At 38.2% G+C, this 866413-nt stretch overlaps 1 protein-coding gene and 2 long non-coding RNA genes across 3 annotated transcripts; 1 reads left to right on the top strand and 2 right to left on the bottom strand.

Moving 5' to 3' along the window:
• The first annotated feature begins 115709 nt into the window (after positions 1-115709).
• Positions 115710-127791, top strand: LOC128149019 (uncharacterized). The gene is made up of 3 exons (XR_008237499.1): positions 115710-115803; positions 126398-126466; positions 127665-127791. It is a non-coding gene; the product is annotated as an uncharacterized LOC128149019 (long non-coding RNA).
• Positions 127792-183591: 55800 nt separating this feature from the next.
• LOC128149485 (uncharacterized) lies at positions 183592-185737 on the bottom strand. The gene is made up of 2 exons (XR_008237648.1): positions 185354-185737; positions 183592-183947 (listed from the first exon to the last, which is right to left on the bottom strand). It is a non-coding gene; the product is annotated as an uncharacterized LOC128149485 (long non-coding RNA).
• Positions 185738-335302: 149565 nt separating this feature from the next.
• On the bottom strand, positions 335303-842674 carry NAALADL2 (N-acetylated alpha-linked acidic dipeptidase like 2). The gene is made up of 16 exons (XM_052804208.1): positions 842619-842674; positions 814827-814889; positions 741797-741875; positions 632228-632729; positions 584484-584754; positions 563113-563232; positions 531979-532129; positions 484653-484796; positions 474145-474237; positions 469442-469647; positions 467811-467930; positions 434546-434692; positions 413960-414055; positions 373132-373225; positions 362103-362301; positions 335303-343652 (listed from the first exon to the last, which is right to left on the bottom strand). Exons 4-16 carry the CDS (start codon positions 632719-632721, stop codon positions 343454-343456), a joined length of 2334 nt encoding a protein of 777 aa, XP_052660168.1. The 5' UTR covers positions 632722-632729; positions 741797-741875; positions 814827-814889; positions 842619-842674; the 3' UTR covers positions 335303-343453.
• Positions 842675-866413: the final 23739 nt, after the last annotated feature.

Genomic DNA, 866413 nt, shown 5'->3' on the forward strand with positions numbered 1-866413 from the left:
AGTAATGCCACATTTTGCCCCTCTCATCCATAAATGTACCCCAGGAGGGTGGAAGGCGTTTTCCCTCTTGGTATTATAGATGTTTCTAGGGTGGCTGACTGCCTGCTTCATGGAAGTCAGTAGCCAAATTGCTGGGAACTTCAGTACAACAAAATTTCCATCTCTGTCTCTGTGACTAGCTTTAAAAATTCATTACAGACATTTGGTGTGACCTGTGCCTCAGACAGCGGTTGCAATTCTTCATTAAAATCCACTGCTTTCCTGTTTCTTTTTCAGTGGTGTTCTGCTAAACTGTGCTGCACCTTTTCCTGAAGCCAATGCCATGGTTTAAGTGCATATTTTAAGTTTTATTTCATCTATTTTTCATCAGTCCTCTTCACAGGTGCCAGGAGCTGCCCGGTTCCTTCCTCCTCACTCCCTGCCTTCCCGGTCAGAGACTATGGCAAAAGCTCTGTTGATTTTTCTGTTTGTTGCCTGTCCCTGCACCCTTCAGCGATAATATTCTTCACTGGCCTGTTTCCATGATGGGTCCGTTAATATTCCTGCATCTTCTGCTGGTTTTGGACAGCCGCTGAGTTAGTGATTCTCTTTTCCAGCTGCCTTAAGAGATGACATTTCTGTGCAGCAGTTCATCCCTAAGACTCTCTGAATTCTTAATGTCATGCCTGAAAACCAACATGCTGCTGCCACGGAGGTGGTTGAAGCCTTAAAACGGGCATTGCTGCAACATCGTTAGAAACTCTCCACAACACCCTGGTGGCTCTCCGGCGGTCCGATGGATGAGGAGGGGTGTTTTGGGAAGCCCAGCCAACAGGTCTTGTGTACTCTGCTCCTGGGTGAGCTTTCACCTTGGTCTGTCTGTATTTGCTTTCCCTCAAAGCTGGTGGTGGAGGCTGAGGGAAGGAGGTGGCCTTGCACGTGGAGCAAACCCCGACAGCGGGCTGCTGCTGGGGTTCACTGCCATCTTCTAGGACATGCTGCAAACACCTGGGTTTGCGTGTTTTAGAGATGGGAAGCAGGTGCTGAAAGGATTTGCAGGCATTAATCAAATTGGCTGAGCGCTGGATAACCTGTCCAGTGATCCACCTGTGCTCCCATATGACAGTAAAGCTGGCGACAGGCCTTTGCCTCCACCGGAGGTGCGATTTTTCTCAAAGATACCCATCTCAGCTTCCCTATTTCACTGTAAATTATTAATGGAACCAAGCCCTACCTTTTTTAATCCCCCTGCTACTGATTGAGCTTGACCTCCATCTGAAATAGGAATTGCGTAGCAAGGCAGCTAATTCAGTGAAAACCAAAGAATTAACAAATTTTTTGCATTGAAACAAGCAATAGCTTAGAAGTTAAGGGTGACACATTTTGCTTCATAATCATTCCTTGCCTTTTTCCCTTGAATGAAGATTTGGGGGGGTTGAGGTTTTTGGCGGTATGAAGTGCTATCTACTTAATTGTGCCTAGTTGCTCATTTTTTAATAATAAATATCCATTTAAAAGTGCATAAGATGAACATCCATGATTAATAGCAATTTAAAAAACAAACTCACCAGGTGATTTATTTAAGTGATGCATGTTGGATGTTTTTGAGATAGAAGTTGACTGAGAAAATGAAGTTGTTCTATTTCACTAGAAGATGTAATAGTTACTTATTTGGCTTAATTATTCCATATGTTAATGCGTTGTTGCTCTTGCAGCTGCTGGCAGAGAAGGGCTCCTTTCACAGCACGCATGCTAATGAACCCCAAGGTTTGTTTTTCTGGCTTTTAAGCTTGTGCTACTACTCCAGCTGTTTGTGGCCCTGGATAACTACAGCAGAGAATCCCATATTTAATGGAAAAAAAATGTATCGATGACAAAAAAGTTCCCTGTTAAAAGTTGTAAGGACTGATGTTAATTCAGCGTGTGCTATGAAGACAACCATGGAGACTTGTTAGAGAAATGAGATGTGCCTTTAAAAAGCATGGGAGAAATGAGCCAGACAGTTGATTTAATTTTTTAGTTGTCGTCATTCAAAATGCCTGCAGAAGATAAAACTCTTTTTTCTTCTTCTGAGAGCCTTACAGCTCAAGGAAACTTGGACACAAGTTATCCCTATGGCATCTCTCGTGAGTCCATGCTAATGTTTATGAAGCGCTTGTGTCTCATAATCCACGTCTTTCTCTTACAGACACAAGCCTTGACTGTAACACTTCATTCAGTTCTTAGTTTCTGTTGCATTTATGGCCCCAATATCTGCTTAAGAGACTATTTCTGCTTTATTTCCATGCTTTTGTGTTATTTAAAGTAGAGCTGCCAGTACATTCATTGCCCTAAGTATCAGCACAGTGTATTTAACAGATGACACTTGCCCAGCTTGCACCGAAGCCCGTGGCTCTGTGGTTCTGCACATCGACCAGCAACCCAGGTTTGTGCCGTGTCCTTACATACACGCCAGCTCATCTCTTCTGGATAGGCTGTTTGGGCTCTATTGCCTCGTTTCATGGCTGCTGGCCTTTAAAAGTGAAGTACAGAATAAAAAAAAGTTTAAAAAAGTAAAAAAAACCAAACCACAACCAACCCCCCCCCCCCCCAAAAAAAAGCACGCAAGAATAAACAAGCCAGGCTCTGCTCCTGTTTCTTTCCAAGCTCTATTCAGACCTCATGCATCTTACACAACTTTTCAGAGGAATGTAATTTTCTGGCAAAGCTGTGTACTTTGCTATCCCTTCTCTGTGCTGAGAGAAAGCTGCTGAGCCTATGTTCTTTTTGAAAATAACAGTAATAAAAAAAGACTTTAAAGGAAAAGATGGTGTTCCCATGCAGAGTGTGCTTGTTTGGGCAGTTTGATGTCCTATTTTTATTATAAATATAATTGAATTTCCAATAGTTACATGCAAACAACTGTCATTTGGGAATAAAAAGAAGTAGACGTATGCTAATCGAAAGCTCTGATAATTACACAATCTTCAAATTAATTAACGAGCCAAAGGCAGCCAAACATTAGCATTTAGAAAGCGCTTTGCTGCATTAACCACTAATGAGTTCATTTAAATCTATCATGCAACCGATTTTGGAAAGCATGAGCCATATTTAATCATATTCAATCAGATTTAATAATGAAATCCTTAACACCAGGCATTGTTGATTGTGAAATTACCATAGAATTTTATTTGTTAAATACAAGGGATAAGATATTGGTATTTTTTATTAGCTGAATTGTACCTTGAGAAAAATGTGGAAATAAGATGCACGAGTCCAGGTAAGAATATTCTTAAAATAAGTGAGAAGTGGCAAAGGATTTTGTGTGGTTTTTTTCCTTTGTTGTTTTTCTTTCCATTAAATGAAAAGAGTTTATGTTACTTTTGAGAAATGAATCAGTAATTTCCCAAATATACTTGGGAATTCCATGATAAAAGAAAATATTTTTGCTTAAACTATCTGCTATTTTCAGACTAAGCAACTGCGGTGCTGCTGTTCATTGGCACAGCTCTGCTCTCCATTTCGTTCCTTTAGGGCTGAAATAACACAAAAGAAGTCACAGGAGCTTCTCTGCATTTAAATCAGAGTAACTGAGGTGGAACCTCCGTCCATTGCCTTTTCGCAGACAGTCTAATTTCTGGTCCCATTGAAAGCACCGTGCGCTTTGTCATTGGACTTAATAGAGCAGATAAATCACCATCAGCTCAGAAAGGAGACTTCTTCAACCAAAGTCAGTGGAGTTACTAAACTCAAGACATTCTTTTGTATAAAATATCTTTCTCTATAAAGTGTTTTGTTGAACATTTCAGCCAGATAGAGCTGTTTCAATGGAAAATTTCAACGCAGCAGCTTCTTGCATTCAAGACTGCACTGGCGCATGCAGCAGCCAAAGGTTAGGTTGCCCGCCTGGCATGTGGCAGACTGCTGTGAGGACACCGGTAGAAAGCTATCCTGGCATGGAAGCCATCCTGGCATGGGATTCTTCCTATTTTTCATGAAAGGTTTTGACAGGGCTCAGTTTTGTTCCCATATCTTGAATTTTCATAGTGGTTATTCGGTTCCCAGGACAATCTAGGACACTGGAGATCAGCACTGGCCCCCCGAGACTGTACTAGTACAGTACAGTCCTGGTGTAGTGCCACTGGTGATGAAGTTCTCGTAAGAGTAACAAGCAAGGCTTATAATGCTAAAAAGCGTGGGACTCTCTAAGGGGCTTGTTCATATCCTTGTCCTTGGGGACAAGTTTATTAGAAATCGAAGAAGAACAAGAGGCTGAGATTAGAACAATATCTGGCAAGAGTTGTCTGCCCAGCTCTCTGCAGGTATGGGGGAGGAAAGCTTTTTCTCCCTCTAAGCTACCCTTTGGGATTTCTGCAAGGTGACTGAGGTGGTGTCCCTCCGAGACCTCTGCTGACTGCTGCATGATGTTCTTCAGGTGATTGCTAGTGCTTGTCTGCCCTGTCTGTTCATCAAGTGCTAGAAGCGAAGGATCTACAAGCATGTACATAGAAGGTCAGACTTTCTTTTTTTTATTGAAAAAACAAAGCTGGAAGATTTTATTAGAAATGGAGAGGTTTTCAGTCTTTGGGTCTTGGAGTGGAGGTGGTTTCTTTTTCTTTCTAAAAAGTTGGATAGATGCAGAAAAATGTAATCTTCTCCCCAAATAAAAAGCGCTTATCTGAAAACACTTTTAGTAACAACTCAATTTCTCTTTAATTTCCTTGTAAATATCTCTGTTCTACTTATCCGGTGTTGTTGGTTCAAACTCAGCTTCTCTTTTTTGTGACTCAGGTCAGAGAGAAAAGGATTAATTCATTAACAACCCATAAACACCAATAAAAGCACTCTTAACAGTGCATTTCACCTGAGAATCTCAAAGAACCTTACCAGCAGTAAAGTGCCCTAGAGTGAGCATGCAGGTGAGGGGACTAAATGCCAAAAAAGTCACCCTTTTATTGAACACATCCTGACACACTTCATCATAATTTCTTATCAACATTATTGTGCATTCAGTGGATAGGGGAATCAAAGTGACTCACTTTGGGGACAGCACATTATGTCTGTCCCACAGCTCAGCAGAAACCCAGGAATCCTAATTCCCAATCTCTTGGTGTAATTATGAAACCTTCCTTAGTGAACTGTTAGTTGTAGGAGTTGCTCCTTTGCATCCTAATGCATAAATATCCACCAGTTAATAGCAGCATAATGGAATAAATTTGCCAGGTCTCATGAAAATACACTGACTAAAACATTTGATTAGGACTAGTTTAAGACTTCAGAGGATGTCTTTAGCTGCTAGTAAAGATAAAAGCAATCATAAAACCCAAGTAACTCTCAGTTTGAAACTGTATTCTTAAGCTTTTAAATGCTTTAAAATGAGATTTCTATATTCACACCAGCACATTCCCTCTAATTATCAAGTACTTTTTGGTACAGCACACTTTAAAAGTAACAGGGTGAAGTTTCAGGGCATTGTGTTTTTGCAAGTTGAAAGCCATTAACATTTTAGAACTTCTTCACAATGGGAAAATTGCACTGGTAGAAGGAGTATTTTCTGTGTGTATAATTAAACCTGTGCCAGGCAATCTGTGGGTGTTCATTTTTCATTTAAGAATTGTTTATTTTCCCTTAATTTAAATCAATCGAGAATGCATTCAAGTTGAACTAAATGCAGTCTCTTGAATCCAAAATGCATACATCCCTATAGCTGTTTGTACTGCCTAAACTTTGTTGTTTCTGAGGCTGAAGTAAACCAGATTGATGCAGCCACCCAATACAGACAAAGCCTTACTCAGAAATGCCACGCTCGCCTCTGACTACCCAAATACCGGTGCCTTTCCCAGGCTGACCTTGTAACATGGTGCTTAAAACAGGCTGTGACCATGGGGCATCTCTGACGGGAAGGATGAGGGGTCCCACTCCAGGCTTTTCCCCTTCCCTCGCTCTGGATGTTGAGCTACGCCGGGGCACGTGTGCAGCCAGCCCGAGAGACATGCAACATACGCAAAGGAAAAGACAGCACATATTTAATTATATGGCACTCCAAGGAATGCTCTCATATTTTCAAGGAGGTTTATTTTAAGTGATGTGTGAGACAACCTCAGAAGATGCTCATATAGCAGGCAGTGTGTGTCAAACTGTGCTCAGGAAATATCCTACTCACTTGAAATCATGTTTAAGAATATGACTACCAAATTAGATAGCCTAGTAAACATTTATTCCTTTTGCAAGGTTTCTCTCTCACTTTTTCCTCTGAAGGGATGATGGGAAAATTGCAGGCCTGCTAAGCTGAAGCAGGGAGAGCTAACCTTCCTTTATTTCTAAATCAAGGCAGTTTTCCCCTATTGAGACATAAACGACAGAACAAGAGGATGTGACCAGTGCCACCTGATTATTCATGACTCTGCTCGTGATCTTAATTCCCTTATTAACCTGACCCCATAAAATAAATTAAACATCAAAATGTCAACAGATGTGACTAGAGCAAAAGCTCCACAGAGTTATGCCCTGAAAGATCCCTTTATATGCTATTTACTTTTCCAAGGGTTTTCTAATCTACAGCTAGCTGACAAAGCTAGTTATCCAATTCTTGCAGGTAACTATCATAAATACTCACTAAGCCGCTACCTGCATCTACTGCAAGGTTGTGCTGTTATTAAACTTTGTATTTGCATGTGGAAAATAAGCAAAACCAACCCTTAAACTGTTCCAGGCTAGCAAAATCCCAGACCTCTCTCCTCCTTTCTGTGGGACCGTCCAGGGTGGCATGGCACTGCTGGGAATGGGGCTCCCATCTCTGCAGGAGCCATCCTGCTGCGTGCTGCTGACCTGCACTTAGCACTCAGCAGTCAGGGTTTCTCGTTGCCAGCTGCCTCCACGGCTTTAGCCGGCCCTGCGAGAGCTGGAGGAGCATGGTTGAATGAGCTCTTGTTGACCATGTGTACACTTTCCTTCCACGTTTGTGAAAATGTAATTGGGGATTGGTGTCAGCAGCTGTGTCGAGCACCAGACACTATCTGTGTTGAGCAGGTTTCTGGCATGCTGGTTCACTACGATGCTGGCCACAGAGGGAAAACCATAAACTACTGAAGCTGCATAAGGGTGAGGAGACCAAGAAAGCTGGAGATTTCCCTCACATCTTGCTATCTGACTGGAGTGAGTGGTACACAAGAAATCTTCACCTGATTCTAACATTCCCAGATCTACACAATACGTTTCTGCTCTCACCTGTTTGAGTGATGTTCTTCAGCTAAGCGTCCAATTTGGTCCTTGTGGTGGTTCATTAAGACAGGATTCATAGCGCATCGCATCCTGTTCCCATCTGAGATGCCCCTAACATTCAGGCTGCTCCCAGGTACTGAGCAAGGCTTATGGGTTGAGCTCAGGGTGATCTGTGCTCTGGTCATGTCTGCGATGTATTAAGTCAAGCTGGGCAAACATGATTGTATCTAGCAATATGGGGCCAAAATCCAGTACAGCCCTACTGCGAGAGTCAAAGCATCAGAGAAATGGTACTGTGGTATCGTCTTGCAGTAAATGAGTGCTGACTCTTGTGCCCTGGTATACGGCCACATGTGAAATAGGAGAGCTGAAGCCTCTTGCTCTTAAGTGAAAAACCCAGGTGTCTTCAAATGCGAGACCTTCGGAGGTTTTTGAAATCCAAATCAGTTTAGTAGCTTAAGCCTCATCCCTAATTGAAATAAGTGAGAGCGCCTATATTCTTTACTAGTGTTGGTGTCATAAATATCTCCATTAAGTAGCAATTAAGCTTCTGGGATTTGGGCTGTATGCCATTATAAGAGGTAATTATAAAAGAATTGGATTAATTAGTTCGTGAATTATTTATGTAGACATAAATATTGCACATGAGATCAGTGTTAAACAGGATACTGGCATGAAGAGAGGAAGGGAATGATACATTGATTTATGCTATTTCTTTAGTTCTTCCTCCTCAAAATACTAGAAAAGTTGAAGTTTGTTAAAAACTAACTATTCCCACTGTTAATGTGGATACATCACCTTATCAGCTTTTATAGAAATATACTCCCCTGATAAAGCCGTTCTGTGTGCTTTTGTAATCTCTCCAAGTCACCACAAATAATAAGCATTGAGAGTTCTCTCTTGTCAATACAATGAAGTCAATCTTCTGTCTGTTGCAGTATAATTTAGAGCTAAGGGAAATGACTGATTTCATAGATATTAACTTTATCGAATATACAAACAACAGATGTATTATAGGGGAAAGAAATTTTGTGTGAGCAGCACAAAGAACTCCAGCAATCAGCAAATTCAATCTGCTTTAGACACTACAGCGTTCCCACAGTCTAACGGTGCTTGTCAGCTCTAAAAATAATATAATACAAAGATGTGGCAAAGCGAAAACAAGGCAGGCTCTTTAGTATGCAAACAGCCAAGAACCTTAAACAGAAGACATTTATGAAAACAAAAAATATGGTTTGAAATAAAACTGTCATCTCTAAGTTTATCTATTTTCATGTTTCAGGGCAAACTTGATGGGGTCAGGAAGAAATTTCCTGAAAAGTAAAATACAGTGTTGAAGCGAGAAAAGGCCACACTGCTCATCACGGGGCAACTAGGCAATGGGGAAAATGTGCCCGGACCTTTGTGGTCCTTCCTACAACCACCGGCGACCAGATGGGGAGTAGTTACCTCATATAAATATATTAACTGCATGTTTTATGGATCTCTCTTTTGCCATCTTTCTGTAAGATAGATGGTGAAACCTTCTAATACCGCAGCGGTGGGTTCAGACAGGGGAGGTGGTGCATGCAATGGCTGGAGCCCTGGGGAAACCCGCAGCCAGGGGAGATGGAAAGCAAAGTCTCAAAGAGAGGATTCTTCCCATGTCAAAATAGTCTACAGCAGCAGGTGGGGAACTCGTGTGATGTGTGCAGGGAGCCAGGCTGACTGCAGACAGACTTGCAAGAGGTTTTGTGGAAATTAAAATTTTCTCTTGTTTTTCTGAGCCTGTGTTGCATTATAGCTGGTTGCACTCGCTGCTTTTGGGAGCTGTACCCAGCTCATCTCTGAGTGTATTTGAAGTTTTGTTCATTTCTTAAATGCAGGACATGAACTGCAGTAGATGGGGAGAGGTTTTTTGTGTTCTCAGGAGGAAAAGACTTGGGGGGAATATTTTGGGCCATGACCTGTAGCATCAAAACCCAGATTTTTCAGCCCTTTCATGGGAGCTGATATATTGGAAAATGACATGTGAAAGGAATGTGGAACCTGGAATAGCACAGTCTGAAGTTTCTTCGGTAGCAGTAAGTGTAGAAAGAAATGGAAATGCTAACAGACAGCTTCTGACAGGCCCAGTTTTTCAGCTCGATCTACAAGGCTCTTAATGTGCAATAAATCACCCACTCCTAATTACAAATTAGCACAGCCTGAGTGGTTTGGTATAGCTGTAGAAGTCAAGATTGAAGTGACCGGTCTCAGCCCTATGTGCACTTGGCGATTCCAGAGAGATGATAACGATTACTTTCTGGGCTCTTACTTCTGGTGGCTACAGTTTCCTTTCGAGCTGTCACCTGGGTGCCAGTTTCTTCAGTTTTAGCTGCTCGGTCCCTGGGGCCAGCAGAAGACAAAGCAAAGGCAGCCCCAACGGTACAGCATGAGTGTTGTACACATTGTAATTGTGGTCAGCTCTTTCACCACAGGCCTCGTCTCCCTTTCAGGAGCTCCAGAAGAGTGGGATTTGGACCATGTATCAACAGAGCAATGGGTATTGCTGGGGCTGAAGTCAGTCTGGCTGTTATGTGATGAGTTGGTCTAAAACACAGCCTGGAAGAGTTACCTTGTAGGAAAGGCAGTATTGTTAGTGTTGAAATCTCGGGTTTCTAGCAATTTGACAGTTTTTAAAGGAGGAAGTCAAAACAAATAATTCTGACTTGCTTGTGTAAATTAATTTCATTTTGGCTTATTAAAATGGTCAATCTGTTTACTATTTTGCATAAGACAATATTTTAGGATGTTTTAACATTATCAAAATGAAATGGTTCAACATTATGGAAACAGAACAATTTTGTGACTTTGTCTCATGGAAGAGCTTGCTTTTCTCTTAACAGTGATTAAGAATAAATTTTGAGATGTCAGTATTTCCCCTGAAATTCAGAAATTCAGCTTTCTGGAAAGCTTTCATTTTATATAAGATGAAAACTTTCCCATACTGGGAAAACACTCTGTCACTCACCTTTGGTGAGATTTCAACCTTTAAGTCACCCTTCCTCGTGAAAAGCAGCTAGAATAAAAGCCAGATTTAGGGCCTGGGAATTCCTGGATGTAACTGCTGGTGTGGAGTTTGCTGGTGGGACATGTGGAGTGATATTTGGGCAAGTGAGTCCTTTTGTCTCTACCCCACTTACCCACCTGTTAAACGGGAACAGCACTGGTTATTCAGTGCATCCTCAGGAGGCACTGAGATTGGGTTAATACTCCCCAAAAAGCAATTCTGAGGTAAGACACTGTTCAAGTGTGCAGCTTGACCTTTACATAGCGTTGAATCCTGTTCGCTTCATGCTCACTTTAGTCCCTGGTGATGCTGAATACCCCAGCCTCATACTAGTTGCGATCCTGCTTAGGGCTGTCAGCTTGGAGCATTAATGGCTCCTCACTGTGTGGTCTGGAATCACCCTCTTCCCTCTCAACTGGCTACAACAGAAAGGCTCAAATACACAGACAAATACAAATGAGGGCTGCAGAGAAATGTAAATGTTTGTACAACGCATCTGCAAAAGCCAGTTGATTGATAGCTTCCCAACTGCAAGCCAGCTTGTGCCAATATGGGGAGCAGGCTGCTCTGGGGCATATCTTGCATCTTCTCTCTGCTCTTCCAGGCTGGCAGCGAGGTACTGTGGTGACATGTTTGTTCCCTCGGATGGGTGAGAAGTGGAAGGGAAAGGTTTGTGACCAGCTTAATTCATGTACCAGAGTCTCACACAAGCCTCTGCAGCAGTCATCTCTCTTCCCACATCATGGTTAGGAAACTGAACCACAGGACAACTCACCCAAAATCACAAATACTCACTCCAGGCCCTGAGGATCAGCTCATTTGTATGTGCAGGTTGTGGTGCTGGGGAGGGTCTCTGAGATGAGCCATGGGAGCCTCAGGGAACAGCTAAGAATTAAATATGAATTTCCAGTTTTATGTTCCAGCTGTTCTCACCTAGAAAGCCAACAAAGCTGCATAGTCAAGAGACTTCAGCTGAGGACCTAACATATTCTTAGGTCCCTTAGCCTGTGGAATTAGACGACACCATTGTACACGAGTGGCTTAAACCAGTATCTTTCAAACTGTCTTTACTGATATGATTTAAACACTGATACAGTCTAGTGTGTCTCAGATGGCAGGCTGTGACTGCTCAAGCAATGAAAAATTGTTTGTTGGGGTGTTTTTTTTTTTTTAAAGTGGAAAAGTGGAGGGGTATCAGATGGCAGCAGTCATTCAGCAGCTCAGATGGGGAAGTGATATCTGTAATTACTGGTTGCAAATGTTTACACTATCTAGGATACTGCTGACTCTCTTTAATTGCTTTAAGAGCTCAGTTCCTGCAGAGCAGGAATTGAACATAAATGCCTGTAATAGCCATTTCTGCCAGCTCTTATTCTGGTGCTTTGTGGATGAGACAAAGTCCGTCGGGAACTAGGAATGGGCATCGTGCAGCTTGCTTCCTCTTGTCACCTTGGCTTGCAGCTGGTTCTCCAGAGGAGGCGTTGATGCCCCAACACCCAAACTCATGTCCGAGCCTCAGCCTACCCACCTGTGGCTTGGATGCGTAGCCCCGTGTTAGGAGAGCCGCTCAGCCACCGGGCAAAGTGTCTTGTAAATACAACTCATGTGGTCTCGGCTCTTCCAGGTGTCAAGATGGCCGCCTCAGGAGCGAAATCCCGCTTGCCGAATCTGACGGTGAAATCAGCTTTGGGCTTCAGGTGCCGCCGGGACGTCCCCGGCCTGCGCAGATGTGAAAGGTTCTGTGGGAGACTTTGATAACTTAACGTTATTTATAATAATATAAGTTATTATACAGGGAGGTGGGTAGGTGACCGCTGGCCTCCCCGGCACCGCAGGGCAACCGCAGACTGCCCCACAGCCAGGGCGCTGTGCGGGCTGCCGCCATAAATACGCCGTCACCGGCTCTTCGGCCCTTTTTTTTGCCAGGTGATGCTGGCGGAGGAAGGCCCGAGCGGGACGCTGGCTGTCCCCCAGCTCCCCAGCGGCGGCGAGGACGAATCTTAGCTTAATTTTGCCCAAGCCGAGCCGAAAGAAGGGAGCCGGCGGCAGGCGCTGCTGAGGCGGAGGGGGGGGTCTCACTCCCGCGCTGCAGGCACGGCTCGCCGCCGCCAGGTGGAGCCCGCGCCCCGCCGACGCGCCGCGGCGGGCGTCCGCGCTGCTACCGCGCTGCTCCGCGCTGCTCCGCGCTGCTCGTAGGGGGAGCGGAGCCCCTGAATCGTCCCCCCCAAATCATCCCGCACGTACGGAGCGGGGTGGCCGCTGGCCTTCGGGGCGACGTCAAGCACTTTAGTGGTTATTACGGACCCGATTCCGCGGGGTTTCGAGCAGAACGGCTTTCCCGCCTTTACGCGTGAGAGGAGCGGCGGGAGGGGGGGGCCCACGGAGTTTTTAGCCGCGTCCCTGACGGATGCCCCTTGTCACCGCTGAGGTTGGTTGAAGGTGCGGGCGGCTCACACTTATTTCTCACTTGTTAATACGTTCCCGCCGTACGTCGGCGAGAATTGTATTTGTCTTCCTGCCGGTGCTGCTGCTGAATTGCGGGGAAGAATATAAAAAAGCCTGGAAAACCTTTTTGTTGTAGAGTTAAGAAGCTCTTTGGAAATTAGTAGTCAGGTGGGGGACTCGGTTTGGGGTTTTCTTGATGAATCCACTGAATATCTGCCTGGCTTGAAAGCCCCAAACGGAGGACGTGGAAGCATCCCCTTGTGTTAAGCTGTATTTAACTCGGGGAGAGGGGGTGCAGGGTCCCTAACAGCAGCTGGGCTCTTGTAAGACAGTGGCTTTACCTCTAAAGTGTTATCCCTACAGAAGCAGCAATGCTTCCTGCTAAACTAGGTGGTGGGAGCAAGGAGCTGGGCTGGTGGTAAGGGTTTTCTCTTGGGGTCTCAGTTTTGGCCCTGGGTCTCCAAGTCTCCTCCCCTGCACTGGGGGGATCCTAGGGGAGCCAGGAGGAATGGCAATGGTGTTGACCAAAACTCACATTTTTTTGATGACAGGCGCAGATAGGAAATGTCCGTGGCCAAAAATACAGCATTGCCTTAGTGAGCAAAGAGGACGTGCATCACCTCACTGCCAAGTCTCCTGGTGCCCCTAGGGAGTTGCTCCTGGGAAGAAAAGGTGGAAAGGGGAAACTCTTCTGTTAGGAGAAGGGATGGATCTGCCAAGATGTGGGACATCTTTATGTTTCTTTGCCCCAAATCCAGCGCTTTCTGGTGTCAACCATACTTCTGTATTGCTCATCTGCTGGGTGATCTGGGGACAAAGCCAGAACAAGGTATCACATGGGAGACCGAGCTAGGGATGGGGCAGTGCCACCCCTGACAGCCGTCCCCGAGAAAGAGGCTTCTCATCCAAACTACCAGTGGCCAAGGCGATGCCTCCATCGCAAGCCTTTTGTCCCGGGGTTGTGTGGTGGTCCCTCATGCTCCAGCTGCAGTTGGACAGGGCACGGGTGAGCTGGACATGCTGGCATCTCCGACCCTGCAGTTGTCACTTGTCTGAGTACACCAGGGGCAAAGGAGAACAAAGCCGTATAACACATAACAGTTTAGTGCAAGAGCTAAGCGTAAATCTCAGGGGCAAAAACTCTTAGTGCCAGTCTGTGACCTTTAGGAAACCTTTCCAAGTGCTGCTTCAAAAATGAAAGACTCTTTCCGCAGTATTTTTAGATTGACTGGAAGAAGCAGACTTTACCCAGAGATTTTCTAAAAGAGGGGAGGGAGAAAGGGTGCCTGGGCTGTTTGTGTGATATTTCTAAGCCCATCACTAACACTCCGCAGGAGGCAGGGTTAAACAGGTGAAATGGGTTGCTGTGCATTAAAATTGCAGCTGAAACCTCCTATCACTCATTATAGCCATATTATTCTGCACCGTTCCTGAAAATTGAGGGCTAAGGAGAAAGTGCACAGAAAATTGTAGAACAGCCATCTAAAACATCTAAAAGGTACTCAGGTCTGAGGGACCCCAGCACCAAACTCAGTGTTCCAGTGCATGACCTGCCATGCTGGCTGGAGCATGGGGCTGCATGCCCAGCCAACAGCCCTATGTAGTGTGCCTTTATTTCTGTCTCAGCCCGCTGACCTATGGAGAAAAGATGAACATTGTTTAGCACTTCAAAAAAAAAAAAAATTGCTAGATCATGTAAAAGTGGGAACCCAGCTCTGCTTTCCAAAAGCCTCAGAGAAAAGACATGCCTCGCTGCCTCTAAATTAGATCACAAATTTTCTGGCTGATGGCAGCATCTTAGTGTTCACCCTGAAGGCAAAGATCTGAACAAATTACGTTTTACTATCACAGGTTCATGTACCCGTGCTGTGTTCCCACTAAAGGCGGAGGAACATACCTACGTGAAATGCGGTGGCTTTGGGGAACCTGGAGGAATTGCTGCTCTTGGGAAGGTGCAGCAGCGAGCAGCGAGGGAACCATTGCTCTGCATGGGTGGTCGACAGCCTGTGGCACTTAACACGTGTCACCAATTTGGTGAAATATAATACTCTGGGGGAGAAAAGGCATGTGATGGATATGTGTGCTGCAATCTGGAATCACTCATGTGGTTTATTGCCAGGCCCTTTATTCAATCAAATTCTTCATAAACATGGGAAGCGCTGATGTTGACATATGCTATCTACTGCATCTACGGGTGTGCTTCTGCATCTCTTCCCTTGTCAGAAGCATTGTCATCAGCCCGAGATGTGCTCCAGCAATGTGGAGTGATTTTGCTCACGGGGTCTTACTCTCTCCTTGCTATGTGCATGCAGCTCCTGCCGATGGTCATGCATCAAAAGCAGGATCAGACCCTCAGGAAGCACAAGGTGACACTCGTGACAAAAGAGAAACAGATGCAGATGTGTTCCTAGTCCTGGCTCTGAACTCTTCCTTTGCTCCTTTAATTGATTGTTTGCTACCGATGTTTTCTGTAATGAGGATGTCTTCTGAACAGGTGGCAACGACACTCGTGCCCTTGGCCAGTCTCAGCTCAATAAGCTGCTTGAGTTCTGCACAGGTATCAGAGTGGGCCTAGGACTCCCACAGACCCAGACCGTGGGGCACATTGCCTTCAGCTCCCGATGCTGCAGATCTCTGCAGAATTCAGGTATGTTTGATTTTATAGGCATTTGATGCTGCTGACAGGAGAATGCTAAAAATTAAGGAGAGGGATGCACCCAAACTGGGCAAAAAATTAATTTGTTGTTCTGAACGGCAGCCCTCACTGGACAATATAAAATGTAATTAGATGTACCACACTCCTGGAAAATAACTCCTGCTTTCTCCAACACCCCTTCCTGTGAGGCATAATCCTCAAAATTCCCTTTCTATAGAGCTCTGCCCCTCTGTGTTGCTCATCGCACGTGGCACACAAGACCTTGTCTTTACTAGCACAAACATGTTCTTGAGCTGACGCGAGAGGAGACCCTTAATGAGCGACAAAGCAGTGCAGGGTTTTCGGAAGAACCTATAGAGAGCTGTGAATGCTCTGTTCCCTCTCAGGCTTGAGTTTGGCCACATGAATACAGAAAAACCTTAGTCTAGACTTAAGGCTCTTGCCTGTTTAGTTGACCTGATTTAAGAACAAAATTTTCCCTTATTGAAGACATACCCCCAAATTTCCCACCTTTTGTCTCTTTTCATCCCTCTTCCAGGTAGCTATGACCAGGATGGCTTATCTGCAAGTCTGTGTCCCGGAGGTCCTCACCAGCTCCCTGGAGCAGCTCTGCTCTCACAGATCCGTGTAGGACTGCTGCTTGTCCTGGTGTGCTGGGGCATCCAAGTCCTGTCCTGAACCTGCTGGGAGCCATCCCTGTTCAAGAGGCATTTTCAGATATAGGAAAGTAGTTGTGGCTGCGGAGTATTACATCAGCTGGTAGAGGAATGATTCAACTCTATCTTTAAAATAGGGAGGGTACACAGTAACTTTGCCTCTCTGCCCTGCCCCTGTGCAAGTGTGTACGGGTGTGGGTGTGTGCGCGCACACATAAGAAAGGGATGTATTGGTTTTTTACAGGGGGGCAAACCATTTTTGCAGCACTTTGAGAGAGGCAAAGATAATACCTTCTCAAACATGCCTGAATAATCCCAAATAGTACTGCTCTCTGAGTTTTTCTTGTTTGTTTTACATGGATGGGCTAGGGATTTTCACAACCAAACTTCAAAGGTTAAAACTAGTGAGGTCAGCAGGAAAACATGTGAATTCAACCTTTGGCTGTAGCTATGTAAACCACTTAGTTTCATAAAGTTTTTGCTGGAAGGACAAAAGCTTTGTATTTTACCATTGTCAGTAGGAGGTAAACTTTGAGTGTGGGGAGGAAGAGAAAAACAGCTTGGAAAAGTGCTCTTCAGAGTTTGCTTGTGAGTGCACTTACTTGGTGTGAATTTTTTTCATGGCAATGTATATACAAATAACTTGACCTTCTCCAGGACTCCCCTGTTGTGTAGGATCCCGCCCTCCCTTATCTGTGCATTGATGAGAAATGAGGCGTGAGGCCTGGGGTGCTGGGGCAAGGACCCCACCAGTCACTGTTGTGCCCTCAGGGCTGGCTTAGAGGGGAAAACCATCTTTTGGCTTTCCTGAGGGCAGTTCAGCTTCCCTGTGTCCCTTCCAGAACCTCGTCAGGACAGCTCCAGATAGCAACATCCTGGAAATATTTACTTTCCTGTCCTCAAGATTTCGTTTCCACGAGAGGCCTCCAAAGATCAGAGCAAGAGACTTCCAGTTAAAGAGGTATCGCACTCAGAGCGTGATGTGTGGGCTCGCTGGTCACAGTCCGGCAGGTTGCACACATGCAGCGTGGCCGCAGGAACAAGGGATGTGGACCCACAGCAACACTTACTTGAGAAGCTGGACAAAATATACCCACAGTAACACTGAAACACATTTTGCTGGCAATTGCCCGTGTGTCCGGCCCTTCTGTGCACAGAGCTTGCCTAGCACCTAGCTGAGAGGAGCATGCTGAGGGATCTCCCCAGCATTGTGTGTTTGCTCCTGTGTACGCCAGTGGCAGGGACAGTTTGACTGGCAGGAGTCCCCGCTCCTTGGTGAGCACGGTCTTGGGTGGGCTGATGTGAGGCAATGCTGCCCACACTCTGATTTGTCTAGCTGGGAGCCATCTCAGACCTGGACATGATGCTGGGCTTAAGCAAACACTCTGTGGCCATGGCTGGAGAGCTAACCTGAGTCCAGCCACTTCTGAGCATGAGCACAGTGTGTTTAATAGAAAAGGTCTATAATGACACACTGTATATTTTTCACTGTGCCTTATTTTCCCAGGAATAAAGAGGGAATAAAATGTCTTTTCTCAATCTTCCCATTATGTTGCATTATTGCTGCTGTGTCCCTATGAGACAGAAACTCAGCTGCCACAATGTGCGGGTGCAGCAGAAGAGGGACCTGACATCAGCCATAGGTAACTCATTGCTTTAGAGCAAATAGGCAGTAACATGGTGGGTGTTGACTGTATCGCAACAATAATAAACTGAACGGGTGCCATCGAAGGGGTTCTGCTGCAGTCATATCACCTGGTCTCATAACTAAAAATACCGCAACGATAAAAACTAGTCTGGTTGCTGTAATCACATTATTTTAGGCAAATCTCAGCTTTCATTAAAAAAAAAAGAAAAGAAAAGGTTAGGCTCTCATCTTCCTGAGCCAGAGAAAAGTTTAAAACATTAAGCAAATATGAGCCTGCATTTCAAAGATCAGAAGTTATTTCCTACCCAGGGAAGCAAACATCATCCACAAATGATTGTTAAATGCTGTTGTTATTTATTTATTTATTTATTTAACTTCATGATTTTAAAGACTCTGCCATGGTGCTGGGGAAACTGCAGTCAAGATTTTGATCATTGAAAATTGGCAGTGCTTTGTAAACTGTTACACACTCGATGAAGGTACTTCACAGCAGTTAGGAAGATCAAGGTAGATATTGGATTAACCTTGCTAATTAGTGCTAAAAACAAAAAGCATGTGCGCTGACTGCTGTGCTAAGTTTCCATATCGGGATCAGGAGAAACTGCACTGGTATTCCTACTTTTTTCTGTTCTGCTTGCTACCTGTGTGCTACCGAATTATCCAAAATATCCACTGAGTTTGCACTGATTATAGAGTTTCTTATGGTGTATATTTGTTATGAAGTGTATTATATTTTCTTATGCTTGCTGTCTGAACTCATATTTATAGGAAAGAAAGGTCCTTTTGCACCTCTACCAAGTTTACTTTTGTAAAAAGGCTCTTCTGGGGATGTGAGCAAGACCATGATGACGTAGGTGTGTCTGGGACCGTACTTCAGTGTTGGAGTTTATACATTTAATGCCCTATCTGGAGATTACTTAATCATGTGAATGCAATTGCTATATTCATTGAGTAGCAAATGGATGAAACATGATGTGAGCCATCTTGCTGCATAGTCTGTTGCCCCGTGGAAATGAGCAGCAGGGACAGAAAATGCGTATTGCTTTGGCAGGCGGGATGTTTGGGTAGGAATGCTTGCAGGGGCAGAGCCCTTCAGCGGGCAGGTGGCCGGGAGCGGGCCCAGACCTGGCTCCCATTCAGTCCTGGCACTGCCACTTGGCTGAGCTCTGGGTAATTAGGATGTGACTGCATTTGGGGAAGTTGGGGATGCAATTCTGCTGTCAAACCGTTGACACATAACAGAGGTAACTGCGGTCAGGAGTGTTGTGGTCAAGAGAGGGAGATGGGTCTACAGAGGGGATTTGGTTTGCCAAATAGCCCCTATTTAAGAGCCTCAATCAGGTGCCTGAGACTAGATAGGGCAGACTTAGACTCAAGTGTCAAAAATACCTTTAAAATCATTGTACTTTTTTGTCTACACCGTAATTTCCCTGTGTAGTGGAGGCAATGCAGATGTACCTGCCTGACTAGAGAGCGGGGAAGCTAAATCCATTTGCATTTAAGAGTCTCCTTCTTCTTGTACATTTAGGTGCCTAATGTCTTCCAACAGCTCTGTGCCTGACTTCCCTCATCCATAATTCAGCCATGTTTTGAGACTGAGGCATACCGTGATCCTGTACAACTTCTGCACATCACGGTCAGTGAAGAGGCTGTAAGCAGGTGTTGTTTTTTCCACGGTGCTTAGAAAAATGAACCCACACCCCGACCATGAGACGAATTGGTCGTAACAATAATTCCACTGATGTTAACGACAGGCTCAGCTTCTGCTGGCATTTGCACTAGCGTAACTAATAGCAGAGCTTGCTCTTTGCTCCTCTCTTGGCTGTAACCATTCAGCCCTGTTGCTGTAGGGAAGGGAAGCTATTCAGGATGGCTGGCTCATACAAGGACAACAATGATAGCTGTAATATTTTACACGAATTCTGTTAACAGTGCTTGTTGGCAAGAGGGAAGAGGGAGGATATGATTTCTTTAAGCAATACCTTCTTAAGTGGGGAAGTATAACTAAAAAAGTGAGTAAGGTTTACCAGGAGCAAGTTAGAGTTTATTATTAATGTTGATTAGTTTTGTTCTTTCAGCTTTCAGAGTGTGTGTCGGAGTGATAAGGGATGTGCATGAATGTTTATTTGATTAGAGCCAGCAACTAAGTCCAGAGGGTGGTTGCTTTTGCTTGGTGCTTTTTAATAACCAAATAATTTCTTTGGTATCGTTTCACAGACAACCAATATGAGTCACATCATTTAAGGCAGTCGACTACCTCCTGGGGTTGTTTCCAATGATGTGATGATTTTTTCCTGGCTTCTTTGCTCATTTTTCATCATGATGAGAAGTGGACTGTTGCCCTCAGATTGGAATACCTGGCTCCGTCTTCGCTGGGCAATATGTAGTAATTAAAAGATGGCCAGCCTGGTTAGGTAATAGTATGTAAATGTTCAACTCTGATTTCTACTTGAAATGCATCAAATAGATTTGTGGGTGAATTGAATGCCGAGGGGCTCAAAATTATTTTTCTCCTGAGGTAATCCCAGTCTGTAAACATTTAGCCTCTGGCTGTGCAAAAAGAGCTGCCCAAAAAAAAGCAACTTTGAGGCAAAAGCCTGAAAAGATCTGACTCACAGCAATTGCATGCAATAAACTGTGGTCCTGGAGGGAAGTCACTGTGTCCGTGAACTTCAGGATGTACTCTAATTCAAGGGAGTTTGCCCTGTGCTTGTCACCCTCTTGTCTTTTCCAAAACACATATTTCTTAAAATGGCTAGTATGTAACTCCACTGCTGGATGTATATAAGTAATCTCATTTTCTTCAACAGAGCTCTGTAGCTAGATGAAATTACTTGTGTGTGTATGTATTTGGAGGATTTGGGCCAGAGCATTGACTGAGGCTCTGTTCTCAAAAGAGTAAGTTTTACAAGAAAGTGTGCTTACTCTACTAGAAATGTAGTTGATGGCATCCAGCTCTGCATTATGTGTCTGCACTGAAATCTGGTCTTCGAAGCTTCAGAGGGTTGTGCATTTCCAATTAGCTGGGATGCTTGCACAGGTTATCCTGTCAGCTAGAGGCAGAAAAGGCACTTTCCAATTGCAGAGAGATGCAGGAAGATCCAAGTCAATTAGAAAAAGAGCATGCATACTTGGCCCTTGGAGATAGCTAAGACGTGTTGGGTCCTGCTCTGTTTCAGTCAGGTAAGTCACTTTGTTATTTTTGCTGGGGGGTCCCTGCAATTGTACTGCTTCATCTTCATTCAAAATAACCCAGGATGGAAAAGTTGAGTGAACTTGAACTGGGGTTCCCCAGCATCCAAGGTCAACTCTTATCATGTATGTCACTCCATATAGGCATTCCAGAAGTATAAAGAAATCATTCTCATATGGAAAGTAAGCCTGATTATTTGAAACATTTTGAGTAAGAATAAGAAGTTGTTTTTCAGTGTCAGTGTTTTATTTTGTGGCATATTCCACTGCTTCTGACGTCTTCACTCTCAAGTCCGGAGGTACTAGACCCTTCAGCTTCTTTCAGCTGAACATTTCTACATGTTCCTTTTCACTCCACCTTAAAAAAAAAAGATCCTATCAATTCTGTGTCTTCCCATAGTCATCTTTAGCCACTCTGGAGAGAAGAACTATTTACCACAATTTTCCAGTTTGGCTGTAAGAAAATAGCATCAATACTGAGTCAGGAGTGGCTGCGCAGGAACCAAACGGTGCCCCAGCGAGGCTGCTGGTGCTGAGGGTCTGCTGAAGGCAATGGCAAAACCCACCCAGGACATCAGTGCAGATGAGATTTCTTTTGTCTAGTTGAGGCATCTGAGAGGGAGGCATGACTCAGGCATGCTGTTTTTGACGTGCCTGCATCAAATGACCACAACAGTGCCATGCCAAGATGTGTTGATTTGGAAGTTGGTCCTGTCCATGCCCCAGCCTTCTGCAAGCTCTTGTTTAAGTGGAGATGGATGTATTTTGTCCAGTCTCCAAGGTCACCTCTGCCCATGGGATTCCTGCATGTGATTCTTATTTAAAGGAAAAATTTCCACCATTTTTATGTGGGAGCAACTGTCACTGCAGAGATCTCTCCTGGTCTTGACGTAACCCCTCTGGACTAGCTGTAACACTTAGATAATTTAAAGTACAAAGCTTCAGGTTGTCGTCATTATATTCGTTTATGTAAAGTACTTTATACTTTAGGAACAATTTGACCGAGGCAGCAGGGAAACTTCTGTGTAAATATGTCATGAGATCAAGCCTTTTAATGTTCATAAAAAGACAGGATGTCAATTTAAAGTCTCGTCTGTCCAATGCGTCTGAGGTCTGCTGATTTATGAAGTACTGTAAATTGCAATCATATAAACCTGTAACACTCTGGCAGCTATTTAAATAGCAAAACTTTCTTCCAAAAACATGATATATGGAAGACATAAAAGTTTTAAAGCAGGAGTCTGCCTTAATAGGGAAAGAGTATTAGCATTCATTTACTGACAAGAGCGAGCTCATTTTCCTTACAAGAAATGCTCCTTCTATAGCCACCCCATGCTTAGTATTAATCAAATCATAGCTTTTCTACTGCCAAGACCCGGGGTAAGATTCGCTTGCAGGAGAGTTGGAAAAGGTTAATATTCTCTGAATACTTGGGTGACAGAGCTGAGCAGTCAGGTCAAGCACTGAATTTCTGGTCCCCAGTAAAATCAAAGGCCAAAAACTCATTTGCTGGTGAAACCAAACGAGTACTCGCGACCAGGAGGGAAATGGAAGAATGGCAAAATAAATCAAGCTGAAGTGTCAGTTTGCAGCAGGAAAGTCCAAGGGCCAAATGTCACCCTAAGTACACTGCCATTCACCAAGGATATTCTATTAAACCCTGTTTCCCTCCAGACATCGTTTCACATGGTTCATGTGGGAGGGGGATGCCAGCAGGCAGAAGTGCAAGCACCTGCCAGCTTTAGGCGCCTTAGATTGGCACTTCTGAGATGATAAAAGACACACGAGTCTCATGAGATGGGAACAGGGGATTCGAGCAGTCTGGCTAACTCGCTCATGTTGGTGCAGAAGCCTTTGTCTGTAAGTCAGCTGGAGTGTTCAGCATTTAAAATAGTTCTGTCCTGGTTTCAGCTGGAATAAAGTTAATTTTCTTCTTAGTAGCTGGTATAGTGCTGTGTTTTGGATTTAGGATAAGAATAATGTTGATAACACACTGATGTTTTAGTTGTTGCTAAGCAGTGTCTATAATAAGTCAAGGACTTTTCAGCTTTTCATACTTCCCTGCCAGTGAAGGCTGGGACTGCGCAAGAAGCTGGGAGGGGACACAGCAAGGACAGCTTACCCAAACAAGCCAAAGGGGTATTCCATACGATATTACGTCATGCCCAGTGTATAAACTGGGAGGAGTTGGCCGGAGGGCACCGCAACTCAGGGAATGGCTGGGCATTGGTCAGCGGGTGGTGAGCAATTGTATTGTGCATCACTTGTTTTGTTTATTATTATTATTATCATTATCATTATCATTGTTATTATTATTATCATCATCATCCCTTCCTTTTCTGTCCTATTAAACTGTCTTTATCTCAACCCATGAGTTTTACTTTTTTTTTCCCAGTTCTCTCCCCCATCCCACTGCAGGGGGGCAGGGAGTGAGCAAGCGGCTGTGTGGTGCTTCATTGCTGGCTGGGGTTAAACCACAAGTTCTTATCTTGAAGGCCACAGTGAGAAGGAAATCACTGTTTATAGATAGCCATGCTCCAGGAAGAAATGAGGAGTAGCAGAGCACAGGACAGGAATATGCACTGATGTGATTTTAATATCAGAAACTAATTGCATCTCAGAATAAGAAAGACAGTGATTTCCTATGTAAAAAATATCATAGATAATAAAGATATTTACAGAGAGAAAAGCATAACTAAATAGTAATTTTTTCTCTTTAACATTTCACTGTAATTGGCCCCCAATCAAGAGACTGTTGAAAATGAAATTATTCTGTTTAACTGGGATCCTTTTTAGTTCACTACATGAGCTTATAATTTTGAGACTCTTAGGAGGATAAATATCCTGTGTAAAGGGTATTACTCTTGTTATTTTATAGATGTGCTATTTGTGCTCGTCATCCTAAATGACTGGCCCAAAACTGCACCAGAGACCTGCATCAGAGAGAGACCTGGAAACACAATATAGAGAGCAACGTGCTGGTTGGATGGGGATCATCCCGGTCTAAATGAGGCCAGTTTGGTAACGAGGGTAGCTGAGTCTTGGTTGTGGTACCACGAGGGGAGTGCTGGGGTTTGGCCCTTGTAACCTCCTCGATGGGAAGGAGCATGTTGTGGCACCTCTTCTCCTAAGGAAGATCATGGGGCTTCTTGCTTTCAGCACTGACAACAGGTTGGAAGGAAGAAATGAAAATCCTGCTGTTAAATGTAAGCCTAGCACTGAACACTTGAGTGAGCTGTGGCATCTGAGGATAAATGAGGCTGCTGGAGCCTCTAAAATAATTGCTCACTAACAATGCTAAGTGCAGTGTGCATCTTATCAAACACAAGCCTGTCTCCTTTGCACACATAAGACTCACATTTAATTTCCTTTAAGCTGAAGTCGCTATTATAGCATTATCCTTCAGGTGTAACAAGATAACTGCTATGCTGATATTAAGACTTGGAAAGGCCACCGAGAGGCCTCTGAGAATCGTGCCGTGGAGGAGAAGGAGACATCTAAAGCAGGGAGGGTCCACACATACAAGCTCAGCATTTTGCATAGAAAGGTATCGTTAAATTCATTGTCTCCCTCGTCCTGCTTGCTTGTGCTGAAGGAGGAAAGGGCTGTCACAGCTGAAAAGTGTGCTTTATTTAGCACTGGCTTAGTCAGGCTGTTTGTAAGAAGCTGAACTGGAGGGAAGACCTGTCTGATTAATCATTCCTGGGACCAGTAAAATGACGTTTGTTGAACCTGCAGGCTGGCTTGTGGGGTGCAGGTATACACTGTCCTGCATGCCACATCCACCAGTTGCACCTCGCTTAATTCTGATTTCAGTGTCAAGTTAAAGATTCTGAAAAGGAGATGCAAAATGTTTGACTGAACATATGGTGCTCTCTTCAGAGGCTGATTATATCCCCATCTCCAGGCCGGATTCTCAGTGAATATTAATTTCTATACCCCACCTAAATTTAGGGATATAAGAATTTGACTCATAAGCTTGAATTTCTGTTCCAACACAGGAATTTTGTACCAGTGCAAATACTCAGTTTTATCGGATTAAAAAAAATTGAAGACTGAAGTTTAAATGGATTTTTATTCTAGCAGTATGGTGCAGAGTCTAGTAAGCATTACTATGCAACCTGTAGCCAATCTTTATCTCAGTCATGTCAGGACAAGCATGCTCCTGTGCTTTGGACAGGGTCTCGAGAAGAGCCCATCTCCCATATAAGCATGACACTCAGGACCAGATCTCACAAGTGGCCTAGGTACGTGCGATGCTATGGTGAAGAAAGCTCCTTTGAAATCTGGCCCAGAGAAGACATTGGTGGGTTTATCTTTCTCCAAAGCTCTGTTTTTACCAACCAAGAGTCTTGAGACTTGTGTGCTATAAAAGGTGAGAAATTGCCAAAAGCATGTCTGGTATTGTATTTGATGCTTTTTTGCAACTTCTCTGAGGTATTTTTTCAATTTTCTTCTCAGTTGTGTGTCTTGGTGTATCCTGTTTGCACAGAGAGAGGCAGCTTTCCACCAGGCTGGAGACATTGATATTAAAGCTGATAGTATCCTCTGTATGAAAATGTCTGACCACATCTTTTAGAGACTGCTGAAGAAATATTTTCGGTGGGTATTTTCTTTTAGGTTTATATTGGAGATCACACCTCATAACATCAGCTTGAATCCTGAGTACTGCCACAAAGCCAATCCTAAAGGAACAGATGGATCACTTTAATAAAATAATGACATTTCCCTTAAACCTGTTAGGAAGAAGAATACTGTTTGGGGGCAATGATTTTCTTTTAAAGCTTTAGGACAACTTTCAGTATTGCTTACAGTCCTGTGTTTCCTCCCACAGGATTTCTCTTTTGGGCTCTTTCAAATATGTGTGAAGGCCTTCCCATCAACATGAATAGGCTAAATGTGGAATCATTTCCAATGTGCTATCTTCTGAAGCATTGCATTTTCTGCCTTTTGAGCTGGTCTTCCAGTTGGCAACAGAAGGCAGCACGATAGTGTATTGAGAAGTCGCTTCTCTTGAAAGCTTTTTCTTACAGCAAAATTCCCAAGCTGGAGACTTGGATTAAAAAAAAAAAAAGAGATTTCTTCATTTGAAGCCAAATACACAGTCATTGTTTTCAAATATGTTTTAGTAACTGACTTGGTGTTCATGCACAAGAATGTATAGATTAGACCATAAAGGAAAATAGGAGTGCTCATGCTTGGTTAGAATTACTGCTTTCCACAGGAAATCATAAATATTGTGTAATTTTGCTGCCAGTGGCCATATTGTTTGCTCCCTGACATTTTGATTTCGCTGTGGCAGCAGCCAAAGTTTTGTGCTCCAAATCCTTGAGCTTCTAACAGTAAATCAAGAAGAACCTCTGGTAGCTGAGGCAGCAAAGGTTCATGATGCACAGCTGAGCCTGGTGGCACGATTTCACAGAGACAGGCATCTGTGAAAAGTTCGTTCCTTAATGCTAGGCAGTGTCAAGCCTTGACACACACACACAGCTGTTTTATTCAACTGCATTTGGGTATATTGCTGCTTTCAATAGGTATGCACGGAAGTTTTAAGCTTTCTGTAACTGTGAGCGATAGGTGGGAATGCCGCCATGGGGAAGGGGTCTCAGGTGGCAGAGCAGAATTCAAGTGTGTGCAAGTGCCGGAGCACTTGCTGATGTTGAAAACAGTATGGTCTGTATTTGAGTTAGATGTGGTGGAACTGCACCTGTGAAAACGTGTCTAGATATTTTTCACTCCTGGGTAGAGCCAAAAAAGCTTAAACTGGGACTTGGATATTGCAAGTTTGCACTCAAGCTCCTGAAAATCTCTATTAGCAACCATGTAACCATAGATGTCTCTGAACTCGGAAAGGATTCCGCATCTCAGCTTAATCGTTCATATGCAAATTTTGGATCCACAAAGAAGCTGCTCTGTTTTGCTCTGCTTCAAAGCTGAGGCTGTTTTTGACACATTCTAAAAATGCCTTTTCAGGCACACGAGATCTCCCTTGGCAAAAACCACAACCAGGACCACACTGCTGTGGCACTACCTGCAGAGAGCAAAGCCTAAAATACTTCAAAGAAAAAGACTAAAAATTTCCTCAGTGGAGAAAAGTGGTATCATCGCCTGCTCTACATGAAAGAGCGTGTTCATAGGGAAGGGGAACCTGGTGCCTCCACCAAGGATGGGGCTTGTAAGTGATGCTCATCCCTTTTAGCTCATGTTTACACTACAGGGTAGCATGTATCCCCATGATAAATCAATGCCATTGACTTTGCTTTCAGGAGTTGTTCCATGTTCATATAAAAGGGAGGATTAGTACGCTGCTCTACTGCTTTAGTGATTTATACTAGACTTGGAATAACAAGACTTGGAATAAGGTTTTAGGCAGTTCTCAGTTGCCAGCCAGAACCGAGTAATTCCTTTGCCCTGTGTGTACTTCACACATCAGTAGCTCAGGTCACATGCTGAGTTTGTGCTGCTTCTGGTTGGTTTGTTTGTGTCTGGATGCTCAGTATTATCAAATTCTCTGAATTCTTGAAAATTATTTTGTGGTTTTCCAACAATTGTTTGCTTGCTTTAGTTTCAGCCGTTCATTTTCCACCAATTTGGAATAAACAGCAAACACATCTCCCAGAAAAAAGTTGTTCTTGGGCTGTAGCAACCACCCAAGAGGAGACTGAGGATCACTGCAAATGAGGGGTTTGGGGACGACAGCAACAAGATACATGGAGATGCAACTGATACTCGAACAAAGTGAGAGAGAGAAATGGTTTGCTCCCAGATCAGTGCTGTTTTATGCTCTACTTATATTAAAAAAAAAATACAGCTAAAGGATTTGGTTTTTCTTTAGGATTTTTACAGTCTTTCAGATGACTCTAGCACAAAGCAGGGGAAGGTGACGTGCTATCTCACTGATACAGTGAGGGACCATCCTCTACAAAACCCGCGTAGGATGTAAAATGCATGTGGTGCTCAGTGTTCAGAGGAGGTGCTGCTTGGCTGATAGGCCTGATATCGAGACATCCTCACCTGCTGTACATAGTGTCTCTACATAATGTCCCAAGGCCTTAGGCATACCTGTTACCTGTATTTCATAATACCTCGAGACAGCAACCAAAAGACAGCCCACCATGTTATGGGCTTAGCTAGGAGCTTCTGAGCAAAAAAGTACCTTTTATTAGTCTTACCTAATTAGCATAAGAGGAGATTTGATTATTGTAAAAGAAGAAAGGAGCGGAGAGCAGAGTATGACCTGCCCAAAGTGTCAGCCTGCGAGTGAGAGAAGGGGGGTGCAGCCCCGAGCAGGAGCCCCTGCCCCTGCATTTCTGCACCGCCTGCAGCACACAGCTCAGAGGATGCAAGCAAGGTTCTGCTTTCCTCTTCTCATTGCAAGTGTGTGTGTTCAGACAGCAAATCTGCTGGATTGTATGTTTGTGGCAAATGAATCTGGAGAACGGGTTGCTTAGTTGGCGACCCGTGTCCTAAGGCAGATCAGCTCCATCAGTCCTACTCCTTACAGAGTTTGTCTAACAGCCTTAAAGACATCCAGTGATGAAGACTGCAGTTCCCCTTGCAGTCTGTTTCAGTATTTTATTTTTCCCATTGGAGAGCTTTTTAATATTCAACGTGAATCTGCTTTGCTGCGATTTAAATCTATTACCTCCAGATCTATCCACAGCAGAGCAGGCTCTTCTTCAAATGAAAAAACCCCATGTAGTTCAGTCTTCGTGGAGTGTTTTTCCTAGACTCTTAGTTGTTCTGGCTTTCCTCTGACCTTTCATCAGTTGGTACCCATATGGCACAAATGTGGACACAGTGCTCTAGCTGAGACCTTATTAATGCTGGGCAAGGCACTGAGAGGAAGGATTACAGGGTATGGTTTGCAGACTATCCTCCCGTTAAACCCTTCCAACAGGGTACTTGCCTTTTCCACAGTCCATCTTCAGCTGGTAATCCACAACCCTCAGATTAATTTAATTTTATTTCTTTAAAGGATTTGCAAATGAATTCAGCAGTTGATTATTCCTACCTAAGGTAAGGAACAGTGTACATCTCTTGGTTGAATGCCAGAGATAATTTTTCCTATTTCTTAAAATAATTTTGAATTCTGGATGTGTCATTTGGTATGACCGCAGTCCTTCCAGGTTTCCTCTCACCTGAAAATTTAGTAACATACTCCCCTTTCCATCACCTTGATAATTAATGAAAATACTGATAACAAAATGAGACCTGGGACAGGTCCTGCAGCACCCATCAGTACATCCTTATGTATTGAGATCATACCATGGGTGATAGCTCTTTGGATACAGCCACCCTGTCACCATCTGCTTACCTATCACACGGAAGAAGTTTTAACAAGATTTTTTTTCCCCTGGTTCGTTTCTGAGACTGGTGAGTGAAACAGTGTTGAAAGCCTCACTTTGAGATCAATGGTATCTACTGTTTCTCACCTCCAGAAGGTTTGTTACCTGCTGTAGAAATAAAATATATTTTCTTTGGCATGCTTTCCTCTTAACAAATCTACCGCCGACTGCATCTCATCTCCTTGTTATCTTCCTGATTCTGACAAATGGTTTGATTTGTTTCTGCAGGAACTGGAGTTAATCTGATTGATTTATAAATCTCTCAGCTACTCCTCCTTTCTCTCTTTAAAGAACTGCACTATGCTGATCTTTTTTCAGTCTTCCAGTAGCTTACCCCTCCTCTCTAGGATCACAAAGATGAATGCTAATAGTTCTTCGATTGCTTCAGCCAGCTCTTTTGGCACCCTCAATAATGTTTGTCAGGCCCTGTCTGTCTAAAAGTTTGCTCATTTCTCAAGAGCGCTAATTGTGCTGACCATTTACTTGCAAGGTGACATTTAAGTAAAGGTTGATTCAGAAAAACCACTGAAATCGCAGAGCTCCCCTCTGTAGATAGCTTTCCTGTGTTCACCATGAAAAATTCTTTTTCTTTGGTCTTCTTTCTCTTCCTAATGTTACTTTAGAGTGATTTCTTGTTGTTCTTCACATCTTTTACTGGTTTGAACTTGCTGTGTGCCTTGATCTCTCTGATTTTGTCCATATGCTCTCTTTTAGTCTCTACTATAAACATCTGATTTTGTTCTTGCTATTTGTAACTTTCTCTGTAACATTAACTACTTAAAATAACTTATATAAGGATCCCCCCCCCAGTCTCTAAACACTTCTCTTTTTCCAGCCTTTCTTAAACTGTCCTGGCTTGTCCTCCTCCCACACTTATTTACACGAAGCTGCTATTTTTCAGCCACGCTGTAGACATTTCCTGACCGTTGTCCATCCATGGTCTATCTTCTCCATTCTCCCCCTCCCCTCCACCCAAGAGTCAAGAGCTGCTAGTCGTAGGCAACCACTTCATGCTGGCTGCCAAACTGAGTGACTTTGGTGCCTGACAAATTACAAAATTTAGTGCTCAGACTTTTCTAAAAATGTCTCCTTGCTTTCAATTTGGCAGAATCTGTTCCCTAAACTGGAACTGAATTTATGAGTATTTCTGTGCCCCTAAAGCCGCACTCTCTAATGGTTTTACTGCTTTCTGAAAAAATTTCACCCAGATCTAATTGCATTATTGGAAGCGGTTGAAGCACTATAATATATGGGGGAAAGCTTCTGTGGTCTTTGAGAAATCCTTTATTCAGAAACAGCCAAAAAGGCCATCTAATGCTTTCAGGAAAGAAACTCTGAAGAGATTTTTCTAGTTAAAAAGAGTGGGAAAGAGTCATGAGAATACTTAACGCCGGGGTGCGTTCAAGAGAGAGATGTGGGCTATGGAGACGGAAACCATGCTTGTTGCAAGGCAAAAAAATAATTAAAGGTCAGGAAATAATTTGTAGTTCAACAGCACAAGATCCTGAAAACTCTTCATTCTTTATGTTATTACCCTCTGTGAAGTAGGGCATTAGCACTCCATGTTGCCCTAATCAGTTTACCAGACCACATATTCCAGGTAAATTGTGCTTGCAATTGGCCCAGTGCTTGCTTGTGATTAACATGGCATTCAGATAAAAAATTGAATGTCGTGTGAGCACCACTCCAAGCTCAGTAAATGTCAGGCAGTCGAGATAGTTTGGCAGCAATGGCCAAACACAAGGAACAAAAGTGTGAGGCCTACGTAAGAGAAGCCTTCTGGAATTTCTGGCCCAAAAGAAGGGGGGATAGAAGCAGAGAGAGTCTAGCGAGGAGCCGTAACTTAAAATATTAATACTGACAAAGAACAGAAGAACAACTTCACTTACTTTATCTCAAGCCATTAGCTTTGATTTAGTGCAGCCAGGGAAGCCTTTCGGTAGTTTCCGCACTATCTTCACACTCTGGCTTAATAGCATTTGTTTAAATGAGGAGTGGTCCCTCAAGCAATATTTCTCTTTAAGAGGCAAGTCCCAGCACAGAGTAATAAGTAAACTGGGAACAATATATTTTAAAAGAAGAAATAGATTCTGCCAGCTCAATTTAAAGAACTATTTATTACACATAATTTCTCAACTGTTTTCCGAGTAAGCAATATAAAATGATCCTTATGAACAGCAAAATGGAAGGAAGGAAAAAGTCTGCATTGTTATGGGGAGTTTAATCTTCTGTGTGTCTGCTTGTCATTCTAAGTGATGTCTTTACTTACATGAACTAAAGGCATCTACCCTGGTTGTCTCAGAAATTTTAGTCCCCAAAAGACCTTCTTTTTAACACTAGCATGCATCTACACCCTCCCTTTCATGTTTTGCTTTCTAATAATTGACAACAAGCTCCACAACTTTGAGAGAAGGAAAAGGATGCTAGGCTTGGCTTGTCTTGGCTTGTCTTGGCAATCAAGCCCCTGACCAAATGTTTTCCATCCCACTGAGTTGCAGGTGTGATGACACTTGGCAGAGTGGAAATGGAGTTGCTCTGTTTTGCGCTCACGTTGCTACTTTAGTCCCAAGTGAGAGCGTCTTGTTTGCTGTAAGTTATTAAAACCCACATCACCAGTTCCTTGCAGTTCATAGTTTCTTGTGAGTTTGCTGCAGTTGGTATCCTCTGACAAGCAAGTAGGCTGAGTGTGAAACATGGGCTTAAAACATGTGCATCACATAAAAGTAGCATAGTTCAAGAGCCTCAAAATAACTGCTTTTTTTTTTTCTCTTTATATAAACATATTAGATTGGTATTGAGTTTCCAGGGCATCATTTTATCCGTAGCTAAAAATACAAATCAGTGCATCACGTTTTGGCAGATTTATCTCAGCAAAATTGTTTATATGTGAAATGTTTCCTACTGAGTGTTACAACTAATAATTTAGTTTATAATGTGGTACCCCATTGAACCAAAAAACGCTGCTGTGGAAGGAAGATGTTGCTCCCTCCCCTCTCTCAAATGTCCTGCTGACTTCTTGCTTTCCCGTCACTATAAACCTAGTAATCCCTTTGCAGACCCAGACACAGGTATTTTACAACTGCATTATTAAATTAGCTTAGTACTTCCTTTCTCTTACCTCCTTGGAATTATGATAGAGTGCTCTACATCTTGTTCCTTTTTGTATTACTTTTATTAGTCACAAGAACATAATTGAACTGATAGACGCAGTTTCTTAGAAATTGATGCAATTTTTTTTTTTTTAATCCAGTTACCTGTGGCTTTAAATTCTATTCTTTTTGTTAACGCAATCAAACATCGTGTTTGCTTTGCTTTGCTTATTGGAGAGTGGTTGCTATCCTCCGAGCTGATGATTTCAGTGTTATTACGATCGCTTCTTTTATTTCCAGTGAACTTGCTTGTATTTTTTCATCTCTTTCTTTTATGGGAAGACTTTCCAGTGACCATATCTTTCTTAGCTCAGTTCTTTGCCAAAGAACTTGGACAAATTGTGCAAGTATGGACAAAGACTGGTCAAAATCTGCAGTACTGGGAATATACTGGACAGAGTGATGACAAGTTAATCAATATCCGAATCGAGAAAGCTATGATTCCCATCAATATGCAGTGGGACAGGTAATCCCTGTGGCTGGGAGGACAACAGGAGGGTCACTGGTGACTCACCTTTTGTTGTTGACAGGACAGCATGTGTGGCGATGCAGCGTGTGGAAAAGGGTAGATGATTCTTTTAATGACTTGGTAAATCATAAAGAGATTTGGACATGGGCCATGTTCCTCAAGGCATTGTTGATTCAGTTCTTACCGATCAATCTGGTACTTCCAAAGAGTGCCAGACAGAGCAGGAAAACTGCAGGACACTGCTCAGGTGAATGATTGCTGGAAAGAAGGATTTCTTCACATCGCTGCTGCCCGTCTGTGGTCCTAGATGCCTGCAGGGGCTCTGCTCCTGGGATGGAGCTGGGGCGGAGAGAGGACGGTAAGCCATCTGCAAGTGATAGGAATCGATCACATGTGGTGAGAACCAGAGCAGCCACATACTACTTCATTGTCTTCTCAGGCCAAATAATACGTCTGGCAGAGAGGCTGCAATAACGACATTAGCAAAAGCTTGGTAAAGGAGCACGGGGTCCTTCTGGGATGGAGGTGTAAGGGTGGATTTCACCCTCCTCCTTTCTCTTACAAAAAAATTGCTATTCCTGTGGAGATCAGCACCGAGTCATTTAAATAACGAAACAGAAAGTCGTGCATGGAAGGAAGTATTCTTCTGGGGGGTATTTGAAGCATTTTATATAATGGATCTATCAAGCAACCAACTGAAAATGAAAGGGAAAAGCAAATAAAAATGTTCACATAGATTGCCCCTGGTATCTCAGAGGAACTGCAGTCATTATGTTGGACATGCTATAAATACATAACAGAAAATATCCCCTGTGCCTAAAGATCCCATGATCTAAGACAAATAGGGATAAAAGGGAAAGCAGGAGCATTGCTGCTGGCAGGAGGGGCTGCTGCCTAGCCAGGGTGGTTTCCTGATTGGTTGGAGATGCGGGGGATGTTGTAGGATGGGAATTTCAGGAAGGATTTGGAGGAGGGCAATGACATAGTTTTGCAAATACGTATGGTGAGGTGCAGCACTGAAGGAGCCAGGGCCCTCTTGAAGTTTACTGGGTGAAAGTTAATAGAAGAGGCGTGATGTATATATCTCCACAAATGCTAGACTCTTAGGGAAATGAAAGAGGACAGTGCTTGAGCCAGCAATGACACGGGTGGGAGGGGAGTGGAAACACGAGGCTGAAATGAGGATAAACCTCGTGTTAGGGTTGCCAGAACCAGAAGAAAAAAAAAAAAAAAGTGCTTTCTGAGGGAGAAAGACCCAGGGCTCTTTCAGCACCTGGGGAACTCCAAAAGACTGGCACACTTGTGAACAAAGACTTGATAGCGAGTGAGCTGGTGTGCAGGCTGGAACCAGTCCTCCACCGCCTGTGCAATAGGTAGCTCAGGTTGTATACCACATCCCTCTCATTTGTGTTACCTAAAAGCACCGAGTTGGAGAGTGATAGTGCCGGGCAGTAGCGCTGGGTGGATTAGCAGCGTGCCCAGTGTTGGCTTGTTTTATCCAACAGTATTGTAGTTTGCAGTATGGAGAATGTGGCTGGCAGATCAGATGGGATGTTTTTTCTCATAACGTGTTTCAAATTAGTCCTTAGAAATAAAGAATTGCATTTTGGTCTCCTCAGCTCAAACCTACCTCCTTCCCCAGTACTGTGCCTTCCCAGGCGAAGTAGAGACTGAATTTCACTGTTATGCTACTGTATACATTTTATCATCATTCAGGTGATACCATAACATGGAGAAGTTCAGTGGGTAACCAGAGCCTAGGCAGCACTGGCAGTGCTTATTTAAGCTGTGAGTTAATCAGTGTTTATCTTACCAGCAACTTTAATGCAAAATGACTTCATTTTCTTTACAGGGCCAATGTTGGTTGGGACTTTGTAATTTCCTGCTTTTTTTGTCAAAAAAATAGAAACTGAGAATGAAAAATTTGGGACTGAATACAGCAGTTTTCAGCCAAAAGCTTCTGGTCTGGATCTGAGAAGAGCTACTTCCGAGGGCTTTGCTGGTGCTTCGGGATTTCAGTCTGAGTCCTTTTCCCCAAGACACATCACTGTCTTTTCCTACTGAACATCATGTGAGTTTGCATCCTAAGAGTCTGTGATCACGGTGCAAGAAGGAAAATGAAAGCTAGCCCAGAGAAGGAAAGGTGGGCACTCGATGCTTATTTCTGAATGCAAACTTTTTGGCTGTGACCAGAAAGTATTGCAATGGAAAATTATTGTCAGCTTTTTAATCACATTTCTTTTTATTGCAAAGGGAACACTAAGTGTACCATGTACAAAATGTTTTGTGATAAAAGATGTACTTTAAAAAGTCAGACTTAATTTATTATGAGGAAATAATGCTGGATCAGAAATTGAGCATTACATATAGCTTGCAAATAAGAATGAGTTAATATGAGTACAATTAATGCAGGAAGAAACTTGTTGTCAGACATTTACTGTTTGGATGTCCCTCCATCCTGTTGTTTAGAAGAATGTATTCAAAAAGCATTTCGGCAATGGAAAGGAGAGCAACTCAAGTGAAAAAGTGAGACAGATGAGAAAGGAAGAGGTTTCTGAGCATAGTAGATTTAAATAGTAAACCATAATGTGCCAGTAGCAGACAGATTTTAACACTGAATATAATAGCAATATGGCTCTTTTCTGTCAGAGCTGTTTTTATATTAAGAACGTTCAGTTCTTTGGAGGGCTACAGATTACAGTTAAAGTGTTCACTTCCCGTGTTGAGTCCCCTTGAGTTTTGTTTCTCATCGCACACAACAATAGTGTGAATGAATTAGATGTCATCACTGTTTGTGCCTGCGTGCGCCCACAGAACTGTGCTGGAAAAAGCTGCTTAAACTTGTTCGCTGCTGATGTCCTATGGAACATGATAATTGAAATACGGGTATGGTAGGCGTGGTACGGAAAATCTGATGCTATCACAGCAAGGCTGCTCTTAAAATAGCTATCAGAGCAGGGGATGGAAGGGACATTCAGCTGAAGTAAAATGTTACAGTTCAATTTGTGTGCTTTCTGAAGAACTAGAAATAGGACTTGCTATTACAGGCCAGCTACCTTGACCAGTCTCTTCATATCCTTTGGCGAATTGCTATTCTTGCACTCCTTCAAATTCCTGGTGCAAATTATTCCATGCCATAAAGAAAATAATCCTCTGGTTTACTTTTCTTCCAGAGGAAAATAAAATTCCATCACTCTGCAACTTTGGCCAAAGCTCAACACAAATTTTAGAGTGATAGAATGTTAGAGGAAGCAAAGACTACTTTATGGCCCACATACTATATGGCCCATATGGCAGCAATTTAAGTAATTTGCTCTGGTGCCAGTTGGCTGGAGTGAAACAGTGAGTGGAGACCATGTAGCTTTGGTAAGTAGTCCAACCAACATTACAGTGTTTAGAATTAAAAAAACAAAACAAAACAAACAAAAGAAGAAAACAGTTACTTCACTAGAAAATAACTAATTAATAGAGTTGATATTTTAGGAATAGCACAGAGTTTTGAGCCAGAATGCAACTGGATTAGAGGGGAGAAATAGCGTCTTGTGATTTGGACTTTAGGCATCCTAGATAATTGGAAGAATGAATGGATGGAATGGATGATATTCTAAGGTCTATTGGATAAGAGGTATCTGGACGCATCTATTGCCCTGCTGCAATAAGGGTAACAAATGGATTTTTGGACCCCAGGATAGGGACATGAATTGATTTAGAAAAAAGGACAACACACAAACACACATAGACCCACTGTGTTGTCTTTTCCAAAGAGATTTGCTCAATAGAGTGATGGGTCTATAGCTAAAACTTTCTGCAGTTTGTGGTTAGGCAGCTTGACTGCTCAGCAGAAGCATAGTTGGAAAACCCCCAGCAAAATCTGTGCTACACTAGAGGAAGAAGTCAGTGCAGATCCAGAAGACAAAACCAGGCACCTTAACATGTGGGACTGCTCATGTGTTTGTATCTCACTGAAAGAGAGAATATAACCTAAAACCCACCAAAATAGACAGCTTTGAAGGATAGTTTGCTTTTATCTGGGCTAATCCACTTCACTCAAAAAAAAAGCCAAATGAGAGCTTTGGCAAAAGGACCCACTTAAAAATACAGCTTGTGAGAGAGAGTGGAAGAGAGCTGGACCGCACAACGGGGATCTAACAACCATCCTGCTCTCATGCCTCTCCTCACACTGGGAAGTGGTGAGCTTTGGGGTGGCCTCTGCAATGCACAATGCAGAGTCCGTGGTGGTGGGAGAGGAAGGGAAAAGTTGGGTTTAACCTTCAGCTGCGCCCACTAATTCCTGCCTACATTTGCCAGGCGGGAAGGAAATCTTCTGTGTGCGTGTTAGTCAGGAGTAGCTTCAGTCAAGCCTCTGGTTTGAAAACAAGACAGTGATGTTAAGTCAGTGTATCTCATGAAATAATTAAGTCCCAGTTGCTGTCATCCTTAGTCAGATATTGTGTAATGGCCCCACACGCTGTGAAAACACTCACTGGAATCAACAATGCTAAACATTATTTAATGTGATGAGTGTGGCAGGCAAAAGCCACTCCTTCAAAGTAATAAATCATATGACATTTAGCTACCTTTATCTTGGCAAGAAGCCATCAAGGCTTCAGGCTTTCATGATGTATGAGTTGTGTTTGAAGTGCTTTTGCACTAGGAAGAGTGGGTCTGCAAATGAGGCGCAATGAAATTCTGCATTTATTGTTAACTTGTGATAGGCAGATTAAATATATCTAGGCTGCAAAGCAACTGATCTTTAGTTTTTATCTATATACTTCATCTGTGGTTTTTGCTTTCTTCAGACCCACTTTTGCCTTTCCAGCGTCTTAAGTCTTTTTACCCTCGTTGCCCACGTGCAACTCCAGCTCTATTTCCAAAGGATGGCAGAAGGCTTAGATCTACTGGGATGTGGTAAGGGAATTTATGCTTTTTACCCCACATAGTGCTTTGCTGGCTCAGCATGCAATGACATACTCATGTTCACGTTGGGCTCCACTGGCTTCAGAGTGGCACAGATAAGAAATGAAAGAGTGTAGCCGTGTAGAGCTTTGGTGGTGCAGGGACAGGGCAACATCACCCTGCAACAGTAGAAATGCAGCAGTATTCCTGCTGTCTTTTATGTTTGATTAAATGTCAGGTATGTGATGGGACTTGTCACTCTTTTCTGGAGAGTCCCCCTGAAAGAAAAGGCTGTATGTGATGCATGGTCAATAACATTAGGTGGGAGATCAGGAGAGAGGAGATCAAGATCTTTATAAACAGTTGGGGGTTACAAACATGCTGGAGCACATCTTCAGTAAACTTTTGCGGGGAAAAATCAAATGTTAAAAGCATGCAAGCAGCAAGGGCACCAAGTACTATTGTGTGACTGGTTTAGGGTATGTGCTTACCATAAGCCTGGGGGAGAGTCACTGCTGTAATTGTTATTCAGCACAGAAATTGGAAATGTACTTGGACTGCAAGTAGTCTGACCTGTGGAAGAAACCGTATCTCATGACATGCTGAGTGTTCCCTTGGGTGAAAGGCAGGAAAGAGCTGGGAGCATCCAGTATTTCACTGTCACATCATCTTCCTGCCCTGCTAACATAACCAAGAATTGGCTGCAAAATTTCCTTTATGCTCAGTTAAAGAAATATTGACCACGGCCTGAGCATTTTTTCTGTGTCTGTGAAGACACATCATAGGTTGAACTGTTAGCATCAAAGGTTTAAACTCCTGTGTGGTGTTGGAAGTGCCTCTAAGTGGCCACTGATGGATTCGGTCCTCTGTTTATTGTTGCTTATGACACAAACATTTTTTCCCTGGTAGAGACACCTCAATTTTAGACATGTCATCTCCATAGTAATTGGTGATAAATCAGCTCCACACTAGCTGGATTTCCCTGACATGCAAAATTTTGTATTTTTACTCTCAAGTTGTTTTGTTTCAGTCAGCTTGACTGAAATAACTTTTTTAATACTAAAAGCAAAAAAGCATTTTTAAGAATGTTTTATGAAAAGTCAAACATTCAGATGAGAAAGCTCAGAATTAAGGATGCACATGAACCTTCAGGTCAACTCCTTGCACTGCTTCTGGTCTTTGATAAATTATCACTTATTGCCTTCTCCACTTGCTCTCATGTCATTCTATGGGGATTTACACGGTATCTCTTTCCACTCCCCACATTCAGTGTGTGGCCTTGAAAACGGGCTTTTTACTAACTATCCAAATGCTGCATTGAATAAAACTTCACTTACTCATTGCATTTCTCTAGTGCTTTCAATATTATTTCTAAAGCTTTTATGGATATAAATGAACTTACCTTCATGTAACACTTTTCAGAGTAGCAGATGACATTGCTGTTTTACATCAGGGGAACTGAAGCCTGGAAAGGTCAAGTCTAAAATTCTAAAATTGTAGGAAATGTCACCCAGTCTGGGGTTTCTAAACTGAAATGTAGAGATCTTTCTTGGTTTTTCCTCTACTTTTTTTATTTTTTTAAGACATCTTAGCATTTAAAACTCAGCTATAATTGATCTCAGCTGCAGCTGATGGCACTCAGCAAGTCCTGCCAACCTGACTGCAAGTGCCCAAGCCCAGGCAGCTGGAAACCAGGAGTGGTCCCATGTGAGAAAAGTGCTTGCCAAATATTGCAGAGGGGTTCTGGGTCAGAGGATGAGCAATTTCCATTCTCAGGGGTGGAAATTCAGAGCTGAGCTGTGAGATAATAATTTTTCCTTCTGTTGTCCTCCTTTTCATTCAATATGTCCTGTGGTTAGGCACAATGCAAGTTTTCCATGTGGGTGAAAGCTTTTGTCACATTTATTTACATTTGGAAACTATTAATTTGGGGGGTTGTTTTTAAAGAAGTATGGGGGTTTTTCTTTGTTGGTTTTCAAATGCTTTGGGTTTTGAATTTAAGGGATTTGTAAATGTACGTGCAAAACATTTCTGATTTTCTCTCTTCAAGCCAGACAAATGAAATGACATTTCCTTACTGTATTATATACTGGAGTAAAAGCATCTTTAGGAGTACCAGTCTATTAATTTTCTTCATAAAATTATCCAGTAAAAGTTGTTCTAGATAGGCCCATTTCTTTCAGTTTCCCAGGAGATTGCCTGTTCTTTCCTCTATGCTGTCTGACACAAGTCACACTAAAAATCAAAAGCAGACCCCAAAGCAATAGGGAAGCTTCAGTCACAGAGGTATACCAACAATTAAAACCAGGCTCATTGCAGATGGTGAAGGAGGCAAACACAGCCATGCAGAAAAACAACACTTTCTACACACTAGAAAAATCACTTAAGGCAAACCTTTAGGTTGTGTTTCTCAAAGGTTATTTTAAAAGGCTGTGATCTGATAGTTTTGAATGTGATCATCAAAACTCGTTTGAGGGTTTAGCTGAAGATCAAGATCCTGCATAAAACCTTTTCCTTCGACAGGTGAAGTTATTGACAGTAGGGCTGGCACCATCTCTGAATATTACTTACCAATGTCTCATAATTCAAATGATAATAGATGTTCTGGGCAAATCTAGTAAATCAGGTATGTGTGCACAAGTATGCATGTATATTTGTCATTACTGACTTTTTTTTTTTCTTTCTGTGATGATTTAGCAATATCTAAATGCAGCAAAAATGTGGATGCAAATCATTATTAAAGAGTTAAGTTGTGCTGAATTTTTAAAATCTTTATTAGCAGACAAAATCCTGGAGCATCATTCTCCCAGACAGGAGTGGAGAGGCACAAGGTAATTAATCATTGAGGGGCAAAACTGTATCGAGTACTTGCTTGTGCTTGGCCTTGACCCACTGATTCCCCAAGTGAAGTGTCAGCTCAGTATGTGGCATGATTACAATATGCAGGATTGCTCTGGAATAAAGGAGCACAGTTTTTTTTAGATTTTAAAGCTCTCCAAAATTTTTTTTTAATTGGCAGTAAAACAGTGAGGCACTTAAAATGCAAACTATAACAATAAACAGGGCTTTACTCTGTATTTACGGCTTGTGAATAAAGATTGCACAAAGATGGTAACTTTTAATTTTGCATTAACCCAGCTTCATTCTGCAGTAAGCGAAGCGCTGAGCTCGTGTGATGGCAGTTTGGTGAGCCTCGCGTGTGGGGAGAAATGAATCAATTACTGTCTGTGCCTTGCAGTGGGTTGTCCCCTGTGAAATAATCTAAACCTGTCAGATTGTGACAGCTTGCTCTACCTGCACAAATAACACCATTTTGAGAAATCAAGGACTGCTGATATTGCTGTAATAGATCTAAAAGTGCATACTGATGTGATCTGCCGTTTCCTGAGAGATGCCATTTGAAGCTGCTAGTACACTGAATATTTCTGCTGCATCAGCTTATCATCTGAGAAATGTGGATCAGATTTTTTGAAAGAGTTCGGCATTGAACAAATCTCCACCTTGTCTAGCTCTGATACTTCAATCCTAATACATGAAAACCTGATAAAAAAAAGCCTCCCATACTTTAAATGCCACAATAAGCTTAAGCGACTGCCTGGAGAACATCCTTGAGTATCCCAAACATATGTGGTACTGAAATGTGGTGTCCACAACCTCTATTACAGCATGTACAAACAAATGTACTGGAGCACTTCTCAGCTTCCAGAGTCCTAAAGAGGTTTCCAGAGCACTCAGCCACATCCTTTGTGTTTGAATAGAGCTTGGCAAACGTAGGTTTTTTCAGTGTTTTGGCCAAAATGAAAACTGAAGGGGAAAAATCCAAATTACAATCGAAACAAGGTGGCTATGATTGATATTTTTCACTTTTGCAATGAATGGAGAAGTAGTGACTGGTCTTGGAAAAACTGCTTTGGTTAACCTGAAACAATTTGTTCAATGCAAATTAAAATACTTGAATTTCATGGGGGTTTGGTTTAGTTTTGTTTAAACACTAAAAAAAAAAAGCTATTTTCAAAAGAAAAATGCCAGTTAAAAATGAAAAGCTGAAAAATCTAATTTTGAGGTATTTTGAAAAAAATCCACTTTTTTTCTGACTGAAATTATCTTTCATTTTGACCAGATTTTGCAAGTAGTTTTAGCTAGCTGTACTGAATTAGCATTTGGGCATGAATTCACTCTTTTTCAAGACTTTGTCTGCCCACCTTTGCCTTGAAGAGTGCTGACAGAGCTGGTGGGAGATAGGTAAATGTTGCTGTTACTGTCCTGTTAGAAGAGGGAACATAGAGCTTTTGATGCCTTGTAGCTTTTGAAATCTTATCCAAAAGATGAGTGAATTAGCTGCATTTCCAGCCACAAAAAAAATACACATTGGTCAGCTTTAAAAGAACATTGCTGACAAAATGAGACTTAAAGATTTGTGAAACATCTTTCCTAAATTGTTCATTCATGTTATTTATTTTTTGTGGTTTGAGCACAACTATAAATCTAAGTAAACAGCATCTAGCTGCGTCTCTGTTCTAAATATAGTGCAATGGAAAAAGAAGTCTAGTTTCTCCTTAAGATCTCCTGAGACTTAATGTATTTTTGAAACACCATTGGTTGCCTTGACACTGTTACAGCAGCCAGTTATTTTAAAGGAGCGTTTGCTTGCTTAGAAGAAGTGCAGTTGACCTTGATGCTGCAGTGGTCTCAGTAGGAAAGGATGCTCTGAGGCTAAAGTGGTGGCTAACATAGGAAGCAAAGGCAGTCCATAAAGCTAAAATTTCATCTTTTCCAGCATTCTGATAGAAGCAAAGCAGCAATGCTTAAGTGAATGATCTGTGAAGAGCAGGTAAGGAGTCAGCATGACCACGTTGTAAAGGAATACAAACCTGGTCATGGCGATTGACCCTTCTGAGTTAGAACAGCATCAAGAGGCTCAACAAGGCTGTGATTCTACCCCACTGTGTGTTGCACGTGATGCAGGATGAGAGACTTTTCCCCTCAAGAATTTAGTCTCAAATGATTGGCTAAAAGGTGGGACTGATGCAGTAGTTGTCTTTGCATTTGACAAGGAGCTTTACCGCAAAGGGTAAACCAACATGTCCAGAGTAACAATGGGACAGAGTTGGAAAACGACCAGATTTGCTGAGATTCAGTTCATTGCCTTTTTGCCATAAGGTAATCAATCTTCCTCTTTGGCTTATGCTGTGCATTTAATCAGGTGCTGAGTGAATATCTTACTTTGAAAACCCAAACTAATAATGAACATAAAAATCGTGGTAAATGATAAGATGCAATAAGACAAGTCATATCTTCCCTAATGACAGCATAATGAACTGAATTTAAAATGAAATCCTATCATGAACAGTCACGGCCCATTAGACAATGAAATTTCTTGCTAAACTGACTTTTTAAAAGCACTTTGCAAAAAGTGAAAATGAAACAAAATTACACAATATTGTTGGAAGCCACTTGCAGCCAGATCCCAGTAATCTTTCCAGGTGAAAAACAACCAGCTTCAGTGAGTATTTTGCTCGAGCAAGGACATAACCTCTAAAAATGTGAAGTGTGAATTACATGCCAACAAAATAATTTCAGCAAGATTTACCAGCTAATATCGCCATTTATTGTCTACAATAGTGTACCCATCGAGAACAGATGGAAAAAGAAATAAAAAGAGAGGAGGGGTTTCTTTGCTTTTGGTGATTGCTGAGTTACATGGATCACATAGAACAGGGAGAAACACGAAGTCCCCAGATGTTAAAACACTACATGTTTTGAAGAAAACATTTCGGGAACAGCAAGTGAGGAGATTTCCCAAAAGTGACCAAAAGGAGGTGCAGGGAATGGAAATGACAGGGGAGGTGCTTGTTTTTGTTGGTAAGTGTTCCACAATAACCCTTTTATAGATCCCTGTACTGTTGTCATTGTCATCTTCAAAGCAAATTAAACACAGCTTTCTCACCAGCAATGATTATTGCAAAATGGACTTGGCATGAAAATTTAACTTGTAAAAAAAAATAATAACTATAAATGTCCAATTGTCATGGAGGACCAGCAGGATGTAAGTTCCTATGGCTTATCAGTCTCTTTGGAATCATCCAGACAAAGGTGCATTAAAAATGGGGCCACAAACTCCAAAGTCCCTCAAACACTTGTAAAAATTTTAACCTTTGTATTTTCTTTGTTTACAATCTGAATGTTCCATATTATTTTGACCTCTTCTATATTAGGTATATTAGCCATGAGTGAAATAGATTTTGATACCTTTTAAAAAAGTTTCTTTTGCTTCTTTTGAAGAAAAAGTTGCACCGCAAATGTGAGTTTATTGTTCCAGCAGTATTTACAAAAATAACAGATATACAAAGAAAGTGTATTACATTATTGTAGGAATGTGGTTTTTTCTTTTTTTTCTTTTTTTTTTTTTTCCTGATCTTTTTAAGAAGGAGCATCTGTTCTGTAGTAATTTCTATGCTTGGGTAATTCATCTAATGATTACATGGATGTTGGCCGGAAGACAACACAGTACATTGTAGAGGAAGCTGTAAAGCAGCTAGTAAACACAGGCTTATGTAGCTTTAAAGGAGGCAAAAAGAAGAAAATATACTGTTCTGAATGATACACAATGCTGGATATCATCAGTCTGCATTTCTGAAAGAGCTGCATGTTTAGTTGCTGTCTCTGTTCCCAGCGGGAGCTCTCACACCAACTTCTTTTGAAATCTGACCATTAGAGATTATTTTGATCCATCCTTGAGTGTGAACATAAAAGCTAAAGTAAATTGTTTCATCAATACCAGTTTTATCATTTTAGTCCAAAGATGTCTAGGGTGCTTGCATACAGGGAGTAACTGAATAGAAGGTAATTGGGTATCTTATTCAATGTACGTATCTGGCATACACTGTTTAGAATTGGTATTTGGGGAAGGAAAAGTGAAATGGAGAGTATGCTGCCTGCAAGACTTATGTGATTTTAAAGAATTGGTTAAATTTTAACTTGGTTCATTTGGACTGAGATAAAATGGGACAGATAAGTTTATTCTCATTTTACTGTGATGAAAATAAACCTTGATACAGTGTCACTTTCTGTGCTAAGCTGCTGCCTTTACTTTTGTTGTTCTTGGTTTACAGCAATGGAAAGAGAATTGGGGCTATAGTGTTTGTGTCAGCTGGTAACAGGGGCTTGTAGCCAAAAATCATTTTGCTGGTCAACCAAAGCATTTGTCAATAAATTATCAAATGCCCAGTTCTTTTGACCCTGAAACTAGTTCTTCAACTACTGTAGCAAGAGCTATAGAGCAATGAAAGAGCAAGTTGTCCTTTCATTTTGCTATCCCATATATATATAATATATATATATCTATATATATCCTATATATATATATCTATCTAATAACAAGCTGGTACTGAAATAAAAGCTCCCCAGTAGGGCTAAGGATACAGTACCAATGTGATAGTAAAAATACACTAAGCATGTTAAACAAAAGCAAGCTCTGCTTTGGCAGGAGTCCTAGAAATAGTGAGTTGAGCTAGATCATCCTTGGCTAAAAGACCAAATGGAGTCAGCAATATTTAGCATAAATAAAACTCCCCACTGTAGTTCCAGTTGCAGCCTTGGAGCTTTTAAAACTCTGCCCGTCCTTTAAGCATCTTCCTGCTCACAGGATGAATTTCATGGAGAAACACTAAGCTTTTAAAACAAAGAATAAAAAGGCAAATAAAAACCAGTACATTAAAAGCCTTTTAATCTGGTGAAATTTTAGTTGCATATTATGAGTTAAATGGAGGGAAATGGAGGAAGGAACCACACTAGCATTCTCAAATGGCAATGTTTTACATGAAATGAAAATAAGTCACAATTAAGAGGCAATCTTCATTGTATTTCTACAACAAGTCCCTTGTATAACATTAAGCATAAGGGGCTGAAGCTCAGACTAGCATCCTTAGAACAAGCTATTTGGATAGGTTGAATCCCAGTGCCACTTCAGCATGCTTCATTCATTAAACATAAACCAGAAGTAAAAGTATAGCTCCGTGTACATACGTGCACGCTTCGGACTAATGCGTTAATGACTGCAGAGTGCTATTGAAGGAAGCAGGCAAAAAAATGTCTCGCACTAACATACAAGCTGACATACCAGATAACATGGCACAATCATTTCGAAGCAGTTCCTTGGAAGTTTCCATCACTTAGATGTAGCCATTGGTGATGCATAAGGAAATTCCGGATCACCAGGAGGAGGTTAGTGATTTTCTTCTCTAAGAATTGTGTCCCTGACAGAGGGTGAAGAGGTAAGGACTGTTAGTGGGAAGGGATGACTTTTCCTCAGGGACACGTGAATCAGTCGTCAAGACTGGCACAGTACTGAGGGGAGTGCCGCGAGTGTCTCATTGCGCTGGGTGGAATGGGAGTGGGGAAGTGATGCTCACAGAAGAGAAATTGGAAAATTTCTTTTGATAGGCTGAATTGAGTAGAAACTTGATTGAGGAGGAGTAACAGCTGGATTTGTGAGAGAGCATTTTGGAAGTAATGGGGTTTGTGTGTAGAGCTAAATAACTGGTAATATTTTGTATCTGAAAATGTGTACAGTCGGCTTTTGAAAACAGAGAAGAAATGTCAATGCAGTCAAAGCTACTATTCGCGCTGCAATAGCTGCAGGGGTGACAGGGGGTCCCATAAGTGGGATAAGTGAAGAAGGAATTAGCAGGCCAGCCCGAAATGATTTAGGCATCTGTCTCATCCCTTCCCCTGCAGTAAGTCGTGCAGGGAGTATTGCTTCCCTTATTTCCAACTGCAGAAATCTCAGTAGGCAGCAAAATTTCAGTGAAGAAGTGATGACAGCTTGGGGAATAGAGTTCATAATGGAAGCAATGAAGCAACCTTATCTTCAGCACATATTTATGCTGCCGTGATATATATCTGCTGTTTTATTTTATCTACATTAGTGAAAAATAGTGACTCCTAAATTTATTTTTAAGCTAGTTCCTGAAAGAAACAATACATATGTGATTGTTGGGTCTTTTTCCTCTCCAGTTACCAGCTGGCAACTTTTGAAGTAGAGATAGAAAGTAAATTATATTCCCACAAGCTAATTGTAAAAATTGGCATCAGATTGAGAAGGAGAGACCCAGATTAGTCCCGGAGGAAACGTCAGGCTGAACTCCCGCACTGCATACTTATTCCGTGGGAGTTGTTTGCTGGGAAGTGTGTTTGCCTCCGGACTGGTTTCAGCAGAGATTGCTTCTTACCTGCAGAGTTCACACCTGAGGGCAGAGGAGGAGCGAAGGGGAAAGAGGGAAGGAGGAACAGTGTTGCTGCGAACAGAGTATGGGGGTCAGAGGATAAAAGACACAAACCTGTAGGGAACCAGGTTTCTGGGTTCTGCTGCTCAAGGAACATCTTAATTACTCGTGGGACAGCATCCCAGAGTAAATCTGTGGCTGTTTGTTTTTCCTATGGAGTGGGTGAAAATAGAGCGGACTTCTTTAGGTTTCACCAGAGCCCAGCATGGTGTTACTGATCCAACTCTGCATGCCCACCAAATTTTTTCAGGTTAATACTCCATAGCCAAAAAATCAAAGCTAAGGGCCTTGAGTTAGCCTCAATTTAAGCCTTAACTCCTATTTCAGCACGTAGTGAACTGACTTTCTGGGGATGTGAACCTCCAAATTCCACCCAAGTCAGTGGAGATGATCAGCATATTTGAAATGTGGGGCCCATTTGTATCGAAACATAGCTTTGGTAGTCTAACTTGATGGCAACAGAATTTAAAAATATGCACTGTGTGCGCTTCCCTTCGGGTCTCATGCAGGTAATTCTCATTTACCATAGCCAGGCCCCGCCATGGCACTGAAAAGTACGCTGATTACTATTTTAGCTTTTGCTCAGCAGCTGAATTAGGGCTGAACCTGCAGAGGTATGGGGCGACGAGCGTGGAGCTCCTCTTGCCCCTTGCACCGCAGCATTTGCTAGGTCCTGCCACCAAACTCCAGACCTGCCTTTGTGTTCCCATCGAGTCGCAGGAGAAGCGTGAAATTCTATTTCATCAAGACACAGCATCTGGTACGTCTCTGGCTCCCTAGCCAAGCACCTGCCTCTTTCATTACCCTTTGATGTGTATCCAGCAAGAGCTGCCACCCCGCAACGCAACCATGGTGTGCTTCGTTCTCCGTCGGCAGGGAGGGAGGGTCTGAGAGGGGGTGAGACAAGAGAGAAAAATCGGATACGAGCCCAAGGAAACAAAAAGAAAAAGAGCACATCACAAACAGTGATTGCAGCACATTGCCTCTTTATACTGTTTTCCTGACTGTTGTGTTTGTCTTAAAGCTTTTAGAAAATACAGAATTTTTAAAAGCATGAATGGCAAGTTTTTAATCAAAATCCTACTAACCCATCCTTTTGATCTACTCTAACATCGTTTTCTGTAGTATTTATCTGCCAGCGTGTCTCTCCATCTAGTTTTGAACTGCTATAAATTAAATCTTACATAGTTGCTTCGCAACGCTATTTCATAGTCCAATATCTAACACAGAAACCCTTCCGTTTTTGCCTTCTCCCTACCCAAGTTTGACGAAAATATTTTTTTAAGGTTCTCCTGTTAGTCTGTGTTTTACATTTGATTAATTCTCTCAACACTAAAAAATTTCCCCTGTTGGGGAAAATTTTATTTTTACTTTCTCTTTTCTCATTATACATGTACTTCATTTTCATGAAAATGCACATATGTTTTACTAAAAAGGACTATTTCTTTTCTTTTTCTAGAACTTATGGAGAAAAGTAAGTGTGTCACATAAGCCCTTTCCTGGTAATTCTGTAGTGGATTTTTAACATCAGAATGGAAGTAGATCCCTAATAAAAAAAATCCCTCCATCCTGAGCGTGCAAATGGCTAGGAACTAAGATGTTTACATGCCTTGTTATTGCCATCACTTATACAATCTAATTCTGCAATGCTGGGACCACTACTCTATAAATTTCAATTATACTATTAACAATAGCTCTTCAGTGCAGTAATTGGTACACTCAGTTTATCTAATGGAGTATTTTTCCTCTAATTGACTTCAAATTTATCATATAAATGTCAAAGCCAAATTTTCCTATAATAACCTATTATCTCTGCTGTTCTAGCTCACTGCACTCACAAGAAACAGAGCAATAATAATCTTTTGAGATAATGAAGGACAGCAGTTTAATTCACAAAGTACTGAAAAGAATGACTGGTACTTCTTACCTGTCAAAACCAGAAACTTTTAATATATTCATTTAATTAGACTACAGGTCCCATTCACATGATATTTTTCCTCTCACTATAATACAAGGATGAACCTGGCTTTTGCTAGAAAATGAGAATATCTAGTGTTTAGATGATGGACTTCCTATGAACATGTTTTTAGACAAGCACTCCCATTATCAGAGGCTTTCAACTTTCTCTCCCTACTCTATATAGTGTAATCAATTGTAGCACAAGAAATAGGCTATTATACCATGACACACAAGTGGCAAAGACACAAAAGAAGAGGCTTTCTAATGTGTAAATGAATTTTTGAGAATAAGTATGGGGGGAAGAAAAGATGCAAGTATACTCATCAATCCCATAGGTTTTACGTAGGACGAGCCAAGACTGAATTGCCATATCAAGTTCCAGAATAGAGATTTATAGTTAATTAATTCTGAAAGTCTAGGCTGCTACATAGAAAACCATAATAGTGAACTTGAGATGGGTAATGGAATGGTAAACTTGGACTTGTATCTTTTTAGATTTCTTATCTGTTCAAAAACTTCTGAGGACATTTTCTGTAAGATATGTGGCTTTGGTGCTTCTCCTCGTTCTATCATGAGGCAAAAGGACCATGGACTGGGTCACAATCTCACGAGGCCGAAGAGCTGCTGCAGCAGCTGCTTATAGGATTACTGTGCTTCTGTCACCATCGATTACCAATATTATTCTCCATCATTGGAAAGCAGTTACCATTGACGAGCTTGCCTATGCCTCCTGCCTCAAAAGGAGGCACCTGCAGAGAGTAGTTCCCTCCACTCCTTCTCTGTATTACATCTTCTCTTGTGCATCTGAACAGCACCTGGATAAAAATTCTTCTGGATTCATTCTTGGAAATTAACAGGTAAGGTGCAAACCCTCCCTCCTAAGAAATACAATTACACTGCAATTATAAACTTTTTCATTTTGCATGTGTCAGGCAACATAGATGGAAACTGACTGAAGTTCAGGTAAGAGGCTAAATTTTAATGCTGAGATTTTATGTGACATCTTCTCAACTTGCCCCTTAGAGATGTAATTAAGATTTTTATTTGTGATTTTTTTTTTGTGATTTTTTTTGGATGGAAGTATCATACATGAACAGAGTAGCAGGATTCAGCATACTTGCAGAAATGAGCTACACATGGAAAGTAGTCCTGGAATGTTACTTGGACAAAAGCAAGAAAAGAAAAGGGTACAATCATGTGAAATGGGAAGCTATGGTACCCTTCTGTATAGGACATATGGCAAACCTTTACATGGCTTTATCTATAGAGTAGGAGTTTAACCTACATAAGTTGAACTTCTTGGCTAAAAATATTTTCTGCTTCTCGAGCTAACAAAAATGTACTAGGTGAAAGCGGTGAATGTTATTTAAATTCTTATGTGGAATAGTAGAAGCACGTAAAGGTTCCTGGGGTGGCTGGAAACATATGAAGATTCATTCTGCAGGTGCAATCTTGAACATATAAATGCAATACCTAAAAAGTAAAGGATTTTTTAAAAAACCAAAAAAGTCTAAGCGTAGCCCTGTTCTACAGAAGTGTGCTGCTGGCAGATTATGCCACTCCCTCCTAGTGTGAGGAAAATTATTTACCCGGAAAATACAAAGATAAAAACTCTCATTAGCTTGAGAGTTATAATTGCCTCACATCTACCTCATTGTTTGCCAATATTCTTTTTTTAAAAGCTTTTCTAACAAGGAGCACTTTATAAGAAAAACATGTATGGGAGTATGTCAAACCAGCAAAGTCCTCTTGGCACAGATGCAACATACCCTGGTACAACATATCCTTCAAACTTTGAACAAAATAAGGTGCACTTGTTTAATTGCAGTTTTTCTGCTATCCTACATGTATCTACATGAGCAGCAGGGGTGACCCTGCCTCACTAATGTAGTCTACCAGTAGCGTTTAATAGGGACATAACCTTAGAGTGAAATTTTTGAGAGTATAGGGCCAAGCATTGAGTGCGTATGGGATAACTGCTCACCAATTAATGTTGTCTAGGATTTGCATATAGAGATGCAAGTATTTACATAATCTGTAGCCTCTTTTCCTTAAATTTAAGCATAGCAATTCATTTAGTGACTTATATCTTTCGGTGTGTATGGATACTAGAAGCATTTCTTTTTTTTGGTACCTGTACATAATACCTCTTCCCAAACTTCTCTTCCACAATCCGATCTTGGCAGCAAATCTAAAGAAGCTGCAGAGGCACCATAACTCTGCTGAACACTTTGATGGGAGTGACAGGCCACCAGATAGATAACTTTCTCACTCCTTTTCCATGTGGGTGGCTGAAAATCTGTATCTCCAGTGTTTCAAGCACCCCGACATAAGCTACACCCTTACCCATGAGGCTGTCCTGAAATTTAACAGCTCAGGAATATTAGGTCTCTCTCAGTGTACCGAGAGGTCTTTATATGTCGATTAATTTCGGCTACTAGAACTAATAATTTGTGACCTTTGGAGAGTTTGCATTTAATTTAATCCCATGAAGCCATTGTATCAATTGGAACCAAAGGGACAATAAAAGTCCAAAGTACCGTTCATTTGAAAATGTGCTGACAAGTGACTATTCTATCTAACCAAGTCTTTTCTTTGGCAAAACCTGTTAGAAGCAGATCATATTCCCTTTATTGAATGGGTTGCACTATGTAACATATATCTTAAACAATTTGGAGTTTGCCTTTTGTATTTTTTACTTCCAAAAGTGAATATTTATATCCTAAGGAGGCAACATCATTAGTTTTTAATATTCATTCTTCTCAAAAGGAAGCCCCAAATAAATGGCCCAAATGGCTTAGGTAATTACACACAAAAATAAAGGTAAGTTGAGCCCCAAGAGATATGAGAGTTATTGAGCCACTTTCAAACATTTTCAGGAGCTAGATTCTCCTATATCCCCATTATTTTACTGAATAATACAAATACTGTCACTCTAATGATAGGTGACTCCAATATATCTGCAGAATGTTGGCTGAAGAAACACATTAGACAATTTTAGAAGAAATGCTCATCAACCCAATTTCTATGTATTGTAAAAACCAAACTGAAGTGCACATTCATTTTTAAAATGGTAAAAGTTGCTAATATTTTTCAAAAAGTGCTTGAAAATATAGAAGGAACACATTCAATGCACTCAATGCATAAATGTCTAAAAGTACAGAGGTTTTATTCAGTTTGGACTTGTTCAGACAGATGAGATGATTGTGAATGGAAACTTTGTATGATCTCTTGAGGACTCCTCCTTCACTTGCCCTTTTCAAAGTCTTGGATTTCTTGCAATTTCATTTTTTCATTTTCTTTATACAGTCAAAAAGATGGGAAGGGGGGGGGGAGCTGTCCTAGAAACCTTCTCTAGCAATATAAATGATTAGAGGAAGTTGGTGGTCAGGAGAAGAATTTTAGACATGAGAAATGAAAAAAAAAAAAATTACAACAGGAGAGGATAGGTGCAGAAGATCAAAAACTTTAGAGGAAAAAAATAATAGAAGAAAAGACACAAAAAGGCAAGGAGTGAGGCACTGATATGAATATGGTTTCTAGCTTCTCCATAAATCTCTGTGGTGGTTTATCAACCACTACTGAAGTTGATTTGACAAGTGCAGAAAAAGTTCTGAGTTATAAAGTGGGAAATTTAATTCGCTAAGAATTTAACTAGAGCAAAAGGACTGTGCAAAACCTTGAAAAAAGTATAGCACAGCTGTACAGAGTGAATGCATATACTACTTTGAGTTGTGACAACCATATCTAAGCTAGTGTGTAGTTTGTCTCTGAGGTAGGTATCCTGTCCCCAGGGTGTCCTCCATCTTACTAGTTAACAGCTAGTTATAACAAGGTCTCCTCTTCATTATTGAGGATGAGTGACATAAAAATCATGAACTGACCTTTTGGTCATGTGTGGAGTTTTGCTCTTTCCTTTTGGATTCCAGCCAAAATATGATAGTAGTTTGAGTATAACTATATATGAAGTATAGAAAGCATCCATGTATTTCTCTTTCAAGGAATAGAAATAATGTTGCCTAGTAGTAGCCTTGCATTTCTCAAGATTCAAGCATGTGACACAGCCCCCCCCAAATTTAACCTCATGCTGAATGTTTTGACTGGCTCCTTTTTATAGTGCTGAAATGAAGCTAGATTGGAAAAGAAATTTCAGTTTCCCAAGGGAAAATGGGAAATATACTTGGTCAGATGTCCAAAGGCTAGATATTGCACACACAGAATATTATCTAATTTATGAAAATGTGCATGAGTGGAGCTTTCTGAAGAGTGTCAGGCACTTTGCATTATTTGGAAAATTTTACCAACTTTTAGGAGAGAGGTAAAACTGAAAGGGGCATGTGATCGAGAGAGATCCTGCGACTGTATGTCAGAAAAGGGCTTTTACTCCTAACTTCCATCTTCATGCACAGACGTTTCAACAGCCTGGTTTGGCATCAGAAGTGCTCAGTCAGATTCTCTGGTTCACTGGACATTGGCAGTGCTGGGCTGGCATCCCTATTCCTGGTAAGAGGCATTCCTGAATAGTTTTGGTTCCAGCTGTTGCCGCGTCGATCACCTTGTGGCCTCTGTGTTTTGGTGAGACATTCAATACACGATGAAGACCCTGGAGTGCATTGAAAAGGCTCTCTCCTCCTCTTTCATTCTCCTTCCTCTCTTGGGTCCCGTACTCTGCAATCTTGTGCCTATGAATACGTTTATGTATGTAAGTATTTTTCTTTAGCAGTGTGAAGAAAATATACTCTTGTGTAAGTATTTGCCAGATTGAGCCTTAAATCTGCAGTGTAGTGTTTCCCTGTGCTGTTGAATATTTATCATGCTTTACCCCAGAGATGGTTGTATTTCAGTGAAGAGCTGAGTTGATATATCAAGGCTCCGAGTCTTGCCAGAATTTCACTATATGTGTAGTCCTACTGAATATAACGGGGCAGTAACGTAGCTAAGCTTGCTCACTGGTGTAAGTATTGACAGGATCAACTCCTGTTTCTACAAATGTTCAAAGAAGCAAAGAGTAGTATTGATTTGTAGAAAGAAGTGCTGAAGGAAAAAACCATGAAGTATATTAAAATACTTGTAAATATTATTTTCCAACTGAATGCTACAGTAGTGCCTGAAAAATTTTTGAAACTGAAGTAGTGTTTACTAGCAAATGCAGTGATAAGCAGTAAGAGGCATTGCTCAGGAGACGTGCCAGCACCACGAAAATAACATTGGCACTGGACCATTTCTTCATCTGTGATATTTATCACGAAGCAATATTCAGGATCTTGATTGTGAGTTCATGCTGTGAAATACAATGGATGTAATATCTAGAAAACGAGAGAACAGATGTAGTTGCGTTGTATAATCCAGTGCAACATCCATCACATTGTGAAAAGAATAACTGCTGATCTTGAAAGACAAGAATATACGGAGCAGAAATGGTCCAAATTTTCACTGGATTGAAAAGAAATGCATAATTTCACAACCTGTGAAAAACCATGATGAAGCAGGTTATAATTTTATTTGTTCTTAACAGACACAAGATTCTGTTGCCATATGCCATAAAACCTGTCCTATGGCTTTTGAGGTGTCTAATTCTACAGCAGTTGTTTCTTACTGACAAATGATGTAAGATGGTATGCAAGGCTGATAAAGAAATTCTTTATTAAAAAAAAAAATTACTTTTATATTCTGTAATTTGAAAAGCAAATAAAAACATGAGTGTCTTTATACAAGGGTAAACCATAAACCACTGTTTTATGTTATTTGCATTGATTAAATGTTTTTTAAATAAATTAAATCAGTGCAAATGGTATTCAGATTTTAAACAAAGAAAATTATTATAGGAGGTGTAGGTCAGCACTTTTCTTCAGCAAATATTTTGGATTATACTCATATTGCTTACTGCAAGAAATACAAATAGATGTTGCAAAGCGGCAGAACCACAACATCACCTCTTTATACTGAGCTTTATGCATAACACTGTATATCCCAAAATTTCCTGTGCATGTGAGTGAGCATATATGTTCACACTCAGTAATGTATTCAAGATGCAAATTCATGAAAAAGCTCCTTTTTTGAAATAAATATAATATGATTGTGCAAGAAAATTATCAGTTCCATGTGTTTAGATAAATAAATGAATGATGGCCTCTAGCTCAAAAGAGAATTTGACATACAATTCCTGCAGTTCAATCTGGTTTTGGTTTTAGTTTTGCCTTTTGAAGGCAAACAGGTATGAGGGACATTCATAATAGTATTTGTATCTATAGCCAAGGATGTATTTTCCTCAGGGTGGAGGAGAACTGAGCAGTCTGTGTCTTTTGGATCTCAAGATGGATAGAAGAGCTTTGTTTTAACAGGAAGGCTTTTGGTGGTCCTTTTGCAGTGTTATTTTGCATTTTGTTAATAGAATTAACGTACAGTGAATTCTGCACCTCAAACCTTCTATGTATTCACTTGACTCAGGCTGCCATTTCCCAGTGCAAACAGATTTAATAGTGCACTGGACCTAGCTGGTTCCCCAAGTATCTCCTGCAGGCTGGTGTCAGACCTAAGGTGCTAGATGAACCTTCACTCTTATTCTCTACTTGAAATCTTTTGATGCTTTTTTTTTTTGAGTGTGACTAAACACCAAAAGAGTAAGGGGGTTTCTCTTCATTGGTTCTCACCTCCCTAATGAAAATACCTCAAGGAGTGAGCTCTTGAACTCATTAGAAACCAGTAGCAGAACTCCCACTGATGTTAATAACAGTGTTGAATGGAGTCTCAAATGGACATTTTGGTGGTATTGCATGTAGGAAAGGCAGACTTCACCGTACTGGGTTTTTGACTGCCTGCAGTAAGAAAAATGCTCAGTATTCTCTTTTCCCATTGATTCCCCAAGTTCTTTATGGGCAATTCCAGATAATGAAAAGCAGGCTACAGATATGTATTTGAAATGTGTATGTTACTAAGTATTTATTTAAAGTTGTATACTGATTGCATAGAAATCCAGGGAAGAGTCTCCAGATGCTGAATATGCTGCACAAATTCAATGAAGTACTCATGTATATTAGCATCATTGTCAATTGTTATGAGCACGAACAAATTCAATCTTTCATTGCCCATTGTGCTTGAGTACTTTGACTTAATGATCCCCATCCTAGAGAGAACTCTATTAGCGCTTGCAGATGTCACTATAAATGTAGGGGTGAAAAAAGCTTTAGGATGTGAAATAATCAGGCTATATACTGCTAGTCTCTTGCTGTTAGTGGAGTATTTGAAATTCTCAAATTGGTTTCTTTTGAATGAATACTGAATTTTAAACTCCTGCTTACAATTCTTTGTCACTTAGTTAATAAGGCATGCTTGAGGGTGACTAAATTTCATCTTCAAGAAACTTACAGGTTTTAGAGATTCTAATTTACATCACATAATTAGAGTATCATGAGAGCTCTGAAAGAGTGCTAAACCTCTTACAATGCTTGATCAATAATATATTGCATCTTAACTGTTATGTAGAAAAGATTGCTCTTTGTTAGTCCAGGTGTTTTATGAACAGATGCTTCCTTTTAGGATCTATAGAAGTTACTATTATTTTTTTTTCTTCTTTGAATACAAAAATCTGTTATACATTTTCACTGACCTCGTAACTATCTGTCTGTTCCAGTGAATGGACTGTATTAATGCAACTGTGATGTTCAAGGTCAAAATGCTGTAAATAGTAATTCAGTACTCCGCAGAGTCCCAGATGATGTCTGTGTGTAATAAGGCACAAGAAAGCTCAAATGATGACATTTTGCCCAAACAATCTGCTCAATTCTATTGCTGTATCAGGGACTTTTGATGTCTCTGCAATGTCATCTAAAGTTTCCCACATTGTTTTAGAGGGTTTTTTGTGCATTTCAATTATGGCTTTTATTCAGCAATACCATTTAATTCCTGACAGTTACTTCAGTTTGACAATCTCTGATTTAGCTGTTATCTATTTTGCAGTAATGTCAAGAGCAACATGATGAAGTGGGCTACTTTGATTGAATATAAACAGGATCTGGACAGTTCAATAAAAGTTCCTTGCATGCTTAATTCCTAGCTGTCATGGTATCAGCAAAAAGCATATAAGAAGATTTAAGATGATCTTGGTTCACTTCCTTTAGCTCACCTAAATGCAGTCCATTAACGGGTTTATATTTTATGCATATTAATTGTGCTGCGTGCTATTTTTGTGTGGCAAGACAAATTAGAATTGGATTGAAAATATTTTTAGCCGTATTTTTGCATTATAATGGAATTTTCCCTACATAGAGGGCCCAGGTGAGCTCTGCATGTAACTGAAATGATAACTAAACTCTTCAAAACCAGGTCAGTTTGCTGAGGTGATGCAAAATTAACTTGCTCTCTGTTTGCATAACAGACTATTTAAATCTATGGCCTCTGAGTGGGGAACCTGGTGACTCTGAAGTTCACATCTCCCCTTACACAATTTAAATTTACTTTCCACTAATATAAGTAAAAGAGAATATCAAGTCAGTATCCCAGGCAGTCGCCCATGGATGGATTTTTTTTTTTAAGATGACATATACAAAATATGAAAAAATGGGTACTTTAAATGTCTCCATTTGATAGCTCCAGCTCTAGAGTTTCTTTGAAGATATAGCCTGTGCTATTATCATTGTGTATTTTGGTTTGAACTTTATTTGGCACTGTTTCTGAGTTACCTCTAAACAATAGCTGATGGTAACTTCTAGATCTTTGGATGGGTGTTTTGCTTTGTTAAGGTTTTCTATTTATTAACAGGGAGGAATGCTGGGATCAGTCAGCACATTTACAACCTCTCAAGTAACATGGACACAGTGACAATGCAAAACTTAACTAGTCTGTTTGAGGTTGCTGCTTAGTGAGACGTTACAGCTGCATGGAAAGGGGTTGGGTTAAATGACCGTATTATTCTTTGCATTTTCTTGTGAGATGAACAGATGATACCCTGTGTTTTACTTGTTATCTAGGCAGCATGGAATGATACGGATACAAATACTGGTCCAGTGGAAAGTAGTAAGTGAAACACTGGCAAGTAATCTTAGAATACTGCTGGATCCTGAAACCAAAGAAGCAAGCACCTGTCTACTGTTCTCTTTCTATTAGTTGCCTATCTCTTTCTCTAAGCTGTTTCTCTAAGTGGGGCATATGCTATCACCAAGAAGATACGTCCAAGGTACAGATATATAGAATTTCTGCATCCTATTCTCATTTGATTTCTCCTTCACTAACAGTAAAAGCTGGACCCTTGCAAATCCAGCTCTGTGTTTATAGATTTTGATTTCAAACTGGTAGGTTGACTCTTTCTAAATGCTACACTATCAGGGTTTAATTATAAAATAATTGCAATGGGTGCATTATTTGATCTGTCATGCATACCATTTTCACTATTTTATGTCACTTTGAGAGTTTAAGTACTTGAGTCTGATGAAAATGAACAAAAGCAATGGGACTTGAAATAAATTTTTATTCTCCTTTTGACTTAGCTGTTTTTTAGGGTAACAAACAAAGGTCCCAGTTGATTAGAAGCAAATTTGAAAAGTCAATTTAAAGATAAACGCCCTTTTCTTCTTACCTTTAATTTTGGTTGAAACCAGTCGTTGTTGCAGATGAGCTGGCTGGAAAAATGCTGAGCTATTTTTTGCCTTTTTTTTTTTTTTTTGATAAAATGCTTAGTTTATGCTGGCAAGTGGAAAGGATATTGCATTTTTTACTAGGAAAAGTAGATCTTAAGAAATGGTTACGTAAGTATGTGTTGAGACACTGTCTTCTAGGCATGCTGTAACTTAATAGCCAGAATGCGTCATGGTAAGTAATGCATCCAAGAAATATTCCTAATGGGAAAGAATAAATCACCTCCAGTTTCAGCAGGGGTTATCCGGGAAACAACAGCTATCCATGATTAACTTCCACCAACTTTTACAAATAAACTTTAAGGACCTGATTCTACTCTCATCACTCTTTAGAGCAGCTTAAGTCCATTGTCTGTCATGGAAGTTACCTCTGATTTACATCAGAGAGTGAAGAGGACTAGGGCTCATAACCTCTGAGCACAGCAGTAGTATCACTGTTGCCCACTGTGCAGTGGCAAAAGATGCGTGGGAAGCTTCCAGGGTCACAGCTCAAACCTTGAGTGCTTGCCTCAACTTTTTGTACATTGTTGAATCGCAGAACTGTGCAGTAAACTATGGCAGAACGGAGTTCTTCTTTGAAATAATTCTCTCATTACTGAGTTGTAAGCTGGCCACGAAGAAGGGGAAATAGCTATTCTTAGAGTATTTAGACTGTTATTCCAGCTTTACTTGGACAGATAAAAATTCCCTCTCCTGTTTCCCTCCAGACTCTCCATTTGTCTCTGATATTGAACTGCTCAGTAAGAACCTCAGTGTCTGCTGGGTCATGTATCCTCGGGGTTGATGTAGCTCAGTATCCAGCTTCAGTGGAGGCAACAAAAGCTATTATTTGAAGCAAGCATGTAAGCCTGGCCACTTTCTGCAGTCCGTTCCCTTTGTACGTCCTCAACATCCACAACTGTTGGGTCAAGGATGCTCTTTTTTGTATCTGGTTTTGAACTTGTTGTCCATGAACTTGCCTAATCCATTTTTAAACCTGATGTTACTGTCTACTTTGATAAGCTCATGTCAACAAATTCCAGTAGTTCACTACCAGCCATGTAAAAAAGTACTTCCTTTTATCTGCATATCTCATGCTAGTCCGAGTGTTTCTCATTTTACCGTTGGGGGGGGTTGGTGAACAAAGGTTCTGCATTCACATTATCAACGGTGTTCATGACTTTGTAAACCTCAGTCATGCTCTTGCCCAGTGCAATGAGGAGTAGTGTTACAGGCAGCGATATCATGGTTCACTAGATGACAGATTTTGTGTTTTCCAGCAGCTCTTACTTTAATGTTCTATTTGGAAGCAAGAATTTGGCAGAGCAGCCCACTGGGCAGTAGGATCAAAAGCTTAAAACTGGTATTGCAAGGGAACTTGTTTGTTAGAGAAACATTCCTTGAGGAAGAGCCATGTCCGGGGAAAATTTAGCCTGGGCAGAGAAAACTGGCAGCTTAGTGGCTTGTGAAAATCATTGCAAAATTATATTGTGAAATTGCTGAGTTGGTGTCCGATTAAGCTGTCAAAGGTATGCTTCTTCATTCATACCTTTTCCCTTGCTGTTTTGATCTGTCACCAGCAAACTATGTTTCTCTTTATAGAAGCCCCTTTGGGGCAATATTTAGTGTGCATGCCTATTGCCAGCCAAGAACCAAGTGTCTCTACAACAGCATGAAGGAGAATAGGAAAGATGGAAGCTAATGAAATGAATAGTTTGGTAGCAGTGAGAATATTGTTACAGAATAAAAGACCTTATTATTTTTTAAAAGCTTTCTTTAAGTTGAATGCAATTCTGCAGCATTCAGAAAGGCAGAGAATGTGAGGAAGTGGTGAAAACCAAGTGTAATTAAAGGACAAATAAGGCTGGATGATTTTTTTTGAAGTTTTTTTACACAGAAGTTCTCCATCTGCAGCTCACAAACCACCTGTGAAATGTAGGAGGTTTCTGCTGGGTTACAGCCAGAAGCTCTTGTGTGCTTATGATGTACAATACGCCTACTCTTAAAATTGTCTCAAAATCAGTGTCACAAAAAATTCAAGAAAAATAAAAAAGCAATGAAGCCTCCTGGGCTTGGAGTTTACCCAGTTTACCCCAGTGACAAAATGCAATCAAAATGGGATTCCTCTCCTTCCATCCCACAGGACAGGCAGTGTGGGAAGGAGACATCTCACGCAAATTCAAAGGGATGGGGCAGCGGCTGAGGGGAGAGGAAAAGGGAGCAGGAGAGAGGGAGCTCTCGGGCAGGAGTGAATACGGAGGTGATCTGATGCTGGAGGGAAGGGAGAGGGAGAAGTGAGAAGCCAATTCTTTGGAGTTGCACTGAGATCAGATGAGAGATTAAGGGGAAAAGAGAGAAAATGAGGAGGCGAAGGGTAAGAGGACAGGTACTGACCTGGTAAAGGCTTGGGTGGAGGAGAGGGAACTTGGCAGTGGCTGAGCCAAAGAGGGAAAAAAAGGATTAGATTGGGGCTGTGGGCAGAAACTGAGTTTAGATTACACCCTGGGGTGATGGTTGGGATATGAAGACAGTCAAAGAGGAGGAATAGATCTAAATAGGATGTGAAGCTGGGAATTGATATTATTTGATAATGGCATTTGACATAGGGTTGGAAATCCTAAGGAAAGGAAATGAGGACCAGGAAAAGGCAGAGGCATGAAAAGCAAGGCACAAAAGGGTCCTTACAAAACTTTGAGGGAGCTCAAGGAAACCAAGTTCACTGTTTCTTTTGTCTGCAAGCGTCTGTGGAATCTAAAAGCAAAGTTTGTGTCTCATCCCCTTTTAAGAGCTACTTCCAAAGATTAAAAAAAATTAAAAAATCATAGAAAACAATGTTAGATGATCATTGAAGTTGCAGAATGAAGTATGAATATTAGGTTACTATTATGAGCAAATTATTATGTTATTTCTTCTGGTTTTTTTTTCCCTTTCCTAACACTCTGTAAAAATTGCAGATGACAGGCAATATTTTACCCAAGGTCTCATCCCTTAAAACACAATTTCTGCTGAAATAAAGGAGAAGAGGCTCATTCCATCTCTCTGTCACCTTGCCCAGTGAACGTACTGGCTGCTTACATATGGATGCAGTTGTGAGGAGAGTACATCCCATCTGCTGGAGTTTGTACAACTATATCTGCAGTAGGAAATGATCTTCCGATGGGATTTACCAAGTACAGGTACTGAGAAACTGTTGGTTGCATTTATATGTCTTATGCATGTGTCATATGCCCGCTCTAATAAACGTAGACAATCTTCCTTGTGCTGCCAGCTCCTACTCATGTGCATTTATAAAGCTAAGTTACTCTTGATCTCCCCACCAACCTGCTTACTGCAGAAATGTGTGTGTTACCTTATGCAAAAAATTAGGTGGAGAAACACATAGAAGGTAACTGAAACTATCGAGTCTTTTAAAATGGATGCCTGTCATTCAGTGGCGTTTCTTTTTTTTTACAGCCTTTAGATACTAGCCATAGTTGTTGCGAGCTAATGAAGGAGGTGTTCGTGACTGAGGAAGGGATGTCACAAGGATGCAGTCGCTGGAGGTCTGCCTGGGTGACAGATCCATCTATTCTCTCCTCTAAGAGCGTCACATACACTCTAATGAGGGAAAATGCCCATCAAACTCTGCAGCTTCGGTTGGACTTTGGAAATGAAATGATGGTAGATTCAGAGAGGGAAAATATCAAGGTTGTTCAGTTATTCTATGATTTTCATTCTTTTTTTTATTAACTGTAATAAGGCCCCCTTTTTAAAAAAAAAAAACAAACTAGAATCTTCTGTGCGTTTCATAGCATAACCCTCCATGAAACCTAGAAGGGAAAAAAACCAACCCTCTGTGATAAAATTTTAAAGTGGAATGTTTTCAGGAGCCAGAGGGAATAATGATGGGGGGAAGTGATGCGAAATTTCTCTTGACAAGAAGATGACAAGAGACGAGACTGAAGAGATTTATGCATACTTTGGGAGGAAAAACCTAAACTGATACATCTGATAGCTGACTTGGGATGAGTCATTCACTCTTTATTTGCAGTGAAAAGCTACTTTAATGATTTTAACATTTATCCATTAAATTTTTCTCCTTGATCTATAATTCAAAATGCCATATCAACTCCTCGAAGGTTAGGGGACACGTTTATGTTAATGTGGAAGTGGATCACCAGGTTGTTGCATCACCGTGCTAATCTCAGCACTGGGTGGAGGGTTTTAGTCAGGACTGACCTTCTGTGGAAAAAAGGCTCGTGCCAAGGCAGTTCTGGTGGAAGATATTTAAAATAATGATTTCTGATGCTGAGTCACAGTGTTGTCACAGCGCTATTAATAATAAACTGGGAGAACATTTGTCTTGCCATATGGGATGAGACTAAATAGTCCAATGTCTGCCTCTGGTATTGGATGGCATTATATAATGTTATTGCATGAGGCATATACATTTCCACTTCCATCCTATCCCTCCTTAAATCCACAAGATAAATTTTAACTCTCTGAAGAAATGAAGTGTTGTTAGAGAAAGTTGTCTTGATTTCTTTTGGAAGCTGTGACAATTGTCAAGTATTCCTTCTCTGCCTCAGTCACTTGCAAGGAGATTTAGCTAAACTGTGTTAAATTCTGTGCACATGTTCATATTCAGAAATAAAATGTCTTTAATTTGATTTTAACTTATATCGCTTTGGAAGTCAGGTAAAGAAAATTGAATCAAGGCATTTTTAATTCTTAATACAAATGTCTGAATAACTATCTAATGCAATTTAGCTAAACCACTTCAGAAATTCATTTGAATTAACCCTTTTGCTCCCATGCTGACAAATTTAGAGTGCGCTCCGTGGACACTCTTTATATGGCATTATTAATAGGCTGGTAATCAAGAATTCTGAAGAATTTTGGCACTAATCGTGAATTCTGTGTACATATTCAGATGAAAGCATTTACCTGTATGCTAACGATGGTTAGCATTTGGGGGTTTTATCGGTGACATTTGCCACCATTTCAATGCATTCAGCTGCAATGCACTAAACAACAGCGGGGATGACACGCAGATCTTAGACAAGTCTCTCTGTACCTCTGTGTTAGGATTTGAAACTGTACAAGACTTTGCCCGGTAGGCCAGAGACAAGCATGAAGCTAACCTCTGAGGATGTTCTGTATGAGGCAGCTAGAAGAAAGTCCTGGTTTCGCTGAGCCACACAAGCCCAGCCTAAGCTGAGAGAACTGCTGCGCTCGCTGGCTCTTGGCAACCTGTAGCACACATCTGCTTGGGTTTAGATTAGGTTTCAGTTCCCCCCAAAAGCTCCACTGTCCTTCAATTTGGCCATTTAGGCTGTCTTTCCTGATTAATGCCTCTGCAGTACATCTTCCTGAGTTTATTGTCCCCAGCAATGTTTTATACAGGAGAAAACAGAATTCCTGTGTTGCTTTATGCCATCTGAATTTGTCATCCTCATCCTCCAATAAGTACAATTACCTTGCCTCTCACCTCCTTACAGGTCTCTATCCTTTGTGTCACCTTCTTCAGTGTCTCACCCTTCCCCGGAGGAAGACTTAGTCTTCCCCTTTTCTAGTAAACTTTCTAAAATTGTCCTCCTCAGTAATAAATTGGTGCTAAATATATTTCATAGCATTCCCATCCCAAGTCATTTGGCAGCTATTTTAAAAATAAGATTGTATAAGGATTAGCAAAGTCAACTATCTGTAAATATTCAAGATGACTTAACTAATGGGGAAGATGTAAGGCAACACAGTGACTAAAGCAAATATTTAAAATAGAAAGGCAGTGGAGTAGAGTTGCTTTCTATCTCAATCAAATAAAATTCTTAAACAGTTATTCTGGGAAATTTTTTAAAAAATCATTTATTCTTATGCTGAGATGAGATGTGGGAGATGATAGATTTTAAGCTGAGGGATTTGCTATCATACTTTAAACTACACCCCTCTCCTTTTTGCTAATATTGTAGATATCTTTGCACAGTATAGTTCAGACACAGCATGTTTAGTTGAGGACTATAGCATCACACTATTGCCAGACATGAATAAATCTAGCTTCCATGTCTGCCTGAAAACTGTACTGGGAAAACCCATTAAAATAAGGAAAATTGAATTAGGATTTTATGATGTTTGAGAAACCTGCAAACCTGAGATAAAGAATTTACTTTTTTTTTTTTTTTTTGTGAATAGGCACAACATGCATCTCAGGACAAGCCTGCATTTACTTCAGTGAGATGTGGATTAAAATTAATGTGGATGGGAATTGGAAAATATCTCCATTTCTAATCATGTTGCTGTGTCATTAGGGATAGACAACATCCTGATTCTAACTGAGAAATTATTCTTCTTCTGTTGCAGAAGTAAGAACCTCAGGAAGGCTGAATAAAATTTTCCTTATAAGAATACTTCAGTGCTAATGACAATAAGAATAAGGAAACCAGCAATTCAATACTGGAGGATGCTGCTGAGGACACATTGACATAAGGGCAGGTAATTAGTACTGCTACTTCTATTAAAACTGGGGGGGGGGAACCCAAATGGAGTCATTGGAACAAAGGGATTTTTAAATTGCAAAGAAGTCTTATTTACACTGTGAATCCAGCTGAACTAAGTAAGCTAATCAATATGATGGGCAAATTCTATTAACAATACAAAAAACCTGACCAAATAATTAAAGTATAGCAAAGAAGAATAAATATTTTGAGGAAAGGGACAAAGCTGACAGAGCCTGAGCTGGTCAGTGAAGTGGAGTTACTGCTCCTCAGCTTTTTTCTGCCTCTCTAAAATAAAGACATAATACCGCATATCACTTCTAGCAGTATAGAACCTTTCACTGCTGCCTAAATGAGACAGGGCATACATGTGGGAAATGGGAAGAGAAAAATGAATCTGTTTGAACACCAAAAAGAATTTGATTCAGCTGAAGTTGGAAGAAAATTTCAGGTCAGGCTTGCAGATCCTTGATGAATAATTCTAATAGAAAGCAGACCTCAGTGGACCTGGTTTTCTTTTTGATGTAGCACCAGTGAAGCCCAGCAAGTTAGAACAATGATGAGTTTGGCACAGACTCTTCAATGAATATATATGGAATTAGCCAACTGGTAGGTTTTTTTGCAAATTCCAAGTAGCCTTTTTATTAACAGAATGATGTTGGGTTTTTTTTTCTATCTTTGCTAGCAATAGAATTTTTTTCTTCCAACTTTAAATGATGTTATTTGATTTAATGGAAAATTTTGAACCTCTTTTCAGGTCAGGGATGGGCTATTGCTCTTTTTATATAGCGCCTAGAATAATGGCTTCTTGATCTTGATTGGAGCCTTTCATGGCTTCAAATGAAGTGAACTATTTTTCTTGCTTATACCTTTGCCTTTATGTCTGGGGAACTGGGATAGGGAGTAAGTACTGGTTTGGGCACAGTGTCCTGCATGCCGGGCAGTAGAAGAATGACTGAATGAGAATGAACATGTTTGGTAAAAAATAGAGATTTTCCTTACAGCATTATCTGTTGCAGAAAAAAATCTATTTGGTTTAATCTGCCTTTTTTTTTTTTTTCCTTGCTGCAATCAAATAAAATGCAGGGTTTAGTTCTGTGTCAATATGAAAATTAATTAGCATAAATTGTAAACCCACTCTCCTTCTGAGAGTGCTAAGTTTCCTTGTTATTTCCCTTTTAAATGGAATCCTAAAGGGGAAAAAATCAGATACCATGGCATAAATATTGCATTATACTTAACTGATTTATATTTATAAAGCTAATTCCACTTCTTAATGCAATTCAAACAGGAAAAATGCTTCTCTGTTAAGGCTGTTTCAGAAGTTGGATCAAGCATGCCAATGCAGTCAAAATGAACTGGTGTTTCTGGCCTGATTGTCTCATTTTTTACATGGCATCTTCCCATTCTCTCATGTTATTTCTCTCAGTTTAGTAACGTACTCTAGTGAACTTCTTGGCTAAGAAAATAACTCTGTGCATAATACACATCTGAGGTGACAGCTGCTTCTGACCTTCATGCACATCGTATTATAGAGCTGGTCAACTTAGAGCTCTGGCATATTGGAAATTTAGCCCTTGACATTGTCGCTGTATTGAGATGAGGACACATGGAAATTGAAGGGCTTTTCACAGTGTCACATAAATGGCTGGCACAACAAGGCTGATCCTTCATAGTCACTTTGGTACCGAAAAACGTCATAGGAGGTCAGGTGTATTTCCTGACATAGCGTGAAGTGTGTCTAGTTACAGCAGGGATTAATGAGGCCCCCTAAGAGCTCAGTTTTACATTGTCTCTTTTATTCAAAAAGAGTATTAGTTGTTAGTTTTTAGAGATTAAAATATGAGAATCTTTAATTGAGATATGTGGTATGTGTAGCTGTTGTTGAGTATAAGTTAGCTGTAACACAGTATTAAGAGCTTTCATGAGCCACAGATTTGAATCTCTCACGAAGCAGGAGGGAGGTAGGAGCTAGTTAGACAAAATTCATCTTAACTAGCTCAGAGGCAGGCCAGGAAATCATAACTATAAAATACAACCTCAGAATAATTTCTAATTGATTGCAATTTGCAGCAGAGCAAGGGAATACAGGTGGGGTCTGACAACTGGTGTAGTGTCCTGTAGCAGTGACCCAGGGCTGTTTGTTCCACAGGGTGAGTTCAAATCGCAGTTCCAGGTACCCAGACAAGTCACTCAGACTATTAGCTCTGTAAATGTAGATGTAGCTGTGTTGTGAAGGAGATGGATTAGAGTGAGAACTCTGGAAATTTTCCTTACAAGACCTGCCTGAGGCTGAGTATAGCTCTTCTTGTCTGGCACAGGGAAACGATGGCTCTTTTTTGTCTCTGCAATCACACTTCCTACACCTAAAATTGTGAAATTGCCCACCTCAAAGGCTGCTGAGGGGACTAACATTTGTAGAGAACTGACATTGATTAGACAGAGAACTGCACAGTTGTGCAATGTATTGGTATCAAAGAAAAATGGATAAGCCTTCCAAAACAAAGAGCGAGCATTCTTTTAGACTGTAGTACATGGGGTCTTGCTGTAGCCTCTTCCTTCTACCTGTAGTCATACACGCTCCACTGTCCCATCTGCTGCTGGTGTTTTATTCTGTGATAGGACTTCATCTTCCTCATTCATGATAAGGCAGGACCATGTAGTAGCGGTGAGTATCCAAACAGCCTGCATGAGAATTAGTTGTCGTTATTTTTATCAAACTGTAATGTCTCTGAATGGGTGTAAATCAAATGTTTTAACGATGCCAGGGTAGGTTCTCAAGTGCTGGTTACAAAAGTGTACCTGGACGTCTGTGTGGATGAACCTTTATTCCAGTGGAAGCTGTTTACATGTGGTCATGTTGTGGTCCTCAGACAGAGAATAAAGGAAAGTTGAGCACAAACGCGCCTCAGATTAATACTGCTAAAGATGTCAGAAGGCAGACAGGGACCATCTGTTACAGAGCAGGTTCTGCTCCCCACAGGCACTAAAATAAAGGTTTCCTTGGCTCACTGCTTTTAGGCTCCCTAGGGTTTCTGTTTAGGACTGCCCTTTTGTTCATCATCTGAGGGTGTCTTTGATCCCGGTAAGAGCAATCATGTTTTAAATATTTTTTTTTTTCTCTCTTTAATTAGTCTCTCTCTCTTTTTCAAGAATGCAGTTAGATACTACATCATTTTCCTAGACCAGTTTTTTGAGTCCCTTATTTTATTTAACAATTCTGTGATATGGCTAATATAACATCTCATGTTGGATAATTTATTTCCTCTCTGGCATAGAAAGCCATTAGCCTTAACTATTTATTCAGTAACATTTTTGTTCTACTTAATGGTGTCCAATCCATCTCTGGGATTAGCAGTGTGAATGCTAACCAAGCTTTTGCAAGTTTTTCCCAAAGGCCCAGTAGAAGTTCATATTTTATGTAAAATATAAATTGTAAAATATCATATATTTTACAATTGTAATGCAGTTATTCATTGCCCATTCAAGAACAGGCATTTATCACAGCCTCGACTACTGTAATTTTACCATATTCCAGCCTAACTCCCCAAGGTTAGAGTGGTCAGAGCATCATTATTCCGCTTCCCTGTTGTGACTTACAAGCAATTGAATTGGGATCAGGGCAGAGGCAGCAATAGATTGGCAAGGACATCTCACTGCCTCTAATTCACTGGAATTGCGTGAGCTCCGTGCACTTTACAAGATCCAGTCTATACTAAATCATGGCAGTCAACCTCTATAGGACAGATACTTTTAATGAGGAGCTTAGTACATCTGCTTGGTAGGTAATAAAGTAATAGTCAGAGAGGCCAGATTTGGGTAAAAAGTTGCACCCCTTTACATGCTGGATTGAGCTGGTAACGTGTACCTAGCGCTTAGGACGTTGCGCATCAGAAAGACCGTGTAAAATAAACCCAACGCACCAAACCAACAGGAGCAGCAGGAGGCAGGAGTCACCTTTGCTGTTGGCTGAGCTGCTGGACGCTGGCAGGGGGCTGGAGATGACAGGGTGTAAGGAAAGGCGGCTGGCGCGGTGAGCGGTACCCGCCACGGCACGGTAAGCGATGCGCACAAGGATCAGCCTCATTTTTCAAGACATCTACTGAGCCGGTGCTGTACGTGCCCTGCCTTCCTGGTGTATGTCATTCTAAAATATGCAACGGATGTGTGCGTTGTGCTCCTGCCTAACCCTCTAAATGTTGCTTCTAACCTCTCTCCCTCAGCTCTTTTTCCAGGCTCATGTCAGCAACCCCTTCCTACCCTCACAGACCTGCCGCTTCTCCTGTGGGACCCCTCACCGTTCTGGTGCCCATCGCTGGCCGTGACCTGTGGCCATCTTTCCACCTTATGAACTTCCTTAGGGAATCGAAGGTGTAAAAAATTTTGTTCCCTTTTTTTAGTAGCTCTGAATTTCCCCCACCACTGTATTATATCTCTTGACTTTATAACTGCCTTAACTTCTGTAAAGCATTTTGGCATCTAGAATGTGTAAATGTCTGGTCTTTCAGTAGCATTTTAAAAGTTAAAATCGGAAACATTTCTAAAGATCACAAAAGAGGAAAGGAAGGTAGCTTGGGGAAGGTGTGAGGGTAGACTGCTGGACACTCTCCTGGGCATTGCTGTAGGCACCGGTGTGATGTTGAGCGTGTTCCTCCGAGCATCCGTTGAGCTTGAATGTCCATCCCACATAAGGGCACAATGAGAATTATCTCTACCGTGTGGGTGATTTTGATGAGGCAGAGGAGGCAGCTGTCTCTGAGTTTGTATTTTTAAGTGCTTACAACAGCGAAAACCGTAGCCTGGAGGCTTTTAGCCCCCCTTTAATATATAATTACTGCTTCTATAGCATAAGGAAAAGTGTTGCAAAAATGAAACAATGCCATACAATGGCAAATTTAATAATTTTAAAATTGTTTTTCTTCTGCAAATAATTTCAAAATTCCGAGATGTATCATCTGCAAGAAATATACTCTGAGATGTAAGTTCATTCACAAATAATTTTTAGGCAACTGGTGATTCTTAAGCAGCATGTAAATTGTAAATATTATAATCAACACAAACCTGAAACTAAAATTTGTTTTCTATCAACATTCCTGGTAATAAGGGCTTGAGTTTTTGCTCAGGGCAATAAAATGGTCCTGAAAAGACTTAATGAGCGTTCTCAAGACACTTGTTATTATTTTTCTACTACTAATTTAGTAACAGCAGAGCCTCACCAAGGGAGAAGAACACTGCCACCACCATATCCTCTAGATATCATGACCTAGGCTACTACCATGGTTATCTAAAGGTTCATCCCTAGGTAGCCACTTGCATCTTTTTGTGTCAGTAGTAAGGTGGTTACTGACAGTATCCTGGTCAAAGCTGCTGTAGTGACAAATCTCACCCCTGGACTCCACACTGCAGAGGGATATTCTCCAAACGTGTCTGTCAATTCTTGGCCGTAACAGAGATAAGAGTTTCTTCTGCATCGTTCTCTGAAACCTGTAGTGTTATATCAGCTGCTTGCAACAATGCAGAGTCAGATGGGGCAAACTAAGTGGCAGGTTAACATTTAAATTTGTGCCCTCCTCAACATCTTCAGCATTGTTACAGATGCTCTCTGTTCACAGCTCAGCTGCTGGCTTCAAGTATTAACCGACATCAGCTCAATCTGGAAAGTCTCTTAATGGTCTTAATATCTTAATGCTGACAACCCCCTGCTAGCAGCCTTATTACTGTCCTTAAGTGTGGGAGACTGCCAGTTTTGGAAATAGAAATAAATCAGCTTTTTCGTGATCTGTTTGTCTCAACTAGACGAGTGTGAAGCTGCCAGAAGAGAAACCTGAAACCAGAATGTGCCTCTGCATGTAGCAAAATTACTCCTTCTTCCCCATTCTGCTCCAGAAATGTGTCTCAGGGACTAAGAATGTCTAGATAGAGTTGTGGACATAATTGATTTTCTAGTTTGGCCACTGAACTGAAAAATGAAAATATGTTCAGCTTGGGTCAATGTGATTTTTTTATTTTTCTTTTTGCAACTGGCTGTGGGTTTTTTTCCTAGCTATAAATTAAGGAAGCAAAATCCATCTAATGGTTCCCAACAACTGGAGAGCCGTCTTAGTGCACTAACATTCAAGTTTATGACTCTTCTGCATACATAGAAAGTATCCATTTCAAATTTGAGATCTCTTGTCTGTTTTATTGCTGCTGATTCTTTTCCCCTCTGATTTACTTTTTTCTTCGATTCTCAAAAATGAAAATGTCTTGCAGCATTCTGTCTTCCTTGAATTAAAGTCAATAACCACTTTTTCTGACATCAAAGATCACACTTTCAATCAGATTATTTCATTCAAGTTGCCTCCTATGACCTCTCCAGCTTTTCCCCAGTACTTATTGATCACTGTTTAATTCTGTTTTTCTTCCTTGTCACACTAAAAGAGATTTCAGTGAAGCAGCCCTAATTCAGTGCCCCTCAATAACATATCACCCCTGTTTGTGGTGTTTCTTGGGGTGCTTATCAGCTAACACAGCATTTGAGCCCTGAAAACATTTTCTTTCATTAGAAGAATGCTAAAAGTTGTGAAACCAGCTTCAGAGTTAACTCTAGAAGACTAAGATCTCTAAATGAATCAATGCCATTGTGAAAATCACAAATATTATGTCTTTAGGACAGAGATTAAACAGCAGGGTTAAAATTAAGCAGCTGCCTAAAATTAAGCACTTTCGTATGTGCATTTTTGGCTCTCTGGACAGTATATTTAGTACTTGTGAAGGGATATCCATAGTCTAGTGTGGTGAATAACAATTTGTGTTGCATAAATCCTTTTTCAAAGCTGAGAAGACAGATAGATGCTGAGAAAGACTTCTCTGAATCCTCTGTAGAATAGAAAATCGTAAAATTTTTCTATGACAGTATGAAAACAACTTATGTCCATTTCTGATGAGCTACTAAATCAGAAGCCCCTTGTACTTAATAATTGTTTCTTTTTGTCCTAATGCATAATAGGTGTTGGAACTAGATAATCTTTAAGGTCCTTTCCAACCCAAACCATTCTATGATTCTATAATTCAACTAGATTAAAGGAAATCCCTCAGCTTTATAACTTGCTAGACAGCAGCTTAATATACTGCTTTTGTTGGTGAGCTATACTATTACTGGATAATTTGTAAAATAGCAGTTTGTCAGACTGATCAAACAGGGTGAATTTTGGACACTTACACTTTCAACTTCAGTGGCTTCTTTTCCTGGATTGTAAAATTAGTCTTCAAGTAATGGAGAGCTTCTGTGCTGTAAATCCTGTAGATGGCAATGTTACACTGGTGTAAAGACGAATGGAAACTACATCTCAATAGCTTGACTCTTTATTAATCAGTGAAGAAAGGCATTAACAGCAATTCAAGATACAGTCTCTGAAACTGCTGCAGAGGTAAATATCTATAAACACATCATTAGTAGTAAAATGTAAGCCTGATTGGATCACTGTTGTTTGTTCTTATATGGACTTATTGAGGAATCATGCTTGCTAGGTTTTTTTACAGCAATTTTGTATATGGTGCAACAACAGCAACTTTGCCCAAATTCTTAGCTGGTTTAAGCAGATGCCATTCATTTGAAGAGCTCATCATCATCTAGGAGAGCTGTCAGTGTTGTAGTTAAAAGCATGGCATCCTTTTGGACCAGCTCTGACTCTTTCCTGGCAATAATAGTAAAATTTTTGTCAGTTTTTGCTTACTTCACGGACATCTTTTATTCCATTTACTTGCTTTTTCTAAATGTTTTGTTGAGTCTCATTTTGCTTGGTAGACGGTTTTATCAGTCCCTTTGCATACAGGTTTCTATATCTGTAACTATCTGTACATAAAAGTCTGGATTTTCATAGCTTCAGTTAGACTATTCAGAAATCAAAAGCTGCACCTATCTTTAAGAAGCTTTGGTTTAAACCAGACACTTTCACCCTCACTATCTTGAAGATATTCTGTGGTTTGGGAAAATATTTAGTTAGCTTACACAATAAACGAGTGAGTTGGGAATCCAGTCCATGCAGTGTATGAGTTAAAAATCCAGTCACAGAGCCTGCATAGCAAATATTCAAAGCACTATCCAGGACAGAGAGTTTATGAGCAATCATTAGGCAGAAATATATGTGAACAAACCATCTGTTCCGTAACTTCAAATAATAAACAAAGTGGCCAAAGAAGTCAGCACAAAGAAATTTTGTAAACCAATGATGGTCCTAAATTAATCAAATAAATTATTGACTGTGAAATGCTCATCCAGCTCAACAAGCATAGAACTGAAAATACACTTCTTGAGGCGAGGTCTTAAAGCTTCATATAAACAGGCCACTACAGTTCTGTAAGTATCATCACGTTGCAGCTTTATTTGCCATCATAAGTAATACAGTTGTGGAATAGAGTGTTTTATTTGGAGGCTTGAGTAACAATCTGCAAATCACATAGTTGGATGTGACTGTTTCATTTACTGGGTGTACGGACGTTTGTGCACAGAAAATTGTAAGCATTAATTTTGACTATGAATTAAAGTTTTTCTCTGAAAAGGTAGCCCACAGAATATATACACTATGGTGAAACCTGTACTTCAGCTGGGAATCCCCTTTGTCTTAAGTGACCTTTTGCAAGTATCCCTAGGGTTTTCATTGCAATTTTGTTTGACCTTTTGTTAAAAACCAAGCTCTTCTAGACAACTGATATTTGGCAGAATGATTACTTAAGAGGAAATTCATTGGAAAAGATTTTCAAAGGCACCGACAGGAGCAGGGCACTGGATAACCATCAGTAGCACACAGAGCTTCTCTATGTTGTGACTCAACACACATGCTGTACATTACTAAGCTTTTTTTTTTTGACAGACCAAAATAAGTCAGTCTAATGCTCAGGAAGAGAAATGCAGCCACCAGCTAAGGTGGATGGATTAGAGAATCGCACACTCCCAGCTGCCCTGCTCAATCTGCATTAAGAAACTTAGCAAGTATACGTGAAACGGGGATGTACACCGTGTCTTCCTTTGGGGCAACGGGGATGGTATGCTCTGCTGGAGAAAATGACAGTTTATTTAAAAGATCAACACAAAGAGGAAAGGATAGGAAGAAGTCCATCTTTTGTCCCCCACTTGGCTGGCTTCACATAGTATATGGAGGGGAATTGTACGTACATATGCATTTGGGAGAACAAAATTTTGGGGAGGAGGCTGTAAAACAGTTCGATGTTGGCGAGTCTTGCTTTGGACACTGGTATTTTATACATTTTATACAAATTTTTTTTTAACCTTCAGAGTGAATTCCCTCTAAGACTTCTGGCAAAGCTTGTACTTCTGTGACTACAAATCATATACCTGACACAATCACACTTCTTTTTTGGCGCTGTACATTTCTGTAAAACATGCACCAAACATTCAGGGTTTCCTTCAGTTTGCCAGCTTCCAGACCAATTCTCCTACAATGGTGTCGAGTTTTACAATTTTATATCTCCAGTCACATCAATGACTTTACACGAACAGCAGCTTGAAGAGAATCGGTTCCTTTCTTTTGTTTTTGTCTGAATGCCTTGTGTTCGTGGAAATATGCCATCGTCAGAAACATGGTGTAACTATGAAGTGATATTTCTGTTCAGGATAATGCTAGTTTCCTTCTCTCTCTCGACTGTATTCTATAGTTTCCTAACCTCCAGTGAAGTGACTGGTTAAGAAATGAAGCTCCCTGACAAACTACATTTTTCTGTAAAACAGTTTCTCCGCTATGATCTGGCTGTATGCAGGAGTAGTGCTCTGCTGAAGGCAGAGCCCACCACAGTGAAATGAGAAGATTGAACATAACTAGTGGGGAAGGGCATTGTTCCTGGACAAAGGGACGGTTTAAGATGTTTTTATTTCAAGCTCAAGTAAACTTGAAGTTATGGTTAGCTACATTCTGATGAAAGAGTAAAAATGGAGCTTTTATTATTATTATTACTTCTTGTCTATATACAAAAGCTTTTCAATTTCCTATGGGTGTCATAGCACTAGTGAGTCTTTAAATGGATTTGGGGCCTAATCAGCAAATGTGTGTCTTCCTTTCAGCTTTAGGTGCCTGGTTTAACAGTGAGCCCCCAGCACCAGCATAGCAATGGTCTTCCAAACCTCAGCCTCATTTCACTGAGCACCTTTTTAATGCCACTCAAACACCAGTAGTGTCAGTGATGTACAAAGATAGAAGGGAAATGAGAAGCTAACTGGTCACAAGATTAGATATTATGTGTTTGTAATATGTCTCAAGGCTACTTTAAATAAGAGAAAGTCTTTCCTTTGTCTTCAGTGAGTTTTAACTCAGGAAATTACTGTGAAACCAGGTAAAGATGAGAAATCCATAACTAACGATCTCTTGAACCTCTGTCTGAATTTTGAAATGAGTCTTCTTATTTTCTTTCTAGAATAATTTGATTAATATATCTCTTGGAGATGAGCCACTAATTCAGGGAACAAGTGATGAATTCAGTTTTCTATTTATGGATGGTCCTCTGAGATGAGATAATGCTTTCACACAGCTTATCAGTTGTTTTTTTGACTGTTTTTTTTTCCGCTTGTTTCACTCTTTTCCTGGTGAATGGCTTGTTGTGATTATTTGGTAGTCAATATTTAACATGCAAGTCTTGTGGGCTCATTGTGATAAGTCACACAATGCTGCAACTGTCTCTGTATTGAATAAACATAGCGCAGGAAAAGAGTCTGAAGCTGTCCCTGGGACTGTGAAACTCTCAAGGAGAAACAGCAACTTAGAAGAGAGAAAGGGACATTTAGAAAATGTTAAAACTATTTTCTTGGCTTCACCAGGCAGGCCTTGCCTAAAATATAATTCCTTGAAAACTTCCTACTGTAAGGTTTATTGGGAGGGTGCAGAGTTCATTTATAATTTTTGCTGTCATATTCTACGCAGTAATTGCTTTGGGTGTGAGATACTCATGAATGTACAGCAGTCAGGTCTTAATCTGGATCATTTAATTTCTGGCATGGTTCTGGCATGAGTTTTTTGGAACAGTGGACCCACAACCTTTCCCGAAGCTCTGGAGAGCATGCCACGTACGTACAGTGACCATATCAAGTTCAGTGCCCAGCTGCACCGGCCATGTGCATGTATGCGGTGTGTCCAGCCACCCCTGAAGAGTTGTCCTCATTCTGCATGCCCACAGACACTTATTTCTTGTAACAGTGCCTTCGGAGAAAAAAAAAAAAAAGAGGAAGCTCACAATGAATGTCTGTATTCTGGGGTCTCAGTTGTGTGACCTTCTCTTATCTGGACCCTTAAAAGAAAGAGTGAAAAAGGAATAAATATGAATTTGTATAAAACCACCGTTGACACTTAACAGAATCAATAGAAGTCACATTCCTGAATGATTCTGGAAAATCTTACCGTTCCTCTGTGAACAAATAGGGTCGTAATGAGTATTATGCCACATGACAACCATTAGACTATTTTATGCTTTGCAAAGCTAAGATGGCTTGAATATTGTTATCATCCTTTCAATGAGAACAATACTGCACCGTAAAAGTTAAGCATGTGTCATTCCTAAGTTGCTGGCAATGATTGAAGTATCCCTGTTCTGAAAGTATAAGTGTATTTATTTCCTTCTCTGTTCTCATCCTCCCCAGAAATTAAGAAATGACCTCTGAATCACTGAGAGTATTTTCAGCAATGGGTCAATTTGTAGGTGTTGAGTTTGTAAAGACTCCCTGCCAAACCATAGAAATCATTTCAGAACATAAGATGGCTTGAAAGTAGCAAACTGGTGTGATAAAATTAAATATATTAAGACACAGTGTTATTGTGTGCCCTTTGTGACAAGTTGAGAAATACTGGATACCTGCTTGTAATCATAGGCGGTATCCAAGTATATTTTAAAAGGAGTGGATGTTAGAGGCATCCGGATTTAATTACAGCCTTGTTTAAGAAAAAGATCTAGCCTAATTCCAGTATCATTGTTAGATTGTGGGGAAACTTCCACTGTGGCAGAAGTGTTACATCTCTAAGTACAGGATATCTTTTTTCCCCTTTCAGGAATATTAACTGTGTAATGTGGGGAAAAGAGGTGAGGAGATATCATCACTGAATCATCTACTCATTTCCAGTCTTCTTGAATTACCATTTCTTTTCAAACACAGCAGCATCGTACAGGGGCAGACTTCTTTTCAGGAATGCTAAATAGAACAAAGGAAAAAAAAGAAAGTAATATTTTAAGACACACTGCCATGATACCCATCATATGATGTCATTTTTGGCGCTAGAATAGAGGAATTATAATGATGATAATTTTTATTTTGGTCAAAAACCAATAATCTTGGTAAATATGCTTAGTTAAAAGGAGAAAAATATGTTTCTTTTAAGCCAGCTCTTTGTGTTCACATGTTATGTAAAAGTACAATGGCAAATGTGATAATAATAGTGTAGAAGACTCTGCTTTATTGTATGATACAATTGACTGAATACTCATTATATTCAAACACATATTAATTTGGCCTGATGTTAAGCATTAGCATTGCTTAAAAGAAGTATTATTTTTCTTAAAAAAAGACATGAGTTCTCTTGTAGTACCAAAAAAACCCCCTTATACCATAAACTTTTAAATGCTAGTCGTGTTTGTACATCTCACTGCTCTGTGGTTTGTGTAGCATCTTTTTCCCTTTGTCTATTCAGATTATAATGTCTCTAAGGGCTTATTTTTAGTCTTCTATGCAAAAACAAAACCACAAACATTGTCCCCCCCGCCCCCCTTCTCACACTGCAGAAATATAAATAATAATGATACTCCTCTTTAGAAGATGCCTCAGATATAAAACTCCGTGCCAAAGTTTCTCTTCCTACTTGCTCTCACAGGTTTAAGTCATCAAGGCTGCCCTTTTGCAAATTTGAGGCTAGATCTAAGCTAGCCCTAAGACCCAGGGACATAGGTAGCTCTATATTACTATGTGTATGCATATATCTACAAATGTGTATTTTTTTATATATCTATATATATATATATAGTTTTAGAAATGACAAGGGTATGCAACATTAGGAATGACACTTGAACAGTGTATGGGATTAACACTTCTCAGGTGACCTTGGCTTTACTAATGTTTCAACTTCTGAATGCCTTATTTCACAGCTTTGACTGCCTTTTTCTGTCCAAACCTTAGCTGCCTGTTTAGGAAAGAATATGTCTAATTTCATTTTAGATTTAAGTTTTGGGCTTTTCTTTCCAAAAGGATGGGGGGAGAGAATTTGAAGGCAGTTAGCATTGGTTATGGTCTCTAATGGAAATGCATGTAAGTGTTAGATTAATTTTTGCAAATTATGTTAAGTCACATATTTTAAGGCTGAATCTCATCTTTTTGTTTTCTTCCTATACTTTTGAACACTCCGAGTTTCTTTTGAACATCTGACTTCTTGATCAAGGTTACAGTTCTGTGTAATTTATTAATTTTACCTAAACCTATCAAAAGTTATGTTTCTGTCCAAATTCACACTTTTATGGACAACTAATTGATCTTACAGGATAAGATTACAGTCATTTGAGATCTACGGATCAGAAGTGCCGTAGATGGCTTTACTGCTGTATGCGTGGTCAGCTTTATGTGAAACATTTGATGGTTTTGCTGCTTCTCTGATCTGCATTTCTGCCTGCTAACATACCACTAGGCCTTTTCAGTTAAAAAATGGTAATGAACTGTTTGTATGGATATATACATTTGAATAATACTGCTGGATTTGTTTTATTAACTACAGTATGCACTAAAGAACTTAAGAGCACCAACCTGTTTCGTCACTTGGGGTATATATGTACAAGGAGATTTAGGCAACTTGGAAATAATTTCTGTGAATCTGAGCCTTTGTGAACAAAAACAGTGTCATAAGAAATACACTCGAGTAATTAGAATAGCCCCTACATTAAAAGTGTGTTTTGTCTCAAATAATAAGACGGAAGTGTTTAATATTCTCCCAGTAATCTGGAAGAATTCGTGACTGTGGGCAGAGCCCGCTTTTTGTGAAACTGCTGAGGATTCAGGATCACTCCTCACATGCTCCATCCTTTTTCATTCTGAACAAGTCGTGTGAATAATTAATATACTGTAGACCAGAGGTCGTAAATGGTTTGCAACAAATAATTCATGCAACAAACTTAGACTCTCTTCTGCTTCCTGAATTTCTGCGAAGGGATGGCCATTTACTCACATAGAAATTCACTGAATCTTTTGCATTTTTGGGGGGTTGTTGTTAATATTAGTGGCACAGTATATCTCATAGGGCAAGGTGGGCAAATGATCATTCTGATGCTAATACTCCATAAGTTTCCTTATTGAATTTGACACCATGACAGAATCGTTAACTGCAGTCAACTGTTGATTTCAGTAGTTTACTGAAAGTAGTTTTTGTGGTTTACTCGTCATACATGACATTTGATTAATATACAGAATCACTTGGCATGCTTAATAATAATATTGCAATACATTTTTGTAATGGCTGTTGCTAAAATATGTGTATTGGCAACTTTCACTGGTACCTACTCTATTCTCATCTCTCTGAAATAAAGTGTTTTATTTATTTGCAACACCTGGAGAGCTATGAGAAGGATATTGTAAAAGCCCATCTGGGCAAGTGAGCAGTAGAAATATAAATTATAGTGCTGAAAAGCCATATGCATGAAGTAAAACTGGAGGAGCTTTTGGGTATTTGGCCATATATTTTATAAAGGTGTCCTTTTGCCTGCCTTGAAACAATAATGTTGTTAGGTTAGTTATAAATGATACGTGGTTCAGAAATGTAGCTCCTGAAATTTTTCATTTGTTGTTTCGCTCAAATGTTTTGTCTGCGGATGGTTTGAGCTTGCTGTTAAAAAAAGATAAGCACTGATTCTTAAATTTTTATCAATGACTTTGAATATCATTGGTAGAAATTTACCTACCCCACAAAAAGTCATTTAATATCTCTTCAGTCTCTTGGTCCTCATGTTGTAAGGTCAGATCCACACCGGTGTGGTGGATGGCAGCTGCCTTCTGTAGTTTTTGGTGCTGGCAGTGTATCCTTCTGCCTCTCTTCCTTGGCTCCTCATTTCTCAGGGTCGTCTTCTCATCCCCTGCTTGTCTGCCAGCAGAACCAACTGTGGTCTTTGGTCCTCAATTCAATGATAACACTTTTTTTCTGAGAATTTGGGTCTGAATCCAAATTGGCTAGTTGGGTTTTATCCCCCAAACCAACACGGTTCTATTGAACCATTTTTTATTACAGTTTTGCCTGGATTTTAATTTTTTTCCTGAGGCTCCCTGGGATTTGAGGACGTTCTCTGGGTAATGCCAGCAAATTTTTCTTATAGAGTGTTTTTTTTCAATCCATTTCCATTCCTGTCTTTTCCTGTTTTCCAGCTGGCAAACATTCTAAATCCTGAGTGAATACTGAAGGCAGGCACGATGATGGTGTTTACGTGATTTTTCAAACATGGAATAATCTCAGATATTACATTTTCAAGTTCTCTGCTTCTGTGTGGAAAATGTTGCACTTCAACAAAGGTCTGTGAAGATGTATCAGTATAAGAAATGGAGGGTACTTCAAAACACTCAAAGCTTTATCAATACTTGAGTCCAAATAGCCACAGGAATAATTATCCATATACTCAGCACAGCACTTGAAAGTACGGTAGCTCAGGGAATTATAAACTCTAGAAGAATAAAATTGGCAAAGAAACCTACTGTCAGAAAGAAAGAAGGAAAGAGAAAATTCTTTAAATGCCAAAAAAAATCCTGTCTAAACCCTGAGATATTCTTAACTTCCTGCTTTTAACTACAGCTGTATCTTCCTGCTACACAGAAGAGAGGGTAATTTTTTTTCTTTGGAAGAAAAAATACTTTAAAAAGATCTCCCACATGAGCTTTTTAATTTTATAATCTGACTAGAATATCTTGCTTCCTCCTGTAATTTTTCAGCTGATGAGAAGCTAGCCCATGTGTTCTTACCAGCATACAGGATTTGTATTAATAGAAACAGCAGCAGATCCTGTTATAATGAAGGAACATAGAGGTGCAGAAATATTTTTGGGGTCATTTAATTGCTTTGAGAGATGGAGGCGGAGGTTACTTTTATATATACATAAAAGTCGCAGCCAAGGCCAACCACCACAAAACTAGCACAGCCACTAAAATGTCACATCAACACATTGAGTTTCTTTAGGTACCTAACATCCCAAATTTCACTGCCAAAACAAACATTGTCTTCTGGTTTCTGTCCCCCAGGCCGTCTCATCTCCAGTGCTCCATTCTTGTCATTGCTCGAACAGATGCTGAATGTAAATGTACTGATTTGAGTATGTTTAAATAATAATAAGTCTACACTACTACTATCAGAATATTTCGGACTTCCTGAAGACACAGTGAGTTCATTTTTCCTTTACGTACTTTTCCTCTGTTCCTTTTGCAGTTGCCCGTTCCTTGGTGTATTTTTTTTCCAAGGTGGTTGTGTTTCTTTCAGTTTCCCCATCACCTGCATCTTAAAAAGTAATGGTGTTAAGAATCAGAAGCAGGTTGGTTTCTTACACTGGACTCCTTTGGGAGGCCTTTTGAGCCAAGTGACTGCTGAAAGCTGAGAGTAGTGGTTTTAGGAGCTGCAATCCTGATGCGTCTGTCCTAAACTGACTTTGTATATTACCAGGACAGTAATTTTTTCCTTTGTTCTACTTTGTGTATCACTCAGAGTCCCATCTGTACGTCTTTAACTCAGGAGCATACCCAACGTCTCAGGCAATTATTGAACGTTCAAACAGGTCATCACTAAAGAAAGCAGCTAAAGGATTTGTGAAATATAATGTGTCACTTGTGAGAGTCTACTTTGAGACCTATTGAATTTAACAAAAGATTTAGACAGTAACTTCCGTTAGTTTTGGGCCTTCTACTTTTGCATCACTAACTGCTTGGTTAGATTTCTTAAAGCTTTAACAGAAAATAAAAGCCTTTTTTTACTACCTCTATATTTGGTGCCATTAAAAAGGTAAGGTTCTGTGATTTTCTTGCTATGCTAGCTGCATGCAACTTCACTCAGCAAATTGGCACAGATTTCGCTACATTTTTTACTCCCCCTCCTGATTGAGTGAGCTCTGCAGTCACTACATTTCTAGGTATATCAAGACCAATGGTATGTGAACACTATATTGCTAAGAGCTTTTAGTGTGTAATCACATTGAGTTGGCTCGGGCACCCTTAGCCATAGCAGTGCTGATTTCAGTGCAAGCCAGCAATCTAAATATTTGCTCTGCTTTTCAGAAGGGTATTGCAGTCCAGACTGAGCTTTTTTTTTCCTGCAGCTATCCTGCTCTCAGCTACTTAGCTGAAGGCTGAGACAGGTACATCTAGCCAGGCTTCAGTCTCAGCAGAGAGTGCAGTGTAAGCAAGACAGAGATTCGACTTTCAAAATGATGTTCATGAATTTGCAGTTATGTCACCTGACCACCTTCAGGATTAAATGCAAAACCAGTTACTACTTTAGTTCACTAAAGTCCAAGTGCAACAACCTCTAAACACCACGTATTACTTAGAAGAAGAAATTTTTGAAAAATTCTTAGTGTCATTTGGAAGGCATTTCCACTCATTTAGCAATACTTCTTTTGAAAGGTCTTTTTGGTAGACCTTGAACAACGATAACAAACAAGATGACATTTACCATCTGACAGTAATCTCTTTGAACTCCTACATTGCTCTGCTGCTTTCTGCATAGCCAGGGAAAGTGTCTGTGCGGGTGTTCAGCCTCAGAGCACTCAATGACAAGGTGTTTGCCATCAACAAAACATGGAACTTAGCAGAGACAGTCAAATTTGCAAAGTAGGTTCACCAGCCAAATAGAGAAGGTTTGGGGAGAGGAGGGAATGGTAAGAAAACCCAGATCTTCAACCTTTCTGTTAGCTTCTGGGCATGTCTGAAGTAATCAGAAGGAAATGAAATTTCAAGTTGACAGTTTCCCTTTAAAATCTCTTAAAATGCCCTGTGCATCAGTGCTGAATGTGAATACCCTTTTTTTTTTAGGTGAAATATCTATTAATAGATCTCTGTAACAACAATTGCTTACCGGTTTATGCTTATGGCTTATCAAAAAACTATTCAGGAGGACTTGTGGTAAAAACTGTGAAGTTTATATAATTGCAGCTAGAGGCAAAGCTTTGCTTCAGGGTCTGTTACACTATCAAACTCTGCAAGAGCAAAAAATAATGATGTAATTCCAATGACTTGTTCTAAGGGGCTGGGTGATCTTGTTTGACCCAAGACACTCGCTTTGGCAAGCAGAATAGCTTTGAACCTGGGCTCCTTGTGATTAATACAGTGCTCTCACTGGTCTATACTGCAATGATCTTTCGATCTTAGTCATGTATTTTCAGTGGGATGTGATAATTACATTAAAATTAAATATTTTAATTCTTTTTGTGTGTGTTATCTGCAGCTATATTTGTGCAAGTGTTCCAGTGTAATATCATGGAAAATTACCACAGTGACAAAACAGCAAACATCCTGTGTTATTACCTTGTGTCATGGGATTTCAAGTAAGCTAGAACCCTTTACAGTTTAGGAGAGCTGCCAGTCCCCCTGAAATTACCATTTTAATTGGATTGATCATAAACACTTTGGTCTGGCTGTAATACTAGACTAAGAAGATTAAATCTATTTAGCCATGGTTTGGGAAAAGGGTGACCTTTCAGCCAGTTTTTTTATAAGTGAAAGGTTACTCGTTTTTCTGACTGGAGCTTGATGCATGGAAATGTGATATGAAATTGTAATATTAGAAATGGTACTTTTGTTTAAATATGTAAATGTAGTTGGTAAATACACAATTATCTATTATTCTCACTTTTATCATTGTCATATTAATCTGAAATTATTATAGTTTATTAAAAATGTATCAACTTGGAATTTTTTATTATTAATATCGGGGAAAATACAAATGGGCGATACACACACACACAAAATCAACATACTTTTAAAGGAGTAAAGTGCCATGTCTTAAAATATCAAGTATCTTCTGGTCTCAAAATTTCCAGAGCCAACTCTTTTTTCTCTGACCTCTTCCGTCTTAAAATTGCCAGCAGCCTAAACATTATACAAGACCTTTTTGTCCTGCCAGCATGCCTGTCTCCTTTTACGGTGCTCTTTGCTGCCTGTGGTCTTTGTCAGCTCAAGCACAATGGAGACCCCAAGCTGTTTCCTTCAGTCTAATTAACCCCAGACCATTACAGGCATGTTTCGTGTCATACTTGCAACCTTTTCTTCTTTTGTTGTTTAAATGAATAACTTGCTTTCAGCATTTTCGGCATATTGGCTCTCTCAGATAATGTGGTACTAGTCATTATAACAACTTGCTTTCAAATCTTTTCCCTTTTTTGGCTGACCAATTGCGGGAAGAATTCTGTACTTTTTACCTACTACTTTAATAAGTTTAATCTAATAGGTTTTTGCTTGGGTGGAAAGACAGTCATAGTTAAAAGGCAGAATGCAATTCTGATATCTCTTTTCAGCATCCTTCTAAGTACAAACCCAGTAGAAGCTTAAGCAGTGGAAAACAGGGAAAAAATTAATGCTTTGCTACCTTACTCAACAGCTTTTTTAGGTCTTTTCATTTAGCAGGTATGCCAGCAAACAGAAGGTGCAGTGATTTGGCAGTTCCAGACTAGTTTTCTCTTTGCTCTTATAAATGGCAATTCTGTAGTTTGTGCCTTTTTTTTTTTTTTTAATTTAAAAAGATTTATGATGGAAAATACAGCTCTTCAAAGATTTCTAGTATTGACAGAGGTGTTTAAGAGGAATAAAGCATGCACAAAAATATTTAGACTCTTCAAATTCAAGTATTGTACTCCCCTTCTTTTAAAATTTTCTTTCTTTCTTCTTCTAAAATACAATGCAAGTCAGCAATGCTTCACTGACATTGAAACTTAGACCATAACTTGGACTGTATGGGCATCATAATTGTGATTGATCATATGCTGCAGCAAGCTTTCTTCTTGGACTGGAATTCAGATATACAAAGGGTAAATACAACCCTCTTTACTCAACAAAACATTTTGTAAAGATCTGGGAAAGAATGGAGAGTATCAGGCATGCTGATGCCATTACAAATATTTCTTCTGTTCTTGTATATGCCACCAAGAGGTTTCAGAACTGTGTGGTGACTTTATGGATGAGCATGAGGGAAACTCTCCTTCTGGGTACAAAGCTGTCAAAATGGATTGCCATCAAGGCTTCAAGAAGTAATTAAATATTATGTCTCAAATGAGCAGATTGTAGCAGAGAGGGTTAACTGTGTCTTCCAAAAAGTTATACAATATCTGGAAAAATTTATTGGATGAATTCCCTCTGATTGCTAATTGCATACACTATTAAGCCATAATTTTCTCTCCTTTCTCATTTGCTCTGTGCTTCAAGGTAAAAGATGGAACACGGGATTATGACAAATTCCCTTCTGGGATCTATGCAGTGGGGCTTGACTTTGATCTTCCTTTTCTCCTGCCCTTGGAGACCAAAGGCATTTTTGCATATGGCAAATGAACAAAACTGTGGGGCTCAGAACTGCGTGCTGATCAAGGAGAAGTTCCCTGAAAGGTCTGTGTTCTGCATTATCGAAACATTAAAAAGTGTAGTGCAGGCTGTTTGGGGCTTGTAGTGGATGTGGCTTTGTGTCCTGGCCTGAAGGCTACGAGTCTGGCACGGGATGAAAGGTCAGATGGCCTGAGTTCAAATGTGACCTGTGCTGTTGAGTCATGTGAGACAGCTGATTTTTTCCCCCCCTTTTTTTATGTCCATTACCCACACATGAACTGGTGGCTAACATGGGAGTTCCCAGTAATTTTTGAAAGCTGTGCTTTCCTGATAACTGTTCACAATGTCTGCTAGGGAATTAAGGCTATAGTGGGCATAGATTTCAAATACATTTCTGTTAGAGAAGCCAATCCTGTCAATCAGAAGAGGTTGATAGCTAAGGCTGCACATTGAGGACCCCAGCTTACCATTACAGAGTCTCCCTAAAGCCAAGTCCATATCAGGCTTTGCTGGGTCAACGGTACAAAAAAGCAATGCTGAGCTATGTACGTTAGAGATAAGATGAAATTAGTACTCTTCTGCAGTACAGTTAGCTTACTGAAACTACTATATATTAGGTTTCTTGAAGCTGCTAAATTTATCATATTCTCTGCAAGGTGTGTTAACCCTCTTTGAGAGCTGTGCAATTGTGGAAGAGCCTGGCAGGACGGAGCTGAGCGAAATACAGAAATAGGGGCAGGGGGGGAGGTAACAAGGGGTGGACAACTTCTGTGCATGGTCATGAACAATATAGGGTTTGTTCCACTACAAAGTGACCTGGAGATCTACTAAATGTTTATCTTGAAGGCTTCTGTGTAACTGAGTGAATAAGGGTAATTTGGGAAAGACAGGGCTTTGCTTTCAGCTGCAAACTTGCCCTGTGGGATTTTCTTCATTTCCCTGAGCCAGTATTCTTCCATAACATTTTTTTGCTTTTTGAGTAGAGTGGAGGAAGAAAAAGGAGACCTGAGGATGCTTTTTATTATATGTATTACAGCTAAGCAATGAGACCTTGTATTCACTGAAACTTGTGGGTGCTATTATGATGAAAATAAAACATATAGTCTCATTCATAATAGCCAGCAAATAGATGGTACTTTAAGTTTTTTCAGTTTGCTCCTAGAGAAGACCCAATAATTGAATAGGCCTTGTTGTACAGAAAGCAACTACCAATACCTCCTTCGATCGATTTCTTTTTCATTTCCCATCTTTTTCTCTCCACAGCTTGCTTTTTTTTTTTTTTTTCCTTCTGTTACCTTCATTTTAGTGCTTGGAGTGGTAGTGTATTTTTCAAGAGGAATGGCTCTTATAATCATGAATATCACCTTTTGATACAGTTCAGATATGCCATCAAATGTAAAAACTTTTTCTTATGCAGCAGTGGAAAAAAAAAAGTTGTAAAAATAGCCAGTATTTTGTCTAAAAAAGGACATGAACACAGGAGTTAACCTGCCTTCTAAAATAAAACCAATTCCTACTAATATATTAAGAAAATTCTTAGGCCAAACAGCTTCGCAGGGATACATTTGCTTTTTGATGCATGTGTCACTCCCTGATCCAATTATTACTGACAGTTTCAGAGGCAAAATTAATTAGCAGTCTGCCACAGTACTCCTGACTCCTGGAGTTCCAGTAATGACTTGATTTTTGTAGAACTGAGCTTATTACATGCAATAGTCAAGTCTGGACAAAACAACTTATTCACTGCAGCTCCTGAAAACTTATTACTATTGTCAGCAACCTCTCTGCAACTGCAGAGATGCCAGATTTTAGGACTGTAACCACAGGATGCAGAATTCAGGTTATACCTGATTGTTTGGGAAAAGGTCTTACATTTTTCACCCATCTCCAGCACTTACCAAAAAGAATGATGGACTTTTTTGGGGTTAAAGAAAAATTAGTAATGAAGGGAAGTCCACACTTGAAGCACAGGTAGTGTTAGAATTTAATTTTCAAATTTGGCAGCTTAGCTCTGCAGAGGAGTGAGTGTTCAGCTTGTCGTATGTTAAGGGAAATACCAATAGGATTTTTCCTCTTTAGTTACACAATAGCCTCATGTATGGGTTTAGTAGTGCGCGCTCTAGCTAAATAACAGAGATTCTGATCCTTTTCAGTATGTATCAGTATCCGCTATTTTCCCTGAAGTCAAAAAACCCTATAATTTCCCAGACCTGTCCAGTACTTCTATTTTCCAGGGTCACATAATGCAGCTGCCCCTGCAGAAAGCTAAGAGGTCTCCATCTGCGGACTCCAGCCGTCTTCCATCTCTTTTCTCACCTCTTCAAAATATCTTGTGTTTTCCATGACATGAGGACTTTTGGAAGGCTCATGTCATGTGAGCTATCAATAGATAATTGCCTTAACCTGCATATTGCAGCACCCTGGAAGTACTGGAGGCAGACTTCTCTTTTATCTGACATGTAGCACAGGGCGAACATCTGAGCAGAAGTGGTAAGGGTGGTATGAAATCAAGAGCAGAAGCCCAACAAGTCTCAAGGAAGAAGCAGGTATGCATCATCCACCTCCCCTCACTGAGGATTCCGTGTTCAAATTCTTCCAACCATACAGATAACTTTCTAGGCAACTATCTAATATCATCAAACGCCTTTGGGAATTGGATACCTTTGATGTTCTGATGGGAATGGAATCCTTTGCAGAAATGATACCTAGAGAATAATTTATACAAGAAGTTTTACCTTCCCGGTTTTATGATTTTGACCTTGTTTTTCCAGGTATTCAGTCATAATTAAGAGTTTTGCTCTTTTACCAAACTGTAAATAATTATTTGCAAAATACTGAAGTTGGGTAAATTGTGGGTAAATATTTTCAAAAGAAAAGAAAAGGCAAAAGTGTTACAGCATGAGGAAGTTTTTGCCACAAAGGTAAGAACTATTTCTCACATATCTATTTGCAACCTCTAGTAGCAGGTATGATTTGAAAAGCAAGGAATTCCTTAGAAAACCTTGCGGGAAATTACCTGATTAGTCATCTTCACAACAAAAATAGGCTGGTTTGGACATCTTATGCCAGGTCTGCAGATCCCATAGTACTGACTGTTGCGAAATTAGTCCACATTCGCTGAGGCTCTAACTCAATTTTCTGAATGGGGCATGATGCTTAAAAAGGACTTTTTCCAAAGAATATTAACTTGGGCTTCTCTGAGTAGTCTATGTTCTTTCTGCTTTTGGCCATGCTGAGCCCTGACACTCTGATCCAAAGTAGGAATTGGACATTTATTTCAAAGAATTGCTCTTTAGTGTTTGGTAGCATAAGGTATGTGCTTCATAAAACTATTGCAAAATGTTTGTAGCCCCACGAAATATCCAGACACATTCAGTACATACAAATAAATGAAAAAAATGCAAGAAAATAAAAATAATAAGCACTTTAACTTAGGCTAAATCTTTAGAGTCGAGATATAGCATGTTGTTAAGTGCTTATGTGGAATGAAGTAATTTTTTCAGGCTCTATGCAATAACCCAGAACTACAATATGTTATTTTTTCAGTTGCTCAGTGAGAAATAGCAATACACCATAGAAGTATGATGATAGCTATATATTATTCCTTCTTTCATTGTATTAATTAAATTCATCAAAACCAGTTATCAGTGTGTCCATTGTCTGATACAATTAGCAGCATGAATTTAGAATAGTGAATGGATCTAAGAAGAAAATGTGTTTCTGAACTGTGGTTTACAAATTGAATCAATATAGGTATAGCCTAAGAAAACCCAATCTGTCATGTCTCACAATGTAAACTGGTTTGTACTTTGTGTTCATCATAAACACAGAGTTCACTTATCTGGAACATAGTATTTCATTTTCACATCACTTTGGTGGTGCATAGGCATGCTTCAGTTAAAGCAGGACAACATATGTTTGTGTTGTGTAGGTGTGGGATTAAAATTTTCACCATGATAATCCTTTGAACTTTTACTGCCCTAGTACTTTTCTCAGTGCTAAATGTAGGGACGCTCGCGTGTGGTTTAGTTGATTAAAGATAGGCATCTAGTGCCTTTTTTTGTGCTGTGCTGTATCCCATAGGATCTTCTGCTGATGATCCGGGGCAGAGGTCTGCTTGCAGACCTTGCATTACAGCTGTTGGCTACATGCACATGTCTCAGACACTCCACAGCACCTAAAATCACACTGGATCCCTATCTTCACACAATTTGTATCCCGTCCTACAAGCATGCACACGCACATGCACACATGGACACTGGCTTTCACACTTTGGAGGGTGTGGCGGGTTGACCCTGGCTGGACGCCAGGTGCCCACCAAAGCCGTTCCATCACTCCCCCTCCTCAGCTGGACAGGGGAGAGAAAATATAACAAAGGGCTCGTGGGTTGAGATAAGGACAGGAGAGATCACTCACCAATTACCATCATGGGCAAAACAGACTCAGCTTGGGGAAAATTAACTCAGTTTATTACCAATCAACCACAGTAGGGTAATGAGAAATAAAACCAAATCTCAGAACACCTTCCCCCCACCCCTCCCTTCTTCCCAGGCACAATTTCACTCCCGGATTCTCTGCCTACCCCCCCAGCAGCACAGGGGGACGGGGATGGGGTTTATGGTCAGTTCATCATACGTTACTTCTGCCGCTTCATCCTCCTCAGGGGGAGGACTCATCACACTCTTCCCCTGCTCCAGCGTGGGGTCCCTCCCACGGAAGACAGTCCTCCATGGACTTCTCCAAAATGGGTCCTTCCCACGGGCTGCAGTTCTTCACGAACTGCTCCAGCGTGGGTCCCTTCCACGGCGTGCAGTCCTTCAGGCACAGACTGCTCCAGCGTGGGTCCCCGGCGGGGTCACGCCAGCAAACCTGCTCCAGCGTGGGCTCCTCTCTCCACGGGGCCACAGGTCCTGCCGGGAGCCTGTTCCAGCGTGGGCTTCCCATAGGGTCACAGCCTCCACCGGGCATTGCCCTGCTCTGGCGTGGGGTCCTCCCCGGGCTGCAGGTGGAGATCTGCTCCAACATGGACCTCCCTGGGCTGCAGGGGGACAGCCTGCCTCACCGTGGTCTTCCCCACGGGCTGCAGGGGAATCTCTGCTCCGGCGCCTGGAGCACCTCCTCCCCTCCTTCTGCACTGACCTGGGGCTCTGCAGGGTTGTTTCTCTCACATGTTCTCACTCCTCTCTCTGGCTGTCGTTTCTCTCTGTCCCAACTTTTTTTTTCCTTCTTAAAAATGTTATTCCAGAGGCATTACCACTATCGCCGATGTGTTCGGTCTTGGCTGGCAGCGGGTCCGTCTTAGAGCTGGCTGGTATTGGCTCCGTCAGACACAGGGGAAGCTTCCAGCAGCTTCTTACAGAAGCCACCCCTGTAACACCCCCCCCCCCCCCGGTACCAAAACCTTGCTACACAAAACCAATATAGAGGGTGAGACTGTACAATTCATCTTAAACAGTGAAGATCCAAATATTTTATTATGATTTAGTCATTAATGCCTGGACTGTTATTAGAAGTCACCTTTGTTGGATACAAGCTTTAGCAGTGGTTTCTAGTTTTTTAACACCAGCGTGCTGCTCCTGTGCATGTGAGTTTTTCCAGTCCTGCTGCAAAGGCCACGTTTGGGAAGCCAGCTGTTTTGCTTGTTAACGTGAGGGTGGAGTCCAGAGTCTTTCTTCCCCTTGCACAACAGCAGCTCCTAGGGAAGAATAAAAGAAATCTTATTATCTCTTTCTGCTGTTACCTTAACAAGCTTGTCAGAAACTCTTTGCACAATAAAATCTACTTGTACATATCCTGACACCTTTTAGGGATTCTTCTTTTCAGCATCTTGTCCTGGACACGTGAACCTAATTTGCCAGTTCCACTACCTTAAGCTAAATGTTTTTGAAGATGATGATAAAATGTAGAGAAGGGATATTCTCAAGCTTGCGGTTAGGAGATCAGCTGTCTTTTATGTTTAGTTTCTGTGACACTGCTATAATTCTCTAGGAGTCTTTGGGTCCTGTCCTGTTAGAGCATTGCTATTTTAATAGGTGGCTTGAACTAAAAGGCTTTCCAGCACCCAAGCATGGTGGCCCAAGTACTGCTTTGTGTCTTTAACAATAGTAACCAGTGTTCAGTTTTCACATCCTCCTGTGACATTTTTCACTCATTTTCTCACTGGATTTGTTACTCCAGTGGTGGCAATATTCCTAATAATTACAATTAAAAAAATTAGATAGACCCATTTATCTTTGCCCTCTGGTTTCTAATTCTTGCAGAATAGTTTATATTTTCTGGCTTTCTTCCTACTGTGGACTGCAGAGGTGGTTTATGTACTGTGTGGGAGTGTACTCTGACATTTGCTGCCATATTACAGGGCTGTGCTCTGTTAGCATAATGTGTTTCGGACAGAAGTCTTTGCAAATTGGTTATTTAATCTTAAAGTAGATATTAATGCATATTTTGTATGCACTTACTGTTTGTAAAGCATCCCTGTAGACAAATATGGCAATGCCAGATCTGCAGTGGGGAAGGACTCTGTTGTACTGTCTCTGTCCTAGAGACAGTGACTGATATAAACATCAACTTCCATTGACATGTCTGCAGTGATGCTAGACCTTATTGTTTGCTTTTCCATACCTTGTGCTTGTCTTTTATGCTTGACAGGAATTTACGTTAACTATACATTCTTTCCTCACTTATTCTCATCTTTCACTGGAAAGTTTGTTCTTTTTTTCAGGGAGAACTTGACTAATGAACTTTTCAGTTTTGAAATAAAATATAGACTACTAGGATGATCAGACATATCTAATATAAAACTTTGTTTAAAAACCTGGGAAGTTTGACATGGCAAAAAAAACCCCTATAAACTTTCTTGATGATAATTTGAAACCATTAGGTAGTGGCTACCTAACCATTTTCTGGTGTAGTGTTGGAGTCAAAGCAATTTATCATAGCTGTGGAAAGCAGATAGCAGGAACACTTGTTTACATTTTGGAAGCAGGCGTTCTACACATCTAGTTATGTCTAACCCCCTCCAGCATGCATCAAAAGTAATATTCATCACTGTTCCAGAAAAGGCCCAAAATGACTTAATCAGCTGAAGTTTCTCTCTGTTTTAACTGCTTGCTCCTGTTTGAGGCAAGGAGAGGCTGTCTGTTGCTGCGCAGTGGCATTGTACGTCTTCGTTAAATAGATCCTGAACTTTTCTGTTCACTACGTCTCCTTTTACATCCTATCATCTTCTTGCTCCCTCCTGACTCTCAATAAATAAAATAAGCTCAGACCAGACAAAGCTGGTAAGTTGCAGCCAGGCAGGGAGGGATGGAAGCTGTCTTTGGAGTCATGAACTGGGCTTTCCACTGATGTGACAGCATTGAAGACAGTCAGACATAAGAAGAGATCAAATACTGAGCTTTTGAGGCCTCTTGCTTCACAAATACACAAAACAAAAGTGCTGATATGTTACCTGGGGTAAAAGCCAAGTCAACAATAAAAAGATAAAGTAAGTAATAAGGAGAGGAGAGATTGATGGACACAGCAGTAGCTCATCTTACATGTATATTTAATGCTGGTTGAAAGTGTGCATGGGAACTAATGAATTGCAGGCATATGTATGTTGTGTGCCCGGTAAAATGGAACGGTTTAAATTATGTAGGACGTATCATCCTGTTGCCAAATATTTAACACCATTCCTACAGAAGAGAGACAGCTCAGGGGATCCTTATTTAAATATTAGTAATCAAATCCTTTTCTCATCATGGCAATCTCTTTTGCATAATTTGTGCCTGCCACATCTAGAACTCACACACAAACTAATTTGCAAAGAGGTGGCCCGGTGTTGCTTGACAAAACTTAAGTGCTTCAATAACAATTTGTGCTGTACCATAACTGTGTAAGGGAGTAAAAATAGGTCTGTCTGGACCGCCATTTGCTGATTATAATTGTTGTCTGTGTCTGTCTATTTTGCAGTGATTTATGATTATTTCTTGTCCTGGGATTGAGAAAGAATATCTTTGCTACAGAAAATTACCCAATCTGACTGAAAAAGAAAAATGTTGGAAATGCAAATGTTTCCCACAAGATGAAAGTCACCCAGAGCTCCCCATAGCTCTTCTGAAAGTAATGCTTTCGGCACAAACTGGCTAATCTGTCTAATGGGTATAAATTGCTCCTGCCTGAAATGAATTTTATTTCAAATTCAGTATCTTTCAAAATTTATGGTTACTAGTCTGTAGGTTTTTTTGCTTCTCTAAAATGCACGAAGATAGCTAACCAAGTGCAATGTGCTGTCATAAGAGTTATTCGCTATTTTAGTCTTATTCTGGCCCCATTTTGATGACCAAAGAGGTGGTACACTGTGCTGACCTCTCTGTGTTTTGCCCAACTGAATGCATTTGGGTGCTGATAACTTAATAAGCATGGGCAAGGAAAGAAAGGATAAAGAACAGCAGTGAAAACCTTAGGCAGCCAGCAGCTTTGATAGTAGCAGGTGATGTTTCAATGGGAATTACAAATGAGGAGATGATAGAGCAGAATTTGTAATAAAGATCCACGAGGCAGTGCAAGTAACTGAACTTCTACCTACATATTTCAAACTTATTTCCAAAGTGCTTGAAATTCTACAATGTTAATGCTGACCTTTATTATGGGGGGAACATGAGGGGAAGGAAGATGTGTCTTGCTATATTGTGAGGGCACAAAATTTCAAAAAATTCGAGAGCGTGATGGGAAGCTTTGGGAACTAATGGGAAGGGACTAATTAGTCTCCTCTATAAAGTCTACCATGTGTTTGATATATGAGCTATAAGATTGGATTCCAAAATTAAACCACTACAAAATTTTAGCATGTTGGTTTGCTGTTTTGTTAAAATTTGGAATTGAAATAACTGAGATGTTACAATGGGAATGTATAGGTAAAAAGTATTACAGTAGTTTTACATATCTTGAAGATTTTTAAACCTATAAGTTTGGGTGAGGACATATGTAGCATACATAAAACAGCAACTCAGGTTCTGAAAACATTGGAGGCAAATCTGCCCCTGAAGTACTAAAATGTAGACTCTCATATCTGATAGTTTCTTTTAGTAGAGAGCTTCTAGTTACTAGAAAAGCACAAGCCAGAAGTGGACTTCATGTTGGTTGCTGATACAGAGCATTATAGAGAATATAATGCTGTATATTGTACTGAGTGTTATATAATGTTTAGAGAATACACCACTAAGATAAATATAGAGCAAACTTTTCCCAGGATATAGCCTTCTGGCTTCTGACCATTCTGCTTCAGGGATTACCTGAGCTAATGGCAGCAACAGCAACTTGATGACTGTGTCTGTCCTCCGTTAATTTGTATAAATTCTTTTTCGTTCTTTTCATGATTTTCACCTTCTAATCATTAGTAACTTATTGGCACTTTAAAATTTAAAAGTTATTCCCATTTTCTTTTCCATTTTTAATTTCAGGCCTTATGTTACATTGCCTTCCTTCCCCAGCATTTCTGTCCTTTGCTTGATACCTCACTTGTTTTGTTTTCTGAAGGGCAGATATATATAAATGAAATGTTCTTTTTCAGCTATGAAGAAATTGGCTTTGGGTCAGTGACTAGACCTCCTCTCCCCTCCTCCGTCATTTCTCCCATCTTGTCCTTCCCACACTGTGCCTGACATATTACCCCTTCTTGTCTGCTTTCTGTACCTCATTCTTCACAGCTATTTTCCCTTGCTCTCATTATTTGCCATTCCTTGCTTTAGTCCTTCATTTTTTGCTTTTCATCCCGTTCATTTTGACAACTTTACTTTTGCCTTGCCATAATTCCACACTTGGTTAATTCACTTCATGTTTGATAAAGAAGAATCAAGCCTGTTAATTTTCATTTGCCAATAAATTGGCTCTAATTTGCTACAGAACCAGTGACTGCTGCAATTTCCCTCAGAACTTTCTTCTTTTATCCATCTCCTTGGCCACACTTCCAGTCCTGCATGTTAAGGCTGCTATTTGCACAAAAGCCTAGTGAATGATGTGGAAGCTTGTCACCCAGCTCCTCTTCATACCTTGGTGATGAAGACCTAGATAAGGAATTTACTGAATTACTGTGGTTTGAGAAGCAGCCTTTCCTACCACTACTTTTCTACCACTAGACATTCCAGTTTTACTGGAGATTTATTCAAATTCTAGCTGTTAGGTGCCTTCTATGATAAAGCTGCATGGAAAAAACCCCAGACAAACAAGGGGAGCTGCCGGAGATCCATCAGAAGGGCTTAGAAACCAAGAAATGAGCAACTTTCCAAGGACTTTTTCTTGTCCTGCACTCAGCTGAAAAATTGATCGAGTCAAATGGGACGATTTTCAATCTGCAGCTTGCAATGGTAATACAGCACAAGTGGCTGTCCTCCAGTGGCAAAAGCAGAGGTAAAGTTTCTGATGGTTTGCACATATTTCTTAATCTAACCTGAAGTACATCCAGTGATCTCTGGAATACTTTATCATCTTTCTTCAGGGACAGAAAGTATTACAGGACGAAGCCCGAGCTCCCACTGTGCGGGAGAATAGCTTTGACTTACTAGTAATGAGAGTAGAATTAAGCCCATTCTACCTAGTAGGTGTGAAATTAGCTCATTTGGTGCGACACTATTGCATTTTCTAGAGAGCATAAGAAAAAATCTAGTTGAGAGGGACTATGAGGATAGAAATGGTCAATAGAAGGTTTCTTGAAACAAATAAACTTGATTTCTATTTGAAAAATGCCCAGCACGTGACAATACCAACTAAAGTACCACATATATTGGTCCTTGGCTTGAAACTAAACTAGTAATTGCTTATAATGTGGTGTTGATAGAGGTTAGAAGACTGAAGATGGATGGAGAATTTTCATTTTAACTGCCAGTCATTTTCCTTCTGCTCTTACCTTTAATATAGTGAAGCTTTAGCTCTTTTAATACTTTCCAGCACCTCTCCTTTCACTTTTGAGTTTAAATACTTCCATGTTCTATGTGGAATTAGAAAAAATAATTTCAGTAATTGTATGTTGGCTACTTAGTTCACATGGCAAGTGAATAAGGGTGGATTGAACTCACCTGAAACAAACAAACAAAAAAGCAGATTGCAAAGAGATTAAGCCATACTGAGATATTAATTTAAGGATGTTTCCACTCCATTTTTTCCCTAAAATATTACATTTTTCTATATCTATACCTTGTTGCAGTGGCAAAGATCATGCTAAGAACAAACAGCATACTGTCTTTGTACCAGATTTGCTTGTTAACTCAGGATTAAGCAATGTCAAATACGACAAAAATCATTGCAGAAGTCTTGACCTGTGTATAAATTAACCCATATATAAATACAGTGTTGTGGATGCCTGGGAAAGAGCTGCTGATGCTGTCTGGGTTGCTGTCCTGGTTTCAGCTGGGATAGAGTTAATTACTTTTCTTCCTAGTAGCTGGTATAGTGTTGGGTTTTGGATTTAGTATGGGAATACCATGACACTTACCTAACCATAAGGAGATATTCCTATCAGAAGGGTAACAGATAGGGCATTATATTTGCAGAACTCTTGCACAGCTAAACAGCATTTCCCTGATATGGTACAAGGCCTTCTTCCTCTCTGTTATCTGCTCTCCATATGAAAAAATTGTGCAGCTGTCTTTCAAAATCATTATGTGTATGCCTACATGTGTGTGTTTTAACTTATCTTCCGAGTTCTGAATCTTTCAGTTACAGTGAGGGCATTTTCAAGCCTTCCTTCTCCTTTGCAGAGTGTAGAAATACTTTTTTTTCTAATGAAAGTTGAGATTCTCTACTATGAATCTACTTGGCAGATGAACCCTTAAAAGAAATAGAAGGATTAGTGGGCTGATGATGAAGATTTCAGCTCTTTGCAGCATTTCTTACCCCCACAAAATCAACCCCTTTTTTAGATTCAGACGAGAATCAATTTACATGTGAATGTGCAAGGAATGAAAGTCCTTGTGACAAAAAAAAACCCCAAAAACCCAAGAAATGAGATGTTTTCTAGAAAGACTTCTTTCCTGCCCCTCTTTCTTCTGTCACCAGATACTGCCATGATCAATTATCAGAAGTGAGAGTCACATCAGGACTGAAGTGCATTGCTAACATAAGGGGAGATTTGTGGTTGGCCCTCCTTCTGTTCTTATCTGTGGTCTTAGGTGAGGAAGACACATGCTATGGATCTCCAACTGCCTGTGTTTTCCATGCTGGTGGATGTAGGGCTACCCACAGATGTTCATCTGCTGTAGGAGACCACCATCAGCTCCCCTTGAAATGTAATGCGTCAGGACCCAAAGGATTTGCAGAATAGGAGGGAAGAGGAAAATTCCTCGCTTTTCTGAACAATTCCATATTTTTTCATGTCTGACACATGCTCTGCTGTCCTCCCAAATGCTGTAATATTTTAAAACAAGACATTGTAGCTGATTCAATGGAGCAATCTTGTACATAAGTTCAGACAACTGATCTGCACTTGAAGAGAAGCTGTAAGTTATTAGAGTAAGTAAGACTGGTCACCACCCGGCCCCAACAACTCCGAAGAAAAAAAAGAAAGTGTGCAAGTGGATTGGTATCCATGGGGTTTTTTGTTGTATTCTGACATTCAGTCATGACTCAAATGATTTTCTGAACAGGTATTTCTACCTTTTGGGCAAATAACTATCTATTTCTCAACCTGCCACACTGAGTTTTGAAATTATATATTATTGTTGCCTTGCCTGGGAGTATGAGCAGCAGAAGATATTTAATTATGTGCATACATACAAATTGCATATTTCACCCCAAACCTGGGCATGTATCAGCCATCAGAAAAGGCAGGAATATCCGTTTAGCACAGATAGCACTGAGGCAAAAGTGCCTGTTAAATTCAATGAGTCTTTCTACTGATTTTAGAGTCTGCTGTGGCCCTGCCTTTCTTTGAATGCCGGTATTTTTTTATTGTAGTTGTATTTCCTCATTACACAGGTGGTCTCGATTGCTTTTGCTTTCTGAACACACTGCTTAATGCAGTGAGATTTCTGGGACCTGTGATGATAACTTGCACGCTGCAATCACCTTTTCACCAGGAAGACATCAGAAACCTGAAATATTGGGCTGAATTTCTTTTGACAAGATATTGCACATTCAGCTAATAAACCAATTATTTTGCATCTAGAAAACAATGCCCAAAAATCCAACCCATAAGGTACTTTAAGCAGAAAAGCCACGGGTGTCTGATGGCCTGTGCATTTCCATGTTAGCAAGATACTTTACCAAGGACACGCGGAGTGAAGGACTCCAGGATGTTTTGGGGCATGTTGCTAAGGAAACCTGTACTTTTGATAAAATGTGCTGGGAATGGCTGGCTTCGGAGAGTTTGTCTCTTCGCTGCCAGCACTGCCAAAAGGGGAGCAAAAACCCTAAGTAGCTGTTTTAAAATTTTTACATAACTGCATATTTCTTTCTAATTTAAACAAAGGAAGAAAATTGAAAGCTACTTTTAGAAGAACTGAAAGGAGAATGAGGGGAAGTAATTCAGTTCTGAGAGGACTATGAGCGTGTCAGGGACCCCCGGTGCCTGAAGGACTAGCCATGCACACTTGCGGGTGGTTGTGCACTTTTGGTGGCCAAGCCCATAGCTCATATCCTCGCTGCATCTTTGCAAAGTCTGTTCTGAGTTAACAAAGAATAAAAAAAAAGTTGAATTTTGAGGTAAAAATGCCTGTAGGATTTAAACTGACCTTCTGCTTAACTCAAGATTAAATGTTTGCCTCGATCTTAATTTGTTGAGAATATTTCCCTCAGCTCTTGTTTTTTCATGTTGAGAGTGCTGCTCGTGATGTGTAAGTGCATAAATGTGAAGAATGCTGTAGAAGCTCAATGAATTCCAACACAGTTTTCCATGTTTAGATTAGAAACATAAAGAATCTACTAAAAATTCTGTAAGGTCTCCAAAGACCACAAATAGAAGATGTGCAAAATGGATGTTGTAAGGCAAAGTACCTTCAATCACACAGCATCTTGTAGCTCTTATCATCATATTATGGCTTATACTTGACAGCTAAAGTCTTGGCTGGCATAATTGGGGTTGAAATTGTTCCTCTAGAGTTACGTAGGTAAGGTGTAAAATGAGTCATAGCTAAGGTGTGTGCAGCAGTTGGATTCTTTCTCTGAAGTAAAAACTGTAGGGTTTTTGAGGCAGCATGACTTCAAATCACAGCAAAGACATTTTATTATAGTACATCTGTGAACAGGATGTTTAATGTTTGACATGTTTATTAAAAAAACTGAACACAGCACATTATCCATCTGCTGTGATTACTGTATAGGTAGGCAGTTGGGACTTTGAATGTAAAAATCTATGGGCTTCTGTGCAGCCCATCACTGCTGCCTCCAAAAACTCTCAATAATATATCTTCACAGTGAGGCTTCTACTGTACTTCAAGGTGTCGTTGGCTTTTCCCTCCTTCCTAATTAAAAGAAACCATTCGACATCTTGGCCTGAACCTATTTGATAAAGTCTCTTGTGTCTATCAAATTTGCTGTGTGCTTTGGAATATAAATTATCACGAAGATCTGTAACTTGTGAGCTCATTTATGCAGGAAAACTGTAGCTGGCTTTCAGGATTAGGAGTGGATTTTAGCTGATGAGAATTTTGGCTGCTGGTTCAGCCAACTCCTTTCCTGTTGGTAATCTTCAATATTGAGCTCTGTTAATTTCTAGAAGCATTAATTTCAGAATAAAAGTACTCAATAGAAGTATGAGTTACCCTAGCCTGCCCAGTGTCGGTTCCACAGAATGTGGTAAAGAGCTGAACTCCATCACTTGCGCTGCTCTGCTTCCTGCTTTATTCTGTCATATCAGATGCTTTCTCTTGGTTCTCTGTCTTCAGAATTTTATTACAATTTCCAGCACAGAACTGGAAATGTTCCATCTCAAGGGTATTTTCTATTGTTTAGGTTTTGTTTGAATTAAATACTGTATTTTTATCCTCTTACTGTGCACTGAAACTGCTTGTTGAAACAGTAGACCTAACATTGCACAGTGCCTTTGTAATTGTCTTAACTCCCATTGCATCCAACTGGTGTTACGCAATATCAAAGATTCAAGTAAAAAACATCCAAAATTCTGAGGTTTTATGTAGCAGAAGTAAAAGGTAAAAGCTGCAAGAAGATTAATGAGATTACTTACTTAGCAGTCCAGAACACAAAGAGTATTCCTCAGACTATCATCCATCATTTCTGTTGCCTCAGGCAAAGAGGATGCTACAAGCTTGCTTCTAATTTTACTGAGTATATTCAGTTTCCTGTGTAGCTTAACATCATTACTTGATTCATTAATTCATTGTGACTAAAAAGTAAAAATCATAAAAAATTCAAACTTTGTTTTCAGCTGCGCGGTTGCATCTCATAGCAGTTGAACTGTCATTCAAATCATTTTTCTGGGCATTTTTGGTCTTGTTCAGATGCAGCTGTGAAGAAAGAAGTCAGTATTTTCTCCTAATTTGTATCTGCAACTTTTTGATTATCTTCAAATACTGCTACTTTTTCTTTGATCTTTCCTAGAGGAAAATGTTCTCCTATGATTTTTTTTTGATCGATATTTGTCTTCATTCTTTCTCTTTCCTGTATTTGTATTCTGAAACAGGTTAAAAAGTTGAAAGCAAGGTTAGATTAAATTATAGTATCCCCATGCTGGTGTTCTGTAGCAGTCTTAACTTCATATTTCTCTTGGTTACACAGCAATAAATAAGATAGATGCTCCTTGTCACAACAACTTTTGCAGGTGAGATCCCAAGATAGTCATGGCAGTGTTGAGTACTTGCAGTGAGCATCATGGGAAAATGCATGAGAATCAAGTGGAGAGTAGTGTGTGAATCAGACTTACAAGTTTTTCATTTCAAACTTAAGCCATACCACTGTTATAACAGTGTGATAGAATCAAATAGTGAAGCATTTGCTGTGGGTTTTGTTGTTGTTGTTGTTGGGGTTTTTTTCTCTTACACAAAAGGAGTTCTGCATACGGACAGTGAGGGCTTAATGATTTTCTCCCTCAGTTGCTACAATGCTAGGCATTATTAAAATACTGCATCAAACTCAAGAGACCTTTATTAAAGCAGAATCTTCAGTTTTCAGAGATCCTTAACAAGCTGTCTGTCTTCCCTCTGAAAATATGGAAGGAAGTTCATGACATTGCTTTAATACAAGAACAAATATGATTTGCTCAAATGGGAAAACCAATGTATCTTTATAAGCAAACTAACATAAAGCATTTGTAGATTCTGCAAGTCAAATTTGAACTGAAAAATATATTGGTAAGGAGACATGTTAGGAAATGTGAAGGAATGAAATTTAAGTCCCATCTACTGAGTTGCCTAAATATTTACTTACTGTACTTCAGAAAAGATTTTTGTTAGAAATTATGATGGAATGTTTTTCAGTGCAATCTCCCAAGGGTCTTAACAGTAAAAGTAGAGTCTTCCTCTATTTGATAAATTACAGAAAGTGGCCCATTTTGTCCGTGGAACTCTAATGCCTGCTTCTGTAAAACTAGATGAAAATAGGGATCTGATGAAAATAGGCTGGATGACACTGTTAAAGAGGGAAAAGCTGGCTTGGAAAACCTCCTTTTGGATATCTGTATTGGCCTTGCGTGGCAAGGTTTTGGTAGCAGGGGGGGCTGCAGGGGGGGGCTTCTGTAAGAAGCTGCTGGAAGCTTCCCCTGTGTCCAACAGAGCCAATACCAGCCGGCTCTAAGACAGACCTGCCGCTGGCCAAGGCCGAGCCAATCAGCGATAGTGGTAACGCCTCTGGGACAACATTTTTAAGAAGGAAAAAAAAATGTTGCTGGGACAGACAGAAATGGCAGCCGAAAAGAGGAGTGAGAACATGTGAGAGAAACAACCCTGCAGACCCCCAGGTCAGTGCAGAAGGAGGGGGAGGAGATGCTCCAAGCACCGGAGCAGGGATTCCCCTGCAGCCCGTGGGGAAGACCACGGTGAGGCAGGCTGTCCCCCTGCAGCCCAGGGAGGTCCATGTTGGAGCAGATCTCCACCTGCAGCCCAGGGAGGACCCCACACCAGAGCAGGGGGATGCCCGGTGGAGGCTGTGACCCCGTGGGAAGCCCACGCTGGAGCAGGCTCCCGGCAGGACCTGTGGCCCCGTGGAGAGAGGAGCCCACGCTGGAGCAGGTTTGCTGGCAGGACTTGTGACCCCGCCGGGGACCCACGCTGGAGCAGTCTGTGCCTGAAGGACTGCACGCCGTGGAAGGGACCCACGCTGGAGCAGTTCATGAAGAACTGCAGCCCGTGGGAAGGACCCATGTTGGAGAAGTCCATGGAGGACTGTCTTCCGTGGGAGGGACCCCACGCTGGAGCAGGGGAAGGGTGTGATGAGTCCTGCCCTTGAGGAGGATGAAGCGGCAGAAATAACGTGTGATGAACTGACCGTAAACCCCATCCCCATCCCCCTGCGCCGCTGCAGGGGTAGGTAGAGAATCCGGGAGTGAAATTGTGCCTGGGAAGAAGGGAGGGGTGGGGGGAAGGTGTTTTGAGATTTGGGTTTATTTCTCATTACCCTACTGTGGTTGATTGGTAATAAACTGAGTTAATTTTCCCCAGGCTGAGTCTGTTTTGCCCATGATGGTAATTGGTGAGTGATCTCTCCTGTCCTTATCTCAACCCACAAGCCCTTTGTTATATTTTCTCTCCCCTGTCCAGCTGAGGAGGGGGAGTGATGGAACGGCTTTGGTGGGCACCTGGCGTCCAGCCAGGGTCAACCTGCAACCATATCCAACCAAACTTTTCAGTTGCTGGTTCTAACATGATTGTACATAATTTATTTCTCTTTGCATGATTTTTAAGAAGTCCATCTAATACTCTTGATATCTTATCATAGCAATAGTAACACAATGAATTCTTAGTAGAAATAAAAGATCAGTTTGATAGATACTTATAATCCTACAAACCTTCCTTTCTGCTCCTTCAGCATGTGGGATGAAACATTTTAATAGTAGCTAATGTCATATTGACTCCAAAGAGAGGACTTAGACTGTATTTAAAATTCATTTGAACCTCATACAATTAAAAAGCTGTCTCGAATATTTGTGAAATAGTTTTTGTGTCATATATAAAATGATTTGGCGGATTAGCATGTCATAAAACTGGCTAGCTTCAGAAAGCACCCACTTCTAATTGGTGCATTCATAAATAATTTACATCTCTTGGACTTATACTTGGAAAACTCTCGTGTTACGGTGTATAAATTACCATATGTGTTTATATATGCTTATACAGTTATATGCAAGACTATTGCATTTTGAAAGGCTGTGGAGTTTGTGATTTATCCTCTCACTGTCTTATGGGGACATTCTGTGGAACTGGTAGACTCTTTCAAAATGGTCCCTGAATTTAATTCTACATGACAATAGCATTTGTTCATTATGTTGTCTCTCCTTACATCCAAGCCTCTACAACTGATTTTCAAAGGAAGTATTATCTCATTTTGAGGACAGTGAAGCTAAGGTACTGTAAAGGGCTGGTGAGACATCACAAAGTGGGGGGGTGGCACAGCTGGCGTATGTCACACTCTTGATATACATTACATTGTTCTACCCATTAGATGTACTCTTTTTAAAAACTCACCATGCTGACAGAAAAGAAGTAGCATTATACCACAAAAACCTGATGCCTTAGGTGGAGGAGCATGCTTTTATAACTAAAATAATGTAGACACTGCATATGTGATATGTTATTAACATCTTAGGTGCAATTTAACTTCTCCTTTAGCAATGACAATTTTTTCAGTTTTTCACTAGTTCTGTAGAAGCATAATAAATTTTTGGACACTTTACCTTTATTAGTCCAGCATTATTTACATTATCTCATACATGTATTTACCTTAGGCCTCATTCTCCTGACAGTTATACTTTTACTGAAGACAGTGAAATTATTTCCAAACTATATGAAGGATACGTAAGCTTTTTATCTCTATTTCTCTTAAAGTACAGCCCATCAATGCCTTTATAACCCATGCAATTACATGCAATGCACTGTAAAAGGACTAAATCTTTAATCAAGAATGTTAAACAATATGGTTTTGGTTGTAGTACATTAGACAGCAAGGCTCAGAAGCTGCTGGAATAAACAAGCTTGCTACCTGGCAGTAGGTAGTAACCAGTTACTGAAATACACAGGCTTCAAGTATTTTTATAAGAAGTGATTTCCCCTCAGCTGTACAACCCACCCCTTTACATTAAAGCATGAAGGATTTGTTGTATGAAAAATGTTGGCTTATCCTTGTACAGGCAGCAAAAAAGACATTGTTTTTTATGTCTTAGAAGGTAGCTTTTTATGACATCTTTTTGAATCCCATTCTCACATTATGTGAATACCAGATTCTTTGCTCCTCTCCCTTTCCTGAATAGCAGTGGCAACACATGCTGGAATGGGAAAACTGCAATACAGTTTAGAGCTAGGGGTAAAATAATTGTTAATGCCTACCATGGATTTTGCTAACGTACTATAGGAAAGGGAAGAAATAATATATTTGTGAAACAAAACCAGAATCTCCTTTTTAAATCCTGTTTTATTTAAAGGCTGAGTATTACAAATCAGAATAAAACAGGATTTAAAAAGGAACACATACTTAGGATGATGTGGACTGTCTGCGATCTTTAACAGCCACCACCTCATGTTTTTCAACACTTTCTTTGTATAGTTGTAAATTCTGAGGCTATAACCAAGGTTATTAAAGTGATATATCAATGTGAGACCAAAGTCTGACCTTAAGTTATCTGATGTTATATACCTTGTCTTCACACTGCTCTAGATGGTCTCATCCTGTTCTGATCTTCTCTTCAGGATTATCTGTCCTAGCTACTATTCCTTGTCCTTCCAACTTAACTGTTGCAACTTCCTCATGTTTTTTCAAAGTTGACGGCTAGACAGTTAGTGATTAGCAGAAATAGTTTAAACCAGCCTTCAACTATTTTTGTAAGCATCTCTCGTATTTTGTTTAGATAAAATCCCCACATAAAAATCCATGTATGGGAAACATTAAAGTTGGTTTCCTATATTGCATTTACCAAATATGTGAGAAAGACATATGAAAAAGCTTTCAGCTTTTGCTGTGCTGAGAGTTGCATGCAGTGCAGGTCAGAGCCTTTCAGTGATCTGCCACTCTCCAATAACTGTTCAAAGTGCTGCAAAGGCTGCCAGTTGAGCGTCCATTTAGCAGTAAATGTTAGTCTTACTCTTGCTCCACTGAACTCAGTAAAAAAACATTCTTTAATGGAATAGGAGCAGGCTATGACCTCAATACTCAAATCAAAAATTGATCTTTCAGTGCATTTTTTTGCAGTCTGTTGCTTTAGATCATATCTCTATATATCCCTTAATAAATTCACTATCCTAGTGTGTAATCCAGACCTGACTGAAGAGCTGAACGAGAACTGCAACTCAGTTTGCTTTAAGATGCTGGTGGTTTGACATACTCATTTCTCATACATGCAGGCTTCCACAGCATGTTTCTGTAGTGGGAAAATCCAGGTGTGTTATTCCTTTTATGTATTTGACTCTCCGCTCTGCATTATGTCATGCGGATGCGGTAAGGCATAGTGCGAAACAGCTCGGTGCAGTGTAGAAACATAAAGCAATCACATTCTGCAATTCAGGCCAAGAAGTCCTGTGGGTATTTATAGCAGATGTTAACCCCCCGACCTCCTGGCCTCTCTTCACCGTGAAGTTGCATGAAATCTGATGTGCTCTCTGGAGCTCTTCATGCCAGCTGAGGGAGCTGACTCTTCAGACACAGGGATGGGACAAAAGGAACGGTATTCAGGCAGACTGCACTCCGTGTAGTGCAGATCCTCACTGTGTATGTCAATGACTTAAATTTCCTAACTGCATTCAGATGTGGAAAGGCATAAAGAGATAGCAGGCCTTTGAGCAAGAGCAATACAAAGCATTAGCTGTCAGAAACCTTCAGGGCTGTCTTTGACTCCTTTGGCCTGGCTTTTGCGAATTGGCTTTTAAATCTTAATTGTGCAGAGGTGATAAGTCTAGGTGATAATCATAGTTTTAAAAAACCTGCTTTTTCATCACTTGCATGACAGCCTAATCCAAAATACAGCAGTATTTCTCTGTAATCTAATGGTAAATGTTGACTTTATCCAAGCTTACAATTACAAATCCTCATTTAGACTTAACAGAAGATTACTACAAAGGAAAAGCTAGTGACCTTAAAGTTTTATACTCTAAGCATGTATAACTGGCTGCCTCTATTTCTGTGTGATTCCTGTATATGAAAATAACTACACTCAGTGCCTCTTTCATTGCATTTAGTAAATTATGACTAATAACCCTTACATATATTATATGGCACTTCTTGCTATCATTGCATAAATTGTCTCAAGATTTTTTGTGCTATCACTGATTTCTGACTGCTTCCTTATTAAGCACTGCTGAGGGCAATCCATCAAGGAGCTGCATGATAGTGATGAGACTTTACAGAGGTGAACTGACATAATTCTTCTAAAATTGTACCAGCTAAATATCTGTCTAGTCATTTTTAGCACAGCAAGAACATTTCAGAGAATCATTTTTCAGCTGAGTGTAGGACTTGTACTACTTAAGGAGGAATAAACTCAAAGCACACTCAAGTTCAGTAATTACCTGTTCTTTGCACTACTGCTTGTCCTTGAGTTTTCCCTAGAGAAGGGTAATATCAAGCTATTTGGATTCTCGGAGGTGCGGGCAGTTAGCAGTCAGTGTTCTGAAAGACTACACATCGAGAAAAAAGTGGCCTTTGATTAAATTAGAACATGGATATTCAGACTTAAATTTAAGGCCCACTGCTGGTTGAAAAAGACAAGACTAACATTTCTGTAGATGAGATTCAGATCCTGCTCTGGAGGGGGTTGGGAGGAATTACATGGAAATGTAGTCAGTTTTATGCTATCCTGTTCCCTTTGAACACACGTACATCACATTGTTCATGTGTTTTGTTCTGTTCTTATAGTGACTGGGCTTTTCGGATGTCTGTAAAATATAAGCCAGAATTCTGCCAGTTTCAGTGCAGAAAATATTGAAAGACTTCAGCTCTCTTCAGAAACAGAAATGCTTTCTCTGTAGGAATTGCTGACATCTTGAAATTAGTTTTCTTTGAAAGCAAATGAAAAGTTTTTAAATATTAAAAAAACATAGAAAAAAAATCCTTCGGAATATCAGTACAAAATTTCAATGGAAGCAAACCTGTTATTTAAAGGTAAGTATCCACTTTGAATTAGCATTTGGAAACAAGGGCTTTCATTTCGAACCTTCCTATTGAAAAATTTTTGTCATCATTTACATTGTGGCTTACAGATATTTTTTTTTGTACAGAAGACTTTCACACAAAGCATTTCAAGATGCTTTACTGGAGACTGAAAAGCAACAGGATATGAGTCCTGGTTCCACGTAAGCACAGAGCCTAGCGTGTCTGAAAGTGTATAATTTTAGGCATATAAATAGATATGTGCAGGTAGACACTGAGGTAGAGCTTTCCTTCATCTCCTAGTGTGAAGGACATACAGCTTTGGAACTCTATTCCACAAATATGTATTCACTTAAAAGAAACTCATTTTAGCCCTTTCCTTTAGATTAAATTCTAATGAACAAGACTGAGGCATGTGCAATTTGTCTTTCACACACAAGCCAGACTGCACCTAGGAAAAAGAATCATTGAAATAGATTATTATAGTAAGTTAATCTCTTGATGTATTAATAGATCATTTTGTAAAGGGAAGAATATGAAATTTTATAATTCTCTGACAAGTTATATCTGTAGCAAAGAGTTTAATGAAGCCAGATAATGACACAGATGTACCATATTCTTATGACAGTATTTATATTGGGGTTATATTTTTAATTTGACTTCTAACCCCAACAGTTTCTGCTTAATTCCAATGAAAGTTTACAAGAATTATCCTTTGTAACAGAAGTACAAGAGTACCCACAGATGATTGATTTGATTTTAAAATTATTAATAGCCTTCTTGTTCTGTGCTTTTCATCTGGACAATGCAAAATTTTAAGAATTAAAAGATTATTTGTGATTAATTTTTTGTAACTGAAGGGAATCCAGGCAACAAATTCCCATTTAAAAGTGGTTATCATTGCAAATAGAGAAGTAATAATTATTTTTCAGGGCTTCTTGACCTATTTAATCAAGTCCCTACCGTTAGGGAAAAGATCTCATTTTTGACTTGCACTTTTCTTTATCTCTTATGTCTTTATCAGGTGATTAATGTTAAATATGCAGCTTGTTCCTCCTTAGAGAAAAGCAATATTGACTTTATTCACAGGATAATTTAATTTCCATCAGTATTTTAACTTCAATAGATTCAGAATTTTTCCTGAGGAACAGAAAGAAATACTACTCAAAGGAAATGAAGTTTTGCTATTGATGAATCAGGAAGTACCACACATTTCACTTTCATAGCAGAATTAACTGGAATATCACAATTAATATAGGTCAGACTTTAAATTCATGCCAGAATTTATAAGAAGCTATGGTAATTAATGTATTACAATTAGATGTCTTTCTTTGAAACATTGTAATTTTTGTAAATGAGTGGGAAAATGCTTCAGCTAATCTTAAATGGAAGAAACAGTAAACAGGTTGTAGAGAAATAATGTGTTAAGCTCTTCAGTCACTTTTTGATATAAAGAACTTTGGATTGTTTAATTTCTTAAGTATAAGTTTACAGAAACCTTCAACAGTAATTATTTCTTTTAGAAGATGACTTTTGCGTGGATACTTGTAGATACTTAATTAGCAGGATATTACAGGGATAGGTGAGCATAACACAAGTGGGATAATTGGCAGTGTTAAATATTTGCGTTGATGATGCAGTCTTAACAAGCGTGTGTCTCTCTCACATGAGATATGCGTGATGGTCAATGCAGCCTAATAAATTTTTACCATCTGGGGGTGTTAGAAATGGAGTTCCCCTCCATAGAAGAGGAGGCACATGGTGTGAGAGACTTGCATTGCTGGAGCACAGCTCTGAAAAAGATTCCCTCTTAATTATAATTCTTCCCAAGTAAAGTAATTTTTACAGGTGAACTTCACATAGGTTTGCCACATTTCTGAAATCTTTTACCATGTAGTTTTTTCTTCCCTTTTGTAGCACAAAAAAAGATTCCTTCTACCCCTTCTTATCCTGGAAAGAACATCCCCTACTGATCAAATCTCCCTAAATTTAAATCAACCAGGCTGGAATTTGTATTTGTTTTCAATAAGAGCCACCTAATCTGAACAGAAAATCATAAACAATGCTAAGCAAAACTGACATCATGCTGCCAGGTGAATCATCATGCCGTCTCAGTCTGTGGAGCTGCACAATTTTGAAACAGGTAAAACTCAGGGGAAATCTGAATTTGAAAAGTTAAGTAAACTTGAAAGAAGGAAAAAACCCTCTTGTTTTGTAAAAACTGTACAAAATCTCTGGTCTTGTATTCTGGAAAATAAGTGATGTTCTACAAAAATGAGGGAAGGGAACCAATTTTTACTCTTATACTCCAAAGATTCTGTGCCTGTAGATTACAATGTGATTGATTTCTTAATATTTCATTTGCCAGGATGTTTGACAGACATGCCCAGATTCACATCATGTCTCCTTGAATGCCTTATTCCATGAGCACTTATCAGCAATTGCAGTCTGTAAAATGTATTAGGTATGCCTGTTAATACTCTGACAGTTAATAAGTTCTCAGTTGGTTCAGGAACTAGAAGTATTTGTTCATGTTTGAAGATTAATAATCGGTTAAGTTTGTCATTTAAAAGAAAAAGGAATCCTCCTCTCCCCAGTTTATTCCAGCTCCCAAACGTAATTCAGTCCTTGGGGTGTGATAGTTTTAAAGTTTTACTTTAAAGTAAAGTAAAAGTTTTAGTAACTGAATCAATTTAACCTAAATTTAGCAACGAGTTGTGACTTGGTTCGTAGCTGCACACCCCGATGCAGTACAGTATTTGGAGAGGTGACATACCTGTAATGTCCCCAGAAAGCCGCACAAAGCTTTACACTGGGTGAATTGGTCTCTGCGAGCACCCTCGCTGCAGTGGCTGAAGAACCGAGCGAGGCTGCAGGTAGTCGCGGTGCGGACCGACACCGCTTGACTGCAGCAAGGGGGTTTGTTGCATCCCCCTGCCCTTACATCTGGGTCATAAACACGGTGGTGTTCCCGGCCCTTGGCTACCACTTGCCATCCGTGTGTCCAAGTCGTGGGTGGCGGAGGCTGTTGTTGGTCAGTCGTGGTCCGAGGCTGCCGAGCAGGGGAACATGGGCAACGTTCCGTCCTTTGTGTAGTTCCTGAGAAGGTTTACACGGACACGCTCGCTTCCTTTTTGGCACAGAGCCGGAGATCTGTGACGTTGTTATAATTCATTAACGCTTGTTAAAGGAGACTCATAACCCGAGAACATCAATATTAACCGCTACTTATAAAATTAGGTACTGCCTTGAGAAAGAGGAGCTTACCTCTACTCCACAAGCTGTTGTATAAGGAAAAGCTATTGCTAGGCTTTTGTTTATCTCTTATAAAAAATACAGGATTTGATACAACTCTGTGTGTTTTCAGTCAAGTTGTGAAGTAGAGAGTTGCGGAAGACTTACCTTCTAAAGCAGAGACAGTTTCTAGCCTAATAGCGGTACATCTATAGCGGTTTAGGTCTTCCTCCTGCTGACAGTTGTTTGTACCAAATAAATTTTTTGTCTGCCCTTTTTGCTACAGAACAAGGTGAAGCTTCAGGAAACAGGCTGAATTTGGTGGGGCGGGGCAAGAAGTTTAGACATAAATAAAGTAGAGAGGGGAATCTTTGACAATAGCAATGAAAGGGTTAATTGATGTCTCTGTGAAAGTGGTCATTGATAAGATTGTGGCTTATCAGCCTGATTTAAAATGATGTGTTTCATTTTAAAATGGCAGTGTTAAACGAGGGTGATCAGACATGAGTCTCATTCTGATGTCTGTTTGTCAGGTGATGCATCTGGTCTTCCTGTATCAATTTTCATATTTCATTTTAGTAAAAAATGAGCATTATAAAATAATTTTAATAAAAATCTGTGGAAATGAAAGATTTGAGGACAAATTGTGCCCAATATAATGTAAATTAATTGTCAAGTGCAGTGTTGCCCGGGACCAGACCTTATAATACTTCTGATAATAAACAAGTGTCTGTCTGTAACTCATGACTCAAAATCAGCTTCATGTACTTCCAGAAGTGGGGACTGTGAGCAGTCACCCTTGGATATTTCTGAGCAGATGAGAGGGAGCAGCTCGGGAAATGAGGTGAAAGCTTTCTGCTCTCTATACGCAGTCCATACTCAAATGGAGGATCAGTGAGTTTAGTCAAGTGATATGAATGAAAAGTAGCTAGATTCTTTCAGCCAGGCATCTAATCTTCTTCAAAACTCCGTCACTTAATTTTTAATGTCATCTGCCTGCTCACCCACTCTGCCGTATGATGAGATGGCTCAACAGATTCACGTCCTTTCTAACTGTCCATCTCCTGATTCCTATCCTTTATGTCCTGTTCTCCTTTTTGTTTCATCTCTGCTCTGGCTCTTTTCATCTCTCCCTGCTGTCTTAGTCTTCAAAACTGCTGTCATGTCTCTCTTATCAACTGCTGCTCCCATCTTCTGACAGATTTCTTGAACAAAACCGGTGGAAACAGCTTAACTCACCTCTGTCTGCTAACTGAAATTGGCTCCAAAGCTGAATTTACTCCATGTTCATTGACAGGGGTAGATTATTAAACACAATTATATAGAATTGCAATCCAGGAGATATGAATTTATTTAGAAATCTGAAATCTTCTGACATTCAATGATATAGTTGTTGTGTATTTAATTCTATTGTTCATCCCCAAATAAGTTTTTCTTTCTTCAGGTTCTAAGCCACTCATTTTGTTCTCACCTGCCCATTTACCTAGGATTCCTCACATCAGAAATCTACTGTACTTAAACACAGCCACCAGTGTTGTAACATTGCCTGATGCCTTGGTAATCCCAATGCATGGGTACTTCATGACTTTCTGTATTTGAGACTTGCATTGTTCATACTGTACCACCTCTGCTATGTTTGATGGCAACCAGGAAATTTTCTTTTATTCTCAGCTTTGCCATTTTCTTCAGAAGAGTTTTTGAGGTCAGTAACATCTACAAAAAAATGTGAAATTCTCTGTTAGGATCTTACTACTTTTCATCCCATTTCTCCCAAACTAAGTGATACAGAAAGAGGAATCCCCATTTAATTTTGCAATGCAGTTTTAAAGTTTGAAATTAAAATTAATAGAGTGGCCTTTCACTGCTCATCCTGAGCTGGTAGGAGAGGTATTCTTGTAGGAGGGAATCTAATAAAGTAGGCAGCACCATACGATGAGCATATTTAACACTGTGTGTGCTGTAGATGTTGAATAGCTGACAAAATTATCTTATTCCCCCAAAACAGCTTCCATCGCCCTCAACATGCTTATGTCAGGGAATATCAGTACACAGCTTTCAAAAGTTATACCTGCCTATTTACGTATTTAATTAATCTTTCAACTTCATATAGGCACTCTTCATATGCATAGATAAATAGAAAAGAAATGACCGCTTGACCCAAAACCTGTGCCCATAACCTCCTTTCCACACAGACTACCAGCACAGTCCGAGCTAAGGTGGAGGTCCTGTTCCCTGTTTAAAAGTGGTTTCACGCTCTACACTTCACACGTCTTTCCAGGATGACACTGACCCTGGTGGGTGCAAATTTATCATTCCAACACTGGTAGCATAAAAAAGAGGATCTGAGAGAAGCCTGCTTTGAAACTGCAACTTTCTGGTCTTTCCTCTCTCTCAGCTTTTGTTAAAGTTGATGCATTCTTCCTTATATGCCTCTAGGGAAACAAAATATGGGTCTGGCAGTATCCGGAATGATCTCAGTTACTTAATTGTTATGTCACATTGTGCATGACACAGCTTACTGCTTTCTGGAATTAAAATTACCATCAGTAGACTTTCAAATAGATTGGGTACTCCAGATGAGTTAGTTTATGTCCTGAATGAATGATACTGGATGTATACAGTTAGTGTAAGCAAAAGTAGTCATTGAACTTAATCTGTGGGAGAAAAAGAAGGATATGAGTAAGGCTCCTAATTTGTACAGTAATACAAATGACAGCAGTAGCCTTTTGTGACTCATAACAAAATGAGTTATGACTTCAGGAATTGACTAAAAGCTGTGGCTCAGTCCCAGAGGTTTAAGTTTTCCTATCTCTGCATATCCTCACATCAAGCCATCTTTAATCTTTTAGTATAAGTGATGGAAGAGTAAATTGTGCAATTCCATCATTTCAGAATGGAATGTACTTAATGATAGCTTGAACTGTGATCTCTGGGATGGAAGAAAAATTAGGTTAATTATTAATTTATGTGTTTTTTCCTTGAGAAGTGGCAAAAAAACCTCTTTGAATTATTTCCTTTTGGTAATACAGCCAGTGTTAAATGAAAGAATAATTTGACCAATTGGTTTTCAATTTCTGATCAAAAGTAAATGCTAATGTGGATTGATTTTGACTTATATAAGGAAAGCACAGCACTCAAATATCTACTCAGCTTTTTTGATTTGTTTTGTTGTGCAAGTTTGAGTAAACATTAAAGTTTATTTTTATGTTTAAAATATAATTCTACATGTAACTATTTTTTATTTGCAACTTTACAACTGTATTTTTCAGCTTTATTGTTCTATTCACAGTCTGAAAGAGAATCAGACATAATGTAGTTTTCACACAGGCAAAGCAAACCTACTTACAGCTTTTTATTAAGAGATTCTAAAAGTCTATCAAAACACAAACTCTACATCCTTTTACAAATATTTCCTTTCACTCGATAAAATACAAGGAATACTCCAGTTAAGAATACCCACAGAGGCTAAAACTAGAAAAAAATAGAGGTATTGAACAAGATTGTTAAGGTAGTATGTCAGGTCAAAAAGACTTCTTTTGCAGCAACAGAACATGTAAATATCAATGACCAAAAAAAGAACTTAAAGAAAAGTTGTTCTTTAAGGAAGTACTGTAAGAAAAACTTGTTATAGCTTTTAACTATGACAATGAATTACATTATTATTTAATGAACTGTTTTCAGAATAGCATAGGATGGTCACAGATGAACAAGGGAGTATGGGAGCATAATGACACATTAGTATTTTAGGGGGGCAAGTTTGTTTACTATATTTTCTGACAACATCCTTGATTGGCACACTCCACAACGTAACCTTTATCTTAGTAGGGAATTGTGCTTATATGATTTAATGGGCCTCTCAGCTAACCAGTCTGTTCTGAACAGATTGGGACTACCTGGTAACCACAGATATTTTGAATGTGAAATAACAGAATGAGGAAACTATCCAGACAGTGGGTTAAATGTTTTTCTTCCCCCTCTTGAAAAAGTCAATGTTCATCTTTTTATTTCTTTCCCTAATTTTTTGCTTCCCACTGTTGACCATTTAGCACATTTATGATGTTAGGAAGGCAATAGCCAACATCATTTAACTCAACAAGTTTGGACTAGTGACTACTTCTCCAAGGAGTTCCAGATCAGTGTTACTGTCACAAGGTGTGCTTACGGATATCTAGTCTAAGCGCACCTCACCTTTTTGTAAAGAATTTTTGTAAAGAATTTTTGTAATGCCATTTTTGTAATGAAAAGAAACAATCTTCACAGCAGGTAAATTTATGCATGGCATAGCACAGTCATGAAAGAACACGGAGAACATTCCTCTACTCAGTCCCTTCCCCTGAGAAGCTCACCACTTTTCCCCTTCTCTGCTCGTTGCAGAAATATTATTGTTCAGCTTCTGATTCTCCAGATCCTCTCCAACTTTCTGACAGTAAATCCCTTATTTCTGGTGTGTCTTGGTGAAGACACCAGGGTAAGGCTTTTATGACCACAGGAAGCATCTTGTGAATGTCAGACGTAACCTACACAAGAACATGTCAGAAGAGCCAGTGCATTGGCCAACAACGTAGCTAGTGCTTTATGCACAAAGTAAAAGAAAACCTCCCTTCAGAAGCTGCTGTATATCATTTAACATGCAAAGCCACCAGCAATTGCAGGCTGGCTGTGCAACTCATCTCATAAGCTCTGCTTTGGAGAGGAATTTTATCATTTCTGACTTTTGTTCATGCCATGGGTACCTTTTTCTTCCAGCTATGAGTAACGAAGAATATTCAACGTCTCTTATGTTCTACCTTTGACAACTCAAGCTTCCTTGACCAGTAAAATGGGGGTGAGGATCTCATCTGAGCTCACTGTGAGTATTTGCAATTTTTTTTCTATCTCTCTCAGCTGCCATAACTTTCCTTATCCATTTTAATTTAAGACAGGGAAGATTCATTCTTTCCTTCATTTTTGAAGAGGTACATTGTCACGTCTCACTTCAGGAAAAAATTTGGAAGGGTGAATACTCTGTACATTTTTTTCCCTTCCTATAAGCAAAATATGCAAAACAAGATAAAAAACAGTCATCGAAATGTATGTTAATTTGAGTCATAACTGTCAAAAAAACAAGTGGTTCTTTCCTCGATGATTGAAATAATTGACTTTTTGCTAAAATGAATATTCACAGATAAGTGGTGGTTGCTACTGGATGTTCAGGTCAATTATGGCCCTAAAGCAGGACACCAAGAGATAAAGTGAACTGGGTTTAATAGGTCACTGTTTTCATCCCTCCCTCACCTCGTCATAAGCACAGGATATCAGAGAACTGGGGCACTATCTAATACTTTTTTGTAAATTTAATTTTGTGTTTGGAAATTTTGAGCAGCTCCTTTCTCCAAGGCCAGGGCTCTACACTTTATAATGAGCTCAGAACAAAACTGAAGCCTGTGTCTATACCTGCTGCAGATCTACCTAATATGTGATTTTTATATGCTTTGATTCCTTTCTCAGAGCTAGGTTTCACCTGTGATGATATTTATCTCCTATTTAATTGAAAAATATGTTGGGGACAGGAAAATGTAGCCTCGTGCTAACAGTCATGTGCAGAGGTCAACACTTTGTCCCAATGGAAACGCATGTATCCTCCAGAGGTGAGGTTTGTTTGGGTTGGCATTTTGGCTCCCAGCAGAATTATCTAAGCTGAACAGATCAAAGGGTAGAAAGGGAGCAAAGAGCTTCTGCTATTGAGCGACTGATGGATGGCTTCGTTCGCCCACGAAAAAGCAGCCCTTCAGAGAGCAGGGCAGGGAAGTCATTCCAGTACAGTGTGAAAATCCGACAGCATTATGGAATGAATGGCCCTTTTACAGTCGTGGGATCTAAAATAAAACCGACAGCTGTGCAGCCAGGAACTTTGCTGTATAGCAGCAAGAAACACAGGACAATTCAGGGCACTGTTCCACACCAGGCTTAATCCAGTCTGACTGCGGACTCTCACCCATATATCTCTCCTCCAAATAAATTACTTTCCCATCAGATCAGTGAGTCATATTCCAGCAACAGAGTGAATGACTAAATCTAATATGAGGAAAGGGTGAGGAACACGTCAATGGAGTTAAGAGGGGAAAGGAGACAGAATTAAACCATCACTTTTGGCAGTGACACACAGTTTGATGAAATTAAGCACAACATGAGACTGTGCCTCCAGAGAGCTTGGGTGAATTGGAGATACTTTAGAAAAAAATAATTTGAAGCCTCTTGCTATGAGGAGTAAGTAGTACAGTGTGGTTTTGAGGTATTTCTACCAAGGAGAGAAATGTTTTATGGTGGTTTTGTGGAGAATTATGTCTCTGGAAAAATAAGAATTTACCTCTATCAGGCTACAACTTTTATTTTTCCAGTTGGATCTTTAGAAACTCCTGACCTGTTCAAGCGGTTTAGCTCTTATTTCCTATCAGTTTAGGCTGACCCTGGCATACATCTGCAACAATTGTTTCTGAATTTTCTCAAACCGAGTTTACTAATGGTGAATGTTAACTCATTTCAGTTGTAAATCGGCTGAAGCACCAGCTCATACAATATTTAATGTCCTGTCTGCAGTCCTTTTCTTCATTTTCCCCATTCATTGATTTTTCCTGCAATTCTTGCTCTCTGAAAGACCATCATTGTTTAATTCTTGTGCCATCTTTTTTTCCACGACACTGTAGGGTAGCAAGGTTTTTTTTATAATTCAGGTTTTTTTCCTGCAGAGGGACAGTATAATCCGTTTGAGGCTCGCATCCATCTGGTGTGGCACATACAGTATCTGACATGGGGGCAAGTTTATAAGTGGAGCACTGAGAGCAATTAGCATTTGAATTAAAGCTACCTGTGGATAACAACAGGTGATTACCCTATTTAACAGCTGTTAAGTGGTGCTATTTGCCAGTTCTAGACCACAGACTGAGTGAATTGTATGCATACAAATGGGAGTTACTGTGCATACAAATGAATGACATTAATTAAATAATATTTTTTAAATTGCAGTTATGATATGTAGATGTTGGTTCAAACCAGGTAATCGGCAGCAAAAGAAAGGGTTTTGGAAGTGGTTTAGAATGCAGGACAGCAACATCGTAAAGGTTAAAAACCTGTATGTTTTGGCAGTCAGTGTTTTGTTCTAGAAACAGAAAAACAAAGCTTGCTATTTACACTGATTCAGCTTCTGGCAAAAAGGGAAAATAGTAAGAAACTAAAGCACATAAGATTATTTTCTCCTTCTGTTTTATCTCTGCATTTCCAACAAGGCTTAATCAACCTCGGTGTTCTTTGGAAAGTACCACATTGTTCCTGCTGTACATGCCTACTTGCCTCCTTGCGTATGTGGGAGAAGCTGCTTCGCTAACTCGCTCCCTTCTGTGCTGGGGGCGGATGAATGTCTTTTTCGAACATTTGCTTAGCATATGGCTGTGCAACATCCTCTTAAATCCATGTGGGGTCTGTACCATGGTTCTGCTTCACGTATTGCTGCAGAATATCTTACTGAGTCTGCCTGCACCTTTTTCAGTAGACGTTCTCGTTTGCTGAAAAGTTTTTCCTGTGAACCTCTTCTCCAAGGGCATGGATTTTCAATGACCTTTTTTAAGACCTCCCAAGGCATATGAAGGGAATCTGTCCTCCCAGAAAGGCTGATTAGATTTCTGCTTCAAGTATTTGCTTGCACTCTAAAAACTAAATTATTTTATCAGTGATGATTGGTCTCATTACTACTCCAGAGCTGCCTGAGTTTTGTGTAAGTGCAACTCTCACAAATTACAAGATGAACTTAACCCTTTCCCTATGGCATAATTATCCATTCAGTCAAAAGTCTCCCGCAATTTGTGCATGTGTGTGTTTTCATTGAATTAGTATGAATAGAGACGTCCAATTCATATACATACAGATGTAGACATTCAGTGCTCACTTCCAGAGTGCTGGAATGCAGGTAAATACTACAGCTTAGAAGGGACAGCTGTTGGTTTTTTATTAATGAGAGCTGCCTGATTAAAGCATTTACAGTACTAGGTATTTGAACTGAAATTAAATGCCCGTTAACCTTCTGGGGCTAGCCAATTGTATGCTACATCCAGGCAGAAAATTATTATACTGACAATCTTAGTTAACTGGAATTTGATGTGGATCGGAACTGAATCCATCTGCTATTAAGAGGTTCATAATGACTTAAAGAAGTTTAAGTTAAAGCACCATACCCCTCAGTCATAGTTACATTGCAGAAGGCTTGGACTGTTCACGAATGAGCCCTAGGCCACCGAAACAGTTATTTGAATGAAGTTCAATAAGGGTTGGATATATAAACACCTTCAAGTACGTCTTTTCTGTAGGGTTACCCAGGGATCATTATCTCAGTGATGGTGGTGCTCACCCATCCTTCTCCCCGACTTCAGACCAGAGACCAACTCCGTATTTGTGGGCAGATTCTCTTTATACAGCAGAATAGACATTGCTCATCTTTTCTTTATTCTTTTGATGTCAAGCAGGAAATTTTATATTCTTTGTAGATAGTTTCCTGTCACAAGTACCTTGAAAAGTTGCAGAAATTTGCTGTCAACCAACGGGTATTTTCTGAAGGCACCAGTCCTAAAATAGTGCCAAATTCTACATTGGTACAGGCCCCTGTTCAAGATGTCCTAAGCTTTTGTGCTAGCCAAGCTTAAATAGCTTGCTTTCTTTTAAAACTGCAGGATACTTACCACTGTCTGTGCAGTATCCTTCCTATTAGCGGCTGGGCATCTTAACTTGTTTCAAGATTAGCGTGATAAGCAATGAGTATCTTTTTTCCTTTTGCATCCCATGGTGGGTGATGGGTATCTCGGATGAACAGGAGGTATCCTGGTGTAGGAAGAGCACTAGTATAATGAAAAGAGGTGGGTATACAGCACATATAGGCCAGCTGAATGAGGGAGAGTGCAAGACATGCTGGCCCCATACCTGAAAAAGAAAAGCCCCAGGAAAGCATTGGTAAAGCAGCTCTCTGTGGAGAGCGTGTGGCACATGGCAGTGCCTCCCCAGGGCACAGCGGGATCTGTTGAATTCATCTTGCCTTTCTGATGCCTTCTTCCTGCTAATCTGTATCTCACAGGATTATTTCACACCATATAAATCCAAATATGTCTATTTAAAGATAACCAGCTAATGTAAAATATATATATAAAGCTCTAGTGGTTTTTTTTTAAATTAAAAAAGAATAGTTTAAAGTGCAGAGAGGATAACAGTGTGTTCTTGACCAGTGACAGGCTTTAGCTTCAATATCTGATGAATCACAGTGTCTGGAGTGAGAATTTGGTGTTTCTGTGTAGACCTAAAGCTGTTCTCTATGCAGGATGAAAAGTCATTTGTCTCTAAGTCATGAGATAAAGCAACTTTCAAGTTCACTTTGTTATATAGCAAAATTATTTGAAATCTTTTTCGGTGTATATGATTTTTGCAGTGTGATGAATAATAGCTCTTTCAGAGATTGTAGTTTATGTAAACCACACACCCTCATGACCTGCAAACATGCAAAATTGATTCATAAGCTTAGTTGTTACTTAATTATGACATTAAGCTGCAAAGGAAATTATAGTGTGTTGTAAATGTTTTGATTTGCTCTCTGCTTTTGTGTTTGGTAATGACGTACCGATCTATCATGACCAAAATACAGAAAATGCAAATGCATGTAACTAACAGATTACTAATATATGAAAGAAATATGGCAATTGTGGTACTTTATTGGACCTGCAAATCTTTTTTTTATTATTGTGGCTCGAAAACCTAATAAATAAAGGATGAAAGAAACTTCATCTAATTAAGCTACTGCATTGTAATGCTAGCACTATTGATAGAACAGCTATTTAACAACGTTGTAATGAATGTTCAATTGTCACAGCTTTGGAAGGTGTTATGCAGTGGTTTAATAAGTTATTTCTTCTCTCATCATTGCTTTTAAACACTGCTTAATATCAGTCATGTTTGTGTTCAGTCGTTTCCAATCGTTTACAGAATAAAAGAATGCTACAATGTAGGTTTTTGTTATTTAAAATTTACCACCACAATCAGTTTAAAAAGTGAGTAAAATAAACCTTATTAAGCCACTGTTTTTTCACAATGCTTATAATAAATAATTCTGGCAATAAATAAATTGCAAACTTTATTAGTAAATAATAAAGTAAAAGCATCAGGCTGAGAAGCATTATGTGTTCCTTTCAGAACAGAGACACACTTTTCAACGTTCAGATGCCCAGGGGTAATATTTAATTAACCCACTCAGTTATAAATTCATGCAGACTTTTCTTCATCATAATAAAACCCGTAGTAGAAAATGCCTCAGAAATTATCCTCTCTCGGACACCAGCTTATATTAATTTACCAATTGTTTAATCAGAAAACCACTGCAAACAGAGATGGTTAAGGGCTCAGGTGGCCCTCTAAAATTTTTTTATGTTCATTTGCTGCTGGTCTGTGTTATCAGGGACTTGTCAAGCAAATCATCTTCTTGTCCAAACTCACAGATTAGTTCTAGATAGACATTAGTGCTCAAGTCACATCTCTACTACAAGGCCTTCCTTCCTCTTTGCTCATTCTGCTTGTGGTGCCCTACACTTGCTCTGCCCAAATGTCCCCATCAGTGAGATATTTGCTATTGATACTCATACCAGATACGGCCATCAGTGCAGATCTTTGCCAAAAAAGCACAAATTGGGGACATAAAACAACTAAGAAACAGCCATGACTTGGCCCTTTGGTATATTTCTGACATGCAGGACTACACCAAAGTCATTGCCATCATTTATAATTATCCTTTGAATAGTGTGAGCTAGTCATGTTCACGTGATGTGTAACTGTTGACTCTTATTATAGTAGGTTAGTATGGGAATAAGGTAGATAGAAAGAGAGGATGTCTCTCTTGTCCAGCTATTACTTTCCTGAACTCCTCAGAGTTCACTGTTTAAATAAAATCTAATCCAAACTGGGCAAAGTGAGCTTGGTGTTCCCTTTTGAAACCTCCCAGAATCCTTAAACCATCAGCTTTTGTGGTTCACTGACTACCTGAATGAATTATTTTCAACTGATTTGGCACATCTTCAGAGGAACAGATGGTTCCATCTTTACTGCAAAAACAATAACTGCAGCAACAACAAAATAGTCTGTGATTCTGCCTGGAAACTCTTTAAATATAAGGGAGAGCTTGATGACCATCTTACGTTCCTGACAATTACCTCAAGGAAGAAATATATTTCTCAAGAAAATCACGTTATAATTTACTAAGTAAAGTATCGCATCCGTGGAGCAGTTGTCTGAGGTTGCAGGGAGACTAAACTGTTATGCATGAGTTTCTAATAGGACCTCCCCAGCAATACAGCAGCTGGAAAGAGAGAGATTATGAAAATATGATGTTGAGAGACTTCTTTATTGAAGCTAAAAATAAACTAATATATGTTACAAAGAAAATCATAGAAGAAGAAAATGGGAACTAAACTCAGAGAAGCAGAAATGATGTGATTAGGAATATGCAGCAAAAGCATGAGAGATTTCAAATTTCAAATATCCAAAAATCGTCCAGATTACTACCCAGTTTCTTTTAGAGAATGTTTTTTAATGGTCATAGTCTAGGAGTGCTTGTTATAAACCAGTATCCAGTGCATATTTGGAATGGTATTCTCCTGAATTTGCCTTTTAGTTTCTAATATTTCAGCATAGGAAAAGCAATATAATTGACAAGGTAATTTTCTTCAATTATTGAAAAAGAAGTAATCAGATATGCAAGATTAACATTAGGGACAAAACAATAGATAGTGTTCATTGTATTAAATACATACTGTTTTGCAAGTTTTGAGGGTAATATAAAAAAAGTGACATTCATTAAAAAGAAAACCTTTCCCTGTACAGGCAAGCTGTCAAATATTAATATGAAATCTGATTTTTTTAAAAAAATATTCTATTTTTAACTTCCAGGTAAATTCTCCAGGATACTAGGGTGTATTACAGAAGAGATCTCTCCTGCATACAAGACCTATGCCAGTGTCAGTCTTCTGTCTTTTGTAGGCAATTCTAATTATTGGGAGTGTGCTACAGAAGAAATATTTGGGGAGCCACTTTAGCTGAGGCAGTGCTTAAACATTTAGTTGCTGTGCCTTTGGCTTTTCAGCTGTCCTCAGCCTATGTTGTCCCTTCTGTTCAGCTGGTGAATAGGGTGGGGAGAGGATTCTGCTTAAAATCAGTACGGTGCAGACTTAGTCTTCTGGTCATTTTTCAGCTAGATTTGCTTCCTGATCCAATTCATTGCATGGATCTGATGATGAGACTGCCTTGTGGGGGTAGGAATAAGTCCTAATGAGCACAGACTCCGTAATCTAGCGCTGCTACCGAGTAAATGCACATCAGGCCATGGCTGGCACGAACAAATGTGTTTCTCTGCTCTTGAGTCAGGGAGAGCCAGACTCTGTGAAGGAAATCTCTGCTTGAGACCAATAGATGTGAATTTGCATTGACGGGACACCTTCGGGGGAAGTGGTCTAGATGTCGAGGTGGTTCTTGGGGGTAGATTATTCCTACAAGCAGGCTGACAGGTCAGGCAATTCCTGCAGCCTGGCAATATTCTCAGGAAAGTATTTCTGTGGTAGCGTGGTCTATTCCCTCACTGAGGTACAGCTGGTATTTAACAGAGGGGTTGAAGGGCCCTGAACATCTGTCAGGGAAGGGAAACAGGTGGAAACCAGCTGTGGCCACGGTTGCTCTTACAATTCATGGATTATACTAAATCCTACGAGATGCTCCTTAGATTGCCTATGAAAAGCACTTTGCTTGTAGGTTAACATGTTGCGCTCAGTCTGTAGCCTGGGTCCCTGCTTGGTGAGGCTTTCATTTTCTGTTTACACAATAGAAGCAACAACAAGGAAACATGGAAGCATCCTTAGGTTCTCAATAATTACAGTTGCTAAGTATACACAAAGAGCTTGACTACACGCTCACCATTGATCTGACTGATTTCTGGCAGCTGCTTTACCCTGATGCATTGCGATCATTGTTAGAGTGCTTACAGGATATTTGCAGGGTATTTCTTTTTCCTATGTGATAAAAATGATGGTAACAATTAGCAATCAGCAAACAGCCTGTGGCATGATTACAGACACAGGTAGTTTTTTGAAATATTTTGTGTGTTGAACAGAGTAATTTTATTTTGCTTAAGTGCTACTTAAATATTCCTTACATTCCTAGGGGGAAAAAAGCCATTATATAAAAAAAAGGTTCAGGCTGTTCTTAGTGAGATCAATACAGCTCATCTGTCTGCATAATTCTAAGTAGGATATGTTGTGTGAAATACTTGGGGGAAAAGTTCTCTTAGTGGATATTGAATGATAGGACTTCTTTTTCACAATTAGTTCATATTTAATTACTATATCATGAGGCCTACACAAAGGCTTACTTTAAGAATTTGTTTTTCTATGGATTATTGAAGATGGACAAAAAGTATTTAATGTATGTGACTTGAGCAAAAAGGTTTTTCCAGTACATAATAAATAAGGTGATGCAGAATAAAATGTCTCTTTTTTCCCCCTTCTTTTATATTCAGTGGTTGACAGTTCTTAGGTTTTTTTATTCCGTATCATCTATGTTCTGTCATTTTTCTCATGTCTCTAAATGAGTGGTAACTTTCAACCATTTTGTTGTCCATCAAAATCAGAAAACAGAGAAATTTCACCAATTGAAAACTTTTGATTTTCAGTGCTGCCTGTTCTGTCATTCTTAGTTCAGCCTCAAATTTAGGATTTCTCAGTGGGAGAAGATGGATCTTTGGTGAAGACTGACTTTGTCACAGCTTGACAGCACTTCATTTTATGCCTTAGTTTTACAGGCTTTGATGTTTCATATTTATTTAGCTGAAAATTGAAAATAAGTTGAAAATTCAAAACAAGTTGCAATCAGAGCTGTAGGACAGCTTTGTCGTGGACTGCTGCACATTTTAAACCCTTTTTGCTAAATGAACCTTTTTTTTTTTTTAAAAAAGAACTTTGAACATTTGACCTAGCTGATAATTATGGTGATGGACTTGAGGCTGTAACTACTTTACTGAGAACACTGGAAAAATACACACGGAGAGTCAAACTAAATGGCACAATGAGTCTGAAGTGATTCTATCATCTACTGGATTTTGCTGAATCTCTGTGGAATGTGAATCTTTGACTGTGCTTAAAGTCGTGCTCTTTGCAAAGAGGTTGCCTCTCCGAGAAGTTTGGCAACGAAGCGAGCTGTGCCTCGGAGCCAGAGGCTGGCAGCAGAAGCTACTGGGAATCAGATGTGCAGGAGCAAGGGTTTTCCATATTGCTTTGAATATAATCCATTCCCTCTAAAAAACTGTCGGGCTCAAGAGTTATGATTCGTAGCAAATGAGTATTGGAGGAAAGGATTTTACCTAGCAAGGCTTTGCATCAGCAGCAGAGCGAGGGAGAAGGGACGTGTGCTGGTTTATGTCCTATGGCTGGAAAAGCTTATCTGTACGGATGTGAAAATTCCTGCTGTGTCTTTGGATGATGCTGATATACACATCGCTTCTGACTTTCAGTGGGATGGCATGGCTCTTCACTTATTCTCAGTCTAGAGGGCTGTTCCCTAAGAGATAGTAGAAGCTTAGGTTAAACTGCATTTTCAGGCTGCTGTAGCCAGTATCTGTGGGCTAGCGTTTTAATGAAAGTGAGTGTCAGCCACTTAATGAGGGTGAATTCAATCAAACAGAGAAAGGTTCAAGAAGAGAAGCAGACATGTGGATCTCCGAAATCATATAAAAGTATAAATTTTTCAAGTGATCTTATGAAACATTCTTTTTTTCTGTTTGAAGGTGACGAGAACTTACTGCTGTTTTGATCAGTGATATCTCAGCATTAAAAGAAAGGTCTCATAATTTTCTTCCTCTTTCTCTTACCTATTCCACAACTCATAGTTCAAGTTGTACAGGCTTGTCAATGTCTAGGGTGCTTTCATGTCTTCAGCATGTTTCTGTTAAAGTGTTATAATGTAGGATTGTGTTTAGCTGATAATCTTGGACAACTCAATTTGTTGCTTAGCACTTTACCTAGATAAAAAATGGGACAATGACATGGCAGGTACATGGCAGGTACATTTTGAAGATTTGTTGCTAATTATCTGCAAGAAGCTTTGGGAACCTCATATGAAGTTTATGTTTAACATTTACTGTGTTGCAGATTGCTGAAGGAAATAGAGGGGACTAGACAGAAGGGTAAGAAGGTGGGAATTTCTGTGATGGATATTGCTGCTTCACCTGTCTCTGCCTGCTTTGTGTCTTGCCTAATTAGCTTGTATTTAATCTCTTGGACCACAAGGTTCCCTACTACATATTTGTCCATGATGAGCACAGTGAGATGCCGCTAGAGGATTGTTCCAACAATGATAACTGGTTTCAGTGTCACGTGTCTTTTTTTTTTTTTTTTTTTTAGTGAAAATGAGTGAATTCAAGACCATAACCACAATGTTTACAGTTGCAACATGGTGAACAAACAGATAAGGTAATTTTACCTCTTCTGCTAGTTACCAAAGCAACACTATAAAGATCCTTTTAATTTAGTTTAGTGCTGTGAAGATTAAAGCTTAATTAAAATGCTGATATTAAAAAAAATTTAAAACCTGAAACAGCATAGGAAAAATAGAAAGACATAATTATGGTCCAGTGAATCCTTATCACTCGTTATGAAGCTTTGGAGAAGAGGTATTTTTTTTCTCTCAATTGAGACTAATTTTATTCTGATCATAAATTTGAACGACCAGAACAACCTAGGATCATAGCTGTTTATAAATTAATAAGGACGGTTGGAAGGAATGTGTTATTCTGCTCATAAAATACAAGACAGTAAGATTTTCTTTGCTGGTCCATTTCCTCAAAAAGTTCTCTTGCATACCCATCAGGGAGAAAGACTTTATGAAGACAAAAAAAATTACTGTATTCCGGTATTTCACAAAGCTTGCATAGAAATTCAGCTATGTATTATTAAAAGACCTCTTACTTTCAAATTAATTAATAAACATATCCTATTGTGAATTTAGAAGAGGCCAGATTTTCAAGCGATACTAAAAGTGGCATAATTTCCTTTTATCAACAGAGCTACACTAATTTGTACCAGGTGAAAAGATATGTGGACGACTCAGTGTGATATAATTATTAGAAATTCCTCCAGGAATGAGACTTTTATCACTTTTGTTGGTTAGTTAAACATCTGTTGCTTTGCCAGATTCATCCTAATGAGTTTAAAATCATTGCAGAGAAAGTGCATCTTTGCCCAGTAGACGGCAAACCAAGATATGAGACAATATTCTTTCACTGCAAAAAATCGAAGTAGTAATCTCGGTCCATGACAAAGCGGGAAAGTTAGAGAAAGAGTAGCTCCAGCTTGTTAGCTTTTTTGATAGCTGTCTTTCTAGTTTCTGCAAGAATTTAGCTGGCAAGATGCAATAGTTATTACCCTGGAGAAGTAACTCCAAAGACCACTGGACTAAAAATGCCCTTTTACTAACTTCCTCTGTTCATCTTGCTCAAGCATTTTAAAACTGCCTTTAACTATGTATCACACATTAATTCTGTGCACAGAATCATTAGTAAAATTAGATTTTTAGCCGCTCATAAAAGCAACATTACATAAATTACAATATCGTGATGACTACTGTTGATACAACTCAACCTGGTAGCTTAACTGTGACTTCTTGCCCCAGGACGCTGTGGAAACTGAAAAGTTGCTGGAATTCAAGGACAAGCTCATGGAAATAAATCTACTGAGGTTGCCGAACCTGTGTGTGGCCCAGGATGTCTGTGAACTGCAAATGACTGGAGGATGGGGGAGCACGTAGGTAAGGTATTTCATCAAAGTCTGCCCCATTCTTAGACTCTTTCCTGATATCTTTTTTTGCCCATTGCTGGAGACAGGATGTTACATTACCTGGAGCTTTTGTCAGGTCCTGTACGACACTCTTATTACCAAACAATTCTGGCAAACAAAAATTTCAACTTTAAAAATACTGTCTGTCTTTTTCTAATCAAGACACAAATGAATTTCCTGGCTTCCAGGCTAACATATATGTATGAGATCTCTACAGGTCTACAACTCAGTGAGTTATTCCAGGATACATTTCTGATTTTGTTAGCTAAGCTGTTAAGAAAACTCATGGTATAAATCTCTCTGATGGTGTTGCTGCAAAATTTAAAAAAAACTTTTAACCAGGCAGTACTGCAGGAAACTCTCCCACACCCACCAGCTTGGATTACTGTTTTTGTGGAACCATAGATTATGGGTACATGAAGGGCTATATAATTTAATATCATCCAGGAGCAAGTGCAGTTAAAAATTATAATTGCCATCTTAAAAAAAGTGAAGTATTTTTGTTCACAAAGAATTATTAGTGTCTAATATCTGCTTACAGAAAAAAAGCCATGTAAATTTATTCTAGAATGCCATTGTAAAATTTAGCCTGCCAGGGGCTCAGGCTATTTATGTTTTTGACTGCATCGTCTTCACTAAACTTAAAAAAAAAATATAAATTTCCATGGTAACCACTGCATCACACAACAAAGACATGTATACGCCACTTAGATCTTTAAAGAGGCAGAGTCTGGAACGAAATTATAGCCTGCATTTTTTAAAAAAATGATAGTCGTCTTAGTAAATGTTTGTTTTGTTGTTTTTTCAATAAATTCTGGTTTTACTTTAAAAAGCAGCGTATAAAATAGTGCATCTGAAATAGCATAGTTCTGTCATAAAACCGTTAACTTCACGAAAGCCATTCCCATTCATGCTGATGAGATCACTGGGCTGTAAGAGAAGAGAGGGAATGGGTGTGAGATGGTGGTATTCATTAGTTCTGTCTTTCTGTTATTTCTCCTAGACACCATTTTTCTGTTTTTCAATTTTTATTGCAGTACAATGATAAGGTCACAGTAAGGTCACAGTGGTCACATATATATACATATATGGTTACTATATATATATGGTTATATTTTGAAACTGATCTTTACAGGTACTATCCTCCAAAAAAAAAAAGTGGAGGCCATTCTGTTTGTCTCTAATCTTTTAAAGAAACTCCGTATATTCATATGAGAGCATATAGCCCTTTAATAACGTTTCTCATTTTTCACCTTTCGGTTCACATGCAGCATCCCAGATCCCAGATCGGCACTGTGATCCATGCAGGTAGGCTGCGTTGCAGAGAACTGATGCAGGAAACCTTGGAGGCAGAACCCTTGTTGACTTGCCTGGTTGCTGCTTTGGCCTCCAGTTCTTACCAGGCCTGTTAAACACCACCCCAATATCAGAGCTGAATATTGACGTCCGCTCATACAGCAGCATCAAACAGCTGGAGGTCTATGCCAGGTACCATCGGTGGGTTATAAAATTATTTTTGTGGTTCAAAATAGATCTAAGGCGAAAAGCAAGCATCGTATCTGAAATCTGGGGAGAAGTGTGGCTTTTTGATTTCGTCTCATGGATTCGAGTGAAGTGCCTCTGGACTGAGGAGCTATGGACTGTGCCTGTGGCTACGGGCCTTTTGGCATATTACGCAAAGTTTCTGGCAGAGGCTGCTTGTTGGCATAGCCCCGTTCATGTTGGAATCACTTTCCCACTGGAATAAGCAGAGTCTGAGACTCCCCCCTCTCTCTGCACTCTGGAAATCCTTCATTTTTTGGCAAGCAGAGCTGCTTGCCAATATTTAGCCCTCAGCAGTTTTTTATGATTGAGTTACAAAACCTGGAAATATGAGCTTATAATGAAAGTGCCAGCACCACACTAAAAATAGCAGAAGCAGTGGGTACTGTAATGAAGTTGCTTTCATTTTAATCCCTTCTCCAAACCAGCTCTGCTTCCTGCAGCACTGGAAGTCGGAGATGTTCTCAGCACCTGATGCTCTGACCAGACCGCGTGTGGGTGTGCGGCGTGCGGACTCCCAGGTGGGCTGCCTCAGCACACAGCCGAATTTTGAGCTGTGCTACACCCTGCCAAGAGGGAGAGGAGAGGCCATAAACAAAGGGATGGGATACAGTTATCATGGGATTAAATGCTTGCTTTCTGTAATTGATCTTATACCTAGGAAACTCCAAGAATTTGACCTGACTTCTTGTTTACACCCATATACTCAGCCAAGTAAGGGAAGACCAGACTTCTGTTTTCTTGGGAAAGGGAAGGAGCTTTCCCTTTCCTCCTGGTGCCAGCAGCCTTGGGATTATTCTACATTTCTCTGCAGTGCTGTTTGCCTGTTGGTGTCATCTAAGCATGTCTCAGTTTCTATCTATTGAAGAACTTTTTCAAACCTAATGGACATAGTATAATCTCCCGCAACTTGAAATACTTCCAACTAACTAAAATTTTTGGACTTTTACAATAGTGGCATCTGGCTGAAGCTTAACAGCCTGGGATGGGGTGGAGGGCAGAGCAGCTGCTAGTAATGGTACCTTTGAGGGAGGGCACTTTTTGGAAATGCTGACAGCTTCACTTCACAGTTTATTCTGCCTCTCCCTTTACACTTCCCATTTCTCTCCTCCTTTCATCTGCGTGTGCCTTCTTTCTGTCAGGACCTTATCTGACTGAATGCTGGAGTGGAAGATTAGGAAATTAGAAAATTAATGTTATTTGAATATCTGTTATAATAGAGGGTCACATATCCAAACACAGGTTTGAGGTTTCATCGCACTAGCCATTGATTCTGAATGTGAAGCGGATCACTATGTCCATCAAGGCAATCCTCTACAATTAGTCATTCTTGACTGAAAGTTATTATTATGGTAGCTGCTAATGAATTACTTTTTGAAAGTCATTCTGGTGTCACAGTGCTGGGGCTGCAAAAGTAAAGGCAAAGTTTACCATAAGGAAACTGGAAGAGAACAGTGGAGTCAGGGCAAATAAAATACCCAGGGATTAAGCTGGATGACAAGTGGTAATAGAAGTAAAATGAAGGAAGACTACAAACTGAAAGGAGTGTTGAAAAGTTGAGACGTAAACAAAGGCAAGCTGTAGGCTGAAGAAAGAGAGGAAGATACATTTCTTCAGCAAAACTTCCTAAAACTTTCAAAGTGCGGAGGGAATGGAAGGGCCTGCTTGCACAATATGCTGCTGCTTAGAGCCTTGATTATGCAATTTCTCCCAGCATTAGAAATGTATTTTAAATAAGAGTTTACATTACTATGGCAACCATGTAGACTGGCCATTTCTTTGCTGTACGTACAAAGTAGAAGAGCATAAAATCCCACAACATTTTTCTGCATCTTGTGTAGCCCTATAACCCATCTGTGAACTAGATCATGATGGTAACAATTAAGAGTTTGCCTCATCAGCTGTTGCCATTTGTCTATTCTACTTTTGTTTCTTTTCACCTGAAATACGTCCTTCAGAGGCAGGATGTCATTAATCACTGTCTTTCCCAGTAGTATAACTCTACTGATTTTCAGAGATTACCTGTAACATGTAAGCAACACATTGATGAATGAGCCCTTGAAATTCCATGTTTAATCTCTGTGGTAAAATACTATTTCTGTTAATATTGTCGTTTCTTCGCTTTAGATAATTGCACCTTTCTTGATTGTCAGATACTCAGTGAAATAAGTGGGAAGAGAAGAATGACTGTAATGGAATCATTTCTGAAATGACATCCCCTTTCTCCTCCTCCTCCTCAATTACGCCGTCTTTATGACACAACATAGAGAAAAGGATGGTCTCCTATCCAGCAGAGACAAGCAAGTTGATTGGGTAAGGTTGACATTCACAGCTTCAGTGTCTGAATGCTGACCACACTAGCTACAGCAAGCCCCAGTCCCTATGGGGGATGGTCTTGTAAGTATTTTCAAAATAAATAAGAAAATATTGAATGTATCCTTTGAACATGTATTAACAAGCAGTAGCTTTGGAATCAGCCAGCATGTTTTCTTCTGCTCAGGACCATGTTGCCTCTGGTCAGCCCATGCCCACAGTAGTAACTAGTGAACAGAAATGATTTTTTTTGTTGTTGATATTATAACTTAAGAACAGTGCTACATGTCCATACTTTTAAAAGATGGACCCCTTTCTATAAATAACATGTTTATATTTACACAGCTACTGAATCTTTTATATGCAATTTCTGTGAAAATGATGTCTCCCTGACTGGTAGCCTGTCAGCTCCTATTGTATGCAATTAAAAAAGGGCAGTGCAAGCAAGTAAAAGCACTCTGGGTTTTTGAGATCTAATCTTTGTAAGAAAAGGAATTTGAGATGTGAGCAGTAATGCATTGTGGTACAGCAGTGCATAAGCAGTATTTTGGTTTTTGTTCTTGTCCTGATTAGTTGCTTCAGTGGTAAGTGAGGTAACAGTTTAAAAAACTAACTCATTATATGGAATGACTCTGCTGTGATACTTAAAATCATCTTGCGACACTCTGGAGCTCAATGCATAAAATATTAGCTTGGTAAGTAACTCTCCCTCTGGATAGAGCCTTTTTCTTTCAGAAGTTAACCTACAGATATGAGAAATCCGTCCTTGCATATAGTGTCTGATCCAGTGCCAGTGCCTAAGGATGTCCTTGGAAAGATTCCCATCTTTAAACACTGGATCAGGGTCCATGGTGCAGTAGCTGAAGTGCTGAGGCTTGGATTGGCAGCAATAAAATATGGCATTACTGTTTCAAAGTAGCAAAAAAGGCTATAAGAACATAGGTTCACAGTGAAATACTGACAAGAAAAAGCAAGAGCTGTGTGAAGGCAGAAAAGGGGAATTTATAAAGAAAAAACTTGGGAATCATGAAGATTAAAATAATAGGTGTTTTTTCCAGTTTGTTCACATCTGTTACAACATACGTGCAAGGGAAAAACAAAGCATTTTTCTCCACTCAGATGGATAAATACTATATCTGTTTCAAAGATGTGAAGGATAGGACACAGAAGTACATCACACAGTAAAGTCAAAGGTGATTATTTTGGAGTAGCCGAGGTACAAATGTTGAGATGTCCTGCACTAGCTCCCCAGGCTGGCATAATTAGACGGCTGCAAGAACAGATATCTTTTGCCCAGAATTACAGAATATGGTGGGAACTAGCAAGACAGCACATGATCTTGAGGACACACTCAGCAGGGAAGGAGACAACCCCTGCAGGGACCTGTAGTAGGTTTCCTAAGGTTTTTGTTCTCATATTTAACAGCCTGAAGACAACAGACTCATCTCTAACTTACATCAGTAGAACAGTAAGCAATACTTGGAGCAGAGGTTTAGGTGATAAGCCCAAGATCAGGTGTACAATTTTGTTAATCCATTAGGTAAAAAGGCTTTTTGCTCATATATTTGTACAACGTTTTGTGCGATTAGCTTTTGATCCATGTATCCTTGTATCTCTGTAACTGTATTGCAACTGAACAACAGCATGTTATTAAAGCTGACGTCAGAATTTATGAGGCCCTGGTGCCCAGTCATGTGCTTTGAAGAATAAAGCATGTATAAGCAAATTAACCAAACCAGTAACCTCTCTGGACATGCAAGAACTGTGATATTTTGCATTGTGTTGTAGCAATGTTAGAAGCCAACAAAGGCACTGGTTTCTCTCCCAGAGCTATAGTGAATTTGATGGTATTGCACAGACTTGGACATATATTAAACAGAGCCATGTTTACTTGTGCTGCATAAGAATCACAGGGGGAAGCAAAATCAATGTTTTCCAAATGGAATAGAAAGAAGCCGTGAGGAAAAGAAATGGTATTTTCAAGCTTCTTTGAAAGGTAACACAAACAATGCACAGAGTAAAAAAAAAAATCTTTGAAGAAAAAACACTTGCCAATGTCTTCCTCACTCTATATTTACCTTGCTTTGGAGGGTTAAGGCATAGTAGGTCCTTAGTATTATTTTAAAAGGGGGGTGCATGTGTGAATAAGTAGGCTTTGAAATTGATGTTTTGAACTGGAAGCTGCACAATGCATCTGTACGTCTTGACAGCAAAAGAACACACTCAGATTTCAGAGAGGCACTGAGATGACACTGAGAGTGCATGATGCAGTGGCGTAATGAAACAGGGATCAATGTTAAAATGAATGTAACACCATTGAGGAGTACACACAGATCAATACTCTTGTAAGCCATAGAGTATAATCCTCCTATATAGGTCTTGTTAGATAGTACAGTCAATTCTATGAAGGCGCATTTTTCTGCATTTCTCAAATGTACCTCTGACTTACCTGTCCTAAAGACTGTATTAAAATGTCCTTCTTTTGCAATGTAAAGGTTTGAATCTTTGTCTTCCCACCCATGTATGCCAGGGAAATTAGGCAGTGCTTAATAGTAAACTCCCAATCCTCAAAAATGTGGCATAGGAAGATAAAATGGACAGTCAGCAATGATCTGTGTTTCATTAAGTCTTTGAAACATTGTTTTATCTCTGTCCCCCCTTACTGCCGCTTCCTTTTCTTTAAGGAATGTATTTTAAGCACAGTTACTGAAATGCAGTCTCAAGGGAAAGGGGAAATGCAGTCTCAAGGGAAAGACTAAACAGTCTTGCAGCCCTAACTTATATTGTGCAAAGAACTTGCTTATGGTTATTTTCCACCTCCTGATTTTTAGAGCTTAAACCCATTTTAAAAAGATCAGAGACTTTCTCTCCTTTCTTGATGCATGGATAGCCGTGGAAATAGAACGTGGTTACTAGTGTAGACTACGGTGCTCTCTCTTTCTCATATATATGTGTATGTATGTATATTCCCTAAAGATTTCATGCTATCCACATTTTTTTCTCACGCCACTGAAAACTTAATGCCTCTGAGAATCCCCATGTTTTCAGTTTTATAGTGGGATGATTTGTAGGAACTGATGACAGTCAATCTGTGGTTAATGACTGCAGCATGCCAAGTCAAACTGTTTCCCATAAGGAAATAGCCAACCTAAATGTAAGAGAATAGTCAGAGTTTATTTTCTCCTTGACAGGATATTTAGCACTGGAAGAAGTGAAAATGATAGCAACTTGAATCTGCCTTAACTTGATCCCCTTGTACTGATTCCAACATATGCAAATAACAGATGAGCATTATTCAGCAATGCAGGTGCTGCCAACTAGCCAGGGATCCGTAAGTGCATGAATGTCTACCAGCAGCAATTAACTGCAACATTTGTTACTGTTGTCCTGCATGCATTTGATGCTCAGTGTTGTTAAACCTTCATTTTTTGTGTCTTAAGTTTGCCCACCCATGATAGCACTGCCCAGAATGTATACTGCTGGCTGGTTTGATATTGTAAACCAATTTTTCTTAGAAAGGAGCTGATTGAGGAGTGAATGGGTCTATGGACATTGCAAATAGAGTGGCACCTAGCTCTGTGCCTTGGAAGACCACACGCCTATTGCACTGTAGCTACACAAACCAGTGCTTGTGACTATTGTGTCTTTAATTGATCTTACATTTCACTGCCTGAAATGCTTTGGTAATTCTTTCCAGTTATTATCTGCCCATGGATACTTGCAGTATTCCTGTACTTACTACAGGTCAAAGACAGAGGGATGTTCCAGGTCTCTCACATATTTTAGAGCAACCTTGGCTGCCAAAACACTCACATAGGATCAGGCTTACACTGCACTCCAACCTTCATGTTTCGATCCTGCAAGAGCATGGGAGGCAACAGGAGCACGTTCTGTCATGTGTCTCACGAAAACCGAGTAACTTATCACAGACAGGGCAATGGGAATTGCATTCCTTCCCCATTTTTGTATTAGCTTGTTTTAAGGCCAGATTTCCTTGAGAGGCACGTGCTCTTCTCAACCCCTTAGAATGAACAGGTCCTTGATTTCATTTCAGCTGCAGACCTGGCTGCCTCTCTCTGTAGAAAGGGTAATGTTTCTCGGCTTCTAATTTTCACCTGGCTTCTCCTTTTCTCTAATACAGGCATTTATATTTTTCCTCGTAATTTCCAAAGGAAGCTACTAGTTCTACCCCTCTCTTGTTAGAGCTTGGAGGTTTTTACCCATTTCCTCACTGAGATGACTTTGTTTTGAATTTCTTTGCAATAGGACGTATGCATATTTTTAAAGAGTGGAGAAGAGCTAAAGCAAATAAAAATAAATTAATAAATACATAATTACAGCGTTGCTTCAGGGAAAAGTTTCTAGGCATAATCTAGTAACAATGACTGGAGATGCCATTAGCACTGTGTCTTGATTCCAGATCCCCTGGGATAGTCTAATAATTAAGCCTGTGTTTTCCAGTCCCTTTTGGCCTTAATAGCTATTATGATCATTAAGTGTAACCTGCCATAGACTCTGGTTTCTAAATGCCTTTGTGAGTCCAAGACCAAATCTGTGTCCCCTTGTGAGGGAACTAGGTTGATGATGAGCAAAAAAAATATTCTCATTAGTCCCTCAAGATGCTGTTCTCACTTTCATTCCCAAACTCTCCTTTCCTTCCAGGTATCTACAGCCAGCAACTTTTCGCAGCTTTTCCTGAGCTTCAGTTAATCTTTATTCTTTCTGACACTATGGCAGCTCTAAAATGCCATTGCACTTGCCCGCATTTATCATCCTCTTTTTCAGTGTTTGTGATTGACCCCATGCATTGCAGTCTTGGCTATGTGGCTGCTGAGCTGAAACAAACAAAAACTGAATTGTCACCCCTGTGAAGACTGCTCTTAAGTAGGTGCTCTTCATGATGCAGCTCTGGCTTTAGAAAGTTCAGTGTTACCAGAAAACTGTCAGCCCTGAATATTACAAACATTTCTTTTGCTTCCCTGGGAAAAAGCAAAAACTTGTTAAGGGGGTCGTTCCCTGTCATATTAATTGGCAATGCTGGCAGCAGTTACGCAGCTGCAGGTAAAAAGGAGCTCACTTTCGCTGTTGCAGAGAGAAGCGTTGCAAAAGCAATACACAAACAAAGCAAGGCACAAGCTTTCGACTAATCTATCTGTCACTCCTTGCTGAACTTGTCTGAAATTTATTGTCAGTTAGACAGCATTTCTCTCTGTTTACTGATTTGATTGAGAGGATGATTTATCAAGGCTCAACATCACACTGAACGCTGCACTCTGGTCCGAAGGGCAATGAGTTGTAGACACATCTCATTCTCCTTCCCCACGTGACTCTGAGATTGCAGGGCAAGGTGAGTATTTGCAGGCTTCGGCATGACACGTGGGCAGTTCTGCTGGGGGGGTTGTTCATGCTGGAGGATCAGCCCACTCCTTGCCCCTCCGAGCAGGAGAGGACATATATATTGTTTATCAGGAGGTTTCAGGTAGCTGCACAAAGACAAAAAGGGAGCATCGATGAGAGAGAGGGAGTGGAATGGGAAATGACAGTGGGAAGGACAATGAAAATGGCAAGAAAATAAAAGGATTAAAAATACCAGAAAGTGAAACGACAGCTTATTGTTGTCACTGCCGTTATCCCTACTGTCACTTCATAGCGTGGCTTAATGCTGTTTGACATTGTCTTGGCTGACTACCGTAGCACAGTCCCATCACAATACAGTGGAAACTAATGCCTTCTTTCTGAGTGTGTATTTGTTTTGGTTATGGTGAGTTTTTCTTAAGCAGCCCTGGTATTTGTTTCAATCACAACAATACCCATCGTCTCACCTTAATTTACGGAGTCATAACTAGTAGTATTTCTTTTCAGCATAAAGAGTGCATTGGAACAAATGCCACTATTTATCAACTGTAATGCAGTTCTTTATAAAGGTCTTATGTGAGCAAAGAATAAAAATGCAATGATAGTCTCACAATAAATACCCTAAATTCTTTATTGCCTATTTATGGTGTAATCTCTCTACAGTACAATATATGACTGTTTAGCAAAAGCTCCAGAATACAGTTATATGGTTTATTTACCAGGAGATGGCAATGGTGATCTACTGCAGTATTAACTTACTTATATACAAGGCCCATATAATTCTTCCGCACCACTACAAACTTCAATATGAATGAATCCAAAGTATTCCAATACTAGTTTTGCCTTCCTTATTTCTAACTTGTTACAGTTCAGTATTCATTGTAAAGAAAGTATTTTTTTCTCTCTCATTTTTGATTGAAATTGCTGTCACTACATTTTTTAAAGATGTCTAAATACAATCATGCTGGTATTCTGGAAAACAGAATATTATTTAAAAACAGAGCAGCCAATACCATTGAATAAGATATGCCATATGTCAGAAAAATCAAATGATTGATGAAAGTAAAAGCTTAAAAAATGCATTTAGTTTTACAGTATCAAAATTGAACTTGAGTAGTTAATGAAAAATAAATTATAGGTTACACTATTAAAAATCATGTTATAATTTTCTATTAAGCTGCTTGAAGTATGGTGTTAAAGTATATAGATGCCAACCATTTTACAGAACCTGAAATTAACTGCGGTCTGCAATGTTGTCTGAGTTGTCACATTACCTTAACCTAAAGTAAGGCATGCATCATTCTTACATGAATTAGTGCAGCGTTGGTATTCACGTGTAGAAGATCACTGCCATAAGCACTGGAAGTAAAAGTCTGGCTTCTTATGGGATTGTTTTATGTTCCTTTATATCCTTCTCCGCCTGACTGCCTGTTTGTTACTTTTCTCCCCAGAAAGCTTGTACAAATTGACAAGTTGGTTTGTGCATGTTTACTAGAAATTTGGCAGTTTTCAAACAGAAGAAATAACTGGTGAGTCTTACTTGCATTTCACCAGCAGGACAACATCACTCTCCTCTCCCCAGCTATCCTCCTGTCTGTAAGGAGGGAGCCGGGGACACTGCTGGCTAGCTTAACCTGCTCTGAAGGAGATCGGCATGGGTCCATGTAGAGCAGTTACCATCTTTTACCAGGGAACTACTCCCACGGTTGGCTTTTCCTTTGGTCTTCTGAGATAGATACACAGTCCATGTCTTACAACTGTCACTATATATGGCTCTCAGTTGAGAGGGTTATCCACCCTCAAGTTAAATAAATGCTTTGACTGCATTTGCTCTTTGCAACATTAAATGCCAACATTATTGCCTTTCCACTCTTATTATTTTAGTGTTCCCCACAAAACCAGCCAGGACAGTAGAAGTGTGAGGCTGTGAGAGGAGCATGGAATAGGTAAGGAGCGCTTTTCTGTAATAACAGATGATAGGAGGGAAAGAAACATTGTTTTGCTCATGTGAAGGTCTCGATTTTCTACTGTTTCAATTGCATTTAGTTTTCTAAAGCCCTTCTTCACCACAGTGTCTATCTTTCTACTACTACAATATCTTTCCTTTCTTTCTTCTGTTCTGCATTAAGTGGTACTCAATCAAACCCCATCTGTACAAGGAAGAAAAAGCAAATTTAGAGCATACATTCAGTATTTCCCTTAACACTGCTCTCTCCACACCTTTATATCAGGCAAATTGTGTGTTGGGATCCACTTGCTCAGCACTCATGATATACTTTCTAGGGGAACAGCTGGTTCCACCTAATCAGTAGCAGGACATACCTATGTACACAACAGCAATCACACATTACACATCTGCAATGTCTTTCCACTCACAGATCCCACAGGGTACAATGGAAAGACAGAGGTAAGAAAGACCTTTGTCAGTCTTTTTTTCCAATAAGGAAATCGATCGATGGAGGAAAATGAACTGATCGAGTGAAAGCAGCAGAAGAAACAGGGACTAGGGTTTAGAGCCTGTTGGCTGTTTGTGCCTTGCAGTATCAGCCAAACAAACTGTCTTTCTCTTTCCCTTTCACATTTTTTTACCTCTTTACATTTCTCTAGAAAACAGCACAAAGTTAATCAATACATTCGGTGCTGCCGTCTTCCCTGGGCACCAGGGCAGCCACATGTTTTGCCTTATGGTGAGGTTCTCCAGCAGCTTCGACATCTAACAGGGCTGTGAATCACTCCGGTGGTGTTCGCGTCTCTTCAAAGGACGATTTTTCAGAAAGGGCAAAATGATGTTCAGACTGACAGTCGCTCACACAAAATGTCTTGTCTTCTCTGCTGGATCTCTTGCTGTGAATACCACGTTCATGTCAGCCGTGTGGAGGAGGGAATTATGAGTTTCCCTTTTCCTATCACTTATTTAGCACCCAGTCCCATCTCCCTTGTCTTACCAACTTAGATCATGCGTACGCCCCAGTACGTAGTAGAGATATGAATGTTAGCTTGAAATGAATTAGCTCAACCGTCTCTTTACTTCGCTAAAATCTGTCCTGTAAACATTCTAGACTGCAGGCTCTTGAGAGTGGGACTATTTACAACCTTGTTTTTACATTGTTTAGTACAACAGGGCCAAAGCAGGGAGGCTCTGGATGCCACTGTCATGCAGATAATTTTCACAGTGACCCAGAGGGAGAAGCAAGGCCAGACTCAGAGGTTAGCAGTTCATAATGGGTAAAGAGAAGTTTAAATTTCTGAATTATAAAGTTGTAAAAAAGATTCAAAGGGAAGTAAGGGCATCCTCAGCCCACTCTTTGATAGTACAATACATAAAAAACAGATTTTGTAGGAGTATAATAAAAGATTGTATAGGTGTATAATAAAACCCAGACACAAGTCTGAAAAATTCATTAGTTTCTGCCATGACTAAAATAAGCACTGTCTATGAAAACTACTTTGCAATGGTAATGAAAAGCGAGTGGAAAAGCAAGTGTTAGCACCAGTGCTGCGACGTGAAATAATTTCTGTATACTCAGATCCGTCATTGTGAACAATGTTGTTGATTATAAACCACATCAAATTCCCAGTCCCCCAAAACATGTATTTTATTTTGCAGTTTTTCTAGTAATTATGAAATCAACAGAATACTATCAAGTTTCACCACAATTAAGCTAAATATATACTTAAATGATATAACGTACTCAGTAATTGTAATATCTCTGTAACAGTAACTTCCTTCCTAGGAACAATTGGCAACGTTTCTCGAGCATTTTTCAGGGGTGGCATCTAATGATAATGATGATGCTCAGAGCTCTCATAATTTTGTAATTTAAAAGGCACTTGGATGAAATTTAGAATCAAGATTTGACCTACAGTGCTTCATTTCTTGTAAGTTGATAAGAGAAGCCTCCTAGATTTGAACAGATTTTATGGCCCCTTCAGTGTATGTGGGTTGATGGAAGAGATGATGACACAGACTTACGGCAGTGTGAGCAGTTCGCCGAAAACACGTCTATATCTAGTCACTTGTGAGATACTGTTCACTTGTAAAGCTATTACCATGTCATTGTGCTGAAGACCTTTGGGCTCAAGGAAATCAAAATGCTTGTCTTAGGCCCTCAGTGAGAGAACGGCCGCGTGGTGTTTTGCTTCAAGCAATTGCCACTTGCTCAGGGCAAAAGCTCTGGCCCAGGTGTCATGTCTGTGGTGGGCCTGGGAGGCAGGAGTTTTATTCCAGTACTTTTCTCACATTTTGTCAGATGCATACGTAGCTCAAGAGACAGCTCAATATTCTCCACCAAACTGGGAATGTCTCTACTTTGGCAGGTTTTTTTGTCCTGCAGCTGGAGAGCTGATGGTCACTGTCGTTCTGGCCACCAGTACTAAGCGTATGCTCCAAATTTATGTTTACCGATACTGAAATAAAAGCCCTATCTCAGTTTGTAAGAAAAGGCAAGACAAGCTTATTTGTTCTTGTACCATCAACTTAACATTTATTTACATATACTTGTTCGGAAAAATAAAGAAAAGATAGAAAACAGAAACCTTACTCTTTAATATTAGGTAGCCAGTGACACAAGTGTAGACTCAAGAATAGCAAGTGGCCACTAATGTAATGATAAAATTGGTTCACAAATAATTAATTGTATAGAACATCTTACAGCAAGTGTTTGCATGCCTTTACTATCCAATATTAAATTGGATAAACCTTTGCTGTACAATAAATTATTTATAGATGCATAATCTTGAACAATGAACACATAAATTTAAAAATTAGATAGATGGGTTAAACTTTTCCATACTGCTCAGAGTTGTCTGTCAATGGTCAGCGGGAGCTACCAACCAATTTCATTAGGGCTTTTGAAAATCTCATCGTTCACTGGTTATTTGTAGATAGAGCTAATGCTTTTTACCTGTGTTTTAATATCCCATTTCATATCCATTTGACCTTGCTTACTCTGTATGATACCATTTGCCTGAGAGGTCATTTTCTGTCTAACTGAATACTGACTTTTTAATCATTTGGTTCAATAATTGACTTTTTTTTTTTTTTTTCAGGTCAGTGAAAGACAAAAAGATCAGACAAAGCAAAGACAGATCACGTCTATTTCAAATACTCTTTGGCTAACTACAGTTAGAAATTATGATTAGTATTGCATAAAGAAACTATTATGACCATATTTTAAATGGTGTTTCTTTACTGAAATAGACAGAATTGACAGGTAAATGCATTTTTATAAAAGAATGTAGAGTTTTTAAAGTTTCTAGTTTTATGAATGTAATGAGCCAGGTTTTTTTACTGTTAAGTAATATGCAAGTTGATGTATTTTGGAACGTGCGATAACACGTTCAAATTCCTTCTAGAATATAAAATTGTCACCAGAATTTTAAAAGCAGCTCTCGCAGGACCAAAACCATTGGAAAATAAAACTTTGGGAAAAGTGCACTAAAAGGAAAACAAGTGCTTCCTCAAAGACTTTTAAGCAACAGTAAAGAAAAGCAAAAGCATTTAATCTTTCACTTTTTTTAATGCAGTCTGAAAGCACAACATCCTCCCATCTATCTCCCAGTTTGTGGACATAGAGAGTATATCTGCCTTTTGCTTTTTTCCTGCTAAAATTGGCCAGTGCAGTTAGGTGGTGGGTGAAGTCACCTGGGTATATGGTATGGCAAATATAGCCCCAAGAAACCTTTTGTTTTCTCTTTTCTTTAGAAGACAGCAAGTTCTCAAGATTGTCTTTGTGAAACTGTCCATGAAATGACCACACTAAAGAAACAAGGAGAACCAACAGGGAGAAAAGGTAATTACAAGAAAAAGTGAATTGCTAGCTGTATGAAGATGTACGTTTATCATAGTGGATGTGTGGTTTTGATTAGCTACATGATATAAAGTTTTCTCAGCTTAACTGCACGAAAGGGTTTGGTTTTATGTCTGTTGAAAGATTTCTATTTTCATTGGACTTTCTGATTAGCCTGTTACCTTCCCTGCGTGGCTAGTTACTAATTCTTTTCTGTATCGAGAGCTCTTCTGTCACCCTGTGCATGTCCGTGCACCTTTCCCTTGATCAAGGGTAGACAGTCGATTTTTTTGCCATTTATTTACTGGCATGCACAAAGCTGAGGCTCAGATTTTTGTGTCTCCACCATTACAAAACTTCAGTGTAAACACAGCCTAGGTTTTAAACCAGCTAGAGCAACACTGAGTTCAGCATAGGTTAACCTCCTTGTTTTTTCAGCTTTCTGAATGAATTTCGCAGCTTGAACTGTGTGCTCTGTGCTTCTGAAGACAGACTGCTGCCATTGCCCAATGTGACTGCTTTAATATTGTTTGGCTACATCCCCATTGCACCGCAGCCACACGCTGCTGTACAGACACAGTCTGAGAAATGGCATACTGCGAGTACAAATACCCATAATTATGACTACCAGCTTTTCTGAAGACTTAATGATCAATTTTGGTGGCTACCTTTCATGGACCTGCCTAAAACTAGTTCTGTGCTATACTTTCAAAAAAACCCCACCCAGATCCACAATGCAGTTCTCTTTCCTATCTACTTATCTCACTTTCCATTGTCATGAAATGAGAGCAGAAATCCAGGCCCTATATCACACAGCTTAATAGACTTGATAGATAATATTGTTCAAGAAAAATCTTAACATACTGCATCTATAGTAGAAACGATTTAGGAAGGCATAACCTAGGACTTTTAAATCTTTCTCCATTGAACATAATTAAACATTAACCAATTTTGCTAGTGCAACAGAATTTTTACAGGCTGCTATAAAGCCCTGATTTCTTTGCCAGGATGTATGCTAGACAAAAGACAGCACTTTTTGCTTTGCATGGAGAACCCACACAGTGTACGCTGGGACTGCCCTAGACAAACCACATGAGTTTGTGCTGTGCTGTCCCCCATACAGGTCTCTCGTGAACCAGATGATTGTTTTTACTCTTTTATCCAGTTACTTTACAACAGAGATTACTGTGTGTAAGTAGCAAGTAAACAAAGTGAGCCTCTTCCTTCACTGTCCTGCACGATATACAGCTGCCAATATATCTGCAAACTTTAAAACGATATCACAAGGGTAAACAGAAATTTTGCTATTGTACCATTTTATAGGCACAGAGACAAGTAGCTGACAATTTCTGGTGAATTTATTTTCATCTTCCTTGGGAACAGTAAGCTAGCTAGAGTGTGTTCAGAAACACTGAGCCGCTCACTCAGAGAGGGGGTTTCTGCCTGTTATATTCTGTATTAAGATACTGACTTGGGCTGCAAGTACCTCCACACCATTTTCTGCTCTGCCTTTCTCAGAGCAGGATTTTTAAATCCAAGGAGTCACCATTTAGTCAGAGCAGAGACTAGGCCTGTCATATCCAACACCAGGGTCTTGGCTGCTCCACATGTATAGTTCCCATCTTCCTCACAAGAGTTTTTTAGAAACAGCAAAAAAAGAGAAAATTTTGAGGAAAGAGAATCTCAGTGGAAACAGTCCAGCTACTTCAATTTTACTGACAGCTTAAACAGGTGTAGATGTCAATATGAGGGGTAAAAGTCAGTGAAAAATCAACCCGTATATGCTCTTAGTCAGCTGGGAGAAGTCAGGGGTAGGTCTTGAAAAATCAAAAGGACAAGATGGGTCCAAGACATTTGCATTTAGCGTGACCACGTAAGTGAAAGTAAAGGGAATTCCTAAAGGAAACATTTTTTGTCATATAAACACTGAGCCACTGCAAACAAGTCTGGCAAGGCGGAGGATCCGGCTCCCCAGACTGAACATCAGAATACCATGAATAATGTCAAGAGGCAGCAATGGGGCTGTCAGATAATGCTACTGTCATTACCCTATTACCGCAAATATCCATGAGTTTCACTAGTTTACAGAACCTGTCAATGGATATTTTAATCCATAAGTACAGAAAACACAACTATTTTACCATATAATCATTGAAGCTAATCTCTTTTTGGCAAGGTCATTATTTACACTACTTCCCTTGTAATCCCCACATGCACACACAGAATAAGGCTCTGAAGCTTAATCTTTTCAATGCTGAAAATGAGACTTTTATGCAAACTGATAAAAGTTCTTTGTTTGATTTATCTGTAAACCAAAATAGTCTGGTAGTTTGCCTTGAAGTTAAATGAAAAAACATACTCTGTCAAATCCTGTATATTCCTTTTTATGTATTTTGTCATTTCCCCTCTATTAACTCTGTCCTAAGGTTGAAAAGAAGAGTGCACTCTAGCTTCCATTTACATACTGTACTTTAGCTTTGACTTTTTTGGTTGCAGCCTGTTAAATTTATTGACTATAAGCCCCTTGAGCTATTGAAGAGTATGCGGCTTACATTGTATATCTTTTGAAAGACACTACTGGTAGCCTGTTTTAATGTGTTTACTCTCTCCAGATACAATTTGTCTTACATATTCATTGGGTTTTAGTGCCAGGACCAGTTTCTTCGTTGTAGCTATTGTTTGGAAGTCTTGCACAGATATTAAGGCTTAGTAATTTTTCAGTGCTGCTCAAGGGATCTGAGTGTCAAATGAAATGATGAGTGGGAATTTGGGCACTGAAAACCATTAAGCAGCTGGCTTTGGAGATCTCAGTAAAAAAAAATAAAGGAAAATAATTTGAGATGGCATGAAAGACACTTTGAGAAGTCTAGGATATTTTATATGTGCAAATAGAGCTGGCCAAAAAGTAGTGCTTGCCATTCATTGACAATTACATTTCATCTTAATTTCAAGATTTCATACAGCCTGAAAGTCAGAGAAAATTTCATTTGCGAAACACTAGCACATGGAACTGGGAAAACGAAATATGTTCCCCTGCATACTGCAGCTGCTTTTTCTAGTGATGGAGCTGACCAGAATACTGATTTCATTCGGCAAGAGTCTGGGATGGAAAGGATCTCTTTTCAGATTAGAGTCAGGGCTTTCAGGTGTTAGGTTTCAGAGGAGACAGTCCGAAAGCCTTGAGAGCGATGGGAGCTTATGTTTGCAGGCTCTGGGATCTCGAGGGCTCTGGCTCCCAGAGCTCACCCGTCAGGCTGGTCCAGGGCGTGGGAACATGACGGTGTGTATCCCGTGGTGCTGGCTCTCGCTAACAGGGATCCCAGTCCCTCCTCATGCTCTGATGTAGAGGTGCACTTCAGAATATTTTCTGTTCTGCAGCACAGGCGTTGGCATGTTGGCTACTGATGCTAACTTTTGAGCTAACTAGGCTGGATACCTACAGCAGCGTAGATTTAAAAGTACAGACAAAGTACAGAAAGCTGTGGATTGGGAATCCCACCCAGGCACTTTCAGATTTATGCTGCTATAGGTATCACACCTAGCTAGCTTAAACGTTAGCCAGAATATGTCTACATGAGTAGCCAACATGCCAAAATCTGTTGTGCATCTGTGACAGAACATGGACTTCTGTTCACATCATCTGCATCCTGCTCCAGATGCGATCACTCGATGTTTGATCCTGAGAGAGAAATCTGCAGTGGCGTATTTTCATTTCTAGAAAATCCTTACCAAAAGTCAACCTCCTTTCTCTCTGGGAAAGCCATGAGCGCAGCCCTGAAACTCCAGGAATTGAACTCTGCCTCCAGCGCGGCACAGGTGAGATATCTGTGTGCTGCAGTCCACCCTCGGTGCCGTTACCAGCTCAGTGCCAGGCTTCCAGTTATTCCACCCAGATGCTTGTACCTTCAAAATCTATTTTTGCGAGGAACATCTGTGGCCCCAGCAAGTACAGAAAGAGAAAGATAATCCGTTCCGTGTTTCACATGGCAAACGCTACTGATTGATTGTATTTTGACTTTCAGTGAAAAAAACATGGGGAGGTCATGGTGTCCCTAGCCCTACTTACTGGTTTAGACCCTCTGTGGCCCCGGCATCAACATGGGGGGTGACGTGTCCTTACAGGCAAGCCAGGAGAGCCTAAAATATTTCCATGTCATTGCTTCATAGCACCTTAAAGCTTTCACAGGCAGAGAAGTTGCAACTGTTAATGAAATAAATGTGGTTTAAGTTACCTTCCCTCTATATAGCAAGTATGTTGTGGAAGAGGGGTATATTTTTGCCTTGTAGTGTACATGTCAAACAAATACAATTATCTATTTCTGAATCTTTATAGCCCCCATCATCATAATTAGCTTAAGTAAGTGAAGCTGTATTTAGCTTGCATACAGCTTCAATTTGCTGCAAAGTAAATCGCCAAATAAATCAATAATTTACAACCTAGCAAACAGTGCAGACTTTTCCAAAAGAAAAAAAACAAACAACCCATTATGCCTGGGCATTTCTGAATGCAGCACAACTCCTTGCCTAGCTTCTCTGAGCTAGATGTGACATTTTCCAACACCAGACATTTTCATTCAAGCAAGGAGGAAACATGTAAAGCCAAACAAATAATGACATGAAATGAAGCTTCGATTAGAAGTCTGTGAATAATGATCCTTTTCACATATTCAGTATCTAGGATGTTTAACATTTTTTACATTTTGAATGTATCAGGCGAGTTCCGACGACTAGATTTTGGTATTGAGAGAAACACACTTTATTAGAGAGGGAGCTTGTCAGGGCTTGGTGCCAATCGGCTGCAACTAGTTACATTGCAGACACATCCAACACCCTCATTTGGAGAAGTGCAAGAGGGAACATGTTTCATATTTTCCTCTTTCCTGCTCTGTTCTCCCACAAATTCATAAGAGGCAAGTGCTAGCGCTCTCTCAGTTCCTACGGTAATAAAAAACCAGCCACAATACTTTTCCATGGCATGAGTAAATCACAGGTTTACATTGTTGAAAATTACTATTAGGTTTTGATGCTTTTGTACAGGTTATTACTACGAAGACTGTATTAATTGGCTGGCATTCTCAAGTGGTGGTGGGTAATATTCAGTGAATTCAAAAGGTGGAAAAAAGTAATTTTTGTATATGTTAAATTAGTTTGGTTTTTTAATTGCCAGGAATGTAACAGGGACCAAAAGCAGAGCAAAAGTCTAAAACTTGGGGATATTTTGAATAAAGAGAACATCCACAGGTGAATTATTTAGAATGAGTTTGGGGGCCAGCTGTTAATCCCAGTTTCAGAAAGGGATGAAACTCCCTCATGTTTCACAGCATGAGCCTAATATTTTCCTTTGTAGGAAGGATATCATAGTAGCTTCTGCACATTACTGGTTGGTATCCTTTGTGTAACTCAACGTATTTGCTGCAAACAGCTACTTAGCATATGTCTGGGATACTATTACCTTTATCCTGAAGTCACATGTGGTATTACAGTAATTACTGTGCTTTTAGCATGTAATTATTTTACAGTGTATATCAGTGTAATAATATATTGATATGTATGTGTATAGAAGCAATGAAAAGGTACCATTTAGAATGCGATGCATGGTTTAATTAATTGTTTTATGCACTGTTACCGTGCAGAAAAATGGTAGTTGCATGCAACCTCCTGAAGTCTGAAGTAGGAATATAACTATATATCAGAAGCTGAAAATTCTGCTCTAAGATTAAAATTGCACTTTATTTCTAATAGCTAGAGATGTTCGTATTTCATTAAATAAAAAGGCTTTCTTGTTTCTCAACACTTCAGAAAAGAAATCACTATTGTGTTTGGCTTGCAATGAATGAATATAATCTCAAATCTTTTGTTTGCATAATTGTGCAATGTGCCATTTTCTCAAATGAAAGCTCCGTGTATTTGCAGAGCAGACGGCAGAAGTGTGTATGATTACCTCACCGTTTCTTTGTACCAAGCATAGATGGAGGCAAATTAGAACTCATCAGCAGGAGGGGTGTTTGTTTTCTTCCCAAACAAACCATCAAAGAATCCCAGAGCGTGGTTTAAACTATTCAGACTGAAAATAGACTGAATTTTTTCTGCTTGATTCCAGTAAATACTTGTGTATTACTTTAGTGAGATTCTTTCAGGAGAGATGCTGGAAACTGTAAACACCCGTGTAGAAGATAATGCTCAGTAACCAGTCTCAGGCCTTTCATACAGTAGAAAGCTTTACTGAGTAGGTCTGTGAGAAAATAGCTGTGTTGACAAAAGCTCAGGTATAGATACAGTTATACAGGCAAAAGAATCTATTTGCCAATACATTTTCTTTCTGTTTAAAGATCTACAGTAAGATGTATTTGCCAGTATAAGCTGCTTTCCATGCCACATTTCCAGCGTGTGCCAGTGCAGCTCTACTTGCAGACAAAACATTTTAAATACGAACAAGGAGAACGATGGCTAATTAGACTGCATGTCTTGGAGCATTAAAGTTTGGTGTTTCTTATCACTCCTGGGATGGAGGTTACTGATACTGAAAGATGTAGTTCCTGATTCTGCAATCTTAATTCATGTTGTGTACGTGATGCTAAGCCACATCACTGATATCAGTCAGATTACACTGTCTAAAGCTGACCAGAGCAAAGAGAGCTTGAAGAAAATGAAAGGAAACAGATGGAGCCACCTTGGTGCTGGCAGCAGGCAGTGTAGAGCAAGCTGCTCTGAACTCTCAATGAAACTAGATTTAGGTACATGCAATTTTCCGCTGCACGCCTGCTGTGCACCAGCCCCTTGTTAAACGGGGCCTGGGCCCCCCCAAGTGGCACTGCCTGCGCAGGAGGTTTCTGGTTTCTGCTGACAGTTATGGTCAGCTTGATGTTTTCCAGCGGTTTATGCCAGAGATCTGTTCCCTGGAAAAATTTTGGGCAGCTCTAATTAAAATGGGATAGCTTAACACTTTCCAAGACCCTGTTTTCAACTGCAGAGGTATTATCTTGCCTATAGCAATAGGTGCTATTTTCTGCCACAGTTCACTGAAACGCTTATTGCCAGCAGAAACTTGTTGGTTCAGACAAAAGTTTTGCCAGAAAGCATTCCTCTCCTTTAGCATGCAATGTAATGGGAGAGAGAGAGAGAGACAGGGATGTGAAAATAAACAAGAACTCAGTGGCTAGGGCTACTCTTCTAGAAAGCCAAACACTGGTCCAGGTCCCTGGTGTGGTGACTTGAACAGAGCAGGGATTTGAGACTCTGGCTCCTGCCTTCTGGTCATCTTCCTCCCCACTGGGCTCTTGGCTATTTTAGGATGGGTAATACCTCATCCTTGGGTTTTTGGGTTGCTTGGTTGGTTTTCATTTGTGGGGCGGGGTGGGGGAAGATATTGGCAACTACCTGATACAGTCCAGGAGTATTTTATATATTTAGTAACTGTCGCATGCAGGAAATTCTGCTGTCTCACTAGTGTTTTATTAGAATTCTGCCTATTCTCTGTGTCAGTCTGTATTGTAATGGGTATTATGGTGTGACACATAACAAAATTTGTTACTACTTTTTGCAGCTGCGTCAGGCTGGAAGCTCCTGTTCGACATGTTTCTGTGGAACTGGCTGAATTGTGCAGCAAACAGGTTTTGCATTTCCTCTCAGTGTAGAAGGGAAGGTAAAGGTTGTCACCATCACAGGACGTGGGGAGGAGTGGTCACTCCTCCAACCTGCCTCTGTATCTGTACTGATGGTGTTTGGTGAAGCAAATCTGCTGCAAATTACAGCGTGTGGTTATAGATCAATTTATGCTCCTGCCTGCTGCCAACAACGTGCTGTGCACAAATAGAGCTAACTTGGTAAACATGCACTCTAGTAACAGAAAATAACCAAGTGTTGTTGAAAGGAATAATTAATTAATGTTTGTAAAGCACTTAGAAACTGAAAAGCACCTTATTAGTGCTAAGTGTTCAGGGGCCTAGCTTTCTCATCAGAAGTTAAAGTCATCTTCTTTGTTAGTCTTTAACCGAACAAAACATTAAGGGTATAAAGCCTTTGTATCTAATGTCCTCAGTCAGGTGTTTTTGTGCCTGGCAGTCATTAAGATGCAGTAAGTAAACAAGAAGAAACTATAAATGGCATGAATCAGCTCATTTCCACTGATGCCAGCAGAATCAAGTTGATTTACATTAGCTGAAGATCAACAACGGAGAATCCAAAGCACAGCTCCTCTTCTTGCCTGTCGGGCTCAGTTAGAGCCGATGACTGGTTTCTTCACTGCAGCTCCCACCTTTCTGAGCCCAGCTGCCAAGAATGAATACAAAACTATATTAGGGCACAAGCCTCCCTGTGCAGTGAGGCGGACAAATTGGATGGCTCAGATTTGCTACCTGGGGCAGCCAGCACGCTAAATGAACAGCCTCTTGGTGCTAAAAGGCATGAATCCTATTTATCAGGTGTGCTACATGGGGCAGAAAGGTGACACCTATGTCTGACCCCGGTTCGAGAGCTCAGGAACGTGGAGAATCAGCATCTGTGCCTTTACTTTCAAAGAGCCTTGGCTCCCTCAAAAAAAAGACAAGTCTTCATGATGCAGGGGTCATCAACTGAAGTGTAGATTTACTTGGGAGGCTAAAAGAGCTATGAGCCACCCAGAAGAGAAGCGTCTGGGGAGACGTGAATGATCCCAGCAATGTAATACAGCCACAGAGCCCCAGCCAGCCCTCCGCTCCCAACACCGTGGTGTGGGGCATTGCACCTTCTCTGCAGTCATCTAAAAGCTGATCTGCTCCTCCAGGAAGTTTGCAGTCCACAGTCAATATTCTTACCTGCCTAAGAGGGTATGAATCCATATTTCACTCTCTGTAAATAGTATCTAAATCTTAGACTTTGTGAGAGCAGGAGAAGGGGGAAGAGAGGGAAGACAATCTTGTGGAAAACAGGGCACTGCAGAAAAGCGTTTAAGACTAATTGGCCAGAGAGCACAGGAAAAAGCATTGCACTGGCCTGCCCATCAGAGCACGCACTTTTAAGATTATCATACGCCTTTACCAGACAAATTCCCTTTCTTCAGCCAGAAATATTGTCAGGCTAAATTTGATGAAGTTGGGCATCTGTTCCATATTTATGAATGTCCAGCTCCTCAGTAGTTCACGCTGAGCTTCCAGATTAATCGAAATCCTGATGATGTGCCCACTTCAACTGTATGGTGCATGAGCAGGATGCCCAAGTATACATCTGTAGTCAATGGCAGGAGTGCTGGGAGAGTGAATCTAGTCTTTGATCTCTTAGGTGTTTCTTCTCACAGGAGATCAGTAGCTTTTTTTTTCTGCTGGATTAATTGGCAGAGTAAGAAAGGTTACCTGCCAAGAAAATCCAATTATTCAGCCCTTGCTGGTCTTGAATAAAGCTCCATGGTTGACAAAGGGTCACAGTTAGAGAGAATTAAAATAAGCCATCAGGACAACAGATATTCTGGTTTTTCAATCTCTGCACTAGCCTAGGGCAGAGTATGTTTGGCTCACTTCAGTTGCAGTGTTGGAACACAGTGTGCCAGAATACCTCTTCATGACATTTTTGGAAGAGCTAAGTGTTACTAAGATTGGTTAATAGTTATCTGTGTAATTAGCCATCTGCTATAGATCCATTTGTTGAATCTGAGAGGGGCTAGAACCCTTGCATGTCCTCCTTGCTCCTAACTTTGCTTGAGATCACCATAGAGAGCTTCGTGCAAAATCCATAAAGGACCAAAAAAATGCTTCTTTGAAAGTACAGTTCTTTCTTTAAAAGAAAAAAGTGGTTACCCCATAAATGGTAAAAGTCATAATAGTTTGTCTTTTCTTCATCAAGAGCACAGGCTTTGGAGCACTCGAGAATCTTTTTGGAGTAGGAAACTGAGATGTCTCTCGAGGGTCCAGGCAAGACTCTGTGGAGCTGCTCACTTGAGACACCGAATTGGTAGTACTCCCTCATAGACCCGCTGCACTTGATGATCCCATATTGTCTGACATACATACCTTGTAAAGGTTATCAAAACTGGTACCTGCGACTTTTCAAATCAATCAGAGGTAGATTGAGTTTATGAAATGGGACGGTTAAACTGTGGTTACTTTCTACTCCATAGTTATTTGAATGCATATCAGAAACTATTGAAAGAAGTAGGCAAGTGTCTAAATTGTGTTAGATTCCTAAATGTTAGAATAAGAGCTTCCCCCAATCCTATTTGTAGGCACACACACACACAAACATTTTTGTCTTTGTGTAGAAGCTCTTGTCCTCTCAAATTCACATATATTACAGACATGGATATATACACACAAAACCATGCACATATGCATTTTATCATATTACGTTTTCAATCTTCTCTGTGATTTCATGAAAAATTGTTATGATCTGTACAGATCCCAGTAACCTCCTGTGCCACATATCCATAGCTATGGGAGGGAAATGTCTGTCAAATCCTTAGATACACTGTGTCTGTTGTCAGCAAAACTAACAAGCTAAGAAATTTAAGAGAGCCAAAAGCTTTGTTTCTATAGGTTTCTGAATCCAGAGGCCAGAGCTGAAGTGATTTGGGTGAAATACTCAAAGAATCCAGCACAGATAAATGACCCAACAGAAAGTTCCACAGGTGTCAAGGCAGAAGGTGAATGTATGATAATTAATTCTTTCTCCTGGAATATATGCCGCTAATTGACTTGGCAGCAGTATCATTACCATGATTCATAGGCTCATAGATTTTAGGCCAGAAGTAACCATTACAATAATGTAGTCCTACTGTCTGCACAGCAAAGACCACAGAACCTCACCCAATGGTTGCTGCACCAGCCCTCTAATTTCTGCTTGAATTACAGTGTTTTTTTCAAAAAGCCCTCCAATGCTTATTAAAAGACTATGTGATAGAAAATATACCAGATCTACCAGGTACTTGGGTGAGTAGTTCTAAAAGTAATTTTTTCTTCGAAATTTGCAGCTGATTTGGGGTATGATATTTTCATAGGATTTTTTTTTTTTCCTAAATGTACCCCAGAAACATTAAGAAAACTCTCAGACAAAAGATTCATTTTTTTTTTTTTTCCTGGAGTTAAAGGTGTATGTAGAGTTTATGGTAATCTTCCTACTGTATTAGTAATATCTTTAATGGCTCATTGAAGTTTTATCTCCTTTTTTCCTTCTTTCTATCCACCCTCTCACTTTTCTCTCCTTGCATCCCCCCCCCCAAAAAAAAAAAAAAAAGAAAAAGGGGGAGAGGTGGAAGACAAAATTCACAATTAAACCGTGGAATTTTAAAATATGCAGAAAGTTCCTAGACACATCTAATGGTAGGCAGATACTGACATTCCTGCAGTCCTAGACAAAATGTGTGGAGTTTTTTTTTGGTTTATGGTCCCACCTGTTCTCTCCAACACATCTCTCTCCTCTTCTTGTTCCCTAATATTCCCCCTGAGTCCAATTTATCTGATTTGTAGAACATGTGAGGATTGCTTAGGTAGATCATATCAATGACAATGCAGTGACACAAACAACTAGACAAGGCATCATGCTTTTTTTGGAAGGGTAGAATTTGCCTTTTTTACAGGCAATATTTTAACAAGAAGTCAGCAGTACTACAGGAGCTGTATCCCCTCCCTACACCGTAACCAACATTGGGTATTCTGAGACAAACATTTACCATTCTTTGCTCCTCTGAGTATCCTTTTATCCCACAGAATAATTTCATTGATTTAAACAGGAACCAAAGCATCCAAAATTGAGCCAAAATCTGATACACCTTTTGGCATTGACCAAATCCTTATCCTGTGGAGGCAGTGTCTAAACATCCATTGATTGTGCCTGAATAAACAGCTTGCTGAAGTAAGCGATGCTGCCTGTGAAATTGCTATGAATTACTTATGAGATATTTATAGTACTTACAACGAAAGTTCATCAAAACATGAGACTTTTCAAATTGATCGGAGGCAGACTTAGTGCATGAAATGGAACAGTTTAACTCTCAAGTATAGTTATGATACAGGTATCCAGATAAGCTGATAGTAATAAAGATGTTATTTCCTCATTCTCTCATGATCATATCCTGTTTCTGTCTAATCTGTGAATACAGTATTAACTACCATGCAGTTTCAGAAGCTGGGAGAAAACATGGTGAGTTCCCAAAGGTGCAAGTGGATTCGTTTGTATTTATAAGTAAGTCAACAACAAGCTGATGTGATATTAAACAGTTAGTCCATCAGTGACTTGGCCCTGTTCTTTTTTCCATCTGGTAGGTAGGCAGGCAGATTGAATTTATGCCATGTGTTTATTTTTCTTGTAACAAAATGAGTTGCATTTATATTTCTAGTCACTATGAGGTGGTAACAACCTTACAAAATATATTGTTTCAAGCTAAAAAATGAGGAGTTAGCAGGAGCACAGTGACATGCCACCCAATGCACAATATTTTATTTAAAGGAAATGGCAGTACACCATACTTTTTATTTAAAAAAGCTCAATTACAGACTTTAAAGAAAATTAAATTTATAGTTGAGCCTTGGAGTTTTGAAACTATCAGTTGTTTCCTGGAAGTGACTTTGAAATGAGTTTTGGGAAATCAGTTTAGTATTGACTTGGGCGATAATGGTTGGCTGTTGCTTTTTTGTATAAGTGATTAAATTACTCTGAACAAGCTCCAAGTGCATGTCCTTCTCTAAGGCCAATTGTGAATATGACCATAATACACTCTCTAAAAAATATTTCAGAAAGTAAATAATCTCTAAACCTGGAAGCATGTCATTGCGCTCTTGCAAGAATAAGCAAACAAATTTGGTTCCTTGTCTCAACATACATCAATTCTTTCTTTTATACCACACAATTTATCTGGTTTTAAAAGGCTGGGGTTATTTGCTAGGTTTCTTCTTCTATTACACTACAATAGGAGATAATTCTGACCATGTCTTAAAGAAAGAGCTAGCTAAGAAGTAAGTGTATTGGCAGTAATAAGAATTGGCAGTTGTACTACTGATTTCAGCCTTTATCTGCCTCTCTGAAATGTAGGACCCCTCTAGTTATTTCTTCATACTTCAGTAAACTCAAGTGAAATCAGGGCCGCATTATATTGGGCTCTATACAAGCACATGGGAATGAATGCTCTTAATCTAAAAAAGCTTTGCAAATAAATGCCAAATATGCAAAGAGTCCATAAACAGAGTGATGAAAGGACTTATCCACAGCTGCTGAATGTGCCTGGGCTGGAGACAGAAGCAGAACCCAGGTCTTCAGAGACCTGTGCCACTGTCCTATCCAGTGAGCTCTGCTGCTTCTTGGTTACCTGAGTTGAGATAGCTCCCAAAACACTGCCTGGTCTGAGTTTTTATAAAAAGTATGGTATGTACTTCAAAAGACAAAATTAAAAGCTGGTAAGATTTATCCCCAGGAAGCCACCAAGATGCAAATGGTGCCTGTCTCCCACAAAGCCAGAAGCAAGTCAGACAGCAAGAAACGGTGAACGACTAGGAGCAAGAGGAAGAAAACAACAGAAGTTTTGGGAGGAATTTAGCATAAGCAGGTGCACAGAAAGTGTCTTGAACAGCGGCATGCACTCTGCAGTCATGATACAGAGAAAAACCAAGAGTTTGAGGGGTACAACCTTCAAAAGGACAGCCTGCTGCACTTCCCAAATCTCCTGAGTTCCCATCTGAGATGGAGTAGGTGAGTTGGGGAGCAAAACCTCCCCTAATAAAATATGGTTTGATAAGGGCAAAGATTGCTAGGGAGCATGGCCCTATGATACTGTTTGGAAGGATTTCTATTTCCTTGGCATTAGTTTCCATGCTAGGAGGTCCTGCACTGAGTCTTTAGGCCATAAGATCTGGGCAAGTCTTGGTTGACAGACAGGTGAGCGTGGCTCGTCAAGGTTGTGATTTTTCTGTTCCTCCTGTTTTTAAGCATCTTTAACTCCTGCTGACAAGAGTAATCTAGCTCCTCAGAGGTCTTAGGTAAACAGGAGTCCTGCAGGGTGCAGGTTAAACTAGCATTGAAAGAGCGGGTAGTTGCAACATTCTGTAATTATTTCTATGAACTCTCTCTCTTTCTAGTCCTTTGTTGTTCAAGGCAAAAATATTTGGGTACCAAATCATGGAAGGAATTGCCAAAATGTCTCCTGCATTCCCCACTCTACAGGTGGTCTTCTTTAGATCTTTAGGTTGGAAAGGAAACTAGTTTGCTCCTTAAGTTGATCAAAGCACGAGGGATGATTTAGTTGAGTGAATGTGGAAAGAAGTGGCAGCCTGTGTCAGATTTTTCTTGTTGATATTTATTTATTTATTTGTGTTGAGTTTCCACCTTGGGTAGGGAAAAAAATCCTATAATTTACTGCCTCAGATTTGAGCTGTAATAAACTTTTTTCTCCACACACACCCCCTTTGCTTTCTGGTTTCTTTGAGCTTCAGAAAAGACAAGAAATTTTCTCCTGGTAAATGTGCTGGTTCATTTTGTATTAATTTGAATACCTTACTGATAAACGGAACTTACTGCTGCCCCACAAACAAGGTAGATATGAATGATCCTTCTTGCACTTCTTTCCTTGATGAAATGTTAAATGTAGTTTGCTACAAATGGAATCTCAGTTAAAGCAATAATTAGTATTTCAGTCTGTTTAAAATAACACTTTAATTATCTGTAGTAATTCTGAGAATTGAAGGATATCCCTTCAGGTATTACAGTGTTATTTTAGATGTTCTGCTTAAATACCTAAGCTCACATTATTCACTAATATTCCCTCCTCAGTGGGGTGGCATTCAAGCTCTAGGTAGTATTAACATATTTTTTAAACCACAAGAATGGAGAAGATGATACAAAATAAAGGAAAAACAAGGAGTCAGCTGAATTTATCTTAATTTATCAGCCAATACCCCACTTCACATCATTTGAATGGTCTTATAGAAAAGCATGTACCTAAAAAAGGACTGCACTTTCTCTGAAAGGCTGATGTCCCAAATGGTTAGGGTAGAAGCAGGCAAACATAAAAGGAGAATCCTGGACATAAGGCACTGAAGCTCCAGTTGACCAAGAAGAAGAAAGCAAACACCATACAAACACTGGGCCAAATACCACCCTATCATAGGTTAAGTCTACACGTGCTGTTGGACAGAGCTGAGAACAGAATTAGTTTTGGCCACTACGTCTTTCCCCCACCCTTTCACAGGACAGAGGTGGAAATGGCAAGCAGAACTTACCAGGTTCAAGAAGGTGACTTTGAAAACAATTCATAGTGAGTGAACACGCATTAAAGCAAAACCAATTCTGTTTGTTTGCTTCAGGTAAGGCATGGGCAGTCCCATTGCCAGTGCTGAGGGTGATTTGTATTCAGAAAATAGCCTCATTTTCTTTGCCTTGTCTCTTGTGCAGAGGCTGTTGCTGTATATGCACTGTGAAGTTTGTGGCTATGGGGGTTTTCTAACTGTAAGCATCTCTGACAGCCCAGTTGCGCTGTTGCTTCCGCTAGTTCAACAGCAGATCTTTTTTCAGTAGGTGGTGTGAAAAGAACTGTTTACAATTCTTCTTGGCCTCCCTTTCTTTCTGCAGATTCTGACTGACTTTTAGACTCATTAACAAGACCAAGTGACATATTTTTAATAGGAAAAGCTTTGAGATGAGACAATATTGTTATATCTTGTTCAAAACCTCCTGCCAGGAGAGACTTGACCAACGCAGGGAGGCTTCCAAGAAGTAGTTTTCTTCCAAAACTGTTTTTGGAGAGAAGGGATTTTCTTTTTGCAAAAAATGTTATTGAGTTTTTGTTAAAAAATATCCGCTTTGCTTTTTAAAACGTATTTTGACCACAAATATTGCCGTGAAGAAACCCCTGTATTACGGTCAGGTCTACGCTACAGGGATCCAGACAGAAAAGACAGATGCTTCAATGACATTCTTTAGATGTATTTTTTGGTTACTGGGGAGCCATATAAATAGAGACAGTGCAATATGCAGCATCCTTTGCTCAAAGCCTGTGCCTGCCATGGGAGATCACCCAGCTCTGTGACTGTGGAAAGACAACAGAAAAGCAAAAGGAATAGAAATAAGAGGAGGAAAGAGGGTAAATGTAGGCAAGAAACACTAGGAGAGGCATTTTTAGTTCTTTAAGGGATTTCTAGTCCTTTAAGTGATTTCCAGCACACAGTCTGTAGAAAATTTTCATCCACATCCAAACTGGGCAGAAACTCCTTTCGGGAACTGTCATTACTAGCCTGTATGCAGCTGGCATCGGAGCACTCTCCGGGCTGCACCAGAGACTGGGATCAGACACTTAAATAACACACAAACCCTTAATTTGAGGAAGGACCCACAGAAGGCTCCCAAGTAATATACTGAATACCTTGTATTTTAGTGCATCTGGCAGTGCCCTGGTAACGAACTGGATATAGCACACATAGCATAAAATATCAGCATGTACAGCATAAATACTGCTTGGACCTCTCTTGATGCAAGAAGCATATAAATGATAGCAGTTTAATATCTGGTTAAACTATAGCCTTTTCCTGGGCAGAAAAAGCAAGCAAGTGTGTTTCAGATGGCAGCTGTGAACGTGTCCTATGCTTTTATTCTCTTTTGCCATGTAGTCGTTCATTCCTTAACCTTTCCCCAGAACTTCCTATTATTTTATTTCCCTAGGCAAAAATGCCAGAGTCAATCCCTGGCATTCTCTTTTCTCTTCAGAATTTTCCTTTTTCTGGACAAGTGCTTCCCAATCTTACTTTTTGTTTTATAACCAACAGCATGCCACTCCCTTGGAGTTGGAGCTGGGCAAAACAAAAGCGGCAAAGAATACTCATTTCACATTTAGCTGATGTGTCTGAAAAGATTAATTTATAAAGACCATGAAGTTGCTCAGCCCAAACAGCCACTGTATGGACCACTGAGACACCCAGGAGAGGTTTTTCAAAAATTCTACCAAAGGCTAGGGATATTTCCAAATGAATGGCAGTCAGGTTGTCAACCCCATAGTTTTTCATTAAGACCAAAATACCTGAATGCTATCTGTATCCTTTGAATGCCTTCTGCATTAACACTCACTGGTTATGACAACTACTAAAAGAGATCTGTGCTTAATATTTTGCTCCAAAATCCACCTTAAGTATCCAAATATGAGAGCCCATAAGAATTATGTTCTTTAATTTGCTTAGATCTAAAGATGGGCACCACGTTCACTTCCACCACTGAGGATACAGGCTTTCCGGTCTTTAGTCAATGCCACTATTAAATATACAAATCAGACATTTTTGAAAAATGAAAAAAACCCCCAACCTGTAATGTTAGCTCAAGCATTTTTTTAAATCTAGTACTGACTGCTTAGCTTTATTGACTGTGACTGCAAATGCCTTAAAATATGTCAGCAGAGTTACTTTGTTATTGCGGTTAACAGCATTACATGGGATTCAGCATCTAAATCTCTCAGCCTATATTGTGTGTCAGAAGTGTGGGAAAGAATGGCTGGCGAGAATTGTGTGGAGCTTATCGTTGTAGGAGGGTGGATGCAATCATAATTCTTGTGTCTTGTCCTTAGCAGTAATGAGAGAGGTTTTGTAGGCCGAGTTGTGAAAAAGAAAGAAGAATAGGCTTTGTTTGACTATTATGGCAAGTGTCAAACCTGGTGAATAATGTAGATAATTTTTTGGACATTTGAAGTGGAGAATAATGTATGATTAATGTCAGTTCTACTGTTTAGCTTCCTTGTTGTACAAGTGCCATGGCGTTTCTCAGAAGTAAAAAATGGTACAGAACTATGTCTTGAGCAAAGACTGGGTTACAGTTTTTATCTTGCATTTGTTGCTCTTTAAAACTTATTTTAAGAATGTTTTAAGCAAAATAAACACATTGCAGTCTTCATTCTTTTGGGGTAGGTCTGTCCTCAGTTGCATCATTAGATACTTAAAGGAATATAGATTAAAAACATACATGGTTATATACTCTCAATGTCGCAAGTGTCATTGTCCCTTAGAAATGTCTGTTGGCTTTACCTCAGGATGATTACATTCACTGTTTTCACCTTAGATTATAGGTTGCAAGGTATGCTTTAATCTTTGTATGTGATTACAGAATAATTGGAAAGACCTTAAGAACAGTTAGTCCAATCACCTTGTATTGAGAAAGAACTCAGAATACTTTGATTAACCTCAACTGATGTTTGTTTAACCTTGTGTTTACCTCAAATTAAAGAAACTGCATCCAGCATGTATTTTCTTGGTAAGCAGTGACGAGACGGGATCTCGAGGCATCTGTACCTCCATTGAGTACTGTCATCTGCTGCTGTGACAGCATGGACATCTTCTGTCTTCCCAGCCCAGTCTCACCTGGGAAGTGCTGGAGGTACCAATATGAAGGTGACCGGGAGCTGGAAGGGCCAAAGCCTTTTCCCTTGGCTCCACTTGTTCTTCTCTGTGTATATGTAGAAATTATAGTTTCTTCCAGGATGAATCTGTATGATCTCATGTGGTGGGTTGACCCTGGCTGGACGCCAGGTGCCCACCAAAGCCCTTCTATCACTCCCCCCCCTGCCTCAGCTGGACAGGGGAGAGAAAATATAACAGAGGGCTCGTGGGTTGAGATAAGGACAGGAGAGATCACTCACCAATTAACGTCATGGGCAAAACAGACTCAACTTGGGGAAAATTAACTCAATTTATTACAAATCAACCAGAGTAGGGTAATGAGAAATAAACCCAAATCTCAAAACACCTTCCCCCCACCCCTCCCTTCTTCCCGGGCACAATTTCACTCCCGGATTCTCTACCTACCTGCCCAGCAGCGCAGGGGGACGGGAATGGGGTTTATGGTCAGTTCATCACATGTTGTCTCTGCTGCTTCGTTCTCCTCAGGGGCAGGACTCATCACACTCTTCCCCTGCTCCAGCGTGGGGTCCCTCCCACGGGAGACAGTCCTCCACGAACTTCTCCAACGTGGGTCCTTCCCACGGGCTGCAGTTCTTCACGAACTGCTTCAGCGTGGGTCCCTTCTATGGCGTGCAGTCCTTCAGGCACAGACTGCTCCAGCGTGGGTCCCCAGCGGGGTTGCAAGTCCTGCCAGCAAACCTGCTCCAGCGTGGGCTCCTCTCTCCACGGGGCCGCAGGTCCTGCTGGGAGCCTGCTCCAGCGTGGGCTTCCCACAGGGTCACAGCCTCCACCGGGCACCCACCTGCTCCGGCATGGAGTCCTCCCCGGGCTGCAGGTGGAGATCTGCTCCAACATGGACCTCCATAGGCTGCAGGGGGACAGCCTGCCTCACCGTGGTCTTCCCCACGGGCCGCAGGGGAATCTCTGCTCCGGCGCTTGGAGCACCTCCTCCCCCTCCTTCTGCACTGACCTGGGGGTCTGCAGGGTTCGTTCTCTGACATGTTCTGACTCCTCTTTTCGGCTGCCACTTCCATCTGTCCCAGCAACTTTTTTTTCCTTCTTAAATCTGTTATCCCAGAGGCGCTACCACCGTCGCTGATGGGCTTGGCCTCGGCCAGCGGCGGGTCCGTCTTAGAGCCGGCTGGCATTGGCTCCGTCGGACACAGGGGAAGCTTCCAGCAGCTTCTCACAGAAGCCACCCCCTGCAACCTGCCCCCCCCCCCCCCCCCCCCCCGCTACCAAAACCTTGCCAGAGAAAGCCAATACTTCTCACCAAATTAATGTATGACAAAATCAAGATGAAAAATAACTTTTTGCATCAGACTTTCCTTGGCTCTTTCCTTCTTCTGATCTGCTATGGACACCAGGGATCCACCCCATCAGTGCCAGATGCCTTTCCTGGACAGAGGAGCCCTCTGACCCATCATTCACACTTCATATTTTGTCCGTTCATCCGTTCAATAAACATGAAAATGTCGGCTAATTTCCAACTGTAAACTTCTCAAAAACCACAGTGATATCGCCTTTTCTCTCCTCCAGCGCAGGTGGTGGAACACAGAAGACAGTGACTGATTTTAACAACTTCCATGTACTGGCAGGCAGAACTTATGCCTGCCCCCAACACCAGCCCTCGTCTGTGTGCCTGGCTCTGTCTCCTTCCCTCTTCTCTCTGTCTGTGTTTCTTTGTCTCTGTGTTTCTGTCTCTCTTTCTCTCTCTCTTTTTTAAAAATTAAAAAGCTCCAATTTATTCTGTCTTTACTCAGAAACATTTGTTAAAACTCCTGTTGTTCTTGATGCCTCTCAACTCCTGCCAATTTGCCTACAGGGGTTTTTTTGTCAAAATAGGATAGTCCTGAATGAAATTCTCTGGATCAGACCTCATCAGTGCCAAGTACCAAAGAATAATTACTTCCCATGTTTTATATATGACATTGCTGTTAACATATAGCCCGATGAGAGCTGCACTTCTGCCACGATGCTACACCACTGACAGGCACTTTAGCTCGGGTCTTCTCTTGTGACACTATATAGTACATTGCCACTTGCCCACTTTGAATGTCATCTCATTGAATCTTGACAATCTTTCCAATTTATCAGGATCATTTCGAATCTTAATTCTGGCTTCAAGAATGCTGTTACCCTTGATAGTTTAATGTACACTGCAAATTTTACCTGAGTACAGGCTTCCATCATTTAAGTTAATGAAAGCACTGACAGACCTCTGTCTGAAATACCTTCCTAGCTTTAGAGCAAAGTATTAAATCTTCTAGAAAAGTGTATTTTCAGCCACTTTGGTAGTACTGTTGATTAGTGCTAGTATATATTTTCTCACCTTGCTTATATGGGTGCTATATAGCTTTACCAGGGCAAATACACATGCCCCCTTCCGCATCTCTTATCAACTAAGCAATTATGCTGTCAAAGAACATATTGAGGCTTTTGTGTTTTGTTTTGTTTTGTTTTTACTTCAGGTGCTCAGGAGTAAAATATTTTAACAAAATCACAGAGCATTTTTGTTCCAAAGTTTCCTCTCCATTTTCTGTGCCATGGTTGCAGCAAATAAGATGGAGGGCTTAAGGATTTTGTTATCGTGACACTGTAGGTGATTGTAGATATGACAAAGAAAAATTTTCAAAGTGTCTGTATAACCATCCACAGAATAGGTTTAATGCATTCATTCAGGCTGGTTTTCTGAGAATTAATTTACATTTTGTGTATTTGAGAGTCTCACATGAAAAGGGATTTTTATCATGATTTTTAATACAATAATTTGATGAGATCATAAGGATTTACTTTGGAAGGAATTATAATTAATTTCTGCATATACAGAAGGTATCATTCTGCAAGCCTAACATTTATATCTTTTTGTCCTCCATAATGTTTCATGAAGGAGAGAGAAAAATACGTGAAATCACATAGCAATAGGATCTTTTGGTCTCTTCTCTCCCTGCCTTGTGACTGCTAATAAAAAATTTTCAGTGGAAAGTCTGTGAAGAAGGGAAAAGAGCCCAGGTCTATTTAAGAAGTAAGCATTTCATTATGAAAAAATTCTGGATTCCATACACTGTGTTAAACTTCCTTTTGTCCTTTCCATGTTAATTTATATTCTACCCTGTCCTAGATACGAGATCTCTTCCTCAAACTGCCTTCAATAATAGAGAACATTGTTCAAGCAAAGATTTTTCTTCTTTCTTTCTGTTGAATGTATGATGAAAAAGTTAAATAACCCTCAAGTGAACACATTTTAAGGAAAATCTTACGGGGGTGGGAGGAACAAGCACTAGAACGACTGCTGAGTCACTTCCTCCTACCATGCAAGGCGTCTTCAGGAACCCAGAAAACTTGTCAAAGTCAAAACCATGCTTCACTGGTATAGCATATCTATCTGGGATATCACCAGAAGGCTTCCTGACAAATCTTTTGGGGGAAGACAAGATAATTAAGGAACTGACTTTAGAATGTGAGCTGTTAACTTGGGCACCGAGCTCAGTGGAGCAGGCAACTTGTAAATGTCACCGTCAAACCACATATTTATTAGTTTGAACTGACACACTCTAACTTCTCAGTAAGTAGTGAGAAAATACTCCCTATCACTTCAGACATTTAAAACTGCAGCAGATTGAACACGGCCTAAAAAAATGTTCTCTTGAGCTGAATGCTCTTATGGCAGTGAGGGGAGACACGAGATGAACAGTTTCGGTCTTTCCCTTCTGTTTTTGTCCCTCTACTTTCCTGTCACCACCTCCAAGATGCTGTTGGTTGTTTCTACAATCAAAATTGTTTCCAGAGTGCTATAGGGTAGGTGGGCAACTCGACTTACGCAGTAATGAGTACATGGAGAATTGGATGACCTAGTGGCCAGAGTACAAAATAATGGGAACACTTTAAAAAAAAATATTGACTTTTTTCTCCTCCTTCCTTACCAGCTGCAGACTGCACTGTGAGAGAAACCAATCACAGACTCATTCCCAAACTGTCCAGATGAAAAAGACCTGTAAGGTACTTTGCTTATTGCCATAAGTCTCTGGAATTGCTTCCTGCCATATATTTGAGTACTATATTCAGGCTAATTTGCCATAACTTTCCACTAGAAACCTATTCCATACCCTGATAAATCTCATCTCTAGCTCTTCCCACAACTCCCGTCCTGAAAAACTCAGTCCGTATTTTCCTTTGTCCATTTTCTTTCTGAATCAGAGATGCTGCCTGAAATATTTAAAGGCTAAGGACCTCAGCAGACACTGGAGAATGCTGTCCAGGCTTTCCCTGTCATTTTCTTTGCTCTGTGGAGGATCTGGCATTGTAACAAAAATTCCAGACAGGCAAGCAAAAATGATCCATGTGACAGGACTATCTCCTACCCTTATCTCCTGGAGATGAGGACCTTTTTACCTACAACTTGGGAAAGTATTATTTAACAAGCATGAAAGAAGCGCCTTGTAACACTGTTGGTTCTACCATATTGAATTAAAGAAATACCTTTATAGAATATAGAGAAGAAATAGAATTTTAAAATAACCATCCCAAAGATATGATCCATTCAGGCACATAGACCTACTCTTGGGCCAAGACGATGTTGAAATGGTTCAGGCTCCATGCTGCAACACAGAACCCAGGACAGACTCATTTACCCCACTTCTTGGGTGTTGAGCTTATGTTGTGTCATTGCACAGTGCACTGTCTTGATCCAGGGTAGTTTGTATAAGGCTGATGTGGGCGTATATAGAGAATACACTGTGATGACCTCAGAGGAGACAGTCCCAGCTGTAAAGTAGGACATGGCCTGATGAACATCATTCTGCAGGTGTTCAACATTCCCACAGGGTAATATGTATTACCGTATCATCCATTTGTGAATTGTGAATGCTCATACCTGATTCTGTAAATGCTCGCTCACCTGTTTGACCTTGCCCACGACACCTCACTTAGCCCCCATTGAAACCAATGGAAAGTTTTCTGTCCTTTATAGGGGAACTGAATCCGACTCAACTGGAAGATAAAATGAAATTCAGATTCAAAGCTATTGAGGATAGGAGCATAAAAGTCCTAGGTTAGAAGATAGTTTGGAATTTCCTCTTCCATTTCAGCATTAACTGTGTATTGAAATTAAAATATTTTGCCATTCTCATCCAGATCTTTGTGACAGCGTTAGTGTAGTTCATCAGCTAATTTTCAAACACCGTAGCCTTAATACAGGTACGAATCCTGCCTTTACATCTTTTAGCAGGAATCCTTCTAAGTGTCACTAAAATACAAAGAAAACACTATTTCCGTGAGCAAGTAATGATGAAGGTGTGCTGTGTTGGAAAAATGGCACTCTCTGTGTGTGTATTATCACTTTTGAGCCCTCTCTTGGTTATCTCTCTTTATTCCGCACAGAATTGCCTGGAGCAATCTCTGTGTGCCCTTTCAATCAGAAAAACGTCTTGATTTGTATATGTCTATAGCACAGGCCAAGCTGAAGTGAGAATTTATTTCCTGAAGAAAATAGATTTAATGTGAAAGGTGATCCTCAAAAGTTTCACAGTTTCAGTTGCCTTGGATAAGCACCAAGAAATGTAGCTGCTTTTTCAAGTAGGTCTACCATACATCTGAGAGCTGCAAAGTCACGGATGGCAGGGAGGGAATGTTCTGTACACAGGTCCCTTTCTTCAAGGCCAGCGTACGTATTAGAAGTATCAAAGTAGGATTAATACGATAACCATCAAACCGACACTTTCAGTACCTCACTCTGCATTGCTTCGTGGTCCAGAAGCCTGCCCAGCTCAGAGCCTTCAGCTCCTGCCCCTCAATAGTTATGTGCTACCTCCACCTACCTTAGATTTTGCGATCCTCCAATTCTGATAGCCCCAGACCCTTCTGAACTTCATTGTGTGCATAGAAAAATAAAAGAAAGAAAAAAAGTAATGTTAGCAAAATATTCACCAGTCTTTTAGAACGCTAAAAAATATTATGGCAACAAAAATGTTTATTGGAAAGTTAATGGTCCTCTTCAGTTTTCCTGGTTACACATTTGCTCTTAATTAATATAATTCCTGAACCTTGAAATGAGTGCAAAAATAGACAGAGGACACAGTGAGTAAGTAGCATGGTCATCAGCTTACTGTTTGGAGTGCTGAGAGCTACCTAAAAGGATGCTGTACTGAGAATACTCTCCAACATGAGAAAGAGACCCACAGGAAAACAGCTATTATCTCGAGAAATCTTCAGCTAAGAGGATGTGTCTGTGAAATAACTTTTGGAGACCTTTGGTAATTCGATACCTCAACCTCTGGTCACCAAGCTGCTAGCTCAGAAAAGAAATGTTCATAAGCCCTTCTGAAATACCATTCTTCCATAACAGCAGTGCACTAAAATGTATGGTATACAGCAAACAAAAGATGGATTAGTACGTGACCTAACGATTATATGAACAAAAGAGGGGAAAAACATTGCACCACCTTTCTGTAAGTTCCATTTATCCATGAAATAACAATTGCATTCATATTTGCATTTCCATTATACAGAATAACCTACCTTCTGACTTACCAGCACAATAGTATTGTTTTATTTATTTAAGCTGGATGGTTTGCTTTTCACGGTATGACCAGCTGGTAGAAAAATAGGATTCAATAATGCGAACATTTCACAGTAAATAAATTGCATTAATACAACAATATAAAAGCTGTGCTCAGCAGTTTCTCTAGGACAAGGTCTGTTCTAGACCTATGCACACAGCTTTCTAAACACTCACTTGGAGAACTATGAAGGTTATGTCTTGTTATATGAAATAATACAAAAAGATGTTGAATTTCCACTTAGGATTTTGTTTACTCACTTCTCTCCATTAAAAAGAGTTACATGTTTAACTGGCTCCTTTCAAGCAGAATATTTCTGTGGCTCTATTTTTTGCTCATATTCACTATTGCAGGCTTCTGTGTAAGATCTTGCAGTGACTAAGGACTACACGAGGAATAGAAAAGCATAGCCATGAACTCAGTTTCAAAGTCACTCTATGCAGAGATCACTCACCCTCACCCCCCCAAAAAACAAGGATTCAGAAAGGTTCTTTTGGTGTTAGGTATGTTGACTTGATTGCCTGGCAGATTTAGGGTCCTCTGTGCAGAATTCCATCTCCTCTGTGGGCTGGTGTAGAGGATAAATGTTCTTTGCTCCATTTCTTTGAGATATCAGAGACAATGGGGCTCCCCTCCTTCTTCTTTGGTCTTCTGTGGTTATAGGATATCCACAGTCTCTCTTAAGAAAACCCTTTTAGTAGTTTGCTGTGGAAGCAATCAGCAAAACCTCTGCTTCTACATCCTAAGTACATCCTATTCAAGGAATGTACACTAAATCTCTTCAATAGTCTGTCATCTTTCCTACTGATGAACCATTTACAAAGGAGCTACAAACATCTGAAAATAAATGAGGAGACACTCAAATGGTGTCATGACCATTGTTCCTTATGTCAAGTGATATGGATTGACAACAACTGTTACCATATGGCTCTGAATTTGTTATAATAGAGTCAATGGCAGGGCCTCGTGGCAAGTGAGCGCTTCCATAATGTGTTCCTTTGAATTTTTATCTTCTCTCTCTCATGCACTGCTTCCAATCCATGGCCTAGTGTCCTGGTTTCGGCTGGCATAGAGTTAATTGTCTTCCTAGTAGCTGGTATAGTGTTATGTTTTGGTTTCAGTATGAGAAGAATGCTGATAACACACTGATGTTTCCAGTTGTTGCTAAGTAGTGTTTCTACTAAGTCAAGGATTTTTCAGCTTCTGATGCCCAGCCAGCAAGAAGGCTGGAGGGGCACAAGAAGTTGGGAGGGGACACAGCCAGGGCAGCTGACACAGACTGGCCAAAGGGGTATTCCATACTGTGTGACGTCATGTCTAGTATATAAACTGGGGGGAGCTGGCCTGGGAGGGTGGATCACTGCTCGGGAACTAACTGGGCATCGGTCAACGGGTGGTGAGCAACTGCATTGTGCATCACTTGTTTTGCATATCACAATCCTTTTATTATTATTGTCATTTTATTATTGTTATTATCATCCTTATTAGTTTCTTCCTTTCTGTTCTATTAAACTGTTATTATCTCAACCCACGAGTTTTCCCTTTTTTCCTTCCAATTCTCTCCCCCATCCCACTGGGTGGGGAGAAGTGAGCAAGCGGCTGCATAGTGCTTAGTTGCTGGCTGGGGTTAAACCACGAAGCCCAGTTTGACACCAGCCAGTCATTTCTTGTATTTTGCTGGCAATAAATACCATCTGTGCAAAACGCATTCTATTCAGCAATGATAATGCCCATCACAGAGAGCCAGTGCATTATTTTGCTGGCACTCAAACTTGTTTGGCCTTCGCAAGATAATGAATTTTTTATATATTGCTTAAAGAATTAGTTTAGTATTTTGTTTGAGTTTCACAGAAACCCTGGATTCTTTCCGTATGAATGGAAAATCATTGTTGAAGGAAAGAACATAGTGAGGTCATGTCTTATTTTGAAGGGTAACAAAACCAAAATGAAAATAAAAACACTTGCCTGCTTTTAATGCTCCCAGTTGTCCTCTTTCTCCTTGACTTCTTTGTAACAACTGCAATCTTTATTTCTGATCCAGTATTGAGGAAAAAGAAAAGCCTCTTGAAAATGTAGTGCTTGAATATGGATAAGCATGTATTTTTCTTCAGAAATTACTTAACTATTTCCATGTTCATAAAAGTACTTCAAAAATTTAAGGTAGAAAAAAAAATATGATTGTGTTTTTAACTCTTTGTATTATTCATTATTGCAACGGGGTAGTTTAGGATGGTGAAACCAAATGGCCCAGGTCTATTGGCATATTCCTGGTTTGACCTTCCTGGCATCTGTAGCTGGGGAGTGCATGAGCAGTGACAGCGGACATCAGACCTGGTCACCTACCCTGGGACTCGGAAGAAGTTCCTCCACTGCGAGACCAGTCACCCTCTGCTCACACAGCCCTGAGGACTTCACATGACTGTCCTTGACCACGTTTTGTCTGCAGTATTGCAACCTGTGGTCCATTAGGAATAAAATTACAGAAGGCGGCAAAATGAGTTTCCAGACCTTTATGGCCTTCGATAGGGTCAGAAGTACCATGCAAATATGTTTACAGTTATGTTTTTGTCCTGCTTGCCACTATTCTGCTTTCTGTGATATAGCTATAATGGATATGCACTGTCCCAAAAGAAAAGGTGTTCTAGAAACAACGTGATAGATTTATTCTGTCTCATATGTTCCCCAGTTTCTTGTCTAAACTCATTTTGTAGTTATGGCATGGAGCCATAACATGTTACCTGTACTTATATATAGCTGTAACAGTATTTTATTATGAAGCATTCATGCTGACCTCTTTTTTTATAGATAATGTTTATCATGATTGAATCTGTAAAATAATTAACACTTAAGTCAAGCCACTTCAGTCTTTTTTGAGAATATATTTCTGCATGCTTACATAAGCATCTGGAGCATGGAGCCATAACAAAAATCTGTAGCAGAAAGTGATGGAAAGCACTTTTATATTTTATCTCTCAATAAAAAAACATACATACATTCTACATACACACCCACACACATACATTCACACCCACTTCTACAGTGCGTGCACACTGACAAGCTCCCGTTGTTCTTTCTTTAGAGATACGTTTGGCACGGAGTACATCCAGGTTGAAATAAATAAATAAATAGAATGAAAAAAACTGTTGCTATATTTGTATTTATCATCAGCAAGACAACTAGAGCCTCCATTCTCTGCAGATTACAATTAATATAAAAGGGTAGAAATTAGAACAAACAAAAAATTTCTCGCACATTAAGCATGAGCATTGAGCTGATTTTATTCTAATGTTCCACAACATCCACACAGTAGTCAGAAAGCTTGAAACAATTAAGCATAATAATGATCTAAATATGTAATTTTTCTTTTTAAGCCACTGCTAAATTATAACCTTAAAAACGGTGGGATTTAATCGGTGCCACTGTTTGTTGTTCATAAAGAAACTAAGGAATTTACGTAGCTGGTTTTAATTATACATGATCTTTAATTCTATTTTTATGCATATTCATCACCTCTTCTGCAAGGATGAAATGCAGAGTTTCCTCATGGTATTGTCTTGAAACACCATTTAAGTCAAAGCAGAATGGGTGCTTGAGCAGACCCTACAGCTGAGTAAGGGTTTTCATCTAAGACCAGCACTCCCTGGGCTGGCCTGGCTCTGCTTCCATTAAAGCTACTGGAATGGTGATAAGTATCCCCAGGTGAGGATCTGGCCTCCAGTTTTTGAGCAAGAAGTAGCTACAACACAGCAAAAGTCATAAAGCATTCACTTTGAAAATTTGAGACCTTCTGCAACAAACAACTTTTTTTTCCCTGTCACAGTATCCTCCTGCCTGATGACTCTTCCACTGACAGTAAACTAAATATTGAACACCCCTTCAAGGGATTTGCCTTTTTACTTCTGAGCTTTTCAAAGAAACTGATAAAATGTCTAATTATTTGAATAATCAAGGCAATGAATATTTGATCACTAACATCAAAGATGCAGACATAATTCAAGAGTTGAGGTATGTGCTTAATATTGTATTAGTCATAACACAAAGAAAATTATAATTTCCTTGAAAATGTGTTTGTTAAAGGTATTTTTCCTCCGCCTTTTGCAACAGTGGAATGGATGAATATTGGGAATTAATTTACACATATTTATTTAATAATCCCAAACTTGTCATTGTGTCATTTGACAAGTTGCTGGATGAAACAAATCAGTGGTTGATTAAGGAAAAATAACCTTAAATTTGGACACACTTCATGGTGCCAGTAATGGTCTGAAGTCCGACTAGACATGGCGATTAATATTAGTTGCTGCACAAGCATGGAGGCTGGATTATCTCTTCAGTGTCAGTGAAGTCATTTTGTTTCTGTTTTTGAGTGAGACACACTGACAAGTGAAGAGGGGACATTATCACTGCCACTCCCTGGGAGTTTCCGCTTGCCTTTCTCTTCCCACCATCTAGAAGATATGCCAATTTAGTTCTAATCCCCCTTTCCCATTTCATCCCTCAAGGCTCAGCGTCGCAGCTAGCACTGATCATTAACAAATACACTTTGACTTTGACATGACCTAGTGCTCAAGCTGGAGCTGGCCAGAAAAAAACCCAACCGTTTCTTTTTTAATATTTCAAAGGCACCTTAAGCAGTTCAGGGACCTTCCGTCAAAAGCAGTTGCTACCTAGAGAGACACTGTCAACTTTATAAAGCCCTGTGCCTTTACCTGCCCTGACAAGTTGTTCATATCAAGATGCCATGTTGTTTGGGTTGTAGATAATTAAAATTATTAACTACTAGCTATCAAGATATAGGGAATTACAAAGGCAGAAAGGTCACTTAAGCGAGCCTGAACTGATCTAGGAATGCGCGTTTGGACCCTTCATTCTCCTCCCCTCTGCAGTCCCTGGAACAAATCTTCATTACAAAAGACCAAAAACAGTCTTCCTCACTCAGTTATCTCTAAGCACAGTGTTTCAGGACTGGGTTTGCCATCCGGATCCATTTACTGTGGGAGAACAGTACCTAGTAAGTGCAACACTGCACAGAGACAGCCAAGCAACATACCACAAGGTCAAAATCCAGTTCACAATCCTCCTTTATAACCGTTTAATCAGCTTCTCATTCATTTTACTGTGTGTATTCCTACTGATTATACCTCTAGTCATGCATCTCCCACTCACTTTTAACCTCCTTTGTTAATTAGTTTATGAATACACCGCGCATGACTCCCAGCTTCATTTATTAGCAAAAATGTTATGTATTTTTAGCGTTATATTTGAACTTTTTCTGGTCTGAAAATCCCCACTGTGCAGTATCTCAGGTGCCTGAGTGATCGCCGATGCTCTTTAGTGGACTGCAGACATCGTGCTCATTAATCTAAGTAACTGCTTACCAGTCATATTCTCAAGTACCCCATCACTTCTGGCTCACAGCAACAATATTTGGGCTTTCGACTTTTTTAAAGCAATATAGCAGTATTTCAAACCATGTACTAATCCAGAGCCTCAGGCAGAAAATACATCTAGTCAGCTGCATTTACGTAAAGGTATTTATAGGGTATGTTATCACAATACTCCATTATTTAGGAGAGTTGATTGTAAAATAAGAAAAATATAAATACTGTATAGTATTTTAAGCTCTGACTCTAGAACTTCTTTTTAATGGTTACCTATTATCTAAACCTCCCATATGGATCTCCTGTTTTCTGGCAAACCTGATTTCTTTTTTTTTTTTTTCTAATGAGAGAGTGAAGAGTTTTTAAACTAAAAAAGAAAAACAAAGAAAAAACTTTTTTATTTAGAAGTGACTTGTGTTCATTTTGTTTGAATAAATTTTAACTGAAATGGCAATTCATAGCCCATCTGAGAAGGTACATCTTCCCAAGGCTTCTACAAATGTACAGCTAGACAAGGAAAGCGAGCTAATAGCCTCATTGCTCTTAGGGAAATTAGTACAGTGGCCTGTGGCCGTGTCGTTTGGCCACCACACCCACTCACTAACCCTACCCAAAACTGAATGAGAAAGAAGGAGAAAGGCCACCTGTGTTATGTTGACCTCGTTGTGAATTAAGAGTGAAATATTGCAAGGTTTTAATCTCTATTATTTTATCTATAGTGAGTAAATGATCCAAGTGGAAGGATAAAGAGATTAAAGGAGGATTACCCAAAGAACTCTCCAATTTCTTCATGTTAGAATTCTTCATTGGAAAAAAACCCCTACATCTGAAGAACCGTAGCTCAAATTGCAGATATTCACTAGCAGAGACAAAACTTGCTTTAAAAAAGGCAACACAACTACTATTGTAATTTCTACTGTTAAGTAATTGCAAATTGTACTTGTGCCTGGACCTCCACTTGGAGATCAAAGGAATGATCTTTTAAAAAGAAGAGGCCCCATTCTAAGGAATGCCTAAAATAGAAATGGGCAGTCCAGACAAAAAGTGTACATACAGTCAGCTATGGTAGGGGAGCAAGAGCAACGCTGTAGCTTCTTACAGTGTGCTGCTGCAGCTGCTCTCTTTTATCTTATCAAACCTTAAAAGTAGCTTTTTTTTTTTCCTGTCTATGCCAGCACTGCCACAACAGGAGCTCAGTGGGAGTCCTTATGGTGTGATCCAGCAGCTGCCTTTTTGGACATCACAGTGCCATAAGCCCACCGATGGCAGGAGAGAGGGGGGGTGGTGGTGAGAGGGGTAACAAACTACAGCATAAACAAACCCCACAAAACCCCTAGCCATAGAATTTGAAGCACTAACGTGAGAAAAAAAGAAATTCAAGATTATATAGATATGAGGAGGGAAAGCAGCCAGCAGATACTTTAAGGATGTGTTTGCATGGGAAATATTTAAAACTGAAATACAAAGAATTATGAAGCATTACGTAAATAGCAGGGATGAAATCAAGTGAAAACTTAAAAAAATTATTTGACAGCAGGTGCCGTGTGGTTGCTGTGTTAGGGTTTCCCAAGGGAAACAGTCAAACCTGTTTGACTGTTACGGGACACAGTAAAACACAAAACAAGCTGGACAAAAGCACAAGAAAATGTACTGCAGAGGAAGTGCAGTAGTCAGAGGTGGTGCATGAGAGTGTTTCCATCCCTGAATTACCTGTTTTCTGGCTGGTGTTTTGCTGTGATCCTTTTTTTCCCCTCTGGAACCACTCACCTCCCACCACACAGTGATACCAAGCGATGGTGCATACTTCCAAAGACCTGCTTGGGAGACTGATGCCACTGTAACCTACCAGTCTATGCCATTCAGCACGGACATTTGTGTCCAGAGTCCTACCTCTGGAAAGAGCCAGCAACTGGAGCTGCATCCTCCTATCACAAAAGAAATAGCCAGAAGTTAACTGCTCTATGAAAAGACATAAAAACATCATCCAAGCTTGAAAGTGTGTGATAATTTCCCTAGTCTATTTTTATAACTGAATGGAAAAATCTTCTTGAACATTTCACATACATTATTAGACAACACTAAATTTATGTTGCTAAGTACTGCCTTAAAATATCTTTACTGGAGTCTTCAAAATGACAAACACCTGTCTTATCACTCGCACCAAGAATAGGTTTCCACCACAGACCATAACAACAAAATGTTACTTTGTGAGGTTCTGAAAGAAGATGGGACTAGTAAAAATTGTCACGTAATTGACTTTTTAATATCCCAAGATCACTGTCGCTTAATAAGACTGAGACTTTGAGAATGAAATTAAAGCATAAATCCCTGGAAGAGACTTTCATGAGCCTAAAAAAAAAAGATCAGCTTTAAGGTTCTAAATGTCTCTCTGTCAATAGAAAAGCAAGGAGAGAATCTAGGCACACACTATTAGAAACAAGAGCAGCTCAGCACTGGAGATGTCTAGGAAATTGAATTCTCTGATAATGATCAAGGTCCAAAATTGTTCCATCCAGCACTGCAGTTTTACAAAAAGGCTTCAAATTAGAAAATTGCTGGTACAACCAAATTTTGCTCCATGATGGTATGGAAGGAGTAAAACATGTTTTTCAGGTGCTTTCCAAAATCCTGGGCAGCTCAGACAGACTTCGAAAGAACTTTCCGGCGAATTCACAGCTCTGCAGACCTGACACACCACAGTTGGCCGCAGAAGAACAGCCAAAAAAGCCTGTTGTGTTCCTGCATGTGGCTTTCGGGTTCTCAACGCAAGGGAAACACTACTATGCAAAAAAAATTGATGATGTAAAAATCCTAAAAAAAATTGGTGAGAATTCCTCCCCCCCGCCCCGCCTACGCACAGCCACACACACAGGGTCGGGTTTTGGAGGGTGGGTGCTCTGCCAGCCACCCGTTGCAGCGGTGACCCGCAGGCAGGGCTGCCCACAGGCTTTAGGAAAGTCCTCGCTGAGGCACCTCAAGGAAGAAGCTGCCTCGGAGCCAGAAGTGCTTCAAAGCCTTTCCCAGGGCTAACAGATTCTCCCCTTTGTAACAGGCAGTCTAGATGCTTAATGAATCATGGCTCAGACCTGTGTTTCCAGATGCAGGGATGTTTTTCATGAGATATTTCAATTTCTGGGAAATAGCAGGGTGGGATTTTTTCAACAGAAAACTATTCTGTCTGATGAGGTCTGACCAGCCTGTTTGCTGTATCATTTCTATAGACGGGAGTTTAACACTGGTGATTTTTTTTAATTCTTAGAAGTTAATGTAAAAAAAAATTTAAAAATATTAAATCAAGCTTCAACTTAAAAAGAAAAAAAAGAAATTGCATGGCTGAAAACAACATGCTCAGTTGTGTAAAAAATGTGAGAAAGTTTCTGACGGTAAGTGCTCTAGAAGTCTATGTATCATAGCATGGCAAGAGGCTCTCACTGCAGCCACTGTGGCTCCAGTGTGGCAATACAGAGCTCCTGCAGCATCACCAGTTTACGTGCATAGCAAAACCTGGGCAGGAGACACACAGTTGTTTGATGCCTCACTGTTGTGTTTGGCCTGGACTGCCAGTCTAGTTCAGAGTAACCTGGATGTTACTGTAGTGACTGGTAGGTCCAGAGGTACAAATTGCAGCAAAAGCTACTCAGTCTGGAGAGGTAAAAAGCTATTTCTAGCCCAAACCTCTTTTCCTGTGATGGGCCGTGAACACCTGCTCAGCAAGTGAACTCCTGCAGAGTTCACTGATGTCTCCAGGCTTTGGATCACATTTATGCAGCTGATAAGCAGAAATTTGATCTCTAGATACTTGGCTGTTCAAACTACACAGATACTGCAAGGTGAGATGCCATAGTTTCAATTACTTTTCTTAAATTGCACGTGTGTAAGAGAGGGAGCAAATAAAATAGACAGAACTGGTGTTATTCAGAAGACACCCCGAGAACCAGCAAGCTAGAGAAAGATTAAATGTGACAGGGACTCCCTGGAGGGCTTTGCAGGAGTTAGGGAGAAGAGGACTTTTTTTTTAACCCCAGCACATCTGAAACTGAGAATCTGAGGTAACAAAGGAATAGCGTTTGTTTAATAAAAGATAATTTTATTCTTAATTCATCTGAGAAAGGAACTGGAGAACTATTTAAAGCACAGTGGAACATTATACAAATAATACTTCCTTGGATAACAAAGGGAAAGTAAGGCATGTCTAATGTGAGAGAGGAAATTGCTAGAGAAGTTCAGATAATACTGTAGCCTTTTGTTGACTTTTTTAATAGTGACTACAATTGTAGAACGGGTCTATGTGCTATGAATAGATGCTATAAATAAAATTCACGTATCCTGCTAGTCAATTTTTCTTACCAATAAATACACACCCCAGAAAACATTCATCTGTGTGGCAAGTAGCATTTAATCCATGTACTTTGTACAGCTGATGGAATTACAATAGGGATTCATTACAGGTTCACTTGTATGTGCATTTGGTATCCCCGACTGTCGTTAGGGACCTACCATTAGCAGTCTAACAGTGGGTCAGCCAGAGGAAGGATGAAGCCAAAGCCCAGCTGGAAAAGAGGTGCATTGGCACAGAGGTCGTAGGAATCTGTGATGTGAACCCCACAGCTGGACAGCTGCCTATGCCACAGAGCTCTCTCTCAGCTTGGCAAAGTGGATATGGAGCAGAATGTCATGGGTTTGGGTCTTTCAAAAATGAAACAGGGGAAGCAGATGGTGTTTAACATCAGAAAAAATACTTAGTGACTTTTAGTGATGTATTTACCTAATATTTACATGTTAATGCCATGTAAGACTGACTTCAGATGTCATCAGCAACCTTTGGTTCAGTTGATAGTCTAAGTAAATGTTTCTGCTTAGCTGTTATTGTGCTCAAAGACCTTCATTCTTCCAGGAAACAACAGGGCAGTTTCGTGTTGCATGGTTCCCAAATGGAAGAGGAAACACACTGATCTTTATTAACATGACTTGACTGTGGATTTATTTCATTGTGTTGGATTTGACCTAAGTAACTTTGGTTGCTTTGGAGCTGAGTTACTGCTTAATCTGAGCTGAAATCTAAGAAACCAGAGGTGTGAGATGAGGATTGAAAAAACATCATTTCAGAGAAGGAGTCTGACTGAAACTAACCCCCTGCCCTTGTTTAGCAGAGTCAGGTCTGGAGAACTGCCCTTCTTATATAAGCTTTACCAGGAGGCAAGACGGAGCAGTTGCTGAATGTCGCTCCTTGGAAAACCACATAAGTATTTCAAACAGAATTTCTAATAGTTGATACCTTAAGGTAATGAAAAGACTTCTTAAGATCTTTTTTTTTTCTTTTCTTTTTGTATTTTTTTCTTTTCCTAAGGTCCTTCCTTTTCTATGATAGTTTGTTAAAAATATACAGAGAGGTCCTCAGAATAAATCTGCATAGGTCAGCTGACTTCGGTGGGTTCCTGACAATTGAAGTGAATTGAATTTCTAGCCTTGTAATTTAGAGAATGAGAAGAGCCATGTCAGGTCTGGTCTAGGCCATTAGCCACTCTCCAGTAGTGACCAATAGTGTATACCTGGGCAAAAATATAAGAATAAGACTTTGCAACTGAGACAGAGATTATACCTTCTAAGTCCTCGATGGATCTTTTTTCTTCTATCAGTTTGGCTGCTGACCTTTTTACTTCAAATATATTTCTGGCTCATAGCCATGAATTTGACTAGATGTTTAACTAACTAGTTTAACTAAACCAACTGTTTAACTAGATGATGGAAATTTATCTCCTGATTTTTTTGAACCTGTTACCTAATCAGTCCATTTGTTGTCCCCTAGTTCTTCTATTTTGAGAAACAGTGAACAACTTTATTAACTTCTTCATTTATGATTGCACAGACCTGTGTCATATCAACTTCGGTTATCTCTTTTCTACCTCCAGGCTTGCTTGTTTTTTTCCTTGACAAAGAGGTTATTGAATAAGTTTGCTCATTCTTCTCTCTGACTTGAGTTCTTTTACTTCCTGTTTCAAGACAAGAACAGATCTAAATAAATACTACGCAGAGACCCCTTACTTCCTTTGAAGACTGCAGTGATTTTTTTAGTAGTGCTGTGTAAAAATGACATATGTGAAATACAATAAAATTTGTTGGAGACTTCCAACACTGAAGACTAAGTAAATATGATTTTATTCTGTATACTAAATCTGCTGATGAAGAAGCTAAGTTCTCATCAGCAGCAGTTACAGTAACTAGCTTGCCTGCTTTTCTCATGCTGGGGATAATTCTGCCTTGGAGATGTTACTCGATTTTTTTTCCATGACAGATTTTTAAGCTGATACTTCCTTACATGACAAGAGTGAAAATAGACCTAACATCAGTTACACTTGATGGAAACCCCCTAACATCAGTAGAACCGGTACATACCCCAAGTCCTTTATCTTACCTCTCCGACAGTAGTTTGGCAGCCCTATATATGATAATGTAAGAATAATTGCTTATTACATTTCTGCTGTAACATACAAGCGTTGTGTAATTCAGCACTAATGTCTGACAACCCAGCTGTCATCTTTCCAAAAATACTTGCTGTCTAACTACTGTAGCTGCTACTGCTTCTACTTCAAACCAAAGGAAGAGATTCAGCTCCGGGGCATTTTGACAGTGTGTTATCTTTTGAAAAGACAGATGTTTGTGCTGGAACTGTCTGGTGGTTTTAAGGCTTATGCACATGTTTCAATAAATAAGTGCTAAATTACTTGCCAGGTCCTGAGTTAAAGTTCAGACTAGGACATCTTCTAGAGAAATATGTTAGTGACACACAAAACTAAGTGCAGCATGTTCACAAAAAAAGTTTCAAATCACCTTTTAAACAACAGGGACAGCCAAGAAGCTCTGGCTTTAGGGCTTATGTATGTGAAAGGACACTGAGAATGTACGAAATAGATGGAGTTGCCATTCTCTGCCCTTCTCTGTTTCATTTCCCAAGAGAAATATTTCAGAGGGAGGGCAAATAATTCCTCACCTTATAAGGGATTTTATTATTTGAAGTGGTATGATAGTCCTTTTTGACCCAACTTTGATTTGTAAGCTGATGATGAAATTAATTTGGCCTTTGGTATAACCACAATTAACTTCTCTGGAAGGGAGGTGATACGATGTCTTGCAGAAAAAAGTCTCTTTGCAAGGAGCAACACAGGGCCTTATGTGTTGTTTGAGGCTTCAATAGACTTACGTCAGGCTGAAGTGGGTTGTCTGCCTCCGGCGGGTCCTCTGCACAGGGTGGAATTTCACCTTGGAGGATAAATTATGGAAATTCTTTTGCATCAGAATGACTGATTATTATCTGATGTGGGAGTTTAATTCCTCTTTCAGATTCCAGATAATGGACCAAACAAAGAACTGGCGGATGACACTGATTGAACAGTGTTTAATATTCTTTGTTTAGAAAGTCTGGTTAACCTGTCACTGCTAAATGAATATGTGTTGTGCCTGTGTGTACTTTAGACTCTGTCTTGTATTAATAAATGGAAGTAGGATAAACTACTTGAGCTTTAAAACTACTTACAAGGGTATACGTGAAACACTCCCCTCCCTCTTTTAATCTAGTAATTACTTATTGAATGAAAGGGTGGGGAGAAAGAAAGAGAAAAGAAAAGCAAAATAATGATCTCCTTTTTTTTAGTATTCTGAAAGTCAGTCTTCTGCCATTAAATTACCAGAACACCAATCTGAGGACTCTAATTCTGGGAAACTTGGTCAGTAGGATCATTTTAAGTCATTCTGGGATTACAGATAAGCAAACATAGCACAAATAATTCAGAAAACTAATATGAGATGTGGGGAGACAGTTGAATAAAAGAAAAGTACAATGCCATTTATATAACTAAATTAATGTATACATATATATATATATGTGTGTGCATATATATACAAAAACCTTATGAAACCTCAAATTTGCAAGCTGTTCTGTACAAAGATTTTATATCTATGTAATGTAGTTCTCGGGACAAAAAAAGACCACTTTATGTGGAACAGCTTTCCAAGTTAGAACCTAACAGTATTTCTCCTTATGCCAACTGGTCCATCCTGTTCACTTAACCACATGCTTCATTTTAAGTTTGGACAATATGAAAATAAAATTAATGAAAAAAGCTTGGTTGTCTGGTGCTGGAGCCCTGATACAGTCCAATCCTGTCTGCCTTGTTAGGAGCTGGAAAGGGTCATGGGCATTGGCAGCTGCTCATTGATTCCAGATACCAGAAGAAAATTTTCTTGGAACAATTTTGATTTTCTTTGCCAAAATAAGAGTTTTCCATATGAAAATTCCATTTCTACTTCCCCTTGTCGTCTTTGAATTACATTCCTCCCACCCTACCTCCTGCCCCAGTTGGGAAACCTGAAGCAAAGACTCCTTACCTGCTGGTTTGGAGGCTCTTGCAAATACCACCTTCTATGCACATGCCAAGGGCTACACACTTCTTACGTGCTGCTTTAGTTTTTTTCATAATTGTTTGTGGCACATATTCGCAAGCAAGCAAGGCAGCAGCAGCAGATAGCAGGGCAGCAGAGTAGCTATTAGTAGATCAAGTTTTTACTTCCACCCTTTCCTCTGACCAGCTATTCAAAGCAGTATGAAAAGCTGTAAGTATTCCCTGGGGAGGAAAAAAAGAAAGAGGAAAAAATTGAAGCATTGCAAACACTTTGACTTCTTTCTTTGTTTAAAAATAAAATCATTTAAAAATGCCCTGTATATTTTTTTCAAAGCTCATACTGGTTTAAAGCAAAGGAAAAAAAGAAATAAAATATATTTATTTCATTTGGATTCGATGGGCACCTTTGAAGCAGTTCTTACTAGTTTCCCCACCTACTGTGCATGGGCTTGCTTGCAAAATTCTCCCTAAATGTGTGAAGCAGATTCCTTTTGTATGAGCCTGAACTGGAGGATGCACACTGAGATCACACAACGCACTCCACTCACTAAGGGCTCAACATGATCAGACCAGAGCTAATGCGGAGTAAGCCCCAAACGTGCAGGATACAGACCTCAGCACGCACTGTTTTGCTCTGTAGATTCACTCCTATTGCAATCCAATCCCTGGTGATGGAGAGGAGCCAGGTCTCACCTGTACTGTTCCATGGGAAGGATTACCTCCAGTTAGGTGTTTCCAGAGACCGAGCACCTCAGTGGAAGCCGGGGAGGTACAGCTGCATTTGTTTGCCTCTAAAATTTGAACAATAGTGACATTTTGAGAGAACAATGGCTTTTGAATTTCTTTAGGGCAATCTAGTAAAGTAGCTATATGTCAGAGAATTTGCCAACAGCTGGAGATATTTGAAAATGCACCCTCTTACTTTTGTTAAGAAAGAGTTGGCCTGTAGCCCCTGCAGTATTGCAGAGATTTGAGATAATCTTGAAGAAGATATGCGCTTCCTTTGCCCATATGTTCTGATTTCAGAATAAATTGCAGCAGGTAATGTGCTCTCCAGCTCCACTCCTCCCTTTTTTCATGATGATTTGACTTTCTTACTGGGTATCTAATGGTACACTGAAGAAGGATGTACATGTAGCAGGTGGCTTGTTGCAAGCAAAAGCTATATGCAGGTTATGCAGATGCAGGGTCGCTGTAAAAATAACAAGCTCAAGAAGAATCAAGCACACTGCATACGCGATTCAGACTCCTTCGCTTGCCCTCCACTGCAGCGCAGAGGATACACAGACTTTCACTGCTCGTGAGGGAATTTCAGCTGAGCCAAGCGATCTCAGAGGCAGCCTCTGTAACTTCTCTGCAGGCGGCTTGCTGTGCGGGCTGTGCGTGAGAGCTGCTTTCCGTCGCCTTCTCCAGGGAGCCCTACAGCTTCTTCAGGGAGGATGAGTGACAGTGCCCCAACAGTAATTCTTAATTATTTTCCAACTCTGACAATTAATAACTAATAAGTCCTATCTAATCAGATGGGATTTCAAGTCCATGGTCTAAACTCAATTTACGGTACTTTCATAACAGTAATTTTTTCCTTTTCCTTTCCCTGAAGGCACCCTCTTCCTTGAATTCTGGGAGGTGAAGATTAAGCTGACAGATGGTATCAGCAGAAGAATGATTATGAGTTTTAAAAACCTTGATATTTTGGCTTAGTACACCATTTTTCATGCAAATACTGACATGGATATTAGCATCCAATTAAGAAAGTATAAAACTATGCCATTCTGTTACAGTTTACGTTACAATCATTTAATGTTTCATTAAAAGTACTAAGAAAGGCTGCTCTGAAAGGGATAAAAATCAATGATGTATACATTACTTCTGCTGCTTTGCTGTTCTGGTACTATGTGGTAGTGAAAATGGGCTGTATATCTCTTTAAATTATTCTGTTAAGCTCACTGAGTTGCTGCTCCCATTTTTGAGTCCTATCCTAACCAAAAGGATCAACTTACATCATGACACACTACTTGGTGTTAAGGTAGTGTTAGTAAGGTAGTTAAGTGCTGACTTTTCTGGAATTTCCCTCTATGTGTCTTCATAGAGTACTTCAATGTGGTTAAGGTTGAAAGGCTCGTGATGAACCTGGGCTGATTTATTTCTACAGGTTAGGTTATGTCTAAACGTACACCACTTGTTAGTTGGACAAGGACTGCCAGTGATATGTGCTAGCCAGTGATTTAAACACCAAAACCAACTGATGATCTACATGAAAATGTTTTTAAATGTCCTTTCTTAATTCTAGTACATCAGAGTAAGAAAATAAGGAAATAAAGTCCACTCGGAGGAACAGTGGTGGGTAGGTAGAAAGAAAATCCAAGCCGATCAGACATTTACTTGTGGTCATGGTGGTGGCTGTTGATGACATTTCTTGGTGGCACGCTTTTCTTCACTTTTCTGAGATGTTTGTGCTATCTGTGGAGGGGGAAATAACTTTTAAGTTAAAGAATTAGTACTTAAAAACTTAAAGTCTTATTTTTTGGCCAAAGAAAAGAGGCTACTGTGACTTCATGCTACCCTTCCTCTGCAAAAAAGAGATTTCCCCATCTTTGGTAGTATAGAGGCTCTTGTGATGCATAGTAGTAGCTAAGGAGAAGGAGAGATTGTGAAACATCTGGGGAACTGCAACCCAGGCAGGGAATTCATAGGCGAGAACAAAAGCATTAATCACACTAACGTAGACATATAGATAACACTATTGCAACATTTCTAAATTACTTTTGTTGTCAACGTTTTCAGAAAAGGCAAGATTAGCTAATATCAAGGTTTGGTTTTTGTTTGTTTTGTTTTCCCTGGGAAAACCCATTTTCTCAGCACTTCCATTGAAAATTGCACTCTCTGGTATGAGAAGTAATGCTCTGACTTATTTTAGTATCACTACATTCACATTGCTTTTTAAAAATAGGGAATAAATGGAAGGAAATTTCCCCATCTCACACTGATGTGAAGTCAAATATGAAATAACCTATGTTTATTGTAATAACTTCAAAATCTTTCATTTTATTTGAGTATTTCTCCCTGTAAACAGCATTACCTAGTTAGCTTAAAATTAAAATCAAATTAATGCTTTTGTTGTCCCACAAACGGGGTTCATTTACCTGGTGTGCAAGCCAATAACACACAGAGTCAAGGTATTTTCAAACCAATTTCATTGATGTGCATGAATGGGTGCCTGTCTTAAGACAGCACACCCTTGTCTCAAAAATCCTCATAATTATACATTTAACTAATACATATTCATTTTTATTTTCCTTAATGATTGGTTCTTTCTTCTCTGCCCCTCATGTAAATTAGTGCCCAGACTCTGTCTTCTTCCTTCATTGTCTTCTTTTGAGAAGGTGGTCAATGAGTTGGTGGTCGTGATCTCCCCCTGTAGGAATTACCTTTTACCTACTTCTTCCCTAATATTGACAGTTCCAAGCAGTTCTTCAAGGTTTATTGACCAGACCACAATCCATTACCTTTTCTGACATAAACATAAAGCCCCATTGTCTAGTAACTAGTTCCTAAAGCCTAAATCATGTCTAGTTATCATTTCTGTTTTTTAAATATTAACCGATGGGGGCTGTACACAGGACTTTAGCAGCTCCCTGGTTATTTCAATCATATTATTAATTGATAACACTTTGGAATGCCCTTAAAAAGTTTTCTAATGAAATGTCTTGATAATTTTGAAATATTTTGTGAAGTGTTTTTGAGTCAAAAAACTTCAAGATGCTCTTTTTCATAAATGTCAGGTTTTTAATAAGCTAGATTTTGTTATTTTACCCAAGAAAGGTGTAACTCAAAAGGTCTTACCAACTATAGCTATATTAATTTACCTTTTTCTCATAAACAGGCAAAAGGTGTGAATCTCCTCCTTCTCATCATATCTATTGGCAGTGAACAAAACATAATAAGGAAAATTATTCAAATCGCATGAAATGCTGTTTTCATAAAAACTTTTAAAAGTTTGGACATGCAGACACATTACTTAGCAAATTAGTTAAGTGTTACATGACGGATAAGCCAGGAGCAAGCTAGTACATGCTGTTAAACACAGACAATAAACTAACGCAACTTAACCTTCTCATCACAGACTGCACTGACTCGTATTAGTTTACATGTTCCTCAGCTTAAAAGGAAGCACTTGGACAAGTGTCAGGGGCTGACTTACCACACTGTAACTTGATCAGCTCAACAACCCTGCAATTTCTAGGCTAAGAAATCTGTGACACCTCTCCTTCTTGCTTTCTTTTTTTTCCTTTCTATGAAAAGTGGACATCGATCCTGACTCCCTGTCTCCTGCAGCTTCTGACATACTGCAAAGCAACTGTTGGATACAGAAAGGATGACTAACCTGTACGGATCAGTCTGTAAAAACGGTAGTGGAGGTTAAGAGTGGTGAAAAAGAAACAGCAATGCCATCCAAACAATGTTGCACCGTAAATAGCAATGGCTGGGCTGCAAGTATTGCTTGCAGGTTGCCTTCTTTATTCAGAGGTATCAAAAACTCCAGTGGGCAAATCATCACCTCTCTAATCCTATTAGTAGTAATGGACAAATGCCGAGCCATTTTCCACAAATCTTCATTGGCTCTCTCTAAATTCATATAGCATCCAAGATTAGAGTGCAACCTTAGTCAAAGAACAGCGACTGGCTGTTAGTTGACCAAAAAAAATCCAACCCTGTTTTAGAGAGGCATTGCCAATTCCAGTTCTAAAGCACAGGGACAACAGAATATCAGAGTTAAGTTTTTTATTGAAGATGTTGAAGCTTATTTGTTTTGTTTTCTTTTATTTGCACATGGGTTGGTAGCAAGATCGTACTTTGAGTCCATGCCATGAAAGCAAACCTCACAGTAACTCCTAGTAGCCATTACTTTTGTCTCTGATATCAAAAGCTACTTGTAAATGTTTTAAGATTTGAAACACTGGTATTTGCAACCAGTAGCTTGGCTGATTTTGCATACACATCTTGTAAAATTTTCAGAGATTGAAGTACATTTTTATGGTTGGTATAGAGGGTAGGAAACAGTGCAATTTCATGCAATGGCTAGAAGCTAATGTTGGACAAATTCAAATTCAAAGGAGTATATTACAGATAGGTAGCCAGCAGGACAATTTACCTAGGGAAGCAATGGATACTAACACACCTAAAATCCCTATAGGGATTGTTCATTTCATTCGAAGAGCAAATATTTTAAGTCTTTTCTTCCAAAAAGTCAAAATGCTATCACCTCAAAAAGAATAAAAAATCAGAACATTTTTTCTTAAGTGAAATATTTTGACATCTTTTTGCAACATTAGTTCAGGCTTTTTACCAGGTCCCATGACGTACAGTGCTCACATTGTTCCAGGAGGAACCACGTGGGAACATACTGTGGACAATGTAAAAAAAAAAAAAAAGCAGTTGCCTACTCTGTAGAAAATAAAGAATTTGGGGATTCATCTACAACGTTTAGGGTCTCCTGTGGTTTTTATCCTTCAAACATAAGTCAGCAGTCTTACAATATCACTTAGTCCTAAGTGACCTGTTCTTTTCTGGAGGGATTCAGCCATACAAGATACAGACGGGGGCTATTCGTCAGTTTGGAGATAAGGATGTAAGTGAATACTCTGCTGGATCAGGCTAGTGCTGAGAGAGAGAGGTGAGCAATGAATGAAAACTCCTAGTGTCTGTCCACGGATGTGCCTGCCATTTATCTCACACTGTATTCTGGCAAACAAAACTCAAGGGAGTATACATTAGAGAACAATCAGACTAATGATCTGCAGAGATTCTTACGTTAATGTTCTCTCTTTATACTAAACTTATGCTTTTAGCTAAACGCCTTTTCAGTTCCCTTCATGGGCACCTAAATGAATAAAAGGGTGATAATGACACTTTCATTATTTTAGGAACATATTTACACCTTAATGAAAGAGCTCTTGGGGGGCACAAAAGACAGAGATGCAAGTGCTTAAACTAATAGAAAAAAATGTCTTGTGGATTATGTAAGAAATGAAAACAAACTACTCACCATGCTATCATCTTCATCTTAAAGAAAAAAAACCCCAATAGTAGTGAGATTTATAAAACAGCAGTCAAACTTCATCTTACCATTGTACCACACAGTCTATTTCTGTAACTTATGAGGAAGAAACCTGCAGTAAAGTTTCTTGTACAACCCGGAGCTGAGGAATTTGTTTCCTTCCATGAAATCACATTGTTTTCTTTTGTGACAAATATCATCTCCTAAAGCAATGACTGACTAGTCTTCTAATACATAGAGCCATCAACAACCTTCAGACATCAATGTATTTAAAAATGTGGGGCTCTCTGATCTTTACCATTTTAAAGGCACTCATTTTTAAGGAAAAAATTAAATAAAGCTTATCCTCTGTGGTACTTTATATTTACTTATGAGTTTATGGAGTGGCCAAGTTGTGGTCTCGTATTCTTTTGGACAGTTCTCAGGTCAGTAACCAGCAAGATGCAACATCTAGAGTCCAACACAGGAATACAGTAAGATTTTTCCCTTCAGATGGCCTTTCTTAATTTGGCATTTGGTAATAGAAAAAACCACACAAAAAAGGAAAACTGGGGATGATATCTGAAGTTAAAATTTAAAGCAATGCAAAACACTGAAATACGCCAGCATTTGATCTAAGGAGCCTCCAGAATTAGCATAGTGAGCATATGTTCATGTTCAAAGATAACAGACATTTTTGATAACCCTCCCTAAACTTAGTTAATCTCTGATTTACATATTTAAATGTTCTTTTTTTGAATGACTTAAATCAGGGTCATCATCATCATTTGTACAGAAATTTACACACAGCTTTCATTTATATAAATGTTTAACTACAAATATTGCACCTCAATTTTTACACAGTAAATCTGTATCAAATAGCTCATTTTTTTAATCCAGTAATTTTTGTAATGTATATTTTATTTCCCTGCATATGTGTCAAAACTCTGTCTGTATAAACGATACTTGAATATCATTCTTCCACATCTGAGTTCACTAATTGTTGGACCTCTTTTCTCTCTCCTGCATAATCTTCTCTTTTAAACTGCTCAGCAAAGTCCATCCTGGACAGGAGCGATCTAGCTGGTTTAAAGTTTTTATCAGAACTCACATATTTCCATGAATACTTGAGGAACACCATAATTCTTCTAGCACAAGCCATTTCTGTTAAACGTTTCTGACTAGCTCAAGCATTAGCCATGACTAAAGACCATTTGGTCTGGACAGACCAATTGGGTGATCTAATAGCACAAACCCCGTGATTCCATTAAAAGCATTGGTAAATGCCTAAAAATGCCCAATCACAAAATTATCTTAAAACATTGTGGAAGCTTCTTGAAAATGCAGTTTTCTCTTTTTTTTTTTTTTTTGTTATATACGGAACTCACGGGAACCACGGTATTCATGGGAACCACATAGGAACATTCACAATTTTACCTGTAAAGAACAAATTTTAAAAGTCATGCCTTCCTAAGCAGCTAACTGGTTAGCTGTGATGAATAACCAAGGCCTAAGTACATTTTGCTAAATGTAACATTTAAGCTGTGACCATTTCTGTCTGGTTTTTGGCTGAAACACAAAGCTGTATTTCCAAGCTGGCCTTTGCTGTAGACACGTTTCCATCCAGAACTAGCTAGCCTTTCTGGCTCACTCACATCTCCAGCTGCACTACCGACTTGGAGGATAACACCAGACTGGAAGTGGGGCCTGACAGTGCTCCGTACCTCTCTAAATCCTTCTTGTAACTGATGGGAAAAGTATCTTCTCCCTTTAGATTGTTTCTCCTTCGCTAAAGTGAGCCCTGACTAGGCTCTTAAAGTCAAAATTCCACATCAAGATATCACAGATACTCTTATGAGGATGGATAGATCTCATGGTATTTGTATGAGAAAAAGCTGGACATCTAATCAGGTCCAGTTTGGAGCTGTATTTGTGTTCCACAAGTAATTATCCTCTGCAGGCCAGGGAAACTTGCCAAAGGCACTACTGTAGCTTTTTACAGCAGGTTAGGTACTTGCATTTTATATATGAATCTCTAAAGATTCTTTAGGGCAATACTGGAGAAGCAAACTGCATTAGCTGCTGTGCCAGTGGATATGCAGCTTCCACAGCTTCAAACAATGTTTTCTCTTTATTGGGAAGTTTTAAAAATCCTGCATCCTTTTTTACACTTTGGCTACACTATTAAAAGCAAACAAAATATAGCGTGCAGTGTTAGAAAGTATACATTAGCTCTGTTATCACTCATGCTCTTGGTTAACTAAATCCCTAAGGTCATTTGTCAGCATTATGAAGCACCCACAGTGAGTGCAGCCAACCATGCCATTCAATGTGCTGAACGCTGTGTATACCTGCATTCCTAGAAAGGCTTGGGGCAGTGGATGAGCTCATTATGACTATAGGGTTAGATAAGCATTTTAAGGCTTTTTCCTGTTTTCATGCTCAGTCCTTTGCACCGGCTGCTGGAGGCACTTCCATACTGCCAGGAGTGAACAGGGATTAATTTGATTCTTTCCCACTATGAATATTAGAAAATATACCAAAGTATCTCTAAGTATTGTGATACTAACTGCACCTTCTGTACACAGGATAACTGGGTTTTCAGAAGAATAAAATGATCCCTCAATTCTTTTCCACTTACAACAGCTACTGGTCCCCCCACTGGTAGAGCTATTGCCATTGAAGTTCTTCACCTCGGAGTAAAAAGTGCAGCAAAAGGTGCTTGGGAATTAGCAGGTTTCACTGCTGTAATCTGTTCCCTCTGCTCAGCCCAATCCCCTCACCCACTCCAGTCTCGGGACTTTCTTCTCTTTCACTTGCCCTTAACAGCATGTTCTCTCTTACCCACCTCATTCCCTCCAAAATGTGGAACTCGCACGTATGGCCGTTCTCGCCCTGAGATGAGAGCAGAGGAGCCATCCAGAGCAGAGCAGCACTGTGGACCACGTTCTCGTTGACAGTTCACCCAGGAAAAGCCGCTTGAGCTGCAAGGAGAGGGAGAAGCAGAGACAAAGGCACATCAGGGCTGGAAGAGCACAAGGTCCGTACTCAGTTGCCTGGGAAGGTGCGTGTGCAGGTTCCAGATTACATGGCACAGCTACCGGAGAGGGAAATTTTTTACATCAGGGTGTACTGAACAGTGTTATATATTCATCAGTAACACAACCAATGGTTTGAGAGGAGAACGTCATTAAAACAAGAGGTTTAGACTCGAATGCTGTAAATTCTAAAAGTGGCACCAGCGCAATAGGCTCAAAGTACTGCACTGAGAATGGGTTAAAATTTAACTGGTACAATAATGGCTAGGACTTAATTGGCCTCCGATACTCTGATATAAAATCCTTCTTCCTGTATTTATATATCTTCTCAGTCCTTGAGAAAGGGACTAGCAAATATTTTGGTTAAAATGACGTAGAAACAATGTTTGGCTTCTACTACCGAACCTGAAGTATGAATGTATCCAAAAAGGAGTAAATATACTCTTTCAAATATAATATTTAGTTCATTTCTACCAAATGGAATAAATTATTTATCAATTCAGTGTGTTCAGTGCTAAAGAAAATACCTTGTTTTTATGAATGTCACTCAGCAGATTAAAAAAGCCTACTTGGCTGGCAGTATAGATGAAGGCCAGACATAATTATTTATTTTTTTATGTGCACATACGTTTATTAACATTTGTGAAAAACAAAATGCTGCTACCCCAGATCTGTATGTACACGGAAAGTTCATTTTCTTATGATAAATATTAATTATTCACAGCAAATTAAACATCCTATGGTTTATGTAAAACAAGCATTACCAGCTCTGTAAAGAGACAACTTCAAAAATAGCAATTTGCATTGTTTCCCATTACAAAATCTTCCTTCACATTAGACACATACAAAACCCCTCCAGCCCCCACCAAGAAAAGAAAAAAAGTCTGAAGTATTAAATTATTGTTAGGCCTAGTTACCACTTTCAGGTTTTGACAAAGCTGTTGTCGTACCATTGCAGGCCATCCCGAGGTCTGAATCCATGAAGTCAACCTGCAGATGACTGTCTTCAGTGCTGTATGAAAAGGATGGTATGATATAGATCATCAATTGTGGCATGAATCTTTGCTATCTGGAAATGTGGTGAAGTGAAAAATCTTAGCAAGTGATGGTAATTTAGGCTTTTAGGAAGACTGAAGTCAATTATACGAGTTTGGTTCTATAAACAAATTTGGCATACACCCAAAGGAAAATAAGTTTCAGATTTAATCCCTAATGAATTGACCTTTACTAAATCAATTATTAAAATGAGTTAATCCTTTGCAATGATATTATTATGGAACTTAGTTTTCTATCAGTTTAGAAACCAAGCATTTTTTTCATCAAATTGGGAAGTTCCTGCTTTCTGCAGCAGTAGGAATGGAGAAAGTCAGAAAAATATACCTAGGATTGTACAGATATGCCTGGAAAGCATTAGTCTAGCATGCCGATCAGTTGCTTCAGTTCTTCCTAAAATAAATTTATTCAAAAATTAAAAGTGGGAAAATTGAAATTATATCTATAACTTAGACTCGCTAAAAGCTCTCCTGTGAAACCTTCCAGACCTACAGAGTTTAAGGTAGTAAATATAATTGCGGATGCCATAATATAGCATGAATGAAAGGAGTCTAGAAGTAATGGTAGAAAGGATCCCTAGTAAAACCTTACTGAAATCATTCAGCGATTAAAAAAAAAACCAAACCAAAACCCCTACATAAAATGCATAACAACTATACTTGAGTCCTGGATAATGACCTTCTCAGATTGCTGTTAAAATGGTATATGGCACAGGAATGCAGCACGTAAAGTTACAGATATTTTTTTTTTTATAATCTCTAGTACAATAAAAATGTGTTATTCCCAAGTTTCCTGTGTTCATATAAAAGAAAAGCATAACTTTTAAAACAAAGACCTATATTTGAGTTCCACTTTTTCAGGAAGGGTTCAAATCTTAAAAGTGTAAAATAACAAAAAATTATCTCACAACAAAAAGAACTGCCTTTTATTTGTTTCCTTATTAACTTATGTCCAAAAGCCTACTGATGTTTCATTCATCTGTATCAAATTAAGTTCAGGTGGGAGGCTGGGTTTATTTGCTTTCTTTTCTCCTAGGAAAGCTGACCTGTTTATTGAACTTGTCTCTGTGGTAAAAACCTAAAATATAACTTCCTTGGTGCTGTTATTTTCCCAAGGCAATCACAAATTGCACAGTTCTGCTTTCCTAGGTTATCAAAATCTGCTTATATGAAAGGCTTAAATCGAAAAGTGAAGTTGAACATTTCTATCATTCCCATGCTATGAAGACTAATTTAACTTATTGTTTAACCTGACAAATAAGCAAATATTTATTGAATATCTAGTAATTAAATTGCCAAATAACATTGGGCTTAACTAGTTTAGTTGCCTTTATTTATCTACCGATCTCCATTTATCTACAAGAGTATATCATATTCTTCATCCTTTATCTTCTAAATACCAGACATTTTGATATTTGCCTGGTGCCCCCTATGTTCAGGATATAATTTTATTGCAGAAGGATGAAATGGGCATTGCAAATATAAAATCTCCCAGGTGGCATTCAGATAAGTATAATACTTAAATGCAAGAGTTACTATAGTGATACCATACACAAAAGAAAACGTGGAGGATGGAAAAGGAGTACACTGCACCAGAGTTTTATATATTAGCTGCAACGGGAGTAAAAGGTTAACTCTTGTCTCAATAAATTCAATGGCAGATTTGCCACAGTAAGCTGATGAACAGGCAGCTACTTTCCTGACACACTGGTTCTTCTATAAACACTAAGAGTTGGACTAACTTCAAAGTTGGCTTTTTTAAGGCTTAAATATATGTTTATGCAAACAGGCACCATTTTCTGCGCTAGGTGGGAAATACTGCAAATGTTAGTCAGTTGAAAAAATAGTGAAAGCTCTTGCAGTTGCCCCAGCAACAAAGACACTTTCCAGCAGGCATTTGATGTAGCTTTCACGTCTCATTGTTGCTGGATTTCCATGTTTTGAGGTTTCAGCAAAGTGATCAAAATATGTATATTTCCTTACTTAAAAACAAAACAACAACAACAACAACAACAAAAAGAAAAAGAAAGGACTAACTATATTGAATATTTTGCATTCACAGAGAATTATGATTCATGATATTCCTCACTTCATTTTGTTCGTTATCTGGCTTCTGAAAAGTAGGCATGCTGCTGCCTCAGTAATATTTACAGCACATGGTAAACCTGATTTCTCTGTGAGCAAAATCCTTCATTTTTTATTTGCTTGTTTGTTTTTAAGCACAACATTGCTCTTCAGTTAAGCTGCATAATAGAAGCGTGTATAATAATAGCAACTTCTTGGTTGTGTTCTTTAAACCACTGACATTTAGAAAACGAATTTAAAATATCAAAATGTTTTCGTAGACTGTTTTCAATAATAGTAGATGGTCACAGTTGCACTCCTAGCTAGTATTTCTAGAGTGTTTTTTTTTTCCTAGAAAGACTTTGTAAGGGTTAATTAGAGATACATTAATTAGAAAATTATATCAAATTAAATATGTGCTTAAATGCCTTGAAAGTAAGCTATAATTCATTAAGAAGCAATTGTTATTATTGTCCAGTAAGTCTCTTGATGAAGGAGAAATGAAAACTGTGGAGTCTGGGTATATGACAATTGTAAGGTGCTTTATTTACACATACATGTACCAGCCAAAGGCCATGGGTGATCAGATGGCTTCTAGAGCATGTCCTCAGTCTACCACAGGGTTTTAGATGACAGAAGGAAATTTTGCCCCAAGAATTTTTTCTGATCATGAACACTGACTCAGAATAAACTCTCAGGTTGTTCACTTAGAATTTTGCATGACAAAACTAGATTAAAAAATATTTTTCCAAGGTTGTGCATTTTGCTTGCTTGATCAGGAAAAATAACAGACTGTGTAAAAGTGATCATTTCTTGAAACACAGCATGAGTATTTTCATCATCCGTAAAAGCAGCGAGATCAATAGTTAATTACCTCATGAGGCAGTTGGGAAAACTGTCTAACGACTCTGTATAAAGGGCTACTGATCAGTTAAAGAGAGATCAAATTCTGTTCTTATTTAAGATGCGTCAACGCCTCAATATGATGGTGTGACTTGTGCAACCAAGCATGCTAGACACCTCCCCCGGGCAATGAAAACAGCGGTTAAGAAGTGACACTTTGGTGTGGCCTTGCACAACTTCATGAAAGGTGCGAAGCATGAGGCATGTACGTGTTGTTTAATCCACACTCCAGTGGATTAACCATTACGTAGCCTGTCTGGGCTGCTGCTGGTAGAGGTGCTGTGAGTTACTCCTCAGACTACTGTCATATCTTCATTCTTCTGCCAGAACTTACCTTTAAATGACTTTTTGGAATTATTCCAGATATATCACAGTGTAATGCACAGAAGAATTGGAAACAAAGCATTTATTGAACTACATGGTTTATATAATACTTTGTGTCCACAAACTAAAAGAATCATTACTTATCTGCTAAAAACTTTTTAGTATGTCTTCGATGCTATATATACAGCAGAGTAAGACATTATTTGAGAAAAATGAAGCTTGGGCTTCTAAAATATAAAAATATTTATATATATCATATTTATATACATTTTGAATTTCTTCTCTTCATTCTTTGAAATTATGTTTTATATTTCCAGTTGAATCATTATGCTAAACCCTTCTTGGCACACAAACTCATATCTTTTTACTAGTCAGTCGGCTGCTTTATAGTGCATCACTGTATTTGGAAAACCACAGCTGGTGAGAACTGGCACATCATGGAAAAATACAGAGCATATTAGATATTTTAAGTTCTGAAGTGGGCAGTTGGGGAAAGACAGTGGTGAACGCTTGTCAAACAAAAAGTGCGTATGCAGAAACTACTCTGTGCCAAGAAACTCTGGATACCTCAAGAATGCTGCCTGCAGACTGTACTTTAAACTCCTCCTAATAAAGCAGTCTGAAATACAGTCACATCTGAAGAAAGGTCTCACCTCGGCATGCAGTGATCATACTTCTGCCCTCTGTTCAACTTAAAGTCACTGTGAAAGCTTCAGGGCACTTCCAAGGCCTGTGGCACACTTAAGGGCACATTCCACGTGCACTGGTGGGCACTGATTAATAGCATCAGTGCATTTCATAACAGATGGAAATTGCAGCACGTAACATCGAACAGGAGATGTGGTGGAGTTACCAGCGCATCGAAAACCTGAAACAAGTGACAAAGCAAAAAATGAGCCAAAGTCTGGTCAGAAGCTTAGAAGCTGAAACAAAGAAGGTAGGTATTAGGTCTGCATTGTAAGAAATCAGTATCCTCTGTTGCTGTTTCTCAGTGACAATTATCTGTTGAGCCATGCTTGGAACAGAGGTCTGAAAATATAAAATGTGGTGGAAAAAAAAAAATACCATCTATAATGCTGGCTGTCAATACTTCTAGTCCTGTTCTTCCTACAGCCAGCAGTGACACTACCATCTCCAGATGGCAAAAGTCATGACTCTAGCAATGCAGTCTAGAAATACTGTGCTGGTTGCATCTGTGTGAGAAGTATTATAAGACCAAGGGCTCAATTAATTCATTGTTTCTGGAGAAGACAGCTTCATTCACACTACACCAGACACTAACCCTGCAGACCCACACAAGGACACATTGTCATTGTAGCACCTGGACTTCAGCCTCCTTCCCCAGCAAACATAAGGTTTGAAGCCACTAGGATTTATGATGATGCCTCAATGAATTTTGGGCTGAGTTTATTTTAAAAAGAGTTCTCTGTCACTGCTAAGCAGTAAAGCAAAACTTCATTACTATTAAAGGTAAATTGCAGTGTGCCCAGGTGGCCAAGAAGGCCAATAGCATCCTGGCTTGGATCAGAAATAGTATGGCCAGCAGGACTAGGAATGTGATCATCCCTTTGTACTCAGCACTGGTGAGACCTCACCTCAAATACTGTGTTCAGTTTTGGGCCCCTCACTACAGGAAAGACATTGAGGTGCTGGAGCGTGTCCAGGGAAGGGCAACGAAGCTGGTGAAGGGTCTGGAGCACAAGTCTTATGAGGAGCAGCTGAGGGAACTGGGGTTGTTTAGCCTGGAGAAGAGGAGGCTGAGGGGAGACCTTATCGCTCTCTACAACTACCTGAAAGGAGGCTGTAGTGAGGTGGGTGCTGGTCTCTTCTGTCAGGTGGCTGGCGATAGGACGAGAGGAAATGGCCTCAAGTTGCAGCAGGGGAGCTTAGGTTGGATATTAGGAAAAATTTCTTTACTGAAAGGGTTGTCAGGCATTGGAACAGGCTGCGCAGGGAAGTGGTGGAGTCACCATCCCTGGAGGTATTCAAAAGATGCATAGACGTGGCACTTAGGGACATGGTTCAGTGGTGGACTTGGTAGTGTTAGGTTAATGTTTGGACTCGATGATCTTTAGGGTCTTTTCCAACCTAAATGATTCTATGATCTCATTTAAATTTATATATTTACAAAATGTACCAGCCTCCATCTGAACTAGTTTTCTGGATTCCTATTCTAGTCAACAGAAATCTAGCTGATTTATTCAGTGAGCTTTAGGGCACAATTCATCTGCCCAAATGCAGGCACCTACCTTAGGATGATGTGACGTATATTTTAAACAGCAATGGCTAGTTTTTTTTATTTGGTAAAAAAAAAAAGAACACAGAGCATCTAGATCACTTGCACGTGCCTATGTTATATTCCTTATATAGTCACCCAAATCCCATCCTAAAGGACCAATACATTTCAAGTACAGATTAGAATACTTTATGGACATCCATAGGTAGAAAAAATACTACTTTACATAACTTCATGCTTTAGGTCATAAGCCGACCACTTAGGGGCAAGTAATGGCCTCCAAAAAACCAATATCCTTAACTGCCTCTGACAGAGCTTGAACAGCTTTTTACAGACACCAGGGTAAGGACACTGGGCCGGCTGTATAGATACAGTCATGTTTTGTCCTGTTGACTGCACAGAGCATTTTAATATGGAAAGCCATTCCTTCAATGGAAAAGGCCCTGAAAATAGAAACGTTCATGTGGACCATTCATTTTTAGAACAGTTAATCATAATTGATCCTTACACAATGAATACTAAATAAGAGTTATTATTAATAATGAATAATAAGAATGAATTATAATGGTGTGTTTATTAGGCTATCAATAATTAACAGGGATTTGCCATTTATTGTAAATACTGTTGCCGTTTCTGTTGCAGCTTTGGATGGCGCAATTTATATGGTAATTTTATATGAAACAGCGCCAATTACAGCATGGCTATTACAATAGAGTAGAAGCAAATGATGACTTTATCAGTTTTGTTAACTTTTCCATTTTATTCATTGTTAGCACAGCCTGCATTGTAAACATGATGTAGTGAAAGGAATAAAGAAGTTTTGTGCAAGTCTAATAACTTTGGCTAGGAACCTAACTTCCCCCAGGCAATCACCGGCAGAAATAAATACAATGGGGCAGAAATAAAGGCAGGCAGGTCAGCATTAGGATGGAGCAGAAAAAAGGGTATCAGGGTTTGTTAACTATAAAAGCCTGCTGAAAGTGCCACTGAAAGGAAGGAGAGGCAGAGTAACATCACCACAGAGAATAACAGCAGCCGTGACAATAGAGGGACAGAGCAGGGCAGGATCCCTCCATATGATCCAATCATTTAGGTAACGCCAGGGCTGGATTTAACAGCGGCGTGGCTGGAGATAGGCACGTCCACAGCTTCACACCTCCTACAGCACGTGATCCAGCCTGCACTGTCGGTGGGTGTAGGGCAGTGATAGCGTGTATCTTTTTAGCTTGTTGATTCACAGCCTGTTTGAGCTTGTGGTGTAAACAGAAATACAAAATTATCAGACTATGGGAAAAGGTAACCAGAAGGACACACTTGATGACTTTCAGAGCAGGAAAATTCAGCATAACCACCTTGTATTGGAGTATAGCTTCCATTAAAGTCCAAGTCTGTATTTTTCTGGAGAAACAGTCTGCAATATATGCTCATTACTCCTCAGGGAAAAAAAAAATAGTTTTCCTTGTAACAGTGAAGACCTTGCATTTCAACCATACCTATGAAAAAAAAAAAATTATTGAATCAACATATACAGGAATTATATTGACTGGCATAAAAAAAAACATACTAAAAGCCTGAAATACGATTTAAAAATAAAGGACTTGGAAATATTTAAATATTCCAAAGGTTGGGAAATTTGCCATGCACATCAGTAATCTGTCTGAATGTAAACATTACAGACTGTAGCTACTTTCAAAGGAAAAGCATTTCCAATACGTGTTCCAAACATAATAATTTGTGAATTAAATTGAAGATATATGATAGAGATAAGCAGGTAGAAAACATATGACCTAGTTAAAAAAAAAAAGTTTGAATTTTTAATCATTGTATTACTTCAAGAGAATTGCCACTAATCTGTCCACAACATTTAACAAACTCTTGAAAATTTTAGGAAACAAAGCCCATCTTTTAAAATATTTAAAGTATTTCGACAATCTTGTCAGAACCTGCAACTTTGATATTAATAATGAGCGTTTTCAGAACTGCCTTAGATGAACCTGCATGGCACACAGATGGCAAGTCATTTATACGAGAAAAATGAGAACTGGCCCATCTATGGATCCCTAGAGGGTGCCATGACCCATTAGCAGAGGAAAGACGACCTTTACTGAATAATAATTGAGAACTATTACTAAGATAATTACAAAACCAATTGACTGCCAGAAGGCCTAGACCTTGGATTCTCAATTTTTACAGCAACTGCTCATGATCTGCACAGAAGAAAAAATGCGCTTAGGGTTCACAAACACCATAACCTCAACAGCTGCCTGCCATCTAAAGATAATGATCTGGTATTAATTAATTTGAACAGTGCAGTCATTGCAGAGGTAGACTGCATCACAAATCAGACACTTAACATAACCTGAAGTTATCATGTTTTTGTCCAGCCTGTATTAACAAGCAGAATAGTATAAGGCAAATTAAGCTGTTGCAGGTCACAACATGAAAATGAATTAACTTAATTCTCTTTAACAGGGAGCATGATTGCAACTCTGCACTGGCTGTTGTACTGGTAAACACAATAAAAGCTCTTCTTAAAAGTGTTTTCCAAATGCTCCTATCACAACATTTTCTAATGCATACACCTTCAAAAGCTTTTTCAGATTCCTTCCTCTACAGGAAGGAGGAGAGAGAAGTTGTTGGCCTTTGAACGAGAACTTTTTCATGTGTGGGTGATTTTGTTGTTTGTTTGTTTTCCAAAGAGGAGTTTCTGGGAACAAAACTATTAAAAGGTATCTGTTGTGAGATACCACTAATCCTCTGTGGGTGAAATCCCGGACAGCACTAAAATCAATGAAAAATTTCCCTGAGCTTCTCCCATGTCTTCTGCAGGGATATGACGTATAAGAAATACAGCCAGGACACCATATGTGTTGCTGATTGCATTTCCAGAATTATCCTTCCTTACACGTTAAGGATATTTTGAAGAAGATTTCAAAAGCAGAATGATTTAACAACTTAGTGCCAAGTTTCACACCTGGGAACTGATATTTAGGAATGTAGAACATCAGAAATACCCGGCACTCTAAAAAATCATAGCTAGCCTTCCTCCTTAAGAAGGAAAGAGCTGAAATTGCTGTGACAAAATGCTTTGGATAAAATGTTCTCTCACCTAAAACCTGCTGCTTGGTTTTTAACTCCACTACTGAGTCCCATAGTTGGGATTCTTTGAGGACTCTCCACTAAAAGGAGTGTTACAGGTAGTCATTCTTCAAGGGAGACAATTTAAGTCGCAGCATGAAATTTATATAAAATTCAATTCACATTTGAGACCTGTAGTAAAAAAGAGCTGCCAACACTGACAGAACGCTTGTTCTGCATGACAGAAATGTTAATAGAGACAATTTCTTACCCAAGAAGTACCTATATAATAGGATGTGGTGGAAAGAGGAGATAATGCATTCAATTTACAACAAGATGCACAAGCTAGGATTCAAATTCATGAAGACTTTAAAAAATTAACTGCATTCTCAGGTGAACTATCTACCCCCAAATTCAAACGTGCAAGCTAACTGGGACCTGAGGACACTGTGACTCTTGCACTGAACCTCAGGCATTGCACCAGCTGGCAGGTCAAACCCACAAAATGGATTGGGTTGGGCTTGAAGGTTTAGATCAGTCAGGATTGAGAAATTAATTTTTTTTTACAATTCTGCATTACAAGGGGAAGTTTTTAGGGGGAACTAAAGCACCGTTGGCCTTTCTGTGGGAAATCCCTCCTCTTCCCGTTGTCCTGGCTGTTAACAAAATCTAGATCAGAAGCAATGAGAGCATGGAGGTAGGGCTGTTAGCAATATTGACCATGAAAAGGTCTTCACAGATAGACAGGAGTTGGGAAAAGCCAATTGTCAACAATCTGTCCATGTTCAAGTTTGGAGTAACCAAAACATTGCATTCTCAACACCTGTCTTCATAGCTTAGACAGGGAAGTTTTATGCTGGTATACTTCATTCTTTTATAAAGACCATAGCTTAGAAGACAGCATAATTTTCTTAAGTATCTTTAACAATTTATTCCAGTGAACAGTCTACAGTCGCAGCTATTTATCATATTTTTTCTCCCAACCTGATATTAATAAAATCTGAAAAAAAATAATGAATGAATATATCTTGTGGGAGAAAAAACTTCAGTAGCAATCAGAAATAGGCAGAAGATAAATACCCAATGAGACAAACTGAATCAGAACAAAAAGTGCTTGAAAGAGTAGAATCACTTGCACTCTGGTAGTAAGAGCTGAGGAAGATGAATACAGCAAGGCATAACAAGGAAGAGTGGGGATTCGGGCACAGTAGGTGCACACATTTTTGTATTAAATCAGTGATGCAACAGTAGCTGACACTCCTCTGAGAAAATAATTCTCTAAGTTTCTTGATAGGGCATTTTGGACGTGGCTAGTGTACGGCTTAACCCTACACCACCAATTCTCCTGGACACTCTCGCTGTCATACATCTGATACAATCTCAGTGCAATTTCTGACTTGCTCAGACAGAATATGGAAAATTTAAATCAAAATATGCACAGTGTCCTTAGAATCACGGAAGCATATTGCTCCAGGAGCGGAGCTATTGCAACTGTATAGCGGTGCCTTCTACCCAGTGTTTGGTGGGGAATCTATCCACAAGGATTCACGCTAAAGACAATCCATTCTTTGTGGATTACACCTTTGGGCTGTAATGTGTCCTAGGAAGGTTTTCTTTTTAAAATTTTCTGGCAATCACCCTATTTCCATCAATAATCCCTGCAATATAGCATGTTTTCAAGCAGTCTCTCCTCAAGAGATTTAAGCTGTAGGATGGCACTTATGCAGCTTTTGACTATTGTAATTGTAGTAGAAATCAGCAAAGCTGGATGCTGTTCTGTCATCCTTGACTGGGCTCCTCGTGCTAATCAGGAGTTGGAAATTGCACATTCAGATGGATTTAGAGACATATAGTATGTGACAATTCAGCAAGCAGTAAAGAACATTGTTTTGAATTCTTAAAGGTTAGTGATGCAAGCTGCAGTGACTAAAATTTTTTTGAGACCTGAAAGAAAACCACTTAGGTATAGGAAACAAACACATTCCAGTAATATAATCTATATTTTCATACATTTAAGGCCAGGAGAAGAGATTAGTTCATCTACACTGAGTCTTTGTTTCACAGATGCTTACATTCAATGCAATTACCTCTGATATTGAGCCCCCGTAACTTGTATTCAGCCAAAAAATAACTTTCAGAAAGTAGATAGACTGTATCTGAAAGCCTCCAGAGATGACGTCTACCATTTTCTACTGCAATGTAGCCTCCCCTGAAGTTTATTTACCATCTCTGTGAAACAGAGAGAAAAAAGCAACAGCATGTGCTTTATTTCTAATTTGAAATTGCCTTGCTTTAGCTCCCAGCTACTGGTTCTTGCTATATGTTTCTTTGGTAGATTAAAGAACCCTGTAGTATTTCATATTTTCTTTGCAGAAAGGTGTTTATACAGGTTTAACTTTCTTTTTTATAAGCTCAACAGAAATCTCCCACTGGAATGTATTTTCTCTGCCCACCAAAACCTTCTTATACCTCTACTTTGTACATATCCCTTTTTTTTTTTTTCTGAAGCACAGATAGCGGGAATATTCCCCATATTCTGCTACTCATCTGTAACAGTTAGAGACTTTAAAATCACCACACTACTTTAAATTCTGTTTCTATCCAGAACCTTAGTGTAATCTTTACCATAATGAAAACTGAGCAAATTTTGCCATTGAAATCATGAGGGAAAAGAGATGAGGCATTAAATGCAAGCAAATGTACGGAAGGAAGCCAAAATAATAGGTCAGATTATAGGCTATCTGGCAGAGTGAGCTTTATAAGCAGCCCACACATTACAATTTTTTTTCCATAGTACTGGAAAAAACATTGACTTCTTACATAAAAAGCATACATAGATTTCCAACAAATCATATTTTTTGAAAGATCTGGAAAGGGAGGAGACAAAAGACAACTCAGTTTAACTTATTACAGCAATGATGGAACTTTGGTTTTGCATTTGCTGTTATGGTAATGATGGTAACTTTCTAATATCCCAAGCGTTGAATGGGTGACCAAATAAATATACTGTTCCCCAACAGGCTGATATAGACTTTGATGGTGACCACGGTACTGGCAATCAATTAATCATTTACTAATACTGATTAAAAACATGAACAGTTCAGCTTTTCTTCCTGCTAGTCACCATAAATGGTTAAAATGTAAAATTACTGGGAGGAAAGGTAGGGAATTCACAGAAGTGGAACAAATTCAGAAGCTTATGAAATCACAGCTTAATTTTCATGGAATACAGCCAAGTAAATAAAAATCATATAAACACGAAAAACAATGCAGGTTACAAATCTTGTTAGCTATGAATATGCTTACACGTTTGTGAAGATGACCTTGGTTTGTATGACACAAACTGGGCACCAGATGGACAACAGCCTGAGGGAAATACTTTTTTCTTCCAAAGTACCAATATTCAAGTTAATTTTTGTACTTTTATCCTCTTGTTCTCCTTCTTATGAATTTATACTAGCATAAGTTTTCCTTTATTTTTCATAATCACCTTCTTCCCTGAGCATCCTTATGCTCATTGGTTTGTTCTATTGGTCTCTATCTGTGCAATGATCTGCGTTTCTATGATTTCCATGGATTTATTATTCTTACGAGAATCAGCTTTAGTTCTGCAACTTTCATGCTTCAATTCTGCTAGAAACCTTAAATCTCTATGTATTTCTTATGGATTATGAGTCACAGTCCACAATTTTAATTCTGAGTTTATCAAAAATAAAGTGATGTGTGACATGCAAATGTGTTACTTATAAAATATTTTTAAAAGATCCTTTAGTCTATTTTTATAACCTATAACTGCACTTGTAGCTAAGCACAGCTGTCCATCAAAGACTTAAATGCTTTTTTTGTATTCCCAGCACGGCCAATAATATAATTGTTTAAGTGAAAGCAAACTGGGTCAAATCTAGTATGTCCCCAAATCTGACTCAGATTAAACAAACAAACAAACAAACAAAACCATAAGAATTAGGGATCACTTCAGGCTGTATTCAGAACACAATCAAAGTTCAGATAACGTTACCTCACAGACAGTCTGCTGCTATGAAGTGCTTTATTTGGTGAAAATCATTTTCTGCACATCCAAATACACAGAGTCTACGTAAGTGTAGCCCAAGTATCTTTTATAAGCTAGTAACAACTGGGAGAAGCTGAAGGTGAGGAAATGAAAGTTTTAGCAATAGCATAGATACGGTATGAAATATACCCTTTCATTAAAATAGTAAAATCATGTTCAGAAAAAAAACATACTGAAAAAAAGATGGCTAAAAAGGCAACAGAAGCTTTGGCAATGTCAAGTAATGTGCAAATTTAATTTATTCATTTGTTCAGGTGTACAGTAAAAGAAAGATCACCGTGCCAACCCTAGGGCAACTGCCTCATTCTTCTCAGGGTGCTTTGGAAACCTGTTTCCATGAAGAAACTGTGACTTGCTTTGTCATTGGAATTTTTATGCCTTTGCTGTATAAAAATACCGATTTTAGTGATTGTTCATATGACAGTCTGAGCTTTTTGAAATCAATCTTTTCTTATGAAATCCAATAACAGCTTTCCCCAGTGGGCATATTTAATTTTACCAAATCCCACTTCAGTTGAAGCTTATTTCTGTCCACATACAAAGCCTAACAAAGACAAATTTCTTGTTTTGTGTTCTGATTTGTGTATTGAGACCATGTCTCTCCTTTGACAAAAGTGAAAACAGAAGTAGAGTATGTCAGTAAGTCCTTTTTTTTCTTTTTTTTTCATTAAATTGACCCCCAAACTGCCCAAGCACTATAACAGCCTGTAGAGATTCAGTCAATAAAACCTGAATTAAACAGCTAATTTGTATTAAGTACTGAGAAAAAAGTATATATTTCAAAAACACTGATACAAAGCATCTGCAAACTCCTATGCTTTTGTTGTTTGTTTGCACATCCATAGAGAGTATTCAAATGCTGAGATGAGCTTCTGCACTTGCTCAGGGAAGAGCTCCCCTGCGTATATTCATGTTTCTGGGGAATAAAATACACATTCACATAGTGGTGGACCTACCAAGGCTGAGTAACCTGCACTCAACAGTTGGAGAGCCACGGCTCTGTACTATAAACATGGAGAAACCACTGGCAATTAATGTCTGTCTTTAGGCAATAGCCGAGGCAAATATAACCTTGTATCATCGTACCTCCCAGGTACTGTAACAGCAAAAGGAATCACCTACCACTGGCTCACAGTGCAATGGGTTCCCACCTCTTTCTGCTTTCCCCTGCCTTCTGCACCACTGAACAGCCCTGAGTTAAGGCTGATAACGCCAGAGCTTGCTTTTCCCCTAGGAGACCCCTAGTTTAAAAATGATGAAGCGAGTCTTTGTTCAGTTTATGGCAAAAAGAGACACCAATAGGGTGCAATACCTCCAACAACTATAAAAAGCAATAATTAGCTGGTTTTATTTGCATTTCAAATTATATGTATTGGATCAGGCTGTGGTATTGGTTACCATTTGGTTTCTGTAAGAAAGCAGTTGGAAGGTAGTTAGTATTGACTGATTTTTTTTCAGTAACTTCTCATTTCACAGTTTCTGAGCATGAAATCAAGCCATTACACAAAAGAAAGGATCTGGCGATAAAACCCACTTAAAACAGCCTTCTGTCTTATACAAGTAACTGTTGAAATTAATTACAATAAACCACCCAACTTTTGACAGAACAAGTTGGTGGCCTCTCGAATTCTGGTTCTAGCACGCACAATGAAAAGCAGATTTCAGAGACTTGCTCTGCGGCTTGGATGCAGCAGTCAGTCCCTAGTACCAACATGAGGTATAAAGCACCAGGCTTGACGCTCTTATGATGGGATTTAAAATGAAAGGAAAACTCTTAGGTACTTCTGGTTGCTATGAAACCATTGACATTTTCTGCTGGAAAGTAATTTGTCCTTAGTATAGTACTAAATTAGAAAGTAAGTAAATGGTATGTCTGCAATATTGAGGACACTAATTACTTTTGAATGGAAGATAACACTACGTGAGCAGACCACTTTATGCTAGTCATGACTGGAAAATCTTCATGTTGCATCTCCTATAGCGTGATAGCAACACTGACTTTAAGATGGCCACTCTGGGGCAGGAACTCCATGTGTGTAAAGCTGCCTACCTTGCTTCCATGCCATTTTTCAGCAAATGAGAATCTGGCCCAGAAATGTTATTAAGCACCACCATGTAAATTAGGCAGTAGTGAAACAAAGACTTCAATGAACTTCCAAGCACCCAGCTAGATGAGATTGTGAGGTTTCTCAGAAATACTTTGCGTCCACTATTGTTCGCTACTTCACCAGTAGGAAAGGAGCAGGCTGACAGGTAAATAAGGGCAGGAAGCTGAGCAGAGCCATCAGTTCAGACAGGAGTGTTTCTGGGGCTGAGCTAAGGAAGCTTCATTCCAAGTACACCCTAAACCCAATACCATTAGCATAGAAATGGCTTTCCAAAAGAATCTTGAGAGTCCAGCATGAGTACAATCACTCTCTTAACAACAGTATATTTTATTTGCATATTCCTCTATAATAAGCTAATAACTTCAATTACAACTAGCAGTTCAGGTCACAGGCCTGAGTGTAAGAATGATCCTTTCCCCAAATTAGTTATTGGCTGCTTGGGTCTCAGAGCAAAATCAAGTGATAGAGGTAATCAGGATAAACAATTAGATACTAAGATTTCCTGTGAGCAACAGGGCAGCAAGATGTGTTTGGACATTAGGAACTGCAAAGTTGAAGAATATTATTCGGTCATAAATATAACAGGACAGTGTGATTTTGAAAGCTTTCTTGCTTTTATATGAATAATAATATAGTATGTTCTTTTGTATTTCTTTGTGCGTTGAATTTGGTGTGTATACTTCTGCATGAATAATGCAATACAGCAAAATTGATGGCACAGTTCTTTTGTTAAAGCAGTTATGAAATGAGAAAACAAAATCTACAAGGAAAAGTTATGAAAAAAACCAACATTTCTCTAACAATAAAAAGATGAAGTTGCCTGGCCATTTACATTTGTCTCCTGTGTCATGAATATTAGATCAGATTCTTTTTATTAATCCATTGATAGTTCCGTAAGGCAACTCATTTTTGATAAACTCTGTCAGGACTGCTGTAAATACAAAAAAGATTTATGAATTAATTTTCATACGTAAATGACAAAATCCTCTGATACATTTGAAATATCTGCCTTGCAGTTAAAATAGAGATATATGTGCATGCATGCATGCATATTAATTTAACATTCAGATCAGCCTATTCTTTTAGAACATAGTTTAATGCCGACTGCCTTATTCTGTAAAAAAGAACAGTAAACTACAAAGATAATTGGTATTGAGGGCATATTACAAATGAAAGAAACGGACAATCTGTGATCTGGGAAGTGTGCTGGACTAAAGGTGTAGTGGGTTTTAGTTCAAAAGCATTTTTGTTTTCAAGTATCAATGGGCTGCATACACGCCAGTGTGCTGTAAAAACACAGATCTACAACTCATTACTATTATTACTTGAATTGCCTTTTTTTAGCTACAAGTCCCAGTCATGAACCTATTAGCCTAAACAGCACAAAAAGCATAAGTTCTAAATAAGCCTACATTTGAAGCATACGTGGATAATTCACCACAGCCCTGAGTATCTGTGTAAAGCCAAAAGTACCTCTAAGCTCCACATTTTTTGGCAGCAGTAAATCTCAGAGCTGGTTCAACCCCATCTCTTTTCCTTTGCCAGTGAGACAGGGACTGCAATGGGCCTGCCAGGACTGTCACTGCTATACAGCCAGCATGTGCTAGAAAGGCAATGAGCTGCAATCAAATTTTTCTTCATTTCCCTTGTACCACAGCGGTGACCCAAGTACCAGCGCATCCATGCTAAAATTCCAGAAGTGCAGCATCTCCCTCTTGCTCTGTATCTTTTAGTCATTTTACAAGGAAAGTCAGAATCATTCTTTTTATTTTACAGATGGGAAAACCAAGGTACAAAAACATGTAGTGACTTGCTCCAGAAGGATAAATGTCTTTTTTTTTTAATAGACCATTAGCTTATATAACACAAGTTTGCATAGCCCCTTGACATGAGCATTTTTAGGTTCTACAAGTGAAAGACAGAATTAACCAGTTCATTGCTAGACAGAAAATGGGGCAGATACAATACCCACGAGGTTTAGTTCTGGGTTATCTTCTTCCAATCAATTTATCTGTATGGCACTTTGTCGTATGCTCTGTTTATGGTGTGCTATTTGATGTAGTGTGTAAGCTCCCTGGAGCAGGGGCTGTAAAGTGTGGTACCATCCACAGTAGCTAGTGATTAACTCATAAGAATCACAGATTTAAAAAAATACGCAATATCCTGTGAGAAGAAATAAAATGGATTGAACTTCATAATCTGCTGTGTTCTTAATCCTCATCATCTGGGACCTGAATAACTTCCAAAAGCACAGGAAGCAATTTAGCTACCCTTTCTGACCTGTGGTGTGTCTTCACATTCTCTACACAAGGACACACTTTGTGCCATGAAGTATTTTGTTCTGACAGTGTTTTGATTTAGTTTTGACATACCTATAACCTGTTGCTTAATGTAGAGGGGTCAGGTTGCAGGCCAGCATGGTAATGGGATTTGTAATTCTTAAAGGATCTTATTCCACAGTATGAAACTGAGCTTCACAATCCTCCTGCTTAGCAACCTGCAGTCATATACTAGAAAGTCTAGTAACAGACTGATGTAACCCAACTTGATCTGCACTAATTCTGGGGTTACAGTTATTGATGTAATAGCTATGTATTCTTTTAAATAACAGCATAACAACCCTGTTATGTTCTGCTGAAGATCAGAAATACTCTTGTAAATGAAGAGAAAGCAATAGATACATTTAATGAAAAATTTTCTTAAATAAGCAAGCTGACATAAAAATTAATATTTGAGGTAAACTTTTTCCAATTCAAATACAGAGTTTAGTTATACTAATTAAATTCACATAGACTTCTTTTCTATAGGAACTTGAAATTTTATAGTAACTTGGCCATATCCTGAAGCCAGACTAGAAATCTATCAATAAATGCATTTGTCATGTGTTTAAAAAATACACACCCTAAGCTTATTTGGATTACACTAATGCCTTTTAAGGTTATGCAGAAGTGTGGCATGTGTAGGCAGACATATTGACAATACATGTTTGGGAGCATTAAAAATAAATAAGGGAAAAGATAAGTACAGAAAAGGATTTTGTACATCCAAGTTCATGCAGCATGTCAGGGAGCTGATCTGTCCTCCACTATCCTATATAATGAACCATCTCTTAGTACTAACAACACAAACAAGTATATCATTATGACTTCTCATTGTAGTCTCACAGAGACTTTGCCAACTGTGATATCACGTTCTTTTGATCTGAAATATATTAGCTTACTTACTTTTAGTTGTAAAGCATGCTTCACTGACATCATATATCTCCTTTTTATTTATTTACCTCATTATTCATTTACTTATGTTACTTTTTTTCATGTTAGTTTGACTTACATTAATAATTTTACTATAAAATTGTTCAACCCCATTGCACCAAACCCTTCCTGTCAAAACCTACTCTTGCAGTTGATTTTGAAAACTGGGTAAGAAAATGTTAGTCCAAGTCAAAACACTCCATAATGTAAAAGACATTAAAACCTAGTAGAGAATATGCTAGCTTAATTGTTAGGCCAAGATGGTGAGGTTTGCAAAATCATAACCTCTTAACAGATATTAATAAGGAAAACCACCAATACATACAACAAATAATAAAATACATACTGATACATCAGTGGCTTTGTGTTATCAGAAAAAATGCTACAGGTTTATAAGGAAAAAAAAATTATGAGAAAAATAGAAAAGCTATATCCAATTAAAAATATTTTGGGTAAATCTTAGCTTTTTATTTTCATAGTATTGAAATATTTCTGTTAGCAGCCAACCAAGAAATCAGCCACATATTTTGTTGATGTCAGTGAAACTATTTGGGCTATCTTCTGGTTTAGTCAACCTCAGAATGTGGCCCACCATCAACTTCAGCAGGACTCTGACAATATATTTCACAGGTGATTAAACTCAACATGTGCAATATCCTTAGGACATTATATTACCTGCAAGCAATGTCTAAGAGATGGAAGAGGAAAAAGTAAAGGCTCTAATAAGAGCTGAGCAGAGTGAGCATTCACTACATCTCACTTAAGAAAGTAGTTTCATTCCGTGTTTCACTACAATGTTAAGAAACACACACAAAAAAAGCACATTGCTGCGTTACAAAATGTATCCGTCCTCTGTTCATAACGTTATTTCTTTTGATGCTGAAGGAGCTCTAAAAGGAGCACAGAGATAGAAGGGGGCTGAGAGAGCTAGAACACTTCTATTAACCTATTAAGTCACAGCCCCTGAGGGCTTGTTCATCATGGTGCCTATCAAAGTGTCAGTCTTTTCTATTACCTTTTCCTTCAGAAGATGTCTGTCTATCATCGTCATGCTCTTCTAGCAGGATTATCCATCATTTTGGGTGAAGCCAAATCATTCATTTTCATGGCTGTCTCTGTTAGTGAGTCAGGAAGGAAAAAAAGTGTTCTATTCAACAAAAGAAAAATGATGGAATTGCCCTCTTAATCATTTTCTTTTATTACTTAATCCAAAAGGTTGGGAGGAGGCTCTGCAGTTTATTATACCAGCAGTCACCGACACCATTATATTTCAGGGTGTAGCAATACGTCCTGCTTTTCAGCAGCTTATAAAACTAGCCATAAACATTAACTCCAGGCAAGAGTTTGTCATACTGTACTATGGCTCTTGATTCAGAGCACTAGTTGACTCATATGATTAGTACTGTGGTACCCCTTCCAGGTTCCCAGTTCACACTTGAGGTAGGCTGAGATAACTAGAAATCACAATGGGTTGTTGTGATGAACTGCAGCCTTGTCCTCCTGGAGCTGCATGCTGCTGGACCAAGCGTGTACTAAACTACTGTAGATTTTGCTAGGGATTTTACAAATGCCAGTTTTGCCTAAACGTTAGGCTCAGAGCACCTTGATCTACACTATTATGTAGATCATTATTATGATATCCTCATCAGTTCTTTTTTTTCTATTAGTATCGTCAAGTTGATGCTCTGATCACAAGAAACTGAGCTCCTATTGCCAGTATTCCTTCACTGATGAGCACTAAGTTTACATCTTCTCTTCCTCACCTCTACGCTGGCTGCCTATTTTCTTAAAAGCTTTAGCAACTTAATAACTTTGAGATCACTTCTCCCATGTTACCAGTTGGTAAAAACTGGCTACACGTTCAGATTTTATTAGCCATAGGTAGGCAAGCAGGTTAAAACAGATTAAAAATAGCCATGGGTGAAATACTTAAAGTGGGGTGATAATTGCAGTTGCTGTAATCACAGGAAAAAGATAAAGTATTATAGCAAGGAAGAAAACATCAGAAAAGTGTGACACAGTAAGGATAAACTCATCCTAAAGTCAGTCTTGTGAAAGCCTTGTAGCAGCATACTCTAGTACTGGGGCAAATGCCGCCTCCGATCATGGTCTGACTGAAAGACTAATGAAATAAATGGGAATCATTCTTTTGACTTCACCAGGATTTGGATTAGGCTGTTGGGGAGAGAAGGAGGTACTGGATAAGTCTACTGGGAAAGTCTACATTGTGTTTGTTGTAAACTCTCATCACACTCCCAGCCAGCTGGGTATAAATCAGCTCCAGAGCAGAGCCACAGTTAGCATGGCACAAAGCCTGAGCTAATAAGGCCTGTGGAAAGGCAGAGCATATTATCTTGAGCTCAGAACTGTACTGCTGCAGCCATAAGGCTCCTGGCCAGCTTGGCACTTCAACCGAATAAACATCACATCTGCCTGGCAAAGTGCTCCAACATCTGCCTGAAAAATCCCACATAAATACACCCATTGCTGAGCAGTTATAAACATGGCGTATTCCTTACAATCTAAAATGTGACTGCACTACAAAAGCCCCTAAATATTTGTACAGAACTAGAGCTCAAGAAATAATTACTTGGCTAATTCTTGATAGTCTGGAGATTATGTCTTATTACTCTATAACGTCAATTGCTCAAATACTACTAAAGAAGACACTTCAGAAACATTGAGTGTCTTCTCACAATCACACTCCCAAGAGCCGTATTTGTCAGTGATGTCCATAAGTGGTTTCAGGATAATTGTGCTAACCTAATAAAACCATATGTCAAACTCCAGAGAACCCTTGAAAATCAACTGGCACTTTTAAAATGCAACATTAGGATCTTTGGATTGATACTTCTACTTTTTAGCTTCGCAGGCTCCGTTCCTTGCCCAAGAATGTGTATATTCAATATAACATATGGTCATTCTATAGCATTATTAAAGTATCCATAACAATTCTTATTTTGAAGGTACTGATTATACAGGCTGTGATCTCAGAGTCCTGGTCCGTTCATGTTCCTCTAAGTGGATGGTAAGGAGGTTCCTTTTTCTACAGATATCCACTGGTACCTGAAGGGATCCATCCTATGCTTTTGAACCCAATGAACACCATAAATCTCCTGCAGTTTAGTACCAGGTATTTTCCAGGAGGTAGACCACTGATTTCTGTCTTGGTTCTGGAATATGTTTTTATTTTCTATTGCTCTATCAACTGCAAATTTTTGTCTTGGTAATTGGATATTTGAACATCAATATGCTAATCCAGACTGGGTCTTAGTTAATTTTTCTCTCCAGTGCATAATACGGTCTTCGAATATGAACTCAGTTAAAGGATTCTGAGCTAATACACACATTCTAAAGAATCCCTAAATATTCAGGATTCTATCATAGAGTCTGTCCTCCACAATCCTCCCTTTACTAATACATATATTTTTTTAATAGATCATGGAACTTTTAGAATGCTTCCTTTGAGTATTTCAAAATTCCTTATGTTTTCCTTACTTTTACCCACATTGATCTCAGTAATACCTACATAGTAAAAAGTTCACCAAATTCATTATCCAGTTTTGGTATTACAATCAAGGACAATAAGGCAAAACACTACAGAAGTTACGTTAAATACACCTGCATTCACTCAGCAGGTGAACCATGCCCCTGACAAGCAGCAGAAGGTGAAGACTCACCTGAATTCTCCAAAATTATTGCCAATCCTGCTTTAAAAAGTGTAATTCCCAGCTCCAATCTTGGACTGACAATCTCAGAAACAGGGTTCTACCACAAGGTACTAAGATCTGGCCTGCTTTTAGGTAATATTAACAAAATTCATGAGTAGTAATTTGTGCGCTCTGATATGCAAAAAAGCAGAAACAGTGTGGGATAAATGCTAGGTGAATGTTAGTATATATACCCAACCTGGCCCACATACAGTCAGTTCCAGTGTCTGTGCTTAGGATTTTCCCACGATTCTGGTGGCAGCCTCTGCACACTCAGGGACAGCTCAGATTTATCCCCAATTACCTTACATGTATGACATGTGCAACAAAATCCATTTTGCTCTTGACCTTTAGCCCCACATAAAGAAAGAGATACACCAACTCTTCTAGGAATATAATTTTCAATTTTTCTTGCCAGTGAAGTAGTAGATATTGGACTGCAACTGGGATAAACATTAGGAAATTGTTCCCAAACATTTTCATATGTACTGTTCAGTTCTCTTAAAAATGGTGAAGGCGGGGGGGGTATCTTAAGAAAAGCTGCCTTGAGTCAGGGTCATATATTAGGCCTCACATTTGAAGGATACCAAATCTACCCTGCAGCGCTATGATTCTACAGCACCTTGAGAAAATCAACTGCTCATCAAAAAGGAATTCCCATCTGCAGCCACAGCAAAACAGAAAAGTGTTACGCATGGATTTACCAGCCACATGTCCCACACATATGAAGCTCACAGATGGTACAGTTCCAACCAAATATAGGTATTCTGGGTATTTACTGCTACAGAGTAAACAAAACTCATATTAAAATAGGCAAAAAAGGCTGACAAGGAAAGTATTTACCTCAAGCAAAACCAGCAACGATGATACAAATGGATGCAGGCTCTGACTTTCTGGATTAATTCAGTGGTTCCTATAACCAAGGAAAAAAAAAAAAAAGCTGCGATTCATGAATAGCTTCAAAAGGCACTCCCTCTATAAAGAAAACTAGTGGTTTTTAACTCCAGTTCATAAAAACAAGGGACTATATTCATTCACTCATCTTTTGAAACCACTGGTTAGAATGAGAGCAGGGACAGATATGGCCAGAAGGCTCTAGCTAATTTAAATAATAGTTAAAAGAAATCAAGACTTACTTCCCCTAAGTGGAAGAGAAGTTTTTTCCTCTGTGATGCTCCTTATTCTAAGTGCAGATTCAGTCAAGTTCATGAACAACAGGCAGCTGAACTAGCAAACTTTTTCTTTAATCATTAAGCACAAACTCAGTGCTTCACTGCCAGAAATTTAATTACAATTAGAGGCACTGAACATCAGTGGAACATCATTTTTCTTTGCTTTTCTAAACAGATCTAATAAAGGAAGCAGAAACTGTATTTTACAAATATGCCTAAAACTGAGTTTGCCCCTTAGGCCTGATCAAAAAATAAGGAGACTTGATCCCCTCTCTCACCACCATCTCACCCCATCCCTCAAAAGGGCTAGACTAAAAAAATGGAAATCAGAGGAAACACCGTGCTCAGCCATAAGCCTCATTCTCTTATACCCTGCCTTAGGTGACACAGGGCCATGTATATGCCCCTTTTTCAGGTCGGACAAAACAAAACAGCCTCTGTACAAACTGATGTCCTCATGGATGGGTCTCTGAGAGAGGGAGAAGGGGGAATTTTCTCCTGCCTTTAATTTATCAGCCGAAGAAACTGCAATCAGGTTACAGCACAAGCACAAGTAAATTTCTACTGTTTATATAAATGAGAAGAACAATTATTGAACAGGCTGTAAAGAGTTTATAAAAGCACAATCAGAAAATTAAATGCCTGATCTAGCACACAGGATGTGGTATCAGTACACACTTATCACTGCACACCTATAGCAACCACGCTCCCGTCTTTGACAAATTACCCTTCGCTAAGCAGTGACAGCATTTGACCTAGTCACGCTGAGAATGGGGGTTGGAAAATTATGCCCTGGGGAGTGTCACCTTTTGAGTAGACTGTGAAAAATCTCTATAAAAATTAAGGGAAGGGGAGGGACCTCTGCAAGAACTGTGTTCCTTCAGCTTCTCCAAAGCAAGTTAGAACTCTTGCTCCCTGCCTTCAAGGGAGTTTTGCTCTTCTGTTTCGAAGTTCCTCTGTGTTAGTCTCAAAAGTGTAGTTCTTTGAAGAAGGCTCTAAAACATTGCCCTATTTAAAGTGAAAATATAAAGCTCTATATTAAATTATTTTCAGCCAGAAACCCATCTTAGCATGGTCTTTTCCTCTTCACCATCACGTTCTACTTTCTCCTTAATAGTATCTGGTTTTATTTCTTTTACCCACTTTAAACTATTTTATTTCTATAGTGTTGCTATATAGTAATCCTTGTTATATTTTACTGTCATTCATTTTTACTACATCATATAACACTCTACAAAATCATTTTATACAACACTTGGGTGTATCTACATATAATACTTAGTTTACGTTTTCCTTCTCATTTTGTATTCTGCCTTCCGCAGTGTGCAATGCAGAGTGATTGTCAATGGGAGGATTGCCAGTGACTTAACTGAGAGCTGGATAATACCTTTCACTACTAGGTATGCTCTTTACTCTGGTATTTTACCCAACTCTACAGAATATAATTTAAAAAAAACAACAACAAACTCCCTCTACTCTTCAAGTAAAGTGTAATTTTTCTTTTTTAAAAGAATAGATTTACTTTCTCTGTTGTTAATGTTGTACTGATGGCAAGGGAGGATTAAAAAACATAGCCTCCTTTCCTCCCGCTACCCTCCCCCACTTCATTTTATAAACAGGTAGCAACAACTGTAAGTTTTTGTCATTTTTCAAGTAACGAAGGATAACATCGTAGAACCGCAAATTCTGGGAACCATTTAGTTCCAGTTGTGATAGCTCTTGTTTTTAATTTTGGAGCCCTCCAGTTTAATAATCATTGACAAATAGAGCCTGGTCTTTTTGATCACTGTATAATACATGTCTGTAGATAAATCTGTCTATCTGTATGTATGCACTGACGGGTTTGTACGTGCACTGAGATATTTATATACACATCCATTTATACATTTTTATCCTACTCTCACACCAATTTAAACTGTTTACATTGTGCTATTACTTCTTTTCACTCATTCAAAAAAGCAGTAAAAAAATAGTTGCCAAAATAGTTTACAATAAAAGGAAGAGATGCAATAACTACAGTAATCACCTAAGTTGGGACCAGCTTTTTAACAAATAAAAAAGTAGACTTATTTCAGACTTCTCCACTACTATAAGTATGACTTACAGCTAAGAACATTTTCTAGCTGTCAGACTTCAACCTGTTATTTGCTACTGTGGAGAATTTTTCAGTCAGCCTCCCAGTGTGCTTTTCAGGGGGCTACTAAAGGAAGGTGGAATGGGAGGTAAGACAGATCCTTACCTTCGTAAAATAAGTTATTTTTCATAATTCTAAAATAAAAATTCACCCTAGGATAGACACTTAATTGTCTCCATCTCAACTGCAGTTGAAAACGATGCAGTTCTGTGTCAGCAATAAAGTTGTAGGGTCACTGTAAAAAACAGATTCATGGACTTGATATGCAAAGACTCACAAAAATCCTGCTATGTGCACTTTTTTGGTGGTGACAAGCCAGCTGTGACTGCAGTGACAAAAGCAAATATAGAAGGTGGAGAGTAAGAGTAGATCTGCTTCCTGTGATCAGAAGGACTGAGCCACTATAAGAGACAAAAAAACAGAAGAAAGAACTAGCTGTAGGCTAACCTCAGAGTGTCACGTTGTATTGTACAAAGAGTATGGAAGTATTGTATATGACCAGTGGTGTGGGAAAAAATAAACGAACACCAGGATTTGACAACTCGCAAGGGCATAGCAGGAGGGAGAGAATCACTAACAGATGGTCTTTGCACTGATAAGTTGGTGGCGGGAGCAGCATCTAGGTGTGTTAGAGCTGAAATACAGCTACTGTGCACAGATAGACAAGAGAAAAAAAAAGTGTGTCTGATGGTCTTTGCCTTATCTTCTTCTTCATTTCAACCGCTACATTTCACAAGTACTATTCATGGCAGCACATCCTTCTGATGTAGCTGGACAGGTGGAAAAAAAAAATAAACTATATAAACTAATCATTAGAGAAGTAACAATGCTATGACTAGACCCCCATGCCACCAAACAGCACACAGCGACATGGAGCCAGTAGACAGGAACATCTGTGTCTTTCGCAACACTTTACACTGGGAGAGGCAAGAAGCAGCTCCACTAAGAGAGCGGGGCTCCGGGCATGCTTAGCTTTTTGCCTCTTGAAACAGGGACCTCTGTAGCCATAAAAGATATCGCTTTCTGCCTTGCAATCAAGCAGGGTCGATGAGGCTAACTCACTCATATCCATTAGTACTCTCCTACTTCAAGGACTGCTAGAGAAAACAAGTAGACCAGGTTGAAAGCAAGACACTAGATTGGGTCCTGTGCATCCACTGTGATTTCGCGTACAAACTAAATACAAAACACTGCAAAGGGGAAAAACAAAGAATTAAAAACCAAAACCTTATGCCTTGAACAAACCTTACAGATGAAAAACAGGCAACTTTATTTTGGATAATAAAAAAAAAAAAAAAAACATTCCCTCATTAACCTTTATTCTTTTTTTATTAGCAGTCTTGGCACCATGACTCTGAGCTGAGCCCAGCAGGCTGCCCGGGCAATGACATTTCAGAGATTGGCAAAGCAGCACAGTCCATGTCAGTTTAACACTATCTTGAGTTTTTGTCATTCACAGCAGGAAGAAAGCTGGCCAGTTCCTTTTGTACTTTTGAGAGGGAGCTGAACAAAAAAGGTAGCGGGGGGTGGGAGGGCGGCAGGGAGATAGGGAACTTGATTAGAAAGAGAAAACAGACTGAAAAATATTCCATTGACATTTTGATAATCTGGGAAGCAGACATCACCTCTTAGGCAAAACATTAGATTATACATATTTTCTCTCTAATCAACAGTCTCAGTGTGGAGACTATAGGAAAATGAGTTAGAAGTTTTTGAATGCTACATCTTCCTCTTTTTATGAAGAACATTAGAAAAGGCTATGATATAGGTTGTTTTAGACACAGATAGGCATAGGACAGGAAAGGACCACAAGAATTCTTTCAGTTCATCCCTTTGCCCCAAGACCAGATTGATCGTTAAATGCCATCCTTCTACTAGACTGCCTATATAACGGTTGGTTCTCACTGGTGAACCCACCATGAAGAATACTCAACTGTCTTTAAAGTGTGTATGCCAAGCTACTGAGATCTCTGTCTTCAACAGGAGACAAATGCTTTATCAGAAGACTCTACGGAGATTAAACATGTAATCTCTGGTTTGGGGTTTTGACTGATCAGATAGAAATAATCTACAATAATAAATATTACATTTGAGTTTCAGAAACAAGAAGTTGATACCAAGTAAGAACCACATACTGCAAATGAGATAATCCCTGGTGCTTGCAGTTTACAGTCAAGACTAGGAAGAAAAGGCTGAGTGGAAAACAGGACTCTCTTCTCCACCAAAGGGCTCATCTCAGGTATATAAATTTAGCAACTTCACATGAACAAACAAGAAAACTGTTGCAAAGTCAAGAATTCAATTCAGATCTCACCAAGTTCCAGGACAGTGACTACCTTAATACTAGTGTATAAATGAATAATAAAAATCCCTGTGTAGGGATGTTTCATATAAAGATTAAATCAGAGTTATTATGGCTGGAAATACATCTATCAAGACAAGTTGTGGTGTGTGTTGTCTGCAACATGAAAAATGCTAACTATATTTTAAAATGTTAAGAATATTAAGTTAATTTGACTTCCATTATGTTCTATAAACTCACTACAGTAAAGAGAAAAAAAAAGGCGGGGAGGGGGAGGAAAAGATTCCTTCAGCTGAATCCAGTGATAACAGAAAAAGACTTTTTCTCCCTAAGGGCCCTATTTAAAGTTCACCAGGTCTCGCTTATGGAAGACAAAGAATATGTGACGATGAAGCCAAGGTGGAAGACACTGTCAATAGCAAGATCAAAATGAAAAAGGGTGGTGAAAATATAATATCAATGATCTATAAGCTTTTAGATAAAAATTATTTTAATATCAACAGACATGAACTTGCAAGGTTGAATCTTAAAAAGTCATTCATATACATCATTCAAAGTCTGAGTAGTAGCCATGTCATTTTCCAAACACATTTGCACTATGAATGGAAAATTATTGCTTTTAACAGAATTAATTGTGTTGCATTGCCTGTTTTCATTTTAATTGATGGTCCAGTAGTATGGCTGGTTTTCCCCTTTCTTCCATAACAGAATTGCTTAAGCTCATACAAGTTAAGTCAGTTCTTTTGATTAGCAAAAGCTGTTGCCTCCAGTGTTAACTAATTGCTTTCTTGTAATGCTGAGAAGGAAGCATATCTCTTTGTATGTAAGTGTTCCAGCTTAGCTAATGCTCTAAGTGAATTTTCAGTACGTTTTCAGAAAATACTGTGGAAATAAGGTATTTTCCATGTATAGAATTTACACATATTTGATATATTATAAATGGTTTAGACCTAAGAAGGGTTTCTGTAGCACTGTTGACCTAGAACAGAGCGAACCTGCGAAAAGATTTTTCTGCCTGATGTCACACTCCAAAAAATGTCTGCAAGAAATGAGGCAAAACATGAGGCCAAAAGTTTTAAACAGGAGTCTTAGTAAACTGTTAAATTTATATGCCTGTTATGTAGGTAGTATTTTCCAAAGATTTTCAGCAACTGCTGAATGATAGCTGCGACAGGCCCATTAGTAAGATAAACAGGTATGTCCTTAACTGCTCTGACAGTGAGTACAATTAACTGCCTTGAGAAAAGGAAAGAGAATTGTTACTTTGATAACACTGTTTATTAAGCCTGGGTTGATGTAGCCTCCGAAATCCCTGACTAGTACGTTGACTCAATGACAGGGACTCAGTCTGCATTTAACACTTTGGAAATGGAGAAGGGTAACATTGCATTATTCTCATTTCCTGTTTATCTCCCACGACATTTCAATAGGAGCGTTGTGCTGTATTAAAAATAATAGCCTCTAAGGATAGGTATGAACTGGTGGCCCTGGGAGCAAGCACCTCTAGGCTGAAGAGTCTGAACATGCACCACAGCTACCACTGACTCAGTGCAAGATCCAATGCTGCATCAGTCTTTACTGTGCTTATTTTTGGGGGGACAAATTCTGCATATGAACCAGAAAGGTGTTGAAATGAGCAGGTCCCAGTTCTGAACAACCTGAGTACCAGGACTGTAAAGTGTGCTGCAGCGTGCACCTACTTAATCTAGATGTGACATGACAGTCTGTATTTATGCTGAGCATTGGGTAGAGAATAACCTATTGAGTCCACTGAACCTCAGCCAGGACTTATTAAGTCAGAGGGCAGGGTGGGCCATAAGATTTTTCCACTGTTTTTTCCCTACATAAGAAAAGTAAAAAAAAAAAATTAATACGGCACCTCATTGGTTAAAAGGCTTATATGCCAATATTAGAGGGAATTGTTTTTTCAGTGATTTTAATCCACTTGAGGAGAAAAGCATGTGTTTGTCCCAGACTCTTTAAGCTCTCTGTTTTCTCTTATCCTTCAAAGGATATTTCTTGTTAAGGTTTATTTGCAGTTCACCAATAATTTTTCCTTGCATCACAAAGGATGACTGCACTTCTACCGAATGAGAAACATTCTTCTCAGAGGGATAACAGATTTTATTCCCATCTTCTCCTTCAAAATTCAGAGATGGAAATGCAGAATTGCTTTTCCTGAGGGCTGTCTAATGGTGCAGTAAGGATATAAATTAAGAGTCACATCTCTTAATTGTCCTGAACATGCCAGCTACAACTCCATTTCCTACTCTGATATCCAAATTACAGCCTTCTAGAAGCCATGTTGTGATAACACCTCCTCCTTTCCTGTGGACTAAGCAAGATACACCATATAACAGCCAACTGCTGGACCAGTGCTTCAGAGATAAACAAAAAGGCTAGCAAAAGATACCTCATCCTATTAGGCTGTGCTGATAATGCCAACTGTCAAGATGGCCATAATTACCGTATTGCTTCTTTATACTACACTAATTTGCCTTTTTATTGTATTTTTCCTGCTTGTACTAGATCACATCTCCTCTAGGATGAATGCCACCTGCTCACTGCTGTCTCAGCAGGACAGAAGCTGGTCCCCAGTGAGGACTAGTGACTATGAAGCTTCAGGAAGCAGCATATTTTTAGAGACAAATGCTTTAGAAAGGGCAACGGTTTCAGTATAAATGAAGAACTGACAGCTGATACAGGGAGAAAAGCCTGTAAAAAACAGAAGACACCTGAGAGGAATTCAAATGAAGAACCAGAACCAGCACACAGACCCTGATCCAAACTCTTGTGGCAGTGACAATGATCGCTCCTGTCATCACCAGGCCGTGGACAAAGAGTGCAGAAGACACAGCTGGATTCAGTAAGGCTGTAAAGCCTCTTAGAAATACTTCTTATGGCAGGAAAGAAACAAAAAAAATCAACATCATTAACAATTGATTAGGGGTTGTAGGTTTTATACAGAAAGCCCACATATGTGGGCATGTTTCTTACTTCTTGCCTTTGACACTTAATATTGCCTTTCATACATCAATAAACCCTCCCTGTATACACATAAAAATCACTGAAATCATTACAAGAATCTTTAAATAGACTGAAACCTCTGCTGAGCTGTTAAGGCAGAAATAACAATGGCAGCTCTTACTTTTGCTAGACAAAGCAAACCATCCGTTTGTAGGAAAAGGCACCTACACTTAATAGGAAGAGAGGACAACAAGAGAAAGGAGCAAATGCAACTTGTCTGAGCGCCCAGAACATGTGCACAGGATGTGGTTAGCCCCACCTGAACACAAAATACTACCTCACACTGCAGTACACAGGGTCTTTTCTCAATTTAAAACTACAGGACAAACAGGCTGAATTGTAAGAGTCCACAGTGACGATACACTTGATCTGCAATACAGAACAAATAGAGGAGCATGAAATAAATATTCCAACTGCTAACTAAGAGAAGCAAAAAGCAGTCTGAAAAGATAAATTTTCTTCAATCATTCTCCTTTGAGTGATTTTTGACCAAGCTGCCTAACCTGTTATCTAGAGCATCCTTTCCCTCAAACTTCCTACCTTTAGGGAGAAAAAAAGTCTTGTACTCAAATTCCGAAACCAGGATGTCAGTTGCTTCCATTTCTCTTGGTTTCTAAACATGCCTGCTTTTGTAAATATTTCATGGTTAGATTTGAACAAGCCTCTCCTAACTGTAGAGCAGCTTCATGAGCCAGGGTTCTGTAAATCTTCCCCAAAACGTTTTTTTGGGGGGGGGTTCGGTTTGGGGTTTTTTGTTTTTTTTTTCAAGGAAATCATTAACACCAAAGGCTTCTGTGTCACCAATTTCTATGAGAAAGATGAATGTGTTTGGTTCCTTGTGTTGCTCCACCTAACTGAAAGATAGAGACCAGCTGCGACAGTTTTCAAATGACATCTGCTTGTTCTTTTCTACTGCTGATGGGGCTAGAGGTCTGCTTTGTCAAGGCACACTGCCTCAGTTCCTCCAGCCTACTTCTCCCTCACTGCCTGTGCTTTGCGTATGAGGTATTGAGTCAAATGAGTGTTGTTTTGCCATTTGTAAATCCTCTTGAAAGTGTTCAATCTGCAGCAGGAGCAAGGAGTTTACCTATCTTGATCTTGTGTGGGACAGTCTCCAAGCTGACAGATGGTGCCGTCTCATCCATCTGCTCTGTCGACAGCTCCTGGGAGGACAGTGCGTGGATGGAGTACTTCAGCCCATTAAGTGGCCAACAAAAAGATGCATCAATTTATTTACTGCTTTAAGCATATGAAAACCACAGAGATAGACTCAGGGTTTCTCTAAATGCTACCCCATGAAAATATGGGAAGAGCATGGTCAATGGGAACCCTTGGGAGTGCTCTTTACACACTGTTGTATAACCCACCTGTTTATCTACTAACAATCTGTGTGTTTCTACAGTAAGCACAACATCAATCTCTTTATGGGGCGTAAAAGAGGAGACTCCTCTGGTGCATCTACAGACTTGACTACACTCCAGCTCTGTTTTTCCAGAGATGCATGAGGCACAAATGATGGATTCAGCACAAGGAGTATCAGCTGACAAAGAAACCTCTGTTTCCAGAAAGATTCCTGCAGACAAAATCCTGCTTATGAAAACCCATTACAAAAAATACACTTTGTGGAAACTTTCTTTGTGTGTGCTCAAGGATATAGAGTACTTCACCATGTGAAAACAATACTGCAGTTTGTGTATATATTTGCGTATATCAAGGTGTGGCATCCCGAAGCCCTTGAGTCTGGAGCTCCTGTTCCACTAAAAAGAGCAAAAACAATGGCCCTTAGTGAATCTGTGGCTTCTAACTCACTTTTATACAGATGGTCTTGAAAATTCAATTACCAAAACATAACATAATACAAATGATAAAGGTTTCAGAGTTATCTCCAAATCAGAAGTCAACACTTGTGCTACCCAAACTGCAGTTGATAATTACAGAAATCCGACTGCAAGCACTCAATTTGAGAGGAAGGGGAAGGGAAACATACTGTTTTGGATTCTGAAAGAACAATAGTTATTTATGTAAATTTGCACTGCAGCTATTATTTTTAAATATTATCACATGCTTGTACCGTATTTACTGCTACTTACTCCCCTTAGAGATTTCAGTAATGGAGTTCTTCTTGTAAAATGTACCTTTAACTTTTTCGCTAACTCTAAAATAAGTAAATGAATGACAGAGGAATATGCTTATGTTGGTAGAATACACTGTTGTTCATTACCCCAGAGCAACAATTTATAGTGCTAGCAGAGACTAAATAATTGAGATGGAAGGATGGAGAATGCTTACACCTGTTCCAAGTAAGCTTCATGTTAGAAGCTGGGTTTCCAGGGAAATGAGCATCCCACCACAATGCCAGGTCATTTTTCTTGTTTCAGATGGAATGATTACAAAAATATATAGTTATAAATACAAATTCTGTAAGTTACAAAATAAATATAAATACATCTGTGTATATTATTTTAGGTGCCAATGAAATTCAATAGCTCAGATTATATTCAACACAGAGAGAGAAAATATTTCAGTAAATAGAGTAAACTTAAAGCTTCCTGTGTACAAAATTTCTCTCATCTAAAAATCACCCATTCCATACAGAGACTGTACAAGAAGATAAGTTACATCTCAAAAGATACTGCTGACTGTGTGGTAAATGCTGCTGCACAGAGCCACATTTTAAAACATAAGCAGTAATTCTATAAATATCTTACAGGTATGCACAACCTTGCAGGGTGCCTTCCAGACACATTTCCCTCACTGTCACAAAAGGACCACACTGTATGCAATCTATCTGTAGCTATCTTCTATACAGAGTGAAGAGACAGTCTCAGCCCATCATTTACGAAGACTTTCCTCTCCTTGGAGAAGAGGAACAAGACAACAGCCACCCACAGGAGGAGGAAAATGCAACTGCTAAGGAAAGGAAATAAAGGCAGAGATATATACCTCTGGTAAGAAAATCCCTAGCAGGACACTACTAGTAATAGACAATGCAATGAAAGATAGCTAGTAGAATCTAAACTGTGCAAATTCAGATTAAAATAATACTTTAAAATATTTAACCAAACCCATAATGATTAGAAAATGCAATCTGTGAATACGGTGGGTAACCCTATTTGCAGTTTCTGAGAAGTGTTTGGATTACCTGGTACTGATGAACAAAATTAGAAGCTCAAGATCTCTGTATAGCCTTTGGCGATAGGGAAGAACTTCCACGAATGAAAAGGGAAGCTTATACCAGGGAGGGGAAAAAAACAGCTCTTTAAAGCCAAGCCTGGCTTATCTTCTCCTAAAAGACATCAGACATAATGGACTGAAAGCAAATATTACGGGGTGAGATGCTGTGACCTCCAGTACGCAGGAGATCTGAGTAACGTGTCCTATCAGCCTTCTCTGGCCTTAACATCTGTGTGTGCATGAATTTACCAATTTAGCAGTAACAATAACTCTCCTTTAAAAAGTCTCTGTGGAACATTTTAATTAGTTTGGTCTTATGGCTTGTCTAAAATGCTTCTGATAGCACAGCGTACACTAAAGCAGTGTTATGAATGCCTAAAAATATAAAATCTAATTATGGTAGCTGTGCAACTGGAGTAATGAGAAGCGAGTGTGACTGATAAGAAGTGAGACAGCAGGCTAACAAGCTGAACCTCTGTAGTTCAAAGAACTAACGGAGGTCTAAACGAAACACCTGTGGTATTGCTTGCAGGAAGGTACGTGGACTAGGAAATATGAACATACAGCATTTAAAAAGATATGGTATGAACTGAGTACACAGCAATGCTAATTATTAGAGCAGGTACTTAGCATATGGATAAGATAAATAGCTAATAAGAATGTACAAGACTGAAGATGATTGCTAAGAGAAATACACCTGATGTAGAGAAAAAGAAATTACCTGCTGTAGATAAGAGAAAGCTGTGGCTCCAATTCTTTGGATTCATGCTGCTGGACAATCAGACCTCACTGAATGCTACATGGTCACTACTACACAGTGTTGTCTCTGAGTAGTTATTATTCTGCCTGAGCAAGTGCACTTGCAACACGCTGAGTGGCCAGTGAGACAAAGCTGCCAGTATCAAAGACAGGGAAATAGAAGTCAAAGCAGACATCCTCCGGTATGAATGAGAAAGAGGAACAGAGGGACACAACTAGTGATTCTACCTTCCTTTACTGTAAAGAACATACACTATCAAATCAGTTAATGCATCCACAGCTGCAACAGACTCCCTTCTAGACTGTCAGCATCCGACCTGGCCCTTTGCAGAAATTCTTGCCACCAACCAGGACTATTGCCCAGCGAAATACCAACGCATTTTCTGTATTCTACTGGACTTTCCTATGACCATCAATTACTGATCAATTTATAATCTGAGAGATACAATAAAATCACAGTTTTTAGTAATAAATTTATGGTTCTACTGCAAACCTAAATTGCTGTAGAAGAAAGCAGTACTACATTGTACAGAAGATGGCAACGGCACAGCAACGTTCCCACCGTACTGCTTCAACCAGCACATCACATCAAGTTGTGTGTGACTGCATGACTGGGCCTAAGCAAGACACCCCATAGCTTTACCCTCCCTTCTACCCTTGCATTGTTTCTGTGGGGTTACAACCCATAAGCGAGGGGAACTCTCTTCTATGTACATACAGCATAGGGAGGGAGGGAAGGAAACGTGCATGAGTTATCATTTAATGCTTGATGCTTGGTTTCTTAAGTTGCATTAACAATAATTCTTTTTCCTGTTTTTTACTGACTCCTTAAATATTTCTCAGATGTTATATAATCAAGCAATAAGCAGTCCATATTTTTTTTTTAATTCTCAGTTTGTAATGCTGAAGATCTTAACCTTGTATCAAAGCTGTAGAGCAAGTCCTATTTAACAATATTCAGTAACTTACTTTCTTACCCTGCTGCCTCCACACTAGTATTTTTAGCTCAGTGATGATTTTCCAATCTGTCTAAGCTGTCATCCAAGACATGGGGAATACCAGAAATGGTACATTTTGATTTCACAGTACCACAGACTGTTTCTTAGAAATAACCAAGAAAAAGTCTTTACAGCATTGTTTGAAAATTCTAAATTTCCATAGGGGTCAATAGAGGTGCTTCTCATATGCAATTTATTCACTAACAAGTTTCATGGGTTTTATGAGACTATTCACCTTCCTGATTAATAAAAAATCCATACTTACCATGGCAACCCCTGTATCAGATGGTCATACAGTAACACTCTTGAAATATACCATAGATTTATTCAGTCTTTATAATCAATCTGGTCATAAATGTCACAGTAACTTGACATTAAACTTTCCCTCTAGCAACTCTAGTAGTTGTTTGATCCTTCTTGCTTCTCTGTCAAACTCTTCCCTGTGCACAGCTGCAGTGTTCTGCATGCAGTCTTTTCTCAAATCTGTCACCTGCTGGGTGTATAAATCCTCAGTGCGTACGTAATGGGTGATCTAATGACAACAAGCAGTTTCTCATACACCTACTGGTAATAGCAGCAGTTATCACTTTAAGAGAATGTTGATGACCAAGTGGAAGTCAGGATGGAAGAAAAGGGAAAAACTTGAAGTTTAAGAGCAGGCTAAATTATTTGTCTGTGTTCCTCACGTGACTCCTTGGATTTCATTTCGGTTTCACTAGCTGCCAGTGAGAGATGCTGCCGCTGTAAGACAGAGCTCTCTCCCACCAACAGCATTTGAAAGGAATGCCCTGCACAAAGTAATGAGATGTGGTAGAATCCAGATTTCAGCAACTCCTGTCTGTCATGAGACTCCCAGCGTATTGTAGGCCTAATTCTTGCTGCCTTGCACCTTGCATTAGTAATCCGCATCTGTGCAATGTGGGTGTAAAATGCTATCACATAAAAATGAGTAATGTATTTACACCCACTGCAGAGAGGGAAAATGCCAACACAATGGGATACTTTGGGACCTCAGAACTAACACGTATTTTGAACACATTTTTTGTCAGCTAGAAAAAGCAATACATCCAGCCAGAGGTGACATTTTGCTAAGGGTGAAAGATAAGTCAGTACAAAGGAGGATGACAAAATATTTAAAATTATCTGAATGAACTAGGAGCTTAATGAATAGTTTATGCAATTCATATACGAAAAAATGTAAGGTAATGGGACTGGAGCAAAACACACAAAAATGGAATATATTCTTTATAACAGCACATGCTGCAAAACACTTAATAGGAAGATGAGGAAGTTATGGTGAGTAGCCCCCTAAAAGCTTCCAAACTGTGTGTAGTACACTACAACCTTCCAAATGGCATGTAGCAGAAGTAAAACAGATTTCATATGCATAACCAGGGGTAACGATTAAAGTCCAGACTACTAGAAGTATATAAGCTATTAGCAAACTCTCATCCAAAATGTTAGATTCATCACATCTGATTCTTTTCTACGTTATTTTAAATTTACAGCAGTGTCATGTTATTGATTGCAGCACAATTATACTGGAGCCAAGCCAGAGCAATTCAGGAGAGACTCAGGCTCCTCATTTGCACAGTACCCTTCCTACAGACAACTCAATGCTAGCCTAGTGCATCAAATCCTTATACTTACATTAACTAGTAGAAAGATTATTAAATACGCAAAATTTCAAATTTCCTTTACTGTATTTAGAGTCGTAGTAGTGAAACCTCCCTAAGTTCACAGAATGTAAAAGAAAGACACTTTTCAATGACGGAAAAGAACAAAGTTCCCAGCTGCAGAGCCTTGTCTTTGTTTGGATCTTATAATTTAAGGAATAATTTTCTAAAATTGCCTCTTGTACAGTAAAATGACAATGATTAGGCTTGTTATCTTCCAGTCTCCTGCTGTGCAAGACATTCACTCAGTGGGCCTGGGATACAAAAGTAGCTGCTTTACAAATAATAACACAGTTTAACTATCATTTAATAGCTTCAAAAACATCATAGTAGTTACGAACCCTTTGGAACAAGGACAACTAATTTCAGCATCTCAGTTGTTGTCATGTTTAATCACTTTCTAATGGTGGTGGCTGTTTTGGTTTGTTTCTTTGTTTTTAATTGCTGGAAATTTTTAATTCCTGGTTCAGACAACTTAATTTCACAGTTTTTAGATTAATCAGTGATCACTTGAGGGGAAAAAATGATTGAAGTTCATCAGGATGTAGCGTGGAGAATCAATGTAATATTGCAGAAAAGCATTTCGATTCTACCTTCCTGAACAATGTGGCTTTAAATGGTAACACTTTCAGGTAATATTAGGAGAATTGTCTGGGTACATGACTTTCAGGGATTCTTTGATTAATCTACAGAGTTGATCTTCACTGCCAGAACTAAGGATATGTCAGCTCCAGGGCTGGTGTGCTTAAAGGGGTGGAAAAATGACTCCTTCACTAGAACAAAAGACATCTACTGGCTTGAAGGTTTCATTTACACACCAGGGAAATTTGCCTGCCCATCTCCTCCGAGTGCCTTGTGCAGTAAGGTCTCCTTTTGGAACTATTAAAATAAGGTACATATACATTATTTTGGTGAAGAAATTCTGAAAAAACTGTTAGCAGGAATTCAAATGCAACACGAGAATGTGAGCTACTTCAGACAAAATAAAGAAAAAAGAAATCTGTGAAGAGAGCCTATAGTGTTTTGTTTTCCACCCACAATTTCTACTTGCACATACAGCTGACAATATCTTGATGGTAACACTAAGACCACTGATGTTGTGAGATGCATTGTCAGAGGGTTCTGCGGTACGCACCCTGCCCAGACACCCCGCAGCAGCACAGCTGAGGGTGCAGGCAGCTGCAGATCTACCTGCGCTGAAACAGAAAGGAGAGCACCGCATACCGCCCTCACCAACACACACCATCTGTTCAGATTGATGAGAGCAATGTTGAGAGCTTTAGAAACTTTCATAAATAAAAACTGTAGGCTTCAGTAAGTCAGCCAGTCAAACCAATGGGGTTTCTTTCACCCCTATTTGAATGCAAATCAAGCGTTTGACCCAATAAATATTTGTGATTTCCCATTTTCTACACACTGAGGAATCCTGTGCTTCCTACGCCATTAACTGAGTCTGTGTCTAGCAAACATCATCTATCCAACAGCTAGAAAGGGGGATTTATCAGCATCATTCATACATCTCCTTGGCATTTCTTCAATCACAGCATTTTACCACTGCTTTTTTATTTTACTTTCTCCTTAAGTAAAGAAGAAAATAAGAAAAATTTTCTTTTTGTTTTAGAATGGTACATTTATTTATTTTTTAAATAAAAATCTTATCTGGGCTTATTTGCAGGACCAACTCTGAATTCAAGGCCTATCCAGCCATTATGTGGATACCAGACAATAAAATCCCCATTCTGAACTTCTACGTATGTGCAGGGCCTTTAAATTAGCTATAATCCAACCAGCAATAAAAATAATCATAAATCACTTCTATGAACACACAAATACTGAGAATATTTGGCAAGGTCCAGAAACTCACAGATCCAGTTCTCAGACTAAACCCTTCCAACACAGGAAGGGCATCCTTACTCCTATGATTAAAAGATACTAAGCGCCCACTTGTCTTCTCACACCATTAGCCTCCATCAGCCTATCCACCAGCAGCAGTCCTTTTTCAATGTTTTAAAACTGCTATTAAACAAGATTACCTATAAAAATGTAGCCTTTGTTCAAACCACACCAAATACAGTAGCAGGTTCAGCAAGGCAGTAATGCATATGAGACACTGACTCATTTTAAATTATTTTTTGTTAGATAACTTAGCACAGAATCCTCAGCAGGCCCTTTTCCAAATAAATTTCTGCATTGAAACATACCTGGGGACGCTCAAACTCATAACTAGAGCATTCCGTATAATAGAGAGAAGCACGAAGGTATTTAATGTTTTATTTAATCTGAAATGAGTTGTATCAGATGCAGCTACAGTGACATCAGCACCTTTAATTCTTATCTCTCTTTCAATGGGTATAAACTGGTTAATTTCTACCTATTTACTCTGATTTGATATTTATCTGATCCAGGTCAGAATCTGGCCTAGTGGGATCATACGAAAAGTAAAGCAGCCCAGAATTTGCACCTGACTAGTCTCTCTCTCCCGTACCACTGTAAATAACGCTTATGTTTAGTCAATATATTTTATATTCCTGTAATTTTAATTTATAATTTTGCTGTTTGCTGTTGTCATTTCTAGCAGCTTCTCCCCCAAAATGCCTTAGCTATTTTGACACTATTATACTGTCATTATCTTGATGCACTCTTGCATCTTATGCTATAGGTTTTCTAAAACATGAGGCAAATTGTTGTGGCTGGATGCTGGGAAAAGCCTAAAAGCATCAAAACATGTGCAAGGAATTAACTCTATCATGGAAAATAAAAGCTGTTACCCATTACTCCAGAATGACCTGTATCCCTGAACTAGAAAAATCCAGCATATCTAGCCCAGTTGGGGGAAAAAAAAGCAGAGCATCCAGGGTACAAAGTAGAATTCTGCATCTCTAGTTCTCAATTCATTTCTGAGCTTACATATGCTCAAGGGAGTATTTTAGTCTCAAAACATAATTCACTGAAGACACAGGAGATAAAAGAAACTGAAAGAACATTTTGATGGAATATTTCTCAAAGGGAAAATTTGTTTTTGAAGGTCTCTTTTCAAGTCTTCTTTAAACCTTTAGGTCCTATGCATTGTGCTTTTCCATAATTTTTCTCCCATTTGACTTTCACTCCTGTTTTTACAGGATGTGAACTCTCTTGAGCATTTCAGATTTGCCTTCTACATCCTTTTTAAACTGAGGGCTTCAAAACCCTAGAAAGTAAAAAAAAAAAAATAAATCTGGAGGTAGACAGAGGAACAAAAGAGGGCACAGGGTGTCTTAAGGAAGGTGGAAAAAAAGACAACTATAGAAGAAAGAGAAAGGTGATAATTCCAAGAGAAGTGTGCAGTTATTCACCATCTTCATCATCCAAACCCAAAGTACTTAAGGGTAAAATTCAGACAAACCATGACTCTGAAGTTATTTGGATAGTGAATACATTTTTGTAGACCCCTAAATTCTTTCTGGTATTCCACCTTCTGTGCCTCCAAACCACAAGTATCTATACAAGTTCCAAACAAAAAAATCTAATCCTTTATTTTCATTCACATTTTCAAACTGACCTGTGGTAGTTTTTAGCTTTCCTGCTCACATCCCACGTTTCCACTGCATAAACACTAAACCAAAATATTTAAAATTAAACTGGTCTAGAAATAGTTCTCATAGTTCAAAGCAGGACAGAGATATTTTTCATACAGGTGGATAATGACGCAAGAACAGCCATATCCACCTAGTTAGTTAGGAGACTAACCTGAACTGGGTCCCATATCCCTATGGTTTTGGTGTCTGTCTCTCTGGGACTCTGAGTCTGGGTTCCCTGGCTCACACTCCTCCATTTTAGTTGGAAATCCAGAAGCCCTAGTTTTACCCAGGCATTGGATTTTGACTCTCAGCTCCACGGTAAGAAGCTTGCAAACCCAGAGAACTTTGTTACAAAAAGCAGCACTCCAGAATTGCAGGCTCCATGCTGTGCAGCCAAGAGCATGCCCTGAGCGTATGCAGCCCCTCGTTTCAGTCAAGGTTGTTGGGTTTTCGGGATACACTTTCCTCCAAGGGTCAAAGACTTCTATTTCATGTGGAAACAAACAAACAAACAAGAAAAAGGAACAGGGGGATTTTGGTATTTGAGTATTTTTTAAATTTTGTTCCCAAACAGTCTTTTCAAAATACTATCCCTTCTCATAGAAAAGAACTTACAGTTTTTAGAAACTTCAGTTAAAATTGTATAAAATACAAAAACCTTAAGGTTCAGAATCATTTGTTACACAGACATCAACTCTTCCTGCTCTTCAGCAATCAGTTTCACGGCAGGTTACTGATACACTGGCTTGATTAAGCTAATGATGAAATGTAGATAGTTTCTTTTTTTGCCTATATACTTAACTGTAGAAGGAACATGTGATAGCTGTAAATTATTTATTATTTGGAGGGGAGGGGATGGCAATCAGTAACTGCAGTTTGTACAGATTATCCTCTGCTTTGCTAAGGTCTGATGTGAGGAATATTTGATTACTTTGTCACTGACAGATGCTTTTCAAACCTGCCTGTGCAATATCTGTGCAAGACTCATTATGCTTGAAACAGTGTGTAAGATCTAACAAGTTAGCTTTAGGACCACAACATGAGTAAATTAACATAGATGTCTCCTTGTAAGAGTAAAGCAGACTTCCAAAATAGGAATATTCAGCAGTAATAGCCAACAGTTTAAGTGATATTCTCTTCCTGCAAACAGACAGACTATCAAACAAGACACAGATATAACAAGAACATAATGGTAGAAATTGTAGAAAACCTGTTTCTTTCTCCTTTACAAATTTTGACTCATCAGCAAATACCAGAAAACCAAAAATTTTTGCACGTCCCTCATGCTGATGCACAAATGTCACTGCTCATCCTTACAGGACTCCATCTCCCTCCATGCTTTACCAGACTGAACGTCTGGGCAGCTCTCCATCCTCCGAAAGGTGGGACCACCTTGCCTCTTAGTAAATCACGGTAATGCAACATGGAAAATGTTCCCTGGCTGAGGGAGACAATGAAAGCAGCAGCACTCAGTCTGCAATTCCCATGTAGCAGCTTTTAGGTGTGAAAAAGTTCTTCCTCTTAATCTTAGAATGAGTTTACTTCTTAGAAAATAGACTATGTGACATATCCAATTTTAATTCCCACGTTTTCTGATGAAGAACAGATAATGGAAAATTCTGGACTAATTCTGCTAAGAGGTTGTATAACTCAGTGGCATACTTCCACATATTCATAAATAATGACTGCTAACATCTTACTAACCCAAGAGGAAAAGGACAAATAAGTCACAAGGAGATCCAAATTCATTTTCAAATTCCAACAAAAATTTCTATACCTGCATTTCCATTTATCAGTTAATGACTTAATTATTCTAAATTACATAATTATATTTGTTCATTATTTTTGTTCAGCACAGTACCACTAAAACAAAGGCTTGTTTGCTTATTTAGAAGAATAGTTTAAAAAGTTTAATTGCCTACAGCAATTAGATCTGGAATGTCTTTCAGACAGCATGTGACTTGCTTTCTCAGACAACAGTGAAATTTTTCTCAAACAATGGAAATCTGAATGAATTTGTAAGTTATAAACCAAAATATTTCCTGTCACTGTCTGGAATAATATAAGTGAATTAGGGTTACAGTTCCAGATCATGTGCACAAGAATCCATAAATAAATAAACCTGGTGACAATTTTCTAACAACTAATTTATTTTCAGTGGAAAATAATGTTTCAACACACTTTCACAGTTTAGTTACCAAGAATATTGCAATTTTTAAAGAATATCAAGAGAGTGCTGAAAGTCACATATTTTCATTATTACATTCTCTAAATGGAGAGCCCTCGGGTTCAAAACTGGTTTACTTCTTGAAATTTTAATAAATTTATCCTTAAAAAGAAAAGAAAAATATTCCAAATTATCTAGCACCCCACAATAGTTTTGTATAAACTGTTTGCAAGAAGAGTTAAAATTTTCATGACAATTTCAGACTGAAATCATTGAACATCATGAACACACAGAATTGAAACCTTTTTGCAGTCAATTGCACCAGTGCATTTCAAGAGAAATTAAAAATAGATTTCAGTCTGAAAATATATAGAAGATTAAACGAGCAGATGAAGAGCAAAGCACAACAAGTACCATTCAGCTGTTTTTCCTGATGTACAGAACAGAGGCATGAGACTGGTCAAAAAAGGTTTCATGAGTTTCTCTTCCCATACCTGCTAGAAGCAGTGACTTGCTGCACAACAGGAATGGGCACACGTTCTGCATCTTCCTGACCCACTTTTTGTTGTTGTTGTTGTGATAATGCCCATTTTTCAATGTAAAATACTGGGGGATGAGGGAAAGGGAAAGAAAACAAGACCTTCTACTTCAATGAAATGCTTTCAGGGAACTATAGCATGAATATTTCATGCACACTGTCTCATCTATATACTCAGCTTCCTAGCTGACACTATAGTTTCCATGATGTCCTTATAAAAAAAGGGAAATGCAGAGCACAAACATAAAGCCTCATGGACTTACTTGGTCAAAGTGCTGCATAAGAAAACCTATCTGTGAATTAAGTTTACAAAAGGAAATGAAGATGAATCTCAGCAATATTAAAAAAAAAACAACCAACCAAACAGCATATTCAGTTTTGGATGAAAACTTAGATTCTCAGAGATTTGACTTTTAAAAAAAAAAATCATTATGAAAAATTGTAGAAGAACAATTAACCAACAGGACTTTCAGTTTAATATTTCTGACAAACAGCCTGTCTTAAATAGTGCCCCTACACATTTTTTTCTGCTCTGTGTAAAGCAGAGATTGATCTTGGATAACACAGATAGAAGCAAACTTTGACGTGACTGAATCAAATTCTATCTAGCATGTACAAAAATTACTATATTCCATTTCATTAATATGGAAATACAACTAGGCTAAATAATATAAAAAATATTAACCAGCAAACTCATCCATGTATATAGTGCAGAGCTCTGACCAAAAATATAATATTAACTTAGATTTAATTAACACGTACTAATGCTTGTATCTGTCTCTGATTTTTCACAGGAAGCATTGCAGAATATCATTAATGTTCCAAAAATAGATGCAAGTTCAGAACACCATTATCGTGAAGAATTTAATTGGTCTAACTAATAGCAAAATGCCATTTTTTAAATAAGTTTAAGAATGAAAGACTGTCTCTCCAAATCTAATTATAGATATTTAAAGGTGAAGCAAAGGGAAGCAGAGATAACACCTGTAATAGAATAAAATAGCCCTATTGGTATATTCAACACATGGTAATTATCCAACAAAATGAATTCTCAATACATGGTTAATGGAAGGAAAAAGCACCTTAAAAATTCTGTTAGGAAAGCTGTACATTCTTATTGTACATGCTTCATCATAGCAATTTAACATGTTAGTCTTGATGTGACCCTGAAGCTAGTGGGACAGATCCTTAAAATAAAGCTTGCTGCCACTAAGATGAGCAGTGCAAATGCAACCATATAATGTCCCATACCTCTGTCTGCTTTTGCCTCTGATGTGTCGGGAGAAGAGATTTGGGGCTGCTCTGTTATACTGACTTCTCCTAAGAAAATTATTGTACCCAGGACTGACAAGTCTTGATCTTGCCAAGCCATACCCAACACTGGAGTGAGGATTTTACACATAGCACTGTTCTACATCTAGCTAGTGAAAACACACACTACTGCTCATTTCAAACCTGTCTGAAACAGTATTGTGGCTTCAGTATTGAAGTAGCAATAACTGCGTCAGAATTTCCCAACAGACGTTTTACACCCATTCTTTTTTCAAAATATTTTAAGCCACTTTGTAAAATGGATTGTCCTTGAGAGGTGAAACTGGACATGTAGCACTATATCTAGTCTATACAAATTTTGCTGACAAGTTGGAAAAATTAAGGAAAGTTCTTCTGTAGTATCATATATAAGACCTAAGTGAGAAGTGAGTAGATTCCTGATCATAAAGAGTTGTTTAGGCAAAGTCAGAACAAAATTCAGATTTTGAAAACATGAACCTTTTATATTTAGATGTAAAGAATACACATTTTGTGTGGATAATTAATTATTAAATTGGCCATACAGGTATGTTTCATCATTTGATGTCTTGAAAATTTTCTTTTCTAGCTCAATTAAAAATTATGGGCTTGATAAAAAAGAACCATTTATTAAATTCTACTGGTTTATGCTAAGCAGGTTGTCATGCCAGGTTATTTTAGAAAGGCATCTGTCATTTGAGTCTATCAAAACCTCTGTGTCCACAACACACATAATAAACACAGCTTCAGTGAAATGTTCTCATAATGCCATATGGATTCCAGAAAGCACCCATTGCAGTGCTGCATCTGATGCTCGACATCGTAAATCCACATTCGGTTGACCTTGGGGTTTCATTTTGTCAAGAATAGAGTTTGGCTCACTGACATTAAATAAGACAAGTAACCATCCTGAAAGTAAAAGCAGTATAGGTGCCCCCTTTGCCTCCCCCCACAACCTCTGCTGAATGTAATTACCTTGAGACTTTCCAGATAACCTTAGTAGAGAGTAAAAAGCACAAAATGTCTTCAAAAAAAAAAAAAAACCCCAACAAAAAATCTTTCTGAAAAGATCTGTAAATCCCTGGGGCTTTTTGGCTTACAAGTGCTTTGATTTATTAAAAGTTATACACATTTACTTGCAAAAGTTCATATTACAGCTCCAAGTGGTAAGCTTAGGTCAAGCTGCTTTGAAAGAGATTTGGACTCAAGTGAACCAGCCTTTTGGCCTGCCAAAGATGAAGATATTCAGCCTTGTCATTTCCCCAGTGGGTCTGGGATCAGCAATGAGTGGAGAAGCAGTGCCATTCCTGCCTTAACATCTTTCAACAGCAACAGTCAACTTGGCAGCTGAGAATTCCAGGTGCTAGGAAAACTCACTAAAGCGAAGACATCTTTCTGAACAAATGCTTTCAGTAGAACAAGAGGGAAAAGAAAACACTACCAACAACAAAATGTGCTAAACAAACAAAAAAACAGCCCACAGGCTTTAGTAAGACTGAAGTATCCAAATCTCACCTGGATGAATGCACAGAAGAGCAGAGGATAAAACCCAAATCCCACATTTAGGGACTGAATAACTAGCACTATGCACTCATTGAATTAAAGTGAAGGACAGCTTGTACTAACTATCATGAGAGCTTTTTGAAGAACTTTGTTTTCACAAGAAGCATGCAAAAGACTGAGAGGAAGGGCAGAATAGGCACAGAAGGACCCAAACATTTATGGTACAAACTCAGAAATCACAAAACCAGCCTCTGACCAATATTTTATCTTTAGAAAATTCCAAGAATCACTTTAAGTGCCTAATTATTTCTTCTGTTGATTGCTCAGGTCATTAGACAAAGTACTGTGTGCCAGATAAAACTGCCTTCCACATCAGATAAGAAGAGAAAAGGAAATGCCCAGAAAGGGAACTGCAGCATACTGTACGGTTTGGGAAACAAAGAAAACAGACTTCAAACGAGATAAAAATGAAACTGAGATTCAAGAAAAAGTCATTATTAATTGTCTGAACTACCAGATCTTCAGTGACCATTTGACAAACTATTATACCACAAGAGGTCACAAAGCATGTCATTGGGAAGGTGTGAATTATCTTTATTCAGCACGCGGTGAAGCTGACACACAGGGAGGTGAAGCAATTTGTGTGCATTTGCAGTGCAGATCAATGGAAGGGTGAGGTACAGACCCTGGACTCCCACGCCACAGCACTTTTCAGGGATACTGTGCACACTTTTTGCTAAAATGCTGATCCCATAAAACACTGATGACAACTAGGAGTCCCCAGTGAACCACAACTGGTGCAATCATAGGGTATCTATGAAAGGTATCTCAGATAAAAATGGTTTTTCCCAACAACCTGAAGTCTGTTTATCAGCTGCACCCAAAAAAGCACATGGAGACCAGCTAGTTTTCACATTAGCTCAGTAACTGCATTACAATCACTCAAGTTGCACCAATGTTTTTGTTAGATATGGTATCAGCTCCATATTCAGAGCTAAGCTGCTTAATAATATTGTAACACGGTAAACCGATACTGTATTACATACCACAAATAGGCATAAACAAAGCATTAAAAATATCATAGTTACTCTAACTACAGTCTCACAAGATAGCTTTAGAGGACATAGATGGAAAACATACATGAAAGGACAGCACTTTTTGTTGTAAATTATCTGACTACAGCTCCACTATAAACCTGGGAGCTGTACAGTTTTCCTCATAAATATGCCTGGAAACAGTCAGAAGAAAGCTGTACAGTGCCCTACGTCATCTCTTACTATCAGTTACTGAAAACAGATGTAATTCTGACAATGAGCTGGCTGAAAATGAGATACTGTAGCTCATTATCCTGCAGAAGTTTCCTGACTTACCTTCAAGATATGCAAGAAGTGTCACAGAGCATGTTGGTAATGATTTGTGCCACAGCAGTGTGGTGTGTTTTACAAGGGACAGTCAAAGACTCAAGTACAACACCAGTAAGAACTTGCTTTGATGTGTTGTCAGTTTAGATGAAATTAAGAACACGTACAGGGTATGAAAAAAAGTGCAATTATCCCATGGGGATTTTATTCTACACTGCAAGAAGACATGTAATTAGATTCTTGCTATGCCTGACTACACTTTTGGAACTTTCCCATTTAGGTTTGATTACCTGATGATTAACAAAATTTCAAATTTCTGTTCTGATCTTCCTCCGTATTTTGTAAGTAGGAACAATTTCCATGACTGTAGAAGAACCGCACCTCTTCCTGAGAAGAGGCAATCACTCAACAGGAGTAAAAAGGCAATGCTATTCATGCCCCACACTAAAAGCAGCAGTCCAGGAACTGTCAGGATCATAATCATCCCTGTTCATAACCTCTCCTTAGTCTGCAAATGGGCTAGACTACTTGGAGCTCTAAAATATGCTTCTAGTATCATTCTGCTAGTGGATGTTTCTCCCTGCACTCCGGAGACGCTCAGGAGATACAAGCCTTCCCTCGACATTTTTTTTCCACTACGTATGTCCCACCCTGTAACATAAATGCATACCTAAGAGGAAAGCAGCTGCAGCCCTGCATCCAGATGAGCCATAGACTTCAGAGAATGAGATCGCTGCTCTAAGTAGCAGCCTTCGGGGCACCCTTATGCATGCCACATCAGGAAAGTGATAAACTAGCCCAAGAGCAGACAGTTGAAAAATCAGCCTAAGATAACTTACGACACCAACCACTACACAACTCTCATTAAATTCACACAGTCAAGGCTGGCTAGGGAGCACCAAAGGATTTAATGTACAGCAAAGGACATATTCCAATCCATAAATACATAAGACAAATGAAAAAAAGACAGTCTGGTTAAGGCAGGATGCGCAGAGGGCTGGAGAAAAGATGGTAGGAAAAAACTAAATGAGTTTTCAGCAGAATTTGAAAGGGAAAATGGTAGATAGATGGGTAATGGACAAGAGAAATACTGAGAGACAGTGATTAATATCAAGGCCTCAAATCAGTAAAAATGGTTCAAGGGAGTATAAAATGCAAATAGATTAAATTTACCTGATTTTTGGTCCTCACTCTGTGTAAATCATGGAAAACAACATGAATTTGACAGAGAGAGAAGCAGGTTGTGCACTAGTACTTTAGATGGACAGCAGAAAGACTGGAGGCAAATCATTGTGCTTTCTATCATGTATCCAATGGTATTATTCTGTTAACAATGTAAGAAAAGGAACATTTATGCACTAGGATGAAAAAAAGAACATAAGTTTTCACCAGTAAAAGAAAGCACTGGAAAGGTTGAATGAAATGCAGGGAGATAAAATGGTTCATCTTTCTTTAAAGAATGCACTAAATAGAACTGAGAACTTCCTGTCTCTTATAATCCATTATTCTTGCAAAATGACTGAAACAATTCACAAAACTTGGATAAGCCTTGCTTTTTACCATTGTCGTGGTTTAACCACAACAACCATGAATTCCCTTTACACATTGTACACCCATGTACACTTATATGCTCATAAGAAACACTCATCACAGCTACTTCTACCCATTAACAGTATTTTTATTTATATATGAGAAAGTCCGGTAGTTACATGTAGCAGATGGTCTGAATCAGCATTTTTCTTCTGAACTATGATGCTGTCATAATTGCAACTAATTTAGGCACTAGAATGGGAAGTTTGAAATGCCTGCTAACCAGCAGCTACCAAAGCCTCAGATCCCCCGTTTTTCCCCAGAGCCTGGCTGCAAGGCTCAATGCAGAACTAAGTGTATCTCCAGCCAAAGTCAAGGAAAAGGAAGGCCTCACTGTGCTGTGAAGGTTTGCTGAGAAGAGCAAGAGATCGTTCCTTCTTTAAAAAAACCACTACTTAATGCTGGCTGCTGTGGCTTTGTTTTAAAATTTGTTACGTGACGACAGTGGAAGAGAACAATACGAAAACCATTCAGCACAGAACACGAAGCACAAGTAACAAGTTTTTGGTCATTACCACAGGTTAAATTTAGATTACCAAGAGATGTCATTATTTTAATCATATTATTATTTTCCTCGCATAATGTTTCCAAGGCTCCTGCAAATGATACCAGACTTCTACCTGAGCCACCTACATCCCAACAGAGATTTGAAACGCAAAGAATGGGAATGGAGCATGACTGCGACTTTTACTTTGTGCATGGGGTAACTGATGTGGCAGGAGCATGTAACAATGAAAGAATGATATTCTCACTTTACCAACTGTCAAAGTATTTGCTAAAGAACGCACAGATGAACATAAGCATCTAGCAGCGTCTCTGAAAGTCGCTACGTTTGGAATTGCAAAGTAAAAAACAAAAAAAACAAAAACACAAAAGGCAAATGCTCCCCAGCACATTGCCTCTTTCAGAAGACTGGTACTCATTATGTTGTGCCTTCTGTGCTCAAATGCAGAACTTGAAAAAGCTATTTAATGTGTAAAGAAAGAAAAAGGGACTAAGTTGTTCAGCTTACAGATGCTGAATGCATCATTTGCTATTACAGCTAATGAGGACTTCAGTTAGGTTTGGCCCCTGTAGGATTTTCTGGGATTTGCCAAAATGAATAAACAACAATATATATTAATGAGCAACTCCAAAGGCTTGGATAAAGTGCATAGCTCAAATGCACATGGAATAACACCACTGTATATCATACGTATTGTGTGTAACACAGTTTTAGGTGGCCAACAAATGTCTTTTAATGCCATTTTAGCTGTGTTCTGCACATAATTCTGCACTAAAAAACCAGAAGCCTTTGGCCAAAGGACAGATCACCTGCACCCCTTGATGTCACTGTAGCAAGCACCCTACTGCTCCTCCCTGCAACAGAAGAGAGGCAGCAGCATGGCTGCAGCTTCCCCTAGCAGTGGGGGAGATGCAGGCAGAGCACAGGGTGCCTCGGAGCTTTGTAAAGCCCAGAGTGTGCAGGGCCCTGCACAGGGGTCTGTTAAGGCACCCCAGGTGATGCCGCTGAAGGTTACTCCGAGCCTAGTGTGAGGCAGATCCTCCTTTCTGCCACTGTCTCCGTCATGTGTGGATGGGTTGCAGGCTCGCGCGGTGAGCTCCTTTACACAAGGCGCATGTAAAACACCCTTGAGAGAACATAGCCTGCTTCGCACAACTTGCAAGACAACCCTATGGCTAGATACGCTTTAAATTACACTTCCTGGGAACTGGTGAATGAAAAAGATATTAATATTACCTGTGTACACATACACACAAGAATATCCTTATGAAACAAGGTGTAACGCAGCAGTAGCAGTGCCCGACAAAACCAGGGGCATCTGGAGGGCTGTGGCTATTTTTCAATAGAGTTGAGTGATCCTGTTTGCAGAGGATAGAGCCAAGGACCTGAGAGAGGAGAAAGCCAAGGACATTGGAAAATGCAGCAGTTGGAACGTGGCCCTAAGCAAACTTCAGTGAGATGATTTCCAGCATAAACACTACCTGAAAAGATGAACCGCTAGCAAAACCCCACCTCCTTCTGCATTCAGAGAAAGAATACTTTGTCTCCGCAAGAGTATTACCCCCTGTGGTAAACAGGTGGGATAACATAAGGGTACCCAGTTTCAACACTAATTTTTCTAACTAAAATAATCCTTTAGGTCCTGACTTTATGCTAACAGCTCAGTTTAAGAGCGCAGAGCAGTATCTTCCTCCATACCAATTAGTGCTCAGGTATGAAGTACAGCTGTACATATATACAAAACATATGTGCATGCAAGACACTGAAACTTCCCAATTTCCCATCCTCTTACATGGTGGAAAGACCACTAGCTGCAGTTTCTTCAGACTACAAACAGTACATGTGTCTTACATCTAACCATCACCTAATTATGCCACATTCAAAATTGAATCCTTCTAACAGTGCAATAAGATCAGTTACCTGAGAAAGGGCAGCTATATGCCTAGCAGAGTAAAAGTCAATGATTTAAAAAAGGTGAAACAAAACTACTATCCCAATAAACAGGAGAAGCAGAATTCTGATGTAATGGTAGATCTATATGCACATTGCTCTTGCATTGAGTCCTTGCATGACAAGCAACCAGATAACTTGGAAGTAAATAATGAAAATCAAGCCCATGATACTCCTCTTTAAAGATTTTTTTTTTTAAGACACTTATTTTGTGTAATACCATGGGAAAAAATTATGTCCCACTGCACCCCCCTTATTTTCATATGATCAACTGGAGTTTTTTATTCCAGGGAAGGGAACAGAAAGAGAAGGAGGTGGCTGATGGGTTAGTAATTTATATATCTATATGTCTTTTATACTACAAGTATGTTCCGTTTGTTCTGAAAATATGTAATGATCTAAAATGAGGACAATTTTAATGAATTGGGTTCATAATATTTCACATCTTGCTGCCAGACTCTTAGTCAATCAAACTAATGTTATAAAGGAACAGCCAACAGCCAATTTTGACATCCTTTAAGCAGGTCAGTTATAAGCCAATTAGCTCTACCTACTTGGTCTGCAAGGTCTGAATAAAATATAGCCCATTTTGATTAGAAGCACTACTTCCACCAACGTGCACATGTCTTAAAATAGACTGCAAAAATACTTAAAGCCCCATGGAATTGTTAAAGAAAGTCTAGATCCTACTGAAGTCAATTACTGTAATACAATTTCTCCTGACTTCTCACAGATTACAAGAGCTCCTAGATTCACACAGTGTCATTCCAGTTTTATTGGATAGCAGAAAAACCAAGTGCTGCATTCATCAGAACCCTTCCATCTGCTAAATACAACTTTTCTGCAACATAAGATAAATTGAAAACATCAATCATGAATTCCAGCAAAATTCCTGGTGAACTAACATCAATGAAAGGAATCATTCAGAATTACATTTATATGCATCACATGTTAATTCCTCCTGTTTATTTTAATACAAGTTTCATGTTATTAATAACTGTCAGATCCTCCTTGAATTTGGATGGTTTGACGAGAAATGTGGTTATTAAAACTGGGTAAAATAAGACTTACAAAATTACTTCAAGAATGAATTTCACATTAACTTAAACTTATTCATTAATATTTTTAATTAGTCAATAAATTTTTCTTGTTAATCATGTAAATTTTAAGAGCTGAGAAAAATATGGATGTTTCATTTCTCAAGAATTTCCTGCTTTTCATTGCTTAAAAAATGGGTGGGTTTTTTTTCATTATTTGCCCCCCCCGCCCTTAATAAGATATAGACATCTTGTTTGGAACCATACTCATGAATAGGAAACGCTAGACATTCTTGTTTTATATGTAGTCACGCATATCTCTTGCAAAAATATTCCCATCGTTTACTGCAATATATATCTAATGTAGACGCTGAACTTCAGAACAGCACATCTGATTTAAAAAAAAAAAAAAACAAACACAAAAAATCCCCCCAAAACCAAAACAAACAAAAAAACCCCACCAACACAAACCCCAGAATCTCCAGCAGCATGCAGAGAACATGCCTTATTTTACTGGGGAAACTCCAAACCGGGCAAAATCCTTAGAAATCAAAATGCCTCTGAAATCTTACTTGTATCTTCCTTTTGTTCTAATTCTAATACACTAAAAAGGCTTGGCATGCAACCTCTTTCATGGGCAACAGGCTGTCTCACCAGCAGTATTTAGCCACCCATCCCCTAACCGTGAAAGCTGTAATGAATGGCTAGGAAGTAGTACTTTGTCTACAGATAACCATAACTCTTTACAAAGACAGTTCATAGCATCCTCTCCACTTAACTAAAGGGGCAACCAGAACGGCTTCTTTCAAATCATCCGATAGGTCAGAAATTGAGCTTAAAACTAGACTATAATCTCCTGTGTGCTGGTGCAAGCACCTTATGCACTAGGCAGCACATCTGTCAAGGTTCTAGATATGGCCAGAATCAAAAGCTGAGCAAATGGAATAGTGCTGCAAGGATCTTACAGAGAGAGAAAATTGTATGAGAAAGTAGTGCTAATTTAGACAGAGAAGCCTATCATAAAAACCTCATTAGCTCCTAAATTAAGAAAATAAGACTTTTCTAAAACACATCATGTATTTTAGGGCTCCATGTGCTTGGCCTAGCATGGCATTGAGAAGAATTAAACCTTGCATGAGTAGACTTCTCGATGGCTTTTTGCACCAGTTCTGAATTCCGCTACTCAATCAGAAAAAGCCAGTGAAGCACTCAACGACAGAGCTGTGTGTCCTCAGGTCTCAGTATGATTCACTTCAAAACTGAATGCACTCAAACTGCAAACTAAATGCAGTGGTTATCTTTGGTTTGGTTTGTGCATGTAACACATAGGCAATAAGTGAGAAATTTTTGGTTTTCTTTGTTTCTGCACAAGCCAAAAGGATTTTGTCAACGTTTTCCTAAGGGAAGTGTGGGAGGGGAGGAGGAAGAAGTAATGCCTGAGCAGGAACAATATATTATCAATACTAGTCCAAAAGAAAAAAGTTATGGAAAAAAAAAAATCAATTATCTAGAAAGAGATTGCAATACTTGTTTCACATGTAGTATACACATGGAGATCAGTTACACGCCTCCTTTTGTGATAACTTATAAAATAAAATTCTGTTTGTCTTGTCTAACAAACCATACCCATCCCACAGGATCTTTATTAAATGTAAACATATATGCATGGAAAAAGAACTTTTTTCCTCCTACCCCTTAAATCATTATATAATCTTCCTGCATCATGTGTCGAATTCAAAAAAACATAAGTTACTGAAACTACACAAGCAACAAATCCAGCCTAGTATACTTCACCGTGTTTGCTACTGTAATCACACAGTCAGTGAAAAAATGGGGGGCGGGAGAAGGAGAGAAAAAAGAAAAAAGATGCACAGATAATAATCCAAGGGCACAAGAAGCAGCAACTCCAGGATTCAGAACCATCTAGAGCTGCCACAACCCCACATTTAACAAGACTTAGGAAAAGATAGAGGGTCCTGACACTCAGCTATTGTGAATGGCACAACTTACATGAAGCCAGATGGCTTCTAGCCAGGTTGGCCTGGCCAAATGCACGAAGACCTAACATGACTCTGAACCCAACCTAAGAGGATTTCCTTGACAGAAACTGGAATGAAGCTCATACAAAACAGCAATAATGTAATATTGAGGGCTGTAAAATTTACTCATGCTTGGGAATGTAAATAAGCTCTACTAGAGTAATTTAAAACAAAGATATAGCTGTTTCATACTGTGAATACAGAAATATTGAAACCTCTTATCAAGGAAACAAGACTACAACTTCCTTGATTTAATGGTTAATTATACAGCAGCTAATTATTAAAACTCCTGATAATTGATGCAGCAGAAGCAACTGTATCTGCCTTCTGAAAATGCAAATGTGCCATAAACATTTTCTGTAATGTAGTACTTTTTCAATTTTCAGATGATTGCCTGTCCTACGTCCATTACCCTTCTGCGTTTCCACTGAGCTTTAATTAGAGTTGAAGTATGTCTTGATTTGCTGATTAAACATCATAAGCAATTTAAAAGAAAGGGTCATCATTTTAAATATGCAGCAAACCACATTTAACTTCCTTCACAAAACATAGCATTAAATCAAGTCATGTATTTTTTAAGAGAAAAGTTCTGATCATTTCAAAGTATAACTTAATTCTTTACTTAAGCCTGGAAAAATCTGAGCTGTTCTTGAAAATGAAGCAAGGGAGCAAAGGGGATGTAGACTACAGGAGGGCATATATGTAATTTGCAGTCAAAGCTGCATGTACTGTAATAGGTACATAACGGATGGAATAGCTGGAAGTTGTTCACACAGGGATGGTCATTATTTCCATCACAGAAATACTTGCTTCAGAAACTTATCCTGCCTGTCCACACCAGCACCTTTGGTCTATAGTACTTATTTACCTTGAGGACAAAACCAAAATCACTTGCAAGATTATCTATATAGATACAAATGCATACATGACATCTGACTAAATACTTTTTGTTAGGGCAAGAGTAAGGGAGCTGTGGAGTCAGATACTTAATACAGGTGTCTTTCTTCCAAAAGGTTATTCATTAAAAAGAAGTAGCTGCTACCCAAATACTCACACATTTTTCACTGAAGAAAGAAGACTTATGAAAAGAAGCTGCTGTTTACTTTTTCTTACCAATAGCTATCATAGCATCATTTCATCAGTTAAGCAACTTTTCTCTACTCACACACACTCAACAGACATTGTAGTTGCTGGTGACTGGGCTAATACAGAAAAAACAATCTTTGTAGACTCAGAGACATGGTAGAAATGGAAATATTTTGTACACAAGTAAACTGACATGCTTAGAGAATGACAGAGCATTCAAAATTTATTACTTCAAATTAGACACCCAGTTCCCCTTCTTACTAAGGGTTATGCACATGTTTAAGTGAACAGCACTTATCAGTGTAAAATTACATATCCTCAGCTCTTGCAGAACTGGGGTTGTGCTCCATAGTTACACAATTACATAAATTACTTGCTTTTTGACAGTCCTCAAGTCACTTATTTAAGTATCTGAATGTAGCTACAGGCACATAAATTTGGAAGTGTGATAATAGATTACCTAAGGCCAGACAGTGAATCAATGTCCAAGCTAGAAAAGGAAACCAGGAATGCCAAGTACCTGTTGAAAGACAACGGGATACTGCTTAATGTGGAAAAAAACTATTCTATTTGCAACCTATACAAATATAAATCAGTTCTGCTCCCCAGACTGTGATTCTCCCCTTGAAATAATATTAAACACATTGTGTATTCCTTTACCTTCATTCTTACAGAAGTAGGTGTGGAGGGATTAAAAGCACAAAACCCCAAACCTAAAACTCAAAACATTCTTTACTAGGGTTAAATCACTAATTGCTTTCACTCTTCTTGTAGTGGTCCTAATTACATTGTAAATAAGACTATGTACAGTATCAGCTGAATTACTTAAACAGTTTAATTACCCTGAAAAATGCTTATAAGTAAAAAGTTCATGAGAAGCTAACAAAGTGGCTTTGTAATTAGTACAGAAAGTTAAAGTCTTAAGTTGTGCCAAAATTACCCCCTGCATAGAAAATTTCACATTTAGAATAAATTGCATGTAAAATTTTTTGGGTGTCAAGGTGCAGGCAGAATATGAGCTACTTTTTAAAGAGCAGAACTGCAGAGAAGCTATTTTTAAGAGTTCAGTCCCTCTTTCCCCACCACCGCAACAATTATTCCCCCAGCAAGCATCACTGGGACTAGGAAACCAGAGAGCTGGGAACTAGATGGTAGGGAATCTAGGAGCTTCAAGGACCCTAAAATCTACCTTCGTATCATGCTGAAAAATTTGTCAAAGATTCAACCAGTTTCCACATGCTTCAGTTTCAACAAACCTTCGCTTTAAATAGAGACACAAGCCTTCAGAAAATTTCCAGCCAGTTTAACAGTAGCTGCTTCTTGCTTTTTAGGTAGAATATAAAGTCACTTTAAGAACAGTTAAAACTGCTGTGGCTATTCATCATCAGCTGGTGCAATGTGAACTGTGAAGTGGTAAAACCTGGTCACTGCCTGAGTCTGAGCAATGACCTTCCATGAGAACTTGGTGACTATTTCTTTTGGGGGATGAGAAGAAGGGAAAAAGGGAAGAAATTATTTTCTGCTTCTGAATATCCCAAATGTTTCTAGCCTGCTTTGGGTCTGAAATTAGTCGTTCTCAAGTCAGACCCATGACCCTACATTTTGGCACCTGTGATTCCTGACAGAGTCTGGCCCGCCTACTACCAGGAAACATTTCTGGATGTGGAAATAAATAAGACTTACATAAGATGCCAAAGGACCGTTTTTGGCATTCAGAGAACATCTCAAAGTAAGTGGAACAACGGCGATTTTTACACAATGCTGAAACATCTTTTCTTTTTTTCTGTGTTACGTTATGTATTTTCATTGGTATCTGATAATAGCAAGAGATTGGTAAGCAAACTAAATACCAAGTCTTTAAAGAATTCAGTAGGCTTTCTATACATCCCAGGGGAGATGTGGAAAATAATGCTTCACCTTCTAGAAAACTTAATGTAGTCTGTAAGGTAGGACATGTGAGGTACAAGCTCTGCATTACAAAATAGCACATTTCCACACTAGGCATCACCACTGATACAGCAGGTAGCCTCAAGGTTAAACAACCCTCTGATGCTAAGAGTTGAAGCAATGGTTATGAATTACAGCTGGAGATAAGCTGCACTTCCCTGGAAGTGAACTGATGACCCTCACAAACACAGAGCACTGAAATAAATCAATTACTGACTAACAATAATGTTTCTGCAATTCCTAACCTTCACCAAATTCATAACGGATAAATTTTCATCTCATGAAATCAAGGAGCAAGGAAACACCTCCTAAGTTTTCTTGGAAGTTATGTCTGTTACCACCTTTGGAAAGTCGAGGCAGACTAATTAAAATCAGTGCACAGTGTTAATCAGTGCCTGACCAGGAGCAAAGAGAAAATCATCCTTCTTAGGTGGGAATAAAAATCCTGAAAGTCTAAGGTGGCAGCAATGTAGATGCACACCAGAAACATCAGTGTGACTTACACATAAAGGGCTTAGAAAGAAGTTAAAGTTGTATTAAATTAGGGACTGAGTCATACACGAGATAAACCACTGTAATCTCACTGACTTCAGTGGAAGTAGGGGGCTACCTCAGCCACCCTTTAGGCTCTCATCACACTACACATTGCTTACCCATAATTTAGTGGCAGCCATGACCCATTGCAGGGGTCTCTTTTCTGCTTCTCAGTAAATCTGTATGAGCCTTAGAAGTGACTAATATGATGCCATAAAGGACAGAACAGACACACGCTGCTTTTTCTCAGATGCTCTACAAGTGATCAGCCTGGGCACTGTAACCGATCTGTTCATTTAAGCACAATGGGAACGCCAATAACAGAAAACATGCATATCATATTCCAGAATCCATACCAGCGGCCTGAGACATCCACATGCACACTGAATTTAGCCATTTTAAGTGTGCTAATTTCAAATTTAAAGCAGTGCCAAACAAAATGGATGGCTCGTTTTGGAACACTGCTCTCCTTAAGAGATTTGTCAGGTTTGGACTGTATATCATGCCCTCAGAATACGCTGGGACTCCCCCCAGTGTAAGCTGCATGTGCAAACTGAAGGCAACGCATGGTCCTGTAAAATAAACTGTTTGGTCTTTTATATCCTGCAGCATATAATTTGAAAAAGCAATCTGCTTTGCTTACTGGAATTCAAAATCGCAGTGTCCATAAGGAGTTGGATATTTGAATCACATCTTGCTCCTAATCTTACTTACGTTCCGTACTATCAGAAGTCCTATATAAATGATTCTACTTTGATAATAGCTGAGCTTCCTGACCTCAGATGTCAGATACTGAAGTCATTACATAGCTGAAAGCTCCAAGACACTTACCAGGTAGTTCAGAAAGCCCGGGGGGAAAAGGAGATTTGGGTGATGACACTGGCTCATGTGGGAGCTCACCACTCTCTAGAAAAACATAAAAATGCAGGCAGAGATGGGCCTTAAGGCAAACCAGAGCATTTGCAGTCCCTGTAAACTCTATTCCTCCTCCTCCAAAAAAAAAAAAAAAAAAAAAAGAGATAAAAAAGAGATCCTCATTGCCAATAACATGATGTAGCTGCCAACAGAGGACTGTGCTAGATGCAGCCATCCAACTAACTGCACTGGAACTGCTTGAGAGCAGTCGTCTGCCCCACTCAGCAGGAGCACACCCACGAGACTGACAATAGAAGACATAGACAGTAAAGAAAAGGAGGTTTGAATACATCTTTCATCCTGTTAATTCCAGTAGATATCTGCGGAAATCTGAGGCTAAATTTGATAATAATATAAAGACTACCTTCTATATACTAGACAAAAATCTAAGGTCTTTAACACATACATTTGCGCTTTTTGGAAGCAGCTTTGTGCAGTCCCAGGAGATTACAGCATTTAAATGTGGCACATTTAGCTTTATAACTAGAAGTCAGAACAGGTCATGTCCATAGAGCCCAGTTTTCAGAAAACAGGTATTCAACACTTTCAGTAAATGAGGCATAGTTCAAAGTATCAGATCCCAGCAATTGGTAGTCACATCAGGAAATCCTGGCCTAAATATTAATCTAGGCAACTATGGGTCTTTCCGTTCTGATTCAGTATCTGATGTCTTTTCCATCCAGCATAAGGACTGTTCAAAATCTCATCTAAGTCAAATAAGTTTCAAATGATTTAGAAACCGGGGAGAAAAACTTGAATTACTTGGGGGTGGTGGTGGTTTTTTTAAAATTTAATGACTACAATTGCCATTTATCCTCCAGATCTCTCATTCAAATCCAAAGTCAGTCATACAACAGGCTTCTATCGGGTGGGCTCTGACCTACACATATCTTAAGTACCAGACATCCTAAACCAGCAACAATCCAGATAAATTTACATTAACTTCAGATAAAATCCTTCTATAAACCAAACCCCAGTACTTATGGGATTTGTTCATCGCCATCGCCAGAATGTCCTGTAACATGCACCCTGACTCTGGCTGTGCAAGCTAAATTTGCTGTGATTAGTAGGGCTGAAAGAAAAACGACTGCACTAATATTCAAGCTGTTTGAAGAGAAGTTTACTGCCCCCAAAAGAATCATTTAATTATAACACACCATTTTCTTTAGATCTACATATAAAAGAGTTAATTTGCCTAAGCATGCACCAATGGGGCTAATGGATAAAGGTTTTTATTAGGGATGTGCCAAATGGTTCAATAGTTATTTGAATACTGTAGAGACCTCTCAAACATGTAGCTTTGGTGTGCAATAATTCTGTTCAATTAATGGGTTTATTTCCTTCACAGATATTCTTTTAGAAGTGCTCCATCATCCATGCAATGCTGTTCAGAGACACGTTGTAAATACTTTCTCCTTACTGGTAAGTTCTAAGGACATGACGCTGTTCTTTCACACTGCTGTACTTGGTACAGGAAGAAACCTGCAGAGAAATACGTAAAAAAATGCTGCACCAAATTCTCCTTGGACCCGAGTTAATTGGTGATAATAATATTGTTGCAACTAATGGAATCACATCAGCTTTAAAACAACTTCTAGCACTCTTCTCTGCATTTCAGCATGGAGCTCTACATGGCAGAAGGTGGCACACCCAGCATCCCTTCCAGCATTAGTTACCAGAGACAGCCATTAATATGACTCTAAATCTCTTGGAGCAAATGCAGCTTTGGTATCTGCGCACTATTGCTGGAACTGCATACCTCCACATACCTATTAATTTGAAGTTTTAATAGCTGTCAGTAATGAAAAAAAAAAAAATGGCAGTAAAGACCCTTGGCCTCTACCACAAAGGCTTCTGCCAAGAGGGACCATGTCTGATCTAGCTGATAGAAGCACACAGACTGCAGCCCCACTGCAAGACATAAATATAACCAGCAAAACTGCATTTTCATTCATGACAGTTTTCCTGATTTATGGGCTAGGTTTTAAGACACTGTTTTTTGCACAGCTATGTTCACGCTGGGATCAGTTTTTATGGTGTAGTATCTCAAAAGAAGTTGAAATCAAGCTTGATGCAGATATTGCCATTACCATAGACCAGGACATAACTGATTGAGATAAGAAATTTCTCCAGAGCATTGCTGACATTATAACTGGCCAAGATGAGTTAGCAATTCAATTAATAAGAATATTTCAGGTTTGCATAATGCTTTTCATCATCAATACCAGCACACCTTGCTACATTGACAAAAAATGAAATCCCCAGCAAAATTCATATCTGAAGGAACACTACAGAGTTCAAGAGACCTGACGTGGGTGCACTTGAACAAAGGCAAAGTCAGGAGCAGAACCTCATCTCTTCCCAGGGCCCTTGTATAATTAAAAGGGTGAAAGGGGAAAGGGGGGCAGGGTTTTCAGTGGGATACAAATGGATAAAGGATGCAGGAGATTTGCATTTAAGTGTGTCAGACTTCAGAGTCAAATTTCAGTGGCCGTCTTTTCTAACCTTCACACTCATTTTTCCCTCAAGTTTCTGGATCAATTTCTGTTAACTGTTTAATATTACTCATGTATCTTCAAATTGAACTTTTCAGTATAATCTAGAATAAATTAGTCAAGTCCAACCTGACAAAAGATGCAAAGGGTTGGCTTGTGGGGGATATTTTTTCCTAAATATTGTCTTAACTTCTCCTTTGAAGGCTGATCCATAAATCCTTGGATTAACTAGAATCCAAATCAGATCATTCTCCTGGCAGCTTCATTTCTAATGTAGCTCTCCCAGCCTGACCAGCTCCTTTAACTGTGCTTCTTGAAGCTCCTCTTAAAACAAAGGAAACCTTTCAAACACCAATCAAATTGCAAAAGACTGCTCTCGTAAATCCATGTAGTAGAATGGATTAAATGTAGAAATTTTAAACGTAGAAGCTTATACAAACAAAGGGAAAACAAACCAGCAGAGAGTCAACCACAGATGGGGGAAAAAAAAAATGCTCTTCAGCAATTTCCGTGATTAGTTTAGTGGTCTCAAGGCACATGCGCTTTAGCAAGCCAGGAGAAAGCAAAACTGTAAAAGTGAATACCCAACTGCATAAATGCCAAGAATTCTAAAAGCAAATAAGCATATTTTGATCCCATTTGTAAATTAGCTCTGTTCAATAGTCCTTAAAAAGACTTCTAGAGAATTTTATTCAATTATTTGCATACTTTCAAGACAGTATGATTACACTGTGATTTAAGAGCTCCCAGGGACTTTCCAGCATTGATGAGCCAGAGGACAGCATTCTCTCTACTGCTGTTGAAAATCGTGCCCTTCTGTTAGTCTTGACTCCTCCTTGAAAAGACAAAGGAAATTGAAGAAAAGCTGCTTCTAATCACAAACAAAAGCTCCTATAGTATGGAAACCACCACCCTCTCCCTTCATCCTCCTGGTAGTAAAATAAGTTTACTGTGCCTATGTTCAGAGTTCTTTAGATATGTCTTCCAATGCCATATCTCCCTTTAGCTGCTACCTTTCTTGCTTCTGTAACTTATCTTTCTTTTTTGACTATTTTTCTTTGCTTTTTAATTACACATGCTTTCCAGTAAGCTAATGAAGCACAAAAGTTTCCCAAGCTACATGAAAACATTTGCTGTGAAGCACCCATTGGCCTAAACTGCCCAGCAAAGAAAATGAGGCCCTGTCAAATACATGTACCTGAGCTGCATCTCTCCCTGGAGATGAAAGGAAATACTGGATAGCAGTATTACATATCACACCTATTGCATTATCCAACCATTTCATAAGAGTTTTCCTCAAACAAGGAAACAAAGAAACATCAGGATCCCTGAACATTCCTGTATGTTTTCCAGTTTAATTTCTGAATCTCTGTCAGTAATTATAAAGCAAACATCTGCTACTTATTCATTTTGTGTCCAATTACCTGTAGGTGGATGTAAAGAAACATATAATACCTGGCATATCCAAGAAATCAAAATGTCTTTCTTCACCAAAACCAGACAAGTTACAGCAAGGCACAGAAAAGTCCAATGCACACATTAACAGACATCACTAAAGTAAAACTGTTCTCTGAATCATCTCCTCCGTGCCGCCTGTTGTTTCTGCCAATTGTTTTTGAACCCTCTTCCTTTAGTTCCTCTTTTCCTTCAATATGATCTCTTTGTGCACTTCCACTGGAAGGGCTGGAAAAAAATTACAGACCTAATGACCATTTCCATTCAGCTGTTATCTGTCCTTGAATGGTCTCTTTCTTTGCCCCTAACCTTTATCCAGATGGTTTATTTGAACAGTAGAAAGGAGCAAGTTTGTACAACGACTAGACCTTCTTAGATGGTCTTAAGGTCCACATCTTCAAAAGCATTTAAATGCCTATCCCCCATTGGAAAAAAGGAGCCTGGTAACTAAATATTTATGCAAAGTTGTCTCTAGGCATTATGTATTAAACTGCTTTGCTTGTGTTACATTACAAAGACATAATAAATCTTTAGGTAAAAACATTTTTCCTATTCAAAGGGAGCTTAGTTAAACTTATACTACTTGAGAATTATCTGCTGTGAGTTTAACATTGTTAAGTTACCTTTGTAATGATTTTTCTTAGCCTTTAACAAATGGACTTGCAAATAAATACGTGAAATGTTGTATGAGTAGCCTAACGTGTAACAGAGAATACGAGCATCTGGATATAAGAAAAGTTTGAGATTCCCTCCAGGAGAATTGTTCTAGCTCATTAATCATATACATCATGACTACACTATTATTATCTTTAATTACAAGAAAAAGGATTAGAATCTTAAACTTGATAATAAATATTTCTAAAGTTAAAATCTATGAAGTCTCATATCTATACTCCTGTGCCTTTCTGTTCTTTGGATGTATGATCACCTAGCCAGGAAGTATCTCATTTACAGGAATGTACTACAGTTACTGCCATTGATACAGATGCTGTGATACGCTATGGCATCCCGCTCACAGGGAAGGGACTCTGCATTTGCATGAGGCTCCATGCTGGCATTTTTCCCTCTGAGACGCATTGGCAGCATTTTCTATATGATATTGTGGAGCACACTTGTAATATTCTTCAACAATTAACAACATAAAGGAGATGATGTACACACCTCTAGCTAGCAAAAGTCAGCAAGTCCATTCAGGTGTTTTGGGTTTGTTTGTTTTTCCCCTCCTGTTATTCCTCACTTCTCCATTTCTGAGTGTTGGGGTTTTTTTCTCCTGCTACTAGCACAAAGACAAAAAGTGGAGAGGACAGAAACCATGACTACAAAAGACCATAAACTTTACAACATTTACATGGTGACATATTTACAGTGGCCACATGATTACCTGATGACATCTCCAGACCATCCAGGGGTTAGACCAGTCAGAGTCTTGAGACAGTTTTTGCTTTCTATGGCTACCCAGGATAGAAAAGGTCCACAAGGGAGGCACCTTGCTCTTTCTCTGGCAATGAACTTAGCAATTTAAGGTGGAGGAAAAAGTAGACAAGTTCCTGAGACTGAAAGTAATCACCAGTGTTTGATACTTCTGAAATTGTTTTCCTAAACTATGTGATGAGAAGACATAGATATACCTTTGTCCTGTTTACCCTTCCTAGTAAGGATCTCTTATTTCCTAAACAACAAGGGCATCATATTTAAACACAGCAAGTCTTTCAGCAGTTGGAACTGAATACCATTGAATACATTGACCTTTACAAAGATTTAAAAATAACCTTGAATGTTGTCTTGCATTAGCTTTCATTATTATTCAATTGCATCTGATGAGCTGGCAGTAATTTCTGGTTGCTATTGTTTCTTGTGGAACAAACACCTTCTCCTATCTACAGGGCAAGCTATATATGGAAAAGTGTACAAAAAGCTCCCTGCTAAAATTCAGATAAAACATGTCAGTACAGTGGATGTCTAGGGCATTGGTCAGAGCAGCATCTCATTCGCCCACCCTCAATACAATTTACACAAATTCCTGCTAATTTTTCCTATTTTTCCTTATGCCACCCAATATTTTTAAGAGCAGTTATTTAATCTGAGACAGATTTTCTACATACATGACAGAATTCAGCTATGTGCTTCTGGAAAAAAAAAAAAAGCTGAAAATTACTATAACAAATTCATTTAAGGGTTATCATTTTCAGACAGATATAAAAAACAGGTTTGCTGTTTGTCCACATTTGTATGTGTAACACCTGTTTTCTCACCTTCCATTCTACTTAAACTTGCACCACAGCATGTCAAAGTAAGTTTACGAATGAGTGAACTATATTGCTCTGACCTACTCGTTAGCCACTTAAATACCTTCAAGGATCAAAGACCGAGCAAACTGGTTATTTTTAAAAACACAACACAATGTAAGAATGCCCATTATTCTCATTCCATCAATACTCACTATGATTTACAAAGCCTAATGTGCCTCTCAAACTAATGGTAACTCCCCTCCAATGGTAATTCCCACCCAGATATCCCACCTCTCTCGACAGATGTTCCAACACAAAGGTGCCTGGAAGGCAGCAAAGCCTGGCCCAAGTGAAATGTGATTACCAATAAGCAGTCTCAAACAAAGTCTTTCTTGGGATCCTTCCCAGGGGTCACCCGCACACAGAGAAGCAGGACTGCAGCAGTGAAGTCCCAGTACTTTGCTACTTACGAGCTTTGCAATATGATACAGGGAAAGTGATAGGCTTTTAATTAGATTTGGAACTGTTACAACTTTTATGAGGCACAGTCATCTTTTCTGAGTCAACTGGACTCTGTGGAGAAATACGTGACAGCAGCATGTAGCTTCATGAATGTGAATTCATTCACAGCTGCATTTGAAATCCTTGATGAAAGGTGTGATAAACAAATATTTAAAAAAAAAAACCAATGAATACAAAAACCACTGGCTTTTTCCATTCCTTGATTTTTGTTTGTAACTTTTAAGTAAAAGCAAAACGCAGAAAGCACTAATTTTTCTCGATCTGATAATATTTGTTGCAAGGATGACGGAAGAGAAGCAACGATGGTTTTGAAGTCATATTTACTTCCCTGGTGTAAACAAAGTAAAGCAAATGCAAGTAAATAGGTTCTCCTCTACCAACAGACAGTCTGATACTATGTTCTGACTTCAGTAAGACTCTTGCAAACAACCCTAATGGTCTGCACTAAGACCTTAACAGATCCCTCAGGTATTGATTAGTCTTGAATCAGCAAAGATATTTTCTAGTTTACCCACATTCTCAAAGAGAACTTCAAATATAAGTAAACATTCATTTTTATAAACTACTCGGGATTAATAATTCATTATGCTGCCATCAGTGACTTAATAATTCTTTTCTAACTCTTATTGTGATGATGTGAAGCTAGTAATAAAAAATTTCTCCCTGCCAACAGTACTCAGAAAAATAATTATTCCTCTCTCATATCTCCTTTCTGGATAGTACCCAGGTATTTGCTTCAATATTCCATGTGGGGAGAAATCCACATCTTTTTGCTTATATATGGCCTGGAAGAGAACACACAACAGCCAGGTATGAGAAGGCCTTTCTGAGAAAGGCAGAGGAAGCATGGAAATACAGGTGAATGCCTTCTCTTGTGTCTGCTGCTATGTTTTCCCAGCTTTCTATGCAACATCTCAAAAATGTGTGTGTGTAAAGCTCTACTCACAAAGCTGTATTTTGACAGACCTAACATACAAAGCAGCATAATGCTAGAAAACTCATCTAGGTTGTGCTTCATCTCAGACTTCAGCTCATCTATATGCTAATTTGATCTGGATGCAAGTTGGATTCTTCCAAAGGCTGTGCTCCTAATATCCTTTTAACACATAATTTAATATTATGATTTGGGGATGGGCAGTAAAAGTTAGTGTGTTGTGTTGCTCTGTAAATCTGTTGATTGCTTCTTTCAGGGATACCGCATCAAGCATTGGCTTTTCAGCTGAAAGGAGAGCAAGGTCTGTCAGTCTGATCTGGCTCATTGTGCCACTTAGCCACATATGCAGCACTGAAGAGCATTAAATAACACTTCACAGATGGTAATATAGAATAATAAATTACATGGTACAAAGGTATAAGGAAGTGTCTGTTTTCATACTGGCAACTGAACCTCTTATCGCTGAAATGCCATTATTTGCATGTGAAACTTACTCTCTAACACTTGTTATAACTATTGACCTCCAGACCCCTGTAGCATAGGAAAAGGAAAAAAAAAAAAGAAAACTGACACAAATTTGTGAACTGAACTCTATTATCATTAGAAATGAGTCCAAAACCAGGAATTATTTTACTCCACATGGGGAAAAAAAAAAAAAGAAGAAAAAAAAGCAGCTATTTGTTTTTACATTCACTTCATGATAGAAAGTTGATACAAAGATGCTTTTTAGGGCTTCATTTTTTTACATTACATTTTCCTTGCAGAGATAACCTGCACTGACTTTTATCAAAGGTTTCTTGTGGAGTTAAATTTTGTGGGGTTTTTTATTATTATTATTACTTTTGTGTTTTAAAGGCACAATTATTTACAGAAGAACATTCATCACATGGTTCAGATTAGATTTTACTTGAAACACTTTTTTAGTTAGAATTCCTAAAAATAATCAGAACGTTTTATTGTTTTTGCACAAAAACCTACTGTTCGTGATACCAAATGGCAACTTGAGAAGTGCTAAGGGATGAATCTGCATTCATATATGTTTACAATAACGTAAAGGAATTTAAAACAACAACAAAAAGCCTGCTCACCAATACAAATAATTCGACTTATATCATGGAAATTCTCAAAGAAGTCAAATTTCACCAAAAAAAAAAATTTTTTTTGAAAAAAGGAAACTTGTAACCAGCAACTCAACTAACGGTCACAACCAACTCAGTGTGGTTACCAGATACGTTATTTAAAATCCTAATCAGTGAATAATCTTAAGCAACAAGAAAAAAAGGTTTTAAATCATCAATATTCACACATCTCTTACCTTGAGAATAGCATCTTCTAATGAAATGCAAGAAGGCCACAAATGGCTACCCAGTACACCTGCTTCCCTTCTAGACAATCTTTTTAATAATCTTTAATACCTTTGATCTGTTAACTCCCAGCACAGACCTTACAGGAAAAAACAAGTTTCATAACTTGATTGGACTCTGGGGCTAGAATCATCCCAACTAGTAGGTCAGTATCATCTCTTGACCATACTGAAGTGTTCTCTCTGTGACAAATCATGTGAGGCCGTTATTTTCCCTTACTGCCTAGCTGCTAGCAACCCCACAGTTTTGTCAGGTAAACACCCCAATAAGCACATTGTACATACATACTGCATTCATATGTTATATGGAGTAGACACACATAGGTTACCCTCTGTCTATGTTACCTATATACAACAAAATGTGGTTTATAAATACTTAATCTATATTGGTGTGGTGAGACACAATAGAAAAGAAGTCAGAATTGGTTCATCTGGACAGCAGGCTGTTCTGAGTAACATACAGCTCACGCAGGCTGAAATCCTGAGAGTCATACACATGAAACCACATAAAATGCTCACAAGGGGCATTGGTATAAGAACTACAAACATAAACCAAGAGTGATGGAAAGGAGAGAAATGACTTTGTGACATCCAGGTCCCAAACTACTTTCAAAATATAAATATAAAATATCCTTATGAATTAATTAGTATCCTCAAATTCTTTTTGTAGGATTTCAATCTGCATTTAAATGGTTCAAAGGTAAAAAAAGCACAATCATTTTTATGAACTTATTTAATTTTCATCAGTTTCTGTTAGCATAAAATCGCAAGTTCAACGTGTATATCATAACAGCTTGTCATAAATGAAATCAAGCTTGAAATCCCTACGTAATGAAAAGTGCAATAAATAAGTCAGTAAAAGGTGATAGACAAAGGAATTTATACATATTTTGACTCTTCTTATACTGTCTAACATTCTGTATCTACTGTGTATCTCAGGCAGCTAAACTCATTTAAGCTATAATAAACAATGATATTACTATAACTTTTTCCTTTCTCCAGCAACAACAGAGTAATGCACATAGCACATTGAAGGATCAGACCCCTTTTTGCACATAGCCTCAAATAACCCGTAGCAAAACCAAAACTGTAGAAACTCTCAGCTGCCATCCCCACTGCTTGGGGGCAATGCTGATGGGTACCATAACACCATCAATTAATAAACAATATCTCTAAGTGGTAAGCCAACATCAGTGCATCTGCATTTACATCCTGCAATGCTTGTGTCGTGGTTTAACCCCAGCCAGCAACTAAGCACCATGCAGCCGCTCATTCACTTCCCCCCCCCCCCCCAGTGGGATGGGGGAGGGAATCGGGGAAAAAAAGTAAAACTCATGGGTTGAGATAAGAACAATTTAATAGAACAAAAAAGAAGAAACTAGTAATGATAATAGTAACACTAATAAAATGACAATAGTAATAATAAAAGGATTGGAATACGCAAGTGATGCACAATGCAACTGCTCACCACCCCCCAACTGATGCCCAGTTAGTCCTTGAGTGGCGATCCCCCCACCCCCACTCCCCCCAGTTTATATACTAGATGTGACATCACATGGTATGGAATCCCCCTTTGGCCAGTTTGGGTCAGCTGCCCTGGCTGTGTCCCCTCCCAGCTTCTTGTGCCCCTCCAGCCTTCTTGCTGGCTGGGCATGAGAAGCTGAAAAATCCTTGACTTCAGACTAAACATTACTTAGCAACAACTGAAAACATCAGTGTGTTATCGACATTCTTCTCATACCAAACTCAAAACCATAGCACTGTACCAGCTACTAGGAAGACAATTAACTCTATCCTAGCTGAAACCAGGACAGCTTGACAGAGATTCATGTACAGAACTTAAACTGATACTAGTTACAAATTAAGAGTTCATTAAAGTTTGAGGAAATCAAAGAAGAGGTTTCCAATTACTTCAAAACCCTGCATGGATTTCTGTATCCAAGGAAATAGGTGGTTTGAAGTTAGTGAGTTAGTCTCTTGGTTGCTTAAATGCTAAAAGGGTTGTAGAAAACGTTTGAGCAAAACTCTTCAAAAGCACAGAAAGTTACTATACAAGTCAGAAGGTCAGGACATAATACCTGCAGTAGTAACAAGATGTAATCAATCATGATGATTTTTGTTGCTATTTCACATGCTACCTGTTCTGTTAGAGTATGGTGTAAGGCACATTTTGGTTGCTTTACAGAACCAGACTGATACAGTTAGAACTTTCCTAAGAGGATCAATCAATACCACTGATCCCTAATAACTAGCTGCTGCTAATTACTAATATTAACATACAAGTCTTCTCATCAAAGCAAAAGTATCAAAAGAATATGCAGGCTCAAGTATCACAATGAGTTAAAAGGCTGATGGGAAAAAAGTCAACCTGTTCTTCCACCAAGGGGGGATAGCCCTGTAGGCTAAGCAAAGTAAATGCCACATTTTTGAGCTAAAGATAAAAATTAGCAGGCCTAGAATATGCATATCAGGTAGGGAGTTTTACTAGACTGGAATAATCATAGATCAGTATAAGACTGAAGCTGGCTACTGGTGCCACCAGGTTAAATCACTGTTGCAAAATACAGCACATGTGAGAACTACCCATGAGCAATTTCAATGTGTACTGCAGTTAGCCAAAGGACCACCTGACAAAAAAGTCTAAACACCAAATCCCAGACAGTGACTAATTGCCAATACACAAAATGTAGCGGTTACTGGCTAATGAGCACTATATAATCAATTTAAACACTACAGTAGCAGAAAAAGAAAGTTAAAGAGTTTTCACATACTAGTTATTTCCTTCTCATGGCAATTTCTGTGAGCTTCACTTTGTGAATGTGAATCTGAAAGATAAATTTTTGAAAATACCCATGAAGGTTAAAATCCATGTCCTGCTGGAAACAAAAATACCCAGTTAATACCAAAGACTAGATATACCAATTGAATTATACATAAGGAAAAGAAAGTCAAATGTTGGCTTCAATGCATGGGCCAAGCCTTCAGGCTGGTATAAACTCAGACAGCAAGAGTTTTTTGTACAGAGAAAGGCAGATAGCCTAATAACTCTTTAAAATAATTTTACCATAGGCATTTGTAGCTAATCCAACCAATTTCAAGAAAATCATTCAACTATATTCTTGCTTATGGCTTGCTTACAGCAGAATGCACTTCAGATTAAGGAATAGTTAGAGTTAAAGGAATAAGAACATTCACAAACACAGTTAATTGGGAGAAAGAGAGAGATATTCCGGAACAGTTGCTTGCATAAATAAATATCCTCTCAAACTGTTGATGGTGGATGTCCCACTATAGGATCAATCTCTCCCCTTCTTACTTTCCTTTTGATAGCTCTATCAAACTAGTGGAGGTGCAGCGAGACGTTACAGGTTCAAATGTCAAAAGCACACTCTTGTTACGTGGCTGACTACCTCATCATCCAGAGCAGGCAGTACTCTTCTGGGAGAGCTGACATCCCAACAAAAATACTAGCAGGGAAGAAAAAACAAGTTAACCCAGCGAAAGCAGAGACTGATTAGATATGAAGATTAAAGGATTTAAAAGACAAGGGAGAAACAACTGCCATTAAACCCCTGTGAAGAGATCACCCCAAAATGAAGAGAGACAAGCACGTACTGCAGCATTTTTGGTTTTGGAACTTCACCTGCTATTTGCAGAGTGGATCTGAGATACCACCTTCTCTCCTCCTCCAAACCCTCCCCATTCCCATTACCCAAGCTATCCCAAACCTGCCAAGCACAGAGAATCATGCCTTCATCATTTCTGAGACAAGCTGCTAAACTACAGAGGTCACACGTTGGCTTCATCTGGCCTGAGGTATAGTGACTACGAAGCAGTGGAAGAAAGCACGTCACACTGGTCTCTGTTGCAGAGCTTTTCTGGGTGATACTGGATACAATACAATACCCATACCTCCACATGGGAGCTCAGTTAATTACCCCAAGTTAATCTATTGCTTTGAATTGTTTTCTAGAAGACATCTTTTAAATTCATTGCCCCTTCCCCCAGATAACTGACAGTAGTATATTCAGAAAATATGTGATCAATGTGTTTATACTCCCACCCAGGTATTTTTTTCTGGAAGACAAACTTTTCAGGATGGAGGAGAGGGACTGTCCTGAGGCAGTGACAATAGAATTATTCATTCCCACATTCACTGTAGTGATATTACAGCAATTGGTGTACTCAGTAAAAATTATTAGCATTAGAGAAACGTGAAGGGAATCAATGAAGCCAAAATAACCAAATCATGAAATAAATTCTGGCTAATGGATGTAGGTTTACCAAATTGAAAAACCCACAGAAGTTGCTATCAAAAATCTGATATATACCCAAAGTTATAATGTAATAATCCCGTGATATTTCCTAGTCAAAGCAGAAGAAAGGGAAAAGAATAAGATTCTACTGTCCACATTACTCAGGTATGTTTATGAAGACACAGTAAAATTTTAAGTGCAAGCACTCTTCAAAGTTAGTCAAACAAATACCTGCATTTTGGAGGAAAATTCAAGAGTCAAACAGAATGCAGTAATGCTAAAGCACAGACTATAAATAGAAGGATACTAACAAAAACTATAAGGACTTCCCATGGCAGAGAGTAATTTTTTCTCTAAACCCTTCTCATATCAAAGTTAAATTCAGCTCTACATTTGAGAAGAAGATGACAGAGTTAGCAAAAGCAGATGCACTGCATCTTCACAGGAATCTTGCAGAGCAGGCAACGTGAAGCTAGTAGACACATTAAAATGAAGAATAGATCTCAGCTTCAAAGGAAAGAGAATCACTCTCAGATTTACAATAATACTGTCATATAACATATTTAAAGACGACAACATAAAAGGAATCAAAATACATTTCTTGAAGTATAATGGGCTTTATTCCTTTAGCCTTGGATGTGGGAAAAAAGTGGAAATAGAACAGGCAAATGACATGAAGCTTTCACTAGCTTGGGGAAGGTGGTCCACCAGTTTTAAAAACTTTTCTCTGGCTGAGAATATTTAAGCTATGCATTTATCAAAGTAACTCTGAACATAGCTTAGAGTCCATGGAGTTTGCTTCAAACAGAATAGACACTTTTAAGCTGCCAGTGGACCGTGTTGCTTATCTGCACGAAGACTTACTACAAAGCCCAAGAGAGCGCTGCTGTTACCTCCTACCTGAGTGCAGCTGATTAAGCATGTCCTTGACAGAAATTGTCTGTGCAAGTGACTTTTAGCTTCCAGGAACTTAGCCAAACTAAGAAGTCATCCTACAGGCAACAGGGTAGGACAAAGAAATGATAGTTCTTTGAATTTTCTTCAAATCTAACTCTTCAAGAGTGGTTTGCTAACCGCAGGGAACAAAAACATAAAGTCAACTAACTGATTGTACATTCCAGCACTCCTCATCTACACTGTCCTTCTCATCATCTTTCTTCTGGAGTCACAGGTTGAGATATAACCATACCAGAAAGATAGGAAGCATCCACTGGCGTGCATGGTTTATCCTTTTCGTTCCTCCTCTTTAGCAAGTGCATTGCAAGGTAGGCTGTGACATACTTTAGGAGAAACAGAGGATCAAGGACTATTATATTAAGATGTGAAGTGACTACAGGCACACAGGATCTTCTGTGGCTATTGTAAGAATGTCATGAACACTGCCTGTGTTTAAATGGCTCAGATAAGAGTTTTTTCGGAGTTTTTTATTATTATTGTGTTTTGTCCTGGATTACACTGGGAAGATGTCTATTTTAGGCACCTGATACTTTATTCAACCTGGTTTAAAGTGGTTATTTTGAATGCATTTTTCCCCCACTTACTTTTTAATGATAAGCTACTTCCTTCACTCCATCCATGCCCAAATCTAAGGGATATGAAGAAATGTGGTTCTCCCAATTACCTTGGTATGAATAGCTACTTTGAACATCCCAAGATAGCGGACTAGTCAAAAGACATATTTTGACCACCACCCTGTATGTGACCACAGGCTGAAAAGTCCTTCAATTTGTGCAGCCTGACAGCCAACATACAAGAGATGAAACTCAAACCTGAACAAATTGTCAAGAAGTATGTCAAACCACGAAAGTGAACATTTTAATTAAAAAGCTAAACTCCTGATTGACTTGATCTGATCTTGAATTTTCAGTTTGCCAGTTCATTCAATAGAGACATTTTTAGATACTCTTACATCTCTATTTGGGTTAGAATACTGCTTTCTTAACTCACTGAGGCATCTGATATATCAGATTTAATATAGGCCCAGCTTTGTTGCAAACCTGTGTCAGAATGCACAAGGCTATTTGGGGAACTGAAATTTTGTTAGCTGTTTTTTTAATCCTACACGTACAAATTGCACTCATCAAATTTCAGCCATTTCAGTGGTGACTGCTTTTGCTACACTGGTCTTACTGTCACAGTTCTATGTAGCAGATGTACTGCAATTATCCCTAATGCCTAATGTGTGTCCCTTTATGTCCCAAGTGTTTTTTAATTTAATAGAACAATTTTTAAAATCATGTTTAATCTCGTGTGTCAATTTGACAATCTTGCCTTTTTTTTTTTTTTTTTTTTTTTTAATCAAACACAAAATGGAGGCCAAGGACAGACTTGATACAGCTTCTCTGCAGGTAATGGAGGTTTCACATAAAAATCTCCCTAAAAAGAGTTTTACTTGCTGTTGTGGGATTTCTAAGTTTTTTTCCTTAGTCTGCCCATGCCAATTCCAGTTAATTTCTTTAAACTTATTCTTGAGAAATTATTTCTGTGGAAGTGAATAAACTCTCCCTAGCTATGAGGGGATTAATGTTTTCGCTGGTACTTTCCAGTTAAAATGCTGCAGAACCTACACCAAATGCAGTAAAATCAGATAAGTGCGCTAGCAGAAATGGGCAGTACACCAGTCTGGTGGTTCTTAGGTAAAGCACCATTTGAATTCAGTTGTAAAGTCTTGAACAGCAAAGTCTTTATCCCTGTTTATCCCTGATGTAACAGAAATCAGGTTGAATTGTATTCTGAAACAAAAAATCAAGTGATGCACAGGCTGTTTTAATTATGAACAAAGTTTATAATGCTAAGGAATTGTAATCTGATAAGGTTATGGGCTTTTTCTACACTGGAAAAGAAAAACAAGAAATGTAGTAATTTTTTGTCTTTGACGTAATTTGTCAAATACATTAAATTAGAACAATGTTTTCTTATCACCTCTTGGTTTTGGTGTACCAGAATTTTATTATATTCAAATCTTTTGAGTCATACAGATTGGAGATAAATACACATAATGGAATAGTGTTAACATATTATCTCAAGAACAAATAAGCATTTCTTTTCATTTTCCTTTCGGATCCACAATTTTTCTTCTTTAATCCAGTAAAGTAACTCAAGAAAGATGTCTGTTGCCATAAATATCTTATTTCTCTATCCCCAATAGATTTTGTGCAATCCTGAAACATGAGCTACTTCTAGTAAGAAACAGAATGACTAACAAATTTTAAATATAATAAATCTGTGCAGTACCAGAAAACATATTATATGATGTATTTGTTCCCTGGGTCCCCTGGGCTTTTCTCTTAAAAGAAAAAAAGACAAAACAAACAAACAAACAAAACCCCTGTTTGTTTTGCAACCAAATAAAGAAAAAAAAAATTGAGCTACATGTTCAGCTTCTAAAATTAACTAAGTGCACTTACCAGCTGAGGACCTAAACTATCCTTAAAAGAAAACTGAATTGCTGGGTAGAAAATGCATATATCCATAATAATAGACTAGCCAAGGTGTGTCCTCTGGTTTATTCTGAAACAGCTGAAGATCATTTTTCTTATACTGGAAGGTGTTAATGGCCACTATCAAGGAAATCTTTGATCTGTATATATTATTAGAGAGCAAGTTCAACGCAATTAGATGTGCTAAGAACTCCTTTCAAGCCCAGAGGAACAATGAAGTCTCCTTACAGCACAGAGAGTCTAAAGCAACAGAACAGGCTAATTTTTTTCTCCCTTTGGTACTCTGTATCCATGTTAAAATGTCCATCATATGCCTTCAGATTCAATTTTTTTTCTCCTTACAATCACACCTCCCCTGTGCAAAAACCTTGCTGCTCATTTAAGTGACTGTAGATTGAATTCAGGATCTGTTTCTGTTTCATGGAAGTGCTTTAGCCGCTTTCATCTTGCTATGCAACCGTTTTGCAGAGTGGCTACAGCTGTAGCTTTGCTATAACAAGAAACAAAGACAGGAACCCTCTATTCCCTGTCTCTGCCCTTTTTCCTCTCAGTAGTATGTCAACTACTGCTGTCTGTGAAACCTGCTCTGCAAGTTTTTAGGGAAACTCATACACGCTCCCCAAACCCAAGCACCTTACAAAACCACTAGAAAAACACCATAGACACAAGGGTAATTAGGGCTTGATTTACATCAAATGAAATAGTATTCATAAGGAAAAGTGTTTAAGCATAGATGAAACTTACAGACCATATAGAGTGCAAAAATCACCTGCCTAGACATATGTTAGGGTCAGAAAACAAGCAGACAGTGGGAAAAAAAGCTGTTGAAGATAGCTCTAAGAAAGATAAATAGAGAAATTAACAGAGAAGCAGACCTGAGCCTGGAAACCTCCTGCAGTTGCTTCCCTGAGTGTTAAGGGAACAACAGACATAACTCTGCAGCACTTTGCATTTCTCAACCTCCTGTCACCAAAGCATCTCCAAACAGCTCACGAATAATGATTCAGAACCATTGCTCGCACTCCTTCGAAACAGTGGCAATACCCATTTTTCCCCCCATTTTACAGATAAGGGAAACAATACATGAACAGACTGAAGTCAATTCAGAGGACTTGCAAACATGCTTTATGTTGGCCATATATTTAACCTCTTTAATGATAAGAAGTCTTAGACAAGGAGAGTATAGTTCTGTTTTTCAATCACATCATGTGCTTGATATAAACAAAGTTATAAAAAACCCTGCTCCATTGATTCATATTGCAGAGGTAATCCTTAGCCAAGTGAATAGTTTCTCTCAACACAAATGGCAGTACTTGCACAAAATTAAAAAACACGGCTCCTCCTGGGCAAGGCATCCTCAACTGTGTTTTAGTAAAGCAGCAAACCAATTTCCTGAAGAAAGCTGTTTTCTGATTTATAAGACCAATCATTAAAGCATATCTGAGTCTGCAGATGGAAAAAGAATTTTCAAAAATCTCAAGGGTTTACATAATCATATATCAATACACATAAATGAAAGATCACATGCAGTCATTTATATGTGAATTTCTGCATTTGTTCAATTAGCATGGAGCTATTCTGCTACTGCATTCCAGAAAGCAGTTATGTTTTCATGGAAAATTTAGTGTTTCTTCAATGCAGTTGACTGCTGGAACTAAGTTTATAAAAGTAGCATGCTTGTCACCACAGTGCAAAACAAACAACAATTTCCTACCTTCCCAGTGCTTCATACTTAATACCTAATTTAAGCCTTAAAATTCCTGTTCATAGTCAGTGCCTATTAGAGCAATTGTGCAGCAAATCATTGAGAAAAAATGTTTCTTCTTCCATATGCATAGTCTTTGCCACCAGAGGTCAACAATTAGTATACAGATCTACTACTAATTTTAATTAATTTCTAGAAATAATATTTGTGAATATGAGTATTCAAAATTTATGAGCTGATATTTAAAATCTGTGAAGTAGCCCATTTGACATACATCATAAATTACACAGTACATTACTAGCTCATGAGTGGAAGAGCATATGACTTAGAATAAATTGTGTGAAATGCCATATATACTAATTTGAAATTCACTCCCTGTTAATATTCCCTAATTATTTAATACTTGCTGTGTATGAATTTCCCTGCCAGCAAAATCATGGAATATATGCAAAAAGAAAAAACAAAGAAGGTGATAGCAGTTTCAAAGCAAAACCTTTTGAAATTCAAATCATTATTTGTGGAGAGAGAGAAAAAAATAATCACAGTATTCAACTGCCCTATAGATGTAGGCATGGAAAAAGGCAGGGAGGATGATGACTTGTGCTGTCTGAGGGACATGCAATGGCTTCAGAGTTGACACATATTGAGTCACGATTAGAAGTAAGTTTGTCATTCCCAGTCTCTTTCCTAACATCATAAAATTGCTGTTTCTTCCTACTACATGCACGCAGAACACAGATATCCAATTATTGCTAATTGGTTTTGGTTTTCCATGCATAGTTAATGCAACCTTATTTATACAGGGCAATCAACTCCTTTCAGGTATGCCTAACTTTTCGGTAGAATTCATATTACGTATCATTAATTTAAAATCTATAAAATGCATTGCAAATATCCTGAGATGACATAAGAGTCAGCCTATCTGATGAAAAGTAAAAAAAAAAAAAAAAAAAATCATGTTTCTGTAAATATTTAAATATGCACTTGCTCTTTTCCATCAAGATAATTCCATTATGGATGCTTAGGATTGTGTGGACGGATGTATCAGCCAAAACCCATCAGAGAAACAAAACAGGCAGCAATAAATGAGCAGAGATACCATGCTATGGCCTAAAATGTGCCACAGAAATAAACTACGATAAACGATGACACACAGAAGTTTTTACGCAAAATTATGTCTTCACTTGTATTCCCATGAATGTTTTGCATGAACACACATCTAAGCCTTCACACTATAAATGCTTTTTGATAAGTATGTGCAGGAGTCTACAAAGGGACCCAGCACACAATGTAAAAGTAACAGGCAGTTGTGGTTTCATCTGATTGTGACAATAGCTCTTAAGTCATCAGTGGGCAGGCCATAGGTAATGCTGGATTTACAACAGATTCTCACACAGTTTCACTTGCACCTGCCCCTTACCCACCACGTTCACTTCTGGCAGAGAGCATAACTCCGATCTGTTTCTCCACATTTGGAAGGGACAGTATAGCTGTTTTGAGTTCACTTTTGTGCACTTTTTGTACTTGCCTACTGAACACTTCTGTGCTACATACGAGAGGCAGAACCTGTCTGCACTGTTCCCCTGCGGCACTTCTGAACAAATTGGAAAACAGGATAGCTGACCAAAACATTGGGATTCAATGCCTGTGTTTAACAGCTAATACATTGCCTTTGCTCATTTGGTTTTTTTTCTAATGTATACTTATTGATATGCCCTCCAGAAATATTTCATTTTTCTCTCCCTGAAACCTGAATCAACTGATAGCTGCACTCATCCAGCAGCACAAATGAGCACTAGAAATCCAGCGGCTAGATATTTCCGATAGCAGCATTTACCCAATTAGCCGTCAACTCACCATTTTGAAAAAGATTAGAGAATGTGCAATTCTCTGCCTGTATTAAACTACTGAAATCTCTAGGAGAGTGCTGGGAGATTATATGACAGTATCAGCCTTCCACCATAGATGGTGAAACTAAAACTTGGAGAAGTGCAAACTAGTGGTGTTCAGCCACTGTGCACTCCCCAAAACTAACCCGCCTTACCTGACACACCTTCCCTCCCGGTGGCTTCGGGGCAGTGCTGCATGACCCCCCCAAACAAGCAGCTGAAGCTACTCCTTTCTCTCCCATGAGGATATCATTCAATACAGAAAACTCCGATGACCAACAAGCCAAATTATGGTAAAACAAGCCACCCCCTGCTCTCCTCTCTGTCATGCGGCACTGACTCCTCTTGCAGTCCCACTTTCCCAGGAAGGTCTAGTCCCTGATGGTGCCGCTGCCCACCCTGGGGCCCACCCTGTGCGCTGCCTGACCAGCCCAGCCTCAGCACCCCAGGGACTTCACCCCCCCCTCCAGAGCATGCCCAGTTGCTCTTGGGAAAAGCTCTGCAGAAAGGGCAGCCGAGACAACAGACTGCAAGGCGGCTTTTTTTGTGCCACCCGGCTTTATTTACTCTTTCAAACACGCAACCCAATAGTCATATTAAACTTCAGAAAAACCAATTAGGCCCTCTGTCACATGGCATAAATCAGAAGTCATGCCATATAAAGAAATGCTATGAAATCAGCAGAGACAACAAAGGCAGAGGCAAACTCAAAGGTAGCAGCTGCGCCGGCCACCTGAAAACATCATTTTAATTTTGTTTCTGCTCAGCTATAGAGTTGGCTACCTCTGAGAAGTGTTGGCTCATTATGCAAATGTCAATGCTCTCCACTCCCCAGTTTCTTTTGGTGTATGCTCTCCACATAGAAGCAGGTACCTGTTCATTTAACTCACTTAATGCAAATTAGTCCTTGCAAGTGCAGTGGCTTATTCAGAAAAAATATAATTTGAAAATGCAGTCCTATGCAGCCTGCAGATGTAAAGCACGGTATATTTTTATTTTAATGTTCTTAAAGATAAGCATGATTGTTCACAGAATTATCCCTTTTTCTATTCTCTAACCCACTGATATCATGCTTAGAAAATACTTCCATCATAAAAGGCCCCACATTTATTGCTTTCTGGGGGGAATATAATAGTTTGTCTGAAGAACAACAGTTTCTTAATTATTCCACCATTTATCATCTACGTAGCACATTCCCCTCCCTTGTGGTCAATAGCACTGTCACGGAGACCCAGCTTAATTGAGTAGATATCGACGGTCTCTTTGTTTGAATTGAGGCATGTGGAAGTATTTCTCAAGTACTGTTGATCGCATTTGGGTGATTAACATCTCTGGGTCTCTTTCAAAATCCCATCATTATTTTCTCTACATGGCTTAGTCTAACAGACTTCACTAGGATGAAATCAAGAGATACGGACTCTGCCTTCAGTTCTACTATTCCTTTGCTCATCCTCTCATGCACACTTATCCTTTATTTCTTAAGCGTGAGGACATTTGAAAATGAAGTTTAAAAGTCAGAAACATAGACCTATGGCAACCCTTATTACTAGAACTGATTGCTCATGACGGTTGCACAATCCCACTCCAAATAGTACTGTTTTGAGTAGCCTAATCTCCAGTGGACCAAACAAACTCTGTTTCTTTGTTTCTCTACCATCAAATGCGCGTGCACTCCAGACCACCGCATATGCCAGTTCTAGCATGGATTTGCAAAGGCTTGCTCGTCAGTCCGTGTGGGCAGTGTTATGCTGTGTCATGCATCCTGCCCAGTACAACAAACACTCTGGGGTACAAGCATTAATCATCTTGATGTACCCTTTTGGTGTTGAATGAGGAGCCCATGCCAAAGCACTTATGTTATTAGCAGTCTCAAACTTATTTTAGTTTGAGCCTTAGCAAAGAAAGATTGAGTAATACATTTTAAAAACCAAACCCCATTGATTTAGCTAAAGAATATGTAAAACAGAGGTCTCCCCTTTGCGCTACTACATACCCTTAGGGCTCCTGCCACCTACCTGCCTGAGACTTTATTCTGATCCTCTCTAGTTTCCCTATCTTGGTTTTCAGGGATACTGTCATTGTGCAGCCCCTCACCTGTCAGTCCAATTGCCTTTTTCTTTTTGCACCCATGAGTTCCATATAAAAACTAGCATAAACGGCCCCCATGGGAATCTCTTTCTCACCTCTCGCTCTAGTTGGAAAATACTTTGTGGAGAGTGCCACCCCACTTCCCTGTCATCCCTCCACCAGGGAGTTGGAAGGGAACTGTCAGGTTGTCTGCTGAAAGGCAATGAGCTCAGAAAAGCTGCCTGTTGTATGTGCAGAATTACATGAAAGACAGAGAGCCAGTGATGACAAGGTGAAAGGTACAACAGGGATACAGTCCACTGCTGCCCTCTCATAACCGTGAGGCATCCGGCTTTTGCTTTGTGTCCTTGAAAGTATCTGACATAGGTAGACAAGTACTAGCATGAGCTATTGCAGGTCTTAGTCTCAACAATTAAATCAATACATCCTTAAAACTGTATCTCCCTCATCCTCACAAAGAAAAATTAGAAACATGGTATTATGTCTGTTCAACGCTGCCTATTGAAAACCAAGACACGGTGGAGTTGTTCCAGAGTTTAGCTATCCTGACAAAGTAACATGAGCAAATAATTAGCCAGCTTTTATTAAGCCATGTTTTTTAGCATCATTTTCTACTCTCATGTGGTCCTAATCAAGAGCCAGGGCGGGGAATGTCAGTGAACTCCAGACTCAAGAGACCAGTTAGCATTTGAACGTCTGAAGCACACTCTGAATTTCCCAGTTTTACATTCAGTGACTCTCAGTGGCTCAGCTCCATCTGAGGTGCAATTCTATCAACTGCAACAGTTCCTGTGGATTTACCCTGGGGATGTATTTAGCTCAAAAGGATTAACTCAGAAGGGAACTTTCCCCTGAAACAAGTGAAATAAAAGAAATAGTGACATAGAAATCCTATTAGTGGTTCCTGCCATTATTGATTAACAGGCTAAAGACAACCACTTTCTAATAATCTGTTTACTAAAACCTAATGGTTGCTTCTTTCCTAGTGCACATAGGCACTGATCCTTGTGGTGAATGAGCAGCACATTAATCACCTCCAGCAGCAAGAGCTGTTCCTAAGTGCTTTTTATTCAGCAGATTCCAGGTGGGCAAGATCAAAAACTCCAGGTAGCTCCAGGAGGAGGTGTCTAATCCAGGGTACTGAATAGAAGCTAAAAGTGAGCTACTGAAGTACGGAATCTGCTACAACGATTCAGAGCAATAACCTGCTAATAGACTATCCCATCTGTAGGACCAAGTGATACTGTGATTTTGAGAAGTGAAACAGTTCAGTTTTCATTAAAGTATACAGTATTTTTCTGAAGTGGCATTTAGATTACAAAGCATCATCAGTAAAAACTTGCATAGGTAACTACAACCTTTTATGAAAAAGGGTGTTCTGCCTTTTCAAAATGTCACAGAACAACCATTTAAAAAATAAAAAATAAAGCAAGAAATAATGACAGTAAGCTTTCTTCATTATGCTGAAAATCAGCCTACCAATACTTAAAACACCTGCTTTGGTCTGTTACATTTATCTTCTGAACAGATTTAGATATCAAAAAGATTTCTTAAAGGTTTTCTGGAATAGAAACCAGCAAAAAAGAATGTTTTACAGGACTGAAAGCATAGCCATGTGCATTTAATTATAAGTTATGCATGTTATGCACTTTAAAATATGCATTTTCAAACAGATCTTGGAACACTTTACATTGTTGATACTATTCAAAAATGAATATAAATGAAAATGTCACTATAAATAAAGGATTTTTGCCAGCCACTATTAATATTTAAAAGCAATGTGTGGGGTTTTATTAACTCGAATAAGGACTCTTTTTTAAAACTTCATTTACATAAATTAAACATTCCCTTGCTATTATAGATACTTTTCCTTTTTCTGCTTCAGTTGTCTGATTATCAAAAAAAAAAAAAAAGGAGAAAAAAAAAGAAAGAAAGAAAAAAAGAAAAAGGGGGGTGAGGGTCTAGAGGGCAGATAGATTTCATGCAGACGAATTCTAATAGACCTTCCAGATATATAGCATCTTGTTAAAAATTCATGCAGGCCAAAATACTAGAAGGTCAGAAAATGTCTTTGAAATTCTGCCAGAGCTCTTTTTGATAATTCATTCAGGTTTTAAAAGGGAAAATTCCTCATTAAAAAAGGCCTAATGCTTATTAATTTATACTCCTAAGGCAGAGGCTGAATATTAAGTGGTGGACTCTGTTAATCCATTTATTAAATATCAAAGACCATATGTTTTCACCCTGTGTCCTTGCTTATTGATTAATTGCCTTAGACCTATATGGGTAAAAGCAGAAAAAAGTTCCTTCAAAGGTAAGTCTCTAGACACTTTCTTAACCTGGTGGAAACTGTATCACTCTTTTGTGTACCATATATCTTAAAAAAACTGAATCTCTCTGCCTTCAGGTACAAGTCTGTAATCTACTGGATCTGACTGAATAAAAATTCCCTTTGCTGAAAGTTATCATTTTGTGACAAAGGGTAACTACAATAGCTCTTACAGCACTGATTTCTGGTTTCCTGGTGAACACTTTATTGGACATTAAATAACAGCAAGGCTTCTCTGTGCCCCAGAAACAAACAATAGCTTCTCTGCTCTATGCTGGGACATAGCGAGGAACTGAGCACTTTTCCACTCTTAACACTACTTTCAAACACCCTATTCAGTTGCAGAGTTCCAAGTACAGTTCAGATGGAGCCCAGGTTCTGGTCCACAATTTGAGCTACAAACCCTGTAAATCAATTGTTATTCACAGCTACCAAGCAACCTCCATTTTGCCCAGAATCCACATATTGCCAAAGCAGAAGGCAACAAAAAGCAACAGGAGTGCTGGAGTTTTCAGCAAATCTGTGTTTTACTAGAGTATTTTGTAAGGATAAGGTTTGGTACTTGTACATCTTCCACTTCATTATATCACTCTCAAATGACAGAAGAAGAAAGGCAAGATCATGTCCTTATTCACTTTGTAGTGGTATAAAAGATGACTCAAGGTGGCACTGGTTCAAGAAGAGTCAAGCCCTAACTATGAATCTTTTCTGAAATCTAGTGAACGTAAGAGTCAAACATCTATTAGTTATGAATAACTTCTCCCCTTTCCCAAAACTGAGGATAAGAACTAACAAAGCATGATCTCAGGTAAATTAAGAAGGTTATATCAAGAATGATTACTGACATGGAGAAGCATGATATTAGGTAGCAGAATAGCCTTCCAAGTGATTGAACCTCTCTTCATGGAAAAAGGGGAAAAAAAAGCATGTGAGCAAAGAGCCAAACAACAGACCACCAGGAGCAATCATAATTAATACCTTCAAGATCATCAAGTAATATGCTGATGCACACTACCTTGTAGATAACACAAAGTCCCACCAGGGAAAACATGAAAGCAGCAAGCCCTGGCACAGGCTTGCTTGGCAAACCTTTCTTTCTCTAACTGCAGAGGGGAAAAGCCCCTCGAGGAGTGGGTACCATCACTTGGCATGTGTGACTGTGTCAGCAAGCAAGCTTTCTAGCCAGAATTGCTTGGTTACCAGGAAAGTGATTATTCTTTCTGCCTTTTGAAAACCAGGTGATGTTCATCTTACTGCTAATTTTCAACTGCCTGCTAACACAGCTTAGAGTCTACAGAGACTTTTTCTTCTTTCTTTTTTCTCTTCTTTCTTCTTTCTTTTCTTAAGTGCTTCAGTAGTCAGCAGACAACTAACGAGATGGCAGATGAGTACTGGCAGAGTTGAAACAACATGTTGTATGGGGAAAAAAAACCTGTGTAGCAACAAAGTGAGGAAAATCCACAACAAAAAAAATAGCCTGTAACAGAGAGAGAATGAGGGCACTTCAAATTGACACAGTATAGAGGGCTTTAAGGTGTTTTTCTTGTACGAGGGCGGCTGTGTGCAGTCACCGCTCCCTCTGCTAATTCTTGCTGCTCCCTCCGTTGTGCCAATACAACTATTTGTGTGACTGTGAAGTGAATCAGATCAGGGAATTGATCCAAGCTAAAAATAATCTAGGAAAAAAAAAAGAAAAACTCAAAGCAGCTGCCACTGGTGCCAAAAAGAAATGTCAGGCAAGTCACCGCCTCACCAGGGTCTCTCCTGAGCCCACAGTTTCAGAACAGTTAGATTGGCATGGTGTTCAAGACCTACAGCCGGGACAGACAGCAGCACACAAGCCTGTCCTATCACAGGCATGATGGATGTAGGCAACAGCAGGTTTTGAACTCAAAGTCCAAAATACCAATATTGGGACTTGGGGATGTAAAAGCATGAACTCAAGGTGTTAAACCATAAATTGAGATGGATAGAGCATGGGTGCAAGTCTTCTCATTGCTGCCACACTTCAACCATTCAGATAGGTAAGGTGCAGACCTGCTGTTTCAAGCTGGACTTCCAGCCATCTCTAAACCGCCACCTGAGGGAGTTCTTCCCCAAAGCAGAGTTTTCGAAAATACAAACCAGAACACTGATCCCCATGTGCACCATGACATACTCAGTGTATTCTAGGTTAGGGGATGGAAGAAATTGTCTGCATTAGAAAATACCTAGTAAGCATTCAGAAACTACAAGAGAAGAACATGTCAAAGGCAGAATATTCACCAGCAGAGTCTAACCCTCCCCCAGTAAAAAGGAAACAGAGCTTCAGTTTCAATAAAAGATTCCGGTATACAGAATGGCTTCTTACCAAGTTGAGGTCTACTGTACATGTTAATAACATAATTCTCTGTGAATACAGCAGAGGCTCTTCCTGTTCATAACATGATCTTCAGCATGGCATTCAGTGACAGTCACCTGCTCACCACAGCACAGATGAACTGTGGAATTTATTGCACATTTTCTGAGCTCAGCAGACAATGCTTTCCTGCCGGACAGTCTGCCAGAAATATCCAAATCAGTACCAGATCTATAACATAGGCTGGATGGTTTCCTTTTGAATGAAAGCATATATATTAAGAGACTATCATCTAGAATCTATTTTGGTGTCTGTCTCTATGGTTTAGATAACAATTCCTGATGATAATAAGCTCAGCCTTAAATGCACACATGCCACGATCATGCTGTGTAAGTTTAAAAATGCTACTTGTCTGCCTGCCTGTTTAGCTGGCAGTTTTACCCACCAGGAACACAAATGATTTAAAACCCAGATGCTGAGCAATTTGAGATGCAGAAGCACCCTACAGTGAAGCAATTATTGCCTTGGAGGGTCTTATTATCCTCATCATGACATGAATTCTACACAAAGTAAACATGCTTTCATTGGTATATATTTCCCAAACTACAGTATTGTAAAGAGAAGTTTTGAAAGAAGTTTCTCATCCCTAAATGTAAATCTCACCATCTTCTTTCCTTGCTTAGAGAGGCAACGGATGCCTGCTGTTTTCCTGTCATATTATATTGGATTCCCCCCCCGCCCCGTAAACCTAAGCAACCTAAGTTGAGGCATAGGTTTTATATGCTACTGACCAGAGACTACAAACACAAGGTAGCTTGCAGAGGTAAACGCATCATGCTGCTACACCCTGACCTGCACTGCTTACTCTTGATAGCCACAACAAAGTGTTGTAGCACATTTGGTCAGATGTGCATTAGCCACAGAACTGTGCAGGAGTCATAGATTCATAGAATCATAGAATCATTTAGGTTGGAAAAGACCTTCAAGATCATCGAGTCCAATCGTCGACCATGCCCACTAAACCATGTCCCTAAGTGCCTTGTCTACGCGCTTTTTGAATACCTCCAGGGATGGTGACTACACCACTTCCCTGCGCAGCCTGTTCCAATGTGTGACAACCCTTTCAGTAAAGAAATTTTTCCTAATATCCAACCTAAACCTCCCCTGCCGCAACTTGAGGCCATTTCCTCTCGTCCTATCTCCAGCCACCTGACAGAAGAGACCAGCACCCACCTCACTACAACCCCCCTTCAGGTAGTTGTAGAGAGCGATAAGGTCTCCCCTCAGCCTCCTTTTCTCCAGACTAAACAGCCCCAGATCCCTCAGCCGCTCCTCATAAGACTTGTGCTCCAGGCCCCTCACCAGCTTCGTTGCCCTTCTCTGAACATGCTCCAGTACCTCCATGTCTTTCCTGTAGTGATGGGCCCAAAACTGAACACAGGACTCGAGGTGCGGCCTCACCAGTGCCAAGTACAGGGCAACAACCACCTCCCTGCTCCTGCTGGCCACACTATTTATGATACAGGCCAGGATGCCCTTGGCCTTCGTGGCCACCTGGGCACACTGCTGGCTCCTATTCAGCCGGCTGTCAACCAGCACCCCCAGGTCTTTCTCTGCCGGGCAGCTTTCCAGCCACTCTTCCCCAAGCCTGTAGCGCTGCATGGGGTTGCTGTGACCCAAGTGCAGGACCCGGCACTTGGCCTTGTTGAACCTCATACGATTGGCCTTGGCCCATCGATCTAGCCTATCCAGATCCCTCTATGGAGCCTTCCCACCCTCAAGGAGATCAAGCCTCCCTTCCAACTTGGTCTCATCAAGGAAAGGCACTAGCACTCTGGTTTTAAAAAGAACATAGCCTGCAGGGCTTTTAAGCCATTTTAAATCAATAATGTTCATGCCAACTGTCTTATGGAATAGATTTCAGAGTCAAGAAAAACATTCTTCTTATCATAGCACTTGGATAACATTACTATCTTGCTGAGGCACTATACTTACCGTATACTTGTTTCCCCCTGTTAATTAAAATGCATTGAGACAAGTGGCCTGTTGACTTACTTAACTAGACACCAACGATTGCAGACCTGGGACGTATCTTTGGTGCCATCTGATCATACCCAGGTCACCTGAGCATAACTCAGAAGTGTAGTTTTCAGGTATTTACACACAGCAAGGACGTGGATTAACAAAATGCTGCATGCATTGGGCAAAAATGTACAGACTGCCTTTAAGAAAACTGCAGTGCCCCATATTATTTCTTGAATGATACTCAAAACCTTTGCTGAGTCATCTAAGAACTTCCAAACTTAATGATTAATTGACAGTGTTGCTTAATCCTTACATTGATTACTCTGTGTCCTTCTGTGTGACACATAAAGGACAGCCATAGACTTTTGGACTATATTGCTTATTTTAGAATACAGCAAGTACCCAGTACAGGAAAATTCTAAAGTAACAGCTCTGTATGAGGCAGCACATGTGTACAAATTGCACTGAATCAAACGCTTATTCTCTTCTACTTTCAGCAACCAGCTGCTTCCTACATCTTTAAGACCAAAACCACACAGAATAAAAGGAAAAGAAAACCAAACACATTAGCCTGTGTCTGAAGTGAATGGGCAGTACAATAGGTAATGATTACAGTAGTTAATGATTATATCTGTATTTTAGATTAAACCGAGGCATCCAAGGATACTTTTTTTTTTTTTTTTTTGCTAAACTGCACAGTGAGTTCTGGAAGAGTCACAGGGAACATTCCTTTTCCTGAGGGGACATAAACTTACAAGGCCTTTTTTGTAGATACATGGCCCTAACCATTATGCTGTTATGGGAGTTTAAATTCCATCCTACAAAAAAAAGCAGCCTAACTGGTTAGATTTTAATTAAATGGGATTCGACTTGAATTCTCAAATAGCTTCAGATCAGACAAAAACATATCAACTATTCTACAAAAACATTTGTTTCTATGTACCTGAAATTTGAAGTTGTGATAGATCTGTTAGCTAATACTGTCCAGATACAGGAAGTGGACTCTGCAGGTTTCACAGCAGCGCAAAGGCAAGTGCTCCGAGTATAGCAGTGTATTGTCCCATACCTGTGGCTCAGCCTGCTGGTGTGAACCAGTAAGAGTCACTATAAAAGAAGAGCTCCTGTGCCTTAGGAAATTTAAAGTGAAAAATCAATTCAACTATTTAAATTCAGATACAGCTCTTTATTGTAAATAACAGCAATAAATTTAAGGGCATACAATATTTTAACCATTATAGTTGAATGTATGAAACCATGTAGTTCACAGTCAATTCCAAGTCTCAAGTATTTCCATTTTCTTATCAGCTGAATCCCAAGATCAGCCAAGTCCCCCACTTGATCAGACTCAACAAGCTGACTAAAGAGAAAGTGCACAGAACATTTTATTACTCAAATGAAGCAAATGATGTAATCTCTTTCATGGTGCACATTCATCATCACCAGAGAAGGAGGATAGATAGTAGGAGCACTCTCCAGAATGCTTCACTTCTGCTGTCGAGCTGCAGCATATTCTGCTTTATCAAGATATTTAGCTCTTAACAAATGCCTAATAAGAGCCAAATCAGTCCTGTAATTAGAGTTAATGTTTTTTGTTGATGTCAGCAATGCCAATGCAGAGCAGGAGTATTATTGTAATTTAATTTTGAAGAATTCAGAACTTAAATTAATGCTGGCTGCTTTGCAGCAATCACAAGAGCGTAACATCCTTCACTCCAAGATGTCCTAGTGCACGCGCATGTGGGCATAACACAATGTAGGTTAAATAAGCAATAGTGTATAAAGCAAGAACAGTACAAGTTACTCATTATCTGGATAATACTAACTAGTTTTTATATGTTGGAAAACAGAACAAAACCAACAAAAGATTTTGTAAAGGACCTTCCGAGTTTTTCCTAAACGTCCTCTTTCACGTTGAGCCTGAGTTGCCCAATGCCTGTCTCTAAGCTTGGGAACAGCCAACAAAATATTTAGGGCTGTTCCTCAGGAAATTAATGCAAGAGAACACTGTAGTGTGCTTACTGAATTGTTTTCCAACACCGAAAAAATCATTCATCATTTTACAAAGGAGGGTTGAAGCACAGAGTTATTTGGTAAATTCTCCCCATTCAAATCACAAATGAAATCACCCGACAGCCAGGGTACTAAGACCTAACTTTCTCCCCTGCATTACCTTTCATGCCCACATGCCCATCTGCTAGACCTGGTGCTGGCATGTGCACCATCTGTGCTTAGCACAAGAGGGAAGACTCAAAGGTTTTACGGAGGCTTATAAAACTCATATGGGACAGACCCTACTATCCCCAAGGTAAAAGCCACATGTTTTTTGTTTCTTCATGCTCCCGCAGTCAGTCACTGTATCTTCTACCAGGGGCAGGACATATATGTTAAATTCTTTTTGTATACTTGCTCTAATCCTTTTGTATAATTACTCCACTCATGGTCAATTGTGGAATTATTTAGCATTTGTTGACCCTTAAACTAATTTATTCACACCTAACTTTCAACTGTTTGCATCTGTGATTAATTTGGTCCAATGCATCTTGCTGCTATTGCTGTTAATTTATTGTCAGCTCAGGCTTATAGGTATAGCAATTGATTTGTCTTAGCTCTTCTCTGTTTTTCATGCCTTAATTTTCAATTAATGCCTATTCATTAGTGCTTTCTTTACATTAAAAATCCAAAGCATTTTGTTGGTGACACTTATTGGCCTGCAATAAAGAAGGCTCTGCTTTTTACAAGTCAGACAGGCCTGATTTTGTTTTACTACTCACAGCAATAACTAAGCATGTGACACTGCCTTTGTACTGCTGATGGATGTCATATGACACATGTAGGAGGCAGAGATGAAAGGAAAAAGAAACTGAGGGAGAAAGGGAGGTACTCTCTGCTTAATACCTACACATAATAAAGAGTCATACAATGTAACAGAAAGAGTGGACCTCTGCACCTATCTACCATTATCTCTGGCAAAGCTTTAGTACAGGTCTGCCATTTTTTTTCCCCCACTCCCATTTCTGTTTAATTGCAATCCTAGATTATGTGCAGCACACTTGCCTGAATACTATGTGGAGAACAAAAGGTAATGAAAGCTAGATAAGAGAGCTCAAAAAAAGGGGGAGGAAAAAATTGCATGGTGGGAATAAAACCATCTGTTTAGGAAAACAAAAAGAAATAAATGCCAAAATGGTTCAGTCTTATAGTCAAATTGATATACGTTAGCTAGACTTCAGCACTTGTCCATTACTACTTATTGCAGCAAACATAAGGTAACATGACATCTTTTTATTTTCTAACATTGACCTTTGGGACAGTTAAATGACACGATACTTCCTGCAGGCTAAGAATACCTCTTCTGGACAGTTAGTGTGGCTAAACTGGTGCATAGGAACTTTTTGAACGGTAGTAACCTTATTTTGAGGTTGAATGACCTCTTGAATTTACTCAATACAAAAAGTTAAAAACACATTTTGTGCAGGAAAAAAAAAAAAATCATTGCTGGATCCTGAAAGGAAAGAGGTCTAAGAGCTCTTCCGACAGGTCACCAGATGGAGCAGAGATGCTCCGAGACAGGGCTGTGCTGCATTCTCAACATGGTAACTGAAAGGGACAGCTAAATGATAGATGTCTTGGCTAAGCCTCAAGATGAGCTGTTGTTCTCTCAGAAGATCAACAAAAGACCATCAGGCATTCTCTGTCAGTAGAAGCTACATGATCAAAATGCAGTTTAAGATGCTAATCAGAAAATGGAACAATAAACTAAAGCACAGCAGTTCCTTTCAGTCTTGCTGCCACTGCAACCTTTAAGAGTTTTGCCACTGATTTCAACAAGGGCAAAATCAGGTAATTATAATGCTTGTGGCTTACAGAGCATTCCACCTTGACTAACAAAGCTCCTCAAAGTGAAGCACTTCAGGGACTTCTCTACAGTCTCCTTCCACAAAAGAATTTATTTTATAGTTACAGCACATCTTTGATTAAAAAAAAAAACAACATTAAAAAGTGTATTGGTTTGCGTGGCAAGGTTTTGGTAGTGGCGGGGGCTATAGGGGTGGCTTCTGTAAGAAGCTGCTAGAAGCTTCCCCTATGTCTGACAGAGCCAATGCCAGCCGGTTCCAAGACAGACCCGCTGCTGGCCAAGGCTGAGCCAATCAGTGATGGCGGTAGCGCCTCTGGGAAAACATATTTAAGGAGGGACACCCCCCCCCCCCCCAACTGTGCAGCAGTGATTGCAGCTGTGAGAAAGGAGTGAGAACATGTGAGAGAAACAATCCTGCAGACCCCCAGTTCAGTGAAGAAGGAGGGGGAGAAGGTGCTCCAGGTGCTGGAGCAGAGATTCCCCTGCAGCCCATGGAGAAGACCACGGTGAGGCAGGCTGTTCCCCTGCAGCCCAGGAAGGACCCCACACCGGAGCAGGGGGATGCCCGAAGGAGGCTGTGACCCCGCGAGAAGCCCGCGCTGGAGCAGGCTCCTGGCAGGACCTGCGGACCCGTGGAGAGAGGAGCCCACGCTGGAGAAGGTTTTCTGGCAGGACTTGTGACCCTGTGGGGGTCCCATGCTGGAGCAGTCTGTGCCTGAAGGACTGCAGCTCATGGGAAGGACTCATGTTGGAGAAGTTTGTGGAGGACTGTCTCCCGTGGGAGGGACCTCACACTGGAGCAGGGGAAGAATGTGAAGAGTCCTCCCGCTGAAGAGGAAGGAGCAGCAGAGACAACGTGTGATGAACTGACCCCAACCCCCATTCCCTGTCCCCCTGTGCTGCTGGGAGGGAGGAGGTAGAGAAAATCAGTAGTGGAGTTGAGCCCAGGAAGAAGGAAGGGGTGAGAGGAAGGTGTTTTAAGATTTGGTTTTATTTCTCATTATCCTACTCTGATTTAATTGGTAATAAATGAAACTAATTTCCCCAAGTCAAGTCTGTTTTGCCCATGATGGTAATTGGCAAGTGATCTCTCCCTGTCCTTATCTCGACCCATGAGCTTTTCATTATATTTTCTCTCCCCTATCCAGCTGAGGATGGGGAGTGGTAGAGCAGCTTTAGTGGGCACCTGGCATCCAGCCAGGGTCAACCCACTACAAAATGAAAGAGTTGAAAACAAACATTTCAAGGGCCTTAGATCATTTTGTACTGGTCTATAAAGCTTCTTCACAGTAACAACAGAGAAATAACCTATATTAAACTATAGCATTATTACTACATTCCATATAGACCTGCAGTAAGAAAGTGAGTAAAAGATGGAAAAGCCTTTTTAAAATTTTTGTTTTAATTATTATTCTACAAAAAAGGACCTTATTCAGAGCAGCCTTTGAGTATAAAAGATTCTTAAAGTTAAGAACAAATCTCATCAATGACTTGAATGGAAACTAAAGAGATTCCTAAAGTTAACCATGATCTTAAGCACTCCCTTAAATTAGTGGTTTATGAAGCACTGTCTCTGTTCAGTGATTTTCTTTTATGAGTGCTACCCCTGAGTCTACCAAGACATATATAGGCACCTATGTTTCAGCATATACATTAGCCATAACAGAGTTGGGGACATTCTAAAAGGTTAAAAAAATCAGGGCAACTTGGTAACATAGATAAACCAGGCTTTACTTACGTGACAATATTTAAGAAAACTTTATTCAAGTAGGGGCAAAATAATGTTATTGGCAGCCCAATTACATTACTGTGCTTTCATTTTGCTAATCTCAGACAAAGGTAAAAAACAGTGTTTGAGATGACAAATGCAAGAAAATAAGCAAATGTTTTCATTTTCATTTTAATTATAGGTAGTCAATTTGAACATTTTATCTACCCAGGGACTATTCAGCACAGGCTGTAGTAATATGATGTTCCTTGAATTTTCCTCTTTTGCCAAATAAGAAGAGATGAGAGAGCAAAGATTGAATGGAGCTACAGTAAAACTTCTGGTAAAGCCATAACAAAAAGCAGGTAATTTTCTCACAATACAGCAAGAATTTTGTACTGTGGGCTCTACAAAACAGAGAAACACAGACTCTTGGCCCTATAGTCATTCCTGCTGTTGGTTATATGGACCTGGATAAAATGTGAATGTCCATAGAGATTGTATGTCTTATCTGTGAGCTTCAGTGCAGCTCTTTTGTTACAGCCTGCCCACAAAGAGAAGAGAGCGTATGGACAGACATGTAATGGGTATGCTGCAGCTTCACACAGTCCCAAAACACAAATGCACACACCTGCCATATGTAGTGTAAAATCCTAATTGCCTAGACCCCTAAAAAGCACTAGCTGACAGGCCACACTCTAATAGATGACTAAGAGACAGCTCTTCGGATGGGTTCAGCATCTGAGACTGCCAACTAATGGGTTTTAATGATGTGGCTATTTTTGACACAGGTGCAGCATCTTTTCCAGAAATGTGATGTGATACCCTGAGCAGGAAATAAACTCTTTCAAAAATCTAGCATTCTTGTGGTGCAATTCTCATGAAGCACCTCTCATATTTTCTACTCCTTTGTGTCTAACATCAAATAACTTTAAATACCTGGGTGTTTAAAAAAAAAAAAAAAAGCGCTCTGGGAACATATCTGGGTAGTACATACGCTTAGAAGTGGAAAAAACTGCAAGCCAGAGAGACCTCACTGGGAGGCTGAATTTAGGACTGAATTTACAAAGGGACTCGAGTGAAGACAGCAGAGCAATTTCCAGGTTCAATGCCATGTTGTATGTGGATACATCCAAAATCCTTCAATAGCTATAAAGTTCATGTCAGAATAATATGTGCAAAATTATGGCTCTAGTAGAAAGGGATGAAGTGTGGGTAAGTGTTCATAAATCAGATGTAGAAATGAAAATTAAAATTGTAAATTTTAACCTGGCACATTCTGGATTTACAAAAGCTATCAAAATACAGCCATCTCTTTTCACTGGGCTGGTTTAACTTTGTACCTTTAAAGAAAGGAGGAAATGATGCAAGTACATTTCCCTTTAGGATTTGTTTAAATTAATATAGCAACCTCTATATCTACATCTTTACATTTGTAATTTACTACAAAATTCCTGAATTTCTCATTACTACAAGTATGCATGTGAAAATAAATAATAATATCCCAAAAAGTGTTTTAGACCTGATGTAATGATTCCTACAGAGCCATTAAGTTTCATCATTTCCATAAATTCAGTCTCCATGCAATGAGCTCTTTATGAAAGGGCATTTAATTGCCTGATAGGATATAATGGCTCCTTTGCATCAATAATAAAGTCAATAATCTGCATTTTTTAAACCTCTCTAAATATCCATTGACACAATAGGCTGTTGCAGTCCTAAGTCCTTCAGGCCCATTGGACCACTAATATAAAAGGTTTGAAGCTATTAAATATACATTTAACATGATAGAATGTTATGAGTCTATTGGAGGTCAATGCTGTAAAATTATGCCTCTAAAAATTCTTCTCAGAAAGTAATTTATGGCATGGAATATGTTTATTAAAAGTCCCTGACTACAGATTTATGTCATTTTATGTGAAGACTGCAATTGAATATGCTTGGGGACCAGTCCTGAGAACACTTTCCATGAAGTTCAGAGCTTATTACCCTACATAATCCCTCCCGGAGTCAACTGAAATACTCCCAAGAGTAAAGTTACTCATAGTCATAAGTATTTGTAGCTTCATGCCCTTAAACTTGTTTCCACAGCTTTGCCTCTAATTCACTGTGTGATCTAGCAAGTCATTTGATTAGCTGTGCTTATCTGAGAAAGGGAACCATTTAATGGGTAAACAGTAAGATAAACTGTATGTTTGTTATGTACTTAGATGCACAGCACTATTGGTACTTGTTCTGGTTTCGGCTGGGATAGAGTTAATTTTCTTCCTAGCAGCTGGTACAGTGTGTTTTGGATTTAGTGCAAGAAAGAATAATGTTGATAACGCCCTGATGTTTTAGTTGTTGCTAAGTAGTGCTTATCCCAAGTTAAGGATTTTTCAGTTTCCCGTGCTCTGCCAGCAAGCAGGTATACAAGAAGCTGGGAGGGAGCACAGCCAGGACAGCTGACCCGAACTAGCCAAAGGGATATTCCGTACCATAGAATGTCATGTTTGGTATATAAACTGGGGGGAGCTGGCCGGGAGGGGTGGATCGCTGCTCAGGCATCGGTCAGCGGGTGGTGAGCAACTGCATTGTGCATCATTTATCTTTTCTTGGGTCTAATTTCGCTCTTTTTGTTATATTCCTTTTCATTACAATTATTATTAGTGTTATTATATTTTATTGTTAATATTGTTATTATTATATTTTAGTTATTAAACTCTTCTTATCTCAACCTATAAATTTTACTTTTTTTTTCCCAATTCTCCTCCCCATCCCACTGGGAGGAAGAAGAAGTGAGTGAGCGGCTGCATGGTGCTTAGTTGCTAGCTGGGGTTAAACCACGACAGTACTAATTGTTACTATTTCTGCAGCTCTGCTTTTATTAATCAGCTATGTCAGTGGTAGTGACCAATTAAAGAAAGAAAAATGTTCTTAGATCAAACAAGATATTGAAATCCCTTTGGGACATTTCTCAAAAAAACTAAAAGTTCCTCCTACCTTATGCCCTAAAACCCTTCCAAAGCTTAAAAAAAAAAAAAAGAAAAAAAAAAAAGTCAGCCATGCAAGGCTACTTATAGAATATTTGCAGTGCAATGCATATTTATGAAAAAGTATTGCTTTTCTGCTGAAAAATAGTTATAGAATGTTATAAAAAAATTCTCCACCACCCCCATTCCCCCATCCACATCATATCCCTGGAAAGAATTTCCCAAAAGTCACTTCCTCCATGCCACCGGAGTAACCGGTTATCTCTGTACATAGGAAACAGCAAGAACTATTAATGAACTGCATAATACCATTTTCATTTCTATGCTTGTATAAACTGTGGGAGGGATAATTTTTACATTAATTTCAGATGTAGCTTTGAGCGTATACTAAGGAAACAATACATTCCCACCAACCTGGCATGGGAGAAAGTTTACCTTACAGTAAATTAATGAACAGCTTATCATCAACTAAGCTTACAAGCTTGTTAACAAGGTGCGGTTTGCCACCCAGGCAGGGAATGGTGCCACTTAGTCATGTATGAAGGACATCAGTGTCTAAATATTAGGAAGGATAACGAACAATCCTCATGGAAGAATGCTAATCTCCTAACCTCCCTTCCATTTGTGGCTCAAGAAAACTGTTTAAGGGTGAAATATTGGAGAGAACGATGAAGAAATAAATCTGGCTAGATCTTCCCACTGTAACAGCAGAGGATTTACATATGTTTGTAGGTTTTTGCTCATTCAAAATTCAAATTCTTCCATGATACAGGAATTTGCTTTAGTACTGAGGCCCATCTACATGGCTGTGCCACTGAGTTAGCAGGATGCTACAAGGGATGACAGAGGGATTTTTGAGCTCACTTAAAGCATATACAAACATACACATTTTTCTTCTATATCTCTGTCTTGAACCCTATTACTGTGCTGTGAGTACTTAGGTGATAATTAATAAAGGTATGCCAAGTAAGCTTTTTACTACTGGAGAAAAGCAGCGGTGAATCTTGCTCATTCTGGACTCCTTACTATGTCATTTGATTTCCTACATTTTAGGTGTGTTATCAGCCACCAGGCAACAACAACAAAAATATCACAACCAGCTAGGTGGAGCTGAGCCAAGTCTTGGTTACAACATGAAAATATGTTTTTGATGACATGGTCTCCTTACAAATGTTTTGAATTTCTGTTGGGAAATTTCCTTTTTAAATGAATACGACTTTTCCCCATTAGTAACTTGCTAATAACAAATAAGAGATTTTGGAAGACTAATGCTGCAGACCTTAAGAGCAGACTTTATTTTAATATAGACAAAAATCTTCACATGTGGTACAAAGACACAACTCTATTGACTTCAGCTGATTTACAGTACAGTATCTAGACTGTTCTGTCCGGCACTGACATCCCTACAGTAGAGGTGGGATAAATATTATCACTGAAAGAAGTGCTGTTGTGTAGTGCAACCTGCACACAATGACTATGCCTCTCAGCCCTCCACTGAGCCTCTTCTACACTGAATTTTACAGAAGACCCATTTAATCTATGCCCTCCCCCAAATCTGCAGTCTTGGTATATTCATCGCTTGTCTTTCCCCTCAAAGCTGTTAGCAAAGCCCTGAGTGGATTCATCATAAAAAGTAACAAATTACCATAAGCTAGGAAAGGATTTTCAAAGAATTGTGCTACAAGCTGATAAAGGATTTGGGAGACTGTAAATCTTGCATTATTTATGTAATACACTGTACATGAGAAGCTGGGTTAACATACAGTTCAGCATGGGCATATACCGTAATGAAATCTTTGCCTTTAGGTAAAGACGAGAACTAAAGGGACACATTCAGGGATTAAATTGCTCCAGTCACAAGCCAACATCTGTTAGGACTAGCAGTATAAATCTCACAACAACAAACAAAATTTTAAAAAATAATAGTTTGTTTTTAAGTGAAAGATAGAACAGCAAATGAGCTTCTTAGTAATGTAGGACTGACTGCCTAGGTGTAAACACATCGCTGTGGATGACAGCAGAAGTTACCGAGCTCACTTTCATTCCCCAAATTTTCTTATGGTTCTACTCTGAGGGGTGAAGCTGTAGAGAAGGATTTTCAGTTCTTGAAGACTTACCATGTGGTTGGCCAGCAGTTGGGATAACCTCAGACCTAACCACTGTGCTAGTGACTACACCCAAACCAGAAACGTGTCCCAGACCTTAGACACCTGACACATTACTGACTGCACATTCAAAACAAATAGGGGGACCCCAGAGCACTTCTTAAGGAGGCACTTACTTTAAAGCTGCTCTAAATTTTTCAGTAAACTTAGTTATACTATGTACATAGATCTTGGTAGATCCATGCGTAGGAGTGAACTCTGGTCTTTGACACATGAGCCTTGGAATATGTTCAGTGCCAGATATGAGGAGCTTTCTGGTAACTAGATTTACTGCAGTGACCAGGAGGAAAGAACACAGTATCAGTGGCTCAAATTCCATATCTTTTCCTGCTAATCCCTGTGCTATTTTTCAGAAGTGAGAAATCTTACAATAAGAAGGTGTAAAATTTATATATTGCATACCTGGCCTTACATTATACTATTTATTTGTGAAATTTACCAATTCTTACATTAAAGCTACAAAGCTACATTTAGAAATCTAAGGCACAGAGTCTTTGAAATGAGGTGGGGTTTTTTTTGTTTGCCTTTTTTTTTAACTTTCCCCAGTGAAAACAACTCAAAAAAATAATTTCCCCAATGACCCAGTTTTGTATAATAACAAGAAAATTTACTGCAGATTTCTTAGTAAGAAAGAGAAACTAAAATCTTACTCCCATGATTAAATTAGTGTAGGACAAGTCTTGGACCTATGCAAATCTTCAGTGTTAATGTTACAGCTGGGCAAAAGGGTCTACTCATGTGTATCATATTTAATGCTGGGGTCTTGAGTTGAATTCAGAGCATGCTGGACTGCAGCGAAATAGTGTGTTTTGAACTGGACTGAACACTGCGGGGAATTCTGTCTTGGCTGCAATTTCATCAACTGCTTTGGGGACTTCATCTCCTGGATTCACTTTCCCAATCAAAAAAAAATAATACTGGGAGAATGTCAGAAGAGTACTGATTTTTTCATGAGAGAGTCAGACAGACATGGCGGGGGGGTGGGGAGCAGAGGAAGACTTTAAAACAAAAGTGTTCAAAAGAAGGGTGGAGTCTTCCAAATCACATTGTAATTGCCCTGAATCTTCACATTCATCTGACAGGCTTTGAAAGGTGGGGATGGGAGCAGGTGGTGTACTTTATTTGATTGAATTGGCTTTTTTTTTTTAAAAAAAAGTATTTTAAATACTTTCTAAGTACTTAAAATAGCATTTGTGGGGCATAGGTGTATTGATCAGCATGACTCAGATCTTGTGAAATACTTTACAGAAAAGGCCATTTAGGATTTCGGAGGAAACACTGAGGTATTTGTCCTGTAATGCAAGGCTGGAGGAAGGTTGCTTTCCTACGGGGCATGGAAACCTCTATTTATCTGCCTGAAGGGGAAAAGACACAACTACTTGATGGGGAGAAGAAAGGAATGCCCATTTATACAGATAAGAAATGATTTCAAACAGAGGCTTCCCTTAATCATCAGCTACTGGGACAGTATGCAAAAGGAAACATTTCTTACCAATCTGTTATCCTTGATCCTGATTTGAACAAATTTTTACTGGAAATTTAGGAATACTTTAAAGTACTAGCTGAAGACACAGGCTCCCCCCGACCCAAACCCTGGAAGTTAGAGGGGCTATACATTCAAGAAACTGAAAACCGGAGCATGTAACAGCTTCTTTAACATGATCCTGTTGAAATTCAAAGAAATTCCTCTCACAGAATGGAACTCCCCTTTAGCTAAAAAGGGATTTATGCCTGCACCTGTTAGGAGAAACTAAGAGCACCACTAAACAACAAAAGAAGAAAAAACAACTCGCAGCACTGTACTGGCTCTTGAAATTTCTGAACATTCATGCATTTTTGGTGGCAGAAATTGTTTGTCTGTGAAAATAGGGCACAGAAAATAGCACAGTACAACACCCATTTCTTGGCACTGTTTACGTGCTCCCTGGGTAGAGCTCTCTCCTCTCAAATCTTTCTGGAGCCCTGTACTAATTTCATATATACACTAGGCTACAAAGAAACTAAGAAAGAAATCTATATTTTGCTGCTGTCTTGTATGTTGGAAATGTTGGATCATGGATTTTCTTTTTATTGTATTTACAGCACCTGGAACTTTGCTGAAAGCTAAGCCAGGAATAAAACAAATATGGGGCTTGATTCTCCTTTTTACTTGCATTGATAAAACAAGAAGTGTAATTCCTTTGACTTCAGACAAGTTGTTCCTTATTTATGTTGGCATAAAAGGAAAGTGAACTACTAGTCTAATAATCAGAAGAATCTGTATTGACAGCTAGTGTATAACAGAACTCAATAGTGCGGGACAATCATATCTTACAAAACTGAAGATAAAAAATGCAGTATTTGGGGATGTGTTAGATTTTGCTTTCTTTCATAGCCAGAATTTTAGAGTCCAGCAAAGCTGTGGATCAGCACTGACAGCAGAGCAGTGACAGAGCCGGCCTTACTACCTGCGATGTGAGCACTTCCCTCCTCTGGCCAGCTCCTCTGTTCACTGGGAACAAAGACATTGTATACCGTCACTGTCTGCTCTGACGTAAATTACAATTTACATCAATTTATTATGCAGCAGTTGGTCACAAAAAAAGTTTAGTTTCATGAGAAGCAGAACTAGATTGGAAAACATTTTCAACACAGCAGAGTTTTGTCAAAAAATGCCATTCACTAAACCCAAAATGTTTTGCCCAACATTTCTCTCTTTCTTTCTGAGATTCACACATATCTTCGACTGAATTCCTGACAGGCTGTTGGAGAGCCCAGTACTTCCACGCTGTGTAATGCCAGGGGATGAGCTAAACACGCGCTCACACATGCAATAGAGCTGACAGATTCAGATTATCCACACCACAGTGCCAAACTTCACGTCAGGGACATGAGGACAGAGGGCCTAGGACCTTTAGCTTTACAGTAGAGTAAGGTCAAAAATATAGATATTCATACACCCATAAATTACTCAAAGTATGTTTTATGACTTCTAAGAGCTTATAAATAAACTCACATTACAGTGTTTATATTACGGTGCACATATGCTAAGTTATTTATATAGGAAAATCCTAAAGTAAAACACAGCAGAACTAACAAACAAGCTGAGACTTCTCACAAACAGTAAAATAATCATATGTGCAAATAACCAAAGTCTAGTTTAAGCTTAGTAATAAGGTGTCGGAATGCTCCCCCCAAACAGATTTTTTTTTTTTTTTTTTTTTTTAATTGAGCAATTCTGAAAATTTTCAAGTATTCCTTAAACAACATCAAGTTTCCGATATGAAATAAGCTTGCTGGGACCCACAGCTGAAAAGGATGTCAATTCTGTACAGCATCTTTTGGGGCTTCTAGGATACTCAGCAGGTATTTTCCCAGGTTCCTGGGTCAAAGGTAGCAATGGGAGAAACTGCATGAAACAGTTACATAGTGTGAGAGTTTGTTTCAGATGATCCAGGGCCTGAGTGTCAGCTGTGTATAGAAACCTTGAAAGCTGTAGCTGTGGCTGAGGCTTTCATGCTTAGGTTTAAAGGAACGAGGCTGGAAGTCCTACCCTGAGAGATTGCCTTGGAAAAAATGGAACATCAAAGCCTGGAGATTTTGGTACCTATTAATGCTGTATCTGAAGTAAGTCCTCTGGATGCATCAGGTTACAGCAGTAACCCAATATAACTGCATATTCTTAAAAACTTAATTGTGCAAAATCGGGGCAGGGGGAGGAGCAATCTGTCTGTGCAGCTCCATAGTTATATTCAGACTGTTCTAAATGTTTGTTCTTTAAACAACATGGAGCAATTGAAGATAAAGAAGAAAAAATCAAACCCTATCGAGCTGTCCATGCAGAGAACTCTCAACAATTTTCTAGAATTGCCCACTGATGTTATTGGAAGGTTCCTGAATAAATCACCCATAGCATGGAGCTTTAACGGCTGCTCAGTTGTCTCACCATGAGTTGCACACCCCTTATCCCAGCAAAAGGTGGTAGTGGCACCTCAACATCTGTCCAACCCTCACATGGACAATTAACATTAGTTCACTTTCAAAATGTTCCCAGGGTTCAGCCACCCACATTTTACTTTAAGATTCATAGACAATTTCAGGTATAAAATACTTCGTTTTAACAACGAGTCTTTCTATAACCATGGCCACTTCATTAACAGTAGGCTGCATCGTGCCTACTGCCTTCATCTTAATTTAATACAGCTGGAATATCAGGCACTTTTATTTTGTCAACTGTTCATCTGCTTGCAAAGTTTAGGCTTTTACAAATAGCTTTTTCCCCTTTACTGTTTGTACTTTTTGATATACTCTTTTAGCCTAAATCCATTTGCTTCCCTATCGGAAACCCTTTGAGGCTAAAATAACTGAAAGTATTATCTCTTGTAAAAGCACATTTTAGTTGACAATGAGAAAAAAAAAAATCTTATTTAGAGACTAGCTACGTTTCCTTATTCTTTTTTTCTTATAGGTAAATCGTAATATAAGGCTTTTTTTAAAATGTCATTTCTACTACAGGCTGAAAATACAATTATTCCTCTCCAAAATGTAAAATGTTCTAAGACAAATGGAAACCTGAGAAAGTATCTTTCCTGACCCCATTTTTAAAGAATAACTGCTCACATGAAAATCTCCAGCATTTAAATTATATGGACAGCTGTCAGGGTGCAATATGCAGATTATATTAACTGTAGTACATCAGTTCTCATTTTATGCACAGCTACATCACTGTCCTCTTACTGCATCAGCATAGTAGCATGAGACCCTCCAGTTTTGTAAGATAAAGATGAATTGTTAGAAACAAATGTTAATTCTGCTTTCTGTCCTCTACAGCCATGACGAAGACTTAAAAATTTTATTTTGCTCCTAAAAAGGTGGGTTTAGTAGCTCTTTTCATTCTCTTTGACCAATTACTGCAGGAATATATCCAAAGATAGCAAAAATTCAGCAAAATCCTCCTCCTCATCACCAGTTTCTAGTAGGTGTCACTGATTTGGCCCTGCACTCCAAGTCCCTGATTTTCCACGTGAGCTGACACACCAGATGGCCCCAGACTTAGCCTCTGCTTTAGATCTGCCCTTGCCTGAAGCCATCTCCAGTGCTCATCCTTTGTGCTTACTCTCTGTAAACAAACAAGCAACTAACTCTGAATAAAGCAAATTTTCAGTCTGATTCCTGTGAGTGCATCCCAAGTCACATATATACAGTATTGCTGGACTTGATGAAAAGTATTGCTGTGTTTTTCAGGTTTCTTGCCTGCACAGCTCTTATGTGAGTTTGTGTTCACACAGCCAGAACGGGGTAAGCTAAGTGGTCAGTAAGAACTAACCAGCATAAGCAGCAAAAACGAGTATCAAGTTCTCAGAGAACCCAACTGAAAGAGAAACAAATACCATTTTTAAAAGAAGAATATGTATCTATCTATCTATCTACGGGTATTCTTCAAAATATAAGATCTGGAAGTATCTTTCTTGGACCTAATTTTAACACAAAAAGCTTAGATACAGAGGTGAGAAACGTGGTGTTGGTACCATCATCACATCAAGCACCACTGAGGATACTGTGGTATAGTATAACACAGGACAGCTAGGATTACCTATTAATTGATCTAAGATCATCCTAGAGCAAGGCATTTCATCTGATTATCTCTTTATCAGTCTGTGAAAACATAATCACACTGCTACCCTCTGTAGAGAGCTTCCGTAGGTAAGAATAAATGCACTGCCAAATCCATTCCTTGGCCACCTTGCAATGTACAACAGTCATTATATTTTCATTTATAAAAAGGCATGTTAGATATCTATAAAGATAACACTTGAGCCTGTAACAGGATGTATTTTAGTGCTTTTACACGTCTGTCAGAGTTCTCGTAAGATGGTTTTCTGTGCATGATTGCATTTTTTATTATTATTTTTAAATCCATTACCCACATGAGCAGCATTGGGAGTGGGAGGCTGCATAGGCCATTTGAACTAATGACACTCCTGGTAACAATGGTTATTCCCTAAAATGATCGGTGCTACAATGGAATGAAGTTTTGCCAGTGGGCAAGTGTGTACGGGAGAAAAACATAGGAGTATCAACACAGTAATTTTGCAGCCTAGGTTATTCTCTTCTGCCTGCCTTCCAGCCACACTTCTACTCGTTCTGCTCCTTTTCTGCAGAGGATCCCTACTGCCATACTCTGTCCCTTGCTTTCCTCTTTTCCTTGTTTCACTCCAGGGGTTTCTTATACCCAGCCCTCATTTTGCTTATCTACCTTCTTCTCCAGAATTACCTCTTCCCTCCAAGTCACAGTCTACTCCAAGTACCCACCCAGCAATGTTTTGCCTTAGGCCTTTCTGGATCCCTAGGTCCAGTCTGTTTGTTCAAATAACAGGGGTCATACTACAAGCATCAGCTTCTAGTCCAGTTCCTAATCCAGTTTTCTACCTATTCTCTTCTATGCTTTACGCAAAAGTCTCACCTCTGGTGCCAGCTCTGGTTCAGTGCTTTCGCCTCTGCAAAGCAAGGGTGCTGGAGCAATGCATTACGATTAAAAAGGTATAGTTTTAAATTACTTTTAACTATTAATATTTCACTGACTGAGGAAATAACCTTAGAGATTGCCACAAGATCTGAAATACTGGTTATAACATCCTATCAGCTACTCCCATAATTTCTGCGTGTTTAAATCTATTTTTTCCCTAATAAACCCCTGTGAATCATTTGAGAAGCTGAGTTCTACATCCCATAATTAATTCCAACTTATGCAAGAAACATTCTGAAATCAACAGGAACAATTCTTGAGTGATTAGAATGAAGATCTGTTATACCAATAAGACACTGGATGTTCAAGTTACTGTAAAATACAATAACAATCCAACTTCCATTTCAGCATGGTAGGAACACTAACACTGGAAAGTCCAAACATATGATAAGTTCTCTCTTGAACTTTACCAGACTATTAATTTCAGAAGCTCAAATTATGAATTTATTGTTGCCTGTAATGAATGCTATGTACAACTCAGAATATTTCTGCTCTCTATTTGTATCACTCATTAGTGGCTATAATTGATTTGGTATTAGTCTTGCATACTTGACTTTGTTTTACAGGTTGCACCGAGCATCATAAGTACTTGTAAGTAGACATGTAGACTTCTTTAAAATGCTGATTTGAGCTGGCTCTGCATGAGATAATTGTTATATTCTTTTACTATATTGTTTTCTTGGAATATTTTTTCTGTCTATATAAGTTCCAATTTTTCATGAACAGTTTAATATTAATTTTTCCAGTATCCTGAACTTTACTGAAACATGTTCATATGTTCATTTATTCCAGAGACACAGATATAGGACTCAACAAATCTTTCTCTAATAAAAACAGATTGGAACTAATGTGAAGAAGCAATGGTCAGTTCAGGTGAAGTGTGTAAAACAAACTCTCATGAAACTGGCGAAAAACCCAAAAAGTTAAGGACGAAATTTGTCTCTGTAGACAGGATAATATGTGGGGTAAGACTGGATATAATAGGCAGAGGTCCCTCACAAAAGCATCTTTCATCTTTCTGGCAATACTAATGTTTGCCATGAAGGTCAAAAGAGGCTAGAGTGGAAGCTAGAATTGGGGGAATCGATACAAAAGCCTGTGTGGCCAGATTGGAGAGCCACTGAGCAGCTGTGGCTCCAACTTTTAGGATGCACCAGTGGATTGGGCTGCCCTTTATAGCCACTAGTTTACTTGCTGGTCTAATAGCTTCCTAAAAATAAAGCTAAAGTTTCTCCAGGTTTTGAGACTATTTTTTCATGTTATTGCAAGTTCTCCTTTTTTTAGGACAACAGAAAAAATTACCAGACCATCTATGTTTCTGCTGTATTTCTTCCCCTATTTGGATTTAAATCAGGAAATTAAAGAATGATTAAAAAATGCATGTCATGCCTAAAAAGCACAGAATATTATCAAGGGACTACAAAGGCTGACACAATGGAGCGATGAGCTAAAAAAATCCTGAGAAGTCAAAACTGGCTGTGAATGAAGTTTTCAGAGCAAAGAAATAAAAACAATAAAGTCTCCTTCAGGTGTATAAAGTGGAGTGAAGCTGACAGGAGAAGACATTAGACCACAGCAGGGTATTTGAAGGAACTTAATAAAGAAGCAGGATAATATAGCCCCAGAATTTAATGAGGTCCCTGTAGTGTTTGCAAGAGGAACTGGAGTTGGAAAGCAAGCAATAAACAGCATGCTTAAGTTTTTCAGAAAGTATTGTGCCTAAAGGCCATCAGGTTAATGTCCAGATTTAATGAAAAAATGTACACACACCAGAGGGTTAAAGCATACATCAGATCTCTTCACATTGACTTAAGTCTCTGCTGGGGGGTGGGGAGTGGAACTCCCTCAAATATAAAACTCATTCAAACACTGCATGAGAAGATGAGATGGAAGAAAATATAAACTATTACTTCTCTTACTTGAATGCACACTTTCTTTGATTTTTTTTTTTGGCAAGTTGAGCTGCTTGATTAAAAAAAACAAAAATCCTTTTTCAGGAAGTTCCAATATTCTGAAGAAAATTAGTTGGAGCATAAAAAAAATAGACATTAATCATTTTTTACACTGTGTCTGGGCCCAACCTTCCAGGTTCACCCCCAGAGAAGTCAGCCTCAGCAACAGGAACCCAAGGCTCCCGCAGGCTATAACCCCAGAGATGGTCCTGCAGCCCCCCAGGAACCCTGGGCTTTCCTCTCCAGGGCTGCAGGGACCCTCAGGGGCTGGGAGCAGCTGGGCAGGTGAGCTGCAAAGAGGCTTGCTTTCTCAGGCAGAGGTTAATTAAAGAGGCATGCTACCACAAAATGTTTAGGTTCACAGGAATTTCAAGGCTTTATCTGACAAAGTAAATGCCACCAGAATATTTCTGTCTGGCTGCAATAGGCAGTCCCATTTCCTCACATCTTGCTACTACTGAATTTACTAAGCAAACACCCCATCTTATGGAATAAATACCTGGATCCACAGTCTCTGAAATCAACAGATGTTCCTTTCACAACTGTGGGCTTTATAGACCCTTAAGAAGACATTAACTATTTCAAATGACCTCTTATTATGCAGCTAAAAGCAACCAGAGATAAGACATTTTTGGAGCTGATAAAAAGCCTCCAGAGCAGTGGTTCTCAAAATTAGAGCTGCAGCCTCAGGTTGGGGTGTGAAGAGGTTTTTCTGCAGGGTCACAACATATTCTACAAACTTAAGATCTCATTGTAATGGAAATTACTTCTAGCTTTTCTGGCAACAAAGATAACCTTCGGTATGTAAATATCCAAAGCAGTTTGGTTTACTGAAGGTACAATGGTAGGAAATACCCAGTTCATGAAGCTTTCTACAAGGATAGGGAAATTATTCTATTCTAAAGTTATAAATACAAAATAAAAAATTTCTAAGTGTCAAATATAGGTACTATCCAACCACTCATGATGTGGTAAACTATTTCAGCTGGGTTTCTGTTGTTGAAACAGCACCAAAGTTTCTGACGCAACTCAGAGTGCAGATAGGCTGTGAAAGACTATAGGAAGGGAATGGCTTGAATTTAGAGTTGCCTAAAGATTACTGAGTTTAAGTTTCAAAAAGCCTGGCTGATTAAAGCAGAAAAGTTTAAGATATGGGAGACTAGAAACTGCCACTGTTTAAAAGTTGTAATACAAAGAAGCATTAAAATAGTCACAGAGAAGTTTCATAGGAAATTGGGGGTTCACTGAAGATGGGAGGGCAAAAACTACAAACAACTTAATCATTCACCAAGGACAAGCATGTGTTCACCCATAAATATCCTGCTCTTCAGGATGAAATTTCACTACATGTAAGAAGATATCCTTGAAGCTGACTGGTAATATAGTTCAGGGACTGAACTGCATAAGCACTTATCAGCCTATATAGCTAAAACTGAAGAACTATAAAAAAAAAAGCACTGGTTGTATACAAGAGGCATCAGATGATCCAGTCCTTGTTCTCCTCATGCAAAGAACAATATGATGCCTATTGAAGTTAACAGGTATTACTCATCCAGTGTTCTCACACAGGAAGAAAAAAAATGGCCTCTTTTTTTTTTTTTTAAACAAAATACCTGAATTCTCAGCGCTCAAATGGAAATTAATACACAGAACCCAATCTTTTTAGAAGTCTAGACTTTTTTCTGCTGTAGTTCAAAACACTTGTTGCTAAAAAGGTCTTTGATGCCTGGTTTGTAGGGAACTAATCTATGGGGAAAGGGAACTGACATTAAAAGGGAATAAGAGGTGAGTTTTAGAGGAAAAGCTATCCTACAGAGAAAAGAAATACGTATGGAGAAACAAGCAGACCAAATCAATGTCCAAAGCACTGACTAACATGCTTTGATTTCCATAATTCACACCAGTCAAGCATTTGGTCCAATATCACTGAACTGAGCTGTTGTCATAAAACATATAAAGGAATTCAAGAGAAATCTAGGGAGGGCGGTAAAGAAACAAGGGGAGTACAGAGGCAAACAGTTCTGAGAAAAGGAAAAGGGAATGAACCTGACAGAACAAGTGGCCTTTCCCTGCTCTGTAGATTTTCCAAGAATAAACCTATTTAAAGAATAAAATTATTGCAAATCTGTCCCTACAGTTACTGTAGTGATAATGAAAGCCATTAAAATGAATATTTGATAAATGAATAAATGAATAAAAATGAAGGGAATAAATGAATGGTAAATGAATATAAATACTAAATGGTGAAAATTAAATGAATAATTCTCTTAAATGAATAAATCCGCTGTGCTTCAGTTTGTTAGTGCTCCATACAGATTAAATTCCTCTTAAATGGCATCTTGAAAGGAGTTTACATTGCACCACAAGGAGATATATGGGTTACCAGGATAATGCAAAGTAAACATCTGCAAGTGTGCCTTTGCTCAGTTTCTTCAGTACACACCAAAACGGACAATTTAGTTATTAGTTAGATTTTACAGTTAAGGCAGTCAGTGGCTGTTGCAAAGGCAGCAGTATCTCAATGTTTGCCCGAGCTGTTTAATTCTCTTATAGCAATTGCGCATTTCCTGTACTGTTATTTATTAAACACTGGTATGCTTGGCATTGTACAAGACACAAATATCAGTATGTTCAGAGCAGCACACAGTCTAGAAGTCGAAGAGAAAGACAAGAGTTGAAGAGACGGAGATAGATTGTTCACCACAGCAGTAGCTCTTCAAAGAAAGAGGAAAAGGGAAGAATTAACGGAGAATTATTGAATGTACAAGGGAAGAAATATTCTGAACAGGAGGCCAGAGCTATATAGATTGCAGATAGGAGGAAAGGAATAGATACATAGGGCTAGGTCAGTAATTGAAAGATGGAATGACATGGTCAGAAAAAAGAAATATTTGTCAGCAGTCAACATAATGAAACTAGAAAAGAGTTCCCTAATTCACATTGCTATTACTGAGAAGGTTAATCTGTGGAAGGCCCAACCTTTGGTCCTTAGTCAACCCAGAGCTCCAGTCACTCTGGCTGGAATTGTCAACAATAAAATTGTATCCCATCACCTTTGTCATTCCATTAGCATCAATATTTGTGTGCAACTGCTTCCTTATTTCCTTATTTAAGTATTCCTAGCGCAACCTGCTGCTAAGACTGAAAGCAGAAGTTTGGCTATGGACCTTGTAGAATCTACTGAAAGAAACTAATTTTTTGTTGTTGTTTAAAAGAAAAATGCAGCTCAACTCCACTGGGAGTTTTTATCATTTTTAGCTGTGGAAAATTAAACTGCCCTTATGCTGTACAAAACATTCCCCTTCTTCCACTCCCCCATTTTTAAATTCTGAGTGCTCTGCAGAAGCACAGGTCCAGTAATTGAGGAAAATGACAGTCAATTGTCTTGGTTTAACCCCAGCTACTAGGAAGAAAATTAACTCTACAAAATTAACTCTATCCCAGCTGAAACCAGGACATCAAGACAAACAAAACCCCACAGTATACATTAGTATATACCCCCTGAACCTCCCTAACAGATGAAATAAAGAATTGCCTCAATTCCTCGGATTTAAGCACCAGATTTAGTCTATTTACAATCCAAAATTCTCTCTCTCTGTAAACCAGACAATTTATAATCTGCTCCAGAGTCACCTAAATCTCAAAATAATACTGCATACCTGGAACCCTGAAAAAAAGTGAAACATCAGTCCCATTTTGAACTGTTGCTGCATATTTTACTTCACTTCAATTCTCCTCTCATCCACTGGAGGAGATGCAGTAAACAAGGATACCTGTAAAACAGCCCAAACTATCGTGTGCTTCTCATATAACTGCACCCTGCTTTGAGATGAGCTCTGCACAGATGCTGTTGTTTGGTCACTAATGTCATTGTTTCTTAAGTAGGTCTCACTAGAGAATTAGGCTTGTCTTTTTTGGTAGCTACTAAGTTAAACTTGTAAGCTTAAGTCAATAACAAGTCTGATGATGAGGGCCCTGTATTTTCAACTAGTGCTTCTCATTCCAGAATGTTTCTTTAACAGAGCTTAAAGTTTGTAACCCAATGGAAGTCTTTTACTTGTCAGTTGGTAATTCCTTCCTGTTTGATATCTTGTGTAGTTTCTGTACCCCAGTTCTGAAACCAATTATTACAATATATATTCTATACATTATAACAAAGAAAATTTCAAATACAAAAGTCTGCATAAAAATAGCTGAGCAATCTTATGATGGGTTCATATCCCCTTTTTGCCATGGAAGGAGCCAAGACCTGCATCCCAGTATTTCCTAGCATTGATGTTTAAAATAAAATTACTAAGTTAACACAAGCAGGCATCAATTAAACCAGAACAATGAATAAGACGCTCACAATCCATTAAGTGTAACATGCTTTGCCCTGTTATCCCTGTTTCCTTTTTCTGACTCTTAAAAAGTAGGACCTGGCCAGTAAATACTTGGTATCTAGCTATCTGTTTCTCCCTTTCCCTATTTATTTATCTATACATCTGTCATCTTGGTAAATTTACAGAACTAAAGTTACACTGGATTTCATACCTGTCAGAATGTCTATTAGTCTTACAGCAGCAGTTTTATTTGATTGGTTAACTTGGCTTTGAAGCAATAACTGGGAAAGGCACTTTAATAGTTTTAATTCTCTGCACCACATTAGAAAACATTTTTTTCATTATCTTTGTTATCTTTCTATTGTTTGCCAAGCCCCTAACCTGTTGATATCCCTCAAACACTTCAACTCTTTAAGTTAAAACAAGATTGATTAGCAAAAATTTCTGAAATACGAAGCTCCATGCGATCTTATTTACTCGTTAAATGCCAAAAAGCCATTCTGTGCTCCTTATTCCCTTTTATAGCTATTGACTAAATGTTGTATCAGTATCAATTTGAAATGGTGAGAATGGTGAAGAAGCAGAGAATGAGATTTCATGATTACATCAAAGCCATAAATATTGTCATTCTTACTGTTCTAATGTCCCTTAAGCTTTATTTAATGGTTAATTGATTGCTAAAAAATCTTTCAGGTTCATTTAATTTTCAAGAATGTGGCCTTGTTAGTATGTTGCAAGGGTTTGTGTTTTTTTTAACAGCAAAGTTATATATTATGTGGTATGAATTATAAACCAGTTGTCATGGAGATGTTGCTAATGCAGGAGACTATATGCTGTGTACTTTGAAAACTCTGGAGCGTATCTGCTTACAAGCACTTTTTCTGAATGCCTTGCAACTGGTGGTTAGGATATTACCTGGATAGTTCATTGCACTATTCCCCAGTATTATGCTGTCGCAGTGATATATCCAGGTAGCTCTCATTTTACACCTGCCTAGACTTTAAACTGGAAACTTGAGTGGTATTCAAAGACCATAATGAGGCAGTGAATTGAAATATACTGAATTGCTCTGAAGCTTATGTCTTATCAAAGAAATGTAGAAATCACACAGAACTGAAACAGGTAATATTAAGAGCTTGAGATCTAGGACTTCTTTGTTCCTTTGATATATCAATATTAATTAATTTAGCTAAAAAACAGTAGGCATACAAAAGCGATCTTAATGAACCAGTGCCTGCAATCTGGTGGCTCAAGATTTGCTTACCTCTATAAGATTTTGGTAAGTAGGTTACAGAACTGTTTTCCTCTGTTTGCACAGCTGTGAAATGGGGACGTTTATGCCTAATTATCTTTATAAACTGCTTTAGAGCTCTCAGGATTGAAAACACCATCTAGATGCTAGAAAAAAAAACACCTCTATCTCAAAAGTTTTTCAAAAGATAATATTCACCTGTCTTTCTTAGTAGTTGTACTTTACTGTATACGTATGCAGTGATATTAATCTTAAGTAACTTTTATTCCTGAAGCATCATATTCCATCCTTAACAATCAGTTTGACAATGTTTTTGCTTGCACGTTACTAAACGGAACAAGCTGACACGTAGACTTGTTTTTTAAGACAAACGGTTTTGAAGGAAGGTTTGCAGTATTACAGAATCTCGTAACAGCAAAGTATCATTATCTTTCTATCTTTTGTGGCAGTGCCTGTAGAAGATACTGGCTTTTCTGACACAGAAAACAAGATACAGCCTTACTGCAGATTGCTAAGTAGGTTTTGCATTAAGCATCAAGTTCACTATTTTGTATTTTCACAAATAGGTAGAAAATCATGATGCCTTGCAAAATGAAACTTAAGAGACCACTTCATGAAAAAATTATATGCTCCATTTACTCTGGCTTCCTATGTACTTTATTTTTTATTAACTCACTTATCCTTTATATGCTGGAGACCATCTCTCCAATACGTAACCCAGAAGGGTGGACTGCAGAATGGGGAGGGAGTAAGCCAAAATGGACATTTGCATTTCCAGCACAGAAAGTACATTCAGAAATTCACCCCACATTAGAAAAGAAATGAACCATACAGAGTTTTGTTGTTGTTTTGAATGTTTTTTAGCCTAGATACATGAACAAAACTAAAAAAAAAAAGGACAGTTCTTCTAATGGCTTTTGTGGACTGCAACGTGATTTATGCACCTCAAACCACTTTTTTTATTGCAGAAGGGACACTATACTTCCCCGATATTTTTTCTTCCCTCAGTTATTCCATGTTTTTTCCTCCCTTTTTGCTCTTGGGGACAACCTCCTTCTGAATTATACTAGCAGCTAATTACGATCTTACTGCCCTGGTGGGATTCAATGACCAGAAAAAATTTCAGTTGGAAAATGTCTGCTTCCGTGTTCCATGAGCAGGCAGGTTTTGCCTTTCTCACCAGCTGAGGAAGAGTTATCTCTCTGTTTTCTTCTTGCAGATAATTGATGTCAGCTACAGTTCTGCTGCAGAAAATCTAGTTTGTAATATTCACCTCTTTTGGAAATTATCCAAATTTGTTAATACATGTGAAAACAGCAAATGCCTCACCCTTACTAGACTTCTACCTTCTATTAGCCCATGCTAATTACAGTGGATAAGACTGCCTTTTTTGCCTACTGATCACTATTGAGCCTCATTGTAAGGTTTCTTCCCACTACTGTAAGTTTGTCGTCTTTGGTTTTGTCACTGACTTCAATGGACTGGGAACTCAACATATTACTGGTCTCTTCTGTCAGGTGGCTGGAGATAGGACAAGAGGAAATGGCCTCAAGTTGAGGCAAGGGAGATTTAGGTTAGATATTAGGAAAAATTTTTTTACTGAGAGGGTTGTCAAACATTGGAATGGGCTGCCCAGGGAAGTGGTTGAGTCACCATCCCTGGAGATATTCAAAAAGCAAGTGGACAGGGTACTCCAGGGCATGGTTTAGGGGGCATGGTTAATGGTTGCACTCAATGATCTTGAAGGTCTTTTCCAACCGAAATGATTCTATGATTCTATGATTCTATTCTATACTACAACTCCTCATGCAGATGTACAAAGATCTTACTCATCTGCTGAAATATTCTACTCCTTAATACATGACATATGTACCAGCAAAATAACAAAAACCTTAAAAGTTGCATGCAACTGTTTTTCCCTCATTTTGCTGATAAGTGTGCTACTTTTAGAGAAAAGCTAAGGAGGGAACTTGAAGATAAGAATACAATTAAACATTAAACAAGATGACACTAATCACAGCCTCTTCTCAGGCAAAAAAACAGATTAAGTTAGAAATGGACCTGGTGAGGAAGGGAGCACAATATAAATTAATAGAGTGCTGTCAATTTACCACTAAGGATGATGAAGGAACAGTCAACAAATACTGTGAGAAACCAAATATTTTCTTTTATCTCTAATTTTTCATATCACAAAACAATACTCGGAAGTCATTGCTTATCTTTCTGCACTTTATCATTTACAGCACCCAAAAATAATCCTCACAGCAATCCATGATGTCATATTATCCATATTTAGTTGCGGTCTTGAGAGTTTGTTTTCATTTCTGTATTGAAAGTAGCTGGCTTTTAAGATTAGATGGCAGGACTGGATGTTAAGTTACCTGAGTTCTAATAATAATCATGGGGCATTGATTATTTCAATGATCTTAAATAAAGTTTAATGTCCCTGGTTTGGGCTTGCTGTTTGCTGGTTTCAGAAGATGTTAAAGACTCCTTGTGCCAAAATAAATAAGACGAATCTTTCTCCCTTCTCTCTCCTGCTCCTAATGAAAGCCAACAGATTATGGCTCAGAACTGTCAGGAAGCTTAGCAGCAACTTCATGTGCTCTGCAATATTTACAGAGTCTCAAACTGAAAGGTAGTCGCAGAATGGAAATGTACATTCTTTTCAGAGAATATTAAACTTTAGTTTAATGTTCCAGTGCAATTTTTGTATTCATTTTCTTGAAACATGAGTTACAAATTCATTGCACAGCTATGATGGAAGTTTTCTTCTCTAGGTGTGAGAGCAAGAGCTGGATGCAATCAGAGAAAGACAAACGAAACAGTGTAGCCTGATGAACCCTGGTAATTACTACAGTTTCATGTGTTGGACTGCTGAAGACCCTCTTAATAGCAGAGCAAGAATGATACCAATTTTCATAAATTTCATTACATCAGTAGTGCTTCATGCAGATTAGAATGCAATGCTCTGGAAACAGCAGTTAGGAACTAAGTAAATTTTTAGGCAAAGCTAACCACTGAGGGTGGGTCCTAGTCTTCATCCTGTAAGGCATCGTTTGTTTCCCCTGTGTCACTTCAAAAGAATATGTACAGAACTGAAAAGACATTCAAGTCATTCCTACCATGTGACAGTGAGAGTGAATCACGATAGTTGTTCCTATTGTGGAGAGGAAAATAGAAATGTGTGAATCTGCAGAGACATTAAAGTAATCATTAATCCTTTTCTACTTGTCAATCAAAACTGTTGTACTCTTGGGGTGAGAATATGTTTGGCTGAGAACAAGCTTTTAGTGAAATGGATTTGGCAGATGCATATTTGCAGATGCTCATGAAAGATGAATCATGACATTTCCTGACAACAAACACACCAAAATGTCTGTTTTGCTACTCTTTTTCACTTCGGGTATTGCATCAGCTATATATACTGTATATGTACGTGTTTGTGTATAAATCAGTCAAGCACTAATGAAGAAAATTCTTTGCTGTCTACATCAGAACACAACACTACCATAACAATATCCTGGTCACAAAAAACCCAGTGAAAAATGTCTGAAACAACTGAATAGGTTCTTCAGAAAGTCTATGAATTTTGATCATTACAATGGTATAGAAAAATTCTTTAATTATCTATGATCATTATATTCTCATAGAAGACTTTTTATCATTAAACCTTATCACAGAAGATTAATTAACTAAAGACAATTTGTCTGAGATCAGTAAACATCTCCAGTGCAGAACTCATTAAAGGAAATGGTGATTTTATCCCATATTTGAGTAAAGAGTACAAAATGACTGGCAAAATGAATGAATGAATGAATAGATAGATAGACAGACAAGTAAATAAATAAATAAAATTGAAATTGTCTCACAGTTCAGTATTGGTTAACATTCCAATTTTATGTTATTTAAGTATTAAGAGATTTGTATGAAAACCAAATCAAGCCAGCAAAAGGAAAATGAAGTTAAAAAATGAGAGTAAGACAAAGAACACAGGAGAACGCTAAAGAAGATGATAGACCAGTTTGAGCTGATGCTCAGAACCACATCAAATGCCATGTAAAACGTACCTGATCTCTGAGCAGCCTTTGGCTAGGTGAAGTTAAATTTTCAACACCCACTATTAAAGACACAGGTACTCTCTTGCTTCAACATCACATATTTTTTACCTGTGAAAAAAGTTACAACTTCAAATTCATGTTGACAACTATACAAAACCCCAAGAAAAACCATACTGAACTCATAGATTGATTCAGCCTCATTAATTCTTTGTCTTTTTTCTTTTCTTTTTTTTTTTTTAGGTTTCTTTTTTGTTTTGTGTGGTTTGTGTTTTTGTTTTCTTACTGTTCTCCTTCACATGAATTGCTTTTGTAAGGAGGAAGAATCTGGCTATTCCATAAAAACTTGTTATTGTAATATTTATACATTAAAATTCTAGTATGCTTTTGAAGTTGAATGCTGCTACACGTACTGTACAAGCTGTGACCTCCCAGGTGGTACCTACTAGAGATCCATCTAGTCTGACCTGTTGCAGATCCAGAGCATCAAATCACTATCAATGAGAATCACATAGGCCCTCAAAACACAGAGGTTACTAACGTAAAAAAGGTAGAAATAAATTTGTCATCAAAGGCTTCAGTCTGTTGTACTAGGCTTTACAATACTTTTGTTCATTCTTAAGGATTTTTCCCTAAAACTAATTTAGAAGTATCAATTAGTTCTTTAAAATGGATTTAAAAGCAAATAACAGCAATGCATCACAGTAAATTTTTACTCACATTCCTTCTGCTTGAGCACAATAGTTACATTTGACCAAACAGTATCTTCCAGACAGTATCCAGCCTTGACATGAAGAAATTCACAAGGGCTATTTCTCTTGACTATATGTTTCAGTAATCTTTTATGAAGACATTTTGCCTCATTTTTACTTTGAAGTGTTCAGCTGCATTTTCCAGAGGAAAATGCCACTACATCACTATTTCCCCAACTAGGGTGAAAGATTAGGGATAATTGCTACAATCAATGGGAAGCTCACACCATCTTGGAATAATGATAAACCCTTGGTTTGTGGACTGAAGGTATTTCACGAGCATGGCTTTAAACAGATTGTGTTTGCTCGCCATCGCCCACTGTATTCAAATAGTCAGGGCAATCATTGTTCTTTGCAGATGTAATCAAGCTGCAGTGCAGGATTCCGTTTCTGGCTAAGGATGCTTATTTGTTATTAAGTATAATGTATGGAAAGTCATAGCAATGCTGATGGGTCAGCACAGATGCATTCCATCATGAGTTACCAAGATGCATTTCTTCTTCAAAAAAGCCTCATAGATGAAATGTTTTCAGCTAGCTGAGGTTAATAAAGATAGGTCCTTCATCATCTCAAGGAATGGAGCCAATAACAAGTAACAGAAATAATATCATAAATCATTCCTTATAAAGTAGGATCGACTATTATTTGCTAAAATGTCTTTCATGGTAAATTTACATACTCTTACTTGTTGAATGACGACAAGAAAGCAAAGAGGAAATGTCACGGGGGACACAGGAAGGTAAAATACTGCTATGTACTACCGTATTTGATAGCAGGTATTGATTTACAGAATAAACTACCAAACAATCCTGCCTACAAGTTCAAGGGACATGGCTAGCACGGGAGTCTATTTATATAAGGAAACAATCTAAATTCCTGGCATTTTGAACAGTTAGCTGCTCAGAAGGACCTGCATAGTCCTAAAATGAAACAGCATACATATATATGTATGTTTTATTACTATCTATCTCTTACCACAATTCTTGCATTAATCTGTAGGGGTAGGTTTTGCTCACAAGATGGCAGTGTTGATTATTACACACTGCTTCACTGAGCCTTCCTCTAGCAAAAGGTCTCTGTGCTGCTCCCCAGGAAAAACCACGCAGGGTGGCATTCCCTAGAGGGCTGCATCTCCACACCTGCTTACCCAAAAAGCAGATCATCTGACCCATCACACTGCATATTTGCTATCATAAACCCTCAGGATTAAACAGACAACACCCGTCTAAATCTCTGAACATCCTAATATCCAAATACAGTCAATCCTTGTTTTCCAGTTCTTATTAATTTTAATGTCACTAGAAAGCATTTTTTTTTCCATCCTTACAGATGGATTTTCCTCTGTAGAGAGCAGGGATGGTCTCTAAACTGGTAGGATTCCAAGTTTGCAACCTCTGTTACATTGTCTTTAGCAGCCAAAGGTTCCACATGATTAACACAAATTATTACCAATGGCTATTTGCAATGCAGATATGCTCAAGTAGTTTTGGAGACCCTGTACTGAGTAACATTCAAACCTTATAGGACTTTTTTTCTGGACCCAGGAGATTGCATCCTACTAAATACATGGACAGCAGACAAGAACTGAGGCATTTGCTGTTCAAACTCAGCAGTGCTTCTTTACCTACCAGTGGCACTCAAAAATCAAACAGGTTCAGAGGCCATTTATCCAGCTCTTCTTCAGAGGTTGACAGGCAAAGGCTTATCATTGCCACTGAACATTATGGCATGTTTTGGAGAATTGCTTAAAATGCAAGATAGCAAAAGGGCCTGGAATTCGCTAACATTTATCCAAGTCCAGAATAAGAGACAAGGACTTTTAATGAAGATTGACAACTAAGGGAGATTTGTGTCAGTAAATGAGAAAATAAAGCATTCGGAAAAGGGAAATCACACGTTGTTTTAGTAGTGAGCCTAAGTTAAGTGCAAAGTTGTAGCAGAATGAACAACCATGCCAGAAACAGGCAAGCGCACAAACCAGGGCTGCCAAAACAAGTTAACAGAGCTTCTGGCTGCAGGTGTTGTTCTGACCAACTACAGTCATCAGGGCATGGAGAAACACCCAATATAAACTGAGGCAAAACTGACAGATTCCCATTATGTAAAAAATGAACCACAGGAACAATGTTTCTTTCAAAACAAGAGCATCAAAGGTTCTTTTATTTACCTGCTGTAAAACTGAAAAATGCTTACTTATGCATTCCCACTGATCTAACTCCAATAACGAAAGTGATTTTTAAGCAAATTAAATTTGCAATGTTTACTCTTGAGCATCACATGCAAGATGAAACTTTTCTTAAAGAGCTGCTGTGCATCCAATGAGACATCATTTGCTTTGGACACTGTAACAAAAACATTTAACATTATAATGATAGTAAAGCTTCCACTTCGATCCCAACAGCAACAAAATTCAAAGAACTGGCTGAGACTGCATCTGTAATGCAACCAGTTTTGCACTGACATTGCAGCACTGACTGCACCTAGAGCTTCAGATTACTCAGGTTTGGTGTCACTTGTAATCTAACACAACATACTAAAACCAGAGTTATAGTCCTAAACTTGCAATTTCCTGCCTTGCATGGGTAGTTAAATATTTACTGTTAACTTTAGTAAAGAGTTCCTATTAAATTAATGTGTCACCTACATGATACATATTTTGGAGACATGCTAGATTTTTGAAGGACAGGCGAGTTATTTGAATGTTAAATCTTCTCAACTACTGTGGTGATCACATGGCTGAAGCTATCACAGCTATACAAAGGCATTCATGTATTCCTTCCTACTGACAACAGGGAGCTCAGGGAGGAAAAACTATTTCTCATTCATGGACGGAACTCAACACTGTGGTTGCTCAATTGCAAGGGCACTTTTCCTCCCCTCCATTGCTCCCCACATAGTTGTTTCTCTGACACTTCCTCTCATGAAACGATTTTCAACAGAGCAGTGTGCCAATCCACCTGAGCCAACGGCCCTGCCTTGGTTTTTGTCATCTCTGTTTTCCTTCCACCACTTCAGTCATCAAGGCTGCCAGAGCATCCGCTATGCCCTTCCCCTGTGAGAATGACAATGGATTCTGACCTTGCTTTCCTGTCCTTTCTCATTCCTCTTACAGCATCTGCGTAGGTATCTCTAGCCAAAACCACAAATTTGACTGGTGCCTTAGAAACACATTTTTCTACTCCAGCCCAGTCTCATCTGGCCAAATGAAAATATCAGGTGATAAACATTCTGGGATAAGAAGGACCTTTTTTGTGTGTGTGTGATTATGCATGGCATGAGTTCTGGCTCCTTGCATAATTAATAACGTTTAGTGATGCTAATAAATGCCACCATAACAGAACATGAATTTGGTGTTCTAGTATGCTGGAACAGGCTAGCCTCTCTTTAATAACTTGCTACCCTCTCATTTTAATTACTGTTCCTTTCCCACTTCCCAGCTGATTGTCCATTTCCTTCCCTGCACAATCTGTACCTACAGCACAGGCTGAGTTCCTACTGACATCAGTGGGGAGTCTGAATTTAGACTCTGCAATGGAGATCTGAAGAGTGCACTGGTGGGGAGAAACTTGCCCTTGGCTGCTGCTTGCATGACTCACTACAACTGATATTTCAGATGCCCCAGATTATGACCTACTTTACTGTGTATTACTCAGAGAGAACGAGTAAGACATTTCTGAGGCTGATACAAAAACAGTATTTTCTGTGGTAGCAAGGAAGAAACGCTTTCTTAAACATTAGATCAATTTTGGAATTCTTGTATTAATGATTAAAATTCCCTGGGGTCACTGTGCAAAGTCTACTGAAGAACCGAATTGATTTTCATAGGCTACAAATCAGATCTATGGTCTTTAACTGAAATGCAAGGTGCATGTTTCCATACATAAGGGATCATCTAACTGATGAAAGACCAAATAGGCCTCCATAAATAGATTTGCTGTTTGGCAAAATTACAGGATTTGTGGGTAATTTGTTCAGTACTGGCACCAGAAGTACTGTTTTCAGCCTATTCTGCAAACCTTGTGTGGAACAGGCCTTAGAGTTAGAAATCATTTAAGCATGTCCCTAAGTGCTTTGCTGATATAATATCATAGATCCATTGAAGTCACTGGAAGCCTTTCCCTGACTTTTATGGGCTTTTCATAACATCTTCTATGATTCAGTTTTCCAGGTATAAAATACGAATATGAATAACAGCTCTTTCCTCCTATTATTTGTCAGGTCTATTTAGACTAGAAACTCTTTAGGGCAGATCTGTCTTTTATATGCAGGTGCTGTGCATAGAACAATGATCCCCCAGCTCTGGAGGGGAGCTAAGTACTACCATAATATTATGCTCTAGGTCAAACCAGTCTTAATTTATGGAAGCTCAAAGATCCATGCTATGCAGAGGGCCAGGCTAAATCACCAGACTGGTTCCTCATCTCACTCTAGAATTTGATATGGGTAACTGGGATACAGCTAGTGAAATGCAAGACCAGTTCTGTTTTTCTACTGCTACTGGAATTTCTCTGGCTCTATGTATGTGCGTGGATTTATACACCCATGAAGATTAAACTTGCCACTTAATACGCAAGTCTTGAAAGAGCTGTGACTCAGATTTTGACAAAGCTTTGAAAAATGAAGTCAATTCTTCAGTGTGTGGTTATGCCGAAATCAGTGTGAAGATACCAGCTCTTCCAGGAACTGCACAGCAACTTTGTGGACTGAACACTTTACATATAGGTCTTAACCACCGCGTCATTCTTAGAAGAGATCTGAGAGAGCTTAAAGAAATTTCTTCTTATTCCCTTTAACATTGTAATATACCTGTATTGGCCTCTTTTTAAATATATACTGTAATATAATATGGACAGTATGGGGGAATTCATAAAACATCAGCATTTTGATCTGTAATGCTCTCGGATAAAAAAAAAAAAGTTTCTACAGGAAAAAAAAATCCCATGTTCAGTTGCCTGTTTAATCTGCAAATGAAAGGCTGAGATAAGACACCAAAGAAGGAAAACACAAAATAAGAATGTTTACCATGCAAATGAGCTTCATTAGTACAGAAGATCCTTATCTGGACCACTCAAAATATTCCATGTGGGTGGATTTTTCTACTGTGAGAAAAAAGGTTTTCTTTTGCAATCAGCGTTATATAAAGCCATTGGCATCTCCTGGATTGTTTATCAATATAAGCATAAAATGAAAATTAGATGTAAAGATGAAAAGATTTAACTTACTTTAATTATGTTAAGATTTAAAATATGGAATACAAAAAAAATATATTCAGGCTACCTCATCAACTTAAAATGATGGTTAGACTTCTAAGTATGTATGTTTTCAATTTTTTGTGTTAATTAAATGGCCTTGTCCAACTTGTATTTTATAACTATTATTCTAAATTCGACTGATGGTAGGAATACAGTGTTCTAATTGGATAATAAAAAATCTAATGAGTTAGAATAATCAATCAAAGAAGGATGACCACTCTGAATAGAAATTAGAAGCTTCCTATTATAATTCACTATCAAATACTTCCACCTAAAAATTGGATGTAGCTTTATCCTAGAGGTGCATAGTAATGCCTTCAACAACCTCAGAAAGTGACATTGGCATTTCTGCTAAAATATCTTCAGTATATTTAAGAGCTTATTTAATTTGGTTGTAAAATTCTACTCTGGGCAAGTAGAAGTGTAAGAGACTTCACAATGATCACAGGGTGTCAACACACTGTAGTAATGACTTACAGCTTCAACATTTTTGCAAAATTTTGGCACCAGTCTTTTCAAAACTTGCTTGTTGAATGAGAAATTTAACCTCAAAACTGCAAGAAGCAAGAGTTTTGTCTAAACACCACTGAAGTAATAGAAAGACTTACAGTGATGGTAATGAGCTTTTCAGCAGACAGAAAACATAGTATCTCAGATACAGAATTTGTTCCAGAAGACATTCATCTGACATACCACACCCTTAGTTCTTACATTCATTTATGGTATTTTTGGAATGGAATTTTCTGAGCACGAACACATAAAAACGGCTTATCAGTTATGCAATAAGAATTAGGAGTTTAAGATGAAAACCAGACGTCCAGGGCCATACTACTACTATTAATACTACTACTGCTGCTGCTGTTGAGGCATGGGGTAGTATCTAGACTTTCAGTGCTATTCCAGTAACTATCCAGCTATATGGAACTACCTCTACTGACATAATGCTTACTTGAAAAGCAGGAAAAAGTTCTGATTCATATGCTTAGATTTTGAAAAGCACATGACATTTTTACATTGGAAATACATTAGAAAGTGAGGACTTCTGATAAACTTGGTCTGAAGAGCTGATTCTCACTAATCTACATACAAATAAAACAAGCATACAGAACCACTTAATCACCAATGATGTGACTGCAGCTGCCCGCCTCAGATCCTTTCTTCCTCAATATCACTGTAGAAAGTACTCTCCTATAACATACTCTTTAAAAACTATACCATGAAATACATACACATATATATACACACACACACAGGAGTGATACATGGATTTATTTTTTTGCATTTCATCATGTCCTACACGCAACCTAACGTATAAAGAAAGAATCCAAAAGAGTATAAATCTTAACAGGGTGGGGTTTTTGCACTCTGCTTTCATTTAGCATATGCAATAGATCTCTTACAGTAATTGTTACTAATTTCTTTTTCCTGTATTTAAATACTTTAATACTTACAAATGAGGCAACAAAGAAAGTCAATTTGACATTTAATGTTCTGCACAGAAACCACAGACAGTCTGCCAAGGAATTAATTAAAATTACAGTCACATAATAATGACACCAACAATAAATACTCATATACAGGTAATAAATTAACTCATTAATTCAGCCAGTACACAGTTGTAAATAACTATATGAAAATAACAAACATTTTATATCAGTGCTTTAAATGTTAGCTTAGTTTTTAATACTGAGTTTCCTTCCTTGGTTGTTCAAAATAATTATGCTTTAATGGGATCTTAAAATGTAAATTTATTAAAGAATCTGGAATAAATTAGTTGGAAACTTCCTAAAAACACTTCAAAAAGATCCACAGGCTTTTTCAAGTTCTACCTTACTCATGAAACCAAAAGTCACAGAATAAAAGCACTGAATGTGTGTGTTTCCTTATATATGTGTGTGTATACATATATATTATATATACACAGAAATATATAGACACACACACACACTATATATATATATATATATGTATGTCTGCAGGTTCAAACATGTTTTTTTCCAAATACATTTCACTGAGGGATGCAAGATCATTCCTTCAAAACATTTTTAGGAAAAAATATGATAAATATGTGAACTGCTTTAGTTCTGATTAGCAGGAAGTTTTCAGCTTTTATCTGCTAAATTGCGATATGGTATTGCAGTCCTGCATAGGCAAAACTCCCATCACAAGGAAGCAGTGGATCACTGATACCAGCTTGCCACAGGGAGGACATCCCAAGAGCATCTGATGTCCTTTTGGGCTTCTGTGTGTGCCTGTGTCAGAAAGAAACACCATCAATCCATCCTTACAAGGAGAGGTCAGAAAGGCCATGGACACCTACCCTTTATCCAGTGGCATCTATAGGTACCTTATTTTCTCTCACAGCTGTTTCTGAGCCATAATCTGGAAAAACAGAAATGTCCTTCTCACTTCAGAAACTTGGCCTTGTATGCACTAGCTGCTGCAGGTAATCTGCTGCTAAAACTGGTGACAATACATGTTGCTGATACAGGAATATCACCCACAAGTCCACAAAACAGCTGGACAATTTATTAACTGCTCATTTGAATCCTCCAGAGTTTTCACTAAAACAGATTTTGTAAGCATTGAGTTACTAGGTGCTTTTGATTTACTGATACAGTCTTTGGTAGGGAACTTTATCAGAGATTCATCTACAATATACTGTAGAATCACGTCTGCATTGGCAAAAACCATGGCATACTCCCAAGTTACCAGTCAAGAACGGTTTTACTCCCATCACATTTATTGCAAATGACTTACTGGATATTTAAAATAGTACCTAAAATGAAATAGGAGAGATAAGGGAGATTTACATTGTCCTGTATCTTTCACTGTAGAGAATACATTTCTTTAAACAACCTGCCCTATTTTATGCTTAATGTTTAAATAGGCCTGATAAAGCAATGTTTTTGAGCATCTCCTAAATTTAATATTTGGCCCACATACACAGTTTCTTCACAAATGTTTTCTTTCCTACCTTGTAGTAAAAGTGTGCTACTTTTTAGTAGGACTGACAGATTCTTCATTTAAACCATAACCAACATTTTTCAGTTGTTATTAATCCATAAATTGTCCAGGCTCTGCTTTCCCCATAATAAAACATATTTTAAACAAGTTAGCTATCTCAAGCTGAAAAAATGTGAACTAGTTTATTGTCATTTCTATTATAAGTAAGTATAGAAATCAGTTTGGTACTTATGGGTTTGGTAGAACAGGTTCATTACAAGAACAGTAAAGTGTACAAAAAGTAATGATGTACCATTCTTCCCCTGGGCCTTGTTCTGAAAAAACCTCCTACTGTATGCTCACAAAATATACTAAGGGCTTTCCGAGACAAATAAAAATTAGGTTCTGCTTAAAATTGTAGTTACTTTGGCTACCCTGACTGTATCTTTATATAATAAAAATATCTCAGTAACAATATCATAATCTTTTTAATACTAAGATTACCATTTCATTGGCATGAATGAAAAGACTATACCAGGAATTCATTTACATATATATCCTGTGTCCAACAATGGCCACATTCTTTACAGAAAAGTGCAAAGGTCTCAAAGTTATCAACTACAGATGAATTGGTAGACAGCTTTTTTTTTCCTAAGCATCTTAGTAACTTCATCAGCTAAAAAATAAAGTACATTTCTTTGCTACAATTGTTTTGCCATCTAATATGCCACTTTATCACGCAAGCATCCAATACTACATGTGTGTGCAATAGAATCAGAAATTATGGTTACAGACATGATTTTTTGCCATTTGCCTGAAAAAATATTCTAAAACTAACGTGTTTCCAGGAAAAAGGAAAAAAAAAAAGTATCAGAGAGGATAAAGAACAATTTTCAAGCTATGAGACAAATTTTCTGTTGGTCAAGAAGGCTAAAATGATTTGTGTAAGTTGAGGAATTTGACAGTAAGTTCTCTTTAACTGCTCTCCTAATGGAGATGATAGAAGGGAAAATTTAAGAACAGCATAGGTGTTTTGTGTCCATAGCAGGGGAAGGGAACCAGCAAGCCAAGACAGGCTGATAGGCTCTCTCATAATTTGCTATTTCAGGTGAAGGGAACCAATGAGTTGGGATAGGCCTTAACATAATATTTTACCACAGTAGCAGAAAGGGGATCATTAAAGCCAAGATGGGCCATGGTATAATTTTTGCTAACCCAGCGAAAATACATTTGGCATTACTTGTGGTGAGACAAGAACTAACCAAATTGCTGATTTAGCATAACTATAAGGCCTGAGTATCTATAAACCGCGGCAGAACTGCTGAACTAACAAATGGCTGATTTAACACAATAAACAGCACATAGGAAAAATAATGCAGCAACAGCATAGTTAAGACAGCTGCAGAATGAGGGGAAAAGGAACTATTTGAAAGGAACATTGCCTTTGGAATATGGAATTTGAAAGTCAATACAGAATATTGAAATGGGAAAATATGAGAGTTGGTTTCAGGAAACCAGTTTCCCAAAGAAACATTTCCCAGACAGAGAAACCACCATACTGGGAAACTGACTCAGCAGAAACAATGAACTATCAGTCTGGGAAACTGAAGAAGTAAAGAACAGAAGGCCATAGGTTATGGACTCTTGAGGAAATAAAAGACAACTCAGAAAACTACCAAGGTAGGATCAGCTGAAGCAGATCAGCATTAAAACCCCCAGCTGCTAAGAATCAACTGCTATGGAAGCAAACACCTTCTCCAGGAAACCTTGGGATGCGAGGTGGGATGCTGCTGGGAGCTCCGTGCAAGCTATTAATCACTGTAAGTTTTTAAAAGCTGTCCTATATACTTCGCATAGTCACAGTCCCTTTATTCACTTCCTGATATGTTGTCCACTCCCCTCTTTCTCCACTTACAGATCAAATTAAGCAAAATCCTTTGCTGCTGCATATGGAAATTGCCCCAGTCAGATGCTTTTTAGAAAAAAAGATAAATTCCTAGCTAAATAGGTTCTGATCAAAATTAGAGCTAACATAGGAGATAGACACAGAAATACAAAGGAAGAGTGTAATATAAGAATTGTAACAGTCACTATGTATTTCTTAAAACTCTGGTCCCACTGATCACTGAATGAGTTCATTTCAGACAGCACAAGTTGTACTATGTAAAACACAAGTCACATCTATTTTAACATTAGTCTACAAGGCTGGCAGAGGACAGGCTGGAATAAAGAGGTAGTGTGAAGGGGGAAAGAGTCTATGTTCAGGACACTTTGAGGAGCAGTAGAAAGTGGAAGAGTAAGGTTGCTTTTTCCGCAGGGAGCAGTCACAGGAAGAAACATGCCAAAAGGAGCCATCTTGAGAAGGTGGCTGGTAAATATGCAAGTTAGCTTAGTCAGAAATAGAAAGAAATATATGGCTGTATTATTTTCATTGCTGGCTTATAGGCAGAAACTATAACAAACTCTGCACATAAAACTAGCAAATTAGATTTCAACATGTTTTTGGAAGACTGACCTTCTCTTTTTCCTGCCAAGACGGTAAGCCCTCCATCCGTCCTTCTTTCTTCAGAAAACAATGACTCCAGTCACATAAAAGAAAGGCAATCGTTGATTAAGTATCTTATAAAGCTTGATATCTCAGCAACGGTGTTGGTGGTGAGGTGTTAGCAGCAGGGGCCTTTGTGAGGAGATTCGGAGCTGCCCTATGCTGGACACAGCTGGTCCCAGCCAGTTCTGCAAGGGCCCTGCTGCAGGGCACAGCTGAAGCCTGTCAGCAATGGTGGTGGCACCTCTGGGAAAGCCGATTTAAGAAAGGGCAGAATGCTACCCAGCAGCGAGGTAAAAATTGTGAGAGGGAGGGAGTCAGTCCTGCGAGCGGCCAGGCCAGAGAGGAAGGAGGTGCTGGAGGAGGTTGTCCCCTGCAGCCTGAGGGGAGAGCCCAGTGGAGCAGCCATGCAGGCCGCAGCCTGTGGAGGACCCCATGGCGGAGCAGGAGAAAAGCGTGAGGGGGAAGGAGCAGCAGAGAGGATTTCTTACAAACTGACCACAACCCCCGTTTCCCCATCCCCCTGCACCGCCCGGGGGCAGGTTAAGAGAGGGGAGTGGAGTTGAGCCTGGGAAAAAGGGGCGAGAGGAAGGTGGTGGTTTAATTTTTGTCATTGCCTCTCACTATCCAATTCTATTTTCATTGGTAGTATATTAATTTTCCCCAAGTCGAGTCTGCTTTGCCTGTGACAGTAATAGTTAAGTGATCTCCCTGTCTTTATCTTGACCCACAGATTTTTCACCTCATTTTCTCCCCCTGCCCTGTTGAGGAGGGGGGTTGAGAGGGCTGGGTGGGCGCCTGGCCACAGTTCAAGGCCAACCCACCACCACCACAAAAAATGCAGAAATGTATTAAGAGTGTGTCTTAGTTCAGTGACTTGCAAAGGAAAGGCTTGCATGAGACTTGGATATCCCTTGGAGTCAGACAACCTACCTTATTGTAACAACTAACTTTCATGCACTGGTATACAATGAATCCATCGAATATTTTAACTAAAAGAAGAAAGTATTTTATTTCCACTCACAGGAAATTATATTGTAAAAGTGTGACTAACTTTTCTGGAATAAATCCTTTGAACTGTTAGACTACTTTTTCCACATTTGCACCCACACCAATTTTCTTCAGGATAGGAAATTTGGAACTACAATAAAGAGAAATCAGAGGGGTTTTTTTAAATAGTCTAACACTTAGAATATCTGTATAATATTAAGTACAATTGACACAAAGCATGTCTTGAGAGCAGCTGAAAATACTCAGTGCAGAGAAAATACCAGTTCTCTGCCATTCTTTGGTCTCTTCTGTTAAATCTGCTTTCAGTCTGCGAGGATGAACTAACAAGGAAAAAGAGTAAACTACCTGGTTTGTTGTTTCCATTTTTTTTAATTTTATATTTTAAAAATTGTCATATACTTGTGTTATTTTACCAGCCAGGCCTGAAAACTTGCCTTGAAGCTGCTTATTTGTCACCAAATTCTCTCAGTAAGCAGTACGGTAGTCATCGTAACTGGCAAGCCATTCTTGCAGCCATGGTGACAGAGGGCATCAGCTGAAGCTTCCAGGAAGCTAACTTATTTTTTTTTTTAGTCCATGTTTAACTAAATTTGTCTCCTCCCTGAATGTTACTGGTGAGAAACTACAGGCGAGCCATGAAGTAGGGTATTCTGATGAACAGTGGAAGTACTATCATTAAGGGCCACTGGAATCAGTCCATTGATTCCCTCCCTGCAGAGTACCAAGTGAGAAGCTGAAGTCCATTAAAACTGTAGCTTTGACAAGCTTGGCTTGAAATTACAATGCTGGGTTTATTACATAATGTATTCCTCTGATGTATATTTTACTTATCATAGATTATGAATTAATAGAGGCATGATTTTAGATAAGGGGATGGAAGGTAAATGTCAGCAGATGATAATATTCTCTGTATCAACATAACTTCTCATGTTGACTCTGTAGAACCTTCCCTTGAGGCTAAATCTGGCAGGCTGTGATTTATGAAACAGTTTAAGGTGTATATTTGATAACCAACTATCCTAATTAGTTCAGTCATTATCAGTCATCTTGGTAATTTTGGTTTCATTCCAATATCTATTGATGTCTATGAGAAGGCTCTGTTATTATCAAGGGAAAGTAGGTCATATTTCAGTCTAACTGGCTTTCAATACTCGTCGTTGGATCATCTTAAAGAACTGGAAAGTTCTCAGCTCTAGAAAAACCAAGGACACTGACTTTGGCCTCCATGGTTTTTTTGTTTGTTTTTTGTTGTTGTTGTTGTTGTTTTGTTTTTTCTTTTTTCCTCCAGACAGCCCCAAGTGATCAGGATATCCAAATCTGGCACATCTAACAAGCTTTCTGGCCATCTGACTATTTATCATGGCATTCAAACTTGAGGATGGTAGCAGGATAGGGTTGAATTCAAGTTAGTAATGTTTCCTCTATGTGACAATTTTATTCTCGTTTCTGTAAATAAAAATAACAAATTTCATCTTCTTTCTTTTTCTCATATAATTTATTATTACTGTTAGGCTTCTTTGTGTCTTTACTGCTTTAAAAAAAAAATCTGTATCTTTTCACATCTCTCATTTTTATATTAACAATTTATTCTCTTACCAGATGCAAATCATTTGATGTTGCTAAGCTCATACACAGCCATTGTTATTGTTATCAGTATTAGTAATGGAATCATTATCATTCTCATCACTAAAAGCTAGCTCATTATCTGATAAGTCAAAATTTCCTCCCAAAGATTTTGAGGTATTTGATTTTCCTCATTTGTATTCTCAGAAGTCATTTCTTCCTCCCTTGCTGGAGATGAAAACGCACCTTCCATAAGTAAGCTGCCATTCTGCTCATTATGCAGCTTTGATTATTAATTTTTCTTTTCTCCTTTGCAGCACAAGAATGATTGCATTTTTAACTGGTTTGTGGCTCCAAAGGGATTTCCTTTGAAAAATAGCTACTAGGGGTTAAGTTGTGATTATGTGGGCTTGAGACAACTACTTACCCAACTACTAAAATCCGTGGGCCCTGATAAGACTGACAGTTGAACCACAGCATCAGCTGGTGGGTGGGTTCTTGGGGAATAAACTTTGGAAAGAATTTGAGATAATGATACTGGTGACAAGCTGGCCTTTCACTAGGGCAAAAGATGAAAGGATGTTTCCCTTCTTTTTCACCCCAGTTTCTCAGCACCCACGACCTAGTCCAAACTCCTATTAGCCCACAACAGCTCAGACAAGCTTTTCAGTGTTTGCTTTCATTTTGCAAATGGGTGGCTATTTCCTCTTCTGTTAAGTCCCAATTCTGCAGATGTATATGCTAAATTTTTTCCCTCCGTAGACTGGCAACTCCATGGCTGCTCTTATTGATCACTAGTCAACTGTTCTAGTGTAGAATATTGACTGTCTTCATATCTATCTGCAGGATGAGGTTATAGTTTGTCCAGCTTTCTTACCTCAGGTTTTGTTTAGTCCCTCTCTGATTTCTCCTTGACACTATACAGAGGGTGACATTTTCTTTTCAGAACTGCTTGTTTGATACGGGAATCCTTTTCTGATCTGTCATGCACATGGTTTTCCTCTTATGAAATGCTGCTTCATTATGTAACTGGGGTCAGGAACAGACTTCTCCATTGAGAAGTGCCAACACATCAAGTGTGCAGGACATTTGGGAAGAAAATGTAATCAGTCTGGGGCAGCGAGGGAGTTGTTTCATTTTTGTTACTCTGTTTTTGTTCTGCTTTCCTCTCACAAAGAAATATTTCTGATGATGTGGTACAGAAAACTACCTGATGTGTGAGCTGTAAGTGGCCTTTTAAAATTCAATTAACTTTATTTAATGGGATTCATGCATTTGTAATATCAAGGAGTCACATTACTGAAAATTAGTTTCAGTAATGTTCTTCTAATATTACTGCACAGCTATTTGTTGCCAAATGGAAAGAAAGCTAATTACTGGACTTAGTTTCTCATACAGCTGATACTCCTTTACCCACCTTCCCTCATATGACATGGGATTATGCATGCATGCTACTAAATCAAATTTTAAATCTGAGATATCTGACCCCTTCAGAAAACCAAGCGCTTCTCTTTGTTTATCCAGGGACATTCACAGCCAGAGAAAAGAATTAGATTCTTGATTTCCATTTATTTCTCAGACTTTAAATTTTCAACTTTAACACAAATTATGCCTAGAGAAAGGCCTTTGCATGCACCATCCTGGCATCAGCCAACTAGCCAGGCCACGGCATTAGGAAGATCTCTCTAACAGCTTTATGTACAGAACTCACCATTTTTTCCCAATGTACTGAGCAAAGATTAATTCAGTTAGTCTTTTGGAAGAGAAATCCAGATTGGAGCCATGTTTGAAAGCTTTAAACTTTGCTTCTTCCCAGAAAATAACACAAATATTTCAAGTATTTGAAATATTTTCACAGATCTTATAGTTCATTTCTCGATTTGGAAAAAGCGTGGCTTCAAAATGTCATACAAGTATTTTGCCTACGACAGAAACGTCAGTATTATAAAATAAACCTGTTAAAAATAAACAGTGTATCGGAACAAAATTAATCCATTTCAAGGCCACTGGAGTCACAGTCTGAGCAGAAAGATGGAAACCAAAGACTGATAATTTTTAAAGACACACAAAAAACGTTTCATTATCACTACATTGACTGCACAGAACCTGAAAATGGCACTGGATTTTGTTTAATGGGAATTCATATTTTCTTTGCATTTTGCTGTAAATTGCAGGCTGGTCCAGGTTAAAAATGCAAAATTAAACACAGCCCAAACTATGGCAATTTAGCGTCAAATTTATACCTGCTTTAAGAAGATGCAAGACAGACTGCATACAGAATGTTATGCATCTTGGTTCATTTTGGACAGAGCTGTAACAGATTACAGTTTCTTCATAAGACAAATTATACTTAATAGATACATGTAACTTCTCTATTTTTCAGTACTGATCAACCCGCAGAGTATACTATGCTGGCTTAATTACATATGCTGCATGAAAACAATGAGAAACAGAAAAAAAATGAATACAAACCGGACAGAAAGTTATTTTATTTCAGTCCTTCTCTCATCTTACTGTTCTGGCTGTTCTGTTACAGGGCAGAAAAACTGGATGCTAATTACAAAAAAACCCACAACCGATAAACAGATAACAACTTGCATTTACACAGTTTAATGCCTTTCATGGGAAAAAGATATTGAGGACTCAAAAACTTTACATGAACTATGTACGTATTTGTCATGGGAAGCAAATACCATTATAAAATCAACATTGACTTGACAATGTACAATACATCTGAAAAAGTACCATACCCCATCCATGTTTAACTGTACATTTTAGAGGAAATTTAATTTATTTTGACATTTTCCCAAAAGACCTACAGCAAGGAGACTGGTACTCTGACCTGAAGGACACCACCTACAGAAGCAGAATGCTAGTGGGTTCCCCGGGATCTCTTGGGCACCTGCTGCCTAGAGCGCTAGTTGTTTTCCCTGAGAGCTAACAATCTAACAGAGAATGCAGTTTGTTGTAGACCACGAACCAGTTATTCACTGGAACTTGGTAATGACTAAGTGATCCCTAGTCAGCTGATATTTTATTTCCCAGTGACATTCATTGCATACTTCAATTCTTGTGAGGTCAGCAAATATTTCATGTGACAAAGCAGTTCCAATATGAAATTAAGCACAGAGAAAGCGGTGATATGATTTTTTTATTACTTATGCAAAATGATGGGGGAATTAACTAAAACAATTCATTTTCCCTTTTATTTTATCCGAGTTAGACCAAAATACATTGCCAGTGTTTCTGCTTATATTGTGATCATGGAATGCAAGAAGTTCTTAACTGCATACACTCAGCATGGATTAAGAAATACAAAAATGCCGTATTTGTTATTGACGGGATCCCCTGCAGGTGATGGAAGAGTTCTTGAAAATACTGAATGTAAAGAGCTTTAAGATTGATATCTTTCCAATAAAAAACATCTTTTTCTTAAATCTTTTCAATAAAGAAGCAATATTAGAAAATTACAACCATTCTTCTTCCCCTAACAGTGGCGATATGGCTCTAGCAGAATACATTTACAAGGATTTTAGTTGTCTGTTATTCTTTTTGCTGGTGCAACACGGAATATTTTTGAGTTAGACATGAGGTAGCTATTGTACAGAACAATTCTTAAAAAAAACAGATGGAGGTTTTGTTAGTTTTATTGAACTTACCACAGGGAACAATATGATAAAAACTCTGAAGTAGGCACAGAAGACTTTGCTCTATTTTATTTGGTATAACCATATCATGGATATGAGTCTATTACCTTTTTAGAGAAATGTTGAAAAATATTATACCTTAATGAAGAAAGATCATAAATTATATAGAAAAGGGTTTCCTGACTATTTGTAGTGAGCGAGATGCTCTCACATAGACTTTTGGGTTAACTGCATGTCAAAACATATAGTCAACTAGAAAAAAAGTGTAAAACCCAAACATTTATGTCATGCAAAACAGTAAACAAATAGTAAGACTTAATATTTTACCTTCAGGACAGAGGTACAGAAATACAACCATGGCAAGCATGGCAGAGGAACCTCAGCACAGCAAAAACATAATATTTTCCCTATGGAAGAACCACAGCAACAAAAAATTGTGAGTATTCCCACATTTGAATAGGATCATAAGCAGTTTTGGGGCGCCATTTGCTTTATTACTTTCCTCGGGCTCCTTTGACACTGCACTGTGAAGTTACATGCCACCTTGCCAGGCAGTGACATTGACAACCTGTAGTTCTCCCAGTTTGACACCCTCTTAAGATGGGCATCTGGGGTGGCACTCATGCCATGCTGCCCTTGCTGGGTGCTCTGCCTGTGATGGCAGAACGCAGTAGGCACCTTCCTGGTGATTTAAAAAGTTTCTCTATGTTGCCCAGGCCACTCTGTGGCGTGCAGAAAAGCACTGTTTTCTAGTGAATCCAACAGTGGACTGGACATCTTGAAGGTTTGTTCTGAGTTCTCATGAACAGCTCTGGGCATTACATTTACGCTTAATTTCCCCGTACATATAATGGAACAATAACACTTACTGCATATGATAAAGCACTTACCCAACCTGAAAGCCAGAACAGATCTTTGTAGCCTTCCAGCTGCACCAGATATTGTCCCTCTGTGCTCTTCCTGTTCTGCTTTGACATAATGCTGCACAAGTTTCGGACTTTCAAGTATCATTTATAGATTCAACCACTTTTAGTTTTTAAATGGCTTTTCCGTCCTTCATTTAGAGGGAAAAAATCATGTAACATTGAACACGTGCTAGAATTACCAGGAGATAAATGGTCTTTGATTTTCAAATGTGTATTAATGGGTCAATATTCTCCTTTCTTGCCATATACGGATCTCTCATTAATTATAATGTCACTATAGCTGCAGAATGAATTTGACCTTATCCGTTGAGCACCGTGTTTTAGTATTAATAGTTTTTGTTCTTAACAGCAATTGGGAAATACAGCCAGACATGTTGAATGATATGTTCCTATCCTTACAGCATGGCTCTACTCATTCAAAAAATGCAATATGAAAAAGGGTGTTAATAACAATTTATTTCTTTATTTTTTTTTAAACAATGAATAGATGTGTTTAATGCTGGGATGATATATATTTAATATTGACCTGTAAAATGGATTTCCCCTATGTGTCTAATATGGTAGAAAAGGCTTGAAAAGGAATCATTAAGCATCTCTGGACTAAGGTTATTAGCACAGCAATTTGTTCAATTTGGCATCTTTTTTTATAAAGATAAAGTAAATACATAGCTAAGTGAGTCCAAATAAGAAAATATATCAAGTTAAAGGGTAGTGTGTGGGTAATTTTCAGGAAGTGTCATCTCTTCAATTCTAAGCAAACAGGGCTTTGGTCTAAAATTCTAGTGTTGAAAAATACTGCAAATTAACTAAGCAAGACTGTGACTTTATACAATATTTATACCAGGAAGAAAGGGAGCAATAGGGATATTCTGTAATGGATAAAATGGGAATGAACTGGAATGTAGAAACACATTTGCTAAGGTAATACGGCACTGGTTCACCAAAAAATTCCCAGGCATTGAGAAGAATAATACCACAACGAAAGGCCTTATGCTGGAGAAATTAATCATGAGGTAATAGTAAAGTTTAACTGGACAATATTACAGAAATGTTTTATTCAGCCAAAACCAGTGGAGTTTTATCAGGAATTTCATTCAAGCTGTTTAACAATATCAGTGTAACACTTCATTTGAATGGGTAAGAAATAGAAAAGCAATAATGGAAGGTGTCATTAGAATAGTGTCAAGCCTCAATGTCCTTGAAAGCAATTAGGAATCTTCTGCAGGAATTTAAATGACACCAGAATAGAAATCTATGCATAAGGAGTTACAAAGAAAAGAAGCAGAGAAACAAACAGGCTAGCTTTGAACAAATGATTACATCTCTCTCGCTTAAAATAGAGCAGACTTCAGGATAAGTTTAGGATCTATACAAAGTGACAGTTATGCAGGATGAGATACAGTATTCAAATCTGAAGCTAAAGGCTTCAGAGAAAGTCCTTTCTTTTCAAGAGTGAATCCTTCTGGCTAATTCTTGCTGTGGCAAAATCAGTTTGTTGCCCTCCTATCCCATGTTCTTAAGGAATCGCTAAGTGATCATGTTAGCACTGGGAGCCACAGCCCTCCTCATTCTTTAGGGTCATTATGTGTATAGGTAATGAGACTATCGTGATTGGCAGGGCAAAATAATTTAAATGGAACAAAAATGCGGTATTTTTAACATGGAAGAAAACTCCACATTCCCATTTCCGTTCTGGTTCATTTTGCAGTTTCTCTCTAGGACAAACCGGCCCTAGACCCCTCTTTGCTCAGCCCTGAGGAGCTGGGTAGGGTCCCTATCTGTGTTCTCCTCTTCCCCTTGAACAGCAGCTCACATTGATACACTGGAATTTTGCACCATTCATCCACATGATGTTTGGTCATTGCTGCCTTGGATGGAAGCATCTTCTAGAGTGAATCGCTGCATTGCAGACAATATCAGTCTTTTGAAACCATGAAGAGGCTATCACATTAGCCATACCATAAGAAGTTACATTCTAAACCCCGCCGCTACCCCCCCCCCCAAAAAAAAAATTGTTTTAGTGTAAACATGTTTATATGATCAAAGAAACATGATGGTTATTTTGCTAGGTTTGGATATGTCATGAGTGTTCTGGGCGATTATTTATTAAAGAGCTGTTGCTGCAAGTTCACAAAGTAAATGGGTTTAGTAAGAGTAGACTCTGAATTCTTGCTTTAATTGTCATGCTCTATTCTTCTTTCATTTTTTTTTGTGGGTGGTACTGTACTTACATTAGCTGCCTAGGTTGAATTTATCTTTAAACTTGCTAAATTGATTAAAATGATTATTCATATTAAAAAACAATATACAGCTGGTGTTCCTTGTGAGAACTGTGATATAAGAAAATACCATTACATGCCTTGAGCTGATATATTTCTATGTTTTATGCTACTGCCTAAAGCACAATCACAGAGCAAAGAAATGAGAAATTTTAAAGGCTGCTGAACACTGGAGATGTGAAATCAGCACTAGGTTATTTAGCACAGGTTTTTAGAATGATATGTAGGGGAAATGCACTGCTCAAGGACTCTCCAGCTCACGCTCATAATTGTCATGTTTGGTAGGCTACTCTGTAATACAACAGTCTGAAATATAAAAAGCCAAAAAGAATGTAAACACCCTCAAAATCCCTCTGCAAACAACCCCCCATCAGCTATCATAAAGTCTGTTTCTTTTCTGATGTATCATTGTCTTTTGCTTGTATCTGTTTCCAGGTTCATTGGTATAAAATGCTGATTCCAGCTATTTTCACAATTACGCATTTCCATCTCTGTTTCTTAAAAACAAATAGAATTCCAAAGGGTTCAATCTATTATCATCCCTCCATTTCTAACAGTTTCACTTGTTGGTAAGTCATTCAATACCTCTGAGAACTGCAAATAAGTTGAGATTTCTATCAAATGGAATCAAGTTCAATTTTGACACTTTGCTTTAGTCTGCTTAATTTTAGAATAAATGCATAGATGCTTATTTGAATATTACTGTGCCCTCTAGTCACTTAAGCACATGGACAATTTTAAATTAGTTTGAATGATCTACCTTACCTTACTTGAAGTGGGGTATTATTTCCTCTTAAAATAATTACTCCTCAACAAACGTTACCAGTGCTGCACTAGAACGAGGAAGATTTTGCCCTCTTCTGTGAGCAAAGGCTTGGCAAACATCTCAGGACGGAGTGCTAGGACCATGGATACACTGCAGGGAAATGACATACTCTTGCACCCTGTGCTATTTAACAAAACAGTGACCTGTTCTAAAGACGCTGCTCTCAAGGACACTCCAGGAGGGAGTAGGTCCACTGAAATGAATAGTTCCAATAGTAACACAGGCAAAAACATTAACAGTAAATCAAGGAGGCTGTTCAGTTCAGCTTGCCAGAAGGCTCAGACTAGTCTGAAATTTCATGTCATCTTGCCAGATTTATAATGATATGACTGGGTACAGAGTCTGACTTGCCATCTTTGATCCGATAAAATATTCAGGCACATTATTTTCAACTTCAAATGTCCAAGTCCCCTCTTTCAGAGTCAAATTCTTCCCGATGGTACGAACTCCAGAATGATTCCACTGACTTGTACAGGCTTTTCCCATTTACTCTATAGTCAGTGGAGTGACTGTGGATTTAAACTAGTGTAATTGGGAGTAAAAGTTGGCTTTTTAAGTCTACTTCTATTTTTAAAATCTTCTGTCAAGTTTCATGAGGTCAGATGTGAAGATGAATTTGTTGTTTAAGCTTCTTCCTCCTGCAGGCAAAAAGCTTAATCATTTTTTTCTACTGACCTTGTCTTGTCTAAAGATGAGTCAATGAATCAAGTTATGAATGATATATCATGAATAAATGATTTATGCCTGGCCAGATCAAATACGATGTATTACTTAGGTCCTTGAGTATTATTGCATATAAAGATTTATCCAAAGTGTCATACAATTGGTCAGGGAGAGAATTCTTAAGTTTTTGTATGTCCTCTTGGGAAAAAAAAAAAAAAAAGTATGTAACTGTTCTCTGACTAGAGAAATTTATCTTGGCAAAAATCGCTGTCTTTGACAAAGGCTTAAGAAGGACAGTCCGGCAGTTACACTTCTCTGCTGGAATGCAGGAGGTCCCCAGTATGCCTGCCTTCCTCATTCTCTGCAAACTCCCTTCACCTTAGTCCCACTATCTATAAAAGAGGAAAACAGAAAACCTCTTTAGGTCATAAGGGTGTTGTGACACTGACCAACTTAGAGACCCTGATGTGCTCATACAACATAGCAATTTATTTTTATGTAAGATTTACAGGAGTCATTTTTTTCCTAGTAAATTTATTTGCTGGTTCAGTGTAACTTTCTGTCTTAGCCTTCATCATATGGATTACTCACTACTAATTCCATATTGGAATGCAAACACGTTCTCTGACAGACGTTTTCCAAAAAGAATTGTATTGCAGCAGTAACCAGTGCCCTCTCTTATGATATTTGATTAAATTAATAACAAACTTGTAAAGTAGTTCCTCAAGTGGGCTACATTAGAGATCCCTGAAGTGCGCTGGCTGAGGCCTGGCCTCTGAATGATCTCTGGAAAGAGAATTGGTGCACAAAAGTTATTAAAATAACCTACCTAAATATTCTGAAAACAAGGAGATTAAGAGTTGTATCAGCCCTTTCAACTTCACACTATTCCCATCCTTCTTCTGTAAATCTGATGGTTTGTGGTTTCTCTCTCCCAATGGACTTAGCTCTCCATTACAGTTAATGATGCCAACCTTGCCATACTGTGAAGGATCTTCAAACCACCAACTGGATCACACCTTCTTATGTAATCTGTTTTATGTCTACTTAATGAGTTACCTATCATGGTTGATCATTCATTTTCATTTATTCTAGATTTGTAAAATGATGCGCATCAACACATGTAATTTGAAGCAAATTAATGTATTCTGAAAAGGTTGTTTTCTCAGAAATACTAATAGATGACAGAAAAGTTGGGTAAATATAATTATTCTGACAAGAAAGAGTTCCTCTTATCCTGAAAAGCCAGTATTACCAGCAGGAGCTAAATGAACGGTTGCTTACCGCATACGGATGGTGAAGGCCTCATGGAAATAAAGGCAAAAACCATGAGAATATCAATCATCTGTCAAATATTTTGTACTGTATTGTGACCAGAACTAAGTATCTGCAGTTTACAAAGCTGCATCAAATATCACAGCCTAGAGTCATTCCTGAGATGGCCAGCAAAGTAACTGAGGCAGAATTCTGCCAATCTAAAAATGCACAGCCAGGAGGTGCATAGCTGGTTGAAAAAACACCACGATGCTGCACCCAGTCACTACAACTTTTTCTCTCTAAATCTAATGATGAAGCATCAGTGAAGTATGCCATGGAACATCAAGTTAAATTCTTCATAGATTAATAAAAATGTTACATGCCGCGAATTTATGTATTGGATTTTCATACTGTAAAAAGAATTATTTAAAAAGCTGCCTTTTTATTTCAACTGCTACTTTCCCTGCTGTTTTATAATAGTGAATGATAATGAAGTTGTCATTTTACATATAGGATAATAAATTGCCTTGCTACGAATACAAGGCTATTACTCACTCATAGGGCCCCGATTATGTTGTGCTAGGAGAGCGTGACAAGCGCTTTATGAATGGCACAGTCCTGAAAGTGAACTCAGTCAGTGTTCATTATAGGGTCATCCTCCTAGAATTTGAAAATGTGAATTTCATGCGTGGGGGTATGATCTAATTTTTCACGCTCACTGTATAAGTAACACCTGCATATCAAGGTCTCCCATCATAGTTCTGCATCTTCATTTTAGATAATGCAGTGATCTTTCACTTTAGGAATGCAGTGACACATGACATATGTGGAAACTTACTCAGCTAATTTGACCATCTTTCATATATAGTCCCACGCTGACAAACACCTGCCTGTCACCCAGGCTACAGACAAATCCATCTTCATGAATTCTTACACTGAGCTCTATTATTATTCAGAGGAAAAACCCAGAAATACAGTTAGAAATGTCAACCTGTTTGTGGTAGAGGCAGACGGCAATCTCTTTTTCCTTGTTTTTCTGGATGCCATATTCCAGTTTGGAATATAACAGTTCCTTTTTGATAGGTATTAAGACATTTCAACATCTGACTAGTCATATAGCAGTACAACTTCTCTCATGTTACGACTTACACATATCCATGTAACTTGGATTTAGACCATTTTTTAACCTTAAGGTTTTCCCTGTGTGTCCTGTAACAACCTCCACATGTTTATACCATCAAAGGCACTTCTCAGCCATTTTGTCTCTTCAATATTGACACAATATTTACCCATTTTTTTTGACTTTAGATACTAGTTCTTTAACTTTCATTCCAAATTGCATAACCAACACCATGTGAACACTTCTACTGTTTTAAGTTTTGTATTTTCTATTTCTGTATTTTCAGCTCTTAGAGTACATCTCTGCCCATTATTTTCCCTTCTTCCTGTAGAAGATACAGTGACATAGTTCTGATAGGGCACTGTGCTCATCATCTTCCTCTCTAATCCCAGCTAAAGTATACAGAAGGATACTGTATGAAACTGGTTTGTATTATACAGTAAAAAGCAGCTTATTCTTAAGGGATGACAGGTAAGTTTGTTTAAGGGAGAGGTCCAATTTTAAGTACAATACTTGCTATTAAACCAACAACACATGTCAAAAGGAAGTCAATATTGGCATGGTGTTACTTCTGATGTGTGTCCTCTTTTGCGCGGGAAAAGTAACCCTTAACCCAATGGGATAATTAATCTCTGGCATAGCACTGACCTCAGCTCAAATATACCAAAGATGAATTGGAGGCATTGGCTAGAAACCTTACTAGATGTCTCTTGAAATGAGAGAGTCAAGCCACGTCAGAAAATGCTTCCATTTGTTTGAGGCTGAGCTACAAACAGCAGATCAGATCTTCACTTGATGTAAGCTGACAGCCTCAAAGGAGCGATCTTGGTTTACAACACTTGAGATACAGCCCAGAGCCTCTGCAGCTGAGAGGAGGACTATAAGCAGAAAGAGATTGAAGTTTGTTAGAAATAAGGTCAATGGACTGTTCAAGGTCACTATACCGAAAGAAATCTTGGCTTTGGTGCCTTTGTGTATTTGTTTCAACAAAGGCTTTAAGGCTTGTTAAAATCAGTTATTTAGACCCAGTTTACCTTATCCAGTCCCCGGATCACCCATTCTACTTCTTGCCTGTTAGGGAGAAAATGGTGATCCAGTTGCTGCTACTAAGTATCTCAAAATTGATTCAGCTCACAGCACCACTCTCACAGTCACTTTTATATTCTCTTCTGCTAGAATATAGAAACTAACCCACAAAGCCCCAAGTTTCTCTTTCAAAGACAGGATTTGCCACTGTTTCCAGTGTTAAAAGTCTTAGCTATTTCACACCTTGACCTTTCCAAAATAAACAGATCAGTGTGGGGCTGAACTGCTCTTACTGGTCTGCAGTGCATTCAGAACAGATTCAGAGCTGGTTAAACTGGCATCAGAGTTCTTTGGGCAAGAGACAGCTCTCCACTGTGTGCTTTCTGGCACCTGGGGCAATTCAGGTGTCTTACCAGCACCTGCCTTTCCCAGTGCCCACTTCTGGCACTCCTAGGACTTCCAACCCACTGTTGGCCCCATCAGGCAGCTACCACTGGCCAGAATCCATTTCTACTCCCTCCCTGCTCATCAGCCTAGTATATAAACACTTCACTGTGACAGTGTCAAATTATTCATTACTTCAGTTGTGTGGTTACCATACCTGCACTTCATATAGAGAGCAAATGCCTTCATAATTACATGATCCTGTAGACTCCACTCCCATGCGGATCTCTATGCTACTACTTGATGAGAAATACAGGTGCAAGAAATGCCACAGCAATCTCAAGTTTAAAGAAAACAGTGGAGAAGATTGGTTATGTTCCCATTCTCTTGGACAAATCTGGTCTATACCAAGCCTGACTACTTGGAATGCTATATGTTAAATATACATTTATTATTTTTTAATTTTGCTCAGATAGATACTCAGTGAAAGAGGATAATGGTCCAATCTCCTAAGCAGAGCCACAGAAGAAGATTTTGATATCCAGGCAAAGAACGTTTAGTTTCAATGACATTTTTCAGTAATATTGACTTCCACAGATCTATCGGCAAGAATTGCAAATCAGATACTTGTATAAAATTGTTGACATACAGTTGGCTTTTATTTTCATGGCACAAGTTTACATGGCTTAAAGGAAACATATTCTGAAAGAATATGTTTCACAAATTAGTCTTTAATATTACATGAGATATTCTAGTCAGAGCTGCACTTTGTACGGAGCTAATGTATCAAACTAGGTTAATGATCTAGCCATGATTAAAAATATTAACAAGGTATCACTTTTATTTTTCCTTTTAATATGGTGAACAGAAAAGCAGTTTCAAAAAAACCCTACACAAAATGGAAATAAAATTTGGAAATACACATTCATTTACAATGAAACTATTTCATTACACCTCTCAAGTGCTTCGTAAATACAGAAAAGCCTCCAAGTTCTCATATACTGAAAGCAAAACATGGAATTCATATTTTCATGAGATAACTACCTTATAATTTCAGGACCTCTGAACTATGGGAAAAAGCCTAATCATCTGAATTTCATATAATCTGAATATTACATATTGTCAAGATTTTCAGAACGGACTGGTCTCTTTCAGCTGATAGCGTTAAGGTTGTTCAGTAGCTTTTTTTTTTTTTGTCTCATCCTGAATACTTTGTGTTTGATCCAAAGTCTCTATCTACTTTTCAAATTCTTGATTCTCAAAAACATACAAGGACAATTTCTTTCTACCTGAAAGACCAATTATCTGAATATCTGGGCTTTCTATATATGAGCACCTAAAAAAGTGGATAATTCAAAATTTACCTGTCAGTAAATTATCACAGCCCAGGTTCTGAGGTCTAGCTATTCTGTCTAGCTATTTTTTTTCTTCCTTGCTTTTTGCCTTCTTCCCATTATGTTTTAATGCCCTGGGATCCATGTTACTGAATCAGCAGCTTGAGAGGCATATGTTACAGCTCACTGGCAGAACCAATTAAAAAAAAAAAGCAAAACCAACAAAAAAGCAAATGAATATAATTCCAAATCATTCAGTGCAATGTACATTATACACATCTTCATATTCCAGTTTAATTTCTAGCGAAAATGTAACTATGGAAAAAACATTGTCTAATTCACAACCACTTTCACAATATGTCTATTACTGAATTCCAGTCCACAGTGCCTTCTGTACAAACACTCCACGGACTGCAAAAATCATATTCATAGCACAAAAAAGTAAAACGTGCTTCTTAATCAAAGTACATAGAATCTACTTACATTAACGGCCAATGTTACCTTTTTATTACACTATGTTATAAAAGTACAAATCGATACAAGGTAAACTAATTTTGCAAATAACCTATTTTATTCAGACTCAACGTTCTATAATGTGTTATAAAAATCAACCTTTCATTGCACATTTCCACATAACATGATATTTATTGGTTTCCAGGAATCACTGCATCAAGTTTATATTACTGCTTGGTCAAAAAACCTAGTTACTTAATATTCTGAATTGACTAGCTATCAATTGTGGCAACTTGATTTTACTACATGAAAATTCAGAAGTAGATGGAATGAAGGAGTCATCATCAGGTGTCTCACATTCTATGTCAAAGCTCGACAAAGATAACACAACTTGACAGCTGCTCTTTTGCATACAAAAGGCAGAGATACTTGCATATTCCAACCAATTAGGTAAACCCTGTAAGGTGTTAGGTGACATAAAAATAATAGTTCGTATTGAGACTAACATGATCACTGATAACAGCATTTGAGCATTAATCCTCAAAGGTAGAGCAATAAGGACATACAATACATTACCACATAGCTAGGTATGAATGCAATGCTAAAATCTGGCCTTACACAGAAGAATATTATTTTCCAGACCTGTACTAAAACCCCCAAAAGTATCTGTTCCAAGTATCTTCACTTGCACTTTTTCTCATTGTATGCAAACGGTTAAGATACTTGAATGTGAAGTGTTCCCTGAATTCATTATACTTCCTCTGGATATGGAATCAACATTCATTTTCCATTTGTCTCAGAATACCAAATCATAATGTATGTGATAAGAGTATGTTGCATATTAGCTTGCATAAACTGCACAGGGAAAACAAAGAGAATTTGTATTTATCTTATCTGCTTTAAGTATGAAATATTAAGCATCTCCTTATTTCTCCTCTAGTGGATTCATAGACTACAAGATGTTTCAGCTGTTGAGAACAGGAAATGAGACTGCACGAAAAAAACTCAGTGTTCCAGTACTTTTTCAGAACCCTCAGTATACAGGCTGAAAACACCGTAAGTTGGGAAGTACTTACCAAGTATTATATTTAACTTTTTAAGGACAGGGGGCAACAGCAGTTTCCGTAGCAAGCTAATACATCAGTCAGACCTATCCATATCACCTTGGTGTCATTCGGACCGGTATCAGAACTGTGCTACATAAAAGCTGAGCGGGGCTACAAGAGACACTAATTAAAAACTGTGGAAATACACTGACAGCTCAGACAACCCCCTAACATGCCACCTGTAGTAAGAGCTTATAGCAGGTGCTAAGAGGACTTGTTATTACATTGCTGTATCACCAGTATGCTCAGGAGAGAACAGTTTCAAATGGGGGAAATTAGCTGGTCTCTACAATACTATTAAAAAAAATGTGTTGTCTTAAATTAGTGCCTTAAAGCATCATATTGCATACCTATACCACTGCATGGTAAAGGCAGCCACTGAAGCATATAATATCATATACATTAACTGGTCAGTAAAGGACCTTCTTCCAAAGACCATGCTTTGAAATACCACTTTTAGTTTTATCAAATAATCCAGCGATGACCAGACAAGAAGACGTTACGCTGTCTTAACACATGGTAAGCTTTCCATAAACACTAAAGGCAGCACACATTTAAAAGAAAAATAAAGAGCAAGACTTGATTCTCAAAGGCTTGTTGGAAAAGAAATCAGAGAAAGTAGCTTAAACAACACCCTAATCTGTTTTAACCAAATGGATTAGGCAGATGAGTAAGCATATACTACATCTACACAGCAAAAAACATTGTTCCATGCCTATATTCTGATTACATTTCTTAAATTAAGCCCTTGTATTAATTCCAATCTGTGAAGCTCGTAAGAGAATGTGTGCATTAATCCATGCCAGCGTTTATAATAACTATTAAGTTAATGCTAGTTTATAATACACCAATTGTACATACACATTTACATTCTGCCCTGTGGGTTTACTTAACATTGATCAAGAGACTCCTGCCCATTTTTTGAAAAATATACTCTTGCTTGTAATAATCTATGTTGAGAGATTAAAAAGAACAGACTAAACACACACACACAAAAAATTCTGATACCAAATCTTTTGGGAAATTCCATAGTGGCCAAATTCTGCTGACCTCACTCATGTGGAATAGTACCCTGATAAGCAGTCATGGTAAAGTCAACCCTGCTGAAAAAACCAGACCAAGTCAGTAAGCCTGAGGGGAAACATAATCTTTCTGTAAATCTAAATCTGCAGGTGCACATATTCTCCAGTTATGACGAGTAGGTATGAGCAATGGTAGAAATAACCAGCAGCAATGGGATTAAAATTTGGAAAAAAAAAAAGTTAGGCTTGATAGCACCATAGTTTTAGTAAACATACAGTCTAATTTAGATATTCTTAAATCCTTTGCTTCCTAGATGAGTGTTCATTATTCTTAGGCACTTCCTAGGTTCAAGTGTGCATGTTCAAGTACAGGTTTGTGCATATGGCTTGAGTCTTTATCATCCTTAATAATTTGAAACGCTGCAATACAGTATATTTACACACATAACTTTCATATGTAGCCATCGTGTAATGGAAGGTATTGGATGACATGCACAAGGTCAGAAAAAATTACGTGCTTATTTTATTTTGTAGGCAGCTACTAGGTAGTACCAACTCTGATTAAGTTTGTCTATCATTTCTTACTCATTCTTATTCATTTGTTTCCTATCACTCACCTTTCTGGGACTGGCAGAATACTGCTAAAATGTTACAGAGCGCTAAAGGGAAAGAACATCTTCCACCTATGCTTGTTTCCTGAGACAGCAACTATAATGTATGCTAGAGGTACCCATTTCTGAGTAACACAGGTAACAGCTTGTAACACAAGGCTTTTGAGGAAACTCTTAACCACTCCCTTGAGAATACAGGCCCTGACATAACTATGTTTACAGTATTTTATAGCTTTTAAAGCCAGAATGACCCATACAATTATCTTGCCTGACTTTCTGCATAACACAAGCCATAGAATTGCACTGAGCTCCTGAAATTTGGTTAAAAAGAAATGCTATGACTGGGAACCAGGGACCGTACAAAAAGACCTCAAAAGGTAAAGACATTGGTCTCTACAACTTAAAAATAAACCCCATTGCTTGAAGGACAAATCTTATACAAACTTTCCAACATAACAACTGTGAAATCCTAGAGACCTTGGCCAAGAGTTTTCACTGAATGAAATGATGGTTACCTTTTGAATGTTTGCAATTAAACCAATTACAATAATTTAACAATTAAGAAATATAGGGAGAGATTTGGAGAAACTATATCTACAGAAGAAGGAAAGATGACTTCTCTGTGAAGGTGAAAAAGCACTGGCACAGGTAGCCCCGAGAGGTTGTGGAATCTCCATCCTTGGAAGAGATTCAAAAGCAATCTGAACATAGTCCCTCCTAGGCAACTGGGTCTAGGTGACCCTGCTTGAGCTGGGAGGTTGGACTAGACGACCTCCATAGGTCCCTTCTGTGATACCTGAGAGATTTAACCTTTCCCCACCTACTGCTGCAAGAACTGAGGTCAGCTGAAGTGCCTTCTTTTACACGTCTAGACTGAAATACTTTCCTAAAAGGTATGTGAAGCAGCTAATTTTCTCATGTAGTTATTATTTACATCTATGTTTACGTAGATGTATCATATTACTGCAAGTAAATTAGTTTGTACAATGTTTTGAAGATATAAGGCATTTGCGTATTTGTGTGTTTGAGTATTTGCACAGATACCGTTTTTCTCGGATGATAAAAGCAATTCACTGCCTTTTTTAAGGTTAGTACTCAAAATCCAGCTCCCATGTACTTATTATTCATCTGAGTTGATTGTACTTTAGCTTCTTTATGGACTCTTTAAAATACGCACTAAATAAAATCTTATTAGCTTTTTATTATCAACTGTCTTAACACATAAATATTACAAGTTGCAGGGATTTTCTGGTCACTATGAGCATGACTCTAGATTACATAGCAATCAATGCATTTGCTATACTGTCTCTGGCACTTGATGTTTCTGAAAAGGTAACAAATTTTTAGTATCATTCAGGCAATTTGCAAACATACTTCTGCCTTTAAGGGCGCGCCGTTTATTTTAACACAATATAGGAACGAATTTAATCTGGGTAAGCTACTATGATTTGCTAACACCTTCCTTTATCTGATGTTCCACAGCTGGCTGGGCAAAAATTCTGTGTTAGAAACACACCAGGTATTTAGGACCTTAACTTGCTGTAAGTTCTTTGAAGTCAATAGGTAGGATTTAAAAATCAATGGAAGGATATGGCTCAAAAGTGCCTTTTCTGAAGCTATAATGGTACAAATATTATCACTGAGCACTCACTTATATATAAGATCTGAACATTTGAAATAAAAGCCCAGAGATCTAGAAGTGTGAGATGACATTGAAATCAATGCATTTAGGTCCCTAAATAGCTCATCTGATTCATCTCACCAACAAGAATATATGATTGTCTCTAGAATAGATAGGCATTTATAGTGGTGGAGTACTCTGAAGTCTGCTATTTTAAAAGTGGTTATAGAAGGACATTAGTGAGAAAACAAGATAAATGTTTTAGTGAGGAATTACATGGTTGAGAAATCATACATGAGGGATAGTCTTCCCAACAGATTTCACTGATTTTGCATGAGTACACTTTGGTTACATTACAGGTGGTTTTGGTGGAACATACATACTAAGAATGAGGAAGCAGTCATTAAATTCACCTAGCAGAGTTAAAGGAAGTGTTAATCTCTATTTTTGGTCTCTTAATGGCACCTGATCCTATATCATTTAAGACCATAGACGTTGGCTCCACAGTGAGTCAGCACTCTAAAGAAAACATGTTACTAAATGAACTGTTAGAAGAGTGATCCCGATTAGAAAATACAATTGAAATGTAGTGTGAACAGTACATCCCCAAATACTATCACAAAATAAACATACAACTCAGATGTGGCTATTCCAACCATTTAAGTATCACAATACTAAAACCTATGGAAACAAGGGGATGAGCAAACATTATAGTATCAGAAAAAATGTTCCTCTTCAGAAGTCAAATTCTCTCTGCAGTAAACAGAATTGTTTAGGAGCAAAACAGCATTAGCAAAAGAATAATCATATACTCTTGCTTACCAGATGCCAAGTAAAGATAAGGGATAATCATGTCTAAGTTCATGCAGCCACGCTGACTGATGCTGAACATATTCCCACTTCAGTTGTAGCCGTACAACTGCATAGCCGTGCCTCTGGTCAGACCTGTGATGCTTTTGCCCATGTTATGATAATAACTTGCAAAGAAATGTAGCAACAGCATAGCTGTATGTACCTAGTCCCGGGCCATTGCTAATAGAGGTCCATTTACCAAGGACTTTTGGAAATAGAAACTCAGATCTGTAAACAACTCTCATTTCTTGCTATGTGAACATGCACTTTAAAAAGTCTTTCACCAAACTGTGCACTTTGAAATTTTCCAGAAGGCAATTTTTTTACATTAATACAGATACTTCTTCCATTTTTATTGCAACCTGAAATGTTTCTGCAATGTTTCCATGGCAAACTGGGTAACAATACATTTAACGTTACCATCAAATAAATTATATTTCAATTCTAAGTATCTACATAAAATTAATTTTTTAAGCTCTAACCTCAGAATCATCTGAGATTGTAAAATTCTAAACCCAATAGGGCTTAACAATTTCAACTGTTTGTATTATTAAGACCTGCAATTCTCAAGTGTGTATATTATCCCCTTAGAGGTTAGGACACTGAACCGATCCTTTCATTCACAGATTACTTCAGGCCAACAAAGTAATGGTGTGATTACAGCCTTTGTATAGGGCTTCCACCAATGCAAAACAGATTTGAGTTTTAACCCTGCAATATGCTTCATCAGCTTGTGCCTTCAGAGGTGAATTCCTGGTTCTACAGTAGGGAATGAATTTATGTTTTCCTTGTGCTTTTTTGACAACAATCCAGGTCCTATATGCTGGAATGATCCAGCCTGGAATAGTGGGTGGTGCGGTTGAGTGGTGGAATCCCCAAAACGTTCCCAGAACTTTGAGGTCTTCTTTTCATTTATTGCTCTCTGGAAATTTAGAGAGACCTTGAAGTGGGCTGCTTTGTAATGCATAAACTTATAAGGCTTGCAGCCTTATAAGACTAGGCAGTACTTTTATTTAACATAAAGATTCAAAGTATTTTTGTACAAGTGTAACTACCGATTCAAACTTTTCAAATCATTTGAAATCATCACAAAAATTTTATCTCCAAGAATTACTAGAGAAAACAACTCTTTTTTTCATACAGAAATGGGATAATCAAAGTTTATCTGTATTCTCAGAACTGAGGTATTTATTGTTCCACAGGAGTAAAGATGTTGGATTGCACTGGTAAGGGTGTTTTTGTGCATTTCCTGATTAAGTCCAGTGCTGGATACCCAAGGAAATGCCACATCCTTCAACTACTTACTCTGAAAGGAGTAAGGTAGAAGATGAGTTTGCTGAGGAAGTTAAGAAACACAAGAGTATACCTAAGTCACATTTTTCTGACAGAGTAGGCACGGAAAGCTCACCCGGGTATACATCTGGGGTGTCTCAGAACCTGGTCTTCAGCATATTGCAGGACTCGGTACTTTGCAAGATTGAACTCTTAGTCATAAAAATATAGTTTACATACAAAAATACAGCAGATGTCCTTCCAAAAACCCTATCTTAAGCATTATTCCCTCTCATTATGTTTTATACATTCAGAAACAGACATTTGAGATATATTGTGAACAGTGCAAAAGACTGTTTTATATTTATAAAAACACTCATTGCGGTACCTTTAAGCGCCAACTGAAAGAAAAATTGAGGAAGGTTTCATCCTCAGAGAAATTCTGGTCCAAGTCGAACTTTTGTTTAGCAAGTTGTAAACAAATGTCTTAGAATGCAGAGAATCCTCTCATTTCTTTCCAGCTAAGGTAGTCTCAAACACATCAAGTCCTGCTTTGAAGTAAACCTGAGCTGAATTGATGCTGTTCAGCACCTCTGACAAGGCTGCTTGAATGGTCTCATTTGACTGATGTAGTTTGCAGTGCTCCAGTGCCTCTAGCAGTACTGAAAACTGGCTTGTCCTTTCATCCAGTCTGTAAAGAATATTTCTAAAAGAGAACAATGGAGAATGGTAAACTTTTTACTCAAAACAATTCATCAGAAATCATCAAGAAACTCTGCAAGTATCAGCCCCACTTTACAGATGATACATATTATGCACAATAAAGCTGACCCATGGCAAACTGCAAGACAACTGCATATTTATTATGGCTTTGTAAACTGCATCTGTTCTTTGATCTAGGTGTAGATACATTGAAACATTCACTAAATCCGTCAAAGAAATCTCACATTCCTCTTTGACCATTCAAGATTTTATTCAAAATCATGAACCTAGACCTATCACACCCCTCATGAAGTATTTCGTGTCTCAGCTGGATTCCATTTATTCCCCTCTAAAAAAGTTTGGTTGTTACTGTGGATCCTAGGCATGGATTTTTTTTTTTCCTATCTGCCCCTGTTACTTATTTCACACTTCAGAGGTGAAATTCTAGCAGCATTGAAGTCAATGGTAAAACTCTCATTGCCTTCAGCAGAGCCTTTATTTCATCAATAATCCTTTGTGGCATCAGAACAAGAGCAACCCATCTTTAATGTCACATACTCGAGGAAGGAAATAAATGGAACGTACAGCCAAACCCTTATGAAACAAAATCTGTGTTTTCCTATAATATCTGCAAGACTTCTTAATGGCTCATATAAAAACACATGCAAAGTAATGTCTGATCCCTTGGAAATGTTATCTGCATGAGGTGTTGAAGGCTCAGAATTCAAAGCTAGTCAGTGATTTCAATGAGACTCTTTGAAGCAGGCTATAAATGTTATCTAAAAACAGGTGGAATCATTACCCTAATTAGAAGAGCATGTAAATATCATAAATCTCCACCCAGGAGCTCCTTTGATTGTAAACAGAAGAGAGTGAAATTTGAAACAGCAAAGCTATACATGATTCGCTGCAGGACCTTATCCTTAAATACAAGGCAGGTGTTCAGGGCAGGGGAGAAGTTGTTTCACAGAATGAAGCCAGCAAGAAAGCAGGACAACTTAGATACTCCGTCAGTAACCTAACTGCATGACAGAACAGGCCCAATGGCAACTCCAAATTAGTATTAAAACTGCCAAGTACCTTCAAGACAGACGACCACAAAAGTGTATCTTATATTATATGAATCATCTGATTGCCAGTCTACAAGGGGAAATGGTAATGAAGTAGCCCAATAAATGACACCACAGAACATCTATAGTATTCTGCCACATTTTCCAGTTTGAAAAAGTGTTTTTTGCATGAGGGGCAATGTTTTTCAAATGTTTTTAAAAAATATGAAATAACTCCTATCCTCGTAACACAATTTTTCAGTCTTTATGTTTTTACCTTCCTGTAGTGGGCATACATCCAAAATCAGCAATGCACAATAGGAAAGGTAAGCTTTTTATCCCCTGACAGCAATACATCTATCCATTTTAAATGTTCCACAATGCAATACATAGTAGTAGGAAATGGTTTGAATCCAACACTGCAGTAGGACGACAGCTTCTTTAAATAGACCTTTAAATAGTAGGTCATCACTGACCTAGATCATTTAGACTGAAACAGGTTAGGAGCACTTGTAGGAACAGCTCAGCAGGGAGAGAAACCTCCATCAAGAGGACAGTAACAAGCAGACGTGGCAATAACTTCTTCAGCTTGCACTGTGGCAGCCAGAGGACAACTGCCTGCTTCCTCAGTTCTGAGCTGATGCTACTGTTCCTTGAGACTACAATGCAGCTTACACTCAAAGGTGACTGAAGTTATATTATGGACTGTCCCTAAAGCGTCTCTGTGATACGGTAAATGAAAACTGTGTATGTTGAGAACCAGATAAATTCTTGGTTGGTTGGTTTTTAAGGATAGGCTGTGCTATGGGAAATACTGTAGTTTTCAAAGCAGGGATTGATTTTGCTCCCTCTGAAATCAATTCAGGGACTCCTGCTGAGATCAGTGCAAGCAGAACCAGGCTTCTGAAGAACCCTCCTCTACAGTTCCCAGAGTTCACAGGGAGCCAGAAGCCTGTTCACAACCCCTCAAAGCCCTGGAACAGCAGGGGCAATGCTAGAGATAATCACATTACTTTCAGGAGGCATGTAACAGTCTTATCTGGTTGCTGGTGCCTGGGAGAGTTTGAGTGAGCTAGAATTCTGCTCCAAATGCCTACAACACTGGCATCTTGATCTGCCTTAGGATCCCTCTATTCCTTATTGGGGGTAATGTCAACTAATAAAAAAGTCATAATGCAAAAAAGTCATCAGCAGAGCAACACTAACTTAGACTGCCAGAAATCAGACTTTAAATAGAGGATGATCTGAAGACTGGAACATCTATGGAACTGCCAAGAAAACGTTTGTGGTGAATAGGAACAGATCTTCCCCTACCCTATCTTCAAATGTGCTCTGAACAAGGCACACAGGCTAAAAAGATGGTTTACTTTCACATACAAGGATGTTAATACAGTTTAGCTCTACTGCTGTGGTTCTGGAATCACAGGTGATGCCATAGTAAATCCACAGGCAGGTGATCCACTGTAAAAGACAAGTATTCCTAGCCCATCCCACCTGACGACAGTACAAATCAGTGTCTAATGAGAAAAGCTTAGTTGTTTGATGAATGAAAGAGACAAGCAGTCTGCTGTCATAATTTAAAAGAATATCTTAACTTTTGCAATGGTAATATGACTGGCATAGCTGATTGCATGGTATGACAGAAGCTATTTGTTATTTTTATGTATGCAAATAATACTAAGTAACATTATACGGCACCTGTTTTTTCAGATTTTCTGCTAGGAATTCTCACCAGGATCTTACATTTTCCAATTACTTATCTTTGCCTGGCGAGCCGTGCTACCCCTTTGTTGCATAAAATGATTTCTCTCTTTATGCATGTTCGTGAGAGTCAATTTATACAATTTTACTTCTTATCTCTGTCCAAGCTTCATCAAATGAAAAAACGGCTAGTCCAGTTTATTACTTCCAAGCCTTTACAAGTCAGAAAAGCATTTTCATTAAAGATTACACATGAATTGAAAAATAAAATCCAGCCATTTCATTGGCACAAGATATCACTATGTGACCACAACATGCATAATGATACCAAAAGACTTTAATTTATACTGTGAAATTCAATTACTTAAATGTTCCTTAATACAAATTGGTTTTGTAGCGTACACCTCTAAAACAACAATTCCAGCCTCTGGCCTAATTGCTTAAGTATCTACCTTTATCTTTAACTATTTTGATCTTATAAATATAATTCACACAGTCAGCCTGACCCATACAAAACAAAAAGAGACTCCTAAACAGAAAAATGCAATACATTATCGATGACACTAATGAAATTACAATACACATCATTCATCTTAATGGGCTTGTTTCAATGACACATCACAGTGACCTTAAAAGTGTAACAGTGAAGTAGCAAACCTAATTAATAACTTCAGGCAGTACCACTGAAAGAGGTAAAATGGCTCCAACCAAAAGAATCAGCCTTAGCAAACTAAAGCGAAGAAAACTATAAAAATGAATTCTAAACGAACTTCTCCTACAAATTTTATGAGCCATTTGAAGGCCTAGGAGCATAAGTATTATTGATCAAAATAACGCCATTAAGAGTTAAATGCTGTTTTTCATTATCACAAATAAGGATGTAATGTCACCCCCACCAGACCAAAATGAATTTGACAAATTCTTGAATGACAGGTCACACTAAAAACATACTGACTTTAACATAACTTCAAACTATTTTGCAGCTTATATTATAACAACTGGACAGTACAAGATGAAACTAGATTACTACATTGTTCTTGTCATGAAAAAGGATTTTTTAGCTTACAAGAAAAGTTTGTGTATAGGTAACGTACAACACAAGCTGAATTATTCAGGTACTTACAAATAGCCTCCTATCTAAGAGCTTACGTTTGAGATTTTGAAAAGTAATTATTAAATCATTAGGACATGATCGTAAGTATATAGCCCCACATGAAATGAGTGCAGGTTTTCTCCGTGGAATCACATTAGAATTGTTTACAGATAAATGCTATGGGCAGCCTCTGCCTACTCTAGTTATAACCCCATGTGCTGTGACTAGAGATGCTTCAGCATCCTCACAAATTCAATTTCATAAATCCCTGAACTATTTTCTCTTGTACTCTCCAAGACAAAAACCACACCAGAACAGGGATTCTCTTCATTTCCCTTTCTCTTGATAATGTTCAGTTTTGAATGCACTTTTCTTACATCTAGGAGTTTGTTTTCATTCACGTTTGTAAAACATAAAATATTATTCACTTGGTAAATAAATAAATGCATTCCAATAATAATATTCACGTGTTGGGACTTCCAGTTCCACAGGGTGTTTATTTATTGCAGGACATAAAAATATTACAAATTCTTCTTCCCTGGAAACTGCATGAGCTGATTTATACTAGTTTATTTACATTAGTTTGTACCTCAGAAAACTTCATGCTGAAGGTACAGAAAGCTTCCCTTCTTTCTCTGGGTCCCTTATCCTGTTGATCTCCAACAGTGCTTCTCCTTTCCTCTCTTTTTTTAAAAAAACTTTTTGACACCCACGTACAGTTATTTTATCTTACCTATTTTATTTCACAGCACTATTGTGGCAGAAGGTTTATAATTATAAAATTATAGCTGCTAGCCATGTAAGACTAAGTTTTATCAGGGCAAAAATTATGCACTGGTCAACTGTCATTACATCTTATTATACCTGATCCAGAGGAAAAACTTTTTCCTACAATGCTCATTTCTTGCTGGATCGAACGGTGGAAGTCACTGGCTCTGGGGCCGTGTGATCCACCAAGATGCACATGAGCAAGGAAGATGGGGATATGGCAGCCAACCTTTTAGGGCAACTTAGCTGTAAATGTCACTATTCTTGCACTGTCCTAAGTCCCCACAAACTCAGCATGTCATATTTAAGGATCCTTTATCTGTAATACGTTGTTCCTAACTTTTGTTTGCTATACATCCTACCCTTTTTTAAGAGCCATCAACTGCCTTCACTTAGTGCTCTCATTTATAGGACTGCAAATTGTTCTACCGGTATATATTACAGAAAGTGATATATTTAAATCATGTAGACTCAAAGGTGAATGTCTGCCAAAAAGATATGTATTTGCATGGTATCAGCAGTTGATAAGCTACAGGTAATCTAGATATCAAACCTAAATAAAGTCTTACCAACTGAAAGGCATTTCAAAGGCATTGTTATGTGACAGTGGTAAACCAGTGTATTGGTTTTGTGTGGCAAGGTTTTGGTAGCGGGGGGGGTTACAGGGGTGGCTTCTGTAAGAAGCTGCTGGAAGCTTCCCCTGCTTCGAGAGAGCCCATACCAGTCGGCTCTAAGACGGACCCGCTGCCGGCCAAGGCCGAGCCAATCAGCGATAGTGGTAACGCCTCTGGGATAACATTTTTAAGAAGGAAAAAAAAAGTTGGGACGGAGGTATTCGGCAGCCGGAGAGAGGAGTGAGAACATGTAAGAGAAACAACCCTGCGGACACCAAGGTCAGTGAAGAAGGAGGGGGAGGAGATGCTCCAGGCGCCGGAGCAGAGATTCCCCTGCAGCCCATGGGGAAGACCATGGTGAGGCAGGCTGTCCCCCTGCAGCCCATGGAGGTCCACGGTGGAGCAGATCTCCACCTGCAGCCCGGGGAGGACCCCATGCCAGAGCAGGTGGGTTCCCGAAGGAGGCTGTGACCCCGTGGGAACCCCGCGCTGGAGCAGGCTCCTGGCAGGACCTGCGGATCTGTGGAGAGAGGAGCCCACGGAGCAGGTTTTCTGGCAGGACTTGTGACCCCGTGGGGGACCCACGCTGGAGCAGTCTGTGCCTGAAGGACTGCACGCCGTGGAAAGGACCCACTCTGGAGCAGTTCGTGAAGAACTGCAGCCAATGGGAAGGACCCACGTTGGAGAAGTTCGTGGAGGACTGTCTCCCGTGGGTGGGACCCCAAGCTGGAGCAGGGGAAGAGTGTGATGAGTCCTCCCCCGAGGAGGATGAAGCGGCAGAAAATAATGTGTGATGAACTGACCGTAAACCCCATTCCCCGTCCCCCTGTGCCACTGGGGGGGTTGGTAGAGAATCCGGGAGTGAAATTGTGCCCGGGAAGAAGGGAGGGGTGGAGGGAAGGTGTTCTGAGATTTGGTTTTATTTCTCATTACCCTACTCCGGTTGATTTGTAATAAATTGAGTTAATTTTCCCCAAACTGAGTCTGTTTTGCCTGTGACGGTAATTGGTGAGTGATCTGTCCTTATCTCGACCCACAAGCTCTTTGTTATATTTTCTCTCCCCTGTCCAGCTGAGAAGGAGGGGGAGTGATAGAACGGCTCTGGTGGGCACCTGGCGTCCAGCCAGGGTTAACCCATCACAACCAGATAAATTCTGTCCCTGCCAGATAGAAATTTATCTTGCATAAGAGACAGGAGTTAGGACACCTCTAATTGAGTCAGTTATGGCAAATGGAGGTTATGGTAAGTCTGCATTTAACAAAATCCTGTTGGGACATAGGACTACAAGGACATAATTATTTCAGGTTTGAATTCATTTCTGAGAGGCCAATTTAGAATAGGGCTGGTTAAAAAAAGAAATCCTGGCTTTGGCAGCTCTGTGAAGTCTCTTGAGGCTTGGTTTGGCTTGATTGCCTGACGAATAAACAAAGGAAAAAAGAGGAGTCAAACTGGAATGATAGCTGGTTACAAGATACATTATCTTTTATTTCCCTACGGTTATCTTTGATCACAGTACTTTTTTTAAAGATAATGAATGCATTGCGTAAAACACACTAATCTCTTACTGAATTATCACTAAAGCCTAACCCTAACTCTAGCATAAGTTTCAGCCTGATGCACCTTAACAGCCTTAGATCTTTGTCAAGGCTTTGTGTGCACTAATACGTCTTCCTGGCCCTGACCAGCCTCACCTGCCGCTCCCCGGCCGCCCCTGCTTGCCTCACTTGGGCACTACGGGCATGGCTGGAGCGGCCACTGCCCTGCTGGCCACGGAATCGTGCTTGGCTCCCCACCCGTTAGGGAGCAGCTAGCCCTCATCGCCCCTGACAATCTTCACCTAAACACGCGGCCCTATCAGACTTGACCCTATGAACACCCATCCTAACCTTAGCTACAGACCTTCCCACCTTTAAACCTATCCTGGTGATCGTTACAGATTCATCTACTAGATTCTGGTTTGCATGTAGGGGTATTCAGAACCCTAAAGAGAAAGTGAAAGGTCTGTTAAATAAATCAAGCCAAGTGACGGTTGTTTGGGGATTTTTTTGACCAAAACTCAACATTCACAGAAAACACTCACTTTCACTTCTGTTCTGAAACATATAAGAAAATGGTTCTTTTGATAGTTGAAAAATTACTGTCAACAGAAAAGACTGACATAAAATAAAGCTAACTGAATGTTAATCTTGGTTTTCTGATAATAGGACAGTGCTTTGTGACGGCTTGGGAAAGATTTCAAATGGGATACTGTATCTATGACAACCTGTAGCTAAACATTTTCACTTTCATTAAATAAACAATAATTATGTCATTTCTTCCTGTAATTTTTTATATTTTTGTGGCTTATGATAGCAAAACAGCTTCCAGTATGATATAAAATAACCACGAACAAATGGAAGCTGGAAGCTTGATGCAAGTCACTAATCATAAGAGGGCTGATGTTCTGGAACATCCTCAAGAAAGAATAATAGAGCTAAGTAGTCTGACTAGTTTAGAGACTGAGTTTGAGTAAAATCAGGCTTCAGTAAAATACCTGTTTGCAAGGGCAGAACATCAACATTACCTTGCACTCACAGTTTTCCCCTGTTGAAAATTTGCTGAGTTTAGGCAACTTCTTTCTTTCTTTGGAGTAAATAAGATCAGTAAGAAGAATCAATTCTACAGCTTCAACAGGACAGAATGACTTCACAGAATAGAAGCGGAAAGAAAAGGAAAAATTAGGATGCATTTGTTCTTCAGAAGTTGCAAGCAATTATTTATCACTGCTAAAGAGCAGTCCTCTAATTAATTAGGCATGATTTTCTTTAGGGTTTTATAGAAATTAATTAAGCGATTTTATCTAGAAATTCCTGAAGAAGCCACAAAACACTCTATCAAACTCCTTGCCATAGAGCTTTCAAACCCTATATGCAGCTGATGAGAGAATGATATATACTCTGCAGAAATGTAAAAATTCCTTGAAAATCCTTCAGTATTTTTTCTGTAATTTCTTAGAACAAGGACTTGCATCTATACTTAACAGTGACGATGCATTAAACAAAATTAATATAACTGTATTTTAAAATGTTATTTGCTGGCAGCAACTGGTATGAAATACACTTTATTAAATTTCAAACAACGTAGCTGTTGGTAACAAATGTGGGCATGTTGTTCTTTGATTGATTTATGCTACACTTGCTTTTCAAATGAAAGAAACATATGCTTATGCTGAATAATTTGGAGGAAACTATTTTTCTTTTAAGGATGTCTCAGTCTGAAATACTCAAATTCAAAGCAGATGTGCTACTATTTTGAAGGACTTGAGGGAAGTGAATTAATAAAATTATTTCCAAATGGCTCACAGCTGATGTTCTGAAGGCTTCATAGGAATTTTTATTTAGAAATCATGTAAACCATCCAATTCCTAAGGAGAAATACCATTTCTAAACAAAGCAGCAAGCAGTGTGCGGTGTTTGATGCAGGAAACTGGCCTGACCTTGATCTGCAGTTCTGATCCTGACTAGGTTTATCATCTTAAGTAACTCCATACCATAAGACGTGAGACCATTATCATTGTAGCCAAAATCAGAAAGGTCATTATCGTAAGAGTTAACTATGGATAAAAAATTAATTATGCCATATTATGTTCTTTAAAGACATGCCGGAAGTTATGTTTTTATTACCTTCAATGGCATGCGTATACACAAAATTAACGCTTTTTAAAATCCCAGTTAGGGTAATTTTCCTGTTAATGATCTCACCACCAAATTTCTAAGCGCTATTGCCTGGGTAATACTTTAGTGGGGGGAGCATTACATCTTAACTATTTTTCCAATGCATTCCACTTATTTTTGTACTATATTCGAGAAATGTTCCTGGCTAATATTTCAAACATACATGAGTGGTTTTTATCTGTCATGACCAAAAGTGTGGAACCATATATTTCTTGGATCTAAAAAATGTTATCGACCCTACTGTTTATAAGAAAAATGAAATAATGTATAAAATATTAAGTTTTTCATATTTAATAAATTAAAGATGTAGTACTTTGTATAACGTTCTGAGATCATAGGCTATTTTTCTCTGTAACTAAATATTCTTGGCTTATTTAGCACCATAAGCACAGATCTGAGCAAGATCTGCCAGCAAGGGAAAATGGATGGAAACTTTATCCTAATCGGAAGACTTGCTAGGCGTTGGCATGATAGCTCTGCACTGAGCTCACTGAATAGCCTTCTGTGAAAAGGTTTTTACAGTTAGCAGAACAACTGTTGTGAAATGGGCTAAAACTTCTAATAAGGCCACTTATTCAAATAAATGTCATTATACAAAAAAAAAAAAAAGGTTCTTTGCAAGGTCAAGACTATGCACATTCGTGGAAACATGAGGAATTGTATGTCCTGGATAAAGTCTTGTCTTCAGGACAAACAATGCTGTGTTAAATTACAATATACATAATAATATGTACTGTATCAAAAACATAATGGGTCTGATGCATACTACAGACAGAACTCTGTAAGTGTACAAATCAATCTAATTAAAAGGATGGAAGAAAATTCATGAGAAGTACATACAGGAAAAATAAATTAAGGTATGTACACCCGGGTTTACTATTCATATCAGGGAAGTGAGAAAGCTGGTTTCCAGCCATGACATAATCCCTAATTACAGTGGTTTTCTGCTTTTGCAGGTGTAACGAAAAGATTTTCATGTTCCCTGTTTAAATAAGCTTTAAAGTCAACTATAATTACATCTCTGCAGATGGCTAATTCAGTAGTATTTATGTAGCAAATGCTCTTTAAATAGTAAAAATTTACAAGACAACAAATACAGTCATTACTTCATGGTCATTACATGTACCAGTGATTCCAAAGGAAAAAACATTTGAATTGCCACTCAGATGGATCAGGTGTTTTGAGTATGAGTTACACTCACTTTATTGCATCTTCTCAGTATTAAGAAAGGGCATAATTCAGCACGATTATCAGTCATAAGAAAAATAGTAACCATAGCAGGAATTTGTAAGAGCATTATCAAACTGGTAATTGTTACTGATGTATGCTAGGATAAATGTGCTGCTTCACACACGGACGACTGTTAAAGAGTCAATAACCCAGCAGAAGAAATTCTATCTATCCGGCCTAGAGAATGAATAACCACAGCACCGTTCCATCACCCCCAGAGGGGCTGGGAGCATTAGGCCAGGACCCTTCCCAAAGTTGCCCAGTGCACAGAGAATGCTCATGCTGCTAGAATATTGTTCCTACAGGTCCCTCATGAATTAAACAGTTCCTCCTCTTTCCTAACTATGCCTGTTCTGGGGAGCTGCACTGGTCGCAAAAGGTATCCCGGGGAAAGCTTCTTGTGCTATTCAGAGTTACAGCTTAATTTCAGTACCACATTATGCTGATCCACTGAATGATCAGATTCATGACCGTATCTTCTTCCCAGTCCCTCAAATCCCATTTTGAGTATCCGCACCATCTGAGTGAATAGGAAGTGATCTTAATTATGTTTGGCTTCTGGTAGCTGCTCAAGAGAGAAGAAAGTTCCTTTGTCCTCCCACCCATGCTATACCTCCACATAACAGTTGGGTACAATGTTTAAATGGAATACAGTGAATAAAATACTTTCAGTCCACCTTATGTCAAGGTTGTTACTCCAGATTCTGCTAGTGACTTGGATGTATGAATTTGACTCAAATTATGATTTTAAACTGAAATTAGTGTGCCAAACATGTTACTGCATTTCTTTTTTTTTTAAAGATAGCAATAGCTATATAAGCGCTATTAGAATCTAGTGTTCAGGATTTGATTGGAAATATTTCTCAGTCTGCACCAACCTAGTTGAATTCACATCATTGCTTGTCATACCATTAACTGACTGGTTTGTCTCTGGTTTTAGGATTAGAAAAAACAACCTGGCAGTTAAGAATTGTAATTATATTCTTATAAATTTTTTTCTAATTAGGGTGACCTGCAGAGATGACTCAGTCTATTCAGTTTTATGATAAACAGCACTTTTGACTATGCTGTAAGAACTCTGGATACCGACTCATCATTGTCACTACTTTTATAAATCCTGGTCACCAGACACACATCTATTTAGAGAAGCACATAGACCAAGAACCTAATCCTTTCATTCCATGTCTGCTACCAAAGACTGGGAGAAAATTCATCTTCCAAGTAAGCATTAACTAAAGACTTACCAAGCACTGCACAGCATCTCAGATCTTCTGACAGTGCATAGCTGCCACTGTTCACCTATCTCATGAAACTTCTTTTTGCCTTCCCACATTCTGGGGAAGAACACAAAACCATCTTTGGAATATTTCCTGTGATTTTTTTGCCATTAGTACTTCATGAAGTGAGCTACGATGAAGCAAGTCTTCCTGAAACTGTGTGTCACTTCTGTCCTGAATATTGGAGTTCGTAATCTCTAACTTATACTTGCACAAAGTACAATCAGACTGCACAAACACTGTAGAGTTTGAAGGAACAAGGTAGAAGAAAATGAGAAGATATTTTAGGTGTATAAGAGATACATTTGGACAAATGTGTATCAGAGAGAAGGGAACTGAACAAGAACTGCAGAGCCAAGAAATACCAGTGAAGGATTTAGAAAGTGAAACAAGTAATACCACTAACCATAACTCCATTTATAAGATGTGGAACAATTATAGAAGACAAAGAGATGCAAATTTTGAAAGATACAGGATATTAGGGTGAAAAGTCAGATGGAAAATCACTGCTGTGCAGTAAGACAAAAATTCATTTATTCTGACTGCATGGCAAAATCTGAGGTACGCTATTCTAAAACCAGTACAGAATTCTTTCCTTCTCCCCAAACATCATTCTAGTACTGTATTTACAAATTGCACATGGCAGATAATACGGAGACAGAATATTATCTACTACTGCCAGTGCAACATGAATTGTTGCAGTGTTTCCCACGCTAAGGATCATCAGCACCATATCAAATCACTCTCTGCTCCACATAATACAATGTAGAAAAAAAAAATATTCCACATGTTTGGTTCACGCCGGTCAAAACTGTCTCCAACAATACAACAAAGTATACAGAAATACTTCTTACTTGAAGCCACAAATGAAGAGTTCAAAACAAAACCCCAAATCTGCAAAGAGTTTATACAATAAGACAGAATTATTATCTTCTGTAGAAACCCTCGGCTAGAGTGGTTTGGTTTTTTTTTTTTTTCAAATGACATTGCACTACATGTTTACCCATGTCACTGTAAGATTAGCAGGATATTTGCATCTTTAATGCTTGTCCTCTGTAAATCCAATGAGCAACTTGTTTACACATGGAGATTTAATAAGGACTTTACATTTCCTACTAAACGTATCTCTAGAAACTAGAGTCTTAGGGCATGTGAATTTTGACACCTGAGAATCTGCTGCATTTTATCAGCAAAACAGAAATAAATCCAGTAGACTCTCTACATATGTCAGGAATGTATATAACAAATCTCAATCTGAAAGGAAAACATTTGTTCTGGTGAACAACAAACACTTGAGTGGCATGACATTAGCAATGATGCAAATTACCTTTTTTTGTGGTGCTAAAAGCATCTTTTGATTGTTCTTTCATTTCATTACAGCAAATTCAGGGTGCACAATCTATCATTGCTTATAGCGAGTATTTTATTCAGTGCATTATAACATACTGATTTGTTGTAATTTTTTAGCCCAACAGTGTTAATGTCACACCTGGGTATTCATGATAAAAAGAAGCAAAAGGAAGAAGTTTAACTTGCGCAAATGAGCAATAAAAACTGCTGGAGGTCTTTCTTGAAAATACAGATTGTTTTCAAAAATCCTTACTTTTCACCTACTTATTACTCAATTCACTCAATTACATCTACTAGACATAGCACAATGGCACTTGCAACAATTCCATGAATAGTGGTAACAGATGTATACAGCCTTAACGGACAGGTTTAAGCCTGGCAAGCTAAGATGAAACTCTTAAATTAAAGATTTTACACAAGTTGACTTTGATTCTTTTATGAAATCGTTAAAAGAACTGTCAGTCAAGACACAACTGATGCTTAAGCAATGGCCTATTAAGAGTAAAAGCCACCTAACTGGAGCAGAAATGACAGCCTGAGCCCTTGTGTGCCTATTTTGGACTTTACTTTTAAAGACCAAAGACACAAACTGTTTTTTAGTGACTCTTTTAGATGTAGAAATTTTGGTGGGAGCATCACAGGGTATTCTAGGAACCCTGCATACTTAATACTGGATCCATCTAGTATCAACAGCATCCATCAAATATGAAGATTAGGCACGGACCTGAAGAAATCAAACACTTCCAGTAAGAGAGGACATCTTACTGTACTGACTGTCCTGTGCCTGACACTCCATGAAGTTTTGTTGTTTATCGCATTTCTTTGCAATATTATTATTCATTGTTCCAATGCCATTGAAGTGCTATGCCTTTCAGCAAAAAGACACAAGCTCTCTGTGTGAATACCTAAGGAGTGTGCACACAGACTTGACAGATACATTAGGCTGACAGATTGTCAGAGGCTGTGGTGATCAGCAAACATAAGAAATATAATAAAATATACGAGGAACAGGGGGAATGGTCTTACTCAGTCTAGGCAAACATAAGATTTGAGCTCAGTATTTATAAACACCAGGAAGATACATGCTGTCTTGTTAGCCATGATACTGCCAGTGTCAGTGTTTTGGCAGGTATTTTCACAGAGGGAAAAGCATGCAAAAGCATGACGGTAGACTTTTAGAGTCTAAGAGTTTTAAGGATTAGTTGATGCACAAAAGATAAAGATGTTCAGGAAGGAGACAAAGAGGAGACACATCACTCAGCATGGACGCATTTGCCCAAATACCTAACTTACAAACATTCATTTACAGAAATTAATTTTGTTTGCTGTCAGAAGCCATGCAGAGATTTGATTAATCAGAATCAGAACAGGTGTCAGCTCGTACTTCCTTGACCTTATCAGACAAGCTGCTTTCATTCTAGGGAAAGAGCCCCAGGTCTTTGCTTCCATCTTTGTTTACTGCTGAAGCACCCTTTGTTTAGAATACAGAGATAAAGCATCTTCTCCTGTCCCTAGCAGGCAACTACACCTGCTTTACTGAATGCTGATGAGGATAAGAATTTGGGGGTTTCTTACTATGTATCAGCATTTATGGAATCATCTTGTATCTCTGCTGAGGCTGACCATCTCATTGAGAGGACAATATGTTTGAGATCATATATTTATTTTGTCCTGTCTACGCACAGTGCCTAAAGTAATGGAACCTCTGTTCTTACCTTAGCTTCGTACATGTCACTGCAGTGTAATCTATGGTTATTAGTACTAGTGTCAAAATATAACCATCAGAAAATATACAGAAATGTTCAGCACAAATATACATTGTAAGAGTAGAAAGCAAGAAATGGCTAGAGAAAAGAAACAAACATACAAATTTCTACTGATTATTCCATTAAAATAATGACAAAATATAAATCACAAAATTATCAATATTACGCTTATGTTATGAGATGCAAAGGCAGATAAATGAAAAATACCAATAGCTATCCTATTTTGTTCCTAAACATTTATTTTGGAAATAGAAAGAAGTCTACCCAGGGTTACTATTGGGAATCGCAGAAATTCTTCAGGTACAATAAAACTCAAGACATTTTGTCCTAACCCCAAATCAAGCTCCAGGGTAACCTTTGCAAAGCAGGATAACATTTCTCAACCTACTATTTTTCATTCTGCCTAAATTTCTGGATAAGGCTAAAATACCCTGATGAAAGCTGTACTTGTATATTTCCTGCTCAGTTGGAAATAGAATGTCATGGGGAAAGTAGGCTGTTGTCAAATTTTCAGTTCAATGTCATGACGTTCAAGTAAGAAGGATAATCATCTGAACTAGAGTGTTTACTTACACTGTATTGAACAACTTGCCAATGTCAATCATCATTACTTAAATTTAGTCAGGATATCCTAATATAATTATCAAAAATTAAAGTAATTTGAATTCTGTTAGTAACTTTGAATAATTTTATCGCTCTTTATAGATGAATAATGCATCAATTACAGCCCAATATTGCCCTGTGACATAGACTGGAATAAGGCATCTATTTTTTTAAGGACATACATACAGTAAGAGACTGCAGCTCTGGCAATGAGTGTACAAACTATACAAAAAAAGATATAGAAAAGATGTATTAGTTCCCCTGCAGGGGACAAACACAAGGAGGTTGCAACCCACCTCCTGAAATAAAGAAAAAAAATCCACCTTTCTTTTTAATTCATGTTCTAGAAGAGAAAACATAGTATAGATCCAGAGAGCTGTGAATTAGGACAAACACAAGCCTAAAAATGATGCCTCAACTTCAGCAAATTTGTCAAGTACTTTGATTGAGGTTGAGTATATGAGTCCAAATGGGTATACAGGAAGCAATCATTTTTTCATGAAGAATACGTGCTTTACTGTGCACACAAATTCTTCCTTCAGAAGGCTGTAAATTACAGTATTTATGGAATCTTAATGATCTAAACACAGTTGGAGCCTGAAGGTCAAGGCTGCAAACTGCATCCTAAATTTCTGTTTACAGATGAAGCATAGTATTTATTGCTGCACTGCTTGCGCTGCTATAGTTAAAGGGCTGCCAGCATTTCCATTATAAACCACTATTTCAGGGTTTTATAACTTGCCCATCAATCTTCCAACTGGGATGAAACATGGCATACAAGGTCCTGGCTGTGAGACTGATTTTTTTGTTTGTTTTCTTTATCAAATTACAAAAAGAAAAACTTAAAAGTTACACAAGCAAAAAAAAGTACATCAGGTTTTTCAAGTACTTCTAGTGTTCCTGTGATATCAATTATAGCTTCAGAACACAAAACAGATTCACATAACCGCATCAATTAATAGAAGGACTTTCAATCCCTGAAAAGTGAAAAATAACCCAAATAAAGACATATTGTTAGATGCTTTTCTTGAAAAGAAACTGTACTGCAGATTTTTAATGGCAGGAACGGAAATCAGAAATCTATCACTGTCCTGGATTCTGTTTGCATTAAAGGTAAATGTACACTACAATTACACACCTTGGCACAGTACAAAGAATGCATTCTTTTAAAGTAAGTATTTAAATGATGATACACAAGGTGTACTTTACTGTTATATACTCCATACGATGTTAGGTAAAATAGTTCAGAATAAAGGCAAATCCAATGTTTTCCCACAAACTCTGAAGTAACCTTACCGTATACTGTTAAATCTTGTATCAAATTTAATGGAATCGGGAGGGGAAAAATTACAAAATGTTCACTTCCACACTATCTAGTTTGCCAGTGGGAATACTGTGCTCTATGCCGAAGTACTGCTGAGAGCAGGAAGGTGAAAAATTTAATTCACATTAGACCTGCATATCTAGCAATTACATCTTGATGAATAACAAACTTAATACTGCAAGCACTGCAAGAATTTAAATATTAGAGAAGACCTCAAAACCCCCTCTTATTGGAATCCTAATTTTTGGCATAATTTATTTTTACAAATAAAGAACTGGGCCAGATTCAACAATGTGCCGTTGCGATGCAACACAGACACATTACATTATATTAAGCAGTTTTACAGCTCCTTTGCAACACCATACCAGTTCAGACAAGAAAGACAGTAGTGCTAAACCTGGAATATTAGACTTTATTTAATCACATTTTGGTTTATTTCTTTATATTATAAATCCAGTCACAGCCACAATGAAGTAAATTAGTCCCTCCCCAAATATCATTATTATATTTTCTTTATTATAGCTGTAGGGATTTTATTCACTGACACTGTTGAGTTCACCTTCCTTTTTTTTTTCTTTTGTTTTTGTTAAAAGATGACTGCATTTGTTCTATAACATTCCTAATGCTTGGAAGAATCTCCTCCTGATGCTGTAGATTTCTGCTTTTCTTCCAAAGTCTACCTCTACCATCTGTCTGTTTTGTGCCCGCTTGAAACAATCACTTGCACAAGACATTTGACAATTCTTCCCATCAACTGCAACAAAGTACTGTTTTATTACTTTAGTTAGTTCTGGTTGCAAGCACATTTGTATTACTAAATAACATAGATGCGTCATTCACTCCTGTGTCCTGGCCCCTGTCTGTCTCCTGTGTATGGATGTCAGTTCACTTCCGAGCTCTCTTTTTTGAGCATGCCAACCAGTTTCCCCTAAAGTAAAACCTGGGTATGGCTTTACGGATAGTTTTACTTGGGGAAGCCTCCTCCAAATGGGCACTATGGATGAGCCATTGGCTATCATCAGCCACAGAGCCCTTCAAAATAATCCCAGTAGGCCCAGTGAAGTCAAACAGCCCACATATGCCCTCACTCTATAGCCCATGGCATTCAAAACTTATCCTTGGAGTCAAGCTATGAAACACTACATTGATGGGCTGCCATACAGTGCCTCAGACAGTTTGTACTGAAGCACATGCACACACTTTATTACTTCTCTGAACAGCCAGAGCGCCAGGCATTACTCAGGGCAGGCTTGGCCAATTCTTGCTTTTCAAACTTCTTTTAAGCTACTGATTGCCACAGTTTCTTTTGTAGAAGAATCTATGGTGAGAGATACAGACCTGTAGACTTCTTTCTTAGAAAGTGAAAGATGGAATGATTATGACATCTTAAAATCAACCTGGGTAGTATAGCCGAATACATATTGAAGAGTAATTCTAACCAGGGACAAGATGTTATGAATGGTGACTGACTAAGACCCTCTCATTCACTCTACTCTACTGCTTTTGACTGGTTGAAATGCACCCAAGAACACTGCTGTATAATTAAATATGTTAAATAATGCTACACGGTATCTTGTACAATTCTGAATCTTCAATGAACTGTAAAAAGTTTTAAATAAAATATAGGTGGAGCTTGTCAAGCAGTATTAGACTTCAAAATATTTTCTTCTTCTAAAAGCTTACTGTACCGTCTAACACAAGTATCTGTTATGCTGCCTGAGTTGCCATCACACCATACATCGTTAGCAGCGATGTCATGACAGAAATGCTACAGTGCTGCATTCTAATGACCTCTTGTATTGTAATGAATTAATGTTTTCTGCAGAAAGGATGAGATAGGAAAAAGTAGCTTTAGTCTTGCATACTCACTGAGATTTTTTTTTTAAAAGAGCACGACAGTTTTGAAAACCAAACAATGCGAGATTACCACTTTAGCTCAAATGAAGAACATGTTGAACACTGTACCTGTAAAGTCCTGGAGGAGCTCGATGAACCAGGAAGCTTTTCTCCAAGCTTTGTAGCACATCATTGAGCATCCTGACTCTGATAGGAGCTCGCTCCTTGGGGTCATTAGCTGGGCGCATCTCATCGGATTGGAACAATTCTGCAGTGTCCCTCAAACGTGATGCCACTGCAAGCAACTGAGGAATGTCTACTTCATCACCTAGGAACAGTAAGAGCAAGACAGTTGCCAGCAATTCAGAGAACATCACTTATTACTCTTGCTTACAAGTCAAAATTAATAGTCCAATTAAAATCTGAGCCTCTTTTCCCTTGTGAGAATTATGTAATGGATCAAGGAAAGCTGTTGATCATTGTGCATAAGCGGTGATCTATTTTTCAAAGAAGATCAATTTGGGCTGTGATGTTTTAAGATGTAATAAGCTATGAGGAATGATTTTGGGGTACAGCTTGAAATCTACCATTGGAAAAACAGGCACGCAGGAAGCAATGGGTATAAATCAGTAACTGTAACATTTCCTTTTGAGACAGAATTTATTCAATGCCATTTGATGCTACTGCTCTCACGTTTGAAAGCTTGTGCTTGGGTTCCATAATGACTGCTGTATAGAAAATTGTAATATGTAGAGTTTAATTGAATTTTGTTCAACGTTTTAGAATCCTAGAGGTTAACGACAGTTGTAGATGGGATGTGAAATTGTTCCTCTTAATCACTTAAATCATATGCCAATGAGCCAACTAACATTTTAATTGATATCCAAATGTATATTCTAATCCAGTCAATACTTTCAAAACTTTTTAAACTTGGAGTGTTTGTAATCCTACACAGACACCAAAAGAATAAAAGCCCACAGCACTTTGGAGCACATCACTTATTCGGTATTTCCCTGTTCGTAGTCCAGAGAGAAGAATGTGATACGTGAAGTGGAGCACTGTGAATGTGCAGTCTATTCCCACCTGCAGTGCAGGTGAAGAGCATGCCCTCCTTTCCCAGTGTGTGCATAGACTGTGTTAATTTTTACAAGTGCATGGAGAGAGAAAGCAGAGTCTGAACCTGATATAGTCAAAAGTAACATCAGTCAGCAAAAACATTTCCAGGATGCAGAAATTATCTTTAAGGCCAAGATTCACTTTGCCTATTAAGGACAAGAAAGTCAACTACCCTTAGATCTTTCAAATGATGATTTAATCAAAACAAACCATTCAGCTTTAGAAGCTGTCTCACCTTTAGTTGAATGTACAAACCTCAGTGAGTTCAGTATCCTAGTGCCTGAGATGATTAATCCAACAAAGTGGTTCAAGACACAAGTCAAATGACTACTAAAGGTCCTTGTCCAATAGATATATGAAGACATCAGAAACAGTAAATGGTGAACATTAACTCATTTCTCAAACTATTTATGGATGGAGTCTGAAAGGTAAGCATATAACAGGAATGGAAAAGCAAATAGATACAACTAAGAAATTCAAGGAAACACCTGAATATGACATATTGTCCCTCTCATACGGAAAAAGAGATTTGCTATTGGATACATTTCAGCAAAGGGAAAGGAGTTCATAGATCCCCACGCACTCCTGTCATTCAGCTGACTAATGCATTCCAATCTAGCAAAATATGAAATGATCAAAAATACATGGAGAGACAGATGCTGGTGTGAGAGAAACTGTCAGATTTCCTGAGCTATCAAGATGAATTTCAACAATGAACAGAAGATCCCTGTGGGAACAGGAGTGCGAGAAGATGGTTTATGTCTGTCTTTGCTTGGGACAACGTTGCTTTGTCAATGGCTCTTGACCCATCCACCTTTCCCTAATTAGAATGGGTAACGGGCACTGTAGTACCTTGATGTACAGGACTGGTATCTTTCTGACTGAGTCTGGAGTAATTTAAAGTCCGATTAAGTTAGGTTGATGCCTCAGAAAAATACACTCCCAGCATATAAACTTGGTACATTTGGGATATTTTGCAAATATCAGTATCCTCAGTTTTCAAATCTCGGGCAAACATCCTGTACAGCTGAAGAACTTCCGATTTCCATGCATATAATCCAGGCACTGTGCATACCTTACCCGGGGACTTGTGTCAGTATGGAAAGGTTTAAATTCACCCTGTTAGAAACAATTCTTTGGTTTCAGCAAAGCACTTCATATTCCAAGTAACATACAACATTTATAATTTTTATTGTGAGTATTATATAAACATTTGTAAATCTCAGCTATGCCTTTTCAAGAGGGAAGGTGAGATAAAAGGAAAATACATCATTCTGTATTTGGAAATGAAGCCAACCAGACCACCCTTTTAGACATAAAAATCCTGTAAATGCTCTCAGTCCTTCTCCACAGCATATATTTTGTCCCTAAACCAACTACATAGGATCATAGAATAGTTTGTGTTGGAAGGGACCTTAAAGATCATCTAGTTCCAAGCCCCCCTGGCCATGGGCAGGGATACTTTCCACCAGACCAGGTGGCTCAAAGCCCCATCCAACCTGGCCTTGAACACTGCCAGGGATGGATGGGGCATCCACAACCTCTCTGGGCAACCTGTTCCACTGCCTCACCACCCTCACAGCGAAGAATTTCTTCCTTCCACCTAATCTAAATCTACCCCCTTTCAGTTTAAAGTCATTACCCCTTGTCCTATCACTACCTGCCCTTGTAAAAAGTCCCTCTCCAGCTTTCCTGTAGGCCCCCTTTAGGTACTGGAAGGCTGCTCTAAGGTCTCCCCAGAGCCTTCTCTTCCCCAGGCTGAACAACCCCAACTCTCTCAGCCTGTCTTCACAGGAGAGGTGCTCCAGCCCTCTCATCATCTGCCTGGCCCTCCTCTGGACTCGCTCCAACAGGTCCATGTCTTTCCTGCATTGAGGGCCACACAGCTGGACACAATACTCCACGCAGGGGCTCATGAGAGCAGAGGGGGAGAATCCCCTCCCTCGACCTGCTGGCCACGCTTCTTTTGATGCAATCCAGGATACGGTTGATTTTCTGGGCTGCAAGCGCACATGTTGAGCTTTTTGTCAACCAATGCCCCCAAGTCCTTCTGCTCAGGGCTGCTCTCAAACCATTCTCCACCCAGCCTGTATTTGTGCTTGGGATTGCCCCGACCCATGTGCACGACCTTGCACTTGGCCTTGTTGAATTTCATGAGGTTTGCACGGGCCCACCTCTCAAGCCTGTCAAAGTCCTTCTGGATGGCATCCCCTCCCTCCAGCATGTCAACCACACACCACGCAGCTTGGTGTTGTTGGCCAACTTGCTGAGGGTGCACTCAATGCCACTGTCCATGTCACCAACAAAGATGTTAAACAGCACTTGTCCCAAGACTGACCCCTGAGGAACGCCACTCATCACTGCTCTCCACTGGGATATCAAGCTGTTGACCACAACTCTTTGAGTGTGACCATCCAGCCAATTCCTTATCCACCGAGTTGTCCACCCGTCAAATCCATGTCTCTCCAGTTCAGAGACAAGGATTTCGTGTAGGACAGTGTCAAATGCTTTGCACAAGTCCAGGTAGATGCCATCAGTTGCTCTTCCCTTATCCACCAACACCGTAACATTTCACTTTAAAGCGATGAGTAAAAAGCACTGTTTACATCATGCTCTACACCAGCATTCATTATAAAACAAACACTGTGGCCTTTTTTTAATACTTCAGTATACAACCTGGAAGACTCTATGGCCAGTGTTACCACAGAGAACTAAGGACATAGCTTTAAGAGCATCAGTAGTTTTTACCACAACACACTGAACTTCAATGCCAAGGGAAACTGTGATTTATGCTTTTCTCAAGCTGAGAAGCTGGGAGTGGAAGGGCAAATGATTCTTAAGGAAAAGAAAAATGCATTAACTAATAATGTCTTAAACACCTAGTGATGCTTCTACAGAGAAAATAAAAAAACCTGCAAGTGTTACTTCACTCGAGAAAACAATGCCACATTATTATATTTTGTATTCTTTGTCCTTTTATCTCCAGTATGAATCATGATGAATCATCTAAGCTAGTTTAGTTGTTCAATAAATAAAATTGCAAGTACAAGGAAGTGACTCAAGAGTATGTATACTCTTGATCAGAGAATTACACTGTTGAATTTCATTACACTTGCTAAATGTAACTGGATTTTATTCAGAAACAGGTCATACTAAATAGATATTTATTTTTACAGACATTGAATACAATAGCCTTCCCCTGTGTAACTGATTGCTCTTATGAAAAGTACTGCTAGAGATTTAACATTTTTAAATTGTGTTTGTGCCCTCTGGTATGAATGTACCTGCCTATGAGTACCTACCTACAGGAGAATGAGCACAGACAAATCAGCAGTTTAAGGCATGATGGTCTCTGTCCATGCATGTGAACATTTGCTTGCATGTAAGAGAGAGGGGAGATTGCTTCAGGTTTTGAGTAGCTTGCAAATTCAGAAGCAGCTGTGGTGTGTTGTATACACTAGGAAGATTTTTCATGGTGTGCAAAATTGGATGATCAGACCTGGCAGTGGAAAATCTGAGTGGGAAAGCTTTGCAGAAAGTACCCTAAAGGGGGCAGAAACACAAATCCACGTACATCCTCAGTGCAAAGAATACGTTGCCATCAGCTTCAATTTTGCTACCATGACTGCTACTGCCCGAGTAAACTAATCTGGTGTTTTACTGCGTTTGCATGGCAAGGTTTTGGTAGCGGGGTGGCTACAGGGGTGGCTTCTGTGAGAAGCTGCCAGAAGCTTCCCCTATGTCTGATGCAGCCAATGCCAGATGGCTCCAAGACGGACCCGCTGCTGGCCAAGGCCGAGCCCATCAGCGATGGGGGTAGTGCCTCTGGGAGAACATATTTAAGGAGGGGGAAAAAAAAAAAGCTGTGCAGCAGTGATTGCAGCTGTGAGAGAGGAGTGAGAACATGTGAGAGAAACAACCCTGCAGACCCTCAGGTCAGTGAAGAAGGAGGCGGAGGAGGTGCTCCAGGCACTGGAGCAGAGATTCCCCTGCAGCCCGTGGGGAAGACCACGGGGGAGCAGATCTCCACCTGCAGCCCGGGGAGGAGCCCACGCCGGAGCAGGTGGGTGCCCGAAGGAGGCTGGAACCCTGTGGGAAGCCCGTGCTGGAGCAGGGTCCCAGCAGGACCTGCGGCCCTGTGGAGAGAGGAGCCCACGCTGGAGCAGGTTTGCTGGCAGGACTTGTGACCCTGCGGGAGACCCACGCTGGAGCAGTCTGTGCCTGAAGGACTGCAGCCCGGGGGAGAGACCCATGCTGAAGCAGTTTGTGAAGAACTGCAGCCAATGGGAAGGGCTCACGCTGGAGAAGTTCATGGAGGACTGTCTCCCATGGGAGGAAAGCCATGCTGGAGCAGGGGAAGAGTGTGAAGAGTCTTGCCCCTGAGAAGGAAGGGGCGGCAGAGACAATGTGTGATGAACTGACCCGAACCCCCATTCCCTGTGCCCCTGTGCCACTGGAGGGGAGGAGGTAGAGAATTCAGGAATGGAGTTGAGCCCGGGAAGAAGGGATGGATGGGGGGAAGGTGTTTTATGATTTGGTTTTATTTCTTATTACCCTACTCTGATTTGATTGGTAATAAATGAAACTAATTTCCCCAAGTCAAGTCTGTTTTGCCCATGATGGTAATTGGTGAGTGATCTCTCCCTGTCCTTATCTTGACCCATGAGCTTTTCATTATATTTTCTCTCTCCTGTCCAGCTGAAGAGGGGAGTGATAGAACAGCTTTAGTGGGCACCTGGCATCCAGCCAGGGTCAATTCACCACAGGTGTTGCTACAAGTCTCTTTTCATTAAAAAGGCATGTTGTGACATATTATTATGCATATCAATACAGAGGAAGCCTGGAGAAAAGCCTGGAGAAGAGAAGGCTGCGGGGAGACTTTATTGTTATGTTTCAATACTTAAAGGGGGCTTTTAGGAAAGATGGGGACAGAGTTTTTAGCGAGGCCTGTTGCGATAGGACAAAGGGGTAATTGTTTTAAATTAAAAGAGGGTAGATTTAGACTAGATATAAGGAAGAAATTTTTTACAATGAGGGTGGTAAAACACTGGCACAGGTTGCCCGGAGAGGTGGTCGATGCCCCATCCCTGGAAACATTCAAGGTCAGGTTGGACGGGGCTCTGAGCAACCTGATCTAGTTGAAGATGTCCCTGCTTATTGCAGAGGGGTTGGACTAGATGACCTTTAAAGGTCCCTTCCAACCCAAACCATTCTATGATTCTATGAAGTTATCAATGACTGTACAGAGCTGCTGAAACATTTATGGCCTACTGATACAGAATATACGCTTATCCTTTCCCTTCAGTACCAAATGCTTTGTCCATGGAAAATGCATTTTTCCATGATTTTTTTTTTTTTAAAGGCTGATGAAAGGTTTGCCAGTACTAATATATAATATCCTTGAAAGGATACTGAAAACAAGATGTCAGTGTCTCATGGCAAAAAAGGTATTTCTGTCATATATACAGGTAACTAACTGTTGCAGTTTTCACCTCTGTAGCAGTCAAGAATAATGGGTGGGAACAGTAAAGAGGGAAACTTTCTGAGCATTACAGACAGGGGAGAAAGTAACTCTGAAAAGCACCCTAAATGATCAGGGAAATATGGTCAAGCAGGTAAAATGATGCCAGGCTGAAGACTAGCAGATAGCTGTAGGCAATAAGTATGCAGCCATCAAGTAAATGACAGAGATATGTTTCTGTATTGATTTTTCTAAGGATGGAAAGTTTAGACTGATGTTTTGAAATGTATGGGTTGAGCCAGGGCTGTGGAACGTCATGCAGACCTTCCTGGAAATGGCGTATCATAAAACGGATTATTTTTAAACTTCTGCCAGCACTGCCTACTATTATCACGCCAAGTACTTCAGCTGCTGTAACATCTGTAAAACATCCATTCTGGGGAGAAGGAAGGGCCTAACTGATAGGAAGCAACACATAACTGACAGTGCGTCAGCCATAGAGCTTTAAATCAGAGCCCTTGCCCTCCCTGTACAGGGAAAACCAGAAAATCTCACCCACACTCAATTTGTCTTCATAGGCCTCTCTCAGCCGGTACCTATTAGAGATGGCTTACAGCTTATCTGATTTGTTTACCAGCTTCAGCAGCCTGTGATGACAGCCACAACTAGGGAATCTTAGCACGTGTGCCTAGTGTTACTCAGCCACAATCTAAGGCTGGGGCAACAGACACCAATTTTTGAAAGGTCTGCATGAGTCTAGGTGGGCCCAGTGACTTGAAATAATGAAACGATATCAGCTTCTACAGCTGACAGCACCTGAGAGAGAGCATCAAACCTGGTTGCCTGTATTTTTGTAAACAGTGTGATTGAACTTGTTATTGCTGAGTCAGTCAGGTGCAAAGGTATAGAAGGGCTTTTAATCCTAATGAGACACTTTAACACCTCCATCATCAATCCCTGAAGCTTGCTGTGATATATACTAAATTTTAAAGAGGGTCAAATCCAGTGTAAGATAGGCTACAAGGAGCGAGTCCAGACTACACAGTGCTAAAAGCATTCAGCGGATAATACAAATATGTTTTGAACAAAAACGCTTATATACGTAAAAAATACTTATATACAAATTCTTACACATTTCTACTTGCATATACATACAAAACACTTCTATAGAAGTGTTTAAAAGAACCATTTTTATCATTTATAGACAAGATTTGACATCTTGTCTGTGCCCTACCTCAGAAGATAAATTGGGTTTTCATAGCATGCAAGGTCTAGTGAGATATTCTTCTATTTGATTCAAGTTGCAGTGGGTTTTGATTTTAAATGTATGAAAGGCACAAACACCGCACAACTGCAATGTGTAGTTAATGAGACTATTTTAAACCGTCACCTATTTATGAATTTCTCTAAAATATCACATCTGTGATCAGACAGATAACAGCCCGAATAGCCCCGGGGACCTGGATTTCAGTCTTGGAACCTATCTCATATCATTTATGACCACGAGGTTTCCTGTTAAACATCAGACCATCAGCAGATGCACAAAAAGAAATGTCTCTCCAGTCACAACCCTTCCTTTCAGGTAAACCCAAAAGCAGTAGCTTGTTTCCAAGAGTTCTGGTGTGCGCAAGGGGAGAGAACACATGTCGCTTAACAGCCATTTCCCCACCTTTCTGAGGTACAGGCCTCGAGCCAGATGTAAACATGTTGTGGATGACATTTCCCTATAACGTGCCATCCAGCCTATCCTGAATGTAAGAAATGGTTTATAAAGTGCTGAGTAACATCCCATTGAATTTAACAGACCTAAGAGTACAGACATCCACATTACAGAATTAAATCCTTTGGCAACGTAAATAAATGCAGTATTAACAAATATTAAGCCATGCACATCCTTTTGTGAGGACGTGCAGGAGACTGAAAAACTGTGACTCAAGTATTTATACATACGATTTAACTTCAAGAATGTGAGAAAGTCCAACAGGCAATAAAATGTGTGTTTAAGTGATTGGCTGAACCAGATCCCAGAGGCACAAAATTAAGCCTAATGAACAAATCTTCTAGCACGTCATGCAGATTTCCCTTCGCCTTTTCTACATTTACATTTTGCATCAAGTTGGAGAAGGAAATAGTTTAGTAAGACAATGCACCTTTGAACTGAAATCTAAGACAACATAAAATCTTTTGAAGAATGAAGAAATTAATGAGCCATGTTAAAAAGTAAAACTTCTCATTTAAGTAACCAGAAAAAAGACATTTGTCTTATTGGTTTCCAATATAAAAATACACTGTTATTTGACACAAGTCAGAGATAGACGAGACATGAAAGTCATGAAGAAAGTCATTAAACAAAACTCCAAAGTGAACAGCTGAGAGAAAATTTATCCTGCTGGCCCTACAGCCTAGAAAATAATTTTCCCTCCCCTGAAGTGGTTGAGATAAATGATCTAACTGAAGTTAGAGGAAAAAGTCAGTTTAAATCAAAATTTTCTGTTACTCAAAATAAAGAAAAAAGGAAGAACAATACCAGACATCTCATGTTCAGTTGAAGGAATACCAGCTGAGCCACAGTTTTTATTTGATGATTATTCCCTGCTGTGTTTAGGCTGAACTAAACCAATGTTTATATGGCACAACAGAGCTAAAATTACTTGTCTTTTTGGATGCTCACTGATTCCAGACCAATGCTAGCCTACTAACTCCTAGGTCTTGACAATGATGGATGGCAAAGATTAAAGAAAAGGTATCATACTTCTATGAATGTGTATTACAGAAAAGTGATACTTTACACTGTAGGGAGTGAATGAAATGCAGGGGCAACACCTCAAGATTGCAAAAAATCTTTAAGTTTGAGATAAGATGTCACATTCTGCTCAACTACATGTAAAGTTTTGGTGTGATTTTATAGAACTTCCACCATTATTTAACAGATCAACTTGAGAGTTCCATATATATATATACACACAGTATAAGGAGGAAAAGTTATTTCTGAAAGGCCTTGGCACACTACAGGTAATCTGTATCAGAGACATAATTGAAGAAGAGGAAATAACAACACAGTTTTACTTTTTCCACTGTGAGCTTCTAACAAAGGCTTGCTTTGGAGTAGTCTTTCAAATTTCATGAGGGTTCTTGTCAGGGATACACCTTTTACCATTCCTTTTAAGTTCACTGAACTCTGACCAGAATATCAGCTTTGGAAATATCTCTGTACACAATTATGTTAGAGTTTGGCAGCTAAATTATCAAAAGATTTAATCTCTAAGGACTAAGCCTCTTTTGTGCACTCCACATCCAGCCTACTTCCAACTAGTCACCTTGAAAAGGAAGGAGAGGTGGATCTCATTTGAATACACTAAGATACAAGGAAACTCTAAGGGGAAAGGGACAGAATAGGAGGAGGAAGACAGATGATATTGAAGGAGAAAGCTTATATGGATGAGTGACGCTGGACAGTGTTAGAACCTAGACTTCCTCTCCCTCCTTAGTGCTCAGGACTGGAGCTAAGACATATTCTTTTCCTAATTGATAAGAAGAAGTTTTATTGTTCTTTTGTAGTCTAGATATTAGCAGAGAACATCTCAGTAGCATACAATGGGTTTAGTTCCTTATAACATATCAACATTTTTCTACCAACTGTAGAGAAAAAACCAAACAAACTACAGCCCCCAGAGGCAAAGGAAATGCACAACTGGCCCCTTTAAGTGTGTTATCTCATACAGCTCAAGCCAAGGGCTATTGGGTTCTGTTGTCAACGTAGGACAAGAAGACTGCAGAATGCTTGTTCTTTTATCAAGCCCTAAAAGGCCACAAGAGAATAGAAAGAGCCAAAAATGAGAAGGCAACACAGGAATATTAGTAATGGCTCCACTATCTTGATGGAGCGGTCTCATATCAAGGCATTTATCCTACACCCAGCAAACAGTGGCAAATCCAGAGTCTATGAGAATTATATCTGCATCATTTCCAAGTTACCAGTCGCTTGTTTACTTTCTGACTAGGAACTTTTTTGTCCCTCTCCCTAACCCTAACCTGTTGTCCCAAACAGACCAAGATCAGTTTCAGATACAGAGCCTCCAGGATCTCAGTGCTTAATCAACTCAAACAATACATATTGGTAAGTTATCATGCTTTGTCACGCCTGAAAAAGGAGAAAAGTTAGCATGCTCTGCCAACAAGGTGAGTTAGTGGAATATGCAAACAAGGGAGATGATGGTGAAAATTAAGGAGCCAAATGGCAACTGGATTAGAAGCCCTCTCCTGCTTGTACCAAACAAAGCCTTGAAGGGTATTAAAATCAAGTTCAGTCACAGAGGTTGTTACCTTTGACTGTAATTATGAGATTTTAATACTAATTATTGCTTAACTGACATAGTAACATCAGAAGAAGTATAAACATTTTATGGCTTTATTCAGCAAGAAAAACCGTGTTCTATTTAGCATTATATAATGACACTGTTTAACCCGTAAAATCACTGGCTATCATTCAAGTGGAAATTGAAAATCTGTGTCAGGGAGTAGATGATCCTTTTTTTCCCCCTCTGTATTAATGGAGAACAATATTCCTCTAACAAAAATTACCTTTAAGACTGTTCTGAACTTCTAACGCGATGTCGAGGGCATTAAACGGCAAAACTGGTTCATTGGCAATTTGCAAAGTCACTTGTCCTGTTAGCTGAAAAACACAAAAAACCCCAAAAAAACAGTCAAATAATTTCTAGCAGATTTAATAGCCAGCACTTCTTTTGGAATAGCACATACTTTCATCACATTGGATTTTCAGGGAAAAAGAAATAAAACCCCATAAACACATCTTTGTGAAAAGGAGTACGACCTAGACCATTGCCCTTCTAATACAACATTAAAAAATGTTAAGGGATTACAGTTTCTGACCACGCACAAGAATTCTGTGCAGTACTTTTTCCATGGACCTAGGATACTGCAGGAATCTCTGAAGGGCCTTACTTTTGCTTTGTTTTCAAATAAAACACCTCAACATTCTAAAAATAGGAATGAGCTTTATTGTTTTACTTAGTTGTCTGGTTTTAGCTATCGGATTTTGAGAGTTTACACAAGTAAAAAGAAAAAAAAAAATCACAGACATTAACGAGCTTCAGATCAAGCCCATGGCTAAATGCAAGCTGATCTGAAAACCTACTGCCTTTGAAGAGATATGTGACTACTTGAAGCACACAGATGTACAACTTCCAAACTGGATACAACACTACATTCTCTCAGTAACTTACAGAAAGAAATTCCCGAATGAGTGAAAGGGAACTCTCAGTCCACTCCAGACTAGACATTAGCGCCTGTCATGAAACTCAATAGCATGAATGCTTCTTTTCAACAGTTCCAGAGATGAGGCCAGGGGCTGACTGACCCGAGTGCTTTTTTTCACTTACAGAAGATAGGCTCTCCAGCTCAAGGCTTAGACATGCTACAGGGGCTGTATATAGAAATATGTCTTTCTGCCGAACTATACCTAGCCTGTGATTAAACAGAGGATTTCAGTCTCTAGGCTGCCAAGTCCATCGCTGTTCGTGGGAGCTATAAAAATACACTGACAAAAACATGCAGGAAACTTTCATTCATCTTCTTCATATCTTGATATTGCAAAAAGGGAGAAAATACCTGTAGGGCTGTGCTCTAAAATGGAATGATGGCTGCAGGTGATGGTGATCGTGTTGATAAAAATGTGGACTGAATAAAATCATATTGTACAACACTTCCCAAGGTAGTGAGGGGGTTAGAATAATATCTATCCTTCAAAAGCAATATGATAGTTGCTGTGCTGAAAGTAGCATTTTAATTCTACAATACAAAGTAGTAGGAAAAGACAACAATCCTAAGTAATATTAAAAACAATAGTACGGCAATTGAAGAGGAAAACCATCTCCCAGGAAAGTGGATGAAAACAGGGTAATATCAGAAATACAAGTTTCCTGGAGAAAGACTGATAGAAGCCCAACAACATTTCTCAGAAAGCATTAACGAAATGACCCAGCCACAGACTGATTTGGGTGCAGAGACTGAGGGAACATGCTGTACCTCAGGCTGCAACCTACATCTGAGCAGAGACATACTGTGAAACTATTGCGATTTACCTCTGGAGAATACAATATTGCAAAAGGCATGAAGAAAAAAACCCCTACCATATATACAGTGAGAAAAAAATAGGGAGGAATAACGATATGGCAGGCCATTATCAGGAAAACTAAGGAACTAAGAGTGAACTTGAAGGAAGATGAAAAACACTGTGTTTGGACATCTGTGTTAAAATACTACACAGTAACATCTCACAAAACTTTTCTCCAAAATTCCCAACTGCACGAGCCATTAATGCTTGAAAGCCATTACGTTTTCTATCAGTGATTACACACAAAAGTCCCTGGGTTGAAAAGCATGAGAAAACATTAGTCTTGGGAATATCAGAGAGGTATCGTGGAAATACAAAAAATAGAATTGTTTGGGCAAACAGAAACCTGTTCAAAACTGTAGACAAACCGGGTTCATATAATCCAGCCATAAGCAACAGTAAAAATCTGGTTCTAAATGTCCAAATGCCATGCAAAATCCTTCCTTGTCCTGCACGTAACTCTAAGATACAGCTGCCCAAAACATTAACAACTTGTAAATTGCTACGGAGAAGCAACTGTGGCAATGAAATAACATCCTATTAAAGAGGAGGAATTCTATATGGAGTCCAAACCCATTGAATCCTAAATAGTACTATATCACACAAAACATTTGAATTCTTCCCTCTCACCCCATTTCTGCAAAACCCTTCACTAAGTGGTAATGCAAGATACATACACATAGGTATATTTTAGGGAGGGACATGAACAGTTATACAGTGCTACTGATACTTTTCAATCTGCTACTGCAATGTTTAAGAACACAAAAGTAAGGAAAAAATGCTTCTTTTCTGAGGCATAAAAGCGGCATTAAAGAGGAGAATACACTAGTAAGCGTCTTTCCTTTTCATCATTATCTCCTACAGAATCTGGCTTAATTTTTGTAAGTCCATGCCTTATATCTGTTTCTTCCAAGCAATTTTATTTTGCTTTTGACTATGTAAGACCAAAGTTGTTCTCTCTTTCTCATTCAAATAAAGTTATACCATGAAAATCTTGTGACTGACTGAAGCATAGCATCTCTGGATGTAATATTGAGGACATTTGTGTGTTGGTAAACAGGTAACAGCGTTGTTTATTAAATCATGTACTTCATAGGCTAATTTGGAGGAAATCAATCACATAAAGGAAAGCTGAGAGCATTGATTTGAACAGAGTAAGTAATAATGCTGCAGAAGCATATATCAAACCCACATAATGCAGCAAGACAGAAAAGGCTACTGATTTCTTATTTATAGTCTTATTTTTGGATATACCGTTCCCCTGAGTACAACACTGAATATACATGGAAAATAAGACAAGCTTCTGCCCCCTTTTCCCTGTTGAAAAATGGTTCAGACTGACTATTGAATTATTAAATGCAAGAATAACTTAGCAAAGAGTAAAGACAACAATTTTCTCATAAAGTGAAATGCTAAAGCAGCATAATTGATTCTATTCCCATACTGAACTGGTTATAACGCTAATGACAACTTCTCAAATAACATTTATACATAATAATACACACACAATACACACAATAATTGATGTAACATTTGCACGATTATCAAGTCTAAAGAAAAAAATTATAGTTCAAATGCTAATTGATTCTGAAACGCTTTTCTTATATAATTTAAAATGAAAAAATAATGAATAACGTTCCCACTGCACTTGGCTTTGGGAAAAGTATTCTTCAGTAAACTAAAATGTATTTAATGAACCTCCAATTACTTTAGAGATAAATATTAATATAAAACATAACAATAATGGTAGAGTTATACTGTATTTCTTCACTATGAGGGTGGTGAGGCAGTGGAACAGGTTGCCTAGAGAGGTTGTGGATGCCCCATCCATCCCTGGCAGTGTTCAAGGCCAGGTTGGATGGGGCTTTGAGCCACCTGGTCTAGTGGAAGGTGTCCCTGCCCATGGCAGGGGGGTTGGAACTAGATGATCTTTAAGGTCCCTTCCAACCCAAACCATTCTATGATTCTATGTTTCTATGTATATTGCAGAATAAATCTTAATATTCAAAACAGGTTTATACCAAGGTAACATTTTTTCAAGGTCTTTTACCTTACAGCACAAACATCTTTGTAGGAAGGAAATAACTACTGTGCCTGACTTCATCTCTCTGACACTGTGCAGATCCCAAAAGCTAAAAAACCCCACAAACTTCCAAAAATGCTGGTGTTAAAAATTATTCAGTGTCACATGACACTTCCTAAATGAAGCCGTAGGTTCTTCTCTCTTCCAAAGTGTTATAACGTACTCATTTACGAACTATGTCTTCTTGCAATTCTACCCAACTTATGAACCTAATTTCACAATTAAAGTCAGCTCTCAGGGATATCAGGTGAATCTGCACCAGTCTCCAAAATAATAACTGGATTAAATACACACAATATGTTAATCTATGTAAATTATAAATATCCTTTATTGTTTTAGCTGTTTTACAATGTAAATAAGGGAACTAACTAAAATGGAGTTGGGGGAGGGTTCATAACAGAAATTTTTTTTTTTGGTATGTCACACCTGGTTTTTCAGTGAGTGAAACTCAGTTTTCAAGGCAACTTGCTTCCTCAAATATCCAAGCTGCCTACTAACAACTCAAAGCACGTCTATTGGCATGCAAAATTTTTTAAACAATTGAATACTTAAAATCCAGGATACAAAAACGTGAAAGGCTCCACTCAGCCTTTTTTACACAGATTCAGTTTTGCTTTTGGGGCATGCTGTTATTGATCATGTCTTGCAGGGACATGTCTTAAATGTTATCTGGTTTTACAGACAACACAGACATGGCAACCCATCTTCCATTCTGTCGTACTATGAGAAACTTGTAAGAATAAAATGAAAACATATTTAGCAGGTATGAGGATAGGAAAATATTATGCATGACAGAGATCAATCTGCTAGAATAAACATCAGCATACAGTGTGCAGGCAGTTTCTTTAACACAGAAGTTCACATGCCAGTCTTTTTTTTTTTTTTTTTTTTTTTTGTCTAGTGAGATTTGAAACTGTGTGCTGTATCTAGCCTGCGTGCTATGTAAACCTCAGTGGGTGTAAGTGCTGAGCCTTTAGGACATTTTTAGTTACATTAAGAGTGCTAAAATCTAAAAAGACATCTCAGATCTTTTCATATGCCAAGGTGCAAACAACATAACTTAAAAAAATCAGGTAAACTGCCATGTTTATCCTTTTGTGAATGCTGCTCTTCAGTAGTGCTGTAGTCCAACATTACCTGCTAGAATGAATTAGACACAGCTACTTGAAACCTGAATTGTACAGTGGCAACTCTTTTATATTTCAAGCCATATACCTCTGTAACATACTTCTTCTTCTTTCCTGCGTTCTATTAATTTTCAGGTTTTTATTATATAATTTTATTCTATGAATATTAACAACACTTTACCCTACTGATACCTGTGTACTTTTAGAGAAAACCAGCATACACATGGCAGCTAATCTACCAAACCCATGACAACTCACATTAGAAAGCAGATAATATAAAAAAGTAGTGTAGCAGACCTGTGTAGATTCCCAACTACAGACTCAATAGACCTCTGTATATAAGACTCCCTACTACAGACTCAAACAATCCTTATAACTGATCCGTGTGTGACACTGGGCAACTCACTCGTTTGAACTCTGAGCCTCAACTTCCTTTGACATCAGGCATTGTTTTTATCCAAGTCACGTTTGCCCTCACACCTTGCACCTCTCCCTTCACATATTATCCATGGGGTTCATGGATGAAGAAAGAGCATGGAAAGATACTCTGCTGTTTAGAGTGATCAATAACAATGTGTTGAAAATAACACTTTTTTTCTCTTTTCTCTTGTAAAGGTGAAAGAAAAGGTATAACTTCTGTGGCTGGCTGTTGCACTCTAATCTCAGGTGTTCATCTCTTTGCATCAAGGGGTCTCTCTTTCCACACGTACTGACTAGCAGAGTGACTTGCTGAGATCATCTGACATTAACCCAAACATAAGCAACGTTTTCAGTGTCCACCCCTGTGTAAATAAGGAATAAATCTCTGCATATATTAAGATCCCCTCTCAGAACCACAACATTAGCAATCTCAAATGTAAAAATCATCAGCCTTCCCCAACCTTTCCAACCTGCAAAATTAATGAAGTATTTTTAATAATACAGGGAAATTTCCTGAATTTGCTTTCTGGTCGTGTCTGTGTCCCGTCCCGTCCCGCCCCGCCCCTCCCCCCCGCTCTGCAATTTCCTTCATATTATCAGATTTTTTTAATTAAGCATGAGAAATTGAGTCTAAGTGAAATCTGTGATTCCCTGGCCATAACAGAATTTCAGCACCTACTACTACCGGATGAATAGCAGTAATCGTGAAACTCATGATAAATGAATGAGCATTTTTTAATACTAGGATCTCAATTTACTGTAGCAAAACTTCCTGCATAATCAGTCTACACAGTTGTTTTTCTTATATTCATCACCCCCCAAAAAAGTTAACACAAGAAAAGTCAGAGGCAGGAGCATGAGAAAACCACCAGTTCTTCGACCCTCTATTTTTCTGAAGAATCACATTCCCTTGAGTAGACAAAGAAATAGAAATCTGGTCACAAACACATTTGCTTTGCACTAAATCTGTCAATTTTTGACAATTCAGAAGTTCTCAAAAATTCAGTAGTACCATGTACGCTTTTGTTCTTACTGAAATCTACCTTGGCACCAGGGCACGTATTTACAGGTCAAATGATATTTGGGGCTATGTGACATTCAGTTCGACATACTGTATTTTAGGTCAGTAGAGGGCTCTCTGAGAAAAGAGTACGATGAGTCTATATGGTCTATTCTACGGTAGGTGAACTAGAGCATAGTAATTCATTACAGATTGCTGTTTCTGACCAAGGCAAGTCTGAGCTCTTACAAATATTTAAAACTTTATTTCAACACCTCTGTCTGTAATTTAATATTGTTTTATTTACTCTCAGTATAGAAAATACTGATTAGGAAGTAAAAGTGATAGTGAACAAAACATGGATTCTCCCTCTTTGCATGTATCCTGCGCACAGCAAACAACACTTAACTAACTGTATTAACGTGGCACACAGCATTAGGCATCCCTAATATTAAGATATGCCAGTATTATGATACCTTGGGCCATTTACTTTGGAGTACGGAAGATCTCTATTTACATGATCCTATGCTACATTTTCTACATGACTCATGATGAGATTTTGAGGCACTGAGAAATTAAGGTCATAAGTATTCTCTCAAGTGATTATTTTGCTTAAAATTTAATTTATTGGCCAACTTAGCAGTACACAACACTTAGAGCAGCGAAAGTACATTTTCTATAGATTTCATTACCAGCTGGGAGGGATCATTCATCTCACTGCTTTCAATTACTTGCACAAAAAAGAAACTCATTCTTATCTCTGCTTTGTTTTCTGTGTACATGTAGAAATTCATACATTTTAAATTGTATTTATAAAGTATATGCAAATATATGTTTTGTGTATACTTAAATGCATTTATGTGAATCTTTTAATACGTGTATATTAAAAAATAAATTTTAAATTGTATTAATTTCTAGTGAGCGATTATACCCCACGCCCTGTGTTGTAACTCCATAAGGGTATAGAGAGTTCCTTTCCACTCACTTCTACCTTCTATCCAGATCACCAATGAAAGGGATATGAGTGAGGACATCCAGGGGTCCTCCTCTCTTCACCCAGCACAGAGCAGGCAGAGGTGCCTTGTGTCCTGCGAGACATCACTGTGTTCTGGAGCGCACCGTCACGGGATGTGCCAGACACCGAGAGCACAACCAGGTTTCAGATGGGACTAGACAGATTCATGCAGGGCAGTGCACTGCTGACTACTAAAAATGATGCTCCAGATTCAAACTTTGACTGTGGTTACAGGGGAAATACACTTGTTCTGAAGCGTTCATCGCTACCTACCATGAGAGCCGGGGAACCGGGCTGAAGTCTGGCCCATTGTGCCAGTTCTCATGCTCTTGTTACTGCAGACAATGGGGATCATTAACTCAATGTCCAAGATAATAGCTTTATTGAGTTAGGCTTGGCACTGTGTAAATGAACTTTTACTCAACCTGGTTTGTTTGGAACTGAGGCAGAGCAACTTTATGTCTGTGCAGAATACACAGGGTTAATGCTTACACAGGAAGCCATGAAGTTAACTGTAAAGCACAGTTCCTTCTGTGGGCAGTGTAGAAATGTAGCTAGAGAGTTTCTCAAGTGCTTTATTCTTATTTTTTCTGCACATAAACAAAAATTGCATGTCTTTGAAGTATGCAGGAAAGTAGCAATAATCTTGAGAAGAGTTTATAATCATGTATTTTTTGTATTTACGTATGCCAAATTTTAGTGGTATCTAGGTGAAAAGAAAGTGTTGAATTAACTTCTAGAAGGGCCACTAGATTCAAACCCCTCGTTAAAAAAAAAAAAGTTAGTCACTTAGACTTTTCCCTAGTGCGTGTAGTTACGAGCATGCAAAAGGATATAACAGAATGCTCTTCTGCACTAAGAGCTTCGTGAGCTCTGGCTGAAGAGGTCACACCACGACAATACAAATCTTTACATCACTACAAACCCTCACGCTAGATTTCTTAAAGAGAATTTTAAAGTTTGTTCTAGCATTAATTCTTTTTTATCTCCAACTTTAAAGCCAGGTTGCTCTGGTTACCAGCTGCAGACTTTGAGAGTGACAAATACAGAAAATTTTGGTTTAAATCTGAATAATTTGCAAATAGCATTCCCATAAACCAAGATGCCATCATTGCACAGAAAGTGACCTTTTAAATGCTTTCATTCTCTGACCCTCTTCAGCTATAGCAAGAGGAGGGGGGAACTAGTGCTAGATCCTTTTTAAAGAAGGAATGTTAACTGCCTGAAGCTGGTTACAGGCAGTCCTGAGGAAATAGATTTAGCTATTGTTTTGGTAGAAAGAGAAGTATATAAAAAAATATGAAGCAAAATTTATTTCCACACATCAGAGGCAAAGATCTCTAATGACAACAATCGCGTACAGAAATTGTGTCTTGGATGGATCCTTACTACCTCAAACCAAAACTACATAGCTTATTTTTTTATCTGCATGTGTAATGCAGACATTCAGAAGACAGAACATGCAGCTAGCTAGCAGCGCACATACTTTAGGACAAGAAATGTTAAGTATTTTTTCTGGTTTAAGCTATAAAGTAAAGTTTAAAGTTAAAGAAAGTAAATGTCGTCTCCGAATACCAGAGAAGATATATTGGCGTCCATTCCTGTGTACTGGTATGAAAACACAGGATGCTGTGATTAACAGCTTGGACATTTAGTACATAGTTCCAGAAATCATCACACTCTTCCATGCTACTGAAGGCCTTCATTGCGTTTGCCACCAGTTTGTGAATATCAGTACCTTTGCCCAACTTACGCATGTGTTTAAGACTCGAATCAGGATGTTAGCACAACCAGCTCACCTTACTCACGATACAGGATAATCAAAGCACAAGATGATAGGACTCAGCAAGATAATTGATAATTTTATTAACAGTTGCCAGACAGTTGGCTGGGTCCTGCTGGTCTATGAGCCTTACAAGTCAGACAGTAATGACTAGCAGATAAAATAAGCAGCGGTGCAAGTCTGCATTTAATCACCCAGGTTCACAAGCACTCTACAGAAATACAGAGCAGCCTAGCAAACAGTATGTTGTCTTACAGTCCTAATTAATCAAAGTATCTTCTCATGTGCTTCAAGATACATGCATGAACCAAGAATCTTCCTGAATTAGGATCAATCCCAGGATCGTACATTCAAGGACACCCAAGTACTTGCTAAGTTTCTATTTGATCTGTAAAGCCAGTTCTTATGCTGAATCTGCAGGGCTCAGTCTGAAACTTGTGGCATTGTTCAAAACTAAATAATAGTCATCAGAGGAGCGCAATAATAAAGAAATCTGCAATAGGAAGCTTCAACCACAGCTTTCAGTTTAGACCTTGATATCATCTTTTTAATCACTTCCCTTTTACAGAAATGGGTTTAATTGAACTCCTAAAAAAAAGTCTCTAATCACACTTCATCAGCATGCAATTATTATTCAAAGGAAACCATATGTACTATTAGGCACTCTTAATTAAAATAATGCATATAATCTGCTTCAGTACCTAACAGTCATTCTCCTCAATGTTCATTATTCTTTTTCTTCCATTATTGTGACAATACATTTTTTTTCCTATTTTTCCTCATCTATCCCCATTTCATTTATACACTTTTTCAACATTAACGATTGTGATATCAGGACACTGAGATGCGTTAATATGCCATCAACTGAGATGCGTTAATATGCCACCATCCTTAAAAACTCATTGCATTGCATGACCTTCAAAATGTGTCAGACCTGACTATGGAGATTTGTGAGAACAGGATCAGGAAATGCTGTAACAGGAGCCTTACACTATACTCTCTTTTGCCTGAATTTTATTTGCAATTATGAAGTCTTCTACGTGGCCATACTGAAAGAAGAATGTATGCTAGGCAGCAGTCAGTCCTTGGAGAAAGAGAGACAGGATTTGGGGAGAACCAGGGACAACGGATGGAAGAAATTGAATCTAGGAGTTGAAGAACATGAAGAAAAGCATCAGTGAGGTGTTGAAGCAATGGTTCCTTGAGGAACTTGGAAAACTTGGACAGTCAATTCAGCATTGACTCAACAGAATAAGCATTATGAAAAGATTACGAGAACATTACATATTAAAGTCTAGTCTCCCTATCCTTTCAAACTCAGGAAAACTAAGATATTTAATGGTTATAGAGAGAAAAATATTGTTCTTTCCTCTCTTACCACCTCTTGATGCAAAGGTACCTCAAATTTTTCCACTTAGGTCACCCTAATCACAGTGAGGACTGGAGCACTGACAGTTCATTAAACATGACAGACAAGCCCTGAGGGAGAGACACTCGTGAACCACAGTGCTGAGGATGCAAGGGAAGCTGAAAATACATAGTTCTGTAGTATATGCCTCAAAGAAAAGACTCATAAACATTAACAGACATGTTCCACTTCAGGGGAGAATTAGACGCATAATGTACCGAGGCTACGCCCAGACACCAGGATACGCTGCAGTACCCACAAGGAGGCTCAATTTCCTCAGTAGGCAATTACTTCAATTAGGGTTACATTCTGCTCTTGGATATACCTGCATGGTAGTTACCAAGCCAGAAAGGTATTCAGGCTTCTTACTGGTATCATAACTAAAAGATGCAATTTCTGTGAATTTTTCACAGTACTTTTCAAATCAGAATATTCAATGTTCAATGTATACTGTGCAAGACCCATAGAATAAGAAGTAATCACTTGACTTACATTCATGATTTGAAATTTAAATCTCCAAAGGAGATCTCATACCTCCTCCTGTAATTAAATAGTATAACTTAACAAATAAAGGTGGAGGAGGATTGGTTGTTTTATTTTTAAAAGAAAACATTAATTAAAGATGAATATGTTTGGGACTGAGCAAGCTCCCCTCAGGCTTGGGGAAAATGCCAAGTCTGACAAACTCTTTGAGCCTTAGGGAATCCCAGGTCAGTTTGATGAACCTGCTGAAGTATTTTATAATTAGCTGGCATGCTGCTGAGGCTACCAATTTACCTGAAAAAGAAACTCCCTCACCTTTCAAACTTGTCCCTGAACAACAATGAATAAAGACCTAACAAATAATGTTTCTCATGACAGAATATTTATATAAGCAGAGAAAGAAAACTCAGAAGAATGTCCTGTGCTATAGAATGGCCCTCGAAATTCATAAGGAACCCTAGCAATAAAACTCAAACTATCTGAAGGTAGAACTGAGATTTATTACCACATCTGGGGCTGTAATAATACACCTGTTACTAAGATAGTCAAATTATGATGGCCATTTCATTCCACTGCACCCTATCTTTATGTGGGCTCTGTATTAAAATTATAAAGGCAGCATGATATAATGGCAACAACAAAGATTAAATAGAGAAGCACATTTAAAAAAACATATAATCTTACAACACTGCAGGAAATGTTACTACTTGCTCAAACGACAGCAGTTGCTGTTAAAAAAAAAATAAAAACCATTGTTTACCTACAGTACTGCACCATGGTTGCTCCAGCTACTACCCGTTTTAAATATCTTATTATTTATAATCATCATTAGTGTCTAAGCACCAAAAATACATGTCTCGGAAAAAAATTCGAAAGACATCTACTCTAAAAGGCTTGTCGCCTACCTTAACCTTATCCAATAGAATCAAACAAAGAAGTGGGTGTATGGCATATGAAAGGCACAGGTTACTTCAGCCTATCTGACAAGCCTTGTTGTAAGAACAACTCAAATACCAGGACTCACCTTGTTGGTAAGCACCATATTTTTGTTAGCTTCTAGTCTTGCTATTGATTCCTTTTGTTTTGGCTTAGCTGAATGCCTATTTGTCTCCAGTTTTAGATTAACTTTCTGGAACAAATGAGTTCATTGTAAGATATCTCAGTATGGGCAAATAGACAAGGAGACAAGTTTTGCCTGAGTGTTCCAAATATAAGGACAACAAGGATGGAGATCTGATGACTGTACTGAAAGAAGATGATGAAAGGCACGTTGTTGAAGAGACTGGAGAGTGGAAGAGATGGGGTTTGAAAAAGGCAAAAGATTTAGAAAGAAAAACAAGTTAGAATTTGCTGCACAACATTCAACAGGAGCCTGGGGAATTTCTGAAAGAGGAGATGGCAAGATTAAAAGGACAGCTGAGGAAGATCATTTTGGCAACAACACTATAAATGGATTGCAGGGAGAAAAAAGACTTGCAAGGCAAATGTGTCAAGACAAGAGAAGATTACAATGCAGACAAGTGGTTTGATCACGAGGCCAGGGAGAAAAGGATGGATTTTTAGAAATACCATAGAATGAAAATGTATCAGAGGAAAATACTTAACAATGTCCTTCAGCATACTGTAATCAGTGTGAACTCAGCATAATTTCCCCATACTATGTACAATTCCAAATAAATTGTGCCCTGAACTGAAATAGTACTGCAGAACATGACATTGATACATAGTGAACAAATCAGTGGGAGTGCTGATAGCATCCAAAGTGATATATGCAGGCACGTGTGTGTGTGTTAAGTGTACTTGCATACACAGATGAGAGAAAGACTCATCTCAAGATTCTTCTGTATGTAAAAATTGAAGACAGATGCAGTTACAGATAAAATTAGATTTTCAGACCTCAAGATAAATTAAGACTTTGTAGACTCTAGGAAATTTCTGCCCCCCCCCACAGTAGAAAGGCAACGTGTATAGGCATTTGATGTACTATGAACAGCTTTAAACTAAATGTAAATAATCTTCAAAAGATTTTTGATATTGAGGTGAAATTTCTAGAACGTTTTGCAGTATGTCTACATTGTACGTCAAAAATACAAAACACATTTTAAAGTTTTTCATTTGTATATTCAGAGAAACTAAAAAGCCCTACAGAAACTGTTCTGATCTCTTGGGTATACCATAATGCTGTAACAGATTCTGAACTCTAATTAACAATATTTTCATCCAAGCCTCATCCAATAATAAGGATATGGGGCATTTCTGGGGTGAGAAACTGATCAGAATGTGCACGTGATACTTGATTTAAAAAAAAAAAAAAAATACATAGTTTTCATTTATGGACCTAATGAAAAAGATAGATTTTAGAATTCACTCAGTGGCCAAATTAACAAGTAACAAACTAAGTTTTTTAACACCTTTTAAACTCCATTTCACATTATGAATACTGGCCTCTTAAATTATTTGAAACAAGAAAAATGGAAATGACACTCTAAATCTTGTGGTTTCTAGGAGCTGCTAATTGCATACTGCTCGGTGGTCACAGTCCAGCATCGGGAGGGTTGTCCCAAGAGACAGCACATAGGCATCGCCATGTCTCTCCATTCCCAAATGTTTAAATCTTCCATACTGAGAACAGCAGACACTAGACACAGTATTAGATTAGACCACCATACTATTCTGATTTTGGTAATATTTATTTTACCTCCAGCCCTCCAGCATTCCTCTGCACAAAACCATGTGTCCCTGAGACGGAGGTTTAACTATACATCTTCAGTCGAGTTTATTGTCTTTTCGGCTTATTCTGCTCAAGTAGCAACTGACATTTGCAAAAGAGGGGATGAAGGGGGAGACTAGCACTATCTAAGCAGAGGGTTTTGTTTGTGCAGAATATTACATTAAAAGAGCCCAGTAGCTATTAGTGATTATTAATCTTCAATTACAATAATAGCCATATTTAACAAAAAAAAGAACAGGCTATGCTGCAAGTCAGGAAAAAAGCCTTTTTAATTGTCAGCCCTGCTATTCTAAAAGACTCTTCACCCTATTCATTCAGTTATCATTCTGTAGTTTATAATTAAAGTGCTAATGTATATCAGAATTCTTTGATCTCAAAATAAAGGATTCTTTTACCAAAGAAATTAAGAACACAGTAGTTACAGGAAATTCAAGTTTCCAAGTAAAAATTAAAAGAAACAACCCAAAAGTAAAGTAATGTAATTAAGGAAAAACTATTTTTGTTGAATAAGAGAAGGAAAAAAATTTGTGAGTAGTCATTCTGGATTGTGGAACAGTTTGTCAAGTAAAGTGGCAAAAGACCTTTCTCTTCAACGGTTAAATACAATCTCGGAAGAAAGGAAGTAAGTGTACTGTACTGTCAGGAATGGACTCAATTACCTCAAAGTTCTTTATCTTAAGCTAACGAGTAAAGGTAATTCATATGTCCTGAAATCTAACTTCAATTAGCATGAGTTATAACGATTCATAGTATCTCATCCATGATATTTTATTTCCATATTAATTTCATATTTGAGGGAAAAGATAGTCAGCAGCATGTTATGTCACAAAGTCCATCTAAATTAATGCAAATAAAAAGAACTATGTGTAGTCATCTACACTATGTACAGGCATTACCTTAAACACTCAAGGTCAGCAGAACTCTTAACATACAGTCTCGTCTCTTGTGTCTTGCTGATTAAAGACAGTGTGACTGAAACCTGACTTTAAAAAACCAAAGGAAAACATTTTCATAATTAATTTTGGCTTTTAGTCTGCTAAGAAGAATCTACTTGGGTCACTGGAGATTTTAACTGGAGTATGTGTTTCCCTACCCCAGTTTAGATGACAGGTACTAAAAAAAGCTGGTAACTAAAAGGGATAGAGTCAGCAAGCCAGTAAGATCCCACACTGCTTATCTGCCAGTACCACCAGTCACTTCTGAAAATGGAACTTGAGCCTTGGAAAAATCTTTCAAAAGCAACTACTGGCTCAAAGATGTGAGTGGACACCAGGCAACCTTAGCTCTTATCACAGCTCTGATACTGTCACCCCTTCGCTCACATTCTGCTTCTCTGGGAAAGGGAGCTTATTTACCTCTCGGGTTAAAAAAAAAAAAAAAAAAAAGTCAGCAAAGCCTAATTATATACTATTGCTAACAATCTGCATTCAGTTTCAATGAGCGTTGGATTACGCAGCTCAATACTTTTTATGAACAATATCAACATATTACTGTTGCTGTTTAGCAGTGTAAAGGATGTGTTTTGCATTTTTCTCTTCATTACTTTCTTCGAATTAAAACCACTAAGCCTTGCAAAAAACCCAATGCAACTCAAGTCTCCGTGGACTAAACCAGCCAAACTGAAAGACAGTGAGCAAGAGCTTCTTTCTTAACATTAAAAATGTTTCTATTAAACCCATGTGACTCAAGATCATTGTCAGTATTTCCTACATGACCTCTAAAAGCAAGATTTCTAGTTCTGCTGCCTTTTGAGACACTATGAAAGTTCAGATTATGGGAACAGACAGTAATTTTCAAGTTATTAGTTTTTCATTCTCAAAGACACAGTTTAATCATTTTTAAGATCCAACTAGTTGTATAAGAATGGAAGCTTGAAAGTCCACTACAACTATGGAAAACATGGTAACAATAGTCAAGGAAACAGAGTTACTGATCAGAGAAGACTGCAGAGTTTTACCACAGTATATACCTTCCAATGGCTTTGCTTTGTTCTGTTCTTTGGAAGACACAGGCAAATCATACACCCCCAAAATGAAAAGTTTGGGCAGGTAGGACTTTACTAATGAGTTGCTTAGCTTAAGTTCAAGTAGTTAGGAAAAGCTCAGGCAAAGATTGCAGAGAATAAATGGTCGCTAAATTTTTTTCTAATAAAGAAAGATTCCAATGAATTAAAGAGGACTCCGAAAGTAAGGTTAGAAAAAATATTTTCATCTGTTAGTATTAAACTTTGGTTACCTTCTCTCCAAACAGCTCAAATTGCTTCATGCGTTCGAATAAAACTTAGAAGTTAGTGGAAGGACTTGGCTTACTATCAAGGATGTGCTTTCTATCATTTCTATAAAAATTCAGGCAATTGTCCAAGCTGAGAATAGAAACTTTAAAAAAGTACTGTCTTCAACTCTGGACCTTTGGAATTTCACTGTTTTCTTTGCCTTCTCCTGAAAATGACAAGTGTTAACCTGTAAATCAAATGACTATATTTTGTCCTGTTTACTTTCCAGTTTTTCATGACTGCTTCTTCCATGTTTCTCCTATGCCTTATATGAGTGACACACAAGATTTATGTTCTGATGGAGTAAAAGCCAAGTTCTAAAGTAGAGTGCTCCTCAGGTTAATACCCTGCCAACAGCGTCTAACAGAAATGCACGAAGTACATGAAAAGGACTATGGACAGACATGTCCCAGATAAAAAATAAAATGCAAAAGTAAACTTAGACCATAAGCTGTTAACGTAGAAATGCAATTAAAATAATTTCTCATAATAGAGAGATCCTGGAGGAGGGTTCTCTATGTGTATGTCCCTTCTAAATTGCTGTTTAAAAGTTAAGGTGAGACTACTAACTGAATTGCTCTTATGTATTTGAGTGTCTGTAACGTAACTTGCAAGTAACGTAATGAAGAGAAACACATGATTATGCAAGGTATTACATATTTCAATCCTCTGTTTAAAAGTCATTCACACAACTTTTAACAGATTACATTAGACACTATGAAAGTAAGAAAAAATAAATGGGAATGAGGATATGGAAACTGCTTGTTAGCAGCTTTTTGATTATAAAAGTGTTCTGCTTATAAAGTATCCTTAAGCACAACCAAGGAGCCCTACTTATGTACTGTCAATGAAGACATTTTGCAGTGTCCTGGAACATTTATAGTCAGTATGAGATGCTGTAGGTAAGCAAATTGAAAAGACAGACAGTACCACCAGGTTGTAATTGTAATATCTGAAGGGCCAGATTCCTCAAACGTAAATTAAATCTGGAGACTCCTCCTGGTCTCATGTAGTAAGTGTACTGATTTCTGTTCAATTTGTGTGTAATACTGCATTGCCTTTTCCAGTTTGTATAGGCTGTGTATCCAGCAAATGATCACTGTCAAGGATTACAGACTAAAGCTTTATAGCAGTGAGGACTGTGATAGAGTTCCTTTGGTCAATTATGTCCTTGCCTTTCAAAAGTACTAAAGCTCTAAGACGTTTCACCAAACCCCCTTTTTTCTTAAGTACAATAAAAGACATAATGATATAAATAGCTTTAAATGAGATTCTGGAAAGTCATGACAAGTAAAGGGTGTATTTTTTAAGGCAAAGAGGTGGTTTTTGTTGTTCCTACAATATTCTCAGAAGACCAGCTCTATTTCTATGATCTACATCAGTGAACCGATTCAAGCTGAAATCTACAAAACCTGAAGGTTTTTAATGAAATGAAACATATTTCAGCAGCATATGTCACAGCTTTTCTAAGTAATATACTAAGCACGTACACATTCTCCACTGAATGCAAGCAAGTTTTTCATTTCATTTGTGCTCATAATTATCTTAAACTTACATGTAAGTCTTAATAGTAACTGGGACAAAGAAAGCACAAGCAGCAAACAGAATCATACTGCTTTCAATACGGTGACACAGTGAAAATTACTGAATATGAAGAAAGACACTATGGGCCTTTAAAAAATGTTTCTTGACAGCTTCTGAAAATAGCAAAAATGCAATACCTACCCAACAGCATGCCTACTAGATTTATCAATTAGTACCTTACTGTGTAGCAAAATTATCCCTAAACAAGAACTAGGCTATTGCACAGAGTATCTCCACAGAAGCGGAACAGCTGAATTCTCAGTTTAGTGAAAGAACACGGCAAATTTCTTGTTATCATTTCTGCTTCTTTTTGTCCTCTCCAAATGCTAGAATGGAGTAAAAGTACATAGCCTGAAATAGAATCAGAAAAAAAAGTTTTAAAATTGAATGCACTGAGCAAAACCACGTTTCCATTTTTGTGTTCCTCACCAAGATTCTCACTTCCTTACTTTGGTTTCTAATACAATTTTGAAGCACCTCAGTGACTACAAGAATCATTAAGAGTGAAGTCAGAACTTACTCATGGGCAAAATATAGAATCATAGGATCATTTAGGTTGGAAAAGACCTTCAAGATCATCGAGCCCAACCATCAACCACACCCACTAAACCACGTTCTGAAGTGCCTTGTCTATATATACAATAATCTTCGTAAAAATGCAATAACAAACAAAAATAATCAAACCTTCCAGATTTGCTATTACTGCAAATAATATGGGTTTTCACAATGTTTCTCTTTCAGTACATCTGGGACTTCACAATGTTACCGTTTCAGCGCATCTGGGACAGCTGATATCTTCAAATAGACAGCAACCACAGTCTGACTAATAGTCACCAAATAGCTAACCAAAACCAGCGGCAAACTGTGGTAAAAAAAATTGCACATATACTACCTGTCACTATACAGAAAGCATCATATGCCTTTCAACTTTAGAAATTTACTAAAATAGCTTATGTACCATATACAAGTTTGCTTAAGTTCAGTGTCTTAGGTCTGGCCATTTGGGGATATCAGGCCTGTGCTCAAGACTGGAAACTAGCATTCAGCACAGCTCCATCAATATAAAACAAAATAAAATGACCACGTTCCAGTCCCGAGGAGAACGCACTCCTAGTCTTCAGCTTCACTTTCCCCTAGAGACGTGGGCCAGGCAGAGTTACAGAGAGAAATGCCCATAAATAGCCTCACTTCATTACTAGTGAATATATTGGGAAACAACTTTATGCACTCTACTATTTTCTAAGGGCTTGCTATTTTGAAAGCTCTGTATGTATTTGTAAGTATTGATCTCTTCTGCTTTTAAAAGTCCACCAGGAAAACTTACCAGCAATTTATTGTGCATATAAATGGAAGATGAAAAGTAGATTGTTAACACCAACATATCATCTGTTCCTGGACAGGCTGAATGCATAAGATATTAAATGGGACACAGCTTTATAGCTCTTTATTTTGGAACTAGAGCTCAGTTCTTAAAAATGCGCTCATGTAGCTAATGTCTGCTGTTACATAATTGCAACACAACTGTCCAAAGCTTGTCAGAATTCGGGTGCTTCCACCAATGTTAGAACCTGTTTTCTCCAGCAAGCAGGAAAATAATTTCTCGTCAGTATACGACTGCTGAGTAAGTCAAAAGTCAAGGCCTTCCGACTCACAGGACACGTCTCTTCCAGTGGTATACTTATGGGCGCTGAAGTGCATCAGCCAAGTACCTTTAAAAAAGTCCTTCACTCTCGTGCAATGTGGTCTGGAAAACCAGTGACAGTAGAGCCCAGCAGGAGGCACGAAGAGGAGAAAAATTACATGTTCCAGGTATGGGTAGAGTTTTGCTTTTAAAAAAAGATGCTGAATCTCTTCTCTGACAGCGAGTCAATGAGAGACTGATGATATAACAACTCTAACAGTATGATGAGATAAAAGCACTTGTTGTAGATTCAGACATTGACTGTACCCAAGATTTATTTTTGTTTACTTTTGTTTCACTAAGAAAAGCAAATGGCTCTAGAGTATCCTTGTCCTTCCCCAGCAAACACAGATTAATTAAAAAATGTGCCAGATAAACAGAAACAAGATTTTAAATGGAATTCTTTCATTAAAAATTAATCTTAACTGTTAACTACATATTGTAAACTGGAAAAAAAATAAGCTCTCTGAGGTAGACTGTAATCAAATACATTATAGAGTGACACTGTCGTAGTTGGTGTGGCAGCATCCACTAGAACACGGTCCATACTACAAAAATGGATGTTATGATATTATCACATTGTTTCCCATTCTGTATCTTTTCACTGGTGTGATGAGAAGGTGCTCTAGCAGGTAATTTGTGTAGTGCAGGCCATGAACTATCTTGTTTTGGATACGTTCTGCACAGATGTATGCATTTTTATGGGGTTTGGTATTAATGTTTAGAAGTAGATGGAAAGTTCATAATCAAGACATAAATACTATCATACTCTTGTTCTCTTCTTTCCTACTGTGACTGTATTTTGTGAGTTTGTTTACTTCTAATACAGTAGAGAAGAATGCAGTAATATTTCTGTACGGAGTTACATCCCTTCAAATCTCTAGACATAAGCAGGAGTGATCCAATTTTCAACAGAAAATCAGTGGAACAAGAGCCTTTCAAAGAAATACAGCAATATTCTTAATGGGGTAACTAACAATCATGTCAAAATTGCATTTCCAGTTAACTATAATAAGGCATAATGGGAAACTTTGAAAAGAAATTATCTATAATTTCTGTTGGTTTTTTTAAAAAACATTCACACATAAAAATCCTTCCAGTGAAGGATTTTTAAAGTTTTGAAGTAAATTAAATTCTTAATTTTGATTTTTTTTAATTTGTTACTTCAACAAAATCTACTTAATATTTAATTTACTTAACTTTTTTTCACATTTAGCTATTTTTATGTGGGTTTGATTGATATAGCAGTGCTGTTTGGAACAGCAAATAACTTACTAATTTAGGATAATGCTCTATTTCAAATGCAGTGATGTAAATGAAGCATTTAGAACATAGAGTTTCCAAGATAAGCTGGTTTAGAAAAGCACTTGAACAAATATCTGTAACACACTTCATCTGGAAAAAAATTCTTACTTAGGAAACAATCATAAAAAGTTCCATATGACAAATACTTGTTTCTCCCTGTCCTGTGAGATTTTACTGTGGTCAGGTAATTTTTTCCTGCAAGAAAAAAGGAATGCAAATGAAAGATTCCCAACTTGGTGTGGAAAAAGGAAAAAAGAGAGGAGACAGAAAAGTTTTCATTAACTCATATCCTCAACATTCAGCATTCAGTCCTCCACATTATGCAAAATATCTATTAAGTTACAAGCAAGTTTCTGTATTTTTATATTTTTTTGGAAACCATGATGCAATGTCATTAAGGTTTTGGTACTTCAGCATAAGAAGAAATGTTTCATTCTCTCAGCCTCATTAGGATCTCACGTGAGGCTCCTGTCAGCTGCAAGTTTGTTCAGTTTATCTCAAGAATAAAGGAAGAAAAAAAGCTTAAAATTTTCCTTAGATACGTCAATCAAAAGGATTGCACTGGCTGGAACATCAAGTTCAAAGGAATATCATTCAAGTCAGTTAAGACAGAATCTTGCTGTGGCCCCATTTCTTCATCACTTTTAGAGAAGGCGATATTTATGTAAAGGCCCAACCTCACCCTGCAATAGCCCCCAAATGAAACTGCGCTACATGAAGGTGTTCAGTCAACAATTCCAACATGTATTTCTTTTTATGTGCTATTTTCTTAGACGAGAAGTACTTTCTTTAGGATTGCAGTTTCACAAAAGATAAATAGTATTCAAATTTGAATTGGCCAGGGAGATCAGCCCTGACGTTCAATCTTCAAGCATTTCCTTACTTGGCTGTGTGAAAATTATTAAAATTCCCAAATCCTGGTGATTTATCTCAAGTTCTTCTGCAGGCTACGTTCATTTATATTCAAATTACTGCTTTCTTTCCAGTCATGTAGTAAAGATATATTCTCCTTATTCACTTTCTTTCATGTAGCTATGTTTTTATTGTATTTGCAATAGTTGCTAAACTAAACAGCACATTGTATCAGGTCTCTGATTCTGAGAGACATACCTGCTTTAATGTGCTCATATAATTTTACAATCTCTTATTCATTATCATGTTGGCTTTTTTATTACAATATAGCTGTTGGGAATAGCAACTGTTAATATTTGAGGCTGTAGGAATTTTTTTTTCTGACGTCAAAATAAAAGTATTGATCGTCTGAGATCAGAGCACTGCTCTGGGATCACAGCTCTTTCTTCAAGAAGGCAGTTCACATGAATGAGCCGAAGAGGAACGCAGCCATTTCAAGGAACTTTTAAGCACTGTGTACTATGGTTTCAATAAACATGGTGCCACCTCATGCAACGTGACGTATCACATGGCAAACTAACTGTATTTTGTTTTGCTGCCATTTTAAATAAAAGCTAGAGATACAAAGTGTGTTTCTCACGAAGAGTTTAGCTCTCTCATTTTGTAAAAGCTAGTTAATGTTCATGTTTGCATCAAGGAAATTCCTAGAGCCAATTATTAAACATGTACTGTGCACTGCTGGAGTACCCAGCTTATAAATCATGAGATTTCATAAAGCTGGCTGAAAACTCATCGGCACTCCCTTTCCAGACTTGTGAATAGTCTTAGGGAAAAAGCATAGCAGAAGGCATCCACATAAACAAAGTCCTTCTGGTCGCAGTCCTCTTCTTGCCAAAATAGAAAAGGGAAAAACTTTAAACTGCTATATGAAGTAATCTCTTCTTTCTATCTGATAAACTGGCCGTACAAAATAATTAGCTTGCAGTGCCATTCAAGCCAAAACAATACACCTTTGAGCATATAGCTTTCTGTTAAAAACCTGATATTAATCTGTCTTTCATTTACTTATATAATTTCCCCAATTAAATAAACTGTGATCATTTAACCATGGCTTGTGGTAAGCAAAACAGTTTGCAAAAAATGAATAGCACAACAAAAACACTAGAGTCTGAGTAACTAAATAGCAAACCACTCTGCAATTCAAGTCTGACCAGATTTGTGGTTTGATTTAACTCTAAAACAGGGCTTTCTTAAACATAGAGCATAGGAACTAATTTTTCTTTAGGTATTGAGCAACACATAAAGCTGCATTATTAAACAAGTTTATTAATGGTAAATAAGCAAAATGGTTACCTAATAAAATTGGGAGATGCACATCTGCCTTCTAAGGATTCACTTTTCATTAACTCACCATAAGTACTGCCACCACTAAAATGGGAAAACTTCTTTAGGAATTTCACTAAAATGTATACTTCCTTAAGAGTCAAGTAATGCATAACCTTTAGATTTTCAGCAAATATTGTCTAAATAGATTTACTAATCCTAAAGGATATTTACAAACCCTGCAACAGATTTGTAAGAACAGTAACAGATACACAAATCTTACCAATAAACCCTAAATAAAGTTTTGATTTAGACATTTTTCCTGTGTGCTTTACAGGTACAAGCAATAGATTTCTTTCTGAATCACAATTTTGGGTCTCAGCTGTTAGCATCAAAATTACAAATACAGCCCTTACACATTAACTCTTAATTAGGTTTTACAAATTCCAATCAGAACTTCCACAGTGAGTTCCTGAAGTCCAGATGTAATAATGAGTTTCATAAAAGGCTTTGTAATCTGTTTCTCGTCTTCCTCAGAATAAATCACATGCCAGCCACAAAGCACCCTAGTTTTTTTGAAAAGTGTCAGTTTGTTATTATTTGTCAAGTTTAGCCATGATACTTCTACAGTTCTACTGAAATAACAACAGCAGCAAACACAAAAAGGACTTTTTAAATTTAAGGCATGTATTTTAAGCAGCTCTAAGAATGAACTTGCCATAGTGTAGGTGAAGAACTCATCTTCCTTGGGCCAATTTCAACACCCTTTCAGTTCAAATTTCAAAGCCTATCAAAAATTATGCTGTTGCTGAAATAACTGCTTCTATGCTACTCTCTGCATGAACTTCTCACTGTCATCCTTACACAAGCACTAAAGCTTGTATGGCAAATCAGATCCGAGAGCTGAAAACAAACCAAACCCCTACAGCAAAACCAACAGCAAATCAAACGATTACTTTTCAGTCAGACCGAACTTAATCCTGCTCACTCTGTGGTACCATTCAGATTGGCTAAGGGGAACTGTGAAACTATAAGGTCAGCAACATTCAACTGATGGATACTTCTGATGATCTTAATTATTACATTAGTTTCAAAGTCTTTCGAAAATCCAATTCCAATAGCAGGTGCTAAGAACTTGACGTTCAGCTCATAAATTGATGGAATATAGGTGACAGGAAGGGAAGAGGTAGTAAATCAGAAGTGATGTATCAAAGACAGGGGAAAGAAAGCATTTCTTGTTATTTTAAGAATTTTTTACTTTTCCTCAGATACTTTAAAAATAGCAAAAACGTTGAACTGAAAACTTAAATTCCAATAGCGTTCCTCCACAGAAAGGTAAATAAATTATATTAAAAACCAAGATGTGTAACAGTAAAACTTTTAAGGTTACTACATCTTTCTTAAGTACTTATATAAATTACATTTTACTTTAATTATATTTATATAATACCTTATATTACTTATGGACTTTCTATTAAAAAACTCATTTGCCAAATCCTCTCATCATAGAACAAAATTCAAAAATCAAAGGTCATAGCATGCTGAGCCACAAGCTCTGCTCATGCAAGGGAATGTTTTCCATATCTGAAGTGAAAATAAAGAAGAGAAAAAGGAACTTTATCTCTTTTTATGTTGATTTATCAATTTTGCTTTTTTACGATACCTAAAACTTCTGTAGCAGAGCATTTATTCCACTGAGCCTAATCAAGTTTTTCAGTTGCGTAACTATAAGTATTTAGTCTTTTGTCTTCAGAGTGCTCCTCTGCTTCCTTTTAAGCCTTGGGACTGGATTCCCCTCTCAAGTGCAGCAATGTCAATGCAGCATAGTACTGGATGATTACTGATGGGATGCACAATATGGCTTAAAATTTAATTCTGAAATAGGTCTTATATTCACAAAGCAGAACAAAACTACACATTTTATTTTGAAATATAATGAACTATATTTGCAGCTGCTGCCTCTCATTTTGCACCTGAAAATCTGAGAGCGCATCTGCACTTACGAGCTCAGACACTTTGTGAGCAGCTAAAAATCCGACCAATATTTTTCTTTACATGCACACTTCATGTAGACCATTGGCTTTTATACTGGTTGAAGCAAGAGTGAACTCCACTGAAGTACACTGAACTAGTACTGTAACGGAAATCAGATCAGGGCTCATCTGTTTACATCAGGTTCATTTATCTGACAGAGGGCCCTAATCATGAGTTTCAATAAGTGAAATCTGAATGATTAACACAGGCTGGCACCTTGACAGATGCAACAATGTTATTTAAAATTAGATTCCTCAAAATGATGTATGAAGGAAAAAATTTACAGAGGAAATAAAAAAATCTAAAAAATTATGCAATCTTCCCCTTTGTGTTCTAAAGCTGTTTTGAGAAAAAAAAAAAAACCAAAACGCAATAACCCCCCTAGAATCATTAAGTAGTGCAACAATAAGATCATTTAAGCAGAAGCCACTGAATATTTGTTTGGTTTTTGTTGCCTTGGATATTTCAGAAAGTTGTGATAAAAAGTCTGCCAGTTTGTATACTGTACAACTGTAAGTATGTTGAGCTAGAAAGCTGAGCTTTTGTTGATTTGAGTATTATCAAAAAAAAAATTAACAAAATTGTGTTATATTTTCAAAATCTTATAAAAATATAGAAAATATCACTGAGTAGACAATCTTTAGTAAAGTCTCTTTTTTTCTGTCAAAGTATTTGGATTTTGTGAAGAGTGTGCATATGTGTGTATACATAGCTCAATTAAGGCAGTAGAAGCATGATTTTGCCAACTAAGTGCTTTAATTAACCTCCCCCGCTTAGAAACTCATTAAGAAAACCAAACCCAGCAATTATATTTTGATGTCTGTCATGTAAAAAAAAAAAAGTAAAAAATAAAGTAAAAATCTGTAATAACAGAGGTTATTTTTTAGGTGGCATTTTTTACAAGAAGATTGGGCTAGTAATCAATAAAGGAAGGCTATTTCGCTGAGAGTCACTGCCCAAATTTTTCCCCTGAGTTATTTAAATATCAAAACTTTTGAACACTTATCCAAGATGAAGTGAAATCTGTAAGGTTGCCTCACTCCAAATTAAAAAGGACGTGCTGATATAATGCTGTAGATCAGAAAGGGAGCATGTTTTAGTGTAACGAGATGTCACAGTCACTCTAAAAGGATTAAAATCAGTTTGTATTCAACTGTTTTCATACTTACTTTAATTACATGTTTGAAAAAAGCATTCATTTCTGACAATGCTGACTTGTATCATCCTTAGGACATGTCAATTTTCATCTTACCTTGATTGAGCAGCCGATTTTTTTATTGGATGCTCCAAAATTCCAGTGACCTTTCATGAATTTTGATGGATTAACCATGCTATTCTCCCTGCCCAGGCAAGTTTGAGATAAATGGCAGGAGAGGCTACAAATTTTGGGCAAATTATTCTCCTTGACTACAAAACATATTATTTGTGTCACTATGCATTTACATATTTGCCAGTTTCATTACCCAAATAATAAAAACCACACATTCCTGGCCCCATCAGAATGAAAGGAGGGTTTCGTAAGTTTTTAACAAAAGGTAACCACAAGTTCACATTAAATTTGATCAGAAAAAACTTAATCATGAAATTCAAAGTAAATAGTCTTAACATCATCCACATCAGTCAGATGCAAAACTATTGCTATTTATTTGGCCATTTAAGAATTAGAACTATTTTGTCACGAGAAAGTAAATGTTCTCCTTCCAGAGTTTCATTCTTCTAAAGACATAAGCACATAAATGTTGATGGATCACATCTGATGGTAGCAAAACAGAGATTATTTTATTGCTTATCTGTAATAATTTAAAAAAGATTAAGTAGACCTTTACAATTATCTCAGAATATACACATACATTATCCATGTACACCTACTACCGATATATCTAAGCAACAAAGTAAATGGGCTATCCTTTCATCTACTGAAAAGACAAGAACTCTCTGAGATTGAAGAACTATCACGTAACTATAAGAAAACACTACTTTTTCACGAATGATTCTTCAAAGAAGTATCATTCAGGACATAGTTCTTCAAAATAAGGTTAACAATAAAACTGTATCTCTATTTCTACTTAATCATATTATTTTTACATGAGGAAAAGGCTGCAGCATAGTAGAATGTACTACCCCATTATTCCAGAACAATTTCTATCCTTTCCTTCCACCCTTCTGAAATGCTGCTTTTCATTTATTGGTTACTGGACTCTTTTCTTAAAACATTTTTAGGTCCAAATGCTGTAGTTTGTAATATCAGTTTAATTATTGAACTAAAATTATTTCAATAGATAATACAGATGCTGTATTTTTGAAAATCAGTATTATATGTGCATGGTTGGAATTAGGCTGCAATTTATGAAACTCCTGGCCATTAGTTTTACAAGAAGGTATTAAAATAAAAAATAGCTTCATAGCCAGTATATGGTCTGTGCTTATGAAACAGAAATATCATTTCCACTGTAGGAAAGTACAGCTTTTATACTGCTTTGGCTTTATGGTTAGTTTGCTACAGGTAATACCCAGCCCCTGGCCCAAGGAACTGCTAGTGGATGGGGTGATCACTCCTGTTGGTTGACTAAACCTCATGCGCATTACGTTAACCCATGGGCTTGAATCTATTCTGTTGGACTCAAATGGAAATGGAAAGGATCATACTTGAACTCCTAAGTCCCAAAGGCAAAACTGAGCAGAAGTCCAAGCTTATTTGCTCTGCCCCTTCTTGCTACCCAAGTGGGAATACTTGTATCTACCATGTGACTCTGGCAGCCAGAAAGCCCTATTCAGTCATTAAACAGTGACCTTTCTTCAGCAGGAATGCACTCAAAAAGGTGGGTTTTGCTTTCCTACACTATATGCTTAGACTAAACTCTTCCAGTGTGGTTACCACTGGGGCAGACAATTAACTGCTTTTATAACACAATTGAACCAAGATCTTGTTTCAGGCTCACAGAGGTGAAACAGGGAGAAAGACAGTATTCCCTACTCATAATCACTGCTTAGCAGAACCTTTCTCTTCTCAAAGGTGCTGATGAGATCATAAAACCAAACTCTTTGATGTTATTCCAAAACAATCTCTTCCCTTGTACCTACTGAAATAAGAAACAGTTTAACCATCCCCACTGTTTCTGGTATAGGATCTTCAGTCCACAATTCTCTGAAAGACATTTCTACTAATTTTATAATTCTAGCTAATCACCTATTCTTAGTCTAACGTTAATTGGTATAATCTTAGCTGCTTTAATGCTATAGAGTGTCTTAGCAAACTGGCAGTATTTTTTTATTGTTATTGACTACGCTTGTAATAAAAACAGATCAATAAACAAGATGTTCTTCCTGGGATTTTGTAATACCTTTAGCTTACATTCTTTTTTTGACTCATCATAAATTTTTTTTTAAGTATTTACTAGTTTTGTCTCACAACTTTTATACTTTACAAAATTTCTTTGCATTGTCCAACTGTATTTGAAAAGACAGTCTTCATTCAGGCTGATTTTGCTATCCTTGATTTTAGCAGATCTATTAGAAAGCATATAATTGTACTTTTCCGGTTATATCTGATTTAAACATCTGCATATCAACATATTAGGAGACAGAATAAAAGAAAACAAAGGGCAAGAGCAAACTACAGTCTCATGCACTGGAGTATGTTACAAAAACATCTTTAAGATTTTTATCACTGAGAGTACATCAGGTTTCTCAGAGCAACAAAACGATTCAGAACTAGAATTTCAAATAAAGATTATCTGCAACTGGAATCAGATTTTCACAGTACATCTGCAATGAAGGCATCAAAGAGTTGGGCTTTTGAAACACTCCTATTACTGCCACATTGACTGTAAAATGCAGGTAGAGAATTTCATGATGCAGCATATTGAAATCTGAAGTTCTGGCTGTTTATTTTGGCTCTTGCCAGGAATTAAGGGCTAACCTTCCAAAAATTTAACAAGTCTTTTTAGCATAAATTCTACACCTAACCTGACAATTATTTAGAAGGATTTATGGAATCACCTTTCTCAGTATATTCAAGCTTTTATAACCTTTGGACCAGTTTCTTTCTTTCTATGGCTTGAAGAACTCAAATCTGCAACTTCCATTACCAAAAAGTATACTATAGTGTGTCAAGGCTACAGGCTGTTCTAGACGCATGTATCCTACATCCCTAACAATGAAGATGCAGCAAAGAATCTGAGTTTCGCTGATTCTGGAAACAGAATAACGAAAAAAGAGGAGTGTGTATTAGTATCCTACCGATTAGTGTGGTAAGTGGCAGTCCTAGCTTCTACTATGTATAAGGTTTTCACATCAAACAGTGTTGATGTAGAACAAAGATAATTCTTAGAGGGTCTGTGCTTTGCAGCAGAGTTAGAGCTCCACATTCCAAAAAGACTGATCAGGTAAATAGCCCTTGTTCAGGCTACAATGCTGAAGAAAAGAGTACAGTTTTTATTCAGATTTAAGTTTGTGCTTAATTTTTACTATTAGGTTCCTGCAGGCATCCCCCAACTCAGAGCATAATAGGCTGGTTCTTAGGACCTTTTTTCCAGGACACACATTTCTTCTTAAGCACTGTACAGATATATAATTTTGGTCTTATACTCCCCTCTCTGGATGGCTACAATCCCAAGAAAGGCTCAGCATCAAGAGGATGCTTCCAGCAGAGTTCAGCTATCAGTTTGATGCTAAAATAGGTGTCGACATTTAAAGACAAGATTTAAAACACTGTGAATTGGGCTAAGCCTCCTGGGAAAATCTTACATTTTAAAATTCCTTAACGGAAACCAAACTCTTGAAAATCTGGTTTTGAATTCAGGACTGAGCTCATGAAGGAAACTTCAGCATCTGTAAAGTTCCAATGTGTTTGTAGTTATGTCACGGAATAAAATAAAAAAAAGACAAAACATGTCAATAATACATTGTACAACTGCACACCAAAGGAAGTTATGAGTATGGTCTAAAAAATAAAATGAACAAATAAACATACATCTTAGCAGCTGTATTTCCCCAGGTATTTCTGCAAGTTGTTTGCAAAGCCAATTAGTTCATTCATAGTACTTAAGCAGCTATTTCCATCTTTTGTTAAAAAGCACTTAAGCAGAAACTTAAGTTCCGCTGACTTTACCTCATATTCACTCATATGCAAATTGGATTATGTTAAATTAAAAAACAAAGAAAAAAGAGTCATTACTACATTATTGTTAGTAGAAGCGTAGTGTTTTAAGAGGCATGCTCTGGGAAAAGGATTGTCTGATTTGACATCTTTGTCAAAAGATCTGAAGACAAAAAAGAGCTAATACAGTGAGCTGATACAACAGACAAGATACTTTTAGAGTACCCAAAGGAACTATCCCTCTAGAATGTTAGTGTCTTGTTTAAAGAAAAACTCATCTTCCTTGCACAGCCACCAAATTCAGTACATGTATGCCAAGAATAAAGATTGAATGTTTGGCAGATAAAGTTAACCAATAACAAATGCCTATGGTAGTACTGATGCTAAAGAATGGATTAATAAAATCATACTCTGATAAATTCAGTAACTAAGTGTGTGAAGAATAGGACAGTGGGAAACATAGTGGAAAATTTAAATAATCCCAGGCATATTCCTATCTATTAGAGTAGCAAGCTTCAGATTTGTTTTTTCAGTTGTTGGATTTCAGTGGTTGAATACAAATCAAATGATTCTACAATTCTATAAACATACATGTTGACATTCCTTAAAAAAATGCATGCATATGTCCAATTATTCGATAGCCCTCATAACAAACTTACATTTTCAAAATAAAAGCAGGGGGTATAAAGTAAATTTTCTCATTACACAGTAAAAAGCCACTATTGTACAAATTGGAAACAATCATTTGACTTGTGCAATAAATATGCAGTGGCTTCTTTGTACAGTCATGACCATCAACCACCAGGAAAAACAAACAGAAAAAAGACCTCTGTCACGAACATCTTTGCTGAGAGTCAGTCACCAATGCAGCACTTGGTAACCAGCGAGAGATGCAGTCAGATTACAAATCTCAACATAACCAAAATAAGGCACTGTAAACGAAGGCGTTGCTGTAGGCAATGTAACTTCTTTCCAAGCCGGGTAAGTCCCACTAACACAGGCACTCACATGGCTTCAGTACATGGTAGAAAAATGCCCAGTCGGTCACAGCCAGTAGTTGAAATTCCAGCAAATCCCAAATACGTGCTAAATTCCAACTTCAGAAACGTAGCTTCAGCTTTGAAATATACCCCAGTCTTTGTCTACAGTGCCAGACAAATCACCAGATTCTGCAAGTTAATGCTGAATTCAGGTGAGGAGATGATGTAGTTGCTCAGTTACTGTAAGTACCATTTTTGACCCATGGTATTTCACTTTCTCATATATAAAGGGGATTAAACAATACTTCCTCTCATTTCTAACTTATCTTCTTTTGCTTAGTCAGCTGCTGTAATTTGGAGTAAAAAACCGTCTTACATAAGACGTACAAACACCATCAATTTTGGGCTTCTATCATAAGATTTAAAATGATACATTATGTATGAACTTACATGTTTATATGTTTATCCTGTGTTTTGATTGGATCAGATGGAGTTGACATGTATTTGCTTACTTCACTTAAATTGCAACTCTAGCTTGAAAAATGATGCAATGATTTTTTTCCTTTTGCACTGACAGTTGGCAGACAAATCTCGAGAGCAACTGAGTAGAATTTAGGTCTAAAAGAAGAATTCAGGAACTGTGTGGTTGTTCTAAACAGCAATCTGGATAAGAAAGATTCTGACAGAAGCCAATGCTAACTTTTTTTAAAGAACATACAGTCTTGCTGCAGTATCAAAAAGATTTAAAGAATGTAGAATTAATTCTCTCCTGACAGTCAGAGAATTGAACAGACAATCCATGGGAATGGTTTCTACACAAACCATGCTGCTAATGATGGCTATGTTTTCTTGTTCATTCAGCTTCCCTTGTTTATTGGTGCCAAAGTTTCCTGGGTTTTTTGATATTTTCATAGTTGTCAGTTCTCTAAGCTGAAAACATTACATTGCAGCCACTCAAAAAGAAGCCCAGAAACAATCTTGGAATACTTGAGTCTTAACATCTTTCCACATCTTCACAAATAAATGGCACAGCAGGAAATGGAATTAGTTCTGTCTTGTAATGCTTCTTCCATTTTGAAGGAGTTATTAGCAGGAAAGACGTGGAGAATTTCAGGGGGGTAGGGGAATAGGGTTTTTTAATACCTGACTGAACCAAGTGAAGTTGTGTTGGACAGTGCAGCTGGTTCATCAAATTTTTACCAGGGGGTCTGCAATTTCAGCTTATTTTTATTACCTAGTCTTTATCCATCAGAGTTCATGTATAAAGTGCAAGAGTCCTTGAGGCTACTTGCTTTTAGGAACAAAGAACTACTGAAAAATTCCAAGCATATCTACCCTAACTAGGCTAGAGCAGATAGAGAATATGCTGTCTGGCCAAACACAGTATGACTGTCTGTCAGAATACCTCATGCCTTTAGCAGCAAAGTCACCTCTTTCACATCTAATGCCGAGAAAATCCCCAGACAGCTTTTTTTTTTTTCCTTCGAATGCTGTTACTTCTCTGTTCACCACAATTCATACAGCATCCCCAAAGTTACTGTGCCAGTTTATATCACCAGATTTGCTCGTTTTTATTGCTGCTGACAATAGCTACAAAATAAAATACACATTGTTAGAAGGGAGTTTTCAGCAGGTTTGTGTTTACCCTCTGCTCGAACTGGATTGTATGTTCTTTCATGCAAGAAGGCTAAAGGTAAAACAGAAAGTCTCACTTGTGTGCTTAAGAGAATATGTGCTAAATCAAACCATTTCTGTGAAATATGCCTGTGCTGCTTTGCTGAAAAATTTGGGCAAGTTTGTTTTTGTGCGAAATCAGTCAGACTGTCACCACAGACAATATAGTTCTGCTTTGCACATCTCAAATACCATTAAACCATAAATACTGGTAAGATGCTCAGAACCAGTATATGAGATGCTGATCAGTAAAGCAAAGCAAGTCATTTAAGTTACAGAGAGACTATCTGGCAACTGGTGCATTACGCTGCACCTACGCTGCTCCGTCACCTTAGGGCAGATGAGAGCTGCTGAAACAGCATGAATTGCTGCCAGCTGTGGGAGGACAAACAGAAAAATTAAGAGATGCCCCAAGTCATTCTGCAATTTCTCAGGCAAAAAAACCCATGCAGGTGCTTTTATGTGTGACAGAGCATTCAAACAATACTGCAGACAATTCTGCTATCTTGAAAACAAGGTCAAACTCCACGTCTAAAAATTCAGTATCAACAGCAGATTGTCTCAAATATGGATAATGATTAGGTGCCCCAGCTTGGTTCTCACATCATACACTGAGAACTGTGCTTCTGTTATGTTAACTTCATTCAGCATGTCTGTCACCTACCCTTGGTCCACATTCCTGGTTTTTGGCTGAAGGCTTTGATAATTTGTTTTGAAAGTACAAAATCATAACACAATTTGTCTTTAAAAAGACATGAGAGTTCTGTTGGTCTGTGCAGAACTCATGTTGTTGGAGGTGTGATGATGAAGAGACTGAGAAATGATGTGAAAGTCTGGCATACGCAATTGAAGACAGGAATTTTAAAAATTACATGAAAAGGAATACATCACTGAAGAAAGTTAAGTGGAGAAATTACCTGTGAAAATTGACACTCCAAAGTGTCACGTTTTCATGACAGAAACCATGGCAAACAGCAAAAATTTCCAGTTAGCACTCCACACAGTGATGCAGGGGAAAGCTGCCATATATCCGCCTGGACCTTGCAAGAATAAAGGGTCTTCTGGGCTTGGCTTGGGTATGCAATATACTTGGGTGCATCAGATTTTTGTTTTGTGAATTTTTCCGATTCGTTCTGCATGCGCCATACAAGCACTTTAACACTTTAAGTGCTGCAACTCTGACTGGAGTAATATTGTCTCTGCTGTTGAGAACTCTTAAACAATTCTGTGAACTCCTCTAGTTCTACACAGATGAAATTTTTAAATGAAAACGGAAGATACATCAATGGAAATCCAGATGTACAGCTGCCCTGATGCAGAGGCCACTGGGATGCCTAAGCACCATGCCTCACAGCTTTTTCAAGACCAATCTGATACCAAAAAGGGCACGTTGTAGCAGGAACACCACATGAATGTGACTGTACTCTGCTGAAATAGCTATGCCAGTAATAACATGCTGGCAGAAAAGTTTCTGGTAAAACTTTGTAAGATAGATTTGCTGTACATGGTTTGTGAAAGTGTTTCCGTGCAGCCCTGCCAAAACTACAATAGATGCTTCAATGAAATGCAAAGAAATGTCAAGCTGGTTGACTACAATGAGATTTTGGTTTGATTTTGAACTCTGGCAGGAAACAGCATTAATACTGTTCTTCATAGTATTATTCTAACTGATTCAAAATCTGCACTCTCAGTCTTTGGGACTGTAAGGGTTTGCCACCTTCATGTTAATTTAGATACGTTGTATTACCTTATGTTTCATAAATTTAATATTTCAATAATTTATGGCAATCTCATATAGCAATTATATATATATATATATCTATATATCTCCATAGTTACTTTTAGGTTTTGTAGTGCATAAGCATACAAAAAAAGAGCTCATTAGCAAATACCATGCAGGAAGATGAAAATATTTAGCAGAGGTAGCATGCACCAAACCACAGATTTTGATTTTTAGGGGGATTACAGACAAAGAACTACCAAAGTTATGGATATCACTGCATTGCCAAGATGAATGGGTATTCCCTATGCTTGTATTAGAGAATTAATGGGACTAGACAATGGGTAAATGGGAATATATATTATCTCTCCCATGCTTTAAAGGAACAGAACAATATGATCCTCTTAGAGAATTCCTCAAATCAACATTCCTGTGCTGTACCTTATCTGTGGTCAAAATGTGAACTTCATTTACCAACAGTCCTGCAGTCCAGTACTTTTCATTCCATTTGCTTCAAGAAAAGAATCTGCCTGTCATCTTCTTGGAAGTGTTTATATTTAAAAAAATGGAAATACTACAGTATGTTACACAAAATAAAACCTACTTCCCCTAGAAATGGAAACACTGCTCCCTATTGCTGTTTTATTTAATGTTTAGAAGTTAACTGCATTACGGTAGACAGTTCTACTTTATGCAGCTCCGTAACTGAAACGTAGAATAATCAGGTTCACTAATAATTTTCTCAAGAGTTATCTGTCAGCACCCATAAGTCATCCTAAAACCAATTATGTCACTTCTAGCATACCTTTCAACACTTTGGTGCCTGCCAAAGTAAAAATCAATAAAAGATTATTATTATTCCATGGTTGATACTGGGTAAGCAGCTCCAGTGGCACTCCCTGTTGGGAGACTGCCATTAAAGCTTTTAGAACTGCATAATCTGAGTCTTATTAGGCTACTCTAGTGACCATACCTCATAACACAAAAGTATTTTCAAACTTGTTAGTAACTCCAATTGACTAGTTACCATGAAACACTGTGCTGAATAACACTGATGAAACTTATTGAAAAATAGCACATGCTTTTCTGAGTATGCATTTGATAACAATGGTGTTTCACCTGACTTCTGGTCTGATGGGAAAATCTATTCACTGCCACACAGGCACACATTTCTCCATTTTAATACTTGATAAATGTATTATAAAACACACTTGAAATTACAAGGTCTACAAATCTCACTTAAGATACCACTAAATTTTGTACTACAACACACTGCCGTAATGAATGCCTTGGTTCGTCACCACTAGGAAGCCTACGTATTTCTCTTTCTTCTCTGAATCTTTCAGATCGGCCTGGGCCTTGCAGCAATCTACCCTAAATCCACCTTTACAGTGCCAAGCTCTGAGATAAATTGATCTAACAAGTGTTCTGACAAATTAGATCTTCTAAGCACTCAGATTACAGATCTCTTCCCTTAATAGCTGCACAATTCTCATTCATTTTACCTGCCACATTCGGCAATCTCCTCCTTTTCAAAGTGTTCATGAAATTAAGGTAACTACTGTCTTCGGAGAGCACAAGCCACCATTAGCTGATTATTTGTTCTTACACCGAATCCCATGTAAAAATTTATGTTGAAATTTTTCCATTGTTACTTAGTATCAAGCCATTCACATAGAAAAAAAATCATTAAAGCCCTATTTCCCTCAGAGAGATGAAGGGCCTGAAATAATTTCTTGCCAAAACCAGCAAAAGCTTTTCCAACAGCTTCAGTGGCCATACATGCAAAGCACACTGCAAGTGATATGCAGTGGTAAATGAGTTTCATCAAACTGAACACTAAGCACACCTCTGCTACCGAGACTGAAAGACACTGGCTCTTTGTGTCCTTCCTGACCTGCACTGCACAATATTTGAGGACTGGGCTAAAAAATGGCAGGCTCATTGTTGGAAAATATGAAGTGATGCATACGAGAGAAAACAACCTATGAGTATACACAGACAATCAGGACGTATGTATTAGCTCATATCACTGAAGAAAGAAATATTCAAGTCATCGTGAACAGTTAATAGATAACAGCAGTCAAAAAGACCAATAGAAAGTTGAAGATTATTGAGGAAGGATTAGAGAAGAAAATATCATAGAGAGTCTATACATCCACAGTGATTCAACATGTTGAATATGGTACATAGTTCTAATTACCATAAAGCAAAAGAGGTGCCACAGAACTGCGTAAGTACAGAGGTAATGTATTATTAGGCAGGAATGACTTACCTATGAGGACAGCTCAAACTGGTTACCACACTCAGACACAACACAGTTTAGAAAGGAAAGCAACTGTTATCAAAAAGTAAAAACAGCATGTTTGTTTATTATTTCTCATTCCAAAGGCATAAAAAAACCTAGTGAGATAAACAAGCAGCAAGTTTAAAGTAAGGTGGGGGGTGCGGACATTAAATTGTGGGAAATGTTGCTATGGGATGTTAAGGAAGTCAGAATGGAAATGAATTTAAAAAAGGGCATAGATAACTACACATGTAACAGAGCTCGAAATTGGTGTAGAGGTGTGATTATGAGCCTAAGCAATACTGCACTGCCAACTGACAGTAAGTGGGAAAGTATACCAGAGCAAGTATCGTGCTATGACTCCCTGATTTTACATATTTATTCCCCAAGAATCTACTACATATTACTACCAGTGGTAGACTTTTGTACCAAATGGAGTTTTGTTCTTAAATAGCGAGGCCATTCCTAATCTGGAGGCTATACGTCAACCAGGAAGTACCATAAACTTTTTCTGAAATCAATCAGCTTGGATAAATTGGTTTGCCCATATCTAATACTCTTGAATATGCAAAAAAGACCAAAACCAGGTCAAACCCTCCTCCACTATAAAACCATCGATACATAAGAAATTTGGTATTAGATTTTACTTCTTAACACTTGCTTTTTTGAGGTATTTCCATTTTTTATCCAGATATCTCAACTCTGTAACATCTTCACTAGCAGGTCTGAATGAACAAATCTCAATTTAGTAAAGTAAATATTCCTTTTACAAAAATCACCATCCAGCACCACTATGCCTTCTTGCATTGAATTCAACATTTTCTGTTTCCAAACCTCAGTTTGATACCATAAAGTAAGTAGAGCTTCAAAAAATATATACCGTGTCTCAAAAATACCAATTATTGTTCATGTTCCAATAGGTGCAGAGTCATTCAGATCAGGTCTCAGCTGGTTGCTAAAGGAACTGAGACTATCATTTTAAACACAAAGTCTCTCACATAAGCAGCTGTAAAATACATGCTTCTACACATGGAAAATGGACTTTTTCAGTGCTATGAAACTTAACTATCTTTTGGCTTTTTAAGCAGATTTTTATTTGGCCATTAAGGTTTACCGAAGGAAACAAAATACAAGGTGTCCTGGTTTTGGCTTTCTAGTAGCTGATATGGTGTTATGTTTTGGATTTAATATGAGAACAATGTTGATAACACTTGGTAAGTAGTGTTTCTACTAAGTCAAGGATTTTTCAGCTTCTCATGCCCAGCCAGCAAGAAGGCTGGAGGGGCACAAGGAGTTGGGAGGGGACACAGCCAGGGCAGCTGACCCCAACTGACCCAAGGGATATTCCAGACCATCGGACGTCATGCTCGGCATATAAAGCTGGGGGAAGAAGAAGGAAGAGGGGATGTTTGGAGTGATAGCGTTTTATCCTCCCAAGTAACCGTTATGCGTGATAGAGCCCTGCTTCCCTGGAGATGGCTGAACACCTGCCTGCCCATGGGAAGTAATGAATGAACTCCTTGTTTCGCTTTGCTTGCGTGCACGGCTTTTGCTTTCCCTATGAAACTGTCTTTATCTCAATCTACCAGTTTTCTCACTTTTACTCTTCCAATTCTCTCCCCCATCCCATGGTGGGGGGACCAAGCGAGTGGCTGTGGAGTGCTTAGTCACCGGCTGGGGTTAAACCATGACATTAACTAAATAAATTACAGCATTTCCTTTAAATCCCATATCCAGGTGGTATTTTTACTTTAAAGACTTTAGCAAGAAGTCTCGATGACTCAAACTGTAAGGTTTCTGAGGTGTTCAGAGAATTGCATCAGAATTTCGGTAGTCTCATGAATATAACTTGCTTTTGCAACTTAAAAGTCCAAATAAAAAGTGTTTTTCCTTTTAGCTTGCTTAGAAAAGTCAACAAAACTCTGTTTTCAAAGATACAAGATGAAATGGTATTTCAGGATATATAACGTTTCTGGGTTTTTATCCACTTCTCTCTTTCACTCAAATAAAAACGTATCTTATTATTAACTATACTAGGTCAAAGACAACCACCAGGCATATAGAGTAACTGATAAATGCCAAAAAATATTTTGTATCGTGCATCATTCATGTGCACAGTATAACATGTAGAATTCTGCTAGTACTCATACACTGACCATGGATAACTGATCAACCATGGAATGGTGTAGAATAGGTATTGTTTAAAAGATTTGTATCTCCATGTGACTTGAATTTCCTTTCTTGTAGTAATTATAGATGTTTTTGTACAAGCTAAACTGATACGTGTTTCTTCTTTTCAAAGAAATAAAACTTCATTAAGCTTTTTCCCCCTTAAAGGGCTCACATTGAGAATCGATATGTGTGCAGTACAGAGAGGACACATTTAGAGTTCTGATAATGGAGATAGGAAAAACCACCACCACCAGAGCCCCAGCAATCTTTCAGGTTGCCCAAAGCATGGAAGCCAGTGTCAGTTTAAAAAAGAAAATTTCTAAAAAAAAGATGGCTCTTTAGAATTCAGACTACATACGCAGAAGCTTGTCTGCACTAACATGGAGCCACTAGAATCAAATGTACGGCTGAAAAAAGATCTTACGAAGGGAAAGGTGATACGACATCACCTCAGCATGAAGCTGGACAAATGTTACCACACAAAGCAAATATTAACTCCTTATATAAAATACTGCATACATTTCTGGACATTCACCCAAAGAAAATGCTTTCAGATTGGAACAGATGACAAACACTAGGGTAAAGGAGGGGCAAAGGAAATCCCATCTTGCAGGAGAAGGGAAAGACAATGGCTGGCTTAGTTACTCCAAGAAAAAGTTTGAGGGGGGGAATGGAGGGAACCAAGAGGTAACAACTCCGTTATCTAACTATAAAAAAGAGTAAACAATAGATGAAATTTAGAAAACTAAAATAAATTTTAAAAAAGCTAAAAATGACAAAATAACCAGCTGAGGATCTCACTCTACTGCTGCATATACTATTCATCTTTATAGAAGCATCCTGGGCTACACAGTCTGAAAAGCAAAATGGAAATATAGTCGTATTCTAGTGCAATCTTCATCAAGTTTTATCGAAGGAAATTGTAATGCTCAATGAACCTACTTAAAATAATTTCTAACAATTTAAACAGGATCAAAACGCTTCAAGTCAACTAATAAATTTTCTTCTGTTAGTCAACATTATAGAGCAAATACTAAAGTACAGATTATTCAGATTACACATGGCCCATCACACACTAAATAGTAAATCACAAATTAATTACACAGTAAATAATCACATACCTACTTCCCTCAGTCTTTGGGAAGAAATTTGGTGAATCTTTTCAGTTAGTTTGGCATCAAGGATGGCTTAAAAAGCACCAATTCCATTAAAAGGGCTTCACAGAAGACTCTCGTCCTGTGACTGTTCCTTAACTGTCAGACTCTGCCAAGCTTCAAAACCATGTCTAGGAATATGTGCTTCTTTTTTTTTTTAAAAAAAACCAAACCAACAAACAAGCAAACAAACAAACAACCCCCCCCCTAGAAACCCCAAGATCAGTCACTGTCTATTTTGCCAAAGATGCTGATCCGCCTACATGCTAAATCTGCACATTGCTGATCTTTGTGAATATATTTTTGTTGTTGCCAAAAGAAATGTTTCAACAGCAGCTGCTTTTCCAAAAGAAGTAGCTCTGAATAAACAAAGAAATCTGTTTGTGATGTCCACATAGCTCTGGTTTATAAGAAACCCAATTATAAGAAGCGTACGAATCCATTAAGTTGGACTCATTTGTAGTCATGTCTCTTTGTAGAAAACAAGGCTTGCTGAGTGGACAGAGTGAAGAAAGAGCACTTTAGAGCAAGGAGTAATTTTGATTGTATTAATAAATAACATGGAGGGAGTATTATATTGGAGCGACAAGAGGGGAGTCAGAACACATAAACTTTGGGAGCGTCTCCTCTGTAGAGCACTCTCCAGAATCATGGGATGGCCACCCCTTCCTCCCATGTGAGCACCACTGTGACAGCTCGTAAAACCAAGTATCTGTGCATGTGAAGGTGCCCTCAGAGACCCTATTCACTGACAAAATTGACAGCAACAAACTTGCCACTTCTTGCCATCTAGCGAGGCTCAATGCCCGGCACTCATGCCAATAAGTTCAATGTGAACCATGCAAAATACAACTGAATCACACAAAATGAAGCATTTGCACGTAAAAGTGTTTTGATCACATAAGTTGACCAATGTAACAGTAAAGAATATTCCAAAGGTGAATCTCAGTGAAAAAACACTCCACAGCTTTTAACTACATACAAAGTATTCACAGAAAAAAATAGATTCTCTTTCAAAATTATTAACAAATTCGAATTTGGCCCAGTGACGGAAAGTATGTATAGATGACATCCCCTTTTCTGTTACCTTTGCAATGGTCTCGTGCAGGCTGAAGGAGGGATCCAGCTCTTCAGTTTTTGTTGTATGTACAGGAAAGAGAGCTTCGGAGAGAAAGCTAGAATTCTGTGAGAAAGAAATAAGAAGCCTTTTAGGATCCCACATTGATTTCCTCCTTCAAATGCTTATTGGATTTTGTTCAGAGGTTGAAAAATCCTTCAAATTGTTCTTAAGTTTTGTCAGTTATTAAACTTATTTCACTGATCTAATTAACTGATTCCAAGTCCCTGAAAGAGGCAACCCCCCCCCCCCCCCAAGTCTTATGACTTTATTTCTGGAATGGAAGTTGTCTTCGTAATTACACTTCCCAAAGCAGCTAAAAATTTTGCCTAGAGGGAGTAAAAATATCCACGCAGGTTTCATTCTGAGCTGGCCAGCAATCAGAGATTTTATTAAATACTTCATGATTTAGTCTTTGGAATAAATGTATACACAATAATCAAAGAATGTACTTTTATCTTCTGCACCCATCCTACTTCTGTATACAGTAATACCATCTACATAATATGGCTTTTTGGTCAATTCCCTAGAGTTATATCATTTAGGTTGACTACTCTTTTTAACACCAGGCAGTCTTAATATATTGTTTGTACAAGATGTTTGCCTCTTCTTGTACTGTGAGAAAGCAAGAAGTTAGGTTGCATATTTGCTGTCACAAGGAAACAACAAACTGATACCCAGGTGCAGACTGAAAAAAAGCAAAACAATACAAAACAAAACCCCAAGCCTCAAAGGTGCACAGATGCCTAAACCAGGAGTTGTTTTAAAACTATGTTCCTGAACCTGGTATAATAACCCAGAAACTAATCTGAAAAGAAAAATCTTTCTCTACATCCCTGTAACTCCTGAGACATATATCCTAAAATTATCCTTGCTTTTGTGGAGTGCCTCTAGTTTTGCTTTTAGGCATGACCTGAACTGCCCCTCTGGGAAATGCTAGGAACCTAGTGCCTATCTAATCGCCACCTGGTATAAAAATGGGTGTGGAGGGCACCTTGATGGACTAGAGATGCTCGATTTGGTACCCTACTTTGAATACACTCACTGTTCACCAACAGCAATGAGTTCAGTCTTAAAGCACAGAAACTATGGCCAAAGTTATTTCAGAGATCAGCAGAAAGATGTGACAAGTGCATGAGTATCATGCTATTCTAAAACGTATCAGCTATGAGCAGTTCTTTTAAACATACTCTTCAAAGTGAATTCTGAAGCACAAATAACCAGAGATGCATCCACTACGTTTACCTACATCCTGGACAGGAACAAAACCTTGCCTCACGCCCTCTGCCAAAGTCCGGTTAGCTCTAGGCAACTAAGTTCAGCATCATAATATTTTGTGTCTCCTTTTGGAAGGCCTAAATCTTTCCTTGTCCATGAATCTTATTCTGGGTTTTGATTTTAATTTTGGACGCCAGCACCTAAATATATTATTTTGTTTAGCTAGAATATCCCGAGTTCCTTTATCGTATTTCGTATTTAGTGTACAATGCACTGTGTGCCACATAGAATCACATACAGGCTTACCAGAGGGATTGATTGGGGACTGCAGAGGGACTACAAGCCTCTCATTAACATGCTTCCTTGTAGCATGTCTTTGTATCTGAGTGCTGGGAAACTAGTCTTGTCCTTTGTTCGACAGCCCTGGCAGAATTTCTAGGGAAGTATCCAGTTTCAGATTAAGTTAGGCTAGTCCTAGAACTAACATTTTGCATGCATTTTTTGACGCCACTGTTTTTTTTCTGGAGAGAGACAGTAAAAAGAATATAAGAAAACATATCCATTAAGAAAGGTTAAGCAGAGGAGTGTGACTCATGAAATGAATATATTTTGCCAGATTCATAATCATAACATTTTATATATGCTAGTTCTGGAGCTTTACATAGGACCCAATAAGAGGTACCCCAATTCTGAGTGCAATTTTTATGTTCTATGAATTTACGTATAAAAGAGTACTAGCAGCAATAAGAAGCTGACAATATCCCTGGCTCAGAAATGCCTAAATTATCATGAGATTATACTATGATTACATCTCTATGAAAATAATTTTGAAAAATGTCTAGTCTTTTCAGATTGAATTCCAAATAAAATTCACAGAAGCCCATGGTCCTGTATTTAAGATGAATAATTCTTCTGGTTTAGATTATTTCCCAGACTGTAAGGCAATATTGACAACGTTCTGGAAGCATGCCCTTTTCAAATACCAGCTTCCCATATCTACTAGACTAATATATCTTCAGTTTACTCCTCTTGATATATACTGATCTTCAATAGCTTCTATCCTTGTACTCCAAAAAAGACTCATACTCTGTACTCACAAGAAGTGAAGGCCCTTCTTAGGGGCATTAAACTTAGTAATGATGCCCAACACATTCTTCAACAGCCATAACATATGCATTCAGAGGTCACATGCTGAGCAGTGGCCAAATAAAGCTTTGGTTAAAAAATATTAAAACTGATCTGAGCTTTAACAGGATTGATTTTTAAGGTTGGCACTCCACTACCTTTTCACTTGCTAAAAACACTCTGTAGGGTTTATTGTTTAAACATCAGGAAGTGAGCAAATGAAAGAGACAAACAATTTAGATGCTTTGTTCTGGCTTGTACAACCTCTTCTTATGTGATTGAGCTTTGCTCTTTCGCATGCTGGGTTCTAAGCCATACAAAGACTGAAGAAAAATGGTACTTTAGCTAAAAGAGCTGTTAACATCAATTCAAAGAAAAGTAGTTAAAAAGAAGCAGAGAAAAAACCCTACCTTCTTCCTCGAAATGAATAATATAAAGTAAATATCTTACTCATGTACCCCTGGGGGATAAAATGGTGGTATCTGATATATGCCAGCTGAATCAGAATTATGTTTGTACTGCACAATGCAGTATATCGCATGGATCCAAGAGCTAGTTCTTAATTGGGCACAGCACTGTTAGCTCTCTTCCCGAACAAGCGTGGGACACAAATGCATTGTATCAGTGATGTGATACGCCAATATGCTCTGCTCAAAACTACTCAACTTAGGCATAGTTCCCTACAGATGACATGTCATCAACAGTGTGACATGTGTCATAGACATATTCAAGAAATCTCAGTGAAAGGTATGTCTCAAAAATCTACATTACATTGCTGGTAAGTTTGCTTGTTAATTTTTTTCGACAAATTAATGCCTCCATGATCAATATTCTACCAGTATTTCCATATATTTCTAGAAGATTATTTCTGGTAGTAAGCTCCCACCACTTTCTTAAAAAAAAAAAATATATATAATTAGCACCAAATTGTACAAATTTTTGTGTTCAGTGATGCATCTGTGTGTTGTATAATTTGTCACAGATTTATCAGCATAATAAATTAAGTCATTCTTCCCTTCAGAAAACTATTTTTTTGTTGTTTTTTTAGATCTCAGGGAGAAGATGCACAAAGTCATTTATTATAAAGATAAAATACATACTTCAAGATTGATTCACAACACCTATTCATCTTTGTTTTAAGTTTGCGCACTAGTTTACAGAGCCATGTTATTTGACTGGGGGGAGGTTGAGGAACACTGTCATTCTGCTACGGTGGTGCTAATGCTGTTCATCATCATTCACATAATTGCAATCAATAACTTAAAAAGAATTACATTATTTATATTCATTCTTGAGTACCTTACTGAGGAGTCAGTGAAGGGAATGATTACTGAATTAGATTTGCTACACAAGATCAGATTATCGCTCCATCTAGACAAATATTCTTTCTCTGGAATCTAAAACTTGATGGATCAGATGCCTGTAAAGCAGGGAAACACCGCTTAACTGGCTTTTATCCCACCCTACTCTAGACACACACCTGCAGAGCACAAATTAGGATTCTAGTTGTCCTACGCTCATCTCACATTCAATGGTGAGAGATACACACACTGCAAGTATACATTCATACCTATTCTCTTAATTTAAGTGCCTTCATGGAGCAGAAGGTCTTGCTCCTCTCACACAACTTAAATGGAAAGAAATACTGGGTCCTAAGTGTTTGAATTACACAAGTGCGTGGTGTGACTGAACCCCAAGTCAGCTAGAGCTCTGATGTGGATCAGTCCTGGTATCTGCCTGGAGGCAAACACCTGAAAAGACAAACTTTAGTTTTCTTTAAAACTAGGTTTTATGAGAACCGAATCTAGGACAACAGCCTTTATTAAAAAGCAAAACTACAACAACATAAAAACCACTTTGGAAACAACTTTTGCTTGTTGTTTCTGTGCACAAGGAGTCATTATCTTTAGGTTCTTCCTCAGCCCAGCAACCCTTCAGTGACTTTCCATTTTGCAACAAACTCAGCACAGCCCCTGCTAGGATCCCCAGGAAACCAGGTTGTTGGGTTTTTTTACCCATCTTGTGGTCAGACTATGAATATGCTCCCTGCTCTTCTCATCAGTCCCTTCTGTATTGAAAGGTTTGGGGTTCTTTTTGGATTTTATTACTGTTCCCCTCTCACACCAGCCCAGTCGCTCTCTTTTTTTGTTTGCCACACCCATGCTCTGGAAAACTCTCCCGGATGAGTATGTTCCTTGCCTGAAAGCCACTGAGCAATCAACCCGCCTTCCAAAGGCTTCCTCCAACCTAGTCGAGACCACAGCAGCTGGGCAAAGTAAACAGGTAGCCTTTGCTAGCGCCTCAGCCGTGGCCTTTTAAAGGAACACAACATAAGTAAGCAACAATCAGCATATAAATCAAAACACATATTGTCATCACAAGTAGCAAGTCATTTTGCTCATCATGGGATCAAGACCCTGCTTGCTAAGATCTTGAAAAGGAGTCATTCAGAATCGCTGCTTTAAGCAGGCGTATTTTTGCGTGACTAAATTTTCTGCCTAGAAAACAAAGCCCTTCCTATGGAGTGCACATGAAATAAAAAAAATTACTACAATTTTATATATTTGTACAGATTTATATATAACATTTATTATTGTGTACAGACAGATAATACTTGAAAATAGTTAATCCAAGATTACTATCTGAAATAACTTGCTGACATCTGAAATATCTTGCTCTGCACTTATAAAGGGAAATGTTTAAAACAGTTGTTCTTTTTTTTTTTCATAAAAGACACGTCCATAAAGAACTACTAGAAAGCCAAACATATTCTGTTTCTGTTGCCTTTTATTGTCTTTCAAGCACTATGCTCATCAGAGAAAGCTGCATTAACTTTCCAAGTAGCAGAAGCCCACTCTTTATCCCAGGGAGCACATGGCAGAGCTATGAGTCTAGATGATGTTGCAAGAGTACCTCTCACCATTTAACAGCAAGAGCAACACTTTCCAATAGCAAGAAAGTGAATCAGACTCCTCATTTATTCTTTCAGCAAGCTCACCATAGCAAGCGAGTGGGTTTTTTTAACAGCAATATGCTAAGCAAATTTCTAGTAAACACGCACTAAGAAAAAGACATGCTAATCCAAAGAGCACTAAAAGCAATTATGTTATTCCTTTATGTTTTTTACCCACAGTAGGAGTTACAGCTACAGTTGCTGTCCTCATACTCTCCCACGCTCACTTCCTAAAAAAAATTCATCTGCCTTCACTTCTAGTCAGGCACAAAGTACAGATTGTTCTACGTATTGTGCAGCTGAATGCTCTCAACATCGTATCAATTTATGGAAAAACTTTTTCAAGGTCAGACTGCTGTGAGACACCCTAAAATTTAGGAGGCTCAGCTTCCAGTCATGCCTTTGATAATGTCCTTCTTGCCTTTTGTAAATTGTCCTTTAGATACATAGCTATCCAAATAGATTAAGAACATTTGCTCTTCTGATATGAGGCTATGTTCTTATCATACAGTCTGTACAATTCAGAAAGGACCACGCCAATAATCCTTGAATTCCCGGTGTAATGATTTGGTTTCTCTACAAGCTCTTGAGAAGAGAAATGAACAGGCATAACATCTATTTGGAAGCGGGCTTCCAATCCCCCCCCCCCCCCCCTTTGTTTCATCTTCCTTTTGGAATGATCAGTTAACCTGATCTTTTCAATACTCATTTAATGAAGCATTCTGTGAAATTAGAAAGACATTGATGTTCCACTTTTCAAATAATGGGTCACTTCTGATTAAACTTCGATCGAACATTCAACTTTCAATCTTAAAACAAATTGCCTCCTTTTCTTTTTAATTTGAACCCAATTTCCTGCTGCCCTCGGGTCTCATGACAGTAATTAATTGATTTATGAATCGATTAAATGGAGATCAAAAATGCAGGAAAAAAAACCCTAAAACCCCAAACCTGGCTTACTCTTGCTTATTTATGATGGGCACTTGCACTAAAATTAACTTCTGATTTACTAGACTCATTTTTGTAACTTACCTTATCCTTCCTCAACTAATTAAGTGAACAGAATGCTTCACCTTTTAAAGGTACTAAATTTGCCATCCCTTGTGTACTGTCTTATAGCATACCTTCAATTTATATGCCAACTTTCAACCAATGCATTTTAAATCATGAATAAAATCCCACAGCACTTCTGGTGACTCAATGTAAAACAGAGTAAATACCAAGACATACTTTAGAGATCTGTTTTCCTGTCACTAAAAAAATAAAATAAAAAAAAAAAAATCAAATGTTTCCACATACCGTCTTAGAGCTGGAAACAGTTCTGTGGTACATACAACAAACAATTTTCTTTACTAGGCCAGGACAAAGCTGCATTGACAACAGAGTCCTGTTTTCTTGACTATTACTTTAGAAACGGTTAAATTACCAGTCAGGAAACTCAAATTATGTAATTAATAATTCCTTAATGCTCTCATTCCATACCTGAATAGATTTTTCTTGCCAGCTGAATATTCTCCAGCATTTATAAAAAAAACATCCCTGTGTCCTTAACCTGGTGAATAAGACACAAATACCTCCAGAATGTTTTTGTTTGTTTGTTTTTAAGTAACATGCAGTGGAAGTTTCTCTACTCAGCAATAATACTCAGTCTGGAAAAACAGAGTCTTTAGTCTAAAGTTCTTTAATCAGTTTGACTTCACCCTTGTTAATATTTGTCTGTATTGTCCGTATTTGCGCCAGCTTCGCCCTTCAGCACCTCACAATATTTGTGCCACCAATTTTGTACTGCACAAAAGTAAAAGACTCTTAGGAAGGTACAACAGAGAGCAAGCAGCGAGAGCAAAAATCCTTCTGAAATTTGTACAGGTAGGCCAAACAGTATAAACATGCTAATCTAACACTGCTAAAGCCTGCAAAGCAAATACCCCAAAGAAGGATGAAAGCCAAGAGAAAGCTGTTTATTTTCTTCAAATAGACCAAAGAATAATGTCTAGCAGAGGAGAATTTAGGGGTATAAAGCTTCTGCTGCATCAGGACTGAGAATATAATCTGTTACCTGTCTCTCTCTCTCTCTCTCTCTCTGCATGCTGTGTCTGCTCTATGAGCTATTAACCTGTTTCACCCTTTCCACCTTTTTGTAATACAACAGCATGAAGAGTAGAATTGCAGCAACCTGAGGGACACACACAAACGTGCAGTGTCTGGTCACTAAAACACAAAGCAAGTAGTCAGTGCTTACCTTCAGAATCAACCTGGGAAACAAGTTTAGTTGGGAGGCCGAATTCACCTGCAGAGCACACACTATAAAGTTATGCTAGTGCCCAAAACTATTACCCAGAAATCCAGAGGCTTACAATTCCATGAGGACTTGTCTGCATCTGTATTCAAAACCATTGCCAATAATTTGTCACAGCATGAAGGAGAAAGCCTCATCAGAAGAGAAGATAAAGACAGAGCGGTGAGAAGAACAAAAATACCTCTGAAACCTGCACTGCAGGGTCTCACTAATTCCTTCTTCCATTTTACCCCAAGTCAAGCAACTGGCATATGGAGTCTTGGCAGCAAGCATACAATTGTATTCCTTTGTGAAACAGGTGTTTCACCTCAGCTAGGCTAAAAGACCATCTCTTCTCCACTTTCCTTTTTTTTCCTGGCAGGGTGTAAGAGATTGAACCAGAGGTTAGCTGGAAGAAGGATCAAGAAAAGAGTTACGGAAAAGGGTATTTCATAGACTAAAATATAGCTTAACATCAGCTACCTGGAATACTTTTAGTTAGGGAGGGTGCTGCAGACTGAAGCAGATTTTTAAATATATTTACTGAAAAAGTGGATTATCTAGCATAGAACATACCGAAGCCAAAGTGTCGTTCTCTAATGTGTAGGTTAAACTGAATCAATGGAATAACACCAGGCATTAATGTATGGCATAGATTTCTCACTAATAAAGGCCCTTAAAGCTGCAAATACATTGCAGAAGAGAGTGCACGCCTCTCCATCTTACTAGTATGCTGACTTTTCCCCTCCTAGCAAATGCTCTTGGTATCTAATTAAATATTCTCCCCCCAAATCCACAAAGGATTATAAAGCCACATAAAAGTTGATTTCCACTGGTTATTACTTAAATGAAACTAAAGACATAATATGTGTGTGTTTTTAAATTATTTTTAGAAAGCAAAGCTTTGCAGTTGCCACAGCCTAACGTGTGTCAAAAATCTTATTCAAAGTGAGAATGACCCTACTTTGTGAAAATGGGCATGTCAGAAGGAGTTTCTGACAGGAGGCTTTTCTTTGGTATTTCTACCTTTTCAGTTTACCGAAGAACTTTTAGAAATGAAACAAAATGAAATCTATTTTCTGTTTTAATGTTCTCTTAAAGATGTGCACTGACCTTGTGATGTCACCAGATGCTGGACAAAATAAGCAAGGCCTGCCAAAGCAGACTAGAAAGACTAGCAGGCAGAAAACAGAAGAGGCAGAATTGGAATCACTGCTGCACAATTTATTTTATTATTCAACTCAATCGTAGCCAGAAAAATTCAAGCCAACAGTCATCAGACAGGAAAAGAATATAAGCACTTTTCTCTCATCTCTTTTAATTTAATGCTTTCTTCCTTGCATTAGTAAGTGAATTGAAATAATCACTCTAAAGCTATAAATTCACAGACCGCAGCACAAAGAAAGCAACTTTTAAGATATCAGGATACTTGCATAGCTTTATTCCTCTCTATAGTTTTCCCTTGATGCTTTTTAAACTGAAAGCAGAATCAGCAGTTTAAGTAGGAGGAAGCAGCCCAAGCCAGAAATCTGGAACCTCACAGAGGATCTTCCCAAAGTTTCAGAAGGTTATAAACAGGAGGCTCAGTTCAGATTCACTACATGTACGAGAGAACACCTTTTCTTGGATGTCGTGTGAAGGGTGCAAGAACATTTTGTAACATTTTATGATCAATTGTGAGTATGCAAATTATGTGGAAAACATGCAGTGCCAGTAAGATCATCCTAACAATGTCCTGCTATAAGCCATGAATCCCAGTGACAATGTCTTTCATAATCACAAATATTATAAAGCACGATGCTTTTATTTCCTGATTCGATGCCTTCGATTTCCAGGTTTTATTTTTAGTGTGTTAAAAACCTATTTAAGTTATTACACTGAATGAAGAATCTGATTTTATCCACTGGACAGATATTGTGTAGGTGGGAGGCTCACCATTTTGCAGTAAGAATTAGAATTGGCTTTTGCTAAGAACAACAATAATGTCTTCAAAGACAACATTTATTTACTGAAAGCCTTATTAAACAGTTAATGGCTGTGATAAGATAGATCAAACATTGCAAATTTTATTTGAGAGAATGTATCATTGACTCAAATCACAGCTGTTTGATAAGCCAGTGATCTTGATTTTTTTTCCCAAAGTATTAAAAGACAAAGCTGAGTGTCACACTACTAATATCTGCTGACAGAAAACAAGTTCTGATACTTATTCCAGATACTCTGCCAGAAGATTTTTTAGTTGGTCTGTTCAATTTATCCACTCAGAACAACAATGGTAAAACATTATCTTGAATGCAACATGCCATTTACTCCTCCAGGGAGGACACATAATTCAGTGTCTTCTGTCCTCAGATAATACATGTTTTCAGTAACTAGATGCTTCAGCAGGCTATCAAACAGAAGCAATAATTGGTGTCTAAGCAAATTTCTCACATGTTTTCCCATATCCCATTGACACTGTTAACATCTAGGCTGTCTTTCTTCCATTGACTTTCAACAGCCCTCAATCAATACCAAGAAAATGAAGAGCCTATGAGAGAATCTGCAAGGACAGTTTACAGCAACAACATGTATTCATGCAGGTGAATGCTAAAGAAGCTGTGAATTTTTGTTACTGTACAGCAGGTTTACGTAAAGAATTTTCCCCTTCTGAATGCACCGTGGAATATCTGGGACATCAAAGCACTAGGATTTGTGGGACCAAACTGATTCTTTTTGAGCAAAGCAATGTATCCAACTGATGAGGAAGTCATCAGTTTCACTAACATTAGTGGAATAACAAAGATGCTCTTCCATGAAATTAAGTAGCTAAATATTCATATTATTCAATACAACAACTCAAGCAATCAATTGAACATCAAATGTATTTTGTCTTGTAAAGCACTGAGTCATTAACCTTAACAATTTCAGCATGCTCTCACTACCAAATTCAACTAAATCAGCGTCCAAGCGAACAGATGGACAACGTATTAATGTATTACTGGTGAGTACTACACTGAGTAACCCCTGAAAGTACTGAGAAATTAAAAAGCACTGATTTATGCTAAAGATGGAAAGAAAAGAGAAAACATGTTGGTCAGAAGGAATATGGTATGAATAAACAAAAGCATAGCTATTATAAAGACAGTATAGCCCATGAGTGAGAAAGGCAAGACACACAAGCAGCCATGGTTTGGACCTACCTTCACAAAGGTGGAAGGACCTACTTACCCAAGACAATCTACTGGGGACTGTTTGAACTGTATTTTGTTGCACACTGGCAGTTCGTCACTTGTCCGTGAAAAAAAATGAAACTTCTCTCTTCACCTGGACACATCTAACTCCCATTGCTACACCTTGTTGACCATAAAGTTCTACTACAAAGTTCATAAAATCTCCTAGTAGCAAATGCAATAGCACCAAACTCTCTAGAGACAGTCTAGAAAAAGGAGATCCTGGGTTCCCAAGCAACCTGCCATTCTGAGGCTGATACACATTTGCTCCTTTGCAAGGGATTTCTGGTATTCTCTGATATTCTAAGCACACCCGTACTTTGATTCTTTCATACATGTGTGAAACATCTCCCATAGCTCCCCATGGACAGCTACCAGCTGTGTATTTCCTTAAAAAATTTAACATATACCAGGGAGAAAGGAGGAGTAAAACAGGGAAGGAGGGAAACCATGCAGAGTCATATTTTGAGATGGAAAAGCTACCGAATTGCGGATCACCACAGCAACACACTGCTGTTATGCAAACTCCCTATTAGTCTAGATACAGAAGGGGAAATACAGCTTCTGTTTAGGGTAGGAATCTCCCTGGAATATCAGGGTCAAACAACTGGCGCTAATTGTCTTCTAAGGACATTCACGCATATGGCATAGGCCTGGAAGTTCTGTTTTGAGCAGCTAAAGCTAAAGTAAGTATATCATGTCTTCATAGATGGTCTACCCTAATCCTTCAAAGAAAATGATGTCATGATGCTTTTAATTGACGTTCTTGATAAATATACTTGGATCTGATAAATTAATTGGTACTGGGTGACACTTAATCCAGGAGGACATAAATAATAACTGAAGAAAACCAGCATAAAATTTACCAGAAGAGCCTGGTCAGCTGTACATCATCCAAGTAGTCAGAAATCTCAGGAGAGTAACTAACTCTTTCCTGCCTGGAAAGGGACTGGAGGACATACTGGAAGTAAAGGAGAAAATTATCTGGATATGGAGTAACAGTGAGATTAATGATGTGATGCAAAATATTGAGATAACTGCATTAGGAATATAGACATCTGAAACTTCAGAACATAAAAAATGCTTGACTTTAAGCACCGTAACTGTTTGACCAGTGAACTACATTAGTGATACAAAAATGGCTCTCAAATAAAGGATATCATAGATCAGACAACTGATGTTTGCTTTATATATACACACACGGGTACAAGGTTGTGTTTGTGGAGTTAAATTTCTCACTTTACCCAAAGTTTGCTGACAAAACTATACCACAGACTTCGCTGCCTTCCATAATGACACCTTGATTATATATATATGAACATATGCATATAAAAATAAAGCATGTGTGTATATATATATAACCTATAGAAATAATCATTGACAAGAACTTTGCTAAGAGAGAACGTAAGAGAACATTGGTCAGAAATTTACAGTGACAGTTATCACAGTTTGTTCACAATACATCCAAGCTGCTTCACATTACAATAAATGTTACATTCCCAGGTAAGTTGCAGCTCAGACATTGTAGTTAGAAGACAGAGGTTGTGTCTGTCTGTCACTGGGGATTACCTGTCCTTGAGTTTGCAAATTGTTTACTGGTTATTTTCAGCTTTGTTGACATATACAGTCCTTTCTGTATCAGAGATACAGAGACAGAGAACTGTTCTTTCAAAGAAACAGTAGTTTTTAATAAATTCTGGCAGCCAGAGAAACGGTAATAGCTCACTGGTAGGCAGAAATTAACTTCATTTTCATTGCTTGTTTTGTGAAATCTAAGAAACAGTGTGCTGGAGATTATAATGGTAACGGACATAGCTATTCACGTGGTAATAAAGGCAGTAGCCATTAACTACACTACTGAATTACCTATGCTGCAATGATCGATAAGGCAGTTGCAAATCTGAAAATAAAAAAAGCGCCTCCAAATGCTTCCTACAAGTTCCACTTAAATTAAATTAAACTTCTCACAGAAGCTAATTACTTGGACACTTTCACTGAACTAAAATTAAATAATATAAACATCATGTCAAGGTCATAACTGGAACCAACTCAGTACATCAGTGAATCAATAATGATAGGGAACAGACTCTGGCTCAGCGTGCCCAAACCAGCTGACTGGATAGAGTCCTTACCCTTTATACACGGCCAACACCCAGAACTTCCCCATGCCACTCTGATTTCTACGAATTTGTATGTTCAGTTCAAAAGTTTACCTTGACACAAAGAACCCCAAGAAATGAAACAGCAGCTGAAGGTCCCCATAACACAGGATTAAAATGGTGCTCCTAATTGCCGACACCAGAACCCCACAACTTACAGACATTCAGTACCGTTCCCACACAGACAAAAATTGGTATAAACACCAGTTTCTCATTCACTTTTAAACAGACACAAGCCAGATGCACTGAAGAGCACTCCATACTGCCTAAGCCCTCCCTCTACACTAACACAAGCACATGAAAGAGATAAAAGCAGCATGCAACATGGGAGTTATTTTTCAGTAAACTAGACCCTAAGTCCTCTCCATCAAGGACAGCTCTTCTGTTTCTTTTCTTGTAACAAAGAAAACTTGGAAAGCTTTTGATTTCTTTTGAAAGCAGTGCATGATGTGTCAGTCTAAGCATGTAAATACTGAAATCAAGAAACTGCAGTAAGTTTCCCCAAAGAGTGATAAAAAAGGAAGAAAAGAGGGCAGGACAGGGGGAAGGGAGGGAGTGGAAGCAGATGGTAAAAACAACTAAGAAGCCACATTCATCGAAGAGTTAAGATTTAGTAGCCTCTGTTTTACACCAGTGTGGATGAAAATCACTTTTAAGGGCTCTAATGAAAGTTGAAAGTTACCTTCAAAAAGTTATGCATATTTCAACAGAAATAAAAATCATTATGCATTCTCTCTAAAGAGGATACAATCTCAAACTGTCAAAATTCTAAACTCTTCTACATATATTACATACAAATGCCTTCTATAAGGAAAACTCTTTTCATTTTTCTTCTAAATTAGCTTAGTGGTCCATGGTATTACACTATCTTGGTCTAGCCTGTGAATAATGTGACAGGTAATTTTTATACTTCTTGCCTGTACTTAAGTTTGAGTGAAGATACGGAAAACAACTTTTATGGTCTAGGTGTAAAAGTAAATGTTCTGTAAGCCCTGCATACCCAAACTTGGACAGCTACCATAAACTATTTCATGCTAAATATGTGTCCATCAATAAATAACAAAAAAAGAGGGTAGATTTTTTTTTTTAATAATGTGCAGTAACTTGTTTTTTCTCAAAAGAAAATGATAATGTTAACACTGATGTAATCTACCTCTTTATCACAGAAGGGATTTAAGAGTCTGTGTTATCAGATAGGATTCATTATATAATAGGATGCACTGAGAAGGATGAATAATATGCAGATAACATAGGAAATCATCCAGCTATAATTTAAAAAATTGGATTCCTCATGAAACTGTCGGCTGCAATGACATAGAAATGGATAGCAACAGTCTATTTCCATCTTGAAAAAAGCTCAAAATACTCCTGTACCAGCTTAAGTTTGCAAGCGATCGGAACAGCTTCAAAATACTGAACAGCTTAACGTTTTTTGATTTACAATGCTGAAGAAACAAACAAATCTATAATTGGAACCACGGCAAATCCAGATTATATTTTCTCTTGTACCCAAATATTAGGCAGCCACAGCAAGGTTATTCTTTTCAGTCTCTGTGATTTACTTATGTTCCAGTACTTCAGCAACTATGCTATAAACTGTGCTAGGAAAGACATAATCAAAATGAACTATCTTGCAACTATGGGGTTGGTTCTTTTCTCTTCAGTGAAGAAGCCCACCACTACACTTCCAAATACAGATCTTTTAAAAACTACTTTCCTCTGTCCCCTTTCATGAAGGAAGAAAGGCAAGTGTGGCCATCAGATTAAAATGTTGAGTCCAGCAGAGCAAACTACATTTTTAAGGTGCTCTACCAAGAAGAGGGAAAATGATATGGGGTGATGCTCATATAAAAAGAAAAACAAGGCAAAGCTTAAAGAAATAAGGGAGAGAAATAAGAGAAACAGAAGGTGGTTAAAAGAGGAAGTATGGATAAATTGCTGAAGTTCTGAGTCTCTCTGACAGGTAAAACTATGGCTAGAGACAGGAAACAACACAAAATTTTCCAGACCATGCTGTTGGGTCCTGCTATTATTTTTATATAATAAATGCAGTGTAAAAATGAAAGGAAGGATTTCTGCCAAACAACGTTCTGGAGAAGGCCAGAGACACCCTTGACACCATACTGCAAAAGCTGTGTTATATGTTAAGTGTTATATTTTAAGACATACATGTGGTACATTTTAAGATGTAAAATTAACATTAAGTAAATCAGCAGAAAGTTCTTTGACAGAGAAAGGTCACTCAGCAGTTACAACACTATGGAAGACTCACGTGTCCTCTCTCCCTATACCTCAAAAGTACTGACACACATATACTTTGCACAGCAGAATCTGTCTTCTCCTTTCCATGCTTGATGAGGCCACTAAAGAAGCAGGATTAGAAAATAGCCCTTAATTTTGCCTCGGAGTTTCAGTGATCCTTTGGAATCTGACTCTCCTCCCCCACAAAAAATATCCTATTTGAGCACACCAGCCTTAAACAACTGGTACCATAAACATGCAGAAGCAGCCCTGATCAAAATATATCCCAACAAATTTAGCCCTTCTCAGTATATATTGCCTGAAATCACTATCTCTGTAACCAACAGCTGTGTAAACAGCAGCTTACATTTTAAATTACATCTTTTCCATAACAGGTGATGCTTTCATTGCAGCTAAAAAGTAATGGGGCAAAAACCCCCTCAGATCCCCAAGAGATTTATTTTACTCTGTCTCCATAGTAGAGGTAATCTATACTGCTGAATAAAGCTACAACTCCAGTATTAGCTCACTGTGATGAGGTTTATATTCCAAAGAACTTTTTGAAAAGTCCATAGATAAAATTCCAAAAACTGTACCAAAAGTTGAAATTTTCACACAGTTTAATAAAATGATTACCAATTGAATATCTTGCTCTTTTAGAATCCTTCTCATGTGTATACTTCAAGCCTTTCATCAAGAGGTAGCATTGCTCCATTATGCAAATGTGTGAAAAAAAATACTAAGGAAAGGCAAAAGCTAAACTGGGAAAACAACCTAAACTTTTTGAGTGCAGTGACTTGACCAGAACTACAAACTGTTTGTCAGAAACATCACTTGGATTACGAAAGGTGCTTTACACATTTGGATTAAATACGCTATATAGTACCACTGCTAAACACTGTTCTACAGCAACAGAGAAATCAAGGAGGTTTTTTACTAAGTAAAAAAGTAAGTTTGTTTTGGTTCTCTGAACATGAAATAATTTCCAATTGAGTTTCAGAGGTATTAAATGCTCACAAATTCAATTGACATTACTCAGAATTGTGGGAACTCAGTGTATTTTATGGCTGAAAAACCTCAGCATGATCAGCTAGAACATGTGTCAAACAACATTTTGAAGGATTTTAGTTTCAAAGGACTTTGATTATAAAGAACAATCTTAGGAATCTGAGCAACAAGTTCTATGCCTCCATATAGGCTTTCTACCCATTGCCTCAAAACCACATCAATTGTATCCACTTTCTGAAATAAATCATTCTATCTTCACAAAACACCTTCTCAAATTGTGTTAAACAGGATAACCCAGAGTATTCTGGATTCATGCATGTTTTCCATTCATGTCTCCAGTTATAGGAAGTTTCGTATTATTTAATAAGTAAGCGTTCACTGTGACTAAAACCACTTTCTGTTAATACACCCACAGATTTGAATAATCAGCCTTTTATTGTTGTAAAGGTTAAATTTCAATAATTTTTAACACTTTTTTTGTATTTTGTAGAGGTCATTCTCAAGAGCAGAGTTGAGGCTACAGTGAATGTTGCTTCATATGGAAGAACACAGTTATCAGTCACACAACTGAAATAAACCATTTAATACCAGAACTTCCATTAACGTGCAAATTTAAAAAGATGCCAAAAGCAACAGAGAAGTACAAAAAAAGATGTGTAAGGGAAGAGAAACAAGTTAAGCTATTAAGTGATAAAGCAGTATTTTCTATTACACAGGCACACAACCAATGTATATCCTTTCAGAAAGAACAATGAAGAATTCAAATAGAAACTGAATGCATGCTCTTCAGATCATATACCACCATATCCAGTGTTTTCAGTTATTCATAATTTACAATCAAGTAACCAAGAGCTGAGCTTCAGTCATGTTGTTTACAAAATAAAAACACCACAGCTGATGGATTTACATCTAAGACACTAAGAAGAATCATGATGAACAGTGACGTATCCAAAACCATAGTTTTGTCCATTATATGCATGTATTTTCTATCATTAAGGAAGATATTTATGTATTATACCTGTTATACCACTTTTTGTTTTTGAAAATACATTGTCATACAAACATGACTAGTATTTTCAAGGGCACAGAAATGGTCCACATGTGAAAAAAAAAAAATATCAGAATTTACTCACTTGCTCAAATCTGTTATTCCTGATGTACCAATGATCATACGATCGAGTAATTGCATTGATATCTAGTTCTTATTGCAGTGCAGAGAGTAACAAAGACAAGCCTGTGATCTAAGACCTCTTTACTTAAGAGCTGCTCGCTCTTGTTGATGTAAAGCTAAATGAAGAAGTTTCTAATGTTATTCTCCATTGAGCTGAGGACTAATAGACGTATAACCACGGGCTTTCAGTAGTAGACAAACTCAGTTTTGAAATCAACATTACTTCTCTCTCTGGAGGCTCTACATGGTCACTTGGATGTAAATTAATCATTAACTTGAATAGCATGACTCCTCCTCAAAGTAATAGAATCTGCAGTATTAGGAAAAGCTGATCAGCCTTTCTCCTAATACATCACAAATCAGAATGTGACCCTCACATGGAGGTAAAGCCAGTGTACCAGAGGTTAGGAGGAGAGGAAGGCTTTCTTCAGTAAGTGCAAGAGAATCCTTGGAAATTGGGTTAATATTATGGGGTTTTCCACTTGAGAAATTCTTCCAAGTTTACTTCTTACTTGCAGACTAAAATGCTGCATATTTTCTGCTAGTAAATAAATGAGCTGCATTTCACTCAGTGCATTTTTATACTAGTGGTTGAACACTTAGAATGCACTTTACTAGCTCACAGATCTGACCACATGCATTTGCCATGCAGATTTAACCTCCCTGAGGCTGTGGCTTACTGTACTAGGTAATTTCAAGCAAGACAGTTTTACTTACTCTGCTGGTCTGAATGTTTCCTCTTACAACTTTTATTTCCTCTTATTTTCTCCTCAGGTTCCTGCCAATGAAAAGCTTTTACAACCTTCTGTAATCCTTCTGAGGATTGGCGTTACACTGACTGCGTAAGAAATGCATTTCTAAAGCTGACCTATAACTGTTGCTCTGCAGGCAGACTACAAGGCATAGGTCTTGGGCTTTTTTACTCTAAACCAGGGTGTTTTTAGTGTGGAATAGCGTCAGTTTTATGTGACACTGCATGCTGTCTGACAGGTGGATAAAATAAACAACTGATGTATATTCCAAAAGAAGAGAATTTCCTGAGTAGGTCACAGAAGTGAAAGAGACAGCAGAGGAAACCAACCTGGCAAAAATGATAGTCTACAAAAGCACGTCAAAACATCCCATTTCTGAAATCTGTTCTCCCAAATCCAAATCCTGTTTTGCAATAAAGCTGACAAAGCTGAGGCATAGTTTAAAAAGCTGAATGGCTTGGAAACAAACAAGCAAAAATCCCTCCCTGTAACTCAACAGATTATTTGCAGTCACTAACCTGCACAAGAGAAATTCCTACAATGTTTATTAATACGGCTGTAAATCCAGAATAATTTCTGTCTGCACTATAATGGTACTATCCCTGTTTGATACAATAAACAGAATCCTCAATAAACAATTGCAATAAACAGTAAACTGTAAACAGATTGCTTGTCTGATAGAATATAGGAGAGACAATGAGCCTATGTTTTGAAGGACTGTTAATAATCAGTACAATAAATAACAAAAATATAGCAAATAATCCAAATTTAATCACTCTGTGTAACTTCGCTTTTAGGAAAAAAATCCATCCTCTTGCCAACAGAAGTTTACACATTTTGCTAAGCAGATATATTTCTCACATGAAATAGATCTCATGGGGTCAAGATCTCCTACAGTCTGAGAGGTGCAGTACATCAACTTCAAGACTGCAGATTACACTTATCATGAGTTTATTTCTAGAAAATTATTTTGCAAGAAGGACAAAAGCTGAGTTTTCAACAGAGAATCAAATTTGCTGTGTCATATTGAAGCAAATACGAAAATACTGTCTTATGATTTTAATTACATTGCTGAGTCATTTTGAGAGACAAAAATGCACATCTGCAAAGTTAACTGAACACAAAGAAAAACTTTGGTAGGATTGAAATAGACAATAGCCAAGGGAACCTTCAGTGTTCATATCGTAAACATTGCTGGGAAATACTTATTATTTTGATATACTGAAGTTTGGAGATTCTTTCTCATGCTATATAGATCCTATATACACAGATCTGGAATGAAAACTATGTGGAATAGCTGCTAAGTAACAACAGAAATCTGCACTGGACCACAAGCCTGTCATAAACATTGCACTCCTAGGTCTTCTGCCTTCACATTTTCCTTACAGTCTTTGCCTTGTGTTTAATCTGAAAGAGAACACTTTGCCTAATAGGTGCAATGATGTTTAGAAACAGAAGCCTCCTTATTTATATAAATTCTTGACTTAATCTATTTTAATTTACACAACAACATGACAACAATGCTCCAATAGTTGGCATATTTCTGTTTTGGTTTGCATTTCTGAAATAGAAGCATATTAGCATGCAGTGCCAGGAAGCATTCCAGCTCAACTCAGCTTCAGCTTTGTTCTTGAACTTGGAAAGATGTGCGCAATTGTAGATAAGCACAGGGCAAGAAGAGAAATGAGGGGAATATGAAGTCAATGCATTGTTACATTTACAAGAAAACACACACCTTTTCTAACGACCACTGTATTTTGAAAAAACTAATGCCAGGCTTCCTGATCCGCAGCCGACCAACCGAGGGTACATTTGAGCTGTCCAGGTGAAAACATAACCTACAGTTGTGAAAGCTGAGGAAGGATAAACTTTCCTAACAGTTTATCTATGTCCAGTTCCAACCTGGTCTCCAAACAGCGTAACACACCTCTTCCTTCCACTTACCTTGCAGAGGACAATGGACTGAAAAAGAACATGGTGTTTTGAAGACTCTAATCAAGCATAGAGGTCTGTACAACCAACATACATACTGGAGAGTCACATTTTGCTCACAGTATGAAAATCGATATAAAATTCATTTTGAAGGCTGTCTAATCCTACCGTGCAGGACAACAAAACACACCAAAACTCATTTCCTCTATGTTGAAAGCAGTCTGAGAACTTGGGTTAGATAATATGTAACCTATAATACTATCAGCAATATTAATATTTTAACATAACATCCTCCCTTTTGGTTTTTTTGCTTTTCATTTGTGCTAAACATTTATCTGTTTGTTTGAATGCCATACCCCTATAAAATCAGTCACTTTGAAGCTCTGTGTTAATCCACTTACAGGACAAAACTTTCCACTACAAAATGCTTGTCATGTAAGGATATAACCTGAGAAAATCTAATTCTATCTTTCTGCCATTTTCAGTTTGTCCATTTTTATTTGTAACTACCTCTGATGTTTTGATGTCCTCATAAGAAAACTGCGTGGCAGGTACTCCGAGGTGGTTGATGAAATAATCTGAATCTCCCTGTATCTGCACAGAACTGACGTTAGATCCTGGACATCTAGTCTTTTCCACACAGTTGAAGCTCTGGCTCTGAAAAACAAACACAAATCAAAATTCTACTTACTTATTTGCAACCAGACTCTTGACAACTTGTATCGATATCTCATTTACACAGCATTCTTTGGGTTGAAGCGTTTTAAGAACAGGCTGGAACTTACACTGGTGCAAACAGATATTAGCTGATTCATACTTAGTAGTGAGTGAGTCTACAAACCTTTCACCCCCTATTGATACAACCTGCATGCACTCTTTGGGACGGGCCATAGCAGAGAATGAAGAGTGTGCTGCAACATGGCTCAGTCTTTCAAAGGACAATGAAAGCAATATCTAATTGAAATGGTAGGAGGGGCAAGAGAAGAAGCCTTTGGTAGGCACGTAAAATGTCGCATACTGGGCAGGAGATTAGAGGTCATCATGGTGCCTTTTGGAAGCATGTTCTGAGATCTTTCATGGCTACTAAGGAATCAATTCTTTATTCAGTTAATAGCAAGCTCTCTAACAGCAAAAAGCTGAATCAGATAATCATATTCAAGATATCTATGGTCTATGAAATCCTGGCAATGTAAAGAATTTGCTGCAATTACAGAGTAAGGGTTAAGAGAAAAACAGAATTAAAAGGCTAAAGACACATAAATACACATTTTCTGGGTGAATTACTTAAAACTATTCTAGTCAGTGACATGTTTGTATTTCTTTCACATAAGTATTTAATGGTGAAATCTTAGCAACACAACTGTAATAAATGTAAAATGAAAACTGGAAAACAAACCCAAGACTGAGTGCTACATACTAGTGTAGCTTTCAAATACATCAGGTAATTAAACACTTAATAAACAGTATACAAAAAGGCTTTCAACATCTACTATAGCAAATAAGATACTTAGGTTTCTTTTTAAAAATGTTAGGAAGTTGAAGTACTAGAGATTATTTACACGTAGCTAACAGTTTATAGAGTATAACATAACTTCCTCAGACCTACCTACTAAATTACTGGCTTGCTACAAGAACAGTGTAAGATTAGTTCTCCTTTAATACTAAAATACACCAGATTCTGTATATTAAAGTTCCTGATGTTAGCCAGAAAATGTTTTAAGACTTAGAAAGAGACAAATCCTGGTATTTTTCCATTTTAAAATTAGCATAATTATTGCTTCACAGTTTCACTTCAGTGCTATGAAGAACGCAATTGCATATTACCCAGTGTAAATAAGGGCTGCAGATTCTCACAGAAAACTATTGTAAAATACCTTCAAGAAATAGCTTCCATTTCATACGTATTTTTGAAAGGTGCCTATATCACTCTCTCTTTTTGTTAAACATTTCTTCACAGTTGTGCAAGGTCCTTCCCAAAAGACTGAGAGTTACAGTCAAAATAGAAACAAAAGATCACTTCTGTATGTGCAGTCCACCTCTAGAAAATACTATCCCCTTTAAAGATATCCATGGAGCAACATGATTCACAGCAGCCAAAATTCTGGCTCTCCATGGCATAGTAAGAAAAAAGAATAATAAAAGAAGAATAATAAAAATCAAGCATTAGTGTAGTATTAACCTTAGGCGCCATTTGTAAGTCATAGTTGTTATTGCAGACAAAGGTTTAAACCAGGGCTTTTGGGGGATTTTTTAGATTTAGATTAAGAGGTTTTTTTAAGTTTTTAAACCTGAAGATATCTCTTTAATTGCAGCTTTTGTTCCTGTGTTTCACTCCCCCTTTACACCATTCTTGAGATGGTTTCAATCACATTGAGAAGACATTTAACAACATCACAGTGCGGCTGTTCAAAGACATACAAATCCACCTGCTGTCTAAAGAGTCTCAATAAAGTCAGTAACCTTGTTTTTCAAAACCCGAAGCTACAACAGAAACAGCAGAAGCCCAAACTATATACTCATTTCAAAAGGTGTTTTTAAATAACCACACTTTATCTTCTACAATCTTTCCCAGTCACAAACACTTATAGTGCACATCCACACATAAAGGCATGTTTATAATTTTATGCACATAAATGCACAGAAGATCCATTCTTAAGTGATTGATCCTTTCAGGAATTATAAGATGTTTAAGTATCACACACTGTACTATACTACAGTGTAGATTAGACTATCTCCTAACTTCCTCATACTGCCCAACATATCTGGTCAAGTTTATAAATGAGTAGTCTGTTCTTCCTTTAATGTTTAAAAGTTTACTGAATGATGTGAAATACAGCATTTGGTTCAATAGGAAAATCTCTGAAATGAGCAAAAACCCCAGAGTTACCTACCAAAGGAAATCACAAAGTTAAACGACCAAATTAATCCCAATAAAACTGTTGGGGAGAACCATTCAATACCAGAAAAGACAAACAGCGCTGAAGAGTCAATGATCCATAAGGAAGCCACATACTATGCGGAAGGATCTTGCCTTTCTAAAAAGACCTGACCCTAGCTCGGTAAACACAATGGCATCAAAGCTCTTCAAGGTTAATGCTACTTGCACCTACTCAGGTTAAGAATTTATGTAACTATCGTGACTATCCAGAACTAATTTTCAAGAAGTAATCAATAGAAGGGCTATCTTGAAACATGGTAAGGACCATCAAAATCTTAATATATACCTCACAGAAGTAAGGAAATTGAGCAGGGAAATAAATGCACCTCTTTTTCCTTGTCAATCTGTATCTTTATACCTTTCACTCTACTAAGCAAACATTAATCTTTCATCATCTCCTGTGTATTCATATCTAGAATTTGTTACGGGATTTTCACAAAAGGACTACTGCAAGCTGCTGACTGGAGGTACAAATGTGGACTTGGAATTTATACCTGGAATTCCCAATTGGAGAGGAGGTAACAGAGGGTAATAGAAGTCGAAAACAAGGTTTCACGCAGTGAATAACATTTCTCACAGCAAAAAATGCCAGAAATTTTTAATCTAATATGTGAGAGGTCAACTGGTGTAACTGTAGAAATGAAGTTCTAAGGCATTCTCCATTAGTGTCATCTCACTATACCCCAAAATTGTTGGCTAACTATCAAGAACATTAGAAAGCTGGATCATTATCGTCATCTACTAAGCAGATTCGGTTTCACAAAAAAAAGCAATCAAGGTTATAGATACTGCAGGGACACGGCTAATTAACAGAGTATTTTGATATTGTTCCCCTTTCTGCATTTTTTTAAGAGGTGAAGATGATGGTAGAGTCAGTTAATTCTGAATATGCACCAACTCCCATTTCTGCTAGCATACCAGGAACCGAAAAACCAGACACCTTTCTTTTTCAGAAAGCCAAACCTGACTTTTAGCCAGCATCCTGCCCCTTCTGAAAACACTTTACTACGTTCAATTTTAACTATTCAAAAACAATCTGTTACTTTTTTGCTCACTATAGCAATGATGAGATATTTTTTATGTATGGAACTTTCCATATGAAATGTTTAGAGAGTTGGTTAAGAGTACAATGAGATACAGTACTTTTTGGTTTTTTACATCACCACCATTCATGGTAAAGCATTTATATTTTTACAACAGCACTGTTCAATTCAATAGTGCTAGCATCTTAAGAGTTTAACTGCTTTGTTCAACTTTCACTGTTCTGACACACAAGCCCCTGATAATGACTAGTTCAAGAACAAAAATTTAACACTGCACTAATATGGGAGAATGCTTTCTGTGCAAGATACTGTTCTCTTCCAATTTATTTTTGTTGTTACTCAGACTCTACAACACCAGCATTCTTCTTTCGCAATGACTGCAAAGTTCATGTAGTGTGTTTTGTATTCATTAAAAAAAATGAAATGTTTCCCAAAATTAATGAATCTTAAGATCAAGAATAATAATGTCCTACAGTTAGTAAAAATTTCCCATCAATGAAGTGTTGTTAAACTAAGAGGCAAGCTTTTAACTTAGTCAATGCAAGAACAACAGCTCACCATACAGCATGCCACATATTTCACATACAATAACAAACCAAAGCAAGTAAGTTGAAGGAATCAGCAAAGCAAGCCTCTTCCTCCACCCATCTTACAGTTATAAGAAAAGAAATTGAGGAACAATTACCTGGAGTAAGATGCAAAAATGAGATAGTCTTAGCATGCAGAAGAGTGACGGCAGGCATGGGAACAATGGGAGATGGGAGTAGGACATTTTAGGCTCTCTGCTTGCTTAAATACAGGTGTCTAATGCCATTTGAGATGTCGCGAGGTATTCACAGAGACTTAAAGCAAGACACAGGGGAAAGCTGTATCTTGCTGGATCAGCATCTCTGGGAACGAAGTGTATCAGACCTCAAATGGGATTAAATTTTTTTTTGTTTATAAGACTGAATGGAGTTCCTTTATTTATACAGATTTGCTTGTCAATATCCAGGTAGCTCAGTCTTGTATTTATTATTATTGTTTTGCAGGTAAAAGTAACATCAATTAAGTCTAATATCAACTGCATTTATAACATTAAACCCAGCAGCTAGACACATAACTGAAGCCATACCTACAAATACCTGTTTATAGGACTATTATCCACAAATACTGGCTGTGTCAGTAGTTGCTGCTTTCATTTCCTTCCCTCCTCATCCTTACCTAGAAGAACCATCCTAAATCTTTGTTTGATCTTTTTGCACTGAAGCCACTACTGTTTCTGACAAAGAAATTAACTTCAAAGTCCACTTAGTTAACCAGTTGGAAATATTGTTCTTGTATCACGTGAAACACTCTCCTACCGAAATGTACAAGCACTGTCTCAACTTTCTTTCAATATGCAGCAGTCAGGAAACCAGGAAAACATCATTTCCCAAAATTGTAACTGCAATTTATGACAAGCAGGACAGCTTCCATGCTTGGCGGCAGAATGCTTGATCCTTATTGCAAGCCAAGTAGGCATCTATGCAGAACAGAGGTGAAAAACTGACTGTGAAAAAAATTACTGCTGCTAGGAAATGAAGGTCACTCCTAAGCAAAAGACTAGCAGGGGATGCAGGCCATGGAATTGACAGGGGTGGGGGAGAAGATTACACCAATGCCAGTGTCCAGAAACACAGCATTTAAAAGCATTTTAAAGTTCTTCAATGCCAAATAATTCGTTAATCATCATATAATAGCAACTGTGTATCACTTTGGCATTCTGCTTTCCCTCCCCCACCCCCATCTGCTATTTTTGCATATTTAAATCTAAAATGGTGTCATTTACAAAAAAACCCCTCTTTATAACTTAACAATTTGATTAATTTTAATTCTGATAGTCCACACACTCCTTCCTTTCATATATGCAAAAAACAATTCGTGAGTTGCCAGTTGGGGAAAAAAGTTTAATTGCTATGCATTACTTCACCAGTTGCAGTCAGGTCCTACTTAATGATCCTTTAAATGTTAGCAAAAAAACCCCCCAAGCCCAAAACAAAACCAACTTTAAAAATGCATCTAGAATAAATTATCAGCAACACTCTCTGTAAAAACTAACTCCCTGTTGTAGAGTAGGCAAACTACATTTCTTGTGCCGGCTAGTCTTACAGTGAAGCACACCTAATAGCACTATTTAGATCACTCAGTTGCTCAGGCTGGTCTCCACTGTGTCAATCAAGCCCTCCCTTTAGACTGGAAGGAAATCAAGCCATGTGGTTAGGCAGTAATCAAGGAGTGGTTCATGTCAGTGGAAGGATGCACATGCTATTCGTAATTGAATAATTTTATTTCTCTGGAGTTCATTTTGGTTTTCAGCATCATGTTACAGGTTTATATTACAAATTTGAAAAAATGAAGAGTACCATATGGCCCATTAAATACATTTAATTCGGGTTAATGTTATAAAGTAGACCTGACACATCTAAAGTATAATCAAGTGGTACTTCACTGCAGACCTTATTCTACCACTAATTAGAGCTAAGCATTCATAGGTGCCTTTTGCTGCTATGTTAAGATCCTAGTATAAATAAAAGCCTATATTAAAAAAAAAAAAAAAAGTTATTGGCCATTTCTACAGTTCACCTTCCACCTAGAGACATGTACCTGTCAGTTCTGGTTACCCTCCTTCCTTTATGTGAATCCAGCTGAAGTTAAACCCTTAGCAGCTTTTGAAAATGGATTAAAATGTCTAAGTAGTTTTCAACAGGACAAATAAAGAACGACCAATTATTCTTACAATGTGTCAGTGATCCCAGCTTCAGAACTACAGCAAGGAAGCTTATTCTTCATGAATAATCAATCTCTATTTCTTGAGCTGAATCGCCACCTGTGTTAGTAACTGGAACAAGGCAAATGCATTTAAGAAGCTGAAGCATGATAAGACCATCTTGATGAAGTAAAATCATCTAAACAAAGAGCTACAGAATTTATTAAATTAATCACAGACCATGTAAAAATGCAATAGACAACAGATTAGCATCTTTATTACTGCAAATGTGTTACGCTAAATCATCATCAACAGGTAGGAAAGGCCAGAGAAGCTGCATAGCAAAGGATTCACAAGTATATGTCTCTCGTCCATAAAAACCTGCTACACTCTGACAAACAAATCATTAGAGTAAGAAGGTTTGACAGCTCTTAAAAAAATATTATTAGCTGTTTGCTTGCCCTGACTACCAGAATCGAGTGGAAAAAATCATGGAGTTTTTAGGAACTGTATTAATTCAATAGCAAACATACTCCTCTGTTTTCTCCCATCTGATTATCTGGTTTGGCTATAAACATCCTGCTTTGCTCTCTGCCTTTGCTGATTGATCATATATATTGCTATTAATGCAAATCAGCTGTTTATAAAATTATTAGGAAGATTTAATACAGCACTTTCCCCTATAGACCTCAAAGTACTTTTCAAATCAACTGAAGGCAAGCAAGGTACCTAATATTTCAGTCTTGCTCAACATCACAGAGCAAAACAACTACATAGAAATTAAATGCATGACATTTCCCAAATTCTGAGCCTTATCAAACTGTCATGATTCAAGTACGTACATAAAAATAATTCTAAATTATATCCACTCATTCTTTCTCTGCATGGGGAAAAAGAAAAGAAAATCTGAGAGCGCTGATGGTAATTCATATGCTATATACAGAGAATCATTGTGGTTTAAATAGCCTAAATGTTACACACCACTAATGTGATGTATTTGCCTATTTATACAATGCAATCATCTGATTGCCTCCAGTATTTTTAGGGACATAATAAAAATATTAAAAAAGGGATGGACAAACTATAATGTTCTACCACAGACAGTGATATTGTAAAAAGCTGTCATTTCAGTGCTTGTGCACGTCTTTTCCATCCATTTTGGCCATGACAGCAAAGTCCAAAAAGCACGTACAACCCTGTTTCACAATGATCTTTGACTTCTTGATTCTGTATAAGACATTGAAACACAACTGAAGAACTGATGATACTTATTTTACTTGTTAGCACATCTTAGTCAACATTTGTAACAAAGTACAAACATTGAAAAAAAAATGATCACTCTGTAGACCAAGCCTGTAAGTGTTCAGAGTAAGATAAATATGATTAAAACTACACAAAGAAATCTTCTGAGGTGGAGTGACTAAAACCTGCTGCTTTTAATTAATTTTATACTTAGAATAAAATAATTAATTAAAAAGGAGTAAAATGTTGGATCCATAGTTTCTCAGCAATTATTTCCTTCCACCTCATCCATATTTTCATTTAAACATGTATGAAGCTTTACTGACAATATCTAAAATCTGAACATTATTAATTGACCTTTAAGGGCAACATGAAGACTCCTAGTGAAATTGTTCTGTAGCGCTGCAAAATCAGTCACAGAAAAGATGCATTTAACTCTCAGAAATTTCCCTAGTTTTGGTTCTTCAGTATTATCACAGTAAAACGAGAGATGTTCCTCGTACACACACAATTCCATTGAGGACTATCTTGTCACTAGGGAAAAACAACTCCCACAAGAACTAGTGTTTATTTAAAGACATCAGGGACAAAGAATTTAGCATCATCTTAAATTCTTCTGATATCCATCACAGCGCAGGTGATTCTCAAGCAGATCACTGCAGCTGCCAGGGATCACCATTAGCCCCTTAGAAATTCCCCCACAATGTACTTTGTGTTTTCTTACACAAAAGCACTGCATCTGAAAATTCCAAGAGTAAACCGTTAGCCTGTGCGGGAAGAGAACATTGTATTTTCACAAGCAAAAACTGCCTCTCAGATAAACCACATGGCTTTCAAAGAATTGTTCTTTGAAAATGCATGCAGGTATCCTGCATGACAGAGAAGACCCTTTGCACCCAGGGGGGCAAAGGAAACTGAAAACTGTGACAACTACAGTGCTTACAAAAGGTCAGATCAAACTGAGATTACCCGAGACCTGGTTCTGATACTGTATTCAGATTTCTACTGAACCAAGAAAAATTCAGTTTAACTATGCAACACAAGGTGCCATACTTAAAACTCCAGTTTTACCTTTCAATAAAGTATAAAATAATTTTGGCCTTTTAACGGTGACGTCCTAACAAAATTGTGAAACTATAATACCAGCGGTTATAAAACAAAGCATGAAGAAATATGTATGCTTAGTGTGAAATATTTAAGTATACTGCTATATGTTGTACTACTTTACAAATGTAAATTATCTTTTATTTAGTTCACAGCTACAAAACATGGGACAAGCATAAACCTGTATTGCTTGTTCAGGGCTTTGTTTTCTGTTAAGCAGCACTTGTGTGTTTTGAAATCATTGTCTTATTTTTTAAAATATATGACCATCAGTGTAAGGTTTTTATAATAAATGGGACCTCACAGGACTGAACCACATTTTAGATGCAAAGTTTACATCAAACTGGTAATAAATACAAAAGCAAGGTAGTAAAAAATTATATAGTGTAAATTTAATTTCCTTTACTGGACTTTTTCTTCATTTAACTTTATCTACTGACAGTCTCTCTCTGATTCCTGATGCTTTTTATATGTTACTGAATTACATTTATCCTTCCTATACCTAAATTGAAGTCATATGCCTCATTAACTCAGATATACTTGTTGCCAACACCCAGTACAAGCTGCTAGGAATTTTAATGGCTTTTTTAAGGGAGGTAAAAATCAAGCAGGTATGCTCCCATTTGATAAGAGAATTTCACAGCAATCAAATATTTAGGCCTAAAATTACATAGCAGAAATTATGTAAGTGGCAAGAGTGCAATTGGAATGCCATCAGCAGTTCCAAACATCTCAGTACGTTAAAAATATAGAGAGTTACAAGCTTTAAGAAAAGTAATTAAAAAATTACAGAACATAGCTATGGTAGCTGTGTTTCTCGAAAGTATCCACTTACCCCAGACTCATCAACCAGAAAACTACTGCATTAAAACCTTTCCCATATTTTTTCATCAGCACAGATAAAAGCAAGCTCTCCAGAACCTCAGGTAAAGTAACATTTTCCATAACCACAGGCTCAGTCTCAATATTCAATATACTACTTTTATTTACAGTAAAATTCAGAAAACAGCTTAAGATTGTATTACATCATGACGAACACCCAGCAAAGAAGGTATTACATTAACAGACGGAACCTGTCTCCACACCCAGCTCTGAATACACTGGAAATATTGGGTGCTTTTTCCTTTAGAGCTTGTATTTTTAAGTCTAGTTTTTGATCTAAACTATTTTTGAGCATGGAATGGTTACATTTCATAGAATCATAGACTGGTCTGGGTTGGAGGGGACCTTAAAGATCATCTAGTTCCAAGCCCCCTGCCATGGGCAGGGACACCTTCCACCAGACCAGGTGGCTCAAAGCCCCATCTGAACTGGCCTTGAACACTGCCAGGGATGGATGGGGCATCCACAACCTCTCTGGGCAACCTGTTCCACTGCCTCACCACCCTCATTGTGAAGAACTTCTTCCTTACCTCTAATCTAAATCTACCCCCTTTCAGTTTAAAGTCATTACCCTTTGTCCTATCACTACCTGCCCTTGTAAAAAGTCCCTCTCCAGCTTTCTTGTAAGCCCCCTTTAGGCACTGGAAGGCTGCTGTAAGGTCTCCCCGGAGCCTTCTCTTCTCCAGGCTGAACAACCCCAAATCTCTCAGCCTGTCTTCACAGGAGAGGTGTTCTGGCCCTCTGATCATCTGCCTGGCCCTGCTCTGGACTTGCTCCAACAGGTCCATGTCCCGTTGAACCTCATGAGGTTCACACGGGCCCACCTCTCAAGCCTGTCAAGGTCCTTCTGGATGGCATCCCTTCCCTCCAGCATGTTGACCGCACCACACAGCTTGGTGTCATTGGCAAGCTTGCTGAGGGTGCACTCAATGCCACTGTCCATGTCGTCAACAAAAATTTTAAACATCACCAGTCCCAATACTGACCCCTGAGGAACACCACTCATCGCTATTCTCCACTTGGACATCGAGCCGTTGACCGTAACTCTTGAGTGTGACCATCCAGCCAATTCCTTATCCACCAAGTGGTCCATCTGTCAAATCCACGTCTCTCCAATTTAGACACAAGGATGCCGTGCAGGATTGTGTCAAATGCTTTGCACAAGTCCACGTAGATGATGTCAGTTGCTCTTCCCTCACCCACCAATGCTATAACCCCATTGTAAAAGGCCACCAAATTTGTCAGGCATGATTTGCCCTTAGTGAAGCCATTTTGGCTGTCACTCATCACCTCTTTATTTTCCACATGCCTTAGCATAGTTTCCAGGAGGATCCACTCCATGATCTTGCCCTCACAGGGGTGAGACTGACTGGCCTGTAGTTCCCCAGGTCTTCCAGTCAGTGGGAACTTCCCCGGACTGCCACGACTTCTCAAATATGATGGATAATGGCTTAGCCACTTCATCCACCAGTTCCTTGAGGACCTGCAGATGCATCTCATCAGGTCCCATGGACTTGCGCACTTTCAGGTTCCTTAGACGGTCTCGAACTTGATCTTCTCCTACGGTGGGTGGTTCTTCATTCTCCCAGTCCCTGCCTTTGCCTTCTGTGTCTTGGGCGGTGTGGCTGGACCGCTTGCTGGTGAAGACTGAGGCAAAAAAGTCATTGAGTACCTCAGCCTTCTCCATGTCCCACGTAACCAGGTCTCCCGTTTCCTTCCAGAGAGGGCCCACATTTTCCCTAGTCTTCCTTTTGTCACCGACGTACCTATAGAAGCTTTTCTTGTTGCCCTTGTCTTGTAATTAAAGGATGCAGTCAAACCATTTTTTGATTATGTAAAAAGTAGTGCTTTCCTGGACTTAATGGTATCCAAGCCTTTCTTTCTAGGTATTCAGCAGCAGGAACACTGGTCAGTGTTAGCTGTCACATACATACTGAGATACTGTGAAACCTAGGTTTAACAAAATGCAAATTAATAAGTTTTAGTATAAACCACTGATAAACTGGGACTTGATAAGAACTGCATGACTTCCTTAATGTTTTGTGCTGTAGTAACATTTGTTGCTAATATAAATACACTGCTTAAGTAGGTAAGAGGATTAGGATTTGACAACAAGACCTCATTTTCAAATGGTTGATATTTTACACTCCATGGAAATAGCTGTGGCTTGTAAATCATTTTAAATACCTAAAGGCATTCTCATTCTATAATATGTAGAGACAGAAAGACTGTGAACCCATTTCAGTGTAGTCTAACTCTGTGATGATCAGGTTCTGCCATGCTACTCATTTTGGGATGCATCATTCAAATGCTCCAAATGGATATTAAATAATTCATGCCAGTGAGATTACAGTCTTGCTTCTCCATACCCCACAGGAACAGAAAGAGAAGTTACTTGTCCCTCTAAAGGGGATGGATATGTACACTCACTCTGTTATTTGAAGAGTTATATCATATTTCAAGATCTCCTAAGTGTCCCAAACAGGACAGTCATTGTCAGGTGGGATGTCAAATGAATATGCTGTAAGGTATTGTTTGCTGTTCTTCAATATAGTTGCACAAAAAGAAAAAATCAGGAGAGAAAGCTTCCGCTACATACTTTCCACTAAAAGTGAATTAAGGCTCACCTAGAACAGTAAATATGAAAGTAAATTTACGGATTTTTTTAATGATCAACACTAGCCCTATTAGTATGCACAGTACACACCTGCAGAAGCTGTGTTTCTCAGTTAGCTAACCAGATGGCTCAAACTACCCCATCACTCTATCCAACTTTAAAAAAACCCAAACAAACAAAACCAAAACCACACACACAGCAAAATTTGTATTTGTATTGCAGCACCTAATGTTAGAAGTTAGGCCCACAGTTAGTTGTTACATGGATACTACAGTTTGTAACTAACACATATTTCCCCAAACTATCAGCATTCACGTCACACTTCCTCTTTCTGAACTACACAATACTCATGATATGTAGTATTTCTACCAGAAATGTTTGCTAGCACTACTCTCCCAAAAAACCACTTGTCAAAACACAAATCAGCTCACCAAAGACATCCTTCTGAGCCTTATCATAAAGCTGACCCAGAAAGACAGATGTATCAGATCTTACATGAAACTCAACCTGCTACCCTTTCCCCATGCAGTGGACTATTTCACTGTGCTGAGATCTAGAATCTGCTACTATGAACACAACATAGTCTAAAGTGTATCGCTAGGGAAAAAAAAAAAAAAAAAAAGTCATTTATCCCTGTCACACATTTGAACATATTACACGCCACATATTCCCTACCCCTCCCCACACACTCCCATTATTCAATATCATATCAACTCTTTTCTGGAACCTAAGAATCCTACTGAATCATATTGCACATCTCTAACAATACACACAGAGGCAGGACAGACCCATAACAACACATTATCTGAATAAGAGGGGACAGATATACAAATAAACATGATATAATAAGTGCAACAGTCAGGTTTTTTAAACTGGAGGAGAAATTTGTGGTCAAAATCTCTGTTTAGTTACTGTAATCGAAGACCAGAGTAAGTTCAATTATAACATACAGAAATGAATAAACTTTTTTTTTGGAACAGAACACAGAAAATCACATGTAATACTCTGGAGGAACTCTATTGCCACATTGGTACGTTATTGCAAATCTGCCCTCATGGCACAACCCTGGAATAAGGCCAAAGTAATTTACTGCTGGCAAAACTTTACCTTGCCCTGAAACCTCTGCTCTGACATTTAAACTTCTCGATAGCAACTATGCATGAACAAATCAGTCCCTTCCCAGTCACATGCACAAAATATTTTTCATTCTTTGAAATGGAAAGTCACTCCTATTAGTCCATACAAAGCATGAAGGTCAATAAGCTACCATCATATTTTTCATAAAAAAAACCCTCTCGTGGACTTCAGTGGGAATCGGGCAAATAGAAGAACAACAGTATTTGCACTTAAGGTACCAAGTATCTGTATCAATTGCATTTTTCAGAATGATCATCACGAAGCAGATTTATTAAAGTATATCAGACAGCACCACAAATACTGGTCTCCAGGCTCCACTGGGAGATAATGTAAATGGTCCAAAAGAAGTTAGACGACTTGATTTTCTACAGCAATGGTGCAAAAAAACTTTTGGACAAATGGACCACTGCAAACCCTCACTTAGACGGTGTAATGCTCTGATGCTTCCCCTGACTGGACTCTTCCAACTTTAATCTACTTACACCATAAGTAAGTATCATTGGTATTGTCTCTATACTGGACAGAAAAAAAATAACAATCAGGAAAGCAGAATAAAAAAAGCTAGAGCAGTGAAAGCAGTAGTGCCACTACAGTCAAATGACTTTTTTTTTCTGGTTTCCATAGAAGTTCACTTGACCTTGGTTTCAAGAGCTATGAAATATTAAGGCTTGGAAACACAGCTTCAACTAATTGGGTAAAATGTGATTTTAGCTAGACACATGAAACTGATCTAGTCCAAGTAACTTTGAAAAGAAGATTTTCATCAAAACATACAGGAGCCAATTATTACCCAAAACTCATCATACACCCAAATTACATGTCCCTTTGCGCTCTAAAAAATTAAGAGTATTCTCTGAGATATTTCCAAAACCTACGTATAGTATTGAACAGGGATATTGTCATTTTCATGTCATGTCAAGTACTGGAGGACTAAAAACAAATTTAAATTTTAAGAAAATGTGGGGTTTTATTGTTTACAAGGTTCCAGGGATATGTCAGTACTTTTTCATAACAAGCAAGCAAATCCTAGAAAGGCTGATAATGCATTTTATTTCAGAATTTATTAGTACAGATCCATAAGACTGAAAACTGATAGCTTCTAACTACTGCACAATATAATCTAAGAAAAATATTTATTACATTACATTTCAGGTTTTAATCCTCCAGATTCCGATCTTTGAAAGTTAATTTTGCTGCAATGTAACCAAACTTTCTGAAACAAAGCATTCACAGTATGTAAAAGAGAAATGTTTACACTGCACACATTGAAAAACAAATTGACAAATCCAGTAAAGAGCAATCTACGGCTATTTAGTCTTATCAGGTAAGGAAGACTAATGAAAGCTACATATACATATTTTTGAGAATACCAAATAATACGGTATCTACATGAACTTTCAAAGGTGCAGATTCTAGTCAGTAGTGTGGAAAAAATTTACTTCACAGCTCAATACTTATTAATGGACTAAAGCTATTGAATCACATAAACATGAGCTCATTTTTTCCCCAATATTAAATCTTTCTCTGTGCACTCCATCTTCCACAGTTTGCATCTCTGGCCTCACTGCTATAATTGTATATGCAAATAATTTTATGGATAGGAACAGTTTCCCTAAGCTCAGAAGCATTATTCAGAGATAGAAAATCAAGCATGCATACACATACACGTATTTTCAAAATATGAACAGACTGGAAGTTCCAGGACATGATTTTCATTGTACTGGTTGTTGGAATCGTTGGTACTTAACAGTAATCACATGTAAGATTGTAGCTGTATTTAATAATAACCTTTCTGTAACAACTGAGAGTTGTGGGTCTGAAGCCAAACACAACAATTATATTGTCTGCCATATCCTTTTCTTCCAAAAAAAGGAATATTCTTTTACTGAGTTCAGTTGCTTTCATGTGAGCAAAGAATACCATATACGAAAAAAGCCAATCTAAAGATACTAAGAGATGAAATAATCCATCTTTTCCAATGTAATTTGTTCTAACGTTTCATTGTTGTCACTCTTAAAATAGTGCTTTTTAGTTCACATGTGAATTTGTATGGGTTTATTTTCCAGTTTTTGATTCTTATGCTATCCTTTATGTTTTACCATTCACATACTTCAAGAGTAGCAATCTTTTATCCAATAAATAATGAAGGTGTTGACTAGTACTGAACCTAGTGCTGCTGCCTGAAAAATGTTGGTAGGAAAATCTCCATTCACTGATGATTCTCCATTGACAGATAATACCTTTGAAGATCTATCAGTAAGCTTGTGTAAATTTGAAATCCATGTGATTAACTACTATCCTAAAGCACTGTTTTTATTGTGAATTCCATAGAGTACCATATAAGATGTTCCATAAAAGTCTGTGCTGCTACCTTTATAAAATAAACATATCATTTCTTCAGAAGACTAAAAAAAAAAAGTTTCATGACAGAGAGATATGTTCTGTGAAAAAATTTTGACTGGCATTAATTACCCCCCTTCTTCTAAATCCTGTTTAAATCAATTATCACTTTATTTTATCTTGGGTTATTATCAAAATTAATCAATCTACAGTTACACAGGTCATTGCACTTCTCCTTGGTAATGCTGATTCAGCTTTAGCACTCTTATCTTCTGGAACACCCTTAGTCTCTGTATTTCAGTGCACATAGCTCATTTAGCCTACAGTTCAGTTTGGAACTCTGGGCTCTGTTGCCTTACGGGATCTAGAAACTCTACAGAACAATTCAGCTTTCCTCTTCTTCAGTTCCCTCATAGATGCCATAGCTCATTAATAACTGCCAATTACAGACTTAAAAACTTAATGTTTATGTAGCAAGACTGACAAAATTACCTAATTGTCTTCTCTACTTTTTATGATTTCCTATTAGTTAATCAGAAAAATGCTAGTCATGCAGCAAAAACTAATCAAAAATTCAGCTGCTTCCTTAGACTGAATTTTTTTTAGAATAATGTTAATCTGAGACTGTCATTTTAAAAGGCAAATCACTAAAGCACCAAATTCTTAACACAATTGACACTGAATAAGATCAAAAGTTTCTAGTGTCTCTTTCCTCCTGTATGCCTTTAGAAGAGCTACAATTAGGAAAAAAAAAACAAACTAGCTACTAATTTCTACTATTTCCCAGTTCTATGCAAGAAAAATCACCTTACTACCTGATTTCAACATGATATTTCAAAAGATGCATGAAGTACTAGCTCAGAACATAAGTGGATATCTACTACTTAAAAACACACATCGCATGAACAGCAACAGAATTAAGATGCATGCACATTGAAGCAAATCTTATGCACCTATCGTTCTGAGGACTACATAATGAATGAACAGCGTATATATAACTTCTCCACAATAAATGATCATTTCAATCAGTACTTGGATCAGACTGAATAGCCAACACATTTTATCATTTGCCCCAATTTCAAAATGTTTATGAAGAGAGTAAATGTATCTATTATTGAAAAGTATGTCCCAAAACAATTCTGTGGATATTCAAATTCTATATTCTGACTAAAGATACTAGATAATCAATCTGTCCTAACTGGCTATATAGGCCAAAATTGGCCAGACCGTAACATCCAGGATTTATCTAAAACCAGTCATGTTATCAAACACCTAATTTACAAGTGCAGTAGGTCTCCGAGTCTCCCCCCAACTATTGATGTGTCAGTATCGCTAAAAATCAGCCTGAAGAGAAGCAGAAGTTCAGAGCTTTTCCTAAGCCTAGAAGCCCAGTTTTCACAGTTGACATGGCTTCCTCAAATGCAGGGCTGCCGGTGCCATGCCATTTCTTAATTTCTTAGGCCATTTTCTTAATTTGCCGCAGGCTGAGGGACGAGACCCCTAGACCTCCTCCATCCTAAAGCCACAAACAACTCAGTGCCTAACAGCAGCTTTCTGAATCTAAGTATCTATTCAAGCCCTACTATCTTAACAGAAACAGAGAATGAAAGACATTACAACGATGTATTGAAGGAGGAGGCAAAAGATGCACGTGAGTCTGGTTTACACAGACTCATAACTAAAACCTCTTCCATTTTCTGGCTTACCATCTTGATCATATCTGGTGGGTGTCAGATTACAACTATGGCATAAATAGCCAAACAAATAAAATCATGGCTCCATGAAGAAATTAAACCCCATTTAGTAGTTCCTTGTAAAAATTGTCTACCAGGCAATGTTCGACCTAAGAAGGTAAAGAAACATACTAAGGGCCCTGTGCTTGCCTGTTACATTATGATGTACTTACACTATGATATATTTCACCCTGTATGAATTGAAATACAATGAAAAAAATTAAATATATATCTCCCTGCCTATTTTTATGCTGAGAAGGTCTGTTACCGGTATTTCTGACTATGGAATAATAACAATTGAAAAAAAATACTAGAATGGACTTAGGGCCATATCATTTCTTCTATAAATTAGCACAAGTAAATGTCCTTTACAGCTCCTGCAGTGAACTCACTCCCCATATAATAAAGACTCCATATTCACCTACTGTTGCTTTACTGAGTAAGAAAGCATTGGTAGAAAAATACAAAATTCTCCTATCTATGGCTATCCTCCTTCTTACCATTCAGTTCACATCTTTGATTTGGCCTTCTAAAATTAAAGTCTAAGATCTTCAGAAGTGCTGAGTGACCATCCGTTACACTGATGTTCTTGAGAAACAGCAGATTTTATTGTGAATAGTAGTTTGAAAAGCTATGAAAACAAAGCAAACTGAATAAAGCTGAGGGAGATATATTTTTCTTTGATGTTTATTAACAAATATATGTTACTTGAACAGTCACAAGGAAAGAGAGATTAGAATGACTTGTTCTTGTATGAGCAGTGTATTAAAAAAAAAAAAAAGGTGAGATATTCATTACACAGCTACAGCTCAAATCCTGGACCTTTGAAGAAAAAAAAAAAAAAAAAAGAAAATGCTGACCTAAAGCTGGAACTAAAGATGAACCTTTATTTAAAAGGAAGGAAATGTAACAAATTACTCACATATCTTTCCTTAAACTGTATTTTTCTCTTAATCTCCATGCTACTAAGACATAAGTAGCAATGGAACCTTCATCAGGACACTCATTTGTAATCAAATATTCTGTTTCTCTAAGTATCTGCATGTTGACACAATACAGAAATACTAGTAATTATCACCCATTATACTAACAATTGCTGCTTTCTTGAATGGCACTGGATGACATACCTAGTTTGAAATTTTAGTACTTTATTTTCTCTGAGAATATTATTTATAAGCCTTTTTAAAGACTGTAATCAAAAATAGCAATGCAGATAAGTTCTAGAGCTGTAAATTTCACTTCAAGTGCTTCATTTTAACGCATTTGAGTGCAATCTGATTGATGTATCAAACCACTGAAAAACGGGTTACAATTTGAGCCAATCTTGCTGAACCAAAAGGAGCTATGAAAAAAAAAAAACCCAACCTTTCTAATGTAGAGTTCAATATAGAGATTGGAGACAACCAGTATTAGTGTACATAAGGGGCCTAAGGATTTCCATCTAAAAGCATTAAAGGAATTTTTGTGTCAAGAATTATTTTCCACTTAGTTGCAACACAGTACATACTAAAACTGAGTTAAAAAGAACAAACCAAACCAAAACCTTTCTCATTCATCTGCATAGCAAACCTGAAAGCAATAGTACCTCAGCATTTCTTAGCCGTCTCCCTACTGGTATTTCATCCTCTTCCTCCCTTCTGCCAGCCCCGAGTCCTCCTGCTGCTTTGGCCCTCATCTTCAGCACCAGCATACCTCGGTAGCGCTTTACCTACTGATCCCAATGTAACCAGGGCAGACAGCTTCAGAGTGTAGTGTGTGCTCCTCAGAGAATATGAGCGTGGACTACACAAAGTCAAAGTTTGTAGATTAAAAAAAAAAAAAGCAAGAAAGAAGTCTAGTGAAGACTCTGGATCAAATTTTTGTCTGAACTCAAATGGTTTTAAAAAAAGAGTGCTGAAGCCTGATTTCAGATTCACTCAGATTGCTCAGTATTCACTGACACCAGGGTGAATACCCATTTAAGTCATTATTATCAATTACCAATGATAAATTAAAAAAAAAAAAAAAGTAAAAGAGTAATTTGAATTCCAGCTTTTAAACTAACACCACTGCCTTTCAGGAAGGTACTGTAGCAAGTGCTGCAAAAAATTTGGAGACACCTACCTGACTAAAGAAGGAAATAATTTATAAAAATGTAGAAAACGTGATCCTAAAGCATTAGAAAGCTCACCCAATCAGAGATCAAAAAGAAGTTTAATTCCACATTAACCAGCTTAAATCTAGAAGATTGGATACGTGCGTACCGCTTTCAGATCACCTACACATCAATAACAGATTGCAGAAAAGATTTCGCAAACCATTTCAAACAACAAATGAACTTGAGAAAATAAGGGTCAGAAGTAATACATGAACAGAAAAGACTACATTCAGGAAATTTCATTCAACGTTAATTAGTCATTTACAGAATGAAACATATTACAACATTTTCAACTTTACACCTGAATTCAGTATTAACCACTTACACAATGCAATTTAAACTGATTTGAACTGCTGCTACTTAGGCACTTTTAAGATTAACGAGTGAACTTAATGCCAAATGTTTTAAGAGTGCCCCAGTGTAGAACAGAAGACTGAGAATTCATATCCCTTTAGTCATTTACCATGAGATTTGGATTAAATCCTCTCCTTTTCCTCCTTTGTGACTTTGTCAAGTCCTATTCATCTCCCCATACTTCACTTTACCTTTAGTAAAAAAGAGATCATTTTTGTTTTCCCCTACTGTTAGTCTATCTTGTCTCTTAGGACATAATTTTCAAAGGCACAAAGGCCAATTAGGAAAGTATATTCAACTGAAAGCCAATTAAGTTTCACACCTTTCTTTACCTGTATCTTTGAAAATCTCTTTCATGTTTGACATGCTGCATAATCAGACTCGGAATTCATACTAATTTGAAACTATTTTATCATCATCAATACCAAATTACGCAAGCTATCCGTTTGTTTTAAAATTAAATACTCTGATGGAGGAGACCCAAAATAGCCTTAAAATGTTAATGTATGATGCAAAAGCAATGATCTAGAGGATGCTCTGGCTTTTTAACAAGCTCTAGTCTCAGACTTGGAATGATAATACTGATGAAAACACTGACAAGGATTTAATGAAATTCTAGAATAACCTTGTTGGGCTTGTGCTCCATAGGAAACAGAGGGGGAAGGAACAAAATATATATCTATGGCAAAAATTCATGAAGATCTGACTTCGTACAGTTAGAAATGTCGATACAGGCAAATATTTTAAGGGTCAATGAAAGTAATCATGCTGGTATAGTTGATATAGCTAGCTCGTCAACTCAAAAGAGAGATATCTGAGGCAGCACATCTTCAAGAGAAGTGAGGGGCGTATCACCACTCTTTTCAGCAAGGAACACATGTCCCTCTTGCTGCAAGAAAGCACTTGCTAATGGCTGCCACCAAGACAGACGTAGTGCAGTTCTTCCAGGACAACATGAGAACAATGTGGATGTGATGAACTACTCTACCACAGAAGGTTTTCAAGATCTCCAGAAGAGAGATGGTAGTCCTTCTGCAAAATTAGAATAACTGGAGGGTATTTTACTCAATAACAATGGGATTCATTTGACTTATCTCAGCAGTTCATTACCAAGGACTATGAAGTACTCACTGAGGTAAAAAAATACTTAAAAAAAAAAGGCTCTATGTCAGAGAGTATTTGGGCAAAAAAAAGCCACCTCTGCTAGAAATCCAGACTTCTGTAGTGACAGAATAACCTCAAATCTCTCTCAGTTTTACCCCACTTTTACATCAGTGTGGCTGCACTAGTCCTCATATAATTCCTCTCAGTGTACATTAGTTTACAGGAAATCAGAATAACGACCAAAATATTTACACTAAAGCCCAAGGGAGAGTATGTTCTTTGTGGAGTATAAACACATTATCCCAATTAAAGGTCATGTATGAGCTCTCCTCCATTCACATAGTGTTACAGCTCTCTTTTTAAAAGGTCGTAGGTAGGCTGTAAGTTAAGTTATAAAAATATTTTGCCTTGAGCTAGAGCATTACTTACTATAAGCAGTGCTGCACAAGCATCTAGCGCTAAATCTGCATGGAACAACGCTGCATAATACTTGTGCCTGCTTTGACGGGACAGTACAGGATGTGAGAAAGAAGAAATGATCACAGAAGTTATGATTATTTATTTACCAATTTGTTTTAAAAGAGGGAATAAATACTAGAGCATCAAGCTCAGATGTCAGCAGGCCTACAACCTACTTCGGGAACCCTAGGATGAGCAGATGCTGCCAGAACAGAAGCAAGACTTCTCAGTACAGTAGGAAAAGGTGAATTTTGCCACCTTAATGATGCTATCTTCATCCTTAGAACTGCAAAATTCAATTCATGGAGTAAATAAGAAATTTAAAATGCAAAGTGAGGATGAGCTCTTCAGGTCACACCTCTGATTAAAACAAATAATCCTTGCATTAGGGGAGAACACCTAACCTCCCACACACGCCACAGGAAGCACTGGCAGTGCCAATCTAACATTATGTCCTCAACCATTTGCTTTCTTCCTCTGTGCCTTAAGAGAGCCTTGTATCTTCCTTTCTCTTCAGGACAAACATCTTTCATTCCACAGCAACAGCAGTGAAGTAGTGAAACACTCTGTCCCACATTCCCAGATGCTGTGTAGACAAATCAACTAATATGGACAAGTACTGCCCTTGCATTCATGTAACCTGACCCTTTCAGGTAATACTACTACTATTATTTGGTTTCATTTTGTAAGAATCAGATTTTGAGACTTGTTAAAAAAAAAAAAAAAAGAAAAAGAAATCATGTGTTCATATGGATATTTATCCTACCTGCCACTTGCAGAAACAGTTAAAAAAAAAAAAAAAAAAAAAAAAAGAAGGACGTGCGTATGTGGTGCCAGACAGCAAAACACACATGCATGGCATCAATACAAAGGTCAAGAATGAACAACACACAGGACAATATACTATTATTTTCTTTGTAGCAAAAAATGTGGTATGGATTTAAGTTGATCACCTAAAAATACAAGCTGCCATATGCACTTGCCAGAACTGTTGAACTGATCTATTCTGCACATAACCATTTAAAATGCCTGTTAGAGAAACCTAATTGGGCTGCCCTGCTATGATTTTAAAAATTGCTTGTTTTGATTACCTGCCACTCAGGATCTTTATACCACTCTTCTATCTTCTAAAAGAGATGCCATTATATTTGTTTCCACCATGATAGTTCTTAAGTTAACACATATACCCACACGCATCACCTACCCTATCAGACTTTTGTCTCAACTGTTCATGTGTAGGAGGAAAGACTAATTCAGGAGAAAAACATGAAGTTAAAAACAAGCATTTAAGTACTCCATAAGCAGAGTAAAAAGAAAGATGATTAGTGCTGCAATTAATTCTACTTAAGTGTAGATGATACCCAGTCTTTCTTCTCTTGAAACAAATGGATTTCTTTCATCACTCACAAGATAACTAGTGTCACCTGTCCATCTCTGATTAGCTGATACCAGAGACAACCCATTTTTGATGAGCAGGATCAGATGCCTTCAGTATCTCTGTCAATGCAAACGTAATGCTCTTTTCATGGAGAATACAAGCCATACTTTTTAGTGCTGAAGCAGAAGACTCTGTCATTCTTACAGGGGAAATAAATCAGAAGTCAAGACCCGATTCTCTTCTGTCTTATAACAGTATAAATCAGGAAAAATACACTTAAGTCACCAGGGTTACAGCATTTTATAGAAATACAAGTGAAACTAGAATTCCATCCTCAACCTTTTCTCCATTATCAGCACAATGAGACTGAAAAAACCCACAAATGCAAACACAAAGCCATTTTGCAGAATAAGTGAGATATGCCCCACAATTGTGAAACTAACTCTAGGGACTAATATTTTTAAAAAGATCTAAGGAGAATCAAAAGGAAAATTGAGAATTACACACGGGTGAGAATTTAAAAAAAAGTTTTAAAAAAGGAATTCAGATGAAGAGAGAAGGCATTTGGATGAGACGTGCTGTTCTCAGATTAAACTCAGTTTATTCAAAAGCCTTTGGTTCCAGGTTCACTTGCTAGTCAGCTACTTTGGTTTACAAAGATGTATTCCAAATACCCTTTGCTCTGAAGAGGCATTAAGTCACCAGATAACCAACCAGGATACTGTTTTTAACAGCAATACAAGCATACAACAAACAAAAGTAAAATACATATTTTTATTGTTTTTTTCTGATTAGACTCTCTGTAGAGTCACTTTGACTCTACAAATATTCTTCTGCCATTTTAGCTCACTGTAAAATATTAGCTGAAGTGCAATGCACCTCAAGTGGTAATCTTTGGCAAAACCAGGGTTTAACAGAGACTTCACTTGCTTGTCTGAGACATATCAATTAATTTCAAACACTGAATTTCATACTTTGAGGAAGATGTATGAGCTCTCTGAAGTTGATATTAAGTGTATAAAGCGTATAATTTTCTTTTGTGTATAATGATAACTTTTGTGCAATATGTAAAAAGGTTGTTGCAAGAAATAATAAAGATCACCAGTGGAAGAAAGGGAAAAGAAAGATTAATCTTCAACTGTGATGACTTCAATAGATGAAAAAAAAATTTCCAAATGCTACTGTGATAGAACACAAGCACAGCTCATCTGAGAAAGTTGTAGAAACTTGCAGACTGGAAGCCGAAACACATCAGAGAGACTTATTTTTGCAGCAGGATGAGGAGGAGTTGGATCAAGTGAGTGCTTGAATTCCTTACCAGTTTTGTTTCTGTATCACCAAAGGTGCTTTACATATTCATTTGTATGTACATTTTACCTAATCACAACTTATGTTTGGAATCTGTAAAATAAAATTCTCATTTCCTTTACAGGAAAAACAAGAAACCAAACAAACTACATATTTGTGTTTCATTTACAACAATGATCCATTAATTTACAGGGAGAAAAAGATTTTATGTAATTTTTTTTTTCCCCCAATTCCCCGGAGCCCCAAAGAAGTATCTACTGCAATATAATTGGTTCCAAAGCACCCTTGATTCTGTACATTCAGTTCCATTTTAGCTGTGCAGGCAACTGTTTTACAAGCTTATTTGAAGATATTTTGTAAATAAGATTTATGATACTTTCGTGGTGTTTCGAGTTAATTAAATATTTTGAGTGACAACTGCAAATAACTACCGCTACTTGTTTTAAATAAAAATCTAATCACTACACAAAGCTTAATAAACAGACCAAATAGAGCAAATAAAATGCAAACAATAAAATACACCATCCAAGACAAGCTTTTTTAAAATAATGAATCTAAGATCAAATAAGATGTTTTGTAATTGGCATGAAAGACAGAAATTTAAAAACATAATACTACTATGGAGTTCCTGTACACTAGCTACCATGTCAGCCTATTCTCTATGACATTATATTCTCTTTCGTTCATAAGTTATTACGTGGTAGACTACAGCTTTACCGTTTCAGAGTTAAAATGACCTTAAATAAGTGTTTCTCTCATCCTAGTGCCAACTTGAAAGAATAAAACAACTTTAAGTATTTTTGTATTCATTTTTGTATGTTGCTTAGTAGCCTAAATTACTACTTTTCTACTGAATTTCAACCTTCTTAATTTTTTGACAAAAGTTTAAAATAAACATGTGTTAAAGTTACAGGATTTTAAAAAGTATATTTGACACTTGTCCATTTCATGACAGAAACTTTAAAAACTATTTGAGTATTACTGAGATTTCAGAACAGATGTTTATTAAATAACTATCACTCGTAGAAAATGTGGATAAACTAAAGATAACTCTTCCACAAATGCTTAGACATATTTTTGGACTCCAGATTGCATTTACCAAAATTAGTAGGTGATCTTGAAAATTCTAGTTAACCAGAATGTAGCAAATCCCTTCCTGACCATCACAGACACTGGTCACATGTAAACAGCAGGAAGACCACCTAAGTCTCTATTCACACAAACCCATGAGTTGTTTATTAATCTTAATAATAAATATTATTTTTCTTTTCCATTCAGACACAGCATGCAACAATTTTCTAGGAGCGCTCAAAAGCCTATGCAAAAAAAAAAAATCAACAGCAATAAATCAGAACTTGATCCGCAGCTTTTTTAAAATCTTTACAACTAAAATTAAATGTGGTTGTTCTCATTGTTAGAGGAAAAAATGAACATGATAAAACTGAGAGAAAGCTAGTTTCTAACTTGATTTTTTTTTTGTGTGTGTGTTTGTTTTTAGAAGATTCCCTTCTTCCAATGGCAAATTTCTTATTGAAGGTAGAACATTCAGCCTTCTTCAAGTAATTATACAGTAACATATCTAATCAAGAAGAGGGAGACATGATACAAAGTAGAGAAGTTAGCATCTCTCCAAAATGTTAGAAGGCTCTTCTTGAAAGAGAGCCTAAGCGTTAAAGTCTTAAAATAGATGGCTAAAAAACAGGTTTTGAAATCACCTTCGAGGCTCTGTCAAGAGACAAAGGTTTGAACTGTATGACCTTTTACCAGCCAAAAGAAAGCTTTTTGCAGAAACCTCAAGAAAACTATTTCCTGCATTTTTTCTTCTCCTGACATCACAGATTATCAGCTGCAAAATTTTTCCCTGTTATATTCAGTGAAGTCACATTCTGTGTGCACTTAAAGACAGGAGTAGTAATACTATGGGAATTATGCTTCTTTGACTCATTGAATAAAAATGCATCTCAACTACATTACTGATTAAAACCTCATTAATAATTTGGAAAATAAAGAAATTTTTCATATGTATTTGATTGGCTTGAAATTATTTTTGAAATTTCCTGGTAATTCAAATTTCCAGTTTACAAAGAGTACCGCTATCCTCCATTCTGGCCCTATTTAGTAGTTTTTCACACTGGACAAGACACCACCACCAGAATATTCTGGTAGTGAAGTGAACAGATGAATAGGGCATGAAAAATGAATGAACAGGGAACCCCTAGAATAGTTCAAGTTGATGCTTGTGATTATTCAAGCTATGACAGCTTTAAATGGATATGGAATGTTTTTCCCCACTTCTTCCACAATTTTGAATCACTATATAGCATTTCCCTTTTTATTTTGCATGCATACGTTAGCCGACACAAACTTTTGGACCCAAAGAATTCATCAAAGGCTTTTACTAAGTTCTTACCAACAAAGATGCCTAAACTTAAATGTTAAGAATTTTTTTTTTTTTTTTTTTCCTTTCGATGACTGACACTGAACTGGTCAGATGTTTGGGTTTGGGTTTTTGGGGTTTTTTTTTTTTTGGCTTTTTTTCTTCCCAAATTTGGGTATTTATTATATAGTTATGCTTATAGAATAGACACAGAAATTCAATTAATAGCCTTAAAAGAATCAAGGTTTTGTTTTCACATATAAGAAATGTAACTGCACCAACACTGAAATTAAAGGGACACTCTGGGTGACAAATTTATGAGGTTAAGATGTAAACAGCCCTGGGTACTGAAAGACAGGCATGTAACCAAAAGATAACAATCACCATAATTTTAAGGTGATTTCTAAACCATTCAAATTATAACTTTGTTACTTAAGTCTATTTTGATAATAATTCCATCTAATATATAAGTGAAAGATCAAGCACTAAACGAAGCCAGCTTATTATGAGTTCAGAAAGTCATGGCCACTGAATTAACACATGCACTGCAACTGGATTTGCTGAGCATGTTTGACAGATCCCGCAGGACGTGCAGCTGTATCTGAACACTAAAACACACACAGAAGTCCTCTAGCCATGCATGACGAGCCCATATTGGAAGAGAACTTCCAACCTCAAAATCTATCAGCTTGAGCAGGAATTCCATGCTGTTTACTATCCCCATTTCCCAGTGGAGCTCAGGTCGATGCTTTCACGTCAGTTACGGGCTTAGTATTCTACAGATATATTTTTACTCTTCCTGGGAGAAACAGCTTTACAAAAAAAAAAAACCCCAAACCTTCCCAGGTTTCTACAAATCTGTTGTTATTCCCATTCCTCTGACTTCTCAATATGTGACCTGTTTCAAACCATATGAAATAGCACACAATTTTACAACAGAAAATACCAGTAAATCATTTAAAGTCACAGTGCTTCATAAAATAAACATCTTCATGCTTGTCTAAAGAATAATCACAGCTAGAAGACATATTGAGATAGAGTGAGCAATGGTGTGTCAAAGAGCACTTTAAAGGTTCCCATTTCAGAATACGAGGTTAGCACGCTTAGAAAGGCCACATCTTACTACTAAAAAATAGATATACAATGCTTTTGGCTAGGTTAAATATCTGTCACATTACTTAAAATATTTCACCTTTTTTACCATATGACAAATAAATGGTCTGCTTTTCATTATTCAGATGCATTTTTTTTTCCACATCGATCTGCAAACTAGAAAGTGTGTTGTGCTGCTTAAAATTTGGATTATTTTTTGTCACATGCAAAAGTAAGGAACATGTGGCTGTAACTGTTATGAGCCAAATAACATAACGTAGTTTAATTCTCATCTCATTTTACACTAATGTCTTGTAGATTCCAATTTAAAGATGCTTTCTTTTTTTCTGGTTATTTTACCATACACTTTCATTTTTTCACATGCATTTCTTTCGCATATGCTGTTTGTGTTGTATAGCTTATAACTATTAAGACAACTTCATTCAACAATGTAGTTAATAATGACTAGAAAAAAAAACAGCGATAGAAACTTTTCAATGATTTGCGTTTATGTAGAAAAATTAAAATACTCAGAGCTGTCAATCCATCATCTTTCATAAGAACTAGAGTTTACTTTTAAACTCTCTACATTAAAGGTTTTCCATCACTAAGAAAATGTCTTTCTATTATCAGAAAGTCAGTTCTGAAGGGAAATAACTAGGAGCAATAAGACGAAATTAAGCAAAGGAATATTTAGACAGAATTGAAGTCAACTTTTCTAATACTGTAGGCTGGATAAAGTCTCTGGAAGGAAAAAATAATTCCATTGCATAGTACAGCTTATTACATTGGACAGTTTTAATTAGATTAGACAACAGAAGCCTAGAACCAAAATCCATTCTACAGCAGGTAAGGAATTACTGAAATCTCCCATACTCCAGCACTACATTTAAAGATAATAAAATGTCTAGATTTCTTCAATTTTATCTACAATGGCTATCAAAGTCTACATTTACATTTCAAAACAAAAAACCCTGCTGAAAACATACATCATTTATGCTTTTAGCAGAAGAACTTAATATCTTAATTTCGTAAAGATAGGGAAGGACATGGAAGCAGAAAGCTCGATTCATTAGAAGCAAAGGACTCTTGGCAGATCTCCAATAAGATCACAGCATAAAAACTAGTTTGCTTGCGTTCCTCCTTGCTAACAAACCTTCTTCCCCCCCATGGTTAACAGCAATATAGTTTCATAACTTCAAAATGTATGAGTAGGTTTAAATGATCACCAACTGTCTGAATCAGCATTTATCTATTAAAACTGTTTAATTTGCAGGAAGAGTGAAAAAATATGCAAGAGTGGACAAAGCAACATTTTATCAAAATAAAAGCATTGTTAGCAGATGCAAAGTACCTGCTGCAACTCCAAAATCAAATCCACCATTAAATGAAACTGCTTTTCACACTGGAGAAGCAGCATCTTAACGAATTTAATAGAGCTGGCAAGGAAGTACTGTCTATATTAACAGCATCCTTTTAATGTAGTTATGAATTCCTCAGACAGGAGTTCACAGCATAAACTTCTGATTGTCAAGAGATTTTTTTTGTTGTCAACACAAATATAAAAAGTAACACCAGCAATCAATTTTAACACTAAAAGCAATAATAGGTAAAGACTGAAAATTCATGGGGAAGCTATAATCTTCTGTTATATGGCATGCAACAAGCAATTCAAATAATATTTTAATGTATTTTTTCTTCTTTACAGTCTACTGATATTGAGGCTTGGAGATCCATTATTAAGTGCTGAAGGTAAAACAAAATAAACGAGAAATACATAGAAGTTGGAAGACAAGAATCATTGCTGACATTAATGTAAAGGTTTTTTTTTAAAATCAAGAAAAAATAATAGTAACAAGAGTCTATACAGAAGTTTATCTTCGGTTCTACTTCAAAAAGAAAAAATAGTTTTCTGTCAGTAACACCACCTTTAAATGTAGATATGTTTTATGCCTTTTACTCCATTAATAGAAACAAATACTGATAAATAGCATGGAACAATACTTGGTCCAGTCATTTTTAACGCTCAACTCATTCTTTGATAGCTTTAAATGGCTCCTTTCCTTAGGAGAAAGGAGCAGTAAATTTTCTTGCATTCAGCAATAACAGTAGACCTGGAGTCTGATCAGCAGTGGTCATACAATCAGTTAAAAGAAAACAGCAATTAATTTATGTTTTATAACAACTTTCTTACTTGTGCAATGTTAATTATAGAAAAATTCATTAATGGCCTTATTTACAGAGAACGAATGCCAGCATCAAACCAACCCAATTTACGAATGACGCTCTGCCAGCAAATGGTGATTCACTAACAGAGCAAGTGAATTAACAATCATTTTCCTTACAAAATAATAGTAGGCAAAAATATAACTTGGCAGTATTTCCCTCTTGTTAATGTGGACACTAATTAGCATAGTTATATAAAAAAGATTTGAATTAAACATGTCAAGGTCTCAGAATTGTTTTAATTCCTCTTTGCTTAATTAATCCAAATATTTAAATTAGCTTCTTCATGTAATTTGGTGTTTTAACCAGAATCCCACTGAATCCCACTCATAGACACATAAAATTATTATTTGCAGACTGCTTATGTAGCTCCCTTTTGAAACCTGCAACTAAAATAAAGATGTAATCCCTTCACATAAAACATCTTTAAGAAGTCATGGTCTCTGTTAATTAGCCAAGCACTTATCCTACTCTCTAACTGACCAACAGATCTTACACAGTATGCAACTAACTCATCAGTTTTGTGATTCTTCTTTTTATCAGTAAGTCTAGAATATTCATACAAACTACATTTCAGCTAAAACTTCTTCCTTACTTTTCCCACAGTTTCCAGAAATGAAGGAAAAAAAAGTGTTTTGGAAGCTGCAGTGATTAGCAAGTGTCCAAAATTTTATTTTAGAAAAGCCACATACTCCAGCACAGGAAGTAAATACTGTTGTATGCATTTGCCTGTCTTAGTTTGCCAGTTTTCCACAGTTCTCTTTAAGCTACGGTCCTTGTAGCATTCATGGAGTGCTCCACATTTAGGGTGATTTTTACTTGAGTTTTCTTTCCCACGACAAACTACAGTTTTTCATTGTTTTCCCTAGAATCCTAACACTTAAGCTTTGTAGGCATTTGTAACAAGTATTAATTGTCCCTATGAAAACATTCTTCCTCTGTTTTACTGAGATGGAGTGCCCATAATTTTAGTGCAACAGTGAGCGTTGACCAAAACCCAACTCTGTCCTTAGTGCGAATGGTGAGCAGATCTCAGTCTTCCCTCCTCAACACTGTTTAGGAATAGGAGAAAATAATACAAGCTGGTCTCTTTTGTTGTGGTCTAAAAATGGATGTATTACTTTTACCATTGAATCCAAAGGTGCAGTGCGGTATCTTCCATGTATCCATAAATTATGGAAAGTTTCTATCTAACTCAACAAGACTGGCTATTTTCTCTTTTCATTTTGAAATGGATTGATATTATTAATTCTAAATTCGTTTCACCTTCTTTTCTGTTCTAACAAACCTAATTTCAGAGAATTACTCTTACAAATTAAAATGATCCTTCTCTCTCACTGGACTTTTTAAGCACTTCTTTTTAACCTGCACCTGTTAACAAGAATCTCATGTGAATGGACTCACAATTTCTTCAAGATGAGATGAGCTCCAAAAAGTCACGTCTTACCCCATTTGCGCTATCATAATTTTGTCGTAATCTGTAATTACATTGTCTTCTTGGCAAGTACTGGAAGTAATATCAGTATTCTTTATAAGTAGATCAGTCTTCAAGAGAAAATCTCCTAGACACATGGCAAATTGTGAGTACCCGTGGGAACAAATGAAGATCTGTGCTGGGCTGCTCCATCACTGTCAATATCCTTGACATGAATTCAGAAATCTAGCCAGCATTTGGAAGCAGTAATTCCTGCAAATCTTTTTAATGTCACAAACTGTATGACAGTTGCATTAATTACAAATAATATTACCCTACCAAAAAAAAAAAAAACCCAACCAAAAAACCACCCCTATACAGATTACCTGGCATACATTTTGTCCTTTTCTTTTTAAATGGGGCTTCAAGGTAAACATGCAGAATGGATACAATCTCAATAATAAAGCCTTAGCCACCAAAAAATCAGAGGTGAGATGGGAGGGTGTTTACTGGAAGAGCAAAACTGGAGTTCTAGTCATGTTTTACTGACTGTTAACCAATTAACTGGTGCAAGGACTGCTAAGAGAGGCTGTGTCCGTACTGCTGGATAGGCTACAACTGCTATTACAACATGACTTACAAAATATTACAACATCACACCCAAATGCACCACAGAAATAAAGTGGAAGTGAAAAAGAGATTTCCTTTGCTTTCTCTCCAAAATAGAGGGCGTGACCATAACTCTTCTTACTAATATGGCACTTATTAGAATAAAAGAATCAAATCTTAAGAAAGTGATAAATAGATAATAAAGAAAGTGTCTGCTGCACAGTTCTGGACAGTTTAGTTTTCAGATCACTGTTGTGGATCATATTGTGAAGTCAAAGAAAGAAAACGAGAAAAAAACAAATAGCTCAAGCACCTAATGCAATAAAATTATTCCTTTAAATGGCAAATACCTGTTTTCATGGAGATAGGACTGCAAACACCAACAGGTTAGCAAAAGGCTAGCAACCTATCAGAATAGTATTTTTTGCAAATACGGCAGCTAAAACTTATAATAAAATCTTAATTGACATATCCATAACACCTGTAGACTCATATATACAACATTATAAATAAATTTCCACAAATAAAAAGACTTTTTCTCCCTGAAGAGAAATTATTTTGCATTGCATTTTTCACAATACTTACCCAGAATAAACCAGATCCTTTCCATGAGAAAATTACCACCTAATCACTGGACAGAAGTGGTTAAAACATTGCTAAGAAGCAATTTGACTGATATCATTTTACTAACTTAGTTGGACAACAATTGCCAAGCAAGATCAGTCTTAAACTCCATTTAATTCAAGACGCTACTTTGAGCAGCGTTTAGTACCAAATGCTTCAGAGGCAAGTCAAAGAGACATCAGAATAACCTAATGAGTGTTAGCTTGGCAAATTTATGGAAAAAACATCTAGAAAGCTTACTTTATGAAAGTCAAATCAAACTCTATTTTATGCAGGCCACTTTACACTGTTTTTATCATTTAGTATGTACCTTATATTATTTTCAATTCATTTTAAATATTAATAAATTCAGCAACCTCAGAAATGGCAATAATGTCATTATTTTAAAGCCTACGTGCACTTACACCAGTGTAACTACAGAATATTCTGACTGTAGACTAGTTACGAAGGCATAGCTGAGCACTGAACCTGACATACTTACTTTAGACTGTATTTATTATAGTAAGAGTAATACTATCCCTGTGTGTCAGGTTACATCTGGTAAATATACATGTTTAAATGCAAATTGAGAAACAGTCTGGAAAGATCAGATTAGCAAGAGAAAAATGTGCTTTGTGCTAAAGAATAAAAAAATATGCTACTTTAAAGCCGCCAAAAGGTGAAAAATGCCCTGTAAGGCATGCAAGTATGGTGAGACTTGGTATAATGAGCTGTTGAAGTTATCCTCTCCAACCTCTTAATACACCTTGTAATTTTTAAAATAAAATTTAATGTGCTTGCTTAGTAGAAACAGTTCATGTGTATTTGTGAGGTTAAAATGCTTAAACAAAGCAACCTCCACCTATAGTTATCTAAAATCAACCAGCATCAGGGGGGTTAGCCATGTAACCTCATAAACCACAAGTGAAAGAAAGTATTTTATTTCTAACCTCTGCTGCCAGTTGCTGAAGAGAAGGGGATGCAACAGGGTGTAAAGTTGAGTTGCCTCTGACTGGATTATGGAGGCTAACGTAAGCCACAACATTTCTTTGAAGAACTCTCTTGAGATCCTACGACACAAGCAGAGGAATGGTTATTACTATGCATCATTATAATTAAGACTTGTTTTGTTCTTTCCGTTCCTTCTAGGGAAAAACTGCACCCTACGTTTTTGTCCTCTGTGATTCCCTAAGTATTACTTAACTACTACTTCTTACAATATGCTGTTAAGAACTTCAAAGGATATCTTAGTGTTATTTCTCTATATAGCAGAAATTATAATTCCATTTCACACATCATCTCAACAAAATGCAAGCAGGCCTGGGAGGAATTAAAAATGACTACACTTGTAAGGCCAAAAATGAAAACATTACATACTGTGAAACAACGTGATGGCCTTTTAAACTTATGCCTGACAGAAAACAAACTTCAAAAGCAATCATTATCAAGAGTTAAATGTACTCAAATTTTGAGAGACTAAATTCAGATCGGAATTGCATAACTTTCCCAGTGTTTTCATTTTATTATTTTTTTAGACTACAAAAATATTATGTACAAACTGTTTCAATTATTATCTCTTTTTAAAAAAGATCCCCTTTGCCTTCTCAGTAATGAATTATTCTTTGCATGAAGTGGCTCTTTATATTGAACGGAAGGGGTGTAACGCAATTACATCTGATGTAAAGCTGACTTGAAGTGGAACTAAACAAATTTTGCTTCCAGCCTGGATCTTTTCAATTTCATTTTTTCACCCCCTCTTGTTTTTGAAGAAAAATCATGTTGGAAGTATGAAACTTCAATGAGAGCTAGCCGCTTGTCACGCATGATAAAAAGCAATTAACTCTTCATTTTATCTACTGTTTTAATTCAGCAGCCATGAACCTCTCTGCTAGCTATTCCTTAATTTATCAGCTGAAGTCCACTGTAATCGTACACGATCAACAATACTCTGATGAGGTATTTTCTTTCAATAAGCTGATTTCTATTCTGTTGAAAGTAAGAGCCCAAGGAATTGTCTGTGTCAGATTGTATCTAACTCCTTTAGCACAAATATGTGAAAAGTGAATCAGCACTAGCCATGGAGACACTGAAATGTTTATGTAATTAATGTAAACTATAGTACGGTTCTCTTCATTCAGTGTGCTCTTGATTCAGTTCTCCCCACACTAAGCTTATCAATTAAAACTTAGTAACTGTTGAACCCCCAAAGAAAGCGAAACAGCCCTCTAAGCTGGGCCTAGGTCTTTTTTGAGGCCTTCCCCCCTCTACCAAACTCTGGCAATGCCCTCTTTTACAGTCCTCTGCTGCATTAGCGAGGGGAATCAGCTCACAAAAGTGCTGTACATGCAGCCTTCACAGCTATGGCAACAACTCGCCATCTCATTATCACACATGCTCTGTTCCACAGGAATTGCCTCTATAGATGTTTTCACTGCATTTGCTATGGAGTACATGAACGTACACAGACAGACGTCACAGACCAGTTAATGAACCATAATATCTATGTGGTAATTTCATATTGTTTTCATGCTTTCAACAAAAGTAATCACTATTGCAAGGAGTCCTTCTAATATTATTTTACCTCTGCCCATTCATATGAACCAATGTTCCCAAATGATGTTCCTCCCCATGAGCAGAAAACAATGGTCCGGTCAGGTCTCCAGCCCCTCTTAACCTTCAGCATCAAGGCTTGTATAAATGCTGTGATGATAGCAGTGCTACTGGCCCATTCTTGTCCACCATAAGTATTCAAACCGTTGTGATGACTACCAACGATGACGTATCTGTCTGAAATGTGGAGGAAAAAAAAAAAAAAAAAAGACAAGAATCTTATTTCTTCTGGATACCAGCATTAAAAGAATTTAAAAAACCCCTAAAAGATGAACTGTATTAGTAGTCTGTAATGTTGTTAATACAACACAATGCTGTCAACAAAAATTTTTATGATCATGTGCAAGACAATCATACAATATACATACATAAAACTGTGATTACTACTTAAAAATAAACTAGTAAATAAATGTATGTATATACTTCCCTAATTTAATCCCTGTGCTCTTGCCTTCATTGTTTGCTTACTACTCTCCCTTCTTATAAATCTGATATATACCACAGCCAGGACTTTGTCATATAGATAATCTAATAAAGTTCCATGCTCACATTAGAGTGTTATGAAAAGCCACAAATGAATAAGCAGGAAACTCCATCTTCAATACATATTAGTGTCCGAAAAAGAAAACAAAAGGTGTGGTAGTACAATGAGGAACATAGAGAAAAATACACAAAGTATTAGTACTCCCTCACCTGGAAACTCACTGTGTTCAGTGCTCACCACCCTATCTCAAAAAACACATTGCAGAAACAGCAGTTGAGAAGCTGGGAACCAGAACGGTTATATATCAGGACTTAGACTTCCATGTAAGGAGACATTGAAAAGACCTGGACTGCAGGTTTAGAGAGGAGACATGACAGAGGAATAGAGATAATGAATGATACAGAAACGGTAAGTCAGACCTAGCAACTTTGATGATACTGGAAGAAAGTATTTTACAAAATGAAAAGCAAGAAGTTTCAACCTGAAAGAAAGAACATGCCCCATGGTTATCCAGAAAAAAACCCCACAATTTTTTTCAGAGAAATCAAATGAAATCTTTGTCTCTCAAGACATAATATATAATCCAAATACTAACTCACAAGTTTAAAGAACCTTATTTTATTCCAAATGGATGATGTGGTGTGAAACAACATGAATGACTAGTGCATCTGACGTGTCAAGAAGTCTAAACAGAGTTATGCCGAATGACTTATTAAACTATTAAACCTTCTGTGTGAGATGAATTCACACCCGAAGCCTCTTGGAAGGATTGCTTACTGCTTGTGTTCTGATACTTAGTAAAGTCTTGTTCTGGTCCAGATATAGACTTTTAAAGATGTTCTTTCCGTATTTCAGGATACCAATAGAGAACAGAAGAATAGTTATCAAGTGATGTCAGATCCACAACAATCTCTGGGTGTCAACTGGGTTCCAAGAAGTGCAAAAAGTTTTGGTTTTCTTTCTTTATCCAAGGGGATTCATTCTTCACTATTGTCAGTACACTGGAATGTAGCAACACACAGGTGGTAAAATGCCCATGTTTTATACTTGCTTATAAAATTACGTATCTACTCGTCCGTGGTTTTTTGCAGTGACTGCTGCCTAGAAACAATTTTAACCGAACACCAACATACTTTGATTATAAAACCATTCTCTATCAAACTGGACTTTTACCAGTTTTGTTCAACAAAATACATGGCGATGTTGTTTTATAAGGAATCAAAAATGTTTTACAAACAGGGGATCTGTTATGTACCTATAACACAACATTTTCAGTCAGCTGCCTGGGAGGTGTATAGGTATGTAAATGAAAATTTCTTTCTAAAAACAGATATGCAAAATGTAAATCTAAGTGTACATAATAATTTCACGTAACAAAATGCAATCTAAATCACATAATTTTGCAACTTATGTGTTGCATCACGAGATGTTTAATAATAGGTTGCGCTGACAGTGAAAAATCATAGGATCTTCAACTCACTTAATGTTAGGAATTGGGAACAGAAATGAATGGCCTTACAGGCTTCTAGGTCATTAGAAGAAGCGCCATTAACATAGAGTGATCAGACAGCATCAATGCTTACTCCGTATTGTCATCTCTGTTCAGTCTGTGAACAGCATATGTGAAGGGGACTGTAAAGAGACCTTATGTAAAATAGTACAGGACAGCTTGATGGAGAAGAAAACTACAAGCAGCAACTTACTGTAGGAGATGCCAGCTGAATGAACAGGGGTAAAACATAACAGCTGATGCCTCCTTTGAAATTCTTCATTTTTGCACATCTTTCCCTCTTGAATAGAGGCAATACCCTGAAGCAAATGGCTACAGGAAAAGCATAGGAGAAAGGATGGTCATGCTTACAGAGGCAGCAGCTGTCCTTTCTCATAATCATTTGCTGAAGCACATAGAGAAAGAGATCACATGGTAAGAAAAAAGAGAAAGAAAGGACTAGAGAGAGAGAAAAAATATATCCATCAGATACTTTTGAAAGTGATAGGATGGGACAGCGTTCAGGGTAGCGATGGGCTGGACAACAGGGATTTATCATTAAAAAAGAGTGACTTTATACTGTCTTCTCTTGTTATACATCCCATTTTCAACCATGTTCAATAGAGCTACAAAATCAGTGTTATGTTTTTCAGGTTTTAAAAGGCTACCAACTACCACATTTCCTCTGCTCCTAAATCTTTTAATATCTTGGTTGGATTTCAGATGCTTATTGTTACTCCTCAGATCAAATGTCAAATAAGATCGCCATTACATGGATGTGTTCTTGTGTGTGTTAGGAGGCCTTTAAGGAAAAAAAAAAAATTAAAAAAATCCACCCTTGGTGATGCTCTGCAGTCTTCAATTAAGCACTAAAGATAAATTTTGCTTGCTTTCTGCATTTCTGGGAACATGAAGGTGAATATTTCAGCTGTATGAAACTAGCAAAACCCCACCAAAATGACAGAGAATCAATGCCACGAAAACATCAAGTATTCAAATCAGTTGAGAAGGCATGTAGTATCAACCTATAGTATCAACCAGGAAGAGCAGAGAAACAAATGAAGGTTTAACATTGATTCTGTACAAAATGTTACCCATGGTGCATTACATGCTTAACTTGTGCCTACATTAGAAGCCAGTTGCTATGGCCCTTGTTCAGCAAGACACTTCCAGGACAAACTGTTGGCATCTGGGTAGTGCTATTGACTTCACTTGATTATATATCCTCGAAGTCTTAAAGTTAAGCATATGCTGACATACCTTTAAAATGTAGCTTCTTATTATGAATGCAAGATTTATATTTATTATAGAGGAAATATTCAGGTATAGAGAAGATAAAGAATTTATTAAACAGAAACAGATGCATGCTTTTTATTACTTGTCTTGCTTCTGCTTCACAATTCAGTAGACAGTATGTCTAAATATGGCAGTTTCTACCTTTCAAATTCCATGACAGCTATTTGCAAAACATTAGCAATAGTAGACTAGTAACTTCAAATTCTTGAAGGAAATTGAATTTCAATAAAGGATTTAATTCACTGTGCTAATTGTTTTCTACATTGTTTTTTAAAAAAAAAAAATTGTTCTGGTGGAAAGTACAGCCTTCAGCACACACAAAACCAAGTCGTCATTTCACTAACAGGAATAAACGTAAATCTCCTCCATGTCCTTCGTTCCATCACTTCAAATATGAAATGAGTGGCCCACCTCCTAAGGGACTCTAGATAAAATTGCAATCTTTCTTCTGAACCTAATAAGAGAGTATTAATAATCAAGGCAAATGTGATGACGTTTTGATGATGATGCCATCTGTACATTAGGAATTGGACTGGGTCTACAACACTTTCCACTACGTAAGTAACTAGCAACAGTGTTCATTCATGTTGCAGAAACTCTTCAACTTTTAGGCAAATTTGTTTGCAGACAGAGTAGGGTCAAAATGATCTTCATTCGTATGATGTCCTGATTATTGTATTATCTACATAGAGCATCAAAGGAGGGAGGGGGTTTGTGGTTTATGTCACAGTTGCACTTAGAATCTTATTGTTTAATTCTTAGACCTATAGAACAGTGATTATTATTCATAGACTTGTACAAAACTAGCTTAAGGCATGATTGTAACACCAAATAAGGCTGCAGCAAGTGTGATTAAGAACTTAGTCACAGATTTTTGTACACTATAATCACATTTGATATTAAATTCTTAACCAAGCCAGAGATCACGCTGCCCTACACCTTGGTTTCAGTGAGACACTTGAATTACGTAAGGATGTTCTGGACTTGAAGCACAGTTTTATTTATCTCAAAATTCTGCTAACATTAGAAAAAAAATCAAACCTTTTCTAAAGTTGTATAGACAGCTTGCATATTAATTCAAATCATGCAATACAGTATACCCTGAAATGAAAGCCACCAGCACAGTTACTTGGCATAAATACTAATACTCTCTATGGTCTATGGGTAATTCCTGCTTGTTGGGTAAAAATACGCTTATTGTAACTATAATATCCCCTTGAGCTCATTCTCTGTTTAACCCTTACGTTCTGTTTTGTCATAAATCAAATCACTAAATGACTACAAAAAAGGCTTTCTCCTTCCTCTGTATTAGTGCATTATCTGGCAAAGTGGAATCATGATCCCAGCTATGACGCCCAGCCATCATAAAACAAATAATCGATACAAATGATCAAGGGCTACTTACCAGGAAATACAGTTCCTTTTAAATATCCAATAACATTAGAAATTGTCTTGTAAGTTGTGACTGACTGAATATTCAGACTGATTATTTTTTTCCCTGTTAAAAGATTAAAAAAAAAAAAGTTAAACTTGTTTATCCAGCCAAGAAATCTACAGGCCCCAGATATAAATTCCCTACACATTAAATACAAAAGTAAAAACAAAGGGAAAAAAAAAAAAGATACTAAAGAGGAACCAGAGATTAAAACATGAAATATTACATTATTTTCTTAATCCCGTTTTAGCAGTGGCGTTCAAAGCTGGAATCTCAAAAGAGATCTCTACTCCTTGAGTTAAAAGATCATTCAATTCACCCAATAAACACTGCCAGAATACAATAGAAAAAAAAATATTTAAAAGAGTAGGATTTACATAATTCTATGATAAGGAAATTTGTCTTCTTCTTTATAGGTTTTTCTCACCTAATCCTTTGTCCAGGTCAATCTTTCAATAACATTCACAAAAACATACCTGGTTTATATTATACTATTCTTCTGGAGAAATCCCCCTACACTAAATCAGATGGGAAAAGTTAGACCTCTGCATAACTAATCACTTTGCCAGCATAGCCTTTGGTGATATACTTAAGGACTTATGCCAACAGAAGACAGCTTTTGTTGGCTTAGCTGGTATCAACTGAGGAAATGGTATAAATACAACGCCAGAAAAATTCTGAAACCTGCTAAAATGTAAGGGACTTGCCAATACTGCTATGCCAGTTGAGACTGTAGCACAGGATAAAGCTAGAGAAAAGTAAATGCCTGAGTTAAAATAGCTTAAAGAAATTTAACTGTCCTTTGCTGAGAATTACTGTCATTCCCTCTGTCCCCCAGGTGGGACACACTATACCATATGAACTCCTGCAGTTTGTGGCAATGGAAACCAAACAACTAACTACAGGGAGCTGCAGGTACCTTTAAAATGTTTCGTTTGCATTATAATAGACTGTATTAACATTCTTCTCATCCAAAAGGTGGGAACTTCTATCTGAGAAAAGGGAAAATGTCTTAAACTGCTCTAACTTAAATACTAGCAATTGTCTGACAATAACCACTGTGTCATCCTAGACCTTAAGGGAGGTCCTTTTACATCCAGAGTACTGCACCACCCCATGACAGACCTGTGTTTAAAGGCATCTTTGAGCCAGAATTCCTTCAACGTCCATATCCCAACTGTCACAGACCAAAATGAAAATATTCCACGGACCATTTTGCTCTCTATCTCCCAGGCTATTATCCTCCCACAGATGTATTTCTAACAGTTTATTTCCTGGCTTTTTTTCCTGAGATGTGTGGAATATGCAAGTGGGGAGTTTACTGCAACATGTGAAATAAAAACAATACATCTCTACGATACTGTTCTTCAAGGTTCATTTGCTGGTACTTCATCTGGTAAATTTATTTTAAAATTCTCTTAAAATAAAATGAAATATATTTTCATTCACTATTCTTCATTGATATGTGGAAAAAAAGCAAACCAACTGCTAGGATCTTTGTTTTTTAAAAAAATGCAATATTTATCCTACTTTTTACTCAGACAAACCCTCCTCTGTTATCAATAGATGTGTCCTCTATGTGACAACTCTTTGCTAGAACACAACAGTAAAGAAAATGCAAGTCAAGCACAGTTAATTAAACCACACCACACTATTTTGCAATAATCAATCACAGCAAGGTAATATTTTGATCTGTCATGCATATGTTCGGGTTTGAGTCGTAATTAACTTTAGTCTTCTAATGAAAATTACTGTAAGGTTTATTAACATCATGTGGTAACAGATTGTGTTTGCTCTATAAATCTACAGATATTATTCTAGAAATTTTAAAAAAATATTTCATTAAAAAAAAAAATATCAATCCAAAGGGTTCCCAGCACCGTACTGTCACCTATGCTCTTTTTTTGGTCTTTTAAAACAACGCGAAAACAGCTCATGGCGTCCATGTTGATTAAGCAGTTTAAATTTCCGCAATGCAAGTTACTTCTTGCTGCTGTTTCTCACCTACCACCATCCTAGAGCCAATTTACTCTGCTTAAAAAAGATTTTCAAGCCAAAACTGATTTCCTTTCCTTTTCTAACCCTACATCATTTTAGATATATGTTTCTTTAGACCCCATTTCAGACAAAAAGAAGATAAGTCCTTTTGAAGACAACTGATTTAACCGTTTCTTCTTAATCAACATCAGCTACCGAGTCTTCAACCGACAATAAAAAAATAGAAAATTAACTTTTGGCAGTACACATATTCTGGAATCAGATATTCGAGTTAATAGTCATGTAACACAGTAGTCAGCTTAAAGTGACTTGGGCTTAAAGGCTTAGTACGCCAGATGAAAAGGCTGAAAGTACTCTTTGGACTATACAGCACAAGTGAAATTTAATCCCCTTTAAACAGTTCTGACAATAAACCTCTCTTCCTAATGCTGTATTTTAAAGATCTTGACAACTTCCTGTCTTTTTTCTGTATTCTCTGGAAAACTATGAGGAGACTTTAGCTTAACATTATTTGGGATACAGTTTGAGTTTCTGTAAGCCAAAAGCTACTTCTGAAACAGAACAACAGAAAAGTATTTATTGTCAATATTTTTATTTATTTATTTCTTGACTTGAAATCTGTAATTGTCTCATACCAAATGACTACCTTCTCCTCTCACAATTACATAGTTATTTTTAGAAATGCATGGTTATTTCCCACTCATTTGAGTGACAATTTTAGAACGCCAGATGAGCAAAAAACTACTACTTGTAGCCTGTAAAATGAGTTATGTTTTATTTCTTTTTTTGCTTTTAACCTTATCCAAAGCTCATACCAACACAGAGGAGTATAAGTTTGAGCCTGATTTTCAAACATGTTAGTTAAATTCTTGAATACTGGTCATACTAAACACCTATAATCAGACAGTTTTCTGAGCATTCCTTTGAGTACTGGATTTTAGAAAGCATCATTAGGGACTCAGGTTTGAAAACTGAACTCATGTGAGAAGAGTTTTGGTACTCATATACAAAAATTTCCCTAAATGAACATTTAACTCCGGTATAGAAGCATGAAGCACTGACTTAATTCATGCATTTCGATAACACAGTTCTTTGATCATAAAACCAGAAGTTATTTCAGAAGACTGCAGAAACAAGGTACATTTAGTAACTTCAAGTAACCCACTTTTTAACACGAATATAATTCCTGCTGAAATCAACATAAACCACACCTGAATAAAAAGACATCAGTTTGAAATCACAATTAAAGTAAAGCTTTCCAACATCATCAAACATCCCTGGCCATGTTACTTAGGGGAGACTAATTCAGCTGAGGTAGTCAGGATAAAATTGCATTCAACAGATTACTTGTTCCAGTCATTCAAAAACCTTATGTCAGGCTCTAATAACTCAACTGCTAACTTTTTGAGCACACACTACCAAGCTTTTCAGCGACCTCTGAATGCTAATAATTTATTTAATAATGAAAGCTATAGTTTTCATAAAGTTATTTGCCCCAAGACCTGAGGCTTTAAAGTAATATCAAATACCACAGAACATGATACTGTAAGAACTAACTGCACTCAATGTAGAAACACCATAAGCTATTTACATATAATGAATAATCAAATATGTCATAAATTTCTTATATTCTATTGGTGATACTGTATGGAATAATATAGACTGGTATGTAATATTTGAAATACCATTTTAAATACACCGATATCGCAAGTATACATTAAAACATATATAAAAGCAGATTTTGCTGTCATTTGAAACAAATGCTTCATTTTCATTAGACATTTTCTAGAATAACTGAGTAAAATTCCAAACTATTACTATCATATTAGACTGCCTAGTTAATGGGCTTTTGAAATCTTACTGTACTGTGAAAAAATATTTCAGTTAGTTCTCAGTATTTCAGCATGTCAATTTGAGTGCAAAACCTTATCTACTCCATATTTTATAAAAGGTTTCAATTAAGTTCAAGCATAGGACTTTAAACTAAGATATATAATCATAAGCATTTATGTAACAATACAACTTACATAACAAAAATGCTATATGCAACGTAACTACATAGTTACAAAAGCAAATAAACTTATAAAATAGTATATAGTTAATAATTTAGATATAATCTCTGAAAAAAAAATATTGTGCAACACTATCGAATTCCATATGCAAGAATCAATACTGAATCTATGACAATATACCTTATTGTTGAATTACAAAATTATTTGTGCAGGAATAAGTCAAAACTCCTAGACAGATGCCCCTGTAACAAAAAGCCTTTATTTTTTTTTTTTTATATAAGCAATACACCATCTAGATTTAGTCACTTTGAAATCTAGTATCCCTAATTTTTTTTCCCTGCTAGATTTTGATTTGATTAACCATGTTGCCTACTAACAATATATTCTTCTTTTTAAATAGATATTCATAGGCCCTGAGTCCTCAAGCCTAATCTTGGTCCGAGGAGTTTAATGAATAAACTTTTTGCTATTTGATCCTATTTTCTGACCTACAATAGGGAATCCAACAATAAATCTATTCAGACGAAAAGCTTTTGAAAATAAGTGAAGTCTACAATAAAGTCCTTTAAGGAGGCTCTAAACTGGGATGGCCTAATGCGATACAGAATAAATATGGCACACTCCATTTCAAACATAGTTATGAATTTCAAGAATGCTTCATATTGTCTAGTTGAATTTCATAATCTCACACTAGTTTGAGAGATTTTTTACCTGCTTTACAGCAATCAAAACCAAAGCGTCGCACAGAAAAATAATGGCACAGAACAGAATTCTGAAAATACGTCTTCATCAGTTACAATTCTGGTAGAAAAAATTCTTGAGGCTTCAGGTAGGAGTAGAGAGGAAGATATATAAAAAAATGCTTCACACTGTTTATGCTTAATTCTTTTCATGAACTTCTATTTAAAAAGAGAACAGAATTTAAAGCAATCACAAAAAGAAAATCCAAGAGTATTAGTATAAATGTTTGTAAGTTTTCATATACAGTATGTCTGTATTACATCTGACTTTCCTATTTAATACATACTTCTTTGAAATGCCAGTAAGCAATATCTGCAGAACATCATTCTATTTCTACAGTAACGTGCAGTGCCACGCAATATGCTGGTATCTTTCTCTATTTGTTTTCTTGGATTTATGTTTAGCATAGTGCAAATACCTAGAAATTATGGGATTGTTTGCATATTGAGATCATAGTGTATGATGGCAGAGCCAGAGTTTATTAAATACGGTACGCTTTCTTTTCTCTGACAGGTAGTAAGCAACAAAGGAGAAACACATATAACAACATTACAAGGCTGTAGCTTAATATGAGAATATATATATATCCTTTATCTTTTCATGCCCTTCCTCTGACTGAAAAGAAGACAGGCTTGATTTGCACTAGTGCGGCACTTGGCAGAGAACTTTATTTATCTTGGACGATGATCGTATAATATGGAGACTAAAGGACTCTTTCGATTATTCCTTTTGTATAATTAATGATTCCAATTTCACATGATTAGAGTTGACTATAAAACTCAGCATAATGACCATCTGACATGTGGAACTGTATAAAATAGATGGTCAAAGTCTTACAAAAATTCTTCTTTATGTTATGCTACAAACCTTTTCAGTAACAGTCACTTCGGATTATTCGTTCCACTCTCATCGTTTTTGGCAGAGTATGTGGATTTGTTTGCATCCTACAATGAAGTTTTGCATTGCAGTCATTAAGATGATTCAGTATTGATCAATGACTCTATTTTGTAGGCTAAAAAAGGTTACAAAAGATCAAATGATTCTACCTAAAAAGCTTTTTGAGCTGAGTCATTTTACTGGCTATAGCCAAATGCTGGGAGTCTTTGTATACCTGGCTCTATTATTCACACAGTGCTTGATATCATTCAAGTTACTTACACTATTCATGCTTTGGTTTTACTATTTTATAAGTCAAAATGTAAAAACCTACACCTACTTCACAGCAAAAGGCATTAAAAGCTCATAAGAAATGGGATCTTCTTCTGTGTATGTTAAGTCTACTGATATTTTCTGAAATAACACAACCTCAATGATCTTGGTTGTTCTAGATGAGGAGAGAAATAGGGTTGGATTTAAACATCAGTCGGCTAAAGAAACTTAGAAGCCTTTAAGTGAGATCAATGCATGAATGCTTGCATTATACTTCCTGTAATTTGAGTTAGACTGCTCAGGCATACTAGGTCAGACCAGCTGGCCCTTATCTCCAAGAGTGACCAACAACATGTATGTGGAAAAGAACATAAGAATAGGATGAGTGTATAGCGATTCTTTCCTAAGACATTATTGTGTCCTCCAGTGACTTGAAAGTTGCTTAGCCAAGGGGTGGGGTGGGGGGCTGTGTGTTTGTTTAAACTCTCTTGATTAGGTTTTTTTTTCTCGGTGAATTTTTAAGTAGCCCTTTTTGAATCACATAAATTTTTAGCATGCACAATATCCTGTGGCTGAAGGGGAAGGAGGGAAGGGACCTTTATTGATAGCCATTTATGAATAACTTTTAACATCTTCCATCACAAATCCTTATCTCCGTTGGTGACTATCTCCATCTCTTCACTGTTAAAAACCATTTTTATTTCGCTTATTGTTTCCTATAATTTTAAACAGCTACTTAGACATGTGAACACATTTCTTCATATACCATGTTATCTTATTTTTCCTAAGTTCTACAGAGGATCTCACTTGAGAACCTTTCAGACAATATTCCCTTGATCTCCCTATTTACAAGTCTGGCAACACAAATTCCTCAGGCTTCCATTCAACCTCTGAAAAATGCAGCACTGTCTTCTTTACATACCTGTCACAATTGAGTAGTTTGGACCGCTTAAAGAATCACCATCACAGGTATTAGCAAACATGATTTAACAGCAATTTATAAAAAGCGTGACTTTACAAAGTTCGATGGCAAGGTTCACTATGTTACTTGATACTTGGGTGAAGTGTACAAAGAAAAATCAGGTTAGAATCAAACTAGAATGTTTTATATAGAGACTGAAAACATAAAACATTAAGGGAGAAACGTACAAACTACAATTGAGTTAAAATTGATTTTTAATGATTTGTACAAAGATGAGGGGTACAGAAAGGTAGGGGAGACCCTCCCATTGAGTCAGGAGGTTCAGAGAAGACCCCCTTGCTTTCTAAACTCCTGTTGGAGCTTAGGTGCGGCTGGATCTGCTCCTAGTCCCAGACTTGGGCAAAGGTTCATGTCTAAGGGATTATGTGTGTAGCAGCGGTCTGAAGTTCATTTACAGTTTGAGGTAAATGACAAGATTTAGTAACACTTAATCACTGATTAATTTAACATTTACAAAGCGATTCAATAGAAGATACCTAGGTGAATTCACACATGCGTGCAGACAGATACAAAGAGATATATATCTGCACCACCACAATACCATATGATAATGAAAGCTATTTAATCATGCAAGTTGGTCTGTGAAATCCTAAGGTCTGCCCTTCTGCCACAGACAGCTGGAGACTGATCACTAGTGAAACGCTAGATCTTTGCCATCTTCTATCTTCTCAGATGCAAATCATATGAGTACGAAAACTGACACTTCAAGCCAAAGAGAAAAATTACACATATATCTCCTTAGTGTTTTTAACTACCAGACTTCCAGGCTACCAGGCTTTCCATTTAACACCAAAGTACATGGTCATTAGTGATGAAAAACACTTTGTAAATTAAATTCCACTACACAGATTTACTTTAAATACTCAAGAGATTCATTGAAAACAGATGATTTGCACCTGACTGAAATCTACCAACTGGCAGGTAACTTAAACAACAAAGAAAGTTTACTGCAACTCAGCAGGACTTTCTTCATTTATGTTTATAGGAGTGCTTTAGTTTTACAGCAATCTTCACAATGTTCTAGCAAATAGTTCCAGTAATATTCTGTAAAAAAAAGAAAGCTTCAGAAGCATACCGCTTCTCAATAAAACTTCACTTTTAAATTCCTTCTAATTGCCCATTTTTGGGAAAAAGTTCATGGGGCTACAGAATTTCAGATTAGTGAGGATTAACAACGATGCACCATACTAACCAAAAAGCAAATCTAATTACTTACTTCGACTAACACAAAACTAATAACTAACTTCAATTCCCACTATTTGCTTTGTAGGTTCTAAGCATTCGATATATCTCAGATGTTTCTCTCCATATCCTCCCACTCCCTCTGTCACATTATGTCTCTTGAAAACTGCAAGGCTAAGGGAAAAAAGAGGCAATGTGAGAAAACTATATATAAATGTTTAATCATTACTGATGAATCTGCTGTTCAGCTTTTTTGAAACATACTGATGAGAGAATGATGATCATTTTATTCTAACAAATTTTAAGCCAACCCATCATCTGAATTGCTCATTCACCTCTTTTGACAGATAAGTGATGAGTTCTATGTCAGAAGTGAAATCTCTCTCTTAAGCTTCTTCAAATCAACAGGAAGACTGCAAATTCAGCCTTCACTGTTCTCATATGCATTGCTCTGTTCAGCATTTTCTCTTTTGCTATTATTGTTATTATTAAATAGTTATACAAGATTTCTTATCATGAGACCAGTCTTTTATCTCTTCCATTAAGGCTGCTGCTGAACACTTCAGCACACTATATGCTCTGGCACATCTACAGTTTCACCGTTATTTCAAGGCAAAATATATGACAATGCATTACAGAATTAGGCAAGGCTTCTTATTATAGACCCTACTTGATCAATAAATTAAGAATTTTTAAAAAAATCCCACATGGATTACTGAGGTTCAGAAGCTTTACATGAAATCAGACACAAGCTGTTGTATTCACTCAGAGTAAGCCGGGCACGGATTGGCTCTTACTGGACTGCTAGCTTGGAATATTCTTTCTTTCCAGAAATTTTCTACCACACAGAATTCCTGCCTTCTCAGGGAAATAAAACAGACGTGCCGCACCTGTCACAGAAAAAGTAGCATAAGGTACCCTTTTAGGTGATTCTGTCCTGCAGCCTCCACACAAAGCTTTTTGAGAAACAGACACAGCGCAGCCTTTTATCTTTCTAAAATGAGTGTCATTTGCCAGCCCAAATTCATGCTTTCCTTCAGACACTTCAGCTGTTGAAAATTCCTATAATACTAGCGAGCTTCACACATCCTACCTGGCATAGTTAAGCATTTGTTCCTTCCAAAATGACCTTTTCCCATTTATTTAGTCTTTGTCTACTGGTTGTGGGGAAGATCAGTTCATCTTTAAAATATCTGGTCAGTCATGCATGGAAAGCAATAGTCCTGCCTAACCTCAACAGCTTAAGCCATGAAGCATGAGCTCTTTCTGCCTTTCTTTTTAGTATGTATAACTACAAATGCTAACACAAGTCATAAAATTAATCAACCTTTTTTATGACTTGTTGTATTGTATTCCTCTTCCGCAATAACTTTCCAAAAGCAATAAACAAGTGATACAGCACATATGTGATAGTACAATGGTTGTCCTTAAAATTTGCTTTTACTGTTATCATCACTGCATTTAGCACAGGATACAGTGGCTAACTTAATTTGCCTCCCCCCTTCCAAGACCACCGCTTCAAATCAATTCATTTAAAGAGGCGTTATAATAAAATATACCATTTTTTATGCATTTTTTTCTGGTGAAAGATAGACTAGTACAACACAAAAATCAAGACAGAATTACTGTTTAAACATGCATCTCAGCTAGAATGTTATCTGGAAGGTGTTCCTTCCTTCATTGAAACACCGTGCAGGATCTTTGCTGGAAGACTGTATTCTCACTTTATTCCTCCACATCAGCAATAAGTTTGTTCAAGCAATAATCTGTATGACTTTGCTAATGGCATTCTCTCTGAAGGGATACTCTGAATGCATTCTTTCATTACATCTAGCACTACTCAAGGTATTTTGTTCTTATGATGACCGTTTTCTTGGTGAAACTTGGGAGGAAAAGGTGCCTGAAGGTTCAGACAACAATATACTGTTTATTCTAAAACAGATACAAATTAAGGAACACAGAAAGACACATCACTGTTTAGAATTATAATATTATTATGCCAGAGGCAGAAAAAAGACACAGAATAACTTTAATACCGATACTGGTGCCTTAATGTTAAAATCACATTCTTAATAGTACAACAAGGCCTAACAAACTGTACTGCAGCGCTAACAAAGTCTCCCTAGTGATGGTATCTAAGCAGAGGGTTTTAAAATCAATATTAAGAATTAGAGCTTAATGCCCTATACTAAGAGACTTTTTTTTTTTTTTTTTTTTTTTAACCCCAAACTTCCATCTATCAGGTTTTGGGAGTGTAATTTTTAGATTCTTCATAGTCTCTTCTAGAAAGCAGCTAAGGAAAACATACTCATAATCAGCTAAACCTCTTAGTTATATACAGTTATAGAAAATGGATTTAGAGTCCTTGAAGAACATTTCACAGTTTGAAGGAAAGATTATTTAAAAAGCATTACCTGTAGCTGGCAGTTGGAGGGGAATACACCTATCTTTTTGGACAGTGTCCTCAGGTAAGGAAACGAGGTTTTTGGCAAGCACTGTAGAAATTGGTTGTACTAACAGTGTTGTGAGGTTCAGTCGATTTTGTCTGTAGCTTCCCTCTTAAACAACAGAAAGAAAACAGCAATTTAGTAAATGAGAATTAGAAGATTTCTCTTCTGCATAAACCAAACAAAAAAAGCAAATGTCTACAATACAGCTTAAAACAACCGATTTAGATAAGCAGCCATTATTTTGTACTAAACTTACTGAAAAAAAGAAAAAAAAAATCCCTTCAAGAATATGTGCCACAAAAATACGTGTATATATTATAGTATTTGGGGAATAGTTCCACAAGAAAAAAAACTGTCAAAGAGTCCAAGGAGACATTGGATTGTATGTGACTTAAACACAACAAATGAAGTTGCTGTGTAGTTAAAGGAATCGGTGAAGAATAGGATTACTGATCAGCAATAACTTACAAATTCAAGTAGGCCTTACAGGGAAGAGCGGACATTTAAACAGTCTGAAATCATGCATAAGTATCTGTCTGCACTGAATGACGCTACTACTGATAAGGCTGTTCCGTTTTGCTAGGGATGCCAAAATGTTTAAATTCTACAGAAGTTGTGCTTAGCACTTAGCACTAAAACTGTTCAAGGGGCGAGCTATCACACAAACAAGGTTTTGTGAGAACTTTGACAAGAAACACACCACAGAGGATGCACGTTGATGATATACGGGCAACTTGATGAGATGTGCTTCCCTGCATATACCAAAAAGCCTGAAAATCTTTATATATACCTTCCTCTTTTAAAGAATATAATCTGATTATCTCATTGACTCAAAGCGAGTTCAATGCAGCTAAACTGACTATAATTTATTTTATAAATGCAGGTGTGTTTCCATGATGGAAGGTTGAAGGCTCACCTGAAGGAGGTCTGGAATAAGAGCATACTAAACAGACACATCAAGTGGAGGAAGGTACGGATCAGAAAGCATCAGAATACTTCATATACAGCTTTAAGATCTTAAGAAGCCACAGCACAAACCTCACGGTATCAGCAGATTCTCTCAGCATATTTTAAAATCTCCCTTTAACTGAAAAAATGTGAGTTTCCATACACACGATTGTCCAACACATAAGCATCGGAAGGTTTCTGATGAGATGAGATATTTTGGGAGACCAACTGACAGAACTGGAAAAAAAAGGCAAACTCTGCATATGGAAATGCTCTGAAGCACTTCAGGACAAAATGCTCATCTGATTTTCTCAACTATTTCAGCTGGCCTAATAAAGGCATCATCGCTTCCCATGGAAAGCAAGAATAGTCTTGCAGACAAAAAACCCAGCATGGAAAAGGAGGGGAGGTTCATAGCACAGGGCAGAAAACAGCTCTAGAACAACCTGCAAAAATCTAAAAGCCTTCTGATATACCTGCCCATACTGAATCATTTCCAAACTTCCAACTAGAGATTCAGAATACAAGGCCTCTCTCCGAGACCTCTGCGAAACAAATACCACACTTTGTGTTGACATGGAGCTCTTTACAAACAGAAGGCATCCTTTACATCCTGTGTGACTACAGTCACAAAGGGAAGAAGCTATCAGAAATCAGCAGCACATATTCTAATAAATTTCTATAAAATTACTATCAGGAGCATTGTTACTGAACCACAATATAAAAAATCCACACACATCCTCCTTTTTTTTAATTTGTTTTTGTGCTAAAAGCTCCTGAGACTTCTTACAGTGTGCCCTTAATCATAATGCAAAAATCAACCAAGGCTATAACATTTAACTATGGGAAAAAAAAGTGTTGTTCAGCTTTAATACACAGTGGAAATGTTACCAGTGTTCACTCTGAAAGATTCAGACAAATTTTTAAGTGGAAAGGTGAAACTGGTTCAAATTTAGAAAAAGTTTTGTCTTATCAAAGTTGGGCAGGGTTGAAAAATCTCTCAAAGTTGTTACTTCAGAAAATTGATGGTAAAATCAGTTTGCTCAAGCTTTGAGAGTCTGTTTCTGGAATCAAAAAGAATCATAAAATATCCATCAGAGATGTGTAACTGAGACATTATTTTCTGTCTGCTGTTTGTCAATCTACAGACTGTGTTACAGGAGAAATGAAGCTCAAAACGTTGCAGATGAAAAGCTTCTCTCCTTTCTCCATCTACCCATACCTTGAGCTTCACACCTGAATAAACTGTGAAAGATACACTTTTGAGAACAACTTAGAGGAGAAAACCTCCCATGTTTAAAAATTAATCATTTCACAATATAAGATGGAGTTTGAAGTATGGGACAAAAAAAAAAAAAAGAAAAAAAAAATTTAAAATATAGAAAGGGAGATTTAAGTTATCTGGAAGAAGAACTTTCTAATAGGAGGAATTCATGAAGACTTGGCTAAGCAGGTGGTAAAATCTCTACAACCGAAATCTTTTTAAAGAAAAGATTAAACAAACATCTGTCAGGAATTACATAAATATGGTTGATCCCCTCCCTGAGGGAAGGTGCTAGATTAGATGACCTCTTGACATGTTTTCCAGGCCTGATTTCTATACGATTCTCTAGTAACTGAACTTCCTGAACTACTTAGAAAACGGCAGTTTTTTTTCTGGAATTAAGATTAAAAAATGCTTTAAGAAAAAAAAAAAAAGTAAGAACTCCTTTCCCTCTGCCAGCCATTTATTAGTTGCCATGAGAGTACCTTATTTAGGAGACTAAGAAAAGCTATCTGCATCATGATCAGGATTCAAAAGTGAAAGATTCAAGACAAATCTCCCCAGTAAAACACAGTGCACACTGAAAAATCTGGAGGTTTCCAGGGCTACTAGTTAAAGCACAATCATTCAGTTTTTAAATACTCATGGGCTTGGTGCTGTTCCAACTGCAAAACAGTGCAGTGCAACTTCATAAAGAAACCAATGTATCGAAAGAACTTTGTGAGATTCTAGCTTGCTCTTTCCCTGCTGGATGCCAAACTCCTTGGAGCACATAAGTGCTTTCAGGATCTGTGAGCACAACAAATGCTTTGAGAATAATTTAAATTTGAGATTTTGCTTGTAATGAAATTTAGTTTTATAGCATGAAAATCTTCCAAGAAACAGAATTCCTTCCTCTATGCAAGTCTAACAATCTAACTGTGCCAGGCCCCAAACCACTATTAATTTAAGAAAGACTCTGGAGAACGTACTGGAATGCATGAAGAAAAACATCCTAATGAATTATGAAGATAATTTTAGGAGCACAAAAAGAGGCAATCTTTAGAAAGTTTCTGCATACAAAGTGAGGACTACCTTTCTACTTTTGCAGTTACTGTGTTTTGTCGTTTCTTTTTCAATGCAAGCACAAACCTTGAGCATCAGTTTCCATACTGCTCAGTCTGGGATACACACTTGTAACCTAGCATTTCATAGCATTCCACCACTTAACTTACTGGTATTGGTAACATATTCTGAGACTTCTGAAAAGTTTTTACTGGGAAAATTTAACAATATTACTTGTGTACCATATGCCACTCAATTCTGGGTTAAAGTACAATTTTACCATCGTTTCAATGACTTGTCAAGGCTGAAAAATCAGAGCACATGAAACAGAAGTTAGTCACAATGTCATACTTCTCTAGTCAAAAGAATATTGCTTCACCCACAATTTCTTCAGTGTTACGCAATTAGGATTTTATTTATTTTTGTCTAAAAAGTTTGTGCTATAGAATCAACTTTCTGTTCATTTTTATTTAAATTCCAGATTCAGAGAAAGATTGGACAGAATATTGTATTTCATCGTTATCTGTTTATTAGTCACCCTCTGCCAGGATCTGATAAAACAAAAAATTAATAAATAAAACTGTCTAAAAAAATTTACTGACAAAATTCATTAAAATAATTCCTTCTATGACCCGAAATACTGTTTTAATGACGTCCCCCTAAAATATGGAAAAAAGTATAGTCTGACTGAACACTGAACTGTAATTGTACATACCTACATCTTTGACTTTCTGCTGCATTAGTAATAGAGTAGTATTAGTTTTGAAATATCTGAAGTGAATGGCTCATTAATTTTTCACCTTAAGCTTAATAGAAATTTGACAAACAGTTTTATGCTGAGAATAGACACTCCAAACAGGACTTCACAGCACACGATGAGAATAAATTAAAGCATAAGAGACAGAATAAAGTGCGTTTGGTTAAATAAGATGATTCTGTCATTCAATTGCCTGAAGTGAACAATCAGTTCAATGCATTTCTGTGAAACAGGTATTCTTCCATTTACGCATTCCCAGCATATCTTCTGCACTGCCCTTTGTCAACGCTTGACCTTGTACTAACCATGACAAAACCAAAGATGTAAAACCTGACACATCATAGACATTTACATTATTTGCACTTTGAACTTGTATACAGCTTCCCCTCCAACTTTGCTGATACATTCAACAGCTGTTGGGCTTCCACTGCTTCTCATAAAGCTCGTCACGATAATTTCTTTACACATCCCTGCAAAATCAGTTTATCTGTGGTTTTCCCCACTTACAGCTAACCACACACCCAGACTGAAAGGGACTGTGCAGTGCCTACTACAGGGAGACTCCACCACCTGATTGGTGGCTCTAGGTACTAAAACCACATCACTACTGTTAATCATAATTCTGCTGCGCAGCAGCTATTTTGTTACAGCTACAGCTGCTTAAAATACTGTCCCTAAGCAGCATTTTTAAGACAGACATGACTCTTCCTACTCAAAAAGCAGCCTTCAATTAAGCCTTCCCACTATCAATTAATACTGCTAGACAAGGCTTGCACTGTTCACATTGGTGCGTTATACATCAAGATTTAAGGGTTTTTTTGTTGCTGCTGGTTTTGCACATTGCTCTTCCAATGAATAATTCCACAAAGTAACACCTTTCCCTAAGACATCTTATTGACTTCATATATACTTTTCAATGGCACTATTAGCATGAGTATAGTCATACTTTGCAGGATTTGGTTCAAGCAGACTCTCAGAATACGGATCCCGTCTAACCTCTGATATAAAATGTACCCATCTGCTACACCTCACAAAGTCACTAGCATTTTTTTTTCTCCTTCCATAATTCTCTCTTTAAACATGGGAAGAAAAATAAACTGATTCTGGCTGTCACTTCTTCCTGTAAATGGATACAGTGAGAATGCTGATCCAGAAAAACTGATGCTGTTCTCCAAGCACTTATGAACAGGAAATTCTGGGAAAGCCCCACATCTGCTCAGTGTTTGGAGTTTTAAAGTCAGATACATGTTTATCTGCATATGAAGTCAAATGGAGAGGTCTTCCTCCATCTCTCCAAAGTAAAGAAAATGGTGCTAATTGCCCTATGGTGCTTAAAATGGAACTCAGAATGGATTTTACTAATGGGAAGGAGAAGACCATAGCCTCAGACTTAGAGAATCTTGAGGGGTATAAGCTAAAAATATCATCAAGGACAAGAAAAATAACTGGTATAGAAAAATGTTACTCAAGAGAAGAGCAGAACCTGAAGCAGATGCCCATGGAGTAGAAGTGGTAACAAGCAGTTCCCTGCTATGTCTTTATGAAGTTCTCTATGAATTATCCACTAGAATTACAGTGTGGAACATACATCAATTTTGAAGTACTTTGCTTCACTAGCCACTGATAGCAATATGGAGGGAGATAAAAACATTTGCTTCTCTTTTGTAAAAAAAGAACTTTGAAATCCTGCAACCAGGCATTTTAACAGCAGCCCCAACTAAGGACTTTCAAAGCAGCTTTATAGGCAATGAAGCAGGAGATGATGAACTGTTCTGTCAATTACAACAGCACTGTGGCAGCTTGCGTTTCAGGATGCACGATTCACACATGGACATATGTACTGATTTGAGATATGGGTGAGAAAGATGGCCGTGCCTATAAAAGATTTACGCACATTTACAGAAGATACAGAACTTAAAGGCAGTGAGGATCACCTAGAAGGAAAATAAGTTACTGAGAGTACTCAGAAAGTATCTGAAAAACATTTTGAAATTTTAATTTGCATTGGTGATGGATAAGGAGACTTCTTTAAAAACACTTTTTAAAAATTTCCACATTCTCATGATGTCAAGAGTTAACAAAAAGAGTTTAGAAGAAAAACAAAGATATCACACCACCTGTGATCAACTCCCAAGATTTAACAAGACCATACATTGATACATACAAAAATACATAACACTATAGAGATATTGTTTTGCTTTACAAAGTATATTTGCTGTATTCTCTTTACATCACATTTTATCAACGGAGTGGATGCAAATATGGGTACATATTACCCAAGACTGTATCTTTAAACAGTTTTCTGTTGTCCCTAAAGATAAAACTAGAAATTCCATAGCTGATATGAGAAGAAAATATACCTCTAGAACTGTCATCTTTTTCCCTCCCTCTCAAGGAAATGTGCTTAACCAATATGAAAGAGAAAAAAATGTCACTCCCCTGTCTCTTAGTGCAAATCTCTCGTCTTAATGCCTACTTAATGTACTTTAAAAATACCGTCAGTTTTGTTTCTTTTTAAGATAAATAGAATAAAAAGCAACACATTTATTTTATAAAAACAAAACTACTTTGACATACTGACGCAAAAACATCTCATTAATCCCCCATTCCCTTCTAAAAGTACTTAATAAAATGGCAAGAATAAAAAACAAAACAAAACAAAAAACTTTTCACAATACTCCCACCATTTTGAATCCCCCTTTCCACTTAGCTTGTTATAGTAGCTAATCCTAATCATTCAAATGACATAGAAGCGGCCAAAATAGAGCAAAATTACTTAACGCTTCTACACCAATTGACACGGAAGTAAAATTTTTCCTTTTTGTGTATCCTGCAATTGTGTAACCACTAAGTCATAAAAAGGAAAGAGCAATTCTTCCACATATTACCAATAACTAAAACATATTCTTATGTCCTAGTAACAATGGAATGTAACAGGGGAGAAAGGATAAGGTAGTTCTCAGTTCTTCATGTGTTAGCAAATGCTTGTCTTGCTACTGAACTGAAAGAAACTCTCCACTGACAGAGAGTAGTTTGGGCCATGTGACATACAAATTATTAGTGATGGTAGATATTCAAAAGGGTTGACAGAAGTTGTATGGGGTACCAGACAAAAAATAAATAGCCCTCAATACCTTAAAAATAAGCTTATTAAAAAATCCAATAATCATAGATTTCAGTTTCTGCATAATTTGTTCTTTGCATGCATGCTGAATTCAAACCAGCATCTTCAAAACTTCTGTATTTAATTTTGGATCCTATCTGAGGTATTCTTAATACTGAAACATCTGCTTAGCATCTTCTACCTTCATTAAATTTAAGAACACAGGTACTTCACACTGTAAGGGTGTCTGTGGGAAAATAATCAGTGCCAAAAACATTGGAAACACTCAAAAACATTAGCCACGTAAAAAATTGACCACAAAGTGCTGCAACCATGTTATCTGACTCTTAAATTGGGTAATAAGTAGCATTAAGGACTGCAAAAATAAATACCACAATTCTTACTTAAACTTGAAATCTTTGCACCAAATTAGTGATTCAAACATAGCATAATAAAATAATTCTACAACAAATCTATTGTTAACTGATATTTTGTATTTTCCTAAAATACGTAGAGGTATTAACCAAATGGAATTCAAGCAAGTGTGCTTGAAGTGATTGCTCTGATGTTCAGAATTACTGCATAATCCAAAATATTAAGTATCAGACATATACTTGGACTTTTTAAATCTTTCTCTTAAACTACTTCATGAATCCTATATTGGCAAGTCTATGTTTGAAATGTACCTATTTGTTGCTCCCAGAAAATGTGTTTCCCAGGCTATTAACTATATGATGTTCTTGAACTAGAATTCACAAGGAAGTGTGTATGTACGTGTGTGTGCATGAGGGAACACAAATCAAACTGATGTACTAAGCTTGACAGAGGTGGCTTTTAAAATTGAAATATTATAGAACATTTTGAATTCAAGTGCCAAACGCATTATGGAATTTTTTATCAGTTTCATTGAAAAAATACACGTTGGTTTCTGTCTGAGAGCTACGTGGGTCCATCCCATCTGTCTATATACCCTGGGTCAAGCACAGCCCTAGCTCAAAGTTTACTCCCTTGACTGTGGTTGTGCTACTAATGAATTTGGCCTGCTGTGTTGAAATGGACACAGAAAACGTCATTGGATCCCACATTCTGCTACTGCAAGGTTGGATCATTCCCTTAAATATTTTTTGAAAGCAAGAATTTTGAAAACATCAGATTATATAAGCATAAGTTACTACGTAAGTGACATGAAACCCATTCCAGACTTCATATTTTATAATACAGTTCATAGACACATACTTAGTCTTGAACATAAGCACTTTACATTTGCTTCCATAATGCTTTTTTCCTCCAAGGTAAATAAATGACGTTTCTTTTAAAAAAGAAAGTTATAATACTCAGATTTTATAACTGCCTTTTCCAATCTGCAGTGCCGTATTCCAGTCAGACCTTACATAGTTTCTGATACTGGTTTCCTTTTCCTGTCTGGTAGCAGCCCACACTGAGAAAAACAGCAAAGATGATAATGCAGCAGCCTTTGCAATCTGAGTGGGCAGGCAGCTTTTCTCTAGCTTATGGCTAGTTATAGTAATTGGCTGGTTATTCTCTCTCCCATGCTTTTTGAAGAAGATGCAAGAATGAGAATAGGGAGTAACGTATCAGTCAGTTCACTTTATGGTCGCCCAGCAGAATCAAAGATTTCTCTTCCTCCTGCAAAAAGGATCCCGGTAGCCACCAAGCATGGGTATCCCGCTCAATAGTGGGACCATTAAGTCACACCAGCAGATAAGGCACAAAGCACCTCCTGCATGAATTATGTTTCCTATTAACCACTTCAAGAAATAAGCAACTTCGGGCACATTCAAGAGTTAATGGGCTGGTCTTACAGCTTGTTCCTTCATGAAATAAACCTTGGTTTTCTACACTGGTGATGGCCACTGTAGACGAAACAAACCAGAAACGTGGAAATGAGACACTGATACAGATTTCCTTCCCTTCAGTGATGATCAAGACTACAAACAGCAAAATAACTGTCTTGCTTTAGGTGAAATATGTTTGCAGCAGCCAGAATATACATCAGGTTACATATGCCATCATTGTTCTGGTTACAAACAACCATGGAGTCCTATTTACCCCAAATAATGAGATTTATTGTTATTAAAAATAATAAAAGCCTTGTAACACTCTACAAGGAATGGAATGGAAATAGAAAATCTCTAAGAAAACACTGAAAGTGACAGGTTTAGGATACCAATTATTTTGTTTATGGCATGTAGTGAACACTGCAATGACTCAGAATCACGTGCTGTCTGTATATATTTGGTGGACAACATGAAATAAAATTGCATATGTTATCTGTGGTACACTATGCTTTTCTTACAAAAATATCTCTCTCTGATTCATTCTTCCATATTCGTTTGAAATCATGGAAAGTCCCATGTTCAATTTGATGACTTATGGGGTCATCCAAGGTTTGAAGTCTCCCCCTTTTCCCACAGCTTGTTACTTATTCCTCTCCCTACACTGCAGTGCCATTCTTCGTGCCAGCACAATTGTTTCAGTGACCATACTATGAACCAGATCAGCAAACTTTCTTTAAGTTCTTTAAAGCTAGATCAGTTCCCCAACCCATATCACAGCAGTGCTCTTAACAGATGAATCAGCAGACTACGAGGTAAGCTGGGGCGAGGAGGTAGATGGGGGGGCAGGAATTCCTCCAGTTACTCCCAAAGCCTTGTATTGTCTAACCACAATTACACAGGATACTTTTGTCCTCTGCAACACAAAGTGACTGCTCCTTGGCACAGAACAACACTTAAATATGCACATAAATTAAAAAACTACTTACAGTTTCAAACAAACAAACACACACACACACACGCACACACACAACAACTTTATAGTTTCCATTTTCTCTAGGGTTCTTATTTTTTAAAAAAGCAGCTTGTGTTTTGATTTGTAAGGGAGCAGCACCTCACCTTACATTTTAAAAATCAGAGCCAGATAATACAATCCTCACATAGGAAAAAAAAAGAAATGTTAGTGTGCTAGGGTCTGGTTTATAAAAGAACTAACTGGTAAATCTATCATAACCATGCAATAGTTGAGTAATGACTGATCTGAAATGAGACGTTAATTACAGGTCAGATCCTAATGGACAGATGCCTGCATACACACAACTACGTAATCAGAATCAAAAGCAACAAGAATCCCCTTGTCAGCCCAAGGACTATTATAAATACTGAATCACAGCACATAGATTGACTCAGCCTTCTGCATATATTTTTGGTTCCTTCCTGCCAGCATTGTGGCAAACCAACAGTATGTCTTCACTGTCTATCCATATGTAAAAAATGCCGGTTTACATATGCTCTGTTGAGTCATACCTCAAGAATGATTACTGTTGATATTTTGGAACATTTCTGCAGTGGTGTATGAGGTGCTATTATTCTGTGCGAATACTCTGATTTAAAGCAACAGTTCTATTCACGCTACATTCTGGTATTAAGGTACACATTTAGGGTTTTTCTTTTTTTTTTTTTTTTTTTTTCTTCTCCTTTTTATCTCTATACTGTGTTAATGAATGTCAAATCAGGATGGCCTAGACTGCATTCTCTTCTTATTCTGCATAGCTCTGTAGCTCCCCCTTGCCAACTTTTGTTTTCTTATCAGCAAAATATTTCTAAGTTCTTCGTTCATAACTGTATATATTAGCATTTCAGTCGTAAAAAAAAAAAACCAAAAACACCAAACCAAAAAAAACCCCCCAAAACCCAATCCCTTACTTTCTCTTTTGACTGCCATCTGTTAAGCTTCTCCTCAGAGAAATTAGCAAGTTTCCATATTGGATCTCTGAACTGCAAATATGCCATCATCTGCAAAATTTATGAAAATAATCCCCATTGGAAAAGATAATAGTCTCATATAAAATTACCAGAGAAGACTGAAACATAAACAGAGGGCATTGTCCACATATTATATGAAGGTGGCTCATGGCCCCTAAACAAACGGAGCAGTCTGGATAGTGTCAGAACTACAGAATAGTTGAGCCTGGAAGAGACATGCAGAGACTGTTCATGGACAAGCCGCCAGCTCAAAGCTGAGTCAACTAGAGCAGGTTGCCCAGGACATTGCCCAGTTGGCTTTCAAGCATCTCCAAGTACACTCCAAAACCTTTCTAGGCCACCGCTTCCAGTGCTTGACCATCCTCACCATAAAATAGCTTTCCTTATGCTTCAGGGGAATTCCCTGTATTTCAGTTTCCTCCTCCATCCCCTGAATACCACTCGAGGAGAAACTGGCTCCATCTTCTTCTACACTCCCACCGCATATTTCTACACATTGGTAAGATCTCCACAAGTCTTCTCTGCTCAAGGATAAACAATCCCATGTCTCTCGGCCTCTTCTCGTATGTCAGATGCTCCAATCCCTTAGTCATCTTCATGGCCCTTTGCTGCACTCGCTCCGCGATGTCCGCGTTTTTTCTGTACGGGGGGGCCCAGCACTCCAGCTGTCATTTCACCAGCGCTGAGTGGAGGGGAAGAATCTCCTCCCTTTCCTTGCTGACAGTGCTATTCCTAATGCAGCCCAGGATGCTGCTGGCCACCCTTGCTGCCAGGGCACATTGCTGGCTCATGCTCAACTTGTTGTCCACCAGGACCTGCAGGTCCTTTTCTGCCAAGCTGCGTTCCAGTCAATCATCCCCCAACAGGTACCGGTGCGTAGGCTTGTTCCTCCCCTGTACAGGACATTGCCTTTCCCTTTGTTGAACTTCATGAGATTCTGGCAGCCCACTCCTCCAGGTTGTTGAGGTCCCTCTGAATGGCAGCACAGCTATCTGGTGTGCTGAGCTGCATGCAGAACAGCAACTGTAAAGCCTCAAATTGGTGCGTTGCCTCTTCTGAATTCGAGATAAACCAAGCAAGAAGTGGTTTGGAATGGTTGCTAATCAGTGATGGCAGACTGTAACTCCACACACAGCAAACGGAATAGGTAGAAATAGGGATACACTGGTAATTGTATACTCTAGACTATTAATCCTTAAGCTATCAGGGACACAGCTGTCTGAATCAAGTGTCTCCCTAAGATGATGCAAAGCCTTGCAGTCAAAAGCACTTATTTTATCCATCTGAAGTACCAATACAATTTCTAACTCATAACTTAGGCCTCACACATAATAGCTGGATTTAAAAAACCACTCTGTATCTATAAACATAACATTTCAGGAATTTGAGATAGCCAGGGAGTCAGATACGAACTAGTGCTGGTTTGTTGGTTTTTATCGTGGCAAAACAATTCACTGGTAAATATTAGTGACCAGCTAATAGTCTCCTATTATGCTGTAATAAGCATCCCTGATGTGCTACAACTTTGTTACAACTTTTTTTTTGGCATTACAGGATAACTCAAGAAAACAGTTTAAAACCAAGAAAGCCTCTAACATTCTGTGTGAAAATGATACAAAATTAATATGTTTTTTCTGTTTTAGCAGGGTTAATTGTAACATCAAAATAATAGGGAAGTTGCAGTGTTAATTTTACTAGTATCATCTTAATGTCAAAAAATTTCTAATAATGCATGTCTATTAATTGAAAGTATATTAATGCCATTCAACATTGTTTTAGTGGAGCATGCCATTGGAAATGCAGTGATGCTCATTTTCAAGTTAAATTCCTACTATATGCATCAAAGACATGAGCAGTTGAAAAAAAAACATCTCTATCTGGTTGCACCTTGCTCTAAAGAGCTTGCATCCAAATTAAAAGAGCTATACTTAAATACAGAGGAGAAGAATCAGTGTTTTTAAAAAGCCAGATTGCAATGGAAGTTTTCCAAGTTCTGAGTTCATCTTTAATTTATTAATCTTTCACCTGCAAGATTAGATTTAGTACATATATTTGGTCACATACCAGTAATAATTTGATTACAATTACTGAAGAAAAAAAATATCCTGGCAAGTCAAACTCAAATGAGAGTTTTCTAGAATGAAGATATAGGTGTTCTCAAGATCCTTAATTAATCCCGTTTATAGTACAGAGTGGAGAAAGAGCTATGCTCTGACAATCCTAAAATTCTGAATCTATGGAAAACCTTATAAGACGCATTGGTTCATTTGGATTACAGAACAGAGACATATAAACCGTAATCTATTTGCAGCGCTCCTCAGAGATATAAACGCTGGTATTTAATTTACTTAATAACTTGCTTATGTATTTGCAATGTTTTATTATGTTCATGCTGACTACTGTAACTGCTGTATTCAGCTTCAGAAGGCTATTACAAACACCCATGAGAACTGGATTTTATTTTGCACACAAGAGCACACTGTATGTGAATATTCATTCAATGCTCTGAATGGAGTCCTTGGCCCTAAATGATTCCTGAACCACCTCTTGTAGGAAGCTTTGTGTCCTCACTGAGGTAACATACACAACTGAGCTTGTGTTACTGGAGATGGCCATGCAAAATCATTTTGTTGAAATAAGAGTTGAGGAGCTAGGTAATGTTTAGGCTAAACACCCTGAAATTCAAGGACAATTTGAGTTAGGAAGATCAGAAGCAAAGAAAATTTGAAACAAAAAAGAAAACGAGGCAATACTTCAAAAAAAAAATTCTTCTTAAAGAAGAGTAGAACAGCAGCATTGTTTCAGAATATTATATTTAAGGTCATGTTTTAAATTGTAAGTCAGTGATAAACACAAATTCCTACATAAATTTTTGAAAAATGCTACTTAGGATTATTTTTCAAAGTAAATACTTAAGAACAACAGTTCCACAAATATAATGGAGATTATAGCTATTAAATAATTAATATTAAATAGCTATTAAAATTCTGCAGAAAATACAAATATTATAATTGAAATTATTACTTAAAACTAATTTAAATGGAAAGTGTCCCTTTCAATCATCCAATGTTCTGAAATTTATTTCAAATGCCAGAGATAATTTGATGTTTGCCTTGTCTGAATTATAGTAACTCCTCATTGATTAACATTACATTTTTCTATAAAATAAATTTCCTCCTCAATTCAAAGGAGCCTTCACAGGTATAAAACAACGTGCACCCAAATCTCCCACACCGTGCTATTTCCAGTTACAGCTTATTATTTCCACAGCTGTAAATCACTGTATTGTATTTTTGCTCTGTAGAAAAAAAAAAGTTGGTTTGAAATGAACTTTTTTTCCCCCAAAGTTACCATGCAGTCACTACTTTCTTGTTCTTTGGGTGTTGGATTTTTTTCTGTTGTTGGGTTGGTTGGTTTGGTGTTTTTTTTTTTTTAATATATTTTTGGCTAGTTTATATTCACATATAAACTAATGTATTCACTGCCAGTAACCTGTTCGTGGAGTTTTGTGATCTCAGGTTCTTAAAAAGAGAATGATCTGAAAAAGACCAAACACTAACAGAATAAAACAACTTCGAAAGACAAAAGGAAAACATAGTGCTAGAACAATGAAAAAGGAAGATGAAAAAAAATAGAAACTTTATAGAACAAAACTAAAATATTGAAAAATAGATATCTGTCCATGATTTAAGAAAAGGTACAGACCATATTCTTCTAATGGCCCCTCAAACCTCCAGGAGAATTAACATGATAATGCACATACAACTATCATTACATATTCTTCCCTGCTCCACAGTTAAGTGTTTAAAATGAGCTGGCAATATTTTTCGTGATTTTTTTAAACATTAAAATTGGTGATCTTCCAAAAGAATTTCTAAAAATTCTTTACAGTTAAAAATATTTTAAAATCTTTATTGGATATTTTAAAATTAAATATTTTAGCTGCTTTGATGCAAAATGAAACTACTAAATTGGTGAACCCAAAAGTTATCAATCTCAGTTGCTTTGATTTTGAAAGGCATCAGTGTAACTGTATTATCCTAAGGTAGCTGTTAGTGGCCCATTTTCCCATCAGAATCTCAATGTATAACTATATTATCCCTTTATTCCTCCCTTCTAAATAATCAGTATGGCATACCATAGGAGTCATATAGCAGACTAGGCACATCAGTGTCTCCACCCCCAAAACCTGATACTGATATCAGCTACTGAAATACATAAGTTAGCAGATACATTTGTTCACCTGATTAAATATAACGATGAAACCTCCATTATCTTTTTTTCAAAGGATTTCAAAACTCTTTTTAATTTAGCTTTCATTGTGTTCTAAAATTTTCTGCCTATACATGTGGTATTCTGTTGAAATACTACATTTCAGAAGCAAAATATAAGCAGAGAAGCTCCATACATTTTTCCCATTGTCTTAGGCAGCCTTAAAGCATTGTTTATAATTAACATATACAAGTTATCCTTAATAATTTTCAGTCCCTTCTCCTTTTAAAAGAAATAAAAAGGAAAGACTCTCTACAGCTCCCTTAAAGAACATACTCTTCCTAGCTCATTTCTTACTGCCAGATTAGAACTACACTACAGCATTGAACTGTCCTTTGTTCCTTTCTGCAGTGTTAAATGTGGAGAGCTCGCCTGAGTCACAGGCAAATCAGGAAATCCATTCTTCTTTTTTTCCTATTTTTACAGCAAAGAACACAGGTTAGAAGAATCCCAAAAGAGCAGTGGAGGAGAAGAAATCAATACATAACTAGTTTCATTTTGACTGTTACCCTGAAGTTTAATGAATTTTAAATGATACCTAGCAGCATATAGAATATATACAGACTGACAGAAATGCCTATGCAAATCTTACTCTTCATACCATTTGCACTTCAACTAAACCACTGAACACAAAGCAACTCCCCTCTTTTTTTTTTTCTTGTAAGAAGAGTGGTACTGGAAGAGAATATAATAATACACTACAGAAGATATTCCAGATTCACCACCTTCCTGTAAGTACTAGCAAAGAGCTTGCAGCAAGTCAATTGTTTTCACACGCTGAAACTGCAATAGACCAGACTGTCTTCTGTAAAACCACGCAAGTCCATGGAAGAAATTTTAATCAAACTATCGGCAAAAACTGTACCAAGAAGAGGAGCTCTTTATGCTACAGGTCAGTATCAAGCACAACATTCCTTATTTCAATTTTTTCATCAATGTTACAGATAATTGCAATGGTGGTGTCTTGAAAACTTCATAAATGTGGGCGGTGCTAATAAACGTTCTCCCTTTCAGTGGCTTACTGTTAAAATTTATTCTCCTGTGATATCTCCAAGGACTATCCCTGTCTCTGAAGACGGGACCTCAAGGTTTCAAAGATCCACAGCATCCACATCTATCAAGAAGACTCTTGAAATGCCTGAAGTTAGATATACAGAAACACACATGAATTCTAAAAGTACTTAGGACTCAGAACTCGTGTGTGTCTGGATCTTACAGTAAAATCTCCTCACACAGGCTTCTGGTTTAATAACTAAGACAGTGTGATGGCACAGCCACCTAAATAAGACTTTATTATGGCCTACGAATACATGCACATGCGCGCACCCCCCCCCCCACAAACCCCATGCCACATGAACTAGAGCTGCCACTGACAGTGAGTGCTCCAGAACTAGAAGCAGCGTAGTCATGTTTCTGGAGAGCATAGTCTGGGCAAATAAATCTTACCTATAAGTAGAGTTAACAAGCTCTGACATGCTGTTGTACTAACATGAGCTTCACCCAGGATTTCTTCAATGGGAAAGACACAGCATTACTCTCCCACATTACTTAATCATTATTGTGAAGTTCATTCAGCACTTACTTCAAAATATGTTTGATAATCCAACACTCAATGTTGCCTCTATTCTTATTCTACTACTTTACTGTCACAATTCAGTTCCACGGATTTTTTGCCTGAAGTTACACAATGTTGCACAAAGCTGGTAAGCTATCACCACAACTTTACAGTAGATAATAGATGCTCTTAACTCCATCACATTGATAGGCAAAAGCACAAATATACAAAAATATGGTTCACTGAAAGAAATGAAGAAATACAAATAAAAAGAACACATGGACTATTATAACACCATGGGTTAAAGCAGTTATTTTCATAAAAGGAATGTGTCACAAGTAATCATCACTTCCATGTTATTTCATCTCCTTCTCAGTACTGGTAGAAATAAATAGATGCCACATTTGTAAATTCCATTGGCACTGTTCCATTAAAGTGACACTTGATGTATTATGTGATTGCCTCTACAATATGTAACATCATTTTTTATTGTCACAGGTACTGTATTTCATGCAAGTGTGCAAACTAGCATTTGCGGTTTTATAATAAACTATTTCCTGCCAATAGTGTTGTAACAAAGTTGCAATTTGTGCCTCAAGTTTTCTGCTCAGAAAAAATATCTATAGCCACTCAAAGATCAAATATTATTTTCCCATGTACTTGCTGCAGAGTGCACATTTCATTCTCAAACACGGTATGCTGTATGAGAGCACTTAAGTCAGTGAGACAGAACTGACTGAACAGTTCAGTTGTCCATCACTGTTCATTAAAAGGCCAAAATTTAAGTATTCCTTAACATGATTTCAGGTTACCAATTCATAATTTCATTTTACTGCCTGCAGTTCAACTGGAGTAAACAAGTCTAATATTTAAATAATAACAGATCAGAGGGCAAAAATACTACTTTAGTCTGTAGAGAGAGCTGATCTTTTTTATTGTGCTTTTACTTCATGTGTGGCTTTTGCACGAACATCAGTACTATAATTATGTGGAAAAGATATTAAATGCTGTGAAACAAGCAAAAAATTACTACATGAAAAAGCACAAGCTATTACTTTTGTTACGATTCTGTTTTAACTAAAATTAAATTTTATTCAATTTTGGTTTAATCTGGCTAAGCAATTCTAAGTCCTGTTAACCTCTAAAAATGAACTGAAAATGCAGCTCAGGACTAAGCATGGAGAGGGCATATGAAAGATGTTCCATTACTTTCTTGACAGTCACAGTCATCTCACTCATCAGTGCTGAGTACATAGTCACAAAGCTAGCCGCTGAGAAGATGCTAAATATATTTTAGTTAAGTAGATGTATGTATGAAAGACTGTGCATTCTGCTTGCACCAATTTGATAGAAAACACAAAAGTGAAGGAAATACGTCCTTTTAAAAATCTGACCCCTTACTTGATTCAGTTCTCACAAAAATCCAGTCTTACTTATGAATGGCAGTTGAAAAACATGGCACTGACTCTTGAGAAGTGTTAAAGGGCTAAGAGAAAACATAGGAAAAGCAAACCTGGAACAATCAATCACCCACATTATTTAATATATTAATATGATTTTGCTACAGGTTAGTATTTATCTTCCTTACAGAATTCTCTTGTATATATAATTAGATAGTACAGGACCTGTATTGATGAAACTTCAAGTATCTATAAACCTATATAATTTAATCACAAAATTAGATTTTTGAGTCATGTATGCAAACTTGCTTAAATAATAATTTTCCCATCAGAACTTATTGAGCAGAATAAGGTATTGCCTTAGATTAATTGGGCTAATTATACTTCCTTTAAAATCTGTTCAATAATTTTCTGTCTCCTACCATAAGTAAGTAAATATTTCCAATTTTGTTTGTTAACCTCTAGCTTAAGTCCCCAAGAAAAAAAGCCAGAAACAAATCTATTTAAAAGCTAATGAAAAATGGTGTATTTTTCTACCACTGGTTGGAAGTGTACTCATTATGTGTTGGTTCCCTATATTCTGAATAGTGAATTTTAAAATGAAACAATTTTCTCCTGTTCCTAGAAAGTCTTCGTCAACACAATACAAACCTCTACAAACAACCACAAATATGAACTCAATTACTACTGTTTTTTTCTATCCTTAACCTAACTTGAAGCCCTTCATATTGATGTGCTCTTTGGACTCTGCATGCAATTGTATTTTTCAAGCTGTAAGTAAAAATGTGTTTTCTTAAGAATATATATCTCATGTCCAGGGTTGATATTATAAAGTCATTCCATTTAAATCAAAAGCTCCTTAAAATCATCATTGCACTGTTTCTCACAGGTTTTGGAAAAAATGTTTTTTTAAAGAAGTATTGGCCACATTCAGTGTGTGTGGAATTTGCTTTAGGTATCTCGGTACCCAAAAGTCTGTGTTTTTCATGAAGTATTTCCAAAGGGACTTCATCAGGCCAAAGAAGGAAATGAACCTGTGTCTGTTACACACTCTTATTCAAACTCGATGCTCAGGGCAGCTACTGAAAGACATGACTGATGTGAAAGAAATCCTGCATGGAAAGGACAGAGTCTGTGCTGAATCCTCCTTAACCCATTTCTTAACCATAAACACACCGAGATATACATATGGTACCTTTTGCACAAGCTGTTGCAAACCTGTATTTTCCCTACAGGAGAAACTAATTTTATCACGGTCAGATAACTTGACACTTTCAACAATGGCCAACCACCTGAATTAGAGCTGGCAGCCTACAGGTGGAAATTTCCTCAGATCAGAAAAGTAAATAGAGTAAATAGTCCACTGAATAATCAAGAAACTGAAATAATTCAGACTAATTTCCAAAACTGTGAGTGCCTCTTCAGAGCAACTTTTATAAATATAAACCCCTCATTAGCTTTAGTGTACCTCCATAAAGTTCTACACCAAGGATACTGTCATCTGTGGTGCTTCCTGTCTATATACAATTTAAAAAGAATACTGAAAGCTGTATCAGAGGTTTGCTTCAGGTTGACAGATGCAGCCATTCTATATGGAACACCTGCAATTAATAACCTGAAGGTATTTGTTTAAAATGCAAAATACTAGAAGCACTCATTCAGAGGCACTGCAGAAGCACTGAAGATAATCAAGACCTATTGCATTTTTAAGATACACACTAAAATTAATTATGAGCTTGATGGCACAATTATTTGGCTTGGATTATGTACAAAGTCAGTTGTGCAATTACAATTGCATTGTTCCGCCCTAAAATTTCACAAAAATATTTCTGATAAACAGCGTACACGTATCTTGAAATGGCAAGAGGAAGTTAAACTACAACTACAGCATGGATTAGTTCTTGTGACATCAGCGTTCTTCAAATCACTCTGGCAATTCTTTAAAGATGTAGATTTAAAAAAAAAATTACAGATAATACACAATATTATGTTAAGAGTTAAGTCAGACTTTGCCTTTGTGAAAAGCAAAGACATTTCTTCTGCGACAAATACTTGTCATTACACAAGTTCTGAGAAGTTTCTTGTCAAATCATAGGTTGATAAAATTACTCTAGTTACCTCAACTTAGTAATTATTGGTAACTCAGTATACAAGTCATAAGTTTAGTCAAACTCTAAAGCAATACGATTACAATAAAATTTCTTACAGCTACCAACAATGATCTATGTGTGCTAAGAGTAAAGCTATGCCAACTTGCATTGGAATACCACTTTACTTGACCTACCCATAATTATGCCAGTGACTTAAAGAACATAAAGTTAAAGTGATAACAGAAAAAAAAAAAATGTAACTGCAGACTTTAGAATTTTCCTCAAAATGCGCAAGAGATTGAATTCAGTAAAGCAAACTTGCAAATCCCCAATTCAACAACAAGCAATATGTATCTATTTACTGCTCTGCTCAGGTTCGTTACGTGTAAGTGATGTTATTAAAAACTGTAACAAACATGTAGGATTCAGACTAAAAATCCAGAAAAATGCTTAATATGGTCAAATGACTAAATATTTCTCTGTTTGTGATTAATTCAGCAGTTGTGAAACTAATGGCAACTCTCAGCAAGTGCTTTCATGCAGACTCAGACTTCAACCTCTGATTGTTTTCAGATCTTATGACAAAGGAGTATAATATTTATTTTACTGCTCATTACTTACTATTGCTAATTATACACTATTATTACTATCAAGAACTTTAAGATCTTCCAAAGGAAAACAGAACAAAATGTTAACAAACTATATTAAAAAATCCTGTACATTTAAGTGTTTACACACAGTAAGATATTTTTTACCACAAGGGTTCTGAAAATCTTTTGCAGTTTTGAATAGACATATCCAGGACAAGACAGGAATTCTGGTACCCGTCAATCCAGCACGTCCAGCTTGTAAAGTGAAACAGCACATTCTAACTTCTAAAGTAACCAAACCAACAAAATTCAGTGGTCATTGAACTACATGGTATGCATTAAAATATATACCAAGCATGATCAAAAGAAAATAGAAAGGCTGACACCAATATAATTTAAAATGCAGGGCAAATCAGATTGGCCAAGGATACCTTCTCTGAAAAGTGGTAAAGAAGGAGATTTACATACATTAGACAAAAATGTCTCTTCACTAATGGTCAAATATATCTGTATTAATATCAAATCTTGATCGCAAATCACAGTGTGGGCATTTGTAGTACCTGACAACTGGAATGTCCCTGCCAAAAAAAAAAAAAAAAAAAAAAAAAAAAGGCAATTCATATATATTCTACAGCAATCTTAACCTTATTCTTGAAAATGAAATGGGGAAAAAACACCCAAAAGCCCCCAAAACCCACAACACCAAACCCCCTCCCCAAGAAACCAACCTCTTTAGTTAAATTACTTATCTGCAGAATGATCCATAAAAAGGCCAGGACAATATATTTAATCACAATGACTATTTTAAGTAAATAGTACTTTTAAAAGAATGTCAAGAAGCTATCTATGGATCAGGGTCATCAGCAAAGCTGGAAGCTTAAGCTTAACCCAATTCAAGTGTGCTCTGTTCCTGCCATGGCTATATGACAAAGCTATGTAAGTGAAAAGAGAATCCCAAATGACTTCTGGCAATGTTTTCATCAACAATACTCCAGCAACTAGGGAGCACAGACATCAACAAAACTCTGCATTTAGAATCTAATACTAAGGATTAGGATGCAGCTCACCTATATTCATTTGTAAAGTTCTGGAAGGTGTCTGTAACTATACTTCAGGACACTCAGATAAAGAAATCCGGTACACCAGGTAAACTGTCACTTTTAGTGGATAAGGATTAGAAATGCACTGTGGGAAGAGGGACTTTTGTATTCCTTGGATCTGTAGCTAGAACCTGTATTAATGTAAATGGATTGTCACACTCTACATTCATATGAATGAGTTCTTAAGTAAAATCCAGAGTTGAGTCAAGCTTAGTTATTTGACAGACTGGCTAATAGAAAACATACTGACAATGGAGACTTTTCTACACGTTCATGCCTTTTCCAGTTCAAAGTCTCATCTAAAAGCTCTCTTAAAAGCAATTTATTCAAGCAAAGAGGGGGAAATTGTTGTCAAAGCTTTTACAATGGTAAACATCTGTAGGAACCGAATTCAAGATTTCAAAAGTGGTGCGAGTTTTCAATTCTTTTCAATTCAAAGACAAATCACCCAGACCTACCTTAAATTATCTAATAGTCATCTTTCTCTTTTTTCAGTTCTGAATGTTTTCAGTTCAGAAGGAACTTTTCTTTAAATAAATAAATAATAATCAGAGATCACTTATATTATGTAACCTCCCTGTAATATCTAAGGTTTCTTACACATCACTTAAGAGATGCTTTCTTAAGTTGCCTCATAGTAACATTTCTTTCCCTGTTCCTCCCTTTCACAGCGGGAGGCTGTCAAGCCATCAGAGTTTCAACTCAAAGTCTCTCAATAATCCATAGTCCCTTGCTTCAGGAGGACTCAATGGCACATAAATTTAAAAGGTAACTATTACTGAGCATCTGACGCCAAACATAAACATTCTGTTATGCATTAAGATAGTTAATCTTTGTTTTCCAGGTATTACTGTACAATGTTGTGTTTCAAGAGCTATATAATCTGAGTGTATGCTCACAGTCACAGGATCAGATAATTTACTAGTATAAACTACCACATTTTTACTGCAGTCAATTTACACCTGCTTACGACTGACTGAACAAATATTCATATTAACATTCTTGGCTCAGGATTCTGAAAATGCAACTGGAAGTATAGTGTTTAGCCTGAAGTATTTTGAGGAATGCTCATTTTCAAAAAGCATTTTAACCTTCAATGAAATAAGGACTTAAAACAACAATTTCTGAAAATGATGCTGAATCGTTAATATTATTTCAAAACCTCGAGTTAAGTATCTGTACGTGGTGCTCAGTGTGTAGGTAATTACTCTGAGGTTGACATACAGACATGGACTTCACTATACTGTCAAAATAATTAACTCCAGAGAACTATAATACAATGATAAGTACTCTTGGTACTTCCAAAGCCCAACTTCTTCTCAGGTGGTTTTCAAATGGCAGATTAACTGAGTAAAGTTGGATTTGTTAATTATTTTGCAATACTGTGCATAGTGGTGTATTGGTATTATCTACACTAAGTATATGTGGGTTTTTTAAGCAGGATTTCTAGCAATCAAGTGCTAATCTGCAATACTAAAATGTTATCTCCTACGTTATTTGCGCTCATTATTAGGATGAATTACAACAAATTTGTTGTGTTCTTTCTATTTTTCCAATGTAATGTTACTGAAACATACAGAACTTGGACAAAATAGAATTTAGTTACATACATCATCATTTTGTGTTCAATGTTTCTTAAAGATCTTCATGGGACAATGTGTTCTGAAGTTCAAGCACTCAGAAGATGCTGAAGTATCCACTCTGCACTTAATTATTAATTACTAGAAAATCTGCTGATATTGCAACTATTTTTTTTGTTCCTAAGAGAAATGAAATAATGTTTCTCAGGTACCAAAATTATTACATACTAATATCCTCACTGCTTCTTTCGTGGTCAAGAGCTGTAATACTTTTTTCATAAATAGGCAGGGTTACGTAAATGAATAGTGTACAGATAACAAACAGTTGCAATGGCTAAATGGGAACATGGCAAGGTCAGGTGTTCAAATATATCCCAAGATGACCCAACAATGTTAAACTCTACAGCTGTCCTTCCTAAAGCAAGGGATTGAGTTTATCTTGCACCAGCATAGCACCACCACCAGCTGTAATATAACCCTAACTTGGCAATGGTACTCCTGGTTACATGTCCCTCAAAAGGCAGAGGTGATGCCCTTTGCTCCATTACCTTAGGTCATCATTTCAGAATAAAAACCATACAATTTACTAAAACACAATTGATGGGTATTTTCTGCATTTAATAAATAAATCAGAAGTATAAAACACAAGTTACCTGGAGATTAACAAAAGAATTACTGCTCTTGCATTAGAAAAAACATTAAATTATATAAAAATTTTATTTTCATGAAAAATAAATATATGTATTTGGAAAATACTTCACCTCTAGAATGGCATTAACTGTCTCTTCAAAACAGAATTAATATTCATTGACTGTAAAAGTAAATGTAGATTAAAGTAGCACGGGAAAACTTGCTAGTTCTACAGAGAGTGCTCCTGTTGAGAACAGAAGATTCTCTTTCAAATAACTGTGGGGCTTAGTCTACAATAAATAACAAGTAATGGACAATAAACAGCAGAATGTCATTTGTAACGACAGACTACAGTGAGCCTTTCTTTGCTACTGTCATCAAAACACTTACTGGAAAAAGTCTTAAACAAAAACAAGCAAGCAGTATAAGGAAGGGCACAATTCAGCTGAAATTTTGCCTATTCGAACAGACACTAATGTAGACAGCAGTTTTGCTATTAACAAGACCAAAGGAGTTTAGCCAGGTCTTACAGATTACTATCCCTTCTTGAAGTAATATTGCAGACCCCACCAAGGAGTGGATGGATGGATAAATATAGTCTGAAATATTTTACACTACTAGCGGTGAAATTTGCATGCATCAAAAATAAGAGTCAACTACAGACAAAATAGGTTTATTAGACTAAAAAATAAAATCAGATATATTGCAACACCTATAGTTATCAACAACTTTTTCAAATAGGAAAGAATGAGTTCCCTCTGTATTTCAGAGGAATTTTACTAAATCTTACCAGTTAGTATGAAAATAGGAAATAGTATCTAATCCAAAGGGAAGACAGGCTCTTTATGATAATAGAGAAAAAAATGTAAGTAGAGGGAATGACAGCAGAGAAGGATGTGTGGACATGCACTGGCAAATTGAATTAATTCTCGAACACCCAACTTCAAAACATTTTCTGAAATGCTGTTGCACCAGCTACACAGATGTGACATTTTTTTCTCTCTATTAACTTGACCTTGCAGTGAATCAGAGGTGGAAAATTCTGACTGAATTCTGACCCTAAAGTCAACTGAAAACTCCTAAAAAATTTAAAATGGCCAGAACTTTAGACTGTATCTCCAGTCCTAGGCATCTCTCCATTATTTTTATCCTATAAAAAGGAATGACAGGTGTTTATTGAAATTTTTACTCTATAATCTTTGTTGACTAAGAAATTAAAGTCCTTTTCATTTTTCATTAAATACAATGATATTACCTTTGCAAATACTGTTTATATGCAATACAGGTTTTTTTTCCAGCCATAATTTGGAAGAAGGAGCATATAGTCTCATGTCTATTTGGAACATAAGATTTCGCTCTTCAGTATGTATTTGGGCTATCATAAAATACAAAACAGTTTTCCAGTGAGAACCTTAGGAATTTAATGTATCAGACAAATTAAAAGGACATCTGGTAAACACCTCACCTTAAACAATGTTTAACAGAGGGTAAGAAAATTCAACGTATAAAATTAACATGCTCTTGCTCTAGCTTCCTGGATAGAATTTGAGAGATTTGAAGGAGTCAATACTGTTATCGTTCGAGTGAAATAGTAATGAACATCAAAGATTACGGTGTGGAACAAAAGAACTCTGAGTTGGCAATACGATGTTGGTACAAATATGTGGAAAACCACATGACACTGACATGCTATAACATTTATCTCAACCAATACAGGCAACCAGATAGGACTGAACCTATTTTAGGTAATTAAAAGATAAAGTACTTTGACAACAAAGAGATAAGTTTTACTGTTGCCTAGATGATTCCTAACACGTATCACTCAAAGTTTGTCTAATTATCCATTCATTTCAAATAACATATGTAATGGTGTTGACATACTGATACTGTAAAGAACTCTGTTGAGTAATCTGCACAGTGTACAATAGAGACATACTATTTTGACCTCAAAAAGAAAAAAATAAACACCAAAATGGCATTCTTAGCTTTCAAAACAAAATTTTCTTCATAAAGAATGACTGCCAGATGGGAAAGGTTAAAACTGATAAGATAGTATTTTTAAGCTTCTAAGAATAGACAATAAGCTACTAAGAACTAAAGAGAGAGAGAGGTATGTTATTTAAAAGAAGTGCTACCCTGTTCTTACAGTAAGAATACATTTAGCAATCAGTGCAAAACAAAGCAAGTACTTAATCCTTGCAGGTGTGAATAACCAGCCTGATCCTACACCACTGAAGTGCATAGCAGGCTAGGATTTCTATACCTGTTGTCCTGATTTTGGCTGGGATAGGGTTAATTTTCTTTCTAGTAGCTGGTATAGTGTTATGTTTTGAGTTCAGTATGAGAAGAATGTTGACAACACACTGATGTTTTCAGTTGTTGCCGAGTAGTGTTTAGACTAAGTCAAGGATTTTTCAGCTTCTCATGCCCAGCCAGCAAGAAGGCTGGAGGGGCACAAGAAGCTGGGAGGGGACACAGCCAGGGCAGCTGACACAGACTGGCCAAAGGGGTATTCCATACCATGTGACATCATGCCCAGTATATAAACTGGGGGGAATTGGTCTGGGGGGGATCATTGCTCGGGAACTAACTGGGCATCGGTCGTCGAGTGGTAGAGCAATTCAATTGTTCATCACTTGTTTTGCAATTATTCCAATTCTTTTATTAGTACTGTCATTTTATTATTGTTATTATTATCATTTTCTTGATTTCTATCCTTTTAAACTGTTCTTGTCTCAACCCATGAGTTGTTCCCCCCCCCGATTCTCTCCCCCATCCCACTGAGGGGGGGGGAAGTGAATGAGCGGCTGTGTGGTGCTTAGTGGCTGGCCGGGATTAAACCACAACAACCTGTTGTTCTGTTATGTTACAGTCAATTAAAAGATTCCCAGAGCACAGTTTGAGAGCGTGAGAAAAAGAAAATATGCTTCCCAGAAGAAAATCTCAGTCAAAGTAGCACCTTTCTTCTAAAGACACTTGAAGATCTATTTATGAAGATCTATATTTATTCCTTGTGGCCACTAAAGCCTTAATCAAAGAAATACCCCAAATTTCCACGTATAGTTTATCACCACAGCGTTGAAAAGGAAATAATACACTGATTTGTTTTTTAAGACCACTGTAATTGGAAAAGGAATATTTCAAGTATGTACAGAAGTCTGGCAGTACATCTTTGGTTTTGGTTCATTTTGGGAGACAGTATTATATCCGTGAATCAATTGAAAATAATATTACTCATTAACTACTTGCTACACCATAATGATCATAGTATTGCATACTGCAGAAAAGTACATTATAATGAAGTCTAGATTTTTATCTTGAAGTTTGTATAACAAAGTTTTCAATTGTTTATCTCCACTTGCCATTTAAGACTATTTCATTTTGAATACCTAGAATTATTAGGTATCCCCATAAAATGGTTATATGTATTTTCTGCAGTTACAAATATTTCAATGAACTTTTAACGTACTAAAAGCACCTTTGTACATGAGGTAAGGACAGTCCAATCGTATAAACTAAAACTGACCACAGCAAAATTAAGGACATGCGTATCTTGGGCACTGATAATACTACTTTCTTACATGTTATTTTAGACACTTAAAATACCTTTCTAAGGTTACAGGAATGGGGGATAATATATGGGAGTTAACAGCATACCGATATCCACGAGCAACAAAAATCTGTTGACAGACTATGCAATCATAAATGTAATTATTTAATTATTTATAAACCACGTAAGGGCAAAGCAGAAAGCTCAGAAAGGGATTTCATTTAATGGGCCAAAGTACACAATTTCAGGTTCTGACTTCAACAAAACAATCTCCCTTAAGATAATTCAGCTGTTTTCCCTGGAAAGAAAAACATAACCTTTTTAGAGTACCATAGGTATTACAATATGGGTGAAAGCCTACAAGATGGAATATGAACTGATATGTTTTATCAGTAATACTGTATAAAAAGAGTTTCAGTGAGTATCTGCAAATATTTCAGGCTTATTTTAAAAAACTTTGTCAAATTGCAATTTTCCCACTAGAATTTTATTTTTATTTTATCACTTCACCTTGAAATACAGGAGTGCAAGGAATACTGTCTTTGTGAGAACACACTAAGAAACCTGCTGAAAACTGCTGTTAAGTTTAAGCTTTAAGCGACATTTATTTTAAATTTTACATACAAAGATTTTTAAGGAATTGATTTCAAAATATGTAATGAACCACAGTAAAATTATATTTTAAGTAACAGATTAGATTTATGGATTTATAATTTTAGGACTGTTAAAATATATACTTGGAAAAAAAATTATATGCCATGCTAGTAAAAATAGCTTTTGCTCTTTGTTTTGGAAGATTAACTATGGATAAAATAGTAGAGGAAAGCCACAAGAGATCTGCTTTTAACATTTTAGTTTATTTCTTCTGTGTAGAATGAAGGAAGCAAGTCTTTAGAGGATCTGTAAGCCAGGACAGAAGAAGGAATCATTGCCCAGGATGATGGGGCAGATAAAGCAATGCGCAGCCAAGGGGATAAACCAGATGAAAATGAACTACCCCAGGGCACCTCCACATTGAGGTCATAAGAAACATGCAAAGTTGGTCATGGGATAATTTAACTATTGAAACTGGCTAAATAGTAATCTGGCATTGAAAAGTGTTACCTAAAAAAATCCAAACTTTCAAATTAATTAGTCAGAGGTGAATGGAGTTTCCTCTAATTTTAAATAATATAAATTATTCTTAGATGAACTGAAACTCAGGTACTTGCTGCCATTAACTGAAGTCACACATTTTACAACTTACTCTGAAATCAGTTCTCCAGATTTAACATCATAAATTTAACCAAAATGATCTTAACCCTAAACTATCTTTCATCAATATCATGACTGAATTGTAAATACATTTAAAAGCAGTTATTAATTATCAAGCTTTCCAGTACAGTAAACTAAGACAGGACTTCCAGTACTATCAGCTAATAATATCCTGTCTAATAATATCCCGAAGGTAATATTCTGAAGACCTACTACATCCACTAGCTCTACTGTTATATTAAATCTATGCAGAAATAAAAATACGTAGACACGTTTTTGAAGGGCGTCTTTTAAAGAGCATTAATGAATATAAAAGAAGTATCCAAGTATATATAAAAACTCTGCTTTCTAAACAGAATTTGCAACTGTACCCTCACATATACACAAATAAGTTTTTATCCTGAAAGCAACTGTGCAGCATGAATCACCTACATGGAGTACATTCACAGCTCAGTTATTCAAGCACACAAAGTCTCAGCTGTAGTATTGTTCTCATTGTTAGCCCTCATGTTAAAAAATCCCGCAGCTGGGTAAAACATAACAGTCAAAGGAATTGAAAAAGGATGATGTAATCTATAGCAAGCATTTAACAGTGGGAACATTAAAACTTCCTTTACCAACACAAAAATAAAAGACACTAGATGATAATTCAAAGAAAAATACTGATGGAAGCATAAGAAAAACATACCATCAGTGGAACATACAAATCACTGGCCTGATATTCTCAGACCCGACATTTTGCCTGACATTTCTGAAAACTGAAGCTTCCCTTCCACAGGTGCAGGCATCTCCTTCCTCTCTTCAGTCAAAGTAAGTGGCGGAGATGCCTTGTGAATTGAAGAACTTTTCTGGATAAGTGCAGTCAGTCTCTGCAATTAGAACCACAACAGTCTCTAGTTGAGAACAATTTACTGAATAAAGCTTAGTTTTTGCAAATTACATACGCAAGATGCTGAACAGCCACCAGTCTCAATCAGATCAATGGACTGAAGAGTCATCAGCGTTTTTTAGGAAGTACTCCATAACAATTAGAGCATCATTATCAATATTGGAAAGACAATGTTGAAAGGTATTATTAGAAGCTGCAACATATATTGCCTTCAATACACTCCTTTTAGAAGTGACTTCTCCTACAGGGTCTGATACAAAGCTCAGTAACAAGGAAGGTAGCACCTGCAACAGAAGTAGGCAAGTTTGCTGTACACTGCCTGAATAGATCTGAGCTCTAATTACCTATTTGTGCTTCTGGACATCTAATTGATCTCACAGTCAAATCACCAGGGGCACGAGTACTGCAAATTAGCACCCACATCCAGTCAGAGATACAATGCATGGGCACAATTACAGTTACAACAAGAAAGGTAATTCAGCTGCAAAAGTGCTCCCTCAAGCCTTAAATCATGCTGGATATTGCTTGGTAAATCCTACTAACGTTCACTAGAAGCTCGAAATACACAATCCTTTCCCTCACTGAAATTGAGGACCATAGACTCTTTCTTCTACCTTAATTAAGAGTGGATATATGAAAAACACCCATCAAGTTCTAGCTAAAGGGAAATCCATGTTTTTCATATTTGGAACAGAAACAAGCTCACATCAAAATCTAGTCCAGTACACATTAGTGCCTTAGGTATGTACGTGGATGTTTTATAGATATTTATTTAAACATTCAGTTTCTTTTATTCCCTGTGCTTTATTCCATTCCTTTTTTTGCAGGCTAAGGATTTCAACATGAGTTTAAATTCAGCCTCACAAATAACAGTTACAACACATGTTTGAGTTTGAGGCAATTTCTATTATAATAATTACTAAAATATTAAACCACTCCAGTTTTGAAACTATAAACATTTTCACTAAGCTAAAACCAGCAAACTTGTAATGATATCTGTGTCATGAGGACATCTTTTGGCCACCCCATTTACCTTGGCTATTAGGTGCTCAAATCCATATTGTAAGATAAATGATCTAATTCTTTAACTTGTTTTAATTAATCAGATAAAGCATTATTGTAATTTCCACTAAAAGTAAGAAAAACCCCAAACTTCAAAGACCACGTAGAAGTCCTATCTTTGTGATTGCCTGATGCATAAGCATACTAAGAGTCAGCTATAGTATTGTAATAGCCCACTCTTACTGTTCCTTATCATATTGAAACTTTCATGAAAAGTAATTGGTGTAAGAAATAGATAAACAGAAAACAGACCCGTTTATGAACTAAGTAAAAAAAATATTTAAAAAACCCTAAAATACCCTTTAACGTAAGGAAGCAGAATGAAGAGAAGACTAAGCATGACTGAAGAAAGAGCACAATAACTTTGTTTTGGACTTACACTAACCACAGTTCATCTGATTCAATAACAATCTGGTGCAGCAGTAACAGACTATGGTGTTGAGCAGCACAGCTTGACAATATTAAAATAAGTATCGTTATTATGAATTCTGCTAATCCCATTTTCCATGACAGCTAAGAAACAGGCAACACATTAAAATGAAAGGGATATATTTTAGCCAAAATAATGTGCATCCAGATTATCCACATAATCAAACCTGCACTACTATTAAAGCAACAAAACACCTAGGGCATGGTAGTGCTTAGATTTTTCTCCAGGGAGCAAGTACGAAATTCTCACCAGGACCCAAAAAACCATAAGCATTCCATTAAAATGTAATTATGCCATAAATCATTTTAATGCCTAAAAAATTCCATGGGATGGTACACAAAAATACATCTATGTATATTTATAAATATACATGTAAGGATATACATTTCTTTCACTAGCTTTTTAAAATAACTTACTTATAACTCATCAAACTAGATTTTTTTTTTAAAGCAACATGTTCTGAACAGTGTTCATCAAGAGTTTATCTTTGCTTTGGACACTGCATCATTCAGAAACTAATACAGGCTCTTTTTGGATAAACTGTATTTTCATCAGAGGCCAACAAACAGTTACCTGCACATAACGCATACTCATTTCGAGTTCTAAAACAAATTACATACTATAATTTTGGTGTACTGTTGGTGTAAGTACATGTTTTCAGCAACACAAAACAAGGTTCAAAAATTCATAAATGATGAACAACTGATGTCACTCATAAGAAAGTGGCAGTTTTAATAACATTTATGAAAGGCTTGGCAGAGGAAAATATATGAAAAAGACTGCAAAAGGAAAAAACATTTTTGTAGGAATTATTCTGCCCATAAGGGAGAGAGCCAGGCCAGCAGACAACTGTTAACATTACAGAACAGCAGTTTGTCTTCATCTTGGAAAGGTGTTCTGAAGAGTTTCTAGAAAGCTCGAAGTGCCTCTGAACCGGACTTCAAGTCCTATGGAATTTTTGAATGTGTTCCTAAACCACTTTTTCCGCTCTGTCTTCTCAACCAGTTGTCAAACATCACCATCAATTCCATTTTTGACAGGTACATACTATACCTAGCTTCAATGAGTCTTCCCCCCCCCATCTGACTGATCTTACCTTCAGGGAAATGCTTGGTTCATTTTGTCAAAGGACAGAGCGATTAAAAAACATGCCTTCAATTGTACATGTTTTAAAAAGTCTCCTAGTAATTAAGTTTGCGCAGCCTAATGGCCAATGAATGCAAAAGATATCTCCCTGTAAATCTACTGAAGCCACCCTAAATAGGAGATCGGGCATTTCTATCACCCACAGGAATGTTCCCAGTCTACGAAGAATTCCATTTGAACACCATCCACTACCTCGAGAAAATGTACAGGGGGTTGTTTAGCCGTAGACCACCTACCATAATTTTAGTCTTCAAACAATTCAGGCTGCAGGGGGAATCAAGTAGTTTTGTCCCCCAGGACTTCATAAAGCATTTCTAAAGGGCTTCCTGGGGATGAGATTATTTTTAACAAGGACTGTTCCCTCAAAGGACTTAATAAAACAACACATTTTGATCCTGTGGGGTGAAAATCAGAGCAGTTTTTCAGTCCTCTAAACTGTCTTTGCCTCTGTCTTACTGGTATACTGAATCAAAAGTTTTTATGTGGAGACTGCTTGAGATCCAGCATCAAATTCAGGACTTGACACAGCAGTCATGGGAGAAGATTGTGTAAAATGAACACACTAGGGCATCACAGATCATCAAAACAGACTAATCGGGTCAAATAATGGACAAGTGGCAAATCGATTAAAGATCATCTCTTTGATAGATGTGGGTATCCTACTGATACCTCACTTGAGTCTTCTCAAAACAAGACAGTCACAGCAAGAAAGAATTTTGAGAAATCCACTTGTCAGTCAACTTCATGTTTGTGTCCTTTTCCCCATATCCTGAATTTCTCCTACCATTCCTGTGTTACCCTAGTATTAATGTCATTCTACCCTTGCAGTGTTAACATGGTAAGGCTTAACTAATCTCCACTTTCATTTAAACTATTTTTCTTTCTAGACTTCAAATGTTTAAAAGTTTTAAGATATTGGAGGGGAGTAGTTTACTGGGATTAAAATTGCTAAATTATATTTGAGCACAACACTGCTGTTATTATTATGTTCTAGTACAGTTCTTTTCCAAAAAATAGAAAAGGGAGGAATCAAGAGATTAAATTAGTACATCAATTTTCTTCTTCTTCCAAAGCCATAATGTCTCTACATTCATGCAGCAAATAAACTAAAAGGAGTGCAAAAGAAAAGCAGCATATTCCAATGGATGAAAAAGAATGAATCCAGGAATTGGTGTCTCTTGACTAACTTTATGGTCAGGAAGGACAAATCACTTTATCCCTGCACATTTCTCTGCACAACTCATGAAACGGGAACAGTAAAATCCCTTTGTTCTGTTCAGGAATTCCAAATTTCAATATTTGTTCTTTAGACATGTGACAGCCAATAATTAAGCATTGTTCTAACTTGTCAGAACAATTATATTAAAAAGTCAATAATTGTCCAGAATAGCTTTTTTTTTTTTTAAACTTGCAAGGCTTCCTAGATAAACTGTGTATGCAATACACATCAATTTGCTGCTCAGATTATCTCAGCCATTTAAAGTTTTTTTTAAAGAAACTAAGAAACAATAATTATAACAATTTAATACTTATTATACAATTTAAATACTTTCCATTGTGTTGATATTGCATTAGATGGACATGTTGAATCAGCTGAAGTCACTTCTTCCTTTGTGCCAATTACAATAGGTGTCACAGAAGCTTTCCCCTATTTTAATACCAGATCAAGGTCAATTTAAATGGCTACATACTACCAACACACACAGCATCTTGTTCTTTATCCTCAGAAAGATTGAAGTCCGTTAAACTATTGATCAAAAGTGAAGACCAAGAAATGAAATGTATGACATAGTTGATAATAAGTCAATTCAAATAATAAAATAATTCCGTAATAGATGATTCAAAAAAAGCTGAGTTCTCATTAAAATGGAAAAACATATTATACTTCTACCAAAATCATATTTTATTCCCACGTCTCATTTCGTTGATTAATGTTTTGGGTCAGAATTTAAACATGGCAAAGGAAAAGACTATGCAGAAACTCTTCAGGCCTGATTTCTTATATTTAGCCCAGTATTTTGCTTCCCCTCCTATCACAAAGACGTGTTTTCCAAAATTGTTACAGACAGCCAGCTCTTATCAGCTGGACTATTAGAGAGAACATTATAAGGTATACTCTGGGGCTTTGTGTCACAGCTCCCGGGTTCTTTTAGGCCATCCTGTCCTAGATCACTTATATTATTTTTCTTCCTTTATATCAGTGTCAACAAAAAACCGGCTGTCAGGCTGAATTTATTCTGAAATTTTTTACCTGCTCACAGAATCCTAGAATAGTTTACATTGGAAAGGAACTCTGGAAGTCACCCAGTCCAACCTCCCCGCCCAAAGCAGCATCAGTTAAATCAAGTTGCTCAGGACCACATCCAGCTGCATTTTGGATATCTTCTCTGGGCAACAATCTCTCTGGGCAAACTGTTCCAGTGTCTGGCCCCCCAAACAGTAAATATACTATTCACAGTACTCATACATTCAAAACACAATAAATCCAAAGAAAAGGCACTATAAAAATTAAAGCTAGGATTTTTCTCATTTTAAGGTGAGACAAGACGTTAAAATGTCTTTTCAAAAACCGATCCACAGTGAGGTGTGCATACTATGATACAAACATCTTACTAAATCACAGTACTTTTATACAAGTTTCAGTTGCCCATTTGTGCTCTAATACAACCATCAGGGAACAGCTTTTGTAACAGCTTCTATGAATGGCAACTCCTTTCTTTGTTCAGAGGATAATAGGTTTTTTTGGTTTGTTTTTTTTTTATTCTATGAAGTTGAAGGAGAAACTGAGACAAAGAAAAGTATTTTAATAAATGTAAGTCCTGCAGAAACAAATCATAAAGAACCTGACCCAGAAAAGATATTAAAATTCAAGAGTGATCTCTGCTATGATCACAGAGATTTTAACTTAGAAATTAGTATAGATTTGCATAGCTAAAAATTACTTTATTAAGATTTATGTTACAATTTGTAAATTTCTTGCAGTATTTCTACATATGCTTTAGGATTTGTAAATCTATTATAGGATTTGCAATTCAACTTTTCATCTTACAAAGCGAATGAGAGATGTAACTGAATCCTATCTTAAAAAAGCACCGATTCCCAAATCAGGGTTTCAGAGTTCAGAATTACAGGTCCATTGTATACATCAGAGGATAAATCCAGACTCTAGAAACACAGATGTGTTTCATCTAACAAGACAAAATTTCCAGAAACTCAAAACACAAAACTGAAGCTGTAATTTCTAGAAAACATTGTTGACCAGCTTAGGACTACTGCTCCTGCCTAAGTGTTTTAAGCGTGCTTCTTTTCTATGCTTTGATACGTTGTACTAAGAAATAAATTATTTAAAAAGCATGAGTAATGCCTAACAGTTATGAAACCTACTTAAAATCCATGGATATTTTCCTCATTTGCATTCTGTATTGGGATTTTTTTTTTCTTTTTAGACAGCGGTCAAGCTGCACGTCTAGGTGTCCTCCAGTATCCTGAAGCTCACAATGTAATGCTTTCACTTAAAAAATAGAATGCTAATATCAAAAAAGTGGTAAGAGCTTTGAAGGACCTAAGGCTTACAAACCTAATATGACTACAAAGTAAAATTAACCAAACACAGTAGTAGTCATTTGATACTTAGATTTTTGGTATTACTGAATTTCTCACCTCCCCCCCCCCCCCCCCCCGCCTTTTTAAAAAAAAAACCCAAAAACAGAAACACTTTTATGAAATTATCTATATAACCTTTATACAACTCTTCTTACACCTGAGTCACCTAATTTTAACTCAAGAAATACTCCACTCATGTTATCTTCGCAAAGCCTATATTCTCTCTTTCTGGGGAACTTTTAAAACATTCCTCAAGGTAGTCCATGACAGGTGATGTACCTATTTTTTCAATGGATTAGCAGCACATAATACCACAGCCCAGAGAAAGTCGTATCTAATACAGGGATTCTGAAAGGGAGCAAAGGTAACCGACAACGGAATTAATTCTTAGTTTTACCTCACCTTTACATTTCATTTACTACTATGAAAGGCAAAATGGATTTTATACTATGCAAAAATTACTACTGCACAAGTTTTAACTGCTAAATGCTTGGCAATGTGTGGTTCAGTTCTCTCAGAGTATGCAAAATACTGCTGAAAATCCCTTGCAGTCCTGGATTAAACTAGGCTTGGCAGAAATCATACAGTGGACTAGCTGAAAGACTGCCGATGGTTGGAAAGCAAGAAGGAAAAAAAAAAAAAAAAAAAACCAAACCAAAAAAACCCTAGGCATTTTAACACGAGTAGGCCAGCTGTTCTAAAATTAGTCTCTTGTTATAAGCATTATACCAGAAAGGAATAGATTGTCACCACGTGTCAGTTTTAGCTGACATCTGCTGTAAGAAAAAAATTTACCTCCCAAGTAGACAGCACAAGCATTTGTTCACTACATATTTTGTAAAGGGTGGTCCCTGTAGCACAATATTTTAAATAAATATGCAAATCATTATATCACTGTTCTAAAAGATCTATGACTTCAACGAGGTTTTAAATAACCCAAGAGGCTTCACTCTTTTTTTTTTTTTCACTAACACAATAGTTAGTCACCTGTCAGCTATGTAAAATTAGCATATAAGAGGTACTGGAAGTTACACACATTTTGTGCATATACTTGTCCTAATTGAAATTGAAACAGTTATCAAAGTTTCAAAGGTTTATTCAAATCATTCTCAAAGCCTAGTTTTGCACATCAAAAACATGTCAGATAACAAAAGCATCTGGCGACAAACTGATTGTTTCTCATTCTGGCATTGTACCCATCACGCAGCAAATATTGACTGGCATCACTGCATACAGGACTACTCCAAAAGCACTGAAGAAAGAAGCTTTGTAAGCTGTGACTGCCTCCTTGTTACAGAAATTCTCCCGCATCTATGAAATTCTCTTTTATTGTACAGCTGGCCCTTGGCCATCTCTACCTCCAAATACTTCTTCCAGTACTATCCCTTTCCGAAAATGAAGCTCCATGCTTTCACAGAACAAACATCAGAGCATTTCAAGTTGTTTTAGTAGATGAGAGAACAGCGTTGCATGGAAACTGATGCAGTCTCTTACAGCAAGGAATCTTGCAACTTTGTACCAGCAACAGTACATGAATCTAATGTCCCTTAATAGAAAGGAGTCACTATGTCGAGTCATATTGAGTGTACGTAGGCAATACGTCTACAGTGGTTCATAACATCACACCTAAAGACCATCCAGTGGAGGTTAATCAGGCAGATGAAGCTCCTCTTATCCACGGAACACCACCGGACACGATGCCTCGCTTCTTCCCTGCTCCAAATGCATTTTGTAAGGACACATTCTGCCATATCTAAGAAACCTCATCTACCACTACCCTTCAGCATCCAAACTACAGTAACAAGCGTAGCTTGTGATACTGAGAAGCATGACAGAGGGAACAAATAGCATAAGAGAGCACTAGTTAGAGGAAGATGTAAATTCACCCATCAGGGCAAGCTCTGGTGGGCTGGGAACGCCGAGTGATGAGGGAGATCACGGATGTCATTGTGAGGCCATAAAAATCTTAGAAAGTTCATGGTGATGGGAAGAAGTTCACGCGGACATGATGAAAGCAAATATCACTCCTATCTATCACCTTCAAGAAGGAGAACCTGGGATCAGCCAGCCATACATTAGTCCCTGGGAAGGTGATGGAGCAAATAATCTTGGAAATAATTTCAAAAAATATGAAGGACAAGAAGGTCATTGGGAGTGGTATGAATAGATTTACAAACGGGAAATCACGTTTGAGCAGCCTGATAGCCCTCTACAATGAGATGACTGACAAGTTTGAAGAAAATACAAAACCGTGAAGAGTGGCTGATAGACCAATAGCTGTGCTACCATTCAGAGGGACCTCAACAACCTGGAGGAGTGGGCTGCCAGAATCTCATGAAGTTCAACAAAGGGAAAGGCAACGTCCTGTACAGGGGAGGAACAAGCCTACGCACTGGTACCTGTTGGGGGATGATTGACTGGAACGCAGCTTGGCAGAAAAGGACCTGCAGGTCCTGGCGGACAACAAGTTGAGCATGAGCCAGCAACGTGCCCTGGCAGCAAGGGTGGCCAGCAGCATCCTGGGCTGCATTAGGAATAGCACTGTCAGCGAGGAAAGGGAGGAGATTCTTCCCCTCCACTCAGCGCTGGTGAAATGACAGCTGGAGTGCTGGGCCCCCCCGTACAGAAAAAACGCGGACATCGCGGAGCGAGTGCAGCAAAGGGCCATGAAGATGACTAAGGGATTGGAGCATCTGACATACGAGAAGAGGCCGAGAGACGTGGGATTGTTTATCCTTGAGCAGAGAAGACTTGTGGAGATCTTACCAATGTGTAGAAATATGCGGTGGGAGTGTAGAAGAAGATGGAGCCAGTTTCTCCTCGAGTGGTATTCAGGGGATGGAGGAGGAAACTGAAATACAGGGAATTCCCCTGAAGCATAAGGAAAGCTATTTTATGGTGAGGATGGTCAAGCACTGGAAGCGGTGGCCTAGAAAGGTTTTGGAGTGTACTTGGAGATGCTTGAAAGCCAGCTGGGCAATGTCCTGGGCAACCTGCTCTAGTTGACTCAGCTTTGAGCTGGCGGATTGTCTGTGAACAATTTCCACATGTCCCTTCCAAGCTCAACTATTCTGCGATTCTTTTCTCCTGTGCTAAGGGCTGTGACCCCTTCACTGACATCAGTATCAGAGTCATCCCAGACACTCCATGGTACACCATGCTCTGAAAGAACGTGCACTGTCACTGAAATCACACCTCCAATACGTTTAGACAGTTTTGACCACATCTGATGTACACGTAACATTTACCCTGTTTTCTCATAAGCTTCCTTCACCACTCATGTGCTCTTTAGCCAAGCAACTAAACCATCCCAACAGCTTCTCCTCTCTCTTCCCCACCCCCCCCCCCGCCCTTCTCAGTCCCCCTAGGTAGAGCATTCTTCTGTCTCTGAAGGGAAGGAAAACAGTGCAAGTTGGAAAAAACCTCTGAAAAGTACAAGCAAAATACTTCTGAAAATTGGCCAAACCCAAACTGTGATGAATTACTTACGTCTTTTAGTGTTCTGCAGAACAGTACTATATAATATGATAGTACACATTTATGTAACGAAAAAGTATTTTCCACATCTCCATTTTAAGATGATTAGGTTTTCTTCTGGGGGAGTTTCTACCTGTCTGAAAGTAGGAAGAGGTACTATTATCTTTTTTATGCAGCTGCTGAATATGGTAAGCAGTGGGCTGGAACAGAGATCAAGTCGAATTAAATATGGTTTGGTTTATTCTGGCTTGCAGTATTCGAACTGCACTAGAAAAAATTCAATTATAAAACCAATTACATCTTTAATTGCTTAAACAATCAGCCAGCTGACTTTATGGTGCTCTTGATACTATGCAGGTGCACTTGCAGGTGTTAACTCTGCAATATGTAAGAGTTACATCGTAGTATCCCAACTTGTGCACAGGAGTTCTAAGAGGATAAAATACCATTGTATTACATACACATACACAAATATATGGGAAAGTTAACCAAGCGTCATTAGCAAATACAATTCCTTTAGTTATACGTATATAGCTACTATCTGCTTTATCTTCCTGTGAGGGGTACCTAAACTGCTTTACAATCATGCTGGTTCTGACATTTTTCCCTTTAGCTTCTACATGGCCAAAATTTTTGGTTGAATCTGACCAGAATTTGTACTTTGAGACAGCTGTATTTCTGGCAATTAAAGCAGCATTAATAACCAGTACCACCTACTAGAAATGCCTGCCTTTTACTCTGAGGTGTCATCTTAGCAGTACGCTCGAGGAAAACACAGTCATCTCCAAAGCAGGTATTTGCTTTGGATACACAAAATAAATTAGGAAAAAGGCACAACTAATAGTGAATTGGGCCCACTGTGTTTAAAATGTTCAATCACTTAACCCTTTTGCCTGTTCCCTATATTTCATCAACTTTTAAATACAAGGGAAAAGTTCAATTTTTTTAAAATTTAAAAATGAAATTAATGACTTTTTAAAATCCGCTTTCTGTGTATAAAACTAAACACTAAAGTCAGCCTAAATTCACAAACATATTCTGCCTCCCAGCATTTCTTTTAAATGAATTTAATTCTTCATTGAAAAATTAACAGCCAGTGTTAAATCTAAGCTGCCTGAACAGTCATATTAAGAGAGAATCTTTTAAATTTTGACAAGTATCATTTTTCAGAATGTATATCACCTGAAATGAAAGATGGTGATAAACAGACTCAACTATCAGAAACACAGGAAAAATAGGCCTACGACACTGAGGTGGTTTTACTGTAATACTATAACCAGAGTTTTGGAGCCTTCAGAAAGAAGTCCCCTCAAAAGGTAACCACCTACTGTTCTAAGCCCTTTCTGGATGCCCAAACACCAGCAATACCACTGTTGCTTGCTTGCAGTGGGGAGGTGTAATCACCAATTTGATATCGGTCTAAGCAAGTGTTTCAGTTGCAGTGAACAAAGAAATTTGTTTACAGGCTGCAGTTAGCAGAAACCTGAAAGTGACTGTATTGGTTTGCTATTTTTACGCATGTTTTTGCTATAAACTCAGATTTCGTGTACAAATACTGCTCAACTTTCCTGCCTATGTGCTAGACTGCTGGATGAAAAAATCTCAAGTAACATTAGCTTAACTGGGTTCTGAAAGGCAACAACCCCCACCTGAAACACAAAGAAGCCACTGGAAAAGGCTGTGAAAGATACAGAATTAGAAGAAACCACAGTAATGCGCAGAGAAGGGCGTTCAGGAGCAAATGACTGGCAACAGAGCAAGTGGTCCATAAAATTGGCCTCTAGCTGACAGTCAGTTCGGAGCTTAGCTGGTTCTTTAAATGGATCATTATATACTGCTACGTGAGCAAACGTGCAACAGAGTCCTCACAAAACTTCCTGATGCTATAAAAGCAGCCCCCTGTCCTGGATTCTCAGCCCATGCAAGGACAAATGATTTCAACTGGACTCTGCAGGCACCGATGCTTTTGTAGTAGCAGATTCCAATATACCAGCTAGCCTTACTGCCATACAGTAAATATGTTGCTGTTTGCTGTTTCGTGAGCACATAATAAATTAGCACATAACAAATTAGCTCACTCGCACAAATTACCTTGAGCTGAAATATCATGTCAGTAAAGCTATGGCAGGAATATTTTCAATTATGATTGCACAAAAGATTTAAATATGCTAAACTCACTTGTGAGTTGAGTAGCTTCAAAAATTTAATCTGGACACCATTTAAAATGCTATTTTTGCTGGATGAGAGACATTTTCACTGGAAAATGTTCTGTAGGCACTCAAGCCTGTTTAGTAGTTTGAAACTGTCTGAAATGTCAAAAACACTGAGGAGTCCCCTCCAACTTCTAAGGTGTCAGGAAGTATTTAGGCAATACGTTTTCCACTGAACTAACTCTGCAGCATAGGAAGAGATTTGTTTTTCAAATAATTTGGTGCTTACCACTTGTACATTCCACTACTCTTTTAAATTCACTTTTTTTTGTAATTTTCTGTTTGAAATTGAGAAGTTTTGACCACATGGTTCAGTATGGCATTTGCAAGAGCCAAAGGATACAAGCGTTGCTAGCAAGCTATTGCAGTACCATTGGTACTACCATTGGTAGTAATTTCTCCCCTCCTCTTCTAATACTCTAATTGATAAAATCACTGCATTTTCAATTCAAATTTGTTTCCTCCAAAATAAAATTATAGGCAGCTTAATAGAAGATAAAATGATATCTTATATACCACACAGAGATCCATACGCTCAAGCTTGTAAGCCTAAAATACCTTGATGTCCAACTGATTTTCTCAGTTTTAAATACATGCAACACCAATTGAAAGCCAGACAGGAGGAAAAACTAAAAACCACAAAACCCAAAAAACTCAGAGCATGTAATTTGGTACTTAAATACAAATTTAGTTGCTTCATAGTATCCTGCGAAATCTGAAGAGGCAGATCATGGATTCAGATACCTTTTGAACCCTTAGTGTTATTGAAAAACTGCTGAAATTATTACTTACTGTGGTCACTATTCCAAAGCCAGTATTTTCCAAAGATTTACCTCTCTATTACATTAGCATAGATTTTTTTTCATACAGAAAATAACACAGTATATCAGATAGAGCGGTGCAGTTGGTAATGATAAGGTGTGTGTGGGGTTGTTTATGGCAACCACTAAAATTATGTCATAAGTAAAAAAAAAAAAAAAAAAAAAAAGATCAAGAGTATATGTAAACATATATACACACACCCCTAAATTAAAACATGGCACTGTAAGCTTTTCTTTCTCCCCAGCTTCAGTCTGCCCTTAAGAAAAGAAAACAAAAAACCCATCAGCCTGAATGTAGACAGTAATTTTACACCAAGTTATCCTTGCATTTCATTTATCTGATGCTATTAGCAGAAAGTAAACACAAATTTTGAAGAAAAAAAAAAAAATTCCCAGGATCATTTCCACAGCTGCCAAGGCAAGCATAGAAAAAACTATCTTTGTAAGTGTGTTTTGTTCTTTAACAGAACAGACAAACCTGAGCTCAGGACATCTTGTAAAAAGTCATGATGATTTATAACAAAACATTTCAGAACATATGTTGCATACGCATGGTTAAAACTGTTACACAACATTCTATTTTCTAGTTAACTTCTGCTCAGCTGGTTGCTTCATAGGAGTAAAATATCATGAAGTAAAGGACAGTAAGGACAAACTCAGATATGAGGCAGAAAGCACATAAACATACAGAATCACAGGGCTGACTAAAGATAAAGTAGGCATACATTTCCATCACAGCATATACATATTTAGCCATATTCCAAGTAGTAGCAGTAGTTCCTTGTGTTCACAGAAGAAGAACTGGCTAAGCTTAATTAAAGAATGACACATGACTAAAGAGGTAAAAGCCATGGGCTTTTTATGATGCGTATTTGGTGTTCTTTAACTTTTGCTGTAAGTTATCAAAACATGGGGAACCCAATGTGGTGGGTTAACCTTGGCCAGCCTTCAGACACCTACTCAAGCCACGCTCTCACTCCCCCTACTGAACAGGATAGGGAGAGAAAATAAGATGGAAAAGCTCATAGGTCAAGATAAAGACAGGGGGAACACTTATCAATTACCATCATGGGCAAAACAGTGTCAACTATTGTCAATTAAACCAGATTTGGATAGTGAGAAACAAACCCCAAAAGATTATAACAGCATCTTCACCCTGCTTTCTTCCAGGCTCAGTTTCACTCCCCTGCCTGCCCAGCATTCTTGTCCTTTCTAAAATGCTTTCAGAGGCACCACCAACCTCACTGATGTGCTCAGCTGTGGCCTGCAGCGGATCAACACCTCACCAACTCCTTGTCTTCCTTGTCCCTTCCTCTGAAATCAAATCATATTAGCAATGTTTGAGGAATGGTCATGTCAATTCCTCTGCCTGAATAACGTTCACTATTCACAGTTCTAGGGACACCGTGCATTTCCCCTGTGTTACTGATTTTTCACCCAATCTCTGTAATATGGCTCACATGACTAGCTGTTAACAATGACCTGAAGCATGGACTACTTCCAAATATACCGCTTTGCCTTACTGTTATAACCTCTGCATAACAATTCTCTAAAACAACATTACACTTGAAACTCCAGCTGATAGCATAAGATTATATTTTACAGCTGTTATATTTCAGCATTTTTAAGCATACAGTATTTTCTATGATGCTGTCTGAATTCTTCATGAAATAATTTCTATTCTACCACTGCACAGATAGGGATTCTATTATGAGGTACCTTATCTTGGCGGCAGGGTTCTTAATGCTTATCACAATGCCACTTTTCTATTTACATACTAGGATTGACAAATAGGTTCTATCCATATTTTTGTTTACTGAGCCATTTCCTGTGTGAAAACAAATTTGATTTAAAATGGCTCTGAAGTCTAGGAATGGAGAAATCTAATATGTGTCTGCTGTACAAAGGTAGGTGAAAGGAATTGCAGCATTCAAAAAGTCAAAATGGAGAAAAAAAAAAAGTAGATGGGGGAAGTCACTCAAGTTTTATGCTATTATTCTAAACTTTATTTTCAGGATAATTTTTGCCACATAAGTCTCTTATCTCCCTCTCAAGCTTCTTAATCCCATATGTTTAACTCGTTGAGTCCCACCCACTGGATCTGTTTCATTTCAAAAGCAGGAAGAGAGAAGAAAGATTTCTAAAAATGGACAATACTAGTCTTTGGCAATCAGAACCAAGAACACAGAACTGATGCTCACAAAGGCTCATATGATTGTTTCAGGAGTCATATGACATAGGATTAAGAGAGTCTTAGGAACAGAAGAATTAAATTATGAAACAAAGCTGCAGGAACTTTTACATAAGTGCTGTTCACTTCCCTTTCCACATCATTACTTCTTTCCCTCTATTAAACAGAGATCAAAAAAATCATTCCGCTCACAGGTAGGAGGCATCTCACACCCATCCTCAAGCTATTTCTGTACATTCTATAATAATTCATATGCAGAAGCGCAGCATTTAATCTTCACGAAACAGAAAATTTGAGGTAAAACCTCAGGAGAACTCCAAAGTTCTCTCTGAAGCGTTAACATAAACCCCATTTGAAAATGTTGTCTATTTTGAGAAGAGATCTGTAAATGGTGGTATCTCCTGAAGACTTTTTCCCTAGGAAAAAACCTGGAGCAGTCCAATACTCTGACGCCACAGAGAAATTTGTTTTCAGACTAAAAGAATGTGAGAAACAGTGGCATGAAAATACAAGTTTCCTACCTTTCATTCACCTAGTACAAGATTAACTTTGGATCACTCATCTTACTAGGAATTTCCTAGTAAAAGGGAGAACGGTGGTAGGAGCAGTCCCCGAGATTGCAATAGTAACAGTTCTTTTGGCAATGCGTGAAGTGCAGATGGTATCAAAGATATGCCAATAACTTAAGCAGGAGCTTCCAATAAAATCTCTCGTAGTGCACGTTATACTCTGTGAATCAAAGTGATAAGAGGCAACCCTGGGTATCTGGCACTTTTATTCTACATGTAGTCAGTTTAACTACCTTATATGCAAGCACATCTCTCCGGCAAAAGGCTGCACTCCAGACGTATGTATTTGTCGCAGGCATAAGTTACCACTAACCAAACTGATTCTTAGTCTCCAAAGAAGAAAATCATCATCAGAAACACAGAAATTACTTCCGTCTGATCTACCTTCCAGTGACAGAACCATAAAAAAGAGTTTCCTCAAGTGTTCCTTTGAGCTCCTTCCAGCTCATCATTGCATTCAATGATCAAAATATAAATGATTTTAGGAACATGATAGCCTATTCCTGCTTACAAATGTTGCACAGAGATTTAAAACTACAGGCAAGCCATACTAAGGGTTCTAGTACAAACCATCCACGTACTTACATCACCGTTTTCCATATAATTACGCTTCTTTCTCTCAAACTGGAGATTGGAATGCACACTGCCAAAGAGATCATTTACTGACAGAAAACCAACGCATGAGGTTTAGACACTGAAGTGGCATCTTCATGTTGGTGTATCTGTTTTAATTAGCTTTACTTTTCATGTAGGGTAAATAAAACATTAAAGAGTCAGCCAGAAAGATAAGCGACAAACTGTTTTTTGAATAGCTCCATGAAATGAGCAGGAATAAAGCTTAAAGAGTGTTATATTTACCTCTGTAGCTCCCAGGGCACTTTTAAGAACACTGGGTCAGGTACACTGAGACACTGAGAAAATGTGCAATTTCTTTCCCACTGAGCTGTCAAGGCATTCATGCTGTGAACAGCTAACACCCTTCTTTGACAACCAAGCAAATATTTCTATTTTCTGCCATTCTAGTCATGAAGTATCTCAGCATTGCCTCAGTTGATTTAGCGCCAATTCAAGTCAGACTTCAGATGTCTGAGCTAGTAACCAGACCAAATATTCTTGATGAAGCCATATCACAAACTCATAGACTGCTGCTTAATACATTTCTGAATAGTTAGATAGTAAAAAAGGTTGTAAAGCTGAAAAGGCAGCAGAGAAGCAGAACACACATTCACTGAACTGCTAGAATGGAAATTTAAGTAGTACATACAAGTCAAATATGCTGCCGCTTCTATTTATTGCTAGCATTGCTTTAAAAAAAAAAAACAAACTTAAACTTATAAAAGACTGTGTAGTTCCTTAAAATCAATTCTTTATTTCCCATACTTCAACAATACATGTATTTCGAAAAGCCTAATTGATAACCAAGTCTATGCAGGCAGAACCGAGACAAGGCTAAGTGAACACACCCTATTCAAGTGTTAATTGCACAAAGATACTATAAACATTAATTTTTCTTAAATCTTTTAAAATATAAACTTCTGATTACATTGCTATTGACCAGAAGTTTCCAATACCAACACCATGAAGGTGGAAGACGGAATGAAGGGAAGAATACTTCTTTCAGTGGGGACAGATCCCATGGAGCCTGCTCAGAAACCACTGGATTAGTACTTCACAGCTTTTCTTTTTTTTCATGGGATATGAATAAGCAGGCAGGAATAATGGTTCAGTGTGCGAATACATATATACAAAAAGCAACAAAGCAAATTATTTAGAGTACAGACTTTGTGCCAAGAGTTTAGAGTAAAGCACCTTCGAGATTGGATTCCAACCTTTGAGCCATGCTGCATTACACAGTGTTCCTTTACACAGTTTCTATTTCAGGCAGGATTTGGTTTAGTGTTTTAACTCCCATACTTATGATCTACAAAGAATTAAAACGTCCATTGACTGAATATGCCTTGAACAGTACTTACCAATACTGGCATAACCAGGTGTTGACGGATCTCCTCCACCGTTCAAGGAAACCATAAAAGCTTTATCAGCAAGATCTGTAGTCTTTGGTAAGTCACAAGGATCAACGTAAAGAAGAACACCACCAAACCCTGCATCTTCTAACAGAGAAAGCTGAGGATAAAAAAACAACATAGGTGGCTATTAACAAAAACGATGTCCAAACACATTATTATTTATTTTAATAACTGTTGAGATAGAGGCTTTATCATGCATCAGGCTCTCACCATCCTATGCTCTGTACAAACCAAATAAAGACAGGTGAAGTTCCAAACTCCTTGTAATATAAAACCATCAGCTATTATTTGAAAAGACAAAATCAAAACCCCACAAAAATAATTCAAAGTCATGTTTCCCAGTTCAGGTCAAAAGCTACTTTTAAAGCCTAGCAACAAAAGAATTCTTACTTTTAAATTATATGTAGCATGTTGAGGAAACACAGTGCTAACACTCACTACAGTTGCATTTGAGGTTTGCAACTGTTCCATCTTCACCTCTTCTATTGTGACAGTCAGAGAAGGCTGGTGGGTTGGAGATGATATTCAGATGAGGTACTGGCCATGACTCAGTAACATACCTAAAGAGATACAAGTGGAGCCACCTTTCTCCCTACTCATTGGACACTTGCTAGATTTACAAGCCTAACATTTTCACGTGGTATAAATACCATCCTGAAAATGCCTTTAGTTTTGAAGCTAATCTCATTAAAACATCTTCAGTAGATCTTCCATATTTTCCCTATTATTAGCAGTATGACACTCCTGCTTAGTTTACCTCTTCAAGGACATGCTTAAGTGTGTATAGCACGTACTAGATGTTTGCATACACTGGCATCGGTCTTGAACGGGATTTCTGGAAACAGTTAACTCTTCAGTTGAGAGAAAACAAAAGGAGTTCACAGATTTAAAAAAAAAAAAAAAAAAAAAAAAAAAAGCAGCAGAGGTCTAGCTTGCCCAAACCATGGAGTCTGCCTCCTGTCAAACAGACAGCTTTTATTCTGTCTCATTAGAACATCACAGCTTGAGTTGGTAATGGTAATTAGCCTTTCCAAAAATCTGTAGATCTGGGGCAGCAAATCAGGCAAACTTCCCCAAAGTCAAGGACGAAAGCATCCAAGCACCACAACTTGCAGCAGCCTGTAGATCAATTTTGACTGAAAAACCTCAGGTTTTCCCTTTCATAGAGAACTGAAAAATAAGCAGATTTTATTCTGAATCAGATGAAATCGAATTGTAACATGGCAAATACTCCTATGAAATGAGATGACCTTTCTGTGTAATGCTCTGCATATTTGGAATTGACTGAAGACTACAACAATGACACAAAACTATATTAATATTTTCAGACAGAAGTAATTCTGGTATTTAAGATTTATCTTACTATTCACTATGCTCTACTGATGACTTTCCAAATGGTCTGAGCAATGACTGCAAGTATATGTTGTTTCTGGACTGCACAACTCCCATTCTTTAGGAACCCGAGAACTTGTTACTATACCTCCATTTCTCAGTTCCATTGTCCTTCTCCTTCTGTCTTTCAGACCCTTCATTTTTTTTCTGTGTGTATATATGTATATATTCAGTTTAACTCCTAGCTGTTGGTTTCAAGGAATGTTTATGCATAGCTCTTTGTGGCATTACAAGTACGTAAATTACATCAATATATGGCATTCAGTTTAAGCCTCAAAAGCATTTGATGTTTAGTTCTGCTTTTCTTGAAAGTTAAGATGGAAAAAAATGTATAAAATAGCAGCCTACTATTGTGATTCGCTGAGATTTTGACACCATAATCTGAATTCAGATAAACAGATGCTAGTGAACCTGTGAATCACTTGTGTAATCTTACATATCTTATTCAAGCAACCCCGAGATGAAAAGGGATAGTCTCTTTGAGAGAACTCTATTCAGATGAATATGAGTGTGCAGAGTGAGAACGTGACTAGCACAGATGCTTAGAAATGTAAAAGGTTAAAAATGTATTACAGACCTTAAATGTAATGCAAGAATAAAAATTTCCAAAAATTTCCAAAATGGTAGGTTCATTTATTATTGTAATGTTCTGTTTCCACTTCATGTTCATATTCAGATATTCAGCCAGGATTTGTTTGCACAATAAAAGGGGCGGAGACACTATACAAGAAGCAGGACACATCATAGCTAAATGATGTAACAGCCAGGATTTAAAATAACAATTGTCTTGTCTTTTCCTGCATCCATAACCAGTATGTTTTTATTCATCTCTAGTCTTATTTAATAGCATAGAAGATAGGAAACACAGATGCAGTCTTTTTTTGGAAGAGAGTTTTAAAAACTTTGTACTTAACAAATCACTGTTAAAATCCTCTGTTTCACTGAGAGAAGGTAACTACACGGTTGTTATTCACAAAGCGCAGCAACCACTGCTGCCATGGCTACAATCTCTAGTGAAGAGTTGTGTTGTACATGTGAAATTATAAATCAGCTTTCAGGTTTCACCTATAATTGCTGCTTTTTAACTTTCCAACAGTGACATCACAACTGTGTCAACAATAAATAAGTACTGTTGCTTCCATTTTCATCTTAAAGAAGTCAATACCTTAACAGCCATAAAGTGCCCTAGCACAAAGAATCTGAGGAAGGTACTGAGTATTTTTTTACATGGCTAAAGACGGTAGATTTAAGTCCTTCCGGTAAACTGGTACACATCTATTCAAATGAATGGATTATCTTGGATCATAGAACCAACCAACAGCAGAATCTGCTCCTTATGGTTTTAGGTGTATGCCTCCTCCCTCTCCAAAAGCCACAAACATCTCAGAATAAAATGGAAACAGCAGAACCCTTGACAAGAAAAGAGATGCTGGTGTCCACTGTTAACCCTTTCATTGTTTATGGCTGCTTAAATCCTCAGTTTTTAGAGTCACTTAAAAAACAGTAACTCTCTCAATCCAGTATATTAAATTGCCCCATAAAACATTCTAGACTCAGTTTAATCTAGTATGAGACACTTGCTGCTTTATCAAAGGCTCTGTTGTGTAACTGGGGACAGATTAGCCTTGTAAACTCTGCACACCATAAGGCACCATTAAATTGCCTTTTAAAGATGATGTGGCTGAAGCAGTGAAAAGACACATCTTTATTTTAAGTAGTGACTACTGATTTTGGAAGCCTTTATTTTACTCAGGTACATTCTTATATAATAAGGTATTGCCTGAATGTAAAGTGCAATAGCTACAACATCAACAGCTTTAAATACATTGAGGGCACCCTAATAACACATTCAAGTTTCTGGACAGGAGAGCAACATAACTGACCTGGAAGAGTAAACAAAACCAATTCTTTATACAGGCAGATAGCAATAGTCTAAAGAACTTTGTTTTCCTCTAACAGGAAAACTCAAAGCTATTTCTCCATTTTAACCGCACCATCTCTCAATGTTGCAGAGGAAACAGTTGTCTTTTGTATTGGCACACCGGTAACAGAGACCAGGTCTGTACTCCACAATTGAGCCAAGCTTTACTGTTGGCCTTCGGCCACAAACCTACTGGCAGATAGGTATTAAGTAAAAAATAAGGAAGTTGAGCACGACTCTTTGCTGGAAAAAAGAAGCAACGAGAAGCAGGGGGCCACTACCTCTCACAGATTACTTTAATGTGCTTTATCTCACCTGAGGCTAGCGTGCGCCTGAATGAGTGCTTCATTAGGGGGTTATGTTAGTGATCTGAATGCAGAAACAAACCTACCAAAGAGAAGCAACTACAGCCTCTCTGTATGAAACTCCAGTGTAATGCGTAAGAGCTGTCCTTAAATGACTGGTTATAAACAGGGAAGCAATGCAGCAGGCACTGGCTTCAAGCTGTATTTGTTATCTTTCAGCTGAGAGCAAAGTCCACCTCACTGAAGATCATTTCCCCTGGTCTCCTCTTCCCAGCTGAGACTAACCCTGCACCTCCCAAGCATCAAAAAGCACAAGAACAATGAGGTAATCAGGCTTCTGTCTTGTCCAGAAAGTACATTGGACCGGTTACCTGCTAACCACGGAGCCCCAGAAAGATTAAAAATATGCACATTGACGCATGTAGCTGTTTAAGTAGTACTCTCACTTTCCAGCTGAAAATAAAGCCTGACTGCATCAGTACTACTCTGATGTTCTGTTCGTGGGAGCCACAGGCAGGGTTGAGTTTCAGCTGTTATTTTCTGGGCAGAGAGCAGAAAAGAACATCACACTTTGGTCTAATCTGGATTACAGCAAGTGCAGAGACAGCTGAGAAAGGGCTTCCTAAACTATTATCTCAATGCATCCGAACACCCTATCTTCTCTGATCCAGCAAGACCCTAATGACTTAAAGAAAATTAAATGAGCATGGCATCTTTTCTCTCGCTTTAGTTGATTCCCAGTAATAGTTCTGTTTATAAATTATTTATAAAGTAGTAATGCATGATCAACTGGTGAGGTGCATCACAATGTAGTATATTCCTAAAAGTGATGGTTAACGATGATTTTGAATACATTAGAAAAAAAAGATGACACAGGTAACTGTGGATTATATCAACCTACCAATTACATATTAAAACAGCTTCTCATTATTAGCAGTTTTTCCCACTATATTTGCAAGTCGTGCCAAAATATGGCCAAACTTCCCGAGAACCTTGCTGTGACACTGTCTAAACAGTTCTCCATCTTTGTGAAACCTCCTTGTGATCAGTCATTGTGTTATATGCGCAGACAGCTACAATATCAGCATTGCAGTTTGTCTTCCTCTCTCTTTCCTGGTGAAGGTCATCTCTTCTCTCTCCCCTTTATCCCTCCTCTAAAGTTGTAACGGCTATGCTTTATAAGGTATAATACCAGCCCCATTACTGATAAATATTGCCTCTGCAAGGCTTCTTTAGTCTGCTTTCTATGCTTGTCCTTTTATATGTCTTGATCCACAGTAATGATTGAACCACTGATTAGTTGGCACAGAAGACTTCTTTCACAGGAGGAAATATCTCAGTGTATTCCTGCAAGTTTAATGAAAATGGGATATTGAGTAGACAAGAGGTAGATCCTACTAACGTACCACACTGAGAAGGCATTAATAAAATTCAGAGAGCTTACCCTTTTATGGAAGGGGGGGAAAACCATGTAAGAAATCACAAGAGAGTGAGTGACAGATGGAAAAGAATACAGAAACTTGGACCACAAATTAGACACCACAAACCCCAACCTCGAGAAACAAAGCTGTGAAAATCTGTTCACTAACCCATGGAACAACCTGTTCTCTTATCGAATGATACATTATGTAAGATAACACAGTTCAGTACAGGAGATATTGTCTTACAATTCTATGTGATAAGCGACTTTGTCATCATGGAAGGTTCTACCCTTACTCAAAACAAGTAGCACTAACACTGTGTCTGGAAAATTTGATTTAAAATACAGCAACTTTCTACTGCATTTCACCATTTGTATATACATAAACAGGAGTTTTTCAGCATGTGATAAATCAAACTCTAGTGCTGGAAAAAAATGAACCAAATCTCTTCATTTTACTACAGGTTCCCTTCTGTTACATTTTACCTCTCAATAATAGGTTCAATACAAATCCAGTGACACTTATTAGGTCTAATTCTGTTTTCAACTATATTACATAAGCCTTCAGACTTTCAATCATTATATAAAGGTTAACATGTATCAGTAAATAAAATAATATAAACTAGCTGCACAACAGTATTTAAGACTTCTCTTTTACCTCGTTATCATGTATTTTCAATACTACGCTAGTATAATTTAAAAGTCTACATTTCAAAAAGACCTTTAGCACACAATGCTGTCTCAAGCGAGAAGTGCCTCAAAATGTAGTTCTCATCTCCAGAAGGCATTCATGTGCATGTATTTCACATTACTGAAAATGTGTATCTTGGCTGTATCCTCGCTCCTGTACATAGATACTTACATTAATAAATAGTATTAGGCTGTTCGTTGAAACTACTCGCACATTTTTAAGGCCTTTCTACTTCCTCTTCCTAAAGCCAAATTCACAATTGCACTGTTTATTACAAGTCCATTCAGGTGCTAACACAGTAAAACCTGGACATAACACATTCATAAAATAAAAACTTAATGGATATTCCCGCTTATATGTTGATTGCCTGTATATAATCATCATCCCCTTTTCTCTGCCCCTTCTAGGTAATGCACACAAATGCATGCAGAATTTTATAATCAAGGTCATAATACATATGGAACATTGAAACAAAAAACATTTTAAAGAAGAAAAACTAATTAGTAAAACGAACAATATGATACACAATATTATTTCAGAGGAAGAAAGAAAGTGTCTCAAAGATATATGAAAAAATACATACATGTACCTATTATGTATTACTCTCTGTTTAAAATCAAATATATTCATAAAAAATTGTAGAAGCTGTATTTCCTATTGTCATTACACTTCAGTGCAATGATCAGCATTAATTACACAAACAACAGTAACCAGTTTTAACTATTGCATTTTTCAATTTGTAGTGCAACGTGCAAAAGACATGGTTCATTAATCTGAGGCACAGCTACTAGCGGGGCAGGCTACGAGTTATTAATTACTCTTTTCTACTGCAGTTCCAATTAAAATCATGACGCTCTGAAAGGAACTCCCATCTCATTTTACTAATTGGCAGTATGTAAAATTATCAAGTAAGGGGAAAGCAACATTTAAAATGTTGGAAGACCTCACTGACATAACTTCTTTTTATTTCTGAAACAGATTGCTTGAGTTGAAAAATAAGACTTTGCATACTGCAGATTTAATTAGATGCCACTGTCCTCTCAATTACCTACTATAATACAGAGTCCTTGGAAGATGCAGTGGTAACACAAACAAGATTCAAGGCAGGAAAAAAAAAAAACCCACCTAGATACACGTACCTTCATTTTTATACCACTCTTCCAAGTTGCATATTTTTAACAAGTAAGGTGGCAAAGGTCCATTTTGGCTTCAGATTGATTTTTTAATACTGCACTTAATGTTTAATCCTGCTTCTGTATTTCCCATCACAGAGATCTAGGGACAGTGTTCAAAAGAATTCTGTGGCAAAACTCTGTCTGAAGAGGTTTTGGCTTTTGCTGATCAATCCTCAAGGTGCTGCATTAAGATAGTAAAAGAGATGGAGGACATAGCCAGTTTAATGGCTGACTACATGGGGATGATGAAAAGAAATACATCTTTCCTATTCAGCTCAAACACTGTCCTTGTCTAAGGAATGACACTATAGCTATATTGAACAAACAGGACTGGGAAAAGGATTAAGCTGCATAAAACCTCAAAAAGCTAGAAATGCAGACAACAGTGATCTCATAAATGACAGGCTAGTCCCATAAAGGTCTTAGAAGGCAGAAAACATACTGCATTGGAATTAAACAAACTATTCCCAACATACGGTGCCATACATATGCTCAATACAAAATCAAATACTTGCTCTGCATCATGGCAAGACCTTAAAATTTTGATGTACTTACTATCAGAGAAATGATAATACGAAGTACATTTATTTGTTGAAAGAGTCTGACATGCATACCTAAGATTTTTTCAAGACATTTTTATTAATCACTTTCCAAACTGAAATTGTCATTCACAATTTTCAATTTTCAGAATTTTATCCTTTTTAGATCTAAAACTTATTCCTAAGGAGAGGAGATTTCCCTCTTGTGTTTCCTGGATGTCCTACAGAATGTGGGAGGAAAAGCAGGAAGGAAGGGTGAGAAACCTTGGAACGTTAATCATAAAAATCTGCATGAGTGATGAGGCTGTATGGCAGTGAGGAGCAAGAGCTACTTTGTACATAAAGTTCCCATCAGTTGCATTTTTAACTATATTCTTCTGTCAGGTAAGTGCTATTCAAGGGCAGCAGAGTTTTAAATTAGCGCTAACCACAAGAAAACCGATTTGTGCAGGTTCATGAATATCAGCTTGTAGAAGTAAAAGAATAAGGTAAGTTGTTTTTCCTTAGTGTGAATATCTTAAAAAGAAACTCCTGGAGGGAAGCAAGATAGGCTTCAAGGCTCCTAGCCCATTAATGTGGAGCAGTATTAAATCTCCATGCTAGTTCAATCCCTTTTTGCACTAGATGTGGCCATTAGGAGTCCTTGGAACCCTTCAGCCCCACTAGAAGTGCTTTCGCAGTAGGAGTAACGAAGCTGTCATGCAACAAAATGTAGATACTCAGCCTTCCCACAGACATCTCTCATATACCACTTATCCATTACCATATGTATAGCTGGCCCTTTTCATTCTCTGAGGCAGGCAAACAAACAAACAATCAAAACCCCCCAAATGGAAAACCAACACGTTCTAACATGTCCCACATGTTCTAATGTTCCAGTGATGTTGGCCTGAATCCCTGCTGGAACTTACTCCCCATAGCTCAGGATGCTGTCTGTGACAGAGCCATGTTTAAATTTCCTATGAGTTATGCTATATTCAAAAGCCCCAGAATGGCCACCTCGTCTAAACTACCGGCATTTTGTAAAGAAGCCCAGCAGCGTTGTCTGAACACAGGTAAGACTATATATAGCCACAAAAGAAAAAGGAAAGCGAAGCAAATGCAAGGCAGGCAATCAGCACTGGGAATCACGGCACACATGCAAAGAGCAGCAGCTTCTACGGCGCAGCGCTGAGAGAAACTCACGCCAACAAAAGGAATAAAGTGGTGAATAAATTAGAACTACCATAAATTGGCAGAACTCAAACTGGATCAAGAGTTTCCAAGCATTCATGTATAATGCTGAATCACAATTCAGCTTGTTGTCTACTAGTTTGAACCAGAAATCTAGGCACTAGCCTCTGGATAGCCATAGTAGTTGAGGAAAAACCTCTTGAGGCATTCCTCCCCCACCTCTAAACCAAAAAGCAGTTTGGTTTAATCCTGTAATTTTTTTGCACAGCAAAATTTATAACGTCATGGTCCTGATTGTAGTATTAAGCTCATAAAGAACTGAATGTTTTGTCCCACACTTTTTCTGTTTGCTGTCTGCTCATCTTCTATACAGTTTTATCAAAGAAAAGTAATTTGTTACACATCAGCAGTTTTTAAAAATGGAATTTTTCACAATAGGGTACTTGGACAATTAAACATAAGCCAGATATACTGCCAGTTCCCTGCACTAGATTTTAGGAACTTTTAATACAAATCGAGTGCATATTTTATTGCCACATCTTGCTTACCACTGCTAAGAAAATCACAATGTTCAATCTAATTAAAAATGAAATTGAACTACAATTCCCTAGAAACAAGGGCTGATTGGACTCAATAAGCTTTACTTAATTTATTTCAGAAACAAAATAATTGAATTGCTTACAGTCCAGAAAAAATGCTTCATTATTTGATGAGTATATAATACAAAGTCTTTCATATTGCTATTGCATGCCTACATCTCCAGGAAATACTACTCACTTTTAAATAAGCATGTAGAGGAGCACTGTGTGTATAATAAGTATCATTAAATATTCAGTAAACATTAAAAAGAAAAAACAAACAGACTGGATGAATGTCCACATGAGTGACCTCCAAAAAGCCAATAGCATTTCCTTGTTCACACTGAAACTGTTGTTTCTGATTATGTTTATGGCTATTTCAGTCTATGTTTAGACTCCATTATAGAGAGAATAGAGCTGAAGATCCATCATACAAAAAACAACTACACAAAGATATAATTATAATCTTGGTAAATCGTCAGGAATAAACTGATTAGACCCTTAGTTGTATTTTATGCATTCTACTGAACTTTTAATCCAAAATCAACCAAACAGCCAATATAGTCACAGGCCTGAGTCAAATCTGCCAATTTCCCCTTACTTTTTTTTTTTTAGTATTATTATTATTATTTATTTGTTTTCCTACCACTAGAAAGATGAGGTAAAGTCAGCAGATGCAGTTTACAAACACTGTCCCCAGCATACCGGGCTTCTCATACAGAAAGCCATGGTGTCAAGTTCACGTCACCCTTCCGCACCTCACGCAGGGCACAAAACTCACAGGTTTTCTCTGGTGCAATTTCACTATTCCAGCAGCCATACTGTTTGCTGCAATCATTTAGGCCACCTAGTCTCCACTTCAGGGAGGTCTCAGATCTCTGCAGTCCATTTCTCCTCACCACTCTTGAAGCCAGCAGCAAGCTCCCAGCCGGGAGATACTCCAACCGTGAAACAACTTGCGGCAGACCAAGACCAGAAACTTTCACTATCAGCTTGCTTGCATACTACAGTACCTGGCTTCACCTCGGATCTCTTGCAAGTACTGCTGAACTACCTAGTGGCTCGCACTCAGGGTAGGACGTGTGGAAGACCATTGCTTCCTTTGCACTTTGCCATACTGGGTTTCCATAAGGAAGGCAACCATGTTCAGAAACCAAAACCTTCCCGCTGTAACCTCCAGCTCCGCAGAGCGCTGTGGCACCTCGCTATGGCAAATACGGTTTCCTTTGCACCGAACGAGCAGCGCTCGCCTTGCGGATTTGCCAAGAGGCAGCCCACCGCCGGCGGCGGTTCCCACCCTAACACGCCTCAGCGTCCCTCACAGGCTGACAGGCCTCACCTCCCCTTCTGGAAGCTTCTGGGTTGCCAGGCAGATTAATCTGGAGCAGCGCATGTGGCAAGGCTCGGCCAATCCCGCTCGTTCTGGGGGTGGAGTGTTTCCTGATTGGTGCACTCAAGCCCATTGGCATCTGCTCCTCCTGGCCTGGGCCAGTGGCTGTAGGGTCTCCCTCAGACAAGGGTCACCATTATTCTTGGTTTAGGATAATATATTTAGCCTGTGGTGTCCTTTCTCTCCTTGTTTTCTGCTAACCAGAGCAAGAATGACACACTAACTCCATGCTGTTAAACAGGGAGATGTTAGACTGCAGTATTCTAAGCCTTATAACAAACTGATGAGGCTCCCACCCTGCGTTAATACCGAGGACAGGACTTGAAGTCCCATCGGATGCTGTAGCAGCTCCTTTTTTTAGCTCTTTAGTTACAAATTGAACCCTGAAGTGTCATCCAAGAGAGAAGTGATTACATTCATGAGTGGTAATACTTTACACTCAGTAAATAGTACCACAAATAAAGTGCAAATAGGTGTATTAAAGGGATTTTATCTGTCACTAGAGTAAGAGCTATTAAACATATAATGTGTCAATTTAAAATTATTGCTGCCTGTCCGTTTAACCTTTACCTTCCATCCAAGATGAATCTGCATTTTTCATTCTGGAGAATTGTCCATTCTTTAAGGAACAGATATTTTGAGAAAAATCTCAATCACAATTTACATGTGTTGCCCTCAGAAACACACTGTCCTGCCAGTTATTCAAACTGAGACTGACCTACAGAGAGTTAGTGAAGCCACTGTGAGTGTCAGTGGGGGAAATATGCTCACATTGGTGTTTCTTCCAGTGGTGAGCTGCTGTCCCTTTGGTAGAGATGGGGACTGTAACCCACTGCCAGTGGATCTCCATCTGCATCACAGAACAGTTAAAACTGGTAACCTGACAGCATGCAGGAAAATTTAAAGATTAAGAACATATAAATTACAATTTTGTTTTACTGAAGTTACTTATTCGTTGGTCATAGATACGTTCAGCTGAAGTCACAAACCAGATACTTATCTCAATCTGAGTTTTGCCATGCTTGCCTCTGATTAAGTGAGTTATCCTCATACTCTGATATTTATGAGTCAAGTTTTTTGTTAAATTCAAAGCCATACTCAGAACAAAAACTTAAGGCAGTGTCATACTAGTCTTAGAAAAAAAATATTATTAAAACAAGCTAAAGTGTAACACCTAAGTGCTGCCAGCCATCAAACATCAGTGAGTACACGTCAGGCTTGTTATTCCATGTTCAAGCTATGGAGTTGAGTGTTCTTTATTTCTCAGTTATATGCAGTACAAATCATTAACACGGGTATATGTTTTCAGATGAAGGGAGAAGCAGCCCTTCCAACAGGGAGGGAACAGCTGTGTCTCAGTTTACATTGCAAGCATCAGCCTTCTGAAGTCATTCAGATTGCCACAGCCACTGTCGTCTGCCCATAAGGGAAACCCCTACAGCTAAGTAGTGGTGGAAGTCATCTACTGACAGTATAGGAGGGGATAGCAGCTTATATGTTAAACTCAGGATAGGGATCCTCAAATTCTTATGCTATATCTGCTACAAGGAGTGGCAGGTGGGCTGGAAGACTGAAGAATTAGTACAAGACGTACTACACTGTTAGACATAGTAAGCAGAGGTCTGTGTGTTGCATGCACCTAAAAGCCAGGAGCGTGTCCTCTTTGTGCATTTGATTTACCTTAACTGTTTGTTACAACTCCTCCTGGGGATTCTGGGTGTCATTACCATTATCCACTCAACCTCTGCATTAATTACACATAATTGCCTGCATTTATGAATGGTTTCCACAAACAATTCTCCAAACAAGGTAGGCTTTGGACATTAATGGCCCTAGACCACCAACCAAAGCAAAAGTTGGAGACAAAAAAATGGAGACAACAATGTGGAAAAAAACTCATGTTGCTTCTAAAATTACCGGTTAAATAATCAGCAAGACTAGGGCAATAAATAAGCAGAGAGAAAGGGAAAGACGTACTTACATAAAACACCCACACTGTGCATCATATGCAATATAAACTCGTAATCTTTGATTCTCTCAACAATCTTTTCTCAACTTAACATGTAGCCTGTATTTGGGATATCCTTGCGGTACCCTGAGTATACATTTTCCAGCATCGACACTGACAGTTAGTAGTGTTGAAATGCAAACAGCCCAAGTCACCCTACCACCTCCAAGATAAAAGTAGGATTATGGCTTTACTAGCTCCATGAGTGTAGATGTTATATGGTATCTATCAAGATATTAGCAGATGTTCTCACAACCCACATAACAATCAGTCATAGATTTTTAATTAAGGCACATTTGCTGCCTGAAGTAATTGCATCTTAGGACGTCTGTTAGATTGTTAAAATACAACTGCCTTCATTAGACCTGTGAAAAAGAATTCCTTTTCACTTATTTTATTATTCTCGCAATTATCATCTTGGAAGATTCTATGAAAAGCTAGTCTTCTTTTAAAGTACAAAACCTGTTCTCTGCTCAACTATTTCCTGGGGTATTACATTGTATCCAGGTTTGATGCTTTTAAAATAACACCTTGAACATAATATATCAGTCCCTTTATATATTGTATAACACTGTTATGTATTTTAAAATTTACATTTGGTTTAATTTTATATTTCTAAGTGGAACATACAATGATGTAGAGTATGCTATATGTAAGCCTCAGGCATATCTATATATCAACTAGGAAAACTGCATATAATTAATTGGTTGATGAATATTTTACTTTCATTTATGGAAAAGAGCAGTGTTTAACTACTTGGTTAGCATGCCTTTAAGTAAATCAATACTCAGAATGAACTTATTTATCTTCCTTATTAGAAAACCAGTCACAAACCAGGAATGATAAAAGAAATGATCATAAAGAATGTGCCCCAGTGTATAAAGTTTTTTCAAAACCTATAAATATTAAAGAAGTTATTAAAAACCTTAGCAATAAATGTTCTTTATAAATTATCAGTACTAATTTCCACTCCTAAGCTCCCCTAGAAATCCCAAAATTAAAAATTTGGCTAGTTTCCATTTTTTTTTCATGACTGACATTTCAGCAACTAGAATTTTTTCCACAAGACCTTATTCATGAACTGTGCTACACAAAACATATCATGAGTGTATCTTTCATATTGAACATCAGGGTCTATAGCAGAGTATGTAATAAAGCAACGTACCACTTTACGTATAACTCAGGTACAGCAAAACTGCAGGAAATCTACACAACAATACAACAGCTGAAAAAGTCAACATTTGCAGATTTTTCTTTTCCTATGTCCTTTCTTTTTCACTGCTTTCCATTCAGCACATCAGTAAAACAGAGCTTTGGCTCCTCCTGTGACCTATTAAATAGCCCATTTCACCAAAATGAAATAGTAGAAAGAGTTACATGAAGGAGGTCCAAGGTTGAAGTACTTGATGAGAACAGGGATGGCAGTTGTATTAGTTTGGCAGTCACAAACCACTACAAAGTCATTCATTCACCATCAGTTAAAAAAAAAAACCAAAAAAACCCCAAACCAAAACCAACAACCCCCAGCTCTTCTTCAATACCACTAGTACACAATTAGTTTCAGAACATCAATCCAAAATTATGCCCTTGCCTTGTCATAAAAAACGGAGTGAAAAATATAAAACGTGAAGAATATGTCCAACTTACTGTCATAAAGATTCTTCATGCAGTGATTAGGAAAGGAAGACCCCAATACCAAAACAAGGTCATAGAACGTGTGGTTAAGAAAGATGAGCTAGCAACACTATTGCTCCCTGTCACTCTTCTCCTCAACTAGGTCATGGACAGCAGCCACAAAAAAGTCATTTTTGTCTTTCTCTGACAATTTCTTGGGGAAGGCAAGGAAAGACCAAAAGAAAATACCTCTTGAAACCTTGTACGTTAAAACCAAATACAGTTCCCTCTAACGGGCCCACTCAAAAGATTTAGCACCACTTACAGCTCCTAGAACTCCACTAAACTGACTTCTAAATGACATAAACACAGAATACTGTAGTTAGAAGATGAATGAAAAAGAAATATGATGAAACTCATGATCAATCAATTTCTGTTACCACTGTTTTCTCTTGAGGCAGAACTTTTACTGAAAGTCTTTAAAGCATACACAACTTTACTCTGGGAAACAAACAAACAAACAAAACCCCAACAAAAAAAACCCCAACCAAATAAAAGCTCAAGCACAACACAATGTTATGCTGTAAGGCCATGAAATGAATGAATGGTCTGACACAGAAATGAAGATGACATTCATATTCCCTGGTGTTTAGAACAGTTTAGGATTCTACAGAAGATCAGGGAATAGTTCCAAGTTCACACAAGCATTTTCTCATGCAGCCTCTCTGCAAATGAGACAAGGATCAAAACCAGCATAAACAGAACTTTCTGTTCTCACCCGTGAATTCCTTTTCTCTGACGACAGATTGGCAGTGATGACTAATCTTTGTACTTACCATTGCTTGCAACTGGCCAAAAAGATGAAAAGAAAGCCAGTTCAGGGTCACATGGCAAGCTTACTTTTTCATCACTTATTCATGTAGAACGCAACTACATCCATTATATTTACAATATTTATAGCTACTGAAATCATGGTGTCTAAGGCTGCATTTAATTGCACCAGCTTTACACCAACACGCTCAATTTCAATAATTTCAAACTGATAAGAAACTAAAAGTCAGCCTTTGTAACCTTTTATGTGTCAGTGTCTTCACCCATGTAACAAGTGACAGGATGAGAAGAAATGGCCTCAAGTTGAGCCAGGGGAGGTTTAGATTGGATATTAGGAAATATTTCTTCACTGAAAGGGTTATCAAGCACTGGAACAGGCTGCCCAGGGAAGTGCTTGAGTCACCATCCCTGCGGGTATTTAAAAGACATGTAGATGTGGCATTTAGGGAAATGGTTTAGTGGTGGACTTGGCAGTGTTAGGTTTACAGTCGGACTCAATGATCTCAAAGGTCTTTTCCAACCTGAACGATTCTATGATTCTATGTGTAGCAAAGCTAATTCTCTCAGGAGATGGAAAAATATCTAATATACATATAAAGGTTATGATTCTTTTTGATAGTAAATGCTAAAGATTTAATACTAAAATAGACAAAGTACACAAAGAATAGTTAATTGTAGAAGTAGAGACAACTTAGATCAACAGAGAAACAAATTAATTAATGCCTAGCTTTCCAACAAAAGCCTATATGCCGTTAGGAGACACCGAATGGCTAAGCAGTTCCGTTAAGATACTTAAAGCAGGATGACAGATGTTTTAAAATCGAATTTACCTTTTTGAGTTTTTGCCAGCATCTACTAAACTGTCCTTTCAGACAAGATTTCTGAAGAGAATGATCTGTTCATGTGACATTCCATGAAGATACTTACTGAGTTTAGAAGGCAGCTCTGACAGCAAAAACCTTCTCTAACACAGCTCAACTCTTTGCACGCCGTAAGATAATCTCTGATTATTAGAAAATAACTTAAAACTTCCAAGTCTGCCTTAGAAACATTTACATTAATTTCAGCTCACAGTCACTGCTGTTAAGTTCCAGGCTTACCATCTAAGATCTTCTCTGGATTTGAGTACAAGCATTTGTGTAACTTCTTCTAAGTATTCCCATCTCTGTATAACCCTTCTTTCAGAAGCCGTATCAAGAAGTTGGTGATGGACAAACACATTGTACAACAGGGCACAAAGTCAAGAGGTTCTTACTGGTTTCCAGAAAAGGGCATAAGCATGACCTATTACAATGAACTGATTATTTCACCCCAGCTGGAGAAAGAAGTTTTATGACTGACTTCAAAATGAGGGCAGAAAGTCTTGAGAAAAAACAGTGAAGAGGTCTGCTTTCCAACAATAACCCCAATTTTTTCTATTATTCAGTCTCGGCACCTTTTAAAACGCTGCTCTGCATTTTTTCTGAAGACTGAGCAATTTTGATAGGGAACAAAATAGCTGTAATTTTGCAGAAGACACCGTTAGCTAATGATCAGTCGTCTTGGATTAACCTATTTACTCAGCTGGCCCTTCAACAACAAAATAGTCAATAAAGTTATTTTTATTTCTCTATTACACACAGCACTAATCTGGGGGAGATAATATTCTTTAGAAAAAAAAGGCATTTAAATTTCGTACACTTCTTTGAAATGTTTTGATTCTGAAACACAATCTTTTGAGAAAGGTATTTTGAATCGCTGATCTCCTAGCAACAGGAAGGCAGCAGAGGTACACACTTGAGATCAGAGATCAGGTGACAATACAAAGTCTGAGAGATCCTCTCAAGCCGTCAATTACACTCACAGTTCTGAATTTACAAATCTGTGATGGATGTAGTTCTCTCCAAATGCTCTCACTGAGCCCCACTTTTGAGATAGATGCAAAAAGAAGATGTGAACTTTTCTACGGTCACACAGGTAACCATGCAGAAGGTGGACCTGAACTGTACTGATGCAAGGCTAATAAGTGAATACTTGGAGCAATATACAAACTCCTCTTTAATAATAGGATAACCACTGCTTTATTTGCTTCCAGAAGTGGCAAATGAAGTACATATTAAAAGAGAAGAATTCAGAGAACATACTTGGTTTTTTACTTAAAAAGTTTTGCCTATGACATTTCCTCCATGTATTTCTATTCTTTAATATTGCTGAAATTATGGTATATTGCTTATTTATTTAACAATTAACTTCTATAGCCATATGCTTTCTAGGTCTATATGCAGCTTGTGTTGTTCAACTTCATCTATAATACATAAATTTACTAAGAAGTACAAGAGTTCTATTCAGACAGTAGTAAAATTCAAAGCCATATATTATCACACTTGTATTACTAACATTATCACTTCACATTATCCTTCTTCCTCTAAATTTCATAAAGCAATAAACTTCATGTATAATCCATCAGCATAAGAATCCCAGATGGTTTCAGCTAGGAAATTGACGTATGTGGATTTCAAGATATTTGGCTTTGTCCAAAAATAATTATTAGTAAACTGATTTCCAAAATGAAGGTGTACCATCTGTAATCAAATTGACTGAAACATTAACATGTTACCATTCAACGACTTAAGTCAACACCAGAAGATACAAAAGGAAGCATTGCTTCCTCTTTAAGGACAAGACACACACCTGCCTTTAAATATGTTTGGTTTGTTTTCTGAGGGTTTTTTTGGAAGTCTGGGCTTTTTCTGTTTTTTAGGGTTGTTTTTTGTTTTGGTTTTGTTTTTTTTTTCCCCTCTTGGACTGTAGTTAGAGAATATGGTAATAGCAATGCTAAAGATGTCTTTTTTCCTAGTATTTATAAACATCTTCAGAGGCAAACCAAATCATCATGCAACACACCTTGACCATGAGACACCAACTAGCTTAATTTCAGAAAAAAAGCTTAAAATCTGCTTGGGTGTTATTTAAGGAGCACAGATTTCTGAAGCACTAGTTCTTATTACACTATTGATCTTGAGGCCAAGAGATAAAGCTTATCTCTTTCCAAGATCCACAAAGGGCGAAGACCAGTGTTTAGCACGCAGCTGGTACCCTCAGAATTGTACCATTTACTCTGGTCTGTTCATACATAGACTGAAGCTGGAATACTTTGTAGGTAGGTTGTTATACCCATTTTTGTTTTGTAAGAAGTGGTAAAGCATTAACAGAGATTTAAACACATGCTTTCCCAAACGTGCAATTCCGTATCAAGAAATCGTAAGTATCTACATAGTGAAACTCAACACCACAAGATATTGTAGAGGTAAGTATAAACAGGCTCAGAACTGGAATACACCAATTTATGGAATATTCATGATGATAATTAAATGAGTCCATACACATTCCCCACTTCAGGAAGTCAAAACACCAATGATTGCCATTTTGGGGAAAGCTATACCAAAGAGAAAAAAAACCCCAAACTTTCTACTTGCTTCGTAACTCAGTCTTCCCCTAAGCATGAGCCATGTCAGGTGAGGGTATCAGGCTGACAGAGGACATTTCTTATGTTATGGTCTCACAGTAAAAGATGGAGGGTTTTTTCTGGTCAATAAGAACTTCTTGACAGAAGACTAAGCAGCCAATCATTCTGGATGAGTGATTGTGCACTTCACCATGACAGTTCATGGTAACAATATTTCAACAATAACAGTACTATGTGATGGCCACGACCTTATCATCATATGAGAGTTTTACCTGAATAAACACCAGACACGGCTTCTCTTGCTAAACGAGAATTGTTCCTGTAAAATACACTAAGTAACACACTTAAGTATGTTCTTTATATAAAATAAAGTGTGTTTTAAGGTGCTTACATATAAGGCTGTGTTTCTATATTCTTGTGGAGCAAGAGCAGAATGATAGAAACCTCACTGTATAAAGCTTATCTCTTTACTGAGAAATAAACTTTGTCATATTAACCATCAAGCTAATTTTGACATTAAAATATAAGTTTTCCCCAAATTAAATAATGTACTTAAAGGTTCATTCTGTTTGCTTGCTGAACAGAAGCAGCGAGAAATAGGACATTTAAGCTACTCTTCCCCTGTTACCACTGCTATCACCAAAGCATTGAACAATTCTGCACAGTAGGTAAGAAGCAAACCTTATTTTCTGAACCTGTATGCCTTGAAATGACTTCATCTTCAAAGAAAATAAAGCACTTTGAGTGGAAACGTCAAGATTTCATCCTTGTAACGTTCAGTGAATCTGTACGGCACTCACAGCAAAATTCATCCCAGTCAGGTCTACTTGAAAACAATATAAATTAATAAATTATCGTGTAAATTAAAATCTCATATAAAAATTTAAAACTATTTGTGAGACCCCTTTTGCATTTGCAAGGAGTACAAGTTTTATCACACTCTGTATCGCCCTTCCAACCCTATTTTGTTGGCTAGGGCAAAAGCCATCTTTTAAAGATGCTCCCCTTAATGCCAAGTGTGAAGCACTGTGCAAATAGGATACTTATGCTATTCTTCAATCTTTCAAAATAAGAAAGATATATATGCACACTGTTTAGAATGGGACTGTTGCTACATACTGTTCTTAGGCAGAAAAAGGAGCCCAGGTCACAATTCTTCTAATGCATTCCAAATGTCTTCCTTGTATCTCATTTTTTAACGTACATGTACAGCACCTTACCAAGGAAACAACTTACACTGCCAGGCACAGCAAGGGCCCATAAAGCCTGTGTAAGCCTCAACATTTATCTGATATTGGAAACAGCAGATCCAACGTATCACACGTTTACTGATCAACTGCATTGCTAGGAGGGAATTCAAAATTAAGATGGGACACGTGGTTATTGAGAGACAGTAATCTCTACAGCAGTCAGATGCACAGGACTAATTAATTTCTAATCTGTCATAAAATGTTCTTAAATCTGGAATCCAAGAATAGCCTGAACTAGCAGATTTGAACTTGCCTTTTTTTCTTATACTCTATAATATGACAAACAGAAATGGGACATGGTCAGGTGGTTAAGTGGATTAAATGTTATTGTATTTCCTCTGAGACCACAGTAAAAGGCCTGACTGAAATGAGTTGTCAGGTCAGTTCCCCAATGGACATTTTATATCATAAAACCATCACATATAACTGAATACTGATATAAAAGGCAATATAGTGAATTCCCACTCTAGGGAAAACGATGACTGACTTAGAAGTGAAAAATATGCTTCCTTCTTACTGAAAGGGTGGTCTCTCTAGGTCACCTCAAGGTCTCTTCTGAGGCTCCGTGGTAAGAGTTCTTATGATGCCTGCATAATAACTTACAGTGGAAAAACATAAATAACAGCTTTGACTGTCAGTGCAGGCACTCCTCCAACCTTCACAAAATGCAAATACTCTGTCCTCTATCTAAAATATTACCTGTATCTAGACATAACTGTGCGCTGTGCTGACAAGTCTCAGCCAGTGCACATACTATGATTATTTACAATTACAATGCTATCATCAGCTACAATGTGAGGTTTTTGGTTTGTTTGGTTGTTGTTTTTCTTTAATCTAATGAAGAACCTGATTTTTAGAGAAATGTGAGTGTAAAAGTGATGTGAAATTGGAACTATTAATGAAAAATGTTACTATTATATGGCATCCTAAGCCAACTTAGGAAAGTAGCCCCCAGCAATTTTAACTTAAGGTTCCAGTGACTGTGATCATGTGACTTTTGTTTTCTTTCCCAATGAACATCCGGAAGCTCAGGAGTCTTTTTGTATGCAACATCCTTGATTGATCATTTGTATCAAAAAGCATCAAAACCAACTCTTTAAAAAAATAATAATAAAAAAAAAAAAAAATCACCATGAACGATCAAAACTCCAAGTATGGAAAATTAACTGCTCTCAGAAAATTGCTTAGAATAAATTCAATACTCAAAAAATCCCAACCAACAAAAAAAACCCACAAAAAACCATACACAAAACCCAAACCCACTGAAAAACATGAGAATGTAGTAGGATAACACAAATTAAAGCAAGTTGCCATTTACTTAGAGCTAGGTCTAGATAAAACAAGTTTAACTTTGTTGCACACGTTGCTGTCTGTGAATTATTCACTCAGTCCTAAAGACAAAATTAAAATGCCTGAGTTCTCATATTGAAATGCACAATCTTTTCCTGTTAAGCGAAAATATGTTTGCTGTGGAAGAATTGCCTTCTGCACAGCAGGTTAGTTTAACGTTTTGGCAATTGAAACAAAATATTCCAAGTGGCTATTGCTGTACTTGCAAAGAGGGTGCCAATTATATTTGTAATGATGGACTTGGTGTTTTTCTTTTCAAATTCATGCACAGGCATCAAGAGGCCCAAACAGCTAAGAGTGAAATTTTGACTTTGGTGTTCTACAGCTTCTTCAGCATTATGTAAAGAAAAAGAAAAAGCTCTCTCCCCCCCCCAATAAAAGACCTCCCAAAATCCTGAGGACAAGCAGTTACGTATTTTATCCAGCCATGTTCCACAAAATCCTGCTACAGACGATCTGAAAAGAGTGCATCAAATAACCCTAGGGAAAACAGTAAAAAACTTCCATAGGCCATAGAATGTAAAGCATAAAAACCTAGTTCCACTGATGCCAATGAAAAGGTTGGCTATCAGCATTCAGCAAGACCACATTTCTACTGAAAGTTCTGATCACAACACAAACTACAGGTGTATTTGAAAGGGCAGAATTCAGATTTTCATACATAAATCAGAAGTGCTGATTTTGTGAACCAATTCTCAAAGATGACTCTCTAAAGCCACGTAGAACAAATGCAAATCAAACCAATGTCTGGATCTGGCTCTATTTCCTAAACTGTAGAACCAGCTTCAAAGCTATTTCTATTCAGAGAACCCACTGGGTTACTGAACCATTATTTTTCTTAACTGTGTTACTGAACCATTATTTTTCTTAACTGTGTTAACTACATTTTAAAGGATAGATGACAAGAAAAAAAAAAAAAAGAGCCACAAGGCACGAAAATCATTCTTCAGTTGAGTAACCTGTGACATCCTGGTTCACCAAATAAAATGCTGATTTTAGGAACAGAACTATTTACTTCTGTAATCTCTTAAATAAAGTTTTATATAATTACTTTGTTCAACAATAATGACTTCTGATACCTTTCAAATCAGTTTACAGACATGTAAACAAACCAATTATTAAGAATTACTGTGAAACAAGAAAAAAGACCTAAATGAGCATAAAATGCCAGAGAATAGTCATAACTTCTTTTTAATAAAACACTAAACCAGTAACTACTACAGAACATGCCGTACAACTCAAACCCGCTACAGAATGAGGGAAGTACTTATAAGACACTTGTTGCCTGAAGAAAGATGACCTTTTCCTCTGGTCACTATTCCCGAAAATAGAAAATAACCAGCATGTACAGTACTCATCTGTAATTATCCTTTGCAGAGTTGTTCACGTGGGCGGTTCTGAAGATTAATGGCATTGGTTGCATTGCTTTGCCTAGTCCAGTGGCTGGCACTTTCAAAGAACCAAAAGGCAGATACATCTGTTGTGGCAGGAAGAGATTTTATATATTCAACTCCTCATCTCTACTCAAAGCTCCTGTATCTTCCATTTTCTTTTTCACTTTCTCAGCTGCTGTTGAAATCAAACTATGTACTGAAAACACGTGAGATGAAAAGAGGCCCGGATAATTTGTCTGTCAGTGGCTCTTTTGTGAAGTCCAAGCTCAACTAATCTGAAGGGCCAGCTCAATTAGCAGGTTGGGTAGAAAAAAATGCCTGTATTCCCTATATAAGCAGCAGAAAGGGTGCCAAGACGACTTGCAGAGATTTAGATTTTATGATGCCCTGCACACAAGTAGCTGATCAGCTGTGTGGATTTAGGGCTCTGAGGTACAAATTGAGGCAATGGATTTCTTTGCTCAGCTCTGCTTCGAACAATTGCCTCACAGCAAAGCCATTTCACTTGACTTTGCACCATTTATCAGGACATAGCACTCAGACGGTAAATTGGATGATTGCATTTACTACTCACTTTTTAAGGGCTTGATAAAATAGAAAATTATGCTTGGGTTTCACACCTCTAAAATCTGACAAAAGCTTCAGAAGACTCCAGAATGAAATTTTTATGAGTCAGCCGTCCTCCATTTTTGAATGGAAGCCACTTACTGTCTCACGCAATTTAAGCCTATTGTACTAAAAGGAGGAGATCTGCTATAAAATGGTCAGCCCTTTCCCTCAGGGAATAGTGATTCATAATGGGAGCTGGACTAATTTTTCAAAGGATGCATTTAATATATGTAGTGAATGTGCAATTAAACACCCAATGGAGTATATGAATATTTAGAATTATTTTCCCAAGAGAAAATTAAGCGTTCACTGTTATTGAAGATAACAGGACTATGTACCCAGTCAAATAGCTAAGAATTCAGTGTTTGATTCAGCAGTAGGACTTCAGGAACTTCTCTACCAATCCGGAAGAGAAAGAAAGAATAGGAACTATAGCTGGGAATACGCATATGTCTGCAAAATGGCAATGACTTCTCAAAACATTCAGGGAAAATTCTGTGGCATCAGAAATGCAGAATAATCGATACCTACTTTTGATCATTAACTTACATGTCCCCTTGTTTACTCTGCTAATAGCACATTTCTCCTTCCATTCAAACAAATCCAGGGTTTTGTAATAGCAAAGGAAATGAGTAACAACCAAGAGTCCTTTTACTGATGCAACCAAAATGTTAATTACTTGAGAATATTGACAAGTTGTGCTACCATTATGCTTCCTTCCAGACATCGTTTGCTTTTCTCCTACCCCACCCCTTACTTATTCTTTGTACTGCTCACAAGAGCAAATTACTTTCTCCCATTTATACTGTATCAAGAAGGAATTCTCACTCTTATTTACTGCAGGGCATTTGACTAAAGGAATAAGAGAGCAAATTTTTGTCAACTGTTTCATATTCATCTGGGCAGATACGGATTGGATTTATAAGTGCACTGGCATTGTTTCACTTTTAGGTGGTACAGGTCACAGTAAATCATCCTTCAAATGCTGGATTAAGTACGAGGTAAATTGACATGCTCAGTTTAAATTATTCTGTGCAGTAACAGCCTTCTAGGAACTGAACAATAGAGCTCAGTGTGATTTGGTTCCAATCAGCAATACAAAACCACTCTTTTGACTTTTTTTTTTAGTCATTAACTACACATTTCTCAAGTCAGAATCATTTCTCAATTTTCTCTGCCACAGTACCTCACATAGAGGGGAAAAAAAAGTATCACAATTGGTACTTTGGGGTTTTTTAAACTATGTTTTAAACTAAGTTTACCAATAAAAATTTAAACTATGACTTCAGGATGAAGGCATTAAGTGATAAATCTGTGCAGAGAGACTCGTTTTTTTCAACTTCAGGTAGGTGCACTCAATGGGCTGGGGGGTGGATTTCTTAGTCACCCCAACACAGAACAGATTTATGATACTGAGGCAGGGTGTCTCCAAGCTTCTCTAATTAGCTATTATGGCTTGTTCCTTCTGCTCAAAGGGACAAGAAAGCACTGTCATCAGTCAAAGCAGGAGGAATATAATTGACAACTATGTCTACCAATCTCTTAAATTTGATACACTTTCAGATGAAGGAATACCCACGGTCTTTCTTCAAAACAAACATAAATTTTATCAGCAATCACTAAAGAGCAAAATAGCTTGTGCATCATTCCATGAATCACGAAATCAGGAAGAGGTAAATAGGTAACTAAAAGAGTCATGCAAAAGACAGGATTGATAGCAGTGTGAAACCTCAATTACATAAACAGCTTTGTGGTATAGTCTGTTGTTCAGTAAGTTTTTTGAAGGCCTTGGTACAGAAGATTTTTACATAGGAAGTAGAGAAAGAAATTAAAAGGGAGCCTTCTTTAGACTGTATTATATCTAACAGATTAAAGCAGCTGTTTGAAGAGAGGGAAGGTTAAGAACATGAGTATGCCAAATCTAATCTTTGGGGGTGGGAAGGGATAAAGAATAGCAATAAAAGCAACCGATTTGAAGGAGGGGATCTCCTATAAACTCAGGGGAGACAAAGGCTAAGGAAAAAGGACCACAAAGCAACTGGTAGTTCCTTGCAGACAAAGTAAGAACGAGCTTATTTTGTAGAAATATAATTTGGCTAAATAGCAAACTCCGCATCGAGAAATCTGATCATTATCAATCAATCTGAACTCAGTTCATTATTCAAGAGGAACTCTCAGGATTTTGGGAATCGAGACGAGACTTTAAAAGGATGATAAATTAGAGAAAACCTGAGAAACAGGATGCTATTCAACCGGATATTACCAGATGATCCCTTCAGATCCAGATCTCCAGGTCTAGTTTGATATGCTTCTGTAACTTTTATCCATACTACCTATACCTATGGCTCAAATTTTCAGGAAGGGCTTTGGGAGGGGATATGGTATCATTAAAAATACCATAGCACTCACATGGGAAATGGGTATATGAAGACTTTAGGTGCCTTGGAAAAAATTCCATCCTACAAAAAAAACCCCCAACAAAAAACAAACCCCAGTGTCCTTAATAATGAAACATATATAAGGTGTTGAAGTTCCCTAAAAATCATTTTGCTCATTATAGTTTATATATATATGTATTTATATGTGCACAGTGTGTGTATATTCATATATATATACACATATATACACACATATATGTGTATATATATACGGAGGGAGGAAGGGATGGAAGGAGAGAGTCCTAGTTAAATGGAGATTTAAAATGTAATTTTCACAGTTATATGTGCTAGCCATAAAAAGTACCAGAGGGAAAGAAATAAACAATGTAGACAGTAGAAAAGTGAAATGACTTTTTCCAAAGTAAACTTATTTAAAACTAACGCAGTTATTAAATAGAAGTCTTTTTGCAAATTGCCTTTATTCTGGGAATCTTTAATATTTTCTACTTAGTAAATCCTTATCCGTAAGTGCCTGCCAATAACCTCTGCATAAACATGCTAGCATCCACATTTCTAAACTTTATGACAGTTAAGAAGCAATTTTATGAATATTTATGAAGGCAGTAAATTATTAAAATAAATATAGATATTTACACAGTAGAACAACATCTTCATTTAATGGATGCGGAAAAGATGTTAATATGTGAACATTTTAAAGATGAAGTGGTTTGGCCTTCAGGGCTTTTGTTACTCTATTAAAAGTTAATTTAGGACAGAAATTATGGCTTTTTCTTGAATCCCAACCCCAAAAGATTAAATCATGATCAAGACTCACAACATTATTCAAAAAACGAATCCAGGGGCTGGATACTGTGCAGTTCTCCCTGAAAAAACAGAGACTCCTCTGGCTTCTTTTATGTGCTCACAGTGGTGACATATACTCAGAGGAGCTTTAGGGCAGAGGATCCGGGTGCTAGTGAGGTGGCTTCATCAATCTTTTGTCACCACACATTTTACACTACTAGAATACGTTTCTTGTCTACACACACAGTTGCTCTCTTTCTCAAGAAGGTGTTTTACGTCACGAAAGGATTTGCTTAATCGCTAGTAATAAATTTCATCATCTTTCCCCACATTTATAGATCCTCCTGATTCAAGCACATCAGGGAGTCTACTCTGACCTCCTGTATGTAACTAGCTACTGAAGTTCACCAGTGATCCCAATTACCTGAGTTCCACCAAAACACAAATTTTCCTTCTAGCCAGAACACCAGGAGGCAGTCACTTTCAATCTGAAGGCGTGAAGAAGCAAGTATTCTATCTTTTTTATGGTAGTTAATTCCAGAAGCTGTGCTTCACTTCTGTTCTACATTTGTCTCATTTCAGCTTTCTCCTTAAGGAAGTTTTTCTTCTTCCTTAATCCAGTCCCCTCTTTACACAGAACAATCCAGCTTTTACAAGTGTCTCAGACTAGTCACAAGATCCCTTCAGGAGCAGGCATAGGCATTTTTCCTTCTGTTAGTTATTCAGCCCTGTGAATTATTCCAGCTAAAGAGGCAGAGATTACTCGCAACATGGCTATGCCACGTTAATGCATCATATGAGTACTCCCTGTATGCTTCACTGCTCAGTCCGCTGGCTTAGCTTGAGTTGCTATAGGAAGTTGTCACTCTGGGCGCTGGGAGTAGTACATTGTAAATTTCCAAACCTTTCAGTTGCATTTGACAATGACTCTGCCTTTGCCATACTATAACTTGCTCCAGCCCTTGAAGCATTTCTACCATTCTTTTCTCCCGCTTTTAACATTAATTTTATAATAGAGTCTTGCTCCCTTACTGATCTTAATAGTGCCATATCAATGGTAAAACCCCTTTCTAAACCTCCACTCCGCTCTGATTTATATGTACGTTAGTACATATCCCTTTTTTATCTATTCTTTTGATCACAGCAATGTAAAATCTACCTGTTTTTTTCTCCCCAGAGTCAATGCTCTTTTTGATACTTTACCCTGCTATAAAGGTAGGGTCCATGTTCCTTCTTTTTATATGTATAACTTATCATCTGGCTGTAGTAACATATTCTTTATTTGAAAAGGTCCAGCTTAAGGGATCGAGATGTGTCTGTGTGGCTCTGCCAGTACTCTAGGAAACGTGCCCACTGCCATAGCCGGTGCCCCTCTTGTCCTGATCAGATACTACGTTCTGTTTCAGTGGAACAGAAATACCACACTCCCGATAAAATCTGAAAATCACATTCAATTACAAAAATTACTTAAGGTCAGATTTCTACAAATCTTGTTCTCACAAAGCAGCTTAAATTTATGAACCTTACCAAATTTAATCAGAATTATTCACATTAAGGATTCAACTGCATATTCTAACAGCACATTAACTTCAGGCTTTTCTGCATACTCCAAATTCACTGTATATTCCAATTCCAAGTTACTCCAAGCTCTGAACCCTGTCCGTTGTTTTCAGTGTGTCTGAAGATATGAGATATGGGCCCAGTCTGAAAGACTGAAAGTAGAAGCTCCAAATTATTTTCAACCTTGATCCTCCCCCAAATATTGTACCCTACCCAATCTCCATAAAATACCAAACTAAACCTCTGCAGCAAACATATTGTCAGAAATACAATTATTTTTCCAAATATTCAAATCTCTATCATTTGGGCTTATTTCTATTAATTATCCCCTTGTACATCAAGCTGTTTTCTACCAGCACATACTACTTTCTGTTAATGAGATGCAAAGACTAAAGAAATGTTGTTCAGTTTTCATGGTGAGTTTTCAGCCAGCAGCAGTTTATTATTTCTTTCAGGCTTTTTCCAATGGATTCAATATGGAGAGAAAGAGCAGTTCAGATTAAAAAAAAAAAGGCAAATTAAAAACACAAAAGGGGAAAATAGGAAAAATGCATGAAAAGCAGCAGTTGTTGATGGCAGTGAAAGAGAGGCAACAAGCATACTCATGCAGGAGAAAATGCAAAGCTGAAAAATAGAGACATGATTAGAATCTCTGTTATGAAGGTGAAACCTCGGTGCAGGATCTATAAAAATAAGACCCAAATCCAGAGTGAGATATTTGTATAATATAAAGTAATAATAATGAGAAATTAAAGAATAATAAAATGTGAAAAATACAAGTTAAATACAGAAATTAGAAAGAAAACCAGTAAAAATATATATATATATATATATATCAACAGCTCTGTTATGAACTAGTGTTCTGTTTTAATGTGATGTAAAACCGAGCACGTGGAAGACAGAGATAAGGAAAATATAGGCTGAGGGAAGTATCTGCTGAAACAGAAATGTAAGACTCAGTAAGTAAAGAAACATAAACATTAGGGGGAAAAAAAAAGATACAAAAAGTGGATTCAGTAGTGCCATACGGGGCCCGTTTAAACCAGCATGACTTGCTGTTTAAGGCAATCTTTCTCTTTCACTTCAAATATTCCTTATGAAAGAAGAATCTTTTTCTGATATCTTCCTACATATTTTCTCATACTTTTAATAGCTTGCAATTATTTCACAGCCAGAGAGACCCAATTTATATTCTAAAAAAAAAAAAAAAAAAAAAGTTTACAACCTCAAAAAGAAGAAATAACAAATAAAGGGCAAACTTCCTACCCGCGTGAGCAGAACACAAGAAGTAGGTTTGGGGAGTTGTATTTTTAGCTCAGAACCCAAGCGTGCATTCAAAGTCAATCTCCTGATCATACCACACTTTGGTTCATGTTGTGTAACAGACTCTGAACATGCAAAATGGATTCCTTTGGAATAGCAGATGAGCACCAGAAGCGTGGCTAATACACCTCAGCCACCAATTAGTATTTACTTCTTGGGACCAGACTACAGCCAACCCAAACGAAAAGTTCCTGAGATGGGCCCTGTCCTCAGCACCAATTGTTTTGCCCTACTCCTTCAGGCTGCACCACTTGCTAAGTTAGACACAGTAAGTGCTCAGAGGAACACAAATTAAATTTGTAAAAAGTCCATCTCCTAGACACTTTAGACAGTACTATTACAGCAAACTTTGCATCTTTTATCAAATTCCTACTTTATGAGCCCAAATTGCTATTTCATTATTTTTGTCAGTTAGTGGTGAAATGCAGTATAAGATCTATTGGTGTAAAGGATGCACAACAGCCAAGTTCCAACATGATAACTGACCTTTCACGGGTGTAATTAGATTGCATCTAAATAATTCAACTAAACAGCTAAAGCTACTCAGTTGAAAATGGCATTTTTATTGAGACAAATATTATTCCTAAAGAAAAGATATTAAGTGGTTATTTTCTGAACCTGTGTTGTGGTCCTGATTGTGCTTTCTATGGCCGACAGAGCAGATCCTGATTCTCTTAATTATAAGATCTGGAGTTACTGTTCTTTTATAATTGCTTTTGTGAATTGGGAATGAATTGTTTAAATATTTATTGGGCTAGTGTATTTTCTGAAAGGCAAAACAGCATTTTTGTTTATAAAATGTTTGCAATAGAAGGCAGTTACTTGACATTTAGAGTTTAAATGTGGTTTATATGTTGAGTCTATTATGTCTAACGTACAAGTGGACTACTGAGCTCCATCTCTGCGCTCTCTGCCAGCGTTGGAGTAGGAGGAGAAAGAACAGACACACACACACCCAGGTACACCCCTCCCCACACATAGCTGCAACCAAAGAAGAAGGGAGGAGGGAGTGGAAGAAAAACACGGTTCTCGTTCTGAACTGGTGGTAACCCATCCATAGACCAGTAAATCCTCATGATTTTACAGGAGTGACTGACCATTAATGGCAGGGGGAATAAATGCCTGTCTGCGTATCTCAGGGTAGTCTGCTTAAACATTTTACCACAGATGTAAATGGTGTTTTCCAACTCACGGTCCCTTTCTTCCCTCTGAGGTGGTAAGGATAGCAGAAAGAGCCAAGAAGGCACCTTCTCCGCAGAGCAAGGCTATAACATGTGATGATGAAATCAGATTACGATGTCATTTCTTAAACAAATCCATAAACTAAATAATGTTGGTCATCCTACAGCGTACGCTACTGGTTACAACCTTGCAATCTCAGTGCTTGCAGCAGCACATCTGCAGCAAGGCCCAAACCGCTGAGCTTTAGACACAACCCAGTGGGACTGGAAAGACCCACAGAAGCCTGACGTCAGGCGAGCGCATACTGTGCTCTGCCTCCTCTCACAGCCAACTCAAACTACAGCCAGCAGGCCAAGGACTACACACAACTACGCAGAAACAAAAGATTTCAGTGCAGTGTTATATGTACATTTTTTAGCAGACACAGATCCAGCTATCCCTGATCTCGGTTGCCTTCCCCCCCGCTTTATTATTTCTTTTATGGATTTCTTTATTTGCCAAAAGGCTTATAGTACTGCTAGAGAAAATACGGCATACTACTGGGGCACTGTAAGATATGCAGCAAAATAAATAACTGTAACACATAAAAGGCACCGCAGACCGACGTGGCTAGTATTAAGGAAGAATCTGAATGCCAGTAAATCCTGACTTATTGGGATAGAACGGGAAAGTCCTTGCTTTGGTATTCTGAAACTGAAAAAAAACCCAAGAAATAATTCAGCTAAAGTGCAACAAGCATTTCACTAACCTTATAAAGCAAAGGTGATTGTCCTAGCTTCAAAAGTGCAATTTTTTTGGTCACATTTGTAATGGCTTGAATCCGGATCAAGTCTTCCACAGTCCCGTACTGTATGTCAACAAGTTCTGCCTGCAAAAAGAAGGCAAAGTTCAGGCTAAATCTATAAGCATGCATCATTTAGGGTGCTCCTTCCACAGAAACAAAGTTCTTTGCGTAAATACAAGCACTTGAGCAGAGTTCTGCAATTACCTTACCCCCACTTCCTAATCAGGAATACGTGTAATAGCAAAGAGCTTGAGAATTCAATCTGACAGGTAAATTTATATCTTTGCAGTTTTCATCAGCTGTGATAAAAAACCAATGTTTTTTTGGTACTGGTTATAATAAGCGGTGCTGATTCTGATGAGAAGGTCCCCTCGTTAGCTACAGGAAAGTACTTAAAACCATGTAACGGATACTAACTCACCTCTGTTAATTTTCTTAAAAGGAATTAGAGTCTTGTAAAGCATTTCAGAAAATGAGGGAATGATTATACTGGTCACTTATGAAAATACACAGATAATACATACTCTACCAATATATAGTTTTATTATGCAGTCTCATATGATTCCTGAGCAGCCTGCCTTAACTATTGTAGTATTTTCTTACAATCCATCAGTTATCCAAGCACTATACTCCTATAACCATAGTGATAACAGACTACATTGCTCTGATGCATAAACCTTTCTATTAATACACATTTTTAAATAATTTAGAGTCACTTCCAACTAAATTAAAAGCATTCAGGGCATGAAGATCTTCAGCCTTTCAGTTAGGACACTGCAAGAATATGTAGTAAAGGTCTAAGTTATTATTAAATGTCAAGCATCGGCAGTGATGGAAACATAGTTCAAGATGTGTTTGTGACGGTGTGATCCCCCCCACCCCAACCTGACCTTTATTTCCCGTAACCCTGCCCAAGTGATAACCACCAGTGGCAGTCATAACGGATGCATCCAGCTGAAAGTGGATTCGGGGGAGACAGAGAACACCACAATAGCCAAGGGCTAGTTGAGCATGCGACAACCGAAATACGGCTTGTATGCAAATATGACTATAAGTCAATCATCTTACTCCACAACTAGTGGACAGCCCAGGGCCCGCTGAGCTCTCCTGCACAGCAGCAGGCTGCAGGCTAGGATCTCCCCTTGAGTAGGGACGTCTCTCAAGGTAACTGCTCCTCGAGGTTGAGAGAATCCTTATCGCGTCAGATACCCAGTAAGTGAATGGGGAATAAGCATGCTGAAACTCTAAAATCTTAGCTAAGTGATATAAAGGACCGATTGCGCATATAGGCATAAACCGTTGACCAAGTCTGGGACTAAGTCTGGATCCAGCCGCACCTAGACTCCTCTCTGAGAAGGAGTTTAGAATGCAAGGGGGTCTTTTCTGAATCTCATGACAATGGGAGGGTCTCCCTGACAGTTTTGTCTGACCCTGTCCTCTATGCAGTAAATAATCAAGTGTACCTTGCCATCGAATCTCATTAAATCACTGTCACATTTACCACTGAACTTTGTTAACTCACTGTTTTATATCAATAAAATATATTGTTGCTTCTGTCTTGTGAGTGAAGTGCATCATTCCATCCCCAACAGTGTTTTCAAGGATTTTTTTTTTTTATATATATATATAATTTATGAATGACCAAGGGCATTTTTCTCACACATTTACAGCAATAAATTCTGGTGAAGACCAAGTATGAGGATAATCAGTCTGTACATTATTATTTTAGAATGTTATGAAGCTCTCAGGACACCACCAAGGACATTCTGGAACCTCTAACAGCGTTCACATAAAACACAAATACAAGAAGACACAAGAATATTGCATAAGTGTTTAAAAATTAAAATAAGCGGAGCAGTACAAGATTTCAGTTCAGTTTTGGTAACTTAAGTATGGATTCATTGCCAAAGGCAACAGTTCTGATTTTAGGCATCTCTACGCAAACCGTTTAAATTCTAACAACAGCTGTTCGGGATACATATGTAGGATGTGTGAAATTTTACCAGATTCTTGAACATGGGTATTTTAGGAAAATATTTACCCTTCTACAACTGTATCCGAGTATTTTGTCTGAGTTTGCACCTCAACTTTTAATTCATACAAAAAATTTGCCAAGGTTCCTGTCTTCTTAAATTTAAGTTAACAGGATCCTAAGTCTATAACACGTCATCAGTTGTATATAAACCGAGTATTTAGAAAGGTCAGCCAAAGTTATAAAACATTTCTGTAACAGGCGAACATCAGATTTAACACCAAATACTGAGATGTAGGAACAGAAAATCTTGCACTTCATACAGTTTCTTCTGAAATATGTGGGGGTTTTAATATCTAAAGAACTTGAAAACTATTTCATAAGAAAACTCAGGTGGTGACTACATGCTGAAATCCAATAAAAGTTTTTTCCTGTGTGATCATTGTATTTGAAAAATATGATAAAATCAAGTGAAGAAGTTTTTACACTAGTGGAAGCTATTTTATCTAATCTGAGGCATCTGGTTATGAAGAGTTCACCCCAAATGAGGAAAGGGTATTCAGCAGTGTACTTCCTTGAAGTTGACACAAATTTTACCTTGTTAGGCAGATATCAGCTTTTTTTTAATTTGTACCCACAGACGTGTCAATAGATACACTTTAGTGCAATGATTATTAGGGTCTCAAAAGTCTTACAGCTTGAGAGGTTGTATCTAGGCTGATTTCCTTTGGACCCAATGCCTTTCCCACTTATCCTCAAGCAAACTGAAAATCAGAGCTTTCATCATTCATATGAGAGAAACTATACTGAATTTTCCTGAGGCAAAATCAATACGCAAAGATATAACATAATGAAGTATCAAACCATTTGCTTCCACAATATGCCTGTGTGAAAATGAGATCCCTGCCCATCTACATTCATGCGCTTCCTCTCTTCACAGCATTTTTGCTAGCTGCTCCTCCAAGGTGCTATCCACCACTCTGTAAATGACAAAACTACATGTTTGCACAATTATTAATGCACTTAGCAACTGCCCTTGGATGCTAGTTAATTTATGGATGCAAACGGCATCTTCGAGAGCTGCTCACCTGTCTTTCCCAGGCAACATGAGAGCTCAACAAGAGCAGGCTGAATAAAAGGCCCTACAAAAGCAGAGCTCATTTTTTAATTATGTGAGAACCAGAACTTGACTCCCTGCTGCCCTAAACACTCTGCAAACCATGTTCTTTCCTCCATATGTTAAAAGTAAGCCCCAATACCAAAGCTATTAAACACATTCATACATTGAGAGTACATGTAAGAAGTCATTACGTAATGAAAAAGCAGCTGGGTATAATATAACAAAGAGTTACATGTGCTTTCATTAACATCTTCCACATGAAGGATATGTCAAAGCTCAATGTATTAGAAGTCTGTCTTTTGCACTTGCCTGAAAACAAGTATGACCTAGGCCTCTTGTTACTGTCCAACTTTAGGGGTACTTGCACACTTACATTTCACTGTAACTTCAAAGTGGTTCTCTTCTCATCACAAATAATTTTACCTTTTGGGGAACCAAGGGTAAAAATATTGCACATGCCTACCAAAGTAAGTTATCACATCCTGGTAACATTGCATACAGGCTAGCAGCTGGAGGCTTGCACAGCTAATCTCAGATCTAACTTCAGTTAAAATGACCAAAAAACGGAATAAAATCCTCTCTTGAGCAAAACCGCACATGGCTCCTCCCCTCCCAAATGAAGTCACCAACTTGCTGGAAGAGTTTAGAACAAAGTCATAACATTTCGGCAGTACAGTCCAGACCCTAATAGGTAAACATAAGATTGTAATAATAGTTTAAAAAATTATTCCTACTCCTTCCTTTCACCTACACTTCAATACTTCAGTGAAATTTGTAACAAAGAGCAAAATATTCTGCACTACTTAATAAAAACATCTCATCAAATACAGTACGGCAACACCAGCTCAGAGTAGTCAGTTTTGTTTTTATTTAATACACTGGGGCTCAACTAATTGGACCCTTTACTTCTAGCATAACATAAAATATTGAAAAAATAAACCTTTAAAATAATGGTAAAGAATCCTATTGAATCCAAAGAGTGCTACCCTCTCAGTAATCCACCGAGAAATTAACAGCCCATTTATGTTCCATGAAGTCCTGTTTTACTCACAACATTCCCAACATCTCAAAAAATGAATAAAGATTAAATTTTCTATTCTCTCTTTTTTCGAAATGCTTACAACATGACATAATCCTCGTTTTACACATTTCAGATTTTAAAAAAGCAAAATACCCCACCCCCAACTACCCATATTCGATAAACTGCTTTCCTTTGGCAGGATAATTCTGTTCAAAAACAAAAGAGAACTCATCCTTTTATCAGGTGCCGAAAAAGAGCACTTGTGTACTTGGTTTAGATATGCAAGGGTAAATCCTCTTACCCTAAAACTGGGAAACTGCTAAAGAATGAGTTGTTTTATCCACTTGAATTGGGTACTTACTCGTCGAATTGTTTCATGCTATGCTGTTTGAAAGATATGACTATTTAGGAATAAATTGCAATGTGCAATATGGAGTTCAGTAGTATTCCCCCATGCATGAAATGAAGCAGGGGTAGGTAATAAACCAATCATTTTTAGAAAAAGTAATTATTTTATGTTAGACTTATTATTAGTTTCTAAGTCCCTAGATGATCCTCAATGAGTTGTGAATATTCTATCTTAAAAACTATGATAAAATCCCCCCAAAACATTAAAGACAAGCACTCTGAAAATGCCACAATCAAGACAGTCAATGATCTTTTCCCAATTTCTTCTACTTATCTCCAAAATGAAAGAGAATAAAACAGCGTACTTCATCCAGTCATGGACGAAAAAGAGTAAGACAGGTCTTGGAAAGGAAAAGTATGAATAACTTCATGAAGCAGGTGGCAGCTGCGGTCTTGAAGATGCCGGATACCATTTTAAAACTTTGCTTTCTTTGGAAATGCTGAGGCAATTTAAAAAAAAAAAAAAAAAAGGATAGTTTAAATAGGTCAAAAATAATAATGGAAATATGTTTGTCATATCTCATTGTTATCATTCAGTCCACTTGAATGAGGAAGGGAATTTAATAACAGCATTATACATCTGCATCCAATACACTGGCTAAGAGACAGATTGTGGCTGATTTGCCAGGGGCACCCAAGACAGGAAAAAGATTAAGGGAAAAACCCACAGCAAAAAAACCCCTCAAAGCCAGTACACCCAGGAAAAGATGTTTCTCACAACCACCAAAACGCAGATGGAATCAGTGCAGATAAGAAGGTAGCTCTTAAATGCATCTGCTCTACCTATCAAGGCTGGGAATCCCAGGGTAGAAAAGCGCCACACCTAAGCACATATTTTCACTATTATTTCTTAAGAAAATACATTAAGGTCAGTACTGAGCAATCTCAAAGAAATCTTATCTGAAAGGTGTAAACTTATGCAGAAAACAAAACCAGAAGTAGCACGCAGAATGGCTGTGGTGAAAAATCTTCTCAATATTACCTGTTGTTAGTGCCATAGTTCAGTAACCTCAAATTATGAATGTATTTTATCAAATACTAGTCTGTTGATTCATATTAATGAACAGCTTCTGCTTCTATTTGGGAGGTCAGGACCACAGAAGCTGCAGCTGTGAAAATGACTGATATTCAGTAGCAAAGTCAAGCTCATATTCTTGCCAGTTCTGACCCCCCCACCAAAAGAGTGTCAGAAATGGATGATCTAAAGAAACTCCAAGTATCAAAGAAAACTAAATATTAAATGCCATGTATACAATATATTTAGGATTGCTTATTCCTCAGGATTAAGACAATTTCTCCAAAAAGCACGTATGTAATTCTAGAAGCATCAACCCCTCAGTTCTGTGGCCGTTCAAGGCTTACTACATCCCCTTCTTCCATTCGAGTCCATGCCCTTTATTTGTCCTTCAACATTCAGCTACTATTTTCAGGTTGTTCACAAAATAAAGGTAACAGAAACATCCAATGCATGATCAATCACAAGTAAATAACCTTCACCTAGTCATCCTGCCTTAAGTAAAAACTCCAAAATGTATTTTCAAATTGTATCTGAGAACACGGCAGTCTGCAATCAGGACATGAGGCTAACTTTAATTAAACACTTCACTATAATTTATTTGCACAGCTCTGAAACTGAGGCTGAAGGCACCATTCAGCAGAGCATAAAAGTAAGCCCAGCTTTGATCTACAGCCAGCTTGGACACAAACAAACACGAAGATAGCTGCAAATATAAAACTAGCTCTTCTCTAAAATTGGAGAAAAGGAAGAAAGAAAAAGGGAGATAACGGAGCTGTGCCCAAATATGCTAAATCATTTGTTGGTGTAAACTCTGCTACGCTTTCAGACAGGAGCTGCTGCTCCCATTTCAGCCAAAAGCATCCCTCCAATAATCAGGGAACCACAGCTGTCTCCCTGTGATTGCTACCACCCAAGCCTCCTTCATTGTCCTATTGAGCATGTCAGAGAAAATAAACAGCCACAGCCATTTTTATATACTTACTGTATTTCTACAGAAACGATAATATTCAAAGTTACCTTCCAAACTTCGTCCTTCACCTGGTTTCAGGCAAAAAGAGGGACCTTCCATGTTTGTGGGTTTTGTGGCATGCATCTGATGACTGTCTCTAGTTCAACTGAAGTGCTGAACGTTGAACTAAGAAAGTAATGTGCCTAACTATTGATTCCTTTGACAGTAAGCACACTCTTACTGAGTGTGAGCAGGATCAGTCAGCCTGTTCCTTCATGGTTAGGACTCACTGAAGCCTAGTGCAGGTGCACTAAGTTTTATTTTCTGTTTTATGTTGCTAGGCTCGGCATTATCAGAAGAGGAAAACATCTGAGAAAGCATGACCAAGGGTATAATTCAACATTTAGTAAAATAAAGACAAGTCTGACACAAGACAGAAACAAATCAGGAAAGAATTTGAGGCAGATGACAGATTTTTAAGAGGAGAGTTCTCTGGGTGGGGGGTGTCACAGGAAAGAGTAATTTCTTACAGAGCTGCTTTTGCTATAAAACAAAAATTCCTTTCTTTAGAACTCAGTCTTCATGCAAACACCATTCTCCAGTGTTTACAATAATTTCAAAATAACACTATCTTTGAAATCCCCTGGTGAGCTTTCCACTCTCTATTTACTTTATGAAAAATTGGTACAAGGCCTCAAAATCCAAGCATGCCGTTTTCCAGTAGCAAATATTACTTGCAGTGTTTTGTGTGTCCTATGACACTTGGCCATTCCCAAACTGTCTGGGAAATCTTGTAGATAAATTTAGGGTAATTACACAGAAATGCCTCTGCGATATCCTGCGAATGACTAAACTATGTATTCAAAAGTAAATTCCCCTACCTTCTTGGTCAAATTTGGACACTACTTACCAAGACTCTATTTCCAGTAGCACAGGATTCCCTATCCTTGAGTTTCTTTTTATGTCTTATTAGACAACTGGAACGAGAAAAATACTCTTATGCCTTGAAAAATACTAACCTAATGTATTTCCAAGCAACTGAGTGAGGCAAGCCAAAAAGAGATGATTTGTGCAATTTGAATTTGAACACGCTGTCTGAGCCCAAAAAAGCAAATCATTGCATAACTGGATTAACTGCAGCTGAATTTACTCCGTTACAATACCCAGAGACCTGCACCTGACCAACAATGTCTGGGCAGCTTTAAATCACAGTACTTCAATATTGCTCCACATAGCAAGATACGTGTGTGTGTGGGGGGTCATCAAATAACTAGCTGGTCATTAAATAACCAGTGGTTTTTACCTACAAGCACTCCTCTTCAAACAGATTCATGACATTTTTTCTTCGTGGTTGTTAGCACCTTACTCTACAGAGGTTTTCTTTTTTTACTTCAATATTCATACTCATACAATAAAATTCCAGAGTAATTCAGTATGACTCACAGTGTCAGCTTACAGTCAGAAAGGATTCTTTGTGTCTAGTTTTCATTACATAAAATTGCACACTGCATTACAATGGCAGCTAAAACTGTAATTTGTACCAAAACAGGAAGAAAAAAAGATGTGCCTTAACCTCAGTTGACAGAATTTGGCCTTGCAGGCCGAATTCAGTCACAGACACATTTTACACGCTCTCTCTTCCCCCTCATCCTATCTGTCCAGCTAACACAGCTCCGTTCCAGGCAGGGCTCTACCGAAGCTTCTCCTACAGGTTGCTTTTGATGTTCCAGTACAATTTTTAAAAAGACACTGAGGTTTAACTTGTTTTCTTGCTTGCTTTTTACAGCTTATAGCAGGGTTTTTTTCCTACCAACTCCCAGGGAGGCTGAATTAAGACCGAAGCCTTTTTATAGCCTACAGAAAAGAACCTCTTCTGTGTTTTATGGTTACAGAGCCCCAGGATAAATCTGAGCTGACACAGCTCAGTTCTCTGTTGACATTGCTCATCCTGTAGAGTCCTCCCTCCATATCTATTTTGAACATTATTTTTCCTTAATTCATTCATACTTCCCCCAGCCCTCTGTCCCAAATCACATTCTTTGAGTTTCCCTTTAGCAGAAGGCAAAACTAATACTTGAATATAACTTCTTAATTCACGATATCCAGCAAGATATCCAAACAACAAATCTATTTTTTTCATCTTTCAAATTAGATTTAAATGCAAATCTATATTTTCAAGTATTCTGAAATAAAACACTCTTATTTTCGGTCATATTAAATTGATATTTATTTCTTTTAAAATCTCTAAGAATGTTGCTTTGGTTATAAAACATTGAAGGACACAATATCATTTGACACCTAAAACCCTTTCAGAAATTTTATTATTATTTCAAACTTTCATTAAGCAGTGCTGATTATTTGTCACTTTGCTAGTGACGAAATTTTAAATTTTGATTCTTTCTTATACATTTTTAATATTATTTATATCCCCCTCTTTATAAGAGTTAACTGCAAAGATATTTAGTAGCATTAGTCCCTAAGCATAGTCACATTGATCATACTTGCCTAAGAAAAAACAGTAATCTATATTTGCCAGCCTACTTGGTTTAGCTTATTCAGGGGTAATTATTCATGCAAATATACATTTACAAATTACACAGACTAAGGATAAACTAAACGAAACAGAATAGTTCAGCTGTGATGCGACATCTTAAAAAATAAATCATAAGCTACATATGTACATAGCAAATTATAATGGTGTGATTTAAACCTGGCTGCAAATTTTTCAGTAAAATGGCTTTATGTCAGAACCCAGTCCCGTTATGTCACAACTCAACAAATTCTCAAGGCCGGACCGCAGCGAGGCGGTGGTTTTATTGGCTACTCTCCAATACAAAGAATGAAAACAAAACATCCAGAGGCTGCAGACTGTCCTCCTTCAATGGCCTTTTTATCATAGATCGAATAAAAACCAGGCATTCCCTCCTATAGTAGCTACAACCATTGAGTCTTTAGAGCAGATGCCTGCACCTTACAGAAGGTGCCTAGAAGCGCTTTATATACAAATAGGTTCTGCAGGCTGCAGCAGAAACTGCCAGCTATTGTAGGGAAGGATCCATCTCAACTGGGCAGGAGAGGCTACCCAATGGCCCTGGGCACAGTTGCCTCCACCTGTTCATAGGCTCAACGTGAAAAACAGTGAAAGATGAGTTTGCACCTACACGTCCAGAGAAGGAAAGTAATCTCCTAGCTGTAATGACAGGTCATAAGAACAATGTCCTGTGAATGCCTATCAAAGGCAGAATGTGTGTCAACTGCAGTGAAACGTTATATGGAAGTGCTTTTGAATAGAAGTAAAATTTAAATATTTCATTTTATAACTATAATACATTTGATATCTTAATTTCCTAGAGAGTAGCATTTCAACTTTGTTCAATTGTTTCATTTTTAGAGTTAGTCTGGCTGTGTTAAAACAGAGATATCTAGAAAATAGCCTTACAATTTTCAGGTTTCCAATTTTTGCCGCAATTCTGAATGCATTTTGAAACACTGCAATTTCCATAGGATGAGAAGCCTGTTTCCCAATCAACTCTCATACTAGTGCATGCATAGTGTACTGAAATACACAGGCTAGCTGTATTTCTATGCACGTTTGCTATGCAAACACATAAAACGTAAGTTGTTGTTACTGCAAGTATATAGATACAGAAAGATAAAATAGACATCTACTTCAAAGATGCAGATAATCACGGGTATGTACAAGAGGAGGTCATCCACTGCATCAAGAGAACACTTGAACTTTCAGAAATGTCAGTGAGAACTCTATTTTACACAGTATAATAAATGCTCTTTCACAGAGTACTTATAGCCCTTGCTTGGCCAAACATCATGCACTTGAACATAATCAGAGAGATGCCCAACCACGTAAAGCTGTAAACACAATCTGGGTGGTAAAGCAGCATTTTATCAAACCTGGAGAAGCAAACATGCAGTTGTGAAAAAGAATATTACATCTTTCCTATCTGATGTGAATTCTGTTGGTTTAAGTTATTACACAGATGTATAGGTCTCTAAGTTACCTCTTTAGAGAAAGGACTGGGGAAAAATACATTCTAAAAGTACAAACACATTCGGATGAAAAAAAAAGGACACCAATGAAAACAGGGAATATACTTGAGCAATAATGAATTCAAGTGGCACAAATGACTGACCAAGACAAATACAAAGAAGGCTGTATGCGAGAACAGCATAGCTCTATGCGGTTAAAAAAGTAGATATTTCCATTTTGCAATCACCTAACATTATGGAAAGACGACTTACCTTACAAAAGACACGTAGCATGAGGTTCAGGTAAAACTGTACCAGGCAGAAAACTCAGTTCTTTGTTGTTACAGGCTTTTCAATTTTGTTTTTAAAAACACCCTCAAGATTTTGGAATTGCCATTTGGTCATTAGTTGTGATACTGTATTCTGCACTGCTGTCATCTAAAGCTTTCTATATGGCAGCACCATTTATCTTTTCTTTCAGAAATAGCTAACCTTCATTTCCAAAATGTTTTATTTTTATGACTAAGAGCAAAAATTGAATGGAAGTTCAGGATAGGGCCCTGCCAGGTATGATTGCTGTAGCATAATCGGTAGCTCGCCTTCATCCTAAGACTTGCCAAAGGTTAGGGTGAAGGATTTCCTGAATTGTGCCAAATTTCACACGCAAATGGAATGGAAGATCCTGGAGAAAGAGAGGAAATCCCATGCAAAGGACAGAAACTGCTTCTTTTTAGGAAAGGTCCCAGTGAATTGTTCACCTTGTACAGTGGCATCCCATTAAACCATATCTCAAAAGGAAAGATGGGAAAACGTTGACATTATCTAAAATGCATGGGGAAGTCTGAAGGGATACCAGAATCTGGACAACTTCATGGGGAGGAAGGAGTAATCTGACCTCTGACATAATACAACTGATTTCACTGGTAATACAAAAGCTTCACCATCACTGCAGCCCGGCTGGAGCTCTGGAGCTGGATCTGAACAGAGCTCCCCTCATCTTCCACACAGCCTGGAATCCAGATCAGCCTCCTTTACAGCAGTACAGAAGTGCTCAGTATTATTGTAGCAACAGTACTTTATGGTACAGTTTTCAATAAACACAGTTAGAGACGTTATTACAGAACTATCAGTTACTATAGAAATCTGCACTCAATTCTTTCTCTCCCCCTGTTACGATCCCTCCTGCCCAGGATGTTGAACAATCAACCGAAAGAAACTAGAAACAGGGAGCTCAGTACACTCTCAGAAATACTGATTCAACCACAAATTTCCTTAATGCTCCATCTTCCAACATCAAGTGGTCCCTTTCCTGAATTTCAGGAAAAAAATAATTCAGACAAAGAACGCAAAACCGTCATCCTTTAAAACATTCACTTGTTGTATCATCTACTGAAGAAGTTCCCTCCGTATTTCTTCATTTGTCTTTACATTTTTGGTACCCGCTTTGCAAACACTACACATTGTGAACAATTTATCTTCATTGTCTGCAGAGGAAATTGAAAAATTATGAAAGTTTATTTCAGGCAAAGCAACTCTGCAGTCATTAAAATAACAGCAATAAGATCATCAGGGTAAGATCTGAACTGAAAGAATCAGTCTTACCCATCAGATCCTGAGCCTGACACTGTCCATACTGATATAATTTCTAATTCTAGATTTTTAGTTTGTGTCACTACATGATTGTAGTATTTTCTTCTAGCTTGAAGATGTAGGAATTTTATAGGTAAAAGGATAACATGGACAAAGACGTGAAAAAATTTTTCAGAATAAAAATTTTGGTTAGAAGAACGACACAGTGATGCTTTTGCTAGCAATATAATTTCCAGCTTTTCATACTACTTCATCCTCTAAATACTCCCCAAGTAAAGACTGTGCTGGCAAGCATTGACCTGCAGTAGGAGGCACATCTCTCCTGGATGACAACGCAGCAGACGCTTTCTTGCATATTTAAGCAGCTTTGCTCTCCAGTAGTTGAAGCCGTTGCCAGACCTCTTCTATCCTTATTCACCTCTGTCTGCCCCTCGAAGACATCAGCGTGAAGCAGTGAATCTTACAGGAGACAAGACTAACTCTATATGGTAACATAATTCAGTGGAAGGAAGATAAATTCCTTGAAGCATCTTCTTTCTCACACACACCTACTCTTGGGCCAGCCACAAGCTGGTGATTGATTAGTCACCTTCTCTTTGAACTGCAGAGCTCAGGAACATGAGAAATAATTATTAGAACTGATATATCTCGTGATTAATTCACATTAAGGCCCTTTTAATGAATGAGATAAATACAGTAAATAATATTCATTACATGAGGTGTCAGACATGAGATCTATTTCTATTTAGTGGAAGAGACAGCATATCAGACAGAAAAAACTGGGAATGCCTAATTCTAGAAAAAGGGAAGACCAATGTATTTTCAGCTTTGTTTAGTTTGCACTGAAATTTTTATTATTGATAAGCAGATACTTCTCTCCTGGGATTGTAACTGGTGGGCACAGTCAGAAGTGCTGTATTTCCAACCACCTTAAAAGTGAAATTCTGAATGAAAGTTTTTTCTCAGGACATTTTAGTCCAGCCAGTGAACAGGCTCTGGCATTGTGACAGTTCACATACACACCCAATGCACTTCTGCCAAGTGCACTTGGATACCAAATTTCTACTTGCCTATGGTTAATAACTGGGTCTTTTTTGTTTATTATTCTTTTTTACATTTTCAAGAATTCAGCTCTTAACTATTCTTTCAACCAGCTGTATCACAGCTGCACGTTTTTTCATCCTGCTCTGAGAGGCTTTCAAGACATTTGCTTCAAAGGGTTGTCTCTGAGACAGGCCTTCTCCACTTTTTGGTCTTTCTTACTATTAAGGCTCTGTATCCAGCTTTCTAGCATTCCTCAAAGCAGTCTCTAGAGAGGTACAGCCTTTGCTCTTTTATACCAAAATTCTTCAACAAAAGTCAGACAAGCCACTAAAAATCTATCCTCACCAAATTATTCATACAATGGCAGCTTTATCCTCAACTAGTTTAGATTAAATTAAAAACCTGTCATATGTGGTTTGTTTTTTTTTTTTTTAAGAACTTATTTCCACTCTTTCAGAGTGGTCATCTTAGATTATATTTGAACTTCATATTACCACATCCTAACACAGATAGGAAATCTTCAGACTTGTTCTGGATTCTCAATGCTACTTTCATTTGAAAAATATTAAAAAGACCTTACCAATGACAAAAAAGAGTCCTGTAGAAAAGCATTCAGTGAGCTGATATTATTATATATAGAAAAAGAATCAATTATTAAGGTTTGGACAAAATGTTGTCCAATATTGACTGTAAAAGTCATCCTGGTAGATACAGATAATTCCTAAGATAAAATACATTGCTAAGGCTTCAAGCGATAAGATTTATCACACTGCATTGGAGATTAAAACAGTCGCTCCTGATTCTTTTCAGCTGCCAGCTCTAAGTCACAAGAGACACCACCATTATTTAGACTTTTTCTCTATTTTCAAAAATAATCAAGTGCAGTATGTCAGAAAAGTGGTTTCGCTTTTTTTTTTTTTTTTTTTTTTTATTACAGTGACTCTAACCCATATTCTTATGGATGACTGACTGATGCCTGGGACTACCAGTGTCAAAATCTTATGACCATGCTCCCAGGTACAGCATGTATAAGGCATGGTAAGACATAATCTGCCTCCAACTACAGATGGTTTTGTATTGTTAATGTTCCTTAAAAGGTTTTAGGACTTGCTTCTCTTCCTCAAAAACAAACTAAAAAAAATGAGAACAAGCAATAGTTTAATCAATATTGCATTTTACAGTCACTCATAACTACCACAAAGCTAAGTAGCATCCAGTTCTTTATTGTTTACGCATGAAACTACTTTTTTTTTAAACAATGAAGTTACATAAGTAGCTTTAGGGACAAGAATTGAGTATTATATAAATACAAAACTGTTTTGTTATTGTTCTCATTATATCAGCTGTAGTTGCTTCTTATGTCGTTTTTCTCATCCTAGCAATTTTTTAAAAGCTGATAATATTTGCTTTATAGTCTCTCTGTTGTAGGAAAGTTTTGCTTTTTTTTTTAGCGTAAGCAAGAGCCCTTCAAGGAAGTTTTAAACTTTCGAAGTACTGGAGTAATTTAAAAGAAAAAGATCCCTAAAACTCAAACCAAACACCTCACAGCAGAAGCAGCTTTTTACTTGGAATTCCTCCTCTGAGGAGGATATTGCCTTTGCAAACTTAAACTGAACACAGGCATGTTGTTGGCAGGTTCATATTTACTAAGAAGATGTAAAAGAAATTACAGGCAGCCGTTAAGATAGCACTACCTAAGCAAAACGTGATGCCCTGTGATTTGGCAGAAAGATTTCCACTTGTCTTGGAGTACCTTTGTATTCAGGTTTGCACCAAACACCCTTAACAAAAAGTGGGCATGAAAGAAGACTAACTGGGGAGGTATCAACCCAGACATCTACTGAACCGCATATGTGATTGCAACTTACCAGGTCTAAATCATACAATAAAATAATTAAAGAGAAAAACATTTCTCAGAGATCCATTCACTTGCAGAAGTTACTTCCACTTGTATTCTCTCACAGGGACTACTAACAGACAAAATTCAACTCTGGTTAAAAATTATGTAATTCCCATTGATTTCAGTAGAAATTTTACTTGCACTAAAACCTGAACAAAGCACCAAATCCGTTTCCCAAGTCCTCAGTGTTTGCACCCTTTAGTTTTTAGCATGCAATTGTAATATAAATAATGTTTATGGTTCAATATTGCTCCCTCTCAAATATTGTACAGAGGCCTTACTGAAAAACGCCTTTAGCTGATTATGTGCAATGGCATGGAAGTGCTCGGTGATCTGTTATATCTGTAGATATCAAGATGCCTCACCTCTCACTTTTTTTCCATTTAAAAACTCCCATTTACTATTAATGACATTATTACTAAAATGTCATTACTAATATTTTATTAGTAAAACAATAGTACAGTATTGACTCAGAAATATAAAACAGCAAAGGTTTTGCAGCAGTAGCCATTTCCACCTTTGAAACTCTACCCTTCAACGATACAAAAATCTTGCAGCAATATTAACTGGGCTTTTGTGCATGATGAACTACTATTATTTTTAGGGAACTGTACAATTTTATTTATGAATGGTTATGTGATATACGCCAGAAAACTGACAGGATGTTCTGCAGGACATCTCTTCAATGATCGTTTCTGTAGTCCTTGACTGCAATTTTAAATTATATAACCTTCACATTGCATTTCACAGCTTTCTATATGTAATTATAATGGAGTGCCAGCTATGCTGTAGTTAATGTTGAATGCTGTTTTCTGTTTAAAGGTCAAGTCTATTCTAAAATCCATATTCTTAGTGAGATTGTCTTGAAAATTTGCTGTGCCTGCTTGGTATGCAGAGCAGTGGTCTAAATTATGATTATTCGTGGAAGAGGTTTCTGAGAAACTCTTCTATAAATAAAAGATAAATAAAGCTCTTCTAAAACATTTACATCTTACAAAAAACGCATGATTCTTCTCATTTGTGTGTATGTGTTATTCAACCTATAGCCCTAACCATCTGCAAACCAATTTCAGTTGCTAGGGATTCATTTTAGCTAGTACGGGTCTCTTCAGAGAAGAAATTTTAGAAAATGTTAATAAAGATAATAATGAACTAAATTGGCGTGCCTAAAAGAATTAAATGCACACATGTATCAAGATTCCCTCTAGCCTGATATTTTGCACCAATGTGCCATCAAAAATGACTGAAAGACTTAGGGTGAGATGCTGTGATTATTTAATCTAAATTATATGCACTCTCTGCCTTTGGAATTCAAGATGTGCGAGCGAGTATGCTGCAGAAGGCTCATCTGGAAATTTTGCCTGGGGATAAAAATAACCTGGGAAGATTTTAAAATTTTCTAAAACCAACCCGCTGACACCGATCTTAATTCAGAAATATTGTTAAGGAAATTACCACTGATTAGCTAGAGGGAAGATAAAAGATAATAAGGATGTACTAATCACATTTCCAGCACAATGAAACCGAATCAAATGAAAGCAAGCTGTTGGGTCAAGGACTTCCTGACGCATTGTCCCTCCAGAGGAACTTGTAACCTTTTGGTGCAGAGCTGGAAATATAGAGAGCTGCAAGTAGTGCAAGGAAACAGCACTGCAGTACTGTAAAGACCTAGCAGAGAGGGGAGGGGACCGTAGGGCACGCAAGCGGGGAACATGCGATGAGGGGGAAAGCTTAGAGGAACAGGCAGTAGAGGAGAGGAAGACTCCCATCTTCCTGCAGAGTGAAGGACCTGGGAAAGAAGGGGATGGATGGGGAGAGGAGACGTCTCAGCACGGCCATAAGAAAATGAGGTATCTGATCAGAAGCGAGCAAGCTCCCCTTCCTTGTGAAAGAGGATCTGACAGCAATCCGAGTCCTGCTTCCCTTATTCCCATCTTGCCAAGATTGAAAAATGGTGGGAAGATCACTGAGTGAGCTTAACAGATGGGTTTGTACTTCTCGTATTGCTTCAGGTTGCATTAATCTCTGCGGTGGGTTCTGATTTAGCTGAGAAAATGTCACCAAAACAAATGAACCGGAGCAGGCTGATATGCTATCAACAGATGTAGAGAATCTCTTCTGCATATTGTAGATAGAGGCAAACAGTCGGCATTCTCACTTGTCTGCTCCCTGCAGCCCCTCCAAAACTAATCAAAGATATCACTGGCTGAGTTGGGAGTATAAATGCCTAAAATCGGTACACACTTTGAACAGAGAAATGGGTAGAATCAGTCAGGGAATGTGGACGATGGCAGGGAAGTGAGGTGACGTAGCAGAGGAGTCCAAGCAGTCAGGAAAGAGGGACAGAGGAGGGGTCAAAGTACAAAGGAGACATAGTTAGGTGTTGGGACAACTGTGCTGAAGATGGGCATGACTCACTTCTGTCCATGAAGCCACCAAACCCCTGCCTGCACGTGCATTCCCATTTCAAGAACATGACAGTACTTGCTGAGAGCGTCCATGATGAAAAAAAGGACAGAGGACCAGCAAAGGAATTTGGTGCATTCAGCAGCCAGTTATTCCTGAAGAGGCAGAGGAGTGTAGCGTAGCATGAGACAGTGCCGTATAATGAGAGGACACTAAGTATCTCTGTTTAAAGTATTAAGGCAGAGTTAGGACTGCCCAAAGTTCCTTAACGCTTCCATAAAGCGAAGAGTAAATAAGGTGAAAGGAAGGTGACGAAAACTTCAGGTCACACAAACATAATTTCAGAAAATCAGGGAATACAAAGCAAATATAATCTTCATTTTGCTTTAATTAGTCTGCCCTTGAATGTTGTCCCAACAACATCTGCTAAGATTTTTCTCTTTACAGTTGCTAAAGGAACAGGGAGCAGAGCAGACGAACGCTGCGACACCAAAACCGAACACTTGTTTCTTCCTGAAGTTTGCTGTAGTCAGTGGGCCTGCTTTAAACCAATTGCCCAGATGACCAGAGTACCACCCAGCCTTCTGCTGCGCTTCCAGCCAAGACGTATCCTTACTTACACTTCACTGCGCTCGGGGGTCACTGCTGTGTGTGTCAACAGATGGGCTACAACACGCACCTACGCTGACACTACTTACCGGTGTGGTACCGAAAGGAGGACACTGGATCTCTGGGGGTTCACGCACACCTCTCCTCGGCTCTCGCCGATGGTTCCCCAGCTCACCCCTCCACCGCTCCACCGGTGACAGCACATGCGGCCGCAGCTCTCAGATCACAGTGCACCGTGAAGGCAGGGAGCAGCACATTCGGATTCACCACACTACGCTTGCTCGGAGACCGGCTAGATACTCTTTGACAATGCATTTTGCTTTAACGCATAGATTTGATGCAATGTAATTTCCCTTTACGTATGTAGTGTTGGCCAGAGCGGCTTCCCTGTTTTCATCAAGCAGACAAAAGGTTTAAACTCTATAAAAGGTGGATGATATTTAAGTTTTAATAAAAATATATTTCATGTATGTCATTTTTACCTTAGACTGACCTAGTCTACGATATATTATTTACATAACTGCTGCAATATCTATTTCAAAACCGACTAGACAGCCCTCTCCAGAACTGTAGGCTGCCCTGCCTGTCACCGTGATGGGTAAACAGTGTCACCTTTTCAGGGCCCGATGAAATATAGAGAAGTAGTAAAGTACACCATCCATCACAATGGCACTAAGTAGGTTTTTGAAGTAGATTTCAGATCACAAATGCTCACATTTTTACTCACAAATGCTGTTTAGACTCTTACCAGAAAGCACAAATTGGATGGCTCATATACAATGGCCATATGATGAATGGACATGACAGGCGGTCAAAGAAAATAAGTCTTGCTATTCTACAAATAACGTTGTCAACATGAAAGTAGAGCTGTAGCTCTGCTGGTAGCCAGACTGCAATAACTTAATGGTTTTATTTGCTTGAACTTCTAGCAAACCAAATATACAAATGAGATACAATGAAGCAGCAGCATCAAAGCAATATTAGCAATTCAACTCGATTACGTGACACACTATAGAAATTTTCTACTAAGGATGTGTCACATTTGAAAGAAAATTATTCGGATTATGAGTAGCTGTTACAAAAATACCTTTTCACCAGAAAACCCTCATGATTTTGCAATCACAACCCACTGCAAGATATTCAAAATATGCGACTTGTAGTTCCACTGCAAGCAATCAAGTCACCCTCTGATGGCTGAACCCAGCAACAGCCGCCACCTGCTACGTCTCATCTAGACTTTTTCTACTTCCATTAGTTTAAATAGTAGAGATCACTGTGTAGGATTGAAAGTCAGAAAGGTTAGATCACTACCAACTTACCTGTAGCCTAAACAAATAGGGAAATCTCCCTTTTAGGCAAAACTCTAGATCTAAGGACACTTTGGGTGGACTTTTTGAAAAATAAAAGGAAACATCTGAAGTTTTGTGAGGGTGCTAGGTATCTCAAAGAACTGATTGTAAAACTGTACACAGAGTCATTCTTTGTGTGTGTAGTTCTCATTTCTGCAGAACTCGTAGAAAAAAGCTGCCCTGAAATATAACTGAAAGTGGTACATGTGTTGCTGGTAAAAACATCAATGATTTTTCCCAGAACATTGGATTTCCTTTAATCTGATGATTTTGCTAGCAACACATTGATTTTCATGAAGTAAAATCTCAAAGGCCACAACTGTACTTTCATCTCATTACAGTTACTCTTATTAAGTTACAATGAGAAAATAATATTACATATTGAGTTTCTAAGTGATAAATGTGAGAAGCCAAACCCATTCATTAGTACGTTTTACTTGCCCGTGGAAAAGTTAAAGCATACGTCATGCAGGTTAGGACCCACCCTTGCCTACTTCATTTCACTTCTTAACAACAAACTTTAACTTGAAGTTGTTGGCTTGATAGAGCCCCAGAACAGAGGTTGTATGGAGATAATAACCGTGAGACTCAATATAGAAAGTAGGCACATAAGGTACATAAAAACAGGAGATGGAGAGAAGCCTCTCTCCCAAAGGAGAACAAGAACTCCATTCCTTCTCCTCTCTGGAATAAATCCCTTGCACTAAAAAGCTTCAATGCTTTTAAGAAAGAGAAGCTGAGGCTTGTGGACTTCAGGATGAGAAACTTAAGGATCTGACTTTCTACCATCCCTCGTATTTCCTACAGTCCAAAATTCAAAATTATATTAATAGTCCCTAAAATGGGTTAGTTAACATCATGCAACTTTCCCCACTTTGACTCATTACAAGATTTCCACAGCACATTACATGTTATCAAGAAACGTTATGGGCAAATGCTGTGACAAACAAAAGGAAAATACAAAACAGTTGCATTTTACTGTTAGAAATTCAGTAACTGATGTGCTATAAATATTAAGATATTCACAAAGTATAAAGGTATTTTGGAAGAGCTATCCTCCAAACTCAAAGCCATTCACAATCTGTTCCTATATAGTCTATTAGTGTTCTAAGTCATGAAAACAAATGTCTTTTTAACAACAAAGAAACAAAACAAAAAACAAAACAAAACAAAAAACCAACCCTGCATCACTGGAAAAAGGTACAATATTTTACAAAGGAGAAAGACAACAGTAATGCAGTTAGCAGTGAAACTGCAATTTTTATATTTCAGAAATAGGAAATCTAAGCCAGAAGAGTAAACAGAAATGATGACCCCTTTGTGCACCCCCAATATATTTAGAAAGCAAATATAGGAAGGCAGCCAGTGAAGACAGTAAAGAGGATAAACCAAGATAATCCAAGATCTCACTTCACTTGGCAAGTAACAAATCCCAATAGGCAGGATCTTTTCACTGACAAAACTTCCTAACAAAAGCTACAGTGAGATAAAACTACAAATCGGGATTTTCAAGAAGAAACAGAGCAGACGTGTCAACTGAGTTGCCATAGAAGAAAGTATGTGAGATCCACGACCATAATTCACGAGCTCCGGGTATTAGCCTAGCACTCCTGCCGGTCTCACTGCAGAAAACCTCATCTTAGCCTTCCTACGGGCATCCCTCAAGCCAGCAGCACTTACACATCAACAAGGATAAAATGTAGCTCTAGACACAGCTTTCAGATTTTTACACCCAAGCAAAAGATGCCAATTCATAAACTCAGATACTTTAAAAAAAAAAAAAAAAAAGAAAGAAAATAAGTCATATGAAGCATTGAGATTGGCCACATTATATTTTACCTAAATATGTTTATTTTAAGGCTGGGCATTTCACCATGTGTACTTTGCCAGCCAAGTTCAACAAAAGCGGATGTTTTCTAACTCTATTTCACCGCAAATGACAGAGCCAAACGGTCATATTACCTCAAGAGTTCCTTTGGCAGAGTAAGCTGCATACGCGTACAGGAGGTCTTGACTGTGAAGCATTTTGGTCTCTCTGTTGCATTGTTGTCCACTAGGATAAAAGCATTCACCGCTGTTTTTCAGAGTTACTGTGTTTGAAGAAGAGCCCGGTAGGTCAAGCAAAACGGAGTAATTTACCAGCCGGACATCTTCAAGGCCTTGGGAACTCCACTGAACCAGAATTTTCATTGCAATGTCTACATCATCTTCTCTAGGGAACTGTAACAAATCTCTGGAAAAAATACACAAGTAAACACAGGTTTAGTTTATTTCCTACCAAGACACTTGTACCTTAGTATGCATCAGTCCATAATTTTATTCATAATGTGTCATCAAACATGCAAAAAAATTTTTGCAAATAACTTCTTACCAATTATGAGACAAAAGCAACCGCTTTTGGGAAATACAAATAAGAAAAAAAAAATCGTAAGAAACATATCCAATTTAAACAAAGAAGAATCCTACAGAAATTATTGCAGTAATTGTTTCAAAAATTCATCTCTCTGGTGCTGATCAAGTTTCTGATATAGCACCAATTTAACCAACCATTGAATATGAAGAACACAATCTGAAGTAACATTTCTGGGACTTCAGGGAGGGCATGACGCTGAAAATTAGTTGTAATTATATGTTTGGCTTAAATTCATCAAGGAAAGCAAATTTACCGAACAGAATGGAACCGTTCCCCCAAATATTGTGCTAGCTGTCAGAAAGTTTTCCTCAATTTCCTACCTGCACTGAAGGACTACCTGAGCCAGCTTGGCAAGCATACGACAGGAGCCTGGAAATTATTTTGGCAGTATCTACTAGATGGGCCAACTGAGACTTCAGATGGGTTAGTCTGGGCTTGTATCGCTGGGTTTGTAACACTGTTTAACACCTGCTACCAGATGGCCATAGGATGAAAATGGTGACGGCACCGAACGATCACCCTCCTCCCCAGCAAATGCCAAATAATACGAGGTGTAGAAAGTATTTTAAAGATAACTTTTGAGGACAAACATGCTGAAGGGACAACTAAAGGCTTTCCCTACTTACATAGGCAAGCGCTTAACGTAAGCAAAGCAGGGCAGAAATAAAAAGCACCGTCATTCAAATAGAAAGCACTATCCAAATGCAGTACAAAAAGTTCATGCAATATTTGCTGAATTTTGTGAGGATTTTCTTTTGGGTTTGGGTTTTTTGGGTTTGAGGATTTTTGTTTTCTGTTTTGGGGTTTTTTGGGTTTGTTTTTTTTTTTAATTTTTTGTCTGTGAAGCTTTCAGGACTGAGAAGCAAGACTAAGGATCACAGAGATATTGATTTCCAAGCCCAGAGATACTGACACTGCCTGAAACTCTTGTTCACAACGTTCTCTTCACAAAAAGGCCAATTATATTTAGATGCTTTAGGGTCCTTAACAGAACCTTAAAAAACACCCTGGCTGTCTTGCACACATCAAAAGCAACGGCTGAATAACGCATAGCCTTTTTAAAACCATTATTGCAAACGATAGGTATTCGAGAATCCCACCAAGTGCTTTACAGGCACCCCCATGCTATTCAGAACGCAGCTGCGACGCTGCAGGTGGGATGCTCCCGGCTGAAGGTACCAGCACTGCTTCCGTCGGCGTCTGCACTAACCCCAGGGAGAACTCCGCCAAGGAAACCTTATGACAGAAAGCAAGCACAAAGGCTCCCTTTTCCACCCCAAAAAAACTATCTTGTGGTTCAACAGACCTTTAAAAAAAGAACATTTACTGCCTAGATAACATCAAAACCTTAAAAAGGCAAAAAGTGAAGTTATAACACCTATTATGGCCTAGAAATGGCTCAAAAAACGGTACGCTACACTCAAATGTCTAATGCCCGTCATCATACTATATGGATGAAATAATTATTCCAACATCCAAAGGATTTACGAACTATACGAAAATTCTCTGTTTAAAGAAATACATTGTATCCCAGGCTGCATTGCAACAGCAAGGTTATTCGCGTACAAAGTTCAAAATCTTTACAAGAACACTGGGCTTACGTTGAAGACTTCAGAGATCCTGTCAGGAAGAATAACTGTCTTGCAGATTTAATCTTTTTAAATTATCTAAAATAAGTCTTCAAGCAGTCTACACAAAAGAGATGAGTTAATCCAATCTGTAGTATATTACAAGTTTCCAATTTCATCTCCTGTGCCCGCTAATGTAATGACATAAACTTGGGCACTGCAGAAATACAGAAAGTTGTTTGATTAACACAATCATTAACAGAATATCTGCATTTCCCTCAGGTGATAGAAACATTAATAGAATAAATAATTGAAGAAACTTATCTCGGGCCAGTAAGGTTATGGCACATTACAACAAGAAGTATTCAGTTTCAATACAAGGAATTGAGCATTACAAGAAGAAGATACAATAAGCAAATCGCTCCCTTAGTAATAGAAGCAAAGTTACTTTCCACTTCATAATTAAATAAGCGTGTCTTTGAAACTTTTGTGACAATGTATCTGATTAAGTTAAAGGAATGAGCACACTCGCTATTTACTCCATAATGTCTTTATAGCATGTTAAAATCAAATTGCAAATTATGAGCACACGTTATACTACAATAAATCAGCACATATTAGAATATTGTGATAAATCTTACGAACATCACCAGCAAGATTTTTTTTTTTTCCTTTCAGATTTCTTACAATCACTGACTTGCACTTGCCTTTGATATAATTCTGCTGACTGCACGGATTTAAAGTCAGAGGTAATTTAACTCATTTTTATTACATACTAGTTGGATAACAAGTATAACATGTAAAAATAGTATTTCCTAAACCCGACCAAATTCAGAAAAGTGTAAAGTTTGGCAGTTCGTCCTGGAAAAATCCCGATGCTTCACGTGCACTTCATAGTCCTTATCTACAAATTGTCAATTAACTTGCTGCTTAAAACTTCCAGGGCACTAAGGTTCATAGTAGTAAGATTTAAGCGGTGGAAAGAAACAGGCCCTCGGGATGACTGTGTTTCTCACTTTTGCAACCAGCTGCATACTCAGTAGGAATCAATAGCAATGCGATTGCCAATTTTGATTTATAATACTGCCTTTAATAATGTCAGGCAAATTTTTTATTCCCTTACATTAAAAAGATACTTTATTCAGCTACTTGTTCAGGTTCAGTCAATGGGAATAACCACAAAGTTAACGGGTACATCTCAGTTGCTTTAAATCTGCATTATTTGTTGAAGTGGAGCCACCACAGACTTAAGATTTGGTCTCAAGTTAGAATCAATGTTAATAAATACAACAATAACAGTCTGAATAATCCTGTGCCTTTATCAGATGCTCTCAAAGAGATTTCCACAAGTTACTTGCCTTTACTTTCTAATATAGATCAGATATTGAACTAATGTACATCTGAACAGGACAAACTTGTTTGATGAGCATTCCACTCCATCTCAAATATGCTTGGTTCCTGAACTGAAAAACAGATGAAATTGCACTTTAAACTCAGAAAGCATACCCTACTTCACTTGAATAAGGTAAAGTTTTCCCACTTTGATATGATGACAAGATCAAGAAAATGTTTATGAAGACACTTTCTTAGATTTCCTGTGTAAACAAGAAGTCTAAGTCGTATTTTACTGCCTGATCAACTGAATGCCCTGGCCAGCGAAGAGCAGCAGACCATGACTGTTGAAGATTCAAAGTTCTAAAGCTAGGAAAATAATTTGAAATAAGACAAAGATACATCTGTAATAAAGCCAGGCTTTCTGCAGCTTCTGTAGTTTCAAAAGACCAGTCTTTAACAGACGATTATAAAAGATAAATGAACACGTGCACACACGCACAAAATACAGAAATTTCATTTTCAAATTGGTAACTGTAGGAAACATGGAGCTGCAACAGCTTAATGGAAAGTCATCTGCTATAACAGCACTTTTTTTGACACAGCTTGCTAAAGAAGAGAACAAGGTATTGCAAATAAGCCAGCTGCTCATTGCTGGTGATACACTGGGACACTGCGGAACACCACTCAAAAGACACTGAAAAATTACAATAGGTGACTAACAATCAAAAGATGGAATAATTCAACTGTATGACACAATTCCTTGTCAGACAATCCTATTAAATTGCTACAAACCCCCTCCAAACAAATCTAAATCTGCAGTAGGATTCTACAGATTTGATCTTAAAAATCTACAGGGATAAAATTTTCCCTCAAATATGAAGAGCTTCAAGTGTGGGCGTTGGGGGCCTTTTTTCTTTAAATGTCTGTACTGCAGTGAGAAAGGGAAATTGCCTACACTTCATGGCCTTTAAAAAACAAAAATCTGAATTCCAGTTCTGCAGTTGCAAGTTTACCTCATTTCCTTATGCCCCAATTTTGACTGTAAATTTTTACTCTTTGTTTTCTTCCAGTTCACTGAAATTGTTGATAAAGCAATTACTGGAATTATAGGTAAGAACTAAGAACAAATACAATTTTGGAATTTCTATGGGCCGATTTTTCAGCTGCGTAGTTGTTTTCAAATTTTGGGAGTCACAATGAATTCACCAGACAACATTTTCTTTAAAGTTACATCAGATCAAAGTGTTATCTTGCCTAATACACTGTTTCCAACAGTAGCTGGTAGCAGATAAATCAAAAAAGAACGCAAGAAACGTGTCATATGGGGTTATTATATTTATAGACTTCCATGCATATGCCTTTTTTCCTGCCCACAAACTTTGTCCAGGCTGAGTTTTAAAAATGTTTACATATGTTCAGGATTTCAGAACTCATTTCAGTCCGTTGAGAGCTGAGATGTGGCAGTTTCAGCAGTGCCGGGTGAGTGCACAGCACTTGCACAGACCAACTGCTCAGCATATGCGCAAGTATTTTTCGCAGTTGCAGATCGAGTATTTATTTGTATCCATCACATAAAGTTTGTACACACAGGAAACTAAATGTGTTCAGGAAATACCACCTGCCCAAGCCACATCTGTTTAAATTTTAATTACATGTTCCTGCTAGTCAGGGTGCTCAACTGGCTGGTCTCCAACCCGCCCGAGCGGATTTCCCATGGTCTGAATTCACTGTCACAAATCTGCTGATTCCACAATAAACAAACCAACCCCCCCCAAGTCCAAGAGAGGATAAATATTTATCAGGAGGTTGGAATATGTAAGAGAAACATCCTCATGCTGCAAACAGTTGACTACAGGCAGTTTAGTGCAGGATAGGATCCAGAGGCACTTGAGGCTCTTCAGGTTGCATTGCAAGGCCTCCAGCAACGGCTCCGGAGAGCAGATCTGTGACACGTCCTTTGTCACATCTGCCATCGCGCTCTATACATTCCGGATATTCTGGGCTTATTTTTAGCGCTGATACTAATTAATTTTGTGGCAGTCATGGGTCACAAGAAGCCTGGTACTGTGTTCATTCTTGTCACAGGACGACCATAGTAATGACCAAAACTAACAGGTAACTCTATTCAGATGTGCTTCCTAAATCATAAACAAACAAAACAATACTGGCCTACAGCATGAAAACAATGGAAAGCTCTGGTTAAACAAAACATTTGGACACTAGATATGGGTCAGCCACTATGTGACATGATGCTGCTGCTTCTGTTTGCCTGGGTTTGGCCAGCCAGTCTCATCACCCGCAGCAGCCTCTCCATTGGAGATGGACCTCTCATGGGAGGCAGGGCTTTTCGCCAACCCAACGCTGTCATCCAGTTCTGCCCAATAGAAAAATTTATACATGGCTCATCAGAACAGAGTGATGAATGCATGGTCTGTCCTAATGACGGGAAAGCTAAAGCCCCGTTCATTCTTGGGTAACAACATATCGCTTTTGCTATCAAAGGTAGCATTTACAGATCTGCACCTGCGTATCTCTACGAATGCTACACAGTGCCTACAATATAGAAATTGTGCTATTAACATAAAGCATATAGGAGTGTGATTTATGACAGCTTTTACTTTTCACAGACACAGAAAAAAATGTAATTCATGAAACCATAAAAAATACGTAACGTCAGATAACAGAACACTGGCTCTAGATGTGGTTGCGCAGTTCTCTAGCAGAAAAATGCTTTTGAACTTCTTTTTTTTTTTTTTTTTAAACATTATGTGCTCTATGGCTTTTGGGTATTTTCGATAAAAAGAGCCTCGAGTCATCTATTTAGAAAATTATACCATGAGCAGGCACAAAAGTACTTTTAAACAAAACTTCATAGCATTTTTGTACTATGTTTAGGTCCACCCGGGTATTAGACTTTCACAGGGGTACCTGACCATATGTACCCTCTCCTCTCGTTGTATAATTACATGCACAACAGCTTCAGGCTAAACCTCTCATTTTCCTGAGAAGTTCTTTGTCATGGGATTGAAGAACACCCTCAGATCTCAGCCCATGCTGGCTTCCAAGCTTAACTATTTTGTACTTTTTTTTTTTTTTTCCCCCCCACTACAGGGCTACCAAGCACATTCCTACTACCCACCACATCAGACAGTCAAACGCCTTTTATATTTTTTAAATAAAACTAATGGGGATAGTTCAAATCTCACATGCCAACATCAGGATAGAAGCCAAACTTGCATTCAAGGCAGATGGTGGAAGGCATTGAAAAATGACTGATTCTCTCACTCTGTGATTCCACAGTTTATTGGAAAACAAGCAACTCATTGTTCCTTTACACTAAACATTGCAAAGTCATAAATTGGCCATAGGTGAGCTTTCTAAAGCTTTCTAAGAGATTTAGATGTCAGTTATGCTGGCATCTAGCCAGCATCCAAATCTTCCAAATGCTTTAGAACATCAGAATGCTGATATGAGTTCCACCAAGGGTCTATGAAATGATTGCCTAGAAGAGGGTAAAAACAGGGCAAGCACCCACAAAATCCCTCAACTACTCTAGAAAAGTATTTTTAAGCTTAGAAGAGTTTTTGAAAGAAATCTATAGCTCTGAATAGCTGCGACTTCTTAGAGAGTATTCACCTTACTTTTCAGCAGTCACACGCCATTCTAAACTGAAAAGGGCTCTTTAAGATCTATTTGTTTAATAAACAACAATTCTTCCAGTTATGCAATCTTTTGTTGCGGAAACAAACACCCATGGTGAAACCCGACACCTTGCCTATTCTAGAATCAGAAACAACATAATAGTACTTTAAAATAGTATTAATGTAAACAGTATGCTCTACAGTTCAGCCAAAGTTCAAGAGCTCATCACATTTTAATGGTCTATTAATGGAAAACTACTGATTACATCTTATTATTGATGGAGAAGGAAAATTGTTGAAAACTGTTATTGAATGATGTAAGTGCGGCAACTGAAGCAGTCATACCACTTACAAGTTAATCTAACAAGTTAAACTCTGTCACAACACAGAGTATATGGCCAGATCCTCCAATAAATCATCAACTAACATTTGTAGAAATCACCTCAATGAATCCAAGGCATCCAAGTTTTGAAAGGTAAATATCTGTCAACAAGCAAGCCATCTGCAAATACATTACATTCAAAAAAAGAAGTTCAGTACATGTTCATGTAGAAATTATGTGAGTCTATCTGTTCTGAATCCTTTTACTCTGATTTTCAGTAATTCCTGATATGATAAGTCACAATTTCAGAAGCAACTGTCAGTATAAATTGCATCCCAGCACAAGGAAGGTTCTTGTTTCACTCTTCTGTGTATGGTCTTCTAAAGCAACATAGTGAATACTCTCAGTATTTCAGGAATCAGCAGCATCTGCAAGTGCCAGTCATAAAAATCCCTCATCTAAGGTCCAAAAAACGTTGCATATGTACACTAGCATTTGAGTCCAGAAATTGCTGGGCAAAGAACTGAAGGGTTTAGTTAATTCAGATCCTTTGCAAGTCAGCCAAAAAGACTTCGAACATATGCAAAATATGTTATCTGGGTTGTAAATTTGATAGAAACTGTTTTGAATACATCAGACTTTCAAAAATAAAGACCCTCTTAAAACAATTTTTATTTGCAGTATGGAAAACGGATGGCAAAAGATCAACATTACCGCAGTACTTTATGAATTAATTGGCTTATCAACAGAGCACAAAAGTACAGTAAAATGCATTGGCCAAAGCGAAGGTTGTTTAAACATGTTTAATTTGCAATAGACTATGAGCATGTGTAATCAGCTCAAGTTCTGCTGTCATGCAATAACTTGTTAAATTACTGCTTTTTGATCACTTACAATCATGCAGGCAAAATCTGAAAGGCAGTTGACTTTGATATTAAACCAGATGCCCAAGAAATGAAAACCACAAAACTGTGGAAGTTTTTGAAAACGTTCAGTATAAGCAAATAACTCAAGGGCAGACGGGTAGGTAATGACAGAGCTAGGAACAGAAACCAGATTGCCTGATTCACACTCGTGGGTTTCAGTTATCAAAGCACCTTACACTTTATTTAAAATCATCCTTAATCTTTTTTTTTTTAAAGCACTCGCTTTTCTGTGACATACACCTTGCTTAACTATCCAGTGTAGAGACAGGTGAGAATGTAATTTAGCATTTCTCCCCCATCATTCTGGAAACACATAAAAAACCCAATGGTAATCACTATCCATTTTCAGAATAGTTAATGAACCACAGAAGCCTTAATATGGAGAACGACAGCTCCAGACTCTCAAGTGGGCTATTTTTCAAAATCCCAAAGACTGTTAATTCCAGATGGAGAAGAACAGGGAGATACCTTTTACATTGTATACTTCAGCACAAAAGACGACATTGCCATGATTCATCGTTCTTTTGATTACAAGAGGGTTTAGGTGAAAGGCTCTTCTTTTAGGAAAGCAAGCAAATCTTCCTGCTTCTTAACACTGAGCGCTCAAGTCTTTAAATACTTACAACAAACAGAACTGATCTACTCCTTCATACATTTCTTGTTTTTGATAAACTGTTTTCAACAGACGAACTGTCCATAAAAAAAGTTCTTTCAAAATGTATACAGAATGGAGATATCTACAGAAGAACCCTTTTTTTTTTTTTTTTTCATTAAACAGTCTCTTGTTTGCAAGAGGATCTCTCAAAATGATGCTATTTTCTTTCAAAATCAGTAAGATCATCACAACTGTTTTTCTTGTTAACTTCCACAGTTGCCAAGTTTCAGTCACAAGAGGCAGGTTTTCCTCTATGGTATACAGAATTGTGCGTGTGTGTGTAACATCACAATCTAGATCTTTGCACAATTCCGTCGAAAGTATTTTAAATAACCTTGTAATATGCCTGAAGATACAATAGTGCTCTGTGTCACTTAACCTGAACTTTTATTTTGGATATACAAGGATATCTTAGCCTCTGTTTTAAATACAGCACAGGGAATATAATTTTCTTCAAAGTTTATAGATCTAATCGTTTACAAAGGGATTTACTACTATTTTCTCCTAATGCAAGAAAAGAACCAGGTCCCAAGCTCCAAACAACTGTGCCCTGCATTTTCCAACAGGTTACAATGCCAAGGGCAATGCATGCTGCAGCTGAAGGAGGACAGTAAAAAGACAATCCCCCACCTTGAAAGTGTTTGCATATAACCCTGCATTCAGACAGAGCACTGACCCAGCAAAACTTCACAATGATATAATCTTCTTTTCTTCCCAGACCACAGGGAATATGTCAGTGTCTCAATAAAATGTGACCAGCTGCATAATCAAGTCCAAGTGGTACCTTTTACTGTCGGAGACAATTACATTTACTTACAGCAAGAGACCATTTCTGTATGTATGTGAATAGATAGTAGTGAATGTTTCACTAACACTTTTCTATACAGAAAATCTACTGATCAAAAAGAAAAACCTTGAAACCTTGCTTTTTATATAGAAAAATCCGCTGATTAAAAAAAAAAAAAAACCAACCTCAATACTGCCCAACTGGCAGTATTTTATTCCTTTCCATTGCCAATCATTAGGTTACACTATGAACCAAAAAGCAATTAGATTGAACGCCGGGTGTTATTTTGATGGCACTGGACTTCTTTATTTGAACTGTACGATTTAACTTTTGAATAATATCCCAGTTCCCAAAGGACAATGAGGAATTTAGAGGGCACACTAACCCGAAATCCTAGAAAAACTTCACAATGCTTAGAAAAGCTACCTATTATTTGAAAATTTAGGATTATTTAGAATTAGATAAATCCCCAAATAAATGTTTGATTTTTAAAATTAAAAAGAAGGAAAAACCTTCATTTTACCTCACAAATCTCAAGAAGTTAACCCTATATACAGGAAAGCCTAAGATAGCCACAAGATGATGCCACGCAGTCTTTCTGTTACTAGTCTCCTTTCCTTACCAGTATATGTTAACTTACCAGTGCAATCCCAATGGAACCGGAGATATTTCTAGCTGATACGTTCAGCTTGGATGTTTTGCGAAAATATTTAAAACGCAGTCAGGTGTATTAGTTAAAAAGAAAACTGTGGATTAAAAGAAAAATGGGAGAAAGGATACAATACCATTTCTACGTACTTATGCAAGGAAAATGTTATCATGAATGTCATATCACGTGGCTTAGTTCAGATAACCTCCATCTCACTGGCTGAACTGCATTTCAGCTGAATTTGTTTTTATCTGAAAATACTGACATCTTTGAACTGACCCTTCAGTTCTAATATACAACTGAGGAAATCAACACTGATAACAAAAACAGTGTCCTGAAGTTATTTATGCTGTGCCGCAAATCAAATTGCTTGTGGATATACAAAAAGCTCTCTTCAAAGGAGCAAGCATACAACCGTATAAAGAGAGGCTTGGGAGGAGACCACAGGAGATCATTTGGTTCAAGGCAGGCTCAGCTCACCCGACTGCCACTCCAGGCAGATGTTTTCCTGCCCTGTTCCAAATATAGAAACTCCTTGTCTGTCCTAAATAATCACCCTATGTACTGCTGCATTTGAGCACACTTTATTTTCTCCTTTCCACCACTGATGTCGAGAACAGACCGATCTTTTTCTCTTTGCAACAGTTTTTTTACATGCTTAAGGATTGCTCTTATGGCCTTCCCTCATCTGATCTTGTCTTAAGCCAAATGCCAGTCTTTTCATCTGTTTCCTCACAGCTCCTGCTCCTGAAAGCCGATTGCCCTCCCTGATCTCTTCTGACCCTCTTCCAGTACGTCCCCACCCCTCCTGAAACCGAGTTCCAACAAATGGACACTGTGAATATGCCACTTGCACTGGAAATGAATGATCAGTATCCAATTATCGCTTGCCTCCATCAAAGTCAATTATTACTCCTCTGCTGTCCTTTACTCCGATTTCACCTCCATACCTCTCCAGTAAGTTCACCAAGTCCTTTAGCTCTGTTGACCTCAGAGGCCTCCTCATTTCATCACTCATTTGCTGCAAGAAGGAATGGTCCTGAACACATCTTTATGTACTGTATAAAACAGGTCAGATTTTCAAAGTGCTGAGAATCCACTGTTAAGAATGGATTCCCCCCCCCAAAAAAAAACCCCAGAGCTCTCACATAAATAACTAAGCTTAAGTGCAAGACTTCCAGAGTTGTTGTGCAGTCTGCCTCATGCCAGACTTCATCGCGCACCGGTGTGTGCAAGACAGCAACCTGGCCTGGCCAGAGCTGTGTCTTTGCATTGAAGTGAGTCCTCCCAAAACATAAAGTACGCTCTGACTCAAAAAGTAAATTTTACAAGGGTTATAACTAGGATGATAAACTTTTTAAAGCAGGCAGAATTCAAAGTATTTGCTTGCTCAGTTCTAAGCCTCTGCCAATCTCAAGTCTGGAGCTGCTTTGAGATTTGGTTTCCAAAGTCATCACTCTGTTTGCAGTGAGAAGTTTGCTCTTAGTCCAGCAAATTTGCAGTCAGTCTCTCTCTGTGGCAACCACCTGCACAGTCCACTTCAGGTCCATACAAAAAAGTCCTTCCTGTCACTTCTAAGGTTGATCTACCCACTTCACCTCCTCTCAGCAGGCTCTGTGCCACAAAATCCAAACCAGTTGCTCTATAAAGTCCACACATCTCCAGTAAAGTGCATCCTCAAGGTGCATGTTACAACACAGGGCAAAATGTAGGTGTCACAGCGCAGAGTCTTCTAAAAAAGTCACAGGAAAGGGACCTTACCCACTCTCCTCCACCTCCTTTTACACTTTTTGGTATACAACATTTCCTCCTTTCACCTTGCAAGCCCAAAAGTGGAGCTTGCTTCCCCCAAAGCAATCTATTTAGCCATATTTTCTTGCCTGTTCTAGACTTCCCTCGGACTTCTGGCCCTTCTTTATCCGAAAATAAAATAAACCACACAAAGCGTCCCAGGAACAGTGGGTGGTGGCTTCATGGAGTAATACTTAAAAGGTCTAATTCCTTTTCAGCCTCTCTCACGACCTAACTAAAATTTCAAAGCCCATTTTTAAGCGAATAAAGCACAAATAAAAGACGAAAACAACAGCAATATGCAGATGTTCAGGAATTGGAATCAAGGCTGAAAAATGCCCCCTAGTATTCAACGTACTTTAATGTGCAATCACCTGAATTGCTTACTGCAAGTACAAATGGGCTATTGTAGTACAGCGATGTTTCAAACTGAAGGCCAGAGGGGGGTGGCTGTTGCTAGGCAGTAAAGAGGAAAGTGCTCTATTCCAAAGCTGCAGTATCAATTAAATCTTTAGAAAAAAAAAAAAAATTAAAAAGCAGAATCATTACATATCAATGGTAAATTTTAGTGCATTTTCTTGTTTCTCCTCCTGCGAAGATATTATGATTCCAAGTCTGAGTCTGTTCTTAATGTGGTGTTAAGGAAGCTACAGACAGACACGAGGACACAAAACAGGATTCAGAAATTCAGCAGCAGAGACGCTTTTCACTGGGTACGCACGTACAGATCACGGTCACATTATCTACACTGCAGAAAATAAAAATATTGGCATGGTCATCCTGCACTGCTTCTTACATCTATTATGAAGACAAAGTCATCTATTAAACTATCTACTAGCTGGAGGAATTCTGGGAGGCAGATGGTCTATTTGTTACTAACATGACATGAATACTTGTATTCTTGGTAAGCTACCTACGTGGATTATGCAGACACAACATTTCATCAAGTTCCTTAAAAATCTGTGACATTAACGCATATGACACATTCGCTGACACGTAAAAAGGGTAAATATCAAAATGGAAAAACTAATAAGGGGTTGGAAGTCTAAATATATTTAATCAAGCTGAACCATACACAGCAGCTTCAGATTTTTTTAATCAGGGGAGAAAGAAAAAGTAAAACCACAGCTTTAGCAGTGTAGCTACAGTCAAAAACGTATAAACAGACAAAAAAGTAAAAACTGACAATTGTAACTATACCTGAAGAAATAGCCACTAAAACACAGGTATCTGTAAAGTCTGTGTTTTGGGGAAACTAAAGATAAATTGAATTCAATTTCACTGGAATTCTTCAGAAAACAAATCTACCTTACTTAGTAAATATGGGAACACAGTAACAGTTTCACTGCAGTCTAACGTGGATTGCGCCCATTCAACTTCTGCCTCCACCCACACCCAAATGGTTCAGATTAACAGCCCGTATTGCTGCGTATTCACTGACGCTTTCACTGCGGACAGAATTCTGCCAAAAAGAGAAAAACACGACAGCGAAAGACTCAACAATTCACGTGCATTTATTCCTCAGAGCAACACATCTTAATAGCAAGTTACAGATTTTGCACGCATCTATTTTAATAAAATGATTTAAATTATACAAGTGCAAATCCATACGTAGACATGATTTTAAAGTAGTTGTTCTGTTTAATGTGAAATCATTGGAGGCTTTTACTTCTCTCCATTTTCTGCTGGCTGAAAGCATGCCCACAAGCAGTTTCCGTAACTCCACCGCCACAAAGCAGTAACACGTCACCTCAGCGCAAACTGCAAGCTCTCCCCCAACCCCAGTTAAAACTATATCCAAGTAAGCTCCTTTCAAACCAAAATATATACACTTACATTTAGATCAACTCCTTCAATTTCTTCCAGGGCAGAGACAGGACAACTAGGATAGCATTTATTGACTTCTGAATTTTGGTTAGATGCTTAATCAAGTTACTTTTAATTAAAACTTCACTTTAAGTACAAGCAACAATTACTATGAGACCCGAGCAATTCAGGACATGTTAGAAGGCAAAAGGAGTAGGGAAACTACATTACTGTGAGCCTTGCTGCTGAAGAAAACAATGATCCGGAAATGCATGCAATATTGAGTGAAACAAATTGTGGATTTTATTCAATCTGATCGCCAATTAAAAGAAATATCACATGTGGTTAAGCTTAGAAATTCACTTTATCCAAAATCATTGTAACACAGAACACAAGGGAAGATGCTAAGCATATTTTCAGTGAAGTTAATAGTTTTGTCAACAAAATACACTATTAGCTGTGATATTTATGTAAGCAATATCTTCCAAAGTGCCTACAGGATTTAGGAAAGCAAAAAGACTTAAGCTTCTATTTCGAATTGCATGTGGGAGCATCTTTTCTATATACTGTTCTAAATAGCAAATTTCCTTAGCTAATGGCAGTAACACTATGTAAATGCAGAGTCTTGGTATACATAGAGCAAGAGCAAAAAGGCTACAGTCACCCAAATACGTGCCAGTCAGTGTGAATTAAGATAAAGCCCTTAAAACCAGTTATTTTAAAGAGAAAACTCTCTGCTTTATCTTTCTCGGTGAACTCCATACTGTCAAAACTGTCAAGTCCTGTCTATACCTCCTCTTCTTTCTGAGGTTTTGCGATTTGCTTTGATTTTGGGTTGTGTGTTGGGGGGGGTGTCACCTCATGTCACATACTTTTTTTACCATTCTTTGTTAGAGTTTTTCTACCACCTCTCCTCACCATCCTCCTCTTCCCACTATGAACTACCCTTTGGTAACCTCAGTCTTTGATGGCTTCACATCTGCTCTCTACCACATTTCACCCCGAAACGTCCCTTGTCAACTCCAGCCCACTATTCCACTGTAACATGTTGCTCTGTATACTAAGCTGATAGGATCAAAAAACAAATAACATAATGTATTTGAGCCTTGGGACCGAAAAATGACCGGTGAGGCAAACAGACCTTGAGTGGAGAAAGAAAGAATTCAACTTGACAGGGGAGCTGGACCACATACGCCTTCCCCAGCCCTTTGTCCCGCACATCACGACAGAAAGAGGAAATACTCCAGAAGTATAGGCTTATAAAAATAATCTACTTGGCAATATCCAGATGGTGAGTGGGGAGAGGATTAGCCTAGCTTGTTGGAAATGTTTTGCCACCTTCAACTCAGGTTTTAAAATTTTAGTTAAAAGTGATGTCACCTGAGATGACAGTTTGCTCTCCAGGCTCAGAAAAGGCACAAATTCTTATAAAAATGGGTGAAATATTTTTCCAACTTGATAATTAGGTTCTAAATTTTATTTGACAATATTACTCATACACTTCATGACTAATACACCACCTCTCTTTCGGAGGAACAAAAAAGCAGCTTATTTGAGAGGGTTTTTTTGGGGGGGGGGAATCATTATGAGAAGATTTTGTACAACTCCGATATCCAGAGGCAGATGTGAACATTTACAGAGTTGAGAAATGGGAAATGAGAATAATCTTGCTCTGCATTATCTTAATTTTGGCCAATATATTAGGATATGCAGTTTAATGATACATTTATATGAAGACAACAATAGCTTTATAGCTTACTGTATAGTATGTTGCTAGGATGCATTTCTCGAATCTTCAACAAAATTACCCTCTCTAGGTATATATTTAGTATACCTATCAGCATTGGAAAAAACAGATTAATCAAATTGCCTCCAGCCAAGAATTCATTTTTTTTTAATGGATGGTTAACATTAGAATCCCAAATCCATATTTAGACATATAAAAACCTGAATTAAAAATGATGAGCACTGAAAATTAGGTCACATACGTAGGAGTTTTATTAAAGCACTAAGTAGCTGGTTTAGAAGCCTATTTCCTCCTCGGTTATAAAATCTTCCTGTGGAAGACTGGCAAGTCAGCAACATTGTGTGTTTCTGAGGACAAGATGTGTCATACCTTTCAGTACCTGAACGGTTTATCCTCTTCCACTCGCTCAGGCCTCAGCCCTAAGTCTCAAGAGACATACCAAATACTCTGCCTTCAAACACACTGCTACCTTATCAGTACTGGAAATTCACCCAATAACCTCATGCATCTCCAGCTGCAGCTGTTTCCACTAAAGGGATTATTGTCCCAAGCCCTCCCCTACCCCTTTGCCCTCCACCTGAAAATTACTCTTTATTCAGCTCTGTTGATGGAACAAGGAACCTGCCTCAACCAAAATAGGCTGGGTTTATTTATACATTTTAAACACTATATATTTGTTAATCCAGCTCATCAACTAGCTAGCAAAGTATTTTTCTGTAGCAAATCCTCTCTATAAGATTAATTACAATCTTTTAACAAGCCACCATCCCACACAAGCCCACTTCCAGCATTTCTCTAGCACCCACAGTAGGCACCAGCTATTCTGTTTCCTGAAATGAAATCACCACATCAAAATCTTCTAGCTGAATGGGCCTGACCTTTTAAAAGGTGTGCTATTAATAAGATAAAATAAACTGCAGGAGTCCAGCAACCAGGTAAAAAACTCAGTAAGTAGCCAGGAGATGACATGAAATGAGACCAAGTGGTCTCTACTTAATGAAGTAGACTATCTCCTACAACTAAAGCAGTTTTCAATAACCAACATATGCTTTTACAATACAAAGATACAACTGTGTTGGTGAATGAATAGAAAAAAGCACAGTTAAAGACATTCGAAGGCACATTGTTTCTATCCGTTCATATTTCCAGAACAATGATGCATGAGAAAACGATTGTTAATATACAGGTTTCCACATGCTGCTAAATTAAGGATAAACCCCAAACCAGATTAACTGTCAGAGAAAAATACCTACTTTTCTTCCTATAAAAGTGCAGGTCTCTTACATAAACACGTCATTTGAAAGCAAATTTTAACAACTGCATTTTCTTTGTTCAAAAGTCAGATAGATATATAGAATATATATAAACCTATAGGCATAACTGGTAAGCCATGCACACATGTGTGCCAGAGTGAATGCGTGCATGCATGAGCACGCAGCGTGAACTGCTGTGACTGGAAGAAGCCTGACAACTGCTTCATCTGCAGCTGTTATTTTCTAATTTAAGGTTGATTGCAGAAACACCAGAAGATTTCGATGCAACTCCAGATGACAGCAAGCAAACAAGATGTTTGGAACACAACCTGCTTTCTCTACCCTCGGACACTTCTAGCTACAGTTCAACTTGTCTCCTGCCAGATGAAGCATGAACCCCAGGAGACACAGCTACAATGGGCTGCTCCTTGCACCGGGCAGTGTCATTCACCAAAGCCTGGGAGAAAGCCCCACAACAGCTTTCAGCTGTTGTTAGTTCCCATTTTAAAAAGGGGAAAAAACACACATTAGGCTGTCCTGCTGGGTAAACATATTCACCTGTTTCTCTGGCTCTCTTTGTAAAATGCACCTTTAACTCTGCAGGGTCACAGCTGCCAAAAACATAAGATTGAAAGGGAGAAAAATAGACATTTTGTTACCAACTAAAAAGTTTAAGTAAACAAAAGCAACACCTGTTTTTCCCATTTGCAAAGATTAGTCTTCCTTGAGTATTTGGATTTTAACACACTGAAGACCTGTATTTTCCAAGACACGGAGAAACTACCAAGCCTACTGATGGTAGTTTATGACTCCTTAGTATCTTCTGGAAATAAGACGATTACAGGAGCATTTTCAGAGCTACAAAAAAAAATTCCACTATCCAACTAGGTAAAAAAATTAATGTAAGCTCCTAGAGATAAAAAAATTACAGGACCACCTCACACACACTGAACTCTGTCCATTTGGGTTAATTACGGACCAAAGCTGCGCCCCTGTATTCAAGCCCAGAAAGTTATGGTACCACACAAAGGGTAAAGTTTTAATTAATCAAAGCCTTTCTACATGCTATCTTCATATTCACCAGTTCCACAATGCGACACTCACATTACAAAATCTTATCAAATGTCGGCACATACAGAAAGCATTATTTGCAGTATGCTTCAAAAATCTTCTAATGCCAAAACCAACTGTAATTCTCTCTTGCACTACTCCTAGGAAGCGCTCAATTCAAAGACACCTGTTTCTATCAGAAAATACATTTGTAAACCATTATTGTAGAAAATTCTTTTGAGCAACCAAACCACTATTTTGCCCACCCTCCAAAAACAGGTGGACCGATGATGTACAAAGTATTTTCTTCTAATAGCCTCCCTCAGTAGCTAAGTACTGAATTTTTATACATCTTCCCTACATAACTGAAAACATAAAAATGATACACCCGGAACCAAATAAGTCACTTATATAAAAAGCTCTGAAAAGCCTGAAATAGATAGATGAACATAATCTGATAACCCACCTCCAAGCAAGTATTTCCAATTATTACAGCTCTGATTATCAAATAATTCCTGCTAAGCACAGCATTAGAAACATTATTAAAATAATAGTTGCAGTTGTCAGCTGATGAATGCATAATAAATATGGCATCATACATATGATCATAAGGAGACAATATTTAATGAGTTATTTTTGAGAGTGGGAGACTATCAATAACACATGAATTTTAACATTGTCATTTTTTCAATCTCCTAACACAGGCACACTCAGGAAGCAGTACTAACTGAAAAATTCAGAAGGGTTTTGGGATTCTTGACTGTATCAATGCTATTATTACTCACAATACCCAGAAAATGTTTGGCACATCCCCAGAAAAGGTCCAGACAGTGCTTCAAACCTATAAAATACAGCTTAAAGCGATTTTATAAACACAAGCTGGAGCACAGGAGCAAAAGCGCAAGACACAACGAGCTGCCAAGATACCATTGTCTATTAAAAAACTCTCATTTTAGGCACATCAGTGTAATGTGGCAAATTATTGGCAAGATTTTCACAGAATAAAATTGCTACTACTAAGACAAGCAAACAGTACTTGAAATGTCATGCATGGTTCACAGTGGAGCCTTTCCCCCCAGCCTTATTCTCCAATTCCTACAGAAATGCCTACAGCAACAAATAAAAAGTTTCTAGCCATGCAAATCTGTTTTGCATTTCTCTCACGTCTTGGCTCCTGGAATATTGTGATGTCAGATTTTCAGCTTTTATTAAAAAATATTGTAGCTTTTAGGATTACAAAGGAGAATGTGACAGAAATGACCCAAGAACACTCAGCAGATACCAAATTAAAAAAAGTATTCCTATTTAATAGAATTACTTTCATTGCTTGAGCAAGTAACAACAGATAGAAGATGAAACATATTGCCACATGGCGTTGGCAATTCTGCATCATGCGATATTAAAAAAAATTAAGGTAGTGAGACAGTCACACAGAGGAACAGCGGTCTCACGCTTCTTTGAGCTGATGCTTAGCAAGCTGCCGCGGCATGACCCAACCTTCCCTGCGCTGCCAATGCAGGGCAGGTTTGGGGCCACCACCGCAGGGCCCGGGCAGAAATGTCACTTGCTGCCGGCCAGCTCTGCTGCCTTTGGGGTCCCTTTTCTTGCAGAAGCCTGGTGGCAGCTCAGAGGATTCGGCAAGCACAGCCCCACTAGAAGATATTCAATACACATGGGGTTTGGGACTCTGCCAGGAATAGCTGCACTCCTCTAGTCTAGGCACGCAATCACAGTTAAAGTAAATAAAAGCAGTATATGGAATAGAAATACCCTCCACCTCATGCTCGCCGGATAGCTGCTGCATGCTCCACCATAGGATCTATGTTTCTGTAAAGAGGTGGAGAAAACCAGAGGGATCTGGAGTATTGCGAACACTGAGCCAAACCCCGCTTCAATTTACACTGATGAGAGGAAAAGGACATATAATAAGATATATATAAGCCCCACTCGTTTCCTATAATATAAAGAAAATTATTCTAAACAACAAGAAGGCTATTCTAGAAGAACCCCAGGCTAACAATTTAATTTCTGACTGCAGAGATATTACCTTGTTAAATCAACAGTCAGTGAAAGGCTTTTACTTTTTCCTGTAAATGTGTTCCTAATCCTCTCCTTTTCCGCTGTAATCCTGCCACCAGATGGAGGGCACATCATTTGGCGCTCGCCGGGGAAAGAACAAGCAAAGCCACAACCCCACGTACGGATTTCGACTCGTTCCAAACAAATAAATATAGTTTAAAGTTACTGTCTGCACTTAAACTGAAGGGAGTATTCGGCATAGCGGCGTAAGGAAACAGCGAGCAGTCCCTTACACACCGTTACTGGTGAAAAAGACATACAGTAATGGTTTTAAGAGGAATAAAGTCATTCATTTGAAACCATGCCGAGAATATAGCAGTAATTTATGTAGTTACCTGTTACATTCTTTAGACTATAAGATGATATCCAGCCAACACCATTTAAAAGAATAAATCTTGTATTTCCTTCTTGAAACAGTGAGCGACTGAAGGAGAGTATAGTTTTGTTGTAAGCACTGTATACATTGCGAATAAATTTACTATAGAAAAAAGGGAAAACAATTCAACTCTTCAACCATCTGCTATAGTGTCACCCTGCTAATTTAAGACACAGTCGAGCAATTTTGATGAATGCAGAAATTTTATCAACTTCAGTGAGAACTCTGAAAAATCAGCTGAACATAGGAGTGAGAAAACTCCTATTTATGTCTGGAAACCTCCCCTCTATTCCTTATTCACCCAGTCCTCTGGCACTGAATACGGATGTTTTCTTCTCCTGTTGCTTCTGACAGATTAAGCAATTCCAGAGTTGTCCATAATTAATTTTGGCATGAAAGTAACTACCCTTGCACAATCTGGAAGACAAATGAAATGTCAGACAAAGGCACCCCAGAGTAATTTGTTTCTTGCCTTATCTACAAGAAACAGGTGTAATTTTTAACAGGTGTGATAGGACAGCACAAGACAGTGGCTCACCACCAGACACTTAATAAGCGTAAACATAAAAGAAATACTTGAAGTACTAAGTAAAGGGTAGGGAGAAAAACAAAAATCGATTAGTAAACCAAAACAACCTGACCCCCCACCCAAATCCCAGAGACTCCTTAGGTGAGCGTCACATATCCGAGCCATTCAGTAGGTTTAAGATCTGCAAGGAAGCAGCCAAGGAAATCCTCGTGATAACGGAGCAGGAGATGAACAGCCACCCGGGACCTGCGAGGCATCCTCATGCACTCCATAAATTCAACTAGGTACCTGGAATGCAGGTGTCACATATATCACTGTCCCATATGGCTCCGCCTCGGAGCTCAAACTATCAAACTAGCTGCAGGGCTGGTAGTACAATCTGAAGCAAGTCAGGATCAGACGAGTATAGGATGAAGACGATGGTTTTGTTCCTCTAACCATCACCACACAATAACGCCCGCTAAGGATACAACCAGCCCGGGTGCCTCTTGCTTTTGAAAAGGTAACAGAGCCTCGACAGAGATCCTACAGTCCAGGTTAAGCAGCAGAGCAGCAGGGATGTCTGGCAGAGACACAGCACGATGTGCAATGGGGGTGACCAAAAGGCCGACCCCTCGTCTCCCTTCCCCGGACAGCAAGGCGGCAGGAGAACAAAAAGCCACCAACAGTGACAAAGCCACACAGGCGCAGGCCGGGCTCCCGGGATGTCACTACAGGATTACCAGACATACACTTCACTGCGATAGGTGGGATGTTGTTCATTAACACTAAAAGTACAAAGCTGTCATCCCCAAGCCCGTCTTTCTTGTTTACTTCACCTCTCCCCTATCATCTTAAATCCTGCTGTTCTCTCGCTTTTCTCAACTCAAGATTACTTTTGGTCGTCTTATCAGTCTCCTCCAGACTGATAGTTTCAAAAGCAGATATATCCTCGATGCATGCGTCTGACAGGTTTGGCCTCAATTTTATGACACCTGCGCTGACAGCACGTCACAACCACAGATACATACAACTGCATCTGAAGGCCCCTACGGACTCTGTAACCAGAAAAAGTTTTCTTACTTTTATACGAAGATTTCCATCGTGACCTTTCCAAGTGATACAAGTTATCAATCTAGCAAATCTTAATACGGTCAGAAAACGCTAGTGAATCAGTCCAGATCCAAGAGGTGGGCAAAAGTCTTCATTTCAGTGAATAACCGAAATGGCAATATCAACTGAGTATTATTGAAAAGACACATTACCCTTTTTCATCTCCAAAATGCAAATTTTGAAAATTTCCATCAGTTTTTCCCTGAGCTGAAAAATAAGGGGAAACTATTGTTTCCCCTCGTCCTCAAAATCAGTTGGAAATCAAGGTCGACCACATCAAAGCTCTTACACATACAGCCCTTATTCTTGGACTCAGTGAAATGAGCGTCTTCTATCTGACACTACGGCAAAATCCAGACTCTTAACTTCAAAACCCAGGAGATGGAAGGGGAGCTGAACGATCAACACCTGTTCTGACTTTAACTGCTGTGAGTTCCAATTCTCCTCCATCCAAATTCTGCCCCTACTTCAAATATAACAAGCACCCATTTAAATTCAGTATCACCTGAGTACAAATGGCCTTAGGAAGAAAAAAAACCAAAACCAAAACCAACATTTAATTCATAAAGTCTATGAAAAACGTTAACAATTACTCCAGAGTAACCAAAGAGAGATCTAAGAATTTAGGATATCAGTATGTCACCAAAAATGTATAAAAAGCATAGCCGTCTTAATTCAGTGCAAACTGACTTTCATTGCCCAGGAAGTTCACAAAACCATCCGCCAGATGCAAGTCAATCAAGAAGTAGGAGAAAAAAAAAAAAAAATCTACCAAAAACCTCCTGGTGACTAAAATTTCTTCCAGAGAAAAGCAAGACACGTTACCTAGAATAAACAATTTCAGAGAATTTTGATAGAGGCTGTAATTTTCTAGGGCTGCCAATCCGATACGTTCAATATCACTGATTAGATATTGAAAAACAAAATGAAAATAAGCATACTACAAATAATTTATTAAAACTAATACCAGAAGAAAATAATAAACTTATATACATACACAAAGACATTATGATTAAAATTGGAAGGGGGCATGCAACAACCTACCTAGGTTTTATCAATACCATGTTAACTTCAAATTTCCATATACGCAATGACAGTGTATCAACTGATTATTATTCTGTGTTTTGCTGATAATTTTCCAAGGTATTCACCTGAGCGCAGCTGATTCATTAAACTAAGTGGGGTTTTTGGTTTGGTTTGGTTTTTTTTAATTAATAATGTCAATACTACTAAAGGCAGGAAAAGGAGAGAAAAGATTTCTGCATTTCAGATTTACTGATTACCAAAGACAGTTTAGCAATTACATTATCAGCTACAAAATAAAATAAAATCCCTCTGAAATCCATAAAAACCTACTGTATATGGATAAAAGTAAACAGTTTAAAAGAAAATTTCAAAATAATGTATAAAGGTTGTTTCTGTCAGTCTCTTGGAATTTGTGTGTGCAAGCAAATACGTGAAAAATGACATTCGCCCTAAATACAGATGCTGTTATACACCGAACATTCTCTATTTTTCAATAAAAAGTTTTGCGCCTTTATGCACCACGTGCCATCATACACATTTTGATAATGCAATCCAGTTTTGGACAGAATGAATAGGACTTCTACCGCTGACCTCCCTAACTCGGAAGCAGGCAATGCTTCCCAGTGTTCCATTGCATGAGCAGAATATGTAATAAATAACCTCTCATCTTCTTTTTAAGTAATCCGTTTGAATTTAAGCTGTAGCCATATTTAAAAAGTATATGAAGACATATTTGTCGTCTTTTTAAAATCGGCAGTAATAAACTAATCACCACAAATTTGAAAGGGAACAGCTACTTATTAAAGGAATAGCATGGTACAAGTCAGTGATAAAGTTTGTTTTATTAAATAATGTTCTTCATTAAATTATGATTCTACATGATCTGCAATTCAAGCTTCATTTGCAAAAGTAGAGGAAAAGGGCTACGCTAGCGTCATTAATAAAGCCTGAAATAACGCAGCTCTGGAAATAAATACTTGCGAGAGCTATCTGGATTAGATCTTTAAAGAAACCTGTCACTAGCATTAGGGTACGCCAGGAGGAACTCTCTGCTTCACCGGCTGCCACTGCTGGAAGTGGGAGTCTCTGCAGGCACCCAACACGAACAGCCCTGCCCAGGAACGCAACAGCTTATATGCACGTGTTTTCCTCTGAGCAATCAATATTGTTATTGGCTACATATTTCACTTTCTTCCCAGGTTAAGTATGTCTTGATTTTAGAGTGACATTAAAATCATTTCTAACTGTCATCGCAGACACATCTCAAATCTTACTGCTTCCAACAACACCCAGACTGCATATAAGTTTGGCTTTGTCTCTGGAAAAATTCGACAAAAATAAAAAGGCTTGGTGATTTAAAAAAATATACTGGATTATACGAGTGGCAAAACTTCCTTATGACAGGAGACCAAAACTTTTCTCTCAAGGAAGCATCTCCAAGGCTTCCTCTAACATCGTTACGTGCTACTGCAAATGGCGCAAAGGCCACTTCAAGGTGCTACTCGCCCAAGAGCTGTCACATCTGCCACCACAAGAGGCTGTATGCTCTTTCCACTCTCCACCCAATTAAACTCCTCTCTTATGCAGAATTATCACAAAAATGATGGATGGAAGCTGCTTTTTTTTTTTTTCCCTTTAATAAAAATATTGTGAAGAGCAGCTAGGCAACATTTAGGAAAGAATGATGCATTTAGATGGTTAATGAAAATATGCATTTGCCTTACAAAAAAATAAAATTTTTTGCAGAAGAGTCAGAAACACTTTACCTCAAGGCATAATACAACCATTAACTGAGCCATAATTATTGACTGTGAATTCTTACAGTATGCTCTGATGCATTTGGCATTGGCATGGAACAGGAGGCAGTAAACTAATTCAATTACATGCCTGATCTGTGAAGTTTATTGATCTTCAGAAGTGGGGCTAACTTGCACAGTCTTAACTGTTAAAGTTAAGATGATGCTGAAAATGTCTACTGTTTATCTTCTTCCTTTTTTGCTGCTGCTGTTTTTAATTAATTCACAGTGTTATGGGTTGCTAAACTGGAGTCCACACCGTTTTATATTATTGGGCATAGTTAAATTCGGAAAGACGCATTTCAAATTTTATCACTAATTCTGTATTCTCTTCATTTCTCATGTAAAAAAATACAATGTTTTAAAACTGTTTGATATTGACATAATTTAACCTTGTATTATATTTTAAGCTTTAAGATTCTTACCCAACCTCTGTCTGAAACCAGAACATTCTTTAAGTGAGAAACAATTTAAAAATTGGCTTCAGGAGAGCTTGCTCTGCTATCTCACTCTCAGAACCCACCTTCCATAATTAAGATAGAAATTACAGGTACAACAAGTAGTACTCTTATGTTTCTCTTCTACATAATACCAAGATCAATCCTTATTGGGCAGAATTTACCATGTTACCCAACATATTGCTGCTGTTGAAAATGGAAGTTCACATTTTCTCAAACGGAAGATTTTGCATCAGCAATGTAAGTATGAAGTGTTATGAGTATATAAGCAGGCAAAAATATTGTTAACATTTGGAAAACTTCATTTTTTCTTCACTAGTCCTTATTTTTTTTTTTCATAGAAGACCACTGCAATCAAGATGTCTGCTGTGACATGTTATAGCCATTGCATTTCTTAGTGCTGACAGTAGGGTTTTTTTCCCTATTTGAAGTAGCAGCATTACGGTCCATCTTTACAGATTTTATAAGGATGTTGATTCCAGTTTAATGAGCATCAGAGAGCATCTGGCAATTATACCCCAGAGGGAGACTAACTGACAAATTAGCAGATCCACTGCAGCAAGGCCGGCAAGATCCAGTCTTTAAAAACAGCTCTCAAATACCCTCTCGCATACATGAAAAAGTTTACAAAGAAGCAACTCCTACTTTATTTTGAAAAATGTTAGTAAGACAGTAAGGGCCATCCTAGAACAAAAACCCTGCCTGCTTCTGGTTCTTTTCTAAATCAGATTTTTCCCAGTTGCACAGCTCCTCATATGGATACGTAGATGTCCAGCAGGAAAGTCAGGATCACAAGTAATGATAAAATATATTCACATGAAGTCTCAAGTTCATAAAGTATATCTGATAATACTCTGAGGCTTTAATATCTTGGCTACTGTGAAGAAGCAAAGAGCAAAACAACCCAACAAGTAAACTGAAGAATGGCCTCACAGACCAACTGCTTCAGGTCCATATACTCGGTGGTCCGTCCAGGGCAACAGGAATTACAGCCAAGAGCTGCCCAACAAAGAGCCAGAGCAGTTCAGTAGTGAGGTGGTTGCTGTATTGCTCCATTCTGATGCTTTCTACACCATAAAAAGAACATTTCAAACACAAAGTCAGAAATTAAGACCAAATTTAAGAAGAAAGCAAAAAGGAAAAGGCGAAATATATATCTGAATCGTGCTGTCACAAGCAAGCTTCCAGTGTAATCAAATGGACCTGTAATTCACAGAACCACATTATGAACAATGTCCTTAGATTAAAGTGTAATTTATCTGCCGTTATTACAATATGGATATGTAATCAAGTATAAACATGCAAATCTTTTCAGGTATGTCTGAAGTAGTGCAATATTTTCAAATAAGTTGGAATAGGAATTATCTGCAGAGTCTCAATGTAGAAGCTTAGCAAATGTTGATTTTATTATGAAAGGGAGTAAGAATGGGCCACTACACTTTCCAGGAGAAAAAGCTGGTAGAGAATGCCAGGAACGGACTGGGCAAGAGAACTGTCGCAGGAGGGTGTTGACATGTCAGCTAGCAAGACGGCATGGGAATTCACCTGGTCACAGGCAGTTATACAATCAAGCGAAAAAACCGTTGCATGGAAACTGTAAAAATGACACAAGTTTTTGTCCGGGGTTAACTGATGCAGTTATATGAGGGCAACTGAGAAGCATCTGAATCTAAAAATTGACCTAGTGCACTGCGTAAGTACAGTTCAAAGACAAGGTGCTCAACAAATAAAAAATGAGAATAAAACTAAACAGACCTTTTCATCCAGCAGCAGTAAAACTAGAGGGCAGAAAACGATGTTAAATTGCTTAAGCTTGTTGCATCAACAAACCATATCAGAAAGTTACAAAATATGTGTCTCATGGTAACCATTCCTATGCAACACATCACAAAATAATAAAGCACTTGCATCAAAGTCAAGTTGAACCCACATAATGACTCACCCTGGGAAACTTGGGCACTGGCGGTGTGCGAAGGAGGAAACGATTATGTGAGGAATGCAAAGCCACTAGAAAGTAAAACAATATATAGGCACTACAGTGGAAAAGCCAGAAACCACAGAGGGCTTGGAGCACTGGTTAAAGTAGTAAAGCAGGTAAAAAGCCATCTTAACTAAACAGAAGCATCACCCCAGAAGATGAAGGGCATTCCATTATTTTAGTGATTGTCAAGCACAGTCAGCAGTTCACTGTGTTCATCTGGCGGTAAGTGCAGCCTAAAATGTAAATGTAAACTGAGGACAAAAGCAAGTTAAATGTACAGAAGTCTGGACAGCACAATAAGACAGTTTTAGAAATAATTAAATTATGACCGATTTGTGATTTCACTTTCCTCTTGGTCGCCTGAGCACTTGTGGAGCTACATGGATAAGGAAGCCGATGAGTTTGAAAAATACTAACACACTTCTACGCAACTTCAGACAAAGGATTCAGATGTTCAAATAAACAACACTCATTTTTAGTAAGATAAGATTAAAGTTGTGTTTTAAAGAAAAAAGCAATTTCTAATGCTGAATAAATACAGATTATTATAAAATTGTTCTTACTCCTAATTTTAGATTTAAACTGCACAGTAAAAGACATTAGGAGAACTTTATGGTACCTGTACTCTTAGCGTGGGATGCTTACTCGTATTCGGTCCCACTTACTCAAATTCTCTTCATACCTTCGTATGCAGGTGTAAGATAAAAAAAAAAACAAACTTGTCCTAGATAGTGTAAAGATTTTTAAGTACATTTGATCGGGCTCCTATAGACCTAGGCAGAAGGGAGATTTCGCTAGTGCCTGCAGTTTGTTCCTAGCCACATTAGAAACTTGTGTTGTCTGAGAAGTTTTTAAATGTTATTACTGCAGACATAAGCTTTGAAAAAAATGCTAAAACATTAGCGTGCATCAGACTAGACTTGAGAAATTTCACAAGACGCTCATTTCCACTTGTGCAGATGTCCAAATACAAAGCTTTAAGATGAAAATTTGTGATTTACTGTAAACAAATCAAGAAGTAACAATTTTTTCCTGTTTCAATGAAAGGTGGTTCTTATAAAAATGGATGTTAATTCCTGATATCAAGTTGGACAATTCAAGTAAAATTTCCAGAATTATTCTATTAATAGAGTTTAAATCTATCTCTTAGTAGATTCAAATGTTTGTTCTATAATACCTCTGTAAATACATAAATTCCCAACATCTCAGCTGTCTTACTCCTTCCAATAATACCATGTCTGAAAATGATTCAGGGAGTTTAAAACCATCCCAAATAACCAACCCAAAAAACAAACCAAAGCAAAACCAAAACCCTAACACCTGAGATGAACAAGAGCTAAGGCACTTCCCTTCCACTAGTATGAAATCCAATGCTTATTTATGAGGGGCTCTAGAGCACAGTGTGAAGCATATTTTGGCAGCATTCACAATTGCAATGCAACTGGTATTCTGAAGAAACAAAACATTTTGCATTTACAGTCTCTTTGCTCTTCTTTAACCTTCAAGCTGCTTAAAAAAAAAAAAAAAAAAAAAGAGATGATTTTTAATCTGCATATTGCATGGCATCAAAATAGCACATTTCCAAAGCTGAGAAAACATATGCTGTCAAAGAACAAAATGATCTCTTTGATTCTAATACCTGTGATAGTAGCATGATAATAACTACGTGTGACAACTTCTCCCTACTCTCAAAATAATTATGGCTCTCTAGAATTCAACATCTGCGTTACCAGATGTTACTGTCAACCACGTAAGCAAAAGCGCTGCAGAAACCTGGCCAGCCTCCAGAGTTTTTGTCTCAATACCTCAGCAGATGCAGGTGGTTTTCAGTAGTCCAATATTTGGAGCACCAAGCCATGCAAATCCACTTATGTAAACAAGGAAACGGCATCAGCAAATAATGCATCATACCCAAACAGGTTCAACGTAGTCCGAGACTGATGTTTCTGCCAACCTATTGAGAACTCAGATCAGTTTTAGCCTGTCTGACACAAAAAATAGTAATGTCACAGCATGTTTCTGAAACCCCATTTCCATTAAGTTGTTTTAACTTCAACATTCCCGTTCATACATAGACATAGTATGTGCCAGCTGGATAACACACGAGCTATTAAAAAACAGGCATGCGCAGCAGAATTTTAAAATGTTATATCAAACCTGTAAATCATTCACTTGTAAAACATAACTTGTAACTTAGCACCAAACTCCCTGCCTGAACAGGATGATTTACATACAGTGCAGCTTTTATGGAAGAATTTTTCTTCTATCTATGTACTTCTAAACTGCTGCAATCTGAAATCAAATTATCTTCAACAGGGAAGCAATCCAAACTCTAGCTGAACTTTCTAAGTGAAAAGAAACATATTTAAAATGGAATTAACTGTAACCAAAGGGTAACAATCTTTCAAAAACGTGCCTGAAGCACTTTTGACGCAGAAACTTTTTGATGTCGCGCTTCTTAACTATTATACCAGCAGGTTTAATACAAAACCAAATAAAAATAACAAGTGTCTTTCTACTAATGACTCCTTCGCCATTTTGTTTCCACAACCAGCCAGAGATGAGCCTGCCCCGTCCTATTTGGCCGCACTTTCCTTTGTTTCTCAGGTCAGCCTGGGACATCCCTTTCCCAGGGACGTACTTGTCCCAGAAGAGACAAGCAGCATTTCGGAGGGCAACTCCAGCTGCTGCAGCATCTCTCCAGTCCCAGCACTGCTCTCCATCTAAGAGGGATACACCTGGTTGAAAGGTCCAGCTCCTCTCCTCCTCCCCATAAGGCACTCTGGATCCCCAGGGGTGCAAAAGCGTTTTGGGAACCACTTGACTAACACACTGATGGGCACATAGAAGGACGTTGCTACAAATACAGAAGGGCTTTTCCTAACGGTTGCCCCAAAGCATTTTACACAATCAGCAAACGAGGTCTAATGTGCTTATGCCATTTATTAATAAATTCAGGAGGTGCGTGTGGGAGGCTTAACTTCGATGTGAAATACTAACAAGAAGAGAATCCATCTCCTAGATCTTAGCAGAGCTGTGCAGCTGGAGAGGTAAAGCAGAGCAGGATTCGTAGCCAAAGAGCGCATCCAGTATTTGGTACTTAGACATGAATCTCTAAAGGGCAGTGACTGTGTATCAGCCTAAGTGTTCAGATATATAATTAAGTCAGAAATCATTAGGGCCTTCATGACAGCAGGACTCTAGCTCTACGACGCTAAAAGCCAAGGTTTCCACTATAAAACTTCTTTTCATGCATGTAAAAATTAGCTGTCAGAATTATTTTTAGGTTCAAATATGTCTTATAAGCTTTTCACCTTCAAGCAAATTAAACTGAAGTGCCCAATCATTTTTAAATGCCATAAGCAGTAAGTGTTAGGGGGTTTACAGTCTCTGATACAATTCTGAATATTCAGCCTTTAACTTGAACTTCAACAATTAAGGTCTCATTAGCAGCAGTAGCTTCACCCTCTCTCTCTCCAATTCTGTGCTTACAATTTTCTCATTTTATACAATTATGGCTAAGTGCGTATTCAAAATTTAAGTAGCATAAGCTACGCATGCAGGCATTAATTTTAGGAAAACAAAGGCAGTGTTACTACTGTTTATTGGCATTTTACTGGCTCAAAACAGTGGAATTTGAGTTCAAGGCTCCAGAACATGGGCCACTGTCTATACAGCTACTAAAAGCATTCACCAACCCAAAGAGTTTCCAGCCTACATACCTGATAAACCAGATTTTGAAAATCCATGGTCTCATGGTCTTAAGTTATTTTGGTCCTTCTATGCACAGAAGTATTTCTTTCAAAAGATTTCAAAAAACAAGTGCATATCAATGTTATAAAGCAACCTAGTTTGATCTTCCTGGGACCCATCTCAAAATTATGTATAGTCATGGCTATTTTTTTTTTTTTTTTTAGGTAAAAAAAATAAATCCCAGTGTGTTACTCCATCTTGCTCAGGTGCACCAAGACATGCTAGACATCTCACCTAACAAAAAGAAAAATATTAAAATGGTCACTCTGTTAACCATAAATAATTAAGATTTAAATAAAAGACTCTGAACTCAGGTATATGATTGTAAATTCAGAACAACTCTGGGAAATTCAGGAAACTAAGTGCATACTAGGAAACCTGAAATTGGAATCAAGAACAAATGCTTAAATCTATTTTGAAAGAGGACTAAGTTAAATTCATGCTACTTAGTTATATATTTAGACCATCTCCAAGGTAGCTGCAAACTACGGGGGGGCTACCTTTCAGTGGCAAAACCAAGGGAAAATATTTCAGGAGAATTTAAAAAGAGTATCATTTGCCTGAGTTCATCATGTGGCTTTCTACTCCTCTCAGAACCACAGCTCCATTTTAATGATCTTCAGTATATTGCTTAAAATGATACTTACAATTCATTTTAATTCATAATTCATTTTTATTATGTTTTTAAAGTTCTTTCTATCTATAACTAGAACCATAGTAATTTAAAAAACAGCTATGGCTGAATCCATATTTAGTCGACTACTCCCTTCCCCTCAAATCTGATGATACAAGATGATGAGAAAAATTCTACACAATATTCAGGGAAAAAGGAATTTAAACTAAAATATTTTATTATTTCTTTAAAGAAGGGTCTAAACAGCATGAACTCACACTCTTCTGATTCCCAGTGCGTAGTAATGCTCACGTAATAATTCATGCCTGTCTTTTGTTTAGATTTTTTTTTTTTTAAAGGACAAATCAAATAAACATAATTAATCTGATGAAATCAAAACACTATCATAGAATACACATTCTGAAAGGAATGCAAGTAAAATACTATCAAGGAGCCTTTCTCGTCTTCATCCAATCTTCATTTTCCCTAAATAATTAAGCCTCCTGTGAAAATTCAAACTTTCAACTATATAGAGAGCGCTATTTTGTGAAGCTGCACTTTAATGTTTCCATGTATTCAAGGCTGGTAAAATATAGTATTTCCAGTCAGTCTGAAATTCTTCTGGTAAGCAGGGAAAAGTAACTGCAAACTTTATTACATTGCCTTCAAGATCAAATAAGGACTTCTCCACGGAGCTTTCCTCCATTACATACACTCAGAGTCATATAATTACCTGTAAGCAAATACTCATTTTAATTTTCCATATCTAGTAGAATATGGTCTCTCTCAAAGTTAGTGCTCAAATAATACTGTAAGTAAAAATCATTTGATTTTACTATGTACTCTCAAATATTCCCAGGGCAATTTAAATATGGTCTCAAAAATATGCTAACAGAGATCGATTATCTCCCTCTCGGCTATAACAATAATGAACAAATCTTGAATACATTCTAATGCTTCCGTGATTTGAAACATCGGTGGGGGCAAAGAAAAATAAGACCTTTTCTGGCAAACTTTAATAGCATTTGCAATTGAAAGAGAAGCTAATACGTTGTCTGCAATACAAAAAAGCATAAAGATACATCTTCTAGCTGGAGGTAAATCTAGAAAAGAACACTAATTTTCCATTACTATCAAGTCATCTATTTAAAGCATTACAAATAGACAGTACTATGATATGCTTTTGTTGCTTCTGGAATAGCTGCCCTGTCATTCTTGCTGAGGTCACGCTTTTTCTTTGAAGTTATCTTTTTACTGTTTTTATGAGGCACAATTTACATGCTGTATCATAGTCTGGCATAAGAAACTAGGAAACTATTTAGCGTACGACTACAGTAAGCCTTATGACAATTATTACCATCTTTCTCTGTATAAAATTACTTTCCCCTCATTCCAGAAAAAGTAACAACTTTTCCTTCGAGGTAATGTGTCTCAAATTACTGGTGGAATATCACCATTCTCATCCCAAAGTCACTCTTCATGAGTGGCACAACAGCACATAACAAATACTTAAGACTCATCTTTAGATAAGTCTGTTTTCTCTCTCTCTGCTGAACTAAGAGTCACATAATATAACGCAGCCAGCAAGCAGTGTTTAACACACAATAAATAAAAGGCGTTAAAATGTCTTTATGTACCAAAAGATCCAGTATATAACCTAATCTTAAAGTTAATTCTTTTCCGGTAGACTGGATTATTCAGTACCGCATTTCAAACGCAAACATCCTGAATTCTTCGGAGGATAAAATAATTTCTGAGTAAGCGTGTAGAGAAATTTATTATTGTATGCTGAAAGGTGCTGCAGAAATGTCAGCTGCTCTTATCGGAGATGAAGCAAACGGGACCAGATCTCAGAGAGTCAGCTGTTTTGGAGAAACCAAACATACGTGAAAGAAGCCAGAAGACACCGGTGGCATCACGCCTTTTGCCGGGAGGAGCGTGCCCAGCTCAGCCGGGATGTCCTGGAAGGACCCAGGGATCTCCCTGAGGTGGTTGGGGAAGGGTAACTGAGGAAAGGCGGCCAAGCAGCAAGACGTTTAGATTCGGTACGTAGAATCCCGCAATCCTGCTAGAAAAATCTTGACACCTCCCCAGAATAATCTGGGAAACGGCCGGTTTTTGAAGATGCCATGCAGGCAGCGTGCCCAGCCGGGGCAGGGAGGAGCCTGCCGCAAAGCGAACTCGTGGCTCTGCTCCAGAGCTCCGAACCCCAGCCGCAGCGCGTACGTACCGACCGGGCCCCTTACGCTCTGTATTTAGCCCGTACCTCTCTCTGCACCTCCCCAGGCCACCGGGACGGCTCTTCACGCATTTGCAAGTCAACACCGTAATCCCCCTCCTGCCCGTGTCCCACCTGTGCCTGGGACGGGGAGGAGAAAAGCGGCAGCGGCCCGGCTCGCTCCCTGCCCGCGGCCGGCGGGCCTCCTTCCCCAGAGGAGCGCGCCGGGGCAGCAGGAGTTTGAAGCCTGGGCCTCAGAGGACAGCCCTGCTCCCCAGGGCACCACAGGGCTGCTCCGGCGGGCCCCCACAGCCTCCTTCGCCAGGCAGGAACGCCCCTGAGGAGTCTCCCACTTACCTGAGGCCCTAATTTGGTATAGGATAATTTGATCTTTAATGTCAGTCTTAATTACGTTAACTAAGGGGAAGGAATCCAGTCGTACCGCCAGCGTTTAACTCTGGGTATGACTCATCCTGATCCAATTAACTGTTTCCCAAACAGCGAGACCTTTTTAACTTCAAGACATACTAAGTCAAGAGAAAACGAGAGATACAGAAGAGAGACCTAAACCTCTGCGAGCCTTGCTCTTCCTCGGGGAGCTGCTGATCATTGCTGCCGCTGCAATCTGTACACAATTTCTGCAGCGGCAACGCTGGCAAAACTGTAAAAATAGAGTTAGATTAATCCAGCCAGGATGTGACGAAAGCATGTAAAACCAATTTCCAAATCCGTAAGACTAAAGTCGGATTTAATTTATTTAGCTTTGTATTTCTAAAATAATACCAAATGATTCTTGTTTTAACAGAGCCTGTTTAAAAAAAAAAAAAAAAAGTTTTGCTAGCGGAGAGCTGCAAATCCCAGATAAAGCCCGACCACCTCGCAGTGCTATAAACAGCTCCGCATGCCTTCCAGCAGCCCCACGACAGCACCCGGCTCCGCCTCGCCTCCTGCGACCAAACAGCCCAAATCCTCCGTTCTAGTTCGCTTTCTTAATCAAAAGAGAATATTAACATCAAACCCTCTCAGGCATCCTAGCTAAAACAGCTCAATAATAAAGGAAAAGAAGCGATAACTCCAAAAATGTTGGAGTTGAATGCTAGCATCCTCTGTCAGATGAAGTTATCATGGCCTTTTTTTAGAAGCCGATTGATGAACTGCAGAATCCCATCTCATCTGACCATAGCTGACAAGAGGCAGAGGCCGACAGCGCAGGCTTGAGCCTTTGAAGTGTATTTTAAGAACCGCTTTCTCCTCTGCCAGAAAGCCACGCGAAAGCAGTGGGACGGTTAGCAGAATCGGGCCACACTGCCATTCAGGACAATAGAGCAGAGTGCAATCTTTTCTATCTGCTTTTAAGGTTTTTCTTACTTTACTTGTTAGTTTACTTGACCCATAATGTAACAAGACTGGGTATATGCTGCATTCACGCAGTCGTTCATTTAAAAGAGTTTTTACAAGTGCTGCAGAACACAGGTAGAAATCACTTCTTGTGTTCCCCTGGCTGTCATCTACTGCTCTGGGTACTCGGAGGTACGGACACCAAAATGTGCAGGCTATACGCCAACCCTCAGTTCGTAGATGCCAAGTGTAATTTTAAAATGTGGTCGAAAATTCAGAGTTAACTTTCTTGGGTTTTTTTAAAAAAATCCTATTTCAGAAAAATTCCTATTCCTCTGAGGAATTCAAAAAAGGGGATCCATATTCTGGGTTTGTATCTGAAAGCAGGAAAATTTTTCATATTGTCCTTAGACTATGATTAGAAAAAAGAAAGAACAGCGCTACCTGCTGAGGAACTCATTCCACATCCAAAGTACTATTAGTTTTCAAACTTGCACTCTAAGATCTTTTCTGTACAAGTAACAAATTTCACTGAACTTGGTATGCTTCAATAAAATATTTGAAAAGACGAAACACAGAGATTGGAAAAAACATTAGAAAGAAACCACTAAATCATCTCTCCTCACCTTTTCTATGCCACAGACATATATTTTGCCTTCTGTTGAAAACTGTTAACACAGTTTGGCTAAAGACCATCCAACATAACAAAGTAATAATGAAATTTGTTCCATTCATCACCTTATCTGTGCTGTATACTTTTATTTTTAATTTGATCTTCCAGCCATTGGTTTTTGTTGTATTTTTTTTCCCACACCAGACGAAGCAGCCCAGGTATCTATTTTCACGTGGAAACATTTCTGCACTGTGATCGACTAACTTAATCTTTTATTTTATACAATACTTATTTCAACATGAATAAGCCCCCCAACCTATATTTATTTCGCATCAAATGCTAGACAAGTAACTTTATTAGGAGTTGAGGACCATCCTCCAAGTGCAGAACTCTGTGCTTAATAACTCCCTGGGCATATATAACACAGTCATCATAGTATTTTGAGTTCTTACAGTTTCAAAGGAACTGTGAATACAAGAAGTACTTCTGGCCCTGAGCACTAGAATATATGACAGCTTTGAGAAGTGTAGTGTAAATGAGAAAACTTCAGCTACTATGCAAAATTAGATCCATGTACTCACATATGCACAAACCCCCATATATAAATGAATAGACAGCTATATATGTATTTCTGTCTATAGGAAACAGTCTTTACAAAACTTATTTCAATTAAGAAAAAAAAGTTTTCCATAAGAAGAAAAGGAATACCTGTATTAACTTCCAAAACACAGTCTTATCTGTCTTTTTAGCACATAGGCTGAATAATTTAGAAACAAAATCCCCCACAGGGTCTGTGCTAGGATTCTGAGGAACTATGCAGACTTAACTCTTTTCTGTCACAAGGTTTAATTTTCTTAAATAGTTTCTAGAAATATTAGCAAAGAAAAACAAGCATGATAATAGAGAAGAAAACCATTTGTATTTTTTAAGTCACTATTTGCACTGCTAGCAACACAGCGGCGGGTCCATTTGCCTTGCGCTAAACATATCATGAATAATTCAGTTTCTTGCTTTGTTCCCTAAATAGTTGACAGGGAACAGAAACTTTATTCACGACCGTATGGCCTTTTTCTAAGCTTGTCTATTTATTTAATAATGCACATCACAGGGCCCATCACCCAGGTTGGCATTTATTAAAAATAAAAGCATTCAATTACTATTACTAACAAATGGCCGTGAAACAAACAACTTCCCAGAGCCACCACCTTTTGCTCACAAATAGCATTCAGCCAGCTATTTAAATAATTGAATGGTCTCAGTCTGCACTGCATCAGCCTTGGCTCACGTAGCCTTCGACAGGAAACAGATTCCAGAACCGCTGGGAACGTGTTCCTGCGTCGGCCACAATCATAACTGTAAATATGTGAGCTCTCTGCTAAATCACAGTTGCCCTGTTGGAACAAAGAAAACAATTTCCATCAAAGGCATACTGACAGTTTCATGACTCCTTATCCATTTTAAACTATCAATCCTTCTTCCCACTGTCCCCCCGCTTCACGTTTTGGAGAAGTCCTGGGCTTCTCCAGTCTACAGGCTCCAGTCCGCCACTTGAGCAGAAGCAAAATGCATTATTGCCTAGAGCATAACACAAGTATTGGACAGTTGAGTCAAGGCAGCATACTTCAAAACTTTGGTCGTTTGGTCAGTTCTGTATTATTTAGGAAGATTACTGCACCAGTCTTCAGCCACGCCCTAACTTTCAAAGGAAGGGTATCCCAAATTATTTCCTTTCTCTAGATCCAGATCTCAGCAAAAATACTACAATTCATACAAACTCTGCTCTGAAGAGCTTTCTGAAATTTGCTGGAGAGAAGTCAATCTTTGATGGGATCCTAACCCCCACAGTAATAGTGACCTTTTCACTTAAGCCTCACACAACCCACTTAATTAGCCCGCTGGCTAATGAAGTTTGAACACCTATTAAAAAAGATAAAATTAACAAAACCTTCAAATGTTATCTGCTCACTTCGGTTAATGTTATCTTCTCCATTCTGTTAAGTAACCAACTTTCACAAAAGATAAACAAAGACATTAAGTTGGTTGAGGACCAGACACTGCTTTGGCAGGAAACGTCAACACACACACAAAATTCCCCAACTAGGAATAAACATCCTGACATTTCCAAGACACAAGATTTCCAAACAATTTTACTTCTGAGCCATTTGAACACTTCGATTTGATAGTGACATTTCAGTTTGCTTTTCCACTTTTATATTTTACTAAAAGAAAAAAATAACAGATAGAGAAAATTCCATCTAGCTGGAATATTTCAACCTTTTCACCCCTGAAAAAATACTCATAAAATAAGTTGAGTGTAAGTCAGTATTTTAACTTGGACAGGAACTAATTCATCTGTCAATCCATAGGCATGTAAATTTGTGTCAATTATATGTGTCCAAGGGAAACATCAGCTTATACGAAGGATGAGACTTCTTGCATGTTTAAAGACTACCCGTTACTGAGACTGAGAAAAATCAGACATACACACAGACCTCCTGCATTATTTAACTTCTTGTCCATAAACAGTACTCTAGAAATTCAAAACAAGCCAACCAACTTGTTTAATTTTTGAAAAGTCTAACACTGTGCAAGTTCCAATATTACTGGGAAAAGCCCCAGCTTCTCAATACATTTCCTATTTGTTTCAGTGTGGCAGCTACTACACTTCAGAAACTCATCAGCTTTCAAAGAGGATTGGACTGAGAATAGAAGCCCCTTAATGCAAGACTACTGTAGAAGACTCCTATTAAAATTGATTATTATTCAGGCAATATCAATTTCATTATCTCTGATCGATTCCTAGCAATGCTCCTTAGTAGCCTTCAGTTACGAACGCTGTATGAACAGTAACTTAATACTGCACAACGAATTGCAGTCCTGCTGCTCCCAGTAAATTTGGTAACAGTCTGACTTATTAGCAGGCTTCTAGTAAATAGCTGTCATAGGTGCTGACTGTAGGGAACTGGATGTCAAAGCACCACCAAAGAGGGCTGAGAAAACTCTTTCCCCTCGAGGCTTTGTTAATTTGATTTATGTGTACAGGCAGGAAACTAATTGCTAATTGTTGCAGAGCATACCATGGAATTACAGCACTCTAACGCCGTATCTCAAGAGTACCAATAGACTTCAGTTTTACACTCTGCTGATGAGATGCATCCTAAACAGGAATTTGCGAGTGTTTGGTGCTTAAGAAATTTTACAAGAGAACTCTTTGCAATGCCCTGTGCCACAATCTCCTCAGAGAAAACAGCCACCCTCTGAGCACGCTGTATCGCTGAGAAGTTGAGAGCCAATACAGTTAACTCAGCAGGAGCAAACTCTTGCAGTTGTTCAGGTAATTAGTAGATAGTCGACGTATCTAGTGCCACTAATTAAATTGTTAAGGGGTTTTGTTCTCGAAGGTTGGTTTTTCAGTATCTTCATAGGTACGTGCCTAGGACCGCTAGCCAAAATTGCTGATTCTCCTTGTGTCGAGTTGCGAGGACTGGACAGTGAAGGTCAACTTTGTCCAATTTCTGTATCCTCTGGTACTTTCGCATTGGAAGCAATTGGCCGAAAATGAAAACTGGTTGTCGTGTCGGCAGGCCGTGTGCTTTTTTTCCCCTCAGATTCTTTCTGTTAGAAGAAATATGGTTTGCTTACATCTATAAAACTGATAGATGGCAATGTAAATAAGTCTGTTGCCTCTAAATACTGCCTTTCAGCCAGCATTAATGTCAGAATCGCTCAGAAATGTCTAGTTAAGTATTTCTCTTTTTCAGGTAAAGTCAAGTACAGGGCCTACCACTCACCAAAAGTTTTTTAAGAGGTATGGATTTTAAAAATCCATACTTGTTTCACCATCTGTTCCAGTCTGTCATGCTGAAACAGAAACAATCCCCTGAAAATTTAAGCCTTCCGAACAGCCCCAGGCAAAGGGGAGAGCAAGATGTCCTGGGGTAGCCCAGCAAACAGGAAAATTCGAGGTATCATCAGTCCCTCCCTGATCTCTCTGTTACCCCAAGCAGGCGGGAGCAAGGTATGCCAGACCTTTAAAAAGCAAATTACTCTCTCATCTATGCTGACCCAGCTCATTTCATCATCTATTAAGAAAAGCAGTACTTGTCACCATTCAGAATTGCTATTCTAATTGGGACTAAATTGCCCCACACTTTTCAGCAGTCATGGTAAAGAGGTAGATAGGTAATGGCCATGGAAATTGGTTCTCTCTCTAAACCCGAACCACAGTTCTGCTACGACGAGTTTGAGGCAATTACCGCAAGGTAATCTTTAATTTTAAAATAAGTAGGATTACACAATCCAAAAATAAGTGATCAGAGCAAAATTCATTTATACTCTGGAGCCTGTCAAAAACTAGTGTTACTTTTTTTTAGAAATGTGATGCCCTGTACCAACACGGAGATGTCACGTAGGAAAGCACTGCAATGGGAGAAGATCAGGTGCCAGGTCCTGTTCCACCTACTGCAGAACAGGTCTGTGACCCTCAGTCCCCTACATGCTGTGTAACCTCTCAGCAGTACTGAGCTGTCCCCCATCTACCCCTCTCAAAATGCCACCCTGAGCCTAGGAATGTTGCACTGAAACAGACACTGTACCACAAAACCTGGCAGATTTAAGGGGGGGGGGGGAGGGGGGGGTGATCTTCAAAAATTCCCAATTAGCTTATCTATACATTTTGCTTTTCCACAAAATACACCTCCTGGAATGATACGTTTATAAGAAAATACTCAAAAGCCTCATTCTCAGTTTTCACACTGATGACATATGATGTCCACCCAGGACATCACATAAACCACACAAATCCTCCTGCTTCTCTTCTTTTGAGAGAAGGTCTCAGAGGTTTGGAAATCTCTCTTTTACTTTCTTACATCTCAAAGACAAACTAAAATACATTTTTTGTCTTTAAAGAGTTTCTGAACTGGTAAGTTGGCCCAACTGTGATTTTTCTATTTTCCCTAGCACAGAACTGTATGTTGGTTTTGACAAAGGAGCAGTAAGACAGAAGCCATTCTTATGGGCTGTGACAGATAAGGAAATTTATCAAGGGACTCTAATTATTATGCTGATGTGGCATAATAGAGCTTATTGGATCTAATTCATTATCACAGCAGTGTATTGCTTAGAAAAAATATTTTAAGGCAACGCTGTGTACTTTGTTTACAAAGGACACAGCTATAATACAAAAAATCAGACTTTACTGTAAATGATTTCCCAAATCAAACATCTAAAAATCAATTTATTTATATGGTTACCATTAAAAAACATAATCAACCGAGAGAAAAAATTGTTCTCGGTGAACCACACAGTGGACTTGAAACATGAAACATGTCCCCTTCAGTGTTAAGGAAACCATAAGCTAAGACATTTTTCAAAAAGGAAGAGGAATTTTATAAGCATATGCTGTAACTGACCCTAACAGTAACAAAGTTACACTTCCTTGTCAAGCATTGTATCAATATAATGCTTCCTTCTTTCATCTATAGAAAAACAAATGAAAGAGCTATATTTGGCAACTTATTAAAAAGAAAAAAAAGGGGGGGGGCAAATTGAATGAAACCAAAGAAAACTATAAACCAGACAAGCCTTTCTATTAACACCTCTGAAGTACAGATATCATTTCTTTTTTGGTTAAAAAAGAAAAAAAAAAAAATCGTGTTTGACATAAGTGGGTATCTGGAGCCTAAATTTATCAAGTCACTGTTCCACAGATACCGCTCAGGTCACACAGGGCATCTTTCTTCCACAAAAGACACCTCCTCATGCTCTCAGAGCCATTCTTCCCTGGGGAGCTACCAGGAGGATAAGTGGGAACTTTCACTAGTTTGCCATTACTCTTATCTCCTTTCAAAAGGGGCTTTGTACTTATAAATACACATTCAAAATTATCATGTGAATAAAGAGAATCCCAAGTGATTACACAGAGTGTGGGAATGAAATAAATCTAGAGAGCTCGCTTAGCTCCCAGTTACCCAGGAACATACCAACATCCATTTCTGACGATGTAGCAGGAAGGACTTCATACTCAGTCTAAATACATTTAATACTTGCATATACTTTAATACTTCTATGGCAATACAATAGATATCTGAGACTGATATACAGGAAAGAAGAGGATGACTTCCCACTGAGATTTGCTTTTTGCAATGCATTTTTCAACTGCTGGCATTACAAAAAAACCAGAATTTTCTTGTGTACAGGGGACACAAAGACAACCGCTCAGATCACAAGTGAGCAGCGGTCTAGGCCAGCAGACTGCTACCATCAGCCACGTAGATGTCAGTACGTAGCTATTAATTAACAGTAGCTGTTAACAGCAGTAGGGACAAAATGGGTCTTTCCTAAGCGAAGCAGTCACCAGAGCCCTCCTTTCTCTCCTCATACCCTTCCTTTAGAAGGAGAGGCTCTGCTCCTGCCATAATTTCTCATTCCTGGGACAGCAAAGGCAATTTTGCCAAGCAGCAGCCTGTAAATTTAATTCAGTCCAAATCTCGAGAACTGAAATTTTCCAAGAAGTTCTAGGCTCTCTTTGCTCGTCAGGTCTGTGTTTCGCAGGTTTTACCTGATAAAAAGGTTTGAAGCTCCAAGGTTTTAGCAGTACTGATTATAACCGATCAGGGACAAGAAACACTTGGGTATGGAAGTATCTCAGTTCACTTTCAGAAAAAACAAGTAAACTCCTTTTCTCACTGCGTAGGCACTTTTGTTTCTTTGGCCATGACCGCATAGGAGAGCTGCTGCTGCCTACTCTCCCAAAGCCCTTTGAAGAATTAAGCTTAAGTTATGGATGGCATCAGGCACCAGTGACAAATCAATTCTTGCTAGAGATGGATTTGGGAGATTCTGCAGGCGATATTGCCAGCTGGAAGAAGGAACAGATATGCCTCCAAAGGACAGTTAGTTACAACTAGATGTATTACGAAGGGATTTAAACCTCCCTATTGCTCGAGGGGGAAAAAAAAAATGATAGTGAAGAAAGCGTTTGAGTCAGACTATACAGGATGAAAAGCAGAGTTGAAATATAGGAGCTGCTCTAGACTGGATGAAGAGCAAAGCAAAGACTCTTCCATCTCTGGCCCCCAACCCAGTCTTAATCATGGAAAAATGTATCCAAGAGGACTGTGAATCTGACAGTAACCAGGATGTATGACTGTTGAAAGGAATTACAGAGTAAAGCAGAATAAGGCTATAAGAATTTTAAAAATAATGTTTGAGAGAATTAACTAATCTGACAAAAAAGGTATAGCTAGAGTTATCATTGACATCAACACAAATGTCCATTTTTCTTTACCCTTATTATTCGACGTGAATCTTTGTTTATCGGCTTGATTTACAAGAGTCAACGCCAAAATTACAAATTCCTAAAAAAATTATCATAGCCCCGCAATTTCCAAACAAATTAGGATTGTTTCATTTTTATCTGGTTTTGGAGCAACAAAATTAAAATAATTTCATATAAAATAAAAATACCACCTTTTGTATTTCCCCTGTTGAAATGCTCGGCACTGTTAAAAATGCAACACAAAATATTTTCTTTAAGAAAAAAATGCCAAACTGGATAGCAGTAGTTATTATAATCTTAGGGGTCTTTGACGAGACTATTTCTGCTACTTTCTATGCTTTCATTGCCTTGTCCCTTTAGATTTCGTTAATAACATTCAACTCAAACCTTAAGTGAAAACACTCACCAAAGTTCAGTTTGCACAAAACTCAAATGTTTACCCTTCTAAAATATAAAAGCTTAGCAACATATATGATGACCAAAATCTTGGCAGCTAGTGACAGTAACCTTGAAGTCAGTGACAACGCTCCCTCTAACTCCAGACCAGGGCATCTCAGATTTTTTCCCTTGTCTTCTTCCTGAAGGTAGGGCAAGAAACAAATCACCCAAGAGGCAGAGGGGACACTACACAGCACAAATGGCACACTCATCTTTAATTTGGGGAAGGAGGAGAAAAAAAACATAAAAAACCAAAACAAAACAAATAATCAATCCACTCATTATAAACACAAATCTGCTGCAAATAATTCAATTATGTGGTAATGACCATTGGATAGCTAATCTGCATCTGGTAGATGCACAGCAACAGGATAAAGATACACTTCTTTAGCAACCCCCTTTTTTCACACAGCAAGAAGGAAAAAACAGCTGCATTTTCAAAAGCACTTAAGTGGTATTAGAAATCTGAATCCCGTTTTAAGAAGTAGCTTTAAAAAGTCAGTTTTCATTGAAAATTGGGCTCGTTTACTTTTGAGAATTCAACAGTGTGCTTAGCAAAATCGTTGGGTGTTTCTGTATTTTTGAAAGTCTGCCTCTTATGACCTTAAGCATTTATTATAAACTTTAGAGACTTCCACATCTAAATGCATTCATCACTTTTGAAAACAGGACTTTTCCTATTCTAACGATTATATTTCGCAGCTGCAGACACATTCCTCAGGGAGCAAGACCGCGGACTCAAAGCACAGATGACTACTCTCCAGCTATGCCCTCTTGACACACTCTAAAACGGCTCCGACAACTCAGTCTTGCCATGGAGTCTCAACCTAGCTGTCGCAGGAGATAGCCTACTTTCAGCCTACAAATTTTACCAGGTTTGTCCACCTGTGTTGCCCTAGTAAGTTCTGCTGGTTACAAATATAATTTTAAACAGCGCCCAAGGTATTCTGTATCTCGAATTCTATTTGATCTCTTTTGGATGTGGGATTTATCCCCTTTTCATATTCACCCTGAAGGCTTGTGGGAGCTAAGTTACACCAAACATGAACTAAAACCTTTTCATATATCTTCCAAAATAAAACCAAAAAGAAGTCATATTCATGGCACAAAGAGATCTACTACTACTAGATTCCTATCAGCTCAGTGATGTTTGCAGAATTATGTCTGGTTTTACCAGTTCTGACTCTGCTCGTACTATGGAACAGGTTGCTTCTCTGAGCAAAGTTAGTTTTCACACTCCGAAAATGCTAGATTTACTGATTGAATACTATTAACAATATTTATCCTAATTTTTGTCAGCATGTAAAATGCATCGTGCAGGGTAAGGAAAAGTCTTCATTTTTTTGTGGTGACTGCCTTCTCCCTTTTCAGGCACCTTGGACAACTTAAGTCCTCTTGAAACCTCTGAAACATCAGGAGTAAAATGATTTCTACTTTTTATCGTCAAAACTGTAAGCGCTTCCCTACAGGGGGTGAGGGGAGATGTTCAAAAAGGCTTACAGAGATAATCTTTACTTAGGCTGTATCATTAATTAGGCAACTTGACCAAGGCCAGTAATTACAACCGTGCTAAACTGCACTGAATTTCTGTAGCATTGACATTTCATGGGAAGCAAGGTGCAAAGTTGAAGGAATGCAAGCCAGCACAATTACTTTTCTTACCTAATCTTTTCTAGTATGTCTGCTGGGAAAAATACTTAACACAGACCTGGCTGATGTAGACAGCCAGTATGGGATTGACAGAAGAGCGACACACAAGCTCTCACCAAGAGCCTCCAATGGAGAAGCTGGACAGGAACACCTGCATCCCCCATTTCAGCAACCCGAGCAGACAAACCGCTGTTATCCTACATGATTCTTCATTCCTAACACAGATTGGTAGAGAGGCTTCATTCGACTCGCACAGAATCCGGTCCAAATCCCAACAAAATCAACACAAGTTCCCTGGTGCACCTCTGCAACCTCTTCAGAAGCCCAGAGGGTCCCAATCCTCAAAGCTTCACCTGACCACAGCAGATTTCATCCCAATAGGAAGCTCCCACTCCAGACCTCCAAGCACACTAAGGTGATGTCTGCTTGGGCGATATGATTGGCACTGCTCTGTTTTTTATACATATTTTTTTTCTCCTAAGTCCCTTATCAGGACTGTTAGCAAAATCCCTCACCATTACTGAGTCTGATCGAAGTAGTAAGCTAAGGAAATTAAATTAATGTCATTCTCAGTAACATTTAGAAATTGCAAGCTAAGCAGCTGCCACTTATTCCTAGTAACTCAAAGTACATTATATTGAAAGAAGTCTTACAATAACATATATTGATTTTGTCAGGTTTGGGCCTTTTTTTTCCCAAGCAACATATGTTGCGTGCTCTATATTTGTGGGACTACATATACGCAGGTTTCATTGCAGTAACTCTGACTCTTGCCAAACAGATGTTGAGGGAAAGCAACTTAACACAACATGGGATAAAGAATGTCTCAGATCAAAAAGTTGGGTGAAGAAAAATCTTTTGGATAATGTGGTATACTAAAAGCACTGGTTATATATTTATATACAGAATCAATAGGTAGCTGAATTAATGCTTGACCACATTTGTTGAAAACATGCTATTACGTAGAAAAAAATTACCAAATGCTAAGAATTATGTTAGTTAAAGGATAGCGACTACGTAAGTTTTTTAAGTTCCAAAGTATTCATATACTTCATTTTACCTAAAGTCCAGATTCTCACTAATAACCTAATAGCTAGCTGAAATAGTTTGAAAAGTGAAGAAGAGTTTGAAAAGGAAGGGTTTTAAACACCCTTTGAAATAATAAAATAGCAAGCAATTCCCAGTCCCCAAACACAAAGTTTTGGAGTATTATCCTGAGACTGACAGACTTCTCTGCAATTTGCTGTGATTTGTGTAATATCCAATCAGTAGGGCTTAGCTTATTGCAGTACTTTGTTCATGACCAAGCCTAATGACAGAACTCTGTTCAATTTACTCTGAAAAGACGTTTATTTTTTACCATTCAGAATCAACATTTTTCATCACCTATACCCTTTCCCATTATGAAAATAATTAAATTTGTATAAAGTAGAGACAGTTCATGACGTGAAAACTGACACGAAATCCTTCACATCTATTTTTTTCCCTTGACTTTAGTAACAGTGTTGGCTCAAAACATGGCACTAACTGCTTCAGGATTTTAGGCTTGATTTAGCAAATATAATAAAAGACAAATTATGTTAGAAGAATTCCGTGGTTACTTTCAACGTATTTCTGATCTACGCAAGAACAACTCTTTGGATGTCCATGACATCAGTCCTTTCTAACCTCAGGTATGTTAAGGTCTGCTGCTGCTGAACTGGTACTGATCAAAAAATCTGCAATGCGCTTCCTTTATCATGAAAAAGGAACTTGCAGTTCCAGAAGCCAGAAATAAGCTCATCTCCCCCCTCATACAGAAATAACTTTCAAAAGTTGGCAGGAAAACCTAGTTTCTTCCACATTCACTGCTACAGAAGAGTGATTATACTCTGATACGAACGTGTAATATAAACTCTCAAAGCAGTGAAAAGATTCCACATGGGAAAAAAAATTAAAATCAAACCCAGTCAGTAGATATTCTACAACATTTTATATTCATAAAACAGGTACTACAGAAAAAAAAAATAATAATTTCAGAGGTCAATTTTTCCATCACAAACCCATGCAGACTAAAGGTTTACTTCACTGTATAGATTGAAAAATAAAAGCCAGGATTCACTTATTTGCCAGAGACTACATAGGGATTTCTTAAAGCACCAAATGTTACAAAACGCCATCTAAAATCTTGCTTTTCAACAATGTTATCTGACAATCGACTGGATCTAGGACAGTTAGTCTATCGTCTGTATTTCTATTCACTTTGAATTATCTATATTTTTCAATTGAAATACATTAAAGCTAATATTAATATATTTAGCAATAGAACATCATTAAAGCAAAAACTATAAGGATTAACACAAATCCACACTGTTAAAAATTACTCTAGTTTCATATACGTTTATGAAAGCTTCCCAAGCATCATGAGAGAACTGAACACGAAGAAAAAGTCAAGGCTTGTAAATAAGATTCCACATAAAAGAAAACCCAAAAGGTCTTAACATTGGCTCCTAGTATTTAGACAAAAAGATGTCAAGGTACATACCTGTAAATCTGTTGAATATTTTCAGCTTTGATTTCCTTGAGAATTTCATGGTAGATATGAGGGTTATTCGGTTCTTGAGATGTTGGGGAAGAAGGGCATTTCTTGCGTGCGTAATATCCTATCACAATTCCAAAAATAAATAAAATCAAAGCAGTGCAAAATACTTTCAGTATCTGAAAAAAACTGCAGCGGTTGCTCTTTGGTGCCTGTCTTGTATAGTGTGAGACATAGTCAGGGTCTTCCTGAAGGCGCTGGAATCTTCCCTTTGGAGAAGATGAAGGCTGGATGGGCTCGAGATCAAGGTCAGGGCTCTGGGAGTTTCCCAGGTGATGCTGGATCGCACCATCCAGTCGGAAATGGTCAAAGCCAGGCTCCTCCAGCTCTTTTTCCATGTCCCATTCCAGTTCCAGCGCTGTGGCTTGAAGCTCATCGTTATCAAGGTACGGAGAGTGCCCCTGAGCTCTCTGGTCTGCATTCACTTTGTGATAAGCCATCTTTTTATCTATTAAAACAAAATTTAAAAAAAACCCTAAGTGTTTGTTTCCTTATGTATACATAAACAATTTATTTATTCTTTGTAAACCTAGGAGAACTAAACATATACAATAAAAAGCAAAAAAGGGGTTCTCAGTATTTCACTCTCCCTGTTTCCACCGTCCTGTCTTCTTCTGTAGGAGATCAGCAGTTCCATGAACACCGTCAGAGGGGAAAGAAGCTATTTAAGGGAATGTAATATATTGTAAGTATATGAATAAAGGGAATTTACAAGTGCCAATGGCAAAACACAAAAGTTATCCTATTATTTTGTCAGTCCCCAAGATAATATTAAAAAAAATTGAGTGAAGGCACAGAGTTTCCAAAACAATTATTTATTACCTGAAAGTAATTTTAAAGCTTAAGAACTGTGTGTATCAATTTCATTTCACACACCATACGAAATAACGCTGTTAAAATAAAGTTGAAAAAGTAGAAATAATATAACTTGGCTGATCTGATTCTAAACACAAGGAAATGACAAGTTAAAAAAGAAATTTCAGGGTGACACTGTACTTACACATCAATAAAAAGCTTCCATTTAGATGGAGCATTCTATTATTTATAGGTATTTTAAATGCATAGTTCCTGAATGACTGATGAATTTACTCAGAAATTGTCCCAGCTGTTTTGCTCCACTTATTTTTCCCATTTTAATGAATCAAAAGCACTGCCAGGTAAGTATTTATATCAAAATCATTCCTTTAATAGCAAGGCATATCTGTGGCACTTCAAGATATTTCTATGGAAGTACGAGCCCTCTAAAGGGAACTCTGACCTCCAATACAAACATTCAAAGTCAATTTTCAACAAATCATTTTTAACAGACTGCAACAATAGGGTGCCGTTTTCCTCCACACTTTGACAATAGCTGTTCCATCACATAAGCATCTGTAATGTAGGGCTTTTCAAACATCAGACTCACTCATCAATTAGAATAAAATGAAGATAAAGATATTAAACCTCTCACAATGATGGATATTGGACTGACACCTACAACAGTACATTATCCCTCCATTTTTACATTTTAAGGCATTTTCTTTCTCTAAGACTTACCTCCAGATAGCATTATTGAGACCACATAATAGATGAACCTACTCTAACGGCAAAGTAGAATTTAGCTTTTTGAAGCTCTCTGAAGAGAGCAAACTGTTAGAAAGCATTAATATAATGAAACAGCCCATTGTCCACTAAAAGACTATCCTGCTCTATACAATACCAATTTACAGATCCTATTTCCTTGTACAGTCATATAAATATCCCTCGCCTGTAAGCGTCAGGCAGTCTAGGAACAGTCAAGAAAGCCCATACTTGAGGTATACATTTCAAGTGTAGCTATTGTACACACTTGGCAAACCAATTCACCACCTGCAGTCCAAATTCTTCTATATGTAGTGGAAGCAACAGACTTCAGCACGAGCTAAACTAAAGCACCTTAAATTAGCATGAAAATCTGCATTATTGATTTAAATAATGGTAACAAATATTAAGTCTCTAAATTCCAGTTGAGTCAACAAATAGCTTAGCCTGCAAAGCCGTTCTGGCTGAACTTTACAGACTTTCTGTTAGCGCAGCCCTCAGGTTTGTGAAGGTCCCTCTGAACTGCAGCGCTACAATCCAGCAGGTCAACCTCTTCCCCTGCCGTTGTGCATCACCTCGAGATATCTCAAGGGAGCATGCTGTCTCCTCGTCCAGGTTGTTAAGGAAGATATTTAAATAATGTCAGCCCCAGAACCGATCCCTGGTGAGCTAAGCTTCTTACCAAGCACCAACTGGACATCAAGTGACTCTATTAATATCCTCTGGAAATTTGAGCTAACTAATTTTCAAATTGTTTATCTGCCCTTTCACTCTATCTCCTCCTCTTGGTGGAGGGATTAATTTGCAAACCATCAATGACAGAGGTCACTACTAGATAATAACAGCTGCCCAACAACCTCATCTTTCCGACTCCATTTCATACTGCTTTTTATTAGAAATTAAAGGCAAGTGTTTTGTCCTTTAAAAGCAAAACAAATCACTACTGTATTCCATAAATACATAATTTTGACTCTAGAATTACTACAGTCATTTAACAAACTGCTTTAGCCAAATAAATAAACCCTTACCAGATTACTACAGTATTACCCATAGAACAGGAATTAAGGCAGTTTTTCAGATGCAGTTGCACAGCAAATATTCATCTTGCTGAGTTTATAAACGTTGATCATTGCATATCTGTGGTAGTTAAGTTTTCTCTATGTCATTTTAAAAACGTATGTTATTGTTCAATGGACTGTATTAATAAAGGTTATTTAAATGTACACATAAGCGCATAATAAAAATTCCTATGAAATTTCTTCAAATGGTTGTTACCGCAGATGAGTAGCAACCACATTCCACAGCTTAGTATCTCAGCAATTCAATTTTGAGACAAAGCACCAAAACCAGTTACCTCACTCCAGGAAAAAAAACCAAACAACTAAACAAACTAAAATAAAAATCAATATTCAATTCAGTTTTATATTTGAGACCAGTCTTTGGAGTATGGGATCTTCTTAGCAACACGTGTCCTTCACTTTAGTTAGAATGCAAAGAATGCAAGAGTAGCCACAGTTAACATCTTCACTTTTTCTACTATTATTGCTAAGTTCATTATTTGAGTGTAAGAACACAACACAAGTTACCACGAAGTACCTGAGATTAGGGCCCACATATTTAACCATGCCAACAGCGATTTTAGGAAGGGGTTCTCAAGGCACAAGTCATTTGTACCAGGTAATCTATATTACCAGTTCTGTTTAGTATTTGGCTGGTTAAGGAAGTAGGCGTGACTTAAAGATTATGTATCAAATGTAATTTTAGGTAGGAATTAGAGGGATAAACACTACATGGAGAATAACAAAAAAAAAATAGACAATAGAAATATGGATAAACTACAAAGTCAAGAAAAAACACTATGATACTCTAGTTCAGTCTTCTCTGTAACAGACCATAAAATGAACACATTTTTGAAAGACACTTTCGAAAACTTCAGGAGATAGAAAATCCATCCCATCTGCCAGCAAGCTGTTTCAACGTTTAATTGTTGTTAAATACATGTTTTATTATAAAGATAAAAGAGCAACTGCAAAATGCCAGAAGTCTGAATGTGCACTGAGTGAGCTTTAAAGCCATTCTATAGGGACAGCAAAGAGGATCATAAACTCCGCAATACTGGACAGAGGCAAGCTGACGACCAATAAAGTTGATGTGCATTTCTATACTTCCATTTATTTGTGGGGAGAATGTTTATAGGGAGCTATCAGTTCAATACTAAATATCCTTTCAATTGACTGTACACAAGAAATCAGGAGAGTCAGCTTTATCGGATCATTATTGCCTTAATGAGCCCATTTCAAAACTATCTACCTGTTCTTTCATCTTAAAAATAATGCTTCTGATGGGTACATCTTGTTATGAAACAATCAGAAACTTTTTTTGTGATAGCTTTCCTGCTTGAATCCCTTATCAATGAAGCCTTTGAAAACTATATAATAGGGACTACATGAAAGGCGTTGCATCTGCATCACTGCCACTCTCTAATACCTCCACAACAGAAAGGTCAGCTTATACAAACATTTTATGAAACCTACAAGGGAAGACCACTATGAATATATATAACAGTTAATTCTTTGTGACTGGCGCTGTAGTTGTTAAATCCAGTTCATAAATAGCTGAGACGATTAGCAGGCTCATTCACAGAAGAAAGAGTGGCAAGTGTTAACACGCTGCCCATAGCAAACGCCTTCTTGGGCCACTTAGTGTTCATTACTGAAAAGGCAGGTTTTACCCAGAAATTGCACTGGAGGCATCGCGGCCTCTTTGTATAGCCATAAAACCAGAAATCCAGGGTTGTTGGCTAATCTCATTTTTAAAGGTTCTTTAATTTTTATTTTCTTCTCGGTATCTTCTATACAGAGTACTTTTGCTTTAAGTCCTTGTAATCTTTTTGTGTCTAGGCAAACCCCCAAAGCAGATATTGTCACCTGTTTGAAGGGCAAATAGCTGTACTTATCATGGAAATCAACACCCACCACACATACAAGTCTTTAAAGTGTATATGACAACAATTTAGTACTTTGTTAGATGAGATGATGCCAAGTTTCAAGCCTAGACAAACTTCTTCAGGGTTATAAATACCTGACAAAAGTTCTTTGCAGAAGAGATTATGATGCCTTTGTCAACAGCGGCATTACATTACACTGTAATTCAAAGAATAATGTGATATTTCCGTCATCACTTCCTTAATTTTCTGCAGTAATGATTTTTCCCTTCCCTCACGTTTGGGATATGGACTTGGCAACCAGTTCAGTTACAGTAGGACAATTAAGCTCCTTGTCACTCCGCACAACCGTCATATAAAAACAAATGACAAAACTTTCCAGTTGTTCACATTTCACTAGCTGACTCAAGACAAACACAATCTGGAAGAACGTGCAGTGTTGTAGCAGAAGACAGAACAGAGAGATCAGACTTGAGAATGAAGGTGTGTAGAACACAGGTAAGTTGAGTCCAACTTGTATCTTCACTTAACACTAAAAAGTACTTTTTGGCATATGTGAGCGATGTAGAATATTTAACTTCTTCAAAATCTCTCACCAATTTTATTATATCACAGACAGCCATGCGGACCAGGATACCATTAATATTAACACAAAGGACGACTACATGACAAGAACAGGGTCTATAAAATGCACCTCGATTGATAAGACTTGCACACAGTGAAGTCTGGTTGGAAGCGAGAGTTAACTTGCCTGTCAAAGCAGTGATCAAATGCGTCAGTTGCTTGAGCTAGAATATCCTGGGCCATCCAGGTGTGCATAGGTACACACGTATGTATTTGCCTGCTGCCTTTTCAGAACCTTTGAAGGCCTGGGGCTCAGAACAAGAAGAATTGCTAGGAAGCTCCTTCTCACCAAGCAGACAACTATCCCATAACAATGAGGCAGACCCAGCTGGTCTCTAATACGCTGGGCATGTATTAGTAACATAGATCTTTTCCATCCTCAGACATGCTTAGTTTGCAAACACCTATTTGCCTGAAACAAAACTCAGAAATATTTACTGAACTTATAGTAGCTAACAGCATCAGTGATATATGCATAGCCTACCTAGGAGGTTTATTAAAACTGCAGCGTAATCAGATCACTATAAATGACTCTGTTACAGAGCCTATGCACTTCTTGTGGTATGTGCTGGGCTGCTGACTTTGCTTTGCTTCCAGTTTCAGAACAGCTTGTCCCTCCAGTTTGGGTGGGTAACAGCTCAGTTTTCTAGCTGCTCAGTCTTTACCGTACTCACTTGCAAACATCAGAACAACAGGTCTCAAACAAGGTGGGAGAAGCCCCACACACACCGGTTCTTTAGTCCATGAATTAATCACTCATCTTTCCTTTAGGCTCAACACTCAGATCCCACTGTTCTCCTTGGGAAGGGCGTTGGATAGCATTGTAATGTTTCTAAAAGCAAAAAAGTAGATGGAGAAACAGGACTCCCAGCGCTACGAGGTATGTGTTGTGTATTTCTTAAACTAGGTATAAGGGGAAGAAATGACATCCTACCTCTTTGTTCATCTGCACTAGGTCACAGCCCCACCACCTAGCCTCTCCTGCCCCAACCACCTCCCTGCCATTTACCTTCCCACACCCCTGCCTGAGCTCCTGTCCAACCCCATCCCCAGCACACCAGGCTCTGCTCCTCCAGAGCAACGCTGTCCCTCCCCACCGCCGTCCCAAAGCCCCTCGCTCCTCCTTTCCCTGCTAATGGAGCTGCCACTCGGCTGCAGCGTCTCTTCCTTGGCTTCCCCAGGGAATCACGATAGCTGATGGGGGGGAAAGCCTACCTGACACCAAGGGTCCCTCAGAAAAAAAGCACTGGAGTTCTTATCCCTGCTTTGGATTTCAGGGACTTGGAGACACGATACAATTACGGCAAACAAAACGCATTCAGAAGGGATGCGGTTGTAAAACATAAGAATACGTTTCCTGCAAAAGACCTTTTCGCCGTGTGTTTCTGCCGGTCCTTGCCATAGTTTGGTTTAAACCGCAGCCACCGCTGGATCCTGGCTGAAGCCAGCTGTTGAACTCCTCTGCCCCTCACGCCCAGTGGGATTTGGGATGGTCAGCAGCAACCACCTCTTCCCGCGAAAACCCACCCAAAACTGCTCTTTGAACACGTTAATCTTTGCATTTTCCCATCTCTCCTCATACCAACTGCCTGTATACTAACCTAATATTCAGTTTGCCTGCATATGTATTTTTTCCAAATTCAAGGTTTCATCAATAATATATTTTGCATTACATTTCCCCAGACATTATAATTGCCTCTGAAAGAAATAAAACATAAAGCTTTACCAAGACAAAACCTATTATTGGGGCATTTGCATTTAAGCTTATAGTTGAATTTGATGTGAAATAAAATTATTGTAAATGGTGTTTAACTTGAAAATGCTGACAGCAATAGCTGCAATAACAGGCCCTAGCAATTCTTAAAAAAGTTAATTTTATATGACTCATTTCTGCTTTGGAAATTTTTACATTGCCAGTCTTTGATTTGGGCACAATTCACTTTGACCCCCCCCCCCTCCCCCCCAATCTCTTTTTTTCTCGTTAATTACAGTCAATCACATTTAAATTATTGTAAAAAAAATAAGTGATTTTAACTTTAAAAATTTGCAAACTGTACACTTGCAAGCTACTACACTCTAAGAAACTGTGCTAATGGGAGCCTACTATACTTCAAAAGGTGCAAAACAATATTACAAAATACTACATGATTTCAACCATGTCTTTTTTAAACAAAACAAAACCAAACCAAAACAAAAAACCCCAAAAGGTCACTTTTATGGATGAGCTACAAACAGGAATCTGGCCTCAATGTGAACGTAGACTCCATTCCTGCTTTTTAACAATCATTGCCAGAATCTAGCAATGAAAATATTAACACATTCTGCTGTGGGGAAAAAAAAAAAAAAAACAACACCCAAAACCCAAACTGATGACTCAGGAGCAGTTGGGATACAAGATTATCTAGCCTTAGTCTAGTCCAAAAATGAGATGGACATGAGTCAGCCCTGCAATTTCAGTTTAAACCCTGAAGGGATCTACCCCCTGATAAAAGGACACAACAGGCAGCAGACCTGCAAGCGTGAGACACGCTCAGGACCCAAGACCAAGTTTCGGTAAAAATGTAGATTGCAGACAATAAGTTGCTTTCACATCCCGTCTACAAGAAAGCCAGCTCTTAAGCAACTTGGACACTTTAGGACATGTCATCTCCAAGCAGAATGATCTCAGATATATAAATGAGCATACATGAGAGAAGGCAATTTAAAAAGAGACGAAATTTCAAATCTGGTTTTAAAAAGAATAGATTTACAGACAGAGGTTTCCTCTATAGAACCTGCACGTGTGACTGACCTGTGCACAACTTCTGTTCCCATAGAAGAGCTAGGGCTCCAGCTGGAGATGGCAAATACTCTCAAAACCCTGGTTCTATGGCTTCTGTTGAAGAGACCAGATCTGACAGAGGCATGGGGGAAGAGCAGAATGGACTTCACCTGCAAACTCCCTGCTACTCCTGGTGATTCGCAAGATCAAATTATCTAGGCTGGTTTTCAGAGCTTAGGATGAATTTCGCAAACTTACCTGGTTACAGAAGACAAACCTTCCTATTATTAAGATTTCACACGGAAATCAGAGATACACGTGACATATGAAGCCCTAATGTCTCATGTCAAGAATAATTTTTTGGATAAAACCAGCTTTTAAATAATATATTTAAAATACTGATACACACAAATCAAGTGTTTCTATTGTCACTATCCTGTGGCCTTCTAACTTGCTGTAGAAAAATAGGTCAGTACTTAAAAAAAAAATAAAAAAATCATTATTTCAGAGTACATTCTATAGAAATTTTTTTTTTTTCATTTCTTGCTCAGTGGGGTTTTATTGAGTTTTATCAATTTCAGCAATGACATAGAGCCCTTAAAAATAAAATATTATGGAGCAGAAGATGGCAACATTTACAATTTAGCTTTATTGGAATTTTACTATATTTTGATGGATGACAGCTTTAATGATTCTGTGCATCGTTTATAGCAGAAAACACAGTAAGGCAGTAACATAATTTTCTGCTTTTTTCAACGATCTGTATCCAAAGAATTCAGAAAACAAGCAAGTTTACTTCATAATCACGCCAAATTTATTTTCTGGGTGAACTCTTGAATGTTAAAGCTCAAGTACACAGAGTGATGTTGCCACGGCAACCGCTATTGCAACCCAGGATGGGAACATGTTTATGAAAGCACATTTATATACCCGTATACACATGCCGAGGCACACCGACGCTCCAGACTCCTGTCAGAAGGCAATCGAGCTATTCACGCGTTATCGGTCCTGATTCGGCTCCTGGCAAGGCAAGGGGACATTCGCTGAAGCCATTAAGCTGCAGCAGCCCCATGTATGATAGGTACAATGCAAGGTTGTTTCTGCATATTGTGGTCATGAAACCTTCAAGCCATTACTCCTGTTTCTAGGACCTAAACGAGGAAACCTTAATTTGCCGTAAGATGTAATATTAGAAGATTTAGTGTTGCTATAGCTATAGGCGAAGAGAGAAGCAGTAATATGTTTGGTGTCCTTTGACCTTTTTTTAATAAATCTCCACTGAAATAAGCTGTCAAGTTTGAGAAATGTCAGAGTATGGTCATTTGAGTCTGCCTGGAGGTGTAATTTTGCATGGTGTACAATTCCTGTGAATTTATCACAACACGTTATTTCACACATAGTCAACACGGTGTGACATTCAGCATCCTGAATCTGCCAATATCTACATGCTGAAATGAGTTTATGATTTCTCTTTAAAAGAAAATCCAAGATGCGTTAGTTCAGGTCAACAGAGGAATCCTCAGTGGATTTCCAGGGATAAAAATCAAAGGAAGCATCCCTTCCTTCTGCCGCTTCATCCGCATACATATCTGTCAGGCAGCTCTGCCACTCTTGACACCGCCTTTCCACATCAGCCAGCATTGAGTTCATTGTGGAAGTATATCAAATTAAAAACTGATTTGTTCCTTTAGTTGAGTATCACTCACTCTGCAACACATTTCAGATCTGTGATGAAGTACGTCTATATGTAAAGCTCTATACAGCAGTAATATATATGGTTTCAGTAGCTTCCCAGGAGAATTTTACACTTTCATGTCAGCCCTTACGGAATTAGCATCACAAAGAGCAGCCAGATCTGATGCTTCTTCAGCCAAGTCCTACCCAACTGTGACCACAGCCTTGGGAGAAGAGGCACAGCTGCTTAGCCTATGGTTTTATGTTCAGCCTCTGATGGACTCCCAATCATCACTTACAGAAATCTCTCATCCTTGCTGAGGTGTACGAAGATGAGGGTATTACATTAAATAAACTAGAGAAGTCCATTATCCTAAAGACTACCTCAATTCTCAGTTGTCCATCTCAGCCTGCTATAGGTGCTTTTGACACCTACAAGCTGACAGTTAAACTTTTCTATATGCAGAATTTATCACAGACTGCTATTAGGCTGAACTCTGAGCAGTTCTTATTAATAGTTTGTCCGTACTAATTTCTTAAGCAATAATTTCTTAAAAAGTAAATAAATATCATACTTCTTAAGCATGAACAGAGCAGCCTTAGGAGCACAATACATACTTCACAATCTAAAATAAACAGATGAGCTGCTTTAAAGGAAAAACTTTGAATAAACCTTCTTGTTCTTTCAGACTAGGCCAGGGTTTGTGCATAGCTATTAGAGCTTAACTTGTTTACGCTGTAGTACTTTTTGCTTTAGAGACATTAGCGATTGAAGATAAGCAAAGTGTGCATTACGACAAGAACTAAGAGGATGTATTCAAGAAACATACAGCTTGGTATACTGAGTTAAAGTATGCTATAAACTATATAATTGATGCTTAGGGGCATTTCAGCACTTCCTATCTAAAGCAGGAATTGTGCATGAACAGAAGGACCGATGGTTTGTGCTAATTCAGCTCTATACCATCAGCTAAACGTGTCTTGATGATCTTTTAAGATGCTGGATACCCACATTCAGGTACACATTCTTGTACAAGACAACTAATAATAGCAAATGCCACAGAACAGCAGCTGTGGATGACCAGTCACTGAGCATACTTTGCTTACCAGCAAATAGGGACTACTACTTCTCTCCAATTTCCTTTAAAAAGCAATATTAATCCAAAATGACTCCAAGCAACAGCTTTGACAGAAGACTAAGCCCTCTCTTTCCTGCTTTCAGCTATAAAACAGAACGCTATTCATGTCACAGTAGATGTTACAGCTTCTTAAAAAGATGGGATGATACATCAATTACACTAATTCTCTTAATTCTGGGAAGTTATACTGAAAAGTTGACAATTCACAGAACCACAGAAATTTTGGCTGGCAGGGACCTCCAGAGGTCACCTGCTCCAACCTCCCACTCAAAGCAGGGCTGCTGCCAAGAACAGATCGAGTCACCTCATCCTTAAACTGGACTCATCAAGTATTCAATCAGAGCTAAAGGGCTCAATATGAACACAAAGGTTTGCCATTTCTCTCCTTTTTTTGCTGCTGCTGCTACATCTGTTTCTTAGTAAAAATAGCATCCGTATGCAAAAATAAAAAACCATCAAACCTGTAATACAACCAGTTGTTAAAATTCATACAAACACTCCTGCTTAAAAATAAAAATAGAATAAAATAAAATAAGCTGAAAAAACCAAAACAGAAAAAAAGACAGAAATTGAAAAAGAAATGAAAGTCATAACACACAGACATAGCAGCCATGGCATGAAAAATTCATTTCCATTAATGAGATGTGGTAGTCCCCAGGCCAGCGCCCTTTGTATGTGAACCATGTTAATCAGATTGTATGAGCATTTGCCGGAAACTCCTGGGATAGCAAGCAACTATAACTATATAGCAAGCATAGCAGATTAGCAGCTTGCTAAAAACTGCTTGACTTGTAACCCTTGAAGCACAAGAATGATGCAGATTTCCTGAATCACTGATAAATTCGGCATTTCATTTACATGACTCATATTTGTTGCAGTCTTTGACACAATATATACATCACCAAAATGTGTACAAAACATCCCTTTTAGCAGCATCTTTATGTAAGAAAGTACAGAATAAACAAACAAACAAGGGCTGTGTCAATTCAGACTTGGTCACACATACGTCTTGTACGATCCCTTGCTATTGCTATCCTTCATCTCCAAAAAACCCTTCCGTAACTTCAGCTGAGTTGGAGCGAGATGAAAACACATGCGCTCCCACCAGGACTCATTGCAGAAGCTCCGCAGGTTTGGATATGGAGAACAGACCGGTTTCTGGAAAGACCAAACAAGACAGCAGGATCTAGCCTCACCAAGCAAACTTTTCCTTTCTAAGAGGTCCTGTAAAGTGAACCCCTCATCCTGGAGGATGAAAACCATCAGGATTTAGGCTTTCCTTCTTTCATCTGGCAGTAAAACATTTAATTGCTTCCTAGCTTGGGCTTTATCTGCTGCATTTTCCAAGTGACAAAAACAAATGGAAACTCTTGCTACTCGAGACAACTTTGTTTTCAAAACATTTGAGAGTTTTATGGAAATTTCAAAGTTGTTCAATCTGTAAAGCTTGACTTTATTCCCAAGCTAATTCTAATCTCAGTCACCAGTCCGCACTGTTTGAACAGAGTTAGGAACCATTAAGAAACCAGCGTTCTCAAAAAGTAACCCACCAAATGAAGAGAATCAATAAGCTAATTTCCAAAGAACACAATTTCACAATTTTCAGGAAAATAGTATCCATAACTGACTCTGAAAAGGACTCCAAGAAACACGCTATTAGTGACTCTGAATAAGATAATCGACTATTAAATTCTGCAAAGTCCTATATGAGTATTTTCAACATTGTACCAATATTTTTTGATCGGAATATGAATTATAGTCCCATTGCCTGCCTTCTTTTCTACCACAATATTTAGGTGTCTCCTTGAAGGAAGACAAGTCTTCATAAAATAAACAAATGTATAAACTGATCATCATTCACATGCTGCTTCTGTCTTTCTGCAGGCCTCTAGGAAATTGTATAGATTGCTCTAGTGACTATCAGTATGTCCCTGGTCTCTCCTGCCTTTCTTTCCCTTTTGAAATATCAAACAAACAAAAAGTACAGAAATAGGGATACAGATCCCCAACTCTATGCATAATTTTCTTCAACTTCAAAAATGGTAAACTAATTTTTCAGTTTCCCCAGAAACGTCATTCAAAACTGAATATCCTCTGCTTTATTTTACATGTTTAATTATTCCTCTTAGAAATAAACATTTCCTCACTAAAAATGTGCATTTTGATTAAATTTAGTTTTTTAGTGGGACTATTTCCCTCACAAAACAACTTAATCAGCTTTATTTATACATGACCTAATTTCAAGCTCAGGAAAAAAAAAAAAAAAAAAGAAGGAGTCGTCAAAATATGCCCATGAGCTTCCACAGGAAGAGGATCGGGGCATGCAATTTAAAAAAAAGCAGAACTGCTTTCTTCATCTCTACTGGTTTTTACAGTGAAATGTCTTCCACTGAGCTTCATACTGCAAAGTCTTTCATGATTTACAGCACGGAAAGAGAGGCAAATCAGTCTCTAGCGAAAAGTCACCCAAGCTCATAAAAAATTTAAAGTGACTAAATTTATAATTAAGATTAATCAAGAAACGACATTAGAAAACAGTTTGTACATTAACAGAAACTCGAGACTGAAAATTTGAATGCGCTTTTTTCTCCAACAGTGAACGCACAGAACTCCCTGTATTTTAGATACACATGCATACCTATAAATTTCTGTATTTATTAAAGGTATTTAGAAACACAGTGAACTATTTTAAGTAGGTCTCATAGCTTTTATAATTTATTTATGAACAGGGACATTATTAAAAATAAATGATCTTCAATGGCACTTAAAAGTAATGCTGTTTTGAGACCAAATGTCAGGCAAATGGCATGAAAATGTAAAACTCAGCAAGTCATAAAACACTGCTTTATCACAGAATATTTATACTACCAAAATACAGCCTGAAACAACCAGGCTTATTATAACAACACAAACAAAATCATTACAATTGCATTACATTTCATGTGTAATCATTACATTACTTAAATACTCAATTTTTCATTCTCTTTTAAAAAGTATCAAGCTATGACTCTGCTTCGTGCAGACACAAAGGCTTTAGCTGCACTGCTATATATTACAAAGGGTACGGTCTGAATATGCGTGATCAAAAGTAATCGGTTCCATTACCCATTTTCATAACTTTGTCAAAAAAATCCCAAATATAACCATTACAAAACCTACCACATTGAATGTAAAGACAATAACCCCAAAGTGACCATTATGTGGCATCTCTATATAAGTAACATGTAAACTCTCCATAAATCTGTTTGGACCTGTAATCCATTTCCATTTTTCCTTTACTTTTAGAACCTGGAAATAATTAAGCCTACAGTTAAACCAATTAAATATTGTGTGCCATTACAAAACCATACTGGATTTTTATCTTCCACTGCTAAACAGTCCAAAATAATTGCAGTGAATACTATCATCTACCACAGTTACCATCTGGGACATGAAAGTAAACATTTTAATTATTGCCATTGTAATTTGGGACCCACAAAGACGGGTATTTGGGCTACATATGGAATTCATTTTTATTGATTAATGTCGAAACAGGTGGATGCAACACTTCAAAAGACAGTTGGCTAAACGCCCATAAACTTTGCTACCTAGTACAGACTACTACAAAGAGCTGGAGAACTGAATTTTATATCCCGGCTGGTTGTTAAGCTGCTCGGTGATCTCAAAAACAAAATCCGGATAAAAGACATTGACCTCCGTTCTAAAGCACTTTTATGTATCATTGAAGTAGTTATCATTGAAGTAAAGAGATGACTTTCTCATTAGAGGTGTAGATTATCAAAAACTCCTAGCAATTTTACTGACTGTATTGAGAACTTTGTATGCAGGGAAAGGAGAATACTTTACTTCAGGCACTTTTATTTGAGTAGATACCTATGAGTATGCACGTCTAGCATTAGGCATCAAAGTTAAAAATGTATTTGTCCTGCAGAGCGATCTCTCAGTAAAGAGCAAAGAAGGACTGCAATCTAATTAAATTAATGAGAAAGAGAAAAATAAATATATAGGGGTATGAAATATAGAGAGGGTATTAACTTCAGAGGTTTTTACTATAGCACTGAAAAAAGGTACTTAAAAGCCTTTGAACATAGTTTGAATCTGTTTTACCAAGGTCAAAATGACTGCAAAATGAGTAAGAAATTGGAAAAGTTACGTAACGTTGGTAGTGAGCAAAAACTTCTTCCAGGCTTATCGCAACTTAGACTTCACACAGCTGAATAAAACCAGAATGAACTCTCATTTAATGAACCTTTTAAGACTTCTGGTTTGTGACTAAGGTCTAAGATTATTAATGATTGCACAACAGTCTATGAAATTCCTAGCCTACATGTGTTTGAGAGGATCACTACTTCTTTTCGACACATAATGAACTCCTCTGGACTGCTGAGGCTCCTTAACTCTCGCCAGTATTAAAGGAAATTAGTTTGCTCAGTTTCTCCGAACTATACACTAGATCCAGCGGAATTGAGCCAGCAATAGCTTTCCATCACACATCACAACTTGCATTACTATCTAATAATTATATTTGTTTTCTGGTTTGTTTGTTTAAACTAATAAGCCAATGATCACCAAGACTTCTCACCATTTACTTTCACTATTTTAATAAAATATAAAGACCGATACTGGACTGAGATGAGATGCAACATAAGATCAAAGCCAGTCTGTTGGCAACAAGCTCTGCATTTTGGAAGCAGTGAGCAGTACAACCTATTCAATTAGCAAGAATCCAGTTGCCTGGTAGTGTAAGCTGGTATTAGAACAATACCCCAATAAACCATAATTCACTCAGTATCAGACCTGGAACCAATGGGTGTTTTCAAAGATCTTCGTGACCTCTTATCTACAAGCAAGCACACTCAAATAACCCCTGCCCTTACTGAAGCTGGGGAGGATGCTCTTCTACTACTTTATTAGAGCCAGATTTTATTGTCCCTCTTCCATGCAGATTTCATATCTGTAATTTCTTCTCTAAACTGAAATTATACACTGCTTTTTGTTGGACAACATGCTCAAAGTTTAAGCCTCTGAATATTCTAATCATTTTGAGTGAGATGCCATAACGTTTGAACACAAACACATACCTGAAGCTTTAAATATTGAAATTTAAATTCCATTTTTGGCAGGCCTACTATGAGTATCCAGATCTATTTTGTCCTATTTTGTCATTTTTAAGACTTACTTATGGCATACTGTAGTGCAAGGATTGAGTTGAAATACTTTTAACTTAGAAGATAACGATACAACTATTTAGCTATATACAACAGTGTATGACCTTACTAAGGAAATACATAATGTTTATCTACAGACATGATCTTGAGTAGTTCTTCATCCCAGAAGGAATATTTTACTATTACACTATAAACATCTCCCCGCCATGTTTTGAAACAAAATAATTAGATTTAGAGAAAATATGCTTAATTATACCCAGAACAATCAAGACTGACTGCTTGGAGGTTGCGGAGTTGCTCAGTCCATCTGCTGAGTATGTTCACGGCTCTTTTGGCACTTCCTTGAAGTCATGAAGTGTACACCCGCACAGAGGTTAGAAACATTTCAAAACCATGTAAGCAGATGGTGATACAGCAGGTAATAATTCAATTACATAATTCCTAGAACGTTTCCCCCCCAAAAAAGAAAGAGGGAGGGAATATACGATGTCCAGTCTGATCTTTTAATTGCAGTGTAATAGCTTTTGTTGAATTGGCGATGATTTTCCACCCATCTATTCTGCAGTTAGAAACAGTAATAAACAAAAAGTTCTATACCATGGTTTATTCCTAACGCAACACTTAACATAAAAAAAGTTAGCAACATAAACTGCAAGTTTCTTAAGACAAGAAAATAACTATAATTATGTAACACCGAACAAGAAGATTTATCATTAGTTTTGCAGGTACAAAGAGATCAGAAAGATGTACGCACAACATCTGCTCTTGCATCAGCACAGAACATTGATACTGCTAAAGCATGAAAGCAATGAAGAAAAGTTAGTCTTATTAATTCTTCATTTTATGCAGAAGCACAGAATCGCACGGAAGTGGAGAAGCATGATACAGACAAGATATCAGAGGTAAACCAGAAACTGAACGATTTTAATGAAAATGGGGGGGGGGGGGGGAATAGTAAGATTGTGTGGTCTACTTAACATACCACATATGCCAATGAAGGCTGAAGGAGAAAAAAAGGATCTCTCCTGAATGCCATTATAGCAACTTCACTGTTTTAGAAAAGGAACTGCTGCCTCCGAAATAGTCGAAGATGCTGAGATAAATACTAAAGTACATAAGGTTTGATTGGCAGTCTGCTAAGTCAGTGGGAGTCATCTTAACCCAAGGAATTTGGAATTATAAGATGTATCACCCTTTGCATTATGTGCAGAAATTGAAGCATAAATGCGTAGCGAAGTAAACGCAAATGTATTGGAATAATCGGGGAACCATCACTATGACACTCAGTACATCCCAGTGGCTGCTGGCTTTATGGTATGTCTTCTAGTGAGACATTAAGATACAGGCAAAAAAGGGGGGGGGGGGGTGTAGGGTGGAATTAATGGTTGTGAAACGTTTATCCTACAATAATACAAGCGTACACATAATATTTCAATTTTTTCATAGAACGGTATACGTTTTGTCTTTATGTAAAGGTCAAATAGCTTGAAGGGTCACTATATCTGAGTCACAAAGTATAAGTAGTAATTCATATATATATGTATATAGACATATATAAAAGAAACATTATAAAAATCACTAGTTGAATCTATTGGGTTATTTTAATTCTGACTAACAATGCCGTAATTGTTTGCCTAATTTGAATTAAAAAAACTAATCTTACGATTTAAGCAGCTCACAACGCAAACTTTCATTGTATTATTTTTTGATTAGTTCCATTTCTCAGCAAACTCCAATACAGCAATGGATCATGGAAGTTGGGTTCTGGATTTTATGACACTATAAAATAGCATATGAAACATTTATTATTTAATGTTCAATTTTACAAAGAAGATAACTTCTCTCCAAATTGTACACCAAATCAGTTCAGACTTGGGACTGGCTTTTCTGTTTGAATGCACAGGAGAAGAAATACAGCAGCACAGCTGATTGGAGTGTCACCTTGTCTTTGCAATATACTTATTTTTTTCCTAGTTTTCATTGGCTAAGTAAATGGCATAAAAGCAGCAAGGTGAAGTATTTACAACTGTTTGCTTTAATTTTATTTTTTGATTCTTACAGTTTATTCCCCTATAAGTTAACAAAACAGAACAGAAACATCACAAAAGGTCACTTTGATGTAGAAAATCCCCAGCATTATTCCAAGCAGGTTTATGACTTGTGCCTTGAAATGCTAGGTAAACCGAAAAAAATATATTAAAATAAACCTAATAATGAAAACAATATATAAATCCGATATAAGTCTGTGCTGTGCTTGTCAACGGAAAAGGAAGTGCAAATCAAATTTTAATAAATATGACATACTAGTTCAAAGTGTAATGGTGCATTTACCATATAAGACAATCAGGATTTTTTTTTTAATTGAATGCTGTTTAATGAACCTTTAACTTACCTTTCAGTCTGCCTACAACAGAGTGTTGTGAAAAGACAAAGTCTGAATTCAGAGTCTAATTAGAATCCTCTGCATGTCCTGCTGCATCTGTGCTGTTGTTGTTAGGGGGTTTTCTGGGCGTTTTTGGTTTTTTTAGGAATGGCTGATACTTTGTACATAAATTATTCACTTAAGTATACACAAATATATATGTGCTCAACTGTATATGTGCATGAATACTCTATAGCTATATACAGAATAAATGCAAATTATTATCTGGTATTTACTTACAAAACTACACTACTGCTGAACTATTTTTGTGGCAACAAATACCATAGTCAAACATAAAAGTGCCAGCAATAACTGTCAGGTTTAAATACTTAGTGCCAGAGTATTGGGCTTCTGACTATTAAAATGACCCTAAACAGCCTTAAAGCTGCTGCCACTGGGCAGCTGAGGAACAGGATAAGGAAAGCACTTGCTAGCATAAAGCCAGCAGAGCCAGCCGATGAACAACCTACTTCTGCCCTCCAGAAAAAAAACCTGAAACACCAGAGTCCTGCACAAAGGAGATGTCCACGCTTACACGAATATAAAGACAGGTGTGGTAGATGCAGGTAGCTCCTAGGACACAGCCATCTCGGACAGCGGTGTGAACACCAACGGCAGCAGGAGCTCACGGCATCCTTGCTACCTCGGCTGTAACCACAGCCTCCAGGGCCCCTCACCCCAGGCTGGAGGCCAAAATGAGTTAGTTTGCCTCGGAAAGGGAGCGGAAAGTAAACCAAGAGTCAGCTCATCTATCTCGTCCACCTTCAGCAGTGACAGACCTAAAACAAATGAATGTGCTACTGTTTCAGCCGCTGATGTTTTCTGATTAATTTTACCATCCGAAAGTTATTTCATGATAGCGAATAGTGGTAGGCAGGAACAAGAAAGCCCAGAGGTACAACTCTATTGGTGAACGAAACGGTAATGAAGTGGTAATGCTACCCCTAAACAAATAAAAAACCCCCCCAAAAACCTAAAAGCAAATCCTGTCACCCCAAGGTGTAAAGCTTTTCTTTAATGCACCCATAGACTGTTGCTAGATGACAAATGCTATTATTCAGCCTTCCAGTTTTCTCTCTCTCCCCCTAGCTGCAATAATCCGACGGGCCACTATCCTGACAAACAAGATATTTGACATATCCTGATTGAGCCCATCACCGCAGCGTCAGTCACTCCGTGGGAAGGAAAGATGGCAGTGACCGGTAAGTCGAAGGAGCAGACGATACAACAGCACAGTAATCACCACATTCCCACTCTGGGCTTGTTAGATGCCGAGTCATCATTACAGGTGAAAACCAGCTGTATTGAAACTGGAGTAACTGATGTAGCAGATTCTACCGTAACCCTCAGATTTCACACACCCGATGAAATAGCATTGCCAAGGCTTCAAAAACTATTTTGATAAAGCACTTAGGACCTATGACTTTATTTCTCATGGTTAAATAACAAGAAAGGCCAAGATTACAATGGAAGCCATGTAAGGGAGGACTAGAACATTTGACTGTTTGGGACAGGTAATATCTGCTTTGCTTTAAAATAAAATACCAACATTTAGGAAAAAAAAAAAGTGAAAAGATGAAAACACTAAACAAGCTTCTTGGGGGGCGAGGGGGGGGGGGGGAATCGTAAGTACTATTTTTTTTTTTTAAGCTCCCCAGAATGCTAAGGACCCCTAACAAAGTATAACGGGCCAGACCCACGGCTGACACAACTCCCCTTAGCTCAACCCATGCATGCCAGAGAAGAGCCTGGCTCGGTATTTGACACCAACAGCGACTACAATCCCAAACTCTAATTGGATTTTAAACGATGCCAGGTTGATCGATGCGTCCCTCCTGATTTACTATATACTTTTTTTGGCTCAGCGAAGAGAAGTTAAACATGCAGAAGAGCATAATGTGTCAACTAGGAGATTAGTTTTACAATCTATACGTTGAAGTGAATAAATTGTACTTTCATTAACAGAAGTAGGCCATACGCCGAAAAAGTCATTGGATTCGCTTCACTGGTGAACTAGAGCAACAATATACGATTAGAAAGCCTCAGCAGTTCAAAAGTCTTTAAAGGCAGGTCCAGTGGTTATACAATTAATTTTTAATGATATTGTTCCATCTGGGAGATTCACTTGAAGTGCCAAATGGGCTCCCTGAGCTGAAGTATTATCTTTAACAAACTCGACACATCTACAATGTACCTAGTACCTGTTTAAAATATTATTAAAAGGTTTATGGGACTAAGTTATCATTATTTGTGCTTATTTCTTCTCCAGCACTTTTTAAGGTCCTGCAGGACATCCATAGTAGGAGACATTTGCAGCTAATAGATTTTTACTGGGCAATTTGGAAGGCCGGAAAGTTTACCATTAGCAATTATCATATAAAATCATTAGGAAAAATTTTTTTATTCCAATAGGATTACATGATGACCCTTTGTTGGGGGTGGGGGGGGTGGTCAAGGTTTCCGATTTCAGAAGTCAAAAGCAATCAGTATCAAAAATCATATCAAAAGTAATCCCCGTAAGACTGACCTTTTTGTAAATTTTCAATTTTAAGATTTAAAGGGGGCTTAGAAAGTAAATTCCTTTCTCTCAGAATTCTCACTAACTATTGGCAGTAATGTTTTTTTTCCCCTTTCAAGTAACACAAGACTCAAAACAGCTGCTGTTAAACACAGGATCCAACTTCCAAATTTTAAGCACAAAGAAAATAAAATAATATTTCCCTCTGTCTCAGAAATGTTAATATATGTTACATTTTTTCAAATTTCAGCACAATCATTTGTTAAGTTACCCAAGTACAGTAACAATGCTGAGATTTTATACAGGGATTCAGGGATAAGTCAGAATGGTATCTTAATGTATAAATATTTTAAGTATTTAAAACTTACAGCTTTTGTACAATTATAACAAAAAAATAATTACTGTAACATTGCTCCGTGAAAATGTTTTTTGAACAGGAAGCTTCTATTCTGAAAATGCTTTTGTCTCCAGTGAAATGTCAGCATTTCTTCAATTTTCTTTAAAAAAATATATACATGAAGCTACTAAGCTGTATTTTGCTATTATATTTCTACTCCATTTGGACTTATAGCACAGCAGCGAGGTTGAAAAAGCAATCAGGCATACCTCTGGTTCATATTCCAAGTAGCAGGATCTTTTTCTATGACTATAGGCCTCATGACATGAAAGCAAAAAGAACAATTGCTGAAAACCAGCACTGTTATCAGGTGAAGAACCCAGCAGGACAGAAAGCTTACAGCTAAGTGTTTTGGTAGTTAAAAAAACCAAAAACAACAACAAGAACCTTCGTTTCTAAAACTGAAACATATTTACAGAAGCACTGAAGTCTGCTTCCTTGACCCAAAGCACATTGTATGACTCGTATTAAATGGAGCAGCTCCAAGAAAGAAGATGGGAAAGAGCCCAAGCTGATACAGTGAGTGCTTAGTAAGGACTATCTGATTAAGGACAAGAATTTTGAAGCTGGGGCGTGTCCTCAAAAAAATACATTGGGAATTTAATACAAAAAAATACTAGTAGATAGTAGTCCTAGTATTCAAATCAAATCCATATATCTAATCCAGACCTGGCCTCATATTCTCCTTTTAAATAATTATTGCTCCAGCACAGTGGCTTTCTGTTCCTGTGACAGACAACCTTGCGCAAAGCTCACAGGGCAATTTTTGTCCGCTTTTCTTTTTTCCATAAAAGCCACTGGAAAGCAGTTGATACCCACTATTATATCAGTTTCTTTCCTTTATAAAATATGTAAATGCTTACCAAATTTACATTTTAGAACAGATGTACATTTTACAGTCAGCAAACAGAAGTTTTTCACGGACAAAATGACACCTGTGCCTTTTATGAAGAAAAACTTCTTGTATAGCTGAAAGGAAATAACACGAATACTTCCAATTTTGTGTTACTTCTATTTCATCAAAAAGCATTAAGAATTAAAGTAGAGATTCACAGTACCAAAGACAGAATAAAGGACTGAAAGATGATTACTCTAAAGGTCACATTATCTTAACAAAGTGCCACTTTCTGACAGTGTGACACTGATATAGAAGTAATATACTCCATTTACCAGAAACTGCTCTATGAGATCCATGCCCCCTGAACACCAAACAAAGATATTAGTGATTTTCTTCAAAGGTCACTCGGCAAGCGTGTTATTTAAAATGAGGCATTCGCCAATGGCAGTAGGTATCTGAGAGACATCTGATCCGGGTCCTGAAGCGATTCTTTAAAATGCCACCAAAACTGAAACAACCTCTCCCCAGGCTGCGCTTTTTTTATGCCACAGGACAAATTCTTGATCTCTTGCAGGGCAGCAGGCTATGGCATTTCGGTTACGGATCTGGAACTTGTTATTCTTTCCAGAACACATTTATTTGAAGAAACACTATCTCCTTTTAGCAGGCACGAAAAGCAGCAGCATCCGCTTTCCAAGTGCTACTTATGTTACGTGCATTTAAAAAATGGACGTAACGGTGGAAATGAAACATCAGCTACATCCCTGCCTGGCTCCGAATGTGAAATCCTATACGTCAGCCTAAAGATAGGCCTGTTACATAAGATACACCCACTGCTAGTTCATGGCAACTGTTCCATAACAACAGACCATGACAGCCTATTACTTAATGTGCCACTGAGCTGATGTGACTCAGATAATAACACACGGGGAAATTTAACGCTGCCTGGAACACACTATACTTTCTACAAGAGTCCCTTTTCAAACCCTCACGGCAAAGTAGCTGGTCTGCCAGCTACAAGTGGACCTATATTTAAAGGTTATTAAAAGGGCAAGAATCAAGAAAACAATAAAGATCAGCTCTGCAAAGCTCAATATTAAAAAAAAAATAAAAATGTGCTGACATTTCTATATAAGATGTGAAAGTCTAACATGGAGATAAAAAAATGAATAGAAATGCATTCAAAGAACTAGATTCATTTTTTGTGAGTAACATGCGTCTTCAGCAGTCATTCACTATTCTGACCTTATCAAGCTTTTCAACGTCTCCGGATCTGTTAGAGCTGTTTAACACCAAATGAACCAGCCAACTGGAGAACTGTGAAAGCAGAGCATCTCAAGGGAACTCGATTACTAATTTGCCAAGAAACCTAATTTTCATGAAAACAGTTTATTAAAATGACACTCCCTTGAATATCTCCTCTCTCTAAGTTTATTGGGATAGTTACATCTGCATTTTACTGAAGATGTTTGGGAAAAAGCTTCTCAACAGAAATATTATTTTGGTGCAATGGTATTAATCACGTCTGTATACAAAAAAATAACGCTGCCATAACACTGTGTTTGTATAACACAAACCACAATTTTCTCGCTGTTCTGCTGTTCAGTCTTAGACCAAAATTTTACTGGGCTACATTGATCCTTCCACTTGTAAACTATGAAAGCTGGTGGAGGGGGAAGAAATATATAAATCTGACAGAGCAGGATTCATATGCAAGATCTACTAAAGAGAAAACTGGGCTATGCCAGATGTTGTGTGGAAGAACTCTAGGACTGATGGAGAAATTGATCTCCCTCAGTCTGTCTGCTTCTCTCTTGACCTAAGCACAAGCCCATAAAGTTCAGCAATTTCTAGGGAGCCTCAGTTCCCGAGGCGATTCAAATCCAAACCCATCTCTTAGAATAGCAATGAACTCCTATATGACAACCCGTAACCTCAGTCTTGCTCCCCACTCATATTCCTTCACACTCACTCCTTTTCCACTCCCTTGTTAAAGTCATTCAGCTCTGTGCAGAACACACGAGTATTGGGGGGGGGGGGGGGGGGGGGCAAAAGGGATAAAAAGCAAAAATAATATTTCCCTGCGTCCTTGGAAGTATGCTCTCCCTCGGAAGGACGAGCTTTTGTTTCAAGGGCTGCATACAGATTTTGCATTGAGTTGTCACTGTATAAAATTGCAGACTGAAGTACCTAAATGCTAGTTGAGGTATCAGCAAACACCTAGCTCGACACCTTTTGTCGAGCGAGACAACTTTCAGCACCTAGAACTGAAGTCCTTTTTAATGGATTCTGACTACTTATCTCATAAGCCTCAGCTTCATTTTTTTTTTCTTTTTCAAAACTAGGCTAGTAATACTTACCTATCATTAAAATGAGGACAAATTGATTAGAAGTTGTAAAGTACATTAATTTGAGATAATCAAATAGAACGGAGTAGGCAAATCCAAAAAGTATGTAGAGCTCACAGATGAGATACTGATAATATAAATGTATTCCTCTTTAATAAGTAGTACTAATATTGTTTTTCGCCAAATCAACGGGGTACTATTTTTTTCTGGAAAACTTTTACACCTTATTACAGCAATCACTTTTTTAATTTCATGCTTCCCTAACTTTATTACTGTTAATTTTACTCACTTAATTCTGGCTATTTTCTACCATTTACTGGGAAAACAGACAGAACTTCATCATTTTCTGATAAATAAAAGTTAAATGGCTTTATGAAAAAGGACATCTGAACAGTATGCTTCCTTCCGCCATTGCAAGCCCTCTAACATCCTACGATATTCTTTACCTATTTAAGTAATTCCCATTAAAAATCCTGCAGCCTCAGAGCAGAGGACAAGGCAGAACGAAAGCAGCAGCGTGTGACCTGAGATGCTTAAATGGCTGTGCCCCAAGGAACAGTCCCACCCACTTCAATGAGGTTTTGGATCACATCCAATAGATCTTGAGTTTGTACATTCTCGTGCTTAAGTCTTCTGTCACTGCTGATTGAAATCCAAGCAGTAATTACTTAGTATTAGCCACAGTTGATCAACATCTTGCACTTAATTATCTTCACTGAGAAAATGATTCTTCCCCCCAATAACAAGTTTTAAGTGAGAAAAGGAGCAACTCGGAATTATTTGAATACTCATGTGATTTTGCACTCAACTAGTTATTTTAAATGTACACCTAGTAAATGTGAATTCTGTTGTGTTTGGGTTTAAGTTTAGCGCTTTCCTTTCCCAAGCCAGCCAAATGCCTTAAGATGTATATTAAAATCTACAACTCCATTCTTAAAGGCATTATATTAGCAACGAATGATGTATCACACTACTACTTTTTTAGACAGCCAGGTTACAACTTAACAACAAATACTGGAGTCACGCTTTAGAACAAACAAACAAAAAAAAGTCCATGTCAACCAAATACATCGCACTCCTAAATGAAAGTCAAAGATGAATGTATTTATGCAAAAATCACAATACCCTTTTCCCTTTACTTTTCCCGTATTATTTGCAAAGTGAGGGTACAGAAGAGCTGTAAATCAGTACAATTTCAATAGCCTAATGTAGACAGCTTTCTCATATGTTTTATGCCTAATGGTGGGCTATACAATGAAAGCCTAATATCTATAACTGAAGAGATATTTATATTCATAATGTAAAAGAACTGGAGAAAGAGTCTTTAGTATATTGTAGCTTTCAGTCATCTTGGCTTTAACTCCCGAACTAGCACTGGATTATTAGAAGAAAACAGCTCTATTTCCCTCTTTCATTCTGTATTAGCATGACAGTGGAAATAATACACTAACGAACTTGAAATATGTTACTACACTGTGAGTCCTTACGGGTGGATTGTGGTTTATATGTTAATCTTTTCAATATTTGCAACGCTATTTGATAGTGTTTTCTAAGCTTCTCCAGTAAAAGCGTTTCTCTAAAATAGCCAAACTCACTGTTCGATATTATCTTACATTGATTCCCAGTTCTAATTATGAACGATACTCCCCACAAGCAAGACAGATTAGAAGTATTTCAAACTAAACGGGTGTAATGAGACATCTTTTCAGTTTCATTTGTTCCTATATAATGAAGTGAAAGTTAAATGCCGTAACCACAGCTCTCTGAGGTTGCGCACGCCAGGTTACGCTCGTTGTATTTGTTGTCTCCTTCAGAAATAAACACATTTTAAAACAAAAAAGTCAACTGTTAAAAAAACTGGAGGAGAGTATTTTAAGGCTTGTTTCCTTGAAACAGACAATTCCCTAGAAACAAGACGACTTTGTGAAGCTTTTGTTGTGGCTAAAACTGCACCTTTGTGAAAGCACCCTGGCTCAATAATGCCATCCACTGGAGTTGATTATTTAGATTTGCTTTGAGTTCTTACGATATTCAAAAAGAAGCTCAGCCATGTGAGTCAGCGTGTTAGCACAAATCTCTTTGGAGCAACACAGCTGAATTTTTCAAAACCCTTTAAAACACTGTTTTACAGACTGGAAACGTAAACCCCGTTGTGTTCAGCTTGTCTTCACCGAGATGCTTCAAACTTCTCAGCTCTTTTTTCCCCTTTCTTATTAAAAGCACATTTTGCTTTCAGTACCACACCAAAAAGATTTTATGGACTCAACTACCGTGATAGCAACCAACGTGAGCAATTCAAGCAACCGTCTCTCTGACCGTGGCCAGCTGATAGCCTTCCACCCCGAGGCTGCACCTCCCAGCCAGCAACAACCACAGCCCTCACTCATCCCCCCGCCAGAAGCGTTGCGTGCTGCCTTTCATTTCTGCATCCCATGATGTCATTTTACCATTCAACCATTTTACCATTATTATACGATTCCACAGCCAGAAGAAAAATCAGGTTTCAAACATTCTCTCGCCTTGTTTTCATACCACATAAATATGTGCATCCTGTCAGAAATGAAGCAAGCCACCAGCCAAGTATAGCTGGCTAATTGATGATAATATTTTAATTTGCTGGAAATGAAAGAAATGGATGCGCAGACAGCTTTACCTAAACCTACTAACCGTGACAGCATGTGAAGGACCCCGTGTCCCTAAAGGCACACCACTGCATCAGAAACAAGCAGAGCAACAAACATCTTATTAAACAACAAGTGCAGAAAAGCAAAAGGCAGAAGCCTCCAGGGCCGTGTTAATTATCTCAGGGTCGAAGTTGCTCGGAAGGCTGTCTCGCAGACTCCAAGGCAGTCAGATGGCAGTGCCAATGCACTGAAGTCCCCAAGGTCCTGCAGTTACAGCACTGTCATATTTCAAATGACAGGTAATACTTACGAACATGCCGACACTAACCTCCTCAATTATATTCAATGTCAAGGTTTTCGTGCTGAAGGAACTGCTAATTTCCAACATACACACTTACTGACAAAAGGTACTTTATCAAAAAAAGGAGTTTAGGGTATCTGCTGCAAGACACTGAAGATCCTTTCTGACACTCACAGTGGGAATAATACCCTTCATGCAAGCTCTCGAATGATGAAATAAATATTGCCCTTAGTCAAGCATACAAAAATCACAATATACTATATTTGGTTTGCTGACAGACTGTGCCTTTGCACGGAAATCTCACTCTGCTATTAACTGCGGTATGGATGAGCAAATATTCTCTTGATTGTTATTTGAATTTCCTCCAAAGAAAAAGGGTGTGGGTGTGGGCTATTGCAATGCCTCAGGTGCTCCAAGAAGCAAGACTAAAATAACAGAGCGCCTTCCACCAGACCCCCAAGAGCAGCCATGCGTGCCATGGAGCAATTTAAGTGCAATTATTAAGAAAAAAGTAAGCACTGAATTTAGAGAGAGATGTTTGGACATGCAAACAGGATTCCTTCTTTATTCTCATATTTGCTCTTTGCAGAACTTAACTGAAAATACAATTAAATGAACTTGATTCAGCAGTTAATATAGAAAAGAGATTAGGTGGCACAGATACAGCTACGGGTGAAGGAACGTGGTCTCATTAGAGCTTTCTATCCGTTCAGGCAGCTTCTCCCACTTGCAGTCATTAATATGAACTGGAGACAGATTCTGCTGTGAGTTGCACCAATTTAAAACCAGAGCAACTCTTATCTGGCCTTCAATTTGCATTAATGGTCAGAGGTGGCACACTTGAGATGAAGCACAATGAAGGCACACACCATGCTCGGGAGGAGAAGGAGCATTACACTAGCAAAGAGGCTCTGAATTTAAAGGGACACAGTACAATGTAAAAGGACACTTGTCTGAAACATAACAAACCTGCTAAAATTAAAAATAACATTTAAAAGCTTTAAAAAAGTCTTTCAGTTATTTGTATTATTCTTTTTGTTGTTGTTGTTGTTGTGTTCAAGCAGTTTTAATGTTTCCTTATTATTATTTTTGTTAACATTTACAGTACAGTAAGACAAACATCCAAAAATGCCGTATTCCTACAGAACATGTCTGGGTAGCATTTGACATTTTAGCAGTTACTTGTTCAAATGCTCAGATTAGAAGAGTATCAGATCTCCCCTAGTTTTCCTTCTTGCACTGCAGAAAAACAGGCAAATCTGTTTTTTAATAGGTAAGCAGGAGCATCAACAACCCCATTTGTAATTGACGTAAATAAGAATTGTGGCTATACTATCTAAGTCCTACAGGCTAGTCTTACCATCTCATGTTCATACAGCAATTTCTGCACAGCTTTGGAAGGAAAGCTATTATTTTCCTGCATCTCATGATCCAATAATTCCTTTATAATAATGCCTATATCGCCCCAACCAGAACATGCTGAGGCACTAAAATCACAGAAGAGCTCACTTTATTAATTGGGAGTCGAAGGGTTAAAGAAAACACACCAAAACACGAGATTTATACACCTGCACGTGCCTTTCCAACTCTATACAGATGAGAACATTTTCCAATTGATCTGACTGATCCTCTTCAAAGGAGCTGCTGGAGTAATAAACCAATATCTACTTTCATAAAAGGGAATATTTCAGCAACAAGGGTAGCAATTTTTGGCAATATGTCTACAGATCCAGACCTTGAAATTTTTGCTGACCCAGCAGATGGATTTCATAAAGCACTATGCTCTTGTTAAAGAAAAAAAACCAAACCAAAACAACAAAATAAACTAAACCATCACAACCAAACACACCAAAAAGCAAACAAAAGAAACCCCACAGGACAAAAACATCCTCCCCCTCAAAGCCCAATGTCATCCCTGTCACTAGCCAAGAAGAAATTCAAGGGTCTGAGATTTCATGAGGAAACAACACGCTTAAACTAGTAACATTCAGTAGTCACATGGACTCCTGAAAGGTCTGAGATTATTTAATGTCTGACTACTCAATCCTTTTTCAACACTTTTATTCAGAATATAAAAATTCTGCAAATGTTTTCTATGAACGACACTGGCTTCTAAAGTCAAAATGTATAAACACGTATTCATAATCTGCTCTGCTTTCACTGCTGACATTGAAGAACAGAACTGTTTATGCCTCTACATAAACATACCAACACATCAACAGTTTCCTCCCAACCTTAGCTTCTTCTGCAAAATGTTCCAAGTAACTCACAAAAATGAGTTAGACAAAATGAGTTAAGACAAAAAAAAAAAATTTCGATATATCTTTTCCATCTGCCATTTTGTTATTAGAATAATACCCTTTTGTGTTGATCTGGCATGAATTGAGAAGACATCTTGTCATATAAATTTAGATGTTCGATAGTACTACAGAGCTGTTCACATCTTATCTTAAAAAGATAGCTATGCTGTAAAGAGAAACGAGAAAAAATATTTTCCTTCGATCTTTTAGCTTTGAATAAGCCAGGGCACGTTCAAGTCAGTAGCAGCTTTTTTTTGTTGCTGTTTTTCTCACTTTTTTTTTTTTTTCAGTATGGAAGCTGAGCAGGTAATACCACTCTAACAAGTTCTGAGAAAGCAAAGGTTACTTTGGCTTAGGGAATTCACATAAGCATCTTTTCTCACTTAAAATCTCATTTTAAAACACAGCAAAATACAGAGGTCATTAATGGAAGTCCAACAATTCCCATGGACTTTGGCAAAGAACAAAGTATCACATTTTTAAAAAACACATTTTTGATAGTTTAATATAACTTTCATACTTTTATATTACCAAATATATATTACAAATCTGAAACTGCTACATAACAGTCTCCAGAGAGGGACTAAAAGTTGAGCATCCTAAATAGCACAAGCTTCTTGGCAGATTTCATGTGCACCTACTACATCTCAACAAAATACATACGCATATGTTACTATGACAGGTAATTTTACACGCTGGCAGACACTTACACGTATTTTTATCCTGTATGCAAATGTAGGTGTTTCAGTTTATGGCTGAAAACCAATTTCTTTCATTGTACACTAAAATTTCTAATTTTGACCCTATTAATCATACTACTTTTTCTAATCTCTCTGTTCTTCAGGAGAATGAGACTTAATGGACCGAATTTAAGGCAGCCAGAGTTCAAGAGTAAGTATGGGAAAAAACAGTGTTTGTCTTTGTTCCCACTGCAGTACTGCTCAATGCCTCTCACTGAAACCATGGCTTGGTTTAGGTACCATAAGGAAACTTAACAATGTAAGAGATATAGGAACATCTTTATCCTTGATTTTTAAAATGCAAACAGTTCAGATATACAAAAGCTTTGGTGAAACGAAAGCACTGAAATCCATGGCAAAATTTGAAAAGCAGCTTAGTGTTTTCTGAAGAGTGCTACTGCTGTCCCTAGGGCTTAGCGAGAAGCTACAGCTCCAAGGTTATGCTTACAAGTCCATAGCGCGACGCTAAATCATGTTTTGAATGCCCATATACTGTGCTACTACATAAGCTGAGCCAGAACGTTGAGATAGGTAATGCTATATATTATGCAATACAGACAGACCCAGAGCCATTAACAGGTTTTTAGCATGTAAAGTGAGGATTGTAAGAACCTGGATATAGAAAGGTGCAGACAGTTGTGCTCACTCAACCTGAACTGTATACGCACCATCAAAGATCTGCTAAATCTTCCGGTATTGACTCAGCAGTTCCTAGTGTTCCCCATGCAAATGACTTACCACTTCAGAAACATTTGATAGAGACAAAATCTAGATTACCGTCTGAAGTCCCAGCCCAAAGATTTATTAAAAGAGCAACTTTCTTAAGACAAAAAAAAAAAAAAAAAAAGCACCACATTTCCAGAGCCAATTCTCAAATCAAAATTGCATTCCCAAATGATGTTTCCCCACAGATGACATGACTTAAGACTTGTTCAGTTCTTGTACCAGTAACAACCCCGCTGGAGAGAAGCCTTGAAAAGACGGATGCATTTTGCTCATGCTGCACTTGAGGGTCGGCAGCCCAAGCTGTCCAGCAGCTCTGCACCACGCTAAATCCTTCCAGGGCTACTGCTACAGCAAGTTCAAAGGCAACTTTCTAGAACATGCATGAAATGTTTCCACAGAAGCCAACAGTAGACGTTAAGAGAAAGAGACTGGCAACTGGAATATTCCTAGTGCTGTATATTGAGTTTTTTCTTTTAAAGGAAGAAGGTTTTCAAATACAGGGAATTATACACAATCATCATTACTGGGTGAAGGAGAAAGCAAGCTAAAGAATAATGCCCTGAAACCATTTTTTAAGTACTGCTTTTAAAAACTCTTATAGCTTATATCATTTTAAAAGATAATGCATGCCGTTAGACAACCTCACTTTCCTCTCCTTTCTCATACCTTAATAAATACATTAAAAAACCCCACTCCATAAAATCCATTTGTACGTCTAGTGTGGGTGGCAACACAGGCTCGATTCTCATCTCTCGTTGTATATCACTTAGAAATCTCACTGGATCCACCCTACTACCCATTGCTCCAAAACATATGGGTTGCTCTGACAACCAAAAGCCTGTACTTTGTACTGTCGTATATATAATTTTGTCAGCCTAGACAACCTGTTGGCAGCTATTACAAAACAAAACTGCAGAAAGCAAGAAAAAAAAAGTCACCTCTTTTCCATGCATACTTTGATTTCTTGAGATAGTCAAGGTTTTGAAGTTCACAGGAATACCTGACACAGCTTTTGCTTCACTTTTTGTATGCAGAACAATGACTTTCCTTAGCTGAATTAGAATATTCTTATTATCGCTATTGCTTTCGTATTGTGGTTTATGAAAAAAACCAAAATCAATGAGTTGGCTTAAAACTCTGAAACTCTGCTTTAATACTTTTTTTTTGGGTTTATTAATACAAAGACCTGTTCCAACAGACCTTTCAATTACATCTATGCTGTAAATGAACAAAATTAATGTTTAACACTACGATTCTTCAGAAACTTCCTAGCAAGCCACAGCTGCCATTCAGAACAGCCTAGCCCTCAATAGAAAATACAGGAGAGCATATATGTATTTATACATTCTATAAAATCTAAGGGGAAAAAATCTCACGAGAAGGATAAAGAGCACATATGCTTCGAGGAAAACACCAAAGGCTCGGTCTCCACCATGCCTGTAGACCGGCAACAGAAGGCCTTGCCCACCGCAGAAAGTGACTGGCATGTATTACTTGGAATTTTCTAAAACTGCTGTTAAAAAAAAAAAAAATTAAAAAATCTAAATACTGCAGTTCAGTCAAATCATAAGTGCTATATAAGCGATGCACTGCAGATATGGGATTTCCCAAATCCTAACATAAGAAGTCAGTCAGTTCCCCCTCCATCCTCATTACTGGCATTACGAATAGCTACAGACATACTGTTTAGTGTTATTTCCACAAAAAAACCCAACCAAACAACCCTAAGAAACAAGTATTTTTTCTGCCGGTAATTGTTACATAAATCAAACGACATTTAAAAAATTTATAAATGTAAACAGTTTTTTACTTTCCTTGATCTACTCAAGCAAAAACGCCAGTCTCAAAATTCAGTGGTGTGTGGCTCAACGTGAACCTGAGATCCTGAAGCCAATAACCTCATTTAATGCCACAGCAATAAACAGTGAAGCACGCCCGCACACACGAATATTACCTTCTCTCGCCTCAACTCAGACATGTCCACATGAACTTACATAATCAAATTTATAACTGGGGCTGCACTGTTTGGTCATTTTTCCAATGACTATAATCATGATCCAATTAGCTTCCTCTGAGCTTTGGCAGGTGCACAGTCAATGTCCCATGATATTTAAAGGATTGGTATCTGCCCACCCCTTCTCTCCTCCACAAATTGTCTGAACTCTGAAAACAAAACACGTCACATCTGCAAGACGACGCGTAGGAAAGCTATTCCAAACCGGGCTGTTTCCCTCTACAGAAGCAGCGTGCGGAGAAGGGGAGCTCCCGGATTTACTGATTCTTCCAAGGCAGTGATTTGGGTTATGATTTTGGAAGCACAAAAACACTACGGACACCTTTGTAAGAATGGATATTACATGTGTATAAAATATCAGAAATATATACGTGTGTGTATATCTATACATATATAAATATAAAAAAAAAATTAAAAGAATTTATATACACTTCCAAAAGTTAAGTAAGCCAAGATGCTGCATCATCAGGCTTCAGTGCATTGGACTCTGCCTATCCAGGATCTATTAGTAGGACTCTCGAGGTTTGTTCAGAGAGAGGTTTCTCCTGAGAAGGCAGCGATTTTATTCTTCAGCACTTTTACCTGCCTATTACTATCACTAAAGTTCAGCACCACTCAGGTGCTAAAACTTGAAATGACTGTTTTCTTATAAGGTAATGGACTTAAATATTATTTAGGCAGAAGTAGATTCTTTCCTCCACAAGTGTGATGGAAATAATCTGCAAGTACTTTCATTTAGAACCACTTGTGATGTAAAATTATTTCAGTCTGTGGCTTCACTCTAGCGTAGTATAAAAATTTATATTAAAGCTGACTCTGAAATATTTGCAAGCTGTAATACCATTCCAGTAGCAAATTTTATGAAATCAAACCCACTGCAAAAGGGACTGTTAGCTGATTATTCACGTAAGTAGTAAGCCATGGAAAAGTATTGTTGATATCTTACAGCCAGAGTTCCAGAGTTGTATGAAATACTTGCAGCAGATGAAAAAGGATACCCTGCATGCAAACACCTTCACCTCTCCTTATTACAAAGTCACAAAGAAATTCTCCATATTTTACAGAGTTCTCCCTCTGATAAATATGTCCCTTTTCCAGCAAAAGAAAAAAAAAAAAAAAAAAAGAGCCCTTTTATAGGAAGCCTGGACACAGCAAGTTAAGGCTAGTTCAACAACATCCCTGAAATATTTACTATACAGCCACTTAACTGATTATCTAAATATCTAACAGGCAAAAAACATTTCAAGCATCACAATTATCAGTTTAATTCTTTCACACATTCAATAACATCACCTTTTTAGTTAATGAAGGCAACCTTAAAAATAATACGCCTCTAAATCTGCTTTTAATACAGAGCGTTTCACACTTAACATGCCCGCAAGAAGTCACATACTTTTGCCATTCAGAAAGTTCAAAGTTGCTTTTAGCCACCGCAGCGGAAACACAGTTTGCATAAATCTCGTGGTCTGACCTGTACAGAAGACAGTAGTCCCTCCTTGAGGACACCAGAGGACAGAAATTTATACAGCTGGATAAGGCCCGATGGGTTTATTCGCATTTACACTTAGTAAATTATCTGGAAAATGCCCAAAACAGCCAAGGAAGGTGGGCAGTGCTATTGTAGTGTTGTGCAGGAAAGAGGATTGAGCAAAGGCTACCATGGAGATGGGCTTAAAGTCTGTCTCTTCAGCACATAAAGAAATGGTGGAAAATGGGATTCTGTAAAGGACTTCCATTGGCGTGGTTGGAAAATGGTGGGTTTGCTCTGTTTTGTGGGTTTTGTTTTGTTTTTTTTTTTTTTTTTAATAAGCAAAGGAAATATCCAGTAAATTATTCCTTCGTGACAAGGGAGCTGAGGCAGCTCGAGGAGAACATTGCGGGCGACAGCCTCACAGCGAGCCGGAGCACAGCTAACGGCAAAGACGATGCAAACGCTGAGCGGGACGCGCAACAAGCAACTCGGCGTGACCTGGAGCAGCTCCTAGCAGATCTGCCTACCGGGAATCAAGACCTACCTTGCAGGTCAGCAGCCCCGAGCTGCGTTTGTGGAGAAGCATGGACAGGGTAGGGGGGGCCACAGAGCCACAGGCGTATTTCAGCCCATCAAACAGGCGCCCAACTACAAGAAAGGCAGTTTTCCGTAAAGCAGGAGTGTTGGTAGCTACCTCAAGCAGTCCGGTTGTTTGGGATTTGACAGGCGACCTCACTGAGGACACAGCCATTACAATTTATTCTCGCTCGTTTGTAGGAAAAGGCCTGACTGGTGGAGGCTTTGCATTTTTTATTTTCTTAGTAGTTGACTCCTTGCTGTTAACTGGTGCCTGCAGGAGAGTTAGATTTTTAAGAAGAGCAGCAAGACATGTTCAAGCATGTGATGGGCATAGCATGCTGACAGGGGCTAGGAGATGCAAGTCTTTTATGAATGCAAGAATTACGTTCCAGCAGAGAACTTAAACTTTTATATCTTCTAGCAATTTCTCAAAAGGAGTAATACTTATATAAGTGAAACAGCTGCCCACACAAAAATTAAAGCACCAATTGCCAGCACATTTTACTTCACCTATAAAGGCACGCAAGGTAGCAAAAAGGTTGCACATATATTTCTCAGGGAAATAAAGTCAGCCAGAAAGCAGCTTTCTGACTTCTGAAGACACTTACCGTTCACAGAGAGCAAACACCAGGCTTTACAGCTTTTGGAGGAAGCTACACTTTACGTCCCTGGAAGCCAACACAGTGTCAGACAAGTGATCCTGTAGGTTTCCTGGAGGAGTATAAGACGACAACAACAACAGAAATCCACTAAGCAGGAGCACGAGATTTTGACAGAGGCAGCACAACTTCCTCCCACTAGTGACGCTGATGGATGTTTTCCGTACCAAAACTGACAGTGACAAAAGAGACTTTAACGTGAAGGAGCCTTTCCAGTCCCTCTTCACACATCTGGGAAGGCTGGTACTGACTGACAAGCAAGTCAAATTTTACGAATGATTGACATTCCTAAAACAAATACGGAGGTGAGGTGTCTTCAAAGAGCAACCGCTACCACTGCTGGTAGGATTTTTTTTTTTAATGCTTGTTGCAATGACTGGTTTTGCTGCATGCGGCTGAGAGGACAACTGTTTCTTCACCCCGTCGTCTTCACTGCTGGCACCAGCCCTGCCCTGACCTCACTCCTCAGCCCAAAGAAACCAAAAATAGTTATGCTGGGATCCCTGAGGTAGAGAACAGACTTTCTTGATCTGGGACGCTGCTCGCTAAATATACCAGTATTATGGAAAAGAAAAACAAGTCGGGAAAAGATAAAAATCAATGTGAAACCAGAAGCAGAACAGAGAAAGAAACAAATTGTAGGGGACATTATCCTTCCCATACCCCATTTCCATTACTGCCTGGTAAATGCACACTTGTCATCTCCGGTGCCTTTTCTCAGCAACGCTTAGCTTTGTCTTCTCAGAGGAAAACACACAAACAAGAGACGAAGAAAAATTATTTGATACCATTTACAGTCTTCTCAATTCTGCATGACAGTCCATTGTTGTTTGAGAAGTCATCTGCAGAACCCTAATCCCTGATGTGGCACAGACAGCACCATCCCACAGCTTACCTGCCAGTAGGAACTCAGGTTTTCCACACAATATTTCAGTTCAATCTGAAGGTAGAGACCATTTATTGCACAGTCAGCACGATGTGGCAAATTAACTTGAATTTTTGGGTAAAAGAGCCACACAGTAAGCATGTATATTTTGGGCAAGATTAGCACCTGCTGCAAAGAAAAGTCAGATTTATACTTGCTAAGGATCTAGTCTACCAAGGAATAGAATAAATTTAATATTCAATTAAGGAAACAAGAACTTAACTTTAGTACAGATGAGGACCATGACGTAAAACATAGCATCCTACAATCTATCATGGTTAGGATGATTTTAATGGATCATTAGAAACGCTTATGGAACCTATGAGTTTCTGGGCACTACTTCGGGATCAGTAATAAAAAAAATTCATTCTCTAGTTACCTCCTAAAGCAACTTAGCATACCATATATGATGAAGAATTATAGTCTACTTGAGAAAAGATACTTAACTCCTTACAATGCAGCAATAAAAGATGCCTGATCGGAGATGAAATTTGAAAGCTTTGAGTTTGATGGGCTTTGAGAATACCCCAATGTAAAGTATTATATTTTATACTCTTTTTTTTCTTTTCAAAATGATTGTTTTTCCACAGACTTTCTAATATGATCATACAAGCAGAAAAATTTCAGTATTTCTTCTCAGTTATGTCAAATTTTAACCATTTATTACAGTGCAGAACCCTGGATAAAAATACTGTATAAATCACATACCTAGCTCTACCTGCACCTTAAGAATTTAAGTATGTCCAGAATCAGACATCAGGATGACTGCTCACGAAGAAATCTTTTTTGAGTCAATACGCATCCCCTACGGTCACTTGTATCCACACACATCCTCCTTGCAGAGGAGCTATCCTTCCTACTCTGCTGCTTTAATCTCTCTTCATATTTACTATGCTCTGAAGAATTTTAATAAATATTCCATGTGGTATCCATAAAGCAAATAAAAATGATTAACTAACAGTCAGCACAAATGCCTCTAAAGCAGCATACACTCTTCTTTCATGCAGGATCAAGTTCAATACCATGATAAAGGTTAAGTTTATTAAGCGTTAGAGAGATCCGAGTTCTCATCACCCAACCACTCCTTCTCCCCCCCCCCGCTTTTTTTTGAGAGAGAGAAAGTGTAATAAAAGGAGGTGCACAGCTAAATGGTGACCTTTAGAAGTACCGTGTGTTCCTATGGGAGGAAATGCGCTGTATTCGATTGTTAGTTTTCATAAGATTAATTAGTCTGGTATGCTAATTGATATTTTTTGGTAGATGAGAGCAACGAAATACTTTGTTTCCCTTTAAAGGAATTCTGCAATAAATGTAATCCACAGATGAACAACTGCACTGCTTTATCATAGCAATATACTTTTTGTTGAAGAAACATTTTTAAGCATAAAACAAATGCATCCATTTGGGTAAGTTATCTGAAAGCATTATGCAGCACAGTTTTTTCAGACAGCAAGTCCTTCATGGATTTAAATCACCAAAGCAGATAGATAATAAAGGTCTCCTATTTAACGGGATGACAGATGTCATCAACAGAAAGCCTTGGCATTAGTGAGCTAGCACATCAGGATTATTGCCTGTGCACAATTTCTACTGTAATGCAACTTCCACACAAACACAAAAGCATTTAGTTTGCAAAAAGCCAGCATTGTTAAAACTGCTCATGTTGCTTAGCTTTTACTTGTACTGGTATCTATGTACGTAGGCATAATAATCTTTCACAAATCTGACCTTCAGAAATCACACATTAGTATGCAAGTATGTACAGTATACTGCAAACACTAATAAAGATATTTAGACAGTGTAGTTAGACCTCAGACACATGATAAAGTTGTCACAGACTAATATATTACCCACATCAACTGAGCTATGGCAACTCTCCAGTCACCTGGTCTTAGCTCATAAAATGCAAGGTAACGTGCGTTAGCGAAGCCCTCTTTCACTTCAGGTTCAGCCAAGTCAAATAAGTTTGCATTTCTGCAAACACGGCCAGTTGCTGCATCCCTGCTAGCCCACAGAAACTGAACAGGTCTTGCTACGTTGATCATGTATATAACCTGTTAGATACACTGCTGCCGTCTCAGGAATTGCTCCACACATACCCCGAAGTAAGAAAGAGATGAATCACACAGTCAGTACCTTCTTCCTACGGTACCAGAAGTGTCTTGCATAGACCTTGGCCAGTCCTTTGAGAGACAACATGAAGACTTATTTGCCTAGTAGCTAACTTAGCAGTGACACTCCAGTTCTCACCACATCTGTCACAAAGCTATCACAATATTGGACCTCTTCATTTTTAAGCCTTCATGGCAATACTTCAACCTACACAAAACACCCCAGAACAGGCTTCTAACTGAATATAAATCAGATGTTAGAAGGATGACGTACCACTCTACTTGGATGATAGAAGCTTCTAGATGCTATTTTTCTCAGCAAATCAGCAATTCTTGTCACGACCGCAGGAAGCTCAGCCCAGATGCACACAAACACATAGCTGCTGAATTGGAGTGGGGAGTTTAAACAGAAGAGAAGAACCTGCCTACCTCTGAACCTGGCCTAAATGGAAACAGTTGATTGCTCACTAATTACAAGCTGGGAAGAGGGACCAACCAACCAGCCTGATGCCCCAGTCTTGACAAAAGGAGAAGAGAGAAGCACTTTAAGTACAAAGATTTAACTGTACATTAGACAACATTTGATCTTGCTGGTTTTAGGAAATACAAATTCAGTTTCATGAGCTTTATCAGATAGCACATGTCTCCTGGGACTTCTGCTACATAAAGGTCACTATAAATTGTGGCCAGACTGTTAGGGTTCCTCTAACAGACCCATTGGCAGAGGTTTGGGAAGGATGGTGTTGAAATCTAGGAGCCAAAAATTCCCATTTTGGTGTTGCACAATGAAGGAGGGAGTAACACATTTTTAGTTCAGAGACTGAACTAATTAATTTGTTGGGTTTGGCAGCCAGAAACATTTTTCTATGAATCAGAGAGGCCTTCCTGTGAAGTGCTTGAGTCAATGGGCAAGAGTCTCTCTCTCACCCCACCCACCCCCCAACAAAACAAAACAACAAAACTACTTCTTTTAACAGTGCAATGAATACTGAAGTAGTTGTACAACACACAAGAGCATCAGCAGAAGAGACAGACCCCCGCCGTGATTCCTTTCGCCATGGTTTAAGGAAATCAGTGGGAAACGGACAAGGGGAAAAGACAAGCTGAGTTCAAGTCCGAACGATTTGAATGCCCAGACCAGAATCCTGGCAGGAGAAGAAAACAACTGCGCTCAATTTGAGCTTTTTTGCTTTTCTTTCAGGAAACAGCTCCAATACCACGGTTGCTCTGTCTTTCCTGCTCAAGCCTATAGACCAGCTGGGAGAAACACTTTTCTTTTTTTGTGAAATCCTGTTCCAGGCAGGCTTTTGACTGCTGGGATCTCACTTCCTTGGCTTTGGAAAGCTAAATCTAGACTGCTTTGTTGATAGCGAATGGCAGAAAGCAAGCAACATCACAGGAGGAGGAGGACGTTTCATAAATGAGAAGCATGCTTCTTGCATCAGGTACGAAGGAGAAAGAAGTATATTGATGACTTTTACACTGGAATTATACTGACATTATTTTACCCTTCTCATAACTGCAAATGAGGAGTAAGATTAATTTTACAGCAGCAGATTTTCCCCATGACTTCAACAGAATTAGATTAAATTAATGTTTCAGTTGTGCTTAATCTAAATTTCTGTCTTTTAAACTGTAGGCAAATTGTTTCTAATCACTACTTCTGTACCATCTGACATTAAAGGTTCATCAATTTTGTTTCCCACCAATATGATTAAACTCTTATTCAGGCAAGAAAACATTGTTAGTAAGCAAATCAATTTCTTTTAAAACTCTCTCATGTACTACCAGTTAACAGCTTCTTCAACCAAAATAATAAAAATACACTAGTCTTGGACTTATTTTCTAGCTATATGCTGAGCTGTGAGTATACGATGTTTCTGCCCTCTAATTCTGCCTGTCCCAGACTAGCAACATATAGGACATAAATTTGAATTTCCCTCTACACAACTCTAAAAAGCAAGAACTGTTAGAATCATAAACTACCAAATAGTGTGATTTTAACTCATTTAATGAAGGACAGAATGAATTTCTACTTTATAAAAATGTAACTCCAATTAATACCAAGAATAAAACACCCTGTGCTATTATCAAAAAGTCATAAAACATCTGGGTTTAACAATAATCTGGCTGAAGAGTACTACACATAACGGAAATAAAGTTCCTTATTGCCGTTTATCATCTTCTATCTTTAAAATGATACTGCACTCACACATTAATTACAGATATTAGATAAGTAAATTGTATCACAATGCCCTGAAAGGCTGGCACACCAACTGCTGGAAGAGCATAAAACCATTAAAGCGGTGAGATCCTTTCTCTGCCTGGTCTGCCAGCAGCACGATTTCACAACACTCTGTCAGTCATTTACCTTCAGCTGTACTTGTGAAATATATCCCCCCATAAGCACTTTATGCATTACAGCTCCGGTCTAATAGGTGAAAAAGACTTTTCCAGGTGGGGCAGGGGGAATTAAAGGGTTCCTGACAGTGCTTTCAAACAAACGAGTAAATAACCCGCCAGCGGCACAACGAAGAGTGAACTCTGCCATTTTGAGACTACTCGTTTCGTTGCACAGGTATGATAAACTTACTGGAGGACAAAACTGGCCTGTTACATTAATATATCTACCTAATTTAGAGTAAGTGCACAGTGTAAGCTTCGGCATTTTAATGAGATGACAAGGCTCAAGCACCACCATAGGTACTGAGGCATCACTATTGCACAAGCTCTGTCGGAAGAAGCCCTCTTTGGAAAAACCAAACCACTGCAGAATTTCAGCCCCAGCCCCAACACAATACCCCAGCTTTTCAGACACAGACAGCTTTTGGGGACTTTCCCTCCTCCCAGCACCGCCCCGCACCAGGGCCAGCTAAGTCTGGTTTGTGGAGCAAGCAAAAGGGATGTGCTCTCCCCTCTCTCTTACCGTGACTCCTCTGCTGCCGGTGTCCGCTACCTCGTCAACAACCACCCCCTTAGGACACGGCGTAGCTTTGGTGTAGTCGGATCCTCAGCTGGCTCCATCGAGTCAAATCCTGAGCGGGAAGGAGAGAGGAACACGTCTCTCCAGCCAGTACATTCACCGAGTATCCCTGCTGCACCCCCAAAAGGGCAAGGACAAGGACTCCGTGTCATCCTGTGCTGCCCTGGGCAAGGAGAGTCACCTCTGCGCCTAACACATCCACTTGAAAAGAAAAAGGCATTTATTCATGAAATGACAATCCACCCTGTCCTGCTTAGCAACAGTTTTCCTCCTCTGCAAAGCATTAATAATATATTTTTATCTACTTTCAACACCACGTCTATATGATAAAATGTTTAATTCCTTAGAAAAACAAACTGTGCCTCTAGCAAGGCTAACTTCTGTAGCATACCAGCAGATGTAGGGTTTTGACAGCTAACTGGTCATAAACAATCAAAGGCTTGAACAAAAGACAAAATACTTATATGGGCTACCATTTCTGCCAAGAAATTCAATGAAAAGTGAGGAACAGCAAGGGAAGAGGATAAAATATCACAGACTTGAGGCAAAAGAAGTCTGCAGATGACACTGCCCTAGAAGGCAGGAAAAACTAACAAAACAGATCACACAGCTGTTAATTATGCCTAGTAAGAAACAGACCAGATTTCAGAGGAAATCCTCCTTCTGTAGAGGTTTAAGGGTGACAATAAAGCTTAAACCGTCACAAGTGTTTGATTAGTACATTACAGATGGAATTTAAAACTGGCAGGTTAATAATCAAGAACCCCCCAGGGTATGAGACTCCCATTAATGCATCTCCTTTACCTGGACCAATCAACCTACATGCAGACTTTCCCACCACCTGACAAAATACATCTACTGGTAAAAAAAACAGCTTTTCCTGGAAACAGATTAAATATTTATGCCATTCTATTACTGATGTAAACACTTCTCCCTACACAATTTTCTAGATATAGATCAGTAGCTTCATTGCAAAACTTAATCATGCACTGTTCCCTGAAAACTGCTTAAAAGTATATTTTAGAAACTGTTCACAGAAGGTAATAAAACATACTTAAAGTCACATAAAACTTATAATCATTGTTCCAGCCATTTTAATACTGAAAAACAACTGTGTTCAGAAGTTGAACAGCCTTCACTAACACTACATATGCCCTTCCAGTACCTAATTAGCTGATAATACTCTGGGTGCCTGTAATGCACAATTCAAATGCCTTGCTTACCAATGTGTTTAGTATTCTGCAAATAAGTCTTTGTACCAATTAAATCCCTGGTTATTATGAAAATGCTTCCATACTGTTGTAATAACACAGGATAACATAGCCAATGCTACTAATCATGAGGCTATTCTTTAAATAATTACAGGATTTATGAGTAATCATTGCTAAGGATACGCTACTATTCGGTACAAAGTACACAAAATCTAATAATACCTTTCAAATAAATCTGATTAATGTTACAGTATCTCTTAAGTGAGGCATGTACATAAAAAAATCTTCCCAAACCACTGAGAAGCAGTATTTTACAGTGCAGTAATCTACTGTAGCAATTCTGCAGTAATTTACAAGCACAGTAATTTACAAATGTATGCAGGCAACAAAAATCTATTTTTCTTCTCAATATCTGAAAATATTGCTAAATATCAGGTTTGATCTGAGAGAAGATTATTACTTTCATTTCCCCTATAACAGGCAAATTAGGAGAGACTGTTTGCTCACAGGAAACTTTGGGGGTAAACTCAGGAATGAGCTCAGATTCCCCATCAAGCCAGCCAGCAAGTCAAGAACCTGCAAGATCTCCACAGAAATGTTTAATGGTACTGGCTTGTAGTTTAGTCCAGTTCTAAAATTTTCTGCTGAAATCACATACAGTAGGAGAAATCATTCATCATCAAAATAATCAAATACATTACTTATAAAACAACACATGAACACATCTTATCACTTAAGAAGTTTTCTATCTTACAGTTACCTAAGAAAGAAAACTAGGGGGCTGCAGAGCGAGGACCTCCTACCATCAAAAAAAAATTACAACACTAAGATTTAGAACTAGTACGAACCTAAAGAAAATCAAATAAGCTTTTCAGTAAGTAACTAAACATGATCATTTACAAAGTACAACTACAGAATGAAATTAAAAAACTACTAAAAATCTTCAACGCACTATAAGAATAGAAAAATTTCAGAGAACTATTTGATTAATAACTTACAAATATGAAGACATTTAAAATTCCTTTCACACACACAACTAGCCAAACCTGCAGAAGTCAGTGTGGCAGGGCAGAAACAGACAGATTAGATCACTTCTTCCAGGGTGAATTAGTCCTAAAATTCCTTCACCTGTGCCTAATACAACACCTGCGTTTAAAGTGCCACACCAACCCCAAATCTTTCCAACCTTCTACCATTCACTTCTGGAAACAGCCGAGACAAGGCTCACGCAGATCCACATGTGCGCAACCTCCTCGCCTCCCAAACCAGCATGCAAGGAGGACTGGCAAAGCTGGCCAACGGTGTGATAGGCGTTATGCTTCAAGAGGGCAGGCAATATTAGCATTCGACGGGGTACACAAGGAAAAACAAAGGACCAAAGTACTGAAATCAGTACCTTGAAGAACCCCCCCTTCTTGCAGATTAGCTGTCTGGGGGACTTTCTGACACAGCATATCTCTGGAGCATTAACTCCATGATATCTGCAAGGGCTACGCTTGCATTCTCATCATCTTTGAAAGTTCCAGGTTGCCTGTAGTGCTTTAAGAATACAATATCCATACACTTTTGCCAAAATATTTTTTAAATTGCATCTGTGATGTCCGTTTCGAATTCAAAAGCAAAACGTGAGGATGGCTGCTAAACAGTACAATATCATGTGGCCAAAAAACGGACACAAACAACTTCAAGTTCATTAGAAACGTTTATTTGCAAAAATTATTCTCTAAGATACCAGTATTAATATATTACATACAAAATATAATAAATACATAGAGAGAGAAAATGAAAGATCTCAACAACCTGCTATAGATAAACAAATCTGTTTATTCTTCCTTCAGAAGGCATTGGTTACTCAGGCGAACCACTCTATTAGCAAATCCCTCCAAAAAGAGAAGACTAAATATTCCACAGAGAGATTAATAGTAGGTAAACTGTTGCTTCTGGTCCCCTGCCCAGTGAATGTTTTTCTAAAGGAACAAAAATATTACTATGCCAACCATCACTACACAACATTGGACTCCACCTCTTTCCTTTTTTAAAAAGCAAATTACCCCCACACCAAGAAAGAAACATTTACTCATTTTATTATGTCTCAATCAGATGGACAAAGCTCACCCAAAAGGCATTAGTATCACCAAGTCAAGCCAGGCAATTCCACATAACAACAGTATTCAGCAGCATCCTACATAAATTTATTACAGAAAAGAAAAAGGAATCTTTGCACACAGATACAGCACTAGACAATTAAAATAGTAAGATAAAAACAGATGTGAAAAGCTCTTCAGAAAGATAGCTATTCTCAACAAGTCTTTAACTGTAATGGAAAAAAATTCAAATTCTTACTTTAACACACCCAAATCACATCACTAAATACATTTTACATGAATATACACTGTGCCTTCAGGGGCAGCAGGTTAATTCTAAATAACGACAAAGAGATTTCCACCCAGGGCAAGGTCCTCAAATTATGTATTATCACATCACGGGTCTATCTTCATTCAAACTAGGGTCTCAGCATGAGGGGAGGGGGGCGTGTCTTCATTTTTCTAGAATGCTGAAGGTTTGTTTTCTGACATTGATCAGAAGCTTTCCTAAAATTCTCACCTACACGTGCCACGTACTCTACAAGCAATTTGTGGCAATCTACCAGTTCATTACACCATTCTTCCAAAATTATAGCACACTAAATGATTTTTTTTTTCTCCAAACATGTAAAATGGGTAAAAAGGTATTTACCTACATTGTACAAGTACTTTGCATACATGGAAAGAATTTGTTTTAGCAAAGCAAATATCTGAAAACATTCAAATCAAACCCATTTCATTACATTGAGGTACCATAGAATCATGTAATGTTTTCTTTCTTTTCTTTTATTTCCTAGATTCTTTAATATGTGAAGGAAGCAATAATAACAATAACAACTTCATTAAGCTAAACTACAGAAAAGGGAGGCAGAGGCACCAAATTGGTACAGATAGGAGGCTCAGATTAATAATTTGACAGCCAATCTAATCTTTCAGCAGTAAAGCAAGTAAAGAAGATTGTATGTCTGAACTTTTTACCAACGTTTCATTAATCTACTTGCTTGCATATATGTAAAGTGTACTGTCAGCGTGTGCCGCATCCCCAGACAGGTGGATATGGAGCAGCTCTACCTTTGCATCCACAGAAGCAGCTCAACAGTGTTTGAAAGTGATCACTTTCAATGATAAGAAATTCCTCAATAGCCATTTTAACCAAGCGTACACCACTTGGCATCATCGCCAGCACCTCTGCCTGTCCACACCTTTGCCTTCTCATCCTGAAGTTCAAAGATAAACAACCTTTCCCTGCCTTCAAAGCTGTCACTCTGAAAGCCACCCATGGGCACAACCACAGCTACAGCAGGAAGTTGCTAAATAAATTAAGTGCATGTCTTAACCCATCATTTGAAGCAATATATATAAACATGTGCAACAAATAATACAATGACCTGTATTAACAGCTTTATCCTAAGTTATATTTACTTGTCTAGTATTTAATTTTCTTTTTTTTTTTTTTTTGCAGCACCTGGCAGTAATCGTTAATATAACATTCAATTTGTATATGCATTACAGTGTCATCCAGAAACACAAGGTGCAGGAGTAATATGCCAAATACAACATCTTGAAAAATTTCTATTTTAACTGCACAGATCTTTTTGGATGCCACATAGACCTTTATTAGGTACCCATATGCACTTCACTTCAATAAACACCTTCATGTAAGAGCAACTTATTTTATGCAGATAAAATAGCCAAGCACAAAGAGTACCGGAGAGTCTGAGAACACAGAAAATTCTCCTTTGGGTTTTGATTGGTTTTGCTTTAATCAATGTAGTTGATAATAATTAAGCCTCAAAACCTGCATGACTAAATGACATACTACAATTTATTTTGATTAGAGAGTTTGTTTTGTCATTTATAGCTTGCCATTTAATAGGCAAACACAAAATCACACGTCTCCTTGGTAACAAATTGAGCCCAGCTCGGCATCCAAAAAAGTCTTTCTAACCCCCTGGCTGGGGAGTCCCTCGGGTCCCCTCTGACCAGGAACGGCACCTGAAGGGGCCCCAGCTCCCCACCTGCCCAACAGTCCCCTTCTGCAGACACGGAGCCATCTCCAAGTCGGTGAAGGTGACAACAAAAGAGCTCCTGGATGGGGTTATCAAACACTTTTGACAGTCAGGCCCGTACCTGCACCGACGGATTTGGGTCGTCGTTCAGCTGCCCTAATTCCATTGGGGTTTGGCACAACCCACACCCCAGCCACTCCAGGGCTTGTACAGAGGACAATTCCCACTCTCTCGCTTTTTTTCCTGATATATCTGGTATTAGTTGTTTGTGCTCCCGTGTGGTGAGTGATAGCCGATGAGTATCTCCCTAACTGCACTATGTGAAACTGCATCATGGAAGGAACCTGTTATTGATGGCACAATACATTATAATGGAATTTTATATAGATCTTATGGATTTCTTCCCCCTTCAACCTAGCACCATTATTTCAGAGAGAGGTTTAAGCAAGAGTCAACCTGACTTTTGTTTTAATCTCTCAACTACGACAATATAATTAAGCTGTGAATGATATATCAAAGTGCCATACACAAAGATGAATTGACAGGAGTAATTTTTACTACTCAAAAGCCTTCAGTTTCATATATCATAATATCCTGTAAAGCAAGCCTACTGACATCTGCTTGACTGTAAAAGCAATAGCTCCGTATAAACCTCAATTCATCCTTCAAAGAGGCATATGTGCTCCCTGCTTATTACTAGCACTAGGTGCATTACTACAGTTGAAACCTGCATCATTCATTATTTCGTTTCTTTATTAACTGCTTACCACAAATCGGAGAGCAGAACTCACCATACTCTTGCATGACAGTGTTTCATATAAGTGCTCTGCTTAAATTATTTTAAACGTTTTATCATCTTGACAGATATTTTGCTTTTTCTGAACGTGTTGAGGAACAGAATTTGGCATATCTGGTTAGGATCCAAATAGGTCTTTTTTTTTTTTTTTTTTTTTTTTTTTTTTAAATGGAGGCTTTGTATTCAAGCTCTCATTGTTTCTCATTTCACTTCTAGTTTTGAAGCTTTTCAGGGCTGGAGCAGATGTTAGCTGTGTACCTACAAGAATGAGAACCTCATTTACAGCTAGGATCCTAAGGCACTACTGTAATGCAATTATTATTATCATCACCATCAGTATCAGCGCAATCAATCTGAGTATGTGCTTCTAATGAGTTCGTGTCTTGAGGCGGTTAATGTTCAGACTGATTTGGGGGGGGTGTTGTTAAATAACCATTCTTTGCAGCAAATAAATTGAAAGCTTTATCAAACTAAAATTAGTATTTAGAGAGCAACTATGAAAAAAAAAACGTTTATAGCAAAAAATTACCAAGAAGAACAGATTAACCTAGCTCATTTGGGGGGGTGAATTGTTTTTGCTGAGTTAAGAGATATGGCTTGGCCAAGAGGCAATTTGCTTATATCTTTGGGTTCTTCCATAGAAGAATGAAATAATTTCCTTGAAATAAATAAATTATACAGAAAAGATTAAATACTTTCCCAGACAGACCATGTGTAGAAGGAACACATGCTATTTGAATGGCTGTTTTGGCAAAAGAGAAATTCAGGAGATTTGTTTTCTGCACATTCCTGTGTGATTCTGCACCATAAATCTCCCCACCTTCCTCACGGAACACCAGGGATGATTCTTTCTTGGCCATCAGGTGCCAGTGAACTTCCAACTTGAAAAAAAAAACCAAACCCAATTTAATTTGCTCGTCTGATAAAATACACTGCTACAGAAGTCCCAATTGTGAGTAATTACCATTCAATCATATGAATCAGTCTTGTGCATATGACTGGATTTACAGCGACAGACTCATTTTCAGCTGCATGTTTGCAAGTATTTGTATTAGAAAGCCACCATTTCCAAAGCAAGCATATAAAGAGAAGTGAAGGTGAAAACTTTCTCATTATCTTAGAAGACAGCCTATTACCTATATCACTTTCTCAGATATCCATCCATCCACACCTAATGAGTCCTACGATTTAGCCAGAACACATTCATAAAGATAATTCATAGTTGTTATGCAGCCACTTGACGTTAATAGCAAAGCTGATGTCTTAAATCACAGCTGTTTCCCTATGATAGCCAAGGGGCAAAGCGACACTTTGGAAAACAGAGGAAAGAATTTATTAGGGCAACTTTATGAAAGCAACATTTACAAGAAAAATGTGAAGCAAAACATCAGGGTCAAAAGTGCTGTGACCAACTCACTACATAGTATTAGATGCCATATAGTAATTTGCATAATTAAGCAGTTAGTAGTTATTGGTCCTACCTCTGCATATGTTAATATTGCCAAAAAGTTACTATATCTAGGCTAAAAACTTTTAATTTTTATTTTATCTATAATCTGTTCTCTGTGTTCTATGAAGATTGACAGTAACCTGTATGTACTTAGTAACAAGAGGCAAGTAAAGCGTCATACTTTCCTATACTAGTAAGCATTTAACAACAAATGAAGAGAGTAAATTTTAACCAAAAAAAAAAAAGGCTTATATTTAGCAGTTGAAGAGATTTGCTGATTTTTAATTATATCGTTTCAGGGAATGATAATACAAAATGGTAAGAGTACCAGTACCAAGCCAGTAACAAACACTAAATGACCCAGTGTCTTCAGGAAAACTACTTACTTAAATCTTAGCTCATTAATAAGTTCTGCTGGATCACAGAGCATACAGCGTTTTACAGGGCTGAATCCTCTCTACATACACCCCCACTCAGATGCAATTTGATCCAGAAACACTCAATTTATGTAGATTGCAGATTCTGGAGCTTTGAAGAATATTGTAGCTTTACAGCCAGGAAGGAAGGAACATATGAGTAAATTTGGCATTACACACAAGATAATTAGGCACAAGATACCCATCGGCTCTTGCAAGTCTCTTAGTAGATTTATAAAGAGATGTGCAGCATCAAGCTCTGGTGAGAAACCAGTGCATTTTTAACTAGAACCAACAATCCCTGACATTTCACTTGCTTTCAGCAGGACTCCCTTTGCCTTACTCATCACTATTAGAAACTTTTAAATTAATCCAGCAGGATTTCCAAGAAAGCAGTGAATGACCAGTGATTTTGCAAAGCGGTAGTCTGATTTCTGCCTCCATTCTTCTGGCCAGTAATTGTAACAACAGAAATACTGAACTCAGGTTCCCACTACCAACCACATGGTATTTTTAACAAGGAATGAAATAACTGCCAAACGGGAAGAAAATACGGAGATGAGAACAAGATGTGCATACACCCTAGCAAAGTAGAATAATTGCATAGATTAAGTAGGTCAACTACAAGTATGGATTTCTTTTAAGGCGATCCAAAAAAGTATGAAAAGTTGCATGTGAAGGCACGCTCCAAAAGAATTCACAACTGCAAACAAGTCTGTCTTACTCAAACCAAGGGAGGCAAAACTGAAACCACCTACCCTAAGGAGGTTCCACTGGAAAGCCAGTCTTATTTCCCAACTTGCTCGCTGGAAAGCTGCTGTGGAATAACCGGAGTGACGGACGAGCACATGTCACACAACTACTTCTTAATGATACTTTTGTCAGGTGATTTGTAAGCAGGAGCCCGGATTGGGTAAGAAATTATCTTCTTTACAACTGTCGTCCAGTATTTTGCATTAGAAGAAACTGCTGTTCAAAATACATGAATATGGCAATTGCTGCCTTCCTTGCACCTTTTTTCTAAAGTGAGCTCTGAAGTTTCCTATTGGTATTTAGATTTGCAACGTGATTTTCAATACAGAGCTAAGCCTGTGTATCCAAAATAAAAAGGTGAAAGGAGGTCAGGAACCACACTGTTAAAAAACAAGCCTTCCATTTCAGGGGGAAGGGGGAGTTACTTTTAAAAGGAAAAAACCTGAGGAAGAAATTGCTGACAGCTCTTGGGGATCCATGGAACAGTTTGGTTAGTGGGTTTTGGCAGAGGAAGTAGGAAAAGACATGCACATGCATGCAGATTTCCTCCAGCTGCTAAATGCACATGGAGGTTTTTAATTTATAGACGTTTTGACCCTTCAGGTATTAGAAGTCTTCAATCTTGTGAAACTCGTGTTATTTTCTTCCTAATTTTAAAAAAAAAAGAATTTTGAAAGAGAAAAGCTAGAATTAGAATCCACAAGGCTCAAGCAGGCCATCAGGAGAGCCTCGTGTTTCCGCAAGTGCTGAAACATCAGGTTTATAATGAGAAACTGATGCTAATCCTAAAGAAATCCAAGGTTTTCCCCTTAACTACACACACGGCTCAACAAGAAGGTGCTTCAGCACACGAGTTCCATAAAGCCCCTGCAAATCTCCGTTCACCATCCACAGGAGCACACGCAGACCCACACACCTCGTGCCAGAACCCCAGGGCAAGGTCAGCAGAAGTCCAGACACTGGGACATTTTGTTACAGGCAAGCGTTTATCTGCCATGCAAACCCCAGAGTGGGAAAACCCGGACTCCCGAAGGCGACTGGTCTCAGGAAAGGAAAGATATGAAACATTCAGAGCTGGGGAAAACCTCTCGCCTCTACACTGCGCTCCATCACACGCCACCTCCTCTCTGAAGTAAAGGCGGACAGAGATAGATGCAGCTGTCGCGTCCTTAGCAGACTGAACATTCGCTCCCCCCTACCTGTGAGAAGAAGCAAGGAGACTTTGCCATACACGGTATTTCTTATTTCGGCTTCTGCGTGGCAACGCTCATAGATAAACTGTTGCACCACACTGGGGTGGGAGTCTCCATACGCATGAAATCTTGCGTGTGCTGGCAATCCTGGCTCAGAGCCTCCGGATGAATGAAGAACACGATCTTACTGATAAGAATATGTATAAAATAAAAATGCACAACTTCCCATGGCTGGTAAGTTCTCTACTCCCTTCTCCACCCAAATATCAAAATCTATGGATATTAAGTAACTGTAAACATGGTTAGAGATCTCCGCACACGTTCTTCTCTTAGGCTGCTTATCCGGGCTGAAATGCAGCACTACTGCACTATTAGTACAGGAGAAATAACCACTGAAACAAACCAAAGCAAACTACTGAAGAACAACGTGTCATTGTAAATTAATGGAGTTTTGGGAGGATCCAGGAAAGTTCCTGAAGTTTCTTCCTCCTCTTTATAATGGCATGCTTCTAATTCACTTCATTTATATTAATAAACAGTGGATTACGCAACTATTAGTCTAGTTGAGAACTGCACTAAAGCTCATTAAATCTGTCTCTAATTATTATGATTAATGGTCCAAAATGATCAGCTTCTCAAATCAACAACTTAAAGCAACTGGTATAGAATAAAGGATATTTTTCTCGTTAAACAGGGTCTTCAGACTTTTTAGTTAATGAAATCTTGAGCAGTCCATTCAGTAATGCTACATTCTAATTCACCATAACTACCTATTTATATAGATTTGCATCAATTATACTGCCACTATGTATTTATTTGAGATTAATTATTTTTAAATTGCACTAAAACTTAGTCTCATGCTTATTTTAAAGTGCAGAACGGGATCTTCAAGAGCTGTTTAAATTGCACTAGAACTTAGTCTCATGCTTATTTTAATACTGCAGAAATAGATCTTCAAGAGCTGACTACCTTGGCCTTACTGTTTTTCTCACTGCTTCTGGAGCGTGTACTATGCCGAGTTTTTTGTATTACTACTCCTACTATGCACCAATACTCATTTTTAAATGACAAGTTCTCCATTTAATACCTGAGGTTTGTAAAACAGAATCCTAACACTTCAAAGATTTATTGACATATTAAAAAATGTAACAGCTAAAATACTTATAGGAATTACAGTTCTCCATTACTTCTGTGATTACTACTCCAAAGTCTGTTATTTTACAGTGGTTTTGAAAGAATATTAAAGCAAACTGATCACACAGACTAAGTTAATTAAATAGTTTACAAGTGAGAGAGACTATAAGGAGAGTCTTATCAAACCTAGTAAGTATCAAGTATTTTCAGTTCTAATACCTTAGATTTGGCCTTCTAGATTGGCAGTTTTACCTAACGATTGAAGACAGTTGCAAGGTCTAAGCCAAAGCCAACTCACAAACACGATTAGAGCAAAGCTGCTGAAAATAAGCTCTTTGCTCTTCTTTACCATCCTCAAACTCTCGAAAAGCTTCTCCCACCCCTTGAATGCAAGACATCTAGTAAGGACCACAGTCCCCAAGCATCAAGACACAGTGATACGGGTTAAGAGGAAAAGCAAGCCCTTCAGTAACATTCAAATGAATGGCAGTTTCCTTTGCCATCTAAGACACACTGAAACTTCAGTGCCTACTCTTCTAAACAAGGATTGAAAGCTCTTGCTCAGTGTACCTCCACCAGCAGTCTTTTTTCTCCAACATCTCTCATCAGTAACGCTTTCATTTTTTTTCCCTTGAACTGAAAACATGAACAGCCCTGCATGGAAAATTAAGCCCTACAGAACATAATGAGAAACTTTCCCACAGCTGCAGGGAGCCTAAGGGATTGCTCATTAAGAATTAGACTTCAAACTATATTGATATATATTGCCATAGGGAAGAAGTATCTGTCTCAAGAGCGGCAAAGACCATTGACATTTCTGTTTCGTCCTTCCTCATCGTGGCCCATTCCTAGGCCTGCTTGAATATTATTTAACAATGTTCTTCCATTGCAAATAACCAGTGCAGTGGCCATGGCTTTTACTTCTCTTGCTTTTTTCTTATGGCATTACAAAGCGTAATACGGTTGTGGCATTTGGTCTTCTACTATAGGTCTCATATTTCTATTGGGAGCTTTTTGTGGGCTATGATACATGGGGGCATGCGCAGTACTTATTCAGCAGATTCTCCTGGACCAGTCACCTACTGTGTTCCTCCATACCACTGTCCCAAGGTATATGCCACATGTTTTGTGGTCCCTGCAGGTTCTGTTTTCCTATTTGTAATAAGTTAAATGCAACAGTCTTTGTATTAGTTTAGAGAAGCCTCTCTCTGACACAGGACTGAAGAGAAAATGTGAAAGTTTTGCTTTCAAATATGGATTGAAAAGCTAACAGAACCTACAACGCTATTGGTGGAGAACTTGCTTCCACTTGAAGATTCCTCTTATAAATTTCAGATTACAAACCCAGTTTAAACAAGTTTATGTTCAGGACTTCTGTCATCATCCGAGTTAATAACATTCATTCTTTAGTACATGTGAATAACCAAGACCGCAGAGATTAAAAGGGAAAGTCGATAGCTAAAACAACTGGTTTGGCAGCTGCACGGAAGAAACAGGAGTGGTTCAACCACTAAATTCTCACACACCAGTCTGGGAATGCCCTGCAGAAGACTACTTAGGACACACTACTGGCTGCTGTGTGGGAAACCTAAATACAAGATTGTTTCAACATGAGAGGTACATTTGAATGCTCTTCAAAGCAATTGTGAAAGCTATGCAAAACCCACTCGATTCCATTTGGAAGGTTATTGGGAAATGGCAAATTACTCATAGTTGTGTGGTTTTGCTTCTGTTGTCGTTGCTTGAAATGCCAGAGCTTGCAACTAACCTGAAAAATCTCAAAAATACTTATGATACTTGAAAAACTTATCAAATGCATCCCAGACACTACTGCACTGTAATTCACCCCTCTGTGTGATGAAATGTGAAGATGAAACATTAATTAAAAAAAAAAAAAAAACAACTTTTAAAGAAAGAATTGTACTATCTCCATAACTAGAAGGTATAACTACAATGAAAAAATGACGTGATACCATGTTCTCCAGGTTCCTGAGTTGCGGCAGTGGGAGGGGGACGTGGGGGACATTGCTGCTAATGCTGGAAAGCATCCAATATATAATGCTGTAATTAAGCCTCATGTAACTGACTTCAATATTTAACTCTTTTTTTGACCGATCCATTCTACAGAACACAACTCTGATGCTTTTTCTGTGGGGAAAGAGGTAAAAAGGAAATTGCCACTTTTACCTAGAGGTAATTGGGCTTACTTTCCTCTTTCCAAAACTATGGTTTCCTTCCCTGTCTGTAACAGCAGAACCTGGAAGAACATTTTAATCACTTCTGTGACACTTCAACTAGACCTTTTACTTACTTTCCTGAACTAATAAGGAATTCATATCATACTGAAGAGTAAAACCACCTGAATTTCGTCTGCTTTCAAGTCTCAACAAGAAATTTCATACAACTCTATCCATCTGAAATGACTTTGCAAAGTTTAGAGCCTTACTGATGTATTTCTTAGCTCAGACTGAATCGGCAAGAATAGACCCACTTGCAGATACCCTGAAGACTAAAAAAAAAAAAAAAATAAAAAAAATATGTAAACTGCTCCTGTGCACGTACAAGATAAACATAATTTGTGAAAGCATTCATGCGTATAAGATTTCCCAAGGCTTCATGTGACACAAGTTCATAAAACATATTTGTGTCTGATGGTATATATTTTGTATCGCCACCACTCACCTCTCTTCTGTTACCGTGAATTTTCATTAAGGGAAGAAGGTTTAAACACATAAGGAGAGTTTTAGTAGTAGCTGATTGGGTGAAGGTGATCTTGAGTTAGAAGTATGTTTGCCCCATTAAGACTATTATACTAACACCACCATGAAAAGACAGTAATATCATGTACCACTTTTGGAATTACATTCATGCTAATGGTGGCTGCTAAAAAACGTCCCAAGAGCTAAATTTCACATCAATATTAATTTATTAATACCAGAACCCCTTTCTTTTTATTTTGCAATCTTTTGTAAGGGGTTGTCCTTATTTAGGTGCCACGCTAAAATATATTATCAACAGACAAGGATATATCATACAGACATTGCTGCTGTTAGCACCAGTTTTTGATCCAACTACTCGGTCTGTAATGCAAAGAATTCAGAGAAAATATAACTTACTGCAAAGACAAAGTCATGCTGGGTTTTAGACTTCTGCATGAATAGGAAATATACATCCACATCGGATTCCCAAAACCTTCCACACGAAATTCTCACTGATTGTAAAAAGGAAGCCCTGATACAAAAAAGAGAGTCTATGGGGTTCCCAACCAACACACTCAAACGATGTAATTGCTTATGTCCATGTTTTCCCATATAACTGAAAAAAGGGTCCATTTTGTTCTCACATCTAGGAGCCAATTAAGCCATATTCAAGACACTAGAAACTGCGGTGACATAAAAAGTGTAGGACAAACAAAACCTTGAAGACTTCAGAATCTGTTCACACTGAGAAAAGTCAGTGTAAAGTTTCTTTTTTAAAAAAAATTACACTGCTAAATTTACATCATACAGCTGTACCACGTGCCCACTACTGAACAATGAGAACTGACAAATGCTCAGTGCTGCTGCAAGCTTCATCACTTCACAAATATGAATTTATTTTTGAAGAGACAGTCTTCTCATACTATTTCCTACCTTCAACATGATATTCAGTCTTACAGTTTTAGAACACCCACCTTACTGCAACGCAGGCATCCTTAAGTTAGGACGAAAGGAAGTAAAACCAAAACAGACGCAAACCGAAGACCTTTCAAATGGACAAGGTTTGCAATTCTCCATACAGAGATGCTAACACAAAAATTACAATCGTTAAAATAGAAATTGGTTAGATAAAGGATGCAAGCAGTGCAGGATTAAAAGGCCTAGTAAAGAATAAGAAATATCATCTTCAGGTTGGTGCTCATAACCTGCATTTTATAAGACCTCATGTCATTCCTTGTATGAAGGAAGCTGTTTCTTAGAGACATTCATTTTATGTCTCCTTCAAATGAGACTGCTCTCTTGAGAGACTAGATTATAGATTAATGTAATATATTTAAAAAAAAAAAATCACCTTATGGCATCTAATAGGTTTTTACCTATTAGAAAAAGTTGGCAAACTGAGGTTTACACAGACACAAAACTTCCCTACTTGCAGGCATCTCCCCCTCCCCACGCAAAACTCTCTCCACGTTCTGTATTTACAGAAGTAACCTCATGACTCGAGATTAGATAGTGTGTTCCACCTTGAGGTGCAGCAGGGGAAGATTACGGTACACCTACAATGTAGTTCATAATGTAATTTCTCACCTAGTTAACGAGGAATAAAAATTGATCAAAAGAGGTAAATCATTCTTATTTTTAAAGTAAGGCTTCCACACACTGCTGATACGATAGAGTAGAAGTCCTGCTGCATCGTTACGGCCACACTTTCTAATCATAGGTCTTCACTTAACATCCCCTCTCCACTACCGCAAATAACAGATTATTGAGATTTTCTAAAAAAACCTGTTTTCCCTCAGAAAGCACTGGTTATTTAAAAAAAAAAAAAAAAAAAAGAGAAGTTTCACAGAAATGCATTCTAAAAACCTCACTATAAGGTCTCACATTCTGGGGAAACTGCTGAAGTTTCCCATGTGAGCACTATAACACTCAAGCATTTAGCTGTTCAGGTGGGCGCACTCTCCCTTCACTTTGTCATCTTGTGAGAGAAAAAAGGTGGGGAGTGGTAGGAAGTGAGAGAGAAACATTTCCTGAGCATCTCTAATTACAAGCACCACTGTCCTCAAAGAGAAGTTTAATTGGCCTGATTCTTATTTTAGCCTAGTCAGTTCACTCATACTTAACAATTACTGAAAGACATTATGCTGTTGGTTTTGAAATTATTTTTAGATACCATTAATTTGTCACGAAGAGAGTAATGAACATACTCGAATAAGAAAGGCTCCGCACTGTCAAAAACAGAGAGAAAAGTGAAAGCTCATCAAGTCACAGACTAAGTACGAAAAACTCATACAAAACTCCCAACAACGAGAAGATGCTCAGTGAACACTGCCTAGACAGCTCAGATTCACCGTGTCACTCTTGCAATATTTTAAGGCTACTACATAGCATCAAGTTGGGAAGAAATTGCAAATCTGACCTAATGACTGACTATTTTGTGGCATATTGCTTCTAGGCTGCTCCTCTACAACACTGGATAAATCCAAAACAACAGTGGCAAGCTGTAATACTGTAAACTATTTCTAAGAGAAATGATGTGGGTTTTGAAGCATCAGGTAGGGCCAGCATGGACCAACCCTGGAGAAGATTACTGAAACATATAAACAAAGAAATTTTTCCTAAATACAACAAAACCAACCTTCTATAAGTTACAGGTAAGCTATTCTCTAAAAGTTGTGACTGCTACAGAAAACTAACTATATGCACATAAGCCTTACCATCATCTGCATAAAGATGATAACCTCTGTCGTAATGGCTAAAGATGGGAGTCTGAAGCAGAATATAAATACTGGAAAGCACAAAGCTCTACACAGTATCCCAAAATGCTATACTTCACCTGAGTATAAATAAGCAAAAAAATGCTTATGTATAGTAAAAGCCTTATGCGCTGCAAAATGGTGCTATAATAGATAGTGGTAGAACTGAAGGTTATAATGCCAAAAAATTCTCACAGAGGAAGCCTTTTGGGTTTAAATGGATTTAATACATTAGAGGAAATATTTGGGTTTAGTTTCCTGCTCTCAAAGTTAGTACTAAAATCTAGAGGCAAATGAAAAACATGTATATGTCATTGTTAGAAAAAAGTTTCTACCTTTATTTCTCTGGAGGGATTTTTTTAATTGAATTAAAAAAAAAAAAAACAAAAAAACCCAAAAAAAACAAAAAAAAAACCAAAACCCCCACTACTTTAGAGCTACAAAAGACATCCTGAAACACTTCTTAAAAAAGTCAAACTTTCCAAAATATGACTAAGATTTGTAAAAATTACTCAGAAATGTTACACAACAAAAGTATCTATTAAATCAAAAAAGCTTTCATCGTAAGAATTAAAAATTTGAGTCGGGCAGTTCTTTTAAAAGAAGAATTAAAATGAAAATATGACTACCAGAAGAAAAATAAACCCAACAACTTCTCAGTTCTCTGCTATTCAGCTTCCAGGTTTCTTTTATTTTTGAGATAAAGCTCCGCTGCAAATTTATAAAAACTGGACATTTATCATTTGTCCAAATATTTATGATTCAGTTGCAAGGCAGGTTTTAATCTAAGTCTAGAGTTCCTGTTGCATTTCACCAGTCAATCTTGTCTCTCAAATGGCAGAAAAATCCTCTCTAAAACTTGAATTCGCTACAACTATGTGGAAGTTGGATCAATGTCTTGGTGATGAATAAATGAAAGCTACAAATGCAATAAATTCGATTCAGGTATGCATGCAGTTATAGTACGACTGATCTTATCTCTACTTAAGCATCTTAGAATGAGATCTTATGATGTAAAAACACCGCAATGTTTTTTAAGTGGGGTTTTACTTGATAACACTGATAGGCTTTTTTGAACCTGTAATTCTTCTGCTGCTTTCTCTCTATATCCTTACTGTCAGCTTTTTTTTTTGTTTGTTTACATGTACTGATCAAATCATATAGTTTTATTCCTTCCATTAACGTTATTTCAGATGCTCCAAAGTGAAAAATAAAACCCCCGACTTTTCTAAGCCTAGTAGCAGTCTCTTCACCTGCATGAATAAAACCACCAAGAATACTGTTGTATTTTGCATGAAATTCCACTGGAGCTGAACGGGTGAGACTTTTAACCACCGTACTTTATTGCATATAAGGCAGCGTTTAGTCTCTTGTTGGACGGAGATAACTAAAATGACAGCACTCTCAAAGTACAGGGGACACATCTCCACCCCAAACACAAGCTTGTGAATAATATTAACTGTGTGAACCAAGAGGCTGTATTGGAGGAATGTATGCTCAAGGAAGAGAGGAGGAGAAAAAAAAAGTCAAGACAGAGAAGCAAAGAGTCAAGGATACAGCCAGTTCAGCCCACAAAGTGCATTTTGGTTAAGCATACTGAAGGAGGGTTTGAACTGTGAGCAAATAAATTCTGCTTAAATTCTCCAAACACCACAAGAAATACTACACATTATTTATTACATAGACAAGACATCTCGCAAGATAAAAAAAACTACTCCCTTTAGAAAGCCCTCAAATTTTGGACAGATTTTTGATCAAACCAGATGACAACACTTACTTGGCCTTTGTTACTAAGGCATTTTCTGAAAAACTCAAATCAAAACTTCTAAATGAATTAACAGGCAAAGTTACACGAATCTCTAAGCAAGACAAGAAAAGCCAGAAACTGCATTATATAACGTTACAATTAATCATTAATACTGAGTAACATTTAATATATTTCCTTTGAAGTTTGGCGGTATGGGAAAATACTAGCGATGGAAAGCCTCGGTTAATCGCAGCTAGCAGGTGGTTTAGCCCGAGGAGCTGGAATCGCAAAGACCTTTATATTTTCATTATTATTTCTTTGAAAGAGATCAGAAGACAACGTCTTGAGTTAACGTGATGTAACTTCAAAGTACAGGTATGGCTATGCTGAGGAGGAAAAACAGTGTGGAGAACCTCAACGACTGACAGCAGATACAGTAGAGGCTGGAGTCATCGGCCCGGAGGATGCTATTACAGGAAAGCTCTCAGGAGGCATTCAAAGACAGTTAAGCCCCAAAACACAAGGTGATTAAAAAAATTATTTTCTCACATGAATAATGCTACTTCTCTGTAGATGCCTGGAAACTACCCTTAAGTTTTATACCATCTAAAGTGTTCTCTAAAACATGAATGTTTGTAACTAATACACATATTTTAAAGTAATTTTTAGAATTTGGGAATTGACTGAAAGAGTTATTCTTACAAAATGAGTTAGAGAAGACCACATGACACACGGCACAGAGATCTCTTGAAATTTTCATTGAAAAACATAGTTACATTCTTCCAGAAGAATGAGCTACTGCATGAATGACAAACGAGCTCTCAGCTAATGAGAGAAATGATCTGATTGAATTTCCAAGGAGGCTTTACCATAGCTTACATGAAGTATTTCATTAATATTTATCTCTCTGGCAAAACTCTGACAACCATTGTTATTTCCTCGGCTTCTAGTTACAAAGGAAATTCTTTCAAAGAGTATCATGCTCTGAAAAGAAGTCCCATACAGGTTGTGATGTGTCATAAATTAAAACAAATTATCATATATACTTCCATCTATCATTTCCACATTTAAGGAGAAGTTCTTGTCTTTCACTAAGAGGAAATTCTCAGGAATTTGATGGTTCTGGATACTCCAGCCAACTTTTCTCTGGCAGCAAAAGCACAGCCCATTCCCAGCAACAAGTGCGCAGTGCACACATCTAAGGGCCAACGTCAGGAGGTTAAGTAGAATGTTTAAATATTTCATTAAATTAACTTCCCTCTGCTTGCAGGCATTTCTTTCAGCTGTACAGTCACTGAAATTTAGAAACTAATACCAATGCTTATGCAATTTTAATTTGCCTGATACAATGCAAGAAAAAAGTATAATTTATCTTACAACAGATTTACTTTCACAGAGTCACGTGGTCTTTTTTCTTCCCTTCATCCAAGCACCCTTCAGTTAAGGAGCACTGCAATTCAGCCACCCTACTTGGAGTTGCTGTAGCGATACCTCACGAAGCACAGTTGCTAGAAGTGATGCTGGTGGGATTGTGGTCAAAAATTGAATCAGAGGTTGAACAGATAATCTTTTTAATGCCTGTCTTCTGCGGTGCAGTGACCCAGTAGCAGTCAACCATCTTAGATAGTTTTTATACATGTAACAGCAAAGAAACCCAAAAGGATGAGCAAAAAATGCCACACACAACCCACGCCGAATAGTAAAGAGCGGGATTTCAAATAGCTACTTGCCGTCTGGATTAAATTTGTCCTTTATAAATTTTTTCAAATTAAAATGGTGAGCCACTGGATATTGCTGGTGATGCCCAGCACAATACAAGACCAAACCAAAAAAGAACAGTACTTTCTGTAGACAGGAGGAGACCTGTATTTTAATTTGACCTCTATTGCTAACAACCAGGAAAATACCTGTCAACCCACCAAAAAGTTAATAGCCAACTAGTCAATCCTATACAGTTCTTGATAGTGCAGTGATCTGCAAGTGATGTGGCCTTCATATGAGGAATTCTGCAGCAGTACTAAAATGTAGTCACGTATGAGCCCCAGTGTGAAATTCAAGAGAAATACCAGGACACTTGCAGGAATAAAAGGTGACAGGGAATCTTTAAAAATAAATCCAGATTTCATCCAAAGAACAACACAGCTCAAACACGTGCAAAAAATTTCAATAATTAATTTTACAAGACAAACAAGCACAATACCAATGACAGAAGAGAACAAAAACCTGAACCACATCTATGGTTTATGATGTGCAGAGGGCATCTGAAACACTTCAAGATTACTCTGCAAGTGGATGAGGAATTACTGTTTCATGAAGTTCCCTACTAGTTCTACTATCAAGCTCTTCCTTTGCTTCTTTATATTTTTCTTCTATTCTTTCTAGTAGAGGTAGCTATCTATCTACATATAGCTAACGCACACAAAATCACAAAAGCGCTACAGTAGGCCAACAGTGTTTTCTCCTCACGTTGTGTATAAAAGTAGAGTCCCTTTTATTCACAATGGCATTACAAAGCAATCTAGCATTTAGTTACTCTCTTACCAGTCCTTTTGTCATTATAACTTCAGACACGCTGGCTGATGCTATCGGCTTTAAAGATCCTGTTCCCAGGGTGTCTCTGTGCAGTTTATAAATCTGCTTTGGATTATATCGATTTACTAATTGACCAAAACACTGGATTATACACTCTGCTGGACACTTTATGCGTTAAAGTAATTGCTAAAAAGAGTGTGCTCTTTGGGCTGATTTTTCTAGGATTTGATCTTTTCTAGGAACGTTCATCATTTCAAGTCAGTCCTTAATAGGACAAAGAAATAAAAGAAACAGAGGAAAACAGCCTTTGGAAACTGTTATTTTCTACTGGAGGAAGGTTGGCAGAAGCAGCAACAGGAGCAGGGACTTGAGTGGCAACAGAGACCTGATCAATGCTCGCTATCGTGTGATCAATGGAAATTCATTAGGTAACACCCTCTGCAGCCTAACAGAGGGGCCTGCAGTGTTCCCCAGGAAACTGGGAAGCAAGCACCCTATCTATCAAATCCCTGGAAAGAGCAGTTTATCTTGCATGCCGTTGAATATACATCTGTTATTAATCAATAGCTGTTACAATTTGTGTCCCTTCTCCTCCCACTTTTATAAGAGCTGGCAACTTTCCTGTGACTGAAATAACCCAATTAATCTTCCAAATAGAAAGGCAAGCTTTTTTTTTTTTTGACAGGCAGATGTTTGACAATTGATCTGAACAGCCTGAGGAAAAGGGAGATGGAGCAAGTACAAAAAAAAAAAAGCACATGCAATATCAGAATACAGCGATGTAAGTAGTTCATTGCTCCACCTGCTGTTGGGCTCCTTTTCCTCGACAAACTGCGCGTTCTCTATTGCTAATGCTAAACACAAAAACATGCACCTACAGACACAGCCTCACCACACAAATCCATTTTATTAAGAAGCCTGGACTAAAAATGCACAAATCTGAAGGCAAGTCAGAAGGAGACAGGACACTGATTTATCTCTTAAGTCTCTTTTCATTGGGATCTAGAAGTATAAAAGACAAATGAACAAGGATTGCCACATGGGCTTACAGGCTTCTTTAAAGGAGACCTGTATTGTCCAGAGAATAATAAAAAAAATAATAAAAACGTATGCTACAACGCAACTATTTCTTACTCAGATCAGCATCTAAACAACGAACTGCTATTCCTACCAGAAGGCCGCATTCAGGTTACTCCTATACATTTTGTAGGGGAAAAACTAAACCAGCCTGACTTTGCTTTTCCTCTAAGCCCTTTAAATTCTCTTTTGCAGCACGTGGGTTTACCCGACTAACTTATAATTGTGTGCCACAAGGCAGACATTTGCTGAGCGTGCAGCCCTGCTGCGCATCAGCACACGCTGATGCTGTTTGACGTGAGTTTTCACCCGTAACCTGGCCTAAAGGACCGCAGCAGAAAGAGGGAAAGAATGTGTGTCACCAGGCAAGTACTCCTCTCACCTGGTACACACAGTGCCACCTACCTCAGGATGCTCCCATCCTCTGCATCAGCCAATTATCCTCTTTAAGCACTTTCAGAGATCAAACACATTCAATTCGTGTGGTCAAAGGTGTGGGTTTAGGTGAGCAACAGTAGTAACTTCAATAGTCAAATTACACGTTCCACTGTGGCTAATAAAGTCTGCATTTCATTAATCTTTTCGGTAGGCCACCTGCAACTGAATGTCTGATTAGAAAGGAGCTGTGCTTCAGGTTGTGGTATGAACGTATTAATATAAATAGGTGAAGTACCGTAAGATGTACTGTAAAACTGCTTATGAATATAACGGCTCAGCCACTGACAGTTGTTAAACAGTGGAAGGTCAAAAGGGCTTCTCTGAATTTTCAGCAGTTAAAATAAGAGGAGATCCTGAACGTAATAAAGCATTTTGGCATTTTAAATAACGATATATCCTTTTATACTAAAATTTTTCTCCTTTAAGTTATCATCCATAGTAATTTTTCTTTAAAAAAGCTATTCCCTTTGTACAACCATATTGATAGTTTATTAAGAGTATGTACTAGATATCCTAACAGTTAATATTCTCTGCTCATTAAATTTCTTGTGCCTCTGTTGTCAACCAAAACCTCTCTGAACTTGGTACGTACCCCTCAATATCAGCAATATACCGACATTAACACAAGGAGCGCCACCGTTACATCTTAAAGCTGTCACCCCATCCTCCCAAAGGCCTTGCAGCCCTATTCTGCTCTACGTTTAGCTCTACGTTTTTAGCTTTTCAGCTAGTGATTCAGAGGGACGAGAAGAGTTTTAAAATCCCAGGACTATAAGCAAATAAAAGCCCCATAAGACAGTAGGGTCATAACCCTTAGATCTATCTTATCTCAGCTTTTAGCCTTTTAGTCATCAGTTTGATTCTAATCTCAACCCCACACTCCACATATTTGCATCACAAATCTTCAACACATGCCCACAATAACGATCAGTCTACAAGAGCTTATTCTCAAACACTCGACTCCTGCATTCACGGCACACATTAACCCAAATCCACCTTCAGATTCTTGGTTCCAAATTTGTAAGGTACACTAAGTAAGAAAGCTAACTCCTGTCTTCAAACATTTGTGTCTTCTGGACAATGAATTCAGTTATGTCAGTTATTATTAGCGCAAGTTATTTGGCTATTTTTAAATATATCTCAGCAATATATCTCTGACTGAGAATACCAACCTGTAAATAAAACAGTACTATCAAATTTTTCCCATTTTCTGATTAGTCCAGGGAATGCATTGTACTTATTAATATCACTCCAGAAACAGAACATGCCCTTGCTTTTAATGCCTGTGAACCGCCTTAGGAAAAGAGGAGTTTATGCACATTAATCTAAAACTAACTAGCAGCCAATTCAGACATCAAGAACATCCCTTTTGCAGCACATTATATTCAAACACAAATTCAACTTTCCCCATGCTTCAACCCTTCAAAAACACTATGGCTCCATCTAAAGTAGTAATGTTGTTAGAAAAATATTACTTTTATAGTGAAGTATGAAATGACACAGTTACTGTTAGACCCTGCCCACCTCCCATATTATAAAGCACTTCTTCCCCCAGTATTACATTCTCAATTGTAACCACCACACGATATACCATGCTGCTTTTCTATACATTTGTACAGAATGAAAACTTCACTTTCTCATTGTAACAAAGTAATACACATTAGAAGCACATTTAAGTGATATTTGCAATATTCAACCAGATGAATGCACTGGACAGACACGTAAGATCCACTGTACACTTATCGCTGCAGCAAAACCCCTTATAAATATAATCATTGTTATGAGTTTCAGAAACAAAGGTAACATGATTTTTTCCTCCAGAATTTGTTCCATTTGTTGGCAACACAAACAAAATTTGTCTTTCCCGCTTGTCAGAACCAGCTACAATTCTCATTGTGGTTTAAATCCACAACTAGTCTGAATTCTCTTATAATTGGTATCTTTCCATTTGCCACTATGATTATTATGTCTCTGGTTATCAGGCTGATTCCCGCCCCCCCTTTTCTTTCTTACTGTCTACAAGCAAAAAAATCTGTCTGATCCAAAGAACCTCAAGGTAGTTCAGGAGTTATGACATTCCACAAGGGAAAACCAAACCACACAGAGAGCCAACACTTTCTTGCAGTTTAAAGGAACTGCATACAACATGGAGGGATACATACCTCTGTCACTCTTTCTTCTTCTCTTTGCTATCGCAGCCCGTAGTTATCAGGCACAGAAACACCTTCCCTTTCCATCCATCATACACCCACATATTTTATATTTATCACCACACTATAAGATCATTCTGCCACACTTTCAGTGGCAGTGGGTTTGCCCCACCTGTCTTGTCTTTGGTCCAGTAAACTACTAAAATACCAATCAAGTAGATGAAAAACAGAATATGGTTTTTAGCTATCATGTCTAAACTCAAATGGTTGGTCAACTCCTTCACTTCTCCCACTGACAGATCACAAACAGACTTTACTATAAGGCTGGGAAAAAAAAAGAAAATTCTTACTTTAGTTTTACCTTTTAGGTCCAACTCTTCTGAATAAAATTTGCTGTCTACAGAGAGGGAGTTTTTTAACATGTAAAATCATACATTCTGTTTAACAGGCCAAAAATGTGTTTTCTGGATAGGCTCCAAATGCGTTCCAGATTGACAGCTATTAAAAGTCTGGATCTTCCTGTTAGAGGCCAATAACAAGAATAGTCTTCCAATAAAGATTTGAGATTGTTCTTCTGAGAAATAATCATCATTCATCCAAAAGGTAGTATAAATTATGCAGGTGTCAACATTTGCCATGAACTGACATCATTTATCCTCTCAAGAGACCTTGCTGGAATTGTAGATAATTAAAGGCTCATGGCTTTTAATTAAGAGATCTCCAGAAGGAAACTGAGGAATTCTTAACAGCAAAAACAACTGGGGTAAGCAAAGTAAGGACTGAAAAGAGAGAAAACCATTGCTCTTACAGGAGGCCTACAGAGGAGAAATCTATGTTCTCACTGGGAAAAGAGGGATGTCATGAAAGTAAATTCTCCAGATAAATGTGTTTTAAAAGAGAAAGCAAACAATAATATATTTATAAAGCTCCATATTTTATGAATACGTTTATCTCCCCACTCTGATAATGCTATTTGGAAGTGTACACTACAAAGCGCAGAGATACGGGATGTGCAATTTTGAAGTGCACATAATAAGCATTTACCACCTAAAATAACAAAACATGAGAGCCACAAGAAACTGGGTTTTGTTTCTCTATCTGCCTGCATTTTTAATATAGTGCCCAAAGTCCTACCCTCTGTGGGAGAGCTCTCAGCATCTCCTCTTCTCACTTTTGGGAAAGCGAGGATGAAAATTGATGGGGCTGCATGAGGCCCCACATTAATAACTTATTCCTTCTTATATGGTCTCAAATCTCACCGTAAAAAGCAATTCTGATTGCAACGAGCTTGAAGAGACATGAAAAGTTAGTTAGGTGAAGTGGAAAACACCATGGGAATGGATGCAAGCAATGTCAGACTAACGTAATTGTCGCTTTTATAAAATCTTTAAGAATCCCATGGTCCAATTCTGAGCACAGGTGGTTGGATTTGAAAGTGTCTCCAAAATGAGATTCTGGTAATCACTGAGCTAGAAGGAATGAAATGGAGGAGATTTCTGAGCTGGGACAAATAGATTTCTTTCATCTGGACAGTCTATACTAAAAGACCAAATAATTCTCTATAAAATGCTACCTGCCTCATTTTAAAATATATTTCTTCCTGTTTATGGAGATGCACTCTGCACAATATTTTAGAACCTGTGGACATACCAGCCAACCCAAACCCCATGTAGTTCTGTCTATGCCTCATTTCCCAATTTAAAGCTAATTTTTATTTATTCCTAATTCCTGAATTAATTAGGCAGATTCAACAAATAATGTCCTACAGCACAAAGTCTTTTTACTGAAGGTCAATTTACACTATTAAATACAAAACCTAATAGTCAAAATTTTCATGTGCTTAAAAAATTTCTCATTAAAATTATTCAGTAACAGCAATTGCAGGAATTTCCTAGGAAAAAAAAACAAAATACCCTAGAAAATTAAAAGGTGCATTTAGCTTTGCAACTCCAACTCAAAACTGTAACAAACCAAACTCTACAACTGATTACTTGTGGCTAATTGGTGGACTTAAAATGAAGTTACTCCATACTTCCTTCTTCTTTAACTACAAATCTGACCCACTAGATCTAAAGCATCTGCTGCATCACATAATGACCATCTACTGAATAAAGATGTTGTGTGCTCCAGCTGGGCTAAATCTAACCCAAAATAGGTGCAACTCTACTGGTACCTACTGGCCCCACCGTCAGGAATAACAAAAGCTCCCGAGAAGTTAAGAGTGCAACTCTCACGCAAAAGTTGCTTCGCATGACGAGACGTGGGGCTCTGTTTGGTGCAGGAGCTACAGCTTATTCAAAACATTTAGTGGTGGGAGGAAACGAGTCAGCTGGAGTTTCCAGCACTGGCATGTCCGAGTTGCCCTCAAGTCAATCCAAGTGACCTGCAACGAACGTGGTCTTGACAAAGCCGCCTGCAGAGCTCCCTCGGCATCGCTGTTCTCCCAAGCAGGTAGCTGTATGCTTCGTCCAGTCGTCTGAGCATATGCCTTGCAGGATGAGGAAGACCTGGTTCACAACACTTGGGTGTTTCCCCTCACCTCCCATTCCACATAACGATAATGAATTTTATTCTTGTAAAGGGCTAACATTGGAAACTAATCCTACAAAGCTTTGCCTCCACATTTCAAATTACCCTGACCAACCCCGTAACCTCTCTGCTCCTGTTTTACACAGAAGCTGCTAATCCTGCTATGGCGTGCCATGCTCAGGTGATTTTGCAGTTTGGACAATTAACTACAAGAGAGTGGGACGAAAGAAGGCCTTATCCCCGTACTAATTATCTACTTAGGAACCGGTGGTTCTTTGCGTTCAGCAAAACTCAAACAACTGCAGCTTACTTGCTTATCGAGACACCTTCGGTTTAATTTGTGGAAGTCAAGGGTAGAAAACAAAGATCTTCTTTAAGCCCAGAATATGGGCACATAAAATTACTGAGATCTAGACATAAATGGACTTTTTGACTTCCTTCTGGAAAATAATCCCTGCTCTGAATGACAATGAGGCCAATCATTGTTATCGTTAAAGGATTTGGAACCATTAAAGTATTTGCTATTCTTACTGCTCTCGTTTTTAGTCTTTAGCCTCTGGTGTGCCAGAAGATGCTCACTAAGCTTCTCCTCCCAGATAAAATCATACCTACCTCTCTCTAGATACGGGCCAGATTTTGACTGGAGTCCCAAGCCATCACTCTTTAAAGTAATCACATAACAGCATCAGGCCTTCATCTTGTAAAATTTATGTTTCAGACCTTTTCAAAACATGTCCCACTGGTCACCAGTAGTTGGCAAAGAGCTAGCTGGTTATGTCCGGAAAGCAGCTGACAATAACACCTAGGCCTCATCTGCTTAGAGCTGACAAAGTGTGAGGTTAAGCAAAGGTAACTGCATACGCACTCAGCTACTGCGTGTTCTCAGAAGAGTATTGGATGTATGGGGGTGGGAGATGCTCAGCCTCTAGAGGTATGCATCTCTCCAGGGGACCAAGTCTGTATTTGTTTTTTAGGAGCGCACTCGACCAAGAACCACCTCCAGCAGAAGCTGAAAATGAGAACGGGCCACCCTGATGCAGGGCTCGGGGCACGCACCGGTCCTCACGCAGCCAGGTAGGACAAGGACACGGGGTCCCATCCTTTGGGGCAGGACTGCTCAGCTTGTCTTTCTCCAGAACCATCTCCAGAGCCACAGACCAGTCATTGCTAGAGGCAGAAGATAAGACTAGCACGTTGGACGCAGCGAGCAAACCAACCCATTCTATCGCTCCAGGGGAAACAAAAGCAGCCGGTTTTCACGCTCACAAGCCGGACTCATCCCTGCTCGCAGGCCCTTTGAAGACCCACCACCGCCACAGCAAACCTCTGCCTCCCCAGGAGAGGTGACAGCGTTCACCAGAGTACGAGCTTTACAGAGAGCTCGGCAGGACCGTTCCTCCTCCATGGTCCTTGGCTTTGCTAGCAGGTCTGAAGAGGTTAACTTCTGCAGCTTAAGGGCAGCTCTAAACTACGTATTGACAATTTACAGATGTTTTGCTCACCTAATTTGTTCCACTATTCACAAAAACATGCAGTTACCTTAGCAACTACTACATTACATTTTATCTCCAAGCTGCAGAGCTTTTTCTTTTCTAAAAACAAACCCCACAAGCCTACTGATACTGCATGTAACCTTTGATATTAGTTCTAGCCATTTCAGGAGACATAAAAATAGGCACAATTGTAATGAAAACAGTCTCTTTTCTAAAGTCTATTTAAGTTTTCCAGATATGAACAGATTTTCTTTGTAGAGTTGTTTTATTTGACTCTTCTGTATGTTTGTTATTCTTCTACGGGTTAAAATTTGCATAAAGGAAATTAAAAGGACAAGGACGAAGACCGGTTTTGATATAAGGAGCTAGCTGGAATCTGGGTAGAAGTTATATTAGAGAATGTGCGTCTCAAAAACAAGTCAGGAATCAAGGAAATATCTGAAAATTGCTGCAAAAAGAAACAAATGCCTTTAGGCTACTGACTTCAAAATGTCCTTGCTCAATGAACTTCTGGAATGAAAACATATCTGATTTTAAATGGCAAATCAACAGAATACTGGAAGTTTTTCTTAAGTGAAAGACATCTTCCTCTATGAACATACCTAGAAGAAAGAAAAACTATACTTGGAAAATATTTGCAGTTGGTTATGTGCTCCTAGGCACCACTCCTTCCTGCACTACATAAATTTGCATTCAGCTGAAATAAATTTGTTTTGAAAGGCTTGTTGACATCATGTAATGTGGAATGATATGGAGACATGTAAACAAATATTGAGTAACCTGGTATCTTCACACTGCCTGCTGCAAGATGAACCGGCCACAGATCTAGACCTGACTTCCACTTCTCGAGATGTTCATGTGTTGCTACCTAATACTGCATTGCACAGGGTGGATGGGAGGGAAATGAATAGTTTTTTCTTCAGAAAGTCACAGATTGGTATTTTTCTCAGCGCTGTGAAAAACTAGAAAGGGTTATCTTCAGGGATGACTAAAGTTAGTGAACTTGTTGAGTCTTCTAATTTCAGCAAGTTACTGATTTAAATCCATAGATCAGTGCTTAAGATGCAATTTCTAATGAATTATTTTAACTACCTTTGAAATTAGAAATGGTCTTAAAAACTGTCTTGAGTTAATACTTTAATGAAGTAACTTCTGAAAAGGTCTTGTACAACATTTGCGATATCCCTTTATAGCTGTGACACGATGTTTGATTTTCAGCTTCGCGCTCTACAGTGCCCATTTTTGCATATCTGAATACACTAGAGAATCTAGGTTCTGCTTTTTGCAAAATTTAGATAACTTTCAAAGGCTAATTTTCCCACTGAAGATGGCTAAAATAAAGAGCAGCTGGACAGAGAATTCTTCTGGTCTTTCTTTTTAACAGGAAGTTAATTTTTTAATCAAAAAAGCACAGCATCTTTCGCAAAAGCAAAGCAATAAAACTTTGTAGAAAGCCATTAGTACAAAGTGCAATCCAAACTTAAAATTTTAATTGCAGTTAATTAAAGTGTTGGTAGGGAACTAATCTAGTATCCAATCAGTTATTAGTAATTAATGTTCCAGCAAATCTCACTGAGGATGGGTCTGGGCTTAAGTTCTAACTCAGGGGTTTTCCAGTTTATTGACCCTTGAAGTTTTCTCCTGCCAGTTCAGACTCCTGTAGAGCGAATTTAGGTCAGCTGACAAGTTTTGTTTTTCTTCGTTACCCTCACGGATCCTTAGAAGAGCGCACTGACTCTTTGAGTCTGCGGCCGCCAGGTTGAAAACACCTCTGCCAGCTTTAAGTCACTGCCTCATTTCTACTCATCTTCCTTTCTACTTTCTCCCCTGCAAGCACCTATCTATCTGAAACTCAGCATGACTCTGCTTTGAACCTGTTTTTTTCCATACTGCTAAAGAAAGTCACTGAAGCTGACCACTAATAATTGCCTCCCCAGTTCAGCACATAGGTCTTTCTGTAGCCTTCTGGCTATTTCTGAAACCACAGCTACACTTGAACGATGGTTTATAAGTTTTTTAACAGATACAGCTGTGATCTTTCCATCTTAAATACATGCCCGCCTATACCCACTGTCCTATTCTGTCCTTGAACACCACAATTCGCTCTGATCATAGATTTTAGAGGAAGAAACAAAATTCCTGTCTGCTGGTGTCTGTTACAAATTGTGCAAGACGCTTTCTATCATCACCCATTAATTCACCCTGTGACCACATACAATGCTCTATCCCTACTACAGATGTAAAATAAATAACTATATAAAGCAACAATACCACTTTGTCAAATAATCCTTTACTTAGGTCCCTTTCAACAAGGGAGGTGCAGAGTGAAACGTATACAGTTAGTTGGTTACTTTCTACATTAACATTTATTTAACTTACTGAGAAATTTAATGTAGTTAAAAGGTAGCAGGAAACCACAGCAATGCCAATACAGCATTAAAACGTGTTAGTGCTTCTTGTTACATCCTTTCTCTTACACTGTCTATCAGAGAAAACCTCCCTCCCTCAACCTCTCCGAAACAGTGCTACAGCTTTGATTAGCACTATTAAAAACACTACCATGTTCCAGTTTAGTAATGGATGAGTTTGTGTTGTGGGAAAAGATTAACAATGTGTGAGACAACGCCTTGTCTAGGTTGCACACAGATGCAACACATATGAAATGAGTTACAGGAAAATGATATGAATTAATATACTACTGTAATTTATGCCATTCATTTCCTTTGCATAATGCTGCACCATACCATCCATTAAAATTCATAAAAGCAATTCATTGCTTTTTAATTTCTACATATTTATGAGCACTCATTTGAAATGAAAATTATTTTCTTATTGACACATTCTTCCATCTTGACAAAAAAGGAAAAATGTTGAACACTAAAGGCTAATGACTCCGATATTTTTTGCTGATATTCATCATACTTGGAATGCCACCAAAATGAAGAGACATTTACCCAAATCCAAAATACAGCAATCAAGTAATTAAGACACCTAATCCAAAGCCAATAAATGATATTCCAAACAGCAACTGTGGTGATGTAATTATAACTGGTTTAACACCTTTGCCTATAAACGATATTTGAAGAACAAAATAAAAATTAATGGCAGCCCCAGCTGTTACCATAAACAGAAACAGTACTTTCATTTTAAAAGAAAGCAGATGTATTTTCTTAGGTTTAGAATGCACGTAGCATTTTCTGTGATATCCACATTCACTTCATTTAGAGCAAGCAACTTTCTGTACCCTACTGTATATGAGATGGTAAACACGTGCCCATTTAATGAAGAATGAGAAAGCAACTGAAAATGACTGAACTTCACAAACCGCTTCAAGAGACTGATAAACCTAGAGGGACAAACTCCCCTCTGTCTTGCAAAATAAACACAAAGTTGCAACATAAAAATTGTGGGAGATTCTCCATCTTCACGGCACATAGAAAGACATGAACAGTACAGGAGCACCTTGATGCCGTAAATTACTTGCATTCACATTAACATTCATCTAATTTTATCCAGCATGATTCCTGGATGTGGAGGGTATGTCTTTGCTGTTCTTCATTACATGCATGTGACAAGAGGAGATGGATGCTGAGAATGTAGCTTTGAAGACAGCAAGCTGACCCTTACCCTTTTTTCCAGGGAGCCAGGATGGAAAAGAAGGAAGGAAGGGAGAGAGGAAGAGCACCGACAGCCACTTGAAATACAAAATTAGCACTTTTTTGAATATTTTAAAGAACAGAATAGCTAATTTCTTATCAACTCCTTTAATGTAAAAAGCAAGTCCAGCCTGCTATCAAGGTATTAAAACATCCCAGGCGCTCATTCGCATTCCACTCCAGCACCAGCTTTGCAACTGTGTTTTGTTATAATGCACTAGACAGAGGCTGGTAATCACAACAATTCAGAAAAACAGTCAAAATCTATCTCCCTTGCTCACAGCGTGGCAGAACATAGTAATCTGCAGGCCCCCGTCATGTTTTCACACCGGCAGTACGCTCACATTCGTTTCAAGCCCACGAGGCTCACCAGCGGTGTTGCTGTAAGAGTGATGTGCACCGAGCGATGGGCTTCACTCGGCTGCGGAACGAGCCACGATGCCCAGGGTCCCTGTGCTTGTCCAGCTACACGTACCGCTTTCTTCTTCTCCACCCATTAGTTTGTACCACATATACCTGATCCTGCTTTATCTTAAGTGACTCCTTATTTATTGTATACCACATATACCTGATTCTGCTCTATTCTAAATAAATACTTCCTTAGAAAGGAAGCTCACCAAGGCAAGGATTGCTTCCTCTTATAATAGCACACGGTTTTGAAGCAGACTCGGCGCACAATTTAAGTAAGGGTTCTAAAACATGCTATTACACATAAACACAGGCGGCCAAAGTTTTCAAAATAAAACATATGATAAAACTTCACTGCACATTTGATAAAATATTGACATTTCCACCCCCAGAATTTGTAAAGCACTTTCAAAGTTCTGTAACTATTATGGAGCTGGAAAAAAACTGAGAGCAGCAAAAGCAAACAATTTTAATGCATTTTACTGGCTTCAAATAAGTACATATATTGTCAGATTGAGTCTAAAATTTTAATCTCTGATCAATGCCTTTAAAAAGTTATCTACGGAAGAAATAGTTTAATGCCAAATAGCCAAACAAGTATTTAAAGGGGATACTTAGACATAAAGTTATTACTAGAATTACCAGAACAAGTCTTTATTTTCAGAGTGATTGTGCATGTTTCCCTTTGCTTTGAGAAAAAGAGGATCATTAACATTTAAATTGAAGAAAATTAGACCAATTTCTACACTGAACGGCCTGCAAAGCAGGAAACATGATCTAGCATCAAACTGGCAAATCAAGTCTGTTATCAGCACCTCCTGAATAAAACTCTGTGTAATGTTGTGTACCCAGCACACACTGCATTTCTCAAGAGAGGAACAACCCATAACGACCTTTGAACAGCCAAGTAGACATCAGACTAGGAACAGTCTAGAGATGCTGGAGTTTGCGGTAACTTTAGACCTGCAACGTGTATATCAGCACTGACTATGTTTTAGGAGTTTTAACAGATTACTGCATTGTTAAAGTAACATGGAACAGTTCACTATTTACCGGTATACTTACAGAAGCTGTAATAATCTTGAATCTGACTGAAAATAAAACTCAAGGTAAAAAAACTGGAGAAGGGTGAAAAAAGGGTTTCCACTTTCACAGACTTGCCTGGTTTCAATACAGTCGCAAACGTGCAACAACCTGGAAGCCAGACAACTGCTGGATTCTGCACGGATCTGTCGGAGCACAGTTTCGGGGCCTTAATGCACCGATGAATTACTAACGTGACAACAGATCACTGACATCCCAGTTAGGATCCAGCTATGTCACTTCAGGCTCCAGGTTTAGGAAAATATCCTTTAGATCACGTACCTGTCCTTCCTACAAATGCATGCCATTTAGCTGCGATGCAGTGTAGTTTCATCACTTTAATATATGGTATCACATTAACTCTGAGCTGTAACTGCAGGTTGAGTCCCTATGGTATAATTTCTTCCATAAGCACTTAAAAAAGTGTCTTGGGTAGGATTAGCTTTCTGCCTCTTAACAGGAAAAGAGGAAAAAAAAATATTTTGCTGTAGCAAAGGACTATAAAATACTAATTTTTTTTGTTGTTGTTATTTTTGCTTTTAGGATCTTCCCATTTCTAATTTACACTTTTATTACTGCATCAAAGCAAAACACGCAAGATAAAAGTTGTATGCCAACTGCAGCCAGGTTTATAATGGCTAACACTTCAGAGCCCTAATGAGCGTTTAATGCTTTCCTAATGCAGGCAGTGTACAATAATCATTTTTATAATCAGGTTATGAAGCTTCTGGCTCTTCCTTGACAAAGCCCCCTCTCTCTTCCTTCACCCTAACACAACACACAGCCAACCTGGCTCAAAAGTTAAGAAAGAAAGAGCACAGCAACATCCCTATCACATAAATTTAATAACTATATTTCAAGCTTCAAATAGTGTTGAGGATCTGGTACTAACAATTAAAAACAAAATAAAATTCAAGAGCAAGACTGCAATATGCTTACATATTTTTTACGCCCTGATATTGCCAACAACAAAATTAAACTGTAAGAAACAATGACGAGCTAAGGCTTTATTATTTGTGGAATATGTGCAACATTGGAAATACCGAAGGAGTTATTTTTCCTCCTATACTACCATTGTCTAAGAATTAGTTAACAGGGTATAACCAGATGGGAGAAACCACGCAAATTTCTTTCTTTATTGGTGGTGTGATAGGCAGAGAGACCTGGTACAGACAAACAGGGACAGAGTTTATCGTATCATTTGAATATGACAAACCTTTTCCCCCCCAAGTATTCCATTTTCCAATTGAAATTAAAGATGTAGTTTGGGATTAGAAGAAATTAAATTAAAAAAAAGAAAAAAACCACCAAACCTACACAACCAACACCAAAAAAACCCAATGATTAGGAGCTTTTAATAATTGTTCCTTGTTGTAGTATTGCACAACTTGGAAAATTCGGACTATTCCAAGTATTTGTATCTGTGAACTATGCTAAATTATAAGAGCCTAACCAGACAGCAAACGACGTGCAATCACACAGAGATCATGGTTACCGTCATTTTAAGCAGCAAACAAAAAATTATGAGTAAGACTTATTTGCTTTCTTTTTTCCACATTCATTGAGCCCTCCATCCTTTATCAGAAATGCATACAGAGGGTGAGAATCTTGACTGTTGGAAAAATCATTTTATTGTTCTTTTAGAACTTTTTAATTAGTTTTTCTGAGATTAATGGTCATTTATTGTTTTAAATTTGGATTTAATTACTGTGATCAGATGAAGACTGAATCATCCCTCTAACTTCAGTACAGTCTCTGGGCTTCTACCAAAAAACAAAAAAAAACCCCCCAAAAAACCCCCAAAACAAAAACCAAAAATAGTAATCTTAACCCAGCTTTGTCTTCCTATTTTACTTTTTTTAGCGCATGAACCATCATTAATGTTAGAGCATCTTTGGCAATATAAGAACAGCAAGGAAGTCGGGAGTATACAGTATCACCACTGATATTTTGCCTAATATGGAACACCAAACAACTGTAAAATTTCCATAAGTAGCAGGTTCTTACCAAAGGAAATAAGTGTCCGATCGCCATTCGTTTGGGTTTGTTTGGGTTTTCTGGAACTAGCTGAAAACTTCTATTTTGTAGTTAACCATGCAAAGTAATTCAACTCAACTCATAGCCGTCTATTAATACAGTAAACATAAACCAACAACAATATAAAACCAGACATTTTTTTAAATGCTTACTACCAAAATAAACATATTTCTGCTGCTTACTGGTAGACAGCAAAATAAGAACAGCATACTAATCCGGACAGAAAGCAGGTGGTTTGCTAGATAAGCACAATGCCCCATACCAGAGCTGGGTTACTGCATCTTCTACTTGAAGATTTTGAGACGCCAGTCATTGTGTTTCTGACAAGAGATGAAATCCCCAGTGGATTGAGCCCATCATTTCCAGTGAATTTCCATATCCTGTCAGCAGTCGTAGCGCTACATAGATACTCCTGACAGATTCCTGGTGATATATTAACAGTTTACTCTTGCTGATTAAATGCAAGGCAGCCAGACAACAAAGCAAATTAGTAAACAGGAAGAATCATTAGAAATTTGATTCGTTATGGGAAAGAGGAAAATAATTTCAAATAGGACTATTAACATAGTTAAAAACACATTTTCACTATGTCCTAATTTCAGTTAATTATAAAAAGACAACAAACTATTTAGAAATACCAAGTTTTTGTTTGAGAAAGGAAAACTTTAATGATGGGTGAAGTCAAAATCTACAGGAGCTTTTTCCAAAGACTGACCCGATTAGGAAAAAAATGTAACTCACAGGGAATTTAAATTCTGCCTCTAATGATTTAAGACTAAAAGCTAATGGGAACAAACTTGGGTATATCAAATACAATAATTATACAATTATGATGATACATAAAATGACTAATATGATAACGCTTGGGTTTAACAACACAATATGGGATACACTGTCACAATGGCCTTAGTAGATCAACCATATGCTATTCAAAATGATTTCTCTTTGATTTCTTCTCCCTTACCAGCTAAAAACTGTGCAGAAGCCACAGCATCACTGACTGCATCTGAAAACATCAGCTACTCTTGCATGAAATTGAACTTTATGAAGAATAGGAAGTTACTGATGATCTTCAAATTTTGAAGCATAATAGAAATGTTTATCTTTATAGTTGGCATAATTTAAACATTTATACACTAGTAATTTAAAATGGCTGAAATGCCTCACGGTTACAGGGTTTACAAACGATAACTGAACAATCCAGTAACATTTAAAATGCTTTTTCAAATGTCCTATCTCAGCATTCTGCTCCTATTCTATTCCATGGAATACAGGAATTTAATTTTTTCCTATTACAGTAAGCAATCATGCCTCTATCAGTTTTTCATCTTTACAACAGATGTGCATATTCAAAGATCTAAACACTAACTTCCTGAAACAAATACCAAAATAAAACCAACTAACACAAAATGAAAAATATAGCCAATTATAACTTTTTAGCCCATAAATACCATGAAAAACAGGAAACAAGAAAAAAAGTTTGCTAAAAACAGTCTAACAGAAGCATGCTAACAGGATAATTTTTTTTTTTTTTTTTTTATGATACACGATCAACTGTAATTTGTTTATTTCAAATGAACGTTCCAGACCTAAATCTAGTATTTTTAAAATTTTTTTTAGGATTGAAATAGTCAGTACGTTACTTATTTCTTTTTTTGTTTCTCTGAAAAGCCAGACATGGGTCACTACATGGACTGGGTGCTCCCTCTTCCAATTCTGAAGAAATACAGACAAGTTAAAGAGAATTAAATGAAATGCAGACATTTTTTTCCGCAGTCTTTAAGTGGAAGAATTCAAATCGACTATGATAGGTAGGACAAACTGGATAGATTTAGTAAAAAGGCATGTGTGTTTGTGCTTAGAATACCTATAATCTGTTAGAGTACATGATTGCAATTCAGAGAAAGTTTTAAAGCTTGGGTTTGGTTCAAAACCTCATTCTCAAACATTCGTGTTTGCTTATCAGGTAAGAATTTCCATACCGAAAACCAAGATGACCATCATGAAATTTCAGTGGGCCTATTTCACATCTGGTCAAAAATAATTTAAAGACACCAGCTGTATCTCATCACCTCCACTTAAGACCTGTCTGCACTCAGATGCACTGCATATGAAACAACTGAACACAGCCAAGGCCGCAGATTCCCACAGCCAAAACCAGAAAACACCACAAAAATCACTTTTTAGAAGTTTGAGTTTTGAAGACTGAGATTTGATTTGGACCCAACTCAATTACTCAGACTTGACTGGAGATGTGCTGCAAACTGAAGTTACTGCATCTTTAAAACCTTGACAAATATCTACATACATGAGCCTGCTTCATCAGCAAATTTCTTTTCCTGGGACACTTAACTCCGCTGAGAGAAGCCCCATTCCAACTCTTCAGTACATAGAAACCTCCTATTCACTTGCTCCTGAGGCACTTCATTTACAAAAGACTGGTACAAAATTAAACAATAAATTAAATCTGAGTGCAAGTTCATGATTGGGTTTAAACAAACATCTGTTTGAGACAACAGAAAACCCATTTTATTTTATTTTTTTAAAAATCGCTTTAGAAATATGAAGGTGATTTTTCTTTCCTGCATCTTTTAGTTTTGCTGTAATTGCAATAAAAGATACAATCCAGTTCAAATAGCTGCAGCTGACACCAAACTAGAAAAAAAAAAAAGGAACAATCCCAATTTCTTAAACCCAACAGCTGACTTCACAAACAGACAAAAGCCAGGTTTTGTTGGACCTTATCCTCATTTAGTGGGAGCACAGCAGTAACCTAGCAGAACTAGCAGTAACCACAGCAGAAATAGGACACAGACACTAAATTCAGTAAAATGTTTTCTTTTGGTCTGCATTCAAGACAAAGCAATAGACAGAAATAAAGCTACAATGGACTCTCCTCATTACATAAATAAAAGAAACCAGAGAACACAATACTCTAAGGCTATCTACATCTTGACACTAAGACTCCTTTTGGTTTTAGAATCAATTTGATTTTTCTCTCCCTTCTGGGTAGATCTAAAGAATAAAACCCACCTCTTCCACCTTCACAGACTGTTCAGGAAAGGTTTCTTGACTAAGGCAGATGACTGGAGAAATAATATGATTATTGCCTGTGAATGTATCAGTAACTTCCTAAGTTAGGAGTACAACCACATATTGAAAAGGCAAGAAACATCATCTCTAAATTATTTAAAGCTGAATACAGTAATAAGCTAAGTGTGTAAACAATCATGAACTTTAACCACTGCCCTTCTGTGTGTAACCACAGAACATGTACAACAAGGTGTTACACAACCTTCCCTCACTCTCTACCCACTTGTCCCCGTCACACTCTGTGGGAAGGACAAAATTTAACAAAATAAAACTACATATCCAAAGTGGGCAACGTGCTTTGCATGCTATTGATCTATGAAAAATGGCTGTAGGCAAAACAAGATCACCATATTGCATGTGTAGACATACATACCCACCCACCGCAAAGCCTCCAAGTATGATGGATTTCAAGTCACAGATCGATTAACTCCTGTGCCTATAAAAGCACGCAACTTGGGGACATGATTTACAGGTATGTAACCTGTAATCTCTAATCTTCAGCTGAAGAGTGCAATGGTGAGAGAAAGACTGCTTTATAGACCCTTGAGATGTCCCTCAAGGATGTGAAGAGCCACCTTCAGTAGAGCCAGAAAGTCAGTACCTGCTCTTTCCTGACTCTAAGACATCCATGCCAAGACTGGAGGATACAGTTTACCCTTAAAAATACAAAATGCAGCGATATCAGAATAAACAGAACAATACACTGCATTTATAAGCCAAATCTCAGCTGTCACATTTAAGAAAGACTGTATTTGGGATAGCATTTGACTAATGTAAATTTAGGGGGCTAGCATTTTTTCAAAGATGTTTGACATCTTAACATACTTAGCATTTCCATTAGTCAACCAAAAATCAAATCATTCTGCTAGATAAATTTCTATTTTCAATTCTTTAAAAAAAAAAAAAATCACGAGAATTCTCTTCTGTAGCAAATGGATATCTGCATTATAAAATGTTTTGGTAATGTCATAAAGCAGATTAAAAAACAACACTGAAGTAATATACAGTGAACCCTTCACTTCCAGATCACCTCTGGAGAATGCTTAGATACTTACTGTGACACAGAGCTTTAAAGCACAAGATGAAGGAAAAGCGTTCACTTAACTGCTGTACACAGGGCACCGAAGTAACTAATTCCTCTCTCACCCAGAAACCTGTCCTGAATCTTCTACATGACATAGGAAGGAGATAATGTGAATAATTACATCAAGACTTGCTCTTAAACCTGTTTTATAACACTGTTATTAGTACAGTGCCTACAGCATTTCGGATGGACAGCCAATTTGGTGTTTGAAAAGTCTGTCTTGAAACAAGAAACATCCTCGGGAAGGTGGAAACTTACTCCCTGATTTTCGGTTCCCATCAGTGCAAAGGAAGGTGGCTGGTGCCACCAGCCTTCATAACTGACCACAACTGCAGCTGAAGTGGTTTCTGAACAAATTATCAAATTCTTCACTTCGTTCATCTTTCTCTCCCAACCTTTCAGTTCCCATCCTTCATGGTAAGAGTTTTACTCTTCCTCTTGATTTTTAATAGCTCAGCACGTTCTAACCTCGCATCTTAGGAAAGCTTCCTTTTGTATAAAAGACTACGTTTTTTTTCATTTCATTTGAACACTCTCTTTTACTGATAGAAATAAGCCAATTAGAACGACAAAGCTACTTGTAAGTAGTCCTTGACGCTATGGTATTTACCTTCGCTAAGATAAAGGCACTTGAGAATTATTGACGGATTTTAACCCCACAATGCCTCCAGAGCTCAGGCAGTTCCTATCTGCCTATCTCAAATGAGAATCTAAGGTAAAAAGCAAAGCAAGCGATTAGCACAAAGCAAGACAAGGAGGCAACCCAAGCCCATACAAACAATCTGTTATTCAACCAAAAATTGAAACATGACCTCTTCTGTCTTAGCCCATCTATGGCTTTGAGTCTTCAGCGTACAACTCGGCACTTAGCTTTAACAGGCCCAAGCTACCGCTTTCTTCTCTTCCTACCAAAAAGGACCCTATCTCCCTACACGTAAACATCAGAAAATTTAGCGGCATTCATCTATTGTTGGAGCAGACACCAAGTTATAGCAAACACAAATCCCCTCCAAAGCAAAAGCCAATTAATTGCATGTCTTACATAACCGATTTGTTAAAAAGAAACAAACAAAAAAAAAAGGCAGAAGTTAACTGCATTTTAATATAAAATTTTTACACCTTTTGCCGATGATTAGGTTATTTCACAGTTTATTATAAAACATTTTCTGTTATCATTAACTGAAAGTTAATAGTTTTCTGGTGTGGTGGCTCGAGTGTAGTAACTGCAGTGACACACCAACATGAATTTTAAGTTGCTGCATACGGCAGCAGTACAAATCTGACCTGCCAGCCAAAAACAATACATAAAAAAATTGGAGTATATAAAAATTAGAGCTTATTTTTTTTAAGGTATTGAGCTTCCCTTTGTCACCACAATAAATGGCTGAACACATAAACAGCAGAACTTCTCTGACCTACAAGGCCCAAACTAAATGGCTAAAGGGTAACTGTGGAGGGGAAGGAAAAAAAAAAAAAAAAAAATCAAGCCAGGTCTGGGTTCTCAAACTGTTGGAAGTTTTTAGAGCGCGCTGGGCGTTACAATGGATTTTTCCCCTGTGAAAAATGCATACATTTCACACATCTAATTTTTTTCAGAAAATGAAAGCAGACAAAAAATATTATTCAAGCAATACTAGGGTTCTTCAGAGAAGACAAAATTGGGGGTGGGGTGGTGTTTTTCATTTCACAGAGAGGGCTCTGCAGTCAGACAGAGATGCCGCCTTAGTCCTGCTCCGTAAAGAGAATGCAGATGCATGTTTCAATTTAGACATTTAGTCTTATACAAAAATATTTAAGTCAGAACTTGCTATAGAAAGCCTTCAGAAACCGCAACATTGCTCTGTGTCCTTGAAACAGCCACAGCTGCCTTCCTCGCTGAGGTTCATCTCAACAAAACACTCAATGCTCACACAACACATTTTGTCTCTGTGTGTTCTTAATAGGCTTCCGTTTACCTGCTGGAGCGCAACCTGTCAGTTTGGCCACCTCAAATGCCTGCAAGCCTCAATGATATTTTTTTCTACCCCTTTTGTTCAAGGCTAGGCCGAGTAAAGTCAGCCAGAAGGGTTCAAGCATCAATACGCCACTGGCAGATACTCTTATGAGGGAGCAATTTCCTGCCCAAGAGTTGGCAACAGCTACTACAAGCTGCCTCTCTGAAGTCATCTTTGTCCTACTTTGCTTAGTTTACTTACTCAAAATAAGAGGTCACAGCATTGCTGTAACGTGCACAAAGTTTGAGAAACTTCAGATACCACTTGGTATTAGTGCTCACCATGGGGTGCATGAAGATAAAAAGATGAGAATCTAATTAAAACTGACAAGCAGAAAGTGACAGAGGTGCATCCACCACTTGCTGAAATAAGGAGAAAAGTACAATATTTCTTGAGGGTGTTCTGGGAGCTTCCTTTACAGAGCAGCCTACCCATATGCTATAGCTTTACAAATGTTCTTCCTTTTAATATAGATGCATCAATGTAATATTTGGCACTAAGATTAGTTTCACTGTATCTTTGTATTTCACCAACTAAAATGGCACTAATTTGGCACAATTCTCAGGACCGCACAAACTACCTCCTTGCTTTACACGATGTAGACATTTGGAGAGAAAGCAAGGACTTTTTGGTCCCACAGGCACATACTCAGGACTCCGAGAGTCTCCGTCGCTCTCTGTCATCACAGCGAGTTGCCCTCGATCACCCTTCCAAGGGCCAGTTCTTTGGAGCTCTCTAAAGCGTTTCTCTCTATGTAGCTCCAGTTCTCCTGAATGGGAAAGACTATCTTCCTCCATTTACCTCAAAAGCAGGGCACCAAGCAGCGTCTCCTCAAAGACTATTTTGGATGGGGGAAAAGAAAGGAAGCTTTATCCTACGCTGCCTACAAGGATTCTTGTACTGAAATTGTAGTGAGAGTATAGCCTGTATTTCCAGTCACCTGAAATGGCTATTTTCGGGGATCACCTCAGTTCTCCCTCTTCTTTCACCTACAGTCAAACCTCATGAACCATAAGCAGACATGCCATGAAACAACACATTTGGCTCTAGGCCTTATTATGATTAGAAAGGTAGTCTGCATTTCTAATGCCGCACTCATTACGCGCTGTTCTGAAATTCAAACGCCTTAAAAACCTCTTCCTCCTACTCCGCGACATCCGAGTAAGAGCTCGCTGTGCTGAAGAGCAATGCTAGCTCTGCCACTGATTTCATAGCAGATCAGAATTTCTATATTACTATTCTAAGCCATACTTAAAATTTTTTTACAAACACCCACTGTCTAACAACCCAGGTTTAAGGCAAAAAGTATAGAAAAAAGGTTCCAGCCTTTGTCTCATCTGGCCCTTGAAAGTATAATTTTTCCACAACAGAGAAAAGTCAATTGAATTGCAATTGCAATTTTAAACGTACCTCTAAGACAAGAAACATACTGTATACATTATAGCATCCCATGGTGAGAAAGGGTCTTTGATAGAATTAGAATTTGCTTTCTTGCATCTCAAATGCAAATTTCTCTGGAGATAGCTAAAAAAAATCTTGTAAGAAACAAAAAACTCTTCAGCAATAAAATATTTTTAGTACATAAACAAACCAAAATATTCTCATTTGCATATGGTACATCTTCATCTCCTGTGACATTTTTTATTTTTATCCTATATGACAATGCTATTCACAAACTAAATAACCAAAAAAAGCAGGCAACATTTCTGATGCCAGATGCTGAAGATCAATAGCTATTTCCCAAAGTTTATGGCATAATTAAAATTTGTAACAGGAATAATTTTCTTTTCAACCCCTCAGGCTAAGCCTAGAATTATTGACTAAGCCAAAGTTATGTAGTGTAGCATTTTTTATTATGTTTATGGATAATATAAAGTATTTTATGGTTTTTACATGTAATTTGGTAAGTATAGAAACAGTAAATAGGAAAAATTCTCTGTACCAGGAAAGCAACTGTTATAAACGTTTTGTTGTTTAGGTATGTAGAGGACATGGATTTATATAATTATCTGCTAGTTAACCATCAGCTACACTACAGTTACAGGTGGATGGCCAGAATGCCCATGAATTAACAGACGTGTGAATTAACAGTCCCTTAAGAGCTCGTGGAGCCTTTGTTAGAGGGAGGCAGCATCCCAGGGATGGCGTGCAAGGTAACAGAGTCATCGACACTGCCAGGACCTGTAGCAATATGGTGTCTGTACTTTAATTTACTGGCAAATTGGAATGGCTTTGTATTTATAACCCAAACCATCCACCTATGCTTTCTTCCACCGAAGGCATACTGAGAAGAGACTCGAAGAGAGAAAGGAGAGCAAACAAGAAGAGAGTGCAGTTAATCGAGGACAACTACACATCACCTCTATGAAAAGAGAGAAAAAACAATTCTGTTGCACATCCAACATGGCCATGATTTGGGTTTACTGTAAGTCTCAGACTTTCAGGTCAAACATACTCAGTTTAGAAGTGAAAAGCTGTATATTTGTTTCCTGTCAGCCCCAAAAACTCAGCCTTGGGCAGTGGAAGTCTAACTGGATTATTTCTTGCTCATATGTCTCAATCAACGCTAATAGCAACACAGGCCAAATTAAATCCTCTGATACCAGTGCAACCCCATTACTTCCGTCGCCTTTTCACAAATAAAATACAACTAGAAAGTTGGTAAACATTTCTGCTGATGAAGCACAAGAGCAAATAGTCTGACTCAGTCCCTCTTTGCAGTGCTAGCAGGAATAAAATGCGGTAAACTTAATTGTGTTATGAAGGCACATAAAATCTGAGCTTACACAGACAGCAGAAATGCCACTTTTATACAAGTGCTGTTTGAAGGAAAAAGATGAATATATATACAAATTGACAAAGCCAGCTATTATGAAACTATGCCTAGCACTATAGATTCACAGTAACATTCAGGCTAAAAATCTCAGCTCCGCTTTCTGTGACTGTTTCTACATGGATGGATTTAGTTAACTTTAGGTTATGCTTTTTATTCTCCCGAATGCTAAGAAGGGCTTCCGTATATGACCAAAATATAACCAGAAACACAAAACTGGAAAAAGGCAAAAGCAACTGCAGCAACACTCTGCAAGAGCAGACCCCTAGTACCAGTGCAGGTCCAAAGGCACGCCGTGGCTCTGCACCAGCTGAAATACCGTCCTGAGGTAAACACGACAGTGGAGACAGTGGACTCTAAAAAAAAACAGAAATTAAAAATTTGAGCACAAAGCTCCAGCACTACTACACAGAACACGCACACCTTTCTTGAGAGGGAAGAACATGACAAGTCTCCTTGAAGCTAACTGCTGGTTTCCAATGGTTTCTAGCTACTTTCCTGATGTAGATCAAGTAAATCTTTCTTGCTTCTCTGACTGCTGACTAAACACAAAAGAAAGAGTTTTGCAGTTATTGTTCCCAGTTCTATATATTCCACAACCATGAGATTCCTAAAAATTGTCACGACTATGATATAGACATTAAATACAGCTAAACCGCGTCCTTACAGAGTTCTTTTTTTTCTCTGAAGTAATTAGAGTTAGAAAATACTATAACAGGTAATGAAATCACAGTATTTCTGACAAACACGCGCCCTTCTTTAGCAAACCAGGCAGCATTCTGTTCTGTAAGTGTGGACATGTCCAGACTTCCTCAGGGTTGCACAGCTTTGTGTAATTAAAAATTAATCTTAGGATATGAAGATCTGAAGTCACTGACAAGTAATTAAACTTGTTTGCTTCCCCCAACCACCTATACCTAAGACATATCTTCAGCTACATTTACTGCTGCATACATCAACCAATCTCCGATAAAATCATTTGGGAAAATATTCTTCTGTAGCATTCAAAGTACCCAAAGTTTGCCTGAACATTCTCAAGTTCATCTGACAGAGATAGCATAAGCTTCATTTCCCTAGTAAATAAGACTAAAACAGCCAAAATCCCCCACATTTTTTTTACACATGCTATATTTTAACTATTTGTCATGACTATGGATGCTTCCAATAACTACTGAAACCTGTAGGACAAAAGCAACATCACTAAGAGAGGGCAAAACTCTTTACGCAGTGCACTTCACCTCTTTTCAAGGCATGTGCAAATGACGTGACATAAAACATTTTCTGTGTCTATCGTGTTCTGTTTGACGACCTTCACAGGGTGCTCTTAGTTTAACGATCCATAAATAGTTTCAGAAGGGTAAATTCAAGCAGTATGCCTTCTTCCTCAAACAGGGTGCTTGGCCTTACGATTAGAAACATGAGTGAGATAGAAAGTTACTCAAACACTCACCAAAATTTCCTTCCGCTAATACAGAGTTGCTTCATACACCTTAGGATATACAATACATAATAACATACATACGACAATCTGGAAATGCATAGAGTCACCCTGAACCAGTAGGAGTATCAGGAGAACTAAGAAAACCAAGTCTCCAAATTTGGAACAAATCTACAATGACCTGTTTCAATGTTTTCAAAATTCACGACATACTACACGGGAGAGCATTATTGCACAGGTATTGTGCCAGTACTCTTTTTATTTTGCTTAGATGACCTAAGTAACCGATGTTTCTCCTATTGGCTTGAATCTAACTTAAATGACAAAGACAACGGTATAGAAAAAACAACCCAAGAGCAAAAAAAACCCACATATGATCACTGAAAAGTAGAAATTCTTCCAATAAAAACTACTTTATCCTACTTTTTCATCATTACTTAAAGCATACTATATTACACTGTAACGTTACTACATTACAGCCAGGCAATGTCCATAAATCTAATGGAATATTGAGAACATCGTAAGTATGAAGGGACTAATTAAGAAAACAGGCCTTGGGGGAAGAAACCAAAAACAAACCAACCGGGAAAAAAAAAAAAACAAAAAAACACCACCCCAACAAAACCAAATACTTAGAAAAAAAAATTCTAAATACCTTGATCACAATGATATTGCAATGAAGAAGAAGACAACCTTGTCTGTCTTTATAAAGCACATCTCAACAACTCACTGCAAGGCAGAATGCTGTTTAGGATACCGTCCCCAGGACTGTACCACCTCATTTGTGATGGAGATCAGCAAAGATGTGGTTTTTCAAGCAAAGGAAAAAGACAAATAAAATAAACCCCCTCACCACCACCCCTTTTACACCAGGATTATGGAATACAATCCCTGTACAGAGGTGGAAAAAATTCCAGCCATTTCCAGAAAACTTCCAGTACTTGAAGGAAGACAAGAGACCTCGTCAGGACCTGCTATGAATGCAGAGCACTCTTTAGATTATGTCATATCTGCACAAGAAGTTTACATAAACCTTGGTTTCTTTTGCCTGAACTGCTAAAACCACATTGGTATTCCCTCTGCGTCAACCTCAGTTCTTTACCTTTCTCCAGTAAGCGACATACTTTCAGAGAAAAGAGGTACGGGAGCAGCCAAAATAAATATAACGCTTACCACACACACTGAAGAATGATGTATCGGGGGGGGGAAAACCACCAACTTCCCTTGGATCACTTCCCTGAGTGGCAAACACTGCATCTCACAGACCCTACTGCCGACAAGAGCTTACTTCTATATTTGGTAGAATTTCAAAGTTTGAAGTAGCTTTATGATCAAGATTATGAGGAAAAGTTTTCGGACACTTTGCAAACATCATCCTTTTACTATACATCTACTACATTTTCAATTTCAGTTCTATTTATTGCAGCAAGATGTTGCTATCTTGTTTCATTTTCAGGCATATATATTAGGATGCAATCATCTGCAACATACCTCTAAGAACTGGAAAGGATTATAACAGCAAAACAACAATAATACGCAGCAGATTGGGAGCTGGAACTCTTGGGTTTGATATCCAGTTCTGCAGTGGATTCTCACCATTGGAGAGAGATTCACTGTTATCATGCTTCAATTTAAGCAGTTTTCTCAGTTTTAATATGCTTATGTTAGTGAGGTTATTTCTGTAGAGCTGAAATCCCAAATCCCGATTCATGAGCACATATAAAGTGGGAAATTAAAGCTAAAAAAAAAAAGTATACCTGTGATAAAAGAGTTAAAAGCACCCAGAAAATGTGAGAATTACTTCAGCTGAAGTCAGAAGAGTGCTCTGTGCTGCTCCAGCTGCTGATGGCTCTGCAGGACTATTTGAATCTCATATTTTTCACAGCACCAGGATAGTGATCAGAACATACTTCTCCAGCTCTCTAGATTCACCACTTTGAAATGAAAGTCAAAAATCTACAGGAGGCAGCAATAAAATGAATTATTTTAAATTACCCATTGTTACTGTACCTGGTTGGGGAATAGAGCCAATCTGGGTAAGAAATGCTGTCACAGGAAACCCTCGCTATTATCATTCAAAAAGAGCCAAGAAGGGACCCAATGATGTTCTGCTAATAACTATCCAGAGAGCAAACAGGCACTCCATTCTGAGGACTGAGGGCATCGAACGCAGAGGGGGAAGGAAGCATTTTTACAGTGGACCCTCAGAGTTACCACCTTTTGTTAGAGAACCCCACAGTTAATAACGACAGCTGATTACAGCATTTATTAGCATTATTCAGAGTCCTGCTCAAAAACACAAGTCTGAAACAAAACTGTTCTTCGTATAGCCTGTCAAAAGCAGGGTAGACCTGGTGGCCAAGAAGCCCTCTCATTAAGAAAGGAAAGCTCGAGACTGAAAAGCCACTATTCTGAAATTCACTGTCTGGGACACTCCCTTTTTAATTCTCACTGCCCCACGCAAGCATGAGATGTTCTTTACGTAGGTTCTTGATATTTTCCTATCACCTTTCTCAGCAAGAAGTAGTAGTTGCTTCCTTTAGACCTGGTCTGTAAATGTTTCATGAGACTACATATATATTGATCTAAAAATCACCATCAGAACACAAGAACAAAGCCTAAGGAATGCACACTTCGGAGCCGATCCAAAGCCCAGATTAATTACAGAAGGAACATGAACTTGCTGGAGATTATTTTAAGAAATACTCTACTTATTTAATCATATGTTTATGTTAAGGGTATATATAATGAAACCATTTATTAAAATGCTTTAAAGATGCTAATAAATGGCACATAAGGGAGCCCTGAAAAAACCCAAATTTTTCAGGATGGTGTATTAATAATGCTCATAGGACTCTTCTCATTCTTGCTGACTTACTATGCCTCCCGAGAACTGAAAGAACAGCCTGCTTTAACTTGAACTTGTCAATTTAACTCTGTCCTCTGCGGGCCAGAGGGGCAAGCATGTATTACACACACTTAGCAAGCAAGCAAAACTACTACGATCATCTAGCAACACAATAGAGTGTAAAATCAATTACAACTCATGTACAGTATCATAAAATTAAAATTTACAGTACTTGCATCTTATGGGGCTAATATTGTCATACTCTCCAGTAAAAAGTACTTAATTCACAGGAAGACTGAAAACAACAACTCATGTGAAAGAATTGAACTTGATTCTAAAAGTAAAAAACCCAACAACAACAAAAAAGCAAAAAAACCCAAACCACCGTAAAAATACAAGATACTCTCAGTTAGTTGCAGTGCATTTTTGAAGGGCTCTCAGTGTGCTCCCTTGAATGAAGAATCAATTTATGGCTGGCAGTCAAAGCCCTGTTGTTCTGGGCTTTGCTCTTTTCAGTTGTCACACCCAGGCTGCAAGCTTCCGCAGAAAGGGAGGTCTGAAGCATTTACCGAAGTAGCAGCACAACAACGGCATGGAACCAAGAGCTAATTTATTCTCTGAGCTTACTGTACTTGGTGCAAAACAAAAATGCCGTGACGGCAGAGTGACCTTATATTTACTGATTGACCAGATGGCAAGAATTACTGACTTATGTAAGCCCCGAGCTTTCTTCACCATCTGACGGCTGTTTGGTGAAATCAAATAAAGGTCTCTGCGTAGTGTTTAGTGCACAAACCTAATCATCACGAGACCGTTATGTTGTGCCCTTAGAAGAAAATGCTGCAGGGAAAGGCAAGGAGTGAACAGGACTGAAACCTTTGGATCCTCAAAAAGGGCTCTTTTTTCCACAGCAAAACTGAGACACATGGGTATAGCACAGCAAGTAGGTTTGTGCACCTGCTGCCCAGGCCATACCTCTTTTGCTAATGAATAAGTGAAGCCAGCCTCCAGGGCTGTCAATCTGGCACCTTTAGTAATTCATACAAGCGCAAAGTTCTCTAAAAATAAATAACATGGAAAGAAATGCAAGTTGTCTCACTAGCAGTGGTTTTGACAGGTATCTTGAGTAATGTTAATTTTTCCACCTTTTTTTCCTTAAAAAATAACAGTTGAATCACCAATTATTTTGGACAGTTTCTAAAAACAAGCACACATGGAAATAACCCAAGACATCGGATTGATGGCAACTGAAAAAAGTTATACTGGGGGTGGGTGGGTGTGTTTGCATGTGCGTACACAAAGAACATTTTTATTTAAAAAACAGTATTACTACTGTGCAGCCCTAATTCTTGTCCCATTACCACTACTGCAAATCAAGAGGAATTCCATTTGACTAAGCTTGCTTACACTAATGAAGAAAAGGCACAAATTAAGTAAGAATCACAGTCATGGCTCCCAAAAGACCTGTATAAAATACAATGGGCCTGAAAACACGTTACATCAGTTTTATCAATATGATTTTATCATCAACAGTGAAATAGCTCCTCACTTACAGCGTGAAAACTAAGATCAGAATTAGGCTGGATATTTCTCTGAACAACATACCCCCGTAACCTCAAGTCAGATCCTGAATGAAGAAAGAGAACAAAGAAACAATACCAATTCTCTCATTACCACACTAGAAATGGTGTTTAGACCTGTATACTACCGAACATTACTGTTGCTTTTTTCAAAGTTAAAGCCTGTATCAAAATTGAATTTGCTAGTGTATGTTTTCTGTGTAGTATGTACATACTTATTAACGTACACCAAAAAAAAAAAAACAAAAAAAAAAAACAAAAAAAAACCCACAACCCAACCAAAAAACAGTGGAATAGAAATTCTCTGTGAACAAAATCTACTCCGGCATTAATGGAGTTACTCCCAATTAACACAGGTCTGAGACACATATTTGAATTACAGTATAACATGCTTGCATGTATATAAAGAACTTATTAAAACTTATTAAAGAACTTATATAAAGAACTTCAAGGAATAACAGTAACACAGCTTCTCATTGACTAGAAAGTTACCATTTCAGCTCTCAGAAAACCATTTACAAATTTTACAATAGCTTCAGGATTCTTGCAAAACCCAAAATAGATACAAGGCTTTATCCCTTGCTGGTATGCAAAGCATGAAAAAGAGGCCAAGAAGAAACTGGTAAAGTCAAGCAAAAGAAAAGCACGGGTTGAATGACAGGGGGAAAAACCACTGAATGCTAAGAAGATAAAATAATGGAATAATTCCTCAGGAAGATAATATTTCCTGGGACATTAAAACTGCCTGTTGGAAGAAAAAAGGGCTACTGGGAAAACATTCCTTCTCAAACCAAAAACTTGACATTAATGTTGCAAAAGAAGGACTAAGCAAGATTTATGAACTGTTGTGTTCAGGCTTCTATTGCAAATTTAAAACTCCTAGGCCAGAATACTCTGTCATGGGCTATCTTGCATGCATGTGTTGGTGTTACCTTAGCACAGCCCACAGAAGAAAGAAAGAAAAAAAAAAAAAAAAGACAACAACCTGGAATAAGCCAAGAATGTAAATTGGAAAGAATATCTTTCACCTTTATGCATCTACCATGCCCTGCTCACACGCAATAGGTACTCAATTTGTGCGAAACAGTTGTGCAAAGCATTTCCTATCAAAAAAAAAAAAAAAAAATTGCAGCACACTGAACTACGTTACAGAACAGTAACCTCAACTTCCACAGACCTCCTTCAGTTTAAAGCAATCTTTGTTGACAATACAGCGCCAAACGCTTACAGGATATTATCAGACCTTCCCTTACCCGCCTGAATTCATGCAGTGTTTTGTTTTGTTTTTTTTTTTAAAATAATGTATTGCAGAGATGAGGGATGTGGATTTCCTCCTTTCCCAAAAACACATGCACGTGCAAAAACACGTCCCCTTGTGTGGACACGCAGCACACACTGCAACAGCCGACAGCAAAACAAGCTCCCACACGCAGAGACCAACAATGCCCCAAACTTCCAAAGAGCACAGCATTTCACTGGTTGCACGTGCTTACCTTGTTGGGACGGACTCGATACACTAGATTCATTCTCTCCCATTTCTGGAAAACGATAAACTCCCCCCCGTAAGGAGCCAAGCTGTTTTATCAAGTTGATTTGGTTGCTGTGCAAGTTTTGACCTCCTGACTTTCAACTGTAGCACCGTAACCGGTAACCGTATACCTGACTTTCTTCTGTGAATAATTAGTATGCTGCTTCCTGAGCTACCTGGGCTTGCCTGACCTGTTTCTCTATAAACTGACATCATATCCTTTGATCTCCTTTGATTAACATGTGCTTCAGGCAAGGCTGCTTTGTCTCCTCTTGGACTCTCCCACTCATTTGTTCCTCACCCTTTCCTTTCACTTTCACACTGACAGCGATCTGAAGAATATTTCCCTTTTGCGGCAGGTGTTTTCATCAAAATGCCAAAGCCTGCAGAAAGTTTGCAACTGATTTTAAAGATCCTCTGAATTTGCATTTCATAGGAAAACTAACTGATCAAGCCAACCTCTGTGGGGTGGGAACTTTGCAGCCACAGCTCTCCATCATGGAGAGGGATGATCCCTGCAGATGCGGTGCCCCTTGGCAGAATCTTTGCAAAGAACCCAAAACCTAAAAAACAAAACCACCCTTCTCCTGTCTTTCACAAAGATTACCTCCAAGGAAAATGCTTTACTTGAACACTATAATTTTGAGATTGTTTTGACTGTGGAACACAAAGGGGTTATAAACAAAACAAAAGGTTACTTTGCTTCTCTTTCCCTCCTCCTCCAGCACAAGGACACAAACTTTTAAGATAATCTTATCCAGCCAGACTTCAAGTTGAGTTCCAAGAAAATATTTGCTCTTTTCTGCTCTGGAAATCAAATAACAGGTGTCTGATACACTTGTGATCAATTTGTTGAACAAGTACACCTGTGTCTGCCTACAAAGTTGGTTTTATTTTAACATTTACATTTGCTACTGCCAGTGACAAAAATCAAAGAGAAGCCACAGCACTATTTTAAAGGAACAAACAATGACAAATTAAAAGAGCTAAATAGCTCTCACAATCTTAACCTCCCTCTGGATTACACTCAAAATGGTCTAATCAATAGCATTAGAAATTTTATTTTAATCCAGTAGAAAATAAGTCTATTTTTAAAACTACACTGTATTGTCTTTTTCTTCCCTTTTTTTAAAGTACTGAAATAATTATTTATTAGAACAGAAACATAGAGGGGGGAAAAATTGAAGATAGTTTTTCAAGATAATTCAGGCTAGGTGAAGTGTACATTTAAAGTAGAATTACTGAAACAAACTATGCCAATTCAAACAAGTGTCTTACTTAGGAATAAGAATATCCCCAGACAGTAACGCTCCTCAAGCTAATCATCACATAGGCAGAAGTAAAAAAATATTTATGTCCTTTTGTGATTCACTGTCAACTTCTTCTTCACTCACCAAGCACCTTCCTCATCCATACATGCAACTAGCTTTTAGCCATGCTTAAACATCTGACTTTTGCTAGAGAAGGTAAATCAGACATCCCAAACCTGAATCATCTGGAACAGTGAATTCCAAAACAGCTTCTCACTTGGTTCACAAAACTGAAGGAGTTTACAAGAAAAGCCTCATGCTTTACTCTTGCCTGATTATCAAATTAGTTGGGTTAAATCAACCATTTCACAGTCAGAATAGGCTCTTTACCAAGAAAGCAAAGAGAAAAGCAAAACAAACTTATGTTTGAAAAAAGAGCCTTCCATTATTTTATTTCTGTTAGTTTAGCTGAGCTTTTGCTAGCTTTCCTCCCCATAATCCTCAGTATCAGCTCACAGCCCAAAATTTGCAGTCAGTGGTTCTTACATTTCACCACGCTCATCCCTCCTCGAATATCAATTTACTGTCAATGAACTGAAGCTGCCCTTGGCCATTTCAGAGTCAGCGCAGGAGGTGAGACTCCAGCAGACACCTGAAACATCCTTTTAGTGGATGGAGGTCTTTTTCAGCTCATTTCTAATGCAGCTTCCTCTACTTAAGGATAGAGATTAAATTAAGTTATTTTTGTGTGCAAGAAATGCATAAACAAGAACTTCGCTGGCTTTGTGATTACTTCAAGAGTGAAAACCAAAGTGGCCTTTCCTGAAAGTACCCAGTAGTACAGTTAATGAAATGAGCATGCAAGAGCGGATATTGAGACTTTATTAGAGTCTGACTGTGTCTCTTCCTGCTTTTCAAACAGGTCCCTAATACAAAAGGAGATCCGCACGATCTTCAAAGCTGACAAAACGCACCTAAGACAGGAAAAGGAAAAATATTTGGGCACCGATCTTTCTTTAACTCAACTCTCAAACAAGGCCACTACGGCAAGTGCACCATTTACTATTAGCTTGATTTGGGAACTAACACCTAGGCTGCCCATACCCATTCCTGGGGACAGTGGAGGAACCTGTACAGAAACTCTTCCTTAACCAACAAACTTGGGGAAGTCAAAGATTTGCTGCTGAGTTTCTATATTCAAACAAGCTTGAGTTGTTCTATACTTAAAAGACATAATTAAGAAAAACAAGTTTATTTATCAGTGAAGTTCTGCAGTGCAAAGCAAAATATATTTGGTAATTAACTGATGAGACAGAAGCATCTAAAGCATTTCTGCCCTCTCCAAACACAAACTGTCCATCTCTTGAAAGACAGAAATCCTTAAATACCCTATGGTATTATAACTTGTAAACATGGGAGAAATCATAATGATTAGTTTTTACCTTCAATACCGTATTCTGTGAAGTCATCCCCCATATAAAGAGAGCTACTAATTCCAAAGAAAACAGAAGTCTAAAGCAACAAAAATAACTATTCTTCTTAGCTACTGAGTACCAACACTTTCCTTAAAGAGTAAGATTCTGATTTTACGCTTTTAGCACTTACAGAAGTATTCTGTACTTTAAGTTCTAGCATTTTATCGCATCACCTTCTGTTAACTCTTAAATATTTTCAAGAATTCAAGAGACAAGAGTGATAGTACTGAAAATACTTCTTCCTTTCAAATGAAGCCTACAAGTGGGAATAGTGCAAAAAGGACTGAAACTCAAGATTTTTCACACTCCCTCTTCCAACAACAACTGATGGCGAGAAATGGCTAGCTTCGTTTTATGTTCTCCTAAAACAGTCTGTCATGCTCACTTGCGTGCAATGATTTAAATGGAGTGCTTTCCAAAGGAGGAACTCTTCATTCATTCACTCTCTCTAGAAAGACCCAAATGTGAAAATGCAGTGGTTTTGTTCTGCTCCCAGAAGAAAAGAGAAAGTTATTCTGTAGATTTACCATAAAGCAACTACAGTGTTTCTTGATTCTAAGGAATGCATTTGACAGACAACGAACAGAAGTATAATTTGATGATGATAGCGATCAGGGCTATAAAAGAGAAAAGCTAGATCTTATGCTGTGCGTAGAGCCATGCCAAACAGATCACTGCATCACACCGCAAACATCATGGAGGACTACAAGCCCAAGTTCAATTGTCATTAGAAACAGAGTACTCTCCACCAATACTGATAAGGTTTGCGAGAAGATATGAACATTGGCACAAGTTTTCTCGGGTAGCTCTGCAAATCTAGAGAGAGGCTCTCACAACTGAAAGCCTTCAGAAAAGCACAAGCTTCCTGTGTGTGCTGACCAAATTGCTTTCAGGACTCTCATTTCTACTCACAAATCTAGACATTTTATAGAATTAATACAAAAAAAGTAATGTCATCAACAGCTAACACAGTTGCTGTCATTTTTTATCGGTAACATGTTTCAAACTCCCAGATGTATTATGCCATATACTCTACAAATGTAATAGAAAGACAAGTGGGTGGGGTTTTTTTTTCCCTAAAGAATATAGTTTCAGTGTTTCAAAAACATGAATAATGAGGCACACTTATTACATGTGAAATTGCACAGATAATACAAATCATATCTAGAACTAAAATGTAAGCACTGGGAATACACAGAGTTCTTTTACACAAATCACTAAGAGACTCCCTGATCCAGCCTCTGTGTAAGCTTGCTAGTTAATACCAAAGTGTTTTAAAGGGTATCACTGGAGAGAAGCAGTCCACAAAGTTTTTGTAGCGACTACCTGTCTGGCACCACAGACGGACATTTTTCACAGGAAAAAACAGCAAATATTTCACCTTCAATAATGGCAGGACTGCTAGGAGAAAAGGGACAGTGCCAATCCTGTCTCCCTCTCCAAAACAGAAGGGCACAGATACTGACGTTCAGGTTTTTATATATTGTTAGTGATTGGGGTTTTTTGGTGGTGATGGTTATTTGTTTGGTTTTTAACAGCAACATGGCTATTTTATTTGTTCCATGGGAAATGGTACGGTAAAAGGAACAGCATTATTTGGTTAGCCTCCAAATTACAAGCACTTGTTTAGCCTACAACTTCAATTAAAATAGGAAATGGGAGGGAAAAAATATTTTCTTCCACAATTAAAATGGATTAAATACAAAAGCAAGGATAACCAGTCTCAAATACCACAGTGAAACAGGTTTTCAGTGTTTATGCAAATGATGCACCAAAAAAAAAAAAAAAAGAGCAACTGAGTGCCAGCAGGCAGAGACAGCACACAGACAGCACTGAGCAGTGAGCAAAACCCAAGAAAGACTTACTCCATCATGGCTGAGATTTTCATCCCACATTCCTCTGGCTTGTCTGAGTTTTATTTCCAAGTCTAGCTGTGGTAAACAGGTTTTCACCAGTTACAAGGACCCCGTGGTATAAAACTTCATATAGATGCAAACATCACCACTTTGGAGCATAGCGGGAAACAAAGTATATTTGTTCTCATTTATTTCTAAGCACTAATTACAGCTCAATTCACCTTTTTTGTCAGAAAACTACTTGCCATCAGAAAAATATCACTTTGTTGAAACAACTATTTTATGGTGAAAAGACCTAGTTTTAATGAGTCTTCCATTAAGAAAGTTTCTGAGGTTCAAAGAAGCTTTTGGGTTTTTGTTGGTTTTCTTTCGCGCCTTTTTTTTTTTTTTTTTTTTTTAAGAGACCAGAAGAGGCTCCAAACCACCACTCTAACCTGAAACATACTGATATGGACTGAACAGAACCGAGATATAGGTCTTCCAGACACAACAGGAGGTGACTTCCCCCCTTGGCCACTTCCCTGGAGGATGGTTGCACAGAGGAGCAATCTCCTTTTTCAAAAGCACATCCAGCAAAACAACTAACAGGTACCTCAAGCTCTCCATGATCCCTTGCTGAGTGAGAAAATCACATGCCAGGTGAATTTATTAGTATGCAGAAGAAAACAGGGTTCAAAACATCCATAGAGTTTTCATTAATTGTTGTTTTGTTAATAAAGCATATATTACTTTTCACAATACCAGATTTATGGATAATTGTTCTGTCTCTCCAAGACCTATCAGTCCTGACGTGACTGACAAATGTAACACAGTAGAGGGGGATCTAAGACTACAGTTTGGTTTGTGACCTCATTTGATAGCTTTATGACCATAAGAAAACACCTCAACGTCTCTGTCCCTCCATTCCCAAAGTCCTGATTTGGAAAACAAACAAGAACACTTTGACAGCCTTCCCCAACAGAGGTATTCTTCCCTCCACAGAAAACGGGTGCTTTGTCAAAATGTCATTTCTGAAGTTTCTTTAAATATCTTTTTCTAATCAGTTCCTGCTCCTCAGTTTTCATTCACACAGCTTTAGCAACCAAACCTCAAAAAAATGTTAGCAATCAAAATCAGCAATGGCCTCCTGATTCACTGCTAATGTTTTTAGACTTCCTACTTAATGAAAATATAGATGAGTCTGTAGAAAATAAATAACAACTCAAGCTGACTTCAGCAGCTGAAAGATGAGTGCACAGAAGCCAAACACATTAGTATGAAGTCAGTTTGTAGAAGATAGAAAAAAGAAGAATTAGCTTCTCCTTTTTCCTTCTAATTTGGTCTTTTTGGTATTAAACAAAATCAATTTATGCAAACAAGTATAAAGATCTGATGCATGGAAGCTGATACGTTATAATCTGGGCCTGCAAATGATAGTAATGCAGAGTATATAAGATCTAGTAAAAAGGATACCAATTTCACTGCCCTTCAATCCACTTGATTATTTATAAAAGCAATGGAATTAAACAAGTGCTTTTTAAAAATGCGTTTGTTTTACTTAGAAATCTCTGCACGATTTATTGCTACCACCTCTATTCTTGATGAATCTTGTAGCTATAATTGAAAGCAAAGGATAAATCAAATGACAAAAGTAAGCAGCTTAAAAAAAGGAAAGCAAAAGAGCGAGGGAATGAAAAATGTTTTTCTAATATTTGTCGGCAAGAGAGCTAATGCTATAAATGCTAGCTAATACTGAACTCCATCTTGCACAACTAAGAAGTAAATCTTACTATTCTAAGATCACATTAGGAAGCACAGAGCCTAAAAACCTCATACAGGGAATCAAAAGCTGATCAGTTCAAAAAAAAAAAAATTTACCATTTTATCCTTACTCTACCCTTTTAGAGAAAGTACTTCTTCGAAACACAAAAATGGGTGACCTTGTGTTTAGATTTTGGCAAGATGAACACTCATCTCTAGATAGATCTAGCAAAGCTGGGAAGAGGTGTGGTTTAAGTAGGTCAGCTTGCATTCCAGCCACATACATAAGCTTTTATAACAAATATACTCTATAAAATACAGTGATTTAATATGGAGATGGATTTTCGAGCCAATGAAGACTTGGACTCTGAAATATCTTCTACCCCAGCAAATATAGAATAGCCAGGAAGAATCTCATGTGTGAATCTTCAATCACTAAAGATTGTTCCAACAGAAGAGCTGTAAAAATTATATATATATGTATGTATAAAGATACATATATATGTATGTATATTTTACAAAGAAGCAATAGCATGCTAACAGATTACCTTACTTTGTGGGACTGCCACATAGAGCAAGACAGCCATTTTGTGAAATGCCATGAGTTGCAATACGTACATCCCATTGAGTGCTACGAGCTGGCGAACAGTTCCCTCCCGAATCAAGCAAAGCAACAAAACTCAGCTTTGTCATATCATCAACCAGGCTAAACAGTGAGTCTCTGCATGGGAAGTCTGACAAATGCTTTCGATACATACACACTTACTGACAAATGAGGGGGCATATCGACAAAAAGTTGTCACTAAAATTATATTCCTACACCCGTTTCTTGCTTTTATAGCCAGGAGACTTGCTGCCTCCTTGTGCCAGGTGCGGTCGTCCTCTGAAGCTATGATAAGCTGATTCAGCTCACTAATCCCACACTTTCACCAGCAGAAAGCTACCTACTTTTTCCTATCGCTTCTCAGTTTTGTGCTACTTAAAAAATGTTAATCAGCCCACAAAGGAGTGCAGAACACAGGAACAAGGCAGCTTTTTTTGGTGCTGACAAGCTGTTAGGTGAGCACAACCTCTTTGATCCAGCTGCACCATGCAGTATGCACATATACATGCAGGCCAAGTTCAGCACTCCCATAATTTACCATCTCTTCCCCTCCAGTGAGACACTTTCACATCACATCTGCTTACAGCCCTCTGCAGATAAAGCACATCTCATAGTAAAGCACGTTTCATTAGTTTTTAACTACTCTGCAAAATCAGAGGGGTAGGTGATGCGCGCTTGGACTATACAAACTGAGACTCAGATTCTAGCCTGGCACACCTTCTTTGACAGCAGGGCACTTGCATCACATTTGAATTGTGCTTCAGACTGAATAAATTCTTCCTTTCTTCCAAACTAGTTAGTTCAACTATTTACTATAAGTAACTCCCTATGTAAAGCATTTCTAGTATGGAATAACACTCTTCATTGTTGTTTGCACCTCTGAATTATCTATGCAATACTCCTAAAGAACAGAATGAGCTATATTTTTCCAGAGAGAGTAAAGGCAGCAAAATCTTATTCTCCCCAATGGAAGGAAAACAAAAAAAAAAAAAAAGAAAAGATAAATGATTTTTAGATTAGCATTGTTTTCCATTTCTCCCCAAATCTGCAATAAAGTTTTATTTTTCCCAATTCCAGTTGCGGTGGTGTACTCTTGGAAAACACAGCTGTTGGCTTTATATTTACTAGTATGCAGTTATTGCATTGCTTAGTATATTTTCACATAGATTTTTTTAATACAGAAGCAACATAGGAAATGAGATCTAAAAATACATTACCCATGCCCCTTTCTCCCTGCTTACACACCATGCACTTGTTTCATATGCTTTAATCAATAAATTGTCTCCATATCTCAGACAGGGTATTATGTAAGGCAAATAAAACAGCATGGAAGCCAAAATGAAGGACAAGAAGTTAATTCTGTGTCCATAATTAAGAAAAGGAATCAGAATCTCACTTTCAAACAATGCTCATGGTACACAAAAAAAAAATTAAAAATTAATTAAAAAAAATAAAAAAGTCTTTTAACTCTCGCCTGCTCTGGGTTGGTATTTCCTTGACTTTCTCTGTTTGAGTCCTATAAGAAAAGCAAAAGCCCAACAAATTACTACAGTATGAGCCAGTAGATGAAAATTAAAGAAAGCCCATGCAAAAGTAAGTTGAAAGTGTCAAAACTGGCTGACTTAAAGCATCATTTTAAAACACAACTTAAACAGTTTAATTTTTCTTAACCAATGTTCCAATGTAACCAATGTGTTAATAGATTAGTAATACTGAAATTTCGTAAGAAGCCGGCCAGCAGGTATTCCAAAAGAATGCTGAAAGCATTTAATATGTTCCACTTGCATTCCTTACAAAAGCCGGCCAACAATTATTTAAAGTTTAAAATTATTTAATTTGGTTTTAAATAAAAGAACATTTCTGGTAACATTACAGAATTTGGCCAGACTTTTTTCAACAGCACTGCATTGTACAGACAGAGAAACTGCCGTAATTTTTTTTAAAGGATCTTATTGATCCTTACTTATTTTCTTGGTTCAATTATAATAATTTTTAAGGTATTTTGCCATCTTAGAATCTATCATAGGGAAGTAAATAGCCAACAATTTGGACATCTTGGACATTGTGAGAGACCGAAAGAGTTAACGTCTCAAACATTGCGGTGGGGCAAGTTGTGCATAGCAAGGAATCAGAGGTGAGAAGCCGATCGGCAACAGGAGGGCATGCCGGAGGATGCGCAGCTCCCTGTTCTGACGTGCTGAGCAGGGCAGCTCACCATGCACGGCCAAAGATCAAACAATGGTCATGTCTGCAGGGAAGCAGCAGCTACTCCCCAAATGACCCCCAAGCCCACCAACACATTTCCCAAAGGTTCTAGAAGCACAAACCATGCATGACACCTAATTAGCCTAATGAGTTTGAGTGCCCACCCGAAGGAGGGGCAAGGAGATGATAAAAGGGCACGAATTGAAGCCCCACTTGTGCGCACCCACTGGAACTGGACACTTAGGCTAGCTGGACCAATGCTGGACCCAGGACCGGTGAAATCTTCCTCTTTTCTTTTCTTCTGTCTCTCTCTTTCCTTTTCCATAATCCCTACACCTCATCCCTTTAGACATAAACCGTTGACCAAGTCTGGGACTAGGAGCAGATCCAGCTGCCCCTGGGCTCCTCTCTGAGAAGTCTGGAAAGCAAGGGGGTCTGCTCTGAACCTCCTGACTCAGTGGGTCTCCTGCTTTTCTTCCCTGAATTGATGTATATGTGATTACCACGGGTTAAACAGTTTACTGAGGTAGTTTCATGCCAGTTCCTGTTGTGAGAGACCACACCACCTACTGTTACGCCTTCCAAGTACAGGTTGCTTCTGCCATGAATAAAACGTTCAAGTGATCATTTGGTGTCGTTTCACCTTAATTTAGCCCGAGGGAATTCCGAACTCAACACGACCCCTCCCTGGGCTGTCCAGCACAGGTTGTGACAGACATGAACACAGATTCGTCAATCTTAAATTTGCAGTCTTTTCCTTCGTTGATATAGTAGATTAAAGCACACCTTCAAACACTTGGATCCAAAGCTGCTGTAATTCTAGCACAGCACGCAGTTCCTTCAATCATGGCGGTTACGTTTAAGTTAATACAATTGTATCAGCAGCCACTTAAACATGCAGATGATGGGAAAGAGTAATCTTACCTACAGACCAAAGTTGCCCTTAAGAGTACAAGTTACCAAGAAATACAGTCCAGAGCAGTTTACCCAAGCTTTCCCATGAATCATCATAAGCTACAAAACATTTCTCAATACCCTGCAGCAAACTTAGGGCTAAGTATAAACCATTAAAAAGATAAATAGTAAGTCAGAAGCTACAGTTTACAACACGAAGAATGAAGGAGAAAGACCATTTTGTTAGTGACAATTGCCTTAAGGTTTGGGCTATACAAATTGAAACATTTCAAACCTTTCACCTCATTTTCTGAGTATCTCCAGTTACAAGGAAGTAATTCCATACAGTTGCCTGCTGCTATCTTGCCTCTGTGTGTTTGCATGGGGACAGAGAGAATAGACTGTGCAGAAAAAGAAGTTAGATGAAAACACTGATTTTGTCTAGATTATTCAAAGTCTGATAATTACAAAGTATCCAGTAAACATAACAGATTTCTTTGCAGCTTCCATCAAAACATTTCCATACAAACACTCTACATTTTGACAGCTGGTCAGGTTTCACAATACACCAAATGCTCTAAAAAGGTCCAGCCTTAACAACAACCATTAACAAAAACACCGAACCCAACAAGAAAAAATGGAAGCAAGCATTTTGCAAATGACAATTGCTCTTACTAGTAGGAGAGATTTTTTTTTTTTAAAGAATTCCCAAGGTAATACAATCGCAGATGTATACACATTGACCTCATTTTTGCCTCGAAGAAAGAGGCACAAAATGGCTAGATAGATCTCCTGTCCAACAATTCAAAACAAGAACCCAACCTGTTTCCTACAGCTTTGACCTTATCATTAAGGCACCAAAGCTGTTCTTGAGAGCTGAAAGGGCTGAGAAAATTACTTCCTCTGGCAATAGCAAAACTACACAGCCTACCATATTGCGCAACCTGGGTCTGCAAGCCAGTTGCAACTTTTTCCGTTGTAATTATCTCCACAGGAAAGAAAAAAAGTTACTAGTCCAATATTCACTTAATGATAACCACCTTCATGTGGTAATGTCCATCTACTTTTCCATAAAGCCCTACTAGAGAACACCAAACTAACAAAGGCCACCCTTCATCTCCCTAACGAAGTACCACCTATGTACAATTATATTGCAGCAGAAAGACAAATCTACAGCTCATACTGACACCTATATTCAAAATTCATTTGAATTGTCGTTAGAACAACTTGTACAAGGTCAAGTCCGTCATACTCCTCAGTGTACACACTTTGTTTGCAGCCTGATATTATTGCACTGTAAGAAGGGAAACAAAGTAGATGTGTCAGTGCATAACTGTGTTTCAACGACAAAAAGAGGCAATCTTCTCAAGGTTGCAATTATAACACAAACCCCAGCTCATCATCCTTCAGCATTGAGCGTATCAATGGTCATTTTCAGAGGGCTCTCAGGCTAAGAAAACATAACTTTACCTGGAATTAGATCCAAGAGCTTGCCATTTTAGGCAAACCTCTTACTAAACATGGCTCACATCTTGAAAGCATAATAACTGCATGGGACAGAATTCACAACATGTTTTGTTCCTTTAACTAAAACGCTCAATTTGCTTCCATTCTTCTTGCGTTTCTTTTTAAAAGAATGAAATACATAGAGACAAAACATATAATATACAAATCTAGCCCAGCTATGATACTTATTGAGAATAAAGTCTGCAAAAAATGCAGAAGTCAGTCTTTGAGAGCTCAAGAGATGAGCCATTTGTCAACTCCTATGTACTGACAAGGGACCTCAGCCCATCCTCCCGCGTTGCCAGGCAACCATTCCTGTATCCTTAGCTGTATTCATTAGCCATTAACCACCATCAGGCTCCCTTTCTTTTCTCCCTCACAGGCTCCCACTCTCATAGACGTATGAAGGGGAGGGGGAAGTTAAACAAGATGACTTTCTTTCTGATCAGAAGTAACATTCTGAGTTTTAATAGCTAATAGATTTTAGCCAATTCACACAATTCATATAATTGCTTTGTAGTGAAAGACACAGCATGATTATAAGGTACAATTCTTTTAGTTAAGAGGGCTCTGTTAAGAGTTGACATTAATAGAAATCTTCTAAAATGTCTATTATTAGACAGTGATGATCTCACGCTGACAGTACTAAAGTGTCCTTTGAATTTGTAAAAAATAAAACAACAGATGACAGCTTTTTAACTCCAGAAGAATGGCACTGAACATGAAGAAATGCTATTCTAAACCTTGTCGAGATAAATAAAAATCAATTGATCTCACAAGTAGAAATGCATGATCTTTAACGTATTCCATGGAAACAAAGCAGTACTTCAACCACTAGAGGTACCGATCCACCGTCCTTAATATCAACATAAACATGCACCACCTCCAAAGCAGCAGTTTCCCTGCCTGCCCATCCTGAAGCCACAGGTTAACTTCCACTTGCACGCACTAGCAGGTAAGTTATGCAGCCATAAACGGAACTAGACAACGCAAACGAAGATGAAAACTCTTCCCCTCCCCAGCCCCAGGTTACCTTCAGCCAGAGCAGCTCTCATCCACCTCCTCCCATTGCAGCCCAAGCATCCATGTGGCAGAGGGGAAGTGGCAGGGCCGTGGCTGAGGACGGAGGGGAAGGTACAGCTCTTTCGGCAAAAGTCCGTACTTCTATCGCCTTAATGCTACCATCAAATAAACCTGTAATACATTCTTGGTATTTCAGAGTCTTGTTATCTTGCTAGCTTCCATGAGACGGAATTTTAACTGACCTCCTCAAGCGAAGAAAAATATTAAAATATTGAGAAATTTATTACAAAGCACTAAAAAACATCAAACATTGCAAAACCCATAATTCTAGAACAGGGTAACACAAGATTCCCAGTGCGATGCTGTGCAGAGGTCTCTCTTAAGCATACAACTAAGTAGATGCATTGTCTGTCTCTCTTTTTTTAACTTTTGAGACCACCATGTGAACATGTTTTCAGGTCTGCTATCCATCACTGGAGAAGGAGCTTGATTAGAGATTATTAGGACAGAGACCATGAAGAAGACTGTAAAACATCCTTACAAAGAAAAGGCTAAAAGAGCTTAATCTGGTATTTATGCAGAAGTTAGGGTGTGATTAACTAGCAGTCTAAATAATTAAGCCAGGATCAGAAATATGATAGCATAAGGTTGCACAGGTGAGCAGGGAAAAAAAAAAAGTGCTATTTTCAATGCTTCAAGCTGATTCAGACAAATTCAAGAAATAAACAGGACAAATGTTTTCCAACAGTGTAATCTGTTGGGCAATTTTCCAAGAATCATGACAGCTTTTCCATCACCAGTATCTTCAGGATTGGAGGCTTTTGCTTTATTTTAAGTACAGCTACAGAACACACAGAAATAATTATTCCAAGGAAGGCCTACTGCCTCCAGACAGGACAACCACATCGGTCGCTCCAGCTTTGAATTATTCCATCGTCTGTATATAGCAACTGCCAGAGGAGAAAAAACACACTATATTTGACATGAAGAACTGATAAGAGAAGGAACAGTGCTATCACCCAGGATGACTACTCTCCCACAATTCCTTTATAAGGCTCCTGGGTGTTTTGTTATACTTCATCAACCAAGACATCAAAATGAATGAAGTTTAGCAAAGCATATGTAATGCACAGAAACAACTCTTATTGTCAAAAAACTAGATGATGGAGACAATTCTACAGCATGGAAGGAAACATCCTGACTACTACTGTCTGCTCCTTAGAGCACAAAAGCATTTTTACAGACTCACATTTCATAAAATTTTCTTCTGGTTGTGTCCACACAGGTCAAAATTGAAGATTCTCTTCTCATTTCCAGATGAAACTTCTATAATTTGCACCCAAAGTATATAGCGCAAGAAAAATGGATTTTATGTTGCCCATTTTATATTATAATTACTTTAGTATAACAAGCATAGTCATGCCTATTCGCTAATTAGACAAATACAATACTGATCAATCTCTACTCTGCCAGATTTCTTAAATATTTCTCTCTGATGCCACAGTCTAATCGAGACTTTAAAACTATTTAAACCATGAAACCATCATGATACAACTGAAGGAATTGCTGAATTTATTTGTTAGCACCAAACAGGCTGAAGAGAGAAAGCACAAGAATCTGAAACTGTTCTTGCTGTGACCACATGGCCCAGAGGCATCGGGAGAGACCTCATCTTCAGGACAGCAGCCTCTCCACAAGCCCAACCCTCCATGCACCAAGGTAACTGCTTACCATGCTTATGGGAAAAATTTGAGTATATAGTGGAGATAGCTATCCCAGCTAGACAGAGCTACCACTCTGAACTACTGGGAAATGTATTTTTTCTTTTTTATTTATTGTGACTAAGTTCTATGAGCATATTTTTGCAAGTTCTAGAGTCAAATTATTTCATCATTGCAAGCCCTTCTGTCTTGATCTGGTTCTAGAAGTACCTGATGCTTAAGGGCAAAACCTGGGCCTTTAAACCAAATACACAACTGAATTTATTCTGCTGCCTGGAACTTGGTTTTATGGCAAGTTGCAGTATCACAACCCCTAATACTAGGGATATGAAGTAGCATATGGTTTCTATTATGCCTAATAGCATTGGTTAAATTTGGAGAAAGTGCCACTTGAAAATAACACTTTTTGAGTACAGCAATCTCACCGATCCCTTCATCTGCAGACACAGCAGGGCAAGTAGATCCAAAGAGCTTCAAACGCTGAAATTTACCCATTTCGAGCGATTTCAACAAATGAACAAGACATAGTAAACAGTCAAACAAGGTATGGACATAAAGGACTATTTAGTAGAGATTAAGAATACTTAGCTATACTTGCAAGTAATTAACTGTTCATAAAGTTATTAAAATAATTATTTCCTGCAATGGTTTCACAAACAAAACAAGCTTGCTAAGTCTTACCATGGAACACAGCAAGTTAAAAAATTCTGGAGGAGAAAGACTAAAAATATGCAGTGTTAGAGGATACATTTTCCACATACATGAGAAATCAAAGTGTATACATATATAATGAAAGCTGTAGAGTGCTGAAAATTAGTGTGGTTTGGCTCTTAATTTCCTACAGATATTTAATTACCCCTTCGTCATTTTCACTGCCTTGCTCTCTATACCAGGAGTATGGTACCATGAAAGTAAAATTAAGAGGAACAAAAATGTGAATTCCCATTCTAGCAATTTTGTTTGCAACTGAGCTCATGAAATACAGAAGCCAGAGTTACAACCTGATTTTCAATTATTTATACTTTGCTGCCTTTGTAATTTCACATTTTCCATTGAATTATAGTGAGCTCTCCTTCATATGCATATTCAATTTTTAGACAAAACAGACACTTGTCAAGGCAGTATGTAAGACACATAAGCATTCATGCCACTGACTGTCATTTTGTCTAATTACTGAAGCCTACCCCAAATTATTGGCTCATGCTTACACTTTATTTTGACTAAACATTAAGTTTTGCAACTTAACTCCTTAAAATACTTTCTTTCTTCGTTCTGAGCACATAATATCCTCACATTTCTTTCAAACAGAACAACTATGATGAGAAGAAAAGTTAGAAGAGGTGCTTGATACAGTTTTTTCATTTACCTTAAAGCCAAGATGGGATCAGTTTTGTAGAGACTTTTTCACGAAGGCATATTTTCAATCTGGCCTCTATATTAACTCTCTGCAAAAGAGGAACACATCACATTTTATAATACCATTCATTGAAATAGAAAACTAACCATTTGCAATGATGTAACTTGTAAATATAAATAGAAGACTCATTTTCCTGACACAGCAGCAAAGTAGAACATATTTTTAAACATGCTGGTAGTTATGAAGTATTCCTCTCATTTAAAGAAACGAAGTGACTGCCAAAAACGTCAAAACCAATGCCCTCGCATCCAGCAAGGTCTGGTTCATGAAGCAGCAGGTTCATATGCAGGGAACCTGTGGTAGTTCTACTCTACTACAGAACACTGGACAATAAAGAATTCCCTTGTTTATCCATCAGTAAAGTAGAAGCGTTCTTATTACCAAAAAAACCCTGATATTCCTATCATTTCAATTTTTCACCTATTTCCCACTAGCAATCTCATTATCATCCACATAAATATCCCTCCTTCTTTTAATGAAATACAAAAGGTGCCAATGTGTTCCTTCCCCAAGCAAAACAAGGTAGCTCAGTACATATTTAAACAGTCTCTGTGTATATCGCTGCAGTTCCATACTAGTCAAAGCTTACTATAAAGATTCTACAGATAAGTCCAGTAATAACCCTCTATTGCTGCACTACATAAATTATAAAACCAAAGGGAAAAAAGGATCAATAGTAACCAAGTTGTGCCATTGTAATTTTCTGTAAACACAATTATATCAGGGCAACAAAGAAATTATCTTAAAAAAAAAAAAAAAGAAATAAAAAAGAAAGGCAGGCACTGCAGCTTCTTTTCCGAGGCGTCCCATCAACATCCACAATGCAGAACCCACTGGGCTCCTCCAATACTCCATTTTGTAGGACCACAGCCGACACTTATCCCAATAAACAAATAATGCACTGAACTAGCAGGAGTGCAGTTTCTATCTCCCAGACACTAGGTTTTCATATAACTTTTACTGATCCAACATAATGGCTGTAGCAGCCATGTTGAAACAGGCTTCCCCTTGTGCAGGTAAGAAGGTGAGAAAGAGTGGTTGAGAGATAGATGGGCTTGGCGGGGGGGATGAACTGGCTTTTACATCTTTTCCTAGGTATGCATTCAAAAGTCTGACCAAAGTTATCCTTTAAATAACGGGGAGAATAAAAGCTGTAGAAGAAAATTTTAAAAGACATGTTTGAATTTGTCATCTGGAGATAAATTATCTTTAAAAAAAAAACCCGCCCGCAGCTGATGCTACTTTAACTATTCATACTTCAGTTGCTGTTGTAATTGCCTTCAAGGTAACCCCGCAGAGTCACAGTTCATAAAAATGAAAGAACAGGAAGACAGTCCCATTATCATTGTAGATGTGACCCCTGTCAGAGATAAAGTAATTTGGGTTGGGAGAAGCCTAAGAAGTCATCTGGTCCAATCCCCCATTTAAAGCAGGAATAACATCAACATTAGATCAGGATGCTCAGAGCCTTGTACAGTCATGTAAAACCAAGAGGAAAATATCAGTCCTAAATAGATTCATGTTTTGCCCTTCAGAGACCCGGTCCCCTTTACACAAAAACAGTTGACAACAAACTGAAGCAAAGCAGCAAAAATTTAAAATGAAGTAAGGATGGATTTACTGAGTTCCAAAAAGCACATTTCCTTGACAGTCATAAATACAACATTGTACTACTTTTCTGCAAAACTTCACCTTTAAACTATAAAAGCCCATGGAAGCACACATCACAGTTACGGTCTTACTGGGCAAGATAAAAGAGGGGGGGAGTAAAACCAGTCCTTTCCCTGGATCAGAAAAAAGACTTCTTTGCTCACAGGTCTCAGATAAAAGCTTCATGTTAAAACATTTTATCTGTCTTACAGTTTTACTGCTCAAAAGATGAACTGTGAGATTAAATCCAACATTCTATTAAGCTCTAGAGATAGCCACATGCCATGCAACTCATAAGACTTTAGGGTTTAGACATCCATCAGTAACAGATATTGAATATATGAGGGAAGCATCTCAAAAAGGCATTAACACTAATAGGGCTTACATATATGTATCAAGGGAAAAATAGCTGCTAAGTTATGATACTACTCAGTCATGATCCAGAAGTACAGAAAGAAGCCTACTGTACAATTCCAAAGAATTCTGAGAGATTCTCCTAAATTCACCCACTTAGAAGAATCTTTGATTTCTTCTAAGCATCTACTAAGAAGAAAAAAGGGAGAGGAAAAAAAACGGTCAAATCATAAACTCAAACTCAAAAAGATTTTTATGTTTTACCAGTTGGAAGAACAAGTGCAGGGGCAAATTTAGCAGACACAGAATGGTTTATCTTTTTTTGAAAACCAGAGGAAAAAAGAACACAGTGAGCTCTTCCACAGGCTACAGCTAGTTGTCCGGTCTTTTGCATTTAGATAGTCACAGCATCATTTAAAACATGCAGGACATTTTAAGGTTTTTCTGTCACTATGACTAATAACTGCAGGATCTCACACCCCTCCATCTGCTAGATACACAGTTAAAAAGGGGACAACACGATTTGTTCATTTACGTAGTAACAATGAGATTTGGGATCAGGGAACTGAAAAAAGGTCATGTTTCAGTTTTCCCCTGTACCATATAGAGACACTTATTTCATGACTGACCAATTTCCTCTGCAGAAGTGACTATGTTCATAATATACTTCAATTTTTTTGTCCATGCCACCTGTATCTAACTTTTAAGCAGGTAGCAGAAGTACAGATAACAACTCTCAAGTAATGTAGGTAGGCAAGCACTAGCCCAAGGAAAAAATTCCTGTTCACAAATCCTGAAGAAATTATTCTCTCCCCAGCAAAGTTTATTTTTGAGAAGATAACTATTTTTGCTGGGAGAGAATGTTGCAAATTAGAACAGAAATCCAATTTGACTTATAACTCCTGTGTTTTACATAAGGCTTAGAATTCAGTGGCTAGAGAAGGCAGGGAGAGGATGGAGGAATACAACTGCTAACGGATTAGATGTTGTCACTTACGATCCATCATCACACTTTCTCAGATTATGAAAATGAAATTTTCCCAGTAGTACATTTCATGCTTGATAGATTACAGATCAGTTTACACATCGAAAATTGGAGCACTCGGATTTTACAAAAGTTCAGGTCTTCCGAGACCAGCATTTATTATATGGTTTGACACGAGTCAAGAGAAACATTCAGCAAGACAATGCCAGAGATACTTTCAGGCAATGAAATGGGTGAAGTCACAAACTCCTTAATGATCACTTCACCAAGAGTGAATTTAACACTTTTTCCTTGACTATACAGCTGGCTCAGAAAGGTCATTCGACTATTATATTCACCGTTATGTAGAGCAGCACTATACACATGCAAAGTTTCTATAGCAACACTTTCTTAATTCACTCTTTAAGCAAAACACCAATTAGCTTTTTATTATAGCCAATTAAAAAAATCTGCACACTAATTGACAACCTCTCTACTCAGAATTTAAACTTACGCAAAAGAAAATTGCAGTGAAATTTTCTGTGGTAATAGCTTACTTGCTATTCTTCCTTCTTAACAGAACAGTAGATTATTCTTGATAGGGGCTGAACATTTATTTTCAATCTAAAATGTTTAGGCACACAGAAGTAACCTATCCTGATATGCCTTAAATCTTAGTAGAGCCTGAAGATTACAGGTTTCAGAAAGGCAACAGAAATGTCATCAACTGGCTTATTTCTGCATGGCAAGAAATTGGGCACAGGCCTGTGCACCTGGAGATCATAGAAGAGGCAGCTAGCAAAATGTTTCTCTCTCAAAGTATTTGAGCATGTCGAGCCAAGGGAGAAAGATGGCAAAAAAAGTACTAAAAGTCAAATTCAGTAGGGCAGCAGAGACATTTTCATTTGCTTCTTAATACTTATTGATGGTTTTCTCAGATGTCTTCTACACAGCTGGTGATGACAGCTTCTTTGTATGCCGCTTCAAGTAGCAAATATCAAGATATATTAGTCAGAAAACAGTCAGCGAGCACAATATAAAAAGAAACGCATCATGATGCAGAGTATCAGGAGAAGTAATCAACAACAAAAGCAAAACCGTCCTTCTCGGTAAGATGTTCTGCAGGAAGCTCAATAAAAAACATCGTTCCCCTTCCAGTTCTCCCATGTGATATGTCAGGATTCACCTTACTAATAAATAAATAAATACACACAGAACAAAGTAGCAGATGGCTCCTCTGACAATCCTGGTATGCCCCAATCAAGAATTAATGGTGCCTGAGGTATCAGTAGATCTGCTGGTTCTTAAGGACTATCTACAGAAACTACTTCTATTCTCACCATCTTGTACTTATTTACTCACACTGTCTTATACTGCAGTATTAGTATAGAAACTTAAGGCATCTGACAAGTTATGTGGGGACGCAATAGCAGTAACCAAAAAAGTTTCCCTTGAAAGGCTGAAAAAAGAAAGAGGGGTTAGAGTAGTCTTTCAATCCTACCACTGTAGAGGAGAGAACAAGGTATTCCCACATGTGCAAGAGACCACTATGTATAACCTTGGAGATGCAGAAGTTGCTGCAGCACGAGAAGACCACCTGCTGCAAAGTCAACAGGGTCTGGAGTACATCGGTGGGCTACGTAGTAAGCAAGGACACCACAGGTAAGGCACTAAGGTTAAGCTAGACAGCTACAGGCTTTTGTTCTCCATTCTTTAGAGAGGTAAGCTCCCAAACACAGCTCCCTGAATTGCCAGAATATAGTAGCACGCTCAAGCTCAAAAAGTCTTCCAAGTGCAAAGTCCCCGCTACTAGATGCGCAGCTCAACCCGCTGAAGAGAGGTTGTGTTAGTTCAAGACACAGTACGCAGGGTTACACACACAGTGAGTACCGATTGAAACTAATGCCATCATTTGTAGTCCCAAGACTTTGAAGATTTCTCCTCTAGTAAACCCCTGCTACCAGCCCCTCACCAAACTACGTGACAGTTCACCCACCTCTGCAGCGTACATCTCTGCCTTCCCTGCCCTTGAAGGGAGGAGAGCAGCCCACATCCCAGCATGAGACCTGTCGGTCACAGTAATGCAGTAGTGAATGCCTGAGAGTACTAGAGCAAACAAAATAGCTTTTTTCTCCTTTTTCATTTTTTTAAGCTTTCTGCATTGGCATTTCAAGCCATTTAATCTTTCAGCTAGCGGGTCCACCCTGCCAGTTACGTATTACACACACAGAGTGTATTCGAAGAGAAGGTTTAGGGCAAAGTTTAAAGGCAGCTGGTAATGGCAGAGCTGCTTATTGGCAGCACCCAGGATCACCTTCAACTGCTCTCCGGGAACCTACGTTCCCAGTATCAGAAAGGCTCCAACCAGTGACAGTCATTTTTCAAATACACCATCACTAGGTAATCTCTTTCTTACTTTCTTCTCTGATTTGCTCTTTGCCCAGGCAGACTGCCCTGAACAGTCACGTCCATGTGGTCGGGCAGGTGGTGTGTGATGTGAAAACCCTTGTGGGAGTAAAACAACAAATATGATTTCTGACAGTCTCATCCCTGCCAAGAAAACACCTTCAATGGCCTAAAATATGAACCCAAGCCAGCTGTGCAGCCATCCCAGTCTTTGCAAAAGCAGACAGTTCACAAATCAACATGATCAGGAAGGTATAAGCTTCTGCTCTGTATTTCCTGCTATTATGATTAGCGTTCAAAGTAACTTCATTGAAAGAACAATTTACATATTCAGTTGTAGTTAAGAAATACAGAGCTACATTCCACTTTAAGACTCCAGAAGCAACATTTTCTTCTTTGATTGATATTTTTTTTTACTGTTTCGCAGAAGGGCTTACTGCAATTAAATTGTCTTTGTCTAAGTATAAAAGCTCAAAATATTCTGTTATTTCCAAGAAGTAATGGGATGGCTTTGTTGCATATCTAAATTACTACCCACTGTTATGACCTACCATAGAACTGAAGCAGACTAGAACAATAGTCTAGGCATCATTGCGAGCATGGATTTTCAAAAGTTTTGAAACACCCTTTTTGACTCCTTTCATTTACTTTTCCAATTTTGAAACGCGTAAAACACAGAAGCATGATTGCAGTAAATTTTGATAACTACCATGGATTTCTCCCACTCTCTCGATGAAGAAAAGTGTTTCAGAGGAACCTTCCATCCAAATATACCTTTCCAATTTCTACACAATCCCTGTGTAGGCAATAATACGCACCCATACCACTGGATGATGAACGAAAGAATTTAAACAAAACTATAATTTTCCCACAACATTGTTCAACCTCTGAAAAGAGTTGGCATTCTCAATCCAAGGTTTGAACACAAAATCTGAAAACAACTGTACAAAAGAGTTTTCTTTCTTCACATCTTGGTGAAGGAAGAAAAGTATCAACTTGATGAACTACTACACTTCAATAACCAGAAGTTATTACCCCCAAACCTAAAAAAACCCTCAGTTTTTATTATAATGTTTGAAGCAATTAAAATGTTATCCAAATAATGCTATTTCAACACTGTTCTAATTCTTGGTACTCTATTAAAGATTTACAGCAAGATCTCTGACTTGCAATCAGATCAAATAGTAAATACTGAAAAGGTTCTCCTTTCTTTGCGCTGTCATTATTTCATTTACCAGAAGGCTAAAAGTTAGGGGTAGATTCAATATTTCTTATGAAACTTCAACCTCAGACTCACAATTGCCACATCTGTAAGCTCTGAAATCAGAAACCCTAAGCAAAAAGAACACGAGAATGCTATGATTACTACCAAGTTCTCAGACCACAGCATGACAGAGACATTATTGCGTCTTTTCAATCTTCATAAGGTTTTCCAAAACTCATGCTTTTTTATCAGGCAAAATAAATAAAACAAATCTCCAGTCTTGCTACTGGAAATGGCCAGCTCATACCTACAGATGATGTATCTATTTTCCTATTTTATCATTTCAAAGTTAAGTTCAAAGACCTAAAGATATGATAGATTAAGCCTGGAAAAGAAGCAAGCTTCTCCAAGGATCCCTCCACCTAAGAGTGAGGAAAGTTTGGCCAATTAAAAAAAAGAATCAAACACTGAGGAAACTACAATTAAAAGTTTCTACGGAGGAGTAACACTATTGAAACAACCCAACCTACCTCCCCCTTCCAATCTCTTCCATCTAAAACTTCCAGAAAGCATCTAGTCATAGTACTACTTATATCTTCTTATATTACGGGTAGAGCAGCATATATTTATATTATACATATGAAAAAAATCAATACATGCAATTCAAATCTCAACAGCACATACAGTTTGATAGATATACTGCTCTAGCTAGTACCAGGGTGCAGCTGGGAATCGACAAGCAATTTCAGTGCTACCACCAACCCTTGTAGCACGTGATGGATCCACTCTGCATCTTTGGTCCTCAACAAAGGACTGGAAGAAGAAAGAGCCAGTACAAGTCACTGCATGGAGAGAAACAGAGAACCTATGGTGGCATTACGCTTTCTCTTTGAGATAAGAACTCCCAACAGTTTGTCTTTATATATTCAGAGAAAAATAACTAAATATCTACCACTAAAAGGACAAAGATGGCTGCTTTGAATCGAAAGAGAAGGCCAAAGAAACTGAGTTTAGTTACAAGGGCCCCTAATAACAAGCAGCAGAACACCGTATCTTTTGGGGGGAGAAGAAGCTGTTATCTACCTTCCCTGCTCCTAATGGGATTCCCTGAGGGCTCTTTACCAATTTTAAGAGGTCAGTCGCTGTCTCAGAGTGCTTTTTGTCAGTGTTAAAGACACAGTCTAGTTTTTGATACCAAGATAAAACAAGTATTTGCTACTTTAGACCACCACAAACTGAAAATAAGGCCCACTGCAGTATTTCAAAGCAGCAAGTGCATAACGCAAAATAACCAATGTAGGGTAATATTCTGAAGGAGAACAAAATAACTTGTAATGATATACTCGGTGATACGTTTCACTTCCAGCCTTGTCCAAAATGCACTGAAGTTTGCACAACTTCTGTCGATTTTAACAGGTTTTGGAGTATGTCCTTTATGTCCTCTGAAATTATATCAGGAAAGTAGTATCAGTTTATCAGGTCTAGTGGGTGCACACACACCATATTTTATCTTTAAGCTTCTCTCCTTTAAGGAGAGGGAAGGTTCATACACTCAGTGTATTCAGACAAAGAAATAAAGCAAACGAGGGGAAAGGCAAATTTCTTGATGACAGAACAAAGACAACAGGTTCATCTTCAAAACGGTTTCTGTTTTCTCCCTTGGCAAAAAAAAAAAATTTCAGGTAATACACATTAGGTTTTTACTTGTATTCTCATCGAGATTCATTCCAGTTGTGAAAAGGTGTCTGTCTCTCTATAACTAGTTATCATTAAAAAATAGCAAAAAGTCAATTTCCAGACTTTATAACTATTTTCATCTAATAATTTGTTGTCTTTTGCAACTGCTAAGTTATAAACCTCACCAAAACAGGGTTTATTATAGCACGACTATAGATAATCGTCTGTCAGCATTTTTATTAAATTCCTTATACCAGCAGAGTTCATAAATTGGCAATAAAAAAAAAATATAATTCCAATGAAAACACACCACACTGGGGGCCCAGGTTGTTTTTAAGTAAGGAGAGAATACTAGACCATACCTCTCCATCTTGCCCCAGCACACAGCCAGCCAAATTTTAAAAGGGAAACCATTCTTGGCTCATCGGCAAAGGCTGAGCTGCCGTTTTACATGTGCTCACCGCTACAAAATCTTCAGTCTTGATCCTCCGGGTTCTGCCCCCCACCGGGACAGGGAGAGCTCAAGGGGTTCAGCAGCAGCTGGGGGGGCTTTGTGGGCAAAGGTGACTTTGGGTACTCGGCAAGTTTAAAATATCCTCCTGTGTCCAGGGAACCACAGAGGGCTTGTGAGCCCAGGAAAAGGTGATTCAGCCTCAGTGCTGACAAAGAGCATGGAGACAGTTTTCGATGCATTTTTATATAGCAAAGTGTTTTGTGGTGTAGAGATGCACCAAGTAGTAATCGATGAGCTCGTTCAGGCATGTTACATACACTACAGTAACTCAGAGCTGTACACTAATGAAACCAGACTGCACTCAAGCTAGCTTATCCTGAATTATGTTAGGTATTTCTGCCCAGCCCTAAATTGCGCTACCTCATCTAATCCTTCAGAAGACACCGTGTTTAAGTTATCCCATGTTTTCGCAAAGGGGATGGGCAGGGACAAGAGCCGCGTCTTCCCTGCTTTCATCACAGCTGATGAAGCACCCCTCTAGAGAGACAGCCCCATCAGGAGGTCACCCTCCTCTTCCTCACTACTTCGCAGCAGGACCACTCAATGCCCTTGATTCAACAGGAAAGAAGAGGCATGATTCCCATCTGATTCTGCCTGTAGTTTCGTGGTTAGGACATGCCATGGATGTGGGACCTACATCTCAGGTCCACCCTTCCCCCTGCCCAGACAGGTGCTCTGAGCTTCTCAGCTTCAGTCCATTGGATCTTCTGGTTTTCATCTTCCTTGGACAACTCTGGCACAGGGATATCCACCTGGTGAACTGCAGCACTAGCAGCCTACCATCTGTCCGAGATTAAAGGAAAAATAGGAGCTGATTCATGTTGAACAGTTCAGCCACACTGAGTTTTGCTGACTTATTATTGGTCAGCATATTTATTATACTAGATATAAATAAAAGATTAAACATTTTGCTTAAAATATCCGAATTAGCCTGCAATTCTCCTACTTCCTGAGCAAATTTAAATGGGCTTTCTCCCCAATGCCTTTTCTTTTTTTTATTATTAAAGAACCAACACAAGGAAAAGCCATGACTAAGTACACCTTTACTAGAACAAAGAAAAAAAAAAAATAAAAGGAATAGCCAGGAGATGATAGAGACAGCCAAACTTATATTAGTGCTAAATGCCAAATTTTTGTGCTATTGTTGCTGTTGCATTATTTTGGTAGTCCAATTAACTTCTGATGTTGCCAAATGCAAAATCAGATAACTAAGAACCAGTTTGCAACATAAATACTTCCACACAATACAGACAGTAACACAATTACACAAATTTCTGTTGGTCTACACTATCAAATATTCTCAAAAGCAAAGGACAATATACCTATTTTATCAATTATGAATTCCAGTAGTCCAGGAGACAAGTAACAAGTATTACACATGGCGTCAAACAGCAAAAACTAATTTTGAAGTCGTCTTTGCTTGGTTTCTAATTAAACCCACTGCAACGTATGTTTGCAGTTAGCTGCTGCTAGACTTAACTGTGTCACCAGCAAGTACGAATAAACATCATATTAATTTAAGAGCATACACTGCTAAAAGTCAACGTTCCAATAGGTGGAACAGAGGTGACATCAGAATTGCAAAATCCCACTTAGTTTAGCAACCAAAAAAAAAAAATCCCATCCTAAACCACTCTACAAAAGAGACTCACAAATGAGAACAAAGACTAAACAGGGCAGAACACACAACTTGGCTAATAATGCAAAACCAACATTCCTGTTCATGCTAGAAGAAAAAAATATACTACAAAAAAAAGATCAAATCTAAGACCTGTACCAATTTTATTTTGAAATAAAATTTTTAACAAAATGCAGATGTATCTTGCCTCGCTGAGAGGCCATAGAATAGTGAATTACAACTGTTCCAAATACAGCGCCTGATTCTCCATCAGGTAAGTCAGGAGTAGTCCCAGTGGAAATAAAAGGTACTGTAGTGTTGGTGGAAGACAGGTCAGACACAACCACTAGCAGCACTGTGATTTAAGACTCTTGCTGATAGTATGTCTGTGAAAAGATCAGGAGAGCTCTGATTGCCTATTATGCATTATTAAGAAACAGATCAATACAGAAATATCCAGGGGCCACTAACATGCACCGCACGTGTGATTTAACCTTCTGCAGACACGTCGAGCAAGCAATGAAAGCTGGTCTCCTGCAGTCCCATGGTCAAGGTCTCTGCTGCACAGTACAGCTTGAGCCATGACTGAAGATCTTCCCTGGGGTAGGACACGCGTGGCATCTCTCCTCTTCTACCTCAACTTCTTCCTCCCTCGCTGTTGGATGGGTTTTTTTGCGTCTACTAAAGTTTAAGCCTTGGCTTTTTCTAATGGGATCACAAACTCTCTCTTTTTTACCCAGTTCCCTGTTTTTAGGAGATTTCTAGGACAGTATTCACATTCACAACTCCATCCAGCAGGAATGGCTCTGCTGCTGACACATCTGCACATAGTTTTCCCACCTCAGCGGGATACGCCGTAAATTTGTTGATTTTAATGCACCACCTTTCAGGCATCATGTGCCTCTGCCTCACCCTCACTTCTCAGGACCTAGCTAATATATGGGAACACAGTCATGCACAAGCACTTGGAAGTTTGCCCCAAAAAGACTCTGTTTCAGCTGTAATGCCCAGTGAACACTTGACAATAGATAAGCAGCTGTGACTCCTGCTCACTGTGCCAGGCACAGCTATCTCGCATTAACTTGTGTTCCTCCAGCTATACCCACTGCCATTACATTTCATTTTAAGCTCTTTGGGGCAGAGGTTGGGTTGGGAGATGGGGTTGTTTGCATGCAGCAACCAAATGTAAAAGGTGCCAGACTCCAGCTGGAGCCTCTAAACATTACTTTAAATACCAAGAGTAACCAGTCATTTCTACATGTTTTTCAGCTGAGGGATTGATTTTAAGGATCATAGAACAGAAACAGTTCATTTTTGAAAGATAAAAAGTAAAAATATTAGGAACTCCAGATGCTCAATAATTTTCTTCACAAGATAGGAATACTGCTTAAAATTCCCCTCTCCACCAAGTAGTATTCTTTTTCTTGAAAACATGAAAATAAAGTTAAATTCTGAACAGTAGCATATGTCACACAAATACATGTACCAGCACCACCCTGTGAGCCTCACACCACTTTGCTAGCACAGCTGGGCAGATTTGTGTTATTTACAGTAAGCGTAGTTAATAAACTTATAATAATCATGTTTAGCATCAAGCTCAGAATGAACTGCTGCCAAACCAATAAATGTGGCTACAAAAATTGATAGCTTTGAAATTTGTTTCAAGGTTCATATACAGAAAGCCTCGCCGGCAGACATACAAAAATCAGAACACTTTTAAGAACAAGAGTATTCTGCATATGACTGAATTAATTATTTGAAAATCACCCACCTAGAAGAAAAACTGTCTCCAGCTTTGGTGACTGGCTGTTTATCTCCAACACAAAAATAACTTTATTCATTGTGGAAAAGGAGGATGCCTGATTCTTGCCATCTTTTGAAGGGTAAAAATAAGTATGTAGAGAAAAGATAAAACATCACTCATTTAAAATAGGTCTTCAGGCCTTAAAACATCTTCAACTGCAACACCAATACAACTCCCATATGATTCTCCTTCTGCCCAAAGTTAAGGGATCCTTACTATTAATTCATACATTAACCTACTACAGAAAGGAGTTTGTTAGGAGTTCCTCCTCCATTCTCTTATTCTTCTAGACATAGAAGAATGTGCATTATAGACAGTTAAGCTTATAATTGTACCAGAAAAATAATAAAAATGACAAAGCAATGCAGGTGCTGAGCATTGGACACTAAAAGAAGTACTGGCAACAAGACAGAATGGAAAAGAGTGGAAAAAAGTAACAGTTGTTTTCACATAGCTTACATGGCTAGCAGTCATACTAGATAGTACTGTCTATATGTTGGATTGCCCAACTTATAGGCACGTGGAACCAGATGCCTTGCAGTGATAACTGCCAGTTTTTTTCTTCTGTGGGTTAAAACTCTGAATTTCTTAATCCAAGAGCAAATGTTTCTACAGGTTTCCAAAATATGATTTCATTAATTCAAGAACAAACATGAAATCTTACCACAGCATGCCTGCTTTTAGGGAAATGGAGTTCATCGCACAGCAAAAGCAGACTGGGACCAGAAAAGTTGGGGAGAAGAGGCAGAGAAAACATGGAGAGGGCAAAGAAGAGAGCAGAAACAGACACAGAGAGCAGTGAGACTCATGGTCAACAATGTTCTCCAAAAAAATCTTACAGCAGAGTCTAACATACTCCAAACCATAAATTTCTTTTGCTCATCTGGAAGCTTATGTGAATCACACCAACAAGCTGTGCATCCCTCATCCTTACCTAAAGTTGACAGGACAAACTACTAGAGGACTTGCTCTTTCAAAGACAACAAGAAGGGTCTGTTTACAGATCTGTAGCTTCCAGGCATGCTGCTAGATGCTGGTCAACTCTGTGGGCACTACTATGACGCTGCATCGCATGATTGATTAGAATTATTCAGCCTGCCTAGAAAATTGAACAAGAATTAAAATGCATTAATATTGCAAAGTCAAGCATTGAACAGCTACAAATTTCAAACACAGATATATTTATTATTATTTAATCCATGCATCATTCTGTGTCCTAAATTGACATCACGGGGGGTAAAATAGAAGCTGCTGTTGCCTTGTTCTGTATTTATCTTGTCAGTACCCTCTGGTGAGAAAGAAGAGACAGAAAATCTGATCCAATAGGATCAGAATGAAAGCTTGAAGGGCACATATTGAACCAGAAGAAAAAAGTATACCATCTTATATATAACACACATATACTACAGAAAGCTGAATCAATATCAAAGATGGATAAAGTGTTTCTGACTTGAGTAGCTGATAATTGAAACTTCAAATGAAAACATTTCTTTGTTTTGAAACTCTTGGGATTTTTAAGTATTGGAGGTGGAAGAGGAGTGTAGGTAAGGACATGGAGGAGAAAGAAGTGTGATGGACAGTAGGAAACAAAAACAACTGCAAAGTTGAAATCCTCTACAGGAGAGATGATGACTGCCAAGTAGAGCAACCAGTCCCATGGAAAAAGTCTTCAACTGAAAACACTCACGTGCTACCAGTAAAATACACTGGGCACAGGAATGTTATGTGTAATAAGAAGCAGTAAAACAGCATCACTAGCACACATTTGTGTACTAATGTTCAGTAATACAGCATCATCTTAAAACTCTACATTCATACATGACACTTTCATACAAAGTTATCACTGTGAACAGTGCAATTTATTGTCTGCCTTCTATAGTTTGAAACTGCTGATGCTGTTTAACCAACTTCTGTCCCTTAAAATATTACTCAATTTCTCCATAAAATATTTATATTAAGCTTCTAGCACAGGTTTCTGCTCAAGGTCCTATTAAGCTCTCACGAGGAGCTGAGTCAACATGTCACATGCTCAACCTCTTAAACTCCCTGTTTCTTTCAGGTTACATAAAAATGGAAGAAAACTGGAAGACATGATTGCGCTTTTCAGTTCTCATTAATGAAAACATAACTGCAATTAAAGAATAACAAAAGTAACATGTATGCATCAAAAAGTTCTTTTAAAAATGCTGTTCATCTCCTCAACTAAATTAAGCTCCAGCAAATGGAAGGTATTACTCCAGCATGCTCTTATCCCATCCATCTCCTACTCTCCTACACGTTATCCAACTTCTGTGCCAAATGAGATCATTCTACTATAGTCCATACCTTCTGAATAATTGATTGTTTTGACAGTAAATGTTCATGCACAGCAGCACACATTAAATCATCTCTGTGACCACGGGAATGTGATCTTTGAGTTGCCAGGTTGCCAAAACTTCCACAAAAGTCAATGGCACTTGTGCTTACATGAAGTGTGCTGAGTGTTTGTGGTTTTAAGTCGACTCAAGAATTTCATGGTCTTCAAGAAACATTCTCTGAAATTCTTCTTTAGGACCTTATTTCCCTTGAAGGGAAGTACATACAAGGACTTGCATGATTGAGATCACTTGAACAAAACCATGTTTTTACTGACGCTTGGCTATCCTCACCTCCAGGCAAAACAGTAAGGAAATTTATATGTAAATTATTCATTAAGTAAAGAATCTGAGTAGAAACCCCAGCTGCAATATGAGGAATATTTAGAGGATTACAAGTATCTTAGCTATTTATTAAATTATACTTCCTGGATGTTAGGCTAATCATGAAAATTAAAACAGTCTTGCTGATTTTTTTTTGAGAGAAGGCAACTGAGTTGTATTTGGTTTTAAGCTTCTTGAATATATATGTATACTTGTGATAGTGCTATTGCGATGCTGAGCGAAGGAATACACCTTTGCAGCTCAGGCCACCCAGGAGTACCCACATCAGAGCAAAGTCTGGGTTGTCTTGCCTTTCCCCCCCCGCCCCTCTTGGTTATTGGATAAGTCTAGAGAGGCTAAACTTCGAAGACTCAGTCTCAATTAATCAGCATCTTAGCTGTTGTAACAAGCATAAATCATGCCGTTAGTAAGATTTGATAAAGATGCTTCAGAACAAAAACTCCTCTTCCTTTACTACCTGATGTTTAGAAGATATACAAACATCCTGCCCTAAATCACATAATCATTGTTAGTCAAATAGCACCTTATTCCACAGCAAGCTGGATGCTACCAGAAAAGTCACATGCTGCTCCAGCACTGAGTATCACTCACTGTACCAAACAGAACTTCAAAATATAGACAACTGCACATACCAAATCCAGAGTTCTGCCATTTTAATCACACTGTAAACCCTGTTAAAAAACATGGCATGATGAAAGAATGATAGATTAGAAAAATGATAGTTTTAAATAAAATTGATCAAAATTTAGAACTGGTGGAGGATTCAATAAAATGGCTTACCACAAGAGAGCATACTTGCATATATAAACTGCTCAACAGTTAGGTAATTGCAGCATAGGATTTTAATTTTTTTTTTTTTTTTTTTTAATTAAAAGACGCAGCTGACCTGCGTATCATCATTGAAACCAAGGACTTTATCAAAGTGAAAAGCCCAATTAGCATCAGTCATCTCTGGATGTATAGGCTAAAATATCCCTCATCAGCTCAATAAAAACCCAAGGGTGCCTCTGCTCTCCAGAACTGCAAAACTAATAAACAATTTCATTTAATTTGAAACAGACTACACTGAAATCCAGTTTACCTCAGAGTAACAGTGGACTGCATGCTTTTCTCCATAGCATGTGTGGAAAAGTAAGTATAAAAAAAGCTAATATACAGAAAAGTACACTGAAAAGACTTGCACTTACAAACAGAGGAGGGAGAGTGCCGTATTTATCAAATTTGAAAAATCACATGCTCGAAAATCTCTTATGAAATGCATTGAAAACATGTTCCCATAACATCCTTTAAAGTAACTTTTTAAGCTAAATTAAAATGGTACCCAAAAAGCAATTTTTTATTGATTATTTTATTATAACTTCTTAAAAACAAGTGCCATAGCTTCCTCTGCTAACCAGTATTTTATTCTGGTTGTTTCCATCACCACCAAATGGACTGTCCAATGTGAAAAACCCTACAAACTGGAAAGAGACTTCAGCATTCTGTAGGGGAGTGTTTCATCACTGGAAAGAAAATGCCTTTCCAATTACAATGGTATTTCTTTTGCTGTGCTTCAATTACAGTGCTATTACTATGTAACACAACAGTTAAAGCATCTGCTCCATGTTAGTTCAACCAGATATATTTTTGATGCATCCTTAATTGTTACATAAAACAAAATCCACACACTTTTTCTTTCAAGACGAGAAAAAAGAAAGCAAAAAAGCCCATAAAAAAACCAACCTGGAGACTATCTCACTGTATGGCAGGAAAACACCCAAATGTTATAGTAATAGGCAAGAATAAACAGAATAGAAGACATGTTTTGTGTGCACTCTGCAACTTTCACTCAGACTTACGTTCAAATAAGTGGTAACAATAATGTTTTTCTCTACAGGTTAGACCCAATTCCTGCAGCCTTTAAAACTGTACTAAGAACTAATAATGTTTTGCTAATACCACCCAATAGGAAAGTAACATTTCAAAATTTGGCCCTAATCACAATTCTTTTTAGACTCTCTTAAGTCCTAATACTTGAGTTAATGCTGATAAGTCAGGATCAGGACAAGCAGCCGGGACATTGGGGCCAGGATCAACCGGAGAAACGAGGCTCTACTCCACAGAGAAACGTAAGATTTTGAAAAGTGAATGAAATTGAGGTCTCTTTTCCTATTCTTCATTAAAAACCAAAAACCCACATAGGACCTAGAACACCTACCCCAAAACAGACTATAAAACATATACATGAGATCAAGGGAGGGAGAAGGGACTGCAAATCCTTGCTTTGCAACAACCAAACTGGATCCGCCAATCGCAAGCATATTTTTGAAGGGTAAACCTCATTCCAGGTCGCTTGCGCAGCATTTATGTCAATGTCTCCTCAAAGGTTTGGGGTCTCATTAAGACATAGAAACCCAACCACCAAACCCAGGAAAGAGTTTCACTGAACAGTTTTGACCAGTTCTAATTAAGATATATACACTCTTACAGCTGCACACCAGTTTGGTGTTTATTTGAACAACTTAAGTATTTAATAGATACCTTCACTTTTAATTACCATAAATGTCAAGAGCTTCCTGTAGGGTAAGAAGAGCTCCCCAAATGTTTCAATGATTTTTGAGCTTTATCTGAAGAGGTTAAATTTAGGATTTTGTAATGAAAGCAACCCTACAACATTTAAAAAACTAACAACCTTCACGCCTACAGGTTTTCACCCTAAAACATATCCAAGGACTTTCACTGAATAATAGTGCCTCTTCTTGCTCTTGACATTTATTAGTCATGATTTTAAAGCGAGGAGTATTTAATTACAAATAAAGGATCCCTGCCTTTGATAACTCTCAAGAAACTGCTAATATGAAATAATATACGATGCTGGAGCCACCACTTCGACTTTGCTGTGTATATTTCTTTCTTTTGATAATTCTAATAAAATAGGCTGATTGTCAAAGTCTAATTTAAGACTTAATGAAGCACTAAAGGTTGGGGTGATGAAAAAGAAGCTGGAACAATAACAGTAAAAACATAGTCATAGACTATGATGATCCAAGAAAAATTTTCTGGCCAATTAGATTTGATTGTGTTGAACAATGACAAACTACAGAAGTAATTAGAAATCACATATATGTATTAGCAAGCAACTGAATGCTGGTGCTAGTTAACTGCATTTTATGCTTCGTGAAGACTACCATATCCTTCTACCTCATGTGTTTTAAACAAGAATCGAATTTAATTGTCAGAATTGTACTTTTGCCTCCCATTTAATTGTGGCCAAATTGTTTCCTGAATTTTATCTTCCTGCTGGCTCTACTATTACAAAACACTATTCAAATGATACTATGGAAGTCTTGTTCACATACAGTCCAACATCGACAGTAACACAAGAAATTAATAAGAAATCTCAATGACTGAAGTCAGGCATGTGTGTTTGTAATAAACATATACGCTTAATTGGTATATCTAAAAATAAAAAAAAAATATTCGTGGAACTGTTTAGGTCCATAGATATCCACCCCCTAATCACACAACCAAGATTTTCACGCGCCACTTTAGCAGGCCCAAGCAAACCTGCTCTGCCAGTTCTGAACAGCTGAAAGCCCAGTTGCTTTTGCATTTGAAAATACACCCAAAAAAGGCTTCGAATCCACAAAAACACCCACATGACACAAACGAAAGAGAGCTTTACGCCAGTGTTCAAGACTTGAGGGTTATTCACAGTGGCTCGGCTGAACACTATGGTAGGGAGTCCTTCTGGATGTGAAATCAAATACAGTCAGCCTTAACATTTCATAAGCATCTTTGTATTCACAAAGATTGTATAATACCATAGCAGTGAACACACCGAAAAACGTGGAGACAGAACAATAGTTAATATAAAAGCTCACAGCCAATTTCCCTAGTGCCTCAAAATAATACATAAATACAAATCTGACTGCTAACACCACAAGCAAATCCGAATTACTATTGTGTTTTGAATCAGTACCCCTAATCTTAACGTGTCTGTGAAAATAAAGAAACAGGAGAAGGAAGAATTTTCAGAAGGCACAAACATGAGTTAGCAGGTTAATGGACTTTCTACATTTTAACCTTCTCCTCCAGGTGATGCAATACTCGAATTTCTCCTAACTCAGCCACTCAAGTCTTCAGACAATTAATTACCAGGAAAAATTAATTCACAGGAGATCCTTCTGCAACATTTCCACTGGCATATTACTGAATACAAACCGTGTGCATCTGTCTGTACCACTGCATCTGATTAAAAATCAAACAACATAGATATTTTGCAGAGTACCTAGGAAGTCATATGTCAAGCTAACAGAAAATCTGTCTTCAGCCATGATTCCCATGGTCAAGGTGTAATAACGAGCGCCCGCACAAGACAGATCTTTTTACTGACAGCCACATGACACGTGGTAATGTCCCAAGGTTAGATCGTTCTCTGCTTCTGTCTGACTCTTTCAAGTTTAAATTCAGAGAAAATTCTTTATGTGGCAAGAGGTACAGCAAGTTTGTATCTATTGCTCATTTTGAGTTTTCAACCTCAAATTTCTTAAAGATTTAAAAATTTAAAAAAAAAGGAAAAAATATTAAAATTTTCTTCTCACACAAGTACAATCATCGCGTGTAAAGTAACCCAGTCAAGTTCACTCATCAAGCAGTGAAGAAAATAAGAACAAAAAAAGCAGGACTATAGCTAGACTGCTCTTCTATAGAAGCTTTGTGCAGTGTATGATCCTTCAAACCCTGACACAGATGCAGTAATTACAGTTCAAGTTTAACATAGTCCCTTTTACTCTGCTCTCACCTTTAAGCAAATTTCTATTTAACCAAGGGCTAGGTTCATCTTTTATCCCTCCCTTCCACATAATGCTCAGAGATAAGAAGATTTCTCAGAGGGTAACAAAGAAACATTACATCTAGTGTTTGCTCAGAGCAAACTCTCCAAGCTTCTCTTTTCTCACCTTAGTCTTGCTCTAAATTAAACATTCATCCATAAAAGGGCTGCATTAATCCTGGCCTGTGATGCATTATTTTGGATAAGACTGGAATAAACTAAAGATGGGAGATGATTCCCTTTGCACAGACTAACTTCAATTTTCAGAGTAAAACCTTAAAAGGATGAAGGAATAACAGAAATTTATTCAATCTAAAATATGGCTAGCCACTACAGCAAAACTACAGTTAAACACCATAGAAAAACTGGTTTTCCATGTCACTACTTGGATAACCATGCTAAACATTTTCACTTATTAAAAGGTAAAGTTAGTTGCTTGTAATTATGTAGAAGTGCTAGACACTGGCTGCAACATCACAGTGCACCTTTCATAAAGTGGGGCTGGCTGCTGCAAACACTTAACTCACCTCTGTTTATAAGCACTACTCTAACAAGGAGCAGAATCAATTTTCTGGCAAAAATCTAATACTGAAATTGAGTTTCTCTGAACATCACAGAGTATCACCTTTTCTAGGACTCCTCCTCTTCAGCCTTCGCCCTGAAGCTGACAGGGTATCTTGTTTGCCAAATTTTTTTTTTTTTTTTTTTTTGAACACAGAGGACAGTGAGCACAGTCTTAGTAAGTTCCCTTAAAATGCTAGTAGTAGAACTGATTATTTTTGTTTCATTCTAGCAATATTTGCTCAATTTAACCAACTGAGTTATAATACTATGCTGTAAAAGGAACAAGACTGGAATCACCAGGTACCATGCTCATTTAACCAAATCAGAGTCAACAAACCTCATCCCAGTTCTAGGAGAGTACCTTCAGCTTTTGTCAGCCCCAAATATCAACATTTACTTACGTGTACACAGATGGATTGCCTAGAGAACAGCAGAAAGAGCAAGGGAAAAAAGCCAGCCACTACCTGGTTTTATAGCATCAACAAGCAACATCTGCACTGTGGTACCTTTTTCACCCTTGTATATTACCATCTTAAAACTTGAAAATTACAGAAGTGGAAGCAAAGGTCTCGCATCCCAAAAATAAGAAAGCTATTTGTTTCAGTGTATTTCCTACTGAATGGGAATAACTGCTTAATACAGATGGCAAAGGGATGCAAGAATATGAATGTGGAAAGCAGCATCTTGAGCGGTGCTTCTTTTCATAAATAACTGAAAAATTACCCTGGTTGTCTGATGGAGTTTGTAGGGAAGCATTTTTGTCCAGGGGTAGCTTTGCGTCTCTGACAGTTGCTCAGAGAGTTTGCCTGTGATAAGGAAAGGGAAATTAGCCAACAACCATGAACTGATTTAGCCTCAACTTCAATGGGAGATTCCACTCAACCAGCAGTAAGACCCAGTTTATCCTTAAAAGCCTTGTCAACTATTTTTGACCAGGTCAGCCTTATTCTGTAAAGCAGATAATTTAACTACTGTCTCGCTCTTGTTTCTGACTTCAAATATTAGTTCTGCTTCCCTACAGTGCCACTGCTTTGCATAAACATCGTGCAAGTTTTAAAAATTAGATATTATGACCACATCCTCTCAGTGCCATTCTAAATCTTTAATTACTAACAAATATAAATCATCTCTTGAAAATAATGCTGTATGTCTTGTTGGTTAAATATTTAATAATTATTCAAATTCAATACTTTCTAGTGTCAGAAACTTTGAAATCAGTCAAGTAAAAAAATGGTTTTAAAATCAAGCACTGGAAATGCACATTTTGTGCACTTCATTTCATTTTATAGTCTCCAAGAACTATTACAATTTTTAATAAACTTGTATCTGGGATTTGAAGCCAAACACTTATGCTCAAAAGGCACAAATTTATTAACTAAAAGACACCCAAAGTGGTAATAAAACGTATTCCCCAGTGGTATGTTGCAAATGGGCTGTAAAAATTACATTTTATTAATCCAGCTGCAATTAAAGAATAACAGCTGTACCATTCACATTGCAATGCCCCACTTTCAGGGAGATGACAAATATTGTTCATTATTCATTATATATTGCTGATTGGCAAACATTTTTCTTAGTCCAGTAGTGATGTCTCTTGGGCATGACTGCTTCTCTTTATGATTGCAAACTGAGTTCTCCTGGTATCATGGGGTTTGCAAATGCTAAGTCTTTCTTTCCTCTAAGATGTTCCACATTTCAAAGAGAATGATAAATTTCTGCTGAAGCCAACAAAACTAAGCAACACATATATATAGACAAGTATCTGGCTAACTGTTTTTAAAGTGTTACTGACAGTTACTTACTTTTCTACAATTAATAAGCCACTATCACAGGCTCCCTTTCTTAACTGGGATAACACACTCAAATGTTTGGCAGGTAGAAAATGAGAAGCAAAGAAAAATAGTAGCTAAAATTTAGCTAAGAAATGTACAGAACTACCTATTCATTTTTACATTCGAAAATAATACCTAATGAAATAATCTTTCTTTGGAATAAATTAATACAGTAGATAAAATATGGGCATCATCCTGCTTCCAGAGTTCACCATGCTCTGACTTAGAGCTGGAGTGCACATAATGCTCTGTAAATATTAAGACAATAGAAAAACATTACTAAGATAAAACTTGTATGACTTCTGAAAACAAATACAAAACCACAGTTAGGTCAAAGAAGTATAGCATATAACAATCAAATACTGGCATTCTGCTCTGTACATCAGCAAATCTTAACTAACTCAGCTTCGTTATGATCCTAACTCCAACAAAACAGCTTTATAATTCTCAGTTTAAAATTAATTTTAATTGAAATGTTATCGGCAGCCCACAACATTTTTTAATATTTACTCAATTTCTGACAGGTTTTCTAACCGTACAGTAAACACAGCACCAACCCCTACCCGAGATAAGTATCATACTGAACTCTTGAGCCTTGCTTATGCTGCTGACTACAAAATAACTGTTAGCCTGTTAACCACTTGCAAACCCACTGATCGTAAGAGCACACAAGCAACAAGGAACAAATACCTTTGTTTTCACATCCAGAGACTAACAAAGTGAAATATTCAGGTATATCTGACAACACAAACAGTATTTGAAAGTTACATTTGACAAAAAGTAAAGACTTATTGAAGTTTGTTATAAATACACCTCCCAACAAATAAGGATACAGAGCCTGGTTTATCATTGTATGTACTTTAGAAAATTAGTTACACATATACAAGTCATTAGCATTGAGAATGCTGATGCATTACAACTACCTCTCCATGTTAAAAGCAACTGCACAAACAGCAGCAGAAGGTCAGGTTGCAGGCTACACATCTCTGCACTGCACCAAGTGTTTTTTTGCTCAAGGCTTTTCTAACCAAGAACACAGCAAAATTTCTATTCACTTCACTAGACTATGAGAGCTGGAGCAATGGAGGTGAGAGTTTCATGGGATTTCATTGAGCCTACAGATAGAGGCAGGATGCAGTTTGGTGAAAACTAGTCACTCTGGGGTGAACACGCTGCCACTTACCAGGCTTCATGTACAAAGATGCAACTATCCTCCCCCTTACCAAGGTCAATATAGCCAAAAGGGGATTCCCTGCTTCTTGGTACCAGGGACCCATTCTGACCAGTCATTATCAAGGCTGGGTGCAAAGAGAGAACAGGCTGGGAAATCCGTTTCTCACGGCTTATTGCCCTTCCCCTAGGACCCCCTCTTTCCTCTCCTTCCCTCCAAAGGAAAAAAAAAAAAAAAAAAAAAAAAAACCACAAAACAACCCACACTTTTGGGAGAAAGTAAGCAAAGGTTTGCAAAGAGAACTGATGCCTACCAACCCAAAAGGCTGCAGCATAGACTAGGTTCCTTCTGCGTAAAGTTTATAGACTGAGAGTGATAAAAGATGACCAGACTAGAAGCAAAATGAAGATATTGTGGAATTTATGCAAGGTTTCCTTACAAGCAGAAGTTTTCCCCCTTCCTTTACATCTTCCTGGATTAGGTGAACAAAAGGCACCCCTGTCATTTCTCCCCCGCTATTCACTGCATTTTTCCATGCTTTCGCAAATGGAGTCTCTCGAGTGCATCAACAACAATATCAACTTTGACTTACCTACATCATCTCGGATATTCAATGATGTTCACCGCTAAGTGGCAAAACATAAACATCTATTTCTAAAAGCACATGGCAAGCCAGTAACGTGGCAGGCTGACTTCTGCTTGTTACAGGCTTACTGATGGAGTAGGAATTATCATTCCTTCTGGAATAAAAATGCTACCTAAGGAGCTATAATAGTATTGTTTACTTGTAAGTATTAGTAAGCCTTATTTCTTGTCATATCACATTTTCTAGGTAAAAATTTCAGACTGACAGTTAATCACTACTACAGAGAATGACTTCAGAGTGTTTCCTCTACAATAATGGGAATAAGCCTTGACTTGTAGGCACAAGGGCTGGATTGTGAATACACTTTCATCCCAAAAAATCCAAACCCCACACTGAATCTGAATATCTGTAAGAGTTTGCATGTGGACCTGATCCGGGACCTTTTCTCCTCATGAAATGTCTCTCCCTCTCTTTGCTGAAATCCTACTAAATCCATTGAAAAGTCTATACAGATGTGACAGTCTCTACTAAGCTTGCTGCTGTCTTCAAACCTCATGCACACTGTGGCATTTTCAAGATCTGCAAAGCACATTACGAAGGTTTCCTGTTGACCCAAAGCAGCTTCACAGCATGGTACATCTGAGAACTGGGAAGAGGACAGCACAGGCTGCCTATTTGCAAAGCTTCTGAAAGAAAGAGCTTCAGAAAATCTAAATCATGGAGAGACAGAAAGGAGCAAGGAAAAAGCATTTAAGAAGAAAAAAAATAAGGGCAAAACATTGATTTTTATTCTTTTTAGTGAATTCATTAATTCACTGAAATAAAAATGGTCATCCAAGAACATTAGATGTATGCACAGTACCAATTTTATCACCATTTGAATTCCTCAACACTGCATTTACTACTTGCCATATGAGCTCCACTTCCTTATAACCTTACTTCTAATATCACCTAGTATGATCAGATAGTTTCTCAGTAAGTAGAAAACTCGTAGCTGGGGTGGGCTGCTGGTGTCTGGTTTTGTGGGGGTTGTTTTTTGTTTTGTTGGGGTTTTTTTTTTTATTAAAGAAATATGACAGTAGTCATGAATTGCCACTTCCAGGCCACAATACTTAACTGACCTACTGGAAGGATTTGGGGTTTTTTTCTGGAATTTTGTATTCGACCCTAAACTGATTTCAGTGCAGAGTACAACAAAGCTTCATAAACTTAAAAAAAAAAGTTGGGCATTCTGAACTTGAAATCATATGGGGAGAATGAACAGAAACCCCACTTCTTGCACACTATTGGCAGGTGGTAGGGGGGAAAAATCAGCACATCTCCCTCTTAATTTTCCAAGAAAGCAAAAATCTTTTTAAAATGGGAACCATCTTTGCTTGAAGAAGTGGTTTACCGCTCATGCAGACCACGAGTCCTGCAATCCTACCTTACAGTAGAAAGCACAGACACTGCCTGTCACGACTGTCTTCAAGTTCCCGTGCCAAGTACAACGCACTGCTTGTTGCTCTAGGCTCCGCTAAAAGGCACAGACTACCCCCAAGCATATACTCTCTCCAAAACTGTTTGCTACACAGAACTTTTATTTTCACCACAAAGTTTACCATTACCTTGGTTGCTGCTCGGTAAAATATTTTTAAAGGACCTGAAGCGTTACAGTCACTTTCCATTAAGCGAAACGTTTGGAAACTTGCAGATAAGCTCAGGAAAAAAAAAAATAATGTGTAGGGCCTAAATGTAAGAAAAACCAGCAGGCTCTCACACATTAGAGCAGTGTGGGTTCCTGAATTCAGCTCTCAAAGAACCCAAATACAACAATAATGATCTTGGCACAGGGCATTTCCTGCAGACTAATGACCAGCAGGGAGGAGCTGATGGCCCACAGCGCAGCCAAGGGCCATTAACCCCAGCCAGTCATTAATCCCCAGGAAATGCCCTATGCCAAGATCATTTTCTTATTTCAAAATGAAAAGCAGCAGAGACTATGTAGGTTTTTTTGTTTTGTTTTAATGAATGATGCTATTCAACCGCTATCTCCAGGGTATAACACCTATGTAAGTTAACTTGCTATAGTTTAACTAAGAGACTGCAAGTGCGGAGGATTGGCAAAGCACACGACCCAAGCAGAAAACACTCATTGTGTATGAGGCTGACAGCAATTAGGGGATGGCTGCAGCCCTATTCCTTGCTCAGAAACATGAAGAAGTGCTGAATCACTGTATCATGAGCAAAGATGTTGCTGTGAGCTGCATTTAATCATTCCCAACTGTGCTGCTGAGCACACTCGCAGTAATAAGAGGCATGTATCTGCCTCATCCATGCAAAAAGCTGGTATGTTGCTCTAAAGCAAACAGTGCCATGGACTTCATATAATACTTTATGAGAGAAAAAGGACTGTTATCATGTTCATTACCATTCCTGTCACGTACACCTGTTGGTAACTCACACTTCCCAAAAATCACATCCCCAAAAAACCCTACCAATATAATCTAGAACAATATCCAAATTATGTGGACAATTTCATAAAAGCTCTCAGTTTATAGCAAGTAGGTATGGATTAGCATAGACACAGAATAACATAGAACAGTAAACCATGTTTACAAACTGATCTGTCACCGTAAACTTCAGTCTTCTGTTAACAGGCAATTTGAGCGCTTCACTACTGTGTTTCTCCAGCACGGTTAACAAAACACATGGCTGGAGCGTTCCCGCTGCAGCTCGTGAGTGAAGCCAACTTGCAGGTACTGCTGGGATTCGCTACAATAACCCTTGTGCACCTTGGGCTCCTGATAGACTTATTCACACGGTATCCTCGAAGATAACCATTTTGAAGGTAGGAAACTTGCACACAGAGAGGGATTTTGCAAAGGGCATCAGGTGAATACCCATCTTTGAGATGTTGAACCTTCTCAACACGCTGAAATTCATACAACCTATCACAAAACTGCCTGGCAAAGGAGCATGCAGGGGAAAGCACCAAATCCCCTGAAGAACATGCTTTTAGAAACATTATATTGACAATATGTGGATGCAGAGAGGGGAAATCTTGTCTTTAAATTCAGAGTTTAGCATATCTCCAGGTTATCATGACTGCACGTCGGTGAGCCTAATTTTGTTGGTGTATAATCATACAATTAAAGCTTCTTGCTAACAGCATTACCACTACTTTAAATACCAATACATCACCAGACTTAAGGTTAAGAGACTTTTGTTCTATAAATACCGTCCTAGTGTCTTACAAATTAAACGAGGTCTTGGCGGAAAGAAAGACAAGGTAGAACAAAAGCCTTAAAAATTGTTCTAAGCAACTAGTCTGCAAGAAATTTCACCATCCTTTTACTTGTAAATTGTCTCATCTCTAACTAAACTACTCAAATAGTCCTAAATAAATAGATAGTTCTTCTTTCTCAGAAGCATGTCTTCTTTCTCCTCTACATTGGCAGTCGTTTTTTTACCTGCAAACTTAGTGCCTGTGAAAGACATTTGCTATTTCTCATAGTTTTAAGCTGAGCTTACTGTATGGAGTATCTCCCCTGCACAGTCCCTTCCTAATCATCTGTAAAGTGCTCTTTTCAAAGATGAGGCTATATGAAAATGGATTTTTCTGTACTACGGAAGAACTTACATGTGTTTTTACTTAGCAGTAAACAACTGTTCACGGTTACTTGCTCTTACAGTCCCTAATCTTATAGAAGGCTAATAAGCATCCTCCAGCCCCCGCAAGAAAAGGAGCACATATAGTACTTTGGACCATCAGGTTCTCATCAAGACTGTATGTGAGCAAAGGGGAATGATCCTAGCACTTTTAACAAGTGCTTGCTGTCCTCTGGTTACATAAAATTTACTGGGAATAAAAATAATTCATGAAAACGATTCAAGAGGGACCGAGTAAAACCAGCAATGCTTTTCACGAATTTGCTGCCCGGCTGCTACAAAGGTCAGCTCTTCCAGCCTGTTGATTAGTTTGATACATTTATTCCCACAATGAAAAACAGTTGAAAGTTTTTCTGTATTAAGAAGTAGAACAGTGTATCAAAATCCACACTGCATTAACAGAGGACAGATTATTCATTTAGTTTGCAGAGAGTGGAGTAGAGTACCAGAAACCAAAACACAGAACTAATTCAGCTCCTTGTCCAAAGATATATCCAAATGTCACGTGAAGTTGAACACACGTTCCATAAAATGCAGCTTTTAGCCTCTTGCCCAAGCCTCCTACAGACACATTGAGTTGGGAAAAGCGGTAGCAAAAACATCTTTACGCAAATATACCATAATAGCTTTTTTCTTCAGAACAGATGTCATAATAGCAAAGCAACTAGATGTCACTCTGAAAAACTGCACCTGTTGCAATGCAATCTCCACACCAGCAACCCTCTCCTGCAAAAGGGCAACAATCAGAAAGGGAAAGAAACTGTAGATCACTGATGAGGTCGGAATTTCCAGGTCCATCTTCACCACTGAATGAAAGTTAATACAATATGTATCACACAGGACTGGATTTCAAATGCAGTACAACACTGTAGCAAAAAACTAACTTCTTAGATACTCTAACAGCTGCTCAGAGTTTTACAGCCCAAAGCCAGTCCGGGACAGCAGAAGAGACTTTCTCAACCTATCCAGGGAGAGCTAAAGAAATCCTATATATTATAATGAATGAAAGAGGCCAATCTAATAGAACAGAGGGCAAAATTCTGTTTACATATTCTGATATAGATCTAGCAAAACTCCACTGACTTTGCCAAAATCACTAACCACAAATATACTATTTGTTAATACACAGTATTCAGATAGAAAAGACAATCCTATGCTGATATATATTATTTTGTTTAAATTTGAAATTGAAATCTTAGTATTATATTAATATACCTACTGCAATACAGTAGCTATTAATGAGACAAGTGTTGTACAATAACCAATCACTATTCAGTGTGGACTTTTTCCCCTAGCTTTTTTTAATCTATAATCTCATCCCTCAATAGAAATAGCTCTTTTTTAGAAAATACTATGGTCCCAAGAACAGTTAGTACCTTGATACAGTAATTGCCCTCCCCCCGCTTGGTGTGCATCTGTGACACTAATTCCATCAGGCCAATGTATTGAATTTTCTGCATCAAAATTAAAGAACACATCAATAATCTCAACAGTTGAGAGAACAGTAGACAAAGTTTAAATATTTATTCTTTCAGTGAAATCTTTGAATGCTAGTGTAAAAAAAACTTTTCAATAGAAAAAAAGTTCTTTCTTTGCTAAATGTGGTATATTTAATTGCTGACAATGTTTATTTGTGCTACAGTATTCCAGAGTACATACAAGTTTTTAAAAATTAGTGAAAAAAGTTTTTAAACATGCTCAAGAATTTAGAAGCATAAGATCCAGATTAAATTTACCATGAACAATATATCCAAATTCCCCTGAAGTCCTTCTTGCAGCTCTTCTGACAGGAGATAAAATACACAAGAACCATCCTAACAATTATAAACGGCTCAGGATCTGCTTTGACCTTTCTACTAGGTGCACTGACCTCTCTACTGAGCAGCCTCACAATTCCTAGAATCATAGAATGGTTTGGGTTGGAAGGGACCTTAAAGACCATCTAGTTCCAACCCCCCTGCCATGGGCAGGGACACCTTCACCAGACCAGGTGGCTCAAAGCTCCATCCAACCTGGCCTTGAACACTGCCAGGGATGGATGGGGCATCCACAACCTCTCTGGGCAACCTGTTCCACTGCCTCACCACCCTCACTGTGAAGAATTTCTTCCTTCCACCTAATCTAAATCTACCCCCTTTCAGTTTAAAGCCATTACCCCTTGTCCTGTCATTACGTGCCCTTCTAAGAAGTCCCTCTCCAGCTTTCCTGTAGGCCCCCTTTAGGTACTGGAAGGCTGCTCTAAGGTCTCCCCGGAGCCTTCTCTTCTCCAGGCTGAACAACCCCAACTCTCTCAGCCTGTCTTCACAGGAGAGGTGCTCCAGCCCTCTCATCATCTGCCTGGCCCTCCTCTGGACTCGCTCCAACAGGTCCATGTCTTTCCTGCGCTGAGGGCCCCACAGCTGGACACAGTACTCCACGTAGGGGCTCATGAGAGCAGAGGGGGAGAATCCCCTCCCTTGACCTGCTGGCCATGCTTCTTTTGATGCAGTCCAGGATACAGTTGGCTTTCTGGGCTGCAAGCGCCCATTGCCGGGTCATGTTGAGCTTTTTGTCAACCGACACCCCCAAGTCCTTCTGCTCAGGGCTGCTCTCAATCCATTCTCCACCCAGCCTGTATTTGTGCTTGGGATTGCCCCGACCCATGTGCAGGACCTTGCACTTGGCCTTGTTGAACTTCATGAGGTCATCCTCAACTTAATGAAAGGTTACATATTTTTGCTAGTTGGCAAGTATACTTAAAGGCAAGTAAAAGCAAGGCCTGCAGTTGTTTGGTGTACATCCACCTTGTGGATAGGTTTTCCATCTGCACGTCATACATGTTTTCCTTTAGCTTCAACTTGAGAGGCAATAACAGAGGGTTTTTTTCAGGAAAAAAAAAAAATAATCACTGTACATCTTACATAGGAAAGAGAAGAAACTTGATTCTCCCTTATACAGCTCTGAAGAGGCTTTTAAAAATGACATGAGCTTTTCAAAGAACGATGTTTTCTTAAATACTACTTGTTCTCCACTATTGGTAACTTGGTTCTAAGTCCAAATGGGACTAACCAGTTCAACAAAGATCACTACAATTCACAGAAAAGTGAAAAAGATTATTCTCAAAACTAACAAGGAAGACACCTACACACAAAAAAACCCTCTACACAACTGCTATAAAGGCAAATTGTACTGCCTGCAGCTTTTACTTTGAAGGTCAAATATTCTCCGAGTCATCAAAGAAATTGCTCTTCAAAAGGTGAGAATAACAGTTCCCGTATACAGAAATGTTCTGCCCAGCTATTTTGTGCAGAGAGGACCAATGATAGCCTTTTTCATTCCTAGCTGGGAACTGCAGGCCAAATGTCGTGCTAAGATAATAACAGGCTGATTTCAGAATATTGAGAAGCAGCTTGAAAGTGAAAAACAACTTCCACAAGATGAAGAAATGGCAGCATTTCCGTACAACTGCAGCCCAAGATGATTTAGGGGAGCAATCAAATTAGTTTCAGCATCTTTGTTCCTCTAATTTATCAATCTGCAAGTACTGTCATTGTCATAATAATTTGTATCAGTTGTAATTTACCCAATTAAGAAAGAGGCAGATGCTAAAACCCAAATCACATAATTATAAGAAAGAATGTTATTGACATTGTGTGTGCTCCAGTTAGCCTTAGCCCTTAGACCGGACAGCATCTGCTCATCTCCATGGAGGCAGAATTCCACATTCTTTTAATTTCCCCCCCCCCGTAAACAAACAATAATCAACATGCAAAAAAGCTCCCAACTACAGAAACTGCTCCATTGTGCCAAGGTTAATAATGCTGACTCTTAGTATAAAGTTGATTTCCTTGATCAGTTAAAAAAAGTCAAATTCAACAGAAAAAAAATAAAAAAATAAAAAAATTAGGACTACACCAACTTGTGCATTTCCACTAAGAATACAGTTTTCCCAGAGGAATTTTCCTGACTGAATGTGGAACTTAAATGTTTTGCATCCCCTTTGAGCTGTTGGCTCTCAGGAATGGCTGCTGACACAGGGCACCCCTACACCCAGGTGCAGGTTTTTGGCGAGAACACAATAAGCTTAAAAGTCTACTCCTCAACATTTTTCTGGCAAATCAACACTGCCACCTTTGACTTACCTAAGAACTCACATCTCTTAGTTGATTAACATCCTCCATTTTGCATCTACTCATGGCTTTATTGAGCACAAATAAATGAATGCATACTTGAGCTCTCCTTGGTATTACGCCACTGCTTACTTCAAGAGTCATCTTTTCACCTTCCAACCTTGTTATGAAAAGCAGCAAAGGTCAAATACTGTTTTGCCCCTCAGTCTCACCCTGATTATTCAGCAGACAGAATAATTCTGGATCCAGCCACTCTTGTTTACAACTTGCAGTTCTCTAAAAATATTAGACATTCTTTTCCTTTCTCCACCCACAATCAAGAGGGAGTCACTGCAATTTACCTCATTCGTCCCATGTTTCCACAGTGAAATGACTCATTTGTGAACAGAATTTTTCTCCAAACCAGACCATGCAGAAGACAAATTCTGTTCTCCCAGTGGTGCTGTTAGAAACAGAGATTGAAAAAGGACTGAAGGACTTGTCTGTGCCCACAGGATTACACAATATGGTGCCGTTCCCATCCTTCTTGGCTGGTCTTTCTAAACACCTTGTTTAAAATGTCATATCCTACCCCCCCCAAATTAAGTTTATAAATAACTCCATCCTACAAAACTGAGATGTACATTTTTGAAAATTCAGAAGCTCGGAGGCATTTGTAACTCATTGGGTTGTGGGGTTTGTGTTTGTTTGGTGTTTTTTTGTTTAATCCTTTGTAAATACATGGATACTTCCATACCTTAATACTTCCTTTTCACAGTGTAGGGCAAAGGTCACCACAGATTTTGGGTTGGGATATTTTCATTACATGTCCATTTTATTCCATAAATAAGCAGTTAGAGAAACTTGAGAAGACACCACTGACTTTATTTACTTTCCTATTTATTCTGCAGCAGCTAGACGCATGTCTGTTTGTACTGTTCCTGAGAGCTGTTACTGCTAAAAGGTAATCTAATTGAGCCAGAGCCTTCAACACATCAAGCAGGTGGCTATAAATAATGCAAAGATGCTGAACTTAGCAGAGCTATCACAAAAAAACATTCACACCAGTAAGTCCAACTTGTTAGAACATCTTTAGGCCAAGTCACTCTATACACATCTTTACAACTAACTCAGGAATTCAAGACTCATTCGCCAATGTATCAAATTCTTCTTTCTCCATCTCTAAAGAAAATACTGTGTGCACTTGTAAATTCCCCTAAAGTTCTGTCTCTACTTATACTGCTTTCAAGAACTTGTGCTGAATACATAAACTGGTAAGTATTGGGCACTCTCAGAAAAAAAAAAGCTGAACCCGTGCATTTATTACACTACGTATTATCACATGTATGTTGAGAGAATGAAAATTTTTTAATTGTTTATTTTAAAGGGTAGCAAACACAGAAGAGTATGATATGGGAAAGGGTTGGTTTGCTTCACTGCTAACTTCCCAACCTGCTGTCTCTGTCAGCTGCATTGCTCAGCTTGGATTCTTGTGTTGAAATTCTGCATTTAGGGGATGAACAATCTGAAGAAGGATGAAAACTGGGACGTCTGTTTTTCTGCTTTAGCTAATAGGAAGGGAATATAAACACCCATACCATTTCCTTTACCAGTCTCTTCTCCTATTCGTGTGTGTGTGTTTCTGTAGCACACTCTTAAGAGCAGCAAACACTCCTAGAAAATTTGGCTAGCATGTCAGAGTAACTTCTGCAATTTATCTTTAAATAGATTTCAATAGCAATCTTTTCATTTGAATAAAAGCTTGCTTAGCTATTTTGCAGAGAAAGAGCCCAAAGACTCAAGCATCCATCTCAACTTGCAAAAGACTTGATAAGCACATAAGGATAGTTCATCTCTAAAAAAGAAACACTTTAAGACTCATTTAAAACCATTTCACCACTTTTAAAAATGTATGTTTTCATAATCTGCTGCTTGTATAGAAAGCTTACCTGCAAAAGAAAGTGGAAATTCATGTCATAAACATCAAGTCTTTCAGGTTTCCACCAACTACAGAACAAAAATAGCCTTAAGTAGTTAACCACTACTTATCCCCAGTTGCTGGCTTATATTTTAAAGGAAGTTTGGGATTCATACTTTCAGTAAACTCAAGCACTAATCATCTCAAAGAAAAACTTCAAGTAAATACATTAAGCAGGCTCGATCTCTAACCTCTACCCTCCAGCAGAGGCAAACAGTCAGAAGTATACCTCAGGGAGAAGGATATTAGTCAACCTCTCAGTTTCAAGCAAGCCTGGAAAAAACATGAGATTTAAGAGAACTGGGAAAGCACTGACAGGAAAGATTAGCAGCAATAGCAACACTGGGAAAAATAACACAGGAGATAGAGACAGTTGATGCAAGTCAGTCTTTTACGAAGTAAGAGAAGCTTCTCATCAGCTTTCGATTTTAGGATTTGGGATAAATAGCAAATATTTTTATTTCGAATATTTTTATTTCTCAGCTTTATTTTTGTTTTTCCATTCCTATAATTATATAGCTGTTTGACACATCATATGTTGTGTTACTTGGGTTTTCTTCTAGCTCAAAATTAAATTTTTCACTTTCCCCTTTTTTGAGAAATTACCAACAGTATGTTGCCATTTGGGAATAGTACTAATATTATTTTACCATTTGGGAAAGAACCCATTGAAATAATCAGCCCACATCACTTGAAAGTGATGTAAAACACAGCTCCGCTGTAGCTAAATTCTCAAGCCAAAGGAAGCATCGCCATGCTTGCTTTGTACATTCACTATTAAGTATCCCAAAGTGCCATTCCAAGCAAGGTAAAGTGACAAATTTGACTACTGTTAACTGATATGTATTTACATCTATTTATACAAAAATGTATTCTATATGTATTGTATTTTTAAAAGAATGCAAGGTGGCATGGATTAAGTAAGAACATGGAATCTGATTAAAAAGAGAAAAATTAAATAACAGATGACTGTCTCCAGAATGCCCATCAGCTTTAGTAGTAGTGAAAGCAATCTGCATATTAATTAAGCCGTGACTGAAGTTAAGCCCATTAGTTTTGTAGGAATGGAGAATAGGCTGCCATAGACAGCTTCCCCAGTAAGTGGTTTATACTCGTTTTCCCTGCTATTAACTATTTACCTACATTGCTGTAAATTACATTACAACTAAACAAAAACCTACTTAAGAGGAAGAATGACAAGTGCTTTGCTTTCAAGGAAAAAGAAAAGCCTTGGGGAAAAAAAAAAAACCCACAACTTTCTATACTTCCTTTTGCCCCTCAGCTTTCTTCTTCTGGAATGAAGTAATAAACATAGATAATTTTAAACAAAGGACATTCATGCAACAATCATCTACAACACATTTTTTCAATCATTGCTAATGGGTTTTATTTGCTTTTGCACATTCTGTCTAGCAGCGGCTTTTTTGTGTGTGTAAGGTCTCCTTTTCTCTAGCAAGGACATGCCTCCATTAAAGAATTATGAAATCAGTATTTTCCAATCCATGAAAACAAAAATTTTCTAATGCACAATTCTTTCAAATGCATAAAAACAAACAGATGTGTACACTAGAAAGCTATTTCTTAAACTATAACACAACCAAAAATCCTACCTTAACGAATACACACAGTATGAAATGAAGAGCCACTACAATTCAGCTGTGTGCTATGACCTCTGGGGATGTCTGAGCAGCCACACCATAACAGAGAAGCACAGAATCGTCTACAGAGAACAAGCTCTGCTAGAGGAAAACTTCTAACTGCTATCAGAGTGAACAGGGCTTAATCAAACTCCTAAAATTCATCATACGTTTATGTGCTTCCCCAAACAACACTGTAGAGTTTCCGTCAATTTACCTTTGACAGTCGAACTTTTAAAACACTTTTACTGAAATGTTTATGTATTTTATTTCTTACAGCGATACACTAGCCTTCTCAAACTTTTTTTAACAAAACTGCACCACAAGTGTTTTTGTCACAGCTTTCACACATTATCAAGTTCTGGCAGTCATATGAATTCTGCTAATACTTCACAACATAAAATTATTTCAGTATGAATCATACCTTAGCACTCTGTGTAAACATCCCTGATGTTTCACATTTGCATCCTGTACTTATGACTCCTAAGCTGCCAAGCACATGGTTTTAGACAGGATTAGAGACAGATTTAGAGAGATACGGGCTACATCTATCTACACTACCTTACACTAGTATTACTTAATACCATAACTATTTAAGGAAAAAAAATAAACGTCAGGTTTGAGAGGCATATTCTTTCCTAGCTAATAGAGTACCTAGAGAGGATTACAACCCTCATCACCAACCCCCTTGAGGTTGTTCATGTATCTACAACTAGCGACACGCAAACTACTATTAAGTAATATGCAAGAAAAACGGGAGTCTGGAACGGTCTCTCCAGGACCTGTACATGGCCAAGCACACTGTACAACGCAAGTTTTATCCTCAAGAGTGGCAACTAGGTCAACTACATTTTGGAATTCTCAGCCTAAAGCAGGCTATCTAACTGCATGCCCTGTCTGCAAAATACTGAGAAATGTATACAGACAGAACACTGAATAAATGAGACTTCAGGTAAACCTCTGTAAGCATCACAGATCTGCAGACTGGCTGGCATGTCCATTCAATGCACTTCCTAAATACTTCAAAGGATACTGCTTCTATTAAAATACAAACCCAGTTACTCTCACTTCCACATAGTGAGTGGGAAAGTCTCTCCACTGGCCACGACAAAGAGCAGTTACAGCTTCTCCCACTTGGGTCACGCATCTGCCTGCCAGATGCCGAGCAAGTTGTTCAACACCGTGTCTCCTCACCCTCTACCTGGAGCAGGTCTCCTGAATACAGCAGTAGTGGCTCGGTTTTAACTTCAGGGAAGCCCTCAGACAGCAGCTCCTGTAGGTGACCAATTGTCTCCCCACAGCAAAGCTTGGTTTTCCCAGGGAGCCAAAGCAAACCTGGCAGTATTTCAGCTGTTTCCTTCCCTGTGTACGAATAGCACCAAAAATGCTTGAAGTTAATGATTATCTATAGCAACAAAAACAGTTACGATTTCAGCAGCACAAGCAGGAAAAAAAGGAGGGTGTTCATACCATACATCACATACTATGTAAAGAGAGGATCCTAAGACAGACATTTACAAATAACAGTGTGCATAGTTCAAGCAGGCCATAATGTCCAACCTACCAACAGTTTTAACCTATTTAGACTTGAAAAGCTATGTATTGGCACGCAGACCTGCTGACCTCAACGGCTACACTCTGACCATCCCCTGGGCTAAATTTCCTTTCAATGCTAGTCCTGTCCCCTATTGCCCAACCAAGCACATCAGGATTTTACAACCCTGGGCAAGAAGCAGAGTAAAGTCAGGCAGCCACTGAACCGCTTACAGCATAGAAGCCCAACAACATTGTGATGTTGAAGTTTCAAACAAATCATCACAAATTCAAGTAACTTCAATATATGCAAAAACCATGGAACTACTGTAACGCAAAAATTAACAGTTGTTTTGATGACCAGACAGAAAATAACGGTCATTAAACAAGCAGGCGCTACCCAAAGTCCTCATCATCCCTGTGAACAGGTGGCAGCATGTAATAGTCTTGGTGATCTGATTCAGCTTGGTTATTTTTTTTATTCCCCTCGTGGCTTCTCAGCAGCAGTTCAACAGTGTTTAAGGGAGAGGGGACACACAATTTCCAGAACACTACACTTTGAATCTGTCCTGAAATGAATAACTGCATGGAAGTTTAGAAAATGAAAAATATCAAGCTAGCCTCATAGATCCATAATTGAATGCCCCACGATGGCACAAGTTGAGCAAGTCAGCCATAAATTTTTACACCTTAAGCTTTCAAGTGGCAGAATGGAGACTTGGGAGATATTTCTGGTTCCAGCTATCTATCACGCAGTTAAAATTTGCATTAGTTAGCATGCCCAGCGCCAGACAAGATTCACTCCATCGAGACAGTAAATTGATGCTGCTCTAAAACTTTGAAGCAAGCACCAGAATCAACATTGTATGATGCACAGTACCAAACACTTCCCTTGCTAAATCCTGAGCTTTCAGCACCCCTCCTACCACCTGTACCACAATAAGCATCTAATGAGCTGTCAGAGCACACAGAGCAGCACTCCCCATGTGCAAAATAAAACATTTCATTAATCTACAACTGGAGATTTATGAAAATCAATGTCATAGTGTCACTGCAAAATGTCATCTTCATTTCCCCTTTCCCTATTCCTGTATCCTTGGATACCACATTCAATTATTCAAAGGTGGTTTTTTTTTTTTTTTTCCATTTCCCCATTGCCCAGCCTTTCAGGAGAGGCACACTGTACTCTACAGTACTCTTCTCTGCAAGTCTGGAGTTTTCCTTTGTCATGGATCTCCTTAGACTACCAACCAGAAAGCATCCGCTTCCTCTGATGGTATTAATGACTGGGGCAACTGTATTTCCATACTGATTTTCCTGACAACCCTAAATAATCTCCTATTAATAACACACACACACACACACACACACACACGAGATAAGGCTAAATGCATCTTCTTTAGGATAACCACTACGATTACTGCTATCTATGGATCTGCAGCCCAATGGCACTTTATATAACCTGTTGGGTTAAATAAACAACTGTGTCTAGAGAAAGAAAAAAACTGATTTACTTCACCTAATTATTAAAAAAAAAGCCAAAATCCCTCTGCCTTCTTGTATGTAGTCTGGGGTTTTTATATACATATATAAATAAAATTCCCTTACACACATACAAACCAAGGAGCATGAGCACACTAAGAAAGTCTGCAATTCAGTTATTTTATAATAGTAAATTAGAATGAGAAAATTACATGACTGGTCATTGGTGGCTTTTGGCACCCCAATGTCACCAGCTGATGGCTTGTAATGGCTTGCAAAATCTAAGTTGAACAAATTATTTCATAACTACCTGAGGTATGAACTGTTTTGATCCACTCCCCCACCACAACACACCCCAGACTGATTACATTTTGCACAAGCACAGATGATGATGGTCACCAAGAGGACCTCCTTATCTGCTTTGAAATTTTCACAGTCAACATCACCCAAAAATCTATGGACCTCCTGTGCCCCATTGCAGAAGACCTTTAACACCATGTTCTCTTATGTTCAAATGTTCTACTAATCGGGCACTTACGAGTTATGTACAGGTTGATTGCAGGTCATTAACTAACATGAATTGCATTAAAGCTAACAGGAAATAAGTTATTGAACTCCAGTAAGATCAGTATTACAGCTATAACAGATCTGTCCTTCTATAAGGACAGATCCCACAGTTTTGTCCCTTTATGCTATAAAATCTTCTAGATACTGTCACCTCTTAGGCAGCTACGTTTATGTATAACAGTACGTTAAAAAAGCCAAAACCAGTACCAGAAACCATCCAGTTTTAATAAATAATGCAGTTTTACAAATGGCCTCTTTTTAAATCTCAAACACATCCCTCAATGATTTTTTCTTTCCCTTTCACTCTGAGGCAGACTCAATTATTACATCAAAGAGACAGCTAATGTGAAAATTAATACAGAAAAACTAATTTAAACAGAAAACTGGTAAAAAAAAAAAGTTGTAGGTGGTAATGGATTACATTCCATTTTTTTCCTCTGAAAGGAGATGGGGAGACCTCAAATAAAAAAAGAGTACATACATTGAGTGGTTTATGGCAGTAGTAATCAACCTTTTGGTCTAATGCTCTGCTGAGAATCAGGAATCAGGAAGCTCATTCAAACATGAGCGGCACTAAAAGAAAAATCCTTGCCACGTAAGGCTATAAACACTAATTTTATTCCCACTGGAGTCAGCAGCACAATTTCCATGAGCACGCTGCAGCCTGGCTCGTAGTGCAACACCCAGACTGTTAGATAAAGAGCTCCAGAGAGCAGGAAGAATCAGGTATGCCTGCACCACTCATCTGGCTATCTGCACCATAATGTTTTTTAATAATTGATTGGGGGGAGGGGGTATTTTTATTTCTGAAGGACAGCGTAGAAGTGAATTGACATTCACAATTGTTCAAAAATAAGACAACTGCAATAGCTTTATAAATACTAAAAAAAAATTACAGGACAAAAATCTTACATAGTATGTCCAACCTTTTACAGAAACCACAATGAGGGGTCAGTAGAGCATAGTGCCTGTCATTCCCACTGCAATTACGATCACTGCCAGAGTCCAATCAGCTTAAACACTCCAGGGTGTTAGTGAGAATCTTCTCTTTTGACACACAACTTATGTCATTTATTGACCAACTCTCAACAAGTCAGAAACTTTAGTGAAAAACTTCAAAAATTAGTATTACAGGCTCTGAAGTAAGAGAAAGGAAGAGGTAAAGGCAAACTGCACGCTCTGTAAATGCATCCTGCATTCTGAAAAGTATATAAAAGTTTTATGATGCTTAAGTATCAAGTTCACATCAACAATAAACTAAATACAGAGCCAGGGGTAACCTTTATATACTGTGATGCACATAATAGTGGCAAACTGCTGTGAAGAGACTGTGCTTTTTTTTAATACATATAAAAATAGATATGCATTAGTAGTATATTTATCAATATGCATGTGTTACATATTTATATACATATAAATATACATATGTATGTGACTTTTTTTGGATGAAGTCTTGGGGTTTTATCTTTTTTTTTTTTTTTTTTTTTTTAAATTGTCCTCTGGTCATTAAGGCATGCAAAATCATTTACCTCTCCACAACCCTTCAAATCTGAGAAGTCCTGAAAACATTAGGTCCTTGAATAGACAATAAAAAGCTATATTTTATTACATTAGACAGAAAACCAATCACAAATAGTAACTCAATCTGATGGACCAATTGTACAAACGTTTTGGTTCAGGCTAGTCATTAATCGGAAGAATACACCCATTGTCATATTCATAGGATTCTAATAGAGATCAAAATAAAAAAGGGTGTGTAAGGGTCTTGATTAATTACCATTTTCACTGACAGTTGCTCCAACATAAATTCTATCTGATGCCTTTCAACATAGCTCTTCATCAGCATGATAGCCCTTTCATTCATATCTTCTATGCAGTTCCTGAGTAAAATGAGTATTATGCCTTTAATTTAAATAGTTCTCCTCCAAAGAACTGCACAGCAGCAGAGTGATGCACAGTGGCTTTAATACTATCACCACAACACAACTAAAACTCTCTTGGTGGTGTAAAACACAGTTAACTACTGTGAAGGTAAATTGTTTTTATTTGGAAGCAATGCTACACTTAACACTGCCAAAGCTTATGGTCATTGCGTGAGGAACACTCAGTTCCGCCCATTGAGCCTTCTCAGAATTGATTGGGTTTATGGTTTTTTTTCTTCTCCTTAAATACATTTTCTTTGCAGCCAAAGTTATTTTTGGCTTCATGAAAAAGCTTCATGAAACTGTAATGTTGGCAAAAACCTCTATAACAGACAAATACAATAACTAGGAATGGCTGAGTAGTATCCTGTTTGTCTGAAATGTTCTATTCAAATCAAAGATTAACAGGTTTTTTGTGGGTTGGTTTGAGGGATTTTTGTTCTTTTTCAGTTATTATTAAAGCAGCCTAAAATTTTCATCTTGGGAACAGGTAAAGGCAATCTTTTTCTTACAGTTTCACAATTAATATTCAGCAGTTTTCTTAAAGAAACCAATCATATCAGACAACACTTGTGTATCTTCAGGATATTTAGAGAGATTTCTATCATATTGATGGCTTTTGTACACATTATTTTGATATAGGTCAGCTCTTTGAATTCTTTTTGACACAGGGCAATTAAAAATGTTTACTTCATTCTATAGCAAGGTCATCATTCAACAGGAGAATAGAGCACATTTTGTACATACCAGCACTCAACCAGGTAAGATCAAAGCTCTGAGAGCTGATGTGAATTTTACATTACCAGAATTTTTCTTTTCTTTTTTTTTTTTTTTCCCCTCCCCCAAACTTGCTTTATTTCAGTCACTTGACTTCAGCAAGTAATACCAAGTATTTGATAATGAGCAACGAGGTGCTCAATGTTCCATAACCATTTTCCTGGGTCTGTTTCTAGAACATGACACAACTCGCTCTTCCTGTTAGGACTTGAGCCAAGAGGAGAGCAACTTCTGTGGGAAGGGTGGTCATGGTGATCGCCACAGTTTCGATACCAAAAAGCAGCACAAGTATTTGCAAATGTGACTCTCCTTCAGTTTAAAGGGAAGCATTATATTAGTAAACACCTGTAACAGAAGACCAGACAGCCCAAGCAGCACAGCCATAGTCCCAACTAGGTTAAACAAGACTCTACTTTAGCAAAACAAGGACTGGATTGCCATACGTTAAGGAAAGCAGAGCAAGAGATTCTGGCATGGATGTCCATCGGGTATAGAAGAACGGACACTAGCTATAGATCCTGGGGTGGTTCTCATTCAGGTAGTGATTCAACTTTTAACCTCACGCTTCTGTACCAATTCAGTATTTCGCCTGAGCCGCCAAACCATGATGAATCAGCGAGCAGAATAGTCTACTTTTTAACTTAAGGGCAAATTTGGTTTCAAGGAATTGAAAGAATGACCCAGATTAAGTTTGGTTTTGAGACAGAACCTCCTAACTAATGTGTCCCGTCCCAACACCATGCAGAAAAATCACTGGTCTCATTTCCCTATTTCTAAACACACCTATCCAGGCCATGCATATTTACAGCTTTTTTTTTTTTTTTTGCTTTTATCTAATGGCCAGAGTTCAAGCAATTACTCTTGCATTTTGCAGATGCAGAGAGCTAAAGGCCCACGAAATTAACACAAACTACTGAGCTCAAGAGAGAACCATAATTTAGCAAAATAGAGAGGATTTTAGCAAGTCAAGACATAAACTTTCCAATCTTCCAACTTTTAACATTAACTTTCACAGTAGTTTGCTCAGTCCTTAGGCAATTACTTCTTTGCCTAAGTTTACCAGCCTGCTACATATCTGAAATTCTATTTTTAATACCCAATTATAGATGATGTGACAACAAAGTATATAAAACTGTATGGAACTGGGTATTACACAACCCTTCACAAACACCACTCAAGGTGTACTGAACATTAAGCGGGAGAATAGTTTCACTGACAACCACAAGGATTATTGTGCTCAAAATTAAGCACTGCTTAAGAGCTTTTCCTCATTGAAGCTAAATAAAAGTTAATATCATGACCAATAAGCATCCGCAGCCTCCTGGTTCCCTCCTGATACGAGACTTTATTCAACAAAATTAAATAAAATTGCTGCAATTTCACAGAAGTTTCACATGCTTAAAACTGGATTAATGTCACTGGGGAAAAAATTCACAAAGCAAGTATTTCACGTAGACCTATGATTCACTACTGTTTCGTATAACATCACTTTAGAAGCCTGTTCCTCTAACTTAAAGTGTGCCACTGCACAAATAACTTGTTGAATGAAACACCCTTTTAGCAGATCCACAAATCGTTTACTGTAGTTGGTAAAAGGGACAGACATAGCTCAGAAGTCTGCCTGAAGCTCACAGCTTTTGTTATCAGTCACTTGTTAATGCATACTCCATTTTAACAGACTTTTTTTAATGTAAAAACATACAGGAGTTTTTCACCTTATTCCTGGGTAAACAGGTCATTGTTCCTAAATGGCTTGCAACAGTAATTCCTAATGCAACCATACACATCAAGAATATTTTATTTAGGCAAACAGTTGAACTGCCTGATACGAGATAAGCTTGATGAAACAAGCAACACAGATAACAGCAATGTTATTTTGATCAGTGGCATAAGTTCAAGGAAACTGTCAAACAAATTGATCAACCCAGCATATGTATTGTAAGAACCACGCTGTATTCTTGCTTTCACACAGCTGCATTTGCATTCTTTCATTTATTTCTTGAAGTAAGTTGCAGGCTACAATTCCAGCTCAGGAAGAGGCCAAGACACTTCAACTGACACCGATGGGAGGACCATGAAGCCTGTCTTCAGGGACTCTGACCTCAAGACCACAGCCAGCATTTATGCCAGCTGTGCAAGTACCTGTAAGCTGAAGAAATCACTTGCAGAGCTCAGATAACTCGACTGCTACGCAGAAAACATTGCTAGACTCCTCTCTTCAGACTACCAGGAACGTGTAATGTCAGCAGCAACGTTGAATTTGGTGACAGACATCTGTTGCCTTGTAATTTCAATCATGCTGCTGGTAAATACACAGACAAGTATTAATTTCACAGCCTAATGACCAAGGCGTTGATTACCTAAACTTAGTTGTTTTCTATTTTCAAACATGGCACAATTCAGTTTGTTCCGTTCGGCAGGACAGATGCACACTTCTCCTCCAGTTAAGGCCAAAGCAGAACATTACCATCCCTCAGAGGTCCCTTCTCAGCACAGGAAACCTCTCTGCTCAGTTCTCCTCCACATTTTCTCAGCAGTGACAAATACAGAGCTGTATTACTGGTAACCATCAAGCTTCTAGTGACAGCCACCTAAGTGCAGTATATTCAGGGAAAAAAAGCAGCTGCAAAAACACTGACCTCTTACAGGAAGGGCAAAATGATTTGTTCCCATAACAGAACTAGTCTCCATCCTACCTCCCAGCACCTTCAAGTAATGCAGAGCACATTTTTTTTCCTCCCTGTAAGGATGATAGATGTCTAATGTGGTAAGAACTGTTTTCTACTGTTCTAGCAGCATTTTCTTTCTTACCTCACACAACACTTAGTCTGAAAGAGATGGATAAATATTTGACATGGCATCATTCCCAATGCTCCCCACAATATAAAAGTTTTAAAATATTTAAATGTTTTGTTTCCCCATGTAATAATTAGTGACAAAGGTTTTATTCTTGCTTTTATATTCATTGTAATTACAAAACAAATTACATAACTTCACACACATAAAAAAAAAGTCCTCTGATATTATTTTACTGGTTCTGCCAGCCAGCCAGGATTTGAGTAAGAACAGGATCACAGCTAATGAAGTCAGCACTAAAACCCTCATATAATCTTTCTGAATACCCAAGAACTTCCATATGGAGTAAAAATAAACCATTTTTATGACTGCTTTCTGACACAGTTGGGAGGAGTTTAAAAGAAGACACAAACTAAAAAAAAGTGAGAATTATGAAAATATGTCAAACGTATGATGTGAAACCAGGATGTGAAGAAGCCAGTAAGAGATGAATGCAGTGTAAAAACATATCTCTGGGTTTATTAGTAGCGAAGTTTGTACAGTGTACTTAAATATCGTTACAAAACTAAGAGGTACTGAAATAAAGTTTTAAAATCTGCTGTGACTGCAGTCTGTCACAGGCTAAAATTAAGACCAAAGGTCTCTAGCTTTGCTTTTTTTCCTTTGTCAGTCCATTAGGTAATGTACCAAAGAATGAAAACATCTAAGTGAAAAAAGCATTTTTTTAAGCAAATATCCTATTGTGCTTCAGTATCATGCATTTCCATGCCTTCACTCTGTAGAAGGAAATAAGCAGACTCAGTTTAGCAACGCATTTCATTTTGCAATGGTAACATTTAGGAGACATAGGAAACCCACCCCCCTACCCCAAGATCATACAGGTGCCCCTACTGCATACCCCAGGTGACAGCTATTACCAGAAGTCTCATCAACACACAACAGCTGACAAAACACTATTTCTCCAAGTGCTTGGCCAATTGTTTTACCATAACTATTTCACTGATCTTACCATAATATTTACAAATAAATATAAGTATTCTCACACTTTCTCACTGGCGAGATTTTGTTCCACCCTCATTGATTTAAATGAGAATTTGGTTCCAATACTAAAAAAAAAAAAAAAATTGCATTTTAAAGATTAAACTCTTTGTACTGCAAAGACAACAAGAGGCAGCACTACACATGCTATTCCTAAACTTCTGACAAGTGATCTCTTTTTTTTTTTTTTTTTGCACCAATTCCATCCTTCCCCCTTTGAAAGCAGATGTGTGCAATCAAGTTTCTTCTGGTCAGCAAAATCTGTTAAAAATTCCTTCCTCCTACCAACTCCCTTTCACTTAGAGAGAGGACAACTCAGACCTCAGCTGGCTACATAACTTCCAGAGACCTCCAAGAAGCATATTGTGGTTCTGAACCACAGATCTAGAAGCAAGTAAGACTCGGACTGCCAAGCATATCACTAACTCAGACTCGCTACCATTTGACCGCACTGTTGTCAATGAAATTATTCTATGATCTCACAGTCCTAACTTCTAAAATGACAATTTATTATTATAGGAAAAAAAAACCACTTCTGACGTGGAGGGAGAAAGCTGCATAACCGAGTGTCAAAAATCCCCTCGGAGGCCTGGAAGGCAGACAAGTGCTTTAAGTCCCAACATTCAGGTTAAGAACAATGACCCAATTCATCAGAGCAATGACCGTGACCCAGCACATGCTGCGAGGAGAAGCCCAGCGCTGGCACATGCTCTAGCAATCCTGCCAGCCAGGGCAGGAGCCTTGGGTCAGACCCTGGAAGACATCTCTGGGCTGCACACCCAGCGGCAGCACGCACGCCTGGCTGCCACGTCATCTGGCTCTCATCTACAGCTCTGGAGCACCAGGAAAAGTTTGGACCTTGAGAACATGGTGAGGATGAGACACCTATGGGAGACTGAAAGAATATTCTGTCACCTTGCAAGCAGTTTAACTGGGTTTCTGCAATAAACCACACAACGCTCAATTCTTCTGCCAGGGTACCTGAGAAAGCAAAGCTATGGGTTTCCCCAGTCCTAATTTGCCTTTCCTCCTTCCCCACCCATACACATACAACTCACATCACTGCTGTGCAGGGGCTTGGCTCATTGGGGAATGGAGTGCTACAATTCCCAGAGCCAGACTGCAGATTGCCAGGGCATAAGGGGTGAAGACTGCTGTCTCCCTCCGCCCCAAAATGTATTAGAACTAGCTATAAAATTAGTAGTTAATATTAGATGTTCATGCTGCTTCTGCATACTATCATTGTTCTTGTTAGTCATCTGAGGACTACGTTAGGAATTTTTCTCATGAAATGGTTTTAGGCTTTACCCTGGAATTAACTGTCTCTATAAAAAAGGAAGCATTAAAAAAACATTTAACAGCTGGATACAGCATCTGCCTTTCCCAGGTCATTAGTACTTAAGAACAGTTAATTTATGAGACTACAAGGTTACAAAGAGACTGTCAATTAAAAGAAACGCACTTCTTTCTAGTTTAAGCCTTGTCTGCTGAGCACTCCAGTTAAATTGTCTTTTTTTTTTTTACTTTTATTTTTTTAAAGGCAAGTTATGCCAAAGGGAAAGAGCCATCAACTCTTCAATATTCCGGTAACTTTGTCACAATGATGGGTCACTTTTCTTCGGACTCCATTTCATGGAGTCGTGTGATTATATTTATATAGTACTTTCACATCTCAGATTCATGCTTGCAAACTTTAAAATATGAACTCAGAAGGTTAGAAAAAGTAAATCAGAGAAGCACAGAAAACTGTATCTCATGTAATGTACACATGACCTCCTTCTGAAATACCAGAACTTAAGGATTTCTTAGGCAATCTAAGGATTTCTTTAGGATATGGTATGTAATTTCTGAGTATGTATGCGAGGCAGGCAGGACTTAGTCACCTGCACTGGTTTTCTTGCTTTGATCACCAAGCCCCTGATGACATAGTGACACCCAGCCTTCATTACCAGGGCTTAACAGCTTTGTAGTCTTTTTGTTTTCCATTTCACCTCTAACATGTAGTGGGTGAGAGAAGCACGTGTACATGAAGTAAAAAGATTATTGGGGGAAGGGGGGGGGGTGTCACAAACTACCTGGCAGTTCAGCCACATGTTTAGGAGTACAAACTCATTTTAACTCATTAACAGACTTCCAATAGCCAGCATATTTTTTAAGATGAAAACTATAATCATATTTTATGAATCTGTATAAAAAGGTGATACAAATCTTGCTTTCAAAAATAAAAATAAACATCAAGAATAAGAAACCGAGCCTGAAACGGGCAATTTAAGAATATAGCAAAAAAATAGTTAGTTTGAAACAGTTCAATTATACACTCAATAGGGAAGCACTGGTTCCAATTTATAACGAAACACTTCTTAAACATCTCTGTTGTCAAACTCAGAATATCATACTACTGTTGAAATTCATTCCCTGCCAAAAGTGAGAAATTCAAGTCTTTTCATTTCATGGTTTGAAATCTAAGTTTAAAAGCACCTTCTTTATTTTCCTAACCCCAGTTCTAATTACACTGATGTAGACCTGTACCTTGCACAGGTACACCAGTATTTCCATTATCAGGGCTCGTTAAGAAAATACTCTTCCAAGAAGGATATTGGCATATGAGTTCCTCAGCATGAACAAAAACAGATTTTACAAAATCTGGCATCAAAAGTTACTTCTGCAGAAAGCGAAGGAGATCAAAACCTAACTTGCACACCCACACTCATACAAATAGACACTTTTAAAGTCAATGAAAGAAAAAGACACCAAGTATGTAAAGGATAATTGACTACAAATACTCAGACGGGTATAGAGGACACAGGGATTCAGATACAGCCCTCTTTGTTCACTCTCCATCTTCAAGACCTGTGTCCCAAACTAAATGGCCGTAGGTGGAGTGAGTTTCCTCCTGCTCAGATTTCAGTGCAGAACTAGGACCTACATCTGTTCTGAATTACAGCTATAACTTACACTTGATGTTACCATTACCCAAAGCAAAGCCTTCACTGTCTCAGACAATAACGGCACATTATTATTACACCAGTACTGCCAGAGCAGCATAGCACATGCATGTAGTTGTAATAACTCTCACATCAATGTAATATTGTTCATGTAAGAAGCTATACTAAAAAAAAAAAATCTCTTCTGGGGAATACATACTGGAATGAGAAACACATAACCTACCCCCAACCACAGGGCATCTAGATTACACTCCGAGGCTGCAACAAAACTCATCCATAACTTCAGCCAAGAAGTTTTGTTTCCGTTTTTCTAACCTCTGGCAAGCTTTGAAGAATCAGGCTTAGCTTCAGTGCCAGTCCTTCTCCTGAACCAGCTGCAACTCATCATATTATAATCCCATCCTCAATTGCTCAATCCATCCTTTTCAATACACATTTCCTTGTGTTAATCCAGTTATTGGCCTGTAGCTCCCCATTCTTTCAGACTCTCCCAAGACTTGCTCTTTTAATATTCAGTATGTGCTTTTTCCACACATAGCACATTAAATAAATTGGTTCCATTGCTCCTAACATTTTAAAAACACAAACCCATATAAGTGGCCCAAGACACATGTTCTAACCCATATATTACACTGTCACTCTGCCAAGTTCCATTTTGCAATCACCGAAACAGAGGAGGAAAAAGTGTTAAGTCACATGTTAAAAAAATTGTATGTTCTCCTTTGGTGAGAAGTTTCATGCCAAGTTTTAACACAGGATGCACAAACTTTTACAGTTACATTACAAAGCTCTGAAAATAACTTTTTTCCTGATAGAGATACTGAAACACCTTAGGTGCAACAGCATATACTAACCATCTTGTAATCCTCATAGCTGGTTTGTATGAACCACAGGTAACAATAGTACCATACAGGATCATATAAATCATATCCTACATTAATGTGTATAATATCAATATATGCTACATATTTATGTAAGAACGAACGTAGCAAAATAAAAAAAAAAAGACTGAGATTTATAAGGAAATAGAAAGAACTCCGAATATCCATTTGGACTCCCATTTTCTTCATTTCACCGCTATATTCCTGCTCTTCTGTTAATAAGCAGTACGCTCTAATTTCAAATTCTTGCAATGCCCAAGTAGACAGAACAGACATGATGCCGTGAATAAGAAATACTGATTTAAGTCATACGTACAACTCAAACATCAAGCAGAATTTTTAAAGTTTCTAAATCCCTATTTCTGTTTTTATCATGTACATTTTAAGGGGAAATTGTTTCAAAATGAAATGCAGGTTTCAGAAGTTAAGTATCTATTGATTTTCATACAATATTCAGTAAACTGTTTAGTATAAGTGGTGTGCTCGCATGAGTGTGCACGAGGGCATACCTACATCCAGAAAATGCCTTTAAATTCAGACTTTAAAAAGACTATCCTAACAGAAAATTTTATATTCTACTCTTCCATGAAGTAGATGTTATTCACATTTCACCTTTGGGAAGCAAACAGAAGCTAAAACTTCTCAAACGGTGTCATTGAAAGACCCTAGTGAACTAACCCATATATCCAGAGGCCAAGATATGGCAACTGCATCACTGGAGAATCTGTAATGCTACAACCATCTGGTACAGGCAGATGAAGCTCAACCACAACAACAGTCAGTACCTTGACACAGCGGAGATACCAAGGAAGAGAAAAATCATTCTGCAATTTCTTCCATATATTTAATAAAGAATTCAATAATGGACCTTCAATTCTATTTATCATCAGGCTATTAATGGCTGCATTTGCAATTATAGATGTAACTCAACTCTATCAGTATTTCTCTTCCATAAAAATGAAATTCCCAACTCTAAAAGTTGCTGCATTTTCAAACTTATCTAGGGTGTTGTAGGTGGTACACAGAGCAACAGCATCACGAGATTTAAGTGGTACACAGACCACATCTCACATCTCCATACAGTGGTACCTACCACTTATTTGCATATGGCCATTGCTTGCATATCAAAAACCAATACTTTTTTTTTTTGGTTTTTGTTTTTGTTTTTTTTTTTTTCTCATTTCAGAGAAGTAGGTTGTCTTCCACAATATATTTTGACCATCATTTAAAACATCCACTGTCAGCAGAATCCCATCTTGTCCATCTAAGGAAATATTGTCCCCCGAAGACTCCACTAAAAACGTCCCAACTCACTACCTGTCAGGTGGCTGAAGGCACTCACTCGGGCAGCCTGCAGCTGGAGAGGATTATAGCTCACAAATGCTGCCAGTATCAGCAAGACAGCAAGTAGCAGACAGTTCATTTTACAAAAACTTAATGGAGTGTATGGCCCTAGCTGCTTAATACAAGCACTGTCAAGGCATCTAAGCAAAAAGTCTCAGCTGTCACTGCTCACAAGCTGAGCAGAATTATTTGTCACACTAGAATAGATAAGAGACCAGTAGAGTGGTGTATGGTGAGATTCCCATACATCTCCATGCTGTGGACTCAGACAGCAGGCATATGGTTTCCTCCAATACACTGGCAGTATAATATAATCTTACTACAAGGCACTATGGTTAAAGTGTTATTCTTTCATCTTCATATTTTAACTACATTATCCTCCTTTTTGCTCAGTGTTTTACATCTTCTAATTAAGTGGTCTCTGACTTCCCCTTCATATTTTCTGAAAAAGACAGCATGCAAACCCCTGAATAATCTCCAGGTCGTTAGCTAGTGTAATCCACATCATCAATATGTCAGATTTTATCAGCCAAAGAACTAACCTAATGCATCTGTTCTATAATACAAAAGCTTTCATCTGGATATTTCTTCTAACCCCTTCAAAAAGGCTATCATTTATTATCTTTCAGCAAGTGTGTACTCATTAACAAAAAGACTTCCAAAAAGCCAGGTTTTTTCCCCACTGGTGTTTACACACCAAAGCTCTCATTATCCAGAGTGCTGGATGAACACAGTCTAATTCTTTAGGATATATTCCATCCTCCTACACACAGAAACATGGCCTTAAATTTCTACTATTCCTTACAATGGAAGAGAAATGAATGTTTTTATCATCATTTACCCTGTAAAACTACACTGATATTACCACAGAACAACTGTAACCAGAAAGGTGCATGTCCTCCTATAAATTTGTCGATTACCTGAAACTCAAATAAAAGTTGTTCAAAATCATCAGTCAAGAGCTAAGAAACAAACTACTTTGGACAGAAGCCAGGCAGTTATATCTCACACACAGGTGTTGATCTAGTCCTAATACCTATTATGCAAGCTAAAATAAATATACTTAATTTATAGCTCTACTACTATATTGCACTACCATAGCCTTCATAACATCATTTTCTGTTCCATCAGCCCACTGCTGCTCATCAAATCTAATACGTGAGATATTTTGGACAAATGTCTTTTTATGGAATGATTCTTGGCAATAAAGCACAGTAGAGATCAAGTCCTCGATAAAGGCCTCCTAATGTTAATGTAATACATGTAGCAGCATCACCGCCCAACTAACTCACATCCAGAAATCTGGGTTTTTTCAATGGCCTGCCAGACAAATGTAGGTGGGTCTGTATTCTCTGTGCTTCTGATCATACCCTTTACCTGCCTGGAGTACTTGGAAAATAAGCTCTACGGGTGATGGAATTTCTCTACTGTTTATATAACACCTTGCAAAAAAATAGGGGCCTAAACTGGACTAAGCCAAATACTCCAGATTTTACTGTAATACCTACAAATATTTAAGCCTTTATTAAGAAAGAATATACTGCCAAGGAATGTTTTTCAGAATTTTTCAGAACGTATGTAAGTGGGCTATGGATCTAGAATCATTTAGGATCACCACAATCAACTCATTGTCTGATATGGAGGACAATGAAGTACCTAGAAATATTACTAGCTTGGAGTATTTCTTCTTTTTAATCGTTTTAACACATTGACTATATAAATGACAATTAGGAAGCTATGCCCACCTGAACTTTACTGATGGTTACTTAAGTTTGAGAATATAGTTTTACTTGGTATCACTTAAAAACAAAACATTCTCTCAAAATCAAGTTCCAAATGTCTGCAAATATACTGTCAAAACTAGTATAATGAAGGTTATAGATGAGTTCTAGTCTCCACGATCGATAACCACACAAGAAAAATGTCTGCAAGACAGCGTTTTGTATTCAGCAAAAGAGTTCATCCATGACCAACAGTTAAGTTGGTGCACCCAGAGGGCAACTACTTAGTTATAAAAACTTCATTGTTGTACCTGTGGTTTTAAGCCATGCAGATCGCCCATGATGATTCACTCAAGACTAAGTCGGGGCAGGGAATGAGTACCACTTAAACCGTTCTCCTTTTGGGATGAAGTAACTTAAGGCAGTAGCACTACGAAGGGTTTACGCTCATAATATCACGCCAAAATTCTTTAAAAACGTTTTGTAAAATTATTTAAAAACAGATGTTGTCAAACACCGATATATGCATGATTTTCTGCATGTGACATTAATGAGTAACCAATTTGTCATTCACAAAAGGGTTGATGCCTAGTCTGAAATTAAGCGCCAATGAAGAATGTATTTTAAAGCAACTCTCTCAACCCATTCTTAACTTATTAACACTGGCAACCATTATCACAGGCAGATATGCAAACTGAAGATCTATGCAAATTGCAAAAGAACCATAAAACGGATTGGATCAGAAGAGCTCTGCAAATGAAACATAACAGCGTAAGTTTGAAGTGCCAAATCTCCTTCTAGTGAATACAAAACCCGTATTTCCCTCCAGACAGATTTCTTACTCAAAGTTTTAAGAAAAGAGTCTTAAGGAAGAACAAAGTAATAGCAAGAAATGAAAGTAATAATACAGACTGAGTCAAGTTATAAAGGGTTGTCAGACAAGGACAAGAACTGTGTAAGTAACAGAAAATAAGCTGATAGAGGCAAGGCTACCTACATTGTACAAATACCAGTTTTGCTTGCTTGCTCCTGCCACCTCTTGCTTTACGTCTAGGGCCCACTGCTAAACTGTCAGAAGGCATGAAGCAGTGCCACTTCTTAGGCACAGTCCTTCAAACTGAAAAATGCTACAAGGTTATCACTGGATGTGATACAAGTACTTTGCCACGCTATTTAGACAACGAAACAGCCCCAGCGTCCCAAAGGCAGTTCTTTCTCACACTAGTTTTCAAGGAAAAACATACACAATTCTTGAAATGCTCTTCCCCACAAAAGCACTAGAAGCTACAATTATTGAAATGTTAGCAAGAAAGGAAAAAGCCCAAATGAATAAAATTCAGCTAAAAGTATCCCTATGTAGTCTTCTAGTTAACATTTATTAAATTTAGGAGTTTGATTATTACAGCTACAATTAAAAACAGAAAGTTTCAGCATGTCACCTCATCTCTTAAAGACCTTCCCCCACTTCCAAACAGCCAATGGATATTTCTGTATTAATTCCTGCACACTGTAGGAAAGTAACAAAGTTTTCGCTTTATCTACAGTAAGGAATCTACATGTTATAGAGATAAGGCCTGACAAAATGACTACTATGTATTATTCTTCTACACACAAACATGCATACATTACACAAAAATATACATACATCTACAAAACCAGGCCAAGACTCTTCCTAAATAAAAAAAAAAAAGAAATAAAAAACGTGCCTCATCACTGGAGCTGAGAGTCATTCCCCATGGCTGAAATTCATTCACGGACCAAAGACTTGTACATAGTTTAAATCCTATCCAGCTCCTCAAAAAAAGGCTGCACACACACAGACCCTGCGCAGAGTTAATTTCGCCTCCCAGCTGAGCCATCAAATTGCCACAGTTCTGACACAACCAGCTCCTTCCTTACTGAAGGACTGATAGAGGTGCACCGGGCTTCAGAAGACAAGCTTTTGCATTCATGACCATGAAAACAGCTGTATTGTTGATGCTGAGGTAAAGCCTAATGCTCTGAGGATACTGCACTAAGTTGTGAATTTGCAGAATCAAGGTGAGGGGAGCAGGAAGAGATAAAACTAATCATGAATGAACATTAGAATGAATATGAGAAATAGGTGCACACAGTAAAGGTGGATGCTTGCTAATTCACGCTGTTGAAAGTGCTTAACAAGCAAGCAGCTAACCTACTTAATGGGTGCTCGCAGGACCTAAAAAAAGCCAGCACAGACAGCATTAAATTTCATTAACTCACACTTCCAAAAAAGCTCTGTCACTATACAAGCAGTAAATAACATTTCTGAATGCAGTTAATCAGCCATACAATAAGAACAGAGATGGACAAATATAAAAATAAATGCAAGTATTTCAAAAGTGTTTCTTCATAATGCTAGCTTTGGAAAAGACCAATGCTTAAATTTTACAGACTGATAAGTGAGCTCCTCCCTACCAATTTACACAACCAGTTAACAATGTCATGCCATACTTCCTAAGAAGATATCATTAACTCAATCTTCTCACACACCAAGAAACAAGATTACAACACCCTAATTACACAGAAATGCACGACATCAAATGGGCAAAGATAATCACATAATTCAACAGAAAATTAAGAAGATTAAACCACTAACAATTTAAATCAAAGCCAAAGTAACAAAATAAGTGTAAAGTTACAAATTACAAGACATTCATTCAACTTCTAAATGTAAACACAAACTTAAGATTTTTGTCTTGTACAAGCACAAAAGATCAAGTAAGACATGCTTTATCAGTAAATAACCTCCATCAAGAATCAATGCACATTTATGAACTTTCTGGTCCATTCAGTTTTCCCTTTCCCCTAAAAGCTTCAAAGTGAGGATTTTGAGGCACCTATCCAGAATCACTTAGTTAAGCTTGCACTGCAAGATTCCAAGAGCTATGTATGTTGGCACAAGTGAAGTGCGACATACTGACTGCATCATAAAAACGGCAAGACTGACATTCACAGTTGTAGCAATTCACCTAGGTAGCACTGCAAAGTATCTTCACTTGAACATGTAAAGAAACAAGGTCTAAACATTAAAAACTTGCTGCGTGCTGGTGAAATAGCTCCAAAATTCCATCTACACAGTGAAAGGAGAGCATTTAACCGTAACAGCCTTCATCCCATGCCAGAACACATAGAAGGCTTTGCTGGTTGCTTTGGAGTCACAAAGGAAAAAGCCTCTTTTGACCAGAAGATAATATCGAATTGCAGCAGCAGGGCCATTTACATGGCTGCATTATCCCATCCTAAAGATCCTGTCCTGACTCTGCTCAGCCTGACACTCAAAAAAGGGAAGCGAGCCCAGAGTGAGTTCTCCTCATCACTTGCCTGACAGCTGGTGCAGACTGAAAGAGTCTCCTGGCAAACAGCACTAGGAAAAAAGAGGTAAGCAGAATAGATCACCTGAAATCACTCCTCACTCTCCCACATCCCATCCCAAATCTCACAAATTCATAATTACTACAGCTTCAGGAGACCAGTGAAAGGATGAAGTAGAATGGCTTACCTGGAAAATGAGAAAGCAGTAACTAAAGCAGATGATTTCTTCCACTTTCCAATATCCTCGCTATTTCTGAGCTTTAATCAGCCATCTCCACCCCTAAAACCTGCCATGCAATGAAAGGCATATCCCCAGAAAAGAATTTTTAAATACCGGCTCCTTGTGGGACCAAACTGATATATTTTAGCCCATTTCTTTTTAATAAATGTAGCGATTTTAATCAAATTTGTTCAGAGGACAGAAGATTAGTTAAAGAAGAGAAGTAAATGAAACATTAAATTAAGGTATCATTGGGAATTAAAAATGTAATTTTATGTTATCATCAGTGGTATATTATGAATAAAGAATACGCAATATGCAATTAATATGCAGCACAATATGAACAGCATTTGAGAAAAATGAATTCAATATGTAGGACAGAAAGGTCATGAATTCTTAAACCTGATTCAATTTGCTTCACTCTGTTCAATTTTCCCATGGGCATCTGTTTAAATATTTCCAGGTATGGGAAAAGTCACTACTAAATTCTGACATATTTTAAGGCGATTAGGCAACCCAGTATATTTCCTATACAAATCAAAGCACTACTCCTGTAAGCTTGTTTTTGTTTGCAGATAGCTGCCACCCACGTGGAAAGCAAGGGGACAAAGACCAGCAGTTCATAAGAATAAGTCAAACAGAATTATGCACTAATTTAAAAAGTTAAGAATATTCTTAAAACTTAATCTAAACTCCCAGCTCATCTAAGGTTAAAATGTATTATTCAGTCACTAACCAGTGCACAAAATTACAATTGCCTAAGCCACTCACTGTTCTGTTTATGCATATTTTGAGGGAAAAGATAGGAAGTAACGTCCTTCCAGACTAGCAGTACATTTCACCTGTAAGTACCACCGAGGGGATTAGCAAAAGTACCCAGAAAATAAGACAAATACGCTGCATATTGAAGAATGCCCATTTGATTTAAAAGCATTTGCATTTATGCTTATTTCAAATTATTTTTTCATGATCTAGACAACAGAAACACCGCCACTTTGCTTGACTTCAGCATTTTTTGTGTAACACTAATAGCGCTAAGGATTTAATCATGCTCTTTCTGAGCACTGAAAGTTTTACTTAGCTCACTAAACTATACCCAAAAATTACCACAAGTTTTGAATTCACACGTATCTGAAACTCTTTAGAAAACAAATAGTCAATATAAAGGTTTCTTTTATTGCCACTTGACTCCACTCAGGTGCAACAGTGCATAAAACAAACTAGGTGCAGGTGTGTGCACAGGCACATTCAGACCTTGTGGTATGCTTTTGGGAGCCTGTTTTCAGATTCCTGAACCTTCCTTTTTTCCTCTTCCCCAGGCAACCAGATTCTTTAAGCACACTAGAGCTCAAGCAAAAACTGTATGCATGAAGTCCTGTTTCGTGTACTAAATACATATGGAAGGAAAGAGACGGTCCACTAGTTTTGTAAATCTCAATCATAATTGCAACAGTCAACTCTATGTATGTGTTGAAGTTTGAGAAGATTTTTTTGTTTGTTTAAAAAGATAAACCAATGTTACTTTCAAGCTTGATGAAAAAATTGCTGGTTTCATGTAGTTTCATAAAGCCATTTATTTTATCCATCCAGTCTAATTGCATAGTTTCACAATTATCTGCTTATTCCAACCCATGTAATCTATCGACATCTCATTTCTAATAAATGCTGTTTCATGCTTCTTCAAATGCATTCAGCTGAATGTTTGTTTTTGACAAACAGCATTTATAGAGGGCAATTGTGATCACTGAGACTGACCTTCTACATTCCACAGGCCAAAGAATTTAACTCAGTAATTTCTGCACTGAGCCCACATGCATCTAGATGAGCTAGATCACATCTTTTAGAGTGATATACAACCTTGATTTAAATATTTAAACCAACAGCAATACTCTAATTTGGTTAATTTAGTGTCTAGGATTTCTCTATCTATAGCTGTGACCCTCAGATTGACAAAGCTAGTGGACTATATTATTCCATACATTTAGTACATAGGTCAAATTTCCAACTTGATTCCTAAGGTTCAAGCATTTGATAAATCCTCTCACTTCCAAAAGACAATTATGACTTCCCGTCAGTTCTGAGGCCTGATATTAGACCCAAATTTTCCTTCTGTGCAAAAGGAAACACAGTGAGACACTTACAGCTATCAAACAAGTTCTGTAAAGCCAGCTAATTTATCCACAAATAAATAATGTACAGCAAAAACATTAAGCATTGAATACTACCTAACTACCAAAGATATACTGGGAGAGCCCTCTTCACAAGTATTATTGCAGCTCAGAGATCAATAATTCTGTGTTCAAGCTTGTCAAGTTAAAACGTGACATCTCATGCATCAAACTTCTTAACAGATATCAAAGAAGATGCAGTTTCAAGAGCCTCACGAAGAGTTTTCATGAAGGGGGGGGTTGTGAAGTAATTTTTTCAGGGGTCAGCTCTAGTATATATTTAAATACATTATTTTTTCTAAGAAAGGAAACACCACTGATACTGTTGTAAAATTCCACGTGCAGGCATTCGGTTTTATTTTAACGTACCAAATCAGTTGCATGTTCTGAAATAAAACTACAGATGCCATACTTCTGTCACGCAGTTACACAGCTGAGAAACAAAAGGTGTTATGCTTAAAGATCTATCAGCACTTGGCAACAGGGACCAAGGTGACACTGATCTCGTATAGTGAGAATTACTTACATGGTTCTGTTCATTAACTTCCAAGTACAGTAGCTTTGGACAATTATCTGTTTCACGGCTCTCATGAAGAGGACCACCCTGCCATCTCTCTCATTTTGGATGTTTACTGAGCCATAAACTAACAAAGTGTCCTCAGACAGGCTGCCAAATATCTCCATATGTTCTAGTCTTGCCCATGGTAAGAGATGATATAACCAAGCATGAGAGCAAAAAACTACGATAATACTTAAATTATATTACTGAAAGTCTTTCCTGGATGAGAAACACCTAGGTTAACATTCAAAGGCAGTCTTCGACAAGCGGACAAAAGAATTCACCTGAAAATACGTCCTTTATTTTGCTGCTGTTAGCCTGATGTCTTCCGCCAAAAAAAGTCTCCTCTTTTTCATTGCGTTATAGGCATAAACGTGTACATATAATCTCTGCTTTGCATCTTGATTATTTCAATGCATTCTTGGTTAAGTCATATCTTACTCCTACTCAGAAAAGATAAATAGTTCTGCATTTTATAAAATAAGGGTGAGTGTATGCTAAAGACATTTTCTTGAAGAAATTAGATGGCTCTGAAAATTTTGAAAGCAAATTTTAAGTCATAAAGCTTTTATTTTTCAAAGCATTTAGCTATAATTTGCCTTTACCTTATCTCTTATTTCATGACAGCAATTACTTTAGATTATCAAGTTTAAGAGGAAAAAAAAAGCAGTACAGTAAAACTGCAAGCAAAAGCCAGCAAAATATTTTCAGTGACTAAGCTCTGCCTTTGAATTTTATATTCATATATAATTTGGTAACCTAAGAGCGAAGAGGAAATCTGCAGATTAAGAATATTTTTTGAGGTGAAGCACGTTTTAACGAACAACAGATACCCTTTGAGATATTCACTTACTGCTTGCCTTTTTTAATTCTTTACTCCTGTAGAGAGCTATAAAGAAGTGCAGCGTGTTTAACTGATTAGACAAAGATATCTGCTTACTCAGCCTAAATAAGAGTTTAAAACTTTTGCCTAATCCAGCTCTTAGGACTCAAGGCCTGTCAGATAAAAACTAGTGAATATATTATGGTTTGAGAACAAACCCATATTTGGGGACTATTTATTTTTTACTACTGAAAATGATATTAATTGGTGTTGCATTCACCATAGAGGTGTGCTACCGGAATGCAAACAAGCACAGATTATTCAGAACAGAGGACAGGTGGTGATTTTGAAATGTTAATTAGAAACACAAGGGATATGAGAGAGTAGTGGGAAAAAATGAATGTGCTGATTGTGAGAAAAAGAGAAACCTTTTAGAGCAAAGCATCCAGAATAACGCCTCCAGTAAAAACAGAAACACGCAGTTGCCAGAATAAAGCGTGTACATCTACAGTACCTACAGAAAACCCTATTTTGTGCAATAGTGCAGTGCACTGAACATCAAGCCATCTTTCTACAACACAGCACCTATAGACTCATCAGGTTCACTACAGGCCAACTGCATCTCCCGCAGAAATCAGTTAGAGTTTTGTCATTGGATTGGGTGGTCATGGAAAGTGATACCAAATAAAAAAAAAATAGCTTTACTCATATAAATTGTGCAACTCCAGTTAAACTAGAAGAACTGTAAATTAGTTAACATTCATAGAAGTAACACCACCACAAGTAGTTTTTCCCACCCGGATTTTTGGAAAAGATGTAAAAAACATTTTAATTTGAAATGTTTAAGATGCAAGAGATACTATTAAGTAACAGTTTGCCTCTACTGTTTGCTTCTATTGAACTTCAAAGCCCCAAGTGCTTCGACACAAAATTTTTCTTTTTCTGCTAATATCTTCATGCACCTTCTATTGTGATGCCTTCTTTCAAGCTTCACTGAAACTGTAAACAAACAAAAAAAATCAAAACGAAACCAAACTTAGAAACCAATTGTAAATTAACCTGATTCTAATGCAGATTACCACAAATTGTAACATCAGTTTAATTCCCCTAACATTAATGAAATGCAGCAGAAAAAGCAACAGGCATCAAAAACTTCTGCTTGCGTCCTCATATGGAGCTCCCTGCAAAAGGGAAGATGAGTGAAGAGTAAAATTAACTCTTTCCCATTTTCTATTGTGCCACAGCATAGACAGGTCTAAAAGTAATTTTGTTATGTAAAGAATCAACAACAGGAAGAAAGAGGCAACTAAGCATACTGGGGTTGTTTGTTTTCCTACAAAACAGAAATTCAGAAACTCACATGTAGACAAGAAAGGTTATCAATTTAAAATTTTAAGACTGCTTTATATAGCAGTATCAAAATACCAGAGCCACTATCACAACCCCAGTGCACACACAGCTCTACCATCTTTTTTTTTTTTTTTTTTGCTTTACTGTCCTCTCTGAAACAGGGACAAGAGTTGGTCTCAGTTTGTCTCCCACCCGTGTGCAAGTTTAAGGGTGGAAGAGGAAAGATCCTGCAGTTTAACTGCCATGATTGTCCAGAAACGGTACCAAAATTAACATGCATGTTTATTTCTTTAACAAAGAGAAGCTGTTTAGGAACCTGATTTTACTTTTGGTTATACCTATCCAACTCAGAAGTAAACTCATTAGAGATGACCAACTATGCTGTAAATAAGAAAAGACTTAAACTACTATCATAGTAATTCCCTGCTGTTGCAGGATGCAGCAAATTATTTCATTTAAATTCGTATTGATTTGTAGCAACAGAGCACACTAATGCAATACAGCACCAACAAAAGGGGTTGTTCTGAAATAAAATCTTTACAATTAAACACGCATAGGATTTTATTGATACTAATTTTTTAAGACATTGGAATCACTGATTTTGTTACATTATCAAATAAGATAGTTTAAGACCAGAACCTGAGGATTACAGACTTAGAGTTATTGCAAATAAAGTTAATCTTTTAGAATTCAGAATATAAATTCCATTTGTATCTAATTTCATCTTTTATAATTAATGGAACATAGATGAGTAGTTACTAAATACATTAATGACATTTTAATACAGTCATGAAAATTATATTGTCGTAGGAGTCTTACATACAAAACCAACACACTATAAAGCTTTATTGTTTCAGTATGTAATACTGGAATTAGATAATTTCTTTTTTTAAGTTAATCATTCCAGACTGACCTTCACAGAAACAAAATGAAGTTTTTTTGCCTATAGGTACATGAAAAACACACCTGTGTATACATATATATGCTCCTTAATAAAGCCATCCATATTTCTAGGAGTTGTTAATAGTTTCTTTTTCATTCAGTCACCATTTCTCCATACAAAAGAGCAAGATGATAAATTCATTTCACTAGTTTTCTATTAGAAAAGGAATGAAAAGGCATCGCATGAAATCTGATCCACTTTTCCCATCTTTCACATCAGGATTGAATCTACATTTTGGGTGGTGCAATACAGAAGCTGTAGATTAGGCTGCAGCTTGGGAGTTACTAGCTAATGATGCCTACCTGGCTTGCTGAATAACAGAGCACACTTTCAGCAGTCTGTCCCCATTTAAAGCCTAATGATACTACCGATTCCAGTTTACTACTTTTTGAACAGGAGACGCTACACAAGAAGAACCAACAGCCTTAAGAAAAATTATCCCTGTAAACTTGCAAATTATTATTGCTCTGGCTAGGAAGAAGGCTGAAATTGAACACAGGCATAACTGCTCACAGTCTACTCCTCAGCTCCTGCTAAATATACACACCTCAATTGCCAGAAGAGGTAACATTTTTAAATTTAAGTTATCAAAGCTCCTTGTTGTGCTCACTCACTCCTTCTTTCATGTGTTTGGCTAAACATGAAGTACCTTAATGCCTTCAGCATGACTTAAGTTTTGAGTAGTTAGAAAAGCCAGACAATTTAAACTGACTGAACTTGCACGCAACACGATCTTTTACATTGATACTCATCATTCTCTGTATTTTACTCAGACATTAAAATTGTTTCATTAAGGTTGATTTTTTTGTTTTGTTTTGTTGGGTTGGGTTTTTTGAACAAACATTATTATCAGATAATAATTGGACACACACACATGCATGCACATTAAGTAATTATGAAATTCTATTTTCAAGGAGATAATACAGCCTGTGAAGACAGCTTTGTAACCCTTCACCTTTAATTTCTTGAGCCAACCCCAATAACACGCTATTTTTAAAAGGCATATCTGATAATTTAATACTTAACACAGCAATGCAATCTGGCAGCATCCCATTCTTGCATATACACGTGTACAGACTAACACAGAACATACCTAACTAGCATGGGTCTCTGAATCACAGAGGCATTTCAAGCAAAGTTGTAGGTACACCTTTTCTGACACGCCAGAATTTTTTGTGGTAGGATCCCTGCTGCATGTATGTGCACACCTGCGTATGAACTGAAACAATGTGATCAGAACGTCAACGTGGGATGTTTTGTAACCCCTTTCACAATAGACCATCTCTGCTCCAATGAAAACATCAAGAAGTCTAGAAGGTACAAGAAAACGTCCCTTAGTGCATTTAAAAAAAATCAGATTGTAATAAATCCTAAATAATAATAATAAAAAAACCAGTTTTCTGAAGGAATTCTACACAGTTCAATCAGAACTTAAAAGCTTCATGACTTCAGGGTCATTATGTAAAATGCAGATATATTTTTGCAAGTTGCGTATTGGACAATGACGAGAGTTGTAAGACACCAATATTCTGATCCCAGATTTTCAAATGTGTGTGAATGCATAATAATGGAGACAGATATTCAATGGGATTTCCCCAAAACATCTAGAGCGGCCTGCTACCTAGCTCCGAAGGTTTACAAGGATCAGGTTGTTCAACAGAAGTTTAGTCTTGAAAGCATGTTAGCAATTTTGAAAAATGCAACGAGGCACACCTAGATAACATTGCAACTCGGGTCCTTGGAAGCTTTGCTCTTACCAAAAGTCAAACTGTAACCCATGCACTGGCTCACCGCTGGTGAGATGACCCAGGTAGCTGCAAGAACCCGGCTCTCCAGGCTGCGGTCCGAGGCAGGCAGCTGTAAGCCAGCCCTGCCCAGGAGCCAGAGAGTCGTACTAGCTCACGCTATTCCCATGCGACTGCCTTAGCACGCTACTCGGGCAGAGGACCACAAACTCAGGACAGCATGACTTCCAAACCAAAGTTTGCTCTGTCCCCCACCAACTTGAAGCAGAAATACGGTGAGGTGAGGTTTAACGGAGCCTCGCTGGGTAAGCTCTCCCTGATGCTCTGCCATCCGGTCAGAGCACTCGGGAGTACAGTGTACCGCTAAGTAAGAGAGAGACGTACAGCCACATACAGCAATAATCAACGGATTTGTCCCCTGCTGCTTCAAAGCTGTTGTCCAAATCTATGCATCACCACATCACTGTGCTCCTTTTTGAGAATGTAATACACTAATTCAATGAAGAGCTGCATTCTTTCTTAGTTAAAATGATCTGCTTAGGGTATCATCTTCCAGAATACACTGAAAGCCGGCAAAAGTAATCAGGTAAAACACTACTTTTTGGAGAACAACTATTTCCTCAAATTCAAGCATGCTTTTCACCATGACCCCTGCATCATCTCCTCCTCAAAACAGCAAACAAAAGAAGTGCTACAACTCAATGTAAGTTTCGGATGTAGAAAGAGAAGGGCTGTGACTCTGCAAAACCATTACTACTGATCCTGTATTGGAAGGCATTCACAAACTCTGAGAAAGGATTACAATAAAACAAATATTGCACAGATTAACAAGCATTCCAGATTAAAAAAAAAAAGGAACAGGAAACATTTGAAACACCCAAGAATTACTGTTTCCCTCTCCACTTGTTTCAAATCCTAGAATACCAGTGTTATGACTCCATCATGTACACACGTACATTCATGTGGGCAGGGAAAGAAAACCTCAGACCACGAGTGGCTTCAGCGGCTTAGTGAACCTTAACCTGCCATAAGATTAAAACCAAGAACATAACACTATTTGACTGCTGTTTCAGCTCAGTGGTCATTTTGCATTTAGCATGCCATAATCTAACACAGCCCAGAAAAGGGTCACGGGGCCTTTTCTACAGCAAGTGAAAAGACCTGGTTTCCATTCCATAGTTTACAGCACAAACTGATCTCAACATCAGGAGACATTGAAGATGATGCATCAAGGACGAACATAAGCTAAGCAACTTCAGAGTGTTTTATGATGTTACCTACATTCCAGGTTAATATGAGATTTTTATACTAGTACATTACTGTGGCTGAGGCCACTGGAGTTATAATGCAATCTGGTAAAGAAGCTGCAGCATATTTCTTCACAGTTCCTATCTACTTTCAAATTTAAGCAAAACCCAAGGAATGCAGCCATTCAGTATTTTCATTGATAGCTTAGCTGCTTTGCCACGATCTCTCTCAAGAGAGCTTGTTAGGTGTGATACCTCTAAGAAAAGGTTTAAGTAAGTTTGTTCCAAGTCCTGAGAAAAGTAAAAATAATTTTAATTATGTTCTCATTTCAATGCCAGGCCACTTTCTTTACTATGACAACCAACTACATTCTGTACTGCAACAGATTTTAAGAAACAAATGAAAAAACATCCCAGGCTCCTTAAGCTAGGAAGGCAGTTTTATTTATTCAGCAGTAGGTATCTGAAATGCCTATCATAAAGAAACTATAAAAAACATTTGAACAGGTATTTCTTATTGCAAAGGAAGGCGAGAGAAAAATCAGAAGTATAGCTCGAAGACAAGTTGTAAGAACACCTGCATTTGTCAAGCTTCAGCTGAACCTAAGGTATGGGAAAAACAAATGAAAAACACTAGGAAAAAGGAAGGTAGCAGGCTTCTCACATTTGGTTGAAGGAACTAATGTCACTATAAAAGCTATAAAAAACAAGGCACTCTCACTTCTTATTGCAGATGTATTCTCACAAACATTACAGAACCACCGAACTATTCAAAACTAAAATGCCAAGGGCCACATCCCCTGTCTTCTGCTCTGTCTCTGTCAGCCCCTTTAGTTCTGCCCCCACCCTTTATTTCTACTTATGTCTCAACATCTATCTACTAGGCAGATTTTTCTGTGGTGTTAAGAGGAAGACAACTAATGGATAAATGAAGACGTGAGCATAAACATAGAAAAGCAAAGAAAATGGACTGAATAAGTTTTAGGAGGTCCAAAAAGGAACAGAAGGCATTTATCGCTTACACTGTAAAGGGGAAAAGCACTTTGTAAATGGGGGAATGTGAAGCATCATCATATGTTTTAAAGGAAAAGTTCTAAAGTGATGCACCAACAAAATTGTCTTTCAGCTGAGGTAAACTGAGGTCATGAAAATTTATTTCCGAAATCCAATTTATCATTTTCTGGAAGATATTCATCACGTAGCTGGTGACAAAAACAGTGATAGTACTATCTAGGATAAAGGATCCTATTTATCTGAAAAAGTCATACTTCGTAAAAGTAACCGCTAATATAAAGCTTCTAAGAAATGTTACTCAGTGAACTCGCAGCAAATCCATAAGGTCTGCAGTAACAAAGTCAGTGACTCTCAGTGCAGAGTGTTTTAAGAAGACAGCAGGCATAGCTGATGGTGATAGAAGGCACAGGCGGACTTGGAGGAGAAGAGGTGAAAACAATAGGACTACTTAAACCTCGAAGAGAAGCTTCCCAAAAAGCTGGACGTGCCTACATTTAAGTCCCTCAATCCCATCTCTCAACAATGCATTGGAACATCAGGCTTTTAAGTTCCATTTTCTGCAAGCCTCACATATTGGATATCCTCCTTGTTGAAGCTGAAACCTCCATTACTTTAATTACAGTATTATTCATTTGCTGTGCAGGTGTTTTGTTGAGGGAGGGGAGCTGGGCTGATTTGGCTTTTTAATCAAAAATTGGGTCATCATTTCTTGGTTATGGCTTTAGCTTTTGTGAAAATAAAACCATTGCAAAATATTTATCTCGGCAGAGATGAGCTCTTTTCCATAATGCATTGAGATGCCTTAGAGCACTGAAAGTGTTCATACTAGGATTGTGAAACATTTTGCTTTGAGCAGTACTGTATCTATACATATAAACTGAATCTCCAGCAGACAGATTCATAATGTTGCTGAAATCCATCAGAGCTTTGTCATCAACGTCATCAGGATGAAGATGGTTTATTCATACAGGTATAGCTATATTCTAATAATTAAAAAACAAACAAACAAAAACACAGAATTGACAATAGTTACATAAAGGAGTCTCAAACTAAACAGCTTGAACAGCTCAGTTTACTGATCACTGATCAGTATTGTTGATCACTTTTAAATGTCATTCTAACCTAGCATTTGAGCTTGATCCTACTTCCATTAAAACACATGTCAAAACTCTCCCAAGATGACTATCTCCTTCCCAGGTCTTAAGGTATAGGAAACACTCACTTTTGAACTCAGATGTCCTATATTTAGAACAGTATAGTCATAAAGAATTAAGTATACTGAGAATGCCATGAGGCTGCTGAATATTACACTTCTCCCCTGAACTACAGCAGGGTCAGAAGCATCTTTTAAACTTCCATATTTTCTTTAATTTTTCAATAGTCACGTGAGAAATAATGATCAAATACCTTGGCTGTTTTGAAATTTGTTTTGCACACTACTCTAGATATTTATCAATTAACAAATAGTGATTACACTACAATCAGCCTTTGGTTTCAGTCAAGGTAATGTCACACAAAAGAGTCATTAGTTCTAATTTGGATGCATGGAGCCACTCATGCCCTTCTTTGTGCTAAGGTATGTAACCTCCAACAAGATCACAACCTGAACATCAACCTAAATGAGGTAGTCAAGGCGGGCTTAAATTCAATGCTTCCTTCACTAGACTTCTGATTTTTTGTTGCACATTCCCAAAGCCTTTGCCATAGCAAAGGTCTAGTTTGTTCATCAAGAAAAGGGTCTTATTTTGGGATATGACAGGCAAGGGCCTTGCTAACAACTTACTTCCACCACTGCTGCTGAAAATATTAGTAAAGGAAGGGTTGATGCCCAAATTAAAATTCTAAGTACAAACTGAAACACAGCAGAAACACACAAGTCTGGTGGGCTGGAAAGAACCTTTCAAGTGTGATACACTTCATAGCACAATCAGAAAGATGTCCTACATGGGCACAATAAAGACAGTAAAATAATGTCCTCATGGGTTTCAGAATTCCTGCTATGAGCAGGGGAACATGTCAGCTCAGAGGGGCTTGCACACAAAATCTTTTCTGATCAAACTCACTGAATAATATTCCTAGTCTTTCTCCATCAGAGCAGCACACAGGCAGCTTCCTTCCCCTTTCAGTCAGCACAACCCTCTACTACAAACTCACACTTAGAGCATTGGTCATTCAAAAAAAAAAAAAAGAGGGGGGGGGAAACCACAAAAACCCCAATCAAGGCTAATTTGTAACACTGTCTCAATTAGACAAACCCAGCTCTCCACCCACTGCTGGAAAAAAAACTGCTCAAAATTCTCATCCTTTAAATTTATAGTATGCAGCTATCACTGTATTAGTTTACACTAGCTGCAAAAACTCACCATCATCTGTAACAAAAGAGATTCTTCTTGTGTTGGCACAGACTTCCTAATACTCTTCAGTCCTCACAGAGGACATATTTTACATGCAGTTTCTTTAAGGCAAAGTACATAGCATTCCATGTCGATTTTTAATTTTAAGACAAATACTTTTACTTCCAGTTTGCTACAAGCAAAAAATCATTAGAAGTATGAGCCTTTTAGTTTTATAAAATAAATATGCTAGTCTAAAAAAACTATACTTTGTTTTACAGACCATTTTATAGTTCTATAGTATTTCCATGGTCAGTCATACACCACTACAGTCAGAAAAGATGAATCTGTCCCTCTAAGGAATTAATATGCAATCCTGAAGGATTATGCTATGGTCTTTTAATTACTTTATGGCCCCCTATAGAGAGAATCAACTTTAAACAGCAACACATTTCTGTTGATGAAAACATTGCTCTACTTATGTGTCATTTCAGTATGGCATAGCAGGCTGTCACAATCTACCTCCTGCATGCAAGTCAAGTTTTTAAAAATGTTAAAGATCTTAATTATGTGTCTATACTTAATTTGAGAACATTGAGCCAAATTCTTCCTCTAAACAGTGGAAAATAAGGGAATAATACCCCTAACAACAGATGGTGGGGGATGGAAGGCTGTATTTGCTTCCTTTATATATGAAGACAACGTGTGAAATCTTGGCTCTGCTGAAGACCACCGGAATCAGGGACAACTTTGCATAACCTGTTTCTAGACCTACAGAAGTCATAGGAGTTGTGTTCAGCCATCATTAATTATAGCCATAATTTTCAACAGAGCCCAAGGACAGGCTTATCAAATAGAGCCAGTACTATTAACTCAATGGCGATTCATTGATTTTCTTACAGTAATTCAAATCTATATGCAGGCATATGTACTTGGGAACCAATTCTGAATGGAATTTCAAACAATGTTGTTATAGTAAATGCAAAAAAAACTCCAGCTGCAATTATCATTATTTGTTGCTTAAACAAATACTACAATTTAATGGGGAAAAAAATAAAATGCATTAGGTCCTACTAATGCTTTTGAGCATTGAAAATATTCCCAAGATGACTCGAGGAAACACAGGCAAAGACACTTCCCTCCACTCTCAAATATACTATGCATAGATGATCATATTACATGCATTTCAAGTCACTGTTTTGACTGAAGACTGTTTTGGAACATAGGGGTCAGCACATGAGCTTCCTTCCCTGCCTTTGCTCTGCTGATTAAGCAGCAATTAAACTATTTCACCATTAAGCTACTTCATGGTATTTTCCTGTACAGTTTGGGGGAATCTTCTAATGGTTAATCTCTCTGACCATCATTAACACGTTACAGCTAGAGGCAACTATGAGAGAATGATCAATTAAGCAAGTGAATAGCAATTTCCTTTGCTCTGTCCAACCCCTAAAATTAAGTGGTTCAGGCTTGACCACCGTGCCACAACGAAAATGAGTAAAACGCATTTTACCTCATTATTCCTGTTTGAATAGCAAATTACCTAAAACCAACTCATTCAGCCACAGCAATGAGGAACTGCAAATTGTTAGTATTGTCTCATGGGCATGTCTTCTTCACATGCCCTTTCTGCTATGAGTTCTATTACACCACTTGAAGCAATGCTATTTATAAAGCAACTACACAAAACAGTTCAGAGGAAACCCGTTGGATAATAATGTTTTATAACAGCTAAAAGGCAGCAGCAGCACAGAGCAGAGCCTCAGATACAAAGAGGTGAGGAACAATTTCTTTATTCCACGAGTGATCTCCCTGAAGTCAATGGAGTAACACAGACACTCAAGGAGTAACATGGTACAAATCGGAAGAGGTGCTAGAAACTGGCCTGAATTTAATGAGCAAGGATCTTCAGGATTTTAAAATGCATCTTCTAAAAGTGAAATTGTAATGACCTAATTGACAAACTCATGAATGATAACTCTATCAAATCTTATCTTTCCCCACTTGACCAGGTTATCTTCCTTTACTTCCCTCCTTCAAGTACTTTTTCTTCATCTATAGAAAAGTCATCTTATGCCATGAAGAGTCATTTATTTGGGGATTGGGAAGGGTCTGGGATTCATCGTGCTGAAATATGAGACCAGCATGTCCCCATGACCTAGAAATAGAGCACCTTTATTAATTTAAATAGGAAAAGAGACATTTGTGCATGAAAAGGGTTTGAAGAAATATTCTGGGTTCAGGAACCAAACAAATAACTGTCATTATGAATAGCTAAGTCTAATTACGGGGGGGGGGGGGGGGGGGGGAATCACAATCACTTAAACTGAAGTTTTAATAGTTTTAAACTGTAAATGAAAATGTAAAGAACAGAAACTGATTCAGAAAGATACAGCTCTCAGTTCACTACCCTATTCCCTTACTCCTGGCTGAAAATAAGCGTACTAGAAACCTGTATTAGCAGTACAGCACTGACTTTGACCAACTACCAAGAAGGGCTCTCACTGGAACAAATGCTCTGTGTATCCCTTTGGCTCTTTGTAGGCTCGTTCCCTACTTGCAAGTTCCTTAGTGAACTAAATAAGCAGCTGTGGTGTTCACATGTTTCTCTTTTTTTTTTTTTAATTAATCTGTGTTTGCTATTTGATGGATGGACATCTTCGACAATCTCCCACTAAAGTTATATTCTAGCTCATGGTAATTTTGCTAATCAGTACATTTCATCCGTTGCTTGTAGGGACATCCAGCAGTTGAGAGAAATCTTATGATTCAGACTAATATATGGAAGTAATTCTCACATATGCAATCAGCTGGCACAGAGAGATTTACATATGCATAACTATGCATCAGAGTATGCCCAGCTCTATAGAAGAAGCTCGGACAAATCAACATCAGTAACATTATGAAACTACATATCATGTTTACATGCAGAGATTTGGTGATCGAAAGTCTAAGCTTCTGCAAATCTGCCAAGTCATAGTTAGCCAATACCTTGCTATTGTTTCAAGGCACTACGGAAGCGTTCTAGATTTCCTTTTGCAGCACTGCTTTACTTGTAAGTGCATGCCCCATTTAGATGTGAAATGCTACGGAATTCCATTTAGATTTACCTTAAAACAATTTACTGTATTGTTAAAGTCAAATGGGTAGTGGAGTTTGGGGGATGCACAGAGCTGAGTTCTACTTCATTTTCATCTAAGTTTTCCTTCCTTCCTTCTGTCTTTGTTTACAGTAACAATAATAATTAATTACACAAATATAACAGCCTTGAACTGTCTGGTTTAGTCATTGAAATTATGTCATCAGTTTTCACACTGCCAGAACTCATCTTCTGTCTTTGTACTAGATTCACATCTCAGATTTTCTTCTAATACAAGTAGAAGAAAAGCAAGGTTGGGCAGCCCACTGCTGATAACACAGGACCACAGACTGCCTTAGAGAGCTTTGTCCCAAAATTTGTACTAACACGTAAACAAAAGAGAGTGTCCGAAGTACAAATTAAGGGTGTTCTTTGGTAGTTTTAGGGAACAAGTTTTAGTTTCTACTTAAAAGAACAAAAATAAAAATTCTAAACTTTCAGGAAAGTTAACAGTTATTTTAGATATTAATTTGAAAATTTGTTTTAAAAAAAATTCAACACATTTCATTTCAGTTGAACCAAAGGTATATCAGAACTGTAAAAGCTGACTGTGAATGTAACACATTAAAAATGCTCAAACAGCTGACAAATATGCATACACTAAATGCAAAGAAATTTCTGCTGTGTTAAAAGTAGAGCTAATCGGGCTACCTTATTATCTCAGACGAAAGAGGAACAGAAAAGAAATCTGTATATAGAGCAGGTGACACCATAAACTGTTCTTGTTTTCCCTTAAAGATTGCAATTCCTTCTTGGATTTCCTAGGAGTTTCTGGAGTACACAAATGACAGCAATATCATTTTCTTCAGTTATTCTGTTTTTTAAAAAATCTGTTATTAGCAATAGTGATAAAATGCAGCAACTCTTTAAAATACGCTATGACAAAAAGTAACGTGCACTGAAATAGAGACTTTGCGCTGTTTGCCAGATTGCAAAATGTGTGTGAATCATTGTTGAAGAATCCCTTCAGAAATACTCAGTGTCACAAAACAATTCTTTCTATACAGTGCAAAATTACTTTTTGAAGTTAGTAGATAGTGGTAAACTCTTGTCCTATTACTATTTGCAGGTTCTACTTCTTGGACATCACAGAAAACACAAAAAGGACAAAAATTACTCCTAAGTGTAGCACTAGGTCTGTCATTAAAAACCTTCAACTCCTATTTAAAGGATCATGGGCATTTCTATAGACGTTAATGAAGTTTCTTTCACAGCAGTTTTAGTAAAACACTCCATGTATTTTTGATTGCTATCGCAAAACTGAAGTTCAAGGAGAAAATAACTAAGACTTTTTTTATTAGAAGTGATAGTAGTTTAGATACTTCACTATCTAAATCATCTCAAGTATTTCTTATAATGAAATTCCAACAGATATTCATTCTTGCGCTAACAGTTTTGCATTAAAAGGGGTTTACTGATACTGCCCATTAGGTTCACTTACTCAGCCAGCAAATACATAAGATAAACAGCTTACCTTTCAATATGTTTACAAGCAGCAATATGCACTATAATAACCATATAACATACATTGAAAGAGAATGAGAATTATAAATATTGAAGAAAAGAACACTATCAACTTAGAAGTAGACATTCTTTAGAAACAAATAAAAACACGTAGCTATATATATTCTACGTGGCTAGTACTGCTGCACGCAACATTTGCAAAGTAATTACCATAATTCACAAATACTCCTAAAGAAGAAACGAAGAAATAAATCTGTTCTATTAGTAGCATTCTCAAGTGTGGATTGTATTATGTAGCTTTGATATAAACTCATCAGGTAATTGGTACGAATTTCTAGCATTTCATCCTTTATAAGCACTGAAAAGTCAATATTATTTAACTGTTGCACAAATGTTAATAAAAAGTCATAATCCCGGGAGCTTACCCTGGGTCAACAGAAAGAAGCCCAGAACCATCCAAAGTTATTTCCAATGTCCAGACAAGAGATCTGAAAAAGAGAATAACAAAGGGTTTGTGACAAAGCTGACATGGGAGTACTCTGAAAGGAGCAAAATCAATTGTGACATTTTTCATTTATTTGTAAATGCCTCTTTGGCAGTATGCTCACTCAAAACGACAGTTGACTCTTATAGAATAGGGGACATGATGGTAAAATAGAGGAATCCTGACAGTTGCTTTAATGAGATTCTGCATTAGGACCACTCTACCACTTTCCCTCAACAAGGAGTGTGCCCTTCACTTTCAATCTTATATCCTCCAATTTGGAAAGCATTAACCCTATGAAAAACTCTACTCAGCCTCCTCTAATCAGCATCACAGCTCTTCTTTCTACCTTCTTCACTACCTCACTGACACTTATGTATGGAGCCTGCTCACTATTTTAAATACGCTTAAGTAGCATAGAGCAAATTAAACTTCGACTCAATAGTATTACTTTAATCAAAGTCTAGTTGCAGCATGTGTGATGAGGTGAGGACAAGACTCTCAAAAAAGACCTTAGTTGATATTAGGAAAGAGCACAAGCCCACAGAGCATCCCTTACAGCTCTAAATTATGCTACTGGAAGTGTTCAATGCAGGAACCTCTGCTGCTCACATTTTCTTTACTGCAAAACTAAATAGGGAAATTTGTAACGTGACAGGAAACTTGCCTTGCAAATATTGAGAAAATAATCATTCTGGGAACAGAAGCAGACAGCAAATTTTAATAACCATAACAACATGCAGCATGATACCAAATATTTCAGGAAGAGGCCACTGGCTCAAGGACCTAATGCTTGAGCGCGCTTACTCTGACATAGCTCTAATCTGAGCTATTTCATTCCCAAGTTTTCCAACAATAACACTATTTTTGTTGTTCAAACTTGTGTTCTAGTACTAGATCACATATCTGTCAATGGAGCTAGATGACAGTACTGAATACATCATGGTAGCCTCAGGCTGCACTGAAATTAGCATCTTATCCTCTGTTAACACCAATAAAACATTTGTTATTACAACAGTAAGATTTTTGTAAAAGAAAAAAACCCTCTCATATTGGCATTGCTAGGAAGAGCTTGAATCTTAGCTCTTTTGCATGAGGTAAACAAGTTCGAGATGAAAAAAAACTAAAACATCTGCCTCCATTTGTGTTTCAGAGAACAATGCCGTATCATCTCTGTATGAAATCTGGCTAAGCCACGTTTGGGCAGTTTGCAATGAATTCATCTATATCACAATCTGCTAGATGATCTGTCTACATAAACTGTGAATAAAGATCTTTCATTTCTTGAAATAAAGAAGACAGAGATGGGTCATCCTCATGAGTTAGAGCAGTTTGCTTGACAACCTTCAGAGAACCAGGGCAGTAGTCCATGGCTCAAGCAAAACTTCTGTTTTCCATTCAATTCATTGGCTTCAAAAAAACCCACAACTTTTTAGAGTATGGCAGAGCTTTCTAAAAGAAGCATTTTTGACACCCTCAATTTGAAGATGCAGATTAAAGGCGTTAACTTTGAAGTCTCTCGCAAAATCTTTCCTGGTATATCACATCTTTTAAAAAGTCTCAACTGATTGAAAGGACTGTGATTCACTTTCAGTATTAGCTTGTATTTTCTCTTACTGAAGATTCACTCTTCAGTGAAACATCTTAAAATTAGCGTAACAAAGCCTAGCACAACATTAAATCACCTACTGAGCATATCAGTCTGAGTTCACAAAAAAAAAAATAGAGTACACTTCAAAACAAATTCTCTGGCAGTTTCTTCCGATTGATATAAAATTTCTTAAGTTAAAAGACCCTTAATATTTCATTCTTAGAAACACACAGTTACTACTAGCAACCTTTCACATTTGGATGGAAAGCAGAAAAGGCCAGATTCTGGCCTCTGCTCCAGCATAGGAGCACCAATGAAAAATAATGAAGTCAACACGCATTTACTCTAGAAAGGAAAAAAATTACTATTTAGCTCCAAGGAAGGCTGTTTTATAATTCAGACAGGTGATCTGGAGGCACAGCAGAGCAATAATGACTAACATCACATACTAGAGGGAGTATAAATTTTAATGATACCACTCATAAAACCCACATTTTAAAGGTTACAAAACAGAAACAAGCTTACAAAGAAAACACATAAATCATTCAAGGTGTCAAGTTCCTACTCCTTAGCTATTTTAAGAATTAACAGCCTGTCCTGCACTAAACTTTATGCAGGACTGAAAAGGAATGTACACTAGAGTTCAGAAAGCATACACCACTAGAGTCTCTCACCTTAGCAACACAGTATCCATAATTATTTATACCTTCACTGATTTATTCACTATTCAATAAAAATCAAGCAAAAACACTTGAACAAATTCACTTACATCTAGACGAGATCACAGCAATACATAATTAGGACTATATAGGCCAGGTAAGTTACATGGCCTTCTGATCCAGACGCACAAATGCACTTAACTATTTGCTCATACGCATTTCATTGTAGTCCCTTAAATGTCTTCAATGGGGTATTCACATCAACAGAGTAGAACACTTGAATGTTCAAAGAAGTTAAATATCAGAGAACAACAAAGTCCATTAAAACACTGGAGTGCTCACTACATTTTGTTCTCGGTTTTTCAACCTTCAAAATTTTATTGCCTTGCATATAAAAATTAAAGTTCACCCAATAAACTGCTGTACCATTTATCAAGGAACTCAGGCTTCTGAACAAGTCACAACACACAAGCACTACACTCCTGATTATCCGCACCACAAATTAACCTGAGCTATTACTAACACTGCTGGAAACATTAAGTACGTTATAGTTCATATCCATCTGTTACTAGAAACTGCTAAATCAAACATTAATTGTAGGTCCAATAAGCAAATAGAAACAAGTAACACCCTCCCAAACCAAAAACCCCTAGTCAACCATCCTACTGTCCCCCCCAACCCAACCTTCATCCTATCCGTTCTTCATAAATTCACTGATCATTATTCGTGCCTAAAACACCTTCCTTTTAATGTCAAGCATCAAATTTTACCATCGTAATGGCTCAGTCAAGTTTAGTCTAATCTATACCCCAGTCAACCTCCCTGAAACAACAGTGTGGCTTTGGGGGCAAATTAGGAGATGAACATGCCTCTCTGTGTGCTGGAAATGTGTAAACCTATCTTGTTCTCAAGAACAGGGAAACATCCTCTGCACATCCTCATGTGGCCTGCAATGAGACTACTGTCATCCAAACTCCATGACTTTCATGGAAGAGAGAGAGGGTCCAACATTGATACAGCGTACCAATTATACCAATCAAATGGCCTGAAGCATCACTTTCATCCTTAGTAACAAGAAGGACATTCTGAAAATACAAACTTTTTCTTCATCTTGTCCTCCATACTGATGGACAAGAGTGTTGCAAAGCAACTTTCTATCCTGCTCTCCACTCATACCATGAGGATGAAACAGAAACAGGGCCTTAGAGTCTCATTTTTATTACTTTAATTGGCCTGCAATTGCAACTGTATTTATTGTTGTCCTATACACAAGCTACCAATACAGGACATTTTAAATGGCTGGTCATTAAAAGGGTGACTTAGGGCTAATAAACAACTATTAATGTTGAACTTTGCAGACTTGTCATTCACATCCACAAACCATCTTTTGAGCTGAACTGGATTTTACAGAAATCACATGTAGTTTTGCTCAGTGATCGTTACTCTTAGTTACAGAAACCAGCACCTCCATTTCACTGAAAGTAACTTCCACCTCCAAAATACAAACGTACTCTGGGATCCCTTCTGGAAGCACCACGCCAAGGGCTCACCACAAAAAGCTTTCACCGTATAAGGCTTTCTGCATACTGGCTCAGAGATCAGGCCTTTAGGTTTTGGTTTTGAGAGCTAACTCAGCTTTAATATTACTTTTCTTCTTAATACCCTTCTACATTTGAGCTGTTTAATGGATAACTCAAAGTTGATTTATTTATTTTTTCATAATTAGACAAACATTAAAAGACACTTGAACAAGGTCATTTTGCCTTGCTGCAAAGTCCAACAAGACTATCAGATAAGGCATCACCCAAAATCCTTCCATGTCAAAGGGAGTGTTTCTACTGGCTGGACTTTAATACTGAACGTAGATTTGGGATCTAGTCTCAATCCAAATGAGAGTGCAGCCATCAATCACATAACTACACTGTTCTCACTGGCAACACTCAGTAGATTTAAAACTGCAAACTTACATTTGAAATTTCTGCATCCAATTACCAGTTATCAGAGGCAACTAATCTCTTAAAACTGTACTGGTTAAAGAAAACTCAGTATTTGATTTACAATAGCAACAAACACCTAAATATCTTCAATAAGCTCTTTTTCTTAAGTCTTGTCTTTAATTCTGGAATCTTTTCCTATAACTCTCAGGAACTTCAAGTATAACGCTAACACATTGTTTTCCCAATCTTTGTTTTCTTTAGGAAATTATTTAAGAAGAAAAACCTTGAGCAGTGATCTCAGCATTCATACAGCAGTGAACTTCAGATACAGTAATTGCATTGCTGTGAGCTATGACGACTTTCCCATGGGGGACAAATGACCTGGTAATTCAAGAATGACAAAGTCAAAAGTAAGGTAAGCTGGGGGAGGGAAAGGATTTCCCCCTAGGATGAGATAAATATAATTTCTCATGGCAGTGTATATCTCTCTTAAGCCTCAGGTGGTTTTAAGTTAATGAGATTAGTTCCAGCAGGCAGTGAAATCCCAGGATATAGGATTTATATTTCAGCAGTTTTCACTTCATCCAGCAAGCACAGTGAAGTCAATCTTTGTGTCATTTTGTTATTGTCCTGGTTTGGGTCTCGTTCTCAGACTCAAGCCTGGCTAGAGCACCTCGTAACTTTGACTTGAAAGCTTAAGCATCATGTAAAGAGTGTGTTTAAATGTTTAAAAGGGAGGAGAAAGGCAGCAGTCTTAATCTGGAGGAAAGGATTTTTATTTAACTTTTCAGATGCACTTTTATGCAATGGAATTTGATCTTGTACTTTTTTTTTTTTAAACCAAGGTCACACACATTTTTATCCTGAACACACACACATGAAAAAAAAAGCAGTATGCATTGCTGGAAAAAACACTGCTTTTTTTAAAATTTAGTCACTAAAAAGATGGACATTAACAGCTTCAGAAGACTGGCTAATTCAGTATCTTCTGCATGCTGATTAATTGCCACCCAGCTTGGTAACAACCAAAATAAGTTCTAAGTTCCTATCCAGTGACTACCCACTGGATGTACAAACTGGAGTTTCACTCCAATCCCCAGTTCTGCTCATACAACAAAACCTTCACTCCTGTTGTCAGTTCTAGCTGTCTCACAAGTTAAACTGGGGTAGCCTCATGCAGTGCTAGGAGAGGGCAGCATTTTGTCTATCTGACAACAAGGCACAGCAGAAGGATTCCAAAGTATACAGAATAAGTACCTGGAGCTATCTGAAATATAAATCATTATACAGAGCTGTTAAGCAGAAGGCTTTTAGAAAAGAACATTATGGGAAAAAACTGAGGTCATGTAGTAACACTGATTTCCACGCACTAAGAATTCTTCCACACCCAGCCTGATTTCAACTTACAACTCTTGCATATTAATAACTGCTAATTTAACAATTCTTTCACACTCTGGACAGTATTTTTAGCTGTGAATTTTACTTAAAAAAAAAAATCATTAACCTCAATAACATTACCAGTGTAAAAAAAATGCAGAAAAAAATTGAGTGTTGACAACTTGCTTTAGGTAGCTCTTCCCCATCCAATGGGAGAATGACCACAGCCCTTTCCTCCTCTCTTGTGAAACAAAACGCATAGACATCACATCAAGAAAATGCTCATTTTAGTCCCAGGCTTCTTTCCAAGACAGTCTGGTTAAAATACATGTCCAGAAAGCACACAAAGAAGTTATTTTCATCACAGTAATTTAATTTCAAAATACAAGATGAACTCTATTCAAAAGACTTTCTAGGATGTCCAAGTCCATCACAGGAAAAGCTATGCTTACTCTAGTTCTAACTTACAAGCCTGACTTTAATACAGGCCAATCACACCCACCCAGACATCACTGTTTTAACTTTTGTGGTGGTGGTTTTGTGGCAGTTTTGGGTTGGGGTTTTTTTTATTTATTTATTTTTACTTCTGAATATGCCTTCTCATTCTGTGCCAATGCATTACCCCATTATCTTTATTCTTCATCCTCTACAGAGAAGTCCTTACTACTTCAGGTTTTGGCACTTCATTAACCAGGTGTCTTCAGTTACATGTGAAAAGTTCAATCATCTCTTTGCCAAAGGAAAGGGTGTGTTCTATCATAGCTCAGGGTGGAGAGTGGCAAAAGCTAAGTAAAGGGCAACTGTTCAAAGTTGTGAGATCTATTTCCTTTTTCTGTACCAAGTACCAAGCTAGAACCTCACCTGGTACAAAAGTGTATAATTTAACTGGAGACAGGCAACATCAGCAAATGAATCTGAGGACACAGAGGCTAACGCCTGACCACAAACTGGTTTCTGGCACAATTCAAAACTTCATAGCCATTGGAATCCAATATGCTGAATAAACACCTAAGCATTCAGTATCCACCACTACTTGGACTAGCTATAACTTGGAAAAACACAGCTGTATAGGGATGTAGTATCACATGCAAGTGATACTAAAATGCATTCTCCTGTCAGGATAGCTAAATGTTTGCTTACCTGCGAAGTAAATACACGTTTGCTCTCAAGTTAAACCCAATGAGTATTTCCAGATGTGCACAGAGCAAAGCATGCCATTTTCAATTTAATATAACATGCTAATATGATTTCCAACAATATGAAAATGAACTACCAGGGTAATTGTTCTGGAAGTACTGCAATTATAAGCGTCATCAGAATGCATTATGTTTTCTGTTGGCAAAAGAATTATTTTGTAATGGGTCAGAGAACTCCTTTCACACACTTTAATAATCAGCACACACAAGCTTCAAAAAGGAAATCTATTTTAAATCTCTCCCATCATTTTCCTATCAGCCCCAAAAGTACCAGGCCTACCAGAAAAAATACTTATAAAAGTATGATCACAGGGTGAGTTACCTTAAAACAACATTTTCAAAAGAAAACAAAACAGAAAGCCAACAGACTGCAAGTATTTACATCTGTCTTAAGGCCAGAAGGGTCAATTAAGATGAAGAATTTGGACCTCGCGCGCAATGACAAATCAAGAACCCTTATACTGAAATACCTCCCACAAGAGACAGACTTTAAAAGAAGAGTTCATTAATAGACATACAATGTTCTAGAAGATTTTTGCAGGAAAAAAGTGCAGCTTTGTGATTCTATTTTAAAGTGTTAATGCATGTTCAGTGGCCTTAATCTACTCTGACTAGCTTTTAAAAAGTCTAAATACTTGCTTTAACCTTACCTTTCTCTTGGTCAAGTCCACTTTTGCTACATGCAATTTCATTCCTAAATGAATCATTGCACAAAAGTTCCCTTATAGAGCCTATTATCAGCATTTGGCTGAACAGAGGGCAAAAGCATTAAGCTTCCTGAAAAGGAGTCGAGCTCTATCTTTTCACAGCAAGCAAAAACGGCCTGATTTTGAGAACAGCCTGCTGCACCCCCTCTTAGCTGGCAAAGAACTGCAATTTTACAACTGCAAGCCTTAAGCCACAAATGCTATCTCCTCCATCCACAGAGTACTTACTATGCATCCATACAGCTGGTCATATAGAAGTAAGCACAAGACAGTTGTGCCCTGTCATTTCATTCCCACAGAGAGGAGGCAGAACAAAGCATCTAAAAGCAACACTGCTGCCGTAAATAGAAGAAAGGAATAACTAGTCCAGTTCTGTCCTGGAAGGTATGAAGAAAAACTCATGCCTAGCTGTGTACAGATATCTATCTTCTCTATGCTTTGTTTCTTCTTCTCACCTGTATGTTTATCTCCTAATATTTGCAACATTAAAATGAAAATATCACCCTAGAAATTTGAATAAAGCTATGTTTTACAGAAAAAGGGGAGGAATTTAATCTCCACTAAGACTCCTTTATACTGCCATAAAAATGGTGGAAAGGGTGTGTATATGAGAGCACGTATACTTAGAAATATTACACACAGATACATCATTCCCTGCATAAACAGAAAGCAGTCTTAGAATAAATGGGAAAAATACCACATAGTTCAGTGAACGGTTTCCACTTTGCATGTGAACGTAATCCAACAACTGCTGCTCTGTCTGGCCTGGGACAGAGCACACCCTCTCAGAGTCTGGATATTAGACATCACATAACACTAGATGATAAGACTGAGTGATGCTAGAGAATAGAATACTAAAGCTTCTTTGCTTTGCTTGCATTGCAAATATCCTAAAGCAAGACTACTTTTGAGGAAGAAAAATAACAAGGCAATAAAACATCAAGTTTGAAATCTCATGTTCCCTGAAATTTTTCCTCCTAGGTCCAGAGGTCTGCCTGCCACAGCTGCCTGGATATGTCAGGAAAGATTCAGCTTCCTTCTGCTGCAGGAACGCAGCAGATTAACCTAACGCATTAGATGGAACCTTGTTTGGGAGAGGAGAGAGCTGCTGGCATCAGCCTGACATATATGAAAGAAGACAGGCTACAAAGTTTAAGGAAGTGTGCAAACTTTAAGAGACAGTTTTGTGATTAAAAATGATATAATGAAATGGACAGAAGTTGTCAAAAGAATTTTCATTTTGTTTTACATTTACTGAAATAAGTATCGATTGATACACTCACAGTTTCATTGCAGTAAGCATTAGATTAGGGCTATTGAACTAACTCAAGATGATGCATTGCATGACAGCTAGAAAAATTAAACATAGTTCAAGCTGCAATCTTGTCAGATCTCAGAAAATAGACAGGATATGAGTGATCTGATAGGGAACTTCCATGGAAAGCTGGGAAATCCGGCTGGGGATTCAGCTCCCATTCCTACTGAGCAAATGCCCAGACAACTTGGTTCTAGAGACCAAGACTTCAACCCAGGCTTCTGACCACAGTGATCATTAACAATCACCCATAACACCTTTTGTGAGTTAATCCTCTTGTTCTTGAAAAGCACTCCAGCAACACTTCCGTCCATTTCAACGCAGAATAGCCCTGGCTTACAAAGCATGCACATACAGGAATAAAAATGAATGCTTTTGGAGAGTCCTTGAATGGAGCTGCTTAAGTATTTTTATTATCTTAATGCCAGAGAAGACCTGCATGATTAGAAAACAGGGCAGTTACAAATAGGGTACACCATCAATCTTCCAGTAAGGAGTGCCCTTCACTTTCCACACCAGACAGAAGCACTGGACTCTTTTCTGCTCAGGAACAACTCAGTGGCTGAAACAGTCAACCACAAACAAGATTTTTGAACCACTAGACCACAAAATCTCCCTAGAAACACTGTGTACACTCAGCATATCAGGAAGTTGCATATCCTTCATTAAAAGGACCACAGAACCACATTAAAACAGCACAGAGGGTTTCCCCTTGCATGGGCCTTCGCACCGCAGGCCCGGAGCGGAGTTTCCACTCCCAAACTAATGATACGTTCCATTTGTTGAAGAATGGTCTATTTTGAGTAAGTGACAGTGTGCCAATGCTTTGCAAATGTTGTAGCAAGGTTCACTCTGTAATGTTAAGATGATTGTATAGATTGTGCCAGAGGAAATTAAGTGCTGCTACAGTTCACTAATGATTTTCAGACCTTGGATTCCATTAAAGTGCTTTGGTTATTTCACAGGACTCCACTTACAGTATGTCTCCTGTATTAGCTTGCAATAAGTTCACATTCCTTAAGAAACCTCGAAAACGTGCAACATAATCCCTTTTAACACGATTACGTAAAAATCATCACATGAACATCAGCAAGAGTCTGGTCCAGAAGAAACTCTGGTAAGTTTTAGCTTCTCCTACTTTCAACCCCTTCATCAACCTCACTCCACTGTGAGTTTTCATATTCATAGAATGGTTTGTGTTGGGAGGAACCTTAAAGACCATCTAGTTCCAACCCCCCTGCCATGGGCAGGGACACCTTCACCAGACCAGGTGGCTCAAAGCCCCATCCAACCTGGCCTTGAACACTGCCAGGGATGGATGGGGCATCCACAACCTCTCTGGGCAACCTGTTCCACTGCCTCACCACCCTCACTGTGAAGAATTTCTTCCTTCCACCTAATCTAAATCTACCCCCTTTCAGTTTAAAGCCATTACCCCTTGTCCTATCATTTTGTGCCCTTCTAAGAAGTCCCTCTCCAGCTTTCTTGTAGGCCCCCTTTAGGTACTGGAAGGCTGCTCTAAGGTCTCCCCGGAGCCTTCTCTTCTCCAGGCTGAACAACCCCAACTCTCTCAGCCTGTCTTCACAGGAGAGGTGCTCCAGCCCTCTCATCATCTGCCTGGCCCTCCTCTGGACTCGCTCCAACAGGTCCATGTCTTTCCTGCGCTGAGGGCCCCACAGCTGGACACAGTACTCCACGTAGGGGCTCATGAGAGCAGAGGGGGAGAATCCCCTCCCTCGACCTGCTGGCCACGCTTCTTTTGATGCAATCCAGGATACAGTTGGCTTTCTGGGCTGCAAGCCCATTGCCGGGTCATGTTGAGCTTTTTGTCAACCGACACCCCCAAGTCCTTCTGCTCAGGGCTGCTCTCAATCCATTCTCCACCCAGCCTGTATTTGTGCTTGGGATTGCCCCGACCCATGTGCAGGACCTTACACTTGGCCTTGTTGAACTTCATAAGGTTCGCACAGGCCCACCTCTCAAGCCTGTCAGGGTCCCTCTGGATGGCATCCCTTCCCTCCGGCATGTCAACCACACACCACGCAGCTTGGTGTCGTTGGCCACCTTGCTGAGGGTGCACTCAATGACACCGTCCATGTTGCCAACAAAGATGTTAAACAGCACTTGTCCCAAGACAGACTCCTGACAATCGCCACTCGTCACTGGTCTCCGTTTGGACATTGAGCTGTTGACCACAACTCTTTGAGTGCGACCATCCAGCCAATTCCTTATCCACCAAGTGGTCCACCTGTCAAATCCATGACTCTCAATGTTACATTGGTGCCATAAAGGATAGCACAGACATCCCACTTCGCTACAACAGAAATAAGTTCTGTGCACAGTCTTAAGCAAATAGGCAGTGAACATGATTTACTTTTAATCCGAAGAGATTGATAACCTTGAGTTTAAAACTATACCTAGCATCTCCCTGATCTTCACTTGCCATAAGAAAGGTAGAAAGAAAGTCCTCATCTGCAAAAGACTAAAAATAATCAGCTGCAAGATGTGACCTTGGATAAAGCAATGTTAAATTGGCCAGCAAATTTTTCTGAGGCATCACTGTTATTAACTTGAAATTTTTTCATTTCAGCCTGCCACTGATGCTTGGCAGGTTATAATTTTTCATTTTCTCACTTGGCTGGTGCTCACTCAAGTAGAGATTATGGAGATAGTGGTGGAGAATTTTTACAAAGAAATTTTTTCCCCTTTCACTCTATCATATCAGGATACAAACACAAATCATCTTTATGAGGTGGGTTACCTTCCAGGTGTATTAGGATTACTGTTAAAAAAAGATCCTTTGAGTACTCCAATGGTAGGAACAGTTCTTGTCTTATTTGGAACTCATGAGCTCGCCAGTGTGTGAATGGACAGTTGTACAACTGCTGCCTGTTTAGTGCATTCCCACATGTGTGGCCTAACTGCACTTCCATTTTACAGTTAATATACAATAAGATTTTTACAATTTTACTGAATTAGTCCTTTCCCTTGAAGTGACCACTCTTTTTTTTTTTTTTTTTTAAAGCCATTGATCGCTTTCTACTGAAGGAGAGTATTCCCCACTCATGACAAAGTATGTTTGGCTCCATATCACCTTCCCACTCTCTCATCATTCCTTTGCTGCTGATTTAATGCATAAAAGCTGTAATAAACAGCTCCTCCCAGTGATCCACTCTGGAAAACACTTCCTATTTCTTAAGTGTTTGAGGTTTGGGTTTGTTTTGGTTTGTTTATTTCCCTTTTTTCCAAATATCTTCTGCTCACGAGGAAAATGTCCAGAATACAAATATCTAACTGAACACAAAACAGATCCAAATATGCAATTTCATTTAAGTTACTCAGTCTCTGGTGATGAACCAAAGCATCCTTTTGCCAGACATTTATCTTTGACTAAAAATACCTGTCTCAAGACAACCCTGATGCAGGAATTGTACGTGATATGCTGTGAATATTTGCAGAGCTTTCCTCATTATCAAAAAAGATTTTTCTATTACTATTATTCTAGTTAGAGCTTATGCTAGAAGGTACATTGTTAGGGGAAGTCAAAGAACACATTAAAGCCTGGTACATGAGAAGCATAAGTCACGGCGGAATGCATTATCATCGATCAGAAACTACAGTTCACATGAAGCTGGAGACACTATGATGTTGTTACTACTAGATCAGCATTAAGTTACAGCCCAAAGGATATTAACACAGCCTGACAAAACATATCATTGCCTCCATAATTATCCATTTTTAGCCTTCCTATTCAAACCATGAATATTCAGTACAAAGAAGCATAGGCCTGTTGTGATCATTGACCTGAGTGCACAAAGAAACAAGGTCACATTTATTTATATTGCCTTTGCTTTGTCTTTTTTAATTGTGTTTTCAAGTATTTATTATCCTAGCAACTGTCTTGCTACATTTTCATTCTTGATACATTGTTTGCCATTGAGAATAAGTTTCATCATTCATTCAATGAGATTACAGTTTTGGCTGATGACTAGAGTGACATAATAAGGTTTCTAAAGTCATATGACTATACAAAACTACAATCCTTAGATCAAATTCACTGCTTTTTATTGCAATTTCTGAAATTTCTTTAGAAAGACAGCACAACATCACTCATTTTATAGACAGGGAAGCAAAAGCACAGGAAAGAAAAGCAGCCTTGGCCGAGGCCATACAAGGGAACAGTGGCTGCATTTGAATATTGACCAAATCTTCCAAATCTAAGTTCATTACCTCTTCTGTTTAGTTAGATATTCATATTCTGGACATTCTCCTTGTGAACAGAGGATATTCACAAAAAAAGCAAAATAAAAACTTGAGTTCTTAAAAAAAGCAGTTGAGACAATGTTCTTAAAGTTCACGACTACATTTCCAATAGCCACACAGTCTAGAGAACAACAGATTATGTCATCCGAGGAGCTCCGCAAAAGCCTATCCCCAGCTTTGACAGAGCTACTAGTTTTCTGTTTCCTGGCTTACAACCCATGGAAAGCTGCTTTTAACATCGCCCAGTCCCATTAACACATCCAGCAACACCACGAAATCAGCACACTGAGAGCACAGGGAACTCCATGCCTCTTGCAACCTCAGAGCATCGAGCAGCCTCCTGAGTAACTCCAGCAGGTAAGGAATACAGCTGCATGGAATCAATCCTTCTGTACTTTATGTAGATGGAATACTAGTTTGACCATGCACAGTTTGCAGAATTATCTAACTTCTACTCAGATAAAATAATTAGCTCTGCTCTTGGTATTTTAATTCTGATTTAGTAAAATATTTTTTCAATTAACTTGGAACTAGGTTGGAGAAACTATGTATTAGTAATATATAAATATATTATTATAACCTAGTTTATAAACAGGCTTTTTGGGGGGTTGGGGTTTACATTTTTTAATTCACCTCTCAAATTGGACTCATTCTATAAGCTGATTAACATTAATTTACCTCTGTTAGTGACCACTTGTTCCAGTCAAAGCATATCATGTGATGGGGGGGGCAGGGGAAACAAAAAAGGACACAACTAACTCGTATTAGTCAAGTCTGCATTAGTCAAAACAGCAGTACAAAACACTCAAAGTCTTTTCACACATTTCCTTCCACCAAATTAATTCTCTTCGAACTACCAAATTTGCAGCAGGTCTGACCTCAAATCCACTGGAGTCTAACAACAAACATGTTTGGATGAGAACAGACATGAATTACAGATGCTTTGAGCTGCAGCTCTCTAGCAATCTAAGTAAGGGCTCTGCTTGTTAAAAGGAAACAAAATTTGATAGTACTAAGAGTTGAATTTTAGAAAAAAAAAAAAATTGTTTGAATCCTTACAAGGCCTGCCTAAAACTAATAAACTCACACAGAGATCAGGAAAAATCAAATTGAAATAAGCTATTTATGAATCTTTGTTACTTATGCATAAAACTTTCACAAATTCTCACTAGGAATCCAATTCAGAAAGCTACTCTTGAAGCAGAGAATGCAATATAAGCACATTCCAACTTCCTTTGCTGAAATTTTTTTTTTTAACTGAATCCCACCCTAGCTTAGCACTATGGCAATGCATCTTAACAATTCAGACTTTTCTTAGGTACTCATTATTGTAGCCTAACCTTTACAAGTCTACTCTGTATATGATATTCTACTCTGTGTAACAAGACCCCACTCTCTCCTCATGGCATCTTTTACTATTAATTAAAAAGATTCCTTTGATGCCACTGACGTAAGAAGATGCAAGTTTTGTACTCACACGTTAGTATGATATGCTGACTTCAAGAATACAAGTGTTGCTCTTATGCCAACCTATGTGCATAAGGACTACGTGGAAGGGATCCTGCACGTGTGAGAACTGGGGTTGTTCACATCAGCTCTTGACCTTCAACTAGGAAGTCGGACCAGACTGTTAAAGCATTCAGAGCACTAAATGGGCAACGCTGACATTCCATATTTTGTTTTAGCCATTTGTAAAGCTTTTATAGTCATCTGAATTTGCCAGTGACGGCAGATCTTTATTCGTGAAACAAGTAATTATCTCCTCATGAAGAAGTGGAGTCACAGATTTCAACAAACATTCTTCATTAATCTGTTGAGTTAGCAGAGGGAAACATATAATATCAAATATGAATGCTTTACTGAGCAAGAGCCCTGACTTAAGCACTGGGTGGTCAACCTGTAAATCCAGAGATCTAAGTTTAATTTCCCCCAAATTGGGCTGACTAAAGCAGTCACTACAAAAGCCTAGCACCTCAGATACCAGATACCTCAGGTTCATTTTGGATTGGTACATACTCCAGGTAAAGTCTTTTCTTTTGCCTAATACACCCGCAGATCCCCACCCTGGAAACTTGGGCTTAAAAACATGTCAGAAGAAGCCTAAAGAGAAACAAAGGTTAGTGGCTGTGGGAAGGAATAAATCTTGTCCAGATTTTCATATCTAAATAATGGAAAGACACTGGGCTGCTAATGAAAATAATTTAGAAGTTTACAAATCAAGGCATGTATTTTAGTAGCAGGGTGTTTTTAAAAAAAAAATATATATATATTTCAAATATTAATCTATAATCCATTAAAGGAAGACCGATTTTAAAAAAAAAACTGGTTTAACTTCATGACATCCAATTGCAAAATCCTGCAAATTTTAGGCCGTGTATATTTAATTTGTTCAAGTCTGACCTGCTGTTCAGTCCACGTGACACAGCCGAGGGAGTACATAAAAAAAAATCCACAAGTACTACAAAAATGCTAACAGCCTTCAAAAATGCACCCTGGAAAAGCTCCAGAAATCTCTCATCTTAACAGTATCTTAGGTAAACACTGAATCCCTCTTTACTTAGTATTGCTGTTCTTGTTATGAAGCCCTGATAAACCAGAGTCTCAGTACTGAGTCTGCAGAAAGTACTCCTGATTAAATTATTTTTCATCAGCACTTCCTTTTAATTTTTAACCTGCTGCAATAACTAACAAAGTACAGCACAGACCTCTGAAGACCCCGATTAGTGAGGATTAAAAAACCTTCTGAAACAAATAGATATCACACACACACTGTACTGCATGTTATGGTACAGTCAGTGCCTATAGGACTATCAGAAATGAAGTCTTAAGAAAAGCCCTGATTTAAAAAAGATTACCAGGAAAGACTGAGGTAATATTTACATTAGCTTCTGTAAATTAAGGAACTTGTTGGTGCATACAAAATGTTCCTAGGAAGAGTTATTTAGCTAATCAAGACAAGAAGATTCCTATGTCTAGATTGCCATCAGTGATTTACTCAAGTTTTATCTATTTCCAGATTGCCGGCTTCCTGTTTGTAAAATATCTACCCAAGTTTCCACTCCAAGCAAATCAGAACAAGGGTCAGTCCACATTTTAAGCCAGTTTGTGAGGCACATCTCATATCACTATAAGACAACCTCCTCCATATAGTTTCAAAGAAAAATCTGTTCTTTTTCATTTTTCTTCATAAACCAGTATAAATTGGTGTCAATCTGCACTTTTAAATAGAGGTACATTCACACAGCTGGTTGAAATACTTCACATTGCACGAGGTAACAAAATAAATGTTTCTAGATGGAATTCCTCCAAAGCAAGAGATAAACAATAAATGGATTAATATTCTCTAGGGAGCACTGTAATAATAATCTCTTAAGTTTTTCCTACAGCTTTCCGTTAATTTATTCTAGAACCAATAGTGTAAATGCAAGCCTTCTAACAGAATAAAAACCAAATTTCCAGTAATGTGGTTTTAAGATCTAAGTATCTTGACAGTTTCCCTTTAAATCACATTTATTTCAATTCTGAAAAACTGAATTACTTTGATATATCTTTTACACTGGCACTTTTATGCCTTCTCAGGACATCAGTGATTTTCAGACTTTTGAACTGGTACTAAAAATAATTACGCACTAAAGGTCAAGAAAATTTTTTCCCTCTTTTTTTTGGTAACACTTCTATCTCATCTTTCTAGGAAGTGTCATTAATTAGCTCCTTTCAACCAAAAAAATAGTGTTTCTATTAAACATAGAACGAATTGGACTTCAAAACTGAATCACACAAAGTATCTGCCAGAAAAAGGAATAAATTAATTAAGGCTTTGCCACTTAGAACATATTATAGCAGAAAGTAGTCCTTATACATCAGTATTATTTTTCAAAAACATACTTAATCGTGAGAAAAATGCAGCAAGAGTTAAGTTTTTTCAAATCTCTCATTTATGCTTGAATGACATGCCAAACAAAAACCAATTCTGCATTAAGAAGCAGCATCAAGAGCAAGTATTTTACTTATAATAATTCAACTATAATTTGATACTCACAACCACTTTTTTCCCTCCTTTCATGTATTGGAACACAAGTCTTTTACTGGAAGGAAGACTGAATAATAGCTCCCTTACACCTCACCCCACCCACCCTTCCAAAGACAGTCAATACATCTGCTCTCAGATACCAATACACAAAGACAACTCTATTGAACCCTGATCTGTTAGCAACTAGACAACAAACATGTTTCAATCTTAGCATTATATATACAGTTTGTAAGAGAAGCACTAACACCTGTTTCAAAAGGGAGACCATTTCAGGTTACTTTCACATAATTTGAAATATCAATGCAATAATTGTTCTAACTATGTATTTCCTAATAAACACACATTTCCTTTAACACATCTCAGATTCCTCTTAGAATAGGAACTCAGAAAAATTCCTATAAATATTCTCTACAACCTTTCTGGAACTATTTTCAAATTGAGAAGCCACAAGCCTATATGATCAAGATTGCACATACATAAATAAATTCTTGTATGCTTACATACTTTAGTATATAACCACTACATATATGAAAATGTGTATTTCATTTCAGTTCCCTATACCCAGAGGTACATTGATAATTTTTATGTGCAAGAACCATCTGTACATTACTCAAAATAAAATAGCAGTATGTTCCTTTTTACAAACAAAAACCAACAATGAAAAAATAACTTTACCAAAAAAAAACAAAACAAAACAAACTCCACACTTGCGCCACAGAACTATCCTATGTTTGAACATACATCCCAGGAAAATTTTTGCTCCTGGGAATTTCTGTTTCTGAAGTGGTGGACCTTTGAACATTCATATTAATTAAAAAAAAAAAAAAATCACTTGAAATATATTCTCTTTTCCTGCAGAGCAGACCTTATTTGATCTAAAAAACTGAAGTATTCTTTAGAACTGGTTTAAAAGCTGAAACCCATGTAAAATACACATGCAAATTTAGTAAATTTAAACTTTCATAGTTTCAAAGTTAAATTATTCACTCAACTAAAATCTGGACTTAAGTACTGGCATAGAAAAAACATCAAGAATGAAGTATCTATGCAGAATCATTTTTTGTTATGTGGAGTATTAACAGTGCAGAAAAGCCAGTTAGACTGCATAGGAAATGAGTATTTTTCCACACACACACTTATGAAAAACAGCTGTTAGAAAACACTAAGAAAAAAAACTTTTTGACCAACGATGAAAATGAGAAAGCATGTCCCAAAGTATTCATTTTCAAAGCGTTACAAGTAGGTGGATCAAGCAAGTAAAAAGAAGCCACAACTCAGTAATCAAGAAAAGCTCTGTATTAAAATTGCAAAGTCTGGTAATTGATCAGAACTAGAGATGCTTTCCCCCACCCGGAAACACTGTGTTCTCCACAGCCTCTTTGCTCACTACATGTATTTTTTTTTTTTTACTATTTCTATGAAGACAAAAATCAAGCCATCTGGCTTGTGCCAGACATACTTGCCCGTGTTGTATCTGTTTTTCAAATAGCAGACATTCATCAAGCATCTAATACATGTGATTAACTGGTAGGAAAACAAGAATTCGATCTGATTTAAAAATATCTTTGCATTTGTTCTCATTCTATCCTGGGAGAAAACTGGATACTTTTGCATGCTTGTCTGTGACTGAGAAAGAAGTCTGAATAACCAGTAGTTCAGCATGTTGAACATATGCTCACATATCAGCTCTGGGCCAATACTTTGGCCTGAAAACAAGACCAGGCTTCTCCGAGAATTTCAACATATGCCTCTCTTGTGTAAGCACTTACGTAAACAATATTGTATAGGCTTTATTTCTCACTTGATACAGTAAAAATACGCAGTAATGCGGCACCTCACTACTAAAAGAAAAATTTCAGAGGCACATTTCTGACACCACGTAACTATCTTCCCTTTTTAACTGGAACTATTTTTCTTTTCCCCAACTTGATGCACGGTCTGAGTTGCTGCTACAGTCCCATTTACGGAACACAGAAGAGGGCACTGCATTGCAACTGTCTCCTTTAATAGTTAAGAGAAACAGCAGTCTGATCTGTCAATTCTTTTCTTCCACAGGTATTCCCAGAGACCTCTAAATGAGTAAATCCACTAATATTTTAAACAGGCTTCCATAATTCAGCCTCAGGCAGTCTACTATACTAGCCAGAGGCACAGTACATTTCACTTTTATATACAGGTGACCCCCAAGGTTCCAGTTTCTTCCTCAGAGGTAGTTCCTTCATACCGTAGATGCTCTGCAATGGTTCCCACAGCAATAGCCAGTATCAGCAGGAAGATTACAAAATTCTCTAAGTCCCCAGCATAATTCTTTATTTGTTGTAAATATAAGGTGTGTCTCTACAGCAGTTCAATATTCTTCGCTGCCCTCTAATTACAGTTTCAAATACTCATGCAAGAAATAATTTCTGTGCCAGAGTTCATATGGATTTGTTCCTACTAAAATAGTTCTAAAACCAAGTTAGTTGAAGCAAATCACCACAAGGAAAGTATGTTTTTTAACATGCACAAATATTGCCATTAAAAAAAACCCAACAAACTAAGCAATGGAATAGTGAAAGACAACTAACTAATTTAGACAGCAATACAATGTAAATCCCTGCCCTTAGTCTCACCCAGCATGATGTTTGTGATTCATTGATGTAAATCTCTCAGAACACATTTATAAAAAGGCATGTTTAATAATACAATGTTTCAATGCAGCCTGCAGTTTCCACCTATTAATTCATCTGAGACTTTACCGCCAAATACATTGTTTTCCACAATTGCCCTCATCAGTGGATTTCAAATTTCACATTAAAAGATAAACAGGAAAATTAATCATCTGCCAACTGTTTTTCCTGGGGGGGGGTTGTATCAAATTTAGAGCTCACAAAGTACATCAAATTGACTGTAGAGAACCAACTGTGACAGTATATGGGATGCATCCAAAGGTGTTGAAGGAGTTGGCTAACGTCACCAAAAGACCGCTATCAGCTTTGCAAAGTTGTGGCAACTGAAGGAAGTCATAAGGACTACAAGAGTCAAGTGTTACGCTCATCTGTAAACAGGCACAAATGAAGATGCAGGATCTTGAGATCATTCAGCCTCACCTCAGTCCCGTCTTGCCAAAGTATGGCACACAAGAAATTTCAGCAAGCAACCGTTACCTGCATGTGGACACCAATCCACATAATACAAATACAGTGAAATAAAGCTACAGAGGATCGTCGTAACTCCACGTCTTTACTGACTTTAAAACGTACTGACATCAAGTGTAATATAACCTGGTATGCTCCGGAAGAGCTAGAAACAATAATTTCCACTTAGACTATCTGGAATAAAGCAGTAGCTTCAAAGCGTAAAACTTACTTGAAGCCCCACATACAAACACCATCTGCTCTTTTGCAAAAGGTATAACATTTGAAATAACATTCTTTTCTCTTCCTCTTACTACACGCCATCATGAAGAGAATAATTTTATTTATATAAAGAGCCTGCAAAATGAAGTTCCATAAAAACAGGAACATATGGCCAAATAATTCTGAATAGCACTTAGCATATTCATCCGTAAAATAAGAACTATAATGGGTAGATAAATACACCCAAGTCTACTTGGAAATTGCCAGTATACACATGGTTTTCTGCAAATAATTATTTTTTTTAAGAATTTCTCACCCATCACTCCACACAGATACTTCTCATTATGGTTTTGCCAAAGTTAATCTTTTCAAACCACAGACTTGGCCTATACCCCCTTACATCACACATATTAACAATAGTCTTAAGCCTAAGTCAGTGCATACAAAAAAAAAAAGATTTCTCTTTCATAAACATTAAATTTTTATCACCATTACAAAGAAAACACTTGAAACAAATTTAGGCAATCCCTAACATGAATGTAAATATGAAGTAGAAAAGGTAAAACCTGTGTGGAGCTATTTAGAACATTAAATAAAATGCCTAAACATAAACTTAAGACAAGAAATAATCATTTAAAAAATAAAAACAACCCTGAAGGAAAATATGTACACATCTATGAATTACTTTCTGCTATTAGGAAGGAGAAAAACAATGCATGGTCAAACATCTCTACCTTGCACATGCACTCATGCAGGAGTTTCTGTAACTACCGCATTTGGAATCCTCCCTTTCTTTTCTTCCAACAGTACTTCATACATCTATCACCCACTAGTTCCTAAGCCATTAAGTACTTTTCATTGCACAGTTTCTTATAGTAAGTGGCATAGAATTTGTTGGCTGAGCCCTAAAAAACCCACTTCTGCAGACATCTCCAACTCTTACATTGATCAATACTACAACAAATATCTAGCTTTCTCTTCAGCACATATCATGAAACTTTCTGGATACTTGCACACTATCACTTGAGACAAGAAGTACAATCATCTTCATACTCTCAAAAATCCTTCCAGATGCAGACTTTTCCTGCTCTAATTTGCTGCAGTGTTATAACCAGCTGGTCCTCATTGCATACATGAGTCAGTTCACCAAACCAGGCTCTTCTAATCACTTCCCTGGTCATTGCTTCAGTATCTTCAGGGATTTAAGCAAAAAGACTGGTTTCACTGAGTGATGTGGGTTTGCTTGGGCCTTCTTCATTTATTTTGATGATCCTCTCATCATATTGAAGGCTGATTCCCGATATCTTCTCCAAAAAGCTGAAGAGTTTATACAAGACAGTCATATCTTATCTGACTTGCACTTCAGCTTGATTTCTGCTCTTCCTGTCAAACTTAAGTCTCAAAAGGAGGTTTCACTATTCTGATTTACAATTCTTTTACTTCTACTTATGCTGCCTACAATTCCACTAAGCCTAAGACCTGAAAGCATCACCTGCTAAAGGCATGTAAAACTGAGCATACTAAAAACCTCAGAACATTCCTGCGGGCTCTTCACTGCAGGAGATAATGCATTATAACACAGATTTCCCTGAAATCTCTGCGGGATCTACAAATCCCTCCTTGCAAACCCTCCAATAATTCACACACACACACAGAGTAGGCTCTTCTGTTAACCAGCCTGTTGTACTCAGCTGTCTTCTAAAGCAGCCCAAGTGCTCTCTTACATGCAAGTTACTCAATGACAGCAGGTTTGGGGGGGTGTTGTGTTTTTTGGTTTTGTGTTTTGTTTTGTTTTTTTTTTTAATTTCACCTTTCTTTCAGACTCTGGACTTCAACTATCTTTACTTCCACAATATTTCATGGAAACTTGTAAGGAATCTTAGCAACTGGCACGTTAATCTAGTATTTAGAGACAATGGCCAAGACCTACTAATGCAGAAATTGAGTGTAATGACATCTTTACATTGCTGAAGAATTTTGCTGCCAACATGACTTAGCAATCTTCAGTACAGAACTTATTCTAGAAGTTGTTTCCAAGCATTCTAGACATGTTTGGAAGTCTTGAGTTAACCATCAGCTCTGTTCTAATTTCAACAGTATCCTGGGTTAAAGAACCATATTTTATTACTTTTTATGTAAATTCATGTATTTAGATACAGAAGGAATACTGTGATCATCTACTCTGACTTCTATAGAAAATGGATATAGGCCCTCAATTAATTTTTATTCGGGTACATCTTAAAGGAAAAATACCACATTTAAATTAAAATTTTCCTTTGATGAATATTATACCATAACCCGCAATAAATTACCCTCATTGCTGAAGATGCATTTCTTATTTCTATTGCAAATGCATCTGGCTCATAGTTTAGCCAATGGATCTTGTTATACCATCATTTTCTGCTTCATCATAGAGTTTCTGTTCACAATGCACACACTTAAACATTGCAATCAAGTCCCTCCTTGCCTTTCTCTTTGATAATATTTAACATATTAAGCTTTTGGAATTTCTCCCTCCGGAGCTATTTTCAACCCATATTCATTCTTACGGTTCTTCTCTGAATTCTCTTTGACTTTAACATCCTCCTTGAAGTATGAACACCTAAACTTCACAGAGGATTCTTGGAGTGGTCTCATTATGTCAAATACAAAGATGCTGTACATTTTCTGCTTAGTCATATATAGATTGGATCATATTGAACTTTTTCCTCAAGATCTCCCATAATTTAATCTGTATTTACATGAAAAATAGTTAATGAGAAGCTCAAAAACAACAATGAAGAAAGAACAAAGGAACAGACCCAATGATCCTACCAATTCAACCTCCCAGATGACTCTTAGATATTTCCCCCTCCCTACACGCATGTGCTTGGGTGGCATTTCCTTCTGATTTTCAAGCAGAAACCGCAGAACTATACGATGGCTGGATCCTTTGGCTCTGTATAAAGGAGGAACGCAGCACTTACTATTATAGAGAGTTTAGAGTTAACCAGTCTGAGTTAAAAGTCAAGGTTTACTGAGGTCAACAACCAATGTCAATAAAGTCAGGATATCGATCTTCAACACAAGTAATGGATCAATAATAAATAATAGCATATTCTCACTTTTATTCAGCTCCTGTACATATTCTGTGGTTCTCAGATATTCACACAGAACTGCAAGCACATTTGTACAAGAAACCAGAACTAAAAGTGTTCATGAACCTTTATTTGATTACTTCTTGACTACATTTTCAGATATCCAAGTCTTAACATTCTTCTCCCTGCTAGATTCCAGCTGACCAACAGAACCCACAGCTAGTAAATGGCTCATAGAAAATAACTGCTCTTCTGCACTTAGCTTGTGCTGTAAGAACTGTACTCAATTTTTGCTTTATAGGAACGATACAGTTACTGTAGAATGAACGATGACCTTCCCTACTTCCCTGCACAGTAATGTTAACCAAGCATACACAACTGACAGAACCAGTAGGTGCATATTTGAGGAGAAACAAAGTGCTTTAATGCACATGTTGCTAAGGCTCCAAGAATAGAGTGCATTGTTTTCAACTGATCATAACTCAGTCAGAACACCGAGTTACTTCTCAATGGAGGCAATTTCCACGTCAAATTTCAACTCTCAACCACTTTAGCAATGCAGTTAAGGAACATGAAAATATTAAAAAAAAAAAAAAAGAGGGAAAAACAGGAGACAGGAAAATGTTTCTTTTCCTCACTTCACTTCATGATTTAAGTGCATGGTGGGAGTGGAGGGAATCAGGGTTTTTTCACTGTTAAATAGTATAGCTGTGTTGATGTGAGTTTTTATGCTGACATGCTCTGGAAATCTAAAACTTCTGAATCTAAACCCAGCACTGACTTTAAAAAAAAAAACCACACAAAAAAAAAACCCACACACACAAAAAAGACAGACAACCACAGCAGTCAGGAACAAAAACAAGTGCTTTCTTTACTGCTCTAACAATCTTACCCAAGCTTTTGCAAGAGAAATATAAGTGGACAGAGGGAGGAGAGACATCATGCCTAAAAGATTTCAGTTCAAAGAAGTTTGGTTTGCAATCAAAAGAACACATATGTAAGTTTCAAAAAATTATAATACAGGAGGTCCAAACAAAAATACAAATACCAACAAAGCAGTTTTGCTGCAGAAGCTGGTAGCCAGCATAGCAGTCTTGTGAACTAAACTGTGGTGCACATTCCATGGAAGTGCTAGTGCAAAATTTTATATCCATAGAAGTGCATTTCCTCACACCAACACAAAAGAGTTCCGCTCTTGGCAGTCCATACACAGACTCAGTGGTTGCTGGTTTGCCAACAACCTGTCGAGAAGATACAAATATAGCGTTGGTCCCCTTTGTACACAGCCACCTAACAGAAGGTTTTGGCGTATAGTATTAGAACAAACATGACTGACATTCCCAACACCAGTTGCAGTTTATGCTGAGACACATCAGGCAAGGAATCAAGCAAAAATAGTCCCAGAAAGCTACTTCTTCCAATAGATCAAACACACCACAAAAGTCAAACCCCAGCAAAACCAAGAATGGCACCGCTATCTCCACATGGCAGGAAAAAGAAACAACTTTGTCCCTCAAAAATAGACATTCAGTATCTGTTCTGTATCTCACAGCTCAAGATAACACCTGTATTTCATTGCTGCGTTAATTATAGCCATCTTCAGGAAAGCGTTATGACTCTTGTTTTACAAATCAGCAAACCAAAGAGTTACCTGCACAGGAAGGCAACTTACAGGATCCCAGTTCTAAGTTTTATCACTAATTCAGAATCATCTATCAGGATTTCCTCACATTACATTGCATACTGCTAATAAACTTATTTATAAATATATGTATATTTATAGATACATATGCTTAAGCACCAAAGCAGATGTCACATGGGGCGGGGGGGGGGGGGGGGGGGGGCAGACCCACCCACACACAACAGCCTAAGCACTGATTCTATACTAAAGAAATAGACCATACTGCAGGAATGCTATCTTGGCCAATGAAAGTACATTTAGAGCAGGAGCTCCAGAGCCAGTGAAAAAGTCTGAGAATTTAGAAGATGTCTATTTGACAAATTAACCATAATGAAGACCTACAGCACACATTCCCTGGAGGGTTACATGTACATCACTAAGAACTACTCCTCTGAAATAAATCTGTTTATTAAGGGGAAGAAAAAGCACTTTAAAGGTCTATTTTTGTCTAGTCTGCATTCATACCTGGAGGTTATTTAAGAAGGGGAAAAAATAATGCAGGTATGTACCACAGTAAGTGACAAGCTAAGACTTCAGCTATGAAGATTAACAGAGCGGGAAGTCATATGATTCAGCATGACTATTAGGAGCTGATACCACAAAAAATCTGCAGCTTGTGACACTCATATGAACCATGAGCATCTTTTTATCGACTTGGACAATTCTGACATTTTTACCACTTAATCCTTTTTTCTGCTTTCAATAAACAACCTGGACCAAACTCTTCAAAGCAAACTAAACAGCCTCCCATTAGCACAAACAGAAGTATTGCTTCATTATCGAGCAATTTGGCCTGTTAATGTTGTCTCAGCTATCTTCAACAATGTAAAACTGTTTTTACTTTAAGGATGTGAAAAAAATTGCAAAGTTTAGATAGACACTTAAAACAAGAAAAACCTGACAAAACTTGGGAGAAAAGTGGTTTTCTGCCTGATTATTTTTTTCTTTTTTTAAGAAAATGTTGTCTGTATAGCTCTACAGCTTTTCATTAAAAAATTCCAGCTAAAAAAAACCTGCAAAAGATCTGCTACAAAAGATCATTCTTTAGCTTGTTTCAGGTGACTAACTTTACGGTAGATTATCGCACAGTTAAGACATCTACTAGGAATGTGATCCAAGACCAAAATTCAGAAGATACTCTTCAGTCTTTTGACGATACTGGAGATAAATGCTGCATTACGGATGCACGGGGACTCATACAAGAGCTCTTTAGATTAAAATTCTAAAAATATATATAGCATTGCCTGACATACAGGATTCTGGCATCATTACAGTTTCAGTCATCTAATGCTTTCCATGTGCTAACCACCGAACAAATAAATTTGCCTGTAAATGCAAGAAATATGTACCAAGTAATAAATAAGCCAACATGAAATGGACTGTTCATATTAGGGTAAAATCTAAATTCTTTATTTCTTCCCCTGAATATTTCTGTCCAGATGACTCAGCAACAGCGCTGCGAATTTTGGCTGAAGTCAGCAAGATGCCTCAGCACTGTTTGCAAATGTCAACTCCATAGCCTTTACAGACTACGTTTTAATTACAATTTTGAGGGCATCTCAGTTAAGGGTGATTTACTGTACAGAAACCTACTGAAGTCCAGGAGCTCCACGTGGATGGAGAAACCAAGGCCCTGTGGATCACACAGCGGGACTGCAAAGTTATCCTACAGGGAAATCTGTGAAATTACTCATGTATGTTTCAGATAATCTAAGCGTACACAAAACGAGGGAGGGGAAAGCACGTTTTCATCCAGTTCATTGCTTTGAAACATGAAAGTTTTCAAGGTGCCACATACCACCACGTTTCGGGGTTTCTTTTTGAATATTTAAAAGCTTTAAGGACCTAGCACACAATTCAGCACAGAACTCAGCTGCTAAATCTAGCCAAGTCAACGCTTGCGTCTAATTTCTCAACGTAGCGAGGCGAACAGAAAGCAAACAGTAAAACACTCCGAGTTAACTCAGAACCGGGAATGAAAAAAGAGCGGGAGAACGCCGCCGCCCTGTCCCCGCAGGACACACTGGCGATGCAGATTTACCTGTTACATTGCCAACCGCAACGTACTCAACCCGGGACCCTCCTTGCCCAGCCAGCAGAGAGAAAAATCGTGCTGACTTAGAAGACACGCCGTTCCTGAATCCCCACCCTTCATTAGCAGATGGCAGCGCCGGAGCAATTAGCGCCCGCGCGTGCCCCGCGGAAGGACGCGCGGTTCCCCGCTCACCTCACGGCGGCAGCGCGGAAGCAGCCACGGAGCCCGCCGGGGTTGGCTCGGAGCTACTTTTTTTGGTTTTTACACCGAGTTTAGAGTTACTTTTAGAAAAACACCCACAAAACTGCCTCGCTTGGACAAAGTTTACCCCCCCCCCCCTCCGCTGCCTACGGCGCTGGCGTGAGGTCGAGCCCCGGCTGACAGCCGGGCTCCCCAGCAGCCCGCCGACGGACGGACCGGCCTCCCGCGCTCCGCGTAGAGGTGAAATGCCGGTACCGGGGGCCCGGCGAGCCCCGTCTCCTCGCTGCCCGCCCTCCCGCCTCCTCCCCTCACCGCCGCGCCGTTACCTGCCCGCCCCGGGTGCCCCGGCGCCGTACGGCCGCCCCGCGCTCGCCGAGGGAGGTTTTCAGCAGCCGTAAAGCGGGGAGCGCGCTCTCCCCCAGCGGCCGCGGCCGAGCAGGGGCCACCCCGGGAAGCGGCCCTCCGGGCGGGCGGGCGGCGGCAGCGGGCTTTTCCCCCCCCACCCCGCTCTGGGGCAGGCAGGGGGCTGCGGGCGCCATGCCCTTCCTCCGCTTCGCCTTCGGAGCAGCCCGGCTCGCCCACCTCGGGGGTTCCCTACCTGCGCGGAGAGCTGCTCCCGCCGCCGTGAGCGGCCGGGCCGGGCCTGCCCGAGGCCCCCTTAACCGCCACCCCCCTCCCCAGTCAGCCGGGGCCGAAGCAGAAGAGGCGAGCGGGACACCCTGGTCCCGGGGAACGTGGGGAGAAGAAAGTTGTGGAAAGCTTCTCACACGATGTGGCAACAGGTTGTGCAGGTTAACGTGCGTGGCAGTTACCGGCGTTTCAAGCTGGGGAGCCTGCAGGCGCAGCTCCTGCGGGATGAGAGGATTTTCCCCACCTCACAGCGGTGGTCAAGCCTTGTTTTAAGGCTTTTTGGTGATAATTTGGGATACGCAGGATTTTGTGCACGTACAAGTTAGGCGGTAACAAACTCTGTACCCACAGACCCAGCACCTGCGAGAGGAGATGAGAGTAGTCAAGTGCACCCAGCACCAGGCAGGACCCACAGGTTTTCCCAGCACAGCTCTGTGGGAGTGAACATCTGAGCACTACGGACACACGTCTGACACTCATCATCAGCAGGACTGAAAAGCAAGAGTGCACAGTTTCACAGGTGTCTGAACTGCTGTAATTATATTGCTTTCACAAAGCCTCTTAATGTCCATAGCTAAACTTTGATCTTGAATGCAGTCCCATTACAATACTGTCTCCTTATAAAAAAGGAATTTCCTCAATACAGATTAATGACTTAGTTCTGCTTGGAAGCATTTTACTGTTCCTTCTGTCCTAAATCTACAATTTGTCCTGTAATCCAGGGTGCTACCACACAAGCTACAGGGCTCAGCTGTCTCCAACAAAGGCAGGAGAAGTAACAGCCTCTTAAATTTCACTGTCTTAAGTCAGGGTTAGTATTGTTTAAGAGAATCAGCAATAGAAATGCTAATTTTAAAAAGGGAAAATATGTCAAGAAGCATTTCTCAGAAGGACATTTATGACATATCCTTCCCCATAGGAGGGAAAGAAAAAAAAAAAAGAAAAGTGAGAACAATTAAAATGTTTTCCCTACTGGATGATAAGAACTACTATTAAAAAAAGCATCTTAACCCAACAGCTACTGCAGAGAAGGCAGAAAACAAAAGTCTTTTTAAAGTCTTCCATGCATATGGTACACATACTAGCAAACAGAAAAGAAAATTTCAGGCATTTATAACAGAAGTAGCTTCTGCTAATAAAGTATTAATGGGAAAGTGTGGTTGGACTGCTGTAGCTCTGAAAGCAATTTCAGAAAGCACAGAGCAATGCAGTCACTGAAGAGCAGGTGAACTAATCTACAATCCTCATTAATAAAGCAGTTTTTCCAACATTAAGCAGAAGCAACACAACTGCAACTGGAGGCATACTTTTCTTGCCCAAAGACACAGAAATCTATCGGGCATTTAGGTGTACAAATACATATACTCAAAGCATGATTCATCAGTTTTCATTCACAATTTTCTCTTCTCCTGCAAGAAGATGTTACAACTCTGCTCCTTCCTACGTTCTTCTCTTTTCTAGACCACCTACAGGTTAGAGCCATAGCTATATACTGGTTTTGTTAGTCACACCATAAATACAGACTTGAGTTTTTTGTGCCTGTAGCTTAAGCCAATCATGCCCATTCCGTGTGAAAGGCTGAGACTGAAGTTTAAAACATGTTTACTACCACCACAGTTCTGCATTTTCCTTGCTTCTGCTGTGAACCACTTCTAGATAGTCCAGAGTTCGGCACAAGTCTGAGCTAACATTGCAGCATAGAAATCGTCTTGAACAGCAAATCAGTGTGCCAGCCATGACTCCACGTGCTTTCACACAAGGCACCAAATATGTTAGGTAACCAGAAAGCGGACTGCTTGAGGTCTCGGGCCTCTGCTGCATTTTAGTCAAAAATACCTGGACAGGCCTCTTAATTACTCTAAGCAATATCAAAAAGTCATTCAAATCTAAAATTTCATTACCCTTTTGCTAAAACCAGGTTAGCTTTGCTACCCAAACCCTTATCTTCCTGCTGCCATTCTAACAGTTCCTCCCTTCCCCAACATTTTTGCCAGGGATCGGCCTCATTGGCAGCAAGAGAAGCACACATTCACTTTCCACAGTACAGAGGTGTAGCCAGAGGGAGAAGTTTGAGACAACTGGCAAGGAAATGATGTTGGTTTTTTTAATACTGAATCAGGACCACACACTCCAGAAGTGAGTCACAAAAAAAGCACGTGATGCTCCAACATTTGGGAAAACTGAAATAGATTTAAATTATGAAGAAAAAAAAAAAACTCCAACCGATAACAAATTTGCAAAAACTTAATATGACATGACTAGAAAAAAATCATACAAGACAATCAAATATATATTTAAACCTTCCATAAAACTTATGTGAAAGGAAATAGCGCATAAAAATAGTACATCCATAGAACACTTGAGTATTTACGTGCATCTTGCCTTATCAAAAGTATCTCAGGTAATTTGGAAATGTTCATGGAAACATGGAAAAGTTGAATGTTACACTTGAAGATGTTAAGTCAGTCTTGAGATACTGGATAAGGCAGAAAGAAGGAGAGTTTGTGCTTCACAAAAAGGCTAGGTTGAAAGGAATCCATTTGATGTTTTTAACTACTGACTTTAAATTGCTGCTCACAAGAATAAGCTTGCTTGTCTTCTGTAGGTTAAAGCTGGGTTTGTTTGTTTCTTTTTTGTTTTTTTACCAGCCTGCTAAGTGATTGAGCTTTAGTCGTTATGTGAAGCAAAAGTGCCATCTCGTGGCTCTGCTAGTATGTGATGTTAAAACGCTGCCTTTTCGGGTCATATTAGAGGTACCAACATAAAAACCTTATTTTTAAACGATTTCAGCCTACGAACAATAAAAAAAAATCCTACCTAGTTCATACGTTTATGGACTGACACTATGAAGGGTGATGTTCTCCAGTCCTTGCTGGAGGACACGGATCACTGTAGTTGGCAGGACTATTTATTCCACTGCAGGAGAAGGAGGGCATTCAAACTGTCATTTTAAAGGTCTGAAAGGGACCTACAGTCCTGCCCCTTATCATCCACTCCCGCGGTATTTAATCAAAGAAGCTAGAGACCAGGAAGACTTGTAGGCATGCCTAGAATGTCAAGGCTTGTTTCCTTACATAGGCTAAAGACACCACACATTTAAATAACAGAAACCCCACCTGGGGAAACGAGAAATTAAATACCATTAAAAGCATCTGCCAAATGTAGTTTGAAGGTCTAAAATTCCTTTTTATGAGCAGTCTCTGCTTTTTATACTGAAGAATTAATTGGATATATGTATTTTACAGAACTAATCCACGATTCAGCAAGAAAATTAATGAAATGAACAGACAGTTGGAATTGCTGCCAAGAGTGGTCATTTTAGACCTAGCAACCTTGGAAAATGACCTTTTAAATAATGAATTTGGAAAAGTACACTACAAACCAACAAAAATGAGTGCTATCTACCTATAAAGTCTGCTAATAGCAATACCTTCTAAAAAATGAAGACATTAAAGGGATTGTATAAACTTGCTAGACCTGCTGTTTATGTATCAAGCATCCTAAGCATTGAACATACCTGCCTCAACACACCCCCTAATATAACTCCAGTTTTGCTCAGTATGTTTCTACCCCCTATACAATGAAGTACTATACTCCCACCTGGCCTCAGTGGATCATAGAGCTGTATAGCATTATGGAAGCAAGAAGATTACAAAATTACACCTAGAAGGCTAACATGGCTTCTCCAAGTACTTAGAAAAGGATAACTAAACAAGAAGTAGTAATGCAACAAATTTAGACAAGCCATTAATTATTCATTATCCCATAAGCAGTGAAATACCTCCTAAAAAAGGCATGTGAGCACACATGCTTTACACAATTGGAAGAATGTCCAATTCATGTTGAATTACTGTTTAAGTAGTGCATAGTGATACAAAAGACGTTGTGTGGTTCTGCGGTTAGCCTGGAGTTTCTTTTTATTCCTTCAGCCTTGCCTTACAAAGTAGAATAACTAGCAAAAGCAGGCAATTCTGATTTTTGTCCAAGCTTACACTAGAGCCGGATTTTTCTGTAAAGGAAATGACTCCCTACTTCTATGAAGTATCACATTTTCTTTTAACTTCGAAATCTATCATATTGAAATTAAATGGAATTCCACCATCTCTTATCAATGCATTTCTGCAGTGGACTTTCTCAGCCTTTTCCCTCCTACTCAGGAAGACTGTATCCTAAGTTGCAAAAAATGTAATTCCCCAAAGTCTGTGCATAGTTTATTTATAACTTTCTTTTTTTAAGTATTCAAAGCTTGTAGTTTTTATGGACCAGAGGACCCACTCTGGAAGTTTTTGGTTTCTGGTAGCTGCCCAGGATAGACAACAGTTATGAGTACAAGGAAATACCTGTAGTATACAGCTTTTACTAAAAAAAAAAAAAAAAAATCAAAAATATATATATATTCCAATGAAAAAAAATTGCAAATCAATAAGTGAAAACAAAAACAGTCTCCTCCTCCTGCCCCCCTCAACTATGTCCTCCTCCGTTCTCCTTTCAGATTACAAGAATATGAAAAGAGAACAAGACGATTTACTGAAGAATCACTCCCATGCCCACACTGGCCCCAGGACACTGTCTTCCAAAAAATTATTTTCTAATAAACAATCTTTGTAACATTACTGTTAATCAAAACATTGCCATTCTAGAAACACTGAGAAACATGGGAGGTACCATCAGTTGTTCTGAAGTCCTTGAGGCTGTTATGGACATTTTTCATGCATTACCAGAAGCAAGTTGTTTTGTCACTGACTTAATAAGATCACATTTGGGGGTTCCTAAGAGACAATTTTAATTTATCAAAACAGTTCAGGGTGTACATTTCAAGATGTTCATAGACCAACTCATTAAAGAGGTGTAGATGAATGAATACAATCAACATCTCTAATAAGCAGATCTACACAACACTCAAAGTTGTTTCACAAGAGAAACTGTTCCTATGATAAAGCTTATAACCACAGATTATGGAGAAGAAAGCCTGCCTCCTGCTTTTTTAATTATTTAAAGAATGATCACTTCAGTGGTGGGTTTTAGAAGGTGTTTGTGAATTGAAACAGAAAATGAGAGTGCAGAACCTGAGCCTTAATCCTCCAATTTAATTTCCCTTAATCTTACTTATAGAATATAACCTCTTTTTTAACTATCCAATTTTTAACCAAAGCCTGGCAGTTTCAGATCCTCTTATGCCTTTTTACCATGAGATACACGCATTGCTATTCTCCAGACAGAATTCCCTCCCTCCTCTCCAGGTTTCTCCACCTCATGTTCAACACAGCATTCAGCTTCTAATCTAGGATGGCTAACACAGTAAAACTAGAACAGAAACAGAAGATAGAGCATTGCAAGTGGTCATTTGGCAACCTGCAGAGCTCATACTTGCAGCAAATACTCAGAGCACAGGTAGGGTGGCGAATACAACATTAAGACTAAATAAAAAACAATTTATATTCACCCCCATTGAGGTTTGAAGCTGGGATAGGTAATTTGTTCCAAATGGAGGAGGAACACCACGGATTTTAGTGCTCCAGGCTTTTCTGGGTCTTGATCATTTAGCTCATCGTGGGGTTTCTTCACATAACCTGACCTCCAGTTGTTTTTGAACAAAAGAGGTAACTGCTGAAGGAGATTGTGGGGAGAAGAGGAAGGAGACAACCCCTAATTACTTAATTGGTTGATTTCATCAGGAGCTGCATTATAGTCAGTACTTAGCAAGAAAAGATACTTAAAACAGCAATTTTTAAACCAACACAAATGTAAGAGTTTTTATTCTTTATTAAATCGAAACATTTTCTTTAAAAGCAGCAGGCCTTGCAAAATAAGGGTCAACCTAAAAAAAAAAACCACCAGTGGCTTAGACATATTCCATTTGGTGTGATAAAAGACAAAGACCCACATATCTTGCAACATATAATTTACTTCAAAGGACAGTAACTTATAGCCTATGATTTTAATGATTGTCCTGCAACTGATCATTTTGTGAAGTACCAAATAAAGTGCAGTTAAACTAAATATTATCCTCTTACCCTTCCAGAGAACAGTATTTCATTTAAGCCATTCAGATAGAGGTAGTTTTGAGGGTTAGTTGTAGATTTGAAAGCTTCTTTGTAGTTATTTGAGCTCCAAGGCCTCAGCCTTATTTTGACCAGTTCGCATTTTTAAAACTTCTTAGAAACTTTAAAATCTCATGTATATTTTAAATGCTTATCTTAAAATAACTAAAGCTGCTACAGGGCCCAGTTCTGATTTTACATACCCAGTACTTCTGCATCAAGACAACAAACTCGTCCCAGAGAGAATCTTGTTCTTTCACCACTCAAAATAATTATATTGCCACCACTCCTATTAGGAGGAAAAGATAGATGGCCTTTACTCAAAGATGCTCTAATTTGCCCTTACAGAGTTAATTGGAGGACTGACATCTGAAAGAGCTCTCCGTCTCACAGGACTCATTTTCTCTTTACTTGTTCTGTACCAACTTGAAAGATAGAAACATTTAACAGGCTGGTCCCCAGACATGCATTGTTTTTACTAATATTTTCACACTGTGGTATAGCAAGCAATCCTGCCCAAAAGCTCACAGCAAGCAGTATCTTGAACACAAAACATATACTGTGCCAGCAGAGGAAATTGTTTGTTTTGCCCTTACCTCCTAGAAGTATCAGTGGATACCAGGAAACAATGTCAGATATGCTCATCAGTCAGAAGTAATTACAGATCCCTATCATCATTGGTTTTCCACACAATCACCTTATCTCTGACAAGACACAAAAAAGAGCCTACTTTGTGGAAAGGATTCATCCCAACAAGTTTACTGTCTGAAGAGTAAGAAAATGATGAATAAGAACGTTGTCCAAATGTTTTTACTGTTGCTTATAAATAGGAGGAAGTCTAATTTCTTTTCTTTTTTAATCAAATGTAAGCCTAACTAGCTTCTAGACACCTCTTTACACTTTTTTAAAGGTTTTCAAGGAGATTCCTAACACTGCTTTCTTAATGTAGTTTGTGATTATTTTTCGTAACTATTGAAGCAATTAAAACCACATTCCAATCAAAGTCCTAACAAGTGGAGGCTTTGCCCAGTGATCCATCAGGAGAGTCACTAGAGCCTATGCCCAGTGCAGTGCTTCCTTATAGAGGATGCTAATTAAGTGAACTGTATGAATAAAGTGACCATATGGAACACCAGTGCTGCAGAGATACTATAACTTGGAAGCAAAATTTCCACAAGAGTTTCTAAAACAAGGACAGAAGGTGCAAGTTATAAGAAGGTGTCTGCTGAATATTCAGAATATCGAAACAGGAGCTACATTTAGAAGGGGAGGGTATCAACAGATAGTCTATACAAAGAAACAATAACAAGTTATCATAACTGATGCACTTTGCAAAAAAAAAAAGTCACAGAAACAGAAGAATTTATTTTCTTTCTATTTAATACCAATTGCAATGGCCACATACCATTCTGTGTTTGTATTTATTGGGTATTTTTGTTTGTGCCACCAGACTATAAGGCAGGGCCTGGCTGTTTGTTTGGTGCAAACTCCCCTATTACACAATACTGTGTACGCTTAAATAGGGGCTATACACGCTATGTTAATCTTCTCCCTTCATCATTGTTTTCAAGATACGCGCCCAAGCAAACTATAATAAAGGGAGTCAAACAATACAAACACTAGAAGATAATTGCAAACCTAATAGGGCACCAGAATTTCATCAAAATCTTATCTGCTTCTATCAGTGCTACCCATTTGTTGCATATAGCAAAAGTAAAGTCATGCCGATAAAAAAAACAACCCAGATTAAAGTGGATAAATTGGGGGGGGGGGGGGTTGTTTGTCCACAGCTTAGGTTTTCTTTAAAACACAGCTTGTACCTGATTTACTTGTCCTAATGCAGGCCACTGTAAAGATGATGTTATTAAACCTTTTAATTTCAAACACACTTCTGTGATTGCAATTTAAATGAAAACACATGACTGAATCCCACTTGATCTCTTCACACTAGTTCTGGCAGTGCACAGGCTTTAATTCTAATCAGGATAAACAAATCCATAGCCGAGACTGGTAAAAAGAAATACATGCCAATTTTATAGGAAAATCTTGCTTTTTTTGTTAAATGCTGGGCAAAAGAATAAGTACTGAGCAGTAACTGGAGATGCTGGCCTGAATAAAATGAGAAAAAGACCTGAAGTACAGGAAAGTAGAAAGGATCCAGAAAAGACCATGTGAGAGGTAGCACTGCTTCAGTACCTCTTATTAGATGGCAGAAGGGGTGGTTTAGTGTTTTCATTGATTCTCATTTCAGTTGGTATTATCTTGGTATATTAACAGTTTCACTCCCTGTGGCCAAAGCTTTTAAAAGTAAGGGTGATTAAATTACCTTTTAAGCAAAACGTAACATGCAGACTGCTAAGGTAGTAACTTAAGTAGAATAAAAGACCTTTTCAAACTAACACTGGCCTGAAGATGCCATCATATAATAAAATAGCATTTCATTGGTCTGGTTCACTTTCACACTGAGCACCAGTGCATGCAGCAAGACAACAATTTGGCTCTGAACGGTCAGTTTTTTTGAAGTGTGATGATATAGCTGGATACTTCCACAGATAAAAATGCTGTCAAAGCAGCATACAATTTAAGGTTCACAAGTGAAAGAAAGTAGAGGGCTCATCAACAAGAATGTCATTTCTAAGAATAAAGACAGATAGATTTTTTTTTTTTTTAAACCACTATTCATGACTCCAAGGGAAAAATTAGAATCTCTTACAGAACTAGTAGGAGAAAGCGGCAAGGACAACAAATGTCAAGTTAAAGCAGATATATTTGCTGGTGGGTCATTTAAATTGTGCCTGAAGGATAATCCCAGCAAGATGGGTATTTCAACTTCGTTTAGCAGCATCCCTAGCTGGGATAAGGAGATCTAATCACTTTATTAGAACAACAATGTCATCAGAGGAGAATTTTGGAAGGGGAAGCTATTTTTTTTTTTTTTTTTTTTTTTTTTTACTTCTTAATTTTTATAAAGATGTAGCACGATAACTTTAAGCAACCCACTGGAAGATGTGGATGTTTACGATTTTAGCAATTAGTCTTTGTGGTATGCCAAAAGGCTGACTGTGCAGCAGACTAAGAACTGTACTGGTGTTGCCCTTAAAAATACAAAAAATAAAATACATCCTATATTTACTTTTTTTACCTCTTATGTTTTAAGAATGGCAGAGTAGAGCCTGTTTTCTTTTGCACTTTAAATGTTTTAGAGCAATACACCACCTCCAGACATCTTCGTTCCTTTTCACATAGTATCTAGAATTCAGATGACACATTAATATTCATACAGTTTGACCTTCCTTGCCTTTTATGCAGAGCTCCTGTGACTCTGTAACCAGCAAAGTTTGGGACATGGATAACAGAGCAGCTTCATTGCCGCTTAGTTTCTTGTGGGGATATCCTGACAGAGCATTAGTGCCAAGTGTTGCAAACAGATAGTTATACTAATTAACTCAAATTGAGTTTTTATACTGTCCTTTAGCCTCTTCCCCATCTAACCACCTACATCTGTGACAGAACACGCAGTGTCACTGGCTTTGTCTGCGGTGCTACAATTTGATTTTTTTCTATAGTGCGAGGAAAAACTACTGATAAAAAGAATGCAGCACTATTCTTCAACATTACACTGCTAACTGGAGACTCTCCCTCTAATTAAAAGCTACAGAGCGATGAGAGCACCCCTAAACCAGGAATTGGAATGTCAAAAATCTGTCTTTATTTTAAGCTGCAAGCTACATACTAATTTTCATACTGAAGGGTCCATAATATCATCTTGGAGCACTTAGTAAACAGAGATGCTCGGAGCCCCACCCAGCTGAGGAATAATGTTCTTAAAATATAAAGCTTAAACCAAGAAGTGCATAACATTTATAAACTGGGTAATGATAACAGAGGGTTTTCTGGTCCTTGCCTGTTACTGGACAGTCTCATACCACTCTTTTGGGGGGTTTCCTTGCCCTTTTTTGCAAAATCAGAACTGCATTAAGCATATACCCAGAAAAATAAGTGTTTTTCATTGCATGCAGAGAACAGAATTTCCTAGCAAAGAGCGAGACATTTGACATGCACAGTGCCCAGTTTTTAGCTACCAGTGTAATATTCTTTAGCAGCCTGGAGTATGATTCTTAAGATGAAGATGGCATGTGGCCAAAGCCATTCTACAGACTGCCTGACTGCTCAAAAGGGTATATTCTGTGCTGAAAGCATCATCATTGTTCTCAATGGTCTATCACTTAAAATAGACTCACATCAGTAGCCCACCATTAACAGCTAGTAGCTGCTCCTTTAGGTCCCCCTTGTCTTTTTACTCATAGACTTGAAAGAGAAATGTCCTTAGACAAACATTTTCATTTTAAAACACTTCCTACTCTAAAGTCATCTCCAGCATCAAAATGAACAATTGCAGCATGAATTAAACCTTTTAAGATATGACTTTCGCCAAGTATCACCATCTGGATATTTAAATCCACAAAATCTCTGCTACAGGGGCACTTGCAACACTTACATTTCTAGAAGTGGGAAATCACCCACTCCTCAGATGTATCTCTACATATTGGTGCAGACAAGGTGCAAATTACACCAAGATACCAACCAAGGTAAATCAATATCAAAGAGTCTGTTCATCTGGTCTCACTGTAAATAGCTATGCTGAGACTGACCACTTATGAGCTCTTAGGTATGTAGGGTTAGCAGTGATACACACACACATCTGAAAAGGAAAGAAACAAGTCTTCATAACCATCGATTTTGCCTCCTCACACTTCTCACCCTGAAGCTAAAGGGTAGTCAAGAGGCAAACAGGTACAGTAAGCTGACTGGTTGTCGTGGTTTAACCCCAGCCAGCAACTAAGCACCATGCAGCTGCTCACTCAATTAAATCTATCCCAGCTGAAACCAGGACACTGGTTTATAACTGTAGCATTAACACAGTGTATGTACACATGGAGGGAGAAAGAGTTCAAGCCACAAGCAACCGCCCGTTTTCCATTAACTCTTTCCCTTATATTTACACTTGCCTTACACACTTTGATTTAACCCTCCAAGCAATGTCACTCACTGCTGGTACCAGAGAGCATACCTCTACAACAGTTGTGGCATGCATTACAAAATAGGCTGTATCCGGATAAGAAAAAAAAAAAAAAATAAAGGTGATGTATTTGTCCTATTCCTAACCTTCATTGTCAAGAATGTTATCTGACTTACCTTCTGACAGTCTAATGAGACCAGTATTTTGGAAATTCTCTCAAGTGTAGCTTATGTAAACTGGGTCTGATATTTAAGGAGTCAGAAAGTCACCATGTTGCACTGTACCTACTACATCCCCGCCATATATCTAATGTTAAGAACATCGCCTTCACTGTAAAGTCAAGGGAAAAAAAAATCTCCCAGACTCCTGGGCTATAACTTGCTTTGCCTGCTACTATACCCACATACTTCAAAAGGAAGTTTATACAGTTGCACCAGGTTTTGACAAAAAAAAATGATCCAAAACTGCTGTCTGGCTGCCACAGCTGCTCAGAGCTTTATCCAATCAGGTTTTGAAAAGTCTCCGCAGATGGAGACTACACAACCTCTATGGCCAAAGTCTGCTTGACTAGCCTAATGATGAGAAAGCTTTTCCCTTAACCCCAACCTAAACCTCTGTAATTCCAGTTTACATCCATTGCCTCTCAGCTTCCTGCCATGCACTGCTGTAAAGAGCCTGGCTCTGTCTTCTCGGCAACCTCCTCAAAGGCACAGGAAGGCTGCTGTCACGTCCCCCATAGAGCCAAATGTATCACAGTTTCCCTGTACTCAGTCAATGCAGTGTACCATGGGAACTATGGTTTATTTTATGAGATGCAGCTCTATATATCCAAATTATGATTTCCAAGAGAAACTGCAGCAGTTTTATCTAGAAACCAAAAAGCTCACATTTTTGCCAGCAGCAAAATGAAAAAAAAAAAAAAAGAGAGAATCAGGTTCAAAAAAAACCAACCAACCAGCCCTACTTGCAAAAATGTATTTTTATTTTTTAAAAAGAGCCAAAAAACCCCCCAGTAATGCAGCGCTAGAACTAGAACACCCACCTCCTGTTTATCCCAGTATCTCAACCATAAGACTGCTCTATAAGAACAGCCACATTCACAAATAGAACAGTAAAACCCTGGTAGCATTTATCCAAAACCAGAAAAGGCATATTCCATACAAAAGTTTAGAAACAAAAACAGAGAAGGTCTGATTTAGTAAATTCAGTTTGCCTTACTTGTTATTTAGCAAACACCTTCTACTAAAATCCTACAGTTTGTTGACAGCAATCTGAAATGTGTTAAAGTAGGATACACATACAGAATGTCTTATTTACTAAAGCGGAATTATTTTTGGAAAAGCTGAATGTAGAACAAGCTACATCTTGCTCTAATTTACAGCTGAGCATCCTGTTTACATGCTGATGTCCGTGTTTACTTTTTTGGTTACAGGAAGCAATGCTGAAAGACTTGAAATAATTTTGCCTCACACTGCCTATCAAGTTATTCTACTCCCATAGGAAACAATGGCTTGGGGTCAAGTTAACTCATGCAGAGAAATGCGAGCAAGCAGAGTTGTTTCACCGCTCTAAGACAATGCCATTTTAACAGCTTTGCTACAAGGATTTTCTTTGCCAGGGTTCTTTGCCCAATCTGTCTCCGAAATATGTACGACTTCCTTCTGGCACTTTTGCTCAGAATATTGTTCAAATTATTTTTCCTTCTCTCCAACCTTTTTTTTTTTCCTCCTCTCTCCTATTTTACAGGGCAAAGTACTAACATTTTCACAAGATTTGCCCTCTATCTTCAAGCTACAGTCTTAACACATCAATCTCAACTATGGAGCTGTACACAACAGCAGTTTCTACATTATATTCTTGCTTTTTTTTTTTTTTCATTTATACCTTGGAACATAGAATGTCTGGCCTTATAGAGGGTTAAGAGGAGGAAGCCAGGACAGTTTTCCATATGAATCTCTGTGCAAGTGCCAGCTGGATTTTGCAGCCTGGTGCTCAGCAAAGCACAGTGGAACAAGAACGCTGTTAGTATTCTTAGAGTGCTCTGAAGAGGAACAGGAAAAGGCAGGAAAATAATCTTACTCTGTACTAGCAAGAAGTGCTGGAAAGTCAAAGAGGAGAATTCAGGCTCCATCCTCCCCACAGCACACAATCAACATCACTCACAGTCACTCTCATGCATCACGGTGACACTGAAGGTAATAAGCTGTACGTGAAAGAAGGGAAATGCTGAAGAGGTGTTGTTGCAGTGCATCCCCCTTTCCTCTTGCTCTCCATGCCCTCCAAAAGTGCACATTGCTTCCAGGATACTGAAAATACTGCTTGCTGAAGCTCTGCCTGGGAGGGGACCCACCATGCACCCATTCCTGCCTCTTGGGATATATTTATTAATGATTTATAGCAATACAATCATTCAAATAACTAGAGCTGACTTAGTCTCTCAATTTTTAATTTAATGGCTGATTTACCCTACCGTCAAATCGCTGCTAGGGAGCACGAGGCAGTCCTAACCACAGACAGAGCCTTAAAGCACAGGCGATGCTGGGGTGATATAGAAGTGTTGACGACTCCCTAATACATTAAACAGGTCGTGCACAATGCTCAGGGCCTCTGGGCTGGTCCTGTGCACACAGACAAGTTAATTCAAACACCACTGATTTTTATTAATTCTTTATCAAGAACAATGAAAACTGAAAGAGGTCCAGAACAAAAACAATAAAATCCCCATTCTCCCACTGTGAAGAGCAGCTACGTGGGGGAAGCAGGACTGGATAACAGTCCTGTCCCGTTCCTACTACCCTTACGTGCCTAGATCTGCAAACCCATACATTTTGCACCTGCCATTCTCAGCATATCCCAAATCATTACATGTGTCAGAGGCACTGCCAAGTGGTACAGTAATCACACAAGGAAAATCCTCCAAATTCCAAGGTTATATAGAAGGGGAAAAAAATACCACTTGCTTCACCTCAGGGGCAAAATTGGACTTCAAATGTGTGATGGACTGAATAACGCTTTGTCACGAGAGCCAATTTTCTGCCAACTCCCCCGCAGCTCTTAAAACATAGATCTTAGTTTTGTACCTGATTTGCTAAGTAGCCTTCCTCTCTAGTGTGCCTTTAAAAAATAAAAACAAATGATAAATACATAATTTCATGATTTACTCTGCTCACCAAAAGGTAGATATTTTAGGAAGGAGAACTGTTCTCACTTAAAAAAAATATGTACTGATATAAAAACAAAAAAAACCCCAACCCCAAAAACCCACGTCACTCCCCTTCTTCCACAAGGAGAGAAGGGGTATTATTTCCTCACGGAAAACAAAAGCCAGAAGAAAAAGCTAAGTAGTTACCAATATGGAAATCATCTAAAAAAAAGACCCTGTGACATATAACAAACAAAAAGCCCTAGGACAGTTCCATCTCACATAGCTTAAATTTTAGTGCTAACTGTAGTAAAAACATGAGAGGTGAAAAAAAGATAGAACAAAAAATATATATAGCGCAAGCCTTGAATCAATAAAGTAATTAAGATCATAAGTATCCTAAGAAAGCCAACACTTAAGCATCTTCCTACTGTGTAGGACTTTGTTAGAAAGAAGTATGACTTTTTCTTTAAAAAAAAAAAAAAAGGACCCTTCCCTCCCCAATAATGAATTCCTTCTTTGGACTCATTATATTGCTTTGCTGCACAACAAGCAAGGTGAGTAGGTACGGCTCCTCAGCTGCACTTCCCTTGACTTTCTTGGTTCACACACACACACCCCCCTCTGCCAAGACTCATCCATTTAGAAATATCTGTAAAATAACCACAGAAATGCTTCCTACCTTCCCCTTAAGACAGTCAAAATCCCCCCTTTGCTCTGCAGAAGAATCTTCTTCCCTAACTGAGGATATTCCAGGTGTCTCATTCTTTTAAGCTTTTCCTCCAAACCTGCTTTGCAGCTGCAGGAGATGATGGTCCCAGAGCTGCAGCCCCTCTGCCACCTGCCCACCTCTTCCCTTCTCACCTCACATCTCTCATTTGCCCCCTCTTTCTGGAATTTTCTTTCCAGTAGAGACTCCTAGGGGGGGCTGGTATATCCGAGCTACCAGGCTGCAACCACTGACGCTCAGAGGACTAAACCAAGCTATTCCTACTTTGGCATCTATATGTAATTCATGAGCTCCCAAATGCAAAACACCTGGCTGCAATTACCTGACAGGAGCCTGCATCACCTGGGCTCCCAAATGCAAAACACCTGGCCATGAGGGCAGGAGAGGAACACCATCACTGGGACTGGAGTTCGAGCGCCTGAGGGGTGACCGAAGCATCAGCTGGGTGCCGTACTCCTCAGCACCCTGCCGGGCCGTGGTGCCTCGCGGCCTCAGGTCTGAAGAAAAAGTCTGAAGAACCATTTGCAGAAATCCCAGCAGAAGCACAGCAAGGCTGGACCTCAGTAGTACCGGTGCTGGTGTTTAGCCAGCTGTTTTATTAATTCTTGTCACCACTGATATACATGGCTCACCTTCATCAAACACGTAGGATAGCCTCTTTTGCAGGAAAGGGCTCTGTGTTTGATGGTACGATAGCAGCTGTGCAATTATCCCCGGTAACATTCAGTCCTCTCTGAAGCCACATCCAAAGTTCCTGGTGCCGCTTTCTCATTGTCTATGAAACGCAGGTTAGATTTTAAGTTAGGAAATCTGAGAAGCTTAGGTGCATCTGGACAAGGTGGCAGAGAAAAGAAATTGCCTAGAGTTAAGACTGTGGACATGGAAGCTAAAAATCAACCATGAGGTTTTAATTTCTTAGATATGAATGTCATCACAGAAATTTTATTCATGGAATTCGGTGCCATGGGATAAAAGTTGGTTTTAAAAATGCTTGATAGCTAATGCAAAACTGACCACTTGCAGGGGAGATTATGAACTAATTTGAAGAAAGGTGCTTGATTTATTTGCCTTTGCTCTGGTTTTGTTTAATATTGTGGAAACCTAAAAGTATCCGGTTAGAAAAATAAAGTTGAGCCAAAGATATAAGATGGGCCAAGAAAGGTCCCCCACTGCTTTCAGCATGTTACAAAATATATGATACCTTTTATGATAATGCAGCAAGAATAAATCAGCCTTTCATGATCAAGAGGAGACAGTATTACTCGTTCTGGTGCTTTCTGCCTTTCAGAGGCGAGCGTGCTCCGAAATATTGTCACTTTTGTTGCTTCCAATATGTCAGCTTGGAAAGGAGATCGCAGAAGTGAGATCAGGCCAAGACAAACATTTTACTGCCACTTTTTTGCCCTTATTACAATTGCTTTCAGGTGGCTATCAGTGTAAATTTTAGTATCTCACACCAGCCAGATGAAGTTTTTTACTGGGCTCGGTGTCCTTACAAGGTTCAGACTTTGATGACATCACATTTCATTTTTAGCTATTGCCCAACTGCAGTGTCTTTTAATTGAAAAATAGTCATTATTTAGATACATCTTGTGACACACTCTGTGGTTCACACTCTGGAAGAAGTCTTCAGGAAATCGCCGCATCCCAAACCACCTTTGTACGCCCAAATCATAAGGTTTCATTCACTCCTATGCTCAGTGTGATGCGAAGAAAGACCTAAACCAGGCATGGCTGTGCAGACCCGCGATGCGGCACCGGGGCTGGAAGCGCGCTGGGACCAGCCCCACGTTCCTGCCTCCGAGCCCCAGCCAGGCAGCTCTGGGTGTACCCAGTGCTCTTGCCTTGTCCGGCTTCTTTTTAAGTGAATCTCACCCATAGAGAAACAGTGATTTTCTTTTTCCTTAATGCTGCCTACAAAGAGCTTCTCAATTTTTAGTCCATTAACAAATCTTTCCTGGGATCTATTAACATGTCACTATGGAATGCCTTTTTCTTCAAAGTTTAATACAGCTTAACTCTGTCTTAATCATATTGCTCTACTACACTTTATAGCCTGCGGCTTCAGGGAACCTTTGCCTTTTATTAGTACCCATATACAATCATGATGTCATTCCAAAAATCCAGTGCTGCTTTGGGTTTCATAAATCCTTATACCTTTGATTTACTTGGTGTATCTGCAGCTCTCTGAGAAGGAAGATGTGCAGGCAGGGCAAGGAATGAAATGTTACAGTACCGAGTTGTGCTTTGCAAGGAGGAGAAGCACCCGACAGGAGATACAGTCACTTCTTCCCTGCAACGATGCTCATCAACGTTAACAGTAATACTGGTTTGGTCAAATTCTTCGTACAATCAGGGTGAGTCCTGTTGTGACAGTCGATGAGAGCTGACAGACGTTCATGCTTCTAACTTTGCCGTGGGTGACTGTTTCTAGCTTGATAGTGCCCCATAAGGAAGGTCTCTCATGCCACAGTCTCGTCAGAGTCGCAGCATTTCTGGTTTGGCCCATCTAGAAGCTCTGCTGACTGCCTTGTGGGAGGAGGGTGGGAGTACCTGTCTGTCACCCTTTTTGGGTCATTTGCACTTCCAGGTGAGGAAAAAGAAGTCAGGGACTGAAAATCCTTCTGAGAAGTGCAGATTCAGGTACATGTTCTATCTGTTGTTTGGGGTGATACTTTGCATACTATAATGACATTTGTGAGGGACCTAAGAAAGTTTCAGTATGCTAAATCTATGGTCTCCCTCTGATAAATCTCTTATTTATATCATTGACTTCATTACTGGAGATGACAAAACCAAGATTATGCAATTGTATAAAAGTACTGCTGACAATTCGGTTTTCTTTTCCAATTCCCTTTCTACTGAGAAGCATATTTTAATGCAATTTAAGGTGCTATAGTCCTAGGAGCATGAACAAGATGGATTCACTAATTAAATGGAAACAAGGTCCAGCCTGCTATCTCTAAAATACAACAGATCCCACCATATCCACATGCTTGTCTCCCTGCTGTTAAAGAGATTTGTCATTTGCCCGTGCTTGGGTTCCATCTTAGCATCACATCAAAGAATCTGAAAAATATCTCGTCTATCCTCTAAGACACCATCTGACTTTTTTTTTAGAGTAGCATCCAAGTAGGCATCGTCTGGGTCTGCTTAGACATTTGTTGCCTATTCCCAGTTTCTTTACACGAGTTTTTTAATTTTTATTCCAAGTCAGAGTTCCTGAAAAGATGTGCTCTATGTGGTGCAAGTGTTCAAAGGCATTGGGAATGTGCAGCTTGTACAGAATGCAGCTGCCTGCCTGTGAAATGGTATTAGACACAAAGAATACAGTATATTGATTCTTTGGCATCTATATCAGCTTCCTGTTTGTTTCTGAGTACAATTTAAGTCCTAGTTTTTTACCTGGTTGGATCCTGAAAGGTTACTGCTTTTGTCTATATGAATTGCCATAGCAACTGTGGTGCTGGAGCAAACAGTCATGAGCTTTAACAGCCTGGGGGTCAGCAGCAGAACACTCTTAATTTAGAGACCTTCATCTCTAAAATCTGGGTTGTATTACCAGCTTGATTGGGCTATATTTTCTGTACTTCAGCATGACTCACTTTGTGATCTGTGGGCTACAGAATCCTGATTTCCACATGGCAGGAGGGGAAGAGATGTGAGTTTATGTTTGTTTATTTAGGAAGGATTATATTCTTTTTCCTTTGACCAAACACCATATTTAAAAAAATCTAGAATGAAACCCAAAGAATATACTGGCTCACATGTATACCTGGATGTAAAGGCTATGTTCTCATACTCTATTGCAAGACTATGGCTCGAGTCTGAGGCCAAGATGGGACATTGAGCATTATGACATCGCAATTTGCTTATGCGAAAACTGAATCTGGCCTGTTGTGCTGTGCCTTAGTGCCTCAGCCTTAGCAGTGCTAAGGGGCTGCTGTTTGCAGCACTGTAATCTTTCACATCAGCTGCTGAGGCAGTGTTTTCCCGTTGTTGTTCTCACCTCTTTGTTTATTGTTCCCATGGCTTTGCACCTGCAAACCCCAGTAATGTTATATGGCCGGTTCTCATGGGAAGCCATTACCACCGGTGTGAAAATCAGCCCTTTCCCCCAACCTTTTCATACCTCATTTTGTAGATGTTAGTTTATATTAGAGATAACTAAAACATAGCCCACCACAAAGCAGCATTTGTATACTAAACACTATTAGGATTTTAAATACTAAAATATTATCCAGTAATATATGTGCACAGAGCGTTAACAACCAATGTGCGACACTTTATCTAATTACCATAATCTGCTGCAATCATGCCACAAAGAGGAACATCGAAGAGGGAGTTTGAATCGATCCCACTGAAAAACGCATATAATAAATAGTGGAAAATCATGCCAAAACCCATCATCATCTTCCTCTTCATCCTCACCATTGCTGCACAGGAGAGAGCCCCTAGAGGACCCTTATCTGGGGACCCCACCACTGCTCTTCCCAGCTGCCCACGGAGAAGTTTTCCCTTTTCTTCCTGTGTGTTCTCAGCTGCAGCCACTGCTAATAATGCTCCGTGCATGAGAGCCTGTCTCAACATCCTGCGTGCAACAGCCCCAGCAGCGTGAATCTATGAATTCTGTGCTTGAAACCACGAAGGTAGGGAAAGTCACAAATGGTAGTCTGGCAGATAAACTACGTGGCATTTCGCTGCTTGTCAGCGGGTCTGCCTCACCCTTCAGCTGGTAGAGTGAAAAGCAGTGGCTACTCATATTTTTATGCCACAAATACCTTGCCTTAAGTAACACACAATTTAAATATAGATAATGACAGATAAGTAATTGGTCATTTGACCAGTGCTCACTGTTGTGGTTTAACCCCAGCCAGCAACTAAGCACCACGCAGCCGCTCTATCACTCCCCCTCCTCAGCTAGACAGGGGGGAGAAAATATAACGAAAGTCTCGTGGGTCAAGATAAGGAGAGAGAGAGATCACTCAACCAATTACCATCACAGGCAAAACAGACTCAACTTGGGGAAAATTAACTATTTATTGCCAATCAAACCAGAGTAGGATAATGAGAAATAAACCCAAATCTTAAAACACCTTCCTCCCACCCCTCCCTCCTTCCCAGGCTCAAGTTTTTACTCCTGATTTTCTCTCCCTCCTCCCCCCCAGCAGCACAGGGGGACGGAGAATGGGGGTTGGGGTCAGTTCGTCACACCTTGTCTCTGCCACTTCATCCTTCTCAGGGGCAGGACTCATCACTCTTCCCCTGCTCCACTGTGGGGTCCCTCTCATGGGCTGCAGTTCTTCACAGACTGTTCCAGCGTGGGTCCTTTCCACGGGCTGCAGTCCTTCGGGAGCACACTGCTCCAGCGTGGGTCTCCCGCAGGGTCACAAGTCCTGCCAGCAAACCTGCTCCAGCGTGGGCTCCTCTCTCCACGGGGCCGCAGGTCCTGCTGGGAGCCTGCTCCAGCGTGGGCTTCCCACGGGGTCCCAGCCTCCTTCGGGCATCCCCCTGCTCCGGCGTGGGCTCCTCCACAGGCTGCAAGTGGAAATCTGCTCCCCGGTGGACCTCCACAGGCTGCAGGGGGACAGCCTGCCTCACCGTGGTCTTCCCCACGGGCTGCAGGGGAATCTCTGCTCTGGCGCCTGGAGCACCTCCTCCCCCTCCTTCTGCACTGACCTGGGGGTCTGCAGGGCTGGGGCTCTCACGTGTTCTCACTCCTCTCTCCGGCTGCAGTTGTGCAGGTTCTTTTCCCCCTTCTTAACTATGTTATCCCGTCACCGATGGGCTCGGCCTTGGCCAGCAGCGGGTCCGTCTTGGAGCCGTCTGGCATTGGCTGCATCAGACATAGGGGAAGCTTCTGGCAGCTTCTCACAGAAGCCACCCCTATAGCCCCCCCGCTACCAAAGCCTTGCCACACAAACCCAGTACACTTGCACACATCTGCCGGCCATAACAGTTTTACCTGCCATACTGCATGTATTTTTATCAAAATTGGTGCAGCTGGGGATCTTCTCAATGGGAACAGCTGAGCGTCAAAGCCCTTACTCTCCATAGAAACAAAGGCCTCCAAGACTGATGCCTTCAAATGCTGCAAGATGTTTCTCGTCACACTTTTTGTTGCTCTGTAACACTCTAACATGATTGTTTAGTGATACTGCTGACCTAGCTGATGAAATCATGGAAAGCATCGAAGTGTATTCTGCAGTTTGCAGGGGGCTTGCATTTTTGTCTTCTGGCTAAATCTTTTCCAACCTAATTGCTCTATGACTGCATTCCACATGCTTTATCAGGACTTTGGGATTTAACGAAGACTGACTACACAGCTGACAAACATCTGGATCCGCCCCCAGAATTCTGAAGCCAAGCTTCCCAAGTAGTCTGTGTGAGTACTAGAAGCAGCCATCTGCCCACTCACCTTTTGAGAAGTATGGCTTTAGGTGGCAGTTTCTGTGAAATTAAGTGTTATTGAAAATACTGCTTTACCCTTCACCTGCTTCATTTTTACCACTGAGACAGTTTTTAACAGGGAAGGACATTCCCATGTTCTTCAGATGAATGATGGCTACCTACCTTCTTCCTAGAACAGAAAACATCAAACAGTTGCAAAAGGAGCTGAAATAACCCCGAAAAAGCAACTTTATGTGAATCCGGAATATCCACAGATGCACTGAGCTCTTCACTCACGTTACATTTCCTTGACTACCATTGCTTGCATGTAGAGGGACGAGTTAAGCCCCAGAGAAGTCACTCTACTTTAGCAGTTGGGGCAATCGCCCCTGCACTTCTCCTTACTTAGAAAGCTTCAAAAGCAGCTATTTTCACAACCCAAGTGTTAAAAAAGTAGGATGCTGTGATACAGTGAGTGGGGCTATGGCTTCCTAGCCAGGTGGGTCTGTCAGAAACAGATCTTGGTCTCCTGTGCGAGAAGCATGGACTGGGGGAGGAAAACGGAAAGTCTAGAACAATTGTAGTTTTACAGGCTCCTTTTTCAGCTTGCAAACTGGAGATAAGAGCAGACAAGCTTTATGACGGTGTGGAGAAATCAATGCATTTTTATTGATTCTTGTAGCTGCAGAACTCTCACCCACCACAAGTACAGGGGTCAGAGTACGAGTACATGACTGCCCTGCTACACTACAAGTGTGCTCCTCAGAAATCATGCTATTTGATTCACCAAGGATGAAGTCTGCTCCATTATATGACTGCAACAACAGCAGCTGACCCAGGATCCCCTCTCAGTGGGGGAAGTTAGGTGCTGCAAATTATCCACTGCACAGGCCAGAAACTACAACAAAGCTACTGGCAGCTGCAGCTGAATGCAGAGCTTCATATAAGGAAAATACTTTCTTTTCAAAAGACTATTTTCAAACAGTTACACAGGCCCTGTTGAAACAATGCATGTTATTCCAAAAGAAAGACATCCACAAAGTTGCATGTGAAGAATGACACAGAAGTAGAAACATGGAAACAAAACAACTCGGAAAAGTAGCTAAGAAGTTGTATAGTCAAACCAGAATGAAATTAAGAACTTGGAACGAGCATCTAGTTTTGAAACAGAAGGAACTGGAAACAAAAAACCCAGTCAAAATTAAATGAAAATTAAATTAATGAAAACTTGAGTATCAAAAATAATTGAAGGAGACTTGTAAGGTTTACATTTAGTTTACATTTTTGTAAATCCTCCAGAAACATCAGTGACAGTCTTTCAAAGTTGTTTTGATTTTGCAGAGACATTAATTTCCTTAATTGACATTTTCAACTTCTGTTGGAAAATTTCCGACCTGCTTCGACGCTACTGGGAGAAGCGGTTCATCGGCGAAGTGTGAGCTTCTGTCGCCATTTTCAGTTGCTGCAGAGCTGTCAAAATGGTGTAAAACTTACTGGAAGGTCCTTTTACTATTATGGCCCACCTTTGCGGGTGACATTTTATAGTTGATTCGATTGTGCAGCGATGGACCTGACCCTTTGTGTCATGTCTTTCATTCCCCGTTTCTTCAGCAGAGTCTATTATCACTTGTTCCAAATTCCTTCAAGCCTTCTCTCTGACTTTGTGTTACTTTCCACTTCATTCCTAGACTGCACCGCCTAATGCTCTACACCTGCTTTTGATGTCACCAAATAGGGACAATGACTATAAAGTTATTTCCCTTTACAAGTCAAACCTGGAAGGTCTCTCTGTTGTTCATTCTATTTCCATTGCTGGTGTAAGTGTCCTTGTTGTTTTTCCCACTAGTGAAGAAAGGGCAAATGTCATATTCACTGAAGCAAAGACTTTGCTTTGAAGCGGTATTGATTTTTCCTTTTCCCTTCTGAAGCTTTGCCAGGCTCCATAAAAGCATGTCTCTTGTTCAGAAACTCTTTGGACTGAGAGACAACAGGGGCAGCAGAACCAGCGGGGCGCAGTGGGAAGTTAGGGCATCTGGTGGGGAATGATAATTACGACAGCAGCTAGAAAAAAAAGAGGTCATTTTATTTTTAGCCGTACTGCGAGAACAATTGTGGATCAGAACAAAACCAAATGGGAAACTCAGCTTTAATTCCAACTTATGAGTCCT

The sequence above is a fragment of the Harpia harpyja genome, chromosome 12 (assembly GCF_026419915.1).
Source record: "Harpia harpyja isolate bHarHar1 chromosome 12, bHarHar1 primary haplotype, whole genome shotgun sequence".
Classification (NCBI taxonomy): Eukaryota; Metazoa; Chordata; class Aves; order Accipitriformes; family Accipitridae; genus Harpia; species Harpia harpyja.

Coding starts and splice junctions, on each gene's coding strand:
- NAALADL2 (XM_052804208.1), bottom strand. CDS start 632,721: ATGGCTTATCACAAAGTGAATGCAGACCAGAGAGCTCAGGGGCACTCT. Junction 469,648..474,144: donor AAAAGGAACTGTATTTCCTG/GTAAGTAGCCCT, acceptor TCCACATTTCAG/ACAGATACGTCATCGTTGGT. Junction 434,693..467,810: donor TTCAGCAACTGGCAGCAGAG/GTTAGAAATAAA, acceptor TTTGTTTTTCAG/AGCCAGAGCTTCAACTGTGT.